We start from the raw sequence: 1,153,433 nt of genomic DNA, 5'->3' as shown, positions 1-1,153,433 counted from the left end.
TTGCTAGTATTTTGTTAAGAATGTTCACATTTATGTTCATCAGAGATATTGACCTGTAATTTTATTGTTTGTAGTATCCTTGTCTGGCCTTAGTATCAGGGTAATCCTGGCCTTGTAAAAAAGCTTGGAAATATTTCCTCTTCTTCAATATTTTGGAAGAGTTTGAGAAGGATTGGTATTAGGTTTTCTTCAAGTGATTGTCAGAGTTCAGTTAGGAATCCATCAGAGTATGGGCTTTTCATTGAGGGAACACTTTTTATTACTGATTCAGTCTTACTTGTTATTGATCTGTTCAGATTTTCTATTTCATGGTAGGTTGAATGTGTGTAAGAATTTATTCATTCCTTTTAGGCTATCTAATTTGTTGATATATAATTATACAGAGTAGTCTTTTATAATTTTTTGTATTTCTGTGATATCTGTTGTGATCTCTCCCTCTTACTTATTTTGAGTCCTCAGTTTTTCTTTTCTTAATCTAGCTAAAGATTTGTCAGTTTTGCTTCCCTTTTTAACCATTTGCTCAATTAGGAAAAAGTACCGCTTGCTGCCAGCACTCATTTAATTTTATGTAAGTACCCTCTTTGAGGCTGAAGTAAATCTGACTAATTTTCAGTGTGAAAATGAAATATAAAAACTTCTTGGAGTTATTTCCAAACAGAACTAACATCGGAATCTTCTGAATCATCAGAATCATCTATTTTAGAAAAATCTGATTCATCAAATAAAAAGTGAAAATGATACTAAAATCATGTGTAGGAATGCTATGTTTTCTAGAATTAGACATTTTCAGCAATTGAGCATTACCATATTTTGTAAATGGAAAATCACTGCTAAAATAGGATGATGCCTTTTGCTTCCAAAGTTGATACACTAGAGTGATGCAAAAATAATAATAAAAGCAAGATATTTCATGGCAGTTATCTCTGGATAAACTCTGCAGCTGCAAGCGCCACTGGCAAATTTTCTTGAGGCAGATGGGAAAGGATTTAAAAATTAGCTTTTATCTTCATTGATCTTTTCTGTTGTTTTTCTAGTCTCTATTTTATTTATTTCTGTTCTGATCATTATTTCCTTCCTTCAAGTAATTTTGGGGCTTAGTTTGTTCTCCTTTTTCTAGTTCCTTGAGGTGTAGGGTAGTTTTTTTGGAGATTTTTCTTCTTTTTTGATGTAGGCATTCATTGTGATAGACTTCCCTTTCAGAACTGCTTTTGCTGTATTTCAGAAGCTTATATATATTGTTCATTTATTTTCACTTGTCTCAAGATGTTTTTTAATTTATCTTTCAATTTCTTCTTTGACCCATTGGTTATTCAGGAGCATATTGATTAATTTTTGAATTTTCCAGAACTTCTGTTACTGATTTCTAGTTTTATACCATTGTGGTCAGAAAAGATGCTTGATACAATTTCAATTTTTAAATTTATTAAGACGTATTTTGTGGCCTACCATATGATCTATCTGATCTATCCTGGAGAATGTTCCATGCCAATTAAGAAGAATGTGTATTCTGCAGCTGTTGGATGCAGTGTTCTGCATATGTCTTTTAGGTCCATTTGGTCTATAGTGTCATTTACTTTCAATGTTTCTATATTAATTTCTTGTGGCTGGATAATCTATTCATTGCTGAAAGTGGGTTTTTGATGTCTGTTACTATTTTATAAAAATCTCTCTCTCCCTTCAGATCTATTAATATTTGCTTTATATATTTAGGTATTCTGATGTTGGGTGTATATATATTTATAATTGTTATACTGTCTTCCTGAATTGACCCCTTTATCATTATATAATAACCTCCTTTGTTTCTTTTTACAGCTTTTGACTCTCAGTTTTATCTGATATGTGCATAACTACTCCTGCTCTCTTTTGGTTTCTATTTGCATAGAATATCTTTTTCTATCCCTTTGCTTCAGTCTCTGTGTGCACTTAAGTTTGAAGTGAGTCTCTTGTAAGTAGCATGTAGTTGGGTCCTTTTTTTAATCTACTAAGTCACTCTGTGTCTTTTGATTGGATATGCCAGGTAATTATTGGCAGGTAAGGAAAACTATCTGATCTTTGACAAACCTGACAAAAACAAGAAATGGGGAAAGGATTCCCTATTTAATAAATGGTGTGGGGAAAACTGGCTAGCCATATGTAGAAAGCTGAAACTGGATCCCTTCCTTACACCTTATACAAAAATTAATTCAAGATGGATTAAAGACTTAAATGTTAGACCTAAAACCATAAAAACCCTAGAAGAAAAACTAGGCAATACCATTCAGGACATAGGCATGGGCAAGGACTTCATGTCCAAAACACCAAAAGCAATGGCAACAAAAGCCAAAATTGACAAATGGGATCTAATTAAACTAAAGAGCTTCTGCACAGCAAAAGAAACTACAATCAGAGTGAACAAGCAACCTACAAATTGCGAGAAAATTTTTGCAACCTACTCATCTGACAAAGGGCTAATATCCAGAATCTACAGTGAATTCAAACAAATTTACAAGAAAAAAACAACCCCATCAAAAAGTGGGCAAAGGACATGAACAGACACTTCTCAAAAGAAGACATTTGTGCAGCCAAAAAACACATGAAAAAATGCTCATCATCACTGGCCATCAGAGAAATGCAAATCAAAACCACAATGAGATACCATCTCACACCAGTTAGAATGGTGATCATTAAAAAGTCAGGAAACAACAGCTGCTGGAGAGGATGTGGAAAAACAGGAACACTTTTACACTGTTGGTGGGACTGTAAACTAGTTCAACCATTGTGGAAGTCAGTGTGGCGATTCCTCAGGGATCTAGAACTAGAAATACCATTTGACCCAGCCATCCCATTACTGGGTATATACCCAAAGGACTATAAATCATGCTGCTATAAAGACACATGCACACGTATGTTTATTGTGGCACTATTCACAATAGCAAAGACTTGGAACCAACCCAAATGTCCAACAATGATAGACTGTATTAAGAAAATGTGGCACATATACACCATGGAATACTATGCAGCCATAAAAAATGATGAGTTCATGTCCTTTGTAGGGACATGGATGAAACTGGAAATCATCATTCTCAGTAAACTATCACAAGGACAAAAAACCAAACACCACATGTTCTCACTCATAGGTGGGAATTGAACAATGAGAACACATGGACACAGGAAGGGGAACATCACACTCTGGGGACTGTTGTGGGGTGGGGGGAGCGGGGGACAGCATTAGCAGATATACCTAATGCTAAATGAGGAGTTAATGGGTGCAGCACACCAACATGGCACATGGATACATATGTAACAAACCTGCACATTGTGCATATGTACCCTAAAACTTAAAGTATAATAATAATAAAAAATAAAAAAAGAAAAAAAAATGTCAAATGTAAGTAGCATTACATTCATAGCTTTTCATCTGTACACTTGAGAGGGTTTTTCAATCTTGCCTTTCCTCCTAAAACCCATTCACCTGATGCTCAAATCAAATAATCAGATTGTTTAATTCTTGGTGCCTTTTTAAATGTCTTTAAGAACCGTTTTTAAGCTCTGTTTGCATTTTTGCCTATCTCTGAAATTTTAAGATATTTTTTAACCATTCTCATATATGTTCTCTTATAGGGCTATAATTAAACTTTTAAATAATATGTTAATATTCAAAGGACATTTCTAATTTCTATTAAGCATTTATCAATTGTGTAATCTTGTGTAAATCACGGGACTATTTTAGGTTCTTAAAGTTGGGTTTTTGCTGTTTTCCTTTTGAACCCTTTAAACACGTCTTAGCCAATTTGCCTGAAGATATTAGCTATATGTAATTATAATGAGTTATTTTAAATCCTATAACATTTGATCTTGTCACTAACGTAAACTTAGTTGTGACACTAATTTTGGACACTGGAAGGCACACTCTGGAAATGTGTTCAATTGCCTTTAATGCTGGACCCTGATGAGGACCAAGGAAGACAATCAAGGATCTCAGTGTGTATTAAATGTTCACTCTGTGTGGAGGAGTGCTGTGAGGATCTCTCTGTGTCAGAGACCAAAGGGCAAGCTTTCACTGGAGGTCCTTTATGTTATGCTAATAAATGAGTATAGGGAGTGTTTGTAAGAGAGGAGAGGGAACCTGTCACTGCCATAAATAAAACTGATAAACATCCAAAGCTCATGTACCACCCTAGTCCCACAAAAAAAAGTGTTTGGGTTAGTTTTTACTTCCATTTTAACCAAAAGAAAAACCATCAAACAGCTCTAGTGAAAACATTTAGGATTTTTTCCTACTGGATTCCATCACTTAAAAGAATCACAAAATTTTTTCCTTAAAATATTGTTAGGTATATTCTAGTTCAACATCTCCCTCCACTCCCAATCTTATTTCATACCTCATTTACCCATTTGTTGGCATAAATACCCCTATTTAAAATTTCTATACATATACAAATGCATACATGAATATCTAATGTGAAAGTTACACAGGATGTTTATTATAGATTATTGGATTTCCTTTGTACTTTGCCTCCTTAAACCTTTAATGTAATGACCTTTCCTAAATAAGCATTATTTCCTGAATAAGCATTAGGAAATACACACACGCACACACACACACACATATTAAATTCTTGTTCCTGAGATACCCAAATGCTAAAGGAGCATGGAGTAGTGAGATGGAGAAGAGGCAAAACCAAACTAGAGAAAGCATGTGTAAGAACCCAGGGGTAGACAGAAGAGTAGGGACAAAGGAAAGATTCAGATTCCTTTGGTCTAAGTAGGTCAGAGCAGCTAACCAAAAGAAGAGGAAGAGGTGTCAGCCTGCTGTGACAGAGCAACAGTTTAGAAAAAAATACCATGGTCAAGTTTCCATATCCACTTGTTCCCATTTGGAGTAAGAGAGTCTTAGCTTATTGGCCTCTGCCTGCCCCGCTGTAGTTGCTGAGTGGCTGAGAAAGTACCACAGCAGAGGCAGGCCTGGACATCAAGAGCAATGGCCTGCCTGGAGTGTGGGGCACTCAGCTGCAAATTTCAGTTATAATAATAGCTTGTGTTTCCTTGAGCATCGCCCAATCTTTCTTAGCTTCAGTCTCTTTTTCTAGTAAACTAAGGTGAGACTGGTGTCCTGTATGAGGCCCTTCCACCTCTAGCACCCTGAGACAACACGGGTTGAGCATCTCCTGATCAGAGCTTTGCCTTAACGTAGCCTGCCTTGCATGGAATTCAGTGAGACAAGACATGAATCCACTGGGACCCTGTCTGTGTGTGGCAGGACTACACTAGAGCCAAGCATCTCCACTAATCTCATCACCTAAGATAAAAATATGCTCAAGCTCAGTTTTAGAAGCTACATCTCCCATAAGGCTTTAGAATACCACTTTACAGTATGCCTATAAACAGAAAACCTGAGATATAGTCCACTCATTCAGAAATACAAATGCCAGTCTCTAGGATTAAAGAGGTGGGGGTAAGACAGTGAGAAGCGCTGGGCATAGTGGCTCACACCTATAATCCCAGCACACGGGGAGGCCCAGGCAGGAGGATCACTTGAGCCCAGGAGTTTGAATCCAGCCTGGGCAATATGGCAAAAGCCCATCTCTATAAAAAATACAAAAATTGGCCAAGCATGGTGGCATGTGCCTATAGTCCCAACTACTCAGGAGGTTGAGGTGGGAGGATTGCCTGAGACTGGGAGGCTGAGGCTACAGTAAGCGGTAATCATGCCACTATACTACAGCCTGGGTGGCAGAGTGAGAACTGTCTCAAAAAAAAAAAAAAAAAAAAAGTGAGAAGCATAGTCCTTACTCTCACAAAAGCAGAGGTAACTTTAACACTGTGGTTGGTAGAGAGGGGATGTACACAGGGCTGGGGAGACCAGAGAGAGAGAGGTTCCAAGGAAGGGTGCACAGCCTTTGAGCAAGATGCAGAAGGATGAGTGTCCACAAGGTGGCTTCGGGCAGACAGCATTTTCAGGTGAAGGGAACAGTTTGGATAAAGGCAGACCAAAGGGCCCTGCTGTTTAAAGAAGTGCTGAAAAATTTGCTGAAGCTGGAATTTAAAGCATAGGATTACAGTGGCCAGGAATAAAAGGAATGAGTCAGCTTGAGGCCAAATTGTAACTGGCCTTATATTCCTGCCAAAGGAATCTGGAATGAGTCTTGCGGGCAACATCTGGGAATTGAGAGGTTTTCAAGCAAGAGAGAGGGAGAAATTCCGATTTTGTTCCCAGGAGAAAAATGTTTTGGCAGTAGCACGGCGGATGGAAGAGCCTGAGAAAGGCTGGCAGTAGGGAAACCAGAGAAGAGCCTCCTGCAGAGCAGAAAACCATTTGGAGGTAGAGGTGGGAGGCTGAATTATATTTATACATCCGTTGTACTACTTCCTTCTAATTTGATTAGCAGTAGATACGGAAGTACAGAAAGACTTTCCAGGAGTCCCAGTGAGAATAATCTGACTCTCCAGGCCAACAGTGACAATCTTCAAACAGCCTGATTTATGACTGACATTCATCATATGCCACTGTTCCTGTTACAACCCACGTCCATAATGAAATCTCCCCGAATGGGGCTGGATGTCCATCTTGCCATCATCATCCTCTTCCCTCTCCTGCTGGTCTTGTCTGCATTCTGGACATCTGGGTGCTGATATCCTGTTTTGTTAGAGATGTGGCAGAAATCATTTCCAGTCTGTCTTTGTTTTTAATATGGAACAACTAAGCTAATTAATCTTAGAGAATCTCATATGTATACAAAAAGCTCAGGTCTGGGGCAACAATAAAAACTTAAGATTTCTAGTTTCTTCTGACTAGATTCCAGTTCTTATTCATAACAGTAATTCAATAGCCCACTGGTGAGAGACTGCTAGAACCCTGAGAGAATAGCTTTAAAATACCAAGAATAATGGCATTTAGATTTCTATAGCATCGGGCCCTCCCAGCACCCCTTGCGGCAGGATCTCACAATGTTCTACAGACGTATAACGCATTAAGGCTCTCCTTTTAAAGCAGGCAGCATTATTATTCTCACTCCTCACGCTGCCAAAACAAAGCGGAGACATGTGCCTCTGTTGCCTGCCCAAGGTTAATTCCAGTGGTAAAACTACAAATTCAACTCAGTTATTTGCCCTCAACTATGATCAAGCAGCTTTGTATTTTCAAGAAAAGCTGATGTAACTTACCCAAAACCAGAGTAAATTACATTTCAGAAGGAGAATGAGCATGTGGGCCACTGCCACATCTCACATTCCCGCATCTTCTCCACTGAGCCCCAGTTGACTTCTCCAGGAAGGACGTGACACAATTGCTACCTAAGCAGATTAACATAACACATTACACATCAGCACTACAAATGCTAACCAAAACAGTCAAACTCGTAAATAAAGCATACCTACCCCTGAGACAAACTTGTAAATAAAGCATACCTACAAGATAAGGAAGGAGAGGACTTCTAAAGAATGAACATCAGAGAGATAAAAAAAAAAAAAATTGAAAATGAAGTTAAAAATATTGCGTGTCTGTATATGTGTATGTGTGTATAAAAAACATATTTATATATAGTGTATATGTAAAACAATGAGATTCAAGATATAAACTACAATAGCTTAGGTATCAGTCAGCCCAGTGAAAATATAGCATGAAATTCAATAGTTCACCTCATGATACTAAATATAAAAAAGTTAATACCATAGAAGTGGACTTTCTATGAGGAGAAAAAAAGCGTGTCTATATATTTAAAGGTTATTTTAATTCTCTAATTATGATGAAATCTGTGCTTTAAATGTATGTCTAAAATAAAAGATGTTATGTTGAAAAATTATAGGGAGCTCAGATAATAAATTTTGGAGAGAAAACCTAATTTCTTCAAATTATGCAAACACCTTATACTTACAATTGGAAACTTAAGAAATGGTAAAATATATTTTAGAAACAACAGTCTGTACATAAAATTTACCTACTAAGAGAGGCACAATATGATTTTACTGAACCATATATGCTATAGTTAAAAAAGAAAGATGGTTTATAATTTAAAGAGCTAAGCTGAAATTTTGTTTTTTTTTTTAACCAGAGGATAAAATATTAAGATGAAAAAAGATACGTGACTTATACAGACCAATAGGAATTTGATGAAGTGTAACTAAAATTGTGATATCTAAATATATTTTTGGTCCTTACAAAATGGTTTTACAGACTAATAGAATTTTAGTAAAGAGAAAATTTAACTTCTTAAGTATGTATATTTATAACATCTGTAACAATAAAATTGTTTTCATTTACAATGTGTAGTATGGCCTTAGCAGTCAAAAGTTTGTCTAAACAATGTCTTGTAGAAAACATCCTAGAAAATAAATGGTTAAATTTGATTATTTTCTAGTCTATTGTATTTGAACTTAATTATTCTCATGAGTTTATTTTCTAAGGTGGTGTTAGTGAATGTAACTTGCATAATAATTAGCATCTTACGTGACATTTTGTCATGTTTAGTACATATTCATTGAATGGATGAATGAATGAATTCCACCCAAACAGAGTTGGAGCTCTTCATTTCTCATGTCCTAGCCTCACTCAGTTGACTGAGAACACAGACAGCCTGGGAGAACGCTGTTCAGTCACTCCTCCCAGGCAACAGGCAAGACTATCTGGAAGTTGCCCAGCCTGACAAGGTATTTGGTAAACCCGGGATTAATAACCATTTCTTCCCCTCCTTCCTCTGCCTCCCAATATCACTCAAAGAATCCAAGGACATAAAGCCTATGGTTCCCATTGCTTTTTGCAGGTCAGTAGGAAAATTTGCCCTGTAGCCTCCAAAATCATACCAGTGGCCAAACTTGAAAATCTGTTTGAATGTTGACTATTCCTAAACTCCAGTTTGTCATAGGTTTTTGTCAAGGTCTCTGTTAGGTTGGGTTCCCCAAAAGTGGATCCTAAGACTAAGGTTGGTTTTTTTGGTTTTTTGCTGCTGTTGTTGTTTCTGAGACAGAGTCTCACTCTGTCTCCCAGGCTGGGGTGCAGTGGTGTGATCTCAGCTCACTGCAACCTCTGCCTCCCAGGTTCAAGGGATTCTCCTGCCTCAGCTTCCCAAGTAGCTGGGATTATAGGTGCATGCCACCACACCCGGCTAATTTGTGTACTTTTAGTAGAGATGGGGTTTCACTATGTTGGCCAGGCTGGTCTCAAACTTCTGACCACAAGTGATCCACCCACTTCAGCCTCCCAAAGTGCTGGGATCACAAGCATGAGCCATGCACCCTGCCCTAAGACTAAGATTTGAGAGCCATTTGTTTGGGGGGTGATCCCAAGAAACACCTAGTGAGAGAGGGATGGAGTGAAACAGGAAAGGGAAAGAAGCCATGTTGTGTGTTGGTAAGCTAATTACTGCTGGAGGTGACTGGAACTCAATCCTGCCAGGAGGCTCTGGGAGATGATCGAGAACCAGCTACAGCGTGGTCCTACTCAAAAAGAGAGAAAGTTTGGATAACTGTCTACCAACTTATGTTTGTCATTTGTGAGGATGCCTCCTGGGGTGTTCATTCACATGGCACTTTCAACCTGCTGTGCAAATGCCCAGGCTTCCTCCTGAGGCCAGAAAAAACCCTTAGGAGAGTCCCAAGTACTTGCAGCAAGAGTGTCCACCACAAGGTCTTATGTGGCATGGCAAACTGGATCTGTCTGGAAACTTGGGAAACCCAAGGTCCCTCCTTCCTTTGCTCTGCTGGATATCTTGCCCTCACCTGTCCAGCTCCATTCTCCACCCCAGTGACTCTTCCAGTCCTAGGAGCACTCAGTTGATATGAGTTCCAGGGTACAGAAGCATGCTTTGTGGTTTCCCTCCACTCTTCCTACAGTTTTATAAACATTCCTTTTATTAAATTCTCACATTAACCTTGAGGGAAAATTTCTTTATCCCTACTATGGCAGGCACCAAATCTCTCTAAAGAAACCCCTCCTTTAAGCTTCAACCCCTTGGCCAATTTAGGCACCTCCCTTTTCCTCCCTGTGAAAGAACAGCTAAAGGTCAGGAAACTTATTTCTGCCCCTCTAACATTAGTCATCTTTTTGTAACTTCCTTATAAGCTTCTCATAAGAAGTAAGAGAGATGGTGATGAAGCTTAGTGACTCAGAGCCAGCATATCTTGATGTACTTCTAGTCTGTGTGACTTGGGGAGAGTTACTCCTCAACATTAAAAGTATGTAACAACACAGGCCAATTTGTTTGTTCTGAGGGTTCAATGAGAAAATGCATCTAAGAAATTTAACACAGAGCCTACAGAGGAACATAGTTAAGTGCCCATTCATTCATTTAGGAAATATGTATTAAGAATCTCCTAGGTACTGGCTGGGCATTCACACCTGTAATCCCAGCACTTTGGGAGGCCAAAGTGGGTGGATCACAAGGGTCAGGAGTTCAAGACCAGCCTGGCCAAGATGGTGAAACCCTGTCTCTACTAAAAATACGAAAATTAGCCATGCCTGGTGGCAGGCGCCTGTAATCACAGCTACTTGGGGGACTGAGGCAGAGAATTGCTTGGACCTGGGAGGCAGAGTTTGCAGTGAGCTGAGATCACGCCACTGCACTCCAGCCTGGGCGACAGGGCAAAACTCCATCTCAAAAAAAAAAAACAACAACAAAAAAAGAATCTCCTAGATTAAGCACTATACCAGGTACTGGGTTTACAGTAGTGAACAAAGCAAAGTCTCTGTTCTGAGACCCTAAAAATTAAATGATGGTGATAGCTGCTAGAATAAAGGATAAGGATATTCTAGGCAGGGATGCTGACTTACAGGGTGTTCAACAAAGGCTTTTATGATGGAGTGAATTTGAGCAAAGACTTTAAGTAAGTGAGGGAGAAAGCTGTGTGGATTACCTGGGGGAAAGCCAGTTCCAGACAAAGGGAAGAACAAGTGCAAAGGAGGTGCCTATCATGTTCCAAGAATAATAAAGAGGCATATGTAACTAAATCAGAATAAGCAAGGGAGATAATAAGGAAATGAAGCCAGAGAGGTCATAGGTACCTAGACCCTGTAGATCACCGTAGAAACTTCCAATTTTATCCTGAGCAAGTCAGGATGCCATCAGAGGGTTTTCAGCAGAGGAGTGGACATGATCAGACTTAAGTTTTGACAGGATCACTCTGGCTGCTCTGTTTGGAACAGATTGTAATGGACAGGAGCGGGGAAACCAGCGGGGAGGCTTCTGCAATCATCCAGGTGGAGACAATAGTGGCTTGAGCTAGGGGCATGGCTGTGGAGACAGTTTGAAGTAAGAAGGTTCTGAATCTAGAAGGTGATAAGACTGTGTATTAGGGTTCCCTAGAGGGACAGAACTAATAGGAGATATCTATATATATATCTTGGATCAATACTTTGCATCAGTACTTTGCATCCTTCAATCCAATCAAGGTGACACTCAGTATTAGCTATCACAAGTCCACCCCTTGTCAACTTGAACCCATAGACATCTCTTGAGATCCTACATATATATATATATATATATATATGAATGAGTTTATTAAGTTAATAAATCACAAGGTCCCACAATAGGCCATCTGCAAGCTTGAGGAGCAAGGAGAGCCAGTCCTAGTCCCAAAACTGAAGCACTTGGAGTCCAATGTTTGAGGGCAGGAAGCATCCAGCACGGGAGAAAGATGTAGGCTGGGGGGGCTAGGCCAGTCTCACCTTTTCACATTTTTCTGCCTGCTTTATATTCATTGGCATCTGATTAGATTGTGCCCACCAGATTAAGGGTGGATCTGCCTTCTCCAACCCACTGACTCAAATGTTAATCTCCTTTTGCAACATCCTCACAGACACACCTAGGATCAATACTTTGCATCCTCCAATCCAATCAAGTTGACACTCAGTATTAACCATCACAAGTCCACCCCTTGTCAACTTGAACCCATACACATCTCCTGAGATCATACATAATCTCAAAGAAAGACAATAATGAGGTCATAACTACACTAACATAATACAACTATCCTTCATACAACTGGAAATGCACCAACACCCAACCCAAATACTATTACATAAAGTTAACAATACTTAAATGATGATAGGAAGTCAATAAATCTTATGTCACATGATAAAGGAAAAGGAAATGAAGATATTTTCTTAGTACAAGTATATACATGAACAAATATGTCATTAACTAAAGGAGAAAATCCTCATGACAGTTACAGTCCTTGTTTCTGCAGCTGGTCCTGTGATTGTAGCTGGTATTGATGACTACCTTCTTCTACTACCCATTCTGCATTCCCTTTGCCTTTAGAAAGCACCTGCTAGTGGATCACTAGGGGTGATGGTGAGTGGTGCCACTTCTACTTTCACCCCGTGATTCCTGGACCCATAAATCCTGGCTATGGGAGAAAGAGTATCATATATTGGACTCTGATTCAGAGCATATACAGCCTTCTGGAGAACTTTGTCCCAGCCCTGCAAAGTATTGTCACCTAGTTGGCATTGTAATTGTGACTTCAAAAGGCCATTCCACCATTCTATTAATCCAGCTGCTTCAGAGTGATAGGGAACATGGTAGGACCAGTGAATTCCATGAGCATGAGCTCACTGCTTCACTTATTTAGCCATAAAGTGAGTGCCTTGGTCAGAGGCAATGCTGTGTGGAATACCATGATGGTAGATAAGGCATTCTGTGAATCCACGGATGGTAGTCTTGCCAGAAGCACTGCAGGCAGGATAGGCAAACCCATATCCAGAGTAAGTGTCTATTCCAATGAGGACAAACCTCTGCCCTTTCCATGATGGAAGAGTTCTAATATAATCAATCTGCCACCAGGTCACTGGCTGATCACCTGGAGGAATGGTGTCATATCGAGGGCTCAGTGCTGCTCTCTGCTGCTGGCAAATTGGGCACTCAGCAGTGGCCATAGCCAGGTCATCCTTGGTGAGTGGAAGTCCATGTTGCCGAGCCTGTACACAACCTCCATCCCTGCCACCATTGCCACTTCTTTCATGGGCCTGTTCGGCAATGACAGTGGTGGCTTGGGAAAGAGGCTGAGTGGTGTCCATAGAACAGGTCATCCTATCCACTTGATTATTAATATCCTCCTCTGCCGAGGTCACCTGTTGGTGAGCACTCACATGGGATACAAATATCTTCACAGTTTTTTTTTTAATTTTTTTAATTTTTTTAATTTTTTATTTTCTTTTTTTATTTTATTATACTTTAAGTTTTAGGGTACATGTGCACAATGTGCAGGTTTGTTACATATGTATACAGGTGCCATATTGGCGTGCTGCACCCATTAACTCATCATTTAGCATTAGGTATATCTCCTAATGCTATCCCTCCCCCCTCCCCCCACCACACAACAGTCCCCAGAGTGTGATGTTGCCCTTCCTGTGTCCATGTGTTCTCATTGTTCAACTCCCACCTATGAGTGAGAACGTGGTGTTTGTTTTTTTGTCCTTGCCATAGTTTACTGAGAATGATGATTTCCAGTTTCATCCATGTCCTTACAAAGGACATGAACTCATCATTTTTTATGGCTGCATAGTATTCCATGGTGTATATGTGCCACATTTACTTAATCCAGTCTATCGTTGTTGGACATTTGGGTTGGTTCCAAGTCTTTGCTATTGTGAATAGTGCTGCAATAAACATACGTGTGCATGTGTCTTTATAGCAGCATGATTTATAGTCCTGTGGGTATATACCCAGTAATGTGATGGCTGGGTCAAATGGTATTTCTAGTTCCAGATCCCTGAGGAATCACCACACTGACTTCCACAATGGTTGAATCTTCACAGTTTTTGGCTACTCAGAGAGGTCTATCCACATACCTCTTCCCCAAATTTCTTTGTCACCAATTTTCCAATCATGCTTCTTCCAAGTCCATGACCATCCAGCCAAACCATTGGCTACAGCCCATGAATCAATATATAATCGCACATCTGGCCATTTCTCCTTCCATGCAAAGTGTAAAACCAGGCACACTGCTTGAAGTTCTGCCCACTGGGAAGATTTCTCTTCACTGCTGTCCTTCAGGGATGTCCTAGAAAGGGGCTGTCATGCTGCAGCTGTCCACTTTTGGGTGGTACCTGCATGTTGTGCAGAACAATCAGTGAACCAGGCCCTAGTCTTCTCTTGCTCTGTCAACCGATCAAAGGGAATTACCCATATGTGTGTGTATACATGTATATATATGTATATATACACATGGCTACATGAATATATGTATGTATATACACACATGTATACATGTATATATGTATATACACACACGTATACATGTATATATGTGTGTATATATACATACGTATTCATGTATGCATATATACACACGTATACATGTATATATGCATACATGTATACATGTGTGCACACGCATTCATACATGTGTACACGCATACATATATACATGTGTGCACATATGTATACATGTTTATACACATGCATACTTATACACATACATGTACACCATGCATGTATATATGTATATGCATGTGTATATGCGTATTCATATGTGTATACATGTATATATACATATGTATGCACACATACATGTGTGTATACATGTATATCTACATAGGTATACACGTATACGTGTGTATACATGTATATATACATATGCATACAAGTGTACATGTGTGTATACATGTATATATACATATGTATACACGTATACGTGTGTATACCTGTGTACATATATATGTATGCGTGTATATATGTATGTGTATATACATGTATGTGTGTATTCACATGTATGTGTATACACGTAGGTATGTGTATACACATATACACACACGTATATTTGTGTATACACGTATACACACACGTATATATGTATATATAATATATGTGTATACATACATACATTTGTATACATACATGTATATACATACATGTGTATACATACATGTATATACATACATGTATATATACACGTGTATACATACATGTGTATACATACACGTGTATACATACATGTGTATACATACACGTGTATACATACATGTGTATGCATACACGTGTATACATACATGTGTATGCATACACGTGTATACATGCATGTGTATACATGTATACACGTGTATACATGCGTGTGTATACATGTATACACGTGTATACATGCGTGTGTATACATGTATACACGTGTATACATGCGTGTGTATACATGTATACATGTGTATACATGCGTGTGTATATATACATGTGTGTGCATACATGCATGTGTATATATATGTGTATACATATGTGTGTATATATATACATGTATATGTGTATGTGTGCATATATGACTGTGTATATATATGTATATATGAGTTCATAAATCACAAGGTCACACAATAGGCTGTCTGCAAGCTTGAGGAGCAAGGAGAGCTAGTCCAAGTCTCAAAACTGAAGAACTTAGAGTCTGGTGTTTCAAGGCAGGAGGCATCCAGCACAGGGAAAGATATAGGCTGGGAGGCTAGGCCAGTCTCACCTTTTCACATTTTTCTGCCTGCTTTGTTTTTGCTGGCAGCTGATTAGATTGTGCCTACCAGATTAAGGGTGGATCTGCCTTCCCCAGCCCACTGACTCAAATGTTAATCTCCTTTGGCAACACCCTCACAGACACACCTAGGATCAATACATCCTTCAATCCAATCAAATTGACACTCAGTTTTAACCATCAGGGACTGTCTGTTAGACTTCTCTCTCACACATTGTGTATCCAAACTAAAGATGAACTCAAGTTGTTTAGCCTAGGTGACGAGAAGGATGGAGCTGCTGTAACTAGATGGAGATGGCTGAAGTAAGCAGGTCGGGGCAGGGGAAGGGGTTAGATTGAGAGTTTAATTTTGGACAGACAGAAGATGCAGGGAAATGTCAAGCAAGCAGAAGGAATGCTTTAAGTTCAAATCTATAAGAATATATACTTGACATATGGTATTCAAAGCCTTGAGAATATAGGTAGTGCATTAATTCAAGCATCTCATGCCGTGTAATAAACGCATGCCTTACAGGAAGTTTTCAGAATGGAATAATGTTCTTCCAAAAATTGGTCCATTTCAGTGAAATAATGAATCAAATCTGACAAGGAAACACAACAGAAAATGGAGTCACATAGAGCATTTGTGGCAGTTTGGCCAGAGTACTAATTTTAAATGGTGGTGGACTGAGGACTTTAATTACTTTGATGGACAGAACATTAATTTTTAGATGACTGGAACTGAGCTATATACTTCCTGGAAACACTAAGGTTGTGTTAGGGAGGCAGCTTTGTTTAGGTTTGACTTTTGACAAAATTTCTTTACATAAATATTCTGGAAGTTTAAGAATAATGTATATAGATACTTCCTAGCTACACTTAAGGAAAATAAACATAGTATGATCTATTCTAATGGTTCTACAAGAACACGAGCTATATCCTAAGTTCAGGAACTGGCAAGTTTTTTTCTTTAAAGGTCAAATAGTAAATATAATAAGCTTTGATGGTCATACATCTCTGTTTGGACTCCTCAACCCTGTCATTGTAGTACAAACAGCCATAGGCAACACATAAATAAATAGGTATGGTTGTGTTCCAATACAATTTTATTTACAAAGATAGGAAACAGGTGAGATTTGGCCCACTGACTATAGTATTCCTCTGTCCCACCTCCATACCCAATAGCTTTCCCTGTTCTTTGCAGAGGCTTAGAAAAACAGCTGTTTCAGTTTGGTGTACCTTACTATTCATGAATACATTTTAAAATGCTAGATTTTGCTGAGCCATCATTAGGTGTTCAAGCAATTTAGAAATGGATTATATCAGTTAAAGGTTACTACAATAATTTGGGCAAGAAGTGATAACACTTTTAAATAGGATACAACAGTGAGGTGGTGGGATATGGTCATGTTGTGGGTATGTTTGATTTTAGAAGCAACGAGGTTTGCAGGAGAGGAAGAATGGTGTTGAAGATGGTGCCAAGGATGCTGGTTCTCCCAACAAATGGTAGCTATAAGTATGATGTTTAATTATATTTATACATCTTACTTTCTTAAACTGGCTTCTGTAAGTGTGCAATAAAAATATTTTGCCCATCATCAGATCCTCATACCACTGCTCCATGCATAAGATACTCTTCATCTTACTGAGTAGTGCATCCCGAGGAAATTGTATTTTAGGCATTTTGTCATTTATTTTTGAGGGTGTACTTCATACGTGATATCACAAGAGCAGCATAATTATTTTCCCAATGTCAGCCCCCAGTTCTGGTTTTATTTTTCCTTTCGAGCCTTATCGGCTAGTAAGAGCTCTTAGAGTAATAACACTAATGAGAATCTTTGTCACAGTGTGAGTTCCCTAGTGCACGACCTCTTCCTTTGAGCTCATCAATAGTCCACAGCACTAGTAAACCCACTCAACAAAGTGACTCGTCATGATTTGCATTTTGCTTTGACAGATTGGTCATTAATATAAAGACACTCCTGCATGACTTTCTGAAGGACATATGAAGATGTTCATGGGCTGTTAAGCTGTGAATTTCTCAGAGAATTTAAATTATTCTAAGTTAAACTTCTAGGTCTTGCAGTGTGATCTTTGATTGTCTTTAGTACATTTTCTCTCTATAACAGAGTACCACAGACTGAGTAACTTATACAGAAAAGTTCTGGAGGCTGGAAAGTCCAAGGCTGAGGGGTTGCATCTGGTGAGGGTCTTCTTTCTGCATCATAACATGGCAGAAGGCATCACATAATGAGAAGCACTTGCACAAGAGAGAAATTGAGCAGAACTGCTTTTTATCAGGAACTCACTTCCTATGATAACTAATCCATGCCTGCAATAATAGCATCAATCACAGGGGTGATAATGGATTAGCTTTAATCCCCTCTTGAAGGTTCTACCTTTTAATACTATCACATGGCAATTAAATTTCAACATGAGTTTTGGAAGGGACATTCAACCATAGCATTGGTTAACTGCAAAAACAATTGGGAAAACAAGCCCTATAAAACAACTCCATTTCAATCTACTTGAGAGAGGACCCACATAGGTAAGGAATTATTAACTGTGGTGCAACTTGCATTTAGGCAGCCTTAAGGTTTTGACAAACTTTGGAAAATGCGAATCAGCAGAAGACATTTATTTATTTATTCAGTAAGTATTTATTGAGCCCCTATTAAGTTCTAGGACTGTTCTAGATGCTGTGTATATGGAAATAAACTAGATAAACAAGGTACTTGCTCTTACAGAGTTTATTTCCCAGAATATATACTTAGATGAGGGTAAGACAGGTAATAAAAATGTAATCTAACAAGTGAGTAATTTGAGATAGTTATGAGTTATAAAGAACATATAATGGAGCATTGGGATAGAAAGTACCCTGAAAATGGGGCTGCTTTACATAAGTTGTTCTTAAGAGATGATGCTTGAGTTGAGCCATGAATAATGACAGTTGCAAGAAAATTTAGTAGAAGACCATGTCAGACAAAGGAAAAGCAAGTTTAAAGGCCAAACAATGGAAATGAGCTTGGTTTATATGGGGACATGGCATCCTTTTAACCCGTTAGATATTTGCTGATTCACAATGACCAGTCAAAAAACTGAAAAGCTAATTGGAGTTTTTAGCCTTCTGAAATAAAGATTGAGATTTAAAAAATTGGAGTTCAAAGCTAGGATGACTGTCCAGTTTTCATGGGACTGAGGGGTCTCTCAGGATTTGGGGCTTTTAGTACTACAATTGGGAAAGTCTTAGATAAACTGGAAGAATTTTGTCAATCTTTCAAGGCCTAACAAGATGAGTCCTCCTTAATACCCTGAGCTTTCATTTTGGACCCCTCAAAAGCTATATATAGTCTTTGTCATCATGAAGGCTGAAACCTAGTCTTAAATAACATCCATCCCTATTCAGGTTGTGGCAGTCCGCTTCTAGCCTAAACTGCAGCCTGGAAGGCTGAAAAGTGGGCACACCTTTCAGCAGATTCATGGAGTTGGGGAAGATAAAAATTGGAGTCCTGGGCTTTCCAAGGAATACTAGCCTTGATAAAAACCCAAGGCTTCCAGCTGGGACTCCTGAAAAACTACAATCAGGAATGTGCAAAGTGAAAAATAGACCAGATCTCATAAAGACTAAAACCATGCCTCAAGTCACCCCAACTCCTCATTGGATTGAAGTGATACGCTACTGCCTAACTGCCTAACAGAAACAAGTAAATTATTTCTGAAAGAAGATAACATCATTCACATCCTCAAATTATTTCTATAATTTTTCATACACTATTCCAACATTCAATCAAAAATTACAAGGCAAATGTAGAGATAAGCCCATCAAAAAAAATCAAACAATATAAATACATTCACAGGCAATCCAGATACTAGAGTTAACAAACTGGGACTTAAAAATACATGTGAAAGTTATGTTTTATAAAAAATTGAGAATTAGATTCAGAATCCTAACAGAGAACTAGAAGCTACACAAAAGAATCAAACGGATATTCCAGAACTAAAAACATACAGTAAGAGAAATTAAAATCTCAATATATTTAACAGTGGATTAGACACAACAATAAAGAGAGCATTAGTGAACTAAAATATAGCTCAGTAGAAAATTGTCATGAACTCTGAGGATTCTGAGATTTTAGCCTACTTGCAAGCTAAGTTAGGCTGTCACAATTTCACAGATGCTGAAAGAAAGCATGAGACTGCTGTGTCAGAGACAAAGATACTACTCAAGGCTTTAGTTCCCCTGTAACCCACTCCCCATCCCCAGTCCTATGGGAGTGATACAGAGGTGAGTCTAAGTAGATAGTCTGTGGACATAATAGATCTGTGTCACTGCTGAGGAATCTCAGGCTAAGGAAATCCCCAATGTTATGCGGGACTTCTAGCAAACCTGACCAATCTTTGTCTCAGAGGAGGATATTATCTTTATGATTCTGATGAAACAAAGCTACCCTCCACCCTAGAAGGAAACACTACTTCTATCTTGGTTTGCTATACGAACATCTTTGAAAAGATCTACAAAATATATAGAAATGTCATGGAGAATTGTCCCTCAATAAAAATACATGAACTAAAAAACAAAAAGTAAATGATAGTCTCTAGAAATGAAAGAGAAGAAGCAATGTTTGAAGATACAATGGCAGGAAGACTTCTAAAACTGAAGAAATCAAATTTCAGATTTCAGAAGTATCACACATCACCTACAGAACTAGAAAAAAATACACTATGTATATAATAAACTATTGAAAACGAAAGACAAAGAGAACAACATAAAAGCAGTGTGAAACAAAAGATGTATTACCTACGAAGGAGCAATTATAGGACTGACAGCTAACTTCTCAACAGAAACAATGGAAACCAAAAGCCAAAAAAAAAAAAAAATGTTTAAAGTGGTACAGAAAACAACTGCAGACCTAGACTTTAAAAAAAAGTTGTGAGAAGATATACATAACATAAAATTTACCATTTTAACCATTTTAAGAGTAAAGTTAGGCAGTATTAAATATATTTACATTATTGTGCAACCAATCTCTAGAACTTGTTTGTGTGGCAAAACAGAAACTCTACCCTCATTTGTTTTAATTCAGACTGCAATAGCAAGATACCATAGACTGGGTGGCTTAAACAACAAACATGTATTTCTCACAGTTCTGGAGGTTAAGAAGACCAAGATTAGAGTGCCAGCAGATTTGGTGTCTGGTGTGAGTCCTCTTGGTTTGCAAATAGCTGCCTTCTTGGTGCATCCTCACTTGGCGGTGAGAGAGAGATCACCTTTCTTATGTCTCCTCTTATAAAGGGCACACTTGTACTATTCATGAGAGCTCTACCTTTGTGACCTAAGTACCTCCCAAAAGTCCCACTTCAAACTACTGGCACAATGGGAATTAGGGTGTTAACATGGATTTAGGGTGAACACAACATTCAGTACATATAATTAACTCCTTTTCTTCTTTCTCCTCCCCCCAGTGACCTGGCAATCACCATTCTACTTTCTGTTTCTATGTATTTGACTGCCTTAGATATCTCATATAAGTGTCATTATGTACTATTTGTCTTTTTGTGACAAATTTCACTTAGCATAATGTCCTCAAAATTCATCTATGTTGCAACATGTGTCAATTTTCTTCTATTTAAAGGATGAACAATATTCCATTGTATATACATAAATAACATTTTAAAACTATTTATCTATTAATGTATACTTGCATTCACACCTAGAATTTTATAGATTGTAAAAATATCCTTCAAAAGGGAATGTTAAATAAAGAAATTACCAAACAAGGACTAAGAGAATTTGTCATCAGCTTACCCACACTAAAGAAAATACTAAAAGGAGTTATTCGGTTGAAGGAAAATAATTCCAGATGAAAATTCAGGAAAGAATAAAGAGTAATGAAAAGGGTAAATAAATATGTAGATAGAGCTAAATAAACAATAACTGTATAAAACAATAATAATGTATTGCTTAAAATACAGAGAGAATTAAGGGTTTAAAATATATAATTAAATGTTAACATATAAGGCAGGAGAAAGATAAATGGAAATAAAGGTGCTTGCATTATCTTGAAATAGTAAACATAAGTACTAATTTATATTAGATTTTAGTAAGTTAAGGATTCCTGTTATATATTCTAGGTTAAACAGTAAAAGAATAGTAAAATAATATATAATTAACAAGTAAATGTAAGAGCAAAACAAAATTTTTTAAAGAAATCCAGAAAGGAGAGAAAAAGAACACCATAGAACAGATGAAACAAATAGAAAAGAAAACATAAGTGGTAGATTTAAAACTAAATATATCAGTGATTACATTAGATGTAAATGGAACCAATGTGCAAATAAAGACACAGATTACCAGATTGCATACAAAAGCAAAACCTAAACTATATGCTGCTTAGAGGAGATGACTTTAAGTATGATATAGAAAGTTTAAAAATCAAGTTATAGAAAAATATGTCACACAGAAACAACCAAAAGGAATACAAAACAAATATGTAGCTGTATAAATATCTGACAAAGTAGACTTTAAGAACACAAGAAAGGGGTAAGAGCCAAGATGGCTGACTAGACATAGCCAAGAAAAATTCTCCCAACAAGAGAGCCCATTTTGGTCTCCCACCAAGACCATCAAGTAAACTGGCACACTCTTTGGAAAGAGGGCATTGAGAGTGAACAGAAAGAGGACACAGACCGCAGAGTGAAAGGGGAGGGAGGATTACCTGGGCATGGTGGGGCATGCCTGTAATCCATCTATTCAGGAGGTTGAGGCAGGAGAATTGCTTGAACCCAGGAGATGGATGTTGCAATGAGCCAAGATCATACCATTGCACTCCAGCCTGGGCAACAAGAGTGAAATTCCGTCTCAAAAAAAAATTAAAAAAAAAACTTTAAAAAGAAAGAGGAGGAAGTTGGGAACCCTGCATGGGGTTGCTGAGCCTCACGACTTTTTCCTGGCCCTGAGCAGCCCCTAGGGAAGGAGTGAGTGAAGTAGACATGGAATGGCCCACTCTCACCATCAACCTCCAGAATCCTAAGCTGCAGGAGACCCCACACCCCCATGGACATCTAAGCTGGCAGAGAGAACTACCCAGGGAGTTGAAACAGACAGCACTCCAGCCTGTGCAGAGCCCAGATTTGGCATGGGAACAGCTGCAATGGAGCACAGCCATAGGTGTCAATCCACCAAGGATGGCCATACTCCTGAAGGTGACTTTAGCCTTTGTTAACTCAGACCTGGACAGAGCGGGATACCTGTGGTGCTAAAAGTTAGAATAGGTGATTACCTTTGAAGAGAAAGGGGCTAGTAACTAGAAGCTGGTGTGAGGGGGGCCTTCGGGAGTGCTGGTGAGATTCAGTTTCTTAATCTGCGTTGTGTTATAGGGTGAGTTCAATTTGTAAAAGTTTGTACATTAATGTTTCCTGCACTTTTCTGTATATATTTTATCTTCAATTAAAAAGTATATGAAAAAAGGAAGCACATCAAAGCATGACACTTAAATAGTAGGACAGACGTAAATTGGGGTAAAATTATCAGAAAAACAATTTAAATGGTATAAAAGCTATAATAGTTAAAATACAATACATTATTAGTAAAACAAACAAAGGAATCAACAAAAAGACCATTAGGAGGTAGAGATGTTCTTAACAAAGTTCTGAGAGTTAGAAGTGCCACCTCAGTGTTGACCCCCTGTAATATTATTGAAGGGTGTAGAACCAGAGCAATAGAGTAGAACCTTTATCCTTCTACATTCCCACTACCATCCTGTCCTCCTCGTATGCCTAGGAGTCTGTTTTCCCCAAGGTATCTGAAACCACAGTGGGGAGAAATTTACAAAGCGAATAGCCACAGAGCTTCAAGGCAGCAAAAGCAGCAGTTTGGTCATAGCAAATTTTCTAAGCCATCATTATCTCCATATGTTCATGAACCTGAATTATGCTTGATTTGAGCTTCGAATTGAAAAATGCCTTGAGATTGTTTAATCAGAATTCTAGGAATATGGAAAATTTAAAAATCATTAGATCATAATGGGAAAATTTTTATCTATGAAAAATTTTACCAAATGTAAAAGAAAGGAAGTGACAGACAATATGACTGAATAAAGAGGCAAATTCTAAAAATAAGTCTAAGTGGCTAGCAATTAAAAAAATTTATCTTGTTTTGTAGTTTAAAAATTAAAAAATGACATTTACACATACTTAACTGAAGTAACATATAACATTACAAAGAACTTCAAGACTTTGTTTCCTAATATGGGTGCAAGAAGCATCACAAGAGAAGCTGGAATATAAAAATATTCTTTAGCTGAATAAGAATTTTCTGTCATTTTTGCATTTAAAGCAAAAGAAGGAAGGGAGAAGTAAAATGAATACCTATATAATTTAATATCAAGGTTCAAATAAGAAAGATGCTGATTGATTTTTGATGCTTACAATTTTGCAATTTTAAGTTTTCATTTTACTATCGAAAACCAACAGCTTCTGAGAAGCTTTTGAAATTATTATATTACCTTTTGAGATTGCAAGAAGAATTTTTTTTTCAGTCTTCGAAAACAAGTCCTCAGTTTAGAGAAGGAAATTGAGGGTAGTCCATTCCCTGCTGTGTTTTCTTTTGAGACGCACCCTGCATTATATTTAGCCTCTCTAAAAAGCTTTGAATGTGAACAACTACAGGGTGAGGACTTGTCCTGGAAACTCTTTTTTTTTTCTTTTTAAAAATATTTATTATACTTTAAGTTCTAGGGTACATGTGCAAAACGTGTAAGTTTGATACATTGGTACACGTGTGTCATGGTGGTTTGCTGCACCCATCAACTCATCATTTACATTAGGTATTTCTCCTAATGTTATCCCTCCCCCAGCCCCCCACCCCAAACAGGCCCCAGTGTCTGATGTTCCCCTCCCTGTGTCCAAGTGTTCTCATCGATCAATTTCCACCTACGAGTGAGAACATGCGGTGTTCCCTTTTCTGTCCTTGTAATATTTTGCTGAGAATGATGGTTTCCAGCTTCATCCATGTCCCTGCAAAGGACATGAACTCATCCTTTTTTATGGCTGCATAGTATTCCAAGGTGTATATGTGCCACATTTTCTTAATCCAGTCTATCATTGATGGACATTTTTTGGGTTGGTTCAAAGTCTTTGCTATTCTGAATAGTGCCACAATAAACATACACATGCATGTGTCTTTATAGTAGCATGATTTATAATCCTTTGGGTATATAACCAGTAATGGGATTGCTGGGTCAAATGGTATTTCTAGTTCTAGATCCTTGAGGAATCGCCACACTGACTTCCACAACAGTTGAACTAATTTACACTCCCACCAACAGTGTAAAAGTGTTCCTATTTCTCCACATCCTCTCCAGCATCTGTTGTTTCCTGACTTTTTAATGATGGCCATTCTAACTGGCATGAGATGATATCTCATTGTGGTGGTTTTGATTTGCATTTCTCTGATGACCAGTAATGATGAGCATTTTTTCATGTGTCTGTTGGCTGCATAAATGTCTTCTAAGAAGTGTCTGTTCATATCCTTTGCCCACTTTTTGATGAGGTTTTTTTTTTTTTTTCCTTGTAAATTTGTTTGAGTTCTTTGTAGATTCTGGATATTATCCCTTTGTCAGATGAGTAGATTGCAAAATTTTTCTCCCATTCGGTAGGTTGCCTGTTCATTCTGATGGTAGTTTCTTTTGCTGTGCAGAAGCTCTTTGGTTTAATTAGATCCCATTTGTCGATTTTGGCTTTTGTTGCTATTGCTTTTGGTGGTTTAGTCATGAAGTCCTTGCCCATGCCTATGTCCTGAATGGTATTGCCTAGGTTTTCTTCTAGGGTTTTGATGTTTTTAGGTCTAACATTTAAGTATTTAATTCATTTTGAATTAATTTCTGTATAAGGTGTAAGGAAGGGATCCAGTTTCGGCTTTCTACATGTGGCTAGTCAGTTTTCCCAGCACCATGTATTAAATAGGGAATCCTTTCCCCAATGCTTGTTTTTGTCAGGTTTGTCAAAGATCAGATGATGATAGATGTGTGGTGGTATTTCTGAGGCCCCTGTTCTGTTCTATTGGTCTACATATCTGTCTTGGTACCAGTGCCATGCTGATTTGGTTACAGTAGCCTTGTAGTATAGTTTGAAGTCAGGTAGCGTGATGCCTCCAACTTTGTTCTTTTGGCTTAGGATTGCTTTGGCAATGTGGGCTCTTTTTTGGTTCCATATGAAATTTAAAGTAGTTTTTTCCAATTCTGTGAAGAAAGTCATTGGTAGCTTGATGGGGATGGCATTGAACCTATAAATTACCTTGGGCTGTATGGCAATTTTCATGATATTGATTCTTCCTATCCATGATCATGGAATATTCTTACATTTGTTTGTGCCCTCTTTTATTTTATTGAGCAGCGGCTTGTAGTTCTACTGGAAAAGGTCCTTCACATCACTTGTAAGTTGTACTCCTAGGTATTTCATTCTCTTTGTAGCAATTGTGAGTGGAAGTTGACTCATGATTTGGCTCTCTGTTTTTCTGTTACTGGTGTATAGGAATGCTTGTGATTTTTGCACATGAATTTTGTATCCTGAGACTTTGCTGAAGTTGCTAATCAGCTTAAGGAGATTGGGGGCTGAGATAATGGGATTTTCTAAATATTCAGTCATGTCATTTGCAAACAGGGACAACTTGACTTCCTCTTTTCCTAATTGAATATGCTTTATTTCTTTCTCTTGCCTGATTGCCCTGGCCAGAACTTCCAATACTATGTTGAATAGGACTGGAGAGAGAGGGCATCTTTGTCTTGTGCTGGTTTTCAAAGGGAATGCTTCCAGTTTTTGCCCATTCAGTATGATATTGACTGTGGGATTGTCATAAATAACTCTTATTATTTTAAGATATGTTCCATCAATACCTAGTTTTTTGAGAGTTTTTAGCATGAAGGGGTGTTGAATTTTGTCGAAGGCCTTTTCTGCATCTATTGAAATAATCATGTGGTTTTTGTCTTTGGTTTTGTTTATGCGATGGATTACGTTTATTGATTTCTGTACATTGAACCATCCTTGCATCCCAGGGATGAAGCTGACTTGATCGTGGTGGATAAGCTTTTTGATGTGCTGCTGGATTCGGTTTGCCAGTATTTTATTGAGGATTTTCACATCGATGTTCATCAGGGATATTGGTCTAAAATTCGCTTTTATTGTTGTGTCTCTGCCAGGCTTTGGTATCAAGATGATGCTGGCCTCATTAAATGAGTTAGGGAGGATTCCCTCTTTTTACATTGATTGGAATAGTTTCAGAAGGAATGGTATCAGTTCTTCTTTGTACCTCTGGTAGAATTTGGCTGTGAATTCGTCTAGTCCTGGATTTTTTTTTTTTTTGGGTGGTAGGCTATTAATTATTGCCTCAATTTCAGAGCCTGTTATTGATCTACTCAGAGATTCAAATTCTTCCTGGTTTAGTCTCAAGAGGGTGTAGGTGTCCAGGAATTTATCCATTTCTTCTAGATTTTCTAGTTTATTTGCATAGAGGTGTTTATACTATTATCTGATGGTAGTTTGTATTTCTGTGGGATCAGTGGTTATACCCCTTTATCATTTTTTATTGCATCTATTTGATTCTTCTCTGTTTTCTTCTTTATTAGTCTTGCTAGCAGTCTATCAATTTTGTTGATCTTTTCAAAAAAACAGTTCCTGGATTCATTGATTTTTTTGATGGGTTTTTTGTGTCTCTATCTCTTTCATTTCTGCTCTGATCTTAGTTATTTCTTGCCATCTGCTAGCTTTTGAGTTTGTTTGCTCTTGCTTCTCTAGTTCTTTTAATTGTGATGTTAGGGTGTCAATTTTGGATCTTTCCTGCTTTTTCTTGTGGGCATTCTCTCTACACACTGTTTAAATGTGTCTCAGAGATTCTGGTACATTGTGTCTTTGTTTTCATTGGTTTCAAAGAATATCTTTATTTCAGCCTTCATTTCGTTATTTACCCAGTAGTTGTTCAGGATCAGGTTGTTCAGTTTCCACGTAGTTGTGTGGTTTTGAGTGAGTTTCTTTTTTTTTTTTTTTTTTTTCAGATGGAAGTGGTGTTTATTTATTTTTATTTTTTTTTTATTTTTTTTTTATTATACTTTAGGGTTTTAGGGTACATGTGCACAATGTGCAGGTTTGTTACATATGTATCCATATGCCATGTTGATTTCCTGCACCCATTAATTCATCATTTAGCATTAGGTGTATCTCCTAATGCTGTCCCTCCCCCCTCCCCCCACCCCACAACAGTCCCTGGAGCGTGAGTGAGTTTCTTAATCCTGAGTTCTAATTTGATTGCACTGTGATCTGAGAGACAGTTTGTTGTCATTTCTATTATTTTACATTTGCTGAGGAGTGCTTTACTTCCAATTATGTGGTCAATTTTAGAATAAGTGTGATGTGCTGCTGAGAAGAATGTATATTCTGTTGATTTGGGGTGGAGAGTTCTGTAGATGTCTATTAAGTCTGCCTGGTGCAGAGCTGAGTTCAAGTCCTGGATATCCTTGTCAACCTTCTCTCTTGTTGATCTGTCTAATATTGACAGTAGGGTGTTAAAGTCTCCCATGATTATTGTGTGGGAGTCCAGGTCTCTTTTTAGGTCTCTCAGGACTTGCTTTATGAATCTGGGTGCTCCTGTATTAGGTGCATATATATTTAGGGTCATTAGCTTTTCTTGTTGAATTGATCCCTTTACCATTATGTAATGGCCTTCTTTGTCTCTTTTGATCTCTGTTGGTTTACAGTCTGTTTTATCAGAGCCTAGGATTAAAACCCCTGTTTTTTTTTTTTTTTTTTTTTTTTTGGCTTTCCATTTGCTTGGAAATCTTCCTCCATCCCTTTATTTTGAGCCTATGTGTGTCTTGCATGTGAGGTGTGTCTCCTAAATACAGCACACTGATGGGTCTTGACTCTTCATCCATTTTGCCAGTCTATGTCTTTTAATTGGGGCATTTAGCCCATTTACATTTAAGGTTAATATTGTTATGTGTGAATTTAATCCTGTCATTATGATGTTAGCTGGTTATTTTGCCCATTAATTGATACAGTTTCTTCATATTATCGATGGTCTTTACAATTTGGCCTGTTTTTGAATTGGTTGGCACCGGTAGTTTCTTTCTATGTTTAGTGTTTCCTACAGGAGCTCTTGTAAGGCAGGCCTAGTTTTGACAAAATCTCTCAGCATTTGCTTGTCTGTAAAGGATTTTATTTCTCCTTTCCTTATGAAGCTTAGTTTGTCTGGATATGAAATTCTGGGTTGAAAATTCTTTTCTTTAAGAATGTTGAATATTGGCCCCCACTCACTTCTGGCTTTTAGGGTTTCTGCTGAGAGATCCACTGTTAATTTGATGGGCTTCCCTTTGTGGGTAACCCAACCTTTCTCTCTGGCTGCACTTAACATTTTTTCCTTCATTTCAACCTTGGTGAATCTGACAATTATATGTCCTGGGGTTGCTCTTCTCTAGGAGTATCTTTATGGTGTTCTCTGTATTTCCTGAATTTGAATGTTGGCCTGCCTTTCTAGGTTGGGGAAGTTCTCCTGGATAATATCCTGAAGAGTGTTTTCCAACTTGGTTCCATTCCTCCCATCACTTTCAAGTACACCAATCAAACGTAGATTTGGTCTTTTCACATAGTCCCATATTTCTTGGAGGCTTTGTTCATTTCTTTTTACCCTTTTTTTTCCAAACTTGTCTTCTTGCTTTATTTCATTAATTTGATCCTCAATCACTGACACCCTTTCTTCCACTTGATCGAATCAGCTATTGAAGTTTGTGCATGCATCACGAAGTTCTCGTGCCATGATTTTCAGCTCCATCATTTAAGGTCTTCTCTACACTGTTTATTCTAGTTAGCCATTCATCTAACTTTTTTTTAATGTTTTTAGCTTCCTTGCGATGGGTTCAAACATTCTCCTTTACCTCACGGAAGTTTGTTATTACTGACCTTCTAAATCCTACTTCTGTCAACTTGTCATTCTCCATCCAGCTTTCTTCCATTGCTGGCGAGGAGCTGTGATCCTTTGGAGGAGAAGAGGAGCTCTGGTTTTTAGAATTTTCAGCTTTTCTGCTCTGGTTCCCCCCATCTTTGTGGTTTTATCTACTTTTGATGTTGGTGACCTACAGATGGGGTTTGGTGTAGATGTCCTTTTTGTTGATGTTGACGGTATTCCTTTCTGTTTGTTAGTTTTCCTTCTACCAGTCAAGTCCCTCCACTGCAGATCTGTTGGAGTTTGCTGGAGGTCCACTCCAGACCCTGTTTGCCTGGGTATCACCAGTGGAGGCTGCAGAACGGCAAATATTGCAAAACAGCAAATATTGCTGCCTGATCCTTCCTCTGGAAGCTTCATCCCAGAGGGTCACCTGCCTATATGACATGTCTGTCAGCCCCTACTGGGAGGTATCTCCCAGTTAGGCTACAAGGAGATCAGGAACCCACTTGAGGAGGCAGTCTGTCCATTCTCAGAGCTCAGACGCCAGCCTGGGAGAACCACTGCTGTCTTCAGAGCTGTCAGACAGGGACATTTAAGTCTGCAGAAGTTGTCTGCTGCCTTTTGTTCAGCTATGCCCTGCCCACAGAGATGGAGTCTATAGAGCAGTAGGCCTTGCTGAGCTGCAGTGGGCTCAGCCCAGTTGGAGCTTCCTGACTGCTTTGTTTACCTACTCAAGCCTCAGCAATGGCAGACGTCCCTCCCCCAGCCAGGCTGCCACCTCGCAGTTCAATCTCAGCCTGCTGCGCTAGCAGTGAGCAAGCCTCCATGGGCCTGGGACCCGCCAAGCCAAGCATAGGAGAGAATCTCCTTGTCTGCCAGTTGCTAAGACCTTGGGAAAAGCACAGTATTTGGGCATAAGTGTCCCATTTTTCCAGTACAGTCTGTCATGGCTTGCCTTGGGAAAGGGAAATGCCCTGACCCCTTGCGCTTCCCAGGTGAGGTGATGCCCCACCCTGCTTCGGCTCACTTTCTGTGGGCGGCACCCACTGTCCAACCAGTCCCAGTGAAATGAACTGGGTACCTGAGTTGGAAATGCGGAAATCACCTGTCTTCTGTTTCGATCACGCTGGGAGCTGCAGACCACAGCTGTTCCTATTTGGCCATCTTGGAACAGGCCTCTGGAACTCTTACCTGTTTCTTACAAACTCACTTTAGAAAGAGATGGTAGAGGGCCAGGCACGGTGGCTCATGCCTGTAATCCCAGCAGTTTGGGAGGCCGAGGTGGGTGGATCACCTGAGGTCAGGAGTTCGAGACCAGCCTGGCCAACATAGTGAAACCCCATCTCTATTAAAAATTTAAAAATTAAGCTGGGCATGGTGGCAGGCACCTGTAATTCCAGCTACTAGGGAGGCTGAGGCAGGAGAATCATTTGAACCTAGGAGGCGGAGGTTGCAGTGAGCTGAGATCAGGCCATTGCACTCTAGCCTGGGCAACAAGAGTGAAACTCCGTATCAAAAAAGAAAAAAGAAAGAGATGGTAGAGACAGTAGAAGAGACATATGAGAAAAACTAGTTGATTGCCTTCAAAACTTAAAGAATAGAAATGCCCCTTCCTGAAATAAACAAAAAAGATTAGATTTGTTACAAAATGTTTGTTCTTATGTTTTGTTAGTTTAAAATAATTCTTACATAAAACAAATTTGAAGAGAGTATGAGTCTGTATGTGCACATATACATATAAACACTTGTAAATTATATAGTTTTAAAGTAATCCAACACCCAAGGTTAAAGAACTGTTCCCTTCTTTCCTGCATTGATTAACACTGTTCCCTTTCTCAGGAATCATTTGACCATATATGTGTGAGTCCATATGAGACTTTCTATATTTTTTGTTACATGTCTATCCTTATATGAATACCATACTGTCTTGATTACCGTCACTTTATAGTAAGTCTTGAAATTATAATGTAGGACTTCCAACCTTGTTTTCCTTGTTCAAAATTGTTTTGGCTCTCCTGGGTCCTTTGGTTTTTATATACGTTTAGTATCAGCTTGTTAATTTACATGGAAAAAAAACATCCAGGGATTTTGGTTGGTATTACTTTGAATCTGTAGATCACTTTGAAGAGAGTTGAGATGTAAACGATATTGAGACTTCTAATCTACGAACATGGTACATGTCTCCATTTATTTAGGTCTTCTTTAACGTATTTTAGATATGTGTTTTTGTATTTAGTGAAGAGATCTTACATATATTTATTTATAAATATCTCGTTTTTAATGTTATAAATGGTATTTTTAGAAATCTCAATTTTGAATTGTTGCTATTTTATAGAAATATAAGTAATTTTTGCATATTAGCCTTGTCTCCTGTGACCTTAATAAATTTAGTTATTCATTTATCAAGATTCCATAGGATTTTCTAAATATTTAATTATGTCACAAATGAAGAAAGATAGCTTGCTTTCTTTCTTTTCTTTTTTTTCTTTTTTCTTTCTTTTTTTTTTTTTTTTTGCTTTGTTACACTAGCTAGAATTCTCAGCATAGTGTTGAAGAGAAGTGGTGAAAATGAATATACTCATTTTGTTCCAGATCTTAAAAGGAAAGCATTCAGCCTTTCACTATTAAGTATGATCTTACCTCACAGTTAGGAGAAATCCTATTTTTCATAGATGCCCTTTATCAGATTAAGGAAGTTGCATTCTATTGCTTGTTCACTGAGAGTTTTTATGATGAACGGATGTTGAATTTTGTTAAGTGCTTTTTCTTTATCAAAATGATCATTTTTTTGCTTTTATTTTGTTAATATGGTAAATTACATTGATTTATTGTATGTTTAACTGACCTTACAATTCTGGGGTAAACCTCACTTGGTCATGATGTATTGCCCTTTTTATATATTGCTTGATTTTAATTACTAATATTTTGCTAGGGATTCTTGCCTTTATGCTCAAGAGAGATATTGGTCTGTAATTTTCTTTTCTTATAATGTGATTGTCTAGTTATAGTTTCGGGGTGGTGCTGGCCTCAGAGTATGAGTTGGAAAGTGTTCTGTCCTCGTTTAGTTTCTAAAACAGTTTGTGTAGGATTGGCATTATTTTTTTCAATATTTGATAGGATTTACCCACCTGGATCTGGAATTTTTGTGGGAAGATTTTAAGTTACAAATTCTAGTTTTATTTGATATAGGATATTTAGGTATTTTACTTCTTTTCTGTGTCAGTTTTGGTCATTTGTATCCTTCAAAGATTTTCCCCCATTCATCTAAGTCAGGACTGGCAAACTCTTGCCTAGGTCAAATCTGGCCCCTTTCAGGCCAAATCTAGTCACACTCATTTGTTTATGTATTGCCTGTATTGCTTTTGTGTTATAATAACACAGTTGAGTAGCTGCAACAGAAACCATAGGGCCCACAAGCAGAAAATCTTTACTAGGTAATAGTTACCCCTTATCCATAGTTTTGTTTTCTGCAGCTTCATTTACCCAAGGTCAACTATGATCTGAAATATTAAATGGAAAACTCCAGAAATAAACAATTGATAAGTTTTATATTGCACACTGTTCTGAGTAGCACAATGAAATCTTGTGCCATCCCTTTGTGTGAATCATTCCTTTGACCAGCATATTCATACTTTATATGCTAACTGCCCTTTAGTGACTTAGTAACCATCTTTGATATCAGAGAAAAAATATGTAATATAGAGAGAGTTTGGCACTGTCTGTAATTTCAAGCATCCACTGGGTGTCTTGGAACGTATCCCCTGTGGATAAGTGGGGACTACTGTACTGGTTTAGAGACTGAATTAGGACACCTCTAAAGTGCCTGCTGTTAGGCTTAAAAGGAGGAACTACACAATGGATTTGGGGTAGGCTGTATTCTTCCAGTTTAAGTGGCAGGAATCTGCAAAGAGTCTCTCTCGTGGAGTTTGTCTTCCTAAACAATGGACAACACCTTCGCAAACAGGCTGTTTTTCCTCAATAAGGGTAAAGTCACCCAGAGGTATTCTGTATTCCCTCTGTCTCGGTGCACTTTATAGCCTGCAATTTGAGTATGGATAGAAGTTGTATGTATTACCAGTGCTTATCTTATTTTGATGTACAGTTCCACTTACTAAGGAAGATGTGTTTGGATTTAAGTGTTGCGTGTAGTTTAAGAATTTGCACCAAAGCTTCTAGCTGCTTAACAGAGCTACTGAGAGGGGACATCCACCACAATAGCACCAGGGGCTGGGTGGGACACCAGAAATTAAATATCTAAACCCAGATCACTTCTTATAGGAGATAAGTTGTTGTAGTTCAGGAAGGGGTATTAAATTGAGATGATAGGGAAGTTTCCATGGTGTAGACAAGGGAATAGAAGTGTACTCCTCTAACCAAGTCAGGAGATGATGCTAATTATTCTTGAAAAACTGGTAGGCAAGGCAAATAAAATTTCCCATGACTTTGTATGACAGTTATGGCTCTACCTTTTTTTAATTTTAATTTTTATTATTATACTTTAAGTTCTAGGGTACATGTACACAACGTGCAGGTTTGTTACATAGGTGTACATGTGTCATGTTGGTTTGCTGTACCCATCAACTCATCATTTACATTAGCTATTTCTCCTAATGTTATTCCTCCCCCAGACCCCCACCCCACAACAGGCCCTGGTGTGCAATGTTCCCCTCCTTCTGTCCACGTGTTCTCATTGTTCAACTCCCACTTATGAGTGAGAACATACAGTGTTTTTTTTCTGTCCTTGTAATATTTTGCTGAGAATGACGGTTTCCAGCTTCATCCATGTCCCTGCAAAGGACATGAACTCATCCTTTTTTATGGCTGCATAGTATTCCAAGGTGTATATGTGCCACATTTTCTTAATCCAGTCTATCATTGATGGGCACTTGGGTTGGTTCCAAGTCTTTGCTTTTGTGAATAGTGCCACAATAAACATATGTGTGCATGTGTCTTTAGAGTAGCATGATTTATAATCCTTTGGGTATATAACCAGTAATGGGATTGCTGGGTCAAATGGTATTTCTAGTTCTAGATCCTTGAGGAATCCTGGCTCTACTTTGCATAGATTATTCCATGATGCCAAGCAAAACCCAATTAGGAGAAATCCTGGTAGTAGAAATCCTTTATAATTCTGAGAGTCCATAGTTTATTTTTTTATCTGAAGGACTAAGTGTTTTAGAATTTGTATTCCATAGAATTAAATGAAAACATAATTCTTACCCTTTGTTGTACAAAAGTTTATTATAGTTTCCAAAGTTTATTTGGATAACCCTACTTCAAACAAAATTTAGTAGAACTCTTGTATAATACTAGCTAACAATTATTTAGAGCTTACCATGTGTCGGACTTCATAAAGCATTTGACACTGGCTATCTCATCTCATCTCATACAAATTCTGTGATGTAGGTAATGCTATTATCCCAATTTTACAGATCGAGAAACTGAAGCAAGAGGATTAATTAACTTGCCACATAATAGAAATGAGTTGGTTTAGTTGCGGCCTGCAGTTTGGGCTGCTCAGTCATGGGAGCTGGTCCTAAGGCCCTTGGTGAGAAAACCATGATGAAGGAAGTGCACAGGCCAAGAAGTCACCGTGCCTGATTTGATCACAGAACCTGTGAGCCAGCTCAGGGAATTTAATCTATTTCCCCCCCCCTAGAGACAGGGTCTCACTCTGTCACCTAGCCTGGAGCACAGTGGCTAGATATAGCTCACTGCAGCCTCGAACTCCTAGGTTCAAGTGATCCTCCTGCCTCAGCCTCCTGAGTAGATGGGTCTATAGGTGAGTGCCACCATATACCCGGCTAGTTTATTTTTTGTAGAGACAGTCTTACTGTGATGCCCAGGCTAGTCTCAAGCTCTTGGCCTCACGTGATCTTCCCACCTTGACCTCCTGAAGTGATGGTGACAGGTGTGAGCCACCATGCCAGGCCTCTCAGAGTCATTTTTAGAGAAAACGCAGATGATTACTATTCTTATCCACTTCCAGAAGTGCCATGGTGGCACCTGAGTTGATCTACCTAAAAGTACTTTTTTAAAGTGCTTGGAGACTAGGTACCCCACAGGTATCACTTTCCCTGGGAGAAATATGTAAACCCACTGACATTTCTATATTCCAAAGCTCAAGTTGCCTCAGTTCTTCCTTTTTAAGAACAAGCAGTACTCTGTGACACCCTGTGAGCAACTTTTCATACCACAATATATCCCATATATAGGAAATCCTCCGGTTTCATAGTTGGCAATTCTCCATCTACCCTGCTTGGCTACAAAGGTGTCAAAGGTGTGGCAGTCATAGATCCACTGACATGAGTGCTTTTTGCTAAAACCTTGTTTGATGGGTTCCCCTAGCTCCCACAGTCTACCACATTATAGTGGATATGAGGATTACTCCAGGTGAGGGATATTCAGAATGAATGCCCCTGAAATAGAGAGAATCTATGTAGTATAACATTTGTTGGAAGGGTTGATTATCAAATAACACAAGTGTTTCCATGTGACAGAATTCTGACTGTTGTAGTTGTAATAGCAGGTAATAAAATCATCTTGAAGTAGGTGTAATCATTATCCCCTTGTCATATGAAGCAAATGAAGCATGGAAAATTAAAGAGCTTGCCCAAGTTTTGACTGTAAGTGATGCCTCCATCTGGGGCCCAGAATCCATTCCACCCCTTGTTTGTAGGTCTTAAAAACACTGAATTTGAGATTCCTAATAAGCAAGTAACAATTCATGCACTCTACCCATGTTTACCGAGTGCCCAAGAATGTAATACACGATGCTAAGAACTAGAGACAATGCTAATTTTTAGGGATTCAAACATGAAAGTGATATAGTTTCTGTCTTCAAGGACTTTATAGTGTAATGAAGGGAAACATAAGTAAATGGATGATACTATAAAACGTAAGTGAAACATAAGTAAATGGATGATTGTAAGTATAAGTACTGTCATATAGCTATTAAGTATAACGTCCATGGCATATGTTAGATGAACTGAAAGGGACAATGAATCTATACTGGGGTCAACAGAGAAGGCTGAAGGAATGTACCTAACCTGAGCCTTAGAGGAGAAACAGTAGTTAGCATGGTGGGGAATGGAAGGGCATTCCAGGCAGGGAGGGTAATATGAGGAAAGAGGGAGTGTGTAGTTGAATATGCAGGGAAAGTTTGTGCAGAATGGCTAAATCACTGGATTGGCTTATAGAGTAGGGAGCTGAATGGCAATAGATAGGAGAGGTGAACAGGACCAGGTCATGGAGGGCCTCATGCACAAAATAATAGGTGGTTGGACTTCCTCATATAGGTAATGGAGAGCCATGTTCAAGACACACACCCAGGGGAAATGTATTTGGATTAGATTTTGAAGAAGGATATGGGATGGGGTTCAGGGTGGGCAAATGGAGACTAGGCTAGTAAGTTGAGACCACTTCGCTTAGAATGATGAGAGGGCAATCTAATGTAGTACAAGGACGGAAGGGAGGAGAGGAAACTGTTAAGAACAGGGTTTCTGCACATTTCGGGCCACATATTTCTTTGTGGTGAAGGGCTGTCCTGGGCACTGTAGGGGAACTGTAGGATGTTTAGTGGCATCCTCAGCCTCCATTCACTAGATGCCAAGAGCAGGCCCTCCTCCAGTTGTGATCACCAAAACTGTCTCCTGCATGGCAAAATTACCCCCGTTTGAGATCTACTGGTTTAGACACACTGGCATTAAAACAGAATCAATAGGATTTGGATGTATGGAGAAGGTGGAAAATCATAGTCAAGGTTAACTTTAGGGTTTCTATATTGACAAAATAGGTGAGAAATAGATGTGAGAAGAGAGAACAGGTTTGATCTTTGAACAAATTAAATTTGAGATACTTGTGGGCTATCCTAAAAAGAGATCCAAGAGATGGCTGGATGGATGGATCTGTGCTCAGAGAATTCTCAGATGGAGATACAGATTTGGGGATTATTTGCATATGGATGGAAAAAAATACCATAGGGGTGAATGAGTTCACTCAGGGAGACTCATGAAGTAAGAAGAGAACCAGGCAGGAACTCTATGGACAACCAAGAGTTAAGGGTGGTAGCACACTGTTTAAATCACAGTTTAATTCTTGCCAATGAACGGGAAAAGAGAAGTATGTATCACTATGTCATTTTTGATCAGTAATGAAGATCTTGGTATCCCATGACTCAAATAGAAGGTAAGATCTCTAAAAAAATGATGTGTGGGAGTAATCGGGGAAATGTGCACAAGATGGTCAGTCTGAAATTAAATGCAGTATTTGTTGAATTTATTTTTCCCTGTGCTTTCAGTGCAAAACTAAAGAAAACCTTAAAAAGCCTCATAGTTTTAGTGTGGTGAATGAATACCTAGAAATGCAAGGTTAAATTGAAAAATCCATTATATATTTATTAGCAGTGTTGTTTCACTACCTTGTCATCAATGTTCAAAAACAGTACTGCAATGGAAAGCTCAAGGGAAATGCAGGAGCTTTATATGAAGACATATTCTTTAGCCTTTGATAAGGCTCTACAGTGATAATTCTGGAAAAAGTAAAATGTCATGAAGCAATGAACAAAAAGAGCTTACAGGATAGAAAGCAAACCAATAACAAGAACTAGTATCATTTTTGGCAGGCAGGTCAGTGAAGTAGGAAGATAATTTCCTGCTGGTGACGTGATTTCCACAAAGCTAATTGCCTACAATGCCAATTATGGTGAGAAGCCTTAGACTAGGGCAATCGCGACCTGTGAAAAAGGAATTCAATACTGAAAAGACCAGATGCTTCGGGTAAATAAGTGATTACCTGAACATAAGTTAGATACCCTTGTGAGAAACATTAACTCTTCAGGCCAACAACGTACCACCAGAGGTCCACTCCTAAATAATGCTCTGTGTCTTCCAAAGGGCCTTACAACCAAACCAGCACACCTATCCAAAACGCAGCTACCACACACCATGGCTCTGTGTGTTGAAAGGAAGACAAACCGAATATAGTTCATAAAATAAATTCCCCATCTCATTTGTCAGAGGGAATATCTGCCAGTATTCTCTGCAATACAGGACCCTGTGCTTACCCAATTTCTACAGGGAGCTCTGGACTGCCTTCCTGATTCCAGCCTCTGTCAACCTTTTCTCTCCCTCCCTTTGCCAACATTAGAAAAGAAGTTAACAAATGGATCTAATTACGACAGTGGTTTGAGGCTTCTTGACGTTTTTTTTTCCCTTCCAGCTGTAAAGATGTCCTCAGACTGAGCTTCGCATTCAGAACTGCTGTCAAACTCTCACTTTAATGGGCACTTAAATTTAATGTCAAGCTGATGCCTGTGGAAGACCTTGATTAAATTTGCAAAGAGTAGACTCTAACCGAAACAGAACTTTAGAGTTGTCTCATTTCGCCTTTCAAGCTTAAATCCCAGAAGTTTTCTTTTCTTCTTTGTAAAGAATTACAGAAGTTTGCTTGCAAAGACCCTGAGTATCAATAAGACAGCAAAGTGTAACAAGCAAAACACCCTGTATGCTTTTAGAGAGAGAAGAAATCCCTTAGCTTATTAAAATTCTATGTGGATTAAAGACCTTTCCCATTGCTTTATTCCATTCCCAGCTCATTCGAAATCTATAACTATTCACTTTTATGGCTCTATATTATAAGCAGTCCTAAAAAGTTTACTTAAAACCTTCCTAGTGTTCTTTTATGCACATGGCAATTAAATTTTGTACTGTATGGACAGAGTGAAAAACATGATGGAGAAACAACTTGAAAGAAATATGACAGAATCTCTCCTAACAATTCATTGCTTCAACCAGCTACAAATTTCCAACCTAGTTTCTTTCTTTTGCTGTTTCTTCTTTTGTCTTTGATACAATCATACAGCCTCTCTTCCTTGAAGAGATAATAGAAGACTAAAGTTAAAAGATCTGGAAGACTCATATTCTTTTTCACTGGCTACTGTTTTGAAAAGAGGCTGTTGGCTTTTGATTTTTTCTTTTGGGTTCTTTACATCACCCAATTCAAACAGGTCTGCTCTCAAAGAAAACAAATCAAAATTGTCAAGACCTGTGAAGCATGAAAAATAAATTGCTTTTTCCAACTCCAAAAAGCATGAGAAAAGCATTAATTTTGATCTTCTTTTATAAACCTCTATCCCCTATCCTCTAATCTATAGATTTCACAGAATGTTTATATATTCTTCTGTATAATACATGACAGGAGATCAAACCTTATTATGAATAAATTGAATTGAGCCTGTAATACAACTAATATTTAAACTAGTGTTATTTTGGAGTTGGACTAGACACATATAAAACATTCAAGTAAGATGACACAAATTCCTGGGGCTGCCAGTATAAAATAAATAGTCCAGTAAGCTACATCTACCATGCCGTTAATGCCTGTCCTTTTAGCTGGTGGGTGCACAGGCTTCATAAAAGGAGGAGAACATGAAGCAGTAGAAAAAGAGAGCCTTGCAAAATGCTGCCAGATACAAAACATTCTATCATAAAATTTCTCATTGAACTACAGTGGGGAGAGTGCTTCTAATATCTCCCTTTTAACACAACGAAGACCTACATTTCTATGCTCGGCTTTCTACAGCTAACTTAATTCTGTGGTTAAAACAGCTCCAGGTAGCACTTGTTCTTATTATTTTTTTTTTTAAAGAACTTGTGGTTTTGCAGTCCATGGATAAAGTGGTAGGCAATCATCAGATTCCTGTTGAGAACTACAAATGATGAAGGGAGTAGCAGATGGTTTCAGAAGGCAGAGATTTATAGGGGTAATTTGTAGTGGAATAACACTATTTTCTGAACTAGGTAATAATAATTCACCAGGACAAGTAAAAGTTTAGATAGTATCTCATTTAATTATATGTTGCTAAATATTCCAAGAAATCTTTGACTCAGAAGCCTAAAATGAAAATTCAATTAGTTGACATTTTTAGTTTCTGATGATCTGATCCTGTTTAATCCTTTTCATCGTGATGCAGTTTATCACATGATTAAAAATACGGTGCTGCTAACCGTCTAGTTTTCTGAATACAATGTCCTCTTTTCAATTTAGTTAGTATCTGATTCAGAAGGATAAAAGTATCCCTATTTACCAGGAAAAGAAGACAGAAATAGACTAATACTTTGCACATATTCCAAGGTAATAGATGAGGAAGAACTGTTTCAAACCGGGTTTCCTGAGCACCCCAAATCTCAGTCCTATTGGTGAGTGAGTAGAGCCCTGGGAGGAAATCACTATTTAGATGAGGGTGTCCACAATGGCACTGCTCCACAAGGCATACGTGCCAGGGATCATCAACTTCACCTTACTCCCTCAACAAAAGCAGGCAGAGAGAACAGGGCATTGATCTCGTATGTCTGTAATCATTCACAACGTTTATTAAATTCTATTGCTGGCACTGAAAGGAGGGGGTTACTATAAGTATCACTATTCATTTCTGAAGTTAATTAATTTACCAAATCTATTTGGTAATTCACAGCAACTACAGAAGTAATAAGGTATGGAAGTTGGAGGGTAAAATAAACACTTTATTTTATATGTACAACCTTCTTGCTTGGTAATTGTCTATTCTTCATGAACCTGTCCCCAGAGTAATGGCAGCAGATAAGATGTGCCATTATTTTAAGTAATAAAATATCCCTATTATTCCTTAATAAATATAACTGGCTATACTTTATTTTAATTCCCAAGTCACAGTTCACTCAGGAGAGTTTGGTGCCACTCAAAGGTGCCTGATGTAGAATAACCACAAATAGGTCAACTCTTAAAAAAAGGTAAAGAAAAGTTTAACATCTTCATTAGTGATCAGCAGTGTGTTGGATACTCCAAATTACCACTTTAGAACTGAAGTAATGTCCAATCTGTTATGACATAAGACTCTCCCAATTATACACAGACACTGTCATGTACACTTTGATATTTATTAACAAAAATGGTCCAGAAAAGGATTGAGTCAAAATTACAAACTGATTAAGAGTTAAAACAAAAGTTGTTCTTTATTATAGTTTCTGGGGGACTTTAACCAGTCCCCAAAGCTATTTTTATCTCCTAAAACAGGACTTAAATGACATCACTCAAGTGACAAATTTTAATAGAAACTCTTCCTCTTTCCTTCTGTCAAAGCAAGATATAGTGAAAGTCTCTGTTGTTACCTCAAACTTGCTTTCCTAATAAGTGTGCATGCCTGTAGATGGATTGGGATGCAGTGAAGAGAGAAGCTAAACAAAAAGGTTAAAAAAAGAAAGGCCAGGCACAGTGGCTCACAACTGTAATCTCAGCACTCTGGGAGGGTGAGGTGTGAGGATCGTTTGAGCCCAGGAGTGTGAGATCTGCCTGGACAATATAGGGACACCCCCATCTCTACAAAAAAAATAAAAAAAAAAAATTAGCTGGATATGGGGTGTGCACCTGTGGTCCCAGCTACTTGGGAGGCTGAGGTAGGAGCTAGGAAGGTCGAGGCTGCAATCAGCTGTAATTGTGTCACTGCACTAAGCCTTGGTGACAGAGTGAAACCCTTTTTCAACAACAAAGGCAAAATCCTAAAAACAGGAAACAGGCTATTGAGGAAAAAGGGTTAAAAAACTGCCTAAGAATCTTCACTAATCTTCTAGTCCTTCCATATCCATTTCCAGAGAGGAATTTAAAGAGGCCAGAGCAGATGATGCATCCTTGGTTTTCTGGACACTTGGTTTGGGTTGAGGAGTTTCAGGTTGGATAGGTTTCTTTTTTATGTCTTTACCACCATTTAGAATACGTTGGCTCTCACAGAAGAACTGATTAGGATGATTCAAAGAAAAGCCACAATCATCCACCTGTAAAGGAAGGAAATTTGTATTGCATTAATACATGGCAAAGCTATAAATATGTGAGTTTCAAAAACTATTCTAGTACCTGTTTAAAACTTAATACCTGAAACATGGATTCTAGCTGTTTGCATTCTAACACTTTATCAACTACTTACACCATTTCATTCAAAGAGAGCTTCAACCACTACCCAAACCTAAATGGCTCCCACATTTATATTTCTAGTCTGAGCCTCTGTGTTTGGCTGCAGTTCCCTATTTAGTTTCAGTCCCACATCCAACACCTACTCAACATCTAAGATGGCTCAAAGGCAGCTCAAACCCAACAGGAAATGTATCCTTTCCCCTCTCTCCATCCTTTGCTCTCAGTGACTGGTTTCACCATTCATCCTTGGGGCATACTAGACACGTTTCTCTCACCTCCCCAGCCCCCAACTCCCACCTGCCATCTCCCATCTGCCACCTCCCATCTACACCATGCCCTCAATTCTGGCAATACCCAAAACATTACCAATTCTGGTTGACAATTACGTGAAAACAAAAAATTAGAAAACTATAAAAATATGTTTGGAATACAAACCTGTGTGTGTGTGTGTGTGTGTGTGTGTAAGCGTGTGACTGACATTGTATGTTAGTGAGGCACAGGTTAGGGACCTGTGTGATTCATCATTGTATCCCCAGTTCCAAGCAAAAGGCCTACCACATTGTAGGCCGACAGATATTTGTGGGTTTTTAAGTGATCGTAAAATCACTTTGGATCATTTTGATACTGGTCCCTGATACCACTTGTGTTTTAGAGCTGACCTGTAAGTCTGGCATATGCACTCATTTAGTATGATATAAACTGAAAAAGCAACCTTCATTCTAATCTTGGCCTTTCCTTGGTCTTTTTACAGAAAATCTCTTCTTGTAAATTTCACTGGACTGAATACAAACATGCCTGGTTCATAACTTATGTTATTTTTTCTCAAATACTATGATTAAGCTTTAATTTTGAATATCATTTCAAATTATGCACTCTAGTAATCTCTCCTTATATGCAGTTTCACTTTCCACAGTTTCAAATCCCTGCCTTCTCACCTTCTGCAGCTGGAGTTGACAACAAAAATATCATTTTGCTTGAGTGAGTGACTGTTTGTTTCTTTGGTGGTATTTTCATTTATCAAGTTTTTGGAAACTGAGAAGTGATTCCATTTCTTTTGTTCATCTGTCTTGCATTAACTGATCCTTTTATGTCTCACCCTTCATACTGAAGTGACTGGCACAGTGTAGGTGTCTAATAAATATTTGCTGAGGTGAACCCAGAAATAGTGTATATCAGTGATAATTCTGCATATTTAATTAAAGCCTTACTATGTAAAAGACTGTGTTATAAACTATTCGCTATTCAGCATATAGGAATACATTTGACTAACTCAAATTTCCAGCCCAGTAAGTCATACACTTAAAAACCTCTACCAAGAATGGAGAAGTGATAAGGGTCACAGAGAAAGGCCTATTACACTCCACAGCAGAGAGAAATTTCGGCTGAGGAGGTCAAGGGAGGCTTTGTAAGAGAAGAGCTATTTGAGCTGCGTCTGGAAAGATGGAGAGAGTGAAAAGCTGGGATGATGAGGGGAAAGGCAATATCTGCAGCAGGACCACATGAGCAAGGTAAAGAGGGAATGTCCTGGAAAGCAAATATTAAATAGTTCACATAGCCTACTATGAAAGGCACATACAAGGAAACGATAAGGAATGAGTTTGGAAAGACAGGCAGGGGCCAGCCTGAGAGAGCCTTGAAAATCAGGGTAAGTGGTCAACACCTAATTCTCTAGGCAACACAGAGTCACCAAAAACCCTTAAAAAGAGACGTGGTGTGATTAAAGCTATGTATAATCTTATAGTAGATTAAAATGAATTGGCCAGGGAAAAACGGGCTGCTGCTATGGTCTAGAATGAACCCTACTGGTGGATGGACCAACAGACAGAAACATAAGTCTTTTCTGGTAATACTTATTTAAGCAACCTAGGAATCTCTGATTCTCTTTTGCTAGTTGTTAATACATGTTAGGCTAATTTTATAGTAATTCCAGTGTGTAACAGATGGATAGTATATAGACTGATTTTAAGAGTTATAGATAATTAAGACAAAAATTTTATGTTTGCTTTATTTTTTTAACTTAGCTGCTCGATTTCAAAATGTTTCCGAAATGTTTTATATCTATAATTTTTATTAACAATGGAATCATTTATGAACTTTTTTATTACATTCAATTTTCACCCAATTCATTAAAAACTGGGAAATCCAATATAAATTTTGCATTTTGCAATGTGTTTCACAAAAGTATGTTTACTGTCTAATACATTTTAATCGGAAGGCTTTATGGTTTGTAAAATAGTTTGTAAACAGAAAATCAGAGATTAGAAAGACCTTGGGGAATCCATTAAATTCAATCTCCTCCATGTACAGAGGCCTAAGGAGAATAGACAGTTTATTCAAAGTCATAGAATTAGTAACTGGTTTTGTCTGAATTAAAATTCAGGCCTTCTGACTAGATCAGTAGTTGCTCTGAAATCTGTTTTAAGAGATTGTATGCAAAATCATACTGATAATGATATCTCCATTATTAATTTTATTTCTAGAGATAAACTTGGCTACAAAGCTTATAAAAACATAGTTGTATTATTTTATGCAAAAATAATCTAACATGCAGGCCGGGTGCGGTGGCTCACGCTTGTAATCCCAGCACTTTGGCAGGCTGAGGAGGGCGGATCATGAGGTCAGGAGATCGAGACCACGGTGAAACCCCGTCTCTACTAAAAATACAAAAAATTAGCTGGGCGTGGTGGCGGGCGCCTGTAGTCCCAGCTACTCGGAGAGGCTGAGGTAGGAGAATGGTGTGAACCTGGGAGGCGGAGCTTACAGTGAGCTGAGATCGCGCCACTGCACTCCAGCCTGGGCGACAGAGCGAGACTCCGTCTCAAAAAAAAAATAAAAAAAATCTAATATGCTATAATAATATCTTGGCATTTTCTATACCTCGCTTCAAGTTGTCAGTTATCCATACATTTATTAGACTTCAATGTGCACAAAATAGGGTAATCTTTTTAAAGTCTGAGTTTCTTCATCTATGAAATGGAGATAATAGTGTTAGGTCATAGGGTTGCTATGGGAAAAGTAAATAAAAATGAATGTAAAAAAAGAGTTGTCCTATGAAATCTAAACAATATGTTTTTAAAGAGTCAAGAAAAGCAAGTCACTTAAAAAAAAAAAGGGTGGAATCACAGAAGGAGAGGGAGAAAGATCCTATTGCTTTGCATATATCAAGTTCCTTTTCTACTTTAAGGAATCCAAGCTGGAAATTGCTGATGCTATATTATGGGTATAGTTTATAAAAGAAAGATAAAATCAAATTCCAAACACTAAACGATACTCAAAAGACCTTGCCCTAATAAATGGCATTTAAATGTCTTAAGATATAATATTTAAGGTATGTGCATATCGTTAATGAATCCTCATTTTAATTAATTTTTTAAAATTATACTTAAAGTTCTGGAGTACATGTGCAGAACATGCAGGTTTGTTACATAGGTATACACATGCCATGGTGGTTTGCTGCGCCCATCAACCTGTTATCTACATTAGGTACTTCTACTAATGCTATCCCTCCCCTAGCACCACCCCCCAAAACAGACCCTGGTGTGTGATATTTCCCTCCCTGTGTCCATGTGTTCTCATTGTTCAACTCCCACTTGTGAGTGAGAACATGCAGTGTTTGGTTTCTGTTCTTGTGTTAGTTTGCTGAGAATGATGGTTTCCAGCTTCATCCATGTCCCTGCAAAGGACATGAACTCATCCTTTTTTATGGCTGCATAGTATTCCATGGTGTATATGTGCCACATTTTCTTTACCCAGTCTATCATTGATGGGCATTTGGGTTGGTTCCAAGTCTTTGCTATTGTGAACAATGCCGCAATAAACATACATGTGCATGTGTCTTTATAGTAGCAGATTTATAATCCTTTGGGTACAACCCAGTAATGGGATTGCTGGGTCAAATGATATTTCTGGTTCTAGATCCTTGAGGAATCACCACACAATGGTTGAACTAATTTACACTCCCACCAACAGTGTAAAAGCATATCTATTTCTACACATCCTCTCTAGCATCTGTTGTTTCCTGACTTTTTAATGACCACCATTCTAACTGGCATGAGATGGTATCTCATTGTGGTTTTGATTTGCATTTCTCTGATGGCCAGTGATGATGAGCATTTTTCCATATGTTTGTTGGCCACATAAATGTCTTCTTTTGCGAAGCGTCTGTTCATATCCTTCACCCACTTTTTGATGGGGTTGTTTTTTTCTTGTAAATTTGTTTAAGTTCTTTGTAGATTCTGGATATTAGCCCTTTGTCAGATGGATAGATTGCAAAAATTTTCTCCCATTCTGTAGGTTGCCTGTTCACTCTGATGACAGTTTCTTTTGCTGTGCAAAAGCTCTTTAATTAGATCTCATTTATCAATTTTGGCTTTTGTTGCTGTTGCTTTTGGTGTTTTAGTCATGAAGTTTTTGCCTATGCCTATGTCCTGATTGGTTTTGCCTAGGTTTTCTTCTAGGGTTTTTAAGGTTTTAGGTCTTATGTTAAAGTCTTTAATCCAACTTGAGTTAATTTTTGCATAAGGTGTAAGGAAGGGGTCCAGTTTCAGTTTTCTGCATATGGCTAGCCAGTTTTTTCAAAACTATTTATTAAATAGAGAATCTTTTCCCCATTTATTGTTTTTGTCAGGTTTGTCAACAATCAGATGGTTGTAGATGTGTGGCATGATTTCTGAGGCCTCTGTTCTGTTCCATTGGTCTATATATCTGTTTTGGTACCAGTACCATGTTATTGTGGTTACTGTAGCCTTGTAGTATAGTTTGAAGTCAGGTAGTGTGATGCCTCTAGCTTTTTTTTTTTTTTTCTTCTTCTTTTTTGCTTAGGATTATCTTGGCTATGTGGGCTCTTTTTTGGTTCCATATGAAATTTAAAGTAGTTTTTTCTAATTCTGTGTAGAAAGTCAGTGGTAGCTTGATGGGGATAGCATTGAATCTGTAAATTACTTTGGGCATGATGGCCATTTTCACAATATTGATTCTTCCTATCCATGAGCATGGAATGTTTTCCCATTTGTTTGTTTCCTCTCTTATTTCCTTGAGCAGTGGTTTGTAGTTCTTCTTCAAGAGGTCCTTCACATCTCTTGGAAGTTGTATTGCTAGGTATTTTATTCTCCTTGTAGCAGTTGTGAATGGAAGTTCACTCATGATTTGGGTCTCTATTAGTGGTGTACAGAAGTGCTTGTGATTTTGCACATAGATTTTGTATCCTGACACTGCTGAAGTTGCTGATAAGCTTATGAAGTTTTTGGGCTGAGATAACGGGGTTTTATAAATATAAAATCACGTTATCTGCAAACAGAGACAATTTGACTCCCTCTCTTCCTATTTCGATATGCTTTATTTCTTTCTCTTGCCTGATTGCCCTGGCCAGAACTTCCAATGTTGTGTTGAATAGGAGTGGTGAGAGAGGGTGTTCTTGTCTTGTGCCGGTTTTCAGAGGGAATGCTTCCAGTTTTTGCCCATTCAGTATGATATTGGCTGTGGGTTTGTCAAAAAATAGCTCTTACTATTTTATGTTCCATCAATACCTAGTTTATTGAGAGTTTTTAGCATGAAGGGATGCTGAATTTTGTTGAAGGCCTTTTCTGCATCTATTGAGATAATCATGTGGTTTTTGTCACTGGTTCTGTTTATGCACTTGATTATGTTTATTGATTTGCATATGTTGAACCAGCCTTGCATCCCAGGGATGAAGCTGACTTGATCATGGTAGATAAGCTTTTTGATGTGCTGCTGGATTCAGTTTGCCAGTATTTTATTGAGGATTTTTCGCATCAATCTTCACCAGGGATACTGGCCAGCAATGTTTTTTGCTGTGTCTCTGCCAGGTTTTGGAATCAGGATGATGCTGGCCTCATAAAATGAGTTAGAGAGGATTCCCTGTTTTACTATTGTTTAGAATAGTTTCAGAAAGAATGGTACCAGCTCTGCTTTGTACCTCTGGTGGAATTTGTCTGTGAATCTGTCTGGTTCTGGGCTTTTTTTTTGGTTAATAGGCTATTACTGCCTCAATTTCAGAACTTGTTATTGGTCTATTCAGGGATTTGACTTCTTCCTGGTTTAGTCTTGGGAGGGTGTATGTGTCCAGAAATGTATCCATTTCTTCTAAACTTTCTAGTTTATTTGCGTAGAGGTGTTTATAGTATTCGCTGATGGTAGTTTGTATTTCTGTGGGGTCAGTGGTGATATCCCCTTTATCATTTTTTATTGCATCTATTTGATTCTTCTCTCTTTTCTTGTTAGTCTGGCTAGCAGTCTGTTTTTTTTGATCTTTTCAAAAAACCAGCTCCTGGATTCATTGATTTTTTGAAGGATTTTTTGTGTCTCTATCTCCTTCAGTTCGGCTCAGATCTTAGTTATTTCTTGCTTTCTGCTAGCTTTTGAATGTGTTTGCTCTTGCTTCTCTAGTTCTTTTACTTGTGATGCTAGGGTGTCAATTATAGATCTTTCCTGCTTTCTCTTGTGGGCATTTAGGACTATAAATTTCCCTCTAAATACTGCTTTAGCTATGTCCCAGAGATTCTGGTACGTTGTGTCTTTGTTCTCAATGGTTTCAAGAACTTATTTATTTCTGCCTTAATTTTATTATTTACCCTGCAGTCATTCAGGGGCAGATTGTTCAGTTTCCATGTAGTTGTGCAGTTTTGAGTGAGTTTCTTAATCTTGAGTTCTAATTTGATTGCACTGTGGTCTGAGAGACTGTTAAGATTTCCATTCTTTTGCATATGCTGAGGAGTGTTTTACTTCTAATTATGTGGTCAATTTTAGAATAAGTGCAATGTGTTGCTGAGAAGAAAGTATATTCTGTTGATTTGGGGTGGAGAGTTCTGTAGATGTCTGTCTATTAGGTCTGCTTGGTCCACAGCTGAGTTGAAGTCCAGAATATCCTTGTTAATTTTCTGTCTCGTTGATCTAATATTGACTGAGGTGTTAAAGTCTCCCATTATTATTGTGCGGGAGTCTACGTTTCTTTGTACATCTCTAAGAGCTTGCTTTATGAATCTGGGCACTCCTGTATTGGGTGTATATATATAGAGGATAGTTAGCTCTTTATTTTGCATTGATCCCTTTACCATTATGTAATGCCCTTGTCTCTTTTGATCTTCGTTGGTTTTAAGTCTGTTTTATCAGAGACTAGGATTGTAATCCCTGCCTTTTTAATTTTTTTTCATTTTTTATTTTTTGCTTTCTGTTTGCTTGGTAAATATTCCTCCATCCCTTAATTTTGAGCCTATGTGTGTCTTTGCCCGTGAGATGGTCTCCTGAATACAGTACACCGATGGGTCTTGACTCTTCGTCCAATTTGCTAGTCTTTGTCTTTTAATTGGGGCATTTAGCCCCTTTATATTTCAAGTTAATATTGTTATGTGTGAATCTGACCCTGTCCTTATGACGCTAGCTGGTTATTTTGCCCGTTAGTTGATGCAATTTCTTCATAGTGTCGATAGTCTTTAGAATTTGATATGTTTTTGCAGTTGCTGGTACTGGTTGTTCCTTTCTATGTTTAGTGCTTCCTTTAGGAGCTCTTGTAAGGGAGGCCTGGTGGTGACAAAATCTCTCAGCATTTGCTTGTCTGTAAAGGATTTTATTTCTCCTTCATTTATGAAGGTTAGTTTGGCTGGATATGAAATTCTGGGTTGAAAATTCTTCTCTTTAAAAATGTTGTATATTGGCTCCCACTCTATTCTGACTTGTAGGGTTTCTGCAGAGAGATCCGCTGTTAGTCTGATGGGTTCCCTTTGTGGGTAACCTGACCTTTCTCTCTGGCTGCCCTTAACATTTTTTCCTTCATTTCAACATTGGTGAATCTGATAATTATGTGTCTTGGGGTTGTTCTTCTCAAGGAGTATCTTTGTGGTGTTCTCTGCATTTCCTGAATTTGAATGTTAGCCTGTCTTGCTAGGTTGGGGAAGTTCTCCTGGATAATATCCTGAAGTGTTTTCTAACTTGGTTCCATTCTCCTGGTCACTTTCAGGTACACCAATCAAACATAGGTTTGGTCTTTTCACATAGTCCCATATTTCTTGGAGGCTTTGTTCATTGCTTTTCATTCTTTTTTCTCTAATCTTGTCTTCTTGCTTTATTTTATTAAGTTAATCTTCAATCTCTGATACCTGTTCTTCTGCTTGATCAATTCGGCTGTGGATACTTGTGTATGCTTCATGAAGTTCTCTTGCTGTGTTATTCAGTTCCATCAGGTCATTTATGTGCTTCTCTAAACTGGTTATTCTAGTTAGCATTTCCTCTAACTTTTTTTCAAGGTTCTTAGCTTCCTTGCATTGGGTTAGAACATACTCCTTTAGCTCGGAGGAGGTTGTTATTATCCACCTTCTGAAGCCTACTTCTGGCAATTTGTCAAACTCATTCTCCATCCAGTTTTGTTCCCTTGCTGGTGAGGAGTTGTGATCCTTTGGAGGAGAAGAGATATTCTGGTTTTTGGAATTTTCAGCCTTTTTGCACTGGTTTCTCCCCATCTTCGTGGATTTATCTACCTTTGGTCTTTGATGTTGGTGAACTTTGCACGGGTTTCTGAGTGGATGTCCTTTTTATTGATGTTGAGGGTATTCCTTTCTGTTTGTTAATTTTCCTTCTGACAGTCAGATCCCTCTGCTGCAGGTCTGCTGGAGTTTGTTGGAGGTCCACTCCAGACCCTGTTTGCCTGTGTATCACCAGTGGAGGCTGCAGAATGGTAAAGATTGCTCCCTGTTCCTTCCTCTGGAAGCTTCATCCCAGAGGGCCACCCACCAGATGCCAGCCAGAGCTCTCCTGTGTGAGGTGTCTGTCAGCCCCTGCTGGGAGGTGTCTCCCAGTCAGGAAACATGGCGGTCATGCCATTTGAGGAGGCAGTCCCTTAACAGAGCTCAAATGCTATTCTGGGAGATCTGCTGCTCTCTTAAGAGCTGGCAGGCAGGAACGTTTAAGTCTGCTGAAGCTGCACCCACAGCTGCCCCTTCCCCCATGTGCTCCATCCCAGGGAGATGGGGATTTTATCTGTAAGCCCCTGACTGGGGCTGCTGCCTTTTTTTCAGAGACAATTAATCTTTTTTTATTAACCACTAAAACAGTGCCAAGGGCCTTGAAGTGAGGATTTGTGCCATGGCTCTGTGATGCTGTTTCTTCTTTTTCTTGATCTGCAATTGTCCTTAACTCATTTTGTGACACTCTTTGTGATCTACTAAGTTGCTTGATAGCAAAATGAAATTATGAAGTTTCCTTTTTATCAAATTCTGTTTTCTTCTAGGATGGGTTCTTTGTGTTCTGAGTGTTTCTTTCACTTTCATTTTTAAAGGAAGTGCATATGGCTGTTTTCTTTGGTCTTGTTTAGGAAAATAAACTTAGAGTTTTTTTTGTATCTGGGGGGAAGGGGAAGAGCATAAACTAAACAGAATGGAAATCTTACTTTAAAATTAAATTAGGAAAAGGAATAGAGAAATAGAGGTATCCACATTTAAATCCTCCATTTATTTCTTCTCAAGTCAGCAGCTATTTCCTTTACTCTGTTTGGAAATATTAAGTGAGCATTTTCATGACTTTGTCTACTGTGATTCTTTTGTTTCTTTCCTTGCCTGCTTTCTTTTTTGGTTACTATTGGTGATGTTTTACTTTGTGGTTGATGATTTTAAAAATTATGTTTTGTGCATTATTTTACGTATTGAGATGGGAAAATTCTGTGAAGCATTTGCATTCTACCACACTAGCTTGGTCCTAGTGTTTCAGATCCAAAGTCCTGTAAAGGATCTGAAACAAATTCAGGAGTCTAGAGGAAGGTGGGTGAAGTGGAGGCCTTTAGAGGATACATTATAAATTTTAGATTTCATCTTAAGAGAAATAGGAAGTCATTGAAGGTTTTAAAAAGCAGGTTCCTGAAATGATCAGATTCCTCTATTTTAATGGTCACTCCAGCAGCTGTGTGGAGGAGAAAGAATTGGAATGGGGCATGTGTAGATGCTGGGAAATGAGTAAGGAAGCTATTGCAGTGACCCAAGTGAGATAATGGTGGCTTCTAGTCCAGCATTCTAATGGATATCCATAATGATGACCCTGAGTTATTATAAAAGGGCTTAATTGTATCACATATATCCTGTTTAAGATTGCAGGAAAATGTGTGATAGGTTTTAATCAGATTTCTCTAGAGATTTATATGGTGGGGAAAAATTATGCTCAGCCATTTGGAAAATAAGTACACACAGTTACTCAGTGTCCAAAGAGGTCTACCTCTGAAAATGTTATTTTCTATTAAAATTCTGTGGTGGCCGGGCACGGTGGCTCACGCCTGTAATCCCACCACTTTTGAAGGCCGAGGTGGGTGGATCACGAGGTCAGGAGATCGAGACCATCCTGGCTAACACGGTGAAACCCCGTCTCTACTAAAAATACAAAAAGTTAGCCAGGCGAGGTGGCAGGTGCCTGTAGTCCTAGCTACTCAGGAGGCTGAGGCAGGAGAGTGGCGTGAACCTGGGAGGCAGAGCCTGTAGTAGGCTGAGGTAGCATCACTGCACTCCAGCCTGGGCGAAAGAGCGAGACTCTGTCTCAACAACAACAAAAAAACAAATTCTGTGATTAATCTACACAGGACCTAGTGTTTTCATTTATACATGCAACATGCAGAAAGTAACGAATATACTATTAATATAAAATTATTTTAAACATTGACCCTAAAAATACAGAGGAAAACAGGTTTCAAGCAGGCCAGCTTCAACATCTACTAAATGAATCTCTCTCAAACATTTGCTTGGAATCAGCAAATTCTGCAGACAATGACCTTCACACAAACATGGGTCTCATATTCTGCCACTGCAAATGTAGATTTTGAAGGAATGAAAGCAATATTATTTTACCTATGGGATATTTGGGTTTTATTCAAGAGGTTTTGCAATGACAGCTTATAATGAGGCAGCTGGTATTACCAAAAAAGCCATATGGAACTATCATAGTGCTGCTGCAAATGGTATCAATTCACTGGTTTATTTTCAAAACTTCCATTTAAGTGAGTTTGATCACAGAGGCCTTGGGAAAATAAACATAGGATTTCATTTGGGGGAGGGGTAGGATGGCAGAAACCTGACAATAAAAATAGATTCTATTTTCAAATTAAATTAGAAAAAATAATAAATGAAGGAGGATATTCACATCTAAAAGTCCACCGTGAGAGATCTAGTGAATACAGCCTTTTTATTTTGTTGATTTAAATGTGGTTTAAGTTAGACTATTTTTATATGTGAGGGCATTTAGACATACGTCTTTCCAAAATCTTCATTAATCTAAAGCAAGTTTTAGAACTTGCTTTAAACTAAACTAAAACATGTTTAGTTTAGAACTTGCTTAAACTAAAACATGTTTAGTGCACCACAATTCTACCATACTCTGTGGTACTAATCTCAGGCAGCTTCACTGTTTTGGGCTGTATGCCCAATCTCTGTAGGCCTCTGAGTCTGTGACATTGGCTTTACACACTTCACACACTTTACACACTAGTGGCAATACTCGGAATAATCAATAGGAGAGATACTACAAAAGCAGATTTGAGAACTAAAAAACCACTCCTTACTTTTTGGTGATTATGCCACAAACTCAATGTTTAAATCTAATTTTCATATCTTATTTTTATAAAAAGTAAAGAGGTTGGATAATAGACCTCACTTGTGAAAATTCTGCGGCCTCTTAATTAAAAGCATACACAAATGATTAAAGAACAATAGGAAGTTAAAACTCTCAAGCGGAGCAACCAAATTAAAGAATGCAGTCTTCGAGAGAGTGAGTCATAGAAACCTGGTATTGCCAAACATGGCTTATCTGGTGAGATTCCTATTGTGATAAAACTAATGAGATTTTGTTGTTGCTTACTATTTTCCTGATGTTTTACTCCCTGAAGTTTTGTTTAAAAAAAAGCTTTTAAATAAGAATAATACTTTCAAAAGTTAGGTATAGAAGAATGAGGACAGGACCCACAACAGACTGGGGCTCTAGCTCCAGATCTTCCATTAACCAATTACAGCATGTAAGGCAAGTTAGAGTCCCTACATGTTTACCATGCTGTGAAGATAAACAGGAAAATGCCAATTACCTCTGCTGTCATTATCACAAATTTAGTACCACATATCATAGAATAGTACAGTCATGGTTAGGCTCACAAGCTTGAGATGAGTTAGACAGCTTGAATTTAAATCTAAGTTCTATCCCCTATAAGTAGTGTGACCTGACACAGATTGTTTAACTTCTCTAAGTTTTATTCATAGACAGGGAAATATACATATAGTATCTTGCTGTAATGTCAATCAAAAGAGCTAATGCATTCAAACATTTTAGTGCTGTGCCTGGTATACATTAAGGCAGGGGTTCCCAACCCAGTCCGCAGCCTGTTAGGAAATGGGCCTCAGAGCAGGAGGTGAGCAGTGGGTGAGTGAGTGGAGCTTCATCTGTATTTACAGCCACTCCCTATCACTTGCATCACTGCCTGAGTTCCACCTCTTGTCAGATCAGCAGTGGCCTTAGATTCTCACGGGGGTGTGAACCCTATTATGAACCCCGCATGCAAGGGATCTAGGTTGCGTGCTTCTCGTGATTATCTAATGTGCCCTCCCACCAGCCCCTGTTTAACCATGGAAAAATCGCCTTCCATGAAACTGGTCCCTGGTGCCAAAAAGGTTGGGGACCACTGCATTAAGGGTTCCATAGATATTAGCTGGTATCTATTATTATTTTAATTATTATTGGTAATATAAAATATCTTTATCCTATGAGATATTTTATCGAGTAAGAAATTCTGCAATTATATAACCATAATAGAAAAACTACTTTGTAACAACCAAATAAAAAACATAAAAATAATTGTAAAACTTTAGCATGGTAGCTGATGATGATTTCAACAAATGCAGCTTCTTTTTTGGGAGGGTCATGGATCTTTAATAAATAGCATGGACTGTGGAAAAATACACATATGTACTTAGAGACAAAATGTTTCAAGAAGTACAAGGATCTCCAAAGTCCGTTCTTGGATGTCTTTCCCAGGTTAGAAATCCAGGCTCAGGATCAGTGGATGCAAACTAGGGGCTAGAGGGCTGAACTGGACTTGGAGATGTGTTTTGTTGGCCTGCAGAGGGCCTCACAATTTGTCAATGTGAATGCCTCGAATAGGGCAAACATGTTTAGTGCACCACAATTCTACCATACTCTGTGGTACTAATCTCAGGCAGCTTCACTGTTTTGGGCTATATGCCCAATCTCTGTAGGCCTCTGAGTCTGTGACATTGGCTTTACACACTTCAAAATCTATCCGGTGCCAGACTGGGTCATTCCACTCTCACTCTAATAATCAAGCAGGCTTTTTTGTAACCAAGGAAGCTGGCAAGATAAAAACCAAACACATTTCCCTGACTCATGTATAGTTAGGGGTCCACACGCAATCTAGGTTTTGCCATGCAGATAAATATGAGACTTGGGAAGTGGATTAGAGTAACATCAGGTGGCAGCCACAAGTACAAGGATCAGATTTTCTGCATGGAAGATGGCAAAAGCCTTGGTTCTTCTAGGCAGCTGTGGTGAAAGTTCCAGATCTAGTCTAGAGGTTGGCAAATCAAGGCCCGTGGGTCAAACTGGATCTACTACCTAATTTTATAAATAAAGTTCTATTGGATCAACAGTCATGCCTGTTCATTTGCATAGTTTCTACGGCTGCTTTTGCACTGCAACAGTAGAGTTGAGCAGCTGTGACACAGACCATATGGACCATGAAGCCTAAAAGTTTTACACTCTGGCTCTTTACAGAAAAACTTTACTGACCCTTGGTCTCATCCCTAGATATGGAGTGGTGGGTGACAGCTGTAGTAGAGATTTTCTCATGATGTAGCTTCTCCTAGTTACAAAATATTCCTGGTTCTGCAGCATCCAAGCTTAGTTGTCTGGTTGTTCAATAAATGCTATAAGTTACTTAATACCCTGCAATCCCCTTTTCTGCTGAAAATAGCTAGAGTGGTTTCCATTGCTGCACAATGGAATGTGACACAGTAACAAAAGACAAATAATTAGGATATAAATTTAAAAAATTACTTACATTGTGTATCATCTCAAAATATTTTTGACAGGCTACCTGGTAATGTATCCCCTTTACTAAATCCAAAATCTAAAATGAATGAGGAAAAAGAGAAATAAAAATTAGAAATTAAGTTTTCTTCTAAACCACTGTAGCTCACAGTTGTTGGCCTTTTCGTAATCTTCATTCCAGACAGGAAATGCAATAAATCATGTAGCATGTTGTACTTCTGCAGCCTGGACACTGTGATAATTCTGACATTATACAGTAGTGGTTTAGGTCAGCATTAAACCACGGATGACAAGAGATAATGATCTTTCTGACCTACCAACTGTGCATTTTAATAACTTTACCTCAACAACAAGATGAAAATGGATCCTGGTATGATGACTTTGACAGTTATTGTCAGAACATCACATTGCAACATCTCTCCCAAAACTGTAGATAGAAATCTAGTAATCTCATGGTTGGTGCATGAAGCAATCAAGTATACTATTTAGATATTTATTTTCCACATTAATGGTTTATACAGATACAGCATAAAATACTACTGTGTGCCCATCAGGAAAATTTAATGTAAACCCTTTTGGACAAGTATCTGTGAAGTGGGAATGCTTAAACTTCAGTCAGATTTGTCCTTTTTGAAATGAAGTTATTTCTAGCAAAGCTCTGCAGAACATGAGAGTGAATAGTCTATTCTGAACACCTATTAGGAACATCATCCTATCTTTTGTAAATACAATTTGCTTTCCAATTCTACTTCATGTAATCTCTTCAGGGCAGTGCAAACTCCCATCCTTATCAGCAGACAGCAATGTCAGTTGAAATTTGTAAAGTTTCATTGCCTCCCCCAAACCCCCAAATAAATAAAACACATATTTGGCCTATTTATCAAACGCAGTAAAATGCTGGAATTAAGAGATAACCTCAAATGAATGGAAACATAATTCTGGAGAAATATTAATTTCTATTCCTTTTTTATTTTTTAAAAGGCTGACCTTCCTGTCCCAAAAACAAATGAACATGGGGTCTCAAATTCTTGCTATCCTCATTATTGAATATAGCTTAACGTCATTTGACAGATACACAAAAAAATTACAGTTACAGAACAGGCATTATACAATACTGACAAGAATGTGCTTCAAAAATTATTTTTCTCTGATTGTCTTATAGATTACATTTCTGAATTTTGTGTCACCTTTTATTAAATCATATATGAAAGACCTGTGTAAATGCCAGCCAACCACAGAGGCCAGGTTTCTGCCGGCCTGCCTATCTGGCCTGTCTACTTTTCTTGAATTATTAGAGCAAAAAATGAAAAATCAATTTAAAATGAGACTTGCTTCATTTTCAAGTTTATTCTGCAAGTTTTCCAAGTAACGCTAACACTGAGTTCATGTTGTCTGATGCTCTTACACACAGATTTTCAAATTGTGATGAGATAAACTTGCAAATAATTACTGACAAACATCTATAATAATATATTAATATCTGAATTAGAATTTTGGAGAAGTAAAGACTTCAAACATAAATTTAAGCTTTAGATGATCTCATAAATTACCAAGAGGAAATGGATTCACAGAAATAAAAAAGCTCAACCATATAAAAAGTAAATATGTAACATGATAAACATACATACAATCTAGTATGTATATGTTTGGGAAACATGCTATGAAGAAATAATATTAATAAAAAATGTAGTTGTGTAATCCACACGTGTAAAAAACTTACTAAAGAAAACTGACATAAAAGCCACAGAATGTGAAAAAAACAGATGTATTGCAAATCTTAGCTTCAATTTTTAGGGTCCATAAAAAAATTAATCACACTGCAATATTCCCCTGACCTAACCCCTTTTGTTAAGAGCTCTTCCTTAACAAAAATAATTCACTTTTATTTTTGTTTTATCTTATTAGGATGAATATTTAAAATCTGCTTGCAAATCTATAAAGAAGCCATTCAATCATGATCAGGATAGCTTAAGAACTTTAATCATGTCCCAGCATATTTGAGACAAATGAAGGTTTCTGTAAATAAGTAAAGGTGTGATGAGGAAAAAAAGGCAATAGAGGTTTTTGAGGTAAACAAGTATTATTGGTAGATACTTTTATCTTCGTTTCAGAAATGAGGAAATATATTAAAATTTGAGTATCTGTCTCCTGAGCACCAGTGAGGGCCATTAACCACAGAAAGAATTTTAAAAATCACATGCAAATTAATAATCTTTCTTTTAAAGAAGATAACTTACATGTTTTAAAATTAAGGTAGAAAACATAAAACATTACTCCAAAAAATCCAACTAATGAACATATAGTTTCATTTCAGATTATGATCTATATTACAGAGATATAGGAAAAGAAAAGATGGGCCAAGGAATGAAGTGTGACTTTTTCTCTGAGTAAAATGGGGAGCTAATACAATATTCTATGTGCAGGACTAAAGTGAACTGACACTTCCAGAGGGTTCATTTTTGCCTGCTGTGCTGGGAACAGATTGGAAAGGACAGAGGTAGAAACAGGGAGCTCATTACAGGAATTCAGGGAATAGATGGTAGATCCATGGACCAGGGTGGCAATATCAGTGGCGATGGTAAGTGGTCAGATTTGGAGACAGGAGCATTTCCCACTTAATGGCTATACAATATTTCTAAACTCAGATGTTCTGCATGAAAATACTCAAGAGGAACCTGCCCTCCAATGTCTTAAAATAATGCATGAGATACCACTCAACCCCTTCCCCTGCCAACTGATTTCCTAAATAACTAGTTCTGAAACTCGGGAAAATGCCAATATGAAAAACAAACCTATCATATAAAATAAATGTAAAATACCCAAAATATCACATAGTAGCCACTAAACAATATGATTAACAAACAGATATTTTTTGTGAAGAAACAGGAGTATGATACCTCATGTCTCTTAGAGTTAGGACATCTTAGATGCACACTTTGCTGACTTCAAAATCTTCCCAAGTGATTCTGATGTTCTAGCATTTGTATATGGAGTGCAACCTGAGACTTTTTCTGCACTTTGTTTTGTTAAATTTTTCCAATATGAACATCACCACTAAGCACTGTATTAATATATTCTGCAGGTAACTCTACTGTGACGTTGATACTTATTAGTATCAAGCGGGAGGTTCACTTGAGTCGGGGAGGTCGAGGCTGCAGTGAGTCCTGACCATGCCACTGCACTCCAGCCTTAGTGACAGAATGAGACCCTGTCTTAAAAAAAAAAAAAAAAAACTTCACATCTTGCTGAGGGGGTTGGATGACTCCAAGGCAGGAAATACAAACTAAAAATCAGGTGAAGGAAACGAAGAATTAAGGTATGACCAAGACACTAAAATTCAGCTTATGATATAGGATCAAAATTACAAACCTGGCAAACACCAAAATCCAAGAACAGATGCCTAAGGTACACTGTGTGAAACAGAATTTAGGGTCAAATTTCCACAAGATACTTATACACCATGGAGTACTATGCAGCCACAGAAAAGAACAAAATCGTGTCCTTTATGGCAACACAGATGCAGCTGAAGGCCATTATCCTAAGCAAATTAATGCAGAAAAAAAAAAATCAAATACCACATGTTCTCACTTAAAGTGGGAGCTAAACATTGGTTATACACGGACACAAAAAAGGCAACAACAAACATTGGGGATTCTAAAATTGGGGGGAGGGAGAAAAGGGTTGAAAAAGTACCTATCAGGTTCACTACTTGGGCAATGGGATCATTAGAAGCCCAAGCCTCAGAATCATGCAATATACCCATATAATAAACCTGCATATGTGTCCCCCTAAACCTAAAATAAAAATTAAAAAAGACATATTAAGAAAAAACTAAAATAGTCCACAAAGTAATGAAGATGCTGTTAGGCAAGAGTACTTTTTGCCTGCATTTGTTTCTGCAGCATAGCTTCTGAAAGCCCAGACCTCCATTCTCGCAAGCTGGTCTTGGCTCCTAAAAAGATAGCTTCCCAAGATGGCTGACCAGGACTGCCCCAGAGTGAGGGTCAGAAATAGAATAGGTCAGGAAAACACATACTACATAGAGGTGGAAACCCATCAAGAAGAAGAAATACAGTGAAGAGACAAAAAACAAGAATAGGAAGAAAAATGTGGAAAGCCAGAGAAATGGGATAAGTAAATGGAGTCCATGGCTTGCTATTTATGTGGCTTGTAAGCATCAAAGTCTAACCCACAGCTCACAAAAGATGTTTCAATGAGCATTGACACTAACTCTCCAGTTTTCATGTTCCATTCTGAAAGAACCAGAGCACCTTATGAGGTCCTCTTGCATATTGCAATAATACCAAAGAACAGTTTTCCAAAGGTCAGAGGAAACCAAATCAAGGGTCCGTTCTGATGCTGGGGCCAGAAGTTTCCTAATTCTGTTTTAGAAAAATATCAAACATTTTGAACAATCATATCAAAGACATTTAAAAACACAATTTTTATTTGAAGAAAAACTCCTATAAAGATCTAAGAATATTATACAAATAGCAGTATGACTTAGTTTTTAATGCTAGTATTTTCAGATAAAGTACAAAATGTCAAGTGTAACAATCCACTTACTGTTCTAATCTAGTTCATCAGTAATCAAAAGGCTAAGACAAAGTGAGTAGTGGACGGGCACGGTGGCTCATGCCTGTAATCCCAGCACTTTGGGAGTCGAAGGCAGGCGGATCATGAGGTCAGGAGTTCAAGACCAGCCTGGCCAACATGGTGAAACCCCATGTCTACTAAAAATGCAAAAATTAGCTGGGCATGGTGGTGCGTGTCTGTAATCCCAATTACTCAGGAGGCTGAGGCAGGAGAATAGCTTGGACCCAGGATGTGGAGGTTACAGTGAGCCGAGATTGCGACACTGCACTCCAGCCTGGGTGACAGAGCAAGACTCCGTCTCAAAAAAAAAAAAAAAAAAAAAAAGAAAAAGTGAGTAGTAGTGATATCAAACTACAATATTTTGGTAATTTGTATTTTTAAACTCTATATATTTTTAAACTTATTTTTATTTTTATTTTTTTTTGAGACAGAGTCTCACTCTGTCACCCAGGCTGGAGGGCAATGGCACAATCTCGGCTCATTACAACCTCCACCTCCCGGGTTCAAGTGATTCTCCTGCCTCAGCTCTCAAGTAGCCAGGATTACAGATGTGCAACATGACACCCAGCTAATTTCTGAATTTTTAATAGAGATGGGGTTTTGCCATGTTGGCCAGACTGTTCTCAAACTCCTGGCCTCAAGCAACCCACCAGCCTTTGTCTCCAAAAGTGCTAGGATTAGAGGTGTGAGCCACCATGCCTGGTCTCTCTTTATTTTTAACTATTCTCTATCAGTTGAATAAAGTCCACCAGTAAGAATATTACAGTTTTTTAAAATAGGCTGGGTGTGTGGCTCACACCTGTAACTCCAGCACTTTGGGAGGCCAGGGCAGGTGGATTGCTTAAGTCCAGGAGTTCAAGACTTAGGCAACACAGCCTAGGCAACAAAGAGAAACCCTGCCTCTAATAAAAATACAAAAAATTAGCCAGGCATAGTGACACATGCCTGTAGTCCCAGCTACTTGGGGGGCTGAGGCGGGAGGTTCACTTGAGTCAGGGAGGTCGAGGCTGCAGTGAGTCCTGACCATGCCACTGCACTCCAGCCTGGGTGACAGAATGAGACCCTGTCTTAAAAAAAAAAAAAGCAATGCAGTTTTCATTTTCACAAAAAGTTCATATTTGTATTTGCTAAGTTTGCTAAAAGCATTATACTTCATCTACTATTTCATCCTCAAGATGAATTACTGATTTTTTTTTTTTGTCTGTAAGAGAATTCTAGTAAAGCACCTCACCAAAGACATCCTTGCAGTTGAGGAGCAAAAAGCAACTAAGGTGATATTTTTCTGATTTAATCAGTGATAGATCATAGCCAGTTGATGGAACATAGATGATACAGAACACTGGTGGGAAATGCTATAGGTATGTCTATTTATAACACATACATATACAAAAATAGAACTCTCTTCTTTTTATACACACACAACATTTTATAACTTTGAGCCACACTTCCTTCCCTCTTGCTAATACTCTAATATTTCCAGCCAGCTGCAAATTCCTCTCTCTCTTTTGCTTCAATGCCTGCCAACGAGGTTCAGATGATTACCTGGCAGCAGAATGCAGTCACCTGCCCATCTTTGGTTTTGGTGAGCAGAGCGCTGTACAGCTAGGTATGATGCACTCACCAATTAGATATGTGGCTAATCTAATTCAAGGTCATGTTTTGTCTTATTTAAAAGTGATAACAAGCTTGCTTCTTCCGAAAAAGCTCAACCTTTCAATACAAGACTAGGCTGATATTTTTCCACTCCATTTCTAACTTTCCCATATTTCAAAGGTGAAAGAAAAATGTGGTGGAGATGCCAAGTCTTGCACATTTTTGAACATACGACTTTGCTCCCATTTCTCACACACTCAGCACAGCTTAGCCTGCTGCTGCCTTGCTGTGACCTTCACTTACTGGCAGATCAGGGCCAAGTTTCCCTCTCTTGAAGACGTACTTTCGTTTGTTTAAAACATTATATGTCAAGAATTTTTCTGACTATTATCTATAAACAAAGTTATCTGAGTCAATTCTACCTCCAAATGTCATTAAAATCTACCTTTTTCTCTCCATTTTTGAAGCCTTCATCATTCTCTTTTTTATAGGAAAGCTTCTTGATTTATACTTTCTTCACTCAAGATAGCTGCCACATTGCCACCAGAGTACCTTTTCTAAAAGCCAAATCTAATCCTGGCATGGCTGGGGCACAAACTTTTCATCATGATTCAAAGGCTCCTACCCTGTCCTACCTGGCCACTGGATCCTCATACTCTGGTCCAGCTTCTCCTACAATGTGCTCTTTGGAACTTTAGCTCACAAAATCCTGGTGATGATCAAGGGTTTTCCTGTCTAATAACTTGTTTAACTGGCTTTAATCCACAATTACCTAAATTTCTTTATGGCAGAACTTAATAGGGTAATGTTTCTCAAACTAATTTGTCCCCAGAATCCATTTTTCATAGATCTCTCAGGACTAGGGTTCCTCAAAACACACCAAACAACCTTATTTAAATTAATAGAGTCACCTCCACAAGTCTCATTCTTCTCTCTTATCCTGCCATAGTTTTATTTCACTACACTTACTTGTTTATCTGTGATATATGGTTTGGCTCTATCCTCACCCAAATCTCATCTTGAACTGTAGCTCCCATAATTCCCACATGTCATGAGAGGGACCTGGTGGGAGATAACTGAATCATGTGGGCGGTTTCCCCCATACTGTTCTCATGGTAGTGAATAAGTCTCACGAGATCTGATGATGGTTTTGTAGGGGAAACCCCTTTCACTTGTATCTCATTCTCTCTCTTGTCTGCTGCTATGTAAGACGTGGCTCTCACCTTCCACCATGATTGTGAGGCCTCCTACGCCACATGGAACTGTGAGTCCGTTAAACCTTTTTTTCTTTATAAAGTACCAAGTCTTGGGTATGTCTTTATCAGCAGCATGAAAACAGACTAATACAGTCTGTCTCCCCCACTGGAATATCAGCTCCATGAAGATAGAAGTCTCACTAGTTTTAGTCACCATCATATTCCCAATGTCTTGAACAGTAAATGGAATACAATCATCACGCAATTATTATTTGTTGATGTTGAATGAATGTTGCTCCTTTTGCCTAATCTGCCTTACATCAGGCACAGGGGAAACTCCTACTCAAGTTTCAAAAGCAATTAAAATGTCACTTCCTATATGAAGCATTCTCTTCTGTTCCCTCTTCAACAGAAGATATTTCCCCTCTGGCACTTTGAATATATTTTTATAAAAGCATTTAGCATACTTTATAATAGTTAATTATTAAAGCACTTATCATAATCTATTGTAGTTAGGTACCAATAAAAGGATTATTGAGACGAAATTTAAACTGCTACCCCAAATACTGATTTTCTTAGTGCACATTAATACCAACATTTTGGATTAAAGCATTTACGCTCTTAGGGAACATTAACAACTAGGTAAACTTAGAAAGCAAGGAGGGAAGGAAGAAGAGAGGAAAGATAATGAGGGGGAAGGGAGGACAAACGAGAAGACACATGTAAAGCCTGCTTAGAGATACGGAGAAATGTATTGTCAAACCTCAGTTCCATGGTTCAGTTACTAATTATTACTGTGCTTTGAGTATTCTAGTTTTGGCCTAATATAAAAGCAAGCCACTTCGGAATCACTATGTTCTATGATCTTTATGAAAGTAATGAAAGATATTTATAGTGATTATATAATTACTTTAGAAGATTATGCTTATTAAAAGATGTATCATGTACTGATTTAATAATTACTTTAGATTATGTTTATTAAAATATGTATCATATCTCCTAGATATGCTATTGAAAACAGAAGCTAATGTTAAAATCTGTCACTTAAGAATTAAGAAGTAAAAATAATCATAAAAATTCAGAGATAGAAACTTTAACAAGAAATACATTGCAAATTGATGGTGAACACCACCAAGAAGAATGAAATGACTTAAAGCTACCCAGTCTAAAAATCTAAACTACTTGCTTTATGAAATAAATTTACTTAACTTTCTGGGTACCTTAAGCTTGCTTCTTCAAAAGAAGCCGGGATGCCTCTGGGAGTATACTCTATAAAACTGATCAAGAAATAGAACTAAGTTAGAATAGTTTTATGACTATAGGTAGTTAGGTTTGATTTTACAAAAATATCCTAAGTGACAGTATCATATGTGACTGAATAAAATTCTTCCATAGGTATCAGTAATTTTTCATGTAATGAATACATAATAAATATAGAAAGATGTGTAACTATATAAACAGAGTATTAAATTTTAAGAAAGGATGTTTTCCATTTGAATGCAATTTTATTGAATATAAGTTTTAATTAATAGGCTTAGCTAACAATGACATATGTTACTTGACTTTCAAAGTCATTTTTCTTTGAACCACCTTGAACATTAAATCTTCAAGCAACCATTTATCTTCAGCCTATAAGAAAGAAAAGATATACACAGAAATCAAGTATTAAAGCCAAAAGTACAACCATGGCCTGGTGACACCAATTCTAATGCTCAACTTCCCATCTTTTCCTTAATGCAGTTCTGAGTTTTACCAAGAACGTTACACATTTTCAACTACAACACTAAGAAAAGCAAAGCTAAGTGCAGCAATCAAACTACTGTTCTCAAAAATCAGAAGAGATACTCCTGAAGATGAAATAGATACAAAAGCTGCCCTTAAAAGCAGTTACTTTCCATGAAGTAATAGACAGACTGAATACTATCATCCACTGGTAAGTCCCCCTTACCTAAGAAAATCATAGGAGTTTTTAGGTAGCTCAGATTTATAGGAACATTAAGTAAAGAGTCATTGAAATTTATCTTTGTCATAAAATCTTCTTGACAAAGAGTTACTTTTAAGTCTTTTAAACTATCCCTTTTGAAAGATTTCTCATTAAAAGGCATTTGCCAGTTTTAGATTTAATATGGTCACTAACTTCTTGAGAAGTTTTGACTGTGAAAAACAGAGGTTAACCAACCTCTCAAGAAGCAATAAGAGCATACATTTTTTCATATTTCATGGTTTTAATTCACTCTTAAGTTTCTTAGAAGCACCAATTAGATTTGTTTTAAAAATCATTAATAGTTGAATGAAAATTCTAAAACACATTTCCTTCCACTATTAAAAAATCTAAAATGAAAAATAAAAAGAGAGTTTTAAAAACATTAGTGCAGAAATACATTTGTAAATAATATATCATTTCAATCAAAATCTTGAAAAATGAATAGCCTTATGTACACTTACTTATGGGCCAACATGTAAAAGTAAGTATTGGTTGTAATAGGCCTAACACAATTGTACAGCAGAAGCAAACATTAAAATACATTGTAGAAACAGAACCTAATCACTCGAATACTCAACATTCTCAAGTGCTTGATACTTAATGCAGTGCTCTCAACAGAAATATGACATATCTGTAATTTTAGATTTTCTATAACCACAATTAAAACAGTAAAAATAAGCAATTACTTTCAGTAATATATTTTATTCAAAGCAATATATCTAAAATATTGTCATTTCAAAATGTAATCAATACAAAAATATTACTGAGATACTTTGTAATGCTTTTTTTCGATACTATAACTCTGTGAAACTTGGTGTACATTTTACTACAGCCAGTGGTATACTGGAGCTAATGCAAACTGGCTGTAATCCCAGCTACTTGGGAGGCTTAGGCAGGAGAATTGCTTGAACCCAGGAGGCAGAGGTTTCAGTGAGCCGAGATCGTGCCACTACACTCCAGCCTGGGTGACAGAGTGAGACTCCATCTCAAAAAAGAAAAAAAAAAAAAACTGTCAACCAAAATTCATGAGGAAAAAGTAAAACATTCCCAGATAAACAAATGCTGAGGTAGTCTGTTGTTAGTAGACCTGCCCAACAAGAAATGCTAGAGGAAATCCTTCAGGCAGAAAGAAAAGATCACTACAAAGTAACTCAAAGGCCATTCAAAAAGAATGAACACGAGCTAAGGTAACTATATAGGTATTAAAAATCCAGTATTATTGTGTTTTTGATTTGTAACTCTTTTTTCTCAAATGATTTAAAAGACAGATGCATAAAACAGTAACTGTAAGTTAATGGGCACACAATGTGTGAAGATGTAATTTGTGACAACAATATAAGGGGGAGGGACAGAGCTATACAGAAGTGGAGTTTTGTATATAATAGATGCTAAGTTGATATTAAAAATTGTTATACATATAAAAGGTTATAGTCCCCAGGATAACCACTAAGAAAATAATGCAAAAAAATACATCAAAAAAAATGATGGGAATAAAAACAGTACTATGGTACTACGGTCTGAATGTGTCCCCTCCAAAGTTCAGGTGCTGCAAATCTGCTAGTATTAAGAGGTGGAACCTTTAAGACATGATGAGGCCATGAGGGCTTATTCCTCATTGATAGAACTAAGGCCCTTATAAAGAAAAAAAGCAGCAGCAGCTTCAGGTGGCATTTGGCTAGCCTGTTCTCTTGTCCTTCTGCAATGCAAAGACTGAACAAGAAAGTCTTCATCAGATCAGAAATAGGCTCCACAACCTTGGACTTCTCAGCCTCTATAACTGTGAGAAATAAATTTCTTTCATTTATAAATTAGTTGGTCTGTGGTATCCTGTTATAGCAGCACAAAACAGACTAAGTACACTACCAAAAAAGATGTAATGCAAAAGAATGTACTAATGGAGAAACTGAGGGACAAAAAAGACATGACCTCATTGAAAGCAATGAGCAAAATGCCTGGCATGGCAGCTCCTGCCTGGAATGCTGTTGTTTTAAAGTTTGTTTCATCTGATACAAGAACAGCTACCCCTGCTTGCTTTCGGTGTCCATTTGCATGAAATGCCTTTTTCCACACCTTTAAGTTTATGTGAGTACTTATGTGTTAGGTGAGTCTCCTGAAGGCAGCAGATTGTTGGTTGGTGAGTTCTTATGCATCCTGCAGTCCTGTACCTTTTAAGTGGAGCATTTAGGCCATTTACATTCAATGTTAGTATTGAAATGTGAGGTACCTTTGCATTCATTATGCTCTTGGTTGCCTGCATACTTTGGTTTTTTGTTTTTGTTTTTTAACTTGTATTTTTATTTTACAGGTCCTGTGAGATTTATGCTTTAAAGATATTCTGTTTTGATGTGTTTCCTGGATTTGTTTCAAGATTTAGAGCTCCTTTTAGCAGTTCTTTTAGGGGTGGCTTAGTAATGGCGAATTCTCTCAGCATTTGTTTGTCTGAAAACGACTGTATCTTTCCTTCATATGTAGTGCTTAGTTTCACTGGATACAAAATTCTTGGCTGATGTTTGTTTTGTTTGAGGATGCTGTAGATAGGGCCCTAATCCCTTCTAGCTTGTAGGGTTTCTGCTGAGAAATCTGTTGTTAATCTGTTAGGTTTTCCTTTATAGGCTACCTGGTGCTTCTGTCTCACAGCTCTTAAGATTCATTCCTTCATCTTAAGATATCAGGATATCTAGCCTCCCAGGTTCAAGTGATTCTCCTGCCTCAGCCTCCCAAGTAGCTGGGACTACAGGCGTGTGCCACCAGGCCCAGCTAATTTTTTGCATTTTTAGTAGATACAGCGTTTCACTGTGTTAGCCAGGATATTCTTGATCTCCTGACCTCTAAGTTTCCTGAATGTTGTATTGTTTTTTCTTTTAGCTATCTATTTCATTGAATATTTCTCTCTTCACTCTCTGTATCATTTTTTGAATTTCCCTCATTACTACATAATAAGAAAGAAAAACTATTAAGGAGTAATAACATTCAGAGATTACAATAAAAGATGTTAACTTCATTGTGGCATATATTACAATGAACTACCACTTTTAGATTAGTCTGTAGGCAGCAATTATTGTTTATTAAGCTCTGTGAGAATTAAAGATATGCCATAAGTGATTCAGTATAACAAAAAGACAATTTTCCTATAAACTTTATGTATTTATTGTTTGTTAATTTTTGGAGAGACGGAGTCTTGCTCTGTCTTCCAGGATGGAGTACAGTGGCACATAAGAATATCCATAAGTCACATAAGAATTACCATTCACTTCACAGTGATGGCTTTCCATGAAAGAAGAAACAAGTCATAAACTTAAGATATCTTTGAATAACCTGATGACAATGTGCCTAGGCGAAGATCTTTTTGTAATGAATTTCTTGGGTGTTCTTTGTCCTTTTTTTTGAGATGGAGTCTCACTCTGTCACCCAAGTTGGAGTGCAGTGGCATGATCTCGGCTCACTGCAACCTCAGCCTCCCAGGTTCAAGCGATTCTCCTGCCTCAGCCTCCCAAGTAGCTGGGACTACAGGAGTGTGCCACCACGCCCAGCTAATTTTTTGCATTTTTAGTAGACACGGGGTTTCACTGTGTTAGCCAGGATAATCTTGATCTCCTGACCTCGTGATCCACCTTCCTCAGCCTCCCAAAGTGCTGGGATTACAGGCATGAGCCACCGTGCCTGGCCCTGTGCTTCTTATATTTGCATGTCTAGGTCTCTAGCAAGGCTGGGGAGGTTTTCCTCAATTATTCCCCCAAATATGTTTTCCAAGCTTTTAGAATTGTCTTTTTCCTCAGGAATACTGATTATTCTTAGGTTTGGTAGTTTAACATAATCCCAAACTTCTTGGAGGCTTTGTTCATATTTTCTTATTCTTTTTGCTTTGTCTTTGTTGGATTGGGTTAATTCAAACACCTTGTCTTCAAGCTCTGAATTTCTTTCTTCTACTTGTTCAATTCTATTGCTGAGACTTTCCAGAGCATTTTGCATTTCTAAAAGTGTATCCAAAGTTTCCTGAATTTTGTATTGTTTTTTCTTTTAGCTATCTATTTCATTGAATATTTCTCTCTTCACTCTCTGTATCATTTTTTGAATTTCCCTGCATTGGGCTTTGCCTTTCCCTGCTTCTCCCTGATTAGCTTAATAACTAACCTACTGAATTCCTTTTCAGTTATATCAGGGATTTCTTTTTGGTTTGGATCTATTGCTGGTGAACTAGTATGATTTTGGGGGGGTGTTGATGAGCCTTGTTTTGTCATATTACCAGGGCTGGTTTTCTGGTTCCATCCCATTTGGGTAGGCTCTGTCAAAGGGAAGGTCTAGGGCTGAATGCTGTTGTTCAGATTTCTAGTGCACAGGGTGTTCCCTTGATGTAGTACTCTCCCCTTTTCCTGTGGTTGTGGCTTTCTGTGAGCCAAACTGCAATGATTGTTGTCTCTCTTCTGGGTTTAACCATCCAGTAAGTCTACCTGGCACCATGCTAGTACTGGGGGTTTCTGCACAGTCCTGTGAATGTGAACCATCTATCAGTCTCTCAACCATGGATACCAGCGCCTGTTCCATTGGAGGTGGCGGAAGGTGCAATGAACTCCATGAGGGTTCTTAGTTTTGGTGATTAAATGCTCTATTTTTGTGCTGGTTGGCCTCCTGCCAAGAGGTGGTGCTTTCCAGAGAGCAACAGCAGTAGTAGTGCAGAGGGATGGGCAGTGGGTGGGGCCCTAGAATTCCCAAGATTATATGTCCTTTGTCCTCTGTTACCTGGGTGGGTAGGGAAGGACTGTCAGGTGGGGGCGGGGCTAGGCGTGTCTGAGCTCAGACTCTCCTTGGGTGGGTCTTGCTGCGGCTGCTGTGGGGGATGGGGTGAGATTCCCAGGTCACTGGAGTTGTTGTGCACCTAGGAGGATTATGGCTGCCTCTGCTGAGTCATGCAGGTTGTCAAGGAAGTTGGGGAAAGCCAGCAGTCACAGGCCTCAGCTCCCATGCAAACTAGGGCGGGCTTGAAAACTTGCCCGAGGCTTTCACCTCCCAGAGTATTTGGGGTGTCTCCTGGGTCCTGCAGGAGCAGTCCGCTTCCTTCAGAGAGTCTGAGGGTCCTCTCAGGTTTGCTGGTTTGTTCTTGCAGTCGATCTGGAGCTAAAATTCACAGCGCAAGCCTCCACATGCTGCTCTGTCTGGAGCTGCAATCTAGTCCTGCCTCCCATCTGCCATGATCCCTCTTTATACACAATCTACAGATTCAATGCAATCCCTATCAAAGTTCTAATGGCTGCTTTTGCAGAAATAAAAAGTTGATCCTCAAATTCATATGGAATTTCAAGGAGCTCCAGACAGCCAAAATAATATTGAAAAAGAACAAAATTGGAAGATTCCATGCTTCCTGATTTCAAAACTCAATATAAGGTACAGAAATAAAACAGTGTGGTATTGGCTGGCATAAGGACAGACATATAGACCAATACAGTAGAAATTGAGATTCCAGAAATTATCCCATACACCTATATCCAATTGAGTTTTGACAAGGGTGCAAGACCATCAATGGGGAAATTGTCTCTTCAAGAAATAGTGTTAGAAAACTGGATATTCACAAGCAAAAGAATGAAGATAAACCCCTACATCATACCATCTACAAAAATTAACTCAAAAGGGATCAATGACCTAAATATAAAAGCTAGAGCTATAAAACTTTCATACAAAGCTATAGATGTCAATATTCACAATCTTGAATTTGACTATAGATAATTATGACACTAAAAGCACAAGTAACAAAACAAACTTCATCAAAATTAAAATCTTTTGTCCACCAATAGATATTAAGAAGTTGTTGACAAGAAAACCTACAGAATAGGAGAACATATTTGCAAATCATATATCTATCTGATAAGAGTCTTGTATCCAAAATATATTAAGAACTCTTAAACTCAACAAAAGGACAACTCAATTCAAAAATAGACAAAGGAATTGGATAGACATTTCCTGAAAGAAGATGTACAAATGGCCAAAAAGCATATAAAAAGATGCTCAACATCATTAGTCATTAGAAAAATGCAAATCAAAATCACAATGAGATATCACTTCATACTTAAAAGGATGGTGTTATGAAATGAATTGCATCCCTCAAATAAAGATATGTTGAAGTCCTAACTCCCACTACCTAAAAATGTGATCTTATTTGGAAATAGGGTATTTACAGAGGTAATCAAAATGAGGTCATTAAGGTAAGCCCTAATCCAATATTACTGGTGTCCTCCTAAAAAGAGGAAACTAGACAAAGAAGGCACAGAGGAAAGATGGTGAGAAGACGTACAGGGAGGAAGCCATGTGAAAATAAAGATAGAGATTGGAGTGATAGATCTACAAGTCAAAGATTGCCAACAAACCACCAGAAGCTGGGAAAAACGCGGGAACAGATTCTCCCTCACAGCTCTCAGAAGAACTAACCTGCCAACACCTTGACTGCTGGCATCCAAAACTGTGAGATAATTTTTTAAAGTTGCCCAGTTGGTGGAAACAACCCAGTGTCCATCAAAGGACGAATGGATAAACAAAATGTGGTACAGACATAACAATGGAGTATTATTCAGCCATTAAAAAGAACAAAACACAAATGAACCTTGTAAACATGCTATATGGAGTAAGCCAGCCAGTGGATGATGCTATTTTATGAAATATTCAGAATACGTAAATCCATAGAGATAGAAAGCAGATTATTGGTTTCTAGGGGCGGCAGGAGGTGATTGTTTAATAGATATGAGGTTTTCTTTGGGGGTGATGAAAACGTTTGGAACTTGATAGAAATAGTAGTTGTAAAATATTGTGAATGTACTAAATGCACTGAATTGTACACTTTAAAATATTTATTTGTATGTTATGTGACTTTCACCTCAATAAAAAAAGCAATCAGATCTTTTGAAAATCTGTTCCCATATATAATTTACATTTTCTGAATTATTCTCATCCTTATTTCACATTTGTCAGTGTTTCAAAAATGCATTATACATTTTCTTAAGTTTAGGTACATAAGAATTACCATTCACTTCACAGTGATGGCTTTCCATGAAAGAAGAAACCAAAAAGAATTTCAACTGGATTTAAAATAGAAAAATACTACAGAGAATCAGAACAATGTATCGTTAAGAAACTTCACCTTCGCTGTCAGGCATAGGTGTGAATTCTGGCCATATCATATATTAATTCTATGGTTCTGAGCAGTTTCTTGCCTTCTCCAAACCTCAGCTTTCTCATCTATAAAATAGGGATAATGTAGTGGTGGGAATCAAATGAGATACAGTTTATTTGTGTAAGCCTCCATCACAATGCTTTGCACAAGTAGGCCAAAAATAAAACAAACTACCGTGGCTTCAAATTGTTCTATTTCCAGAGACAGATCAAGCACACCCCTCATTACTACATAGTAAGAAAGAAAAACTATTAAGGAGTAATAGCATTCAGAGATTACACTAAAGGTGTTAACTTCATTGTGGCATATATTACAATGAACTACCACTTTTCGATTAGTCTGTAGGCAGCAATTATTGTTTATTAAGCTCTGTGAGAATTAAAGATATGTCATAAGTGATTCAGTTTAACAAAAAGACAATTTTCCTATAAACTTTATGTATTTATTGTTTGTTAATTTTTGGAGAGACGGAGTCTTGCTCTGTCTTCCAGGATGGAGTACAGTGGCACAATTATAGCTCACTGTAACAATTACTAGGCTCAAGTGAGCTTCCTGCTTCAGCCTTCCAAACAGCTAGAACTACAGGCAGGTACCACCACAACTATTATTTTTATTATTTTTTTAAAGGCAGGGTCTCCCTATGTTGCCCAAGGTGGTCTCCAACTCCTGGCTTCAAGCAATCCTCTCACCTCGGCCTTCCAAAGTGCTGGGATTACAGGTGTGAGCCACTGTGGCTAGCCCCAATTTTTCTATTAAAATAGGACATAGCACACTGTTATAAGCCCATGAAACAAAGTACGATTTGAAAATTTCATGTTCATCTTTCCACAACAGAAAAAACTTCTTCAGAGAAACAAACCATTTAAGACCAATGAGAGATTTTACTGTCAATATTTTGAACACATATTCTTAATTTTTTTTTTTTTTTTTTTTTGGAGACAGGGTCTCACGCTGTAGCCCAGGCTGGAGTGCAGTGGCACGATCATGGCTCACTCAATCCCCATGGGCTCAAGCAATCCAGTGATCCTCCCACCTCAGCCTCCTGCATAGCTGACACTACAGGCACATGCCTCCACGCCTGGCTAATTTTTGTACTTTTTGGTAAAGACTGGGTTTTGCCATGTTACCCAGGCTGGTCTCGAACTCCTGGGCTCAAGCAACCCATAGGCCTTGGCTTCCCAAAGTGCTGGGATTCAGGCATGAGCCAATGTGCCCAGCTCTAAAATTTCTGTATCTCAAAATGTAAATATTTCTATCATAAAATTGCAGGTTTTTAAAGGAAAAGCTGAAGTGGAAAATAAAAGCTAAAAAACAAAAGTGTTTTTAGAATAATTAGAAACTAGACATCTAACCTAGGCAGAAACTATTGATAGATAGATACGATACCCAAACAAACAAAACATTGAAAGGATTTTTTAACTCTGCCAATTTTGAAAAGAAATTAATGAAAATATTGAGATTAAAATGTACATATATGTCTATATATGTACATATATATTTGAGACAAATATATATAAAATATCTATATAATATATAATATATAAATATATCATATAATATATAATATATAAATATATAAATATATATAATATATAATATATAATATATATTATAATACTATATATAATATATATTATAATATATATTATATGTATTATAATATATAAATATATATATTATAATCTATATTATATATAGATTATAATATATATATTTATATATTATAATACTATATTATATATATTATATATTACATATAGTATTATAATATATTATATATAATAATTTATAATATATATTATAATACTATATATTATATATTATAATATATAATATTATAATATATATTATATACGTATATAATATTATAATATATATTATATACGTATATAATATATATAATATATATATTATATAGTATATAATATATATTATATATTATATAATATAATATATAATATATATAATATATAGTATATAATATATAATATAATATATAATATATATAATATATAGTATATAATATATATTATATATTATATAATATAATATATAATATATATAATATATATTATATAATATATAATATAATATATAATATATATAATATATATTATATACGTATATATTATATTATATACGTATATAATATATATTATATACGTATATATTATATACGTATATAATATATATTATATACTATATAATATAATATATAATATATATTACATATTATATATTATATATTATAATACATATTACATATTATAATATATAATATATATTATATACATTATAATATATATTATATATAATATATATAATATATATATTTGAGACAGAGTCTCACTCTATTGCCCAGGCTGGAGTACAGTGGCGCGATCTCTGCTCACTGCAAGCTCTGCCTCCCAGGTTCACACTATTCTCCTGCCTCAGCCCAGCTAATTTTTTGTATTATTAGTAGAGACAGGGTTTCATCATTTTAGCCAGGATGGTCTGGATCTCCTGACCTTGTGATCCACCCGCCTTGGCCTCTCAAAGTGCTGGGATTATAGGTGTGACCCACTGCGCCCAGCCAAAGTACACCAATATTTTAAGGAGAAAAAGCTGAGATGCCAATAAGAAATGACCAACATAGATTGTATATCTATATATTATTCACTGGTCATCAGCTATGTATTCCTGAGAAATAATTTTCCAGTAGTCTTAAATTTCTGAACATTTTGCAAACAGAGGCAACAATGGCTTTTACTCCAGACGATTTTTTCAAAGATATTCACGTAACACAATGGTCTCCAACCTTTTTGGAACCAGGGACCAGTTTCGTGGAAGACAATTTTTCCACGGGCCAGGGTGGAGAGGTGGTTTCAGGATGAAACTGTTCCACCTCAGATCATCAGACATTATTAGCTCGATTCTCATAAGGAGTGCACAACCTAGATCCCTCGCATGCACAGTTCACAATAGGGTTCGAGCTCCTGTGAGAATCTAACATGGCCACTGATTTGACAGGAGGTGGGGCTCAAGCAGTAATGCTTGCTTGCCCTGGGTCACCTCCTGCTGTTCCTAACAGGCCATGGACCAGTACCGATCCGTGGTCCAGGGGTTGGGGACCTTTGATATAATGAACAGCCCTGGAAGACAATGGTGCCTTCCACAGGATTAAAGAGCAGACATAAGGCAGGAGAATTGCTTGAACCCAGGAGGCAGAGGTTTCAATAAGCAGAGATTGCACCATTGCACTCCAGCCTGAGTGACAAGAGTGAAACTCTGTCTCAAAAAATTAATTAATTAAAAATAAATAAAAAATAGAGTAGACACACTTACTGTCCATAATAAAAGGTTCAGATTCCCTAAACTCAGGGTTTCCCTCCTCCAACACAAGCCACTGCATGTGCAGGTAGTACCTGGCCTTCATGTTGCTCTGTGTGAAGTAGGGCTCAAGGAATGAATGCAAGAAAAGCCTGACATACTGCTATTCCTGGAATTGTCATGTTTTCTGCCAGAATCCATAAAAGTGTGGCAGCTAAGTTCTTAGCTTGCAAGTAGGGTAAAATCTCAGATCCTTCACAGTTCCTAACATGGATCAGATACTATGCTAGGTAGTGGGAGCTCAGAGGGATAAGCGTTAGAATTTCATACCCAAAGACCTTGCAGTCATCTGGTACTACTGCTATTACTATCTATCCATTAGGCACATGACCATTTAACTTAAACTTCGTTAATAACATTATACTTTCTTTCTAACTTTTAATCAAAGTAATGCATGTAAGGAAAAAAACCTGAAGTACATTATGGCTTATTATTAAAATCAACAGTTCTCATATCACTTTTCTTCCCACTGCTTGGTTAGTTCCCAAAAGGCAATTACTTTAACCATTGCCATTTTTTATTACATAGGATGTTGTCTGTCACTCTAAATTATATGTTTATATTTTAAGTTCCTGATATAAACTTAATCTACTGCATTTTTACTATGAAAAGTAAATATTTTGGCTCATTATGCTGCTTACCATCTACCCTTTCTTTCTCCCCCATTGAAAAAAAGAAATTAAGTGGTTCATGTCTATAATCCCAGCACTTTGGGAGGCCAAGGTGACAAGACTGCTTGAGCCATGAGTTCAACACCAGCCTAGGCAACACAGCAAGACCTCAATCTCTACAAAAAAGTAAAAAATTAGCTGGGCATGGTGATGTGCACCTGTGACCCCAGCTACTTAGGAGACTGAGGCAAGAGGATCACTTAGGCCCGGGAGTTCGAGGTTGCAATGAGATGTGATCACACTACTGCACTCCAGCCTGCATGACAGAGCAAGACCCTGTCTATTAAAAAAAAAAAAAAAAAAAGAAATAAAAGAAAAAAAAGAAAAAAATTAAGGTATAATTTCCACATAGTAAAATATATCCCCTTTTTACTCAGGAACTAAGTTTTTTCTAAAAAAGTAAAAAAAGTTTTTAAATAAAATATATTTCCTTTTATCATAGTTCTGCAACATTTGACAAATTCAGTTTTGATATTACCCTGCAATCAAGACAGATTATTCCCATTACCCAAAAATATTTCTCTTGTCCTTTATAACACCTCTCCTGCTCCCAGCAATCACTCTGTACCTATAGGTTTGTCATACAAATAGAGTTATACACTACAGTGCTTTTGAGTCTGACTTCTTTCACTTGGTATAAAGCATTTGAGAACCTTACGTGTTAATGGGTGTATCAGTCATTTTTTCCTTTCTATTGCCAGGTAATATTCCATTGTATGATTATACCACAATTTGTTTATCCAACCACACACTGAAGAACATCTGGGTTGTTTCTAGTTTTTGGCAATTATGAATAATGCCTATACTATAAACACTTAGGAACAGGTTTTTATGTGGACTTACGCTTTTTTTTTTTTTTTATTATTATACTTTAGGTTTTAGGATATATGTGCACAATGTGCAGGTTTGTTACATATGTATCCATGTGCCATGTTGATTTCCTGCGGACTTACGCTTTTATTTCAATTCTATAAATACTAGTTACAGGTATCACTGTGTCACATAGCATGTGTAAGCTTCACTTTGTAAGAAAGTGCCACACTCCTTTTCAAAGTGACTCTACAACTTGCATTTCCTCCACTATTGTATGAGACTTTCAGTCGCTCTGCATCCTCACTAGCACTTAGCATCGCTAGTTTTTAAATTAGACCAATTCTATTTGGCATATCATGATATTCATTGTAGTTTTAAATTTCATTTCACTAATGAGCTATATTCTTTCACGTGCTTATATTTACCATTCACACTTTTTCTTTGGTGAACTGTCTACTCAAATGTTTTGCCCATTTAAAAAACTGTTTTCTAATTATTGAGTTTTGAGAGTTCTTTATATCTCTTGGATTCACATCTTTTATGAAATTTATGATTTGCAAATATTTTCTTCCAGCCTGTGGCTTATCTTGTTCTCTTATAGCTGTCTTTTGCAGAGCAAAAGTTTTAATTTTGGTAAAGTCTAATTTATCACTGTTTTCTTTCAGGGAACACACCAAACCCAAGGTCGTGCAGATACTCTGTTTTCTTCTGTAAGTTTCACATTTTACAGTTACTTAGTTCTATAATCCATTTTTAAATAATTTTTATATAAGCTTGGAGGTGTATATGTCTAGGGTTTTTGCATTTGGATATCCAATTGTTCTAGATCTACCTGTTATAGAACTCTAGAGTTGTCTGGAACTCTACACTACCATTTCCTTATTAAATTGCCCTGGCATCTTTGTTTAAAAATCAGTTGCTCATATATATGTGGCTCTATTTCTGAACTCTATTCTGTCCAATTAATCTGTCTTCATCATTTCTCTAATACCACACCATCTTAATTACAATAGTTTTCAGTAAATTTTGAAATCAGGAAACATGTGTCTCTACTTTGTTTTTCATCAGTCTTTCACATAAAGATCTTATGTATATTTTGGATTTCTGGTACTACTGTATATGGTATTAGGTTGCTACAAAAGTATTTGCGGTAAAAGCCACAATTATGTTTGCAGCAAACTAATACTTTTTGAAATGTTTAATTTCCAATTGTTCACTGTAAGAAATAGAATTGATTTTTGTATATTGAGTTAGTATCCTTTCACCTACTAGTTACAGTAGCATCTTGCTAGGTTCTTTGAGTTTTTTTACATTGATAATCACTTTGAGAATAGAAAAAGGTTTTCTTTCTTCTTTTCTAATCTTTTGTTTTTCTTGCTTTATTGCTCTGCTTTAAATCCTACCTTATAGGATTTCAAATTATTTACATTTGTAATGGATTTTAAAGACCTAGACTATGATCTACCCGGGTTACTATTTCATGTCTCCTGTTGCTGGGTAGCATGTTCTACAGATGTTAATTTGGTAAAGTTGGTTGACAGTATTGTTCAAGGCTTCTATATCCTTCCTGACTTTCTGCCTGCTTGTTCTGTTAATTATTAAGAGGAGTGCTAAAGTCTCCAAATATAACTGTGGATTTGTCTAGTTCTCTTTTCAGTTCTCTGTTATTAATTCATGTATTTTGAAGCTATATTGTTGGGGCATAAATATTTATAATTTTTATATCATGTTGGTGAATTGACTGCTGTGTATTTCTCTTTTCAGGGAGGAAAGGAGAATAAATGCAGGGGTACCCATTTTCTTTGGCCATATTCTGTTGTTTAATTGCTGTTTCTTAAGCTGGATACGAAGCTCATTAATTTTCAGTGATTTTGTAACACTATTAAGGTTAATTAAAAAGGAAAATGAAATGTGATCCTATAAGTATCCTTTATAAAAAAAATCAGCAACGCCAGCTGAGTCACAATGATCTCTTTTCTGATCACCAACATTTTGATTACTTAAAACATCTATTTCTTGGCCAGGCATGGTGGCTCACACTTATAATCCCAGCACTGTGGGAGGCTGAGGCAGGCGGATCACCCAAGGTCAGGAGTTTAAGACTAGCCTGGCCAACATGGTGAAACCCCATCTCTACAAAAATACAAAAATTAGCTGGGCATGACAGAGGGTGCCTGTAATCCCAGCTACTCGGGATGCTGAGGCGGGAGAATCACTTGAACCCGGGAGGTAGAGGTTGCAGTGAGCCGAGATTGCACCATTGCACTCCAGCCTGGAAGACAGAGCAAGACTCTGTCTCCAAAAATAAAAAAAAAAATCTATTTCCTATAGTTGAAGGTATCTTTTTCAAGTAGTTTTCTCTGAGATAAAAATAACCACATGGAGTTCTACCTTCTGTACATTTTAATGATGTTTTTCTTAACTCTCATTCAATATTTTAATACACGCTTGGAGTTGGAGTTTTCAAGATCTAATCTGCACTTAGGCCAACCTGCAAAATTCAACCTTATCAAAATGTTTTACATGGAATTTTCATTCATTAACTCTCTGCCCTTTAGAATACAGTCCACCAGCTGCTTCACTCTAGTGAGATCCACTCAATAAAGACATCAAATAAAAGCAAGATGTTATTTACAGCTTGCCAGCATGCACTATACATCTGTGTTCCTCTCAGATAAAAGGTTACAATGCAGGTCTAAAGGGTAATGTGAAAATTACTAACCAGCTTCAGCTAAGTAAGGGGGTATACTTATGGATCAAGGGCAAATGGAAAAATACAGTGGAGTCAAAAGCAACGAGTATACAAACATGGTCATTACTATTAACTATAAACATTAATTTTCTTGAGATAATGTTAGTATATTAAGATTATTTTTTTAAAGGTGATTCTTTATGACTGCTAAAAAACGCCTCTAATTTCTTCTAGATTCCCTATCACATTTGTTGGTGGTAGTTTCTAACCTTTTCTATAACCAGAATATCATTCATAACCCCTTTACTCTCCAGCTGATGACCTTACTTTATTTATAAGGAAGAATAAGACCAGTTGATACACTCCATCAACTTCCCTTTGCTGTGTCTTAACTATTTCCTCTATGTTCCCACATTGCTGAGGGGTATGCCTTTCTCTGTCACCATCCTTTGGTTCAAGTACATATCATCCTTCCTCCAATAAGTTACTTTTTCACTTGAGTCTTTGAGTTCCTATTTGCCTCTCTTTGTATACCACCATGCACACTCTAAGATCCACCTCATACCTAAATATGCCCATTCACTCTTCCAACATTTTTAAAGCACCTAACAAGTGTAACTCATTGGATTACTATGAGACAGAAAGTTAAGTAAAAATCCAGTCCTGCTTTCAGGAAACTCACAAACTATTGGGAAAGATGAACAGGTAAACAAAGAATTACAATCAAGTGTAACAAATTTTAAGAACAAAGGCACGTACAATCCAGTCATGGTATAAAAGAAAGAGAACTTAATTCTGCTTGGTTAGAGAGATATTTTCTTTCTTTTTTATCTTCATCAAGCCCACCCTCTCTGACAGTTCTTTCTTCTCCTCTTCCTACTGATAGGCTCAGGTCTTAAACCCAGAAATGAACAATCCCATGATGCTTAAGCTAATACCACTCTAGCATCCCCTTTACTGGCACTTTTTTTTTTTTCTTAAGGCAGAGTCTCACTCCATTGCCAATGCTGGAGTGCAGTGGCATGATCACGGCTCCCTGGAGTCTCAACTTCTTGTGCTCAGGTGATTCTTCCACCTCTGCCTCCTGAGTAGCTAAGGCTGCAGTTGCATGCCACCACACCTGCTAATTTTTAGTAGAGACAGGTTTTTGCCATGTTTCCCAGGCTGGTCTTGAATGCCTGGGTTCAGCAATCTGCCTGCCTCAGCCTCTCTACTAAGTGCTAGCATTATAGGTACAAGCCACTGCACCTAGCCTGACACATTTTTCGAAAAGGTTATTTACTGTCTTTCATTAATTTTTTAAGCAAGTATGATCTTGCTTTTGGTTTCCACCATCTTACTGACACCTCACCAAAGTCAAAGTCAAATAATCCTCTCAGCATATCCAACCACCTTTTCTCAGTTCTCTTCATGAAAAAAATCTCTGCTACAAGGGACTTGGTGGAACCTATTCTCTTCTCAAAATTTTCTCCTTGACTTTTGTGATACTTCACTACCCTAATGTATTTTCTCCCTCTCTCCCCATTTCTGTTCAGTCTTCATTGATCCCACCTCCTTTTAATGCTTGACAAAGAGAAGGATTAGCCAAGATTGCATTTTCAAACACAGCTTTTGACTCCCTACCTCTTCTCTGCCTCCAGCAAACTCATGATAATAAGCTCTAAAGTAGAGTGGAGTTCAGGAAAAAAAAAAAAAAATCTTAAGAGTCAGAAAGCCTGGCTTCAATTTTTGGTTCTACCACTGACTTCCTACCTATGCACCATGGCATGTCACATCCTAGGACTCCAAAAAAGAGAATGGCTTTCTACCTATGTGACAATTCTAACTGAAAAGACCATCAGATTTCTGGTCCTAAATTATCTAATGCCCCAAGTCCACATTAATACCATTTAAATGCAGACATAATATGTTAACATAGATACGTTAAGAACTTGTATTGTTTTCAAAAAGGTGATCCTTTATGATTGCTAAAAGAAAGCCACTAATTCTTTATTTCTAGATTCCTTATCAAATATGTTAGCAGCAGTTTTTAACCACTAAAATTAAGTCACTCAAACCGAAACCAACTATACTTCCTTTAAGTTACCTATTAGTATTTATGTATTGGTGCCACCATTATCCTAAGCTTGAAGTCTTAATACTCCTATAGTCTTTCATTTGTGCATTCTCTCTCCCCAATTCCCAACCTTCGTGCAAGGCTTAATTCAAAGGGCATCTCTTCCACAAAGTGTTCCTTGACCTCTTCAGCCGGTTATAGTCTTTCCCTCATCAGAAGACCCAAGACAGTCTATGTGTACCTCTCATGACACTTGGTTTATGTTTTTTTTTTTTTTCAGACACCGGTTTTGTGGGAGCAGGATTTATATCTGATTCTTCCTTGCATACTCTATGGCACCTTGAACACTGCTTTGCTCAAAGTACTAAAAAATTATGTAAGATCTGTTATCTGAACTTTGGACACAGAAGCAGCCATAAAGTTGTCTAGAGTAACAATTTTCTTTAAATAAAAATAACAATTTAAAGGTGTATGATGATTTAGATGTTCTAACTCTAAAATATATAATGTTCTTCTTAAGCTAAGGAAGCAGAAGCTCTCCCCCTATTCCTTCAAAATTCCAGTCAACTTGAAAGCACAGTATAGAAAATAGTCTTTGCTATGTCACAATATTAATTTTTTAAAGGTAGACTTACTAAAAAATGTACTCTTTAACATTTGGTTTTACAATCTGAGCATTTCCACTGTTCATAAGACAAAGTATTTTGACAAACTATTTGATCTACCATCAGAAGTGTAGATTAAACACAGCAATAACTGATGCCTATCAGAACATTCAGTCAGTATGTACTACATTATCATCTGCTCAGAAAAAATTTACCAAAATGAAATATGCTGTCATTAATTTTCAGCTTCATTAATAAGCTTCCATGCATTGCTCAACAATTTTATTTTTAAAGATGTAGTCCTTAATTGAGATAGTAAAACAAACTGAGGTGGGGGGGAAAGGTTTCCAGCTTCCTTTACGACTAGGAAAAATAAAAATGCAGCTTAGCAGACAGAAGAACTAGAATTTTTCAAGAGTCTAAACCAGATAAGTCAAGGTTTTAACTTAATCCATCTTGAAGATAAGATGTCTGGTGTGAGGCCTGACAAGTAGCACACAGCATCACTGCAAGAACATTAAATAAAACCGAGAGATCTGTCTGAGGCCTCGTTACTGCAGATGCAGAGAGAAGAATATGACCTACCTGGCTTATCCCTCCAGGAGAGATCTTGTATGACTGCAACTTCTGCTTTAGCAGCTCTGGATCACTGTGACGGAATGGGCAACCTGACAACAAAAAATAAGCCAACACACAAACAAGGTTATTTACCCACAACTTAGTACAATATCACACTCGAGAGACCATCTAAGCTCCCCTTAATTGTCTAACAGCTTATTAATAAAAAGGATAATTGCCCATGGGTGCAACTGCTTTCCTCTTTTTATCTAAATGATTACTTAGCTGTATGGTTATCAGGGCACTCCAGGCTCAAGAGTTACATAAAACTTTGCAGCATTCTCAGGCTAAGATGTCCCTTCAACAGGAAGAGGGAAAACAGCTTTAATTACGCTCCTTGCTAACAAGCACAAATAATCACAAAATAGGTGCATAATAGTTTATTTTAAAACTTTATACAATCTTCTTATATTCTAGTCTAAAAATTATATAAAAGGCATATAAGAGAAGGAAGATAGATAAACAAAATGAAAAACATGCAAACTCTGAGAAAAAAATTCAACATCATTTTCAAATGTAAATTATATGCCTATTTCCTAAAGCACAGAATCTATGAAAATGTAAAAGAATCATGGATGGAAATGAGATGAAAAAATAAACTACTTCATAGAAAAACAACTTACAGTGGATATGTGTCATCTCTATACTATCTCATGAAAAAAATGAAAGATAGACCACTGGAAATATTCACATAAATAAGCATACAGAAGAATTTGAAATATAAAAGCTGTTTTAGGACAAAATCTAGAAAATTTTAGATATTTTAATAAACTGCAACGGTAAGTCAAAATACTTATTAAAAATTTAATACAGAAAAGTCTTATTTTTTTCAGTCATACAGATGATAGATTTGTAAGTTAATAAGGAATAATTGTGCATTTTTCACAAATTAGAAAATCTAGAGGAAATGACTAAGTTCCAGGAAACACACAACCTTCCGAGACTGAAGCAGAAAGAAAGTGAAAATCTGAACAGACCAATAATGAGGTCTGAAATTGAATCTGGAAAAGACACCTATCAACCAGAAAAAGCCCTGGACCAGGTAGATTCACAGCCAAATTCTACCAGATGTACAAACAAGAATTGGTACCAATCCTACCAAAACTATTCCAAAAAACTGAGGAGGGGGGACTCCCCCCATTAACTCAATTTATGAAGCCAGCATCACCCTGATACCAAAATCTGGCTGAGACACAATGAAAAAAAAGAAAACTTCTAGCCAATATCTCTGATGACCATAGAATCAAAAATCCTCAACAAAATACCAGCAAACTGAATCCAGCAGCACATCAAAAAGCTAATTCATCATAATCAAATAGGCTTTATTTGTGGGATGCAAGTCTGACTCAACATATGCAAATCAATAAAAGTGATTCACCACATAAACAGAATTAAAAACAAAAACCATATTATCTCAATAGAAAAAGCTTTCAATAAAATCCAATATCCTGGCCAAGCACGGTGGCTCAAGCCTGTAATCCCAGCACTTTGGAAGGCTGAGGGGGGCAGATCACAAGGTCAGGAGATCAAGACCATCCTGGCTAACACAGTGAAACCCCCCGTCTCTACTAAAAATACAAAAAATTAGCTGGGCATGGTGGCAGGCACCTGTAGTCCCAGCTACTCAGGAGGCTGAGGCAGGAGAATGGCATGAACCCAGGAGGCAGAGCTTACAGTGAGCCAAGATCGTGCCACTGCATTCCAGGCTGGGCAACAGAGTGAGACTCCATCTCAAAAAAAAAAAAAAAAAAAAATCCAATATTCCTTCATGATAAAAACCCTCAAAAAACTAGACACCAAAGGAATATACCTCAAAATAATAAGAACTATCTAAGAGAAACCCACAGCCAACATCATACTGAATGGGCCAAAGCTCAAACCATTCCCCTTGAGAATGGGAACAAGACAAGGATGCCCACTCTCACCACTCTTACTCAAAATACTACTGGGAGTCCTACCCAGAGCAATCAGGCAAAAGAAAGAAATAAAAGCCATCCAAATAGGAAAAGAACTCAAACTATCTTTCTTTGCTGATGATATGATTCTATACCTATAAAACCCTAAAGAATGCACCAAAAGGCTCCTGGAATTAATCAATGACTTCAGCAAAGTTTCAGGATACAAAATTAATATACAAAAATCAGTAGCATTTTTTTTTTTTTTTTTTTTTTGAGACAGTCTCACTCTGTCACCTAGTGCAGTGGTGCCATCTCAGCTAACTGCAACCTCCGCCTCCTGAGTAGCTGGAATTACAGGTGCACGCCGCCACACCTGGCTAAGTTTTGTTTTGCTTTTTAATTTTAGTAGAAATGAGGTTTCACCATGTTGGCTAGGCTGGTCTTGAAGTCCTGACCTCAAGTGATCTACCCGTGTTGGCCTCCCAAAGTGCTGGGATTACAGGCATGATCCACAATGCCTGGCCTTAAAAATCAGTAGCATTTCTATATACCAACAATGTTCAAGCTGAGAGCCAAATCAAAAACACAATTCTGTTTACAGTAGCCACCAAAAAATAAATAAGTAAAATATTTAGGAATACATCTAAGCAAGGAAGTGAAAGATCTCTACAAGGAGAACTACAAAACGCTGCTGAAAGAAATCAGGGACAACACAAACAGAAAAACATTCCATGCTCATGGATTGGAAGAATCAATATCATTAAAATGGCCATACCACCCTAAGTAATGTACAGATTCAATGCTATTTCTATCAAACTATCAATGTCATTTTTCACAGAATAAGAAAACAACTATTCTAAAATTCATATGGAACTAAAAAAAGAGCCTAAATGACCAAAGCAATCCTAAGCAAAAGGAACAAAGCCAGAGGCATCACTCTGCCTAACTCCAAACTATACTATAAGGCTATTGTAACCAAAACAGTATAGTACTGGTACAAAAACAGACACAGACTAATGAAACAGAATAGAGAATCAGAAATAAGACAGCATACCTACAACTATCCGACCTTCAACAAAGTCAACAAAGTCAACAAAGATAGGCAATGGAGAAAGGACTCCCTATTCAATAAATGTGTTGGAATAACCAGCTAGCAGAGACACGAAAATTCTAAGAAGAAAAAAGAAATGCTAGTGATGGAAAACACTGTAACAGAAATGAAGAATGTCTTCAATGGGTTCATCAGTAGACTGGACGTGACTGGGGAAAATCCTTGGATCTTGTGGATATGACAAATAGAAACTTCTGCAACTAAAAGGCAAAGAGAAAAAAGACAAAAACAAAACACAATATCTAAGAACTGTGGGACAACTATAAAAGGTAAAACGTGTGTGTAAATGAAATCCCAAAAGGTGAAAAAAGAGAGAAAAGAACAGAAGCACAGATGGGGAGAAAACATTTGCAAAAGACAAATCTGATAAAGTATTGTTATGCAAAATACACAATGAACTCTTGTAAACTATGGGCTTTGGATCATAAGGATTTGTCAATGTAGGTTCATCAATTGTAACACACGTACCAGTGTGGTGTGGGATACTGACAGCAAGGGAGGTTGTGTGTGTGTTGGGGCGTTGGAGGTATATGAGAACTCTGAACTTCCCACACGATTTTGCTGTGAACCTAAAAGAGCTCTAAAAAATTAAGTTTATTACTTTTTAAAAAAAGGAATAAGTAAATGTTTCCAACAAATAATGAGTTCATTGAGTGCTAAGTATAATATTTCTTGACTGACGGAGTTGAACTTAGAAACAAAATAATAACATAAAGCACTGGGATAAGAAGATACAACTTAACAGAAATAAAGTTTTGCATTTAAGCTAATGAAAACCAACAATTAAGAGACAAATGCTAGAACCTGGAAATTTGCAGACGAATCCCTGGGAGTTTTACTTGGCCACAAGCTTAATCATAAGTTGACTGCCTGGTATGGCTGCTAGGCTAAAAAAAGCTTCAGGCTTCCTCAACAGAAGTACCTGGACCCATGGTTTTCAAACTTTAGAAGACATAAAACTCACCTAGTGTACTTGCAAACAAAGTCTGATTTTATATGACTGAGGGTGCACCCTGAGAATCTGCATTTCTAAAAAAGCACCTCAAGGGACTCTGACATAAGTAATAAAAACCACTCAATATATATTACCAGGCCGGGTGTGGTGGCTTAGGCCTGTAATCCCAGCACTTTGGGAGGCCACAGTCAGCAGATCACCTGAGGCCCACCAGCCTGGCCAACTAGGCGAAACCCTGTCTCTACTAAAAATACAAAAAATTAGCCAGGCAGGGTGGCAGGTGCCTGTAATCCTAGCTACTCAGGAGGCTGAGGCAGGAGAATTGCTTGAACCCGGGAGCGGAGACTGCAGTGAGCTGAGATCGCGCCATTGCACTCCAGCCTGGGCAACAAGAGCGAAACACTGTCTCAAAAAAAAAAAAAAAAAAAAAAAAAAAACTCTATGTCTATATATAGATCTATCTTATCTGTCTATCTATATAACTAGTGCTGGCCACTTCTTCATCTATTAACTAATGAATGTATAGGCATTTTTTAATGATTTGGACACACAGAATGTCTTTCTAAAAATATTGTTTATGATTATTTGATCTTTAGCAGCCCAAAAGTGTGCAGTCTTTTAAAAAGTGTTTAAGATTCTAAAACAAAAAGAAATTTTGATACATACTGTAGTAAGCTTTGATAATCCAGAAAATTTACTGATATGAACTATTAAATCATTCTTGGACATAACAGACAAATGAGATGTTTTTCTTTTTAAATAAGTCAGGCAAACTGATAGTTATGGCAGATATCACCACATATTAAATTGCCCACTTAATCTTTGTTGGTTAATCAGATGATGGTGATAAGAAAAAAAACCCATACTTTTCCTTAGTAGTTAGCCTTTGGAAAATTAATGAATCTACTATTCCAAACTTAGAATATTCTAATTTTAGAAAGCTTTGTAAAACTTACATCAGCCCTCTAAGACACTCGCAGAACACTGCAGAAGATGAGGGAGACAGAGAACAGCAGGAAGGAGGAAAGTAAGAACTGAAAAGCCTAATCCAGCACAAACTGAAGTGCAGCTGAATGAATTTCTCTTGCCTGACCTAGTTCAGTAATAAGACAAATTGTTCTAAGAGTAACAGAGCTCTAGCTTGACAGTGACGACTGACATAAGCTACAAACTAGGTCCTGACAGGAATGCAAAAAGCCACAACATTGTTTCAGTGTTTCCAACAGAGCTCTTGGATTTCTGTACTTGGCCAACATATCCAGTGGAGGCACTTACCATGATAATCCCCTTGGCCTGGCAGATTGGATAGAATAATCTTTAGGCAACTGAAAGGTGTATAGTCCGTCCTCTTGCCTTCCTTTCCAAAGCTATGACGGATGTTGTAAGAGTAGCCTTTATCAAACTGATTGGGAGGAAATGGAAAAAGAGACAAAGTCAGCCAATAATTATACTAGTGAGGTCAGCAACACAAGCTAGAATCAAAGAGTGCAAAGCGATATTTTCTAGAATAAATTCAGCATTCACGGGCAGATGTACATTCATGCCATATATATTATTTAGGTCCTTTATGATACAAATAATTTCTTTTTTAAAAAAAGGTACAAAACTTATAGAAAACAAATTTATCAGGTAGAAGACAGCTAATGTTACCTATACGTTTAAAGATAATCTTTTCCTGAGAAGAAGAATCGATTTGCCCTTCTTAGTTTGATTCCAAAGATTATAGTAGAAGAAAATCAGTTTAGCCTCTTTTCTATCCACTTTCCCCTAATTCTCCCTGAATTCCCATATCTACCCATTCTACTTCCTAAATGCCTATTAAAATAGTTAATCCTAGGCCAGGTGCAGTGGCTCATGCCTGTAATCCCAGCACTTTAGGAGGCTAAGACAAGAGGATCGCTTGAGTCCAGGAGTTCAAGACCAGCCTGGGCAACATAGTGAGACCCATCTCTACAAAAAAATTAAATATTAGCTGGGTGTGGTGGCATGCACCTGTGGTCTCAGCTACTCAGGAGCCTGAGGCAGAATTATCACTTGGGCTGGGGAGTTGAGGCTGCAGTGAGCCATGATTGTGCCACTGTACTTCAGCCTGGGCGACATAGTGAGACCCGGTCTCAAAATATAATAACAATAATAATAATAATAATAATCCCTTCCTCTAGATTTCCACTATACAAAGTAGTCAGCAAATGTTTAATGAAGTACTACAACTGCCTCCTACCCAGAATCCTTGCCTCCATGTTCATAAAACAAGCTAATGGGACAGAAGGGACTTTGAATTGGGTCAGACAGGAGAACAAAAGGAACCAGCATATAATGAAAAGTGACCAGGTGCCAGGCATTTTGCTAGGAGCTTTTAAAGGTGTAATCCAGGCCGGGCATGGTGGCTCACGCCTGTAGTCCCAGCACTTTGGGAGGCCGAGGCGGGTGGATCACGAGGTCAGGAGATTGAGACCATGGTGAAACCCTGTCTCTACTAAAAATTCAAAAAATTAGCCAGGCATGGTGGCGGGCACCTGTAGTCCCAGCTGCTCGGGAGGCTGAGGCAGGAGAATGGTGTGAACCCGGGAGGCGGAGCTTGCAGTGAGCCGAGATCACTCCACTGCACTCCAGCCTGGGCAACAGAGCGAGACTCCATCTCAAAAAAAAAAAGTGTAATCCCATTTAATCATTTAGATAATCACAACTCCTCTATGATGCTACAGCTGAGAAAACTGAATTTCAAAGAATGAAGCAATGTGATGTACGACAGTTATTAAATGGTAGACATGTACAGAAAGTCTGATTCCAAAGCCTGCATTCTTTCCGTAATACCACGCTTCCTTAGTCATAAGAAATAAAAAGATATTTAAAAATAATAGCTTCCAGTTAAATCTTTTTAGGACATAGCTTCTCTCTTTCAGACTCTATTTTAAATGGCACTTCATTTTTGTGGTCCAAAATCAGAAGTAATCTCTTCTTCCTACATATTTCAATAGCATTTTACCTATACTTATACCTATACCTCTCTAGAAGATTTATCTTCATAACATATTTGATTTTTATAGCACTTTACTTCTTTTATGACACATTTTCATGCTATTTTCTATTAATCACACATTCACATAGGTGATTAGTTCCTCCAGGATCATAAACTCCTTGAGGTAAGATCTGTCTATTGGATCTTTGCACCCACCTCAGTACCGGCATGCATGAAGAAAAAAATGTGAAGTACTCCTTGGTCTACTATAGCATTAGGAAGGCTATCATCCCATTATTCTGCTTCCATTAAATGTTTTCCAATGCCTGATGGTTAGTGATTTTTTAAATTTAATTTTTAATTTTTTTTAGAGACAGAATATTGCTCTGTTGCCCTGACTGGAGTGCAATGCCACAATCATAGCTCACTGTAACCTCAAACTCCTGGGCTCAAGTGATCTTCCCACCTCAGCCTCCTGGGTGACTAGGACTACAGTGTGCGTCACCAGACAGGGCCTTGCTATGTTGCCCAGGCTGGTCTCAAACTCCTGGGCTCAAGCAATCCTCCCACCTTGGCCTCCTAAAGCCCTGCGATTGCAGATGTGAGCCACGATGCCGGGCCCTTGGTTGATGATTTTCTAATTCCACTACTAGGTGACACTCATCTGGCATAACAACCCATACCCCATTGGTCAACCAAAAGCAGACAATGTACCTTTGACAAGATATCTGGCAAGAGCAAATATTCAATACTGGTGGAATCTTGGACAAAGATCTAACTTTCCTGGGAAAGAGGGAGGGGTTAGGGTGGGTGTCCCATGTTAAGTGGTCATTTGGGCAAAAACTACAAACCTAAAACCAAGTTTCTAAAATGAATTTTAGAGTATGGCAAATGACTGACTTAGTCAAAAATTTATCTTCTACTCTGAAAAAAATACAAGTTTGTTTAAAAGACAAACTTTGCCACTTTTATACTGGAGCACAATCTTAAACTACCACTCAGGGATCTCTCAAGGCTGTCACAAGCAGAATTATCAGAAGCTGTGAGTGGCTGTGGAGCACATCAAATGTTCCTACATGATACTTAAGCAACACTTGTTAAATAGTGAAAAGCCAGATTGCCCAAATAACAAGTCATTTTCAAAGGGCAACATCTTCAAGGTTCTCAGTCTAATAATTAGAGTGAAATGGCTACAAAGAGCTTATAGTTCTTACTGCTATGATTCTTTAACTTATAAGATGGATACTGTAGAAAGCTTAGAGAATGATTACTTGGTGATTTTTCATACATGAAATTAAAGTATCATGTAGCTAGAAATAAAACAGATTACTGTGAGTTTATAAATAATTATACATATTGGCAATGAACTGAAACTTAAATACAAAAGCTGGGCAGGCCATATTTTGGAAAACAGGTAAATCCCCCCTCTTTTAAGTGACCACAAGACACTTCAGAGTTGCCCTTGGCTTGCTTTCTCTGGGCTCATACTAAGAGCAACACACAGAGTAGGCTTTTTAAAGATCCCAGGCTTTGGAGGCAGAGAAACCTGGGAAAGAATCCCCAGCTTGTCCACTTATAAAGGGCATTACTTCAATCCTCAACTTTCCTAATCTATAGGGACAGTAATATTAATGCATTAAATTGCTATGAAGATTAGATTAAATTAAAACATTAAGCAGAGTACCTGTCACATCCTTTGTTCTCAATAAATATTAGCTGCTATTGGTGAGGGAAAAAACGGAAAATATTTTGGTGTCCTAGTTTAAACACTGACTATGCTACTGCAAAAGACTTCTATTTCAGTAGATATTAACAGAACCTTTACCTAAAGGTATAGGGAGGATAAAAGACTCACTGAACTATTCAATTAAATTTCTAGTCATCTTCTTAAAATGTCCCCCTTCTTCTAACTCCTATCCACAACTCTTAACTACTCATACAAATTGGCTCAAATGTCACTTCCTCCGTGGAATCTTCCCAAGCACACAAGGCAGAAGACATTGCTTCCTCAAAAGAACGCACAGCAGCAGTTTGTACAGTGCTGTACCTTTCTTGTTGCGATGGAATTTATTTTTGTATTTATCACTTCTAAACCAGGAATGCTGTTAAGGGCAGGGACTTGGTTGTGTACTCATCGTAGCATGCCCACTCAGTATCTGATAAAACATCAGAATCATAGGAGGTGCTCAATAACCTTCACTTGAATGAAAGAGCAAATAAGCGGTAGCTGGCTGGAAAGATGAATGTATAAATATGCTTCAAGGGATTTTAACTTATCAGGATTAAATAACTTCAAAAACTTGCCAAATCATTGCAAGTTTACACTGCTGTGCTATTTTGTTCTTCTGGATAGCTTTTCTTCTTCACTGTAACAACAACAACAAAGACTGAAAAAGAGTTTAAATGATGCCCTCTATAGAGTAGAGTGGATACATTAAAAGATAATAAAATAAATTGTATTTTCTTTCAAAAATTGCCTCAGTATAGTGGGACTGGGCTGTCCAATACTTTAAGAGAATAAGAAAGAGAGTCAGAATAAGAGATAGGAAAATACCTTGCTATTTTTTGTGTGAGATTTCTAAATTTGAGGTTATAATTTATAGTGAAATACACATATCTTCAGTCTATAGTTTGACTGGTTTCGGTAAGTGACTATACCTATATAACCCACACCCCTACCAGAAGATAGAACATTTCTATCAACCTGTAGAATTCCCACATGCTTCTTCTCAGTCAACGTTGCCCTCCCTCCACAACCAGAAGCAACTACTGATCTGATATTTGTTACCACAGATTAGTTTTAACTAATCTATAACTTTATATCAATGGAATCATATAGTATAAAGTATTTTGTGTCTGGCTTCCTTCATGTCCTTTAATGCTTCTGAGATTTATCCTTGCCATTACATGTATCAGCAATTTGTTCTTTTCTATTGCCGAGCAGTGTTCTACGTATGGATATACCAGATTGCTTCTCTAGGCTCTTGCTGATGGACACCTGGATGTGATACTGTGATACAATAAGAAATGTGTATTTGATCCCTGTCCCTGGTTCCTCACAGAGAGTTCCCAAAACTCTTGTAATTTCCTGAGCAAGAGGGATGCTAGGTGCATCTTTTGTTCTAATATTTGGTCTGTGGCCCCAGTTTCTAACAGAGTTGCTAATCCCTTGGAACTTCCTGGGTATTGATAAGAGTGCCTTTTGTTCTAATGAGGTGACTCTTGGTGGGCTCCTGGATGGGGGCTGGTCACCAGAAAGACCAAGCCATGATTAGAAGCCTGGAACTTTCAGCCACACTATCCCATCCTCCAGGAAAAGGAGGGGGCTGAAGAATGAGTTAATAAATGCTCAGCCTATGTGATGAAGCCTCCATAAAAATCCCTAAACTACAGGGTTTGGAAAGCATCTGGGATGCTGAAGACACGGAGATGATAGGAGGGTCCCAGAGAGGGTATGGAAGGTCCATGCCGCTTCCCACATATCTTACCCAGAGTACTTCTTTGGCTGTTCACCTGTATCCCTTAAAACATCCTTTATAATAAACTGATAATATAAGTGTTTCCCTGAGTTCTATGAGCTGCTCTAGCACATTACTGAACCTGAGAAGGGGGTTGTGGTAACCTCCCACTTGTGGCCAAACTGGTCAGAAGTTGTGGCGACCTGGGAATCTACTGCTTGCAATTGGTATATGACGTAGGGCACAGTCTTGTGAGACTGAGCTCTTAATCCATGAGAGATCTGCACGAGCTCTAGTTAGTGTCAGAAGTGAATTGAATATAGGCTATCTGGCTAGCGTCAGAGAACTGGTCAGTGTGGGAAAAATCCACACATCTGGTCACTATACTCTCTGCGTTGAGAGTATAGTAGGAGAAAATTGGTTTTTTCCTACCATACACACTGGGCTTTTACAGTTTTTGGCTATTCTCAATCAAGTGGCCATGAACATTCTTACATATGACTTTTGTAGGTATATATTTTCATTTCTCTGGGATAAATACATAGAAGTGGAATTGCTGCCAAACATTTTCCAGAGTAGTTGTACTATTTTATACCCCCATCAGCAATCACTGACAGTTTCACATTCTCCCCAACATTTGGTGTGATCAATCTTGTTAATTTTAGCCATTCTAGTGGGTAGGCAGTGGTATCTCACTTTGCATTTCCCTGATGACTAATGATCATGAGCACTTTTTCATGTGCTTTTTGACCAGTGATATTCCTTATTTTATGAAATGTCTGTCCAAATCTTTTGCCCATTTAAAAATGTTGATTGCCTTCTTTTAATTATTCCATAATTGAATAATTCTTTATATATTCTGGACACAAGCCCTTTGTCAAATATAGTTGTAACAAAGGCTTGTCTACTTGATGTTATCTTCTGATGAGCAGGTGTTTTTATTTTTGATGAAGTCCAATTTATCAGCTTTTTAATGGTAGTGCTCTCTGTGTCCTAAGATAAATTGCAAAGATATTTTTATGTTGTCCTTTAGAAATTGTAATGTTTTAGCTTTTAAGTCTAGGTCCTGATTCATCTCAAGTTAATTTCTGTCAGTGGTGTAAGGTAGGAATCAAAGTTCTTTTTTATTCTGCATGTGGAAAAACACCTTTCCCAACACCATAATGTTGAAGACACTTTCTTTTTCCCATTAAATCACTTCGGCATCCTCATCAAATTTGACCACATATGTGTAGTTCTATTTTTGGAACTGGATCTGACTGGATCAGATCCAATTGGATCCCATTGATCTATATGTCTGTCCTTTTGCCAATAACACATTGTCTTGATTACAACAGCTTTAGAGTAACTTCCAAAGATAAGTAAGTCCTACTTTGTTCATTTTCAAGATTATTTTGGCTATTCTACGTCCTTGCATTTCCATATAAATTTTAGAATCGGCTTGCCAATTTCTTTTAAAAAGAGAATGCTGAAATTTTTAACAATCAGTAGTTTATGTCTTTGCAACTGCTATCTTTCCACAAGTAACCAATAACCAGGAAAACAAATAGCATTTCAGCGAAAAGGAAACTTTCAAGAAAGATGAAAAACTTTCATCATTAATTTCACTGGTGAAAACAAGGACATTAAAATTTCCAGCAAACATTGTATAAACAACTGCTGTTTGTTTCTTTAGTCACAAACATGAACTATAATCTTTTTTGTGAAAACTTTTAGGTAGGAATTGAATTTAATTAGATACAAGATTTTAGTATGTTCATCACAAAATAGGGAAAGAACATTTTGGTAAGCTATTCTGTAAAAATAATGGAAAGCTAATCTCTCTAAAAGAGAAAAGCTAAAAGTATTAACTTCCCTCTTCTTTCCAATTCATTTACTGCCTTTGTATACATATGTCTAAAATTTAGACCCTTCCAACCCTACTGGAAACAAGAAAAAAATAAACGAAACTTGGATCTTACTAAGCTTTCAAACTATCCATGTATTTATCAAACAAATTGTCATCTCTGTTTTTCAAATTTACAAATTCAAGAAATACTGTACAGAGACTGTATTTCCTTGGAGATATTTTTTATCAAATACTTTCTAGGTCTTCATATCCATGACTCAAAGGAAAACCTCTAAGCATTCGATATGAAAAGAGGCAGGAAGGCTGGGCACGGTGGCTCATGCCTATAATCCCAGTACTTTGGGAGGCTGAGGCAGGTGGATCACCTGAGGTCAGGAGTTTGAGACTAGCCTGGCCAACATGGTGAAACCCCATCTCTACTAATAATACAAAAATTAGCTGGGTGTGGTGGTGCATGCCTGTAATCCCAGCTACTCAGGAGGCTGAGGCAAGAGAATCACTTGAACCCGGGAGGCAGAGGTTGCAGTGAGCCAAGATTGCGCCATTGCACTCCAGCCTGGGTGACAAGAGCGAAACTCCGTCTCAAAAAATAAAACAAACAAAAAAAAAGGAGGTAGGAAGAAGTAAATAGAAAACATACTTGTTTCTGTCTAGGCTCTTCCCTCCCACTCCATTCATTTAGTGTGGGGAAAGGCCAGAAAGTCAAGACAGGTCTGAAAGTGGGTAAGTGGCAGTTTGCAACCTTCCAAATTGGTCCAGACATCCCAGCTGTGGCACTGGCAATACACCAATATGCATTTCTACCAAAGACAGCAGTAATTTACTTTCAGAGGCATTACGTTAAATGATTGAACTCAAGAAAAACTGTAAAGCAGTTGCAACCCTGTTCTCAGAGCCTCTTTCACAACTTTGTCTTCTATCCCAGGCCCACCCAGGGTTTAGTGACCTTATTATATCTTTTAAAGTATTTATGCCCAAATCTATTCAGACACTATGGTGTAAAGGTCTCTTTGCTGAGATGAACAGTGCATGGTCTTCCTTAGAATAAAGTCTTTCCTACAAGGAAAAAAAACACAAGACTAAACATTACTCCTATTTTCTTTTCTTTTGTTCTTTTTTTTTTTTTTTTTTGAGACAGAGGTCTCACTTTGTTACCCAAGCTGGAGTGCAGTGGTGTGATCTTGGTTCACTGCAACCTCTGCCTCCCAGGTTCAAGCCATTCTCCTGCCTCAGCCTCCAGAGTAGCTGGTATTACAAGTGCCCTGCACCACGCCCAGCTAAATTTTGTATTTTTAGTAGAGACCATGTTGCATGTTGGCCAGTCCGGTCTTGAACTCTTAACCTCAGGTGATCCACCCACCTCAGCTTCCCAAAGTGCTGAGGTTACAGGCGTGAGCCACCACGCCTGGCCTACTACTCCTGTTTTCAAAGCAACAAAAACTTCATTATGCAAGGTCGACTTGAACAATAAAGTGAGAATGGTTAAAAAGTATCCTTTAGAGAGAGATCTGTATTCAAAAAGGAACATCTTCTTGACTTAAATGAGGCAAAAGAGCCATGTATATGTGCATAAAAATCAGCATAAGGATATGTCATTTAAAATTTTTCAATTTTTTTTTTTTTTCACAAATAACACTTTTTATTTGCCACTATTTGAAGTCTGAACTTTAAACAGATTCTTGGACTGGTGGTTCATATCCATCAGCTCATTCAACTTTAGCACCTGTCTCGTCCCCAGTGGCTTTTCCAGAACTACTGCCTTCACCATGAAGCTCCATAAGCTTTCCCAATTCAAACTTGGACTTCTTCAGTAGTTTTACTTTTCTAACGAAGACATCATGGAGAGGATAAATATGTTGGCAAGCCTTTTCTATGTCTTTTCCAATGCTGTCTGGAATCAATATATTGGCCACTTTTTTCAAGTCATTTGTCTGCACCTCCCGGGTCATGATTTCCATCACCTTCTTCTGGATTTGATGGACCTGTTGGTGCTGAGCATAAGAGGTCTTCCGTATCTGATTGTTACGTTTTTTAGTAAAACCAACACAGAACAGACGAAGCAAGTAACCATCAATAGTCTTGACATCAACACGAGCTGCAATCATTGTCTGCCATTTTTTGACCATGGAACACATTTTGTCACGGGTAAGATCTCTGCCATGGAAGTTAGGCAGTTTTTACCCTGAACATCTTCAGTAATCAGCTTGAATTTTCTAAATGCAACTTCATCATTCTGCAAATCAGCAAGACTCACTTCAAACACACGACCCTTGAGACCATCAGATGCAATTTTGGTTCCTTGGGTCCTGGTGATGAGCGTCTTTGCAATATTTCTTATATTGAACATAGCAGGTGCTTTCACATCATACCAATCTTTCTTAGAAAATGGATCAACCACTTTCTTCTTGGCTCCCTTTTTGCCGCCTTTCATAAGGCGCTTGTTCTTGCCAACCGCTATGATGCTAGTCAGACAGCCAAAAGGCAAAATTTTTTAATTTTTAAATTTATTACACATGCAGGTTTGTTACACAGTTATATTGTGTGAAGCTGTTAGGGCTTTTAATGATCCCATCACCCAAGTAGTGAACAAAGTACCCAATAGGTAGTTTTTCAACCCTTCTTCTTTTCCCTCTCTCCTGGCTCTAGGTCCTGTCTATTATTTCCATCTTTATGTCTATGCGTACCCAATGTTTAGCTCCTACTTATAAGTGAGAACATGCAGTATTTGATTTTCTGTTCCTGTGTTAATTCACTTAGGTTAATGACCTCTAGCTGCATCCATGCTGCTGCAAAGGACATGATTTTGTTCTTCTTATGGCTGTGTAGTATTCCTTGGTGTATATGTACCACATTTTCTTTAATTCACCTTTGATGGGTACCTGGGTTGATTTCATGTCTTTGCTATTGTGAATAGTGCTGTGATAAACATAGCCCTCAGAAATAATGCCGCATATCTACAACTATCTGATCTTTGACAAACCTGACAAAAATAAGCAATAGGAAAAGGATTCCCTATTTAATAAATGGTGCTGGGAAAACTGGCTAGCCATATGTAGAAAGCTGCAACTGGATCCCTTCCTTACACCTTATACAAAAATTAATTCAAGATGGATTAAAGACTTACATGTTAGACCTAAAACCATAAAAACCCTAGAAGAAAACCTAGGCAATACCATTCAGGACATAGGCATGGGCAAGGACTTCATATCTAAAACACCAAAAGCAATGGCAACAGAAGCCAAAATTGACAAATGGGATCTAATTAAACTAAAGAGCTTCTGCACAGCAAAAGAAACTACCATCAGAGTGAACAGGCAACCTACAAAATGGGAGAAAATTTTTGCAACCTACTCAACTGACAAAGGGTTAATATCCAGAATCTACAATAAACTCAAACAAATTTACAAGAAAAAAACAACCCCATCATAAAGTGGATGAAGGACATGAACAGACACTTCTCAAAAGAAGACATTTATGCAGCCAAAAAACACATGAAAAAATGCTCATCATCACTGGCCATCAGAGAAATGCAAATCAAAACCACAATGAGATACCATCTCACACCAGTTAGAATGGCCATCATTAAAACGTCAGGAAACAACAGGTGCTGGAGAGGATGTGGAGAAATAGGAACACTTTTACACTATTGGTGGGACTGTAAACTAGTTCAACCATTGTGGAAGTCAGTGTGGCGATTCCTCAGGGATCTAGAACTAGAAATACCATTTGACCCAGCCATCCCATTACTGGTTATATACCCAAAGGACTATAAATCATGCTGCTATAAAGACACATGCACAAGTATGTTTATTGTGGCACTATTCACAATAGCAAAGACTTGGAACCAACCCAAATATCCAACAACGATAGACTGGATTAAGAAAATGTGGCACATATACACCATGGAATACTATGCAGCCATAAAAAATGATGAGTTCATGTCCTTTGTAGGGACATGGATGAAACTGGAAACCATCATTCTCAGTAAACTATCACAAGGACAAAAAACCAAACACTGCATGTTCTCACTCATAGGTGGAAATTGAACAATGAGAACACATGGACACAGGAAGGGGAACATCACACTCTGGGGACTGTTGTGGGATGGGGAGAGCGGGGAGGGACAGCATTAGGAGATATACCTAATGCTAAATGAGGAGTTAATGGGTGCAGCACACCAACATGGCACATGGATACGTATGTAACAAACCTGCACATTGTGCACATGTACCCTAAAACTTAAAGTATAATAATAATAAAAAGAAAAAAGAAAAAAAAAAAAGAAAAAACTTGGGCCGGGCATGGTGGCTCACGCCCGTAATCCCAGCACTTTGGGAGGCCAAGGCATGCAGATCACCTGAGGTCGGGACTTCGAGACCACCCTGATCAACATAGAGAAACCCCGTCTCTACTAAAAATACAAAAAATTATCCAGGTGTGGTGGTGTGCGCCTGTAATCCCAGTTACTTGGGAGGCTGAGGTAAGAGAACCGCTTGAACCCGGGAGGCAGAGGCTGCGTGAGCTGAGATTGCACCACTGTACTCCAGCCTGGGCAACAAGAGGGAAACTCAGTTTCAAAAAAAAAAGAAGAAGAAAAAGAAAGAAAAAGAAAAAGCATGAAAGAGTTTAAGTGATTGTGTGAAGAGTCTTTCAACATGTGCTTAATGGGTGTAAGTTTACGTTTCCAAAAGGCAATACTTAATCAACTGTCTTTAAGCATCTGAAGATACTACTAAGCCTAAACAACAACAGAAAAGTTTTTATTTTTAAAAACTTTGAACCCATGGAGGAGGTAAATAGGGACAAGCTCCTATGAAAAAGAAAATAACCTATAAAAAAGACAAATTAGTTTCAAACAGGAAAACTAAATATATCACAGGAATGATTAAATTTAGTAATTATGACAAGCCTAAAGAAAGTATACAGGAATACCAAGCATTAGTTGTTCCTCTTCATCTTTCTGAATTATCTGAAATTTTGCTTTGTTATTTCAGAAAATACTGCTTTTTCATTTCCATCAGTTGCTCATATCATGCAGTATAATTTACTTCATTTTCATAACATAAATTTCTTATATGCATTTTCAGTTTTCTCTGAGTTTCTAATTGTATTTCTTTGTTGTTGCTGCTGGTGATACTTTTCAATTATAGAGATTTGTTGTTGTTTTAACCTTCCTCTCACCAATGGTATACCTTGTAGTTGCAGGTTCTTAACAATTCATAATACATCTATCTTCCTTCTCTTTGAAGACAATTTTCATGACTTTTCTTGTTTTATGTTATAATCTGAACTGTTTAATTTTAGGCCTTCTAATCAATTGTTACAGTAGAATTTCTTTTTATCTCTTTCAGAGATTAGTTCCAATAGTTATTAACTCTCATAATGAGGGAAAGAATAAGTCAGAAAAAACTGACTTAGAACTAACATAGATATTAAATAGTCAGGTAAGGACATTGACATCATTATTGTTACTGTATTCTTTATATTTAAAAAGTTATGTAGAGGCCTGCAAAAGAAAAAAAACACATCGAATTTTTAGACATGAAAATCATGATATATGCTATGGTTTGAATGTGTCCCCCAAAGTCTATGTGTTGGGAATTTAATCCCCAGTGCAACAGTGTTGAGAGGCGGGACTTTAAGGGCTGATTAGGTCATAAGGGCTCTGTCCTCATGAATGGATTAATGTTTCTATCACCAAAGTGGTTTAGCTATTTTGAAAGTGGCTTCATTATAAAAGCAAGTTCAACCTCCTCTTGGTCTCACCCTCTCTTGCCCTTCCACCTTCTGCCATGAGATGACACAGCACAAAGGTCTTTGCCAGATGTTTGTGCCACACTCTTGGACTTCCCAGACTCCAGAACTGTGAGCCAAATAAATTTATGTTCATTATAAATTAAAAAAAAATAAAAGTGCAGGTGTCTTTTTGGTAGAACAATTTATTTTCCTTTGGGTATATACCTAGTAACGGGATTCCTGGGTGGAATGGTAATTCTATTTTAGTTTGAAAAATCTCCAAACTGAGGATTTCCTCAGGGGCTGAACTGATTTGCATTCTCGCCAGTAGTGTGTAAGGATTCCCTTTTCTCCACAATCTCACCATCATCCATTAATTTTTGGCTTTTTAATAACAGCCAGATACAACATTTCTTCAGGAGGACATTTTAACCTTCTTTTTAGTGGCAGGTGTTTCTTACCTGCAAGAACTTGGAACTCTAATTTACATATTAAAAGAAACAAAGTGAGAGTCTGCTAAACTACAAAGTGACCTCATTATTACTCACCAGTGTCCAGAATTTAGGATACCAAAATCATTAGAAGCAGGTCCTATGAAGATTAGTTATCATAAGTACTAACAGAAACTCAAGCTCGGCATCAGGGTCACACATATAAGTGAACCTGCCAGGAGGAAAAGGGCATGAAACCATCCTATGGCATTTTCTTAGCACACATTCTTGCGATAATTTTTTGACTTACTGATTATGTTGTCTTGAGTCACTACCTTAAAGTCTAATGTATAATTTTAATAACCAGAGTGATGTTATAGGCATTTAATATATGGTGCCCCCTTTTAAATTCTTATGTAACTAAATTACTCAATTACTATCTATTAAACTAAATTTGTAATCAGTCACCTATAAATACTTCCCTTTAACCCTTTAACCCTTAACTTCAAATACAGTTTAACTCTTAGAGATCATTGGAACATCACACATATTCTAACCAAACCACACACCAAAGGAGATGTGGAGGCCCCAAGGAGTCCAGGAGGTGTAAATACTAATGGTTGAAGTCAGATACTCAAGTTTAAATATTGTCTCTACTACATGCTAGCTGTGTGACCTTGGACAGTTTACTTAACTTCTTTGCAACAATTCTCTTTAATGTAAAAAAGGAGTTATATCTATCACATAGGGTTGGCTTGGGGATTAAATTAGTTCATTTTCATAAAGTACTTGGTATAGTGTCCTGCACACAGTGATAAAATGCTCTCCTTGACCAAACTTTGGTCAGGCTCTTCTGAATCCTCATCTCAACTAGGCCTTGAGCTTTGGATTTCTGTGTTCCTCTTTACATCTCTTTACATACCCAGTTGTAATAGGAATCTTACAAAGTCAGTTGAGAAAGAACTCCCCAGATATTTAGATCACCCTCAATATCTGATCAAATTCCTCACTGCCACCCTTGATATCTTATCACCCTGGCCAACCTGTAGCAAGGATCCTGTTAGTTCTGTTTAACCGGAATCCCCTTACCCGTGACTTTTCTTTCCTCTTAGTAATTTTTCATCCACTGAGCCCCCACCCTGCTCTCTTGTCCATGCTATTTGGAATTAGGAATCCCCACTCATGCATGCTCTCTATATGGAATTAAGCCCAGTTCTATACTGGAATCCCTTCTTCTATTGAAGCTTTTCCTGAATAAAATCTGTTTTTACCATTTTAACTGCTGTCTCTGATTTTTCTTTAACAGTTTTTGGTCCATGATTCAGATCTGGATCAGAACCACCTTGGACCCTTGGACACAATAAGCAATCTCTCAGCACACACCAAGGCTTTGTCTTCAGTCTGCTTGCTTTTTGGGTATCTGGTGGTGAGTGACTCCAATATCCAGTGCTCCAGATAAATGTCCATCGAATCACAGTGAGGACAGATTTTGATTAACATTCTGATTACATTGTCTGAAGCTGGATTAGAGGCCCAGACTTCTTTGTTTGAAAGACATCTACTCAGCTAGAAGTCTTTCTTTCTGGGGCTCACTGTGTCAAGTAGACATTCACTCCCTGACTCATGAGCCTGGCTCTTGGCTGGAAAATTCTTCCTGGATCTTTGTCTCCTGGGATGGAGACTTTTCCTGGCTCTTTGTTTCCAGTGGCAATCCACTCCCCAGTGCCTGGGCTGGAATTTTTTCCCTACTCTTTATGAGGCCTCTCTCTTCTGTCTGTTTCATCCTGCTTCTCCCATGGGAACTTCTCAATTGAAACCTCACCTTATCAAACTCCTGCTTTGCCACTGTAGTTCTAATACTGTCTGCTTGCTTTGTCACTGGCAAAGCCTTACCAAAAACTCTCTTCAGCTATGGTGGGGGCTCCTGGTATATCCCTAAATTAGTCCATCTAAAAAGAGCCCTAGAGCAAAAAGGAACAAAGCTTTTGGATGCACAGTGGTCTGCTTATTTCACTTGGTATTAAGAAGCCAAAAACAGCTAAATAATTCAAATCTCAGTCAAACTATTGAGGCTCTTCCACACTGTCTTTAGAAAAATTTTTCTTAGTAAAGTTCCTAGAGCTCTCAACAGCACCTCCATATTCCCTTCCCAGCTTTCCTTTATAGCCTCCTCTCCCAAAATCTCTTCCACCATCTGCCCCCTCCTCCAGTCCCTCACCTCCCTGTAACCAAAAGGTTCACTGGCCTCCATCTCCTTCAGATGAAGCCCAGGATCCACCAGTACCTGTTCCCAAGTGAGGCTAATAGAAGAGAGAACATTTAAGCCTTGGTCTAGGTCTGAATTGCATCCTATCACCAAATACTTTCCTGACCACAGAAAGGAAAGGGAAAGGTTTGTTGAACAATTTAGAATCATTCTAGGTGCATACTCTCTGGGATTCCCTGATTTAAATCAACGTATCTGCCTGTTGGTTGGGCCTGGAAATGCCTCCCTTTGCTTTGAAAAAGCTAAATGGACCACTGTTTCTGATGAACCTCAGTTCCTTCCTTGGGCTCACTCAAGGGTCTCAGGCTACCCCTGATACCCTGAGGGATGTAAGAAATTACTAGGAGCCATCCATCAAATCTCTCCCATTAAAATTGATTGGTCACATATCTAACATTGTAAATAACAAACTGATGAAACTGTGGCTATCACCATCAATTAAACACAACATGGAAAGACAATTCAGGGGTGGAACTGACTTTCCAAACAGCCTCTGCTCAGGCCATGAAACCTTTGTAAGTAGTTTCAGGCCAGACCTCCGTGACACATTACAGAAAAATAATATTAATTAACAAAATGTATACATGTCTAGGCTCCAGACATTAGCCCAATAATATGAAAATAGTGTTTCAAAAACATTGGAATATACACAATGCAAGCTTGTGGCACTGCAGTTAAAACAACTGGAAAAACCTGAAATTTTTAACTCACAGCAAGCTCCACAACGGAAGGCTCTCATTGATCTCAACAATGTGCTGATATCGTGAGGAAAAAAAGACACTGCGCCTGGAATTGCCCAGTGCTCAAGAGAAGGGAAAAACCCAAGTCCCCCTCCTCGCCAGAGAACTGTCTATTTTCCTCCAGAGAAGCAAATGTCCCAGTGCCCTCAACTACTACTAAACTTGCAAGAAGAAATAATGCTACAAGTTAAAGAGCCTCCATGTCTCTCATCAATAACAGGACAACACATTCTACCCTCAACACAACCTCATTTCCTGCCCCCTTCTCCAGGGTCACCAAAGTTTACCATTGGTGGGTTTTGATGCTTTGCCCCCAGCTCATCCTCATCTCTAGGGGACCTCTTAAAGGTCAACATAATTTTCTACTCAGCTCCACTACCCCAGTAAACTTGTGTGGAAAGTATCTTCTCATGAATGGAGGTACAAAAATTCCTGCTGGACTGCTTCTACCTGCCCCTGAGTCTCCCTCTTCATGTCTCTGTCCCCTAATGGTTTTGTCTGACTTCCCCCAAGCAGGGAGTTCCTTTGCACACTTCAACCTATCCACTTAAATAAAGATTTAAGCAAACTATTAAAATTATCTAAGGTATATGCCATACAGAACCCATATAAGGTAGAAACAGATCCTTCCAAGCCTTTCCCCAGGAGTCCCCCAATATTATTTAAAACCACAAGGACTAGTGGTTGCTCTCCCTGATAATGAGAGTCTTATTAGACATAAGTCCCCACTTCTTATCCATGCATTACTCCCATTTGGCTATTAAAAAATCAAGTGGGAAAGGATATCAGTTCCTTCCTGGGATCTATCAGTTACACTGTCAAATCAAGATTTCCCTTTGCCTAATCCTAACACGATTCTGTCTGTTATCTCTTCCAACATGCAATATTTCATGGTGATTCATTTGCGTTCTGCCTTTTTTTTTTTTTTTTTTTTTGAGACAGAGTCTCACTCTGTCACCCAGGCTGGAGTGCAGTGGCTTGATCTCGGCTCACTGCAAGCTCTGCCTCCCGGGTTCACGCCGTTCTCCTACCTCAGCCTCCCAAGTAGCTGGGACTACAGGCATCCACCACCACGCCCGGCTAATTTTTTGAATTTTTAGTAGAGATGGGGTTTTACCATGTTAGCCAAGATGGTCTCGATCTCCTGACCTTGTGATCAGCCTGCCTCGGCCTCCCAAAGTGCTGAGATTACAGGCATGAGCCACCGCTCTCGGCTGTGTTCTGCCTTTTATAATATTCTCCTTCATAAAGAATCTCACTACTACTTTGCCTTCACCTGGGAAAATAAACAATACACCTGGACTGTTATGCTCCAACAATTTACTAAGGCCCTACATATTTCTCATGAACCTATTTGATGGACTTAAAATTCCCAGAAGACTCCACTGTAATCCAATATGTAAATAACCTCTTTCTATGCACTTTCAGTTATGACAACTCCCTTTAGGACACTGAATACTTTAAGGCAATGGCAAGAAAAGACCAGAAAGTTTCTAGAGGAAAAGTTTAATTATTCTGTGTGTTCAATATCTGGGTCATGGTATTTCAGCTGCAGGTAAAATTATCTTCACAGGCAGAGATTCTACTATTCATCATTTTCCTCTTCCTGAAACAAAATAACTGAGAGGTTTTTGGATCCTGTGGGCTATTGCAGGATGTGAATACCTAACTTCTCATAGACGGATGATTGCCTTTAAGGTTCACAGCCTTCACTATGACTCTTCTTCATCTGACATTAGTCTTCTCTTACATTTTTCTGTCCCTAAATTTAGGAGCTCCTTGTTCTCTCCCAGCTCTGCCTTTTCCTTCTCTCTTAGCAAGACTATTCATCTACAGAGCTTTGGCAAGCCTGGGCTGCACTAGTCACCACTTCCCATAATGCCACAGACTGAGGGTACTGTACTTCCTTTCCTGTGGGCACATCTGACATTTCCAAGATTCCTGTGAGAAATCAAAATTCCTATTTTGCGGGGGGTGGAGCAAAGATGGCTGAATAGGAACAGCTCCGGTCTCCAGCTCCCAGCCCCAGCGACACAGAAGATGGGTGATTTCAGCATTTCTGCTTGAGGTACCGGTTTCATCTCACTAGGCAGTGCCAAACAGTGGGTGCAGGACAGTCGGTGAAGCGCACTGTGCACAAGCCGAAGCAGGGTGAGGCATTGCCTCACTCGGGAAGTGCAAGGGGTCAGGGAGTTCCCTTTCCTAGTCAAAGAAAGAGGTAACAGACGGCACCTGGAATATAGGGTCAGTCCCATCCTAATACTGCGCTTTTCCAACAGGCCTGGAAAATGGCACACTAGGAGATTGTGTCCCGCACCTGGCTCCGAGGGTCCTATGCCCACGGAGTCTCACTGATTGCTAGCACAGCAGTCTGAGATCAAGCGGCAAGGCAGCAGCGAGGCTGGGGGAGGGGCACCTGCCATTGCTCAGGCTTGCTTAGGTAAACAAAGCAGCCAGGAAGCTCGAACTGGGTGGACCCCACCACAGCTCAAGGAGGCCTGCCTGCCTCTGTAGGCTCCACCTCTTGGGGCAGGGCACAGACAAACAAAAACTCAGCAGGAACCTCCACAGACTTAAATGTCCCTGTCTGACTGACAGCTTTGAAGAGAGTAGTGGTTCTCCCAGCATGCAGCTGGAGATCTGAGAATGGACAGACTGCCTCCTAAAGTGGGTCCCTCACCCCTGAGCAGCCTAACTGGGAGGCACCCCCCCAGTAGGGACAGACTGACACCTCATTCAGCTGGGTACTCCTGTGAGACAAAACTTCCAGAGGAACTATCAGACAGCTGAATTTGTGGTCTAACGAAAATCCGCTGTTCTGCAGCCACCGCTGCTGACACCCAGCCAAACAGGGTCTGGAGTGGACCTCTAGTAAACTCCAACAGACCTGCAGCTGAGGGCCCTGTCTGGTAGAAGGAAAACTAACAAACAGAAAGGACATCCACACCAAAAACCCATCTGTACATCACCATCATCAAAGACCAAAAGTACATAAAACCACAAAGATGGGGAAAAAACAGAGCAGAAAAACTGGAAACTCTAAAAAGTAGAGCACCTCTCCTCCTCCAAAGGAACGCAGTTCCTCACCAGCAACGGAACAAAGCTGGATGGAGGATGACTTTGACGAGTTGAGAGAAGAAGGCTTCAGACGATCAAACTACTCTGAGCTACGAGAGGAAATTCAAAACAATAGCAAAGAAGTTAAAAACTTTGAAAAAAAATTAGAAGAATGGATAACTAGAATAACCAATGGAGAGAAGGACTTAAAGGAGCTGATGGAGCTGAAAGCCAAGTTTCGAGAACTACGCGAAGATTGCAGAAGCCTCAGTAGCAGATGCGATCAACTGGAAGAAAGGGTATCGCTGATGGAAGATGAAATGAATGAAATGAAGGGGGAAGGGAAGTTAAGAGAAAAAAGAATAAAAAGAAATGAAAAAAGCCTCCAAGAAATTTGGGACTATGTGAAAAGACCAAACCTACATCTGATTGGTGTACCTGAAAATGACAGGGAGAATGGAATCAAGTTGGAAAACACTCTGCAAGATATTATCCAGGAGAACTTCCCCAATCTAGCAAGGCAGGCCAACATTCAGATTCAGGAAATACAGAGAACGCCACAAAGATACTCTTCGAGAAGAGCAACTCCAAGACACCTAATTGTCAGATTCACCAAAGTTGAAATGAAGGAAAAAATGTTAAGGGCAGCCAGAGAGAAAGGTCGGGTTACCCACAAAGGGAAGCCCATCAGACTAACAGCTGATCTCTCGGCAGAAACTCTACAAGCCAGAAGAGAGTGGGGGCCGATATTCAACATTCTTAAAGAAAAGAATTTTCAACGCAGAATTTCCTATCCAGCCAAACTAAGCTTCATAAGTGAAGGAGAAATAAAATACTTTACAGACAAGCAAATGCTGAGTGATTTTGTCACCACCAGGCCTGCCCTAAAAGAGCTCCTGAAGGAAGCACTAAACATGGAAAGGAAAAACCGGTACCAGCCACTGCAAAAACATGCCAAATTGTAAAGACCATCGAGGCTAGGAAGAAACTGCAGCAACTAACGAGCAAAATAACCAACTAACATCAAAATGACAGGATAAGATTCACACATAGCAATATTAACATTAAATGTAAATGGGCTAAATGCTCCAATTAAAAGACACAGACTGGCAAACTGGATAAGGAGTCAGGACCCATCAGTGTGCTGTATTCAGGAAACTCATCTCACATGCAGAGACACACATAGACTCAAAATAAAGGGATGGAGGGAGATCTATCAAGCAACTGGAAAACAAAAAAAGGAAAGGGTTGCAATCCTAGTCTCTGATAAAATAGACTTTAAACCAACAAAGATCAAAAGAGACAAAGAAGGCCATTACATAATGGTAAAGGGATCAATTCAACAAGAAGAGCTAACTATCCTAAATATATATGCACCCAACACAGGAGCACCCAGATTCATAAAGCAAGTCCTGAGTGACCTACAAAGGGACTTAAACTCCCACACAATAATAATGGGAGATTTTAACACCCCACTGTCAACATTAGACAGATCAATGAGACAGAAAGTTAACAAAGATATCCAGGAATTGAACTCAGCTCTACATAAAGTGGACCTAATAGACATCTACAGAACTCTCCACCCCAAATCAACAGAATATACATTTTTTTCAGCACCACACCACACCTATTCCAAAATTGACCACATAGTTGGAAGTAAAGCTCTCCTCAGCAAATGTAAAAGAACAGAAATTATAACAAACTGTCTCTCAGACCACAGGGCAATCAAACTAGGACTCAGGATTAAGAAACTCACTCAAAACCGCTCAACTACATGGAAACTGAACAACCTGCTCCTGAATGACTATTGGGTACATAATGAAATGAAGGCAGAAATAAAGATGTTCTTTGAAACCAACGAGAACAAAGACACAACATACCAGAATCTCTGGGACACATTCAAAGCAGTGTGTAGAGGGAAATTTATAGCACTAAATGCCCACAAGAGAAAGCAGGAAAGATCCAAAATTGACACCCTAACATCACAATTAAAAGAACTAGAAAAGCAAGAGCAAACACATTCAAAAGCTAGCAGAAGGCTAGAAATAACTAAAATCAGAGCAGAACTGAAGGAAATAGAGACACAAAAAACCCTTCAAAAAATTAATGAATCCAGGAGCTGGTTTTTTGAAAAGATCAACAAAATTGATAGACTGCTAGCAAGATTAATAAAGAAGAAAAGAGAGAAGAATCAAATAGATGCAATAAAAAATGAAAAAGGGGATATCACCACCGATCCCACAGAAATACAATCTACCATCAGAGAATACTACAAACACCTCTATGCAAATAAACTAGAAAATCTAGAAGAAATGGATAAATCCCTCGACAAATGCACCCTCCCAAGACTAAATCAGGAAGAAGTTGAATCTCTGAATAGACCAATAACAGGCTGTGAAATTGTGGCAATAATCAATAGCCTACCAACCAAAAAGAGTCCAGGACCTGATGGATTCACAGCTGAATTCTACCAGAGGTACAAGGAGGAACTGGTACCATTCCTTCTGAAACTTCCAATCGACAGAAAAAGAGGGAATCCTCCCTAACACATTTTATGAAGCCAGCATCATCCTGATACCAAAGCCTGGCAGAGACATAACCAAAAAAGAGAATTTCAGACCAATATCCTTGATGAACATTGATGCAAAAATCCTCAATAAAATACTGGCAAACTGAATCCAGCAGCACCTCAAAAAGCTTATCCACCATAATCAAGTGGGCTTCATCCCTGAGATGCAAGGCTGGTTCAACATACGCAAATCAATAAATGTAATCCAGCATATAAACAGAACCAAAGACAAAAACCACATGATTATCTCAATAGATGCAGAAAAGGCCTTTGACAAAATTCAACAACTCTTCATGCTAAAAACTCTCAATAAATTAGGTATTGATGGGACGTATCTCAAAATAATAAGAGCTATCTACGACAAACCCACAGTCAATATCATACTGAATGGGCAAAAACTGGAAGCATTCCCTCTGAAAACTGGCACAGGACAGGGATGCCCTCTCTCACCGCTCCTATTCAACATAGTGCTGGAAGTTCTGGCCAGAGCAATCAGGCAGGAGAAGGAAATAAAGGGTATTCAATTAGGAAAAGGGGAAGTCAAATTGTCCCTGTTTGCAGATGACATGATTGTATATCTAGAAAACCCCATAGTCTCAGCCCAAAATCTCCTTAAGCTGCTTAGCAACTTCAGCAAAGTCTCAGGATACAAAATCAATGTACAAAAATCACAAGCATTCTTGTACACCAATAACAGACAAACAGAGAGCCAAATCATGAGTGAACTCCCATTCACAATTGCTTCAAAGAGAATAAAACACCTAGGAATCCAACTTACAAGGGATATGAAGGACCTCTTCAAGGAGAACTACAAACCACTGCTCAATGAAATAAAAGAGGATACAAACAAATGGAAGAACATTCCATGCTCATGGGTTGGAAGAATCAATATCGTGAAAATGGCCATACTGTCCAAGGTAATTTATAGATTCAATGCCATCCCCATGAAGCTACCGATGACTTTCTTCAAAGAATTGGAAAAAACTACTTTAAAGTTCATATGGAACCAAAAAAGAGCCCGCATCGCCAAGTCAATCCTAAGCTAAAAGAACAAAACTGGAGGCATCACGATACCTGACTTTAAACTATACTACAAGGCTACAGTAACCAAAACAGCATGGTACTGGTACCACAACAGAGACATAGATCAATGGAACAGAACAGAGCCCTCAGAAATGATGCCGCATATCTACAACTATCTGATCTTTGACAAACCTGACAAAAACAAGAAATGGGGAAAGGATTCCCTATTTAATTAATGGTGCTGGGAAAACTGGCTAGCCATATGTAGAAAGCTGCAACTGGATCCCTTCCTTACACCTTATACAAAAATTAATTCAAGATGGATTAAAGACTTAAATGTTAGACCTAAAACCATTAAAATCCTACAAGAAAACCTAGGCAATACCATTCAGGACATAGGCATGGGCAAGGACTTCATGTCTAAAACACCAAAAGCAATGGCAACAAAAGCCAAAATTGACAAATGGGATCTAATTAAACTAAAGAGCTTCTGCACAGCAAAAGAAACTACCATCAGAGTGAACAGGCAACCTACAGAATGGGAGAAAATTTTTGCAACCTACTCATCTGACAAAGGGCTAATATCCAGAATCTACAATCAACTCAAACAAATTTACAGGAAAAAAACAAACAACCCCATCAAAAAGTGGGCAAAGGACGTGAACAGGCACTTCTCAAAAGAAGACATTTATGCAGCCAAAAAACACATGAAGAAATGCTCATCATCACTGGCCATCAGAGAAATGCAAATCAAAACCACAGTGAGATACCATCTCACACCAGTTAGAATGGCCATCATTAAGAAAGCAGGAAACAACAGGTGCTGGAGAGGATGTGGAGAAATAGGAACACTTTTCACTGTTGGTGGGACTGTAAACTAGTTCAACCATTGTGGAAGTCAGTGTGGCGATTCCTCAGGGATCTAGAACTAGAAATACCATTTGACCCAGCCATCCCATTACTGGGTATATACCCAAAGGACTATAAATCATGCTGCTATAAAGACCCATGCACACGTATGTTTATTGCGGCACTATTCACAATAGCAAAGACTTGGAACCAACCCAAATGTCCAACAACGATAGACTGGATTAAGAAAATGTGGCACATATACACTATGGAATACTATGCAGCCATAAAAAATGATGAGTTCGTGTCCTTTGTAGGGACATGGATGAAACTGGAAAACATCATTCTCAGTAAACTATCGCAAGGACAAAAAAACAAACACCGCATGTTCTCACTCATAGGTGGGAATTGAACAATGAGAACTCATGGACACAGGAAGGGGAACATCACACTCCGGGGACTGTTGTGGTGTGGGGGGAGAGGGGAGGGACAGCATTAGGAGATATACCTAATGCTAAATGATGAGTTAATGGGTGCAGGAAATCAACATGGCACATGGATACATATGTAACAAACCTGCACATTGTGCACATGTACCCTAAAACCTAAAGTATAATAAGAAAAAAAAGAGAGAAAAAAAAAAGAAAAAAAAAACAACAAAATTCCTATTTTGCTATACCTTCCCTCTCTTCTTCCACCATTTTAAGCCAGATAAATACCCATTATGAGAAAAACCTCTGAATATACTCCAGTCTATCCTTGCAAGGGTCATGTCCACTCCCATCATAATTTTACCATCAATTCTTTTCTGGGAACAAGCATTTGTCATTACACTTCTCCAGCTGCCATTAAATGCAACATAATGCCCCCAAGCCACTACACGTTCCTGGACATCTCTCATATGAATGGAAACGTCCCCACTTCCCCTCTCAGCCTAATTTCTCTCACCCAACCCAACCACACACAGACCACCTCCAAAAAATCCTTTCTCAGTCATCGAAATGTTTATTCTTTGGTCACCTTCGACCATCAGATAATTATCTTATGACTCTGGGCTAGTGCCCAGTGATTCTTATTCTGTCTGTGGAACTCAAACCTATTAGCTGTTACCAGCCAACTGGAATGGATCTTGCTACCTCTCTAATCTTACTAATCCCTTCATCTACTTGATTCCCTACAATTTCTTTCCTTTTTTAAAGTTATCTCTAAAACAATCACCCACTCCCTCCAGTTGACCTCACTCTCACTATGAGAGCAAAAGAGGTATCCAGAACATCATAGGTTCTGTTGTAGGTCGTCTTGGTTACTCAGGTGGTGACTTAGATAGAAAGAACAGCTACACGAACTGGGCATAAGTTCTACCCATGATCTCAAGACATTAAGAAGTCTCAGCAGATGGTTCAGCTGGTCTTTACTGAAAAGGAACTGTACACAAGATGGACTTAGATTGCTGAGAGAAAAGAATAATGCTTTATTTCCTTGAACAAAAGGAGCAAATGACAAGATGCCCTCCTTGGCCAAACTTTAGTCAGTCTCCTCGGAATCCTCTTCTCAACTAGCCTTGACCTTTGGTTTCAATTTTGCATAGCACAGTTGTAGTAAGAATCTTGCAGTCAGTTTAGAGAGAACCCCCTACCCTCAGTATCTGTTCACCTTCAATATTTGATCACCCTCGGTATCTAATCAAATTCCACATCCCTGCACTCTCCAATACTCCCCTTGGTATCTCATCACCCAGCCTGTCTTGAGCAAGAATCATTTTACGTTGGCTTAACCAGAATCTCCCCACTCCTTAAGTTTCTTTCCTCTCCGTAATTTTTCATCCATTAATGCCATCTTGCTCTTTGGCTATAAATCCCCAGTGGTCTATGCTGTATTCAGAATTGAACCCCGTTCTATACTAAGGTCTCTCTTCCCCTGTTACAGTAGTTCCTGAATAAAATCTGTTTTTACCACTGTAACTACTGTAATGTACAGTTCTACTTTTCTTTAAAAAATAGTAAGCACTCAATACTTTACAGTTACTAACATTACCAAGGTTGTCAGTTTTACTATTAACTAGGAAAAGCTACCTTGAGTAGGTCAGACCCGGTGTGTTGTTTAATATTACTTAAATTACTTATGTTTTGCCTCCAGCTTCTTCAGTAGAAAAACCTGCATCTAGTTACTCTCTCTAACTCCTCATAGGAGCTTAAAAAAATCAGTTAAGCAATTTGAAGTCTAACACAGCTGGAAAACATTGCTTCTGTTACTCTAATTCAGCAAATTACCTCCTATGGTGTATTAAATATTCCTTTTTCTGCTCTGTAAGAGTTAATTCATTTCTCATCAGTGAGAACTTTTCACAGGCTTGTGAAGCAGCAAGGTGTTACAGAGATAACACAGATTTTGATTCTAACTCTGCCACCTACTAGCTGAATGATGTTAGGCAATTATAAGTTACTCAGTCTCTTTGTAGACTAAACTGTAAGTATGTATTATATGCTATAATTATTTGTATAAAATTTGTAGAAACTAGTTTTGCCATTTTTGAAAGGTGAAATTTATAAAATAGTTCATTTTATAATCAAATATATCTCTGAAGACTCCTGGGAGTTCCCCTGAAAAGGTGTTAAAAATTGTAAAAATTTCACCTATTATGAAGGTTCCATCCAAAAAAGCAGGATATATGTTCTTCATCTTCATTTCTTAATCTCTTCCCCTGAAGCCATGGAGAACATTTTCAGTTCTGGACTCCAGAGTATACAGAATTTCTTTCTCAAATTTCCCGTGGGGCGAGGTCAAGACACAGTTTTAAAATTTTCATTGACCACATTGTTTTCAGAAAATGGAAAGGAAATAGTGAAATGCCAAAAATCCACAGAATATTAAATAGAATAACTTTATGTAAACTGATGTGGCCACTCATTAAGCAGACCACTTTCAGTGATGTCAATAGATCAAAAGAAAGGTCAGCTGTGTATCAAAGGCTCTGCCTTAATCATCAGAGGAAAATGGAGAGCTGTCTGCTCTGGAATACTGGAGGTAGGCTGGCTAGTGGGTTTGTTTCACCTTTTTCACTATACCCAAATAGACTCAGAAAACAAAGTTTGAGGGCTATTTGTCACCTGGGGCTCTGTGATTTGCATCATTCTTACTATACCTATTATATTCAGTCAGATATTTATTAAATATAATTTCTAAATTCCTAATGGGGAATTTAGTACAAACGCACTCCTGTTATTAGGAAAAAGGAAAACACAAAAACAAAAAAAACCAGGGTAACACATAGTGATGTTTCAACAACAGTAGCTTACATTGCTACAGATCTTTAGTGTTTAACAAGATGATTCTTCCTGGACTTTTCACTAACTGTAAGGTATGCAAATTAGATATTTGTATTTTATAAATGAGGAAACTAAGGTTTCCAGAAGTCAAGTGGATAGTTATTTCAGTTACTTAATGGGAAAGCTGAAATTAAAATCCTAGTCTTCTACATTCTAGAAAATATTATAAAATTATAAATGGAGAAAAGAAATAAACACATATAACCAACTATCAGTTATCCATTCAACTACAGGCTGCTTCCCCACTGTCACTCAGTTGCTTCAAGGGTCATCTGAAAGTCGCACTGAACCACAGTTAAACAAAATGTTTCCGACTCCAGCGAAAACCAGAGAAAAGTTATCTACTGTCTAAAGAAATAGTAACTCTAACAAGTCACTCATATTATTTATCCAGTTTCTAATTTGACAGAACTTTAGAATAATAAAATATGGCAAACTTGAAGTTAAAAGTCTGAACTAAAAAATACTAAATAGTGTTTCAGTATGCTTTCAGATGGCCAGTTTTCTTCACATTCCAACTTCCTATAATTATCAAGTTGAGGACACGACAAGGAACTGAAGTACAAAATCAGAGAAAAGGAAGTATACAAATGGAGAGGGAAGGATATAGAACATGCCATTGCTTATTAAACTAGCAACTTGATCTGGAGCCTTAGGAAATTTAGTTTTCTTACCAGTTAGAATTAGGATTTGAAAGCTGGAACAGGCTTCAGACCTTACCTAGTGCAGCCATTATTTGATACTAAAACAAGGAACAGAGGGTCTAACCCTAAGTTGCAGGGTGAGTTAGAAAAAAAACCTTTCTAACAGGCATGGTGGCTCCCAACTGTAATCCCAGCACTTTGGGAGGCTGAGGCAGGAGAACTGCTTGAGTCCAGGAGTTTGAGACCAGCCTGGGCAACATAGTGAGACAAAAAATTTTAAAAATTAGCTAGGCATGTTGCCCCATGCCTGTAGTCCCAGCTACATGGGAGGCTGGTCTGGAAGGCCTTAGACCCCACGTTGCCTAGTTCATGTGCCTCTTGTTCACTTCTTTAAACCCTGTGTGTAGCACAAAACCTAGCAAATTGCAGCTGCTCAGTGAATGTTTACTTGGCTGAACTGTTAGGAATCTTTTTTGGACTGTATGTTCATAGGGTCATCCCTACCAGAGAACTGAAAGCTAAGCTTATGACATATTTCTCTGTTAACCTTCAGTGCCAAAAAAAGATTTAGCAAGTAAGTTCCTGCCCCTAAATACTAAAACTTAACATACTATTTAAATAGAGGCCTTCAACAGGAGGAAATGGTCAGGGGGAGTTCTACGGGAGATAATTTTCATCAGCTATCTGTTCAGACAGGTATGCCTACTATTAACGATATATTCACGATAAAATTTTCACCCTTATTTTAGAAAAATCCGCTTCATTGATATGAATGCCACTGATGTAACAGCAATGAAAATTTATTAAACTTCCAAATATAATTTGCCAAAATTTGAGATAGAAACCACAGACAACCCTTCACTTAGGAAGTAAAACATTTACTAATCACATACTTCTAGCCTAAAAGACTAGATTTAGTAATCCTCAAAAGGTGGTCAATTTAGTCTCTATCTCAGTAGTAGAAAAGGGGCCAACATAAAACAAGTATCACCAGAAAACCACAGGAGTATGCCGAGTGATGCAGAATTTGCTAGTCCAAGATAGTTGGCTCAGCTTTAATAAATGGTCTTTTCACTCCACGGAAACAAGAAAACTGAAAACATCATCCAAGTCTGCAATCAGAGACTGCACAAGTTAGCTGATCAGAGCTAATCTAGAGAGAAGCTGCCTTTTCTGCACAGAAACAAGAATTATGATTTTTAAAAATGTTTTGAGGAATTAAATGCAAATTTATTTCACTTTTACTAGATTAGTTTCACCCTATTTACTTATTTTCTGTCCCCACCTCCCTTTTTCTTTCTTTTTTTTTTTTTTTTCATAGTTGTTTTTCTAGAACTCATTATCTGGCCACTTTACTCAACAGTGAATATTTTCAAGTATTGACTATTTTGATAGAATTTTTAAAATCTAACTTGATCATCAAAAAGATGTCTAAAGATACTACAGATGGGGTTGGCATTTCAGGAAATAGCGAAAGCAGAAAAATCACTCTCATTATCCCCTCGACCCTTCTCCCCTAAAGCAGGTTATAAAACCTAGAAAGAATTCTTTGACATCTCTTCTCAGTAAGAACTTCATTCCAGAGATGCCCTGGAGGAAAGAAATGTCCTTATCGCTGAAGACACAGGGATACAGAGAAGAATGTGAACAAACAGGCCTTGCAAGCTTCTCCCCAGTTTATTAGATTATATCCCTTTTATCTTATCATACTTCCCTATGACCACTTGTCATCAAACTAAGCATAAAAATAGTTTTTCCTGTTTGAGTTTTCATATCCTTATGAAGGTTCCCATGTCATATAAAACTCATATGAAATAAATCTGTATGCATTTCTCTTATTAATCTGTCTTTTGTTACAGGACCTCAGCCATGAACCTAAAGATGGGTGAGGAAAAAATCTTTTCTCCCCTACACTACTCATAACCTAGTAAAAATATGATGTGCAATGAATCTAAGGTTTTTAAACTTTCAATTAATCAACTAATTTTATTTTTGTAAACAGGAGATCTTGCTATGATGCCCAGGCAGGTCTCAAATTCCTGGCCTCAAGCAACCCCTCTGTCCTGGGCCTCTCACAGTACTGAGATTACAGGCATGAGCCACTGCACCTGGCAAAGTCTAGGGTTTTGAAGAGCTACCAAGAAGACTGCAAAATGTAACTCCTTAATCCTACAAATGTTAAGAAAAACAATATTTTTATATAAACATTGAAATATTTTTATATATTGATATATTTCAATATGTTTCTGGGTGCATAAAGGTTTAGAATTGTCTTATATTAGTAGACTATACCTTTTATCACATATAAAAATATAACTTTGTCCATTTTAATACTTTTCTCCTTGTACTGCATTTTGTATAACGTTGTCACTCCAAGTTTCTTTTAAATTCCCCTTGCTTTTACCTGCACCCTCCCTCCCCATGCCCACCTTTATTTTCAATCTTTCTGTATCAGGACAACTTAAATAAGAAGCAAATGGGTAATTGGTTACCCAGGGCTACCCTCTAGTGGTTACTCATAGCATATTAAAATATACCTTTTTCTGTCAATGTCAAAACTAATCAAACTTTACAAAAAAACAAGATCTTCAGCACACTTCTACTTACACTGTTAATTATCAAATTAGCTCCAGAATAACTCTTAAACTAAACTGCTGAAGGATTAAATCATTTTCACAAAGTCACAACAATATCCTGAGATGTTTCACTTGTTAGATTACATGTTATCTTCTAGTCATCTAAGCATTACTACATAACAGACAACCAAAAGAACAAAATTACATAAAATTTTTAAAGCTAGCAATAAATAATAGAAGACTATACCGTGCCTTGAAATGACAAATGTGATGAGATGAAGTTTTAATTTACAGTGACAAGCCAGACTGTTCCTGTACAATTTCAAGGACAAAGAAAACATGGATCTATAAGCCTCCTGTTGTAGGCAAGGGTTTGTTTATTTTCTAAAGGTCAAGAGCCAATAGTTCACACTTGGTGAGACTAAATTCCCTAAGGGCTGCCTCTGAAGGAGATCAAGAGACAAATGTATCCAAAAAAAAGCTGTATCAAGAATTAGAAAAAACGTATGTTAGCTGACAGATGGCTAATGTATTTTTTTGAGAGAATTTACAAGGCTTTTTGGAGACATGGTTGATTCAGGACTGAGGCAGGGAAAATACACGATGAGTCTGAAGCATCTGTCGTGCTAGAGAGGACATGATCAAAAGAAGGAAAGACGTGTGTGAAAAAAGCACAGGAACCAACCTGAAAGAGCGCCCAGTGGCCAAAGCTGAACATTTTGGACCACAAAATCAGCAACAAAGACTGGATTATAACCCATAGAATGAAATACATATCCATGAATGTGCACCAACATAAATAACTGAATACATAAATAAACGGGGAGAAAGGACAGTTTTTCCTTATAGAAACATTCCAATAATAAATGTAGATGGAATAGGGGAAACAGAAAATAACCTTTAGAGCACCTTAGTGATAATACTTGCAGGCAAGATCTATGGAGGGATGACAAAAATCAGTGGGGAAACAGGATATTTGCATAGTCTAAAAGTATGTCCCCCAAGATGTTCTGAGGAGAATATAGTAACCCCACAGTGGAGAAACACAGCAGATACCACTTTAACCAAGTGATCAAGGTTAATATCACCAGCGATAAGTTATAATTATTAATAATAAGTAACAAGCATTGATATCACGTGCCCTTAGGGGGATACGATGAGAAGCGAACATCACGCCTGTCCTGCCAAAAATGCATAACCTCAATCTAATTACGAGAAAACTTCAGACAAACCCAAAGTAACCAGTATCCTTCCAAAGTATCAAGGTCATGAAAAGACAAGGAAAGACTGAGAAATTGTCACAGACTAGAAGAGATTAAGGAGACATGACAACTAAATGCAATGTGGAGTCTTGAATTGGATCTTGGAACAGCAGAAGGACATTAGTGAGAAAACTGGTAAAACGTGAATAAAGTCTCTAGTTACAGTATTGTACCAATGTTAATTTGTTGATTCTGATAAGTGAATAATATTTGTGCAAGATGCTAATATTAGGAGAAGCTCGGTGAAGAGTATATGGACCTCTTTGTACTGTTTTTGTAACTTTTCCACTAGTCTAAAGTTTTCTCACAAATAAAAAGTTTATGGCCGGGCTCAGTGGCTCATGCCTGTAAATCCCAGCACTTTGGGAGGCTGAGGCGGGTGGATCACCTGAGGTCAGGAGTTTGAGACCAGCCTGGCCAATATGGTGAAACCCCATCTCTACTAAAAACACAAAAATTAGCTGGGCGTGGTGGTGGGCGCCTCTAATCCCAGCCACTCGGGAGGCTGAGGCAGGAGAATAGCTTGAACCCAGAGGTGGAGGTTGCAGTGAGCCAAGACCGTGCCACCGCACTCCAGCCTGGGTGACAGAGTGACACTCCGTCTCGAAAAAAAAAAAAAAAAAAAAAAATTATATACCAGGCAATGGAAAAGTAAAACATAGATTACCTCATTTGATTCTCCTAATAACTAGGGAAAGGTGGTGTGAATATCTCTATTTTACAGCCTAGGAAATTGAGACTTTGAAATATTAAGTGAAATGTTCAAATGAACACAGTAAGATGTGTCAGGACTGAAACCTTGTTATGACTTGTTCAAAGTCTCTGTTCCTTCTACCATGTTATGGGGATCTGCACAGGCCTGTATCCACCCAAGAAATACAAGTAATCTCTTCTAAAACTAGAGTAAAATTTTAAAGTGGCAGCAATGCTAAAAAAAAAAAAAAAACAAAAAAAAAACAGCAGAGACTATATTCAGAATCTAGTGGCAAGTTTTAATTTGCTTAAAATATGCAGTTTTGGGGAAACATGGTTTTCTGTCAAAAAGGCAAATTACTATATATTTAAATAAAGTCATTTGTATTTACTATGACATCCAGCAAGTCTTATAAAACTATACAAATTACAATATACTGCTATGCTACCCAATATGAAGTATTAACAAGATGATTTTGTAACAAAGGTCATTTAACTTCAATAGGCACAGATGTTTTATTACATAGTTCAGAGATACCTAAAACAGGTAAGAGGGGTATTTTCAGATGTCCTACTGTTTTTTTCCTTGCAATTTGCAACATTAAACCATTTACCTACATAAACACCACATAAATGTTATTTAATACAAAGAAGCAGCATATCAAACCCTATAGAAATATCTGAGAAAATGTCCGTGATGGAAGAGAAATGCTTCCCCCTTTTCCCTTTTAGTGATACGTTACAGGCATCACAGTAATGATAGGTTACTTCATTTTGTAAATGACGATAAAGGATCAGAATTAAAGCCCTAAACAAAGAATTAAAGCCCTAAACAAAGTGGTTCCTTTCTTATAACCAAATGTAACTGAATTAAATTATTGATGGGTTGTGTTCTCTGCAGTGCAGAAAGATGGCTCTGCCAAGGGAGGGCTATGTAAACGTCACTGGCTTCAGGTTATCTGTTTACTTCTGTACTTCACTGTGATTTATCATTAAGAAACTGAATTTGTTTTGCCACACTATCACCCCTTTGAATGAACTGTACACTGGAAACATGCTAATAGAAAAAGAAGACAAATTGTATTTTTTCCCAATTCTACATCCTAATAATTTTTAAAAGCACATATTTTTAAAGGTTAGAAGATGCTTTAAATATTGTAACAAATTTCTCTTATTTATTTATAGGAATTTAACTTAAAAATTAAAATATCAATGGTATATTATCATGAACATGCCTAAAACAACAGTTGGGAAGAACAAGATGAGCACAGACTAAATCAGACAATTTAGGCTGGGCATGGTGGCTCACATCTGTAATCCCAGCACTTTGGGAGGCCGAGGCGAGTGGATCACCTGAGGTCAGGAGTTTGAGACCAGCCTAGCCAACATGGTGAAACCTCCATCTCTACTAAAAATACAAAATTATCCAGGGGTGGTGGCGTTCACTTGTAATCCCAGCTATCTGGGAGGCTGAGGCAGGAGAATAGCTTGAACCCAGGAGGTGCAGGTTGCAATGAGTCTAGATCGCACAACTGCACTGCAGCCTGGGCAACAAAAGCAAAACTCCATCTCAAAACAAACAAACAAAAACAGACAATACACTTTAAAGCGTATCAAAGTTTTGAAGTCTGTAGTACCTTAATCAAGAAAAAACAGATTAATTGAAATGAATATTAAAACTACCTATATTTCATATATCAATTATCACCCCTCAAGAGTAAATTTTCCAACCACTTGGTAATTATCTCATTTATTTTCACAATATCATTTAAGTATGTAGGAATAGTTAACTTATTTATATTTGCTGATGGCTAGCTGAGTAACAGAGTCCCTCAACAGCAAATCTAAAACTCCAATCTAGGTCTGCTGATTCCCTATCCAGAGCTCATTCACTGAATCATAACACCTCTCAGCTATTTACAACGTGTAGTGAAGGATACAGAATAGCTTGTCGCAATGTATTAGAAAAAGCAAATACATCATAGTTGTGTTCAGCAGTCTACTAGCCTCCCTTTTCACGTCTGGATACATTTTACAATTCAACAGATAAAAATCACCATTTAGTGTGATAGAAATTACTATCTTATTTATTGGCTCTATTAACTCGACAGTGAGAGAGAAAAAGATGGATCTTGGGCTAGGTCGTTCGTGGTCCTTCTAGCCCTGATTTCTATCTATAAGGCAGGAAGAAAATCTAAGTGTATTGTTAATCCACCAGGAGATTGGTCTGGGCCATGTTATGTTTGAGGAGCCTATTTGGCATCCAAGGGGAGACACAGAGCAGGTAGTTGGGTATACCTGACTCTAGGATAAGAAGAACAGTCTGGCTGGAGGATCTATGAGAATGCAAACTCCAGGAAAACAGGGATTTTGTCTGTTTTGTTAAGTTCTATACCTTTAAGCACACACAACAATGCCCAGGACATACCAAGAGCTCTATAAATATTAGATGGGACTACATGAAACTGCCATGATATTGTACTATTTTTGATCTATATTAACAGCAACTTCATATGATTCCATCTAATACTTACTGAACAAACGATACCCTGTAATATTTCATTTCACAGTCTCTCCTCTGGATCTGAGCTAAAAAAATTCCTGCCTTACTGGAAAAAGAGTACAGCAGAGTGGGTAGAATATCCTGAAGTTGGTCCTTGCTCCTTTTCAGACCCCAAGGGTCTCAGTCTCCCTCTTTCCTGGCTAGTGCATTACAGGCACACTAAATATTGTTGGTGGTGATGATGACAGAAATTACCTTTTCCTAATATTTCCTATAGGTAATTATTAGAAAATTAAAAGTAGCCACTTGCAAATGATATGACTAGTTGATTTTAAATAAATTTACAGTATTTTTCTCAGTACTGTTACGGGGTAGAAGGTTCTGATCGTGAGTTGTCCAGGTCCTTGGCACACTGAACACAGAACTGAACAGCACGCACAAACAATCAAGGAAAGTGTAGACTTATTGAAGTGGGAGGCGATAGTAGTGAAAGTACACTCCACAGAATGGCAGCAGCCCAAGCAAGTGGCTCAAAAGCCTTGGTTGCAAAGTCTTCTGGGGTTTAAGTACCCTCTAGAGGTCTCCCATTGGTTACACCCTATGTAAATGAAGGGTTGGCTCGTGCCAATTAGAGGCCAAAGTGAACTAGCCCATGGCCAATCAAGGACGAGCTGGATTGGCACCTTATTTACACAAATGAAAGTCCTAAAATGGACCAATCATAGGCCACAGTAGAGGTTTGCCTCACAGCCAATCGGAGGCTGGTGTGAATAGGCATCTTATGCAAATGAAGGTCCTAGAATTTAATTCCAGGAAGTTTGCATGAATTGGCCTTAGATTCCCTGCCTTCAGAGCATATTCTTTTGCCTCACTAATACAGTTATCATTTTATAACTAAAGTTTCTCAGTAATAGATTATTTCTCCAAAGCCATAGCAGAAGAGTAGATAGGTAAACTCAAAAGTCCTGAAGTTCAATTTTGGGCTTAATTCATTACAACTTGTCTCTACCACCAACTACGCAGAAACTCTATATATGTGTGTAAGGATGTTACTATGCTATTTAATTACATTAAGGGATTTTTCTGCCCGTATTTGTTTTCCTATGCTATATCACATTTAGAAACTTCCAAAGACAAATCCAATTGCCTATAATTTTACCTGGATACTTTACCTGAATAGATTATCACATGAAACAACTTTTCTCCTGAAACACACATATACGTATATATAATCTTTAAAAGCTTATATGAGTGATCTTTAAATTACCATACTGCTATATGAAATTTCCATAGTTCTCTTTTTGGTTTATCATGTCATAAACTGAGCATAAAATAAGAATTATTTTCTATTCTGTTTTATAAAGAAATGCTGTTCCTGAAGAACTTCAATATATATATTAATTCAAATTTAATCATTTAAATAGACTGTAATAAAAAAACAAAGCTGAGGATGGCTATGCAAATCTGAGCATGGTGCTCTGATAGGACAACTTCTAGGATCACAACTCCACTAGCCACTTCACATGTAGTTGAACTTTCTTTAAAACTCAAAAGCTGCCTCTGATGTCCTATATAGCATACAAATGAACAGAACAATAATGAGAAACACAACACATGTAAAATTACGGGAATAATACTATTTTGATGTGCAGCTTAAAGAGTAATTTGTTGAATAATAATCCCCAAGTCAAGTTGACACATTAACTTGCTTCTAACTAAATGAAAGTATAGGCCAGGTGTGGTGGCTCAAGCATGTAATCCCAGCAATTTGAGAAGCCAAGGCAGAAGGATTGCTTGAGCCCATGAGTTTGAGGTTAACCTCACATACAGTGAGGTTACTCTATGACTGTGCCACTGCATTCTATCCTGGGGGACAGAGCAAAAACCTATCTCTAACAAAAGTAAATAAATAACTAAATAAAGAAAAGCACAACATTACTTTTCAAACTTAAGTAGTAGCAGATGAGAGCCCTTTGCCAAGCAGCTACATACAGCATTAGGTGATTTGTAAAAAGGCTAGAATTTGTTTTACCTTGTAATACCAAACAATTCACCTTTCACAAAATGTGCTGCTCTGGCTTGTTTAAACAATGGATGTACCCCCATAACGTGATTTGTTCTCTCTTTCTTAGCTATATTCATCCAATCTGGACAGTGAACTGTGATGGCAGGGACATCTCTCTATTCCCTTAAATCTCTCTGCCTTATGCCCACTGTGCTTGATAGTGAGGATCTTGAAAAACTATAAATTAAATTCCACAGGTATGCAAACAAAATTGCATATAAATGTATAATGTACTGTTAAATCTCAATTCCTTAAAGTTTCAGAGGATTATTATCTACTCTTCCCTTCCGTTATGAAAACATCATATCCCACAAACCTGCAAAATTAAGTTACCCAACCAACAAGCACAAGCTGTTTAGCTCTTAAATTGAGGTGACACAATGTGCAAAGGAAAGTCACCTTAATTCCACTATGGGAAAAAAAATGCACTAAAACCCATCTCCCTGAGCTGAGCCTTCATTCAATATTGAAACAAGTAATCTCAAATTCCATGGTTTTGGCTGCTGCTCAACACTATTCCATTCAACTGGGGATTGAACAAAGCAATAAAAAGGAGCTTTAATCTGCCTTTTCTTCTCCTTTTTGCTATACTACATTGACAGCATGTTGTTCATTAATTAAACTTTTTCTTCCCTTAAAGAAATAGACTGTAGGGTGCTATATTGGACACTGAGGAAGCAGGCAGGAAATAAGAGGCATAAGTTAGAAAAAATCTAGGATTTAAAAATTGTAGTTGGAGATACAAAATATTCATGAACGATAAAACAAATATAGAGGAACATTTCAACAAATACAAAGTAAGATGGTAAGTATTTAACACATACAGGGGTTGACATGGAGGCAGAACTAGGAGTGACTAGTGGTTCCTCTCACGGATTTTACATGAATCAAGACAGCTCCACCTTGATGACTGAAACAGTTCAGGTGCCTTGCACATTTTCTGTCATCCACTAGAAATGCAGTTATGAATTTAAGTCTTTGGAGGCTATGAACCCAGTTAATAATGACTAATTTGCCAAATTTGCCAGAACCCTCAGAAATAAATTTTGGTTTTGCGAGCCTGACTTGTGTTTCTTACATAAGAAGAGAATGCATTCACTGTTGTTGTGTTTTTTTGGGTTTTTTTGTTTGTTTGTTTGTTTTTGAGACAGAGTCTTGCTCTGTTGCCCAGGCTGGAGTGCAGTGGCTCTGTCTTGGCTCACTGCAACCTATGCCTCCCACGTGGAAGCAATTCTCCCACCTCAGCCTCCCAAGTAGCTGGGATTACAGGCTACGCCACCATGCCCAGCTAATTTTTTGTATTTTTAGTAGAGACTGGGTCTCACCATGTTGGCCGGGCTGGTCTTGAACTCCTGACCTCAAGTGATCTGCCTGCCTTGGCCTCCCAAAATGCTGGGATTACAGGCGTGAGCCACCACACCCAGCCTTCACTGCTGTTTTTGTTCTGTATAATAATAGGCACAATAGGGAGATCATGAGGAAAAAACATAATTCTTATTCATTACCTTACTGATATGTAGGAACTTTTGCTTTGATAATAATTTAAAGAAGATATGCCATTTCTAATTTGCCATCTTAAAGCTCAAAATAATAATGCAATAAAATTCTAAGTTTATGCAAAATCTTTTGACAGAAATGACAGGTGTTCTAAAGGGAAATGATTAAAAGGTAAAAAAGATGAGAAAATGCTTTTCATATATTTTTTATTTGGGTTTTAGATACCTCAATACGAGGGAACTAGAGGAACACAGCATTCTTTACTGTTTTATCATTATGTAAATCAAATAGATTTTCTTTTCCAATAAAATTCTATGTGTAAATTGCCCCTGTGCATATCTTGCTGGCAAAAAAGTTATAGGAATGACACCAATTTCATGGTAACTTTAATTAAAAAAATGCTCCAACCTGAAGATAAAGTTTACACACTTTCTTGAAGTCTCTCACTAAAAACTGATGACCAGTAGAAATTTATCTTCTCATCAGCCATAAAATAGTGACTGCAAAATTCAATAATCTTGAATGCATAGTTCAAAATTTGTGATTTACTGTTTGGCAAATAAAAGTTATTTTCTAACCATAATAATATTATTGAGGAGTTACTCTGTTCTAGGCACTGTTTTACCTATATTATTGCTGCTTTACATCCTGGAAAGCCACTTGATACTTTTTTATTAGAATCCCCAGAAAAGAATCCATCCTTTCAATGTTCATTTCCTGAGTATTTGACAACACAACTAGAAAAATTATCTTAATGTTAGAAAAACAGTGCTGTTCATAGATATGAAGAGAAAGCCAGCAGCATATAGAGAAATGGGAGAGCCAAGATTATTATTGACAGTGAATAGGAAAATATAATCAAGTTCATGAATTCTAAAAGGAAATTAAAGACATTTGCTAATCAGGTGATCACAAAAGAAATGATAAAGCTCATTTCCTGCTCTATGATACTGGCAAGGCATCAAACCAAAAAGACGAAACAAAGGCATTTGGCTTTCATTATAAACCTATATAAAACAGCACAATAAAGAGACGTATACACAGCTCTTTCACATCAGTTAACTTAGATTCCTACCATTTTCTTAGACAAGTGTTTCTATTACCTTTCTTAAATATGTCACCATGGCTCAGCAGCTGCCATGAGTTAACGAACTAAAAATATGGTTTCTGATGCACATACAATTCATTTTTGCATCCACAAGAAAATAATGGGCAAGAATAACTAATAAAGTTAAACAAAGCGGCTGGGCATGGTGGCTCACACCTGTAATCCCAGCATTTTGGGAGGCCAAGGCAGGCGGATCATGAGGTCAAGAGATCAAGACCATCCTGGCTAACATAGTGAAACCCTGTCTCTATTAAAAATACAAAAATTAGTTGGGTGTGGTGGCACGTGCCTGTAGTCCCAGCTGCTCAGGAGGCTAAGGCAGAATAGCCTGAACCTGGGAAGCAGAGGTTGCAGCGAGCCAAGATCACACCACTGCACTCCAGCCTGTCAACAGAGCAAGACTCCATCTCAAAAAGAAAAGAAAAGGAGAAAAGAGAAAAGAAAAGGGTAAGAACCGAAATAAAGACTGAAGGTTGATGAATTCACCTTAGAATTCACAGGCAGATTATAAACCTCAATATATGTTTTTCTCATTTAATTATACTTTACAAGTTTATGTTGAAATTCTATTTTCAAAGAAGTCTGAGTAATGAACATAGATGATGGCATTCAGGGAGAAAAGAAAGACCATAAGCAAATCTAGACTTAGAACTTCCTTACTTTTTGTAGTTATCAGTGTTTTGGTTTCAAGAAAAATCAATATTGTTTACTTAATTTGGCAACAATTAATTTTTAACTAATCCAATTACTTAAAAAATTATTAGAAAATTATACTCTTCACAAATGCCACTTACTGTTAATATCTGCAACTTTTCCTACTATCAAAAGGGCTCATTTACTTCCTTTCACATTAACATGCATAAAATAGTATTTGTTAAGTGTCAATAATTTTTTAAAGTAAATTAACAACAGCTACAACGTACAGAGTGCCTATATGTTCTCAGCAGCGTGTCAGGCACTTGACAGACATTATCCCTGCTCCTCACGAGAACCCACAAAAAATAGAGACTATTATTCCCATATAAAAATAAGATATAAGACAGACCTTAGGAAAGGTAAGTATCTTGACCAGAATGATAAAATGAACCACGTTAAATCTTAACAGACCCAAATAATCATCACTGTACTCCCTCATAACCAATATAGCTCATCCTACCTTTGGTGCAATAGCAATCTGAAGTTCAGAAACAACTTATGCTTATAGAAAACTTACTTAAGTCTTGATCATCACCAAAAAGTAGGTATTCTTTCTTTCCTTTAGTTGGGGAGAAAACAGAGGCCCAGAAAGGGTAAAAAGCTTTTCAGAGCTCCCAAAGAGGTTGCCAGGGCCTGGCCTGTGGCCTTCAGCCTTTAGATCCAATTTTCTTTCTAATGCTCAGGCCTTAACTAGCATAGGTGAAAACACATGTATTTGTAGCAAAGTACCTGGACAGGCACACCCCCTTCAAGTCTTAGATCGCTCTCCAATCTTCACATATAACCACATGGTTGCTCACCATTTTTATTATTCCCTTAATATCTTTGTAAGAATAGAATTTTCTATACATTTTCCTTTGACAATCAAACCTGTTAAATAGAAAAGCCATGATTACTGCTTCCAATTTTATTCTATTCTATCATAATGTTCTACAATGGTGTTTCATTCTCAGATACAGAAATGCTGGGGCATGTAGTGAACAAGTAATACTGAAAAGCTGATTCAAGGAATAAATAATAAATAGTGGGGGTTTTCCCCATAAAATATTGACACAGAAGCCTGCAAACCTGTAGTTCTTCAGACGTCAGCTCTTCCTACCTCAGATTAGGGTGATGTAATCTCACATAAACAATGAGGGGGAAAGACCAATAAAAGAAGGTTTAGGATCTTTACAGTAAAACAAAACCAAGTTACTCATTGCATTTGGGTGACATAGTAAATGACATTATTGGTCACGGAAAAACATATCTGCCTACCTATCCACCTAGAAAATTGGACTGGACATACCCACTCTGATTTATGTGGTCAAATACAAAGCATTTTCAAATACTGGGCAAATTTTTAAATAATATAGACTATATATTTATTGAACACAATTGTCCTTTTGAAGTATTTTTTTTCAGTCATACTCAAAAAGTCAGATACTTTTTGACAGCTCAGGAAATATATAGCAAAAGGCTTTTCATAATACTGTATAACAAATCAGAGACGAAATGACTATGAACAAACAGTCTAAAATCAAACCAAATGCATATACATACCTTCGTTCACATTTGAAGATGTCAACTATGAAAACATAATGCAGAATTATAGTTACAGGCAGATTTCACTGCAGTACTTCTGGAAAAATATGATTTCCCTTGCTCTTTAAATGATGAAAAATAGCCTGCTAAAAGGATCTTTTAAAATATGTCTATAAAAAATCTCCCCCAACATGACTAAGATGTGATTATAAACACAATTTCAATCAAGTGATACTATCTATAACTCTAGCAAGTAGGTAATGAAAAACGGGGGGAAAAGGCAAAGGACATTTTGCTTTCTCACATACTATACAATAACGTATTTTATGTCCTAGTGAATATAAGGCAATACTTACGACAGCTTTTCCTACTGCACTTGGGGAAGAGCTTTAAGACTCCAAAGAAAAGTGGAGACCTTCCCTGACTTATGGTGGGATTATGTCCTGATGAACACATCATAAGTTGAAAATATCATGTCAAAAAATGAATTTTAATAAACCCAGCCTACCAAAAATCACAGCTTGCTTTAAACATGCTCAGAACACTTACATTTGCCTACAGTTGGGCAAACTGATCCAACACAAAGCTTATCCTACAAGAGCATTAAATATCTCATGTAATGTATTGAACACTGTAGTAAAAGTGAAAAACAGAATGGTTTTACATCATAAAATCAAAAAATTTTAAGTCAAGCTATCAAATTCAAACACAAAAAATCTAAAACACAAACATTCAGATTTTATACATCTTCTCAACCACTATCTACAAGTTTATGATTATTACAATATTTTTCTTTTTTTTCTAATACCCATGTTGATCAAAATTACAATATTTCTTTTTTTTTTTTTTTTTTTTTTTGAGACGGAGTCTCGCTCTGTCGCCCGGGCTGGAGTGCAGTGGCGCAATCTCGGCTCACTGCAAGCTCCGCCTCCCGGGTTCACGCCATTCTCCTGCCTCAGCCTCCGAGTAGCTGGGACTACAGGCGCCCGCAACTGCGCCCGGCTAATTTTTTGTGGTGGCTCACGCTTGTAATCCCAGCACTTTGGGAGGCCGAGGCGGGCGGATCACGAGGTCAGGAGATCGAGACCACGGTGAAACGCCGTCTCTACTAAAAAATACAAAATTACAATATTTCTAATGTTTGGTTTGGATGGCTGGTAGAAGTAAAGGTATAGCCATGGGACAGTTTTATTTCTGAAAAGCAAAATGATATTGAGTACTTACTATGTACAAGGCATGGTTCTAAGCACTTTCTTTGTATTAGCTTTATTTAGTCCTCACAACAACCCTTTAAGACAGATACTGTTAGGATCCTCTTTTCACAGATGAAGAAACTGGAGCACAGAAAGGTTAAGGAAACTGCGAAAAGTCAGGTTACAGCTGCTAAGTTGCAGAGCAAAAATTTGAATCCAAGCAATTGTATTTCCAAGCACTTAATTGCTCTGAAAACTATATCTGTAGTTTGTCAGATGAAATTATCTATTCTTTCCTGAATTCATGCAGAAAATAAAACAGGAAAGGGGCTTATCCTAAATCATCCTATTTCTCATCCCTTAGCTTCTAAAGCTATACATACAACAACAAAGAAGAACCTGTTATGATGTCAACTGACTGACTCCCATTGGCAGTGCATCTGAAATAATTAGAATTGGTATCAAAAACTTAGGTTTGATTCTGAGCTATATAGGATACAAAGTTTACATGTTTGGACATTCATTTAACCTTTTTGAGACTCAATACTAAGGTACAGAATGGAATAAAAATATGATCTCCCTTATTTATTTCTGAGGAAGCCAAACACTTAAGATGATTTGGAAATGTTCTTACAGAAGAATTCCAGCTAATAACTTTAGAAATAAAAATAATATAAGTGATTTTGGAAAGACTATTCAATAAACCATTAGATGAAGACTTGTTGAAGAACTTTACAAAACGGAGGGTTCAAACTACTACTACCCAATATGCTTCCTATGTGACACAATACGAAAAACAAAGTACCACTTATGAAGGATTCTTGCCAAAAAGGTTGCACCTGAATCTATGTAAATCTTTACAGCTAATTCCATTTACAGAAAAAAAAAAAAAAAAAAAGGGTTATACAGTAACAAATTAAACGACACCACAACAAAAGCAAACAAATAAACCCAAAATGTGAGACAAATAGAACTGGCTCATTTCTTCAAGTTAATGGGCTGAAAAAAACAAAAACAAAAAAGGAGAGAGAAAAGGAGAGGTAAGGATTACTAAAAGATTTATGAAACAACAGCCAAATCTAACATGTGACCTGATGTAAATCCTAGTTCAAACAAACCAGATGTAAAAACAAAAACAAAACATTTTTTAAGCAATTGGAGAAATCCGAACATGACCTGGATATCTGATGTCACCAAAAATTATTGCTAATTTGGCCAAGTCATCAGACAATAACACTACAATTATGTAAGAAAGTCTCTAATTTTTTTTAGAGGTGCATACTGCTGTGTATAGCTATCTACGATGGTTAATTTCACATGCCAGCTTGACTAAATCACAGCGTGCCCAGATATTTAGCTAAACATTATTTTGGAGTGTATCTTGGTGTCTCCAGATGAGACTGGTATTTGAATTAGTAGGCTCTGTAAAGAAGACTGCTCTCCCCCACGTGGGAGGGCAGCACCCAATTTGTTGAGAGCCTGAATAGAACAACAGGTGAAGGGAGAATTCTCCTGTCTGCCTGACCTCATGAGCTGAGACACTGGTCTTCTCCCATCCTTGGACTGGGACTTACTGGCTCCCCCAGTTCTCAGGCCTTTGGACTCAGATTGAACTACACCACTGGCTTTCCCAAGTCTCTAGCTTGCTGACAGCAGATCATAGAACCTCTCAGGCTTCCTAATCACATGAGCCAGTTCCTCATAAAAAATCTCTTTATATAGAGAGAGCGGCATATGACTTAGTCTGAAACTTGCTCCAAAAATAGCTAAAACACAAAGAGTAAAAAGGGATAAATAAATAAAATACGGAAAAGACTGATAACTGTTTAGTATGATGACAGATATGTGAGAATTTGTATTTGTATACATTTGGAATTTTTGATAATGTTAAATTTTTTAAAAGTATTTTCTCCACTTGTTTCATAAACTATTATGATGATCATTGAGAAAACGTATATAAAAGTAGCTAAAACACATATCGGGTATTAATGTCAGTTTGAAAAAGGAATAAAGAAAAAAATTTGAGGAATCCACATTCTAAATTAGGAGATGGCCAACTATGGCCAGTCCACAGGCCAAATCCAGACAGCTGCCTGTTTTTGTGATAATAACACAGCTACATCCATTTGTTTAAATATTGTTGATGGTTGCTTTCATGCTGCAGCAGCAGCGTTAAGTGCAACAGAAACCACATGGTTCATAAAGCAAAATTTATTTACTATCTGGCCCTTTAAAGAAAGTTTACTGACTCCTATTATAAATTCTACATTTTTACTATTATTTAAGAGAAAATTTAGCCTCAAAACATTTTCAGAGTCTTTCTTTTTAAAATTTACCAATGATTTTCCCTATCTAGCTTCTCACAAATAAAAACAAAACCACCCACAAAATAGGGGCTGGTAGCCTCATAAGTTTTGCCCTGAAGTGAATAAATCATTTCATAGCTTCAAGGTAGCTACTTTTCTATTAAATCTAGAAGCCTATAATAAAAGTAAACAAACCAAAAAAGTAAAAAGGTAAAAGAAGAAAGAAAACTTATAATTTCATATTACTATTATTATTTTACTTCAAGTTCCCTGAGTTTAATAAAAATAGCTAAAGGGAGACAATATATTACATGTTTCAATGCATTCCAACTAAAGGATGTTTTTTATCTGGGGAGGGAAAGAGAAAGGAACACATACACATACAAGGCTGGAATTTCCTCCATCTCAATCCAGCGAAGAACACTGTAAAGCCATGGGCCATTTTTTTCTAACTATAAACTGTATGTTTTGGATGAATAGTTTAAACACATTCTTTGGCAGCCTTCAACTTAACTTACATAACCTTCAGGTACACCCATGAGCTGATTACTAATTTAGGGCTTGAGAAAAGCAATGTTTCAGAGGGAGAAGGAGACATGAATGAGCTTAATATGTAAGTACACTAGCTAAAGGGCATAATTAAAATGATATCACTCCTTTAAATCTACATAATTATGTCCCAAAGACATTCTCATTAGTATCTTTTATTTTGCCACTAAACCAGAAAGGACTTCATGTCTACATAGTTGGGAAATTCATATAAAATTTAAAAAGCTAAGGCCGGCTGTACGCATCAGCTCATGCCTGTAATCCCAGCACTTTGGGAGGCTGAGGAGAGTGGATCACCTGAGCAGGAGTTTGAGAACAGCTTGACCAATATGGCAAAACCCTGTCTCTACTAGAAATACAAAAATTAGCCAGGCATGGTGGCGTGTGCCTGTAATCCCAGATACTCGGGAGGCTGACACAGGAGAATTGCTTGGAGACACCAGAATTGCTTGAACCCAGGAGGCGGAGGTTGCAGTGAGCCAAGATCGCACCACTGCACTCCAGCCTGGGTGACAAAGCAAGAGTCTGTCTCCAAATAAATAAATAAAAAAGCTAAGGCATATACAAGTCAGATAAAGTGTTTGCAAAATTCAATGACTGAACTTCCCTTTTTAAAGTAAAATCTGCCATTAAGTAATATATAAATCCAGTCAACCATCACTGCTACCACAATATCAGTAGGTAACCTTATGCCCCAAATTTCAGAGGGGAAAATAACTAGAAAGAATTAAACTATTTTTAACTTTAGAAGACAGAATGCTGCTTTTTCTGACACTAACTCAACTGGAAATCTCTACTAACCAATGCTTCCTCTACTATGCAATGATAATCGATGTTCCTAATGATCAGCCTGAAGCATGTTCCAAATCCTGAAGTTCATTCTAAATGATTAAAAAGAAGATTATGTTCAGTAGACTTTCAGTAGTGAGTACACTTCATTATATTCTCATTAAGATTAGTAACATATTTAGGATATATAGGGCAACTGTCCATCAAAAGGCTTTTCCCCAAATCAGATATTCACAGAGGCTGTACTGGAAAGCTCTTAATATTATGATCAATTTACTATACATAGGGGAGAAAATCACCTCTCTCAAGACGTGGGACATGAAATTCTATAGGGTATTAAGAGATTCTGTCCTAGGACTTGCAGAAATTTTAAATCCTCTTTTTGAAAAAAGTTGGCCCAAACAATGGCCCTTGTACTCTCTGCTTATAATGACACGGATCAAATCTTCTGAGACAGAAGCTGGAAGAGGAATTAGGAAGCTATTGCAATAATTAGATAAGAGATGGTGATGGTGTGGACCACTATTGTGGCAGTACAACCTGGATAATGATATACTTTCGAGGTTGAGCCAGAAGAATTTGCTGAGAGCATATGTATGAGAGAAAGGAGTAAAAGACTATATACACCAAGGTTTTTAACCTGGGCAACTAAAACAATGAGATTGCCATTATCTGAGATTGGAAAGACGATAGGAGGAGTTGGTTTGGGGCAGAACGGTATACCAACAGCTTAGTTTTAAGCACTTTAAGTCTGAGATACTTCCTAAGTATTATGATGTTTGTATAATCTAGAACATAGATCATCTATAGATCATAAGTAGGCACTTGGATATCTGGGCCTAGAGCTCAGGGAGGTGGCTAGGCTGAAAATATGCACTTAGGAATCATAGGCGTATAGATCTATGTGAAGCCATAAAAAAGGATGAGATCACCTAAGGAGTGTAAATATAAAGAACTAAGGTGTTTCCTGGAGTGCTAAACTATCTAAGAAGAATATAATACCCACATTCGTCATCTTATTGTGCCCCATTTCATTGTGCTTCATAGATAGTGCATTTTTTACATATTGAAGGTTTGTGGAACCCTGCATTGAGCATGTCTATCCATGCCATTTTTCCAACAGCATATGCTCACTTCGTGTCTGTGTATCACATTTTGGTAAGTCTTAATTTTTCAAACTTTTTCATTATTATATCTCATTCTATATATTTTATTATTATGTCTGTTTTGGTGATCTGTGATTAGTGATCTTTGATGTTACTAATGGAATTGTTTTGGGGTATCACAAACATACCCCCATAAGACAGCAAACTTAGTTGATAAATGTTGTGTGTGTTCTGACTGCCCCACCAACTGGCCATAACCCTGTCTCTCCATCTCCTCAGGCCTTTCTATTCCCAGAAACACAAAAATATTGAAATCAGGCCAATTAATAAGGACTCTGACCAAGTGAAAAAAAGACTCGCACATCTCTCACTTTAAGTAAAAAGTTAGAAATGATTAGGCTAGTGAGGAAGCCATGTGCAAAGCGAAGATGGGCTGACAGCCAGCCTCTTTGAGAAAGTTAGCTAAGTGAGATAGGCCGAAAGCTAAGCTTCTCATGTCAAACAGCTAAGCTGTGAATGCAAAGAAAAAGTTTTTCAAGGAAATCAAAAGTGATACTCCAGTGAACACGTAAGAGCAATACAGGCTTAGTGCTGATGTGAAGAAAGATTGAGTAGTCTAGATGGAAGATTAAACCAGCCACAACATTCCCCTAAGTGAAAGCCTAATCCAGAGGAAGGCTCTAACTCTCTTCAATTCTGTGAAGGCTGAGAGAGGTGAGGGAACTATAGAAGAAAAGTTTGAAGCAATTGGCTGGGCAGAGTGGCTCATGCCTGTAATCCTGGCACTTTGGGAGGCCGAGGAGGGCGGATTGCCTGAGCTCAGGAGTTCGAGACCAGCCTGGGCAACAACGGTGAAACCCCATCTCTACTAAAATACAAAAAATCAGCCAGGCGTGGCAGCGTGTGCCTGCAGTCCCAGCTACTCGGGAGGCTGAGGCAGGAGAATCACTTGCACCCAGGAGGCAGAGGTTCCAGTGAGCCCAGATCATGCCACTGCACTCCAGCCTGGGCAACAGAGCAGGACTCCATCTCCACGAAAAAAAAAATGTTTGAAGCTAGCATGGGTGGGTTTATGAGGTTTAAGGAAAGAAGCTATCTCCATGATATAAAAGTACAAGGTGAAGCGGCAAGTGCTGATGGAGAAGCTGCAGCAAGTTATCCAGAAAAACTAGCTAAGATGACAAAGGTGGCTATACTAAACAACAGATTTTCAATGTGGATAAAACAGCCTTATATTGGAAGATGTCATCTAGGACTTTCATAGCTAGAAAGGAGAAGTCAATGCCTGGCTTCACATTAGCCCCTAACTTTCTTGTTAGGGGCTACAGCAACTGGTGGCTTGAAGTAAAAGACAATTTAGAATTCTGAAAATCCTAGGGTCCTTAAGAATTATGCTAAATCTACTCTGCCTGTGACCTCTAAATGGAACAACAAAATGTGGGTAACAGCATATCTGTTTATAGCAGAGTTTACTGAATAGTTAAGTCCACTATTGAGACTTAGTGCTCAGATAAAAGGATTCCTTACAAAATATTACTGCTTCATGACAATGCACCTAGTCACCCAAGTGCTTTGATTTAGAGATGTATGATGAAAGTAATGTTTTCATGCTTGTTAACATCCATTCTGCTGCCCATGGATCAAGGAATAATATTGACTTTCAAGTCTTATTATTTTAAAAATATATTTAATTAGGATATCATTGCCATAGATTGTGATTCCTCTGATGGATCTAGGCAAAGTAAATGGAAAACCTGGAAAGAATTCACCATTCTAAAGGTCATTAAGAATATCTGTGATTCTTGGGAAGAGAACAAAATATCAACATTAACAGGAGTTTGGAATAAGTTGATTTCCAACCTTCACTGGTGACTTTGAGGGGTTCAAGACTTCAGGAAAGGAAGTCACTGCAGATGCAGTGGAAATATCAAGAGAACTAGAATTAGAAGTGGAGCCTAAAGATGAGCTGACCGCGCAACATCATGATAAAACTTTTTAGTGGGTAAAGAGTTGCTTCTCATGGATGAGCAAAGAAGGTGGTTTCTATTCCTGATGGAAACTCTTCCTGGTGAAGATGCTGTGAACACTTTTGAAATGACAACAAAAGATTTAGATTATTACATAAACTTAACTTATAAACAGCATCAGTGTTGAGAGGATAGACTGCAATTCTGAAAGAAGTTCTGTTACAGGTAAAATGCTATCAAACAGCACTGCATGCCACAAAGAAATCTTCTATGGAAAGAAAAGTCAATCAATGCAGCAAACTTCATGGCTGTCTTATTTTAAGAAATTGTAAGAGCCACTCCAATCTTCAGCAACTACAACCCTGATCGGTCAGCAGCCATCAACATCAGGGCAAGACCCTCCAACAAGCAGAAAGATTACAACTCACCAAAGGCTCAAATTATCATTACCATTTTTAGTCACAAAAAATGTATTTTTAAATAAAGATGTCTACATTGTTTTTCTAGATATAATGCTATTGCACACTTAATAGACTGCAGTGTAGTATATATATGAGTTTTATATGCACTGGGAAAGCAAATTGTGTGATTTCCTTTATTTAAATTTTATTGTGGTGGTCTGGAACAAAACCTGCAATATCTTCTAGGTATGCCAGTACCGCCATAGTGATGTTAAATACCTACATCTATGTTGTCTAGGATTTATCCCGTCAAGTATCCCACGTACTATTCTAAACCAATTCTTCAATTATTTTAAATCAGCAAGTAAATTTATCTTTGCTGAAAATGAGGAAAGATGGTTATTGTGAAATCAATCAGATGGAAACTTGACCTGAGTAGGCCTTTAGATACAATTTTGAGAAAGGCATAACTAGCTGCAGATAAGAAGTATAAGGTAAAGCCAAAAAAAGACTGCAAAAATTCACTAGAATAGGTAAACATTGAAGTCAGGGCAGTCAACAGTTCTGCTTGGATAATGACACAGTGCTGAAGGGTGACCCAAGTGATTTCTGCAATAATAACTTCCATGGATTCAACTTAGACACTTTAAGCATGCTACCAAAAATTCAAATATTCAAAAAATGTATCACAAATATAAAAAGTTTGAGAGGCACTGATCTTATATCTTTGTATCACCTCAAAGCCCAAAACTTTTTTTTTTTTTTTCTTTAAGACACAGGGAGTCACTCTATCTCCCAGGCTAGAGTCAAGTGGCATGCTCATGGCTCACTGTAACCTTGAACTCCTGGGCTCAATCCCATCTCAGCCTCCCAAATAGCTGAGACTACAGGTGTGTGTCACCACACCCAGCTGATTTTTTTATCTTTTTGGAGAGAGGGAGTCTTGCTGTGTTGCCTAGGCTGGTCTTGAGCTCCTGGGCTCAAGTGGTCTTCCCACCTTGGCCTCTCATAGCTCTGAGATTATAGGTGTGAGCCACCATGCCCAGCCCCAAAATGTATTTCTTTAATGACTACCTAAAAGTTTGCATCTTGGCATTGATTAGAAAATTGAACCCTGAAAAGAGCTTAGCACTCTCAACCAACTTGCTTTGGACATCTGACATTTTAAAAGAAATACAAACACGTGTACCAAGGAACCGCCATATATATTTTCTAACTTCTCTATATATATTAAGAAAGATAAAGATCAGAAGACAGCAATAAAACCAACCTGTAATTTCTCAGCATACCGCAGGAATACTTTAACTGAAACTTAATAACATGCTCTCAGCTTTTACAAAGGTTCAATGTAAAACTCTCCACTTGAGTAATGGTTCTATGTCTTTAGCCAAACCATGGTTTAAAAGGTCCTTTATTATGTTACCAACAACCTTTATATGAATACTTCATGGATCATAAAATATTCATGCATCCCAATTCTGTATGTCCAAATCTTATCATCCTTCAGGGTTCAATTCAAATATCAATTTGTCCATGAAGCCCTCTCTGAGTCTCCTAGGTAGATATAATATCTTACTCTTGAGCTTGTCCTCCTACTATACTTACTACTTTCTACGTCATATTAAATAAGAACTTAGGGGAGGGCATTTTGTTGATCATTGGCTATGTATCAGACACTGTGCTAATAAGCAAAATACTAAGGGTTATTATCATACGTAATCTTCATATCAATCCCGTCATTATCCTTATTTGAAGGATCAGAAAACTAAGTCCAGAGAGGCTGACTTAACCAAAGTCACATGGCAAATAATTGGCAAATAGATCTGGGCTCTAGTTTGATTCCAAAGTCTACATTCTCCCCGCCACACCACAGTGCCTTCCAAAACAAGAGAACCGCCCTCTCAGGAGACTAATGTCTATTTATTTATTAAGTTTTGTGAAATATTTCTAAATATCCAATACTTACTTGAATTTAAACCTAACAAAATGTGGTATCTGTCTCCAAAGAGGTTATTATTAATTACAAGGCAATTCAATAGTTATATTAAAATACAAGTTATAACAGTCTAGTATAGACTATGTTCCCTGAGGTCAAGAGTCATATCTTTTTCTTTTTTTTTTTTTTTTAACTTTTAAGTTTGGGGGATATTGCAGGTTTGTTATATAGGTAAACTCGCATCATAGCATTTTGGTGTATAGATATTTCATCACCCACGTACTAAGGTTAGTACCCAATAGTTATTTTTTTCTGCTCCACTCCTTCCTCCCACCCTCCACCCTCAAGGAAGCTTCAGTGTCTGTTGTTCCCTTTTCTATGCTCAAGAGTTCTCATCATTTAACTCCCACTTATAAATGAGAACATGCAGCATTTGATTTTCTGTTCCTGCATTAGTTTGCTAAGGATAATGGCCTCCAGCTTCCTCCATGTTCCTGCAAAAGACATGATCTTGTTCTTTTTTATGGCTGAATAGTATTCCATGGTATATGTGTACCACATTGTCTTTACCCAATCTGTCACTGATAAGCACTTAGGGTGATTCCATGTCTTTGCTATTGTGAATAGTGCTGCAATGAACATTCGTGTGCATATGTCTTTGTGGTAGAATGATTTATATTCCTCTTATACTCGGTAATAGCATTGCTGGGTCAAATGGTAGTCCTGTATTTAGCTCTTTGAGGAATTGCCATACTGCTTTCCACAGTGGTTGAACTAATTTACACTCCCACCAACAGCGTATGTGTTCCCTTTTCTCCACAACCTCACCAGCATCTATTATTTTTTGACTTTTTAATAATAGCCATTCTGACTGGTATAAGATGGTATCTCATTGTGGTTTTGATTTGCATTTCTCTAATTATCAATGGTACTAAGCTTTTTCTCCTATGCTTGTTGGCCACATGTATGTCTTCTTTGGAAAAGTATCTGTTCATGTCCTTAGCCTACTTTTTAATGGACTTTTTTTTTGTTTTTTCTTCTTTTAAATTTAAGTTCCTTATAGATGCTGGATATTAGACCTTTGTCGGATGCACAGTTGGCAAATATTTTCTCCCATTTGGTAGGTTGTCTGTTTACTCTGTTGATAGTTTCTTTTGCTGTGCAGAAGCTCTTAAGTTTAATTAGATCCCATTTGCCAATATTAGCTTTTGTTGCAATTGCTTCTGGTATCTTTGTCATGAAATCTTTGTCCATTTCTAATGTCCAGGATGGTACTGTCTAGGTTGTCTTCCAGGGTTTGTAGCGTTTTGGGTTTAACATTTAAGTCTTTAATCCATCTTGAGTTGATTTGTTTATATGGTGTAAGGAAAGGGTCCAGTTTCAATCTCTACATATGGCTAGTCAGTTATCCCAGCACTATTTGTTGAATAGGCAGTCCTTTCCCCATTGCTTTTGTCAGCTTTCTTGAAGATCAGATGGTCGTAGGTGTGGGGCCTTATTTCTGGGCTTTCTATTCTGTTCCATTGGTCTATGTCTGTTTTTGTACCAGTACCATCTTGTTTTGGTTACTCTAGCCCTGTAGTATAGTTTGAAGTCAGATGACATGATGCCTCCAGCTTTGTTCTTTTTGCTTAGGATTGCCTTGGCTACTCAGGCCTTTTTGGTTCCATATGAATTTTAAAATAGTTTTTCTAGTTCTGTGAAGAATGTCATTGGTAGTTGGATAGGAATAGCATTGAATCTATAAATTACTTTGGGCAGAATGGCCATTTTAATGATATTGATTTTTCCTATCTGTGAGTATGGGATGTTTTTCCATTTGTTTGTGTCATCTCTGATTTCTTTGAGCAGTATCTTCTAATTCTCATTGTAGAGCTCATTCCCCTCTCTTGTTAGCTGTATTCCTAAGTATGTTATTTTTATTATGGCAATTGTGAATGGTGGCATTGTGTTCCTGATTACTGACAGTCCTTAAAACATTAGTATACAGAGTTTAATAAATATGAAAATAAGAGCTCTTCTTGTCCAAGAAAATTATATTTCTTTCCAAAAATGAGAATCATGGAATTTTTCTATCCCCCTTAGCTAAAGTTAGGGCTCAAGTAGAATAATTAATTTAGCCAGGTGTTCAGCAATGTCTAGTTCTCTGTTCCTTTCAATATTTTGTTTTTATTTTTCATTTTTCTGAAGGAAGAAGACAATGTCATAAAGCTTATCTAGTGTTTGTGATATGGCCCATCCAATGAACAGAAAAATCATGTGAATCCCGGAGCTGCTACCTAGCAGTAAACTCACTGATCTTTAGGGTGTTTCTCTGCAAAATCCAGGTAATTATACCTATTTTTATATGGTGAATTTCTAAAGCTTAAATAAGAATATTTATACAAAGTAGGCCAGGCATGGTGGCTCACGCCTATAATCCCAGCACTTTGGGAGGCCGAGGAGGGTGGATCACTTGAGGTCAAGAGTTCCAGACAAGCCTGGCCAACATAGTAAAACTCTGTCTCTACTAAAAATACAAAAATTAGCCAGACGTGGTGGTGCACAACTATAGTCCCAGGTACTTGGGAGACTGAGGCAGGAGAATCGCTCGTACCTGGGAGGTGGAGCTTGCAGTGAGCCAAGATCATGTCACTGCACTCCAGCCTGGGTGACAGAGAGAGACTCTGTCTCAAATAAATAGATAGATAGATAGATAGATAGATAGATAGATAGATAGACAGACAGACAGACAGACAGATAGATAGAATATTTACACAAAGTGCCAGACATACTGCAGGACTTAATGAAGGTTAGCATTCCCCACTCTAACAAATTATTTTAAATGGCTCAACCATGCCAAAGGATAGCAAGTTTACTTTAAATCAACCATCTTCTCTAAAAGCCACTTAAAATATTAAATGTTTCTAAGAAAAATAACTTTTTTTTAGTCCATTTGTCTCTATTAATGAAATATTATATCCCCTTTTGATACACATTCTTACCCTACAAATAAAGCAGACAATGTGCTCTTTTAGAACTTTAGTTTATCTTTGTAAAGAGAAAATAATACAAGGCATTCACTGGGGAACTCATAGTCTGCTTTCTCTAAGGACAAGCCTATCTATACTCAACAGTCAGAAAAGCAAATGATCTGGCTAGAAGGGTTCCCTGAAAGAACAAAAACACATTCCTTAGCAATTATACTTTTTAAATGAAAAGCCTGTCTTTACAACAACAGCAAGATTTAAATATGAAGGAAAAAACCATGAAGTAGCATATCCTTCAATTTTTCAAAGAGAAAACTAATGGCTTAACACACTTAGGTCCATTTTCGGCCAACGAATACATATTAAGCAAAGACTAGGTGCAGAGCATTCTTTCCTACGCAAGAGATGGGTGGGGAGAATATAAAAACTTTAAGATAGAATCCCTGCTATTTAGACACTTAAAACTTAGTGGAGATTGAAAGAGGTGTTGGGGGGAAGTCACTGCTGGCTAAGGTGCTCAGGAAAGGATTAACACAGGGCTGGGCCTTCTGTGATAAACAGAAAGGATTCTATAGCTCTTATCAACAGAGGCTTAAACTAAATCTAGTTCATCCCCAGTGTACTAAAATTAATTCCAACTAGTTGCCCCTCGATTATTCAGAATTCTCTCCCCTATCAGACAGTATAATTTCTTCCTTTTCTCTAGGTAAAGGGAAATTTATACATACTACAGGTAGATTAAAATTATCTTTTAAAAAATCACATAAAGCTTTAGGAATGATCTTGAATGTGAAAATCTAAGTATAACAAAATATAGCTTTTAAAACAACATTTACATGTAAATAATATGTGCCATGTTATCCATAAAGTCATCATGTTTGGAATGAAACATACTATAGTTGTAAACAGAGATTAAATGCCTTTACCAAGGCATTATTCAAATTGCATCCTTTATGTAAGAGGCCTCAAGGCACAATCAATAAGTTAATGATTAAAATACATAAAACTGTAGCAGATAATCATCATCATAAAATTATGTTAAAATAATGTTTAAGGGTTGATTTGTCAGAAAGGACCTATTAATAAAGACAGATTTTTATGGTACTATTCCTAGAAGGCCCATATATGGGATAGGGATGACTTTGGGAAATCATCTTGTCTCTAGTTCCTTAGAGTAAGACTTTAGAAACTGTGGAAACATACTACTTGAACCCACATGTGGCCAAGGCAAAGCTTTGCAAGGAAAAAGGAAGCAAAAAAGGAGGACAAAAAGTAGCCTTAAGCGCTATGACACCCTTGAAACTCTAAAGACCACACTGCAGTGTTTCTGCAGTCGCAATATCACTAAAGAATAGGATACCAAACCTCAAAGCAAGTAATGGAGCCTCAAGGTTTACACAGTGAGTTACAGCAAGCATATAAGGAAGCAAGAAGGGCAACGAAAGTGCATGCAATGTTGGCAAAAAAAGAGTCCACCTTTAAAAATAAGTCCACCTTTAAAGACAGAAAAAATTGGAAATTTCCTAGAAAAACAAAGACTTCATGATCTCTTCTTGAATTACCTTGAGATCATTCTCATTAGTGAATATTATATTCAAATATACTAATTAAAACGACTATGTCCTGGATTCATGTTTTTTTAAATATAGATTTTCAAGAGGCAATTTTAAGTATTTTTAAAACTAAAGGTAGAAATAAAAGCATGATTGTGATAAAACTCATATCCAAGAGAATTAATCTATATATGTATATTTTTTCCTTTGTTGGTAAAGAGACATCAAACTATAATATAACCTAAAAACATGAACATAGAAAGGACACCTTATCTTCAAATTGGTTTAACAGTATTATTCTATCCAAATTACAAAGCGACTGTATTTAAACAAATAAAAATCCCTTTAATCCACGCATTTCCTGTGAAATGTCAAGCTTTTACCATTCTGACTTTATCCTTACATATGGATTTACTGAACAATATCACTTAACCACTGTTTAAGCTAGTGACAATGGTATTGTTTCATATTTACTCATTCTGACAAACGTTTTGTTTTTGAGTACACTGTCTAAATCTAATAGAATAAAATACAATTTATTTGTAATTTTTAAATATTAGTGGAGAAAATCTGAGATGAATGTTCATCACAGTGTTTGTTTTGAAAGACTGGAAAACAAGGGGTTTCTTCATACAAAAAAAAGTCTAAAAACTGCCGAAGGAAGGGGCAGAAAAGATAGGTGGAGAGAAACTATGTAGAAATATTTGGTTTTTTTGAGACTTACATGAAAATTCAGAGGGTAAGGATGGCACACAGGAATGCAATTGGAGAGCTAAAAAAAGTCTCAACCAATGCAAAGGAAAAGGAAATGAGGGGTTGAAATAAAAGGCCTTGAGGTCCAAAGATGTGGAGACAAACTAAAGCATATAGTAGGTAAAAAGATTAATTGTGCTCAAGACTCACACACCTTATTGTAGACATCATTCATTTCCCTCTGGAGTATCTTTCCAGTGGGGGATAAAAATATAGGAATTCTTTTGAGATTTTAGTAGAAAATCCTTTTCCCCTCTCTAAGAACTTGACTCAATCACAAGATCCTTGAGCCTAGGCATGATTAAGACAGTGTTGCTTTACTCAATCCTAGTAGGGAGGCTACAGGCATCAAAGACTTGAGAGCAAGGACATCTGCTGTATCAGTCCTAGAGTCACACACAGGGCCTGGGACCTTGTTTTAAATGACAGCCCCTCCAAAATGAAGGGTCTGAAACCACCTTCCTCACTGAGAGCAGAGACACAGTGAGCTTAGTGTAGGCCTCATGTAAGCCCAGGCCACCAAGCCAGGGCTTCTCACCTGACTTGAGCTACATTTGCCCAAGCCTCACCAATGGGAGTTGGCCTTAGCTTGTGCTGGTGCTCCACTGCCTCCTGCTGGCCTTCCCTGAACCCACTGACTTTTTAGCTAAATCTGCCTGCATTACCCCTCAAACCTCCACAGACCAAAATCATATCGAAAGGTTCTAAGATCCAGTGTCTGTTAATTCTGAGTACACTTGGACAGTTCTCTTTGCCTCAAGTTTCTTCATTATAAAATGGTGAACACTCAGACCTGCTATTCATATCCCACTAAGATATGATGAGAAAAATGCCAAGCCCAGAGTTCTTATGTAAAACTCAAGTTGTGGCAAAAAACAAAATCATGTTTTTGTTTAAGCCTTCCATGACCACCCTATTTAAAACCACATCCAGGCACAAAACAGCATTCCCTATCTTCTTCATGGAAAAATTTCTTCATAGCAGTAATCACCAACTAATATATCAATAATTCACTTACTTTTTGACTGCCTCTCCTCCACCAGAATGTAAGCTCCAGAGTTTTAATTTTTTTTCTATATTGTTCACTGCTGCTATACCTCTAGTAGCTAGAAGACTGCCTGGGACAGAGTAGACACTCAATGTTTGCTGAATGGATGAACAAAATACACTCTTTAAACAGTCCCCTAGGAAAAGGCAGGTTATGTCTGAAATAGTACAAAAGAAAATGACAAGCTTATTCTGGGATCAAAGTCGAAAAGCAATCTACTTCTTAGGGTACCTAATCAATATCATCCTTACCATTCAAATTTTTTAAATCTGAGTTTTTGTGTCTCCTTCTCTGAACTTATTCTCAATTAAAAGGCTGACTTCACTTAACAGGTGACATTCTTATGAATACAGAACAGTAACCATCTAGATTTCCCCTTGAATAAACATCCCTCTAGCCCTTTCCTGATTAGGATTCCTGCTTTTCTGATTGAGCTGCATACAACAACAACAATCGCACTATTAAAGCACAACCATTCTCTGGGTCCCCACAACAGTTTAAACTTATATATTCTCTTACTATAAAGAATAATGTGCACAGGCAGGTGCAAAATAACTGTTTGGTTATTTTTTAAATAAAATAAAATCCTACTTTATATAGAAGTAAACAAACTGGAAAGATGGTTCAAAGTAATTTTTTTTAAGTAAAAACAAAATAATAAATTCAACAAAGATTTACAGGCAAAAGATGGGTGACAAGCACACAACAGGTTGTTAAAGAAAGCTAAGAGGGGGTGGAGCCAAGATGGCCAAATAGGAACAGCTCCGGTCTCCAGCTCCCAGCCTGAGCGACACAGAAGACGGGTGATTTCAGCATTTCTGCTTGAGGTACCGGTTTCATCTCACTAGGGAGTACCAAACACTGGGTGCAGGACAGTCGGTGAAGCGCACTGTGCGTCAGCCGAAGCAGGGCGAAGCATTGCCTCACTCGGGAAGCTCAAGGGGTCAGGGAGTTCCCTTTCCTAGTCAAAGAAAGGGGTAACAGACGGCACCTGGAATATCGGGTCAGTCCCACTCTAATACTGCGCTTTTCCAACGGGCCTGGAAAATGGCACGCTAGGAGATTGTGTCTCTTACCTGGCTCAGAGGGTCCTATGCCCACGGAGTCTCACTGATTGCTAGCACAGCAGTCTGAGATCAAGCTGCAAGGCGGCAGCCAGGCTGGGGGAGGGGCGCCTGCCATTGCCCAGGCTTGCTTAGGTAAACAAAGCAGCTAGGAAGCTCGAACTGGGTGGAGCCCACCACAGCTCAAGGAGGCCTGCCTGCCTGTGTAGGCTCCACCTCTGGGGGCAGGGCACAGACAAACAAAAAGTAAGCAGGAACCTCCAGAGACTTAAATGTCGCTGTCTGACTGACAGCTTTGAAGAGAGTAGTGGTTCTCCCAGCACGCAGCTGGAGATCTGAGAACCAACAGACTGCCTCCTAAAGTGGGTCCCTCACCCCTGAGCAGCATAACGGGGAGGCACCCCCCCAGTAGGGACAGACTGACACCTCACTTTGCCGGGTACTCCTCTGAGACAAAACTTCCAGAGGAACTATCAGACAGCTGAATTTGTGGTCTCATGAAAATCCGCTGTACTTCAGCCACTGCTGCTAACACCCAGCCAAACAGAGTCTGGAGTGGACCTCTAGTAAACTCCAACAGACTTGCAGCTGAGGGTCCTGTCTGGTAGAAGGAAAACTAACAAACAGAAAGGACATCCACACCAAAAACCCATCTGTACATCACCATCATCAAAGACCAAAAGTAGATAAAACCACAAAGATGGGGAAAAAACAGAGCAGAAAAACTGGAAACTCTAAAAAACAGAGCACCTCTCCTCCTCCAAAGGAATGCAGTTCCTCACCAGCAACGGAGCAAAGCTGGATGGAGGATGACTTCGACAAGTTGAGAGAAGAAGGCTTCAGACGATCAAACTACTCTGAGCTATGGGAGGAAATTCAAAACAATAGCAAAGAAGTTAAAAACTTCGAAAAAAAATTAGAAGAATGGATAACTAGAATAACCAATGGAGAGAAGGGCTTAAAGGAGCTGATAGAGCTGAAAGCCAAGTTTTGAGAACTACGTGAAGATTGCCGACACCTCAGTAGCAGATGCGATCAACTGGAAGAAAGGGTATCACTGATGGAAGATGAAATGAATGAAATGAAGTGAGAAGAGAAGTTTAGAAAAAAAAGAATAAAAAGAAATGAACAAAGCCTCCAAAAAATTTGGGACTATGTGAAAAGACCAAACCTACGTCTGATTGGTGTACTTGAAAATGACGGGGAGAATGGAACCAAGTTGGAAAACACTCTGCAAGATATTATCCAGGGAGAACTTCCCCAATCTAGCAAGGCAGGCCAACATTCAGATTCAGGAAATACAGAGAACGCCACAAAGATACTCCTCAAGAAGAGCAACTCCAAGACACCTAATTGTCAGATTCACCAAAGTTGAAATGAAGGAAAAAATGTTAAGGGCAGCCAGAGAGAAAGGTCGGGTTACCCACAAAGGGAAGCCCATCAGACTAACAGCTGAACTCTCAGCAGAAACTCTACAAGCCAGAAGAGAGTGGGGGCCGATATTCAACATTCTTAAAGAAAAGAATTTTCAACCCAGAATTTCATATCTAGCCAAACTAAGCTTCATAAGTGAAGGAGAAATAAAATACTTTACAGACAAGCAAATGCTGAGTGATTTTGACACCACCAGGCCTGCCTTAAAGAGCTCCTGAAGGAAGCACTAAACATGGAAAGGAACAACGGGTACCAGCCACTGCAAAAACATGCCAAATTGTAAAGACCATCGAGGCTAGGAAGAAACTGCATCAACTAATGAGCAAAATAACCAACTAACATCAAAATGACAGGATAAGATTCACACATAGCAATATTAACATTAAATGTAAATGGGCTAAATGCTCCAATTAAAAGACACAGACTGGCAAACTGGATAAGGAGTCAGGACCCATCAGTGTGCTGTATTCAGGAAACCCATCTCACGTGCAGAGACACACATAGACTCAGAATAAAGGGATGGAGGAAGATCTATCAAGCAAATGGAAAACAAAAAAAGGCAGGGGTTGCAATCCTAGTCTCTGATAAAATAGACTTTAAACCAACAAAGGTCAAAAGAGACAAAGAAGGCCATTACATAATGGTAAAGGGATCAATTCAACAAGAAGAGCTAACTATCCTAAATATATATGCACCCAACACAGGAGCACCCAGATTCATAAAGCAAGTCCTGAGTGACCTACAAAGGGACTTAAACTCCCACACAATAATAATGGGAGATTTTAACACCCCACTGTCAACATTAGACAGATCAATGAGACAGAAAGTTAACAAGGATATCCAGGAATTGACCTCAGCTCTACACAAAGTGGACCTAATAGACATCTACAGAACTCTGCACCCCAAATCAACAGAATATACATTTTTTTCAGCACCACACCACACCTATTCCAAAATTGACCACATAGTTGGAAGTAAAGCTCTCCTCAGCAAATGTAAAAGAACAGAAATTATAACAAACTGTCTCTCAGACCACAGTGCAATCAAACTAGAACTCAGGATTAAGAAACTCACTCAAAACTGCTCAACTACATGGAAACTGAACAACCTGCTCCTGAATGACTATCGGGTACATAATGAAATGAAGGCAGAAATAAAAATGTTCTTTGAAACCAACGAGAACAAAGATACAACATACCAGAATCTCTGGGACACGTTCAAAGCAGTTTGAGGAGGGAAATTTATAGCACTAAATGCCCACAAGAGAAAGCAGGAAAGATCCAAAATTGACACCCTAACACCACAATTAAAAGAACTAGAAAAGCAAGAGCAAACACATTCAAAAGCTAGCAGAAGGCTAGAAATAACTAAAATCAGAGCAGAACTGAAGGAAATAGAGACACAAAAAACCCTTCAAAAAATTAATGAATCCAGGAGCTGGTTTTTTGAAAAGATCAACAAAATTGATAGACTGCTAGCAAGACTAATAAAGAAGAAAAGAGAGAAGAATCAAATAGATGCAATAAAAAATGAAAAAGGGGATATCACCACCGATCCCACAGAAATACAATCTACCATCAGAGAATACTACAAACAACTCTATGCAAATAAACTCGAAAATCTAGAAGAAATGGATAAATTCCTTGACAAATACACCTTCCCAAGACTAAATCAGGAAGAAGTTGAATCTCTGAATAGACCAATAACAGGTTCTGAAATTGTGGCAATAATCAATAGCTTACCAACCAAAAAGAGTCCAGGACCTGATGGATTCACAGCCGAATTCTAACAGAGGTACAAGGACGAATTGGTACCATTCCTTCTGAAACTATTGCAATCAATAGAAAAAGAGGGAATCCTCCCTAACACATTTTATGAAGCCATCATCGTCCTGATACCAAAGCCTGGCAGGGACAAAACCAAAAAAGAGAATTTCAGACCAATATCCTTGATGAACATTGATGCAAAAATCCTCAATAAAATACTGGCAAATCAAATCCAGCAGCACATCAAAAAGCTTATCCACCATAATCAAGTAGGCTTCATCCCTGGGATGCAAGGCTGGTTCAACATATGCAAATCAATAAATGTAATCCAGCATATAAACAGAACCAAAGACAAAAACCACATGATTATCTCAATAGATGCAGAAAAGGCCTTTGACAAAATTCAACAACTCTTCATGCTAAAACTCTCAATAAATTAGGTATTGATGGGACGTATCTCAAAATAATAAGAGCTATCTACAACAAACCCACAGCCAATATCATACTGAATGGGCAAAAACTGGAAGCATTCCCTCTGAAAACTGGCACAGGACAGGGATGCCCTCTCTCACCGCTCCTATTCAACATAGTGCTGGAAGTTCTGGCCAGAGCAATCAGGCAGGAGAAGGAAATAAAGGGTATTCAATTAGGAAAAGAGGAAGTCAAATTGTCCCTATTTGCAGATGACATGATTGTATATCTAGAAAACCCCATTGTCTCAGCCCAAAATCTCCTTAAGCTGATTAGCAACTTCAGCAATGTCTCAGGATACAAAATCAATGTACAAAAATCACAAGCATTCTTGTACACCAATCACAGACAAACAGAGAGCCAAATCATGAGTGAACTCCCATTCACAATTGCTTCAAAGGTAATAAAATACCTAGGAATCCAACTTACAAGGGATGTGAAAGACCTCTTCAAGGAGAACTACAAACCACTGCTCAATGAAATAAAAGAGGATACAAAGAAATGGAAGAACATTCCATGCTCATGGGTTGGAAGAATCAATATCGTGAAAATGGCCATACTGCCCAAGGTAATTTATAGATTCAATGCCATCCCCATCAAGCTACCAATGACTTTCTTCACAGAATTGGAAAAAACTACTTTAAAGTTCATATGGAACCAAAAAACAGCCCACATCACCAAGTCAATCCTAAGCCAAAAGAACAAAACTGGAGGCATCACGCTACCTGACTTCAAATTATGCTACAAGGCTACAGTAACCAAAACAGCATGGTACTGGTAGAAAACAGAGACACAGATCAATGGAACAGAACAGAGCCCTCAGAAATGATGCCACATATTTACAACTATCTGATCTTTGACAAACCTGACAAAAATAAGAAAAGGGGAACGGATTCCCTATTTAGTAAATGCTGCTGGGAAAACTGGCTAGCCATATGTAGAAAGCTGAAACTGGATCCCGTCCTTACACCTTATACAAAAATTAATTCAAGATGGATTAAAGACTTAAATGTTAGACCTAAAATCATTAAAATCCTACAAGAAAACCTAGGCAATACCATTCAGGACATAGGCATGGGCAAGGACTTCATGTCTAAAACACCAAAAGCAATCTCAACAAAAGCCAAAATTGACAAATGGGATCTAATTAAACTAAAGAGCTTCAGCACAGCAAAAGAAACTACCATCAGAGTGAACAGACAACCTACAGAATGGGAGAAAATTTTTGCAACCTACTCATGTGACAAAGGGCTAATATCCAGAATCTACAATGAACTCAAATTTACAAGAAAAAAACAAACAACCCCATCAAAAAGTGGGCAAAGGACATGAACAGACACTTCTCAAAAGAAGACATTTATGCAGCCAAAAAACACATGAAGAAATGCTCATCATCACTGGCCATCAGAGAAATGCAAATCAAAGCCACAATGAAATACCATCTCACGCCAGTTAGAATGGCCATCATTAAAAAATCAGGAAACAACAGGTGCTGGAGAGGATGTGGAGAAATAGGAACACTTTTACACTGTTGGTGGGACTGTAAACTAGTTCAACCATTGTGGAAGTCAGTGTGGCAATTCCTCAGGGATCTAGAACTAGAAATACCATTTGACCCAGCCATCCCATTACTGGGTATATACCCAAAGGACTATAAATCATGCTGCTATAAAGACACATGCACACATATGTTTATTGTGGCACTATTCACAATAGCCAAGAGTTGGAACCAACCCAAATGTCCAACAACGATAGACTGGATTAAGAAAATGTGGCACATATACACCATGAAATACTATGCAGCCATAAAAAATGATGAGTTCATGTCCTTTGTTGGGACATGGATGAAACTGGAAAACATCATTCTCAGTAAACTATCGCAAGGACAAAAAACCAAACACCGCATGTTCTCACTCATAGGTGGGAATTGAACAACGAGAACTCATGGACACAGGAAGGGGAACATCACACTCTGGGGACTGTTGTGGGGTTGGGGGAGGGGGGAGAGACAGCATTAGGAGATATACCTAATGCTAAATGACGAGTTAATGGGTGCAGGAAATCAACATGGCACATGGATACATATGTAACAAACCTGCACATTGTGCACATGTACCCTAAAACCTAAAGTATAATAAAAAGAAAAAAAAAAAGAAAGCTAAGAATATACTTTCCCCTTACTTCAAGCCCTTGAGATTCCTAATATTAATAAATCTCCCAAAGAAAAATCCTTCAGTATCAGAAGTCTGACCCATTTTGGAACGTATACATACCCAATTTGTCCATAGACATGGCCAATTAAAACATACTCTTGATATCTTAAACTGGCATCTTTTTAAGAAGGATACATATTTTATTTCCACTTTCCCCTAAAAGTATGACATGTATTAGCAACAAAAATTTGACCCACGTTTTAAAATGTTGAATAAAATGTCATTTTATTTTTTAATCTCATTTTAATATATCAGCATAATCCATAAGGTATCACTGGCAAAATGACATTTATAAATGAATGACAGAGTTGAAGTCTTCTATTTTTTATCTCATTTCCATAATTTAAGAATTAAAAAGTATTTGGAGTACACCATCAAGAGCAATTAAATTTACTAAAGCTAATTTTTGCCAGAATAGTGTTAGGAGAAGGATAATAACACCTGTTTTATTCTAATGATAGACTTAACCCAATACATAATTTAATTTAAATTTTGACTAGCTAGCCTCTTGACAATTCATGAAAGCAAGCCCAACCTGTTCAAGTCAATGTTTAAATATTCATTCTTACACTGTATAATCTAGAATTGGTATTCTACATGCTATGGAAAGCATCAAGAGAAGAATTAAACCCTTAACATACACATATCTTTATTATATAGCAAAATATTTATAAGAGAGATTATAACAAATTTCACTGCAATAAAGCTTCGAAAAAATGTTTTAGATGACTTGGTAGCTGTTAAGGGTAACTTTAAAATTGCTGCCCAAAAATAATAATGACAAAGATTAGACTATTTTTGCAAGATACTTTTTTTTGAGGGCGGTTTGGGGGGTACATGGACTTTCACTCTTGTTCCCCAGGCTGCAGTGCAATGGTGAGATCTCAGCTCACCACAACCTCTGCCTCCCGGGTTCAAGCCATTCTCCTGCCTCAGCCTCCCGAGTAGCTGGGATCACAGGTATGTGCCACCATACCTAGCTAATTTTGTCTTTTTAGTAGAGACAGGGTTTCTCCATGTTGGTCAGGCTGGTCTCGAATTCCCGACCTCAGGTCATCTGCCCGCCTCGGCCTCTCAAAGTGCTTGGATTACAGGTGTGAGCCACCGCACCTGGCCACAAGAAACTATTTTTTTCATTACATTCAAATTACTTTCCTAGGATCTCACTAACATGACTATTCAAACAAAACAAACTTTTCTTTGAAAGAAAAACCATAACATAGGCAATTAGAAAACTAATATTTGTGTCTAGAAGTTAACAGGTTTACAAATATATTGAGAAAACATGTGAAAGATATAGAATAACCCCTTTATCAACATTTTAAAATTATTCAATATTTATTTAGTACATTATAGATTACATAGTATTTCACATATATACTTAATTCTTTGCAGTATTTTAACAGACATTACTATTGTCCTCAAGAACTGAAAAATCTCTATTGTTAATTGTGTTCTCTTAAATTTACATATTTATCATTATCAGTGTCAACCTAAACACTGTCTCATCTTCCTTCTGAGAGTACTGGGGGAAGTTCAGGGTTTGGAATAAAATAGACCTGGGTCTAACCCAGGTTTGATCATGTACCACCTTTGCTGCCTGAGGAAAACGCATTAAACTGTCCATCGAAGGAAGATAATATTTACCTCATGGTGGTGGTGTGAGATTAAATTAAACAGAAAACATAGGAAGAATTTAAAGCAGCATGCCTGCTTTGCTAACTCCTAAACCTGATTAAGTTTACCTTATGCCATCTCTGCTTTTGCTCTAAGGCCATAAGACACTGCTAGAGAAAGCAATATAATAGTGCTGACTTAGCCAGTTACAAATTTATAGCCTAGTACTGTTTTCTCATTAGTAAACTCGACATAAATAACACTTATCTCCTAAGATTGTTTTAAGGATTCCATAAAATTGTGTATGTAGAATATTAGTTATAGTGCCCAGCATATGCTAGGAACTCAAATTGTAGCCATTCTGTAGCTTAGCCATCTTTTTTTTTTTATTAGTTAATGCCTTAGCACACTTATAGAAGGTGTTATTCTAGACTCTTCAACTTTCTTTAAGCCCTAAATACACAAAATCCTTCTGGTAAGCGATTCCCCTGCCTACTTTATTGGAAAGATGAGCCGTGGATGTGAGCTCCCACAGCTCTTCTTTCTACTTTTAAACACTCCTTTACCAATTCATAATTTTTCATATATCCGTCATGTGTGAGATAAACTAAACTCCTAATGCAATTCTTTCAGTCATTCAACAAATTTTACTGAGCATATACAATCTGTCAGTACCATTTCAAGTGCTGGGTATATCATGGTAAGAAAGAAACAAATTCCACACTCAGGGAACATCATATAGGAAACAGAGTTTCCTATTATAATAATCACACAATAAACAAATGTTTTAAATTCTCTTTCCATCTCCTCAGGCCTGTTTCCTCAGGTATTCTCAGCACATCCTCTATGTCCACGAGTTTTACTGCTCCTGCCCACCCCAACTTGAAAACCTTGCTTGGCACAGTCACCCTCTATACCTAGCATGCTCTATTTCTTTCCTTCCTGACTTCTTAAACTTTAGAAACACACACTATTCCCATCGCCTCCATTTTCTTGTATGCTAAGACCAGGAAATCTGGTTCCTGCTCTGACTTCTTAAAAACAATATCCATGCCTTTTTCAGTTCGGAAAGTACCAACTACCTCTTACTTTCTAAATTCTCCTCTTTCTTAGTGCCTAGAACCAAACTGTTGTTTTCTCTCTTCTACTCCAATTTTTCTGATAATTCTATTTTCACTCTAGGTTCCCCCATCTCTGTTCCAAACTGTGGGTATTCCTCCAAGTTGCAAACAAAGAGGACCCAAATACATAATCCATTTCACCTCCACTCCGATCCCAGACAATTTAGCTCCCTGCCTATTACCTGTGTTAATGGAGGTTCCAAACTTTCTAAATAACTTAGGCTGACCACCTGAGTTAAATTTAATTCTTTCTTCATGCTGTCCTATAAACGATCCTCAAAATATTTCTTGAATCCACACTTACCCCTTTGTTCTTATCACTATCACAAGACCTAACTTGGTTAACTATTTATCTCATTCCTAGTCTCTCTCCATTTCAATTCTTCACATTTTTCCATATTAATCTGCTGAAGATATAATTCTCTCCTGGTTTAAAATTCACTAATGGGTTCCTCCTGACTATAAGACAAAGTTCATTTACAGCAATCATATTCTGGCACTTATATCTTTCTCCTCTCTACTCATCTAGTACTACCTTCCTAAAATCCCCACTACAAATAAACCAGAATAGTATTTTTAAACATTTTTAAATAGCTAAATCCTCCTTTTAAGTGAAATCTTACACAGAACCCACACATAAAAGCAGATAAAGATACAATTACAATTGTTCAAAGGAGGCCAGAAACCAGACAACTTAATCTCTCCTGTCAATTTCTCTCCCTTTACTGTGAAACCCAAGAGCTCCCAAGAGCAACCTCAAATCCATTCCATTACACCACATCCCTTGAACATTTCTTAAGACAAACTATCTTTGCTGAAATTCAGTCCCTATTTCCCTTCTTTGCCTTTAATCTTCTCCTCCATTCTAGGTTATATGACACCCTTAATAAGCCAGCACAAATTGTATTCTACTTGTGGAAACTTTACTGATTATATCATACCAATCTAACCACTCTTTCCTATGAAAACCTAGAGTAAGAATAGCGGGCACTTACTACCCATCAGAATCTGTATTAAGCCCTTACTGAATCTTCCCTACATCAATGAAGTATAGATAGACAACAGTTAGCTAAAGACATATATACATATGTATATAATTATTGTCCACATTCTATAGATGAGGACACATGTCAGGTAACTTGCCTAAGGTCACACAACTTGTATATAATGGAACCAAATCTGAACTCACTCATCTGCAAGCCTGTACTATCAGTTCTTTCCAACCTTTTTAATGTTACTGAACACATAAAATGACATATGTAAAGCATTCTAGGGCAAAATGAAACAAGCTGCTCACAGTTGAAGGCAGTTAGTTTTAATACCCCAGACCCAACCTAGCTTCCCCAAGGATTCATGGGATCAATATTGGAGTATATTAGATTCATTAGCAGAACACCAGCTGAAAAAATCTGCTATACATACTCATTTCATATTTACTGGTACCTGGTATGTAGCAAGGGTTCAAATATGTGTGTGGGTTATTGACAATTATGCTCAGATCGCAAACAGAAGCAGACAGAAGAACAAACAAGAGCTGAAGAACTTACTAATAAATGCCTATACTTTGAACAAGGCAATAACTAGTTTAGATTTCCATAAGGTTGCTATGGTCTGAATATTTGTCTCCTCCAAAACTCACATTAAAACGTAATCCCCAATGTGGCAGTAGTGAGAGGTCAGGCCTTTAAGAGGTGACTGGATCAGGAGAGATATGCCTGATCCCATGTGGACTGATCCATTCATGGATGAATTGATTAAAGGGTGAATAGATTGATGGGTATCATAGGAGGGAAACCGGTGGCTTTATAAGAAGAGGAAGAGAGACCTGAGATAGCACAGTAGCATGCTCAGCCCTTTTGCCATGTGATGCCCTGTGCCACTTTGGCACTCCTCAGAGAGTCCCCACAAGTAAAGGGGCTCTCAACAGATGCAGCCCCATGACCTGGGACTTCTCAGTCATAACTAGAATAAATAAATTTCTCTTCTTTATAAATTACCCAGTTTCAGATATTCTGTGATAAGCACTAGAAAATGGACCATGACAGGGTAGTAGTTAAAACAGTGGTTCCGAATCTTTAGTGTGCATCAACTTCATCTGGATGATTTGTTAAACCACAAATTGTGGGCCCTGACCCCAGAACTTGATTCTGAGACTCCACATTTCTAACAAATTCCCAAATGATGCTGATGCTGAGATCTACTGGTCCCTGAAATAAAAAATCCTAACAATAAATGTTTCATATACTCACACCCCACCAGCCAAATATTTAATCTTTCAGTAGTCAATTATTAACAACACAAGTTTGTTCTAAGGCATGATGCAAGCTAGATTCTGAAAGAAAAGATAAGCTTTTTAAACAGTGCTAAATGTTTCTTGACCCAATTATAACAACATATAATAGACCTTAACCATGCTGTCATCAAGGACAGAAACCACACCTATAGAAAATGTGCATTATCAATGTTGTACTTAATATCCAGTAAAACCAGCTTAAAGCAATTCAGAATAACAACAATATAAGCAATCTGACTGACAGGACACATGCTTTGAATTTATTAGAAGAATTATCCAGTTCAATGTAATACTTAACAAAGCTAGTCACCGAAGTGATTTAATATCCAAGTGCCAAGTAAAAGAATATTTTCATGGTATTCATACTTTAAATAGAGGTTTGTGCATGCTCTCACGTATAAGTGGGAACTAAACATTGAGCACCCACAGACATAGAGATAGGACCAATAGACAGGGAGGACTACTAGAGGTGGGAGGGAGGATGGACTGAAAAACTACCTATTGGGTACTATGCTCACTACCTGGGAGATGACGTCACAGCACAACATATACTCAGGTAACAAACCTGCACATATACCCCCTATATCTAAAATAAAAGTTGAAATTTTAAAAATAAAAAATAAATTAAATAAAGGTTCGATTTTATATCTCTTGCACCCAGAGTGATGCTTTTTTCAGGTAGACAGACTTGTAAAGTATAATTACAACTAAGAAAAACATGAAAAACTTTACTCTAATTAGATTTTATTTGTATAAAGCATAGGTGCATTGATTTCAGAAATATGGGAAATTATTTAAGGAATAAGACATTCAAAACTTTAAATACTTCTTGTGAATGATTCACAAATCCAAAAAAATCTGATTCAGCAACCTAAGTGCAGTTTTCAAATGTCTCCATCCTTCACTGACAAGGGTTAACTCAAAGAGCTTTATTTTAACATTTTAAACATATCAATATTCATATTCAACAATTTAAGAATCAAAACCCTACATTATGAAACCAGTGTTTTTGGAGTAAGGTATACTGTGAAAAGCAATTGGTTTGCTATAAGATCATACAACCATGGAATGTTCTCTTGGAAATGGTTGATGTTTTAATACTAAAATCTCTATCCTCAAGTATAATATGCATCTAAATAAAACAGTATTCAAATATACTGAGAAGGTAAATTACAAAAAGTCTGGAAATGGAGAATTTTAAATCACAACAGTCAGAACCACAACAATCCCCAAAACAGGTAATAGAAAGCCTAACTGAACGAGTAATAAATGGAAGAATTATTACTGTAAAATTATTTTATTAAAATAATTCTAAAAATAAAGAAAATAATGGAAGAGCTAACAATGTTTTGCCTACTTTCCCGTCATTCCTTATTCATTGTGTATTCTTGCTCTTAGTTCTTTCTCAACTAATCCATGTCATTCACTTTCTCCAAATCTTAATTCAAAGTTGGTCTCTAACATGATCCACTCTAATAACTTTCTTACTCCACATCACCCCAATAATACTTTCCTTTTTACCATCATGTTTTGGAACTGTTTTCCAATTCCTTCTATCTTTCTCAATTAAACTATAACCAAGTAGATTAAAATTTTTAAATTTGCTTTAAAGCAAAATAGTTTCTTAAAAATCAATGTTGGCCTGTATAATCAGAAATCCAAAGTTAGGCGAAATTAATTTGAACCAAGTGGAAACTTTACTCATACTATTTTCCGCTTTTCAGTAAACCTTCATAGCATCCAACATTCATTATATTATTTTAGTAAATATTCAAAGTTGTGAAACTACACATATTTGACTAAATTCCAGTTACCAATTGACCCTATCCTAGCTGACAGGATGCTGGTTGGCAGTTATCTACCCAACAAGACCAGTTCCTACTGGCCTACTAATTCAATCTATCTTTAGTAATTAGGCTAAAAAATCTATGTCTCCAGACTCCCCTCTTGACATAATTATACTGGTACAGCTCAGGTTCCTACCACCTACAGGATGGGCTACACTTTAAGGTCCTTTAAAATCCCTTTAACATGAAATTCCCTTCTTTCTCTGTCTGTACATTTGTATTTATCTGGTTTTTCCAAATAAATTTCTTGGAAGATTCTCATAAATAAGGTCTTGGAGGGGCCAGGCGTGGTGGCTCACGCATGTAATCCCAGCGTTTTGGGAGGCCGAGGTGGGCAGATCACCTGAGGTCAGGAGTTCGAGACCAGCCTGATCAACATGAAGAAACCCCACCTCTACGAAAAATACAAAAAAAATTAGCCGGGCATGGTGGCACATGTCTGTAATCCCAGCTACTTGGGAGGCTGAGGCAGGAGAATAGCTTGAACCCAGGAGGTGGAGGTTGTGGTGAGCCGAGATCACGCCACTGCACTCCAGCTTGGGCAACAAGAGCGAAACTCCCTCTCAAAAATAATTATAATAAATAAAATAAGGTCTTGGAAAGTCTTCATAAATAAGGGCTGTTTCTTTTATTTCAGTATCTTCAGAATGGTACATGTTCATGATAAACACACAATTAAAGTCACTGAATGATCTATGCCAAGTAGATGGAATATGTACATATGTATGTATCTGTGTATATACATATACACACAAATATATTTCTCTGTACTTTTTATAAGAATTGTAATATGATACTATATTAAATATTTATATATTTGTATATTCTACCAATCCATATTTTGATTTAGAAAAATACATGGATGAAAACAAATTTGATTCTGGGAATCTATATTTCTAACAAATTCCCAAATGATGCTGATGCTGAGATCTATTGCTCTTAGAAATAAAAAAGCAACTAAAATGGCTTAAATTCTATAACTTGTTAGAAACAGCTCTATCTAAAAAGAACCAAAACAGATAAAGATTATTTTTTCTCATATTGAAAGCCAAACTTTAAAGATTTGGTAGAATTTACCATGTATTCAGCAAAATATAAATAAATAATATCTATGAACATGTATGAAAATTTATTTCTATGTAAATAATATGGAAATTTCCATGTATTAGTTTATTCAGTAAACATTTATTGAGTGCCTGCTATGAGTCAGGCACTGTTCTAGGTGCCTGAACATGCAGCAGTCAACAAGAAAGACAAGATACCTGCTTTTATATAGTTTACATTCTAATTGTAGGATACAGATAATAAATGAATAAATAAGCAATAAATATAAGGTAGTCATAAGCACCCAAAATTACAAGAACATAATCTGGTAGCAAATAAGCAATATCATTTATTGGAATATATATGCTAGTCGGAAAATAGTTTTAAAAGGAAAGAAAAATAATCCAAACTAGTAACACTGAATAAGTATTTTATAGACAGATGGCTAATTTTTACATATATAGGACTGACTTAATACATCTGACAGAGCAGGAACATTGCCTTCTTGGACAAGCACCATCATTTTAAAATTTACGTTGATCAAAAACTGCCTAAATCCAAAGGGCATCAGCTTAATGGCTAAAGTCAGCATGACCATAAACCACAAATAACATCTGTGACCAGAAACACTCCAAACCCCTCCCTGACCAGAGACATGCCAGCCCCGAGATAACCTCCCCTCCAGCTGGAGAGATGTCAGCCCCAACATAATCTCCTCTCTGACCAGAGACATTCCAACCCCACCATAAACTTCTCCCCAACACAAAAACATTCCAAGCTCTCTCACCAATAAATACTCTCAGTCTGTGAGAGACAGCATTACTGACCAAAATCGGCTAGAAGCCCCACTCAGGTTTATTCTCCAAAATAAACCTGACTTTGACTGTTGAGCTGCTTTTCGTGTTTCTTTCCTCCTTCTTTAACTCTTACAACATCAAATTCCTAATAAAAAAATAACAGTGAGCATCAGAACCTTAAGCTGCTTCCACAATCCATTATTACTACTCAAAAATGTTTATAACAGAAATTATGTGCATTATAAGACAAAAACTGCTTAACCTTAATAAAAGGTATCCAGAGACACAATACTCTAATATTTATATTTTGGATGACAGTTACAAACACTAATACAGGTGTAAATTATTTTAGAATACAGACAACACATTCCCCTCCAACATTAAGTATAACATTAGTTTTAAAAGCAAAGTGTTAAAAGAATGCCTGCAACAAGCACAAGTAAGTGAAGATGGGAGGAAGAGACAGATACCGATCAGGCAGTCAATTCAAGAGCAGAGCTGCATTAGAAGTTAGGGTAAAGAAATATTTGGTTCCAGGAGGTATATCTAGGAAAGGTAGTTGTAGCAGCAGAGTTAGAGCTCAAAATTGCTGGAGATATTATACCAGTCTCTGCTGACTCAAAAGTACTGGCTAAGTAACCAAAATATTTGCTCGGACTCACGTAGCAATGTATCTCAAATAAGTCACAATGAGGACATAAATATTAAGAGAAAGAAATCAGATATTATGATCATTTGGGAAACAATAGTACAGAAAAATTCCAGTTGAAATCGACTGTTACCACTTCATTTTTCTGACACTGCTAGGACATACGCTGTCCAAACAGAAGTTATTATTTCAAATCATTCGAGCTGGGTTCAACACCCAAGTCCTTTAATTAGCACTATAAAAAATGTTTAACATTCTCTATAATCATCCTAAAAAATATCCTATAAGTAGTATTTTAAGCCAACAATTTTTATATCCCTTAAGAATATTTTTAATTGTATGTATCACTTAACAAATAGATATAATGATTCAATTAGAGAATATTGTAATTTAGTATGCCTCAGTTTATTACATGTCATTGAAAAAATATGTAAAAGACATAGTTGAGAAAAACATGAACATTTACAATACAGACTATGTAACAACAGAACACTAAGTAGTCATAGAAAGTCAGAAATGTGTCTTACAATCCTTTAGTCAAAATAACATTTGCTGTAATCAATAAGCTAATATAAATATATAGACTACTATATATTATCTAGAAAACTAAAAAAATAATTTTCTTTTATAAGAATTTTTGAAAAAAGTTTGCATTGCAAAATAAAAATTCCATAATACAAAAAATTTAAACATACAAGTTAAAAAAAGACTACTAATGATATCGCTACACAGGCTATTCCACATGCACATAAAAGAAGGCAGGTCAATGAACAAGTGTCCAAGCCAAAGACTTAGTGTCAGGCCTCTGAGCCCAAGCCAAGCCATCGCATCCCCTGTGACTTGCACGTATATGCCCAGATGGCCTGAAGTAACTGAAGAATCACAAAAGAAGTGAATATGCCCTGCCCCACCTTAACTGATGACATCCCACCACAAAAGAAGTGTAAATGGCCGGTCCTTGCCTTAAGTGATGACATTACCTTGTGAAAGTCCTTTTCCTGGCTCATCCTGGCTCAAAAAACTCCCCCACTGAGCACCTTGTGAGCCCCACTCCTGCCTGCCAGAGAACAAACCCCCTTTGACTGTAATTTTCCTTTACCTGCCCAAATCTTATAAAATGGCCCCACCCCTATCTCCCTTCTCTGACTCTCTTTTCGGACTTAGCCCGCCTGCACCCAGGTGAAATAAACAGCCACGTTGCTCACACAAAGCCTGTTTGGTGGTCTCTTCATACAGACGCACATGAAATTTGGTGCCGTGACTCAGATTGGGGGACCTCCCTCAGGAGATCAATCCCCTGTTCTCCTGTTCTTTGCTCCATGAGAAAGATCCACCTATGACCTCAGGTCCTCAGACCGACCAGCCCAAGGAACATCTCACCAATTTTAAATCGGGTAGGCGGCCTCTTCTTACTCTCTTCGCCAACCTCGCTCACTATCCCTCAACCACTTTCTCCTTTCCACTCTTCAATCTCTCCCTTCTCTTAATTTCAATTCCTTTCCTTTTCTGGTAGAGACAAAGGAGACATGTTTTATCTGTGGACCCAAAACTCCGGCGCCAGTCACGGACTGGGAAGGCAGCATTCCCTTGGTGTTTAATCATTGCAGGGACACCTCTCTGATTATTCACCCATGTTTCAGAGGTGTCAGACCACGCAGGGACACCTGCCTTGGTCCTTCACCCTTAGCGGCAAGTCCCGCTTTTCTGGGGAAGGGGCAAGTACCTCAACCCCTTCTCTCCTTGTCTCTACTCCTTCTCTGCTTTCCTGGGGCAGGGGCAAGTACCTCTCAACCCATTCTCCTTCATCCTTAGCTGCAAGTCCCACTTTCCTGGGGCAGGGGCAAGTACCCCTCAACCCCTCCTCCTTCAAACTTAGTGGCAAGTCCCACTTTTCTGGGGCAGGGGCAAGTACCCCTGAATCCCTTCTCCTTCACCCTTGGTGGCAAATCCCGCTTTTCTAGGGGGCAAGGACCCCCAATCACTTATTTCCACACCCCAACCTCTTATCTCTGCACCCCAATCCCTTATTTCTGCACCCCAACCTCATATCTCTGTGCCCCAATCCCTTATTTCCGTGCCCCAACCCCTTTCCCACTTTTCAGGAGGGTAAGAACCTCCGAACCCCTTCCCTCCATGTCTCTACACTCTCTTCTCTCTAGGTTTACCTCCTTCACTATGGGCAACCTTCCACCCTCCATTCCTCCTTCTTCTCCCTTAGCCTGTGTTCTCAAGAACTTAAAACCTCTTCAACTCATGCCTGACCTAAAACCTAAATGCCTTATTTTCTTCTGCAACACCGCTTGGCCCCAATACAAACTTGACAATGGCTCTAAATGGCCAGAAAACAGCACTTTCGATTTCTCCATCCTACAAGACCTAAATAATTTTTGTTGAAAAATGGGCAAATGGTCTGAGGTGCCTTACATCCAGGCATTTTTCACACTTCATTCCCTTCCTAGTCTCTGTTCCCAGTGCGATTCCTCCCAGATCCTCCTTCTTTCCCTCCCACCTGCCCCCTCAGTCCCAACCCCAAGCGTCACTGAGTCTTTTCAGTCCTCGTTTTATACATACCCATCTGACCTTTCCCCTCCTCCCCAGGCTGCTCGTTGCCAGGCCAAGCTAAGTCCCAATTCTTCCTCAGCCTCCATTCCTCCACCCTATAATCCTTCTATCACCTCCCCTCCTCACACCTGGTCCAGCTTACAGTTTAGTTCCACGACCAACTCTTCCCCACCTGCCCAGCAATTTACTCTTAAAAAGGTGGCTAGAGCTAAAGGCATAGACAAGGTTAATGCTCCCTTTTCTTTATCCCAAATCAGATAGCGTTTAGGCTCTTTTTCATCAAATATAAAAATCCAGCACAGTTCATGACTTGTTTGGCAGCAACCCTGAGATGCTTTACAGCCGTAGACCCAGTAAGGTCAAAAGGCCGTCTTATTCTCAGTATACATTTTATTACCCAATCCGCTCCCAACTTTAAATAAAACTCCAAAAATTAAATTCCAGCCCTCAAACTCCACAACAGGACTTAATTAACCTCACCTTCAAGGTGTACAGTAATAGAAAAAAGTTGCAATTCCTTGCCTCCACTGTGAGATAAACCCCAGCCATATCTCTAGCACACAAGAACTTCCAAACGCCTGAACTGCAGTGGCCAGGCATTCCTCCAGGCCTGCCTCCCCCAGGAGCTTGCTACAAGTGCCAGAAATCTGGCCACCAGGCCAAGGAATGCCCGCAGCCCGGGATTCCTCCTACCCGTGTCCCATCTGTGTAGGACCCCACTGGAAATCGGACTGTTCAACTCACCTGGCAGCCACTCCCAGAGCCCCTGGGACTCCGGCCCTAGGATCTCTGACTGACTCCTTCCCAGATCTTCTCAGCTTAGCAGCTGAAGACTGACACCGCCCAATCGCCTCGGAAGCCTACAGGACCATCACAGACACTCTGGGTAACTCTCACAGTGGAGGGTAAGTCCGTCCACTTAATCAACACGGAGGCTACCCACTCCACATTACCTTCTTTTCAAGGGCCTGTTTCCTTTGGCTCCATAACTGTTGTGGGCATTGATGGTCAGGCTTCTAAACCTCTTAAAACTCCCCAACTCTGGTGCCAACTTAGACAATACTCTTTTATGCACTCTTTTTTAGTTATCCCCACCTGCCCAGTTCGCTTATTAGGCCGAGACACTTTAAATTATCTGCTTCCATGACTATTCCTGGGCTACAGCCACACCTCATTGCCACCTTTTCCCCCAGTTCAAAGCCTCCTTCACATCATCCTCTTGTATCCCCCCACCTTAACCCACAAGTATAGGATACCTCTACTCCCTCCTTGGTGACCGATCATGCACGCCTTACCATCTCATTAAAACCTAATCATCTTTACCCCACTCAATGCCAATATCCCATACTGCAGCATGCTTTAAAAAGATTAAGGTCTGTTATCACTCGCTGCTACAGCATGGCCTTTTAAAGCCTATAAACTCTCCTTACAATTCCCCCATTTTACCTGTCCTAAAACCAGACAAGCCTTACAAGTTAGTTCAGGATCTATGCCTTATCAACCAAATTGTTTTGCCTATCCACCCCATGGTGCCAAACCCATATACTCTCCTATCCTCAATACCTCCCTCTACTACCTGCTATTCTGTTCTGGATCTCAAACATGCTTTTTTTTTTTTTACTATTCCTTTGCACCCTTCATCTCAGTCTCTCTTTGCTTTCACTTATACTGACCCTGATATCCATTAGGCTCAGCAAATTACCTGGGCTGTACTGCTGCAAGGCTTCACAGACAGCCCTTATCACTTCAGTCAAGCCCAAATTTCATCCTCATCTGTTACCTATCTCGGCATAATTCTCATAAAACACACATGCTCTCCCTGCTGATCGTATCCGATTAATCTCCCAAACCCCAATCCCTTACAAAACAACAACTCATTTCCTTCCTAGGCATGGTTAGTGCAGTCAGAATTCTTACACAAGAGCCAGGACCGCACCCTGTAGCCTTTCTGTCCAAACAACTTGAACTTACTGTTTTAGCCTAGCCCTCATGTCTGCGTGCAGTGGCTACCACTGCTTTAATACTTTTAGAGGCCCTAAAAATCACAAACTTTGCTCAACTCACTCTCTACATTTCTCATAACTTCCAAAATCTATTTTCTTACTCACACCTGATACATATACTTTCTGCTCCCCTGGATCCTTCAGCTGTACTCACTCTTTGTTAAGTCCCACAATTACCATTGTTCCTGGCCCAGACTTCAATCCGGCCTCCCACATTATTCCTGATACCACACCTGACCCCCATGACTGTATCTCTCTGATCCACCTGACATTCACCCCATTTCCCCATATTTCCTTCTTTCCTATTCCTCACCCTGATCACGCTTGACTTATTGATGGCAGTTCCACCAGGCCTAATCACCACACACCAGCAAAGTCAGGCTATGCTATAGTACAAGCCACTAGCCGGCCTCTTAGAACCTCTCATTTCCTTTCCATCGTGGAAATCTATCCTCAAGGAAATCAGTTCTCAGTGTTCCATCTGCTATTCTACTACTCCTCAGGGATTATTCAGGCCCCCTCCCTTCCCTACACATCAAGCTTGAAGATTTGCCCCCACCCAGGACTGGCAAATTAGCTTTACTCAACATGCCCCGAGTCAGATAACTAAAATACCTCTTAGTCTAAGTAGACACTTTCACTAGATAAGTAGAGGCCTTTCCTACAGGGTCTGAGAAGGCCACCGCAGTCATTTCTTCCCTTCTGTCAGACATAATTCCTCAGTTTAGCCTTCCCACCTCTATACAGTCTGATAACGGAACAACCTTTATTAGTCAAATCAGCCAAGCATTTTTTCAGGCTCTTAGTATTCAGTGACAGACTAATGGTCTATTAAAAGCACACCTCACCAAGCTCAGCCACCAACTTAAAAAGGACTGGACAATACTTTTACCACTTTCACTTCTCAGAATCCAGGCCTGTCCTCGGAATGCTACAAGATACAGCCCATTTAAACTCCTGTATAGATGCTCCTTTTTATTAGGCCCCAGTCTCATTCCAGACACCAGACCAACTTAGGCTGTGCCCCAAAAAACTTGTCATCCCTACTATATTCTATCTAGTCATAGTCCTATTCATCGTTCTCAACTACTCATACATGCCCTGCTCTTGTTTACACTGCCAGTTTACACTGTTTCTCCAAGTCATCACAGCTGATATCTCCTGGTGCTATCCCCAAACTGCCACTCTTTGCTGGCAGGACTATGCTGAATCTCCTTAGGCACTCTCTAATCAGATGTCCTAGGTCCTCCCAATTCTTAGACCTTTTATACCTGTTTTCCTGCTTCTCTTATTCCATTTAGTTTTTCAATTCATACAAAACCATATCCAGGCCTTCACCAATAATTCTACATGACAAATGTTTCTTCTAACAACCCCACAATATCACCCCTTACCACAAAATCTTCCTTCAGCTTAATCTCTCCCACTCTAGGTTCCCACGCCACCCCTATTCCCACTCAAAGCAGCCCTGAGAAACATCGCCCATTCTCTCTCTCCATACCACCCCCAAAAATTTTCACTGCCCCAACACTTCAACACTATTTTATTTTTCTTATTAATATAAGAAGGCAGGAATGTCAGGCCTCTGAGCCCAAGCCAAGCCATCACATCCCCTGTGACTTGCATGTATATGCCCAGATGGCCTGAAGTAACTGAAGAATCACAAAAGAAGTGAATATGCCCTGTCCCACCTTAACTGATGACATTCCACCACAAAAGAAGTGTAAATGGCCGGTCCTTGCTTTAACTGATGACATTACCTTGTGAAAGTCTTTTTCCTGGCTCATCCTGGCTCAAAAAGCTCCCCCACTGAGCACCTTGTGACCCCTACTCCTGCCCGCCAGAGAACAAACCCCCTTTGTAATTTTCCTTTACCTACCCAAATCCTATAAAACGGCCCCACCCCTATCTCCCTTCACTGAGTCTATTTTCGGACTCAGCCTGCCTGCACCCAGGTGAAATAAACAGCCATATTGCTCACACAAAGCCTGTTTGGTGGTCTCTTCACACGGACGCGCATGAAACTTAGAACTCAGGGTAAGTGTCCATATAGGCTGGTGCAGCTGGTTTTCCCTCTCTACTTTCCTTTTTCTTCTCTCAGTTTACAGCACAAACCAAGCTAAAATGCTAGCTCAACTTCTCTTTCCACTTCAAAACAACCCAGCTCGCCAGCCAGGCATGGTGGCAGTAGCTCACGCTTGTAATCTCAGCACTTTGGGAGGCCAAGGCGGGTGGATCACCTGAGGTCAGGAGTTCGAGACTAGCCTGAGCAACATGGCGAAAGCCCGTCTCTACTAGAAATACAAAATTAGCTGTGCATGGTGGTACATGCTTGTAATCCCAGCTACTTGGGAGGCTGAGGCAGGAGAATCATTTGAACCCTGGGAGGCAGAGGTTGCAGTGAGCTGAGACTGCGCCGCTGCACTCCAGCCTGGGTGACAGAGCCAGACTCTGTCTCAAACAAACAAATAAACAAAAAACAACCCAGCTCTTGACTGGGCCATGAGATGCCCAGACATTTGGTCAAACATTACAGTGAGCGTGTCTGAGGGGGTGTTTCTGGATATGATTAACATTTGAATTGGTAGTTAGAGTAACGCAGATTGCCCTACCTAATGTGAATAATTCTCATCCAATCAGTTGAAAGCCTAAACAGAACAAAAAGCCTGACCTCCTGTGATTAAGAGGGAATTTCCTTCTGTCTGACTTCCTTAAACTGGGACCTCATTTTTTAAACTGAAACACTGACTCTTTCTGGGTCTTGAAGCTGTTGGCATTTGAGCTGGAACCAAAGCTGACCCTTGAACAATGCAGAGATTATAGGCAACAACCTCCACCCCTCACCCCATACAGTTCCAAATCCATGTATAACTTTTTATTCCTCAAACACTTAACAACTAAAACCCCACCATTGACCATAAGCCTTACCGATAACATAAACAGCTGATTAACACATATTTTGAATGTTATATATATTCACTGTATTATACTGTAACCTCACAATAAAGTAAATTGGAGAAAAAAAAATTAAGAAAGTCATAATAGGCCAGGCACAGTGGCTCACACCTGTAATCCCAGCACTTTGGAAGGCTGAGGCAGGCAGATCACCTGAGGTCAGTAGTTCAAGACCAGCCTGACCAAAATGGTGAAACCCCGTCTCAATTAAAAATACAAAAAGAGAAAGAAAGTCATAAGAAAATACATTTACAGTTCTGTACTACATTGATCGATACCATAAGTTTACATTATCTATTTACAAGATGAACCGTCTGTCTGAAATGGCAGTCAACCTTAGCTGGAGACCTCAATCTATATTACATATCAAGCAATTCAACTTTTTCTTGTAATATGATTACTTTTCTCTGGTTTGGGGAAGCATTTCCAGCATTACTAGTGACACTTCCTATGAGCCCCATGGTGTTATTCAAGGTTTATGATATTGCACTAAACACGGTGAAAAATACCCGATAACTGTGAGAGATCACTTTACTGTAATATACAATTTACTGTGCAAACTGCTCACACTGAGATGATTAGCATCACAGAGCATTTTAAGTGGATACTTGCAACTCTTATAGGCTCACCACAATAGCAACAGGGTGGGGCTATTAAATTACTGTAGTAGTACAGAATGTGCTACAGTTAATTTTATGTAGGTTATAATACTGCATCTTTACATTTGTTTACATTTCTCTCTACTGGGAATAGCACCATGTATGGTCTGTACATTTGTGTGCGTGTGTTTTGATAAATTTTAACCTTATGCAATAGATTTCTGTATATCTCATGTTAGTAAATAAGACCAGTATATATTTTATACATTCATATATACTTAATTTTTTCTTTTTTTGAGATTTTTTTTTTTTTTGGCTATGTGGTTCATCTGCAAGTTTTTTCAAATTGTTGCATATCTCCAAAAAATTTTCCAATATACTTATTGAAAAAAATCCACATATAAGTGGACCCATGCAGTTCACACCTGTGTATTTCAAGGATCAACTTGTACACTATCATTCTTCTGGTTTTCAGGCTTTTGGACTCAGACTAGAACTACAACATTGGCTCTCCTGGGTCTTCAACTTGCCAACTGTGGATCTTGAGACTTGTCAACTTCCATAACCCCCATCTCTCTCTCTCTCTCACTCTGTGTGTGTGTGAGAGTGTGTGTGCATATGTGTGTAAGTGACAGAGAGACAGACACACACACAGTTCCGTTTCTCTGGACAACCCTAATACATCTACCTAAGACATCAAATTCCTAATAAAAAGATCAAAAACTGTTTTAAATTAATAATACATAATGATGTCAATGGCAGAGCAAAATTCTCACATCGCTTGAAGAGGGTCTAATTTAAAACCTTTCTGAACAGTCACTTCACAGCATGCATTAAAACTTTAAAATAGTGTGTAGTTTCCTTTTGTTTTTTTCTTGAGATGGAGTCTTGCTCTGTCACTCAGGCTGGAGTGCAGTGGTGCGATCTCAGCTCACTGCAACCTCCACCTCCCAGGTTCAAGTGATTCTCCTGACTCAGCCACCCGAGTAGCTGGGATTACAGGCACCTGCCACCATGCCCAGTTAAATTTTGTAGTTTTAGTAGAGACGGTATTTCACCATGTTGGCCAGGCTGGTCTTGAACTCCTGACCTCAGGCGACCCACCTGCCTCGGTCTCCCAAAGTGCTAGGATTATAGGTGTGAGCCAACCTGCCCAGCTGTGTGTAGTTTCTTATAATTTTATTTCCTGGTGAATGTATGTGTGTATATATATATATACACACACACACACAAAGAATATAATCAAAACTATAATCAATTATCTATGTCCACAGGATATTAGCTATTTGACTCTCTTATTTATATTAGTAACATATATAACAGAGTCAAATTAGACACAACCAAATGTCTAACAATAGAATGATTAAACAAATTACATCACTTTCAAAGGATATATTATGTAACTCATTAAGATGTTTTCAAAGATTGGTCAAAAATACGGAAAAATAATCATAATATAATGACAATTTTTATAATGGTGAAAATCAGTGGTGTTTAGTTCTGTAGACTAGAGTAAAAGGCTACAATTTTGACAGTAATTATTTCAAATTGGAGGATAACAGGTGAATTTTTCTGTATTTTTCATATTTTCTATAATTAGAATAAATTACCTTTAATTTAATTTTCTTTAAAAGAAATATAAAAAACATTATCCAAAACTGCTCAAAGAAAATCCTATTAAATGACTTCATTAAGATTCTATGGATAATTGTCGATGAAGACAGTTTTTAAAACAAATCTGAAAAAACTGTAAGAGCTCTTTGTAATGTTATTTTTTAAAATCTGAGCTTTTTAATAAAATATATAGCTAGAGACATGAGCTGAATTGTGATCTCCTAAAAGTCATTTGTTGAACCCCTAACTCCAAATCCAACTGTAATTGGAGATAGGCCCTCTAAAGGGATAATTAAGGTTAAATGAGATCAGATGAGTGGGGCCCTAATCCCATAAGTCTAGTGTATTTATAAGAAAAGGAAGAAACACCAGGGATGCACATGCACAGAGAAAGGGCCATGTGAGCACAAAGCAAGAAGAAGGTCACCTGTAAGCCAAGGAGACAGGCCTCAGGAGAAACCAAATCTGCCAATGCTTGGATCTCGGACTTCCAGCCTCCAGAAGTGTGAGGAAATAGACTTCTGCTTTTTAAGCCAACCAGTCTGTGGTATTTTATTTTGGCAATGCTTGCAAACTAACATAAAACATAATAAAGTACTATAAAATGTACCTGGTTAATATTCTTTCTTCTATAATTTACTTTTAGGAGGCAGCAAATCAAGAAATAAACAGTAAAAAATGTTCTTCGTACCACAGTGTCATGGCATAGAAGGGGCAAGAAATCATATTTCCAAGTAAAATGTTATTAGCTGGCACTATTAAAGAGAAATAAGGCATAGGATTGGGAATATAAGCACTGCGGATAGGGTTTTTAAAAAGTTGTTCAGGTTTATAGTAATTATTGTCTATCTAAAAATGTTCTGTAGGCTGGGTATGATGACTCAGGCTTACAGCTGTAATCACAACCCTTCAGCATGCCAAGGCAGGAGAATGGCTTGAGCCCAAGAGTTTGAGAGCAACCTGGGCAACATAGTGAGACTCCATCTCTACAAAAAATTTAAAAAAGAAAAAAAAATAGCCAGGCATAATGATGTGCACCTGTGGCCCTAGCTACTGGGAAGGATGAAGTGGGAGGATCACTTGAGCCCAAAGGTCGAGGCTGCAGTGAGCCACGATTGCACCATTGCACTCCAGCCCAGCCTGGGCAACAGAGGAAGAACCTGTCTCAAAAAAAAAAAAAAAGTTTATAAAAGATTCTGCATAACATAATAGAAAATATTTTAAATTGTTTCATTTTATTTGTTCATGATATCTTCCAGTGCTCAAAAAATTACGTGCATATGTATAGACACACATACATTCCTACAGATATATAAATCTGAAAGCAATTTCAGTCTTAGAATTACTACTGACAGTATACCTACAAAGGAAAACATTCCTTTCCCAATCTTTTGTATTAGATTAATATGCAAGTTTCTTTTTATCTAAACTGAATTGTCAACACATTTATCCTTTTAGAATTTTCAACTACATTGCAGGGAGCATATTTAAAAAAAAAATAGACCGTTTCATTTTCAGACCAAATTAAAATATCAGGTACCACTCTGATATTTTTTTTCAAAATGACCTGTCTGGATCCATCTTTCCTTTGATAAATTCTTGCTTCCAGAACTGCAATGCCTGTTCCAAAGTTAAACCAATGCCCTTCAGAAATAGGCCATACTGCATTCGGCCTCCATGACGAAGATGGTGATTTTCCCGCAAGGCTTTATGTAACTGACGCATACAAGGTAGGAAGGATTTGGTAGAAAGCTACAAGAAAAAACAGTTGAGTTTTAAGTTATGTGGAAGACTTATCAGGTCCCCTGTAATATTTGTTATGGTTGCTAATTCAATTTAATTGGAATAAAAAAAAAACACCATAAGAAAGTGCTACTTTATTACTGTGGTTACAGATGACTCTTAATTGTATAAGATGTTTCTTATTAACATTTTTTATTGGTTACAAGTTAATATAATATTTTAGATACTTTGGATTAAATAACATACTATTAAAATTTATTTTACCTGTGTTTTTAATTAAACTTTTTCTTTGAAGTTAACTATAGACTCCCGTACAGTTACAAGAAATAATACAAAGAGATAGCACATATCCAAATTCTCCCAAAGATAAAATCATGTACAACTACAGTAGATTATCACAAACAGGATACTGACATTGATAAAATCCACTAGTCTTATTCAGGTTTCCTCAGTTGTACTCATGCACTTACTTCCGTATTAAATTTTATACAATTTTGTCACATGTAGGTTCATACATCCACCACCACAGTTAAGATGAAGAACAGTTCTGTCACCACAAGGATCTCTCATGATTTTATAACCACCCCCATCTATCTTTTGCACCCTGCTCCTCTCCCTCAGCTCCCTAATCTTTGGCAACCACTGATCTGGTTCTCCATCTCTGTAATTTTGTCATTTAAAGAGTACAATATAATAGAATCATATAATATGTATTGTTTTGAGATTGTCATTTTTTACTCAGCAGAATTCCCTCAAGATTCATCTAAGTTGTATATAAGCTCATTTTTTTATTACTAACTAGTTTTCCATGGTATGAATGTATCATAATTTATTTATTCACTCATTGAAGAACACTCGGGTTGTTTCCAGTTTGGGCTATTTCAAATGAAGCTATTATGAGAATTCTTGAAGAGGTTTTTATGTGAACATAAGATTTCATTTCCCTGAGATAAAAGTACAATCGCTGAATAGCAGATGAACTTTTAAGATAACTCAAATACAAAGCAGAACACAAAAATAAGAGAAACTGTTCTCATAAGGAAAATTCAAATAAATATGTTAAAAAATCAAGTTAAAAGGAACAAAGTGTAGGTCTTTCCCTTAGTGCCAAAAGTGAAATATGATTGCCTATTTTAAATTTTCACTTACGGTTTCAATTGCATTCTCTATGACTTCCTTAAATATCCTCCCAAGACTTAAATTCTCACTCCCTCACACATGCCTTAGCAAGTTCACTTCATCTATAAGAAAGAGCAGGTCTCACTTTGCTTGACTTTGCTGCTCCCTCTAGTGACCATCCAGTTTCTCTTCATTCTTTTACAGTAACAACTTCTGAATTTTTCCATCGCCAGTCTAGTTCATTCAGACCTATATCCTCCCTTGGTAGAACTAACTAGAAAGCCTTTCAGCTCATTTTCATGAGACCATTTTTGTTCCTTCATATTAATATCTGATTTTTTTTCTAAACATTGTTCTAATCCATACAATCAATATTCAACATCCTTAGTATGAACATGCAAGGTTTCTTCAATATCTGGTAACTACTTTTCTTTTTTTTCTCTTCTTTTTTTATTTTTTTGAGATGGAATCTCACTCTGTTGCCCAGGCTGGAGTGCAGCAGTGCCATCTCGGCTCACTATAACCTCTGCCTCCCAGGTTCATGCAATTCTCCTGCTTCAGCCTCCTGAGTAGCAGGGATTACAGGTGCCTGCTAACATGCCCAGCTGATTTTGGTATTTGTAGTAAAGACAGGGTTTCACCATGTTGGCCAGGCTGCTCTCGAACTCCTGACCTCAGGTGATCCTCCCACCTTGGCCTCTCAAAGTGCTAGGATTACAGATGCCATGACCCACTGCACCTGGCCAATAACTACTTTTCAATTATATGTAACAGAACAATTATTTATTAAGTGTTCTGGAAAATAAGCTAGGACCTAATTGTCCCCTTTAATTCAGTTAAGGAAAAAGACACAACAATTATTATATTCACTACTATGTAAGTTAAACACAAGAAATAAATGATAAAATAAGGGCTCCAACAAGGGCAAAACTTGAGCACCACAGAAGCACTGTGACAAGGAGCCCGGGAGAGCCCAGTATATCATTACTACACCAAAATGAGTCCTCGGCTCCAGTCCACTTGATTATTCACTATCCTACGACCATGCAGTCATGCTCTGTAGCTTCTCATTTTTCTCACTCTGCTAGCCCTACCTGGTGCACCCTTCTCATGCACATGCCATGTAGCCAAAGCCAAGCCATCATTCAAGACCCAAACCAATTTCTATTTCTTTTGGCACATTCCTTGATTACTTTTTATTCATTCAATCAACAAATATTTATTTAACACTTACTATGTGTACAGCCCTGGGGAACCAGTAGTGAACAAAGAAGTCAAAAACCCTGTCCTCAAAGAGCTTATATTTTAATAGGAGGAGACGGACAATGAATACAGACATTAAAAAGATAACATCTGATGCCAAAGCACTGGAAATGAAATAGAGGAATGAAATCAAGTGTGATTAGGGGAGAGGTACTTCAATTTGGGTGGCCAGGGAAGCCTTTTTGAGGAGATGGCATTTCAAGTAAGACAAAGTAAGAAGTTGGATTCTAGTGAAATGAAGATCCTGAGAAGGAATAAACGTGGTGTGCTAAAAGACAGCATAAGATCCATGTGATCAGAGCAAGTGAGTGAGCCAGAATGGAGCAGAAGATAAAACAGAAATGATGAGCACATACGGCTTCAGAGGCCATAACATGAGTTTGGATTTAAGTCTACATAGGATTAAAACCCACTAGAGGGTTCTGACCAGAAGACTGATGTGATTCAATAAACAAAGAGAACTCTGGCTGTTATGTAGTGAAAAGACTATATGAGAGTAAGAATGGAAGCAGGAGGGATACTTAAGAGGTGTGGGCAGTAGTCCAAATAATAAAAAGTTGAAAAGATAGTGTCTGGCTATATACAGATAGAAAAATGATTATGGAAAACAAGCAAACAAAAGAATCATAAGTCCAGGATAGGGGATAAATTATCAACTTGGATCTTGCAGAGGCAAGAACAATAACAAGAATAGCGCCAGTACACAAGACCATTAGCTAGGTGTTCAAATCATCAACAAATACAGGTGTGGGGGGAGGGGGTAGAATAGCAACAAAGGAGGTCTCAGATGATATAGTAAGATCACAAGGGCTTTAAAGGAGCTGGAGCTGTAACAATGGAAGGTAGAGAAATGTAGACCAAGAAAGACACTCACTGCACACCTATATACGAACTCGGGGGGAAAGTTGTCTCTACTTGAAGAGGGCCACAGGGGAAACAGCGTTGAGAAAGCCAGATTTGTTAGAAGAAAAAACTAAAGAAAACATCTGGAGAAGAGTTGCAAATACCGAGGGATATGCAAATGACATGCTGTTGTGAAGATCAAACAATATAGATACAGAGTTAGGAGGCAGTCCAAAAAAAGATACATCTGTATTACTCACCACAGGGTCTCAGGCACAGACCCGTGACAGGATCACCATCATAGCACTTAACATTATATTGCTCATTTATTATTTATCATGTTGTCCCTCTCCCTCATGTAAGGTCCATGAAGGCAGGGACATTTTCTGTTTTCCTCACTTCTGTATCCACAGCACAATGGCTGCTACATAACTGATGGGCTCCATATATATCCATTAAAAGAATTAATATTTCTTTGAACTCCAACAGTATCCAACCAAATTCACATTTGCTTGTGAATGGGGAAACATCTAACTAGAACTAGGAACAGAATTAACCTCCAACCACTCACATTATATAAGCACAAATCACATGAGTGGAAGTGAGAAGAGGGACTGTTAGAGATAAGTGTTTAATAAAAAATTAAAAGATGGGACATCTTTGAGAACAAACTTCAAATCAACAAATCAACTGTGTAAAGTAGGCAACCCTGTTGTTATTTCTAGACATATTAACTGCAAGTACTTTTTTATAATTTTTCAAATGGAAGATGACCTATTCATTCTGATCCAACCTCACGGTCTTTCTCTACTAGTCTTATTACAGTTCTTGTTTCCAAGCATTAAAATCCCTGTGTATTTTTCATTTATTGTGAATAATTTGGTAGTCATCTAACCCAAGATTATTTATGGCTGGCTTATTTTCCCTTTGTGTATGGAGTGCAAATGCTGTTGTGTATTAAAGAGAAATTCTACAAGTATGGCAAAGTATGCTACCCTATGGAATCACAAAGTCAAATGATGCTAAAATAAGCTATCTATTAATCTTGTAGCCTACACTAGATGATGAATTGTCCTCTCCCCCTGAAATTCATATATCAAGTCCTGACCTCTAGTAGCTCCAAATGTGACTATATTTAGAGATGGGGCCTTTAAAGAAATCATTAAGATTAAAGGAGGGCATGGGGGTGGGGCCTTGGTCTCACGTACTCAGTGTCCTTACAAAAAGAAGAGACAGCAGGGATGTATGCAAGCAGTGGGAAGACCACAGGAGAACGCAAGGAGAAGGCAGCCATCTGTGAGACAACAAAGGCCCTGGAAGACGTCAAACCTCCTATCACTTTGATCTTGGATTTCGAGCCTCTGGACTGTGAGAAAATAAATTTCTGTCGTCATGACGGCCCTAACAAACTAATACACTCAGTGTTTTCCATTTCCCCTTTATTAAATGTATACAATATTTAAATGTAAACACAAACTCCATTTAGCCATTTAAAAGAATTCCTGTTTGGAATAGTTGATTAAATTCTATTTTCATAAAAGTACAGATAATTTTCTGATTAAATGATTTTCCTATGATTTTTTTTTAAATCATATAAGTAGGACATGGGATTTTCTTTTCTTTTTTTTTTTTTTTGAGACAGAGTCTTGCCCTGTTGCCCAGGCTGGATTGCAGTGGCGCGATCTCTGCTCACTGCAAGCTCCACCCGCTGGGTTTACGCCATTCTCCTGCCTCAGCCTCCCGAGTAGCTGGGACTATAGGCGCCCGCCACTACGCCCGGCTAATTTTTTGTATAGTTAGTAGAGACGGGGTTTCACCATGTTAGCCAAGAGGGTCTCGATCTCCTGACCTCGTGATCCACCCACCTCGGCCTCCCAAAGTGCTGGGATTACAGGCATGAGCCACCATGCCCGGCTGGGATTTTCTTTAAAATTAATCAGCAAGCAGTGAAATAATACTCTATCTCCTCACCCAAAAGTCTTTAAGGAAATTTATGTTCCCTCCATTGATAAAGTTCTAAGTTTAAAAGAATGTGCTACTTACCGAATCAATCTGATCTAAAGAAATCTTCCCAACATTTCCCTGGGTACTGTAATCTTGGCCAACGTAGGAATGACTTTAAAAAAAGAAAAAAATATATTAAAACAGATTCATAAAATACTTTTGATCCCTTCGAAGGAAATTTTTTAAATTTTGAAAATGATTAAAATAAGAAAGCATTTTACATATAAACCTTAGCAGAAACATAGCCAAGTGTTTTAAATGTATTTAATGAAATTAAGTAACTTATCCCAAAATAATACAAAAATATAGTAACAGTCTGAACCTCCTGACTCCTAGTCTAGAGCACCACTTCCATTTTTTTAGACGCATAATCCAAGTTGTTGTTAAAGTTCAAACCTCTACCATTTATCCTTTATTAACAGCATGACAACATAGCAAAAAAGCAGCTAGAACTTATATTGGGAATCATCACTTAAAAGTAGCACGTGAGCAAGTTACTTAGTTACCACTCTCTGTATGCCAGGTTCCTTATTGACTAATGGTGATAATAATGCCTGCTTTGCAGTGTTGATAGGAGGTCTGAATTGTAACAATTTTTGTTAAAGAGCCTGACATAAAGCAATCACTGTTTATTAAAATAAATAATATCTGAATAGCATTTTACAGTGTACAAAGAGTCTTCAATAGCCTCTAATTAGATCCTTGCAACACCCTGAGAGAGCGTTTCTATATATCATTTCATGAATGGAGGCTTGGAGGAGTTAGAAACTTGTTAGGATCAGAAAGCAAGTCAGCAGTGCAGTGGGAACTCAAACCTTTTGATTCCTAATTCCCCATTTTTTCACTGCACCATATCATCCTCTTCCCTATAATAAATTTTCCTGCATGATTATCTTCAAATTAGGAAGCATAACTTGGTATATACTACCTAAAGCCACCCATCTCAGTAATGTTTCACCTCCTTGACACAACACACTACTCATGCCCAACTCCATGAACACAGACTCAGGTGCATGCAGGTGTGACATAGCAAAAAACAGCTGCTAGATTACATAGAAATTCACAGTCAAACCAAGGACTATACCAATACCACAACTAAAGGGAAGTCCTGGAGTGAAGTCATTATGACCATGAAAAATTCCACCTGGGCAATAGAGTAAGACTGTGTCTCTAAAAATAATACAAATTAAAAAAAAAAAAACCTGGGCATGGTGGCATGCCTGTAGTCCTAGCCACTCTGGAGGCTGAGGTAAGAGGACTGCTTGAGCCAGAAAGATCAAGGCTGTAGTGGGCCATGATCATGCCCGAACATTTGAGCCTAGCCTATACAGCGAGACTCTGTCTCAAAAAACAAACAAACAAAAATCCGGATATTACTTTCTATCTGCTCAGTTAAAGATTCTTCCTGCTGAACCACATATACGCTCAAGATGCTCTGTAGACAGGCTGTTGTTTCCATAATCAATCAATTTTACTGATTAAACAATGGGTATGGATTATGAAGCAAAAGTACAATATAGCTGGCTCACACCTGTCATCCCAGCACTTTGGGAGGCTGAGGCAGGCAGATAGCTTGAGCCCAGGAGTTCAAGACTAGCCTAAGCAACATGACAAACCTGGTCTCTACAAAAAATACAAAAATTGGCCAAGCATGGTGGTGTGTGCCTGTAGTCCCCGCTACTCAGGAGACTGAAGCAGTAGGATGGCTTGAGCCCAGGAGGTGTAGGATGTAGTGAGCTGAGATTGTGCTCCACCCTGGGTGACAGAGTGAGACCCTATATCAAAAAAAAGAAAAAAAAAAAAAAGGTACAGATTTCCCCTCCCTGCAGGTCCTCCTTCTACAGGCTAAGAAGGACCTGAGAATTACTCCGAGAGTAGAATGAGTAGACTAATACTGAGGGAAACCAGAAGATGCCACCCCCAAAATATGAAGGATTATTGAGTGAAGGCAATTTGAGAAGAAGCAGATTCAGGAAAGCTCTCTGCCCTCCCTCTATCTGCCTAAAAGCAAAACACAGATTTACAAAGACAAAGGTCATCCTGCCCACCTTTTACCAGTGAGAACAAAGGTTGATCAGTGAAGATAACTTCAGATTCTTATTATGTGGAGATGATACCAGAGGAAACTATATGAACAAGCTTTACCAACTGGTCTTTATCTGCCATTTATTTGCCTTCTCACAAGTTGCTGCCACCAGAGACTCAAAGTCCTTGTCCTTTGCCATGTCACTTCTCCAGAAATTTATTGCTCTTAGTTGAATTTGCTATGTAAACTTGAATTGAAAACACCTTTTTTGAGAACTACTTACTTTCTGGATGTTTTCCATACATATGCCTTCCATAGCACATACATGTGCTATGGTTTGAATATCTGTCCCTTCCAAAACTGATATTTAAAATTAATCCCTAATGTGGCAGTATTGAGAGGTGGGATTAATGGATAGAGGATTAATAGATTAATGAGTTGCCATGGGAGGGAAACTTGTGGCTTTATAAAATGAGGAAGAGAGACTTGAGCTGGCATGTTAACACACTCAGCCCCCTCGCCATGTGATACCCTATACCACCTCAAGACTCTTCAGAGAGTCCCTACCAGCAAGAAAGCTCTCACCAGGTGCACCCTCTGGACCTTGGACTTCCCATCCTCCATAACTGTAAGAAATAAATTTGTTTCCTTTATAAATTACCCAATTTCAGATATTCTGTTATAAGCACAGAAAACTGATACAAAATGTTAATAAACTTGTTTGTTTTTCTCCTATTAATCTGTCTTTTATTACATGGGTCCTTTCCAACCTATAGGGCTTGAAGAAAAAATTCTTCTTCCCCTATGAGACCATATCCTAAAACACATCTCCTCTTGTATTATTTTCCCTTGCCTTGTATTATCTTTCCCTTGAGTAACACCTTTCTGACAATGTGTTATTGAATTCTATGCATTCCATTAATTGCAGTAGCACAATGGCATATAAAACTCATGCAAAGTTAAATTGATAGCTGCCATTTAACTTTAATGTTTTAGACTTTAGTACACAGCATAACCAGATAATTGTTTCAGTGAAATCTCAGGAATAAAAATGTTATTTCTTTTTCCAACACGTCTTACAGTAGAGCAAAGAGGTAGCATGGGGCATTGGGAATGGCAGTAGGCTAGGAGTATGAAGACACGTTCTTGGTTTTGTTTTTGTTTTTGAGACAGAGTCTCACTCTGTCACCCAGGCTGGAGTGCAGTGGGGCGATCTCGGCTCACTGCAAGCTCGGCCTCCCAAGTTCACGCCATTCTCCTGCCTCAGCCTCCTGAGTAGCTGGGAATACAAGCGCCCACCACCACACCTGGCTAATTTTTGTATTTTTTAGTAGTGACAGGGTTTCACCATGTTAGCCAGGATGGTGTTGACCTCCTGACCTCTTGATCCACCCGCCTCAGCCTCCCAAAGTGCTGGGACTACAGGTGTGAGCCACTGTGCCCGGCTGGTCTTTGTTCTTTAAATACCAGTTCTGCAAACTGGGACAAGTCACTTATCCATTCTGATTTGCACCATCCTTATTTGTAAAATGGCACTAGTAATGCCAGCCCTGCCTAATTAACAGAAATACTGGGGAAATCAAATGAAATAATGTATCCAAAGTGCTAAATAAAATCAGTGAAGCATACTCCAGCACAAAGAGCAATTGCAGTCTTGACCAGTAAGTACAGAAATCACAGGATTGTAAGAGAGACCACAGCATGTTCCTGTGGAGGAGCCATCACCCAGCTGGGAAGTACTAGGCCATGCCATTGACCCTTCTAAGTCTCAGCTTCTTAGTCTATCAGCTGAAGGTGGTGATTACAATGATGTAACAGGATTGTTCAGATCAAATAAACAAATATGAAAGGCCTCTGTAAATGATAAAATGATGTACAACCAGAATTATAGTTATTGAGTAAATGAAGCCAAATTACTATGCCACAAGGAAGTTGTTCTCAGCCCAGATTAATGCATACTGTACTAAGTACAAAGAGAAGACATATAAAGAGGACATATACATTTGCCTAAATGATAGTATAAAATGCTTGTTCTTCCACACCTCACTAGAATGTACAAAAGGGCTAAATTTCAAGGAAAAAAAGAAAAAAAGCAAGAGAATGCTAGCACTGATGAATGCAAAGACTTTATTGGTATGAATGCCTACAGAGAGAATATAAGTAAACTTAAACTGTGCAGACATCAAACTTCTAAAAATATTTTTGGCCAGTCCCAGTGGCTCATGCCTCTATTCCCAGCACTTGGGGAAGCCAAGGCAGAAGGACCGCTTGAGCCCAGGAGTTAGAGATCAGCCTGGGCAACATATAGCAAGACATCATCGCTACAAAAAAAAAAAAAAATTAGCTGGGTGTGGTGACACGCACCTGTAGTCTCAGCTACTCAGGAGGCTGAGGTGGGAGGATTGCTTGAGCCTAGGAGTTTGAGGTTGCAGTGATTTATGATTACATCACTGCAGTCCAGCCTGGATGAGGGAATGAGACCCTGTCTCAAAAATAAAAAATAAAAACTCTATAAAAAAGACATATAGAAAGACGGCCACCAGCCTAGTGTGGGCAATTATGGAACCCATGGGGGTGGGGATGAATATGACAGAAATGAAGATGTTAAGTATCAGAATTAGGAATGGCATTTCTCCTCTACTCATCTATAATCAGAAAGCCTTACTTATGTCTGCATTAGAGGAGGTGATAATAAACATCACAGCTACTTAACACCTATTTGAACTAGTTAAGGATAGCTGGGGGGCAGGGGGATTGTTAGATACAACACAAGAAAGGCAGATGATGAGAAGCCTGTATCCCATGCTCTGCAGGCAGTGAAAAATCATGAAAAGATGTGAGGCAAGAACTGACATAATCCAGTTTACACCTGAAAAACAAAGCCATGTGGGGAAATAATTAGAAAGGGGAGGGACTGGCAACTAACTGAAAGAATACTGTAGGCAATGTTACATCCAGGTGAGGAAAGGTGAGAGCCTGAGTAAAGTAAGGGTAACAGATGGAGGAAGGAAGGCAATAGATGGATTCAGGGAATTTTCTGGAAAAGAATGGATATGATTTGATGAAGGAGGTAGAAAAGTCAAGAATAACAGATCAGTTTCTAGCCTGAGTGACTGAGTGCTTCCAAGCCACGATTTCACTTTCCACAAGATAAAAACTATTTAGCCTAAACAATAAAACTGTAACTCAGGAATAAACTTACAGAGAAATTATGAAAATACAAGTTTTGATAATAAATTTTCTTCACTCATCCTTACAATGTTTCCAGGTGAATGGTTATTTCCTCATAATAATGAAACATTGACAGAAGCTCAAAAATCAAGGTAGAAGAAAAACAAATAATCCTGCCATAAAATAAAAAAATTCTTAAAAACAATTCACATTGGCCCATGAAACTGGCTTTTACTTGGAAGTGCCAAGAGATGGTTCTAAAGGAGCATCCTAGCAGGTAGCCAGGGAAAGAGACGCACCCTTCTCCATTCAGAGCTCAGCGCTAGCCTTCTATCACACTGCTGCCAAATAAATGAAGCTGCTATACTAATGAATTGTCAAAATATATTCTTATTTTCATGATTTGAAAATGATCGATTTTATGAGGGAACATGTCTTAGTGATTATTATATTGGGAAAACATAGAAAGTCATTTTTAAAAGCAAAATCATTTCTAATTGCTTCAACATCTATATACACATGCAAACCCAGCAGAAAATAGTTTTCTGTCCATTTAAAATACAGCTTTATTTTGAGAGACATTCACTGTCACCAACATAGTTTTTTTAATGAGGGATTCAGTAAGCATAAAAGCTTTCCTACTCCTAATGTTTCATAAAAGAATAAAGTGAGATGTAACACAAGTACCATTTTTTTAATATAGAAGACCGAAGAACATTTTAATGGGTCACAAAATTCAAATTATGTCATTAACGACTATTTTGCCAATTATAAAGGGCAATGTTTGATTAATCAGAGAATCTCGAAAAATCTGAATTTGATTTCCTTAATTCTCAGTTTAGCCACAATTTTCCACAAGTTTAAAAGGAAAAAGACAATGCAAGTTATGCATCAATTTTTTTCATCCATAAATATGTGTGGTAACAGATAAGGAATTGCAGTGATTTACTTACACTCCCTATGCATAATTTATTTGCTAAAGTATCAGGTGAAAGGTATTAAGGGTGAAGTATCAGTTTTCTCAAGTTATAGAAAAGTAATGAAAACAATAAAGATGTGGTTCAGTGAATATTCAATTACATTAGAAATCTATCTGAAGACACTGGGTTGTAAAAGGATATAGTGTATTTTTGCTAAAATGTAACAATTACTGCACTGTAACAGCAAAATAAAAACCTTCACTACCGAAACAGAACCATATAAATGCATAAAACCCAGGACAAACTACTTTTCTAATATCACTAGATTGTCAGATTCTCTCTCTATAAGACACTTTTTTCCACATCCCAGTTGTTGCACTTATCTGGATGTAAAAGATTCTAATTATTAAAACAAACAAGCAAAGAAAACACCACACACACACCTTCAGGAATCCCTCCCTGTACAACCCCCCTGTCTCTCAGCATACACTTATTAAGCACCTTTGTGACCAAGGAAGGGTCCAAGCAGTGAAGGATCCAGACATAGTCCAGGGAGGATAATGTGATGAGTGCCACAACAATGCTCAAAACAATTGTTCCTCAGGCCTGCAGAGAGGAGGGCTCTTCTAAATGAAGGGTGAGAGGAGAAGGTAGGCAATGTGGAGCATTAAAGATTTTTGAGCAATACAATGACACTGAATAGAGAGAGTTATGCTTTAGAAACACAGATTACAGGATTCTAGAATGTTATTAGAATGTTGTTGAAATGACTGACAATAGGTCTAGGTTGAATAGAGAAGCCTGCTGAGCCACATGGGGAGGGGATCTTGGGGAACTGAAATAGAAGGCTGGGATGAAGGGAAGATGACAATCAGTAGGAATGAGCAACTGGGGGGTAAAGTGGAAGAATTAGAGATTGTAGTCAGAAAACAATTTAAGCTTGGAGGTTTAGAAGTAGGATGTGATAATCACAAAAAAACTCAAAGGCCTGGTTGTTTTAATATTTTTATCATTTGTAGTTTAACAATGTTGAATATATTAAAACATTCTCACATTTTGACCAGGTTCACAAAAGTTGCGATTAAAGTTTATTAAGGTTGTTGAAGGGGTTTTAAAGTAAGAATGTGATAAGGGCATGGCATTTTGGAATAATAGTCTTTTTCTTGGGATCTGAAGGGTTATCACATAACAGATGGAGGGGCGGAAAAGAGAAGCAAAGCCAAGAAAATTTCTAAAAAATAGTTTATAGATGAAGAGGTTAGGTTAGAGAAAAAACACAAGCAAAGGCAGGTGGGCAGGGGGTGGGGGAGAAATTCGGTAGGAAATTAGGTAGGTCCTGAGATAGGTCTTTAATCAAAGATCATTAAAATATAATTTAAAAAATCTCTTTAAGTCCTATTTCCTTTGTAATAATATAGTGCTAAGTTTCTGTTTTCATGAAAATTTGAGGTTTTCTCCAGGTTTCTAAACACCTAAGTGTACATTTAATAGTGTCTTCTAAGTAAACAGAATTTTGCAATTGTGTATAACAAACTCTGCCTACATAAAAGTAATGTGGTGTTTTTGTTTTGTTTTGAGGTGATGGTCTTTTTTTTTTTTTTTTGAGACGGAGTCTTGCTGTGTCGCCCAGGCTGGAGTGCAGTGACGCAATCTCGGCTCACTGCAAGCTCCGCCTCCTGGTTTCACGCCATTCTCCTGCCTCAGCCTCTCTGAGTAGCTGGGACTACAGGTGCCCACCACCACGCCCGGCTAATTTTTTTTTAGTAGAGAGGGGGGTTTTACCGTTGTCTTTATCTCCTGACCTCGTGATCCGCCCACCTCAGCCTCCCACAGTGCTGGGATTACAAGCGTGAGCCACCGCACCAGGCCGAGGTGATGGTCTTAAATTATATATTCTGCTATAAGAGAATTCATGATACACAAAATATATAAAAGCATCCTGTTTTTGTTTTTTTTTTTTGTTTTTTTTTAATTTGAGACGGAGTTTCGCTCTTGTTGCCCAGGCTAGAGTGCAATGGTACGATCTCGGCTCATTGCAACCTCTGCCTCCCTGGTTCAAGTGATTCTCCTGCCTCAGCCTCCAGAGTAGCTGGGATTACATGCATGTGCCACCATGCCTGGCTAATTTTGCATTTTTAGTAGAGACAGGATTTCTCCATGTTGGTCAAGTTGGTCTTGAACTCCTGATCTCAGGTGATCTGCCCGCCTCGGCCTCCCAAAGTGCTGGGATTACAGGCATGAGCCACTGTACCCAGCCAAAAGCATCTTTTAATGGTTGCATTTGTTCAATAAACTTAAATAAAACTTAATTAAAACACAGTCACACCTGAGGAACTTTTCCCTCTCATATTATCTTGCTCATTAAACGTAAGAGGGCAGCATGGCTAGTTTTCCAATATAGCTTAAAATCACAGTAAACAGAAAATTATAAAGCTAACAGAATTTCAATAATTTATAGGCTGAAAAGAGAAAGATTAAGACTTTCAAAACATACAAAACACATATTTGTGCAACCAAATTTAAATGATCCCACTTTAAATCCAATTAAATCAATCTAATTTTGGAAAATGCAGGGGTTGGAGAATGACCAAGACAGCAAGGCATAATTAATCACATCCACACTAAACTAGAGTTTCCCCCAAATACTATCTTGTAAACGTCTAATGTACAGAGCAAAAACACCATGGATATATAAAAGGATAAATCTGAAACAGATACATCTGCACACATCTGATCTATGAATTGTCGTGAAAGGCAGACTTACTCCTGGACTTCGTAGAAATAACACAAATTTAAGTCCTGTTCAATGTACCACGAATATCAATATGAGCACTTAGGTACTCAATAGGGAATTGTTTTTGAGTGTTGAAACTCAGAGTTGAAAACAAAAAGCAGAAATTACATGAAAGTGGATTTATGGGTCTCATGGCAAGATTAGCTGGTTAAGAAAAATAACAATACTCTTTTCATGCTGTGGCACTGATTGTTGGCAGAAGATGGATCATCACACCTCAGCTCCAAGAGTGGTGTTCACCAGCTCCACTACTGTGACATAAATGCCACAGGGCATTACTGACAAAATGGGAGGGCAAAAGTCACCTTTTCATGGGTGATTACAACTCCAGTCATTTTCTCCTTTCCAGACTACTGATGAAAATTTGACAGAGTAAGCAGGAAGTAGTGGAATAGTTGCAACACTTCAGGAATTGGCTGCAATGCCTCTTCATTTGTATAATTTCTCCCAGTCCAGTGTGCCCAAGGCAATCATGGAGGCATAAAAGAACCAGGCAATAAATAGAGAAGAGTGATTAAGAGGGTAAGTTTCAGAATTCAAGAGTCATGCGAAGATGGCCAAATAGGAACAGCTCCGGTCTACAGCTCCTAGTGTGAGCAGCACAGAAGACGGGTGATTTCTGCATTTCCATCTGAGGTATTGGGTTCATCTCACTAGGGAGTGCCAAACAGTGGGTGCAGGACAGTTGGTGCAGTGCACGGTGCGCAAGCCAAAGCAGGGCGAGGCATTGCCTCACTCGGGAAGCGCAAGGGGTCAGGGAGTTCCCTTTCCTAGTCAAAGAAAGGGGTAACAGATGGCACCTGGAAAATTGGGTCAGTCCCACCCCAATACTGTGCTTTTCCAATGGGCTTGGAAAATGGCACACCAGGAGATTGTGTCCCACACCTGGCTCAGAGGGTCCTATGCCCACGGAATCTCGCTGATTGCCAGCACAGCAGTCTGAGATCAAACTGCAAGGCGAGGGACAGGCGCTCGCCATTGCCCAGGCTTGCTTAGGTAAACAAAGCAGCCAGGAAGCTTGAACTGGGTGGAGACTACCACAGCTCAAGGAGGCCTGCCTGCCTCTGTAGGCTCCACCTCTGGGGGCAGGGCACAGACAAACGAAAATTCAGCAGGAACCTCTGCAGACTTAAATGTCCCTGTCTGACAGCTTTGAAGAGAGTAGTGGTTCTCCCAGCACACAGCTGGAGATCTGAGAATGCACAGACTGCCTCAAGTGGGTCCCTGACCCCAAGCAGCCTAACTGGGAGGCACCCCCCCAGTAGGGACAGACTGACACCTCACTCGGCCAGGTATGCCTCTGAGACAAAAGTTCCAGAGGAACTATCAGACAGCTGAATTTGTGGTCTCATGAAAATCAGCTGTCCTGCAGCCACTGCTGCTGACACTCAGCCAAACAGGGTCTGGAGTGGACCTCTAGTAAACTCCAACAGACCTGCAGCTGAGGGTCCTGTCTGGTAGAAGGAAAACTAACAAACAGAAAGGACATCCACACCAAAAACCCATCTGTACATCACCATCATCAAAGACCAAAAGTAGATAAAACCACAAAGATGGGGAAAAAACAGAGCAGAAAAACTGGAAACTCTAAAAAACAGAGCACCTCTCCTCCTCCAAAGGAATGCAGTTCCTCACCAGCAACGGAATAAAGCTGGATGGAGAATGACTTTGACGAGTTAAGAGAAGAAGGCTTCAGATGATCAAACTACTCCGAGCTATGGGAGGAAATTCAAAACAATAGCAAAGAAGTTAAAAACTTTGAAAAAAATTAAATGAATGGATAACTAGAATAACCAATGGAGAGAAGGGCTTAAAGGAGCTGATGGAGGTGAAAGCCAAGTTTCCAGAACTACGCGAAGATTGCAGAAGCCTCGGGAGCCAATGCGATCAACTGGAAGAAAGGGTATCAGTGATGGAAGATGAAATGAATGAAATGAAGTGAGAAGGGAATTTTAGAGAAAAAAGAATAAAAAGAAATGAACAAAGCCTCCAAGAACTTTGGGACTACGTGGAAAGACCAAACCTCTGTCTGATTGGTGTACCTGAAAATGACAGGGAGAATGGAACCAAGTTGGAAAACACTCTGCAAGATATTATCCAGGAGAACTTCCCCAATCTAGCAAGGCAGGCCAACATTCAGATTCAGGAAATACAGAGAATGCCACAAAGATACTCCTCGAGAAGAGCAACTCTAAGACACATAATTGTCAGATTCACCAAAGTTGAAATGAAAGAAAAAATGTTAAGGGTGGCCAGAGAGAAAGGTTGGGTTACCCACAAAGGGAAGCCCATCAGACTAACAGCTGATCTCTCAGCAGAAACTCTACAAGCCAGAAGAGAGTGGGGGCTGATATTCAACATTCTTAAAGAAAAGAATTTTGAACTCAGAATTTCATATCCAGCCAAACTAAGCTTCATAAGTGAAGGAGAAATAAAATACTTTACAGACAAGCAAATGCTGAGTGATTTTGTCACCACCAGGGCTGCCCTAAAAGAGCTCCTGAAGGAAGCACTAAACATGGAAAGGAACAACCGGTACCAGCCCCTGCAAAAACATGCCAAATTGTAAAGACCATCGAGGCTAGGAAGAAACTATAGCAACTAACGAGCAAAATAACCAACTAACATCATAATGACAGGATCAGATTCACACATAACAATATTCACGTTAAATGTAAATGGGCTAAATGCTCCAATCAAAAGACACAGACTGGGAAACTGGATAAGGAGTCAGGACCCATCAGTGTGCTGTATTCAGGAAACCCATCTCACGTGCAGAGACACACATAGACTCAAAATAAAGGGATGGAGGAAGATCTATCAAGCAAATGGAAAACAAAAAAAGGCAGGGGTTACAATCCTAGTCTGTGATAAAACAGACTTTAAACCAACAAAGATCAAAAGAGACAAAGGAGGCCATTACATAATGGTAAAGGGATCAATTCAACAAGAAGAGTTAACTATCCTAAATATATATGCACCCAACACAGGAGCACCCAGATTCATAAAGCAAGTCCTGAGTGACATACAAAGGGACTTAAACTCCCACACAATAATAATGGGAGATTTTAACACCCCACTGTCAACATTGGACAGATCAATGAGACAGAAAGTTAACAAGGATATCCAGGAATTGAACTCAGCTCTGCACAAAGTAGACCTAATAGACATCTACAGAACGCTCCACCCCAAATCAACAGAATATACATTTTTTTCAGCACCACATCACACCTATTCCAAAATTGACCACATAGTTGGAAGTAAAGTTCTCCTCAGCAAATGTAAAAGAACAGAAATTATAACAAACTGTCTCTCAGACCACAGTGCAATCAAACTAGAACTCAGGATTAAGAAACTCACTCAAAACTGCTCAACTACATGGAAACTGAACAACCTGCTCCTGAATGACTACTGGGTACACAATGAAATGAAGGCAGAAATAAAGATGTTCTTTGAAACCAACGAGAACAAAGACACAACATACCAGAATCTCTGGGACACATTCAAAGCAGTGTGTAGAGGGAAATTTATAGCACTAAATGCCCACAAGAGAAAGCAGGAAAGATCCAAAATTGACACCCTAACATCACAATTAAAAGAACTAGAAAAGCAAGAGCAAACACATTCAAACGCTAGCAGAAGGCTAGAAATAACTAAAATCAGAGCAGAACTGAAGGAAATAGAGACACAAAAAACCCTTCAAAAAATTAATGAATCCCGGAGCTGGTTTTTTGAAAAGATCAACAAAATTGATAGCCCGCTAGCAAGACTAATAAAGAAGAAAAGAGAAAAGAATCAAATAGATACAATAAAAAATGAAAAAGGGCTTATCACCACCGATCCCACAGAAATACAATCTACCATCAGAGAATACTACAAACACCTCTATGCAAATAAACTAGAAAATCTAGAAGAAATGGATAAATTCCTCAACAAATACACCCTCCCAAGACTAAACCAGGAAGAAGTTGAATCTCTGAATAGATCAACAACAGGCTCTGAAATTGTGGCAATAATCAATAGCTTACCAACCAAAAAGAGTCCAGGACCTGATGGATTCACAGCCGAATTCTACCAGAGGTACAGGGAGGAGCTGGTACCATTCCTTCTGAAACTATTCCAATCCATAGAAAAAGAGGGAAACCTCCCTAACACATTTTATGAGGCCAGCATTGTCCTGATACCAAAGCCTGGCAGAGATATAACCAAAAAAGAGAATTTCAGACCAACATCCTTGATGAACATTGATGCAAAAATCCTCAATAAAACACTGGCAAACCGAATCCAGCAGCACATCAAAAAGCTTATCCACCATGATCAAGTGGGCTTCATCCCTGGGATGCAAGGCTGGTTCAACATATGCAAATCAATAAACGTAATCCAGCATATAAACAGAACCAAAGACAAAAACTACATGATTATCTCAATAGATGCAGAAAAGGCCTTTGACAAAATTCAACAACTCTTCATGCTAAAAACTCTCAATAAATTAGGTATCGATGGGATGTATCTCGAAATAATAAGAGCTATCTATGAGAAACCCACAGCCAATATCATACCAAATGGGCAAAAACTGGACACATTCCCTTTGAAAACTGGCACAAGACAGGGATGCCCTCTCTCTCCACTCCTATTCAACATAGTGCTGGAACTTCTGGCCAGGGCAGTCAGGCAGGAGAAGGAAATAAAGGGTATTCAGTTAGGAAAAGGGGAAGTCAAATTTTCCCTTTTTGCAGATGACATGATTGTATATCTAGAAAACCCCATTGTCTCAGCCCAAAATCTCCTTAAGCTGATTAGCAACTTCGGCAAAGTCTCAGGATACAAAATCAATGTACAAAAATCGCAAGCATTTTTGTACACCAATAACAGACAGCCAAATCATGAGTGAACTCCCATTCACAATTGCTTCAAAGAGAATAAAATACCTAGGAATCCAACTTACAAGGGATCTGAAGGACCTTTTCAAGGAGAACCACAAACCACTGATCAATGATACAAACAAATGGAAAAAAATTCCATGCTCATGGGTTGGGAGAATCAATATCGTGAAAATGGCCATACTGCCCAAGGTAATCTATATTTTCAATGCCATCCCCATTAAGCTACCAATGACTTTCTTCACAGAATTGGAAAAAACTACTTTAAAGTTCATATGGAACCAAAAAAGAGCCCGCATCACCAAGTCAATCCTAAGCCAAAAGAACAAAGCTGGAGGCATCACGCTACCTGACTTCAAACTATATTACAAGCCTATAATAACCAAAACAGCATGGTACTGGTACCACAACAGAGACATAGATCAATGGAACAGAACAGAGTCCTCAGAAATAACACCGCATATCTACAACTATCTGATATTTGACAAACCTGACAAAAAAAAGCAATGGCAAAAGGATTCCCTATTTAATAAATGGTGCTGGGAAAACTGGCTAGCCATAAGTAGAAAGCTGAAACTGGATCCCTTCCTTACACCTTATACAAAAATTAATTCAAGATGGATTAAAGACTTAAATGTTAGACCTAAAACCATAAAAACTCTAGAAGAAAGCCTAGGCAATACCATTCAGGACATAGGCATGGGCAAGGACTTCATGTCTAAAACACCAAAAGCAATGGCAACAAAAGCCAAAATTGACAAATGGGATCTAATTAAACTAAAGAGCTTCGGCACAGCAAAAGAAGCTACCATCAGAGTGAACAGGCAACCTACAGAATGGGAGAAAATTTTTGCAACCTACTTATCTGACAAAGGGCTAATATCCAGAATCCACAATGAACTCAAACAAATTTACAAGAAAAAAACAAACAACCCCATCAATAAGTGGGCGAAGGACATGAGCAGACACTTCTCAAAAGAAGACATTTATGCAGCCAAAAAACACATGAAGAAATGCTCATCATCACTGGCCATCAGAGAAATGCAAATCAAAACCACAATGAGATACCATCTCACATCAGTTAGAATGGCCATCATTAAAAAGTCAGGAAACAACAGGTGCTGGAGAGGATGTGGAGAAATAGGAACACTTTTACACTGTTGGTGGGAGTGTAAACTAGTTCAACCATTGTGGAAGTCAGTGTGGCAATTCCTCAGGGATCTAGAACTAGAAATACCATTTGACCCAGCCATCCCATTACTGGGTATGTACCCAAAGGACTATAAATCATGCTGCTATAAAGACACATGCGCACGTATGTTTGTTGCAGCACTATTCACAACAGCAAAGACTTGGAACCAACCCAAATGTTCAACAATGATAGACTGGTTTAAGAAAATGTGGCACATATACACCATGGAATACTATGCAGCCATAAAAAATGATGAGTTCATATCCTTTGTAGGGACATGGATGAAACTAGAAACTATCATTCTTAGTAAACTATCGCAAGGACAAAAAACCAAACACCGCATGTTCTCACTCATAGGTGGGAATTGAACAATGAGAACTCATGGACACAGGAAGGGGAACATCACACTCTGGGGACTGTTGTGTGTTGGGGGAAGGGGGGAGAGACAGCATTAGGAGATATACCTAATGCTAAATGATGAGTTAATGTGTGCAGCAAACCAACACGGCACATTGATACATATGTAACAAACCTGCACATTGTGCACATGTACCCTAAAACCTAAAGTATAATAATAAAATAAATTAAAATAAAAAGAGTCATGCAAAAGTTTGCATACAGTCACTACCTGTGTGATTTTGCAAAGATCTCTTAATTGCTTTCATCCTAAGCAGTGGTAAAACAGGGATTATAAAACAGTCACAAAAGTGCTGCTCTCAAAATTTGTTGTGAGGACAAACGAAATGTCTGTAGTGTTTATCACAGTATTTTTCACTTAAATTGTAATAAACATCATCATCATCTCGGCCTAAATTTATTATTCTTAAACATTTTGGATTTTTTTTCTCTGTTCTTAACATTCACCAACTTCTTCCTATGAATACTAGAAAAAATAATTTCTTTCCAACCTTCTTCATACTATCACATAAAATGTTTAACCTCAAAGTATTAATAGGAGAATTTAGATGTCCTTGAAAAACCTGATATCTGGAAGATTTTGTGAGTCTATCATTATAGTCTATATTTACATTTTTAGGAAGTGTCCAAAGTACAAATATTCAACTTAAACAGAAGAGATTTAAATGAAATCCATTTTTATAAAGCTTTATTGTTCAATATAGTATCCATTAGCCAAATGTGACCATTGAGCACTTGAAATGTAGCTTAGACTAAATTGAGATGTTCAATAAGTACAAAGTACACACTGGATTTCAAAGACTTTGTACATAAAATGTAAAATATTTCATTCATAATTTTTCATAGTGATTACATATTAAAATATTTTGAGCTGGCTGTGGTGGCACATATTTGTAGTCCTGGCTATTCAGGAAGCTAAGGAAGAAAGATTAGTTGAGCCTAGGAGTTCAAGTAGCTGAGCCTGGGCAAAAGAGCAAGACCCCATCTCTTAAAAAAATAAATAAATAAAAGATATTTTGAATAAGAGTTAAATAAGGTATGTTATCAAAATTAATTTCACTGAGTAATTTAAAATTATGTATAATTATATATGTGGCTTACATTTGTTGCTCTCATTATGATTCTACCGGATAGCATTATTGTATAATGAGGACACAATGACATAAAACAATCAAATAGTTCTCTCTGGAGGACTAGGTATACCTATAGAATAGCCAGATGACTTGCCCTGACTTCTATTTGCTACACTAAGATCAATCTCTGCCAGTCATAAGCAAAATACAAGCTGCAATTAGGCCTACGAAAGGAAGTGCTTCAAGTTTACTGCAAATGTGCTTGTTTTTACAACATTTTACTTGGGAATCAAGTTTTTTTATTTAAGCCATAGTTTGCCATTTATACTATTAGGGAAGCAATCTTGAATTCTGATTAGCTTGGTGGTAGCCTGAATTGTTTCTCTGGGGACAAAGAAAGCTGTGACATGTTTATCTGCGAGGCTTTGGGGCTGCTTGTCGAGCCTCAACCTCCATACCTAATTGCAACTGTCCATTCTTCTCTCATTTGTAAGAAGCCATAATAGACAGGATGCAAATGTGGCTTACAGCAAAATCCTAAGCCAGAGTGGAAAGAATTCCTCCCTCATCCTCAGGGGGCATTTCTCTGCCCTTCCTCCCCACCAGCAGACAGAGTTTCTGAGGTTCATAAAACAATAACATATAAAACGTATTTCCATTCTTTGTCAAGCATTTCCCAGTATTCTCAAGCCTAAAGAGGTTAACAACATTTACTCCTTTCTATCTGGCAGGTTATAGTTTATCATATTTTTTAAACTAGCATAAAATAAAAAAGCAGTGAAGAAAGCATCATGAATAATCAAAACTGATCTCTGCATCAAAGAAACATATTTATTTGGACCATTAAAAAGTAAGCTAATACATCTTTCAAAATGAAAGTAATCTCCTACATCATTCCATAAAAGTATACCAAGTTCCAATACAATCTTTTCACATAAAGCCAGGTGTAATAATAGCACAAATGGAAAAACAATTTCAGGAAGAGGAAATAAATGTTTCTGTACATTACCCATATATCTATTTTTTGCAATCACAATTTTACCCACTTTGGGTGTTAAAAAAAACAAAAAACCCTGTCCACATAAACTAGGCCACTCAGACACTTAGAAAGCACAGTCCCTGCACTTTGGATTTGTTGGGTGGGTAGGAAATCAAAGGAACCAAAGCTACAATATATCATTTCCTGCAGTGAAGGATATCACAGGAGAATTCAGTCGACAGTTGTCACCACTGAAATTGAAATGAGTTTGGGTTTTTTTCTCCAGCTAAATCCCTAGTAAATGATATCTAACTTGTATTAGCCCAGGTGATTTTCCCTGCAGTTACTCCAAATGAGAACACAATCAATAAAATTCTGTTTTAAATTGGTTGAATGTAGATTATTTTTCCACAAGCATAAATTTTATTCAACTTTATTTTTTAAAAAGTCTCTGCAGAAAACTACCGTCAGACAACATGCAGTATAATGATCTATTTTTCTTTATAACTGGGAGAAATTGTACAATTCCAAGAGGCTAAAATATCCAATAAAAATAAGGACCATATGGGTTTCCATATCAGGTAGGAACTATAAATGGTACAACTGCCACTTTACTTTATGTTTCCCTCATCTTCCCCATGTGGCCCTTATTTTTCTATTTATTCCAAGTTATAACCAAAATCCAGTGAACTCCAAGGTAAGTGAAAGTTGCATCTCATTTTTCTATAAAAATATCTGTACATTTGTCAAAAGATATTGAACTATACCCTTTAAATGGGTGGATTTTTTGTGTATAAACTGTACCTCAATAAAATTGATTTTAAAAGTAAAATATACACATACACCCCCGTAATATATATTCAAACTACAGCTTTTCATTGGCATTTTCACCACATAACTTTAAGACCCCCAACAAATATATCTATTTTCATGAGTAAAAATTTTATGTTCCTTTACTCTCTATATTCTTAGCATCTATTCTGGTAATATAATTAACCCTAATACAGATGGTTTTGGTTTGGGGTTGGGTCCAGGATAGTCAAATTACTACAATAAAAAAGGATTCATGATAGGGTAGTCATGAAAAAGTGAGAGGTCGAGGGAATAAAGTTCCAACATCCAGCAAAATTAATATGTTAAAATGATAGACGACGTCTTCCCATTCCCCCATAAATAATTTATACAATGTGGAATGCTATGGAGATGAGCTATTACACATTTATGGCATTCTAGGATTATCCCTTCACATTTGTTCCCCAATAACTGCCACAATGTTTTGGGAGCTTTGGTGGGGGGTGCTGGAACAGTTAATGAAGATTATTATCAAAAGTCACAGTCCAACAGTCGCACTACATCCTTTCCTTACATGCCACTTCAGTCTCACATAGCAATTTACAATACCTCATAATGTTTAAGGGTTTCACTTCATAGATCAAAAGAGCAAGGTATGTAACAGTTTTGTTTCTGGTTTTGTTTTTGAATACAAGTGGTCAACATTTGAATAAGTTGTTGCAGGAAGTCAGGGACCCCAAACAGAGGGACCGGCTGAAGCCATGGCAGAAGAACGTGGATTGTGAAGATTTCATGGACATTTATTAGTTCCCCAAATTAATACTTTTATAATTTCTTATGCCTGTCTTTACTGCAATCTCTAAGCATAAATTGTTAAGATTTCATGGACACTTAACACTTCCCCAGTCAATACCCTTGTGATTTCCTATGCCTGTCTTTACTTTAATCTCTTAATCCTGTTAGCTGAGGAGGATGTATGTCACCTCAGGACCCTGTAATAATTGCATTAACTGCACAAATTGTACAGCACGTGTGTTTGAGCAATATGAAATCTGGGCACCTTGAAAAAAGAACAAGATAACAGCAATTGTTCAGGGAATAAGAGAGATAACCTTAAACTCTGATCTCCTGTGAGCCGGGTGGAACAGAGCTGTATTTCTCTTCTTTCAAAAGCAAATGGGAGAAATATCGCTGAATTCTTTTTCTCAGCATGGAACATCCCTGAGAAAGACAATGTGCCCCTGGGGGTAGGCCTATGAATGGCCCCCCTGGGCGTAGCCATCTCTTATGGTTGAGACTGCAGGGGTGAAATAGACCCCAGTCTCTCATAGCACTCCCAGGCTTATTAGAAAGAGGAAATTCCCGCCTAATAAATTTTGGTCAGACCAGTTGATCTCAAAAACCCTGTCTCCTGATAAGATGTTATCAATGACAATGGTGCCCGAAACTTCATTAGCAATTTTAATTTCGCCTCGGTCCTGTGGTCCTGTGATCTCGCCCTGCCTCTACTTGCCTTGTGATATTCTATTACCTTGTAAAGTACTTGATATCTGTGACCCACACCTATTCGCACACTCCCTCCCCTTTTGAGAATCCCTAAAAAAACTTGCTGGTTTTTGCAGCTTGTGGGGCATCACGGAACCTACTGACATGTGATGTCTCCCCTGGACGCCCAGCTTTAAAATTTCTCTCTTTTATACTCTGTCCCTTTATTTCTCAAGCTGGCCAATGCTTAAGGAAAATAGAAAAGAACCTACGTGAATATCGGGGCAGGTTCCCTGATAATAAGCCATTGGTAAGAAAAAGAGGGAGCACTTCTGAGATCACACAGAGGAATAGAAAGTACTCTCTGTCCTCCATGATTAGTTCCTGATTGCATAAAGAAAAAGTCCCATGTCCCAAAACAAAAGATAAAAACAGCAGTACATTTCTACAAAGATAAAAAGCATGTCTTTATCATAGTTATCCTTTGGAAATAACAGAGAAACCATCAGCTTTTTGTCCAAATTACCATCTCATTCAGTCTCAATATTTAGCAGCTTGGAAAACAGAATTAAAGGTAAAATTTTTTAACCTGAAAGTTTCTATAATTCACTCATCCATTCATTCATTTATTCATTCATTCAAGTGTTTACTGAGGTCCTATTATGCCATTCTTATATGTAATGGGGAGATAGTGGTAAACGATGGCCAAATTCCTTCATCTCATGGAGATCATACCCTAGGCAAAAAAAAATACCGAACAAGCAAACAAATTAAAACAATCATTCCAACTAGTGATGTTGCTGTGAAGAAAACATAACATAGTCAGAAAATATTATAAAGCACTTGTGAGGGTGACTTTACATTGGATGATTAAGGACATGCCTCAATAAGACCTGAGAAGCTGCACCGCTATACACATTTTTGTTTCCACCAATGTACACATTTGATGACTGTTCCTGGTAGATTGTATGTATGCAGTAAGTCAAGAACCACGATATCGCAACTAAAAGTGGGCATTTAAAATTCATCTTGTATTATCCTTTCTAGCACTACTTTCCAAATAGTAATTAGAAACAATTGAGAGTGCATTAAACTTTTGGTGAGTCTTGGTAGTCTGCCTTTCCTCAGCTCAATTTATTGAATTTTGTTTTGTGTTTACTCAGTAAATAAAGGTTAATTGGTTCTGGAATGCCATGGGGTGCTCTTAGGTTAACTAAACATTTAGACTCACAAGACTATGCCATAGGCCCCTTGTGGCATCAGTTTACTTGGGAAGATCCAGGACAGGAATCACAGCTTGCTAGCTGGGCAGCTTCAAGTATTCCTCTTCCATGGAATCCTTACCACAGTCCTGCACAGGTGGACAGCTCATTCAGGTACAGAGGCAAAATCCCCACCAGTAGAGATGTGAGTGCTGCCCTGCCTTAGGAGCCTCGTGACTCTCAGTGGCCACAATTGCTTATAACAGCTCCATACATATAGCTTTTCCAGGGCTACCTCAGATTTGAAACTCTAAGCCCCACTACTATGATTTTTTTAAAAATATGTAATTATTTAAATATATTTCAAATACAATATGGAACTACACTATCAAATGCAGTAACCATTAACTAAAATTGGTTACTGAAATTAAAATTTTAATTAATTAAAATTAAATAAAATTTAAAATTCAGTTCTTTGGTAGCACTAGCCATGTTTCAAATGCTCAATAGCTGTAAGTGGCTATTGGCTACTGGATTCAACAGTAGAGGTATAGAACACTTCCATCATCACAGAAAGTTCTATTACATAGCATTCACCAAGTTACTTTTCGTTGCTAATATATCACAAATACTGCCACAGTGTTTTCTCAGGCCTTTTAAGAATATTATTTCCCATAACATTATTATTATTTTGTAGTTTGTTAATGTTTTATGACTAACACAGTGTAAAATCACTAATTTTCTTTGTAACTTAACCAGAGAGCGATCAATGTTTTAAAGAAACCCAATGAGTGAAGAATAGGAAATTTAACAACTGCAGATATTAAAACTACTAAAAAAGCATAAGAAATCATAAATTTTACTTTCCAGCAGTATCTTGGTTCTTGACTTACTGCATACATACAAGGCTCCCAGTATCCTGTATCCACAATCCAGAAATTCCTGAGAAACTTTGGAGTCAGAGGACTGAGGGAAATCTACAATGTCTGGCTGGAGTTAAACTACAAGACCACTGTGACAAGCAAAGTTTCATTATTTCCAGGATGCTACGTGCTCTCATATAATCACATACCTCCACTATGCCAAGAGTCATCATGATTTATTATAATTACTTTAGTTAAAATTCTCTTTTTACTGATAACTATTCAGTCCTACAAAGGCAGATATAAATGTATCCCTAGAACCTAACACCATGTGAGGCAACCAGTAAGAGTTCCTTTAATATGTGTTCAATAAACAGTAAATAAAACAAACTCTTAGAATGCTAAAAGGTGTGTGAGCAGGTATTACGGAACAGCTCACACATAAAGTACCTCAGTACATCTCAGCCACTATATGTAACCTCATTTCAAAGTCTACTATTTACAGCAGTGTTTATTTGCCTTGCTCTAGGTAGCTGGTTGATAAGACAGGAAAGATTTTTCTATCTTCCTTCAATATCATTAAAAAGAAAATCAGTAACTTTTTATATTTCTGTTAAGAACTCATTTCTTATACCTTTTCTCAACTTTAAGATATATTAAACTAGCAAAGTGAATTAACTGTAAAACTCCAGGAAATGTTAGTATTCTATATAAATTAAGAATGGTGACTTACATGTAAAATTGATGAAAAGTGATACAAAAAGCTGTTTTCACTCCATACTCCCACCTCAAAAGAAAACCTTCACTACAAAAGGCTGAATCAGTGACCCTCTAAATATGCTCTAATTCCTGGATCCTCTGAATGTGTTAGGTTACATGGTAAAAGGGGCTCTGCAGATGTAATTAAGGTTAAGGATATTAGATGAAAAGATTATCCTGGATATCCCTGTAGTCTGATCTAATCGCATGGGCCTTTAAAAGCAGAAAACTTTCTCAGGCTGGAGGCAGTGTGACACAGCAGCATAAGTTAGAGAGATGTGAAGCATGGGAAGGCTCTGAGATAGGACCCACAGGCAAGGACTTCAGAGGCCTCTAGGAAATCACGGAAAGTATGAAAAGGAATGTGGGCAGCCTCTAGGAGGAAAGACCAGGCTTCAACTGACAGCCAGCATAAAAACAGGATCTCCAACAACTTACATAACCTTGGAAGTAAATTCTTCCCCAGAGCCTCCAGTAAGGAAAATAAGCCTTGCTGACACCTTGATTTCTGATTTCTAACCTACAGACTGTGAGATAATAAATGGGCATTGTTTTAATCCACTAAATGTGTGGCATTTGTTAAGGCTGGAATAGAAAACTAATACACTGGTCACCTTTTATTTTCTTTATATAAAAATGCTAGTGTCATTGCTAAATATCAGGGAATATATATACAATGTACTTACGCACACAGACATATGACACGAGTGATTTTTCAATATTCTAAAGGAGTGTTTGGAAAAATGGCTATAAAGCCTCTAATCTACACACGCTAATAAGCTTTAACATTTGGCTTCCTCAATTCCACCTTTTTCCAGTCACTCGTTCACTTGTTAGGAAATCTGCCACTTTCTCACTTGGGCAAGATGGCATTTTTAGACTAATGAACTTCCCTGTATTTTCAAAGCTATACACCACCTAGACTGCAGCTGTTCTTTGTTCTTATCTCCATCTGATCTGCTGGAAAACATCTATGCTGCAATTCCTTCTACGTAAAGTTACTACAGTATTTCTTCTCCATTACTTTGCCTGAACACACGAAACTGTTCACATTCTATAATTTTTCGCCGCAGGTTTATTCAACCCCGAAAGCTATACACAGCTGATAAAATGGCAATGGCTAAGTAAAAGTAGATATATCTATTCTTGATTGACTATTATGCACATACTTAAAATTAGATTCATGAAAATCAATTTTCTACTTTATTACCTAGTTATAACATATTAAGTAAAAAAAAAAAGTTAACCACTTTATAATTACATTAAAGTATGCATCAAGTTCACAAAAGAAGCTTAGTAGTGGTTGCATTAGGGAGGGAGGTGATTTTATATATTGTGACTATACATTTTACCAAAAACATTAAACGACATTAAATTTGTAACATAATCAACATGCAGATACTGCTTCTTATAAGACTTCCCATCACTCTCTTTACTATCTACTTAACTTGCAGCAACTATTCTGGTGCAGCCTTGGGTATGTGTGTGGGGGGGGAGGGGGGGGCTGTTTATAAATTTTGGTCCTCTTTCCCCTTAAAAGTATAAACATCTTGAGTTAAGGGACCACATCTATTAGTTCTTTTGTACATAATCAGTACCAATTATAGTGCCTTTAACACAACGGGCTGATTCTAACAAAATGCTGACTATTTACAAGTATACCTCTAAGAAGGCATTAACATTTTCCACACAGATGTGAAAAAATTGTAATTCAAAGGTGACAATGGAAAACAATATATTCTAATTTATTAATATCTTACACAGCACCTGGAAAACCTTCACTATAATCACTGAACTAAAAGCTTGTGCTGCTGCATGTAGAAAAGGAAATAAATGTTCAAGGTACTGCCAGAGACTGGAAACAGGTGATAAGAAAGAGCTAACGAACAACTGAAGCATGTGGACCAGGCTAATGAGGCTTTCATTTCAGCCCTCAACTGATGAAGCCCCTATCTACTAAACCATTTTCTGGCATTTATTTTCATATTTACCACAATAGACACACGAATCCCCACACAATTTTCTGATTTCAAAATGAGAACTAATTCAAAAAGAAAACAATAATAGCTGTACCACTTTGGATAGTAAGAAAAGCTTTCTTACAGAGATTACATGTCTGATAAAAAATTTGTGAAAGCATATTCTTTAGAAAAATAAGTAGAAATGTGTGCATATTAACCAAATGTACTGCCTTCGGAAAAGGAATTTTACAAAAGTAGTAATAATACCAACTGAAGGAAGATGCTTTTATTACTTTAAATGATTTTAAAATAAAGGTTTGTATAAACATCTGCTTGCAAAATCAGTATGCACTAAAAGTTAATCCATATGATGCAGTCCAAGTACTTACTGTAAGTAATACTTGTCTTTCTTAGCTTGTTTTATCTTTGTTTGATTTCTAATTCATCCTTGGGCTGAAATATGCTCACAAAATTGTGGTGTGACAAATACACATTTTAAAAATGAGTTATTCTTTAATGACAAAACATTAAATAATAGCAATTTTTTTTTTTTTTTTTTGAGATAGAATCTTGCTCTGTTGCCCAGCCTGGAATGCAGTGGTGCGATCCTGGCTCACTACAACCTCTGCCTCCTAGGTTCAAGTGATTCTCCTGCCTCAGCCTCCTGAGCAGCTGGGATTACAGGTGCGTGCCACCACAGTGGGCTCATTTTTGTATTTTTAGTAGGGACAGGCTGGTCTCAAACTCCTGGCCTCAAGCGATCGGCCTGCCTCAGCCTCCCAAAGTGCTGGGATTACAGGCGTGAGCCACTGCGTCCAGCCAATAATAGCAACTATTACAGTGACTTATAATATGCTGTCCCCCAATGCACTTCATATCTTGAAGTGAAGGGATAAAGGAGGGAGATACATACACTGTAGGCATTATTTTTAAGGGGGAAAAATTCTCAATCACACAACTAAAAGTTATCACATGTATAATATGGGCTGCAAGTTTTCCTCTCTAGTTGCACCTATTTATACTTCATATTTATAAGTGAGATAATAAATTAAAATAAACATCTTTATCATACACACTTGCTAGCCTAATACCATTTTTATAAATATTATCCCATGGTACCATCATTAGGATAGCAAAGATACTTATTTACAATAAACATCTACATTCATGGGAGTGTATTCCAAGACCTTTATGTATCTCCAAACTACCAAATCAGTGAACAATATAATTCACCCTAGAAAACGCAGTGATGTATAACCATGAGAATGACAGTAAAGCCACAATGAGATGGAGGCTCCTTAGATTACATATCTAATCATATGCAATTTGGTGAAAGCAGAAATAATGATTTATACAAATTCTCTCTAAACTTTATATTATCGTAAGCCTACAAGGAACACATTAAAAAAATAAATAAATAAGTAAGTTTATTTCTTCCAATAGAAAAGTTCCTGGTATCAATTTTGAAAAATGGTATAGTCTTATGAAATAATTAATTCATCTCTTTTGAAGAGAGGGAAAGGCAGTATTTTTCATTAGAAAAATTAGGTTTTCTTGGCTGGTGCACGGTGAGCACGGTGGCTCACACCTGTAATCCCAACACTTTGGGAGGCTGAGGCAGGCAGAACACCTGGGGTCTGGAGTTAGAGACCCGTCTGGCCAACATGATGAAACCCCATCCCTACTAAAAATAAAAAATTAGCTGGGTGTGGTGGCACATGCCTGTAGTCCCAGCTACTCAGGAAGCTGAGGCAGAAGAATCTCTTGAACCCAGGAGGAGGAGGTTGCAGTGAGCCAAGATCATGCCATTGCACTCCAGCCTGGATGACAGAGTGAGACTTTGTCTCAAAAAAAAAAAGAAAGAAAAAGAAAAATTAGGTTTTCTTAATGAGAACATCATGAGGCTCCATCATCAACCTGTAAAATAGGGATTATGATAAATAACCATCTGCCATCCACACTGGATTTTTCTGAGTATGCACCAAAAAGGTAGGTTGGAAAGTACTTTTTAAACTCCAGTCAATTTGACTTCCTGGCCCATCCCCTTCTACCCCTTCTAAAACATTGCGCCTTCAATTATTCCCTCTTACTCCCATACTACTCATTTCTGCCTTAACCTGTAAATATGCTCATCTTATCAATCTTAAGGAAAAAAGAAAACACTTTCTTCAACCATGAAGCTCACAGATGCAGTCCTTTTTCCTTACGTGTCCTCAGAATTAAGCTCTACCAAGAGTAGCCTACTCCCTGTATCTCCACAGCCTCCTTTCTTACTTATTCCTCAAATCCTCATAAGACTTGGACTTGTATCCATACCATTAGCACCCATCATACCACTATCCTTTTTTGTTCAAGCCTCCTCCCTGGTATTTTTACTGGTTTCTCATATCCCAACTCCCGCACTGCCCATCACAAGTCATTTAAACGCTGATATTCTGTGGGTTCGATTCAGAACCCTTCACCCTTTTCTTGTCTCTCTATACTCTCTTCCTGAGTGATCTCAACCATTCCCTTTATGTTAACCAAGACCTGCACAGTGATGATTAGCAAATGTCTCCCTGATGTAAACCTCACTCTTCAACTGTGGGTCTGTATTCAACTACTTACTAAAACATCCCTCACATATGTCCCCACAGGTATCTCAAGCTTAAAATGTCTGAAACTACTGAAATTACCATCTAAGCAATCATATTCATTCCCTAATTGCCTTGTCTTCCTTTCTTTATTCTCCTTCTTAGTTAATGACAATATTATCTCTCAAGTGAGATTACAGTTCAGTCCATTCAGCCTGAGAAAGCTGACTAAGAATAAAACAACAACAAAAAAAGAATAAATTTCAGTCCAATCTGAGCCCCCACTGTGAGCCACTGTGCTAGAATGCACGGAAACCAAAACAATTAAGTTACGGCCGGATTACTTAAGGAGATAATTCCATGAGGGAGACAGTTCAATTAACAAAATTATGTACATTGTATTTAATTCTGATAGAAAATGTTACAAATTTTATAACCTGTTCAAGTGCCTATCTCTCAAATGAAATCAAACCCAACTCCCTGGAAACAGAGATTGTGTGTTTTCTTTTCATTCTAAGCACGTGACGGGCACTAAGTAATTAATGAGTGAATGGACAATACTAATGAATTAAAAACACAGTTGTACTGCCATAAGATATTGAAGCACGATGTTTTCTGAGAATTGGATTCAACTAAAACAGTTTGGACACATCACTTCTGCAGTCTCAAAATAATATATATTGTTAAGCAATATTGTAGATTATTTGATTGGCAGTGTTACCCTAATTCTCTTTGAGTCTCTAAATCCTGTAAAATGATTTGAGAATTTCTCTGTATTGCTACTTCAATTTCTACAGGTATTTGTATTATCTCCCAAATTAGTTTTATTGACAAATTTAATTGAAATGCTACTCATCATTCCTCTTTCCTCATTAGAGGCAATAAACAAAATTAGACCTAATAATGATCTCGGTATCAATCTCCTAATGTCCATCTGCCTCTAGGTAACATTTAAATTGCACAGTTATGCAAATCAATTTTTTTCTAACAAAATTATTATTAGAATCTCTCAAACCAAATAATATTATTTCCTATTTAGAACTAAGCAAAAGGAAGATAAAATAAAAACATTACATTTAGACAAGCAAAAGCAACAATTCAATATTCTTGAAAGGCGTATCACCAGGTTACTTTGTAGAACAGGAAGTGTCAAACTATGTACATCAGCTGCCACCTGACATATAGATGTCTCTGACATGGTAATAAAATGAGAAACCATTTTGTTTAATAATAATAAAAAAGCAACAGCAGTGGGTGCACATTACGTGCAGCATCTAGTCCTGGTTGCCTAGCAACAAGTCATGAGTAAAATCCACAGAGAATAAAAGCCCTTAAATGAATGTACAGTTTGTGCAACTTTCAAGGACTTGAAGAGATGTGCCAGTAGTTAATCTAAATTCTAGCTTGCAATTACCATACTCAGATGGAGGAAGGAGAATCCATCATTATCTCTCAGAATCAACTGTGAGATTAACTAGAAGCTAGATTCTACTCTTTAGGTTTTTACCTTTTGAACCAGTGGTTTTCTAGGAAAAAATTTTGACAGTATGATTTATAAGTTATAAAAACTTTATGCAGAAAAAAACAACAAAATTTCACTATATAACTTGCATTCATTCATTCAACAAAACATATAATACCTATGATACACCAGATACTGTCTCCGCTATTGAAAATACAAATATGAACATCACTTTACAAACTTTCAAGCATATTATAATGGAGAAATCAAACAGTAAACAAACAATAACAATATCACAAATTCTGTAATACAGTGGAAGGCATGGGATATTATGAAAATATCTATAAAAGACTTCCAATTCAGACTACGGAGGTGAACTAATTAATGGTCAGGGAAAACTTATCGGAAGAGGTAACGTTTGAGATGAGTTTTAAAAGACAAGCAAAAGTTGTTATAAAAGTGGGGCATAAGGAGAATATAAATAGATTTGTGTATTTACATACATCTACAATATGCTTTAAATATGTATTTCTAAAATATATATTTATATCTATTTAAAATATTTTAAAATTATATTAAATACATTTAAAATATCTTAAAATTATATTAAATACATTTAAAATGTTTTAAAATGATATATATTATATATCTATAAATTTACATAAATAGAAGTGGCAGAAGGAAAGATATTTGTAAGGCTGTAGAGGTGAGTGAGCAAAAAGCATGTTGTGTTAAAGGAACTTCATGGCATTTGGTGAAATTAGGATCTCAGTGTTAAAACAGGAGTCCAAAGAGACAGACAGCCCAGGCCTCTTCCAGAAGAACCTCTTATGCCAGGCTAAGAAGTTCGGACTTCCTCCAGAATGAAATTGGAGAGGCAGAGATGGGTCTTCAGTCAATGAATAATATAAACACATATGGCAATGATGTGAAATATATTAGAAAGGGCAAAGCAAACAGACAAGAGGCTATGATAGCAAGAGATATACTCAAGAGATAAAATTGCCAACAGAGTTGAATGTGGCAGGTGGGCATTAAGCAAGAGACTCAAAAATAATTTCTGAGATTCTTAACTCACTAACACAGAGCTCTAGTAAATTTAACAATCATGTATAAATGTTGTTATACATAAAAATGTATGCTATTCAGTCCCTGCTGAAATACTAGACTTGAGCAATCCTCCCTTCTTCCTAACCCAACAAAACAATTATACAAAGGTTAAAAAGCTGTCTGGGAAGGAATCGTTATTAGAGAGCAGGAAGAAAAGGCAAGGAAAGCGGAGAGGGGAGGAAGAAAGAAAGGAAAAATAAAGAAATACTAAGAAAGAAAAAGAAAACTAAAACTAAAACTTTCTGGTGAAAGTAAAAATCTATCCACACTTCTGAAAGAGAAGTTTAAAAAGAATTTTTCAAAACTATAAAAGAAAACACTATTGGTGCTTGACTACATAAAACCTGAAAGTGTAGGTATGTTGACTACTACAATTTTAGAATTTTAGAAAAAAAGTATATAACAAATACAACAAAGATTGACTATCCTTTAAATTATGTAAAAGCAAATAAGATCAGGAGATGCTATTAATAAGTGAGCAAAGAATACAGGTAGTTAATCCCACCTCAAAAATAAGGAAAATGAATTATTATTACCAACAAAATGCACAGGATCACAATAGTATCTCTATGTCTAACCTATTAGCAACTGTTTTGACTGCCCTATCTTGTTCAGAGTATAGTTACATGGCAGTCTTATACAAATATGAGTGTATAGGTAGAATAAGATTTTGAAAAAGAAATATACATATACACCTAAATCTTTAAAATGGTTCACATTTTAGGTGATAGATTTAGGTGATAACTAAAAGCAGGGAAGAAAATTAGTAAAAACAGCAAAGGCCGATCACCGAACATATTTGAATACTAAATGTAAAACGAGCTGAAGGGCAGATAGGGAGGTAATACTTAAAAATATAAGGTTCTATTTCTCTTTTTTCAAATCAAGAAATTATATAAAAACCTGACACATTACGTGATCACAGCTAGCTACATGGTTCTAAGGACATAGGGTATGTCACTAAGTTTAAAAGTAAAGAAAAAGGTGAGCAAAACAGAGAGTAAAAGGGAGTGTCCTGAGTTCGCGAAAAAGCATTCACTTATGAGACTATTATCTTTGTAAATAAAAATGGAAAAACTTCTAAATGTAAAATTGTATAACAACCAGTGTTGTAGCACTGAGTCCTAAGATGATGAATAAATTGGAAAGATAAATTCTGATTTATAGCTAAGCCACTGTGAAACTGGTTACATACAGAAGTGTATGTACTTCATTCTGTCAGCCATATGACTATAAGGAACCAAGGATATCTTTTAAGTATACAGAAGCAACTCAAGTATTTAATATTGAAATATGACCTCAAATTGAGCTAGGAAATAAGAAGTCAGAGCCAATACTGTGTACCAACTTGACAGCATAACATCAAAATGTGAATTTCTGATCTATTTTATTACAACAATATTAATTATATATCTATTATCTCTATTTTCTTCTCTGTTCTTAAGAGAATGCCTTTTTATAAGAATTTGACACAAAGAAATTAAAGACATTCATTCAAAGTAATCAGATAGCTTGAGGTAAACTTAATAAAACATCAAAACAAAAATAAAAGATAAATCTCTTCAGGATTCAATTATGATCAAAATGGTTCTCATATTTTACTAATCAATCATTTAACAATTCACAAAAAAGAACCTTAAGACAAGCAACAAACTGAAAGATATCCTTTGGGTTTATATGGTGTATCCTCTCTTTTTAATTTTTTTCATACATTAATTATAATTTCCTAAAAATGGAAAACAGACATTTAATTCATCAAATCTAATTTTTATATTATGCAAATAAAACTATCATCTAAAAATCTTTTATATTTTTTAAAAGAAGTTGACCAAAGTGCCATATTCTGATAATAATGGAGAAGCTTTCCCAATTTTGTACAAGAGTCAACACGTCGACAGTTACTAATTTAAAATACAATAAAGTGAGACAATTAATCTGCTGCAATTTTAGCACAACCAACAGACTTTCAGTATCCCTGAAAAATACTAAGTGTCAAAATACTAAGTATTAAGTATTAAGTATTAAAAAATACTAAGTAACATATAAGTAACATATAAGATGTTATCAAGGTTATCAAATTCTACAAACAAAACACTTTAATACTTTAATACATCTTTTATCTGTTAATGTCAAATCCTGTTACAAAATGCCATTTTCATTGTTCAAGAGATTTCATGTCTCAGAACCACAGCTGTGTTCTAGGACAATTTAAATGATTTATCTAGACATTTCAAAAGCCAATTCTCTGAAAACACAGCAGACAGAGTGGGCTTTTTCAGTCACTTCTGTCAATCTATGTAGTATGCTTTCTAATAGAGGCAAACAAAAAACACCTCAGTAACAGCAAAATATTTCTAGACATCTGTTAAGTCCATATAGGAAAGATTTTCAAATCTACCCCTTCATCTTAATTTCAGTCTTCATTTCCTTTTCCCTAAACTATTAATACATCCCCACTGTTGTTTCTGCTGCCATTCTTGCCCCTTCCCTACTTTATACCAAGGTCAGAGTGAAATTTTCAAAATGAAAGTTAACCACACCCCTAATTAAAATCATCCAGTAATTCCCTCTGGCTCCCAGGGTAAAGTTATTACATCAGTCTTTCATCAGACATTTTCTTAAAATTTTCCTTTTAGGCGGCATTACTGAAACAATAGGCACAAAATGATTGACTGACTATACAGCTTCTGCCAATTCCACAAAACACAATGACAGCACATCAGGTAGAAATTTTCCATAGCTCCAGTTTTCTAGAACACATGTGCTCGATGATTTGAGTTCTCCCATCCTCCCCTTCCCACCTCCAACTTACTTTCAAGATTGAATCTCTGGCAAGAATGATTCCTAAACCACGGAGAGGCCAATGCTCTGAGTAAAATTATTTCAAGGAAGATTTTTGAGTTTTCTAAAGGTTTTCTTTTCAACTTTTAAAACAATTAGCATTTACAAAAAGAGCATGCATCTCTTCATGTTAAGGATATGAAGTAATAAAGCTATTCCAAAGCTCTTTAAAGTGGCAAACCCATCTGCTAACCTTTTGCTGACAGAATGCAAACTTCATTTTAGGAACTGTTGGCTCCATTTCTTCTGAAATTTTTCTCTGAGCTAACGTAGTTACTACTTACATCCACTGGACTGTGAGTGATAACTGCATCCCTAGCACTTGCAACAAAACAGATGTTTAGCAAGTATATAATTTCATTAATTGATAAAAATGAAAGTATATGTCTATGTTTCATAAAGCTTTTCAAATTCCTGCTTTGAGCAAAACTAAATATAAATCAAAACTAAACTAAGTAACAATTATCAAGCCTTCCAAGAAAGCAATACACTGTCATAATGAGATTTTTAGCGTTTCATCTACAACTAGAAAGCTATATCTATCCAGGTTAAATCGACTTTGGCTTCTAACTATATTTTAATTTTTTTTCTTTTTATAAAAAACACAACAATGTACCAGACACATAAGTCACCAAGAATGAAAGAGAAGGAAGATCTATTACAGTTTGCATCTGCAAAGCCTGAACGAGTTGTCTAAGTTAGGGCTATTTCATGGGAACCATCATAGAATTTGGCATAACTTATAGCTTATTTCTCATTATTGTTGAAAGGTTAGGGGTGAGTTAAGATGTCCTTTCACTATTAAAACTATATTACCATACTGAATTAATCAATACAGTTTCCACTGTTTTTAGACAAGTATAACAGATCACTAACTCTTATATAAATCTCATTTTAAAAAATAGTATTACTGGGTAAATTTTGCCCTTTGACATCTATTTGGTTACAAAAATAATGCATTTTACCAACTAATAATCCTCCATTAAATGCCAATAAATCAGGTGGTTACTCTAGACTTCACCACTACACAATATATCCATGTAACAAAACTACACTTGTACCCTTGTAAATTATAAAAATAAAGAAAAATGCCAATAAATGTCACATACATTCAACGTACAAGCGACAAAAGAGAGTCTGGAGGTGCTGGTCCAACTTTGTCATTTTATGCATGAGGAAAGCAGGTTCCTCAGGCCATAAGCAACTAGTTGCTGGCATGGCCAGAAGCCTTCACCTAACCTCAGAGCACTTCTGTCTCCTTTGAGTGCCTCATCCCTCAAAACAGGACAGCACTCTTCAAGATTCATTTTACCTCACATATTTTTAGTCTTCAAGATTCCCAAATTTTTTCATGGAAAATTTCTTCACATAATTTGGGATTTGGTTCAAATATCACCTCCTCACAGAGGCCTTCCCTAACCTTTGGTAAAGGGTAACTGATGCTTTACCAAGGGTTTAGAATTTTATTTCTCAGGATACACTATAACAAGCACCACCAAAAGACTGACCACAACATAGTTCCTTCTTTTTTTTTTTTAAGACAGAGCCTTGCTTTGTCACCCAGGCTGAAGTGCAGTGGTGTGATCTTGGCCCACTGCAACTTCCAACCTCCGCCTCCCGCATTCAAGCAATTCTCCTGCCTCAGCCTCCTGAGTAGCTGGGATTACAGGTGTGTGCCACCACGCCCAGCTAATTTTTTGTACTTTCAATAGAGATGGGGTTTCGCCATGTTGTCCAGGCTGGTCTCGAACTCCTGACCTCAAGTGATCCACCCGCATCGGCCTCCCAAAGTGCTGGGATTGTACACGTGAGCCACTGCACCCAGCCATAGTTCCTTCCTTCTAATCTATGTCTCTCTGATTTTTGATGGAGGGGGCTGGGTCACTAAATGATTGTTAGAAATAAAGCAGAAATAGGCCGGGTGCGGTGGCTCACGCTTGTAATCCCAGCACTTTTGGAGGCCGAGGCAGGTGGATCACGAGGTCAGGAGATCGAGACCACGGTGAAACCCCGTCTCTACTAAAAAATACAAAAATTTAGCTGGGCGTGGTGGCGGGCGCCTGTAGTCCCAGCTACTCGGAGAGGCTGAGGCAGGAGAATGGTGTGAATCCGGGAGGTGGAGATTGCAGTGAGCCGAGATTGCGCCACTGCACTCTAGCCTGGGTGACAGAGCGAGACTCCGTCTCAAAAATAAATAAATAAATAAAAAATAAAAGAAATAAAGCGGAAATATTGACTAAATCTATACTTTCCCAACAAAGGTTTGGTAAACCAGTAGGTATTCCCTAACCCTTGGTAAAGCAGCAGGGTATTCTAGCTATTACTCAGGCACCTCACAACATTTATCACTACCTGAAATTATCTGATTAATTTTCTTACTGTGTCTTTCTCTCATCACAAGAATATAAGCTCTGTCAGGGCAGGAACCTCTTCTATCTTGTCATCACCTTCCCCCGACTGCTTAGAACAGCACATGGTATGGCATGCAGTATGTACTCACTAAGTTTTGTAAAGTGAATGTAAGGTTTACCCCTCTGAAATATTTCCAACAGAAGCATAAGTTTAGAAAAGTCTGCCCGAGACACTGATCCTTTTGGTCTTGTATTTCTAATTGTTTTCATTAGCAAATATGTCCTATCAAGTAGAGAAGTCATATGCGTTTCTCTTTTCATTTCCAGCTAAATGGAATATCCAAGTCCTTCTGTTAAAATGAGGGCAAGTGCACTACCTTGCAATGTAGTTGAAACTGTGACCTCCTGGTTCAAAAGAAACAAGTAGCCCAAACTAGTAGTCCAAAACTCAAATTATGGATTGTCAACTGAAAAATGGTGAGGTTCATAAATCTGGAAAGAGAAGCTTTATTTCTCATAAAGGGTTGCAGCCTGCTGGATGGCCATTCTGATAGACTAGGAAGTGTAGCCTCTGCCCAGAAGCCAGAAACAGACACTTCCAGGGAGGAGCAAAGGAAACAGGAATTTATGCTGAACAGGGTAGCCAAATATACACATATTTAATAAGCTATAGGAGGAGTCACGAATATTTATGAGAGGAGAAGCATGCACACACGCAATTAAGGTTCACATCCCTTCATGAATCACATGTAAAAAAATGGCGGCATTAGCATGATCCAAAGGTGGAGCTTTCCAGCATCGGATGGTGAAGCAGAGAATATGAAAACCCTCACGCGCATCCTCCATAGACTGGCCTGAATCACTCTGTAGTTAGTAGTCTCTTGTCAGGAGGGAATGTTGGTAATCTGTTGTGTGGAAACTGCAAAGGGGAGGGTGAGCCTCAGGTAGTTGGTTGATATCAGGGATGGAATGAGTCTTTCCTGAGGGCTTATTTCTGTTTAGCCTAATGGCAGTTAGCAAAGGATGGGGCATAATGCGGCATGTCCAACCTCCCATTCCATCATGGCTGGGAACTCAACTTCCAAGGTTTCTCTAGGGTTCCCTTGGCTGGGGGGCTTAAAATTTTACTTTTATTTCTTAAAATATACTATAACAGTCACTACCAAAAGAGTGACCATGACATAGTTCCTTCCTTCTAATCTTTGTCTCTCTGGTTTTTGGTGGAGGGGGTTGGGTCACCAATTGATTGTTAGAAATAAAGCAGAAATATTGGCTGAATATATATTTTCCCAACATTATTAAAAATTTCAAACACAAAGTTCAAAGTCATTTACAGTAAACAGCCATTTAAAAGAACAAAAAAACCTAAACAGCCAAGACTGAGACTGCTTCAAAAATTTATATAAAGTAACTAAGGAACAGACAGTGTAAATATGACTCTATTCAAATAAGACTCAGACCAATGTAAAGAAATAGCCTTTGTTATTTAAATCACAATGCTAAAATAAAAGTGTGTGTTTAAACACCTTTTAAGATATTATTGCTAAATAAATAACTTGCAGCTCCTGGTAAGTTAGTTATTTTGAAAGAGAGTCCAAAATATTTGTCTCAAAATACCCTACCTAAAAAGGACATAAAGTTTTAAAAACACTGAAATCCGGCCAGGCACGGTGGCTCATGCCTGTATTCCCAGAACTTTGGGAAGCCGAGGCGAGTGGATCACCTGCAGTAAGGAGTTCGAGACCAGCCTGACAACATGGTGAAACCCCGTCTCTACTAAAAATACAAAAACTAGCTCGGCGTGGTGGCGGGCGCCTGTAATCCCAGCTACTCAGGAGGCTCAGGCAGGATAATCGCTTGAACCTGGGAGGCAGAGGTTGCAGTGAGCAGAGATCACGCCACTGCACTCCAGCCTGGGTGACAAGAGCAAAACTCTGTCTCCAAAAAAACAAACAAACAAACAAACAAACTGAAATCCAATAGTAATTAAAAGGTAAATCTACTCACATATAGAAAAATCTGGATATAAAGCACACTTGATTGTCATATCTTTTCAAGAGTAAAGCAAACAGAAAATATTTTTTCTTTTTAGACTTCCCTCTTAAATTAGATCTGTTTAATATAGCTAAAAATAAACTTGATCAGGATGGAAAAGGTAATTGTTAGAATTACATTCTCTATTCAATAACACTTTTTAACAAGTGGGGTAGGAAGCAATTTTGGTTGCACCTAGGAAAAGCAAGAGGAAAGGAGACTAGGAACAGTGAAAGCTTTGGTTTTATCAGAGATACTTTCATCCTTTCCTTGGATTCAATCCAAGAAAGTTCTGAAGCAAATACAACCCTCTAAATTTATGCCAAGGAAGAAGTAAAGCTCTGGAGACTGAATCACTTAACATGTTTGCAATTCTGTTTCTTAGATTTTAGCTTATCTCTCTTTTCATTGTATTGGTTCTGTAAATAACTAGGAGAGACCAAACCTCCCTGCTTCCAATCACTGACCTTTGTTACATATTATTTGGCCTTCTTTATTGTCCTTACCTAACTCAGACCAGATGGCACCCAAGGCTCCATGACAGTTACATCTTCAATGTGGAATGTTAAATATCTTTCCAGAAAGAAAAAGACCGCCTTAACTAATCAAATCATTGTAAGTATGCATTAAGCCTAACATAGATGTTGAAATTGTGTTAAACTTCCCTACGTTTTGTCTATATAAGCGATCCCAAGCTTTTACACTTTGGAACACTGCCTTCCATTCTTTGGAGTCTGTTTCCCATGTGGCTAGTCCAAACTTTTTGCTTGAGTAAACCCTCTTTCAACTAGACTCTGACTCTTTCGATTATTTTAGGTTGACGATATGTTAGCACTGGTTCATTCCTGGAGGTAAATATACGAATATTCTACTATTTTGCATACATTTGTGTTTGCAATAGTTCAAGAGAGGAAGAGAGTGAAAACTGACTTATTTTCTAGCAGGGTGAGGAATGGCTTGGAGGAGGGCAAACTAAAGTAGAGGAAAAGAGGTCAAAAGGGTGGCACATGCAGTGATCTAGGGATCCAAATTATGGCAGAGACAGTAGCGATAGAAAGGAAGACATGTACATAAGAAATATGTAAAAGTATGCTCCACAGAACTGACTACCAGAGAAGGGGAAGATGGAGAGGACATGCAGGTAGGTAGATAGTTCTATCAGCTGCAAGATAGTGGCTACAGAAGAGGAAGGTGGAAAATGAAGGAAAATTGTAAGTTTCATTAATTAGGCATGCTGAATTTGAGGTGCTTTCAACTAAGTAAGAAGTAACTAAATATATATGGATGTAGAGACCAGGAGAGATTTAGATTTAAATTTAAGTGTTATCAGCAAATAAGCAGCAGATAAAGCCATGATCTGGCTAAACCTTCCCATATTATATGCATAAAACAGGGATGTCCAACTGTCATTAACTAGTAGCTCATTAGAGCACTATATTGAGGGTTCATTCTGTAGAGAAGAAAAAGTATTATCTTTTTTCCCATCACTAGGTTCATGACTGAGAGTCCTATAACAAAAGACAGATTAACAAGAGTAAAGCATACAAATTTAAGTTTTATGTGATATAGGAGCCTTCAGAAATGAAGACCCAAAGAAACAGGGAAACATGTGTTTTTTATGGACAGTTGTGCAGAAGTATGACTGAAGGACCAAAGGGTAATGGTAATTACCAAAGGTCTAATGGTAATTAACTGGGGGGAACTTAGCAAGTCCTGTTTGTTCAGAATCTTCTTTTTGTCCCTGTGTCTTCAGAGATAAGACAGGTTTAGGAAGGGCACATCTCTAATGAAGGCTTTATAACCTACCTCAGGAGGAAGTCGGCTAGGGTTTATGGCCTGCTTCAGAAGAGAAGGAGCCAGGAGAAGGTGAGAATGACCTCCTTGTTTCTGTTGTTCCCTCAAATGCCAAGAAGCATGTCCTAAATGCCATCAGTTACAAGCCACATCCAGGAAACAGTACAGATTGAAATGTCTGCTCTGGATAAGGAATGGGAGATTAGAGATATTTGTCAGGCATGTGCCATTCTTAGGTGGAACAAGAAATTTTGTCGATAGACTTGAAGTTGTGTAACATTGATTTTAAGCAATTATAGATTAGTTAGAAAGCATAACCAGTAGCTCCTATAACTCTTGTTGTACACCTAGAATAAATGAATTTCACTTTGTGAAAAAATGTTCCTCTGCCTCCAGCTATGAAGCTGGCTGAAGCTCTTAAAACCCTCTAAAGGATATTCTGCTGTTAGCCAATTGCTATTTTGAAGTAGAATTGTTTAAAAGGATTGAAAAGGGCCTGTAGGAAGAACATATTTTTCATGATTTTCTTTTTCAAATGATGAGCACGAAGGGAGGGAAAAAGAATACACAAGGAGGTAAATATGTAAGCAAATATGGTAAATGGTTCTTAAAGAGTCAACAGACATTTTAAAAGCAAAGGTGGCCCAATCCGTTGACAATGAAGAACAAGAGGGTGGCTTCATTTTAAAATAATAAATCCCTTCTCTGAACTGTTCACCCAACACTGGCAAAATTAAAACACATAAAAATGACAGGAAAACAATGTTCACTTGAAAAATATTGCCCAATTTTGTTCTCTGGTGTTTTTACCCTCTACCACTCACTTCAGCTTCCTTACAAAAACTCAAGAGGAATGACAATATCAAGAAATTCAAGATAGGTAATCAGTACAATTTAGGTCTCTTCTTTTCATTTAATATTGCCTATTCAAAGAACCAGAATAGTACTCTCTTACAGTGGTATTAGGGCAGTGGCATTTATTATTTACAAATGACAAAGAGATAAATATTATTTATTATGTAAAATGAGAAAGAACCAAATTTAGGTTTATTTTAATGGAAAATAAATAGGGAATATTTTTCAAAATGTCTTTGCATTCTCCTCATTTCATACAAGATTTGAGATGGCTCCTACTGCATTTTATAACTCCCAAGAGTGCCAACTCAAAATCTAGAATGCCAACACTTTTCTAGTAAATTAAAGATGCATAGGTTACGCTTATATATGTATTCTAAGAGATAAACAATTTACAGATCAGGAAAATTTTTTTTAAAAAATCAAAAGGCAACAATTTATTTAAACAGACCTCACAGCAACAAAAAGATATAGCTTTAAAGAGAACAGGTTGTTCAACAGAACTATCACTTTTATTACTGGGACCAAGACAGATGTCAAACAAAATTAACTTTTACAAGCAGCTGCTCTTTTAACTTCATTGATTTTAACAACAGAAAATCCTGTGTCTTTTGAACTACATTTTCTTATAATAGCAACGGATCCCAATTACAAACCCCAAACTGTGAGATTCCACATTACATTTTCCCTTGCTACTGGAACAAAATTTGTTCTCCAGTTTCATGTTCACCCTTGGCAGGCTGAGATGCTGTTCAGCACTAATCATAACAGTCAAGTGTTCAAATGCCCACAGCAGCACTTTTTGGTTTCCACAGGGCTCTCACCCACATTATTTCAGTTGATCTTCACGACAGAGGTCGTTTCATCACAACAATGCTTTGATACACGGAAATTTCTCTATCAGCTGGCTGCAAACAGGATTTTCAATATGTAAACTCTAAAAAGCAACCAACGACGTTTTCAAGCAAAACGCATAGATTTCATTTGAGCTCTAAACATGCCCAAGTAGTTTAATTTCCAAAGAATGTTAAACAGTGCAGAGTTAACAAGATATTTCCAGTTCAGGGGTCTAGATGATATGAAGAACCGAGGAAGCAAACCTGGGAATAGTGCAAGCAGACATCCCAGTGCTGATTTTTGATCATGAAACCTATGGTGTGAAAAGAAGCTTGTTATTCAAAGGCTAACCTAAGCACCTCACTGATGCTCTACATCATTTAGAAATGTAAAACAATCGCTTGGGCAAGGGAAAAAAAGGTATTAAGAGATACGCAGTGATAATGTACATGGATCACTGACTTTCTCCCTTACAGTAAAACACCCATAAGATCATTTTAGTTCCAGAATACCCTGATAATTTGGGTTGAAAATTCTTAAGCTATTACAGCAAGCAGTTTCACAATTAACATTTCTCATAAGCAAAAGAAATATCTGGCAAGTAGAATTCAATGTATTTTATTTTTTGCATTGGTACAGGACAGCTTGAACTGTCAACCTTTTGTTTAGCCTCTTTAGGAATTGCTCTTATGGAATAAGAATGCAGCATGCATTTGGCATTCCTCATGTTTTACTATGTGGAGGAATTCTACATAAACTCCAATCCTTGCAATGTCCAAATGTCCACTTGCAGATTCTACAGAGTGTTTCCAAACTGCTCAATTGAAAGAAAGGTTCAAATCTGAGATGAATGCACACACCACAAAGAAGTTTCCCAGAATGCTTCTGTCTAGTTTTAATGTGAAGATATTTCCTTTTCCACAATAGACCTCAAAGCGCTCCAAATGTCCCCTTGCAGATTCTACAAAAAGAGTGTTTCAAAACTGCTCAATGGAAAGAAAGGTTCAACTCTGTGAGATGAATGCACACAACACAAAAAAAGTTTCTCATAATGCTTCTCTCTAGTTTTTATGTAAAGATATTTCCATTTCCACAGTAGGACTCAAAGCGCTTCAATTGTCCCCTTGCAGATTCTCCAAAAAGAGTGTCTCAAAACTGCTCAATGGAAAGAAAGGGTCAACTCTGTGAGATGAATGCACACACCACAAAGAAGTTTCTCAGAATGTTTCTCTCTCATTTTTATGTGAAGATATTTCCTTTTCCACAATAGGCCTCAAAGCGCTCCAAAGATCCACTTGCAGATTCTCCAAAAAGAGTGTTTCAAAACTGCTCAAAGGAAAGAAAGTTTCAACTCTGTAAGATTAATGCACACACCACAAAGAAGTTTCTCAGAATGCTTCTGTCTACTTTTTATGTGATGATATTTCCATTTCCACAGTAGGCCTCAAAGCGCTCCAAATGTCCACTTGCAGATTCAACAAAAAGAATGTTTCAAAACTGCTCAAAGGAAAGAAAGGTTCAACTCTGGGAGACTAAAGCACACACCACAAAGAAGTTTCTCAGAATGCTTCTGTCTAGTTTTTATGTGAAGATATTTCCTTTCCCACAGTCGGCCTCAAAGCCCTCCAAATGTCAACTTGCTAATTCTACAAAAAGAGTGTTTCAAAACTGCTCAATCGAAAGAAATGTTCAACTCTGTGAGATGAATGCACACAACACACAGAAGTTTCTCAGAATGGTTCTGTCTAGTTTTTATGTGAAGATATTTCCTTTTCCACAATAGGCCTGAAAGTGATCTCAATGTCCTCTTGCAGATCCTACAAGAAGAGTCTTTCAAAAATTCTCAATGGAAAGAAAGGTTCAACTTTGTGAGTTGAATGCACACACGAAAAGGAAGTATCTCAGAATGCTTCAGTCTAGTTTTTATGTGAAGATATTTCCCTTTCCACAATTGGCCTCAAAGCGCTCCAAATATCCACTTGTGGATACTACAAAAAGAGTGTATCAAAGCTGCTCAATCAAAAGAAAGTCTCAGCTCTGTGAGATGAATGCACACTCCACAAAGAAAATTCTCAGAATGCTTCTGTCTGTGTTTTATGTGAAGATATTTCCTTTTCCACAATAGGCCTCAAGGCGCTCCAAATGTCCACTTGCAGATTCAACAAAAAGAGTGTTTCAAAACTGCTCCATCGAAAGAAAGGTTCAATGCTGTGAGATGAATGCACACACCACATAGAAGTTTCACAGAATGTTTCTGTCTAGTTTTTCTGTAAGGATATTTCCTTCTCCACAGTAGGCCCCACAGTGCTCCAAATGTCCACTTGCAGATTCTACAAAAAGAGTGTTTCAAAACTACTCAATTGAAAGAAAGGTTCAACTCTGTGAGATGAATGCACACACCACAAAGAAGTTTTTCAGAATGCTTCTGTCTAGTTTTTATGTGAATATATTTCCTTTTCCACAATAGGCCTCAAAGTCCTCAAAATCTCCACTTGCAGATTCTACAAAAAGAGTGTTACAAAACTGGTCAATGGAAAGAAAGGTTCAAATCTGTCAGATGAATGCACCCATGACAAAGAAGTTTCTCAGAATGCTTCTATCTAACTTTTATGTGAAGATATTCTCTTTTGCACTATAGGCCTCAAAGCGCTCCAAATGTCCACTTGCAGATTTTACAAAAAGAGTGTTTCAAAACTGCTCAATTGAAAGAAAGGTTCTACTCTGTGAGATGAATGCACACACCACAAGGAAGTTTCTCAGAATTCTTCTGTCTTGTTTTATGTGAAGATATTTCCTTTTCCACAATAGGCCCCAAAGCGCTCGAAATGTCCACCTGCAGATTCTACAAAAAGAGTGTTTCAAAACTGCTCAATGGAAAAAAAGGTTCAACTCTGTGAGATGAATGCACACACCACAAAGAATTTTCTCAAAATGCTTCTGTCTAGTTTTTATGTGAAGATATTTCCTTTCAAAAATAGGCCTCAAAGCTCTCCAAATGTCCACTTACAGATACTATGAAAAGGGTGTTTCAAAACTGCTCAATGGAAAGAAAGGTTCAACTTTGTGAGGTGAATGCACACACCATAAAGAAGTTTCTCAGAATGCTTCTGTCTAGTTTTTATGTGAAGACATTTCCTTTTCCACAAAAGTCCTCAAAGCACCCCAAATGTCCACTGGCAGATACTACAAAAAGTGTGTTTCAAAACTGCTCAATGGAAAGAAAGGTTCATCTGTGAGATGAATGCACAAACCACAAGGAAGTTTCTCAGAATCCTTCTGTCTAGTTTTTATGTGAACATATTTCATTTCCCACAATAGGCCTCAAAGCACTCCAAATGTCCACTTTCAGATTTTACAAAAAGAGTGTTTCAAAACAGCTCAATTGAAGAAATATTCAACTCTGTGAGATGAATGCACACACTACAAAGAAGTTTCTCAGAATGCTTCTGTCTAGTTTTTATGTGAAGATATTTCCTCTTCCACATTAGGCCTCAAAGCGTGCCAAATTTCCACTAGCACATTCTACAAAAAGAGTGTTTCAAAATTGCTCAATGGAAAAAAATGTTCAACTCTGTGAGATGAATACATACAACACAAAGAAGTTTCTCAGAATGCTTCTGTGTAGGTTTTATGAAAAGATATTTCCTTTTCCACAGTAGGCTTCAAAGCCCTCAAAATGTCCACTTGCAGATTCTACAAAAAGAGTGTTTCACAACTGCTCAATGGAAAGAAAGGTTCAACTCAGTAAGATGAATGCACACACGAAAAGAAAGTTTCTCAGAATGCTTCTGTCTACCTTTTATGTGAAGATATTTCCTTTTACACAATTGGACTCAAAGTGCTCCAAATATCCACTTGCAGATTCTACAAAAAGAGTGTATCAAAACTACTCAATCAAAAGAAAGTTTCAACTCTGTCAGATGAATGCACACTCCACAAAGAAGTTTCTCAGAATGCTTCCGTCTACCTTTTATGTGAAGATATTTCCTTTTCCACGATAGGCCTCAAAGCACTCCAAATGTCCACATGCAGATTCTATAAAAAGAGTGTTTCAAAATTGCTGAATGGAAAGAAAGTTTCAACACTGTGAGACGAATGCACACACCACAAAGAAGTTTGTCAGCATGCTTCTGTCTAGTTTTTATGTGAAGATATTTCTTTTTCCACATTAGGCATCAAAGCGCTCCAAATTTCCACTTGCAGATTCTACAAAAAGAGTGTTTCAAAACTGCTCCATCGAAATAAAGTTTCAACTCTGTGAGATGAATACACACAGCACATAGAAGTTTCGCAGAATGCTTCTGTCTAGTTTTTTTGTGAGGATATTTCCTTTCCCACAATAGGCCTCAAAGTGCTCCAAATGTCCACTTGTAGCTTCTACAAAAAATGTGTTTCAAAACTGCTCAGTCGAAAGAAAGGTTCTACTCTGTGAGATGAATGCACACACCACAAAGAAGTTTTTCAGAATGCTTCTGTCTAGTTTTTATGTGAAGATATTTCCTTTTCCACAGTAGGCCTCAGTGTCCTCAAAATGTCCACTAGCAGATTCTACAAAATGAGTGTTACAAAACTGCTCAATGGAAAGAGAGATTCAAATCTGTGAGATGAATGCACACACGACAAAGAAGTTTCTCAGAATGCTTCTGTCTAACTTTTATGTGAAGATATTCTCTTTTCCACTATAGGCCTCAAAGAGCTCCAAATGTACACTTGCTGATTCTACAAAAAGATTTTTTCAAAACTGCTCAATTGAAAGAAATGTTCAACTCTGTGACATGAATGCACACACGACAAAGAAGTTTCTCAGAATGCTTCTGTCTAGTTTTTATGTGCAGATATTTTCTTTTCCACAATTGACCTCAGAGCGCTCTAAATGTCCACTTACAGATTCTACAAAAAGAGGGTTTCAAAACTGCTCAATGGAAAGAAAGGTTCAACTCTGTGACATGAATGAACACACCACAAAGAAGTTTCTCAGAAGGCTTCTGTCTAGTTTTTATGTGAAGATAGTTCCTTTTCCACAACAGGTCTCAAAGCACTCCAAATGTCCACTAGCAAATTCTACAAAAAGAGGGTTTCAAAACAGCTCATTTGAAAGGTTCAACTCTGTGAGATGAATGCACACACCACAAAGAAGTTTCCAGGAATGCTTCTGTCTAGTTTTTATATGAAGATATTTCCTTTTCCAAAATAGGCCTCAAAGCGCTCTAAATGTCCACTTGCAGATTCTACAAAAAGAGTGTTTCAAAATTGCTCAGTTGAAAGAAAGTTTCAACTCTGTGAGATGTATTCACACAACACAAAGATGTTTCTCAAAATTCTTCTGTCTAGTTTTTATGTGAAGATATTTCCTTTTCTACAATAGTCCTGAAAGTGCTCAAAATGTCCACTTGCAGATTCTACAAAAAGAGTGTTTCAAAACTGCTCAATCGAAAGCATGGTTGAATTCTGTGAGATGACTGCACACACCACAAAGAAGTTTCTCAGAATGCTTCTGTCTAGTTTTTATGTGAAGATATTTCACTTTCCACAATAGGATTCAAAGCACTCCAAATGTCCACTGGTAGATTCTACAAAAAGAGTGTTTCAAAACTGCTCAATCGGAAGAAAGGTTCAACTCTGTGAGATGAATGCACACAGCACAAATAAGTTTCTCAGAATGCTTCTGTTTAGTTTTCAAGTGAAGATATTTCCTTTTCCACAATAAGCCTCACAATGTTCCATATGTCCACTGGAAGATTCTACAAAATGACTGTTTCACAACTGCTTAATGGAAAGAAACTGCTTAATGGAAAGAAAGGTTCAACTCTGTGAGATGAATGTGGACACCACAAAGAAGTTTCACAGAACACTTCTGTCTAGCTTTTATGTGAAGATATTTCCTTTTCCACAATAAGCCTCACACTGTTCCATATGTCCACTGGAGGATTCTACAAAATGACTGTTTCACAACTGCTTAATGGAAAGAAAGGTTCAACTCTGTGAGATGAATGCAGACACCACAAAGAAGTTTCACAGAATGCTTCTGTCTAGCTTTTATGTGAAAATATTTCCTGTTCCACAATTGGACTCAAAGCGCTCCAAATGACCACTTGCAGATTCTGCAAATGAGTGTTTCAAAATTGCTCAATGGAAAGAAAGGTTCAACTCTGTGAGATTAATGCACACACCACAGAGTAGTTTCTCAGAGTGCTTCTGTCTAGTTTTTATTTGAAGATATTTCTTTTTCCACAATAGCCCTCAAAGCATTCCAATGTCCAATTGCAGATATTACAAAAAGGGTGTTTCAAAACTGCTCAAGGGAAGGAAAGTTTCAACTCTCTGAGGTGAATGCACACAACACAAAGAAGTTTCTCAGAATGCTTCTGTTTAGCTTTTATGTGAAGATATTTCCTTCTCCACAATTGGACTCAAAGAGCTCCAAATGTCCACTTGCAAATTCTACAAAAACGGTGTTTCAAAACTGCTCAATGGAAGGAAAGGTTCAACTCTGTGAGATGAAGGCACACATCACTAAGAAGTTGCTCAGAATTCTTCTGTCTAGTTTTTATATGAAGATATTTCCGTTTCCTGCATTGGACGAAAAGACCTCAAATATCCACTTGCTGATTCTATAAAAAGAGTGTTTAGAAACTGCTCCATGGAAAGAAATGTTCAACTCTGTGAGATGAATGCACACAGCAAAAAGAAGTTTCTCAGAATGCTTCTGTCTAGTTTTTTTGTGAAAATACTTCCTTTTCCACAATAGGACTCAAAGCGCTCCAAATGTCCACAGGAGGATTCTACAAAAAGAGGGTTTCAAAACTGCTCAATGGAAAGAGAAGTTCAACTATGTTAGATGAATGCACATACCAAAAAGAAGTTTCTCAGAATGCTTCTGTCTTGTTTTTATGTGAAGATATTTCCTTTCCCACAATAGGCCTCAAAGCGCCCCAAATGTCCACTTGTAGATTCTACAAAGAGTGTTTCAAAACTGCTCAATCGAAAGAAAGGTTCAACTCTGTGAGATGAATGCACAGCACAAATGAATTTCTCAGAATGCTTCTGTTTAGTTTTTATGTGAAGATATTCCCTTTTCCACAATAAGCCTCACAATGCTCCAAATGTCCACCGGTGGATTCTACAAAATGACTGTTTCACAACTGCTTAATGGAAAGAAAGGTTCAACTCTGTGAGATGAATGCAGACAACACAAAGAAGTTTCACAGAATGCTTCTGTCTAGCTTTTATGTGAAAATATTTCCTGTTCCACAATTGGACTCAAAGCACTCCAAATGTCCACTTGCAGATTCTTCAAAAAGAGTGTTTCAAAACTGCTCAATGGAAAGAAAGGCTCAACTCTGTGAGATGAATGCACACACCACAAAGAAGTTTCTAAGAATGCTTCTGTCTAGTTTTCATGAGAAGATATTTCCTTTTCCACAATAGGCCTCTGAGCACTCCAAATGTCCACTTGCAGATTCTACAAAAAGGGTGTTTCAAAACTGCTCAATGGAGAGAAAGTTTCAACTCTGTGAGATGAATGCACACACCACAAACCAATTTCTCAGAGTGCTTCTGTCTAGTTTTTATGTGAAGATATTTCGTTTTCCACAAAGCCCTCAAAGCACTCCAATGTCCATTTGCAGATTCTGCAAAAAGAGTGTTTCAAAGCTGCTCAATGGAAAGAAAGGTTCTACTCTGTGAGATGAATGCACACACCACAAAGAAGTTTTTCAGAATGCTTCTGTCTAGTTTTTATGTGAAGATATTTCCTTTTCCACAGTAGGCCTCAGTGTCCTCAAAATGTCCACTAGCAGATTCTACAAAATGAGTGTTACAAAACTGCTCAATGGAAAGAGAGATTCAAATCTGTGAGATGAATGCACACACGACAAAGAAGTTTCTCAGAATGCTTCTGTCTAACTTTTATGTGAAGATATTCTCTTTTCCACTATAGGCCTCAAAGAGCTCCAAATGTACACTTGCTGATTCTACAAAAAGATTTTTTCAAAACTGCTCAATTGAAAGAAATGTTCAACTCTGTGACATGAATGCACACACGACAAAGAAGTTTCTCAGAATGCTTCTGTCTAGTTTTTATGTGCAGATATTTTCTTTTCCACAATTGACCTCAGAGCGCTCTAAATGTCCACTTACAGATTCTACAAAAAGAGGGTTTCAAAACTGCTCAATGGAAAGAAAGGTTCAACTCTGTGACATGAATGAACACACCACAAAGAAGTTTCTCAGAAGGCTTCTGTCTAGTTTTTATGTGAAGATAGTTCCTTTTCCACAACAGGTCTCAAAGCACTCCAAATGTCCACTAGCAAATTCTACAAAAAGAGGGTTTCAAAACAGCTCATTTGAAAGGTTCAACTCTGTGAGATGAATGCACACACCACAAAGAAGTTTCCAGGAATGCTTCTGTCTAGTTTTTATATGAAGATATTTCCTTTTCCAAAATAGGCCTCAAAGCGCTCTAAATGTCCACTTGCAGATTCTACAAAAAGAGTGTTTCAAAATTGCTCAGTTGAAAGAAAGTTTCAACTCTGTGAGATGTATTCACACAACACAAAGATGTTTCTCAAAATTCTTCTGTCTAGTTTTTATGTGAAGATATTTCCTTTTCTACAATAGTCCTGAAAGTGCTCAAAATGTCCACTTGCAGATTCTACAAAAAGAGTGTTTCAAAACTGCTCAATCGAAAGCATGGTTGAATTCTGTGAGATGACTGCACACACCACAAAGAAGTTTCTCAGAATGCTTCTGTCTAGTTTTTATGTGAAGATATTTCACTTTCCACAATAGGATTCAAAGCACTCCAAATGTCCACTGGTAGATTCTACAAAAAGAGTGTTTCAAAACTGCTCAATCGGAAGAAAGGTTCAACTCTGTGAGATGAATGCACACAGCACAAATAAGTTTCTCAGAATGCTTCTGTTTAGTTTTCAAGTGAAGATATTTCCTTTTCCACAATAAGCCTCACAATGTTCCATATGTCCACTGGAAGATTCTACAAAATGACTGTTTCACAACTGCTTAATGGAAAGAAACTGCTTAATGGAAAGAAAGGTTCAACTCTGTGAGATGAATGTGGACACCACAAAGAAGTTTCACAGAACACTTCTGTCTAGCTTTTATGTGAAGATATTTCCTTTTCCACAATAAGCCTCACACTGTTCCATATGTCCACTGGAGGATTCTACAAAATGACTGTTTCACAACTGCTTAATGGAAAGAAAGGTTCAACTCTGTGAGATGAATGCAGACACCACAAAGAAGTTTCACAGAATGCTTCTGTCTAGCTTTTATGTGAAAATATTTCCTGTTCCACAATTGGACTCAAAGCGCTCCAAATGACCACTTGCAGATTCTGCAAATGAGTGTTTCAAAATTGCTCAATGGAAAGAAAGGTTCAACTCTGTGAGATTAATGCACACACCACAGAGTAGTTTCTCAGAGTGCTTCTGTCTAGTTTTTATTTGAAGATATTTCTTTTTCCACAATAGCCCTCAAAGCATTCCAATGTCCAATTGCAGATATTACAAAAAGGGTGTTTCAAAACTGCTCAAGGGAAGGAAAGTTTCAACTCTCTGAGGTGAATGCACACAACACAAAGAAGTTTCTCAGAATGCTTCTGTTTAGCTTTTATGTGAAGATATTTCCTTCTCCACAATTGGACTCAAAGAGCTCCAAATGTCCACTTGCAAATTCTACAAAAACGGTGTTTCAAAACTGCTCAATGGAAGGAAAGGTTCAACTCTGTGAGATGAAGGCACACATCACTAAGAAGTTGCTCAGAATTCTTCTGTCTAGTTTTTATATGAAGATATTTCCGTTTCCTGCATTGGACGAAAAGACCTCAAATATCCACTTGCTGATTCTATAAAAAGAGTGTTTAGAAACTGCTCCATGGAAAGAAATGTTCAACTCTGTGAGATGAATGCACACAGCAAAAAGAAGTTTCTCAGAATGCTTCTGTCTAGTTTTTTTGTGAAAATACTTCCTTTTCCACAATAGGACTCAAAGCGCTCCAAATGTCCACAGGAGGATTCTACAAAAAGAGGGTTTCAAAACTGCTCAATGGAAAGAGAAGTTCAACTATGTTAGATGAATGCACATACCAAAAAGAAGTTTCTCAGAATGCTTCTGTCTTGTTTTTATGTGAAGATATTTCCTTTCCCACAATAGGCCTCAAAGCGCCCCAAATGTCCACTTGTAGATTCTACAAAGAGTGTTTCAAAACTGCTCAATCGAAAGAAAGGTTCAACTCTGTGAGATGAATGCACAGCACAAATGAATTTCTCAGAATGCTTCTGTTTAGTTTTTATGTGAAGATATTCCCTTTTCCACAATAAGCCTCACAATGCTCCAAATGTCCACCGGTGGATTCTACAAAATGACTGTTTCACAACTGCTTAATGGAAAGAAAGGTTCAACTCTGTGAGATGAATGCAGACAACACAAAGAAGTTTCACAGAATGCTTCTGTCTAGCTTTTATGTGAAAATATTTCCTGTTCCACAATTGGACTCAAAGCACTCCAAATGTCCACTTGCAGATTCTTCAAAAAGAGTGTTTCAAAACTGCTCAATGGAAAGAAAGGCTCAACTCTGTGAGATGAATGCACACACCACAAAGAAGTTTCTAAGAATGCTTCTGTCTAGTTTTCATGAGAAGATATTTCCTTTTCCACAATAGGCCTCTGAGCACTCCAAATGTCCACTTGCAGATTCTACAAAAAGGGTGTTTCAAAACTGCTCAATGGAGAGAAAGTTTCAACTCTGTGAGATGAATGCACACACCACAAACCAATTTCTCAGAGTGCTTCTGTCTAGTTTTTATGTGAAGATATTTCGTTTTCCACAAAGCCCTCAAAGCACTCCAATGTCCATTTGCAGATTCTGCAAAAAGAGTGTTTCAAAGCTGCTCAATGGAAAGAAAGGTTCTACTCTGTGAGATGAATGCACACACCACAAAGAAGTTTTTCAGAATGCTTCTGTCTAGTTTTTATGTGAAGATATTTCCTTTTCCACAGTAGGCCTCAGTGTCCTCAAAATGTCCACTAGCAGATTCTACAAAATGAGTGTTACAAAACTGCTCAATGGAAAGAGAGATTCAAATCTGTGAGATGAATGCACACACGACAAAGAAGTTTCTCAGAATGCTTCTGTCTAACTTTTATGTGAAGATATTCTCTTTTCCACTATAGGCCTCAAAGAGCTCCAAATGTACACTTGCTGATTCTACAAAAAGATTTTTTCAAAACTGCTCAATTGAAAGAAATGTTCAACTCTGTGACATGAATGCACACACGACAAAGAAGTTTCTCAGAATGCTTCTGTCTAGTTTTTATGTGCAGATATTTTCTTTTCCACAATTGACCTCAGAGCGCTCTAAATGTCCACTTACAGATTCTACAAAAAGAGGGTTTCAAAACTGCTCAATGGAAAGAAAGGTTCAACTCTGTGACATGAATGAACACACCACAAAGAAGTTTCTCAGAAGGCTTCTGTCTAGTTTTTATGTGAAGATAGTTCCTTTTCCACAACAGGTCTCAAAGCACTCCAAATGTCCACTAGCAAATTCTACAAAAAGAGGGTTTCAAAACAGCTCATTTGAAAGGTTCAACTCTGTGAGATGAATGCACACACCACAAAGAAGTTTCCAGGAATGCTTCTGTCTAGTTTTTATATGAAGATATTTCCTTTTCCAAAATAGGCCTCAAAGCGCTCTAAATGTCCACTTGCAGATTCTACAAAAAGAGTGTTTCAAAATTGCTCAGTTGAAAGAAAGTTTCAACTCTGTGAGATGTATTCACACAACACAAAGATGTTTCTCAAAATTCTTCTGTCTAGTTTTTATGTGAAGATATTTCCTTTTCTACAATAGTCCTGAAAGTGCTCAAAATGTCCACTTGCAGATTCTACAAAAAGAGTGTTTCAAAACTGCTCAATCGAAAGCATGGTTGAATTCTGTGAGATGACTGCACACACCACAAAGAAGTTTCTCAGAATGCTTCTGTCTAGTTTTTATGTGAAGATATTTCACTTTCCACAATAGGATTCAAAGCACTCCAAATGTCCACTGGTAGATTCTACAAAAAGAGTGTTTCAAAACTGCTCAATCGGAAGAAAGGTTCAACTCTGTGAGATGAATGCACACAGCACAAATAAGTTTCTCAGAATGCTTCTGTTTAGTTTTCAAGTGAAGATATTTCCTTTTCCACAATAAGCCTCACAATGTTCCATATGTCCACTGGAAGATTCTACAAAATGACTGTTTCACAACTGCTTAATGGAAAGAAACTGCTTAATGGAAAGAAAGGTTCAACTCTGTGAGATGAATGTGGACACCACAAAGAAGTTTCACAGAACACTTCTGTCTAGCTTTTATGTGAAGATATTTCCTTTTCCACAATAAGCCTCACACTGTTCCATATGTCCACTGGAGGATTCTACAAAATGACTGTTTCACAACTGCTTAATGGAAAGAAAGGTTCAACTCTGTGAGATGAATGCAGACACCACAAAGAAGTTTCACAGAATGCTTCTGTCTAGCTTTTATGTGAAAATATTTCCTGTTCCACAATTGGACTCAAAGCGCTCCAAATGACCACTTGCAGATTCTGCAAATGAGTGTTTCAAAATTGCTCAATGGAAAGAAAGGTTCAACTCTGTGAGATTAATGCACACACCACAGAGTAGTTTCTCAGAGTGCTTCTGTCTAGTTTTTATTTGAAGATATTTCTTTTTCCACAATAGCCCTCAAAGCATTCCAATGTCCAATTGCAGATATTACAAAAAGGGTGTTTCAAAACTGCTCAAGGGAAGGAAAGTTTCAACTCTCTGAGGTGAATGCACACAACACAAAGAAGTTTCTCAGAATGCTTCTGTTTAGCTTTTATGTGAAGATATTTCCTTCTCCACAATTGGACTCAAAGAGCTCCAAATGTCCACTTGCAAATTCTACAAAAACGGTGTTTCAAAACTGCTCAATGGAAGGAAAGGTTCAACTCTGTGAGATGAAGGCACACATCACTAAGAAGTTGCTCAGAATTCTTCTGTCTAGTTTTTATATGAAGATATTTCCGTTTCCTGCATTGGACGAAAAGACCTCAAATATCCACTTGCTGATTCTATAAAAAGAGTGTTTAGAAACTGCTCCATGGAAAGAAATGTTCAACTCTGTGAGATGAATGCACACAGCAAAAAGAAGTTTCTCAGAATGCTTCTGTCTAGTTTTTTTGTGAAAATACTTCCTTTTCCACAATAGGACTCAAAGCGCTCCAAATGTCCACAGGAGGATTCTACAAAAAGAGGGTTTCAAAACTGCTCAATGGAAAGAGAAGTTCAACTATGTTAGATGAATGCACATACCAAAAAGAAGTTTCTCAGAATGCTTCTGTCTTGTTTTTATGTGAAGATATTTCCTTTCCCACAATAGGCCTCAAAGCGCCCCAAATGTCCACTTGTAGATTCTACAAAGAGTGTTTCAAAACTGCTCAATCGAAAGAAAGGTTCAACTCTGTGAGATGAATGCACAGCACAAATGAATTTCTCAGAATGCTTCTGTTTAGTTTTTATGTGAAGATATTCCCTTTTCCACAATAAGCCTCACAATGCTCCAAATGTCCACCGGTGGATTCTACAAAATGACTGTTTCACAACTGCTTAATGGAAAGAAAGGTTCAACTCTGTGAGATGAATGCAGACAACACAAAGAAGTTTCACAGAATGCTTCTGTCTAGCTTTTATGTGAAAATATTTCCTGTTCCACAATTGGACTCAAAGCACTCCAAATGTCCACTTGCAGATTCTTCAAAAAGAGTGTTTCAAAACTGCTCAATGGAAAGAAAGGCTCAACTCTGTGAGATGAATGCACACACCACAAAGAAGTTTCTAAGAATGCTTCTGTCTAGTTTTCATGAGAAGATATTTCCTTTTCCACAATAGGCCTCTGAGCACTCCAAATGTCCACTTGCAGATTCTACAAAAAGGGTGTTTCAAAACTGCTCAATGGAGAGAAAGTTTCAACTCTGTGAGATGAATGCACACACCACAAACCAATTTCTCAGAGTGCTTCTGTCTAGTTTTTATGTGAAGATATTTCGTTTTCCACAAAGCCCTCAAAGCACTCCAATGTCCATTTGCAGATTCTGCAAAAAGAGTGTTTCAAAGCTGCTCAATGGAAAGAAAGGTTCTACTCTGTGAGATGAATGCACACACCACAAAGAAGTTTTTCAGAATGCTTCTGTCTAGTTTTTATGTGAAGATATTTCCTTTTCCACAGTAGGCCTCAGTGTCCTCAAAATGTCCACTAGCAGATTCTACAAAATGAGTGTTACAAAACTGCTCAATGGAAAGAGAGATTCAAATCTGTGAGATGAATGCACACACGACAAAGAAGTTTCTCAGAATGCTTCTGTCTAACTTTTATGTGAAGATATTCTCTTTTCCACTATAGGCCTCAAAGAGCTCCAAATGTACACTTGCTGATTCTACAAAAAGATTTTTTCAAAACTGCTCAATTGAAAGAAATGTTCAACTCTGTGACATGAATGCACACACGACAAAGAAGTTTCTCAGAATGCTTCTGTCTAGTTTTTATGTGCAGATATTTTCTTTTCCACAATTGACCTCAGAGCGCTCTAAATGTCCACTTACAGATTCTACAAAAAGAGGGTTTCAAAACTGCTCAATGGAAAGAAAGGTTCAACTCTGTGACATGAATGAACACACCACAAAGAAGTTTCTCAGAAGGCTTCTGTCTAGTTTTTATGTGAAGATAGTTCCTTTTCCACAACAGGTCTCAAAGCACTCCAAATGTCCACTAGCAAATTCTACAAAAAGAGGGTTTCAAAACAGCTCATTTGAAAGGTTCAACTCTGTGAGATGAATGCACACACCACAAAGAAGTTTCCAGGAATGCTTCTGTCTAGTTTTTATATGAAGATATTTCCTTTTCCAAAATAGGCCTCAAAGCGCTCTAAATGTCCACTTGCAGATTCTACAAAAAGAGTGTTTCAAAATTGCTCAGTTGAAAGAAAGTTTCAACTCTGTGAGATGTATTCACACAACACAAAGATGTTTCTCAAAATTCTTCTGTCTAGTTTTTATGTGAAGATATTTCCTTTTCTACAATAGTCCTGAAAGTGCTCAAAATGTCCACTTGCAGATTCTACAAAAAGAGTGTTTCAAAACTGCTCAATCGAAAGCATGGTTGAATTCTGTGAGATGACTGCACACACCACAAAGAAGTTTCTCAGAATGCTTCTGTCTAGTTTTTATGTGAAGATATTTCACTTTCCACAATAGGATTCAAAGCACTCCAAATGTCCACTGGTAGATTCTACAAAAAGAGTGTTTCAAAACTGCTCAATCGGAAGAAAGGTTCAACTCTGTGAGATGAATGCACACAGCACAAATAAGTTTCTCAGAATGCTTCTGTTTAGTTTTCAAGTGAAGATATTTCCTTTTCCACAATAAGCCTCACAATGTTCCATATGTCCACTGGAAGATTCTACAAAATGACTGTTTCACAACTGCTTAATGGAAAGAAACTGCTTAATGGAAAGAAAGGTTCAACTCTGTGAGATGAATGTGGACACCACAAAGAAGTTTCACAGAACACTTCTGTCTAGCTTTTATGTGAAGATATTTCCTTTTCCACAATAAGCCTCACACTGTTCCATATGTCCACTGGAGGATTCTACAAAATGACTGTTTCACAACTGCTTAATGGAAAGAAAGGTTCAACTCTGTGAGATGAATGCAGACACCACAAAGAAGTTTCACAGAATGCTTCTGTCTAGCTTTTATGTGAAAATATTTCCTGTTCCACAATTGGACTCAAAGCGCTCCAAATGACCACTTGCAGATTCTGCAAATGAGTGTTTCAAAATTGCTCAATGGAAAGAAAGGTTCAACTCTGTGAGATTAATGCACACACCACAGAGTAGTTTCTCAGAGTGCTTCTGTCTAGTTTTTATTTGAAGATATTTCTTTTTCCACAATAGCCCTCAAAGCATTCCAATGTCCAATTGCAGATATTACAAAAAGGGTGTTTCAAAACTGCTCAAGGGAAGGAAAGTTTCAACTCTCTGAGGTGAATGCACACAACACAAAGAAGTTTCTCAGAATGCTTCTGTTTAGCTTTTATGTGAAGATATTTCCTTCTCCACAATTGGACTCAAAGAGCTCCAAATGTCCACTTGCAAATTCTACAAAAACGGTGTTTCAAAACTGCTCAATGGAAGGAAAGGTTCAACTCTGTGAGATGAAGGCACACATCACTAAGAAGTTGCTCAGAATTCTTCTGTCTAGTTTTTATATGAAGATATTTCCGTTTCCTGCATTGGACGAAAAGACCTCAAATATCCACTTGCTGATTCTATAAAAAGAGTGTTTAGAAACTGCTCCATGGAAAGAAATGTTCAACTCTGTGAGATGAATGCACACAGCAAAAAGAAGTTTCTCAGAATGCTTCTGTCTAGTTTTTTTGTGAAAATACTTCCTTTTCCACAATAGGACTCAAAGCGCTCCAAATGTCCACAGGAGGATTCTACAAAAAGAGGGTTTCAAAACTGCTCAATGGAAAGAGAAGTTCAACTATGTTAGATGAATGCACATACCAAAAAGAAGTTTCTCAGAATGCTTCTGTCTTGTTTTTATGTGAAGATATTTCCTTTCCCACAATAGGCCTCAAAGCGCCCCAAATGTCCACTTGTAGATTCTACAAAGAGTGTTTCAAAACTGCTCAATCGAAAGAAAGGTTCAACTCTGTGAGATGAATGCACAGCACAAATGAATTTCTCAGAATGCTTCTGTTTAGTTTTTATGTGAAGATATTCCCTTTTCCACAATAAGCCTCACAATGCTCCAAATGTCCACCGGTGGATTCTACAAAATGACTGTTTCACAACTGCTTAATGGAAAGAAAGGTTCAACTCTGTGAGATGAATGCAGACAACACAAAGAAGTTTCACAGAATGCTTCTGTCTAGCTTTTATGTGAAAATATTTCCTGTTCCACAATTGGACTCAAAGCACTCCAAATGTCCACTTGCAGATTCTTCAAAAAGAGTGTTTCAAAACTGCTCAATGGAAAGAAAGGCTCAACTCTGTGAGATGAATGCACACACCACAAAGAAGTTTCTAAGAATGCTTCTGTCTAGTTTTCATGAGAAGATATTTCCTTTTCCACAATAGGCCTCTGAGCACTCCAAATGTCCACTTGCAGATTCTACAAAAAGGGTGTTTCAAAACTGCTCAATGGAGAGAAAGTTTCAACTCTGTGAGATGAATGCACACACCACAAACCAATTTCTCAGAGTGCTTCTGTCTAGTTTTTATGTGAAGATATTTCGTTTTCCACAAAGCCCTCAAAGCACTCCAATGTCCATTTGCAGATTCTGCAAAAAGAGTGTTTCAAAGCTGCTCAATGGAAAGAAAGGTTCTACTCTGTGAGATGAATGCACACACCACAAAGAAGTTTCTCAGCATGCTTCTGTCTAGTTTTTGTGTGAAGATATTTCCTTTTCTACAACAGGCCACAAAGTGCTCAAAATGTCCAATTGCAGATTCAACAAACAGAGTGTTTCAAAACTGCTCAATCAAAAGAATGGTTCAACACTATGCGATGAATGCAAACACCACAAAGAAGTTTCTCAGAACACTTCTGTCTAGTTTTTATGTGAAGATATTTCCCATTACACAATAGGCCTCAAAGCATTCCAAAGTCCACTTGCACATTCTACAAAAAGAGTGTTTCATAACTGCTCAATGGATAGCAAGTTTCTGCTCTAGGAGATAAATGCACACACCACAAAATTTCCCAGAATGCTTCTATCTAGTTTTTATGTGACGATATTTCCTTTTCCAATATAGGCCTGAAAGGGCTCCAAATGTCAACTTGCAGATTCAACAAAAAGTGTGTTTCAAAACTGCTCAATTGAAAGAAAGATTCAAATCTGTGAGATGAATGCACACACCACAAACAAGTTTCTCTGTATGCTTCTCGCTAGTTTTTATATGAAGATATTTCCTTTTCCATAGTAGACCTCAAACCTCTCCAATGTCCACTGTAGGATTCTACAAAAAGAGTTTTTCAAAACTGCTCAATGGAAAGAAAGGTTCAACCCTGTGAGATGAATGCAGACACCACAAAGGAGTTTGTCAGAATGCTTCTGTCTACTTTTTATGTGAAAATATTTCCTTTTTGGCTATAGGACTCAAAGCGCTCCAAATGTCCACTTGCAGATTCTGCAAAAAGAGTGTTTCAAAACTGCTCGATGGAAAGAAAGGTTCTACTCTGTGAGATGAATGCACACACAACAAAGAAGTTTCTCAGAATGTTTCTATCTAGTTTTTATGTGAAGATATTTCCTTTTCCTCAATAAGCCTCAAAGCGCTCCAAATATCTACTTCCAGATTCTTAAAAAAGAGTGCCTCAAAACTACTCAATGGAATGAGAGTTTCAACTCTGTGAGATGAATGCACACACTACAAAGAAGTTTCTCAGAATGCTTCTGTCTAGTTTTTATGTGAAGATATTTCCTTTTCTACAACAGGCCCCAAAGCGCTCCAAATGTCCACTGGAGGACTCTACAAAAAGAATGTTTCAAACTGGTCAATTGAAAGAAGGGTTGAACTCTGTGAGGTCAATGCACACAACACAAGAAGTTTCTCTGAATGCTTCTGTCTAGTTTTTATGTGAAGATATTTTCTTTTCCACAATAGGCCTCAAAGCTCTCCAAATATCCCCTTGCAAATTCTACAAAAAAAGTGTTTCAAAACTGCTCAATAGAAAGAAAAGTTCATCTCTGTGAGATGAATGCACACACCACAAAGAAGTTTCTCAGAATGCTTCTGTCTAGTTTTTATGTGAAGATATTTCCTTTTCCACAATAAGCCTCCAAGCCCTCCAAATGTCCACTTGCAGATTCTACAAAAAGAGTGTTTCAAAACTGCTCAATGGAAGGAAAGGTTCAATTCTGTGAGATGAATGCACACATCACAAAGTAGTTTCTCAGAATGCTTCTGTCTAGTTTTTATCTGAAGATATTTCCTTTTCCACAATACGACACAGAGCGCTCCAAATTTCCACTTACAGGTTCTTAAAAATGTGTGTTTCAATACTGCTCAATGGAAAGAAAGTTTCAACTCTGTGAGATGAATGCTCACACCACAAAGACGTTTCTCAGAATGCTTCTGTCTAGTTTTCATGTGAAGATATGTCCTTTTCCACAGTAGGCCTCAAAGTGTTCCAAATATCCACTTGCAGATTCCACAAAAAGAATGTTTCCAAACTGCTCAATCAAAAGAAAGTTTCAACTCTGTGAGATGAATGCACATACCACAAAGAAGTTTCTCAGAAGGCTTTTGTCTAGTTTTTATGTGAAGATATTTGCTTTTCCACTATAGGCCTCAAAGCACTCCAAATATGCATTTGTGATGTGTGCATTCATCTAACAGAGTTGATTCAGCAGTTTTGAAACACTCTTTTTGTACCATCTGGTAGTGGATATTTGGTGCTCTGTGAGGCCTAGTGTGGAAAAGGAAATATCTTCACATAAAAATTAGACCCAGGTATCCTGAGAAACTTCTTTGTGATGTGTGCCTTCGTTTCACAAGGTTGAACCATTCTTTTGATTGAGAAGTTTTGAAACACTTTTTTTTGTAGTATCTGCAATTGGATATATGGAGCGCTTTGAGGCCTGTTTTGGAAAATGAGATATCTTCACATAAAAACTAGACAGAAGCACTCTGAGAAACTTGTTTGTGATGTGTGCATTTATCTCACAGGGTTGAAACTTTCTTTTGATTGATCAGTTTTCAAACACCCTTTTTTCAGAATTTGCAAGTGGATGTTTGGAGCGCTTTGTTGCCTATAGTGGAAAAGGAAATATCTTCACATAAATACTAGACAGAAGCATTCTGAGAAATTTCTTTGTGAAGTATGTGTTCATCTCACAGAATTGTAACTTTCTTTTGATGTATCAGTTTTTTCTTTGTGATGTGTGCATTCAACTCAAACAATTGAAACTTTCTTTTGATTGAGCTGTTTTGAAACACTCTTTTTGAGAATCTTCAGTTCTATATTTGGAGCACTTTACAACCTATAGCGGAAAAGGAAATATCTTCACTTAAAAACTAGACAGAAGCATTCTGAGAAATTTCTTTGTAATGTGTGCATTCGTCTCACATGGTTGAACTTTTCTTTTGATAGAGCAGTTTTGAAACCCTCTTTTTGTGTAATCTGCAAGTGGATATATGGTGCTCTTTGAGGCCTATTGTGGAAAATGAAATATCTTCACGTAAAAACTAGACAGAAACATTCTGAGAAACTTCTTTGGGATGGGCAGATTCATCTTACAGAGTTGAATTTAGCATTTGATTGAGTCGTTTTGAAACACTCTTTTTGTAGTATCTGCAAGTGGATATTTGGAGCGTTTTGAGGCCTATTGTGGAAAAGACAATATCTTAACATCAAAACTAGACAGAATAATTCTCAGAAACTTCTCTGTAATGTGTGCATTCATCTCACACATCTCCCATAAAAACTACACAGAAGCATTCTGTGAAACTTCTTTCTATTCTGTTCATTCATCTCACAGAGTAGAACCTTTCTTTTGATTCAGCAGTTTGGAAACACTCTTTTTGTAGAATCCACAAGTGGATATTTGGAGCACTTTAGTGTCTAATGTGGAAAAGGAAATTTCTTCACATACAAACTAGACAGAAGCATTCTGAGAAACTTCTTGGTGATCTGTGCATTCTATTATGGAGTTGAAATTTTCTTTTGATTGAACAGTTTTGAAACACTCTTTTTGTAGAATCTGTAATTGGATATTTGGGGCACTTTATTGATTTTAGCAGAAAAGGAAATATCTTCACATAAAAACTAGACATAAGCATTTTCAGAAATTTCTTCATTCAATATGCATTCTTCTCACAGTGTTGAACATTTCTTTTGATAGAGCAGTTTTCAAACACTCTTTTTGTATAATCTGCAAGTGGATATTTGGAGAGCTTTGAGGACTGTTGTGGAAAATGAAATATCTTCACATAAAAACTAGACTGAAACTTTCTGAGAAACTTCTTTGTGATATGTGCATTTATCTCACAGAGTTGAACCTTTCCTTTGATCGAGCAGTTTTGAAACACCCTCTTTGTAGGATCTACAATTGGATATTTGGAGAGAATTACTGCCTATAGTAGAAAAGAAAATATCTTCACATAAAAACTATACAGAAGCATTCTGAGAAACTTCTTTGTGATGTTTCCATTCATCTCACAGCATTGAAGCTTTCTTTTGATTGAGTAGTTTTGAAACACTCTTTCTGTAGAATCTGCAAGTGGATATTTGGAGCACTTAGAGGCCTATTGAGGAAAATGAAATATCTTCGCATAAAAAACGGACAGAAGCATTCTGAGAAACTTCCTTTAAATGTGTGCATTCAATGCACAGATTTGAACATTTCTTTTGATAGAGAAGTTTTGAAACACTCTTTTTGTAGAATCTGAAAATGGATATGTGGTGCGCTTTGAGTCCTATTGTGGATAACGAAATATCTTCAGATAAAACCTAGACAGAAGCATTCTGAGAAACCACTTTTTAATGTGTGCATTCATCTCACAGAGTTGAACCTTTCTTTTGATCAAGCAGTTTTGAAACACTCTTTTTGCAGAATGTGCATTTGCATATTTGGAGCACTTTGAGTCCTATTGAGGGAAAGGAAATATCTTCACATAAAAACTAGACAGAAGCATTCTGAGAAATTCCTATGTGATGTATGCATTCATCTCACAGAGTTGAACCTTTCTCTTGTTTGAGCAGTTTTGAAAAACTCTTTTTGTAGAATCTACAATTGGATATTTGCAGTGCTTTACTGCCTAGAGTAGAAAGAGAAATATCTTCACATAAATACTAGACAGAAGCATTATGAGAAACTTCTTTGTGATGTGTGCATTCATCTCACAGAGTTGAACGTTTCTTTTGATTGAGGAATTTTGAAACACTCTTTTTGTATAATCTGCAAGTGGATATTTGGAGTGCTTTGAGGACTATTGTGGAAAAGGAAATATCTTCACATAAAAACTAGACAGAAGCATTCTGAGAAACTTATTTGGGATGTGTGCATTTGACTCAAAAAGTGCAACCTTTCTTTTGATTGAGCAGTTTTAAACACTCTTTTGTGCAATATGCAAGTGTACATATGGAGCGCTTTGTGTCCTATTGTGGAAATGGAAATATCTTCACATAAAACTTGACAGAAACATTCTGAGAAACTTCTTTGTGATGTGTGGATTCATCTCACAGAGTTGAGCCTGTCTTTTGATTGAGCAGTTTTGAAACACTCTATTTGTAGAATCTGCAAGTGGACGTAGGTGTGCTTTGAGGCAATTGTTCAAAAGGAAATATCTTCACATAAAAACTTGACTGAAGCATACAGAGATCCTTCTGTGTGGTGTGTGCATTCATCTCACAGAGTTGAACCTTTCTTTTGATTGAGCCGTTTTGATATGCTCTTTTTGTAGAATCTGTAGCAGACATTTGGAGCACTTTGAGGCCTATTGTGGAAAAGGAAATATCTTCACATAAAAACTAGACAGAAGAATTCTGAGAAACTGCTTTGTGGTGTGTGCACTCTTGTCCCAAAGTTGAAATTTTCTTTTGATTGAGCAGTTTTGAAACACTTTTTCTGTAGTATCTGCAATTGGATATTTGGAGCTCTTTGAGGCCTATTGTGGAAAAGGAAGTATGTTCACATAAAAACTAGACAGGAGAATTCTGAGAAACTTCTTTGTGATGTTTCCATTCATCTCACAGAGTTGAAACTTTGTTTTGATTCAGCAGTTTTGAAACACTCTTTTTGTAGAATCCACAAGTGGATATTTGGAGTGCTTCAATGCCTACTGTGGAAAAGGAAATATCTTCACATAAAAACAAGACAGAAACATTCAGAGAGACTTCTTTGTGATATGTGCATTCATCTCACAGAGTTGAGCCTTTCTTTTGATTGAGTAGTTTTGACAAACTCTTTTTGTAGAATCTGCAAGTGCATATTTGGAGCTCTTTGAGGCCTATTGTTGAAAAGGATATATCTTCACATAAAAATGAGACAGAAGCATTTTGAGAAGCTTCCTTGTGATGTGTGCATTCATCTGTCAGAGTTGAACCTTTCTTTTGATAGAGCAGATTTCAAACACACTTTTTGTAGTATCTGCAGTTAGATATTTGGTGCGCTTTACTGCCTAAAGTGGAAGACGGAATATTTTCACATAAAAACTAGACAGAAGCATGCTGAAAAACTTCTTTGTGATGTGTGCTTTCAACGCACAGAGTTGAAAGTTTCTTTTCATTGAGCAGTTTTGAAACACACTTTTTGTAGAATCTGCAATTAGATATTTGGAGCACTTTACTGCCTATAGTGGAAATGAAATATCTTCACAGAAAAACTTGACAGAAGCATTCTGAGAAACTCCTTTGTGATGTGTGCATCTATCTCACAGAGTTTAATGTTTCTTTTGATTGAGCAGTTTTGAAACACTCTTTCTGTAGAATCTGTAAATGGATATTTTGGTGCTTTCAGGTCTATTGTGGAAAGGGAATTATCTTCACATAAAAACTAGACAGAAGCATTCTGAGAAACCTTTTTGTGCTGTGTGCATTCATCTCACAGAGTTGAAACTTTCTTTTGATTGAAGAGTTTGGAAACACACTTTTAGAATCTGCAACTTGATACTTGGAGGCTGTAGAGGCCTATTGTGGAAAATGAAATATCTTCACATAAAAACCAGACAGAAACATTTTGAGAAACTTCTTTGTGGTGTGTGCATTCATCTCACATAGTTGAAACTTTCTTTTGACTGAGCAGTTTTGAAACACTCTTTTTGTAGATTCTGCAAGTGGATATTTGGAGTGCTTTACTACCTGTAGTGGAAAGGGAATTATCTTCACATAAAAACTAGGCAGAATAATTCTGAGAAATTCTTTGTGATGTGTGAATTCACCTCATAGTGTTGAAATTTTCTTTTTATTAAGCAGTTTTCAAACACTGTTTCTGTAGAGTCTGCAGTTAGATAGTCAGAGTGTTTTACTGCCTATAGTGGAAAAGGAAATATCTTCACATAAAAACTAGACAGAAGAATTCTGAGAAACTTTTGTGGTGTGTGCATTCATTTCACAAAGTTGAACCTTTTTTTTGATTGAGCCTTTTGGAAACACTCTTTTTGTAGAATCTGCAAGAGGACATTTGGAGCGCTTTACTTCCTATAATGGAAAAGGAAATATCTTCACATAAAAACTTGACAGAAGCATTCTGAGAAAATTCTTTGTGATGTGTGCATGCATCTCACAGTGTTGAACATTTCTTTTGACTGAGCAGTTTTGAAACAACCTTTTTGCAGTATCTGCAAGTGGATATTTGGAGCACTTTACTGCCAGTAGTGGAAAAGGAAATATGTTCACATAAAAACCTGACAGAAGCATTCTGAGAAATACTTTGTGATGTGTGCATTCTTCTCACCGAATTGAAACTTTCTTTGGATTGAGCAGTTTTGAAACACTCTTTTTTAGAATCTGCTGGTGGATATTGGTAGTGCTTTGAGGCCTATTGTGGGAAAGGAAATATCCTCACATAAAAATTAGAAAGAATCATTCTGAGAAACTTCTTTGTGATGTGTGCATTCATCTCACAGAGTTGAAACTTTCTTTTGATTGAGCAGTATTGAAACACTCTCTTTGTAGAATCTGCAAGTGGATATTGGGAGTGCTTTGAGGCCAATTGTGGAAAAGGAAATATCTTCTCATAAAAACTAGACAGAAGAGGTTTGAGAAACATGTCTGTGATGTTTGCATTCATCTCACAGACTTGAAGCTTTCTTTTGATTGAGCAGTTTTGAAACACTCTTTTTGTGGAATATGCAAGAGGATATTTGGAGCACTTTACCGCCTATAGTGGAATATGAAATATTTCCACACAAAATCTAGACAGAAGCATTCTGAGAAACTTATTTGAGATGTCTGCATTCATCTCACAGTGTTGAAACTTTCTTTTCATTGAGCAGTTTTGAAACACTATTTTTGCAGAATCTGCAAGTGGATATTTGGAGCACTTGGAGGACTGTTGTGGAAAACAAAATATCTTCACATAAAAACTAGAGAGAAGCATTCTGAAAAATATCTTTGTGATGTGTGCATTCATCTCACAGAGCTGAACCCTCCTTTGATTGAGCAGTTTGAAACACATTTTTTGTAGAATCCGCAATTGGATATATGGAGTGCTTTACTGCCCATAGTGGAAAATAAAATATCTTCACATAAAAACTAGACAGTAACATTCTGAGAAACTTGTTTTTGATGTGTGCATTTATCTCACAGAGTTGAACCTTTCTTTTGATTGATCAGTTTTGAGACACTCTTTTTGTACAATGTGCAAGTGGATATTTTGAGCACTTTTTGGCCTATTGTGGACAAGGAAATATCTTCACATAAAAACTAGACAGAAGCATTCTGAGAAGCTTCTTTGGGATTTGTTCATTCAACTCACACAGTTAAACCTTTCTTTTGATTGAGCAGTTTTGAAACACTCTTTTTGCAGTACCTGCAATTGGATATTTGGAGTGCTTTACTGCCAATAGTGTTACAGGAAATACCTTCACATAAAAACTAGACAGAAGCTTTCTGAGAAACTTCTTAGTGATGTGTGCATTCATCTCAGAGGGAGAGGGTTGAACCTTTCTTTTGTTTGAGCAGTTTTGAAACCCTCTTTTTGTGGAATCTGCATGTGGATATTTGGAGCACTTTGAGGTCTATTGTGGAAAAGGAAGTATGTTCACATAAACACTGGACAGAATCATTCTGGGAAATGATGTGTGCATTCAACTTGCAGTGGTACACTTTTCTGATGTTGTTTCTGATGTGTGCATACAAGTCACATGGTTGATTTTTTTTTTTTATTGAGAAGTTTTGAGACACTCTTTTTGTAGAATCTGCTAGTGGATATTTGGAGTGCTTTGAGGGCTATTGTGGAAAAGGAAATATCCTCAAATAAAAACTAGACAGAAGCATTCTGAGAAACTTCTTTGTGGTGTGTGCATTCATCTCACACTGTTGAAACTTTCTTTTTATAGAGCAGTTTTGAAACACTCTTTTTGTGGAATCTGCATGTGGATATTTGGAGCACTTTGTGGCCTATTGTGGAAAAGGAAATATCTTTACATAAAAACTGGATAGAAATATTCTGAGAAACTTCCTTGTCTTTTGTGTATTCATCTCACAGAGTTGAACTCTTCTTTTGATTGACCAGTTTTGAAACACTCTTTTTCTAGAATCTGCAAGTGGCTATTTGGAGCGTTTTAAGGCCTATTGTGTAAAAGCAAACACCTTCACATCAAAATTAGACAGAAACATTCTGAGAAACTTCTTTGAGATGTGTGAATTCAACTCAGACAGTTGAACTTTTCTTTTGATTGAGCAGTTTTGAAACATTCTTTTTGTAGAATCTGGAATTGGACATTTGGAGCACTATGAGGCCTACTGTGGAAAAGGAAATATCTTCACATAAAAACTAGACAGAAGCATTCTGAGAAACTTCTTTCTGGTGTGTGCATTCACTTCACAGAGTGGAACTTTTCTTTTAATTGAGGAGTTTTGAAACATTCTTTTTGTAGAATCTGGAATTGGACATTTGGAGCACTATGAGGCCTACTGTGGAAAAGGAAATATCTTCACATAAAAACTAGACAGAAGCATTCTGAGAAACTTCTTTCTGGTGTGTGCATTCACTTCACAGAGTGGAACTTTTCTTTTAATTGAGGAGTTTTGAAACACTCTTTTTGTAGAATTTGCAAGTGCATATTTGGAGTGATTTGAGGCCTATTGTGGAAAAGGAAATATCTTCACATAAAAACTAGACAGAAGCATTTTGAGAAACTGCTTTGTGATGTGTGCCTTCATGTCACAGGGATGAACTTTTCTTTTGATTGAGCAGTTTTGAAACACTCTTTTTGTGGAATCTGCAATTGGATATTTGGAGGGCTTTACTGCCTATAGTGGAAAAGGAAATTTTTTCAAATAAAACTAGACAGAAGAATTATGAGAAACTTCTTTGTGATCTCTGCTTTCATCTCACAGAGTTGAACTTTTCTTTTGGTTGAGCAGTTTTGAAACACTCTTTTTGTAGTATCTACAAGTGGATATTTGGAGCTCTTTGAGGCCTATTGTGGAAAAGGAAATATCTCCACATAAAAACTAGACAGAAGCACTCAGAGAAGCTTTGTTGTGATTTGTGCATTCATTTCACAGATTTGAAGCTTTCTTTTGATTGAGCAGTTTTGAAAAACTCTTTTTGTGGAATATGCAAGTGTATATTTGGGACGCTTTCTGGCCTACTGTGGAAAGGAAATATATTCACATAAAAACTAGACTGAAGCATTCTGAGAAACTCCTTTGTGGTTCATGCATTCATCTCACAGTGTTGAAACTTTCTTTTGAGTGAGCAGTTTTGCAACACTCTTTTTGTGGAATCTACAAGTGGGTATTTGGGTGCTTTCAGAACTATTGTGGAAAAGGAAATATCTTCACATAAAAACTAGACAGAAACATTCTGAGAAACTACTTTGTGATGTGTGCAGTCACCTCACAGAGTTGAACCTTTCTTTTGGTTGTGAAGTTTTGAAGCACTCTTTTTGTAGAATCTGCAAGTGGATATTTCAAACGTTTTTGGGCCTGTTGTGGAAAAGGAAATGTCTTCACATAAAAAGTAGAGAGAAGCAATCTGAGAAACTTCTTTGTGATGTGTGCATTCATCTCACAGAGTTGAACCTTCCTTTGATTGAGCAGTTTGAAACACACTTTTTGTAGAATCCGCAATTGGATATATGGAGTGCTTTACTGCCCATAGTGGAAAATAAAATATCTTCACATAAAAACTAGACAGTAACATTCTGAGAAACTTGTTTTTGATGTGTGCATTCATCTCACAGAGTTGAACCTTTCTTTTGATTGATCAGTTTTGAGACACTCTTTTTGTACAATGTGCAAGTGGATATTTTGAGCACTTTTTGGCCTATTGTGGATGAGGAAATATCTTCACATAAAAACTAGACAGAAGCATTCTGAGAAACTTCTTTGGGATTTGTTCATTCAACTCACACAGTTAAACCTTTCTTTTGATTGAGCAGTTTTGAAACACTCTTTTTGCAGTATCTGCAATTGGATATTTGGAGTGCTTTACTGCCAATAGTGTTACAGGAAATACCTTCACATAAAAACTAGACAGAAGCATTCTGAGAAACTTCTTAGTGATGTGTGCATTCATCTCAGAGGGAGAGGGTTGAACCTTTCTTTTGTTTGAGCAGTTTTCAAACCCTCTTTTTGTGGAATCTGCATGTGGATATTTGGAGCACTTTGAGGTCTATTGTGGAAAAGGAAGTATGTTCACATAAACACTGGACAGAATCATTCTGGGAAATGATGTGTGTATTCATCTTGCAGTGGTAAACCTTTCATTTCATTCAGTAGTTCAGAAACACTGTTTTTGTAGAATCTGTGAAGGGATATTTGGGAGAGCATTGCGGCCTATGTTGAAAAGGAAAATATCTTTAGATTAAAACTAGAAAGAAGCTTTCTGAGAAATTCGTTTGTGATGTGTGCATTCAGCTCACAGAGTTAAACCTTTTGTTTGATTCAGCAGTTTGGAAACACTGTTTTTGTAGTATCTGCGAAGGTATAGTGGGAGCGCATTGAGTCCTATGGTGAAAAAGAAAATATCTTCAGATAAAAACCAGAAAGAAGCTTTCTGAGAAAGTGCTTTGTGATGTGTGGATTTATAGAGAAGAGTTAAACCTTTGTTTTGATTCAGCAGTTTGGAAACACTGTTTTTGTCCATTCTACAAATGGACATCTGGGAGCTCATTGAGGCCTATGGCGAATACAGGAATACCCAAGGATAAAAATGAGAAGGAAGCTATCTGAGAAATGGCTTTGTGAAGTGCTCATTGATCTTGCAGAGTTAAACCTTCCTTTTCATTCAATAGCTTGGAAACACTGTTTGTGTAGAATCTGCTATGGGATATTCGGGAGTGCATTGAGGCCTATGGTGAAAAGGAAAATATCTTCAGATAAAAACTAGAAAGAATCTTCATGAGAAACTGCTTTGTGATGTGTGCATTGATCTCACAGAGTTTAACATTTCTTTTGATTCAGTAGTTTGGAAACCTGTTATTGTCCATTCTGCGAATAAACATTTGGGAGCTCATTGAGGCCAACGGTGAGAAAGTGAATAGCCTAGGATGAAAACTAGAAGGAATCTATCTGAGAAACTGTTTTGTGTTGTGCGCATTCATCTCAATGGGTTAAACCTTTCTTTTCATTCAGCAGTTGGAAACACTGTTTTTGTCCATTCTGTGAATGGACATTTGGGAGCTTATTGAGGCCAGTGGTGAAAAAGTAAATATCCCAGGATGAAAACAAGAAGGAATCTATCTGAGAAACAGCTTTGTGCTGTGTATATTCATCTCACAGAGTTAAACCTTTCTTTTCATTCAGCAGTTTGGTAACAGTGTTTTTGTAGAGTCTGTGAAGTTGGGAGTGCATTGAGGCCTATGGTGAAAAAGAAAATATCTTCATATAAAAAATTTAAAGGAGCTTTCTGAGAAACTGCTTTTTGATGTGGGGATTCATCTCACAGTGTTAAAACTTTCTTTTGTTTCAGCCCTTTGGAAACACTGTTTTTGTCCTTTATGCAAATGGATATTTGGGAGCTTATTGAGGCCAATTCTGGGCCACAAGTCACCCAGGTGCCAAGGCAAGAGACCAAGGGCATTGGCTGTTTGAGTATAATTAACTATATAAAATATAAATAGTTATACTAGATGTAGATCATAGATGTGATTATATATGAATATCATTAATCATTAGTTTGTAGCAACTACTTTTTATTCCAATATTATAATAATCCTCACTCTACAATCATAACCTAAGAAAAACCAGACCATACAGAGATAGGAGCTGAAGGGACAGAGGGAGAGGTGACCAGAAGACAAGAGTGTGAGCCTTCTGATGTGCTCAGACATGGCCAGCAGTGGGCTCCTTCATCAAGCAGTAAAACCAGAGTCTGGGAAGATACCTGTTGCCAAGTGGACCATGGTCTAGTGGTAGAGTCAGTGCCCAGTAAAAGCACCCACTACTTAGCAGACTGGAAAAGGGAGTCTGCATTTCCCCTGGGTAGTTTAGAGAAGACTCTACACCTCCACCTTTTATGGAGGGCCTGACGTCAGTCAGGCATGCCTGCAGTTGTCCAGAGGCCTAACTGTCTCCCTGTGATGCTATGCTTCAGTGGTCACGCTCCTAGTCTGCTTTCATCTTCCATCCTGTACACCTGGCTCTGCCTTTTAGATAGCAGTAGCAAAATTAGTGAAAATACAATAAGTCTCTGATATGAAGGAATAATGGTGTAAGCTGTCTCCTCTCTCTCTCTCACTCCACCTCGGCTGCCAAAAAGGGAAGGGCCCCCTGTGTGGACACATGGGCCACCTGACCTTACCTATCATTGGAGATGGCTCACACTCCTTAGCCTGCCCTTTACTTTTGTATCCAATAAATACCAGCACAGCCTGGCATTTGGGGCCACTACCGGTCTCTGTCACTTGGTGGTAGTGATCCCCCAGGCCAGGCTGTCCTTTCTTTTATCTCTTTGTCTTGTGTCTTTATTTCTACAATTTCTTGTCTCCACACAGGGGGAGAAAAACACACCGACCCTGTGGGGCTGGACCCTACAGGCAATGGTGAAAAAGCCAATATCCCAGGATAAAAACTAGAAGGAAGCTATCTGAGAAACTGCTCTGTGATGTGTGCATTCATGTGGCAGAGTTAAACCTTTCTATTCATTCAGCAGTTTGCAAACACTGTTTTTGTGGAATCTGCGAAGGGATATTTGGGATTGCATTGAGGCCTATGGTGGAAAAGAAAATATCTTCAGGTAAAAACTAGAAAGAAGCTTGCTGAGAAACTGCTTTGTGATGTGTGCATTCATCCTACAGAGTTAAACCTTTCTTTAGATCTAGCAGTTTGGAAACACTGTTTTTGTATGTTCTGCGAATGGACATTTGGGAGCTCATTGAGGCCAATGGCAAGAAAGCGAATATCCCAGGATAAAAACTAGAAGGAAGCTATCTGAGAAACCGCCTTGTGATGTGTGCATTCACCTCACAGAGGTAAACTTTTCTTTTCATTCAACAGTTTGGAAACACTGTTTTTGTAGAATCTGCAAAGGGATATTTGGGATTGCATTAAGGCTTATGGTGAAAAAGAAAATAACTTCAGATAAAAAATTGAAAGAAGCTTTCTGAGAAACTGCTTTTTGATGTGTGGATTCATCTCACAGAGTTAAATCTTTCTGCTGATTCAGCACTTTGGAAACACTGTTTTTGTCCTTTATGCGAATGGAAATTTGGGAGCTCATTGAGGCCAATTGTGGGTGGCAAGGCAGCCAAGTGCGAGGCAAGAGACCGAGGGCACGAGCTGTTCCAGTATAATTAAATACATAAAATAAGAATAGTTATAGTAGATATAGATCATATATATGATTATATGTGAATATCATTAATCATTACTTTTTAGCAATTACTCCATATTCCAATATTATAATAATCATCACTCTACAATCATAACCTAAGAAAAACCAGCCATACAAATATAGGAGCTGAAGGGACATAGTGAGAAGTGACCAGAAGACAAGAGTGCAGGCCTTCTGTTATGCCTGGACAAGGCCACCAGAGGGCTCTTTGGTGTAGCTGTAATGCCAGCATCTGGGAAGACACCTGTTGCCACGTGGGCCATGGTGCAGCAGTAACATCAGTGCCAAGAAAAATCACCCACTACTTAGCAGACCGAGAAAAGGAGTGTCCCTTTCCCTGGGGGAGTTTAGAGAAGACTATTCTCCTCCACCTCTTGCAGAGGGCCTGACATCAGTCAGACATGCCCACAGTTATCCCTGTGATGCTGTGCTTCAGTGGTCATGCTCCAAGTCTGGTTTCATGTTCTATCTTGTACACCTGTAGACCTGGCTCTGCCTTTTCACTAGCAAAATTAGTGAAAGTACTAAAAGTCTCTGATATGAAGAAATAATGGCATAAGCAGTCTCTTCTCTCTCTCTTTCTTTCTCTCTCCACCTCAGCTGCCAAACAGGAAAGGGCCCCCATCCAGTGGACATGTGACTGATGTGACCTTACCTATCATTGGAGATGGCCCACACTCCTTGCCCTGCCCCTGTGTTTTGTAGCCAATAAATACCAGTGCAGCCTGGCATTCAGGGCCACTACCAGTCTTGGCCTCTTGGTGGTAGTGGTCCCCTGGGCCAGGTTGTCTTTTCTTTTATCTCTTTGTCTTCTGTTTTTATTTCTACAAACTCTCATCTCCACACATGGGGAGAAAAAACCCACCGACCTGGTGGGGCTGGACCCAACAGCCAATAGCGAAAAAGCAAATATCACAGGATAAAAATTAGAAGGAAGCTATCTGAGAAACCACTTTGTGAGGTGTGCATTCATCTTGCAGATTCAAACCTTTCTTTTGATTCAGCAGTTTGGAAACAGTGCTCTTGTTCTTTCTGCAAATGGACATTTTGGAGCTCATTGAGGTCAATGGCAAAAAATTAAATATCCCAGGATAAACACTAGAAGGAAGCTGTCTGAGAAACCGCTTTGTGATGTATGCATTCTTCTCTCAGAGTTAATCTTTTCTTCTCATTCGGCAGTTTGGAAGCCCTGTTTTTGTAGAATCTGTTAAGGTATATTTCTGAGTGCATTGAGGCCTCTGTTGAAAAAGAAAATATCTTCAGATAAAAACTGGAAAGAAGCTCTCTGACAAAAGGCTTTGTGATGTGGGCACTCATCTCACAGAGTCAAACCTTTCTTTTTATTCAACTGTTTGGAAACACTGTTTTTGTCCATTCTGCGAATGGACATTTGGGAGCTCATTGATGCCAATGGAGAAAAAGCAAATATCTAAGGATAAAAACTACAATGAAGCTATCCGAGAAACCGCTTTGTGATGGGCGCATTCATCTCACAGATTTAAATCTTTTTTTTTTCATTCAGCAGTTTGGAAACACTGTTTTTGTAGAATCTGCAAAGGGATATTTGGGATTGCATTGAGTCCTATGGTGAAAAAGAAAATATGTTAACATAAAAAGTGTAAAGAAGCTTTCTGAGAAACTCCTCTGTGATGGGAGCATTCACCTCACACAGTTAAACTTTTCTATTGATCCAGGAGTTTGGAGACACTGTTTTGTAGAATCTGTGAAGGAATATTTTGGGGCACATTGAGGCCTATGGTGAAAACGAAAATATCTTCAAATAAAAACTAGACAGAAGCTTTCTGAGAAACTGCTTTGTAATGTGTGCTTTCATCTCACAGAGATAAAGCTGTCTTTTGATTCAGCATTTTGGAAACACTGTTTTTATCAATTCTGAGATTGGACATTTGGGAGCTCATTAAGGCCAAAAGAGAAAAAGGGAATATCCCAGGATAAAAACTACAAGGAAGGTACATGAGAAACCACTTTGTGCTGTGGGCATTCATCTCATAGAGTTTAACTTACGTTTTCTTTCAGAAGTTTGGAAACACTATTTTTGTAGAATCTGCAAAGGGATATTTGGGAGCTCATTGAGGCCTCTGGTGGAAATGTAAATATCTTCACATAAATCTAAAAAGAAGCTTTCTGAGAAACTGCTTTGTGATGTGTGCATTCATCTCACAGAGTAAAAATTTCTTTTGTTTCAGCAGTTTGGAAACACTGTTTTTCTTCCTTCTGCCCATGGACATTTTGGAGCTCATTGAGGCCAATGGATAAAAAGCGAATATCCCAGGATAAAAACTTTAAGGAATCTATCTGAGAAACTGCTTTTGGATGTGTGCATTCATCTCACAGAGGTAAACCTTCCTTTACATTCAGCAGTTTGGAAACACTGTTTTTGTAGAATCAGTGAAGAAATATTTGGGAGTGCATCGAGATCTATGGTGAAAAAGAAAATATCTTAAGATAAAAAGTAGAAAGAAGTTTTCTGAGAAAGTGCTCTGTGATGGTTGCATTCACCTCACATAATTAAACATTTCTTTTGATCCAGCACTTTGGAAACTGTTTTTGTAGAATCTGCAAAGCATATTTCAGAGTGCATTGAGTCCTCTGGTGGAAAACAATGTATCTTCAAATAAAAACTAGAGAGAAGTTTTCTGAGAAAGTTCTTTGTGATGTGTGCATTCATCTCACAGAGTTAAACCTGTCTTTTGATTCAATACAATGGAAACACTGTTTCTGTCCATTCTGAAAATGGATATTTGGGAGCTCACTGAGGCCAATGGATAAAAAGTGATTATCCCAGGATAAAAACTTCATGGAAGCCATCTGAGAAACCACATTTTGAAGTGTGCATTCATCTCACAGAATTGAACCTTTCTTTACTTTCGGCAGTTTGAAGACACTGTTTTTGTGGAATCTGCATAGGGATATTTGGGAGCACATTGAGACCTATATTTAAAAAGAAAATATCTTAAGATAATAGGTAGAAAGAAGCTTTCTGAGAAACTGCTTTGTGATGTGTGCATTCATCTCACAGTGTTAAAACTTTCTTCTGACTCAGCAGTTTCGAAACACTGTTTTTGTCCATTCTGCAAATGGACATTTCAGAACTTATTGAGGCCAATGGAGAAAAAGCAAATATCCCAGGATAAAAACTATAATGAAGGCATCTGAGAAACTGCTTTGTGATGGGTGCATTCATCTGGCAGAGTTAAACCTTTCTCTTCATTCAGCAGTTTCAGAACACTGTTTTTGTAGAATCTGTGAAGGGATATGTGGGAGTGCATTGAGACTTATGGTGAAAAAGAAAATATCTTAAGATAACAAGTAGAAAGAAGCTTTCTGAGAAAGTGCTCTGTAATGAGTGCATTCACCTCACAGAATACAACCTTTCTTTTGATTCAGCAGTTTGGAAACAGTGTTTTTGTCCATTCTGCGAATGGAGATTTGGTAGCTGATTGAGACCAAAGGCAAAAAAGTGAATATCCCAGGGTAAAAATTAGAAGGAACATATCTGAGAAACTGCTTTGTGATGTGTGCATTTGTCACACAGAGTTAAACCTTTCTTTTCATTCAGCAGTTTGGAAACACTGTTTTTGTAGAATCTGTGAAGGGATATTTCAGAGCACATTAAGGCCTATGGAGAAAAAGAAAATATCTTCATATAAAAACTAGAAAGAAGCATTCTGAGAAACTGCTTTGTGATGGGTGCATTCATCTCAGAGAGTTAAAACTTTCTTTTGATTCAGCTGTTAGGAAACACTGTTTTCATCCATTCTGTAAATGGAAATTTGGGGGCTCATTGAGGCCAATGGTGAAAAATCGAATATCCCAGGATAAACACTAGAAAGAAGCTATCTGAGAAACCACGTTATGATGTTTGCATTCATCTTGCAGAGTTAATACTTTATTCCCATTCAGTAGTTTGAAAATGCTGTTTTTGTAGAATCCATTAAGGGATATTTCAGAGTGCATTTAGGCCTATGGTGAAAAGGAAAATATCTTCAGATAAAAACTAGAAAGAAGCTTTCAGACAAACTGCTCATTGATGTTTGAAATCATCTCACAGAGTTAAACCTTTCTTTTGATTCAACAGCTTGGAAACACTGTTTTTTTCCGTTCTGTTAATGGACATTTGGGAACTCATTGAGGCCAACAGAGAAAAAGTGAATATCCCAGGATAAAAACTTCAAGGAAGCTATCTCAGAAACCGCTTCATGATGTGTGCATTCATTTCACAGAGTTAATCCTTTCTTTTGATTCAGCAGTTTGGAAACACTGCTTTTGTAGAATCTGCTAAGGGATATTTTGGAGCCCATTGAGTCCTGTGGTGAAAAAGTAACTATCTTCATATAAAAAGCAGAAAGAAGCATTCTGAGAAACTACTTTGTGATGTGTGCATTTATCTCACAGAGTTAATTCTTTCTTTTGATTCAACAGTTTTGAAACACTCTTTTTATCCATTCTGTGAAGGGATATTTAGGAGCATATTGAGACCTATGGTGTAAAAGAAAAGATCTTCAGATAAAAACTAGAATGAAGTTTTCTGAGGAACTCCTTGTAATGTGTCCATTCATCTCACAGAATTAATCCTTTCTTTTAATTCAACAGTTTTGAAACACTGTTTTTCTTCATGCTGTGAATGGATATTTGGGAGCTCAATGAGGCCAATGGAGAAAAAGGGAGTATCCCAGGATAAAAACCCCAAGGAAGCTATCTGAGAAACAACCGCTTTGTGATGTGTGCATTCACCTAGCAGAAGTAAACCTTTCTTTTCATTTCAGCAGTTTGGAAAAACAGTTTTTATAGTATCTGTGAAGGGGTATTTGGGAGTGCATTGAGATCTATGGTGAAAAAGAAAATACCTTAAGAAAAAAAGTAGAAGGAAGCTTTCTGAGAAACTGCTCTGTGATGTTTGCATTCATCTTACAGAGGTAAATATTTCTTTTCATTCAGCAGTTTGGATACACTCTTTTTGTCCATTCTGTGAATGCAGATTTTGTAGCTGATTGAGGCAATGGCAAAAAAGGCATATCCCTGTATAAACACTGCAAGGATGCTATCTGAGAAGCCACTTTGTGTTGTGTGTCTTCATCTCTCAGAGTTAATCCTTTCTTCTCATTCAACAATTTGGAAACACTGTTTTTGTAGAATCTGTTAAGGGATATTTCAGAGCACATTGAGGCCTATGGTGAAAAAGAAAATGTCTTCAGACAAAAACTAGAAAGAAGCTTTCTGACAAACTGCTTAGTGATGTGTGAACTCATCTCACAGTGTCAAACCATTCTTTTGATTCAACAGTTTGGAAACACTGTTTTTGTTCATGATGTGAATGGATATTTAGGAGCTCATTGAGGCCAATGGAGAAAAACGGAATATCCCAGGATAAAAACTCCAAGGAAGCTATCTGAGAAATGGCTTTGTGATGTTTGCATTCATCTCACAGAGATAAAACTTTCTTTTCATTCAGCATTTTGGAAACACTGTTTTTGTAGAATCTGCATAGGGATATTTGGGAGCACATTGAGACCTATGGTGAAAAAGAAAATAAGATAAAAAGTAGAAAGAAGCTTTCTGAGAAACTCTTTTCTACTGGGTTCTTTCACCACACAGAATTAAACCTTTTTTTCATCTAGCAGTTTGGCAACACTGTTTTTGTAGAATCTGTGAAGGGATATTTTGTAGAGCCTTGAGGCTTATGGTGAAAAAGAAAATATCTTCAAATAAAAACTAGACATAAGCTTTCTCAGAAACTGTTTGTGATCTGTGCTTTTACCTCACAGAGTTAAACCTTTCTTTTGATTCAACAGTTTGGAAACATTGTTTTTGTCCATTCTGCAAATGAACATTTTGGAGCTCATGAGGTCACTGGAGAAAAAGTGAATATCCCAGGATAAAAACTACAAGGAAGCTATCTGAGAAACCGCTTTGCAATGTGTGCATTCATCTCACAGAGTTAAACTTTTCTTTTCATTCAGCAGCTTGGAAACACAGTTTTTGTAGAATCTGTGAAGTGATATTTGGGAACAAATTGAGACCTATGGTGAAAAAGAAAATATCTTAAGATAAAAACTAGAAAGAAGCTTTCTGAGAGACTGCTTTGTGATATGAGAATTCATTGCACAGAGTTAAAACTTCCTTTTGATTCAGCAGTTTGTAAACACTGTTTTTGTCCATTCCCAGAATGGACATTTGGGAGCTCATTGAGACCAAAGGAGAAAAAGCAAATATCCCAGGATAAAAACTGCAAGGAAGCTATCTGAGAAACCACTTTGTGATGTGTGCATTCATCCTGCAGTTAAATCTTTCTTTACTTTCATCACTTTGGAAACACTGTTTTTGAAGAATCTATGAAGGGATATTTGGGAGCACAATGAGATCTATGGTGAAAAAGAAAATATCTTAAGATAAAAAGTAGAAGGCAGCTTTCTGAGAAACTGCTCCATGATGGGTGCATTCACCTCACAGAGTTAAACATTTCTTTGTTTCAACAGATTGGAAACACTGTTTTTATCCATTCTGCAGATGGATATTTTGTAGGTGATTGAGGCCAATGGGAAAAAAGGGAATATCCCAGGGTGAATACAAGATGGAGGCTATCTGAAAAACTGCTTTGTGATGTGTGCATTCATCTTGCAGAGTTAAACCTTTCTTTTCATTCAGCAGTTTGGAAACACTGTTTTTGTAGCATGTGTTAAGGGATATTTCGGAGCACTTTGAGGCCTATGGTGAAAAAGAAAATATCTTTAGATAAAAACGAGAAAGAAGCTTTCTGAGAATGTGCTGTGATGGGTGAATTCATCTCACAGAGTCAAACCTTTCTTTTGATTCAGCAGTTTGGAAACACTGTTTTTGACCATTCTGTGAATGGACATTTGGGAGCTCATTGAGACCAATGGCAAAAAATCAAATATCCTACAATAAACACTAGAAGGAAGCCATCTGAGAAATTGCTTTGGATGGGTGCATTCATCTCAGAGAGTTAATCCTTTCTTCTCATTCAGCAATTTGTAAACACTGTTTTTGTAATATCTGTTTAGGGATATTTCAGAGTTCATTGAGGCCTATGGTGAAAAAGAAAATATCTTCAGACAAAAACTAGAAAGATGCTTTCTGACAAACTGCTTGGTGATGTGTGAACTCATCTCACAGTGTTAAACCATTCATTTGATTCAACAGTTTGGAAACACTGTTTTTGTTCATGATGTGAATGGATATTTGGGAGCTCATTGAAGCCAATGGAGAAAAATGGAATATCCCAGGATAAAAACTCCAAGGAAGCTATCTGAGAAACAGCTTTGTGATGTCTGCTTTCATCTTGCAGAGATAAAACTTTCTTTTCATTCAGCAGTTTGGAAACACCGTTTTTGTAGAATCTGTGAAAGGATATATGGGAGCTCATTGAGGCCTATGGTGAAAAGGAAAATATCTTCACCTTAAAACTAGAAGGAAGGTTTCTGAGAACCTGCTTTGTGATGTGTGCATTCATCACACAGAGTTAAACATTTCTTTTGATTCAGCAGTTTGTACACACTGTTTTTGTCTGTTCTGTGAATGGATATTTGGGAGCTCATTGAGGCCACTGGTGAAAAGGCGAATATCCAAGGATACAAACTAGAAGGAAGCTACCTGAGAAACTGCTTTGTGATGTGTGCATTCATCTCTCTGAGTTAAACCTTTCCTTTTATTTGGTATTTTGGAAACACTGTTTTTGTAGAATCTGTGAATGGATATGTGGGAGTGCATTGAGGCCTATGGTGAAAAAGAAAACATCTTCAGATAAAAAGTAGAAAGAAGGTTTCTGAGAAACTGCTTTGTAATGTGTGCATTCATCTCACAGAGTTAAAACTGTCTTTTAATTCAGCAGTTTGGAAACACTGTTTTTGATAATTCTGTGAATGGACATTTGGGAGCTCCTTGAGGCCAATGGTGAAAAAAAGAATATACCAGGATAAAAACTAGAAGAATGCTACCTGATAATCCACATTATGATTTTTGCATTCAATTCACAGAGTTAAAACTTTTTTTTGATCTAGCAGTTTGGAAACACTGTTGTCGTCCATTCTCTGAATCTACATTTGGGAGCTCATTGATGCCAATGACAAAAAAAGAATATCCGAGGATAAAACCTAGAAGGAATTTATCTGAGAAACAACTTTGTGACAAGTGCATTCATCTTGCAGAGTTAAAATTTTCTTTTCTTTCATCAGTTTGGAAACACTGCTTTTTAAGAATCTGTGAAGGGATATTTGGGAGCACATTGAGGTGAAAAAGAAATTAACTTCAGATAAAAAAGAGAAAGAATCTTTCTCAGAAATGGCTTTGTGATGTGTGCATTTATCTCACAGAGTTAAAACTTTCTTTTAATTCAGCAGTGTGTAAACACTGTTTTTGACCATTCTGCCAATGGACATTTAGGAGCTCATTGAGGCCAATGGCAAAAAAGTGAATACAACAGGATTAAAACCAGAAGGAGGCTCTCTGAGAAACTGCTTTGTGACGTGTGCATTCATCTTGCAGAGTTAAAACTTTATTTTCATTCAGCAATTTGGAAACACTGTTTTGAAGAATCTGTGAAGGGATATTTGGGAGCACATTGAAACCTATGGTGAAAAAAATAGTATCTTCAGATAAAAACTAAAAAGAAGCATCCTGAGAAACTCCTTTGTGATATATGCATTCATCTCACACAGTAAAACCTTACTTTGCCAGCAGCAGTTTGGAAACACTTTTTGTAGAATCTGCAAAGGGATATTTGGGAATGAATTTAGGCCTCTGGTGAAAAAGAGCAAAGCCTCCAAGAAATATGGGACTATGTGAAAAGACCAAATCTATGTCTGATTGTTGTACCTGAAAAAGATGGGGAGAATGGAACCAAGTTGGAAAACACTCTGCAGAATATTATTCAGGGGAACTTCCCCAATCTAGCAAGGCAGGCCAACATTCAAATTCAGGAAATACAGAGAACACCCACAGAGCAACTTCAAGACACATAATTGTCAGAGTCACCAAAGATGAAATGAAGGAAAAGATGTTAAGGGAAGCCAGAGAGAAAGGTCAGGTTACCCACAAAGGGGAGCCCATCAGACTAACAGATGATCTCTCAGCAGAAACTCTACAAGACAGAAGAGAGTGGGGGCAAATATTCAACTTTTTTTTTTTTTTTTGAGACGGAGTCTTGCTCTGTCACCCAGGCTGGAGTGCAGTGGTGCAATCTCGGCTCACTGCAAGCTCTGCCTCCTGGGTTCACGCCATTCTCCTGCCTCAGCCTCTCTGAGTAGCTGGGACTACAGGCACCCGCCACCGCATCCGCCTAATTTTTTTGTATTTTTAGTAGAGACGGGGTTTCACCGTGGTCTCAATCTCCTGACCTCGTGATCTGCCCGCCTCAGCCTCCCAAAGTGCTGGGATTACAAGCGTGAGCCACCGTGCCCGGCCAACATTTTTAAAGAAAAGAATTTTCAACCCAGAATTGCATATCCAGCCAAACTAAGCTTCATAAATGAAGAAGAAATAAAACGATTTACAGAAAAGCAAATGCTGAGAGATGTTTGTCACCACCAGGCCTGCCCTACAAGAGCTCCTGAAGGAAGCACTAAACATGGAAGGGAAAAACCGGTACCAGCCACTGCAAAAACATGCCAAATTGTACAGACCATCAAGGCTAGGAAGAAACTGCATCAACTAATGAGCAAAATAACCAGCTAACATCATAATGACAAGATCAAATTCACACATAACAATATTAACTTTAAATGTAAATGGGCTAAATGCTCCAATTAAAAGACACAGACTGGCAAACTGGATAAAGAGTCAAGACCCATCAGTGTGCTGTGTTCAGGAAACCCATCTCACGTGCAGAGACATATATAGGCTCAAAATAAAGGGATGGAGGAAGATCTACCAAGCAAATGGAAAACAAAAAAAGGCAGGGTTGCAATCCTAGTCTGTGATAAAACAGACTTTAAACCAACAAAGATCAAAAGAGACAAAGAAGGCCATTACATAATGGTAAAGGGCTCAATTAAACAAGAAGAGCTAACTATCATAAATATATATGCACCCAATACAGGAGCACCCAGATTCATAAAGCAAGCCCTTAGTGACCCACAAAGAGACTTAGACTCCCACACAGTAATAATGGGAGACTTTACCACCCCACTGTCAACATTAGACAGATCAATGAGACAGAAAATTTACAAGGATATCCAGGAATTGAACTCAGCACTGCACCAAGCGGAACTAATAGACATCTACAAAACTCTCCACCCCAAATCACAGAATATACATTCTTTTCAGCACCACACCACACCTATTCCAAAGTTGACCACATAGTTGGAAGTAAAGCCCTCCTCAGCAAATGTAAAAGAACAGAAATTATAACAAACTGTCTCTCAAACCACAGTGTAATCAAACTAGGATTAAGAAACTCACTCAAAACTACTCAACTACATGGAAACTGAACAACCTGCTCCTGAGTGACTACTGGGTACAAAACGAAATGAAGGCAGAAATAAAGATGTTCCTTGAAACCAATGAGAACAAAGACACAACATACCAGAATCTCTGGGACACATTCAAAGGGGTGTGTAGAGGGAAATATATAGCACTAAATGCCCACAAGAGAAAGCAGGAAAGATCTAAAATTGACACCCTAACATCACAATTAAAAGAACTAGAGAAGCAAGAGAAAACACATTCAAAAGCTAGCAGAAGGCAAGAAATAACTAAAATCAGAGCAGAACTGAAGGAAATAGAGACACAAAAAGCCCTTAAAAAAATCAATGAATCCAGGAGCTGGTTTTTTGAAAAGATAAACAAAATTGATGGACTGCTAGCAAGACTAATAAAGAAGAAAAGAGAGAAGAATCAAATAGATGCAATAAAAAATGATAAAGGAGATATCACCACTGATCCCACAGAAATTAGCATCAAAGAATACTATAAACACCCCTATGCAAAAAAACTAGAAAACCTAGAAGAAATGGATAAATTCCTGGACACATACACCCTCCCAAGACTAAATCAGGAAGAAGTTGAATCTCTGAATAGACCAATAACAGGCTCTGAAACTGTGGCAACAATCAATAGCTTACCAACCAAAAAGAGTCCAGGACCAGATGGATTCACAGCCGAATTCTACCAGAGGTACAAGGAGGAGCTGGTACCATTCCTTCTGAAGTTATTCCAATCAATAGAAAAAGACGGAATCCTCCCTAACTCATTTTATGAGGCCAGCATCGTCCTGATACCAAAGCCTGGCAGAGACACAACAAAAAAACAGTATTTTAGACCAATATCCCTCATGAACATCGATGCAAAAATCCTCAATAAATTACTGGCAAACCAAATCCAGCAGCACATCAAAAAGCTTATCCATCATGAACAAGTGGGCTTCATCCCTGGGATGCAAGGCTGGTTCAATATATGCAAATCAATAAACGTAATCCAGTATATAAACAGAACCAAAGACAAAAACCACATGATTATCTCAATAGATGCAGAAAAAGCCTTTGACAAAATTAAACAACCCTTCATGCTAAAAACTCTTAATAAATTAGGTATTGATGGGACGTATCTCAAAATAATAAGAGCTATCTATGACAAACCCACAGCCAATATCATACTGAATGGACAAAAAGTGGAAGCATTCCCTTTGAAAATGGGCACAAAACAGGGATTCCCTCTCTCACCACTCCTATTCAATGTAGTGTTGGAAGTTTCTGGCCAGGGCAATGAGGCAGGAGAAGGAAATAAAAGGTATTCAATTAGGAAAAAAGGAAGTCAAATTGTCTCTGTTTGCAGATGACATGATTATATATCTAGAAAACCCCATCTTCACAGCCCAAAATCTCCTTAAGCTGATAGGCAACTTCAGCAAAGTCTCAGGATACAAAATCGATGTTCAAAAATCACAAGCATTCTCATACACCAATAACAGACAAACAGAGAGCCAAATAATGAGTGAACTCCCATTCACAATTGCTTCAAAGATAATAAAATACATAGCAATCAAACTTACAAGGGATATGAAGGACCTCTTCACGGAGAACTACAAATCACTGCTGAACGAAATCAAAGAGGATACAAACAAATGGAAGAATATTCCATGCTCATTGGTAGGAAGAATCAATATCATGAAAATGGCCATACTGCCCAAGGTAATTTATAGACTCAATGCCATCCCCATCAAGCTACCAATGACTTTCTTCACAGAATTGGAAAATCTATTTTAAAGTTCATATGGTACCAAAAAAGAGCCTGCATTGCCAAGTCAATCCTGAGCCAAAATAACAAAGCTGGAGGCTTCATGCTACCTGACTTCAAACTATACTACAAGGATACAGTAACCAAAACAGCATGGTACTGGTATCAAAACAGAGATATAGACAAATGGAAAAGAACAGAGCCCTCAGAAATTATGCCACCTATTTACAACTATCTGATTGTTGACAAACATGACAAAAACAAGAAACGGGGAAAGGATTCCCTATTTAAAAAATGGTGCTGAGAAAACTGGCTAGCCATATGTAGAAAGCTGAAACTGGATCCCTTCCTTACACCTTATACAAAAATTAATTCAAGATGGATTACAGACTTAAATGTTAGACCTAAAACCATAAAAACCCTAGAAGAAAACCTAGGCAATACCATTCAGGACATAGGCATGGGCAAGGACTTCATGTCTAAAACATCAAAAGCAATGACAACAAAAGCCAAAATTGACAAATCAGATCTCATTAACCTAAAGAGCTTCTGCACAGCAAAAGAAACTATCATCAGAGTGAACAGGCAACCGACAGAATGGGAGAAAATTTTTGCAACCTACACATCTGAAAAAGGGCTAATATCCAGAATCTACAATGAACTCAAATTTACAAGAAAAAAACAAACAACCCCATCAAAAAGTGGGCAAAGGATATGAACAGACACTTCTCAAAAGAGGACATTTATGCAGCCAAAAGACACATGGAAAAATGCCCATCATCACTGGCCATCAGAGAAATGCAAATCAAAACCAAACTGAGATACCATCTCACACCAGTTAGAATGGCCATCATTAAAAAGTCAGGAAACAACAGGTGCTGGAGAGGATGTGGAGAAACTGGAACATTTTTACACTGTTGGTAGGACTGTAAACTAGTTCGACCACTGTGGAAGTCAGTGTGGTGATTCCTCATGGATCTAGAACTAGAAATACCATTTGACCCAGCCATCCCATTACTGGGTATATACCCAAAGGATTATAAATCATGCTGCTATAAAGACCCATGCACACGTATGTTTATTGCGGCACTATTCACAATAGCAAAGACTTGGAACCAACCCAAATATCCACCAATGATCGACTGGATTAAGAAAATGTGGCACATATACACCATGGAATACTATGCAGCCATAAAAAATGATGAGTTCATGTCCTTGTAGGGACATGGATGAAGCTGGAAACCGTCATTCTCAGCAAACTATCACAAGGACAAAAAACCAATCACTGCATGTTCTCATTCATAGGTGGGAATTGAACAATGAGAACACATGGACACAGGAAGGGGAACATCACACACTGGGGCCTGTTGTGGGGTGGGGGGAGGGGGGAGGGATAGCATTAGGCGATATACCTAATGTTATTTGAAGAGTTAATGGGTGCAGCACACCGACATAGCACATCTATGCATATGTAATAAACTTGCACGTTGTTCACATGTACCCTAAAACTTAAAGTATAAAAAAAAAAAAGAAAATACCACACATTGGTTGCTTAAAGAAAGGGAATTTATAATATCAAAGTTCTGGAGGCTCAAAGTCCAAGACTTATTGTCAGATTTGGTTTCTCCTAAAGTCTCTCTTTGGCTTGCAGACAGCTGCCATAGGGTTGTGTTCATTCCCACGTGGCATTTCCTCTGTGTGCATATCCCTGGTGTTTTTCTGTCTGTCCAGGTTTCCTCTTCTTATAAGAACCCATAAGAGACCATTCTAATGGCTTCATATGGGCCCATCCTAAGGGCCTCTTAACCTAACCATATCTTTACAGGACCCAGCTTCAAACACAGCCATATTCTTGTGTACTGGGATTTAGGGCTTCAACATACAAATTTTGAGGAGACACAATTCAGCCCATAACACTCATGATTTGTCACTGCAGACTGGGACCAACCATAATTTATCCACAGGTAGCAGTCATGCCCAATCTGCAGATTTACAAATCATGTTTCTATTTTCACCCTGAACACCAAAAAACTCAGAGATCTATTTAGTGGTTCTTGCACTTATGTCCTGGTACAATAATTTCTCTCTACTTCTTATGTCTACTTTGTTACCTAGATTTCTTATTTTAATGTACTTGTTGCACTGAATGTCTGTAATTAGAAGATAACACATGCTAGAGGGTAAAAGCAGCTAGAGTCAGTCTGTATTTATAGCCTTAGCTTCACCTATTGCTAAGAATGAGATCCTTGAAGGTCTCTTGCTTCAATTCTCTTGTCTTTAAAATGGGTATAATAACAGTATATATGTCAAAGATTTGTCATTTCCATTAAATGAGTTAATGTACATAAAGATCTTTGCACCAAACACATTGTAGTATCTATATAAGTGACTGTTACATATGAACTAATTTTATACAATGCATTTGTGTAATATGATTTTTTAAATGTATGAATGAATAAAACGTAAGCAAATACCTAACTGGTGACATATTTTTAGAATACCACCTGAAATAGATTATAAATACATACATGTATTCACAATTCTTTTAACCTGATAGTTCATCAACTCTTCATTCTATAGCTATATTTTCTTTGAATTTCCTTATTTTATCACTTCATTTGGATAAAATCTCAGTTATCACTATAAGCCCCCTACCTGCACTGCTTTACCTCCCACCCGCTTCTCCAAGGCCACTACAGAACTTGACACCTAACTCAACGAATACTATTATATCTATGTTTCATATATGGAAACGCAAGCTTGGGAATCGCACTGCTATTACTATCCCATGGTCAGCAGGTTCCACTTCTCCTGCCTAATGCTCTGTGGATGCTTTACTCTCAGTATCTAAGATGATTTATATACTTTGGGATCTATTTCTCATTTCACTTTGGGCTACTCAGATCTGTGTCTATAGAAATGATCTTCAGGCTGTTGTAGGATTTTCTTATTTCAGCATTGCTGACTTCGGTCTTTTTCCTCTGTTCCAGGTGGTATGCTTCCTCTGTAAAGCAAGCAGCCTCAGACTTCATACTGTGATTTCCAGAATAAGAATGCAATAGACTCAGTACAACTCACTACTATAGTCTTCATTATATCCCCTTGCCCTACTTCTCAGCTGACAACTTTGCTTCCTATTTTATTGACAACAGAAAATCAGATAATACCTTCTTGTTTTTCCCCAGCACCCAAACGAATAGCCTATCTGGACCTGTGCCCAGGTCTTCTGCTCCTTCTTCTATCACTATAAGTTATCACAACTCCTGCCCTCCCACTGGTTCCAGACAGCCCTTCCTTCCACTGGTTCCCAGACAGTGCCACCTTCTTGAGGACTTGGATCCTATAATGATCCCTCTTCTTACATCATCATCTTCTTCCTCTCTATTGGATCATGTTTACTAACAAACAAAACATAAAACCAAAAATATTTCCTTGACCCCAGATCGTTGTCTGGTTATTGCATTACTTGCCTCCTTTTCTTGATAGCTGAAAGACAGCAGAATATGCCAACACAAAATATGCCACTTTGGCTTAAGAATTATTTTGAGCTGAAGGCAATTAAGAAGCAGATACAAGAAAAGGTCTCTGCCTTTTCTCTGCTGGGACTCACAAAACAATATCCCAAAACAAAGGCCTCAGAAGCAATAGTTTTTCTCTGAACTTCTCCAAGCCTCCTGTATCTCAGTCCCATTCTCTGCCAAGACTAGCCATAGAAACTAGAATCCCTCTTCCTCAAGTAGGGTTATAGAAACCAAGAACCCTTTTTTCCTAAAATCAGTCATAATACCTAAAAATATTACTGTAACTTTCCCTTTGCCTTATCTTTGTAAAAGCTGGTCATAAAGAAATTATCTGACCTGCACTGTTTCACTGTGTCCTTCCTTGACCACCCATATTTCTACATGGCTTTCCATACTTTGTTGAACCTCAGCATAAAAATGAGAAATTTCCCCTGTATCTTTGGGTCTTCATTCTGAAGGCTACTGTGTACACGTGTAAAACACATTTATATGCCTTTTCTTGTATTAATCTGCCTTGTGCAAGCAGATTTTTCAGAGAACCTTCCAAAAGGGAAGTTCCCCATTGGCCCCCACATTCTATTAACCTAAAAGCAGGACCTACATTTAAAAAGTGTCCCTCCATCCCTCTCTATCAGGAAAGACAGGCTGATCACTAGAGATTACTTCAGACCGTTATAAACCTGGATATGGCACCAGAGCAATCTATATAACAAACTTCACTAACTACCCTTTATCTACTATAAATTTCCCATACCTTCCCTCCCCAACACCCTTCTTTCTTTGAGTTGAAGATTCTGTATCACAGCCAGAGTTCTAGGCTGCCTTGTTGAGATATACTCCTTTCCCCTATCTCCCATGTGTACCTGAGATATACATGATAAATCTGTTTCTGTTTGTTTTTCCATTACTAATCTGTCTTTTTCCTAGCTAAGAACTATGAAGGATAGAGAGAAAATTATTTTCCTCCTCTCCTACACAGTCAAATTCTCTAAAGATTTGTCTACCATCAATATCTCCACTTTCTCACATTTCATTCTCTCTGGAATCCACTGTAATCAAGAATTCAGCCTCAACAAAACTTTGAAGCTGTTCCTTTCAATGCCAGTAGTAATCTTCTGGTCACAGCCAAAGGTCAGTTCTCAGTTCCCTTATTCAACTTCTTAGTAGCACTGAACATGGTTGAACACTCTGTGTTCTTGGACCTTGCTTTACTTGGCCTGAACAACATGAACATACTAAAAATACCACACATTTTAGAGTCAGGCAGATGTAAACATAAATTCTGGATTTTCTACATTGTAGTTGCTTGATGTCTCTGAAATTATTGAACCTCACCTCAGTTTTTTACATTTCTATAAGATAAGGATAACGGTACTCTTCCTGTAGGAGTATTAAAGACAGTATATATAAAACCTCAGCTTAATCTATGGCACATCATAAGTACTCAATAAATGATAACAATAATTATTATTGCTGTTTTGTTTACTTCTTGCTTCCATACTTCTGTTTATATTTTTACATCTGTGTGGTAGGTAGTGTTTTATCCCCCAAGCTTATTTCACCTGTGGAAATCCCACCCCAACCTTAAAATCCATCTCCAATTTATTTTTTCCATGAAGTCATCCTTGCTTGTTTCTGAAAGAAAATGACTCTTCCTAGGAATCATTCATTGCTTATTTTATCTGTAATTCCTATAGCATCTGCATTATATTACTTTAATTCATGAATGTGTTTTATTGCCCTTACTAGTTCTAAGTTTTCAGTGGGCAAAACCAGCTATGTAGAAGAAATCAGCTAAAATTTTCCTGGTAGGTTTTATAATTTGATGTTTCAGGTTTGGAAAGTTTTTTAAACATTTGCTCAATATAGTAACATTACATAATCAAGAACCCATGAAAAAATATTGAAATTAAAAGAAAAATTTATCCAACGTCATTGAAAGCCAGTGTCTCCAAAAAAATGGAAAACCATTCCATGTTCATGCATAAGAGAATCAATATTGTTACGATGGCTATACTTCCCAAAGCAATTTACAAGATTCAAAGCTATTCTTATCAAACTACCAATGAAATTCTTCACAAAACTATAAAAAAACTATTTAAAATTCATATGGAACCAAAAAAGAGCCTGAACAGCCAAAGCAATTCTAAGCAAAAAGAACAAAGCAAGAGGCATTACACTACTCAACTTTAAACTGTACTACAGGGCTATGGTAACCGAAACAGCATGGCAGTGGTACCAAAACCGACACATGGACCTATGGAACAGAATAAACAGCCCAGAAATAAGGCTGCATACCTACAACAATCTAATCTTTGACAAAGCTGACAAAAACAAGCAATGAGGAAAGGACTTCCTATTAAATAAATAGTGCTGGGATAACAGGCTACCCATCTGCAGAGAATTGAAACTGGACCCCTTCCATACTTCATGTATTAGTCAGGGTTCTCTAGCAAGACAGAACTAATATAAAGGGGAATTTATTAAGGAGTACTGCCTCACACAATCATGAGGTGAAGTCCCACAATACACCGTCTACAAGCTAAAGAGCAAGGAAGCCAGTCCAAGTCTGAAAACCTCAAAATTAGGGAAGCCGACAGCGCAGTCTTCAGTCTGTCACGGAAGGCCTGAGAGCCCCTGGTAAACAACTGGTGTAAGTCCAAGAGTCCAAAAGCTGAAGAACTTGGAGTCTGATGTTTGAGGGAAGGAAGCATCCAGTATGCAACAAAGATGAAGGCTGGAAGAATCAGCAAGTCTGTTCTTTCTATCTTCTTCTGCCTGCTTTATTCTAGCTGCACTGGCAGCTAATTAGATGATGCCCACCCAGATTGAAAGTGGGTCAGTCTCTCTCAGCCCACTGACTCAAATGTTAATGTTTTTTGGCAACAACCTCGCAGATACACCTAGGAACAATACTTTGCATCCTTTAACCCAATCAAGTTGACACTCAGTATTAAACATCACACACCATATACAAAAATCAACTCAAGATGAATTAAAGACCTAAATGTAAAACCCAGAATGATAAAAATGTTGAGAAGACAACTGAGGCAAAACCATTCTGGACATAGGAATGGGTAAAGATTTCATGACAAAGACCCCAAAAGCAATTGCAACAAAAACAAAAATTGACAAATGGGACCCAATTAAGTTAAAGAGCTTCTGCACAGCAAAAGAAACTATCAACAGAGTAAACAGACAACATACAGAATGGGAGAAAGTGTTTGCAAACTGTGCATCTGACAAAGTTCTAATTTCCAGCATCTACAAATAACTTAAATAAATTTATAAGAAAAAACCCAAACAACCTCATTAAAAGGTGGGCAAGGGACAGGAACAGACACTTTTCAAAAGAAGACATACACGTGGCTAACAAGCATATGAAAAAAAGCTCAACATCACTGAGCATTAGAAAAATGAAAATCAAAACCATGAAGAGATACCATCTCACACCAGTCAGAATGGCTATTAAAAAGTCAAAAATTAACAGACGCTGGCAATGTTGTGGAGAAAACAGGAAAGCTTATTCACTGTTTTGTGGGAGTGAAAATTAGTTCAACCATAGTAAAAAACAGTGTGCTGATTCCTCAAAGATGTGAAAACAGAACTACCATTCAACCCTTCAATATCATTGCTGTGTATATACTCAAAGAAATATAAGTCATTGTGTCATAAAGATACATGCATGCATATGTTCATTGCAGCACTATTTAGAATAGCAAAGACATGGACTCAGCCTAAATACCCATCAACGGTAGACTCGATAAAGAAAATGTGGTATATATACACCATATGTATATGTATAATACAAAAGAATTAAATCATGTTCTTTGCAGGAGCATGGATGGAGCTGGAGGCCATTATCCTTAACAAACTAACACACGAACAGAAAACCAAATACCACATGTTCTCACTTATAACTGAAAGCTAAATGATAACACATGGACACATAGTGGGAAACAGCAGACCCTGGGGCATACCAGAGGGTGCACGGTGGGAGGAGAGAGAGGGTCAGGCAAAATAACTTAGGGATACTAGGCTTAATACTTGGGTGATGAAATAATCTCTACAACAAATCCCTGTGACATGAGTTTACCTATATAACAAACCTGCACATGTACCCCTGAACTTAAAAAAAGGAGAGAGAAAGGGATGACTGGCAAGATGGCTGAATAGGAACATCTCTGGTTGGCAGCTCCCAGTGAGATCAATGCAGAAGGTGGGTGATCTTTGCATTTCCAACTGAGGCACCCAGCTCATCTCATTGGGACTGGTTAGAGAGTGATTGCAGCCCACGGAGGGCAAGCTGAAGCAGGGTGGGGCATTGCCTCACCCTGGAAGTGCAAGGGGTTGGGAACTCCCTCCCCTAGCCAAGGGAAACTGTGAGGGTTTGTGCCTTGAGGAATGGTGCATTCTGGCCCATATACTATGCCTTTCCCATGGTCTTCACAACCCACAGACCAGGAGAGTCCCTCAGGTGCCTACACCACCAGGGCCCTGGGTTTCAAGCACAAAGCTGGGTGGCCATTTGGGAAGACACCAAGCTAGCTGCAGGAGTTTATTTTCATACCCCAGTAGTGTCTGGAACTTCAGAAAAACAAAACCACTCACTCCCCTGGAAAGGGGATGCTGAAGCCAAGGAGCCAAGTGGTCTAGCTCAAGGAATCTCACCCTCATGGAGCCCAGCAAGCTAAGATCCACTGACTTGAAATTCTCACTGCCAACACAGCAGTCTGAAGTCCACCTGGGATGCTCTAGCTTTGTGGGGGAGGGGTATCTGCCATTACTGAGGGTTGAGTATGTGGTTTTCCCCTCACGGTATAAATAAAGCCACCCAGAAGATCAAACTCGGTGGAGCCCATTGCAGCTAAGCAAAGCAACTGTAGCCAGACTGCCCCTCTACATTCCTCCTCTCTGGTCAGGGCATGTCTGAAAGAAAGGCAGCAGCCGCAGTCAGTGGCTTATAGGTAAAACTCCCATCTCTCTGGGACAGAGCACCTTGGGGAAGGGGCAGCTGTGAGCACAACTTCAGCAGACTTAAATGTTCCTGCCTGCTGTCTCTGAAAAGAGCAGCTGATCTCCCAGCACAGCACTTGAGCTCTGCTGTGGGACAGTCTGCCTTCTCAAGTGGGTCCCTGACCCCCGTGCCTCCTGATGGGGAGACACTTCCCAGCAGGGGTTGACAGGCACTGCATACAGGAGAGCTCTGGCCGGCATCTGGCAGGTGCCCCCTGGGATGAAGCTTCCAGAGGAAGGAACAGACAGCAATTGTTGCTGTTCTGCAGCCTCCGCTGGTGATGCCCAGGCAAACAAGGTCTGGAGTGGACATCCAGCAAACTCCAGCAGACTTGCAGGAGAGAGGCCTGACTGTTAGAAGGAAAACTAACAAACATAGAGAAATAGCATCAACATCAATAAGAGGACATCCACAGAAAAATCCCATCCGAAGGTCACCAACATCAAAGACCATAGGTAGAAAAATCCATGAAGATGAGGAAAAACCAGTGCAAAAAGGCTGAATACTCTAAACACTAGAATGCCTCTTCTCTTCCAAAGGATCACAAGTCCTCGCCAGCAAGAGAGCAAAACTGGATGGAGAATGAGTTTGGCAAATTGCCAGAAGTAGGCTTCAGAAGGTGGGTAATAACAAATTCTTCTGAGCTAAAGAAGCATGTTCTAACCCAATGCAAGGAAGCTAAGAACCTTGAAAAAAGGTTAGAGGAATTGCTAACTAGAATAACCAGTTTAGAGAAGAACATAAATGACCTGATGGAGCTGAAAAACACTACACAAGAACTTTGTGAAGCATACACAAGCATCAACAGATGAATTGATCAAGCAGAAGAAACGATATCAGAGATTGAAGATTAACTTAATGAAATAAAGCATGAAGACAAGATTAGAGAAGAAAGAATGAAAAGGAACAAAGCCTCCAAAAAATATGGGACTATGTAAGAAGACCAAACCTACATTTTATTAGTGTACCTCAAAGTGATGGGAGGATGGAACCAAGTTGTGAAACACTCTTCAAGGTATTATCCAGGAAAATTTCCACAACCTAGCAAAACAGGTCAACATTCAAATTCAGGAAATACAGAGAACACTACAAAGATAGTCCTCAAGAAGAGCAGCTTCAAGACATATAATCGTCAGATTCACCAATGAAGAAGTGAAGGAATAAACGTTAAGGCAGCCAGAGAGAAAGGTCAGGTTACCCACAAAGGGAAGCCCATTAGACTAACAGCAGATATCTCTGCAGAAAACCTGTGAGCCAGAAGAAAGTGGGGGCCGATATTCAACATTCTTAAGGAAAAGAATTTTCAACCCAGGATTTCATATCCAGCCAAACTAAGCTTCACAAGCAAAGGAGAAATAAAATCCTTTAGAGATAAGCAAATGCTGAGAGATTTTGTCACCACCAGGCCTGCCTTACAAGAGTTCCTGAAGGACACACTAAATATAGAAAGGAAAAACTGATTAGAGTTGCTGCAAACACATATCAAATTGTAAAGAACATTGACACTATGAAGAAACTGCATCAACTAAGGGGCAAAACAACTAGCTAGCATGATAATGACAGGATCAGATTCACACATAATAATATTAACACTAAACCTTAAATGTAAGTGGACTAAACGCCCCAGTTAAAAGACACAGACCGGCAAATTGGATAAAGAGCCAAGACTCATTGGTGTGCTGTATTCAGGAGACCCATCTTACATGCAAAGACACACATAGGCTCAAAATAAAGGGATGGAGGCAGATTTACCAAGCAAATGGAAAGAAAAATAAAGGAGTGGTTGCAATCCTAGTCTCTGATAAAACAGATGTTAAACCAACAAAAATCAAAAAACACAAAGAAAAGTATTATGTAATGGTAAAGGGATCAATGCAACAAGAAGAGCTAACTATCCTAAATATATAGGTACCTAATACAGGAGCACCTAGATTCATGAAGCAAGTTCTTAGAGACCTACACAGAGACTTAGAGTCCCACACAATAATAATGGGAGACTTTAACACCGCAATGTCAATATTAGACAGATCAACAAGACAGAAAATTAACAAGGATACTCAAGACTTGAACTCAGCTCTGGACCAAGGAGACCTAATAGAAAACTACAGAACTCTTTATCTCAAATCAACAGAATATACATTCTTCTCAGCACAAGATCACACTTATTCTAAAATTGACCATATAATTGGAAGTAAAAAAATCCTCAGCAAATGCAGAAGAATGGAAACATAACAGTCTCTCAGACCACAGTGCAATCAAACTAGAACTCAAGATTAAAAAATTCACTCAGAATTGCACGACTACATGGAAACTGAACAACCTGCTCCAGAATGACTACTGGGTGAATAAGGAAATTAAGGCAGAAATAAATAAGTTCTTTGAAACCAATAGGAACATAGACACAATGTACCAGAATCTCTGGGACACAGCATAAGCAGTGTTTAGAGGGAAACTTATAGTACTAAATGCCCACAGGAGAAAGCAGGAAAGATCTAAAATCGACACCCTAACATCACAATTAAAAGAACCAGAGAAGCAAGGGCAAATAAATTCCAAAGCTAGCAGAAGACAAGAAGTAACTAAGATCAGAGTAGAACTGAAGGAGATAGAGACATGAAAAACCCTTCAAAAAATCAATGAATCCAGAAGCTGATTTTTTGAAAAGACTAACAAAATAGACCACTAGCCAGACTAATAAAGAAGAAAGGAGAGAAGATTCAAATAGATACAATAAAAATGATAAGGAGATATCACCATTGATCCCACAGAAATACAAACTACCATCAAAGAATACTATAAACACCTCTACACAAATAAACTAGAAAATCTAGCAGAAATGGATAAACTCCTGGTCACATACACTCTCCCAAGACTAAACAAGGAAGACGTCAAATCCCTGAATACACCAATAACAAGTTCTGAAATTGAGGCCATAATTAATAGCCTACCAACCAAGAAAAGCCCAAGACCAGATGGATTCAAAGCCGAATTCTACAAGAGGTACAATGAGGAGCTGACACCATTCCTTCTGAAACTATTCCAATCAATAGAAAAAGAGAGACTCCTCCCTAACTCATTTTATGAGACCAGCATCATCCTGATACCAAAACCTGGCAGAGACACAACAAAAAAGGAAATTTTAGGCCAATATCCCTGATGTACATTGATGCAAAAATCACCAGTAAAATAGAGGCAAAATAAATCCAGCAGCACATCAAAAAGCTTATCCACCACGATCAAGTTGGCTTCATTCCTGGGATGCAAAGCTGACACAACATAAGCAAGTTAAACGTAATCCGTCACATAAACAGAACCAATGACAAAATCACATGATTATCTCAATAGATGCAGAAAAGGCCTTTGATAAAATTCAACACCTCTTCATGCCAAAAACTCTCAATAACTTAGGTATCAATGGAACGTATCTCAAAATAATAACAGCCAATATCATACTGAATGGGCAAAAACTGGAACCATTCCCTTTGAAAACTAGCACAAGAGAAGGATGCCCTCCCTCACCACTCCTATTCAACATCGTATTGGAAGTTCTGGCCAGGGCCATCAGGCAGGAGGAAAGAAATAAAATGTATTCAGATAGAAAGAGAGGAACTCAAATTGTCTCTGTTTGCAGATGACATGATTGCATATTTAGAAAACCCCCAAATCCCTTCAGTTGATAAGCAACTTCAGCAAAGTCTCTGGTTGAAAAACAGTATGCGAAAATCACAAGCTATACACCAATAATAACAAACAAACAGAGAGCCAAATCATGAGTGAACTCCCATTCATAAGTGCTACAAAGAGAATAAAATACCTAGGAATACAACTTGCAAGGGATGTGAAGGAATGCTTGAAGGACAGCTACAAACCAAGGAAATAAGAGAGGACACAAATGGAGAAACAGTCCATGCTCATGGATAGGAAGAATCAATAACATGAAAATGGCAAAATTGTCCAGAGTTATTTATAGATTTAATGGTCTTCCCATCAAGCTACCACTGACTTTCTTCACAGAATTAGAAAAAAACTACTTTAAATTTAATATGGAACCAAAAAGGAGCCCATATAGCCAAGACAATCCTGTGCAAAAAGAACAAAGCTGGAGGCAACATACTCCCTGACTTCAAACTATACTACAAGGCTACAGTAACCAAAACAGCATGGTACTTGTGCTGAGACAGATATAAAGACCAACAGAACAGAACAGAGGCCTCAGAAATACCGCCACACATCTGCAACCATCTGATCTTTGAAAAACCTGACAAAAACAAGCAATGGGGAGAGGATTCCCTGTTTAATAAACAGTGTTGGGAAAACTGGCTAGCCATATGCAGAAAACTGAAACTGTACCCCTTTGTTACACCTTATACAAAAATTAACTCAAGGTGGATTAATGACTTAAACATAAGACCTAAAACCATAAAAACCCTAGAAGAAAATCTAGGCAATAACATTAAGAACATAGGCATGGGCAAAGACTTCATGACTAAAACACCAAAAGCACTAGCAACAATAGCCAAAATAGACAAATAGGATCTAATTAAACTAAAGGGCTTCTACACGGCAAAAGAAACCATCATAAGAGTGAACAGGCAACCTACAGAATGGGAGAACATTTTGGCAATCTATCCACCTGACAAAGGGCTAATATCCAGAATATACAAGGAACGTAAACAAATTTACAAGAAAAAACAACCCCATCAAAATGTGGGCAAAGCATATGAACAGACACTTCTCAAAAGAAGACATTTATGTGGCCAAAAAGCATATGAAAAAAAGCTCATTACTGGTCGTTAGAGAAATGCAAGTCAAAATCACAATGTGTTACCATCTCACACCAGTTGGAATGGCAATCATTAAAAAGTTAGGAAACAACAGATGCTGGAGAGGATGTGGAGAAATAGAAATGCTTTTACACTGTTGGTGGGAGTGTAAATTAGTTCAACCATTGTGGAAGATAGTGTGGTGATTCCTCAAGGATCTACAACCAGAAATACAATTTGACCTAGCAATCCCATTACTTGGTATATTCCCAAAGGATTATAAATCATGCTACTATAAAGACACATGCATATGTATGTTTATTGCAGCACTATTCACAATAACAAAGATTTGGAACCAACCCAAATGCCCATCAATGAGAGACTGGATGAAGAAAATGTGACACATATACACCATAGAATACTATGCAGCTATACAAAAGAATGAGTTCATGTCCTTTGCAGGGACATGGATGAAGCTGGAAAAGATAATTCTCAGCAAGCTAACACAGGAACAGAAAACCAAACACCGCATGTTCTCACTCATATGTGGGAGCTGAACAATGAGAACGCATGGACACAGGGAGAAGAACATCACACAGCAGGTCTTGTCAGGGGGTAGTAGGGTAGGGGAGGAATAGCATTAGGAGAAGTACCTAACGTAGATGATGGGTTGATGGTTGCAACAAACCATCATGGCACGTGTATACCTATGTAACAAACCTGCACGTTCTGCACATGTATCCCAGAACTTAAAGTATATATATATATACAAAACTCATGGCTCATAGAGATGTCTCAAAACTTACCTTGTTTGACTGAGCAACAATATCCATGTTTTGAAAGAGAATAGACCCCTGAGGTCCTCTTTTTAATCTATAAATGTTTATGTTATTGATTTTTGAGTATTCTGCTTATTTGACATAGACAATTTACTTTTAATTATCTAGACATGTTTTGGATTAAGCCATAGAGTAAAACAAACAAATGTACTCTAAACAATAAATTGCAGTCCTGCAACCTGAACTCACATGTAAAACAAAGAATGGATGAAATCCTACTTCAAACTCTAAATGCCTTTGTGTAAGTGTTTTCCTACTTTATACTCATAAGTAAATGTAAACTTTAAGATCAATTCCATTGCAGCCCTTTCTGAAAAGATTTCTTTGTATTGTTGACTTCAGGGGTAATTTGTTCTTCAAGCAGAGATAAAGTTATATAAGTTACTTAGGAAAATATCTGCATGTTAGATTGTAACCTACTGCTATTCTTTTCATGGAAGCCATGCAAAGCCATATGTGGTAGGGTAGATTGAGAGAAGCCCAGACAGTGTCAACCTGTTTCATGAAGAACTAATGATATACCTGCATCTTTACTGAGGATGCTTTTGTTACCGAGAAAGAACACAATTGAGGGATGTAGGCACTCAATGTCTGCCTGACAGCAGATGTGAATCTTTTCTAACAGGTACATAGCAACAAAGTTTTAAATAGAATCCAGCAGCTGTTAAATCAAGAACAAGAATATTTACTTCACTTTTTCTATAGTCCCATTATTCTATAAATCAAACGTCAACTCACCCTATCTTATTTTTAAGCTGTAGCTGATAAGAAGCAAAATGCCCCTACTATCCAAAGGGCTCTGAAGGGTTCTAACCTCATTTCACAGATTAAGCTCAGGCAGTTTACACAAATTCCTTCTTAGGACTAGAAATTGTTTTTCCCCTTTACAGCGAACAGTTTTAAACACGTGTATTTCAGGGGTAAACAGACATCGTCTCTGAACAGAACTAGGTTAGAAGTAAGCTTAGAGATTTGTCTAGATTAAATTCAGATTTCCTTTCAGATTCAAAATGACCTCATACATTCCATTTCAGGATTACTATCTTTTTCTGCTGTGAGGTGGATTGGAGGCTGCCTCCCTAAGATTTTCTTTTCCTGTTTTGAGTATGCAAGTGACATTTTCCTGTTCATCCAAAGAATGAAGTAAACCCGATTAGATTTGTTCTCCATCTGGGAGCAGGAAATTAACTTTGAAAATGATTTAAATCTCTTGCCTGGGGAGGGACTTTTACTGCCCTGAGTTCAATAGTTTAATTTGACAGAAGCCTTTGCCAGATTTCTAATACATAGTTGTGTTTTAAAAAAGGATGAAAATGAGGCTGCTTTAAATTTCATTAACTGAATTCTTATATCAGGCTGAATTTGGAGGCCTGTCAGGCAGAATAACTTGGCCCAGTAAACATTTTAAGTAGACAGATATTATTATACTAGTTTCAAAGGAGAAAAAAAATACATGCTTTTATATATTAAGAGAAAATCTTTAGGACTGAAATTATGCCTTACAATTTTTATTCTTATTTTATGACCATAAGAACAGGCAGCATAAGCATGAAACCATGAAAACTGGTTGAATATGTTTAGAGTTGATTTTGGTAATCAAAACAACAAAGCTATTCCGATATACTTCTAATGATATACATAATAGTTGTGCTGAAAGATGACAAAATGTCCACATAAACAACTTTATTTTGAATATTTATTTGCAGACAGATGTCACTGTAGGATTTTTTTCTCACTTTGTTTATTTGCACACATCCATAATTAACATTGATGATGACAATATTCTCAATGACTATGAACATCATGAAAACAGACATTTATCACATTCTCTCACACACACTTATGTTTATATATACCATGGTCCCTCTAACTGGGGTTTCTTTGCTTGGGATATTTTATCCAAAGACAATATTGGCAATATTTGCATATTAAGAAAATATTTGTATATTTTTTCCATGAAAACATAGTAAACACTAATTGAACATCTTCTGTGTGCTAATTGTGTTAGTATTGGTGTCATGAAATAACTATAAGGACTTGAATTAGACATTTAAAAAGCCCAGGGTTAATACCTTGACAACTAATCTAAAAGAAACATGTTGATTGCTCCCATAAGAGAGGTGTATATAATGGGGTATATCTGAAAAGGCTTTCCCAAGAAAGTGATACATAAACTAGGTCATGAATAATAGAATTGTGAAATGTTAGAAAGACCTGTGTAAGAAAAATTATATTCCCAATATCATTCTTTTCTTTCATGCATTCCCATCCATACTGTTTTCCCCTCCAACCAAGGAGTTCTTGTTCAGTATCTACCCAGCAGAAAGTAGTTACTTTGGCCCAAGTTAGGCTGTTGCAGCAAATGAGTCTCAAATTTCTCTCTCTCTCTCTTTCTCTCCCTCAGCTTTGTTTCTTGCATCTAACATATGTCCATTGGGGACTGAGTACAGTTCTACTCTATGTCATTTTCATTCTAAGACTCAGAATTATGGATCATATTCTATCTGGGATATCATCAGATTTATGGCACAGAAAAAAAGAGCAAAGATGGAACCACAAGATGACTTCTAAATCTTCTGCTTGGAAGTAGTACACATCACTTCCCTCTTTTTAATTGGCCAGATCAAGTCATGTTCCCAAACCAAATCTCAATGGACAGGGAATATAATTCTCCCACAAGGAGTGGCTTGACATGCAGGAATCCCAGATATTTCACATAAATGAGACTATACCCACAATTAAGACACATTTTATATGGCCCAGTATCCCAGTATATATGTGTGTGTGTGTGTGTGTGTGTGTGTGTGTGTGTATATATATACATATATGTATATACATGTAAACCAGTGCAGAGAAGATAGTAGGTGCACAATAAGTATTTTTTAAATGGATATATGAATTATTATATTAACCAATAAAATATTATATGATGTACTCTGATATTTCTAAGACATTGTATCTTTTATATTATATTCTATTTTATTTTTGTAAAGTGCTAATCATGGCCCACTAAATTGATTTCATGAACTACAATTTAAAAGCATTGATTAACAAATGTAAGAACACGAAAGAAATATTATTTTCAATCCTTGATTCTGTTTTTGTTTTCCTATGAAAATATAGGAAACATGAATTGAACATCTTCTGCGTGCTAGTTTTGTTAGTATTGGTGTCATGAAATAATTATAAGGACTTGAATTAGATGTTTAAGAAGTCCAGGGTTAACATCTTCACAAATAATTTAAAAGAAACATATGGTAATAGCTCCCATTAGAGAGATGTATAAACTGGGGTAGATCTGAAAAGGTTTTCCCAAGAAAGTAATGCTTAAATGAGGGCATGATAATGAATAATAGGATTCTGAAACACAAGAAAGACCTATATAAGAAAATTATAAGTAGCATGCAAGCTTTTGGTGAGTTTGAAGAAGCATAAATGGGGCAAGCGAAGGGAGATCAGACATATTGTTGGGAAAGTTAGGGTCTTACACATCACCAGCTAACTATTCTTCAACTACTAGATATGTCAGGAATTCCTGGTCTGTAATTCTACCTTTAAAATAGCAAGTGAAAACAGAGCAGGAAAGTGGTGGAAATCAAATTTTGTTTTATAAACAGAACAGATTTAAGTTAACAAATTCCTTATCTCACATAGTTATGAGATGAGTTTCTTTTGTCTTCTAAGTATATTGGGCTGATTTTTTTCTTTTCTTAATTTCTCAGTTGGGATTTGCACTGTACCAATTATTTGGCCATAAAACAAATCAGCCTCCATTTTCTGATCTATACACATAAATTCATAACATTATACTTCCATGCCATTTTGGAAATGTGTTTGGCAACATGTAACAACAACAACAAAAAAGGTTTAGGTATTTAGTCATTTAGTCACATAAGATCTACGGGAACAGGCCAGAACAGATAGCGTGGTACAAAAAAGAACATTTAGGCTGAGATCACTGTGATCCTGTGGCATTTCCCTCATGCTCAAAGATAATCGCTGGGCCTTCAGTTATAACATCAATTTATCAAGAACAAGAGGAGGAGGAGAAAGAAACTAGGAAAATGGAGCAAGCCTATATTTAGAAATCCCCAGCCAACTTCCACTTGCAAGTAATTGGCAACAAGACCATATTCATATCACATGGCCTCTTCAAACTTCAAAGGAGGCTGGGAAATAAAATTTTTAAACATATTCCTGCTGTGAATAAAATTAGAGTTCCCGGTATTATGGGAGGAGAAAACCATAACTGCTACATCTTCTTACCTCACAGGGTTGTTGAGGGAATCAGATGAGAGTACAGGTGTAAAATGACTTGAAAAATTTCAAATAATCATGAGCAAGTAAAATATAGAAGTGTACAAAACTTAAGCTTAGCTAATTAGCCATTTCTGCCATAAAATGTTTGAAAATTCCAACAGCAATACAAAAATACACACATATGCACTCAATCATTCATACACATAAGTGCTGTGTATTAATGTGTATAGTAAAAACATTTAGTCATCTATGTGTATAGGCCTACATATTATCTACAGAAAATTAATATTAGTTTATAATTAACTTTCACACACACACACACACACACACGTATATAATAAAGTAATGGTGAAAATCAAAGACACTATCTTTCCTCTTAATTTTATACTACTGAAGACACAAAATTTTCCATAATACTGTGTTTATTTCAAGACCTCAAATCAGAGTGTTTATTATTTACAAGGCAACTTTATTGTCTCCAAAGAAAACCCTGATACCAATTAATATTGGGGGAGAGAGGAGGCAGATATATACATTCACCACAAAATTCACAGGCAATCTGCAAAGCTCACAGAGTCAGAAAATTTGAGTGGAGTTTAGGAGAGTTGGCCCTGCTGGAAAGAGAAAAACAAGATAAAAAGAAGATATGATAACTCTCAGGTATGTAAAAGTATGTTATAGAGCAGTTAAATAACAATTATTCTATAAGCTGATTAGGACAGAACATGGTATAAAGGCACAGCCAGGAGTGTTTTATTAAATAACAGAAAGGAAAGGCAATGAAAGCTTCCAGAAGTGTCCTACCATTCACAAAGGAGATATTGAGGGAAAATATTATTGCTGTTTTGGAGCCTTCTGTCTGACACGGCAGAAGAGACACTCTCTATATGTATTCTATCTGTACTTCTGGACACTTTATTTCACTTTCTTCATTATTGTTTTTGTTTACTAGAAAAATTGGATGGGAACTTTATGCTATTATACTGTGATTAATGCAAGATAATATCTGTGAAGAGCATTACTAAACTACAAAATACTATAACAAAAAGTATAAACATATATAATGCAATATTGTTATTCTCCTACTCTAAAACAAAATCCTGTGCTGGTGCACTAATGTGAAGCAGTGGACTTCTAACTGCAGGTGCAGATCTCTGGGGTCCCAAAACTATTTCAGGTGGTACATGAGGGCAAAAGTATTTTTCCAATAACATGACAATATTGTTTGCCTTTTTTATTGTGTTGGAACTTGCACTGATGGTGCAAAACTATAAGGAATAAAACTGTTAACACCTCAGCATAAATAAAGCTGTTGGCAACAAACTTTATTGGTAGTCATTGTATTTTTCACCACTATGCACTCTCAGTAAAGAAAGAAAAACACCTCAATTTCACTTATGGATGTCGTTGATAAATCAGTAACTATTATTAATTTTATTAAATATTGACCCTTTAGTACATGCCTTTTGAATATTCTATATGAGAAAATGGAGGTGAGGAAGGCTTAAAGCACTTGTACCAGACACCAAAGTTCCCAGAACATCTTGAAGAAAAACACTGTGCTGTAAGCTGAATTAGGTTCTTTTTTGGTTAAACTCCATATTTTCCTGAAAGAAAAACTGACAAACTATGGTTTTTGAGACTTGGGTTTTGGTAGGCATTTTCTCAAGAAGAGTGAAGTGAGCCTATCACTTCAAATAACACAACTTAGAATGTCTTTGCCAATGAATGTATTTGAATTTTGGACTAAAAATTAGAATTGGGAAAACTTGTATTTGTCACCATAAGCTTGACTTCTTTCCCATTCTTACTGATTTTTTGATGAGATCCAGAGTGATTAAAAAAATGTGATTTTTCTAGCATGGACATTGGCACCCCCACCGCCTCCCCTGCACTGCCATTGCCACCAGTATGAATGCACGCATGGCCACCAGTAGCTCTGCCCCCTGCCCCATGCTGCTATCATTGCTGGTGTTAATGCACACACAAAGGTGGCCAGCACCATGCCCCTGCACTGCCACCACTGCAGGAGTGAATGCACATGGACCCCAGTAGCTCTGTCTCCCTCCTCTGCCCTGCACCTTGGTTGCTGCCACTGCCAATGCTCACATGGATGCAGGCAGCCCTAGGCCCACCAGTGGCCCCAGGTGACAAGAGCTCACCCTGTCATGCTGCCACTGCTGCTGGCATGTGCAAATGAGCATGAACCCCACTGCCACTGCCCAATGAATTGCTTTGGCTAGCACTATCCTTTAGAGTTGTGGTGAGTGATCCAGGAAAACCTTGCCTCTCTAGCACAGCAGGTTCCCAACCTCAGTGGGCCATAGAAGAAAGCTAGGGACCAGATAACAGGCCCCCAGGTTAAAGCATACAGCCCAGGAGTGTTGATCTGAGCCTTGCCCTCCAAAAAAAAAATCTACCAGAAATGAAGGCAGTCAACTGAACCCACCTTATACAACAATCAAACCCCTAAGGGCATCAAAGAAGATACAAGCAAGCAAAACAAACAAACAAATGTCCAAAGGACAGCAACTTCAAGAGTTGAAGGAACACCAGCCCATACAGATGTAAAATAATCAGTGCAAGAACTCTGGCAACTCAAAAGGCAAGAGTGTCTCCTTACCTCTAAATGACCACACTAGTTCCCCAACAATTTTTCTTAATCAGGCTGAAATAGCTAAAATGACAGAAATAGAATTCAGAAGATAGAAAGGAATGAAGATCATCAACAATTAAGAGAAAGTTGAAATCCAATCCATGGATTCTAAAGAATACAATAAATGATACAGAAGATGAAAGATGAAATGGTCATTTTAAGAAAAAAAACAAACTGAACTGACAAAGATGAAAAACTTACTTCAAGAATTTCAGAACACAATTGCAAGTATTAACAGCAGAATTGACCAAGCTGAGGAAAGCATCTCAGAGCTCCAAACCTGTTTTCTGAAATAACACAGTGAAGATCAAATAAAGAAAAAAATAATATAGTTGAATGAACAAAACTTCTGAATATATAGGATTATTTAAAAAGACCCAATTTATAACTCATTGGCATTCCTGAAAGACAGGAAGAGAAAGAAAACAACTTGGAAAACATATTTCAGGATATTATTCATGAAAATTTCCCCAACCTTACTAAAGAGGCCAACATTCAAATTCAGGAAATGCAAAAAAACCCTGTGAAACAAGAAGACCACCTCCAGGAAATATAGTCATCAGATTCTCCAGGGTGAAAATGAAATAAAAAATGTTAAAAGCAGCTAGAGATTAGGGGCAGGTCACCTACAAAGGGAATCCCATCAGACTAACAGTGGACCTTACAGCAGAAATCCTATAAGCCAGAAGAGGTTAGGAGCCTATATTCAGCATTCTTAAAGAGAAGAATTTCTGACCAAGAATTTTGTATCCAGCCAAAGTGAGCTTCATAAGTGAAGAAGAAATAAGATGTTCTTCAGGCAAGTAAATGCTAACAGATTTTGCTGCCACCAGATTTGCCTTATAAGAGGTCCTGAAGGGAGGGCTAAACATGGAAAGGAAAGATAGTTACAAGCCACTACAAAAACACACAAGTACATAGAACAATGACAATATAAAGTAACCACACAAAAATATCTGCATAATAACCCACTAACAAAATGATAACAGGAAGAAATTCGCACTTGTCAATACTAATCTTGAAGGTAAATGGGCTAAATATCCCTTAAAATTAAAAGGTGTAGATTGGCAAGTTAGATAAAGGAGTAAGACTAAATGGTTTGTTGTCCTCAAGAGACCCATCTCACATGCGGTGACACCAAAAGACTCAAAATAAAGGAATGGGGAAAAATTTACCAAGCGAATGAGAAACAGAAAAAAACAGGGGTTGCTATTCTAATTTCAGATAAAATGGACTTTAAACCAACAAAGATTTTCAAAAAATGAAACAAAGAAGTGCATTACTTAATGGTTAAGGGCTCAATTCAACAAGAAGACCTAACTATCCTAAATTATATGTACCAAACACTGGAGCACCCAGATTCATAAAGCAAATTCTAGTGACCTATGAAGAGATTTAGATAACTGTGCAATAATATTTGAAGACTTTAACACCCCACTAGCAATATAAGACAGATCATTGAGGCAGAAAGCTAACATAAATATCCAAGACATGAACTCAATGCTTAATAAAATAGACCTAATAGACATCTACAAAACATTCCACCCACAGACAACAGAATATACATTCTTTGCATCAGCACATGGCACACACTCTAAAAGTGACCAGACAATTGGATATAAAACAATCTCCAAACAAACGCTTAAAAACTTAAAATCATACTAACCATACTCTTGGATCATAGTGCAATAAAAATAGGAATCAGTACTAAGAAAGTCGCTCAAAACCTATAATTACACAGAAATTAAACAACTTGACCCAGAATAACTTTTTGGTAAATAATGAAATCAAGGCAGAAATCAAGAAATTCTTTGAAACTAATGAGAACAAAGATATAACATACCAGAATCTGAGACACAGCTAAGGTGATGATAAGAGGGAAATTTATAGCACTAAACATCAACATCAAAAAGTTGGAAAAATTTCAAATCAGCAACCTAACATCACAAACAGAAGAACTAGAGAAACAAGAGCAAACCAACCCCAAAGCTAGCTGAAGACAAGAAATAACCAAAACCAAAACAGAACTGAAGGAAAAATGAGACATAAAACTCAGGCAAATGATGAATGAATCCAGGAGTTGGTTTTCTGAAGAAATTAATAGGATACATAGACTACTTGCTAGGCTAATAATGAAAAAGGAGGGCAGATACAAATAAAGTCAATCAGAAATGACAAAGGAGATGTTACCACTTACCCCATAACAACACAAAAAACTCTCAGAGGCTACTACAAATACCTCTATACACACGAATGAAAAAATGTAGGATAAATGGATAGATTCCTGGACACATACAACCTCCCAAGAGTAAACCAGGAATAAATCGAATCCCTGAACAAATCATAAGTTTAAAATTTGAATCAGTAATAAAAAGCCTACTAGCCAAAAAAGCCCAGAACCAGATGAATTCACAGTTGAATACAACCACACGTATAAAAAATAGCAAGTATTATTCCTGTGAAAGCTATTCCAAAAATTGAGGAGAGGGACTCCTCCCTAAGTCATTCTATGAGGCCGGCATCATCCTGATACCAAAACCCTGGCAGAGACACAATAACAACAACAACAACAATAACAGGTCAGGCCAGTACCCTTGATGAACATAGATGGAAAAATCTTCAGTAAACTATTAGCAAACCAAATTGAGCAGCACATCAAAAAGCTAATCCACCATGACCAAGTAGGCTTTATCTCTGGGATGCAAGTTTGTTTCAATACATGCAAATCAACAAATGTGATTCATTACATAAACAGAATTGAAAACAAAAACCACACGATTATTTTGATACATGCAGAAAAGTCTTTTGATAAAATTCAACATCACTTTATGTTCAAAAATCCTCAAAAAACTAGGCATTGGAGGAATCTACCTCAAAATAATAAGACATATATAAAACAAATGCACAGCCAACATCATATTGAATGGGGAATGGTTGAAAGCATTCTCCTTGCAAACCAGAAAAAGACAAGATGCCCATTTTCACCACTCCTAGTCAACATAGTACTGGAAAACCTGGCAAGAGAAAGAAATAAAACACATCCAAGTAGGAACAGAGGAAGTCAAACTATCCCTATTTTCAGACAACATGATTCTATACCTAGAAAATCCCATAATCTCCACCCAAAAGCCCCTTGGGCTGATAAATAACTTCAGCAAAGTTTTAGTTACAAAATCAATGTACAAAAATCAGTAGCATTCCCATGCACCAACAGCATCCAAGTTGGGAGCCAAATCAAAAATGCAATCCCATTCACAATAATCATAAAAAGAATAACACCAAGGAATACAGCTACCCAGGGAGGTGAAAGATCTCTACAATTAGAATTACAAAACACTACTCAAAGAAATCAGGGATAACACAAACAAGTAGAAAAATATGCCATGCTCATGGACAGGAGGAATCAATATTGTTAAAATGGCCATTTACCAAAGGCAATTTATAAATTCAATGCTATTTCTATATAATATAGAAATGCCCAAAGCTCCTTGAGCTGATAAACAACTGCAGTAAAGTTTTGGGATACAAAATCAATGTACACAAATTAGCAGCATTCCCATGCAACAACAACATCCAAGTTGGGAGCCAAATCAAAAATGCAATCCCATTCACATGGGACATATAATGACATTCTTTATAGAATTAGAAAAAAACTAATTTAAAATTCATATGGAACCAAAATAGGCCTGAGTAACCAAGGCAATCATAAGCAAAGGAGCAGAGCAGAAGGCATCATGTTACCCAATTTCAAACTATATTACAAGGCTATAGTAACCCAAGCAGCATGGTATGCCACAAAAGCAAACACATAGACCAGTGGGACAGAATAGAGGCCAGAAATAATGCTGCACACCTACAACCGTCTGGTCTTCAACAAAGCTGACAAAAGCAAGCAATGGGGAAAGGACTCCCTATTCCATAAATGGTGCTGGGTTAACTGGCTAGCCATATGCAGAAGATTGAAACTGGACCCACCCTTAAACCATATAAAAAAATCAACTCAAGATGGATTACAGATTTAAATGTAAAATCATAAACTAAAAAACCATGGAAGATAACCTAGGAAATACCATTCTGGAAATAAGAATGGAAAAAGATTTCATGACAATGATGCCAAAAGCAATTGCAACAAAAGCAAAAATTGACAAATGGGACCTAATTAAACTAAAGAGCTTCTGTACAGCAGAAGAAATTATCAACAGAGTAACAGACAACCTACAGAATGGAAAAAAATATTTGCAGACTATACATCTGACAAAGGTCTAATAACCAAAACCTATAAGAAACTTGAACAAATTCACAAGCAAAAAACAACCCCATTGAAAAAAGGTCAGAGGACAACAGACACTTTTCAAAAGAAGACATACATGTGGCCAAAAAGCACATGAAAAAAATGCTTATCACTAACCATTAAAGAAATCCAAATCAAAACCACAATGAGATACCATCTTGGCTGGGCACAGTGACTCATGCCTGTAATCCCAGCAACCTGGGGGGCCATGGCAGGCATATCACTTGAGGCCAGAAGTTCCAGACCAGCCTGGACAACATGGTAAAACCCCATCTCCACCAAAAAATACAAAAATTAGCCAGGCATGGTGGCATATGCTTTGTAGTCCCAGCTACTTGGGAAGATGAGGAGGAGAATCACTTGAACCTGGATTCAAGTGGAGGCTGCAGTGAGCGCAGATCATGCACTACACTCCAGCCTGGGTGACAGAGCAGGACTCCATCTCAAAAACAATAAAAACAGAAAAAAAAAAAAAGATATCATCTCAACCAGTCAGAAAGGCTGTTATTAAAAAGCAAAAAAACCAACATGTGCTGGAGGGGTTGCATAGAAAAGGGAATTCTTATATGCTGCTGGTGGGAATGTAAATTAGTTGAGCCATTATGGAAACCAGTGTGGCAATTTCTGAAAGAACATAAAACAGAATTACCATTTGACCCAGCAATCCCATTTAGAGTATGTAAGCCACCACCCCCCAACCTCGGCAAAATAAATCATTCTACCATAAAGACACATGCACTCATATTGTTCCTTGCAGCACTATCACAATAACAAAGACATGGAATCAACCTAAATGCCCAAAAATTAGAGACTGGATAAAGCAAATGTAGTACATATGCACCATGGAATACTATGCAGTGTAAAAAAGAATGAGATCATGCCCTTTGCAGCAACATAGATAGAACTGGAGGATAGTATCCTAAGTGAACACAGGAACAGAAAACCAAATACCACATGTTCTCACTACTAAGCGGGAACTGAACATTGAGTACACATGGAATCAAAGAAGGGAAAATCAGACACTGGGACCTGATGGCGGAGGGTAGGAGGAGGGTGAGGATTGAAAAACTGCCTATGGAGTACTATGCTTATTACCTGGGTGACAAAATAATCTCTACATCAAACCCCAATGACATGCAATTTACCCATATAAAAAACCTACCTATGTACCGCTGACCCTAAAATAAAAATTCAAAAGGAATTTAAACTTAGACACTGTGCATGGAGGGATTAAATAAATATTCATGCCTTTTTAAATTAAAAAAGAATGGTTTTTGCATAGTGCATCATAAAACATGTCAATCTTTGGAAGCTGTGCATAACTCAGGAAAACAATTTTTCCAAATGACCAAAAAGAATCATTTAACCTAGAATATAACCTAATAGATTTTAATGTAACTACAAAAAGTTCATTGATATGGTTTATTAAAGATTAGTTGCTAGGTTGAATCTAAAACTATCCCAATTTTTGTGTAGAATCAAAAAATATATTCATAATCATCTGAAAAGGTTACTTATCAAGTTTTGGTGTGAAATCAAGAAAAATATTCACAATCATCTGAAAAAGTTAATACTTTTCCCTCTTCCAACTAGTACTTATCTCTGTAGGGCCTGATTTTCTTCATATACTTCCACCAAAACATATAGCAATAGAAGGCAGGCAGAACCAAATAGGAGGATCCTACTCTTATTAGAGCTAACTCTTCTCCTTACATTTTATTTGTCTTGGAAAATATAATTATTCCCCAGAAATCATGTATTAACATGTAATGGGCTTATTACTGTTATTGGTAAGCAGCTTAATACACAAACAAGTTTAAAATTTGTCTCTTTTAATCTCAAATATGATAAACAATTGAAATAATCATATAAATAAAAGTTCTTTGAGTTATTAAAAATTTTTAAGACTGTGAAGGAGTCCTGAGACCAAATGTCATTGAATCAGTACCACAAAGAAACAACTAAAACACATTGTTTAACATTATGCCACTGTTTCATGCAATTTAGATTGATCCATTTGTTATTTTTGTGTTTTTTTCTTATGTTTCATACTTTATGGTTTTTCCAATATCTCTTTTCATTGTTCAGACAAGAAGACAGCCTCCTTAAGCTCCCTATTGTCTTCTAATCTCGACAATCCCAAGGTCATTGAATTATTCACCGTATTTCACATTATGTTTACATTTCTTTTCTTTCAGAATCATGTGTTAGGCCAGAAGCTACATGCCATGCTATATTGGCAAACCCACTCTGGGGGACTTTTTTTAAGACCCCATTCCAAGTGTTTGCTGACACCTTTAAGCTACCAACCTGATGTAACTATTCATGGTGTTGGAGTTGGGAAGAGATGCACACAGCCTACTCTCCTGAGTGGTAGTGGCCAACTCCAACATACCCTGGTCTAAGTCGATATTAATGGCCAAGGATTTGTGTTTTTTGAGAAAAGATAATTCCACTTTTTCCTATTTTCAACCAGAACTTATCTGTGGTGATGCTATTGATATCACTAATCAAAAATTAGAGACAGTGTTTTCTGTTTTTCAATCTCTATCTAGTAGCCACCCATTTGGACCCTCAGTGTGTTATAGAGACAAAGCTGTAAAATGAATCAAATATTATTTGCTTTTGAAGTGCAGGTTCATATTATGCCCTTTACAATTTAAATTTGACTATCTTCTGGATAATGTTATCTGCAAGGACTTTAAAGATTAATAGTTTGCCTTGCTAGCGCTCAAATTGTAGTTCTTGGACAGCAACTTCCATGTCCCCTGAGAGCTTGGTAGAAATGCAGACTCTCAGGCCTCATCCTAGACTTAATCAAATCTGCATTTTAACAAGATCCCCAGGTGATTCTTATGGAAACCATGTTTCTGAGCACTGGTTTAGTGTAATTTGAGCTCTAATGATTTCAGCTTGCTGCCTTATAATTGGAAAATTGTTGCTATATAAATATAGCCCTCATAAAATGTGTTATGGTTAGAGAAAATATCTCATGTTTTGGCTTGTTCCTTAGTTTGTCTTCAATGTTATTTTTCCATAGTTAGTTGAAGTCTCTTTCCAAATACTGAAATGTTTCTTTGTATTTTCAGAATCCATTTTCTTTAAAACAGATTTTCTATTCTCTTTTGAAGTATTAGATTCATCATTTCAGTTCCTATTAGATTTTTGTCTCCTTGAAAATATTGATGTGTAAATTCTTTGCTCTGTGGAATTATCAGTCAGAGTTGGTGCATATTTTTTCTTCCCTGTTGATTTGGAGATTCACTTTTATGTGTTACTAAATTAGTAAAGTGTTAAAATGCTGTACCTTTGATTTCTGTGAATTATTCCCAGCCCTTGGCTATAAAGGTCAACATAATTTACTATCACATAGTTCAAGAGCTTGACAGAGAAATTGGACTTTTTGGGGAAGAAGAATGCATATAAAATGTATTAAGAAATTTATAGGAGTTTAAACAAGTCCCTCTAAGGCAGCCGATCTCACCTTGGCTGCACTTTAGAATTATTTGAGAAGATTTTAAGAAGCCCTAGTACTGGCACCCTCTCCTACAGACACTGGCTTAATTGGTCGAGCAATGTTTTCATGTGTTTGTATTTTTTTAAACTCTCAAAGTGATGCAAACCAGGGATTAAGAGACACTGTTCTACCAAAGCACAAAACTAAAAATAAACATGACTTGGTCAGCCACACTGTAACAGGAGTCTCTTTCATTAAGGAGTCTACTTATCCTGGGTACTAGTATATAAAGTGATTAAATTTGTTAGCTGGGTCCATCAAATTTAGTTACATATCTTTAAGAAGTATGGAAATGTTTGTTTTCAACCTGCCTTTATGAAAACAGCAAAAATATTGAAGGAAGATAATGAGGTTACACTATGGACTAAATTATAGAAAGCTTAATAAATAGCAAATTCTAAGTTAAATCTGCATGCACACTTAAAAGAATGTAAGGGTGAATGTATATGGCAATTTTCTCAAACCTCTCCTCCAAGAAGAGGCAAAAATACAAATACAGCAGGTCCTCAACGTTGTTTGATTCAACATTGCTTTCTCATTATAATATTGAGAGTTGTCGGGGCCACTGTCTGTGTGGAGTTTGCACATTCTCTCTATATCAGTGTAGATTTTCTCTGGGTACTCTGGGTTCCTCCCACATCCCAAAGATATGAACGTTAGGTTCATTGGCCTATCTAAATTGCCCTAATCTGAGTGAGTGTTGGTGTGGGTGTATGTCCTGCAATGGAATCGCATCCTGTCCAGAGGTGGTCTCAACCTTGCGCCCTGAGTTGCCTGAATAGGGTCCAGTCATGCTTGACTCTGAACTGGAATAATCTGGTTAGAAAATGAATGAATGAATGAATACAAATTATTGTAAAACAGAAATTTGTAAAGTATATAATAATCATACAAATGCATGACAATAAACGATGTGGTACCAAAGCAGTCAGTGACCCTACCCTATTTGTGAGTGCTGGTATTTGAACTGTGTGGTGGTAGGAGGTGCTCCTCATAATTTTTGCTTTGAGAATATTTATTCTTTGATTTACCCCATCACCGCTGTGACCACTGATGCTCACTGATTCACCAAACATGGGGTAAATAATTATCTTACTTGTTTTTTATTAACCTTTCTTAAATGTGTGTAGAGCTCAAATTTATTTCAATGTTTAATATTAGAAGTGCTTGGTGTCTTTAGAAATTGAAGATGCTATTTTTGTGGCTAGAAATATGCCATGGAAACTTAACTCTTGTTTAAATTAGCCTACAGTAAAATTGGTTTCATTATGTTATTTTGCTTGAAGTCACAGTTTCCAAGAACCTATCAATGACATTATGTGAGGATTTACTGGACATAATCTCAGGTGAGCCTAATGCATAAACACAAATTGGCCTAGCACAATAACCTGCGGTTATGTAAAGTTTTGTTTTTCTTAAAATTTTCTGTTATTTTTTACGTTCTATTTCATAAATATTTTCTAATATACTTAATATTTGATCAAATATGTACATCCTACTTATTAATATATAATTTGAAATATAATAGATATCTTAATATTGATATACTTAAAATTTTGTCAAAACTTGTCATTGGCGACTTCCTCAGATTAAAAGAGAGAAATACTAGATAAAGATTTTTGGTTTAATGTCATATATCTTTACATGTTTGTCAAAAGAATAAACATTTAGAGAGACTGTATTAGTCAGCTTGGGCTGCTACTACAAAATATGAGGAGCTGTATGGCTTAAACAACAGAAATTTACTTTTGCACAGTTCTGGGGGCTCGAAGTCCAAAATCAGGGAACAGCGTGGCACCTTTCTGGTGAGGCCTCTCCCCTTGGGTTGAAGACGGCTGCCTTCTCTGTGTGCTTACCTGGCTTTTCCTTGGTGCAGGCACTCACAAGAGAGCTCTCTGGTGTCACTGCTTAAAACACCACTAATCCCATCAGACCTACTACCCTTATGATCTCATTTAACCTTAATTACTTCCTTAGAGGCTCCAAATACACTCACTCTGGAAATACAGCTTCAACATAGTAAATTTCAGGGTGGGGGAGACACAGACGCAAACATTCAGTCTATAACAGAGAGGATCTCAGTTTATCACATACCTTGCTTTTCTCACTCAACATATTCAGTGTGCTACATATACTGTTTTTGAGCATGAATTGATGTATGTGTGTGAAAATTAGAAATGTATACAAGCAGAGAAAGACATACACACACACACACACACACACAGAGATTAGCTAAAAATGATACATATTTTACCTATGAGCTAACATATTCCCCCCCACCCTCCTTCACAATGACCTAAAATTTCATGTCAAAAGCACATGTTGAAGCAGAGGATCCACATAACAAGAACAAGGCTTAAATTAAGAAGAGTAAATCTATCTTGGGAAAGGAAGAAGCAACTCGGGATGATGGCCTCATGCCTAACTATCACTTCTTTTTTTATTTTTATTTTTATAAAGATGGGGTCTCACTTTGTTGCCCAGGCTGGTTTCCAACTCCTGGCCTCAAGTGGTCCTCCCACCTCGGCCACCCAAAGTACTGGGATTACAGGCATGAGCCACCATGCCCAGCCCCAATTATCACTTCTTAAGCCAGACTTATGTCTCCACAGAAGACCTAAAAACATTGAGCTAGTCGTGGAGCGGCTTCCAACTCAAATTTTTTCTTTAAATTTTTTTTATTATACTTTAAGTTTTAGGGTATATGTGCACAATGTGCAGGTTTGTTACATATGTATACATGTGCCATGTTGGTGTGCTGCACCCATTAACTCGTCATTTACATTAGGTATATCTCCTAATGCTATCCCTCCCCCTTCCCTCCACCCCGCAACAGGCTCCAGTGTGTGATGTTCCCCTTCTTGTGACCATGTGTTCTCATTGTTCAATTCCCACCTATGAGTGAGAACATGCAGTGTTTGGTTTTTTGTCCTTACGATAGTTTGCTGAGAATGATGGTTTCCAGCTTCATCCATGTCCCTACAAGGACATGAACTCATCATTTTTAATGGCTGCATAGTATTCCATGGTGTATGTATGCCACATTTTCTTAATCCAGTCTATCATTCCAACTCAAATTCTTGTAAAGGACTCCTTACTGAGCCTCTTATCTAATGTAGTGCCCAGGAAATCTTTCATTCAACCACACCTGAGAGTCAGGAAGTAAATGAATGATTTCAAGATTTTCTCTTCCCTACCACTTTCCCCAATTAAACCTACTTGGGAAAGGAATAAGCATTTTAAACAAAAGATTGCTTTGCCCTTTATTATTTATTTGCTATTTGCTATTTTAGCTTGGAGGCTAAGTGCCTTTTATTTTTAAACTCTTGAAAATTTTTATAAACGATTTTAAAATACAAAAACCCCTCAACTTTTACTTCTGAGATTAACGGTTCCATAAGTCTCTCAGTTAAGGTGCTGATTATGAAATCTGCTGAAGTTACTAGTTAATTTGGTAAGAATAATGCTCTTTTAAAAATTATTATACTTTTTATTTATTTATTTTAATTTTTAGGTGTATATGTTTATGGAGAACATGAGATATTTTGATACAGGCATACAATGCATAATAATCATATCAGGAAAATGGCATATCCATCACTTCAAGCATTTATACTTTGCAGTACAAAGAATACAATTATATTCTTTAAGTTATTTTTAAATGTACACTTGAATTGTTATTGACTGTAGTCACATCATTGTGCTATCAAATACTAGATCTAATTCATTGTTTCCAACTACTATTTTTTGTATCCTCAAACAATCCACACTTACTCCTACAGCCCCACTACTCTTCCCAGCCTCTGGTAATGATCGTTCTCCTCACTGTCTCCATGAGTTCAATTGTTTCAATTTTTAGCTCCCACAAATAAGAGAACATGCAAAGTTTGTGTTTCTGTGCCTGGCATATTTCACTTAACAAAATGACCTCCAGCTCCATCCATGGTATTGCAAATGACAAGATCTCATGCTTTCTTATAGCTGAATAGTACTCCATTGTGTATATGTACCATATGTTTTCTATCCATTCATCTGCTGATGGACAATTAGGTTGCTTTCAAATCTTGGCTGTTTGAATAGTGCTCAAGAAATAGGGGAATGTAGATATCTCTTCTATATACTGATTTCCTTTCTTTGGGGTATATATCTAGCAGTGGGATTGGTGGATACGATCATATGGTAGCTATGTTTTTAGTGTTTTTAAGGAGCCTTCAAACTGTACTCCATAGTGGTTGTACTAATTGACATTTAGTCAATTATTGTATGAGGGTTCGCTTTTCTCCACATGCTTGTCAGCATTTGTTATTGCCTGTCTTTTGGATAAAAGCTGTTTTAACTAGAATGAGATGATATTTCATTGCATTTTTCTAATGATCATTGATGAGCACCTCTACATATATCTGTTTTCCACTTGTATGCCTTCTTCTGATAAATGTATATTGAGATCTTTTGCTCATTTAAAAAATCAGATTATGAGATTTTTTCCTATAGAGTTTTTTTGAGATCATTATATACTTTATTAATCGCTTGTCAGATGGATAGTTTGTAAATATTTTCTCCCATTCTTTGGGTTGTCTGTCCATTTTGTAGGCTGTTTCCTTTGCTGTGCAGAAGGTTTTTAACATGATGTGATCCCATTTGTCCATTTTTGCTTTAGTTGCCTGTGCTTGGGGAGTATTATTCAAGAAATCTTTGCCATGGCCAATGTTCTAGAGAGTTTCCCTGATGTTTCTTTTAGGAGTTTCATAGCCTTGAGGTCTTAGATTTATGTCTATAATCCATTTTTATTTGATTTTTGTATATGGCAGGAGATCGTAGTCTAGTTCCATCCCTTTGTATATGGATATCCAGTTTCTCCAGCACCATTTGTACAAGAAACTGTCCTTTCCCCAGTGTATGTTCTTGGTGACTTTGTTGAAAATGAGTGCCCTGTAGATGTACAGATTTGTTTCTGGGTACTCTATTATATTTCATTGGTCTATGTGTCTATTTTTATTATAGTACCATGCTGTTTGGGTTACTATAGCTCTGTAGTATAATTTAAACTCAGGTAATGTAATTTTTTTTGTTTTGTTCTTTTTGCGGAGGACAGCTTTGGCAGTTCTGGGTCTGGAGGTTCCATATTTATTTGAGGATTGTTCTTTCTATTTCTGTGAAGGTCATTGGTATTTTGATAGGGATTGCACTGAATTCTGTAGTTTGTTATGGGTAGTATAAACTTTTTAACAATATTGATTCTTCTAATCCATGAATGTGGAAATATCTTTCCATTTCCTTGTGTTTCTTCAGTTTCTTGCATCAATGTTTTATAGTTTTCATTGTAGAGATCTTTCACTTCCTTGGTTAAGTTAATTTCTAGAGATTTAATTTTGTTTATAGCTATTTTAAATAGGATTACTTTTAAATTTTCTTTTTCAGTTGTTCACTGCAGGCATATAGAAATAATATTGGTTTCTGTATGCTGATTAAATGTCCTGAAGCTTTACTGAATTTGTTTATCAGTTCTAATAGTTTCTTGGTGGGATTTTAGTTTTTTCCAAATATAAGATCATATCATCTGCAAACAGGATAATTTTATTTCTTCCTTTACAATTTGGATGCCCTTTATTTTTCTCTTTTCTGATTGCTCTAGCAAGGACTTCCAGTATTATGTTAGATAAAGGTGGTGAAAGTTGGCATTCTTGTGTTCCTGATTTTAGAGGAAAGGCTTTCAGTTTTTCCTCATTCAGTACAACACTAGCTGTGGGTCTGTGGTGTATGGCTTTTATTGTGTTGAGGTATGTTTCTAAAAATTCAGTTTTTTTGAGGGTTTTTATCATGGAGTGATGTTGAATTTTATCAAACGCTTTTTCAGCATCAATTGAAATGATCACATGGTTTTTGTTCTTCATTCTGTTGACATGAGGTATCACATTGTTTGATTTACATATGTTGAAACATCCTTGCATCCCTGGGATAAATCCCACTTGGTCATGATGAATGATCTTTTTAATGTGTTGTTGAATTTGGTTTGCTAGTACTTTGTTGAAAATTTTTGCATCAATGTTCATCAAGATTATTGGCCTGTAGTTTTCTTTTTTTGAGGTGTCTTTGTCTGGTTTTGATATCAGGATAATACTGGCCTCATACAGCGAGTTTGGAAGTATTCTCTTCTCTATTTTTCTTAATAGTTTGAGCAGGATTGACATTAGTTGTCCTTTAAATGTTTGGTAAAATTCAGCAGTGAAGCTATTGGGTCCTGGGCTTTCCTTTGCTGAGAGACTTTCTATTACAACTTTGATCTCTTTACTTGTTATTGGTCTGTTCAGGTTTTGCATATCCTCATGGTTCAAACTTGGTAGGTTGAATGTGTCAGAATTTTTCCATTTCTTCTAGATCTTCCAGTTTATTGTCATATAGTTGCTCCAAGTAATCTCTAATGATCCTTTGATGCCGTATCAGTTGTAATGTCTCCTTTCTAATTTCTGATCTTATATGTTTGGGTCTTTTCTCTTTCTTAGTCTGGATAAAGGGTTATCAAATTTTTAATCTTTTTTTAAAGCAACTTTTTGTTTCATTGACCTTTTGTGTTGTTTCCTTTATTTCAATTTTATTTGTTTATGCACTGATCTTTATTATTTATTTTCTCCTATTGTTTTTGGGTGTGATTTGTTCTTGCTTTTCTAGGTCTTTAAGATGAATCATTATGTTGTTTATTTGAGGTTTCCTTACTTTTTTGATGTAGGTACTTATAGCCATAAACTTCCTTGGCTGGGTGCAGTGGCTCACACCTGTTACTCCAACACTTTGGGAAGCTGAGACAGGTGTATTGCTTAAGCCCAGGAACTTGATACTAGCCTGAGCAACATCGCAAAACCCTGTCTCTAAAAACTACAAAAAATTTAGCTGGGCATGGTGGTGCATGCCTATCATTCCAGCCACTTGGGAGATTGAGATAGGAGGATAACTTGAGCCCAGGATGTTGAGGCTGCAGTGAGCCATGATTTTACCATTGCAGTCCAGCCTAGGTGACAGCAAGAACCTGTCTCAACAAATAAACAAAAACCTGTTTTTGCTCTATGTCATAGGTTTTAGCATGTTGTGTTTCTATTATTTATTTCAAGAAATTTTTCAAGGTTCTCCTTAATTTCTTCCTTGACCAACTGGTTATTCAGGAGTATATTTTTAATTTCCATGTGTTTGCACAATTTCCAAAATTCCTGTTATTGCTGATTTCTAGTATTATTCTATTTTGGTCAGAGAAGTTACTTGACAGAATTTCATTATTTTTGAATTTTTTAAGGCTTGGTTTTGGGGCCTAACATATGGTTTATCATTGACAATGAGCCATATGCTGAGGAAAGGAATATGTGTTCTGCAGCCATTGGTTGAAACGTTTTGTAAATATGTATTAGGTCCATTTGGTCTTAGTGTAGATTAAGTGTGATGTTTTTGTTGACTTTCTGTCTGGTGGATCTGTCCAGTGCTGAAAGTGGGGTGCTGAAGTCTCTAGCTCTTATTTTGATGGGGTCTCTCTCTCTCTCGCTAGCTCTAATAATATTTGTTTTATATATCTAGGTGCTGCAGTGTTGGATGCATATATATTTACAAGCATTATATCCATTTGCTGAATTGATGTTTTATCATTATTAGTAAACTATTTTGTCTTTTCCTAAAGTTTTTATCTTGAAATCTATTTTGCCTGATATAAATATAGCAACTCTTGCTCTTTCTGGATTTCCATGTCATGGAATGTTTTTTTCCATCCTTTTCTTACCAGTGTATGCATCGTTTTATACGTGAAGTGTGTTTCTTGTAGGCAACAGATTACTGGGTTTGAGTTTTTATTTATTTATTTTTTTTAACTATTCAGCCAGTCTATGTCTTTTAATCAGACAGTTTAGTCTATTTACATTCAATGTTATTATTAATAATGTAGGACCTAAACCTACAATTTTGTCATTTGTTTTCTGGTTATTTTGTGGTCTTCTTTCTTGTCTTCATTTTGATGAAGGTAATTTTCTCTTATGGTATGTTTTAATTTCTTGTTTGTTACTTCTTGTGTATTCATTGGATGTTTTTTCATTTGAAGTAACCATGAAGCTTGCAAATAATATTTTATAACCCATTATTTTAAACTCATGACAACATAACACTGATTGCATAAACAAAGAAACAATCAAAGAGACAACTTATTAAAACTCTACACTTTAACTCCAACTTTTTAAACTTTTTGTTGTTTCTATTCATATCTGATTGTATTATGTCTTGAAAAGTTGTTGTAGTTATTATTTTTGATTGGTTCATCTTTTAGTCTTTCTGCATAACATATAAGCAGTTTACATACCACAATTTCAATGTTATAACATTCTTTGTTTTCTGTGTTTAGAGTTAACAGTGAATTTTGTATTTTCAGATGATTTCTTATTGCTCATTAATATACTTTTTTTTTCAGATTGAATAACTCCATTTAGCATTTCTTGTAGGACATATGTGGTATTAATAAAATCTCTCAGCTTTTGTTTGTCTGGGCAAATCTTTATTTCTCCTTCATGTTCGAAGTAGGTTTTGATTAAATAGGCTATTTTAGGGTCAGGTTTTTCCTTCAGCATTTTAAATATGTCATGCCACTCTTTCATAGCCTGAAAAGTTCCCACTGAAAAGTTTTCTGTTAGACATATTGGAGCACCATTGTATGTTATTTGTTTTTTTACTCTTGTTAAAAAATCAACGATCCTTTCTTTAACCTTGACCTTTGGAAGATTAATAATTAAATGCCTTGAAATAGTCTTCTTTGAGTGTAGTCTGATTGGTGTCCAGTCAACTTCCTTGTACTGGAATATTGATATCTTCTTCTAGGTTTGAGAAGTTCTGCTGTTATCCTTTTGAATAAACATTCTACCCCTATCTCTCTACCTCCTCCTTAAGTCCAACAACTCTTAGGTTTAATCCTTTGAGGCTATTTTCTCTATCTTGTAGGCATGCTTCATTCTTTTTCATTTTTAAACTTTCATTTCCTCTGACTGTGTTATTTTCAAATATCCTGTTCTTAAGCTCACTAATTCTTTCTTCTTTCTGATTCATTCTGCTGTTAAAGGACTCTGATGCATTCTTCAGTATTCCAACTGCATTTTTCAGCTCCAGAATTTCTGCTTGATTCTTTTTAGTGTTTTCAATCTCTTTGTTACATTTCTCTGATAGAATTCGGAATTCCTTCTCTATGGTATCTCGAATTTCATTAAGTTTTCTTAACATAGCTATTTTGAATTCTCTTTCTGAAAGGTCACTTATCTCTGTCTGTCTTGGATTGTTTCTCATGCTTTATTAAGTTCATTTGGTGAGATCATGTTTTCCTGGATGGTGTTGATGCTAGTACATGTTCTTCAGTGTCTGGGTATTAAAGAGTTAGGTATTTATTTTAGTCTTTGCAGTCACTTCTTTTGCCAAAACAATACTTCCAGTTATTTCTTGGCTGCTTCACATATATCTTCACAGATATAATCACTATAAACCAAAAAAAATGGCCAAAGGACCATGTTTAACCAACTCTAGGGAAATTTTCAGACTGTTTACCTCATAATGATATAAAATTCTGACAACATAATTTGATGTCATATATTCAGTTAATTTTTCTTGCATATATGTAGGGCAAAAATATTGTAAAAATTCAAAACTTTTCTCAAGTCATCTAGTAAAATCGACAGTCTGTGAAGATGTGATGAGTTTATCCTAACTTCATGCAAGATCAGAGACTACTGTAGCCTGAGAGGCAAAATCAGGGAGGGAACTAAATTTTGTCTAATTTGGACTTTGGTAAGTTATACAGCCAAGAGTTTCCAAGGGAATATCTCTGTTATGATCCTTTAGGGATCTTCTCACAGGGTGGTTCTCAACTGTTGGCTGGTTTCATGGATATGCTTCCAGTATAAAGACTAATACATATTAAAAATAAGAGGGTGAATTCTCCCTGTTGAAAAGAAGGGAAGAGGTTTTCCTTTCCCCCTTTTTCTTGGAGTTTTTACTTTTTAAAACTTTGTGAGTACTTTGTTCTCTCTTTGAAATGTATATAAATCCTTTAGGAAACCAGATAGGCCTTTTGTCAGTACTATGGCCTAGAAATGTCTTTCTTAGGGACCTCAGTGTCAATTATTAGAAATGTAAACATCAAGGATGATAGAACCCCCATCTCCCAATCACTGTGGGAGAGCAGAAACCTAACTTTGAGGGTAACTTGGTTCAAAACACAAAACTATCTCCTGTAATGAAAGTATGTGAAGTTTGTTTTTTCCCTGGATAAAGCCAAATAGCTAACACAGATGGTTACTCCAATTATGTGTTAAAGTTTTTATAAATCATTTTTGACAAATGCTGTCAAGTCCTCTTACATGAGGATGAGTTGTTATCTATTTTAAAAACATGTATATAATGCGTTATATCTGTTTGGCTATTTCAAAGGGAAAGAGTTCCTTCTATCTTTGCATTTTAGTGGATTACCTGTGCAGCACATACTGGCTTAATGCTTATTCAATAATAAGGTGCTTCCTATCACCACCTTTGTCAAGAAGATTTCTAAGTTAGGAGAAGATATTGTTTTTAATTATATTTCCCTAACACTGGTTCCCCAGTTATCTTTCTCCTCTACCAGTTTCTTCAAGACTTTCTGGTATCAACACTAATAAGTATTTAGTGTTTTCAGGTTTGGTCCGAAATTGCTCAAAATCAAGTCTTAAAAATATCACGTTCTCAACTGCATTTTGTTCTTTTGCCATGTCAATTTCCCTGCTACTAGTATGCAAATATGAGGTCCTTGGGAAGTTCTGCTTTCAGTAAGAATGTATTTGGAAATGCCATCTATGAAATCACATCTTATCTATACTCCTGCGTTAGAAGGTATTTTTCAACCTCCTTAATTTTAGGTATAAAAAGAATAACTTCTAAAAGTTCTCTAATTATTGCCTCACAGAGATTTCTGTTTTAAGAGGTAAACATTAATTCCTAATCTTGGGTTGAATTTTAACTGATTGCTGACCTTACTCTACTAATGATAATATTGATAGGAACAATTTAACTTATTAGTGAATAGAAACAAGGCACAGGTATTACAAATAAGAGTCACAGTCGATAGAATATGGATTTACAGGAATCAAGGGCAATTTTAGTCACAGCCCTTTTTACCTCCTGAAAGGCATACTTTTAATCAGTCTTGTAGTTATACTTTTCATACAAAATATGTAGTCATTAAGATATATTCTAAAGATATTATTGTTGAAATCTAGTCATAGAAAATACATTATACAGCGACTGTTAGAGCCTAAGAGAGGATAAGATAGTGAAACAAAAAAGCTCACTGCAGTGTGTGAAAAAGTGTTTTGAAGGTCATTTGCACTTATATAAAGTTTGCTTCTCCACTATACAAGTTAAAGTTTTAAAACATGCAGCAATAGAGGAATGCGAGTCCGCTTATGACCTTGGACAGTTTATTAGTGCCAGTAGTCCATCTTAGTTTTCATGTAATACTCATCATATTCTGGTCAAGAAGGGTTTTCTGTATGTCTGTGATTACTGCCACAAGTTCGTCAGTTTGGAGAAAACAAGTAGTTGTCTCTGTTAAATACCTCAGACACACGCAAAACAAATTTTTCTCAAAATCTTAAAAAGCATTAATCAGCTACTTCTTCTCCCTAGCTTTAATAAGCATGGCAATTCATTTAAGTTCAATTTAATGGGTATTTTATTAAGCATCTACCACATGCTTTCATGAAGTGTTCTGAATACTATAAAGGTAGTAGAAGGTAATGTTTCTATCCTTCAAAAACCTTAATATTCAAACAGAATTAGAACAAACTGGGCAGAAATCCAGAAATAATTTTTCAACTTTTCTTGGTTTTTAAAATAATGATTTATGTTAGTTCCTCCAGGTGGGGCCAGCTTTACATGGCCCATATTTACCTAATAGCTTTCCGTTTGCTTCTTTTGTTGTTGTAAGTCATTGTTTGTCTATAGCATTTTATGGTTCTCTGGTGAGTACCTCCCTCCTTTATATAAAATGAAGGTGATCTGGTATCTTCCAAAGCATAAACGTAAAGTTGAGGATAGTATCAATATCCAAGAGAGTGGAAAAACAGAACTACAAGACATAAGCAAGAAACACCCACTCCTGCCTCTGTTGCTCTGTTTATTAAGAAAAGGGGAGGCTGTGGAGCTGCAGATAGGGCATTATAGTATAAAATGTTTCAGTATTGAATAGTGGCTCTCAATTGGCCCTGACATTTTCCCTTTCTAGGTCAGGCTTGTCTCTCATAAATATTATGTAGACAAAAAAGGTCGCATTCTTAATGGCCAAAGCAATCCTCAGCAAAAAGAACAAAGATGGAAATATCATATTATCTGACTTCAAATTACACTACAGAGCTTAGTAACCAAAATAGCATGGTGCTGGCATTAAAACAGACATACAGACCAATGTAACAGAATAAAGAAATAAATTTACATATTTACAATCAAACCCAGAAATAAATTCACAGATATACAGTAAATTCATTATCAACAAAGGTGCCAAGAACACACATTAAGGGAAAGGACAGTCTTTTCAACAAATGGTGCTAGGAAAACTGGATATCCAAATTCAGAAGAATGAAACTAGACCGCTATGTCTCACCGTATACAAACAGAAAATAAAATAGATTAAAGACTTAAATGTAAAACCTGAAACTGTGAAACTATGAGAAGAAAACATTGGGGAAGTGCTTAGGACATTGATGTGGAAAACGATTTCTTGAGCAAGACAGCAAAAGCACAGGCAATCAAAGCAAAAATGGACAAATGGGATTACATCAAGCTATAAAGCTTCTGCACAATGAAGGAAACAATCAACAAACTGGAAAGACAACCTAAAAAATGAAAGAAAATATTTGGAAAGTATTCAACTGACAAGGGATAAAAACCAGGATATAAAAGGAACCCAAACAACTTAATAGCAAAAAAACAAACAATTTAATTTGTAAATGGGCAAAAGGTCTAAATAGATGCTTTTCAAAAGAGCACATACAAATAGCCAACAGGAATATGCAAAAATGCTCAACATCACTAATAATCAGAGAAATGCAAATCAATCCACAATGAGATATTATTTCACCCCAGTTAAGATGCCCTTTATCAAAAAATAATGAATGTTGGTGAGGATGTAAAGAAAGGAGAGTGCTCGTACACTGGTGGTTGGAATATAAATGTGGGAGACTATTGTATAAAACGTTTATACACATTTTTATAACACAGGGAAAACAGTATGAAGATTCAAAGAAAACAGTATGAAGTTTCCTCAGAAAACTAAAAATAGAACTATTTTATGATTCAGAAATCTCAGTGCTGGGTATATATCCAAAAGCAAGGAAATCAGTATATTGAAGAGATATCTACACTCTCATGTTTATTGCAGCACTATTCACAACAGCTAAAATATTTGAAATAAATCTGTGTCCATCAACAGATGTATGGGTAAAGAAAATGTGGTGTGTGTGTGTGCATGTGTGTGTATGCAATGGAATATTATGCAGCCATATAAAAAAAGAAAATCCAGTCATTCTCAATGCCATGGATGGAACTGAAGGATGTTTCATTGTAAAATAAGCCAGATATAGAAAGACAAATATCTCATGTTCTCACTAACATGTGGGAGCTAGAAAACTTGACCTCATGGAGGTGAGAATAGAATGATGGTTACCAGAGGCTGAGAAGTGCAGTGGGGAGGCGAGGATAAAGACAGGTTGGCTAATGTGTAAAAAAATTACAGTTAGATAGTAGGAGTGAGAACTAGTGTTCTGTAGCACAATAGGAATGATTATAGTTAACAATAATGCATAATGTATTTTAAAATAACTGACAGAATGCATTTGGAATGTTCCCAACACAAATTATTAATGTTTAAAGTGCTGGATATCCCAATTACCCTGATTTGATCATTACACATTCTTTCTTGTATCAAAATATCACATGTACCCCATAAACATTTATAATTATTATGGAATCATAATGTAATCACCACACATAATGAATACCTTCCCAAGGTTAGTTTGACCTATGCCCAGGAATGAAAAAGGAAAGCTTAAAGTTTAGAAGAAAGATGGAATATGTTAGGTCTGATCTCTTTCACTGTCATAATTTCCTCAGTTATAAATTTTGCAAAGGTGGTTTCAATGACTTTTTAAAAAACGTTCTCTTTTTTTTGAGCCAAACTATGTTTCCAGTAATTTATTCAGGGATCTGAGAGCCACAGCTCCAAGGGAAGTAAATGGGTGCTGACACTCACTTCTTAGAGTATGCATCAAAGATGTCCTAAACTAAGAGTAATGGCAATGTTAAAGAAAAATTACGTCAAACCAGCTCAAACCAAAACAGTCAAGAAAGACTTTCTTTAAGACTAATGCAATAGGGAAGAAAGACTGAACCCAACTCTACTGAAACAAAAGTCAGCAAGATTTTTAAATGCTGGAATGAGCTAATGGGGCATTACTAGAAGACTTCAGGGAGAAGGCTGGTGAATGTGATTTAGCCATCTGTGTTTGCTAGTTATCTCTTATTGAAATTAGCTTCTACTCTGCCATACAGACTGAGAGACAAGGATGCTATCTCTTTCAATGATTACATTTCAAAAGGATGGATCTCATGTTCTTGAGAAAGATATTTCTGGGTAGTGGAAGATTTATATCTCAAAGGGGGAAAAAAAAAGAATTTACAGCTGCAAGTTTTCTAAAGTAAATGTCCTAAGAAAAGGGAGGCCAAGGGCCTATAGTCAAGAAGGTCCTAGATCTAAAGTTTAGTCAAGGTGAGGGGGAACATTAAGGCTGTCTTGGTCACAAAGATAAATGTAAAATACATCTTAGACTGTTTAGGTGGTTGAAGCAGTATTGCTTCAGCCTATTCGTTTGAGACCAGCCACAGCAACAAGGCGAGACCCTGTCTCTACAAAAAAAAATAAAAATAAAAAATTAGCCAGGCATGGTGGTGTGCACCTGTGGTCTCAGCTACTCTGGAGGCTGAGGCAGAAAGATCACTTGAGCCTGGGAGTTTGAGCCTGCAGTGAGAGGTGTTCGTGCCACTGCACTCTAGCTTGGGCAACAAAGAGAGACCTTGTCTTAAAACAAAACAAACAAACAAAAAAAAAGGATTTTTTTCTTTCTCTCCCTCTTTTCCCCTTTCTTCTTCTTCCTCTCTCCCTCCTTCTCTTCCCTGCTCCTCCCTAACACAATACTCTCTCTTTCCGTTTCTATTTTTCTATCTCTTTCTTTCTTCATCTTTTCTTCTTTAATCTATGAAGCCAAGCCTTAGTACATCTAATACATTAATATAGTAGCCTGTTTGGATGTGAGGGTGATCTGGCTGTGACCGCCAGGGTTGATTTGGCTAATCTGGCTGGCTAGGCAGGTGTCCTCTTGCTCCCTCACTGCTCCATATACATTGTACCCAAAGCTGCTAAGCGGGGAGACCACGTCTCATATTGTCTTCTGCTTATTCTGCCTCAAAGGAAAGAGAAAGTAGGAGTTGAAGAAAAGGCAGAAGTGAAATTCAATAGTCAGACAGCCTGGTGCCACACCCCAGGCCTGGTAGTTAAAGATTGACCCCTGACCTAATCGCTTGTGTTATCTATAGATTCCAGACATTGTGTGAGGAAGCATTGTGTAACTCCCTGTTTGGTTCTGTTCTGTTCTGATCACCGGTGCATGCAGCCCCAGTCATGTAGCCCCCACTTGCACAATGTATCACAACCCTTTCACTTGGACCCCTTAGAGTTGTAAGCCCTTAAAAGGGAGAGGAATCTTAACTTCAAGGAGCTAGGATCTTGAGACGCGAGTCTACCGATGCTCCCAGCTGATTAAAGCCTATTTCTTCCTAAAACCAGTGTCTGAGAGGTCTTGTCTAAGACTGGCCCTGCTACACTGCATGCTCAAAGAGGACAACCATCTGGTCTTCGGTCTTTGGTCTTTGGTCAAGGGTCAAGGGTATAGGAGTAGCTGCACTCCCCTGCTAGAACCTCCAAACAAGGTTTCATAATATATTAACCTTTTTCTTTTAACCTGTGTGATCTGATAATGGATATTTGCACCAGGAGCAAATTACCATATTAATAATAGACTTGGCAATAACCAATTAGAATGTGATGAATTGTATCACAACCTTAAATGTAATTGAACTTACCATTGGTGAACTATTTGAGATGTTTTTGTGGGATGCAAGTAAAATCACCATTACATGCATTAAAAAAAATTGGTTGTATTATAATATTGATGGTTTAGAATATAATGTGCAAGATAATTTTCAATTTTGGTAACATAATTTGTAAACAATATTATGGAAATAGGTCTATTTTCCTAAATGATATATAAAATATTTGACATTTTATTACTGTTAATATGAAAGACTAAAAAATATTTTTTGAAAGTATAAAAATATGATTGAGATTCATAACAGTAATTAATGTCAAAGCAATGTTTCAATAAAGTGTATCCCAAAATACCCATCATAAGCTTTTATCCAATTTATTTTATTTATTTTATTTTTTTTTGAGAGGGAGTCTCGCTCTGTTGCCCAGGCTGGAGTGCAGTGGTGCAATCTTGGCTCACTGCAAGCTCCGCCTCCCGGGTTCATGCCATTCTCCTGCCTCAGTCTCTCTGAGTAGCTGGGACAACAGGTGCCCGCCACTATGCCTGGCTAATTTTTTTGTATTTTTAGTAGAGATGGGGTTTCACCGTGGTCTCGATCTCCTGACCTCGTGATCCGCCCGCCTCAGCCTCCCAAAGTGCTGGGATTACAAGCGTGAGCCACCGCACCTGGCCTATCCAATTTATTTTATTGCTTGATTTGCTCACTCAAATCCAGGTGCACATTTGGAAAGAATATGACTTTTTCATTTAGAAAAATTTCCTGCTTCTACTGATCTTCATAACTGGAAGATGTAATAATCCATAATTAGCCAGGACCTGGATGGTTATTAATTCACTATAGTTTCTGGGGCTGGCAGACACAAGCTGATTAGAAATGATTATATGTTGGTTCTTACAGAGCCAGTACTGGGTTATTTATTGACTATCAGTAAAGTTTTAACTAGGAGGAGTTCAAACAGAAAAGTGCTATGGTCAAAAGCTAGGTAAGCAATTTTACTTAAAAATGGTGAAAAGAATAAATGAACAGTTGCAGATTAAAAAAAGAGAACCCAAAAGCAAACACAACAAAAACAAAGATAAATAGATGGGTCTTAGTTAACCTAAAAAGCTTCTGCACAACAAAAGAAATAATCAGGAGAGTAAACAGACAACCCACAGAGTGGGAGAAAATATTTACAATCTCTACATCCAACAAAGGACTAATAGTCAGAATGTACAAAGAACTCAAACAAATCAGCAAAGAAAAATAAAAAAAACTCTTAAAAAAATGGGCTAAAGATATGATTAGACAATTCTCAAAAGAGGATACATAAGTAGCCAACAAACATATGAAAAAAATGATCAACATCACTAATTATCAAGGGAATGCAAATCAAAACCACAATGCAATACCACCTTACTCCCACAAAATGGCCATAATTAAAAAATAAAAAAATAATAGATGGCATGGGTGTGGTAAAAAGGGAACGCTTTTACACTGTTGGTGGGAATGTAAACTAGTATAACCACTATGGAAAACAGTGTGGAAATTCCTTAAAGAACTAAAAGTAGATCTACCATTTGATCAGCAATCCCAATCCTGGGTATCTACCCAGAAGAAAAGAAGTCATTATATGAAAAAGATACTTGCACATGCATGTTTATAGCAGCACAATCACAGTTGCAAAAACATGAAACCAGCCTAAATGCCCAAGAATCAATGAGTGGATAAAGAAAATGTGGTACATATATAGCATGGAATACTATTCAGCCATAAAAAGGAATGAAATAATGGCATTTGCAGCAACCTGGATAGAATTGGAGACCATTATTCTAAGTGAAGTAAATCAGGAACAGAAAACCAAACATTGCATGTTCTCACTCATAAGTGGGAAATAAGCTATGAGGATGCAAATGCATAAGAACGATACAATGGACTTTGGGGACTTGGGAGAAAGGGTAGGAGGAGGGGTGAGGTATAAAGGACCACGCATTGAGTACTGTGTACACTGCTTGGGTGATGAGCTCACCCAAATCCCGGAAATCACCACTAAAGAACTTATTAATGTAACCAAACACTACCTGCTACCCCAAAACTTACTGAAATAATAAAATAAAATGGCAGAATTAAAAAATGATAATAACATTAGGCAATAGAGTAAGTATAGCTGCTGGTATAACAATCCTTAAACTTAGTTGGCCAATATTCACTTCCGTAACCTATTATTTGACAGCACAAGGGATGTCAACTGTCCTCTAGGTCTCACCCACAGTTCTTAAAATGGCCAGTGCCTTGGGTCAATGCTAAGAGTGATGTAATATGGCTCATTTTTGAAAAAAATGACATCAGGGAAGACACTTATACTTTTACTCCCCAATTTTGTCTTTCATTTCAATATTTGAGAGATGATATAATATGATATATGTGAAGCACACAGGCTTTGGATACAGAGTGCCCTACTACTTACTACTTGACAACTTCCACTCAGTAACTGTACATAACCAGAGTTAAAATCTGTACTGCATCCTGCAGCTGAACGCCTTTGGGTATTTTACAAATTATGCCTGTGCAAGTTACTTAACTTTAGTTTCTTTATCTCTAAATGAACATAAAAGCACTCACAGGACAGAGTTTGTATGAAAAGCAAATAAAGTAATAACCATGTAGAAGGATGTCAAATTGGAAATTTCAACTGAGACACCAAAAGAAAATAAATGCCAAAGTGGTTTTGTAAGATAGCCCATTCTGTAGAAATTTCAAAGTAGGTTACATGATGACACATTGCTGGTATAAAAGAGTCAAATTTCTTGGAGTTTAGATTTGTAAATAGAATCTCTTGAAGAGAATAGCTGCTATTCTTTATTTTTCTTTTACCACCATGCCAAAGCATAAGAGTGAGGATGTCTTCATATTTCCCCCAGGGTCAGGGGAGAGGGCTTCTGTCACATCAGTTAGAGGGCTTGCTATGTGTACTCTAGCTTGAGGGATGCAGGAGGCTGCTATCTAATTCCTACCCAAGTGGAAATATGGTAAATTTCTGTGGCAGAGTGAAGTCAAATAGAGCTCCTTCGCTTTGCCTTACACTCCTGCACTTATTAAGCTTGTTCTAGAAACAAATACATGGGTGTTAACTATGGACCAGATGTAGACTAGATGTGTGCTCATAGATGCATCCAAAGGGATGGCTTGGAGGACCATGAGTCCTTAATATGGGAGAAGCTGAATATGGAACATAGGATTTCCAGGAGCTGAGTAGAGAAAGTGACCCTATAGAGTTCATTATCCTGGAAACCAGGAAGCTTTGAGGGAGTGACCAAGAGCACCCCTATGGGAGAAAGGTAAGTTAGGGGACCCTGCCAGGCACAGAGAGGAGGACATTATTTTATGAGATGTGAGAATCTTTCTGCCCTCCTTACCTTTCTGCACCATTTTCTTCCTCAATCAAGTTGAGGAATTTGATTATTGAATGGAAGCAGGGGACTTTTAATTTACTAAACTGAGAATGTGTTTATAATGTAAAGAGGTAGCATGACTTTCCATTACCAGTGATGAAGAACTCATAGGGCCTATAGACAGGAGTTTTCATCCAGACAGAAGGAAAGAATACCGCATTGAGTAAATTTCACAGAGAAAGGGAATAACAGATAAAGTTACCTTCTTATTATATCCCAAGATTCAATAGACAAATTATAAATTTAAAGCAGTTAGAACTATGACTGGCATATAATAGGCATTCAATAAATGCCAGGGCTTCCTTTTGTTGGCTTATTTTGTTTGATTTTTTTGTAATCATTCTACTTATAGACTTCTACTTGACTCTCTAAGGTTAACCATGTCTGGAAATTTGTTTCGACTTTTGCGTGAAGGACAAAACAGTTCCTTTGACAATTTCAAGAGTTGCATCCTTTATAAAGTTTTTCATATTTGGTTTCCTGCCTACTTTGCCTTATCTCTTTGGGTCTTGTAAATATGCTGGCCATTGATTATCTATCTGAAGTTTTGAAATCTCACTTTGCTTAATTATTTTGTATCACCATGGTTTCTCTCTGCCAGACTGGTTTCTGATTCATGGCTGACTTTAATATTGAGTGTTGATGTACTTCTGGCCTCTGGGACTAGGTCACACTGTAGTGGCTTTCTTGTGTTCCCACACTGTGTCCCAGCTGCTCATGGCCGCAGCCTTTCTGAGTAACCACTTTAATTATATAGTTGTGACAGTTGTGTGGAATTCTTCCCTCCAGAAATTTTTAGTTACTTAATAAAATGGCATCTTTTAAGACCCTTTTTCTATTACAAGAACCCAATTCTGGCACATGTGAATATAAGGAGTATTTCTTTATACTTTTGTACATGTGGACATCTGTATTGTTCTACACTGTAGCTGTCTCAGTCCATTTAGTGTTTCTATAACAGACTATTGGAAATTGGATAATTTATCAGAAAGAGGTATGTCTGGTGAATAGAAAGTCCAAGAGCATAGCTCCATCATCTGCTTGGCTTCTGGTGAGGGCCATGTACTGCCTGCTAACATGGTGAAGTGGAAAGTGAGCAGGCTTGGTCAAAGAGATATGTAGGAGAGACTTGGCTTGCTTTCCAACAATTCAGGAACTAATGTATTCCCGAGAGGATGAGACGTTACCCACTCTCTTGAAATGGCAGCAATCTATTCATTAGGATGGTGTCCCCAAGATCCAAATACCTTCTACTTTGTCCCACCTCCCAGCACTGCTAAATTGGGGGTCAAATTTCAGCATGAGTTTTGGAGGGAACACATTCAAGCTGTAGTAGAGGCCACGCTTATCTTTTCACATATATACTCTGCAAACCTGGCAGTAGAAACAATTTCTTCCATTACCTGTAGAAAGTCAGCTATAACTTACTTTTTTCCATCTTGGAGAATTTAATGGGCCAATAGGGAGGGAGAAAGGCATAAGAATTGGAAGCATAAAGCATATAAATTGTAGTGTTGACTTTCTATGGAAACATGGAGCATAATAAAACTTCTTCTTCCATCAGAAAGAAGATGAACTTTTTTTCTTCTTGTGTGAATTGCTATAAGTGATTGCACTGAAAAGAGGGTTTAGAGCACACACACACTAATAATCAAAGTGTACATGTCTTTTGCTCCAAAGGAGCTACTTTAATAAAAAGTAATGATGAAGACATGGATATGATAGAGGATGATATAATTATTACTGACTTCAGTTGTACATATTTATATTGTGACTGGTAGTACTCACTTTGGGTCAGTTGTTTTCTGAATCTATTTTATTCATGCTGACAGGAGTGCTGCTGACAAAATTTATGTGGATCATCAAATATTTGCTTATTATTGAATTGATATAGCACCTCTCCTCTTAAGAGCTCACTGTGTTCCACATGAAACTTTTAAAGTGTACAACTAACTTTTAGATAGGTACTTACATATGGAAACCGTAAAGCACAATACAGAGCCTGGAGAAAAGAGATGGGTAATGAAAAGACAGGGCTAGTATTTGATTATCTGAGCTTCGCCCAGCTGTGTTTTATAAGAAATAATAAAAGTGATGTTCAGGCCAAATTCACACTCTAATTCCATGAACAGGACCACAGCCCAGAAGTCTATTTAAATTACTCAGCGAATGAGGCAGGGAGGTTAGAAGGAAATCCATTTTCTTACCACCAAGCTTTACCTCACAAAGCAAGATTTGACAAATCACTTCCTAATGTTTTCTTCATTGATCCCTTCTAAACAGCCCAGATTAAAAGAAAGTGCCCAAATTTCCAGCTCAAAATGTACATTCTTAAGTCTCATCATAAAAATAGCATCTGGAATACTGGGAAAGCAGAGGGGAGGGGTAGATAGATAAAGTTCTTTTTCTTTTTTTTCCCTCCAAATTTACTGGTTTATTATAAAGGTGTAAACCAAAAGTATCTGAGACAAATCTCAATCAATTTAGAAAGTTTATTTTATAAAGGTTAAGGATACATCCATGATACAGTCTCAGGAGGTCCTAATGACATGTGCCCAAGGTGGTTGGTATACAGCTTGGTATTATACCTCTTAGGGAGACATGAGTCATCAATCAGTACATGTAAGACATATATTGGTTCGGTCCAGAAAGGTGGGAAAACTCAAAGTGGGGGCTTCTAGGTAAGAGGTAGATTTAAACATTTTCAGATTGGCAATTAGTTAAAAGAGTGATTATCATTAGAAAGAAAGAAATGTCTGGGATATGATAAGGGGTCGTGCAGCCCAAGGTTTTATCATGCAGATGAAGCCTCCAGGTAGCAGACTTCAGAGAGAATAGGTTATAAATGTTTCTTTTTTTTTTTTTTGCAAGTTTTTGAGGCTTTAATGAGAAATATTTTAGTGAATGGGGAATAATAGATTCTAAAGATCATTCAGAGTGTTGATGAGCTACATGGATTATGATTTTGAATTTCAAATGGCTTTTTTAAATTTCTTTTTTTATTTTTATTAATTTTTTTGCACACAAAACAGTAAACATTTTCTAAAAATACATACAAACAAAAAGATGCGTATCAAACATATTAGGAAGGTTGCATATGGGAAGACGGGGAATAGAAATGGGGAGTGGGAATTAAAGAAAATAAATGAGAGAGGGACTTTATATGGATCAGTGATAATAACTCAATCCTCTATTTGACAAAGAAGAAGGAGAAGGAAGAGGAAGAAAAAGAAAGTGGGATAAAGGATCAGAAAGGGAGGAAAATAGAAAAAATTAGAGCATGACTCCAGGGTAGACCTGTTTTGTTGTCACTGGGTTGGTTGGTTGGTTTTTCTGTTGTGCTTTTCACATGCTTCGCCATGTTGGCCAGACTGGTCTCGAACTCCTAGCCTGAAGTGATCAACCCGCCTCGGCCCCCCAGAGTGCTGGGACCACAGGCGTGAGCCACCACGTCCAGCCCCCACATTGCTTTTGGCCTCCGTGGTAGACCTCCCAGACGGGGCGGTCGGGCAGAGGCGCTCCTCACTTCCCAGACAGGGTGGCCGGGCAGAGACGCTCCTCACTTCTTCCCAGACAGGGCGGCCGGGCAGAGACACTCCTCACTTCTTCCCAGACGGGGCGGCCGAGCAGAGGCGCTCCTCACTTCCCAGACAGGGCGGCCGGGCATAGGCGCTCCTCACTTCCCAGATGGGGCGGCCGGGCAGAGGTGCTCCTCACTTCCCAGACGATGGGTGGCCGGGCAGAGGGGCTCCTCACTTCCCAGACGGGGCGGCCGGGCAGAGGCGCTCCTCACTTCTTCCCGGGCGGGGTGGCCGGGCAGAGGCGCTCCTCACTTCTTCCCGGGTGGGGCGGCCAGGCAGAGGCGCTCCTCACTTCTTCCCGGACAGGGCGGCCGGGCAGAGGCACTCCTCACTTCTTCCCCGACGGGGCGGCCGGGCAGAGGCCCTCCTCACTTCTTCCCCGACGGGGCGGCCGGGCAGAGGCGCTCCTCACTTCTTCCCGGACGGGGCGGCCGGGCAGAGGCGCTCCTCACTTTCCCCAGACGATGGGTGGCCGGGCAGAGGCGCTCCTCACTTCCCAGATGATGGGTGGCCGGGCAGAGGCACTCCTCACTTCCCAGATGATGGGTGGCCGGGCAGAGGCGCTCCTCACTTCCCAGACGGGGTGGCTGAGCAGAGGCGCTCCTCACTTCCCAGATGGGGTGGCCGGGCAGAGGCACTCCTCACTTCCCAGACGATGGGTGGCCGGGCAGAGGGGCTCCTCACTTCCCAGACGATGGGTGGCCGGGCAGAGGCGCTCCTCACTTCCCAGACGGGGCGGCCGGGCAGAGGGCCTCCTCACTTCCCAGATGATGGGTGGCCAGGCAGAGGCGCTCCTCACTTCCCAGATGATGGGTGGCTGGGCAGAGGGGCTCCTCACTTCCCAGATGGGGTGGCCGGGCAGAGGGGCTCCTCACTTCCCAGACAATGGGTAGCCGGGCAGAGGCGCCCCTCACTTCCCAGACAATGGGTGGCCGGGCAGAGGCGCTCCTCACTTCTTCCCGGACGGGGCGGCTGGGCAGAGGCGCTCCTCACTTCTTCCCAGATGGGGCGGCTGGGCAGAGGCGCTCCTCACCTCCCAGATGGGGTGGCTGGGCAGAGGCGCTCCTCACCTCCCAGACGGGGTGTCCGGGCAGAATCGCTCCTCACTTCTTCCCAGTCGGGGCGGCTGGGCAGAGGCGCTCCTCACTTCCTCCCAGACGGGGCGGCCAGGCAGAGGTGCTCCTCATTTCCCAGACGGGGTGGCCGGGCAGAGGCGCTCCTCACTTCCCAGACGATGGGTGGTTGGGCAGAGGCGCTCCTCACTTCCCAGACGGGGCGGCCGGGCAGAGGCGCTCCTCACTTCTTCCCAGACAGGGCAGCCGGGCAGAGGCGCTCCTCACTTCTTCCCAGACGGGGCGGCCGGGCAGAGGCGCTCCTCATTTCCCAGACGGGGCGGCCAGGCAGAGGGGCGGCAGAGCAGAGACGCTCCCCACCTCCCAGACGGGGCGGCGGCCGGGCAGGGGCTGCAATCCCAGCACCCTGGGAGGCCAAGGCAAGCGGCTGGGAGGCGGAGGCTGCAGCGAGCCAAGACCAAGCCACCGCACTCCAGCCCGGGCAACACCGAGCACCGAGTGAGCGAGAGTCCGTCTGCAGACCCAGCATCTCGGGAGGCCGAGGTGGGCAGAGCAGTGGGGGTCAGGAGCTGGAGAGCAGCGTGGCCAACATGGTGAAACCGCGCCTCCAGCCAAAGGAGAAAAAGCAGACAGCGGTGGTGGCACGCTTCGGCAATCCCAGGCAGCCCACCGCATGGGGCAGCAGCGAGCCAAGTCTATAAATGTTTCTTATCTGACTTAAAGAGCCTGCTTTATTAGTAATTCCAAAAGGGAAGAGGGTATAATGAGGCACATTATTATCTGGCTTCCCTTTCTCATCATGACCTAAACTGTTTTTCAGATTAACCTTGGAATGCCCTTGGCAGAGAGAAAAGGTCCTTTCAGTTGGCTGGGAGAGCTTAGAACTTTATTTTTGGTTTACAAAGGATACAGATAAAGAGATATTTATGGGAACGTATAACCGAAGGGGCACTGGGTTTCCACTGCCTCCCCAGGCAGGCCACCCTCCAGAACTTTCCACTTGCTCGGCTCTTCAGAAACCTCTCAGAACTCTGCACTTTGGGATTTTATTGAGGCTTCATTACATAGGCATAGTTGGTTAAACCATTGGTCATTGATAATCAACTGAACCTGCAACCCCTCTTACCTCCCTGGAGGCTGTGAGGTGGAGCTTAAAGCCCTAAGTTTCTAATCACCTTTAGGTGACCAGCCCCAATCTTGGAGCTATTTAGGGGCTGCCAGTTAACTCATTAGCATAGAAAAAGACTAATTCTAAGAATTTTAGGAGTCCTATGCAAGGAAATGAGATAAAAAATCAAACACATATTTTGCATTATTACTGTTTGCCACTGATCTCTGAACATAGATCTCTTACATGGAAAGAATATACAACTCAAAAGATACTCCACATTACTAGAATTCCATTCAGTCATATTAATAATTAGTCCAGTTCATTATCATATTGTATGAATGTGTCTCTCAGGATGAGGTTACTCAATATGCAGGCTCCATTGATACTTTCAGGTTCCAAAAGCAAAAGTTGTTTCAACAAACCTGTATCTTCACTCTATCAGGCATCTGGTATAATTGAGCTAAGAGCCAATACAATCTCTTGCTCTTAGCCTCTCTTGAGGTATTAACACAATATTGGATTTTCATCCAATGAAAACCCATGAATTAAATGACTCCCTTATTTATTTGTTTCCCCTCAGCTCCTATTCCTCCTTCTCCTCATTAAGAGCCAAACTGTTTTATCTCTGGAAGGGACATTGGCATCTAGATCAACCACTGTGTTGGCCTAGATTGCAGGCAGCAATACTAGCCTAGCAAATACCCTTCCCTGCTTAGTCTACTCCAATTCAGATAGGGTAAGGTTACATAGGTGCAGAACTAGTGAGCTATTTTTACCACCAGCAACTCAGCTGCATTCACTGTTAACCTCAATGTTGCCAGATGAGGTAAAGGCAAAATCCATCCCCAACAGGCCCTTAACAATTCTGACATAAAGTTTAAAAACATAGTTGAACTTGCTTGGTTAGGAATCATTCTTGTTTCCAGCACTTGTTAAGTTGCAGCCCTGCCTGGTCCTGTGACCACTGCATCAGGTACAGAAAAACAATTGAGGTGACCTGAGAAAGAAAAAAGGTATAATCATTATATCAGTATACTCCTCACATAGCAAGAATTGTATAGTTATACCGGCATCTTACCCCACCCCCGCTTCCTCAGATCAATCAGGAAAAGAGAGGAAAATTTAGTTGGGACACTCCTCTAGCCCCACTTGTATTGACTGTGAGGACCTACTCATGAAAATGTGTAAGCCAGCCCTTCAGAATACCTTTATTCTTACACCTCTGCCACTTTCACATAACCAATGTTTTAGTTGCCCGCTCTACTTGTCTATCAAAGTGTTACTCTGAGAAGGATATCTCTTTGTCCACTTCTGGACATTATGGGTTATATGGTGTGTTTCTTGGTCTGAAGAAATTATGGCTGTCCAAATGCTTCCACCCTGTGATATGTTCACGTGGGGAAATAGGCATAAGGAATATGTTATTTACTTGTCTCCCCAGAAAGTGGGTGTTGTTCACTCACTTCCAATTGTGAAAAATGGTGCTCTCCAAGTCTTTTTAGGGAATGACATTCCATTCTCTAAATGGGAGCCTAGAGGGTTCAGCAGCTGCCAGGCTAATGGAGTAGGTCAGCTTCAAATATAATGATGACAGTGACACAAGTGACAGTATAAAAGAATCATCTCAACATAGGGATTGTGCTAAAATCTTCCCAGTTCCTAACATGGTGCCTGGCATATAGTAGACACTTAATAAATATTTGTTGAACTAATTAATTAATACAGAATGTGTTTATACGTGCACAAATACTAAATTAATATTTTTATTATGTCTCTTCCATATAAGACTCATTTCAATAGATGTGTTATTTTAAGTTTTTATTTTATGTAATAATCTGGACATTATGAAAAAGAAAATTCAGGACCTCATATGGCTCTGATGTCTGCCCCCCTATTGTTTACCAGTTTGTTTTTTTTTTTTGCTAATCATATTAACCTTGTGGGTTCTACATACTTTCCTTAGCACATTCTCTCTTTAATTGCATTTTGTCAAATTAGCCATTGCAACAAAATAAAGGTGGTTTATCCTTGGTCTGCAGATGTTAAGTGGGCTATGCCTATACAAAATTGGTTTTAAAAGGATTTAGGAAAAGGTTAGATATTTGATATAAGTATCTCCACATACTATACTTGTTTAAATTTAGATTTCATCACATTTTGTCCCCATTGCCTGTAAGACAATGTCTATATTCTTAAACCTTGCACTTTGCTTCCCTTCTCTCAATTCCTAGAAAACATATTATGATTGTTTTAAAAAGCCCATTCTACTGTGAGTGTTGCCAGCTACACTTTACTGATGAACACATAAATTTTGTAGCAAGAAAAATAATTTTATTTGTCATATTGGATTAAACATTATAGTTAATATTTATAACTATTAAAACCTCACACCTTTAATAGACACCACATTTTTGGGAGAAAGGCTGAAAAAAATTAAAAATACATGGTAGATATTATCACCCTTTGCAATGATCTCCTAGCTTTAAATTGCCAGCTTACTCAATGCCTCCTTCAGGGTAAGGTAAAAAGTCAGTGCTCAAAGGTAATCCTTGAAGGTAGACAAGATTTTAATAGGTGTATGAAAGTGGAGAGCGCATTTTAGGAGACATATATAATAGCACATAAACCAGAATAAACCCAACTTCGAGGGACAGAATAATAGGAGGAAATTTGCTGGAAAGATTTTGTTTAAATTTTTTAAAAGTCTTCAGAAGTTAATAATGATTGAATGTACTTAGGGGAAAAAAATCCTGGTTCTATAAATTACACGAATATTTTTTTCACATATTTGTACTAAATTGACCTTATACCAAAAATCCCTCACCATATTTCTGCCACTTTAGCTAGTAGATAAACCACCAAGATAAAAAGAAAAAATTATGTGCATGCTGCAGTTTTCATTAAAAATATACCTTGTAGAGGGAAATTTATAGCACTAAATCCCCACAAGAGAAAGCAGGAAAGATCCAAAATTGACACTCTAACATCACAATTAAAAGAACTAGAAAAGCAAAAGCAAACGCATTCAAAAGCTAGCAGAACGCAAGAAATAACTAAAATCAGAGAAGAACTGAAGGAAATAGAGACACAAAAAAACACTTCAAAAAATTAATGAATCCGGGAGCTGGGTTTTTGAAAAGATCAACAAAATCGATAGACCGCTGGCAAGACTAATAAAGAAGAAAAGAGAGAAGAATCAAATAGATGCAATAAAAAATGATAAAGGGGATATCACCACCAATCCCACCAAAATACAAACTACCATCAGAGAATACTACAAACACCTCTATGAAAATAAACTAGAAAATCTAGAAGAAATGGATAAATTCCTTGACAAATACACCCTCCCAAGACTAAACCAGGAAGAAGTCGAATCTCTGAATAGACCAATAACAGGCTCTGAAATTGTGGCAATAATCAATAGCTTACCAACCAAAAAGAGTCCAGGACCACATGGATTCATAGCCGAATTCTACCAGAGGTACAAGGAGGAGGTGGTACCATTCCTTCTGAAACTATTCCAATCAATAGAAAAAGAGGGAATCCTCCCTAACTCATTTATGAGGCCAGCATCATCCTGATACCAAAGCCAGGCAGAGACACAACCAAAAAAGAGAATCTTAGACCAATATCCATGATGAATATTGATGCAAAATTCCTCAATAAAATACTGGCAAACCGAATCCAGCAGCATGTCAAAAAACTTATCCACCATGATCAAGTGGGCTTCATTCCTGGGATGCAAGGCTGGTTCAACATATGCAAATCAATAAATGTAATCCAGCATATAAACAGAACCAAAGACAAAAATCACATGATTATCACAATAGATGCAGAAAAGGCCTTTGACAAAATTCAACAACCCTTCATGCTAAAAACTCTCAATAAATTAGGTATTGATGGGACATATCTCAAAATAATAAGAGCTATTTATGGCAAACCCACAGCCAATATCATACTGAATGGGCAAAAACTGGAAGCATTCCCTTTGAAAACTAGCACAAGACAGGGATGCCCTCTCTCACTACTCCTATTCAACTTAGTGTTGGAAGTTCTGGCCAGGGCAATCAGGCAGGAGAAGGAAATAAAGGGTATTCAATTAGGAAAAGAGAAAGTCAAATTGTCCCTGTTTGCAGATGACATGATTGTATATCTAGAAAACCCTATTGTCTCAGCCCCAAATCTCCTTAAGATGATAAGCAACTTCAGTGAAGTCTCAGGATACAAAATCAATGTGCAAAAATCACAAGCATTCTTATACACCAATAACAGACAAACAGAGAGCCAAATCATGAGTGAACTCCCATTCACAATTGCTTCAAAGAGGATAAAATACCTAGGAATCCAACTTACAAGGGACATGAAGGACCCCTTCAAGGAGAACTACAAACCACTGCTCAATGAAATAAAAGAGGATACAAACAAATGGAAGAACATTCCATGCTCATGGATTGGAAGAATCAATATCGTGAAAATGACCACACTGCCCAAGGTAATTTATAGATTCAATGCCATCCCCATCAAGCTACCAATGACTTTCTTCACAGAATTGGAAAACCTACTTTAAAGTTCATATGGAACAAAAAAGAGCCCGCATTGCCAAGTCAATCCTAAGCCAAAAGAACAAAGCCAGAGGCATCACACTACCTGACTTCAAAATATACTACAAGGCTACAGTAACCAAAAAAACATGGTACTGGTACCAAAACAGACATATAAATCAATGGAACAGAACAGAGCCCTCAGAAATAATGCCACATATATACAACTATCTGATCTTTGACAAACCTGACAAAAACAAGCAATGGGGAAAGGATTCCCTATTTAATAAATGGTGCTGGGAAAACTGGCTAGCCATATGTAGAAAGCTCAAACTGGATCCCTTCCTTACACCTTATACAAAAATTAATTCAAGATGGATTAAAGACTTACATGTTAGACCTAAAACCATAAAAATCCTAGAAGAAAACCTAGGCATTACCATTCAGGACATAGGCATGGGCAAGGACTTCATGTCTAAAAAGCAATGGCAACAAAAGCCAAAATTGACAAATGGGATCTATTAAACTAAAGAGCTTCTGCACAGCAAAAGAAACTACCATCAGAGTGAATAGGCAACCTACAAAATGGGAGAAAATTTTCGCAACCTACTCATCTGACAAAGGGCTAATATCCAGAATCTATAATGAACTCAAATGAATTTACAAGGAAAAAACAAACAACCCCATCAAAATGTGGGCAAAGGACATGAACAGACACTTCTCAAAAGAAGACATTTATGCAGCCAAAAAACACATGAAAAAATGCTCTTCATCACTGGCCATCAGAGAAATGCAAATCAAAACCACAATGAGATACCATCTCACACCAGTTAGAATGGTGATCATTAAAAAGTCAGGAAACAACAGGTACTGGAGAGGATGTGGAGAAAGAGGAAAACTTTTACACTGTTGGTGGGACTGTAAACTAGTTCAACCATTGTGGAAGTCAGTGTGGCGATTCCTCAGGGATCTAGAACTAGAAATACCATTTGACCCAGCCATCCCATTACTGGGTATATACCCAAAGGACTATAAATCATGCTGCTATCAAGACACATGCACACATATGTTTATTGTGGCACTATTGACAATAGCAAAGACTTGGAACCAACCCAAATGTCCAACAACAATAGACTGGATTAAGAAAATATGGCACATATACACCATGGAATACTATGCAACTCTAAAAAATGATGAGTTCATGTCCTTTGTAGGGACATGGATGAAACTGGAAATCATCATTCTCAGTAAACTATCGCAAGGACAAAAAACCAAACACTGCATGTTCTCACTCATAGGTGGGAGTTGAACAATGAGAACACATGGACACAGGAAGGGGAACATCAGACTCCAGGGACAGTTGTGGGGTGGGGGAGGGGGGAGGGATAGCATTAGGAGATATACCTAATGCTAAATGATGAGTTAATGGGTGCAGCACACCAACATGGCACATGGATACATATGTAACAAACCTGCACACTGTGCACATGTACCCTAAAACTTAAAGTATAATAATAATAAAATAAAATAAAATAAAATAAATATATATATATATATATATACACCCTGGAAAGACTTTCATGTTAATATTATACATTAAATTCCCAGAATTTGAATTCTGAAATAAATTTGGAAATTTTTTAAATTGGAAAATTTCTCTTCAAAAAGTTCATCAATGACACTCCCACAATAAAATAACATATGATGAACTGTATTTCCTTATATCCGCAATAATGCATTTTACTATCAAATTTTCCAATTGGTGTTGCTTTGTACTATTAACTTGTATTTTTGTATTTTTTGTATTGCGAATGAGGATGAGCATATTTTTATTAACTTAATAACCATATTTATTTCTTATTCTTTAAACCATCTGCTCATATACTTTGTTCATTCTCAATTGTTTGACTTTTTCTTACTGATGTATAGTCGTTCTTTATATATTATAGAAATTATACCATGATTGTAATATGAATTGCAATCACTGTTTTGAACCTTGAAATTTTTCTAACTTTATATACAGTAGCTTTTTCTAGGGTCATTTAAAAAAATCTTTAAAAATACAGATTTAAGGGTTACAAATACATTGTTTTTACATGGACATTTTGTGTAATGGTGAAATCTGAGATTTTAGTGTAACCATCACCCAAATAGTATACACTATACACATTAGGTAATTTCTCATTTTTCATTTCTTTCCCACCCTCTTACCTTTCTGTGTCTCCATTTTCTATTATTCCACTCACTATGCCCATGTGTTTGCATTATTTCACCCCCACTTGTAAGTGAGAACATGCAGTATTTGACTTTCTGTTTTTGAGTCATTTCACCTAAGATAATGGACTCCGGTTCCTTCCATGTTGCTACAAAAGACATGATTTCATTTTTTTATTGCTGAGTAGTATTCTATTGAATATATATATATATGTATAACATATGTATATATAAAAAACATTTTCTTCATACAATCATCTGTTGATGAACATTTAGGTTGATTCCATATCTTTGTTATTGTACATAGTGCTATGAGAGAAACATATGAGTGCATGTATGTTTTTAATATGTTTCTTTTCTTCTGGGTAGATATCCAGTAGTGGGATAGCTGGACTAAATGGTATTTCTATTTTTAGTTCTTTGAGAAATTCCCATACTGTTCTCTATAGGGGTTGTACTAATTTACATTCCTACCAACTGTGTGTATGCATTCCCTTTTCTCTGCATCCTCACAAACATTTGTTATTTTTTGACTTTTTATTAATAACCATTGTGACTAGTATAAGGTAGTATCTCACTGTGGTTTCAATTTGCATTTCTCTGAGGATTAGCGATGTTCAGCATTATTTTTCATCTGTTTGTTTGTCTCCTTTATGTCTTTTTTTGAAAAATGCATGTTTCGGTCCTTTGCCCACATTTTAGTGGGGGATTTTGTTGTTGTTGAGTTGTTCAATTTTCTTACAGATTCTGGATATTAGTCCTTTGTTGGATGCATAGTTTGCAAATATTTACTCTCATTCTGTAGGCTGTCTGTTCACTCTGTTGGTTACATTTTTTGCTGTGCAGGAGCTTTTTAGTTTAATTAAGTCCCACTTGTCTATTTTTGTTTTTGTTGCATTTGCTTTTAAGGTTCTTAGTGATAAATTCTTTTCTAAGGCCTACAAACAGAAGCTTTTTTTCCATGTTTTCTTCCATCATTTTGTAGTTTCATGTCTTAAATATAAGTCTTTAATTCATCTTGACTTAATTTTTATATATAGAGAGAGATACAGGTCCAATGTCATTCTTCTGCATGTGACTATCCAATTTTCCAGGCACTATTTATTGAATAAAGTGTCCTCTCTCCAGTGAGTATTTTTGTTGACTTTATCAAATATCATTTGGCTGTATATTTTTGGCTTTATTTCTTTGTTCTCTAATCTGTTCCATTGATTTATGTGTCTGTTTTTATACCAGTACTTTGTTGTTTTGGCTACTATAGCCTTGGGTGATAATTTGAAGACAAGTAATGTGATGCCTTCCACTTTGTTCTTTTTGCTTAAGATTTCTTTGGCTGCTCAGTCTCTCTTTAAGTTCCATATGAATTTTAAGATTTTTTTTCTAACTATGAATAATGACATTGGTGAGAGGGTATGTTAAGATGGCAGATAAGAGACAGGGCTAATATGCAGCTCTGACTTGGATGAACAGAACAGCATGTGGAGACTCACAGTATGAACTTTTGCTCCAAGAACCACAGTAGGAACATACCAGGAAAAAAAAAAAAAATCACAGATCCTTTGAATGCAAATTCTACAAGGCAGGTGAAAAACTCTGACTTCTCAAAATGTGAGAGTGGGACACCTGACTTTGAACATACACCTCAACTGGAGAATCTGAAAATCTACGTCACAGGAGAAGGATTTTTACATTACCTAGATCTGAAATGGATTTAGGGAGCTGTGTGAAATATAAAAGTAGAAGCAGCAGTGGGAACTGCCTTACAGGCACTCCCAGTCTCCAGCTCAAGCCCAGGGAAGCCATCCCTGACTGTCTCTCACAGGGGCCCTCGTGGAGGGCAGCAAGGGTAACTAGAGAGGGGGTCAGAGGGCAAAATAATCTTCCAACTGAAATTAGTAACAATTTTGACTGAGCATGAATTTTCTTGAGCAGAATCTGGGGAGAAAATGGGAACTACTGCAGATATAAGCATAGGAGTTGCTGCTGACAGAGTGGGCATATGGGGAAGTATGAGGTCCAAAAGCCATGCTTGCTTTCTTAGAAGGGAAGCTCATGGCATGGGGCAGGGTTTGAGTGGGGCACTGTGAGAGTGAGACCAGCCTCAACAACTGCATGGGAGCTGGGTGAGGCCTCTCACTACTGGCTATCCCTCACTTCCCTGGCACAGCAAACGCAGCCAAAATCCCCTCTGGAACATAACTCCATTGGTCTGAGAACCATCCTCCCATCCCCGACAGTTGCAACAATAAGCCCTGCCCAAGGATAGTCTGAGCCCAGACCCTCCTAATCTTGACCCCACCTGATGGTATTTTTCTACCCGCCCTTGTAGCCAAACACAAAAGATAGAAACTCTTAGGGGCTTTATGGCCCTGCCCATCACCTGAGAAGCTAAAATACTTACACTGTAAAACTTAGAGCAAGCTTAGATCCCCCTACTTATGCTGCCGCTGGTGCTCTCTTTAAAATGCCACCTCCTGGCTGGAGGCCAGTCAACTCAGGCCATTACAGCAACTCATGACACCTAACCCTGATCCCAGAAAAGAGAAATCAACAGCTAATTCCACTGCCTGCAGCATCCTGGCTAACCAGAGGTCCATGCAACAACTTCACAGCTAGCATAACCAGCATTCAAGGAAGCCAGCACACTCAACATATCTACAACCAAAGACTTCCACAGAGTCCATAGCACTCCCCTACCACCTCCACCAGAGCAGGTGCTGGTATCTACAGCTAGGAGACCTGAAGACAGATCTCATCACAGAACTCTTCACAGACATTCTCCAGAATCAGCCCAGAGTCTGGTAGCCTGGCTGGGTGGCTAGACTCAGAAGAACAATAACAATCATTGCAGTCTGGCTCCTGGGAAGCCCCATCACTAGGGGAAAGAGAAGAACACCATGCCAAGGAATTACCCCGTGAGACAAAAGAATATGAACAGCAGGCCTTGAGTTCTAGACCTTTCCACTGAAATAGTCTACCCAAATGATAAGGAACTAGAAAAGTAATTCTGGTAATATGAAAAAACAGGGTTTTATAACACACCCAAAATATCCCACTAGATCTTCAGCAATGGTTCCAAACCAAGAAGAAATCTCTGTAGTTCTAGACAAAGAATTCAGAAAGTTGATTAATAAGGTACTCAAGGAGATACCAGAGAAAGGTGAAATCCAACTTAATGAAATTTAAAAATCAATACAGGATATGGATGAAGATTCTCCAGAGAAATAGAAAAGAAAAACAATCACAACTTCTGGAAATGAAATACACATTCAGTGAAATACAAATTACAGTGTAAAGTTTTAGCAATAGACTAGAACAAGTGGAAGAAAGGAATTCAGAGCTCAAAGACAAGGTTTTTAAATTAAGCCAGTCAGACAAAAACAAAGAAGAAAGAATTTAAAAAAAAAAAGCCTCCAAGAAATTTGGGATTATGTTAAACGGCCAAGCCTAAGCATAACTGTTGTTTCTGGAAAAGAAGAGAAATCTTAAAGTTTGAAAAACTTATTTGAGGGAATGATTGAGGAAAACTTCTTTGACCTTGTAAGAAATCTAGACATCTAAGTACAAGAAGCTTGAAGAACACCTGGCAAATTCATTGGAAAAAGATCATCACCTAGGCACATAGTCATCAAGTTATCTAAAGTCGAGATGAAGGAAATAATTTAAGGGCTGTGAGACAAAAGTATCAGATAACCTATAAAGGAAAACCTATCAGATAAACACCAGGTTTGTCTGCAGAAACCTTACAACTCAGAAGAGATTGGGGTCCCACCTTTAGCTTCCTGAAACAAGATAATTTTCAGCCAAGAATATTGTATCCAGAAAAACTAAAGTTCATAAACAAAGGAGAGATAAAGTCTTTTTCAGACAAACAAATGCTGAAGGTTCACCACTACCAAGAGCATACAAGAACTGGTAACAGGAGTTCTATATCTTGATACAAAACCTTAAAATACACCAAAATAGAACCTTCTTAAAGCATACATCTCACAGGGCCTATAAAATAATAACACAATGAAAAAAAACAAGGTATTAAGGCAACAACTAGAATGATGAACACAACAGTACCTCACATCTCAATACAAACATTGAATATAAATGGCCTAAATGAGCCACTTAAAAGATACAGAATGGCAGAATAGATAAAAATCCATCAACCAATTACCTGCTGTCTCCAAGAGACTCACCTAACATATAATGACTCACATAAACTTATGGTGAAGGGATGGAAAAAGATATTCCATGCAAATGGAAACATAAAGCACACGAAGTAGCTATTCTTATATCAGACAAAACAGACTTTAAAGCAACAAATGTAAAAAAGACAAAAAGGGACATTATATAATGATAAAAGGATTGGTTCAACAGGAAAATATCACAATCTAAATATATATGCACCTAATATTGGAGGTCTCAGATTAATAAAACAATTACTACTAGACCTAATAAATGAAATAAATGGCAATGCAATATTAATAGGGGACTTTGATATTCCACTGACAGCAATAGCTCATCTAGACAGAAAGTCAATAAAGAAACAATGGACTGAAACTATACCCTAGAAAAAATGGACTTAACAGATATTTACAGAACACTTGACCCAACAACTGCAAAATATACATTCTTTTCTTCAGTACAGAGAACATTCTCCAAGATACACCATATAATAGGTCACAAGACAAATCTCAATAAATACAAGAAAACTGAAATTATATCAAGTATCATCTCAGACCACATTGGAATAAAACTGGAAATTAACCCTAAAAGGAACTCTCAAAATATAAAATTACATGCAAAACCTCTGGGAGACAGCATACATTGTACAAAAGCAGTACTAAGAAGAAAGTTAATAATATTACATTCGGCCGGGTGCGGTGGCTCACGCCTGTAATCCCAGCACTTTGGGAGGCCGAGGCGGGCGGATCACGAGGTCAGGAGATCGAGACCATCCTGGCTAACACGGTGAAAACCCGTCTCTACTAAAAATACAAAAAATTAGCCGGGCGAGGTGGCAGGCGCCTGTAGTCCCAGCTACAAGGGAGGCTGAGGCAGGAGAATGGCGTGAACCCCTGGGGGCGGAGCCTGCAGTGAGCCGAGATCGCGCCACTGCACTCCAGCCTGGGTGAAAGAGCGAGACTCCGTCTCAAAAAAAAAAAAATAAAATAATATTACATTCTTACATCAAAAAGCTGAAAGAGTGTAAATAGATAGTGTAAGGTCACATCTCAAGGAATTAGAGAAACAAGAAGAAACCAAACCCAAACCAGCAGAAGAAAAAATTTAACAAAGATAAATTCAGAACTAAATGACATTGAAACAACAATAAATACAAAAGATAAATGAAACAAAAATCTGGTTCTTTGAAAAAATATGTAAAATTGATAGATGGTCAGAAATATTAACCAAGAAAAGAAGATAGAAGATCCAAATAAGCTCAATTAGAAATGAAATGGGAGATATTAAAACTGATATCACAGAAATACAAACGGATTGTCCAAGGCTGCTACAAACACCTTTATGAGCACAATCTAGAAAATCTAGAAGATGCAGATAAATTCTTGGAAATATCCAACTCTCCTAGATTAAATAAGGAAGAAATAAAAAAATCTGAACAAACCTATAACAAGTAGTGAGATTGAATCAGTAATAAAAACAATTGCCAACAAAAAAATGTTCAGGACCAGATGGACGCACAGCTAAATTCAATGAGACATTCAAAGAAGAATCGGTATCAATCTTACTGAAATTATTTCAAAAGATAAAGAGGGAATCTCCCCTGAATAATTCTATAATGCCAGTATCACCCTAATACAAAACCAGGAAAAGACATAACAAACAAACAAATAAAAAACTACATATCAATATCCCTGATGAATACAGATGCAAAAATCCTCACAAAAATACCAGCTAACCAAATCCAAAAGCATGTCAGAAAGATAATACACCATGATCAAGTGAGTTTCATAACAGGGATGCAGCGATGGTTTAACATACGCAAGTCAATAAATGTGATAGACCACATAAACAGAATTAAAAGTAACAGTCATGATCATTTCAATAGATACAGAAAAAGCATTTGACAAAATCCAGTATAACTTTATGATTAAAGCCCTCAGTAAAATTGGCACAGAAGGGACATACCTCAAGGTAATAGAAGCCATCTATGAAGAACCCACAGCCAACATTACCCTAAACAGGGAAATGTTGAAAGCATTCCCCTTGAAAACTGGAACAAGACAAGGATGCCCACTTTCACCACTTCTATTCAACATAGTACTGGAAGTCCTAGCCAGAGTAATCAGACAAAACGAAGAAATAAAGGGCATTCAAATTGGTAAAGACGAAGTCAAACTGTCGCTGTTTGCCGTTTATATGATTGTATACCTAGAAAACCCTAAAGACTCATCCAAAAAGCTCCTAGATCTGATAAATAAATCCAGTAAAGTTTCAGGATACAAAATCAACATACAAAGTCAGTAGCACTGCTATACACCAACAATGATGAAGCTGAGAAACAAATCAAGAACTCAATCCCTTTTACAACAGCTGCAAAAAAATAAAATACTTAGGAATACACTTAACTAAGGAGGTAAAAGATCTCTACAAGGAAAACTACAAAACACTGCTGAAAGAAAGCATAAATGACACAAACAAATGGAAACACATTCCATGCTCATGGATGGGTAGAATCAATATTGTGAAAATGACCATACTGCCAAAAGCAATACACAGATTCACTGCAATACCATCAAAGTATGCCCATCATCATTCTTCACGGAACTAGAAAAAAAAAAAAAAAAAAAAAAAAAAAAAAAACTTAAAATTGACATGGAACCATAAAAGAGCCAGGCTGGGCATGGTGGCTCACACCTCTAATCCCAACACTTTTGGAGGCCAAGGCGGGTGGATCACCTGAGTTCAGGAGTTTGAGATCAGCTTGACCAACATGGAGAAACCCTGTCTCTACTAAAAATACAAAATTAACCTGATGTGGTGATGCATGCCTGTAATCCCAGCTACTTGGGAAACTGAGGCAGGAGAATTACTTGAACTCAGGAGGTGGAGGTTGCACTGAGCTGAGATTGTGCCATTGCACTCCAGCCTGGGCAACAAGAGCGAAACTCTGTCTCAAAAAAAAAAAAAAAGAAAGAAAAGAAAATTAAAAGAGCCTGCATAGCCAAACAAGACTAAGCAAAAAGAACAAACCTGGAAGTATCACATTACTCAACTTCTAACTATACTACAAGGCTATAGTTTACAAAACAGAACAGTGCTGGTATTAAAAAAGACACATAGACCAATGGAACACAATAGAGAACCCAGAAATGATGCCAAATACTTATAGCCAACTGATCTTTGACAAAGTAAACAAAAACATAAAGTGGGTAAAGGACACCCTATTCAACAAATGGTGCTGGGATAATTAGCAAGCCATATGTGAAAAAATGAAACTGCCAGGCATGGTGGCTCATGCCTGTAATCCCAGTGGTTTGAGAGGCTGAGGCAGGTGGATTACCTGAGATCAGGAGTTTGGGACCAGCCTGGCCAACATGGTGGGTGTTGGCCCATCTCTACTAAAAATACAAAAATTAGCTGGATGTGGTGGTGGGTGCCTGTAATCCCAGCAGCTTTGGAGGCTGAGGCGAGATAATTGCTTGAACCCAGAAATGGAGGTTGCAGTGAGCAGAGATCGTGCCACTGCACTCCAGCCTGGGCAACAAGGGTGAAATACCATCTCAGAAAAAGAGAAAAGAATGAAACTGGATCCTCATCTCTCACCCTATACAAATATCAACTCAAGATGGATGAAAAACTTTAAGATCTGAAACTATAAAAATTCTAAAAGATAACATTGGAAAAACTCCTCTAGACATTGGCTTATGCAAAGAATTCCTGACCAAGAACCCAAAAGCAAATACAACAAAAACAAAAATAAATAGATGGGACCTAATTAAACTAAAAAGCTTCTGCACAGAAAAAGAAATAATCAGCAGAGTAAACAGCCCACAGAGTGGGAGAAAACATTTGCAAACTATGCATCTGACAAAAGACTAACATCCAGACTCTACAAGGAACTCAAACAAATCAGCAAGAAAAACACAAATAATCCCATCAAAAAGTGGGCAAAGGACATGAATAGACAATTCTCAAAAGAAGATATACAAATAGCCAAGAAACATATGAAAAAATGCTAAACGTCTCTAATTATCAGGGAAATGCAAATCGATGAGATACCACCTTACTCCTGCAAGAATGGCCATAATTTAAAAATCAAAAACTAATAGATGTTGGCATGGAAGTGGTAAAAAGCGAACACTTTTACACTGCTGGTGAGAATGTAAACTAGTACAACCACTATGGAAAACAGTGTAGAAATTCCTTAAAGAACTAAAAGTAGGATCCCCCTCTGTTAAAATTTGTCTGATGTGTTTTCTCATGATTAGAGTGAGATTATATATTTTTTGGAGAACAATCATATTATAGCAAGGTTACATCAACACGATTTATGACTATTGATGCTGACCTTGATCACCTGGCTGATGTAATATAGGTGATGTAATATTTGTCAGATTTTCTACTGTAAAAATACTCCTCCCCATGCCCCATACTGTACTCTTTGGAAGGAGGTCACTATGTGCACCCTGCATCTGTGGGGAGCAGAATGTCCACATAAATTGTTTGGAATTCTGCAAGGGAAATTTGTGTCACTCTAATCATGAGAAAACACATCAGACAAATTTTAACAGAGGGGGATCCCACAATATACCTGATCAGTACTTTTCAAACTGTCAAGGACAACAAAAACAACAACAAAAAAAAGTGTTAGAAACTGTCACAACCAAGAGGGTCCAAGGAGACATGACAACTGAATGTAATTAGTATCTTGGGTGAAAACCCAGAATACAAAAGGACATTGGGTAAAAACTGAGGAAATCTTGATAAAGTATGGGCTTCTGTTAATAATAATGTATAAATATTGTTTCATTAATTATACCATATTAATGTAAGATAAGTGTTTATATTAGTACATTACTAATACAATGTAATAATATGGGAAACTGTGTGAAGGGGTATATATGAGAATTCTCTGTGCTTTTTGTCAATTTTTCCATTAATCTAAAACTGCTCTGAAAAATAAAGCCTGTTTAAAAGTATATATAAAAAGAAAAAAAAAAGAACTAAAAGTAGAACTACCATTTCATCCAGAAGTCTCACTACTGGGTATCTACCCAGAAGAAAAGAAGTCATTATATGAAAAGGGCCTTGCACACATGTTTATAGCAGTACAATTCACAATTGCAAAAATATGGAACCAGCCTAAATGCCCAGCAACCAATGAGTGGATAAATAAAATGTGGTATATATACACCATAGGATACTACTTAGATATAAAAAGAACAAAATAATGGCATCTGCAGCAACCCAGATGGAGTTGAAGACCGTTATTCTAAATGAAGTAACTCAGGTAAAAAAGACCAAATATCATATGTTCTCACTTATAATTGGGAGCTAAGCTATGAGGACACAAAGGCATAAGACTGACATAATGAACTTTGGTGACTTAGAGGGAAGGGTGGGAGAGGGGTGAGGGATAAAAGACCACACGTTAGGTACCGTGTACACTGCTCAGGTGATGGATGCACCAAAATATTGGAAATTACCACTAAAGACCTTATCCACGTAACCAGAAACCACTTGTTCCCCCAAAACAAAACAAAACAAGAATAAATAAATGACACTGGTATTTTGATAGGGATTGCATTGAATCTGGAAATTGCCTTGGGCAGTATAATCATTTTAATAATACTGATTCTTCCAATCTATGAGTGTGAGATGTTGGTTCATTTGTTTGTGTTATCTAAAATTTATTTTATCAGTGTTTTGTAGTGTTCTTTGTATAGATCCTTCACCCTCTTGATTAAGTGTATGCCTAGGTATATATATTTTTTGTAGCTATTGTAAATGGGATTGACTTCCTGATTTGTTTCTCAGCTTGATTGTTATTGGTGCATAGAAATGCTACAGATTTTGTAGGCTGAAACTTTACTGAATTCATTTACCAAATCTAGGAGCCTTGTGGAGGAGTCTTTAGGATTTTCTAAGTATAAGATCATGTCATCAGCAGAGAATTAACTTCTTTTTCAACTTGGATGCCTTTTATTTCTTTCTTTTGCCTGATGTAATTAAAATATGTTTTGTTCACAAATTTATTTAGGCATAATTAACACATTTATTCAAAATTTTGAGCTTTTGAGAAATAGCTTTATTGAGATGTAGCTGACACAAAATAAACTGTACATAAACTGTATGCTTCGATAAATTTTAAGTCAAGACTATCCCTGTTATACCATTATTTACATCATGATAGGGAACAAAGTCTAAAAATTTCATCATCCTCCTTTGTAATCCCATGACATACTTATTTAGCAACCTCCCACAAATTCTAATATGTTTTATTTTTATTTTCATGCAGTTAAAATACTGTCTAATTTCACCTTTGGAGAAACTTAGCTTGACTACTTTGTTCCCTATTTCTCAGGATCACTGTACATTGTTGCCTGATTCTAGTGTTCAGGAAAGTGTTGATTTATAGATCATGTCTAGTTTTTCCGATGGGAGGATAAGTCCAGTCTCTTTTATTGTATTGTGGGTAGAATCTTATGTATTTAAATTTAACATTCTTTCCTCTTATGATACCTGGTAGTTGTGTTTTATTTAGCAAGGTCTCTAACACTCAGTTTTCATTTTTTTGTTTTCTTGTTTTTTTTTTTTTTTAACCATCAAGTTTTCTTTTAGTACTTTTTGGTTTGTCTTTCTGAAATTTATTTGAAGTAAAATATGAAGTGTAGAGCCAGGATCACAACTCTTCACTTTACAAATGCTGCAGGTTGGTGTACCCAGCCCCAGCTACCCCGTCAAACCACCTTCTTCCACACCTGTGTAAGGTTGCACAAAGTACTTGAGATCTCAGCCTGAACTGGAGGAGGAAACACAGATTCATAGCAGCAAACTTGTGAACATGAGGGAAAGGCCTACAGAATGTCAGAGACATTCACAATGCTATTTTAGGGTCACTGATCCAATACCAGCAAATTGCACCCTCTCCAATCTCAGACTTTTGATATGGAAAAAAGAAAATATTAATACGTTGCTTAGAGGACTTTGAATGTTTATATAGGATGATATGAATATTTTTGGTAAATCATATATTTTAAGGCTTCTTTTCCAAATTATGACTTTTCAGCAGAAATATACCATGTGGATTAACAATACTAAAATAAGAAATAGACTAATAACTGAAATGCTCTTTATACAATATATGTTTTTCATAGAATTAGGAACACAGTATAGAAATAGTATTCTTACAGTAAAATATTTATTATTAACATTTTATTGTAACTGTTCTGAGGCAGCTAAAATACTACAGTCATTTTGTTTTTATTATCCTAACATGTCGAACATGAGAGCTGTAAACATTTTAGTTAAGGAATGAGAGTATTTTCCTCCCAATTTTTAATTCAATGATGAGTTCACAAAAGTTAAACTTGACAGCAAAATTAATATCATCAAACATTATAAGCAAATACTTGAGAACTATTTATTTTTAAAAGTCTCTCTTCATTAATAAAACTTAACTCATTATTTTTCTGATACATAAAGAAATCCCATGTCTTGAAGGTAGAAGACACTGGACTGACTCCCAGAAAAAAGGCTGAATGTTAAATGTCCTCAGCTTGGTTAAAGCACTCAGAGCAGGAGAAGGTGGCAGGGCTGAAGGGTTGTGGGATGAATAGTGGGGAGATCAGGTCACTTTAAACAGCAAATACCGCAATTACTTTTGCACCAACCTAATAGCTCATTACTGGCACATTGCATCAACATTTTGTCAGGTGTTTGTGGTATTAGGTGCTTATTTTCACTTAAGAATTCAGAATGATCTTTCCGCAAAACAGTACAGTAGTCAAAAGAGTGTGTGAGAGAGATTTTAGCAACAATTTCATGTCATGATTGCATTTGGAATTGAAAAGACAGTGTAGCTGTAAAATCCTGGACTTTTATGGAATGAATTTTGCAAGTCTCTAGTTTATTAGGTCAGCTGCTTGTATCTCCACAGCAGTAAAGCTTTCAGTCGGGTAAAATGTTCCAGATATCATTGCCCTCGTATTTTACAGTTCATCTTAAAGTGCTTTTATCTGCCAGTAAAAATTTGCCTTATAAAAACCAATTGGATTCATCAAATAAGAAGTGTGGCTGCCCCATTGCGTTCGTGTCATAGTCATAGTGATAAGATATTTTTAATGCGATAAAATTATCTTTTTACAGATTTGTCGGTAGTAAAGCAATTATAGTCAGATGCTTGGACAGTGAAACTATCTGCACCAATTAAATAAAGCAGATTCCAATTTACTGAGGACAATGAGAAGAGGATTTTCTTTTTCTTTCCTCATTGTCTTCTTTAACATTTGGCTAGCACTTTCCTTTCTCCTCTAATATCTTATACTTTCCATGGGATTTACTTGTTAGTGGTAATTTCCTCTCTCAGCCCAGGAGGAAGGTTGGTAATAGATTTATCCCTATTCAAACAAGGACAAAGTGTGACAGCTTGTCACAAAATATGAGTTGTTTTTAGCCCCTGCAGCAGAAAGAGAGGGAGGTGGGCTCCAGTGCTAAATTTAAATGCACAATAAACACATGCGTAGGCTCAGGATTACCAGTAGTATAGAGAACACATTAGCTATTGATAGAAACCTCCCTCCTTTGCTTTACTGTCCTCAGAACTTCTTTCAGGCTCTTAATTCTGTGCCCAGCTCAGTTCTGCGCACAGAACTCTGACCTCGGCTAAACTTCTCTTTGGTAATGAAGAATAAACTATTTGGACTCCGTGTCTGGAAATGCTAGTATCTTCTTTCCATACAAATTATTAATACCATATTACAACTATCAGTAAATATGTGTGGTTGAAATAGAGATACTGGGGAACCAAAGCAAACTCCTTAGAAAGGTTGCCACAGCCTGAAGCTGAAAGACTGACCTCACAATTGCCATTTTGTTTTGTTTTGAGTCTCTATTTACTTTGTTTTCCACATGCTTTAGGTTGATCACTGTTTACTCAGCAATGCAGAAGAGATAGAGTGATAGGAAGAAATTACCATGACAAATCATGATGGACTGAGGGCAGCTAGTGACCCAATGTTATCTGAAACTACCTGCAAAGTTGGCAGGGTAAAAATTTATATAAGAAAATGCAAAATTTGTGTAATTAATCCCTGAGTTATGAGAATTTGGCTTAACCCTGAGAATTTCTTTTGAATAGGGACATTGAGTGATCTTCTATTAATCCCCTAAGCATGACTCCAAAGATTGAAAATTGAAAGGCAGTCCGGGTGTGGTGGCTCATGCTTGTAATCCCAGTATTTTGGGAGGCCGAGGTGGGTGGATCACCTGAGGTTGGGAGTTTGAGACCAGCCTGACCAACATGGAGAAACCCTGTCTCTACTAAAATTAGAAAATTAGCCAAGTGTGGTGGCACATGCCCATAATCCCAACTACTTGGGAGGCTGAGGCAGGAGAATCACTTGAATCGGGAGGTGGAGGTTGTGGTGAGCCCAGATCATGCCATTGCACTCCAGCCTGGGCAACAAGAGAGAAACTCCATCTCAAAGAAAATGAGAAAGACTTCTTCTTGATGAATGAAAACACAGATCTTACAGCCACAAAAGAGAAGATCAATAGCTCAAACTTTTCTTAGCTATGATTGAAGTAAAATTTGACAACTAATCACTTTTTATTTTATTTAAGAATTCCCAGCCACCAGTAAAAAAACGAGGTGAAGCCAGCTAGGCTTCTGGGGCAGGTTGGGACTTGGAGAACTTTTGTGTCTACCTAAAGGATTGTAAATGCACAATCAGCACTCTGTAAAATGGGCCAATCAGCACTCTGTAAAATAGACCAATCAGCAGGATGAGGGCAGGGCCAAATAAGGGAATACAGGCTGCCAGCAGCAGTAACCCACTGGGGTCTCCTTCCATGCTGTGGAAGCTTTGTTCTTTCACTCTTCACAATAAATCTTGCTGCTGCTTACTCTTTGGGTCTGCTGCTCACTCTTTGGGTCTGCACTACCTTTATGAGCTGTAACACTCAGGACGAGAGTCTGTGGCTTCATTCCTGAAGTCAGCGAGACCACGAACCCACCGGGAGGAACAAACAACTCTGGACACGCCACCTTTAAGAGCTGTAACACTCGCTGTGAAGGTCTGCGGCTGACTTCGGCGAGACTAGGGACCCACCGGTCCAGACACATCTGAACATCTGAGGGAACAAACTCCAGAGGAACCATGGTTAAGAGCTGTAACACTCACCGCGAGAGTCCATGGCTTCCTTCTTGAAGTCAGCGAGACCAAGAAACCACCAGCAGGAATTAATTCCGGATGCAAAAGTACAAACCTGACTTATAAGGCATATAATAAAAAATATAATACTATGAACTAATTTAGTACAAATAACGAAACATAATATAGAAGGTAGGCACTTTAGATCTATGTTATCAGGTTGGGTCTTAAAACGAGGGAGAAGAGACATCAAGCATTTAGAAATCAATAGGAATTCCCCTTTTCTACTCATCCCCAATACAAACTCTCTGATTCACTCAGGCTGTAGAACATGTTCTTCTCAAACCATAGGTAGATTTTGCCACCTGGCACTGTGCATTGCGTCCTCAAAATGGGATGCTTGTGTTCTTTTTTTCTGTGATTTGGTGGTTTAATTCTTCTGAGAAACCTCAATATCTTCTAACAAACTATTCCTTTTGAGTTATTTTATTTAATCTGTGTTTCTGACCACAGAAATTAAAAATGTTAAGCAATATATGGCTAAATATACAAAAAACAGCAAAAATGCCAAAATCAATGTCAAATTTGAATTAAAAGCGTAAAGCATCCAGGACAAGTAGTGAAGACATAAAACTTGTGAAATAATGTATGAAATAAATATAATTAAAAATGTAAGACAACTATAGTATTATAAGGAAAAGTAGAAAGAAATAAATTGACTTCAGAAATCTGAAAACATCACTCTGTTTTCGAGACAGCCCAAGGAAACTGAAATGGATATACAGTATTAAAATGGAGAATCTGAATAACGCTAAAGAGGCTTGTTAAAGAGATATGCGGATAGCTTTATGCCCAAGATCGAAAAGAGTATAGAAATGCTCATGAATCTTCAAAAATATACCCTTTAAAAACTTACAAGAAAAGTTAGAAACTATAGCAACCATATTCTCCAGCTTTAAGTCTAGACATAAGTAACAAAGGTGTAAAGGGAAAATGTTTCTAAACTTAGAGATTTTTTAAAAAGAAATAAAAAGGAATCTTAGTTTTCAAAAAAGATAATATTACAACTTCTAATTAAGTAATAAAAAACAAGTGAACCTCTTTTGGAATAGTAGTAAATTTATGATCTAAAAAGTTTTTATATTAAAAGTAAAAGTGAAAATAGGGTGGTAATATGTGAGCTAAGCATTTAACTTAAAGAATTAGACAAAAGTAATAAACCAAACAAAAGAACAATAAATAGAAGAAAACAAGAAGCAGAAAATAGTTATTTAGAAGGAACAATGAAAAATAATTTTGCTTTAGAAAATGATACAAGCAAAAAAGCCTAGCAGGCCCATAGAAGAGAAGAAATTTAAAACAATAATATGCAAATAGATACAGATGTTAAAAATAAAAGTATATACTTCCAGAAAACTATAAAAATTCCTAAATTTAATCAGAATAAAGTATAATGCCAGAATAGACCATTAAGCAGATGACTAAAATAGTGTTCAAAATATCACTAATAAAGTGATTCAGAGAAGAGATGGTTTTAATAGATAAATTTCTTCAAAGTATAAAGAACAAAATTTCTATATCATACAAAATGTTCCAGAACTTAAAAAAGATGGGAAAACAGCTTCTTTTTACAATTTTATAAAGCTAGCATAACAGTCATGATCCAACAAAGATAAATCTTCATATTCCTTATGGTAATTATTATGTAACTTTTTTTTTTTACTACTTTTTGTTTTAGAAGCACAGAGATAAATTTAAAGATAAAAGATATATATGGTTGCAGATTTGTAATAAACTTCTTGGTCCTGTTTTTCTCCAGACCCCATTTTACATTTTACTGTATAATTTATTTTATGCATTCTTGTATAATTATAATTTTGTGTGTATTCTTGCTGTAAGTCTTTTCAAATCTTTTCAGAATGAAAATTGGACAAAATTAATTACTTTCTTCAAAAAACCACTTTCTGTAAAACAAATTTTATGCCCACAGAAAAACCCCGGAATAGTAATGTAAACTTCCTATGTTTTTTATCTATATTCACTGATTGTTAACATGTAGCCATATTTTTAGTCTCTTTCACTCTCACAGGAAAATAGGATGCATATCAAGAATAAGAACTTTTCTACCATTCTACAAAATTCTGTCATGCCCTTTTTCAATAAATTGATATCTCAGAGAAGTATGATCTGATTTGTATCACCACTGGTTAATTTTACTTATTCTGGAATTTTACTGAGCCAAACACTATCCAGTTTTTTGTTTCTAGCTTATTTCATTCGGCAAAATATTTTTGAGATTCATCTATATTGTTGCATATATAAGTTGTTTGTTTCTCTTTGTTGCTGAGTAGAACACTATTTTTTAAAATAACAGAGCTTATTTATTCTTTGATGGACTTCTGGGATGTTTACAGTTTGGGGCCAATATGAATAAAGCTATTATGAATTCAACAAGATTCTTTTTATATGGATATCATTTATTTAAGAGATCTTTATTTACCTCAATGAATTACTTTGACATCATTGTTAAAGTTATTTGACCATATATGTGTAAGTCTAATTTTCACTCTATTTTGTTCCATTGGCCTAGTTGTTCATCCTTTGCCACACTTACTTGACTATTGTAGGTTTATAGCAAATCTGGAGTCAGGTAGAATAAGTTTTTCAATTTTGTTCTTCTTGTTCTAGATTATTTAGGCTATTCTACTTCCTTTTTTTAAATAAATTTTTAAATTAGCTTTTAAATTTCTAGAAAGAATCTTGCTAATATTTTTATTAAACCTGTACTGAATATATGGATCAATTTGTGGAAAATGAATACCTTAACACTATTGAGTCTTCCAACCCATAAACTTGGTGTATCTCTCATTTAGTCGTTTTTAATTGAACTATAAAATGTTTCATAGTTTTTAATGTGGCTGTCTTATATAAATATCTTTTATTATATTTTTGCAAAACTTTAATGTTTTGAATGCTATTGTAGATAGCATTTTTAAATTTCACGTTCAAATTTTTCATTGCTAGTATGCGTAAATACAATTGATATTTATATTATTTGTATCCTGTGTCATTGCTGTATTTAGTTATTAGCTTTAGTACTTTTCTCATAGATGTCCTTAGAACTTTCTAAATAACATTATCATGTTATCTGCGTGTCAAAGATAAAGACAGTCTTAGTACTTCTTTTCCAATCTGCATGTCTGTTCCTATCTTTTCTTGTCCCATTGCACCAGCACTAGCTCTAGCACAATATTGAATAGAAGTGATGAAAGTATACAACCTTGTTTTCTTCCTGATCTTAAAAAGAAAGCATTTAATATTTCACTGTTAAGCATTACATTAGCTCTAAGTTTTTCATGGATGATCAAATAGCTTGAGGAAGTTTTCTTTTATTTCTTGTTTGTGGAGTTTTTAATATAAATGGGTAGTTATCAAAAACATCTATATGTATTATTATATGACCTTTCTTCCTCAATCTGCTAAAGTGATTAATTATATTGGCTGATTTGCATATGGTAAACTAACCTTGCATTTGTAGAATAAGCCCCATTTAGTAAAACGTTTATCATTTTTTGTATATTGGTGAATTTAATTTATTATTTTTAAGGATTTAGGCATTTATAATTTTAGGGATATTAAGAGGATGACTTAAACTAACAAGAGATTTAAGATCATTAGAATAAAAATATGGTAGCAATGTGAGTGCATACTTCTTGTTTAGTCATCTTACATAATACCTCCTCTAGGCTTATTTGTTGACCCTTAGTGGACAGAATCTGAAGTAGAGATTGGGAATATTCAGTGGTATCAGAAATCACAATATAGGCTGGGCGCGGTGGCTCAAGCCTGTAATCCTAGCACTTTGGGAGGCCAAGGTGGGTGGATCACGAGGTCAGGAGTTCAAGACCATCCTGGCTAACATAGTGAAACCCTGTCTCTACTAAAAGTACAAAAAAATTAGCAGGGCGTGGTGGCGGGTGCCTGTAGTCCCAGCTTCTTGGGAGGCTGAGGCAGGAGAATGGCATGAACCCAGGAGGTGGAGCTTGCAGTGAGCCGAGATGGTGCCACCACACTCCAGCCTGGGGGACAGAGCCAGACTCGGTCTCAAAAAAAAAAAGGAAATCACAATATAAGAACTTTAGAGTTTTGCATGTTTTTTTATGAAAACAAGCAAAAAAATTTTAAAGCATAATTTTTGAAAGCACAAAATTTGCTTTATAGCAGATTTTATAATCCTGTTGCAAATTTTCTTTTTCATATTGACGCTTTAGATTTTTTCTATGTAGCTGTGTAAATTTATACCAAAATTGTAAATTTTCTTTGAAACTATTCTTGTATACCTTTCATGGAAAAATAGGTAATATGATGTAGAAATTATGTGATTTTGTGGAGCATAGAAAAGAGCTGCAGCAAAACAACTTGAATGCAATGTTATTTTACACATAACTAATCATTTTTACTTAAAACCCATTGTGGCTTTGTGCCTAGGACCATCTTTCATTCAGTGCATGAAAGAGTGATAAAAAAAATATTCGGTAAAACTAAAGAAACCATCAGACAGAGCTGTGGTTTTTAAAAAGTCCTCAAAACAATATAAAATAGAGAAAAATGGTACTTCATCATTTATAAGCCTTCATCCAGTGATGAAAGCATTTTACAGTGTTCCAAAACTCATGCAATAATAATTCAGTCATACTGACTACCGTCACAATCATGACAAGGAAATACAAGGAAAGTTTGACTAAAATTATAATTATAGTACACGCTAACTATAGCTTTTGAGAAGCCATTTCACCTTTCTGAACCTCTTTCCTATTCTCTAAGCAGCTTAGAAAAAATATGATTTGCAAGATCTTTTCTGGACATCAGATGTACCACAACACTTTATAATAACTAATAATCATTGTGGTGACTCTGAAGCATTATAAAGTCCTGAAATGTGCTTGAGTCATCAAAGAAGTTATGGTAAAAAATTTTATTTTGAACATTTACTGTTTTTGCCCACTCAGCATCTATTCTATCTCTGGGGAACAGCACTTAAATATTTCTTTGATATTCATTCTTACCTCACATAGTTCATTGCTTCAAGGTTGATACCAAGGGCTCAAGCTTATAATAATTGGTATAATTCAATTTCTCTGATTTCAGTGGTTCACTGGGTATCTAATTGATATCCAGTTGATTCAATTAGACTCAACCCCAGATCTCTTATTTAGAAATTAGAGAAGAATTAACTTCTGTGCTTATCATGAATTAGAAAGCATGATAATCTGAGAGCTATTGGTAGCCGTCTCCAGACTATGAAGGGGAAATTTGTTGATGGTGGAGCCAACACTGAGATAACACAGAAAAACAAAGAACCAGAATTTAGGTCACAGTCACTTTGTTTGAACTTCTAAATCAAGCCTTGCCATAAGACACCAGAACCTTTGGATTTTTTAGTTACTTAAATCCTTTATTTGCTAAGCCAGTTTGCTTTGGGTATTTGTTACTTACAATAAAAAAGATCCTGCTGATATTAATTGGGAAAATGCTTTGATTTAAGGTACAGCTACACAAGCTTCAAGGAGCATGTGTCTCCAGATATGTGTATTTGTCCCAATATCAGAACATTGCCCCTTTAGTGGTGAGTTCTCTTTCTTTACAGTGCATTTTCCCACTCTGCTTCTTTATGAAACGGTTTCATTTTTGGGAAGAATATCTTCCATGTTTTCCACCTCACTTCTTCTGGGACCAGTTTTCACTTTCTCTAAGGGAATTCCCTAGCTCTAAGTGGCTCTAATAATGCCTGTCACGACAATGTCCAAGACTTTTGTGTTAACTCAGGCCAATCGAAGAATCCAACATTCTTGGCAAGGTGACTAGTACAAGACTGGACATTGGACTCTACAGAGAAATTAGAATTTTTCTTGATATCCGTCTATGACATTTGGAAAGAGAAGGGTTTTTTTCTACTTGAGGTTCTAGTCTGGGAGGATTTCAGTTTAGGGATCCAGTGGCCATGTTCCCAGTCACTTGAAAGAAAATATATATGCAAAAGGAAAGAATAAAGCCAGCCTAGAAAAAAAAGAAAGCAGGAATGAGGGAGATGGAGGGCCCTGAAGATAGCATTCAAGACCAATATACTCTACATGCCTGAAGCTAGCTTCATCCTTGAACTTCTCTGTTCTTCAGTTTGTTACATTCCCTTTTGAGGTTAATCTAATATAAATAGGGTTTTTGCATTTCTCAAGTCCTGACTAATAATACATGAGAAAACTTGTTCAAATTTCTTTGTGCATAAAGATACCTTCTGACTAATTTAGCTGCACACCTGTTCATTTCACTCTCTCTTTGCCATTTTTATGCTCTGTTTTCAGCATTTGATGCTGTCATGAGTTGGGAAAACTGATAGCACTGCCTACTCCCCCACCAACGCTCTGTGCTGCTTATCACTCTCCTGATAGCAAGCTTCCTAATGAGGAAGCAGCCACAGCTGGCTTTTTGAATCACAGCTTGGGCCTTATATCAACTAGACTTAGCAGATACTTCTTTTGGAGCTGCCAATTCAAATATACTAGCATGCGTATGAATTGTGTTGTAACTGAAATCTCACCATCATTTTCCTAACCATGTGTCCAGGGACAGTCAGCTGGTGCTAGGGAGACTATGAAGAGACAGGTTTTTTTTTTTTCTCTCTCTCTCTCTCTACAAACAGGTTTCTGGGGGCAGAACCTACTGTGGGAGCACATTCCCAGACCAACAGGAACATCTGCACTCACCTTGTGTAATACTAGCTTAATATTGCATTTTACCCTTATTTTTGTGTTATTTCAATAGAAAACCTAATTTTTCACTTTCAGACATTCAGAAATAGTGCTAACGTTGGCATGGATGTCCCAGTCTTCCTCCATGTGGAGTCAGTCTAATACAATACTAGTACTGTATTAGTACTAGTTTTGGCACCAGAGTTGAGGCCAAAAAAAAATGATATTTTTGATTTGACAGATTGTGGTTCTTTATGCTGTAAGAACAATGGATTGTTTAACTTTCAGAATGTCATTGGTTACAGAACATATCTTTACACTAAACTGTCTCTGTCTTTCCCCAATTTCCTCTTTCTCTCAATGCCCTTACACTGTCCCATGCATACACATCATTTCAAATGACCAGTCTCTCCCTTCCAGAGATTGATGTTACTATCTAATTATAGATGCCTAGAAAACTAATGGTAGACATCTTTCCCATGTTTGCATTAAAATCTGTGCTTAAGAAACTGCATTTGCAGGCAATGGACTGCTTCATCTTTTGTCATCAATTTCTAGTTCATTTAATTTACAGATATTTATGACTTGCATATTCTAAGCCAGACACCGTGGCAAGCAAGAAAAGGCCACACCCTACCATCATCAAACTAGTTGATAAAAGATCAGTTGGGAGCCCTTAGTTCCATTTCCATTTAGTTAAATATCCATTTATTAGGGTTTTTAATGGATTATCCTAATTATGATTCATATAACTACAGCTTGTTCACTTTGTAAATTTATAAAGCTGCATGCAAATATGAGTGATTAATTGTGTCAATAACTCTAAAAGCAACAGTAAGATAAAGAGGACATTCATTGCAGCTGCTGCTGTCTGTTTTGTATTCATTTCTCTCTCCCTTCCTCTACCTTCTCTTCTTTTGAGGTTGCACAAATTTAAGAAAAATTAAAGTTTCTTTAACCTCCATTATGGTGACTATGATTATTGTTGCATTGCCTGAGAATGTGAGAGTGATACTTTGTGGATCACATTATTTAAATTGGTAAAATTCACAATTATACTCAGATATAGTATTTTATTAAAAAGTGGAATCCTAGCACTTTGCAAGGCTGAGGTGGGAGGGTTGTTTGAAACTGGGAGTTTGAGATCAACCCGGGCAACATAGTGAGACCCTTGTCTCTACAAAAGAACAAAACCAAAATTAGCTGGACATGGTGTCACATGCCTGCACTCCCAGTGGCTTGGGAGACTGAGGTGGTAAGATCACTTCAGTTCAGGAGGTCATGGTTGCAGTGAGCCATGACTGTGCCACTGTACTCCAGCATGGCTGACAGAGCAAGACCCTGTCTCCAAAAAAAAGACTTGGAACCAAGCCAAATGCCCATCAATGATAGACTCGATAAAGAAAATGTGGCACATATACACGATGGAATAAAATGCAGCCATAAAAAGAATGAGTTCACGTCCTTCACAGGAACATGGATGAAGCTGGAAACCATCATCCTCAGCAAACTAACAAAGGAGCAGAAAACCAAATACTGCATGTTCTCACTCATAAGTGGAAGTCAAACAATGAGAACACATGGACACAGGGAGGGTAACATCACATACTAGGGCCTGTCAGGGAGTGGGGGGGGTGGGCGAAGGGAAGGAGAGCATTAGCACAAATACCTAATACATGCAGGGCATAAAATATAGATGATAGGTTGATAGGTGCAGCAAACCACCATGGCATATGTATACCTATGTAACAAACCTGCACGTTCAGCACGTGTGTCTCAGAACTTAAAGCAAAATAAAATAAAATAGGTATCAAGATTTTATAGATAGCTATGTAACAAACCTGCACGTTCAGCACATGTATCTCAGAACTTAAAGCAAAAATAAAATAAAATAGGTATCAAGATTTTGTAGATATCAAGTTAATTTCATGATTGAAGTTAGATGGTTCAGATAATTCTAGCTTTGACCTTTTAGATTCTCAGAAAGAATGAAAGTCACTAGGGACACCTCTTGGGAGACAGCTTGCCTATTCAGGACAACACCTAAATGTCTTCCTATAGTTAAGAATAAGTATGTATTTCAGCAACTAAGTTTAAATAACTTTTTTATTATTTGAGTAACTTTTTCTAAGTTCAAGTAACATTTTCTTTACTTATTGTACAAGTTTCTCAGGATAATTTGACCTGAAAACATTATGAACTAGCTACATTGCTCAAACATATTCAGAATACCCCTTTTTACTATTTGGATATAATTTGAGCAAACTGTGGGCTGGGTAGGAACAAGTTAAGGGTGCAAGGACTCCCAATCCCAGCAGTGGATGATTTTCTGTTTCTATGTCTTCCTTGCCCCAAGTATTTGGTCATAGAAGAAGAGAAATTCATTTGCCAAAAAAAGATGCTTGTGGATGTTGGAAAATAATCTTTTCAGTGATATTTCACTTGGAGTTTTATTTCCCTTACAGAGGACTATAAATAATCTCTCCCACATTCCCTATGAGGGTTATAGTCAGTCCCGTTCACCAGCAGAGGAAGGAGGCAACCTTATGATATCTTTTCAAATTCCCAAATGTTCAACTGCTCAAAAACAGTCCCCCCATGGTAACAGAAAAACCTACCACTGAATGGGACTCTTGGATGTGGTTAAGTGTTATATATCCAAGAAGCATCTGCTGATAAACAAAATAGCAGCCAAATAGAAACGAATATTAGATGAGGAAGCTCAATAGTTTAGCCTATTTAATATGTGTTATTACCCATTTTTTTGCATTCCTGGATTAGTCATTGTGCTCAACAGGCCTGGGGGACTGGGATCTTGAAAAATAAGTTGTAATAATGAAAAAAGATGGGGACTATTAAAAGTATGGAGCACTTTTATGATGCAGAATTTCTTGGTATTGAGTTTGCACTCCAGAAAGCTACAAATACTAAAAATTCATTCTCTACCAGACACATGGAGATGTCTTGGGTATTGTCTCTTGGATACATAACAGCTCTGCAGTCTCCCAAGAGACCATCAGGGTGACATTGATCTTGGTGCATCCAAAGTCTTATCTGAGAAAACAAATTCTGCAAGTTACTCTGAGATAAAATATTTTTGGAGTCAAATAAGTTTATCTATATATCATATACCATTATTAAAGACTCAAACATGTTATATATAACATGTTATGGGATCTAAGAAGATATAAATTAAATAATCCTGTTTAACATTTGTTTCTCACAGTAGGACTTCTCTTTGAAACATTTAATATCCTGTGGGTTTACTTTGGGAAATAGGACTTAAGTGAATTTTCTTTCTGGTCTCTTGTCAATATTTATAAAGTACAGTCTATAAGGCAAACTACTTTTTTATGAAGAGGGGACTGAGCTAACAATATGACACAGTTATTAAATGAAAAATCTGGAATTCATACTCTGGGTGTTTGGTGCCAAAGTCCAGACTTTTGATGATTACATATCCAAGGTCTAATTTTCAACATTAAATTTTAAGAAACTTAATTCTGTTCATAGTCATGGGATGCTTCATCTTTAGGCTTGGAGGAACATGAGACAAAAATCCAAAGATTAATGTTTCAAACCAGAATAATTTACAATAAGAAATTGCCACCGCACAGAGTAGAACACTCAAAGAGCATCATTTACATTCTTTCTATAGGTAGAGATATATGGGAAGCCAGAACACATTTAAAATGTTGCAGGATGAGAATGAAATCATAATAGTTAGATCACTGTTTCTCATACTGTGCTTCAGGGACTTGCACTTGTGGGGAAATAATGTGCCTTGGAATTCCTTCATCATTGGCAGAGTGTCAAGTTTTCCCATAAAATTATCATCAGTAGCAGGGAGATTGCACCACAATGAAAAACTAAGAATACATGTCTACTCACTTTCCCTTCTAAAAGCTAATGAAAATATATAACAATTAATTTATTCAATGAATAAATCCATAAGTATGGAGAAGCTATATAGAATGTCATTAGAAAACCAAAACCATTATGAAATTCCAAAATATAAAAAGCAAACATAAATGGATAAATGAAAAGTAAAACGATAGGAAAACAAAATATAAAACATGATCTGAATACTTCTGGGTAGTGATATTTGCTGTTGGAGAGAACATGGGGCATTGGTCAGGATGATTTCACTGGTGAGCTGTATCTCGTGCACCTAGAGTAACTAAACTAGTAACTCCCTCTTTTCCCTTACTTGATCAAGCAGTGGTTTGTGTGTTCCTTGGTCACAAGATGAAGCAGGAAGCCAGATCAGGGTCCACAGAACAGAATTGTAGAATCAAGACAAGATGCCAGGGAGTTAATGATCTCCAAGAAAGACAAAGTTGCCTCTACCCGTAAAACAATTTAAGTCACATCCCAAATTTACCACAGCCCTGCTCTTTCTTTTTCAGTAAACATCAGGGGCTAGCAGTAATCATCAAAGCAGGGAAGGGGTCAAGGTAAAACTTTCCCTTTGCCTTCTGAAAGTCTGCTGAAAATCAACTGACAAAGAGCAGATTAAAAGGAGAAAAGGGGCCAGGTGTGGTGGCTGACATCTATAATCCCAGTGCTTTGGGAAGCCAAGGCAAGAGAGGGTCATGTGAGTCAAGAAATTCAAGAACAGCCTGGGTAACATAGAGAGACCCCCATCTTTACAAACAACAGAAAAAACTAGCCCAATGTAGTGGCTCAGGTCTGTAGTCCCAGTGACTCTGGAGGCTGAGGTGGGAGGATGGCTTGAGCCCAAGAGATCGAGGCTGCAGCGAGGCATGATTGTGTCACTGCACTCCAGCCTGGGTGACAGAGCAAGACCCTGCCAAAAAAAAAAAAAAAAGAAAAGGAGGAAAGAGAAGAAAAGAGCTACAGATTTTTAAAGTGCACGTGTGTGCATGGAAGTCATACAAAATATGAAAATTCAAAGAAAAGGCCAGATGGTTTATCCTTTTATATCATCTTGAGGTTACAGTAAAAATAAGGGCCTGAACCATGGCAAAACAGGTTATGGGAGAGAAGGAGAAACAAAGGTAAGGCCAGCAAAGATAGTCTTGTTATGCAGATGAAGCCTCACAGATAGCAGACCTCAGAAAGAATAGATGGAAGCCTATGGTGGAGTTCATCTTTCCTAGATCTCGATAAAGGGGCGGGCCTGAGAGAAACCTGGCAGTTTATTTCACTGAAGTAGATTTTTCTCAACAAATGCAAATATTCTCCAGGAAAGGCAGCTTTTCAAGGCTATTCCTATCTGCAGGCTCTCTGAATAGCTAACTCAAAATATTTCAAAGAAGTATATTTTGGGGTGAAATATTTTTGTTTTTTTTTAGTCCCCAAGCTGAAAGTTTATTTTCAGAAAGTTTCGTATATTGAGTTGGGATTGGTGGCCACAGAGAGAATTGGCTTAGAGATTGTGAGATAAGAGATTGGTGAAGAAAAACAAAAGCGTGGATTAGGGCCAGCAGCCATATCTTCTTGAATCAAACTCAGTCTTGAGAATATGAGAACCTGTCAGGTCAGTTAAATAGTTGAGTCTCATTCCAAGAGTTAAACAGTTGAGTCCCATTCCAGGAGGTGGCGTTGCAGATGAAAATGCAAAGCTAGGCATCTATATATGATTTATGCAAAGAGATCTTTAAGGGGAATTTCTATAGAAATAGAAGAAGAAGAAGAAAAAAAGGTTAATGTCTAGAGTATTCTATAAAGTAGTTTTTCTAGAGTCTCTGAAGCATCTTTAGTTGGACTGGGCAGGCAGTGGCAAACTGACAGATGTTCTTAAGTTGTAATTTCAGTCAAGTGTTCTAGTAAACTTTCTGCGTAGTTCATAAGTCAATAGGCATGAAGGCTGTTTATAAGTTGCTGTAGAAATTTCTCCCAACATTTATGTCAAGTTGTCTAGTTTCAGTTTGTAGGGCTTTAAGAAAAGCAGTTTTAATCTCTAGTGTTTTTAAGTCAGAAGGGTAGGAGAAAAATGGGAAATGTTAATCTGGAGAGTCACAACCAGATACTGGAGGAAACTAAAAATTTAGGATTTAGTCTAGATTTCAGGTAAATAATAAAATCTCATTTAAAAAAGCCACAATGAGCTAGAATCTCATTACAAATGTACTATAGGTTGTTTTTTTTTTTTTTGACACAGAGTTTTTCTCTCTTTAGTCTCTCACTTCTACTTCTACCAAAGATAAATTATAGTGACTAATTTATTTGCAAAATAAATTTTAGTCTTATTATACTTGTCCTGATTATTTGTATAAAGTGCAGCAAGAATAGTACTTGGCATATAGATTATTTTAAAATTAGCTTTAGAGGAACTTTTTCATAAGGACTTTTGAATTAGACTTTGGAAAACTTCTAAAGGCTTAGGAGCCAAACCAAAGACAGTGTCTGTAATATCTGTATGAATTGGGTGAATTCTTCTTAAGGTCCTCAAAATATCTTGAGTTTCCTGGGCTTGTCACATTCTTTACTTACTGCAAGGTCAGAAACTATGTAAAGGAACTATATAGACAAAGTACCAGGTTAATCCTTCTCCAAGTCTGTTGGCTTTATAGTCAAGCTGAACACCTCAAAGCAGGCTGGTCACATTTGACAACATGACATTCCAGTCAAAGCTTTGGTAAAATAACAGTATCTCCAATTGTGACTTGTAATAAAAGAAAACAGATCTTTATTGAGCTCATACAAATATGTGTACTGCCATAAAATAAGAATAATCCCAAACAATTTGCAAATTCCGGAGGGATTAGGTAGTGAAAAAGGTAAACATTTCCATTTTACTCACAAAAGTATGATTCATCCAATTCCTGTAAGCTACAAATTGCATAAAATAAAAGTTTTCTTAACTCTAGAAAACATTAAAAAATGAGCAACAGTTTAAACAAAAAAATATAAAAATCATTTCAATTCTTCATCAGTTCAGTCCCACATATTTAATTCTTATTGTGCTTGATGCTAGGTTGGTAATTTTATGAGTCCAGTTTTCTAATTGGAGTTTTCAAAATTCTTACCTAGTCCAATTGTATGATCTTAAAGTTGTTGGAAACCTGTATTTCAGAGTACTTTTTGTAGTCTTTTCCATAAACTTCCTTGAAGACACAATACTTTAGCATTTGCAAAAAGTTTTTAGGAAAAAAAGCATCAGAAGAAAGCAATTTACTGCAGACAAAAGGCTTAAAATGGCCATGGTTAGAGATGCAATTGACAAATTCCTTTAGTTATTTTCTGTGACCTATAATTTAATAAATCAGATTTTTAAGAATCTCATACAATTTTGAAACACATTTATGCAAATATAATGCAAAGAAGATTCAACATTATTTCTTTTTGGACAGTGCTTCCCATATAACTTAACATATCAAATAAATATGTTTACTATCTCTTCTTCAGATGCCTCAGGGGCTGTCTGTAACATCCCAAAGTAAGTTTGAGGTCAAAAAGACTTAATTTTGATTTGTGAAATTTCATTTTGAGAAGCCTGTCAAATATGTCAAAGGCTTAAAATACTTGACCAAAATAGGATCGGAAATCACTGTAAAATAACAGTCATTCATTTAGCCACAGTGATAATTAAAAAGTTTCAGAAAGCAAAAATCTTCACCAAGAGAAGAGACTTAGTTCCCAAATAATCAAAAGACATAACAAAATCAGCATCAGACATACAGTCTCTGTTTCCTTTTCTCTCTCCCCACAGATTTTTGAGTTTATTCAAAGGATGAACCAAAATCATTCACTATTTCTTTTTTTGTTTGTTTGTTTTGTTTTTCATTAAATTTTTTATTGAGGCATAACATTCAAAGAGTAAAGTGCACAGATCTTAAGTATATAGATCAAATCCCTTATTTTTAAAAAAGTTATATGTAGATAATTAGTTATATACAGGTAATTTTTCTAATTAGCAAATGAATCAAGACAATACCATGACCGCTGCTGTTAAATATCAAATTCTAGTTTTTCATTAGTGTATTTTTGCTATTAAGCCTCAACCTAAAAACTCTTACAATAAAGCAATCCCATTGCTGGATATATATCAAAAGAAAGGAAATTAGTGTCTCAAAGAAATATCTGCAGGCCCGTTTATTGCAATACTACTCACAACAACCAAGATTTAGAAACAACCTAAGTGTCCATTAAGTGATGAACGAAGATTTAATGTTAATGAATATTTAGTCACACAAAATTTAGAAATTCCCTTTCCCTAACTTTCTATATCCATTTCCCCAACTTTTCAAAGTAGAAATCTATGTCATTTTTTTCTTCACTGAGAAATAAAACTATTTTTTTAACAAACACACACCTTCATGCCTTTATAAATTTCCTCAACAAAAGCATATCTTGCTTCTCTCATATGCTTTGCATATAAAATTATTTGTCTTATTTTAATACTCTTAATTACATATAATAATTTAAATTTTGACTTTTGGTAGCTCTAATTTCTAGTGAAAACCTAGAAAGCAATTTTGAACTGTTTTATATTTTCAGATGAAATGCATTTCATAATTTTTTATAAAAATGTTTTCTCAATTTTTCATTAACAGATCTAAGTTTAGCTTTATGATATAAAAAGATGTCAAAGTATATAAACAAACATGTTTAATGATTAATGTTTTAGTATTTAAGTTACAAATGACTCATTTTATGATTATTACTTAACATAACATGACTTTAATATTTTAAATTACTGAAAATAATGTTGAAACTATGACAGAAGTACCCTCCCAGATATTTTTTCTAGTCATCTTGGGTTTCAAGTACCCACAAGACATCCAGGATGGCTGTGAAAGGCAGGGCCCACCTGGGTTCTGAATTCACACACCAGGTGTGGAGCTCAGAACAGAAGACAGAGCTGTGAAGATGGCAGCTGGTGGCCCCGGTGCTGTAGAACCACCTCACCATGGCCACCTGTCCAGATCTCAGAATCCAGAGGCTCAAAAACAAAGACATAAGCTCACAGCAAGATGTGTGCAAGGCTTCAGGGGAGCCCAGCAGCCAGCCCTTACAGCTTCAGCTTATGGAAAAACCAAACAAATATAAAAAATGTTACAGAAGCAACAGTTTCATGATCTTAAGACTGCTAACAGAGGAAGCCAAAGTCTGATCAATAGTCTCACGCAAAAAAAGTTTAAATTATTTTTAGTACTGAAAATTCTGAAGACATTTTATTTTACCGACAATTTTTAAATTAGCTGTATTTACCAAACATTATCTTAAATTACATAGAAATATCACGTATACTTAACACACACAGACATGTAGTCATATAGCTACTCAGACAGAAGCAGATCTTCTAGGTTTGGATAAGATTCTTTACTTGCCAGCTTCCAAAGAGTGTTTCTTTCCCTCGTTTAGACCATAACTATTCTGATGACCTGTTTTATTGCTCTAAGTAGTTGTTAACTAGGCAACCCTACATTTGTACTTCTTTTTTTAAATTTAATTTAGTTAATTTATTTATTTTTCAGACAGAGTCTTGCACTGTCGCCAGGCTGGAGTACAGTGGCACGATCTCAGCTCACTGCAACTTCTGCCTCCAAGGTTCGAGTGATTCTCCTGCCACAGCTTCCTGAGTATCTGGGACTACAGGTGCGCGCCACCACTCCTGGCTAATTTTTGTATTTTTAGTAGAGATGGAGTTTCCCCATGTTGGCCAGGACGGTCTCAATCTCTTGACCTTGTGATCCACCTGCCTCAACCTCCCATAGTGCTGAAATTACAGGCGTGAGCCACCGTGCCCAGCCACATTTATACTTCTAAAGGGATGACTCTTAGGTGAAACAAAGTAGAAATTTATATCTCAAAGATACAGAACTTAGATCTAAATATCATTTTTTTGCCAAGACAAAGAACGGCATAGGTAAAGGCCTAGTTAAGGCATGATAGGCAGGAAAAGTATCTTAAACAAAAGTAAGATAGTTTTTTATGTAAACGTTTAAGTCAATATCTTTCTCATGTAAAAATTTCTGGTGGTTTAGGTACAGGGGAGGAAGATGCCATTTCAAATAAAGATTTTCTTTTTAGATGTAAATTTCTTTTACAAAGAGTTTAAAATAGCCAAATGCCAGAAAGTTGTACTTTGGGGACCAATTTAGTTGGGAGGTGACTTTAATTTAGATTCTGTGTCTTAACTGGATATGCAATTTAAGGTGGAGCCCATTAATGAATAAAGCTAAACCAACTTCTGACCCTTAAGGCTCTGTGAAGTGAACAAGGGACCCAAGAGATGGCCAGTGGCACCTTGATTGTGTTCCTCAAGAGGTCTCACAGTCACTGGAAGTCTCTTTTAGATCCCTTTATGTGATAACTAGAACTCTCAAATTTGTTCTTACTAATTCTTATCCATTAACCATTAAATGGAGAAAGTAGGGGTTTGCAGGGTAACTTATCAATGATTAAAGGAAACTGGATGGGAGATTGAAGGTGGCAGAATGGGGTGCAGAACTAAATGAAAGAATGAGTCCTAGAGGAGCCGGTCTGGGGAGATCTTAAGCTTTCCAAAAGGACTAATAGAATTTTGCACCTTTTATACCAAAATTATTGCCACCGAGAAAAGAAGTGGACTAAAGGGACTAAACAATTAAGAAGGGGTTTCAGTTGGCAAAAAGACACAAACAAAGAAACATGGGGAAATAAGATATAAAGGAAAACATAGAGGCTTTTTTGTGTGTGTGTTTTTTTTAATAGCCTAATACCAGCTTTTAATTAAGCTGACTTTTGACTCCTTTAAAACAAAATTAAATATCTAAGGAGCAAATATTTTGTGCTCTGAGCAGCCAGCCTTTCACTGGAGGAGAGGGAATGGGGGTGCTGGCTGTGAGAGCCGTGCCTCCTCCACCTCCACCCACCCCACTCCCTGCCACAAGGCCCTGCTGACTGTGAGGGGTCTGCCTTGCCAGCTCACTAGTTTAGTTCCCAGTGGCAGTGGTAGCCATATCTGTCAGGTTCAATATAGGAAACAAGATAAATTGGGGAAAAGGTTACTATCATACTCTAGATATAAACCAAAGTTTTAAACCAGAGGTATATCTAAACAAATGACTCAAAGCCAAAACAAGCACATGTGAGACTGATAACATGAGGCCCTTTATGGCTTTAACCAATGCCTTTCCCAAGATTCAGACCATTCCCAATGACAGCTCAAAGAAAGGAAGGTTTTATTAGCCAAATGAGGTACATCCTACATTTCTGTCCAGTCGTATTCTCTAGGGTCTCAGATTCTCACATGACTGCCTACACACACATACTCCATTACTAGTGTGCCCCATAGACAGAAGATTAAAAGAGAAAGTCAGTAAGACAGGAGATCAAAAACTTTTTCCTGGGGGTAGAAAGAATTGCAAATTGGTACCCCAAATAATTAAGAGTTATACAAATATACATCCAAAGCAAGTTATTCAAACTAACTTTTATAAATATTTCTCTCCTGACCCAAAGGAATCTACTTAAGAATTTATTGTAGAAGTTTACATTTCAAAGTGGTTAACTTTACATCTCTCCCTGGTTCCTTGACCTAAAATCAAAGCTAGGCTGCAGCAGTGAGAACCAAATTCTAACCTCTAGAATAAAAGATAGAGTGTCTCTTTTTCTTTTTTCTTTTCTTTTTTTTATTTGCACATCAGGGTATTCAAAACAGGCAGTTGAGCACTGAGTGTACAAAGAATTTAAATTGTTTTTTTTTGTTTGTTTTTTGTTTTTGTTTTTGTTTTTCTTTTGAGACAGAGTCTCAAACTGTCACTCAGGCTGAAGTGCAATGGCATGATCTCGGCTCACTGCAACCTCCAACTCCCAGGTTTAAGCAATTCTCCTGTCTCAGCCTCCCGAGTAACTGGAATTACAGGTGCCTGTTACCACATCTGGCTAATTTTTTGTATTTTTTAGTAGAGACGAGGTTTCACCATGTTGGCCAGCCTGGTCCCGAACTCCTGACATCGTGATTCACCTGCCTTGGCCTCCCAAAGTGCTGGGATAAACTTTGTTGTAAATCTGATTTATACATTCTTTTTGATATTGCCAAGGGAGTTTCTGAGGCTGTATTCCAATAAAACAGCTGTTTAAGATGAGAGCTCTCTGAAAAGTATTCTTTCATATATAGTCAGCTTATTTGTTCCATAAGTGATTCAAGCCAATGAGCCTGTTTTCATACAAAGTCCCAGAGATAACTTTTAGGATTTTGAATACCATGGACATGAGTTGACTTTTAAAAATGAGTGCAGAAAATGCAGCGCCCCCCCAAAAAAATTTTCTCAAAAATTCACTCCAAGAAATAAGCTAAGATAGTGAAACACTCTTGTTGCCACAGATGGTTAAGGATAGTGTTTGCATATATGGTGTCTTCAGTAATCCACGAACTTATGGAGGGTTGGCAGTCAGAACCATTAAATCTGACACCCAGTAGGTCCTCCTAGGATTGAACTTTCCCAGGATTAGCCAGGCAACAAGAGTTGAGACAACAAAAGCCTTTCATGGATGGGATTTCTTTTTTTTTATTTTATTATTATACTCTAGGTTTTAGGGTACATGTGCACAATGTGCAGGTTTGTTACATATGTATCCATGTGCCATGTTGGTTTGCTGCACCCATTAACTCATCATTTAGCATTAGGTATATCTCCTAATGCTGTCCCTCCTCCCTGTCCCCATCCCACAACAGTCCCTGGAGTGTGATGTTCTCCTTCCTGTGCCCATGAGTTCTCATTGTTCAGTTCCCACCTATGAGTGAGAACATGCGGTGTTTGGTTTTTTGTCCTTGCAATAGTATACTGAGAATGATGGTTTCCAGTTTCATCCATGTCCCTACAAAGGACATGAACTCATCATTTTTTATAGCTGCATAGTATTCCATGGTGTATATGTGCCACATTTTCTTAATCCAGTCTATCATTGTTGGACATTTGGGTTGGTTCCAAGTCTTTGCTATTGTGAATAGTGCCACAATAAACATATGTGTGCATGTGTCTTGATAGCAGCATGATTTATAGTCCTTTGGGTATATACCCAGTAATGGGATGGCTGGGTCAAATGGTATTTCTAGTTCTAGATCCCTGAGGAATCGCCACATTGACTTCCACAATGGTTGAACTAATTTGCTCAATGAAATAAAAGAGGATACAAACAAATGGAAGAACATTCCATGCTCATGGATTGGAAGAATCAATATCGTGAAAATGGCCATACTGCTCAAGGTAATTTATAGATTCAAGGCCATCCCCATCAAGCTACCAATGACTTTCTTCACAGAATTGGAAAAAACTGCTTTAAAGTTCATATGGAACCAAAAAAGAGCCCACATCACCAAGTCAATCCTAAGCCAAAAGAACAAAGCTAAAGGGATCACGCTACCTGACTTCAAACTATACTACAAGGCTACAGTAACCAAAACAGCATGGTACTGGTACCACAACAGAGACATAGATCAATGGAACAGAATAGAGCCCTCAGAAATAATGCCACATATCTACAACTATCTGATCTTTGACAAACCTGACAAAAACAAGAAATGGGGAAAGGATTCCCTATTTAATCAGTGGTGCTGGGAAAACTGGCTAGCCATATGTAGAAAGCTGAAACTGGATCCCTTCCTTACACCTTATACAAAAATTAATTCAAGATGGATTAAAGACTTACATGTTAGACCTAAAACCATTAAAACCCTACAGGAAAACCTAGGCAATACCATTCAGGACATAGGTGTGGGCGATGACTTCATGTCTAAAACACCAAAAGCAATGGCAACAAAAGCCAAAATTGACAAATGGGAGCTCATTAAACTAAAGAGCTTCTGCACAGCAAAAGAAACTACCATCAGAGTGAACAGGCAACCTACAGAATCGGAGAAAATTTTTGCAATCTACTCATCTGACAAAGGGCTAATATCCAGAATCTACAATGAACTCAAACAAATTTACAAGAAAAAAACAAACAACCCCATCAAAAAGTGGGTGAAGGACATGAACAGATACTTCTCAAAAGAAGACATTTATGCAGCCAAAAAACACATGAAAAAAGGCCATCAGAGAAATGCAAATCAAAACCACAATGAGATACCATCTCACACCAGTTAGAATGGCGATCATTAAAAAGTCAGGAAACAACAGATGCTGGAGAGGATGTGGAGAAATAGGAACATTTTTGCACTGTTGATGGATGGGATTTCTTATAAAGACAAACTCCTGTGAGAACTAAGCTCATTCGGAAGACAGAAGGTGCTGCTTAGTATCTGATGACTCTGTTCCCAGTCCTTTCACACTGGCCACTGGAAAGAACCTGAAAATCAGGTCCCCCAAATGGCAGAGACAAGTAAAGAGTGCTGACACTTGGTCACAAGTCAAACTGTCAGGAATGTAGAACAAGATGAGAATGTATCTATGACAAATGACACAGAAAGAGACAAAGGAAAAAACAAAGACTATTTCTGGAAGGAAAAGATTCAGGCAGTATGAAGATCCATATCAAAAAACTACACGACAGTTGCTACACTTAAGGCTAGTCTGCATAAATGCCTTTCACTTGTTAATCTTAAATTTGGAAAAAGAAAAAGAGACAAATAGTTATTTATTTATTTATTTATTTATTACCATTCCTTGATGGGATTCCACAGGCTAACACCTGTGAATATGAGTGGTGTCAGGCCTCTGAACCCAAGCTAAGCCATCATATCCCCTGTGACCTACATGTATACATCCAGATAGCCTGAAGTAACTGAAAAATCACAAAAGAAGTGAAAATGGCCTGTTCCTGCCTTAACTGATGACATTCCACCACAAAAGAAGTGAAAATGGCCAGTCCCTGCCTTAAGTGATGGCATTACCTTATGAAATTCCTTCTTCTGGCTCATCCTGGCTCAAAAGCTCCCCAACTGAGCACCTTGTGAACCCCGCCCCTGCCAGCCAGAGAACAACCCCCTTTAACTGTAATTTTCCAGTACCCACCCAAATCTTATAAAACAGCCCCACCCCTATCTCCCTTCGTTGAGTCTCTTTTCAGACTCAGCCCGCCTGCACCCAGGTTATTAAAAAGCTTTATTGCTCACGCAAAGCCTGTTTGGTGGTCTCTTCACACGGACGCAAGTGAAATTTGGTGTCGAAGATCCAGGTCAGAGGGACTCCTTTGGGAGATCAGTCCCCTGTCCTCACCCTCACTCCATGAAGAGATCCACCTATGACCTCTGGTCCTTAGACTAACCAGCCCAAGGAACATCTCACCAATTTTAAACAAGGTAAGCGGCCTCTCTTTACTATCTTCTCCAACTTCTCTCAATATCCCTCAACCTATTTCTCCTTTCAATCTTGGCAACATCTTTCAATCTCTTCCTTCTCTTAATATCAGTTCCTTTCCTTGTAGAGACAAAGGAGACGCGTTTTATCTGTGGATCCAAAACTCCAGCGCCAGTCACGAACTCAGGAAGACAGTCTTCCTTTGGTGTTTAATCACTGCGGGGACATCTGCCTGATTATTCACCCACATTTCATTGGTGTCTGATCACTGCAGGGATGCCTGCCTTGGTCATTCACCCACATTCCTTTGGTGGCAAGTCAATTGCAAGGATGCCTCCTTTGGCTGCCCACTCACATTGCAGCCCAGGGCTGCTCACCCAACCTCTTCTCTCCATTTCTCTACCCTCTCTTCTCTCCACTTTCCTTGGGGGCAAGCACCCCCAAACCCTTCTCCACTTTCCTGAGGGGCAGGCACCCCCCACCCCTTCTCTCCGTGTCTCTACCCTCTCTTTTCTCTGGACTTGCCTCCTTCACTATAGGCAAATTTCCACCCTCCATCCCTCCTTCTTCTCCCTTAGCCGGTGCTCTCAAGAGCTTAAAACCTCTTCAACTCACATCTGACTTAAAATCTAAGCATCTTATTTTCTTCTGCAACATCACTTGACCCCAATACAAATGCAACAGTGGTTCCAAATAGCCAGATAATGGCACTTTCGATTTTTCCATACTACAAGTTCTAGATAATTCTTGTCATAAAATAGGCAAACGGTCTGAGAAGCCTGACATCCAGGCATTATTTTACACATCGGTACCTCCCTAGTCTCTGTTCCCAATGCAACTCATCCCAAATCCTCCTTCTTTCCCTCCTACCTGTCCCCTCAGTCCCAACCCCAAGTGTTGCTGAGTCTTTCTAATCTTCCTTTTCTACAGACGCATCTCACCTCTCCCCTCCTCCCCAGGCTGCTCCTAGCCAGGCTGAGCCAGGTCCCAATTCTTCCTCAGCTTCTGCTCCCCCACCCTATAATCCTTTTATTACCTCCCCTCCTCACACCTGGTCCAGCTTACAGTTTGGTTCCATGACTAGCCCTCCCCCACCTGCCCAGCAATTCCCTCTTAAAAAGGTGGCTGGAGCTAAAGGCATAGTCAAGATTAATGCTCCTTTTTCTTTATCCGACCTCTCCCAAATCAGTTAGCATTTAGGCTCTTTTCCATCAAATATAAAAACCCAGCCCAGTTCATGGCTAATTTGGCAGCAACCCTGAGATGCTTTACAGCCCTAGACCCTAAAAGGTCAAAAGGCCATCTTATTCTCAATATGCATTTTATTACCCAATCTGCTCCCAACATTAAACAAAGCTCCAAAAATTAAATTCTGGCCCTCAAACCCCACAACAGGACTTAATTAACCTCACCTTCAAGGTGTACAATAATAGAGTAGAGGCAGCCAAGTAGCAATGTATTTCTCAGTTGCAGTTCCTTGCCTCCACTGTGAGACAAACCCCAGCCAAATCTCCAGCACACAAGAACTTCCCAACACCTGAACCGCAATGGCCAGGCATTCCTCCAGGACTGCCTACCCCAGGATCTTGCTACAAGTGCCAGAAATCTGGCCACTGGGCCAAGGAATGCCTGCAGCCCGGGATTCCTCCTAAGCCGTGTCTCATCTGTGCAGGACCCCACTGAAATCGGACTGTTCAACTCACCTGGCAGCCACTCCCAGAGCCCCTGGCACTCTGGCCCAAGGCTCTCTGACTGACTCCTTCCCAGATCATCTCGGCTTAGTGGCTGAAGATTGACACGGCCTGATTGCCTCAGAAGCCCCCTACACCATCACAGATGCCAAGCTTCAGGTAACTCTCACAGTGGAGGGTAAGTCCATACCCTTCTTAATCAATACGGAGGCTACCCACTCCACATTACCTTCCTTTCAAGGGCCTGTTTCCTTTGCCTCCATAACTGTTGTGAGTATTGATGGCCAGGCTTCTAAACCTCTTAAAACTCCCCAACTCTGGTGTCAACTTAGACAATACTCTTTTAAGCACTCCTTTTTAGTTATCCCCACGTGCCCAGCTCCCTTTTTAGGTCAAGACACTTTAACTAAATTATCTGCTTCCCTAACTATTCCTAGGTTACAGCCACACGTCATTGTCACCTTTCCCCCCAGTTCAAAGCCTCCTTCACATCCTTTCCTTGTATTTCCCCACCTTAATCCATGAGTATAGGACACCTCTACTTCCTCCTTGGCAACAGATGATGCACCCCTTACCATCCCATTAAAACCTAATCACCCTTACCCTGCTCAATGCCAATATCCCATCCCACAGCATGCCTTAAAAGGATTAAAGCCTGTTATCACTTGCCTGTTACAGCATGGCCTTTTAAAGCCTATAAACTCTCCTTGCAATTCCCCCATTTTACCTGTCCTAAAACCAGATAGGCCTTACATGTTAGTTCAGGATCTGCGCCTTATCAACCAAATTGTTTTGCCTATCCACCCCATGGTGTGAAACCCATATACTCTCCTATCCTCAAAACCTCCCTCCACAACCCATTATTCTGTTCTGGATCTCAAACATGCTTTCTTTACTATTTCTTTGCACCCTTCATCCCAGCCTCTCTTTGCTTTCACTTTGACTGACCCTGACACCCATCAGGCTCCACAAATTACTTGGGCTGTACTGCTGCAAGGCTTCACAGACACCCCCCTTACTTCAGTCAAGCCAGAGTTCTCACACAAGAGCCAGGACCACGCCCTGTAGCCTTTTTATCCAAACAACTTGACTTTACTGTTTTATCCTAGCTTTATGTCTGTGTGCAGCGACTGCCACTCCCCTAATACTTTTAGAGGCCCTCAAAATCATAAACTATGCTCAACTCACGCTCTACAGTTCTCATAACTTCCAAAATCTATTTCCTTCCTCCCATCTGATGCATATACTTTCTGCTCCCCGGCTCCTTCAGCTATACTCACTTGTTGAGTCTCCCACAATTACCATTGTTCCTGGCTGGACTTCAATCCAGCCTCCCACATTATTCCGGATACCACACCTGACCACCATGACTGTATCTCTCTGATCCACCTGACATACACCCCATTTCCCCATATTTCCTTCTTTCCTGTTTCTCACCCTGATCACATTTGGTTTATTGATGGCAGTTCCACCAGGCCTAATCGCCACTCACCAGCAAAGGCAGGTTATGCTATAGTATCTTCCACACCTATCACTGAGGCTACCGCTCTGCCCCCCTCTACTACCTCTCAACCAGCCAAACTCGTTTCCTTAACTCAAGCCCTTGCTCTTGCAAAAGGACTATGCGTCAATATTTATACTGACTCTAAATATGCCTTCCATATCCTGCACCACCATGCTGTTATAGGGGCTGAAATAAATTTCCTCACTATATGAGTGTGGTCTATCATTAATGCCTCTTTAACAAAAACTCTTCTCAAGGCCGCTTTACTTCCAAAGAAAGCTGGAGTCATTCACTGCAAGGGCCATCAAAAGGCATCAGATCCCACTGCTCAGAACAATGCTTATGCTGATAAGGTAGCTAAAAAAGCAACTAGTATTCCAACTTCTATCCCTCATGGCAGTTTTTCTCCTTCTCATCTGGCCACTCCCACCTATTCCCCCACTGAAACTTCCACCTATCAATCTCTTCCCACACAAGGCAAATGGTTCTTGGACCAAATAAAATATCTCCGTCCAGCCTCACAGGCCAATTCTATTCTGTTGTCTTTTCATAACCTCTTCCATGTAGGTTACAAGCTGTTAGCCTGTCTCTTAGTACCTCTCATTTCCTTTCCATTGTGGAAATCTGTCCTCAAGGAAATCACTTCTCAGTGTTCCATCTGCTATTCTACTACTCTTCAGGGATATTCAGGCCCCCTCCCTTCCCTACACATCAAGCTCAGGGATTTGCCCCTGCTCAGGACTGGCAAATTGACTTTACTCACATGCCCCAAGTCAGGAAACTAAAATAACTCTTGGTCTGGGTAGACACTTTCACTGGATGGGCAGAGGCCTATCCCACAGGGTCTGAAAAGGCCACCATGGTCATTTCTTCCCTTCTGTCAGACATAATTCCTTGGTTTGGCCTTCCCATCTCTATACAGTCCAATAACGGACTGACCTTTATTAGTCAAATCACCCAAGCAGTTTCTCAGGCTCTTGGTATTCAGTGGAACCTTCATACCGCTTACCATCCTCAATCTTCAGAAAAGATAATGGACTAATGGTCTTTTAAAAACACACCTCACCAAGCTCAGCCACCAACTTAAAAAGGACTGAACAGTATTTTTACCACTTGCCCTTCTGCGAATTCGAGCCTGTCCTCGGGGTGCTACAGGGTACAGCCCATTTAAGTTCCTGTATGGACGCTCCTTTTTATTAGGCCCCAGTCTCATTCCAGATACCAGGCCAACTTGGACTGCACCCCAAAATACTTGTCATCCTTACTGTCTTCTGTCTAGTCATACTCCTATTCACCATTCTCAACTATTCATAAATGCCCTGCTCTTGTTTACACTGCCGGTTTACACTGTTTCTCCAAGCCATAGCTTGGTACTATACCATAGCTGATATCTCCTGGTTCTATCCCCAAACCGCCACTCTTAACTCTTAAAGTAAATAAATAATCTTTGCTGGCAGGGCTACGCTGAACCTCCTTGGGCACTCTCTAATTGGATGTCCTGGGTCCTCCCAATTCTTAGTCCTTTAATACGTATTTTTCTCCTTGTCTTATTCCATTTAGTTTTTTAATTCGTGCAAAACCATATCCAGGCCATCACCAATAATTCTAAATGACAAATGTTTCTTCTAACAACCCTGCAATATCACCCCTTACCACAAAATCTTCCTTCAGCTTAATCTCTCCCACTCTAGGTTCCCACGCCGCCCCAATCCCACTCAAAGCAGCCCTGAGAAACATCACCTATTATCTCTCCATACCATCCGCAAAAATTTTCACTGCCCGAACACTTTACCACTATTTCATTTTATTTTTCTTATTAATACAAGAAGACAAGAATGTCAGACCTCTGAGCCCAAGCTAAGCCATCATATCCCTGTGACTTGAAGTGAAAATGCCCTGTTCCTGCCTTAACTGATGACATTGCACCACAAAAGAAGTGAAAATGGCCGGTCCCTGCCTTAAGTGATGACATTACCTTGTGAAATTCCTTCTTCTGGCTCATCCTGGCTCAAAAGCTCCCCAACTGAGCACCTTGTGAACCCCGCCCCTGCCAGCCAGAGAACAACCCCCTTTGACTGTGATTTTCCACTACCCACCCAAATCCTATAAAACGGCCCCACCCCTAACTCCCTTCGCTGAGTCTCTTTTCGAACTCAGCCCGCCTGCACCCAGGTTATTAAAAAGCTTTATTGCTCACACAAAGCCTGTTTGGTGGTCTCTTCACAGGGACACGAGTGAAAGTAAGAAATTCTTACCCTTCTGCTGACTTGTCGGGTCCAGTGTTCCCTTGACTTCGGCTTCCAGAAGAGCAGAGTGGGTTTGGTTATCCTGCTCACAGTGCCAAAAATGTATGGGCCAAGAGAAATCTTCCCCTTTGCCCTTCCCCTTCAAAGTTTTGCTGAAAATTAAAACTGAGAAAAGGCAGGAGAAACAGGAGAAAAGGCATAAAAAAATTTTAAATGTGCACAAGTGTGCATGGAAGCCATACAAAATATGAAAATTCAAAGAAAGGGCCAGATAATAGATCCTTTTATATCATCTTGAGGTTATGGTAAGAATGGGGGCTTAGAGCATGGCAAGACAGGTCATAGGAAAGAGAAAGAAAGAAAGGTATGCCTAGCAAAGTAGGTCTTGTTATGCAGATGTAACCTCACAGGTAGCAGCCCTCAGAAAGAACAGTTGGAAGACTGGCTGAGTGATCTTTCCTAGATCTGGATATTGAGGAGGGTTTCAGAGAAGGCCTGGCAGTTTATTTTTCTCTAAAGGTGCAAATATCTTCCACAAAAAGCAGCTTTTCAGGTTTATTTCTATCTGCAGGCCCTCTAAATAGCTATCTCAAACATGTCAATAAAGTATATTATGGGGTTTAATATTTTTGGTTTCCTTTAGCGGTCAAGGGTTATCTGATTTAAATGTGATCAAATAGTCAAGAATCACTGAATGCATGGAGGAAATTAAAACCATGAAATAGAGTTATCAAATAAAACATAAGTCGAATAACACCTGACAAAACAGAGTAATATAGAAAATAGGAGAAAACTTCAGGATACACACGATTAATTGTTTTTTGGAAAAAGTTACAACAGACTATTATCATAAAAAAGAACAAAGTAGAGATTTTGGACATTAAAAGTTTGTTGAAATAAAGAAAAACAGAGGGAAGAGATGTAAAATAACCACAACTAAAGACCATATCTGTGAGCTGAGAGAATAGCTAACATTTTCCCTAAAATTTCCATTAAAAATTAAAAATAATATAATACATAATATGCTAATACTGCACAATTTAATAAACACACAGAAGAGGGGAGCAAAAATTAGTTCAGATATAGAATAATTAAATATAAACATCAAGAGAAAAAATTAGTTGATTTTAAAACACAATAAAATAGATAAGCCTCTGAAATAATTTTTTAAAAGAGGAATATAAAAATAAATTACATTAGACTTGAGGTAGAAGCATACATATGAGTTCCAAGCAAAAAAAAATGTGTGAGAAATTCTGTACAACTGTTTGCCAAAGACTAAAATAGTCTAGACAAAATGGATGACTTTTTAAAAAATTAACACTTACTGAAATTAACTCAAGAAGATGTAGAAATTATGAATAGCCCAAAAATCATTAAAGAAATTTCTTTTTTTTTTTTTTTTTGAGACAGAGTCTTGCTCTGTTGCCCAGGCTGGAGTGCAGTGGTGCGATCTTGGCTCACTGCAACCTCCACCTCCTGGGCTCAAGCAATTCTCCTGCCTCAGCCTCCCTGGTAGCTTGGATTACAGCTGTGCACCACCACACCTGGCTAATTTTTGTATTTTTAGTAGAGATGGGGTTTCACCATGTTGGCCAGGCTGGTCTCAAATTCCTGACCTCAAGTGATCCGCCCACCTTGGCCTCCCAAACTGCTGGGATTACAGGTGTGAGACACCATGCCCAGCCTAGAAATTTCTTTAATGTAGCTAATGATTTACTTCAAAATTGATCTTTAAACTCAATGTAATTCCTACCTAAATCCCAATAAAGTGTTTCAATGCGACTTGACAAACTGATTTAAAGTCCACATTGGAAGACAAGAATTCTAAGAATAGCCCAGACACTTTTTATGAAGGACAATGAAGAGAATACTGAATTATGAATTATCAAAGCATATTATAGCTATATCAACCTAATATTTCTGCTTGTTTTATATATATATACATATATATACACATATATATACACATACACACATACTCAACTCTCTCCCTTTATATGTGTGTATATATATGTGTATATATATATTTACATATGTGTGTGTACACGTATAAAGGGAGAGAGTTGAGAAGAAGCAATTCTATGGATATGTATGAAAATTTTGTTTAAGATGGTATTTAATTTTTTTCTTTTTTATCTTTTTAAATTAGGTATAATTAAGTTCTAGGATAAATGTGCAGAACGTGCAGGTTTGTTACATAGGTATACACGTACCATGGTGGTTTGCTGCACTCATCAACCCATCATCTACATTAGGTATTTCTCCTAATGTTATCCCTCTCCTTATCCCCTACCCCCCAACAGGTTCCAGTGTGTGATGTTCCCCTCCCTGTGTCCACGTGTTCTTATTGTTCAACTCCCACTTATGAGTGAGAACATGCAGTGTCTGGTTTTCTGTTCCTGTGTTGGTTTGCTGAGGATGATGGTTTCCAGCTTCATCCATGTCCCCGAAATGGACATGAACTCACCCTTATTTATGGCTGCATAGTATTCCATGGTGTATATGTGCCATATTTTCTTTATCCAGTCTATTATTGATCAGCATTTGGGTTGGTTCCAAGTCTTTGCTATTGTGAATAATGCTGCAATAAACAGATACGTGCATGTGTCTTTATAGTAGAATGATTTATAATCCTTTGGGTATACACCCAGTAATGGGACTGCTGGGTCAAATGGTATATCTGGTTCTAGATCCTGGAGGAATCACCACTGTCTTCCACAATGGCTGAACTAATTTACACTCCCATCAACAGTGTAAAAGTGTTCCTGTTTCTCCACATCCTCTCCAGTATCTGTAATCCCAGCACTTTGGGAGGCCAAGGCAGGTGGATCACTTGAGGTCAGGAGTTCGAGACCAGCCTAGCCAACATGGTGAAACCCCATTTCTACCAAAAATACAAAAAATAAGCTGGGCATGGTGGTGCACACCTGTAATCTCAGCTACCCAGGAGGCTGAGGCAGAGAATCGCTTGAACCCAGGAGGTGGATGCTGCAGTGAGCTGAGATTGCGCCACTGCACTTCAACTTGGGCAACAAGAGTGAAACTCTGTCTCAAAAACAGCAACGACAACAACAAAAACATTAAAGTTATTTCAAAAAGAGTAACTATAATGATTTATAATCTATTTACCATTTTTATGTAACTATTTATAATGTTGGTGAATCCCTTTCCAAGATTGCTTCTAGTGGATATAATTTTCACATTGTCACAATTATATTTCATTTCAAGGATTCAACATTTTTACATTATGTAGACTACAGGCTTCATAGCTATCATTTGTAAAATTTGTATGCTATTCTACCATTTTCTAAAATCAGCTAGTCACTGTTTTTTAGGTAAGTTTTAGATCCTGGTCAATGGAACTAGAAAAGGGTGAATGAATTAGCTTCCTTTGAGTTAGCTTTAGCTATTCTAAGTAGAAGTCATAGAAATAATCCTTAAAAGCTAGGAGAAAGCTGGTAAATTTCCAAGCAGTCAATTCTAGCAGTGAGAGGAGAGTGATTGTTTTAAAATAGTTTTTCTCAGAATATATCCTGAGGAATACTAATCTTCCAGGATATTCCAGTTTAAAAATTTTGAAAACAGGCTGGGCGCAGTGGCTCACGCCTGTAATCCCATCACTTTGGGAGGCCAAGGCGGGAGGATCACGAGGTCAGGAGATAGATACCATCCTGGCTATCATGGTGAAACCCTGTCTCTACTAAAAATACAAAAAAAATTTAACTGGGCGTGGTGGTGGGCGCCTGTAGTCCCAGCTACTCGGGAGGCTGAGGCAGGAGAATGGTGTGAACCTAGAAGGTGGAGCTTGCAGTGAGCCAAGGTCACGCCACTGCACTCCAGCCTGGGTGGCAGAATGAGACTCTGTCTCAATATATATATTAAAAAAAAAAAACTGTGAAAATAAAACTTTTGAAAAAACTCTGGCTACTATATTTTCCTACTAGGAAATCATATTCACAAATTATATTTCAATCTAGGAGAAAAATCATACCTATTTAGCATGGTTTTAAAAGAAATTTGCTTCATATATTTAAAACTTGCATTTGTTTTATATTGCTGTATAACAAATTATCTGAAAATTTAGCAACTTAAAATCATAAAAAAATTATAATCTCACTTTTTTGGGGGATAAGGAATTTGGGAGCCTTTTATCTGGGTGTTTGTGGGTCAGAATCTCTTATGACTTTGCAACTAAGACAATGGCTGAGGCTGTAGTCACCTAAAAGCTTAACTGGTCCTATAGGGTCTGCTACCAGGATGGCGCACACACTTGTTGGCTGCAGGTCTTAGTTCCTCACCATGTGGACCTCTGCTTAGTGTTACTCAAATAATGCATAAGTGGGTTACTTATGACACTTTTTCAAAGACAGTGTAAATACAACTCAAAACAATCAATGACATGTAAACCCTGTATAAAATCAAGCAACTGGGACAGGACATTTGTTAGATATCTTGGACTTGTCTAATATTCAGTAATTCTTTCATATATCCATTTACCAATCTGTTCTTGAGAGCTTTACATTTATCTGGGCTATTGCATATACTGGTATACAAAGCCTCGTGAAAAAAGTACCCAATCACCTTGTGAAAAACATCATAGTCTTATAGAAAGAGACACATATGGAGCCGTTTGCAAAGAAAAGGCTAAAGTAAATACTCTTACGGAGGTAAGACTAAGAGTTTGTGAGCAAAAGGATAGGATAAGTAAGTATACCTGGAGAATATCTAGAATGAAACCTTAAATTTAAGTTTTATCTCCTTTGCTACCTCTGTTATAACTTGTAAATCTTAGCATTTTAAGCCTTCATTAGAAGTAGCAATCTAATGTGTGAGTCGTTTATGTACATGGTGGAATTCATCTAGCTAGTGAGTCCTATATACACTCATTTGATTCTTTGTTCAAAATTTCAACTTTTATTTTAGATACAGGGAGTACTTTCTTAGTGAGTCCTATATACACTCATTTGATTCTTTGTTCAAAATTTCAACTTTTATTTTAGATACAGGGAGTACTTTCATTACATGGGTATATTCCACCCAGGTACTGAGCATAGTACCCAATAGGTAGCTTTTCAACCCAGCTTCCTCTCTATTCCTCCCTCTCTAGTAGTCTGCCATATCCAGTGTTTCCATGTTTATGTCCATGTGAGCTCAGTGTTAACTCCCACTTACAAGTGAGAATATGCAGTATTCTGGAAAGCATTATTCAGGGACAATTTACCACATCAACCATATAGGAGAGAGCCAATAGAATCAAGTCATATCAAGTATGTGCTTGTATACATGTGCATATATAAATTATATACTTGAACATATATAACTTCTGTCTTGTCATGGCCATATGCAAAAAGTAAAGTGCTAGAAAAAATCTTTAAAATATCCTGAAAATTTCCTATGTAATTTTTTATCAAAGTTTGATACAGTGAAAGCATATATGTTCGGTATCTCTACAGACTCTGTCATTTGTTCTCCTTTATGAGGCTAATGAGGACACTTCTTCTGGATCCTCAGAATTGCAAATTATTTGTCACTTTTTAGCACTGAACATGGAAAGCTCAGATAACAGGTCTTTTTATAAAACCGTGGTTGAAAGAAGATCATAAAGTCTAAGATTTATGGCAATCTTTTTGGAAGGGAAAGTGGTTTGTTAGAATAAATATAGACTTTATGGTCATTTCCCTACTAGCTCAATATTGCTGTCTGTGTGGCACTGTTATTTAAACTCCTTATGTCTCAGTTTTCTTAACTTTAAAATGGTTATAGTCAGGTCTACACTCAGTGTTGTTGCAGAAGGGCAAATAAGACAATGCTTCTAAATGCTTACCATAGTGCCAGGCACAAAAGAGTTAATAAATGATAGTGGCATTAGCTATTATTTATTGAGCAACTATTTTGTCCCAGACACTGTGCCAAGCACTTTACGTATATCATTTCAAAAATTCTATTAATTTATGGACAAGAAAATTGAGAAAAGTTTAGAACCTTGCCCAAGTCATCAACCAATAGTAAAGCATTTTTATGGACCTAAATATTACAGTTGCTCACCACCACACCTCTTCTCCATAGGCAAAGTAGCCTAAAGCTGTTCCAAATGTAGCTATTTTTTTTTTTTTTTTTTTTGAGACGGAGTCTCGCTCTGTCGCCCAGGCTGGAGTGCAGTGGAGTGATCTCGGCTCACTGCAAGCTCCGCCTCCCAGGTTCACGCCATTCTCCTGCCTCAGCCTCCTGAGTAGCTGGGACTACAGGCGCCCACCACCATGCCCGGCTAATTTTTTTTTGTATTTTTAGTAGAGATGGGGTTTCACCATATTGGCCAGGATGGCCTCCATCTCTTGACCTCATGATCCTCCTGCCTTGGCCTCCCAAAGTGCTGGGATTACAGGCATGAGCCACTGCACCCGGCCAAAATGTAGCTTTTTACATATTTGTTTATTGTTTCACTTTTACTGTTTCCTCCTATAGAATACAAGGGTCAGGAAACCAAGAACTTTGTGTGGCATATTTCCTGCGATAACTTCTGTTCCTAAAATGGTACCTGGCACTTACTAGTTGCTCAGTAAATATTTCCTGGATGCTTAGGTGAATGAATGTCTACGTGTAATATTTAATTTAACAATAATTTCTTGTCAAATCTTGATAAAATCAATAGAATGCTTGAGGCCTTAGTAATCAACCTAGTCTGTTACCCTCATTTTACACATGTCACCAGCAGCCCAGACAGATGACATTTGTTGTGTAAAATCACATCCTAACTATTATAGGATGAGAAATTAGGTCTCATATCTGTCCGGCTAAGGCATTTCTGCATCCACATTTCTCTTTTTCTTACACCCACTCCCTACTATTATCTTTCTGCAGTCATTACAGTCTCGCTTTATTTGGCTATAAGAAGCTCTCAGTGACTTTTTTAGTGTATGTAACTTTAAATAAAGATATTTCTTGATTCAGGGTATTAATTCTACTGAATAATGCAAATTTGTGTCTCAAAGAATTAGAGGAAAGCTGTTACTGTTCATACTATCCAATTGTAAATAGAAGATATTTGGCTTTCTACAGCAATGTGTAGTATAAACTCTTCCTTTGAACCTACAAATAAATAAACAAACAACAGCAACATTGGGACATTTTTACTCAAGTAGTTTACCAGATGATATTTTCTGACCATCTCTCTGTTTCCTAGATTAACTGGCCTACTGCATGACTAAATCATCCTCCGTACCAAAAATAGTAAAGACAATTTATAGTTCAATTTATTTTGATTCAAGTCAAAAGTATTTTAACCCAGAAATGGTGCTTGACACTTTAAAGCACATTATTTTATTCACTTTTTTAACAGCACCAGTAGCTTCATTTTGAACTTGAGAGAATGAGGTTCCCAAATAGTGAGAACCTCACTACTTACAGTCATATATCAAGTAATAAAGTCAGGATTTGAAGCTAGTTTGCTGAGGTTGTCTATTAAACATGTTGTGGCCTTACTCTCCTTCCTGCAATCTCCCAAGGTTATGGGTACGATGGGTGGGAATCAGAGCGGTATCACATGCATTCTGGTAGTAATATAAATAGTCATGCTGACTCAGCTATCAGTTCACCTGCCATGATGATTATCAGAATGGGTCTACAATCTGCTAATATTTAAAAAAAAATCCTTTGCTAGGGATAACAATACTTCCAAAGATTTCCTAGTGTGACAACCTCAATTCACTACAAAATAATATAATTTTATCTTTATTTCCTCTGATTAAATTTAATGGTTTTGTCTGTATACCAGTAGTTTCATCTGTTCAGTGATTTTCTGTTCAATCTTTTAGGGTGGGACTTAAATTATCTTGACCATTAATGACATTCTGGTCTACATCCAGATAAAAGGAATGGTGAAATGGAGTTCAGTTAGTCCACTGACATTTTTATTCTAGATAGAGGCGTCATCATGAACAGCAGATTCTTTTACTTTTTTCACAGAGTGTGGGGAAGTTTTTGCTGTATTTTATTTAAAAATTGTGAACTGGGGATTTTTCATGCATATTAAGAGTGCAGGCTCTGAATGCAGCATGACCTTGGTTTGGCTCTTGACCCTGCAACACAAGAGCTCTATGACTTAAGCAAGTGAGCCTCAAGGAACTGCAGTTTTTTGATCTTCAAATAGGAATAAAAATCATCATAATATATTTCACATGCTCAATATCAAGATTAAATGAGTTACTGCAGGCTGGGCATGGTGGCTCATGCCTGTAATCCCAGCACGCTGGGAGGCTGAGGTGGGTAGATCACCTAAGGTCAGGAGTTTGAGGCTAGCCTGGCCAACATATTGAAACCCCTTTCTACTAAAAATACAGAAAATAGCCAGGTGTGGTGGTGCATAGCTGTAATCCCAGCTACTCGGGAGGCTGAGGCAGGAGAATCACTTGAATCCAGGAAGCAGATGTTGCAGTGAGCTGAGATCACACCACCGCACTCCAGCCTGGGTGACAGAGCAAGACTCTATCTCCAAAAAAAAAAAAAAAAAGAAAGAAAGAAAGAAAAAAAAAGAAAGAAAGAAAAAAAAAGAAAAAAGAAGAAGAAGAAATGAGTTACTACAGATAATGCTGTTAAAATAGTGCCTGGCTGTTTGTAAGCATTAAATAAATATAATTATTTGGTACAACTCTACTTAGCGAAGTGCTGAACCTTTTCTGTTCTTTGCTCGCTTTGAGATGTTGTGAGTGGATATAGTTCAAAATTTAACAATACAAAACATCAGAACTAAAAATAAATGAAGAAACAAGTAGTAGTGTTATTTCTTTTTTATACTCTGTCCACTCTCATCCCTAAAATCAGCTAACCTCTTCTTTTTCCTTGGAAACACCTGAATTCCTTGATGTTATTGATGAATGGTACAGGTTACATATCCCTAATTTGAAAATGTAAAATCCAAAGTGCTCCAAATTTGAAACATTTTGAGTGCCAACATGACGTTCAAAAGACATGCTCATTGAAACATTTTGGATTTTGAATTTTCAGATTAGGGATGCTCAAGTGGTGAGTATATATATTGCAAATATTCAAAAGTCTGAAAAATAAATTGACATCCAAAACACTTCTGGGCCAAGCATTTTGGATAAGCAATACTCAGCATACATCCTACATGCATTATCTGTGGGAAGAAAAATTAGAGATATGGCCCAAGTCTAGCTTAGGCATTTGTAGTATCAGTTGGATAAATTCAAAGTTGATCAATCCATAAAAGTCTATGAAAAGGACATCAGGGCTGTTCCAAGTATATTATAAATGTTACCAGTCATTTTTTTCTTCAAAATGTCACTATTTCTGTTAAAAGACAGAATCCTGAGTTAGATAGATTATAGTTCTGTATCAAAATGGCATTTCCTTTCTGAAAGGAACTAACTATAGACAAACGTTTATGTTCCTGTGTCTCCTGAACTAGCAGCATCACTGAATGGGCTGAGTGAGAATGAGAGTTTAGGTGTAAAATGTTGGTGACTCAAAAGTGTAACCAAACTTCCTATTTCTTTTAAAATACACTATTAGCCTCCCCTATCTGAAGGCTTTCTGGAAGACTAGGGCATATAATTACACTATAATGTTAGTGCAATAGTTATTCTTGTCCTCAATGACTATATGTGTGGAGTTGAGGGAAAAATAATTGGGCAGTGGTTAGCTGGAAAAATGAAATGGGATGACCCTATGCTAAGATGCTAAGAATGTTATAACAAAATTTTAGTTTTACAATGACAGAATATACATACATATATATATATAATGCTATTGCTTTCTAAACCATTAATAGCATAAATTTTTTTAATAATATTTGTAATTGATCAAGTGATTTAATTAATTTGATTGATTGATTAGGATAGATTCTTGGCATCTGCAAAAGTCAAATATGAATGATAAACTTACATATATTGCACATGTAGTGTTGCCTGTTACTTTATTTCTTTTTGCTTAACCCCAACAACTCTTTTGAGAGGTGTATTAATGAGAAGACTAAGACTCAAAGGGGTCAAGTGGCTTGCAAAGTCCATTTAGCTGGTTAATACAAAGCATGTAATAGACCCAGCTCCCCGATTCTCCAGTTCAGCATTCCTCCCTGACTTCCCAGTTCAAGTGGAGAAAATTTGAAAATATTCAAGAAAATCCTCATTTGGAAGATTATATTTGAACTTGCTAAAACTATCAGTTAAGGTGACTACTTTAATTCTCAGGGATAACTTATTTTATTGAGTATTTTTTTTTTCTGTATTCTTTTTTCTGTATGTGGAACATTGGAATGAGATCACAAATAAAACTAAGTTCCAGTTGAGGCCACTTTCAGAACAAGAGAAATGAGGATGTAGACGCAGATGCAAAGCAATTAAGTATTTTCACCAGACATAATTGGACTATTGGGATTTAAAAATATAACTGATCTACTTTGATATATGTAATTGTTGGTTTTTACCTTAAATTTAGAAGCATTAAACTAGTTCCACATCACATTTTAAACTGTTCTGTCGCTGTAGGTGTCTACACCTAGAATTTAAAGACTGATTCATAAAAAATCCTCTCATTTTAGACTTCTAAATGATCAGAGTGACTATCTGCATGCATTCTGTTTATCAATTTTGAAGGATAACTATGCTTTGATCTAGATTATCAGTCTCATTGTCCTAGTTATCATCTTATTTTGATTATCTTCTTTCTAAAGTACTATTATTAAAATAATGACTTGTGATTATTTTGTTGCAGCAGTGCTTTATAACATTCTAATATCTTGTAAACCAGATTTATTTTGACATGTTAGGTAGTGAGGGTATGTGATTGGAATTAAATATTAAAATACAAATTAAGAAGAATATTAATTTATTTTGTTCTGAAAGCTTATTAACTGAACAAGACTGTTTTTTTAATCTATTTTGAGTATCTAATGTCAGCAATAGCAGGTTCATAGCATACCTCATTAAGTAAAGTAATTTAACAAAGAATTGTGTGCAAATGAATGCTAATAGCTTATAGTAGCACAAATAAAATTGAATTTATGTGAAGTATTTGCCTATGTCGAGACACTAGGTAATTAATTTCTACACATTCCCTAGAAATAGAGAATTTCATCAAGTTTTACTTAACCTTTGGATTTTCAAGAATACTATATAACATTAAAATTTTTTTAGAGCAATAAATCCTTTTTTCCCCAAATTGCTATTTTTCCAAGAAAATTTGCACTATTTTAGAATAATTTGCCATTTATTTATTTAGTCTATCTTTGCATTGTTTTCCACATTGATACAAATTTTTAAAATATAGAAGGAATTTGAACCTAAACAGAACATCAAAATAATAAGCAATGTTTTTGTTGTTGTTGCTGTTGTTTTCTAGCAATGATAACACTTTTGAAGGCAAATCAGTCTGGATGCCTGAATCAATTAATCAACAAATAGAGACTCTACCATTTGTGGGGCACTATTTTGAGTCCAATTCTGTACCAAGGACTGTGTCTTTGGGAAATGGCTGTCTTTTCATGATGATCTAGTTACCTAGAAGTTTCAGAATTCAGTCTACCATTATACATGGAACATTCTTTAGGCCCCAGGCATGACATGACCAATTTTTAGATTGATTTTAAAGGATGGTTTTTAAAGACATTTTTAACATATTTTAATTTTCACATTACATTTTCCTGTTAGACAATTACTAGCCTTTACTTATTTATGTATTTGTCAATTTATTTTAACTTTTATTTTAAGCTCAGGGGTACAAGTGTAGGTTTGTTATATAAGTATAATTGTGTCATGGGGGTTCGTTGTACGGATTATTTCATTCATCTCCCAGGTATTACACCTCGTACCCATTAGTTGTTTTTCTTGTTCCTCTCCCTCTTCCCACCCTTCACCCACTGATAGGCCCCGTTGTGCATTGTTCCTTTCTGTGTGTACATGTGTTCTCATCATTTAGCTCCCACTTCTAAGTGAGAGCATACAGTATCTGGTTTTCTATTCCTGTGATAGTTTGCTAAGAATAATGGCCTCCAGCTCCATCCATGTGCCTGCAAAGGAAGCTAATTAGCCTTTCAGTTGGAGCTCTTTTAGAGGGCATCTGCTGATATCTATAGATCCGATCTTAATTGTTTTCCCACGTATAGCTCTTTCTCAAATGCCTTATTTATTTATATTTATCGTTTCTTTGGTTATTTTCTTATTAGAATGTAAGCTCTATGAGGGCAGAGTTTTTTGTCTATTTTGAGTTATGGTATATTCCTCAGCAGCACATTGAACAAAACATTTTCCCTGTCTTTATGGAACTAGGCCATATTAAAAAATAATATAGAAGAGTAGGTGAGCTAAGTTTAGTGAAATTGAATATAAAAAAACTTTAATTAAAAAATTTTTTTTCAATAGCTTTTGAGATACAAGTGGTTTTTGTTATATGGATGAATTATATAGTGGCAAATTCTGAGATTTTAGTACACCCATCACCCGAGTAGTGTACATCGTACCTAATGTGTAGTTTTTTTATCCCTAGCTCCCTCCCTACCCTCCCCCTTCTGAGTCTCTAAAGTCCATTGTATCACTCTGTATGCCTCCGTGTACTCATAGCTTAGCTCCCACTTATATGTGAGAACATACAGTTCTTGGTTTTCCATTCCTACGTTATTTCACTTAGAATAATGGCCTCCAGCTCCATCCGAGTTACTGGAAAAGACATTATTTTAGTTTGTTTGTTTGTTTGTTTGTTTTTTGAGATGAAGTTTCACTCTTGTTGCCCAGGCCGGAGTGCAATGACAAAATCTCAATTCACTGCAACCTCTGCCTCCTGCATTCTAGTGATTCTCCTGCCTTAACCTCCCAAGTAGCTGGGATTACAGGCATGTGCCACCATGCCTGGCTAATTTTGTATTTTCAGTAGAGACAGGGTTTCTCCATGTTTGTCAGACTGGTCTCGAACTCTTGACCTCAGGAGATCCATCTGCCTCGGCCTCCCAAAGTGCTGGGATTACAGGCATGAGTCACCGTGCCCAGCCTACTTTTTTTTTAATAGCTGAGTAGTATTCCATGATGTGTATATACCACACTTTCTTTATCCACTCAGTCGATCGGTACTTAGATTGTTCTCACATCTTTGCAATTGTGAATTGTGCTTCTATAAACATATATATGCAAGTGTCTTTTTCATATAATGAGAAAATGTCTAAATTTTAATCAAAGTCTGTTATTATGCATTAAGACCTCCAGTCTCTAATCTTTCATTTCGATTACTTGTGTAAGGGTTGTTATGAGGATAAAAATATAGTTATGGATCACTTAGAAAAATGCTTACCACATAATAATTTTTCCATTGCTGTTGGCTATTTCCCCTCAAAACTTCATGTGTAGTTTTTGTCTAAATCATTTTTAATTAAAAATTATTTTTTAAAAATATGCAATATAAAATGAATCAAAAAATAAAACTATAAGCATTCAGAAGCTTAATTCCACTTTCTTAATTCCTTTTCACTGACTTTGGTAATCATTAAAAAAAAAAATTCTTAATCTACCAATGACCTTTTAAGCAAATAGACTCAAGGAGCCTATTTCATTAGTATTATTATTGATTCTTTTAATTGAGATTTTACATATTTATATATTATGTACTTAAAACAGTATCTATTCTTTCCAAAGTTCCTTTGCTGAGCCAGAGGGTATACAGTTAGTAATCAGTGTGTTATTGAAGAGTCAGCATGGCTTCTGGATCCAGACTAACTTGAATTCAAGTTCTGTCTCTGCAGCTTACAAGATGTATTGTTCTGTGAAGTTACTCAGTGTTGCTAAGTTAAATTTCACCATTGCAAAAGGGAAACAATAACATTTACAGAGATTAAGTGAAATTTGGTAGCCATGGAGTTGTGACCCTTAGATCTTCCTTCAGGAGAAACTGCTGCAAAGAGAGCAGTTGGGAAGAGTCTCCATCTGCTGCTTCTTCCCACTCAGCATTCGCCTAGAGGCTACTATTACTCTAGGCTACTCCCAGCTGATAGCTGAAATCAGAAGGGACTTAGAGCTGGGCTACTCCTGCCCAATGCAGGAGTTTGCTGATTGGCAATGTTTGCTTTGGGATCTCCACAGTGAAAGCTAAAATTATTATTTAAAGCTCCTGCTACCCATTCTTCCTTCCTTGCCTCACTCCATTCATATATGTTAGATCTGCATTGCAATCTGAAGTCTCCTTCCCTATTCCTACCCCTCTCTTTTATCCCTAATATGTATCTCCAATAATTCTCTTGCACTTCTGCCTCTCCCTTGGAATCTGCTTCTCATAGGACTCAAAGTGACCCAGTTAATATAGAATCAGTTCAAGAAAGGATGCAGTATGATGGGGCTGGGGACTACATTGCTTACTGCCCAGCTGGCATGAAGGACACCGGCCTGAGTAGAATGTAGGGCATAGAAAATCCATGGCAGAAGATGGTGGCCTAATTGCTGAAAAAGCATCCACTGATAACCTAGAAAACCATCCCGGTGGACGGGAATCCTCTTGCCAGTACAATAATCCAGTCATTTGAAATATATAAGGAAGAACAATGCCTACACAGATGGTGGAGTCATACATTTATTACTAACTTGTATTGACTCCTGTAAAGGGAAAATTAGAAGTGAAAACTAATTGTGGGTAGCAAGTAGTTAATAGATAGATGTGAAACCAGAGAACTTTTTGGTAGCTTAGAAAGACCCCCTTATCTCATTCAGTGAAAGAGCCAACACAGCTGAGTAGCAGGCTAAAGGTCCCACAGTTAATAGCTCTCAATTAAGAGCTCCGGAGACATTTAAGTACACAGCCAAATGAGGTCTGTTCCAATAAGGGAAAATCTGGCCCACTGAAAGATTGGATGGGACATCTGGGTGGATGGTCTGAAATATTTTTATACTTGTGGTGAACACACTCTAAAGCAACCCCCAATGATCCATGTTCTTGTATAATTCCTTCTCTTTTAGTGTGGGTAGGACCTCTGACTTGCTTCTAATCATAATAGAACATGGCAAAAGTGGTAAGATGTTACTCCTGTGTGTATGTTTCATTTATATAAGACTCACATTTTAACAGATTGGAAAGAAGGTTTCTCTTGCTAGCCTTGAAGAAGCAAATAGCCATCAATTAACTGACTGCAGAGGGGATCCCATAAGAAGGTATTAAGGAATTCTTTACCACCTGAGAAAATCTTCACCATAGAGCTAGTAAGAAGCTTCGACCTCAGTTATACAGCCAGAAGTATCTAATTCATCACAGCCTGAATGAGCTTGGAAGTAGATGTTTTTCCCATGCAACATTTTAATTGTAGCCTTGTGAGAACTAGGGCAGAGGATCTAGCTAAGCTCTACACTTTTGACCTACAGGAACTTTAAGATAATAAATGTGCATTAAGTCGCTAAGCTTGTTGTAATTTATTACACAGAAATAAAAAACTAATGTAGCTTGGTAAATTTCTTTAAACCTTAACTGCCTGCAAAGTTGTTCACATCTCTCTATTAAGGGCTTCCCCTATCTGTGAGGACACTGTGAAGTTCTCTGCTCTGTAAGGCAACAGACACCCCTTCAGGAGTTGCCTCATCTCCCCTTTTTGGCTGTTGGGTCAATAACCAGCATTAAATCTCAGCATAACCTGGCTAGAAACATGCTGAACCTGACAATGGAGGAAAGAGATTATATCCAAAGGAACTGCAAAAATTCATTAACATGTACCAGATGGATTCAAGAGAGTGCCGATAAGATGGATTTTGAGATTGCTTGATCAAGTAAGCCAGAATGTAAGTCTGAATATGCAAAGATGTCTTCATTGACTGGGGTGTCTTTTATTGGGAAAAAAGATTTAACACTACAGCAAAGACCATAGGTGATAATGCAAACTCAGCGTTAGAGGGGCAATTAGAGGCCTGGGGAAAGCAATGGCCCATTCTAACCAAAGTGGAAATGCCTGAGTTTCCCCGGCAGGAAGTGAGCATGCTTGAATGGCTGCAAGACCTGAAAACCAAACAGAGGATTATATTGCATGGAAGAGCCCAGAATACACACCATTCATTAAGGTCAAGAATGAGAATGTGATAGGGGCATCTGCATCACCAAGAACGTCAGTGGTAGCTCTCTTCTGCAAGTGAGGGCTGATGGTCAGATAAGTGTTCACAGAACTGGCTTTGTTAATAGCAAAGGGTATAATGGGACCTAAAGAAATAGAGCTAATTTGGAGTTGTTTGATTGCCTGAAGGTAGGGGATCACAGTTACTATAATGACTGGCAGGATTGGAAGGGCGGCCATGAGGACTTGACTTGCAAGAAATTATGGGGATGCTTATGGCATCTCTAGGATAAAATTAGATGGACAGTCAATGAGGGAGCTGTTTTACATTTACAAACAGAAGAAGGCAAACATGAAAGAACGTGATCTAAAGGCAGTTGCCCTTATTAAAAGTCATGATCCCTTGCTCAATCCCTGAATCCGAACAAATTTTCTGGTATAACACCCATTGAATAAGAGATATGGGTTCCAGGAGGAAGGATGCTGTAACAATGCAGCAAGAATAGACTGTAAAGGTTCCTCTAGTTCTGTGGCAAATCTTACAGTGTTGGAAATGTCAGTGGTAGGTAAGTATACAGTATGGTATTTATAAGCCTTAGTGGGAACATTATAACACAGGTCTCTGGAGTTCTGGAGCCATCTGCGGCAGAAGAATATATGCCTTCTGAGAAACAGCTCCTGCTGTGTTGCTGAGCCCTGAAAGAGACATACTGTTGTCCATGGAGTAACAGGCGGCCTTCCACTCAGTATTACTCATTATAAACTGAATTCTGTTGGACCCAGAAATCATAAAGTTGAATGGGTCCATTAGCATTCCATTTATTTTAAGATGGAAATAATACATCATGGATTAAGCCTGAGCAGAATCAGAAGGCAGGAGTATGATACATAAGCAGGTAGCCCTTTTAGGGTTTATGTTACCCACCACAGTTGCTTCAGTGCCTGTGCTCCAGCTTGCACATATGGCCTGATAGAGGTTGTCCCCTATGACCAACTGAAGGAGGGAAAATAGCCTGTCTAGCTTATGAATAGGTCAGTTTGATATGTGGGTGTGAACTGAAAATTGGTAGTGGTTGCACTGCAGTCACATTCAGGGATGGCTTTAAAACACAGTGGAGAGAGAAGCTTTTACTAATGGGTGGAGCTGCAAGTTAGGTACCTGGTTATCTACTTTGTGGGAAAGGAAGAGTGTCATGAGGTGAAAACATATACACATTCTTGGCCAGAAGCCAATGGCCTAACACTGGAAAAGAAAACGTTTAGAACACTAAAGACAAGGAGGTCCGGGGTAGGAGTATGCAGAAAGACATATGGGAGATGATACAAAGTTTGAAGAAGTTTGTATCATATGTCAATGCCAAGAAATTGCCTACTACAGCAGAAGTCCTGAATAACCAAGCAGACAAAATGATTTGGCCAATGACTTCAGAAAGCCTTTTTCATTGACCCTCCAGAGATGGCATGATGGGCAGATGAACAGCCTAGCCACAGTGGCCTAGATGGGGCTATACACTGGCTTTGTGGCCACTTAACCAAGGCTTATCCAGCTCTTGGCACCTCTGAATGGTCAACCTTCCAACAACAAAGACCAAGTGGACACTTATTGACAATTCAATTACATTGGGGTTGTTCCTTTCTAGAAGAACCAGGAGATCACCCTCACAGGGATAGAAATACTTTTATTATGAGTATGGGTAATACTTATGGCTTTGAGTTTTCTTCCCACAGACTTAAGTCAGCACCATTTACCTACTAAAAGGTTGATCCACAGACATGGTATCTGTAACATAACATCCAACAAGAGGAACTACTTCATTACAAGTATGGTACAAAATTGGGCTACTGATTGAATCACATACCACAACACCCAGAGGCAGCTGGTGTCCCATGATGCTGGAAGGCACTTCTATGGCACAGCTGGAGTGCCACCTTGATGGCAGTGCTGGGCAAGGGTGGGTTGGTATACTTTAGGACACAATATATTCACTAAGTCAGAGGTCTAAATAGGAAGGCTATATGGGCCCAAGAACCAAGGGCTGGAGAAAAAATGGCACCCTAACCATCTGCCATTAGTGCTAATGACCCACTTGGCGGTCCTAGTCTGCAAAAGGGGCAAACTCTTGCCAAGGGAAACAGCAGAGATTCTGTTAAACTGCAAGGTAGAGCTGCTCCTGGACGTGTTAAACTTTGTATCAAGAAGACAGCAGGAGAGAAGAGAAGTCATCATCCTGGCAGGAGAAATTGAACCTGATCTCCCGAATGAGGTAAGTTTGCTTTTACCGTAAGGGGAGAGAGGTGTGCGTGTGGAATCCAGGTGATCTACTTTGATGCCTTGTGGGATTCTCTTGTTCAATTTTAATGGTTAATTGACATGTGCAGCAATCCTAGTTTGAGAAAAGTATGATTACCTCGGGCTGACCTATCAGGAATGAGTATCCGGGTCATGTCACCAGGTAAACTAGCAGGACCTCTGGGACTAACTACAGAGATGAGGTTGTTATTTGTCCTCCTAACTTTCCTCTTTTAGAATTTCTCTCGAGAGAGTGGCCCACAGGAATGAGGGAATACTTCCTGAAAATGTGTGCAGAGACTCTGAGGCATTCGAGATGGACTGTGGTGGCCATGGAAGTGTACCTGCAAGAGAATCTGATGTAAGAATAGTTGGCAAATAGCTTCTAGTTGCTACATTTTTGGATGCATCACAGTGTTCATGTAAAGTTCATGCTCTTCCTGGGCTGTCCCTAGCCCAGGAATAGCCTGAGGACAGCAGAGTGACTAGGGCCAGGCAATTCCTGCCTGACACAGCACTAAGCTGAGAGCCCGTCTTTGCTTTCAGATTGTACTGTTCACCCTACCCAAGCTCTCCTTTTTTCTTCTCACCTTTCACAGATGTCAGACTTGCATCAGAAACTGGACGCTTTTCCTGCTCCTGCTCCTCTTTTTTATTCTCTGCAGTTATTTCTCCCAGTAAATCACTTACACATCTAATTCTGTCTTGGAATCTGCTTTTCACAGGATTCAAACTGACACATCAGATAAGCCTATGAAAGTTCTCATTGTGATTAAAACTAAGCACTCTAATATGTGATAGAAATGGTTTATTTCTTTTTTTTTTTTTTTTTTTTTTGAGACAGAGTCTTGCTCTGTCGCCCAGGCCGGAGTGCAGTGGCGCAATCTCGGCTCACTGCAAGCTCCGCCTCCCGGGTTCACGCCATTCTCCTGCCTCAGCCTCTCCGAGTAGCTGGGATTACAGGCGCCCACCACCACGCCCGGCTAATTTTTTTTTTTTTGTATTTTTAGTAGAGACGGGATTTCACCGTGGTCTCGATCTCCTGACCTCATGATCCGCCAGCCTCGGCCCCCCAAAGTGCTGGGATTACAAGCGTGAGCCACCGCGCCCGGCCAGAAATGGTTTATTTCTTAAACAACTTTCTAATAACTCCTAACCATGGAATTGTGAATAATTTACATGCATATACATTTTGATTATGTGAGCAAATGGATATAATATTGCATTTATTAATTTGAAATAACAGAAATGTTCATCTATATTTGCCACATGTCCATTATTAATTAAGTATAAAGAAGCAAAATTCCAATATATTGTATTATAATTTGTCATACAATATATTCCTCTTCTACTTATAGATATACTTTAAAGGAAGTCATATTCCTTCTGGAATCCACCTCTGATCATTCAAAGGTTGAACAATAAATAGCCTAAATAGAAATATATATTTATATAGCTTTTAATTGTGCCACTGTTGCAGAAAAAGATAAAAAACCATATTTTTAATTTGGATAAAATCCTCTTCAGAGGTAGATACATGTGAGTATTGTTGCACGTACAGAGGGTAGGCTGGTTGGTCTTCTATTGTTTTTTAGCTGAAAACTGCAGTATTCTGTGACATTGAATTAAAATGAGAACATGTCAAATAGGGTAATTACAGCTAAGTTTCCACTGGTATGCAATGCAGAAAATACAGGAGCATTAATAATTTTGACCTCATTACTTTTGCATTTGTCTAAAAAGAATGAAGTATTTAAGTCACTGCTATGTTAACTTTGGACTTACATATTTTTTAAAATCACTCTTTTTTTAGAGATTGCTTTAGCTGCTCATAAAAGATATATATTCTAGACATTTGGTTAAGAAAGGAGATGCAAAAAGAGTTATTTCTATTCAAGATGAAGTTTGTATCAGGCTAAAAGTTGATTTATTTAGAAAAACATGCTGTCCATGTTCGGGTGGCTTTTCCTATGCATACTGTCTTGTCAAGGACTCTGCCCTTAACTGCAGCCCTTGCCAAGTAGCTATGAAAAATGAATTATATATCATGTGACCTTTTACTTTGTGTCTGAAGCCACATCTCTAGTCTTCATTTCTCTCTCTCTTCAGTTTGTTTTTGGAGTTTCATCTGCCTGCTGGAGTTTCCACCTGAAAGAGCTAATAGTTACCTCAAATTCATTCTGTTGCATAATAAAGAATTTGGCTGATTTTTTTCTCAGGTCCTTGGGTGGAAGCCTCCAAACCCTTGGATTTCCCACGTGACAGGAGTGTTTGTTATTTATGGTTTATTAGCATAAACACCTGAGTTTATGCTAATGCAATGACTCATGGAGAACCTCTAGATAGTTTATGCTGATTAGATGAGTAAAGATTGGGGCTGGCCATGCCAGAAAGTCCTATCATGTGATTACAGGGTTGGGGCTTTGAGCCATGTGATCTTGGCCTGACTTCTGGCTTAGAAGAAGAAGGAGGCTGAATTTTGAGTTCAACTTTATGGCCAATGAATCAATCAGTCATGCCTATATAATGAAGCCCCAATAAAAACTCAATACAATGAAGCTCAGTTCAGTTTTCTGGTTGGTGATACACATTGATGTGCCAAGTGGGTGATGCATTCTGGGGACATGGGTGATTCATGTTTGGAAGCCTCTCAGATCTTGCCCTATACATTTCTTTATTTGGTTGGTCCTGATTTTCATCCCTTCTAACAAAACTGTAATTCTGAATTTTCTGAAGTATTAATATAATTTCTTGAACTCTGTAAGTTGTTCTAGTGAATTTTCAAACCTGAGGGGTTAGTGAGAACCTCAAAAAACATAGCCGGTTGGTCCCAAGTATGGGTGGCCTGGGAACTCTAGACCTTGTGACTGGAGTCTCAAGTGAGGGCAGTCTTGTGGGGTCTGTGCCCTTAACCTGTGTAATTTGACCTAACTTGGTTTGTTAGTATCTGAACTGCACTGCATATTCTTTAGATCCTGAAGCATAATCCTTTCCCAAGCTTACCTGCTGAACTTTGTTTCTCTTCCCACATTATCAGCCATTCAGTCTAATTTCTTCCCATAAACCTCTTACGTGCTTTGGCTTCAGTTCATGTCCACTGGTACATGTGTAACCTTTTTTTTTTTTTACCTGGGCTGTTTCAATACTACTTAAACTGGCTTATCTTCACTGTAATCTATTCTGTATTTCCCAGTGAAGTTCATCTTCCTCACACTCTCTTCAAACTCAAATATCTTTTTCAGAGATGTCTAGGTAGTAGCCACTGCAACATCTCTCAAGTAGCAGGCACATATGTATATGTTGAATAAATGTCTCCCTGTTGTCCAAACTCCGCAGCTGCAGGGGACCCTGCAATTGTCTCCTACGTACCTCTTCAACCTCATCTTCTCTTACTTCTGTAAATGAATCCTGTGTTCCAAACCAATTACTTTACTCATTACTTTGCTTACTCTCAAACTCTATGGATCCATCCCCTCTCCACTGACCAAACAGTGCCTGTCAAAAAGGCTCTGTCTCCATTTGTACTAAGTTCCATCTCTGCTGTGTGTCTTTTTAGAGTTCTCCATTCCTTAGGGATAGCTCTCACTTCTGAATTTTTGTAGCACTTATTGTATGCATACTTCCATACTGTATGTGTTGTGCTGTATGTGGTTATCAATTGGCTACTAGTCTAAACCACACAGGATTTGGATTATTTTCTATTATTGCAGGTTATTTTGTAAAACTATACCATGGCCTTATGAAAACAGGCAAATATAACTTTTTATGATCTCAAGGACATATGTAATAGATGCGTAAGTTTTTCAGTTTTGCTGTAAGAGTTTCTCTTATTTTGTCTAATTAGTACAATCAGTCAAGTCTGATCTGTAAAAACAATGAAGGTGAGAAAAATATTTTAGCTACTAATTCTTAATATATTCTAATCAACCCGATAATTTAAATGTCCTTGAAATTGTAGAGATAGCATTGTCCATATTGTCCTGCTGATAGCCACAATTACAGAGAAATTCATTTGCTGATACTCATTTGCTGTTCTTCACTAGGGCATGTGTGATTTTTCGCTTACTTGCTCTAATCTAAACTTTTCTCACTTGAATGCCCAGATAACAAAGGCTCACTTCTCCCACCATAGAACCAAGCAAAACTGCACCTTTAAGTATAATAAGGTGACCCCCTCTGTTTCTCAACAGAGAAAGAATCATGTCCCAAACATCATTTAAGCAATATAACATTTTCAGGCAGCTTTGCATCTATAATTTGGCATATATTCTTACACTACCATATGCCCATATATAACTGAAGACTAAGTATTAGCATTCAATTTTTTTTATTTTGTGGTAAAGAGAAGAAAAATAAGACTTCATTCTCGCTAGTCAAAAAAGATACACAATTCAGCATTCACTTAATAGAAAGAGACATACCTTGTGCAGAAATGGCCCCGGTTTGAGAAAACACAAGTTTTTAAAGAAAGATAAAGTCCTAGAAGTGACTGCAGGGAATTCATTAAGCTTTTTGGGCAAATGGGCTCTGCAGCATTAGGTCTGTATTTGTTTTGAAGAGGTTTATACATTCTGAACCTAACTGATCAATAATAATACTATTGAAAAACTATAATGTTATAAAGCTGAATTTTAAAGTGTAGAACACCTAATCTGTGAATAGAGATGAATATGTTTGAAAATAAAGATGAAGTGAATAGTGAAAATTTACTTCTCTGCAAAGCTTTCTCTGATAAATTTCAAATTTCTTTGTAAGAGTCCACATTATTTTTACTTACTGTCAATGAAAATACATTTTTACAGATCTTGCTTTGTCAAATATAATATTGTGGTTGTTCTATATTCCTACACCTGAGTTAATGATTTCTCTCAAATAGTACTTTCAACTACTTACAGGTTTGTGGGTCAATACACATTTTAAAGTGTCCAGTAGGAAATCTTTAAATTAATTTCTATCAATTCAAAGGGATAGCAAAACTATGTGCTGATATAATAGTCCATAAAATGACATGGTGAGTGAAAAGTTCAATTATTTTTACTATCTTATTCTTGCCTCTTGAGTTAGTTAAGCTTTATATTGAGCTAATGAAAAATGAGACTAATAGAAAGAAATACAAAAAAGTACATATTTTAAACACTTGTTTATTATCCAGTTTTACAGATGTGTGATAAGGTTTGGTAACTGAAGACTATCGTTGGATCAAAGTTGACTTCGGGAGTGAGCCAATGAACATTTTTTGTAGGTAGAGCAAAAGCAAAGGTGAATGGCTGCATTTTGGTGAAGGCCCCCAGCAGCAATCACTGAAGGTTTTAATGTCTTCCATGGTGAACAGGATTGTATTTGGAGGAAAGTATCTGTAACCAAACCAGACATACATGGATTCAGAAAGGCTTCCTAGGAAATGTCTCACATGCAATCAAGCATTGTTTTGGCAGCAGTGAGTTGTATGCTTACAGAACAGAAATTCCCAAATGGTGCCTGAAACAAGGAGGTGTAGAATAGCTACCAAAAAAGTGAGGTTTCCTAGGAGTCCTCAGACATTGAGCCAGAGAAGAGAGTGGCCTGGAAACAGTGGCAAGAGTATTGAGCAGGGGACAGATTTCATCACATTGCCAAGGGAGGGGAGCTTGGGCTCTAAACATGGGGGACATAAACTGTCCCAAAGATGACATTTTGGAGTTTGGTGTATATTTTTAGTGCTGAGTTGAATAGTGAACTCTTATATCAGGATTCTGCATATGCTGTCCATTTGTCTCTTCGTATTCTGTGGTTTTTTAGACTCTTCAGTGAGAGGCAGGATTGCTTTGGAAACAAATTGCTTTGTCTCAGCTTGGGTTCTCAAGTAACACTTCTGTCTTTCTTTGAAGAATATCTGATTTTTTCCAAGGAAGTTAAATTTGATACAAATTTTGGAAGTAGGAAGAAACATAAAGAAAGATAAAAGGGAAAGGCAGCCATTTACTTAGAAGAGACACATCACTAAGTTTTTGGCATCAGGATCAGCAACACGATACTTATTCAGGACATGCCATCATTTTAAACAAACAGTTTATGAGCACCGCTTACATGCTAACATAATGTTAGATACTGGAGCTATAAAGACAAATAGTTTCCTTCTGCCCTAAGGAAACTTATATCTTTATAGGGGACACAGATGAATAAGCCAAAAAAAAAAAAAAAAAAGACAATACAGTGTGTTACATTTTCTGGTAAGTTTGCTGGAGGTAATTTGGGAGGGGAATACCTAACCCACTTCAGGAGCAAGGGGGAAGGGTTAGAAAATATTTTCAAAGAAGTAGTGGCTGAACTAAGTCTAAATATCAAATACGTCTTTGTGAGTGTTTGTGTAAAGGGCTATCTGTTGAACTGTGACAAGTAATTATAGCAGTGGTATTCAGAGATGAGTTAGTATTGTGTCTTGAATGTCAACCAGAGAATTCCAACTTGATAGAAACAGGAGGTCATTTGAATTTTTAAGCTGGGAGCAAGAATAAGGCAGAAATTCTCCTAAAGCTTTCTGTCTGTAGATCAATCAGATGGAAAGGGGATTGGAGGTGGAGACATAAGTTAGTTATTTTGTTAAACAACCTGAGTGTAGGGCAATGGGAACCTGAATCTAGGAGGGTGGTTATGGGGAAAACACAAATCATCTGAATGTGAATCTGGATTCTGAGTTTGTCTCCAGTGGCTTTTCCTTAGGAATGGTCATTTCATCAACACTAGAGGAGAGAGGAAAACTATAAATCAATCCGCAAGAGCATCCAACTGATAACTGGTTCAAAGACTATCTGTGAAACTCTCTTGAGATGTAAATATAGATTTTGAAAGAGACATGAGAATAAACATAAACAGAGAAGAAGGTAAAAGTTGGTTCCTAGATGAAAGTACTAGTGTCCTTTATCCTTTCGTTTAACATTGCTTCTGCTACTGTTTTCTCATCATTATGAAAATTTCTTGAAAGAAGATAGGACTATGTGAAAGGATTGGCACCAAGTATTATGAGTTTGGCCAATAGAAACTTGTGGTCAAAATAAATTTTGATATACCTAAATGTTATTTGGATACCAAATGATCTTTAGAAGAAAGTGATATGTGATACTTTAAAGTCCTAGTATGAGAATTTAGCAAACTCAAATAATTTATCATGATAAATACCAGTGCAGTAAAGGAGGAAGAAAACACTTAAGGAGCGTTTATACTTCATGCGTTGTACTAGGCGTTTTACTAGAATAAAAATACTTCAGGACTTAGAATGTGCCAGATCATATTTTATTATCTTGGTTGAGAAATTTAGTAGAATACATTAGTTCATCCTAACAAATAAGATTACAGCATAAACAACTGTGAAAAATAATTTAGAAATCAAAAAGTAAAACGTCATATGAAATTTAAAACTTTTAGGCAATTGATTGTGAATGGCATATTCATGATTACATATATTTTCTACTTTTGTTTATATGTAATTCTGTTGTTGCCTATGCTTTAGGTCAATCCCTATGAAGATGGTTAATTTTCATCGCTCTGTTGGTTGAAGCTACTTCTTCTGGCAGGGTCACTGAACATTTTCTCAGGGGTGGTTCACCTCAAATTCATCGCTGCCACAGGAAAATTAACAAAGCAGATATCCTACAGATCTCAGGTCACAATAATAGTTTTCCCATACATGAAGAGCAGTGTGCAATTACACAAATATAAATGAAAATTAATATTCTCTTTGCTTAAAAATTCTAATTTATCTCTCAGTTACCTTTTTTGAAGTATTCATGTTTTGAGGTTAAAAAAAGAACTGAGTAAAAGTCTACTTATAACAAAATAAATTACCCTTTGATATCCAGTGCAGCAACCTAGTATTTGAGAATAACAGAACTCCACAAAGGCTTAATATATTCAGAATTCGACAAAGTGTGACCCATTTACAGAAGCGAAAATTCACCACAGGTATTTTAGTGTTTCTTATTTTTCTTCCAAAAGCAGATAAATTGCATTTACCAGCCAAAGAAAAGAACCATTTCCAAACTTACTTGTTTAGAGAAAAACACAGAAACGGGGGGGGGAATACAATAATTTTGACTCAGAAAGATACTCTCCAAATATGAAATGTGGAGGGCTTCAAAAGATCTCATAAGAATGTCAAAATATGGGAAGTATTTGATGAACTTATTTTAAAAATAATTGTTGCTATAGATCCCTACAGGCCCTTTACACACTGTGAGGATATTGAACAATTTACAGATGCCACATGTTCACACTGCCATTTTTATAGGTAATTTCTAAGATTGTTGTCAGAATTTTAAATTTACTGGAAAAAGAAAAAACAACATTAAAATACAAAATCTGCAATCTGGCTTAGGTATTCTCCTAAGTGCTCCTATCTACAGTAGCACTTTTTCTATTTTTCTGCATGTGCCATTTTAATTTTTTCTCCTTTATGAGAACACCAACTCCTTAAAAATGGGGAACTCTGTCTTGCACATCCTCATGTGCCCAGTCCCTTGTACTGCACTTAACACATAATAGATGTATCCACACATGTTTGCCAAATATAAGAATGAGTAAACAAACACTGGAGCCCAAGGGCAATTCGTTATTAAAAGAGTATATATTAATATATAGATTGAGATACCTTTACATTACTCAAGTGTTGAAAATAGATCCATATGTTCACTGATTATGTTTAAATCTTCCAGAAGTCCTCTCAAAAAGGACTTACATAATACTCATTTATATCATTTAAGTTTTATAAAGTGCCAAAATAGCATGCCATTGTAATTAATCCTGTAATTAATATTACTTTAAAAATTCTGAGTGGTGAACATTATGTTGATAAACTGGGACAATGACAGAGATGTCATTTATTAACCACATTTTTAGATTTCACACTGAGCTATGCTTTAAGTCTAAGTCAGAGTTGGGACTAAAATTGTTTTTGTTTTTTATTTAGTTCAATATAAACTTAAAATTATATAGAAGGATTTAAAAAGGCTTTCACATGCAGTTCCTTTGTTCATCGACGATCACTCCCAGTGGCTTTTTCAGACAGATCAGATGTGGCTAGAATGACTTGTGTCCACAATGCTGCAGATCAAATTAAAAAAAAAAAAAAAAGTTGGAAATGGCTTTTGGGACCCTTGGAAACCACTTCCAGTCTAAAGCCACAAGGGCAGAAATAATCAATAATGGTAGCCATTTGGTTTCATTCATTTCTTTTAATGAACATGCACATAACTGACTAAAAGCATTCTTACCGGACTGGGATGGATTTCAATTCTCTGGTGACTGACAAAAGTAGAGCCTTTGACAAAACCTGTGGTGTTGCATTGCGCTCCACTGTCTTTCCCTGTCCTAAGAGACACTGGTGTTGTTTAACTCCAAAAATCGCCATCTTGGTAGAGACTGACAAACAGTTGATCTGTAACTATTAGCTAATTTCTCCCCATGATTTTTGATTCAATTTATTTTAGGAAAGTGTCTATAAACTGCAGAGCAGTTTCAAATATGTAAAATCTGTAAATGTAGGCATAAAGGTCTCACGAAAAAAATGGGCTCAGAGCTGATTTAATCAGTGTATTAATATTCAATAGGATAATTTCCATTTCTGTAGTCACTGCCCTAGTTCAAGTAAGCATTAATTTGTATCTAATAAAGTGTCATTAATACTGTGGATACTTAAAAATTGCTTTTGATAAATGAACAACATCTGGCTTATTGCAGCAGCCTCTTAACTTCTCTCACTTTATTTAAGTTCCTTCCAATTATTATCTATTTTGTAGCTAACTGCCAAAAACAGAAGCTTTCTTGTAATTTTCCACCATGGGTAATTTCTTGCTTATGAAACTAGTTTTCTTTTTTTAACAAAATCAAAATTCCTGTGCTTGAGATGAAATTTTCTCCATCAATTTTCCTAGGTTTTCACTTCTTACTATCCAATTAAACTCATTACTTCATTGCATCAGCATTTTTCAAAAAGTACATTTTAAGTTTTTGATGACTACTAAATATAGTCATCATTTTAAAATTGCAGTTTAAGAATTTCTAAAATAAGTATACCAGCCCATTGGTAAACAAAGAATAGAAGGTCTCTATGATTTCAGAAAATGCCCTTTTCTCATATCCAGGTCAGAATGACTTGGGCAAGAATGGGAGAAGACGTGAAGATAAAAGGGATGACTGGTCTGTTTCTGTCAGTTGCTTCTTTTTCTCCCTAATTTTAAAACCATAATGTCTGCACATGAGAGGATTTAGTGTTCAAAGGGATAATACATCTTTTCAGTGGGAATGAGCAGTATAGTTACTGACTGAGTGTAAATTCACTTAAGTGCACATTTAGGGGCTTCTCAGGGGTTCTAGTATTATGGTTGCATATCACCTGAAATTGAATTTTGTCCTGCCCTAATGTTTCATGTTGCAAAGGGGGAAATGAAGATAAACTGAAATGAATGAATAAATCTAGGCTTTTTAATAATTGTTTTTCTTCAACAAGATAATTCAACTTAAATCTCAAGGCCTGGAACAAAAAAAGGTGTTCTTTACATACCTACTATCCATGTTGAGGTTCCCACCACACAAACAAACTTTCAAAACTTGTCGAATAAAAATCATTATTAAAAAGCCTATATTCATAGTTTCTAGGTCACTGGAGATTTATTACTGAGAATGATATCATCTTTTCCTTTACTATTCTAATTCATCAGTTACAACTTTTCACTTTATGGAGTCCCAGAGAATCTGAGTACATCTCTCAAACAGGTCTAGCATCAGGTATCAACTGTATTACAAGAAATCAATCTCAACAACAATTTCCAAGATCAAACACAGAAGCAAATTATAGAGTTAACTTTTTCACTTGTCTTCCTTTCATATCCTATGCTGGGAAATACATAGTCCACAATATTCCCCAGTTTCTTTCAAATTATGTTTCTAATGGAATCCCACACCACCTAAAATGAACTTTTTTGTATGGTCAAATCATTCTTCCCACAACGGCCATTATAACATTTTGAAAACGATGCTTTATTCATTTCATTTACATGTTCAGATGACATCTCTGCAAAATGAGAAACATCCTCTTTACTTTCAAGAACCTCCAGAATTTGATTTCTATTTACTGTACCAGGTTTTATTTACTAATCACCTCTAAAATATTGAATTCTGTGACTCCTGAACATAATTTAAACTTCTTAATTTGTCTCCCCATCTGGAGTTTGGCCACCTTCTCTGTTCTTGAAATGCTCTCCTCTTCTCAAACTATTCATATTAGTCCTCATACCTTTATGGACTTTCCTTGATTCCTCAAATGGAACTTGTTTTCATTAACAAAATGTATGTAGGACTTGCCATCTAACCTGGTGGCTCAATACTGCATGTGATTTTGCACTCAGCTCCCAGGGGACATTTGGCAATGTCTGGAGACGTTTTTGGTTGTCACAACTGGGCAGATGCTATTGGCATCTAATGGATAGAGGTCAGAGATGCTGCTAAATATTCCACAATATATATGATGGCTCTCCACCACTAAGAAGTATCTGATTCAAAATGTCAGTAGTGTTGCTGTTGAAAAATCCTAACCTAATTCAATCTTACACCTCTATTTCAAACCTGCCTATAATTTTACTTCTATATTCATGTGTCAATCATCTGTACTAGGATACAAGCCTTTGAAATACTAGGACCACATCTCATGCACAATTTTATTTCTTCAAAAGGCCTAGCACAAAGGCTGGTATACGCATGGACACTCAAAAATATTTAAAAACCTATGTGACATAGAATATCTAGGTCACTGTTTGTTGAATAAACATCCAAGAAGAAAACACTAACCAATAAAGCTACATTAAGTTCAACATATACTTTCTTTGATGACTTTGATAATTCAGCTGTCATTTGAGGGTCTTTTAATAGTAAAAATCAATTAGCATTATTCTGGTAAAGAGAGAATTTATAGTTCAACATATATAATTATAGCTGATAAGCAGAAAAACATTATATTATAAACTTCACCGTATTTTTATAATAGATGAAAAGTTTAGAGTTTGAGGTTTGCAGAGCTAATGTATCTATCTTTAATAGAGTTATCTTCTGTCTCTCCTATGTTAAATGTGTTGAGTTGTTGTTGTTTTCTTAATGTGCTACGAACAACTAATCCTTGCTTTATGAAGGTCTCTCAGCTGCTATACAGTAGGTGCTGGTTAAATCAGCTCCAATTTGTTTGCATTCCTCTAAGTGGAGCATCTAGCTGTTGGGCAAAATAAAACATTAAATTATCTTGCGAATTTGCTGTAAATATTTGAAAATAATTGCCTATTGGAATACATAAACAGTTTTTTAAGTTCCCTTATGAAATGAGCTGATGCATTTTGCTTACTAATTAAATATCTATGTTTACATAATGTCCTACGTCTCCCATATATGGAAAAATGAATATAGCTTAGTGGCTGCCTGCTCTAAAGGACAATGTTCAAGCTTTTTAGCTTGCCATTCAATATCGTCCCAAAGCTGTCCCCTACTTATCTTTTAGGCGTATCTCTTTCATAAATATTCTGCTTCTGCTGAATTATTTTACTTATAATTTCTTGAATATATTTCTTACTTTCCACACCTCTAATATTTCTTTTTCCCTCTTAAAATCTATAGAATGAACATTTTTCTATCACAGATCGAGCTTTCTCTTTTTACCCTTCTCCCAATCCAACTTCCTCTTGAATTGCTGGTCACTGTAACTCATCCATCTCACATGCTAACTCTTCCAAAATGGCCACCCCTCATCTTCCAAACCATACTTCTGCTTTTGAAATGATAGTCCCTATACTACTTAAGTTCTGCTGTCATGTTGTTGTCATTTTATTTGTGCATTTTTATTTTTCCTTTTCCTCAGATGGTAAAGTCTTGGGGGTAGGGACCATGATTTACAGACATCTTTGAATCACACTCAGCACCTAGTAGTACACTATCCTGTACATAGTAATTGTTCATTATACAGTAGTTAAATGTTGAATGAGTTATGATAGTTATGATATTGCTTTAGAAGTAGAAAATGGTGTGACAACCTGGTTATAAAACACAAAGTGTTTTTCTGATAAATAAATTTCCAGAAGAAAGAAGAGGGGACTGTTATAGATGTAATAACAAAATAATCAAACCATAATATGTACAGACATAGTAACCAAAGGTGATGTGTGGACCTTGTTTGGATTTTGATTTGAACAAACTAACTGTAAATGGGCATTTTTGGCACAATTGGTGAAATACATAATAGATGATAGTAAGAATCTGTGGTATGAGAAAGGTCAAAATAGTTATCAGTTAGAGATGCATACTGAATAATTTTCAAATAACAAGTTTGATATTTGCTTTAAAATATTAGATAAAAAGTATGAGAAATAATAAAAAAACTTGGCAGCATTTGTCATAATATTGATAATTATTGAAGCAGAGTAAAGGGTACATGGTATACATTACACTATACCTCTGTAGTTTAGTGTAGGTCTAAGTATTTCCATAAAAAGTTTAAATATACATAAAGTAAAATGCCGTAGAATAATCTTTCAGTCATTCATATAGTAGAAAAGTAATTATTCAGTTATTTAAGACACTGACTATAAGAGATTCTATGACTTGAATAAATTTTCATTTTACAGTGTGTAACCCAACACCTAAGACCAATTCAAATACAAAAACATTCCACTGGTCACTTAATGTCCTACTCTCTTGTATACCACACAAGGCTATTAAATGCTTAGTGAGTCTGGATTTTCACTGTTCTCTAAGTACCCATCATTGTTACTCATAACTGTCTGGCTTAAGAAGGTTGGAGTCAATACAATAGATAGTTGCTGACCCAAAAGGATTTACTCTCTTATCCTGAGAATGACCAACAGCCCTGTAAAAGGCAGAGCACTTCTTTTTCTTTGCTAGCTGAACTGGATCCATTCATCCTCAATGTCACAGAAGAGAAACGATGTGATGAAAACCTTTCTTGAATAGACATACCAGAGATCAGGTAAGAAATTTTGGACGTGGCCAAGTAGCAAACAGTAAAGTAAGATGGCATTCAAAGGCAGAAAACAGATGAATTGGCGATTTGAACTTCAGACTTACAAAGTCTTTCAGTTTTGTTGCCACTGTCTTAGACAAACTCCTCTTTATTCCTCCTTCAATTGATCTGAAACCTCTACTTGGTTATCTGTTAGCATGCTCAAAACCACCCCCACAAAAGCATAAAATCTAAGTTATATTCTTGTGCATGCTATGGGAACACAACCTCCGAAGAAGTGCTCTGCCTTCCCAGTTTTCAATCACCATTAAGCTCTTCCCTCCATTGTCAGAGATGCACCTCCATTTTCCTATGGATTACTTCAATAACTTCTGTACTGGTCTGTTGCTTCCAATATTTTCTCTCTGCAACACACACTATGGGGTGCTTTTAGGTTAGGCTTCCCAAAATACAGGAGTTAGCATGCCACTCTCATATTCAAAAGCTTTCACTGGCTCACCATTGCCTATTAAATAAAGCATATTTCTGTTCACTCAGTATTTCAGACCTCACAAATCTGTCTGAAGTCTACACTCTAATCTTGACTTTCTTTAAGCAACTTGAAACCGTAAACCAACTGAACTAATTGCAGGTCCCTGAAAATACTCTGTACTTTTGGGTCTCCATTCTTTCTTCCTGTTAAAACATCTCTTTTTAAACATTTCCACTCGAGGTACTCTCCAATTCTTCATTTCATCATCCCTTAGCATATAACCTTGTCAGAATTAGCCTCTTACTCTGTAAGAATCTGTAGCTTTTCATGTGTATCTTTCTTAGCTATTTCTCTCACTGGTATCATAACATGTTATGAGCTTCATTTCTCTGGTGAATCATAAGCTCTTTGAAAACACAACTAATCTGTTTCATCTTTGTATCCCTAGTCTCTGGCATAGCGGTCTGTACTTACAATATGTTCAGTAGACATTGGTTAAAGGGCTGATAGAAAGAATATTAAAAGTTCTATGCGAAGATAGAGACAGAGGCCAAGCCGTGCTTTCACAAATTGAAACATCATGATATTTAAATTCTAGTTATGAAATAAATTATTATCATTCAATTAGGGCAGTGCTGGAAATCGGATTAAGTACATTCTTTGTTTTGTCACATTTAGTCCTCTCAATTCTACAATTTTAGAGATGTGGGAACTGAGATTTGGGGAGATGAGGTAGCTTGTTTGTATGCGGCCTGAGATTCCCTTTCTAATTATACTATTAACATGTCTATGGAGCTCTAGAGTTTTGATGACATACCATGAGGGACACCTCAAACTAAAATAGAAAATAATCCCACTTCCTATTCCCTATTTCTGTAACAGAAAAATTTCTGTTTTCTTTGTTTTGTATAGTGAAATTTTTTATTTTTTATTTTTACCTTAAATACCTGGAAGATAAGGCACTCACTTTTTTATTTGCCATTATATCCCCTATTACCTTTGTCTTATACCTGATAATTTGACATATTTAAATTATTTACTTGAATACACTGAAATACATAACTCTTCACTTAATGTACTAAGAATAATTTTTAGGACAGGCGCTGTGGCTCACACCTATAATCCCAGCACTTTCAGAGTCCAAGGCAGGCGGATTGCTTGAGCCCAGGAGTTCAAGACAAGCCTGGGCAACAAGCTGAAACTCTGTCTCTATGTTAAACAAACGAAAAAAAAGGTTAGCTGGGCATGGTGGAGTGCGCTTGTGGTCCCAGCTACTGGGGAGGCTGAGGTGGGAGGATGGCTTGAGCCTGGGAGGCAGAGGTTGCAGTGAGCTGAGATCACACCAGTGTACTCCAGCCTGGGTGATAGAGTGAGACTCCACCTCAAAAAAAAAAAAAAAAAAAAAAAAAGAAGAAGAAATTTTAAATAAAAATTATAAGTTGCATTTAATTCCACAAAGCAGGTATGTCATGAGCCTATGTGCCTATATAAATAATGCCATCATGTTCCAACAAATATGTTCTAATCCACTTTTGGAACTGTTCTAAGAATCAATATATGTCTCATAAGAAAATACATTTTATTACTTTATAGTCTAAATTCCTACTTGTCCCAAATAGTTTTGGTCCTTTAAAGAAATGTTTTCCACCCTGAAAGGATAAAACCATTGTGAAAATACTTAAAATGTGGTTTTTAAATCCAATGCCAAAAATGACATTTAAAAATTATTTGGGAGATGCATGGCTCACAAAGCTGGCCACTTAAAAGAGAGCTTGAGTGTGTAAATACTGATATGTGTGCATGTATACATATATATTCTGATATATATGTTCATATCAGAATATGTATATACATATACACACACTGTATATTTTTATTTCCCTAGTTATAGCTTATATCAGAAATATCAAGCAAATTCTGTATATACAAAATTTCAAAAAGATTTGAAATGAAAAATTTCTTCTGGGAATGAGAAAGGAAATTTTTTATGATAAAATTTAGCAACCTTTCATGTTAAAAACTCTCAATAAACTAGGTATTTAATGAACATACCTCAGAATAACAAGAGCCATCTATGACAAACCCACAGCCGACATCATACAGAATGGGCAAAAGCTGGAAGCATTCCCTTTGAAAACAGGCATAAGACAAGGATACACACTCTCTCACCACTCCTATTCAACACAGTATTGGAAACCCTGGCGAGAGCAATCAGGCAAGAGAAAGAAATAAAGAGCATCCAAATAGGAGGAGAGGAAGTCAAACTATCCCTGTTTGCAGACAACATAATTCTACCTCTAGAAAACCCCATAGCTTCAGCCCCAAATCTCCTTGATCTGAAAAACAACTTCAGCAAAGTTTTAGGATATGAAATCAATGTACAAAAATCAATTCCTATACACCCTAACAGCAGCCATGCCAAAGCCAAATCAAGAACACAATCCCATTCATAACAGCCACAAAAAGAATAAAATACCTAGGAATACAGCTCACTAGGGAGGTGAAAGATCTCTACAAAACGCTACTCAAAGAAATCAGAAATGACACAAACAAATGAAAAAACATTCCATGCTCATGGATAGGAAGATTCAATATCATTAAAATGGTCATATTGCCAAAAGCAATTTACAGATTCAATGCTATTCCTATCAAACTACCAATGACATTCTTCACACGACTAGTAACATTATTTTAAAATTTATATGGAACCAAAAAAGAGCCCAAACAGCCAAGGCAATCATAAGCAAAAAGAACAAAGCTGGAGGCATCGTGTTACCTGACTTCAAACTATACTACAGGGCTATAGTAACCAAAACAGCATGGTTCTGGTATGAAAGCAGACACACAGACCAATGGCACAGAATAGAGAGACCAGAAATAAGGCCACACACCTACAACCATCTATTCTTCGACAAAGCCAACAAAAACAAGCAATGGGGAAAGGAATCCTGATTCAAAAATGGTGCTGGGATAACTGGCTAGACATATGCAGATGGTTGAAACTGGACCCCTTTCTTACACCATGTTAAAAAAAATCAACTAACAATGGATTAAACACTTAAATGTAAAACCCTGAATTATAAAAACCCTGGAAGACAACTTAGGCAATATCATTGTGAACATAGAAATTGGCAAATATTTCATGAAAAAGACCCTAAAAGCAATAGTAATAAAAGCAAAAATTGACAAATGGAATCTAATTAAACTTAAGAGCTTCTGTACAGCAAAAGAAACTATCAACAGAGTAAACACAACCTACAGAATGGGAGAAAGTATTTACAAGTTATGCATCTGACAAAGGTCTGATATCCGGAAATTACAAGGAACTTTAAGCAAATTTACAAGAAACAAAAGCAACCCCATTAAAAAGTAGGCAGAAGACATGAACAGACACTTTTCTAAAGAAGACATACACGTGGCCAACAAGCATATGAAGGAAAGCTCAGTATCACTAATCATTAGAGAAGTGCAAATCAAAATAATAAAGAGATACCATCTTATACTAGTCAGGATGGCTATTATTAAAAAGTCAAAAAATAGCAGGAACTGGCAAGGTTGTGGAGAAAAGGGAATACTTATATACTACTTGTGGGAGTGTAAATTAGCTCAACCACTGTGGAAAGCAGTGAAGCGGTGTGGCAATTCCTCGAAGAGCTAAAAACAGAATTACTGTTCAACCCAGCAATCTCATTACTGGGTATATGCTCAAAAGAATAAAAATTATTCTACCATAAAGACACACGCGTGCCAACATTCTTTGCAGCACTATTCACAATAGCAAAGACATAGAATCAACCTAAATGCCCATCAATGAAAAATTGAATAAAGAAAATATGGAACATATATATACCATAGAATACTATGCAGCCATAAAAAAAATGAGATCCTGTCCTATGAAGGAACATGGATGGAGCTGGAAGCCACCATACTTAGCAAACTAATGCAGAAACAGAAAATGAAATATCACATGTTCTCACTTATAAGTGGTAGCTAAATAATGAGAACGCATGGACACATAGAATGGGAAAAACACACATTGGGGCCTATCAGAGGGTGGGGGATGGGAGAAGGAAGAGGATCAAAAAACTAACTATTGGGTACTAGGCTTAGCACCCAAGTGATTTAAAAAAAATCTGTACAACAAACTCTTGTGAGATGCATGTACCTACATAAGAAACCCGGACAGGTACACTTGAACCTAAAAAACAAATTTAAAAAATAAAAACATAAAACAACAACAAAAAAATACTTTGGCAGCCAAAAAAAAAAGAAAATGGTATTTGAGTAATTCTTGGAGCTTTGAAATAGCAGATGGATAACCTAAGGATATTTCAGGTTAGTATTTTCAAAGTCTTTCCTTGAATGCTATCCCCAAAATATGTAACTGTGTGTGGAAGTTGGTGGAGAAGAAATTGGTAGTTAAATGTGTTGGTCAGATACATCTCTGAAAGACCTACGGAGCATAATAACACATTAAAGGCTTAGAGACATTTGTCAAGAAAGAAATCTTTAACATCATGTTTCCAATACATTTGATAATGAATCACTTTTTAAAAATATAACCTTTAATAACATCCTCAATATCTACCTTAAGTAGAACCATAACAGTTAGGCCGATGATTGTGATGGTGGTATGGATGGTGGTATGGCAGCATCACTCATATTCCTTTTAGTAAACACATATATTTTTGTTCCTTGAACAGTTTCCTGTGCTTGTATCCATCTTATCATTTACCAGTTGTATAACTGTGGCAAGTTATTTAATCTCTGAGTCTCAGTCCTTTTATTTGTAAAATCGAGATAACCTAATACCTATTCATAAGGTTTTGAAAGGATTAAATGAGTCAGTCCGTATAAAGTACTTAGAACTGTGTTCAGTCACTCTATGGTGTGATCTTGGACAATTCCTGTGGCTCAGCTAGAAAACATTAATACTTCCACATAATGGCAATCTTTTCTTCTGGCAGTTTTTAGTTATAGGAATGTTATGTAAATGAGCACACGCTGCTATAAACAGAGGTATTGTTTTCTACAATGAACACTAAGCTCCCAGAGTAACAAGTCTCTTAACACAATTTGTGTCCAGATCCCTTGGCTCCCAGATCCAGAGGAGCAGGCAGATGCTTTCAGGGCCATATTTCACAGTATATGTCTTTTCCTCCTAGGACAACTGCTTTCTTTTCTTCTGTGTTGCTTTCTGTCAGTTAAAAAAATAAGAAACATCATTATTTGGGGCATGCAAAAAAAATAGCATTTGGTAATTATGGAGACATATGTCAATACATGTTAGTCACTTGTCCATTATTAAGAAAATGATTATCCTGGTTTCTTGAACTTATAAAGTTGTGAAGAACATAGCCTTTGTAATTTGGCTTTCACATGTGTTCAGAAAAGTCCTTGGGGTTCCTCAGTTCCCATATCTCTTTACCTCCCAGAAAAACATATTTCACTCACCTATGTATGCAACCAGAAAAGTTTATTATATATTTGAGCTCTTTTGTATCTAACTTTTTATTAGGAAAGAACAAGCAGAAAATGAATACATATGCTACAATTTTATTTATTTATTTATTTTTTGAGACTGAGTCTCGCTCAGTTGCCCAGGCTGGAGTGCAGTGGCGTGATCTTGGCTCACTGCAACCTTCTCCTCCGGGGTTCAAGTAATTCTCCCTTCTCAGCTTCCCAAGTAGTTGGGATTACAGGCACCCACCATCATGCCCGGCTAATTTTTGTATGTTTGTAGAGATGGGGTTTCACCATGTTGGCCAGACTGGTCTTGAACTCCTGACCTCAGGTGATCCACCCGCCTCGGCCTCCCAAACTGCTGGGATTAGAGGTTTGAGCCACTGTGCCTGGCTAATACGCTACAAATTTAAATATGCAATTGATCTTTATCGTCTTTACAACCTTTACTCTTATGATTCTGAGGATAAAATAAGATCAATGAAAAATGATGGCAAAAGTATTTTATATATGGTAAATCATTCTGAAAATATGTTTATTGAGAGCAATAATAACAAATTAGTGTGTGAGGGTTTTCATACTTAGGTTTATAATATTACTTGTTTTATATTTCAAAGGAGGGACCAACCCTAGTCAGTATTTTCAAAAACAGGTATCAACAAGTCAATAAAACATGGTGTTTATGTAAGCTAATGTGTAATTATCTATAATTATCTATAATTATATAGATAATTACATAACATGATACAGAACTCCAATGTTTGTTAACCATTCCTCCCTGCCATACATATGAATCCTGTTCAGTTATTACTTGTGATGCACAGGATTAAAAAATAGATTATAAGATGCACTTAGCTTCTAAATTCTGAAATCAGGTGCTTCTCATAATCAATATTCAAAAAATTGCTGATTATATTTTATACAAAAAGTTTTCATTTAACGTATGACATGTATTGCAACCAACTTTGTTTCATAGCTAAAGAAGTAGAGGATACCATCATTTTTCCAGAGATCTTTTGTGGGTGTGTTTATATCACTCAATTAGCCTCCATGATCTTTTATGCATTCCAGCTATTTATTTTTGCTATGAAGTACTTATTAACTCTTATTCTACCTTAATCAGTAAATGCCATGATGTAGAGGTCACGGACTTCACAATATTAGTTAGTTTTGGTTTTCAATGGCCAGATTATGAACTATGAACAAGTATCTTGGTAAAAAATAGGTGGAAGCAATGACCTAGGTCATAACATGCTTGGACCAGCCTTGCTCCCTTAAATAAAAGTAAAAAAATAACAGCACTGATATCACAAAGGGGGGTTCTAATTAGGAATAGAAAATCATCTCAGATTCAGATCTTTGTAAGTTGACCTAAAATCCTATTTTTTCTTTTATTTTAAATTTAAGAAAGCAAAACCAAATTAATATAATAATATTATAAGATAAAATTTAAACTAGCCCTCAGTTATGCCATCTTGAGTTTTTATGGAACTAGGTGCCTTGCTAATTGCTTGAGATATTTTTATATTATTTCATTTTCTCCCTATATTATTCCTGTGGTACAATACATGTAAGTTCAATATCCTAATGTTTTTGTTTAGATAAGCCTAGAATCTAACTTCACATTGAGAAGAAAGAATGGATAGTAATACCATCATCATGAAAATGAAAAGTATCCTAACCTTCCCCAGTCATTTGAAGTCCTCTATCACTGCATTATCATCATGAGCCTTTTCCACAGCCATTCTAATATGTTCAGATTGCCCATTCATTCAGAAAATATTTATTTTGCCCTGTGTGTCAGGTGCTGTGCTAGATTCCTGGAATTTAGAGATGAACATACATTCTGCCTCCAAGGACAGCACCATATGAAGACAGACAATCAGAGACTTTCAATAATATGTGGCAAAGCAATTACACAGAAAAGTCATAGAAACAGAAAACAAGGCTGTCATTCTAACCATCCTGATTGGGGAGGGAAGGAGACAGTTTTATCTCAAAGAAGCCAACGTGTGGCCTGAGTAAAATATGAATAGAAATTGACCAATTGGTAATATTTGTATTTTTTCGTCTTTACTGGATCTCAAATTTTGTAACACATCAGATTTAGTGGGGCCCTCTTAACTTATTTTTAGGCACTCTTCCTGAAGTAGTATCATTGATTCTTTTGGCCTTAATTTCATCTCTATGCTAAATATTTCCATCCCTATGCTAATTATTTCCATCCAGATAGATATCTCAAGGGTATATCTTTCTGAGCTTTTGTAGGGGATTTTGTGGTTGATCAAGGGGAAAAAAATATGACCACAAGGTGGCAGTAGCTTTACTGGGGGCTGCTTTGACAGTTTCTCACGTGGGAGAAGTCCTTCACAGCAGGAGTCTGTCTAGTAGCTAAGGGTCAGGGTCACCACTCAGAAGGGAAGGAATGCAAGGGAACTCCTAGGAGAGAGGGGGCTTATGTGTTAAGGCAATGTTGCTCAGTGGCATGGTGGGGAGTCTGTGTCAAAGAGCTCCAAAAGGCAGTAGTGGCTTGGGTCTTTATGACCCATGGGATTTATCTACTGCTAGCAGATGTGGGGTGAAGTTTTGTGGGATATGCAAAACAGACAGATTTTAAATGGCTAAAAATCTGCTTATGTAGCCTATTTTAAAAATAAATGCATGTGTAAACATTTGATTTAATCCCCTGGTGGGCTTTTGGGCTAGTGGGTGTCAGCCTATATTGAGGAAGTAACAACCTGGGGCCAATACGCAGAGGCCATCTTTGGCTCATTTATATAACAGCTTCACATCAGTATAAATCAGTATAATCAAATGCCTATTGATCATCTCCACTGGGGTGTCACATAAATATCATGAAATTAACCTAATGAAGATGGAACTGGTACTTCAACAATTTTTCTTTCTTAGTAAATAGAACTATCATGTAAGACTTGAGGCAGAAACTTAAGGATCGTACATAATTCCTCCATTTCCAATCCAAACCATCACAAAATTCTGTCATTTCTACCTCCTAATTGTCTCTCATCTCCAGTTATTGATAGCCACATAGCCAACACTCAAGGCTAAGCTACATATATCTCTTGTTTGGATTACTCTAATGTTCTGCTAGGTTGTCTTCTTATTTTACTCATATCTCCTTTCCATAGGTTCTTCATACAGCAACAAGGGTTATCTTTTGAAACATGTAGAGATCATGCTAGCTCTTTGCTTAAGTACCTTGTAAGAGTACCCTGTTCCACCCTGAGAATACCCAAATTAGAAAAACCCTGCATCTTCAGACCTGTAATTCTCCCTCCAAGCCCCAGTTGCTCACCAGTGTCCAGCTACAGGCTCAATGACTCATGCATGTTCTTTTCCATAGCAGGGCCTCTGCACTGCTATTCTTTCTGCCTGCATTATGCAGCTCTTCCAGCAATTTGAGTGACTGGTTCCTTTTCTTCCTTCAGGTGTTGCTTAAATGTCACTTCGTCAGAGATGCCTTATGTAACTGGCCTAACATTTCCCTCAACCTCCCCACCTCTCGTCCCCATTATTTTCTCTCCTGCTTTCCATTTATTTCTGGCATAACAATGATTTCAGTTTGTAACTTAAATATTACGTGTTTTGTTTATTGCTCCAAACTCTGTCTATACTCTAGGCTTCATGCAAGCAAATTCTTTGTCTGTCATGCCTTGTTCACTGCGTTTTTTTAAAATATGTTTTTTTTTTTTCTTTTAATCTGATGTCTAGTGCAGTGCTGGCACACAGTAGAATCTAACTAAATATTTGTTAACTGAAATACAAACATAAATTCATAAAAAATAAGTGAATAGGCACAGTCAGATGGGAAAGGTCTCTCTTTTTAAGGATTAACAATGTTATTATCTTATGCCATACAGTGAGATACATGAAAAACTTAATGCCTTTTTTTTTTTTTTAAATTAGGCCAAGGATCTAAACAACTATGGGGACTATGAATAGCCCTTGAATGAACACATTTGAAAATCATAGAGTTAAACCAATTAAAATTCCTTAGCAAGGCTGGGGATACTAAAAAGTACATTGTAATCAGTGGTTTTCTGAATTTTTTAGACCAAAGAAGATAAAACAAGAGTAATTATCATCATTAGGTGTCTAGAAGATGTATGAGGAAAAGTTTTTTATTGGGGGTAAGAGTTAAAAAGAAAAACTTTATTAACAGGACATAACCATATCTGAGAATCCTGACTTTCTACCGTGCTGTTTTACAGCTTTACAGTTTTAAGGCATCTCTGGCTATGTTCCCTTTTCCTTCTTACTATTTCCAATGTGTACATTCTCTCTGTTTTCCTTGCTTAGTCTTAATAGAAATTCAACCATTCTGTATTAGAAGTAAAGCTGTCTTAATGTGGAGATGGTGACAGAAATAATAATACAAATAATAAGAATATGATTGATAAACATTTATTGAGTGTTTCCTATGTGCTAGACATTATTCTAAGGGCTTCAGGTGCTCTAACTGGTTTAATGCTAAAACAAAGCCTATGACTTAGGGACAGGGTGAGCATTCCTTATTGGAAATGCATGGGAGCAGAGGTGTTTTGGATTTCAATTTCTTTTTAGATTTTGGAATATTTGCCATAATAGATACTTGCTACATAATGAGATATCTTGGGGATGGAACCCAAGTCTAAACGTGAAATTTATTTACGTTTTATGTACATCTTATATACATAGCCTGAAAGTAATTTTATTTTCCTCTTGGGGATGCTGAATAAACTATGTGTTTTGCACCTACATTTTGACTGCAACTCGTCACTCGAGGCCAGGTGTGAAACTTTCCTCTTGTGTCATTATATGGTGCTCAAAAAGTTTCAGATTTTGTAGAATTTTGGACTTTGGATTAGGTCTTCTCGGCCTGAACTATTATGATGTTCATTTTACAAATGAAAAAACAGAAGCAAAGTAAGATTACATATCTTGTCCATAATCTCACAGCTAGAAAATTGTGGAACCAGGACTTGAAACCAAGCCTTCTGGCTCACAATCCCTGTCATTAATCACCACAGTCAGTACTTACTCCTGTAATTATGTTCCACTCTTGTTGTTTAGTCATCAGAAATTTTTATTTAGGAGGAATAAGTGCATATGCTATAAGTATGTTCTAAAGATATCCAGATTGTACTGGTAAAGAAGTGGGAGGTTGTAGGCCGGGCGCGGTGGCTCACGCTTATAATCCCAGCACTTTGGGAGGCCGAGGCGGGTGGATCACGAGGTCAGGAGATCGAGACCACTGTGAAACCCCGTCTCTACTAAAAATACAAAAAAAATTAGCCGGGCGTGGTGGCGGGCGCCTGTAGTCCCAGCTACTGGGAGAGGCTGAGGCAGGAGAATGGCGTGAACCCGGGAGGCGGAGCTTGCAGTGAGCCGAGGTTGTGCCACTGCACTCCGGCCTGGGCGACAGAGCAAGACTCCATCTCAAGAAAAAAAAAAAAAAAAAAAAAGAAGTGGGAGGTTGTAACAGTAGATATAGGAATGCCCAATTCGTTTTTTTGCTATACTACTTGGAAATCATTAGCTTTTTAATTGTAATATTCATAGATTTTATTTGTGGGTAGCACCAACAGTGGACAGCAGAGATTTTCTTGACTTCCCGTTTCCCTTCTCCAGGTAGAAACAAACTGAGAAATCTGGGAGCCCCTTTCTAGGATAAGACAGATTATAAACCTATGAAATTTTGGAGTGGAGAGAAGAAAATTGGCCCTTTTGTTTTTCCCTGTTTCTAGTTCTCTCCTCTCTACGCTTTTTGTTCAGTAAAACTTAAGATCTGATATAATTAATAATTGGAAAGAAATCTTCACTGTCGTAGATACATTCATTCACCTTTTATTTATTTAACAAACATTTATGATACCTACTTCTGTTAGGCTCTGTGTCAGGCTTGGATCTGCAGTGGTGAGGCGAGTTGAGATGAAGAAAATCTGTGGAGAAAAAAAGAAGATGAAAACATGAAACACATATGTACGCTCATATGTATGATGTCATTTTTGTATGTGTTACTTATACATATACATGCATCTACTTTATATTTACTATATAATTTACATATTTATATATAATTTAAACTTATTCACTTTATGTGCTTATTCTATACATATTTTACATGTGTATATAGTTACAAATTATCACAAGTGCTATGAAGGAAATGAACAGGTTATTTGACAGATAACAAATTATTAATGATGGGAACTACTAGAAGGGCAATAGTGAGTCCCTGGAAAGAGCCAGGTTAGGGATATTACTTGATTCAAAGAAAAGTGGCCAAGGGGACTTGAACTCCCTGTGCTCCATAGCCTAGCTCCCAGAATCCCTGGTCTGGAATAAAGGAACCACCCAGAGCTGTGTCCTGTGTGGGTGACCAAAATGCCCATGGATGTAGCCACGGGCACAGAGTGAGCACATCAGTGTGTTCATTTTCAAGGAACTAAACATACCAGCACAGATTGGTGAAATCTAGAAGACATTTAGTTTACAAGCCTCTGTTGTGAACATGCTGTGAGGAGATATAAAAGAAAAAGTACCTTTGACTGCAAAGCTCTGAGTCTAATTGGGTAGAATAAACAGATGCATGAGAAATGACACCGGAGGCAAGGGACCAAAATGTGCAAAGATAGCTACTATAAATGGAACAAACAGAGCATGGCTGAGCTCATCCTTTTTAAAGGAAATGAGTTAGAGACATGGCATTTACTTAATTGATGGTGGAGTCAGTGAGAATATATTTAGATGGACACTGAAAATAAGGGCTTAAATTTAGGAAGACAAACACAGAGAGAGGATGCAATTTCTAGTGAAAAATAAGGTAAACAAGATAAGGAGCTGAAAAGCCTTGTCCTAAACTTGTTAAAGTGCCTCTGCTCCTCTCAAGTGCCTGTTTACCTTATGTATCAATGTCGTTCAACAAAGATATAACTACTCCTGTGGACAGGGTATAAACACTAGGCATCTTCTGAAATAACAAGTCTGTTATATGTTTGTTAGTAAATATTCCTAGTTTTAAACTATTTAAAAATAAAAACCTTCTATTTGAAGATCCTAATACTAAAATTTGTCCCACATGAGAGGAACTTTCAGTGTTGTTCAGAATGAGCTTAACAAACACTATTTGAATGATTTCTAGGTGCCAAGGAAGTTAGTGGACCCTAGGAATGCAAAGATAAAACAGTCCTTCCTTTATGGAACTTCAAGGCTAATGTGAAACTGAGAGAGAGAGAGAGGTAAATGTACCATTTCATAAAACGCTCCATGGAGGCACAAATTGAGGCTACAAAGCAATGCTTCCCAGACAGTGACTGGGAGAGTTCAGAGAATACTCCTGCAAGGATAGTTACTTGGCTTAGAATTTATAACACAGCAAAAGAAAGTAAAATAAAAAAGATCATTTGGGAAAGAAGGAGCAGTGTAATAGGATGGGTATACAGAAAAATGGTGAACACATTTATAAAATATTATTTTTAGAAACTCAGCAAGATCTCATGTGAGTCCAAAATAAGTTTAACAAATTCATGGAACACACAACCCTAGTTTGGCAGCTTTGGATTAAGAATATATTTACAGGATTAATTTAAGCTTTTAAGATACAAAGTTGCTTTGTGGCCCAAATTTCCTTCCTCAAAAAAAAAGCATAAGGAATAGAAGTTTAGAATGATAATAACTAACAGGTCCATACTTCAGTCCTGCTATTCTCATATGTGGAAATAGATCTGGAGACCCTGTCATTCTTTGTGTCCTACTAGAAAGGGCGCTAACATTTGATAGACCAACCACCTATAAATCAGTTCCTTGCAGTGAATTCGAGGGATGTGGCCTGAAGAAAGTTAATCGAGTATAATTTTTGAGTGTCTTGTGACACTAATGTTAGCAGAAACATAGAAAAATACTTTCTGCCAACATCTCAGGAATATGGTGCAGACTCAAGGTAGAATCATCATTTAACTAGAGGAGGAGAGCTGTAAAGGGAACCATGATTGCTAGTGTTCATGAACCAGAAATCTCTGGAATCTTCAGGATAGATACGGGAGAGAGAACAGCACTTCTGTTGTTTGCTCAAGAATCCAGTATGGGCAAGTGGCCTGTGTCAGACCTTGGGTCAATCAGGGTTCAATTAGGAAAATAGGGTTCCGTTGGAGTAGTTAAAGGACTATAATGCAGGGGCTTAGTTACAGCAAGAAATGGGTAATGAAAGAGACAAGAAACCAGTAGAGAAAAGGCTCACTTCTTGTCTCTTTCATTACCCATTTCTTCTCTGAGTTGCTCAACTCAGAAATTAGTAACAGGAGCAAGTCGTAACTAACCCTAGGCTGGAGGGACACAGGACAGGGCAAGAAGATGCTTCTATAACTAACACAGGAGCCTTGGATTACCTGCTGGGAACTGGAACTGGCAAACTTGAGTTGTGAGAGGCAGAGTGGGGAAAAGATGCAGCTGTTGCTGGGGAAGGCGCAGGAGGCAAAGTGAATGTTGGGAAAATAACCTGACTTCTACCTTTTTCTCAATCTCATAGGCTCCTGCCAGGGTACTTACCCCCAATCCCCATTGGCAGAAGCCAGTTGCAAGCTAGCTGAGACGACTCTCTGGGAAATGAAACCTCAGGGGTCAAACCTCCTGCTAACCGAGCCAGAGAAAGGGCAAAAAGTGGATTCAAAGGCAAACATGCCCAGAAACAACACAAAACCCAATAAGGAGAGTTTAGGTTATAGAAATCCCAGGACTATCCTGTGGAATAGGAAGGTCTGTATTCCAAAGACTAGGTTCTTAGAACGTTTAAATACATACACACACACACACACACACACAAACACACACACACACACACATTTATTTGTTTATTTCCTGAGGTGGAGTTTTGCACTGTCGCCCAGGCTGGAGTGCAGTGGTGCAATCTCGGCTCCCTGCAACCTCCACCTCCTAGTTTAAGTGATACTCCTGCCTCAGCCTCCCAAGTAGCTGGGATTACAGGCATGCGCCACCACATCCAGCTAATTTTTTGTATTTTTAGTAGAGACAGGGTTTCACCATGTTCGTCAGGCTGGTCTTAAACTCCTGACCTCAAGTGATCCACCTGCCTTGGTCTTCCAAAGCATTGGGATAACAGGCATGAGCCAATGTGCCTTGCCTAAATACGTATTTTTAAGACATATATTTTTTCTGCTTTATGTGACCAGAAGGTCAATGGGAAAAGGGAACGTGTCCATGCACAACCAAAAAATTACTTTTAATTTGGCTAGAAATGCTCATCACAGAAGACAAACTGATTTATTTTTCTCTAAAAGAAATTGCTATGTTAATATCCTATTTTATACAACTTAGCCTACGTGTAAAATTTTTTATTTGTTGAAGTAGTCCATTTCACACATCAGAAAATCCCTGAATTATCAAAGAAAGGCTTATTTGCCTAAATAACCATGTTGGCCTGACACTGAGATGTGGAGTTTGTTTGAAGTTTTTGTACGTTTAGTGACCGGAGGTATTTTGATAAACGCCATTGCCTCAAAGTATTCAGTAGAAAGTTTGGGCACCATCTGTGTTTGTTTCTGTAGGAGCAGTAAATGCCTAGAGAGAAATCTGATGCTCATTTCAGAGATGCAGTATAAACAAAATTCAAGATGATGCCTTTAACATAGTTTTTCCACCTTTCATTTACATAGTGCTTTATGCATTTCAAAGAGATTTGATGTGCTTTCATTTAACGGATCTCTACAAAACTTGTGGAAATTGAGTATGGGCTTCTGAGATATAAAAGCTCAACAAGGAAAATAACACTGAGTTTAGGCAGTCTTTTAAGAGAAGATTGTAAAAACCATATGGCCTCATCTCTTGTTGCTACTAATAGAATATACTTATTGAGAACCTTCTCTGGCAGACACTTTTTTGAGTGCATCATATATATTAACTCATTCATCATCAGAAAAATCCTATGAAGTTCTCATTTTAAAGATAAGAAGACAAAAGGACAGAGAGTTTAAGTGACAACTAATAAAAGATTTGAGCCTAGGCAGTCTAACAAAATACTGTGTCTCTTAAGCGGTGTCTTCTTTAAATATTTACTCAGCAAGTAACATCCCTAATTACAGAGACATATATTTATATTGGGTCTCTTTTTACTTCTAAAATGTGGATGTAACTCAGTGATGTGCTGGTAAACTGGCTCTCTGCAAAATAATTAAAAAGTCCAGATTTGTAACATTCCCCAATTTCTATGGTATAAGTAGACACACCAGGGTCTACTTCAAGCCACCAAAATGAAGTCATTGAAGTTTAGTTGAGAAGAGATGCACGTGTTTGGATCCTATGAGCTTGTATGCGCCGGTGCCAGCACATCGCTGATTAAAATTACGGTTGTATTCAAGATGACGTATATACCATGCACGTGATGGCCTACTTTTGAAACATTCCTAAAACAGAAATTCATTAGATTTTCAGCTGTTTTATGCCACCCAATATGAATTAAACTGTTTTAGATATGTTCTTATTCAATCACTGCTTATAAAGAATTTTGTAATCATGTTTATTTTGGATTTGTTTTCTACTGAGGAAAAACAGGCTTATCTAGGGTGAAGCAATCACAAGGCACCTGGAGAAAGGAGTGGGGAAGCTGAAAAAGTGCAACTACTCAAAAGATGGCCCATAGAGACAGTAGATTACAGGAATACCGTCCTTTAACAACAGCTTCTGCCCAAGCTCCATCCTCTGGATCTTACCTGCCCCTTTCCTAATACCAAAGTAAGTGGCTGTCATCATTATCAAAGTAGTCTCACACTGAAAATGTTTTTACACATGGATGTCCACAGCTAAGCGTTGTAAGATGCCCTCGACTTTTACCCTTATTTTCAGAAGTAGAACAATGAAAATCAGAGCTTTCTATAATCAACTCACCGTACTTTTTTCCCATCTGTGTTTTGTTTTCATTCTTTCTTCTTATTATTTTCACCCTATGAAACTGTTTCCAAAAGTATTGTAAAATTCCACTGGGAAAATATGAACATCTGACATCGTTTCCACAACAACAACCAAAAAGCAAAAGAACCCTGGCTTGACTGGTGCTGGAAAGACATACGCAACATAAGAAAAATCGTTTTTGTGATCTTTTTATTGTGCCTTTAAAGCTCCATTAACACCCCAAACCAAAACAGTGACAAAACAAACGTGTCCTACAGTAGGTAGACTTGGGAAAGCTTTGCAAGCCTTTCTCCTGATCATAGGCAGGTTTGGTGACTTCAATGCTCCCTGCGGAAGGACTGATCTGAGAAGAGTGGTTTACCGGCTGCTGTGGGCATAAACTTAGAAGGAGAACGCTCCTGTGTTAAAAAGGAACTCTCCTGCAACTCTCACTTGCCTTTTCCACCTGTCTTTCCTTCCCTTCAGCCTTTTTCTTGGAAAGAAAAAACCTGAAAGCTTTCTCCTATAAGCTAATGATTGTGAGTCTTTGTCATAACATCGCTTCTGGGTGAAGAAACAAATAGATGAACAAACCAAAACCTTCATAGCAAAAGTTCTTAAGCCTTCAAATGGACACCAGTGAAATTTGCCCCACAAGGTGGGATAAGTAAAGCAAATAAGTCCAAATGTCCAATTCATTCAACAAACAAATATATATTATGCATAGGCTAGTACACTATGCTAAATATCTAAGAATTCTAATTGGAATAAAACATAAATCCTGCCCTTTGGTAGTTTGCAGCCGAAATTGCATTTATTAGCTGTGATTAGATTTCCTTATTATTGATATTAATATAAATACTATAACATACAAGTTTTTAGGCAAGCTTTCAAACCTGATTTTCATATAGCCATATCACAGATATATTAGAAAATAATAGAACATTTCCAGGTATTTATTCTTTTATTTTCTATTCCAGCCCAATCCAATTAGGAATCTGAACTGCAGGTAAAAACCTTAAAGAGAAAATTTTATTTTTGGCTAAATAGGAAAAAGAAATAAATGTTTCTTTTACTTTCTGTCCACATCTGACCTTCCATTCAAATCCTATCTCTTCTATAAAGTCATCTCTTTATATCCCAGACAAAATTAATTTTTAAAATCTGCATAATTAACATATTAATATGTTACACATATATTTTAATCCACAGGTTGTTATCCATAGTACACCTCAAAATCACCCGTGGAATTTTAAAAACACACGCTTCCAGGTTCTAACCTCAAAACTTACTTAGTCAATGCAGTAGGGTCCTGACATCTGTAGTTTTAAAACACACCATGCATGATGCTGATACGCATACGCAGTTAAGAACCACTGTTCAAATTACACTATAAAATTCGACATTTTAAAATAGTACACAATCCACATTTGTGGATTTATATTCTTGTATTCCCAAGTGAATTGTAATCATCTTTTGCATATAGGCACAGATTTACATTAACCTTGTTCTTTGCAGTATACAGAACTTACTCTGTGCTAGTAAAAATTTCCACACTTTTTATTTGAAAATATGACAAGGAATTTCAACAATCTCTATACAACACTATTATATCTGTTTTTATACTGTTATTCTTTATACAGTCGTGGAACAAATTTGATTATCAGCAAATGTTATTTATTCATGTTTAATACTGCTTTTCAGAAAAGTTCCTAAATTATGGTAATCTATAGAGAGTTTCAGAGATAGATGATCTCTCTAGCATAGTGGAGTTAAACTTACATTGGTTCAAATCCAAATTATCTTCTTTTTTGGCCTATGATAAGGAGAAAAATAGAAGAAAATATGTTTACAAAGATATGTAAAGTGCATGCCCTTATTAAGCACTCAATGCACACTAGTTAATATAAACATGAGGTGCTGAGTAAGTCCCTTTGTCCCCAAGAATTTTTCCTTGCATCCAGATTCCATGTCTTATATCCTGATAATCAAGTACTCCTAGAGACAGCTAGGGATAAGAATGTCAGAGCTGGAGAGGCCTGCCGAAACGATTTAATGCCCCAAGCTTCATGTGTAACCTATGAACCAATTTAGGGCTAATAGCTGAAGCAATCATATACATTCATGGGGTTCAAATGTTCTGCCTTGCACTGCTGTTTTTAGCGCCAGTGATATAACAAAGGGAAAGTCCCAATCTTGCATAAACTAGTCACTCAACAAATGACAGTTATTTTTATTAATATAGTAAAATTAATGTCCTGAACTAAAACCCAAATGAATTTTAGTTCACTTCGTGTTCTTTTCTTGCATCTTAAAATCCACAGTCCTTATAAAAATATAGTTATAACATCTAGGAAGAATACTAAGTGAGAAGTATTGATAATCTTTGAGTGTATTAAAAAAAAAAACCAAAGCTAATTCTACCAGCCAGCAAAGAAGAAGGTAGCATAACCATCTTCTGGTACATGATGTTATAAAGTCGGACCTTCGTCTGGATTAAGGTTGGGCAAATTATGTGAGCAGGCCATGCTGTTTAACCTCTTTAACTCTTTGTTTCTTCTATTGTAAAATGGGGGAAATAAAATATTTGCCTCATTGGGTTATTATGAAGAATTCATTATATATGAAAGCACTCAAAGTCTGTGACAAATAGCAAGCTTTCAATAAAGTTATTGGTTATTATTGTTGACATGTTATTACTATTTATAGATAAGACTACCACAATTTGTCATCCCTACTGGGACACATCTGAGAGTAAAAGGTAGTGCTAATGATAATGATCCTAAAACAACAGGCATAAACCGGGACGTATGGTCACTTTATACACAGTGTAGTTCGTAACTGACAGTGAATTCCAAAGAGAGTGTTATATTGTACGGGAGAATTTACGTGGAACTCTGAAAAGAGTTTGGAAAGATGTTAAGTATGGATCAGATTAAAGATGGTCATAAAGATAAGATTCTGTTTTCTTCCAAACTCCTCTGAGACAAAATAGAAGGAGGCACAATGTTTCCATAGTATCCATAACTGTCCTCAACTCTTCCCTAAGGTCTTTCTGAATATCAAGTCCTGGGAAATGTACTTTCATTAAAAAAATTACTTAAGTTCTTTTAAGAAAAAATTCCTGAAATATATCTTACACAATTTCCTATCTCATTAAGCAAACGGAAGTGTAATTCATACTCCCCAGATAGTTATTTTAAAATATAAGAATATACAAGGAAGGAAACAGAAATTTATCTTCCAAATCATCTGTATCTCTGATCAGCCATACATTTATTTCTCCTTTTGTTTCAGAACAAATTAGAATTCAAGGAAGGAACAAATAATTGTAGTCCTATTCTACTGGGTTCTGTTCTACCCTACTCCATTCCATCCCATTTCATTCTACCAAGATTTATTGGAAGTCCCTGTATCTTGGCCTTCTCCGGTGAAATTGAACTTCTCCTCTAACAAAAAAAGGTGATACTTGGCAGGATGACTACAGTAATACTTTAGACAAGGGCTCGATAAACAGCCATCATGTATGGTGGATGACATTTCTTCTCCACAGAAACTTTTTGTCTGCCATCCTCCTTATTGTGAAAAACAGTGTGAACATTCATCACATTCTCTGAACAAAATATATTTCCTTATTAGTTGATTACTGCTTTTGTTTTTCTTTGTAATACAGGAATTTATAACCTCATCTTCTGGTGAATAAGACACACAGAAATTGTATGCATATGAAAATCACCACATTACCACTATGCTGCTACAATGTAGAATAAAACTAAAAGAGTTTCTCACTTGTTTGACATTAATTTAATGTCTCCACTTAGCTTCCATCTGATGCAAACAGCTACTTTATCCATTTAAACATATATGTTTGGGTCCATAATGAAGTGTTCTGTACCTGTCCTGTAAGTAGAGTTCATAAATGAAATCACAAATGGATGAAGGGACTCACCTCCATTGTTAAAAACATTAAACCTCCAGACAGCCAGTCTTGGGTTTATTCCAGCTTTTCGTTTTTCTATCATACATCTTCACCTACAGTCCCAGATGAGCAGAACAACTTTAAAGCATTGTGCAATTACACATACAGGTATCTATAAGACATTCTTATATTGGATGTCAATCAGTCTCATGGCAAATTTAGTAACAGTAGCAGTTGTCAAGCACACCCAAAATAAACTAAATTATCCATCCAACCTTTTGTATTTAAGTGCTTTTTATATTATGTGTTTTAGAAAAACACTTTCACTTTCAGCAGCGTCATATCTATGATCAGTCTTTCCTGAGGGTTTTTTTAAAATAACATTGAATGATTCACAATTGCTTCAAAGAGAAGAAAATACCTAGGAATCCAACTTACAAGGGATGTGAAGGACCTCTTCAAGGAGAACTACAAACCACTGCTCAGTGCAATCAAAGATGATACAAACAAATGGAAGAACATTCCATGCTCATGGGTAGGAAGAATCAATATCGTGAAAATGGCCATACTGCCCAAGGTAATTTATAGATTCAATGCCATCCCCATCAAGCTACCAATGACTTTCTTCACAGAATTGGAAAAAACTACTTTAAAGTTGATATGGAACCAAAAAAGAGCCCACATTGCCAAGTCAATCCTAAGGCAAAAGAACAAAGCTGGAGGCATCATGCTACCTGACTTCAAACTATACTACAAGGCTACAGTAACCAAAACAGCATGGTACTGGAACCAAAACAGAGATATAGACCAATGGAACAGAACAGAGCCCTCAGAAATAATGCCTCATATCTATCTTTGACAATATCTGATCTTTGACAAACCTGACAAAAACAAGCAATGGGGAAAGGATTCCCTATTTAATAAATGGTGCTGGGAAAACTAGCTAGCTATATGTAGAAAGCTGAAACTGGATCCCTTCCTTACACCTTATACAAAAATTAATTCAAGATGGATTAAAGACTTACATGTTAGACCTAAAACTATAAAAACTCTAGAGGAAAACCTAGGCAATACCATTCAGGACATAGGCATGGGGAAGGACTTCATGTCTAAAACACCAAAAGCAGTGGCAACAAAAGCCAAAATTGACAAGTGGGATCTAATTAAACTAAAGAGCTTGTGCACAGCAAAAGAAACTACCATCAGAGTGAACAGGCAACTTACAAAATGGGAGAAAATTTTCACAACCTACTCATCTGACAAAGGGCTAATATCCAGAATCTACAATGAACTCAAACAAATTTACTAGAAAAAAACAAACAACCCCATCAAAAAGTGGGCGAAGGATATAAACAGACACTTCTCAAAAGAAGACATTTGTGCAGCCAAAAAACACATGAAAAAATGCTCATCATCACTGGCCATCAGAGAAATGCAAATCAAAACCACAATGAGATACCATCTCACCAGTTAGAATGGCCATCATTAAAAAGTCAGGAAACAACAGGTGCTGGAGAGGATGTGGAGAAATAGGAACACTTTTACACTGTTGGTGGGACTGTAAACTAGTTCAACCATTGTGGAAGTCAGTGTGGTGATTCCTCAGGGATCTAGAACTAGAAATACCATTTGACCCAGCCATCCCATTACTGGGTATATACCCAAAGGACTATAAATCATGCTGCTATAAAGACACATGCACACGTATGTTTATAGCGGCACTATTCACAATAGCAAAGACTTGGAACCAACCTAAATGTCCAACTGTAGACTGGATCAATAAAATGTGGCCCATATACACCATGGAATACTATGCAGCCATAAAAAATGATGAGTTCATGACCTTTGTAGGGACATGGATGAAACTGGAAACCATCATTCTCAGCAAAATATCACAAGGACGAAAAACCAAACACCGCATGTTCTCACTCATAGGTGGGAATTGAACAATGAGAATACATGGACACAGAAAGGGGAACATCACACACCAGGGCCTGTTGTGAGGTGGGGGGGAGGGGGGAGGGATAGCTTTAGGAGATATACCTAATGCTAAATGAGGAGTTAATGGATTCAGCACACCAACATGGCACATGTATACATATGTAACAAACCTGCACGTTGTGCACATGTACCCTAAAACTTAAAGTATAATAATAATAAAATTAAATTAAAAAATAATAAAAATAAGATTGCAAGAAGATAATGACAGTCATTACCATTAGCATAAGGCATGAGACACAGTATATATATATATATATATACACATATATATATATACACACTATATATATATATACACACACTATATATATATATATATATATATATACATATATATATATATATATATATATGCAGCTGGGACATGGCAGCAAAAATATGACTACCTATGACTTGGGCAATCTTCTGACTACAGCTGACAATTATTTTGTAAATTGATACTGGTTAAGTCTGGTAGCAGTATCCTTAATGGCACGTGTATCGTAAGACCTAATTGTTTTCCACCACACGGTATGGAGCTCAATGTCCTCTATTTACTGAAAACAAACAGTTATACTGCTTAATGAGTGTTCAATTAATGTTTATGTGTTACTTTTACACCCTGAATTATTTGATGAATAAACTTTAAGATGTCACTTGAGAACTAAGTTTAATGAAACCTCAACTATTATTAAAAATTCCTGGTATTCTTATAGTATCTCACATTATCAGTTAGGGAGTAAAGACCATACATCGATATTCAAAAATCTACACTCGTGTAAAAATGAAAGAAAAATCAAAAGTTTGGAAAGAATTGATGTATGTGGCTTGACTCTTGCTGCCTTGAAATTGAAGATCAAAACAGGGTTAAAATAGAAATAACCGGGTCAAAGCAGTCCAAGGTGAAACGTGGTTGATTATACCAGAAAGGCTTAACCTTTGTATTTCAATTGTTTTCTGAACTTGTACCACCACACTTACTGATCTTTCTACTTTTCTTATATAAAAACTAGCATTTTAAAAGTACAAGCAAATTAGATGTTTTAATTCAACACCCTTCCTTGGGTAGAAGTATTATAAAATTACTGAAAATATAGTATCAATGGAAGGTTGACATTTTTGAATTGATGAGAAAAAATGACTTCTGAATTTTGTAGCATTTTGGATATAGCAGTAATATATTTATCCATTGTTATTCATTCTAATATAGCCAAATACTGGGAAAATTAGTTAACAATAACCCTCATTGTCCCAAATTTAGTTGGGAATCATTTGACATAGGAAAAAAACAACAACAAGAACTGAGGAAAAGACAGTGCCCATTTCCTTTTGGAAAACAGGCATCCTTTAACACCATGCATGGTGTTTGCAAATCCTGCTGTATACATATTTTAACAGAACTGTAGCCATCTTCTCCTTCCTGTACTGTGGTTTTACAGATCAACATTAGGTTCATAAACACGGACAAATTAGATGCAAGTTTAAGCGATGTCAAACCTTCTTGACAACTTCCTGCTAAGAACACAACTGGGAAATGACAAATGTATCATATACCTGATGGGTAGAAGTTTAAAGTTGACTGCTTTTGATTACAAGGCAATGAGTTTTTCATTCTTTAGCATATTTTGCATTTCGTAAACACTGTTTCACTGAAATATATTTGGTTAAATTGATTTGAATTTGATTAGTTTAGCACTATAGTTTTAGTATCTGTAATAAATAAAGGTGTGTCTATGGTGTTACAGCACATTAAAAATATTTTGGCTGAGCAATTAACTTCTAATTTTTAAATATATACCTATTTGATATTAACACAATTTATTTGTAATTTAACAGATATACTTTTTCTAATTCTACATATTGTTAGCTAATATAATTCGTATTCTAATTCATGTCTAGTCTATTTTTGATGTTACATAAAAACTTGTGTTTGGTATGCATTTCATAAAGGAGTTAAATTATAAATTCTAATTTTACTTCCAATTAAAAATAAACATAGTATGTTTCTCCAGTTATTTTATAGCTAATTTTCATATGTCAAAAATTAAAACAGAAGAAAATATTTTAGGAAATAGAGTATTGGAAATAAGGTTTAAGTATTATCATGTTAATATAGGAAATAAATCACTGGTTTTAAATGTTGCCAGAACTATTAGGAAATATTTAAGTGTTTTGTAAGTTTTTTTCTACTCACTACAATATAAGGGTATATTTTTAAGTGTAAGAGGAGTTGCATCACTTATAAGTAATGCTTGCATTCTCACAAAAACCAGGAAGAAGAAAGAGTTAACAGGTTGTTGGCAAATTCTGGCAAATGTCCTATTTGAATAGATGATCACTTCAATAGATAATACTTATTTCTAAACTTTACTGTCTTAATGTTGAAAAAAATAAGCTTTCAAAACTGTGTAATCAATAAAATTAGAAGGTGGGTAAGTATATGATATGGAAAATAGAAAAATTACATTAATAATGTTCCATTAAAATCTGAAATACAATCTTATTCATTTATGTAAGTAAGTTCTGGTAAAATCTGAATATCTTTTGAAGGAAAAAATATATCCAGAATTAAATGTAGTATAAAACTGATGGTCTGTGTAATATAAAGGATACCTTATTTTAACTTTTAATTATAAAGATTATTCACAGTTTTTATCTAATAATTTAATTTTGAAATTTAATTCCATCATAATGAATAGTTATCAACAAATTAATAGATGGTGCTTAGTTCTGAAATTTCTATTCTCAAGTTATATTTTCATATTTTATACATTGAAAATAATTTTAAAAACTCTTATACTTAGGAACCAATAGTCAGACAAGTTGAATAGTTATATTTTGATGTTGCCTATGATCATATTAAGATCAAAACTATTAGTCATATATACAAGTCACTTGAGAAGTGAGATATGTGTTTTTTCTGTTACTTGATAAGTCTATGAATTGACTCAATGCAGCTGTAAAACATTAATGCTATCATAGAATTATTTTGAGAAATAAGGTATACTTCTATTGCAATAAAATAAATCCTACTTGGAAAATAAATACAATAGAGCACTTATGTCTTCACATTTCTAAAAACATATCCAGAGAATAAAATAATGCCTAAATATTTACCAAATATCATTATCAAATAATTTAGCTTTATAAATAAATACACATTCTAGAAACATTCTGTAGCATGTAAAATATTATTATATTTTTTTGCTGTGAACATTGTAGACATATTTGAAGTTTTTTTCGTTTACACTGTTTCTAGACCCTTCCTTCTACGTTGCAGGTTGAGAATAGGTGGTGGGGAAAATTTTATTACCAAATATGTATATTTGTTTCACAATTTGCAACTTACGGGCCACTTCCTAATACAAAAGTGCATTTCTTGATTCTTGCAGTTAACCAGAAATCTGTCTGCTTCTGAGTACACCAAACCCTGAAGTGTACAGCACAGTGGAACTATCTGACCACAGGAATGAAAATTCAGAAACTTGTGTCGGATTTGAAAATAGAGTAAGCCTAAGACTTTGAAATATGTTGCTTTTATATTGAAAAAGCTTTTTTTTCTTCTTAAACAATATAATACAGCAAATTAATTGTAAAACACTAAACTCTCTAATGATTTGCCATGTATTGCTTCAACAATGGGTTTGTGACAAATAGGTATTTCTGGGTCCTTGCAAGGCACTTTAGCAATAAAGGTGGACACAGATAAATTAGATCAAATAGTAGAATCCTCCAGATGGCTACACTTTCATGGAAGAAGCCCAAGTCTCTGAACTGCTAAATGAAATTGTTTAGTAAATTAAATTAAGATCAACTGCTGACCTGTTTAATTTAGACACAAACCTTCTGGGATTTTTTTTTTTTTCTCAAAAGCAGGATTCTTGGTTGAAAATTAGAAAACTTCTGTGAATGTTCTGGCTTTTGCAAACCAAACCAAAATTAGACTTTTAAACTCATTTAAAAACGTCAATTATCCAATAGCTGCAAAGTACTTTTTTTTTTTAAGATGGAAGGACAAATGTAAGTATATAAAAATAATGACAAAACTTATGTTAACTTTTATCTAGTGGTAGAATAACAACCTAATTCTTTTTAATGAAGTTCTTGTAATAGTAGATGCTAAGGAAATGAAATCACAATTCTGATATTTTAAATATAAATTAGAATATTTCCATTTATTTCTTACTGTTTCACATTTTTAATTAATTTCAATTCTACTCTTCCCCAGCTAAAGTCAGAAAACATTATTACTTAATTTAGATATTACAAATACAATGCATACTTTGTAATCATTAGGTTATCAATTTTGAGTAATTTCATATGCATTTGTCCCCAGTATGCTATTTTAAAAAGTATTCAGTATTATGACATGCCTGTAGTGAGCATATGACTAAGGCTATGAGTAAATATTTATATATAGAAAAAAATCCCAATATTTGTAGTTAAGTTGGAATGGGTTATAAAAAGATGTTGATAATTACTGTACATAAACTGCTTTCTCTCTCATACAATCTTGATTGTTTTATCTTCTATCACTGAACACTCTCATTTACAAAATGAGAAGCTTAATTATTCTGCAGAGGATAATGTTTCAGCCCAACTCTCACTCATGTAATTTTTGGATAAATCTTTTAATCCTGTGGAATTTTATTTTCTTATCCTTAAAATAAGCACAAGATAATTTGCCCTGTTTGCTTCATGGAACTGTTGTGATAATTAAATACCATATAATAATAATAATAAATAATAATCTTAAAAGTTTTTAAAGTATCAATGTGTACATTAATGTATATGTATGTATGTATACGTAATAGCATATAAAATATTAGCATTGTGCATACAAATCAATAGGATAATTTGCATAAATCATAAACAGTATATAAGAAGTATTATAAGACCAGAAAAGATGGAAGCATATTGATATTTATTCATTTAATTAAATTTGAAAAGTGTCTCTCTTCAACTTGGACCAATATACTAGTTAAGAGAAAAACTATTAAGCCTTTTCCTAAGAGGGCTCCAATTTTTGCATCCGAAAGGTAAAGCCTGGCTGCTTTTCCGCAAAATATTTCTTCGTCATCTTTAAACCAAGATACTGCAGTTGATGTCATTTTTCCTTATGTGACAGCTAGCAATATATTTAGCACAGCAGACTATTTGGCATTCACTGAATATTTTTTAACTAAATTGTCATGAGGCTACTTTCTTCTGAACCTACTTCATTTAGTCACAGGCTATCATTACTAGCATTATTTGCAGGGTGAAGTGTTTTCTTGGGTGATACAATGAAATGGTAGAATTAGTGATGGAAAATTATGTGGATTCAGTAAATCATTTGAATATTACTTAAAATATTCAAATACCTTGGAATTAAATCCTGAGAAAATTAGTGGTTATCTCCTACTTCTGAGGAATCAAATAAACTCATCACTAAGTTTTACCTATCAGTAATTAACTTTTTAAAATACTCTATGCTAGATATTTCCTATTAATCTAAATACAACAAATAACGAATACATTTTTATTGAGAACCTTTATATTGTTAAGGCTTGCAAGAGGGCCTATTTTTTACCCCACAATATATAGTATTATATACCAAACTACAGAACTCTTAAAATATAGGTTCAAAAACACTGTCTCTCAAACATCAATATATTTATAAAATTGTGTGGTAAAATGACTTTGGTATACCTTTAGCATGCACAGATTTAGTACTCCTATTTTTTAATATCTCTGGACAAATCTTAAGGTGCATGATATGCAGTATTTATAATTTTCTAAACATACAAATTTTATTTAACAGACAAGTGAGAGGCTGGTATAAAGTTTTATTCTTTACCTAACACTGGACACAGAAATTTTCCAAAATGATAAAAGAAAAATCTGCTGATGGAAGTAAAAGGAAAGTGTGATGGTCTAAGAAAGTAATTATTCTGAGACAGACAAAAGAAGCTCCAGATGTATTCAGTAGTTGAATGTCCTTTTTTCTCTGTAAAGGGACTGCATATTTTAAATATCTAACGTTATTGCTTTATGTGATAAACAGTACAAGATGGCAATTTACGAGAATTATTAGACCTCAGGGCATTACATTCCCTAAAGGATATAAGGAGAGGTGTATCTTTTGTTTTTCACATTACTATCTGTTTAATCTCAGCACTTCTAATGAATATTTATCAGCTTTTAAGCTACATTCTTTTTCTTTCAAATCTTTTTCCTTGTTTTTATATTCACCTTCACTTTGGTATCCTATTACTAAGTATAATAAGGTATAAAATATATTTTAGTAGTGGCCATCATCAGATTGGAAAAGAGATAAATGTAAAACTCCATTTTATTTTTGCAGTCACACAGACTGGGACAAATCAATACAATACAGCATGTTGTTAGTAAACAAATAAGTAACCATGATTATTTTTCTAGAGGGACAATTTCCCATTTATTTTCATTTTTCATTGAGATTTTATGTTATTATATTGTTTAGGATATCTCAACCTCCACGAAGGCTAAATTCTATACTTAGATACACATAGCTTCCATTTAATCAATGGTAAGTAGGCAAATATAAATATAGACAGGCATAATATACATGATGATTAGGGTAACTGTACAGGACTCAATATCTTGAGCCAATGTCAACTTTATACTTAGGGTTGTTGAGAAAATAAATGAAATAATTCTCAAAAACACAACGGTCTTGACAGGTAGTATGTACTCAATTATTTAAAATGTCTTTTTCTTCAGAATATTATTATTATTATTGAAACAATTATTAGTCTCACTTCCATTTTTACCCCTGACTCTTTCATCGTAAACAATATATATGCAACATTATTGTAAGGATTCTTATGTATAAATATACCTTATAATACCTATTATAAATACATCCAATATATATTTGCTTATAAATATAATGATGATTTCTTAACAACTGTTCTAAAGGCTACATTAGCTAAATATTTTATAGAGAACATTATAAAAATGTTTAAGGTGTTTAAATGTTAAATATATTTAAACTTATTAATATGTTTATAGACCAAATTTTTATTTACACGTTTGATATATACCATGGATATTTTAAAGTAAAAATGTTAGCCCAAGAAAAAATAACTAACTTGGGGAAGATATTTACTAAACTTGGGAGAATATACACAAACCTGCATGATTTTACTTAACATAGCTCATAATTCTACGAGTATGTACTATTATTATCACCATTTTACCTATAAGAAACTTAAGCTTGAAAAGATAAAGAAATTTTGCTCACACTCCAGAGTGTGTACTATGGATTAGTTCCATAATATGTGATACAACTTTAATCATCCCCACACACACAAATCAACCTATTGGAAATGGGTATTAGCTTATTTTTCACTAAGAAACAAAATTCAGCTCACTTCTGAACATTGAAATTGCATATATTTACACACCAAAATCCCACTTCAAATAAATAAATAACTGAGCAGCTAAATAATGGAGGAGGAAATGAAGGAAAGGAAGACAAAGAAATAGAAAAGAACTATGAACCAATCTATTAACAGCTGTCTCTGAGGAGTAGGATTATACATTTCTTATTTTTAAATTACATATTTACTTTACATACTATTGTTGTTTACCTTGAGAATGGATTACTTTCTAATCATAGATGACAATGTAAAAAAAAAAGAAACCCTCCAAAAATACTAATTTCCCATTAATTCTGTCAAATCCTAAGACAATCATTATTTGTACCTGAATTACTCACTAGAAACAAAAAAATCTTTAAAAAGTTATGCCAATTTGTGCTTCATTATAGGTTATCAGGTGATAAAAGGATTCCAGAGAAGTTTCTCTGATGAAATGTGATATTACTTATTTTACAAATTATTGCCTTACAAGAAAGCATAAAACAGCATATCTAAATAAATTCTAAATAATTATTTACTGGTCAATAAATTAATTTATACTCACAAACCCCGAACGGGAAAGTTAAAAGACACAGTTTTAAAATTCAACATTAATTTCATTTTAAAGAATATCTTTAAGCAACATGTAATTATAATTTTCCTTGTTTAAAGACATTTAAAACTGCCTTCATTCCAGTCACAGACTTTATTTAATGATCTTTGTAAATTCCATAAATAAGTGTTCATTTCTAATTTTAAAGTTTATACTTTGAAAAAATTATAGAAGTTGGACAAATTAGAGATGTTTGCTCATCTAGTTCATCCTCTTATACTTTATAGATAAGAAATCAAAATTTTATGAACAGAGATTACATATTAATGTTAACAGTTTTTATTTTTCCATTTTCATTAAATATATTTCTCTTTCCTTTTATAATTTCTGGTTTATAATGGACACGTATTGGTTTCATAATTAACTCAATAAACATTTCTCATTGTAGGAGCTCTGTTGAATAGATTGGACATTGCACTCTCCCACATAGCTGTCAATTGCCTTTCTCTTTGTCTTCTCATTTCCCCAGATGGTATTGGGAAAACGACACAAGACACTGAGAAGATAGGAGCATGATGACATTAGAGTAGTTGAAAAATGTCATCATGTCTAAAAAAGTAGACTGTGAATTTAGAGGATACGAAATTTGGTGTACCATTGTGAGACAGAGGACAATGAGACAGAGGAGAGGGAACGTTTTTCTACTGATGTAAATCATCCTGAGAGGCGTCAAGATGATAGAAAACCTGTGGAATCAAGCATCTCCAATTTTCTCCTGGAAATAGATCCTTCACTATATCCCATGGTGAAGTATGAGGCATCGTGGAACAGGAACTTAAGATTAGTGTTCAGTAACTAGTTGCCAATTTTTAAGTTTGTTCATTCTATATTTCTTTTGTGTTTGGGTATAAAGAAAGATAAGCCAGCTGTTGTTAGGGCAACAGGTAGTATATGAATCAGATGACTATTTCTCCTGTTTTCTCAATTCCTCTCATAATAAAGTATAAGAGACTGAGAAAACAACATATCGAGTAGAGTAACTTTCTCCAATGCACACTGTAAATATTCTTTTGAATAACAATTAATATATTCTACATAAAGAGACTAAGAAACTAATTTTAATGATGGATTTGGAAAACTGGGGCCTGTTACCAAAAACAGCTATCTTATTGTTACCCCAGATACTTAATTGGAAACTAGAATTTGACTAGAATTTTGCCAAATGTTACACATTATGTCGACAACAGGAAATGCCTTTTAAAAATATTTAACACTGAATGGTGTCTTCACTTGGGTTCTTAACACATGACTGCATGGCTTATACAAGTATATTTCTAGTTTGAAATTGACCCTTATTCTTTAAAGCAGTTTTGATCTGTAGATTGACGAATAAAAGCTTGAAATTGCTTTCATGCTTATTTAATCATGTGAGTGGTTTTCTTAAATGTCAAAATGGAATTTGGATTACAAATGAATTCATTTGTTCTACCAATGACTGTAGTCATGCTTTGTAGCAAGTGTGGAATACTTTCATCTATGTTTTTCTATGATGAAATCAGAATGATAAATGGGGAAAGATCAAAGTAAAATGACTGACTTCAAGTTAAGATGTTTTGTCATATCATTTTTTACATCAATATTCATCATATTGCTACAGAACAGAAATTACGTCAAGGCTACCTGGAATTCTGTCTCCTCTTTTCGATCAAGTTTATTCAGAGTTAGGAAACTCCATAGTATTTTGGAAATTGTGTGGGTTATCAAACTTTGTTTTAAATATTGGCTTTGCTATACACATTAGCAGTGTGACACTACTTCCTCTTCTGTAAAATGAGTTTAATTATACTTCATTTGCATTCTTGTTCAAAGAATTACAGATGCTTCAAGTAAGTTTTTATGTGAAATTTCTAGTAACTTGCCCAGCATATATGCTCAAAAACCAGAGGATTCCACTATCATTATTGTTATTAATGCTATATACCCTTGTATCAATCATAAATCATGTAATCAACTTTAACAACTACTATAAAATTCAATATTTTCAATCATTTACTTACTACGTGATTTTTTTGCAGTAAAAGTTTAACAATTTTTTAGCAACAGGCCTTTTGATACTGAAACTTAATATTTGATACTCAGCCAGCTCAGATTACTGATCATTGTTCTCTCTTCCCTTTAGAAACAAGACAAAACAACCCTACAAACTTCTGTATTACATGAACGAAAATATAGAGAGAATGATATAAGGAGTAACATTTTAAAATTTTATTTATTGTTATGTAATAGAGTACATATTTTTGGGGTACAAGTGATAATCTAATATGTTCGTATAATTTGTAAAGATCAAATCAGTGTAATTGGGATGTCCACCACCTTAAATATTTGTCTCTATTTATGCAAGAAACGTTTGAATTAATCTCTTCCAGCTATTTTGAAATGTATGATAGATTATTATGAACCATAGTCACCCTACTGATCTATCAAACACTAGGTCTTATTTCTTCTAACTATTTTTACTCATTAGTCAACCTTAAAAAGTTACATTTTAAAAAGGCATTGTAGCTTTTAAAATACTAGTCTATACATTTTCATATAAAGACTTAAAAGAAGAAGAGTAATCTTTTAATAACATAGTTTTAAAAATAATTTCCTTTCAAAGAATTCTTGATAACCTTTCATATGTCATTTGGTGACAACTTTATTTAAAAACTGTTAGTGCTTCAACTGTTATTAAGCTAGATGGTCACAGTTCCATTAATACTGTATACTAAAAGTGAAAATTATCTAAATATTACACTAAATATTATCTAAATATCATTTTGTGACAACTTTATTTAAAAACTGTTAGTGCTTCAACTGTTATTAAGCTAGATGGTCACAGTTCCATTAATACTGTATACTAAAAGTGAAAATTATCTAAATATACACTAAATATTATCTAAATATTACCTAATGACCTCAGGACACTATTCAGTTTCCTAAATAGCATCAAATTGATTCTGATTTAATCATATTTGAGTTCAGTAATTCTTTTTGTTGCCCAGATATTAGTAGGCGCAAATAATTTATTCTTAATTTTATTATTACTAAAATACTTCATTTAGTTAGTCTGATTGTCTAGTTTTTAGCTAATCTGATTTGTCTATTTAATTTGATTTTTCAGTGAGGTTTCCAGTTGTTATGGGATCATCTAACCAAGAGTTAGAGCATTATCTGAAAATATACATAGACCACGCATACAGATAACTTTAAAATATGCTTAGGCTGCACTATTATCTAAAAACCTTAAAATGCCATGCAAGTTTGTATCACTTGCATGAGGTGGATGTCAGACATGATGTTTGCCAACTTTGGGAGCCAGCACATTGAAGATCATGAGGGCAGACATGATGCCATGAACCCATGTGGGACCAGCACCGTTTTCTGATACTGACAAGAGAAGGCATCCTCTGTTCGTGCGTATGTTAGAACCACTTGCTGAACGGTTTTCGTTCAAATAAAAGTTGCCACTAAAAGGACAACTAACTTAAAGAAATTATCATTCTCTCTCGCTGGAGAAACCTAGCATATTCATTTATGATTATTTTAAGAGTCAGACAAGTTATGATTTGCCTATAAATGTCTCTACTATAAATAATTATATTTTTCTAAACCTCAACTTGATTTCAAACTTAAGTCTCCATTATGCTCAGTGGAGAAAAATCATCCCAGCCAATTCAGATTAATTTTGATCAGAAGTTCCTCTGTCAGGGATTTATTTTTCCCCTTCTCTTTTTCCTGGCTTGGATTTAAGTTCTGGAGGCACTGGTGGCAGGGAGCAAGCAGCTGATCTTCTCACCTTTCCATGTTATTGTGTCCACTGACAATATCTGCATCCTGGCCAGCACTGGTCTACGTTGAAGCTACTGCACCCTCCCTGCCTTCTTGTGAAAGCAATTCTGTGTGCAGTTTTCTCTGCCCTACTTGCTTCACGCTTGCCAGTGCGGTGAATCATCCTATAGATACTTCTACAGGATTACGCCTGACACACACTGATGTGGACAGCTCTGTGAGGCTTGCTGCCTCCCAGACTCCCCTTTAGTCAGAGGTCCTCTCTGTGTTCCAAACCCATCTGAGGCTTTTATTAGATAAGTGACACAGTGTATAGAACCTATATTAAAGGCCATACTAATATTTTAGATATTGCTGCCTCTTGAGCTCTCTTCTGAGCCTGGACAAACTTTATCTTGCAGACATACGTAGGTAGGTAGTAGAAGTCTTTTATATCTACTGTTTAATGCATAAACTTTATGTTCAAAGTAAATCAGGCTTATGTTATTCAAAATGAAGTTATCTGAAATTCAAAATTCCCTTTCTTGCAAATCATTGTTTTTGTACTTAAAAACAATGTTCTCTTTTCTTGTTCAACACTAATTTTTCTGCTGTGATAACTCTGCCCTGAGTTAATGCATATAAAGATCTACTCCGAATGGTGAGAGAGTCATAGGTTTATAAGACCACAACAACGATCAAATAATTAAAGTGAATAAAAAGTCACATTGATTAATACATCAAAAGAATAACAGCCTATGGCTGGTTGTTCTTCCATTGCTTTATCAGATCAAGTCCACTGTTTGAAATGGATAAAAGAGAATAATGAGCAGGATGTCTGGGTGAGAGATTCTTTTTCCTCTTGCATTACAAAAATAGTGACAATTTTTATACTCAAATATCTATGAAATGTTACTGATAAATAAAATTTCAGAATTTAACTCTGTAATTTTTGATGTTCAATCTTGCAGAGAAAAGAACTTTAGTTACAGCAATACAGTATTAAATAATTGTTTTAAGAGTTTGAATTTTAGAAAAGCTATCTCAGGTGAAGAGGCAGTTAGTAATGATAAAATTGACTAAATGTGAGGTTTATCATGTCTTATGGGGGTAGTTTTCTTAGGAACAGCACTCATTCTTTACTTCAAACCTGTAATATCTTCTTCTTCCTTTTCCTTATAAAATTTGAACAATTCAACACAGCACTTAGTGACAACTGGGACCTGACTTGAACCCGTAGTATTTTCAGGCTTTGCCTTTTCTCTGTGTGCTTTCATACGTCTTCCCCTCAGGGCCACTGAGCTTCTGCTTTCCTCTCAAACACATTGAATTTTTCCAAACTGAGACAGCCTATTCCCCTCACCAGGAGGTGTTGCCTTCCTCACAGCGAATGAGCTACTCCTTTCCTTCCACTCCACTTCATATCTCCATCAGTGTCTGTCACTGCCCCCTTTTCCCCCATCATAAGGAATCTCCAGGCTCTCTCATAGCTCTCCTACAGCCGATCATTAAAGTGAACATATATTATGGATATTTATGTAGTAAAAACAGGACTAGACACAGAAGGTCAAAACTTGGGGTTTAAAACCCTGCTTTAAACATCAGACCAAGTCGATCATTAAAGTGAATATATATTATGGATATTTATGTAGTAAAAACAGGACTAGACACAGCAGATTAAAACTTGGGGTTTAAAACCCTGCGTTAAACATCACACTAAGTCATTTCAGTTCTTTGAGCATCAGCTCAGCCTGTGGATTTCATAACTGTCCCTGAACTCTTTTCAGCTGAAGTTTATTGGCTAAAGTTTTCAACTTCTCGTGTACAGAAACCAAGTCTCAATTTCAAACAGCGATTTTACTCAGTAACTATCTGCTAAATAAAATAGAATGCTGGATGAGAAGCAAAAAGCTTACTGATCAGTCTAATGGGATAACTGGGGAAAATGATGGTAATGTTTAGGTATTTTATTTTACTCTTATTGACAAGGGATAGGTAAGGAATTGGTCAGGGACTACCCTGTCCCTTCCCTTTATTTTAGCCAATGATTAGGAGTTCCTTCTCCTATCACCAAGTTTTAAGCCTCTTTCTTTGTAAAACTAAGGAGAGGTAGAATATAGTAGCTCATAGCAAAGAAAAAGGCTGAAGATTAACTACTAATTCACAATTCACTTGACAAGCTTCTGATCAAACTCATAAAGTCTTGCCAGGTAAATACTAAATCATACCACTTTATTTCAAAGAGGATAAAAAATACTTCAATTTCTTGACAACAACCTAAGCCTTTTCAGTAGTTCAACAAGTGGCATTAGGTGTTTTAGCTCATCACTATAGCTTCACGTTTTATCATGTGTTCATACTGATGAGATTATCCATTTCAAAGAAGACAAAAAATAAGCTTACCTCCATCCTTCTTAGCAAATCACATCGGTTATTCAATTATGTGTTCTTTGCTTGTGGGTACCTGAAATAATGAGAAGGAATAGAAAAAGAAAATTAAATATAACTCAACAGCATTTTGTGGAAGGCAAATATTTACAATTTTAATTGATGACAGACATACACTTCATAATACTATTAGCATGCAACTCCAGCTGCAAAAACTTAACAGCAATATGCCTAAGCTGGTTAGCAGCAAAAAAGTAAACCAATCACATCGACAAAAAGCCACCATAAACAAAAAAACTGTATTTAAAAGATTAACAGTTTTGGCATTCATCCCTACCATCAAGTCTTTCGCTTTCTTTTTTTCCATCAAAATTTAGCTTACGTTTGAAGTTAGCAAGAGTTGCATTACTATTATTGTTAATTTTAGTTCTGTTTATTGCCTTGAGGGTTATATAATGTCAAATAATTTTGGTGCCTCTAGTTAATGTTAATTAGTTGTTTTAATAGCCTATAGACCTATTTGTTATATTTTTGTAGGTTTACTTTTTTAACTATCAGGAACTTAATAACTGAGAATATTTAACATTACTGTTGCATAGGCAAAATTACAGAGTTACTATTAGTGTTACCTGTTTAACGTTTAGTCATCCTTTGAGTCCTGCGACATATTTCCTTAATAATCATCAGCCATCAAGTCTGATAGTCTCAAAAGAAATATCAGCCCTCTAAACTGCCTTCAAGGGCGGTGATATTTAGCACTGAAAATTACAAATAAAGTTTTTGAGGTTGAATAGCAACAACTGGCCAATGACACTGATGATTTGTTTGTCAAAACAAATTGTTATAAACTACGCAAATGAAGTCCACGCACTCCTTTGAGTGAAAACAATAAAGTGAATCTACGCAATGCTTACATGTTGGATGGGATATTTAATGTGCGGGGAAACTCAAAGGTTGAAGAACTAGGCATTTAGACAGTGGTAAGTGGTAATCTTACCTCTTTATACTCCATTACTCTTTCTCACGAGAGACATGCTAATGCAAACAAGTCAATCAGAATTTGTGTTTAGCAAGATAAAGCTTAGAGGATAGTTTAAAATCCATTTATTGTTCTAAATCCATTTTTTTCCATTAACATGTTATACATTAGTGTTTACTAACCATGATTCATGTAACAGTTTAGTTTGTTAACTTTTAAATTATTTAACAACCATAAGTTATTAATACATTTTTAAGTATTACACAAATATCTTAAAACAGACTTGGGTTCATTTTTGTAATTTTTAAATAGAAAACATTTTAGGCATCTCTTGAAGAAGAAATAAAGCAGGCATTTAAAGCTAGAAAACAAGTAATTCCAAATTTAGTTTTTACAAAAGTTTTCAGCTTTATTGACAAATTATGGCAAACATATTTGACAAATTGTGGTTTCCTATTTAGAGAAGCTTACACATGGAACTTTATGTGTGTTTTTTTTCTTTTTTAACAAATACAGGTTAAAACACTGAACAAATTCAGTTAGCTACATACATACAGTAGCTGCTTGTTTTCAACCCCATTAAAACAGCATTTAAAATTAAATTTACAAACTTAATATCGAACATCTTTGTCTAACTAACAGATATTAAAAGACAGGTTAAAACATCTTATCTACAACTTTATTATCAGCTAGTTCAAAAATCATATTACAGTCTTTTAGCAACCCTAAACAAAGTTTCTGCTAGTTGGTTGAGACTCAAAATCTGTTAACAGATTCATGCTTTTTCTCAAAAAAAAAAAAAAAAGAAAAGAAAAAAAGATTACACACAACAATGAAAAACAACCAAGAGAATATCATCCTACTGAAAGGTTTATAGACTATGCTTGCTAATGTCTTTTTCAGTCTGTTTTGTAAAATAATACTAGTGTCAATGTCACGCCAACAGTATAGAGGGAAATACAAGAAATATATGGGAGTAATCATGAGCAGTTATCCCTAGAACAGAAACAAACAAACAAAAAAAAAGGACTATTACTTGTGTTGTTGCTGTTTATGTGGAGACCACAGGCTATGAATTGTCTTTGAGGTGAGGTCACAGGTGGGAAGGACCTTCAATATCTACCATAGGGGTGTTCCCTGTATCCCCCTCTGGCTGACCTCGGCGGTGGTGCCTTCAAGCTAGAGCGGGTTGTGGCCCATTCTTCTGGTGCTATGAAAAAGAGAAAGACAGTAACACACACATGACTTCACAGTTACCAAAAATAGTCATTTAAGACACAATAGTTGACCGAGAAAAAGAAAACAAAAGATCTCAACACCGAACGCTAAAGCCTATTTTTTTCCACATCGTGAGACCATCAAAAAAGTGTGTGTATATAAATGTGTACTGTGTATTTATTATGTGTTAGATTTAAATGCCAAGAAATAGAAAGAGGAGTATCAATGTAAACCCTGCCCATAAAATTTTTTACGCAGAATTCTTAAAAATAAATAAATAAATAAATAAATCGGATATAGGAAACCAGTAGTCCTTAGCCCTTGAATAACTTGAGAATCTCCTGGAAATATTAAACAATCAAAATAAAAGATAACTAACACCTGTTCTCTGTCCCCCAAATCTACTGATTAGAAAACTCTATGGGCTGGGACCTACGGTTTGGTATTTTTCAAATACTCCCCAGATGATAGTTATATGGTCCAGGGTTGAGATCCATTGTGCTAAATTGTATAGAGAAAGTGAGAGACAAGCAGAATATAGAGTAGAAAAAACCTTAAGCAGCAAAATCAGTAAACAAAACAAAACACAAAGATATCAGTTTTTCCAAGTAAACAACTCAGTAAATAAAGAAGTATTAGTACACCAGGAAAACTCCATTTACCTGCTAATTTTGGCTAGGTTCCAAAACATTGAGGGTAGTAGAAATCTATTATTCCAAAAAAGCAAGAAACAAGTAACCAAGCTTTTGAGTACTGTGGAAAATAGCTATTGTAAAATCTGTGTCCCCAGAAAAGAAATGCAGTTCTTCTTTAAAATAACTCAGTGTTGGCTTTATGGTGACATTTTATGTGATTCCAGCAACTAGGTTATTTTGGTCTCTCAATCAGAATTTGGTTCCTTATCAAGAGCAGATTTCATGCATGGGTGTGTAAAAGGAGGCACACACAAAGGAAAGAAGGTTACTAGAGACGCATAGATATTCACAACTGATATATAAAATAATGGAAATATTAACTGAGAAATAATTGCAGATTGAGGGCAACTAATGTAGGGCATTTGCCCCTAGATAGTTCATCTGATCATAAGAATTAGTTGAGAAAGATTACTAGAAAAGCATAAAAAATTTCAATTGTACTCATTATAATATAGAGCAAATGAAAACAATCTACTATGCAGAAAAATGATCAAAAGTTTATCATTGCTGGGAAAAATGGCACTTAAGTGGACAAATATTCGTTTTTTGAGAATATTCTCACCAGGGCATTATTATTACAACTGATACCTGATAATAAATAAAAAATTATATCTCTTTCACTATTTAGTATTTTATAGGATATAAAATAGGAGTAAGAAAAAATGAATATAACAAATGTTGCCATTGCTCAAAATACAGGTTTACTTGGATGAGAGGTTGGCATACTCTGGCCTGTGGACCATATTTGGCCAGCTGATTGTTTTATAAATAGTTTTACTGGAACACAAGCATGCTATTTACATATTATGTATTGCTGCTTTCACGATACAAAGGAAAAGTTGAGTAACTGTGATAGAGATTATACTGCTTGAAAAGCCTAAAATATTTATACTCTGGGCTTTTACAGAAAAGGTTTACAGATCCGTGCTCTAGACCATGTTGTTTTTGGTGGGAAAATGCAGATGTTGGTCTTTCTGATGTAATCTTTTGAGGGCAGGAATTTATCCCCAAACCATTTGACTTTATCAACATAAAAATGAAAAGAATTCCATGTATTTGCTTGATTGGAACTAAATAAAACTGTTTTTGGTGTACTCAAAGGGAAAACACATTCAGTGTGTGCAAGCTTGAAAGTACCTTCTTAGCCTTATGTAAAATGAATATTTACACCATGTTTATGAGATAATCCAGGCTATATCATTGTTTTTGTCCTCTGATGGTAAAATGTATACCAATTTATTATGGTGTTTAACAAAAAGAATGTGCTACTTTTTGCTCCAATTATTCCAGAATGTTAGAAATCCCTGGGTTTCACTCTACAGGATTTAAGAGCTGAGATAATAGAGGCTTCAAGTTTTCCCAGGAAATAGAAGTCCCAGGTCCTTTTTTAGATTCTGAATGTTCCTGAAAAACAGCCAAACAATCATGAGTGGAGTGACAGAATACTTGTCACATACACTCCCAGATTTTTTCAGAATTTTAAATTGACATAAACCTAGGGACTTGCTACAGAGGACATAAGTGTTTAATAACTACTCATCAACTTGGCTTCAGTTGACTTTTTCTAAGTCTCTGGGGCAGTTAATTGATGAGCTAAAACTCTTCATTTCCTAAATGTTAGCCAACATTAGACTGGGGACTGTCGCTGTTCACTGTTGTTTCCCCAGTGCCTGGGAGAAATTCAATGCCTAGTTAGGGCTGAATGCAGTGAACAGTTACATGAAAGAAAGGATGGATGAATGAACAAGGGAACTATACAGAAAGTTCCAGTGATAATTCAAAAAACAGAAACAGTTCAGCTAAAGAAATTTAACATTTATTTTAAAAACTCTTTAATTAGAAATCTTATATATTTGTTATAGAGTTAAAAATCAGACTTCTTACTCAAAAGGGTTAGTTATCTAAGTATCAAAAATATTTCACTGTTGAATTCAATGAAATAATCATAGTAGGATCTCATTATTAAAAAGTACAAAAATATCATATTTCATGGCACAAAAATGTGCTCTTTTATAACGCTCTGCTTCTACGTGAATTAATACTATGCTCTTTCCTCCTTGCTCAAGTCTAAGAAAACGGAAATTATTGTTAGTTCATGATACTTGTACCTGGAAAAGTAAATCGCCAGCCAAAGTGATTTCCTATCCAAGCAAAAGTAAGTTTCTAATTTTCCAAGATTCCATACCATTAGCAGAGGAAATTAAGGACTTATTTCACTTAATTCAGACCTTGCTTCCATTGTTTACATGTTCTTGGTAATAATAGCAAACAGAGATCAGGAAAAGTATTATTTTTATTTGTGTCCATCTTTATCTTTCCTAATATCAGAATGTTTATGTATAGTTACACATTTACAATTGCCACATGATAATTGCACGCCAGTTTTTCTTAGTGAAAATATGTTCTTTGGATTGCGATTGGAGAGTACTGAACCAATGAATGTTTTTCCAGTGCCACCATATAGTGTGTCATTGAACTTTATATGGTTGGCCAAGCCCCTCATTGCTCACCAGCGATATTTAGGCCTCTAGATTTCTTTACTGCAAGTACCACATATAGAAGGGATTCTAACCTGAGTCCCATGGAACCTTGAACATGGAAGAGACCCAAACATAAGGAGAGACAAATCGTGACTGGGCTCCTCATGATGGAGTTTCTCTGAAATTTGAAGTGATAAAGACCCACGAATGAACTTAGAATTTATCTGTCCTCTTGGGTCTCTTAGTAGACAAGTAGATTCTAAATATTTTAAGCCTTCCTGCGAATTTTAGAGTCCTGTTTTTTTCTAGTCCCATGGTGTGGTCTAAGATGTCATTTAAAAAACTCATTGCATCCAGTAAAATTTAGAAATTTCTTTATCATTCAGGGAAATGATAAAAGAAGTATCTCTCAATATCAGGATCACTGTCACATGAGAAGCACTGTCTAGGCTATGAATTAATCTAATAACAAATTCCTCCTCCAAAAAGATACCAAATAACTATATACCAAATTGAAATTATGGAATGGGTTACATAATTGTGAATCTGAAAATAGCAAATCAGGATATGAGAAACAGAAGTTAAGTGACTTGATCCAATTGCCACCCTTTTTTGGCTTCCAATTCAGGCTTTAAAGTATCATATATTATAAGAAATATGAGATAAATTTATATTTATTATATGAATAATAAAGCATCACTAAATACATTTTTTATTTATTGAAGATCTCCTATATGCCAGTTACTATACTATGTACTGCATATAAGGACAGTTTAAGGGGCCCGTAAAAGACAGAGGAAAAAACTAACCTGAAATTTCATAGATTATAACACAATTTTAATTGATGTTTTCAGAAAATGCTGGGGAAAGCACAGGGAAGGGAGGTCTAACTGTCATCATTCGGTTGAACTTGCATTGAACTCTAACATTTAATCATCTCAAAGAAGAGATTTTCTGAGCAAATATACTTAGGAAGAACACAGGTGCTGTTTAACTTATCTAAGAGAATTCACTTTCTTTAAAGACTTTCCTGTGTTAATTATTTTGTATTATCTGGCCTTGTTTCTAAACTGGACTCTAAGATCTATGAAAGGAGAAATCGTCTACAGTGGTAGACACTGAATAAGAACAAATAAGAATATTTGTAAGCTGCATAAAAATAAATGGTGCTACTAAATAAAAAAGGCGTTTCAAACCAATTATGCAAAATAAGTAAAATAGAAATTTTCAGAAAGGCATTGTTAGCAATTAGGTTGTCATGTTGCATGTATACAGTATATGTCAATATTTCTTTCAAAAGTTCTGTTTTTTTATTAACTTAGGCTGCTATTTTACCCAGCGAGTCAGGTTTTACAGACTGCCTAGAGTGCATCTCTATTTCATGGTAGTCAGCGTCACTGAGGAACATTTGACTTTGATAAAAGAATGTAAATTACCTAGGTAACTCTTGTGCATTAAATATTATTCTGACTTCAAAAGTTTCTGTATCTCAAATACTGTGCGAAATGAAGCCTATTAAGTGCCATGCATTTGTCAATGTGTTCTTATTTCTGCAGTGGGACCAGGTACCTTGGGGAGCATTCACAGTGGGAAAGAAAAATCTGGATGATTTTTAAAGTTGCAAAACTGTGTTCTTTGATAGTTCCAAAGATACTGAGGTAGTTGGGAAAAACATGAAGCATAGGAACGAGGGGTCAATTCAGGAAAAGTTGACACTATTTAAGTATCTGGAAAGCAAACTTTTAATGTTTATCTTTCAGGAAGTAGTTTTAAAATGCCACCTGAGAGGAAATTAATTTTAGAGATCAGTTCAGAAAGGATAAAGGAGATCATGGAGCTTACTGAGTGCAGTCATGATACTCTTATTTTGCTATCTTAGATAGCTATTTGTCTGTATATCTGAAATATGGAAAAGAATCTAAAAAAAGCTTGTTAAATTCACAGTAAAACGAAGGAAGCTCATGCTATTTATTTTTGGTACACTGTAAATCAATATGCAAAAATCACAACTAAAGTAGGAAACCCAAGTTTGTCCCTACCATTACAAACCACTAGTGTTTTTGCTTTGCAAATCATATAATGGCATTACGACACGGTTGATTAAAATTCATCTGGCTTTCAGCCACTCAGTTTGTTCATCTCAGCTAAGTTTCTGATGCTTCTAAGGAGTATTATTCTATTTGAAGGCACCTTTCAAATATATATTTATGGGTTGCTTTGAGGCTATTTAGTCCCAAAGAATATGTTAGGTTAGATGTTTTGCTATTGTTGCAACTCACTATTATGATAGCATCCATTTTATTTACTTAATGTTTAAACACCTATCATATTTAAAAAAAACTCTATCACAACTTTGAAGGGCCTATCACAGTGTAGGTGTTTTGTGTATATTATTAGCAAATATCACAATTTTCCTACAAGGTGGCTGTTGACACTACCTTCTTTTTAAAGATGAGGAAACTGTGACTCAGAAAGTTTAGTTGTTGGGAAGATACAGAATTTTTGTCTCTAAACCTCTCACCATCTATCCACCTACACTTTCTCTTTTTCCTCTTTTTTCCCCCCTATAAAACAAGACAATTTATTTTACTTCCCTTGAATTATATAATTAGTATTAATTATATAATAATTAGTGCTGATTCCAACAAAAATTAATTAGCCAAAAAAATGAGATTTGCTGTAGTTTTAATTTTGTTAGCAAGAATGTGGGCCGCTTCAACTGAATTTGTGAAGGTGCAAATCCAAAGTGGAATACAGAGTTCTCTGCACTGCTCTGAGCATTTTAAAATATTAATGGAAATTTGCAACTCAATGGCTCAACCATTTCAACTGTACAACATGTATTCCCACTATTTGTAATTATATAGTTTATTATTTTAAGATACAGAGGGTAACAGAAGAGGGAGAAATATGGGTGCCCAGCATCTCTTTCCACAGATGAACACGGTGCATTATGTTCCAAGAAAAAGGGTTGCTAACTTTGAGTTCACCATCATTTATCCTCTCAGAAATTTCAATCAGCTTCTGGGAAGCATTTACAACTTTTATCACTCTTTCAAATTTTTAATTAGATGTCCTCTGTTAGAAAAAATGTATCGGCTGGGCGCGGTGGCTCACGCCTGTAATCCCAGCACTTTGGGAGGCCGAGGCTGGTGGATCACGAGGTCAGGAGATCGAGACCATCCTGGCTAAAACGGTGAAACCCCGTCTCTACTAAAAATACAAAAAATTAGCCGGGCGTGGTGGTGGGCGCCTGTAGTCCCAGCTACTCAGGAGGCTGAGGCAGGAGAATGGCATGAATCCAGGAGGTGGAGCTTGCAGTGAGCCGAGATTGTGCCACTGCACTCCAGGCTGGGTGACAGAGTGAGACTCCGTTTCAAAAAAAAAAAAAGAAGAAGAAGAAGAAAAAATGTATCACTTGGGATAATCCATTTAGAGAGTAACAAAGGACTTAGCCTTTCTATGAACTCCATTCTCAAGCCTAAAATCTTACCATGCACATGGCAGGCACTCAGTAATCATTTACTGAATAAATTAATTATATTTAAATATTTTGCATCTTCCTTTCAGACCCATAGGCTTCCCTCAGATGGATTCCTTCACTTTTGAACGGTAGTTCCCAGAGTCTTACAGATGATCTGCCTTTGCATTACTGTTCCGCCTTTTTCTTGTTGAAAGACTCCTTTCTGCAATCTTAAAACCATTTTTTTTCTGTATTTTTATATTATTGTGCTTAATATCTCCAGTTTACTTTATGTATATACCTAATTTCCATATTATAACCTGGTTTCATAATTTTATCTTCTGTGCCTAAGCTTAGTTGGTTTGAACCACTGCTATATTCTAATCGTGAACTCAAGGAAGGTTAAAAAAAATTCCTGACAAACTTCAGGCTGTGCCAAGAACAATATTCCGGTAGTTTTGCATGTAATGCGTAATTTTCACCAGCTTCTGTTTTCCCAGGTGAGGCCACTGTGATTTGCAATATTAGAAAGAATCCCCATAATTCAAACTCCTTGGTGGTAGTGGTGGTGTTTTCAAATTGCCTGTTCAGTTCTAGTCCCTGTCCTATACATTATAGTATTTAATAAGTTGACTCAGTCTGTACCATTTTATTTCTAATTATCATCCATTAATAATTGAAAATCATATATGTCATTAAAATTTAAACATATTTTATTCTCGACTCTGCTGTATAGTATCCTGCAGCTGTAGAATGATACAGGCCAGTGGTTCTTAATATTTTTAAATAAGTGTGTGTCTATCTTATTGCTATGGAGTTAATAACTCATTTAAATAAAAAGAAGACGAAGAAGCTAGCTAGAGAAGGGATTTTCAAAATGGAAGGTACAGAAAAAATGGTGAATGATAATTTGGCACAATGTAGAGGATTATCTGACTAAAGTCTAAAACATACTCTCATTATTGTCAAATAAAATGCTGAATCATTCAAAAGACTGCAGAATTCAGCTAGAGGCTTTTTGAAATGCACATAAGGAGTTTATAATATGAGGAATAACAGAATGGAGAATAAAAATGGTGATATAAAGTAATATGGTATAATTCTCTTCTCAAAGAATTCCAATACTCCCTTTAACTCAGTGAAGAAGGTAGGCTTGGTGACAGAGCTTCATAGACAGAGATTAAATTTGTAGTTACCTGATTGTCTTACTCCCCCTACATTCTTCATTTTTCTACCTAAGAACAGAAATGAGCCAAAGTTATAGCAATTAGAGAAAATCAGGTTTTCAGCTCTACAAATGTTAATCTTTCTGTATGACCTACTCTAAGTGCCTGTGTTTATACCACAGTGTGCCTTTCCCTGCTTTTCCAGGTTGATAAATGGTTCCCACCACTTGTGAAAGATCTTAGATAATCTTTGTCCCAAGTTACTGGGAGGTAAGCTCTAAATCCTGAAATTTCCCAAGTGATTGGAGTGTCTTTGTTATTCATGGTGAGCCCTTTCAACCACACCTTATAGTTTATACTAAGGAGATGATTCAAGATGGCAATGGTCATGCCGGGAAGACTAACCATAATATTAGAGAGTTTGGGCTTTGGCCTATGTGATATCAGCCCAACCTGAGGAGTGGAGAAGGCTGGATATTGATATGATTTAATCTATCATGTCTATACAAGGAAACCATAATAAAATGTCTGGACACTGAGACTCCTGTGAGCTTCCCTGGTTAGCAATACTTTTATCTATTATTACATAGTGACATGCCAGGAGGATAATGTGACCCAGCAGCTGTCAGAACCTTCATATTTGGGATCCTCTCAGATTTGCTCTTGCCATATGTGTCTCTCTCTTTGACTGGTTTTGATTTGTACCCTTTTGCTATGCTAAAACTATAATTGTAAGTATAGCACTTTCCTTGGTCCTTTGAGTTGTTCTGAAAAATTATTAAACTTGATAAGACAGTGGGAACCCCTGAATTTGTAGCCAGCTGGTCAGAAGTGAGAATAGCCTGGAGTCCCCCAAACTTGTGAATGATGTATGAAGTAGAATTTTGTGGAAATTTTGTGGAAAACTGTGCCCTTAGTTTGTGAAGTTTGGCCTATCTATGGGCATCCCCTATGTCTCTTTGCTTGATCTCTCCAATCTTCTCAGAAGTGTAAATCTTAGCTCTTGGCCCATGATTGAACCTATCTGTGCCAGACGTTCTGGATACCAAAAGCCTCTTGAGTTTTTTGCCTATTACCTGCTGCTGCACTCTCCTGAGCATGAGGGAGCTTCTCCTGGGATCTTCCTGGACAGTCGCAAACTTCAGAGAGACTGATCTAACTATTTTAGCTGTTGTCTTTGTTCGTTTATTTTCTGGCATCTCTTGTTACCCATCGAACTAAAGGTTTGATAAGGTACCAGTACGGTTAAGTCATTTGTTCAAACAAGAAGACATGGATTGTGAGTCATATATACATGTATATATACAGATACACATAGATACATATATATTTGCAATGTTGGGAAGAATCCCTGTAATTCAAACTCCTTGGTGGTGGTGATAGTTGTTTAAAATGCCTCTTCTGTTTTAGTCCAGAGCATTTATCAATATTCTAGCGCAAAATACTTAGCAAATATGCCATCATTCAATAAATTATGGTGCTTGATAAATCAAGTGTAGCCCATTTATTTTAGACCAACGTATTTTGTCTTTTTTTCTTTTATCCATGCTGTCTTTTAATAAGCACAAAAATCTCCCAAATTCTGGAAATTCTGTAAAGATTTCCTAAGGTGACATATCCCTGGATGTACATTTTTTCTTAGCTGGCATACTTCCATGTGGGCAAAATTTTTTCCCCATGTTCATATTTTGTATTCTGTACTTTGTGCTTTATAAACAATTCATTTTTTCCTACATTCTAAATATAAGTCTATATCCTGTTGAATATACTTTCTTGTACATGATCTGTTCATCCCAAGAGTTCGACAATAAGTCACTCAACTCTCCCCTCCCTCTTAGCCAAAATGATTGTGCCATTAACTCAGCAGAAAAGAAAGTGATTAAAAAAATAAAAAACACCTTTCCTATGGCTTGTTTTATTGTTCCAACAAGAGAGTTGTTAAACGCATGTGGACTATAATTTTTTGTTGACTCTATCTGTTGGGTAAACTTTTTTAAAAAGTCAAGGTTGAGATTTAACTGTTCAACACACAATTGTTCAAAAAGGTAGTTACTTATGTTTATTACTACTTAAACTTACAGTTTTTATAAAGTGGACTTAAAATATCAGGTTCTCTAACACAATGTTTGATTACAAAATACCCAGTGTTATAAAAGGAGCCTGCATATAAGTTATGTATCACCTTCAAAAAATGCAAATGACTGGCACAGTTTGGCCATTCGTCTTTTCAGTAGTCATGAGAAGCAGATACTGATAGGAAAAAATAAAAAGGCTTCAAGTACAATTTGGTCTTATTACTGTAAGAGAAATTATAAAGATAATTATCAAAAAATGGATATCACCAATTAAGATCATAGGATCCTTCGAATGTGCCCCCATGCATGTGGCTATCTAAAACTTATTCTCAACCTTAGCTTACAATAGAACCACCCATGAAGCTTTTAAATAATTCTGATGGCTATTTCTCATCTTCAAAAGTTGTGATGGATCCAGTCTGGGGTGGAAACTGAAAGTTCGTATTTTTTTCAAAGCTCAACAGGTGATCCTAAAATGTGTAATCACGGTTAATAATCTCTGAAACACTCAAAAGCAGATTTCATTCTCACCTAAAACTGTTGGATTAAGGAGTGCATTATTCAAAACAAAATCGAAACTGTAAATACTTTGAACCTAAAATAAGCAATACAAGCATTGATGTAGTGGTGCACTGCTCTTTTCATGGTTTCCTGCCTAGGCAACATGCTCTGCATTTATTACCAAGGCTAATTGGATTAGATAACAATCTAATGGCAACCCCTGAAATAGCAAAAAGAGAAAGCTAATTTTAAAATTAATTTCACAAATGAATTTTAAAATACTTTAGAAGCATTAGTTTACTAGGCCTTCTTCCTTTTAATTACAAATAAAGTTTAAAAATCTATATGAAAAGTAAAGCACAGTCATATTTTCCCCATAACCTATTATGTAACAACTTTAATACAATAAATCTCAGAAAATATAATTTGCATATATTATTTTTAAATGACTGATAAATTATTGCCAATATTAAGAAATCTCATTTACATTTGTAAGTCAATTTTCCCAAATTTATATTCTATTTACTATTAAAAATAGACAGTCTTTGTTCTTGAATTAAATGGCTGCCACAACTGCCAGTTAACTTCATTTTCCTTTGCTGTTCTCACAGATTAATCAATGCAGGCCTTACTTTCACACAGGGAAAATAATCATTCCAGCTCCTCAACACAAAATGAATACGCTTGTGTTCCACAATTGACTTGAAGTGAGGCACTCAAATGCCCTAGAATATGGCACAAAATTTCTTTCTGCTTTCATTCATTTCAAGATAGTGTATTAATATTATCCTCCTTGCTTCTACACAGCTGTCATCTAAAATGCCACTAAAGAGTGCATGCATAATTAGCTCTTTAGTTCATACATTAAATATATTTTAATAAATAGCTCTTTTCTCAGAGAAGAGAATATTGCTGTCCATTCTTAGCTATCAGTCTCAGAGAGAACTCAGTATTTCTTATGTGAAGCATTGATTAGCCAAGCTAATGTAGGCACTGTATTTAAAAGGCAGCCTTAGTGAATTATAAGCCATTCTGACTCATCTGAAACAATTATAGTGATTCTGATAAATTAATAAATATTTTTAAAATGCAGAAACTGATTTGGAATTCCTGTAAGTCAAATATTCATGCTCCAAAAACAAATTCAAGTGATCAGAAATGTAATATTTAAATGTTAATAGCAGCCAATTGAAAATTAATTAATATTTAATATATACCAATGCATTAAACATTAATATTTATAATAAACAAGATAATTATCTCTTAATAAAATTCATTTATAATTTTAATATTTAAATGTTATATTTACATTATAATGAGCAAGATAGTTTAATATTTAATATTAAATTATCTGCAAAGATCCTGAATAATTTCACTGTGATAAAACCTAAAATAATACATTATTTTCTCAAAGTTAACATATTTATTATTTCAGTGATAAAATATAGGCCCCAAGGAGACAAATACAATTTCAGTTTTCATACACAAAACATAATGTATGAAGATTTAGAATGAAGTGTCCCACTGAAAGACTGAATTTTTATTTCTGCTGGCTTATTTCAAATCATTTCTAGAGGAAGTCTAAATGAGAAGCTCCATCTCTGAGTCTTAGGAATGCAGAACCCTGTCATTTGGGAGAGCATTCCTTCTTCCTCTCTCAGTGCCTTCACCTGCCCCCACAGTTCTTCCTGCCAATGTGAGCTGCAGAGGAAGGTGCCTGGGACAGCTGACTCTGAGACTCCTCACATAACTCTCCAAGTCTAGGGGGTTGCCAGGAAACTAAAAATTGAGGCTATTAGTTTTGTAAAAATAGATATTCCATTGGAATTTAGTATCAGTGCCCACGATACAACCACAATGTAACACAGAGGAGTTACTGATTCAGAATGAAAGTGAATGAATAACTGGAGATATGAGATTTATATTTTGGAATAACTATTATTGATTTAAAAGATTGTGTACCATTGATTAAAGAAAAGTTATAAATAGATAATAGTTAATATGTAAAGTATGGACAATTAATAAAAATAATCAATTGATATTTGACTTGTGTGGGTCCTCAAATCACTGCTCATCATCTGTGTTTACACTTTATCATCTGCCTATTTGGATATTTTATTATAAGCAACTTATCACCAACTACCTAATACCTAATATCCTACTACATAGTATCTAATACCACAATCTGAGTGCACAGAATGCATATTAATTTAATTGGGCTGCAAGGTTATGGTGCTGAGCTCTTACTATTCCTTGTCTTCCAGCACTTTGTCCTTGCTCTATTGCCTGTACAGGATATGAGAGCAAGAAGATTCTCAAAATTCAAATCTCATGACCATATGAATCTATAGCAAGCACTTTAGTTTTTGGTTGTGCAAAAAGAGGACTGAAATTTAGTTAGTAAAATAGGTAAATACAAGTTATTAGGTAAAAATCGCTGCCTAATTAATATCTTCCTTATTCTTTTCAGACAGTCAAATCCCTTTCTACATTTTCATTACTTTATTATGAAGAATTTATTGACTACTTTCTATGTGCAGAAAATTTCTTGTTGGTAAGTGGTAATTTGGCCCAGAATGAAATTTAGTGCTTATGGGCAGTCAGTTCTCCTAAAGTAAAATGCATCACTTCTCTCTAGACTTTGCTACAGCAGGAGAAGCAGACTACAAAGAAAGTACAATATAAGACTCGGGATTATAGAGGTGAGCCCTGGCCCTCCAGACCGTAGCCCTTGCATCTCCATCAAAAGGCTTGAGAAGCAAGAGTTTGTATTTACACACTTTTTCCAATAGCATTACGTGGTATTGACATTTCAAAATGTAAATAATTCTGAAATAGAAATCTCATCTCTTATCATCAACGATCCTGCCAGATATCATCAAATTTATCCTTTCCATTGATCTCAGTGCATGTAATTCTGTGAAGCTCATGGGCATGATTTTCCTCAAATTGATGTATCAAGTGTAAAAAATGATTGTATTTTGCAAGTAAAAGTTCGATTTTTCAAAAAATGACTACTTACAAATAATAATATGCCTTCTCATCAGACCATAAGCTTCAAGAGATTGTTCACTACATCTCCAAGACTGAGATCAATGGCTTCCATGTGTTAGCCATTAAGTAAATACTTGTTAAATGAGTAATGTTCTCTGAACTTGTATAAAATTATACTTAAAATGGTTTAAAATCTGGTGCAATCTTTTATATGTAGTAAGTTTCTCAACACTAAATAGCAGAAACCAAGAAGGGACAATGTCCACCCTGTACATCATCATATTCTCAGAGACCAGCAATACCTATATGCAAATTCTCAATGAATTAAAGGCCCAGTTTGTGTCTTATTCATTGATCATCCTGTGTAACCAATTGTACAAGGCATGTGGCCTCATTCCTATATGATTAAGAATGTGCTTGGAACAATAGAAATATATTTATTGTTGTGTTGAACTCAAAGAGTGCTGCAAGGCCAGGTGTGGATGCTCTAAAATGCTAGGCAATCTTACACCTCAGCCTGGCTGGCCCCCTGGTGTGGCTTTGGAGACAGCCTGGGGTTTGGATGCTAGTGTTTTTATTACATACCATCTAATGCCTTTGACCCCTTCCTTCCAATGAGTGGAAATTATATAAGGAACAAAATTATAGCTGTACTTCCTATGGCAGCTTACCAACTGAGCCAGAACTGTGCAGACTTGTTCGTCACTTATATTTCTGTGAAATAATTTCTGAAATTATGTTAATTTGTTTTGGAAAATAGTTCTAACTCCTATAACAGCAAAATATTAGGTTAATTTGATTAGTGCTAGAGAAACTTAGATTTGGGAGAGAGTAAGCCTGGTGCTCATTTTGGATTAATTATTTACATTTTTTTTTCCTGAAAAACAGTATAAAAGATCTCCTTCCCCTTAAAATAGTGAAATAGCAAGTGATAGCATTTTGAGAAATCCAAATTTAGGAAGGATGATTTAGGATTTAGGAAGGAAGCTGAACGCCTTTCCTTTAAACAAACTCAGGTTTAAAGTACCACATCCTGTTCTTTTTACCAAGTCGACTGAACCCTGCTCCCACCTCCTGACAAAACAAACAAACCAACCAACCCCCAAATAATCAGACACACTTGAATTCACATTCTTGTTCTGTCACTGGCAAATTGTTGAACTGAGGCAAGGTACTTAATGCTCTGAGTCTTAGTTTCTCACCTGAAAAATGCAGATGACAATACAAGTGTGCATCCCAAAGTCTTATCTGTTTCCCATCCTTCTCTAGAGGATTCTAATGGAGGTTAGAGTATACAAATAGATAGATGTATAATTTCTATAAGGATGACTTCTGCAATTGCTAATCCTCATTATAAAATGCTTAGTACAGAGCCATAATAGGTACTCCATGTGTGGTAGCAGCAATTAATAGTATTCCAACCACCGATGAGAATATAAGAACAGAAGCTAAGCTTCATAGTCATACTCTCACATTGACTTCACCTTTGTTGCTCGGTTTCCTCATAAAAATGGAGATAAAAATACTTAATATTTCAATTTACTTTAAAGAAATAAATACAAAATATCTGTAACTAATCAGCCCATGGTTAGCAATAATTGTGGTGGTGGCTTATTTTTCTCCTCCTATTTCTCTTAAGGAAGATACTCTTCTTCCTTTCCTCTCGACATCAGGACGTGCCCTTCGCCATCCTGATGCAGCATCATATGAAGCCTCAAACACAGCAACAACCATTGTTTCCTTTTCTCTTCTCCACAGAGAGGAATAAAGTGAACATGGTATTATTTAATTTATTTATTTTTGTTAGAGACTGGGTCTCACCATGTTGCCTAGGCTGGAGTGCGGTGGCTATTTGCAGGCATGATCACTGCACAATTATGGCTTCAAACTTTTGGGCTGAGGCAATCCTCCTGTCTCAGCCTCTGGAGTAGCTAGGACTACAGTCATGCACCAATGCCAAGCAGCCTTGGTATTATTTTAATAAAAATTCAAGACTATAAATATTTAAATTAGTATCATTTTTCAAGGTGGTCAGCTAGTGATGCCGTATATGTATTTTATTTTATTTTATTATTTATTTATTTATTTATTTTTTGAGACTGAGTCTTGCTCTGTTGCCAGGCTGGAGTGCGGTGGCACAATCTTGGCTCACTGCAACCTCCAACTCCCTGGTTCAAGCTATTCTCTTGCCTCAGCCTCCCGAGTAGCTGAGATTACAGGCATGTGCCACAATGCCCAGCTAATTTGTTTTGTATTTTTGGTAGAGATGGGGTTTCACCATGTTGGTCACGATGGTCTCACTCTCCTGATCTCGTGATCTGCCCACCTCAGCCTCTCAAAGTGCCAGGATTACAGGGGTGAGCCACCATGCCGGGCCACATATGTATTTTAAAGAATCGCAAACTGTCTCAAAAATGATGTATTGTATTGATGTATCATAGAAATTCAATAGATCTTAACGGAGTATAATTATGATTAATCTTAAGTGGTATTTTAATTAAGGAATATATTTTTTAAATAAATTAATTTTATAGACTGATATCCTTATTGACTATCAATTTTTATGAGCCAAGCATCATTTGGCTATGAATTCTAGAAAAATAACTTGAGAGTTATTTTATAATAACAATTTCTGCCCTGAAAGTTTGTAAATATTTTAAATGTATGTTACTCTGATGATATTTGGACAGCAGAAAAGACACAATATTGTTGCCAAATCAATGAGTCAGACAATGAACACAGTGAAACATACAAGACGCTATTCAGAATGATCACTGTTGCTGTTGAAAATGATTTATGATTGTGATTAATTGCTTTTAAAATTTTGATCAAAATTGATCTGTCTAATTTTCTGGTACTAGCTGTGTAAGTCAAATCTCACCCTGGAATTACATGAATCAATTTAGTCTAGACTTCTGGAAAAACTAGGGGGAGAAAGATGGAAATAATTTTCGAGTTGTCAGTGACTGATGGATGCTCCGATTTCACAGTTTTAGTAAAGAAAAGGTCTTACCGTAGCTGTCATAGGCATCCTCACTTACTCCATGACCGTAGTCATAGTATTCAGGCACACTGCAACAAATTTAGACAGCAATCAATGTTACTATAACCAGGAAATTCAACCCAGAAACTCATATGGAATTTGAAGGCAAAATGTGTGCTGAGGTAATATTCCAGGAACTTCAAGGCATAAAACACAATCCTAAATAAATCTTCAGTAAGAAAAACACAGGTTATTGACAAGGAGTGCTATGATTTTTTTTTAATGCCACCTCAGTATTTCTTTCTCTCTATCCACCAATTTGATAAATCAAATTTTCCCTAAAACACAAGTATAACACTTCAAAATCTGTCAAGAAGAGAGTTATAAAAGGCCTATTTCCTTTTTTTTCTTTTTTTTTTTTTTTTTTTTGAGACGGAATCTCTCTCTGTCGCCCAGGCTGGAGTGCAGTGGCATGATCTCAGCTCACTGCAAGCGCCGCCTCCCGGGTTCACGCCATTCTCCTGCCTCAGCCTCTCCGAGTAGCTGGGACTACAGGCGCCCGCCACCACGCCCGGCTAATTTTTTGTATTTTTAGTAGAGACGGGGTTTCACCGTGGTCTCGATCTCCTGACCTCGTGATCCGCCCGCCTCGGCCTCCCAAAGTGCTGGGATTACAAGCATGAGCCACCGCGCCCGGCCAAGGCCTATTTCCAAGAAAAAGTGCTCTCTAAGATGACAATCTGGTCAATCATGTATAGCTTTTAATGCTGTTATCTTAAGAAATATGCATCATGTTTTCACTTTGAAACGCTAAACTATATTTACAATCCCGTTTATCCCTTTCGCATCATGTCTGTGCACTCCCCAAATATATAAGCTATTTTGTTTCACTCGATATTTTGCTAGATGCTTCCCTATTTCAATAACTGGTCAAAGGTGTTCTTCCTCCATTTCTTACTCAGAGGAAACTCTCTCTCTGACTCACTCTGCTATGCCTTTACAATTGTCCTCACTGTTTCCTGCTGCCTCCACTTCCCCCTTTAAGGCATAATGCCTACTAGCATGCCAAAGTCTTACGTGTTTCTTATCCGTAAAAAGCTCTCCTTCATCCATATAACTCCTTCTAGCAGCTATCCCATTTCTTGAAAAGAAGTGACTCTACTCACTCTTTTCACTGACTCTTCTCCATAGGCATTTGAAAACACTCAATCAGGCTGTCGTTCCACTGCTCCACTGAAACAGCTCTTGACAAGATCTTAACATTTTCACATTCAATAGTCAAGACTTAGTGTTCATTTTACTTTAGCACCATTTAATACAGTTGATTATTTCATGATTCTGCAAATATTTCACTTGCTTCAGAGATCTCCTCTTTCATAGGTCTTCAAGTATACTTCATTTCTTCATTTTTCCCTATGGTTACCTTCTCATTTTTCCAATCACTTATTCCTGGAGACCACCAGGGCTCAGTTGAATGTTTGCTTTTCTATTCATACTTACTCCCTAGGCAGTCTCATCTGGTCATAATGTTCTATCTAATAGCAAATTCACTTCAAATTGTAAAATATATCCAGAATCTGAACATGTCTAAATATATCCACAGCTATCACTGAGTTAAAGTTATTACCATCTCTCATTTAAATGAGTATGCTGTCCTCACTAAGTGGTTTCTAGGCCCTGATTGCTCTGTTTCTATTATCTATGTAGCAGTCAAAGTCATTCTTGTAGAAGTAAGTTAGATCATATTAGCTCTGTACTCAAAATTCATAAATAGCTTCCCATATTCTTTAGGAGAAAAATAAAAAATTCTTATTTTGCCTACACCATTTGTCCCCCCTTGTATTTCTCAGACCTCATGCTCTAACACTTTCTCCTTGCTCACTCGCCCTACTCAGGGGTCATGAGCTCCTAGATGTTCTCTGAACATTACAAACACATTACTGCCTCAGGGCTTTTTCACTTGCTGTTTCTCCTACCGGAAACAGGCTTTCTCTAAATGTCTAATTGTCCCTTTTCTCATTCTTTCAGAGCTCACTCAAATGTCACTTATGAGAGATTTCCCTGATCAATCTATTTAGACCAGGGCCCACCTACCTGGCTTTGCTCACCTTAGCATTCATTGATCATCACCATACATATTATATAAACAAACACACAAACACCCATTTGCTTATTTATTTATTGGCTGTTCCCCTCTTCTAGAATATAAACTTCTTGGTATAGAAAATTGGTCCGTCATTTATTTCATTTATTCATTTGCTCTCGTTGTTCCAAGCAGATTTTCTAGAACAATGTTTGGCACATAAGAGCTGCTCAATGAATATTTATAGGACAATAGAATAAATTTCTCATCGGAAACTCAGGCACCATTTAATTGAGTAGCCTAATAAAACCACGTCACAATTTAAAAAAAAACATGCAAAAGAGAAAATTAATTTAATTTAATTATTATTGGGCTAATTCATATATTTTTAATCTTACTGAGGGATCTATAAATATTGATGATACATTATATTTTCCTTCAAATACACTTCTTGGTTTAAAGTTAGTTAGATGTCAATCATTTCCCCCCCATATAAATCTTAATTTATAAGTTATCTCAAGGTCAGTAATTCATTTTAAGTATATAAAAGTGTATCAAGACAATGGCTGAATATCAAAAACCAAATCGTGTAAGGGCTGAGGGTTGGGGATAGATGCCAAAGGGTTAGGATGGAAGGAATGACAAAGGGGCCTAAAATTAGATGTTCTCTGAATGTGGTTATTATTATTCCACAAAGCAATTCCATAGGTCTCATTATTTTAAGTACTTTTGATTTTATTGATAGTAAAGAAAAAGAAGCAGAAAAGAAAAGTCTATATATCAGAGATAAAAAGAGGGGCAGAGAGAACTTTGGTCATCCTTATCTTCCTTGGAGGCAATTTATAATGCATAAACTTCAACATAAGTGTAAAGAAGCCGAAAAAATGATTGCCTAGCTCAGCCCTCACTGCCCAACAGGTTTACATTCAAACTGTCTAAAAAATTTTGGTAATGCATTCCCTCCATCCTTTGAATGACTTCACATTGTAGAAGGCTAATGGCATTGGCTGGAATCTGGATGCGTATCTCTTCTTTCACATACTTGACATGATAAAAATGATGTAACCCAAGTCAGAGTCCTCATATAGGTGTAGCAAATTCCTGAGAGTTGTTAAATTGATTCCTTAAACGATTAAGAGGTGGACTTCATGAGAAAATAATTTAACAAGCAGCAGTCCCACTTGTAGCAGCGTAAAGGAAAATGCTGGCATTGAGGGAAGCTTCTCCTTCCCTTGTCATCATCAATACATTTTCTGTGAGTAAGCCCCTGATCATGTTCCCCAAAGTGTGCTATGTAGCACTATAACAGCATCGAGTGGCATTAGTATGTTTCTCACTTTTTATTTTAATTGATTAAGATAAGAGAGAGAAAAAGAACAGCAGTGGGAGAGAATATGATAAAGAAGCACAGTTATTGTCTATCATAAGTGATACGTACACAGCAAGAGGGAATTTTAACTTTCAGAACTCTAAACAAGGGAGAACAGAACATACTAGATATTTGTAAAATAATGGAAGATAATGGAAAATGACGTATAATAATCAAAATGGACTCTGCCACAGTCTATACCTTAGATTATTAAAATATAACTTCTAATTTCTTCCATAGATAAATGTTTACTTGGACAAATGGCTGCACTAATAGTGAATATACCCTTTGAGCTAGATGTGCCACCCTTTCAGCTAGATGTGCCCTCGTGACTAAGTTAGGACACATGAGATATGTGCAGAGATGGGAGTGGAAATCAAGATCCTTTCCCATTTAAGAATAATGTTCTCATCCTGGGCTTGTGCACATTGACCTCAGTTGGTAGAAGGCATTCAAAGTGATGATCTAGTATCTACAATGCAAATAAAAACAGTGCCTTAAGAAGTCACGAGTTGCAACACGGGAGGTACCTCTACCTCTAAAAGACCACATGGAGCAGACTTACTTTACACTACTGCTTGCCTCGGGGATTGTTAAGAGAAAAATACATTTTAAAAATATTATTTGAGTCACTGAATTTTGAGCCTCTGTTACAACAGAGTAGATGAATACAGAAATAACTATGTAGAAATGTGGAATTACCATTTATATCCCAAACTGTAGGGCATTATCTTAGTGGGAGGGTGGAGGGTGCAAAGAAAAAAAATACTTTAGGGTGGAAAACTGATGGCCCTTGTTATGCCATTGCCGATGACAACTTGGAAAGTAGGCTATAGGCCTGGATATACTTTGCTGGAGAAAAATGTTGAACAAAGCCCAACTATTGGTGATCCTTGCTACTTTTTAGAAAGGTTTACAAATTATAAGAGCTCAAATAAGAATGGTCATTTTACAAGATGAAACAAAAGTAAATAGAACTTTACTAAGAGTGGCTTTTTCTGATTTCTGTGTTAGTTCTATAATTTAAATTGATAGAAGGTTCAAAAATTTGAGGCTTAACAGGATACAGTGAAGTTAGTTGCTTCTCTATTTCAATAGCAAGAGATAATATATGGTGCTCAAAGATGTCCTCACATCTTTCCATTGGACTTTGCTACCATATACGACTCCTAGAACAATCCTTAGGCTTCTAAACATACACCAGAAGAAAGCATGGTGCAAAAATTGTAAAGTTCCCAAGGAGGGCATACTCTACTTTACTGGATTAAGATACGGCCATGGATAAGTTCATTCATCCACTGGGATAAAGAAGACCCTTCCAGGGTATCTGGCTTAATTCCCAGAAAAGAGAACTGAGGTTGCCAGATGCGCTTATCAAAAAAACAAAACAAAACAAAACAAAACATTTCACTGCTGCTTCTAGGTGCCTTTACCTCTTGGCAGGATTTTGTAACTGTTATTGCCCATTGAGTCTTATGTGTTTTCTTCTGTTTTTCTAATGATAGTTTCTATTGCAGTTATTCTGTTCCCCTTTGATCATTTTACATTGTGTGTTTTGTATGGGTAGAAGGTTGAGAATAAGAAAGATAATCTAACATTTTTCAGGTTGCCAAATTGTAAAGAACTACAACAATACTTAATGTGGAGATGTGCATATTTTCCAGAGGTCCTGGATTTTGGACTGGTTGCAGTAATTGGAATGAAATTTAGATTTTCTTTGTTGGGAAGAAAGTAGGTATTTTATTTTTAAGAGAAAGAAAGATAATCACTCACATGTGGATGACTAGAGCATTGGGCTATAGAAGACTTCTCATTGTTCCCCTCTACAATCAATCTGTCCTTTATTCCATAAGAGATACTGATCAGCTCAAGACTACATTTTCTAGTCTCCTTTACCTTTGAGTGTCTATGTGCAGAGTGATGTTACTAATTTTTTATGACTTGTTTATCCTCTATTTCCTTTCAGTTTTCATGTAACTGGCTGGAAATGGCAATGGCTAGAGTCACTTTGGTCTCATGTTAATGATGGCTTCTCACTAGCCTGGATCCGTGAATGATGCCATGGAGCAGAGCCCACCTACCTGCCCTAGCCTATTATGTAGGAGAGATAAACTTTTCTCTTGTTTGAGCCACTGAATTGTGAGACATCCTTATTATGGAAGCTTAGTCCATATCCCAAATAATATAGTTGGCAATTAATACAATCCCCTGAAGACTAACAGACATTCAGTAACATTTGTCAAATGAACGAATGTTTTAATTTTAAAGACTGAAATTAGAGATCATTGTATTTGAACATGAATAAACTTAGAACATTTTAAAGGAAATTTCTTTATAGAACTTTGTGTATGCTTTAGAAGGGATGTCCACTTTTATTGACAGCAATTGGAACAGTAAAACAAAAACAACTCGTTTCTTTTCTGATAAACATAAAATTCAAATTAAAAGTAATATATTTATTGCTATTGGCTCCTGCCTCCTTTACTCCACTTATTTACATATTAATCTATTTCATTATTTTTAGTGTCTAAGGTCTAGAAGTCAAAAAGCCAAAATGGTGTGTAGAATTTTACTAGTAATTAGATATATTTTGAGTCAATGCAGCTAACACGGTATATCTTGATTTTAAGTATGTGCCAGTTCCTAGAAAAATTGTACCTGCTATAACCACCAAAGTAATTAAGTTCCAAATCACTGATAATTGCCATAATTTTAATTAACACCTCTATAATTGTAACAATGTGTTTAGAAACCTTAATCACTATATTGCTAGAATATAAAATAGAATAATAGTGAATTAAAAATTAAATAACCAGGTTGTATTTATATAAAATTCATTTGTCTACATTTATTCCTATTTCAACATGATTAAAGAAAATGATAAATGAAATAAATGTAATAAAAATAGCAGCTTTCTGAAATAATGAAAAGTATAGAGCCAACTTTTGCTAGTCAATGTCACATATTTTGAAAATTCATTTTATTATTTTATTGCATATATTTATGGTTTAAACACGAGCTTTTGGTATACATGGTGAAATGGTTACTATAATCAAGCCAATTAACCTATGTTAAAAATATTATGAAATAACAATATGAAAATCACGTGAAGGATATATATCTAACTACTTTTAGCATTTAAGGGGGTATTCTTAAATTTTGTTCTCATCAGCATTTACACTGAAACCTTATTATACTGTGCATTTATATTGTATTGATAGAGATACTAGTCAAGCAAAGATAACTTTTCAGCCAGGTCCCCATCCTCAAATTGCAAATTGATAGTGCCTTTATTTTTATATCCACTTATGTGTCTGTCAAATTCTTCCATTAAGCTTCCTACAGCTCGAAGAAAGTGCTATTTAAAAAACATTAAAACTACTGTGTAGATGAATGAGTATAACACACATGTAGATACATCAACTCTCACCACCAACCACAACTTCCTCTTAATGTCACTCATGGTATTCACTAAACACTGATAGATTGAAGGAATGGGAAACCTTTCACCAAATAGCTCAAGACTCCACAACTTCCATCCACATCTCTTGTTTTATGATTGTTACATTATTACTTTGTATAGTTAGGGATAATGAAAATGAAAGAATGTGTTGGGATAGGTGAAGGTGGGAGAGACACATGCAGCTGGTTTCTATGGGAAGGTAGGACTTTGTCTAGAAGGAATAGACAAATGAAAATCATCTTTAAAACCTACCTGCAAATAGGCTTTCCAACATAAGCATTCCATAGGTATAGGTTTCCTACCATAGGCATAAGGTTGAACTGTTGGTTAACTTCACCTTCAGTACATCTGCTAATTCTCATGGTTATCCTGAATCTTCCCTTGGAGGAGAACATCTATTATTCCCAGTAGTGAAGGTGAAGTTAACCAACCGTTCAACCTTATGCCTATGGTGGGAAACCTATACCTATGGAATGCTTATGTTGGAAAGCCTATTTGCAGGTAGGTTTTAAAGATGATTTTCATTTGTCTATTCCTTCTAGACAAAGTCCTACCTTCCCATAGAAACTAGCTGCATGTGTCTCTCCCACCTTCACCTATCCCAACACATTCTTTCATTTTCATTATCCCTAACTATACAAAGTAATAACGTGACAACCATAAAACAAAAACAAATGCCTAGTAGCTACATACACATACATTCAGTCTGTTTTGTAAAACACTAAATATCAAATAAATGGGGCTGAAAAAGGCTTCATGGAAATTACAGTCTAATAGAAAAGCCATTAAACAAGTGTTAAGGAGTGATTCATTCATTCTTTTTGTTGTTGTTTTTCATCGTACATGGAAACTCTAAAAATAAGTAGAAATTTCCTGGGTAAGATGGAATGAAGAAGCCTTATGGTAGGGTGTCAGCACCAACCAAGTCCCAGAGGCAAGAAAAAGTGTGCCATTAGCAGCTACTTCGCTGGAGTGACCGCGTATCAGTATTAGGGAGAGAAGGGCTCAATATTCAATCTCGAGACATATACAGGGACCAAATCTTGAAGGACCTTGTCTTAACATGGTAAGCAGTTTGGATTTTATATTAGGAGCCATTGAAGACAATGAAGGATTTAAGAGGGAAGCATGATTATATTTTGGCTTAAACAGGTCACTCTGCAGGCAGTGTCTTTCTTTTTTGATGCTGTATCATCAACACCTGGCACATTATTCAACACATAGTAGGTGCTCTACAAATATTTATTGTGTAAATAAATGTATAAGCAAATCATTGTAGTATGAATAATTTTCACAATTGATCTCTGCTTTGTGTTTTTACACCTATATTTCCTTTATATCCATGAACTTGGGCTTTTTTGTTAAATTAAAACGTGAGAAAATTGACATATTAAGATAAATGATTTGTGAACACAATTTATAATATCTCAGGTCATTAGATGCTACATTTAGGATCCATAATTAAAACTGCTAAATGTATTTTTTTACAACTTTGCGGGATAATTCTGGACTAACCACTCATCAACTCAAAAGCATTTTGAAAGGTTTATAAAATCTGATATTTTGGAGGCCCAAACTCAAATGCATAGATTATTAAGAAGCAGGATTTGCTTAATTCTCTTTTTTGTCAAAATTTTAATAACATCCGCAGTGAAAGACAGAACCTATTTCCATTATATGCTAATTCCTAATTGATTTAAATCTTTCCTACTCCCTACCCCTCTACCAACTGATTTCTGAATTTTAAAATAAGGGGGGGGCCTTAAACAACAAATTAAGTAATCTGTATCTTTAGCATTCTTCTACTTCTTCTCCCTTCCAAGAAACAACCATAACCATAAAAATATATATACTTAATGCTTCTCTGGCACTTGGTACACACCAAACACTGCTAAGAGCTTTACATAACCTTTCTTATTTAATTGCCACAATTTTTGAGTGATAGTATTAGCCCAAGACCAGAAAAGAAAATTTATTTTTAGCTAATTAAGTTACTTGTCCTAAACTAATCCAGCTTTGCAATTCATCCAGTCCATAATATGCATCCAAAATAGTCACTCTCATCTGTATTTGCATAATACCAGACAAAAAATGGGTAACTATTTACAGTATGATCTTGAGGTGATTGAGATTCGGAATATTAGATGAGCTGTGAGCTCCCCTCTACATTTATCTGTCCTGCTCTTCCTTCTCAGAAAAATCTCAGCTACCATCAAGAACAAGGGCCTGCCCCAAGCACACATGCTTCTCAACACCCTCTCAATCCCTTTCAATTTTTTCCTCCTCCAGGAAGCTTTCTCAGATACCCAATAGCCCTACAATGCCTACAATGCTATACACCTCCTATAAATAACATAGTATTGTTGAAAATCCATCTTTATATGTGCTATTATTTGCTTATCTGTCTTCCCTACTAAAACGTGATTTTCATGAGTTCAGGTCTATTTGCATCAGCATTGTATTCCCAGGGGGCAACCCAGTGCCTGACACATAGTAAATGGAATATTGGCCAAATGAATACACTGAAGTATTGGAACTTCTGTGCTTTATATTCATTCCAACTCTAAACAGCTACCTTCTAACCTGCAATCATCATCCAACAACTCATTGCATCACCACTGATCACCACCCAGCCCTCCCTGTGTACTCTCCCTTTCACTGCACTTTCTATTTCGGTACCCTCATGCGATCTTAGGCCACTGATCAATCACCTTAGCATTCAGTTCTATTTGGAACAAGCTACAGAATTTCCTTTACCACTTTCCTTGACTCTTCCACGACTTCAATAAGAGTCAACTGTCTGACTATATTTAAGAAATGAGTGGGAGAACCTAAAGGTTTTGAGAAGTTTGTATCTAGAAAAGTAGATTTGGCTATTAGACAGCTCCTAAGTGATAAGGAAAAGATGCTACCCAGAGAGGATAAGACATGGGCTGAGAGATTTAGATAAGAAGCCTGGAAACTATGCCAGGTAATGAGGCTTGGGTTTAAGGTATGGAAATTTGAGATCTTTCTCTTTTACTACTTCTCATGGGATTTAGGACCAAAGCCTTTGCCTTCTATTTACCTAGACAATTGTGATCACATAAAAATCATTGTATAATTCAACGAGTATTTAGAGTACCAGTACCATTCTGGGAATACGAAGTGGAAAAGATAATATTAACATACCACTTAGATATGTTGGAATAAAATATATAAATGTTGCAAGGTATGCATGAACAGAATAATATTGTGAATGTTTTCAACCTACTTTATCTCAGTTTATGTGACAAAATTTATTTATAACCTATTATGTGCCAGACATTATTCAAAGTGTTAGGAAATACAGCAATGAACAAAATAGGCAAAGATTATTTGCCCTCATGGAGTTCACAAGTAAAATACTATACAAGTAAAAAAAGAAAAAAAAAAAAACAGTTATAAGTGCTAGAGAGAAAAGACTAAATCTGGAAGAGGGAACATTAAGTTTTGGGATAAGGGTAAAATTATAGTTAAAGTGGTTGGGAAAGTCTTTACCGATGACATTACACTGAAAAAAGACCTGAAGGAGTTAAAGGAGTAATCTTTGGAAATTCAGAGGAAAAGCATTCTAGGAAAAAAGAATAGAAAACATAAAGGCATTGAGGTAGGGGTGTACTTAGGATATTCAAGGAATGGCAAGAGCCAGAGTGTCAGGGCAGAGGAAGCAAGAGAGAGTCGCAGGAGATGAGGTGGAGGATCAAGGATTCTACTCCATGTCCACCCCTAAGTGCAGTCTTTCCCAAAGTTGTATCGTGAACTCATTTGGCTCTCTATCTTCTTCATCTTTGCCATCAGGTCCATTCCTAAGCCTTCACTGACCACAAACTCTGTAAGTTCTATAAAGACATTTCCAATATAAAAATAGCAGTTGTAACATTAACATCAAAGTGGCATGACTGTTTAAAAATATTGGGTTTAATTCTGTTAAGGTTAAAAATATACATTTTCCATTCAAATGCTAAAAGCCAATTATTTTAGTTAAATGCAAAATTACAGTGATTTGGGAAAACATTAGTTTATTTGAAAACAACCACATTCAAGCAAGCTTGAATTTTGATAACTAAATTAAATAAATGAGTGGCAGTCACTGAATCCAGTCATGATTAACACTATCAATACTATAAGTATTAATACTAATACTATAAGTAGATAGAAGTGAAGTTATATACTATTTATCAGGCTGCTGTTAATTTCAAGGGTTGAGAAATGAAATGCTCTGAGTCATCAAAATAGATAGGTATAACAAACAAGTATGATACATCCAGTCATAATGGAAAACCATGGGAAAGATAATATATTCTATATGTAACTGCTATTATGAGTTAATCCCTATAGAGTTAAAAATTCTTAATCAATCTCTTTTTATAACAAAATCACAGGTGCCAATATCATTGGAATGGACAAGATATTTAAATATAAAAAATATATAGCTTATTTAGCCAGCATTCGGTGTACATATTTTAGACAGTTAATTTTTCATTCAAGATTTTTTCCACTTAGAAATTGGCCTTTAATCTGAGGACTGCAAGAGAACTAAAACATACAAGTTAATCTCTCTGATATTAGAAATTAGTGCTCACATGTGTGATCATTTGCTTTGCTGAGAATTCAGTTTCCATACATTCACATTGGTATGAAAATAAACCACATCAACCCTTTAAACTCCCTAAATTACTCTTATTTTACACATTGTAAGTATAGGAATATTAAAATATATTCAAAGGAGAAATATCTCAACAATTTTTACTCAAAAATTGAAAAATTGATCATTTTGTTTACTAAAAAATACTAAATAAAATATATTGTCTTTTTGCATGTATATGTTTCAATCCAAATGCAAATACGTCTCTCTGTGCTCAAATATCACTGGCTCTCACAGACTAACAAAACAAACATCATGGGTTTTATTACTATATTTCTAAAGTATCTTTGAAATTCCATTAAGATTGAATAATTTTTAAATATTTTTGAAATTTTATTACTGTATTATTGACTTATTCAATGCATTCAATGAATAATGTTACATGGAAAGCCTTGTGCTACAGGGCAGCCATGTTTGCATATAAATGTAACATAACTTTCTGTCTTCCAAAATTAACGAGTACACTAAATACATTAAACATAAATAGATATATAGGTATATTGATAGATAGATAGTAAACGGTATAACTTCCTGTAGTTATTTTTCTGACTGGTTGGTTTTGAGAAAGTCAAAGATTTAAATCTCCCACTCACAGCCAACTTATTGTGAGACAAGCAAAGACCGTAGTCTCATGATGGAGAATAGCGAAGTCTCCATTCTGGGATCCACTTGGAATACAATCAGTACTTTTTCTAAAAATTATATACAGAATGCAAAAACAGTATTTGAAATTAAAATTGAGAATTGCTGTGTGTCATTTTGGACAAATCATTTAATCTCACCAACTCCCAGTTTCCTGATCTTTAATATGGGCAATAGTGATGTCTACTTGAAGTATCAATGAGATAACCTGTGATAGGGCTGTTTTAAGTGCCTAGTACATATCAGGTGCTCAATAACTATTAAATTGGTATCTGTCAACTCAGTAAACATATAGAAGCAAAGATTCTCTTTTTAGTATTCATAAAGGTTGCAGCACTGGAGAGATGTCATCTTCTTGAAATATTCTGAAACATGAAATAACCATATATGCCCTCTTTTTAGTTGATGGTATTTAATGTTCACAGGATGAAATATAGGCTGATTATTATTCATGAGGACAGTGACATATGTGACATATGTGTTCTACTCATAGATTAAGAATCAAGACAGATGATCTATATAAGGCATCTAGTGTAGAATTATGATCAGCTTTGCAATGATTCCTTTTATAAAAAATGGGTATTTTGCCTCATCTGAGGCAACTTCATACCTCAAATGAGGAGGAAATACATTTATATATGCTTTTGTTTTTTGAATATAACAATGTGCATACAATTCTGCAAATTTTCTCCCTCTATAAACACTCTTCAATATTTTCTTTTCAATTTAGCTTTTATTTTTTGCTTACTTTGACCCTTTATTACATGAATGAGGGGTGAGCAATTTTATAACAAAACACTAATCTTTTGTTTTATTGTGTAGAATTATTATTAGAACATAGCAATAATTTTCTATAAATAATGCTTTCCACGACTAGGCTCAGTGGTACATGACATTATTAAATGAACTGTTACATGCTTTTGGTACAAGTATAGAGAAGCTATTGAACCCTAGTTTGAAATGGACATAATTTTAACTATATCACATATTTCCTTCGCTGTCACAATTCATGAGTGTCAGTAGGATTTCAGTGCTGTAAACATCAGTATAATTTCTAGTTATTTCAATACTTTAATCTAGTTGACTTTGCTACTGAATTCATTGGTGCAAGCTGCACTACAGCTATGTGTTAACAGTGATTTATATTTTTCCTCATTCAAGTCTCAAATGGAATCTCACCTGTGTTTGCATGATGTTCCAAAATCACTTGTTACTTATTAAGTAAAAGGTTATTTTCATGCATCAGACTTTAGAAATTTAAATGACCAGAGTCTGGGGAAAGAATATGTGAGTTGACAACAATGATTTCATTTTGACAGTTTTTCTTTGTGTAAGAAAAAAAAAGTCACATTCACCCAGAAACTCCTGGCATGTACCCAAAGTCAGGTGAAGTTTTTACTGTTTTGTGATTAGAAGCATTATAAAGCCTGCTTACTACAAAACATTAGTAATAATGCCAAATGACTGCAAAGAGAAAGGAAATCAGAATTCTGTTTGTCTTTGTTTACCATCACTGCGGCATACTTTGAACTCAATTTTAATTATGTATTTTCATGTCTTCCTTTTTTCTCACACTGTGAGTGATTAGTCCTTAGCATCAAGCACAAGTCCATTTTCTATGTTTTAATTCTACCCAGCCTCTTCCCTGTCACTTCCCTCTTAATATACTCTGTATCAAGACACAGTGGAGTGTCTCTTAAAGACCCCAGTTTTTTTATGACTCTATGTCCCTAACTATAGTAATCTTTTTCTACATGGAACTCCTTCTACTTGTTCATCCAGGAAGGTATTCATCATCCTCCTGAGATCCAGCTCAATGGTTAGCTTTGTGTTATGTATTTACCCACCCTCCTAGGCAAGATTCACCCTTTCTCACTTGTCTTGTGTAAGACTCTGCTCACATGTTCAGGCAGATCAGCTCTTGTTGTACCTGAGCTCTTTTTATTTTTTTAAATCTTGGTCTCATTCTTTATCACAATGGTTTTTAACATCTAGTATGCATAATCATTATAAGGATTCTGTGCAAAAAATGCAGACCTCTGAGCCCCATTCTTCAGATTTTGATGCAACTGGACTCAGCAGGGGCTCAGAAATCTGGAGTTTCATTTACAGTGTTCCTGATGCAGAAGCCTGAGATCATACTTTTTAAAAACCTATAGTAACTGTGAATTAATCAAAGCCTGAGCAATACCTTATTTGTTTCTGCATACATAAGTCGAGAATAGTGATATTCAATAAATATTTGTTGAATAAATGAATGACTAATTTAAAAATAGTAAATAATTTCTATGTGAATAATTTGTAAGCTGACTGACAGTACAGACACATAGATTTGTGGCTATGTTTACAACTGTTCTTACAGAACTTTAACTAGTGGTCAATGTCAAGTTAAGGGTTGCTACCAAACTTAATTCTTGGTACTCTTTTTTCCTAAAATTTTTCTTGAATAGTACTTAAATAAAAATAATAAATATAAGATGTGCTAGGAAGTATAACTAGTATTCTGCTTTAAGAATTTATATTCAAAAGATAGTTCAAAACCAGCAATAAGAAGCTTAAACAACAAGGTGAAATGTCACAAAGATAAATGTGCATTTCTAGGTTTAGGTTAAAAAATCAACTGTGAAAACTCAAGATAATGTTAGAACTGGTTTGACAACAGTTAATTTAGAAATAGCCTAAGTTTTCAGTTGATAACAAGTTTAATAAAACACAATAATATGACATAGCCACTTAAGAAAACCACAACTTCAGATTACGTTGAAGGACTTTTGAAGAAAGAAACACAGGATGTAACAGTGCCATTTCTTTGTGCCAGTCAACTCTCATCTGATATATCTCAAGATCACTGAGCCCAACTTTAAGATGAACACTAGGACCACTGGAATGGTTTCAGAAGAAAACATCTAAGATATTTGGTGAAATGGGATTATGATATACCAAGAATAGTTGAAGGAAATCATGTCTATGGGCAATTATTCTTGATACCAGTTTGTTACTGGTACAGTAATGCCGCATAACAAACAACTACAAAATATCTACATCGTACAACAGTAAGAAATTACTTAGTTCATGTGCTTTTGGTTTCGCTGGAAGTTGGCTGATCTAGGCTGGGCTGCCTGTACTGTTCTAGCTATGCACAGAGCTGGGCTTGGCACTCCCTGAGGTCTGAGCTCCTCATGTGTTCATTCTGAAGCCAAGACTAAGAGAAAATCAGGCACGTGGGGGAGCTCTTTTCATGGCAATGGCAAGAAGACAAGTGGAAACACACAAACCTCCTAAGACCTAGGTTACCTAGAGGTGACTTTACTGTATCAGTTGAGGCAATATACATTATAGCAAAAAGTCAGAAAAACATACTCTGCCACTTTATTGAGAGGTACTGAAAAATCACACAGCAAAGGTCATGAAAGTAGGGAGGGGTGAAGAACTGTAGCCAAGAATACTCTACCACATTCTGGGTTGGATATTGACAGAGGGATATCTTCTTCTTTAAACAAGGCTGACATGTGGATGCAAAAACAACCTAGATTTATTTATTTGTAGGTTTACATGACACATTAGAGACCAATGTATGCAAATGGAGATTATAAGGAGGTAGATGTTGTTTCAGTTTTAGAGTTTCCCAATAAGCTGAGGTGTTTAAAAAATAGAATGAAGTATTTGGGAAGCAATATGATATTAGGACAGAGAGTCCATCTTTGGAATTGGACAGAAACCAGTTTAAAGTTTGGACCTTTTACTTATTAAGCTATAAAGTCCTGAACATGGCAAACATTTTGAAGCCTAGTTTCTTTATCTGTAGCATGAGGATAAAATTATCTACTTCATTAGATAATGTTTACACAGTCCCTAATACAGGCATCTGGCACATAGCAAATGCTTAGTATTGTAGCTATTGTTATTAGTAGTAGTAACGTTCTACCTTTAGAAATGGTTGTACCCCCTGCCTAGCCTTTTACACTTCTCTTTTGCTTCTTTCATATGTCTTCTGTAATTTAATAGTACTGAATATTATGTAACTCAAGTCCACAATTATTTATCCTCAAATTCCAAATCCAAAAGCTATAAAACCAAAAGTTTCTTCTTAAATAGGGTGTCTGAAAGAATTAAGCAACAAAATTCTGACCTAAAGTGATAAAAAGCTATTTATAATGATTTATATCTTGCTTAGTATAGTTATTCATATATTCAATACAATAATATTAATATATATTTTTGGTACAGATGTCACAAGTAGTGATATGCAATATACAAAATATGCATTGTATTGTCTTTCTAAAATACAAAAAATTCTGAATATGAAACATCTGGTGTACAGCATTGCAACTGGAGGATTGTGAACCCATACTTTAATGTACCGTATTTGTTAACCATTCTGTTTCTAGCACCTAGCAAAATAGCAAACCCTTAATAAACATGAACTTAAGAATACATCAAAAGATGTTGAAGAAATTTGAAATTCTAATTATAAAAAATAAATAATATCTGTATCTTCTTTTGACTCTATCCTATATTTTTCGCAGGTAAATTTGATTTTCTTTTCTGAGGTTCCCCAAAGATATAAAGTGTGTTGTTATTAGTTTTCCACTTCTATGATTTAAGACCACAAAGATCTGTCTTTTTCCATGTGGACTGCAGTGTTAGAAGAGAAATATCTTCCTAATCTATATCCTTGTAGTACAATTTGAAGTCAGGTGATCTGATACCTTTAGCTTTTTTTGTTTTTTTCTTTAGGATTGCTTTGGCTTTTCAGGCTCTTTTTTTGATTCCATATGAATCTCAAGCATATAGCAAGCAAACAGCGTGGTACTTGTATACAATATACACATAGATCAATGAAACAGAATGTAGAACCCAGAAATAAAACCACATATTTACAGCCATCTGTTCACTGACAAAACTGACAACAATATAGACTGGGGAAAGAACACACCTTCTTCAATAAAGGATGCTAGAAAAAATGGATGGCCATACACAGAAGAGTGAAACTAGATCCCTATCTTTTACCATGTACAAAAGTCAATTCAAGATGTATTAAAGTCTTAAATGTAAGACCTGAAACTATAAAAGCACTAGAAGAAAACTTAGGAAAAACTCTTCTACACTTTGGTCTAAGCAAATAATTAATGACTAAGACCACAAAAGCACAGGTAACAAAAACAAAAATAGACAAACGGGACTACATTAAATTAGAAAGCTTCTGCACAGCAAAATAGATAATTAATAGAGTGAGCAGACAACCTGAAGAATGGGAGAAAATATTTTAAAACTATTCATTTAACAAAGGACTAATATCCATAATCTACAAGGAATCTAAAAAACTCAACATAACAACAACAAAAAACCCTCAAATAATCCCATTAAAAAGTAAGCTAACACATAAATAGACATTTTTTCAAAAGAAGACATAAAAGTGACCAACATCAACATTACCAATCATTACAGAAATGCAAATTAAAACCACAATAAGATGCCATCTCACATCAGTCCAAATGGCTGTTATTAACAAGTCAAAAATAGCAGATGTTGGCAAGGATATGGAGAAAAGGAAATGTTTATAAATTGCTGGTGGAAATGTAAATAAGTACAACCTCTATGGAAACCAGTATGTAGATTTCTCAAAGAATTAAAAATAGAACTACCATTTGATACAGTGGTCCCACTACTGAGTAACTACCCAAAGGAAAATAAATCATTTTATATATATGTATAAAAAATGCCTGCACTCATATGTTTATCACAGCACTATTCACAATAGCAAAGATACGTAATCAACCTAAGTGTCAATCAATGATGACTGCATAAAGAAAACAGTATATGTACACAATGGAATACTACTCATCCATAAAAAAGAATGAAATCACATATTTTGCAACAACATGGATGGAACTGGAGGCTACTATTTTAAGTGAAATAACTTAAACACAGAAAGACAAATACTGCATTTCTCCCTTTAAGTGGAGCTAAATAATATGTACACATGGATGTAGAGTGTGGAATGGCAGACAATGGACACTCGGAAGAGTGGGGGAATCAGATGGTAAGTGGGTGATGAGAAATTACTTAATAGGTCCAATGTACAATATGTGGGTGATGGTTACCCTAAAAGCCCTGACTTCACTATTATGCAATCTATGCGTAGAACAAATTACAACTGTACCCCATAAATTTATACAAAAAATATAAAAACATCTCTCTTCTCTCATTACCAATGTGCAAGTGCAAAATAACAAGACCTGGAGGCTGTTTTTTTAACATGCAAATTGACTAAGAAACCAAAGAAAACAATGAAAGCATAGAAAGGTTGCTCAAAAAAAGGATGGAATGGCAACCAATGGAGAATTTATTGAGCTCAGATAACTACATTGGCCTGGTGCAGAAAAAAGATGATTTTTTTCCAAACATGAATTTGGTCTTGCTAAATTCTAGGTTGGATGATAACCTAAAACTCTATCCCAATACCACTTTTTTTCTTTTTTCTTAGTGGTGTATTCAGGCTTTCTTGTTTCCTTCCTGTCGCCTCAGCTATATGCCCCAACACTTTCAAATATCTGATCTGCCTGAAGGAAATGTAATTCTCTAGTAATGAATCATATTCTCATTTCTTTGTACGTGATGAGTTCCTTGCCTAAGTTTTACTCAACATTACAATCTCAGCCTGGCATCGGCTCTTCCGGGAAGCCTTGTGATACTTTCTCTTCACCCTCTATCTATGTGACCTCCCATGCACTCTCATATCCTCTTAACACATCCTCCCAGCACAGTACTTATCACATGCTATGTATTTATTTGAGTGTCTATCTTTTTCTCTAATTGTTTACGAATAGTCCTCTGTATTTTAGTGTGTCCTTCTACTGTGCCTTTGGAAGAATTTCCTGTATACTGAGTTTTTTTTTTTTTTTCTCTATCTTGATTATTTTGTGTTGAACAGAATTTAGAAAATCAGGACCATAGCTATCTATAGATATGTTTGAATCCTTAAACGGTTTAATTTCTTTAAATTAGTTGCCAGTATCTAAAAATCAGAGTATTGCACAGAAAAACTGATGTAGCAGGTTATATATTTTTTTAAATGACAAGAACATTTTTTTTTTCCATTCTTGAACCGTGCTGTCACTCACTGACAGGTAAAGACTATTATCCCTTCTCTTGAATCTGGCTGGATTTGTGAGGTGCTTGCAACTGCCAGAATGAGGCTAAGTCATAAAAAGTAATGCAACTTCTCTTTACTTTTTGGGATACTCATATCTGGTAGCCTGAGCTGCCATGCTATGAGGAAGCCTAAGTGACATGGAGAGGACTGTATGGGTGTTCCATGCAGCAGTGCTAATTAAGGGACAAGCTGACAGCCAACATCAACTGCTATGTATAATATGAGAAGAATCCCCAGGTGATTTCACATCCCAGCCATTGGGCTTCTGAGCCCTTGCAGCTGAGGCCTTGGCTTCTGAGCCTTTGCAGCTAAGGCCCCAGACATAGTGGAGCAGAAACAAGCCACCCTCGTTGTACCTTGTTAAGACTCCAGATGTACAAAAAAATTCCTGAGCATAGTAAAAACGGTTGTTCTATACTACTAGGTTTTGGGGTGGTTTCTTAATGCAGGAATAGTAACTAGAAAACCTAGACTTCCAGCTCTTCTTGGGGAGGAAAAGATAACAAGCATTACTGACCTCCATTTTTTTTTTTTAAAACCTAGGCTACATGGCCACAATATCCTAATGTTGGAAAAACGACAGTCGCTTTAGATGGGGAACATACAGTCCAGTCTGCCACAGTCTCTACCACTCCTTATTGCATACTTTGACAGTCACATACATTCATAAACATTCCTGATTCCTTAAATATGTTATTCATATGTTAAACTTTTGTGTGTATGTGTGAAGCTAGGCTTCTCTTCACCTACCAGTGAAACCAGAATTTCACCTTAGGTTCTTTCTGTCCTTAATGCTGGGCTTTTTGCAACACATCAGGTTCTTTCAGAATTTAAGATGATCTAATCCTTCCTATTTTTGAAGCACTGATTGTGCATGGTTTACCCAATACCTTCTTGTTTCCTCCTGAGGGGTGTTTCCAATTCTAAATTAACCTGGTGAGGAGAAATGACAGACATGTTGACATGCCTTGATCTCAATAAAAGACCAAGCAGGTTTCAGCTACTATCTAAAACACTTCCTTAGGTTTTCTTGAGAGACTTGTCATTCATGTGAGTAGAGAAAATGGTTTTTCTAACTCTTCTTATTAGAGTTTCATAAAAGGTATTTTAATGGTATATTTTTAAATACAGATGGACTATTTAAACTACTTAGGCAAGTAGTTTAGTTATTATCAAAATTAACCTTAATTAAAAAATCAACAAATACAACGTATACATACTGATAATTTGAGGAAACACATTGTTTCTTTCCTAAAACTAACAGTGGTTCTCTGAAGTGCCTAAAATAAATATGTCAAATAAGAACTAAAAAAGAGAGAAAAAAAACGAAACAGTGTTTATTGAGAGCTGAATTCTCATCCTGTTACGGTAAATTCAAACAATATCAAACCTACTGTTTATGCATGCAGAGGTCTGTAGATGGCAGGAAAATACAACTAAATTGTAGAATAACTGTGGGCAAGTAATTAAATCCAATAACCTTCTGTAAATTCAATCTCATCACAGACTATAGCATTGAGACATTAGAGAATTAAATTACAAAATGAGAGTGAGTGACTTTATAGTGAACAGTGCCACTTAAATGAATAGGACAAGCTTAATATTATAACTTTTATTAAGTTACTGGATGACTGCAGTGTTTCACACTTTAGTTTTCATTAGAGGGATTTCTGTAGACTCAGTATCAAATATAAGGGCTTACATTAAACGTATAGCCTAAAAACAGTAAATAATTTCTTCTTTTTTTCTTGCTCAGGAGTATCTTTTGGTCAGCACTTTTTGCAAAGCATGCAGATAGCTCCCTATTTTCTTATATTAAATGCATATTCTCTCTGGCCTTTTGAGGTACATAACAGACGTCTGAATTGATTTAGGTTTTCAGGTAGTAGTATCTGTTGGTCTTTATGTCTAACACTGTGGAGTTGGCAGATATGGGTTCAAATCCAACATTTACTATTTAAATATATTATACTTGGAAAAATCACTTAACATTTCTAAAATTTAAATTTTCTCTATATAAAATGAAGAAAAAAAGATACCTGCTTCATGTGTTGTTGCAGGGATCAAACGAGATAAAATACCTCCAAACACAGCGTAGCAGCTAGCACAAAATGATGGTTAGCTATTATAAACTGATAGCGCCAAGTAGCCTTTGAGCAAAAAAAGCAGTGGATCCCAACCTATAGGCTCTGACCCTTGAGGAGCTAAGAAGTTTGTGCGAGGGGTCTGAGAACCTATTTTTCCACCAAATGTAGCTATGTATATTCACTGTATATTCTTTCTTTTGCTTTCTCATAAATAAAATATACATTGTATTCAAAAGCATTACTGTTTCCATAACAATTTCATATCATTATTTATATGTTCAAGCAACTGGCACTAATATGTACAATTACTACTTATTGAAGTGTGATAAAAATTTTAGATGTTGTGCTGGATCTTTTCAATTTGCTGTCCCACTTTCATTCTTGCCTCCATCCTGTTCTCTCCCTAGAGGATGACTAATGGCAACACTGTCTATTGGATCGGTTTTCCTCTGCTTCCTAATGTGTCCATCCAGTGGGAGCAATGGCAGGAGACTGGCAGGAGGAAGGAGAGTGAGATCAGGGTACAAACTCCCTGTACTTCCTCCTGTAGGATGGCCGTGGTTGCCATTCTGAAGCAGAGGTCTCAGTTCCTGTCAGGTGTCCTCTCCCATAGCTTTCTCTGTTTCCCTTTCATTTCTATTTTTGGTAGTACAGCACCTCACCTTACGGATACTATCTTCAGGGGACTAAATTGTCCCTTGTGGTGCTCGTCCACTGAAAATAGTTCCCTGGTTAAACTCTCCACAAATTATCCTAATTTAGGAGTCTAATTCCCCGCCCCCACACTGTTTCAGCCCTGACAACTACAAATATTCAAAAAAGGGTCTTCATTCTAGAACACTTTGTAATAATGCCTTATATTTCAGAGGGAGGTATCTATCTATATCTATAACTATGTCTAATCTATATCTATATCTATACATCTTTGCTCTCCTAGTACATTCTCCACAGAAGGGAGGCTTCTTTTCCTAGGTTGTGTGAGTTTCTCATCTGATTCATTATTTAAGAAAAGCAAAGACTTCCATTTTAATATTTTGCCTATTATACCAATCTACAGTTAAAATTTTACAGTGGAAGATTATAAATTTTTAACATTTCACATCCAAATTAAATTACTGTTAGAATCAAAGATCTGAATTGGTCTTTGGCTTTTATTTGCAATATTACCACTTGTATCTAAGTAAATGAAAACTACTTTTTTCTACATGTATAATTTGGTTTGGTAGAGTTTTTTTTTTTTTTTTAATTTGGACATTGGGAAATGTTGACAAAATCTTGTGAATTTCCATGATTTCAGAAGGTTGATCTTTGAAAATGTTAATGTCTTTGAGGAGTATGTAAAAAAAAAAAAGTATCAGAACATAAACAGAATTTAAATGTTTGGTCCAATTAAAGGTGTTAATCCCAGGATGTAACTTGTCTTAAGTCAAAACTTCAAGTATGTGAGTTCCCCTGGAAACTGTAATACTAGCCCTGCAGTTTGAAGCTTGCATAATCAACTCAATTTATTTCTTTACTTTTTCTCCTCATAAACACAGGGTAAGAGAAAAAGATGATGGTCAGAGACCCCTTATATCATTGTCATCTTTACCAGTCATTCATGTCATTCAGTTAAGCTGCCTCTTGAGGATTCTTTGGTGAAACACATTTTCTGATTCATTTGAAATTTTCCTGAACTAACAATACCTTGCAAAATAACTGGGGATTAATTAAAATTGTTATAGCTGCTGAACTTCAGGTGAACCTTTGTAGGGTTGTTACCTTGTGAACCTCCTCTAGAATCTCTATTGAGGATGACATAATTATTCCGTTTAGGCATCTCCCAGATTCTATTTTATACTCTCACAAATTCTGTGTTCACTTATGCTAACTAATCAATTAAAGACCATTTTCTCTAAAGATTTTTATCTTTTATCTTAGTTCTACTAAGTCACACATATTCTACTATTTTATTTTCACAATTCAAAATCAGCATTTCTTCTAATTTAGACTGCAAGAATGCTAAAATGATATTAATATTGTTTGTAAATGCTGGAGGATGATTCTAATTATATATTTCTCTTTTTTTTTTTTGAGATGGAGTCTTGCTCTGTTGCCCAGGCTGGAGTACAGTGGCGTGATCTCGGTTCACTGCAAGCTCCGCCTCCTGGGTTCACGCCATTCTCCTGCCTCAGTCTCCCAAGTAGCTGGGACTACAGGCGCCCACCACCATGCCTGGCTAATTTTTTGTATTTTTAGTAGAGATGGAGTTTCACCATGTTAGCCAGGACGGTCTCGATCTCCTCACCTCATGATCCGCTGGCCTCGGCCTCCCAAAGTGCTGGGATTACAGGCATGAGCCACGGCGAGGAAGAAGTAGGCTGCCATCTTTGATGTTTTGCAGTTTTCACTGGTGATACCTTCAGGTATGGGAAACACTGAGGCAACTAGGGTCTGGAGCAGACCCCAAGCAAACTGCAGCAGGACTATAAACGAGTGGCCTGACCATAAAAAACAAACAAACAAACAAACAAGCAAACAAACAAAAAACAACAATAACATCAAGAAAAAGAACCCACAAAAACCCCATTCAAAGGTTTGCAACCTCAAAGATCAAAGGTACATAAGGCCACAAAGATGAGAAAGAATCAATGCAAAAATGCTGAAAACTCAAAAAGCCAGAGAGCCTCTTCTCCAAATGACCACAACAGCTCCCCAAGGAGGTCAAAGAACTGTGCTGAGGCTGAAATGGCTGAATTGACAGAAGTAGACTTCAGAAGGTACATAATAACCAACTTTGCTAAGCTAAAGGAGCAAGCTGTAAACCAATTGCAAAGAAGCTAAGAATTATAATAAAACAATATAGAACATGCACTGCACTCCAGCCTGGCAACAGAGAAAGACTCCATCTCAAAAACAAACAAACAAACAAACAACAATACAGAAGCTGATAGGCAGAATAGCCAGTTTAGAGAGGAACATAACTGACCTGATGGAGCTGAAAAACTCAATACGAGAACGTCACAATGCAATCACAAGTATCAATAGCAGAATAGACTGAGTGGATGAAAGACAGAGCTTGAAGACTGTCTTTTGAAATAAGACAGGCATACAAGAATAGAGAAAAAAGAATGAAAAAGAATGAACAATACCTCTGACTAATATGGGATTATTTAAAGAGAGCAAACGTATGACTGACTGGGGTACCTGAAAGAGAGGGAGAATGGAATGAAGTTGGAAAATTTGAATATCATCCAGAAGGACTTCCCCAACCTAGCAACACAGGCCAATATTCAAATTCAGGAAATGTAGAGAACCCCAGTAAGATAGAATTTCATATCTGACCAAACTAAGCTTCATAAGTGATGGAGAAATAAGATCATTTTCAGACAAGCAAATGTGGAGGGAATTTGTCACAAGAGCTATATCACAACAGCTCCTTAAAAATAGACTAAATATGGAAAGAAAAAACCGTTACCAGCCACTGCAAAAACACACTGAAGTACAGACCAGTGATACTATGAAGCAACCATGTGAACAGTCTGCAAAATAATCAGCTAGCATCATGATGAAAGGATCAAATTTACATATAACAATACTAACTTTAAAGGTAAATGGACTCATTGCCCCAATTAAAAGACACAGAATGGCAAGCTGGATAAACAGCCTAGACCCATAGGTATGTTGTCTTCAAGATACCCATCTCATGTGCAAAGACACACATAGGCTTAAAATGAAGGGATGGAGGAGAATTTACCAAGCAAATGGAAAACAAAAAAGCAGGGGTTGTAATCCTAGTTTCTGACAAAATAGACTTCAAACCAACAAAGATCAAAATGGACAAAGAAAGGTAATACATAATGGTAAAGGGTTAAACTCAACAAGAAGAGCTAACTATCATAAATATATACGCACCCAATACAGGAGCATCCAGATTCGTAAAACAAGTTCTTAGAGACCTACAAGGAGACTTAGAACTCCCATACAATAGTAGTGGGAGACTTTAACATTCCACTGACAATATTAGACAGATCATCTAAACAGAAAATTAACAAAGATATTCAGGACCTGAACTCAGCTCTGCATCAAGTGGACCTGATAGATATATACAGAAATCTCCACCCCAAAACAGGAGCATATACATGCTTCTCATCGCGACATGGCACTTATTCTAAAATTGAGCACATAATCAAGTAAAACATTCCTCAGCAAATGCAAAAGAACTGAAATCATAACAGTGTCTCAGACCACAGTGCAATCAAATTCCATCTCAAGATTAAGAAATTCACTAAAAATCACACAACTACAGGGAAATTGAACAACTGCTCCTGAATGACTTTTGGGTAAATAAGGCAGAAATTGGGAAGTTTTTTGAAACTAATGAGAACAAAGAGACAATGTACCAGAATCTCTGGGACACAGCTAAAGCAGGGTTAAGAGGGAACTTTAGAGTAATAAATGCCCATATTTAAAAGCTAGAAATATCTGAAGTTAACAACCTAACATCTCAACTAAAAGAACTAGAGAACCAAGAGCAAACAAACCCCAAAGCTAGTAGGAGAAAAGAATAACCCAGATCAAAGTGGAACTAATGGAGACAGAGACATGAAAAGCCCTTCAGAAAACAGTGAATCCAGGACCTCATTTTTTGAAACCATTAAAAATATAGATAAACTGCTATCTGGACTAATAAAGAAGAAAAGAGAAAATAATCAAATAAACATAATCAGAAATGATAAGGGGGATATCACCACTGACCCCACAGAAATACAAATGACCATCAGGGAATGCTATAAACGCCTCTATGCACATAAACTAGACAATCTAGAAGAAATGCATAAATTCCTGGACACATATACCTTCATAAGACTAAGGCAGGAAGAAATTTTATGCCTGAATAGACCAATAACGAGTTCTGAAATTGAGGCAGTAATAAATAGCCCATCAACCAAAAAAATCTCAGGACCAGAATCTCAGATAGATTCACAGTTGAATTCTACCAGAGGTACAGAGATGAGCTAGTAGTGTACTGAAAGTATTGCAAAAAATTGAAAAGGAAGGACTCCTCCTAAACTCATTCTATGAGGCTGGCATCATCCTGATGCCAAAACCTGGCAGAGATATAAGAAACAGAAAAACTTCAGGACAATATCCCTGCTGAACATCAATGCAACAATCCTCAATAAAATACTGGAAAACTGAATCCAGCAGCACATCAAAAAACTTATTTAACATGATCCAGTTGGCTTCATCCCCAGGATGCAAGGTTGGTTCAACATACAGATATCAATAAATTTGGTTCATCACATAAACAGAACTAATAGATGCAGAAAAGGCCTTCAATAAAATTCAACATCCCTTCATTTTAAAAACTCTCAATAAATGAGGTATTAAAGGAACATACCTCAAAATAATAGGAGTCAAATATAACAAACTCACAGCTAATATCATACTAAATGGGCAAATGCTGGAAGAATTCCCCTTAAAAATTGGCACAAGACAAGGATGCCCTCTCTCACCACTCTTACTCAACTTAGTACTGGAAGTTCTGGCCAGGGCAATGAGGCAAGAGAAAGAAACAAAGCATATTCAAATAGGGAGAGAAGAAGTTGAACTCTCTTTATTTGCAGATGACATAATCCTATATCCAGAAAACCCATCATCTCAGCCAAAAAGCTTCTTAATCTAATAAGCAATTTCAGCAATGCCTTAGGATACAAAATCAGTGTGCAAAAATCGCTAGCAATCCTATACACCAACAATAGACAAGCAGGGAGCCAAATCATGAATAAACTCCCATTGATGACTGCCACAAAAAGAATAAAATATCTAGAAATACAGCTACCAAGGGAAGTGACAGATCTCTTCAAGGAGAACTACAAACCACTGCTCAAGGAAGTCAGAGAGGAAGCAATAAATGGAAAAACATTCCATGCTTATGAATAGGAAGAATCAATATCATGAAAATGACCATACTGCCCAAAGCAATTTATAGATTCAATGCTATTCCCATTAAACTACCATTGACATTCTTCACAGAATTAGAAAAAATATTTTAAAATTCATGTGGAACCAAAAAAGGACCTGAATAGCCAAGACAAACCTAAGCAAAGAGAACAAAGCTGGAGACATCATGCTACCTGAATTCAAGCTATACTACAAGTCTACAGTAACCAAAACAGCACAATACTGGTACAAAAACAAACATACAGAACAATGGAACAGAATAAAGAACTCAGAAATAAGACCACACACCTACAACCATCTGATCTTCAAAAAACCTGACAAAAACAAGTAACGGGGAAAGGGTTACCTACTTAATAAATGGTTCTGGTAGAACTGTCTAGCCATATGGAGAAAATTGAAACTGGACCCCTTCCTTACACCATATACAAAAATTAACTCAAGATAAATTAAATGCTTAAATGTAAAATCCAAACTATAAAAACTCTAGAAGAAAACCTAGGCAATACTATACAGGACATAGACACAGGCAAAGATTTCATGCTGAAAATGCCAAAAGCAATTGCAACAATGGCAAAAATTGACAAATGGAATCTGACTAAAGAGCTTCTTCTGCACAGCAAAAGAAACTATCATCAGAATGAACAGATAATCTACAGAATGGAAGAAAACTTTTGCAACCTATCCATCTGTCAAAGGTCTAATATCTGGAGTCTACAAGGACCTTAAACAAATTTACAGGAAACAAACGACCCCATTAAAAACTGGGCAAAGGACCTGAACATATACTTCTCAAAAGAATACATATATGTGACTAACAAACATGAAAAAAGCTTAACATCACTGATCATTAGAGAAAAATCAAAACCAAAATGAGATAACATCTCACACCAGTCAAAATTGCTATTATTAAAAAGTCAAAAAAACATGCTCGTGAAGTTGCAGGCAAAAAGAAACCCTTTTACACTGTTGGTGGGAGCATAAATTAGTTCAACTATTGTGGAAGACAGTGGATTGATTTCTCAAATACCGAGAAGCAGAAATGCCCTTTGACTCAGCAATCCCATTACTGGGTATACACCCAAAGTAATATAAATCATTTTATTATAAAGATACATGCACACGTATGTTCACTGAAGCGCTATTCACAATAGCAAAGACATGGAATCAACCTAAACCTAAATGACCAACAATGATAGACTGGATATAGAAAATGTGGTACATATACACCATGGAATACTATGCAGCCATAAAAAGGAGTGAGATTCTGTTCTTTGCAGGGACATGGATGAAATTGGAAGCCATTATCCTCAGCAAACTAATGCAGGAACAGAAAACCAAAAACCACATGTTCTCATTTATTAAGGGGGAGCTAAATGATGAGAACACATGGACACACGGCAGGAGCAAGACACACTGGGGCCTCTTGGAGGGGGGTTGTGGAGGGAGGGAGGGCATCAGGAAGAATAGCTAATGGATGCTGGGCTTAATACCTAGGTGATGGGATAATCTGTGCAGCAAACCAGCATGGCACTTGTTTACCGATGTAATATACCTGAACATCCTGCACATGGACCCCTGAATTTAAAATAAAAGTTGAAGAAAAAAAAAGATTTAGTTACAAAGATATTAATCACATATTTGTTTAGAGTTATGAAAATTTGAAAATAACTTAAACATTTAACTGTACTAGAATGATTAAATTGTGATCAAATCATACAATGAAACAATGTACAGCCATTAAAGATTATGTTGTAGACATTCATTTATTAACATAGATGTTCTTATGTGCTGGAGAGTTAAATTTCAAAACAATTTTCAGTATATGATTTCAAATGTAGGTAGATGTGTTAACACACACGAAAGATAGATAAAAAGATGATACATTGATAAATAGATACTCCAAAAATGTTCACAACAGCTGTTTCTGGGTGACTGTATTTATCTTCTTTTTTACTATATTTTCTTTTTAAAAAAACTTTTAAGTTCAGGGATACAAGTGAAGGTTTGTTATTAAATTAGTTCAGCATTGTGGAAGACAATGTAATGATTCTTCAAAGACCTAAAGCCACAAATACCATCCTACCCAACGATCCCATTATTGGGCATATACCAAAAGGAATATAAATCATTCTGTTATAAAGACACATGCACTTGTATGTTTATTGCAGCACTATTCACAATAGCAAAGACGTGGAATCAACCTAAATGCCCATCACTGATAGACAGGATAAAGAAAATGTGGTAGATATACACCATGGAATACTAGGCAGCCATAAAAAAGAATGAGATCATGTCCTTTGTAGGCACATGGATGGAGCTGGGGGCCATTATCCTTAGCAAACTAACACAGGAACAGAAAACAAAATACCACATATTCCCGCTTATAAGTGGGAGCTAAATGATGAGAACACATGGGCACATAGAGGGGAACAACACACACTGGGGCCTTTTGGCCTTCAGGAGGAGGGAGACGATCAGGAAAAAGAACTGATGGTACGAGGCTTAATACCTGGGTGATGAAATAATCTGTACAACAAACCGCCATGACAGATGAATGTTTTCATTTCACTTGGGTAAATACCGAAGGGAAGAATTGCTGGGTCATATGGTAAATGTAGGTCAACTTTATAAGCGACTGCCTAATTGTTTTCCAAAGTGGTTTACAGTTTTACATCCCTATCAGCAATATATGAGCATTGCAGTTGCTCCACATCCTCACTAACATTTATTTGATAATTCAATCTGTTTAATATTGGCCATTTGATGATCGGTGTACTAGTATCTAATTGTGGTTTTAATTTCAATTTTCCTAATGAATAATGATGTTGAACATATTTTTAGACTCTTATTTGCAATTTGTATATCTTCTTTGGTGAAATGTCTGTTCAAATTTTTTTGCCCATTTTTAAAAGTCAGGTTATTTATCTGATTCTAAAGTTTTAGCAGTTTTTGCATACTTTGGATACAGTCAAATATATTCTTTAGAAATACATGTTTTGCTAATATTGCTTCACAGTTTGTAGCTTGCCATTTTATTTAATAACAGTGTCTTTTAGAGAACAAAATTTAATTTTGATAAAATACAATTGATTAAAAAATAATCTAAAGGTAGGCATTAAACACTTTATCTAATAAGAACTCTAGTGTGTATCTATTTCTATTAGAAATTGGCATGATATTTAAAAATTATTTTTTACAGTTTTCTGAAAAAAATAGTTTACTAATTAGTGCATTTACTCATTTTCATTTATTTAGTCAACAAATATTTACTGAGAACCTCTAGTGTTTCAGAAACTATACTAGTATTGAGGATAAAATTTTGACCAAAATAGGCATTTTATCATTATTGTAATATAGACATTGGTATCACTGCAGCTAATTTCATCACCTACTTTCTTTGTCCCTCTGGCTTAACAGTAAAGTATCAGAGAAGCACATAAATATTCTATCAGTAAATATGATATATGTAATTCTGAATTTGGTATTCTCTTTGAGGAATGAGGCTCTTATTTTGTATTCCCATCGTGTAGAACATATTAGGCTCGACATTCACATACTCAACAATTATCGCTTCAGTGCATACCCCACGAAAGACCTCGTACCTAGTATTGTGAAAGAGATGAGGCAGTATTAGAAAAGGATTTGGAACAAATAAAGAAAATGATAGGGGACATGTACACAAATAGTCCCAATGTAAGGCAGAGAAATAAATGATATAGAAAAGTAAATACATGGTGCCATTGGAATTCAGGGCAGAAACAGATTATTCCCCAAAACACAATTAAGAAAAGACATTTTAGAAGAGTTGGCTTTTGAGCTGGGGCTGGCAGGATGGGAAGAATTTAGCCATCAAAATTGAGTGGATAGGAAAGGAGACAGGGAAGGCAGCAGAAGTGTGTAGAAAATGTCCCTTTACATATAAATTATACTTTATTAAAGCAAGTTTTATTCTAAAATTATTATATACAGCCATTATATATATGTATGTATGTGTGTGTGTGTTCAACAATTCTAACATTCATTTTTCAGATATTCAAAGCTAAATTATCTTAATCTCATATTTTTCTTCTTGTTTCTTAGGGTCAGTTAAGCCCACTTAAATCTCACCAGAAGAGAGAAAGTCCCTCATTTTCAGAAAATTATTCCAAAATTTCTTCTATTTAATTGTAGCTCTACAGAGCTGCATCAAGGAATTATTTTAGTCTATTCTAATTGTGTTTGTCGAGTGTGGTAACTACACTTTCCATCAAGGGTTTCTGAAACTAGTTATGGAACTTTGTTATCACTATTTTTATGTGCTAATGTATAATGATAAACCAACAATTTGATTGAAAATATTAGCAGACAGTCTAAATATGTAGCCAATTTGCATATAATACTCTGTTCAGCACCTGTAATGTGATGCAAAACTTACCCTAAGCCTAAATAACTGTGTTGTTTTCCAATATGTAATTGGGACAATTAAGATATTACAGCAAAAGCTCTTGGCTCATGATGGCTTCTCTATTTAGCTTACTACAAATTAACCAATTATTCAGTGTCAGCGATGGTCATTTCTACAGTGATAACTTAAATCATACTTAGTTTTAAAGATATCAGTTCACACTCATCTTATTTCTAATTTGCCCACAGTATTCCCTCTAAATAAAATTTCTCTTCAATACTTTTACTGTGCTGTCATTCAGGCCACAGAAAATCCAAACTTCCACAATACATTAGATTTATTCTAATCTATAATGACCTTAAAGTTGTTTTCTTCTTTGCCACTTCTCCTCACTCAAATATTACTTAAGTCCTAAAGGAGGTTTATTAATTAAGTCTCCTTGGGTGCCAATAAAGTTGGTCAAGAAATGATCAATGTGATAATGATTTTGCAACAGTAAGTTCCATTGGCTTCTGTCAATCACATAAATGGGAAACTCACTTAACTCATAGACCCCCTGTATTTTCCTGTGAAATTTGTAACATTTTTAAGAAAAAAATGTGGGTGACTGAATTTTCTAAATATGCATTTGTTTTACACCTATTTTCTTCATAGTTAACAAAAATAAAAACCACACTCAAAATGTTACATTATTGTATTGCTTCTTCTTACAAGGTGTTCTAGAGAAGGTAAAACTGTGGTAACGAAAAACAGATAGTTGGTTTCCAGGGCCTGAGGATGAGGGAGAAGTTGACTACAAAGGGCCATGAAGAAGCATTTTTGGATGGTGAAAATGCTCTATATCTTAATTTCGGTGGTCATTACACATTAGTTTGCATCTGCCAAACGTATACAGCTGTATTCTAAATGGGTAAATTTCATCATATATAAATAACATCTCAAATAAATCTGACTTTGAAGAAGTAAAAAATCATTTATATCACAAATTTTGGGTCAATCTAACGAAATATATTCAACAATCAATATGAGATCTATCAAGAAAGCAAAGGAATTCTTGATTCCCTAAGATGTTTCAGGAATTTCACTCTTTCCAGAGTACCAATGACATTTTATTATCTTTTACGAATAAATGTGATATTTTCGGAAAAAAAAGGTACATTGGACAAGTGCCTAACTTTTATTATTGTCTTTTTAAAAAATCTAAAAATAACATTTAGTTAAATACAAGCTTATTTAACGAGTTGATTGGTTGCCATAATCATCTAGTCTTAGAATGACACACTACTATTTCTTTGTTTGCAGTTGCAAGGTTATTATATTTTAACTCTCACAGTCTGGTAAGCAACTTAATAATTCAGAGAGATAATAGAGAAAAAACACTACTAGAAATTCTCACATGATATAATTGACATTCAGATTCAAGAAACAAAATTGGTTAGAGATAATCCTGAGAAAGCTGCTTTAGATAGCAAATGCCTTACCTTTGCGTTTGTGTCGCATAGCTGTTATCATAAGCCTCATAGGTCTGGTCATCATATTCACCCCCGTAGCCATCATCATAACCCTGAGACAAAAAATGGCAGAAACACCTGTTAGCAGTCAATTTGATTAACTTTGATCTGTTTTCAGTTGGCACAATTTTATACAATGTGATCTTGGTTTAGATTTCATGTTGGGTAAGTAACCATGTATCATATTTTACTAGATTAATGATTCTCAAATAAACTTAAATAATATTTCATGGATCAGGTATCAATGTTTATTAAACTCAGCATATCAATGAAGCAGCAATACCTACTCTAAGACTTATTTAGAATTTTCATCAATAATAATGACTAAGAAATTCAAAATAAGTTTTTCTATTTGGGTATACAAGAACAACTGTGATAACCTTATGGTGGTGTTAACATGTTTGTTACTATCCCACTGGGAATTTTTTCTTCTCCTTTTAATAATCATAATTAAGATAGAAACTATAAACTACAGGATCCTTAAATTGTAGTCAACTTTCAGTAAAAATTATGGAGTCATTACTGATTAAATAAATAAATAAAAGAAAAAAAGAAAGAAGAAAAAAGCAAAGAAGGGGTGAAATAAAGACTTTGTGGCCAGGCCTGGCGGCTCATGCCTGTAATCCCAGCACTTTGCATGGCCAAGGTGGGCAGATCAGCTGAGGTCAGGAGTTGGAGACCAGCCTGGCCAACATGAAACAGAAACCCCATCTCTACTAAAAAATACAAAAAAATTTAGCCAGGCGTGGTGGTGTGCACCTGTAATCCCAGCTACCCAGGAGGCTGAGGCAGGGGAATCACTTGAACCTGGAAGGCAGAGGTTGCAGTGAGCTGAGATTGTGCCATTGCACTCCAGCCTGGGCAACAAGTGTGAAACTCCGTCTCAAAAAAGAAAAAAAAAAAGACTTTGTGTACATTACATGATTTTTAAATCTCATAAGTAAAATAATGTTGTGTGATGAGATTTATTACTTGAGTAAGTTACACTAACAAAGCTAAGGCAGATTTGTCATAGCAGCATGTTCAAACAAGCTAGTAATTATACACTCCAGTTATCAATCACTCTGAATGATTTAGCTTTGTTTCTCTTTGTGGTCATTAATTTTAAACACTAGCCATCCATCTTGATTATTCCCTACTTCTGGAAAAACCTTCAGCTTTTCTGTGCCTGGTGCTGGCGCATCTCTTTCCCTGGAACACACTTCCACCCTACCCTACCACTTCATAAATTCTTTTCAGTCTGGAGGCTTACAAATCTCTCTTTATCTTGTTCAGGAATTTCAGTAGAAAATACCTATATGTGAAATCTTTGACATTGATCTTGACTAACACTTTTAAGCTCATTTAATGAAAAGACTAATATATTTATCAACTTAAGAAACTTCTAAAAATTTTATTTCCTTGTTTCTTCATTTTCATGTGGTCTTACCATCATATAATGCTATTATTTACATATGAAGCTTTCTGAATCTAACTTCCATCTCTTGTCATTTTTCATTATATTTTTGCTGTGCAGTATGAAATAGTTTCTCTATTTGTTCCTTGAATACCCTAATTAGTTCCTATTGAGTTAAATTTTGTTTAATGTTCTAAAGTTCATTTTAGTATTTATAAAATAATTACATGCAGATTATTTAGAAATAATACAAACAAGCTTATGTCTCCAAAATAGTAGTTTCTTGTCTTGTTCTCCTTTAATCTTCAGCTCTCTTTCAGTATTTTCATCTATTATTTTAGTATTTATTTTTGTGTTATTAAGTAATATAGCTAAGTTATTGTTGTTGGATTTATAAATTTTGTCATTTTCTATTTTCTGTCCATTCAGCTTGTTAAATTTAGTTCTATTATTTCCCTTACTTATCTTCCCAATATAGTTTCATCATAATTTTTTATTAGTCAGTATTAATATTATTGAGTGAGAATACATAATTGTATCCTCTTATGACATAAATTATTTAAAATAATTCTGTTTTTATTCTCATACACCTTTTCCTTTCTTCCAAAGTTAATAATTGTTCATTCATCTTATTATTTTCTTGGTTTTCCAAGTATTTAGAAATGTCTTCATCAATTGTCCCAATGGTCATATTAAACTAGCAGTAATATTTCTAAGATTCAAAGACATCAGCTCATCCATAATGTTTTTATGTGTAACATGGAGACTATCACCTGAAGAACCGTGTCATTGTGCTCTGGTCCACATTGATGAATTTCTAGGCCTGAAGGCCAAGGTGTTTTCCTAAGGCCTCTTTCACCATTGTTGGTAGTGAATTTCCTTTGGCCAGATTCCATCTTTTCCTTGCTTTAATTTCTTGCTGAAACATCTCTTTCAATAACCTCTATTCAGAGATATTTTGGAGAAAAATATTTGATTCTTTCTTGCTTAGCTTTACACTGCCTCCCCTACTCACTGTAGCTTTTGTTTTTATTTTTTTGGTGATAAATTTCAATTATACAAAAGTTGGAACAAGATGTTAATGGAAACTCATCTACCCTTCACCTAGATTCAACAATTATTGATATTTTGTCTCATTTGTGTTATCTTATATATACATTTTCTAAGAAATCATTTGCAAATTAGTTCCAGATACATGATATTTTATCCCTAAATACTTCAGCTTCTATCTCCTGAGTGTAGGGACACTCTTCTACATAAATGTATTATTATTACTCCTTAAAAATCACAATATATTCACATTACTGTGCAGTCCCCAGTTAAATTTCTACAATTGTCCCAAGCATTTATGAATTTTGTAGCTATTTTAATCTTGCATAGCTATTTTTTAAAAATCAGAACCCAATAAAGAATTTTGAATTGCATTTGATGATTATATCTGTTTAGTGTTTTTAGAGCTAGCATAGTTCTCCAACCTTTTGTTGCTTCCCAAAATATTATCTTTTTTGAGTGGTCCAAACCAACTGTTTTGTACACCATCCCACATTCTGCATTTGTCTGATTATTCTCATAATTACATTCAGATTTAATATTTTTGAAAGAATGTTACATATGTGATATTGTATTGTACATTTATGTTACTGGAAATTTTTAAATTGTTGTCTCATACTTAATTGGTTGGGTAGAGAAGTCTAGGCTGAAAAAAATGCTTTTAATCAGAATTTTGAGAGCTTTGGTACAATATTTTTTACTATTCCATGTTAAAGTTGAGAATTCCTATTACTTGCATGTGACCTAGATTTGTTTTGTCTCTTTTTTATTTCTTCTGGATGCTTTTACAATTTTTATCTCTGCTGTTCTGAAATTACAGAAGGCAATGCCTTTGTGTGTGTGTTTCTTTTCATTCATTATGTTGGGTGCTCAATGAGCTCTTTCAATCTAGAGGCTTATATTCTTCAGTTGTGGAAAATGTCTCTCCATTTTTTTTCTTTCTTTCTTTCTTTTTTTTTTTTTATAACCCTTACTAGTGAGATTGAGTCTTCTCGTTTGGTACAGTAAATTTACTTTTTTGTCCTATATGATATCTCTTATTCTTTTTACGTTACTTCACACACACACAGACACACACACACACACACACTAACAACTGTTAGGATGTGGAGTGGATGTTTTGTGTTCCCCTGGTATAGTTTAAGCATCCCATTCTTAGCCCAAGGTCTCTCATCTCCTTTGTGGTGGGACAAGGGTTAATACCATAATTGGAGCTTTCTGGAGCTGCAAGATTCAGGGCAGTCCAGCACTCTATCTTGAGGATCTGCCTGGTCAGTTATGAGGACATTCACAGGTGCTCCAAGGGGTGCAAACTTCTTTTTAGGAATCGGGCTTTTGGTCCTTCACCAAGATTATAAAAATATGGCTTCACTCACCTTTATTTCTTATGCAGGACTCAAGATCTCTAGCTTCCAACAGGAGGCAAGGCAGTTTTAATTTGTTTGTTTTGTTCCACTTTATTTTTGTGTTTCTGGTTTTGAGCAGGGAGGTACAAGAACCAGGGATGGGAGTAGGTACTCGTCTTCAGGGCTCCAGGGCTCCTGAAATCCCTATGTTTCCCCCATTTCCATCTGTTGAAATGCTACTAATTCCTCAAGGTCATTTTACATAATATCTTTAGAAATCTTTTCCTCCTTCTAACAACCGTATATTAACCCTTAGTTCCCTGAATTCCAATAGCCTGTTTTCTCTCATTGTTCTTAAAATACCTAAACATATACTGTATTTATTTTTCTACAATTTTCTCTCTTTTAAGAATTCAAGTTTCTGAAAAGCAAGGACTATACAATAGTTTATAACCTTTATGATGTATTGTAGTACCTGGCATAGTTTATTCCATAGAATAGTCATTTAACAAATATATATTGAATTGTTTAATTAGCCAAAGGAGACTATTCTTATCCACTGTAGATATGGATTAACACAAATTAATCACCACTAAAAGATAAGTGTTTCAAATGATAAATATATAAAGCTATTATCTCTATTTATGACGAATATCTTTACTATTTGGCCCAGGAAGATTATTTCATTTTACTCCCTCACTCTTTTACTTCTTTAAATGTTACAAAGAAAATCCCCAGAGTAGATGGAAATCTTTCCTGTTAACCTAAACTTTCATAAAGCATATAGTGCAATGTTCCCCAAATAGCTGTACTTACTAGAAAAGGGACAGTAAATGGGCATATTTTCCTAATACTTGATATATTTTTAAAACCATCCTTTTATTAAGAAATATGTATACACATAAATATTTGTAAATATATATGTATGTATGTAAACGTATAGTACTACAAAACAGTAAACTATCATTAGACAACTGTCACAAAATGAAAAGCATCACAACGTTTAAGATGTCAACACTGAATCCTAAATATTAAAAACAGACTGTGAGTTATTCATTGGTATATCCTTATTGCATAAATCAGATCGTTTTCCTAATGCCAGCACTAAGGAAGTAGCAGGTGGATTTCTGAACAAGTGAGAAAAAAGCAAGAGTGTTCTAGCAGCTAGGGTAGGAGAGACGACCACAGAGCCATAAAAGGCATGGACCCCAGCTTTATTCTGTCTGCATTCAAATCCTGAATCCTAATAAGATTCCCAGATGTGGAAACTCATAAGATGTAGGGAAGAGTAAAGGTAGAACATGGAATGTTTTACATAATACAGTTTTTTTAAGACCAATAAAGTTGTAAAAAAAAGAAAGCCATAGTTCTAGGAAACCATATTTATGTGGTTTTCTTAAGTAAAAACATGCATTGTGCTGATGATGGTCTAAGATAAATCACTAAAATAGACATGCTCCCTGAAAAGCCAGTCAGTATCTGCCTGAGATTTAAGGTGAATATGAATATTCAATTAAGAAATCAAAACATAAAAGATCAAAAATTCTGAAATGATACTTTTTCCATTTTTGCTTCATTGTTTTTGCTGTTTGAAGACATTACTATCTTATTATGTCCTGGCTTATTAGTATACTTCTACTAAAAAATACTACTTTATGGTACATAAGTCATCAGAGTCCCAATGTAGAATTTCCTCAAGTACAAAGAGCACATCCGATGTGTCCAGTAAAAGAAAACTTTCTAAATAAATTAACAATTTTAACTTTACTTTCTTCTAGCTGTAGACAGATGATTTGATATCTCCCACAAGAAAGAAAACACTCAAGAAGATACGATTAATTCCTCTCTGGAACATGGTCATGGAAAATATCTCTTCTAAGATTTCTTTCTATCTGTGAAGTTATAAATTCTTTAGTTTTCTATTCTTTGAGCCAAACAAGACAAGTCCTTATAGGATCCTTGTGAAACACAATCTTGGCTTCTTTCTGAGTCTTTGCTAAGTTCTCTACAATATACTTAAGGCACAATGTGAAGTGTGGGTCTAAAATGAAGGCCTGAGCTATAATGAAAGAAGGCAATTTCTTTGTAGCTTGCTATGAATTATAGACCACTTTACACATTTGGGTACTGGGCAAAGCAACATACAGGACAAATATGTGTAACCATAAACACATATCTTTACAAAACGAGCCCTTTTCAAATCTACCCTGGAAAATGCATTTTTTTGTCTTTAATATGCCTACTAATTTCTCAAATTAATGAGGTCATTGACTTAAACGCTTATTATTGAACTATGATTTCTATTCCAATTTTGGGTTGTCAAATCTAACTAATACCGGCTCTGCATATGAGCTTAAAATAATAGTAATTCATCAGATGTTATATTAACCACTTAATTACCTATTATCCAGGCATTAAACATAAGAGAAGATTCAGACATAAGTCCTATCTTTAAGAAGTTCTTATCCAGTGTAGTTCTGGTAAATGTTTAATAATTGCCTCTCCAAAAAATTGTATGCACGTGTGTGTATGCACATACACATGCAAATTCATTAAACCTTTTACTGACATAAAGCATATGATTTATAAATAAAATACAGAATTTATTATACATTCTATAAACATATAACTTCAGTGTGATTTGCAAAATTTTTTGCAAAATCCACTATAAGTTTTATAATTGCATTGTCACAATAGAATCCCAATAAATCACAGCACAGATAAATGCTTGCTTATTATCTGATTCAGCAACGATGTCAATGTTATTGATAAATGTATGGTTCTGACATGACTGTTATTTGACATTTTTATTTATGTTGACCAGTAAAGTGAAAGTGAAATCTCAAATACATATGTCAGAATTTTACTTGTTTCTTAATGACAGGAGCAACTTTGCTCTGAATTAGACAATGGTTTTGACATACTGGAAGAATATTTCCTCAATTTCGTGTTCCATTTACAATGTAAAGGTTATAGGAATAATATACTTTTAAATAAATAAAATGCTCTGAATTAGACAATGGTTTTGACATGCTGGAAGAATATTTCCTCAATTTTGTGTTCCATTTACAATGTTAAGGCTATAGGAATAATACACTTTTAAATAAATAAAATGCTTTGAATTAGACAATGGTTTTGACATGCTGGAAGAATATTTCCTCAATTTTGTGTTCCATTTACAATGTTAAGGCTATAGGTATAACTAATTTTTAAATAAAATCTACATTATTAACATTTTCTCCATAGCTTTCTTACATTTAGATAATGAATAAAACAAAACATCAAGTCCTGGCTTTTAGCATTTGCCAGTATCTGTAGTGTAAAAACTCTTATTACAGCTGATTTTAAGCTATCACCACATTGCCACTGAAAACAGACTTGGGAAAAGGTGAACATTAACACACCATTATATGTTATTTCCACCAAACAGATACACTAGACATAAATAACTGAAAGAGCACAGATTCTAACCTAATACATACTGATGAGTCTGTAAATGTTTATCTTCAATATAATCTATTTCATTTAAAGTTATGTAATTTAATTTTTAATAATGACTGTTTAACAATCAATTTACAAAATTCCTAAAAATTTTACAAGAAATCTTGTGAGCCAGTATGAGTCACCTCTGCTCTTGGTTACTAGAAGATATCAACAAATGTATATGCAATTCAGATACCAAAGAAAGCACTCCAAGAGTATGTAACAAGTGCTATGGAAGCACACTGGAGGAATGGCTAAATAGGTCTGAGGATTTCAAGGAGAATGTCTCTGAAAAGTTGTTGTTTGAGATTGGTATTTCAGGATAAATAAATGTTTTTCAGGTGGACAAGCAGGTAAAATGAGAGCATTTCATTTCCAGGTGCACCACGTGTGAATGCATGGCATTATGAAAATAAATTGTGTTTTGTGAGCTGCTAGTAGCTGGATCTAACTAAACCACAAAATGTCTAAGAAACAGTAGGGAGTTGGACCAAAGAGCAGAAAGGGTCACGTCTGAATTGTTTTCTATAACATGGCAAAGGGTTTATCTATATCTAGTAGGGAAAGAAGCCATTGAAGGGTTCCAGGTGGTAGAATGACAAATTTGGATCAACATTTTATATATTTTGACTCAAAAATAAATATTACCAAGGCTTTGTAGAGTAGGCTCCATTTTCCCACTATTTTCTTGAACATATTATCATAGTTACTGTAAAGTCCCTGAATGGTAACTAACATCTCAATTACCCATGACTATTTTTTTCCTCTTAATTTTTATTGTCATTGTTTTTAACATGTCACGGGTTTTCACTGAACTGTTGATATGGTGTAAGGAAATTTGTGAAAGCGTTGGCTGATGGTATTTTCTTCCAAAAAGCATTAAGTGTTTTCTTGTCAGGCCATTAGGATAGCAACAGGTAACCACGATACCATCAAGAGTTGGTTTCAGGCACCTGGATATACGAGTTTGAAGCTTAGACAGTTTGAGCTAGAGATATGGCTCTAGTAGTCATCAACGTATACATGGCAACCATAATAACCACCATTGTGCACAGTGTCCACTGAGAAGAGAAACTTAATTTACAGAAAGTTCTACGTGAACACAATGTTCCAAGCACTACTTCCCCTCTAGGAAATGAGGGCACAAGGTCAGCTGTAATAAATATATTTTGTACAGAAAGACCCCATTTAAAAAAATCAGCCTTGAATTTACCCAAAAGATATTATTTCTTGAAAGGCCTTATTAAATCCCCATGCCAATGTTTTTTGTTTTTTTGTTTTTGTTTTTGTTTAACAGAGACCTGTGAAAATCTCCGCCTCTACTCTTGCGTGCATTACTACCCCATAGACACAGAATCAAAAAGTTCCAAAAAGAAACAAAAAATGGAATTGTAAACAGAATATGTTAAATTACCTCTAGATAGAGCTTTTCTAATCAGTACTAGTTTATGGAGCCTAAGATATTTGAAGATTGCTTGCAACTCAGAAAAGGGAATCATCACACAAAAATAGTTTAGAAGCATCTCACCACATATTTTGGAAAATAAACATGTTTTGAAACTATTATATTACATCACTGACAGTTCAGATAATTTTAAAAAATAATTTCAACTTTTACTGCAGATGAAGGGGGTAATGTTGACGTTTGTTGCATGAGTATACTGCATTTTGCTGCGGTTTGGGGTATAAATAGTCCTGTCACCCAGGTAGTGAGTAGAGGACCCAACAGGTGGTTTTTCTTTACCTATTTAAAAAGTCAAGTAGGACCACAGGAAATTGCCATTTTTGTAAGTCAAAAATTGTCAAATGTTGGCGATTTCCTAAGGTTCAACCTAACACTAATATTAGAAACTGTGAAATTGACATGTTTTTGTCAACTAAAGAGAACAAAAGTGTCTTGTGATACCAGTAAGTTATTGTGGCTTCTAGAAGAAAATCATTTAGAAATTTAAATGATATGAAATGTCATTCTGACTCTGTTATATACCCACATTTTCTGTGAAGACTTTAAAAATTAACAGGTCTTTGTGACAGATTTAGCATCTGTTCATTATTTTCATTTGGATTTTATTTTCTATAAAAGGTCAGCAGGTATTACAACAAAATACATAAATTAAGGGAAATAATGTGGAATATTGTTATGCAATTGAGAGAAAAATAAAGTGAAGAGAGAAATAATAATCAAGAACCATAAAATATTCTATAATTAAGTAATTTAATTATGAGGGTCAAGATAATAAATTGTCATCAAAAACTAAAATGCTAGGCACAAAAGCGATTTGCAAATGCTGGCGTTTAATATTATTGAATGTAATTAACAGGTCAGATAGGAACTTAACATTTAACTTACTTTATGAAGTGTGGTTAATTCTTAAAAACACATCCCTGTCTTAGCTTATTTAAACCATAAGATGCATAGAACTACAAAAGCACTTCATGGTAATAATCAAAAATTTAAAACATAAAATATTACTAAAACAAAAACTAACTGTACAATGCCAATATTTTGATAGTTACCATTTCTTTAGGATATAAATTATTAATGCTTGTGTATTCTCTTGACCATAGGTTACTTATACTTTTCATGTATTTTTTCTTTAAAATGTTACATTCTATCTGTGATATTGGTACATTCTCTCTCTGATATTGAATAGATGAATTTCTGATAAAATAAGAAATATTTTAACAGTCTCTTCCATCTCTTTTTTCCCACTGAAAGCATGACTAGATTGCTGGCTTGGGATACTATGGCAGTGGTTACTCCCCAGTATGCAGCTTTTGTTACTGATGCAACATGGGAAGTCATTATGTGTTCAAAACCATATGAGCGCATAAAGGTGCACATCCTCAGTGAGGTCATTAAACCTAACAGTTTAGCTCTGCAGTTAGGCAATATACTTAAATCTTTGGCGTTTTGTATAGAAATCAGTAAATCAGTCTCTAAATAAAAGCAAGCTATTCTCTACCTTCCTTTCCAATGTAGATTGTAGCTGCTAAATAATTTTCCCTTATATATGTACACTCAATATGAAGGCTAGAAATTGCATATTTCTGAAATCTAGATTCTCCGGAAATTAGAAGCTTCCAAGGAACTACAAGACATTCTCTGCCAGCCATGCATATGCAACCCAGTATTCTACATTAACAAATTAATCTCTGGGGAGGCTAATGCTAACTTTCCAATCTGCCCACTAAAATCAAATAACAAACCTCAAGAGACACATGTGGAAGTTGTATATATTTAAAAATAAAATTAATAATATACCATTCAAGTGAACACCATTCATAATCATATATAACAAGTATGCATTGGGAGATCAGTAAGAGCCAGTATGTGAAGCACTTACATACACAGTTATTTTGTTAAAAACCAAAATCAAGCCTATATGGCATGTTCTGTATCTTTACACCTACTTAACAGATTAGGAAAATGAGAAATAATTTCATGAGACCACAGCCCACGAGGAAGTGTCTTGGCTACAATGTAAACTCAGTTCTCTGGCACTGTCTAGTATTTACTCTCTAGTTGCTTTACTGAAGGCCTAATATCATTAATGTCAAAATATAATTCTCATGACTTTTTAAATCATTTTGGTAAGTTTACAATAGTAACACAAACACAATTTGGGATTTTACCTGTTAAAACATGCACTGAAGAAAAATGAAAAAAAAATTGGGGTTAATAATTTTGTATTATATTTTTAAAAATCAGTGTTTTATCCTTATTTTTTTTAATTTTATTATTATTATACTTTAAGTTTTAGGGTACATGTGCATAATGTGCAGGTTTGTTACATATGTATACATGTGCCATGTTGGTGTGCTGCACCCATTAACTCATCATTTAACATTAGGTATATCTCCTAATGCTGTCCCTCCCCCCCCCCCCCCACAACAGTGCCTGGTGTGTGATGTTCCCCTTCCTGTGTCCATGTGTTCTCATTGTTCAATTCCCACCTATGAGTGAGAACATGCAGTGTTTGGTTTTTTGTCCTTGCGATAGTTTGCTGAGAATGATGGTTTCCAGTTTCATCCACGTCCCTACAAATGACATGAACGCATCATTTTTTATGGCTGCATAGTATTCCATGGTGTATATGTGCCACATTTTCTTCATCCAGTCTATCGTTGTTGGACATTTAGGGTGGTTCCAAGTCTTTCCTATTGTGAATAGTGTTGCTATAAGCAGTTTTATGAGAATATAAAATGTAAAGAACTATGCATATCTGAGATTTTAATATACTTTAAGTTAATAAGCTAGTCTATTATTGTGTCATGGATGCTGGCAGAAGACATAACTTTCTCTTGGGTCAAAAACAAGGACTTTATTACACACCATAAATTAAAAGCCAGACCTTCATATTGGCTTGCCCTACATCCCACAGGGCAATGCAAGCAGGTCCAGGTTAGATGCCTGCACACTCAGTGGGTTGTATTGCAGGGTGGGAACAGTGAGCTCATGGAATATGAAGTAAGTGGAAGCAAACCTGCTCTGACTTTGGGGATAGATGCTACTCCATTCTTATGTTACTAGCTGCAAGCACAGTCCTGATAAATCATCCAAGTAAAGAGTAATTAGGCCTTGTATTCTTGGCATAACCAGCCAGAAAGCACAAGGATGCTCAGGGTCCATAGCCAATTGTGTCTCCTACCAAGAGATGAGTAAAACACACGAAAACTGGGAGTCCTTCAAAAGTGACTTGCTGTATTGAGGAGGGAAGGGCAGATGGTTATACTGTTTCCTTGTTTATTTGATATCTCCAGCAAATGACAATATGTGCCTTTACTTTTGTCCCTTCAGCAAAATTTACCAGCTTTATCCTTTTTATTCTGGATTCCTTTGTCTTCTAGAGTTCTATATAACATTGTACCCAAGCAGAGTACAAGCCAGTAATCTTTTCTTATTAGGAGAAACAAACCTTGTCAATTGTCAAACATTGTGAGATACTATTTCCTAACAAACATGGCTATTTTAGTAAGACTACCCAGTTCCTACAGAATATTAACATTTACTACCGAAACTTTCAAATCTGTTTTCCTTTTTTTGGGAAGAATGACTGAAAATTAATTTCGCTAGTTTTGCAAGTTTCAAAGCTCATATAACTATATTTGGTAATGAACACTATTTAATGTGATTTAGGTTTCCAAGTAGGTGACTCTTAATCATGAACAGCTGCATTAATTTCCTGTTTAAAAAGGAAGCAATATAGTAAACCAAAGTACATCATAAACTCTAGATTAAAAAATAATAAAACTTGGCGCTTGGTGGGGACAAAAGAAAATTTGGCTATTTAGAGATTGCTTCTAGGCTATAATTAAAATGAGATATCCTGAAACATTTTAGTAATTTTTCTCTAGTATGACATGAAAGGACGTTAACTTTGTATTTTTTGAAAATATTCAGTTGTCAGTAGGTTTCCTTCTACTCCCATTTTTCTAAATGCTTTCTAACACCTTAAAAATCAGGTAGCAATCTGTTCAACCCAGTTAATGAACAGAACTATGACTAATGAAACTGGAGTTTAGAGTAATGAAGTGCTAGTTTGCTAATGGATCTATTTTAAATGTGTTAATGCTTTATGTACTTCATATTGTAGGCCTCCTTGCTGCTTCAGGACAGAACTCAAAGCAAATGCTGTAAAGTCAGTGGCATAAGTCTCTAACGCCTTCTAATACACTCACCAGAAAGAGATAGATAAAATTGTTAATGCTGTCATGACTAAGAACAAGATCAAGTTTTAGAAGCCAACTCGTGTTTTTCACTTCTAAGTACCAAAAGGTTAAAGATGAATAAGAGGGCACAGACATATCTTACTATGTTTCTAATCATAGAAATCCAGTGAACTGGTCACACGAGAGGGGAGCTGTTGTCTCTAAAAGGGTCTTTTTCGTGGCCAATTATCTATATAGTGCCTTGAGGTTGCTGCTGTGTGTAAAATAAAATATTTTATTTTATTTTATTTTATTTGCTCACACCTTTAAGTGGGGTTAAAAATACTTGATAATTGTGTTCTCCTTAACTATATTGTCCTTAAGAATAAAGAGTGCGTGTCTTATATTTCTTTAGAACTTGCCCCATTTCTGTTGTCCCACTAGTCACTTACACTTAGTACTTAATGTTTTTTTCCCAAAAATATTTTATTTATTTTATTTTATTTTACTTTTTCATTTTATTTTATTTATTATTTTATTTTTATTTCACTTTAAGTTCCAGGATACGTGTGCAGAATGTGAAGGTTTGTTACATTGGTACACATGTGCCATGGTGGTTTCCTGTTCCAATCAACCAGAAAGAGACAGATAAAATTGTTAATGCTGTCATGACTAAGAACAGGATCAAGTTTCAGAAAAGAAGTTTAGAAGACATCATCGAGGGTTTAAGCCTTGCATGCATTAAGTATTTGTCCTAATGCTTTCCCTCCCCTTGCCCCCCATCCCTGACAGGCCACCGTGTGTGATGTTCCCCTCCCTGTGTCCACGTGTTCTCATTGTTCAACTCCCACTTATGAGTGAGAACATGTGGTGTTTGGTTTTCTGTTCCCGTGTTAGTTTGCTGAGGATGATGGTTTCCAGCTTCATCCATGTCCCTGCAAAGGACATGAACTCATTCTTTTTTATGGCTGCATAGTATTCTGTGGTGTATATGTGCCACAATGTCTTTATCCAGTCTTTCATTGATGGGCATTTGAGTTGTTCCATGATTTTGCTATTGTAAATAGTGCTGCAATAAACATACATGGGCATGTGTCTCTATAGAAGAATTTATATTCCTTTGGGTATATACCCGTAATGGGATTGCTGGGTCAAACAGTATTTCTCAATGGTATTTCTCAAATGGTATTACTCAAGATGGATTAAATACTTAAATGTAAAACCCAAAACCATAAAAACCCTAGAAGAACACCTAGGCAATGCCATTCAGGACATAGGCATGGGTAAAGACTTCATGACTAAAACACGAAAAGCAATGGCAACAAAATCCAAAATAGACAAACGGGATCCAGTTAAACTAAAGAGCTTCTGCACAGCAAAAGAAACTACCATCAGAGTGAACAGGCAACCTACAGAATGGGAGAAAATTTTTGCAATCTACCCATCTGACAAAGGTTTAACATCCAGAATCTACAAGGAACTTAAACAAATGTAAAAGAAAAAAAAGAAAACAAACAACCCCATCAAAAAGTGGATGAAGGATATGAACAGACATTTTTAAGAAGAAGACATTTATGTGGCCAACAAACATGAAAAAAAAGCTCATCATTTCTTTGTGTTTTATATTGCTATTTTAGGACATGAGAAACCAAAGCTTAAAATGCTGTTGGCATCATCATAGCTGATCTGATTCAAATTATCTAATTCAACTTGTGTTAGACAGAGAATGAATCAGGAAAACCAAAACAAAAACAGCATAAGAAATCAGCATTCCATAATGATTCCTGCCACACCTGTTGGTGTTATGTTGGTTGTTCAAAAGGAATTTTCTAGCTTTTAAACAAGAGCATGATGATATGATGCACCTATTTAATATTTTTAAGTTTTTGCCCCCAAAATACTTCAGTTCTGATCTTTAGTAATATTTTTTCAATTAGAAAGAATTTAAGAACCAATCACTTACGTTGATAAATGTAAAGAAATTTTTACACATTATTTCACACAACTATCACTGTCTAGTAAATTATGCATGACAAATGCATATCAAAATGAAGTAATTAATTTTCTATAAGCCAGTTAAGTAATCTTCATTTCCATGGTGGCTATTTTTCTATCATATGGTACCGAATGTAACAAAAATTCCTTTGTTATCCTGAAAGGAAGGCATTTTTAATTGTTTTGGGACTTTTATGATTAGAAATGTATTAACAATGCCCTTGTAGTCATCTTTAACCTCTGGTACATAAGAGTAAAAAGCATGAGTTACGTTCTAAAATTTAATCCTGTTCTTAGTCATGACAGAATTACCAATTTTATTTTCCCAGAATGTTGTTTTCTTTTTAGCAGTGCTGGTTAACAGATAAAATGTAAATGTTCAGGTTAATTAAGTTATTAATTAAAAAGTATTTTGATATTTTTTGAATAGGGAGGGGCCTCACTGCTAACTTAGGTTTAGTTCTGATCTTTAATATTCTTTTTTGAGACAGAGTCTCACACTGTTGCCTGAGCTGCAGTGCAGTGGCGTGATCTCAGCTCACTGCAACCTCTGCCTCTCGGGTTCAAGCGATTCTCCTGCTCAGTCTCCCAAGTAGCTGCGATTACAGGCATCTGCCACCATGCCCAGCTAATGTTTTATATTTTTAGTAGAGACGGGGTTTCACTATGTTGGAAAGGCTGGCCTCAAACTCCTGACCTCATGATCCGCCCGCCTTGGCCTCACAGAGTGCTAGGATTATAGGCGTGAGCCACCACACCCAGACTTCATATTCCAGTTTTTAAATTACTCTCTCCTACTCTGGTAAGGCTATTTATTTACTTATTCATTTATTTATTTATTTTTGATACCTCAGACTTTGCTTAGGGCAGATGACTTAGGGCTGCCCTGGAAACCAGCAGTCCTGGACAGCCACCATGTGAGCAGGAGGAGGCCCTCCATCAATATTGCAAACTCACCAGCTCTATATTAAGTTTCACATGAGATGTCTTTGAATAATTATATCTGAAAAGGTTTCAAATATGTTGGTGTACAACATTCTGCTGTATTAATAAACATTTTTACGTATTCTATTGTAACTACCAAATGTAAGTTATATGGGCTAAACATATCAGTTTGCCATATAGAGACCAAAATTTTCATCAAAGGACAATTCAAATTGCTGTATTAGTCTATTAACTATTTTCTGGGTAGTGATTCATTTCTCTCCAAATTTCACATTGTGTTTGTTTATAATGTTAAAATTCCTGTTATATATCACACTTGGAGACTTCATATATGCTAGTATAGTGCTGTCCAATAGCTCTTTCTATGCTAATGGAAATTCTCTATGCCCTGTGCTTGCTATCCAATATGATATTCACTAGTCAGTGTGGTTAATGGGCACTTAAATGTAGCTAGTATAACCAAGGAACTGAATTTTAAATTTTATTTAATTTTAATTTATTTAATTTTCAGTATTTCTTTTTCTTTTTTTTTCTTTTTTTTTTTTTTTGAGACGGAGTCTCCCTCTGTCGCCCAGGCTGGAGTGCAGTGGCATAATCTCGGCTCACTACAATCTCGGCCTCCCAGGTTCACGCCATTGTCCTGCCTCAGCCTCCTGAGTAGCTGGGACTACAGGCACCCACCACCACGCCTGGCTAATGTTTTTGTATTTTTAGTAGAGACGGGGTTCCACCGTGTTAGTCAGGATGATCTCGATCTCCTGACCTCGTGATCCACCCGCCTCGGTCTCCTAAAGTGCTGGGATTACAGGCGTGAGCCACCGCGCCCCGCCTTTCAATTTAAGTAGCTACATGTGGCTACTGGTAACTGTATTGGACACAGAATAACTAGTAAATAGACGTCTATGAAAATAGCTGATCAGAAATCTTTAAAATATCTGTTTTCTTCTTTAGTTCAAACTTTACTGTAGAAGCATAAAAAGCCAAAGGACTTAGATTTATAAATGATGTCAGTTTGAGAGCAAAATTATACTTTTTGAATCTGCTCTTCATTTCTCATTCATCTTTTCCTGTCCTGTTGTTTAAATTATCCTTGATTTTCTCTTTCGTGATTTTAAATGATTCAGCTTTTCAATAAATGAGATGATCTAGTAGCTTGGATGACATTTTCTATATGATTTACTTCTTTGGTAACACTGAAAAATAAAACGAAGAAAACATTAATGACATTATAATCTCTGAGAGTTCTGGGGAACGTTTCAATATGCAGACACCGAACAATATCTAAGAGCAATCAGCCTGGGGACATGAAAAATACTTCTTGACTCTGCACATATCCTTCTTATAAACATTTTAAAGAATTAACAAAAGGGAAAAAATTAGATCCATATGTCCAAGTCTTTGATGATTAAAAGACTTATTTTAAAGAAGAATCTTATGTTGTCAGTCTATATTTGTTATTGTTTTCTTATAAACTAGTAGAATGATCTCTAAATTTTCTGCTTAAGGAGGGTTTCAGCACTCATAAAAATAATAATGAGGAGTTATTTTTAAGAATATAAAGGACCACTGTGTGAAAAAGAGTAGAAGATATCAGATATATCTTAAATGTTATCTAATTTTTAAAAGCCACGGCACCAAAAAGATAACTTTCTTAACATGTGGAATATCTTAAATATAGAAAGAAGAAAACAGAGATTGACAAAAGCATCCAAAGAGACAAAAGGTCATTCTTTTAAAAGTCTCTGGTATAGTTAAATCTGAGGGAGGCTCATGAATACAGGCTTCCTTTAATGTCAGTGACAAACGGAAATTGACATGAAATGAGCAGAATAATTGTGATGGTGCTTATACAAAGACTGGTAGAGTAGGAAAGAAGAGGAATAAGCCAGGCCAGCCTATGGGGTTCAGGCTGTTTCTAACTGGATTTCTATTCAATCTTGATTAAGACTTTTTGCTATGCAGCTTGTAGTGGGTTTTGTCTTTCTGAAATTCTGCTGTTCTTATATTTACTGTATTATGTCTGTATTCTTACATACCAGCCCCGTCAGTTTCACCTGTTCAATCTGCTAACCCACCAATGGTGCTTGGCTCACTACTTCTACCACACCTCTTGGGAAAGTAACCAAGTGTCTTTAGACAAAACCGTCTTCTGATTCCATGTCTCTATATCTTGTTTACAACTTTCTTTATTTCCCTTTTTCACATTTTGCTTATTTACCGGGGAGTAACTGCCTTTCTTCTTCTCATTTATGACCAGAGAAAAAAGTAAAAAAAAAATCTAGGAGGCAATAAATCATCATGGGAATAGTCAAATTTGACAAATGTTACAGTTCCTTCCAACATGGAATTTCTGTCTCTAATTTTATTTTGAGTAGCCTGCATAGAAAGTGTTAATATATCTCTATTAAGAATAAGGTAAATGATGACAAAAATTATCACCATTGCTATTATTATCATATACCACTAAAAATACAAATGTATAATTTTGTATTACATTATGTCATAATATAGTAAAAGAACTTTGATTGATATATTTTAAGACCTATACTAAATACTTGCATAAATTATTCCATTTATTGTTAAGAAGCTGTTACTTATACCCATTTTATAACTGAGGATAACCTTGCATGATTTCTAAAGCAAAATTGTGACAATCTAAAGGAACAGTGGCTCAATTTCTGATGTTCTTGACTATACCCTACATTTTCCATCATACTTTTTCAAAACTTACACTCAGTTTTCTAACTGCTGCAATTACTAATGGCTTCTAAATGTTGATTCCTACATAAGGGATAATATCTTCACATTTGTAATCATCTGAGTTCCAGGGGCTACTGATCATCTGCTAATCTGGCAAACGGGTCCATCCATGGCAGAAACAGTAAGAATTGTATATGAGATAAACTTCCTCAGGGGCACACACAGAACAATGTGTCCTATTGCAGGAGTGCACTTTACAATGTAAAACATAAGAAGAGTGTGCAGAGAAAAGGGGACAAGGCCATCTGCTATGTGACACAAGTCTGAACTGTCTATGCTGCAATTCATCCTTAGAGTCCTTCACATTTTCACTTAAAAAAATAACACCTAAATGTTGTATAGTGCTGTATTTTGTCTGGAAAAGTAGGAAGGAGCTACTATTTTAATTTTAGGGATTAACCAAATTGGCACAGCCTGATTGAAGGAATGGCCTGTTAGTAGAAAGAAGCTAGATAAAGTATTAATTTCCTAGAGCTGCCATGAGAAAATACCACAAACTGGGGTTTTAAACAACATTCATTCATTTTCTTACAGATCTAGAGGTTACAAGTACAAGATGAAGGTGTCAAAGGTGTCACACAGCTTGTTTGATTTCTTCTGAGACCTCTCTCCTCAGCTTGCAAATGGCTGCCTTCTCATTGTGCCTTCACTTGCTCTTTCCTCTGTGTACACACTTCTCTGTGTGTGTGTGTGTGTGTATGTGTGTGTGTCCTAATCTCCTCTTCTTAGAAGGACACAAATCATATTCAATTAGGGTCCTGCCTAATGACCCCATTTTATATTAATCATCTCTTTCAAGGCCCTATCTCGAAAACAGTAACATTCTGAGGTACCAGGTATTAAAGCCTCAACATATGAATTTGTGGGAGGAAGACGCAATTCCTCCCATAAGGAAGTGAGGCATCGTAAATCACAGGAAGGGGTGGAAAGGCACTGATATATCATAGGCCTGGAGATGGGCTTTGGGCCAAGTCTAGTCAGATTTCCATGAGTAAGTCCTATGCAACATTTAGATGACATCTGGACTGTTCTGCAAGATAAGGATGACTTCTTCTATTTCAAAGATGAGAAGAATAAGGCTCACAGAGTTTAGCAACATGCTCAAGATGTCACAGATTCATAAATAGCAGACACAGGATGTGACCTAGCTTTATCTGACTCTAAATGCTAGTCTCTTTCCATTAAATCATTTTGCTAAATCTGCTTTTCTCTAAGCTCAAACATACAAAATAATTATAGCTAAAATACAAATAGGTATTCTATTCAATCGTATTATTCTTAAATTTGCATTCCATTAGCTCCTTCTAGTATTTTGATTTTTATTATAGACTTTAACAAGCTAAAAACCTAATTATTTCACTTGACATGTATGTTTTGAGTCCCTGAAATGTGCCAGGCACTATTCTAGTGATTGTGGTATACAAAAAAAAAAAAAAAAAAAAAAAAAAAAAAAAAAAAAAAGAACAAAAATCTCCATGCTCATTGAGGTCATATTCTAGTTGGTGGTTTAAGATGAAGACAGAAAATAAACAAAAAGATTAAACTGAATATACATTATACTATATGGAAATAAATCCTATAGAAAAAATGAAGCGAATTATTTGAGGTGAGGGGTCGGTATGTAAGTTGTAATTAATGTAGTCAGAGCAGGCCTTCCTGAGAGGCTGAATATATTGTTTGAATGAGAGAATATATTCTGGATTAATAGAATAATAACAATAATTTTAAAAGCAGACTTGCAGAATTCTATGGGAACCCAAGCTCTTAGTTACCTTTCACTGGGTATTTTATTCATAAGCATTTTATTCCTCACTCTGTTTGTATCACACAACCAGCTAGAATTACATTGGACATAATAATTCACATAATGGAAGGGAAGGCAGTGCTAGGAACACAATAAACTCATCGTTCATGCTGCTCTTTCTTTCTCTCTCCCTCTCATTTTCCTCTCTCTCTCCTCATTCTCCATGTGTCATCCCTCTTTGTCTTTCAGCCACCTCCACTCAGCAGAAAACACAGCCATCTCTGTAGCTGCTTTGCAGTCACATTATTCAGTGGCCAACCAATGAAAGAAGAAAGCTTATTCCTCGATCTCAGTTTTCAAACTGACAAAGGAGGACCCTAATTAGCTTAGGTCACAGGACTTGACCGGTGCTGGTACCCCAACCCCCCAAACCATATGAGCATTTCTCAGATAAAAGAGGGTGATATTCTGGACAGATAAAAGTAACTGTTTAGTAGAATGATCATAAACATCTTTCTTTAAGCAGAGAGAGAATTGCAATTCATAGTCAGCTCTGCTGAGTTAATCAATAGGATCTTTTGTGGATCTTTTGCTCATATGTGTGTAGTGTTAGAATTTTTATTTTCTTCCTTGGGGCTATATGGAAAAGGAAGAAAGCATGAGGATAGGAGGAAAAGTGGGAATATGGCAGCCAATCCTATAACCCTTCAACTCTGCTACCCACATCTACAATTAATGTGTGTTGTAAAGTCATGTGGTAGACTAATAATGGCATGAATGGTTATGTCCACATCCCCATCCCAGGAATCCCTAAATGTTACCTTATTTGTAAAAGGGTTTTTGCAGGTATAATTGAGAATCTTGAGATGAGGAGATTAACCTGAACTATCCAGGTAGGCTTTAACTACTATCATAAGTGTCTTATAAGAGGGAAGCAGAGGGAGATAAGACATGTGGAAAAAAGATGGAGATAGAAATTGGAGTGTGATGCAGCCACAGCCAAGAAATGCTGACAGCCACCAGAAGCTGGAAGAAACAAGGAAGGATTCTCCCCCAGATCCCCCAGAGGGAACAAGTTCTCATGACACCTTTATTTTGGACTTCTGGCCTCCGGAACTGTGAAAGAATAGATTTTTGTGGTTTTAAGCCATCAAATGTGTAGTAGTTTGTTACAGCAGCATTAGGTAACTAATACAGATTTGGATGAGTAAAAAGGCAATATAGCTGGAGTTCTCGGCAAGCTGAGAGGTTAAAAGCTGTCTATGTTAAAACAAAACAATTAAGCCAAGGGGTCTAGTGAGGGACCACAAAAACTGGAGCAATGACCTGACCCATTATTCATGAGTGCGGCAAGAGAACATTACAGGATTGAGAGCTCACCAATCTTCAGTCGTGTATGTGCTGCAGACTTAACGCTCAATAAGTGAGCAAGTGAGCCTGATATTACATCCCCAAAGTTCTGATTATCTTTAAACTGAGGCACAAGTTTGAGAATTAGGGGTTACAAACCTGGACAACAAATCTGTCACACAAAGACAGGATTTCATGAGTTTATAAAAGTGACTGTCTTTAAGGATATGAACTATGTTTTATGCTTTTTTTTTTGTTTCAGTCTTCCCCTTGATTCTCCACCTTACATAGGACTTTGCTCATGGTTTTATACAAATCTTTATAATTGATTATTGGAAAAAGATTCAGTATAGTGTGTGGAGGCTACTTACTTCCTGTAGACTGGATGTAAACCAAGAGATGGATGCAACAGAAAAAATGAAAAAAAGATAGGGGTGCACAGAGAAATCAATAACCAAGATGCATACATTTAAGGATATCTTTCTTAAATTATAACTTTGAAAGTTAGTGTAACATGTTGCTCTGCTAAAATGAAAATAATAGCAATGATTTTCAGCCCTCAGAGTTAGTGGATAGAACACTTTCAACATCAGGTATTTCCTCCAGCAATTTTCATTGCAATTTTGATGTAAATACCAAATTTATAATAGAATCTAGTATAACATAATATTTATTTGAGCTAAAATTATATACTTATCTATTTTACATCTAATAAATCAATATTTCAAGGGATTTTGCAAAGGTTACTTTCAGGCAATTTCTTCTCTGGACAGTTTGACATGTATGGGTTTATGTTATCCCCCATGCAGGATATTATTTTTTGAGTTCAAGAATGTGTGAAAATAGAGCATCTTTAGGGATTACCTATAAAGTATTTTTAAAAGAATTGTTTAATAGAATATCTTGATATTTTATCTGGGTCCCATCCCAACATTATGATTGAATTGATCTGTTTTAGGTATTCAGCATTGGTAAGTTCTTAAAGTTCTTCAAGTTATAGAGATAAATAACTAGTTTGGGGAATCATTGCCTTAGAGCCTTATCAGTCCTGGACTATGAAGGAAACCTCCTAATGAGATAAAAGTTCATCAAAACCAGTCTGCAGAAAAACAAAGCTTATCAGAAAATTGAACTGCCATGTTCAGAACCTAAGCAGTTCCTGAGGGCATCAACTTGAATATGTGTATAAAATTCAGAAGATTGGCCAGGCACAGTGGCTCAGGCCTATAATCCCAGCACTTTAGGAGGCTGAGATGGGCGGATCACGGGGTCAGGAGTTCAAGATCGGCCGGCCTGGCCAACATGGTGAAACCCCATCTCTACTAAAGATACAAAAAATTAGCTGGGTGTGGTGGTGTGTGCCTGTAATCCCAGCTACTTGGGAGGAAGTAGCTTGAACCTGGGAGGCGGAGGTTGCAGTGAGCCGAGATAAGGTCATTACACTCCAGCCTGGGCAACAGGGCAAGACTCGTTCTCAAAAAAAAAAAAAAAAAAAATTCATTAGATTATTTTGAAAAATGTACTATAATAATTAATTGAATGGGGTGAGGGTCCAATAAAGACTTACTGGGCCAGTAGGTGGAGTTAGAGACCACCAATGCTGTGATTTGAAAGCTACTTGTTCCGAGGTCTTTCACTTTTCAGTCATTAAGCAACATCTTCCAGTTCATGTATTGCTTTTAGGGAAAGTAGTGGGTATTGGTAAGAGTGACGTATAATATTATTGTGCTCATATATCAACATTATTATTGACTAGCATATTACAGTGGCTTCTGGCAGGGAAAGTTTATGCAGTGATACATTTTCTAAACCAGACATATTGTTTGACAAGTCTAATAGACTTATGGATATAATAATTGAATTAGAAACTAATTTTTTATTCATACATATTTATGGATGCTTATTATATGTAAAGTTCATTATTAATTTTATTTAATTAATTTTTTTTTGAGATGGAATCTCACTCTGTTGCCCAGGCTTGAGTACAGTGGCACGATCTTGGATCACTGCAACCACCAGCTCCCAGGTTCAATCAATCGATTCTTCTCCTGCCTCAGCCTCCCGAGTAGCTGGGTTTCAGGCTCCTGCCACTACACTTGGGTAAGTTTTGTGTGTTTAGTAGAGAGGGGGTTTCACCATGTTGACCAGGCTGGTCTCGAACTCTTGACCTCAAGTGATCCGCCAGCCTCGGCCTCCCAAAGTGCTGGGATTACAGGCATGAGCCACCATGCTCAGCCTCATTATGAATTTTAGTGTTTCAGAGTTTACGTAAGAGTAATCTTGGACACCATTCATTCTCAACTTGGGGAAATTTTTAGGAAATAAACAGCAGTGCATTTTGCTAAATGGTTAGACTTGAAAACAAAATAGTTTAACTTAACAGTAATTTCACAAACATTTTTCAAGTGTACAATTTGACATAGGTGCAAACTAGTGTGTAGACACAGGTATGCACCAGTGAAACTATCACCACAATCAAGATGATGAACATATTAAGCATCCCCAAATGTTTTCTCTTGCTATTTTGTAATTCCTCTCTCCCTTCCCTCTGCACTCTAGCCTCTTTCCTCAGGCAACAAGTGATCTGCTTTGCTACTACAGATTAGTTTGATTTTTCTAGAATTTTATGTAAATGCAATAATATAGAATGCACATTTTTTACAGTTACCTGCTTTAACTCAACGTAATTATTTGGAGCTTCCTCTGCCTTTTGATTTTCATCCAAGTTTATTTTATATTAGTCAGTAGCAGTTTATGGTATGAGTTTGTTTACCCTTTAATCTGCCCCATGTCAACTTGAAAAAATATGTATATTCTGCTGCTGCTGGGTGAAGGGTTCTATAATTGTCCATGAGGGCAGAGTTGGTAGTATTTTTCAAGTTTTCTGTATCTTTGCTGATTTTCTTTATACCTGCTCTCTCAGTTATTAAGAGAGGTTTTGAAACTCTTACTATATTTTTTGATCTATCAGTTTCTCACTGCAATTCTATTAGTTTTGCTTAAAGTATTTAAAGATTTTACCTTCTCCCCAGCAATATGTGGGGGTTCCAGTTTTGTCACATACTCCGTGTCAACTTACTTTTTGATTGGTATTAGAACAGTAGGTATACTTTTTTGCATCCTTTATAATTAACTTATTATATCTTTAAGTTTAAAATGTGTTTTTTGTAGGCTGCATACAGTTTGGCCTTTTAAAATTATTCAATGTGACAATCTATGGGTTTTAATTGGAGTACTTAAAATCATTTACATTTTGTGTGATTGTTGACAATGGTTTAAAACTATCATCTCGCTATTTGTTCTCAATTTGTCCCATTTGTTTGTTCTTCCCTTTTTCCTCTTTTCCTGACTTCTTTTGGAGTAACTCCATATTTTTATGATTCAATTTTATCTTCTTTATTGTCTATTTTTCCTTTTCAGTTTTGCCTCTAATAATTATTAGGTGGAACCAAAGCAGTTCTCAGTTTAGGGCTCATTGTTTCTTACTACTTAGTAAGATCTTTTTATATACTCTACACAATGTCCCATTAATAACAAAAGGTGTTTTCCAGTATGACAATTGAGACATTATTCCCAGTCCTGTGCGAATGCTGGACACAATTACCTCTGATATTTTAGGCAGTAATTTTCCCCCAAACTCACTTATTTATTCACATACAGGTACTGATCAATATTCTGCAGATCTCTGGAATTCTCTCTTTGTGCATCTCTCTCCTCTCTAGTACTCTTACAATCTTTAGCTGCCTTGGTTTCCTTGAACTCTCACTTCTCTGTTCTCAATTCAGGAAGTTTCCCAAGCTTTACCTGGGTTCCTCCTCACTATGTCATAGACTGGAAACTTTCTGAAGAGCATAAACTGGGGAAATTGCAGGGCTCATCTTATTTGTTTCCTGTCTCTCAGAGATCACTGTTCTTCCCTATCAGATGTCCAATATCATGAAACACTTGTTTCATATATTTTGTATGTTTTTTGTGTTTTAAGTCAAAACGTAAGTCTAGTTCATGTTAACTACATATGGCCAAAAGCACGTGCCATCTAACCTTTATTCTGCTTGTAAGTATAGCTTTGTATCCCTAACTTCCACTAGATCATGAATGTTTGACAAATAGGTTCTTTGTCAATTTCCATGTTTATTTCTGTCCCCATGGCTTAGACAGTATTTTATATGCATTAAGTACTTAGTAAATGTTTGTGGAATTTGAATAAACAAAAATTCAAGTTGGGATTTGTTCAGTGTTGTACTTGGTAGTTTACATAACTTAAAAACATGAAAAGTTAGACTCTGTCCCCCAACCTCATTTTATAATTGTGCCAAATATGGCCCACAAGAGTTCATAACTTTTCCAAAATTAGAGTCCAACATAAAATATACTCATGCTGTATGATTTTAAGCAAAGTCTTAATCAACCTATGGTTTGGTTTTCATATCTATAAAATGAAAATAATAATACCAGCTCTAACTAAATGATTGCTGTAATAGCAATTGTTATGTAAATGTATATTTAAGGTATAGGAGACATGTACATTATTGAATCAACATATTCTTAAAGATGCTTGAAGCCATTCAGTTGGTTCACAAATAATGTGCCATATTTACCACACTGCAAATAAAATTCCTCATTTTTATGGTAAATGGTGGAAATACATGGACAATACTATAATGTGCTACGATACCATAAAATTACAGAGAATTTATGTGGCATGGTGTTCTCTTAGCAGCCATCTAAAATATTAATGGAAACAATGATTTTACATGTAGAATGTTTGATGTTCAAAGGACTTCAAGCCTTTCAAAGCATTTAATGGAAAAAAGCATAAATGAATAGTCACTATTTCTTTGTTCAAAAGAGAAAATAAAACATTCCTAACTAGACATCTGCTTGTGTATACAGGTTAGCAATATTGGTAACTATGATAGATACTGATCCATGACTCATCTAACAATGTACACCAAAGGTATTTATATTTCCATATAGTTGTATTTATGGTTTTGCATTTTTTGTCTACTTTTTGTGATCCTTTTTGTGCTTCTTAAAAACTTGAAAGTTAAAATGCAATGCCCATTCCCTTTGTACAATACATTTCTAAATGCATTTAAGAAAGCAGTTTTAATAGTAATTTAAACTTTATTACATCTCATAATTTAAAACATTATGAAGATACTATTCAAATAGACATACTAGTTTTAATTATTTTTGAAGGGTTTTTTTTAGATATAGGAATTTTGTTTAATCTGTTAGGTTTCAGGGGTACCCCCAAAGTTAACCAGCTCTCTTTGAAGATGCGGTCAAACTCACTAAGCCATATGCTTCCAATAGGTAACTTATTCCTTGACTAAACACCAAACTATTTGGGAAAATGTTTGATCTCTTTCATTTCCCTTGTTAGCACGATTCAGCCTCAAGTCATGCTAAACAGGCAGGCCCTCTGATACAATGATGGGCATCATAATAGTAGTAGGATTTGGCTAATCAACAAAAATTAAATGAACACTAGCAGCCTAAAGGAGCCAGAATGTGTGAAAAGGATTGTCTCTTTCAGCTTTAATTAACTTTTGTCTTTGCCCAGAACATGCTGCATTTTAAGCCTGGCCAAACTTTCTTAAAGGTCTGAGCCTTTGGGCAGGCACTAAATGGAAAACTTGACTTACTGTAAACAAATTCAGCTTTCTTGTATTTGTTTGCTTACTCACAAAATAATATTGAAAAAAATAACATGCACTTACATTAAATACTTTTTCCTTAATGTTGAACCTCATCTAAAAAAACGAGTTATTTTAAGAAAACGAGTTATTTAAAATGAATGCTGTATTATTTTTAAGGGGTAATTCAATTATACATTGTGCTAAACATCCTAAAGACATTTTAGGGAAGATAAACTCAATAAATTTGTGATTGTTTTTCTAAAAGCAGTTGTATTGTTCTCATAGAGAAGGTTTGCAAACAAGTGTAGAAACAAAAGAACAAGGCCCCAAATTGTTATTGATATGAGTAAACCAATTAGAGCTTTAGAGAGGATGATTTTTTTTTTTTTTTTGGTGGCTCCGAGATTTTTATTTAAAGCAATATGGAGAAGAAAAAATAAAAAAGAAAACCCACACAACCCGTGACTATGCTATATTGGATTTAAGCTGAGAATCTTTTTAATATCAGAGAGTCTCCGAATCACCCTAGTATACTCTTCCCTGGGCCCTATGGGGGTGCTGAGGGAGTGTAGTGAAAAGAGGGGGAAGAGAGGTCATGGCAGGATTTTGATTTCTTAGAAACATCATGAAAAGACGAGTGTTTCTAAACAAGAAATCTGTGTCATCTGGTGGGTGTTTAATTGTATCACCCACTGACAAGCAATAGCACTTCGGACTAAGTAACTTGGTGTCCCTACACCCATTAAATAAAGAGAACAGTAATACTTGTCCAGGAAGCCATTGGGGAAAATGAAATCATACAGATGGAAGCATTTTGAGATAGTTGAAAGAAACATGTTACATATATCCATGACTTTCCTTCTTTCCTTCTTTTACTTTCTTTCTTTCATCTGTCTTTTTTTTTTTTTTTTAATTGATGATTTCTAAAAGAAAAGCCATTACTGGGCTGGATGTAGTGGCTCATGCCCGCAATCCCAGCACTTTGGGAGGCCAAGGCAGGTGGATCGCTTGAGCACAGGAGTTCAACATCAGCCTGGGCAACATGACAAAATTTCATCTCTACAAAAAATACAAAAACTAGCTGGGCGTGGTGGCATGTGCCTGTAGTCCCAGCTACTTGGGAGGCTAGTGGGAGGATCACCCCAACCTAGGGAGGTGGAGGCTGCAGTGAGCCTGGATCATGACAATGCACTCCAGCCTGGGCAACAGAGTGAGAAGCTGTCTCAAGCAGAAAAAAAGAAAAAAAAAAAGAAAAGCCATTAGCAATGGAATCGAAAATTATACATCGTAGAAATATTTTATGACATTGCTGGTTTTAGCTTATTTGAAATGAAAACACCGAATCACAGAAATCGATAGAAAACCGGTAATTTGGCAAAGCACCTTCACATTAAGCATACAATTTAAATATGTTAGCAGGCATAACACAAATAGGTTTCTTCAATGACACATTTGGAAATGCCATGAAGAAATGCTTGAACAGTTTTGAAACATTCTTCTATAATTGAGAGGCAAAGATTACTTCTTTTTGTATTACATGTTGTTTATTATTAGTATAAAGCTATTTTTAGTGGCAAGATTCAGGCAAATAGGGTTGAAAGGTATTGAAAATGAAATTTGCAGCAGCTTTGCCTTCCGAATATCTTCCCCAGCTACATTTCCGTGGATAAGCTTCATATGCTATAGGGAATAGCTATTTCTGTTGTCTTTTAGGTAAGGTTTTCCAGAGAAATTGTCTTTAAGCTTAAAATGTGTGGTCAGTGAAGAGACGTAATGCCTGTCTGATGCAAATCAGGATGCAGATCAAAGAAAGGTGTTGTCAGTCATAGAGGCTGGCCTCTTTTGGAATTAATCAGGGTGTCTGGGTTTGAATTTAACTGACACTTTTGACTAACATGTAAATGTTTTAGAAAACAAGTACATGTCTGCCAAGGTATTCCTATAAACACCTATTGATTCTGTGCCAGCGACACACAGTATTTGTTTATATTTTCTATTATAATAATATGCTGGTGATATCAGCTTATAAAATTCTAATGGTTCATTTTAATTTAGGAGATTTAGACACACCAACTAATATGTTCCTGAATATTTACAAAATGGAATTGCAGATCATTGCATTAAGGTATCTGGTACTATTTTTTCTGAGGACTAACACCATAAATGTCAAATAAATATCACCTAGCACAGGTTCTTTAAACCTATGGATGGAAATGATTTTAAATATATACATATGTACTAAATGGAACCGCCATTATAATATAATGCAGTAGAGAACTACAGAATTTGAGATCAGATTAACCCTTATTTGAATTTTGGCTTTAACACTATTCCATTTTGTAAAATGGTGATACTAATACAAACATTGTGTTTGGGGTGGTGGAGAAGAATTTGAGTTAATTTGCACAACTAAATAAGGATGCCCTGACACCATAAAATTGCACAGGATCTAATGTGTCCTTCTCAGCTTTAAAAAATCATTTTCTGTAATATCTGTCATTATTAACAAAAATATCAGTTCAGCTATAATAAATAATGAAAATATAAATCAAAATATTATGTATTTCCCTTGGTCTAAAGGGTAATAAGAATGAAAACTCTTGGTGTTTTTCATTGCAAATGAGCAATATTTAAATATACAAAATGATTTAAACTAGCAAAAGGTATAATTCTTATTTGGTTATATTTCATACACTTCAATGACCAGCTTAGCATAAGTCAAGGACACAGTATTCTATGAGAATAAAATAAATTGAGAATTTGGGGAAATCCCCTAGAAAGATAAAATCCTGCACAACTTTTCCATAATTGATTCTCAGATATGAGTCTGGATAAACTGGATACTTTTTCCTCCCCAGTTTTTTGACCGGGAAGAGTCTACTGGGGACTTGCATATCCCGAACAGAACAGGGCTGGATCGTAGCCAGTAATGTAGTTTGGATATTTGAGCCTTCGAAACACATGTTAAAATTTTATCCACAATGTTGGAGATAGGGCCTGATGTGAGGTGTTTGAGTCATGGGGGCAGATTCCTCATGAATGGCTTGGTGCTGTCCTTGTGGTAATGAGTGAGTTCTTGCTCTGTAAGTTCCCACTAGAGCTAGTTGTTTGAATCTTGCACCTCCCTCTCCTCTCTCTTGTCTCTCTGTATTTCCAAGTGATCTCTGCACATACTGGCTACTCTTCACCTTGTACTGTGATTGGAAGCAGCCTGAGGCTTTCACCAGATGCCCAGTTTTCTAGCCAGCAGAATTGTCAACCAAATAACCTTTCCTTTATAAATAACCTTAGCAACACAAATGAGCTAAGACAGCCGGTAACAGCATGGTTTCACACATATAGAAGCTCACATTCAATGTCAATATCCCAGAAAAACAATCAGCATTGAAAGTCTCTCAAACAGGTTGCAACAAAGCCTATATCACAAACCAGAAGGTTCTACTGAAATTTTATTTACCCATGTCTTTCTCAAAGCCGTTGCTTTTTTTTTGCCTTCCCCCCACTCCATCAAGCCAGCAGCAGGAATGAGGGGTAGAGAGAAGGCAGTTCTTCTGCCTGTTTCTTGGCTTTTACTATCACTTCCTCGCTCCCTGTTCTGCCTTTGGGATCTATTCTGTCTATTCTTCAATGAGCTTCATGATCTTGCTAACCTATGTTAATATAACCTCTTTCCAATTGCCCAATTCTCATCATATGTGATCTCAGTTAGAACAAGGGAAAGCCCAGGAGCTGAGCAGAGAAACCAAAGAAATCTGCTAGACGTGGGGAGTGGGAAAGAGTCTTGGAGACTCCGACAGTAAGGGTGTTTGTTTGATCACTAGAGTGTTCTTCCACCTTGGGGATTTGAAATGGGCTTTATAAATATCATGGAATAAATAAATAATTGCATAAACAAACAAATGTTTATACATTAAGATTCTGATTCCTAACGCTGTTATAACTCTAACTTGTATACTGTGGAAGCAGTATATGTATGCTTCTCAGATTTTATTGTGAAGAATTTGGAACATCGTCTGAAAATAGATGGAAGGGGCAGGGCTAAAATGAGAGGCCAAATGTTCCTGAGAGTTTGTGCTGAGCAGCAGTAAATGGGAATTTCCGATCAAGTTCTAAAACGAATGGAGAGAATTAGAAATCAAATATGAGATCATTAGGAGCCCTTTTAGAGTTGAAAATGGGCAAGTGTCCAGAATAAAACCTTTACAGGTATCATATTTTATACAATGAAAGTACATGAGGCATACCAATAATAATAGAGAACTGCAAGTTTTTAAAATTAGAGGTGACACCTTGCCACTTAGACTTATGTGGACTCCTTAAGTCGTTTTATGATTGTCCTTCCACAATGACCAATTGTGAATTTCTCTGCACAACTGGGCTGATAAAAACTATATTTTAAAAAAATTTATTTTATTTTATTTTAAGTTCCAGGATCCATGTGCAGGACATGCAGGTTTGTTATATAGGCAAATGTGTGCCATGGTGGTTTGCTGCACCTATCAACCGATCACTTAGTTATTAAGCCCCGCATGCATTAGCTGTTTATCCTGGTGCTTTCCAACCCCCTACCCTCCCCTTGACAGTTTTCAGTGTGTGTTCTTCCCCTCCCTGTGTCCATGTGTTCTCATTGTTCAGTTCCCTCTTATAAGTGAGAACATGCGGTGTTTGGTGGTTTTCTGTTCCTGTGTTAATTTGCTGAAGACAATGGCTTCCAGCTCCATCCATGTCCCTGCAAAAAAATGAGCTCATTCCTTTTTATGAGCACATAGTATTCTATGGTGTATATGTACCATATTTTCTTTATACAGTCTATCATTGATGGGCATTTGGGTTGATTCCATATCCTTGCTATTGTGAATAGTGTTGCAGTGAACATATGTATACATGCATCTTTATAATAGAACAAATCCAGGAGCTGGTGTTTTGAAAAGATCAACAAAGTTGATAGACCACTAGCAGACTAATAAAGAAGAAAAGAGAGAAGAATCAAATAGACACAATAAAAAATGATAAAGGGGATATCACCACCGATCCCACAGAAATACAAACTACCATCAGAGAATATTATAAACACCTCTACACAAATAAACTAGAAAATCTAGAAGAAATGGATAAATTCCTCAACACATACATCCTCACAAGACTAAACCAGGAAGAAGTTGAATCTCTGAATAGACCAATAACAGGCTCTGAAATTGAGGCAAGAATCAATAGCTTGCCAACCAAAACAAGTCCAGGAACAGATGGATTCATAGCCAAATACTACCAGAGGTACAAAGAGGAGCTGGTACCATTCCTTCTGAAACTATTCGAATCAATAGAAAAAGAGGGAATCCTCCCTAACTCATTTTATGAGGCCAGCATCATCTTGATACCAAAGCCTAGCAGAGACACAACAAAAAAAGAGAATTTTAGACCAATATCCTTGATGAACATCGATGCAAAAATCATCAATAAAATACAGGCAAACCGAATCCAGCAGCACATCAAAAAGTTTATCCACCATGATCCAGTGGGCTTCATCCCTGGGATTCAAGGCTGGTTCAACATACACAAATCAATAAATGTAATCCAACATATAAACAGAACCAAAGACAAAAACCACATGATTATCTCAATAGATGCAGAAAAGGCCTTTGACAAAATTCAACAACCGTTCATGCTAAAAACTCTCAATAAATTAGGTATTGATGAGATCTATCTCAAAATAATAAGAGCTATCTACGACAAACCCACAGCCAATATCATACTGAATGGGCAAAAACTATAAGCATTCCCTTTGAAAACGGGCACAAGACAGGGATGCCCTCTCTCACCACTCCTATTCAACATAGTGTTGGAAGTTCTGGCCAGGGCAATGAGGCAGGAGAAAGAAATAAAGGGTATTCAATTAGGAAAAGAGGAAGTCAAATTGTTCCTGTTTGCAGATGACATGATTGTATATCTAGAAAACCCCATCGTCTCAGCGCAAAATGTCCTTAAGCTGATAAGCAAATTCAGCAAAGTCTCAGGATACAAAATCAATGTGCAAAAATCACAAGCATTCTTATACACCAATAACAGACAAACAGAGAGCCAAATCATGAGTGAACTCCCATTCACAATTGCTTCAAAGAAAATAAAATACCTAGGAATCCAACTTACAAGGGATGTGAAGGACCTCTTCAAGGAGAACTACAAACCATTGCTCAATGCAATCAAAGAGGATACAAACAAATGGAAGAACATTCCATGCTCATGGGTAGGAAGAATCAATATCGTGAAAATGGCCATACTGCCCAAGGTAATTTACAGATTCAATGCCATCCCCATCAAGCTACCAATGACTTTCTTCGCAGAATTGGAAAAAACTACTTTAAAGTTCACATGGAACCAAAAAAGAGCCCGCATCGCCAAGTCAATCCTAAGCCAAAAGAATAAAGCTGGAGGCATCACGCTACCTGACTTCTAACTATACCACAAGGCTACAGTAACCAAAACAGCATGGTACTGGTACCAAAACAGAGATAGACCAATGGAACAGAACAGAGCCCTCAGAAATAATGCCACATATCTACAACTATCTGATCTTTGACAAACCTGACAAAAACAAGTAATGGGGATTCCCTATTTAATAAATGGTGCTGGGAAAACTGGCTAGCCATATGTAGAAAGCTCAAACTGGATCCCTTCCTTACACCTTATACAAAAATTAATTCAAGATGGATTAAAGACTGAAACTTTAGACCTAAAACCATAAAAACCCTAAAAGAAAACCTAGGCAGTACCATTCAGGACATAGGCATGGGCAAGATCTTCACGTCTAAAACACCAAAAGCAACGGCAACAAAAGCCAAAATTAACAAATGGGATCTCATTAAACTAAAGAGCTTTTGCACAGCAAAAGAAATTACCATCAGAGTGAACAGGCAACCTACAGAATGGGAGAAAATTTTTGCAACCTACTCATCTGACAAAGGGCTAATATCCAAAATCTACAATGAACTGAAACAAATTTACAAGAAAAAAGCAAATAACTCCATCAAAAAGTGGGCGTAGGATATGAACAGACACTTCTCAAAAGAAGACATTTATGTAGCCAAAAAACACATGAAAAAATGCTCTTCATCAATGGCCATCAGAGAAATGCAAATCAAAACCACAATGAGATTCCATCTCACCAGTTAGAATGGTGATCTTTAAAAACTCAGGAAACAACAGGTGCTGGAGAGGATGTGGAGAAACAGGAACACTTTTACACTGTTGGTGGGACCGTAAACTAGTTCAACCATTGTGGAAGTCAGTGTGGCAATTCCTCAGGGATCTAGAACTAGAAATACCATTTGAACCAGCCATCCTATTACTGGATATATACCCAAACGATTATAAATCATGCTGCTATAAGGACACATGCACACGTATGTTTATAGAGGCACTATTCACAATAGCAAAGACTTGGAACCAACCTAAATGTCCAACAACAATAGACTGCATGAAGAAAATGTGGCACATATACACCATGGAATACTATGCAGCCATAAAAAAGGATGAGTTCATGTCCTTTGTAGAGACATGGATGAAACTGGGAACCATCATTCTCAGCAAACACAAAAACCAAATACTGCATGTTCTCACTCATAAGTGGGAATTGAATAATGAGAACACATGGACACAAGAAGGGGAACATCACACTCCAGGGACTGTTGTGGGTTGGGGGAGGGGGGAGGGGTAGCATTAGGAGATATACCTAATGCTGAATGACGAGTTAATGGGTGCAGCACACCAACATGGCACATGTATACATATGTGACAAACCTGCACCTTGTGCACATGTACCCTAAAACTGAAAGTATAATAATGATAAAATTAAAAAAAAAATTCCACTGGGTCTAACCAAATACAAATTTCCAGTTTTTGTTTTTAGAAGAGGGCCTGAATTAAGGAGGAAAACAGTGCAGTTTGCCATGCTGTGCTGTCAACTCACTGATGAAGATTCAGAAATGCTAGAGGAGGTTATCAACACAGATAAAGAGTAATGAACTTATTTTGCTTCTCCTTTGCAAATAATCATGAAGACAGAGAATGCCAAAACCTCTGGAAAGAAATTTAAAACTCATTCCATTCCTCATTTGGGAAAGTACAGAGTAGAATTTTCAATTGACACAACAATGGAAGCCTCCAGAGAGATCCATGGTTAGAGAGGAAAAATAATTACATAGGACATCAGGACATTGATGTTCTTTGGTGATGGAAATCTTAAAGGAAATACCCTCCTTAGTTTGGGAAAGAGCATAAAAACACATTGTTGATATCTTTCCAAAATTCCAGCACTCTTATCTTAAGGGTATGAAATAAAAATATCACATAGCTGTAAAAACGAAGATTAAGATTGTATTTATTTATTTGCTTTCTTTTTTAACTTTAATTTTAGGTTCGAGGTACATGTGACACTTTGTTGTATAGGTAAACTTGTGTCACAGGAGTTTGTCGTATGAATTATTTCACTACCTAGGTATTAATCCTAGTATCCAATAGTAATTTTTTCTGCCCCTCTCCCTCCTCCCACCCTCTACCTTCAAGTAGTGTCTGTTGTTCCGTTCATTGTGTTCATGACCACTCCTATTCAACACAGTACTGGAAGTCCTAGCCAGAGCAATCAGGCAAGAAAAATATTTTAACCTTATATCAGCCTTTGTACTGTTTAGTAAAAATAATTTATCAAAGTTATATTTGAAACAATGAGAAAATACTAAAATAGATTAGAAAAATCTCCAAGAGTCATGAGGATTTGTTTAACTCCGTGGATGAACAGAGCCTCGGTCACTAAGGCATTTGGGTCAAGGTGGCACTGCCTTTTATGCCTGGGACTGTGCAAGACACATTCTCTTTATTGATCTCAGTTATAAATCTTTACCATAACTCATTGAAACAACTATTTTTCATGCAAACTACAGCTGCAGACACTTATAGAGGTGATAATTTACCCCCAAACCATAAAACTGGCTTATCTCACAAGAAATTCAGGTACCACGTAACCTTCCAAACAGAAAGGCATAGTAAACATGACTTACAGAGGAGAATATTAGAAAATAAAATGGGCAGTTAAGAGAAAAAGATAAAAAGACAAATTCTAAGGATATAGGTGCCATGTGATGCCATAATGGACAGTTTTCTAAAGTTACACAAAGCACAGATGATTCCTCTTTACTGGGACATAGTGCCACCATGCCGCAAGTTGCTTTTTTGCATCTTCTTTTGCTCTTCCATCAGTCCTAAATGACATATGCCAAACCCTTAATGCCAAGAGGCAGTAGATTATATTCTTAATCTCTTTGCTCAGCCAGTTTAAAGGATAAAATGCCAGAAAGAATGGACTACTATTGACTGGAAGCCTAACCATTCGGTCTTGATTTCAGACGCTTAGCAATTTGATTCTTCTTACTTCTGTAGCCTTATCTTCCACTGCTTTGCTCACTGACAATTTACTACTCATTGCCTGCCTAACTGAGAAATGGGCATCAGACCCATTTCCACACTGACATTTCCTTTCTCTCTATTTTGCTCATTGCCAAAATGTACTCAAGTTTCTAAATGCTTTAAGGAAAGAACTGGGGGCATTTAGTTTACTTGGTGATTTGGGATATTGGTAGACATTTAAACCAAATATCCTCCCATCACGCCATACATTAACAATAGTAAGATACAACTTCCTCTATTCAGAAATATTACATTAAATATATAAATGTATTATACCAATTTTTTTGAATTTTAATGTCACAAAAAATATTTATATAGTCTTTTTTGGATCCACTTCCTAACATCTGAAGTCCCTTAACTCAGAAACATCCTCCCATTGGGGCCATAAAAAATAACCCATGGAGTTTCTATGGTATGAGAGAATATAATAGTGAAAGATAGATATTTGTTTTAATAAATGTAGTAATAATATAAGGATGAAAATGGTATGGGAACCACTGGATTAAGAAAGCTGATTTTTAGATGAGTGTGTGGTTCAAAAAAACTTTTAATGAACATCACAAGAAGAAAAAAGTATGGTAACCTGTAGAATATAGTGGCAAATAATATACTTTCCTTAAATGGAATACATTGGAAAAGAAGTTAAAGAATGACTGAGAACAATATTTGATCAGAAAATATACAAAATGCTTTATTTTTTGAACCACCCAACCAAAAAAAAAACTCAATTAGAAAATATGGCACTGCAAAAATGATGTCTGTTATAATTAAATTTTATATTAATACTACTACTAACTAATATTCAATGAGTGTGATGTTTCAGGCATTGTGCTATATTTTTTACCTCAACAATTGCCATTTGTTCTGCTTACAACCCCAAGAGGTAGGGACTATTCATCCCCATTTTAAAAATGATAAAACTGAGGCATAAATTCCAATACCACATAGATAGAATGCATCCAAGCTGGCAATCAAATTCAAGTCTGTCTGACTGTGAAGCTTAGCATTCATGGATGGAACCCAATTTCAAAATACTGAAAAAAAAACTTACTACATTGCAGCAATTTATTTCCTCTCCTGAGCTAAATTTCAGTACTCTACTGTTTTGTGCATCTTATAAAAACAGACATGTGAGAAGTATTTTGAAGTACAAGGTGTACCCTAAGTACATTTTTCTCCATGAAATTGAGAATTTCTTTTAACCAATAACTTAATAATAGTGGTCTGAATAATTACATTCAGTTATACTTAAAATATTCTTTTTAATTTAAAAATTTAAAAAATATACCTTCAGAATCAAACTATAAAACACTTGTTGAAGGCCAGATGCAGTGGCTCATGCCTGTAATCCCAGCACTTTGGGAAACCAAAGCAGGTGGTTCACTTGAGCTCAGGAATTCAGACCAGCCTGGGCAACATGGTGAAACCCCATCTCTACTAAAAATACAAAAAATAGCCAGGTGTGGTGGCGTGTGCCTCTAGTCCCAGCTACTTGGGAGGCTGAGGTGGGAGGACGGCTTGAGCCTGGGAGGCAGAGGTTGCAAATCACACCAGTACACTTCAGCCTGGGCGACAGAGCCAGACTCTTTCTGGAAGAGTCAAAAAAATAAAATAAAATAAGCAAAACAAACAGCAAAAAACACTTGTTGGTTGATTTGGGAGAATACTTAACACTGTATTCTACCACGTGACTAATATTTTACTTACTGAAATCACTGAAGCTATCCATGATCATTTTTACCCCCAAAACAAATCTAGCTGTGGCTTTCTAATGATTTCTTTATAACAAACATTCATTTAAATCTAATTATGGATCTTCTTTCTGCAACCTAGATTTTAGCTGTTTGACAAAATAGTAAACCATTTATAATAAATATATACCTCTTGCTACCCACTGTTGCCTATGTGAAAAGCAAACTGCCTGTCATCAGGATGTCTGCCCTTGTGAGTGTTTCGTGGGCAGGCCTATCTGAAACCAGTTTGTGTTTTCTCAGTAGCATCTTTATGCATATGAGGCATCCCATTTAGCAGGTGTACAGGTCTTTCCTTATATATCAGTTTAATTTGTTACAAAAGAAAATGGCCTTATGCTTTGAGGTGTCTGATAAAGTTCTTAAAGTGACAATTATGTAAGCCACGAGCCAATATTTTAAAACAGAACATCCCAAACATATTTTCTAAATTTGAGGAAAATATGTCTAATCATTTTTACATAATGCAATAACGCAAAGGCAGAAATTTCATTTGATTTACATTCTAGTATCCCTTCCATTTTATCTCCAAATGCCACAATTATATTAATCATTTTAAGACAGGTGTGATTATAATTTATCATCCCAGTAACTCTCAACTCCATATTTATATGTAATGGTTTTCCAAAATAACTGATAAAGTTAAAACTGGTAAAATGTGAATAATATTCATAAAATAAATGAAATTTCCCCTTAACAAATCAACTTTAAGAAATCTAACCTTAAAAACCCAGGCTAACCCTTTTCTAGAAATTTGTTTTTGAAAATCACATTGTGTAGACAACTCCATGCCATAAATAAGATCTACCATTCAAGAGAAGCAAAAAAACCCAAAATAAATAAATGAGTAAAACTAGCATTTCCCCATTAGAAATCTGCAAACTTTTGCTTTTCCCAAACCTTCATTTTTTATAACCCTTTCTCCCTGTTTATTTCATTTTTGTATTTCATCTCTACAAATTTATGGGATACACATGCAATTTTCTTGCATGCATAGTTTGTGTAGTGGTCAAGTCAGGGCTTTTAGGATATCCATCACCCAAATAGAATAATGTACATTATAACCATTAACTAATTTTTCATCATCCACTCTTTACCTCCCCAAAACTTTGGAACTGGAGGGTAGACGTTATCGATACATCTCCAGGGAGATAGAGAATAAACCTTTTATGATTTGACTTTGTCCCCCTCACTCTGAAAACTTTTGCATGACAGAAAGAGAAATGAATTGTGTCTAGGGAAGGGAAACATGATACTGAGCACCTCTAATGATGCTTGTATGCCAAATTAAGAATTTTGGACAAATGTTGGGAAGGGAACACCTTTGAGGAACTCCAGGTAGGGAGATTTGGACATGTTTTTTGGTTTGTTTCTTGGCTTTTGGGGGGTGGGTTTAGAGATGAAGATCCAATCTCTGTCATATATTAGCAAATCAAAGTCTGGCAACTAATTGTGCTGATTGGCTGGGGATATTTGGGCTGTTTCGTTAGGTACTGTGTGGGCAATGATCTGAATTTCCTTTATTTTTTTTTCTTTTTTTTCCAAGAAGAGGTTTTAATGAATAAATGAGGCAGCAGTTATTTAAATTCTTGTTTTATCAGGATTCAGATTTGAACCTCTGTCATCAGGTGGGATGCCAAGGCCAAGTTATGTCACCTCAAGGGTTTAAGATCAACCAACTCATTCGAGTTGCTAGTTTTATGCTTCTGATAAAGACTATGAAATACTATTTCTGAAGGGCTCAAATATAGCCTTTTGCACCAGGAACTCTTAGTTTATTTTTGCAGTTCGAGGGGAATTACGTGAAAGTTTAATATGATTTATATAAATATAGACAAATCTAAATCTCAAGAAACTATCACAGATGAATTAAAATATTTTCTTCTATTCAGAAGATTTCTATAGATTTCCAGTATACTATACACACACACATATACAGATATATATACATCTGTATATGTATATATGGTCGGTCTGATCTAGGTTGGGCATGGCTGGACTTACTTCAAGCTGATGGTTGGGTCCACATGTCTCTCATTATTCTTGAAATAGATGACTACTCAGGCCATATTCTTCTTATGGCAATGGCAGAAACAGAGTGGGACAAAAGAACATTCCATGCCTTTTCTTAATTTATACTGCATTACATTGGCCAAAGTGATTTACATGGCCCGGTCCATAGTCAAGGGGTGAAGATGTATACTGCGCACCATGAGGCCATGCCAAGTTATGGATGTGTAATGTTATTACAGGGGAATGAATAATTGAGTACAGTACTTGAAACTACCACACTTTCAAGAGAAAATAACTTTTTAATGAAATGCAAATCACTTTCTTAGAAACAATAAAGATATTCAGCTTTCATCTATATATAATTTATTTGTAATCAGTTACTTCCTATTATTCATTTCCTATACATTCTCACAGACTGCTCCTTCTCCTAGAATGTCTTGCTCTTTCTTCTTAGCCTGATACATCTTTACTCATCCTTTAAGCTCAGCATACGTATCACTTTCTATAAGAGGTACAAGTCCTCTAGCCCAGCGCTTTCCCTGTTGCATTGTCATGATCTGTCAGTCTCCCCAGAAAGCTGAGAGCTCCTTTGAATATTTTGTTCCTAGCACTGCATCTAGCATGTAGCTAGAACTTGTTATATATTTATTGAAGAAAGAAAAGACATAAAAACAAAAGAAGTAAGATAAAATAGACATAGCCCCTGCCTTCAAAGTTCATGCTCTGTGCTCTAAAAATACATTGTCATGATGGTTTTATACAGTGAATTTGAATTATAAAATCAAATTGATTTTCTTGCTGAAATAAACACACAGTTAAGTAGATTATCCATGAAAAAAATTTGAACCCCACCATCTCTTTAAAAAAAGGTGAAATGTATTTATTTTCTAAAACTAAATTTTTATTTTATATAAAATTACAATATGTATAGGAGATTAATAATAGTAGTCATTACCTATATGAGCTTGGGCTTTGTTGTTAATCATATGTAAAATACTGACTGTTATATTAGGAGGAAAATACAGCATTTAATTATGTGAATGGTTGTTAAAGATTACTTGATAATATCAGGCATCATTCTTTTAAATTATAAAGTGTGAATCACTGAAGCAATTGGATTACAGCATTCATTTCTCATTAAAGAAGCATGAAAACAAACCTTAGAATGACTCCGTCAAGTAAGTTTTCTTTAATTCAGTTAAAAAATAAACCCTAAAATTAAATCTAACAATAAATATAGGCTTCCCAGCTAGAAATATTTTTTAAAACAGTTTTCCAAGCCTGAATTACTTTAATATTTGGATTCAGAGATTTATTAAAATACGTTATTTAATTTGAAAACACATGTATATTCCTAAAAATTTTTAGTATTTTAGGAATCTTAGACTCATGTTCTGAGGTATAGCTTCTCATTAAGCATATGAAAAGTATTTATTACTCTAATTATTATAGTAATTGGATAAGTTTAAAAAATTATCTACTTCGGCCAGGCGCGGTGGCTCACGCTTGTAATCCCAGCACTTTGGGAGGCCGAGGCGGGCGGATCACGAGGTCAGGAGATCGAGACCACGGTGAAACCCCGTCTCTACTAAAAAATACAAAAAATTAGGAGGCTGAGGCAGGAGAATGGCGTGAACCCGGGAGGCGGAGCTTGCAGTGAGCCGAGATTGCGCCACTGCACTCCAGCCCGGGCGACAGAGCGAGACTCTGTCTCAAAAAAAAAAAAAAAAAAAAAAAGAAAACCTTAGTCAGCTACTTTCATGATCTAAAATACTACTGTGTTTTAGACTTTGGCCTATTTCCGTGACTAATGAAAGAAATACTGGGGAAGAAAAATTATTGAAAACTTTTACTACTTATAGCTTTTAAATAAGGTTTCAGTGGTGATTATTTCTACACTTAGTGTCATTTCAAACAAATCGTTTGCTTAACAACATTGTATTCTAATAAGAGAGAGAGAATAGGTTTTCTTCCAGCTGGGGTTCTAATGTTGCTTTATTTTATCATGCAAAATAGGTATGAGAACAATTTGTTGTTATATATTTGACATGTAATTGTGAGATATTTATGTAGTATCTCACTCATATTCCTATTTGGTTTTTGAAAAAGTTTTGCATATTTTATGTGAATGTAATATTCCTCTTATTCTTAAAGATAGATACCACATATCTAATTAAGTAAAACTCTATTACAGAGTAAATTCAGATAGGCTAATTTTATTTAAACAGAAAGCTCCCAAGTTTTCTGATTTTCTTTTTTAAACTAGAATGCTGATTACAGGAGAATAATTTTCAATTACAAGTTTTACTGAAACCAAATTGAAGTTTATAAAGAATATGCCATTCTTAGGAAGTAAAATGTTCATAGATTATATTTATAAATATTATATGTCATGATGCCTGAAAAAAATCTATACAAAATTTTCCATTAAATTTTTAAAATATATTTAACCCAAGATACACGTAAAAATAGTGAAGATAAATTAGAGATACAATAGGCTGAAAGTGTTAATAGTAAGATTTCCAAACTGAAAATTCTAGTGTTTTAATCATTGATTTATCACTTAGTTACTTGGCAAGTTCTTTATCTCTCTATGCCTCAGTTTTCTCATCTGCAAAATTGTTGTAAAAAAATGAGTAGCTATCTTGTAATTTATATAAAATAGAATAGTGGTTGGCATCTAATAGTCTTCAAAATATTAATACGACATTAGTACTACCTTACTTTGAAAAGTTACATATCCACTCATTAGTTAATATTTGTAGAAAACCCAATATTAGCAGAGCAGCATTTAATAGACATTAGCAATTTGAAAAGACAAATTGAAAAAGCAAAACTTGAGTATTTAAAATAGAAAGTAAAGTAGTAGGAGAAAAGTATTGGCATAGCAAGAAACTAAATGAAGTTATTAGAACAACCGGTAGTAAAAGCAAAAATCAATATTATGCAACAGATTTAATAAATATGAAAGAATAAAGAAAAAAATTTAAAATGTGAAATTGCTAAGCACACAAGCATGGAAAGAAAAAAACGTATAGTATTAGTGTTTCAAAAAGAATTATTTGTATAGGCAGGTAAAATGTTTGGAAGACCTATGTATAGAGATTAGCCTCAAGAAAACTCCACCAAATGAATTGGAGACCTTATAAGGTATGCGTTTCAACATATTGTTTTTGACACACAAAAAACAGACTTTGGGGTGGCTCTTACAGGAAAGGCCCTGGTTTGTCATAATTTATTTACTCCTAAATGACTTGTGAATAGGAGAATAATTTTCAGGTTATTTCTTTGGGTCTAGAGTTTCAGACTTTGGGTAGTAAATAAAATAACTTTAATGGATGCACGGCCACATCTATACTGGTAACCAGTGAAAAGCTGCTGAAGTACATTTATCTCACCTAATCCTCATAAAGATCCAGTGAAGGTACCACCATGCCTACTTTATTGTCAGAGAAATAAAGTAAGGCTCAATTATTAAGTAGGAATTGCAAAATTCCATGAGATTATTATTATAATGCTAACTGAAATTCCTGTGAAATAATGTTTTATAAAGATGCGGTATAAATGATTATCTACTATTTATGTTGGTTTGGGTGCTAGTGAATTGACTCAGGCATATAATCCCCTGTAAAATCAGATATTTTATATCCAGAGCAAGATTATAGATTGCACTGACCAAAATGAAAAACGTGTTTTCCATTTAGGGGTGCTTTTCAAAAGATGTCTTTATAAGAAATAAAATACAAATCTGTGTAAAAGTAAAATACTAGAAGGATTTCCTCATTGGGTGCTCACCAGAGCGCTCTCTAATTTTTTCTCTACTTGTTCGGAAGAATTTGTCCTTTTATTTCAACAAGACTTTTAATCCGTTAGATTTGAAAGATGCTTAAGTGAATGCAATTTAAAGCAGAAATTGCTAAAGAAGTTAATCAAAGCTTTCACAGTACACTTTACTTGGGATTAAAAAAAAAAAAAACACAGCAGAGGAAGACAACAGCAGCTCTTTACCTGGATGGTTTCACATAGTCCTCAAAATAACTCTAAGTTAAAGAAAAATCACTTACTTTTTAAATCTGTCCTTCAGATGAGGTTATTTATGGATTTTAAAACTAAATTATCTTGTGTTCTTGGGAAAAATCTAACTTTTACATGATATATTTTCTTTTTAAAATTATTGTTATTCATTGTTTAGGAATGTTTGCATCTGTGCTTATGCACAGTAGCATTCAGTAATTTACCTTTCATGCACTGCTCCTCGGGTATGGACATCCAATTTGTGTAGCTTCAATAAAATGAACCGTTGAATGGTTTACCCCTTTTCTATATTCTGGAATAGTTTGTGTAAACCTTGTATTTACTCTCTGAATGTATAACATAACACATCAGTGAAGTCATTATTGTCTAGAATTTTCTCAGTAGAAAAGATAGGTTATGATTTGCAACGTCTCTTTAATAGCTACAGGGTCACTTGAATTTTTAGTTCTTCTTTAGCCAATTTTGTCATGTTATATTATTCTGGAAATTTGTCCATTTAATCTAAATTTTCATATTTATTGGAATGAAGTTCCTTATAATATATTCATTATTTTAATGTCCATAGTTTGATCTCCTTAGCGAATTTTATTAATCTGTGAGTTTTCCCTTTTTTATTATTTAAATCAGAGGTTTGCTAAATTTATTGCCATTATTTAAATAATCAACTTCCAGCTCTTTTTTTTTCCCTGCCTCACTCTGGAATGTTTCTATTTCATCGTTTTCATTTTCTTTTTTTCTTCTACTGTTTTCTTTGGGACTTATTTTCTTTTCTTCATCTTTCTTTTAAAAAAATACTTGCTTGGCTCCTTAAATTTTAGCCTATCTTCTTTACTAATTTGTGCTAAGTTTATGTCCAAGTATTGCTTTAACTACATTCTCAAGTTTTAATGTGTAAGATTTTTATTATCATTGAATTATAAATATTTTTCCATAGCCATTTGAATTTCTCCCTGAAAGCATTAGTTATATACAAGCTGTTTCTTATTTCTTTAGAGATTAAATAAATTGAGATCAAAAATTATATTTTAAAGTTTTTTGAAATAAGATGTATTTGTTTTAGAGTCTTTTTATGATAAATTATCCCAAATGAACTCATGTGCTTGAAAAGAATGTGATTCTGCAGTTGCTGGATGCAGATCAAAAATAAAAATGAAAATCATTACAACTTATAGGTGTATTGAAACTTTTATCATTACGAAGTTACCCTCTGTCTCCAGCAGGGCTTTTTTTGGCCTTACTCTCATACTGCTCATATATTAACATAACTAGCTGTGATTTCTTTTAACAAATATCCCGATATTTGATATAAATATTTGATATAAATATTTCCTATTACTTTATAATATTTGCCTTTTAATTTAGTCCATTTATAACTATTATAACTGTTGATATATTTGAATTTAATTCCTACCATCTTATCTTGTTTTTTTGATTTGTCCTTCATGGTCTGTGTGTTTCTTTCCTCTTTCTTAAATCTGCCAAATATTTTTTCTTCTCTTTTAATGTTTTGCTTCCTGCTAGTTTAGAAATTATACTCTGTTTCTATTCCTTGTCTCTCTAGTTTACTGAAATCTTAATTTGGCAATTAAATTTTAATTAGCACACTTAATTCATCGAAGTCTGAAATCTAAAGTTGAAATCTGTACCTACTTCGTAAAAAATAAGACATTACAACATTAGAATATTGTAATTCCATCCACTGCTCCTCACCTTTGATGCATATGCTACTGGTTTATATATTAACTTATATTCATATTTATTTCTATATTTTTAAATCACATATTAGTTTTTCCTACATAATGAAATTTATTTATCTTTTTAAAGCATATTTCAAACCTCTTATTTATTCTTGAAATTCATAATTTCCACCTGAAATCACTTTTCTTTTACATCATTTCAAAATTTTTTTATGAGCGTCTGTTGGTAGATATATCAATTAGTTTTTCTTTAATAATTTGGCTCTTATTTTGAAAACACTGAGTTTGAAATTGTATGTGGTATACATAGAGTATATCGTTGTAGAGTGATAGTTTTTTTTTACTTTTGGCACTTTGAAAATATCATTCCTATCACCTTACTTTCATTGTTGCTGCTGAAAAGTCACGATGACAACTACGAATTAGAAAACACACCAAAAATCTTTCAAGTCCCTCTTCTTCAAATCTGTAAGTTAGCTAGGAGTTGTAAAAATATACATTAATTTAATATAATATATTTTGAATGAAGAAATATAGCGTGTTCCTGATTAGAAAGACTCAGTATCAAAGAGATGTCAGCCTTTCCCAAATTAATTTGTGAATACAATGCAACTTTAATTAAAATTCTAAAAGGTTTGTGGTTTGTGTGTACCTGTGTGTATCCATCCAAGAGGGGCCAAGAAAACAGTTAAGAAGATTAAGACCAGTAATGCAGGGTTTCCTCCACTCAATATCAAGATATTACAAAGCTTTGATGATTAATATCTTTAATTTTACTTAGAGATAAACACAAAAGAAGAGAATGCTCAGAAACAGATTTATGACTACATGGGAACTTGCTGTACAACAGTGTGTAGATATTAGAAACCAGTGGTGAAGCAATGTGCTATTTAGTAAATATGTTGGGACAGTAAACTTATTGCTGAAAAAAAGTAAAATCTGAAACCTACTTCACAGTATTTATAGATTTCAGATAAAAATCTAAATCCAAAAAGTAAAATGTACAAAACGAACAAGTAAATTTAGGAATATATATGTCATTGTGTAGGGTCAGTTTTTAATCTGTTGATACACAATATGTGTACATGTTTATAGGGTATATGTGATATAAATAAGACACAAATGTCTCCATTATTAAGAAATACTATGTTTATGGATGCCTGTAGATGCAGTAAAAGAATAAAAATATAAACAGGAACTTATCAACTTAGGTAAACTAATTACTTCTAAGAGGGAAATCAGGATAAGGAGATGTGAAGAGGAAGTTTCAACAAAACTGTAATGTTTCATTTTTTCAAAATAAATCAACTAAATACTGAAAATTTTTAATATTAAGTAAGTGTATTTGGGGAGTCTATGGGGGCATATTACTCTGCATATCTTTCAATATGTTAATAATATTTCATAATTTAAAAAAGTTAATTCAGAAATATAAACATGCTTTGCAAATTGCACCAGATGCCACAAACCAAATCAAACACTAATTTTTTTAATGGTTAAGTGCAGACAGTATTTTTGTTCCTAGTGCACACACACTGATTTTTCCAGATGTTACCTCATAAAAAAAGATGATAATCATCAACAAATGTAGTGTTATCTTTGAATTATAGGGGTGTTAATGCCATATATTATGATAAGAACAGTTCAGATGGCAATGGGCTATGGCAATTTACCTACATGATGACAATTTCAGTACTGTGTTGTGATCCAAATTCAGCATGCTACCAAGATAGGAACAAACATTTAGTATTTCTTTGCTCAAAAAGGTGTTAAATATATAGAATGCTAAAACAAGATTATAAAACAATAATAAGGTCTAGAGAGTTTTGGTATTACTAGGACAAACTGAAATCTTTATAGTACAACATTAATAAAAGCTCAATTTACTGAGCCCTCATTATGATAGACAGTCAAGAATTCTATATACATGATCTCATTTGATTTTCACAACAATCCTGGGAAGTACAATATTACCCATTCCACTGATAGGGAAGCCAAGATTAAGTGTTCTAATACGTGTAAGACATCACAATAGGTGGCAGAATCCAGCAAATGCAGCCCAGCCAAGCTCCAAATCATTGGCCATTAGGAACAACTTTATTATTATCAAATAGCTAGTTTTTGTTTTCTATGGCATGTTAGCCAGCTGTGTTTTAAGCTACTGAAGCATTTGTACATTTTAGTGGTGGACAATTTTTACCTAGTGCAAAATTTTAAAAGTAATAGGTTTTTGCCTGACTGGATGAGAATTAACTAACAGATCAAACATTTTCTTAGTTAATATTTTTTCTCTAAAAATATTTGAAATTTCATCAAATGCCGTAAAAAACAACATGGAATCAGAATAGTGGAAGCTCTGCAAATTAGGAGACCACTGACAATTTGAAATACGGGCAAGATTACATCATACAGTACCAACCAAAGTGGTTCTTAGCAAATTTTAGAAAGTTATAGGCACAAATACATGTTGTTGTGTTTTTTTAACATAGTATATACCTCAAGAATGCTTAGTCAGTGAATTTTGGTAAATCTGACAAATTCTGCTAGAAATTGAGAAAAATATATTCAGGCTGGGCGTGGTGGCTAACTCCTGTAATCTCAGCACTTTGGAAGGCCAAGGCAGGAGGATCACTTGAGGTCAGGGGTTCAAGACCAACCTGGCTAACATGGTGAAACCCTGTCTCTACTAAAAATACAAAAATTAGCTGGGCATGGTGGTGGATACCTGTAATCCTAGCTACTTGGGAGGCTGAGGCAAGAGAATCACTTGAACCCGGGAGGTGGAGGTTGCAGTGAGCCGAGATCGTGCCACTGCACTCCAGCCTGGCGACTGGCAACAGAGTGAGACTCCATCTCAAAAAAAAAAAAAGAAAAACATGTTTTAGTTTTTCTTTGCATCTTTTCTACACTACTTTCTAATTATGCCATAGGTCTCAACTATATAACAGCAATGTTGAATTCAAAGTACTGAAAGTCACACTATTAAGAAATGTTGACTTAAAGAGAATGAATTATTGTGTATGGCTTACAATTCAGCAAAAACCCAACACAAAAAGCACTAAAAGGGAGGTATGTCAACTTATACACCTGATTAAATCTCCTGCTCTAAAACGTTTCTCAGCCAATAACTTGATGGGGACTCTATACACTAAGAGCTGTATTTGTCATACACAAGTGCTTGCACATCTTAAAAAAAAAAAAAAAACTGCTTTAGTTGAGGCAGGCATATTGAAGCCACTGATATAAATTATATTTTAAAAAATCAATGCTCACTAATGTAAGAAGAAAAGGATGGTTTTGATGCCACCTTTGTTCTAGTTTTATTTCTCTTCCCTTAATTTCATGGCAGGTTTTACTTGCCACAATTTTCTTATGTGTGTATGCCTGCTCCAGATCAATGCAACTTATAATTTGTTCTTCCCCTGAAAATCATTTTTACATTTTGCCTCTTTCTTCTTGTTGCAGAGTATATATTCGAGCAACAGATAATATGCTATATTCCTTGGCTTGTTTACTTTGTCTGCTCCAGTTCAATAATCTTATTTTTCAGTATACCTGAGTACTTTTTTTGCTGAAATAATGAGTTATATTTTTACTATCTTAGGATTCTCCAAAGTTAGGGTGTTTTAAAAAAAATTGAAGAAAAAAAGAACAAAGAACAAGTGATAAAGTCCAGTAGTTAAGATCATGAGGATGGAATAAAACAGAATGGGTGTGAGTCTCAGTTTTGTCACTTTTAACTGAGTAATCTGACCCCAATCAATGGTGTTTCCTCATTTGTAAAATGGAAATATGAATAGCATTCTCTAAGATTAAATAGGATTTAAAATTCCTTTTCCTAGATGATAGAAAATAACTAGTCTTTTGTAGTTTCACTTACTGATTGAGATCATCATGATTTGGCTTCATTATTATTTCTATGTAAATGTAAGAAAAATAAATAAGCTTGAAACATGTTATTTAACTCTTTTCTTTCAATGTAAATAATTGGGAGTTGGCTTTCTTGGCAGAGCCTGAAGATTATATAATAATGAAAGATTATGTAATTAGCATATAATTATAAAAATATGTAATAATTTTAATAAGTGCCATATAGCATTCAACACATATCTTTCAGTGATGTACTTGCTTAAAAATATTAACAGAATATTCATTATCTGCCAAGCATGATTCACATTATGCGAATTTGGTATTAATTTCAGCAGGCATATTCTTACATTTATAAACCTCGCTTTTGAGTCTATTTTTCTTAAAGGGTACATTAAAAACTATTAGTAAATGATTTTATACAGATAAATAAAATATTATGTAATTGGAAACGTAATATAGTGCATAATGACAAAAGAATCTACACAAATGCTTAACAAATTTGAAAAAAGTATTTAATATCTAGCATGGGTATAATTTTGGTTATGTACAAAACACCCTTTACACTTAAAATGTGTGACTATTTCTGAAAGGGGCTACATACTTGATTTTGACAGACTTTTAAAAGATGCAATTTTATCCCACATGTTGTATGCCACAGCAATGGTTGCATTTGAAAATATATCATGTGGTATGAAGACTGCCCAGTAATTAATGAGAGTTATTTATAACTCTGTAAAATCCTGATAGTGCACTTGAATTTCAAAGTTATCTGTATTTTATGTTTCCATTTAAAATATACAGAACAAATATCACTTCAATTTTCTAAATAATATAAGTGATAATACAGAATAAAACGAAGGCGTCTGGTCTTTATAGAAATAAGCTTCTGGTTTAATACAGCATTTTCAGGTGTATTCTTAAATAATTTCCTTGCAAATAAAGAAAAAAAAATACTAAATATCCCTGAGGAACCTAGCTGAACATATATTTTTGACCACAAAAAGGAGGAAAGCAGAGGTTCTGTTTCACATAGCAGTTAGAGGCAGTAAAAAAGAAATTGAGTGAAGGAGAAATGCTTGTTGAAGATGATGCCAAAAACAATGCTACATGATTTCCCACCTTTGCATAATGGCATTCTAATGGCATATTTGAGATGTATCTTATTTCAATTAATTTTCATCACAAGCCATTAAGGTAGGTATTTATATCTCCACCTTTACACCAAAGATCAGACAGCCTTTAACTGGCAAGAGGTGAGAGAAGCATAAGTATGTGTGGCTACAAGAAAAAATGATAGCTGATCATCAAGATTCAATCATTTTCATCCTAAAAACATTTTTTAAAGCACTTAGCAAGTACCAGGCCTCTGCAAAATATATAAGCGCTCTTCCCCTTCTACTGCTGGCCTCTGAACTGTCAGAGCCTCCCTGGGAAATGTCAAATGCCAAGTTCCACTTTCACTGGTTATACCCCACATGTATTAATTAACCCAACACACCTCATTATAACATAATGCTCCTAAGAAAGAACAAAACAAAATAACCTGATGATAACTGATACTATGTCAGTATGGCGTTTTGTGTGTGTGTGTGTGTGTGTGTGTGTGTATGTTTATAGATCGTATATAATTTATATATTATATTGAATATATTTTTTCAGATAAAAATACATGGATTTGTAGAGGGGACTTCAGTCATTTTATTTTCCTTTTTTCAACTTTTAGGTTCAGGAGGTACATGTGTAGTTTTGTTAGATGGATAAGTTGAGTCATTGGGGTTTAGTATACAAATGATTTTGTCACCCAGGTAATGAGCATAGTACCCAATAGGTAGTTTTTCAACCCTCACCCTCCTCCCACCTTCTCCTCTCAAGTCAGCCTGGGTACCTATTGTTACCATCTTTGTGTCCATGTATTCTTGTTGTTTAGCACTCAATTATAACTGAGAACATGTGCTATTTGGTTTTCTGTTCTGCGTTAATTTGCAGTCTTTTGATTCACAGGAGAAATATCTCATGCCACAATTAGTGAAAATATCTCCATGAAGAGTGGTCATTTTGATGCACCCATATCATACTATTAGCCTATGTTTGTAGTTTATTCTGCATGTGAGTAGAAACATTAAAATGCAGAATCAAAGAACCTTCTGCAAGGTGAATTATTTCACTTCCATCCTCAAAAGCCTGAAGGTCCCTTAATCTGTGTTCATACTGACAAAGCAGCAAAAAGAATATGAGACCACATTCTTTACCAATAAAAATTGTTCAAAGCTATGTACACCATTAGAGAAGAGTAATTAGTCATGGTCAGTTTCGTTAAAGAATACTATGGTTAGTTGGTAAGTATGAAACATAAATGTTTTGCAGTACAAAGGCATTTTATGCTGTCTACTACACTAATCTATAAAAGACAATTTTAATGACATCAAAATTATTTCTAAATGTACATGTTATTCTACTTGCCCACCACGATCATCATACATGCAAATAATTATATTTTTCTTATTACACTCATATTTTTGGTAAGGAGGCATTTTAGCTTATTTATTATTTAAAAGCTATACTATACTACAAGGCTACAGTAACCAAAACAGCATGGTACTGGTACCACAACAGAGACATAGATCAATGGAACAGAACAGAGCCCTCAGAAATGATGCCACATATCTACAACTATCTGATCTTTGACAAACCTGACAAAAACAAGAAATGGGGAAAGGATTCCCTATTTAATAAATGGTGCTGGGAAAACTGGCTAGCCATATGTAGAAAGCTCAAACTGGATCCCTTCCTTACACCTTATACAAAAATTAATTCAAGATGGATTAAAGACTTAAATGTTAGACCTAAAACCATTAAAGTCCTACAAGAAAACCTAGGCAATACCATTCAGGACATAGGCGTGGGCAAGGACTTCATGTCTAAAACACCAAAAGCAATGGCAACAAAAGCCAAAATTGACAAATGGGATCTAATTAAACTAAAGAGCTTCTGCACAGCAAAAGAAACTACCATCAGAGTGAACAGGCAACCTACACAATGGGAGAAAATTTTTGCAATCTACTCATCTGACAAAGAGCTAATATCCAGAATCTATAATGAACTCAAACAAATTTACAAGAAAAGAAACAAACAACCCCATCAAAAAGTGGGCGAAGGACATGAACAGACACTTCTCAAAAGAAAACATTTATGCAGCCAAAAAACACATGAAACAATGCTCATCATCACTGGCCATCAGAGAAATGCAAATCAAAACCACAGTGAGATACCATCTCACACCAGTTAGAATGGCCATCATTAAAAAAATCAGGAAACAACAGGTGCTGGAGAGGATGTGGAGAAATATGAACAGTTTTACACTGTTGGTGGGACTGTAAACTAGTTCAACCATTGTGGAAGTCAGTGTGGCAATTCCTCAGGAATCTAGAACTAGAAATACCATTTGACCCAGCCATCCCATTACTGGGTATATACCCAAAGAATTATAAATCATGCTGCTATAAAGACACATGCACACTATGTTTATTGCGGCACTATTCACAATAGCAAAGACTTGTCCAACAACGATAGGCTGGATTAAGAAAAATGTGGCACATATACACCGTGGAATACTATGCAGCCATAAAAAAATGATGAGTTCATGTCCTTTGTAGGGACATGGATGAAACTGGAAACCATCATTCTCAGTAAACTATCGCAAGGACAAAAAACCAAACACCGCATGTTCTCACTCATAGGTGGGAATTGAACAATGAGAACTCATGGACACAGGAAGGGGAACATCACACTCCGGGGACTGTTGTGGGGTGGGGGTAAGGGGGAGGGACAACATTAGGAGATATACCTAATGCTAAATGACGAGTTAATGGGTGCAGCCAAACAACATGGCACATGGATACATATGTAACAAACCTGCACATTGTGCACCTGTACCCTAAAACCTAAAGTATAATAAAAAAAAAATAAAATTGGAAACCACATTTTTTATGTTTTCCAGTGCTATTACTCTCAAAAGTAGTCTTCCTTTTTAAAAAATGCGACATATTTTTATAGTCATACATACCTTTAATATATATAAGGCAAAAAAAGCTGTTCAATATATTTAATACGTTAAGTAAATAGTTATATATTTATAATGGTAAGTTGTTAAAATTCACTAGACATGAAAGGAAAATTAAAAGAACTGATGATGATGACAATGATGAAGATAGTCTTGAATTTTGTGGATATTTGATAGCCATCAAAAAAGGAGCCAAAGAAACAGGTGAAAAACTAGTCTGGACTTGAAGCATCTTCCATAGGTTTGCTATTCTTTCACTGGCCTGCGGGGCATCGGTCGTGAATTACAGTACAGTAAGTTTTAATGCTGCAGTTCTTTGTCTCCAGGTATCTGTTACAAAACATTATGCTTTTTTAAAAAACAAAAAAAGCATTAAATAGGAAGTCAGAGATGTAAGTAGGCAGAGATATAAGCTACATAAGTGCCTTTTTGTTTCTTTTCATAATTTTGAATAACTCCAGGGCTTTTCATTGCAGATTCCTACTGTTCCGACCTATAAAAATGTATTCTTATTACTAAGTCTTTTTCTTTTTTACATAGTTCATGATTTTGTTAATAATGTATATCTGAAATAAAATAATCAGGAAATGTTACCATCATTATGACATCTTAATGAAACAAAGTAATGTCTTAGAGTTTCTAATAGAAATCAAAATATTTTAAAACACATAATCACAGATCTTCCCCTTTTGGAAAATTACTTTTCAGTTGGTTTCCTTCCAACTAGAGTTCCGCAAATAAATCCTTCCCACATAAAACCAAAACCTGCCATCGAAACTACCCTGACCCTTATTCCCTCCATAGTGTTATATATATATAATGTTATATTCATTCAGTGTTAGAATGTATTACGATAATGCTTAGAAGACAAAAAACAGTTGGATAGACAGTAAAGAGGAGATTGAAGGATAATCCTTAATTTATTCATCCTTCTATATCCACATTCTTCCACTGTCAAGACTATAATAATTCCACTGTGGTTCAAGAAACCTATGCAAATATTAGTTTTAAGTATTATGTATAAAAGTGATGAAGTAGTAAGTTATGCGTATTCATCAAAACACATGATATCTAAGTTATAAATATGCTAGTATTCATATATACACATTATAGATATGTGTGTATAAGTGTATATACACACATTTTTAAGTAACAAGATTTATTCTATATATGCCTATAAGAATTATTGCTACAGCATTTTGTATACATGGTAAAACTTAATTCTGAATTGTAATAAGACCACTTGGACCTGTTCTAGTGTCTAGGAGTTTCCCTAACCTTTAAGCTAAGAATCATAGTTCTTGGTCCCTAATTAATCTGGGTGTAAAACTTTTTCAAAGGGAATGATTAAGAACTAAATTTTATATCTTTATTATTCAAATCCTATATGGATAAAACTTCACATTGCTACATAGTGTATTGTTAGAATAGAAAGTCAGGTGGTCCAGTCTAAAAATATATTTGGCAGTTCCTGTCATCATTAATATGAGGAGCTTTAGTGAGGTGATCATAAATGCTCCTGTCTGCATTTGTGTCTTGGCTCTCGCAGTTCTTCCACACAAACTGCAAAGCAAAAATATTTCTTGTGTCTCAGAGTTATCATGTCCAAAATTAACCTGGATCTACACTGGGGCAGAGTTGTGTAGTATAACAGTTTGTTTACTTTCTTTTATATATACTAATGGGGGGAAATCTTAACTCTGATGTCTTGTTTTTAGGATCTTCCTGACTCTGGACTTTTTTCAACTTAACAGCTGAATCTACTTCCTTCTCCAGATATGGGGTCTATTCTACTTGCAGGTTGAGGACATAGCCTTCATATGTCCACCCTTATTTCTGACCTAAGAATTGCATTCCCATATTCTGCTATGGAAGTTTATTTTTAACTTGTTCTACCTTTGCTGGAATCTATTTGTTAGTTTCCTCTCTTTTTTAGGCTTGGGACAACATCTTGTTCTTGTCAGTTTCTTGCACCTGGACAGCTTCCAAACACCTATGACTAAGGCCCTACTTCCTAATGTAGACTGCTTTCATGGGTATCTAAATATTATCAGTTCCTAGATGCTGTGTTGCCATAGCCCACTTGCCTGCCTGGCAGGACATCCTGGGTGCATATACTGGATTTCTTTTAGGCCAAATACATGCCTGCATTTGCACCTAAGGATGATAACAGGAGCAATAACAACAGTTATTATAATTTCTACCCAAATTCTAATTCATCAACATATTTTGTACGCTACACTACATCAATAGTTTTCATTCTTTCCTTTAGTTTTAGGTAACATAATACATGAAAACATATGCTTTCTCACATTTCCACTGATTTTTTTTTTATTGAACAAATAATTCCAGAGCACCTTTGTTTTGCCAGGACATTTCCTAGGAATTATAGACATTGATTTCTATCCTTAAGGAGTCTAAATACTACTTGGAGAACAGAATATAGTGAAATAAAATGGTGCTAAAAGCATACAAGAATTCCCTAATTAAGGAAAAAAGAAAAGTAGTATGAGTTAGAGCTTTCTAGAGAAGGTGCTTGCACTTAAGCTGAGCATTAATGATTAAGTAAAATTTAAGAAAATGTGCAATGGATTTGTATCTGCTTCCATATATCTCTACTTGAACTAATAATTTATAGGAATTATATTTGATAAAGAAAGAACACCAATGAATAGCTCATTTGTCTTATTCCATTTTGTTGCATTTCAGCCAAAGCAGACTGAAGGTGCCACTGCTCCCTATCTTCTATTGATGATGGTAATTATGACATTGGTGATGATGATGACAGCAAACAAAAACTTCCTGAGTGTTTATATATTCCAGGAGATTTGTTACAATGGCTTTATAGCCTTATGGTCTTTGTCCCATTTCTTTCTCATAATAGGGATAATATTAAGACAGCCCTCAATATTTCTGGCCATTTCTGTACATAAAACTTCTCTTAGTTATTCAATCAAATACTAATCTTGCTACCGCTGTGAAAGGATTTTACAGATGTAATTAAGACCTCAATTCAGTTGACCTTAAGATAGAGGATTATCTAGGTAGGTCTGAACTAATCATATGAATGCTTCAAATCTGGGTCAGAGACACTGGAGTCAGACAGATCCAGAGCATGGGAAGGATCAGTGCATTATTGGTGGTTTTAAAGATGGAGAGGGTCACATGAGAAGAAAATAGGTAGACCGCAGGATTTGAGAGTGACCCCTGGCTGACAACCAGCAAGGAAATGGAAAGTCAGGGGGCCTTAGAATCAATTGAACTGAGAAAATGAATTCATGACCACATGAGCTTGAAAGGGGACGCTGAGCTCCTGCCCACAGCCTGGCTGACACTTTGGTTTTAGTCTTGTGAAACCCTAAACAGAAAAATCCGTTAAGTCTGACTGGACTTCTGACTTACAGAAATGTGTGATAATAAGTCAACATTATTTTGAGCTACTGACTGTGGTAATTTGTCATGCAACAATAGAAAACTGATATAATGCTCTCAATCATATAGATTGGTAACATTATTTTAAATAAGGAAAGTGATAGGCCGGCATGGTGGCTCACGCCTGTAATCCCAGCACTTTGGGAGGCCGAGGTGGGCGGGTCACGAGGTCAGGAGATCGAGACCACAGTGAAACCCTGTCTCTACTAAAAATACAAAAAATTAGCTGGGCACAGTGGCGGGTGCCTGTAGTCCTAGCTACACGGAGAAGCTGAGGCAGGAGAATGGCGTGAACCCGGGAGGCGGAGCTTGCAGTGAGCCGAGATTGCGCCACTGCACTCCAGCCTGGGTGACAGAGCGAGACTCCGTCTCAAAAAAAAAAAAAAAAAAAAAAAAAAAAAGAAAGTGAATCTTAAGGGCTTTTGCTCATATTTACCATACATCAGTAGGGCTGACAATACAATGCAAAACACAGCACTATTGTGAAGATAATGTTTTCATATTATGGCAGTCTTACTTTTGATGTTAGAACTAAGGACTCTTGCCTCCTAATCTGTACACAATAAATTATATATCATTTTCTCCTAAATTCTAGTTTCAAACAAAGACACATAAGCTTGAAATAGCTCTTATGTCTCTAAGTACCTAAGGCAATATTTAGAAAATGCTCCTAATTTCATTAGGGTTAAGGTAGGGAGTTACAAATTTCTTTTCTTCAGTATTTTCCTTATAATTTTACACATTTTTCTGGGTACAGTTTGTGGCATCAGGCCTCACAAATGCTTTGTTTTCATCTACTTGTCGGCAAATCTCTCATCTTAGCTAAGGCCTGAAAGGGTCACAGAAGAGAAACTTAAGGAGCACTACATTCATGTCTCCATCCTTCCCATCCCAGAATGAAACAGGCATGAGTAAAAGAGGTGGCACAGTTAATGGCTCTCCAAGCAGATAGAAAGATTTAAGGCAATTATCTTGAAAATTTATGGGGATAAAAGGAAAATAAGAAAGGTTTATTGGGTTGAGCATTTTGAGAACCACATGGATTTAGTTTAAATCTTGACTTTGTTTTCACAGATTCAAAATGTATTTTCTGAGTCACAGACTAAATCATGATGCCTTGCTTCCTCCTACTCCTCATAATCAATTCTTTAGTTGTTGTTTGAGTAAGTGTGAATTGGGAACAAAACAATTTGTCAATTGGTTTCAGACTCAAAGACACAATTATTTTGCAGGCAGCACTGTTGCCTTTGGAAACAATGATTATTAAGAAGTGTAAGAATCAAGGTGGTTCCCAGCACACTTTTCAGAGAGGGACTGAATGGTTATGGGCATCCTTTGAAGAAAAGGTATTAAAAGCCTGCTGACCCTGCAGCTGTGTGTTGATAAAATTATGTATTACTGAGGAGCACATGGACTCTTATATATTTGTATACTTTCAAGCTTCATAATAATACCAGCCAACACTAAATTGTACTTACTATATGTCAGGAATTGTTCATGGCATTTTTACACATATTATCTCATTTAATCTTCAAAATAATACTATTGGACAGTGTATTAGTCCATTCTCATGCCCTGGAGACATTTTCTCCATTGCCTTGGTGATTAACATTTGGATCCTCATTACTTATGCCATGAAGAAATACTCAAGACTGGGTAATTTATGAAGAAAAAGGTTTAACTCACAGTTTTGCATGACTGTGGAGGCCTCAGGAAACTTAAAATCATGGCAAATGGCACTTCTTCACAGGGTGGCAGGAGAGAGAAGTGCAGAGTGAAGTGGCAAAAATCCCCTTATAAAACCATCAGATCTTGTGTGAACTCACTCACCATCACAAGAACAGCGTAGGTGTATCACGTCCATGATCTAATCACCTCCCATGAGGTCCCTACCCCAACATATGGAGATTACAATTCAAGATGAGATTTGAGTGGGTACACAGAGCCAGACCATATCATTGTGCCCCTTGCCCCTCCCAAATCTCATCTTCCTCACATTTCAAAATACAATTATGCCTTCCCAATAGCCCCCCAAAGTCATAATTCATTTCAAGATTAACCCAAAAGTCCAAGTCCATAGTCTCATCTCAGACAAGGCAGGCCACTGCCACCTAAGAGTCTGCAAAATCAAAAGCAAGTTAGTTACTTCCTAGGGAATGGGGGAAATTGGCCAAAACGAAGGGACTATAGGCCCCTTGCAAGTCCGAAATCCAACAAGGCAGTAATTAAATCTTAAAAATAATCTCTTTTGACTCCATGTCTCACATCCAGATCATGATGATGCAAGAGGTGGGCTCCCATGGCCTTGGACAGCCCCACCCCTGTGGCTTTGCAGGGTACAACCCCCCTCCCAGCTGTGTTCATGGGCTGGCATTGAATGTCTGTGGATTTTCCAGGCACATGATGCAAGCTATTGGTGGATCTACCATTCTGGGGTCTTGAGGACAGTGGCCTTCTTCTCACAGCTCCACTAGGCAGTGTCCCAGTGGGGGCTCCAACCCCACCTCTCCCTTCTGCACTGCCTTAGCAGAGGTTCTACATGAGGGCTGTGCCCTGGCAGCAAACTTCTGCCTGGATATCCAAGCATTTCCATACATCCTCTGAAATGTAGGTGGAGGTTCCCAAACCTTAATTCTTGACTTCTGTGGACCTGCAGTCCCCACACACGTAAGCTTCCAAAGCTTAAGGCTTGCACCCTCTGAAGCAACAGTCTGAGCTGTACATTGGCCCCTTTTAGCCATGGCTGGGATGCAGGGTACCAAGTCCTAAGACTGCACAAAGAAGCAAGACCCTGGGCCTGGCCCACTAAACCATTTTTTTCCTCTTAGGCCTCTGGGCCTGTGATGGGAAGAACTGCCATGAAGGCCTCTGACATGCCCTGGAGACATTTTCCCTATTGTCTTGGTGATTAACATTTGGCTCCTCATTCTGTATACAAATTTCTGAAGCTGCCTTAAATTTCTCCTCAGAAAATGGATTTTCTTTTCTATTGCATCATCAGGCTGCAAATTTTCCAAACATTTGTGCTTTGCTTCCCTTTTAAACATAAGTTCCAATTCCAAACCATCTCTTTGTGAATACATAAAACTGAATGCTTTTTACAGCACCCAGGTCACATCTTGAATGCTTTGCTGCTTAGAAATTTTTTCCACCAGATACCCTAAATCTTCTCTCTAAAGCTCAAAGCTCCATAGATCATTAGGGCAGGGACAAAATGCCACCAGTCCCTGCTAAAGCATAGCTAGAATCACGTTTATTCCAGTCCCCAAGTTCTTCATCTCCATCTGAGACCACCTCAGCCTAAATTTCATTGTTCATATCACTATCAGCATTTTGGTCAAAGCCACTCAATAAGTCACCAGAAAGTTCCAAACTTTCCCACATCTTCCTGTCTTTTTCTGAGACCTACCAACGGTTCCAACCTCTGCCTGTTATTCAGTTCCAAAGTCGCTTCCACATTTCCAGATATCTTTATAGCAGCACCCTACTCTATGTGGTATCAATTTACTGTATTAGTCTGTCCTCATGTTGACATGAAGGAACACTTAAGACTGGGTAATTTATGTAGAAAGAGGCTTAATTGACTCACAGTTCTGCATGATTGGGGAAGCCTCAGGAAATGTATAATCATGGCAGTAGGCACCTTTTCACAGGGGAGCAGGAGGGAGAAGTGCACAGTGAAGGGGGCTAAAGTCCCTTATAAAACCATCAGATCTCATGAGAACTCACACACTATTGTGAGAACAACATGTAGGAACAGCCTCTATGATGTAATCACCTTCCATGAGGTCCCTCGCCCAACATGTGGGGATTACAATTCGGATTACAATTAGAGATGAGATTTGGGTATGGACATAGAGCCATAACATATCAGGTAGTAAACACTATATTGCTGTTTCAGAGAGAAGAACATAGAGGCAGTATGGATAAATAATTTGTACACAGTCACACAAGTAATTAGTGGTAGAGGTGGGATATGAACCCAGGAAAATAGGCTTCAAAGTCTATGGTCTATTCACTGATGCCGTGGCAAATTGTATTTTCCAAAGATATTTACAACAATATTTCATATCCAACTCATTTTTCTTACAATGTGATCGTGACACATTTCCTCAAGAAGTGAGGAAATTATTTTTCTTAAATATGATAAGGTCTGGGACGAAGCTGGAAATGACACTGAAACTTTCAAGGCTAGATCATAAAAGATGATACAGCCTTCACCTGATTCTCTGTTGGGGTACTCATACTTGCAGCCTGAGATGCCATAAAAGCTGCCTGATATCCTTGGGACCACCATGGCGTGAAAAAGCCCAAAGCAGCCCACAGGAAAGGGCTACGTAGTGAGGTCCTGAGAATACATAAAAATGGAGAGATGCCCAGGAAGCTACCAGGTACTACAGAATCCCCACTATTTCAGCACCAGTCACAATCTGACTTCAACCACGTGAAGGATTTGAATCAAAATTGCTCTGCCAAGCCATTATCAAATGCAAATGGATGATTTGAACACTCATTATATAGGAGATACGTGGACTTCGTTTAAAATGAAGCAATATAATTACTTTTTTAAAATGTGCTTTAATTATGTTATTATATTGGTATATGGGTCTGATTTCCCAAATAGAAATATTCTTATTATGATATTATTGCATTTGAATTTTGTTGATGTAATCTAGTTACTAGTTTTGTTTTGTCTTCTATTATTTCAAAAAAAAAAAAGCCTAATTTCTATAGATACTGGCTAAATTTTACAAGTTGTAACTTATTTTTCAATTTTTAATTTTTATTTTGTAATTAAATAAAAATTGTACATATTAATGATGTACAACATAAAGTTTTGATACATGTATATATACATTGTGTGGTAGCTAAATTAAGCTTATATTTTACTCACTGTCTTTAATTATGTCAAACCATTTTTTTTCAGGATGAAAAGTCCGCATTACTGCAAAATATCCCCTTCTTGTGATGAAACATATTCTACTTTGTGAATAAGAACCCACAGAAGATATACAGATGGCCAACAAGCATAAGAAATAATGCTCAAGATCGCTGATCATTAGCAAAATGCAAATCCAAACCACAGTGAGATACCATCTCACATCAGTCAGAATGGCTATTACTAAAAAGTCAAAAAGGAATAGAGGCAGGTGAGGGTGTGGAGAAAGGGAATGCTTATACACTGCTGGTGAGAGTACAAATTAGTTAAGCCATGTGGAAAGCAGTGTGACAATTCCTCAAAGAACTTAAAGAATTACCATTTGGCCCAGCAATCCCATTATTGGGTATATACCCAAAGGAATATAAATTATTATGCCATAAAGACATATGCACATGTATGTTCATTGTAGCACTACTCACAATAGCAAAGACATGGACTCAACCTAAATGTCCATTAATGGTGGACTGGATAAGAAAATGTGGTACATATACATCATGGAATACTATGCATCCATAAAAAGAATGAGATCATGTCCTTTGCAGCAACATAGATGGAGCTGGGTGCCATTATCCTAAGCAGAACTAATTCAGAAACAGAAATCCAAATACCACATGTGTCTCACAAGTGGGAGACAAACAACAAAAACACGTGGACACTAGGAGGGGAACAATAGTCACTAGGGCCTCCTTGAAGGTGGAGGATGGGAGGAGGGAGAGGATCAGAAAAAAATATACCTATTGGATATTATACTTATTAACAGGGTGACTAAATTATCTGTACACTAAACCCTCATGGCACACAGTTTATCTATGTAACAAAGCTGCACATGTACCCCTGAACCTAAAAGTTAAAATAAAACAATAATAATAAAGAAACCATATGGCAGTATGTAACCTGACTCCGTTACATACTCAGTGTGTTACATACGGAGATTGTAACAATCCAGCCATAAGACTCACACTGGATAACAATATTAAATCAAGTGTCATGTTACGGAGAGATCTGAAGAACGAAGTAGGTACTTTTTCAGTCACTTAAACAAAGCAACTGCTTGGATGTTCACCCAGTAAGCTCCATCTTATTGCTCAATGGGCATCTTATTTGAGAAGTAATGTTTCCACTGGCAAGCCTATTTACTTATTTAAGCTTTATTTAAAATGATTTTAAATATATAAAGTCAAGTAATATGTGGAGGTGTAAGCTCAACCACTACTAGTAGTTTAAATCTATGAAACTGACTAATCTTAAATATTTGAAAGTAGAATTCATTTTCAAGGGACAATCACATTCAGTACCCAGTTCCTATGTATGTCTGCTAGAGAGATGTAGAAATTGATACTAATCCATTAATACGAAGTTGGAGTATTCAAATGTGCCCTAAAAGAAAACATAAAACTTATATTTTATATGTTAGGTTATAAACATGAAACTATATCCAGAATTCGAGTTCTAGTTCCATTAAATACATTTATTACTAGAAGTCAGTGTAATTACAATGAAACTGAGTTTTAGCATTAGGTTTCTGAAGAAGTATTGACCAAGGGTAAATGTGATTTCTCAGTGAGATGATCAATTTTCTCCTAAATAAAAGTCTGTAAAATGGCTATTGCCAGAGTCATATCTTTGGAGTGTATGCTCATTAAGGATAAAACATCAAAAAATAGATAAATGAGAAATGCATGTTTTAGGTTAGATTTGGATTACAGTCTTCATTTCTGTATTTCAATGACTACGATCATAACTAAAAGAAAAATTGAACATTTTAGGATTTGAAATGAGATAATAGATTACAGGAATGTGAAAAATATATCTGTATTGATATTTCATGTATCTTTACTGTTTTTTTAAATTAAATTCAAATTTTCCTTTTTTCTTTCTTTTTACATGAATTAAAACAAAATACAAATAATTCCATAAAAGGAATAAAGAGAAGAAAAAAGTAGAACGTTAAATGAAATTCAATTAAATTTGGCATGAAATGTGTTTAGAAAATTTGTTAAATGCAACATCTATTTCTTTATTTCCATGGTTGAAATAAAAATTGCCTATAATAATGATTTTCTGAATATGTATTCCTTATCTATGTTTTAGCCAGTGAACTCCACTGGGAAAAAAAAAAAGAAGGTAAACTGTCATGTAATGGTATTACATCTAAGCACTAGCCTCTTTTTCCTATATTTGCAGAAGTCAAATTTACTAATACCACTCTAATGTTTTGTAGTCCCTTCATGTAGATGGCAGCAGAGCAGGCATAATAAATCAATAGAACAAACTGTCAGACCAGTAATGTGGCTTCTGTTGTTCTGCTTCTCATTAAAGGCAATGGCAATAGAAGAAAAGCTATTACTGACACCAGAATTCTTAATGAGTTTTGCTACCAATTAGTTTACAGCCCAAGTACATGCTTTGACATTTGGTTAGCTAGAAACTTGGGCAACTTTTCATGCAAAAGGATATTACTGCACACAAGCCTGAAATGCTTAGCTATCGTAATATCTGAGGTGTTATTAGAACAGGTCTCTACAAAATACCTTAAGAAAAAAATTGACCTTCATACTCCTGCCTTCTTCTGAGCTGATGTCGAATCAATAAAAAAATCCTAAAGCCAATGTTTTATTGATACTTGAACTAATGTGGTTTGCAAAATCTTTTTATTAAGCTTTGCAAACCAATGTCAGGTTAAACTACCGTGCCCAGAAAATGTCAACCTCAAAAACTTATCTGACAAATGTGATGGAGCTTCTTAGACACATTCTGATCAGGACCCTACCTGACAACCTCTTCTTTTCAATCACTTCAAGGCTATGAATAAATATTGCAGTTTTTATACTGTAGCAAGGATTTAACTGTATAAATCATGCGGGAAATTCTGGAGCACCAGTCACTGAATATTTTTAGTTTTATCATTGTGAAGATTCATAATGTAAAGACAATTTTTGTAAAGTATAAGAGAAAAATATATCACTTTTAGCAGTATCTCAAGAAAATTGATGTTGAAAAGAATACTATAGGAGCAAGGATTGAGAAACTGGAGGTCCCACAGGGTCTTAAATAAGGTAGACTATGATAGATAAGATCCAGAATCACTGAATTGGACACTTGTAGGAGGCAAATGGCTTTGAGGTACAGCATTCTCCATCTATACCTCGGTTTCTCAGTGTGACTGGGATATCAGCCGGTGGGTCACCAGTGAGTTTCCTGCAATAACCTCTGTATGGTAATATTGATCACTCCAGAATACTGAGAGCAAGGTCAGGTTACTAACTAGCCCAGCAGCCTTTAGACTATGCCCTGAAGGGACATGATCAAAGTGACATTGCTGAGGTCAGGCCCAAGGTTGATGTGTGGTGTTGAGAGATGACCAATTCAATAGCAGGCCAGAAGGGAGTGGCAGAGCAATCATACTTACAGGGTCTTGTTGTATGTATATAAGCCTTGGGCTTCCTACACCTCTTCTCACCTGCCTAGACAGTGATAATTTCTCCAGAGCAGCATTTTCCAGCCATCAGGTCACAACATACTTGTATATTCTAATAAATAATAAATGCTTTGTTATTATAATGAAGCATACAAATTAGTAAATAATGTAAAAATTTAATAAAAATATATATTAGAATGAAAAAATACTAATACTACCATACATAAGAGACTTTGGATAGATTATCAAATATATACTGCTTATTACACATTTAAAAAGAAAATAAAGACAGTGAAAATACTGACTTCAGGTACAAAACTCTTCTAGAATATTTAGAGAGGGACTGAGAATTGGATAAAATAAGCTACATCTTTAATAAATAAGAACAGAGTAAAATAATGCACTGTGATCTAAAGATCAATGAATGAGTGAGCTCTTTTGGGGGTACAAAGGAAAGGGAGATTTAGGACTAATGTGTTTTTTAAATGCATTTTTGTTCTTACTCCCTAGTCCTATTCCTCCCCATGGAAAACTATTTTATTTTGTTATTATTTTTTAAGTTTGAATTTCCATTTTTATTTTAGATTCAGGGAGGTACATACTCATGTTTGTTACAGGGGTATATTGTATGATACTGAGGCTTGGGCTTCTATTTATCCTGTCACTCAAGATAGTGAACATAGTACCCAGTAATAAGTGTTTCAGCCCTTTCCCCCTCCTTCCCTTTTTTGGAGTCTCCAATGTCTATTGTTTCCCTCTTTATGTCCTTATATATTCAAGATTTAGCTTTCACTTATAAGTGAGGACATGTGATATTTGGTTTTCTGTTTTTGCATTAATTCCCTTAGGATAATGACCTCCAGATGCATCTATGTTGCTGCAAAATCATGATCCTTTTTATGACCACATAGCATTCCATGATGTATATGTGGCACATTTACTGTATCCATTCCACCACTGATGGGCACCTAGGTTTATTCCATGTCTTTGCTATTGTGAATAGTGCTGTGATGGACATCCAAGTCCATGTGTCTTTCGGGGAGAACGATTTATTTTCCTTTGGGTATATATCCAGTAATAGAATTGCTGGGACCAATGGTACTTCTATTTTTAGTTCTTTGAGAAAATTCCAAACTGCTTTCCACAGTGGCTGAACTAATTCTCATTCTTACCAACAGTATGTAAGTGTTCCTTTGGCTCTGCAGCCTTGCCAACATCTGTTATTTTTGACTTTCTAATAGCCAGTCTGACTGTGTGAGTGAACCAACATGTTTCCTGATATCTCAGCTTCAGTATCATTTGCTCAGTCTAGTTCCTCTCTTCTTGAATTTTTTCTTATTCCCAAGATTAAACACATTTAACATTTTTCTCGTTGGTTTTTATATATTACCAAATCGGATACCTAAATGTCACAAAATTCCTTCTTTTACTCCTTTGAGACTTATAGTCAGCCCACAATAAAATCTGATGTTTCTTCATGTACAATTCGGTTTACATTTATTCCAGTTCCAGTGTGATCTAATCAAAAGTTTTCTAGTTTCTAGATGAAAATGCCTATAGCACAGGCTTTATATCTTTTCCATTAAAATTATCTTCTTTAATTATTATTGTAAAAAGTTAATAAAGTTCATATCTTTATCTTATAGCATATGGAAAAGATCTTTGTATCTTTCAGGATTCTGTATACATTTTCTTTTTATTCTACGTTGATACTATTGAGTGTCCTGCTAATTTTAAAATTTACCTTCCTTTATAACCACAGTGACTAATTTCACTTACCTTCACCATCCTTCTCTTATCTACTTCCAACCATTGAGACAAGACAGCCTTTCAGCACTCTTTAAAATAACCCATATAATTTTGCATTCTGCAGGTAATTAAACCTTGAACTGTTCATTAATAAAAAGTGTACTATACCTCTTTAACTTCCCAGTGCTGTGAAGAGTGCTTGTCAGATGGTAGGTGCTCAATAAATGCGTGATAAATAATAACTCCAAAGACAATGCTTATTAAATGCCAGACCTTTCATGAGGAGCTTTACGTGAATCATCTGATTTAAACTTTCCAACAACCCAGGAGGAAACTAAAACTTATAAATATTAAATAAGTGAACCAAAGTCAAAGGTAAGTAAAATAATTAGTATAAACGCATCATATATTATAATGAAAAATAAGAACCATTAATCAGCTAGTTTATAACTTTTAATGGCTGATACCTTTGAATTTCATATTAAGGAAAATGTAACATCAGAAAGATTCATAATACATTTCACATAGTCAACTTTGGCGATAAAAGGATAAAATATAAAACAGACCACTACTCTGTAAAACAGAATAAATACATATTTAATGTGGTAACATTCCTTACAAGGAAAAAAAAATAAAAAAATTGATAATAGACCATAGTTTGAGAGTTGAGATATAATCATTTATATATTTTTCTAATACCTTTGACCTCAGTACATTTTCACATTTGTACCTTGGCCTCAGCATATTTTCACATTTATACATATATAGTTGTCTTTTCACACGTATGTTAAGATCACGATAATTTAAGTTACTTGAAGACGCTTATTACTTTATTTTGGAAGCCTCTCAAAATCTAACATAGCTTGCAACAAATAAAAAGATTTTGCTTCTACCGTTATATGTAATGTGCAAAGTAAATGTGTATATGTAAATTATATGTATTATCAAAATGTGATGGAAAAGAAAATGAAAGTAACAATTTTACGAAAATCAAATATAAGAACATATACAGGAATCAGAATGGAAACATATTCAGGTATTATGAAAATGACATACAGGAGGAAAAGAAAGATGATTCAAGATGAGAAAGTTAGAGTTGGTTTGGTTAATGAGGCATAGACCACTCTGATGGAAGACCATCTTTTTTGCTGTAATGTGACAATACTGTGTTCAGAATTATTCTTGATATTATACTACTAAAGGCCATTGGAACTCAACTATATAGTTTGTTAAACTAGGTTTAATATCATGCTACTGCAAGGAGACCACATCACCAGGGAGACCATTGAATTGGTAGGGATCAGGCAGGATTTGCAAACCTAGGAATTGCTGGAACCACATTAATCTGTGAGGAGTTACTATTGTCTGTGGTTTTGAGATGGTGTATATAGATTTAAGTAAGCTAATATTAGAAGAATATGCATTTAGATAGTTTTTGCATGTCATTTGCAGGATAGATAGTCACGCATGTCATTACTTGGTATAGTTCATCTGTTTTATAAATTATAGTACAGTCTTGCATAGTGTAGTTTCCATTTGAATTCTCAGCTCCCTGCTCAGTTCTACTAGCAGAACTGCTTTTACTTTATCAATATTAATATAGTGAAATCCCATAAGAGTTAAATGAAATTAACTCATGTCTGGAATGAACTAGATAGTGGTTAATTATAACAAAGAAAAAGTATTTTCTCCTTGGTGACCTTCCAGTGCATAGAAGTAGTAGTATGACACACACTAGGCACTTCGCCTCCATTATTGCTTCCTGCTTTTACTTACCTTTTATTATTGTTCAGAATCCTGATGAACAACTCAGTCCCACTCCCACCTCCATGCCAGTAAAAAAAGTTTCTTCCTGGGTTAAGTCTGGTTGAACTCCAACAAGATTAATGAAAAAAGCAACAAATTTATTAATTTATTTATGAAGCTGTGGCTGAAAATTTATACTAGCTGACTTTTAAGTCCACTCAAATGAGTGATTCTATGATTCTTTGAATCCTGTAGCAAACAGATATCAAGTGAATTCTTCAGGATGGGGTGGTGTTTACTTATTGAATAAGCATCAGAACTTTGAGCTGCTGCTCTCTTCTATTTTAGTATTATGTTATAATTCATTATGACTGAAATGAAAATAAATGAATGTGGTGAGGGGCGGGCATAAATAACACAGTGAAAATACAGTAGTCTCCTCTTATGATCCAAGGGGTCATAGTAGTCTCCCCTTATGATCCAAGAACCCCAGCAGATGTCTGAAACTGTGGATAGTACTGAACGCTGTTTATACAGTTGTTCCTCAGCATCTTTTGGGGATTGGTTTAAGGACTCTGCAGGTAACTAAACTTGAGCACAGAAGCTCAAGTTCCTTATATAAAATGGTATGGTATTTGTATATAACCTACGCACATCCCCCTGTAAACTTGAAAACATCTCTGGATTACTTGTAATACCTAATATAATGCAAATGCTATGTAAATAGTTGTTATACTGCATTGTTTAGGAAATAACGACAATAGTCTGTACATGTTTAGTACAGGCGCAACCACTCATTTTTGTTTTCCAAATATTTTCCACCCAAGGTTGTTTGAATCCATGGATGCAGAACCCATGGGTACAGAGGGAAAACTGTACTATGTTTTTTCCTTTACAGTAGCAAGCACGCAGCATATACAGCATGTATACACTAGACAAAGGGATGATTCATGTCCCAGGAGGAACAGAGTGGGAAGGAATCACACTACTTGGAATGACATACAATTTAAAACTTAAAAAAATTTTTATTTCTGAAATTTTCCATTTAATATTCTCAGACCACGGTTAACAGCAGGAAACTGAAACTGCAGTAAGCAAAACCACAAATAAGAAGGAACTACGATAATATTTTATCTTTCCAAATGCCATTTTTTTACCCACAAGTATAAGGTATGTACTTCATGGTTTTAGCAAAAGTAACGAGTTCTTGCCAATCTATTCATATATTTAAAATGACCTGGTGACTTTGCATTTACAAGACATTGGTTGGGATTATCTCTAGGATCGATGGCAATGAACAAGAGGGAAAGTATGTTCCACAGAGCATATAATTCCATGACCTTTGATATATGGCCTCTGTGAACACTTCTATCCCTGAAGTAATTATTGAGGAAGAAAATATTTTTCTCCTTGCTTTTAATGAAATATGTAGAATTAATATACTCAACCAAGCAAATGAGTCCTGGACACTGCTTTCACTTTGAGTGGCTTCTTTATTCTTGACCAGGTTTCATATAACTTGTCTCCGGTACTTACCATAATACCATATGTTGATAATAACCTTTGCATTGAAAAGTCCTTATAAATGTATTTTTAAAATATGTGCTGCTATAATGTGTATTTATGTTAAAGCTGAATCAATAAACACAATATTTTATTATAGGAAGGATTTTCAACCATGCTGCTTAGCTTAACAGAGCACTCATAAATACCAAAAGTTCCTTAGTAAGCCCAAACTCAGTCTACCAAATCTAAAAGCACACTGTTTTGAGATGGAATAGTATCCCTTAGACTTCTAACTATTTGTTAAAACAAAAAATAAATTTGACTTAAATAATTACACATAGTGTTTACGATGTATAAAATACTTCCACAAAAGAGTTGTTATTGGTTAAATTGTGTCCCCAAAAAGATATGTTTTAAATACTAACCCCGGAAAACTGTGAACATGACCTCATTTGAAAATAGGGTCTTTTTAGATAGAATCAAATTTGGAGGCGGTCCTTAGCATGGATCCTAATCCCATATGGCTGGTGTCCTAATATGAAGAAGGAAGATGCCTGTGTGAAGACGGAGACATACAGAAAGAATACATGTGTAGACAGAGGAAGAAACTGGAGTAATGCAGCTGCAAGCCAAGGAATGCCAAAAACTGATGGTCAACAGCAGAAGTCAGGGAGAGGCAAGGAAAGATTCTACCTGAGTCTTAAAAGGAGCATGACCCTGCTGACATATGGGACTTCTAGCCCCCAGAACTATGAGAAAAATAAACGTCTTTTGTTTTAACTCATCCAGTTTGTGGTACTTCGTTATCACAATGCTATGAAACAAATACAAGTGTTGTCTGTTTTGAAAATCCAGTTTTGCAAAGACAGACTCATTTATTCTTAAAGAATAAATCTACTAAAATGTAGAATGCCATATTACGTAATGAAACAAAATTAACTCACTATATTCATTCAAGGTGACATTTAGAACTCTCCTACATACATTTTAGATTAATATTTTTGTGTGAAAAATATTCCTCTTAAATCTGTGAGTGTTGTCCTAATTTAAACCATGCACTTTTACAATTTATGCAGTAGCTAGAAGTTAGTCATTTCCACTTTTAGCATTTCTACTGGAGACAACTTACCTGGTGAGATTTTGCCACTGTATCAAAAAACAAGGAAAGTGGTAATGATGGCTGAAACATTAAGGAGAGGTACAGAGGTATGAGTTCTATACTTGTGGATAATATTCAGGTTTTCCAAAAAACTTTCCACAAAGCAATCAGATTTCTCTAGTTTTTCTACAAAGAATGTAAATGCTGCCCCCTGAATGATGACTCAATTCCAAAATGATGATTGCATTTCTTGAGAATTACATTTGACAGTGCATTACTGATGATGGTGTTCAAGTTTTTTAAAAAAGCACTTATTGTGGAAAATGGTAAGATGAAAATCACCACTTTATGATTTTCTTGTGTCCGTGTAGGAGCCCAGAACTATCCCAATACACATTAGCTTTCTTTATTTAGTCCCCCATTTGTCACTTATGGTGTCAAAATATCACATTAAATGCATTGCTGCACCATAGAAGAATGGCAATTATAGAAACACTAAACACTATATAAAAATACTCACAGTGTGCTACATATCCAATGGTACATTAGACTTTTTTTTTCTTTGCTGTAAGAAAAATCTAAATATCTCTTTCTAAAGAAAGTAAAATGCATTAGATTTGAAAAATGCAATGCTATGTTTTACACAGTCTGTTTAAATACTTTCGGTTTTGGGGAGAATTTTTAGTTCATAAACTTTTCTGTTCTTATGAACCATTATGGCTTTGGATATTTATTAGTTATTAGCCATATTAGTGCCAACTTAAAACTGTGGTTTTGTATACAATGCCCTGAAATTTCACCCTGCTAACCTTCACATAGACTTACAAGTCATTGGTGCATAATAAGTATAGTTTCCACTTAATGAAGCTAGATCTTTATATTTTTAACACTAATTTGGAAAACCAATTAACTATGGCTCTATTGAACAAATTGAACAGGAAATAAATCAAGTGTTAAAACATTGGTGACAGGCCAGACTTTCTGTAATTAGGGTGCTGATATGCCTAAGGCTATGTGGAGTTCTATATTTTGATCGACAACTCCCATAGATTAAAGTCATTAAATATTTTTAGCACATTGTCCACATCTCCCATCTTAAAACCCAGAGGCTTGAATCACAGGGAAAAATTCCTAAAAGTGCCACACAATTTACATAGGAATTTCACTTATTATTTCATATTCAACTTGCCAAGATAATATCTACTATGATAAGCAAGATGCAACTCTACTGTTCTTCACAACAGTTCCATTCAGAAAGGATATTTTGCTGCCTTCCTTTTTAAAAAAGACCTTTCAATTGTTAAAATCAGAATACTGGGCAGAGAAAACCTCTCTAAGTAAAAAAAAAAAAAAAAAAAAAAAAAAAAAAAAGGATAGTAGGCAATGCAGAGACAGGGGAAGAGAAAATGATAGAAAAAAGATGTTAGGGACTTTTAAGAAGTTATTGAAATTTAATATAATATACTAAGATGAAAAGAAGAAATAATGATTAAAAAGAGAAGTGGAAGCGCCAATGCTAAAAAATTGGGAGTGTTAATTCTGCACTATCTCTGAGAGACTTAAGGAAGTAGTATCCAGGAAATGAAGGATCCTGGTCTCTGCATACTGGGTTTGGGCTAGAGTGAATTCATATGATTTTACCAGTACCTAGAAGAAATGCACTTCAAGATCATGTTGTCGTTCCATGTTCGCCACACATTTTTGACACTGGACAATGGAAATGACAAAAAGGTCATTGAAAATGTGTGCCTCTTTTTGTAAATGGTGAAATTAATATTTTATTATACTCATCCATTTCCTGTAGGTTTGGTTACTGTAAGCCATTTTTCCAGAATCTGCTAAGTCCTGAAGGATAGTAAAACTGGATTTCCAGATCCCCAAAGTGAATAAAATAAGTATAAAAATTATACCACCCAGTTTTATCTCACCCTAACAATGTTTTTCCTTGTTACTTTGAGCGATATTTTTTCCTCAGAATAATGTCCTCAAAATCTGATTATTAGGTCAAAGAAAATATACATTCTTATGTATGTTACTAGGAATTGCTTTTTTGGAGCCCAAAAGATTTGGGAAAATCTTTAATATCCTCAGTAGTTAGTTTAGTGCATAATTGAATTAACTACTTCCTCTAATTTCTCTTTTTTCTCTTAATTTTTTCCAGTATATTTTTCTTCTAAAGATGCTTATTTTAGCTATAATATCTTCATGCATTTTAACCATTGAGAAATCTTTAGCCCTTTTGAAAGGCAGGAGGTATGTAATGTGTAAAATATAAAATGATTTCATTCATACAAATCGATCTTGAGGAAATGAATATTCAGATGAGGCCAAATGAAGGGTTAAGAGAATAAGGGATTCAGGAAATAATTTTTCCACCAAGTTTTAATTGATTATTTAAATAAAAACATTTTAATATTAATTTCTCAAAATATTTTCAAATATAATGTAACTTAAGGAAATAAAAAAATGTTGGAGCTTACTTCGTCCCTACTGTGACTTTCTTCCCCTCTTCCTCTCTTTCCTGAGAGACATACAAAATTGTCAAGTTGATACATATCTTATCTGTCCAGTTTTAATGCTGTATATAGATATATCTATAAACAATATCAATATTGTGTTTTTGGCATTTTGTTGCTTGTTTTATTGATTAGTAACTGAGGGCACTGTTCTTTCTGAGATAAAATGAGGTCCACAAACAATTTTGTTCTTCCCAAATAGGGCCTTACATTAAATTTGATTCATGTTTATAAATATTGTTTTTAATATTAGAGAAAGCAAAGTTTCCATTTCCTAGCACTTATGTGAAGACATACAGAAAAATAAACAAATGAACATGATAATTGATGATGTTAAGAGTTTTGAAAGAAAGAAGCAGGCAGATGAGGGAAGATAAGTCTGAACAGCTGACTTCCAACTGAAACCAACTGATAAGAATAAAATGGCCAAGCCAAGAGCTGGGAACAAGCAGTCTGATTAAAGGAACTAGCAGGTGCCAAAGTCCCAAATAATGAACAAATGTGAAGTTCTTAACAATAAAAAGCATTGTCAAACACCCTGTGAAATGCGTAGCATTTTATCCTTTATTTTCAGGTAAGGCACAGGAAGGTTCATTAACTCGTGCAAACTAGAAAGTGGTAAAGCCAAGATGCAAGCCTGGGAAGTCTGTTTCAAGAACCTTGCTGTCAATATGCACACAGCCACTTGTCTGAGCCAGAAAGAAAGTTAATGGAGATGCTAGCAAGTAGCTTTGGTTGGTTGTGAAAAGAGTTGTGGTTAACTTTTTCAAATTACCATGGGATGACATTGAAGATCCATTAGATGACATTAGAAGACTTTCATGAGATTCTAGTTGAGGGATGATGATGGCTCAGATCAGACCACACCATGGATGGGGACATTCAGGATGTGTTTTGTAAGTGTAACCAAAATCACTTCCTGATGGATTTGATTTGGGCGGTGAGAAAATGGAGAAACATGGGATGAAATATAAGATTTTGGGCTTGAACAGTGGGTGAATAGAGATACTATAGAGAAGATGAAGAATATTCAAGAAAAGATGGGTTTTTCAGGGCCTAAGGTTATAGAACAGAAATTATATTTTGGCTATTTTAAGCAGTTAGTCAGATTAACAAATTCAGATCTTAGGGGGAGTTTACTTCTGGAAAATCAATTTAGAATTGATGAAAGATAAACTAATTAGAGGGTCAAACCAATCCCTGCTTCCTGTCAGGAATAATTTTTGCTCATAGGTGCTTTCTGGAAGTCACATTTGTATTCCTGTTTTAATGTAAATTTGCAGACTACAGACATACACAATCCATTTATGCAGAAGGGATCTCATTTGCTGGCAGATTTCTTATGGTTTTCTCTGTGCATGTGGGACACATTTAGTCAAACTATTTATTAGGTCTGTGGTTTTTAATAACAGGTTATTTTGGAGATAAATTGAATGGTAGTAAACAACAGATAATTGAGAGAATCCATGTGCTACCTGGATAGCCATATATGTGTGGCACCCTTTCCTTTTATGTTTCTAACATCTACTCTAATGGGGCTGACTAAATTCCTACTGACTGTGTGAGGAGAATTTCACTCAGAATTGGGAAATCTGTATCGAACGACTATGTAAGCTGAATGAGTCTAGATTTAAACCTGTTTGTCTATTATTTTTTTCCCTTGGTTCCATAAGATTAAGCATTATTGGAGATATCTATGTTTCCTCATCAATTAAACAAGTGCGCCCCTCAGTAACCTGAATACTTGACTTTCAACCCTCTCTTACTTTAGAGGTTTTCAAAATGTGGCTTGTGGACTACCTCTGTTAGAATCTACTGGGTTGCTATTTAAACGATATAAAAACCTGGGTCCTACTAGCAAGACATCTTAAATCAGGAAGTGTAGATTAGGGTTTATAACATTGCATTTTAGTAACCTTTCAAGATAATTTTTATATTTGCTAAAATTTGAGGATTGCTTTAATGTCCTCTGTAGAACTTGTGTAATTGTATTTCATCATTAGAGGACACAGGATATGAGTGAGGACTCAGCTGGATCTCTGTGGAAACATTTTAATGCTAATGCACAGGTATCAATGACTTAAAATGCTGAGAGCGTATAAAAGGTAAGATGACACTTCTAAGATCAACTATCTGAATTGAAGGTGAAAGTTTTGTTGGCAAGCAGACTCTCTTTCCTTGGCTATGTTCCCACTATGTATCTGCAGGTTGCTAGAGTGATGAGTGTTGGAAACTCATTTTACTGCTGCAATAAAGTTTTTTTCCGCTTATAAGCCTTGGAAACTATGAATTTATTTTAGCTGGGTTTTAGATGTCCTATGGATTGCTTCCATTTTTAGTGAGTGTCACATTGCTAAGATTTTTCTTCCATTAGAGACCAACGACTGGTATTTCTGTTAGAGTAAGAATTCAACATAGTACAGATTATATAGGTGTCTGAAGTTGTCTAAGGCTTGAACCTGCTAGTAGGCACATTCCAGATAAAAACGTCTTCATTTATGTAGTCAGAAGACATAGTTGACCCATTGTGTCAAATTTTCTAAAGAATTTTCATGAATTCCCTTGAATGTCTTTATCTGAGATTCTTCCATTTTCTCTTTTCTTAAAATACTCTCAGAAACAAAATTACCTGATTCATTTCAATGACTTCCATAGCCATCTCTAGGGATAAACACCAGGTATATGGTTCCAAACGATCTTTTTCTGATAAACTTTAGACCAGTATTGCCCATTGCCAATTAGTTATCATTTCTAGGCTAACCTATAGGTACCTCCAAATCAGTCTATCCAAAACTAAGTTCATCTTCTTTTCCCAAATTGTTTCTTCATCCTACTATAGCCTATCCCAGCAAATGATGTCGACATTTACCCAGTTTCCCAAGTCAGGAAGACTGAACCCTCTAACCTCCTCCCTTTCTATATCCAGTTAATCACTGAGTCCTGTTAACTTTATTCTCTAAATATTTCGTGAATCTCTTGACTTTTCCTCAACCCCAGTACCTTCGGCCTTGTATTAGATCACTGTTTTCTATCATCTTCATCAGTGCTTCAATGTTCTAATGTGGTTTCCCTTTCTATCTTCTACTCCTCTCACTAATTCTCCACAAAACTCAGGTCTCTTTCTAGCATACTTAAAAATCTTCTTATGGTTTTCCATGATTCTTAGGATAAAGTCTAACTTCTTAAATCACCCTAAAATTTTTCTTATTTATTTATGTGGCCCTAGATTAACTCTCCAGCTAACCTATTTCTATTCCCTACTCTATGCTTTTGTGTTCAGTTCTCTGCACTACATCAGCAATGCAGTCTTACAAACAAGCTTTCTCCTTCTCAGACTCTGTCTTCACTCTCTAAGCTGTGACATGGGCTATAACCTCAACTAAATACTCTCTCACGTCCCCTCAGAAGAGATCAGTGTCTCTTTTCTCTGTATCCATGATATGTCATATTATTTCTATTACAACCCTTGAAACAGTCTATCATAATTAGCTCTCTGATTTGTAACTCTGTATTCCATCAGTTGGTCATCTCCATAAGGACAGGCACCATTCCTATGTGGGTAGTTGTTTTTTTACTATTAAATCTCCAGTGTCTGGCACAATGCCTAGGTTAACATATATATGCTAAATGATGCATGATGGAGTCATTCTAGCTGATAGGTGTTGGTTGCTGGGTTTTACTGAGTTAAAGTAAATTCTATGTCTCTGACTAGACTCAGTAGCAAAGGGGCCATGAGAATGCTTTAATATTCCACCACAACCAAGGAAGGAAGGTTGGGGAGATGTACATAACACATTGCTGACATCTCTTAGTTCTCACTAAAGGTTTTCCCCAGATCATCAGTGAGGAAAAATTCAGTTTATATTGGAACCCTATAAAAAGTTCTATATAATTTTTGATATTAAGCTAAAATTAAATACATTTTCTGATAAAGCATGTGCATTCAGTCTTTTGCAGAATATCATTGCTATTCTTTATACAAATTTTATGTAAAGAAATCCTCTCTTTATATAAAGAGATTGCAGAGATTGGGAAGAATTTATCTGATGGTTAAAGACACTGTCTAATGTGCCAAGTGAGCAAACTCAGAAATAGAATATTTCTTCCAGGATATTGTCTTAATATGCGATATTTCTCTCAGAACATGATACTTATTATAACAAATCCATTAATTTTATGATTATCCTCATCAGTGAGGTAATTGCTTCAAAATGGTTTTCCATTATCTATCGCTTTTCCTGAATGTTGGGATGTATTGATGAATTGTTGCTTCCTTGTAACATACGTTTTATCTCCTGAGTATGTCGATTTAAGATGACCTTGTACCTGAAGTATAGGTTGTTCAAATTTACAGTTTTCAAAAATGTGTGGCTACTCAAAATTTGGAGATTATAAAATTAAAACTGATAAATCAAAGACCAGTAAAACATGTATATGAGTCTCTTAATGAAGAAATAATGTCTGAAATAACATGCTCCAAAATGTGAGATCCAAGTTAAATCATGTAGAAATATTAACAATCAATTCTTTTATAATTTGGTGACACAAAAAACAAACAGAGGATATTTACTTTTATCTTCAGAGTTTTCCCAAAATAAAATTTTTTGATTTTAATAATACAAGATATGCATGACTTTAAAAGTTCAAAGAGTATTTTCAGAGCACTAAGCAGTTGTGTTTACAATAAACAAAGCTCTGAATCTGGTAAACTTATGCTCCCATTTTTATTCATCTTGTCTAGTCAAATGATATGGTTTGGCTCTGTCCCCACCCAAATCTCATGTCAAACTGTGATCCTGAGTGTTGGAGGGCCTGGTGGGAGGTGAATGGATCATGAAGGTGTTTTTCTAATGGTTTTGAACCATCCCCCTTGTGCTGTCTCATGATAGAGTTCTCACAAAATCGGGTTGTTTGAAAGTGTGTAGCACTCCCCCTTCATGCTCTCTCTCTCTCCTGCTGCCATGTGAAGATGTGCTTGCTTCCCCTCAGCCTTCTGCCATGATTGTAAGTTTCCTGAGGTTTCCCAGCCATGCTTCTTGTTAAGCCTGTGGAACTGTGAGTCAATTAGCCCTCTTTTCTTCATAAACTACCCAGTCTCAGGTAGTTCTTTATAGCAGTGTAATGGACTAAGACATCAACATCTGTTGAAAGTGCAGGATTCTACTTTGCACTAAAATTGGAACACTGAAAAACATGCATTTTAGAATTTCCACTTTCAAATGCCTCAGGAAATTTAAGATACTCTGAAAATTTCATATAACATACATAACCAGGGAGGCTTTAAGTTTTATTAATATGACATGAAATCATTTCTGTTTGTTATAGATAACAGTATAATGTCATCAAATTCAGTTGTTAGATTGTCTGCAAATACTCACTTATGTACAATATTTAAATATTTACCAGAAATCTAAGCTTCCTAAAAATCAAATTTACTACACATTTTAAAAATAAGAGTAGTACATTAATCATAGTCATGTCATTCAAATGGCTAATTGTCCACATTGCCAAATATTCACCTGTATTAAAACTGGGAAAATTCCTATGCTATAGGTTATTAAAATCTATCATTTCACAATTCTTATCTGGAAAATTTTCAGAGATACAAACCTTTTTATCACAAAGTTAATCTTCACTTTAATATTTATGTTATTTTAGTTGAAATCAAGGAGGAAATTATTTCATTAGACAAAAGCATGTAGAAAAAGAATATATAGCCTGAAAATGAAACTAATTTATGCTAAAACATTATTTCTATAAAATGTCATTACAGCCTTTAAAAATTATGTTTTTCAAAGAATTGTCATCTGACAAAGTGCACATTTTCTTTCTTGTGAAATGAAATGAATTATCAGTTTAAAATAGTGTTTCCATAGGGAAAACATATTCTGAGTCTTTGGGATTGACAGTGTAAATGCTGGATTTGCTCATATAAATAGCTGCCATAATTCTTCATCTAATCACGCTTAATCCTCTAATATACCTCTAAATTTCTAGCTGTGACAAATAGCACGCCACCCTATGTGTACTTACACCAAAATTATCCTGAATATTTTTTGTAGTTAGGTTGATTTTGAGTAGAAAATGCATTTCTTCTTTAAAGGTCTTATAAGTAAATGAACGCAGTTAAGAGGGTTGTAAAAATTCATCTAAGAAAAATCATTCCCTTTGATCTGTTGACATAATGACCGTTTAAAATTTGTATGTGCTTGTGGTCATGCAACAAGTCCCCCATAACGGTGTGGCACATTATAATGGCTAGGAACACAGACACTGCAGCCCAAGGATCTGGGTTCACATGGTAGCTGCACCACCTGTTGTCTGTGTAGACTAGGGAAAGCAACTTCACCTCTTTGAGTCTTGGTGTCCTCGTGTACTCAATGGGGATGATGAGAATAGAACCTAGTTCACATCACTGTATGAGGATTAAATTAAATAAGTCAACATTTAAAAAATTTTTAGAGCAGTACCTGCCACATACTAAGCACTGTAAAACTGATGGTTAAATAACTTTGTAAGAAGCAGTGCTAGATTTGGATGCCACCACTTGGATGATGTCTCTCTCTTGGAGAGACAGGGCATTCTTAACCTGACAGCATAGATGTAAAAATACTTCTTGGTTGCAAATAATCAAAGAAGGAGTTTTCCAAATATTTTTTTTTTCCCCTAAATTATTTTTAGTCCTTGGACCGGGTCTTCGTGTAAAGAACTGTGGCATTTTTTAGGGGTTTTATGGGCATATTTTAGGTTTTGCTTCCCATAGTTAAAATTTGTCTCATCCACTCTTCTCTGTATACCAGGAGACCTCTCTAGACTGCTCTGTTCAGAGACCCAAGCTCTCTTAACACCTGGTTTTCTCCTATGTTAAGCCAGGAGCAGGCACTGGAAAGAAATCAGAGAAAAGGAAGGGAAAAAGATGAGGATGTATATCTCCCACTGCCACATCTGCTCTCTTCTGATGGGCCAAGGTTTGACAGTGGCTCCTGTCTGAAAGCCACTCTCCCATGGTGGCTGCTTTTACAGATTTCTTAATGTTGTCTCCTGCTTGCCCTTTCAGAGTAGGGGTTTTAAATCTTCCTGCTGTCACTGGCTTCTGGCTGCTTCACCACCCCTAGTTGAAATGGACCCTTTGGGGAGCTCTTTTCACTTACCCCAGTAAGCGTGTCATCTGGTCGATGCTAGCAACCTGCTCCATACAGGTAGTATTCGTTAATCAGTTATAAATTTGACCTTTTTGGCCTCTAAAGAGACTCACGTTGAGTGTTTAATAGGATGACTCGCTATTTCCTGTCTGCCCTTGAAATACTTATTTGTACAAAATGCAGTGGCTCTTTGGGAGACATTTCTACTCACAAACCCTTACCACAAAATTTGGCAAGTTTGGCCGGGTGCGGTGGCTCCCGCCTGTAATCCCAGCACTTTGGGAGGCCCAGGCGGGCGGATCACGAGGTCAGGAGATAAAGACCATCCTGGCTAACACGGTGAAACCCCGTCTCTACTAAAAATACAAAAAATTAGCCGGGCGTGGTGGCGGGCGCCTGTAGTCCCAGCTACTCGGGAGGCTGAGGCAGGAGAATGGCGTGAACCCGGGAGGCGGAGCTTGCAGTGAGCTGAGATCGCGCAACTGCACTCCAGCCTGGGCAACAGAGCGAGACTCCATCTCAAAAAAAAAAAAAAAAAAAAAAAAAGAAAAAGAAAAAAATGGCAAGTTTCTTGAAAGCAGAGTACTTTCATAATTTTTTTAGTGTGAGTTACAGAACCCAAAACAATATTAAAGGTGAACCCATCCTAACATGACATAGCTAGCTAGAAGATGTCAAGGCCTGTGTTCTTTTCCTCAATTATTCGATACCTACCAGAACATAATTTTAGCAAGGAAATAATTGAGACTATATAAAATTATATCAACTGTTTACTTCATTAGAAAATATAGGACAGCCATGTCAATGATTATTTCAATCACCTTATGCTGGAAGTATATACTTTTTGGGGTTTCAGGGAAGCATATTTATAACAAACAAATGTAACTTATAGTTTCACCCATTAGGTAATAAACATCATTAGGTCATTCTTTCAATAACTCTGCACTAGACGACTTGCAAAGCCCAGGATTCACCGTGGTGCTCAAAATGCACAAAGTCCCTCTCTTCCTCTAGGTTACAGTTGGGAGGAGGATGTTAACGCAGGCTGCCTGTGATCCCCCGACTAACTTTGTAGAAGTAGAGATGTGAGTGTTGCTCTTTGGGGAAGGAGAAGAAACCAGAACTTCATTTATTTTCTTATCCACTGGACCTCCAGGTAAGCTGACACATGATGCCTGTTAGGAGGAAATGGTTTTCTATATTGAAAATGCTAGGCGGGATGTTCCTGCTAAAAGATTCATTATAGTCAATAAATCTAGTATCTATGTATTTTTAAGACATAGTTCCTTGGACGATGAAAGTAACTTGGACAGCTCTCTGGGGTATATATTTGTCCACTCAGATTGCCTTAAAAAAACACCATAGACTGGGTGGATTAAACAACAGAAATTAATTTTCTCACAGTTCTGGAGGCTGGTAGTCCGAGATCAGAGTACCAGTGTGGTCCGACTCTGGTGAGGACTCTCTTTCTGGCCTGCAGATCACACCCTCTTGCCATGTTCTCACATGGCTAACAGAAAGAGACAGCAGGCTCTCTAGTGTCTCTTCTTATAAAGGCACTAATCCCATCATGAAGACCTCACCCTCACAACCTCATTTAAACCCAGTTATCTTCCAAAGGCCTTATTCTCAAATATCATCACATTGGAGGATAGGAGTTCAGCATATGAATTTGTGGATTGTGGGAAGGGCACGATTAGGTCCATAGCAGGTATAAAATGGAGATACTGCACAATTTAAATCCTCCCTGTTCTGTGAGGTAACCCTGTGGACCTCACCTACAGACATCACTGATCATTCTGGCACTGACATGCACGTCTGATGTGAGAAAGAAGGAGCCGGGAGACATCTATGATGTTCAGACCTCTCTGTCCTTTGCCCCAGCCTTCTGGATTTCCTGAATCCTTTATATTCTTAACAGATACTCATGCTGGGTAGAATCTCTGATCAGTGAATTCAATGTGACAGTCTGATCCTGCATATTAGCTCAACCATCTCATGAGGCTTCAATGCACAAATAAGCACAGAGATCACATCTGTTTACCAATTTTGATATAGTCTATAAAGAAAAGGTGCTGGTATCTTAAGAGGGTATAAAGAAGGATTTCTGAGAAGGTAACTTCAGGAGTAAGGCCTGAAAGGTTCCAATTAGCAAAGAGAGCTACAGGTTATAGGTGCAGGTGAAGGGTTATAAGCACCCTTTCATTATTCTTTGTATGGTTAATTTTTATCAATTATCTTTCATTTCATTATTAACCTAGCACTTGATAAAACATCAAGAGTTTATCAGAACCAGTGAGTAAGTCATTAAAAGATACTATTCTTTAAGTCTTAGCTCAAAGGTCCTTTCCTCTATATACCTTTTGGGTATCCCTCAGGCTGCTGAGAGGTAACTATTTCTGCATTTCAGCAAGTCCCCTCATTCTTCTCTGCCCCTTGCCCTGTTCTTTGATGTTCTTCTTAAAGTATTTGTCACACTAAACATTTATCACAAGATTTTACACTGACTATCATAACACCTTTGATGGCAGATACAATATTTTATTTATCTTTGTATATTTTGGCTATCTTTCACTTGTCTTTTATTTATCTTTGTATACATGACACATAGGTGATGCTTCACATTAGTTTGTCAAATTTACAAATGAACCTTAAGTTGTGTTGAAAGCATTTCTCTTCATTAGTATACAGTGGGTTAGGATTATTAATTTACTCTGGAAACCATTAAGTACAAGCAAAATGATTCTTTAAAAATTTATGCAGTCTTTAACTCCAGAGAGTTATATAGAGGTATTTTCTATTCAAACTAATTTTCTAATATCTATTAATATAACAAAGATGTACATTTTAGTGTGTATATAGCTGACATTGTGTGCATGTGTGTGTAGCTGGGATTGAGAATTTTGTTGTAGTTGCCGTTGTTGTTGAGACGCAGCCTCGCTCTGTCGCCCAGGTTGGAGTGCAGTGGTGCAATCTCGGCTCACTGCAACCTCAACCTCCCAGGTTAAAGCAATTCTCCTGCCTCAGCCTCCCGAGTAGCTGGGACTACAGGCACTTGCTGCCACGCTTGGCTAATTTTTTTGTGTGTTTTAGTAGAGACGGAGTTTCACCGTGTTGCCCAGGCTTGTGACCAACTCCTGAGCTCAGGCAATCCGCCTGCCTTGGCCTCCCAAAGTGCTGGGATTACAGGCATGAGCCACTGTGCCCTATTGGATTGAGAATTTTAAGGAGATTGCTTTGTTATTGGCTTGGAAAAATAAACTGAATTGAGTAAAAGATAAGCCCTAGAAGCTTAGATGGTCACAAAAAAACCTAGTAAAAGATAATACAGTAATCTTATTGAAACTATTTATCAGCAGGTCAATTAAGCACTGTGGGAAACACAGATATTTATATAGTCACATTACAGGTAAGGCAAGAAGTAAAACAGAAAATGGTGCCCATAAACTCGTGTGTCAAATCATTTTCATGCAAGCTAATAGTGATATATCAATGTTAAACCAGAGTTGTACATAGTATAAATCTTCGGTGCAGTAACAGTAGTCAGGACAAAGACTGGACCCATAGTCTGGGACCCAGAGAGAACGCATCAGGGTGAGAGAACAAAAGGTGTCATGGCCAGATTACTCCAACTGCAAAGCAACAAGCAGATAGGAGACACATTTAAAAACCCACTTTTTCCATCTTCCCCCATATGCCTGCTCACAGATGCTTCAGAAAAATTTCAAGGGAATTAACTATTTACTACCCTATTCAAGTTGTCTACTACTCTGACTCTATTTTAAGTTAAAAAAATAGATAATTGCGTGCTGAATATAGATGATGGTCTGAGAAGCCTGAAGGAAAAGAAATACAAAATATAATAAGAAACCACAATATCCATGTACTTTCTAATTAAATTCTCCAAGCAGACAATACTGGAAAGTGGAGGATATATTGATATGGGTAGAGCATATTCTCAGGGTAAAGGAAAGTGAACTCACACTCAGCCTAGCCAAGTTTTGAGTGGTTTGTTTTTGTTGTCTTTTCCTGTTTGGGGTAAGTCTGGAGTGGATTTCAAGAATGATAAATTGACAGCTCTACATTCAGGAGTTATTGTTAGAGGTCTTCTCTGACACCTATCCAAGTCTTCTCTAAATGTGTCCTTATACAACTCACTGTCTAAGAAAGAAAATTGGAAAATATAATTGGCAAACCATAGAACATTTTGGAAACCTGTCTTCAACTTTCCCTAACGTGATCAAGAGAGATGAATGTTGAATACTCCACTGATTATTGAATTCTGCAATTCTGACATTCATCATACAGAATTTAGTTTTGAAGCTTTTATTTCCCATTTCTTTCTCTTCTAGTTGACAAAGATACTGGCAATCCCACCTTTTCTCATTAGCCTGTCTGCTTTAACTTGACACTTGTGTCTTTGGTTTCCCATTTGCAGGTCTAATGTCATGGCCTGGGTCCAGGTTAAGGCTAGCTTGCCATTTTACCTTTGAGCCAAATGGTAAAGCGGAAGTTGGAATACATGCTTGAGTTTATTGGTAATAATATACTCTAAAGCTTGCTATTAGTCATGATAATAAAGTAAAAATGATATTAGTGATATAGATAATTTAGACATCTGTAACATTTTATTCTGCAAAATGTAAAATGATGATAAGATAGGCTATTATTTTATATATCATTGGGGGAAAATGTTCCTAAATAAATTTTTGTTCTAAAAGTGTACTTCTTTTTCAGATATATTAAGATGTAAAAAAATACATGTCTGAAAATTTGAGAAAAACTGTAATTAGATCAGATGTACTTCTCTTAACATACTTAAAAATGCACTGAACATAATAACAGGTCAGAGGCTCAGTGCTTTTATTCTTTTTGAAGTTGGTAAATCTTTGTGATTAGCATTGAGGCTCCTTAAGCCTTTTTTAAGACATGTTCAGTAATTTCTATACCAAAGGAACTCAGAGCTTTAAAGGACATTTCAAATGACTGGCTTATTGTTAATGTCTTACTACATTATGGACTAAAAAACCACAAATGATAGAAAGGTTACGTATCTATTTACACCTAAAGTATTATCAGTTGTCCAACTCCTGAAGATAAGAAAAATGTGTGTGTGGTGTGTGTGTGTGTGTGGCATTTTAGCATTAGGTTTATAATGTACCCTTACTTTTAATTAATAAAATGTTTCTATCAATATTATTATTATTTCTGTGATTCCTTCATCTATATCATGACTTAGAGGGTCATTTGAAAGGTATTCTGATAGAGTCAATATTTATAACATTATTTTCCTGAGAAAAATTGAATTCTGAGCAAATGACTAATACATGAACCTTCATAGTATAACCCAATTAAAAACTGAGAGATCGCTGTATCTTTATGAATGTAATTAATATGCTCAGTGCACGTAAAATGTATATAATATGATCAATATATTTATCTAAAATTTCTCAAATATCTTCTTAAATATAGTGAAAATACAATTATATTAAGAAAACAATTCCTTTTTGGCAAAGAAAATGAAATTATCTATTCAAAATATGCCAGTATAGAATAACTTAAGGAACAATTTAATTATAGAATAATTTTCACAAAAATGTCCAAAAGCAATTTTAACTGTAGTAAACCGTGAGCATATTCTGAGCATAATTAGGGATAAGTCATTATATGAGGTGAAGATATTTGTACACTAATAAAAAAGGAAAGTATTTTTCCTCGTGTGATGTATCATGCCTGTAATCCCAGAATTTTGGGAGACCAAGGTGGGAGGACTGATTGAGTACAGGAGTTTGAGACGAGCTTGGGCAACAAAGTGAGACTCCCATCTCTACAATAAATTTGCCAAGTGTGCTGGCACACATCTGTGGTCCCAGCTACACAGGAGGCTGAGGCAGGAGGATCACTTGAGCCCAGCAGGTTGAGGTTGCAGTGAGGCACGTTTGGCCTACTGCATTCCAGCCTGGGCAATAGAGCAAGACACTCCCTCAAAAGAAACAACAAAAAAAGGAAAGTATTGAATGGTCTAAATTATTTTTAAATATCACAATAAATGCATGTTTAAGGATTGACTTTAGAAACAAGGCCACCTAATCATGGTTTGGAGTATGGCCTATATACCCTCTTATCTATAGGTCTCTTCTCTTTTGTCTTGTGTGTGTCTGAAAAGCTTCAAGTAACTTCAAAAGTGTTAATAATTTGATAAGGTAAATAAAAGCTGCAACCTGACATCAGGAAATTTGAATTCAGCTGCCATTTCTGCCTTGGGGAAGTGCTGCCTTTATTTTCCTCAAAGGAAATGATGTAAATACTTAACTAAAATGATTGCTGGGAGGGACATGAGAAAAAAAATTACTATTTGTAAGATTCTACTTTAAACTGAGAAGTGTCATGTTAGGCAACTAGCACTCTGTTTATTAGGTCTTAAAGACAACTGGCTGATTACCAGACTCCTTAAGAACAGTCCAAATGGAGAAAGCTACAATGATTGAAGCCCAGTCATGATCTGGCTGCTGATGTCCTGTGGTGTATCCGGAACCTAAGATACCTGTGAGATGGCAGTCTCAAGTCTTTTTGTGCCCAAATGGCTTGTGTGATTGAACCATGACTTTTTTGGTTTTAAGTGTATAGCAAAAAAATATAATTTATAAATGTTTTTGAAGAGTATATTTAGGGTTCATATTTTTATCTTCATAAACTTAATACCTTGATTAAACTTAATTTTTTATCAAAACCTTAATAGAATACAAATACCTTCTGGACTTGGCATATGTGATTTGTGCGGGTCCTTACTTATATGCACAAGTCATAATTTAGCAATTTAGTTTTGTTACAACTTTCCTATAAAACACCATGACTTTTTTCATATTCCAATGGATTTACCAGAATAGGTGCTTAAAAGACAAAATGGTCAGGCTCTTTACCTTGGCTATCTCAGTGTATCTATGAAATTATAGTTTGTGGAGCTATTATTGACATTGGTATGAATGATGTCTATAGCACAGACACATGACAATTTGTTAGTAATGCTTTATGGCCTGAGTGACATTTTTCACATTACCTACATTCTTTGTCCTGGAGTCTTTTCAAAGCTCTTGCTGTTGATTAAATTCTAGGCCAGGCAATTGCTAACATCTCCAAAATGTAATATTTTTGAAACAGCTTTGAAACTGCTATTTCATTCACACATTCTGGAAGAGTTTCTTTTCCTATATAATACCATATGTTCAGCTTCTATCACATATTCCCAGATATGTTCAGCTTCTATCATATATTCCCAGTTCAAAAAACCTCTGTCTTATGATGTGTCACATCAATCAACAAGGTGTTTATTTGGAAGACATTTGGTCGTGAGCTATAACATTCCTTCCAGATGCAAATTAAATGAAACCCTAGCATATAGTTCTCCATCATTCATCATTCGAGGTAGTTAGACAAGACAGGCTTTAATGACTTGAAAAGCTCTTCCAAGGGCAAATGCGTTTCCAGATATAATGGTGTGAAAAATACTATGGTTACACTGAACTTGTGCCCAGATTCTCTTTGGTAAAATGTATTTCTGGAATTCTTTAAGAAAACTTATTGAAAGAACATAATATCCCTGAGCAATTCTTACAATTTCTTCAAAATTTATTTACAATTTAAAATTTTCTCTCTGTTTGCCTCTCTTCTTCCTCTGCCTTTCATTTGAATCTTTTTCAAAGGACTGTGCCACAAGTGTTTCTATGCAACAGCCAGAATTAGACTGAAGGCTACATATGGATATAAAAGAGAAATGGACAAACATTTGATAAATACTGATGACTTGATTTATGTCTGTTGGTAGATTTTTCTAAATGGAAAATCATTTTACTTTCACTTTCTGTGCAAACATAGCCTTCACCTATACTTCTACTAATCTCAGGAGGATTTGTTTTACTCTTTAAACCATACGTATTATTTCTGTATATATTACTAAACATTAATAGCTCCAAAAAATTTCTCTCAGGGTAGAATTATTCAAATAAAGAGAGCTATTTGGAGGTGCCAAATTAATTCTCATAATTTTTGGAACCCAAAGACACAAAAGGCATTTTCCTTACTTTCTTCAATATTGTTATTTAAAAACAAAAATATGTATTTAATCAGCATATGAAATATAAAATACAATGAAACTACATAATGAAGTCAACATGTAAATGTAATCACTTAGCATTGTAAAACTAATTAACAGCAGAGAAGATGAGTTCTTTAACCTTTGATAGCTCTGATTCTGGTTTAATTTTCTTTATCATAATTGAAGTAAAGAACACTCTCAAAAGCTAATTCCTTTTGGTTTAAGGGCATCTATTGTGTTTGCATTTTTTACGTTTGTTCCTCTGGAAGCAAATGCAAAGATGTCACTATGCCCAAGTCCTTAGCTGATGGGAGTCACAAAATAGAGGCTTGGTTACCTTCTCTGGGTTATTTGTATGGTTCATCATGTAATTCTTCTCATTACAAAGAGTGCACTAAAAATAAGTCTCCTTTTCTAAGATAGTAACACAAAATCAATAAAATCTTAATGCATAGGAGTCTTTTGTAAAATGGATAATTTAATAGAGAAAGTACAAGTCTATGTGTACTTACAATTTTCGGTCAAGCTTACTTAATACAGATTTATTTTAAAATTTAGTGCTGTAAATTTCTTGAATACAAATATATGATTTATGGTTTGTTGATAGAAATGTTATGTTACTTAATTCATGTTTATCCTTTCTTTCAAACATTAAATTCCCACAATGAGAAAAGCAAAGGGATGAAAAGTACATTTGTCAGGGTCTCTAACTGGATATTTTTCTGCCAGAATGATACCTTTACTTATCACAGATTTTACTTTCATCAGGTTTTTAAGTTTGCCAATTTCATTAGGAAAGTGAGAAAAGCTGGGGGTTTATTATTTGAATTTTGGAGCTTTTAACCTTGGAGAGATGCAGCCAAAATCCACTGCTGACATTTTAACTAATGCAGATGGAGATGACAACTTCAGACTAGTATCAGTTGCAGAAAGTTTCTGAAAATCACCCTTCTCATGCCTATGTGGCAATTCTAAATGAAATGTTTCTTATTAATGTATCTTAACTGCAATGGCAATGAGGCATGGAAAGAGTATATGAGTGTCAGAGGGTCTTTTGCTAATCAGTTGTGTTGTGTGATCCCTGGATACAGCTCATTAATCATAGCGTTTCATTTCTTTCTTCCATAGTACAGGGATATTGCCATCAGCTACAGCCATTTCACAGTGCCACTGCCAAGATCTACTGAGATAATGGATATGAAATAGCTTTGAACAGTGCAGGGTACTATAGAAAGACGAGGACTTATTATTTTAACACAAATTGTACATGATGCTTTCCCAAACCCTTGAGGGATTTGGCTTATGGCCTTACAATATAATATTTCATTGACATCATTTCCAGATTCAAAAATATAAATATACTGCATCGGTGCAGCTAATGTTTATGTGTGTGTGTGTGTGTGTGTGTGTGTGTGTGTGTGTATGAGAGAGAGAGAGAAACTTCTAAGACAAATTTCAACAGAAGCAGTTAAGGTACTAAGAAAATTAATAATATGCTGTAATCTTATTAGTGAATTACCTAACCAGTGTTGAAAATCTGATGATCATCATTTATTTCCTCAACCCTCATGCACATATAGGACACTTGCTGTTTATTCTACTATTTTTAAACTAGAGGCTAATTCCCAGGATAACAAACATTGTGAACAACTTAATACACCGTCTATGTCAACCTGCTCTCCTTAAATTTTGAAGCGACAAAATGAGGTTCAAGAGAGATTAAGTACTATACTCAAAGTCATCTGACTTAGGAGGAGTAGAGCTGAAATGGCAATACCCTCTAATTTTAATCTAGTTTTCTTTTCACTGTCTACCACATGGAATCAGAACTGTCTTGGAGATTTACGCATCTGAACAATAATATTTAGAACATCATCTCATCTTGCCAACCACTTTGTTCAACACAAAATGGCTATTCAAACTACTCTGGGACCCTGTCTTGTCAACCAATGCAGGAATCTTAGTTAATGTATTCCATAAACACACCCAGGTTTCCCTTAAGCACAGACTCCATGTAAGACAAGTTTCATACTTTTTCATTGTGAAAGATGCAGGTACTCTTGGATGGATCTGAGAAGTTGGCAAAATGACAGGAAGATCAGGCAGGCTGCCTGTTTTTAACTTTAGGAAATTTTTCATGTTTTATTATCTATCTACTCAGATAAAATTAGGTGGGACACATTTTTAATGCTTCCAATAAATAAGAAAAATGTGACTGCAGCATGAAAAATCCTTTGACTGCCTTGTGTTATTTGCAACAGATGAATCTAATTTGTATTCAGACATCAGTGCTATAACTAACTAGAGAAATAAAATGGATGTCTATGATCTGTCTTCAATTATTTAGTAAGGATGAAGTGTCAATTGGCTAAAAGTAATAACACATGGCTGTATTTAGTGTTACACCTATTAGGTAGAAATTCAAGATGGGATATACACACATACACGCATATATACAATAGATTAATAACACAGAAGGTTAAGCAATCCAAAGTCATCATATTACTTTTGGAGGCCAAAGTATTTATACTTCAATTAGTTGGTGTTGACAAGAGGCTTACAATTCTATCATATTATGCAGATAGAATGCTATTTTTTAAAACAGTTAAATATTGGAAAATAAATTGGTGGAAATATGAAAATTTATCTATCGTGCAGTACTGGCAGAATTCATTTATCTGTGACAGAGTCCTTCTAAACCAGGGATCTAGGGGGTCACAAAAAGATCTTAAATGTATGATAAGGAAACTATGGAAACTTTAGATGTGGAGCACCATTTTGGGTTTAACCCTAAATACTGTTAGGCTGATACTCTTGTAACTTCTAAAAAGCAGAAAGAAAATATAATTCACAAATCAGGATGTATCTCATTCTATCTATCTAATACTTAAAACAAAGCATTACTATTTGAGTGTCACATAAGTATTCAAAGTGTTCATTATTGTTTCATGTTTTTGTAGATACTGAAATAATCCTGAATATGAATGATTTTGCATGCTTTTCTCCATCTGTTATCACAAAACTTGGTCTCTGAAGACCATATCTTCCTTAGGCACCAACAGCTAGACATGAGTCAGCTATTGTTTTACTGGAGGAGAGTGTCACAATAAAACTTCAAATTGAAGGTAAGAAGAGATTTATACTATGAAGCAAAAAAGCAGCAAGCTTTATTGTAAGACAATGTTCAAACATTTCCTTCCAGAGTCAATAATAATGCCCTACTTTCCCTTTCCTCTAATGTCATAATTATGGGTCATAATGGGTGGAAATAGATGATGAATGACCACACTGGCAAAAGTAGCACCTGACTCAAACACTACAAGCATCAAAAAATGTAGGGCCAGTTACCACTTTTGTTGTTGTCTGGTAGGAATAAACAACAGCATACAGCAGACTACTGCCTTATGTACAGCAATATTCATTCCAACCAACTTCTGTGAAACAACCCTCATTTAACAACTCAGGAGACCTATATAACACCTGCATACCATCCAAACCAGAAATATGGTCAAAGAACCTGGACCCCTATAAGAGCAGTATGGTAGATGCTCTATCAGCTGATCAAAGAAGAAAAATATATAACTGAGAATTACCTTGAATCTTAGTAGTTGACAAAAAGATCCTCTTCTAGTGCCGGTGTGAGAGTCAGAAAGAATCTAAACACAGAAAACTTTTCTTCAAGACTAATAAAATAGAAAGGAAGACACTTTGGAAAAAGGAAGGGCACTAATTTAATCAAATTCTTTCTACTTTGCTGTGAATTTTTCCATAAGGATTAATCAAAGATTATCTTGGTGCAGTGTTTATATGGAATACTTCTCACACATACAGGTTACAAGTATCGTGAAGTTAAAAGTTGGGAATGCAAGTCCATTTTATTTAAAAAGCTTGTGTTGTTAAACATATTTTGTAAATATCAATCTTTGAGATGTTCAAATTAAAACATCATTAACTTAAGTTACATTTATATTTGAGTAATGCCTAAGGCCAAACATACAAGAAAATTAAAGAAAGCATACTATCATATCACTGAGCCATATCAAAATGAAGAACATGCTAATGTTTATATTATACTTATTTCTTGAATCCTGGGAATATTTCTTCTATGTACAATTTATCTCAAAATATTAATATACACTATTGTAATAATACAATAATAAAAACACCTTATTGTCTCTTCTAAGAAATCAAAGCTCCTTAACTTATTTTGCCTTCTTCAACCTATATATAGTCTTGAATTCAGGAATGATATAAAAGAGACACTAGAGCTCAGAAGGAATCTGTGATTTATCCAGGCTTCAGTGAAGGATAAGAAATATAAACATACCTGAATCCATCTATTTTGCCCCAGTCCCAATATCAGCACAGCAAGCCAGCCTGCTATCATCCTTCACGTGGACTAAATACAATGGATTTCTAACTGGACTCTATTTCTGTACTTGCTTATCTTCAGTTCACTTTCAATGCCACAATCAGGGTGATCTTCTACAATCCAAATGCATTAATACATTCGCTTGTCCTACAAGTTTAAAGTTTTTCCCTTGCGTGAGATTGAGAAGTTACTCAGTATGAGCTAAAAGTTGCTGAATAATCCATCCCTGTCCACCTCTCCAGGGTCATTCCTCACCACTCTCCTCCAGTATCACAACGCTCCAGAAACTCTTTGCTCACCTCAGGGATTTTGCAGATACCTTTCCTTTGGCTGGAATGCACTTCCCTCTGCTACAACTGCATAGTTTTTCACATCTTCTAGATCTCATCTTATAGAGATGGGGTGGGGGAAACCACGGAAACTTCTTAATCCAAAAGAAGTGTCTGTGTCTCCAGTGTTAAATAATTGTTCATCTTATATTATCTCATTGCAATATCTACTTTTCTTACATAGAAAGTTGATTATAATTTGTAATTATGTATTTATTTCTGATTATTTGTATCATTTCTCTATCTCCCCACCCCTCTCCATGACTGTTTCTATTACTTTCCATTAAATACTCTGCGCCTTGCAAGGATATGACCAGTAGCTAACCAGCAAGTAATAGATATTTCTAACAGGGTGAAAAAATGACTGAGGAAATGGATTGGTAGATAAATGGATAGAGTTGAGGCTAATATCCAAATAGGCAAATGTGTTTAATAGTTAACTGTAAAGCATTCATTGTTGGTTAGGTTCCAACATAACTTGGCTATTTATTTTCTGGGTGACTTTGGATAAGTTAATAAACTTTCTTACTCTTCTAATTTACTTTATGTTTTTGGCTTTACCATAATAGTAAAATTTCAGTGATTTGGGGGATAATATTATCAGCAAAAAAAGATACAAAGTGAAGAGAATGTAAGGAAAACTGTGATGTTAACAAGTTATTGAAAGTGGGTGAAAAATCAAGAACACAGGTGTTTTGATATCCTTAGAAAAATGAAGCAGAAACGCTGCCTGAACAGAGAAAGAATATTGTATGGATATTGAAAGAAAGAAGCAGGAATAGGTAAGAAAGAAATATGAAGGAGAAAATAGGAAGTATTTCCTCTTCTTTTCAGTTCATGACTGATGGCTTCTAGTTTTGTGATTCCCTTTCCCATTAGAATGAATATTTATCTTAGAATGAAAATAGTGCATATTATTTATGCACTAATGATTAAGCAGTATTTTCAGTAAAATAATTTATCCAGTTTTTTGTTACCTTTTATAATAATATTTGTCTTCAATTATTACTAGAACAAAAAATGTTTTGCATGAGTAAAAGGAAAGATCACATTCAAAGCAGTTCTACACCATTTTCAATTCAAATGGGTAGAGACTTGAATAAAAATGTACCAGGATTCACACTGTAAACTGATATTAAAATTGCATGCATTAAATTATATAAGTTTGCCAATGTCAAACTAGTAGCAAGGGATCTTTTTTGACATCATTATAAATAATAACTTTTGGATCACAAACAGGTAATATAAAAATGACTGTGGTTGCTTGCAATATCTCAGTTTATATATTCCAAGATTCAGCATATAACTTAGCACTTTTAGAAAACAGTGATTGTTCTGTTGATAATCGATATAATATAAATAATGACTAAAGCTACTTTAAGTTCTCTGGATAAGTGCTTCCTAAAAACAACACCTCCTTAAATAATCAAATACAAGTAAGTGGGGGAAATCTGAAGCTTAAAATCCTCCACAACCAAGATGCCACCAGATAAGAAGAGTAGCTGATTCTAACTAGCCTATCTAAGCTGGCTTTCTAAAGACAAGGGCAACTATTGGTATCTACTGAGAGAGAGTGACAGTGACATTTCTCATTCAAGTGGCATGTGTGATGGCACATGCTAATGCTGGCATAATTGGTGACTTCTGCTCCAGCTGAATTCCATGGTGAATCCTCAACGTTGCATCCCAACTGAGCTCATTAAGTTCAGAAATTTGAGCCAAGAAGAAACAAAATTCTTATCCTGTTTTTACATGAGAGTAGAAAAAAAGAGCTCACCAATTCTGTCTAAGCTCTCATGTTTCATTCCCTAAACATGCAGAAATTAATCTACATAAATGGAAATGGAGACATGCAGCCCAAGTAACAGGCCTCAGTGACCACTGGAAGCCAACTGTTTCATGTGTTTTTATTACATTCTGGAATTAAATTTGAGAATTACAGTTTTTATCAAAATTAACCCTAATTTGTAGTCTATAGTGGCCCTTACAACATTTAAGTTTGTATAATCAAGGCATTTTAGCTCTGCTAGTACTAATAAAAAGAAAACAAAGCTTTCTTATTTTTAAGGTAAACTAAGTATCTAACAAGCTGTAACTGGAATCAATCAGTCTCAGTTTAAATATTCATTTTCAACTTACTCTTCTTTACTGCTACTTAAATACTTTGAAAACAGGTAATAAATGCACTAAGCATTGTTTTGCATGGTCCTAAACTCTTTGAGGGCAGGCTCCATGTCTTTAAATTTACCTCCTTTCCTAGAATTGTGCTTTCTATATGGGAAATGTTGGGTACATACTTCCTGAATACATTTATAACATAAAATAATTCAACTTAAAAAAATTATGTTTAAAATAAAGTGATGAAGTAGAGATAGAAAGTAAACAAGATCCAGAAGATTAATTTGGCTTTACAAAGATTAAAGTTACTCTCTGATTTTAATAATGACCTCATTAATAAGTATTTATTAGATCCTTACTAATGACATGGTCTTAGTCTCGGTACTGTGCATTAGACTCATGTTATTTCCATATACTTTGTTAAAACAGGATTGACTACATCTTCCTAAATGAGTCCCACAATTGCATCTTCCTGGGCATGGTATGAATCATTTACAACACTTAGCATTGAAAAGCACGGTGGATGTGGTGGCATTTATTATAAAACATACCCATTTGAAGCAGTAATTGTTCTGCTACCAGGGCACAACCCTTTATAACATCCCTGAAAGAGTTTTTTTTACGAAGATGGAACTTTAATTTTTTCAGCAGCTACCAAGTGCAATGCTTGAGTACCTTTCCTCATTTTTTTTTTTTATCATGAATCACTACCCAGAGGCAATCATTAGCTAATTTGCTGATTTATGGTTGCAGTTTATGAGCTTTAAACAATGCTAAACCACTTTTGTTCCTTCCTCAGTGAACTGACAGATGAAGAATGTCTGTCCTTTATATTATTTGCTGTGTAAAGTAAATGCACCTCACTCTATGTGTTCTTGGCTTCTATGACATCTGAAATGGCTGCCTTATTACCTTCCTGCTCGATCTTAACTGAAAGCAATGTTTACTTAGCTACCCAATCTGAAAGCTGCTAAGGTTCTTTGTGCTGCCACCTATGACAAAACAAGGTCAGAACATCAGTTTAGTATGGGAATCTAATAGCTATTACTTATGCAGTATTCTAGTGACATACATACTGAAGAGCAAAATTGGTTGCTGCTGTGTAGGCTGACAGGGCCTGGCATCCTGGCTGTGTGAGACATGTTTTCATTACTCAGTGAGACACAAACATACATTCAAAATTTGTTTTGAATAATGACAGTCTTTATTACCTTTGCATGTGTGATCCAAATTTTATACTAAAGAGAGGAAAATTTTTGAATGCTTCCTGGGGCTGACCTGCTAGTTGTGTCATAATTATCTAAAAAGCTGAAAAGGCCACAGTGTGAAATAGCATTAGTATGCGTCTAAATTTTCTGGCCAAATACACACATCAGATAGACAATAACAAGTGCTGGCAAGGATATGGAGTAATTGGAACCCTCATACGTTGCTATTGAGAATATGAAATGGTGCAGCTGCTTTATGAAAAACAATCAGGCAGTTTCTCAAATACTTAAGCAATTCCACTCCTAGGCATATACCTAGAGAATTAACAACACATGTCCACACAAAAACTTGTACACCAATGTTCATAACAGCATTATTCATAGCAACCAAAAAGTGAAAATAACCCAAATGCCCATTAACTGATGAATGCATAAACAAAATGTGGTATATCTGTAATCTATACAGATAATCTATAACCTATCTCTATAGATACATACAATCTGTAAAGATAATCTATCTGCATAGATTACCGATAGATAATCTATCTGCATAGATTACCGATAGATAATCTATCTGCATAGATTACAGATAGATTACAGATAGATAATCTATCTGTATGTATTACAGATATACCACATTTTATATTGTTCAGCCATAAAAAACAACAAAGTTCTGATACACGTTAAAAAATTCATGAGCCTTAAAAAAAAAATTCATGAGCCTTGAAAAAATTATTCTGAGTGAAAGAAGCCAGACACAGAGCCACAAATTATACAATTCCATTTATATGAAATGTCCAGAATAGGTAGATTCACAAAGACAGAAAGTAGATAGCTAGGGATTGGCGGGATGGAGGAGGAATGGGACGTGACTGCTAATGGGTACAGGGTATCTTTTCGAAGTGAAAAATGCTCTGGAATTAGATTTTGGTGATGGTTACACAACTTTGTGAATACATTAAAATTTACCAAGTTTTTTAAAAGGACAAATGGCATGGTATGTGAATTACATCTATATTATTATTATTATTATTATATTTTGAGACAATCTCACTCCTTCACTCAGTAGAGTGCAGTGGGGCAATCTCAGCTCACCAACCTCTGCTCCAGGGTTCAAGCCATTCTCCTTGAACTACTCTCAGCCTCCCGAGTAGCTGGGATTACAGCCATGCACCCCCACACCTGGCTAATTTTTGTATTTTTTTAGTAGAGACAAGGTTGCCATGTTGGCCAGGCTGGTCTCAAACTCCTGACCTCAAGTGATCCACCCACCTCAGCCTCCCAAAGTGCTGGGATTACAGGCATGAGCCACTGCACCCAGCCTATTATACTATTATTGATATCTTCATGTGCTATGTATCTTTGTATTAGTAATTGTTAGGCCTTTATTTTTTTCTTTTCACATCCATATAGAAAGCTTATTTGGATTAATTTCTTTTAAGAAGCACTTAAATTATATTAACCACTATTGTGCATTTTTATCAAACAGCCCAAGATTTAGTTTTTAATATATGTTTCTAATTATCATTTGATCTATTATATTTGATATTTCTCACCTCTTTCTATTGAATGAACCCTTAATTCTCTTTGATTTCCTTTAATATGCTTAAGTGTCAATCTTTTCTGTTTCAGATAATGAGAATTACTCCATCACTCATATTCACATAGGTTTAAGATCTGAGCTGTTTTAAAATTTATCCTATTGACTTTAGGGTACAGGGATGAAGGAGAAGGATGCTGTTTCTACTTTCTAATTCTGTTTCTAGAAGATTACTGGAAATAAAGTTCTAGCTTCCAGGCAAAAATAAATATACTTTAAAGGCCTCAAATTACCATATTTCTCAAAATCTATCATTACCTTTCCCTGGGACTATAAAAATAAGCTATTAACTGTCATCATCCAACCTCTGGCCCCACCTCTCTAATTTATCCTACACTTTAAATCTTCACTAAAGTACATTCCATTATAATACTTCTCTCCTCAAAAACTTTCAGCAAATACTGCTTTCCTATTAAAATTAGTATAACTTTCAGCATATTTCAGCTTTTCTGAACCTCCCATCCCATATTTTACTAATTCCTGCATCTATCTTATAAATCAGATGAACAGGTTCTTTATTTTTCCCATTCCCACACATTCTTATAACGATCCTTGTGATATCCTACTGCCTGGAATGACTTCACTTCTAGTACCCTTGTTGATATTTTATGTTTCTTATGGCTCATGTAAAAATCACAGGTAATACAAAATCTCATAAAAGCAAGAACTTTGTCTTATTCCCTGGTTAACTCCAATGACCAGAACAGTGCCTGGCACAAAGTAGAAATTCAATCAATCAGTCAATATTAATTTATAGTTAAATGAAAGAGCTAATAGCATTCATATATTCTTGATACTCCTGTTCACTGTCCTTCTTCTGAAATCATGTAAAGCTACCTTTTTATTGTACTCATATTCTGCTGTACCTTTTAGTTATTTGACTATCTTTATTTATTTTCTTTGTAATTGTTCATTTCTTATTTCCTGAATTTTATAATACAGCACCTTACACTTGATCTCTGTTCAGTTAATATTGGCTGAATTAAATTAATCAACAGAGGCCAATATGCTCACTTTGGAAATTGTATCTGCTTTGCATTGTTTTTGCTGCAGGCTGATTTACATAAATATTACATGCTTAGAAGGAAAAAAACTACTTGACAAGATAAACTCTAGGTATTTTAATTATTCAGTTTTTACTTACAATGGTAGATTTCATGACATATTTTGTTTGGGAATTATTGAATCATATAGAATGTGCCTTTTAAAAATAAAAACGATTGACATATGAGTTCATACTTGTAAAAATAATTTAAAAACGTGTAGCTTTTGAAGCCAAACATATATAAGTATTTACCCATTTTGCCAATAGTCAGTGATAGCAGAGGTCCTTACTACCCAGTTCTGATTCAAAATGAGGGATACAGTTCCTTTTTTTTTTTTTTTTTTTGAGATGGAGTCTTGCTCTGTCACCCAGGCTGGAGTGCAGTGGCATGATCTCAGCTCACTGCAACCTCCGCCTCTCGGGTTCAAGCGATTCTCCTGCCTCAGCCTCCCGAGTAGCTGGGACTACAGGCACCCGCCACCACGCCCAGCTAATTTTTGTATTCTTAGTAGAGACGGGGTTTCACTCATGTTGGCCAGGATGGTCTCGATCTCTTGACCTCGTGATCAGCCCGCCTTGGCCTCCCAAAATGCTGGCATTACAGGCGTAAGCCTCTGCGTCCGGCCCAATGAGGGATACAGTTCTTCATGTCACCTTTGCGATCAGAGTTGGTGCCAATGGAATTTTAAAACTCTTCTCACTAAACTACTACTGGTTGGTTAGGTCGTTGGTGGTGAACATGGAGAGAATAAAAGTGCAAAACATCTTAAAAATTACATTTACAATAATTTTTCCCTCAATAACTTTTAGAAAAAAAGATGCTACTTTGTTCTAGTAATATGATAGCTATCAAATTTGTGTTGGTGTTGTGGAGAAAGAGTGAAAGTAAATTACACCTGTCATAGTTTTTCTTGAGAAATGTACCTTGATTTCAAACATTTATTAAGAAAAATTTTATTTTATTTAAAGTATATTTGGACATTTTATACAAACCTAGATGAGGAAGTGGTTCTAATTTTATCTTCTATTTTGTAAGTTTTCACCATGTTTTTCCTAACGTTTATTTTTTATAGGGTAAGGACAAATACAATGAAAAATAAGAGACTAAATTCTCACTGTTGAAAATAAGGGAAGAGATTTCTTTCTTCTCCATTTTCTCAGAGCCTTTACTTTAGAAAACTTATATTTGTAAATACGTTATCCACTCTTTGAAATGTCCAAAAATCCTTTTGAAGACTAAGTAGGCCTGTTGTCAGCTTTATGACCTAGGACTGTCTTTCTCAGGGACTTGGGAGCTAACTTTGGTGGGCATTTCACTCTAAGTTGCAGAACTACCTTCTGTCATAAAGATATGAGAAGTTTGTTTTCATCTGGTTTAGTCAATTAGCTACCACACATAGTCAACCCAATTACCATGTAAAGTTAGGATGAGCTATGTATGTGTGACAAACAGTGCTATTAAGTTCTCTTACTTGAGGACCAGCTATTGTTTATGTTCGAAAACGTACGTAACAGGATGTAACTGCTTAGCTATATAAAAGAGGGAGTTTAATTTTTGTCTTTGTAATCTCCTAGTGGATTGCCTGTGATCTGCATCATATTTTGGTTTAGTGATCATTCAATAATAAAAGTGTTTTCTTTCTCTACTTCTTTCATGGAGAGGGTTTCCGGATTGGGAGAATATTTTATTTTTAACTATATTTCTTCAACAATTTGTAAGTTACTAACCTATATAGGTATGTTACTTCAGAGCAATGAATGTAAATGAATCAATTATATTTTAGAGGTTAGAATATATTTAATAAAGACTTTAAAATGATTGTTTCTGCTTAATGTTATGAGCTAATTCTATTGTTACTAAACTGAAAAGTCACTGTACTTCCATAATTGATATTTGTTAGATACTTTTGCATTTCTCTTCTACTTGGGTTACTGAGTGGCAGCACACTCTTAATAATCACTACCGCTGGCCAATCTTCTGTTACCATACTAGCTCCTGCAGTTCAGTTTAGTAAATAATTGCTTGAGTATCATAATTGCCATGCTATATTCAGGTACTTGGGGTACAAGTCAAGGCAAGATAGTACTTTGGGGAAGTAGTTTCGGGAAACTGTCTTTTTAACAAGTCTTTTAATTCTGATGCAGGTAGCCTGTAGCCCACATTTTATGAAACACCATTTATGAAATTGACTACCTTGCCTCTATTTCATTCCACATTTAAAGTCCTAGAATTTGATATATCTGTAGAAAAGTGCTTATGTAAGTGAACAAGCAGGTCACAATGTTGCTAAGGTGTATAACACTAAGATGTATAACACTCCCCATCTAGAAATGCAGATAGAAGGAAATGCTCCAAAGGTTATATTGTGAGAGAAATGGGGGTATATATATATTTTTACTCAATTCCAGGCTTTTTTCATATGTCCTATCTGCTCTTCAATGCGCTATATCTCAACTGATCTCTCTGAAGTACTTTCCTGGTCACTGAAACCTTAAATCACTGGCCTACCTCAAAATACTGCAATCACATATTTATATCTCTTTTATGACATTTACCATAATAATTTGTATACTTTTTAATTTCCTTTTTAAACTGTAAGATATTTAAAGACAGGGTAAATTTTTTATTTATATTTCGACCTATGATAAGTTGAAAAGCAGAAAATTTTGAATAGTTAAATAAATGTATCTTTACATAAACTTGAATTTAAGCATTTTGTGGCCAGAAAAATTATCCAAATCTTTGAAAGAAAGCAAAAGGATGGGCAACACAATCATTACATATCACACAGGGCAACAGCTACCCAAAGTTTTTCTAGAGATGTATGTGGTTCATTTCACTGTTTTCTCCTGAGTTTGCTTGTTAACAAGCAGATTTTCTTCAGTAGAGACACAAATATTTCCTGCCTAGTGGAACAGATAACCACAAAGATTGATAGCCTGTTAGAAATTAACCAGTTTGTATCTTATCCTATTATTTCTTGTTAAATTGACTATAAATAGCCTAGCTTCTTAAATGTTGCTTGAACTGATCATAATATCACTGGTTCTCTAATTAATTAATTAGTTAAATAGAATTCTTGACACAGGTTCCTGTGATATTTGAGAGTAATGATTTCACCTCTTCGGAAATTATTCCTTCACACGAATATTTTCCTTATTAAAAGAACAATTTATATTTCCAAATAGCACTTAGAAGTTGCTTACATATACTAAAAGTCATGATATTTTGAAACATCTACATTATTAAATAGAAACAATAAGGTACATAACTTAAGTCCTGTTCCAATCGAAAATCTCTTTAATGAGTTCTAACATAGGAAATTTAACATTTTTCTTTGGATTATCAATATGAACCTGTTTTAACTATTAACTTGCTAAGTATGAGAGAATGTATCTGTTCTTAGTATTGACTTTGGATTTCAATGGCCTGACGAGTAATGTCCTTCAGAGAAACAAAGTTTTTTTTTTTTTTTTTTCCTAAACTAAATCTTTCCCAAAGACCCAGAAGGAGCTTTCAATGAGATTCATAAAAAGCTATTAATATGAATCATAGACCATGATTAAGCCTCTTTCGAATTTTATAGCAGCTAAAGATCTCTTAAGATCTCCCTTGTGGTTCAAGGTTTATTAGAACTAATCTTAACCTTATGGTAGAAACAGAAAATAGCACGTTGCCCAGCTGTCCTGTGGATGAATCCTATGGCTTACTGAATAGGATGGAAGTGCTAGTATCCAAAACTATTTTAACTTAAATTAAATTACTAGCATCTCAATTAACTTAATCTGTCTGAACTTTGATAAACAAAAATATTTTTAGATAATAAGACTGGCACCCACAAATGCTTTCTAAAATCCAAGCTCCTCAGAGTAGTAAATTAGTCCTTGTCACTCAAAGATGTGGGTTAACTCTAAGCCTTTACACTTGTTAACTCTCCCTTTTTGGATTACCTTTCAGAGCTTCAATCTCCTACAGGGTAGAATGGAGATTTCAAATCTTTATTTTAATGTTGGGAGGACAGACTGAGAAAACTAATATTATTTACGTTCGTTTTTTGGACTAGGCATTTGCTTAGTCCAAGACCTGGTAACACAATTCAGACTTTTAATATATCTCAGCTATCATTTAACAAACTCCTTTGGCATCTGTTTTTTGACTAGCCCTAAGCCAATCCTAACTAATTGTAGATATCTAGTGTTTGGGAAAAAAATATAGTCATTTTTATTGTACCATAGGGAAATACATTTGCATTTATTATAAGCAAATAATTAGCAAGGAGAAAATTACTCTTGGAAAATTAGTGAATCCCAGCCTTAAGGCTACTGCTGATATTTCCAACTTCATCTAATCATGTGATGTTGCTATAGTATCTGAAGAGGCTATTTAAAATAACTCACTTATAATTGTATCAATCACACTTCAGAAAAGGTCAATCATCAGGGTCATTTGACACAAAATTTATGTAAAACACACAGAGAATTTTCTCCAATACAATTTAGTTATTGTAATTTCAGTCACTAGTTTGATTTCAAACTGTCAACTACCTAGGATCGAGCTCATGCCAATCCAGCTGAGATAACTGTTGAGGGGAGGCTGAGGGAATACCTTTGAAGGGGACAGTCATGAGATCTAGGCGTGGGGTGGGCCTAAGAGAACCAACAGGGCAACACGGGGCCTTTAGAACCTCAATCATCCTCCCAAATCATTGCTGTCACAAGTCACCACAACCAAAGGGATTTTGTTATATCCTCCAGGCTTGTTCTAGTTGGGAGAAAGCTGCAGATTACTTGTCTAAGAAATAGAAAACGCCCCCTGAATGACTACCTCACCCAGTACCCTTGCCTCAGTATGGTTGAGGACCTCAGGGTCTTCCTTCTGAACTGTAGCAGCAGCCTCACAGGAGGTCACTCATCTCCATTTTTCATTATAGACTCTGCCCTCTACAATGTTGTTAGGATAAGCTATCCTCAAATAAATATAATTATTTCACTTCCTTACCTAAAAGTCTCTGTTGAAAAAAATGAGAAAAAGAAAATATATATACACACACACACACATATCAGCATATATGTATATATGTGTGTGTATATATAGGTGTATATATGTGTGTATATATGTGTGCATGTGTGTGTATATATATATATCTCCTACTTGCTTTAATACAACATAAATTCAGGCTTTTGGCATCTGTACGTTGTTTGGGACTGAACTGTGTACCAAAAAGTTCATATGTTGAATTCCTAACCCCCAGTACCTTACAATGTGACTGTATGTGGAGATGCGGCTTTTAAAGAGGTAATTAAGGTAACATGAGGTCATATGGATGGGCCCTACCCCATTACGACTGGTATCATCGTAAGAAAAGGAAATTGGGACACAGACAATACACAGACTGAGAGGCAACTAAGCTAAGGACACAGCAGGAAGATGGCCAGCTACAAGTCAAAGAAAGAGGCCTTAGAAGAAACCAAATCTGGTGACAACTTAGTCTTGGACTTCTAGCTTCCACAACTGTAAGAAAATAAATGTCTGTTGTTTATAGCACCCATTCTATAGCATTTTGTTATGGCAACCTAGTGAACTATAATACAGATGTGTTAAAAAAGATATTCAACATGTTTTATTATTTATATGCTACTACATCAGTGAATTAGAATAGTGAGAGATAGGTGAAGGATATCAATATGCAATTTATAGAATAAGTGAAATTACGATATAAGTTTAATAAAATGTGCATATTCTGAATTAAACAAATGTAAACCAGGCTGGGCGCAGTGGCTCACGGCTGTAATCCCAGCACTTTGGGAGGCTGAGGCAGGCGGATCACCTGAGTTCAGGAGTTCAAGACCAGCCTGGCCAACATGGTGAAACCGCATCTCTACTAAAACTACAAACATTAGCTGAGCATAGTAGCGGATGCCTGTAATCCCAGCTACTCGGGAGGCTGAGGCAGGAGAATCACTTCAATCTGGGAGGCAAAGTTCACAGTGAGCTGAGATCACGCCACTGTACTCCAGCCTGGGCAACAGGGCAAAACGCTGTCCAAAAATAAATAAATAAATAAAATAAAATGAAGTAAACCAGAATAACATTGACTTTATCACTTATCAAATAAAGATTTTTTCACTCCTGTAATCCCAGCACATTGGGAAGCCGAGGCAGGCAGATCACAAGGTCAAGAGATCGAGACGATCCTGGCCAACATGGTGAAACCCCATCCTACTAAAAATACAAAAATTAGCTGGGCATGGTGGCTTATGCCTGTAGTCCCAGCTACTTGGGAGGCTGAGGCAGGAGAATCATTTGAACCCGGGAGGCAGAGGCTGCAGTGAGACGAGATCGTGCCACTGCACTCCAGCCTGGTGACAGAGCGAGACTCCATCTCAAAAAATAAAAAAATAAAATAAATAAATAAATATTTTTGCCCCCTTTAATTATTCTGCTGATAGCCAGTGTGATTAAAGGAGGTCAAATCCATTACTGTTGACAGTCTTATTTGTTACAGCCTTTATGGAAAGGATTTATAAGGCTATCTTTTGTTTTAAGAGAATTTTGTAAACAGATTTAACAAAAACATAAACTATACAATGGCTTAGCAATTCCAATTTTCTTAAATAATTTATTGAATTAATCTTAAAAATTGAGTGTGTGTTTATGTGTATGTAGCAAGTTCTGTTTACTTTTCTTTATTGAAATATTATTTACAATGAAAAATTAAAAACCACCTACATATATCACAACCGTATATCAAAGATCTTAACTCTACCCACCATACCTAACCATTTAAGCTAGAACAATCTTCTAAAAGGCTATGGCCCTGTTTCCTCCATCTTCACACACCCACACACATATTTTTGGGATACTGATCTGTTGCCTTTGGATCTTGCCCCTGAGCTCTGAGCTTCTGGCTATGGAAACAGATTCTTTTGTCTTTGGCCTTTACATATTTGGCATCTGGTACCAATATTTTCCTTGACCTTGGATTCAGCCCTATTCTACGGATTCAGCTTTCCTGTTCTCTGCTTCTTGGGCATTATGTGTTTCAGTGAGTTTTTGCTTAAGCTACAACTCTCTAGAGTCTATCTCCGAATCTACTCACTGAGCTGGTTATTAAGGCAATTTTTAGTTCCCTATTTCACACTATATAGCTATTAAATGTATTTACCACATAATTTAACAATTTATAGCCATTGAAATTTTTATTAAGCCTGTATCATACTGTAGAAAAATGATTATAATAAAAAGTTGCATAAACATAATTACAGTTATATGATCAAAAACCTAGGCATAAAAAAAAAGACTAGAAAGAAATGTACTAAAATCTTAATGAGGACTTTTGTCTCCTCTCTTCTCGCATCCTGCTGACATTGTGGAATCTCCTGAATGTAAAAATGGATTGAAAAGGAAAGATCGCGTAAGCCAACATTTGCCATTTGATACGTCATCTGAAGCAAGAATAACAACATTTTATAATTGCTAGGTATTGTCTCTGTATCCACTAGGATTAGGTTCAGGGGCAGAAAACATAAATCCCCAAATAAAGGTAAGTTGAACAAGATGAAATCATATTGCTCTTTCACATAAAAAATCAAAGTGGATGGTTTTTGGGCTGATGCAGTTTTTCATACATCAGCTCCTTCTATTTGTTGCTCTATCCTGCATAACTTTGATATTAAGGTCTGTGAAAGTAGCATCTGTTTTTCATGCAGCTGGCTGAAGGAAAAGAGAACCAGAGATAATCTTTCATACTGTCTTAAGAATGTTTTTTAGAAACTGCCACAGAATATTTTACATTGGCCAGACCTTGGTCACATATCTCTATTTACCTAGCTGCAAGGGAGTCTGGGACATCTAGTCTCTATTTGGGTTTGCCTTGGTCACAGTTATATATCTGTTTGTATGAAAAATAAAGAACAAAGTTAATAAAGAGAAAACTCACCATTTCTGGAACTCTCTAAAGAATTCTGAAAATTTTGAAAAATAGTTGTAGAATTCAAGTCCTGGAATTTTGTTTGCTCCATGGCAATTTCATTATAACACTTGAAATTTTTTTTCTGCCTCTTTGTTTTAACATCTTTGACTTGTATAATCTTGATTTTTAAGTTTCCTATTTCATATTTTTGCTTTGTGCTATCTTTAATGTATGCCTTTTATAACTTAACTATTGCATTTGCTCATAATAGAGCAAAATTTTTTATATATTCAGTTTTTAAAAGAACTAAGTATATATATATATATATATATATATACACTCAGTTTAAAATTTCATGTAGATACTTTTTCTTACAATATTCTAATGATTACCTTGCCAATATTTTTGAACCATTAACTGGCATGATACCTTAATACTCTGAAATCATTACAAAGTGTTTTAAAAAGGCACAGTTTGAGCAAACTTGAGCTTTATGAAACAAAATTATAATTTCCTTCTTCTAACTCATCCATATCTCACTCACTGTTTTACGCCTACAAATTGTTTTAATCAAAACTTGATCTTTATCATTTTAAGAACTTCAGGCCTAAGATGATTACATAGTGAAATACCAAAGTTATTTACAGAATTGATTGCTTTTGAAGATGAACCAGAATAAAATGAGGTATGAGAATATTTACAGAGGAAACAAAATTTGTCTTGATAATGAAAAAGGTAAAATATATTCACCAAGTCTTTGAAGACCATAATTATCTTAGAGAAAGTTGAATTAATTGATGCATATGGTGGCTTTTGGATTTAATAGTGCAAGAGACCTTCTTGAAAGACCATATATTTTCTGTGCTGCATATGCCATGCATGGCTCCCCATATAAACTAACCTGTATTCACATGTAGGACTGTCAAAATCCCCAAAGCAATGACAATGAACTTCACCTCCCCTAATATTCAAAGTATGTAAGAATAAAAAAGGTTTTCTATTTATTAACCAGTCTGAACAAACTGAAACCTCAATTTTTCCATACAACTGTCTCAATTTTTGGGGGAAGGAGTGTTGTCCTTTTATTGACACCACAGGTAGGCATTACTAGGAGACATACCATATCCTTTGTAAATAAAGATTAATTCTATAAGTAGCTCTATAATCTAAATTTTAAACATCATAATGCTGTTAGGATATGAAGATCATTTGATTTTTGTAAATTTTTAGGAACAATTATTATGTTAAAAATACATAGACTTTTGAAACTGTGTTTTAGTTCAAATCCCAGCTCTGATCATTACTAGTTGTTTTACTTCTGGTAATTTACTTATGTGCCTTAGCTTTTCCATCTGTAAAATGGTAATGAAAATAATAGGTGCCTTCTAGGGTTTCTTTGAGAATGGACTAATTTTAGTTGTGTGTGTATATGTATATATATGCATACTAGACCCTCATGATATATTAGAACTACATCTCTTTTGTACATCTTATTTCAACCCAGCTGAAATTGATGATTCTAGGCACACTGCGAGGTTCAACATCAAGTATGTGCCTGGTGTTTTGTTTTGTTTTGTTTTGTTTTCCACTGAAGTCTAAGATACTCAAGTCCACACAGACATAACCCAGAGGTTCCAGGGTACTCAATGTCCTGGGGAACAGCAGTCTATAGATAAATGTCCCAGTGTCTCTTTCCTTTGGCGGGGCAGTTCTGAAGTGCTTTATTTATTTATTTATTTATTTTTTATTATTATACTTTAGGTTTTAGGGTACATGTGCACAATGTGCAGGTTTGTTACATATGTATCCATGTGACATGTTGTTTTGCTGCACCCATTAACTCATCATTTAGCATTAGGTATATCTCCTAATGCTGTCCCTCTCCCCTCCCCCTACCCCACAACAGTCCCCGGAGTGTGATGTTCCCCTTCCTGTGTCCATGAGTTCTCATTGTTCAATTCCCACCTATCAGTGAGAACATGTGGTGTTTGGTTTTTTGTCCTGGTGATAGTTTACTGAGAATGATGTTTTCCAGTTTCATCCATGTCCCTACAAAGGACATGAACTCATCATTGTTTATGGCTGCATAGTATTCCATGGTGTATATGTGCCACATTTTCTTAATCTAGTCTATCGTTATTGGACATTTGGGTTGGTTCCAACTCTTTGCTATTGTGAATAGTGCCTCAATAAACATACGTGTGCATGTGTCTTTATAGCAGCATGATTTATAGTCCTTTGGGTATATACCCAGTAATGGGATGGCTAGGTCAAATGGTATTTCTAGTTCTAGATCCCTAAGGAATCACCACACTGACTTCCACAATGATTGAACTAGTTTACAGTCCCACCAACAGTGTAAAAGTGTTCCTATTTTTCCACATCCTCTCCAGCACCTGTTGTTTCCTTACTTTTTAATGATGGCCATTCTAACTGGTGTGAGATGGTATCTCACCGTGGTTTTGATTTGCATTTCTCTGATGGCCAGTGATGATGAGCATTTTTTCATGTGTTTTTTGGCTGCATAAATGTCTTCTTTTGAGAAGTGTCTGTTCATGTCCTTCACCCACTTTTTGATGGGGTTGTTTGTTTTTTTCTTGTAAATTTGTTTGAGTTCATTGTAGATTCCGGATATTAGCCCTTTGTCAGATGAGTAGGTTGCAAAAATTTTCTCCCATTCTGTAGGTTGCCTGTTCACTCTGATGGTAGTTTCTTTTGCTATGCAGAAGCTCTTTAGTTTAATGAGCTCCCATTTGTCAATTTTGGCTTTTGTTGCCATTGCTTTTGGTGTTTTAGACATGAAGTCCTTGCCCACGCCTATGTCCTGAATGGTATTGCCTAGGTTTTCTTGTAGGATTTTAATGGTTTTAGGTCTAACATTTAAGTCTTTAATCCATCTTGAATTAATTTTTGTAGAAGGTGTAAGGAAGGCATCCAGTTTCAGCTTTCTACATATGGCTAGCCAGTTTTCCCAGCACCATTTATTAAATAGGGAATCTTTTCCCCATTTCTTGTTTTTGTCAGGTTTGTCAAAGATCAGATAGTTGTAGATATGTGGCATCATTTCTGAGGGCTCTGTTCTGTTCCATTGATCTATGTCTCTGTTGTGGTACCAGTACCATGCTGTTTTGGTTACTGTAGCCTTGTAGTATAGTTTGAAGTCAGGTAGCGTGATGCCTCCAGCTTTGTTCTTTTGGCTTAGGATTGACTTGGCGATGCGGGCTCTTTTTTGGTTCCATATGAACTTTAAAGTAGTTTTTTCCAATTCTGTGAAGAAAGTCTATCCTTGATGAACATTGATGCAAAAATCCTCAATAAAATACTGGCAAACCAAATCCAGCAGCACATCAAAAAGCTTATACACCTTGATCAAGTGGGCTTCATCCCTGGGATGCAAGGCTGGTTCAACATATGCAAATCAATAAATGTAATCCAGCATATAAACAGAACCAAAGACAAAAACCACATGATTATCTCAATAGATGCAGAAAAGGCCTGTGACAAAATTCAACAACCTTTCATGCTAAAAACTCTCAATGTATTAGGTATTGATGGGACGTATCTCAAAATAATAAGAGCTATCTATGACAAACCCACAGCCAATATCATACTGAATGGGCAAAAACTGGAAGCATTTCCCTTTGAAAACTGGCACAAGACAGGGATGCCCTCTCTCACCACTCCTATTCAACATAGTGCTGGAAGTTCTGGCCAGAGCAATCAGGCAGGAGAAGGAAATAAAGGGTATTCAATTAGGAAAAGAGGAAGTCAAATTGTCCCTGTTTGCAGATGACATGATTGTATATCTAGAAAACCCCATTGTCTCAGCCCAAAATCTCCTTAAGCTGATTAGCAACTTCAGCAAAGTCTCAGGATACAAAATCAATGTACAAAAATCACAAGCATTCTTGTACACCAATCACAGACAAACAGAGAGCCAAATCATGAGTGAACTCCCATTCACAATTGCTTCAAAGAGAATAAAATACCTAGGAATCCAACTTACAAGGGATGTGAAGGACCTCTTCAAGGAGAACTACAAACCACTGCTCAATGAAATAAAAGAGGATACAAACAAATGGAAGAACATTCCATGCTCATGGGTAGGAAGAATCAATATCGTGAAAATGGCCATACTGCCCATGGTAATTTATAGATTCAATGCCATCCCCATCAAGCTGAAGTGCTTTCAACATGGTTCCTTAGGGAGTGAAAAAGAGCTCCTCTTTCCCAAATAGTAGCTGGCTCATTAGCACTCCCTTCAGTGCGTTTTTCCCTTTCTCTCACCCGGCCCACTCCTTCCATTTTGGTTATTGGGATCTCCTCTTAATAAACTACTTGCACTCAAATATTTGCTTCAGGTTCTGCGTTTGTCATAATAAAAATGGACAGATATTACCATTATTATGTCCTATTTGAGTCACATCTGTGATTTTCATCCAACACTTCCTAGTCTCACTGCCTTTTCCTTTTTTGTTGTTATGTATAGTTTTCATACAGTGTTTTCCCATCTCTCAGATATTTGATGTTAAAATTTCACTATGTGCTTTCATACTCCATTTAATATTTTAATTTGTCTATTCCTCCTCTTTCCTGCCCCTTGTATTACACTGTGTCGCCATTGGAATCCCTGTCTTGTGGCTTCATACTTTAGTGTCTAAGCTTCACTGTTACTGTAATGGAGAACAACTAACATTGATTTGCCTGACACCTGCTGGCTATTGTATTACCCTGAAAACAACAGAAACAAAGCCTCCTTTATTTTTACTTCTTTGCAATAGTCACTTACTTATTTTTACTCAGAGCAGATGGTGGAGTCTGAGGAAATTTCCCCAAATCTTCATGAACTGTTTAAATGTCTCCTGCTTTTACTTTACTTGAAAATAGGAGAAAACTATTGGATATGATAAAAATAAAAATGCTTGTATTATGATTGCTTTTTTTTTTAAAAAAAGAGAATTGTGAAGTATTTCTTATTTTCAAGATAAGTTTTATTTTGCAGAGTTTCTTTTGCCTTTAGGTTTTGGAATATTTAGAAAGTAAATGTAGAAGGTCTCTTTCCAGGTTACGGAGTTGGTATGTTGTTTTGTAAAACCGTCATAGCCTGTCCTCTTCTTTCCCCTAGGTGTACAGGTGCATTTTCATGCTAAACTCCAACTGCAGTGGCTTTTAAGACTGGCAGGCACTTACAGAGGTCAAGGCATATCCCTGGGATTGCTGGAGGTAGAGTGGGGCCAGATATATGCAGTAGTTTTGTTAATCCTTTCCTTTTACTTATAGTACTGGTAGAACATATTGGGAAAAAAACAGTTTCTCTGTCCAGAAAATGAGAACAGTTATAAGATTGAAGACTCTGGCCTTCCTCACATATTGTGCTGAAGTGCATGGCACCAATGTGAAGAATGGAGTTTAAAAAAAGGATTCTTGTTTTAGGGCACACTTCATCTGGTTATCATACATTAATAGTAATTCCAGTAATGATAACAGTGCCAAAAAGACTTTTATTAAGTAACTAGCCTTCCTGGAGGTCCTTGTCTTTTCTTTTTAAGATTCACGGATTTCAGTAATTTTATGAACTACATATTTCATCAGTAAATGGGAAAATTTTCTGTTTAATAAATCCTGGAAATAATTGCATATAACTAAAATATTTCAAAATATAACTTTCACTACAGAAGTTGACAGGATGATTAAACATCTCTCTTAAATTTCCATGACTTTATAATGATGTTCCTTTTTATATCAATCATCCACTTAACTATAACCATGGCTTAAAAATAGTCTCATATGATCAACCACATTCATGATAAGAAATGGGCATGTATGGTGGAGGAAATTTTTTTTTTTCAAATCAAGGCTGGCATACAGACATTTTCTTCTCTTGACTCTTCAAAATAATATTCTCTGGGTTCTGATATAACTTATAATCAATGTTTCCATGGATAATGGAAAATGTGATTATTTACTTCATATTTAAAAAACAAAATTTTCATAACACTTTTAAGAAAAAGCCATGTTAGCAACATACTGATTTTGTTGCCAGAGTGAACCCCAGCAACTTATATACACAGAGCTTCCCCTTGTAGCTTTTGGAATTTATTGAACAGTATGATCTCATAAACCTCAAGCAGGGCAATGCCAATGGGACTGTAAATCATTCATGGCAACTCCTGCTCTCTGCAATACCTTGAAATTACCGGTATCCAATAACCTCCTTTATTAAAACATAGAGTACAACATGATGGGGATTTTTCAGATATTAAATGATATGTGTGACTTTTATATGTAGGACAAATCTATTCAACTTGCCATATGGTTTAAAATTTATATAATAATGTCTATTATGGCACACTGTGTCATAATATATATCATATCATATGTTATATTTGTATAACATCTAAGAAATGTTATAGGTCAAGTAACATGGACCCACTGTGAAGAATAAAATGCATTCGAGACTGACATCATGGTATAGATTTATATTAGCCAAAGTGTCAAGCAGCTTGACTTATTTGGTTGATTTTTCTACCTTTGATATAACCAAATGAGCACCTCAGAAGCACTTATTCCTGTTTCTCATTTTACATTCTCTTTAATGTCTATTTGTATCTAAGAGACTTAATATTTTAATTTTAAGAATCTCTCATGCAATTTAAGAAAATAAAAAATTATATAATGTAATTCAACATTTTTCTGTATTATGCAAAAAGGGTAAATTTACTCTTGAAGAGATATAATACTAGATATGCAATCTTATTACTCCATTTTCTGTTTTTACCAAGTAAGCAAATTAAAATCTGGCATAAGTTTTTTTATTTCTCAATATTAGTTTTTTTCTGTATAGTGCCATTAACACTTCCCCCATAATTTTAAATTTTAACTGAAAATGTTTTTGACCCTTGTAAAGATGTAACACGAAATTTTGTGAAAAGACATGTACTTACACTAATTTATTGCAATATAAGTTCATCTCTTACTTTACAAACAATAGCTTCCTATTTTACTGTATCAATTTTCCAGCATAGCCAGGGTCATACAAATCCTCCTAAAGGTTGAAATTTTGCTTAACTTTTACTGAAGTCTATAAGGAAATCAAATTTTCCACTATTTATTGCCTGTAACTAAGGAAATCAGTAGGTTTAAAAAATTGAATTAAATTTTTATATTCAAAGATGTATCTTCTCCAAGATACTAACTTTACAATGTAATATATAATAGCTAGTTTGTACATAACAGTTGTATATTGGCCAGATTATCGGGAAACCTATTCAAGTAATATAAATTATTTGATTTAATATTCAACTTATTGTATAGTTGTATATATATTGCAATTCGTAAATTTAAAATTATTTCTACACATGGATAAAGACTGGAAAATATGGAACAAACAGAAGTTATCCTCAACAATACCATTAATGAGAAATTTGGTGACAGCTCTTTTACATTGTGTTGGACTTCAAAATGAGAAACAAAATACTATATTAAAATACATACATTTAAAACTATATAAGTACTATATTAAAATATATGTATATTTAAAATTATATAGGTGGGCATATATAAAGGAATTCCTCAAGAGCCTCAAATGATTACAAGATGTGATTCTGGAAAGTATGTTAATGACTCCAAGTTTTTCCTCAGAGTTTCTACTTATCCATGCTGCCAACTGTTTAATTTTTAGCAGGCTGCATATACGCTCGGGGCAGGAGATGTACACATTAGCACAAGAAAGGTAAAAATCATGTAAAAAATCCCACAAAATGTTAAAATCACTTTTAGAGTGACACATTAGTGGGTAAATAGGAAATATATTGTTTAAGAGATAAACACGATGAAAATAATTTCCTGTAAGTGTCTTATCTCTGAGTCAAACCAAAAAAAGTCTCCCATTTATATGGGGTTTGGGCATATATTCATAATACTAATTGATCCAAATCCGTGCAAATAAAACAGTTGCTTACAGCCTCTTTGGCAATGCTCCCAGAAACCTGGGAGATATAAGTGTGTATACCTTTGCACTTTAAACCCAGGCCTCAATGGAGTTCCAAGGGTTCTCAGCTGACACTTCATTAATCACACAAGACAATAAGTCATCATGAATATGAATCAACATAAATATGCAAGTGCGCATATCAGAATGACAGAAGTGATATATGTATATTTAACATATGTATATAAATAGAAAAGGGCAATTGAGAAGAGAAAACATGAGGCAATAAAATTTGACCGAACTGGAATATAGAACTTTTAGAAGTTGAAGATATAATAATTATAACAAGGAATTCAAATATCATATTGAAAGAAGTAAATTGCAAGAAAGATTTGAGAGATTATACAGAAGGCTGAGAATGAGAGGAATATGGGACATTATTTGAGACATAGAGAAGAGTGTATGAAAGTTCAATGTATCATAATCAATGTTTGAGAATAAAATTAGATGGATTGAGAAAAGGGAATTTTTGAAATTACAAGAGCTCCTAGAATGGATAAAAAATGCTAACCCACAGATCTAGTCAATCTTAAAATCCAAAGTAGAATAAGTAAAAATAAATCCATACTTAGACACCTCATGGTAAAGATGAAAAAGTTTAAAACTTCATCGAAGATGAAGATGTTTAAAAGCAACCAGAGACACACAAATTCCCCACAAGAAGAGATAGACTCATGGTTAATGTCTTTTTGTGTGTGTGTCATGGGGGTTGGTTGTACAGATTATTTCATCACCCAGGTATTAAGCCTAGTATTCATTAATTATTTTTCCTGATCCTATTCCTCCTCCCACCCTCTGCCCCCCGATAGGCTCCAGTGTGTGTTGTTTCCCTCGATGTGTCCATGTGCTCTCATGATTTAGCTCCCACTTATGAGAACGTGTGGTATTTGTTTTTCTGTTCCTGCATTAGTTTGCCAAGGATAATAGCCTCCAGCTGCATCCATGTCCCTGCAAAGGGCATGATCTTGTTCTTTTTTATGACTGCATAATATTCCACAGTGTATATGTACCACATTTTCTTATCCACTCTATCATTGATGGGCATTTAGGTTGATTACATATCTTTGCTATTGTGAATAATGCTGCAGTGGACATAGGCATGCATGTGTCTTTAAAATAGAATGATTTCTCTTCCTTTGGGTATATACCCAGTAATGAAATTGCTGGGTCGAACGGTATTTTGTCCCTAAGTCTTAGAGTAATTGCCACACTGTCTTTCACAATGGCTGAACTAATTTACTCTCCCACCAACAGTGTAAAAGCATTCTTTTTTTCTCCACAATCTCGACAGCATCTGCTCCTTTTTGACCTTTTAATAATAGACATTCTGGCTGGTGTGAGATGGTATCTCATTGTGGTTTTGATTTGCATTTCTCTAATTATCAGTGATATTGAGCTCTTTTTCATATGTTTGTTGTCTGCATGTATGTCTTCTTTTGAGAAGTGCATATATTCAGGTCCTTTGTCCACTTGTTAATGAGGTTGTTTTTTTCTTTTAAATTAATTTGAGTTCCTTATAGATGCTGGATATTAGACCTTTGTTGGATGCATAGATTGCAAAATTTTTCTCCCATTCTGTAGATTGTCTACTTACCCTGTTCATAGTTTCTTTTGCTGTGCAGAAGCTCTTTAGTTTAATTAGATCCCACTGGTCAATTATTTGCTTTTTTTTTTTTTTTTTTTTTTTTTTTTTTTTTTTTTTTTTTGAGACGGAGTCTCGCTCTGTCGCCCAGGCTGGAGTGCAGTGGCGCAATCTCGGCTCACTGCAAGCTCCGCCTCCCGGGTTCACGCCATTCTCCTGCCTCAGCCTCTCCGAGTAGCTGGGACTACAGGCGCCCGCCACCACGCCCGGCTAATTTTTTGTATTTTTAGTAGAGACGGGGTTTCACTGTGGTCTCGATCTCCTGACCTCGTGATCCGCCCGCCTCGGCCTCCCAAAGTGCTGGGATTACAAGCGTGAGCCACCGCGCCCGGCCAATTATTTGCTTTTTTTGCAGTTGCTTTTGGTGTCTTTGTTATGAAATCTTTGCCTGTGCCTATGTCCTGAATGGTAATGCCTGGGTTTTCTTCTAGGGTTTTTATAGTTTGGGTTTTACATTGAAGTCCTTAATCCATCTTGAGACAATTTTTGTATATGGTGTAAGAAAGGGTTCCAGTTTCAATTTTCAGCATATGCCTAGCCAGTTTTCCCAATACCATTTATTAAATAGGGAGTCCTTTCCCCATTGCTCCTTCTGGTCAGGTTTGTCAAAGATATAATGGTTGTAGATGTACAGTCTTATTTCTGGGTTCTCTATTCTGTTCCATTGGTCTATGTGTCTTTTTTTGTACCAGTACCATGCTGTTTCAATTACTTGTAGCCGTGTAGTATAAATCCAGGTAGCATGATGCCTCCAGTTTTTTTTTTTTTTTCCTTAGGATTGCCTTGGCTATTCAGGCTCTTTTGGAGTTCCATATGAATTTTAAAATAGACTTTTCTAATTCTGTAAAGGATGTCAATGCTGGTTTAATGGGAATAGCATTGAATCCACAAATTGCTTTGGGAAGTATAATCATTTTTACCATAGTGATTCTTCCTATCCATGAGCTTGGAATCTTTTTCCATTTGTTTGTGTCATCTCTAATTTCTTTGAGCAGTGGTTTGTAGTTGTCCTTGAAGAAGTCCTTCACTTCCCTTGTTTGCTGTATTCCTAGGTATTTTATTCTTTTTGTGGCAATTGTGAATGGGAGTTCATTAATGATTTGGTTCTCTGCTTGTCTATTGTTGGTGTATAGGAATGCTTGTGATTCATGCACATTGATTTTATATACTGAGATTTTGCTGAATTTGCTTATCAACTTAAGAAGTTGTAGGACTGAGACAGCTGGAATGGGATTTTGTAGATACAGGAAACCTCTGCAACCAAAGGCAGTTTGTAAGCAAAGATAGTTTGACTTCCTCTTTTCCTATTGTCATCTGCAAGCAAAGATAGATTGACTTCCTCTAATCTTATTGTCATCTTCAAGGAAAGATAGTTTGACTTCTTCTGTTCCTATTTGTATACGCTTTATTTCTTTCTCTTGCCTCACTTCCCTGGCCAGAAATTCCAATACTATGTAAAATAGGAGTGGTGACAGAGGGCATGCTTGTCTTGTGCAGGTTTTCAAGAGGAATGCTTCCAGCTTTTGCCCATTCTATATGATATCAGTTGTGGGTTTGTCATATATGGCTCTTCTTACTTTGAGGTATATTACTTCAATACCTGGTTGAGAACACTTAACATAATGTGATGTTTAATTTTATTGAAGGCCTTTTCTATATCTATTGAGACAGTCCTGGGGTTTTTGTCTTTAGTTCTGTTTATGTGATGAGTCATGTTTATTTATTTGCATATGCTTAACCAACCTTGTGTCCTGAAGATGAAGCTTACTTGATCATGGTAAATAAGCTTTTTTGATATACCACTGAATTCAGTTTGCCAGCATTTTATTGAGCATTTTGGCATTGATGTTCATCAATGATATTGGCTTCAAGTTTTCCTTTTGGTGATATCTCTGCCAAGTTTTGGTATCAGGATGATGCTGGCCTCATAGAATGGGTTAGGGAGGAATCTCTCCTCTTCAATTTTTTTGGAATAGTTTTAGTAGGACTGGTACCAGCTCTTCCTTGTCCCTCTGGTAATATTCATCTGGTAAGCTATTTATCACTGCCTCAATTTCAAAACTCATTATTGGCCTATTCAGAGATTCAATTTCTTCCTGATTCAGTCTTGGGAGGGTGTATGTCTCCTATTTATCCATTTTTTCCTAGATTTTGTTATTTATATGTATAGAGGTGTTATAATATTCTCTGATGGTTGTTTGCATATCTATGGGGTCAGTGATAATATCCCCCTTATCATTTCTGGTTCTTTTTATTTGAATCTTCTCTCTTTTCTTCTTTATTAGTCCAGCTAGTGGTCTTTTTCCTTATTTTTTCAAAAAACCAATTCCCACATTTGTTGATCTTTTGAAGGGTTTTTTTTTTTTTTTTTTTTTGGTCTCTCAATCTCCTTCAGTTCAGCTCTGATCTTGGTTATTTCTTTCTTCTGTCAGCATTAGGGTGTCTTTGCCCTTGGTTCTCTAGTTTTTTTAGTTGTGATGTTAGATTATTAACTTGAGATCTTTCTAGCTTTTTGATGTGAGCATGTAGTACTGTAAATTTCCCTCTTAACATTGCTTTTGCTGTGTCCCAGAGAATCTGGTACGTTGTATCTTTGTTCTCATTAGTTTCAAAGAACTTCTTGATTTCTGCCTTAATTTCATTATTTACCCAAAAGTCATTCAGGAGCAGGTTGTTCATGTAGTTACATGGTTTTGAGTGAATATCTTAATCTTGAGATATAATTTGATTATACTCTGATCCAAGAGACTGTTTCTAACTATTTTAGTTCTTCTGCATTTGCTGGGGAGTGTTTTACTTCAGATTATGTGGTCAATTTTAGGGTAAGTGCCAACTGGCAATGAGAAGAATATATATTCTGTTGTTTCTGGGTGGAGAGTTCCGTAGATATCTATCAGGTCCACTTGCTCCAGAGCTGAGTTCAGGTCCTGAATATCTTTGCTAATGTTCAGACTCAGTGATCTGTCTAACATTGTTAGTGGGATGTTAAAGTCTCCAACTATTATTGTGTGGTAGTCTAAGTCCCTTTGTAGGTCTCTAAGAACTTGCTTTATGAATGTAGGTGCTACTGTGTTGGGTGAGTGCCTATATATTTAAGATAGTTAGGTCTTTTTGTTGAATTGAACTCCTTACTGTTATGTAATTCCCTTCTTTGTCTGCTTTGATCTTTGTTGATTTAAACTTTGTTTTATCAGAAACTAGGATTTTGATCTCTCTTTTTTCCTGTTTTCCACTTTTCCTCCTTCCCTTTATTTTGAGACTATGTGTTTCTTTTAATGTGAGATGGGTCTCTTCAAGATAGCATACTGATGGGTCTTGGTTCTTTATCCAGCTTGCCACTCTGTGTCTTTTAATTGAGGCACTTAGCCCATTTACATTTAAGGTTAGTATTGTTATGTGTGGACATGTTATGTGTCAACATGATGCAAGGTGGTTATTTTTCAGACTTGTTCATGTGGTGGCTTCATAGTGTCACTGGTCTGTATACTTCAGCATGTTTTTGTAGTGGCTGGTAATTATTTTTCCATTCCATATTTAGTCCTTCCTTCAGGATCTCTTGTAAGGAAGGTCTTGTGGCAATGGACTCCCTCAACATTTGCTTATCTGAAAAGGATCTTATTTCTCCTTTACTTATGAGGCTTAATTCGGCTGGATATAAAATTCTGAGTTGAAATTTCTTTCCTTTAAGAATTTTGAATATTAGCCTCAATCTCTTCTGTCTTTTAGGATTTCCTTGAGAGGTCTGCTGTTAGTCTGATAAGCTTCCCTTTGCAGGTGACCTGGCCTTTCTCTCTGGCTGCCCTTAACATTTTTTCTGTCATTTCAACTTTGGAGAATCTGATGATGATGTGTCTTGGGGATGATCTTCTCATGGAGCATCCTACTGGGGTCTCTGCATTTCCTGAATTTGAATGTTGTCCTGTCTAGCCAGGTTGGGAAAGTTCTTCTGGATGATATTCTGAAGTATGTTTTCCATTCTCCAATTGCTTCCATTCTTGATTGGTGTCTCTTTCAGGTACACCAATCAGTTGTAGATTTGGTCTCTTTATATAATCCCTTATTTCTAAGAGGTTTTGTTCATTCCTTTTCATTCTTTTTAACTGTTCTTATCTGCCTGTCTTATTTCAGACAGTCTTCAAGCTCTGAGATTCTTTCCTCTGCTGGGTCTCTTCTGTTATTAATACCTGTGACTGCATTGTGAAGTTCTTGTAGTGTGTTTTTCAGCTCTGTCAGGTCAGTTATGTTCCTCTTTATACTCACTGTTTTGGCTGTCAGTACCTGCATTGTTTTATCATGATTCTTAGCATCCTTGCATTGTGCTCCTTTGGTGCTCCTTTGGCTCAGCAAAATTCATTTTTATTCACATTCTGAAGCCTACTATATTAGTCTCTTTTCATGCTTCTGAAAAAGATATATTAGAGACTGGAAGGAAAAAGAAGTTTTAATGGACTCACAGTTCCACGTGGCTGGGGAGGCCTCACAATCATGGTGGAAGGCAAGGAGGAGTAAGTCATGTCTTACATGGATGGCAGCAGGCAAAAAGAGAAAGCTTGTGCAGGGGAGCTCCTCATTATAAAAACCATCAGATCTCATGAAACTTACTCACTGTCACAAAAACAGCATGGGAAAGACCTCCCACCATGATTCATTTACTTCCCACTGGGTCCCTCCCACAACATATGGGAATTCAAGATGGGATTTGGGTGAGGACACAGCCAAACCATATCATTCTGCCCCTGGTCCCACCCAAATCTCATGTCCTCACATTTCAAAACCAATCATGCCTTCCCAACAGTCCCCCAAAGTCTTACTTCATTTCAGCATTCAACTAAAAAATCCACAGTCCAAAGTCTCATCTGAAACAAGGTAAGTCTATGAGCCTGTAAAATCAAAAGCAAGTTAGTTACTTCCTAGATACAATGGGGTACAGCATTGGGTAAATACAGCCATTTCAAATGGGAGAAATTGGCCAAAACAAAGGGGCTACAGGCCCCATGCAAGTCCAAAATCCGGTGGGGTAGTCTAATCTTAAAGCTCCAAAATGATCTCCTTTGATCTATGTCTCATATCCAGGTCACGCTGATGCAAGAGGTGGGCTCCCACAGCCTTGAGCAGCTCCAACCCTGTGGCTTCGCAAGGTAAAGCCTTCCTCCCAGCTGCTTTCACTAACTGGTGTTGTAGGTCTCCAGCTTCCAGGTGCACATTACAAGCTATTGGTGGATCTACCATTCTGGGCTCTGGAGGATGGTGGCCATCTTCTTACAGCTCCACTAAGCAGCGTCCCAGTAGGGACTCTGTGTGGGGCTCCAACCCCACATTTCCCTTCCACACTGCCCTAGCAGAGGTTCTCCATGAGGGCTCTGCCCCTAAGGCAAACATCTACCTGGACATCCAGGAGTTTCCATACATCCTGTGAAATCTAGGTGGAGGCTCCCAAGCCCCAATTCTTGACAAATGTGCACCAGCAATCTCAACACCACGTGGAAGCTGCCAAGGTTTGAGGCTTGCACACTCTGAGGCCACAGTCTGAGCTCTATGTTGGCCCCTTTCAGCCATGGTTGGAGCAGTTCGGATGCAGGCCACCAAGTCCCTAGGCAGCACACAGCATGGGGACCCTGGGCCTCTGGGCCTGTGATGGACAGGGCTGCTGTGAAGACCTCTGACATGCTCTGGAGATATTTTTCCACATTGTCTTGGTGATTAATATTTGGCTCCTCATTACTTATGTAAATTTCTGCAGCCAGCTCAAATTTCTCTTCAGAAAATGGGATTTTCTTTTCTATCACGTTATCAGGTTGCAACTTTTCTGAATTTCTGTGCTCTGCTTCTCTTATAAATCTGAATGCCTTTAACAGCACCAAAGTCACATCTTGAATGCTTTGCTGCTTAGAAATTTCCTCTGCCAAATGCCTTAAACCATCTCTTTCAAGTTCAAAGTTCCACAAATATTTAGGGCAGGGGCAAAATGCTGCCAGTCTCTTTGCTAAAACATAACAAGAGTCACCTTTGCTCCAGTTCCCAACAAGTTCCTCATTTCCATCTGAGATAATCTCAGCCTGGACTTTATTGTTGATATCGCTATCAGCATTTTGGACAAAGCTATTCAACAAGTCTCTAGAAAGTTCCAGACTTTACCACATTTTCCTATCTTCTTCTGAGCCCTCCAAACTGTTCCAGCCACTGCCTGTTACCCAGTTCTAAAGTCACTTCCACATTTTCGGGTATCTTTCTAGCAGTGCCCCACTCTACTGGTACCAATTTACTGTATTAGTCCATTTTCAATTGCTGATAAAGAGGTACCTAAGACTGGGATGAAAAATAGGTTTAATGGATTCACACTTCCACGTGCCTGGGGAGGCCTCACAATCATGGCCAAAGGCAAGAAGGAACAAGTCACATCTTACATGTATGGCAGCAGGCAAAAAGAGAGAGCTTGTGCAGGTGAACTAAAGCCATGAGATCTCGTGAAACTTACTATCATGAGAACATCATGAAAAAGCCATGCCCTCATGATTCAATTACCTCCCACCATGTACCTCCCATAACATGTGGGAATTCAAGATGGGATTTGGGTGGGGACACAGCCAAACCGTATCACCTACTTCTGTCATTTCAGCTGTCTCAGCCTCAGCCCAGTTCTGAACTCTTGCTAGGGAGGTGTTGTGGTCATTTGGAGGGAAGGTGGCACTATGACTTTTTGAGTTTTCAGTGGTTTTGCACTAATCCTTTCTCATCTTTTTGGGCTTATCTGCCTTCGATCTTTGATGTTGCTGATCTTTGGATGGGGTTTTTTGTTTGCTTGTTTGCTTGTTTTTGTGTTGTTTGTTTGGCTTTTAACAGTTTGTCCACTCTTCCATAGGGCTGCTGCCATTTGCTGGTGATCTGCTCTAGATCTTAGTCACCTCAGCTTTTCCAGTACTTGGAGGTATCACTGGTGAAGGCTGTCAAACAGGCAACATGGCAGCCTGCCCAACCTCTGGGAGCTCCATCCCAGGGCGTTACTGACTGTTTGCCAGCCCAAACGTACCTGTAGGATGTGGCTGGGGACCCCAGTTGGGGTTGGGAGTTCTCCCCAGTCAGGAGAAATGAGATCAGGGACCAGCTTAAAGAAGCAGCCTGGCTGAGTTCTAGTAGAGCAGCTGTGCTATGTTGGGGGATCCCTTCAGCCCTGATCAGCTTGGACTCTCCAAGGCCTGCAGGCTGGACCAGCTGAGATGCCCAAACAGCAAATGTGGCAGCCCACCCTGACCCCCAAGCACTCTAGGGAGAAATTAGACCTCTGTAGGAGGTGGAACTCAAGAGGGGGTGGCTGGGAGGACCCACCCAGGAAGGAAGAATGGAATAGGGTCCCATTTAAAGCAGTCTGGCCACACCTCAATAAAGCAGCCAAGCCATGATGGGGAACTGCCTCCACCCGCATCATCTTGGACTCTAAAGCCCACAGGCTGGAATGACCAATTCACCCAAACAGCAAAGGTGGCAGACCTCCCCTCCCTGCCAAGCACTCCATCCCAGGGAGAAATAAGAACTCTGTCAGCCTAGAGTACCAGCGAGGGTGGCTGTAGGCTCCAGTTGGGAGATCCCGGCCAGTGAGGAGGAAGGAATCAGGGTCCTGCTTAACGTCCCAGGGAGAAATAAGAACTCTGTCCATAGAATACGGGCACGGGTGGCTGGAGGCCCCAGCTGGGAGGTCCTGCCCAGTGAAGAGGAATGGATCAGGGTCCCACTTAAAGAAGCAGTCTAGCCACATTTTGGTAAAGCAGCTGCACTTTGCTGGGGGCAGGGATCGGGGGAAGGTCCCTTCCTCATCCAGGCCATTTGGACTCTCCAAAGCCTGCAGCCTGTTTGGCTGAATCCTTCAAATAGCAAAGGTGGCAGCCCACCCCTCCCTCACCAAGGAGTTGGGTCCAGTCTCAGGTAAGCCACAGGCTGAGGCTGCTCAGACCCCTGGATTCAGCCCCCTTCCAAGGGGTATTATGGACCTCCCGGCTTGCCTGAGTTGCAGTCACCTTTGCCAGGGATCCTCGGACTGGAGCATGCAAAGGTCCTGGGTCTCTGTGCTTGCTGAGATGCTGCTCTGCTGAGACTCCACATAGCTCTATATGTTGGACCCAAGGCCCTGGTGGAGTGGGTTCAGGAGGGGATCTCCTGATCTGAGGGTTGCAAATATCCATGGGAGAAGCTTGGTTTCCTGGGGGGAGTCGCACATTCACTCACTGCTTCCTTTGGCTAGGGATGGGGGTTCCCTTGCCTCCACATTGCTCCCAGGAAGGCCATCATCCTGCTCAGCTTTTCTCCATACTCCATGGGTCAAGCTGTTTTCCTGATCAATCTCAATGTGAGTACCTGGGCATTTCAGTTGAAGGGGCTGTATTTACTCAGCCCTTTCACTCCTCTCTGTGTAAGCCATGCACTGTAGCTGCTTCTTCACACAATTTTCTATTGTTTTTGCTAATTTCTTAATAGTAATGTTAGAAGCAAGTGGAATATCATCAATATAGTGAAAGAAAATATTTGATGACATTGCATTATATAACCAGTGATAGTATATTTAGTAACAAGGCAAAATAAAAATATTTTAGGCAAATAAAAACTGAGAGACTTACTATTAACAGACTGACAAAATGAACTTCTAAATAATGTACGTTAGGCAGAAGAAAATTTATCCACAGGTTTGCAAGCAAGAAGACATGATGAAATAAGAAAATAGAAAACAGATTGCTGGCAAGATGGTAAAATAGGAACAGCTCCCAGCGAGATCGACGCAGAAGATGGCGATTTCTGCATTTCCAACTGAGGTACCTGGTTCATCTCATTGGGCTAGACAGTGGGTGCAGCTCACGGAGGGCGAGCCAAAGCAGGGTGGGGCGTCACCTTACCCGGGAAGCACAAGGGATTGGGGTATTCTCTCCCCTACCCACTGGAAGCCATGAGGGACTGAGCCTGAGGAACCATGGACTCTGGCCCAGATGCAGTGCTTTTCCCACGGTCTTCACAACCTGCAGACCAGGAGATTCCCTCCAGGGCCTATGCCACCAGGGCCTTGGGTTTCAGGCAAAAAACTGGACAGCCATTCAGGCAGACACCGAACTAGCTGCAGGAGTGGTTTTTTTTTTGTTTTTTGTTTTTTTTCCCATACCACAGTGGTGCCTGGAATGCCAGTGAGACAGAAGCGTTCCCTCCCCAGGAAAGGGGTGGGGCTGAAGCCAGGGAGCCTAGTGGTCTGGCTCGGCGGGTCCCACCTCCATGGAGCCCAGCAAGCTAAGATTCACTGGCTTGAAATTCTCGCTGCCAGCACAGAAGCAGTCTGAGATGGACATGGGATGCTGGAGCTTGATGCTATTGCTGAGGCTTGAGTAGGTGGTTTTGTGTCCGGAATCGGTGGATTCTTGGTCTCACTGACTTCAAGAATGAAGCCGCAGACCCTTGCAGTGAGTGTTACAGCTCTTAAGGAGGCGCATCTGGAGTTGTTCGTTCCTCCCGGTGGGCTTGTGGTCTCGCTGGCTTCAGGAGTGAAGCTGTAGACCTTCGCGGTGAGTATTACAGCTCATAAAAGCAGGGTGGACCCAAAGAGTGAGCAGTAGCAAGATTTATTGCAAAGAGCAAAAGAACAAAGCTTCCACAGCGTGGAAGGGGACCTGAGTTGCCACTGCTGGCTCAGGCAGCCTGCTTTTATTCTCTTATCTGGCCCCACCCACATCCTGCTGATTGGTAGAGCCGAATGGTCTGTTTTGACAGGGCGCTGATTGGTGCATTTACAATCCCTGAGCTAGACATAAAGGTTCTCCATGTCCCCATCAGATCAGTTAGATACAGAGTATCGACACAAAGGTTCTCCAAGGCCCCACCAGAGCAGCCAGACACAGACTGTGGATTGGTGCACTCACAAACCCTGAGCTAGACACAGGGTGCTGATTGGTGTGTTTGCAAACCTTGAGCTAGATACAGAGTGCTGATTGGTGCATTTACAATCCCTGAGCTAGACATAAAGATTCCCCAAGGCCCCACCAGAGCAGCTAGACACAGAGTGTCAATTGGTGCACTCACAAACCCCGAGCTAGACACAGGGTGCTGATTGGTGTGTTTGCAAACCTTGAGCTAGATACAGAGTGGCGATTGGTCTATTTACAATCCTTGAGCTAGACATAAAGGTTCTCCAAGGCCCCACCAGGGCAGCTAGATACAGACTGTCGATTGGTGCATTCACAGACCCTGAGCTAGACACAGGGTGCTGATTGTTGTATTTACAACCCCTGAGCTAGACATAAAGGTTCTCCCCATCTCTACCAGACTCAGGAGCCCAGCTGGCTTCACCCAGTGGATCCTGCACCAGGGCTGCAGGTGGAGTTGCCTGCCATTCCCGTGCCGTGCTCGCACTCCTCAGTCCTTGGGTGGTCGATAGGACTGGGCACCGTGGAGCAGGGGGCGGCACTCGTCGGGGAGGCCCGGGCTGCACAGGAGCCCATAGAGGGGGTGGGAGGCTCAGGCATGGCAGGCTGCAGGTCCTAAGCCCTGCCCCGTGGGAAGGCAGATAAGGTCCGGTGAGAAATCGAGCGCAGTGCCGCTGGGTCGGCACTGCTGGGGGACCCAGTACACCCTCCACAGCCGCTGGCCTGGGTGCCAAGCCCCTCACTGCCCAGCTGCTCCGAGTGGGGGGCCCTGCCAAGCCCACGCCCACCCGGAATTCCAGCCAGCCCGCAAGCGCCATGCGCAGCCCCGGTTCCCGCTTGTGCCTCTCCCTCCACACTTCCCTGCAAGCTGAGGGAGCTGGCTCCCTCCTTGGCCAGCCCAGAAAGGGGCTCCCACAGTGCAGTGGTGGGCTGAAGGGCTCCTCAAGTGCCGCCAAAGTGGGAGCCCAGTTAGAGGAGGCGCTGAGAGCAAGCAAGGGCTGTGAGGACTGCCAGCACACTCTCACCTCTCACCTCTCAGTTTTACTCTCACAGTGTAAACAGCCACTGGGAAGTTCGAATGGGACGGAGCCCACTGCAGCTCAGTAAGGCTGCTGTGGCCAGACTGCCTTTCTAGATTTCTCCTCTATGGTCATGGCATCTCTGAAAAACAGGCAGCAGCCTCATTCAGGGACTTATAGATAAAACACCCATCTGCCTGACACAGAACACCTGGGGGAAGGAGTGGCTGTGGGTGCAGCTTCAACAGACTTAAACCTCCCTGCCTGACAGCTCTGAAGAGAGCAGCGGACCTCCCAGCACAGTGTCAGACTGCCTCCTCAAGTGGGTCTCTGACCCCCATGTATCCTGACTAGGAGACACCTCCCAGGAGGGGCTGACAGACACCTCATACAGGAGATCTCTGGCAGGCATCTGGCAGGTGCCCCTCTGGGACGAAGCTCCCAGAGGAAAGAACAGGCAGCAATCTTTGCTGTTCTGCAGCCTCTGCTGGTGATACCCAGGGAAACAAGGTCTGGAGTGGACCTCCAGCAAACTCTAGCAGACATGCAGCAGAGAGGCCTATTAGAAGAAAAACTAACAAACAGAAAGAAATAGCACATACAGTCAGAGACCCCAACCAAAAGTCACCAACATCAAAGACCAAAGGTAGATAAATTCACAAAGATGTAGAGAAACCAGCGCAAAAAGGTGGAAAATTCCAAAAACCGGAATGCCTCTTCTCCTTCAAAGGATCACAACTCCTCTCCAGCAAGGGAACAAAACTGGACGGAGAATGAGTTTGATGCACTCACAGAAGTAGGCTTCAGAAGGTGGGTAATAACAAATTCCTCTGAGTTGAAGAAGCATGTTCTAACCCATTGCAAAGAAGCTAAGAACCTTGAAAAAAGGCTAGATGAATTGCTAACTAGAATAACCAGTTTAGAGAAGAACATAAATGACCTGATGGAGCTGAAAAACACAGCACGAGAACTTTGTGAAGCATACACAAGTATCCATAGCTGGATTGATCAAGTGGAAGAAAGGATATCAGAGATTGAAGATCAACTTAATAAAATAAAGCGTGAAGAAAAGATTAGAGAAAAAACAATGAAAAGGAATAAACAAAGCCTCCAAGAAATATGGGATTATGTGAAAAGACTAAATTTATGTTTGACTGGTGTACCTGAAAGTGATAGGGAGAATGGAATCAAGTTAGACAACACCTTTCAGGATATTATCCAGGAGAACTTCCCCAACCTAGCAAGACAGAGTAACATTCAAATTCAGGAAATACAGAGAACACCACAAAGATACTCCTCAAGAAGAGCAGCCACAAGACACATCATCAGATTCACCAAGGTTGAAATGAAGGAAAAACTGTTAAGGGCAGCCAGAAAGAAAGTTGAAGCTACCTTCAAAGGGAAACCCATCAGACTAACAGCAGATCTCTCGGCAGAATCTCTACAAGCCAGCAGAGAGTGGGGGCCAATATTCAACATTTTTAAAGAAAAGAATTTTCAACCCAGAATTTCATATCCAGCCAAACTAAGCTTCATAAGAGAAGGAGAAATAAAATCCTTTACAGAAAAGCAAATGCTGAGACAGTTTGTCACCACCAGGCCTGCCCTACAAGAGCTCCTGAAAGAAGCACCGCATGTTCTCACTCATAAGTGGGAACTGAACCGTGAGTACACATGGACACAGGGATGGGAACATCACACACTAGGGCCTGCCAGGGGGTGGGGGGGTAGAGGAGGGATAGCATTAGGAGAAATACCTAATGTAGGTGATGGGTTGATGGGTGCAGCAAACCACCATGGTGCATGCATGCCTGTGTAACAAAACTGCACGTTCTGCACATATACCCCAGAACTTAAAGTATAATTAAAAAAAAGAAAGAAAATAGAAAACAAATGGGTAAATCTAAAGCCAAAATGTCATATAAAACAATAAATTCAATATCTATATTTAGGAATAAATTGAAAAACTCCTAAATAACAGCATATAATTTGAGAGAGACATTAGAATTAAAGCAATCTTAGTTCCCTGTGTTATTCAGGAAGCAGTTAAAAAAAACTGGTAAATTGTATATTTTGTTAAGTATAATGCATGTGAATCCAAATTTGTAAGCCCAAAGAATCTTCGGATCATTAGAAAATAGAATAAATTTTAGAAATATTTCTGGATATAATATAAATACATAAGAAATATAAGAAATATTTCTGGATATGACATGAATATCCAAAATTTAAGTTGCTATACAATAAATATAAACAGAATAATGACATTGATAATTTTTAAAAAGTTATAAGGTATTAAAGTAACATAAATATAGGACACCTAGGCCTAAAAGATGTGAAAGGTATGTAGAAATATATTAAATTTTATTGACAGTAATTAAAGAAGAGCTAAGTAAATAGAGATATAAGCCATGTACAATACAAATAACTTGATATCATAAAGATGTTAATTCTTTCCCAAATAATATATCACTTCTATTTTTATGTGGGAAAACAAGACCAAGGTAAGCTAAGATGGTACTAAGGGGAAAAATGAACCAAGATATGTTGTGTGACCAGTGCCAAGATTCAATTAAAAAGCTATGAAAATTAAGTTAGTGTTATATTGGCTTATAGAAAGAAAAACAGAGACCAGAAAACTTGGAATCTGATCTGCACATCTATAAACCTGTATATATGAGATGGTTTTGCACATTTATAGGTGAAAGAATAGACTAAATACATTGCACTGATAAAACTGGTTATCTATGAAGGGGGAAAAATGAAACCTAAATATCTTCACATACCATGTGTAAAATCTGTTCCTGCCGAATTAACCTGGAGGAAAAACAGTATCATTTAAAAAAAGATAACATAGGAGACTTTTATGACCTTGGAATAGAAAATAATTTCTTACATACGACATAAAAATCATGGTCTATTAAAAGAAAACTTAAATATTCTACCACATTTAAATAATAACCTCTATTCACCAAACATCACAAAAGAGAGTGAAAAGATAGAATCACAAATCAGTGGATGATTTTTTAAAAATATATAAATGGCAAATAGTATCCAGAATAAAGAACTCTTACAAATAAATGCAAAAACAAGCAATACAGTAGAAAAACAGGCAATAGTTATGCAAGCATTTCCAAAAAGTGGAAGTAGCAACACCCAATAAATTTATGAAAATATAACAAATTTCATTAGTAATAATAAAAATGCTAATTAAAACAATAATAAAATTTTGTTTCATACTTGATTAGTTGGCAAAATATGGAGAAGTAAGGACAATAATAATATACTAGGTAATTTAGTATATCTGCTTGGAAGAACAATTTATCTCAAACAGTTGAACATTTTCATTCTTTATGACCTAGCACCAGGAAGCAAGCACAAGAATGCTCATGTTGTTCATAAAAGCAAAAAAAAAAAAAAAAAAAAGAAATTATCCAAATGTTTACATACCACAAAGTGGGTTTTTAAAATTCTGGTATTTTCATTAGTGAAAATGAATAAGCTATGCTACGTGTATCAATATGAATAAACCTTAAAACTTAAAATATGCATAGTATGAGTCTCTTTAAAGTTTAGAAAGAAATAAACTAAACATAATAATCATTAAGAGATACATATATGCAATAAGAGAAAAGCAAGGTGATAATTAAAATTCAGTTCAGGTCAATATATCTGAGGAGAATAATGGGGGATATGATTGGACAAAGATGCATGGGGGCATTCAGACTTGTTTTGTTTTCTAATCTGTGTACTTTATGTGTGTTTATTTTATGAATATTATTTTTAAACTACACATTAATGGTATGACTATATATATCATTCTTCACATTAATAAAAATAGTGAAAGCTACTGTTTAGCTAATGGGATTAATATATTTTTATTTTTTGATAATTGCCTTTGATTATATAATTTTTATATGAAATGCTAGAGGAATTTATTCATTTGAAGACTTTTTTCAAATAAGAAATAGTAACTAACGTTTATGACACATATACGCAAAAAAGCTTTAATAGTATATGTCTTCACCAAAAATAAATGCTGAGAATTAATTTTTTAATGAAATCTAATATTTGACACCTTTTTCAAAAAGTACCTCACTTAGAACATTTGTCAACATAGTATAAGAATTCATGCTGATTAAACAGAATAGCTAGCAGAACAAGCACAAAACTAGTCTCTAATGTGTATCAGGAATTAATGTTTTAGCCCCCTCTTTTCTAAATGTGTCTACTTTTTCCCCCCTTCTTCACCACCAGTAATCACTACTACACATATACTTTATTTTCCCTGTCAGTAACTAGTCAGTATTTGCTTGGATGCTTCTTTTTGTATATCCACAGCAATGTTGACCCTGGTAGAGAAAGCTGTGTCTTACAAGAATGCAGAGCTCAACATAGGTAGTGAGAAAAGCACCTGTCTAAATGTGTCTGAAAGAGCTTCATAATGAGAGTCAAACAAATCTGAACCGCCAAGTCTGAACCATCAAGGAAATTGAGTAGAGGTTAGCTTAGAAGCACGTGGCACAATCCCCTCCTCTATACACCCATCCCGGTGCCAGTACAGGAGTCTAGTCAGAACTGATGCCATGATATAAAATCTTCCTGGTATTTCTTAAAACTGTCCAACTCCTGGCAGGGATTCCACATCTCTTTAGAACCGGCTATCTAGCTGATAAAAGTCAGTCATTTAATTGATTTTTTTAATTGAGCACTTATTTGCAAAACAATATAGAAAACAAATGAGAATAAACCCTAGCATGTCCTCAGTAAGGCCTACCATCTGGCAGAAGAGACAGGCAAGTATGTAACTACTACCTTAAAGGCTGACTGGACTAAGCATTGCTTTTTAAGGTGTTAGCTAAGGAATGGTAATGTGAATTTTGATTTGGGGACCTGATAGGTTGAATAGATCCCATCACAGGTAAATGTGTGAGTGTGTGTGTGTGTGTGTGTGTGTGTGTGTGTGGGAGTGGTGGGGGCAGGGAGAGAGAGAGAGAGAGAAAGAGAGAGAGAGTGGTGTTGAAAAGCAGAAAGAATTCCACGTAGAGTAAAATCAGGGAGGTACGGAAACCCATATAATGTTCTGTGTACAGTAAACAGAACAGGCCGAAGCCAGGCTTATAGAGTCAGGATGTGGCGGAAGATGGAGCAAGAAGCCAAGCTTGTCCATAAAAGTCCAGTTCCAGGGTAAACAAAAAGGCCCTATAAGTATGTTACACATGCCAATAAGTGAAATCCTTTCAATCTGCTTTACTCAGACATTACTCTTGTCTAAAGATGACGCTTTTTAGAAATTATACAACCTACACTGTCAGGACTGATTCAGGCTTAACTTTGAGAAATAGGTTCCATTACATCTATGTAACCGTTTGTCCTTCACAGACCAAAGGAAGCCTTGAACAAGGAACTTTCCACTTTTCCACAAAGTATTGTATCTATCCTTCTATTGAATTGTGTCATGACGACAACACATGTCATTAAAATCAATCTTCTAACAGGCACCAAATACAAATAAGACTTTTCACCTTCTGCTGCTAATGTGATAATTATTTTATTCTCCATGTCCATAATAGTTAATTTTATAGTTCTTTATTTCTGAAGTCAAACTAGCAGATTTGGTTATAACTGTCCAACTTTAAATGTTATAATTACCCTCTTACATTTATTAAATTTTTATCTTATATTCTTTTTTGTCATTTTCTGTATGACTTGGGTTTTTGTTTTCCTGCTGACCTGTGAAGCTGGAGTAATCTTAAAAGATTCAGGTATATTCCTCTCATACTTAAAACAGTGTCATAGAAAAATACATTATTGATTTATTTATTTGTAAATGTGGAGTATCCTGGAGCAGGAATAGTTGACAAATAAATGACCGACTTAAAAGATTAGGTTTTGCAGCATCTTGCAATTTTTCACTTTATGCCTTCCAAACCATTACCTTGAAATTCAGTTGTTCCCTCTATGCCTTACTGATTGCTGAAGTCTCTAAGTGGCCTTAATGTCAAATCTAAGGAGCTAAATTTTATAACAAGATCAATTATTTCCACAACATTTTTACTGCCAAATACATTTTTTAAAGGATGCATTAAATTTGAGTCTGTCAAAAGCATGATGGCTAACAGGTTCTTTCAGAAGAAAACAAGTAGTGCACTTGTGTGAATATTTATCTGACAGTAGCTTACAATACTAGATTATTACAAATGGCAGGGACCTAGCTCTACCAGTGAGGTGACACAGAAGAATTTATCATCAGAAGTAGGTAGCTTTGTAGAATATTGGTATTAATGTACCTACATTCTTCTGAAAAAATATGAGGATCCAAGCTCATTTATCATTTAGCAAGACACTCATCTGCCTGGTGCCTTCATCACCTAGACTTCTGAAACTCTGCTGAAAATGAGATTGTTTTTTCCTTTAATGGCATTCAGTTGTTGCAGTGAGCAATTCGGCAATGTGCTGCATCACTTATGTATCTTTAAATTAAAAGGATGGGAGGTGCTTGAAATCAAAAATAAGTATATGCAAACTGCCATCTCTGAGAATTGATAGAGTAAATTTGCATGGTTTTATGTAATGTTTCGTCCCACCTCTGTGTCATGCAGCCCTTATGAGAAAAGGAAGTAAGTGGCCTTGGGTAATTTAATCAACTTAAAATTCCAGGGACTTCTTTTTGCCACCACTGCAGAAATATGTTCCTTGTAAATTTGATTCTGATATCTGTCATGAGACCCAAATACAATAGGTGGTATACATTAGACTGGGAGTTGGCAAACTATGACCCATGGGCTAAATCCAGCCTTGCCACCTGTTTTCATAAATGAAGTTTTACTGGAATATAATCACTCTATTCATTTGCATATAGTGTATGGCCACTTTTGTGCCACAATGTCAGAGTTGAGTAGTCATGATAGAGACTGCATTACCCACAGAGCTTAAAACCTTTGCTATCTGGCCTTTTATTTAGCAGCAAAGATTGTTGATCCCTGCACTGCACCTCCAGTCTCACATACTCTCTAAATTTTCTTGTTTGGATCTGGCTAAAAGACCCAAAGGAACAGAAAGAAAATTAGGAAGCCAGAGGACATAGAAATGCCTAGAAAATACATTAGAAAAAAAGATAATTACACACCTCCTGTAGAGTGTCTTTTAAATGCTTTACTGGGAGCGGAAATAGAAAATTCAGTGGAGGATTTATGGAAAAGGAAGACGACATTTCTTAGTAATCAGAAAGTTCTATTTTTTTGTTTTGTTTTGTTTTTTGTTTTGTTTTTCCCTCTCCCTTTCCCACATTGCTTCCGTCCTTTAACTCTGAGTTTATATTCTCAGGGGGTTACAGCACACACAAACCTACATGCTCCCCTGAGGAGCTGCAGAGGCTCTGCAAACAAAGAAATAATTTCCAACAAATAATAAAGATACAAACTACTTTTAAAAAAACTATTATGCAACTGGAGCAAGGGCTAAAATTGCCTTTGACAGATGGGCACCTCTAAAAAAATGGTGTAAAAAACCACTATGTTTCAGTGATATTATATTTAAAACATCTCTTTAGAAAATGGTTCAAGCATTTGGCTAAAAAATCTGTACTCATCACATGATTACCTTACATTATTTTACTTATAGTGAAAATACAGATATTATTTTTCTTTTCTAAATCTTTTTAAAAAGTCTTATGAAGATTGTTTTTTCATAAAAATTATCTAAAATGTTTAACAGTTGAAGATTTTATCATTATGTAGATGAATTAAAAATGATTTATAGTAAAAAGAAATATGATAAAATTAATATTGAATAGCATTCCATTTTTAGATTATCTAATGTCCTATGTAATGAGAAAAATTTTGGAATTATTTCCAGAGCTTGGTCCAATTAATTTACTACATGGTCCATAGAGTTTCCCATAGTTCCCTCTTTTCTATTCCATTCTTATTTAGGTCATTACGTAACTTCCAACGATGCTTCCTGTCTCTGCTTGTCTACCTGCTCCAGTCCCTGCTGCCCTGCACAGCCACATTAATCTTCATGAAGTACAGCTTTTCTCAGATGTCTCAGAAACATTGAACAACCCTCCACTAATAACCAACTTAATTATTAAGTTTTCTTCTAGGCAATTCTTTTTCACAATTCATTGTACTACGTTTCCCCTAACTTATTTTTCAAGCTTTTTCTCCAGACAAGATTTTGTTTTTATATGTTCACTTATAGTCCAGGTAGACTGACCAAGTGGTTCCTTGAAGTATTTTACTTATTTCTTTTCCTTTGGTATTATCTGTAGCTGACTGTCTAAATGATTCTTTTGTTGGTTCTGCAGGGATAGCAGAGCAGCATGAACTAGAGCTAGACTGCTAGTTTTGAACTTGCTGTTCTGCTGCTGATTGCCCAGATGATATTGGTTGAATTATTCAATTTCTCTGGACGTAAGCTTTCATATCTAGGACAGGAATAATACTTATACAGATGCCAAGAAAATAACTTGAGTCTATATGTATACAGCACTTAGACAAGCACCTGCCATGTGTTAAAACACTACATTGTTATAGCTTAGAGGCTATGAGTACCACTTTTGAATCAAACCTATGACCACTGGCTCTGCTACTTACTAGCTAGGCAACTTTGAGCATATTACTTAACCTCTTCAAATCTGTTTGTAAAATGGGCATAATACCAATAAAAATATGGTTGCTGTAAAATTAAGTGCTATAGGCAAAGAATTTTGCCAAGTCTGTAGATCATAATAACTCCTCAATTATATTAGTTGCTTCTATTATAATTTTCATTATTCCCATTGTTTTGTGTTGCTACTATTAATATTCTAGACTTCTAAAGAACGTGACTATACATGTAATTGCCCTAGTCTTTTCTATCCTGACTACTATAAAGTTGAAGATTATTGGTTGCTGCCCCTCTGCCAAATTCCTATGTACTTACTATATCAAATAGAAAGCAGTATATACCTACTTAGTTCTTCAGGCTTTCTGAGTAGAAGCAAGGCTAATAAAAACCCTTACAGATATATTTAGTTTAAGGGGATTTCCTGCTGATAGTACTTCACACCCACTTTATGAGGTAAGTCAGGAAAATATTAGCATATATCTAACAATGAAGTCTGGAGTTCACCCTCACAAATTATATTCTGCCCTGTATCTGCAAGCTTTGTTTTTGTCCAGCTATCTCACCTGTTTCCTTTTTAAAGCCAGGGACTCTGCCTTTTACATCTTTACATGCTGTTAGCTTTGAAGACCGACCTGTCTGGCTCTGTTTTCAGGCCTATGTCTGATATATTTATCTAATTATTAGACCCTAAAACTCCTTAATTAAAAAAACAAGAATTATGCCTGTTAACTTGTATTATTGTGATATTAAATACATAAAGCCCTAACATATGATAGACATCTAATAAAGGTGACCACCTTTTTTATCCTTCATTGCCTCTGCCTGTGGAAATTAGCACAATATAGACTGGGGAGTCCATAAACATTAAAGTAAATTTAGTCAAATAGCTCAGTATCCTTTAACATACTAACATCTTAAAGTTGCTGCTAACTGTATGTACTATATAAATTTAGGACTTTTGTCTCTTGTTCGTCTATTTTAAATTATTTTTTGTCAAAATCTTATTTGAAAATGAAAAACATTAGTTAATAGTAAGTTCATCTTTATCTTCTCATAATATTTATCTCATAACATTATATATCTTTATCTTCTCATAGTATTATATATTTACATATGTAAAAATTTGAAATGTTAACCTTTAGGTAACAGGAAGAGATTGATGTTTTTAAACAAATAAGTGATAAGATAAATTTAGCATTGTAGAAAAATAAATTTGATTTAATATTTGAGACAAAGCAAAGAAAGAATCAAAATACAATTTTTAGATTTTTTGAGGCTCAACTAAATTGAAGTAGGCAAATCAGGAGGAATTCTAAATTGGGATTGTTTGATGAAATCAAGTTCAGATGCATAGTATAAGAAGAGAGGTACTCTGAATGGAAAAGTACACACAAAATTGAAGACTCTCAAACAGATATGACAATAGAGACGGTCAAGATTTAAGATAGTTTTGGAGATGAAAGCTGAAATTGTGGTATTATAATAGCCCTGTGAAAACTTATAACAGAAAAAAATACAAAATATAGCTGGAGGAAAATTGTTAATTTGGGAGCAAATTTTAATGGAGGAGACTGCATTCTGGAAGGGAGAGGATTTCATAGATTTATTTTAGGGGTAATATCTGCTGCCCAAGTGACATATGAAACAATCATATTCTGTTGTCTAGATCTTAAGTGTATATTTTATGTAAAAGAAAATCTCAAACGAAATCTAGATAGGAAATGAAATATATTTTTGCTTCATTATATTTACAGATCTATGTGTGTAATTCTGTTCTGTACAAGATATATTGCTTAAAACATTTTAATTTATTTGGAATATAAAACAGACACATTTTCTAAAGATCTGGTTTCAAACATATAAGGGATCAGTTCCTGCTTAATGAGTAAGGAGCTACTTTTTAACTGACTAAATCCCCAGAAATATCTCCTAAAATCTTTTCCTGCCTCCCAGTGTGTTTTCTGTCTTTCAGTAAACTATACTCCTGTCTTCACAACTATAACTTCTTACTTTTGGGTGAAGTCTTAGAAAGAAGTGACAGAATATGTGGAGGAAAGAATATTCTTAGATGATTTCTATCAATCCTGTTTCCAAGAAGAAACTATTCTGATAAATAAAGGAAAACCAGGGTCCTTCATTTTGTTTATGCTGCTGACAAACATTTGCTTCCTTAGGAGTGTCATTAACTAAAAAATAAAAGGCAGAGGATGTGGCAGGGATTGTGTGCAGCTTCTAGAAGTCCATTAAGTTTCAGAGGAGGAAAGATAAGAGGAGAAATTTGGGCCACAGAAACCTCGTGGGTATATGTACTTGACATAAGAGCTAAAATATTCTCATATATCATGCTCTCAGCTTACTCCCTGTAATTTTAGAAAATCATGAACCTCAGATCCACACGGGTGCCAGATGACTGACCTGGAAGGCCCATGTTTAAGTGCATTTGTGCCTTTTCTTCTCTCCTTGTAATATCCATTGGAAAAAGAGTTGTAGGGAAAGTCAGCAAATCCATGATTGGCATTGCCAGTGGCATGACTTTAGTCAGTTACTCTCCTAACCTTAATTTCTCCAACATTAAATTAAAATAGTGAAATTGAAAAGACCTTTTTTTAATATTCAAAAGGCATGATAGTCTTTTGCATTCAGGAGATTCTATATAAATGCTAGAGAGAGGTAGTGAGGTCCATTAGATTATGTTCAACTCTCTTTACAGATGTGGGACACACTGAAAGACCAAGGAAGAGACAGTGAGAAAGTTAAACATCTTGACAGGCAGAGTACAGAGATTTCTGAAGTCACAAATGGCATCAGCACTAACTGTGACCACAAGAGGTTCTGGTGCAGTGCAACCATCTGGCTTATACATCTGCTTCAAGGGCTTCAGTAAGGAATCCTCCTAATCTCTAATTTAGTTGACTTAATTTGTCTAGTTGGGAACACCTGTAATGCTGAATTTCTACAATTCACCATTATGGAAGTGTTACAATATTAATAGTCAGTATGGCTCAGGCACCAACAAATTGAATTGGAGGTATGACAACAACGAGTGCTCTGTACCTGTGCAGAACAGCAAAATATATTGGCTGTGGGCACCAGTTACTATTTTGGTTGGTTATTTATTACTCTGCAAAGGCATATATTGTAGCAATATTATTTAATCCAAAAATATTGCAATATAAATGACCTCCAGAAATTACAACATGGGCTAAATTACAACAAAGGGCATCAGCTTTTATTTTCAAGTAGTTTACAACATCCAGTACTGCTGCACAAGAGGAAGAAAGTGAGAACATTAGAAGCAAAATATCTCTTGTTCTCTTTGATACACAATCTCTGTGATTCTTAACATGTGAGGTGTTCTCCCCCTATACCAAGAATAGAAAAAAGTAGGAAAGGTTTCAGGCTTATTTGTAGATGTTGAGAAGAAGAAAGAAAAGATCACTTGAAATAACAAATTACTCATCCTCCAGCAACCTGAACCTTCTATCTGGCACTCACACCAGTTGTATCTGCACCTCTCCAACTCTGTTAGTATCCGTGACAGTGTAAAATAAAAACTCACTTTATATGGATGTTTATAAGTCAGAGGTACTGTTGAAGAATGAATGTCAACATTTGAAGAAAGATGAAAAAATAAAAAGCCCATCAGTATATTCTCTATTTGGTTTCTAAGCAATGCAGCCTATTCTTTATTTGGTTTCTAAGAAATACGAGGCAGAAGGAATAAACGAGGGTCCTTTCTGTGTCCTTACTCTACCAAATTGATCAACAACATGGTTTCATATAAAGGAAAAGTGTGATTTTCCATCTTCAACAATGAAGAGAAATAGTCTTAACTCAAATCTTGAGATTATTACAAGTTATTGCAAAGAACATCTGCAGCTTCCCTAGTAAAAGCCTTTGGGTCATAGGATATTATAGAAAATAATCACAAAGATCTGTTTCTGCTAGAAGGATTTAGCAGCCTCTATTTTCCACTAAATGGGGAATCCATAACAGAAAAGGCCCCAAATGTGGAAAAGATCTCAATCCTAATTAACTATTCCTATAAGGCTTTCTGCAAAGCCAGTGACAATCTTACTAAGTAGGCAATTTGTATTTACATTTTCCTTGCCAGAAAATTATAAGGGTGGTGGTGTCAAAACACAGTAATTAATGTTTTTCAACCAACAAAATCCAAAGCGAATTTTAGGATTCTTAGATATGATTTGTAACCCAATATAGGGTGTTAATTTTTCAGTGGGAGTATAATTGTCAAAACTATAATGAACTCATAAGGAAAAACATGATTTAAAATTATTAATTTGTACCCAGCATAGCTTTTTAGGAATATACCTATAGAAATAAATCAAGGCTTAAATCACTTTCATTTTTAATCCTTAGGCCATGTGTATGATCAAGAGATAGAAAATAATATAGCCTAAAATATACAAATCATGTTGCAAAAAAAATGATAGAACTCCCTGAGGCTGAGATGGCAGTTTGTCATTTTTTGCCACTGCTGTCCTCCCCGTGTCTACAGCACAAATTGCATAAAAATCATGGCATTTTTTACTCCAACAGAGCCTAGAGGAAACTTTAAAATACTTTATGATATAATACTTTACAGCAGCTAGAAGCCATCTCAAAATGGCACAGAGAGAAACCTATTTTCATCCTTGTAAGTGTTACAAAAGACATTAGTCATGATGTTAATTATAAAGTACAGGTTTGGATATAATTCTGAGTATTGTAGCCAATAGAAGAATCTGCATCTGTTCTAAAATGACTTAAAATTTAAACATAATGCTAGAAGAAGGATGGCTTATTCAAACTTCAACTGCAGAAGAAGAATATACACAATTTTAAAAGGTGACATCTTACATAACTATGGGAAATAAATGTAATATTTTAGCAGTATTTACATACCACTACCTTTTTCCTTTCTATGAATAGTTGAACCATAATAGTGTTATGTCCATCCTATAGTTTCACAACACATTTCATTAACCTTGCATGTTTCGGTTATTTTAAATATTAGTCACATTTCAAGAAACAAAACTCTGCAATGCATCCTGGTAAATTAGTCTGTAAAAAATGGGGACTAGAGCATGAAACTCAAACAAGTATGTTTAATGGAATACAAATATCCAGTCTAAAAACTCTAATAAAAATCTGCCTTCTTTGGGTAAAGGCTCTTGGCTATTACACAAAAAACCACACGTGGCTCCCCTCAAAATGCATTATAGATCAGGCTCATAATCTTTCCTTGCACAAAAATGGCACAAGAATTGATTTCAATTATCATTTAATACCTATTTCCCTCTCCTGTCAAAAAACGTTCCATACACATGAAACTGAGGGTTGGCAGCCTGAACTCGTTTATGGAAGTTTTAAGGACTATTGATTTACCAGTGAATTTTCTAGTTCTCTCATTGTTACTGGAAGGATGCCTCAGAGTCTGAATTAGATGATAGGATAGTCTGGAATGCCGGTAGGCTTACTTAAGGCTGATGAAAAGAGAAACTTCTCAAAAATTTGTCAAAATGCATTTTAAAAATTAGGTTAGCATGATTGATTATAGAGTCAAAATTTCTCATGTCGTGCTGAGCTGAATTTTACTTACATCTCTTCTTGCTTTGTTGGTCCCGATACACCTCCTTGATGTCTGGGTGTTAACCCTTAGAGAAAATATGAAGTAATTTAAAAATAAATTAAACGTATGTCTTTAGAAGCTAGAAACTGTTTTGTCTACCTGAAGTGTCTTTGTTTTTGTTTTTTATCTGCTTTTTTAAAAAGCTACACCAACATATGAGTTACAACAGAGTGCTTACAGAAGCAGATTTTTATGTTGTCAGTGTGTTTCCATAGGGTGAAATGTTCTGACAGACACTTCCAGAAGCTGTGTGCCTTTACCTGCACATAACAGTAACCTTTGTTACTGTTACACTATGTAACCTTTGTTAAAAGGACAGCATTTCCACAAGGAAATTAACAGCACTAACTTGGTTCTAGCTAAGCACTGAACAGACTTTTAGTACCAGCAAGAAACTAAGGTTACACATTCAGTTTTTTCTTTAAACAATCTCTCTCTGCTCTGTCCCCCCATAGAAATGGGTATTTTCCTATAAATGTTGCCATTATTTTCCTCTTCAGGGTGGAATGCAAAGTTTGTGGGGCCTCAAAATTATATAATTTTGCATTCCATCTTTAAGAAAAAGATTTTAAAAATTATGTATACATAGTTGGCAAGAAAGTGAATATTCATTTTGAATGAGAAAAGCAATAACAAACAACTGTAAATTTTCTAAACCTGAAAACACTATTAACATCATAAAATCTAGAAAACAATATAGAATTTCTGTTTTGTTAGTCAACAAATCCGTATGCTTTTTGGAGGTCTACGTTTTGATCATCTTCTAATACGACAATGATTTTGATAATGTTTTCTATAGAGAGGAAACAAAATTAAAGATTTTTCTCTAGCTGGTTGATAGAAAAAAAAAGAGTTGTTATGGATAGTTTTAAAAAGTGCATTTCTGTTTCACAACTCATTGCTGGTTATGTTATAGCCATTAGCATTGTTCTGATATTTGGGGAGACTTCTGTCAAGTCTCTTTCATAGCTGAGCTGAATGATATGAAAGAGTTTTCCACAGAGCATATTCTGGCCCAATACAATTCAAACCTTATTTCTCCTCCACTAACCACATCCTTCCCGTATCAGTGTTGTAGTTCACAATTGAATAGCAGTAAAACCTCTATCTGTGAATACTTGTGTCACAACACTATGTGAGATGGTAGGCATATTCCTGGAAATATTTCTACAACAGAACAGTAGCAATATCTAAATAATGCAAACAAAATATTCCTCTAAACCCAAGCTAAATGAATTTCTAACTAACTATTCTTCACAGATAGTCATGCCCACTCTACCACCATTTGACCCAAAGGGCAGTGTGACAGGCGAGGATGTCACCTGAAGATTGCAGCTAAAATACCTTACTTCTGCAACAAAGAGAGATGACCATGTAAACACATTTATAATCCCCTCCCACAGCCATGGAGGGAGCTTATTTAGCGTCAAAGTCACTCCTTCACTGTCCACCTCTCCCCACTATGGCCTTCCTTCCTGTGCCTCTTCCTTTACCCATTCCCACGTAAAAACATAACTTTGAGTGAGGCCTGCTTGCTTTTTCTTTCTCCTCCCAAATGCATTTGCCATCAAACTCTATTGTTTTTACCTTCAGCTTTACCTTTGGCCTGAATACCTCCAATCCCATCCCTGTTGCCATAGCTAGGGCCACATCTCAGTCAGTCTCACTATTGTCAATTCCCTAAATCTTCTCCTTCCTTCATCCTCTTCTTTAATCCACCCTAGACAACTGAGAATTATAAAATTCCCCAAAACCTCAGGTTGCTTTCTGCTATGAAATCTTCAGGTGGCATTTTATTATAAGTGAAGTTACAACCTCAGCCTTGAGGGTATATGTAACTCTTCTCTACTTTTCTCTCCATTATTTCCCTGCTATCTTAAACTCTGTTTCACCAAATTGTTCTTCCAGATTCTTTAGACTTGCTTTGAAGGTTTCCTTTTCTTGTCTTTGCTTTTACCATCCCTTCTGCATGGAGTTTTCTCCCTCTTCTCTCTGCTTCTAAATGTTATAACTATTATCCTAGTCTCCTTGCAGTTGTTTTTCTTACCCTCTTAGAGGCTTTCTAAAACAGCCATATAGCCATCGGTGATAATTCCCTTTCCTGGAGCATGCATGGTTTCTATTTGGTACTTATTATACGCTGTGTTCTACTGTCATTATATATATATGTTTATATATGTGTTCGTGTACATATGTATAAGCTTTTCCCCCAAATATCGTAAGTAGGTTCAATTTAAAGCACTTTACTTAGAACTGAAAAGATAAAGCAAATTTAAGAAACACTGCCTTTAGGATGTATAAAATCTTGTAAGTGAGATAATAGCAAATGACTTCTAATAGAGGGCAGAGTAAGAGCCCTATATAGCAAATACATACATGTTAATTGTTGGACTAATGCTGTCTCTCCCACTAGATGGCATACTTTTTAGAGTAGAGACAGTTTCTCTTTAACTACAGTTTTTATATTTCCAGCACTTAGTTTCTGGGGGTATTGAGTTCTCTGTAGTTGGAGGTCTTCATGCAGGTATAAGTACTGGGAGATGTCCTAAGTATTGCTGAGGGGACTGAAACACTGGCTAGTGGTCTAGATGGGAGTATGAAGTACAAATGATCTGTGTGAAACTGTGAGTTCTTTGTGAGATAAGTACTCTACAGGACACTTTATGGTTCTTTACCGAGAGGAAACACAATGTATCAGATAGAGAATTTGTAGAGACAGAAAAGTGGATGCAATTCTCAGTTCCAAGCTTCAGTTTCTTTACCTACTAAAATAGTAAAATCTAAAACTAGCTGATAGTATTATCCTGAGATTAAGTGAGTCAATGCACAGTGACTGGAACCTAGGAGGTATTCAAAAGTTTTAGTTTTAATTTATTCTCTTTTAACATATTATCCACTGGTAGAGCTGATAATGCTTAATATTTTGTCCTATGGGAGTTTTCGTTGAAATATTACTTTTGATTCTCCAAATCTACTTCAATCATGAAGATGGACCTATAAAATGTAAATTTACTTGTCTTAGCAGAAGGTCAATGAAAAAAAGCTTTAAAATATTTAAAGTCTGAGTTACGATGTGTAACAAACTAAAATTCAAAATTTTTTTAAGACTCATATAACACTAATGATGGTTTTAAGCAGCATTCTCAATTACAGTAAGCTGTTTCTTGTCAGGCCAGCTGCAAGGAGTGGATTTGATTACCCAAATACATTCTATGTGGTCAGAAATTTAATGCTGAGGCTCAGCAGGGGAGAAAGAAGTCTGAAGAGTGAATTGACTCATAGAGTGATTTATAATAAAAGGAAGCTTTTCTAAGAATTTTTATCTGAAAGTTAAGAACTCCTTTGAGATTTTCACCATCAACTCAACATGGTGCTATTATTTTGTTATTGAAACACTTAAACTTTTGTTTTTCTTACCCCTTGCAGAGGAATCAATAGTCTAAAATTAGAGCAGAGAGTAGCAGCTCTTGAGTGCTAATCTGGGTTGGGCACTAAGGATTTCAAAGATTGCAGCCAGCAGCCTATCAGCCACGTATTAAACCTTACTCATTAAATTGTTTTTAGAAACAAAAATAATGAAAATATAATACAGGACAGGTTTTCATAAAATACGCTATAAACAGTTTTTCAAAAATTATCTATATACTTTTTACTATTATCAATAGTATGTTCTCCTAGATACATTTTGGGATGTCTGCCAAGCTCATAATACATTTTCCTCTCTAAAAATTAGTGTTTCTCCATATTGTCCTTGGGGCTGGGTCCCCAGTAACTATGTTTATATTGTGCAAACTTCTCCCCTCCCCTCCGCTGGCCATTGGTGACTGATGAGTGGTAGATCCCAGACCTAATTTCAGTTGACTTCTTCCCAATGGTTAGAGGTGACTGATTAGTGCTAAACACCTGACAACCCTGGCTGAATGCCATTTTCCCACCTGGGGATATGGCACAGAACTGAGAGGCTAGTATCTGTTGGTGACTAGAGCTGAACATAAAAACATGGCAGCCCTGGGTGGAGGTATTTTACTATATGTAAGTCACATTGTCAGAGAAGCCAAAAAAAATCCAGTATGTAGATAAAATGGAAAGGAAACACATATGCAGAGAAAACAGAGATGAGATAAGAAGAGAGATTCCTTATAGTTTTCTAATTCCTTTCTTTCTTTCTTTCTTTCTTTCTTTCTTTCTTTCTTTCTTTCTTTCTTTCTTTTTCTTTTCTTTCTTTCTTCTTTCCTCTTTCTTTCTTTCTTTCTTTCTTTCTTTCTTTCTTTCTTTCTTTCTTTCTTTCTTTCTTTCTTACTTTTTTTGAGACGAGTCTCTCTCTGTCACCCAGGCTGGAGTGCAGTGGCGCTATCTCGGCTCCCTGCAAGCTCCGCCTCCCAGGTTCAAGTGATTCTCCTGCCTCAGCCTCCCGAGTAGCTGGGATTACAGGTGCCCGCCACCATGCCCGGCTAACTTTTTGTATTTTTAGTAGAGATGGGGATTCACCGTGTTAACCAGGATGGTCTCGATCTCCTGACTTCGTGATCCACCCACCCCGGCCTCCCAAAGTGCTGGGATTGCAGACGTGAGCCACCGTGCCCGGCTGGTACAGACCTTTCTTAAGCCCAGATAGCATTCCTAGCATTCCTATGGCAGGATTTTATGAACCTATATTCATATGACACTTCCCCCAAAGCCAGCTTTTTAAAAATTTTACTAAATGAAGTTCAAAGTGCTTCTGCTTTTTGCAATCAATAATGCCTAAGTAATTCACAAAAAATAGATTATTAATATCTGTGACTTCAAAGGGTCCATAATTTATCGCAAGCAAAAATTAAGGAATAGTATATTGATAAAATTTTATGTAATAGTTACCTTTTATTAACAACAATATTCTAGGTATTTATGCATGCTTGTAAGTGCTTATGAATATTTATTTTTAATCTTCAATAGAGTCTTGAGAGGCTGAAACGATTATTCTCATTATATAGAAGAGATCCAAACCTCAAAGTGTTTATAAAATTACACAGGTAGTGTCACAGCTAGAATTCAGACCTTGAGGTGCCGCTGCCTGTTTCGAAATGCCACATCCTGTCCACCCAGTGACACTCAGGAATCTCAAACTGAACCTTCAACTTCCCTCATGATATATTCATTTCAACAAACAGTGTCTCAATTTAACCCAGTCGTTCAGTCTAATCACCTTCACTTCATAAACACATTCCTTTACTCCTCTCTCTTTCACACATCCACATATTTTCCATCATCAAATCTTAACAGATGATTTTTGCAGTACACTTAGAATTGAACCTCCTCTCATCTCCTCCATCATCCTGTCATGGGGTGGGAGGGGGGTCACTGCAACCAGTTAACAGTCTCCTTGTTTCCACTTGTGTGCCTACCTCCACCATCATGTTCTACTATCCATGATGTAGGCAGAATAAACCTTTTAAAATATAAATCTAATCATGCCACTTTCCTCCTCTGCACCCTTCAACAGCACCATGAATTGGCCTGTCCACTGCCCTCACACATTCTGCTCCAGCTTTAATGTCCTCCTTGCTGATCCCCAAATATTTCAAACAGGTTCCACTTCAGGGCATTTATGCTTGCAGTTTCCTCTACCAGGGATATTGTTTACAGAAGCAGCCAATTGGCCAAGACCCTCAATTCATTTAAGCATTTGCTCAAACGTCTCCACTTCAAGAGACCTTCCCTTACTGCCCATTTCCTGGAAGTGGACTCTCCTCATCTCTCTCCAGAGCACTTATCTCTACCTCACTAATTTTTATTCATTTGTTTACATATGTTTGTTTTCTGTCTCTTCCCACTAAAATATAAGCTTTATGAAAGCAGACATTTGGTTTGATTTGTTCACAGATATGTCTCCAGGACCTTCAGAACACACCTAAAATAAGATGGAGGCTCAGTGAGTCACTGATTGAATAAATAAAAGCAAGTGGGTACTTTAAAATCTAAGTAATAATTTCAGATTGCCTAATATTTAATATTTTACTATTTTCTGTTATCTTTTCTAAGGAACATACTCACCTCTTAAATTTTCCCATTTAGAATATAACCCTTTCACCCACATTTCCATAAACTCTTTATGCTTTTGTTGATTACTCTTGACTCATATTCTACTGATGTATTCACTATAAATTGGAACGCACATGAGAGGCTACAAATGTTTTGCCAGTCTTCTCTTTCACAGTCCCAAATATGCTGTGTAAATTCTTCTATTAATAACAATGTTAACTACTATTACCTGAAAAGTTTTTCTCTCTTCTTAATTTTTAAAAACTGATCTGTTTAAGCCTCTATTTGGAGGACAAAAACACCATAGTGACAACATACATAAAGATTGTTGAGCTAAACAGTTCCTCAAAGATAAAAAGTGATCCTACCACCCTTGTTGTGGATTTTTAATTCATTTAAACAAGTCCTTATTTTTCACATAGTATATCTCTGGCAAGAAATGGCAGAACCAGGGCTAGTCCCTGAGTTTTTTTGACTTGTGGGTTTGTTTGCAGAGTAGAATATGATTTCTGTTTCTGGTTTTGCAATTTTAAGATTGTCTGAGGTTTTAAATATTGATACTTGATGTAGTAAAGATACTTAGATGAACACATTTCATCTGTTCCAGTAGAAGTGGATTTTTACACTTACTTCACTCTTATAGATATTAATCAATATTTCATATTTAAGCAGTAACATTATTCCTAAAATGAATACATGCTAAAAACTAATATACTCAATAATAGCTATAAACTATGTGCACTTTATTTTATACTTAAATTTTGATTATTAACCAGTCCATATGTTTTGAGTGCCCAGTATGTGACAGTAACTGTATTTGAAGAGTTTATGTTTAATGAGCAATAATTTACCTAAGACATTGAAGAGGACAGCATGTTTATGGACAGTTGAATGAAACAAATACCTAGATCAGGAGATGGACATGTTGGAGAGGTTAAAGGCAAAATAAATCTTTTTCATAGTACAATGATCTGGCTTGCATCAGTTAAATTTAACATTTGCAGAAGACCATGGTGGATAAGCTTTTTGATGTGCTGCTGGATTCGGTTTGCCAGTATTTTATTGAGGAGTTTTGCATTGATGTTCATCAGGGATATTGGTCTAAAATTCTCTTTTTTTGTTGTGTCTTTGCCAGGCTTTGGTATCAGGATGATGCTGGCCTCATAAAATGAGTTAGGGAGGATTCCCTCTTTTTCTATTGATTGGAATAGTTTTAGAAGGAATGGTACCAGCTCCTCCTTGTACCTCTGGTAGAATTCGGCTGTGAATCCATCTGGTCCTGGATTTTTTTGGGGATGCAAGGCTGGTTCAATACACACAAATCAATAAACATAATCCGTCATAAAAACAGAACCAACAACAAAAACCACATGATTATCTCAATAGATGCAGAAAAGGCCGTTGACAAAATTCAACGACGTTTTACGCTAAAAACTCTCAATACATTAGGTATTGATGGGATGTATCTCAAAATAATAAGAGCTATCTATGACAAAACCACAGCCAATATCATACTGATTGGGCAAAAACTGAAAGCATTCCTTTGAAAACTGGCACAAGACAGGGATGCCCTCTCTCACCACTCCTTTTCAACATAGTGTTGGAAGTTCTGGCCAGGGCAATCAGGAAGGAGAAGGAAATAAAGGGTATTCAGTTAGGAAAAAAGGAAGTCAAATTGTCCCTGTTTGCAGATGACATGATTGTATATCTAGAAAACCCCATCGTCTCAGCCCAAAATCTCCTTAAGCTGATTAGCAACTTCAGCAAAGTCTCAGGATACAAAATCAATGTGCAAAAATCACAAGCATTCTTGTACACCAATAACAGACAAACAGAGAGCCAAATCATGAGTGAACTCCCATTCACAATTGCTTCCAAGAGAGTAAAATATCTAGGAATCCAACTTACAGGGGACATGAAGGACCTCTTCAAGGAGAACTACAAACCACTGCTCAATGAAATAAAAGAGGATACAAACAAATGGAAGAACATTCCATGCTCATGGGTAGGAAGACTCAATATCATGAAAATGGCCATACTGCGCCAGGTAATTTATAGATGCAATGCCATCCCCATCAAGCTACCAATGACTTTCTTCACAGAATTGGAAAAAACTACTTTAAAGTTGATATGGAACCAAAAAAGAGCCCACATTGCCAAGTCAATCCTAAGCCAAAAGAACAAAGCTGGAGGCATCACGCTACCTGACTTCAAACTATACTACAAGGCTACAGTAACCAAAACAGCATGGTACTGGTACCAAAACAGAGATATTGACCAATGGAACAGAACAGAGCCCTCAGAAATAATGACACATATCTACAACTATCTGATCTTTGACAAACCTGACAAAAACAAGAAATGGGGAAAGGATTCTCCATTTAATAAATTGTGCTGGGAAAGCTGGCTAGCCATATGTAGAAAGCTCAAACTGGATCCCTTCCTTACACCTTATACAAAAATTAATTCAAGATGGATTAAAGACTTACATGTTAGACCTAATACCAGAAAAACCCTAGAGGAAAACCTAGGCAATACCATTCAGGACATAGGCGTGGGCAAGGACTTCATGTCTAAAACACCAAAAGCAATGGCAACAAAAGCCAAAGTTGACAAATGGGATCTAATGAAACTAAAGAGCTTCTGCACAGCAAAAGAAACTACCATCAGAGTGAAAAGGCAACCTACAGAATGGGAGAAAATTTTTGCAACTTACTCATCTGACAAAGGGCTAATATCCAGAATCTACAAAGAACTCAAACAAATTTAGAAGGAAAAAACAAACAACCCTATCAACAAGTGGGCAAAGCATATGAACAGACACTTCTCAAAAGAAGACATTTATGCAGCCAAAAGACACATGAAAAAATGCTCATCATCACTAGCCATCAAAGAAATGCAAATCAAAACCACAATGAGATACCATCTCACACCAGTTAGAATGGCCATCATTAAAAAGTCAGGAAACAACAGGTGCTGGAGAGGATGTGGAGAAATAGGAACACTTTTACACTGTTGGTGGGACTGTAAACTAGTTCACCCATTGTGGAAGTCGGTGTGGCGATTCCTCAGGGATCTAGAACTAGAAATACCATTTGACCCAGCCATCCCATTACCAGGTATATACCCAAAGGATTATAAATCATGCTGCTATAAAGACACATGCACACGTATGTTTATTGCAGCACTATTCACAACAGCAAAGACTTGGAACCAACCCAAATGTCCAACAATGATAGACTGGATTAAGAAAACGTGGCACATATACACCATGGAATACTATGCAGCCATAAAAAATGATGAGTTCATGTCCTTTGTAGGGACATGGATGAAGCTGGAAACCATCATTCTCAGCAAACTTTCTTAAGGACAAAAAACCAAACACTGCATGTTCTCACTCATAGGTGGGAACTGAACAATGGGAACACAGGAAGGGGAACATCACACACCAGGGCCTGTTGTGGGGTGAGGGGTGGGGGGAGGGATAGCATTAGGAGATATGCCTAATGTAAATGACGAGTTAATGGGTGCAGCACACCAATATGGCACATGTATACATATGTAACAAGCCTGCACATTGTGAACATGTACCCTAAAACTTAAAGTATAATAAAAAAATAACATTTACAGAAGACTTCCTATTGTTACACTATTAGTAAATTTCCCTTTTTACAAGTTTCACAATCTAGTCAGAGAAATGGACCCAAGGACTACAATGTGATTAGTGGAATACTGACAATCAGAACTAAAGGTTAAAAGATGTTTAGATACATAAGATGACCAAAAGATACAGTAGATAGGAAGGGAGGGGGATGCTTGGAAACACTGCGTTTTGTCTGTTCATTGTATATTTTTTTGAATTTTTTATGCCAATCCACATCTTTAATATGGTGAAAGAAAGAGTCAGGATATATAAATGAAAGACCAGCCACACGATCTTACAATATTCCCAAAGTTTATAATATAATCATATTATATTTGTCAAATATTTCTGAGTTTTATGCTAATCTTTATCAAGTTCCAGAAATCTCTGAATACATGGCAATTCACCTTTTGTTTATAATTATTTCTCATTTGAAGTCTCCTCAAACTTCCTAAGGATAAGTTTGGTTTTTAAAATACAAGCTCCTTAACTAGCACTAACAGTGATGACACCTGCAAAATGAAACCTTTTCTCAAAATGCTCTCATTTAAACGCACTGCTTAAATTCTGTTGTAAATGACATTCGTTTCTGCAACAAACATTACCTGCTATATTCACGGTATATGAACAGTTTGAAATGTAGCTTGTTAACTAATCAATTTAACTCATCCTTACAACTTATTTCTTAGGAGTACTTACATATTCTTCATAAGCTTCATGGGCTGGAGGAGGAGGTGCCCTGTATCCTGGCACTGTTGGGGCCCCCCGGGCTCGAGGAGTAGGGACACCTCTTGCTACAGGTGGCACTGGAAGGGCTCCTCGGGTTACAGTGCTTCCCCGAGGGGTGAGAACACCTCGTCCAGGTGGTGGGGGAGGAGGTATAGCACCCCCACGGCCCCTAAGAGAAACAAGTCATGTATAGATGAGAAACAGTTGATGAGAGAAAAGGGACTATCACAGAAAAAGCTTTCATCTCACAGCCTCCATACAATGAAATAAATACAAATTTCTCTTTCTCTCTCTCTGTGTGTGTGTATGCGTTTAATAGAAATCATATAAGATATAAAGTGTGTTGATATCTATAGAAGACAATAATTGTAAACACTGACTATGAGTAGTTCTTATAAAAACCATGTAAAATACTTTGTAATTGTCTTTTATATAACTAAAACCCAAAGCCAAAAAAAAGAAAACCCAAACAAAAACCCACTCTGAATATAACCCCATTAAATTCCAAATTCTCCAAGAAGACACAAATCAGAGCATTGTCTGATATATGACTCACTGGACCATCTCTGAAACTGAGCGGTTTCAGATGTCTCTATCTCCTCTATGCTGGGGATTACAGATAGTGATGGACAATGCTGTCATTTACCAAAAAAAAAGTTGTCTGCACTTAAATAAAATGTGGAAGTCTAACCATAGTGATATCATTCTGTTTATTATAGCAGCTGAAGTTTGAGATCACTTGAAATCACAACTCTTCCCCGTCCGGGAAGAAGTGAGGAGCGCCTCTGCCCGGCTGCCCCGTCTGGGAAGAAGTGAGGAGCGCCTCTGCCCGGCCGCCCCATCTGGGAAGTGAGGAGCGCCTCTGCCCGGCCACCCATCGTCTGGGAAGTGAGGAGCGCCTCTGCCCGGCCACCCATCGTCTGGGATGTGAGGAGCGCCTCTGCCTGGCCACCTATCGTCTGGGAAGAAGGAGCGTCTCTGCCTGGCCGCCCCGTCTGGGAAGTGAGGAGCGCCTCTGCCCGTCCGCCCCGTGTCTGGGAAGAAGTGAGGAGCGCCTCTGCCCGGCCGCTCCGTCTGGGAGGTCTACCACGGAGGCCAGAAGCAATGTGGGGGCTGGACGTGGTGGCTCACGCCTGTGGTCCCGGCACTCTGGGGGGCGAGGCGGGTTGATCACTTCGGGCTAGGAGTTCGAGACCAGTCTGGCCAACTTGGCGAAACATGAAAAATACAACAGACAAACCAACCAACCAACTCAGTGACAACAAAACAGGTCTACCCTGGAGTCATACTCTAATTTTTTCTATTTTCCTCCCTTTCTGATCCTTTATCCCACTTTCTTTTTCTTCCTCTTCCTTCTCTCTCTTCTTTGTCAAATAGAGGATTGAGTTATTATCACTGATCCATATAAAGTCCCTCTCTCATTTATTTTAACTCCCACCCCCCCATTTCTATTCCCCAACTTCCCATGTGCAACCTTCCTAATATGTTTGATACGCATCTTTTTGTTTGTATGTATTTTTAGAAAATGTTTATTGTTTTTGTGTGCAAAAAAAATTAATAATAAAAAAAAAGAAATCACAACTCTTTGTCACTGATTTATCATTGTGCATGTAACCCCCTGAGCTGGTGCAGTCCTGACAGAATATATTTTCTTATGGTAACTATGGTGTTAGAGGAATACTTTAGTATCCGTAATAAAAATAATAGACCGAATACTCTGTATTGGAGTTCTTGATGCAAAATTAACTTGCACTAAAAGTATAAGATCAAATGGTTGTGGCCAATTTTTATGGTATTTTGAAGCCTTTAGAACGGTTGAGGGTTTGTCTGAAGTCTGGGCAAAAACACAGTTATTTCACTTTTTATTATGTCTGAAAGGTTAGCCTCTAGATAGCACTGCTTTCAGTGGGAACACTAAAGCTTTGGAAAAAAAAAATGATGATCATTGAGATGTCAACAATCAGAGTATTTGGCTGTAGCCACATATGGGGACATAGGTTATGCTGTCTGCTATGAATAGCAGTCAGATGGCTCTTTCCTGCTTAACATAAAAGTGAGCATTTATGAGTGAAGAGTACGAATGCTGGTAAAGCCTTTAACATGTTTAAATAGATTATAGAGCGGATGAATAGAGAAATGATCAGAGAACTTATTGTGAGTCTAATGTATAAAGAATACTCTCCTAGATTGGGAGAAGGTGAAACACAAGGACCCAGAGGCCCAGCGCTGGCTTCAAATACATCATGGCTGAGAATACAATATTCTGTATTATCATGATAATATATAAAGGGATGTAAAAACCAATTTTGCCTTCACTCCTCCTCCAAGCACATTTCTGTTTCCTCATAAGCAAGATGAGCATATGTCCAGGTTTTATCACTGTTGTCCTAGCTTCCTGTTCTGTTTAGCATTTTAACACTCTCAAAAATATCCATGTGTGGGCAGTAAATTATATGGTCACCCTACTCTATTCACGAGCCTTCGCTATACCATTGAATAGTCATGGGTAAGTATTATAACTAACTACCTAGGCTTAAGATAGATATTTTTTCTAATGAGTAAAATGCAGATTTCTAAATTCACAGTACTTTCTTCTGCTCTAATATTATATGATGCTCATATCAAATCTAATTTTCCATTTTCTTCCTTCATCAACTGACTACCAGACCCAGGCCTAGCAAACCTGTCTCCTGAACCTGACTCATTGCCTCTTATCCACTCTGTTCTTTCCCTGGAATGTTAACCTCATTGTTTTCTCCTCCAATTTAATTCAAATCACGTTTTTTTAGGATACTGCCCTTGGCTAAAACCACACCACAGTATCCTTTCGTTTATTTGTCTGACTTGCTGAAAGAACATTTTCTGTTTAATTCTTTACTTCCTCTACATTCCTGAACTGAATGTTATCCGTCTAGTTCTTGCTTTCACCCCTCTGTTGCAAATGCTCTTGGCTGAGATCACCAGTAGCCTACTGATTTCCAAATCCACTAGATTTCTTTACAGTCTCCATGCCACAGCACCTTTCTACTAGTTTTAAGATTGTGGACTATTATCTGGAAAATGTTTCTTTGGACTTTTATGACTCTGCTTTTCTCTACTTTTCCTCATTCCTCCTTCTTACTCGTTATCCTCCTTCACTGGCTTCTATTCCTGGACCCACTTTGGAATCTGGATGTCCTCAGTTTCTATCCTCAATCTCATGGTTGCATCCTGCAATCCCTACCTCTGATGATAGCTATAATCTGTTTTCTTCCTAACATGATGCCATATCTTGGCTTGTGTTCCTTATATCAGAAGTTTCTTAACTTGCCTGCATGTTAAAGTTACTTGAGGATCTTTTGAAAATTCCAAATTCCAGGCCATACCCTAGGCCAGTTAAACCACTGGAGACATTAAATCTCTGGAGACAGGGAGCTCCCAGCGATTCCAAAATGCAGGCCGATTTGGGAACCACTGCCTTAAACGAATACTCTAATTTAAGCATCTTGACAAGCTTGTCATGTGGGCAGTTCTCAGCTACTTTAAAAATAAGTTGAGATATTAAGGCATGGAGAGAACAAGTCACCTGCCCAAGGTCACACCAGCAATCCACAGAGCTCAGATTATTTACAGGATTAATTATATTCTTCATTTAATTTGATCTTTCACCTACTCTTAGTTAATGATATCATCAATTTCTCACCAGGCTAGACACCAAAAATTTATCTTTCTCTTGGGGAACCCTTCTTCTCCAACATTTAATTGGCATTAATTCATATAAATGTTAATCTCTAATTTGGTCCTATCCCTGTCTACTCCAAATGCTGCTCATTTTTATCTGCCTTAGATGATGGACTCATTTTCTCATTGGCTCCCCTGCCATAAGACGGTTTCTCTCTCTCTCTCTCTCTCTCTCTCTCTCAATCACTGTAACTCTTCTGCATCATCCACAGTGATAACTGAGTAGTCTTTCGCATAAATAAATATGACTACTCTCCTCTTTAACAATCTCTATTAGTTCTATGTATTAGTTCTCAACGTGGTAAACAAAAGCCTTCAGAATTTACCCCTGATGTTTCATTTTTCAGTGACTGCACTCACTGCAACATATAGTGGTGATGTGTGTTAGAGATGTCATATATTTTCATTCATCAATTATGCAAAATAAATCATTATTACAATATATAGGCATAATGCTTTGTTCTCTGGTATACATTATTATTGGAAAATTAGAGTTATCATAGATAGGATTATTGAAATATAAATCGTTTTAATTAAATACATTTTCAACAAATTATAGAATTTAAAAATATTCTAGACATCATCTTTTTGAATATAAGTGTAATTAAATAACTTCATAAAGTAATAATTTCATAACTTAATTCAAATTAGCAACTGTTAACTCATGTTGTGCAAAGTTCTCTTATTAATAAGATTTTCTATTTTGTAAAGCTATTTTCTTATTCATTTTAAATTGTAGATACAGCTCATCATATTGTTTGGAACAGAAGACAACAAAATTCTGTTTCATTTCCTTTCATTAATGCTAGCACCACTAATGATATCAGTACAGCATTGGAAGTGAAATTAATTTTTAATGCTAATTTTCTTTTCTTTTTATGTATATAGTATCAGATCTGTATGTTATATGGGATTAAATAGTGAAATCTTTCAATCAAATTTTTCTTCTAAGAAGATATATTAAAATCCAGACCATAATGCGCTATCCTATATTCAATTATTTAAATGGATTAAAACCGTAGAATAAGGTTTCTCTGAAATTAAAATCTTATATGGTCCACTCAAAAATGCCAGATGCAAAATTCTACTAAGGGATATCCCTAACAAAGCAAAATCTATTACTATGATGATTTCATACTATCAAATGCAGATAAATTCATTGTTTTAATGCCCCCCCCCATTTTAAGGCATACAAAATAGAAAAGTGCGTGCCCTCTCTAGGCATCCTAAATATATACTTACATTCAACCACATAAAGCTGTAAAACTGGCATTTGTTGAACTACAAAAGTTGCAATTTCATATGATTTAACTTATGATTAAATCCATTAAAGATGACTAGCGATGATGTCTTTTTTACCTCATCAAGATGAGATTAGAAATGTACATGGTTTTAAAAAACACTCATCCCATAAAAAAGTACAGTATTGTATTGTGTCACATTAATTCTTAGCATAAACAAATGATCTTGAACAGCATTAGAGAGCTTATTTTTGATTTTTTAAAGATAAAATATAAATAAGCTGTAGAACACATTCAGAAGTTTTGCTTTTAGTGAAATAGAATTTCCAGAATTACCACATTTTACCTCTAGTAAATAGTATTCCTTGATATTTTATTTGGGAATTTATCATTCTTAACTTTATTTCTGACCAGTGAGAAACATTTTGAGATATTTTTTATTTAAATGTTACAAACAGTGGCTATGTTGATAGTGGTGGTTGAAAGTATTTGAGGTATAATTTAAGTAAACAAACTGAATCTGAAAAGTATCTTAGCATATCTTAAGATAATTTTTATCTTAGTATAATATATATGAAGTATAATAGTATAATATATATGAATAATAAATATATGAAGATATATATAAATATATCTTCATATATTTATTTTATCTAAATATATGAAATAATATTTAGATCTCTGTCCTTTAGAGATTTAAAAGCCAATTATAACAAGATGAAGAGAATGATTAAATCACATAGTTGTTCTGTGAAGGCTATGAGTATTTTTTACATTAACTCTTTTCAAACCAATGCCTTCTATTAAAAGCTGGAACAATTCAGAATCCTGCAAAACAAATTCTAATACAAAAAGATACCAATTTCTTTGCAAAATCAAATAAAATCCTCTCTGATCCCCAAGAGGAGTTATACATACCCTCTGAACTTTAAATATCCTTACCATCAGCCATGCAAGAAGTGTTCTGGCTTTCTGGGCTGATGGCATATATGTTATCTGTATCTATCTCTGTATCTCTATCTAACTACTTCCTTCTCTGGGAAGACTATATCAATTCAAGAACCATTTAAAGCACAGAAAAAGTTTATAGTTTTCTCTTCATACAAGGGTATCTTGGTTTGAAGGGGTGAATAGTTGTATCATGTGTGTGTTCTAATCCTGAGGATAGAACAGGAAAGTAGAAAATCTACGGTTTGCTGCCTTATTTTCTAGGGGTAGTTGTTAAGAGTATAAAATGTGAATTCTGGAGTCAGACTGTCGACATGACCCCAGGTAAATTTCGTACACCTTTCTCTAATTCCATTTCTCACCTGCAGATGCTATTTATCTCCTAGTATGGAGGATTTGGTGACTTAACACCTGTAAAGCTCTTCTGTGCCTGATAAGCTTTCATCGTTATTGTTTTTGCTGTGGTGGTAGTGATTGTGGCTGATGTTGTTGTTTACTGCTAGTGATAATCATGACACAAAGCAGGACAAAAAAGGCCTGCCGTCATCCTTAATTTATTTAAAGTAAGAATGAATGTACCTGGAAGGAGCTGTGGGAGCTATTCTGATCCCTCTGCCTCTAATACTTCTGCCACGACCAGAGTCCTCTGAGCCATTTAAGTAAGATAATTCACGCAGTTGTTCCTGACGAATTTCATCATTGTAGTCCTGGAAAAAAAACATGATGTGATGAGTTAAAAATGGGACATGCCGTTCTTAGAGTTGGAAAAAAAAAAAAAAAAGAAACAAAACAAGACATAATAGGAAATAATTTTTTTCATTTGTTTCCTGGAACCTTATATGCAAAAATATAAAATGATATTAAAAAGTGTATATACTTTAAATTCCTATTTTTATATAGAGAAATTGAAATTGCTTCTTTTATCAAGAAAGTACTCAGCAGGCCATCACATTAGATTTGCTGAGATATCACTTGATGTGTTAGCTGGAAAAGGGAAGATAGCAACATAAAACGAGAACTTGGAATATGCTAAAGTTATGATTGTTAATATGATGATTACTACAAAATAACTTCATTTGAATGAATGTGTGTAGAATATGAATGACTGCATGATATTCAAATAGCTTCTGATGCATAAACAAAAAAGAGCAATCCCAAGGGTTCAGAATAGATCCTGAGCATGTATTACAACCATAAAGAAAGTATGATAGTACGTCCCTGCTTCAGACAACCAGCAGCTGCAGAATCCAACTAAACAGCTTGATGTGAAATATTTATTTATTTATTTATTTTCATTATTTATTTATTTACTTTTTTGAGACACAGTCTCTGTCGCCCACACTGGAGTACAGTGGCATGATCTTGGCTCACTGCCGCCTCCGCCTCCCGGGTTAAAGCAATTCTCCTGTCTCAGCCTCCGGAGTAGCTGGAATTACAGGCACACCACCATGCCCGGCTAATTTTTGTATTTTTGGTAGAGACAGGGTTTTGCCATCTTGGCTGGTCTCGAACTCCTGGTCTCAAGTGATCCACCCACTTGGGCCTCCCAAAGTGCTGGGATTACAGGCATGAGCCATCGTGTCTGGCTGCACTGTGAAATATTTAAACACAACAAATTTTCTACGAGTTCCAGTATTAGGCTAAGGGAAAGTAAGAGCCAGAGAAAAAGGTAAATTTCACAATAACAACCAGAGACTCAGTCAAAGTCAAAGGGACTTTTTCTTTATCAGGGTGGAAATATACCAGCCAATTCAAGAGGACCCAAGAGTGGAGCTGAATCATTAAAGGTAAATGCTACCTTCAAAACACAAGTGCCAGTATCACCTGTTTCTCTTTTTACTAATCAACACACACACACACACACACACACACACACTCACACACCCCTGGTTGAATAGTACAAAACTGAGTAACTAGTTATTTGTGCTGAATGGCCAATCTGATCAATTATTATTCTGGAAACATAGTTTAAGTGAAATCAATCTAGTGGCTCTTCTAGTGGTGAGGAGAGGGGTCCAGGAGTTAACACTATATTTGAAGAGGTTTGGCTAACAGATATGATGTTTGAGGCCTAGCAGTGAGACTAAAAATTAAGATTATCATCTGCACCAAACGATGTCAATGTAGCTCTGCATATGTGTGGTATTGATGAAGACTGTGTAGGGTCACCCACACACCTCTGTCCAGAAAATGGCAGGGAAGCATTCAGCCTACAAGGATTTCTTTGGCACAGCTTTACCTCATGCTCTAGAAACTGCCTAGATTACAAGCAAAAAGCCCTAAAGCATTTCACTTAATTTTTAGCATGTTGCTTTCATGTTTATATTCTTCAGCACCTGATTATACTGATAATAGCCTCAACACAGTTAGCTGACAAAAGAGTCATAGAGTAGAAAATTATAGTTTCTAACAAGCCATATATTATTCAATTTCTACCTCCTAATTTTCTCATTCAAACAACTAAACTTAAGAATAAACATGTCTATTATTTTATTAGAATCAGGAAATATAATGAATTGCCACTACTGAGTGAACTGACCAGGTACTATCAAAATGAAACATTAATCCCATAATTTTGCAACGTAATGTTTACCCATTTCAAAGGGGATCTTTGTAGCTTCTTCTCTGAGGAAAACACATGGATACTTGGGGTGCTTATGAGTTGTAGAAAGAGATGGTTAGTCATTGTTGGCAAGACTAGGGTTGGAATAAACATTTTAACAAATTGCAATTGAATTCAACATATATAGAAGTGTACCTTAGAGCATAAATATTTTTTACACCAGAATCAGAAAATATAAGAATGTAGATGTGATCTTATTCATTTTATACTAACAAAGAAGATGAAGAAGAAGAATGAGGAATAGGAGGAAAAGGATGAAGTCAAGGATGCTGGGGAAGAGAGAGAGGAAGAGCAACATATTAATCTGATGGTGTCACAGACTAAGCCAATTTGTTCAGGATTCCCTGCATCCATATCCTTAGATAGTTTCCACCTGGGATTTGCCAGGTGATTTGCCTTAGCTAAAACATCATGACAAAAGCAGAGATTGGAAAAGTGCTTGTGTGTTGGAGCTCTCCTTTTCTTCTTACTGGAAACCCTTATGCCACCTGGTGAAGAAGGCTAGGCTAGCTTTCTGGAGGATGAGAGGTAACGTGGAGAAAGGCTCCAGTCATCCCTGCTCTCCCTGCCATCATGTCCCAGCACCCAAACATGACAGTGAGGATTGAATCTCCAGATATCCTAAGCCATCCTGTCCCAGTCAAGCTGGTGCAGTCAGAAAAATCACCTGGCCAACCCCAGAATCTGGAGAAATAGATAATAAATCACTGCTTTATGCTAGTAAGTATTGCGGTGGTTTGTTTCGTGCAAAAGCTAACAAATACAGAGGGGACCGGTCAGCATGGTGCATGAGAGATGTACTTCAGGAGCGTACTTCAGCAGCCTCTCTCCAGCCCTGCCCAGAGAGGGAGTTCTTGGGTCCATGTGTCATCTGAATGTTTCTTGGAGAAGGTGTAGCCTTAGTTGGAGGTGAGTATATCCGAATGTCATATCCTGGTGTCACTACAGTTTGGATTGCCCATTTAAATCTTTGCTCAGAGTCCATGCTCACCAATTCAACTGCATTGGAGTTCAGCTCCTAGAAAGAAATCTACTAACATGGAGGGGATTTATTATTCTTATTAATATGAATATTTGACACTACAGGTTAATTCTTAGTGTAAGCAAAGCAACTAATATAATGTAACCGAATTTCTTATGAGCTTAGCTAGAGGGCTATGCTTTGAGAAATAAATCACCTGTCAGAGTTGTGGTGGCCAAGAGAATACAGACCAGCAACTGCAGATGTAATTGACCAAAGACTCCAGTTGCTGTGCTCTAAAATCCTATTGCTTCCAAGGCTATGCTACCCAAAAGCTTCTCCTAGCTGATAACCAAATGTAGTTAAATGCTAACACAGATCCATTCTTGGCCACACAGGATTCCTCTAACTATGCTGAACTTACCTTATAACTTCATTGCACCAGGGCAATCCGTAAGGATCCCACCTCTCTTTCCTCGAGGTCAGACATTGTAGGGTGAGGGCTCTCCAGCCTTCCTTGGCTCCTTCTTTTTTTGTCACAAGAAGATTTTCCTAATATAATTCTTACGTGTTTAATCCCATTATTACATCTGCTTCTTGGAGGACCCAAACTAATATAAGGACTGCTGATAAAATCAAGTTCCTAAGATCATGAGGCTGAGAGCTTTGGTAAATCCATTTATGATAATGATAGTTGAGCCTATCCCATTCAACATACTTTATACTATGTACGATTAAATTGGACTGCTTGTTACTCTTTTATTTTAAAGTGGTTAGAGAATGGTTAAACATGAAACTGATTACTGATGACCAAAAAGGGTAGTAATGAGTATTTTTAAGAAAATAAATTGTATGTTGCCCAATTTTTTCAATACTTTACTTAATAAGAAAATAACAAAGACTTATGAAGATGGGCAAACACAAACCATATTTTGAGCCAGAGATTGGAACAAATTGGCTGACACAGAGAAATTGTGGCAATAATGAAAAGACTAGTGTGGTCATGTGTGTAGTAGGGTATAAGAGAGAGAATATGGGCAATCACAGGCCATGTAAGAGTGCTCTAGTAGAAAATATATGTTATGAATGGGAAAGGTAGAAACTAATGAAGTTTCTAGGTGCAGAAATAGCTAGACGTATAATGACTCATTAGCCAGAGAAAAAGAGGAATGAAAAAAAAATTCGAAGGTGGAGAATTTATATTTGGTTCGAATAACCTTAAGTTTAAAATGTCAGGGAGACCTTCAGGCTTATCTTAGAAATTCAGATCTGGGTTAAAGGAGTACATCTGAGTGTCACCTACACATACTTGTGATAACTGAAGGATGAAGACTGTGTAAGAAAACAGTAACTTTATGTATGGAGACAGAACTTTTCTAACCATAATTTTACTCCAACTTTATATCATAGAAAATAGTTGATTTATCAATTGCAATATTTATATCATTAAATGTTAAATTACCCAGATTTTTAATAAATTCTGGTTTTCCTGATTAGACAATCAAAACGTATGTGCCACATTATTTATAGCAATGAGGCACCTAAATGCTTAAAAAAAATATGGAACAAAACTTCTTTTTTTCTTTTTTTTTTTTTTTTAAATGGAGTCTCACTCTATCTCCCAGGCTGGAGTGCAGTGGCATGATCTCGGCTCACTGCAACCTCGGCTGCCCGGGTTCAAGCGATTATCCTGCTTCAGCCTCCTGAGTATCTGGGATTACGGGTGCCCGCCACCACGCCCGGCTAATTTTTGTATTTTTAGTAGAGACGGGGTTCCACCATCTTGGCCAGGCTGGTCTTGAACTCCTGACCTCGTGATCCACCTGCCTCAGCCCCCCACAAAGTGCTGGGAATACAGGCGTGAGCAACCACGCCTGGTGGAAAACATTTTTTAAAACGTCCAAATCTAGGGATAGTTGAACTCTTAAATATTGTCTAGACTGAACATATTCTGTGCATTATAATTTTTCCTATTAAAATTTTTATTTTTAATTATTATGGGTATATAATATGTATATATATTTATAGAGTAAATGTGATGTTTTGATATAGGTATATGATTTGTAATAATCACATCAGGATAATTGGGGTATCTATCACCTCAAGCATTTGTCATTTCTTTGTGTTAGGAACATTCCAATTCCACTCTTTCAGTGATTTTAAATTATACAGTAAATTATTGTTGACTATATTCACTTCATTGTGCTACCAAATACTAGATCTTACTCATTCTATCTAACTATACTTTTGCACCCATTAACCATCTCAACTTTCCCCCCTCCTTCCCACTATTCTTCCTGGTCTCTGGTAACCATCATTCTACTCTATCTCCGTGAGTTGAATTGTTTTAATTTTTAGCTCTCACATACGAATGAGGACATGTAAAATTTGTATTCCTGTGCCAGGCTTATTTTACTTAACCTGATGACGGGTTCCATCTACATTGTTGCAAATGACAGGATTTTATTCTTTTTATGGCAGAATAATATTCCATCCTGTATACCAACCACATTTTCTTTTTTCATTCATCCATTGATGGATGCTTAGGCTGATTCCAAACATTGGCTATTGAGAAGGTGCTGCGATAAACACGGGCGTGCAGACATCTCTTTGATATACCGGTTTGCTTTTTTGTTTTCTTTTGGATATACATACCTAAAAGCGGAACTGCTAGATCATATGGTAGTTCTATTTTTAGCGTTTCGAGGAACCTCCATACTGTTCTCCATAGTGCTGGTACAAATTTACATTGCTACCCAACAGTGTATGAGGGTTTCCCTTTCTCCAATTCCTTGCCAGCATTGCTTGTCTTTTGGAGAAAAGCCATTTTGACTGGGGTGAGTTGATATCTCATTGTAGTTTTGATTTGCATTTCTCTGATGATTAATAATGTTGAGCATTTTTTTCACATACCTGTTGGCAATTTGTATGTCTTCTTTTGAAAAATGTTTATTCAGATCTTTTGACCATTTTAAACTCAGATTATCTGCTTTTTTCCTGTTGAGTTGTTTGAGCTCCTTATATATTCTGGTTATTAGTCCCTTGTCAGATAGGTAATTTACAAATATTTTCTTCCATTCTGTGTATTGTCTCTTCACTTTGTTGATTGTTTCATTTGCTGTGCAGAAGCCTTTTAGCTTACTGTGATCTCATTTATCCATTTTTGTTTTAGTTGCCTGTGCTTTTTGAAGTATTACTCAAGAAATCTTTCCCCAAACGAATGTCATAGACAGTTTCCTCAATGTTTTCTTTTAGTAGTTTCATAGTTTGAGGTCTTATATTTAAGTCTTCTATTTTGATTTTATTTTTGTGTATGGTTAGAGATAGGAGTCCAGATTCATTCTTCCTTATATGGTTATCCAGTTTTCCCAGCAACATTTATTAAAGAGACTGTCTTTTCCCTAATGTATGTTCTTGGTACCTTTGTCCAAAATGAGTTCTTGTGCATTGTTTTTATAACATATATAATTTTATAAACCCTCAAAGTTTTATATTATAGTGCTTTTTTCCAGTCCTTTCTTAAGCATTAAGTCTAACTTTGAATTAATCTTCATTCATTAGTACATGAGTCTAGCTGAAACTAGAACATCCTGTTGATGTTTATTTCTTGCATGTGTTGCTGATGCTTCAGTTACATAAAACTTTAAAGATTTGAGTAAACAAATTATTCCACGTTTAGCTTGGAAACATTATCATCAGAAATGTACTACATATTAGTTCACTTGAGTAGTATTGAGTTCTAAGATTTGGGAGTCATACAACACATATGAATGAGTGGTTACAGTTTTGTAGCATTTATAAATTTTATGCTCAACTTGCTAACATAGATATTCATTAAAAAATAAAAACATGAGTTCATAAATGGTAATGAGATAATTTATACTTACATAATATTATTTTAGTATTGCTTTATTACTTTAGTATTAAAACACTCTGGAGAGATAAACAGAGATAGACAAATATTTACCTAAGTATGTGAATAAGGACAAAACAGGCAAAGGAAGGTAAAGTTATGGCAATTTAGAATGAATGGAAAAATTAATTTTTAGTGGAAAATTTAATTTCCAGTCATTAAAAATCAACACATAGGCCAGGCGTGGTGGCTCACACCTGTAATCCCAGCACTTTGGGAGGCCGAGGTGGGAGATCGAGACCAGCCTAGCTAACACGGTGAAACTCCGTCTCTACTAAATATACAAAAAATTAGCCAGGCATGGTGGTGAGTGCCTGTAGTTCCAGCTACTTGGGAGGCTGAGGCAAGAGAATGGCGTGAACCTGGCAGGCAGAGCTTGCAGTGAGCCGAGATAGCACCACTGCAGTCCGGCCTGGGCAAAAGAGCGAGACTCCATCTAAAAAAAAAAAAAAAAAAAAAAATCAATATATAATAAAAGAAAAATTGACATATGTATTTCATTTTTCCGGAAAACTAGAATAGTACAAAATTTAAATAATCCCTAGGCATAGCCATATTATGAAGATAATGCTCCACTTGTCAAAAAAATGTAAGTTATATCTAGGGATAAACCTTAATGGTATGTTAGATAGAATTACAAATTACAGGTATTCCACACTTCAAATAGTAAAGAATGCTTTACTGTTTTGGCATATACCTGCAGTAAATAAACTATCCACACTCAAAGAAAATTCCTCCTGCAAGATGAATTATAAAATAGCTTTAAAAATGATGATTAGTTTAATCTATGGCTTTGATTTCAGACAGAAAGACTAAAATTAGAGTGAACCTTTAAAGAATCTACTGGGGCTTAAATAGCACATGCATATCATACATAGAATTTTTTTTTTTTTTTTTGAGATGGGGTCCCTCTGTTGCCCAGGCTGGAGTGCAGGAGCGTGATCTCAGCTCACTACAAACTCCACCTCCTAGGCTCAAGAGATTCTCCCACCCTGGTCTCCTGAGTAGCTGGGACCACAGGTGCAGGCCACCATGTCCAGCTAATTTTTTGCATTTTTGGTACAGACAGGGTTTTGCCATGTTGCCCAGGCTGGTCTGGCACTCCTGAGCTCAAGTGATCCGCCCTCCTCAGCCTCCCAAAATGCTGGGATTACAGTTATGAGCCACTGTGCCTGGCCTTAGTTGATCTGAATTTTAAATTTATTTTCCTATAATGTCCAAATAATTTGCTTTTTTGCTACCAAAATAAATTTTAAAACCTTGTTATTTGAAGTAATAGCAAAGATATTCACAATAATTTTACATGTTCCTTTCGTCCAAGGTAAGGCCTATTCCCCCTATGAAATAATTTCCATGAAATTCGTGAGTGCTCCTTTTTGCCTCTCTGACAAGGCCCTCCCACCGTGACACCATATGGTGTAAACAGTATACACAAAAGCTCAGAGCAGACAGATGTTTGGATGTTCCCAGAAAGGACTTATGCTCATAGTCAGCATATTTAATGTATATGCATAATTTCCCAGGTACATACACTCATGTCCATCTGTTATGATGGCATTTTGCCCGAATACAAATTGGGAAGATTATTTCACTTGCATATGGATGCCAGGTAACGACAGGTGTAGACAGGCTAGCTGGTGGTGCAGTGAGGGACCATTTTCCTGCCAAATTCCTTCTTCTGAGGATACAATGGACGCTGGTGCTGCACATTTAAAACTGTGTTTATAGCCACTGGTAACATGTGAATATATACTCAGCTCTGGCAATGCCAAGACTTTCAGAACTCATCAGAAATGATATGTAGGGAAATTATATGTAGTCTTTAGCCTTTCTGGGCCATGACAAAGAGAACTGGACTTTTCTCAGCTCCTACAAACAGATTAGGGCACTAATCTGTAGTAAAGAAGGTGTGGGAAGTGTTGGGTCCTGCCCAATATTAGACTTTCAACTAAGTTGGAATGGGTAGGAAGCTATTTCAGAAAACAACTAGCGCTATGGTGGATGTTATTTAGCAAAACAGAACATGCTATTAGATAACATCTCTTAGCCAACACAGGATGAGTTTTAATCAGCCCAGGCTCAGAACCAGAAAAAACACATTATCAAAATGTAGTCAAAGAGCAGTCAATTAAGATTTATTAAGCACCTGCTTGGTGCATAGCTCTGCATAGGTTTTGTATAAAGGCTTTATAAAACTTACTCATCAAGGAAGATTGGATATCACAAAGTCAAAATGTTGTGGACTTTGTATCTTAAACGGTGAGTAATTGTAAATGTCTGTACCTAAACAATGTTTTATCTTATATTCCCATTACTAAGGTCATATTGCCCATTACTCATCATCACAGCGTAAGATAATATCAATACAGATAGTATGTAGACATTTTGCAGGAAGACTGGAAAGGCTTATTTTCTATCTTGTTTTGCTTGACTTTATTTAACTTTGGCCACACAAGGTTTTAAGGCCTCAGACCTCGTGAATGAGCAACAAAAAACTTCTGTATTTGGTGTTATGCTTTTATCCATCCTACCCTAGAAAATCAATCACTCTTCAGGTTAAACTCAGGATAGTAGATAAATGTTTAGATAATATTAAATGACAGATTTGACTTGTGATTCTAAAAGTAACAAGTTCCATTTGTCTAGGTAAAGTCAAAACAACTACTTTTTTCAATAAATTTTCTTGGCAAATTATTGCACACATGATATACGAGCTTTATTTCATTTAAAGTCAAAGTAGGCGTTGATTTAATACTTCAGCAAGTTATTCACCTTTATTTAAAAGTATATAAAATGAACTCTTGGTTAACACAGAATTGATAGTTCTCAGTATGATCTCTTGGGCCCAAATTCTTAACCAAGAAACTATAATGATAAACACTGAGAGAAAAGTGTACACATTCTATGCATGAAAGAGGTTGACAGGATATAGGTCCTGTGGGTGATATTTTACCAATAACCCTGGAATTCTAGGCCTTCCTCTGGACATGGAAAATTTATGTATTCAAGACAGCGGTGCATTTAACCTGTTAGATGTTTTTAAGTTCCTGAAGGAGTTTTGCTAAATAAATCATCCTTTTATGTAGTCAGTACATTTCTGAGGAGCAAATAAGTAGCAGCCACTAATGTAGGTTCTGGGGAGACAGTGGAGGAAAGTTCTGATCCAAGGGAGTTAAAATGCATGTATACAGATGACTAGATCCCTACACTTGTTCATGTAATGCAATGGTAAACAACAATTAAAGAAACATTTCGATAAAGTAATAGGCAAGGATCGAAGCCTTCTTTAATACTCTCTGAATCATTGTATGCTCAATTCAACTTTGATCCTTTTTGTTGGTTTAAAATATTTAATTTATTTACAATATTATACCAATTATTTAGTGGCTGCCGCTTTTTGTTTTATTTTTAAAACGTTAAATTCTACATTTTTGTTTTAGAAAGAAGGACATTTGCTGTATTTCCTCATGAGAAAATCCCTCATAGAAGTTCTCCTATATTTTCCCCCAAATGAAAATGCTGTGATTATTCCTTCTAGCTGTATTTTTGACAGGCTACTCTGTCATAGTAACTTTCTTGAAGCTCTTTGTAAAGAGTATACAATATTGCCATGCATGCCTCATCACAAAAAGTTATCCTTTTATTTGGCTTGCAGTTTCTAGCTCCCCCCAAATTCAATCTTGAAAAAAAAACCACCCTGCATACTATTCATACTATTATTTCTGAATATTTAATCATATTAGAATAGGATAGTCCTTAAAAACAATTATTGTGCCACTTTTTCTAACCAGCATAAAGCAACAACAATTGTCAGATGGGGAAAGCGAATCTAACACAGAAAGTGAGCAAAGCCAAGCAAGAGGGAGAGAGAGCAGGCTCAAGGGTTAAGAATATTAAGTGAAGCATTCTAGCTGATAAATACTTCTAAAATAAAGGAGAAAATGATGAAAAACTTTATTTCCATTGTCAGTAAGTGAAGAAATGAACTTGTAAAATGTAATACAGTACAATACAGTGAAAAAGTATTTGGAAAAAAATACGTCAAAAAGATGTGTCAAAATATGATGTCAAAGTTCCACCCAAAAAAGATAAATTAGAATTACAAAATGAAAAGAACACAGATTTATATTTAGAAGACCTAGGTATATGTCATTTATTATTTTCCTTGCTTCCATTGGTTCTGCCTCAGTAGGAAACATCTGTTGAATTGTTCAGCTGGGCCTTCTTGTCCTCAGTTACCCGAGTCCTTTCAATGGCTGCAAATTGTATTTGCCTGTCTTTGAGGTGAATTCACTCAGCTTCCAAATGTGCCTTGTGTTCAAGCCTTTCTAGCAGGGGAAAATCTAAATAAGGAAGACCTGAGTTCTTTGCTCTAGTGGGCCCATGACAGAGCAACTGGTACAACTAGGTTCTCCTCTGAAGGGTGACGTGACATCTCTCTGCTCTCAGGCTTTCCCCAAGATCTGCTAACTCCACAGCCCTTCTATATAGCTCTCTGCAAGAGCACTACCATCAGCTGAATCAGGCAGCCCATTTTCTGTCCTCTGCAAAATAGACATACACAGCAAGTGGTCAGAATCAATCCTATGCTGTATGTTACAGAAAGGATTTACTGCAAAGAAGTCACGAGATATTCTTAGCAATCATGGGAATGATAGTTGCTTTCTAAGGCTCCTTTCGGTTCTTGGATCTCTTCTGTCTCCAACGCCATATCTCAAAGAGCAACCACAACGCCTGCTCTCTTGGAATCACTCTCAATATGAGGTACTTTAAGACCATTAAGCCACACTGCTAAGCTGCTTGTGTCTATCAAGTGCCTTCATCATAGACATGGGAGAAGACCAAGGTATCAAGAGTCAGAATGCAAGCCATAATTTTTCCCCAACCCCTTTCCTTATTCATTTTTAAAATTCATTCTTCCAACTCTGATTAGAAGAAGGTAACCATTTAATTGTATAAGGCCATTTATATGCTCTATGATTAATGTACACTTTGATTCTTTCTCATCCAATAAGAGAAATGATAGGATGTCAAGAAGTGGAGATCAGCTAAAGGAAATTCAGTCTCAAGCAGTATCTGGATACTACCCACAATGCTCCTGTCCTTTGCCTGAGGTGGGATTTTTATATTGTTCTAAGATGTGGAGTACTGGAATAAGCTCATACTGCTCAGCACTGGGGGCAGAAAACTGGGTTTCTGTTGAACTTGTGCAAACATAACCAGGCATGCATTCCAAAGGGCAGGAAGGGAGCATTTGGGATTCCTTTATTGCCTTCCTCAGTGAAGAAATATATTATTATTAAATATATGAATATTATATATAGTAAATAAAACAAATATGCTTGCTTATTTACATATATGTTCTAGGTGATAAAAATACAGTAAAAAAGCCCTCACTGAGCTTACATTCTAATGTGGGGAAAGACTGAAAAAAAAGGAATAAGTAATCTTAGTTCAGAGAGTAATACTGTGAAAAAGAAACACAGCAACACGATTGAGAGACTGGGGAAGCTGGTTTAGATGGGAAGTTAGCAGTCCCCTACTCAAAGAGGTAATATATGAACTGAGACCCAAATGCAAAGGAGTCTGTCATGTATGGATCTGGTTCACTAGTCTTCCAGGTAAATGGAATGCAAAGGCCAGGAAGGAGCTGAGCATCTTTAAAGAACAGGGAGAATGCCAGTGCATATGTATCAAAGATTTAGTGAGCAAGGGTGTAAATGATATTAGGTCAGACAAGTAGGTAGGCTCTGTATCATGGTGGTGTTGCTTGACTTTATTGTAAGTATAACAGAAGGCCTAAGGAATATTTAAGATGGACAGTGAAATAACCAGTTTTTATCTCCAAGAGAGTACTCTACTTGCCATGAGGCAAATGGACTAAAGTAGGACTAGACTGGAAACAAGGAGAGAGGGGCTAAGACACCATCATAAGCAGTACATGCATTAGGCACTGCAGTCATCTTTACCAGTACCGTTATAAGTGGTGGAGAGAAACAGCCATTAGATCATCGCTGATGGATTAGATATGGCAAATAATGAAAAAAAATGAACTTAAAGCTGTCTTCCAAATTTTTGGTTTGTGCAACTGATTGAACTGTAGTGCCATCACTGAGATGGAAAAGTTACTGAATGTGGGCTTCCCTCTTCTCTATCTCTAATTTTAAATAGGGAAGCAAATCATTCTTAGCAAACTATCGCAAGGACAAAAAACCAAACACCACACGTTCTAACTCATAGGTGGGAAATGAACAATGAGAACACATGGACACAGGAAGGGGAACATCACACTTCAGGGACTGTTGTGGGGTCAGGGGAGGGGGGAGGGACAGCATTAGGAGATATACCTAATGTAAATGAAGAGTTAATGGGTGTAGCACACCAACATGGCACATGTATAAATATGTAACAAACCTGCACGTTGTGCACATGTACCCTAAAACTTAAAGTATAATAATAATAATTTAAAAAAGCATTTCTAAACAAAGAGACTTTTTAAATTGAGAATATTTCAGTGTGATGTGATTTCTGTCTTCTGTAGATTGCCTGTCTTCTGAGTAGACTGGAAAATCATGAATAATCTTGCTTAGGAAAAAATTAAAAAGCAAAATGCATAGTCTGTTAATCATAAAAAGGAAATAAATATTTTTACATGAAGACATCCAATGATCAAAAATAGAGTTGAGAACTTGTCAGTTAAGAGATGAAAAAGAGCGATCCAGGTAGATGTCCATGTGTGAAGACAAGAAGCCATGACAGAAAAGTAATGGAGTTAGAAGATAGTTGTGACAATAGTCACAATAATAATAATCCAATCCAAAATAATAACCCAGTTTTCCTAAGCATTATGTCAGGAGTGGACAGTAGAAGGGTGTGTAGATGGAAGCCAGGCTGGAAGATTGGAGCCTTGTGTTCTTAAGGTAATGAGTCCTCACAAGAAGGCACATCACCACAATGGCCTTTGGAAGGATCACTCTTAGGAACATGGATGAGGAACTGGAGTTGGAGGGATGTCAAACAGTTCTACAGAAACCCAATTACTACAGAAGACTCTTATAACAATCCAGACAAAAGGCAATGGAAGTTGGAATGAGGGCAGAATTCAAGTTTTGCTATTAACTAGTTTTGTCCCTGTGAACAAGTCATATCTGCCCTCATTTCTGTATGTTGAAAATAGGAAGGTGGTCATAATGACTCAACTAAGTATTTCTCAAGGTGTCTCCATAAGATCTTCTCATGAAGGAGCTTTTTGTGATAGTAAGAGGAAGGCAGGCTACTGAATTTTTATTGTCCTACAGTAGAATCAAAATACAAATGATTAGGGTGCTGTGTACACCTGGAAATGTGGACGAATGCCTATTTATATAATAATTTATTCATAAAACTCCTACTCAAATCACAATTTGCTTTCCATGCCATCTCATTTTATGCATTTCTTTGCTACAAAGTCAATGAGGGAAACAGAAAAGAATATTTTTAAAAACCAGATTTAAAAATACTATCAACAAACCCTCTCGAGGAGAAAGAGAATGTTATAAAAAGAGTTTTATGCTTTGGTTTGTTGTATCAGCTTTAATGTTGATATAGACTATGAATCGAGATTGAAGTCTTAAGACTTTAGTGGTAGCAAAGGGCTTTTGTGGTATTAAACACCTCAATTTTACTCAGGCATTTAGCAAACCACAAAAGCCGTTAATTGGCTGTCTTCTGCACTGTCGTGGATATTGCTTCCAAAGCATCAGTAAGTACAGAGCAGATCTGTAATCTCTTGCCTTTCTCACCATACAGATAATTTATAAATTAAATATACATACCCCGATTCTTATTTTGTAATGGTCAAAAACATTTTCCAAGAGATTTCATTTCCATAGGTTTCCGAAACACTTAATTCTAAACTTAATTCTCCAGATGCCTGCAAATCAGCCATCTGAGGCTTAGAATTCAGCTTGAGAGATTTTCATATGGCCTTGCTCTGAAAAGCTAAAAGATATCTGTAAAATGTTGTTGGTCTACAGACCTGTATTGTTTTAAGTTATTGAATTTTATACAGGCAAAGTTGTACATGTAAAGACAGAGAATTCTATTCTCAAAAAATTACTCTTGCTATTCCTTTAAATTATTTGCAACACAACTGGAGTTTTGGGACTCCACCCACACTTTCCAGATATCTCAACCTTTGTTTTATCCATATTTAGAATGTAACTGTGGCATATTTATATATATATGTCAATATTTGCAAAATTGTCAAGTTCTGCCTCAGTATTACAAAGGAACTTTTATGTTTATCATTGCTATCAATGCAAACACTGACTTAGTTTAAAAAAGTGAAAAATGATAAAGGATAAATTTTTAAATGTATCTGGATTTCAAGAGAATGAGAAGACAAGCCATAGACTTGGAAAATATATTTGCAATAGACATATCTGATCAAGGACTGTCATCCCAAATATACAAAAAACTCATTACAAATCAACAAGAAGAAAACAAACAACTTAAAAATGAGCAGGTCTAAACATACACTTCATCAAAAATGTTCAGATGTACAGAATTTAGTGAGCAAGGGTGAAAGTGGTATTAGGTCAGACAAGTAGGTCAGACAAGTAAGTGTATGAAGAGATGCTCAAAATCATATGTCATTAGGGAATTTCAAATTAAAACAATGAGATACCACTATGTACTTATTAGAATTTGGAAAATCCAGAACACTGACACCACCACATGCTGGTGAGGATGTGGAGCAACAGGAACTCTTTTTTTTGTTGTTGTTGGCGGGGATTCAAAATGATATTGAAACTTAGAACCACAGTTTGACAGTTTCTTAGAGAACTAAACATACTCTTACCATATGATCCAGCAATTGTGCTCCTTGTTATCTATCCAAATGAGTTGAAAACTTACATGTGCACAGTAACCTGCACACAAATGTTTATAGGCAGCTTGATTCATAATTGTCAAAACTTGGAAGCAACCAAGATGTCCTTCAGTAGGTGAATGGTTAAGTAAACTGTGGTGCATCTAGAAAATGAAACGTAATTCAGCAATAAAAATAAATGAGTTTGCATGAAGCCATGGAAAGAAATGGAAAAAGCTTAAATGTATATTATCAAGTGAAAGAATTCCATCTGAAAGGTTACATACTATATGATTCAAAACATATGACATTCTAGAAAAAGCAAAATTATGGAGACAATAATGCATCAGTGATTGACAGGGGTTAGAGGAAGGATGGAATGAATAGGTGGAGCACAGAAAATTTCAGGTAATGAAACTATTCTATATGATACTATAATTGCAGATAGATGTCACGCCTTTGCCCAAACCCAAAGAATGTATGACATTCACAGTAAGCCCTAATGTAAACTATGAACTTTGAGTGACAATGATGTGTCAATGTATTTCACTGATTGTAACAACTATACCACTGTGGTGCAGGTTGTTGATGGTAGGGAAGACTGAGGGAAAAGGGGTATGTAAGAAATCTCTTTACCTTTCTGTCAATTTTGCTGTGAGTGTGAAACTACTCTAAAAATAAAAGATCAATTAATTTGTTTTGATTGATAAGAATATGATTTCAATAGCATGTTGTTATGAAATATAGACCATTTCATCAAGTTGAAACAGCCTATTCAAGATTTAAAAAGTCATATTGCTAAATAAGTACTTTTTTCCTCTTCTTTAGGGATAGGAGGATACTGAAGCCTCCTCTATATTCATTTCTGATCTCCAAGGAGCCCTAAGTGCATCTAAACAGACCAAATTCATCTTTATGGTGCCCTGGCGAATGATGAAGTATTGGAGGAGTATTACCCCATTTATGGACTCAGAGGATAAATGATAAATGTGAGTCAAATCACAAGCAGGGATTATGTGGTAGAAAACACTCTCAATGCCTTGCATTTCTCATCTTTATACCATTTAAGTTATTCCTTTTTTTATTTTCTTCTTGTTCTGACATTTTGCCAGCTGAGACCTATTCAAAATGAAGAATGCCAAAATCAATAGCTCATAGATGCTTAAATCAGAGTTCTAAGTCCGTTACTCTGCATACATTATAAGGGACTATGCTATTGGCTGAATTATGTCCCCCTCCCAAATTCAAATGTTAAAGCCCTAACCACTCATATGATATTATTTGCAGGTGGTGCCTTTGGGAGGAAACTAGGTTTGGATGTTGTTAGGAAGGGGACCCTCATGATGGGATTATTGCCCTTATAAGGACATACACCAAAACATACTCTCTCTTTCCCTCTCTCTCTCCACCATGTAAACTCACAGTGAAAAGGTGGCCATCTGCAAGCTAGGAAGAGATCCCTCACCAGAACCCAACTATCTTGGACCTCCAACCTTCAGAACTGTGTGTTGTTTAAGCCACCCAGTCTATAGTGTTCTGTTAGGGCAGCTTAAGCTAAGACAGGCTGTATGGGTGCTATTCTGAATCAATGTGCTCTTTCTGAGAAAAGAAGAGGTAATCAAAGAATATAACATTGCCTTTGCTGTGAAACTGGTATTATTGCTGCTACTGTTGGTGCTGGTGGTGGTGTATGTGTGTGTTTGACGTGCATGTAAAATGTGTGCATTTTAGCTGTCTAATGAATTGAGACTAAGTAAGCAAATTACATAGGTAAATTAGATAGGCTACTTTTTAGGCCTGAACACAGGAATTCTGTGCTCTAGTTTAGGGTCCATGTGGCATTACGGAAATCAGCTTTCTTTTCTCTATAATCTGTTTTTTAAATTTCTAAATAGAATTAAATAAAACTTGACCCCACTTCTGGAGATTTGAAGACAATTCAACCATATGGCGAGCGTCTAGGTAACCACATACCATCTTCACACCTGTTCATTTACATTTATGTGTGTCTATTTGGAACACATTTATGGGAACAAGACTGTATGAAATTAGAAAGGAAATAAAAACTGAGGGCAAGGATTAGATGAATAGATATGTCAAATACACAGCAGAATGGGTTTATATAAAATATGGGATTGAGTAAAATTTTTTAAAGAAATACAAAAGGAAGACATCTGAAGAATCCAAAAAAGGGTTAGTAAAGCAGTAGAAATGTGGCTAGGGGCATGAGAAAAATGGGATTGAGTAGCTCACATTATAGCAAAATGGGCAATAAATGACAGCATAGTCATTTGTAGGCACATTGGAAATCAACTGTGCAGAGCTTGATGAGGACTAAATTCTACAGTGTGATTAGATAAAACTGTAATGTCACAATCATTTTTGTAAACCAGGTAGCGCAGAAGACCATTTTTTTTCTCAATTCTGATGTATTGACTACTTTTTTGTATAACTTCTATTTGTAGAAACATGACTACAACATGATCTTTCATTTAGTGTCTTCCTTCTAACAGGTATTATTTTGTATAATTTCTTCATTTTAAATTATTTCTGGCCATGTTCACTGTGATGTAAAATCTTAAAAAACCTGAAGAACAACAACAACAAAAAAACCCACCCAACCATCACACCTTTCAAATTTTGAAAACCGTTGGTTGGCATACATAAGCAATAGTAAAAGAAGATCTGCTGTGTCTTTTTGGGAAGATGTAATATCTACTATTCTACACATGGTACTCTTAACACTAAATGTTTCACAGGCACATGGGGTAAAATATCACTTTATTACTCTTTTTTCCTCTTTTATGATTCTACGAATGGTTTGAGAAAATCTATTTTTATGGATTTTGAGTTGGAACCAAAATCAATTTTTATTAAAAAAGATACATGACCCCAAGAGCTTAAAGTAGAAAAAACACATGATTATAGCATTACTATACAGTGGTAAAATTTATGTTGCTTAATTTCATGATAAAATTTATTTGTGTCATGCCAATTTTCAGAAATTAAATTTTAAAACTGTGAGCTAAAATTATGTATATTAGATTCTGGAGAGGTTGTTTCATGCAGCAATTATGAATATCACTGTGTGGCCCCATTGCCTGGGTGAGAGACATTGACATTTTGTGGCTTAGTGTGAAATGCTAGTCATTCTGGGGCCTAAATTTACATATCATAAAATAGATCAATAATAGTAATAAGCAATATAATATGGATGTTAGAAGGATTAAACATGTAAATTGCTCAAAATGGTATCTAGCACATACTGAGCACCTGATAAATGTTAGCTCTTATGCTCCCCAGGGAGATTATAGAATTGCCTACTCTCCTATACCACCTATTTGAAACAATAAGGTAAGTCTGTTACATCTACCTTATCTTATTTCTTTAAAGAATTTTAGTTAAAAAATAAATCAGGAAGTGCTAAGTATGTGTGAATGCATTTTTTAAGTTGTAGAGAATCTTTGGACTACAACAAATTATGAAATGTAAAAACTGAGTTTTGGCTATTTTTCCTTGGAAGATTAAGGCCTAGGGTGAGAACATTTTTACAGGCAAATAGTTGAGTCAGAAGCTATTCTTGACTGAGTAGTTGGAAAGGATTCAGTCCTAAAAAAGTGCAGTCAGAGTACATTTAGACATAGTGATTTTAGTATCACTGGTATGAAATGAAGGCCTAAGGAAGACCAATAAAACAAAATACTGACTCAAGTGAAGATTTTGTAGAAATATAGATGGAAAGAAAGCAAAGTAAAACACTTATAATAAATTAGGAGACTCAAGCAAGTCCCTCCATAAAGGCAAAAATTAATAAAATGGCAACGTAAGTGAAAATAGCTATTCAGGGAAAGGAGGCAGGTGGATTATATATTTCAAAATCAGTTTAAATGAAAAAGAAAACTAAAAGGTAAAGAAAAGTTTGAAAGAACAGAAATGCTCAAGACAAAACTTTTAAATTCAATTCACTTAGGAGGGATGTATAAACAAAGATAATGTAAATTATGAATTCATTAGTGAAAACTAGTAATCTCATCTTAAATTGCATGGTAATATCCTTGGGCAATGAGCCATACAAGTCAAAGATACAAGACATGTCAAAACATTTTAAATGCTCCTGTCATTTCCACTGCCTTGTTTTCAGAATAAATGCTAAATTGTACCAATCAGCAAGTGTTCTTATATTATTCATCTATTGGGTAATTTCTCTTGCTATTCTAGATGAACAGGATATTATATTAACTCCCAAGTTTCATTATGCACACATTAAAGCAGCCCTCTTTATTGATATTTTTTCAATATGTGGGTGAATATTTTAGCAAATTATATTGGACTCTGGTTGGCAACTTTCCTGGAATTTTTAAATTGTTATTACATTTTAAAAAAAAAATTGTGAAAGCAATACCTGCTCAGTATAGGAAGTAATGTGAGTCAAATATAAATTCTTTTAGAAGTTAATATTATCTTTTTATGACACATCTCCAACACCCTCTTTTACTGAACAATACCTCATGAGCATTGCTCCAAGCCAATGAGACAGAACTCATGCTTTTTAGTAGCTAATTAGTTTTCCACAGCATACCCGTAGTTCACTAATACATTCGATTATTTATTTATGGATGTTTTAGAGTTTTCCACCGTTTTGCCACTATAATTCTATGATTATCATTCTATTACATGGTTCCTTTATATCCTGAGATTGGATTCTCTAAAAAGGAATTATTGTGTTGAATGATGTGTTACTACTTTTAAATGTTAATGCACATTGCCAGACTTTCCATAATGATCATATTATACGACTATCAACAGAATATTAAGGTGCTTCTCTCTTCAAACATTAAGATGCTTTCTTTAGAATGGCAAGCCATCATTTTTTTCTTTGACATCCATATAGTTAAAAAATTATATCTCATAGTAAATATCATTTTATACATATTAGCCATTTGGATTTTCTCCTTTTTGAATTGCTTATCTATATTGAAATATTTGTAATTTCTAAAAATCTATTTGTAGAGACTTATGCTTCCAGTCAAGATGGAGTACTTGGACCACATTTATCTTCCCCTCTGAGTCAAGCAAAAAAGTGGGCAAAATATATTTTAAAAATATTTCAAAGCAGTGGACATCAGGCAACTAAGGCTAGTGATCCCTGAAGTATGGGGAACAACTGTGGTAAGCCCTATGTCTTACTGCCTTGAAAAAGTCTCCAAATTATGTCACAGAGAGGAATAATCTAGGCAGAGTCCAGCAGACTCCCTAAGTGGTAGAGACACTGTTGACAGTCAAGGGAGACCAGGGTGATTAGACTTCCAGAAGGAACAACAAAGAGCTGCAAAAACAGACAACACTGGAGATCTGAAGAGGATCTTTTCTGAAGTATTCAACAATTCAGTGCCTGTGTAGGAGGAAACTATCTAGGGCCAGGAAGAGAACCACCAGAAAAGACTAGAAGGAACAGTTCACTGCACTCACAGGGAACCAGGAGTGGAGGAGGACCCACTAGACTAGAAATGCCATAATTCACATGGATATCAGGTAGGCTGCTCAGAAAGATCTTGCATCAGTGATAGGGAATAATTATCTCTATGAGGGTGAATAATTATCTCTATATTAAACAGCTCTTCAGTCTTGCCTTTAAAAAGTTATGAAAGCAAGACCCAATAGAGTTTAACAATTTACAAGTAACTTAATGGCATTCCAGAATAAAGTTTGAGACTATTTATAGAAATAAATATGTTTAGCACTTAATATGGCAAGATGCACAAGGTGGTAATCAATTTAGAATCACCAGGCATGCAAAGAAGCAGTAAAATATGATACATAATGAGGATAAAAATCAGCACATGGAAATTGACCCGGAATTGATACAAATGTTAAAATTAGCTGTCAAAGACATTAAAACAGTTATGATAAAATGTATTTCACATAATGAAACCGTTAAGTAGACATTGATGAAAAACAGTCTAAATTGAATTTCTGAAGATAAAAGCCATAAGGTTGAGATAAAAAATAAAATAGGTGAGATTATGACAGTTTAGACACTGCAGAAAAGATTAATAAATGTAAAGACATAGCAACAGAAACTATCCAAAATGAACACTAGAGATAAATAAGAATTACTAAATAAAAAAAAAAAGAGAGAAGACACAAACTACTAGCATAAGAAATGTGAGAGGTAATATCATCACAGATTATGCAGATATTAAAAGTATAGTAATGCACTATTATAACCATGCCAATAAATTCAACAATTTAAAGGAATTAGAAAAATTTTTGGAAGGCAAAAACTTCCAAAGTGCACTTAAGAAGATATATGTAGTGGATACTTCAAATAATACTTTGTCTATTAAAGATATGTAAGGACATATGGGCTTTATCCCAGGAATGCAAGATTGGTTTAATATTTAAAAATCATCAGTGAAATTTATCATAATGACAAATTAAAAATTAAAAACCATATAATAATCTCAATAGATGTGGGAAAAACATTTAACAAAATCCAATATTATCATTCCTGACCACAAAAACTCAGCTAAACAGAAGTACAAGAGATCTTGCTCAATTCAATAACAATCATGAAAAACCAACAAATATCATAGCAGTGTGGAAGACTGAATCATTCCTCTGAGATTAGGGAAATGGCAAGTCTGCTCTCACCACTTCTAGTCAACATTGCACTGGAGGTTCTGGCTAATTGAACAAGACAAGAAAAGGATAAAAGGCATTCAAATTAGAAGGAAGTTAAACTGCATTGGGATATGACATTGGTTTATGTAAATCATATAATGGAATCTTTTAAAAAGTAAATAGAAGCCATTACTAAATAAATTCATCAATGAAAAATAATACAAAATACAGAAAAAATTGTATTTTATTTACTAGCAATGAACAATTAGGAATTGAAATTACAAAATCATACCCTTTATAATAAAAAATTACATAAATTAGCTATAATCTGGCAACAACATTAAAGACTTCTACACTGAAAATTAGAAAATCTTGCTGAGAAAACCTTGCTGAGAAAAATTCAAGAAGACTAAATAAAGAGACGTACACTATGTTCATGGGATGAAGGAAAGATTCAATACTGATAAGTTATCAATTCTCCTGAAATTGATTTACCCATTTAATTCAATCTAATCTATGGTGCCTTCCTGCAATAGTAAGTGGGCCATGGTGATAGCTAGGAGGAAGATATTTTTTTTACCAAGGGCCATAGAAAATTTTAGGGGGGATGGAGAGATTCATTATTTTGACAGTAGTGACTGTTTCACAGATGCATACATCAAAACATTAAATTATCTCTTTTAAAAGCTAAAATTTCTAATCAGGTTACAATAAGTCAAATTAAAAAATTAATTTTAGGTACCTCTTTTTATTATGAATATTAATCTTTAAACCGTGATGAACACTATAATTTTTAAAAGTCTAACAATAGTCTTTTGATTTTATTCATTGTATCTTTCACTGTTTATTTTTATCATTGTATAGATAATATATCTCATCAGATACATTTATCTAGTAATTTACTTATAGAATCTGCAATTCCTAGATTACATTACAATACTGGCAAAAACTAAGGTCATATAAATATTTTCTTATATTCTATTTAATATTTAGTATTTTATTTTAAACTTCATTCAATTTAGAATTTATTCATTTATTAATTTATTATTTCCAAATAAATATGTTTTAATTTTATACATGGATTATTATTGCTAGTAGTTATACAAAAATACATGATAAGCTAACACTTGGAACTTCATAGTTAGTTAAGAGAGCCCACTCTCTTTGGCTCTACATTTGTAATTGGGTAGAGTGGTCGGACATTCATAGGTTGAATTAATTAAAACCAAAGGCATAATATGGGCTTGCATTTAAAACTGTTAATACTAATGTTAAGCCATTTAATTATTTCACATTAATGACCATCTTTTTTATACTGTGGTGCCTCAAATAGCATGTAATCTTGTAATTGAATTGGTTGATATTAATACTTGCAAAATTAGCTTGCTAGAAGAGTGATCACTAAGATTTCCAACAAAAGGTAGAAGAGTTAAATGGATGCTCTATTTCACAGATATGTACTGTGTGCTGCAGTGGGCAAAATGTGTTCAATCCCTACTCAGTAGTGATTATATTATCCAATTAACATTGCTATATGTACGATCCTCACTTTTTGAAATAAAAAAGTAAGATTCAGATTTACCGACATAGAGATGTAGAGATGTTAAGGAATAAATAACTAATTCACTGGATCTCTCACAGTTCCAAAGGTAAATAAGATGTTATATTTTCATCAAGAAATTTATAGTTTGGTCAGGCACAGTGGCTCACATCTCTAATTCCAGCACTTTGGGAGGCCAAGGTGGGAGAATTCTTGAGCCCAGGAGTTCAAGGCCAGCCTTGGCAACGTAGTGAGACCTTGTCTCTAACAAAATTTTTAAAAAGCCAGGCATAGTGGTGTGCACCTGTACACCTGTAGTCTCAGCTTCTAGCGAGGCTGAGGTGGGAGGATCAATTGAGCCTGGGAGGTTGAGGCAACAGTGAGCCTTGATTGGACCACTGCACTCTAGCCTGGGCAAGAGAGTAAGGCCCTCTCTCTCAAAAAAAAAAAAAAAAAGAAAAGAAAAGAAATTTGTAGTTTTGTGGGGCAATGAAAAAATTTCTAATAAAGATTAACATGTAAGTATTACATAGAACTTTTATTGAAGGTAGTTCCCAGTGTTGTGCTATGATAGTAAAAGATGGTTAGCACACTGCATTATGGAACATTTATTGAGTACTTACTAGGTACTAGGCATTTTGTTTTGCATGTTTTAAATCTCCAATGTCCCTATGTCTATAATGTAGGTAATAATATTATTGACATTTTAATAATGAGGAAGCTGACATTGAGATAAAATGCATGTCTATACAAGTAGTATAATTATGAAAACTTAAGTATTTATACAGAAATAATTATAGTGTTTTAATGTCATATAAAAGTACTGTGGGTTTATAGAAGAAAGTCCGAGGGCATGGAGGAGCCATAGTAGAGAAAACGTAGGTAAAATCTGGGTGACAGAAAAGAAGCAAATCATGATAGGAGAAACCATATGTGTAAAGGGACAATGTATTTTTTAAATAACTGTGCAGGAAGTATGACTCTTAGATGGGTGGTGTATAGGACTGGGTGAGCTTAGAAGGGAAAGGGAATTAGCTTGGAAAGGTAGTTTGGAAGCTGGCTGTGAAAGTAAGATTCTTTGAATGAAATGTAAGATTCTTAGTTTGAAATGAAACATATGCAGGCAAGTGGATTACAAATGCTTTTTATCTAGAGTGCTTTCGAAAGACCAGAATTGAAAAGGAGTAGAATTGTCTCCTAAACTATGAACTTTATATAACATGCTAGAAGATGGAAAACAAAAATGGACCAATTCAGAGTGCAATTTTGGAGATATTAAACAAGGAAAGAATGGCACTCCTAGGCAGGTGTTCAAGTCCAAATCATAGCACTCAAGGGGCTACAGCAAACTGGAATAGAGTTGGGCCAGTAATCATCTTTAACGGTGTTGGTGAGCAGCAAGGATTTAGGATTATTGGTAACATATATTCTTGGTATCAAGTAGCACTGGGTTAGGTATGGAGTCTGTAGGTTTGAAACTCAGGAGATAATTTGAAACAAGAGTTTTTGGTGTCATTCGCACCATTGTCATTCGCAATTTGGTGAGAGTGACAGCCAGTAGAGCATAGGATATCATCCAGAAACGAAAACTTCAAAGAGAAAGAGACAAATGAGCCACAGACTAAACACCATTTTCCTGGATTTCTTAGTTAGGTTTTTTTTTCAAGGTGTTCTCTTATGTGTGTGCAACATGAAAAACTTTGGGGAAGATTTCAGATAAATCTCTAGCATCCTGATGTCATTCACCACTTCCATTATCCTTAGTAATCGTTTAGTGCTTATCCAGGAGCAGGGTCTGATTGACCCTATGTCACTCAGAAGAAACTGCCTAAGATTAGGATTATGCACAGTTTTAGGTTACTAACTTTGTCAATGAATAGCTGAGTAAATAGGAAAATTTCCTTAACTTTTCAGAGGCAACAGTAACAGCAACAACAATAATAATATCATATTTTTCAGCTTTTAGGGTCCTTAGGGGAATAAATCATAATAAATGGCAAGTACAACTTTGGCACATAATAGATTTATAGATTTATTTTCAAAAAACATATGGTATAAATATTATAAGCTAAATATTGATAATGTTATTATGAACAAGTAACTATTTTTACTCTCAAGCAGCATAAAATCTAAATGACAAATTATCCTATAAGACATATAGTCATGTCAATGTTAGTCATCAAAATTTCAGAAGTACTCTCAACTAGGTACTGACAGCTTCAAAAAAGTGGTGCTTGGTACCCAAAGTGTTGTTATAGAAATCTTTTACATAGTCTCCAAGTCAACTATATTGAGGCTATTGCTCATTTAAATATATATAAAATAACATTTTGCAATCTTGAAAATACAATTTCCTTGTCTAAAGTAAAGAACTGATTGCCCAAACTCCCCAATCTATTGCTTGAACACCCTAACAATTTGGTAGCCCAAGGAAGTCTTGTAATCACATTCATAATCAATCACTTTGAAAATACAGGTTGACTCAATTCACAATAAATGGATGAAAGTATGCTGTAATACATAATACCATATAATGCCCATCTGTTGCATAGAAAATGGGAAAACACAAAGATGACAAATTTATTTTAATTCTTACAGCTGAGATTTTTAATCAGCTACAAAATTGTGGCATGTGATAGCTATATATCTACCAATTAAGTAGGCTATGAAAGCAGATAATTATTGGAATCTGTTATGCACATACAGAGATTGATACGTTGACCTCACTGAGCTCTGCCCAATCTTGGATACTGTTTACACAGTATCTTTGAAAAATATGAAGTATCTTTGAAAGATATGAAGTGTCTTTCTGGTGGTCAGAGGAAATATCTGTTGGGTTCTACTTACTGCTTGCATTGACAAGTCACACAAATCATGTTCTTGTGTTTACCTTATTATGTAAAATGCTGAGAATTTTCACAGGAGAAATGAAGTTTCCTACAGAAAACAATGTGATTGTTATCAACTCACATTTTGATTGCCTATTCAAATGCAGCATACAATGCAACCATTCTTGTTGGCTTCTATATTCAAATTTATGCTTGCTTAGTAATTGTAGTCCCTGGAACTTATTTGGTGTAAACTGCTAAGCAAAGCTGAATGAACTCAAGAGGAAATAATTCCTTATTCCTTCTTATTTACAACTCTCCAATACTCAGAGGAGAAAAACACTATTTTCATGATAAATTATAAAATCACTGTGTGGAAATAGGTTAGTAAAGAGGAATTATGAGTCTATTCTTTGTATAATTCTCATTCTGTTGATGCCTGAGTATTTTAAGTACTAAATTATTCACATTGTTATTCACAATGATCAAATATCATACAATTACTTCATTTTATTTACTCTGACTCTACTCACAATATATTTTTCTGAATATTTTAAGATGATATAATCATAACAAATATTCATTTTAGTAGAGTGGCGCTGTATGCAATGGATTTAAGAGAGGATTACATGCAAGCCATTACATTTTAGCAATATAGATAGAACAATTATTCATATAGGACATATATGTTTCCTTAGGTTTTATCATGCTTGCGTTTTCTACCTATGTGTTTAAAGCAAAGATAATTTATGATATATCCCATATTTATGGCTGAAAATTAGATTTGACGATGCTTTAAAAACATATTATAAAACTAGGATTGTTTGTTTTACTATAAAATTTATTTTCTTTCTGATTCCCTTTTCCATTGTTATCATAATTTTTTAAGACTACTGGCAGCTCTTTGGTAGTGAAATTTGAAAGCGAAGAGTAATGCTTATTACACAATATCATATTTTAACAGTTACATAAAAATTACAGGTCTGCTACAAGCAAATTTCCCTCCTCTAAAGATGGCTGCCAAGAAACATCCAAATTGGGAAAGGAAGTACAATATCAATCTATGGGAAATTTGACTGTAATGTAGGTTTGCTCCTGTGTGGTTATAAAAGTCACCAGAAAACAATGGGAAGAAGTGCTGAGGTGGGAAGCCATAAAGCAAATATGGGGTTGTGTAATCTTTTAATTTCAAGTAATTACCAGAAAAAATAACTTTGGAAGAATATTCTAATTTTACTGATAGTTGTACTGTAGTAGTAAAGTCTTCATACTGATTTTTCATAGCTGTCTTTAACAGGTGTGATAGAGGCCAAAATTAAAAGTGAACATCAGTTTTTTAACCTGCATGAATTTGGCTTAAGGAACATTTTATTACAGTAACTAATTTTCATCACTTAGTCATCGTAACAGCAATGTAATGTGAGTCTGCCCAAAGGTCATTCCACCACCTGTATACCTGTTATTTAGTAAGACCCCCCCCCCTCAGTCATTCACATTAAACTTGCTGAGAAATAGGAGGAAAATCCAGAGGTATTAAGAAGATTCTGGCAGTTTGAAACATATCACAAAGAGAGATAAAATTGCTTACTCAAAATGCACTAGTTTACTATGACTCTCTGATGTTATTAAGTTCCTGAATAGTATCCTGAAATATAACAAAAAACACACTGCAAATCTGGATTCCATTATAAGCAGAAAACGAAAAAGCTAAAAAGAGACATTATTTTCCTTCAACAAATGTTAATCTACATTTCCTACAGATAGATATTATGTTCAAAATTGTTAGATGAAGTTGTTTGATTTAACATAACATGTCATCTCTGGGTTGCCTCAGTCTCCTCATCCATTAAATACATAATCACAACTATTTTATTTCTTAACCTCCCTCTTTCCTATGGTCTGAATGTGCCTGCCAAAATTCATATGTTAAAACTCCATTGCCAATGTGATAGTATTAAGATGGAAGGCCTTAAAGAGGTGATTAAGTCACGAGGGCAGAGCCTTCATGGATAAAATTAGGGCCCTCATAAAAGGGCATGAGGGAGGGGGTTCATTGCCTTCCACCCCTTCTGCCACTTAAGGACACAGTATTCAGACCCTGCAGAGGATGCTGGAACAAGATGCCATATTGGAAGCAGAGAGCTGACTCCACCAGACAACACACCTGCAGGCACCTTGATATTAAACTCCCCAGACTCCAGGACTAGGAGAAATACATTTTTCTTCTTTATAAATTACCCAGTCTGTGGTATTTTGTTATAGCAGCACAAATGGAGTAAATTAACACCTTCCTCAAATCAAACATCTTATGACTTACGATTTCTATTTGTAAAGACAATGAAACAGAAGTGTTAAGAAAGAACTAGCTCTCATAATTGACAATTCTTACATGAAATGCTCAAGGAGAATAACTTCTAGTTATCACTGTGTGCCAGGTGTGGACCTTCTGAATGTATTGGGAAGTGATAATGGACTCTATACAGCCCCTAAAAAAAAAAAAAAAAAAAGACTAGTCCAGTTACTCAGGAGGCTGAGGCAGGAGAATTGCTTGAACCCAGGAGGTGGAGGTTGCAGTGAGCTGAGATGGCACCACTGCACTCCAGCCTGGGCGACAGAGTGAGACCCCATCTCAAAAAAACAGAAAAAGAAGGAAAGACGGCTAAACAATATAAGTCAACATAAGTCAAATGAAAATTAATAGAAAAAGAGACTCATAATAAATACAAATAAAGGATGAGTTTACCTAAGCAACTTAGTTCACGAGTTGCCTGGAGGAAGCTAAGTATCAGGCTTTAGTAGAGTTCTGTTTCATTTAAATGTTACACCTAATAACACATTCTTTACTCAAAGGAAGATTATTCAGATTTAACACACTGCAATTTTTCTACTCAGGTGGATAGAAATATTCTGCTGACAATTTTTGTTTCAAATAAGCAACTCTTCTGCATATGTAATAAAATACCATCCAATTTTACATAATAATGTGAATCAACAAAAAATTCAATCATATTACACATATACAATAAAATATTTTTATATTCATCCTTATAATGAAAAAACATATTTTATTAAAAATATTAGAAGTTTCATCCAAAATACTACTTATGCATCTTCACTGAAAATCACTGTAAGAAAATAGGGCTTATTCCTTATATATTACATGAAAGGAGCTAAATAAAATTGATTTAGAGTATATGTTCATAAATCCTTAACCCTCTGAAGTTCATTTACTGAAACTTTCAGGTAAGTAAACTTCTTATAAAAGTTGGAAGTTTTATAAAAGATGAAAGTATAATATTACCCAAAAGAAACTAAAGAAACCTGAAATGTGGACTTAAAACCGATATAAAATATTAAAGATGTTAAGAATATATACATACACACATATATATGTGCTAAAGATATATGTATATACACATAATCCTTAACACTTGATAACATATTATCACATATATAAAAATATACAATATTCAAAGAAGAATTTAAGTGGTTTTATATGCTCATTTATTAGTAATAAAGCTTTAAATATAATTTTTATGCTTTTGAGAGAGTATTGCAAACTAGCCAATTTTTAAAAATTGACAGATTAAAATTGCATGCTTTTACTGTGTACAACATGATGTTTTGAAGTACAATTACCCTTGAACAACACAGGTTTGAACTGCTCAGGTCTACTTATATGCAGATTTTTTTTAAAGAAAAGTTGCAGTGAGTGTGTCTGCCAATCCCGCCTCCTCTTCCAACTCCTCCACCTCTTCTGCCTCTGCCATCCCTGAAACAGCAAGACCAACCCATCCTTTCCTCCTCCTCCTCCTGTTAATTGACATTTTTGTGTTTATGTTATTGATAAGGCTTCCAGCTAACAGTAGGCTATTTGTAGTTGTCTTTGGAGAGTCAAAGTTATACATTGATTTTTGACTGTGCAGGAGGTCAGCACCCCTCAGCCCCCATGTTGTTTAAGGGTCAACTATACATATGCATTGTGGAATGGTTAAATCTAGCAAATTAACAAATGTGTTATTTTACATAGTTATAGTTTTTGTAATGAAAGAATATAACATTCGCGTTCTATGTTTCTCAAGAATACATCATCATTGTAGTCACCTGGCGGTACAACACATCTCTTAAAATTTATTCCTCCTCTCGAACTGTAATTATGCATTTTTTGACCAACATCTCTCTCTCCACTAACCACTCCAGCCTCTCGTAACCGTCATTCTACTCTCTACTTCTGTGAGATCAACATTTTTAGATTCCACATAAGTGTACCCACAGGCCGGGCGCAGTGGCTCACGCCTGTAATCCCAGCACTTTGGGAGGCCGAGGAGGGAAGATCACGAGGTCAGGAGATCGAGACCATCTTGGCTAACACGGTGAAACCCCGTCTCTACTAAAAATACAAAAAATTAGCTGGGCATGGTGGCGGGTGCCTGTAGTCCCAGCTACTCGGGAGGCTGAGGCAGGAGAATGGCGTGAATCTGGCAGACGGAGCTTGCAGTGAGCAGAGATCGCGCCACTGCACTCCAGCCTGGACGACAGAGTGAGACTCTGTCTCAAGAAAAAAAAAAAAAAAGAGTGAAGCCATACCGTATTTGTCTTTCTGTACTTGGCTTCTTTCCATTAAAATACTGTCCTACAGGTTCATCCATGTTGTTGCAAATGGTAGGATTTCATTCTTTTTATGGATGAATTGTATTTCATTGTGTATATAGATCACATTTTTTAACCCATTCATCTATTGACAGACACTGTGTTAATCTGTTCTTGCAGTGCTATAAAGAAATACGGGAAACTGGGCAATTTATAAAGAAAGGAGGTTTAATTGGCTCACATTTTCACAGGCTGTACAGAAAGCACCGGTGGGGAGGCCTCAGGAAATTTCAGTCATGGTAGAAGGCAAAGGGGAAGCAGGCACATCCTACATGGCTGGAGGAGGAGGAAGAGACAGAAGGAAGGTGGTGCTACACACTTTTAAACAACTAGAACTCGTGAGAACTCACTGTTATGAGAACGGCCAGGGGGAAATCTGCCCCTTGGTTCCAATCACCTCCCATGAAACCCCTCCTCCAACACTGAGGATTACAATTCGACATGAGATTTCAGTTAGAAAACAAATCCAGGTCATATGAGACACATAGGTTGATTCTATAGCTTGGCAATTGTGACTAGTGCTGCAAAAAACAGGAGTGCAGATATCTCTTTGACATACTGATTTCAATTCCCTTGGATATACAGTTATATACTGCTTCACCATGGGGATACATTCTGAGAACTATGCCATTAGGTGGTTTCATCACTATCCAAAAATTATGGAAGGGATTTACACAAACCTAGATGGTATAGCCTACCACACACCTAGGCTTATATGGTATAGCCTATTGCTCATAGGCTCTAAACCTGCTCAGCATGTCACCGTACTGAAAACGGTAGGCAACTGCAACACAATGGTAAGTATTTGTGAATCTAATCAGAAAGGCATAGTAAAAATACAGTATTATAATTTTATGGGACCACCGTGTATATGCAATCTATAATTGAGTGAAATATGGTTATGTAGTATATTGCTGTATAACCAATAATATGGATTGCTGGATCATTTGGTAGTTCTATTTTTAAGTTTTTAAGGACTTTCCATATTATTTGCCATAAGGACTGTACTAATTTACATTTCTACCAACAGTGTATAAGGGTTCCATTTTCTCCGTATCCTCATCAAAACTGGCTTTCTTTCATAATTTTTTGATAATGGACACATGGACATTCTAACTGTGGTGATGTGATTTGTGGTTTTGATTTGCAATGGTGATTTTGAACCTTTCTTTCACGTACTTGTTTGCCATTTGTATATCTTCTTTTGAGAAATGTCTATTCAGATCTTTTGCCCATTTTTTAATTTGAGTTATTTGTCGGGTTTTTTCTTTTTTTGCAGTTGAATTGTTTGAGTTTCTTATATATTTTGGATATTAACCCCTTGTCAGATATATACTTTGCAAATGTTTTCTTTTTCTTCTGTAGCTTGTCTCTTTACTCTGTTGTTTCCCTTGCTGTGCAGAAACTTTTTGGTTAGATGTAATTCCATTTGTCTATTTTTGCTTTTATTGCTTGTGCTTTTGAGGTCTTATCCAAAAAATCCTTGCCCAGACCAATGTCATGAAGCATTTCCCCTAGGAGACTAGCTAATTTTTAAATCTAACAGAAAAATGACATATCACACTGATACAAGCTGTAATAGAGTATATGCATTGTCAGTCTAGGATACTTATAAACATACCCAATAAATAACATCTATTCAAAGAAGTAGATTATCTTTTCACTATGAATTGTACAATCCAGTGTAACATAAACTTGTATTTATTTAATTTAGTTTTGATATTAATAGGTCAATTTTCTTGACTAACAAAAATAGTTAAGAATGTCAGAATTTACTACATTAGAAACTAAAAGAAATAAACTTCGTGTTGTGATTGTATTATTATTACTTTAGTGGAAGGAAGAATGCACTCAGAATCCCAAATTGGGGTAACAGGAACTTGGAGTTTAAGAATTCTTGCAGAGTTACTGGAAAAACAATTCAGGAGATTGAGGATTTATAGGGATGTAAAAACAGACACCTAGACAATTAGGAAAAGCATAGAAGACTGAGTAAACCCATGGGATTTCTTTAGAGAAACTGCAGTGATCTCAAGAGCTTCATCATTGCTACTAAGTATGGCTTCTAACAACTTTGTCTGTCTCTCACAATCAGTTTCTTCCATTCCCTCTCACAATCGCCTTGCCATTTGAGGTGCTCTGAATTTTAGAGTTCTAGCAAGAAAGGAAGAAGAATTAGGGGTGGAGGGTAGTCAAACTTGTATGAACCCCTTTTCTATTTCTAAAACCCCTAATTTTTCACTAAGGAAATTTAGGTAGATTCTTGAGGGTTGGGATTTCTATACCGACATTTAAAAGAGGGAGTAGAGGGCATGAGGTAGTAAATGTTCCCTATGAGATAGCATCCCGGAATGTAGGAAAGTATCAGTGAATTTTGAATGAAAGATGTTTAAAGCTCATTTATCCTTCTTTTTCCCCTGACCATTGCCAGTATCACCTCTGTCAAGTCTGTCCTGGACTAACAACAGGACAAGAGAAAGAGAAATAATGGCTAAAAGATATCCAGCTAGCAAAGGGATGAATCAGTGGAACTCAGCATGACCGGTGGTGAAAGAAAGCCCACATTATTCTTCAGGGATCATCCACGAACAATACTTTGCATTGCAGAGGTCAGAACATGCATGAATGCTTAACATTTTATTACCTAAACAATTACAGTCACAGTTAATTATCTGAGGTTTTACAATACTATCATAGATATTATGCACATTATTCTTCAAATGGGAAACAAATTCCCCTGAGTGACATTGCTTTGCTCAGTGCTGCTAAATCTTCAGTACTATTTATATTCTGCACAGTGTATTAGGATTGAATGAGTGTTGTGAGACAATTCAGTGCAATCTACTCATTTTAAAGTTAGTGAAATACGAGAAACAGTATGGTAAAACCCATTTATTTAAGGTCAAAGATGGAGCTAAATTGCATGGTTCTGCCCCACATCTTTATTTTGGGAAACAAAATTTAACTTCAGAGACCATCAGAGAATGACAATCTCATCCTATTGATTTCATAGTAGTTCATACAATAATAATGTTAAAATGGAAGTTTCTAGTTCTTCAATGCCATTTTATGTCCTCCTTTTCCAGATGTAAATTGAATGTACATCTTTCTAATTCATGATTTTAAATTTTAAATCTATCTCTATCCTGTCATCTGTCTATGCACCCAGAAACAAGAAACCATGTATACTCTGAAATCTTTTCGCAATGTGCCTTTTCAGTTTTTAGTCAAAGCTGTTCTTAAAGCTCTATCCATATTGAGCTTTAACATAACATAACATCCATATTGAGCTATGTACATACATTTTACCTTTTATTCTTTGCTTCTTCCCCAGTTCTATTTTTTACCTTCCACTAGATTGATCACATTTTCTTTCTTTTTTTATTCCATGTAATAATTTGGGAAGTATATGTTTTATTTTATACTTTAAACAGGCAAACTGGCTTCAAAATATTCCAACAAAATATAACATTAGTATTTTTATTCTGCCCCATAGGGACTGCTCCACATTCTCTCTCCTCCTGAATAGGCTTGTACTTTACTTAGAAGTGTCATCCATTTTTATTTTTCATTTAGTGTTATCCTGTATCTCCCTCTACATTGTTTAAACCATACTCGTATATATTCTCATTATTCTTTTTAAGTTAGATTTTTTTTTATATTTGAATATTGTGTTTTCTCAGTTTGGGACTCATCTTTATTTTACATTTCATTATTTTATCTTATGTTTGGTTTCCTCTGGGCTTCAGCTTATCTTGTGTAGTTCTTTCAGTGAAGTTTTGTAGTTGATAAACTCTTGTTTATAAGTTTGAAAAATATAATTATTGTTCTCTAACTTGAATGACAATTTAGTTTGATATTGAACTGAAAGTCAACAACTATTTCCTGTCAGGGCTTTGGAAATAGTATTCCTCTATCTTCTTCACTAAGTTTTTCTGATGAGAAATTCATTGGTGAGAAATTTGTCAGTAATTTATATTTATTTGTGAATCTTTTTTCTCTAAAAGGTTAAAAAACTTCATTTTTTTGTTGTTCTACAGTGTAACATACATGTATCTAATTTATCCATTTGAAGACTTTAAATTATTTTTAGGACTTACCGTGTTTATAGTTTTGAAAATATTTTATAAAATATCTTTTCAAACAATACATTTGCCCCATTTTCTTGATGCTGTCCCTGACTTCCTACTGGACGTGTATAGTACCATCTTATTCCTTCCTTCGTGATTTTCTCATCTCATGGTGTTGCATTCTGGTCATCTTCTCAGATCCATCTTTTGGCATATGAATATTATTCTAAATTGTGTCTGGTTCACCTTTACCCATACCACTGAGTTTTTTATTTCAATTGGTTTTTTATTTTCTAAAATTTACATCTGGGTTTTCTGCAAAGCATCCTTTTTCTTTTTTTCTTATACTGTCCTGTCTTGTCCTTCAAATCTTATTTCTTCTTTCATTTATTCAACCATATCAGATATTCTTATTTTAAAATTTCTTTAAATTCTTCTTGTACATAGAAGATACTTCTACTACTCTTCTAGTTGTTATTTCTAACTACTACACAACGTCATTAGGCTTCCTATTTCCTCATGTGTTTTGTAATTTTTATTGTTGACTTATCTTTGGGCCTGATGTGTCTTATGTTTATTGAACTTCTTGGGGGATTTTATTAATTTCTTCTTTGAGAGTTTCTACTATATGAGTATGGGGCAGGAATTTAGGTCACACACCTATTTGTGTTATAAGGCTGGAAATCACAGTTATTTCATTTGATTCTGTACTTACAGCCTTGCGCCAGCAGGCTGAAGTTTTTCATTAGGACCTCCTTTATCCTATAATTAGATTTATAAAGGAAGATCAGGATTAGTAACTCTTAGGTACAAGAAGCCTATGATCTTTATTCTGACCTCTAAACAGAATTAAACTCCATCCTTTAAGGCTTATATAGGGACAGCTTTATACCCATGAGTTACATGGGTCCACTCCTAGGCACTGCTGTAAATTTCCTCTTAATTTCTGGCACGTGAAGATTTCGTTGTCTTACTTTCCATTTCTATTACCTCAAATTTTTCAGTCTAGTATTTGTATGTGAATTGGGTAATAGTGATTGCTTCTTAGATCCATGTCAGCTAATTTTACCATCTTAACCAGAAGCTCCAGGACACTTTCTACAGCCCCAAGCAATCAATACAAACCACAAATCATTTATTGTCTACCTTTTGGGTTTACAGCACTGGAGTCTATGCATAAATGTAAATATAAACATAAGTCTCAATATCGCTCTTCAAGGGGTTTACAATCTGTTGGTGGCCTAAATGAGATAAAACACATTTTTCAAAAATATAAAATGTGCTAACATAAGATCAGTGTGTATTCAGGAGAGTTGCAAATGACAACAACAACATAAAAAGGTTTCATGGAATAGTTAGAAATCTTAACTTGCTAGAAAAACGTATAGATTTAGGAAAGCTATAGAGTTAGGAAGTGTTTCCAGTTAAAAGAGACAGGATATGCTACAAAGATGAGGATGAGCAAAGTATTTTGAGACAATCATGATTGTATCACTGGCCTTCAGCAGGTCAACCACATTGGAGAGTAAATTCTAAAGTACTTTATTTTTCAGATTTTTGGACTTTGTTTATTGAGAATATTTTATGTAAGCATGTTATAGGGTGAAATAATTGCTCTGAGAAGGTTACTCTGGTAGTGTTCTACATCATGGCATGAGAGAACTGTGAAAGGAAGGCATGGCAATAACTCAGTTCTAAAAGGATGAAGGCTCAGACTAGTAGATTGCTAAGGGGAGTGGAAAACAAAGGAAAACCAACAGAGGCAGTTTAATGTATTCACATCTCCTTTTGTCCACAAAAGTTTCGGTGTCTCTTTGAGAAAATACAGAAGGAAAAATGGAAATAGTAAGAGGGGATTCTATAAAGAGAAAAAAGCAAAATTGTTGATCTCATGGTTCTATGGTTTCTGGCTGGCAGTGCAAATATAAAGATGTTGCACCCAGTGTCCTCCTCAAGGGCAGTATATTTTTTTTCTAGAAACAAATTCTGAAAAGAGCTCTCCTATTCATGTTCATCAGTGGTTCTTCAGTGGAGGCTATTTGCCTCTTCAGAGATATTTATCATCATTCAGAGACATTTTTGATTGTCACACTGGGTAGGAGGAGGGTGTGCTACTGGTACCTAATGGCTAGAGGTAAAAGATGCTGCTAACATAGCCTACAGTGCACTGGGTGGCCCCCACAACAAAGAATTATCTGGCCTGAAATGTTAATTATGCTGAAGTTGTGAAATCTAATATATATCGATGTAATGGACTTTGCTCTCACAGCTGTTTCTTAAGGAAATAAAATACATGCTTAATGTGGTTATTACGTATAGACACATTCATGTATTCAGTCGATTTGAGACATTAAACAATCCACTGTAAACTGCTCTATTTTTACCATTGTACTTATCAACATCACAATTTCTCACTCTTATTTCAAATTCGAAATTAATTATTTTTACGCATATTTTTAATTTTCTGCTTAACCCCTGTAATTCCTCAAATGTAGGCTCCATCGGCCCAAGGATCTTTGAAAGTTTTTTCCATAGATATTTTGCATACTAGTGCTTGTTGGCAGTAGAATCTTAGTGAATACTTTGTGTATAAATGAACAATGGTAAAAAAAAAAAAAAAGATTTATTGTTACCTAACGTCATAGAAATTTGGAAATTAAGGAACTTGGAGGAAGAAGAAGTAGGTATGACTGTAAATTATCCTCCTTACACATTATTTCCTGCTTTTACATTTATAAATGAAGCTGAATTTTACACTCCAAGAACAGCCTTTCTTTGAAGAATCAGCATGATAGAATTATTCAATGTGGATTATAAAACTCTGGAAAGAAACCAAAGGACATACTGGTTCATTAGACATTGAAAGGAAGACAATAGCGGTTGAAGACTATGGAGATGTAAAATTATAGGTTTCCTATCAATCAATTCAGAAGTATTCTAATACTTTTCCTAGTGTACACATTACAGCAGAATGTTTTGTTCTTCTGATATTCAATTCATAAAATAAATCTACTCTTTTGTTCTTGTTACTTTTTTTAAACCCATTTTATTAGCCATAAATGATGCTGCTCATGATGATATTAAGTAAAAAGAGAAACACAAGAATTCATTATTGGGAAAACTCCATTCACATATTTAAATGTATAAGCTTTTAAGATAAATAATGTTAATTTTATTATTTATCAAAGATAAAGATAACTACCAATTAAAATATATTTAATGGAACAACAAAATGTTTGATAACAGAAATATATAAATTGCAGTTGAAAGGTCTTTGAAAATAGTGTAGTGATAAATAAAATTTCAAAAAAAATGAATATATTGCCCACATTAAAAACCTATATGGAACAAGGAGATCAGCTGGAAGCCAAGAGACACTTCCCAATATGGGGAAAGTGTAAGTCAGTGGTCCATATTCCCACCACGGACTCCTGCAATCCTAGCCATGGAAGAGCACTGCGATCCTCAATCCTCACCAGCCCTACAACTGACATAGGGAACTTCCAGGAGATTGTGCAATGGAACTGCTCCAGGGAGTGGAGGGTGGTTGTGCTGAGTCCCACATGCTCCATGAGACTTGGCCTCAAGCTATCTTCCCAACTTGGCCTCTCAAAGTGCTTAAATTACAGGTGTGAGTCACCATTCCTGGTCAGAATTCAAATTATTGATTCTAAAGAAGCTCAATCAGCTATAGCAAGGTACCATGTTAGAGCCCCGCACCCAGTGGACTGCACACTGTCCTGGAGCCCAGTGATGCCAGGTCTGAGATGCAAGATAAGAGTGGCTTCTACTTCCAAGGTAGAAACCTGAGGCTTAGGTGCAAGTGATCATGGGCTAACATACCAGGGGCTGAGAGGTGATCCAAGCATGGACTACTGCTGTTGAGGCTTAGGCACGAGCAAACTGCCAGTTGCCGCAGCAGGGCCTGAGGCTTGAGCACCGCCAGGGCTGAGTCGTGAGTATGGGGCATCTCCTCACCTGCTGGCCTAGGATGTTCAATACCAAAAACAGCACTGCCTTTCCCATTTGCAGGGAAGCAGTTTGGCTATTGCCACCCTCTCCCAAACATTTCACCAGTGGCCTGGGGGTTGTCCTCCTGCCTACCATGGCTGGCATCTTCATTTACAATTGGGGGCCTAAGAACAAGCCCCCCAGCTTGGCTTTGCCATAGCCCTGTGCCAGGGCATGCAGCCTGGGGACAAGGGGATTGCCGAGCCCAGTCAATAATCATTGGCATCTGAACCTCCTCCAGGGGGACCTGAGGTTGGGCATACACACCTGGCCACTACCACCATAGCTGGCACCTACCTTCATGTGCTACCTGTTGGCATGGAGACTGGCCTGCACATCACATTACAGTCACCACCAACACCAGCACACAGCACTCAGAATTCAGAGAGCTATCCTGCCACTGACAACGATATTGCTAATTCCATGTCAGTTGGCTGGGGCCCCAAGAACCTGCCCACCCACCTGCCACATTACTGCCATTATTAGCATCTGAGTAAGCCACCCAGAGACCTAAGAATAGGCCCAACTGGACCCATTAACACCAGTGCCAGCATATACTACCCTGCAGCCCAAAGACAGACGTGCTTAACCCACCACCTCCACCACTAGGGCCTGAAGACTGATCTAACCTGATGCTGCAGTCGGCAGGAAAACTTTACCACAGCCTCCACCAATAACTGCTCCCTAAGCCACCAAGAAAATCAGAGACCATGGGTGTTGTCCACAGCTGAAGGAATGATACAGACACTACATTACTGTATGGACACAGAATCAAAGCCAAAGTGTCCTACATAACCAACACCGTAGATACATCTTTAGGAAAAAGTGTTCTGCTATTAAAGCAAATTAAAAAACTGGAAGAAGCAACTGTTACACCAGATGTGCAGATATCAACATAGTATAAAGAAAACATTAAAAAGCAAGGGAATATGGCACCTCCAAGGAACATAATAATACTCCAGCAAAAGGTCCTAATGAAAAAGAAATTCAAAAAATTCCAGAAAAAGAATTCAAATTATTATTATTATTGTATTATTATTATTGGGACTTGTTCTGTGACCCAGGCTGGAGTGCAGTTGGTATGTAATCGCATGCTGTTGCCTTGAACTCCTGGGCTCGATCAATCCTTCCTCCTCAGCCTCCTGAGTAGCTAGGACTATAAGCACACACCACTACACCTACCTAATTTAAAAAAAAAAATGTAGAGACAGAGTCTTGGTATGTTGCCCAGGCATGTCTTGAATTCTTGGCCTCAAGCGATCCTCTCCTGCCTCAGACTCCCAAAGTGCTGATAATATAGGTGTGAGCCATCACACTTGGCCAGAATTTAAATTACAGATTCTAGATATGCTCAATTATATATAAGAGAATCTTGAGAATTAATACAAAGAAATCAGAAAAATAATTTTAGATATGAATGAGAAATTTACCAAAAAGATAAATATCATAAAAAGAACAAAACAAAAATTCTGCAACTGAAGAATGAAATGAATGAAATAAAATACTTTCAAAAACTTCAATAATACACAAGATCAAGCAGAAAATGAATGTCAAAACTTGAAGACAGGTCTTTTGAAATAACCCAACGAGGCAAAAATAAAGAATAAAAAAGAAAAAGCAAAGGCTTAATAACATATAGGACACCAGGAAGCAACCCAATATTTGAATTATCAAAGTCCCAGAATGCAAGGAAAGAACAAAAGGGAAAGAAAACCTATTTAACAAAATAATACATGAAGCATTTCCAAGTCTAGCTAGAAGTTTAGAAATCCATATACAGGAGGCTCTGAGATCCCCAGAAATGTATAAAGAGGTCCTCTCTACAGCACCTTGAAGTCAAACTGCTTAAAGTCAAAAACAAAGAGAATTATAAAAACAGAAGGATAAAAGCATTTAGTTACCTATAAGGAAACCCCAATCAGACTAACTGGATTTCTCAGCAGAAACCTTACAGGCCATGAGAGAATGGGAAGATATGTTTGAAAGAAGGAAAGAAAAAGAAAGAAAGAAAGAAGAGAGAGGGAGGGAGGGGAGGGAGGAAAGAAAGAAAGAAGGAAAGAAAGAAGGAAAGAAAGAAAGAAAGAAAGAAAGAAAGAAAGAAAGAAAGAAAGAAAGAAAGAAAGAAAAAGAAAGAAAGAAAGAAAGAAAGAAAGAAAGAAAGAAAGAAAGAAAGAAAGAAAGGGAGGGAGGGAGGGAGGGAAATGAAGGAAGGAAGGAAAGAAAAGAAAAAAGGAAAGAAAGAAAGGAAGAAGGAAAGAAAAGAAAAAAGAAAGAAAGAAAGAAAAGAAAGAAAACCTGATAGCCAAGGATAATATATCCTGCAAAATTATCCTTCATAAATTAATGAGAAATAATCTTTCCCAGGGAATTCTTAATCATAAAGCAGACCTAGAAAAAATGCTTAAGGGAGTCCTACACCTGGAAGAAAACAAGCAGTGTTTACCATCATGGAAGCATATGAAAGTATGGTTAAGCAAACAGACAAATGCCAAAGAGAATGGATTCAAATGACACCACTAAAAAAACCACCAAACCAAAGTGATAGACAATGAAAAGAAAAAAAGGAACAAAGACTATATGAAACAACCAGAAAACAATGAGCAATATGATAGAAACAAAACCTCACATATCAATAATCTTGAATGTAAATGAATTAAATTCTCCACTTAAAAGATACAGACTGGCTGAATGAATTAAAAAAAAAATCATGATCCAACCATAGTCTGCCAATAAGAAATGCACTTTACCTGTAAAGACACATAGAGACTGAATTTAAAGGGATAGAAAAAATATTCTGCATAAATGAAAACCAAAAGTGGGCAGGAGTAGCTATACTTACATCAGATAAAGCAGACTTTAAGTAAAAAATAGCAAAAGAAAAAGACAAGGAAGGTCATTATATAATAATAAAGCAATCAATTCAAAAAGAGGAAATAATAATTCTAAATATATGTGCACCCAACACTAGAACACCTAGCTTCATAAAGCAAGTATTATTAGATCTAAAGAGAGATAGACTCCAATGCAACAATAAAAAGGGACTTCAACACCGCATTCTCAGCATTGGACAGATCATTTAGACAGAAGATCAGCAAAGAAATATTTGATTTATACTGGACTTTAGACCAAATGAACCTACAGAAACTTGTAGAATATTTTATTCAATAACTGAAGACTACACATTCTTCTCATCAGCAAATGGAACATTCTCCAGGATAGACCATATTTTAGGCCACAAAATACGTCTCAACAAATTTTTAAAAATCAAAATCATACCAAGTGTTTTCTCAGATTACAAGGGAATAAAACTAAAAATCAACACAAAGAGAAACTTTAGAAAGTACACAGAAAAACATGAAAATTAAACAAGTTCCTAAACAACCATTGGGTCAATGAAAAAGTTAAAATGAAAATCAGAAATAACTTGAAACAAGAGAAAATGGAAATACAATATTCCAAAATCTGTGGGACAGAACAAAAGCAATACTAAGAGGAAAGTTTATAGCAATAAATGCCTACTTCAAAAAAGTACAAAGATTTCAAATAAACACTCTAATAATGCACCTTAGGGAATGACAAAAGCAAGAACAAACCAAACCCAAAATTAGAAGAAAATAAATAATAAAGATCAGAGCAGAACTAAATGAAATGGAGACTAAATGAACAATACAAAGGATCAATGAAATGAAAAGATAATTTAAAAAAAAAATTGATAAAGTGCTAGCTAGACTAACCAAGAAAAGAAGTGAGAAGACCCATATAAAAATATCATATATGTAAAAGGAGATATTACAACTGATACAACAGAAATACAAAAGATCATCAGATACTATTATGAATAACTCTGGTAACAAACTGGAAAACCTACATTAAATGGATAAATTCCAGGAAATATAAAACCTACCAAGATCGAATCAGGGAGAAATAGAAAACCTGAACAGACCAGTAACAAGTAGCAAGATTAAATCAGTAATTAAAAAGTCTCCCAACAAAGAAAACTCTCAGAACTGGATGGATTCACTGTCGAGTTCTACCAATGTACAAAGAAGAGCTAATCCTCCTCAAACTATTCCAAATAAGATGAAAAGGAGAGAATCCTCTTTCATTCTATAAAGGCAGCATTACCTTGACACCAAAACCGGTAAGGACATAACAAAAATAGAAAAGTACAGGCCAATATCTCTGAAGAAGATATATGTAAAAATCCTCAACAAAAAAACTAGCAGACCAAATTCAACAGAACATCAAAAACATAATACACCAGATCAAGTGGAATTTATACCAGTGATACAAGGATGGTTTGACATACATAAATCAGAAAATGTGATACATCACATCAACATATTAAAGGACAAAAACCATATAATTGTCTCCACAGATGCAGAAGAAGCATTTGATAAAATGTAATATCCCTTCATGATACAAAAAAAGTCTGTCAGCAAACTAAGTATAAAAAGAACATACCTTGGCCAGGCACGGTGGCTCATGCCTGTAATTCCAGCACTTTGGGAGGCCAAGACAGGCAGATCACGAGGTCAGGGGATCGAGACCATCCTGGCTAACACCATGAAACCCTGTCTCTACTAAAAATACAAAAAATTAGCCAGGCGTTGTGGTGGGCGCCTGTAGTCCCAGCTTCTCGGGAGGCTGAGGCAGGAGAATGGCTTGAACCTTGGAGGCGGAGCTTGTAGTGAGCCGAGATCACACCACTGCACTCCAGCCTAGGCAACAGAGTGAGACTCTGCCTCAAAAAAAAAAAAAAAAAAAAAACCTTAAAATAACAAAGGCCATATATAACAAACCTCATCTTACATCATACTGAATTGGAAAATCAAAAGACTATCCCCTAAGAACTAGAATAAAGATACCCATTTTACTACTCCTATTCAATATAGTACTGGAAGTAATAACCAGAGCTATCAAGCAAGAGGAAGAAAATAAAAGGGATCCAAATTAGAAAAGAGGAAGTCAAATTGTTCCTCTTTGAGGATGACATGATTATACGTTTAGAAAAACCAAAATACTCCACAAAAAGCTCTAAGAGCTGTTCAGCAAATTCAGCAAGGTCTCACATCTAAAAATCAGTAGCCTATTAATCGCAATGAAATAGTCAAAATAAATCAAGAAGGCAATACCATTTATAGTAGCCACCCCAAATTAAAATACGTAGGAATAGATTGAATGAAAGAGGTAAAATATCTCGACATGGAAAACTACAAAATAAACTGAAGAGGCTACAAAGAAATGGAAAGACATTCCATGCTCTTAGGTTAGAAGTAATACCGTCAAAATGACCACACTGCCCAAACAGATACTCAATTCACTCCCTATAAAAACACCATCATTTATCATCAAAATACAATTTAAAAAATTTAATTTGTATGGAACCACAAAAGAGAAAGCACAGCCAAAGCAATCCTGAGCAAAAGAACACAGCAACCTGTCTTCAAATTATATTATGTTACAAGGTTATAGTAACCAAACCAGCACGGTATTGGTATAAAAACAGACATATAGACCCATGGAGTAGAAAAGAGAACTTAGATATAAATCCATATATTTGTAGCCAAGTAATTTTAGCACAAAGGCACAAAGGTTCCAAGAGCATATATCATTTATGAAGAGGGAAAGATACCCTCTTCATAAATGGTGCTGGAAAAATTAAATTGCCTCATGCCAAAAAAATGAAACTAGATGTCTATCTCCCACCATATACAAAAATGAACTGAAAATGAAGTAACACTTAAACACAAGACCCAAAGTTATAAAACTACTGAAGAAAACACAGGGAAAACAACTCAGAACATGGATCTAAGTAAAGATTTTATGGCTAAGAGCTCAATAGCACAGATAACTGAAACAAAAATAGTCAAATAGAACTATGTTATACAAAACATCTTCTGCACAGCAAAGGAAACAATAATGAATAATAAATAGTGAAGAGAAAACTTATTGAATGGTAGAAAATATTTGCAAACTATGCATCCAATAAGGGACTAATATCTAGACTATGCAAGGAATGCAAACAACTCAACTATTAAAAAGAACCATACAAATAATCTTATAAAAAATGAGCCAAGGACAGGCATAGATATTTCTCAAAAGAAGATATGGAGATGGCAAAGAGGTATATAAAAAAATGCTCAGTATCAGTAATCATCAGGGAAATGCAAATCAAAACAACAATGAGGTATCAACTCATCCCTGTTAGAATGGCTGTTATGAAAAAGACAAAAAACAAATAAACCCACCAATGCTGGTGAGATTGTGGAGAAAAGGGAACACTTATACACTACTGGTAGGAATGTAAATCAGTACAACCACTATGGAAAACACTGTGGAGATTTCTCAAAACAAAAATTAGAACTACCATACAATCAAGCAATCCCACTATTGGGTATCCAAAGGAAAAGGAATCATTATATCAAAGGGATATCTGAACTTGCACGTTTATCGTAGCACTATTCACAATAGCAAAGATGGAATCAACGTAAGTGTCCATCAATGAACAGAGGGACAAAGAAAATGTACACACACAATGGAATACTATTATTCAGTATAAAAGAATGAAATCATTAAATTTGTAGCAACATATATTGAACTGGAGGTTATTATGTTAAGTGAAGTAATCAGGGCACAGAAGGACAAATACTACATTTGCATGCATATGTGCAAGGTAAAAAAAAAAAAAAAAGATCTCTCAGAGACAATAGAATGATAGATACCACAGGTGGGGAAGGGTGTGAAGGTCAGAGGGGGAAGTGAAGAGACGGTAGTGAATAGGTACAAACTTACAGTTAGAAGAAATGCGTTCTAATATTTGATAGCAGATCAGGATGAGTAGCAGCAGTAAGCAACAATATATTAACATATTACAAAATAGCTAGAAGAGAGGACTTGAAATGTTGCCAACACATAGAAATGATAAATAGCTAATATGATGGATACCCCAATTACCCTGACTTGATCATTACACAGTCTTGTATGTAAAAAATACTCACATGGACCCAATAAATATATAAAATATTATGTATCAGTAAAAAACCTATGAGGCCAGGCGCGGTGGCTCACGCCTGTAATCCCAGCACTTTGGGAGGCAGAGGCAGGCAGATCACCTGAGATCAGGAGTTCAAGACCAGCCTGGTCAACATGAGGAAAGCCCATCTCTACTAAAAATACAAAAATAAGCCGGGCGTGGTGACACTTGCCTGTAATCCCAGCTACTCGGGAGGCTGAGGCAGGGGAATGGCTCCAACCTGGGAGGCAGAGGTTGCAGTAAGCCAAGATCGTGCCACTGCACTCCAGTATGGGAAACAGAGTGAGACTCTGTCTCAAAAAAATAATAATAATAAATAAATAAATAAATATAATATATATATAAGATATACATATAAAAATATATATAATATATATTATAATATATAATATATATAATAAAATATATAATTATATAATATATAATAATATATATAATATACATAATATATATACATATGTATATATACAGACTTGTCTTCATAAAGTTCATTTTTAATAGTAAGATTTTATTAATGATTAAAAATTTAAAAACTCTCATTTAACATCTCAATAATTTAAAACCATATTTTTAAGATGAGTAAGTTTCACAAAAATAAAACAGGATTACCTTATTTAGATCATTTGTGAAAATTTTCATAAACAGTATTTTTAAAAAGTATAGTTAAGCCCTAATATTTATTATACCAAAAATTTTGCTAAGCATAGAGGCAGAATTTATTACCACTTCTCCATCTGTATCAGTTTCTCCATTACTACAAGCTTTATTTACATTTCATAGCAAGATACAAAAGGCACAACTTAAACCACATCTGTATTTTTTACTGAATTTAATACTCAAACACCTATAGGAATATTTTAATATAACATTTTATTTATTTAGAAACTTTTTTGCAATGTTTTCTACTCCATTCCCTGAAAATCAGAATTTTATGGATTTAATTTTACACATCTTTCTTTGATTTCAATTTTTTCTACTATTTCTATATAAAACTAAGCCAAAAACACCTTTCAAAGTAAATAGAAATATCTTAGATATAAATAAATATAATTGAGACCATCAAGCAAAAACCCATGAAAAAAAAATGACAGGATTCCTAAAATAGTAACATCAATACATAAAGTCCATTTATGTCCATTAACAGCAAATACTTATTCATACAAGAATGATTTTCCACTTAGAAAAAAACACTAAAATTGCACACAAAATGCCTCAGTCCAGGTAAATAAAGAACTAGTAAGTCTTGCATTATAAATCACATAAGTATTTTATCATTGTGTTTGCTTATGCGTGTGTGCACACTCAAACTCAGAGAAAGAGATTGAAAGAGAGAAATGACAGATGATGCAGGCATCATCTCTTTTACACAAGTACATCATCCTCCTACACAAGAACTGGGAAATAAACTGCATAGGCATAAGATGCAATTCAGAAATCTTAAAGACCAGAGAATCAATGCCCTCCTCTACATCTGAAACAACTGGACATTATAAACATATTTGTATACTACTCTTTCCTCTTATTACTTCTTAGGTCCACAATGAATTAATCACTCAGGTTAGATTCTTTTAGCAATATCATAATGAAAGCATAGCATGTATGTAACAATGCACCAAAACCACCTCTTAAAAGTTACATTTTGCCCTCTTTCAAGTTTAAAGATAGAATGGCATAAAGCCTTAGGTCATCCATGCTGCTGTCTTGCTTGGCACTAGACCTGTGTACAGGAGAGTGCTCTTTTACAATTGTTTCAAATAGTGCAGAATATTGTCCTAAAGTCAAGCCTCACCTAAAATGTTTCAAACCTACTTTGTAAGTTAAAAAATGTCCTGTATCAGTCAAATCCGGGCAAGAATAAAAACTTACCTCAGATGACTCATATGAACATATTTTAATGGAGGGGCTATTTGAAGAAGTGTGGGCTAGAGAGGATAAGCCATCCTGAATCTAGCAAAATGGCAAGCTATGGCCATTGCTGGTACTAAGCAGATGAGAGTAGGAAATAGCTGTTAGAGCGCTAGCATTATGGAGGAGGAGCTGCCAATGGAAGTTAGTCCTAAGGAGATGTAGCTACTGCCAAGGATGTTGATCTGAAGCAGAGAACAAACACATGAAATATCCAGATCTCTCTCTTTCTTCTGACTATCTGCTATTGCCTTTCACTGGCCCAATTCAGATACTCCACCTAAATCAGCAGGCTAGGAAATAAGGGCGTACAAGATTCAGGGGTCATCCTTCCTTGTTTTATAGAAATAAAGAAAGAAAAGGATCTTGGGTGGGCAAATGGATAAAAATCCAACAGAAATATCATCTTTTAAAATTGTATTCTTTTTTCACTCTAGAATCATATATTCAACCAATTAAAGAGATCAAGAATTAAGAAGATCTTAAGCATCTATTTAAAACTACATGTCGATTTTGTCTTTCACAACATATCCATTGACATTAGACAGCTGACAATCATCCATTTCCTACCTGTAACCACTATTATAAGACATCTGCAAAATGGAGGTTAGTGCTCATCAGTCAGTTAATGAGAATTGGCAATGGAGAAGCTCAACAGAACACAACAGTCTCTAAATAATAATTTGGAAAAGACTGCACAAGATGATCCAATTTCACTATTAAAGATACTGCCCGGAGAATGGCGTGAACCCGGGAGGCGGAGCTTGCAGTGAGCCGAGATTGGGCCACTGCACTCCAGCCTGGGCGACAGAGTGAGACTCCGCCTCAAAAAAAAAAAAAAAAAAAAAAAAAAAAAAAAAAAAAGATACTGCCCAATTCATTATTCAACTCCAGGGCACAGAAAATGACAAGCATTTTCATAGATCCAGTTCCTGACACAGTATCAACAAATATTAAAAGCCCACTAAATATTTGTAGGATTAAGTTCTGTAGTATGAAGCAGAGATATTGTTAATGAAGAAGTGAGTTGTTTAGTGAAGAGGAGAAAAACAGAAGTGGAAAGGCTAAGGGAAAATGCAGTATCAGATTTTGCAGCCAAGAATCCTTGACAGAGGAATTGAAAATTTTATTCTAGGACAGTGTGGGTCCTAGTGGATCACAAAATAAACTTAGTGGGTTTTCAAAAGGGTTTTAAATAAAGACATTCAAGAAAAAAAGTAGTGTGGATTTTCAGCACACAATGCAAGTAGTAGGAATATGCATAGTGAAACGTTTGCTTCATATTTCTATGCATGAATATACTGAGTCATAATATGAAATGCGTGTCTTATTGTGCTCTCATTTCAAAATCTTTGAAAACCACTGGCACATGGAAGTTAGGCACCTCCTTGATTTCAGTTAGGTACAAAAACCAGAGGCATGACAAAACATACACACAAAATAATAATAATAATACTAATAAAACAGAAGAATGACAAATCATGAGAACATGAAGTTCAGGAGAGCTGCAGAAAGAGAACATAAATATCCTAAGAGTACATAAAGGGAAGGCAATTTGCTAATAATTCACCTAAGAACAATATATGAGAAAGCAAAGCCTATGAAGCCTAGCATTTTAAATTTTATACTGCAAAGCAGATACTTGGAAAGAAACCATTCCGAGAAAGCAAATGACAATAAGAAATACAAATTATAGAAAATTCAAGCAATTACGAAGCAAAATCAGAACATTTGTGCAGATAAATCATGAATGTAGCTAAGTAAGTGGCTTTTTAGTCTAACTTTTCATTTGCTTTAATATTTGTTCATTATTTTATCTCTGTGATTTATGTAATTGCATTTATAAGCTATAATAATTGCATTGAAAATGTGATTTAAAATCCACAGTTTTCTTTTTTAGCTGAAGAAAAACTTAGTCAACATTTTAAAATGCATACTTTTGCCATTGGGTAGTCATTTCTTTAAATTACAGCAATGATACCCTCGTAATTTAAGAATGGAAAGAATGAGTTTGGCATATCCAATCATCTATGTACCTCTGAGCAAGTTACCTAAATGCTCTGTCACCCAATTTCCTTTCTTATAAAATGAGATTGTAATTCTTGCTATAAAGCATCATTATGAGGGTTAAGTTAAAAATAATGTGTTGATAAGCAGTATATTCCTCACATTATTATTATTATTATTATTATTATTATTATTATTTTAGAGATGAGGTCTTGCTATGTTGCCCAGGCTGGTCTTGAACTCCTGGCCTCAAGTGATCCTCCACCTCAGCCTCCCATGTAGCTGGAACTATACGCACATGCCTCTTCACCTAGCTTATACCTCATATATTCCAAACCCTTACAAATCAGTGGCTTTGGTGATAGTGTTGATGGTGAGAATAACAATGTGATAAAGACCTTATGCCCCACTTTTCAGACTTCCACGTATGAGTATTTACGCGAGCGGAATAGTTCAGTTCTCTCCATCCACCCATGGGAACCACCTGCAACTTAGCCGATATACAAGAAGACACTTGACTATTTAGGTCAATCTCTTCTTCCTTCCCTCTTTCGGGAGCTAACCTTCCTCCAAAAGATCATTCTCATCTTCCCCATGCTATAAACATCCAGGATCAGGCCCCTTGGAAGAGGCTGTGATTGTCATCCTGCCCCACTGAATAGTGGTAATTCTGTTTAAGTAGGAGTGAGAACAATTAACCTCTTTTGACTGAATCTTTAAAGCTATTCAATTTATCTTAAATGAACCTGGTATTATTTTGACTTGTGACTTGATTCTCAATCTGCTTTGAACTCAGAAGGAAAAGACAGGGAGGTTTATTAGCCTCCTGCATCTAAAGTCATGGTCACTAATACTTCTGTACTTGTTTCATTACATGTTGCATGCTTTTTATGGTGAACAAACAGAATGACCTTCCCTTATTAGAGACATTGTCTCAAGAGAGTTAAAATCAGTCTTATCTTCAGCTATAGGGTATATTTCACAATTATATGGTTTTACATATAGACTATAACTTAAAGGGTATCCATCTCTGTTTACAGGAACAATATACTATTTTTTAAAAAAGTTTTGCCCCCAAATTCCTGTTACCTCTTACACTGGAAAATACGTTGGTAATGTCTTTTCATACATGACATACCAGAAATTTTATGTAAATCCATTAAATTTACTATCCATTGTAATTTTATTTATAGATTTATGTTTATATGTAGTATTGTTTTTGTGTATTTGTATAACAGTATCTGGACAAAATTTTAAAAGAATAATGCATATCAACAGCAATTTATTTATATTATCAGGAATAAATATTTTATAGATCTAAATATATCTTCCTAAATACAAAAACACCCATAAATTATTTTATCTTCCATTCTTTTACCTCATGTTTTAAATTGGAAATAGAAATTGGCAATATTAGCTATCACTAGTTCAACTGTTTGAAAATGAAATATTTTTCTCGAGTCAGTAAAAAGTTTATTAGCACAATATTCAAAATCAAAATGTGGTGTTTCATTACAGCTGATAGTTCTGAAAGCTAGTTGTTGTTATTTCTTTCAAAAAAGCCTAAGAATCAACAGGAAGGTGGGTGATTGCATGACTAAAAATTCCTGTAAGTTTGGGAATAGCACTCTTTGGCAAGTTTATTGGGTGACAGCTGATATACTGTAGGAAAAGACTCTCTGTGTGAAAATGCTATTTTGTTGCATCTTAATTTTCTTTCCTTGGATATAGTACAGCTCCAAGACTTGAATGGCTTGCTATTTAACAGTAAGTGCTGATGTTGAAAATTCAATATATTACTTTGGTGTAAATGTTCGTATAGTAATCACTACTGATATCACCAACTTCCTTCTGAAACAGATGCTAGGAAATGAATTTCCTCAATTAAGATAGTAGAATGTTGAAATGCTCACTAAAAGTTAACATTCCAGATGTTCCAAGACTTTTAATTCCAGATTTTTTTTCATACAGATAGAGCTTCCTTCTGTTTCCCTGATCAATCAATGATGTTGATATGATTCTGGATTCTGTGTTAATATACTTCATTTTGAGGGCTATGAAAATGTATATTGCCTATGTAATTCTCTTATCTTGATGTATTTACTTCAACTATGCTAGTTTTGAAGTTATTGTCTTCTCTGGAGTTGGATTATTTGTCTTTACAAGACTTACAATGTGTAAAAGGAGATATCTCCTGGGGACTTTAAGTGATACTTTCTTGAAGCTGATTTTCCTTAAGGTGAGGCTGAATGCCAAGTCAGAGACGGAGAAGAATCTGAGTTCCACTGCCATATCTTTTGTGTGGTTGTATTTATGTATACATATTAATAAACTTAAATATGCAATGTACTAAATTCTGTGATGTTTACAGTAAATGAGAATCTCATTACTAGTATTTTCATAATTAGGAAATGTATGTACAAATTTGGGATGATGGAAGTAACAAATATCTCAAGCATACATAAATGCTAAGAGCTAAGCTGTATGACTTTTATATTTTTCCTTCCAGAGAAGCATGAGGCATGAGGTGGAATGGAGATTGGCTGCAAATTTCATGTTATATCTGTTCTGTTCTATGCAGAAATAGATAGAACATTCTATGGTTCTATAAATACTTTCAATATTTCAAAAATGGGTAAGAATGAGTAAGAAAGAAACTTTGTGTGATGTCAATGAACCTGTATAAGGGGCAGATTTGTCACACCAAGACAATTACTAGAGAAAAGGTGTCTTTGCTGCTCTAAAAAGGTAGACTTGAGATTGACAAATGGCTCCATGTGCAAACAGGAAGTAAATTCTCTTTGGAGAAGAAGTTCTTCACGTGACTGTAAAGTGGTGCTAAAATATATTGGGCATGGGAAAGTAGCTGGACAATTTATACTTATCAATCTACCAATCGTTTTAAATTGACATTCAACAAGTACATTTTAATTTTTAAGAACTTTATCTACTAGTATTGTACTATAAATTCTAGTATCATTGCTACCTTCATTATCATAAACATTTCTTAAGATGCTTAAGATTATGCCTTCTAACATATGGTCAATAATTTAAGGCATTTGTATAACACCTTGGCATGCTAACATGTGTGATTGCTCACTCATCCAGTTCCTTTAAATCTATTAGCCACAGAGTAAAGGTACTTTAATGAATTCAAAGACAGAATTAGAAAAATCAGTGTACAGTGTAAATTACTGAACACTCATAGGAGCCACTGATCTTGGGTTAATGGCCATAAAGTGACCTTGACAGAGCCATTTATGGCCATGGTTAAGGTGCATAATTTAACCTCAAGTTAATAAAAGGTGTTTATCACATCAGTGTCTCCAAAAGCAATCCCTCATCCTCTTGTTGAGATTTTTTTTAGTTGGCATGCTGTCAGACAAGTTCAAAGGACACATTAGAGAGGTTCTGTAGTTACAATTTTTTCAGTTTAAGTTCAGTTAAACATTATCTGTACAATCAAAGAAGGCCACTCCTTAGACCAAGAGCTAAACTATTGATCAGAATTCTGTAATTATACTCAAAAGTTTGCACTGGAGAACGCATCAGTGACACTGCATTTATTTGATGATAACGACTAAGGCAAAATTTGTAAGATTGCATAAATATTTTCCAATTCATTTTTATTTACAACTAAGCATAAGCATACATAGCAGAACACTTCGTTCCATTTTTTACTTTCGAGCAATTATATAAAACTAATTGTTTTTAAAGGGTGGGTTAGGAGAACTTTTCAGTTAAAAACTACATTGAAAAGGCAGACTTGGAGCTACACAGGTCAGAAGCATCACAATAAGGACAATTTAGCTGGGGAATGGCTTTAGTGTCAGTACACTACTGACACATTGAACACTGGAATCACAAAACATTTTTGGATCTTCCACCTAATCTTTTTTCTATAATCTTGTCATGATAATTTTTTAGTTTCCCAGTTTGGACATTTAGAACTTTTCACTGAGTGCACTGAACATAAATTCAAAACTATTAAGTACCATATAGATGTGTTCTTATTTGGTTAGTGCAAAAGTAATTGTTGTTTTTTTGCAATCATTTTCAATGGCAAAAACTGCAATTACATTTGCCCAAACCTAATATAAGCTCATGGATTATCCCATGACTCACATCTATCTTCCCTTATTCCACTCACTATAGCTTCAAGCCAAGTACAGTTTTCCACCTGGATATCATTACATACTTGAAATAGAACTATGAAGATTGTATGATTATCATAGCTTAATGTGTCAAGTGCATTACACATGATCTCAAAATGTTGCCATGACTTGCAACTGCCATTAATAAGGTTAAACAAAATAAATGTGTAAAACGGTTTAGTATTCCTACTAATCATTTTACCACACTTCAACTCACAGCACACATTACCTGTGTGTATATTCTATTGTCTTCTCCATTCACATTCTGTCTTGGGGAGCTGTGTTGCTGTAATATGTTTTCTTTGTATATTCTGAAACATATGCTTTAGAACTTACTCTTTTTGTTATATTTGTAAACATTTTAAATATATTAATTACACTTATTCAAAGTTAAAATAACTCAGAGTTAAAAAATACCTGTTCATATTTGACCCAACTTAGAAAATTCCCCAAAATGTTATGTACTTTATTTATAATGAAATCTTATATTTATCTAGTATTTTCAAATCACTTTCTTATGTATTAGGTAACCGGAGATTTATAATGACCCAGTGAAAAGTAGAGAAGCAATTATGATTTCCGTTTTAAATATGAAGAAATTCTGTCTTAAATGATGCCATCCAAGACTTTATACATTCTAACCCCAAACAATCTTGTGTGAGTTTTCAAAAACTTACAAGAGTTGTAAAAATTATAGCTAGTCCTTGATAAGCACTAGAAAAATAAAGATTGGAATGGCCAGTATTTTTGCAATTTCCCTTATCTCTGCTTGTTACATGCAGTTGATATACATGCTGACTCAGAACCATCTAAACTGAAAAAGGTAAATTGAAATTTAGGAACATCACTACATTTTTTTAAATTATGTAAGAAAAACTCTTATTATGCCATCTCCACTTTGACAGAAAGTGCAGAATTTTACTTTATATTGCTAGCATTTTGACATAGCTGCTCCCTTCAGCCACAAACTGAAAAAGCAGGCTACTAGAACAATTAAGTATAGCTCTCTGAAACAAAGTTGTAAAAATATAAAAAATGAAGATCTCTTTTCATGTTCATGAAATTCATTTTTCTGCAGGAAAATAAGAAGCCCATGACCCACCCATGCTCTAGAAATCAAAACCATTTGCTGACACTGTTGGAGATAGTGCCACGACCTCTCTGCCTACTTAGAAGATACAAGTGCAGCTTGAGAGAGAACAAATTTAGAGGCTGATTCAGAAAGAGTGAGGGGAAGGGCATGGGCCCCAGGCAAATAAACCTAAGCAAGATATCACAGTTAACTTTGCAGCTAGCAGAGAGAAGAGAAAGCTGTAAGTAACTTAAAGAAGACCTATGACAAGTTTCTAGACTGAAAAAAAGAGACCAGGAAAGGAAACAGATGGTGATAGAAACACGACAAGTGAATAAACAAGACATCAGGACAATGTTGCCACAAAATCAAGGTCTGTCAAATAGTAACAGAGAAATATTCTGGCAGAGGGAGGCTCCACAGGCATCTCAGAGTGCCACCAGGCATAACACTGAGAAATATGCTTCAGTAGTATGTCATTGTTTCCAGAAGCACCTGCCAAGGTCTGGAACTGTCTTGGTTTTTTTCTACAGTCTGATAACTCAGTCCACAGGGATGTGTGTGAATGTGCGTGTCTCTGTGTGTATGCCTGCATAGAAGTGTGTGTGTGTGTGTGTGTGTGTATACACAGGGAGAGAGGCAGACAGACAGAGAGAGAGAATATAACCGCTAGCATTTACTAAGTATTTCTAAGTGCCAATCATGTATTTCAATGTTCAGAAAGATCCTATGAAGTCAGCACTATAGTTATCTCATTATCTTCTTATTCAATTATAGATTATGAAGCTGAGACACAAAACAGTTAACTTTGCCCATAGCTACAGCTAGTAAGCAAAGGAGCAAGAATTTGAATGCAAGAAGTCTAGCTATAGATTTCACACGTATCGAGATCATCCTGGCCAACATGGTGAAACCCCATCTCTACTAAAAATACAAAAATTAGCTGGGTGTGGTGGTGTGTGTCTATAATCCCAGCTACTCGGGGAGGCAGGAGAATCACTTGAACCTGGGAGGCAGAGGTTGCAGTGAGCCGAGATTGCACCACTGCACTCCAGCCTGGCAACAGAGCAAGACTCCTTGTCAAAGAAAGAACAAAAACAAAAAAACAGACACTCTTAATTTATGTCCAAAGCATAGCACACCAGTATATGTAATTTTTTTCCAGAATATGTAATTCTGATTCTTATGAACCAATGTTATTGACTTGGTTTTACTGTGCACCATCAACTAGTACACTTAAAAGACATCGTAAGGGGTAAACTGATAAACATCTCATGATTCACTGACAAAATTGAAGACAAAAAATTTTTTTCTCTTTGATTTCATGAGACACAGTTGTACTGCTTCATTTGGGCGTCTCAAACACCTTCAGCCAGTACATCTTTTTTTACTTTTCCAGAATACTAACCATTACAGCCAGTGTCAGAGCCACAGTGAGCACTCAGGAAACAAATCACAGAACACCACCAATCTCCCTTCCCTCCCTCTTCACCTATACACAGAGAAAAGCCCACAAGGGGTTAATCAGTCTAGCATTTAAAAAATGAGACCAGGTAAATTCTCCATTCTCTACACACCCCTATATTCTTGGCCACTGAACAAAGTTAAACTCCACCAATCTTTCTGGCTTCTCCACATGTCAAGCTGTGTGACCCAGACCCAAAACACAAAAAGTATCTGTGCCTTAAACACACTTTAAAATGCAAACAAATAATATCTCATTTGATTTTTTTCAGGTCTTAGTTAAGTTGCTTAAAATAGCACCTTATGCATAGCAAACATTCCATAGTTATTGGTTTTCATCATCATCATCATCATCATCTGTTGCAGGAAGTCAGGGACCCCGAACGGAGGGACCAGCTGAAGCCATGGCAGAAGAACATAAATTGTGAAGATTTCATGAACATTTGTTAGTTTTCCAGATTAATACTTTTATAATTTCTTACGCCTGTCTTTACTGCAATCTCTGAACATAAATTGTGAAGATTTCATGGACATCTATCACTTCATCAATCAATACCCTTGTGATGTCCTATGCCTGTCTTGACTTTAATCTCTTAATCCTGTCATCTTCGTAAGCTGAGAAGGATGTATGTCAACTCAGGACCCTGTGATGATTGCGTTAACTGCACAAATTGTAGAGCACATGTGTTTGAACAATATGAAATCTGGGCACCTTGATAAAAGAACAGGATAACAGCAATGTTCAGGGAACAAGGGAGATAACCTTAAACTCTTGACTGCCGGTGAGCCGAGTGGAACAGAGCCATATTTGTCTTCTTTCAAAAGCAAATGGGAGAAATATTACTGAATTCTTTTTCTCAGCAAGGAACACCCCTGAGAAACAGAATGCGTCCCTGAGAGGAGGACTCTAAAATGGCTGCTTTGCGGGGAGCTGTCTTTTACGGTCATAGCTGTGGGATGAAATAAGCCCCGGTCTCCCACAGTGCTCCCAGGCTTATTAGGACAAGGAAATTCCCGCCTAATAATTTTTGACCATACCAGTTGTCTCCTCTCAAACCCTGTCTCCTGATAAGATGTTATCAATGACAATGCATGCCCGAAACTTCTTTAGCAATTTTAATTTTGCCCCAGTCCTGTGGTCCTGTGATCTCACCCTGCCTCCATTTACCTTGTGATATCTTATTACCTTGTGAGACATGTGATCTCTGTGACCCACACCCTATTCATACACTCCCTCCCCTTTTGAAAATCACTAATAAAAACTTGCTGATTTTACGGCTCAGGTGGCATCACGGACCATGCCGACATGTCATGTCTCCCCCGGACACCCAGCTTTAAAATTTCTCTCTTTTGTACTCTGTCCCTTTATTTCTCAGACTGGCCAACACTTACGGAAAATAGAAAAGAACCTACGTGAAATATCGGGGGGTGAATTTCACCCAATAATCATCATTATTATAATTCACTTTTATCCTCTATTCTCAATCATAAAGTTTTGATTGACCTAGTCTCCAATCCAGCAACTGATTTCTCTATTGACATCAAAACCATTTCCCTCTGTTCTCTGTACTCCCATTCTATGGTTTAACAGAAGACACACAGAACAATATCCCTTCTATTCTTAATTTCTTGGTGGACACGATTTCCATTTTCTTAACTGAAACCTGGCTTCTTTGCAGTCCAGTTAGTACATGCTGTTTCTGCATATTCTGTATCTGTCAGGGTCAAGAAGAGGAGTAGGTTCCCTTCTCCTCATCAATGTTGCTTCCATATAATTACTTTCCTGTTTTGGGGATAAAAATGCCCACACCCTTGAAGAGAAAGCCATTTGGTCACCCTTCATGCTGTTGTCTGTAAGCTGCCTGGATGTAATTTCATTCATTTGTGATTTTAAAATTTGGTTTAATCTAACAAACTATTCATTGATATAATAATTTTCCTCTCACCAACAGTGATATTTCTCTGTATTCCACTTCAGTGATCCATTGTAATCATCACACTCTTGAATTTGCATCACTCAGAATTGTTTCACTTCTTAAATATTTACTTTTGAACACCATGAGCCTTGTTTATAGAATTGTGCCGACTCTGTCTTAAGTTTTCTTAATTTACAGAACCTGATCTTACATAAAATACTCTATTTCACCTGATGTCTTATGTTTTGCTGTAGCCCTCCTGTCTTCTGTCTTTATTCTCTGCTCTGTTGAGCTTTGACCCTCTGATCTATAACTCAATCTATGCCCTTGACAATGCCTTCAATTCTCTGGGCTCCTCATTCCTACATCAAACCAGCCTGACACAAACCCACTCTGAGTCAATCCAAATCTCTGTTGCTTAGTATCTATACTTAGATTGCTGTGGTCAGTAAGAGGGACAGACAATGCTGCAGAATAATGCACTTCAGTATCAATGGTGCCACTACAACCTCAACTGGTGTCACTTCAACAACGTCTGTTCTTCAAACGTTGTCATGTTTGCCTAGTTTCTTCTATTGTCCACAGTGTTTAAATGTTTTACACATCTTTCCTGGTTTCCAGCCCAGTTTCTCCGCCTTCACAATCAGCAGATAACATTGCCTTCTACTTCACAGGGAGTTATTGGATGAGGTTGTTAAGAATAGAAAATATTGATTTAGGTTAAAAATATAAGGGCATCCTCTTAGTTACCACATCACTTGCCACCTGTATTTACAGACTGCCTATTGAGAAGAATATTTAAAGCTATCAGTAGTTTCCTTGAAGTTTGAATCTTAGATGTCATGAAATTTCATTTAAGGCAAATGGGAAACATTGACTTGTGAAACTTCTTGAATTTAAATTTTATGGATATATCAGACACAAGTAAATCAAGTCTGGTAGCTCTTAATAAAGTCAGAGAATAAATTAAATGGAACAACACACACGTTTCAGCCAGATTTCTTTTGGCATTAACAGGCAGTAAAATGATCCACCACACACTGCCAAGCTGCAGAATTTTGTAGACCAGTTCTGAAATGTAGTATGTAGTTTGTGGCAACCATTTGCTGAAATCTCTTTACTTCCTATCATTCGGCTCACATGAAATTAAAATATCGATAGAAACAATTTCCACAGGGAAATTGGAAAAGTTAATAGGTAAGTCAATTAAGGGTTTCATGAGATTATATAGTCTTGTTTCTTGATACTTCTACTATTCTTAATTATATAAGAATACTAAGAATAGAATATAAAATGCAATAGAAAGTAGACTCTGCCAAATACAAGCAAAATATGAAGATAGTTATGGGTTAGGTATGCAATACGATATTGGATTCACAACAAAGTTAAGTCTGCATTCAATGGCAGCCATATTCATAGAAAATTTCTAATAACAAAGTAAATCTTAGCTCTACAATAAGATATTAAATATGCTTAAACGCTTCTGTTAGAAATTCTTGGCTCCCTGCCTCCGTGCTCCTAAATTCTAGCTAGGTATATGTTTTTCCTTTTCAATGGACTCAAGGCTTGGTTCTGATTTCATTTAGAAAAATAAATAATTAAGAGTCTTCTGTTTCAGAAAACATTGCATCACTATCAAGACTAGTCGATGAAATGTAAAGTTTAGAATTTGTGCTTAATATCTTGTCCCTTCTCACCAAATATTTCCCTATACTTTTCAGGCACCTTGCTTGGCTTCACGGCTCTCTGTGATGATCCCCAGGGCTCAGAAAGTACCCACCTTAAAACATCCTATTAATATATTTTCTGTTTGAGCTAATCTGCACCATACAACCTGCTTCTCCACCTGGGCTTATAGTACCTATTCTCTTGTCCTTAATCTAGTAATCTGTCTCTTTCTATTGATATTGAGACAAGTAGCAAAAACTGCCCAATTCTAAGAAAGATTTATTTAAAAAAAAATCATGAGCCCTGAACCTTTTGGAGCAGTTACAAATAAGAGTGTTAAATATTTTTCGAATGTATATTTTTAAAGCAACATAAGAAAAAATTGCATCTAATTGCTGCAGGGGGAATTTTACACTCAACTAACCAATTATTAACTATCACAATTATGTATGACCACAATGCTGTGGTGAAATAAAGTGAAATATTTCAGAAGCAATAAACATATTGATCCTTAGATCAATAAAAACATGGCTCGCTTATAGGGATGGGTTTATAGCATAAGCACAAAAGGCCATATTTGTAACATTTCAAAAAAAAGCAGAATGCCTCCATTAACAAAACTCGAAATTCAGTAACAGATAAATTATTCTAAGCATTTTAACAAATTTCCTGCATGAAAATGACCAATTTTTCTTCCTACACATAAATTTATTTTTGATAGACATTATGTACATTTGAGAGCAAATTTTGAGATTAAAGGCTTAATCTTCATGAGGTAAAGAGCAGAAGAATTCCAATAAGGTATCTCATTCAGGGTAAGATGAAATAAGCACACTCTGGAATGTTTTACCCACTGAGTGCATGAAGCAGTTATTTGAAGATACTAAAAAGTAAAGAGCATCATGCAGACTGGGGAGTAGAAACCAGAATTTATAATACAATTGAAGTGGTGTTCAGTTCATCACTTTTTTCCCTTCCTTTTTTCCCTGGCCCAGACTGAAGTCAGTCCACAGCTTAGAAGTGAGACTTGTATGGATAAAGAGAAGCTTGAGAGAAATTTTCCTTATGAGATCTCAAGAAAGTGAGCATTATATATACTATGTTGCAACAATAGCCTTACAATGAACTTTCATTCATTGAATAAGCCAACAATTATTCACTGAGTGCTTACTATGGCCAGGGATTTTTCTTATCTCTAATGATAGTCAATGAATAAAACATCCAATAAAAAAATGGATTGTACATTCTAGTAGGGGAGACAGATAATAAACAGTAATAATTAAGCTTATTGTAAGGTGGTTTAGAAGGTGTTGAGTGTGAAAGAAGGAAAGAAGGGAAGAAAGAAAAAGAAAGAAAAGAGAAAGAAGAAAGAAAGAAAGAAATAGAAAGAAAGATATAGAAAGAAAGAAAGAAAAAAGAAAGAAAGAAAGAGAAAGAAGAAAGAAAGAAAGAAAGAGAAAGAAGAAAGAGAAAGAAAGAAAGAAAGAAAGAAGAAAGAAAGAAAGAAAAAGAGAAAGAGAAAGAAGAAAGAAAGAAAGAAAGAAAGAAAGAAAGAAAGAAAGAAAGAAAGAAAGAAAGAAAGAAAGAGAAAGAAAGAAAGGGAGGAAGGAAGGAAGGAAGGAAGGAAGGAAGGAAGGAAGGAAGGAAGGAAGGAAGGAAGGAAAGAGACGATACTACAGGGCAAGGGGAATCAGGAGTGCTGGCAGGGGGAGCAAGATGTTTTAAGTAGGGTTCTTGGAAAGGCCTTATTGGAAAGAATGACATTTGAACAAAGATTTGAAAAGGCTGAAGTGCTGAAATGGAGACGTGGGGAGGCTTTCATACTGAGGGTTCGCTCAAAGACCCTAAGGAGAGAGCAAGCCTGACTTGCGCATGGGTGCAATGAAAAGGTTAGAGTGACCAGAGGAAAAAAAGGGAAGACCATGGCACATGAGGTCAAAGAGAAGTTGCTGGGTGGGCAAAATCATACAGGGTCTTGAAGGCCATTATAAATTCTATAGCTTTCACTCAGCATGAAGCAGAGAGCCAGTGTGGGGCTTTAAGAACAGGGCTGTCATGATCTGGATTATAGTTTAAATGGGATCATTCTGGCAGCTGTGTTTAAAATAGACTATGTAGGTACCATATAATAAATACAATAGCATACTTTATATGAATATATACATATATAAAATAGAGAACCAACCAGAACCTGTGTTCCATGAAAAATACTCTAGGAAAGGTAATGCATGAATGAATTCATGCTGTAAAGGCAAGTATATCTTACAGGCAATCTTCAATAAACACCATTTCTCACAAGTAAGCTTTGATAGAAACTGGGCTGCTGAGTGGGTTTATAATCTCTGGCAGAAGCTGAATGGCAGTTCTATTGTGTTGCTAATCAAAAGTATAACAATATGTTTTGAAAGTTCATGGTTAGGTTCTAAAAAGCTGGTCTCCCTAGGCTCCTGCTTCAGTAGAAAGAAACATGACTTCTCCTCTTGATCAGCTTGTGATGAAGCAATAACTGTGGGCACAATCAATAATATTCTCAAAAACTTGCTGCTCTAACACACGAACAAAATAGTATGTGTGGCCTGTAGATCTGTGCCCCATTTCAGTAGTTCTCAATCTATGCACTGCACACTCTAAGTGATTGTATTTTTTGTGTGTGGGAGGGGTCAAGGTTTTGCAAAGGTATTTTTTTTAATACTATATTTGAATGTGATCTTTCAACTAATACAAAGTACGACTACTACACTGTAGAAGATCCACTAACTTTTTCAACATTAAGCTTGTAACATTTGGGGAGTTCTTTTTATAGTTAGAAGATGCTTATAATCAATAAATTAGGATAAATAAATCTGGAGGATATCTGTCAAAAATGATCATTTTCATTATCAATTTTCATCTTTACTTCCTGACAAAAATTAGATAGTCACGACTATAGTCTAGGCCAGGCCACTCCTAGGGGTGACAATAAAATATCATGTGAATTTAATACAAATCAGATTTAGAGCCTTTGTTCCACCAACTATCATTATGGGATTTTGGCTCTGGAAGCTCAGATTTTCAGTTAATAAAAAGGGAAATACATTTACATTTTATGTGATAGCAAATGTGTGAATAGGTCTTCGTTGGTGAGCATGTATGATTAAAAGGAAATGAGTCTCAATGCTAAATATTTGTGCTGGCCATTCTGTTTTTATTTCTCACACTGACAGCAGCAGGCTTATTCACTACCAAACACCACATAGGCTGGTTGCTATTTAATAGTGAAATAAAACATGGCAGTAAACATGATTGCAGGGAGTAAGGGTACCGTCACAAACATATGCAAAGCAAATAATATTCCAAATCAGTTTGGTTACCTTAGGCTATGTTCTAAGCATAAGATAAACTCCTGGTTTATTGTAATCATAAATTATGGTATTTAGTGATATGGAATATGATATGAAAACATGAACAATTACCTTTTAGCAGTCTAAGAAAATACCTGAGGATCCAGAAATTTCAGTATGAGGGAAATGCTACTGTTTTAAGAACTAACTCACTTTACAAAAGCTGAAATATTGCTCTAATACAACAATCTCTAACGTATGTTGAGACGAAATTAGATAACTTCCTGAACAAGGACTACTCGGCCAAATAAATATGCAAACACTGGATTGAAAAAGTTTAGCTTCTTCACTGCAGGACTCCTCAGAGTCTTTAAATGGTAATTAGGGCTGTGACTCTGTGAAACGGGAACACTGAAGAAAGAACTTTATAAACTTAATTGAGTACAGGGGCCCTCTCACTATTTCTTTTTCAATAGACCACTCTGTGAAATAAGTGTTCCACATAATATTTTGGGAAATGATGTCTTAACCCAATCTAAATTAAGGAAAGTTCCCTAATACAATCTAACTGGGACACACAGCCCGCAGGATTTTAAAAGGGTTTCTCCCCATCCCTCACATTTTGATGTGCAATCCTGTATGTGGGACCAATAAATCCAAGTGAAAGGTTTCTTCTCAATAACTAAAGGAGGTAACCTCTGTGATCTATAAATTAGAATAATTTCTTACCAAATATTAAAAAGTAAGCTGACGAAAATAGTTTCTTCCTTTACACCTAAGGTTTAAAGGAGCTTTTCCATAGCAAAAAGACAACTTTTAAGATTCTCATCTTGTGCCCAAAGGAATTACCAGTTTTTTTTTTTTTTACATCCCCTTTTTTTTTTTATTTTTTTTATTATTATACTTTAGGTTTTAGGGTACATGTGCACAATGTGCAGGTTTGTTACATATGTATCCATGTGCCGTGTTGGTTTGCTGCACCCATTAACTCGTCATTTAGCATTAGGTATATCTCCTAATGCTGTCCCTCCCCCCTCCCCCCACCCCACAACAGTCCCCGGAGTGTGATGTTCCCCTTCCTGTGTCCATGAGTTCTCATTGTTCAATTCCCACCTATGAGTGAGAACATGCGGTGTTTGTTTTTTTGTCCTTGCGATAGTTTACTGAGAATGATGTTTTCCAGTTTCATCCATGTCCCTACAAAGGACATGAACTCGTCATTTTTTAGGAATTACCAGTTTTAATTCTGTTTTCCAGTTGACTTTATGAAGTGTAATGTCATTTAGAGACATGTACTTCTTTCCCTCTGAATATACCGCAATACAAAATATCGAACCTCCTTGCACTGCAGCTCGTTACCACAAGTTCACTTACAGAAAGAAATCGAGCATGAAGCCAAGATTTATCACTTATAGTTTGTTGTATCAATTGGTGCTATAGAGGAATAATGCTGCTCTTTAGGGGCCCACACATATATATGTTGTAGAAGAATTTCTGGCTAATGAAAAAATTCAGTTAAACATTTTTAGCCCGTTCACACTGTAAGAGGCTATGTTCAACAATCAATATTTATTGAGAATGATAGCACATGCAATCGCATCAGGCAGCATGGGGCTTATAAAGTATAATCCAGCTTTGATTTCTGACTTCAGGAAGCTGCATTTCATGAGGGAGAGAAGAGAGACACATTTGCAAACAGCATATTTGCTGTCAACTTATATGTCTCCCCAGCATATTAGATGTCCGCTAGTGTATTTACAAATAGAATTTTTAATTTATGAAAGCAAATTGACTGTTTCTAAAAAATAAGCTTTTTTCTCCTTGAAATTAAAAGCCTGTTATTACTTGTGAGTTGATTTTTGAATTATTTTAAAGTGACACTTGATGAATTTAATTAGCTAATGTGATTTACAGATACTGAGTTATCTAAAAAAATAAATTGAGGAATCATTGTCTTGGTCTAGCTTTCAAATGATTCTGACATTTGAGTTGTAACATAAATAACAGATGAATGAGCCAAACAGCAGTGGCAGAAATGTGCTTCAAAGGAAAAGCACTTAAACAGATTTCCACACAGGTGTTTAGGCAAAAATAGAGTCTGCCAACAGGATAAAAAATACTTTAGTCAAATATCTGTACATTTTGTTCTACACGTGGGTAAACATCTGTATACCCAGCAATATTTAGATATTTTAATGTTTCACTTTATATTTCAGTATACTTGTATATTCGTGAATATTGATGTATGTTGCCCAGAATTTGTTAATCTTTGCAGTTGGATGAATGTAAACGAAGTTCTGTTGTTTTTTGGAAAAGGGGAGTTTGATCTTGGCTTTCTAGGGTTGAGATGTAAAAAATTAAAGGGGAAATACTAAATTCCAGTGATAAGAGTCCAGAGAGTTTCCACTCCACTCTGCTCTGGGAGGGCTTATGGTTTGCCACGTGCCAGGGGCCAATTTCAGGGCATTTGAAACATCTGCTCCCCCTACTTACAAATCAATCATAGCCTTTATGGGCCTGGAAGCTTCAAAGTCTTGGAAAGAGGCAAGAGGACCCAGTCTAGACTGCTGTAGGTATGGCCAACCGCTAGGACTGGGAAGGAGACAGGCAGATATTAGGCATCCTGCTCTTTCCTGATCTCTAAGTATTTACCAGATGAAAAAAGTCAAGTGGGGTTTGGAGAGACATGTAGTTTTCGGGTTAACATTATTCCCTGCAGTTTCTTCTTTTTATCTCTGAAAACTGCATGATCAGTGGAGGCAAATGGGGATTAAAAAGCAAGAGAGGGTAAATATTTTCCAGATTGGTTGAGGGTCAGGTAGTGAAAAATCTGATATTCTAAGAAGAGTCACTCTGGTTACCAATATATGTTAGTATTTCTTTTGTTATAATATTGTACAGTTATTTTTTATTTCCAAAGAATCAGAAATAAATAATATGTATGACTTATAAATATGGAGATTCTGGACTATGGTAAAGTTGTCCTACTTTAGAGGATAAGTTAAGGCATTTTCTTGCAGAGGAGAGTAGAGAGCAATGGGAGTACTGATATTTTGATGAATAATGTTTAGAAAGTCACTTAAATTGGAAGGAGATGTTTGAGTGACTGCAATAAGTTAATTTAAAATATAATAGACATTCCACAGTCAAGTTTCCTCACCTTTGTGTATATTCTTTATAATGAGCTACATTTCCTGATTTTATTACTTACGTAAGAAGTTTAGGGTCAGTCAGAAATAGACAGAAAAGCCTCCTATTATTCATAGTATACCTACTCTCATTCTTGCTCCTGCAGACCAAGTGTTATGATTGATATCAGGGGAAAATAAATCTCTGGATGCAACACATTCTAACTGTACTATAATTGACATAGAATTTGTTTCACGCTTAAAATGAAAACTGAAAACGAGAATTACACTGAAAGGTAATGAATTACAGTTTGGTAGTAAAATTATCTCATTGTAAGATAAAATATTCATTCATTTAAGAAGATAACTGTAAGAAAATGTACCTTTCTATTACAACTATCTTTGGGTGGTTTGAGGCAAAATGACCTGTACTTTTCAATATAGATCATTTAATTTTCTAATATGAAATAAATTTAGCATTTTAATGCAATTTTAATTATGCATTTTAATATTTCTTTCTCCCATACTATGACTGTGATGCTTCTAGTGTAGGTCTCCTTCATCTTTGATCCATGAATGTGAATTCCCTGGACCTCTGTTGTCCAGGGGACATGATAATTTGCATGTGCATTTTTCTGGGCCGAGAATCCAGAGGTTTCTTCTCATTTTGAAAGTGATCTCTAAGTGATCAGTGATCTACTTGACCACGGAAAATACAAATTACACAATATGTATTTTAGAAGCCAAAATCCAGCAGCCCAATTCTTCATGCTGTCACCAGTCACATGGCATTCCACAGCACCCCAAAACTATTCTAACTTCTAACTGTAACTTTATTGTTGTTACTATTATTTTTTGGAATATGGGTTTTGAGAGTCTTAAGCTTCCATAAAACCACTAGAATCAGGTTAGTTTCCTGGCTCAGACATTTCTTTTTATTTTCCTTCTTTTTTTCTGCCTCTCCCTATCATGCACTTAAAGAAAACCTTTCCTTAAACAGTACAATAGTCAGAAATGCTCATTCATTCATATATTTATAATTCTAAAAATGAAGCTAATTTAAACTAAAAACATTTAGTCGATTTATTTTAAAATTCCTAATTATGTTTAATAAATGAATGGGATAGTTTTATACACTGAGATCTACAAAAATTATGTATATTTTTAACAGATAAATTTTAAAGAAAAATAGAATTGTGGTAGTTTCCTTTATAATTTTAAAATTATCTTGTTCATCATTGATGCAAAAATCCTCAATAAAATACTGGCAAACCGAATCCAGCAGCACATCAAAAAGCTTATCCACCATGATCAAGTGGGCTTCATCCCTGGGATGCAAGGCTGGTTCAACATACGCAAATCAATAAATGTAATCCAGCATATAAACAGAACCAAAGACAAAAACCACATGATTATCTCAATAGATGCAGAAAAGGCCTTTGACAAAATTCAACAACCCTTCATGCTAAAAACTCTCAATAAATTAGGTATTGATGGGACGTATCTCAAAATAATAAGAGCTATCTACGACAAACCCACAGCCAATATCATACTGAATGGGCAAAAACTGGAAGCATTCCCTCTGAAAACTGGCACAAGACAGGGATGCCCTCTCTCACCACTCCTATTCAACATAGTGCTGGAAGTTCTGGCCAGAGCAATCAGGCAGGAGAAGGAAATAAAGAGTATTCAATTAGGAAAAGAGGAAGTCAAATTGTCCCTGTTTGCAGATGACATGATTGTATATCTAGAAAACCCCATTGTCTCAGCCCAAAATCTCCTTAAGCTGATTAGCAACTTCAGCAAAGTCTCAGGATACAAAATTAATGTACAAAAATCACAAGCATTCTTGTACACCAATAACAGACAAACAGAGAGCCAAATCATGAGTGAACTCCCATTCACAATTGCTTCAAAGAGAATAAAATACCTAGGAATCCAACTTACAAGGGATGTGAAGGACCTCTTCAAGGAGAACTACAAACCACTGCTCAATGAAATAAAAGAGGATACAAACAAATGGAAGAACATTCCATGCTCATGGGTTGGAAGAATCAATATCGTGAAAATGGCCATACTGCCCAAGGTAATTTATAGATTCAATGCCATCCCCATGAAGCTACCAATGACTTTCTTCACAGAATTGGAAAAAACTACTTTAAAGTTCATATGGAACCAAAAAAGAGCCCGCATCGCCAAGTCAATCCTAAGCCAAAAGAACAAAGCTGGAGGCATCACGCTACCTGACTTTAAACTATACTACAAGGCTACAGTAACCAAAACAGCATGGTACTGGTACCACAGCAGAGACATAGATCAATGGAACAGAACAGAGCCCTCAGAAATGATGCCGCATAGCTACAACTATCTGATCTTTGACAAACCTGACAAAAACAAGAAATGGGGAAAGGATTCCCTATTTAATAAATGGTGCTGGGAAAACTGGCTAGCCATATGTAGAAAGCTGCAACTGGATCCCTTCCTTACACCTTATACAAAAATTAATTCAAGATGGATTAAAGACTTATATGTTAGACCTAAAACCATTAAAATCCTACAAGAAAACCTAGGCAATACCATTCAGGACATAGGCGTGGGCAAGGACTTCATGTCTAAAACACCAAAAGCAATGGCAACAAAAGCCAAAATCGACAAATGGGATCTCATTAAACTAAAGAGCTTCTGCACAGCAAAAGAAACTATCATCAGAGTGAACAGGCAACCTACACAATGGGAGAAAATTTTTTCAACCTACTCATCTGACAAAGGGCTAATATCCAGAATCTACAATGAACTCAAACAAATTTACAAGAAAAAAACAAACAACCCCATCAAAAAGTGGGCAGAGGACATGAACAGACACTTCTCAAAAGAAGACATTTATGCAGCCAAAAAACACATGAAGAAATGCTCCTCATCACTGGCCATCAGAGAAATGCAAATCAAAACCACAGTGAGATACCATCTCACACCAGTTAGAATGGCCATCATTAAAAAGTCAGGAAACAACAGGTGCTGGAGAGGATGTGGAGAAATAGGAACACTTTTACACTGTTGGTGGGACTGTAAACTAGTTCAACCATTGTGGAAGTCAGTGTGGCGATTCCTCAGGGATCTCGAACTAGAAATACCATTTGACCCAGCCATCCCATTACTGGGTATATACCCAAAGGACTATAAATCATGCTGCTATAAAGACACATGCACACGTATGTTTATTGCGGCACTATTCACAATAGCAAAGAGTTGGAACCAACCCAAATGTCCAACAACGATAGACTGGATTAAGAAAATGTGGCACATATACACCATGGAATACTATGCAGCCATAAAAAATGATGAGTTCGTGTCCTTTGTAGGGACATGGATGAAACTGGAAAACATCATTCTCAGTAAACTATCGCAAGGACAAAAAACCAAACACCGCATGTTCTCACTCATAGGTGGGAATTGAACAATGAGAACTCATGGACACAGGAAGGGGAACATCACACTCCGGGGACTGTTGTAGGGCGGGGGGAGGGGGGAGGGACAGCATTAGGAGATACACCTAATGCTAAATGACGAGTTAATGGGTGCAGGAAATCAACATGGCACATGGATACATATGTAACAAACCTGCACATTGTGCACATGTACCCTAAAACCCTAAAGTATAATAAAAAAAAAAGAAAAAAAAAAAAAAAGAATTTCAAACTTAAAAAAAAAATAAAATAAAAAAATAAAAAAAAAAATAAAATTATCTTGTTCATTTAAAGTCATACAAATATAACAAGACACATGAAATTACAATTGTGTGCCATGTTTAAATGATTAGATTGGAGTAGGATTTCTTTCCACTATGTTCACAAAAAAAAAAGGATAAATGAGCCCACTGAAATTTCAGACTTAAAGGAAATAAAACAAAGTAACAAAAAAATGAAATACTTTATAACAATAAATCATAGTATATCTGTGAAATTTGAGAGAAAAAACTGTAATTTATTTGAAAGTGCTTTGAAATGTAAGCCATTTTCCAAGCTGTATGCTGCGAAGATAGGTAGATATATAGATGATAGATAGATAGATAGACAGATAGATGATAGATAGATAGACAGATAGATGATAGATAGATAGATAGATCATAGATGATAGATAGATAGATAGATAGATAGATAGATAGATAGATAGATAGATATAGATATAGATAGATATGAATGAAAACAAGAAGCAGCAGGGTGGCTGTAGCTGAAAGGAGAGTTATAAAGGGTCAGTGGGGAAAGGAGAGGGCAAGAGCTATTATAGCAACCCCAGATTCAGAGGAGTCCCAAACCAGGAGTGAGTAGAAGCTCTGAAGTCAAGAAAGGAGAGTGGAGGTAAGCAAGTCGGTTGGGAAGAGGCTGAAAGTGAATAAGCACACAGAGAGAGGTGGATTATTTTAATGTTGAAGTTATTTATTAGATTTCCTACACTGTCTAGGACTCACAGTTCTCTGTGAGGCTCTATATTATTATTTTGCCTGCTCTTAAAATTTCCATGAGAATCTCCCTTCTCTCTATGTCTCTCTCTGGCCCTTTCTCTCTCTCTCAATACATACATACACACACACATACACACAAACATACACACACATATACATACACACACACACACACACACACATATATATATACACACATGCACACACACACATACTGAAAATACACCCCCTCTCCCTGCACTCCTCACAGTGCATGGCATACTAGTTAAATCTATAACTTTATTACTCAGAGAAGAGGATATTTAAGCTTTAGAATGTTACTATAATTTAAATAGTATTTTCTTTTATTCCTGAGAATAACCAATGATATATACACATTACCATGCCAGTCCCTCTTTTGCTGCTGAAGTCTAGTTTCTAAATATATTTCAGTACATTGCACTATTAACCATTCTTACTGACTGTGAGAATGACCACATTATAATGTAAAAAGGCATCATCTTGCTTCTAGATATGAGCGAATATTCCTGAAAATGTTTGGCAATGCATAATTCCAACATATGATACGTTCATGCCCCTACACCTACCACAGTTCTGTCACATACTCCTTGCCTATGTTTAAAACAACCACAAAGTGATTTCACGAATGTGTGTAATATGTTTCTGCCATGAAAATAAGCAAGTGAAAACAAGAGGTCCCCAAACAGAACAGCCTTATGAATATATTATTGAATTAATGAGTATCTAAGAATGTGCAGGAAAAATTGCACCTGGGTTACCACTAAAAACAATATTGGCAAGTGTTTGCTGAATAGTAATAAGTCCAGAGTTGTCTATATAACCAGAAATAGGCTTTATACGATTCTCTGAATACAGAGAAGCCTAATACTAATTACACAAACCATTGCCACCTGCAAGTTACTTATTTAGTGCCCTTCAATACAGCATGAGAAAACTTACAGCATCTGGGCCTGCATAGTTTGATAATATCCTTGATGAGGAGGCATCTGATCAGGCCCTTTTTAGTTGCCTGACCTCGGGCAGTTTAAGTAACCATGCTGACCTTCAGTATCCTCACTGGTAAAATGAGGGTTAGATTCCACCTGTGGTTTTCAAATAACCCTCTTTGGAGCTCTATGGCTTCTGAGAATTCTTTAGAGGATTGACAAAAATAAAAGAAAGAAAAAAAGAATGAATTTCAAGTACTTTCTTCCGAACATTAATATTTATATTGCCTTAGAAACCTGTTAATTGTTTTGAGCTTAAGTATCCCTTCCAGTTCTATAATTATAGAAATGAATCCACATAGGTATTGAGATAAAAGTTTTTACATAGAAGATCTTTTCTGTAATAAAGTGAACTGGGCTTAATGCAAGGGTAGCAAGTTTATCTAAATAAAGAATTTTTGGAAAACAGATTATTGTTGCTCATCGAACTTAAGGTTGATAATGTAATTCTTACAAGGAGTGACTTGTGTTTTGCCACATTTTGGTGAGGACATCATCTAGGTTCTAGAGAAAAGGTTACTTTCCTTGTATTACTAACACGCACAGTTACTAGCAAATTGTGAATCATAACAATTCAGTACACTCTCTAAACAAACAATATTATAAAATATGTTTTATGCTGTGGGTTTATTTTGCTGTAAAAATGTGTCTGGTCTAAAAAGATGTCTGTGCTTTGCATGAGGACTAGTTTTAACCGAAATCTTATCCTAACTATAACTTGTCCATGTATGGGTTTAAGGAGAGTAGTCATATACCCCTTATTTGTAAAACGTCTCTTTTTTCACTTATAAAATAATTTTCCTCTGATTCTGAAATCTATCCTGGCTTATAAAGTGTCTTTCTAAAGCTTCAAATTCCTCAAATAAGAAGTAGAATAGGAATAAGAAGAAAAGAACAGAAGAGGGTTAAAATGTAATTTATGTTGGAAAAATGCAATAATTTCATCAGATGGCATTTTCAACCCCTTCAGTATGCTATGGGTAACAGAAAAGACCAGTGAAATTGAGTGAGATTATTATATGAATTTGTGTATTCAAATTTTATTTTGACTTAAATAAAGATAAATACTAGTTGGAGGATGTAGAATTCTAAATGAGAGGTGTGTTTCAAAAAAAAACATATAAAATCTCTTAAAATTTTAATATGTTATTATTCTTGGTATAAGAGAGCAACTAAAGTTTCCATATTATAAAAGCCAAGCCCTAAAATTCTAAAGTTAAGAACAGGGAAAATGAAGAAAGGGAATGAAAGACATCTGAGAAATAGTAGCAATATAAAAGAAAACAGGTTTTGGAAATTTACAATTGAGTCATTTATGTAGATAGAAATAACATAAGTGATTGTCTTCTCTCTCTATATGTGTGTATCTATATATATATAATATCATGCAATCTTGGTGATTGATTAATTAAAAATGGTGCTCTTACCACCATCATCATATATCAATAATTCATTATTGAACTCCCATGTTACTTGATTAGGTCATTTAAAGAAAAGTTTCTTGCTTGCATGAATAAAGAGCTGATTAGTTTAAAAAAACTGCATATTTTCAGACTCTTTCAAATGCATTTAAAAAAAACTCATCATTTTATTTCAAGTATGGGCAGATGAGAAAAGAGCAACACCCGAGCATATCTTGGTAAAATGCTTGAACTCTAAGTATAAGGTGAAATACAGCTCTCATTCAAAAAGACCAAGTTAAGTACATAGAAGAAAGCTCACATGCAACACTCGATGCAGGAAGATGGTAACCTAGCATTTAGAGATTACTGAGGAGAACACTTCACTGTGAGAACTCTGAACACATCGAAGAGTCCACTGAGCTAAAAGGAAGAAAGTCATTTGAGGATTTGCAACAATTCTACTGGTCTATCATTCACATATCCCATCAGGGGAAAATATTTGAAATTAAGACTCAAACCAGCGAGGCCAACCAGATTATTACAGGACCAATTGTTATGCCTCTCTTGCTCTACGTTCACATCACCTACAGTGTCATTCTCCGTGACCTTTTCACAAAGCTCTAGGAGCACTAAAAGCTGGAGACTGTACAAGGAGATGAATGAGTATACCATGCCCTCTTCCCACTGCTACTCCCCAAGCTGTAAATTTGTTCTAAACCTGTGGGAGGAGAAGAGTTTCGTATTAGATTTGAAATGGCAATTATAAATTGGAAATAAGTGGGCTTCTTAAAATCTCAAATGCCTAAATTGAGACTCTTCTTATAGAAGAAGGAGTAGAAAACTATGTTATTTACTCAAGCTGCAATTAAGAATAAGAACGGGAGAATGACAGTTGTTAAGAAAAATAAAGCCAAGTCCTATTTGTATCACACTGAGTACAGAACATCCAGTAAGCAATTTGTACTTGTATTTTAAGACACTGTTATATATGCATCCTTACATATACTATGTAGAGAGACTGGCGTGGAATGAATGGGAAGGGAACAACAACAACAACAAAAATACTGAAGATGAGATAGAAGTTATATTTTTGGTACAATAGGGATTCTCCAAAGTTTCCTCGCTATCTAGTTTAAGTACCATCTGGAGGAATCAATACATTTTTCGTTGTAGCTTGCTGAGTTTCAAAGTAGTAAAATGAGATCAGTTAATCAAGGAAGGGCAATTCAATAAAAAAGGTTTTATGTTATTTAGCTCTTTAAAAAGTAAGAATTAGTTGCTAGAAGTTAAAGATACATTTCAGAAATACATAATTTTGTTAAAAAATCAGTTTTAAAATATGCTATACTCTGGAGGTGTTCCTTGGTGTATTTTAAAATGTTCACTGTGAAATAGAATCTTTGGCTGTGGGTCATCAATATTTTCAAGAGGCCAATCGAACTCTCTTTCTCTCTCTCTTCCTCTCCCCCTTCCACTTTCTCTCTCTCTTCCTCTCTCCCCCTTCCACTTTCTCTCTTTTTCTCTGTCTCAGTAGATGAATTACCCTTGTTTGTATGGTGGTGGTCTTTGCCAGCAATTGATTTTCGTTGACCCTAGCAATATCACTTTCTGTTTGATCAGTGTTTCCTGCTCTATTGTTGCCACCATCCTTCCATAAACACATTACTATTCAGTCTGGTTTCCCATTTCCAGTGGCTCTCAGATAAGTCTTTATAATCTTTATCTTCTACATTTTGGAAATAGTTTTCTGGTTCTTAAATTCTACTAGGTCAGTGGCTCATGTAACATACATTGCTAGAATTGCGCCTGGCATATATTTGGTGTCCAGAAATATTTGTTGTGTTAATTAGTATGATCTATTCACCTATTTCCAATTCTTTTCTCAGATAAAAATTATAAACCTTATTTAACAGATTCTGATTACTGAGCACCTTTTCTGCTCAATCTCCAGTAATCATGAGGCTTTTTGAGTCGCATTCATCTAAAAGCTATTTGCAGGTCAGTGTTGACATATGATTATTATGCCAACTGCTTCTTTTATGTCTTCCAAGTTATGTCAATCAATTAGCAATGATACAGTAGTCCTGGATTTCAATAATAATAATCATGATTCTTACTATTATTCTGTTCTAAGAACTAATAAGAATTTTAGTTTTATTCTAAGTTGAAAGCCTGTATTATCTATTACAACTTATCAGATAAGAAGAAATACTCCATAGATGATTAAAGAGGTCTTCCAAGACAATCAGACTATTATCATAGTGCTATAGCACTATAGCAATACAGGAAATATTTCTGAGCAAGTAATAATTACATAAATACATGTGGCTTTGTGCTTACTGCCATTAGCTACCACACTATTAGAATATGGTTAGTTACAAGAAAGAAAAGGGAATTAATTGGTTTTGAGATAGCAATATGAGGGAACTCTTGACAACGTTTTAACAACCACAACAATGAAGGAATGAAATCTGGGTTATGGATTCTGCTTCCCTCTCTGCATTGAACTTTGTTTTTAAATCTGTAACCAATCATTCTCTTGCTTGTAGGATATTATTGCTATAAATGTTGAACTCCTGCCGTCAGCCAGTCAAAATGTATCTGCCATCTCTCACCTTTTAGGTCTTGCCATTTATCAGTTACTTTTGCTGGCTGGTGGGGTTTAGTTGAATACATTATTTTCCCTATATATTCACCTGCATAAAAGACGGATCAGCCAGGTGCGGCAGCTGATGCCTGTCATCCCAGCATTTTGGGAGGCTGAGGCAGGTGGGTCATCTGAGGTCAGGAGTTCAAGACCAGACTAGCCAACATGGCAAAAGCCCATCTCTACTAAAAATACAGAAATTAGCTGTGCATGGTGGCATGCACCTGTAATCCCAGCTAAGGCAGGAGAATCACTTGAACCTGGGAGGAGGAGGTTGCAGTGAGCTGAGATCGCACCACTGCATTCCAGCCTGGGTGAGAGAGTGAGACTCTGTCTCAAAAAGAAAAATAAAAAATAGACAGATCAAATTTTCACTTTTTCTCAAATTATAGCATCAATTTCAGGGACACATTTTTATATTTATCATCTTCTAAACTTTATAACTTTTTTTTAGTGTATGAAAGTTTTGATCTATCTACTAGACTGAAAATCCTGCTTCCCTTTTCTATTTTTCCTTACATTTACTTACTTCCCAGTATGATTGCTGTTAGTAATCAGTGGCATTTTCCAATTTCAGAACTAGGATTACAGTGTTTGAAGAAGGGAGGCAAGAATATCCTCCATTTGCTTTTGCCATAAAGAAGAAAAAGGTTTTACTTTTCCTCCATAGTCAGGCTCTTGGTAGGTTTCCTAGATGTGTTACCAGTATCTCAAACTTGAAATGAGATAATACACCCTAATTCTCCCATTTCAAGAATCACAGCTGTCACTAAGACACACGTCCAACTAATGCAGGAAAGAAAGAACCTGGAATGATCTATATTTTTTCTGTCTTAAATTGACTTAAAATCTTATATATGAGTCTAGTAACAGATACACACATACACACACATTTACATAAGTATAAAAGTTATATATATCTTTTCTTTAAATTACACAGACCTCTAGTGATAATCATTGAAGACTTAAGCCTGGCATGGCAAAATTTTTCAAGTTCTGTCAACTCTGCTAATATTGTAATGCTGTGCAGCATGCTGTGTTGGGAAGATTCTGGGCCATGATGGGCCAAGGTAGAAAAGAGAATCACAATCTCTTTAACTATGTCAATAGGATAGTTATTGGAAGAGGTAAAAAAAGCAATCTATTTGTTATCCATGACCTAATCAAATTATCTGTGCAAAAACTCCTCCTTTCATCTTTTTAATGAAAGAATATCTAAACACACAATGAGCAGAATTTCATTGAACACTTCATAATTTCTAATTATGAGGCAATGTACTATGTTTCAGTCATGAGTTAATCATTAAGCATTAGTAAAACTTATTAATTCAATTGAATTGAAGGTGAGAATAAGCCAATTTAGGAAAATAAAAACAGTGTTATCATTTTGAAGTAACCTACTGAGAAGGATTAGAAATAGGGAAGTTGTATTCATGGTCCTAGGTAGTACTATTCACAAACTATGGTGTAAATGTCACCCCCTAGAGTTGCACAAGACACAACTCTCACAACCATATGTGGCAATCCTGGTGTCTGAACTATGAAAGAAAGAAATAGTATAAAATACAATAGTGGCAATACTTGCTTACCTCTTTATAGAATATAAAGAAGAGAGGAGTGCATCAACATTATTGAAGCATATATTAGTTTAGGATTTTACATCCTGTTTCTCGTTACTCATCAAATAATTTATTTTACAATTCTAACCTGTATTTTTAAGATAAATAATCAAATATGATGAAAACTTTAATACTTCACCTCCCAAAAGTACTAGAGATTTAAAATTAGCAATGTTCAAATTAGAGGTGTTTTATTGAACCTTGACACTCTACTTGTTTTGAAAAGACTATAGTGTATCTGGGAGTGGTGGCTCACGTCTGTAATCCCAGCACTTTGGGAGGCTGAGGTGGGTGGATCATGAGGTCAGGAGTTCAAGACCAGCCTGACCAATGTGGTGAAACCCCATCTCTACTAAAAATACAAAAATTAGCTGGGCATGGTGGCATGTGCCTGTAATCTCAGCTACTTGGGAGGCTGAGGCAGGAGAATTGCTTGAACCCAGGAGGTGGAGGTTGCAGTGAGCCGAGATCATTCCATTGCACTCCAGCCTGGGTGACAGAGCGAGACTCCATCTTAAAATAAATAAATAAATAAATAAATAAATAAAAGACTACAGTGTGTGAATGGAGACCAACAGGCTGGAAATTTTCCCCAGGACAATAATAATTCTTTTGTCTTCAGCAATCCACTTAAAATGCTGAAAGTGGGTTGTTTACCAACATCCTAAAGCATTCAGGCAGCTCACAAGGAGTTCTATGTTCTAAAGTTGGTTATCTTAGACAATTACAACTCTTGGACATACAGCAGGTTGAGTAAATTCTGGATAACATACAAGAGGTAGAAGAAGGTAAAAAGTCCTACCATTGAAAATTACTCCCTTTCGTAGAAGAACAAGATGTCAGTGGAATTCCAGAGTCTTGCCCTATATTAGCCTTCTTTGTTGTTCCAGCATGCCTCTTACTGCCTAGAATTCTTCATCTACAATGTTTGCAAATGTTAATGTATAGAAACATTAGCATTTCTGTGGGCTTTAGTATCAAATATCAAAAGAAACTTAGATCACCAAGTCATTTCATAGAATAAAAAAAATTGGCAGTTGATTTTTGCCCCTTGTGGTCCTTCCATTCTTTGCTTTCTGCTGATGCAAGCAAGGCAAATGGGATAAATTTATGACTTCCATTGATGGGAAAATTTACTAATAAAACATTGAGAGACATATCAGAATAGCCCTCATGACATTTATATTCTAGCAGAGAAATCAACGATAAGCAAGATGCACACACACACACACACACACACAGATATAAAATATCTGAAGGTGATAGGAGCTATGAGGAAAATAAATAAGTGAAAAGGGCTAGGGTATAAATGGAACAATGAATTATAATGTTAAATAGAGCAGTTAGTGATACTATGTTCAAAATATAGTAAGATTGCATGATAGAAGGTAAAGGGGGCAGCTACTTTAGATTGTGTGGTTGGGGAAGAGTTTTCTACAAAGCTAACATTTAAGCTGAGAGCTGGATGCAAAGGAAACAGCCATGTAAACACTTTGGAGAATAATCTTCAAAGGTGCTTAATGAGCAGTGAGCCTGGACTGTTGAATGAACAAAAACTGGCATGTCTGAAGTGCAATGAATAAGAAGTTAGACATACAAGATGAAATCATAGAGGTAGCACGGCCAGGTCACACCAGCCATGGTAATATTTTCATTCTTCATCTGTGTCTGTATATGTGGTGGATCTTGACTGTGGGGTGTTAGCCCCCAAATTTTACCTGGATAGCTGTTTTATCCCCTGCATCACTCCTCATGCCTATAGTCAGCCATTTCATCATTCCATCAGTCAAACTATCAAGTAAATATTTATTGTGCTAGGCATGATGCTGAGATGGGGATACAGTGTTGGCCAAAAGAGATACTGCCAGCCAGACCTATGCTCACACAGTATATATTTCAGTGGAGAGAATATAAGTGAAATAATTACAAGAATCATTATGTCTAGGAAGTGAGCAAGCGAGATGTATTACTGACATTTCTAATAAAGGAGTGTTAACTTAGCCTACAGAGTAGGATATATATATGTATATATACATATGTGTGTATATATACATATCAATTAATGACTATGCAGAAAGTCATCCCTAGATATTTCTATTATATTTTCTACAATATATTTAAACCATCCATTAATATTCTGCTTTATAATTTTCTAAGTCCTTTCATATGCATTACCCCATTTAATATTCATCATAACTGTGATAGAGGCTGGTCAATGATAATTATCTTCATTTTAAAGATGAATAAACTGAAGCTTTGAGAATTTAAATGACTTGAAGTCATGTAGTATGTTAGTAATGTACAGTCCTAGTCTCATTTCTATACTATGTATGCTACCAGAGGTCTGGTCTGAAGTAAATACAGTAAAATTCCTTGCTCAATACAGCACTAGGCATTTAGTTTGGAGGCAAAAGGAAAATAAAACATAGCATCCTCATTCTTAATAAATATGAGATCTAGTTAGGGAGATGTTCAGATGAGCATCAGATAATAAATAGTGCAGAAATTCAGTGTGCATATGAAGTTAAGGAATAATCAGAACGGTCTGCAATCATTCTATAACCTTGCCTTGATAGAAATTAATTTTTAAACTGGACATAGAAATAGATTATGTGACTAGATCTTGATGCTTTTAAATTCTTGAAATTCTCTGGTTTTATTTTTCTTTTCCCATTCTTAAAATCACTGCCAGTCAATGAACCTTACCTACCATTTCCTCTTAGTTTATTGCTTATTTAGAAATCTGCAGTTTCTTCATTGTGCAGATCTATCTTAGCTGTGTGCTTTCTCTGTTGAAGACTCTGCCAGACACTCCAGAAAACTTTACTCAGCATTCTCTTCTAATTATCTTATTCCCAGCTCTAAGCCTGATGCCAAGATTTCTATTTGAATGACTTCTTCCTAGAATGCTAAATTGTCAGTCTTTAGAAAAGCTTCATTGATTTAACCTTCCTCTATTTCTTAGAAAATCAGTAGAGAATCCTACTCAGTATGCAACCCTAAATTTGTTGTCCTACTAAATAAACATTCTCTGTTGCCCTCACATGGTAGAGTGAGTTTATTTTTCCAATTTTTGTTTAAAGTTAACAGATGTCTGGCTTTAGTAATATTGATTATTTTATGTTATGTTTTATTATGAACCAACACCTGGTATACCACCACATGAAAATACATTGGATATGTTTAAATGATATCATTGTCTTATTTCAAATTATTACATATCTGATCTCTTTCCCTTTCCACTATACCAGGAAATAATTTCCCTATTAATTTTAAATTGCAAACGATAACCTTTCAAGTGATTAAGATGCAATAAATCAAGTATAACCTTTCAAGTGATTTTTTTTTTTTTTTTTTTTTGAGACGGAGTCTTGCTCTGTCACCCAGGCTGGAGTGCAGTGGCGCAATCTCGGCTCACTGCAAGCTCCGCCTCCCGGGTTCACGCCATTCTCCTGCCTCAGCCTCTCCGAGTAGCTGGGACTACAGGCGCCCGCCACCACGCCCGGCTAATTTTTTGTCTTTTTAGTAGAGACGGGGTTTCACCATGGTCTCGATCTCCTGACCTCGTGATCCGCCCGCCTCGGCCTCCCAAAGTGCTGGGATTACAAGCGTGAGCCACCGCACCCAGCCACCTTTCAAGTGATTAAGATGCAATAAAAAAGTATACAACTTCAATTATATATTTCTGTTTATAAATATGTCTTTTTCTCCATGACTATGAACTGATGCATGGCATGACACCAGCATGACAAACATTGCTGTGAAACCATCACTATATGGCAACATGCCAGGTCCTGTGTTAAGTGGTTTTGGTATGGTATTTTATTTTAGCTTTGTATAGACCTATAGATAGATCATTGGTTTGCAATATGAGTTTCCTTTTAAAAAGTCGGTGAAGATCAAAGGCGCATTTTAAAATAGAAGCTGATCAGAAACATCTTTGTAAAAAATGAAAGACACTTACAGGAACCAGGAATTTTTTAATCTCTTCCAATGCATGACTCATACGTGAATAAGCTTCCCCAGGTGGAGCAAACACTTCAATTAATACATGAAGCTCATCACTCAAGTGGGCATATTTGGCTTCCCCACTCTTCCTTAGTTCTTCTTCCTGTGAGAAAGGTTATTTTTAGAAACACAAATCCACTCATTTTACATTGATTTAACACTTACTGAGAATATGACAAAGGGGCATAATTTAAGCAACTTTTCCATAAGTAGAAAGAAACCCTTTGAGAAATAAAAATCTGCTACAAGCCATTTAAAGATTTTAAAATCATTTTTGAGTGTTTGAATGATTTTAAAAACTGGCATAATTATCATCTACAACAGATTTTAATCAGCTAAATGAAAATGCTAAACCCCTGAAAATAAGTCACAGAATTGCCATTAACACTGTAGTCTACGTGACTACATTCTGGAAGGAAAGAATTGTTTTGTGCTTGATGTTTAGCATTTTGCAGATAGTAAGTGAAAGATTATCACTGTGTTCTTTAAGAAAACTAGAACTTTCTAGCCACTTTTTGAGAAGTTAGGAAGGTTACTTGTTCGTGATAAAAAGTAGGGTAACTATACAAGTCAAGGCTTATTTCCAAGTCTATGTTCTCACCAGCCCAGATTATCAGCAAGCCTCATACCCACAGCTTTTCTATCACTTGCTGCCTTTATTTATTTATTTTGTCAACAGGGGAATATTAAACGGTGGTTGTTTAACATTTTGCTGGCATTGATTCTGCATGGGCTACATGACTTCTGGTTAACCAATAATACTAGGTTGGTGCAAAAGCAATTGCCATTAATTGCTTTTAATGGTATTATTTTTAATGGCAAAAACCGCAATTGCTTTTGCACCAACCTAATACATTTCTATTGGAAGAGACTTTTCCTAGTATTGTGCCCAAGCCATTATCGAAACCGGGTTAATTCAGTACAGGTGTACAGCAAATCAATATGTGATCCATATATTTTGTTAATGTATACTAAATATTTAATACATATCATCTCTAATCAAAATCATTTTGTACATATTCCCATGTTTCAGATTATGAAACTGTGGTTAGAAGACTTAAATAGCTTCAGCCAATTTGGATCCAGACTCAGTTCATTTTGCAAGCAGATTTGCATTTTTTAGAATTTCAAGATGTAAAACGTGGTGGAAAAGTTAACATAAATAACATTAATTATGTTTTATCTTTCTTGTCCCTCACAGAAACAACCAGCAGTTACTTCATTAAATTTCAAAAAATTAAACTAAACATGTAATTCTTGGTTTTATGTAGAGATTAGAGACTTGACATGAATAGACCTTATCTGGATTTAAAAAAGAACAAATTTGCTGTTGATGTCATGTAAGTTAACTGTATAACCCATGTTAATGTGAGTGTTTACTTGATTAGAAATGCTCATTGTTTTAAAAGATGAAGGATCCATGAAAGAGATGGGAAGGCATCCCTGCATTCCTGTATATATACCCTTCACCTACTCAAATCCTTCTGATAATAGCATCTTGCAGCCTGGAAATCCACTCTTCACTTCTCTAAGGATACTTTCAAACTCTGCCTAGGACTTTTCAACTTGAGAGCTTTTCTTAGTGCCCAATTATCAGTTTGGGGAGGAAAGGCAACGTTAGATTTCTTTTCTGTTTGGGTCCTGCTAAAGTGCAAGCTGCTTGTTCATTCTGGGGCCAGCTGGTTCGGGCATACATGCTGAAATAATTAAATCAGAGATTTCTTGACACTGTCCCTTTCTATTACTTCCTATGTTGATTCCCATTCAGTTATTTTTGTGTTACCCTCTCCTTACACCTAGAATTTCCTAGGGAACTCAAATAATTTTCAACTCTATTAAGCAAAATAATATGATCGTTGAGTGACATTTCCTAGAGTGACATGACTAGCTCATTATGGAGCTCAGTAAAATAAAGAAAACAGCAGTTAATTGACCCTACTATCCTTGGAAGATACAGTGGTGATCATCATTTGCTACTTGGGATGACCCTTCGGAATCACATCTTCCATAAGCAGTGTGTCCAATAATTTTATAAACCCATAGTGCTCTTTGCAGGAAGATTATTGTACAGGAAAATTTTTTTAAGTTGTCAAGAATAGTAGCTACCTGGTCAAGAATAGTAGCTACCTGGTTTTTGTATTTTTATGAAGAATATATCATAAATTGTTCATAATCTAATGTGGAACACATATTCCTCCTTTGTTCTACTGCAGGTGCTGGTATTTTGCCCTTCTAGATCCTCCTGTGAGGCACCACACCATCACCACCACCACCAGAAATAACTCCTGAAAGTTTAGAATGTTAGTGGGAAATAACTCTTTTATTGCATTGATATGAAAAATTGTAGAAGTTTTATAGAAAATAAGTCTTATGTTGCCTGGTCAAAGCTGGCTACATTTGAATGGGTTTCTTTATAAACATTTGTTTTAATAGACTTGTGATCTGAGGGATCAAAATTGATGCCCATTTATCAACTAAGATGGGCCTAAGGCTAAGGACACAAAAGTTACTTAGGAGTCCAGTGTTCAGGACCCAGATGGCATGGCAGATTTCCAAATTCCTACCACTATAAGGAAAACTACACCTTAGCTAAACTTCCTAACAGTAGAGCTTTCAGGTAGATTTACAACCCAAACCACCACAACTCTGCAGGACGGAGGACTGCCCTTACAAATATTCCTTTCTGATTAGCTATTGCAGAACTGAAGCCAGTTTCAGCCAGCTTATAGAAGCTGCACACAAACTGTCTTTGTGTGCTACAGTTCACCTTTTGACATAAAGAGCTGAATTCCATGTCATTTCAATGCTAAAACCTCACCTCAGAGTGAACATGGGATGTATGTTATACACATGTTTACCCACTGGGCATGCCCTCTGTTCTTCTCATAAATACGTATAGCTTTTCCCCCAAAACATGCTGAATATGTATAATACAGGCCCTGTGAGGCATAAGACCTAACCTGTCCTTCCCTTCTTTAAATAAAGAGCACCTTCGATAAATCATGCTGCTATAAAGACACATGCACACGTATGTTTATTGCGGCACTATTCACAATAGCAAAGACTTGGAACCAACCCAAATGTCCAACAACGATAGACTGGATTAAGAAAATGTGGCACATATACACCATGGAATACTATGCAGCCATAAAAATGATGAGTTCATGTCCTTTGTAGGGACATGGATGAAACTGGAAAACATCATTCTCAGTAAACTATCGCAAGGACAAAAAACCAAACACCGCATGTTCTCACTCATAGGTGGGAATTGAACAATGAGAACTCATGGACACAGGAAGGGGAATATCACACTCCGGGGACTGTTGTGGGGTGGGGGGAGGGGGGAGGGACAGCATTAGGGATATACCTAATGCTAAATGACGAGTTAATGGGTGCAGCAAACCAACATGGCCCATGGATACATATGTAACAAACGTGCACATTGTGCGCATGTACCCTAAAACCTAAAGTATAATAATAATAAAAAAAAAAGAGCACCTTCGATCCACACTGGAGAGTTTCTCTTCTCAATTTGCAAGTTAATGCCAATGAAGCTTTCCTTTCTACTATTTAGCCATCCTGGTGGTCTTTCAAATGACAAAATATATATCAAAAGATTACTGATTCAAAACTAGAGGTTGGTTTTTCTCTGTTAAAACAACAAAGTTTTCTTGGATTACTGGTCTGCCCTTAATAAGAAATTATAAAACCTTTTCTTTACCTGTTAAGTAGTCTGCCTAAAAAACATTTTGTGTCTTACCAGAATAATTTCCTATGCTTTATGTTAACATTTATCACATCTTTAATTATTTATGAGAACCAAGTCCTCTCACTTAAAGAAAAAAAAACTGAGTTTTTTTAATTTGTTTGTTTGTTGTTGCTGTTTTTCTCCCTGCAAATATGTTACCTCCTATACTTACTTTTGAAATCTTGTATTGTCACTTAAGTAAGTGGATAACTAAAGTATTGTTTCACAGTGACCTGTGATCCTATTTAATGCAGTGTTCAATCTTTTGATATTTTTGACAATTTGCAAAAATCAAATTCTAAATGAAGTCTGCTTGACCCCAAACCAACTTAGATTTTTCAGAGAGCCCCTGGAAAATCTCTAAGGATTCATGTTCTCTCACTTTGTAAAAAGAGAGATGTTAAACTAATTAGGTTTATTTGATATGTTAAAATGTATGGGAAGCATTGTCAAATAAGAAGAGATACTTAAATCTCCTTATATTTGTATGGGTAGATTTTATTGTTTCAGAAATTTTATGAAGTTCCTAGGAATTGGTCAATAACCTTGATCTCCCTGATATGTCCTGGTATAATGTAGTCAGTCATAATTCTATGATTTGAATTCCATAAATTAAATATTGTATTCCACAGAAACCACCAAAATCCTTTGTCAACTGTGTTGTAATGAATTCACATCATATATTTAACATGGCCATTTTAAGCTTTTTGTCATTCATAGGTAGTTACTATTAATACCAAACTAAGAAGCAAATGCTCCACTCAGATGTGGCTGATGACAACAGTGTCAAATTCTTGTGAATTATGTAATTTACCCTAGGTAATGTGATGAAGAAATAAAGTACTGCAAATATATATATATATATATATATATATATATATATATATATATATATATCTTACTCTGATGCTTTCCTGAAAGCTCTTGGAAGCAGCTACTGGATAGCATGCTTTGTCTTTACAAAAAGGGATTCCCTCTGAGACCCATGGAAAGGACTATAACAGGTACTCTGGGATGCAACCTTCTGATGTCATTATTTAAATACTTTTAAGAAAACGGGCCGGGTGTGGTGGCTCACGCCTGTAATCCCAGTGCTTTGGGAGGCCGAGGCGGGCGGATCACGAGGTCAGGAGATCGAGACCATCCTGGCTAACACAGTGAAACCCCGTCTCTACTAAAAATACAAAAATTTAGCTGGGCGTGGTGGCGCATGCCTGTAATCCCAGCTACTCGGGAGGCTGAGGCAGGAGAATGGCGTGAACCCTGAAGGCGGAGCTTGCAGTGAGCCGAGATGGTGCCATTTCACTCCAGCCTGGGCGACAGAGCCGGACTCTGTCTCAAAAAAAAAAAAAAAAAAAAAGAAACATACCACAAGACTGATTAAGGACTTTCAGAACTATAGGAGAGACACTGAGGAGTTCATAAGACCCCTCATAAAATTAACCAGAACAAGCAGTAATTATATGGGCGTCAGTAGACTAAGAAAGGGTGATTGTAATTTATTATGGCCTTTGTTTGAAACAGTAGTGGTTCTTTAATGTCCTGTTTTCTGAATTTAAGGAACTCTTTTCTCTTTTCTCAAGCTATTTATAATTCATACCATTTGAATTGATGATACTTTTATAAACAGAAATGAAATATTTATCTTTTTCTCTTTGTCTAATTCCTTCAGAATTGGGAAACTCTTATTGAACATTCTTATTTTCATGGCAATACAGTTGCATAAGTCCAAAGGAATGGGAATCTGTTCTCAAAAAAGTAATCGGAAACTGATTGTATAACCATAGTTTGGACTGGAATGTCATATTTGAGAATTATGTGCATCAAATCAGATGTGATCAGGCAGTTTTGAGTAAATAACGTTTTTTCTTTTTTTTCTTTCTTTTTTTTTTTTTTTGTTTTTTATAGTGACTAAGTCTCACTATGTTGCCCAGTCTGGTCTCTAACTCCTGGGCTCAAGTGATCCCCTAACTCTGGCCTCCCAGAGTGCTGGGGTTACAAGTGAGCTACCACACATGGCCATAACTAAGACTGACTTTATGGAGCCGCTGCTTACAAAGGCCTCTTGGGAAAACTGGCCTGATACCTAGATTACATTGTTTCTAGCCTTTAATATAAGTAACAAAGGTCACTTCTGGGTGGGCTTAGGATACTTGGGATAGTCTGGGGACCTCGAGAAGAGAGGAATTCACCAAAATTTATAGGTACTTCAGGTGAAGTAGGGTGGTTGGTTCTTGGCTTGGTTTCATAGCATTGAGAAGGCTTTTAAAAGTCCAATCTGAGATTCCTTATGTTAATAAAAAACTCTAGCAGAGGAAACTTAAAAAGATCCATGTGGTCAGTTATTATTGCTTCACTTAGGTATAATCAAGCCAAATCAAATGTAATCAGGACTTGTTTTGCAAACAAGAATAATTTGCCTTTGATTATCATTGATTAAAAATGAGGTGTACTGTAAAGACAAGGTTTATGTTTAAATGGAAAACTATAAACCACTCTTACGGGTTATAGATTCTAATCTTTATTGTTTTTTAGCTACTTGCATCTCTTTGTAAACTGGGTCCTACCATCTTCTTAATGTTGTCATCAATTAACAGTTCCACTTTTTCTACCACCCTCCTTACTTGGAATCACTGAGAACTAAAACTGCCACTTTCCCAAAGTCCTGTAACAAAAGCTTTCTGACTTCACATAAACACCAAAAGATTTATTGCTGAAACAGTTTGGGCCACTCAAAAATTTCACCAGAACACTTGCACCTTCCATGCTGTGCGCCAGAAAATAACCATGACTACAGCCATAGCACTTCCATTCTCACTTAAGACACTTAGAGCCCAGCATCAAGAACTCTTCTCAGTGGGCTATACTATGAAGTTAAAAACTCTATTTATCCTGTGCTTCAATCATTAATCTTTTCTGTTTCCCTTTTACAGATATCGTATTTTATAATTTTTAACCTGAAATTTCTCCCCAGAGCAATCAACCTAGTTTTTTTGTGAAATTTCTAGGGAAGTTTCAGATGGGAAAAATGTGGAGACCCATTTGGAGCCCCAGGGTTCATACAAATGTTATTTTAAAGTGAAAACAGTTGAGCTAAAGAAGCAGAAAAAAAATACGTTCTGAACATCCTTAATCTTACTAAAACAGAGATTTACCAAAGTCAGCTACCACAACCCCTGACTCCAGAGTGGTCTCCAGTCAGGGAGGCTCTGGCCTTAGGCACTAGGACATTCCAAAATATTGTGTAAACAAGGCTTATCAGAACCGCCCATTCATTAAAACCTGAAAACTTCCCTTCCCTAAAGTTTGGTATATAAACTTTATCTCTGGCTATTCAGTGAACTACTCAGTACTGAGCAATTGCCACACGCCTGTGTAAGTAAATTTTGTCTTTTCCTCTGTTAATCTATTGTCTGTTAACTTGCGAGCCTCCAGCTGGACCCAAGTTAGAATAGGAAGTGTTTCTGCCAACATTAAATAAGCATATTCAGTTATAATTCATTTTAAGATAAAAAAACTACGCAATTAAAGTATGCACCACATTACATATTTTTTCTGCGATTTTAAGCACAAACACAGGCTGTGCAAATAAACAAACAATAGAAAGTTGTAATCCAAAAGACTACTGTGGTGCTCATAAACAAATCAGGATAAGTAACCTTTTTGACAATAGCCTCTCCCACCTAGACCCTCCTATGGCTTGTTACCTTACTGGATAATGGTATGGACAGTTGCATAGGTTCTAATTAGGATATTTCAACTTTAGGAGAATCGACAGCTGTATAAATATAATGCTTACTCCTTTTTACCCTGAAATCAACCTTATGAATCTTTACAGTTCAAAGAGAAAGGTCCCAAAGACTGGAAACTTTTTAGTAATATGGGTTAGCCTCAACTGCCATGATTTTAAAGACTGATATATATATATTTACTTCTCTCTGTGTATTAAAACAAATACTTCAAAACTCAAATTTCAATATTTCAAATATCAACTTTTTCTGTAGAGATTCATATATAGCCCAGGGTCCAGCAAAAGCCTTGACCAGAAATTAAAAGCTGCCTTAGAACTACTAACTGCGGGAAACTGCAGCAAGTAGTTTGCTCTTGTGGCTCCCAGTTACTTCGTGTGCAAAAGAAGAGGAGGTAACCCAAGGGGAAATTTTCAAATGTTGTTATAGGGAGTCACGGGGGTTCCAGAAGGCACTTCAGGACCACCTTGGATCAAAATGATGATCCTTTCCTATGCATTCAATGACATCAGCTCAAGTTGGACCTCGTTATATGTAAAAATTTCAGGTGAGACGATAATGTTCTGCAAGCCCAATAAACCAAAAACAATAGGCAACATTAGACATGATGATTTCTCAGGTTTCTCACAGCTTCAGTAGTTTATGACTTAGCACGTGACTTCCCTTCACGGGCATCCTGATACTTAGAACTTCAGTATTAGAAAATACTACGATCCAAATACAGTGTCTTCTGTGATACATGACCAGCAAAATTAAAAATAAATGACCGCTTTTATGTTATTATTTAAGCATCTACAATAAAGACTTTCCTGCGTATTTTATGTACATATGTAATTTAATGTTTATAGAACCATAGAAACATTGGGTGGATTTTGGACGCACTAGAGTATAGTGGTTTAAAAAAAAAATGAATTTTGGAGTCAGACAAATCTAGATTTGAATTAATAGCTCTGATATTTATTATCTGTGATGTTTGAAGAAAGTTGTTTAATTTTTAAGCTTTAGCTTCTTAATCTGTAAAACGGAGACTGCGGACCTCTCATGAAAAGATGAAATGAGGTAACATACATAATTGCAAGTACAGTGCCTGGCATACTATAAACACTCAAATAAGGTTGAAGTTTTTCTCTCAGAGAAGCTAAGTAACTTGGTTGTAGTTATTCAGTTAGTAAGGGGTTTGAAAATGGTCTGCCCTATGCCAAAGCCACACTTTTATGTTAATGAATGTTTATTCTGTACATTAAATTCACTTGAAATAATATAATTACAAAAGTTTCCAAATTAAATTTAAATAAAATTAAATGTTGCTTTGGTATAAGGAAGAGTGTATCCATTTGATATTGGTTTAGTTATTAAGTTAATTTAAATGTATAACTTTAAGGAAATATATACTTGAAAATTATTCTAAACCAAAAAGCTCAAGTGTTTTAGAAAGATAAGAAAAAATAAACATCACTGTATTTCTTAGTCTGGTCAGGTTGCTATTGCAAAATACCATAAACTGAGTGGCTTAATCAACAGACATTTATTTTTCATAGTTCTGAAGGCTGGGAAATCAAAATCAACATGCCGGCAGATTCCGTTCCTGGTGAGGGCTCTTTTCCTGGCTTGCAGAACGGTCACCTTATTTTTGTATCCTCCCACACATGGCAGAAGAGAGAGGGCTCTGGCACCTCTTCTTAAAAGGGTACTAATCCCACCATGGGGGACTCTACCCTTATGATCTCATCTAAACTTATTTACCCCCAAAGGCCCCACTTCCAAATACCATCACATCAGGGATCAAAGATTCAACATAGGAATTTTGAAGGACACAAACATTTAGTTCACAGAATCATGTGTACTTTCTTGAATGTGTACCTTTCAAATAAACTGTAAGGTTATTATCTACAATATGCTACATGGATCACATAACATGGACCACATATCATGGCGATTAACAGTACAGTTTCTAGTTCATGATGGCCAGAATTAAAAATTCCAGCTTTTACACTTAATACTGTGTAAACTTGGGCAAGTGACTCCACTATTTCGGCCTTCAATTCCTCACCTATAAAATGTGCGTAATTATAACAGTAGTAACACAAGACCAAATCCAATATTACTCTTACTAAACAGTATTATAGGAAATATCTTAGTTTTAATACAATATGCTAAATTATATATGAACCAAAAGAGTTAAACTTCTAAAATCCCAATTAATTTCACAGGAGTAGCTCTTCCAATGACAGGAATAAACCAAATAATAAAAAAGTTGAAAACACATGATATACTGTATATGCAAGTTTTATACTTTTATTTTTGCGTTAGCAATTATTATTGTCATATTTTACCTCAGAGTTATAATTTACTAAAGTGCTTTTTGCAGGCTTTTTCTTCTTGATGCCCCAGGGAACGTTCTTTTAACATAAATCTTCTTCAGAAATAAATAAGTCTATTGTCTGCACAGCTTTTACCATCAAGAAATTCAAATAAACACATTATTTATACCTTAGCCTGAATGGGATTGTTCTGAATCCCCAATTTAAAGACATTTTTAAATGGGCATATGTGGAAATTCTTTCATGCCAGAACAAATTAGTTGCCCCAAATTTACACACACAAAGGGTTTTTGTACAAATGGATGCATATAAGTGCATGATAGAGAAGCAATAGCTAGATTCTGAAGAGCACCTCAAACTCTTGTCACTTCACTTCCAAATGCCTGCTCTCTTTGAATTAACTGTGGCAAGAATTCTTCCAGGATCAGGCCATCCATACTCCAAATGGTCATCTGTGAGAAGGGAAATCTTTTCACAATTGCACATCCATACAATACTCACTAGATTCATGAAGGGCACAGAAAGTACTAGAAGCATCAATAGAACCAAGGGTGATATTTTAAAAAGTAGCCCACGATTCTGAACACAGAGAAGTGCTTAGTGCCAAACACAAGTGATTAGTGCCAAACACAAGTTTACTTATCTTGAGTTTGTAGTCAGTGGGTTTACTAGAGAATAGGAACCTTAAATCATACACTCTAGGCTATATCAAGGATGGTTAATTCCTCAAATAATAAAAGGGTGTTGTCCAAACAGTGAAAGAGTGTCTTGATACAGTAAGAACAGCTGTTTAATCAAGGAAAAGAAGGCAATTAATCTTGACCAAATGGAATCTACAGAAAAGTTTGTAAGTCTTCACACTGAATTAACATATGAGAGACTTGTTTTCTTACATTTCAGTTGCCTATTAATTAGTGTACTCACAAATACTTGTTTCATGGAACAGGGCAATATGGGAGTACACTTATCTCAATGAGCTTCTCTTATCTTTTCTTTCTCAATTCCAATTGGATACCAACGGGCTTTTAGGGTTCAGTAGAAGAAACTGGTCTAAGACTACAGAGGTACTTGGAAAACAGCGTTGGAATCTAATGACAAGACATAGAAAGTGGGGAGTAGGTGCTGGGAAGAAACTGGCACTCAGAGATCTCTGGACTCGCAGAGGAAGTGCATATAAGTGTACTAGTTCTCCCTGACCTCAAAAGCTGAGAAGAAACCAAGAAACGGGTTGAGTACACTTTGCCTTTGAGACTGGGAAGAATCAGGAAAACCGAAGAGCAAAGGTATCAGGGCATCACAGGCCCACAAGGGTGAGAATCACTTTGGTTTCCATTATTTGAAAGATTCCAACAATAATGTATTTCAGCAACTATATCTACACTAACAAATAAAAACAGCAACCAATACTGACAGTCATAAAGAGGAAAATCAGAAAGAACATTTGAACACATGCCATTTGAACACACGTCAATTGAACTGCTGAAAGAAAAAGATGAACGCTTGAATAAAAGCATTTTTAAAAGAAGTTGAGGAGACGAAATTCAGACACAAAATTTATGGTGTTAAAAGACATGATTTACCATGTACGGACAAATACAAATTAAAAATCAGAGGCTAGATTCTGTCTGTTGAAAATAGATTTCCCCACTCTCCTTTTTCTCAGAGCATTTATGTTAGAAAACTTGTAATTATAAGTGCTTTCTCCTCCCTTTGAAATATATATAAATCCTTTTGGAGACTAGATAGGCCTTTTGTCAGGTTTATGACCTAGTAATGTCTTTCCCAAGGGCTCAGGAAACCATCTCTTTAAAATGTAAATGTAAACATCATTGGAGATAGCATCCCTGTCTCCCAGTTTTTGTCAAAGGATAGGAGCCTAACTTTGTGGATGTCTTGTTCCAAGTCGCAAAACTACTTCCTGTCATAAAGATACAAGAAGTTTGTTTGTTTTTCCTTTGGATAAAGCCAATTAGCTAATTCAGATGCTCACCCCAATTGCCAGGTAAGGTTAGGGTGAATTATGTTTGACAAATGGTGCTGTCACATTCTCTTACTTGGGCCTACTTATTGTTTTCCTTGAAAACACGTATGTAATGGGTTGTATCTGCTTGGCTATATAAAAGTGTGAGATTTCTTTCTGTCTTTGCAATCTCTTAGTAGACTGCCTGTGATGTGCATCACATTCAGGTTTAATGCTCATTCACTAATAAAAGCGTTCACTTTCTCTAGAAAGAGGAAAGTTTTTCTGGGCTGGGAGAAGATTTTTGTTTTTAATTGTATTTCCTCATCACCCATTGAAACGAATGGTAACACATGCTGTTGATACTCTGCTCATATCCCCCTGCCTTACTATCTCCATGCAATCAGCATTGATTTATGTTTTTGCCTGAGGGCTTGCTCTGGCCTCTGGATAGCTCCACCCTAGCATAGAACAGGGAAGAAATCTGCTTTCCAAGTCTCAACTAGTGACTGGGGAGGGGTTGGGGAGGAATTGGTGTATAAATAGGCAAGGTTGTTCAACCCTTGCATGTGCTAACTTGTATGTTCTTTCTCAGAGTTCTGTAGTGGAATAAGCACCAGTTGCCCACAGTTTTAACTTGCTTGAGAATGCACCCTCTCTGGGTTTCATTCATTTTCTTATTTTACTTCCTCATGCCTCCACCTGGACCACCAGAGACCTTCCAAACAAACCTCACATAAGTAAATTTTGCTACAGTCCCTCTGCTGGGGGAATTCAATCCAAGGTAATTCAGTAGATTAAATGAAGATAGCTGAAATCAGAATTTTTGTCCAGAAAGTTTAAATACAAAATAAAGCCATGAATTAATAAAGATGATGAAGGAAACATTAGGGAAGTGGAGGGTAGACCCAGGAAAGTTAATATGGCAATAATAATTTTTTAAAAATCTACTTATAGAAATTCTACAAAGAGAAAACATAAGAAAGAACAAAAATGAATAATGAATGTGCTGATTACAATGGCTTATTTAATTCCACACTTAATTGGAAAGACTCACAGGGTATATCACATTAAAATCTCTGAACGTGAAGTAAAACAAAAACAAACAAGAGCTCATACAAGCTTCTAGAAGTAGAACTACAAAGAAAAAATTCAACTGGCATTGAACTTCTCATCTATGAAAATTTGAATTTAGAAATAAGAAGAATAACATCTTCTGAACATCAAGCTCTCTGCTGAGTACTTCACACACATAATTTTATTTTGTACTTCAGAAACAGTACCTAGCATTTGATAACTTTTTTTTTTTTTTTTTTTTTGAGACTTGCTCTGTCACCCTGTCACCAAGCTGGAGTGCAGTGGTGCGATCTCGGCTCACTGCAATCTCTGCCTCCTGGGTTCAAGTGATTCTCCTGCCTCAACCTCCTAGGTAGCTGGGACTACAGGCATGCACCACCATGCCCAGTTAATTTTTTGTATTTTAGTAGAGACAGGGTTTCACCATGTTGGCCAGGATGGTCTCAATCTCCTGACCTCGTGATCCATCCACCTTGGCCTCCCAAAATGCTGGGATTACAGGCATGAGCCACTGCTCCCAGCCTGATAACCCTTTTTTAGCATTGAGAACTACATGACTCCTGATTTCCCAGGGCCATGGGTGATTATAGTATAATAAGGCGATATGTCATCATTTTGATTTTTCCACTATAAAATATGATATTCTTCCAGGAAATACAATGTTTAGGCCACCTGGAATTATGTCCATTAAAAAATTTTCAATAATGCAAACAGAAAAAGCCTATTTCTAAGAAGTCTCAATAGCCTAAAATTAGTGAGAAATTAAAACGCTCTGAGTATATGCTAAATAAAGTAATAAGCAAATCAAAAGCTGTTTGTCAAGAACATCTTTGTAGATAGTATTTTGAAATCACTTTATGTAGCATGCTGAGTCTTAGGGTAGTTGGGTCCTGTTTTCTATTTCAGGAAGAGGCATCCTCATGAAGAAAAGGCTTAATGAAGTCTGAGACAGGCATGCTTTGAGTTTGGAATAGGGCCCAGGAAGAAAGGTGGGTTGAAAAGAAACCTACTAAACCAAGTAAGAAATGAAGACAGCTAGTGAGCTGGGCAAGAGGATCTCAATAAAGTAATCTTCCCCCAGTAGATATTGCCAGAATCAAATCACTTCTGAGCCTTATGATGTTGAAAGGGTGAGTCGTCACTGCCAAGCAATAATGGAAAAGCAAACACAAGTGAGTCCCAGCTGGCAGGGAGCAATAAGCCAAATGCCTCTTTTTGAAATAAATTTTCGAGGTGGAATATCAGTTTCCGGGAGGACATCTTGTTTGTGGAGGAGCCAGCAGCAGGATGCCAAGACAGCTCTGACCCAGGGCTCTGAATGGAGTGACTAAGCCAGAGAGAGGGTTAAACAGGAACAACATAATGAAAGACAACAGAGGCTGCTGAAGAAGGTCTTGCAGAATTGTACAGATGCTGCCCACTGGGAAGGCAATGGTTGCAGACTGATCAATATGGCCCTAGAAAATGTCATATGGAATGTTTTACTTTGGACAGATGCGTTATGCTGTTTATCAGGCAAACGGACTGAGAAGTAAGCACCATTAGGAACTATAAAGTGGCTAACTACTTACTAGAATATAGCTGGTATCAGTGCGAAAGGGCATCCAAATTTACAGCATGTACTCAAAGTTAATAAATGCCAGGGGCAGAAAATATATACTGCTGCTACTTTTAGCTTTTGAAAATCAAACTTGAACATATTAGTTCCTGCTTACAAGTCTTGGCTAACATCTTGTTTATCTAAATTTCAACAATTTTATCCTGGCATTTCAGACTTCTTAAATTTGTCACTGGTTTAGCTTACCTGTTGCATCTTCTGCCATCCCCTTTGTGAACACCATTTTTCAATCATAAGAAAATACCTTTCTTTGAAATTACCATCCTCTTTTAAACCTCTATGCACATTTCTTCTTCTTGCAAGGTTCAGATGGAATATATTTAGCTAGACTCCACAGACTCAGCAATGCAGAAGTGACTGCTCCATAGTATCTTCCGTGTCGTATCTTCTAAATGATATTCTTAAATATTTGGTATTATGTTACTAATATCAATTGTATCCTGCCTCAGAATATTTGGTTCCATGGGCCCTTTTAAACATGGAGTATGTTTTTCTGTAGGGGTCTGACGTGTGTGTGTGTGTGTGTGCATGTGTGCTTATATGTGTAACCAGAGTGGGAACAGTACAGTTAACTGAGGCTTTTAAAATCATATACATGTTAATAACATGTATAATCTCTATACACATTTGTATTCATCATTTTAATCAAAGAAAGAGCTTTTTGTTACCTGGGAAACAAGTATTTTCCAGGGGGAATGAAGGACACAGAAATTTGACCTCTTAAATATTGCAATGTCTTATGAAATGACCTTTTTCCCTTTCTATCCTTTATTTTTGTAAACTTAATGAATGCTCTACCAATACTGGAAAGTACAATCCTAGCACCAGAGATGCCTGCGAACCTGTAAGAGATAGAGTATAGACTCGCTCTTTCTTTACTCCAGGGCAGCAAGCATATTGCGATGCTACATAAAGAAAAATAATAGCTTAAAATAAGAAGTATTTGTCCTATAGAACTGATAATTATAGAAGAGATACAAAAATATTAATAGAGTCTGCAAAATTTTAATCCAATCTCTTCTCAGCCTATCCCCCTCCCCACCACTGCTAGCCTCAAAAGCCAGCATGCCTACAGCTATGGCACTCAGCAGTAATGAACATATCTGGAGAACTAAGATCACAGACAGGAGGGCTACAACTGCCCTCTACTCCTTCAGCCCCACAAAATCATATATATGTTTTTTTTTGATGTGAGCTTATATATTTAGCTGCTTGCTCCTGGTGCTAACATTGCTATAGCTCTGAAAAGAAAAATGAACGTATATTGGCTATCCACAATGTCCTACAACACCACTAGGGATTTTCTCACCTACGAAGTTATTTAAACCTTGTAATAGGTTAATGCTATCTGCATTTTGACTCTTAAGGAAACAAAAGATTTTTTTGACTATACCAGACTAAGCTTTAGGAAATGGATTGACTCAAATGTTCAGCTCAATGATAACTGACAAATTCACACGTGATAATCATATTTTACCTCATATAACAAAATAGAAAGTAAAGTCAAGCCTGAGGCTGGATCCTGATCTACAGGGTATTTTGCTGTTTACCTTGCTGCCTGCTGCTCAAGGAACTGACTGGCAGGAATGCAGCTGTTATTGGTACACAAGAAACTCCCCTTAGTGAGCTAAACGTAAGGTGCCAAGTAAATTACAATTTTCCTAATCTCAATGGTCTCAGGAATTCTAATAAAACCTTAATTCTCAGGGAGGATTTCTGCAAGGAGGAGTAATCCAAGGATATGGTTACTTCAGTCTTACAGATTCAAAGACTCCCTTTGACCAGAATAGGCATTGGGATGGAACTCACCTCTAAAAGAATGTCTTTCAAGACCAGCATGAATTGACAGCAGATTACTTTTATTCCAGAGTCAGACTGGTAAGAAGAAACTAATCATTTTCTTAAGAATCCTCTACCATTCCCCTTTTGAGACCGCCTACATCTGCCTGAAAAATAAGGATCTGGAAAGATGGCCTTGATGGTTTTGCTCTAAACAGTCACTAACATAATGTTAATGTATTAATGTAATAAATATTTAAAATGCACCTTCTTGTGAAGACTCTGTGTTATGAGTTTTTGGGGGTGGTCTCTGACCTGAGAGAGCTCATTGTTTACACAGAGAGATAAGGCAACTACATACAATAAATTCTGCTATGAGATAAAGGTCAGAAGAAAAGTTATGGGAAGTTTATTCATGGGCTTATGTACTCATTCAGCAAAGTTTACTGAGTAAGGATGCAAAATATTTATTGTAACTGCAATAAAATAAACAAAAGGAGTGGGAAGATCGTGGTAAAATGGTGTATTATTTGGACAGGGTGCGTGTGGGGTCTTCGTGGTGAGTAATGAGAAGGTGCTCACCTTCAAAGACCCCAGGAGTGAGTGTGTGAAGCGGTATTGCAGGCACAGAGGAGAAGGGAAAATATTCTAAGGGAGGCAGGAAAAAAATGGGCATGTCTGAGGAATAGAAAGAAAGCCCGTGTGGCCTGAGCATAGAGAATAAAATAGAAAATGGAAGCAAATAAGGTTTGAAGTAGAAGATGTAGACAACTAATATCGGGCTTTGTAAGGCCACAATAAAGAGTTCATTTTTCCTGCTTTTGAATCCTTTATCATGGTCTACAAAGCACTATATTATGTATAATATATAGGGTATCTATATGTTGCTTATTAGGGGAGATGGGGACCTTGATCCTGAATTTTGCACATGTAGCTAAGTGTATCACAAAAGGTACAATTAATTGAGAAGAGTTGAATGGTAAGAAGTGTTCAATTGTCAAGTGACAAAATTGCTAATATATCAAAATATTAGAAAAACAAGACTTTTTCCTGGAAGTGACTATTTTTGCTTTACTTTTTAACATATTTAATGTCTACTTTTCTAACATACAAAGTATGATAGAAGAGGTATTGGCTCAGCTAGGCTTTGAAGAATGTCTGGGATTTAAAAATGAGCAGGGAGCAAGGAGCAAGTCAAGAAGAAAGAACATCAAGAATGTAATCTCACCTGCCTGTTTGCTTTGGGAAGTCCAGGGTTATAACACTGTTTTTGTCCAATAATTAATGGTACTTCCTTTCACTCTCAGAAGCCACTCAAAAGGCAGGCATGCAAGGGGTCCACGTGATCTCACGTGCCAAAGTCAGGGCGAGTCTGAATGTGGGGACTCTAGTTATAACTGAGGGATTGGACTTTAGTTATTTTAACTGACAGTGGGGAAGGATATTGAAGATATATGAGGAGGGTAATTAGCACTACGTTTCAGAGAAAAAAAATCAGCTAGTAGTTTATAAAATGTATCTGTCCACTTTTAAGTTGATTCACCACTCTTCTCCCCACCAATTATCTATTTGTAAATAGATGCCTTAAATTTATGTCTTTTAAGTATTATCTTACAAGGATCTTTATCAGTTACTTAATTTTAAATGAAAAATTACTGTTTGTGAAAAATACCTTTGTCTAGACTTCCATCAATGCATGCTAACTTGAGAAACTTATAGATCATCTAATAACACTGGTGAAAAAGGAAAAGAGACAAAGAAATTGAACACAAGTATAACTATTTCTGGATCTATGACCTCATGACTGGCTATGTGAACTGTCTTTCAAAGATAACTTTTAAAAGCAGTATCATCATATTTAATCTGTTTACAGGGCAAGTGTTAAAAATGTTTTAATACTTTATAAAAGGGTATCTGTGACTTGGAATGAAATCTCCAATTAGAGCATCACACAGAGTTTCAAAAAGTATTTACATGAAAATAATTTACATGAAAATGAAAATGTGCTAAGGAAAGCTTTTAAATGAGTCAGAGATTAGCCAAATGAGATACTGATGTCAAGAGTTTGAAGACATTAAATACATGAGACAAATAGAAAAATAAAACATTATTTAAATCTCTATCCAATTTAGTTAATATCGTTAAGTGGATATTTGCTATTATATCTATATTCCTACGTCTTGATAATCAAGTTTGCTAAATGGTTTTTCTGGGCCTTTTTATTGGCAAATTGGGTATTCACTTTGCATTTTGGATTATGTTATATCAAGGAATGGTTAGTAGAGGGCAAAATGGAAATGTTCGTCCTCTGAAAAGGCAACTTCTTCCAGTTCAGGCACTCCGATTTATCATCACTTTCTCTAAATTGAATTAAGCCCAATTGAACTTTTTACTTTAACCTATTGCTCTTTTTGAGTCACATATAATTTTAATATCTTTTCATTGTGACAGCCTTTTAAATATTAAATAAACATACACACTCTCTTCTCCCCCTCCTCCCACCCCTCACCCCCCACCCCCCGAGATAGAGTCTTGCTCTGTCACCCAGGCTGGAGTGCAGTGGCGCAATCTCGGCTCACTGCAACCTCTGCGCCCGAGTTTAAGCAATTCTCCTGCCTCAGCCTCCGGAGTAGCTGTGATTACAGGCGCTCACCACTACACCTGGCTAATTTTTGTATTTTTAGGAGAGACGGGGTTTCACCATGTTGGCCAGGCTGGTCTCGAACTCCTGACCTCGTGAACCGCCCGCCTTGGCCTCCCAAAGTGCTGGAATTACAGGCATGAGCAGCCGTGCCCAGCCCATCCACACATATTTTTAAACTAAAACATTTTCCATTATTTGTTTTCTGTGTTAAAGCATGTTTTGAACCTTTCACCATCCCAGACTCTCTAATTCCGACAAATTCTAGATTGTTAATATTCTTCTTAAAGTGTAGCTTTTAGCTGTCTACAAGTTTAAATGTATTATTTTGTCACAGGAAAGAGAAAATAATTATCTCCCTATTGATTCTGAGTGCAAAAGTACATAAATACTTGATAAGATAGGATTGCCCCACACTTGACTCCTCTTTGACTTATAGTCAATGGAGACCTCTAGGATTATGTCACATGTATTGCTGGATGCTCGTAAGTAATATCACTGATATTCTGAAATCAGCTGTTAAAATTTTTAATTGAAATAACTAAATGCAACCCATTATTAAAGTTTATCTATACCAGTTTTTCCCAAACATCCCTCTGCAGGTCCCTTCTCTTGCAAATTTGGTAAGGATGTGATTGTCATTGCCATCTAAGCCCGCTGATAAAATGACATTATCTAAATTTAGGACCTTCTTCTAATTTAACACCAATCCATGTAAACGAGCACTTTTAGGGTTTAACCAGCTATGAATCCTCCTAATCCTCAATAAAGCCCTTGAGGGTATAGTGAGCAGCATCATATACACTGACTGTGGAGAATGTTCTCTCACGGCCTTGTTCCCTGCTAACTCCCAGCCCAGGTTACATGTTATTTTCCTAAGCTCCAATGACATTCTGTTGCCATTCTCCAAAGATCAATGACACGATTCTATAAGAAATGTACATTACTACAGAGGAGAGAAATAACTACTGCACGTTCAGAAAGAGTTAGATATTCCAAAATATGACTAAGAAAAATGCTTAGAACAAAGAAATTGGAGCCTAAAATCAACTGGAATTAATAGGCCTGGTTTACTAATGTTCTCTAAAGTTTGGAGATACAGCAATTGTAATTAATTTTAAACCTGAATTATAGGTATAAATTAACATTACATAATTTACTTATTGTGCACACAGTGGCACTGGAAATGAAATACATTTACTTTTAAATACATTTAAATTAAGAACCTGAATGAAGAAGACTTATTGAAAACTTCAAAGTAGTCTTAAAAGCCATGAGTAAAATAAAAAATCTTTAATGCAGTTTAATTAAGGCAATTTTAAAGAGTGAGAAGCAATTGAATTAATTCACTGAACAACTATTTCAATCAACCATCTTGTAATCATACCTCATTGACAACATTTTACTCATACTATAATAAGTTGCTATTTCTTAACACTCCTGAAAAATTCAGTCAAAGGTGTCTGGAAGACATTTGATTCCCTCTAGCAAAATGCCATTTTCACTTTGTCATAATATCTACGTTTTGGCTTTAAGTAATACTCAATCTCCAGCTTATGAACAAAACGCAATGGGCCAAACATGCTAAATTTGATGGGATTTATTTCCCAGAATGGAAAACACATTTTCTTCTTTATGTTTATTTTTGGAGGTCACTTTAAACCAAAATACGTAGATACGAGTTCCAGAAAACATTGTTTTATTCTTTCGTTCTGGCATAACTTTTCAGTATATTTTTTGTGTCTGTTTTCTCCTTTGTCCTTCTGCTTTCCAAATTCATGCCAATAATTAAAAAGGTCACCTTGGCTAGGAATAAAAGGAAATAAAAACTTTGATCCATTTGAAGTAATCTGCAAAACTACAGGAAAAAATGACTTTCTGCTTCTCTTGACCTTTCCTGCTTCAAACATTGACCTTGAAGTCATACAAAATACTGCCTGTTCATCTAAGTATAACTTTATCTTGTATATAAACATATACATATCACACATATACACAAATATATGTACATATATATTTCAAACTATATCTAATAAGCTTTAGGCTTAGCTATATTTCTAAAATTTATGTTTTCTTTGCCTACATTTTCTCATTTATTTTGTTTTGAGACTTGTTATCTTTATGTACTTACAAGCTGACTAAAATTCTTTTTTGCATTAAGGCAAATATTCAGTAATTGGGAGGAAAGAAACAAAACCACACTTATAAATTGACCTAACAAATGACCTGACTTATTTACATTAGGGTAAAAATCTGTTCACCAATTTCCGACCTCCAACCCAAATAAAAGCATCCTCGAGTGATTTTATTTAAATGCCGAGAGAAATGCTAACTTTTCTTTCTGTATTAGCAAACAAGCATTCCTGTAAATAAAAATTCTAATCAAGGTTTGCATAGTTACTGAAATGGATATTTATTATGTTATGTACGTATGGAGAACAATTTCTTTTTTTTTTTTTTTTTTTTTTTGTTGTTGTTTTGAGCCACACAGCTTGTGGTCATTTATTTTATTTTATTTTATTATTTTTTTTTTAGGTGATCCAAAATATTTTTTTTTTATTATTATACTTTAGGTTTTAGGGTACATGTGCACAACGTGCAGGTTTGTTACATATGTATCCATGTGCCATGTTGTTTTGCTGCACCCATTAACTCGTCATTTAGCATTAGGTATATCTCCTAATGCTGTCCCTCCCCCCTCCCCCCACCCCACAACAGTCACCAGAGTGTGATGTTCCGCTTCCTGTGTCCATGAGTTCTCATTGTTCAATTCCCACCTATGAGTGAGAACATGTGGTGTTTGGTTTTTTGCCCTTGCGATAGTTTACTGAGAATGATGTTTTCCAGTTTCATCCATGTCCCTACAAAGGACATGAACTCATCATTTTTTATGGCTGCATAGTATTCCATGGTGTGTATGTGCCACATTTTCTTAATCCAGTCTATCGTTGTTGGACATTTGGGTTGGTTCCAACTCTTTGCTTTTGTGAATAGTGCCGCAATAAACATACGTGTGCATGTGTCTTTATAGCAGCATGATTTATAGTCCTTTGGGTATATACCCAGTAATGGGATGGCTGGGTCAAATGGTATTTCTAGTTCTAGATCCCTGAGGAATCGCCACACTGACTTCCACAATGGTTGAACTAGTTTACAGTCCCACCAACAGTGTAAAAGTGTTCCTATTTCATGGAGAACAATTTCTATAAATTTGTACCTGGTCAAGCATCATTAGATATAACTTAAAGTTGTTTTCAGTATACTTCTTTCCTTTACATTCTGTGGCACATGTTTTTGGGTATACCAAAAACACATCCTTTGGATGTGTTATGGCACATACCTTTGGATTTTGTGGATCCAAAGCTATAATCCTTCTTAAATTTCAAAAATAGTTTCTACAGTGCTTAAAAGTATAAATATTTTTAATATCCAACGATTTGCATAAATTTCACTCTACCAACTTAAATCAGATAAAAAATTATTAGACCAGGTGAGTTTTGGTAATACTAGCACAAAATGAATTTTAAAGCCAGTGAAAAGCTGTTAAATTATGAAAAGGCATCTTTGTCTTTTATAGTTTTTTCTTCCATCAATCTCACTGTAATGAGTTTGAGTTTTTATTTGATAAAAAACATTGTACTAATAACATAAAATATATTAGAGCAGCATTATTAAAATCAGAAACAAAATCAAAGTTAGAATATTAGATATCTTATGGTGAAAATGAGTATACATTAAAGTTATTTTCCCACTACTATAATAACAAAACAAAAACTATTCTATTACAGTGTATTCTCATCTTAAGATCCTTAACTTAATTACATCTGCAAGTCTCTGTTACCATATCAAATAATGTCTTTACAGTTTCCAGGATTAGGATGATATGGACATCTTTAGGGGGCCCTTACACAGACTACCACAATTGTGTGAGAGTGTGTGTGTGTGTGTGTGTATATGCACATGCACACATGTGTTTGCTGGATCATGATATAAAACATGCTTCCTATAGTGAGTTCTGGTTTAAAAAGATCTGAAATACTCATTTAGATCCAGTGATAGGCAGATATGCAGAAGAACTTATACCATTTCCCAAGTTATACTGCCTGGTAAATGTCACTAATTGATCTCAATTTTTTTTTTTCCTGCTAAACTCATACGCAACCTCAGAATCCTTCTCAACACAGATTCTAACAAAATATTAATTGATTGGATTTGAAATGTAAGTTTTTCACTTTTTACTGTCTCTCCTAATTGCATTATTATTGAAAGAATAAGCAACGAGCTTTACAACTAAATTGAAAATTTGATATATGTCAAACAAGTGATAGGAAAGTGAGAAAAAAATATCAAATTAAGCACCATAAAGATCTGTGAGAGTTAAATCAGTATTCTTGTAAGTGGTCAATGTAGGCTTTACAGATGTCCAGTAAAAGGGTGTAAGGAATCAGAGAAAAAGATGCCGGAGGTTTCAGCTCTGGGAAGGCTCACTGCAGAAAGTGGCACTTGGCAAGATTTATACAGGTGGGCAGGAAGGTAGAGCACTTCAGCACAGAGGCGGTCTCATGAGGTTCTTCCAGAGTAGCTGTGCTGCATGACCTCAGTCAGCGTCACATGTTCAAAATATTTTGAATTTTCAAACAACTCAAAGTTGGAAAAGTATGATCCTTCAATAGCAAAAATAAAAACAAAGTTGGCTATTATGAAAAGCTAGTACTATTAAATCAGTCAAAAATTCAGCAGAAATATGTTTAGTTGACATACAAATAGTTCAAAAGAAAAATTAAGAACAGGAATGTGCTGTTAAAGTAACACAAAGTGACTTTGACAAGAGTCACCATTTCTGCTTGAGCAATAATGTGTGGTGTTTGAGAAATAGCCCTTCCCGGCCTCATTCAGACATTATTAGAATAGCTTCTTGGGTTCTGGTCACCTTACTTGAGGACAATTTAAATAATTAGTGAAATGTAAAACAGATAAGCAATTGAAGAGCAAAGTCCTTAAAGAATATGCAAATTAGGTTTTAGCCTAATTAGCGGAGTTAATGGGTCAGTAGTCTCAGGGTTAAAGTTTAAAAACCATCAACTATACAGTTTCATCAAACAAAGAAGGTAACACACTATTATCTATGAATAGAATATTATTAAGTAAGTTTATTTTGTGGGTGTATGATGTAAAATTGAAATCCTTAAAATCATTCATTTTCTTTTTACATATTGGTGCTCTTCTTAATGTGACACTACATTAAAACATGGAATATATTGGAAAAATGAAAAATATTTTTCAAAATAACAGATACTTTTAAGAAGAATAGGATAAAATTGCTAACTTGAAACTGCCCAGGGTGGAAAAATATTACAGAAAACCAAGACAACAAAGTGATACTTACCATGTCCATATTCTTAATAACATTATTATTTTAACAGCTGGTAAATATATTCACTTTTCAATGTTAATGCAAGTTATTCATAGACTCTGCTGGTATTACTTCTAGAATTTGCTGAATATGAACAGATAATTTGGTCTTTCCATGAAATATCACACAGAGAGTCTGTGCAAACATTAATGATACATACAGAAGTTGAACTAAAATGACACTCAGGTGAACAAATCTCAGAGGTGAAAAGTTATTGAATTTTTGTTTCAATTTTCTTTGTGCTTACTACTGACACATCTCTTTCATCTTTAGGTTGAAAAGGAGAGGATTATCTTGCATGGCTTTTACTGAAAGAAGGTTATTTGAGAAATTATTTTCAAGAAGCAAGTGAACTTGCAAAGTAGATCAAAGGGAAAATTAAATTTTAGCACGTTATGACACTGTACTCACTTTAGCTGAAGCATAGAAAGTGTAATGTTTCCTGATATCTGTAAAGCTTTTACTGAATAGTTACAGCACCTTTTCTGATTATCTTGAGTAATCAGAAAGTGCACACATTTGAAACCATTCAATTTTGACATTTTAAGCTTCCTTTATGGGCATTAAGAAGCATAATCACCACAGTGATTAAAAAAAAAAATTCCACCAAAGATGTTTGATATTCATGGGTTTCTAAAATTTCCTATTACGAAGAATAAATCATGAATGAAGTAAGATGATAATATTGGATAAGTGCTTTTCTCAGTATATTGCTATTGCTTGAAATAATTAATAAAATAAAAATGAAGGTTTATTTATTTATTATATATCTGTGCATCAGCTAGTATTGGGATACTTTTCTGATAAAAATGTATTTTCAAATATGTTCATTAAACATCATAAATAACTGTCTTTTCTATCATTTTTGCTATCTGTAACAATTTCTATATTAATAATAGTTATAAAATTATTTAATTTTCTCTTTTATACACACATCTCTCTAAATAACAGCATTTAACCTTTTAAATACTATATTATTCTTTTTAAAAACAAATTGTTTATCTGAAAATTTCAATTGTAATGTAGAATAGAGCAATGTAAAAATCATTATAATTATTTTAAAATGTCAATGATTCAATAAAAATTACATAGAAGGTAATATAAATGGCATTATCATAAAAGTCTCTTCTATTGCATGTTCTTTTTCTATAATTACATTTTAGTCACAAATGTCATAACACAAAGATAAAATATACTATAGGTTAAATTTCTTATAATTTAATTTTCTTACTTCCATTATTGTTATATCCTATATGTTAAGTTAAAATATGAGATTCTATAACACAATTTTAAAATAATAACATGCAATTTAGAAAATTGAGACAATTAAAATTTCATAATTGTTCCATTTTATCAAACCATTCTGAGGATTTGGTAATACTATTAATTCATATGTAAAAATTTCATAGTTAAACCTGATGTATATAAAATCTAATCCCTTTTCTTTTTGGCAAAATTATACGTTTTTTTCCAACTGATTATCTAACTCATTTTTCTTTGCATGTAAACATACTTTCAATTCGACAATATTCCTTATCTTTCTTAATAACACTGTCTCCACGTCATGGGTTTCTATATACGTAAAATATAGAATCGCTTGAGCTCAGGAATTCAAGACCAGCTTGGGTAATACAGTGAGCTCTTATTTCTATAAAAAATTAAAAAATCAGCCAGGCATGGTGGCACTCGCCTACAGTCCCAGCTGAGGTGGGAGGATGACTTGAGCCTGGGAGGTCAAGGCTGCAGTGAGCTACTATTGCACCACTGTACTTCAGCCTGGGTGACCAAGTGAAACCCTGTCTTTCAAAAAAGTAAAGTAAAATAAAATAAAATAACATTTGTACCCACATAGATAGATACTATATTTTAGGACAAAATCATTTATTCAACTAAAATGTAATCCTTGTAAGCTAAACTCTCAAGTTATTTCTTGAGAGGAGAACATCTTTCAACTTCATGATTGAGCAACAAGAAGAGCTAACTATCCTAAATATGTATGCACCCAATATAGGAGCACCCAGATTCACAAAGCAAGTCCTTAGAGACCCACAAAGAGACTTAGACTCCACACAATAATAATGGGAGACTTTAAAACTCCACTGTCAATATTAGATAGATCAAAGAGACAGAAGATTAAAAAGGATATCCAGGACTTGAGCTCAGCTCTGCACCAAGCAGACCTAATAGACATCTACAGAACTCTCCACCCAAAATCAACAGAATATACATTCTTCTCAGCACCACATCACTTTTATTCCAAAATGGATCACATAGCTGGAAGTAAAGCACTCCTCAGCAAATATAAAAGATCAGAAATCACAACAAACTCTCTCTCAGTCCACAGTGCAATCAAATTAGAACTCAGGATTAAAACCACACAACTACATGGAAACCGAACAACTTGCTCCTGAATGACTACTGGGTAAAAAATGAAATGAAGGCAGGAATAAAGATGTTCTTTGAAACCAGTGAGAACAAAGACACAATGTACCAGAATCTCTGGGACACATTTAAAGCAGTATGTAGAGGGAAATTTATAGCACTAAATGCCCACAAGAGAAAGCAGGAAAGATCTAAAATTGACACCCTAACATCAGAATTAAAGTAACTAGAGAAGCAAGAGCAAATAAATTCAAAAGCTAGCAGAAGGCAAGAAATAATTAAGATTAGAGCAGAATTGAAGGAAATAGAGACACAAAAACCCTTCAAAAAATCAATGAATCCAGGAGCTGTTTTTTTTTTTTTTTTTTTTTTTTTTGAGACAGAGTCTCGCTCTGTCGCCCAGGCTGGAGTGCAGTGGCGCAATCTCGGCTCACTGCAAGCTCCGCCTCCTGGGTTCATGCCATTCTCCTGCCTCAGCCTCTCCGAGTAGCTGGGACTACAGGCGCCCGCCACCACGCCCGGCTAATTTTTTGTATTTTTAGTAGAGACGGGGTTTCACCGTGGTCTCGATCTCCTGACCTCGTGATCCACCCGCCTCAGCCTCCCAAAGTGCTGGGATTACAAGCGTGAGCCACAGCGCCCGGCCTCCTGTTTTTTTTTTAAAGATCAAAATAGACTGCTACAAGACTAGTAAAGAACAGAGAGGAATCAAATAGACGCAATAAAAAATGATAAAGGGGATATCACCACCCATCCCACAGAAATACAAACTACCATCAGATAATACTATAAAAACCTCTTTGCAAATAAGCTAGAAAATCTAGAAGAAATGGATAAATTCCTCGACACATACGCCCTCCTAATACACCTTCCTAAACCAGGAAGACATTGAATCCCTGAATAGACCAATAACAGGCTTTGAAATTGAGGCAATAATTAATAGTCTTCCAACCAAAAAAACTCCAGGCCCAGATGGATTCACAGCTGAATCCTACCAGAGGTACAAGGAGGAGCTGGTACCATTCCTTCTGAAACTGTTCCAATCAATAGAAAAAGAGGGAATCCTCCCTAACTCATTTTATGAGGCCAGCATCATCCTAATACCAAAGACTGGCAGAGACACAACAACAAAAAAAGATAATTTTAGACCAATATCCCTGATGAACATTGATGCAAAAATCCTCATTAAAATACTGGCAAACCGAATCTGGCAACATATCAAAAAGGTCATCCACCAAGATCAAGTTGGCTTCATCCCTGGGATGAAAGAGTGGTTCAACATACGCAAATCAATAAACGTAATCCATCACATAAACAGAATCAAAGACAAAAACCACATGATTTTCTCAACAGATGCAGAAAAGGCCTTTGACAAAATTCAACAGCCGTTCATGCTAAAAAGTCTCAGTAAAGTAGGTATTGATGGAACTTTATGATTGAGAATCCTAGTTGTCTTTTCCTTTAACTTAAACAAAGGCTAAACACTTCATAATTAAAGTTCATTTAAGAGATTTGAAGTTCTGATTACAATCTCTTGATGTTCTTGGTGTATATATCATATTAATGGTCATTAATCAGTAGGGTTATGTCTGCCACAATAGTAAGTGATTGTTCAATCCACTCCTCTTCCTCATCAGCAAAGTAACACTTGCAAACTACCTACTTCAAAGGAAAAATTCAGATATATAACTGATTTTTATTTATAACTAAAATATAACTGACATGAAAGGATGTCGTTATTATTAACCTTGTTATTTTTTGTTGTTTGCTATTTCTATTCCTGTCATCATTATTTTGAAGCCACTGCAATACTCTCCAATTAAAAAAATTTATTTGTACTATAAGAAAAAATCAAATTATTTAAATATGCTTTAATAATAGAAAAGATTAGATATTTCAGAAAGCCATCTCCTAGAATATGAATTTCCCTTGTAGAAATTACAACAAGCATACCTTTCAGTACATTTATAGACTTACAAGAGAGAAAGGAAAGTCTTTAGGGACCAAAAATCAAATTCATTTAAATAATAGTGACACTAAAAAAATAAGCTTTTGCAAGTGAGTATGAAAAAAATCAAACAAACAACCCCATCAAAAAGTGGGCAAAGGACATGAACAGACACTTCTCAAAAGAAGACATTTATGCAGCCAAAAAACACATGAAGAAATGCTCATCATCACTGGCCATCAGAGAAATGCAAATCAAAACCACAGTGAGATACCATCTCGCACCAGTTAGAATGGCCATCATTAAAAAATCAGGAAACAACAGGTGCTGGAGAGGATGTGGAGAAATAGGAACACTGTTACACTGTTGGTGGGACTGTAAACTAGTTCAACCATTGTGGAAGTCAGTGTGGCGATTCCTCAGGGACCTCGAACTAGAAATACCATTTGACCCAGCCATCCATTACTGGGTATATACCCAAAGGACTATAAATCATGCTGCTATAAAGACACATGCACACATATGTTTATTGCGGCACTATTCACAATAGCAAAGAGTTGGAACCAACCCAAATGTCCAACAATGATAGACTGGATTAAGAAAATGTGGCACATATACACCATGGAATACTATGCAGCCATAAAAAACGATGAGTTCGTGTCCTTTGTAGGGACATGGATAAAACTGGAAAACATTATTCTCAGTAAACTGTCGCAAGGACAAAAAACCAAATACCGCATGTTCTCAGTCATAGGTGGGAATTGAACAATGAGAACTCATGGACACAGGAAGCGGAACATCACACTCCGGGGACTGTTGTGGGGTGGGGGGAGGGGGGAGGGACAGCATTAGGAGATACACCTAATGCTAAATGACGAGTTAATGGGTGCAGGAAATCAACATGGCACATGGATACATATGTAACAAACCTGCACATTGTGCACATGTACCCTAAAACCCTGAAGTATAATAATAAAAAAAAAAAGAAAAAAATCAAATAGTATAAAAACTGAAGTCTTTAGAACTTGAAATTGTCAATAAAGAATATAAAATAACAATATATTTATAAAGTTCTAACTGTAAATCATGCAAATAAAAAAACTATAGTTATGAAATAAAAAATAAACAATGATAAAGCAGATATTAAAACCACTAAATAGAGCTTGCTGAAATGAAAATAGCAAAACCAATAAAATATATAAATTTCAATAGATTTACCAATCTTGAGATAATACACAGTTTAAGCAATTACTAACATTGAAGAAATTATACCAAATGCAACACAGAGATACAAGGAGATGAAAAATTTGAAAGCAATATTAAGAAATGGAATATGCAATAAGACTGTTTAACATATTTTTCATAGCAGCCTCCACTGTAGAAAACAGAATTGAGAAAACAAAATATTGTATGGGCTGAGAATCTCTAAAAAATGAGTCAAGAATCAGAAGAAATCTCGTGCAGGATAAATGTTTAATATTTCACTCTAGACAATACAGTAATGCAACTGTAAAACAGCAAAAAAAACCTCTAAGAAGGATAGATTATGCATGAACTACAGAGACTGACACAGACTTCGTAAAGGCAACAATGGAAGACAAAAAGGAATGTAGTAATAAATTTGAAATTCTGAGAGTAAAACACTACTAATCTAAAATTATATAAGCAAAAATGAATCTTGTAAGACAGAGAGCAAGACAAACATTTTCTGGTAAATAAAACTAAATGTCATTTTCTCCAAAGAAATTGCTAAAAAAGTATTTCAAGAAGGAATAAATCAAATAAAAATGAAGGTCAGAGCTGAAGGTAGAATGAGCAAAGAAATTCATACGCAGTGATACATCTAATCAAAGACTACATAAAAATAACAATAACAACTAAACATGGCTTAGAACACACACACAGCTAAAATACTGAAAATCATAACATTTAGATTCAGCTAACAATAATAAAATATCTTCAATTCTTCTGTTGCTCATGGGTGAAATAAAAATACTGATCCGCTTTATCCTATACAAGGCCATAGTAAACGTTTTAAAGGTAACTAATAAAGTATAATGTAGAATGTATAACTTTCAAAAATATATACAGAAAAATTAAATAGTAAATTTCCATTAATTTAAAAGAAGACAAAACAAGAAAAAATAATAAAGCAAATTAAAGATATCAAAGAATGATGGTGGAATCATCAAAATATATCAATAAACATAAATAAAATAAAGCCCCAAAGTATAAGGCAGGAGTTATTAGATAAATTTTTTAAAATCCAGCTTACTGTTCTGAAATTCAAATGTACTGAAAGTTAAAAAAATTTCAGGTCATGACAGGCAATATTAACCAAAATAAAACTTGTACGTATGTGTGTGTGTACATACATCTACGTGTAAGACAAACTGGACATTGCTTCCGTGATCAGACAGGCTACCTTTCGTGTTTCTGCTCCCATTATAACCACAAGGGTTGGGAAGCTCATCAAACAAAAAGCTAAAGAAAAACAAATATTTCCCAATCCAGTTGTACTTTTTCAAAAATTAAGCCTCTTCCATTTCTCCAGTCTTCCGTTAAGCAGAAGTTCCATCTCCTGCTTAACCTTTATTACTTTTCAACACCTTTAAATAAGTTTTCGTTTAAACAGTTTGTCGTCCAGACTTTGATATCTGTGAGACAGTTCTGAGGACCTTTACTCTGCCATGATTATTCAAAGTGGCTGTGAGAGATTACTTTGTTGGTTACAGCTCTTTCACATTTTGATGTTTTTTTTTGTCATACGTGGGCTTTAACTGTTTTTTATAAAATGCATGAATTTACTTCTCTACCTAATTGAGTATATAAAAACTGATGACACAGACCACATTTTTATTTATGCTTAATTATCATGTGAACTTTAATCTGTTGAATTAATTATTGTTTATTAATAAAGTAAGAGAAACTAAATGTATAATTAATATTCTGAAGAAAACCATTAAAACGCACAGCTTTGTCAGTAAGGAATAAACATATACCACACATATGCCTCTTTAGGGAATATCAACTAAAATTCACAAGAGGAAATTTAGTGGCTGAAAAATAGATGTATAGTCAACGAGGAGGCTTTTCACAAAGTCAATTCTTCAGTACCATAAGTTTAAAAAACCCAAACCTGCTGCTTTATGTCTTCATATCTATGATATATTTATAAAGGCATATTTGATGCTGTAGAAACAATAAACTAGAACACATATGTTGCACATCTCTACTGTAAAATGGCAAAATATGGTAGAGAGAACCTGCAAAAGTATAGAAAATACCAAGTATAAATTGATTTCTGAGTACACAAGATGAATATACAAAATGATATACAAAATGAATTTCATATGCTAAAAAATGCCAAGCATTGACTGTATGTAGAAATGGAGCTTCACAAATTAAAAAGCAGAAAAGGTAACATATTGCTGATTAAAACACCACACAATTTTACTGTTGGCTGAATCACAAAAGTTCCCATTAAGGAAGAAATAATGCTTGCATTCAGGGTCAGTTAAGCAAATAAAATGCAGATTTGCTGCTGGATATAACCTGCCTCAGTACAGTATTTTTAAAAAGTACCAAGTGCTTAGGGGTTTTGTCACATGAGAGGAATTTTTTTAAACCTAAACAAAAGACTCTCTTTTCCTAGTCATGTGACAATCAGTAATTTATCTTATATGTTTTATTCTAATGTCCTTATGAAAATGAGGACAGTAATAGTAAATGTTTCATTGAAATTTTGTGAGGAATAAAATATATATGTACATAGCTTTTAGAATAATGCTCAATAGTTGACTGTGATGGCTATGATTATCCTTATTACAAGTCTACAGATTTTAAGTATAATCAATACAGAGAAGGATTCCACTCCTAAGTAGTATATACAAGCTGAATTTGGGGATGGAATTATCAAACAGTGATCCCCTTGATATGATTTGGCTCTGTGTCCCCATGCACATCTCATCTTTTAGCTCCCATAATTCCCACGTGTTGTGGGAGGAACCCCATGGGCGATGATTGAACTATGGGGGCGGGTCTTTCCCGTGCTGTTCTCATGATATTTGAATGGGCCTCACAAGATCTGGTGGTTTTAAAAACAGAAGTTGCTCTGCACAATTTCTCTCTTTGCCTGCTGCCATCCGTGTAAGATGTGGCTTGCTCCTCCTTGCCTTCCAACATGATTGTGAGGCCTTCCCAGCCATGGGGAACTGTAATTCCAATAAACTTCTTTTTTTTTGTAAATTGCCCAGTCTCAGGTATGTCTTTATCAGTAGTGTGAAAATGGGCTAACAGAGTACATTGGTGCCAGTAGAGTGGGGTACAGCTGAAAAGATACCTGAAAATGTGGAAGTGACTTTGGAAATGGGTAATAGGCAAAGGCTGGAACAGTTTGAAGGGTTCAGAAGAAGACAGGAAAATGTGGGAGAATTTGGAATTCCCTAGAGACTTGTTGAATGGCTTTGACCAAAATGCCAATAAAAATATGGACAACGAAATCCAGGCTGAGGTCGTCTCAGATGGAGATGAGGAACTTGTTGGGAACTGGAGTAAAGGTGACTCTTGTTATGTTTTAGCAAAGAGACTGGTGGCATTTTACCCCTGCCCTAGAGATTTGTGGAACTTTAAACTTGAGAGAAATGATTTAGGGTATCAGTTGGAAGAAATTTCTAATCAGCAAAGCATCCAAGAGGTGAGTTAGGTACTGTTAAAGGCATTCAATTTCAAAAGAGAAACAGAGCATAAAAGTTTGGAATAGTTGGAGTTTGACAATGTGATAGAAAAGAAAATCCCATTTTCTGAGGAGAAATCCAAGCCCACTGCAGAAATTGCAAAAGTAATGAGGAGCCGAATGTTTATCACCAAGACAATGAGGAAAATGTCTCCAGGGCATGTCTGAGGTGTTCATGGCAGCCCCTCCTATCACAGGCCCAGAGGCCTAGGAGGAAAAGTGGTTTTGTGGGCCAGGCCCAGGGTCCCCATGCTGTGTGCAGTCGAGGGACTTGGTGCCCTGTGTCCCTGCCACTTCAGCTGTGGCTGAAAGGGGTCAACATAGAGCTCAGGTCATGGCTTCAAAAGGTGCAAGCCTCAAGCCTTGGCAGCTTCCATGTGGTGTTGGGCCTGCAAGTGCGTGCAAGTCAAGGAATGAGGTTTGGGAACCTCCACTGACATTTCAGGAGATGTATGAAAATGCAGGATATCCAGGCAGGAGTTTGCTGTAGGGGCAGGGTCCTCATGTAGAAGCTCTGCTAGGGCACTGCAGAAGGGAAGCATGGTGTTGGAGTCCCCACACAGAGTCCTCACTGGGGTACCGCCTAGTGGAGCTATGAGAAGAAGGCCACCGTCCTCCAGATCCCAGAATGGTAGGTCCATTGACAGCTTGTACCATGAGCCTGGAAAAGTGGTAGACATGCAATGCCAGCCCATGAAGGCAGCCTGGAGGGAGACTGTACCCTGCAAAGCCACAGAGACAGAGCTGAGCAAGTCTACAGGATCCTATCTCTTGCAACGGCGTGACCTGGATGTGAGACGTGGAGTGAGTCAAAGGAAATCATTTTGGAGCTTAAAGATTTGACTACCCTGCTGGATTTTAGACTTGCATGCAGCCTGTAGCGCCTTTGTTTTGGCCAATTTCTCCCATTTGGAATGCCTGCTCCCCCACTGTATCTATTAAGTAACTAACTTGCTTTTGATTTTACAGGCTCATAGGTGGAAGGGACCTGCCTTGTCTTGGATGAGACTTTGGACTGTGGACTTTAGAGTTAATGATGAAATGAGCTGAGACTTTGGGGGACTGTTGGGAAGGCAGGATTGGTTTTGAAATGTGAGGACATGAGATTTGGGAGGGACCAGGGGTGGAATAATATGGTCTGGCTCTGTGTCCCCACCCAAATCTCATCCTATAGCTCCCATAATTCCTATGTGTTATGGGAGGGACCCAGCGGGAGATGACTGAATTATGGGAGCGGGTCTTTCCCATGCTGTTCTTGTGATAATGAATGGGTCTGATGGTTTTAAAAATGGGAGTTGCCCTGCACAATCTCTCTTTGCCTGCTGCCATCCACATAAGATGTGACTTGCTCCTCCTTGCCTTCCACCATGATTGTAATAGTTTAAAAAAACCTCATCTGTTAAATACTTTAACGAAAACTGTTTTTTTAAACTGTTAGTTACTCAATGTCTATCCAAAATGTTTACTTTTTAAAAATTCACCTTTCTAAAAATAATGAAGAAAAACCTATCAGCAAATAAAATTAGGGCCTAAACATTCTACCTCCTGTATTAAAAAAATAAACATTTGTCCCTTTTATTTCAGAGATCTTTACCTTAAAGTGTTTTTTTTTTAATTCCTGCACAGATCTTCACTTTGTGGTTTCTAACCAAAAGGTTATTATTAAATAATAGTGAGGCTTATAATGTCAGGAACATTTTGATGGCTTATATATATCTCTAAAAATGTACCATCAGGTTGGTGTGAAATAAATTATTAGAATTCATCTTAAGGTTTTGCCTTCCATTCAGAATTACACAAGCTAAAACTCAAGGAGCACCTAGAATTTGGAATGAATGAGGTAGAAATGAGTTCTATCATTTCTTTGATAGTGTTGACAAAACCTGTCATGAAAAAGTCAAGTAAAAGTATTTACAAACGTAAATTCTGCTGTGAATCAACATTAGAAAGCAACAACACATTGCACATGAAAATAACAACCGAAAGTAAACAATGATGTAGAAATGTGAAAAATACTCACATTACAATGAATGAAATATGGCAATACGGGTAAATTCTATAACTCAATACTGCCTAAATAACATGATTTGTGGAAAATCCTTTCATTAATAGTACTAGGACAATATTCGTCTCCTTTGAAAAACTAGTATGTTTTCTCCATATTAACCTCAAGATTTATGTCAAATGCATTACACCGAACCTGCTTTCACACTGGGATCAATGACAGTGATACCATTAATACTCTTGGCTAGCCCATTTGCTCCTTCCTTATTTCTAAGGTCTTGATTTCTTATTTTTATTGGTAGTTTTTTTATGATTTTTGTGATTAATTTTGATAACAGATCTCTGAAAGCATTTGTAGGAGTTCTTGACACATACTAAGTGCTCAATGTAAGCTATGTATCATTATTACTATTTTAGTTTTTTATGCACATTCACTTTATTATAAATTTTCTCAAATGTACTATAGGAAAACAAGTTCAACAAACAGGTTAAAGGTGTTAAAACTGTTTTTAAGAGTAGCACAGATTTTAAGTGACTTAAGAACAGATTTAGGGGCATATTTACATAAACAAAAAAGTGGTAGGGCTATTTACACAAAGTAAGCAAATAAAAAATGACATCTTACAAATGTTTCTTGATTTGAACCCAGGTACTGACTTTTCCCCAGATCTTTACTCATATAACAATCCTCTTCTTGACGAGTCTGTGTGGATGTCAGCAAGACAGCTAAAACTAAACTTTACCAGTACAAACCTACCTGACAGCAATTGTTCATGTTTCCTCCAGAGTCCAAGAGTAATCTTGATTATTCACTCTTCCTCATTAACTATACCACAGCTATCAGTAAGTCCTGCAGATTCTGATCTCAAAACACATTCCAAAATCATGCACTTCTCTCTCTTTTAGAGTTCTAGGCTTCTAGTCCAAGTCACTAGCATATCTTGCTTGTCCACTGTAGCAATTTCCTAACAAGTTACCCTGTATCCACTCTTACTCATCCACAATCCTTTTCCACTGAACAGGAGAAAGCTGTGTTTTTAAAATATAAATTGAATTCACTTCAAGTCCTTTCTGTTTCACTTGGAGTAAAATCCAAACGCTTCTTTCTGGCTTAAATGCCCTATTTTATCTAGATAACACTGACCTCCTTTTGTGACACTTTTCTACTTATCCTTTATATTCAAGGAAACTTAGTTAAAGTCCTCCAAACACACCAAGCAAGTGCCTTCCTTTTGGTCTTTGCATTCACTGTTCCTACCACCTAGAGTGCACTTCTGACCCTCACATGGCTGGCTTTTTGTGATTCAGCTTAGTACCTCAGCTTCATTGCCACTATCTGAGAGAGGTCTTTCTTGACTACTCTAACTAGATCGGCCAACCAGGCATTCCTATCACAAGGAAGCATTTTAGTTACATACATAGCACTACTCACAACCTGAGGCATTTTCCTGTTTGCTTTCATCTATTTTCTTTCACTTCCACTGTACTCCCAAATAGAGTTTAAGTTTAGTGAAAGCAGAGATGTTTGTCTTGTTCAGGCAATATCTCCAGCAACTAGGAAATGAACACATGGTGTTGTGGAAGAAGGATTGGGGACTGCAATGACACTGAGAGGAGGATCATGTCATGCATTGTGCTCCTAGCAGTTGAATAGCTTCTTCACTGTAAAAATACAGTCTGGTTGCAAAATTAAAAGGACGACTTTGATTTCTTTGGAATTCAAATGAGAGCCTATGGAGCCCATATTAATTGACAAGATTGCTAAGAAACTTTAATCAGTTGGAAAGTTATGAGCATTTTATTCATACTTCTAGATAGCAGTATGGAAAGCTATAAGGCACAAACCAAAGTTAGAAAATATGATGTGTACCTAGTTATAAACATGAATAGAATTTATTGAAAAATTATTCCTAAATTTGAGTCCATTTGAAAAATAATAATTGATAAGGTACTTAAATTATTTCAAATAGACCCTAAATGTATCCATTAAAATTTACTGATATAAGTTGATCAAACTGAAATGGAAACAAAATTTTATTTTACATGTTCAACATTTTGGCTTCTTTCATTTAAAATAATATAATTTTATTATTTGATAATAATTTTAGCAAAATTTTAATAATTATTATCAAAAAATGTGTTTAGTACAATGTAAAATCATAGCAAAATCAATTTTATTTAAATTACTATTATTACATTATTAGTATAAAAATGAGGCAAGTTGAGGATTATTATGAACTAACACACAGTCAGACACTGTTCTATGTGCTTTTGGAAACACTATGTTAGCCATGCCTTTACAGGCATCAGTCCTTACAGTAACTCAGTGAGGTTACTGCTATCCTTTGGCAGTGCGTTGCCTCACACCAGACACCATTCCCACAGTATCACCATAATGTTAATACCTCTGTGTTTCTGGAAACTGATGACATAAACTCTTCAGTAAAGATCACTGATGTGGCAAATGGCAGAACGGTTTAAATAGCAGAATTAAGTCAAAGAGGTGCTAGCAACCACAGGAAGGAAAGAGATGCTCCCTACTCCACAGTTCTGTACCATGTTCGTTTCCTAGGTTACAAAGCAGTTATGTGTGACGAGAGTCTCACTACAGAGTTTTGATTGACAGGTCTGAAAACTAAGTGGATTGTTGCAGAGAGTATGAATGACACTGATTAATATTTCTAAGAAAATATTGTTAAAACATGAGATTAAATGTGTGGTGTATGTACTAATCGCAAACATATTTTAATAAAATAAGTATTAGTTATTCTCCATCTAATTCTTAGGTGGTATATCTACTCTCAATGAGTTCTTCTAAATTTTTTCAGTCTACAATATATTAGTTTCAAATGTCTTTGATAAGAATCAATTACATTTAAATTTTCTTTCTTATAGTTTCTCATAAATAAAGGATAAATGTTCTGGAAGATCTTGCTTTATGTCCTCTTAGGGATAAAAAAGTGTTTTCTTTCTGGTTTTTAAAACCCAATCTTTTGATTGAGGATTTAGTTTATCAAAGGACTTCTACAGTTTGTCAAAATGCTAGTTCAAAATTGTTTATGAATAAGTAAGTAACAGGTAAGTTTCCTGAAAGTATAAACATAACAAATTGCTGTCTCTGATTTCTTTTGAACACTGTATGACCCTACTGGCTAGCTACAGTATAAGTGTCAGAATAAATGAGAAAAAATAATTCAATTCAAATGGTAATGAAAGACCTAAAATTATTATTTAAGCAACATGAAATCCAAATAATTTTACTAACAAAACAAAGATTAACTGAATAATTTCTCTTAAATAATACTCAACACTTAATTTAGATTCTAGAGTTATTTATTTCCTAAATGGAACATCCTGAATCTTACTTCTGTCTAGTCATACAGCACATGAAATATTTTCATGGGAATGTTACTATTTTTGACAACTTGTCATATATTTGATAAATTACATTACATAAGAAAATAATTACAAGATATAAGAAAATAATAAGAATGTCATTTCATTTAGGAAGATTCTTAATACACAAAGATATATCTGCAAATATGTTAGCCTTTAGTTTCCTAGCTTTGCTTTTCTTATGTGGATTTTTTTACCTTGGCAAACCATACATAGAAGGTATTCAAGGAAAGGCTAGAAACATTTATGAGGACAAATCATAATCAGTAAATGAGATTAGGGTTGGTTGTCTGAATGTTAATGCAACAAGGGACACATTCAAAAGTGATTGTTATCTCTTTTTTTACCTTTCAAACTTACATAATTGAATCATCATTATATCACTGGTTCAATGATATTTTAAGGTAGTATACTCATAGATTAATACACACATAAAGTACATATGACATTACAGAGTTAGAGGAATTTTCTATTTATACAATTTGATTTTTAAAGACAAAGACACTGAAGTCTAATAATGTTAAAAGTTTTATTAAAGGTCATATTGTTTGAAACAGCTAGAGCCCAGCCCAGAACCCATGTCCTGCTGCACTTGGCTTTATAAGATGTAAGGGAAAAGTGGTGGAGATGCAGGTGCATGCTTTCTGTCTGCTGCAGTATTTTCACACCCTGCCACTCTTTACCTTAGGCAGTACTATGTAGTCTATATTCCTCTAGTAAAAACATCTTCACCAAAAATGGTCTAGTTCATGATCAGCCCTCCATCTAAAAGTCCCATGATCCTTCTTTTAGCACACTGATAATTTCCAGAGCTCCAGACAAAAACCGAAAAGCTTTGTTTCTACTCACTAACTCCACCTCTAGTTTCACGGTTAGGTACTCAGAGATACACAAAGCAGTCTGCAGAGATGGCAAAAACAACAGTTCCATATAGATATAAAATGTTTGAAAAGATAAAGCCTTTACATTTTCCAGTCCTACTGATGAAAGCCAGCATTATTATCCACAGATCAGAAAACTAGATGGATTTCATGACATTTCTACATTTTTCTTAGGAAAGTACAATTAGCATTCCCTCTTGAATCACAAAGGTTAAATTGTTTGAAGATTTTCCTTCCTGCTCTGATAATTTCAATAATTTTATTCCAGTCAGCAAAGAGAGATGGTGCCATTTATACTTATAGTCATTAGCCTTCCTTCTGAACCCTCAAGCTGGTTCATCCAGGTTTAGACTTTCAAGTATGTTTCTAAATCAATCATTAATTAGATCCAGAAAGAAAGAACACAAATTATGAAAACTAAAAAGTCCTTCTCGAAAGGCTCTTTCCTTTTTCTTTCACATTTTTTCCCATGGATATTTTAGTTTCTAGTGGTTCTATGAGCTTATACTTGGGAATTTCACCTTCAGACCCCAGGATGTATTTAATAGTAGAATGAGGTAGGATCCAAATAAACTAATCTCAAAAGTTTCATCACATGTAATAATTTTTAGAAATAATTTGTGAGACTGAATTGCTTGTATCCTCATCTAGTGTAGAAAATTTACTTCTAATCATATTAGTAGAAATACAAGAACATTCAGTATATAACTGACTATACAATAAGTGTTCAGAAAATACTTGATAACTGATGACTTTGATAAAAGTTTAGGAAAATATTTGGGTGAGAAGGAAATAAGGAAACATACACATATATGTGTATATATATATATATATATATAGTGTGGGTATACACATATATACTATAAATACCTATGTATACATTTAGATGTATGAGTATATTTATATAAATATAAGAATATTTGTATATAAATACATTTATATAATATGTACTGCACATAGGCATAGTATATATACTTGGATATTAATATTATATATAATCTTATTTTATATATAGTCTGATCAAGAGTGACATTTAAAGTATTTAAGATCTGGTACAGATGGGTAATGATCAATTAGCAATGTGTACAGACCTAACATCCCTGGACACTGAGCAATCCAAAGAGATGCTGGTCATAAACAGTGGCCATAACTGAGCTCCCATTAAATGCCAGCCATACTATAACGTTACTTCTTCAAAGGCAGGGTGTCCCATCTCAATATTATATAAAGTCAGTAAACCCTTTGTTTCTCTTATTTAAATTTTACCATTTAAAAGAATGGAATACACACTAAAAAAATTCAACAAATCAAAACAAAATAATCAAGTGAAAAGAAATGCCCTATATTGGTAGAATCAATCTGTTTTTCTTTTTTTATTAAATAATTTTTTTCTCTCATCTCTTCTCACTTCCTCATCGCTGGTTTGTTTTATAAGGTATATCAAATGAACCAAACAAACACAAAAACACAAAACTCAGTAATATATACTATGTTCTTTCTTCCTAATCTTCAGATTGATGGACCACACCTATAAGAGGCTATGCCTAGGGTCACATGACATGGTGTTTTCAGTAGCACTCTGGTATCATTGAAGGAAGGTAAAAATTGCTTTAGACAGTAATTGATTAAATGACATGATGGAATAATTAGACTTGCCACTAGAACATGATAAAATCCTATAAGAGGAGTAATAGTACTCTAAAACTTAAAATATAATAATAATAAAATAAAATAAAAAGAAACGTATCATAAAATAGTAATGACAAATACAAAACTTCATCAGTGAAATATGATCTGAAATAATTATTATCTTTTTAAAAATCAAATTGCGAACTAATAGGGTTGTTATATGAGAAAAAAATTAATGCTACCCATTTATTGTCTTTGAACTGACTCTTCAAAACCCTGAAAAAGAAACTTATCTTATGAAAAACCCTTAAAAAATGTTGCATTCTGATGAGATGATACCTACTACTATCTTCATGAGTGGCACAAATTCAAGAACAAAATGAGATGATCTTTTCTCCCCATTTTACCAAAAGAAAAACCCATAGAAATTAGTATTGAAATTTGCAGTACTGTAGTGTTCAGAGATCTAGAGCTAAACTGCTCTAAACTTAATTTAGAACTGTAATTTTGGATAACAATTTAGATTGTAATATTTTTCATTCTAAAGTATAAATAAGTGGCAAAATAGCAAACAAATCCCAAGTGTAAGGATGTTCAATTATCACTTTGATTTGAATTACATAATTGTGGAGAACAAAGAGCAATTTTTAATACATCAATTTGCTTCTGATAAATGTGATATAAAAAATTTATTCTCCACTGGAAGTTACTGAAGACACATGATTCCATTAATCTTGTGCCATTAGAACTTTTTAGGATTTACATTTTTAGAATTAATATTAGTAGTATAAATAAGTACATCTAAAATTAGTACTTATAATGGTAATAAAAGAACAATAATAGCTAACACTTACATACACATTACCATTACTATTTCTGCTATAAATATTACTACTTTTTTTTGAGACAGAGTCTTGCTCCGTCTCAAAATATACAAATATAAAAATATACAAATATTCCTATATTTACATAAATATACTTATACATATAAATGTATAAATAGGTATTTATACTATATATGTGTATATCCACACTGTGTATGTGTGTGTATATATATATATATATATATATATATATATATATATATATGTATGTATGTATATGTTTCCTTATTTCCTTCTCACCCAAATATTTTACTAAACTTTTATCAAAGTCATCAGTTATCAAAACCAGGCTGGAGTGTAGTGGTGCGAATTCACTGCAAGCTCCGCCTCCCAGTTTCACGCCATTCTCCTGTCTCAGCCTCTGGAGTAGCTGGGACTACAGGCGCCTGCCACCATGCCCGGCTAATATTTGTATTTTTAGTAGAGACGGGGTTTCACCGTATTAGCCAGGATGATCTCGATCTCCTGACCTCGTGATCTGCCCGCCTTGGCCTCCCAAAGTGCTGGGATTACAGGCTGGAGCCACCATGCCTGGCCCAATATTACTAAAAAGGAGCAAGCCAAACTATCCCAGGATGCCAACAGAAGACTCATGGACATAAGACTGAGTAGACCAGAGAAGAATCAGTTATTAATCTGAGATTACTTTAAAATTTTCTCATTACGAAAATATTTTTATATCATTTACTGATTTTCCCATTAAATAGTACAGATTTTAAAAAGATTGAAATTCACTTACTTTGCTATTATCTAATAATTGTTTTGATAATATACTTTGTTAGGCTGCTGAGTTATATTCTGACCATGTGCACATAATTTTTCTAATGTTATTAGTTATACATACATTCTTTTTTAAAATTAAAAAGAATTTTATCTCTGACACTAGTGAACTTTAAAATGAAGACATAATAAGCTAATTTATGTTAAATAGATAGTAACAAATAATCCATTGTAAGATGAATCACATTTTTGTCGTTGAAGGTGCTGATCTGAAATAGCATCTATTTTCATTGGAATAACTCTGATGTTTCTGGAACTCAGCACTAGAATATTAGTTAGGTTTATTTTTAGAATAAGTACTAATAAAATTAGTATTAGTAGTATTAGTAAGTACTAATAAAATTAAGTATAATGCTAACTGTAGGTTTTGCATAAATGCTCTTACAAGTTTGCAGAAGCTTACATCTATTCCAATTTTATTGAGAATATTTTTATTAAAAATATCAATTGATTACTTTACCAATCAATTGAGATTATCATATAGCTTTTGTTTTTCTTTTTCTATGTGTCTTATAATGCCCTTTTCTGATTTTGGTATCAGGGCAATGCTGACATCATAGAATGAACGGAGAAATAATTCCTTCCTCTTTAATATTCTGGTATATCTTGTGTAGAATTGGTATGATATCTTCCTTAATTGGCTGGTAGAATTCACCACTGAAGACATTTGGCATGGAGTTTTTTTGCGGAAGCCTTCTCAGTACAAAATATAATTCTTTGGTAAAGGGACGTCAGACTATTTCTTCTTGAATAAAATTTGATAGTTCAAATATTTTTTTAAAACATTTTCTATTTCATGTAATCTGTAGAAGATACTGACATAAAGCTGCTCATAATTTTACTTGTTTTTCTTTTTATATCTGTTAAATCCATGGTAATGTCATCTTTCTCATTCTTGATATTGAGAATTTATTTTTCTCTTTTTTTCTTGATTAATCTAGCTGCGGGTTTCTCAATTTTGTTGATTTTCTCCAAGAACAAGAATTTTTATTCACCATTATTTTTGTTTTGTATTTTATTTATGTTCAATCTGATCTTTATTATTTATTTTCTTTATTTTATATTTAATTTGATCTTCTTTTCCTAATTTAAGGTGGAAGTGGAGGTCATCGATTTTACATTTCTTCTTATATAAAGCATACGTTTAATGCTATGAAGTTCCACCTAAATTTGATTTAGTGGCATTTCTTGTATTCTGATATGTTATATGTTCATATTCATTCAGTTAAAAATAATGCCTATAGTCCTTTTCTTCTTAAACTTATGGATTATTTAGAAGTGTACTATTTAATTGCCAAATATTTGGGAATTTTTCCAGAGTTTACATATTTATTTGCTTATTGATTCCTAATTTAATTATATGTGGTCAAACAACATCCTTTTAACACATCCATCCTTATTAATTTATTGATAGCTGTTTTATCACCCAGAATATGGTATATTAAATGTTCTATGTGCACTTGAGAAAAGAATGTATATTCTGCTATTGTTTGGAGTGTGGGGTATTGTCTATAAATGTCAATTAACTCAGTTTGGTTGAAAATATTGTTCAACTCTTCTCTATCCTTAATGATTGTCTACATGATCTATAATTTATTGGGTATTTCTCAGCTATAACTGTGGATATGTCTATTTCTTAATGCATTTTTGACAGTTTTTGCTTTATGTACTTTGTGGCTGTCAATATGTGCATAAACTTTACAATTTTTATATTTTCTTTATCAACTGATCCCTTAACATTTAAAAGACCACCTTTAACCTTGATACTATTCTTTTATCTGAAATCTAAGTTATCTGATATTAATATGGTCACCCCAGCTTCCTGTTGATTGGTGTTATCAAATCTTTTCCCATGTTTTCACTTTTAACTATTTGTTAAATTTCAAGTGTGTGGCTCAGAGGCTTAAAACAGAACTCGACCCAGCTATCCCATTACTGGATATACACCCAAAATAATAGAAACCGTTGTATCATAAAGACAAATGCATGCATATGTGCATTGCAGCACTATTCACAATAGCAAAGACATGGAATCAACCTAAATATTCATCAATGGTAGAATGTATAAAGAAACTATGGTACATATAAACATGAAATATTATGCACCCATGGAAAAGAATGAGATCATGTCCTTTTCAGGAAAATGGATGGAGCTGGAGGCCATTATCCTTAGCAAACCGACAAGAACAGAAATCCAAATACCGCATATTCCCACTTATTATTAAATCCAAATACCACATATTCCCACTTATTATTAAATTCAAATACCGCATATTCCCACTTATTATTAAATCCAAATACTGCATATTCCCACTTACTATTAAATCCAAATACCGCATATTCCCATTTATTATTAAATCCAAATACCGCATATTCCCACTTATTATTAAATCCAAATACTGCATATTCCCACTTAGTGGGAGCTAAATGATGAGAACACATGGGCACATAGAGGAGAACAAAAGACACTGGGGTCTAAAAGAGGATGGAGTGTGGGAGGAGGGAGAGATTCAGGAAAAATAATGAATGGGTAATAGGCTTAATACCTGGGTGACAAAATAATATGTACAACAAATTCCCATGACACAGGTTTACCTATATAACAAACCTGCACATGTACCCTTGGACTTAAAAGTTAAAAAAATAAAAATAAAAATGTGTGTTTCTTGCAGTATCATATAGTTGGGTCTTGTGTGTGTTTTTATCCAATCTGACAGTCCTCTTTTTACACTTGTAAGTTCTTCAGATCATTTTACATATATAAGTTCTTTTGGCCATACTGTCAGAGTCTATGTCCTGGTGACATAGTAGAATCTCATTTCTGGAAGGTAATGAAACCCATGGACCAGTGTTTATGTTATCTAGCTATTCTTAATTATATTCTTAAGATAAAATGTGTCACTCTATTTTGCCCAGGAAAATCAAAGATCTTTTAATACCATTTTGAAATTTGGATTTCTGAATAAAATGATATAAACATTAAAGGATAATCTTTCACTTTTGCAAACTAATTATTTAAAAGGACAAATTGCCTCAAACATTTTTCTACTGACTTTAGAGATTAATTAATTTGTAAGAAAATTCATTGTCTTTTTTCAAAATTTAAAGAGACTCAGCGGGTAAATATGCTTTGTGAAAAAAAGGGTTTTTTGTATATATATATATATACACTATATATACACAAAATATATATATACACTATATATATTATATATACACACTATATATATATACACACACACAAACACTATATGTGTGTATGTATATATATATATGCTATAGGGGAGAACAAAGTTTTCCATATGCTAGATCAAGTATTCGGAAAGCTCTTGACAATTGTTAGGATTTAACCTTGAAAGCAGATTATCCCTCGGGGTTGGAAAACAAATTTTTCCTTATGAAGTAAAAATGTTTAATTAAAAGTAAAAAATGTTTCCTTATGAATTAAAAATGTTTAAATAAAGTAAAAATGTTTAATGTTACGAAGTAAAAGTGTAATTTATGAAGTAAAAATGTTTAGCCAATTGCATTGGGAATTTATCATATCATGAAGCATCCTGAGGTTTCCCAAAGGCTGTAGGCCTGTATGAGTTAACCAACCTGTCTGTGAATCAAAATGGTAAAACTGGAGAGTGTGTTTTCTGTGTTTCAATTTCTCAGTAACCACAGGTTAACATATTGTATTGTCCATCTTACTAGGTGAAGAAATTCTGGGCAAATTATTTGTGTACTACATCCTAAAAAGATAACTAAGTTTATAATGACAATTGAGATAATTGTTTATATGTTGCTTAATTTTTATTTCCAACTTTTCATTAGAATTCTTTTCTATTGTTCATTTCATCCTGATGAAATTCATGAGCTCCCTCTTTGGGCTATTATCTCAGTTTTTAGTTTCAAACTTACCATAAAAAACATTCAAAGTTCAATAGAATTTCAACTTCAAGAAATTTCTGAATTCTCATTTCATCAATGTAATCATCCCATATCATGTGCATAGTATATATTTTTCTCTTATGAGTTAATATTTTGTTTACTGCAGTAGTCAAATTCTTTAATTTTTGTTGTTTTCCTGTTAATTTGCTATGTCACAAAGCAGTAAAAACATGTTAAGAGCTCTCAGGAAACTGGCAGCAGCTTTCAAATTGAAGTAGCAAGAAGCTATCATTTTCAAAATTAAGATAAAAGAAAGACATTAAACTTTTAAAAGTTTGAACAAAAGGGCAGGTTTGTATGACCTTGGAAATACTGAAGGATGTTTAGCTTAGAACGTGGAAAAGAAAAAACGCAATACCTTAAAAAACAAGTGTTTTAATCTCATCAAAACCTAGGAGGTCAAAGTAAGATTAAGATAATTTACTTTTAAAATTATATACTAATCCATATGTAACAATGATCCATAAAAACAGCTTATTAAAATATGTGTCAGATTTTTAAACAATATTAATTTACCAAGCAACGTCTGTCTACATCAAGAAACAACCTGAGTATGTGCTTATATATCTTTGTGATTCATTACAAAATAATTAGGCCAGATGCTGGGCACTTACAGTAGGTTCCATGGTCAAATGGACTTCATTAATGTTGGTTTTCAGCATAGATATTCTCTAAAGCATTGTAATTCATCATACAGACAATTTTGCTTTCTAGCCCTCATTTTTCATACTAAATTAACATTTTCTCTTGTTTAGCTAAGAGAAAATAACCCTAAACAATAATTTATGTGGAAAGAAATATTTTTATTAAAAATAATTTTGTGACTATTGTTTTTTAAATGCCTAAATAAGTAATATCCAATGTTCTTAGAGATTAAAGATAAATTATATTTAATGTAATACATTAATTTCTAATACAAAAAACAAAAACATAAAAGAAAACAAATTTATGGTTTTCATAACACTTTGCATCATCATGTGAACTAAATTTTCAGTCAGCAAATTATATGTAATGTGAAGGAATTTAGAGTAAGACTGTAACCATAAATTTGAGAATATTTACAGAATCATTATTCCTAAAATTACTTAGATATGCAAATAATTTACTATGTAAAATATAAATATTGCCAAAAAACAAAGCAAGAGGCTTTTTTCACCTAATAATACATATTATTTAAAACTATACCATTTTTTAAACATCTATGTAGTTATTTGCATCGTCATGGCATTATATCATTGTTTTCTAAGTTTTTTGACCAAGAGCCTCTACCAAAATAATTTGTTAAACGTTCAATCTCAATATAAAAAAAATTTAAATATGTATACAATAGAAGTTAATATATTATTATAAGAAATATTAGTATCTTTCTCATAAAAATTACCAATAGAATTTATAATATTTTTTCTTCTCCACTCATTCATCATCTTGAATAAATTTAAGGCCTGTATACCTAACTGAATATTACTGTAATAACTAAGTAATGATTTGTGACTGTAATATTCAAAATAAATCAAAATTTAGAGATAAAAAGAGAATGAGAATGACAAAATGAATATGATTTAATCATTTACTCACACTATTTTTAAACATTCACTTGGAAAACATGCATTTCAAAATTTTTTTGTAACATTATTAGTTTTTTTTTTTTTTTTTTTGGAGAAAAGGTCTCATTCTGTTGTCGAGGCTGGATTGCAGTGGCACAATAATGGCACACATTACCCTCAACCTCCCAGGCTCAAGTAGTCCTCCTACCTCAGCCTCCCAAGTAAATGGGACCACAGGCATGCACCACCGTGCTTGGCTAACTTTTTTTTTTCAGAGATCAGATCTCATTATTATTATGTTGCCCCAGCTGGTCTTGAAATCCACCTGCCTCAGCCTTTTAAATTATTGAGATTACAGGTGTGAACCCCCATGCCCAGTGTTTTTCTACATAAAAGTTAGTATGATTGAATAAAAAGTTACTGGTTCACATTATCTTTTCTTAAGCATATTTTAAAAGTTATTTGCATAATTCTGGCAAAAGCCATTGGTGAGGTAGCCCGATTTGGCCTGCATGCATACATCCTCTTTTTCGGTCTAATTTTTTTTTTTTTTATTAGCGTGTCTAATACTTTTTGGCCAGTATAGCTAGATACATGGTAAATACTTTGGATGTAGTTTCAAGTTTTGATTTTTGTCCAGGAAAATTTTATTCCAATTATGGCTTTTAATTCTTATTTCCTTTTTTTTTTTCATTTTGAGAACTCTATTGTACATGTGGAGAATGTCTTTGCCTTATTTTAGATTCATCTCTGCTACTTAAGAAATAACTATTTGCTTTAGAAATAAGCAGCCCACTAACTACCTTTGTTTCGACTGTAGCTTGAAGGAAGTGAGGGAATAAAGCTGGATTGTAGTGGTCTTTGTGGGGAGAGTTTGTTGAGAAACATTATCATTATAAAGTTCATAAAACAATAGCAAAAAATGTAACCTTTATTTTCTTAGTGCCAATTGCATTTAATATTTAAAAATTAAGTAATCAGGAAAATATAAAGACAAATATGTAGGACTGTGATATAGTAAAAAACATATATTTGATCTTCCCTGTCCCTGGTTTCTAGCATGGAGCTCTTAGAAACCTCAGAATTTTTTAAGTGGTAAACGCAATAAAGGTGAAAGGAATATCTTTTGTTATTCATAACACATCCCATCTCTTTTCTTCACACCTGAGTTTATGTTAATGAGGTGACTTTTGGAAAGCCCCTAAGGATGAGGGGCTGGTTGCCAGGGTAATTTATCATGTGATTAGAGGGTTGGCTCTTCCAGCCTTACTCCCCTAACCTCCTAGGAGTGGGAGGGGCAAGGGTTTAAAGAATGACTTAATCATACATTGTCATTGATTTAATAAATCACGCTTATGAAATGCAGCTGCCATAATAACCCAAAAGGACAAAGTTTGGAGAGCATTCATGTTGTTGAACACTAGAGGTGTTGGGAGGGTACCGTGCCTAGAGAGGGCATGGAAGCTCTGTGCCTTTTCCCCATAACTTGCCCTATGCATTTCTTCCATCTTGCTGTTCCTGAGATACACCCTTTTATAACAAACCAATAATCTAGTTAAGGAAATTGTTTTCCTGAGTTCTGTGAGCCAGTCTAGCAAATTAACAAACCGGAGGATGTCGCTTTAGGAATCTCCAGTTTGTAGCTAAGTCAGTCACAAATTGTAGGTAACACGGGGACTTACCACTTCTGACTAGCCTCTGAAGTGAGGGGGGCACTTCTGTGGGATTGAGCCCTTAACCTGTGAGATCTGTACTAACTTCAGGTAGTTAGTACCAGAACTGAGTTGAATTGTAAGACATCCTTCCAGTGTCAGAGAATCAGTTGGTACTGGGAAAAAACTCCACACATCTGCAGTCAGAAACGAAGTCTTGAGAATAGTAGCAGAGTATAGAAAAAATGGGAGTTTTTTTCTTTTAAAATGCAATGTATATTTTATTTTTAAAAACACTATAGAAAACTATAGATTTCATAAAATATTGAACTTAGCAGGATAAAATCTGGATAAGACTTAAGATTCCTATTAATTCTTTTTGTTCAGTGTGTTTTGATGAACATATTTGAGAACTCGATATCTTAAAACGTCATCTGTATGTATTTTGGCATATTTAATCCTGTGTTGATCATCTGGTTAACCTGAAAATGAGCTACTTGTTTCATATGGATTTTTGTGCTTATACGTGGTAAATGTAATATTCTTATGACCAGTATATAATTAGATATGAAACGTGAAATCTATATTTACTCTAAAGACACTAGTTTCCATATATACTTATATTCTCCATATATCTTTAGAAAAAGTTTACAGTCTTGTGTTTTTTAAATCATATTTGCTTTTTATACAAGAACATGTTTGTGTGAGTGTGGATATGTGTGTGAACTATCACGACTAGTAAAACTCATTGGCAATTTGTTTTCTTAAAGACATTAGCAAATAACCTGATTAAATAAAGTTATGCTCAACTTTCAACTAGTCACTTTCACAGAAAGTGAAAATTTACTTGTCAACACATGTGAGAATTCACAGGACCTCTTTGTCTTAGTGTATGAAAAACATGTCTTCAAAATAACTAAAATTAAGAAGTGATCATTTTTTTTCTTCTGCCTTGAAGTAACTTTCTCCAACCTACAACTAGAATTCAGTTCAATTATTCAGGGAAACAATAACAATAGTAATATGTTTATAAGCACATGTATCTGGCAAATTACATTCTTCAAACCGAGTTAGAAAAGACTTGGAAAAGTTAACCATAGCTATGAATTACATTATAATTTACCTAAGTATGGGTAATGGTCTTTATATTTTAAATGTTTATATAATAATTATCTAAACATAATTTTTGATAGCATATACTTTAACAATGTTAAATTATCAAAAATTCATGGCAAAATGTTAGTAACAGTTGCAAGAAAATATTAGGAATACAGTAACAAAATTTATTTTTCAACATTAATAGGACATGTACTGCTTGACATTTGGATGGGGACTTTTTTTTAACATGAATTATGTGTAGTTGAACAAAACCTTCAAACAGCAAGATATGCTCAGTTTATTTCACATTCTTCTTATGAAACTGTTTCATAAAATGTATCAAATATTTTCTAACAGAATAAGCTAAATCTAGCATCTATTATAATGTGCAAGATATTTATGAATAAGTAACATTATCAGGAAACATAGCTAGGTTTACAAATTCATTTTTAATTCCTATGCAATAGGCCATGGAGACAAACATTCTCCAGATTAATAATCCAAGCATATCTATTCTCCATTACACAAAATAGCTGAGTGATTCATCTGCATTCAGTACCAGAAATACAGCACAAAGGAGAAACAGATCAGAAATATCAGCTTCAAAGATAAAACAGAAAGGAGTGTGGCATGTTAGACCTGTGGATTTTCATAATAAATCCATCTCCAAGATTTCTGCAAGTGAAGCACTTATATAAGACATTCAACGGATGGATTTTAATGCCATAGATAAAATTCTATTAATATTATACATAGATACTGCATTTTTGTTTACATTAAGTGAATGCGCACATGTACATATAAGCTCCTTTACTAAGAAATAAAATTTTAAGTGAGAAAAAACAGATACTGTCATCTGAAATTAGCCCTTGATTTTCTATTAGAGGAAAAGACCATTTAGAGTTACAATGAAATACATACATTGAACTTAATGACTAGAATTTAATTTTACAGTACAGTAGAAAATGTAAGAGAAAGCACAACTTTTCTGGAACAGCCACAAGAGATTCACCAATAAAATGTCAGAGATGAGAAATAGGAAATCTGCTTTAACATCAGATGTGAGGGAGGAGATGAAGATTTCTAATATCACCACTCTGGTGTACTAGTAATAAGACAAGGATCTTGCAGCATCTGTTCAAAGTCTGATATAATTCTTTGGTGAGTACTCCCTTAGAACAATATAATTTTCTAAAGTATCAGCCCTAGAGTGTGCAATTCTTCAGAGAAGGTTAAATTTTGCTCTTGGTTATAGAGTTTGAAAATGCCACAGCTAATTACATGAAAATATTAGACATTTCATGAATCAATTTTGTAAAACTGTCTAAACTGATGCAGATGGCTTCATTTTTCTAACAAATCTAGTCTCTCTTACTAGGGAATGAGAATCTCAAGTTAATTTCTGAATATTGGTACCTTCATTTAGGGCACTCCTGAAAAAAATATTTTCCAAACCTTAATTTAGAAATGATTATTTGCAGAATGAAAAATGAATAATTAAGAAGAGTCTTTCCTAGAACTAATAGATGTTACTAACGTCAAGCCAACTAAACCAAAAATCACAGTACATATTTAGCCGATACATTAGTACTTTCTAACTTTCTAAAAAATTCACAGTCTTGTGATAAATACATTAAAATAATAAAAAAGATTATATAAATGTCCTTGTGCTCTAACTTTTGATGAATAATTCCCAAATACTCTACTGTGAAAACATATGTCCACACAAAGACATATATAAATCGTCAGAGTAGCCTTATTTATAATAGCCCAAATTGGAAACAACCTAAATTACCATCAATAGGAGAATGAGTAAATAAATGGTGATATAGGCACATGAAGGAGAAATTCTCAGTGACATAAAACAATGAACTACTGACAGACACAACAACAGGAATGACCCTCAAAAGCATTATGTTAAGTGAAAAAAGCATAGACAAGTCAATATATGTCTACTTATGCAATACTAGAAAAAGGATAGAAGATAGCAACAGAAAGCAGATTAGAGCTCACCAGGGACCAGGGGTGAAGGGAGGCTCAAATAATTTTTTTTGGCCAGACAGGGACGTGCTGCCTTAAAGGGAAGGTGCCAGTCTTGGCATGATTAATCACTCGCTAACTAAAGAGCCCTTGAGCCCGGAATAACCAGCAATGATACTCAGACACAATGTCGAGAAAATTGGGTAGGATTCTGAGAATTGCTGGTTTCAGGAGAGACTCAGTACATTCCCAGTTGTGGCAGCTACGGGGCAATTCTTCTACTTAAAAAAAGTGCAGTGAAAAGTAAGGTAGAATTTGTCCTGTACCTTAGGTGGGCCACAGTGGAATACAGCACCAAGTGAATTCCTGAGATCCCCAATTCCAGGACTTGAATCTTAACATGGCATTTCTCAACCTTCCCTGGGCCAGAAAAAAAAAGCCTAAGTGTGAGTTCCAGGCCAGGAAGCATTCATCACAAGCTGAATGAATGCCTTGGGCCTTAAGGAAATATATCAATGGTAGTCTGACAGTACACACCATGAGCCAGTGGTGGCAGTGGCCATGGGTAAGGCTCCTCTGCCTTTGGAAAGAGGGGAGAAGAGTAAGAAGAAATGTGTCTTGTGGGTTGAGTGTCAGCTCAGCCATAGTACAAGAGAACACCAGGTAGACTTACAAGGTTTTTGACTCTAGTGCCAGGCTACCAGTTGATACTTCTGCACCCACTTGGGGCCTGGGGGTCATCACCACCAAGAAGGGAAGGACACAGACCTGGTAAGCTTTGCCACCTGCTGATTGTAGAACCCCAGAGCCTTGAACAAACATAGGCAGTAGCCAAAAAGTGGTTATAGACGGCCATAGGCAAGATCTAGCACCTTGCTGGCTTCAGGTTTGACCCAAAATAGTCATAGTGGTGGTAGCCACAGGGGTGCTTGTGTTACTCCAACCCCAGCTTTAGGTGGCTTAAAAGAGAGAGAGCAATTCTGCATGTTTGGGAGAAAGTAAAGGAAGAGAACAAGAGTCTCTGCCAGGTAATCCAGAGAATTCTCCTGGATCTAGTCCAAGACCGTTGTGATGGTTAATACTGAGTGTCAACTTGATTGGATTGAAGGATAAAAAGTATTAATCCTAGGTGTGACTGTTAGGGTGCTGCCAAAGGAGATTAACATTAGAGTCAGTGCGGGGAAAGGCAGACATTCCGTTAATCTGGGTAGGCACAATCTAATCAGCTGCCAGCGGCACTAGACTATAAGCAGGCAGAAAATGTGAAAAGAGAGATTGGCCTAGTCTCCTAGACTATATCTTTCTCCCATGCTGGATGCTTCCTGCCCTCATACATTGGACTTGAAGTTCTTCAGTTTCAGAACTCAGAGTGGCTCTCCTTGCTCCTCAGCCTGCTGATGGCCTATTGTGGGACCTTGTGATCGTATGAGTTAATACTTAATAAACTCCCATATATATTCATATGTATATATGAATGTGTATATATATTTGATTAATTCTGTTCGTTTAGAGAACCCTGACTAATAAAACCATCAAGATGGTACCTCTACGAGTCTGCAAGAACCACAGTATTATAGGGCTTGGGGTACCCACAAAAGCAGAAACAAGTTATATCACAATATCCAAGTCTTTTCAAATATCTGGAAAGCATTCTCAAGAAGGACAGGTACAAACCAACCCATATCGTTAAGACTGTAATATATACCTAACTCTTCAATGCCCAGACACCAAAGAATATCTACTGTCATTAACACCATCTAGGAAATGTGACCTTACCAAATGAACTAAATAAGGAACCAAAGATCAATCCTGGAGAAACAGAGATATGTGACCTTTCAGACAGAGAATTCAAAATAGCAGTGTTGAGGAAACTCAATGAAATTCAAGATAACACAGAAAAGGAATTCAGAATTCTATTAGACTAATTTAACAAGAGATTGAAATAATGAAAATGAATCAAGCAGAATTCTGGAGTTGAAAAATGCAACTGGCATACTAAAGAATACGTCAGTCTTCTAATAGCAAAATAGATCAAGCAGAAGAAATAATTAGTGGGCTTGAGCACAGGTTATTTGAAAATACCCAAACAGAGGAGACAAAAGAAAAGAGAATAAAAACAAACAACCACAACCATAGGTTCTAGAAAATATCTTCAAAAAGGCAAAACATTATTGGTCTTAAGAGGAGGTAGAGAAAGCGATAAGGGTATAGTTTATTCAAAGGCATTATAACAGAGAATTTTCCAAACCTAGAAAAAGATATCAATACTCAAGTACAAGAAGGTTATATAACACCAAACAGACTTAACCAAAAGAGACTACCTGAAGGCATTTAATAATTAAACTCCCAAAGATCAAGAATAAAGTAAAGCTACTAAAGCGGCAAGATAAAAGAAACAAATAACGTACAATGGAGCTCAAATACATCTGGCAGCAGACTTTTCAGTGGGAATCATACAGGCCAGAAGAGACTAGCTTAACATATTTGAAGTGCTGAAGAGAAAACACTTTTACCCTATAGCAGTATATCTGGCTATATATATATATATATATATATATATATATATACATATGCAAACATGAAGGAGAAATAACGACTTTCCAAGACAAAAAAAGGAAGGCTGAGGCAGGAGAATTGCTTGAACTCATCATCAAGAGAGCAGAAATAATTGAAATTGAAATGAAGATAATTATATGAAATATCCATGAAATAAGAAGTTGGTTTTTTGAAAAGTTAAAAAAAATTGACAAACCTTTAGCCAGAATAATTAAGCAAATATATATATGTATATATTTAGAAAGAGAGAGAGAGAGAGAAGGTCCAAATAAATAAAATCAGAGGTGAAAAAGGAGACATTACAACTGATACCACAGAAATTCAAAGGATCATTTGTGGCTATTAAGAGCAACTATATGCCAATATATTGGAAAATCTAGAAGAAATGAACAAATTCCTAGACACAAATAACCTACCAACATTGAACCAGGAAGAAATCCCAAACCTAAAAAGACCAACAACAAGTAATGGGATCAAAGCCATAATAAAAAGTCTCTCCATAAAAATTAAACAAATAAAAAAGAGCAGAACCCGATGGCTTTTACTGCTGAATTCTGCCAAACACTTAAAGAACTAGTAGCAATCCTATTGAAAGTATTCCAACAAATAGAGGAGAAAGGAATACTAACAGACTCATTCTATAAGCCCAGTACCCTGATACCAAAACCAAAGACACACCAAAAGAAGAAAACCATAGGATAATATCTCTGATGAATATTGATACAAAAATCCTCAACAAAATACTAGCAAACTGAATTCAACAACACATTAAAAAGATCATTCATCATGCAAGGATGGTTCAACACATGCAAATCAATCAACATGATACATCACTTGAACAGAATGAAGGACAAAAACCATATAATCATTTCATTTGATGCTTAAAATGCATTTGATAATATTCAACATTCCTTCATGATAAAAACACTCAATTGGAGAGGCTGAGGCAGGAGAATGGCGTGAACCCGGGAGGCAGAGCTTGCAGTGAGCCGAGATTGCGCCACTGCACTCCAGCCTGGGCGACAGAGCAAGACTCCGTCTCAAAAAAAAAAAAAAAACACTCAAAAATTGTGTATAGAAGAAACATATCTCAACATAATATAAGCCATGACAGACCCATGGCTAGCATCATTCTGAACAGAAAAACAAACAAACAAAAAAAAACCTTTCTGCTCAAATCAGGAAGACAACAAGAATGCCCACTTTCACCATTGTTACTGAACATAGTACTGCAGGAAAAAAAATCTAATAATCTGATTAAAAATGTCCAAAAGATCAGAATATGTATTTCTCAAAAGAACATATGTAAATAGCAAACAAATATATGAAAAGGTGTCCACATCATTGATCATCAGAGTAATGCAAATTAAAACTACAATGAGATATCATCTGACCCCAGTTAAAATGGCTTATATTCAGTAGTCAGGCAATAATTAATAAATAATAGCAAGGAAGTGGAGAAAAGGGAAGCTTTGTACACCTTTAGTAGAAATGTAAATTAGTACAACCATTATGGATAACAGTTTGGAGGTTCTTCAAACAAGTAAAAATAGAGCTACTACATGATTCAGCAATCCCACTGCTGGGTACATACCCTAACAAAAAGGAATCAGTATATCAAAGAGATATCTGCACTTCTATGTTAGATACAGCATGGCTCACAATAGCCAAGAATTCGAAGCAACCTAAGTGTCCACCACTAGATGAATGGATAAAGAGAATGTGGTACTTATACACAATGGAGTACTATTTAGCCACAAAAAAATGAATGAGATTCTGTCACTAGTAACAACATGGATGGAAATTGAGGTGATTATGCCAAGTGAAATAAGCCAGTATAGAAAGACAAATATTGTATGCTGTCACTTATTTGTGGGGTCTAAAAATGAAAACAACTGAACTCATGGAGACAGAAAGTAGAATGATGGTCATCAGAAGTTGGGAAGGGGTTAGTGGCTGTGGGGAGAGGTAGGCATGGTTAATGGGTACAAAGCAAATAGAAAGAATGAATAAGACCTAGTATTTGATAGCACAACAGGGTGAATATAGTCAATAATAAACTAATCGTACATTTAAACATAACTAAAAGAGTATTATTGGATTGTTTGTAACACAAAGGATAAATGTGTTAGGGGATAGATACCCCATTTTTCATGATGTGATTATTACACACTGCATCCCTGTATCAAAACATCTTATGTACTCCATAAATATATACACCTATGTGCCCACAACAATTAAAGTAAAAACATTTCTAAAAATGTAACAGTGTGGCTCTGGTCATTTTAATAAAACTAATGGTCAAAGAAGGAACATCTGCACTAAGGTGGCACTTTTGGTTTATGACCTAATAATTTATAGCAATGTGACAAAAATTCTTCATTAGATGTGTAGTTAAATATATTTTGATCAATTTTCTAACCAGAAAACTATATAGGGAAACTCTCTCCTCCTAAAAACAGTATTCCAGGCTCTAGACATGAAGATTTCCCAGAAGAGCCCATGTTGCTCCAAGTCTTCTCCTAAGGGTGGGGCTAGAGTTGCAGAGAAGTGGTGATCTAGTTTCTCTACTTGTACCTCACTATTTGCAGAGAGCTGTCAAATCAAAGTATGTAAACTGTTGACTTAGGCACCCTGAGTACAGGGTGCACATCATCTGTGGCAAACAGAAGAGAGGATGGATAGCAACATTTTGTATATAAGTCATATCTAAACCACTCGACTTTATAGAGGCCATATTATAATAAACCAGTCAACTCAATCTTCTATGTCCTATAAGTAATTTTACAATATTTAAAGTTATTTAGAAAGGGAACAATAGATACAGGGCCTATATGAGGGTGGAGGGTTGGAGGATGGTGAAGATCAAAAAACTACTTATCGGGCACTATGTTCATTACCTGTCTAACAAAATAATCTGTACGCCAGACTCCCATAACACGCACAATTTACCCATGTAGCAAATCTGCACTTTTATTCTCTAAGCCTAAAATTATAAGAAAAAAAGTAATTTGGATCTGTTTTCTACTTATTTAACTTAGGCTGCAATAGTTAAAGAAACATCAAGAGAAGGCTTGGAAAAGCGTATTTCTTCCAATGTTTTGGTTCCTTGATATTAATCTACTAGTGAAAGCAAGCTGATTTCATAAAATGACCTTCATGTTTATGTTTTGGGGTTTTTCACACCCAATAATTAAATATGTCCTAGTAATTGCCCAGTAATCTCAGGCAAATTACTGTTTCATGGGCAACAATCTATTACAGCTATACAAATGAAAAAATTAAACTAGTATCTTTAGGTTTTCTGCCAGCTTTAAGATTGCATAAACTAATTTACTATGAGTATTATGACATAAAAGTATATAGGTTATTCCTCAGACCAGATGAAGGAAACTAACACAACCCCACAGTAATCCTCATAATATTCTGAAACTAAATGTTGCCCAAGTTTAATTCTTATGCCCCAGATTATTATGTTAAAGCTATACAGTTGCCAACAAAGCATACTCTTGCCTTACTCATATTATAAAATCTTTCTTAAATTATAATAATAATAGTCATAATACAAGTTTCTACATAGTTTCTTTAGATTATTAGTATTAAATAAAATGTGCAAAAAACTTTGAAACCTAAAATTTATAGAACTGGAATCCTGAAAATATTAACTCAGCACAGGTAGGATATGTCTGTTTTTTAATGGCTTACCATTTTATACTGCATCATTTATATTCCTGTATAGGTAGGAGTGACTGTTGTCCTAAAGGACTTGATTTGAGTGAATCTGATATTGGTGGTGTTGCTGAGAAAACAAAAATCTCTCACACATTCAAGAAAATAAAAATGAGAGTAATTTGGTGTTTCAAATTCTGAAAAAAAATTATTCTGATAATTATTTAGCTTAAAATTTTTAGGTGAAAAAAAGAAAATAAAGACTGGGAAAAAATATTCCATAAGAGTTTAATGATAGAAATAAAATACTGCAAAACACCCCAAAACGAAGAGAAAACAGTAAGCCCACTATTGAGGAATAGGAAGCAGCAAATAGAGGGCATTACAAGCTTAGAAATGTAAACATCACAGCTTCTGGAAATGTTCCAAATTCTTTAAGTTAAGGCTCACATTTTGTTTGCCTTCTTTTTAAAACCCTATAGTGATGCTAAAATTGTAGATGCTAGCAATTACATACCTATAGCTAAAGGATTCCTTATCCGGAAAAAAACATATGCAAGAATACTGGCATAACAGATTACTGTCCATCTCAAAATCCTGACCTCAAAAAGCAAAGAAATTTAATGTTAGTATTTTCAAAATTAAAACAAGATGCTAAGTTTGCACAAAAATATGCAAAGAGTAAACTACTTTGCATATAATTTTAAAAGGAAATCTATTCATAATGGGTGTTAGTGATTTCTAATATTTAGATATTAAGCAAAAATACATAAATGTGTTTCCTTTATTGGCATTTGGTATGCTTGTTTCTATGACTGGCCTAACTGCCACAATGGAACAACTCAGAGGCACCATTCACATGAAATGCCTCGTGATCAGCATCCCTGGAAGTGCATAAAACACTGTCCTGCTGCAAAGAAAATCAAGTGGTGCAATCAATTGTGTTTACAGCAAAATATGTAAATTTTTATTTGTATCCCTGGCATTTCATTTTCCTCAGTGTTTCTGACTTCACTCTTGGTGAACCCATACATCCAGAAAACGATTAAAAGTAAACTCTGCAGTGTTGTTATTCATTAGATTGAGAAGCTGCTGATTTTTTTTTTCTTCTTTGATCTTTCTTTGAGCTCCGTTTAGTGTCATTAACTAAAGCGAGAAAACAGTTTCCTACTGTTTAACAATGATTGTGAAGAGCCCAAATAAATTTTCAAGCACTCATGACAACTCTATTCAACTAAGGAATGATTCAGATATTTATGACTGATAAAAATAGATTACTACTCAACTTTTGAATGACTTGTGAAATTAAAAAACTGGTAAGAAAATAGAACACTGTCAAATAAACATCACTGCAACTAATGAAATTCAGCATCTAAATTAGTGCTGATGATGCACTTGAGTTAAGTGCAGAATTTTTCTCGTTAACATTCCCACTCTGGGCCCATTATCCTCTTAACTGTACCTCCAAATTCCCCAAGCTGTGCTAGAACAAGTTGTCCAAGTTTCTCTTTCAAAAACATGGCTTATATTGGGGTCATTTCAACTATTAAAATAAACACTTAACGGGATCTTTCTAAAACCATACAAATAATAACAACAACAACCTTTGCATCAAAGATTTTTCTAAGAGATTAAATATCATTATTATTTTGCTTTTTCAATAACCATTCCCACAGGGTTTGACATTAAAATTACCCATTAATTAATAATGTATTATATGTTACAACAAGCAAAATAAAGCTATTTAAGTAAATTTTCTTTCTAATATTCAATTATATTAGAACAGTAACTTATAATATGGGTCTTTGCTTTGGTTACTGAATTTGTAGGCAAAGCAAAGAGAGAATCCAGTATAAAAAATTTAAGCAAATCTTAATATTTTAATAAGTAAAATATGCAACACAAAACTTGAGAAATTATACATGCTCTAGATTTGTTTGCTATACAACTATGAGTGTTTCATGTGTTGATCAGTGTTTTCTATTAAATAAAATAACATGTACATATCTATATAGATACACAGGCAAACATACACACACACACATACACACACACAAACACACACAGCCCTCTAGAAATTATCAGTCTGCACTGATCGCCATTAGAGGACAGCAGAAATATATACATATAGAATTTCATACAATTTTGAATTTCATTCTAAATTCATATATATGTACGTACGGAGAGAGAGATTATCCGCTAAATAATATGTATGTGGTACTAAATATATATTAATAGTATACAAATATATATTTCTAAACTTAATTGCCTTTGGATTCTCTCATTTTTCTCTAATATAACAATCTGGTTAAAATAAATCGTGTAATGGGCACATATATTCCCAGTAATCTTGGTCTAGGTATTGCACAAACTGATCTCATATCTAAATTCTTCCTTTAATAAAATGTGAGAAATGACTAATGATGTAACAAACTCAGTTAATAGTCTCCCCACAAAAATACCATATTGAACATTTTGTTGATCAAGATAAATCTTCAACAATCTAAAATGTTCAAAAGGAGGGACTAAGAAATAAAAACTCTCCCAGTCTTGGTCTGAGGCAGTACTTTCTGTGTAGTGCCATTTACTTTCCCTTTTGGGATCCATCTAGCATCCCTGAGAAAATGCTAGAACACTTGCTTTGTCAAGTTGTCGTAAAATTAAGAAGACTTACAGAGAAACTGGAATCACCTGCCCAATTAACCTTGAGTCTTGTGACATTAAATCAGATATCCAAAAGCAGAAAGACTTTAAACCAGCTTTATGACTAACCTAATGCTTTTTAAACTAGAGCTTTCTATTTTTGATGTCTAGTATCTCATAAAATGTCTCTACCAAGAAGAAATGTTTGAATTGCCTCTCTTGGCAGCCTTTTTTTTGACAAGTTTTAAATAAAATGTTGACATGTGCTTCAATTATTTGACGGTGGGAGAGGCAAATTCAAAATAAGTTGTAAATACAATACAATAGAAAACGGAACAAAACTAAACTAAAAACAAACACCCAACACACACACACACGCACGCACACGCACACACACACCCCTCTAGAAATGATCAATCTGTGCTTATCGCCATTAGAAGGCAGCAGAAATGCAAAAAGAGAATATAATTTTACATATAAAGTAGTAGTAATGTGTTCCAGTTATTTACTGTTGCATAACTAACCATGATACATTTAGTGGTCTAAAATAATGATTTTAATATTATTATCATATACATGGTTTCTGTGGGTCAGAAATTTAGGTAGTGTACCATGAATACAGCTTGCATCTCTGCTCCAGGATTTTTTGGGCCATAGATAGGAAGACTTGAGCAGCTGATCACTCAAATGGCTAAGGACTGGAATAATTTGGTGAATTCTTTACTCGCGTGGGTAAAGCCTGCACTAAGGTGACTCAAAGGCTGGACTCAAGTAGGACTGCCCACTGGCACCTATACGTGGCCTTTCGATGTAATTTTGGCTTTCTTCACAGTAAGCAGCATCAGGATTTTCAGAATCCTTTCAAGGCAGCTTTAAACTCCAAGACATAGTGTTTCTGCAAATGAGAAAGAAGGTACACAGCTTCTTCCAATGTAGTCCCCCAAATCATGAACCAACATTACTCTGCATTCTATTGATTACAAGCAAGTCACTGAAACTATCCAGATTCAAGGGGAAGAGAATTGGACCCTATTCATCTCTCTCTAAAATAAATGTCAAATAATTTGGAGCCAATTCAAAAGTTCCACAGAATGTGAAATTTAAAATATTGTCCAGATATATAACCTGGCCCCTTTCTATATCGGTTATACTGCATTTGTACTTTTACTATAATATTTTTAGGCCAGGCACGGTGGCTCACACTTGTAATCCCAGCACTTTCCGAGGCTGAGGCGGGCAGATCACTCGAGGTCAGGAGTTCAAAACCAGCCTGGCCAACATGGTGAAACCCTGTCTCTACTAAATATACAAAAATTAGCAGGGCATGGTGGCGGGCACCTGTAATCTCAGCTACTTGGAAGTCTGAGGCAGGAGAATCACTTGAACCCAGGAGGTGCAGGTTGCAGTGAGCCAAGATTGCACCACTGCACTCTAGCCTGGGCAGCAAGAATGAGACTCCGTGTCAATAAAAAAAGAAAACAAAATTTCAGATCAGCAGTAAAGCTTATGACCTAAAATAATAGACCATCCTCAGTGGTAGAAAAGAACTACATCATTATAATTCTGGTTTATAAATTGTAAAATGTCTAAAAATTTCTATTTTCATACATTCTTTTTTAATAGCTTAATAAATAAAAATGTCTTAAAATATGGTGGGAGAGACCCTGATTCTGTGACTCTCTCATTTCACTCTTCTAGGGAAATAAGGGTACAGTACAAATAATGATTGACAAGTGACAATGAGGACAAGTTACTATACAAGTAGCACTAATAAAATGTTTTCTGTATATAAAACTTGGTTTACGGCTGTGTCATTAGGTCCCTGAAAGTTTCCAAGGAGCAGGTCTTAAGTACAAAAATTAAAAGGAATTTGTCTAGATGCAAATAAAATCAGATGAGAGGAAATCAATGATTTAAGATAATATATAACTCTGATTCATAATTCATAAAACATTACTACCTCATATCCTGTCATTGAAGCTTATGAAGAAATTGAGCCCAGATAGCTTTATCGCTTTTTTTTCTTTCTAAGGTCACAGGCACACTATATTGAATGACAAATTATTCATACATCAAAAGATGAAGATGCTAATTTGAGAAATTGTCTCACAAATATGATGACATATTTCACTCTTCAAATCAAACCTAATTAATCATTTGGTCATGTATAGTCCAAATATAACACATACTGAAATAATCTATTGGTTAAACATTGCAACGTAGGTTTCATTGTATTCCCACAAATATATATATTTTAACACAATGTTTCTTATCACAAGAGCTATGGTTCAGGTGGGACCTTTCAGTCTGTTACTCCTACTCTAAAATTCAAATCAGAGAAACAGAAAAGTTGAATGAATCAAACATAAATAAAATTCCACGTATCTATATTTTATGATACTCTGCTTATGTTTCACAAACACAAATGATATTTAAGCAAGTTATTATGCTGATTCCTTGAACTCTGCTGGAAGTCAAAATGAGTTAGGCATTCTTTTCTTCAGAAGGCCAGTTGAGAAAGAAATGCTGATCTACTGTGCAGTTCATTAGAGGCACAGCTAAAATGAAAGTCGGGGTGCCTGGGCTCTTGATTTTGTAGGATTATAAACTGCTTTGGTGTTCAAGATATTAAAGAGTTGAAACAGGAGTCATTGTAACCAGTCACAGCCTGATTGACAAGCAATGAGCATGACTTCACCCCTCCAGGATTTGAGAGACTATCATGCTGTTTGATGTTAGGCAGAGCCCAGAAGCCAGATGAGAGACGGCTGGTGCTAGGTTCACACCCGTATTGCCCACTAGGCAGCCACATCTCTTTGAAGATTTTTTGTTGATTTTACTGTTGATGAAAATCAATTTGCCATGAAATCAGAAAGAATTTACTAAAGTAGTCATCACCAAATGCAGAAGAAATATTCTAGAATAGAAACTGCACATTATTACTGCATCAAAGACAGAAAACCTTGCCTTGAGAAGTATTACACATTTTTCAAATAAAAATCCACCAAACAGCACTGTACTTTTAACATATAATCATGAGACTGCTTTAATACCCCATTTCGTAATTTCAGCCAAGCTTATTAACAGAAATGCCAAAATGCCTTTCATTACAACATAACTTGTTCGCAACATGTCCATTTGTGATTTCCATTTAAGGACAATAGGTGAGTGTAAGAAATTTGCTTTCAAGCTTTCCTATTTTCCTCACTCTTGTCTGGATGTGTTCAGCTATTGTCTGATTTTCTCTAACCCCTCTAACCTTTTTTCTTAGAGAGAATATGTTTATTTGTCACAGTTTTCAAAAATAAGCTTGTAGAACCACTGCTTCCTCTGTTCTCCCTCACCAGTCTTTGCCATCAACACCCCCAAAAACAGCAACACTCTCTCTGAAGCTACAGTAAGTTACCCTGAAGATTGCTCAGAAGCCATTGCCAGTGAAACCAGCAGCTGTGTGGTTGTTTAGAACCAGCTGGCCATATGGTATGTGAAGAACTTAGACTTTAAAGAACTTTCTAAACTGCTAGTTAATTTCCTGAGGTATTTTGAAATATTGCCTACATACTATATATTTTCCTTTCTAGATTTCTCTAAGAATACTTTTTCTTCTCACAATTTAAAATGTAGCTTCTGTGCAAGCATTCCTGGCTGGTCTTAAGTAGGATGTGAGTTCATATATTGTGGGATTTGACCAATACGAGAAAGCAATCATGACTAATGGTAGGATTTTGCTACTGGTATTACCTTGAATATTATGATATTTTACTTTGTTTTCGTTTTCTTTTTCTGCTTACAGAGTTATTGGCTAGTTATAACTAAACAAAAAGTAATGTTTCCCCAACACAGGATAACACAAAGAAAAACATTAAACTTGAATCTTCTTATTAGATACCACTAGAATTATTTTATATATGATGCAGTTAACTTTATAATGATCTGGAAGCAAATCTTAATACTTCATATTTTCTTATGTAAGGATTAAGAAGTATTATTAGATCCACAAAAACAAAACGAAATGAGTTTGTCATTCTATCTACCTACTAATCCGAATGACTGTTATTTTCTTAACTTTTTTTAAAAAAATGTTACACTGGTCAATATGTTTAATTAAATATCAAGCTTTGTGACTCATGTCTAATACTTTTTATATAGCACAATATTGAATCTATTCTTGAAGTAATAGTAGATATGGAATAAATATTTTTGATTTTTTTTCCCTGACTTACACAACCAAATATCTTCTTTTATCATGAAGTAAAGATCAAGTTTAAGACATGCTTTGTATGTCTTATGTCCAGCCTCCAGTCCACCCCTTAAGTGCTCACAGTGGCTCACATCTATAATCCCAGCACTTTGGCAGGCTGAGGCAGGAGGATCCCTGATCACTTGAATCCAGGAGTTCAGGACCAGTCTGGACAACAAAATGAGACTCCATCTCTACAAAAAATTTAAAAATTAACCAGGTGTGGTGGTGTTCACCTGTAGTCCCAGATACTTGGGGGGCTGAGGTGGAACTATCGCTCGAGCCCTGAGCCCAGCGGTGGGTCAAAGCTGCAGTGAGCTGTGATCGCACCACAATAGTACCACTGCAGTCCAGCCTGGGCAACAGAATGAGACACTGTCAGAAAAAAAAGAAAAAGAAAGAAAAGGAAAAAAGACATACATTGTGTAGTACCTTAGCAGCATACCCAACATAGAAAAGCAATCTGCATTATCATGTCTTATAAAGGTGAAGCAAACATGTTTATTAAACAATATATCCTGCAAAGTCACCTATCTATGAAACCACAGAGTAGAGTGCTGGCCCAGGCTTTGTAAAGTACACAAGGAGCCCCTCATGTGGCTTCAGTTATTTAGTTTTTCTGTTGCATAAAAGATTGGCAGCTGCATGTTGAACTTCTTAATACTTGCTGATCTAAATTTTAAACATGGCTAATCTTTGTAAAGTCAGGCAAAGTTGAGAAAAGGATTCTGAGAGGCCTGACTAAAGTTTGGTCAAGGAGAGTCTTTGTCAACATACATACCCATACATATTTATGTGTATGTATGTATGTATGTGTGTGTCCTTGGACATATTACATTTCAATGCCCTGTTACATCCAGATTGACATGTTGAGTAGGTAAATATATAAATTCAGCATCTAGCACTTAAGGGGGAGACTGGAGGCTGGATATAAATTTGAGATTCAGAGCACATTGGTGCTATAAGAACATGAAGGAAAAAAAGAACTCTGAAGACTAAGTCTGGGCTTGGAGGTCTGGAAAAAGAAGATCCAGTCACAGAGACTGAGGAGGGGAACAATAAAGAATGAAGGTGAGCCAGTGACTGCAAATTACTTTCCAGGAGTTTTACTATAAAGAAATCAGATGGTAGCCAAAGGGGAATAAGTATATTCATTAAATGAATATATGGCTATAGTTGTCATAATAGTTTTAGATACAGCTATGGTTATACAAAAAGTACAGATTCTCCCTCAGGGCCTTCGCACTTGGCATTCTCTCTCCTTTCTGATATTTCTATGTTTGGCTCCTTCTCATCTTCCAGTGTTCTTTCTACTTGATCACTGTATCAAAATTTGCTCCCAACACCATTAACCTCTTTTCCCTGCTTCTGTTCCATTTAAATCCATAAAAATTATCAATTCCTAAAAGTATAAAATGTATTCATGTATTTATTATCTGTCTTTCCCATTGGGATGTAAACTCTAAGAGAGGAAGACCTTGTATTCATGACTATAAATTAGAACTGTGAATTACATAAAATGTGTTCAATAAATAATTAATGCATGAACATATGCTGGTTTGTATGTATGCACACATATACACTTTTATTGCACAATCCCATGTGATTTATTTAATAATTAGAAAAAACAAAATTATGTAAAATCTTCTTTCCTGTTCATGTCATGATGCCGAGAGGCAAAATAACAGCATCATAATCAATAATTTACCAAGGATTTATTTTTTATTTTAACCAAGTGTTTACTAAGGTAAATTTTTCATATCCATGCCTGTGATTTTATTTCATCTAGGTGTCCAATACTTGAGAAAGTTAAGACCTTATCATTCAAAAGCAAGCAAGTGGAACAAAAAAAAAAAAAAGAAAAAAAGAAAAAAAGGCCTTATCTTAATTCTAAAAAATATTTTGCAGTGCAATCTATTGTTATTATTTAATATGTTATTTTATTTAAGTTGGTAAGAAGTGAAAATACTCAAATCATAGTCAAACATGATGGATCACACAAAGAGTAATAAGAAACTGAATTGTAAGTAACAGGTAATATTAGTAAATTAAACCTAATGGAAACTTAATAGAAGCAAATTTGTTTCCTATTGGATTTTCCAGTACTTTTGCTGGTACCTAACATGCTCACAGGGAAAAAGAAATTTAGTTTAAAACTTTATGAACAGGAAAAAATGTCCAAATATATGAGAATTAAAAATTTGCATCCATCTGTTTTAAAAGATATAGAAATACTATATGAAGATTATGCATGTGCAAAGCTAACTAGAACAGTTCTCCATCCTGGAGATAAACAGAGACAGTAAAATATGTTAAGTGATAAAAGAGGACTTAGCCTATTATAGGAGTTCAGAGAAGCCATGCTGGGGAGATGATGACAAACTGAAATCTTAAAGAATGTGTGAGACCATAAAAACACACAATATGAAGTTTATAACAGTATGAAGTATTTGGGAAATTCATAACAAAAACAATATTAAAGAATACATGAAAGTACAGGCATAGGTTATTATGTGTCATTTTCTCTTCTTATATAAAGAAAATCTAAACTTGTGGCAGGGACAAAAGCTTATCTCATGTCTAGATGCTGGTGTGCTCACCTCTTAAATATTTGTAAGATTTATTTTAAATGTAATCAGAGAATCTGGAGGCAGGAGGATTGGCAAGGATATAGTCATTGCTGAAATTGTACACAGTACAGAGTAATCAAAAGTTATCCAAAGAAAGGGCTAGTAAAAATCATTCCATCTGTGACTTTCTACAGTTGATTATTGAACCATTCTAAGAAAGCACCCAAATAGAGGGTTTTGCTAAATCTCCTAATGTAGACTTATTACAGTAAAGATACTTTATGTATGATATATTCACCAGTTCAGTGACATTTCACACTATAAATTTCCTCATTTAATATGTCTCATTAACAGAGATACAGGACTCCTGAGCAATTTTCTAAGGATTCTTATAGTCAGAAATAAATATTTGAACATTTCACTCTCCATACTAACATTACCAAGTCATACAAGTGTGGCCTTCTCAAATGATACTACCAAACACATCCAGCCTTTCGCAGTGAATCCTCAAACATCCTTTTGGAATAAATCTCTACAAATTGTCATTTCCCCCAAACACTGAATTCTAACACCGAGAAAATTGCTAACACTTTATAAAATAAGAAATAATGTAGTACAGATGTGAAATAAATCATTTCAAACATCAAACTTGATATATCTCTTAACTTATTGTTCTTTTGAGGGTCAGGTGAGTTGTTTAATATCATTGAAACATTTCAAGAAATAAGCAGGATTCTCTTAGATTTACAGATAAGTATTTGAAATTGCTTCAAGTAAGAGGATCAAGGTGAAATAGAGCAGAGAGATAAAATGAGAGACTGATACAATGGATGTTATTAGGTGATATGATTGAAGAAAGAAAAAGGAACCAGCGAGGGAATTAAAGAAAATGAACACAGACATATAGAAACATTCTACAGAGGACACAGAAAAAGTGAAAAGATTTGACAGCAACCTACACAAAGGACTAAAGAAAATGAAAATATAGAATATACATTCTGAAAAGAAAAAGAAGGGAGGCCAATAATTGATTTTTAGGAAGACAGAGGAGATAGCAGAAAGTGACACAGGGCGATCCCAGGAAATGGAAATCATAGGAAATGGTGAAAGAGCCATTCAGGCGTGCTTGTAAATTTGGCCATCAGTGTTACAGGTAACCTCCTGAATGTGTTAAATATTAGATTCAAAGTTCAGTACCTTAGCTTTATCTCTCATTGATCCTTTTCCCAGGATAGACATTTTAGCACCTGTTTCTTCCTGTAGCCTCTTCAAGGAGTTTCCTCTTGGTCCAAGCAATTTCCCCACAAAATTGAACTAGGAAACAAAATCAGTAGAATGTCTGTTTTAAGGTACAATAAAGTGATTATTTTCACCAAGAGTAATTGATGGGTTTTAGGTTTTTCAAACTTTACCACCGAGAAGAAAGTCATGCCATAAATACACACACACACACACACACACCAAACCATTTCAGATATCTAATCAACACTCATTTTAAAAGCTATATCTCTTCTTAAAAGAATGCCAAAGTGAAAAGTATGTTGAAAATATCATTTACATATATAATCAAATGAATCATTTATTAAGGAAAGAAATTAAGGAGAATCATGCTGGTTTACAGAAAATCTAAAGGCTTTTTCTCTCAAACTATATTATTGAAATAAGAGATGATTTTAACATAAGTCTATAAACGTTCAAAATTGTAAAAGTTTGCAATCAATATTTTAAAATCGATGTTTTAAATCAATATCTAAAATAAAATTTGATATTCAAGTTTGTTAAGCATTGTCTGGTGACCATAACTTTCTATTACAACTTTCATAATCAGGAATAAAGGGACTCAATATTTCTTCAATCTTACATTGTCTATATTAAAGAGTTGTTTTCGTAAATAAAAGATATGAGCATATAAAGGTTAAAAAACAGTACTTATAAAGCATAAATACAAAACACTTTGTCTAAATAAAAAATTCTGGGGTTCCACATAATTTGCTTAATCATCTTGAAACATAAATAAGAACAAGTGAACTAAGAGCAGTTATGAAAGCATTTATGTTAGCTACTAAAAGGAACATTACAAAACTGAATGACTGAGGTAATAATTTGTGCCATAATTCGTTGATTAAACTAAAAATACAAAGAACATAGAATGCACCAAAAACTATCTTGGGAACATAAAAAACAATGATAAGTAAGACTAAGTAAAATTGCTTTCTATATCAGAGATTTTCTTTCCTTCTTTCTCTTCTCTCCTCTTCTCTTCTCTTCTCTTCTCTTCTCTTCTCTTCTCTTCTCTTCTCTTCTGCCATAATCCCTCAGTAAGAAATACACCATAGTTAATGGTATAAAATTCAGTTTTTTTTTCCCCAAGTCCAGGATAAAAAGAAAGATGTCTGCTCTTACCCCTTTTATTCAATTTTTTACTGGAGTATGGATTGTTGTATGTATAGGTAAATAGATACGGTATGGTATAATGCCTATACATAGGTGGTCGATTTATTGTCAGCAAAAGTGCCAAAGCAACCAAATTTAAAAAGTAAAGTGTTTTCAACAAATGGTAATGAAAAAATTGAATATCAGTATGAAAAAGAACAAAATAAAACAAAAAACAAAAAAAAATCTTTCATGACCTCTTTGACATGTAGGCAAACCTTATTTTGAGATCGATCATAGAACTATATGTGACAACTAAAATTATAAAGATTCTAAGAAGAAAGCATTAGAAAAACCTTTGTGAACCTAGGCTATGAAGAGATTACTTAATTAGAAAGCAAAGAGCACTAAAAAAATCCCTAATGATCAGTGATAAGCTTTTTTTCATATGTTTGTTGGCCACATAAATGTCATCTTTTGGGAAGTGTCTGCTCATATACTTCACCCACTTTGTGATGATATTTCTTTTTTCTTGTAAATTTGTCTTTTCTGTTCCTTGTGGATTCTAGATATTAGACCTTTGTCAGACAGGTAGATTGCAAAAATGTTCTCCCGTTCTGTAGGTTGCCTGTTCATTCTGGTGATAGTACCATCTTATGCCAGTTAGAATGGCAATTATTAAAGTCAGGAAACAACAGATGTTGGTGAGGCTGTGAAGAAATAAGAATGCTTTTATACTGTTGGTAGGAGTGTAAATTAGATCAACCATTGTGGAAGACAGTGTGGTGATTCTTCAAGGATCTAGAACCAGATATACCACTTGACCCAGCAATCCCACTACTGGGTATATACCCAAAGGACTACAAAGCATTCTACTATAAAGACACATGCACACATATGTTTATTGCCGCACTATTTACAATAGCAAAGACTTGGAACCAACCCAAATCCCCATAAATAACAGACTAGATAAAGAAAATGTGGTAGCATTTCTTTTAATGCTATGCAGCCATAAAAAAGGATGAGTTCATGTCCTTTTCAGGGACATGGTTGAAGCTGGAAACCATCATTCTCAGCAAACTATCACAATGACAAAATACCAAACACTGCATGTTCTCATTCATAAGTGGGAGTTGAACAATGAGAACACATGGACACAGGGAGGGGAACATCACACACCAGGGCCTGTGGGGGTAAGGGGAGGGATATCATTAGGAGAAATACCTAATGTAGATGACGGGTTGATGGGTGCAGCAAACCAACATGGCATGTGTATACCTATGTAACAAACTTGCACATTCTGCACATGTATCCCAGAACTTAAAGTAAAAAAAAAAAAAAAAAGGGGGGGATGAGAAAAAAAAAGCCCTACTGATGCAAACACTCATTAAAAAATTGAATAGGTAAGCCACAGGATGAGAGAAAACACTCCTTGCTTCTGAAAAATGACTAATACCGATAATCTATAAAGAACTTCATCGAATCAATGGTAAATCTCACACATACACATATATACATACCCCAGAATGGCTAAAACTAAAAGAAAACTCATGGTAAATGCTGATGAAGATGTGTAATTACTAGTGCAATTGCTGTTGGCAGTTTAAAATGATACAGTAGTATCATTTTAAGATTGGCAGTTATTTATAAAGTTAAACTTACAGTTCCACTATGATCCAGTAATTCAACTGCTAAGTATTTATCCCAGGGAAGTAAAAACATATGTTCATAAAACAACTTGCACGTGAATGCTCATGACACTTTATTCACAATCACCATTAAGCCAGATGTAAACAAGTGCTCATCCTAGAAGTACGGACAAACAAGTTTATATGTAAACAGAAAGGAACTAGCCACTGATTGACACAACAACCTGGTTGTATCTAACAGACATTTGAGAAGCCAGATATAAAAGAATACATTATGTTAGGTTCCACTATTACAAAATTCTAGCAGCAAAAATAATATATGGTGTTAGAGTTCATAAGAGTGGTTGTCTGTTGAGAACAGAGCCTGGAGTTGAACTGGCTGGAAAGTGGCATGAAGGAAACATCCGGGGTGACAGAATTGCTCTATATTTGTTGGAGGTATAGGTATACTTTTATCAAAATTTATCAAGCTGCACTCTTAGGAACTATTATTTCATTGTATGCAAATAGCATTTTAATTGAGAATGTGAAAAACAAAATGAAATAATAAAAACTCAGGTAAAAATATTTTTGAAATAACATCATAATTTCTGTTCTTACATTTAGGTCTCATCCATTTTGGGTTATTTTTTGCATATGATATATGATAAAGGTCCAATTTCATTCTTTTGCATACAGAAATCCAGTGTTTTTTTTAGCACAATTTATTGCAAAGATTATCCTTTCCTCATTGTGTTCTATTGGTGCCCTTGGAAAAAAAAATCAGTTGACTGTATATGTTTAGACTTATTTCTGAGAAAACATAAGTTCGAAACCTCTGAAGGTTGGCCTTGGTAAAGAATTTTTGGATGTCGTACCAAAAGCTCAAGCCACAAAAGCAAAAACAAATAAACGGGACTACATTAAACTAAAAAACTCCCTCACAGAAAAGGAAATAATCGCCAAACTGAAACAACAGCCTCTGGATTGGGAAAAAAGAATATTTGCAAAGCACACATCTACTAAGGGTTATTATTCAAAATTTATAATGAATTAAGACAATTCAATGGCAGAAAAACCGATTTAAAAATGGGCAAAAGATCTAGACACTTATTAAAAGAAATCATAAAAATAAACAACAGGTATATGAAAAGATGCTCAACATCATTAATCATCAAGAAAATGCAAATCAAAACCACTATGAGATACCACCTCACCCTCACACTTATCAGGATAGCTATTTCCAAAAAGTCAAAAGATATCAAATTTTGACATGAGTGAGCAGAAAAGGGTACTTTTTGTAGACTGCCCATGGGAATGTAGATTGGTATATCCATTACAGAAAATCCTATGAAGATTTCTAAATAAATTAAAAATAGAACTACTATATGACCCAACAATCCCTCTCCTGGGCATATACCCAAAAGAAATAAAAATCACCTTGTAAAGATACCTGCACTTTGATGTTTATTGTAGCATTATTCATGATACTAAAGATATGGAAACAATCTAAGTGTCCATTGACAGACAAATGGATAAAGAAACAATATAGTGGAATATTATTCAGCCTGAAAAACAATGAGATCTTGCCATTTTTGACACAATGTGGATGAGCTTGGAGGACAATATGTTAAGTGAAATAAGCCAGACACACAAAGAAAAATATGGATGATCTCATTTATATATGGAATCTGAAAAAATAAATACCGAGAAAATGAAACTGTTTACCAGGGTTGGGGTGGAAATAAGGAAACGTTTAAGTCAGAGGATAAAATGTAGGAGATATGTAGGATGAACAAGTCTAGAGACAGAGCGTACACTGGCAGTCCTCAACCTTTTTGGCACCAGGGACCAGTTGCGTGGAAAACAATTTTTCCACTGGTGGGGGTGGGGGTGGGGGTGGAGGAGGGTGGAGGTGGGGGTGGAGGAGGGTGAGGGTGTTTTGAAATAAAACTGTCCACCTGAGATTATGTGGCATTAAGATTCTCATAAGGAATGCAAAACCCAGATCCCTTGCATGCGCAGTTAACAATAGGGTTCCACTCCTGTGAGAATCTAATGCCAGGGTCGATCTGACAGGAGGTGGAGCTCAGGCAGTAATGCTGGCTTGCTAGCTGCTGACCTCCTGCTATGCGGCCCGGTTCCTAAGAGGTCACAGACCAGTACAGGTCTGCAGCCCAGGGATTGGGGACCCCGGTGTACACCATGTAGACTATAGGTAATAAAATTGTTCTGTATTTGGATTTCATCCTAAGTAGATTTTGGCTGCACTTGCAACAAAACCCCAAAAAAATGGGTAACTGTGAGATGATGGATATGTCAGTTTGCTTCACTACAGTAAACATTTTGCTCTCTATATTATTCCATTACATCATGTTGTATATCTTAAGTATATACAATAAAATGTATTAAAAAATAAAATCTGCATAAAATCATAATGAAATGTACTATTAAAAAATACCAGTCCCATTAGTTGCACAAAGGGATCTCTCTAGATCTCTAGACTTATAGGAAATGTATCATTCCAATCTATGCACCAGAGAAAAAAAATGGAGAAATATCCAAGAACTCAGGAGGAGAATATAACCTTCATACCAAAACCAAATCAGAAAAGGAAATGTATAGACCAAAGCCACTCATAAAAGAAAAAAAAATGACATGAAAAAACGCACTTGGCAAAATAGTATCATAGCCAAGGCCTGTTGTATGTACAAAATACTTCATGACTTTTATTTATCATAGGTATACAAGTATTTTAAGATTTATAACCTCTAATTGTAATTTACCCATTAACAAATTAATGGAGAAAAAGGCTAGCATTTTATTTGTTTGGAAAAATGATTCGATAGAATTTAAACTTAATCATTATAAAAACTCACATCATCTGAAAAACAAAGGAAACATCATCAGTCAATAGAAGGCTTCTATTCAAAATTCATAGGAATAGTAGATTTATTGATTTAAAAAATCATAAAGATGCACATTCTTGACACTTTATTCAGCACCAATGACTCAAACAATCTACTAAGACAAGATAAATATTATAAATAACAGAAAGTAAAAAAAAATGCCATTTATATAAATATATACATAGAAAACAAAATGTTTTCATAAAAATATTAGAATTAGTAAGAGAACTTAGCAAGGTGTTGTTATACAAAAAAGGTTAATTGTATTTTTGTATGCCAGCAGCATATAATTAGAGAATTTTTTCTAAGGGAGATACCATTTATATAGGAATTTTAAAAACTAGATTTTCTAGAAATAAATTTAGCCACAGATGTTCAAACCTTCACAGAACATGTATAAAATACATTTTGTTGAGAGATATATTGTGTTCATAAATAGGAATTCTCAATGGCATATAGATTTCTAGTCTTCTAAATTTCATCTGCAGATCCAATGTAATTCTAATTACAATCACTATAGAGTTTGGATCAACTTATTAGTTGGTTCTAAAATTTGTTTAAAAAAGTGAAAGCCCAAGAACAGCCAAAACCATTCAGAAGCAAAAGAACAAGTCAAGAATTATTCCTTTCACATATCAAGATTCATCATAAAGCTGTGTTAATTATGACAGTATGAAGCATCCAGTCTTGTGGCACAGATAGAAAAATAGAGCAATGGAATCCAGAATCCATTGACAGACTCCTGTGTATGTTAAAATAACATTTGACAGAGGTAGTGTTACAGATCACTGACTGAATAATGGTCCCCTAAAGATGTCCATGTTCTAATACCAAGAATCTGTAAATATGTTATTCTACATAAAAAACTATATGGGTGTGATTAAATTAGAGATCTTGAGATGAGGGATTATCCTGGATTACCCAGCTGTGCCAAATGTCTTTTTAAAAGGAAGAAGGAGGCAGCAGGGTCAGAGAAGGAGATGTGATGGCAATATCATGGGCTCAAGTGATGCAATTGCTGGCTTTGAAGATGGAAGGAGGCCATGAGCCAAAGAATGAAGGCAGCTTCTATGAGGTGGAAAAGTCAGGGAGCAGATTCTCCCCTAGAGCCTCTTGAAGGAATGCAACCCTGGAGACACCTGGATTTCAGCTTCAAAGAAATCATTTCAGACTTCTGAACTCCACAACTGTAAAATAATGAATTTGATTTGTTTTAAGCCATGAAGTTTAAGTTTGTGGTGATTGTTACAGAGGCAATAGGAAACTAAAATACTAAGGAAAGAAGGAACTACCTAATATATAGCATAATGGGCTATCCATAGTAAGAGAAATAAAATTAATTCCTACATCATAACAGAAAAACTAAATTCTAGATGGTTTATAGACTTAGATGTGAAATATAAAACTTTAGAACTTTTAGAAGAAAATTTTCTAATATTTTTAAAATGATGAAAATACAATAACTGTAAAATAAAAGTTTGATTAAAATTAAGAATATCTGCTCGTGAAAATACACCACAAAGTAAGTGAAAACATAAATCACAAATCTGAAGATGGTTGACATTATATGTTACCATTAAAGCAGTAGTTTACAAAAACAAATATAGAACTAAGGAAAAGAAAAATGACTTAATAGATAAAGGATAAAATCATAAATGTGTCATTGAAGGAGGAATGGGAATGGAATAATCTTATGAGAAATTCAATCGCATTATAATTTAAACAAATCAAATTTAAGACCATGATGACATAATTTTACACACACTATATAAGAGGTCTATGACTATGAAGAGGTCAGACATCAAGCATTGGCCAGAGTGTGGAGAAACATATCCGCGCCTGTGGGAGTGTAAATGGATACAACCATAGTGGCAGTGTCTTGTCAATCTGTACATCCGTTTACCTTATGCCTCAGCAATGTCATTCCTAGATATATCATCCAGAGAAATCTTGGCACACGTACCAGAGTATTCAGTCTCAGTCTTTACAAGAGCAAAAATAGTGGGGAAAAACGATGATAAATTCAAGAATAGTGTGTTGTCAACTCCACATCATAGCCAGCATTTTTATGTCTCAAAACAACTTTTCAGATCCCTTTCCATGTAGGTTCACTTTTGTGGTGGGTTTTGTCAATATCAAGAAGTTGCATCAAATTTGGAAGGTGGACATGAATTGGAGTCCATTAGGCTTCTCAAGTCATAGAGATGAGACGTGGTGCTCTGCTGACTTCTATGTGAGTGATCACTACATGGATGCAGCAGCCCCGTAGACCTGTCCACAAATTCCCAGTTGTTGGTCTTGGCAAGTTTTGCAAATCTTTCCCCAAACTTCCACTCTGTGATCATGACAGGCTTCACAGAATATCCTGGATCTCTGGTTTCTCCCCTGTGCTCTGAGGCTTTAGGCTCCAATCTTTATGTCCTGTTGGTGGAACTTTCCCGAAGACCCCTCCCTCATTTCTTCCCACAGTTATATTAGCCTTGAATTGTGGGTTATAACTATTAAATATAGAGTGGCTTTTGTTTGCCCGTCAGAATCATGACTGGTACAAATGAATAAATAAATTGTGACATATTACTGTGAAATATTACAGATCAGTAAATATGAATTACTCATAACTATATAAAATTTCATTAATCCTAGAAATAAATTTTTGATTGAAAATTCATCTACACATATGCTTTATATAAAACTCATAAGCAAGTGAAATTAAATAATATTCTATTATGAACACATGCCTATGTAGCAAATATATTTCTTAAATAACAGGGATAATAATAAACACAAAATCCATGATCTTGGTAATTTTCTGGGAATGGGGAATAGGGGACATGATCAAAGAAACACGTAAGGTATTGTAAAGCAAAGGGTGATATTTTAGACTTCGGTTTAACTTATGGGTTCGAGAGTGTTCATTTTATTTTGTTTTATACTCCAGATGAAAGTTAAACATATTCATTTGGATGTATTAAACATTATGTAACTTTTTAAAAATTAAGAACAATTCAAGTTGAGTTAAATGTCACTGAACTTCTCTTTCATATTCTGTTACAAAACCTTCTTTCCCCTTTATTGATGACAGTAAAGCATCAAACTCAGAAATACCAAATCATCCAGAAGTGATGTCTCCACCAGGAATGCTTAAGACTATGAAAAGAGAAAATTTCACACAATCCTGGCTGAGGACAGATTATTGACAGAATAAATATGTGGTACCTACTTTCAGAATTTTGTATTCTCTGCCTTGATTCTTGTGACACATTTCCCAACACTTCTATTTCAATAGTTATTTTATTTTTAACCAATAATCAAATTGAAACCAAACTGTGAAGCTGCAAAAGAATCATGCCCTTAAATTCTTTTACACACTGTTAAAATAGAACACTAAGAGCCAGTAGAATGAAGATGTTGTATAATCAGAGACTGAGTTTCACAAAGTGACAGAAAGTTGGCTTTTATGAGCAACATTAACTATATAAAAGTATTTTAAGTAGGCAACTTTTCTTTTAATGTGCATGTTTTAAAGTTTATAAAAGTACAATCTACCATTTGCTCTTGCTCAAAAGTATTTACTTGTCACATTTTAAGTCTATTTATGTGATTCTATCCCTTCCACAATTTCTGGAGTTTTTGGAGACAACACTCTGGAAAGGCTCAGAAGGCTTTTTCCGTGAACTATCAGATACCATTTCTATTTGAGATTTAAAGCATTAGAAGTAATCACTAAGCTGGTTACATATTTCTGATACTGTTCTTAGTTCTTGGAAATTTATTTTAAGATAAACTGAAACTAGTCAACACAAAAGTTGTTCTAATAAGATTTTTTCCACCTACTTTCAACCTACACTCAGTTCCCCTTCAAACAAAGCCAATTGACATAATCATGACAGGTGAATTATCAGTTCACAGTCAGCAATTTGTTCTAACCTTTTCTTTAAACCTCTTTTGAAGACAGAAAATAAATCAAACACTACACACCAGTGTCTTTAATATTTAACCATAATTTAGTAACTTAGGAATGTCTAAGATCCTTAAGGCATAACAGAGTGAACACAGCTGTGTTTTCAGTGGATTAAATATCTTCAAATAATTTCAAGGTATTTTATTCACACGTGTTTAAAGACAATTAAATTTGTATAAGTCAAATTCATTTATGCTTGTCATTAAACAGTTGTTTTGTAATAAAATGTCTATTAAAAAAGTCTTTTGGGCAATTTTAATCATTTTTGACTTTTTTTCTAAAAGCAAATATTCAAATTGTGTTACAAGTAAAATAAACCAAAATAATACATTTCAATGGATTTGAAAAGCAACAAAACATAATTGGTGGCAAAACGAGTGCTTATCATAAGTGTCAGGCCATTTTAAGAAAAATATTTTAGGGACACTTTTAACACAGTTTACCCAAGAACAGTTTAAAATTCAGTCACATCAATAATATTGGGCATATATATTTTTAAATTCTTCATGATTAATATTATTTCATTAATACATTAAAAAGTCTTTTCTTTTTTTACACGTGGCATTTTTCTGGTCACATGTTTATAAACTAATTCCATCAAGTCTGTCCTTTCTCAAATAAGATAGGCAATACAACTACTCTTATTCCACTTTTTATGGGCACTGAAACTGTATCTACTATGGATGCAAGGCCGGTGTTGCTCACTGCATCACCTGTGAAGAATTCCTGAACTGCCAGTCTCTCCTGCAGAGAGAATTCTTTGTTTTTCATTTGATACAGCTGGTCTTGAATTCCTTCATTCCTTGATACTCAAATTCCTTTTGTCCTAATACTTGAAAATATTGGAATGCTACTTTCACGTCCATCATATTCCTGATTTGGGAATGAATCTCCTTTCTCAACAGTAGGAATTCACACAACGACTGTTCTGTGCTTTGGCAACTCAACATTAAATCATACTTTAGTGCTCTATCCTTGTGTTTGTTGCCATTAAAACAAATTAAAGCAATCTGGGGCAGATTGCACTAAGTGGGACCATAGACACAGATCAAAATATTCTTGTATAAATAGAGAGGAAATTACAACACTTCAGGTATTCATAGTACTAATCATCAGAAAACATTGGTGAGCAAGAGAATAGTTTTATTAGAATAGAGTAGAACATTATTTTATTCTATCGCAAAAATATCAAGCTATGCCTGTAAAATTAATTTCATTTGGAATTTAGAGGTTTCTACCAAAGAAAACCAATCTCAATGTAGCAAAATAGACAATGATGAGTACTGAAGAAAACAGAGAAGAAAAGCAGAATGATTTAGAATTAACCATTAAAGCGAATATCAATATATTACCACAAATATAATTTTATTCAATGGACATATTTATATAAAATAAAATATGTAAAATTAATATAAAATAAAATCAATTGAGTCACTCACAAGTAACCACATTTGCTTAGCACTTGAAACTTAGGAAATGTATGAAAGAACCAAACATAAATACCTCTTTCAGAAAACTTAGAACTCCACTGAGGGGAAAGGGGCTGTACATAAACAATTACATTGTAATTTAAACAAAAAACTAATGGTGCTATAGAAGAAGTACAGATTAAGTGCTATAGAATTCAAAGGAAGAAAAAATTATTTCTACATAGAAAAGTTAGGAAGTTTTTTTTTTTTTTTTTTATACTTTAGGGTTTTAGGGTACATGTGCACAATGTGCAGGTTTGTTACATATGTATCCATGTGCCATGTTGATTTCCTGCACCCATTAACTCGTCATTTAGCATTAGATGTATCTCCTAATGCTGTCCCTCCCCCCTCCCCCCACCCCACAACAGTCCCCAGAGCGTGATGTTCCCCTTCCTGTGTCCATGAGTTCTCATTGTTCAATTCCCACCTATGAGTGAGAACACGCGGTGTTTGGTTTTTTGTCCTTGTGATAGTTTACTGAGAATGATGTTTTCCAGTTTCATCCATGTCCCTACAAAGGACACGAACTCATCATTTTTTATGGCTGCATAGTATTCCATGGTGTATATGTGCCACATTTTCTTAATCCAGTCTATCGTTGTTGGACATTTGGGTTGGTTCCAAGTCTTTGCTATTGTGAATAGTGCCGCAATAAACATACGTGTGCATGTGTCTTTATAGCAGCATGATTTATAGTCCTTTGGGTATATACCCAGTAATGGGATGGCTGGGTCAAATGGTATTTCTAGTTCTAGATCCCTGAGGAATCGCCACACTGACTTCCACAATGGTTGAACTAGTTTACAGTCCCACCAACAGTGTAAAAGTGTTCCTATTTCTCCACATCCTCTCCAGCACCTGTTGTTTCCTGATTTTTTAATGATGGCCATTCTAACTGGTGTGAGATGGTATCTTACTGTGGTTTTGATTTGCATTTCTCTGATGGCCAGTGATGAGGAGCATTTCTTCATGTGTTTTTTGGCTGCATAAATGTCTTCTTTTGAGAAGTGTCTGTTCATGTCCTCTGCCCACTTTGTGATGGGGTTGTTTGTTTTTTTCTTGTAAATTTGTTTCAGTTCATTGTAGATTCTGGATATTAGCCCTTTGTCAGATGAGTAGGTTGCAAAAATTTTCTCCCATTGTGTAGGTTGCCTGTTCACTCTGATGATAGTTTCTTTTGCTGTGCAGAAGCTCTTTAGTTTAATGAGATCCCATTTGGCGATTTTGGCTTTTGTTGCCATTGCTTTTGGTGTTTTAGACATGAAGTCCTTGCCCACGCCTATGTCCTGAATGGTATTGCCTAGGTTTTCTTGTAGGATTTTAATGGTTTTAGGTCTAACATATAAGTCTTTAATCCATCTTGAATTAATTTTTGTATAAGGTGTAAGGAAGGGATCCAGTTGCAGCTTTCTACATATGGCCAGCCAGTTTTCCCAGCACCATTTATTAAATAGGGAATCCTTTCCCCATTTCTTGTTTTTGTCAGGTTTGTCAAAGATCAGATAGTTGTAGCTATGCGGCATCATTTCTGAGGGCTCTGTTCTGTTCCATTGATCTATGTCTCTGTTGTGGTACCAGTACCATGCTGTTTTGGTTACTGTAGCCTTGTAGTATAGTTTAAAGTCAGGTAGCGTGATGCCTCCAGCTTTGTTCTTTTGGCTTAGGATTGACTTGGCGATGCGGGCTCTTTTTTGGTTCCATATGAACTTTAAAGTAGTTTTTTCCAATTCTGTGAAGAAAGTCATTGGTAGCTTGATGGGGATGGCATTGAATCTATAAATTACCTTGGGCAGTATGGCCATTTTCACGATATTGATTCTTCCAACCCATGAGCATGGAATGTTCTTCCATTTGTTTGTATGCTCTTTTATTTCATTGAGCAGTGGTTTGTAGTTCTCCTTGAAGAGGTCCTTCACATCCCTTGTAAGTTGGATTCCTAGGTATTTTATTCTCTTTGAAGCAATTGTGAATGGGAGTTCACTCATGATTTGGCTCTCTGTTTGTCTGTTATTGGTGTACAAGAATGCTTGTGATTTTTGTACATTAATTTTGTATCCTGAGACTTTGCTGAAGTTGCTAATCAGCTTAAGGAGATTTTGGGTGGAGACAATGGGGTTTTCTAGATATACAATCATGTCATCTGCAAACAGGGACAATTTGACTTCCTCTTTTCCTAATTGAATACCCTTTATTTCCTTCTCCTGCCTGATTGCTCTGGCCAGAACTTCCAGCACTATGTTGAATAGGAGTGGTGAGAGAGGGCATCCCTGTCTTGTGCCAGTTTTCAGAGGGAATGCTTCCAGTTTTTGCCCATTCAGTATGATATTGGCTGTGGGTTTGTTGTAGATAGCTCTTATTATTTTGAGATACATCCCATCAATACCTAATTTATTGAGAGTTTTTAGCATGAAGGGTTGTTGAATTTTGTCAAAGGCCTTTTCTGCATCTATTGAGATAATCATGTGGTTTTTGTCTTTGGTTCTGTTTATATGCTGGATTACATTTATTGATTTGCGTATGTTGAACCAGCCTTGCATCCCAGGGATGAAGCCCACTTGATCATGGTGGATAAGCTTTTTGATGTGCTGCTGGATTCGGTTTGCCAGTATTTTATTGAGGATTTTTGCATCAATGTTCATCAAGGATATTGGTCTGAAATTCTCTTTTTTGGTTATGTCTCTGCCAGGTTTTGGTATCAGGACGATGCTGGCTTCGTAAAATGTGTTAGGGAGGATTCCCTCTTTTTCTATTGATTGGAATAGTTTCAGAAGGAATGGTACCAGTTCCTCCTTGTACCTCTGGTAGAATTCAGCTGTGAATCCATCAGGTCCTGGACTCTTTTTGGTTGGTAAGCTATTGATTATTGCCACAATTTCAGAACCTGTTATTGGTCTATTCAGAGATTCAACTTCTTCCTGGTTTAGTCTTGGGAGGGTGTATTTGTCGAGGAATTTATCCATTTCTTCTAGATTTTCTAGTTTATTTGCATAGAGGTGTTTGTAGTATTCTCTGATGGTAGATTGTATTTCTGTGGGATCGGTGGTGATATCCCCTTTTTCGTTTTTTATTGCATCTATTTGATTCTTCTCTCTTTTCTTCTTTATTAGTCTTGCTAGCAGTCTATCAATTTTGTTGGTCGTTTCAAAAAACCAGCTCCTGGATTCATTAATTGTTTGAAGGGTTTTTTGTGTCTCTATTTCCTTCAGTTCTGCTCTGATTTTAGTTATTTCTAGCCTTCTGCTAGCTTTTGAATGTGTTTGCTCTTGCTTTTCTAGTTCTTTTAATTGTGATGTTAGGGTGTTAATTTTGGATCCTTCCTGCTTTCTCTTGTGGGCATTTAGTGCTATAAATTTCCCTCTACACACTGCTTTGAATGTGTCCCAGAGATTCTGGTATGTTGTGTCTTTGTTCTCATTGGTTTCAAAGAACATCTTTATTTCTGCCTTCATTTCATTATGTACCCAATAGTCATTCAGGAGCAGGTTGTTCAGTTTCCATGTAGTTGAGTGGTTTTGATTGAGTTTCTTAATCCTGAGTTCTAGTTTGATTGCACTGTGGTCTGAGAGACAGTTTGTTATAATTTCTGTTCTTTTACATTTGCTGAGGAGAGCTTTACTTCCAACTATGTGGTCAATTTTGGAATAGGTGTGGTGTGGTGCTGAAAAAAATGTATATTCTGTTGACTTGGGGTGGAGAGTTCTGTAGATGTCTATTAGGTCCACTTTATGTAGAGCTGAGTTCAATTCCTGGATATCCTTGTTAACTTTCTGTCTCGTTGATCTGTCTAATGCTGACAGTGGGGTGTTAAAATCTCCCGTTATTATTGTGTGGGAGTTTAAGTCCCTTTGTAGGTCACTGAGGACTTGCTTTATGAATCTGGGTGCTCCTGTGTTGGGTGCATATATATTTAGGATAGTTAGCTCTTCTTGTTGAATTGATCCCTTTACCATTATGTAATGGCCTTCTTTGTGTCTTTTGATCTTTGTTGGTTTAAAGTCTATTTTATCAGAGACTAGGATTGCAACCCCTGCCTTTTTTTGTTTTCCAGTTGCTTGATAGATCTTCCTCCATCCCTTTATTTTGAGTCTATGTGTGTCTCTGCACGTGAGATGGGTTTCCTGAATACAGCACACTGATGGGTCCTGACTCCTTATCCAGTTTGCCAGTCTGTGTCTTTTGATTGGAGCATTTAGCCCATTTACATTTAACATTAATATTGTTATGTGTGAATCTGATCCTGTCATTATGATGTTAGTTGGTTATTTTGCTCGTTAGTTGCTATAGTTTCTTCCTAGCCTCGATGGTCTTTACAATTTGGCATGTTTTTGCAGGGGCTGGTACCGGTTGTTCCTTTCCATGTTTAGTGCTTCCTTCAGGAGCTCTTTTAGGGCAGGCCTGGTGGTGACAAAATCACTCAGCGTTTGCTTGTCTGTAAAGTATTTTATTTCTCCTTCACTTATGAAGCTTAGTTTGGCGGGATAGGAAATTCTGGGTTGAAAATTCTTTTCTTTAAGAATGTTGAATATCTGCCCCCACTCTCTTCTGGCTTGTAGAGTTTCTGCTGAGAGATCAGCTGTTAGTCTGATGGGCTTCCCTTTGTGGGTAACCCGACCTTTCTCTCTGGCTGCCCTTAACATTTTTTCCTTCATTTCAACTTTGGTGAATCTGACAATTATGTGTCTTGGAGTTGCCCTTCTTGAGGAGTATCTTTGTGGCATTCTCTGTATTTCCTGAATCTGAATGCTGGCCTGCCTTGCTAGATTGGGGAAGTTCTCCTGGATAATATCTTGCAGAGTGTTTTCCAACTTGGTTCCATTCTCCCCATCATTTTCAGGTACACCAATCAGACATAGGTTTGGTCTTTTCACATAGTCCCAAATTTCTTGGAGGCTTTGTTCATTTCTTTTTATTCTTTTTTCTCTAAACTTCCCTTCTCTCTTCATTTCATTCATTTCATCTTCCATCAGCGATACCCTTTCTTCCAGTTGATCGCATCTGCTACTGAGGCTTCTGCAATCTTCGCGTAGTTCTCGAAACTTGGCTTTCAGCTTCATCAGCTCCTTTAAGCCCTTCTCTCCATTGGTTATTCTAGATATCCATCCTTCTAATTTTTTTTTCAAAGTTTTTAACTTCTTTGCTATTGTTTTGAATTTCCTCTCGTAGCTCAGAGTCGTTTGATCATCTGAAGCCTTCTTCTCTCAACTCATCAAAGTCATCCTCCATCCAGCTTTGTTCCGTTGCTGGTGAGGAACTGCGTTCCTTTCGAGGAGGAGGTGCTCTGTTTTTTAGAGTTTCCAGTTTTTTTGCTCTGTTTTTTCCCTATCTTTGTGGTTTTATCTACTTTTTGTCTTTGATGATGGTGATGTACAGATGGGTTTTTGGTGTGGATGTCCTTTCTGTTTGTTAGTTTTCCTTCTACCAGACAGGACCCTCAGCTGCAGGTCTGTTGGAGTTTACTAGAGGTCCACTCTAGACCCTGTTTGGCTGGGTGTCAGCAGCGGTGGCTGCAGAACAGCGGATTTTCGTGAGACCACAAATTCAGCTGTGTGATAGATCCTCTGAAAGTTTTGTCTCAGAGGAGTACCCGGTTGAATGAGGTGTCTGTCTGTCCCTACTTGGGGGGTACCTCCCAGTTAGGCTGCTCAGGGGTGAGGGACCCACTTTAGGAGGCAGTCTGTCCGTTCTCAGATCTCCAGCTGCGTGCTGGGGAACCACTACTCTCTTCAAAGCTGTCAGTCAGACAGGGACATTTAAGTCTGTGGAGGTTCTTGCTGAGGTTTTGTTTGTCTGTGCCCTGCCCCCAGAGGTGGAGCCTACAGAGGCAGGCAGGCCTCCTTGAGCTGTGGTGGGCTCCACCCAGTTGGAGCTTCCTGGCTGCTTTGTTTACCTAAGCAAGCCTGGGCAATGGCGGGCGCCCCTCCCCCAGCCTCCCTGCTGCCTTGCAGCTTGATCTCAGACTGCTGTGCTAGCAATCAGCAAGACTCTGTGCGCATAGGACCCTCTGAGCCAGGTGCGGGACACAATCTCCTAGTGTGCCGTTTTCCAGGCCCCTTGGAAAAGCGCAGTATTAGGATGGGACTGACCGGATATTCCAGGTGCCGTCTGTTTCCCCTTTCTTTGACTAGGAAAGGGAACTCCCTGACCCCTTGCGCTTCCCGAGTGAGGCAATGCCTCGCCCTGCTTCGGCTCGCGCACAGTGCGCCTCACCGACTGTCCTGCACGCACTGTTAGGCACTCCCTATTGAGATGAAACAGGTACCTCAAGCAGAAATGCAGAAATCACCCGTCTTCTGTGTTGCTGGGGCTGGGAGCTGGAGACCGGAGCTGTTCCTATTCGGCCATCTTGGCTCCACCCCCCCGAGATCCTTGTCTATTTATTTAACAGTGGACACTTGTGTCCACATTGTGGCTATTATAATAATGTGGTTAGAAAATTTTGTGTACAGCTTTTTGTGTGAGTTGAATACTTTTATCTCTTATGTTTAGAATTGAAATTGCTGGATTATATGGGAATTCTAAGTTTAACATTTTGAAGAAGCATCCAATTGTTTTCCAAAGTGGCTGCAACATTTAACAATCCCACCTGTAATGCATGTGGAATCGTTTTTCCACTTCTTGGTCAACACTTGTAATTGTTTGTTTTTGGATTGTAATCATCCTAGTGGGTGCGAAGTTGTTATGATTTGAAGTCGACTGATGGAAAATGATATTGAACATCTTTGCATATGTTTATTGACCTTTATATACCTTCCTTGGATAAATGTCTATGCAGATTATATATCCAGTTTTAATTTTTTTTCTTATTGAGATATCAGTTATTTACATGTTCTGGCTATAAGACTCTTATCAGATACATGTTTTGCTAATATTTTCTTCCATTCTTTGGGCTGTGTTTTCATTTACTTGATGGCTGTCATTTATAGCACAAACTTTTAAAAAAATTTTAATGGTTTAACTTTTTTTTTATTTTGTTGCTTGTGATTTTGATGTCATATCTAAAACACCACTGCCGGCCGGGTGCAGTGGCGCTCACGCTTGTAATCCCAGCACTTTGGGAGGCCGAGGTGGGCTGATCACGAGGTCAGGAGATCGAGACCACGGTGAAACCCCGTCTCTACTAAAAAATACAAAAAAATTAGCCGGGCGTAGTGGCGGGCGCCTGTAGTCCCAGCTACTCAGAGAGGCTGAGGCAGGAGAACGGCATGAACCCGGGAGGCGAAGCTTGCAGTGAGCCGAGATTGCGCCATTGCACTCCAGCCTGGGCGACAGCGAAGACTCCGTCTCAAAAAAAAAAAAAAAAAACTACCACTGCCTAACCTAGATTTACTCCTATGATTTCCTACAATAATCATATAGTTTTAACTCATATATTAAGATCTATGATCCATTTTGAGTTAGTTTTGGTGCATGGTGTGAGGTAGTGCTCCAACTTCATTGCCTTGAATGTGACTAACCAGTTTTCCCAGTACCATTTGTTGAAAACACTATTCTTTTCCTATTGAGTGATCTTGGCATTATTATAAAAAATCAATTGACCACAGATTTGTGGATTTATTTCTGGAACCTCAATTCTATTCCATTAGTCTTTGTTTTTATCTTTATGCTAATACTAAGCCATCTTGAATATTGTAGCTTTGTACTATATTTTGAAATTAACAGTTTGAGTTCTTTAAATTACTTTTTCATTTTCACGATTGTTTTGGCTATTTATATTTCCATCTTAAAATTTTATGATTGGCTTGTAAATTTCTGGAAAAAAGACACTAGAGATTTTGATACAGATTGGATTGAAATTGTCATCTTAGCAATAGAGTTGACCCTTGCACAACATGGGGGTTAGGGGAATTGACCTCTTGTGTAGTTAAAAATCTGCATATAACTTTGGAGTCCTCAGTGACTTAACCACTAAGCCTACTGTTGACTGGAAGCCTTACCAATAACTAGACAGTTGATTAACTCATACTTTGTATGTTATATGTGTTATATTCTGTATTCTTATAAAAATAAGCTGAAGAAAGGAAAATGTTACTATGAAAATCACAAGGAACAGAAAATATATTTGTAGTATTTACTGTATTTATCCATCCGTAAGTTTATGTCATCTGTTTAGAAGATGCACAGCCTGTGTGAAATGGCAGGCAACTGCAGCTACAGGCCTCAATCTACAGTACATATCAAGTTATTATTTTTTTTATTGTAATATCATGACCTTTTTTTGCTTTCTGAGAGGACTTCCAGGATCACTAGTGGCACTTCATATAGGTCTCGTGGTGTTATTCAAGGTTTATGATACTGCATTTAACACAACGAAAAATACACCAGAACCATGAGAGATCACTTTTCACTGGAATACACAATTTAGTTGAGAGACAAATTGCTCATGCAGAGATGACTAACATACAATATGTAAAATGGATGCCTTCAACCCTTGAGTTCACTGCAATAGCAACAAGGAGATGGCTATTGTATAAAACTATTACAATAGGATAGTTTGTACTGCCATTAATTTTATGCACTTAGGATTTTATGTTTGTTTACATTTCTCTCAATTGAGAATGGTATCATTATCTGTGTTTATGTGAGTAAATTTTAACTTTTTATAATAAATTTGAGTATATTTTATGGTAGTAAATGATGAAGTAGACTAGTATCTACATACATTTTATGCATTGATGACATGCATAATTTTTTGATTTTCTAAGCTATATGGTTTAATCTGGAGTTTTCTCAAACTGTTGCAAATCTCCAAATATTTTTCTAATATATTTGTTGATAAAATCCACATATAAGTAAACCCACACAGTTCAAACCTAAGTTATTCAAAGGTCAAGTGTATTAATATTCTAATATATAAATGTTATGTCTTTCCTTATTTATAGCATTCTAAATTTTTTCAGTGATATTCTTTAGTTTTCAATGCACATGCCTTATACTTCTCTTGCTGAATTTATTCCTAGGAATGTTATTCTTATTATTGATATTATTATAGATATAATAGCTTCATAATTTAATTTTTGGAATATGCATTGCTATTATATAGAAACACAATCTTTTTTGTATACTAATCTAGTGTGTCACAAATTTGCTAGACTTCTTATTTGTTCTAGGTTGGTGCAAAAGTAATTGCAGTTTGCCATTAAGAGTAATGGCATAATAGCATTTTTAGTGTTTTTGTCTGGATTTTCTATATATAAGATCATATCATCTGCAAATAAAAATTGTTTCACTTCTTCCTTTCTAATTTGAATGGCTTTCATTTATATTTCTTGCCTAAATGTGTCAGATAGAACATACACAACACAATGTCAAATAGAAATAATAAAACTTACCTTCCTTGTCATACTCCTGGTCTCAGGATGAAAGCAGTCAGTCTCTTACCATTGAGTATAATGCTAATTGGGAATAGTCCATGGATACCCTTCCTCTGGATAAGGTCATTCCTTTCTATTCCTAGGGTTTTTAGTTTGTTTTGTTTTTGTGTCTTATCCTGAAAAGGTGTTAACTTTTGTCACTTTTTCTGCGTCTATTAAGATTTATATGGTTTTTGCTCCTTATTTAAGTACTATGGTATATTACATTAATTGATCTACAGATGTTAAACCAATTTGCATCCCTGGGAGATCCCTCTTTGCAACAGTGCACAATCCATTTTATAGGTGCTGGATTTGGTTTGTGGTATTTTGATGAAGACTTACACAAATATTCATAAGGGATATTGATATATAGTTTTCTTTTTCTGTCTTTGTCTGGTTTTGGCATTAGAAAAATACTGGCCTTGTAAATTAAGTTGGAAAGTGTTCACTTTTTTTTTCTTTTATTATACTTTAAGTTTTAGGGTACACGTGCACAACATGCAGATTTGTTACATATATATACATGTGCCATGTTGGTGTGCTGCACCCATTAACTCGTCATTTAACATCAGGTGTATCTCCTAATGCTATCCCTCCCCCCTCAACCCCACAACAGGCCCTGGTGTGTGATATTCCCCATCCTGTGTCCATGTGTTCTCATTGTTCAATTCCCACCTATGAGTGAGAACATGCGGCGTTTGGTTTTTTGTCCTTGTGATAGTTTGCTGAGAATGATGGTTTCCAGCTTCATCCATGTCCCTACAAAGGACATGAACTCATCATTTTTTATGGCTGCATAGTATTCCATGGTGTATATGTGCCACATTTTCTTAATCCAGTCTATCATTGTGGGACATCTGGGTTGGTTCCAAGTCTATACTGTTGTGAATAGTGCCGCAATAAACATACGTGTGCATGTGTCTTTATAGCAGCATGATTTACAATCCTTTGGGTATATACCCGGTAATGGGATGGCTAGGTCAAATGGTATTTCTAGTTCTAGATCACTGAGGAATCGCCACACTGACTTCCACAATGGTTGAACTAGTTTACAGTCCCACCAACAGTGTAAAAGTGTTCCTGTTTCTCCACATCCTCTCCAGCACCTGTTGTTTCCTGACTTTTTAATGATGGCCATTCTAACTGGTGTGAGATGGTATCTCATTGTGGTTTTGATTTGCATTTCTTTGATGGCTAGTGATGATGAGCATTTTTTCATGTGTCTTTTGGCTGCATAAATGTCTTCTTTTGAGAAGTGTCTGTTCATATCCTTCGCCCACTTGTTGATAGGGTTGTTTGTTTTTTTCTCATAAATTTGTTTGAGTTCATTGTAGATTCTGGATATTAGCCCTTTGTCAGATGAGTAGGCTGCAAAAATTTTCTCCCATTCTGTAGGTTGCCTGTTCACTCTGATGGTAGTTTCTTTTGCTGTGCAGAAGCTCTTTAGTTTAATGAGATCCCATTTGTCAATTTTGGCTTTTGTTGCCATTGCTTTTGGTGTTTTAGACATGAAGTCCTTGCCCATGCCCATGTCCTGAATGGTATTGCCTAGGTTTTCTTCTAGGGTTTTTATGGTTTTGGGTCTAACATTTAAGTCTTTAATCCATCTTGAATTAATTTTTGTATAACTTGTAAGGAAGAGATTCAATTTCACCTTTCTACACATGGCTAGCCTGTTTTCCCAGCACCATTTATTAAATAGGGAATCCTTTCCCCATTTCTTGTTTTTGTCAGGTTTGTCAAAGATCAGATAGTTGTAGATATGTGGCATTATTTCTGAGGGGTCTGTTCTGTTCCATTGGTCTATATCTCTGTTTTGGTACCAGTACTGTGCTGTTTTGGTTACTGTAGCCTTGTAGTATAGTTTGAAGTCAGGTAGTGTGATGCCTCCAGCTTTGTTCTTTTGGCTTAGGATTGACTTGGTGATGCAGGCTCCTTTATGGTTCCATATGAACTTTAAAGTAGTTTTTTCCAATTCTGTGAAGAAAGTCATTGGTAGCTTGATGGGGATGGCATTGAATATATAAATTACCTTGGGCAGTATGGCCATTTTCACCATATTGATTCTTCTTACCCATGAGCATGGAATGTTCTTCCATTTGTTTGTATCCTCTTTTATTTCATTGAGCAGTGGTTTGTAGTTCTCCTTGAAGAGGTCCTTCATGTCTCTTGTAAGTTAGATTCCTAGATATTTTATTCTCTTTGAAGCAATTGTGAATGGGAGTTCACTTACGATTTGGCTGTTTGTCTGTTATTGGTGTATAAGAATGCTTGTGATTTTTGTACATTGATTTTGTATCCTGAGACTTTGCTGAAGTTGCTTATCAGCTTAAGGAGACTTTGGGCTGAGATGATGGGGTTTTCTAGATATACAATCATGTCATCTGCAAACAGGGACAATTTGACTTCCTCTTTTCCTAATTGAATATCCTTTATTTATTTCTCTTAATTGCCCTGGCCAGAACTTCCAATACTATGTTGAATAGGAGTGGTGAGAGAGGGCATCCCTGTCTTGTGCCAGTTTTCAAAGGGAATGCTTCCAGTTTTTGCCCATTCAGTATGATATTGGCTGTGGGTCTGTCATAAATAGCTCTTATTATTTTGAGATACATCCCATTAATACCTAATTTATTGAGAGTTTTTAACATGGAGGGCTGTTGAATTTTGTAAAAGGTCTTTTCTGCATCTATTGAGATAATCATGTGGTTTTTGTGTTTGGTTCTGTTTATATGCTGGATTACATTTATTGATTTGCATATGTTGAACCAGCCTTGCATCCCAGGGATGAAGCCCACTTGATCATGGTGGAAAAGCTTTTTGATGTGCTGCTGGATTTGGTTTGCCAGTATTTTATTGAGGATTTTTGCATCGATGTTCATCAGGGATATTGGTCTAAATTTCTCTTTTTTGTGTGTGTCTCTGCCAGGCTTTGGTATCAGGATGATGCTGGCCTCACAAAATGAGTTAGGGAAGATTCCCTCTTTTTCTATTGATTGGAATAGTTTGAGAAGGAATGGTACCAGCTCTCCCTTGTACCTCTGGTAGAATTTGGCTGTGAATCCTTCTGGTCCTGGACTTTTTTTGGTTGAAAAGCTATTAATTATTGCCTCAATTTCAGAGCCTGTTATTGGTCTATTCAGAGATTCAACTTCTTCCTGGTTTAGTCTTGAGCGAGTGTATGTTTCGAGGAACTTATCCGGAAAGTGTTCACTTCTAATCTTTGAAAAGATTATGAACATTTTATTTCTTTCTTTGAATGGTAAAACTCATTAGTGAAGATATATGAACCTAGAATTTTCATTGTGGGAGTTTTAAAATTATTAATTTTATCTGTACATGTCAGTTTTATACAGATTTTCTATTTCTTCTTCAGTCAGTTTTGATAATTTGTATATTTTTAACAACTTTTCATCACATCTACGTTATTTAATATGTTGGCATGCTGCTGTTTGTAATATTCTTTCATAAACCTTTTTGCTTCTCAATGGTCACTACTAATGTCCTAGTTTCATTTTTTATTTTAGTAGTTTTTATTTGTCTCTTTTTCCCTTCAGTATATTTGTTTGCCAATTTTGCTCATCTTTACAAATAACCCAATTATGGTTTGGTGATTTTTTCTTTTTTCTTTTTTTTTTTTGTTTTGTTTTATTCTCTATTTCCCTTCTATTCTAATGTTACTTCCTTCTGTTTGCTTGCTTTGGTTCTAGTTTGTTTTTTCGATTTTATTGAAGTGGAAGTTTAGTTCATTGATGTGGGACCTTTCTTCTTTTTAATATAAGCATTTATTGTGATCCCAGAAGGGCATTTCTTGGCTACTATTTCCTGTTTCTCTTTATGAAATTTCTGATTGCTATCCCATGTTGTTTTTATCATGCAGCTCTCAGCCTCCTCCTAATAGCTCTTCACGAAGGTGGACATTAGTTGTCAACAATCTAAATCACGTATTTCTCCACTCTGTATTCCAAATATTATCTATCCTCAAAAGAAGAACTGCAGATCACTTTGGATTTATGCCTTCCTTTCCCCTAAGTGGTACTCCTGCCCTACTGCACCAGAACTGGGTGGGGATCCACTTTTTCTACAGTAACATATCTGCTCTGTAATATGGATCACAACCAAGTCAGAGAGTTGATAAGGCTGTGAAAATGTGCTAAGCTGCGCCCATTTAGGAGCCATCAGAGCAGAAAATGTGGCAGACTTGAGAATATTCCCCAAACCACACATAAAACTATCAGCATGAAGCTGAAACTTCACTGACACAAGGAGCTTAAACACAATCTCTAATCAAACACAAATTAAATAAGCTAGGATCCAGTTAAGCCATGCCTGGACTTCTGAACCACAGAAATTGTGAGATAATAAATATGTGCTCTGTTAAGCCACTACATTTGTGGCAATTTATTATTAAAAAACAACTAGTATATCCCATGTATACACACTTATTTTATCCCAAGTCACATACCCAATAATCTTAGAATAACAATTTTATTACTGTGTCATCAGTATGATTACTGCGAACAGTTTTTCTTAAAAATCATTTGCTCTCTCCCTTATCCTCACATTTTGTGATCTTAGGGTTACCGTCCTGTAATGCGACCCACTGCATGTGCAGGCAAACATGATCCCTTTGCTGTCACCTCTTGAAATTTAAGAACAAGGGCAACTGATAAAAATAGGCCAATGCTTATGCTATATGCTGTGCCATGAGTAATAAAGTCCTTTGTCTCTGACTCAAGAGTCATGTATTTTCTGTCAGCCTCCACAAAATTGGCAGGCTAACACATTAAATAAATGCAGTACAGGGCAGACCCTTCACAGCTCTTGAAACAATTCTATTTATACTTATGTATCATTTTCATTCATAACATTTCATATTGGTGACTAGTATTTATTGAACTGTATTACTAGAGGTATTTTTATTATTTTTCTCCAAAAAAATCCATTTGTTACTATTGATGCTCTCTATTGCTTCTTTCATTTTATTACGTTCATTTTGTAACTGGGGTTCTCAGTTTTTAAAATATGCATTAATCATTCACTTTTCCTACCTTTTCTCCCCTTTCACTCCTTCATTCCTTCTCACTGTAGACACTTTTCTCTGCCAATGCATGCTTATTTAATTAAGTTCTTGTTTCAAAAATTCTAGAGGTGCATCTTGAAATAAACCAGGCTTGGAGCGCTTGTGTAATCCTTTCACTTAAGGGAATCCAAGAACAATTATTTCACCACTATCAGGCCAAAGTCAAGAAAATGCCAACCAGACCTCCAGATGGGTGATTAGCCAAGATAGCCATTGGAACACAGAGATCCTGCACCCAGCACCATTCCTGCATATCTCCCATACCAAGTTTCCCTTTAAGAACTCTATGTAGATGTTAAAATGTAAGATGGTCTTAGTGACTATAGTCCACCACCTTCTTGGTTTTGATGGCTTTCCAAATAAACATAATTTTTCTCCCACCAACCCTCACCTCTCATATCTGGCTTTTGAGTAGCAAGCAGCCAAACGCAGGATCAGTTACAATTTCTGGTCACAAATTTTGTACCTTCTACTTATTTATACTAACTTTTATTTTCTATCTTCTTGAGATGAACGTTTAACTAGATCAATGCTTCAAGAACTTCAGAGTTTTTAAAAAACATATATGTTGTCATGGCTAAACATGTCCAGCTAGAGCTTTATCACACATTCCTAGTCATGTATTCAAACATGCTCTTTTACCTCCTTTTATAACTGCTATTAGACACGAGCTAAGTGTTCTCATTATATCCTCTAGGACCTTAACTATGTTGTTACACTTTCAACATTTTCCTTCTCTGAACTACATCCTAGAAAATTTTCTCAGATTACTCAGTAAATGTATTATGCAAACTATGACAATTTTCCTGTTTAATGTCGATCCAATTTTTTAATTTCATCTTTAGAATCACTTTTCTGATACTTTTAAAATTATGATTTTGATTAGTTATTCTCTCTTTAGTTAAAATGAACTTGTATGTGTGTACATGTGAAAGACAGAGATACTGAGACAAAGTGAGGGTAACACTTAGATTTTGTAAATACAGAGTAGTTTAATGTTTGCTTATGTTTTAACTCTTTTGCTATGGTCTGAATGCTTGTGTCCTCCCAAAATTCGTATGTTGAAACCTAACCTCCAAGGTGTTGGTATTAAGAAGTGAGGCCTTTGGGAGGTGATCAGGTCACGAGGGCCCACTGTCATAAATGGGATTCCCTTATAAAAGAGGCCTAAGGAAGCTTGTTCACCACCTCCACCATGTGAGGACACAGAAAGAAAATGCCATTTATGAAGCAGAGAGCAAGCTAGACAAGGAATTTGCCGGTGCTTTGATTTTGGACCCCACAACCAACAGAACTGTGAGCAATAAATTTTGTTGTTTATAAATAACCCAATCCTAGGTATTTTGTTAAAGCAGGCTGAAAAGACAAAACATCCTGGTATACCAATGGTCCTGGTTCAATTTTATACGAATTTTAATGGCTTTAGTTTAAAAAACCACGTGGGAAGATGCACACAGAATACAATTTGCCTTTGGCACAGGATTGGGGTTTCAATTTATAAGTTACTTATTTTCCCATTCCTGCTCCTATCAGCATTAAATGTTTTCCTCCTGCTTTCTTTGTGTAGCTGGCATAAGTTTTTTGATCCCATTTTCATAGATGAGTAACTCTATCATCCCAGGCTTTATGCCATTAGCACAATTTCACTTTGACATTGTGGGCATATTATGAAAATCTTAATTAAGGTAACACTCTGCCTCTGTAGGTAATAGAGCCTCTGTTTTCAGTCTCCAGACTCCAAAGCCTCTCTGTGGTCTAATCTCTGTGTATACCCTGCCGGTGGCCTGGCAATTCCTCTCTCTTTCTCTCTTCTATTTTTAACGGCACCAAGGAATTTTTTTGGTCAATTTGTATGTAGATTTTTTTGCTGTTATACTTTTACTCTAATTTCTATGTGCATGTGGTATGCATGCGTTTGAATATGGGGCAGGGGAGTGGGTCTCATCCATATATCTCAATATTGCTTATTAATCAAATTAACTCAAATATCTATGCTTATTTCTCCCCAACCCCATATATTTCTGTCAGCCCTAGCGTAGTGCAAACTGATTTTTTGATTAAAGAGTTTTTTCACAGATGATAAAAATGGATTAAAACACTATATTGCATTAAATTACACAAAGTCATATTGAGTTCTTACTCAGGTTGTGCCAGCAAATGTGCTATTGCGGATTACATAAAAGGAGAACTCATCTCATCTTAACAGCTATGATTTCATATGGTGACATGGTTAAATTATAATTAATACAAAGCACATGATAATAAATGCCAAAAGAATAGTGTGAAGATGAAGAGATGGTGATGTTGGGAATTAGGTAGATGTTCATAAAAGATTCAAAGAAGTCAAGGTTCATTAAGTGGCTCTGTAAACTGTGTAAATCAGTAGATAATGTTGGTTGTAGTGAAATGTGGGGAAAGGATTCACTTCCAGGAATTCACTGTGAAGCCTTTTTGACTAGAAAGTTAGTTGGGGTCATATAATTAAATGATTCAAATGCCAGACTAAAAGGTCTTGATGTCATTTAGCAAATAATAGGGGCTTTAAAAGTGTTTGCCTAGGAGGCAAGTCTATTTGTTCATCCTCATGTCTCCAGGTCCTGACACTGACGAGAATAGAAGGGATGCTCAATAGAATTTGCTGAAAGACCAAATAAATAATAAAAAAAATAGCTCACACCTGTAATCCCAACACTTTGGGAGGACACTGAGTTGGTAGAATTGCTTGAAATTAGGAGTTTGAGACCAGCTTGTGCAACATAGTGAGACCTCATCTCTACAAAAAATTTAAAAATTAGCCAGGTGTGGTGGTGGTACACCTGTAGTCCTAGCTACTCAGGAGGCTGAGGTGGGAGAATCACATGAGCCCAAGAGTTGAAGACTGCAACGAACTATGATTCCATCACTCTGCTCCACCCTGGGCAACACAGCAAGATCCTACGTCTAAAAAAATATAAAAAATAAATAATAAATTTACTCCAAGAGCTTGCAGAAGCTGTAGAAATATTTGCTGAATTTATCATTGCAGAATACATTTTTTATTTTGAAGAAAAATGCTGCATTTGACAAAACTTAATTTACTGAAGAGCAAGGACCATATTAAGTTCATTCTTTTATTCTTACTAGTGCACATCACATTTTAAGAAGGCTGACTCCAGGCCAAGATCCTATGTATGATCTTTCAGACCTACCAGAAGCAATTATGAAATTGCCTGCCAGGACTTATGGGGATGGGAGGGAAGCTGCCCTTCCCACATCAGCCTTATTGTACAGCTAATGCACTGCAGTTTTCTGAAAAGTGTTGTAGTCAAGGACTCAGGCCTTCAGGCTAGCCATACTCACATGCACGTCTGCATTCCTAGTTCCAGCGACCTCTACGATGACTTCTCTATCTGGGATCTTGAATGAGGCAATTTTCCAAGGTCTGATTCAACACTCAGTCCAGTAAGACAGGAGCCTTTTGTTGGGGGCTTCGTGTCAGTGAGACAGTTTGCCTCATCTGTGCTGCATCCATCTGATACTCACCTGGTGCCACCCCTTGGAGAAAAATGGCCCACACCACCTTTTTGCCTTTTGATTGCACTACCGCAGCAACTGAATGAGGGCTTGATTATACCTTCCGTTATGCTCACTGTCCTAATAGACAACCTTGACACCTGTCAGCTGGACACATAGTAGTTACTCTGTTAATTAAACTGAAGGAAAGAATTAATTGATAAATGAATAAGAAAAATATATCACAAGGCAATATGAGACTGAGGAGCAAATAAATACATCAGAAATGTACAGTGCCAGTGGCCATAGTGTCTCCTCTGATTTAAAAAAACTCATTAAGAAATACAATGTTTATCTTTCTAAGTACGTTTACAACATAAGGGAAAAGGCATCATACCATACATTTGAAAATGCACGCGTAGCATCATTATTTGTTGTTTTCAGCAAAGTGATTTAATAAATGTTGCTGGCTAAGAGTATCTGCATAACACCTTGCTTGTAAAATCACCTAGTCTCCACAGTTTTGCAATTCACTCTAATCATGTAACACCTTGACATAATTTATCAATATAAAACTGTCCAAATGTAAATTCCAAGTGACTGAGAAATTCAGAAATGTCTGGCTATGCTTTAGGATCTTATGATCAATATCATAAAATAATATACAAGTAATAGATGATGCTATAAAATAATTGTGGGTTTTTTGGTGTGTATGTGTCTCATCTCTTATTTTATCAAAGTTCTCACAAATTTATCAGTTACATGGCTTTATCAGAGAGGATAACGTGTATTAATAAATGTGTAAAGTATTTTAGATTATTTAAATTATCAAATTTTATAATACAAACATGTTATGATTTTACCACTAGGAAGGGAATAATTTTTATGACTACTTTCCCCAAAACAAAGATAAATATTGATTGACTTCTAAGAGAAAAATATTTTAATTTATAATTTCATCTGTATTAGAGGAAATGAGAAAAGGACTACTCTTTGTAATTATTATACCATTGAAGTCATGACAGAAATTGAAAGGAAAATTTAGTAAATTCATGAAAGTGTGCATGAAATGTAATAATTATTCTATACCTAAGATCTAATATTCTGAAGAAAATTATACCACAGCAAGTACATTTAATGTACTTTAGTTTCTACTTACATGATGTTGAAAGGTTTTAAAGTGCTTTGATGCAAAATAGCAAATGACATACTTCAGAGACACTCAATATGTTTTGCATTTGCTACTAAAAGGGAACATTTTTTGTGTGTCACTGCTGGAAGACTTGCTTTTAGAGAAGTCGGCTATATTTTTAAGCTATTTCTTCACAATATTTTTATCATAATCCCTAACTTCTCCAAAGGCAAACTGCATTCCTAACTGACTTGCAAAGGGATGATAATCAAGGTGGCAAAGCCCACTAGAAAAATTCAGCGAAGTATATCTAAAAAAATTGCTTTAAATCATGAACTAAGCACAAACAATAATTCACTATGATCCATAACTGTCTGCCCACTGTGAATAAAGTCATCTTGGGTTTCTCTGTGTAAGGAAATGCTTTTCATTATATTTTTATTTAGCATGCTGTTTTGTCTCTTATTTTAAATGGAAAGTGTCTTTTCTATTAATCTGATACACAATTGTTTACAGATTTACATGTTAATCATTCTTGTGAAATATAACAAAGAAAGATGGCTCTATTTAACATAATCGTCACCAGAACACAAGTTAGAAATCTATAGGCAGCTACTATGTATGCAGCATTATTGGACAGCCTGGAATCAGGTTTCAGTATTTAGCAATAATTAAAAAAATTAAAATCTATTTTACATTTGTCACTGCAGAAAATTCTAAGACAAATTCAATGCTGCATAGGTAGTTTTAGAAAAACACTATATAACATTTGAGCATCTTCATAATGGCACTGGATTCAGTTGCTGAATTTCGAACAACAAAAAGGAATTTCACTGACAAAGCAAAATTGAAGATTTAATCCAACCTGTTTCAAATATTTGTTTCGAATTACTTAATCCCATGAAACTTTGAAAATACAGAATTATTCTCACAAAGTGAGTGATATCTAATATAATTAGAGAAATATTAATTGTATTCGTAATGCCTCTGCTAAGAGGGAGGATGAAAGGACAGACATATCCTAAGTTTCCACATAATTAAATCCAAGTCTCAGGAAGATGCATTTATTTATGTTTATGGTTCTCTCACTTTCACAATAGGAACTCTTCCAAATGAAATCATACAATATAATAGCTTAAAAATTAATGCCTACAGACATTCAAGCATGGAGGTACTGCAAGGCAGCACATTTGACCATGAGTTTTCTGTGGCTAAAACAAAATAAAAGATGATGAGTTATAAAATGTACAATGTTTCTGATGAATAATATATATATTTATAAATAAAATGCAAATTTAAAGTGTAATTATAAAATACATAAAACGTGAGATAAATGTTTTATGACTCTATAAATAGATTCTCAATTCCATAAAGTAATTTATTCAGAGACATGTTACATAAGGCAGTTTCTTGTTGCATTCCTAAAGTAAGCTAAAAACATAACAATACTTATTAAATGTTTGTGATGTGCCAAAGCACCATACTAAGTGGTATATATACATTATTTTACTTAGTTCTTAAGACAGCCTATGATGCACAAACCTTTATAGACAAATCTATTTTACAGAGTACCAACATGGAGGTATTGACTTATGTACCCAAGTTTTCAAGGATAAAATCAAAAACAGTTCAAAGTCATTTTTTTTTCCATTAGAAATGATAATTTAGAAAAAATATAGCCCTTTTAATTATGGGGATTGATTTAGAGATAACATATGGACTTTATAAATGCATAAATGATCCCAAAGTCCTATAATATAGAATCCATTATATTCTTCCTTCTCAATGAAGCATGTGATAAAATCTGAGCAGTGATGTGAATGTTTGTGGTTATATTTTGTGGCAACATACTGGATTGAAGACTTTATATGTTAATTATTGTTCTAGATAGTCTCAATTTGTCCATTTAGACCCACTGACCACCCTTCGGTATCTTGCTCTGTGTCCTGAGCTTCTCTGCGAAGTCTGTGAAACCTGACTTGTCCATGCTCCTTCCCTTTGGGTTATTGATGAGCTTGGCCAACTGGAGACAATTCAAGCACCCAGAGAGTAGGACAGAGTAACTGGAGTGCTTATAACCCTGGCTCCCACCTTGCTGCATCTTGGTTTGGCAATATTAGGTTCCTCTATTAGAGTATACAGCTCCCGTATGGCAGCCTTCTTCTATAGCTTATGGTCTCTCTTCCCTTGTTCCTCTAGGCCTAGGAACAGTAAGGCTCCCCACTGTTACTAACCTGGAAGCACATCATCATTTCTTATTAGCTTCCTTTAATACTGACCATACTTTATAGATATCTCTTCATTAAACTCTTGTAAATCACCACCTTTGAATGTGTCCTATTTTCTTTTGGCATTCTGAATACATCTAGGAAGAACAAAGGCAATGTTGATGCATTTTTAACAATTAAGATACCTTAAAAAGGCTTATATATGTAATAGATGAAAATGTCACATTTATACAGAAATGTGCTAAAAGATACAGTAAAATAACTGGAAAATGAATACAAAAATAAAGATTCCTGGGGTTAAATGAGTTCTTAAGTGAGATCAAATGTAGCTGGAGGGTCTTGGAAAGACTTCTAAAGAAAGTAAAGTGTTATACTTGAAGGAGAGAGAGGATTTAAGTGTTTCCCTAATATTTTTCAACGGGAAAATTAAATTTCTTGCGTATTAAAGTTGTCTCTAAACAGAGAGTGGGTTTGAAAATTGTGAATAACATATGCCGTCAAAGACATAAATTTGGGGCAACAATAATTTACTGAAGTTGCTTAAATGGAATCATGCAAAATTAGAACTCAGTAAGATGAAAGAATAAAATCAAGTTCTCTGTTAAAGCAGATCAAGGAAAGGAAAGATCTTCCAAAATCAACAAAATGTACTGAATGGTACCACATTTCAAAGAGTTATTCAAACCCGAACATATTTTTATGTAAATATATTCACTACTAGAGTATAAAACTATGCAATTAAATTGTTCCTTTGTATTTTTTTCATTTATCATCTCATATTTGCAGTTATCAGCATGGTTTGTTATTGCTAAAATTTTTTAGATGTTCATACATTTTCAGACACTTTTTGTGAGAAAAAAGAGAAATACATATATATATACACAAAGTTACCTACTCTTCTTCCTGTAACCTCTGAAAAGTCAGATTTAAGTATTTAGTATATGCATAATATTGTTGCCAGTGTTGGATGGAAATAACTAAATGAATTAATTGCAATATTGAAATACATCAAAAACACAAGAGGGTATTGATCTGTGAATTTAGAATAAAGAAAATAGTTGTATGCCCAATGGGAATTGATAATTTACCATTAAAACAGCTACTTTAGGAGGTGACGAAGCCAAAATTTAAGACTCATCTCTTAAAAGGGAGCTAATGGAAGTGTAGCACTGGGGCTGGATTACTGCCCAGTTAATCTGACTTCCAGACTAAGAAAAATTATGAAACAAAATGATTAAAGATTATTAAAACCCATCTTCTGTCAAGAAAAAGGACCAAAATGAAATTCCTAGTTTAAAGAGACAGCAAATACACACTGGTGTGTGTGTGTGTGTGTGAACAATCCAACTTTATTACATATCACAGAAGAATTCCTAGGAATGTTTTGCATATTTATGATAAAGTGTGTGGTTTTTTTTTTTTTTTTTGGGTCCTGATTTGAGTTGAAGACGAGAGAAAGTATTGGATAAATCTTAAGGCTGTCCAGTGGATACTCTTCTCCCTCCATATTATGTGCTAGACTTCTCCTTTCATGGAAACGATTTCATACTTTTATTACTACATCTGTCTTCCAACATTTGAATGGTACAAAGATAGATATGTGACCTGATCAGCAAGGACCTTTTCTTGGGATGTTTAAAAATTGGAATTGGGACAGAGAACCTCTCTTCTGATTTGAGATTTAAATATGAAATTCAGAGCTAAGTGTAGCCACGTTTCCTGTCCTGTGTAGGAAACAGGTATAAAATAGAGGACAATAAAGCTGAAATCTAGATTAAAACAGAGATTGGCAATGAAGAAAAGCTTTCATGTTTTTGGAATCCTGCTTACTAGTTGCTCCTGAAGCTCAGCTGAAGTCCTCCATGTTCCAGAATTTAAATACTCAATCCTTCCTTCAAGTATGCGAGATACCCCCAGAATCCACTTATTAATTCTTCCTATGATAAAGGTACTCTAAGTTAAATTCCTGTCATTTACAATCAAAATGATATGGACAGGAAGCAGAGAAATACTAGGTAGAAAAGGGCAGGGTCCCTGGTGAGGATTCCACCCTCAAGCCCGGAACTGTGGCCTAAAGTAAGAACATGCAGTCCTGTTTTCCCACCCACATGTTGCCTTTTCCAAAATGACCCTGGCCTGCCCTGCCCCCCATTCTGTACCCATAAAAACCCCTGGCTTCACTGGGAGAGGGCAGAGCATCACAGCAGAGAAGGAGAGAAGAGAAGAATCAGCTTAACATCGGTGAGAAGCAGCTTGACTCCAGATGTATGGCTTCATGGTGGGAACTCAGAGAAGAGTTCAGCCAGGGACAGCCATACTCCAGCGGAAAACCACTGTCCTACCCCATCCCCTTTCCCCATCCTACTGAGGGCCACTTTCACTGGCAATAAAATCCTCTGCATTTACCATCTTCAATTCATTTGTGCAACCTGATTCCTCCCGGATGCCAGACAAGGACCCAGGTATGGGTGCAGGAGGCTGTCACACTGACCCTCCAATGAGCTGTTTACCACTTAAGCCATCCACGGATGGCAAAACTAAAGGAGCACATTGTAACACATGCCTTCTGGGGTCCAGGGGTTTTAGGCAACCCCTAGACACTGTTGCAGGCCCATATGGAGTTCTGCTCCTGCCAGTTGCTCAGAAGTGCTCATCCCTGCCTCTGCACCCACTCACCTGCATGCTCCACCTCCCGTGAGGGGTTGAGAGCTGTGGGCTGAGTAAATGAGCTAACTCCTTTGCAAGTCCTGCAAAGGGGTCAAGGGAACTATCCCGTTTCAAAAAGTATCCTGAAAAATGCAGCTTCAGTAGCAAACTATTATACATACTTTTGTATTTCATAGGCTTGCGACAAGCTGTTTATCACCACAGTGCTTCATTACACTAATTTATTATTGTCCTATTAGAAACAATTAGGAAGATCATAATGGATATCATCAAGAAGGATGTAGAAATGCTAAATGTAATTATGAACCAAATACCTTGATAAATAAAATGCATTCCTAATTTTCATATGTTAAAGAATGATATAACCAGATATTTTGTTATTCCTTTCTTGTACTCCTCCAATTAGTACAAATTTTTGTGTGGCCATATAGGCCTGTGAGGTATAATCCCTAACGAGATATTGAATAATGGAGATTGCAGATGCTTCCTGTCTACCTTTGGTATCTTTGTATAATATTGGACTGAAGGAGGGGGGATGAATTTTGTAAAAGAGGAGAAAAATGAAGGAGATGGTTTAATGTCTTCCCTCTTCATCTTCATGGACTGGCTTTTAGCTTCTGAAAAATAAGAGACTACATACAAAAGCCAAATAAATTTTTAAAGATTTAACATTATCCAATGATGTTGGGGAGCTCTGGTGATAAAACTCCACCAAAGTTGGTAACAGATATTTTCCCCATTTCTGAGTGGAATAAAGAAGAGCTCCCATGAAAAAAATCAGTAAAGAAAAAAGTTATGACACTCTGCTGTGTGTACCCTGGAGAGATACTCTTCTGGAGATTAGCATTTTCCCAGAGGACCAATAGAAAGCCAGGGAAATCAGAGTTTGAGTCTGGAAATATGAAAAATGTTTATGGGGCTCTCTGAAGGCATGAATAAAACGACAAGGTTTTCTCTGAAATCAACACAATTATTCTGAACTAATTAACAAAGATTTTTTTAGAGTATGAAATTATTAATGTTGTATCATTAAAAACGGCAAATGTGTTTTCTGTAAATAGACTTAATGAAGTATTATGTGGATTTATAATCATGGCTTCTCACATGTCTCAAAATATGCTTCAGCTGAGAAAAGTACCCCCATTAAATAGTTCATTAAATGTATTTTACCCATTACAGAAATACGATTTTCATGACAAATTAACTTATGACAATTTTCCTTTGCTTTCAAGAAAGATAAGTGATTTAGTGAATCCTGAATTCTTATGGCACATGTAAATGAATACTAGTGTCCACAAAAATAATTCTAACAAAACACTTAAATGTATGCAGGCAAAACTCAAGCATCTAACAATAAAATGGCACCATAAAATTATCTGCATAATAGTAAATTTCCAAGAAATTACATTTTAAATATTACTCTATTAGAATTCTAAAGGAGTGCTATTTAGCACCTGCTTATTCTGATATTAAGAACTCATTATATTTGAGATATTAAGAATATTAGGATGCTTAAGAAATATTTACATTATTTATTTGAGACACAAAACGTAGTGAAGCTAGCTAGATGAAACTGTTGGCAAGGTTAGGTGAAATTCTGAATTAAGGCAACGGAGAATGTGGATTGAAAAGAAGGCATAAATGCAATGGCTAAACCATGAAAAATATGTGGAGTGAGATATAAAAAGCATAGGAAATAAGGCTGAGAATCATTAAAATATGGAGGTGGTCAAAGCAGTGGAAAATTATCATCAAAGGTAACTGAGAAGAATATGAAAGATTAGTGTTAAAGAAGCAAAGCGAGTTTCAGAAAAAAAAGGAAAAGGCAACAGGAAAACACATTACAGAAAATCCAAGGTCTTTAATATGCCACAAAAATGACTGCATCTATAGAAGTCAAGAGTTTAATGTATAAATGATGTAAATGTTATATTAAGCACAAACAAAATGCTGTTGAGAAACCAAGTCCATGAATCTTAGTTCTTAGGAAATTAGTGGAAGTACTGAGGAATGTATTTTTACCGGAATAATGAAAGGCAAAGGTCTTTAGCAATGTATTGACAAATAAATATAAAATAAGCATTAAGGTTAGAGTTAGGGTTAGGGTTAATTAGAAGACCGCAGAATCATAGAATGTTGTTACGTGTTGAAAATTCATGAAAAAGGGGCACTGAAAGACAGGGATGGGAGGGAAAAATAATTTACTTGAATAAAGTTAGGGTTAAGATTGAGAAAAACAGTATCTGATGAAGTGGATTTCCTCTGGGAATAAGCAAAAAATGTGATCTGCTAATAGTTAAGAGGAGTGGCTGAATGGCTTCTGAAGACTGGTGATGATTGAGAATTTGCTATGGAGAATCTGAAAGGTGCTAAGTGGAAACAAGCAAAAGAATTACCAACGTACATCAACAATTCAACTGGATGTTTGAAAGACTTTGGAAATTATGTCTAACTGTGTCTGGCAATTCCATTTGCCAATTTTCAGTGATGCTTGATAGATATATATATAAAGGTAAAGAAGCATGAAAGTTAGCTTAAAATATAATGGGACTTTGACAGGAATTGTTTTGAAAAAGGAAAAGAAGACTAGGGAAGTGACAGCATTACTGAGTACTTCAAAGTGATTGACTAAACCCAGGGTTCTGTCTGAATAGGAAATGACTCAAAGGCTGAAAAAATAGGAAGGGGTAGAAAGACTTAAAGCTTTGATATAGCTATAAAAATATTTAATTAAGCAAGACAGTAGGAGATCTAAAATTATAGAGAATATAGTATAGTAGCAATTTAGAAATTTGGGTTTTAGATATAAGAAATCAGAGAATATTGTGAAAGTGGAGGCAGTGGTGGTGGCATAGTGTTGAAATCTCCTGGAATGCTCTCATAAATACAAATTGAGCAACTGGATAGCAAATCCATAACAAAACGAGGTGACAAGGATTCCCCTTGAACCACACAACATAAATGATGGTAATGTCTTTTATTAGCATCTGTTCAGGATAAAGGAGAGAGAAGCAATTTGTCTGACAAACCTGAGAATAGAAGAATCCCAAAATCATTAAATTGTATTCACTAGAAAATGTAGTGGGTCAATTTGAGATCAGCAGTTGAACATGAGAGGAGTTTTTCCGAACACAGTAGCAGGTGGGTACGAGACATCCACTGTAAGTTCTAAAGAGCAGTGCAGCCCCTATAGCCTCTCCAAATTGACAGGCAGGGATCCATTTCAGGGTAAAACATCACACTGAGCAAAAATTACCAAGAGTAAAGTCAAAATTGGAGCAGAACAGTGCAATAACTAAAAAAAAAAAAAAAAATGGAAAAGATATAGGCGAGAAAAGGGATGAGAACAAGGAAATGACAAAAGCAATCCACTATATTGTTTAACTCAATATAAAAACAACAAAAGAAGGAACTATGTAAATTTATAAGACATGTATGAACCTTGTCTCCTTCTAGAAGATTCAGAAAAATATAAGTTCACATGAAAATGAGCAAAAGAAAAGGATCAAATCCAGTCTCATGCAGTTAGTATAACATAAAAAGAGAATATTGATCCATGTAACATTCCAGAAACAATGAAAGCATACCAGAAGGATATGGTCATAAAATACATGAAAATTGTTTTTCGCAATTCTAAACAACCTGAAAGACATTAAGAAAATTATATTGGAGTTAAAGATAAATCAGAATTAGGAAGAATAATGTTTTAGGATCTAAAAAATTAGATTTTAAAACTAAGGCAAAGATTAGAAATAAAAAGACTATTTCATAAATTTAGACTAATTTAGAAGACACAAAAATAAAAATTATGAAAAATAAAAGATAGAAATGAAAATTTAAAGGCCAAAAAGAAATTAAAAAAGATATTAAATAAAATTTAACAGAAAGTGAAATACTGAAGGTGAGTAAAATAGTTCCAAATAGGATGAGATGGTTCCCTGAGAAGAAAACAAACCTGACCTTTCTCTCTAGTTGCCCTTAACATTTTTTTCTTTATTTCAACCTTGGTGAATCTGATCATTCTGTGTCTTGAGGTTGCACTTTTTGAGAGGTATCTTTGTGGTGTTCTCTGTATTTCCTGAATTTTAATGTTGGCCTGTCTTGCTAAGTGGGGGAAGTTCTCCTGGATAATATCCGGAAGAGTGTTTTCCAACTTTGTTCCATTCTCCCTGTCACCTTCAGGTACATCAATCAAATGTAGGTTTAGTTTTTTCACGTAGTCCCGTATTTCTTGGAGGTTTTGTTCATTCCTTTTCATTCTTTTTTCTCTAATCTTGTCTTCACGCACTATTTCATTAAGTTGATCTTCAATCTCTGATATCCTTTCTTCTGCTTTATCGATTTGGCTATTAATACTTGTGTGTGCTTCACAAAGTTCTCGTGCTGTGTTTTTCAGCTCCATCAGGTTATTTATGTTCTTCTCTAAACTGGTTATTCTAGTTAGCAATTCCTCTAATCTCTTATCAAAGTTCTTAGCTTCCTTGCATTAGGTTAGAATATGCTCCTTTTGCTCGGAGGAGCAATTTGTTATTAGCCACCTTCTGAAGTCTACTACTGTCAATTCATCAAACTCATTCTCCATCATCCAGTTTTGTTCCCTTGCTGGTGAGGAGTTGTGATCCTTTGGAGGAGAAGAGGCATTCTGGCTTTTGGAATTTTCAGCTTTTTTGGGCTGATTTTTCCTCCTCTTCATGGATTTATCCACCTTTTGTCTTCGCTGTTGGTGATCCTCTGATGGAGTTTTTGCATGCTCATTCTTTTCATTGATGGTGATGCTATTGCTCTCTGTCTGTTAGTTTTCCTTCTGTCAGGCCCCTCTTCTGCAGGTCTGCTGGAGTTTGCTGGGGGTCCACTCCAGACCCTGTTTGCCTGGGTATCACCAGTGGAGGCTGCAGAACAGCAAAGATTGCTGCCTGTTCCTTCCTCTGGAAGCTTTGTCCCAGAGGGACACCTGCCAGATGCCAGCTGGAGCTCACCTGTATGAGGTGTCTGTAGACTGCTGCTGGGAGGTGTCTTCCAGTTAGGAGGCATGGGGGACAAGGACCCACTTGAGAAGGCAGTCTGCCCCTTAGCAGAGCTCGAGTGCCGTGCTTGGAGATCCACTGCTCTCTTCAGAGCCGGCAGGCAGAAATTTTAAGTCTGCTGAAGCTGCGCCAGTAGCCACCCCTTCCCCCAGGTGCTCTGTACCAGGGATATGGGAGTTTTATCTATAAGCCCCTGACTGGGGCTGCTACCTTTCTTTCAGAGATGCTCTGACTAGAGAGGAGGAATCTAGAGAGGCAGTCTGGTTACAGTGGCTTTGCCAAGCGGTGGTGGGTTCCACCAAGTGCAAACTTCCAGGCAGCTTTGTTTACACTGTGAGGGGAAAACCATCTACTCAAGCCTCAGTAATGGTGGACTCTCCTCCCCTCACCAAGCTGGAGCATCCCAGGTCGACTTCAGACTGCTGTGCTGGCAGCAATAATTTCAAACCAGTGTATCTTAGCTTGCTAGGCTCTCTGGTGGTGGAATCACCTGAGCTAAATCGCTTGGCTCCCTGGCTTCAGTCCCCTTTCCAGGGGAGTGAACAGTTCTGTCTAGCTGGCATTTCAGGTGCCACTGGGTTATGAAAAAAAAAAAAAAAAAAAAACTCCTGCAGCTAGCTCTGTGTCTGCCCAAATGGCCACCCAGTTTTGTGCTTGAAACCCAGGGCCCTTGTGGTGTAGGCACCTGAGGGAATCTCCCGGTCTGTGGGTTGCGAAGACTCTGGGAAAAGTGTAGTATCTGGGCAGGATAGCACCATCCCCCATGGCATGATCCAGCTTCCCTTGGCTAGGAGAAGGAGTTCCCTGACCCCTTGCACTTCTCAGGGGAGGTGATGTCCTACCCTCCTTCTGCTCGCCCTCCTTGGGCTGCACCCACTGCTTAACCAGACCCAGTGAGATGAACCGTGTACCTCAGTTGGAAATGCAGAAATCACCCGCCTTCTGCATTGGTCTCGCTGGGAACTGCAGACTGGAGCTGCTCCTATTCTGCTATCTTGCCCAGGAATCCTGGAAAGTTCTATCTTTAAACTGATAGTAAGTATAAATTTTCTGTCTTATAATTATTCATTAAGACACATATTTGTTTTGTGTTGTTTTCTGTGTCTATATTTTAATTCACTCTGAAGTAATTAAGTTTTTTGAAGACTATTGTTTGTGTAATGTTTGTGTAAAGGCTGAATAAAGATGTAGAGCGATTCTAGGTCTAAGAAAAACTTAGAATAAAGCCACAGATAAGGGTCTGAAGTAGAGTAAATAGTGAAGGCCAAGGAACCGCAACGTCTGCATGTTGACTGGGGCGTCCACATAGGCGAAAATGATTCTTACATGACAGTGGTGGAATAAAACTGCTCAAGGTAGAAAAAGCATTAGTAAATGTGTGGAAGTTGCCCAGGCTTGGTATATGATGGTGAGAGAGGTGAAGAAATGACAGTAGAACAAAGATAATAACAAAAACAAAAGAAACAAAAAAATTATTTCAAAAATAATCTGAGGCTTGAGTGGATATTAACAAGAACTATTTAAGGAAATGGCTCCTCACCATACTAAAGGAATTGGTCCTTGAAAAGTTAGAAATTTTTAATGGGATTATAAATTTTCATTCACAGTTGCTAGTTTTAAGGGCCCAAGAATAGTTGCCTCTAAAGACAGACAATGTTTATCTCAAGAAAGCAGAATAAATTAATACTCATTATCAACTAGTATGTATTAATCAATATGTGCTTGGCATTGTAAGTGCATTACATTGTCAGATAATTCAGTGTCAAAGCAAATTCCCATTTGGTGCACAAATCATATAAGAGCAGGGCTATATCTGGTAATACCAATGCAATGCTCTACCTCCCAATAACACCTAGTGGTTACAGGAAAGCTGTTTTTCAATTTTACTTATTTAATTTTTTTTAACATTTACTGAGCACCAGTCATGCATGATGCTTTAAAGAGAACTGAAAGTGTTTATGTGCCAGAGAGAACAGGGGTACTGTTTTTATTATCCAAGAGTCTGATTTAAAAAGAAACAGAAGTTGCTAAAATGAAGTATACATGACAAATGTTACCCTTCATTTAAGTGTAATTTTTTTCCAATGAACTCAATGTTCTGTTACTGATTTAAATTTTGTTTCAAAGTCTCCTAAATGGAGGAGGAAACATTATTATATTACTGAAGTATATTTAGGTACCCGATTTTTGCAAGTGTCACCGGGAATATTGACCAACAAGCAGTTTAAGTACCACTCAGCAGGGTTAGAATGGCAGAGCCTTTTATGAAAAAGGCATACAGGCATAATCTCATTTCCACAACCTATGGGTGACACTGTAATTGGGAATGTCAGGGACTGTCATACTGTTCATTGCAACCTAGCTGTTGCTCTGTCATCTGGAACAGAGCATGAATGCTATCTGGGTGCCTGATTGGATGACTGTGGAGCACAACACCTCTGTAAAAGGACAAGAACTGCCACGTTCCGGATCCCACTGGACAGTACTCTTAAATTATCCCATCAGGGTCAAATCTTAGCACTCGAACGAAGCCCAAAGGTCACTGAGTCCATACATGTAGCTGCTAATATAATTGTACCACAGTATTTTTTATTTTTTCGTTAGATTATGTAACATACATACAGATTTCTAATTTTCTAATAATTTTTAGTATAAAATATCAACCTGTCTTTAATTACTCTGTTGTTATTCATAAGGAAATCTGAGGTAATAGTAATGTGTTTGAAGCTACAAATCCCTTGGCATTTAATAGAAAGCTACCAAATTAAGTTATTTAAATGGGGCACTCATTCCACAGTGATTGTAGTTGTTGACAAGTTTCATTTCCTTTAATAAACTGTATTTTTCTACAGTTTCTTAAAAGGCCATATGAATGCAACTTGTTGTTGCAAGTTGGCTGTCAGAATTACCAACAAATAATAGATATCAAATTTTCACAAAATTTGAAAAGATACCACTTTTTCAAATTTTCACTTTGAAAAAGTATCAAAATTTACAGATCATCAAAAAGTAGAGTACAGGAGAAAAAATTACACATGCTGGAGCCAGATGACCTGGTCCATCCTCGATCTGCTCCATGAGTCCTTGGACAAATTACTTAATGGAATACTGTTGTTTCTTGAACTATAAAGCACGGTTGATAGTAACACTATGGTTTGTTATGTAAAGCATTCAGAACAGTGACTAACAATTCTCATTACATATTAATTACTAATTATTAACTATAATTATTATCCAGGTTTTGGATTAAAGAGACTTCAGTAAATCAAGGAGCCTCTAAGTGGATGCACCAAGTTGGGTTTTTGTAGTAAGCATGCTGCAAACATAATAAAAAATTACCCTTACTTGGTAAGTAGGACTATTGTTACTATTCTCTATTCATATCCAATTACACATTTCCTAAAGTTTTGCTGGATGTCTCCAGTTTTTTTTTTTTTAATCTTCTGCTCAGCTTCCACTAGCTCTCCAGCAACCATTTCCAGCAACCTGAGACTCTTGTTCATTCCCCTTCATGTCAGACAGTGAATCTGAGGTTTGACACCTGCAACCCCACTGCATAACTCACCCAAATGGCATTTACCAGGCTACAGGGCCGCAAAGAGACCTATCAAATCATATTCTTGAGAGTAGAAATACCTGAAAATATGCAATGTCTTTATTGAAATATCTTCATAGAAGTAATCAGATTCAAATGCTTTCTCTTAGCTCTCATTCACATCAGAAAGTATGGGCACAACTGAATCAAAATGTTACAAAGAACCATTTTGCCAGATTCTTTAAAAGCTTCCTATAAAGTTGGAATGGTAAGAAGTAATGTGTAAGTTATTTTATTTCCCCTCTGGTTTCTGTCTGTGGGCAAAATGGATATTTCATATTAATCATAATTGCCTACCTGACTTAAGTAAAAATAATATTTCATTGTAACTCTGCCTCTTCTATTACATGGTTTCCTAAAATATTTCTCCCTGGAATAGGTATGAATTTATAAATGACCTTTATTTTCATCACACTTTTGTGACTTTAATTTACAGGCAAAGTGTAAAAAGCATTTAACAATGAAAGGGCAAGGTAATCACTTAATTTTCATTACAGAAAAATAAATTCTACATTTAGGTTAAATTAGCAATTAATATGTAAGCCACATGAATCCTGGATAAGGAAGAAATAAAGAACATCCACCCAGTAGCCCCTCCTCTAGCTTTCATTGAGATATTTAGATAAAACCATCAAGAATCATCAAACAGGTAATTTTTAAAGGGCTGATAGCAAGATTAAATGAGTTTTATATTATGGTTTTATTTAATACTGGGAAATCAATGGAAAGATAAGCATTTTATGTTACTTATTTTGTGTATATTTATTAATACATATTTGTATGTCTTATTCAACTATAATCTTTTGGCAAATAAAATCCTCTACTTTTAATTAGTTAGGCATAAACTCATTAAAAATCCTAAAGAAACTTTCAACAATATGTACAATAAAAGAGGATAAAAATAAGGAAATGGAGAAATTGTCCTGACCTTAGACAAAGTAAAAAAAAAAGAAATTAAAAGAAGGAATATGCAAAACACAAGTCTCAGATGGCTTTACTAAATCCAAGAATAAAATTTATAGTTTCAACTTAATGGATAAGCTTCAGGCAATTTTCCCAACTCAGCTTTATTTTATAATGGACACATAATAATTATACATATTTTTGGAGTAGAATGTGATATATCCATACATGTATAAGTTATGTAATGATCAAATCAGGGTAATTAGCATGTCCATCACCTTAAACATTTATCATTTCTTTGTAATGAGAACATTAAAAAACCTCTCTTCTTGGTAGTTTGAAATATACACTGTATTTAACAATACATTATTGTTAACTCTAGTCATCCTACTATGCAATGAAACACCAGGATTTATTCTTATCTAAATATAGCTTGGCGCTTGTTGACCAATCTCTCATCACTTCCCTCCTTTACACCCTCCAAATCCTATGATAACCACTATTCCACTCTCTACTTCTAGAAAAACAATGTTTTAGATTCCCTTTTAATAAATTCATGTGGCATTTGTCTTTCTGTGCTTGCCTTATTTAATTTAACATAATGCCATTCAGATTCCTCCATATTGCTGCAAATGACAAGATTTCATTCTTTGTTATGGTGGATAGTATTCCATTGTTTTTTTTGTGTGTGTATATATATATATCACATTTTCTTCATCAGTTCATCCACTAATAGACATTTATGTTTGTTCATTCCATATCTTGGTTATTGTCAATAGTGCTGCAATAAACATGAGAGTGCAGATATATTTTTGACATACCGATTTCATTTCTTTTGGATATAATACCCAGTAGTGGGATTGCTAGATCTTATAATAATATTATTTTTAATATTTTGAGAAACCTTTATACCATACTGTTTTCCATAATCACCGTATTAATTTACAACTCCAATTCCACCAGTAGTGTGTAGGGTTCCCTTGTCTTCACCTTCTCCCCAACATTTGTTATATTTGGATTTTGTAATAGTACCCATTCTGACAGAAGTAAGGGGTATCTCATTTTACTTTTGATTTGAATTTTTCTGGTGATTAATAATGTTGAGCATTTTTTAATATGTCTCTTGTTCATTTGCATGTCATTTGAGAAATCTCTATTCAGCTCTTTTGATCATTTCTTAATAAGGTTATTTTTGTTGTTCTTGAATTATTTAAATTCCTTATATATTTTGGATATTAATCCCTTATCAAACATATAGTTTGCATATATATTCTCTCATTTTGTAGGTTATCTTTGCTCTGTTGATTATTTCCTTTTCTGTGAAGAGGCTTTTTAGTTTGATGTAATCCCATTTGTTTGTCTTTGCTGCCTATGCTTTTGCGTATATTTTGTTGCTTTTCAGGATACTTTTGAGTTTTTATCCAAAAAATCCTTGCCTAGGCCAATGATATGGAGCTTTCCCCCTACTTTCTCCTAGTAGTTTTGTAGTTTTAGTTCTTATATTTAAGTCTTTAATCCATTCGGAGTTGATTTTTGTATATGGTGAGAGTTAAGAATCTAGTTTGATTCTTCTGCATGTCGATATCCAGTTTCCCCAGCACCATTTATCGAGGGGTCTCTCCTTTCTCCATTATGCATACTTGGCATCTTTTGCCCAAAATTAGTGGACTGTAGATGTGTGGGTTTATTTATAAACTTTCTATTCTGTTCCATTGGTCTATGTTTCTGTTTTTATGCCAGTACCATGCTGTTTTGGTTACTATAGCATTGTAGTATGTTTCACAATAAGGTAGTGTGCTACCACCAGCTTTGTTGTTTTTGCTCAGAATTGCTTTGGCTATTTGGGGTCTTTTTTGGTCGATACGAATTATATGATTTTTTTTTCTCTGTTTCTATGAAGAATGCCATTGGTATTTTGATGGAGATTGCACTGAATCTGAAAATATTCTATATGTTTTCTACATCTGAAAAAGAAATAAAGAAAGCAATCCCTTTCATAATAGCTATGAAATAAAATGCCTAGGAAGAAATTTAACCAAGAAAGTAAAAGGAGCTCTACAATGAGCAATATAAAACACCAATGAAAGACATATAATGAAATTCTTATCAGTGAAAGACTGCACATACAAAGGTGGTCCCATAAGCTTATAATGGAGCTGTCCCATGCAGGTATATAATTTTTAATCTTTTATACCATATTTTTCCTGTACCTTTTCTATGTTTAGATACACAAATACTATTGTGTTACAACTGTCTGCAGTATTAAGTACAGTAACATGTTATATGGTTGTGTAGCCTATTAACAAATATAGTCTACATATTTAGAAGACTATATCAACTAAGTTTATGTAAGTACTCTTTATGATGTTTTCACAATGAAGAAATCACCTAACAATGCACTTCTTAACTTATCCCCATCATTAAGGGACATATAACTGTATATGATCATGTTGTCTTCAAACAGGGACAATCTAACTTTCTCATTTCTAATTTGTATATCTTTTATTTCTTTTTCTTGCCTGATTGCTCTGGCTAGGACTTCCAGTACTATGCTGAATAAAAGTAATACAAGTGGACATCCTTGTCTTGCTCCTGATCTTAGAGAGAAAGTTTTCAGCTTTTCCCGGTTGGCTATGATGTTAGCTGTGGGTCTATTTTATACAGAATTTATTACATTGAGGTGCATTCCTTCTATTACTAACTTGTTGAAAGTATCTATCATAAAGGGATGTGGAATTTTATCAAATGTTTTTTATTCATCTATTCAGATTGTCATATAATTTATGTTCTTCATTCTCATCATATGATGTATCACATTTATTGATTTGCATATATTGAACCATATGTATCCCTGGGATGAATCCTATTTGATCATGGTGAATAATCTTTTTGATGTGCTTTTGGATTTGGTTTGCTAATATTTTGGTGGGGATTTCTTGCATCTATGTTCATCATGAATACTGGTCTGCAGTTCTGTTTTGTATCCTTGTCTCATTTTGAAGCCAGGGCAAAGCTGGTCTAATAGAATCAATTTAGAAGAATTCCCTTTGTTTCAGTTTTTTTTTGTTGTTGTTAAAACAATTTGAGAATAACTGATATCAGTTCTCCTTTAAAAGTTTGGTAGCATTCAGCAGTGAAGGCTTCTGGTCCTAGATTTTTCTTTGATGGGAGACTTTTTATTTCTTATTCAATTTCATTCACTTTTGGTCTTATAAGATTATCTATTTCTTCATGATTCAATCTTGGTAAGCTGTATGTGTTCAGGAACTTATGTATTTCTTCTAGGTTTTCCAATTTGTGGGGGTGTAATTGTTCACAATAGTCTCTAGTGATTCTTTGTATTTCTAAGGTGTCAGTTTTAATGATTTATTTTTTATCTCTGATTTTATTTGTCTGAGTCTTCTCATTTTCTTAGGCTTGCTAAAGGTTAGTCAATTTTGTTTATCTTTTCAAAAAACCAGGTTTTCATTTAATTGATTTTTTTGTACAGATTTAAAAATCTCTATTTCACTTATCTCTGCTCTTATCTTTATTATTTCTTTCTGTTTATTTGGGTTTGGTACATTCTTGTTTTTCTAGTTCCTTGAGCTGCAACATTTGGTTGTTTATTTTATTTTATTTTTTTCTGATGTAGGCATTACAACAAAAGTAGTTTCAAGAGGGAAGTTTATAACACCTAAGTGAATGCTATAATTTTGGAAATACTATAGGTTTGGGAAGGATGTGTTTCCATTTTCATTTATCTCAGTAAATATTTTAATTTCTTCTTTAATTTCTTCATTTACTTATTGGTTGATCAGAAGCATGTTTTTAAATTTCCATGTATTGGTACAGTTTCCTAAGTTCTTATTGATTTCTAGTTTTATTGCATTATGGTTAGAAAATATACCTGATATAATTTTTTTTAATTGTTGAGACTTACTTTATGGTTTGCCATATGACCTAACCTGGAGACTATTTCATGTGCTGTTGAGAAGAATGCGTATTCTGAAGCTGTTGAGTAGAATGTTCTGTATAGGTCTGTTAGGTTCACTTGGTCTAGGGTACAATTTAACTCCACTGTGTCTTTGTTGATTTCCTATTTGGATGATCTGTCCATTGCTGAAAGTGGGGTATTAAAGTCCCCTACTATTATTGCACTTGAGTATTTCTCTCTTTAAGTCTAATAATATTTGCTTTATATATTTAGGTGCTTTTATGTTGGGTACATATATATTTACAACTGTTACATCCTTTTAGTAAATTGACCCCTTTATCTTTGTAGAATGACCTTCTTTGTCTCTTTTTACAGCTTCATATTTAGAGTATATTTTGTCTAATATAAGCATAGCTAATCCAGCTCTTTTTCAGTTTCCATTTCCATGGGTATCTTCTTCTATCATTTCACTTTTAGTTTATGTGTGTCCTTACAGGTGAAGTGAGTTTCTTGTATATATTTGGATCTTGATTTTTCAATCCATTCACTAACTACATCTTTTAATTGGGAAATTTAATACATTTATATTTAAGGTAATTACTGCTAAGTAAGGCCTTACTACTGCTATTTTGTTATTTGTTTTCTTGTGTGTTTGTGTATGTGCACACATGTTTATGTGCAGTTCTTTCTTCCTTTCTGTCCTCCTTTGTGGTTAGGTGATTTTCTCCAGCGATGTGTTTGCTTTTTATTTTTAGTGTATCTGTTATAGGTTTTTGCTTTGTGGTTATCATAAGTCTTACCAAAACATCTTGGATTTATAACAAGTTATTTTACACTGATAACAACTTTGATCATAAAGATAGGAAATGAAACAAACAAAAAAACTCTACACTATAATTCTATTCCCCCCACATTTGGAATTTTTAATGTTCAACTTTACATCTTTTCAAATTGCCTTTCACCTGTTAATATAGTCATTTTTAACAATTTTGTCTCTTATATTCATTCTAAAGATATGTCTAGTTTACATACAATGTCTACAGTATAGGAGTATTATGAATTTCTTTATATAGTTACTCTTAACCAGTGAGTTTTATAGCTTCAAACTTTTTTGTTACAAGTTAGAACCTCTTTCTTTCAGTATACAGAACTCTTTTTAGAATTTCTTATAAGACAGATCTGGTGGTGACATACTCTCTCAGCTTTTGTCTGGGAAAGTATTTCTCTTGCTTCTGAAGGATAACTTTGCTGGCTTCAGCATTTTCTGTTGACAGTTTGTTTTGTTTTGTTTTTCCTTGAGCACTTTGACTATATCATCACACTCCCTCCTGGCCTGTAAGATCTCTGCTGATAAGTCAGCTGCCAGGCAAATTGGAACTTCCATATTAAATATTTGCTTCTTTTCTCTTGTGGCTTTCAGAATCCTGTCTTTGTCTTCGACCTTTGAGAGATCAATTATGATATGTTTTGGGGTACACTCATTTGAGTTTAATCTAAGCGGCTTTTGGCCTTCCTGTATCTGGATTTTGTATCTTTCTCTGGGTTTGAGATGTTGTCTGTTACAATTTTTTGAATATTCTTTCTACCCCTTTGACATTCTCAAATCCCACTTAAACCCAGAAAACATGAAAAGTTGCTATTTTAAGGCTGCCCATTAGTTCCTGTAGGCTTTCTTCATTCCTTTACATTCTTTTTTCCCCTCCATGTATTTGAAATAGTCTGTCTTTGGGCTCACTATTTTTTTCTTCTAATTGATCTAGTCTGCTGTTGATGCTATTATATTTTTTATTTAGTTCATTGTGTTTTTCACCTACAGGATTTCTGTTGGATTTTTTAAAAAATTATTTTAATCTCTTTGTTAAGTTTTTTCTGACAAATTATTCAATTGTTTCTCTACATATTCTTAAAGTTCATTGAGTTTCCTTGAACACCTATTTTAAATTATCCATGTCTAAGAAATTACATCTTCATTGCTTTAGGGTCAGTATCCAGTACCTTATTAGGTCTGTGGGGTGAGGGCATGGTTCCCTAAATGTTCTTAATGCTTATGAGCATATAATGATGTCCGCACATTCAAGGATTTGGTATTTATTTCAGTCTTCAGAACACAGCTTTGTTTATGCCAGTCCTTCTAGAGATTCTAAACAGACTAATTACTATGTTCTCAGAGCCTGTGATCACTACCACAGTTTCACCTCTAAATAGTGTCCCAAATCCAGGTTTGCCAAGAGTCTGCAATTAGTATGTTGTCACTTTTTCGCAGTAGGAGGTGTCCTAAGCCGAGGTTTATCCCATATCCTCTGTTGGTGTGTTTTTCCCTAGGGGAGGGCCAAAGATGGCAATATATTCTGCTGGGTCTGTGAGTTTCTACCTGTTGGTAGGAAACGTCCAGATGCGCTGTCCATGATAACCCACTTGGGTCAGGCACCATTGGAGGGCCAGCACTGCGCTCCAAGGTAACATCTTGTGTCCACTGCTCTCTCCTTCACTCAAGCAAATGATGTCTCTCTCTTTATGCTTGCTTCACAGTCACAGAGACAAGCCCAGCAGTGCGGTACATCCAAGGACCACATGCAGTAGACCTACCTGCTGCTGAGGTAGGTCTCAGGACCACCACTCATTGACAACACACCTAATCACCCAAGAACCCTGATGGAGATGTGCAGGAATATTAATATTGTTGTCATGCCTGCTAACATAATATACATTCTGCAGTTCATGGATGAAGGAATAATTTCAATTTTCAAGTCCTATTAATTAAGAGATACATTTTATTAGGATATAGCTGCCACAGATAGTGATTTCGCTGATGAATCTGAGCAAAGTAAATTGAAAACCTTCTGGAAAGGATTAGCCATTCTAGATGCCATCAAGAACATTTATGATTTGTGGGAAAGGTCAAAATATCAACATCAACAGGAGTTTCGAAGAGTTGATTCCAACCATCATGGATGGCCTTGAGGGTTTCGTGACTTCAGTGGAGGATGTAACCGTAGATGTAATGGAAATAGCAAGAGAATTAGAATTAGAAGTGAAGCTTGAAGATGTGACTGAATTGTCACAATTTTATGATAAAACTTAAATGGATGAGGAATTGCTTTTTATAAATTAGCAAAGAAATTCATTTCTTGAGTTGAAATCTACTCCTGATGAAGATGCTGTGAACACTGTTGAAATGACAACAAAGGATTCATAATATTACATAAATTTAGTTGATAAAGACATAGTAGGTTGGAGGGAACTTCCTCCAATTTCAAAAGAAGTTTTACTGTGGGTAAAATGCTATCAAACAGCATCACATTCTACAGAGAAACATTTCATAAGAGGAAGAGGCAATCAATGCGGCAAACATTATTGTGTTGTCTTTTACGAAATTACCACAGCCACTCTAACCTTCAGCAACCACTACTGTGATCAGTCAGCAGCCATCAAGATCAAGTCAAGACCCTAACCAGCAAAAAGACTGACTCACTGAAGGTTCAGGAAATCATTGGCATTTTTATCAATAATTTATTTTATAATTAACATATGTACATTTTTTAGAAATAATATTTTATACTTAATAGATTATAGTGTAGCGTAAACCTAACTTTTATACGCACTGGGAAACCAAATAATTTGTGTGACTTTAGTACAATATTCGTTTTACTGTGGTGGTCTGTAACGAAGCCCATAACATCTCTTAGGTATGCCTATACTTGTAGACTAAAGAAAGAGATGAAAGCTATTGTATTACAGCTATAGATTTTTACAAAAAAACAGCAAATTGATGAGAATAAACATTCAACACTCGGAGCAGTCCTCCAATAGTTTTACAGGCAGAAAATCTATCTGTAGTATTTGCAAGAGCATGAATTTTAAACTCTTTTTTACAGCAAGACAGGCACTATAGCTCACTCATAATGTGGCCTTGAGTTTAAAATGTTCAGGCAGTTGTTTTTTATTTATAATATGAAGAGAATAAAACATGCAAGGTATGAAAATCTAGGCTTGCACAATCAAAATCTCCAAGTTTATACCTATGATAAACTTGTCCTAAAATGTTTTTTTTTCCTACCTAGATGCTATGGTCAATCTCAAGTTATACTACAAGATATTAACATCCACAGTTTTGCAGCAGTGGCCTCAAAGGAGGTGAGTGAGCTTCAAACAGATTATGTAGGGCTTTCTAAGTGACTGCAAGGTCTTGGATTTCATGGGGTAAAATGGAGACCTCCATAGGATTTACGTAGCAGTAGGAAAAACTCCAGTTTAACAGATCACTTTGACTGCTGTGCTGTGAATATATGTCAAAGTACAAGGAGGAAAGCAAAGAGATGGGTTAGGTCACTGCAATAATCTTGGCAAGAGATGACAGAGGCTCAGACAAGAGTGTCAGCCAGGGAAGAATAGTAGGATTCTGGATATGTACTGAAGGTAGAGCTAGCTGGATGTCCTGAGTGATGGATATGGAGCATGAGGGAAACAGGTATCAAAGATGTTTTGGTCTAAACAAATGAAAGAAACATAAGTAAAGGAAATTAGAGAATGGATAGATGATCAGTAATTCAGTTTTGGAGATAGATGTAGGAATGTTAATTTTTGTATATGAATATTTATTCTTAAGGACCTAAAATTCAATGCAAATACCACGACTTTCTTCCTTATTTCTGCACCATTCTTTTATTGTACACATCTTCAAAAATTCAAAGAAACAATTATATTAACATAACATGGTCTTCCCATAGTCTTGAAAATGCACAAACAAGTATTACAACGCTACCATGAAGTTTACTCATATTTGTGGATCTTTTTCCTTAAGTCTATAAGACTTTAAATGTAAGCAAATGCACTAGTTATGTCATTGTTTCAGGTAATAAGCAACATTCTTTGATTAGAGTAACTAAATCATTTTTTCTATGTTTATTTTTCCATTTATAAAATAATAATAATGAACTATATTCTAATGGTAATTATTTAATAGGTCTTGAAAATGCAGGATCCTTTAACTTTATGAATTTATAAACCCACAAATTTTAAATATAATTAGAGGGTTTCATATGATAGTTGAGTTGTTAATGCATTACATATTGTATTAGTCTGTTCTCACATTACTATGAAGAAATACCGAAGACTGGGTAATTTATAAAGGAAACAGAGTCAACTGACTTACAGTTCCAGCTATGGCTGGACCGGGTGTACCACAAGTGGCTTCCGCTGCAGGCACCAGGCAATTCAATGGCACCCAAAACCTCAGAGACACCAGGGATCGCAGAGCCCCAAAGAGGGTGTTACAGCATGTCACAGTCCAGGCATGGGGAGCCCCGAGGTCTGGGCCCCCAGAGGGCTGAAGCTCTTCTCTCCTTGCTGCCACAGAATGATAGGTGGGGTGGCAGGGAATGTGTGTTTTGGCCCGTTTCTGTTACACTCTTTCAGTCCTGTCTGGCCCATGACTCCTGGGCTGGCCTGGCCCTGACAACACTGTTTCCTGTCACATGGGGTGGCTGCCAGGCACCAGCAGAGGGTGGGAGGACTATAGTGTTACAGCAACTCTGGCTTGGGAAACCCCAAGATACGGGCCCCCAGAAGGGTCATCATTCTTCACTCCTGCAATCTGGGAGTGTGTCACTGCTTGCAGCTCAGCCACCCAGTAAGGAATGTGTTATAGCTCCTTGTGCTCCCAATGTTTGGTGTGTTCCAAATTTTTTGTGCCACATCCAGGAAGAATGAGGTTACATGGACAACTAGAGGGTGAGCATGGCAGAGAGGAACTTTATTGAGTGACACAGTTCTCAAGAGATCTGAAGTGTGTACCTCCCTTCCACAGGCAGTTGTCCCAATAAGTACCTGATTCTGACTGAGTCTGGGGTTTTTATGTGCTCAAAATGGAGAAAATGCATGCTGATTGGTCCATGGACAGCCATGGGCAGGCCTGGAAAAAGTACCATCCAACCAGCCAAAAGGCATCAATGAAGTTCTCACTCCTGGTTGCAGACTTCACCCAGAACTTGCAGCCCAGCTTCCAGGCTTCTGGCCATCCCTGGCTTGAAGATGGGGTTTCACCAGGGATCTGTCCCCTCCCGCCTAGAAACCTGTCTGCCTCTTGCTGAGATTAACATGTAGTCTGCTGGCCCAGTTGTCCATGCCAAGGGGAACAGCCTTCAGCCCCCTTGCCTGCCTCTCATGCTCATCAGGGCCCAAAGTCCAGACAGCAGTGATGGGCTGGTGTGTCAGAGCTGTCCCCAGCACACACACCAACTGGGTTGCCACAGTGCCTGGGCTTGGTCACAATGCTGTTCTGCACTGGATTGGGCACTGGGAGCAGAGAGAGGACAGGGAGTGGGAACAGGCACTTCTTAGCCTGCGAAAGCAGGGAGCTTCCCGCCCCCCACCCCCACCCCCACCCCCACCCCCACTCTGAGAGCACCAGGATGTCTGGTCTGGGTCCACAACCAGGCAGATGCAGCTGCACTCAGGAGCGCAGGCTTCCATCCCAACAATGGGGCTCCCTTTGGAATCACCTGTTCCTGGCTCCCTGTGGCTCTGCAGAGAGTACAAGCCCCAGCCGTGTCTCTCCCACTGCAGCTGGCAACCTTGCAGTGGCCCCTACAGACAGGCCACTGCCGCCATCAACAGCAGTTTTCTCATCAGAAACAATGAAACAAGACTGATACCAGTATTGAAAGAAATAAAATTGTCAGCCTATAATTCTATTAAAAGTGAAATAGCACTAAAAATATATGTGAAATAAAGTCATTTTAGACACAAAAGCAGAAAATATTCATCAACAACAGATCTTTACTATAAGAAACATAAAGGATGACCATAGAAAAGAAAAATGATACCAGAGGGAAATACAGATCTACATAAGGGGCTGAAGAACATGGAAATAATGATAACCTTATAGAAAAATATATAGGATTTTTATTGCTTAAATTACTTTAAATGATTGCTGTTTAAACAAAAGTACTAACAATTTAGAATATCAGTAAGGTATAAAAGACTTAAACAAAACTTTCAATTATGTTGACCATATTGACACCTTTAGAACACTCTATTTAACAACAGCATATACACATTCTCCTCAGTGTACCTAGAACATTTACACAAACTAGACCATCTTTTTACCATTAAATAAGTCTTATTAAATTTGAAATCATTCAAATCATGCATGGTTATGTTCTATTACCATAAAGGAATAAAATTGGGTATCAGTAATTAAAAAAATCTTGATTATTCCCAAACATTTGAAAAGTATATAATACATTTCTAAATAACATATGAGTAAAAACATAATCAAAAGAGAAATAAAGATGTATTCTAAACTGAAGGAAAATCAAAACTCAAGAAATCAGAATTTGTGGCATATCACCAAAACAATCCATAAGGATAAGGGATGGCACTACATGCCTATAATAAAACAGAAAGTTCTCAAATCAATGACCTCAGCTTACAAATTAAGAAGTTGAAAAAAAAGAACAAATTAAATATTATCACTTTAAAAATTCACAGTTACAATAAATGAAATAAATAATAAGTTACAATAAATGAATAGATAAAATAATAATAGAGTAAAATTAACAAAACAAAACAGTAGTTCTTAGAGAAGATCAATAAAATTGATAAGCCTTCTGTGAGACTTGTAATAAAAGAAAAGAAAAGATAAAAACTAGCAGTAACAGAAGTGAAAGAAATGATATCATTATAGATTCTAGAGACATTTAAAGGAAAATAAGAGAATATCATAAACAATGCTGTGTCTGTAAGTTGAAAACAGAAAACATGGACAAATTCATTGAAAAACAAACTACCATTCTCAACAGGAAGAAAATGATCATTTGTACAGTCCTATATCATTAAAAAATTGATCTTTTAGTTAAACATTTTCTCACAAATAAAACAAGTCAAGATGGCTTCAATAGTGAATTCTATCAAACATTTTAAATAGAAATAATGCTAATTCTACACCAATTCTTCCAAAAAGTTGAAGTACAGCAAGAAATACCCATCTCATTCAAACAGGCTGGCATTACTCTGGTATCATAAACAGAAAAAGAAAATTCAGACAAATATCCCTTATGAACATAAATTCAACATTTCTAAACAAAATTTTAGTTAATAGAAACCAACAGTTGTATAAAAAGGTTGAACGAGGGCTGGTTGTCCTAGAAATGCAAAGGTGTTTACAATTTGAAAAATAGGCAATGTAACTCACTATATTAACAATCTAAGCAAGAGAAACCATATGAACCTTCTGATCATCTCCTCAAGATGCTGATGAAACATTTGACAATATCCAATATCCATTCCTAATTTTTTAAAAAAGTACTTACCAAACTAGAAAAAAAGAAAATTCCTTATTTTTTTCAAGAGCATCTTCAAAAATTCTATAGCTAATATCATACTTAGTAGGATAAGAGATTATATAAAGATTTTTGGTTTTAACACTTCTAATCAACATTGCCAGAGAAATCAGGCAAGAAAAAGAAAAAAGCCACTCAGGTTAGAAAATAAGTCTTTATTCACAGATGATTCTCAACTGTGTAGAAAAAAATAGTCTTTATTCACAGATGACTCTCAACTGTGTAGAAAATCCAATGGACTCTACATAAAAGCTACCAATAGATAAGTTTGGAAAGGGTACAAGATAAAAGGTCAATATATAAAAGATCACAATTGAAAAATACAATTAAAATACCATTTAAAATAGCATCTAAAAATGTTAAGAATACTCTTTTTAAAAGGTTTTAGAAATATTTCATATCTATGCAAAAGAGGGAGAAGAAGAAGGAAAAAGAATTAAAGGAAGATAACAAGGAAGAAAGAAAGGAAGGGAGAGAGAAAAAGAGGGAGAGAAGGAAAGGAAAAAGAAAAATAATTTCAATCTAAATCACATCACATATAAAAATTAACTAAAAATAGATTCCATACTTTAATTTAAAACCTAAAACTATAAAACTTCTAAAAGAAGACGTAGGAGGAAACTTTCATGATGTTGGGTTAGGAAAATATTTCTTAGATATGAAACGAAAAGCAAGGTCATAAAAGGAAACTCTAATACAGTGATAAATTGATCTTCATCAAAATTAAAATTTCTGCTCTTCTCAAGTGGATAAAAAGACAAGCCCCAGGAAGGAAGAAAATATTTCCAAAGCATATATCTCATAAAATGATACTGCTACCTACCTAATAGAATTGTTTACATTAAAAAGAATGACTATATCAAATACTGGCGCTAATGTGAAAGAACTTCAATACATTGTTGATGGAAATATAAAATGATACAACTACTTTGGAAAACAATCTCACAATTTCTTAAGAATACAACATATATCTGTCATATGAGTCAGGCATTCAAATCATAGTTAATTACCCAAGAGAAAGAAATATCTGTATCCATACAAAGACTTCCACACTAACATTTGCAGCAGTTTTATTTTTAAGAGCCAAACTTGGAAAGAAACCAAACCTGGGAACAACCCAAATTTGTTTATCACATCAATGAACAAAGAACCTGTAATATAGCCATACAATGGAATACTATTGTGCAATAAAAAGAAGTGACCTATTTACACATATAGAACATGGATATTCAAATAATTATGTTGAGTGAGAGAAGCCAGACTCCTCCAGAGTCCTCTCTCCCAAAAAACCCAATACATACTGCATGATTCTATTTATATACATTTTGAGGACACACAAATTTATGTATAGTACTGAAAAGCGAAAGTGTCCTGGGGACTAGGTCAGGTAGAGGAGGCAAGGAGTGAGGGATTACAAAGCAATCTTTTCAACAAGAAAAACTGGGGGTTGAAGGATTTAATCATTATTTTGATTGCAGTAAAGATTTCACTGATGTGCAAATATGTAAAATCTTACCAAGTTGTGCACATTTTATATGTGTAATTTCAGCTCAATAAAGCTGTTAAATTAAAAAAAAGTAAAGTGGTAATTTAATGGCCCAGTGAACTAGCACTCATGTGTTAAAATTTATAATTTGCTTTTAAGTATAACAGACCTTTATAATAACTCCATTAAATATATAAAGTAAGTATTTTTATTTTTCTGGATTATCTAAGGATCTAGGGAAACTGCTTACAACTTGTAACAACCAAGTTCAGAACTAGATCAATTACTGCAATTTAATTGTATTTTTCACACTCTATGCTTTGTAGATATTTTATATGTCTTTTAGAAGCTAAGGTATCCACATACCTTGAATTCACAGATAGATTTAAATTTATGAACATTTTAAAATAAATTTGCAATGTATTAACACTTCCCTTAGACACAGATAACAATATTCAAATATGCTGCATTTTGGATCATTTTTAGAATACTGAAATTATACTACCACTATAAAGCCTAGATGAACTAAATGAACTGCACAGAATTCATTCATTCACTCAACAAGTATTTTTGAATACCTATTCTGTGTGTTGCCTCTGTCATGGTATAGTATCATATTAAATTATTTGATGGTGATGTCTAACAAGTATTCTGTGGAATTGAACAGTACACTTAGGCAATTTAATCATGTCAAGTCTCATACCCAATTTTTCTTTGGTAAGTTAGATGATTTATTAAAGTGATTCTCAAACTCTAGCAGCATCAAAGTTAACTAGACAGTTTAAAAAACAGACTGCAGGATAGATGCAGCAGTTCACACATGTAATCCTAGCTCCTTGGAGGATCACTTGAGGCCAGGAGTTAGAGACCAACCAGGGAAATATAGTAAGACCCTATCTCTACAAAAAATTAGAAAATTAGCCGAGTATGGTGGCACACTTCTGTAGTCCTAGCTACATGTGAGGCTGAGGTGAAAAGATCACTGGAGCCCAGGAATTTGAGGCTGCGATGAGCTGTGATCATACCACTGAACTCCCGCCTGGGTGACAGATTGAGACCCTGCCTCTATAAAAGACAAGCAAACAAACAAAAATCAGATTGCTGGGCCCCAATAACGGAGTTTCTGATTAGGATGTCTGAGTTGGGTCCAAGAAATTTGCATTTCTAAGTTTGCTGGTGAAGCTGACGCTGCTAGTCCATAAACCATACTTTGAGAACTAATCATTTACTGGAAATTATTTTTAACTGATACATGAAAAATTAAGACCATAGTTCATACTTCTAAGTATAAAGGCAAGGTGCCTCAATGGAAAATAAATATTACCTAGAAAGCATCTATAATTCATCTTAAATCTCACCTCTCATAATGTATCTAAATCACAAATATGAAACTCTATAGTTAAACTAAGCCACTGCTACTAAAGTTGGCATTTATACTTGCAAAATTTCTTTTACGAGATTGGAATAAAATTTCTATAATCCTCAAATATTATTTCCCCAGTTAATGGAAGAGCCATATTAAAGCAGCTTTGATGGGGGAAATGATTACTGTATGTTTGAGCATCCTTGTGGCTTGAGCCATCTATATCACTACTCTAAGAATATTAAAATATCACAGTAGAGCAAAAGGACTAGATGAAACCCTTTTGGCATAAAACACTCAGGCAACACTCAATAAATAGGGCATCTCCACCAGGATTTACATACCAGCAAATATGTTCACTGAGTTCCCATGAGGAGAATAAAAGAGATGACTGGAACTTAGAGAAAGGTAATAAAGTCAACTACATAGTATGAGAATCCTTTTCATAAATAAAAACAGTTATATAATGAAAGGGTGGTAGCAAAATCTAATAAAGATGGTGAATTATTTGGTAACCTTCCTCTAATTTTTATCTCACTGAAATAAACCACTTTGTGGTGACAAACAGGAATACTGTCCAACAAAGTGTTCAGTGGATTCTGTACCTTTAGCAAAATGGTGCGATACAATATTGTTAGAATAACAGAGCAGTTGGTGCATCAAAATTATCTTTAGCTAGTGATCTTCCCTGGAATTATCATGTAGGTGAAAAGATTTCACTGAAAAACTAAAATACATGCTAAAGTTGTGTTGGCTCTCTCTTCATCAATCTGTTCACCTATCCATCTTCTCACCCACATACCTATAAAGCTACCTATCACTTTTTTAAAAGTACCATTTATGTATAATACATGACATCCAAAATGATTTGAGGTTATTTGGTTAAAGCCAATGAAGCTGCCCAGTGGATGGATTGCCTCAAATATCTCATTTGAAATTTAAGCCAAGGGAACTGTGTCACTATAAGAGCCATATATTAAATACTGAAGCCTAGAAGAACCCTCCCATTAAGCATGGACATTCTTTAAGCACATATTATGTCCCATATTCAGGCTCTGGCTGAACATATGATTCACTGAATGTACTGACTTCTACCTAAACTCGGGCAACCAAGATCTAAAAATAGGAGAGGAGGAAAAACAGTGTCACAGTATATTTGAATTGCTACTGACAGTTGAGAACATAATTTTAATGTGGTTAAAATATATCATAAATTCCTGAAAACCCAGAATTACCAAGTGTTAATTTGGAGAAATCATTTTAGAGCCAGGTATTTAGGCTCACTATATAAAATACAGAAAAATAAAAAATATTGCTTTGTTTTGATCTAAACTCCCTCAGAGAAACATGGCACGTGATGTGTACGTGGAAATAACAAATCTTATCATCTTTTCATATTATCCCAAATGTTATTTTTAACACAATCACATGGCCTCTATGTTCTTAACTGAGTAATATTGTGAACATCTGTCTCTCTCTAGAGCCTTTTTTAAATGTGTAAAATATCCTGAATATTTGCTATTTATCAGATGAGGAAAATTACCTGACAAATCAGCAGGAAGGGTGAGACACTTGACAAAATATATTTACTAACAGGGAATTTACAAATCTCAAACTCTAACATTACAACAATTGACACACTTGGGAATGAATCTCAGGAGCTGACAAGATGGCAACATTACTGTGTTATTCCCTTCTCACACTGCTATGAAGAAATACCCGAGACTGGTTAATTTATAATGGAAGTAATGGAAGGAGGTTTAATTGACTCACAGTTCCACATGGCTGGAAGACCTCAAGTAACTTAAAATCATGGCAGAAGGGGAAGCAAACACGTCCTTCTTCACAAGGCAGCAGGAGAGATAAGTGCCAAGCAAAGGGGGAAAAGCCCCTTATAAAACCATCAGATCTCGTGAGACCTCACTCACTATCATGAGAACAGCATGAGAGTCACTGCCCCCATGATTCACTTACCTCCTACTAGGTCCCTCTCATGACACTTGAGAATTACGGGAACTACAATTCAAGATGGGATTTGGGTGGCACACAGCCAAACCTTATCAATTCCTATCCTGTGGAATTAAACAAGGTGCAAAAGATGCTTCAGTAACAAAATCCAGTATCTCTTGCCTAAAACATTTATTTGCATAAAGGAAAATAAATAGGAGTTAATAGGGCTGTTGAGTTGTGAGCTGAGTAAAAGAAGAAACAGCATGTTTTAAGGAACTGCTTCTAAAATGTAATAATTTTGTGACATTGATCAGTTCACTAAACTTTTCTGAGCCTATATTTTTCTTATTTGAGAAACGGAATAGAATGATATCAATTATAAGGAGTATTAAATAGAATAAAATAGGTAAAATTATTTTAAAAGATTCTTCTGTACAAATAATATTCATCATCCAATTATGATCTAAGTGATGGAAGGCAGAAATCTTGGTATTATAAACAATGACAAAATTATCTTACATTCAATATGCATTATCTTTCACTAAGTATTGTTCCAAGTACTTTACATATACTAAATACATTAACATAGTAACGGTTATATTATGCCCATTTTACACACAAGGAATCAAAGGCATTAGTAATGTTGGCTCCAGAGTCTGAACTCTCAACCACCCCAATTTTATTATCCTGATTTAATAAACAAACAAAGCCATACAATAAGTGCATGTTGATTACAATATGTAATAATAACTTTTTAGAAATTCATGTTAAAAATGGAAAAAACTCTATTGAGAAAACATGGTATTTAATCTTTAGTAAGTAGTTTTCAAATCTATGAATATTTTTGTTGGCATAAATATTTAACACAAGAAATTCTTATCTGACTTTTGAAACTATTTATCAGTTGTCAAGCTATTTGCGATAATTCGTTTAAAGAGTGACTAAGTTGGAGTATTAAAATGATTCTGAATTTTCTTCAAAAATATCCACAAAGAAATGTAAATTCTCATTTCAAAATTAATGTTTTCATAGCTGTCTGATTTCTTTCAAAAGTCAGTTTTACCCCAAAAGAGAATTGGTTTGAGTATGAAGCACAATTAAGTTTTATAGTAAGAGTATTCACATGAGGCCATAAATAAGAGTCAAAAAATAACATGCATATATTCTGCTCAGCACCTTATATACCAATGGACCAGCTCACGCCAAGCTGACTACTTTGACATCAGCATAGGCTGCTGGATGTGTGTGCTATCATTATCCAATTTTACAGAAAAAAATATTTATTGACTTCAGAGAGATAAAGTTAACTTTTCCAAGGTCACAAAACCAAATAGCAAAGCTAGGATGAAATCCAAATGCCAAGCTCTTAATCACCTTGATGAACTTAGTTAATCCTACAGTTATGAGATGATCTTTCATAAAAATATAATAATGACAAAGTAAATCATAGGGGGAAATATCTATTTATGTATGTATTGGCTTGCTTTCTGCAAATGATTGCTAAAGGCAGAACAACTTTGGAAAATCCAGAGACTATTCTTTCTAATTAACAGAGATCAAATTTTGTGAGGCTAATTAACAGAGATCAAATTTTGTGAGGCTATTTCTACACATATAGTGAATCTCTCTGTACTCTCTTTTTTGATAGATACAAATTGAGTTTTTTAACGTTAATTATATATTGAGTTAAAAGAGATATGAGAAATCATATGAAACAAAAGTTACTAATCTGAGATAGAAAAAGAAAGGTCCAATATTAAGAAGCTAATAAATATTCTCTTAAATAAAACATGGAGACAGAAAATAAATACAAAATATATTAACAACATTTTGAAAGTAATTGATATGAAAACAGTATCGCCAAGATGGACTACTGCTAAATCAGAAATTATGTTTATAGGGGTGGAGCCAAGATGGCCGAATAGGAACAGCTCTGGTCTACAGCTCCCAGCCTGAGCGACACAGAAGACAGGTGATTTCTGCATTTCTGTTTGAGGTACCAGGTTCATCTCACTAGGGAGTGCCAAACAGTGGGTGCAGGACAGTTGGTGCAGTGCACTGTGCGTGAGCCAAAGCAGGGCGAGGCATGGCCTCACTCGGGAAGCGCAAGGGGTCAGGGAGTTCCCTTTCCTAGTCTAAGAAAGGGGTAACAGATGGCACCTGGAAAATCGGGTCACTCCCACCCTAATACTGCGCTTTTCCAAGGGGCCTGGAAAACAGCACACCAGAAGATTGTGTCCCGCACCTGGCTCAGAGGGTCCTATGCCCATGGAGTCTCACTGATTGCTAGCACAGCAGTCTGAGATCAAACTGCAAGGCGGCAGCGAGGCTGGGGGAGGGGTGCCCGCCATTGTCCAGGTTTGCTTAGGTAAACAAAGCAGCCAGGAAGCTCGAACTGGGTGGCACCCACCACAGCTCAAGGAGGACTGCCTGCCTCTGTAGCCTCCACCTCTGGGGGCAGGGCACAGACAAACAAAAAGTCAGCAGGAACCTCTGCAGACTTAAATGTCCCTGTCTGACTGACAGCTTTGAAGAGAGTAGTGGTTCTCCCAGCATGCAGCTGGAGATCTGAGAATGGACAGACTGCCTCCTAAGGTGGGTCCCTGAACCCCGAGCAGCCTAACTGGGTGGCACCCCCCAGTAGGGACAGACTGACACCTCACTTGGCCGGGTACTCCTCTGAGACAAAACTTCTAGAGGAACTATCAGACAGCTGAATTTGTGGTCTCACGAAAATCTGCTGTTCTGCAGCCACCGCTGCTGACACTCAGCCAAACAGGGTCTGGAGTGGACCTCTAGCAAACTCCAACAGACCTGCAGCTGAGGGTCCTGTCTGGTAGAAGGAAAACTAACAAACAGAAGGGACATCCACACCAAAAACCCATCTGTACATCACCATCATCAAAGACCAAAAGTAGATAAAACCACAAAGATGGGGAAAAAACAGAGCAGAAAAACTGGAAACTCTAAAAAGCAGAGCACCTCTCCTCCTCCAAAGAAACGCAGTTCCTCACCAGCAACGGAACAAAGCTGGATGGAGAATGACTTTGACGAGTTGAGAGAAGGCTTCAGACGATCAAACTACTCCGAGCTACAGGAGGAAATTCAAAACAATAGCAAAGAAGTTAAAAACTTTGAAAAAAAATCAGACGAATGGATAACTAGAATAACCAATGGAGAGAAGGGCTTAAAGGAGCTGATGGAGCTGAAAGCCAAGTATCGAGAACTACGCGAAGATTGCAGAAGCCTCAGTAGCCGATGCAATCAACTGGAAGAAAGGGTATCGCTGATGGAAGATGAAATGAATGAAATGAAGCGAGAAGGGAAGTTTAGAGAAAAAAGAATAAAAAGAAATGAACAAAGCCTCCAAGAAATTTGGGACTATGTGAAAAGACCAAACCTATGTCTGGTAAATTCATGACCAGATATTTCATCATCAAAATAAGAAAAGAAAAAATAAGCACTGTGATTATAACTAATTGTAAATTGACAAATTATATTGTATGCATACAAACTGGAAGGATTAAATCAAGCTAACTAATAGATCCATTACCTCAAATATGTATTACTTTTTGTGGTAAGAACATTTGAAATCTATCCTCTTAGCAATTTTGAAATATAAAATACATTATGATTAACTATAGTCACCGTGCTGTGGAATAGATTTCCAAAAACATATTTCTCCTGTCTAACTGCAACTTGGTCCTCTTTGACCAACATCTCATTTCCAACATCCCCCAGCCCTCCTACTCTTTGTTTCTGAGTTTGTTTTAAATTCTGCATATAAATGAGTTTATATGGTATTTGTCTTTTTGTGCCTGGCATATTTTTAAATGTTTTGTCAATTTGTAACTGATACACAACAATTGTACATATTTATGGGGTACATGTGATATTTTGATGGATGTATATCATGTGTAATGATCAATTCAAGGTAATTAGAATATCCATCACATCAAATATTTATTTCTTTGTGTTGGGAACATTCTAAATCTTATGTTTCAGTTATTTTGAAGTATACAATAAATTATTTTTAACTATCATCTCCCTACTGTGCTATCAAACACTAGAACTTGTTTCTTCTACCTAACCATATATATGTATAAATGCCAGTCTCTCTTCATTTTCTTTCCTGCGCACCGCCCCCCCACCCCTCTCAGCCTCTGGTAACTATCACTCTACTCCCTACCTCTGTGAGATCAATATTTTTTGGCTCATGCATATGAGGAAGAACATACCGTATTAGTCTTTCCATGCCTGGCTTTTTTCACTTAACATAATGACCTCCAGTGATGGGATTTCACTCTTTTTTTTATGGCTGAATAACAATTTATTGTGCATATATACCATGTTTCTTTATCCATTCATCTTTTAATAGACAGTTATGAAATCAACCAATTACATATCTTGGCTATTGTGAACAGTGCTGCAATAAATATGGGAGTGCAGATATCCTTCAATATACCGATCTCCTTTCTTTTAGGTATATACTCAGTGGTGAGATTTCTAGATCATATAGTAAATCTAGTTTTATTTTTTTTGAGGATCCTCCACTCTGTTTTCCATAGTGGCTGTACTAATTTACATTCCAACCCACAGTGTACTACTTGTCTTTTCATTTTTCTACATCCTTGCCAGCATATGTTGTTTTTTGTCTTTTTGATAGTAGCTATCTTAACTGGGGTGAGATGATATTTCATGGTGGTTTTGATTTGCATTTCCCTTATGATTAATGATGTTGAGTAATTGTCACATACCTGTTGAACATTTGGATATCTTTTTTTTGAGAGATGTCTATTCAATCATTTCAGATTTTTAAAATCAAATTACTTGTGACTTTTGCTATGGAGTTGTTTGAGTTCCTTAAGTATTTTGGCTGTTATTTGCTTGCTGGATGAATAATCTGCAAATATTTTCTCCTATTCTGTGTGTTGTCTCTTCACTCTGTTCATTGTTTCCTTTGTTCTGCAGAAGTTCTTTAGCTTGATGTAATCCCATTTCTATATTTTTGCTCCTGTTACCCATGCTTTTGAGGTTTTAACCCAAAATATGTTTTCCCAGACCAATGTCCTGAGGTGTTTTTCCAATATTTTCTTCTAGTATTTTCATAGTTTCATGTCTTAGATTTAAATATTTAAGCCATTTTGACTCAAATATTTTATTTTATTTATCTTTTTTTTTTTGAGATGGAGTCTCACTCTGTCACCCAGGCTGGAGTGCAGTGGCATGATCTCAGCTCACTGAAACCTCTGCCTCCTGGGTTTAAGTGATTCTCCTGCTTCAGCCTCCCGAGTAGCTTGGATTACAGGTGCCCACCACCATGCCTGGCTAATTTTTCTACTTTTAGTAGAGATGGGGTTTCCCAATGTTGGCCAGGCTGGTCTTGAACTCCTTACCTCAAGTGATCTGCCCTCCTTGGCCTCCCAAAGTGTTGGGATTACAGGCATGAGCCACCACATCTGGCCTTGACTCAATTTTTGTATGTGGTGAGAGATAGGTGTCTAGTTTCTTTCTTCTGCATACAATTATCCAGTTTTCCAAGTACCAATTATTGAAGAGAAAGTCCTTTACCCAAAGTATGTAATAGTGTCTTTGTCAAAATGACTTGACAATCAATTTGTGGACTTATTTCTAGGTTTTCTATTCTGTTCCATTTGTCTATGTGTCTGATTTTATGCTAATGCCATGCTGTTTTAGTTACTATAAGTTTGCAGTATATTTTGAAGCCAAGTAGTGTGATGCCTATATGTTTGTTCTATTGGCTACTTGGGGTCTTTGTGGCTTCATACAAATTTGGGGACTTTTTTCTTTTTTTTATTGCTAAGGAGAATGTCATTGATGTTTTGTTAGGAATTTCACCGAATCTGTAGATTAGGTAACATTTTCCTTACTCTTTATCTTCAACGTTTCTTAAAATACCAGTGTGATGGTTAATGGTGTGAAGGATACAAAATATTGTTTCTGGGGGTGTCGCCAAAGGAGATTAACATTTGAGTCAGTGGACTAGAAGAGGAAGGCCTACCCTCAATCTGGGTGGGCACCATTTAATCAGCTGCCAGCATGGCTAGGATACAAGCAGGCAGAAGAATGTAGAAAGCAGACTGGCAGAGTCTTCCGGCCTTCATCTTTCTTCTGTGCTGGATGCTTCCTGTCACTAAAGGTCAGACTCTAAGTTCTTCAGCTTTTGGACTCTTTGGCTTATCCCAGTAATTTTCCAGGGAGTATGAGGCCTTCAGCCACAGACTGAAGGCTGAACTGTCAGTTTCCCTACTTTTGAGGTTTTGAGACTAAGACTGGCTTCCGGCTTGCAGACAGATGACCTACTAGGGAATTTCACCTTGTGGTCATATAAGTGAATACTCAATAAACTTCCCTTCATAGATGCATCTATCCTATTGGTTTTGTACCTCTAGAGAATCCTAATACAGAATTTGGTACCAGGAGTGGTTCTAGAGGAATTTACAGATAGATTTCTTTGGTTGGTTTTGGGGTTACTGGAGTTGGGTGCTAAATATGACTAGATCCCAAAATGCTAAGGACTCTACTTGTAATATTATGGAGAACACTGATAGAACTTGGCATAAACTTTTTAGAGAGTTATGCAAAATTAATGCACTTGATATTCCTGATTCACTGCTCTTGAGAGTCAAGAAGTTTAGTGACTCTATACATAATACCTTCAACCATATGTGAGTAACCAAGGAATATAATGAAGTTGGCTGGTTGCTCCTAAGTTCGCTGGACAAAGTGATGAAAGAAAATGATAAGCTCAGGGATTCTAACTCACGGTTCCAGAAGCACAAACTAAGCCTCGTATCTAAGATTTTCCTGAGTAAGAGTTTTATCTCCTGTAGACAAAGGGCTGAAAATGTGGGAAATCAGACACAAGCTCTTATCATGCGAGTGGCTGACCTGCAACAAAAGGTGTATGCTCAGCCTCACCACCTGTCTACTGATAAAGTAAGGGCAATGATTGGAAAAGAATGGGACCCTGCAACTTGGAATGGGGAAATGTAGGAGGACACTGATGAAGCTGGGGACACTAAGCTTGTAAACTCTGATAAGGCCTTTCTTACCAGAGGAAACAGCCTCCCCACCCCAAGTGGTGGCAACATTCCCTCCTCCACCCACACTGCCATCAGTCTTGCCACCTTTGACTGAGGTGATTAACCATACACTGCCTGAGGCAACAGTGATGGCCTCTCTTGAGGCAGTTGCCAGGCAAGATAATGCTGATTCTCCTCAGGAACTACCGCAACACCCCTGTTTGCTTCTAGACCTGTAACCAAAGTCCTGGCAGGCCTCAAGAGGTGAGGTTCAGAGTGTCACCCACAAGGCAGTGCACTACTCCCCAAAAGAACTGCTTGAGTTTTCTAATTTATATAAGCAGAAATCCAGAAACAGGCATGGGAATGGATATTAAGGGTGTGGAATAATGGTGGAAGAAATGAAAAGTTGTATCAGGCTGAATTAATTGATTTGGGCCCAGTATGCAGGGATTCTGCATTTAATGTTGCAACTCATGGAGTTAAAAAAGGTTCTAATAGTTTATTTGCTTGGCTAGCTGAAATAGGAATAAAAAGGTGGCCCACTGTGAATGAGCTGAAAATGCCTGATCTCCCTTGGTTTAATGTAGAGGAAGAGATCCAAAGGCTTAGGAAGATAGGGATGCTAGAGTGAATTAGTCACTTTAGATCTACTCATCCCAGCTGGAAGGGTCTAGATCACATACCTTTCACCAATACTTTGTGAAATAGATTTGTGAAGGGAGCATCTGCATCCTTGAAGAGCTCTGTGATTGCTCTTCTCTGTATGCCAGATCTTACAGTGGAACCACAGCCACTCAATTAGAAAATTTAAAAGCAACGGGGATAATTGGATCCCGAGGTGGCAGGGGCCAAGTGGCAGCACTCAACTGTCAAAGGCAAGGTGGGCATAGCTACCGTAATGGACAGAAGAGGCAAAGCAGCAATCAGAATAGTCTGACTCATGTAGAGCTCTGGCATTGGCTAATTAATCACAGTATTCCTAGAAGTGAAAATGATAGGAAGCCTACTGCATTCTTACTTAATTTGTAGTAGAAAAAACTTCCAGGTTGAGTGAACAAGTGAATAATTTAAATTATAAAAATAGAGAATCATGGCCTTCAATCAATTTAGGACTTGAACCAGTTTACAGACCCAGAATCCCTTGAATAAAGGGGAGGCCAGGTCCACTTAAGGAAGGACCCCACTACATTACCAACAAATTATGATGTTAATCTTTCTCCCATCCTTCCCCAACAAGAACTCCAACCTTTTACCAGAGTAACTGTGCAATGGGGAAAGAGGAATGTTCAGACTTTTTGGGGATTACTGTACACTGGATCTAAGTTGATGTTCATTCCAGGGGACCAAAATGTCATTGTGGTCCTCCAGTTAAAGCCGGGGGCTTACAGAGGTCAGGTAATTAATGGAGTTTTAGCTCAGGTCCTACTTAGTGGGTCCAGTCGGTCCCTGGGCTCATCCTGTGGTCATTTCCCCAGTGCCAGAATGTGTAATTGGCATAGACATACTTAGCAGCTGGTAGAATCCCCACACTAGCTCCCTGACTGGTAGAGTGAGAGCCATTATGGTGGGAAAGGCAAAATGGAAGCTTTAGACCTACATCTACTTAGAAAAAATAGTAAATCAAAAACAATATTGCATCCCTGGAGCAATTGCAAAGATTAGTGCCACCATCAAGGACTTGAGAGACTCAGGGGTGGTGATTCCCACCACATACCTGTTCGACTCTCCTATTTGGCCTGTTCATAAGACAGATGGATCTTGGATAATGACAGTACATTATAACAAGCTTAACCAAGTGGTGACTCCAAGTGAAGCTGCTGTACCATTGATTTGGCAAATGCTTTTTTCTCCATTCCTGTCGATAAGGCCAACAAGAAGTAATCCGCCTTCAGCTGGCAAGGCCAGCAATATACCTTCACTGTCCTGCCTCAGGGGTATATCATCTCTCCAGCTTTGTGCCAGAATGTTGTTTGCAGAGATCTTGATCACTTTCCCTTCTAAAAGATACCACATGGGTCCATTACATTGATTACATTATGCTGCTTGGATCTAGTGAGCAAGAAGTAGCAAACACACTGGAGTTACTAATGAGACATTTGTGTGCCAGGGGATGGGAAATAAATCTGACTAAAATTCAGGGGCCTTCTACCTCAGTAAAATTTCTAGGGGTCCAGTGATGAGGGGCCCGTCAAGATATTCCTTCTAAGGCAAAGGATAAGTTGCTGCATTTGGCCCCTACTACAACCAAGAAAGAGGCACAACACCTAGTGGGCCTATTTGGATTTTGGAGGCAACATATTCTTCATTTGGGTGTGTTACTCCAGCCCATTTATCTAGTGACCCGAAAGGTTGCCAGTTTTGAGTGGGGTCCAGAACAGGAGAAGGCTCTGCAACAGGTCTAGGCTGCTGTGCAAGCTGCTCTGCCACTTGGGCCATATGACCCAGCAGATCCAATGGTGCTTGAAGTGTCAGTGGCAGATAGGGATGCTATTTGGAGCCTTTGGCAGGCCCCCATGGATGAATTACAGCAAAGGTCTCTAGGATTTTGGAGCAGGGCCCTGCCATCTTCTGCAGATAACCAGACACCTTCTGGTTATCTGCAGAAGACAGACACCTCTTGGCTTGTTATTGGGCTTTGACAGAAACTGAATGTTTGACTATGGGTCATCAAGTCACCATGTGACCTGAACTGCCTATCATGAACTGGGTGCTTTCTGACCTATGTAACCATAAAGTTGGGCTTGCACAGCAGCATTCCATTCCGTCATCAAATGGAAGTGGTAAATATGTGATCAGGCTCCAGTAGGTCCTGAGGAAACAAGTGGGTTTCATGAGGAAGTGGTTCAAATGCCCATGGTCCCCACTCCTGCTGCCCTGCCTTTTCCCCTCCAGCCTGCACTGATGGCCTCATGAGGAGTTCCCTGTGATCAGGTGACAAAGAGAAGACTAGGGCCTGGATTATGAGTGGTGTCTGCATACGTGGCTCTGCATGATATGCAGACACCACCTGAAAGTGGACAGTTGCCGCACTACAGCCCCCTTTTAGCCAGTGTCCACTCAGGTGAGTGGAGGCCAGTTTTAAACAAGGCCAGTTTCATAAACATCATCAGAGTACTTGGAATAAACTGTAATTTTCTTTTAAAAAGGTTTTATTTTTTCAATTTATTTTATTTTATTATTTACTTTTTGACCTTTTTTTAAAAAACTATACTTTAAGTTCTAGGGTACATGTGCACAACGTGCAGTTTTGTTACATAGGTATACATGTGCCATGTTGGTTTGCTGCACCCATCAACGTCATTTACATTAGGTATTTCTCCTAACGCTATTCCTCCCCTAGCCCCCCAACCCCCGACTGGCCCCACTGTGTGATGTTCCCTGCCGTGTGTCCATGTTCTCATTGTTCAACTCCCACCTATGAGTGAGAACATGCGGTGTTTGGTTTTCTGTCCTTGTGATAGTTTGCTAAGAATAATGGTTTCCAGCTTCATCCACATCCCTGTAAAGGACATGAACTCATCCTTTTTTATGGCTGCATAGTATTCCATGGTGTATATGTGCCACATTTTCTTAATCCAGTCTATCATTGATGGACATTTGGGTTGGTTCCAAGTCTTTGCTATTGTGAATAGTGCCGTAATAAACATATGTGTGCATGTATGTTTATCATAGAATGATTTATAATCTTTTGGGCATATGCCCAGTAATGGGATGGCTGGGTCAAATGGTATTTCTAGTTCTAGATCCTTGAGGAATCGCCACACTGTCTTCCACAATGGTTGAACTGAAAAGGTTTTATAAAACATGCCACAAAATGTATCCTGCACCCTTTAATCCTGCCTCCTGTTTTGTAAATGGTATAGCCAGCCTCTTAATATCTTAGATATATTGAGATGAATAATTTTTTAAATAATTTACACCACTCAGCAAACTACATTTGTCAAAGTTGTGTTTAATTTTTCAGAGAGCATTAGGCCATAAATATGAGAACAGTTGAACCTTATCACTGATAGTGCCACTAGATGAGATGCATTTTATATGATTGTGTTCAGGTATGGAAATCCTACAGTGCTATTTGACATCAGGCAGTCTGGGACCTGTGGACATTTATGAATATTGCTCCTTTTGTTGTTATGTACTGTTTTGTTGACATATTTGCATTTATCAATTAAAATATAAACAAATGAGATATATTCATTGTAAAACAACTGCTCTTTTGAAACTTGGTAACATGCAGAATGAATCCTATCACACTGATTCATTGATTTTTTCCCCCCTTGTACTTGCCCTTTTCATTGTATATGTTTAAACTGCTTTGGCAAAGGTTACAAGTAACTTCAAAATTGCTAAATTTGATGGACACTTTTCTGCTCTCATCTTACTTGACTGCTTTGTAAAGACATGTGGAATCTAAATATCAGTACCCCCAGGGATCTGAGCATAGCCTCCTACTCTTACCTGAGAGTGACCTTGTTCATCTCCTTGGCTTCAAGTGTCATACAGTAAATGTGTACTTAGAACTTCAATCCTGAGTACCAATTTCAAGCAATTTATAACTTCCTACAAGAGAGGAGTTGCTCATAGTTCTGTAATGCCTGCAAGATAAAGTCCAAGGTTTTTTGAGATGGATATATGGTCCTTGTGTGATCCTATTTCCAAAAACCACTCTCTGGAGAGCTCCCATCAACAGACACCACTTTAAACCAGGTGCTGTGGGCTCACAAAAACATGTAGAGATTCTTATCATGCAAACCTGTTTTGTGTCTTATTAACGTATTTCACTTTTCCTGGAATGTCCTCTACTTAATTCAATAGGAACTTGCTCAATTTAAGAATCAGCTCTATCATGCAACCTTTTCTGAACTATACTACACACACACACACACACACACCACCTTTTTCTAATAATCTGTTGATGGACACTTAGGTTGATTCCATTTCTTTGCTATTGTAAATAATATTATGATAAATACACAAATGCAGGTATCTATTTTATATGATTTCTTCTCCTTTAGGTAGATACTTAGTACTGGGATTACTGAATTGAATGGTAGTTCAATTTTTAATTTTTTTTATAAATCTCCATACTGTCTTCCATAGAGGTTGCACAAATTTACATTCATACCAGCCACGTGTAACTGTCCCTTTTTCCTTGAATCCTTGCCAACATTTGTTACTATTTTGAGTTGATAATAATAGCTATTCTGACTGGTGTAAGGTTGTACCATATTGTGGTTTTAATTTCATTTCTCTGGTAATTAGAGATATTGAACATTTTTTTTCATATGTTTCTTGGCCACTTGTTTGTCTTTTGAAAAATGTTCATGTCCTTTATCCACTTATTAGTAAGGTTTTAACTTCATATCACTGAAAGAGGAACTGAAGAGGGTAAGAAAGACAGTCTTGAATTGCCCATGCCACGCCTCCCAAAACCCTGGCAGCAGCAGTAGCTGTGTGGCAGGGAAAGAAAATCCGTGTGCTTGCGAGAGGAAGAGGGCAGTGATTATGAGACTCTGCATTGTCACAGTAGATAGCAACGTTGAGAACTTAGCTGGCTTCCATAGTGGGAGGATTTAGACCTACCCGAGGGGAAATGCCCATTCCAGTTGTCAAAACCTGAGTTTCAGTAAGCCTTGCCATCCTCGGCTAAAGTCCTCTAGGGTCCTCAGTGAACTTGAAGAGCAGTGTATGCCACCAGCACTGAAATTTCTGGGCAAGTCTCGATGCTATGTTGGGCTCAGAGCCAGTGGACTTGGGGGGCAAACAACCCAGTGAGATGCTAGCCAGGGCAGCCAAGGTAGTGCTTGCACCACCCATCCCCAGCCCCAGGCAGCACAGCTTCAAAAGAAACTCCTTCTTTCACTTGAAGAGAGGAGAGGGAAGAGTAAAGCGGACTTTGTCTTATGACTTGGTTACCAGCTCACCCACAGTAGGATACAGTGCTGGACACAGTCCTGAGGTCCTCATTCCAGGCACCAGCTCTTGGATGACATTTCTAGACATATCCTGGGCCAGGAGGGAACCTGCTACCTTGAGAGGAAGGACTCGGTCCTGGAAGAATTCTTCACCTGCTGACTAAAGAGCCTTTGATCCTAAATAAGCAGCACGGGTAGCCAGGAATTATTCACCTTGGGCCTTGGGTGAGACTCAAAGATGTGCTGGCTTCAGATATGATCCAGAATATTCCAAGCTGTGGTGGCTACAGAGAGGGATTCCTGCTTGAGTAAAGGAGAGGGAAGAGTAAAGGGGACTTTGTCTTGAAGCTTAGATACCAGCTCAGCCACAGTGGGGTAGAGCATCAAGCAGTCTCTTGGGGTCCCCAATTCCAGGCCTTGGCTATTGGATGGCATTTCTGAAGCTGCCCTGGGCCAGCAGGGCATCTACTGCCCTGAAAGGAGAGTCCTAGGCCTGGCGGCATTTACCACAAGCTGACTGAAGAGGCCGTGGGCCTTGAGTGAACATTAGCAGTAGCTTGGCAGTATTTGCCGTGGGCCTAGGGCAGTGGTGGCCGTGGGGAAAGATTCCATTTCTTATATGAAAAAAAGAGGGAAATGTGGGCAAAACTTTATCTTGTGTCTTGGGTACCAATACAGTTGCAGTAGAATAGAGCACTAGGTAGATTTCTAAGGTTTCCAGTTCTAGGCCCTGGCTCCCGGACAGCATCTCCGGACCTGCCTAGGGCTAGGGAAACGACTTTGCTGAAGGATGGATGGGTTCACCACCTGCTGACTGTAGAACCCTAGGGTCTTAAGCAAAGATAGGCAGTAGCCAGACAGTGCTTACCAAGAGCCTCAGATGAAACCCAGTGCTAGGCTCGCTTCAGAGACAACCTACAACAGTCCCAGTGGTGATGGCCACAAAAGTACTTGGGCCAACCCTCCCTCAGCTCTAGGCAGCTCACCACAGAGAGACTTCATCTGATTGGGGGAAAGTAAGGGAAGGGCTGGTATATTTTGCCTCCTTCCTAAGAAGAATATATTTTCTATGAAAGGCTTGTTCCTCATTTCAAAGTTTTCCAATCTTCATAAAGCTAGACAGATCTTTTCTTATTTTATTTGTGATCCCTGAGACTACTGATGTAATAGTTCTTTACTCAGAAAGAAACTTCCCAACTTCAGTTTAGCTTTAGAACCATGATTTATTAACTTTATATATAGGTTTCCCTGGCTGATCAACAATGAAACATGTACACCTTTTAGTAGCTTGAGTTATTTAGTTCTGTCTTTTCCACGTATCAAATCAAGCTTCCTATGCATGGCTGAATAAGTCATTAAATAATGCTGCACCATCTTTCACAATAAGGTAAGTAAATAGAAGGTAATTAGGGAGCTATTGTCTTACTCTCACCAACTCCTAAATAGAAGAATTTAATTTGGCGTGGTTTAAAGTAGGAGGACATGGTGGCAAGTGAGTCTCCTTACTTTAAATACAACTTCAGATTCAAAACCTACAGTATTGAAATACAATCATATACATAATTGTCATACATATATTGAAAGTGTTTTGAAGATAGAGACATTCATAATTCTATGTGTTACCAATGTTGCTTCAATTTAAGTATTGAGCCCTATTAGGAGGATGGGCTTTCAAAAGAAATTAAAAAAACAAACTTTGGCCACTATTAAACTCCCTCTTAAACATAAGAGTGAAAAATATATATATTGCCAAGCACTTGAGAGGCAAATGAAGCTTAAAACATAAAACTGGTCAGTTTTATCTCTGAGTTGGTCAAATAAAATAATCCTTACTTTAAAATCTCAATAATATATTAATAGGTTAATAATGATAGTCTAAAATACATCTAATTTGAATAATGGTTTTTACTACACTAAGTTTTTTTTTTTACATTTTATAAATTAAAATTCAAATTAAACAACTCTTATCTAATACTTTCTTATTTTCTGTTAGAATCTGCTGGGTTGTAATTTCTACTAATTTGTCCTAATTTTTGTCTCTGGAGCCACACAGAACAAATCTACTGTCTTCAATTATTTGAAGGATTTTTACTTCTAAGAAGGCTATATTTGTCTTTCAAGTCTAATATTTATAGTTTCCATATAACACTTCAAGATTCCTTCAACATTCTGGTTATGATTTTCTGTAAAGTCTCTCATTCACTGACTGACCAATTCATTGATCATCTAATTGGTTCATTTATTCAATCATGCAATTATCGATTAGTTAACATCTGCCAGGGAACATGGGTTGTGCTGAGAAGCTACTGACAGTAGTCAATCACTAAGGCTAAAACAACAGTACCTGTCTTACATTTTTCCCATCTTTTATAGAATTAGCAACTTTTATTCTTTTATGTCCCTTTACATGATTCTAATGCAGAAACAGTTACTTCCTTGCATCTAAATGTTTACAAATCTTTCTCATCTTATTAGTGTCTCGCATGGCAGAGACTATTAGGTGATAATATAATTATAATTAACAGCATGAAATAATGAGCAGGAGCAGGACTAGGTTCAAATCTTGACTCTTCCCCTTACTCCCTATAGAATTATGGGCATATGACTCTGGGCTCATTTTCCCACTGTAAAATGGGGATATAATCAGTAGCTACCTTATAAAGTTGTTGTGAGAGTTCCTGTGATTGGATATTTCAGTCTACTTTTATTGGCCATGCAGACGGTGAAAAGATCTTTGTGTTCCTGTAAATAGGTAGACTGACAGTCCAAGTATTCATCATGTAAGCTTTTTCTCTTTAAGAATGTGTTTTAACAGGTATTATACTGGAAATATAGGAGAGGTAACTTTTAGGAATGAGACACCATTTAAGTCAAAAATTTAATGATCTCCAAATTTCTTTTAATGATCTCTCTCTCTCTCTCACTCTTCCTTGAATATTCTCTTTTTATGGATAATGTAGAAGTAACACTGTCTCTTAAAATAAAAATCTCCTTTCATATCTGTTGGATAAGTCAACTGCTTTAATTTTGTTTTTTTGTTCAGCTTGATATATTGAAGTCATCTATTTCTAAATATATTTTTAATGTAGATATTTATAAGCAGCACAGAAATAATCTTTCCTTCTTCCATATGTAAACAATTACAAGAACATAATAAAAAATCAACAAATTAAAATCATATCCCGGCCAACATATAGATTAATATAAAATTAAAGGCAAATTTGAAGTAGTTACATTCTGCTTATATGCTTAACATGATTATAATTACTTTGTTTTAGATAATTCCTATGCAATAACATAACAAAGTTTCAGAAAATAACTTATTCCTGTATAGACATGATAAATATAATGTGTGTGACTATCACTGCATGATAAATAGGACCTTTTATATTCATGAAGTTGGATGTCAGACTCAACTGACAAATGTGTATCATATTCAATGTATTTATTCCAAGGCTTGTTAAAGTTACTCCATCTTGCTGCAGATGGATAAAATAACAACTACTTTTCTATGTTTTATGGATTAAAACAGTGTGAAATGATGGCTTTAAATTTCCTATGTTTACAAGTTTATTAACACCCCACAACAAGTTATATACTTGATTAAAGATTTACAGAAGACACACTGGATTGCATTCTTACAGGTAAATGTCATTCATGAGGGAACTGTCTAAACATTGTAAGTACTCTGACAACATCCATCACAACTACAGAGAGGTAAGTTCCAAGTTGAAAAAAATGCAGTCATGAAAAATATAACACAGGAGGAAAAGGAATAAGTCATTAGATTCAAAATACATAAATGCAACTATATTTTTGGTAGGGTGGGTTAAATTAAAATAGCAATAAAATGGAACTTAAGAAGAGCAAAATCTTTTTAACGGCTTAAATATCTTAACAACTTCCAAGTTTAAAAAGAACACAGTTTTAAAATATTCTTAAAATATGTCAAATAAAGAAGTAGTGACAAAAGAATGCTCTTTAAGGTGCTTTACTGAACTATGCTGTCCAATAAGATGGCCATCAGTCACGAGGCTATTTACATTTAAATTAATTGAATTAAAATAGCATTAAAATTTTTTTTTCACTTTTACTAGCCATATTTGACATGCTCTATAGCCATATGTGGCCAGTGACTACTGTATTAGGTAGTGCAGACAGATTGTTTTCAGCAGCACGGTTTTATTGGAGAATGATATTCTAGAATTTTAAGAAAATACCATATAATAAAATTGCAATTATCACCTGTAGGCAATGTTCTAGATGTTTAATGTGATATTTAAAAACTAAGGAAAATTAGCTGAGATTATTTGTATATAATTAGTTGAAAGAACACTTGTGCATCTTCTACTGGACACATATTTGTGCAGAACTACTAAATCCAGATAATTTTTTAAAAACTAGCTTAATTGCTTATGGTTATCATTTTTAACTCCAAAATGCTCAGAAGGGATACAGCTATGTCTATGAAAACTAATTTGTAAAGAAATAAAAACAGGTGAAATCATTCATTTCACAGCCCTTCACATGAGAAGATAAATTTAAAATTAGGGCCATAATCGTGGTAGAATCATCCCCTTTAATGAGTAAGTGGAGAGGTAAGGTGAGAAAACTGAGGCAGTAAATTGGGGACCAAGTGATAGTTTGCTGCACCTCACCAAGAATCATCCAGAGGTCCGCTGCATAGTGCAGGATTCAAGAGCATGGGCTCTGTAATCAGATACCTATGCCGCTGAACTAAAGTATATAATCTTAGTTAAGTTACTTAAATTCTTGATGCATTAGTTTCTTCATCTGTAAAAGGAGAATAAAAATACTACGTTTTTCATTACAATTGTTATGAAGATAACTAGTAGGGAAGATAACAATTGTTAATGAGCAATGGTATTTATAAAGAAACTTTTATTAACATAATTGTATTTTGCTATAATATATTAATATATTGATGATTTATGTGTTAATATATAATTAATAATATACAGATGCTCCTCAGCTTACAGCGAGGTTGTGTCCCAATAAACCCACTGTAAGTTGAAAATATTAAGTAGAAAGTGTTTAAAACACCTAACACGCAGAACATCATAGCTTAGTCTAACCTATATTAAACATACTCAGAACACTTATATTAGACTACAGTTGGTCAAAAATGATCTAAAAAAGCCTATTTTATAATAAAGTGTCAAATATCTTATGCAATGTATTGAATACTGTACTGAAAGTATAAAACACAATGATTGTATGGGTACTGGAGGTACAGTTTCTACAGAATGTATATCATTTTCATACCATGGTAAAGTTGAAAAATTGTAAGTCAAACCATTGCAAGTTAAGGAAGACCTGTACTAGTATGATTACATAATTATTATAATAATGTTATAAGAATTAATATTATTAACATTATTATTTTAAGAAAAACGGGCTATTTTTAAAATACAGATTTTTTTTTATTATTATACTTTAGGTTTTAGGGTACATGTGCACAATGTGCAGGTTTGTTACATATGTATCCATGTGCCGTGTTGGTTTGTTGCACCCATTAACTCGTCATTTAGCATTAGGTATATCTCCTAATGCTGTCCCTCCCCCCTCCCCTCAACCCACAACAGTCCCCGGAGTGTGATGTTCTCCTTCCTGTGTCCATGAGTTCTCATTGTTCAATTCCCACCTATGAGTCAGAACATGCGGTGTTTGGTTTTTTGTCCTTGCGATAGTTTACTGAGAATGATGTTTTCCAGTTTCATCCATGTCCCTACAAAGGACATGAACTCATCATTTTTTATGGCTGCATAGTATTCCATGGTGTATATGTGCCACATTTTAGGAACAGCTCCAGTCTACAGCTCCCAGCGTGAGTAGCACAGAAGACGAGTGATTTCTGCATTTCCGTTTGAGGTACCGGGTTCATCTCACTAGGGAGTGCCAAACAGTGGGTGCAGGACAGTTGGTGCAGTGCACTGTGTGAGAGCCGAAGCAGGGCGAGGCATGGCCTCACTCAGGAAGCACAAGGGGTCAGGGAGTTCCCTTTCCTAGTCAAAGAAAGGGGTAACAGACGGCACCTGGAAAATCGGGTCACTTCCACCCTAATACTGAGCTTTTCCAATGGGCTTGGAAAACAGCACACCAGGAGATTGTGTCCCGCACCTGGCTCGGAGGGTCCTATGCCCACGGAATCTCGCTGATTGCTAGCACAGCAGTCTGAGATCAAACTGCAAGGTGGCAGCGAGGCTGGGGAGGGGCGCCCGCCATTGCCCAGGCTTGCTGAGGTAAACAAAGCAGCCAGGAAGCTCAAACTAGGTGGAGCCCACCACAGCTCAAGGAGGCCTGCCTGCCTCTGTAGGCTCCACCTCTAGGGGCAGGGCACAGACAAACAAAAATTCAGCAGGAACCTCTGCAGACTTAAATGTCCCTGTCTGACAGCTTTGAAGAGAGTAGTGGTTCTCCCAGCACACAGCTGGAGATCTGAGAACGGACAGACTGCCTCTTAAAGTGGGTCCCTGACCCCCGAGCAGCCTAACTGGGAGGCACCCCCCAGTAGGGGCAGACTGACACCTCACTCAGCCAGGTACTCCTCTGAGACAAAACTTCCACAGGAACTATCAGACAGCTGAATTTGTGGTCTCACGAAAATCCGCTGTTCTGCAGCCACCGCTGCTGACACTCAGCCAAACAGGGTCTGGAGTGGACCTCTAGCAAACTCCAACAGACCTGCAGCTGAGGGTCCTGTCTGGTAGAAGGAAAACTAACAAACAGAAAGGACATCCACACCAAAAACCCATCTGTACATCACCATCATCAAAGACCAAAAGTAGATAAAACCACAAAGATGGGGAAAAAACAGAGCAGAAAAACTGGAAACTCTAAAAAGCAGAGCACCTCTCCTCCAAAGGAACGCAGTTCCTCACCAGCAATGGAACAAAGCTGGATGGAGAATGACTTTGACGAGTTGAGAGAAGGAGGCTTCAGACGATCAAACTACTCCGAGCTACGAGAGGAAATTCAAAACAATAGCAAAGAAGTTAAAAACTTTGAAAAAAATTAGACGAATGGATAACTAGAATAACCAATGGAGAGAAGGGCTTAAAGGAGCTGATGGAGCTGAAAGCCAAGTATCGAGAACTACGCGAAGATTGCAGAAGCCTCGGTAGCCGATGAGATCAACTGGAAGAAAGGGTATCAGTGATGGAAGATGAAATGAATGAAATGAAGCGAGAAGGGAAGTTTAGAGAAAAAAGAATAAAAAGGAACGAACAAAGCCTCCAAGAAATTTGGGACTATGTGAAAAGACCAAATCTACGTCTGATTGGTGTACCTGAAAATGACGGGGAGAACGGAACCAAGTTGGAAAACACTCTGCAAGATATTATCCAGGAGAACTTCCCCAATCTAGCAAGGCAGGCCAACATTCAGATTCAGGAAATACAGAGAATGCCACAAAGATACTCCTCCAGAAGAGCAACTCCAAGACACATAATTGTCAGATTCACCAAAGTTGAAATGAAGGAAGAAATATTAAGGGCGGCCAGAGAGAAAGGTCAGGTTACCCACAAAGGGAAGCCCATCAACTAACAGCTGATCTCTTGGCAGAAACTCTACAAGCCAGAAGAGAGTGGGGGCCGATATTCAACATTCTTAAAGAAAAGAATTTTCAACCCAGAATTTCATATCCAGCCAAACTAAGCTTCATAAATGAAGGTGAAATAAAATACTTTACAGACAAGCAAATGCTGAGTGATTTTGTCACCACCAGGCCTGCCCTAAAAGAGCTCCTGAAGGAAGCACTAAAATACGGATTTTTAAAACTTGTAATGTATCTTGTAATCAGAATTTATGAGGATGAAGCTTACTAATCACCATGTTTAACAAAGTCCCCAAGTAATCTTATATTTGCCCACACTTGAGAACCTTTGATAGTAGAAAAACTGTACTTTTGAGAATTAAGACTGACTGAATCTAGACACTGCCACATCTCTTGGAGTCTTAGTTTTCTCATTTGTTAAGTGAAGAAATGTTTCCTTAATTAAATCATTAGAAGGATGCTTTCATTAGCAAGGATCTCAACAAATTCCACTGAATTTGCAATAATTTAAAGAGAGCTTATTTACAAAAGGGCTACTTATGAAGATTAGAGTAGTGCATAGGGGCAGTACAAGTGAATCCCCATGTGAAGCTAGCAGCATCAAGCTGTACCTTCACCAAATCTGAAGGAAGGAGGGAGCCAAGGTTAGTGGAAGGGGTGGGAGTTGTGTAGAGCAGGCTACTATGAGAGGAACAGTGACACTGATGAAACACAGACATTCTAAGGGAATTTCACAGGGAAGTACCAGGGAAATAGATATCCTCCCCTTACTTTCCATCCTCTTCTCATCCTCTGGTTTCCTATTGGGGTCCTAATTGGCTGAACCCAACAGTAGGCCAGAGGTCATAGAAGCCTGTTGATGCAACACATGTATATCAGCCTCCCATAGCAGAAGACAGGGAGAAGACAAGTAAAGAGCAGATATGGAGAGAAGTAAATGAGAAATATATGTTATACATTTAAGGTGTCTAGTACATTGTCTCATTTTCAATGAATGGTTAATAATTTTTTTGTTGGGATGTGTTCTGAATATGTGAAAGGTTCTAATAATATAAATAACATCTGTTCATTCAAAATGTATTGAGGATAAGATGAAGTAGACATTCTGGATAGAAATCAGTGAAATCACCCAGTATATTTTGATGAACTACATCTCTATAAACTTGCTAATCTTAACATTTCTGTAAATATCTTACACTTTAATAGTAATTTTTTCACATTACTAAGTAATCAAAAATACTTCTAAATAACCTTGTAAGGAAGGCAAAAATTCATCTCCATCCTCTATTTAATTATGATAATTCTGAGATTTTCATTGATTTGATGAATACATGGAAGAGTACATTTAAACCTTACTTATTTTGCTTAAATGATTAATCTGTCATCTAAGTCATTCTTATAACAAAATGTACACATGAAGATGTCATGTAGGACACCACTTGTTTTTTCATTGCTGAGTAAATACCTTAAGGTTGTGGTCCTCAAAGTGTGGTTCCTTGACCAAGCACCCAAATCATTACCTCCTGGGAACTTATTAGAAATGCATATTCTTGCCTCTCCCAGCCCCACTGAATCAGAAATTCTAAGGATGGAGACCAGTAGCCTGTCTCGTTACAAGCCCTCTGGTGACTCTGATGCAGCTGAAGTTTAAAAATGATTCCTTTAATGGATTACATTTAATCACCTGCAGGCAGCTACCATGGTTGAAGCCTGAGTATCTGGAATGAAACAAAATATACTGATGAGGGTTTTTCCATGGTTTTAGGCTGATTTAAAAATAAATCTGTCTCCATAGAAACCTATCAACCATTATGTTGCTGTTTCCTGAAAGATGCTTAGTAGAAACATAAAACATGGCATTATTATTTCCATTACATCATTGAGTGTAATATGTTTAAAAACTATCAGGTTTCTTATTCTCTTCCCTTCTAATGGATTTTATGAAAATCCCATAAATTCCAGCATCAAGCCCAGAAATCATATATCATAACACAGATCCAAATAGTTTTAAATCAGATCAACATGGCTTGCTTTGATCTAATTTGCTCATAAAAATCAGTTGAGGATCTAAGGTATGAGTCAACAGTGTTTTTCCATAAAGGGCCACATAGTAAAATATTTTGGTCTCTTCAGACCACATGGTCTCTTGAAACTATTCAACTCTGTCATAACACAAAACAGCCATAGACAATACATATACAAATGGGTTTTTTTTAAAAAATAAGGATGACTGGTATTAAAATGACAAGAGATAACAAATGTTAGTGAGGGTGTGGAGAACGGAAGCCTTTCTAGATTTTTAGTGGGAATGTAGATTGGTGATATGGTTTGGTTGTGTCCCCACCCAAATCTCATCTTGAATTGTAGCTCCTATAATTCCCATGTGATGTGGGAGAGACCCGGTGAGAGATAACAGAATCATGGGGGTGGCTTTCCCCATACTGTTCTCGTGGCAGTAAGTCTTATGAGATCTGATGGTTTTGTAAGGGGAAACCCCTTTCACTTGGCTCTCGCTGGCTCTCATTCTCTCTTTGCTGTCATGTAAAATGTGTCTTTTGCCTTCCACCATGATTGTGAGGCCTCTCCAGCAAGTGGAACTGTGAGTCCATTAAACCTCTTTTCCTTTATAAAGGAAAAGAGGTTTAATGGACTCACAGTTCCACTTGCTGGAGAGGCCTCACAATCATGGTGGAAGGCAAAAGACACATTTTTGCCTTAAAGATATTTGAAAATGTGGAAGCGACTTTGGAACTGGGTAATAGAGGTTGGAATATTTTGGAGGGTTCAGAAGAAGATAAGACAATGTGGGAAAGTTTGGAGCTTCCTAGAGACTTGTTAAATGGCTTTGACCAAAATGTTGATAGTGATATGGATAATGAAATGCAGACTGAGGTAGTCTCAGAAGGAGATGAGAAACTTGTTTGGAACTGGAGTAAAGGTGACTCTTGCTATGTTTTAACAAAGAGACTGGCAGCATTTTGCCTCTGGCCTAGAGATTTGAACTTGAGGGAGATGATTTAGGGTATCCGGTGGAAGAAATTTCTAAGCAGCAAAGCATTCAAGAGGTTACTTGTGTGCTGTTAAAAGCATTCAGTTTTTTTTTAATTTTATTATTATTATACTTTAAGTTTTAGGGTACATGTGCACAATGTGCAGGTTTGTTACATATGTATACAATTTTAAAAGGGAAACAGAATATAAACGTTTTGAAAATCTGCAGCCTGATGATGCAAGAGAAAAGAAAAATCCCATTTTCTGAGAAGAAATTCAAGCTGGCTGCATAAATTTGTGTAAGTAATGAGGAGCCAAATGTTAATCGCTAAGACAATGAAGAAAATGTGTCCAGGGCTTGTCAGAGACCTTTCCAGTAGAGCAGCCCCTCTTATTACAGACCCAGAGGCCTAGGAGGAAAAAATGGTTTTGTGAGCTGGGCCCAGGGACTTCTTGCTGTGTGCAGCCTAGGGACTTGGTGCCCTGGGTCTCCGCTGCCCTAGCCATAGCTAAAAGAGGCCAAGGTACAGCTTGGATCGTGGCTTCAGAGGGTGCAAGCCCCAAGTCTTGGCAGCTTCCATGTGGTGTTGAGCCTGTAGGTGCATAGAAGTCAAGAACTGAGGTTTGGGAACCTCTGCCTAGATTTCAGAGGATGTATGGAAATGCCTAGGTATCCAGGCAGAAGCTTTCTGCAGGGCCAGGGCCCTCATGGAGAACTTCTGCTTAGGGCATTGTGGAAGAGAAATGTGGTGTTGAGGTCCCCACACAGAGTCCCTGCTGGGGTACTTCCTAGTGGAGCTGTGAGAAGAGGGCCACCGTCCAACAGACCCTAGAATGGTAGATCCACCAACAGCTTATACTGTGTACCTGGAAAAGCCACAGACACTCAATGCCAGCCTGTGAAAGCAGCCAGGAGGAAGACTATACCCTGCAAAGCTACAGGGGCAGAGCTTCCCACGACCATAGGAACTCATCTCTTGCATCAGCACGACCTGGATGTGAGCCATGTAGTCAAAGGAGATAATTGCTTTAAGATTTGACTCCCCCACTGTATACCAGACTTGCATGGGGCCTTTAGCCCCTTCATTTTGGCCAATTTCTCCCATTTGAAATGGGTGTATTAATACAATGCCTGTACTCCCATTGTATCTAGGAAGTAACTAACTTGCTTTTGAATTTACAGGCTCAGGAAGAAGGAACTTGCCTTGTCTCAGATGAGACTTTGGACTGTGGGCTTTTGAGTTAATACTGAAATGAGTTGAGACTTTGAGGACTGTTGGGAAGGCATGATTGGTTTTGGAAAATGAGGACATGAGATTTGGGGGGGACCAGGTGCAGAATGATATGGTTTGGCTGTGTCCCAACCCAAATCTCATCTTGAATTGTAGCTCCCATAATTCCCACCTGTTGTGGGAGGGACCCGTTGGGAGATAATTGAATCATGGGGGCGATTTTCCCCATACTGTTCTCGTGGTAGTAAGTCTCATGAGATCTGCTAGTTTTATAAGGGGAATCCCCTTCTGCTTGGCTCTCATTCTCTCTTTGCCTGCTGTCATGTAAGACATGCCTTTTGCCTTCCACCATGATTGTGAGACCTCCCCAGCCATGTGGAACTGTGAGTCCATTAAACCTCTTTTCCTTTACAAATTACCCAGTCTCAGGTATGTCTTTATCAGCAGCGTGAAAATAGACTAATGCAGCTAGTGCAGCCATTGCAGAAAACAGTATGGAGATTCCTAAAAAGTGTTAAAAATAGAGCTACTGTATGACCCATGTATACCTCTTCTGTGTACAGACCCAAAGGAAATAAAATCATCACTTTCAAAACATATCTGCACTCCTGTTTATTACAATATTACTCACTATGGCTAAGATATGGAAACAAGTTCAGTGTCCATGGATAAATGAATGGGTAAAGGAATAGTGATATATATAAATATATATATGTACATATGTGCAAATATACACATACACATACAATGGAACATTATACAGCCTTAAAAAGGAAAGAGATCCTGCCATTTACCACAGAGTGGATGACCTAGAGGATATTATGCTAAGTAAAGTAAGCCCGACAAAGGAAAATACAGTATAGTCTCTTTCACATATGGAAAGTAAAAAAAACGAAAAAACAAAAAACAAAAAAAAGGACTGTAAGAAACAGAGTAGAAAGGCGGGGTGGGGGAGAATGGGAAATATAGATCAAAGGGCACAAAGATGTAGTTATCTCAGATGAATAAGTTTAGAGATCTAAGGTATAGCAAGAGGACTATAGTTAATATTGTATTATGCAATGGAAATGTGCTAAGAAGCTAGATTTTAGGTATTCTCATCACAAAAAAAAAAGAAAAAGGTAACTACGTGAGATGATAGATAAATTAATTTACTTGACTGTAGTAACCACTTCATTGTGCATATGTATATCAAAACATCATGTTGGATAACTTAAATACATAAAATTTTTTAAATGTGTACATTAAAAAAACTTTATTTATTAAAACAACTCATGGAATTTGGTCCACAGGCCAGTTTGTCCACTCTTGGTCTAAGGAATCTTGTGTTCTAATGATAACACTTTACATAAGAAAAGTGGAACTAAGGCAGGTGAAGAATTTTGTTCAAATCATATAGCTGAACACGAGGCAGTTTCACTAATTGATTCTCAATCAGGTGATATGCTCCTTTAAATATGAAAAATGCATTATAGCTAAAGTTTCAGCATCATTCGTTACCATTAATACATTTTATTCTTTATATTTTATTCTAGATTATCTTAATTGTGTATGATTGTCACAAAAGAAATGGTGTTTACTTTTGCTTTAGATGATAGGTTTCGTTTTTGAAATTATGTTTTATAATGTTATGGTTTGCATTTTTCTCTTCCATGAAAATAACACTAGAAAATCAATTACAGTGTAAGAATATCACTAATGCTAAAATGTCAGTGAGAAGTTGGCCCCCTACCACAATGAACAGCCACTATCACATGAGATTCTTGGCTTCTGCCTGGCAAACACTTATCAACCATTTTAAAAGCACAGCCATTTAGACACACAGCCATCCATCCTTTTCCCTGAAGCAAAGAGCCTTGCTCTTTGTTGACATAAGTAAGAACTTGCTTAAGGTGATAACATTCGCAAAGTTGGCTTTGTTTCTCTATTTGAAATGTATTCCTCCTCTTTCCCTGCTATTTGGTCTGACCATTGGATGCTAAACCTCCTGTGACTGACTTTCAGCTATTTTTCTTTCCTTTTTTTTTTTTTTTTTTTGAGACGGAGTTTCCCTCTTTTGCCCAGGCTGCAGTGCAGTGGTGCGATCTGAGCTCACTGCAAGCTCCACCTCCTGGGTTCATGCCATTCTCCTGCCTCAGCCTCCCAAGTAGCTGGGACTACAGGCACCCGCCACCACGCCCGGCTAATTTTTTTTTGTATTTTTAGTAGAGACGGGGTTTCACCGTGTTAGCCAGGATAGTCTTGATCTCCTGACCTCGTGATCTGCCCCCCTTGGCCTCCCAAAGTGCTGGGTTACAGGCGTGAGCCATTGCACCCAGCTCAGCTTTTTTTCTTAAATCAATATAATTGTCAGATCTTGTGCCTAATTGTTCTTTTAGATTTCTGGCATGTAAGTAGACATGCCAGACATCTGAGATAACTCATTTTAGACATTTAATTTCAAATCAGTTTTATTTAGAGCAGAATTATAAACACAAGGTCTTCTAGAGCCAATGCAATGAACAATAATTATACATGCTACTTATAAATCAAAAGGCATTGCAAGATTTACATTAAGTGACAACTGATAGTTGGCATTAGTATTAGTGAACAATAGGGAGTGGTGGATACTTGGGCAAACTGGAGAAGGCATGTTCTGTATAAAGGAAAGAGCCACTGTTTTCTACCTACCTGAGACTATAAAATCCCAGGGTATTCTCTTTTCCAGTTTTTTTCATACTCAAGTCTTAAATGTTGTCTACTAATTTCCCCCAAGGCAATATATAAAGTTTTTTTTAATGTAAAACACTGTGAGGACTGACTGCTCATAGAGTACCTCTTTACAAACTTTGATTTGAGTTTTTATACATTATTTAAAATATCCCAGTTCATATTCTGGTGTCCCAAAGTTACATGAACAAAGTTTCTTTTAAGTGGTTTAATTATCATGGAGTGAGATTTAGCTGTGATCTTGATACCACATCAAAAAGTTCACAATGTGCTGTCTTTCCATGTTTACTGTCCTGCGTGGTTATTTTGCTGTGAAGTTCACTTAAGGTATTTCCTATTCTCTCATTGCCTAGGTCCCCAGCTGAAGGATTTCAACTGACTTGTGGGCTGACTCTGCCACAGGAGCACAACCACAATTGATCACTATATTCTGAATAAGACTTGGAGTTCAAGCAATCAGATGAAAAGGCACTCAATAACCTTCTGTCTTCCTTGATTCCAAATACTGTATACATAAAGGTTATCATATACTCCTCTTCAGCTATCTAGGTTATCGTGACATGCTTCAATTATTTTGTAATTGCCACTGTTTTTCAACAGTTGTGCCCTTGAAATGCATTTGCTCTTTTGACTAATCAGATAATTTGAAGATGCAGTGCCACTTCTGCAATAAAGCCAATATTGTTAAGAGCCATTGGTATTTTAAAGGATCCATATTTCAGGAGAAAATTATACCATCAACTGTAATTTATGTGAAATTGTGTTATATGTAAAGCAAGTGTGTCTCTAAATTTCTACTTGTGAAAAATTTAACTAAAAATGTTGTCTTTTATTTCTGTGACCAACTCAAAGTCTGATTTTAAAAAGTGATTCTACAGTGAGTTGCTCATATTGCATTTTCACTTAATCCTAAAATAGCAGTCTGTTGCCAAACAATAGAAATAACAGAATAACTGAAGCTTTTCAAGACCATCTAGGAGGTTGATTAAACCTAGAGATGGTTCCCTGTGAAACTGACTGTGAACTACAATTCATGAACCCATTATACTTTGCAGATATGACTTATATAGATTAATCCTCAAGAAAAATTTAAGGAAAATAAAGATACGTTACCAAAAACTATATGTGTTGCTATTATAACAAAATATAAGGTTAAATATAAACAAACCTGCATCTTTAGTGTTTTATCTTATTAAAGTGCCTGCATGTTTTTACAGGAAGAGTGTAAAATTGGTTATTTTAAATTACTCCCCCAAGGCAGTGTATAAAACTGGCCACGGGCAAGTCATAAGTAATTGTTTGCAATCCACTTTTCCTTTAGCAAATACAATTCTGTTCTTTTTATCATGAAATGGGTAGTGCTGAAAACAAATTGCTTGATTTTTGTTTTTAGATGGAAAACAATTTGAGAACATAGGATTTTTGAAACCTTTAGTTTCAGATTTTATTACTTTTCAAGAAGCCATTGACAAAAATTTTCAGAAAAAAATTCTTCCCTAGATGCCAATGGAAAGACAAGAGAATAAATATATATATTACTTTGCAAAAAGAACTATTAATTTGAGTTAAAAATTTAAAAAAATATTCATATGGGCCAGGCACGGTGGCTCATACCTGTAATCCCAGCACTATGGGATGCTGAGGTGGGCGGAGGTCAGGAGATCGAGACCATCCTGGCTAACACGATGGAACCCTGTCTCTACTAAAAATACGAAAAAATTAGCCGGGCGTGGTGGCGGGCACCTGTAGTCCCAGCTACTCGGGAGGCTGAGGCAGGAGAATGGCATGAACCCGGGAGGTGGAGCTTGCAGTGAGCCGAGATCACGCCACTGCACTCTAGCCTGGGCGACAGAGTGAGACTACGCCTCAAAAAAAAAAAAAAAAAAAGAAATTTATATGTAATGACAAATTTGGAGGAAATACAAATATATCTTTTGACTGCTGTTTATTGCCCCATCTCCTAAATATTGATTCAATATACGTATTTCACATTATATAACACCCTCTCCAGGACAATATACACTTAATCTGAGCTATGCAATACTGATGAAAAGAATGAGAAGTTCATTTACTTTTAACCGTTATGCTAACTTGAGGTAATGAATGAAAACCATTCATTAAATGACAATCACATAAGGGCTGCTTTAGTTGTGGGTAATTAACCCAGATTCTCTACAAATGAAGTATGCTTTGCTACTGCCCCCCCAATGCCAGTTCCACCTTTCACTTTTGTCCTGAGACCTTACAATCACTATTCCTTTACTCAGCGCATTTTATTTACTTTCAAATATTCAATTAAAATATCGTAAATGTCTGGGTATAAATAAAAAAAAAACCTAAACCCTATGGTTTATTAATCTTATTCCATGATTCCCAGGAAATCTTTTCCTTCACTATTACTCTCCTTCCATATTTTGCTTAAGCTCCTACATTACTGTAGTTTCCACTAAAAATTCCAAATTTCTTTGCAATATCTTTTAAAAGATTTGATATTTTTGAAACAAGCAAGGTAAAATCATTAATACAATGTTTGATTCATTGCAAGCACCCCATGAAAAGTATTTCTATGTAGGAGATAACAAGAGATGAGGCAGAAGAGCTAGGTAGAGATGGATGATGGGAAGCAGTTAATGTGGATCTTAGGTTTTGCAATCAGATTTCCATATTAGATAAATAATTCTGACAGCTAAATAAAGGATGCATTTGTCGGGGCAAGACTAGAGGCAGGGACAGTCGGGAGACTTTTGTAGTGAACATGGAGATACATTATATAAATTTGAGGGTTGTCAAAATGAACCCAGTTAAAGAGAATAGATGATTAGGGGTTCTTAATCAAAAATCCATTAATGAGTCTCAAATAATTCATAAGCTTTCTGAAATGTACATATAATTGTCTATGCTTGTATGATACACATATTACCATCCACACTTTGTTTTGGGACAGATTCTAAAAGAGATGTTCAAAAAAGCCCAGAAGTATTAAGAACCTCTGTTGTAGAGTGTTACATGTCATGGATTAAGAATGTAACTCTGAGTAACACTGATATTTAAGTGGCAGATCAATGAAAAAGGGCAAAGAGAAAAATCACAGAAGTATAAAGGGAAATTGGTGAATGCACTGCTTTAGAATCAAAGGAAATATAAGCTTTTAAAAAGGAGAATGAGTCTAATTGTGTGCAGTGCAGCATAGACGTCTTGCATGCAAAGAAACTTCTATTGGTGTTCACAATTAGAGTGTCACTAAGGACCTTAAAAGGAACAGTTTTGAAAGAACAACAATTTATAATCAGGATAATTCCATCTCATTAAGGGGTGTTTGGAAATATATGATGTGTTTTCATACTGTTATAACTACTGAAATTTAATTCACAGGATTAAGAGATGCTAAATATTTTCAAAATATATGCAACTATCTTGAACAATGAAGACATAAGCATGAAAGTCAGAATAAACTTGACAACTAATGGCAGTGTAAAGTGAAGATGTTGAGAGTAGAATGCATATTGTAAAGCTAAAATGAGAAAGAGAAAAGATATTAGCAGCTAGATGTATGCTTTCTTTGTACAATGGGGAGGATTTAAACATATATATTGACTAAAGAGTAAACAATATGTGGAGAAAGTGATATAGAAAAATAATATAATACACCAAGGCTCTGGAGAAGTTCACTGCGTGATACAAGAATTGGCAAAATATAAACCATTTGACCTTAGATAGGACAGAAAAAACTTCATCCTATGTGACAGAGGAAGGAGATGCCCTTGGGTATTATGAATTTTCTCCATAAAATACATTTGAGTGTTAGTGAAGCAGATAATTTCTAATTTTTCATCTGTTTACTGCAGTACATTGATGAAAATCTTTTCCCTGTGCCTAATGAATAAGATGCTCCATTTTTAGTTGTTTGAAAAAATGTATCATAGGCTCATGATTATATTTTTACAGTCAGTCTTGATATACACATGCAATCCCTCTATATAGTAAACATTTCTTCTTTTTCTGAGGATTTACTCTATCCTAAATATTACTCAGGCCCTTACTAATGTGAAGGGTAAGTGGATTTCCTTCGATAATTTTCGTGTACATGAGTGCTAATACAATTTTACCCTCAGATCTTAGGTTAGAAGTTGATCTGCAGAGCTTTCAGTCAAATGTATTATATCTAAAACATATTATCTTGTGTGATTTTCCTGGGCTTAAAAATATGCCTTTCCTAAGCTTTATCAAACACTATATGGAGGCAAAAATATCGCTGAGTAATTTTAAGTAGTCCTTACAAAAACTCACCAGAAGTAGAGGAACAAAATTTAACTACTGGTCCTAGAGCTCTTTGCATACTATGACCTCTTCTCCAGTAGCACCTCTACACTTTTCACTTTTCTTCTGAATATACTGAATTTGTGGGAAATAGAGAGAGAAGAGTACAGATGAGGGCAAGCAATTGGGGTTGATCTGCCAAGATACTCTAAAATAACAGTGGGTAAACTGTAGCGAGGTTCCTGGTTGCCAAAGGCCCAGGTCTAGGTGAAGAGGATATAAAATTGAAGCAGGATGAAAAACTTCTGCCTTCGTCCTTTTTAATTGTCTTGTTTTAGGTCTCTGTGTTTTGAAGGGTAGAAATGCGTCTTGTAGCCTGAAAGTTTGCTGATTAATATTCCTAGAGTGTGCAACTGTACAACCTTCCATCTCTCGGATAAATTTACATATAGATTTCAATGAGAACCTTTGGGTGTCATCTATAACATGATTAGCTCTTGTAAGTAGCAAACCACTGTGTTCGTTTTACATGCAAGTGTGGGTTTACTTTCCATCTAAAACTGTTATCAATGTAATTATTCTTAAGTAAACATCAGTAGCACTGTTCCTAGCTATAGAACACCACAATGAAATAATCAGCATGAATGTTTGAAAAAATTTCATGATAAAGAGAATATAGGACTACTTTAAGTCCCCATGAATATGTCTATAAATTGGGAAGTTCTGGATAACTGCTGAAGCATCTATCAGCTATATGTGTATACTTTTTATAAAAAATATATTTTGAAGTCCTAAAAATTATCTTCATATTTCAAACAAGCAGGTGGCAAAATATATCCAGACAAACATTATTATTATCTATAATATTGAGAGAAAAAATATATATGGTTTATAAAAATATTATATATCATCACATTATTGAATGATTGAATTGCCTTGATTTTGTTTCAATGATTCGTAACAAAGAATTTATTTTAATTAATCAACATCCCCATAACAAAGATATCATACATACTGAAAAACATAGGTTTTAAGTTTGTATAAAATATTGAATTTTAAAATCACTTTCATTTCTGCATCTGTGAAATCTTAATCTCAATAATAGAGTTACCTTAAAGCTAATTATAACATAATTGACTTATTCTGATTTAAAAACGATGGGAAAATACATCAAAAACTACAGTAACGTTTCTGCATATACTTGATGTTTCAGTCTTCTGACAATAAAATTTATGCAATACCAGTATGACATAAATTTATTGTGACAAAGCTGATGGGTATAATTCCTAACTCATCTATACACCTCCCACAAAAGCTTTCTTTTCATTAATGATTTATTTTGTATTGTACTGAACTCAGAAATGAATATAGGCTTTGCCTTTTATATTATAGTAGATAGACTATTTCAACATGGATAAAATTAATTTTAATGTATATATTTAATAGACAAAGACAGCAATCTATTTCATTCATATAACTTTGCATTGGGCTGCAATATCTCTGTTATTTACCACCAATTAATATTAGGGACTTAACAGTCTACATCTAGTCTACGGCCAGGTAACACTCCTAAGTGTTTGAGAACTGCCTCATTTTTTCTCCTCTGGAGTCTTCTCTTTTCTGTGGTAAATTTCCAGTTCCATGCACTTTTTTCTATAGGAGATGATTTTGCAACACTCCAATCATAATGGCTATTCTCTCCTGGCTAAGTCTCAGATTATTATTTTTTTCTCTATTTCAGAATGTTAGGCTTAGAACAGATTGTAGTATTTAAGAGTCTGAGTAGTGCAGAGTAGGATTACTGACTCACTTATTCTGAATGGTATGCTGCTCTGGAAGTTGTCCTATATTATGGATTCATGTTGACAGTACTTCTGACTAAGTGTTGGGAAAAAATTACATGGTCTTATATTTATCCTTTTGAAATTTACGCTTTTTTAAGATACAAAACTTATCACTTAATTCAGATATTCAACATAACAACCATCCTTTGCCAATTGAAAAACCAAAATATGATAAGCCCACTCTCTATCTCATCTAAGCCAGCGATAAACTAGTAAACATAGATCTGTAGCACACCAAAAACATCTTTCAAAATCGACTATTAAAATCAAGCACACTATTTCAACCAGTTACCATCTTCTTAATTTTACCTGTGTTTCATATCTCTCTATTTACTATATATTAAATAAATTAGTGAAAACCTCTTAATAAAGACAAGAAATGCTGTCTATTCTATTTTCTTACCTAAAAAGCTAGTTTGACAGGGTTTGCATTTAGAAACCCCAACTACTTCTTATAATCACACATTTTTCCTGTTTTAGATGTTAACAAAATATTTATTTTAAAAATTGCATTCAGCATTAATAGCAAGTCATCCAGTTAATAATTTGTAAACTTGACTAATATAGTTTTTAAATTAATAGGCAGTTTCCCACATATATTCCTTCATAACTCTTCCTAACCTCATGTTGTTTTTCCTCAAAAAACATTGATAGTAGCTCAATAATCTTGTCTGCAATCTCCTTTAATACTGGTATATGTAAATTATAAGTTCTAGAAATTTGGAGTTCATGTGAAACAGCTACATGCTCTTTACAAATATATTCAATGATTTGGATCTCATTTTCATCTTACCAATCGATATTTACTCTAGTATTTTAAATAATATGCACCATCTAATTTAGTTTTTTAAGAAAGTCTCCTTAGCAAAAATAACATCTAACCTAACAGCTCAAAGAAAAGCAGTTTTTAGTTAACAATAAGTACAGTGGAAAGAATATCCCAGCATGAAGGTGCAAGGTACGTGAAAGATCTGAGATAAGATTATGCATGATAGGTGGTGCCATGGATGAAGAATAATAATGAGTAATGAAGACAGCGGCATGCCTACAAATTTAGGAAAGAAGGTCATGTAATAGACCTTGTTAAACATTAAAGGTAAGTCCTTAGTGCATTAGGGAGCTACCAAATTGTTTTGAACAGGATTCATAATTGAATTTATATCTTTAAAAGATTCCCCACTGCTGGTTCCCTTTCAATTCTGCCATGAGCAGAAGTATGAAGGTCTCACCAGAAGCATATTCTAGCACTCTGATTTTTGTACAGCTTGCAGAGCTATAAGCCAAATAAAACTCTTTTCTTTATAAATTATCCAGGTTCAGGTATTCCTTTACAGTAATACAAAAAGACTAAGACAGTTGTATAAATTTCTTTATAATTTTTATGTTTTCAGTTCTCAGAATAATGGTTACATCCAATATATCATTCCTAATGCTTTCTCTTTTTTGTTTTTTTTGGTAGGCTTGATATTTTCACAGTATCAGTTCATGAATTAATAAATTTATTTCATAGTTTTCTTTCTAACTTAGCATTTTACTTCATTATATTCAATTTAAGCTTACATCGTTTTTTCACTTTTTAATGCATTTCTAATAATTTCCATTCTTAATAAAAGTAATTTATGATAATGACTTTTATATGAGAAAAATTTTGCCAGTATCACATCTTTTTCTAGGTACCGTGTTTTCTAGCCAATAATTTCAGTTTTACTTTGCTCTTGGACCAATGTGATATTAAAGTAACTCTTTTTCTTTCTTTTATTTTTAGGTTTACTTCCAAGTGTTTAGGAGTTGGAGTTCACCTTAGCTATTAATTCTAGTTTAATCATATTTTAACACATCAATGTTAACTGTATCATGTCTACTGTAGAGGCTTAACCAAACTTTTCATTGTAATCTAACACAGATGGAGCATCTGTGAATCTGAAAATCTGAAATCTGAAATGCTCTAAAATCTGAAACTTTTTGAGTGCTGACATGACACCACAAATGGAAAATTCTACACATAAGCACTTAACACAAATTTTGTTTCATGCATAAAATTATTTAAAATATTGTATAAAATTACCTTCAAGCTATACGTGTAAGGCATATATGAAACATAAATGAATTTTGTGATTAGACTTGAGTCCCACCCCCAAGATATTTCATTATGTATATGCAAATATTTCAAAATATATCTTCCCTTCAGTTTCCCTACTCATAGGTCAGCTAAGAATCCTAGAAGATTTGGCAATTATGTTAATAAAATAGTGAGAGCACTGTCTGTTTTGGTTAAGTCTCTTCCATATCTCTGTCTTCAGAGATTTCATTTACATACATCTCCCATTGAGAATTATATTTCTTCTCTATTCTACTGAAAAGGCAAAACTGGCTACTACCCTCACAGTATCATTGATTATTATAAATTAATACCTCCCAGAAACAAAACAAAACAACAATCTGCTATAGGTTTTAAACTTTCCTCACTACATGTTTCGATAATCTCTCTCCAACGTGGCATACGATCAAGGTTGTATCTTGGATGACCAGTTTCCCAAATCACCTAAACAAAGAAAAATATTTTAAAATCCACTAGTTGTTGTCTCTTCTCTCTACTATTCCTTACCTCATTAAATCTTATTTTTAAGTAGCTACTTTATACATGGGTTTTAAAAGAAAAACAAAAATAAATGGTTTAAAAATTCCCTTACATACTTGTCAATTTGGAAGGATAGCTTTTACATAAGCTTCTACAGATTTGATTTCTGTAAACTATGTTCCTGTAAAATATGTTCTCTACTACAATGCTTTTTATCTTACTGCCAAGGTCTCTTATCCACAGAGTAATACATTTACTTTTTAAAATAAAAATAAAGGAAGCCATATGCACATAAACTCCATTTATGTGCCAAAATGTGTGTAAAGAGACCAAAAGAAAGCTGTCCCTTAAATAGCAGGGCAAGATTTTTCTCTTCCACTCCAACCCCAATTCAAGGGTTAAGAAAAAATGGTAAGTCTATACATCTATGGCAATGCTAACTTTTGATATGTCACCAGACACACTCAAAAAAATATTTTTGCATAATGATGTGAGCACAGGCTTCTCCATGGGTAAAGGAGCCCGGTCTGTGATCCAGTGAATATGGATATGAGCAGCTCCCACTGTAAAAGGCTATATTTTTATGCCCAAATCCACGCCCCCAAGCAGTTATATTTACACTCAGTTGTTTAGATTCCTTAGTATTAAAAATGCTTATAAGATATACAAAAGGATAGTCACATGACTATATGCACATTTATTCAGCCCTACAATTGGTTTCTGTTCAGAAATTGTACTTTGAGTTTTTATTAGTCATTCTGACGTATACACTATCCTAGTCCCAGTTTAGAAGTTTGCACTGTGTTGCCTCTATTTTCTAGGATGATCAATCTTAGGGCTTCAGACTTTGGAGATGGCCCAAACTGAAGTCAGCAAAAGTCTTTTTTTCTATCCCTTCCCAGAAAATGCTCTACTAAGCAGAAGAGCTTCCTTAAATCTGCCAAATAATAGCAATATGTTTAGTAAGCTAGTGTTCTCCAATTTTATAAATTACATTATTAATATCTTTTAAAGAGACAGAGAAAGAGAAAACATACCACTTCCCACAAGTCACTGGGCATTGCTTAGTTTCCCTTTGTTCAGTTTCCTCAGTATTTTTGTTTTTTTCTGTGCAGAGAGGTTGCAGCTGTAACTTCTTGGATACCACATCAGAAGCTGCTACTCAAAGGTCCTTTAGAGTAATTATGTGTTACAAGAGGAATGTGATGTAACAAAGAATTAAAGTAATTGTTAAAATCCTAGAAATTGCCAACATTTTTAAAAATGTGCCCTTGAATAATCTGGAAAGTCCAGTGGCTGGAGGAGATAATGAATGTAATCATTAAACCACTTACAGTGCCTTGTTAAGAAGGGCTGTGTATGTATGTGATAATAGTGACAGCAGTATCTTTTTCTCTTTACACGGAAGTTTCTTTGCTCTTCGCTATACCTGGCACTGTTGCCTGAGAAGGTCAGATAGCCTATGATTAAGTAATTCATTTCAGCACTAAAATGTTTGCATATGCAAGGATAACACAAAGCTCTTACAAGTTTTATCCATTCTGGAACTAGGAATAAATAAACATATATACATTCCACAGGATGTAGAAAAAATGTTAAATATTCTGAAGCAAGCAAGCTGAAAAAAATAAATATTATTCATGGCAAATGTGTTAAGAAATATTTTTACGTTAACATTTACAGAACAGACTGACTTCGTGAATTGACTTTGGAAATTAATACAAAGTTGGTGTAACTGGATTATCTTTGGTGATATTTTTAAATTGATTAGAGCAAAAGGACAAAACAAAAATCTTGGTGTCCTCTTTTTAAACAAAGTCTATTCTCTGATCATAGACCAAACCTCGAGTTCTTAGTACTTATAAATAAAAATAACAAGGCCCATAATATGGGCATAAATTAGCTAATCTATCTAAACACTCGTTAACTTCACTTTATGAGCTGGACACTACTCAACAGTAAGAATACTGTGATTAAAGATAGTCCTTAACCTTAAGAAGCTCTTGAGTCTTAGAGACAAGGATAATTGAATGAACAGATAATAGAGTACAATATGGTAAGCAGTATATAGCTAAACACAGAGTCCATCACAACCACTGTGAGAGGAAAATAAATCTCACGATCCCAGAATCACTTAGCCAAAGGAAAAAGTCAAGCTGAGAACTGGGTCACACAAACCCGCCTCCAATTTTGTTCCTAAATAAGATAGCTATAAATATTAAAAACAACAACAACAACAAAAAATGAAAAACAAGCCTCAGACCTCTCTCACCATTTGCTCACGAAAAAAATCCGAGGGCCTCAAGAACTTTACCCTAAAAAAGCTGTATTAAGTTTCACCCTGACAATGTAAATTGATAGCCTGTCTTCACAGGTACTGGACAAAGGACAGAACTCAAAGTCAATCTTCTGCTCACCTGAGACAAATAAATCTGATTGTTTCCTCTGCCCTACGTTTATTTTATCTTATGTAAAAATTCAGATTCACTGAGCTAGGTGAATGCATAAGTAACTATTCCTCTACCCCGCTCACATGTGAATGGCTAATCAAAGACTCAAAAGAATGCAACCACTTGCCTCTTACCTGCCCATATCATTTTAAAAATGTATCCCTCTTTCCCCAATACCTGCCCTATTTCCTTTAAATATTGAGGTCCTTAGATTTCCTTTGAAAAAAGAAAGGACCACATTTTTTCCTGTGGATCTGTGTTCTTTCCCAGACACAGCCTTAACCTTGACAAATAAATATAAAACAATTGAGACTCACCGTAGTCATTTTTTAAAAATTTACACCATTAAAAGAAGACCTCCTCCCTTAAAAAATACCCACAATTCTTTCAATTGCACTCAAAGTTGCTTATAACATCACAGCCACAACATACGGGCTTTTACGTATTCACTTTTAACACACTGAATAATCCTATCCCTTCACCCTTTCTCTTTTCCTTTCTTTCCTCCTTTATGCGTTAATTCCTAAACATCTCAAATGCCTTTGAGATCCTATGAGGAGCCTTTCTTTTTTCTGAAGCCTAGAGCAACAGCTATCTTACATGCTACCAAATCACCCTGCAGTTCACCTCTCAGGGTCCATCCATACTGTACTGTAGTGGTCTGCTTCTTTGTCCATTCCCCAAACTAAAAGGTCTTCCAAGAAAAAGTGAACATTTAAAAAACAAGTATTAACCCACTGGTGTTTGTTGTTCCACTGCCTAACATAATTTTCTTAACAAATATTCATTAAATAAATTAACTTCTGAATAAATACGAGAATTAACTGATATAAGAAAAGCACTTTGAAAGAATTTGACAGTCATTTTATAAATAAGTAAAATAGGGTGCAGTGATTTAAGAACTTAAGTCACAGACAAAGAAGGAAAGATTGTTTGAAAATCAGCTTTAGTTAAATGTAGACCAGAAGCATGGTGATGCACTCTATCTTTCACCAGTATTTCATCAGCACAGGCCTAAATTAGACAAAGTTGTGTTCCAACCTTTTACATTTAAAATGTATTAGCAGTGGATCGTAAGAAGCTATCTAAGTCAGCTGAACTCTTTTTTTTTTCATGTGTGAAGTTTTAATGTCTAGATCATAAACTATTAAAACAACAAAATGAGATAAATGTAAAACATATAGCTCTGTGGCTGGTACAGAGTACATCCTGAATTCAGGCTAATCTACCTTTCTTCGTTTTAATTCATGGTAAAAGCCAATCAGTATAAGGGAGTCTTAGAAAGTCATCCAGCCAACTGGAATTACTAGATTCAACACAGCTGTGTTGGGCTGGTTCATCCATTGCCACATCCAGTTTCATCATGTAAGGGAATAATGTCTCTTCTCAGTAATGGCCCTGACAGTATTTTTGCTGCCACCATGTGGCTGGTGACAGTTGATGCAGGGATCATGCTTAAGAGATTGTGAAAAAAAAAAAAAAAAGTCTAGAAATTGTAGCATACATGGTCTTGCTTCCCATGTTCAAAAAGATGTAAGTGTTTGACATATACTATCTAATTTAATTAAAAAATGCTAAGTTGGTGCTACTTATGTCTTCATTTTGTAGGCGGCCACTGATCACTGAGGTTAGGAGGAGACAGTACCTTCCCTGTCTATGCAACTAGTAAGTGATAGAGTTGTACAATATTTGAATTCAGAGAAGTCCCATTTCAGGGCATAAATACCAAACCGTAATGTTTTCTTTTCTTTCTAAATGGTGTTCCACTAAAGATTGGAATCTGAATTATTTAGAAAAATACTTGAACCAACTGTACAACTTTCGAAGCACCCAAATAAAAAATGCCGATTCCTTTCCCTTCACTTATTTGGGTGTGTTCTCTCAGTGTATATGTTGTTTTTCTAAAAGTAGTTTGTCCTTTGTTATCTCAGCTTTGTGTCACAGAAGTCTTTACATTCCCACAATCCAGTGAATATTTATAAAGGAGACATCAAATCAATGTGTTAACAATTTTAATTTATACTTCTGTAAGCAACCGACAGCTCTGTCTTGTTCTTACAACCATTTAAAAGCCAAAGGTAATCCTTATTTATAATTCATGTTTGATCTTAATCTCAATTCTCCTAGGACAATCTTTAAGCTTTACTTTGTAAGTTTTCCCCCCTTCTCACCCCATCACCTCACCCCTCCCCACCCCATACTTCTATCTGCACCTTTTGCTACAAGGTAGCAGGGTCAGGGGTGGAAGCATATATGGACTCTGGACTCAGAACCGTCAAATTCTGGCTTAGCCACGTACTATCGATCACATACTATTGATGAATTGCCAAGATATTTAATAAATTTCTCTTAGCTTCAGTTTCCTCATCTCTAAATTGAACATAAGAACACAAGGCTAAAACTTGCCCCTGATTAAGTGGCCAATAGATAGTTGCTGATAGTTGCTCTCCCTTCCTCTAGCACAAAAACCCAAGTTGGATTCACATAGGGTCACACACAATCCATCAGTTTCTACACTTCACAATCACAGTCCCAGAATTAATCTCTTTCTGTCTGGGAATATTCCTGATAACCCACTTTTTGAAAATACATTAAACAATAGTGCTGATTCTATATTTAAGTAAAAGAAGAAACATTTCAAAAGTTACCCAAAAAGCCCCACCACAATTTAATCTTCTCCAGGCCTATATAATCTGAAACAGACAATGGCACACATCTTGGAGATACAGATTAACTCAACAACCTCTGAAGGAAGCGGCAGTGGCATACTCAACCTGTTAGGTGGTGAACTGAAGTCCTTATTAGCACAATAAGAAGAATATGGTATGTACACACACACACACACACACACACACAACTTCAAGTAATGCAACATAACTGAAAAATGTCAGTAGATTGTCCTAGCAAAGAAGTAGCACTGGTGAATAATTCCAAATAAAGATAGAGTGTAATGCAGCAAATATCAATCACATGGATAAAAAATGATAAGAGGTAACATCTGCCCATCTACTTTACAGACCAGCTAATATAAGTATGTGGTCTGGAGTCAGATTGCCTGGGTTTAAGAACCACATCCGTATCTTAATAGCTATGTGATGGGCAATATTTTATTTCTCCATGCCTTAGTGTTTTCACCTGCTATATGGAAATAATAGTGCTTACTGGCTGGGCACAGTGGCTCACACCTGTAACCCCAGCACTTTGGGAGTCCGAGGAGGGAGGATCACCTGAGGTTGGGAGTTCAAGAGCAGTCTGACCAACATGGAGAAACTCCAACTCTACTAAAAATACAAAATTAGCCGGGTGTGGTGGTACATGCCTGCAATCCCAGCTTCTCGGGAGGCTGAGGCAGGAGAATGGCTTGAACCCGGGAGGCAGAGGTTGAGGTGAGCCGAGATTGTGCCACTGCACTCCAGCCTGGGCAACAAGAGTGAAACTCTGTCTCAAACAAAAACAAAAACAAAAACAAAAAACAAAAAAAAACAATACCTACCACATGGGGTTTGTGTAAGGCTTAATTGAGATAATACAAATAAGTCAGCTAGCACACTGACACTTAATAAGAATTCACTAAATGTTAGTTCTTATGCACGTTAAGACAAATGGGATTGATAATCTCGTTTTAGAGAAGGCATTGTTTTATTTACTTCATAATCACTGACTCTCAAGAAAGAATATAAATGACAAAAAATTCTTCTTAGTGTGATATACACTACTCATTTAATCTATCAGATTATTTTAAAAGTTGAAGAGGTAGAATTTACATAGGAGACTGACTAAAATATTATTAAACATGATGATGAGAAATACATACTCAAATCTTGACCTGACTAAATCCTCTTTGAGGTTCATTTATCCCTTTGCCACCTGCTTGCTCCACAGAGATGGCTGGTATAAATTGGTGCAGGCTGCTCTGTGGCTGTCATTCACATACACACACTATCCTCAGGAATGACTGAGAGGTAACTTGTGCATGACAAGCAACCTCAGGGACTATAACTCAGATCTGAAATAAACAAATTAATATCTTCAGCCTGTTACAGGCTCTTTAAATTGCATATTTAGATTCTATGAACACAGCAGGGTAAAGATACAGCATCCCGGATCCACCTGATAGCATTGGGACTGGCCCACATGTGGCCCACTGGTGATTATGTATGTGAATGAACAGCTTGGAGGGGAAACCCTGGATTTTGAAACATTATTTCACAGTTTATAGCTTGCTCAATGGGAAAAACATTAAATTGCACATTTTAAGGTCATATCTGAAGGATTAGTTTCACTCTCTTCCAAGACTTAAATTCATTACCATAAACTATGAATGAATTGAACATTAGGGAATAACTTGCTTAGTATTTTAAACAGAACATGCTGCAGAGTCAAATTCCAAATCCAGATTTGCTTGTAAAACTCTAATGCTGAGCAAATGATGAAATTCCTTAATGTCTGTTTATTGTAAAATAAAATCCAGTTAGTAATAAAGAAAAAAAATATGAGTAGAGAATCAAATTCTTGCAGTCCAAGCATATTTCATCTCAACTAGCAAATGGACACCTTCTTTTTGCATTGTACTGTGATTGATATTATGACAAAATAGTCAATACTTGGTTCTTAAAAAACGTTTCAGCCTTTATATTGTTTTTTTAAGCATGAAAAAGTAACTAAGCACAATGCTTTCCCCCTTTAAAAGAGTATGCATTTAAAAATAAATTAGATAAATATGAATTCTGATATTTATTTTTGTTGATTTTAAAGCATGGGGAGAAAAATGGCCGAATATGATCATTGCTATCTACTAGGGCCATACTTACTTACATCATGGTGAGTTGCTCAGGGTGGTAGGGACCTAGGAGCAGCTACTGTCAGATTCACTCAATCTTACTGCCTTTAAAAAATGCCTGGCATGAAGTATACTTAGTTCTCTTGAACCATGTGTATAGTCTAAGGCAGATTCTTTTGCTACCCTCAGAAACTCTCCATCCAGGCTTTGCCTAAAGCATTCACAGTATGATTTTAAGGGGAACGGTCTCAGGCATTTCTCACACAGCATCCACTATGTCATCCACCACCTGCCTGCCTATCCTGTAGTCACAAAATAGGCCTCTCTGAAGGAGTTTGAGGTACTAGAGTCCTGGGTGTTTGGTTTCTTTGCTTCACTAGTAGAAGCGTTTCTTTCTTTTATTATTGAGTTAATCACCTTGGTAGTAAATGATCACAGCCCTTCCCAGACAAGACAAAATGGGGTAAGCCAAGGAGAGTACCAAGTGAGAGGCTGTATGAGAAGGTATCAGAGAAGACTTCGTAGAAGACATTGGAAAAAGCAAGTGTCAGTTTAGGAAAGGTGGGCATAGAGGTGAAATAACACGCCCAGGCTGTGCAGAGACACACCACCACTCAGGTGTCACGGAGATTCCATCTGCGTCCTTTCTTGATAGCTCCCTTTCCCATCCCTATTTTCTTCTGCCTTAGTTTACCTGCTGTATTGCTTCCTAGTCTGGATTTGAGTAGAAGAAAAAGGAAACAAAATTCTCTAAAATTACTTCACCAAAGTGATTGTATAGGACTTCTAGTCAGATTACTTCTAGAATATATCAAATTTTAATTTATAAAAATAGTAAGTAATATAAGACCTGGTTTTTATCTATTGAAAAAAAGTAGGGTTCTGATTTATAAGCCGTCTCAATCTCTGCTCATTTTCTCTGTATGAAAGAAGATTACTTCTTAGAATTTCCTTAGTTTCTCCTATTCATCTTAGAGTTAAGACATAAAGGAAAAAATAAAAAAGCGAATGAATGATTCATGGATAAAGAGTTAAAAAATCATAGGAGCAAAAATGATAAAACAATGAGGATGTCACAAATGATACTGAGGAGAATGCCAGCTGAAGGAACACCATATTAAAAATACTACCACGTAGCTTTATTTTATTTAGTTTCTGTTTACACAATGATACCAAAAGCTTTTAGTTTTGAGAATTACTCATGCCACAATTAAACCAAAACAGGTAAGTGACTAATGGCACAATTCAAGGGAGGGAGGGACCATGCAAGTCATACAAAAATTGTCATGAAGACTGAATTCAGGCAGTGGAGAAATACTGAAGGGTCTTCCACCAGAAAATGACATTATTTTAAAATCCTCACTAAGATTTTTGTGAAAAATAAATCAGAAAGAGAAGGACTGAATTCTGCAAAACCAGTCAGAAGGCTGTAGCAGAAATGTATACAATACTTATGATGGGAGTCTAGGAGATGGTAGTCTGGAAAACAGGGGTGGCAGTGGGGCTGAAGAAATATAACTGGATTTGAGCTGGGTTTAGAGAAAAAAATGGAAGGATTTAGTAATTGCAGAGTCAAAGCAAGAGTTAAAGATGACACCCGATTCTGAGTATATAACAAAGAGAATAAATTCATTGGAATAGGGATAAAAAAAGTACCAGCAGAAATTCTAAGGAAAATAAAATTAATTGGGTTTGAATGTGTTGAGTTTGAGCCATCTTAGAAACATTCAGGTGGAGATATCAACTAAGTTACTGAATATATAAATGTGGAGGTCAAGAAAAGGTATTTGCTTTTGGGAAAAGATACAGGTTTAGTAGTCATTAGCAAATACATGGATCAGAAGAACATGGGAGAAGACGAGATTGCCTGGGATTGGTATAGACTAACATAAGGGACCCAAGTCAAGATCTATGCATATGCCTTCTGCCTTGCGTGCTGTCTTTAAGACCACTAAGGTTTGGCTCTGGCCCCAACACTGTCCAAGACATAGTAAAGTATGCATGCATCATTTTATTCAACTTCATTGCTAAGCTATTGTTTCTGTAACTCATGAATACTATTTATATAATCAAAAACAATTCCCCCATGTAGTTGTTTTTAAAATGAACAGTAGAAGCTATTCCCATATCTGTTTTCCACAGTTTACAAAAATACAAGAGTTCACATAAGTCATTTACAAGAAGGGTGAAAATGGGGTAAAAATTTAAAAAGTGAGTGTTTCTGCATAATTTTTCCATTTTTGTGAAGACTGGAGTGCTCTGTCCTGCTGGTGTATTTTAGGGGAAAAAGCCCATCATAATTTCAGAGTGCATAATGGGCTCATTCTTTTGCTCACACATGTGAAATAGGTTTGCAGCAATTTCTCTGTCTAGTTATACAATATATTGTTTGGCAGCCAAATTTTGTATGTTAATTTAAGGCATTTCCCCATACATTTTCCAGGGTGTAGTCAGAAAAAAATTCTTTATATATTAAAAAATAAAAGGATCTTAGCAATGCCATCAATCCAATTACACTTGATAGCTCAGGTACTGAATCACTGTGTGTAAAAACTTTTAATGATTTCAAAGGATCTGTGACAAATATAAAAATAATAATCATGTGAAAAATGTTTCCCAAGTTCAACTAAAGTATGTACTTTTTAATGTATTTTGTACTACCTATTTTTTATTAACCAAAAACTTTTATGTTAATAGTCAATTTCAGAGAGAATTTTTGAAGACTACATTAAATCTTACAATAAAGAATTTATTTGGCCAGTTCGGTAGACTTAGATTGGACTAAAAGCAAGATGAAGTAATGGCATACATGATCGTATGTTGGTAATTAAGTCAACCACAATATTAGTATAAAACTATAAAATAAAACCTATTTTAAGACTGAAATAAAAACTGTACAATGGGGAATATTTTTCACATTTTGTTAGATTTCATTTGCTGATAAAATCATAAAAATACGTTACTAGTTTTTTTTTTTTTTTTTTTTTTTTTTTTTTTTTTTTTTTTTTTTTTTTTTTACCATTTAGAGTTACTCTTCTAAAAAGTTAAACTTGTAGCTTTTTTTTTTTTTTTTTGAGACGTAGTCTCGCTCTGTTGCGCAGGCTGGAGTGCAGTGGCGCGATCTTGGCTCACTGCAAGCTCCGCCCCCGGGGTTCACGCGGTTCTCTTGCCTCAGCCTCCCGAGTAGCTGGGACTACAGGCGCCCGCCACCGCGCCCGGCTAATTTTTTTTTTGTATTTTTAGTACAGATGGGGTTTCACCACGTTAGCCAGGATGGTCTCGATCTCCTGGCCTCCTGATCCGCCCGCCTCGGCCTCCCAAAGTGCTGGGATTACAGGAGTGAGCCACTGCGCCCGGCCAATTTTATAGCTTTTTATGACGACATGAAATTAATACTTTTTCCATTAGGTTAAATATAATAACTTACTCTTAAAAGAAGAAAATAAGAATGAGGGCCGGGTGCGGTGGCTCGTGCCTGTAATCCTGACACTTTGGGAGGCCAAGGTGGGTGGATCACGAAGTCAAGTGACCGAGACCATCCTGGCCATCATGGTGAAACCCCATCTCTACTAAAAATAAGTAGTCCCAGCTACTTGGGAGTCGTGGCTGGAGAATCCCTTGAACCCAGGAGATGGAGGTTGCAGTCAGTGAGCCAAGATAGCGCCACAGCACTGCAGCCTGAGGACAGAGCGAGACTCCTTTAAAAAAAAAAAAGAGATGTTAAGCCCAATGTGGGTATAATTTAATGCATGTTTGTGAAGTTTCAATATTTGTTTCATAGTTCTGGAACTACTCAACATATATCCAGCTAACTGAAATGTAAAAAATCATTTTGCTCTCCTTTAGTTAGCATGTGGAATTAAAATTAAACCAGTTTTTGGGGTAATAAGCAACAGCATCAATTTTATCTCTGAGATGTGTCTTCAGATGGGAACACAGGAAATGTAGTACCGAAGTACGTACTCATTTAATTCCAAGTGGCATATAACTATGAGTCAGAGGTCTAATACATGAAATACAATAATAATAGCATGTTTATATATTTTTTATTTCATTATTTAATATTATATGTAGATTATTCATTTTCCAATTTATGACATTTCACAAATATCAATCACCACTTCCAAACATTTGAACAAAGGAGCGGCATAAAGAGAAATAATGTTTTAAAATTGTATTTAAATGAATATGGCTAAAAATTCAGTTTGTAAATAAGCAATGCAGATATCAAAGTAAGATTTATGCATAGCTTCCCCCTTTTCTTCAATCTTGATACATTTTCAAATGTCTCTGTGAGCTTCAACAATTGAATTATATGTGCCTCAGTCTTGTCTTCTGTACAGTATTTATTCCACAGATATTAAATGGATTTAATCAGGTAATAATATAAATCACAAAGTGCTTGATACATAGTAAGCAGTCAGCAAATCACAACTTTTATTACCTGTAATGTAATCATTATCTCCTTTCATACATTTCATCCCTATTCTTATTAGTGTCTTAATCATTCTCTCATTCAGGAATGGTATTACAGAACTCTTAGATAAATAATTCCAACTATCTGTTTTATTACACACACACAGAATCTGGCACAGAGTAGGTGATCCCTCCAAAAAGACCGTCATTAAATGAAAAAACAGAAGAAGCTAATATTTACTTAATGATTATACTTGTGTCAGCTTACACCATGTGCTGACACTATGTCAAGTATGTAACATAAACGTTCATGTATTCCTGATGAAACCTCATGGCATGTCATTATATTCATGTTGAAGCTGAAAAACAGTTAAGATGAAGGTGTTTATGAAACTTCCCACTGGTCATAGTTAAACGATAGCACAGCTGTGGTTGAAACTCAGGTCTATCTAGTTCAAAATGTTATTTTCCCATTATATTACATTATCTTTCCACAGATCTCATTAGCATCTCAAAAACTCTATATCTTAATATATTCTTACAGATTTCTTTCCAGAGAGAAACTTTACAGGCAAGGAAAGAGGCCAGACATAAAAATTACCATGCTACGAAAACATCCATCTAAATTAAGGTTTCTCTTATTGAGAGAACTTGAGAGTAGGAAGATAAATATTACCCTGACCTTACTTCTCTGTTCCTCTCAACACTACATTCTAAACAATACCTTCTCTCTCTTTGCTCCATGTTTTAAAAATAATGATCTATTTTTTCATATTCTTGCTTTCTTTTAAACCTTAGCCTCTAAATAATCAGAAACAATCTGACTTCAAGCTTCTATGCAAACTAATACAATCTCAAAGTTTCTCAATCCAGCCTACTGTGAGATAAAATTAGGAAAACTGTTCAAATGTACTATAGCACTTATTTAGACCAGTGATAGCATCTTTTTCATTTTCACATTTATTAGTTAAATGCCATGTGACCGTCATATGGATCCAAAAAATATATCTTGAATTATTTAATGAATTCTTTGGAATTAATATTTAAAATGATGATGTTGAGGATGTGTAGGCTCGTTTATAAAAGGTTAAATAATGTTCAATATGCTGCACTTAGTAAAAATGGATAATTCAATAATGAAACCATAATATTCAGTAATGACTTGAAAGTGATTCCTGAGTTAACCTTTTAACTTCATTTTAACAAGAAAATTTGGTTAAGCAAAGTAACCAATTAGCTAGGCATTAGACTTGAGTAAAATTTGCACTGTAATTGCTTTATTCTTTAACTCTCTCTGCCAAGATTAGAGTAGGATTGAGGCAACTGACATCAATGAAGACAGCAATATTGAGCCTCTTTCAGAGTACTCATGATGTCACTGCTCCAACTGTGATAGGTCCCTGGAAATTCTGTAAGATGAGGAAAAGGGTAATCAGGTGATCCTTGTTCTGAATCCATTATACAGTAACTGTGCTTCCATAAGTGGGAGTATCTTAGAGAAGAGACAATATAATTAAAGTTGATCCCTAAGTGACAAGTGAGTTGGGACATCTACTCCTCACAAAGTTGAAAATCCACATATAACTTTTGACTCCCCTAAAACTTAACTACTAATAGCCTACTGTTGACCACAAGACTTACTGATAACATAAAGTCAATTAACACATATTTTGTACGTTATATGTATTACATACTGTATTACTACAATAAAGCAAGCTAGATAAACAAAATAAAATGCTATTAAGAAAATCATAAGAGAAAATATATTTACTACTCCTTAAGTGGAAGTGAATCATCATAAAAGTCTTCATCCTCATTGTCTTCATATCAAGTAGGCTGAGGAAAAGGTTGAAGAGGTGGAGTTGATCTTGCAGTCTTAGGGGTGGCAGAGGTGAAAAAAAATCCATGCAAAAGTGGGCCCAGTAGTTCCAACTTCTATTGTTCAACTGTCATTTGTATTCTATATCCTTTCGTAAAGTATTTATTGACCACCTACTATGTGCCAGACATTGTTCTAAGTGAGTGGGATACACGAGTAATCAAGAAAGAAGAACTTGCCATTTTGCAACTTTACATTCTGACATGAAGAGACCATAATATAGCAAACAAACAAGCCATTTTGCAACTTTACATTCTGACATAAAGAGACCATAATATAACAAACAAGCAAATTACAAACTATATTAAAAGATATGCTATGGGAAAAAAGAAAAACTAGAAAAAGGTAAGGGGATTGTGAGTACTTGGGTGGTGATGGATGAAGGCTGCTATATTAAATAGGTTGTCTAAGTTAGACCTCATTAAGAAAGTGTTATCCAAAGAGTGGCTTTACATGAGGTAGGTCGTTTTGTGAATATATGAGGGCCAAGTGTTAGGAATGCTAGCCAGCCAGGGTTGCTGCACAAAATGAATAAACAAGGCAACTTAGGAGATGGTAATGGGCAGTCAGCTCTTGTAGGCAACTGCAAGCCCCTGTCTTTTACTTTGAGTAAAATGGAGGAACACTGGAACTTTTTGAGGAGTCACATGATCTGTATGACCTATGTGTTTAAAGATGACCATGGCTACTCTGTTAAGGATAGATTGTAAAGATACTTGTATAGGAGCAGAGAGCTGGGTTGAAAGAAGATGATGACCTAGGCCAGGTAATAGCCCAGTTGAGAGAAAATGATGACTTAGGCCATTATAAGAGCCCAGTTGAGAGAAGGTGATGATTTAGGCCAGGGTCACAAGAGTTCTTTGTTCTAATTTTTTAAAAATTTTGGGGAAATACACATAAAATATTACTGTATTTACCATTTTTAAGTATACACTGTAGTGGTGGTGTTAAACACATTCATAATGTTGTACAATCATCACTATCATCCACCTCCATAACTCTTTTTATCCTCAAAACTGAAATTCTGTATCCACTGAACAGTAACTCTCCATTCATCCTGCTGCCAAAACTCTGGTGATTACCGTTCTACATTCTGCCTTTATGATTTTGACTACTTAAGTACCTCATATATAAGTGTAATCACACAGTATTTCTCCTTTTATGAATGGCATAATGTCCTCTTGGTTCATCCATGTTGCAGCATGTGCCAGGATTTCCTTTTTTTCACCTCCGATCTACTTGTGTCTTTGGATATAATGTGAGTCTCTTATAGATAGCATATATTTGAATCCTTTTTAAAAATCTATTCTGTCAATCACTTTTGATTGGAGAGTTTAAACTGTTTACATTTAAAGTAATTACAGTTGGCCCTGCATATTCACAATTCCACATCTATTGATTCAGTAAACCATAAATTTAAAAGAATTGAAAAAATAAAATATAATAATATGATAAAATAACACAAATAATATCCAATACAGTACAACAATAATTTACATAGTATTAGATATTATAAATTATATACATGGTATAAGTTATTATGAGTAACCTAGAGATCATTTAAAGTATATGTGAGAATTGCATAGGTTGTATGCAAATACTAGGCCATTTTAAATAAGGAAACTTGAGCATCTAAGAATTTTGGTATTTGCAGGGGGGTCCCAGAACAAATCCTCTGAAGATTTCAATGAAAAACTTTACTGATAAGGAGAAATTTACTTCTGTCATCTTGCTACTTGTTTTCTACATGTTTTATAGCATTTTTGTCCATCATTTCTGGCATTATTGTCTTCTTTTATATTTAGTTCAGTTTTTTGTAGTGAAGTATTTAAATTCCTTTCACATTTCCTTTTGTATATAGTCTATAGCTATTTTCTTTGTGACTACCATGGGCATTACATTTAATATCTCAAAATTATAACACTCTAATTTGAATTTATATGAACTTAATTTCAGTGACACACAAAACTCTGCACCTTTACGGCTGTATACCTGTTTCCATTGTTGATGTCACAAAATTACATCTTTATATATTATATGCCCCAAAACATAAACTAATAATTATTTAAGTACATTAATCTCTTTAATTATATTGTAAAAAGTGAAGTTACAATTTTACCAGCTTTTAAACCATTTAAAAATGTATTAGTCTCTTAAATATGTAGAAAATAAAAAAAATGGAGCTACAAACCATTGTTAAGATAATACTAGCTTTTATAATTGCTCTTTACCTTTATTAAGATCTTTATGTCTTCATCTGGCTTCAAGTTACTGTCTAGTGTCTTTTAATTTCACCCTGAAGGACTCCCTGAAGCATTTCTTTCAGGGAAGGTCTAGTGGCAATGAACTCTCTCTGAGCTTTTGTGTGTGGGAATGTGTCAATGTACTACTTTTAAAGAACAGTTTTGCTAGATATAAGATTCTTGATTGACAGTATTTTTGTTTTAGCACTTGAGATATATTTTCCCACTGCCTTCTGGTCTCTATAGTTTCTGATGAGAAATCTGCTGATAGTCTTATTAAGTATACCTGTGTGTAACAAGGTGCTTCTCTCTTGCTGCTTTCAAGATTCTCTTTGCCAAGGGATAATGGTTGGGAGATGGATAGTTACCACTGTGCTAACAGTTGAAATTGATCAAAATTAATGGCAATTTACTACTCATGGCTTCCCCTGGAATTTGCAATACTGCAATAGGCTTCAGTAGTTACAGAATTGTTACATCAGACAGATTCTGCAACTGCAATTGTTGTCTAGGTAAGAAGATAGATTTCTGGTGCCTCCTACTTCATCATCTTCCCACAGTCCCTTCTCATATTCATGATATATTTTGAACATAAGACTACTAAGTTTGCCCGGCACGTTGGAAAGAATGTGCAGGAGAAAGAGAGGAGTGAAGGGGGTGTCCATGGTTTTTGACATGACCAAGTAAAAGGATCAGGTGCTGTCACCAGCTGAGACAGTGTAGATGATAGGTACAGTAGAAATGGGGTAAGAAGAATACTGGTTGAATCTGAGATGTCTAGATATCCACATGTTGATGTCAAGTGGGCAGCTTCAAGTAAGTAAGTCTTGGAGAGAGGTCTTGGCTGGATCAGAAACTTATGCAAGGGCATGGTACATGTGACGTCACAAATGGAGTGTGAGTGTAGATAGAGAAGAGCACCATAGATAATCCCTAGGGAACTTCAATACTATTAAGTTGTGTGGAAGAGTAGAAGCCAGCAAACTAGGCTGACAAATGCAGGCAGTTTTGCAACAGGAGATAAAAACAGTCTTGTCCTGGAAGCCAATGAAGACAATGATCAATAATAGTTAAAGACAGACTTTAATTCCTGTGATTTCTTTATTGCTACAGAGGCAAAAACAGCACCAGTGGAAACTTACAGGAATAAGGATCATATTTCAATGAGGAAATGGAAAAACTGAACAGCGATGTCTACTCAATATACTCAATATTAGATCCAACTGGTTTATGAGGCATTGAACTTTCTTTTCAATCCTAGAATTATTCATATACAGACTGATGAGTAACACAAATACTGTAGAAATGATTCCTAAATTGGGTAGAAGATTCAGCCGTATGACCTATGAGACACACTCCCAACTAATGAGTAGTTTATTTCTGCCTCACTTAACACCAGAGGAGAAATACGTCTGCTTTTCCATCTGTGGGCCTTTGAAATCTTAGCAGTCTGTGTCCACAATTATCTCAATGCCTCCTCAGATAAAAGAAAGTGAATTATACAATGGCTTAATGCAAAGAGGATCTTTGGTGCAGACAGACCCAGGTTCAAATGTTAACATGATCATTAATATATTGGGGGGCTTTAGGAAAGCCATTTACATATTTTTAAACCTTACTCTCTTCTTTAGAACACTCACAATGTACTTCAGAAAAGAAAATAGCAGTTCACTCTGCTTTTCTCAGTATCTGACATATACAGGGTAGTCATAAAAACTAATTCTCTTAAGTGTGAGGTCCCAGGTTTAAGGACTATTTTACAATGTTTTAAAGTGAGTCATTCCTCTAAGCTTGAGTTTTAGACTATGCTCTTAATTTAAGCACCATATCTATTCATAAACCAGAAATAAAACATGCATTGTTTTTTCATAAAGACAAAATTTGAATATGGTTTTTATATTAATAATAGATTTTGATGGGTTTTGGAGTCATGTTTGGGGTTAAATTTTCTGCTGCACGTTTTAAGTTATGATATGCTTAAATTATAATAATGAACTATATGATGTAATGAGATAAAGGCAACAGGCTATAAACTTACTAATGTTATTATTTTAGCAAGTTAGTTCCTATGAGAGTTTATATAAAATGGGAAGGATAGTATTATTAGAATTTTTGTGACAATCAAATGAGTCATATGTAAACACTGTAAGGTATCTGGCATATAGACAACACATAATAATTCTTAGTTTTAATTATTTGTTCCTCCATTCTAGGAAAAAAAGCTTCTACATAGAACGAGTTTTTCTACATTAATTGCTTTACATTAGCCCTAACTATTTTTAAAATGTCTTTATTATTAGGAAAACAACATTAATAGTAAATAATTCAAACAGCACAAAAATGCCTGCCATAAAAAGGGAACCCCCTTTTACTTCAAATTATCTGTCTTACATTTATTTATATGTAAATGTATGCACGTGTATACACGTGCATGTAAACCTTTTATACTCAAGGGGAACAAACTCATTTGTTTCATGTAACAATATGTATTTTTACAAATATATAATTCTAACATAAATTGCTAGATATGCAACTGCTTTCAAAAGTCTGTGCCTTTGTGATATTAATTAATTTTGCAAAATTGCCCTCTAAAATACTTGAGTCTATACTCTCTGACAAAGAGATTATGAAGTGAAATTTTCTGCATGCCCTAAAATCATTATTGATTATAATCCAAACTTGTCAGTCTGATAAAGAACAGAAGCATCTCAAATTAATCATAACTTGTATTTTTCTAAGAAGTAAGGTTCACATTTTTTTGAAATTTCCCTTACACTATACATGTGTGATAGGAACATTAGCTTCTTGTTCAATTAGAAATATGAATTTCTCTGTATAGAAAGGCATGGATTTTCTGTCATGTGTTTCAAATATTCATATAAATTTAGAATTTTCTTTTCGATTTTAGTAATTAATTATCAACATGACTTTCCTTGTACAGAAGTTTTAAATTTATGTTTTAAAATAATTTATTCATTTACTTATGGCTTCAGTAATTTCAATCATTTTTTTGGAAACGCTCTCCCCCAATTAAACTTTATGAAATAAAATTGCCCATAACTCATTCTAGTACATTTGTTTATTTAGTTATATATTCATTGGCACTTAATTTTAATTGGACACAGAATTTATTTTGGTGTACCAGATAAGATAGGGATCTGGTCTTCCTATTATTTTTTTTCTCCAATTGTCTTACTGGTTATCTCTCTAACACTTATTCAATAAATTATTTATTCACATTGTTGTTAATATATACTAATTATATGCATCCATGTTTATTTAATAAGGAATAGAAACTTGGTTTTATTAAATGCATTTTCTGATCTAAAAATTAGTGAATTTGTTTAAATTTTTTTTTCTTTTGTTTTCTTTTTTATTATTATCGTTATACTTTAAGTTTTAGGGTACATGTGCACAATGTGCAGGTTTGTTACATATGTATCCATGTGCCATGTTGGTGTGCTGCACCCATTAACTAGTCATTTAGCATTAGGTATATCTCCTAATGCTATCCCTCCCCCCTACCCCCACCCCACAACAGTCCCCGGAGTGTGATGTTCCCCACCCTGTGTCTACATGTTCTCATTGTTCAATTCCCACCTATGAGTGAGAACATGTGGTGTTTGGTTTTCTGTCCTTGTGATAGTTTACTGAGAATGATGGTTTCCAGTTTCATCCAAGTCCCTACAAAGGACATGAACTAATCATTTTTTTTTTTTTTTTGAGACAGAGTCTCGCTCTGTCGCCCGGGCTGGAGTGCAGTGGTGCAATCTCGGCTCACTGCAAGCTCCGCCTCCCGGATGAACTAATCATTTTTATGGCTGCATAGTATTCCATGGTGTATATATGCCACATTTTCTTAATCCAGTCTATCGTTGTTGGACATTTGGGTTGGTTCCAAGTCTTTGCTATTGTGAATAGTGCCACAATAAACATACGTGTGCATGTGTCTTTATAGCAGCATGATTTATAGTCCTTTGGGTATATACCCAGTAATGGGATGGCTGGGTCAAATGGTATTTCTAGTTCTAGATCCCTGAGGAATCGCCACACTGACTTCCACAATGGTTGAACTAGTTTACAGTCCCACCAACAGTGTAAAAGTGTTCCTATTTCTCCACATCCTCTCCAGCACCTGTTGTTTCCTGACTTTTTAATGATGGCCATTCTAACTGGTGTGAGATGGTATCTCATTGTGGTTTTGATTTGCATTTCTCTGATGGCCAGTGATGATGAGCATTTTTGCATGTGTTTTTTGGCTGCATAAATGTCTTCTTTTGAGAAGTGTCTGTTCATATCCTTCGCCCACTTTTTGATGGGGTTGTTTGTTGTTTTCTTATAAATTTGTTTGAGTTCATTCTAGATTCTGGATATTAGCCCTTTGTCAGATAAGTAGGTTGCAAAAATGTTCTCCCATTTTGTAGGTTGCCTGTTCACTCTGATGGTAGTTTCTTTTGCTGTGCACAAGCTCTTTAGTGTATTTAATTAGATCCCATTTGTCAATTTTGGATTTTGTTGCCATTGCTTTTGATGTTTTAGACATGAAGTCCTTGCCCACGCCTATGTCCTAAATGGTATTGCCTAGGTTTTCTTCTAGGGTTTTCATGGTTTTAGGTCTAACATGTAAGTCTTTAATCCATCTTGAATTAATTTTTGTATAAGGTGTAAGGAACGGATCCAGTTTCAGCTTTCTACATATGGGTAGCCAGTTTTCCCAGCACCATTTATTAAATAGGGAATCCTTTCCCCATTGCTTGTTTTTGTCAGGGTTGTCAAAGATCAGATAGTTGTAGATATGTGGCATTATTTCTGAGGGCTCTGTTCTGTTCCATTGATCTATGTCTCTGTCTTGGTACCAGTACCATGCTGTTTTGGTTACTGTAGCCTGGTAGTATAGTTTGAAGTCAGGTAGCATGATGCCTCCAGCTTTATTCTTTTGGCTTAGGATTGACTTGGCGATGAGGACTCTTTTTTGGTTCCATATGAACTTTAAAGTAGTTTTTTCCAATTCTGTGAAGAAAGTTATTGGTTGCTGTATGGGAATGGCATTGAATCTATAAATTACCTTGGGCAGTATGGCCATTTTCACGATATTGATTCTTCCAACCCATGAGCATGGAGTGTTCTTCCATTTGTTTGTATCCTCTTTTATTTCATTGAGCAGTGGTTTGTAGTTCCCCTTAAAGAGGTCCTTCCTGTCTCTTGTAAGTTGGATTCCTAGGTATTTTATTCTCTTTGAAGCAATTGTGAATGGGAGTTCACTCATGATTTGGCTTTCTGTTTGTCTGTTATTGGTGTACAAGAATGCTTGTGATTTTTGTACATTGATTTTGTATCCTGAGACTTTGCAATATTTTTAAAAACTAAATCTTGCATTCCTGAAATGAACTACATTTGAGTGTAATTTACTATGCTGATAGATGTGTGCTACTGAAATACCTTGGTAATATTTTTGTAATGTTTCTTATTATTGTAAAATAGACAGCATAAAATTTACCATTTTAACTATATTAAAAATATATCATTGTCATTATTATTTTTAGAGACTGGGTGTATATTACCTAGGTTGGACTTGAACTTCTGTGTTTAAGTGATCCTCCAGCCTTAGCTTACTAAGTAGCTGGGAAGTAGCTGCATGCCACTATACCTACCCCATTTTAACTAACTTTAAGTGCACGAATACATGGCATTAAGTACATTCACAATGTTATGCAACTATCCATTTCTAGAAGTTTTCATCTTTCCAAACAAAAACTCTGTACCCATTAATGAATAATTTATCATTCCTTCCTCCCCACAATCCCCTGTAACCTCTATTCCACTTTCTGTCTCTATAAATTCGCCTGTTCTAGGAACTTCATGAAAGTAGAATCATATATTTGTTCTTTTTGACTGGTTTATTTTATTTAGTGTAATGTGTTCAATGTTCATCTATGTTGTAGAATGTAATAGAATTTCATTACTCTTTAAGGCTGAATAATATTTCATTATATGTGTATACCACATCTTATTTATCTACTAATTTGTTGAAAATATTTGGGCTGTTTTTATCTTTTGGCTGTTGTGAATAATACTTCTATGAACACTAGTGCTCAACACTTGGTAATATTTTACAGTTTTCAATTGGTATTCACAAGTGAGGTTGTTCTACAGTTTTATTTTTTGTGACATCCTTGTGAAACCCATATATTTTTAAGAAGGTTCTTTATAAAATGGCATAAATCTAAAATTGTGTATTACATAAATTTATCTTCACAATGGTTTACCTTAAAAATGAAAATAAAAGTTACTCCTAATTTCTCTACATGGATCTAAATGTCTTTCAACAAGTTGGTTGCAGTCAGGTCCTAACTTAATATAAGTATTAATAATCTCTTATCTACATGTTTCTGGGTAAAAAGCATTAATTTTTACTTCCTTATTGCTCATAGAAAGTTTTATTTTTCTCCAAATCCCCCAAAATACAGTATTTAAGTTGATATCAAATTCACTTGCTTCCACTTTTCAAAATCAATAATAAAATGGAAATCCATTCCATTGATAATGCAATGTCTCTTGATTATAATGGTGATATTTCTTTTCTGATCTATTAAACATCTGTCTACATAAAAAGCCACTCCTACTGCAACAACAAAAGAAACAGCAGAAGATCCATCTGTGCGCTAATGAGTGTAGAGAAGCTTACTGAAGGCTGAGTTAAACAAACAAACAAATGAACAAACAAGCAAATGAAGAATGGCAGGACTGTAGAGAGGGACATGAGATGAAAGATTTTTTGGCTGTCACAGGGCCCTAAAGAGAGAATACGGGTTTGGACATTTTTCAAAAAGCACCTGCATGTTAATGGTCATTTTGAAGCAGTCATCAGTTTTCCAGTTGAGGGTAAATGTGAAAATAAGAAGCAACCCTCCCAGATAAGGTAGAAAATATTGGCCTGAGGTATGAGAAGGGAAGGGCTAGGGGTTTTGTTGCAGAATGAAAACAACTAGTTAAAACAGGCTGAATATTCACTAGACCTAGAAAAGAAGGAGAGACTGGTATGATTTCAGGAAAATCAAGGACATATTCGTAAGGGGTCATAAAAAATGATATGAGTAGAAGCACAACTAATTCAGAATTAGAAATGCATGACGCAATGTGGGATGAAAACATAAAAATTTAAAAAAATACAAAATGAAGAAATAATATTTGAAGTACATGGGACAGGCATTAATTAAAAGGATGGGTAATCAGAAAAGACAAATTCTAGACATAATACCACTGAAAATTTCTAAATTTTTCTAGGAAACAGGATTATTTCACATGCCATTCTATTGGAGAGAATATGGTCTACAGCAATTTGAAATTTTTTTCCTCATAAAAATGTGAATCAGTGTCATATCATTTTCTCAATTAAAATTTAAATTCACAAATGAGGAGTTGGGAAACTGATATGAATGAAACTGAAATCACAAAGCCCATCAAATCCTCTCTTCCATTTACTTTAGAAAAATAAAAAGCAATGCTGTGCAGTGGTCTGTGGTAAAGATAAAACAGGTTTAAGCTGTAAGCTACAGAGTGGCTTCTGAAAAACCATGTTGCTTATAAAACTAGATACGTTTCCAAGATTATGAGTGGTCATATTTGGCTTTGAGTCGTAGTTTCCATAGGAGTTGTAGTTTCCACATTTAGGAACTATTCTTAAATGATCTGATAACTACTTTAAAAGTCAGAAAAATCACACTCATCAAGTACTTGGACTTGGGTATTTCATCCTTTGTTGTATAAAGAAGGAAACTCACACTCTGTGGGAAGACATGGCAAGTTGCAACCATGGATGAGACTTCTTCCAACCAGGCACAGAAGGCTTCCCCTTTTTCTGGGACTGAACAGAATACGAAGAAGTATAGAGCAAGTGAGATGGTTTTAAACACATTTTGGAACTTCAATTTTCTGCATTAATCTACATAAGAAATTGATTTGAAAACCAGCACAGGGGAATGTGGCTGCGTTTGATCTTAAAAAAGGCCAAATTTGGGGCAGATTTACACTCCTGGCATTATATTGCTTTAAAAAGTTGGCAGTAACTCAAGTCAAGAAATATAAAGTGGGCCTTGGGGCAAATTTAATTGAAGAAAAGGTCTGATGTATTTCACAGAATTCTAAAAGTACATCAAAGAGATACTTTTAAAGGCATTGAGAGGCTGAAGTGCCTAGGTGAACAAACAGGTACACCAGCAAGCAAAAAGTAGATACTTATAAGAGGAAGCCTCTTATAAGAGGAAGCCGCACATTCCAGTCCTCTAATGGTCTCTCAGTTTACCCAGACACGTGCCAAGCATTCCTTTTGCATGTTTAGCAGTAACAAAATATAGCACAGCTTGTGCCATTTAGGTATATCTTGGTTTATTAGATCCTACAATGCACTTTCACTGCATGCCTGAAAGAGATTGTATTATGATGCTGACTGTAAGATGCACTATAGGTGGAGATGTTAAAATTTGAAAGAAATGGTATATTCAACAACGAAACATAGTATGTGTGGAGGAGAAATAGCTAATGTTAAGAATAGTGTTTGTTCTCCAGTCATATATATATATATGTATGTATACATGAATATAAATATATACATTTATATTTATCTATACATATATATTTGTGTGTATATATACACATATATACATATATGTGTATATATGTATATGTGTACATATGTATATATACATATATGCGTATATGTGTACATATGTATATATACATATATGCGTATATGTGTACATACATATGCGTATATATGTATATACGCATATATATGTATATCTGTATATATGTATACATATATCTGTATACGTATACGTATATCTGTATACGTATACACATACATCTGTATACGTATACATGTATATGTATATCTGTATAATATACGTATATATGCATATATACACATACACATATATATACGTGTACATATATTTCTTTTTAACTGCTCCTTGCAAAGCAGGGCTAACTAATAGGCAGTGCACCTAGAATCAGCCTCCAGAGTCTTTTATATGAATGTCTTAGGAATATGGAGGAACATATTGACACATGTTGCCTTTGTAGAGGCTTAACTATCAAGAAATAATTGGGAATTGGGTCAAAATGGTGGACTAGAAGCAAGAAGCTCATGTGTACTGCTCTCATGGACAGGAAAGAAAAGGGCTAGTGAACACTCACCCAACAAGCTGATCACTTAAGAAATCGCTTTGGGATCCATTGAGGCAGGAAGAGGACACAGCAGGGAAGAACAAAGCTGGGCAGTAGCCCGTGTGGAATCAATGTGTAGACAGGAGAAGCTCCCCATATGGGAAAGGGTAAGTAAATAGGAGTCCCATGGGAGATTCACACTCTCTTGACAGGGACCTGTGCAAGACTGGGGATGGGAAAACGCCCTGGCCCCACTACATTACACCACACACTTCTAAAATGAGGCAGAGAGCTACCAGTAGTTTTGGTAAGGTTAGTCTCAGGTCCACAGAGGCCTCTGAAGCCTTGGACCCTGGAACAGACTAGCACCAGTGCCATAGCCCTGATGGAAGCCACAGTTGCAATGTGTGGGAGCAGTAAGATTGATCCATCCACCCTCACCAGACAAAGCTTGGGGCCAGCTTCTGGCCCAGTGATCCCTCTTCTGCTTGAACTCAGCTGGCAGGTACAGCCTTCTTACAGTCTTAGAAAATACCCAGATAGCAGGGCAGGTGACTTCACCTACCCTGAACACTGGTAGCAATGTGCGCCACGCCTGCTAGATCTTTTAGCCCACTGTCTTACTTCTGTCCAAAATGTGTGGGAAGGCACAATCATGTGTTCCCTGGGGAAGCACCCAGACAGTCGTCTGACCCCACCCACTCCCGCAGCACCTAGCTGAGTGGGACCTGCTGGCTTGGTTGGTGACTAAGCAGGGAGGAGCCTTCACTGAAAGAAGTGAGACACCTGTGTTCACAGGCTGGTGGAGGATCAGGGCATGTCTCCCTCCACAGGGCCAACTACAGCCTGTCTGTGGACCACTGCCACTACCTGAGAAAGCCCCATGGACCAAAACATCCAGCAAAAGAAACGCAGGGATGGAGCTTGATTGAAGGGGGCTCCTCCAAGGCCTGGGAGCAGACTACGTGAGTGGGCCAACCCTCTCCAGAGCATCACAGAGAACTACGGCCAACTGCCAAAAAACAGAAGAGCCACGCAGCAGAGTAAGAGCCTATCTGCTGGCTAGCACCCTTAAGTGCCACCTACTGGACTGTGGCCAAAAAATACAGGACTGAAATATTTTGCCAGGATATCCCAGCCAACACATGTGCTCCCTGCAATACCACTATGGCTGCTGGCACATGAGAACAACCATGGATCCCACTGCCACCACCCTGACGAAGCACTTCGGCTGGCACTCCCTATCAAACAGTTGTGGCCACAAACCAGGATCACGTTAGCCTCCCCAGCACAGCAGGTTCCTAACCTCAAGGGGCCAGAAAACAAAAATGGGGACCCGGTACCAGCCCACTCAGGGTAAGAGCATGTAGCCCAGGAGGGCAGAACTGAGCCATGGCCCCCTGAAATATTCCAGAATCAAAGCCAGTTGACTGAATCCGCCTTATACCAAAGTCAAAATGCCAAGGGCATCAAAGAAGATAAATGCAAAAAAAGAAAACAAACCCCAACCAAAGGACAGTGACTTCAAATATTAAAGGACCATTGACCCACGCAGAGAGAAAGAACCAGTGTAAGAATGCTGGCAACTCAAAAAACCAGAATGTCTTCCTACCTCCGAGTAACTTAATTAGTTCCCCAACAATGGTTCTTAACTAGGCTGAACTGGGTGAAATGGCAGATATAGAATTCAGGGTATGGATTGGAATGAAGATCATAGAGATTCAGGAGAAAGTCAAAATCCAATCCAAGGAATCTAAGGAATACAATAAACCAATACAGAGAATAAAAGATGAAGTGGCCATTTAAAGAAAGAACCAAGTAATCTGATAGAGCTGAAAAATGGACTATAAGAATTTAATAATACAATCACAAGTATTAACAACAGAATAGACCAAGCTGAGGAAAGAATCTTAGAGCTCAACACTGTTTGTCCAAATCCACTCAGTCAGACAAAAACAAAGAAAAAAGAATAAACGAATATTAACAAAACCTCTTATAATACGGGATTATGTAAAGAGATCAAAACTACAACTCACTGGCATCCCTGAAAGACAGCGAGAGAGAAAGCAAGCAACTTGGAAAATGTATTTGAGGATAATGTCCACAACAATGTCCCCAGCCTGGCGAGAGGCTAATATCCAAATTCAGGAAATGCAGAGAACCACTGTAAGATACTATAGAAGATGACCATCCCCAAGACACATAGTCATCAGATTTTCAGTCAAAATAAAATAAAAGATATTAAAGGCAGCTAGAGCGTAGGGGCAGGCCACCTACAAAGGAAACCCAATCTGGCTAACAACAGTCCTATCAGCAGTAACCTTGTAAGCCAGAAGAGATTGAGGGCCTATATTCATCATTCCTAAAGAAAATAAACTACAACCAATAATTTCATATCCTAGCAAAATGAGCTTCATAAGCAAAGGAGAAATAAGATTCTTTTGAGATAAGCAAATGCTAAGGAAATTCATTAATACCAGACCTGCCTTACAAGAGGACCTTAATAGAATACTAAATATGGAAACAAATGACCATTATGCACCACCACAAAAACACACTTAAGTACATAGACCATTTACACTATCAAGCAACTACACAATCAAGTCTGCATAATAGCTACCTAATAACATGATAATAGGATCAAATCACACATATCCAAACTAACCTTGAATATAAATGGTGAAATGCCCCAACTAAAAGGCACAGAATGGCAGATTGGATAAAAAAGCAAGACCCAACTGTATGTTCCTTCCATCTCACATGCAACGACATCCATAGGCTCAAAGTAATACAGTGGAGAAAAATCTACCAAGCAAATGGAAAGCAAACAAACAAACCAAAACAAACCAAAAATCAGGGGTTGCTACTCTAATTTCAGACAAACAAACTTTAAGCAAACAAAAATTAAAAGAGAAAAAGAAGTACATTATATAATAGAAGGGCTCAATTCAACAAGAAGACTTAATTATCCTAAGCACATATGCATGCAACATAGGAGTACCCAGATTAATAAAGCAAATTCTTAGAGGCCTACAAAGAAACCTAGATAACCACACAACAATAGTGGGAGACTTCAACACACCACTGACAGTACTAGACAGATCATCGTGGCAGAAAACTAACAAAGATATTCAGAACCTGAACTCAACCCTTGGCTAAATGAACCTAATGACATCTAAAGAACTCTCTACCCCAACATTTCAGAATATATATCTCTCTCTGCACATGGCACTTTAAAATCGGCCACACAATTGGCCACAAAACAGTCCACAGCAAACTGAAAAACAAACTGGAATCATACCAAGCATGCTGTCAGCCCACAGCACAGTAAAAATACACATCAATGCTAAGAAGATGGCCCAAACCACAGAATTACATGGAAATCAACCTGCTCCTGAATGACTTCAGAGTGAACAATGAAATTGAGGCAGAAATCAAGAATTTCTTTGAAACTACTGAGAACAAAGATATAACATACAAGAATCACTGGGACACAACTAAAGCCTTATTAATAAGAAAGTTTATAGTGCAAAATGCCCATATCACATAACTAGGAAGATCTCAAATTAGCAATGTAGCATGACACCTAGAGGAAGTAGAGAAACAAGAGCAAACCAACATCAAAGCTAGCAGAAGACAAGAAATAAACAAAACCAGGCCTGAACTGAAGGAAGTTGTAACATGCAAAAGAGACAAATGTTCGCGTCCAGGAGTTGGCTCGCTGAAAGAGTAAATAAGATAAACCACTAGCTAGACTAACAAAGAAAAAAAAAAAGAGATGATCCAAGTAAACATAAAGAAATAACAAAGGGGACGTTACCACTTTAGGGATCCCACAGAAATACAAAAGCCTTCAGAGACTATTAAAAACACCTCTATACACACATGCTAGAAAACTTGGAAGAAACTGGTAAATTCCTGGACACATACAACCTCCCAAGATAGAACAAGGGAGAGACTGAATCCCTGAACAGACCAATAATGAGTTCCAAAATTGAATCAGTAATAAACAGACTACCAACCAGAAAAAGCCCAGGACCAGTTGGATTCACAGCCAGATTTTACCAGATGTATAAAGAAGAGCTGGTCCCATTCCTACTGAAACTATTCCAAACTCTAACTCATTCTGTGAGTCCAGCATCATCCTGATACCAACACCTGGAAGAGACACAAAGAAAAATATTAAAACTTCAGGCCAATATCCTTGATGAACATAGATGCAACAGTCCTCAACAAAATACTAGCAAACCAAATCCAGCAGCAGATTAAAAAGCTAATATTCCACAATCAAGTAGGCTTTATCCCTGAGATGCAAGGTTGGCTTAACATATGCAAACCAATAAATGTGATTATTCACACAAATTAAACTAAAATCAAAAACCATATGATCTTTTAAATAGACAACACAAAATTATTTCAATAAAATTCAACATCCCTTCATGTTAAAAACCCTGAACAAACTAAGCATTGAGGGAACACACTTCAAAATACTAAGAGCCATCTATGAAAAACCCATAGCCAACATACTGAATGGGCAAAAGCTGGAAGCACTCACCTTCAAAACCAGAACAGACAATGATGCCCTCTCTCACTACTCATATTCAACATAATATTGGAAACCCTGGCCAGATAAATCAGGCAGGAAGAAGAAATAAAAGACATGCAAATAGAAAGGGAGAAAGCCAAACTATCCTTATTTTCAGATGATATGATATTGTACCTACAAAGCCCCATAGTCTCTTCTCAAAAGCTCCTAGATCTGATAAGGAACTTCAACTAAGTTTCAGGATACAAAATCAATGTACAAAAATCAGTAGTAGCATTTCTATATACCAACATCAAAGCGGAGAATCATATCAATAACACAATCCCATTCACAATGACCACAAAAAAACTAGAAATACAGTTAAACAAAAAGGTGAAAGATCTCTATAATGAGAATTACAAAACACTGCCTGAAAGAAATCAGACAAGACACAAACAAATGAAAAAACATTCCATGTTCATAGATGGTGAAAGAATCAATATTTTTAAATGGCCATACTGTTCAAAACAATTTACGGATTCAATCCCATCCCTATAAAACTACCAATGATATTCTTTACAGAATTAAGAAAAACTATTCTAAAATTCATATAGAACAAAAAAAAAAGAGTCCAAATAGCCAAAGCAACCCTAAGCAAAAAACAAAGCTAGAGGCATCACATTACCTGACTTCAAACTATACAACACTACAATAACCAAAACAGCATGTTATTGGTACAAAAACAACCACCTAGACCAGTGGAACAGAATAGAGAACCCAGAAATAAAGTCACACATGTACAATCACCTAATCTACAAAGTCAAAAAAACAAAAACAAAAACAAAACAAATAAACAAAAAAAAACAGGCAATGAGGATAACTAGCTAGCCATATGCTGAATATTGAAGCTTACACTTTCTTCATACTAGTTACAAAAATCAACTCAAGATGGATTAAAGACCTAGATGTAAAATCCAAAACTATAAAAACTTTGGATGATAAACCTAGGAAATACCATTCTGAAAATAGCCCCTGGCAAAGATTTCATGACAAATATACTAAATTCAATTGTAACAAAAACAAAAGTTGACAAATGGGGCCTAGTTAAACTAAAGAGCTTCTGCACAGCAAAAGAAACTATTGATAAACATACAATCTACAGAATGGGAGAAAATATTTGCAAACTATGCATCTGACAATGTTCTAACACGCAGCACCTATAAAGAATATAAAAAATTAACAAGGAAAAAACATTCCCATTAAAAAGCAGGCAAAGTACATGAACAGTCACTTTTCAAAAAACATACATGTGGTTAAGAAGCATATGAAAAAATGCTTAACATCACTAATAATTATACAAAATGCAAATCAAAAGCACAATGAGATACCACCTCACACCAGTCAGAATGGCTATTATTAAAAAGTCCAAAAATAGCACATGCTGGTGAGGTTGCCAAGAAAAGGAAATGCTTATACACTGCTGTTGAGAATGTAAATTTTATCAGCCACTGTGGGAAGCAGTTTTGCAAATTCTCAAAGAACTTAAAACAGAACTATTATCTGACCCAGCAATCCCATTATAGGATATATACTCAAAGTAATATAAATCATGCTACCATAAAGACACATGCACACATATGTTCATGACAGCACTATTCATAACAGCAAAGACACAGAATCAACCTAGATGCCCATCAATGGTAGACTGGATTTTTTAAAAATGTGATACGTATACACCATGGAATACTACGCAACCATAAAAGAAGTTATCATGTCCTTTGCAGCAATACAGATGGAGGTGAAGGACATTATCTTAAGTGAGCTAATGCAGGAACAGAAAACCAAATACTGCATGTTCTCACTTGCAAGTGGTAGCTAAACATTCAGTACACATGGACACAAAGAAGGGAACAATAGATACTGGGGTCTACTTGAGGGTTGAGGGTGGGAGTAGGGTGAGAATGGAAAAACTACCTATCAGGTACTATGCTTATTACCTGGGTGAGGAAATAATCTGTACACCAAATCCCCATGACATACAATTTACCTATATAATAAACCTGTGCATGTACCCATGAAACTAAAATGAAAATTAAAAATAAGTAATTGCTGTGATTCTGAAACATTTGCAAATGCAACATCTATTTCTCTATTAATCTCTTTTGCAAATAAATTTTATTGTGTATTTTAGAGGTACACAAAATTATATTATGGGATACATATACAAAGTAAAAAAGTTACTTAAGTGAAGCAAATTAACATACTCATCATCTGAATAGTTGCCCATTTGTTTTATTTGCTTTTGTAGGCAAAAGCAGCTAAATTCTACTCATTTAGCATGAATCACAAATATGTCTATTAATTTTATTATAAAAATATAAAGTCAAATAAGAAACACTGCTCAAAATAATTTAATATTATAAGATGACATATTTCCCCAAGTTAAATTATTAAATGTAAAGCATCAGGACTACATAAATCATTCTTAAAGAGCATTTTTATAATTTTTATAAATTAAATTTTAAACTTCATTCAATTTCTTGTAGTATTCAACTAAGTCAGCAAATTAACTTGAAATTGGAGAGTAACTGAAACACAATCTATCCAAAAAAAGTCATGTAGTAAAGTCTTGAGAGGGCCATTTCCCCAAGAATTCCCATAGTCATTTATTGCTCTTTGAGAGGACTGTGTCATCATCACATTAATTATTGGTACAAACAGACAGCAGTTGTCAAGGGGAGAAATGGTTCTCAGAGAAAGTTGTATAAAGCAAATCTTTCACCAGTGTGGCCCCCTGAAGGATAAATCACTTTTTTATTATAAAACATTAAACTTTAAATCCATAAATACTGTTGTGTTCTGCTTAACAGCTCATATTACACCACATCACACATTTTATGGCTCATAAATGTACATCAAATACAGCTCAAGTTTAGTGATCATAATCTTAACTCTATCTCACTGATATTTTTCTAAGAAGTGGACAATGAACAGCAGGAAAAAAATCACAACTTTTGTAATAAAATATGGTTTGTTTTCAAAAGATTACTAAATATAATAAGATATAGTTTGTTTACAAAATATTATGATTTATTGTTGTACTATAGAAACAAGAACAAGGTAGGTCAACTTTGATAAGTGAGTATAATCTGCTTCTCAGAATTTCACTCTTTTTCTATAAAAAAGCTCTGAAGTTCTCCTATGTGTGATAATTAGGTGAAATGAATATTCCTTTAAAAATAAAGGAGTTTGGCAGGCTATTCATAATTTAAAGAAATGGTAAATTTTCTCAAGCATGAATTGTTATTTGAGACTATTCCATAAAACTATTATATTAACGATCGGGTGTTATCATTTTTCACATTCTTCCACATTTAACATGAAAAAGTAATGCAAATACGTGGGCATGATCAGTCAAGTTAAAAATGTAATGGTTCACCAAAAATGAAGAATCTAAAATTATAGTAACTGCACTAAAGATTTCCATCTATAACAGAAGCATGACCTTGAGAAATTCATACTTTTTCAGTTACCTCATCTATAAAATAAAAGTTTTATATATTCTGCGATTTCCAAGATTAGTCCCAGCCTAAGCATTCCATGATTTTAAAAATTATGAGAGACAATAGTTTGCTGGTGATCCATGGTCCACGGCAGTTAAGAATAAGCAGTTTTATCGTTAGAGCATTTTCTTATACATTACAAAATAAAACTTCACACAAAAATTTGAAATCATAGAATATTCTTATTTCGGTATTCATCATTCTAAATCAAACATAGATCCAGTAATAATCAGCATAAAACCACTCATATGGGAACTTGAAGAGCCATCAAGAGTTTAAATGCCTTACATACCTTGCCAGCTTAATTTGATCAGAGACTACAGAACTACATTTTTATTTAGAAGCAGGTATTAAGTCTGTCATTGACTTTCCCATACCCAGAAATAAAAATATGTTATTCCAAGAAACATCATCAAGTTATACCATATTTAACTGTATGATTTATGAAAAGAAACTATTCAAGACTATAACTGGTTAATTGATCAAGTGAAAAGGGACACATTATTCTTTATACTCCAACATATTTCTACCTTACTTCACTACTATGCAAATTTTTCATATATATTTCTAAGACTGCCCAGTTTAATATTCAAGAGAACATGATTATAAAGCAAATCTAATAAAGTTTATTTTAAAAACATATGCCTATGTAACACAGCTTTCTTGCAATAGAGTTTAGCTCAAAAAAAAATTGCATGCCCAAAACACTTCATCTCAAAGATAAATTTTATGGTTTTCTGGGCTTTAACAATTTTATCCCTGTTTGAAATAATTATAGACAAAGCATCTAGTTAATTATATTTACTAAAGTTTATCATATTAGAAGACAATTGGTAAACCAGAGCATTTATTTCTGTAATCGTTACTATTAGGATAATTACATGGTCCTTGCTTCACATTCACTCTTCAGAAAGTAAATTATCAGTTTGAATCTTTGAGTTTACATTTTAGTTTCCTCCATTCATTTGACCAAAAAAATCCCTCTGTTTACCCATTGAAATGTATGAATATAATTGATAAAACCATGCCACTGAATGCTATCTTTTATAATCAATGATCTACTGGTGAAAAAATAGCTTAAAGAAAGACGTAACATTCAGAACGATATCATAATTATTTTATGAATAAACTTTCATTATAGAAGACTATAGGTTATAATCTAAGAGTCTAATAACCACCATGTGATCTTCTTAGATATATTAGTAATAATTCCCTGCTGATTTTCTAATGTTACATATTTAGTATCATTAACTCTACTCCATTTTATAATAATGATATACATTTTAACATGAACCAAACATAATCAAGTGGGTGTAAATATTTGGAAAAACTGATATATCATTTATATTTTGAATAAATGATTAAAATATCTGATTATGCCTCCTACATTCACAGAACAAAAATGCTGTAGCCTTCAGTTGAAAATTACCCTCATCATTGCACTTTCAAGTTTTCCTTCCCCTATGTCAATATCACGTGCTTGCATATACTTAACATTATGAAGTTTCAAATATTTATTTTATAAAAGTCAATAAGTAAAATATCATCTTATTTTATCATTTTTAAATCAATTCTATGAGAACAATGTATATATGGTAGTACCTTTGGATATTGCTTGACAGGAATCAGTACTCTTTCCGAGAGCTTTATGTTTTTGTTGCTGATGACATCAAGATACTTCTTTTCTTCATCTTCCTTTTTTCCATCAGAACCTTGAAACTTTTCAATTTCTGGAAGAAAATCACAAGAAGAAAACAAGTGAAATGAGGAACAATGTTACCATAAATATGCTGAAAATGTTATCATAAATAATATTCATATTACTCCTCTTCTCAAATAAGATTTTGATGTATATCGATAAAAGGCCTGAAACAGCATCTCGCTAACAGTTATGTGAATGCTGCTACTGTATGTAAGAGAACCTCTGTCAACTCAAACTAAAAAGCGATAATTGAAGATGTGACTGTGGCTTCTGTGAAAAAATTGATGAATTTAATTAATTTTTAATATCTTCAAACACAGTAAAAAGGTAATATATGTCCTTTGACTATTTAAATTATTTTAGCAAACTTAATTTTTTCCAGGAGCATTAAATAGAACAAAATACATTTTAAGGATATATGCTTTATTTTTACTCAGAATTATTTCTAAGAAAATAAAAATAATTAAAATGGTAATTATTCAGTTAGCTAAAATAGGTAGTAAAGAGAAATTGCATGATATTTCACAAAGAATTATAGAAAAGTCATATAAATGATTAAATCTATAAATGATAACATTCATATTCATCAGTAAGATATTATCTATATAGGTGTTTAAGAAAAACATTAGAATATTACAAAATTTGATATTTTGGAGCATACTTATCCACTCCTTCATTTTTGAATTAATTTATTCCATAAAAAATGTTAAATCTCTACTAGATACCAGAAATACAACAGAAAACAATAAAATGTCTCTGTTTTTATAGACTATATTCTAACGTGGAAAATGAACAGTGAGAAAATGAATATATGGGCACACATACAGTTATGGCTGGGGGCAAATAATAAACACAATATGCTGTTAAGAATACAAAGGAGACTCAAGCAGTGGCTATTACTTCAGATTTGAAGGGTGATATTTGATCAAAGCCCTGAATGGCAGAGAAGAACAAGCCATGAGAAGACTGAGAAGAGCTTAACAGTCTGATGAAAAACAAGCTTTAGTTGCTCTTGGAATAGCAAGAAGCGAGAAAGCCTGTGTGGCTGAAGAATAGTGAATGTGGAAAAAAGTCTTGATAAGTGATTATAGGACAGATCATCTAAGAACTTGAAGAATACACGATGTTTTCTGCTTTATATTGTGACTGCAATGGTAAGCCTCTGGACTACTTTGAAGAATAAAGGAAGGTAGCCACATTGTATTTTTATTTTTAAGGATACATAGTATGTAATATGCAAAATCAATCACAGCAGAAGGCAAGCAAACAAGAAAACCAACTTACATTTGTCTAGTTGAGAAACGACGCTGACAAAGTAGGAATGAGATGTTAAAAGACTGTGTAGTTACAACTAGAGTCATCTCATGCAGTGCACTATGTAAAATAAGTGTTTTGGAGAATTATTAAAAATTCATTTAAAAATTACCTTTATGTTTTTTATATAGTTATCATTATGACCATAACATAATCAGTAAATATTTCTTTTTGTTCTTTGCTCTTGGTCAATGTACTAAAATACTAACTAAATTAAGATAAGAACGTGACAGTGTTTTACTTTTGCTATGGATAGAACAAAACATTCTATTTTTGTTATTTTGGAGTAGAGAAAAGGTGATGATAGTTATTAAGTATGAACACGTTTCATATAAATTTATTTATATTGCATTTTACAACAATTATCTTTTAAAGGTCTGACTACTTCTAAAGGTAAGGGGAATATATATTTTATCTAATAGTTTTGTTCTTTGTTATTCTATCTTTAACTAACATTTTTTCCCAAAATGTTTTCAAATGGCTTAAAGAAAAATTCCTAAGACATTTCAATTAGTAATCTTTTCGCATACTATTTGGGCTGTGTGGAATTTAAAACAATTATTTTGGAGTAATATTACATTACTTACCCAGGTAGTACCTGAGTGAAATCTACACTGCATAATTTTTATGAAGTCATTTATAATCATCTTATCAGTTACATGGTACAATTTCTCTAAAGACAAGTATCTTGAAATAAACTGAATTGTTTGAAAATAAGTTATATGTCTATAATTTCTACTTAGTGTGATAACATCAGATTCCTATATTCTACATGGAAGTATTAACAAGTCATTTTAACCAACTGACTCTTTAAACTGAAAATCACTTTATTCCAACCTTTCAATCCCTTATATAATGATTACAACCAGAGTTATGATAACTGCAAAGAAAATCCATTCATCATGTCCTCTGATACCAAGAATAAACTTTTGATCACTGCCCTATGGGTGTATGCACCTACATAATGTCATACTTTGTAGCTTGCTGAGGTAATTGTAATGTGGAACACAGTGAAGAGGCTGACTCAATTCCTGATCTATAATACATATGGCTTCTCCCTTGTTACTTTTTCATAAAAATAAATTGAATTTGTCTGAAATTATTTGCTATCCACAAAACTACTAACTTAGGCTTTTTTAGACATTTGCAATTTGATCAGGCCAGTATTAATTCTAACAACCTTTCCATCAAGAAATGGAGTTAAATGAAATAGCATTTCCACTGCTATTTCTGTTCAATTCTACCATTTTCTTCTGAAGTTTTTTGGTATTATTTTGCCCTCCTAATACTTTCAGGGAGTTATCTTGTCTTCTTTGGCATATCTCCATGACTAATAGATCAATACTTGTATTTGTCAAATGCATAGTAACAAAATGGTATATGCCAAACTTGCCTGAGTTTAAAACCAAAGAAAGCTTCATCCATGTCTCTGCAAAGGACATGAACTCATCATTTTTTATGACTGCATAGTAAACCATCATTCTCAGCAAACTAACGCAAGAACAGAAAACCAAACACCGCATGTTCCAGAGATCCAGAAAAATGTGGGGATGTCCCGTCTTACAACTTCTATTCAACGTACTACTGGAAGACCTAGCCAGAGCAATTATGCAAGGGGAAAAAAAGGCATCCAAATAAGAAAAGTAAAAATAAAGACATCTGTTTGCAGTTGACATGATCTGATATGCAGGAAACCCCTAAAGACTTCACGTAAAAACTATTAGAACTAATAAGTGAATTCAGTAAAGTTGCAAAATATAAAATCAACATCCAAAAATCAGTTCCATTTCTATATACTAGCAAAAAACTATCCAAAAAAGAAATTAAGAAAACAATCTTATTTATAATAGCAGCAGAAAGAATAAAACACTTAGGAGTAAACTTAGTTAAGCTGGTTAAAGACTTGTACGCTGAAAACCAAAAGCATTGATGAAATAAATCAAATAAGACAAAAATAAATGAAAAGACACTTTATATATATAAATATTGTTAAAATGTCCATAATACCCGAATAACCTAAAGATTCAGTTCAATCTCTGTCAAAATCCCAACGACATTTTTTACAAAAATAGAAAAAATAATCCCCAAATTTATATAAAATGATAAAAGAACTTCAAATGGCCAAAGTAGTTTTGAGAAAACACACAACTGGAGACATCACACTTCCCAATTTCAAAATATATTGTAAAGTCATAGTAATCAAAACAGTATTATACTGGCATAAAAACAGAAATATAGACTAGTGGAACATAGCAGGGAGCCCAGACATAAATCTATACATGTATGTTCAATTGTTCTTTGACACAGGTGCCAGGAATGCATAAGGGAGAAAAAAATTCTCTTCAATAAATAGTGTTGAGAAAACTGGATGTCCACATGCACAACAATAAAACTGGACCTTTCTCTTACACTGCACAAAAAAAATCAACTCAAATTGAATTAAAGACTGAAACATAAGACCAGAAATTGTAAAACTCCTAGAAGAAAAAGGGGTAAATGCTTCTTGACATTGGTGTGGGGAATAATTTCTTAGCTATGACCACAAAGCATAAGCAACAAAAGCAAAAATAGACAAGTGAGATTATATCAAACAAACAGTTTCTACACAGGAAAAGAAACAGTCAACAAAATGAAAATGTGACCTACAGAATGGAACAAAATATTTGAAAACCATATATCTGATAATAGACTGATATCCAAAATACATAAGGAACTCCTACAACTTAATAGCAAGAAACCAAATAATGAATTCAAAATTGTCAAAAAACCTGAATAGGCATTTCTCCAAAGATGATACGCAAATGGACAATAGCAATATGAAGAGATGCTGGACATCACCAATCATCAGAGAAATGCAAATCAAAGCAACAATGAATTATTACTTCACACCTGTTAGGATGGCTATTATTGAAAAAAAAAAGTTGGCAAGGATGTGGATAAAAGGGAATCCTTGTACATTATTGATGAAAATGTAAACTGGTGAATCCACTAACTATGAAAAACAGTATAGAGATTCCTTAAAAAAAAATTAACCTACCACATGACCTAGTTGTTATCGTTGGAAAGTTTGTGCCCCCACAAAATTCGTATGTTCAAATCCTGACTCCAAGATGACAGTATTAAAAGGTTAGGCCTTTGGGAGGTGATTATTTCATGAAGGGAACCTTCATGAATGAGATTCATGCTCTTAAAAAAAGAGGCCTGAGGGAGAGCCACACAACTTCCACCATGGGAACACAGCTAGAAGGTAAGGAGACAGCTACATGGCAGCATCCACAAAACAGAAAGTGGGCCCCTACCCAGATACTGAATCTGCCAGCACCAAGATCTTGGACTTCCTAAACTTCAGAGCTATGATAAATAAATGAGTAAGTTAAGGGAGCTCACTCACCCCTTCAACCATGTGAAGACACAAGAAGAAAGCATCATCTATGAAGCAAGAAATAAGCCCCCACCAGAAACCAAACCCACTGGATCTTGGAATTTTCCAAGATTTTGGATTTTCTAGCCTCTAGAATTGTGAGAAATAAATGTTTATTGTTTATAAGGCACTCCATTTATGGTATTTTATTATAGCAGTCCTAATAGACTAAGAGACCATAAATTTATATATGATGAATCTAAAATAGTCAAACTCATAGAAGCAAGAAGTGTGGTGATGACAGGGGACTGAGAGAAGGAAGAAACAGGGAAGTGTTGGTTAAGAGAGAACGTTTCAGCTGTAAACAATGAACAAGTCCGAGAGATCCACTGTACAACATAGCGTCTATAGTTAACACTACTGTATCGCTGGCTTACACATTTGCTAAGAGGGTAGATCTTGTATTACGTGTTTTTACCACAAGAATAAATAAATGCAGTGGGAGGAAACTTTTTGAGGTGATAGATATGACTGTGGTATTGGTTGTGTTAATGGTTTCATAGGGGTATACTTCTCTCCAAACTCATCAAGCTGTATACATTACATATGTACAGCTTTTTGTATGTCAGCCATATCTCATTAAGTGGATGAATTTTTTGAAGGTTTTGTTGTTTGCTATTTTGTTTTGTTTTGTTTTACAATAAAGGATTAGAGAAAAATAGGAGATGCAATTGCCTGGACTGGCAAGTCATACTATATAATTCTTTTATATTAAGAATGTTTCTTCATTTTGCTGAAGCTTTTTCAAAAATATTTTTAATACCTCCCCTATAGGTATAGTTTAGTATAGTCTATAACTTCAAAACTCAGTGTCAATGTGAAGATCATTTTATACTCATTCTGAAAATATGAGTAATATTTCAGTGAAAGGAACTATTTGAATATGTGAATCTTTACCTTGTCAAGTTACTTTCTTAACCGATGTGATTTTTTTCCTGCAACAAAATTCATACTTCCTGAACTAGCTATACTAAATGTTTAACACCAGCTTCCTACACACTTCTAGTATTTATCTGACCTCAAAATAGAATTCGCTTAAGATTTTAGAACCCTTAATAGCTATAAAATTAACATGTTAAGATTGTGTCTGTATTCTGATGCTTAACACAAGTTATTTTGTTGTGATTATATTTCTTTTTACAATTGGCACATTGTTGAGGCTCATATTTTTAAATATATATGACATAATTACATATGCACAAACACAGAAATCACAATTATCTGTTTATATTTTAAGTTGGTTATTCAAGATGGATTTTAAAATTATATATTTTCCTCGAAAGTCAAAATTTATGTAAATTTAAATAAATGAATTGTTTCCCAGTCATTTCAAACACAACATAGAGCTATATAGAACTAAATATTAAACAATACCAAATATGTACATCAAGGACCAATTATGTAGAACTATTTATGCCTAATTTCTTTATAGAGGGTGAATTACATGGTCTTCCAGATATTTATATTCCTAAAATTAAAAATAAATAGAAGAGACAAATTTACAATATGTGCAAACTAGAAGTTTCTAGTTCTATGGAAATTTTCAGAATCCAGATACATTTAATTATCGAGAAGACTTCAAAAATAATCTTTTCGATACTATATAAAAGAACATTTACATGCAAGATATAATTTTAGAATGTATTTAATGAAGAACATGGAATTCGTCCATGAAGAAAATGTTTTTTGTTAATGAAATGAAAATGACCTTGAAATATAACAATAGGGTAGAATGCCAGTATTCAATGTTTTTGAATTTTTGCTCATCTATAATCAAAATTCAATGAAAGGTTGTAAAACACCTAACTTTTCTTTACGAATATTTTTGGAAGGAACTTTAACTATTTTACAAATGATACTTAACTACCTGGTAATTAAAACTCATTATAAATGGAACATGGACAACTTATATTTAAATAATATCACCAAGTAAAGTTTATACTACTTTTTTCCACTCTGAAATTATACTTTTTTAGTTTCCAAATAAAAATGAATTTTGCTTTTTGTATTTGAATACAGAACCAAACCTTTAATAATTAGTGTTAATAGAATAGAATAAAGCAACACAGAAGAATAATTTTCATCTTCCTTTTAGAAATTTTCACATGAAAATTTAGAGATTATGTATATAATAACCTTCCATCACTTCAAAATCTAAGTCCAGAATAAAAGGGCAAATAGACTACAATTGTCATGAAATAAAAACCTAACATTAATCACAGAATATAAGGAAACAGCTTTGCACAAATGTTACCTCTTTGATACTCAAGAGAACGATAGAAAATTTCAAATTTCAGTATCAAAAAATGGGTGAAGAAACATCAATGGTACTTTGCCATGAATATCTGCATTATAACCCTGTAGAGTCTGTAACAATTATCCCACTTTCCAAATAAAGAAACAGGAGTTCAAAGAGCATATATAATACATATTATAAATACATAAAAGAGAGAAAAATAATGTAAAAATTGAGGAGTCCTTAATGTAGCTTTACATTTAATAATGTAAACAAAAGTGATAAAACAGAAGCCAATCTTTGCTTAAAAATACCATTTAGAAATTTGTCTTCATATAAAACATTTTCCAGGGAGTGGGCAATTAAGGTTCATGTTTTGCCTTAACTACTTCTAGGAAGCTCAAGGCTAAGTCTGTCTTCAAATAGCTCTAACTTTCCTCAGATAAGGATTTCTTGCATAATTCTTTTTCTTTTCATCATATTTACAACTTTTTATTTGTTTTATTCTGCAGGAATATTTTATTTTTATCTTGTACTTGCTTTTATATAAGGTGCTTCAAAATCACCTCAGAAACAGGTAAGTGATTAAATGCCACTTCAAAATCATTATGCTGAATTAATAATATTAATCCAACAGTCCTCATTAATGCAAAATTTCTTTGAGCTCCCTTTGCGGGTTTTGAAGTTTAATCTGGGTGCTAAAATATCTTGTCACCTGCTAGCTACATGATCTTAAGCAAGTTAGTTATCCTCTGTTTACTTATCTTTAACCATCATTCTCAGTAAACTATCGCAAGGACAAAAAACCAAACACCGCATGTTCTCACTCATAGGTGGGAATTGAACAATGAGAACACATGGACACAGGAAGGGGAACATCACACTCCGGGGACTGTTGTGGGGTGGGGGTAGGGGGGAGGAACAGCATTAGGAGATATACCTAATGTTAAATGACGAGTTAATGGGTGCAGCACAACAACATGGCACATGGATACATATGTAACAAACCTGCACATTGTGCACATGTACCCTAAAACTTACAGTATAATAATAATAAAAAAATAAATAAATGAAAGTAAATCTTTCAAATGATGTTATTATAACGATTAGCATTTTGTGCATTGCTGTCTGGCAATAATTATTGCATTGTTTTGATATTATTACACCTCATATTTGTCTCCCTGTATTTTGTAACCTCTTAGTAGGAAGTTCATTTTACCCATCATTATAGCCTCGGTTATTAGGCCAATGCAGAATAGGAAATTAAACCCTAAACCTGTGTTTTACATTATAGAAAAATAAAATGGGTAATTTCTCACAGAACAAATCTTAAATGATAACATGCTAACCTTAAATCTGAACTGTGTTGCTAGCAAAACAGATGTCCTAAGTCATGGATCTCCTAGGCTAAAGGTCAGCAGGTCACAGTTTAGTGAATACTGGTCTAATTCCACAACAATTTAAGGGACGGAAAGTTGTTCTTGAATATAGAATCATATTTTCCTTTTTATTGAAGGCATAAGAGACTGTCAGATCCATTTTCCCCATCAAGCTACCAATGACTTTCTTCACAGAATTGGAAAAAACTACTGTAAAGTTCATATGGAACCAAAAAAGAGCCCGCATCGCCAAGTCAATCCTAACCCAAAAGAACAAAGTTGGAGGCATCACGCTACCTGACTTCAAACTACACTACAAGGCTACAGTAACCAAAACAACATGGTACTGGTACCAAAACAGAGATATACATCAATGGAACAGAATAGAGCCCTCAGAAATAATGTTGCATATCTACAACTATCTGATCTTTGAGAAATCAGACAAAAACAAGCAATGGGGAAAGGATTCCCTATTTAATAAATGGTGCTGGGAAAACTGGCTAGCCATATGTAGAAAGCTGAAACTGGATCCCTTCCTTACACCTTATACAAAAATTAATTCAAGATGGATTAAAGACTTAGATGTTAGACCTAAAACCATAAAAACCCTAGAAGAAAACCTAGGCATTACCATTCAGGACATAGGCTTGGGCAAGGACTTCATGTCTAAAACACCAAAAGCAATGGCAACAAAAGCCAACATTGACAAATGGGATCTAATTAAACTAAAGAGCTTGTGCACAGCAAAAGAAATTACCATCAGAGTGCACAGGCAACCTACAAAATGGGAGAAAATTTTCGCAACCTATTCATCTGACAAAGGGCTAATATCCAGAATCTACAATGAACTCAAACAAATTTACAAGAAAAAAACAAACAACCCCATCAAAAATTAGGTGAAGGACATGAAGAGATACGTCTCAAAAGAAGACATTTATGCAGCCAAAAAACACATGAAAAAATGCTCATCATCACTGGCCATCAGAGAAATGCAAATGAAAACCACAATGAGATACCATCTCACACCAGTTAGAATGGCCGTCATTAAAAAGTCAGGAAACAACAGCTGCTGGAGAGGATGTGGAGAAATAGGAACACTTTTACACTGTTGGTGGGACTGTAAACTAGTTCAACCATTGTGGAAGTCAGTTGGCAATTCCTCAGGGATCTAGAGCTAGAAATACCATTTGACCTAGCCATCCCATTACTGGGTATATACCCAAAGGACTATAAATCATGCTGCTATAAAGACACATGCACACGTATGTTTATTGCGGCACTATTCACAATAGCAAAGACTTGGAACCAACCCAAATGTCCAACAATGGTAGACTGGATTAAGAAAATGTGGCACATATACACCATGGAATACTATGCAGCCATAAAAAATGATGAGTTCATGTCCTTTGTAGGGACATGGATGAAACTGGAAATCATCATTCTCAGGAAACTATCGCAAGGACAAAATACCAAACACCGCATGTTCTCACTCATAGGTGGGAACTGAACAATGAGAACACATGGACACAGGAAGGGGAACACCACACTCAGGGGACTGTTGTGGGGTGGGGGGAGGGAGGAGGGAGAGCATTAGGAGATACACCTAATGCTAAATGACTAGTTAATGGGTGCAGCACACCAACACGGCACATGGATACATATGTAACAAACCTGCACATTGTGCACATATACCCTAAAACTTAAAGCACAATAATAAAAAAAATCAGTGCTAAATAATATTAAATATCTTCACAAGTAATTATTTTTGATTATTGAACTAGAAATAGAGACATTAACTGCTAGACAATTTAAATATGATCCAGGCATTTATTTTCAATGATAATTAATCATGAGATAGTTAACTGTTTTAATCACTACTCATTTATTTTAATGCCTTAAACCTACTAAAATTCTGAAACTATCTGATACTCCAATCCCCATTTCCTGTCTGCTTATCCAAATTATAACCACTTCAAGGCTTGGCTTACAGTTCCTCTCCCTCATGGAGTTTTACAGAGTAACTCAGAAATTTCACTCTATAAACTCCTGTCACCTAATTCTTATGTTAAATATTCAGGTTGTACTATTTTATGCTTATAAGATAAGACCACAACCTAACACAGTGGCCTTGAACAAGTCACTTAAGCTTTCTGGACTTCTGTTGTTCCTTCCCACCCATTCACCCTAATGTGGGAATCAAATCTTATGAAGGGCATCCTAGTATCTTCTTAAGAATGCAGGCTTCTGGATACAGTATTGTATCTGCCACTTGTTAACTGTGTGACACTTTCCAACAAGTGATGATGACAGTTACTGCTTTCTAAGCCTTTTCTACATGTTAGGCAGTGATCAATTTCTGCACATATTCTAGTTCATTTACTTGGTTTACTTAAGTTTTCTGCATCACATTGCTTAGTTTAAAATGGGAATAATATCCTCCTAAAACTGCTGTAAGGATTAAGTGAGTCAAATTTTCAAAAGTACTTAGAATAGCATTTGGTACACAATAAGAGCATAACGAATACTAGCTATTATCATTTTATTTACTTGCATTTGGGGGCTGGACATGAGACTTCACTGAAGTTTTGTATCATTAAAACCAAACATCATGACAGTCAATGTCATGTATTTCACAAGCTTACACCTTGTCTTTAAGTAGATTGTTAATTATTGATGGTATACCCATGACTTACATTTGAATGTGTCCTTTATCAGACTAATATCATTATATAAATGCTAGGAATATCATACATATTCATTTAAATATGAAATAGGACAAAATGAAGGAGAAAAATGCAGCCATGATGATGATAAGAATAGGGTATGGTATAAATTTGCTGAAACCATCATCAAAAATATGTTGGAATCTTTTGGATAGTATTGTCATCTAACACTAAGCAGTGGTACCTCACAAAAGGCAAGAGTTAAAGATTTATTTATTTTTAACTGTGTTGAGACTCACACAAATTCCTAAATTTTAATGTTAAGAACTTTAATGGATTTCTTAAAAGAATAAAATATCATGGCACATGGATACATATGTAACAAACCTGCACATTGTGCACATGTACCCTAAAACTTAAAGTATAATAATAATAAAATAAGAAAGAATAAAATATTTTATTGATACTCATTCCATATATATCTACATGTAGTCATCCCATTTGGGTCCCTTTCTTTGAATGTATTCAGTGTTTTGAATTAGTTCTTGCTAAGTTAAATACACATAGATTTCAACACAACAACAAAAAATTTCAGGACACATATTTCTCCTTGCTGAGCAACCATAATCATATTACATAAGAAAAGTAGCAGATCTTACATTGACATTCCACTTTATGTGTCAGAGTTCCACAGTCCATCATGCTGGCAAAGACAACATCAAGTTTCCTTAAACTTGCACCTGAGCAACTTGTACTTCCTTAAACTTGCACTTGAGCAAAGAATTGCTCAAGTGATTTGTATGCATTATATCATTCCATCTTCATATTAACCCACGAAGATATAAATCCTACATTATACAAAAAGAAAACCTGAATATTAATTTCCCCAATTGTACAGCAAGGAAAGTAAGAGATGTGAATGATAAAGCCCAGGTTCTGAACCATTATATCAATCATTCATATTCTTACTCATGCACTCTTTCATTTAATAATTATTTATTGAAGGCCTACTATCATCCCAGGCACCATCCCAGAAACTGAAAATTGTGGTGAAGCAAAATCTGTGCCTTCTTCAATCTTATAGTCTAGTGAGGTAGAATGTAAATGAATAGGTAAATTATAATGTAATTCAGAAAGAGATTTTTTTAAGTTTTACTAATGTAAGTTTATATACAAAATATTGAACATATTTTTATTATTATATTTTGATGACTTTTAACATATGCATACAGCCATGACACCATCACTGCAATTAGTACACTAAATATATTCATCATTTCCAAAAATTTCCCTATGTTCTTTTGTGTGTGTGCTATGGTTTGGTTGAATTTTTTTTGGGGGGAGGGGGCATTGTTTGCTCTTTGTGTTAGGAATACTTAAGGTGAAATCTATCCTCTTCACTTATTTTAAAGTACACAATACTGTATTGTTAACTATAAGTACTATGTTGCACAGCAGTATATTTGTCCATTTGCATTGCTATAAAAGAATATCTGAGGCTGGGTAATTTATAAAGAAAAGAGGTTTACTTGGCTCATGATTGTCAACAGTAGGAACATGGTGCCAGCATCTGCTTGGCTTTTGGTGAGACCCAGAAAGCTTTTGGTCACGGCAGAAAGGAAGGGGAGCCAGCATGTCACATGGTGAGACAAGGAGCAAGAGAGAGAGGTGGAGGGACCAGGCTGCTTTAAACAACCAGCCCTCAGGTGAACTACCAGAGCAAGAACTCACTCATTACCATGCGGACAGCACCAATCCATTCATGAGGGATCTGCCCTCATGACCCAAACACCTCCCACTAGGCTCCACCTTCAACACTGGGGATTCTATTTCGTCAAGGGATTTGGAGTGGACAAATATTCAAACTATATCAAGCAGGTCTCTAGAACTTTTCATCTTGTATAATAAATATTATATCCATTAAGCAACAATTCCTACTTCTCCCTTGCTCCAGCCCCTGGTAATCACAATTCTATTCTTTGCTTCCATGCCTTTGACTATTTTAGATATCAGATGTAAGTGGAATCATGTAGTGACTGTCCTTCTGTGACATGTAGCATAATGTCCTCCAGGTCCATCCATGTTGTCACAAATGGAAATAAATGTGAAAAACGTAAAAGAGGGTAATGGCATATAAAATGGTGAGAAGTGAGTGATGTTTAGATAAGCATGATTAAAAATGGCCTCTGAGAAAGTCATCCTTGGTCAGAGACATGAATTAAGTATGGGAAATAAATGCATGAAGATCTGGCGTAGAGTTTTCAAGGCAAATGAAACAAAGTGCAAGACATCTCAGGCTGGAAAGAATCTGACACATTTAAGAAATTGCTAGAAGGGTGATGTGTTTAGTGTGGCATGAATGTGGGAGAAAGGGATAGAAAGTCTACCATTTCTAAAAATGGGTCATTAGAAACACTGTGGTTCCCTTTTCACTCTTTCTTTTAGAAAACGTGTCAGTAGGCTGGGTGCGGTGGCTCACACCTGTAATCCTAGCACTTCGAGAGGCTGAGGCAGGTGGATCACTTGAGGTCAGGAGTTCAAAACCAGCCTGACCAACATGGTGAAACCTCATCTCTACTAAAAATTCAAAAGATTAGCCACGTGTGGTGGCATGTGCCTGTAATCCCATCTACTCAGGGGGCTGAGGCAGGAGAATTGCTTGAAAACGGGAGGCGGAGGTTGCAGTGAGCCAAGATTGTGCCACTGACCACTCCAGCCTGAGCGACAGAGCAAGAGTCTGTCTCCAAAAAACAAAAAACAAAAAAAAAAAAAGAAAAAGAAAAAGAAGAAAGAAAAAGAACATGTGTCAGAGGGAGGTCAGGTACCATGTCCTGAGAACATTCAACCAACCCTATGTAGAGGTCCATGTTGTGAGGAACTGAAGCCTTTTGCTAACAGCAGTGTGAGAGAGCCACCTTAGAAATAAGTGCTCTCTCAACATTAAGGCTTTCAAATGACCGCCACTTCTTTTTTTTTAATGTTTTTTTTTAATTTTATTGTTATTATACTTTCACTTCTTAAGAGACCCTGGGCCAGAACTGTGCATCCAGGCTTTCCCAAAATTCCTTAAGCATGGAAACAGCCAGATAGTAAGTGTTTGCCATTTTAAGCTCTTAGGTTTTGAGGTAATTTATTATGCAACAATAAGTAACACCATGAGACAGAACTTTTATTTTCTTCTAAGGGCAATGCTAAAATTTTGAAGAATTTTAGCACAGTTTTAATCTGATTTGAGCGGAGGCAGGAAGACCAGTTGTGAGGCAGTTGCACTAGACCAGGTGAGATATGATGAAGGATAAAGTGTTAGAGGTAAAGATCTACAAATTGGTTGGATTATTTGGAAGGTAGAGGTTTGCTGTAGATAGAATGGAAGTCTAAGAAAAAGGGGGGAAATCAACAGTGACTCTCAGGTTTTTGGCTTGAGTAAGTAGGTGAGGAGTAGCAACATGACTGGCAGAAGAACAGGCTCGTCTGGGAAAAATATAAGTTTTACTTTGGCTACATTTAGGTGAGACATAATCAGAGATGTAGAATCAGGAGTTGGATAAGGAATTCTGGAGCCTAAGGAAAAGGTTGGGGGTTGACATGTAAATGTTTGTGTCATTAGCATAAGATTGATGCTCGAATTTATAGGAGTGGGATAGAGGAAGGAAGACCGCCAAGGACTGAGCCCAGTGATACTCTAATACGTAAAGCTCAGGAAGAGAATGAGAATCCAGCAAATGAAGTAAGAACGGTCAATGAGTGCAAGAGGAAGAAAATCAGGAAAATGTAGATCACAAGATTCAAGTGCAGAAGGTATCTTAAGAAAAAGAAAGAAATGAACTGACCCATCCTACTGAGAAGTATAGTTAAATGGAAGCTGAGTTTTGACTACTGGCATTGGCAAGGTGAAAGATGCTGTGTATCTTTATAAGAATAATTTTAGATACTCTTTAAAGTGGATTTATGAGAGAACGGGTGAAGAGGATGTGGCCACAGTACGAAGCGTCCCCCTACACCTCAGTAGGGTTACCATGGTTCATTGCCTTCCTGAACCTTTTTCTAAATTCTTGAGACCATCAGTACTGCAGTTGCTTCAACCAAATAACATTTTCCCCTTTCCTTTTATATTTGGTACTAAATCCTTTTGTTGAGGTCATCTGCGCTAAGCACAATTCCAGTTGATTTCACCCATTTTGATAATACACATCTACCATCCTTCACCTTTTTAGACACCAAGCCCAAACTACCTTCCTGGGTTTTATACTTTTTTCAATATTTTACTCTATATTTATACTCTACAATTTTTAATACAAATAAAACTCAATGCATCTCAAACTGTATTTTAAAACTTATTAGCTCTAAAACCTATTCTTTCACTATCTTCTCTTTTACCACAATCTTTGTAAGTCACCCAAGAACAACAAAACCAGAAATCTCAGCCATGTGAACAAGAGTTACTCCCTGATACTCCCCATTCTATATGCAGTAGTCAAGGAATCCTGTTGATTCCATCTCTGGAGCTTCTCTCTTATGGAGCTTCTCCACTCAGATACTCTCTCACTGCCTCAATTCACTTTCCCATCATTCTCACCTGAATGGGCAGGACCCCTTCGACCAGTTTCCCAGAAAATCCATATAAAATTTGTCTTCCACATCCAAGATGTCTTTCTAAAACACAGATCTGAGTATTCCACTTTTCTCTCTTCTGTTGGAATATGGTATCTGAACTGTGTTTATTCCCTGGCTGTACTAAGCATTCAAATCTTTGTTGAATGAATGAGTGTCACTACCCTGACATGTACCTGCTTCTCACTGTTGAAGGTTAAATTCTAATTTTTATCCAGTCACTAAAAATTGATCAACCATTCTAGTCTTATCTCTCACCACTTTCTAGGCTTCTTTCTTGCCATCCTGAAACAGGCACGTTGTACTATATCCTCATACATACTCTGAGCAAACGATACTCTCAAAGTCCTTAGGCTTTTGCTGATGATCTTCCCTCCTTCCTCTGACCAGTGGAGGATTACTCCATCTTTAAGGCAGGCCCAGTTTTAATACCCATTTCGCATGACGGCCCCATCCCAGGTCTCCCTTAGCACTTTGTACTCTAAATGCAACACTTTTGTCACTTTTTAATGTCCTATTTGCAAGTGTTTTCCTCATTAGACTATGACTTCCTTGAAGCCAAGGACCATATCACTTTATTATTTTTCACTCCCAGCACTTATTACAACAGATAACTGAAAATTTAAACTCAGTCAGGCCCACCCATCAGCCTGTCCCTCTGAATAAATCTTTCTAGAAGAATATCACTTGGTTTTTAATTTGAAAATTTCATAAAACATATGCGGCTCTCAATACAATGATTTTTACACTACTGTTTACACAAGAAAACTTACATTTATTTCCACAAAACCTGGTACTAAACTTTAAAATTCATATTTATTTCCACAAAATGCAATACATTTTTAAAATCTGGATTGATTTTAATATCATGTACACATCTTGGAAACCACAACAAAAGAGTGACATCTAAGAGAGGTGCCACAAATTTAAAAAAGCTTTTTTTAACAACCTTATTGATCAGTGATTAGAAAGTGTTATTTTATGCATTTTAAAACCTAGCGTAATCTCTTGTTACTTACATGTTAATGGTTAAGTATAATTTGGGTTATATTTTAGAAAGCTGTTTGAAAGTTTTGGAATGACATGCAATGCATTATAATTTTTTCATGTAAAATATTAGAAAGTAAGCTCTCAGAGAGCTTATTTTATTCAATATATCTGATCAGTCAGTAGATCTGATATTGATATAAAAAAGCAATAAATCTGATTTTTTAAATGAATTATTAATTGCGAACAACCTGTACTCATTACTAAGTTATTTCTGATTTTCTCACATTCAAATTCAATTGCATTTATTTCCAGAGCATGAGTAGAACATATGTCCTATGTGTGTGAAAAAAAAATAAGAGGTTTTACTGTTGCCAAAGATATCTTGAGATCTACTATCTTAATGAAAAGAAAACAACATTTAAAATCAGCAACTCAAGTTGCATTGGTTTGGTTCAAACGAAAAGACTTTTTTCCTGATCCTCCTTCTACTGTGATGATTATATAAAATGGCATTCACCATTTAGACTCAATTTACAGAAATGCTACAAGCAGATGTGCTTGAATTTGTATTAATTTATTTTCAAGATGTTCAGAAATCTAATTACATTAGGCATTCCTTGTGTTTAAAACTCAATTTTCCTGAATATAGAGAGGTGGGCCATTATTCATTAGAGTTAAAAATTCCAACTCTGTCAATAGCACTAGGTATTTAAATATAACTGAATGTGATGACCTGCTTCACATGCATCTTGCCCCAGGGCACAGTTTCTTCATCAAATAATTTCTTTCACTCAGCACATGTTATAGAGAACATCATACTGTGTATAAATTATTGGGAAGTAGAAGGTGATGCGACACTGTTTTAAACTGCTGGTTATCCAGTGACCATTCACTGCAAGTGTCAAAATGAAACAGTCATTATGTTTGTTGCTCATACTACTCCTAATTTCTTACCTGTATATTTCAAGAAGCCAAACTTACATAAGGCAAATTGAGAAGTTTATTAAATACATTTCTAGTATTTACGAATGGCTTAAATATAAATTGGAAGGCCATCTCCCTTAGCATCAATATTTTGGATGAATATAATAAATACTAATACTATTACAATTGAAGAAATTAAGAGATTCCCTTAAAATATATTTAAAATGAATATATATGTATATAGGTATGTGTATATCTACATATGTATAGATTTACACAGTATACACATTTATATTTACATATGTTTTCCAGGGGATAAACACTTCACCAAAGATTGTTCCTTTGTTAAATTTAAGGTATACCTGAAATCTTATATGGTCCCTTTGTTTTAGGTATATAGGCCACCATTTTGTAAACTGATTCTGTGCTTGGAGACAGTAAATGTAGGATAAAACAGCCACAATTTTTGAAGTCAGACTAATCAAATATGTGTTCTAATTTTTATGGGCCTCAGAAATGTAAATAGATCTCATATAAAATGATGAAACCACTTCCTAACTTGTTGGGTGGTTTTTGAAAATTAGGCCTAATATATATAATTTAAGGGCTTGATATTTGTGGTGATTTTTAATCTCTAGGAAAAGATTATACATCCTTTCCCTTTAAACATGTCCCCTTCACCCAACTCTAAAGGAGAAAGCTCCTCTAATGCATTATCTTGGGTAGATTTCTGGAGGTGGAATAAGTCATACGGTAGCTATATGCTTAACATTTTGAAAAATTGCTAAAATGTTTTCCAAAGTTACTGTACCATTTTACAATCACATCAGCAATGTATGAGGATTCCAGGGTCTCTGCATCTTCACTGACACTTGCTATTGTCTGTCTTTATTTTAGCCATCCTAGCATGTATGCAATGGTATTTCATTGAGGATTTGATTTGTATTTCTTTAATAACCAATGAAGTTGAGCATATATTAACATGATCATTGTAAATTTGCTACCTTCTATAAATAAATATCTACTCAAGTCAGCTGTCAATTTTTAAGTGAATTATTTGTCATTTTATTATTGAGTCATAAAAGTTCTTTACATTCTTGGATACAAGCCCCTTACCAGAAAAATAACTTGCAAATATTTGTTCCTATTCTGCATGTTTTCTTTTCACTTCCTTGATATCATTTGCACCCACAAAAGTTGTAATTTTGATGTAGTTCAATTGATTAAGTTTTTTTCTTTGCCATTTAACTTTTGTGTCATATCTAAGAAACCACTGCCTAACCCATAGTGGCAAACATACTTCTATGTTTTTTTCCAGGAGTTTTATAACTTCAGCTCTTACATTTAATTATTTTATCCATATTGAGCTAAATTTTTATAAACAGGATAAGAGTCCAACTTCATTTTTTTTTGCATTTGGATAAACAGCTGTCCTACCACCACTTGGTGAAATGACTATTTTTTTCCACATTGTATGCTCTTGAAACCCTTGTAAAAAAAATCAATTCACCATGAACGTGTGAGGGTCTATTTCTGGACTTTCTAAGCAATTCTATTGATCCACATGTCTGTCTTTATGTCCACACTACACTTTCTTTTCTTTTCTTTTTTTTTTTTTTTTGAGACAGAGTCTCTCTCTGTTGCCCAGGCTGGAGTAGACAGGCACAATCTCAGCTCACTGCAACCTCCGCCTCCCATTTCAAGCGATTCTCCTGCCTCAGGCTCCCAAGAAACTGGGATCACAGGTGCGCCCGCCACCACACCACACCCAGCTAACTTTTGTATTTTTAGTAGAGATGGGTTTCACCATGTTGCCCAGGATGCTCTCAAACTCCTGATCCCAAGTGATTCACTCATGGGGGTCTCCCAAAGTGCTCAAATTATAGGCGTGAGTCACTGCGCCCGGCCTACAATTTCTTTATTATTGTATTTTTGTAGTAAATTTTTAAATCACAAAGTATGAGTACTCAAAATGTGCTCATCCTTTTCACAATTGTTTTTGTGATTTTAGGTCTCTTGGATTTCCATATGAATTTTTAGATTATTTTGTCAGTTATATAAGAAACTACCTGAAATGTTGATAGGAATTTCACTGAATCTGCAGATCAGTAAGGGATATTATCATCTTAACAATATTTAGTCTTTCAAATGATGAACATGGGATACATTTACATTTAATTAGGCCTCCATTAATGTCTTTCAACAAAGTTTTATAATTTTCAGCATACAAGCCATGCCCTTATTTGTTAAATTCATTTCTAAGTATTTTCTCCTTTGATGCTATTGTAAATGGAATTTAAAAAATTCATTTTCAAACCCTTTTGTTGATGTACAGAAAAACAATTTATTTTTGTATGCGCTTGTGTCCTGCAACCTTGCTAAACTCACTTATTAGTTCTAATATTTTTGTGTGAACACTAAAGGATTTTCCACATCAATTATATTTTGATATTTATATCCTCTTAGCATTCTATATTCGTTGTTTCCCACAACATATTTTTGAAAGAAGTGTCATTTCATTTTTCTCCCATATCAGAAAAAATTTTTAATAAAATAAACTCAAGGAAGAAGCAATGGCTGAATGAGAAATTTCTTAGTCATCGAACAAAAGTTCTCCCTTAGAGAAATAAACACATTTGTTATAAACACATTTTTTTATTCCAGTAAAATTAAAATTAATACTGTGAAATAATGACAGCACTCAGACTCTTTTCTGAGCTAAGGAATGAATAAAAATCCCTTGGCCATTGGGTACTTGATAAATCTTCAGTGAATGAATGTAAAAGTGAATGACATATATAAAAATACATAAAGTGTGCACAGTCCCACTAAAAAATCAGTGAATTCTCATCCCCAAATAAAGGCGTCAGTGTGGAAAAACAGCCTGCCACTAATTTTTGGCTTAGGCTGGCCAGTGAGAGCACTGAGCCCTGTTTCACATGAATAAATGAAGAAAAAAAGAACACAACTAAACATTAGAAATAATGTTTTAAAATGTAAATTAATTAAACAATTAGAAACATTGCTTTTAATGTTGTTGAGCTGTCTGTTTCTAAAAATATTAAAACAGAGGCAGAATAAGCATCTGTTATGGATTCTAGAAAGTGATTTCCCATTCTGGGTGAGTGGAGCCAGTGACCTCAAGGTTTCCTTTAGGATCAATAACTTTATAAAAAGAGTCAAGTTTTCTAATAAATAGTTAATATTGATTTTAGAAAACAGAATTTGAAATCCCTATATAGACTAACTTCTAACATTTGTAGAGCCTAGGGTAGCAGCGCAAATGGAATATCCTATAGAATAAGTTGAAATATTTGGAGTTATAAGCCAAGTTAACAAACTGTCAAATAAAATAAATTCTATACTTCTACCATGACAAATAGACCTTCTTATTCATACTGGCTTTACATTCATTACCTCCCAATAAGTATACTTCCAATTAGGCAAAGAGCCTTATGGAATTTAGATTTCTAGAACTCCACCTGTGCCAGAAAAGATCGGTATGGGAAGACCTAGACTCACTCTCAGTTCTGTACAGTACTACAAAAGGTTATGCTCACATTTGTGTGGGCATCCATTCCCAAACCACCAAGCTCCCTGTACAGACTCATGTCTTGGAATGCTTTAGGTCTCAGGTATGTACATCTGTGGTATGGTCTATCTTTGGGAAGATGGACACTCAACCCACATTGCCAGCTTCAGTCACACATCCCCTGCATATATCCACTTCTTGGAAACTCTTCAGACTTAGATGTTCATTCACTAGCAATGAGGTCTGCTCTCAGGTAGATGAGCTTGAGGAACAAACTTAAATAGGCCCTGGAGGTGGTTTGGGGGCCAAACAGGCAAGGACTTGGGGGATTTCAGGTGTTCAGAATATGTACTAGAAAATGACGAGGCGAATGCTGGCTGCACATGCTCACACCTGGGCCCTATGAAACTCCTTGCCTTATGGTGTGGGTACAGCCAGAAAAGAACCATAGGAAGCTCCCATAAAGCATAGGCGTCCCCTCTAGCCCAGGTCTAATAGGGTCAGTAGTATGTCGTTCATTCTATAATCTACTTTGCCCTCTAGCACTGCAGTATAAAAATCACAGTGTAGTATAAAAATGAGTATATCATGCAGTATAAAAATCACACTGACAAAAGAAGTTGCTCAGTAAGTAGAGCAACTATTTAATCTTTAAATCCTCTGGAAAAATTTCACAACAAGGATGTAGAACATGAAGATTTCCCTTCAAAAATGGGTATTACAGTAAATGAATTTGTCACATATAGTAAATTTAACAGTCTTATGTAGTCCCTAAAATTCCATCACAAGCTGATGCAAATGGGATAAAGATAGGTACTGTGATATCAAGTTAAAATTTGCAAACCCAATTTTGAACACAGATCAAACAATATTTGGGAAAACCTGTATTTTACTGAGGAAAAACCTATGGTTACAATCAAATCAGCATGAATTTTAACTGGTATTATATACAATACATCACCAATCATCTACAGAAACTGTTCTTTAAGATTACTCTAAGAACACTGCTTCTAGGGATAATGGGTCTTGAAGGAGTTTACCCTTCCTATAAGACATGCTATTTGCCAATTCAAGTATTTATCACACTAAGCATTAAAAATGAGCTTTCCTGAACCCAGTTTTTCAGACTAATAAACATGAAATCCCTCTAGTGTGTCTAGTGGAGACAAAGTCCATGAATTTATACATATACACCCCACTGTCAACATTAGACAGATCAATGAGACAGAAAGTTAACAAGGATATCCAGGAATTGAACTCAGCTCTGCACCAAGTGGACCTAATAGACATCTACAGAACTCTCCATCCCAAATCAACAGAATATACATTCTTTTCAGCATCACACCACACCTATTCCAAAACTGACCACATAGTTGGAAGTAAAGCATTCGTCAGCAAATGTAAAAGAACAGAAATTATAAAAAACTGTCTCTCAGACCACAGTGCAATCAAACTAGAACTCAGGATTAAGAAACTCATTCAAAACCGCTCAACTCCATGGAAACTGAACAAGCTACTCCTGAATGACTACTGGGTACATAACAAAATGAAGGCAGAAATAAAGATGTTCTTTGAAACCAACGAGAACAAAGACATAACATACCAGAATCTCTGGGACACAGTCAGAGCAGTGTGTAGAGGGAAATTTACAGCACTAAATGCCCACAAGAGAAAGCAGGAAAGATCTAAAATTGACACCCTAACATCACAATTAAAAGAACTAGAGAAGCAAGAGCAAACACATTCAAAAGCTAGCAGAAGGCAAGAAATAACTAAGATCAGAGCAGAACTGAAGGAAATTGAGACACAAAAAACCCTTCAAAAAATCAATGAATCCAGGAGCTGGTTTTTTGAAACGATCAACAAAATTGATAGACTGCTAGCAAGACGAATAAAGAAGAAAAGAGAGAAGAATCAAATAGACGCAATAAAAAATGATAAAGAGGATATCACCACCGATCCCACAGAAATACAAACTACCATCTAAGAATACTATAAACACCTCTACACAAATAAACTAGAAAATCTAGAAGAAATGGATAAATTCCTCGACACATACACCCTCCCAAGACTAAACCAGGAAGAAGTTGAATCTCTGAATAGACCAATAACAGGCTCTGAAATTGAGGCAATAATCAATAGCTTACCAACCAAAAAAAGTCCAGGAACAGATGGATTCACAGCCGAATTCTACCAGAGGTACAAGGAGGAGCTGGTACCATTCCTTCTGAAACTATTCCAATCAATAGAAAAAGAGGGAATCTTCCCTAACTCATTTTATGACGCCAGCATCATCCTGATACCAAAGCCTGGCAGAGACACAACAAAAAAAGATAATTTTAGACCAATATCCCTGATGAACATCGATGCAAAAATCCTCAATAAAACACTGGCAAACCGAATCCAGCAACACATCAAAAAGCTTATCCACCATGATCAAGTGGGCTTCATCCCTGGGATGCAAGGCTGGTTCAACACACACAAATCAATAAACGTAATCCAGCATATAAACAGAACCAAAGACAAAAACTACATGATTATCTCAATAGATGCAGAAAAGGCCTTTGACATAATTCAACAGCCCTTCATGCTAAAAACTCTCAATGAATTAGGTATTAATGGGACATATCTCAAAATAATAACCGCTGTCTATGACAGACCCACAGCCAGTATCATACTGAATGAGCAAAAACTAGAAGCATTCCCTTTGAAAACTGGCACAAGACAGGGATGCCCTCTCTCACCACTCCTATTCAACATAGTGTTGGAAGTTCTGGCCAGGGCAATCAGGCAGGAGAAGGAAATAAAGGGTATTCAATTAGGAAAAGAGGAAGTCAAATTGTCCCTGTTTGCAGATGACATGATTGTGTATCTAGAAAACCCCATCGTCTCAGCCCAAAATGTCCTTAAGCTGATAGGCAACTTTAGCAAAGTCTCAGGATACAAAATCAGTGTACAAAAATCACAGGCATTCTTATACACCAATAACAGACAAACAGAGAGCCAAATCATGAGTGAACTCCCATTCACAATTGCTTCAAAGAGAATAAAATACCTAGGAATCCAACTTACAAGGGATGTGAAGGACCTCTTCAAGGAGAACTACAAACCACTGCTCAATGAAATAAAAGAGGATACAAACAAATGGAAGAACATTCGATGCTCATGGGTAGGAAGAATCAATATCGTGAAAATGGCCATACCGTCCAAGGTAATTTATAGATTCAATGCCATCCCCATCGAGCTACCAATGACTTTCTTCACATAATTGGAAAAAACTACTTTAAAGTTCATATGGAACTAAAAAAGAACCTGCATTGCCAAGTCAATCCTAAGCCAAAAGAACAAAGCTGGAAGCATCACACTACCTGACTTCGAACTATACTACGAGGCTACAGTAACCAAAAAAGCATGGTACTGGTACCAAAACAGACATATAGACCAATGGAACAGAACAGATCCCTCAGAAATAATGCCACGTATCTACAACTATCTGATCTTTGACAAATGTGACAAAAACAAGAAATGGACAAAGATTTCTCTATTTAATAAATAGTGCTGGGAAAACTGGCTAGCCATATGTAGAAAGCTGAAACTGGATTCCTTCCTTACACCTTATACAAAAATTAATTCAACATGGATTAAAGACTTACATGTCAGACCTAAAACCATAAAAACCTAGAAGAAAACCTAGGCAATACCATTTAGGACATAGGCATGGGCAAGGACTTCATGTCTAAAACACCAAAAGCAATGGCAACAAAAGCCAACATTGACAAATGGGATCTAATCAAACTAAAGAGCTTGTGCACAGCAAAAGAAACTACCATCAGAGTGCACAGGCAACCTACAGAATGGGAGAAAATTTTTGCAACCTACTCATCTGACAAAGGGCTAATATCCAGAATCTACAATGAACTCAAACAAATTTACAAGAAAAAAACAAACAACCCCAACAACAAGTGAGTGAAGGATATGAACAGACACTTCTCAAAAGAAGACATTTATTCAGCCAGAAGACACATGAAAAAATGCTCATCATCACTGGCCATCAGAGAAATGCAAATCAAAACCACAATGAGATACCATCTCACACCAGTTAGAAGGCAATCATTAAAAAGTCAGGAAACAACAGGTGCTGGAGACGATGTGGAGAAATAGGAACACTTTTACACTGTTGGTGGGACTGTAAATTAGTTCAACCATTGTGGAAGTCAGTGTGGCGATTCCTCAGGGATCTAGAACTAGAAATACCATTTGACCCAGCCATCCCATTACTGGGTATATACCCAAAGGATTATAAATCATGCTGCTATGAAGACACACACACGTGTATGTTTATTGTGGCACTATTCAGAACAGCAAAGACTTGGAACCAAGCCAAATGTCCAACAATGATAGACTGGATTAAGAAAATGTGGCACATATACACCATGGAATACTATGCAGCCATAAAAAATGATGAGTTCATGTCCTTTGTAGGGACATGGATGAAGCTGGAAACCATCATTCTCAGCAGACTATTGCAAGGGCAAAAAACCAAACAGCGCATGTTCTAACTCATAGGTGGGACTTGAACAATGAGAACAAATGGACACAGGAAGGGGAACATCACACACCAGGGTCTGTTGTGGGGTGGGGGGGAGGGGGGAGGGATAGCATTAGTAGATATACCTAATATTAAATGACGAGTTAATGGGTGCAGCACACCAACATGGCACATGTATACATATATAACAAACCTGTACGTTGTGCACATGTACCCTAAAACTTAAAGTATTATTAAAAAAACTTTTAGAGTAGGGACAAGAATTCTAATGCTGATATAAACAGAAGAAAGAAAGCGTATACTAAAATAGAACAGAAAAGGTATAATTAAAATGTAACATGTGGCAGACATTTGAAAGGCATTTTGAAAGTTGTAAGTAGGGGCTGTGAATCATTTAACATGCTTAGAATATTAGTGTGTAGTTTTTATTAAAATATCCAAAGTATTTTATGACTGAGCATAAATGAAATTTACCTAGCGTATGAATAGGAGACACTGAGGTACACATAGAAAATACATGCTTCTAACAAATTTCACAAATGAAATCTACCCAGTATATAAATAATAGAAGACAGTGAGCTACAGGTAGAAAAATACATGCTTCTTACAAAACTAATTTGCAAATTCAAAGTTTCATTTTCCCTTTGGAAAAAAATTGGTTAGAAGGATAAAATAATTTGTTCCATGACTTTAAAAGACCAGAAACTATTATAAAGTCATTTGTGTCTAATACCTTAAGCTAGTGGGGCAAATAAGTCATTTTTATTAAAAATAGATAATATTCATTTTTATTTAAAATAGATCATCATCGATAGACTATTGACATGACAATAGACATGTCAACGTTTACACAATTCAAAGTTACACACATTCATAAGATTAAAGACATAAATATTTAGAGCATATGAAATATATCTCCTTGGCCAGGTGCCGTGGCTCACTCCTGTAATCCCAGCACTTTGGGAGGCCGAGGCAGGCGGATCACGAGGTCAGGAGATCGAGACCATCCTGGCTAACACGGTGAAACCCCGCCTCTACTGAAAATACAAAAAAACCCGGTTGGGCATGGTGGTGGGCGCCTGTAATCCCAGCTACTCAGGAGGCTGAGGCAGGAGAATGGCGTGAACCCGGGAGGCAGAGCTTGCAGTGAGCCGAGATCGGGTCAGTGCACTCCAGCCTGGGTGACAGAGTGAGACTCTGTCTCAAAAAAAAAAAAAAAAAAAGGAAATATATCTCCCGGATTTCAGAAATGGATATGTAAAAATTAAATAACCTTTAGGGTTAAAAACTCTATGTAATTACTTAAATGAAGAAACAATAAATATTCATTTTTTAAAAAGTAGTTTTCAAGCATATAATATGTGAAAATAATTTTACAGAGAAATTGGAATTGGGTACAGGACTTGTATTTATTCTGACTACGCACTTCAAACAACTATACAAATTCTATTTTAATTGAAAATAGTAGTTTAAAACACGTTATACCATTCTCAGATATGTGTAATCAGTAAATAAGAATTTTGAAATGAATTCTTCAGAGACTGTGTTCTTAAAGACTCCCACACCAACGGTGACTAATAATTGACCTTCCAATCCAACTCATCATCTGTTGGTAACCTAAAAACATAGAAACTACGTAACATCCTTAGTCTCAAAAGTTTTATCTTTATATATCTAAGACATTGCTCAATTTTCCCAGTATCCTTTTAAAATATTTTCAGTATACTCACACAATACATCATATGCAATCATAAGACAAAAGTATTATGCTATATAATACAGAAAGAGAGAAATGGAGAGGGAGATGTTTTTTTTTTTCTCCCTACTGACTAGCTGATTGGGACACATCAGTGAATAAAATAGAACAAAGTCTCTAGCCTTGGGTAGTCTACTGTTACGTGGTATTCATCCTAGACCCAAGATATGTTATGGAAAAGGAAAACCAAAGTAGTTCCTTATGGTCTACTTGGTAAGACAAATATAAATCTATTAATACATAACTCAATACAAAGTCATGATTGTGATAAGTGCCACTAAAGAAAAGTACATGGTTCTGTGAGAGTTTACAGTGAATGGGTTCAGTCTATGATTTCAGAGGAGGCTATGTCAAGCAAGGGGTCCCTGTTCTGAGAAATGAGGGATGAGATAACTGTGTGAAAAGGGTATGAAAATTCATTCCAGGAAGTAAAAACAGCATGTGTGATCAGCTTATGGCAGAAAAGGTCATAGCAACTATAATTGATTGTATTTTATTATTTCCTGTCTGTCTTTCCTCAAAAGAATGCAATCTCTGAGGACATGAAGGTTTGCTGTCTTTGTTTACTGCTACAACCCCAGCTCTTGGAATACAATTATTGTTCAGCAATATTTGTTGAAGGACCAGTGAAGTGAATCTGCAGTAGAAGGAGCCAGGGGAAGCAAGTGTGGGATGAGAGTGGAGAGGTATCCAGGAAAAACATCTTGCAGGTATTTTTAGGATGTGGTAAGGAGTTTTGTCTTCATCCTCATGGCAATGGGATGTTAGGGAATATTTTAAAGAAGTTAACATGAGCATATTTACCTAGAAAAACTGAAATACATGTGGGGGCAGTGGGAGGGCAGGACTGCAGATAGGATGCCAGTGCAATGTTTCAGGAAAGAGAGGAGCTACTGATGGTTTGGACTAGGGTGGTAATGGAGAGAAGTGAAATAACTTGATATTTATTTAGAAGATAAATTTCATAATACTAATGGGCAGAAAAGAGGAATAGATAATAAAAGACTTCTGTGTTTTTGTTTTGCACCACTGGTAGTTGCATAAAATTCACTCAGAACAGGAGCACTGTGAAAGAATGAGTGTGCATCTTGTGGGTGGGGGAAACGAGGGAGGAGAACCACGAGATTTGTGTAAGATGTTATGAGCTTGAGATGTTTGAAGCATCCATATGAGGCTATCCAATGCAGGTCAGGAGTGCACAAGAGGTAGCCATAGCTGAATCATAAAAGACTTTATATAAAAGTTAAGTTTAAGACAGAATACTGGAGGGAACTGGCAAGATCAGATTATTAACTGAGAAACAGCTATAACTAGCATTTATTTGGCACTTCCTACATACCAAGTGCTATACTTTTGATGTTTGTCCCCCCAAACATTATGTTGAAATTCAGTGCCAAATTTTGGAAGGCCTAATGGCCGATGTTTGGATTATGGGGGCAGAGGTCCCAAGAATGGCTTGGTGCCTTCCTTGTGGTAACAAATAAGTTCTCACTCTATTAATTCACATGAGAGCTGGTTGTTAAAAAGTGCCTGCCTTCCCCTCTGCTCCGCTTGCTTCTCTCATGTGATCTGCACATCCCAGCTCCCCATCCCCTTCCACCATGAGTGGAAGCAGCTTAAGGCCCTCACTAGAAGCAGTTGCTGGTGTCATGTTCCTTGCACAGCCTGCGGAACTGTGAGCCAAATAATCCTCTTTTGTTTACAAATTATCATGCCTCAGGCATTCCTTTGTAGCAACACAAATGGATTATGACATGAGGCAATATAAAATTATTGGAAACTTACTAAAAGAGGATGAAGTGATATCAAAGGTCTGTTGGAATGCACCGTAATATGTCAGTGCTAAAACTAAGACTGCAACAATGAGTTTGCTTAGCAAAGAACTGATTCATGAAATCCTTGGAAAGTGGCTTTACGCAATGAGGTAAACTGGATATTACAAGTTGAGTATCCCTTGTCCAAAACTGGTTGGGACCAGAAGAGTTTTGAATTTGGGACTTTTTTGGTTTAGAAATATTGGCATTGTACTTAAAGATGAGCATCCAAAATCTAAAAATCTGCAAAATGTTTCAGTGAGCGTTTTCTTTAAGCACCATGTCAGCACTCAAAAAGTAACCTATCTTGGAGCATTTCAGATTTTGGATTTTCAGATTTGGGATGCCCAACCTGTATTTGAATGCTAGATATCCTCTCATGTCTCTGTACTTTTTAGGAGAAAAGGTATTGACTGCTTTTATTCCAGACTAATTTTTTGAAGATGTTTACTGTGGTCTTTTGGTACAAATTACGGGTTGGTACCGGAACTCCAATGTATACTCAACCCATGACTGTGAGGAATCAGCATACACAAAAAGTTGGTCCTCACTATATGCAGGTTTCACATCCTGTGAGTACTGTATTTTCCATGTGTATTTTGTTAAAAAAATGTATAAATGGGCCTATGTAGTTCAAGCCCATGTTATTCAACGGTCAACAGTATGTAGGAAACAGCCTCAGAGGACAGAAATAGTGTCTCCCTCTGGAGCAAAGGGAATGTTTGTTAATTAATATAACGAAGATCATATCTTCTTTTGGGGCAAAGTCAATCAGCTTACTGCCAATTTTAAAACATTCAGATTGCCTAAACTTAAGGTTCGTCTTTTGTAACATAACCCACTGCATGGTCAGGAATCATGTGGTCCATTTCAAAATACCTGTGGGACCTGGAATTTAGGGAATTGGCACAAATGCTAATACTCTGGCTACTGCTACTACTATGAGTAATAAAGTCTTTCATTAATGACCCAGGAGCTTTATGTATTCTGACAATGTCCATAAAAATGTGGCAGGCTAACTTGTTAGTACACAAGTAGGGCAAAATGAAAGATTTTATAGACAGTACTATGGTTAAGGGACCCAGAAATATTTGAATCTCGCCTTACTCAGCCACCATATTTTTCCTATTAGATCCCCAAATTTATAAGTGTCAATGACAACACAAAGTAAAGTCTTCTTTATTATTGGCTGTGTTTGTGCCCCAAATAACAATAAAGCATTCTGTCGAACTAGGCAGAAGTCACAGGTTAAAACCTACTACAGGTCTCCTTCCCTTCCCTTTGGGTAAGCCCGGATTTAATTTCAAGACCAGCTGACTGCAAGATGGTCAGGAAACAGGAAAGATAGAATCTGTGCATTAGAGAGAAAAGAAAGGAGTAGAGATGCAGGGTGAGGCAAAAATTAATGAAAAATAAAGAAGACAGGATGAAGGCAGGTTTCCTTTCTCAGCAAGTTTCCTCCTCCCATGCCTCAAAAAAAAATCTGCACATCTTAGAATATAGGGAATGGTAGACAAGATTGTGTGTAGGATCATATCAAACTGTCTATCATGGATTACTGAATACTTTGTGATTATATTAACTGTGACAGGAAATGAAAGCGAAAAAGCAGGTTTGGTGGGATGGAGAATTTGGCTTTGGGACCTTGAGCATCCAAGAAGTATGGCAAAAGCAAAAAAGGATCAATAGCAAAAAATTGGGAAATGATGAATTTTAGTTGAAGAGAAGAGAAGCCAGCTTGCTGAAGGAGCTTAAGAGGAAATGGTCAAATGCTTAACGGTGAATGATAGTATGGTTTACATATTGGAAATAAACATCCATTCATGCTATTTAAAATACTTGTTGGAGACTGAAGAGTCCATATATGACAGAGACCCTAACTAAAAGTACCTTCAATAGAATATCCACTTAATTTTCAAAACTCTGCATAAATTTAGAAAATCATTAACATAATAAGTAGAGTTCATTGAGCAAGTCTACTTAGGTTTCATTTTTCAACCTAAATATTTATGCACAAACAGGTCATAATAAATCTAGCAAATGCTCACAACGGACATCTCTGTGTAGCTTTTCTCACAACGTTCTTTGGTAAAAAGAAACTGAAACATATATTGATTGAATCCACTGATTGTAAATAAATGGCATTCTCAGATGCCTTGTTATTAATAAGGCCACTTGTGTTTAGAAAATTCTAAACACTAATATTATGTTGAGTTCTATTTTTGCTGAATATTATAATATATTTCACTATTCTTTCATTTGTTTAAATGTTCAAGTATCTTCAATAAAATCGAAAGAGTGATGCTTTCGAATATTCCTTATAAATATAGAAATAAAACTATAATAAGATTTTTAAGTCAGGAATAATTTTGATAATACTTACATAATTAATTACTCTTCCCAGTAAGTTTCAATTCTTTATGATTCTATATCTGTTTTTCTGTCCCAAATTTCTGCTTTAGTTTGTTCCTTTATAAGTCACGTATATGTGTGGCAATAATGACTCTTACGTGGACAGTATATGAAGCCAAGAACTAGGGACAGAAGCTAAGGAATATTTTGTTTTTCAGTGCTTGTGATGAAGAATAAAGTTTGACTTCAATAAAAATTCCTTAATTTGTTTTAACTTGGAATTTCAATCCTATGATTCATTCCCAAGAATAAAAAAAGTCCGTATCTTCTCTCTTCAAATTTACACGTACAGGTACATATACATGCCTGCAGATGTGTGTGTGCATAAAAACATCACAATATAATGTATGAAAGAAGCAATGGACTTTAATCCTGTAAGACTTTAATTTTATAGGGTTAACTAGCTATCCTTGCTGTGATACTTCCTATCTGTGAATTGCATTTTTCTTTTAAACTTGTTCAACATCTAATTTTCTAAATTATAAAACAGAATCACGTCTATGTTAGGAAAATCACAGGAAAAAAGTGTAAAGATTCTGTAAATAATAAGGCATTATATAAAAATTAGAAAATCACATATGTACATATAAATACACTAATAATATCAAAATTAATGGTTTTAAAGGGTCTACTGTACTTCAGTATGTATTATCAATGTCTGCTTTATCCACAAATGCAAAGGCTGATGTGGTTTATACGATAAACAAGACTCCTGGACCTACCAGTTTAAGCTTATAAACTGTAAAAGAAACCAGAGCCATTACATTACAAAACCTGATAACTACTTAGCCCCGAAGGTGAGTATATAAAACCTGTACCAATTTATCTTACAAACTGCCTAAAGCCAAAGTAAAAATCCATGTGAATTTTAAATTCAAAAAACTTGCAACTAATAAAAGATAAACATAATAAAACAAGAACATTTAATAGGAATCCACAAAGCTCTTTACTGTTAGCTAAGTGATATTACAACAGGATAAGCTGCCTTTGACATCTGTCAACCCCATTGATTGTCATATGGCTAAACCTAATGTCATCTCTATATTTTGAGGAGCATTCCATACAAAGATTAAAACGATACTGGATTTTTAAAAAAATAATTATATTATCTATATTTGATGTTTACAATATGATGTTATGGAATACATATAGATACTAAGATGGTTCCTATAGTGAGGCAAAGTAACATACACATCATCTCACATAGTTACTTATTTTTTTGACAAGAGCAACTAAAATATTATTTGACAAAAATCTCTAATACAATTTTATTAGTCCTTTGTTGTACATTAGACCTCTAAATGTGTTCATCCTACACATCTGCTATTTTATAGACTTTGACCCATATCTCCTCATTTTCTCTGCCCCCTCTCACCCATGGTAAATGCTGCTTCATTCTCTATATCTGTACAGTTGAATTATATTCTATATAGAAGTGAGATCAGGTAACATTTTTATTTCTGTCTCTGGCTTATTTCACTTAGCATGATGTCCTCCATGTTCATCCATGTTGTAACAAATGGCAAGATCTACAAATTTTTTTTGTTTTTTATAGACAAGGTCTCCCTTTGTTGCACAGGCTTGAGTGCAATGCTATTCACAAGCACAATCATAGTGCACTAGAGTCCTGAACTCCTGGTCTCAAATGGTCCTCATGCTTCAGCCTCCCAAGTAGCTGGGACTACAGGGCACACCATCTTGTCAGATAGGATCTCCTTTTTAAAGGTGAAAAACAACAGTAAAATATTATTTTATATGTACAAATATTACCACATTTTCTTTATCTATTAGTGCACTGATGGACACTTAGGTAGTTTCAGTATCTAGCCTGGTGTGAATAATGCTGCAATGAACATGGAAATGCAGATACCTTTATGAGGTGGTAATTTCACCTCCTTTGGGTATATATTTAGAAGGGGGCTTGCTGGTTAGTATAATGGCTCTATTTTTAATTTATTTAAAAACTTCCATACTGTTTTCCATAATGGCTGTGCCAGTTTACATTCCTACCAACAGTATACTAGGGTTCACTTTTATCCACACCCTTGCCAACATTTGTTATCTCTTGTCATTTTTATAATAGCCATCCTAATGAGTGTTAGGTGGTATCTGATAGTGGTTTCAATTTGCGTTTCTCTGATAATTAGTGATGTTGAGAACCGTTTCATAGATACTGTCCATCTGCATGTCTTATTTGGAGAAATGTCTGTTCAGGTCTTTGTCCATAGGGGAAAAGGCCCTTGACATGGACCTTGGCAATGATTTTTTGTATATCACACCACAAGCTCAGGCTACAAAAGCAAAAATAAATAAATGGGACTACATCAAACTAAAAAGCTTCTGCACAACAAAGGAAACAATCAATAAAATAAAAAGACTGCTTACAGACTGGGAAACATACTTCTTAGCCACATATCTGATAAAGGTTAATATTCAAAATTTATAAAGAGCTCCAACAACTCAGTCACAGAAAGCCAAATAACCTGATTAAAGGGAACTGTAGTTTTGACAGCATAAAGTAGTAAATAATTCCTTAGAAAAGGAAAAATAGAAGCATACTTTTCAATATCTCTTTCCCCTACCACTCCTCTTTTGGTGGTGGAAATAACGAAGTCAAAAGAGAAAAAGATTTGAAGAGAACAATTAAAGACAGAAAAAACAGAGGCAGAATATATTTTGTTAAAGGAAATGAGCTTCATTTTTGTGATTTACAGCCCATTTCTCAATGAATTGTGTAAGCTCTTCATGTTCCATATGTATATAGATGTATTTGCATGCATACACACACACACACACACACACACACCCGTCACTACCATATTATAAATTGAGAATGCTACACAGATTGCCATTTAGAACTAACATGCCCTGTCTGATGGTTAATATTGCCAACTTGATTATATTGAAGGCTGCAAAGTATTGTTCCTGGGTGTGTTTATGAAGGTGTTGCCAAGGGAGATTACATTTGAGTCAGTGGACTGGGAGAGGCAGACCCACCCTCAGTCTGGACTGGCACCCTCTAATCAGCTGCCAGCATGGTTACAACAAAGTAGGCAGAAGAAGTTGGAAGAACTAGACTTGCTGAGTCTTCCAGCCTTCATCTTTCTCCTGTGCATGATGCTTCCTGCCCTCAAACATCATACTCCAAGTTCTTTAGCTTTTGGACTCTTGAATTCACACCAGTGATTTGCCAGGAGCTCTCAAGCCTTTGACCACACACTGAAGGCTGCACTATTGGCTTCCCTACTTTTGTAGTTTTGGGACTCGGACTAGCTTCCTTGATCCTCAGCTTGTGGACGGCCTATTGAGGTACTTCATCTTGTGATTCTGTGAGTCAATACTTCTTAATAAACTCCCCTTCATATATACATCTATCCTACTTGTTCTGTCCCTCTAGAAAACCCTAATACATCCTAAGTAAGGAAAATTGAAAATATTTGTGCTTTTGTTAATCTGCTAAAAAAGTATATTATCAAAGAATCTCACAACCACCTATTTTATTAGGTAGAAGAATATAAAATAAAGAAGATGTTCCTCAGAACTCTCAGATTTAGTTCTGATAAGCAGAACTAATATATTTCCGACACCTAACACATACTAGCCACTAAAGGAAAATAAAAGGCACATTATTCTAGCATTCTTTTTTTTTTTTTTCAAGATGAAGTCTCGCTCTTGTCACCTAGTTTGGAGTTTGATGGCACAATCTTGGCTCATTGCAAACTCCGCCTCCCAGGTTCAAGCAATTATCCTGCCTCGGCCCCCAGAGTCGCTGGGATTACAGGTGCACACCACCACACCCGGCTAATTTTTGTATTTTTAGTAGAAACGGGGTTTCACCATGTTGGCCAGGCTGGTCTAGAACTCCTGACCTCAGGTGATCCGCCCTCCTCAGCCTCCCAAAGTGCTGGGATTACAGGCTATTCTAGCATTCTTAAAATCACCAGTAAATAGATTATCCCTTTTCTATAACTATCTTATTTATTCACATTTTTCCAATTAAGAATTATTCACAGAACACATTATTTTAACAGAGAAACCTGAACATGAATAGTTAACACTCTGATTCAATAAATAATAACATAATCATTAATTTAATCCACTGATATTAAAGATGAGGTTAGGCAACTCTCAGAGAGTTACTCTCTAAAACAAAGATAAGAAAGTGAGGCTGAGTACAGACCAGAAAGCCAGTGAAGTTTTCTTAATAATAGTTTAATGGACTATGAGGTTCCATTTATAATAAATACTAAAAATACTAATAAAGCTATCCAAATGTCAAACCCAGCCTAAATTCTTTTTCTTTTTTTCGTCCTGAATATACATATGTTCAAACACCCATACACAGTTCCAAATGATCCCTTTTAGTTTATGCCTTATAGTGGGATACAATACACCAGAAAAAACAAGGCTACACCATAAATAAAGCACTTAAATTCCTGTAATTATAAGTTAGTCTCTACCAAAACAGATAATGTGTACTCCTTAACTTATAACATCATCTGGGATCATTAAATTATTTTACAAGCAGGATATTATATAAATAAAATGATCAAATCTAAGGTTTAGAAGTTTGCCTAAATTTAGTTTCCAGAGTTATGCAGAAATAGTTGAAGTGGAAATATTATTGTTATATAGACTAATAATGCATTAGTTAATATACATATAATTCACAATTTTTTGGAAAATAAACATTGTGACATCATGTGGAACCACATTTTATTTGATAACATGATTTCTGGTTGATAAAAGATGAAATGTTTTCCTTTATAAAAATAAAAATTATTTGTGTATCTATATTGTCAGTTGGGTCACACTAACATTATACGAGGATTAATGGCTGACAGAGATACTAAATTCTAGACTAATTACTTGTGATGATGATATTTTTGAATACTGGTTCAAATGACTTTTTAAAAAAACATTTATTTTAAGTTCAGGGGTACATGTGCAGGTTTGTTTCACGGCACTTGCAAGATTGTGGTGGAAAAGGAACTCTTTATATACTGTTGCTGGGAATGTAAATTAGTTCAACCACTGTGGAAGACAGTGGGGCGATACCTCAAAGACCTCAAGAGAGAAATATCATTTAACCCAGCAATTCTATTTCTGGGTATATACCCAAAGGAATATAAATCATTCTATTATAAAGATACATGCACATGTATGTTCATCACAACACTACTCACAATAGTAAAGACATGGAATCAACCTAAATGTCCATCAATGGTAGACTGGATAAAGAAAATGTAGTACATATACACAATGGAATACTATGCAGCCATAAAAAGGAATGAAATGATCTCCTTTGCAGGTACATAGATGGAGCTGGAGGCCATTATCCTTAGCAAACTAATGCAGGAACAGAAAAGCAAATAAAACATGTTCTTATTCATAGGGAACTAAATGGTGAGAACAAATAACTCTAAACTCTGTGCTCTGTGTGCTGATTTGCTCTAGAGAAAGGCTAAGTCAAATTCAGTGTAGAACTTTCATTTCCTATATATGCTACATATATAGGTAGGTAAATGCTATACATAATATATGTAAAACACAAACTAAAAAGTGTTCAATCACACACATATGAAATACATAAAATATTATACCATGTATGTATATACATACAGAGGGAGAGAGAGAGAGAGAGAGATAAATGATATAATAGAGAGATATAAGATTTAAGTATATGAGAGACAAGGAGAAAAGGGGAGAGAGGGAGATGTTATGGGTTGAATTGTGTTCCCCCTGAAATATATTAATACATTAAAGTTCTAACCCTCTAAGTACTTCAGAATATGACCTTTTTGGAAATAGTATTATTGCAGATGAAGTTAGTAAAGTTAAAAGGATAAGGCCATATTGGAATAGGGTGGACCTTTAATCCAACATGACTAGTGTCCTTATAAAAAGAGGACAGACAAGCAAAGAGAGAATGCCATGTGAAGACAGAGGATTAGAATGATACAACTACATGTCAAAGAATACCTGAGACTACCAAAAGCTAGGAGAGAGGCACAGAGCAACAGATTCTTCCCTAGTGCCTTCAGAGAGAGCATAGCCCTGCCAGCACCTTAGTTTCAGACTTCTGGCCTCCAGAACTGTAATACAATAAATCTTTGTCATTTTAAACTATACAGTTTTTGGTAGTTAGTTAAGGCAGCCCTAGCAAGCTAATACAGGAAGACTGCATGGAGGAGAGAGGGAAGGGGGTGCATAATATGTACCAAGATCTTTACTAGAAAATCACCTGCTAGAAGATTTAGATATATGAATAAAGTGATTAAATATTTCAGTAGAATATGGAAGACTTAAAGACAGGCGAGAGTATAAAAAAATGCTATTCAGAGATTAGTTCAGAAAAAAGAAATATTGCTACCTGGCTCATCCAAGGCAGCAGAAGTAGCAAGTGTAGGATTCCAGAGATAAGCAGAAGGGGAAATTTTAATCCATTCATAATAGCTATCAATATAATGCTGGGCATTGATAATGTGATTATAAGATAAGTACCTTCTCAGTTTCAATATTTTTTTTGCCTTTCATTGAGACGTTTATTTGAGAGAGAAAACTCAAGAGCAGAAGCAAGTTTGGGGGAGAAGATGCCAAAGTGTTTTTTATGTCCCAAGATTGAGGTTGCAGTTGCATAGAGCAGAATATGAAAAAAAAATTATCTTAGAATAGGGGTCTGTGGATCCCCACCTCTTCTAGGGAGCCAGCAGAGGAGGAGGGATCATGAAGGTTAATGAAAAGATAAAAGTCTTAGAAATCAAAGGAAAATCAGAAAAGTGAAAGTAAGAAAGGCTTTCAGCAGGGATAGAATATTGGAAGAGCTGAACTTCATAGAAAATACTTAGCAGAATCACGGGGAAAGAAGAAACCAAGCTATAGTCATATTTCAGAGATGAATCAAGTCTGGGGCATGGTATCCTTATTAAAATAAAGAATGGGAGGCTGAGATGGACGGATCACAAGGTCAGGAGATTGAGACCATCCTGGCTAACACGGTGCAACCCCATCTCTACTACGAAATGCAAAAAATTAGCCAAGCATGGTGACAGGCACCTGTAGTCCCAGCTACTCTGGAGGCTGAGGCAGGAGGATGGCGTGAACCCGAGAGGCGGAGCTTGCAATGAGCCGAGATCACGCCGCTGCACTCCAGCCTGGGTGACAGAGCGAGACTCCATCTCAAAAAAAAAAAAAAAAAAAAAAAAGAATGAAGTATCTTAGCCAACTTCTAATACATGTGTGTTTGTTTTCTCAAACAGATTTTCTAGCAAGAGAAATACATGATGATAAAATATTTAGCCATTTCAGTATAAAATGTATTTAGAAAATAGCTAACAAACTAATATTTTGTCCATGGCAAATTGAACAGCTTTATCTTCTATCTCTTGCAGGTCTCTCTGTATGTTCAAATCTTTTTGATGCTTCACTTGTTCACTCTTGAGATTTGATTTATATTTCTGAAAACGCATCCACAGCAAAATTTCTTTGTGCAAAGCATATTGATGTTGTGACTGCTGATATACCCTTTATTTTTTCAACCACAGTGTAGACATTTTATATCATTCTTCCATATGCAGGAAAGGATTATATATCAAATTAGAATAGCCATTAATGATTATAACAATGCAGGTAAGTATGAAATTCATGTATTATTAAAGTACTAAGAATCACAACCCTAGAAAACTGTAATAACAGGAAATTTCAGAGGATAAAATTTCCTAGAAATAGTAACTTACAAAAATTATACACCCATTTAAAAGTTGACTGTTTTTAATGGCTAAGACCTCGCCAGACCAATCCTCCCACAGATAACAAAAGTAAGCCCAAGACATAATCAAGAAAAACAGCCACTTGAGGGCACTGAAAAAGAAACAGAAGCAGGACTGGAAGTGGTCAAACAATATTTTTACCCACATCTTTCTGACCAGAACTCATTCACATGACTGCAATTTATCTGAAAGTGAGACCTAGAAACATAGATTTTTCTCAGTGCTCAAAAGAGGAAATTGGCTGAGCATCATCCAACAAGTCTCTGTCACATACAGATTTTACCCAGAGCAGCAAAACTAGCTGGATGCTAAGTACGTCTCACATATACTTTTCTTCTTCTGTAACATATCACAATAATCAGTTTCCCCTTATTTCTTCCAAAGCTGAAGAGCTGAAAGCTTTTGTCTCTTCTATCAACAGTTCCAACCGTACGTTCTTCTTCAATTGATATTCACATTTTTATTCATTCAGTTACTTAAGGACAGAAGTATACATACAAATCAAGACATAAGATAAAAAAATTTAAAAATCCATCCAAAATCTCAACAGTTTTGTTGAATTTTCCATTGTTTCCTTAGAAAGCTAACAGAGGTGTGTCTAACAGGTAGCATACCTTTTCCCTATGGGAAGTCAGAACCAGTTGAAAAATAGCAGTGAAGCAGCAGAAAGACAAAAATATCACATTATTACTGTAAAAGAAACTAAAAAATATAACTTATATACACAAGAGAGTTTTCCAATTCTGAGCTCTAGAATTCGACATATGTTCCCCCTCACCTACCCACATGCAGTGCAATATATTCTAACTTGCATGGAGAGTGTTGCCCATTACAATCCAGAGCATAAAGGTGCAGAGCAAAATACACCTTTCCTATGGGAGAGTAGCTTACTGTAGACGGAAGGAGATAGAGACTGGTTATGATTACTCAGCTCCTTCCTCCAACTCAACCGTATAAGCCACTCCTCCCTGCAGATAGAAGGAACTGAGAAACTGGAGAGCACTCTGGAGCTTTAAGTCATTGGAGGATCTTTCACATGAAAAGAAATAGAAGACATTGTGAAGAGGCCAGCCCCAACCACAATAAAAAAATACCCCTTTTAAAAATAATACATATAATATTTAAATTAGAAAATAATTACTTCCTTAGGTTATTTAAATTATTCTGTTCATATATCTTCTCATAATCTTCTCAACCCACTGGAATAAACAATGTTTTCATAATTTTGGTTTCATAACTCCAGAATATCAGTGATCAGCCTGATTATGAAATACAATCTTTAATAAATCATAGATTTTCAGAATCACAGGTTTTATAACCATGAGGACTTATGTTGAAGAAGCCAAAGTTGCAAACAGGTATTACCTTCATTAAATTGGGATATTACTTAAACGAGAGATAATCAATGTAAATATTAATACAGGACAGGAAAAGATAAATATGATACTCTATGATTGTTTATATGCCATAAACTATATTTCCATGAAGTTGGTATCACATTCAGAAATAACACCTAACAAAAAGAAATATTTCTCATAATATACAGTTTTTAATTTTAAAGATTTTGTACCTTATAAAGATGTTCATGCATGTTGGATTGATCATAACCCAACTAGATTCAACATTTTAATCTTTACTTAGCCAAAAGGTACATGAGTTGTGCCTGACTTGTAAAAAGTTTGATTTGATCCCTTTTAGATTTTACATTTAAATTCCCAATAAACCCGATAAAACTCGCTTTCAAGGATTAAAATCACTGTATGAAAAAATTTACATTGCCACAGAAGATACTCAATGACAATTTAGAATCATTCAACAAAAGTTTGAATAATATGATTAAGAATAGGTTGATTGACATTTTACATAAAACTAATAGTACAATGATTTCTTTTGTGGACCTCTAAAAGCTCTCAGCAGAGCATATCTAGAATGTTTATTTTAAACACGGAATCTAAAAGTTCTTATGCAACACACAGAAATGTTTTCTATGCCATAATACCAATAGCCACCTAAAGGTTAGGGAACTAAAAGGGCAAAATGAGACATCATCAGTATTTAACATATATTCATTCTAAATTCTCTGTGAAAGTGAAGTTCCATAGGAGTCTTTATAATGATGCACTGAGATGTTGGTGGTCTTGGGAAGTAAAGAAAAGAAAGCCACATGACTAAGGTTTGATCCACCTGCTTCAAAGAATCTAAACATATTTCTTTCTCCTCTTTTTTTGTTTTATTAAGCACTTAAAGTTTTTCTCCCAATGGGAGAAGAACAAGTTTCAAGTAGACCAGGGTAGACTTTAGATGACTAAAAGCCTAGATCACTTTGGTGAGATATAAGAAAACTGAAGTTTGCACCTCGTAAAATTAGTCCATATCTACCCATTTTTAGGCCTCTGGGGAGCCAAATACTATTATTAAAATCAGGGACTCAAAACCTTTAGCAGTGGTTATAGGGTTTGGTATCAGAAAGATGTGAACTAACAGACTATAGAAATTTCCTGGCCTGAGAGTCTTTATATCTTCCCAGAAAGAGATGATCTGATTTAAAAAAAAAAAAAAAAAAAAGCTGCCAAAGAACAAACCTTGACACTATGTTATTTTCATCTACAACATCTGTGTTACATTATTATTTATTCTAAACACTAAATCAATTCAGAGAATAATGCATGTGCTTAATGCAGAAGTAGCAATGTCTCTTAGCCGTTTTCAGTAAGAGCTGAGTCTTTCTCATGAACCTAAAATCATACTGTCATTAATCCAGATCTTTAAAAATCAGTCAATCCTATATTCAAATGACCAGAAAAAAAAGCTAAATTCATATATAGAAGCCTTTCACAACTGGGTTGTGACTTTTTTATTTAAGGAGTATATATTCAATGTCATGTAATTGATTGTTCTCAGTCAAAATTTCTGACTTAGAAGTAAACATATATGATTTATTTAGCAATTACTGTGGACTTACTAAATTCCAAATGCTGTCTTAGACTCAATCTTTATAATTGAAGAGTTGCTTTTCAAACACATAGTTGGTAATACAATATGGTAAATGTGATTTATAAATTAGCAAAATACTAAGGAGGCAGCAGAGATTGAAAAATAATTAGGTAGAGTACTTGGAGATAGGCTTACAAAAATGACATTTAGGCTACATCTTCTTGAAAAATGACCAACTGATGTCTTGATTCGAACAGTCTGAGTCTAATAAAAGTGTCAAATTGTCTTACATATGTAACAATAAAACATAAGTTGTTTTTTATAATCATGAGGACTTATGTTGAAGAAGCCAAAGATAAAACTACAGTATCATAGAATCCATAAAGCATCAAAATATAGAATCCTGAAAGTTTTTATAAATGAAGTTTTTAAATTAATTATTGATTGACACTAGGGCAAAGATTCTGTTTTCAAAACTGTCCAACTGGATAATTTGAACCAATCCTTCAAACTGATTTAATACTTAAAAATCTTATTAAAAGCAACAAAAGACTAATGAAGAGGAGGAATCACTGGGCCAAGGTCCCAGAGAAGAGTGACTCTGGAGAGATAAGTCTGGCATTTGGGTTTGCTTTCACCCTTGGGGCATCTTGCCAACATAGAAGAGACAACAAAGGGACCGCACAGCATGTTCATTACCTCTCATGCTACAGGGATGAAATGTGGAGTCAAGAGTAGTCAAATGGAAAAAGAGTAAGGATATACCAAAAGAAAGCAGCCCTCAATGGATGGTAGCCAGGCTGCTAAAGACCAATTCAGTCAAACCAAAGAATTTGCCACCAACAAACTTGTACAATTTAAATAGTAACATATTTCTTCTTCAGTAATAAATGATCTCAGATGAGAGTGCATAGATGAAAGGACACAGCAGAGCAATGAAATAGTAGCTACGTGAGGAAACCTAAATAACAATTTTCTTTAGTAAAATAGTAACAATATTTTGGTGGAAATTACACATTATATACACATATACACAAATATACATAAGTGTATGTATATATGCAAGTATGTATAGCAAATGCACACACAAGTACACAGTTAAAATATACAGTAAAAGTGGCATATAATCTTAAGACAGTAAATAAGAGTAAATGGAAATAGAGTGTTCTAAGGTTGATCAGGAGGAAGGTAGAATTAGCAATTAACTAATTAATATTGATCAGGAGGAAGGTAGAATTAGCAATTAACATTAGACTATTATCATTCAACATTAGAAATTACATATTGTAATTTCTAGGGCAATGAATGAAAGAATAACATAAGAACATAGAGATTTATAACACATAAAAATAAAATAATGAAATAATCAACAGAAGGGAATCCAAGAAAAAATATGGTAACATCAAACAAGTAAGACAAATAAAAACACTTAGAATATGATAGATTTAAAAGCAAGTATGTCAGTGACTATTTAAATGGAAATGAAATTAAAGCTCCAATTTAAAGAAAAAAATTGTTAGATTACAAATAAATGCTTAATTATTTACTGTTTATACAAGACATAAATTAATCATATGACCCAGAAATCTCTATTCTAAGTATATACCCAAAAGAAATTAAATCACTACTTTGTAAAGATAGCTGCATTTCTATGTTCATTGCACATTATTCACAATTCCCAAGATATGAAAACAATATGTGTCCACTGACAGATAAAGGATCTACGATACATATATACAATGAAACATTATCCAGCCACACACACACACACACACAAAAAGATTTTGCCATTTGCCACAACATGAATGAAACTGGAGGACATTATGCTATGTGACATAAGCCAGACATAAAAATAAAAGTATTGCATTACATCACTTATATAAGGAATCTAAAAATTAAAAGGTTGAATACACAGCGATAGAGAATGAAAACAGTGGTTACTGGGATTAAGGTGGGGGTATGGGGAGATACATGTCAAGGGATATAAAGCAGCAGATAGGTAGGCTAAACAAACCTAGAAATATAATGTACCACATTAGAACTATAGTTACTAATATTGTATTCAAACTTTTTGCTAACTGAATATATATTAGCTGCTCTTGCCACAAAGGAGAAAAAAATGGGTAACTATGTGAGATGCTGGATATGTTCATTTGCTTCATTCTATTAACAATTTTGTTATCTACATGTATCTGATAACACGAACTTATATGCAAAAAATTTTTCAAAAGAATATAAAACTGTAAAAATAAATTAAACAATTACATTGGCTCACTATACAAGAAGTAAAAACTGATGGTGCTATATGCAAGAGAAAATAGAAAAAAATCCACCATCCCTGTTGGAGTCAAATTTCATCCTCTCAACAACTGATAAGTCAATCAGAAAAAAAAGGACTCAATACTTTGAGAAAACTATTACAAACTTGACTTCATGGACATATCAACCATTGATTTTTAATGATATCACTGTCAACACTCTATATAAGCACACTCTGAGAATTCACAAATTTAAAAAAACTGACCCTAAACTAAAAACTAATTTTTACAAATTTTAGTAACTAAAAATCATACCAATAATCCACAGCATGCAATCTGTTACTATAATACAATTAAGTCCTAAAAAAGTAGCAAAAATAAATCAAATCACTGGAAACCTCTGCATATTGAGAAGTTAAGACATGTAATTCTCCATACACCATTGACCAAAGATATGATATTGAAAATTAGAAAATATTTTAAGCTGAATAATAAAAAAGTTAACACTTCTAATTGTGTGATATACAGTAGAAAGGGATTAGGTGTGCCTCTCATGCCTTAGTATTTTGCATGAATACTGCATGAGATGGAAAAAGAGAGTGAGGGAGGGAGAGAGAGAGAGAATGAGAGAGAGAGAAAGTGGGGGTCTTGGGGAGAATGTATTACTCCACTTTCATGCTGCTGATAAGGACATACCCAAGACTGGGGAGAAAAAGAGGTTTAATTGGACTTGCAGTTCCACATGGCTAGAGAGGCCTCAAAATCATGGCGGGAGGTGAAAAGCACTTCTTACATGGCAGTGGCAAGAGAAAATGAGAGAGACGCAAAAGCAGAAACCCCTGATAAAACCATCAAATCTCATGAGACTCATTCACTGCCATGAGAACAGTATGAGGGGAACTTCCCTCATGATTCAAATTATCTCCCACCAGGTCCCTCCAACAACATGTGGGAATTATGGGAGTACAATTCAATATGAGATTTGAATGGGGACACAGACAAACCACATCATGCCTCCCCTGGCCCCTCCCAAGTCTCATGTCCTTACATTTCAAAATCAATTGGCCTTGGGTAAATATAGCTGTTCTAAATGAGAGAAATTAGCCAAAACAAAGGGGTTACAGGCCCCATGAAAGTCTGAAATACAGCGGGGCAGTCAAATCTTAAAACTCCAAAATAATCTCCTTTGACCCCATGTCTCACATCTAGGTCACGTTGAAGCAAGAGGTGAGTTCCTAAGGTCTTAGGCAGCTCCACCCCTGTGGCTTGGCAGGGTACAGCCTCCCTCCCGGCTGCTTTCATGGTCTGGCGTTGAGTGTCTGTGGCTTTTCCAGGCACACAGTGCAAGCTGTCAGTGGATCTACCATTCTGGGGTCTGGAGGACAGTGACCCTCTTCTCACAGCTCCACTAGGTGGTGCCCCAGTAGGGACTCTTTGAGTGGGAGTTCCAACTCCACATTTCCCTTCTGTACAGTCCTAGCAATGGTTCTCCATGAGAACCCCACCCGTGCAGCGAACTTCTGCCTGGACATCCAGGCTCTATACATCCTCTGAAATTTAGGTAGAGTTTCCCAAACCTCAATTCTAGACTTCTGCGCACTCGCAGGCTCAACACCACGTGGAGGCTGCCAGCGCTTGGGGCTTGCGCCTTCTGAAGCTATGGTGTGAGCTCTACGTTAGCCCCTTTCAGCCACAGCTGGAGCAGCTGGGAAGCAGGGCACTAAGTACCTAGGCTGCACACAAGTTGGGGACCCTGGGCCAGGCCAATGAAATCATTTTCTCCTAGGCCTCTGGGCCTGTGATGGGAGGGGCTGCCGTGAAGACCTAGACTTGCCCTAACAACATTTTCCTCATTGTCTTGGGGATTAACATTTGGCTCCTTGTTACATATGCAAACTTCTGCAGCCAGCATGAATTTTTCCTCAGAAAATGGGTTTTACTTTTCTATCACATTGTCAGGATGCAAATTTTCTGAACTTTTATGCTCTGCTTCCCTTATAAAAATGAATGCTTTTAACAGCACCCAAGTCACATCTTGAATGCTTTGCTGCTTAGAAGTTTCTTCTACCAGATACCCTAAATCATCTCTCTCAAGTTCAAAGTTCCACAAATCTCTAGGGCAAGGGAAAATGCCACCAGTCTCTTTGCTAAAACCTAAGAAGAGTCACCTTTGTTCTAGTTCCCAACAAATTCCTCATCTCCATCTGAGACCACCTCAGCCTGGACCTTATTGTCCATATTACTATCAGGCTTTTGGTCAAAGCTATTCAACAAGTCTCTAGGAAGTTCCAAACTCTCCCACATTTTCCTGTCTTCTGAACCCTCCAAACTGTTCAAAACCTCTTCCCGTTACCCAGTTCCAAAGCTGCTTCCACATTTTTGGGTATATTTTCAGCAACTCCTCATTCACAGTACCAATTTACTGTATTAGTCTATTTTCAAGCTGCTGATAAAGACATACTGGAGACTGGGAAGAAAAAGAGGTTTAATTTGACTTCAGTTCCATATGGCCGGGGAGGCCTCAGAATCATGGCAGGAGATGAAAGGCACTTCTTACCTGACAGCAGCAAGAGAAAATGAGATAGATGCAATCCCTCATAAACTGATAAAGCAGAAACCCCTGATAAAGCCATCAGATCTTGTGAGACATATTCACTACTACAAGAACAGTATGGAGGAAACTGCCCCCATGATTCAAATTATCTCCCACCGGATCCCTCCCAAAACATGTGGGAGTTATGAGAGTACAATTCAAGATGAGATTTGGGTGGGGACACAGCCAAACCATATCAATCGGTGTGTGTGTGTAAAGTGTAGGTTTCTATGGGAATACGACTCCCTAAACACAACTCTTTCATCTGGTATTAAGATGAATAAATGGCTAAACTTTCCTGGTATTGTTGGAAACACTGGTTATGTAGGACTTAACTGAGAAATTTAATATCATTTTTCACATTGGCACCATCCTACAGATTTCAAGAATTATTTTGGCATACAAATTTTTCTCCCTATATACTTTAGAATTTATCCTATGTAATATTTAAAAAGGTATCAGTCCAATCTATCTCAGAAATTTTGTATGAAGTGTTAAAGAGCACAGTGTTTAAGAGTGGAAACATGGCTTAAGTTTCCACCATTACCGACTAAAAATTAGCTAAAAGCAAAAGCCTTTTATATGCTACTTGGTGAATATCTGAGTCATACTACCATAGAATAAAATGATAACTCACTATCCAAATATTAGTAGAAAGAAAAGTTTCATGCTCAAAGATAACCCTATCTGACATATCATATAAAAACATACTTCCTGGGGCTTATCCATGATCCACAAGTTGGGCTAGTCTTGGTTTTGACATTCCCTGTAATACTGGTTAACCCAGTGACTCTTGATTGAAGGAGATTTTACCCCTAGGGAGCACTTGACACTGTCTGAATAAATTTTTATTTTTCATAACTGAGGAAGATACTACCAGGATCTAGTGGGTAGAAGCCAGGCATGCTTCTAAACATCCTACAGTGCACAGAACAGCTCCCCATATAAATAAATGATCTAGCCCAACATGTCAATAGTACTGCACTGAGAAACTCTGGTCTAATCTGATCAATCCAGGAGGGTTTTCTGATCCCACTGATCTTTGTGTGACAGTAATGTTGCATCACTTTCTGTCAGGTTTTCTAGATTAGATGAAGAGTATCTTTAAAATTAAAAATTAAAGATAGTCAAAACCTTAAGGTATAAAATTAGGATATACTTATTCTCATCAATTGTGGACTTAATCTATTAATCAACTATTCAGATTTCCTGAAAAGACTTTTTAAATTATAAATCTGACAAATGGAAGAAACATGATTATGATATCAATTTGGGATGTTTGTTTAAATAGGAATCTAAACTTAAAATTAATTTATATATTTTATTTTACTTTAACTCCCAGGAGGAGACAAGTGCAGAACATGCAGGTTTGTTACACAGGTATACGTGTGCCATGGTGGCTTGCTGCACCTATCAACTCGTCATGTAGGTTTTAAGCCCTGCATGCATTATCTATTTGTTGTAATGCTTTCCTTACCCTCGGCCCCCACCCAAAACTGGCCCCCGTGTGTGTTGTTCCTCTCCCTTTGTCCATGTGTTCTCGTTCAACTGCCACTTATGAGTGAGAACATGCAATGTTTGGTTTTCTGTTCCTGTGTTAGTTTACTTAGGATGATGGCTTCCTGCTTCATACATGTCCCTGCAAAAACCATGATCTCATTCCTTTTTATGGCTGCATAATATTCCATCGTGTATATGTACAACACTTTCTTTATACAGTCTATCATTGAAGGGCATTTGGTTTGGTTCCATGTCTTTGCTATTGTAAATAGTGTTGCAATAAATATACATGTGCATGTGTCTTTATAGTAGAATGACTTATAATCCTTTGGGTACATACCCAGTAATGGGATGGCTGGGTCAAATGGTACTTCTGGTTCTAGATCCTTGAGGAATTGCCACAATGTCTTCCACAATGGTTGAACTAATTTACATTCCCACCAATAGTGTAACAGCATTCTTATTTCTCCACAACCTCGCCAGCATGTATAGTTTCTTGACTTTTTAATAATCGCCATTCGACCGGCATGAGATGGTATCTCATTGTAATTTTGATTTGCATTTCTCTAATTATCAGTGATGTTGAGCTTTTTATCATATGTTTGTTGGCCACATGAATGTCTTCTTTTGAGAAGTGTCTGCTCATATCCTTTGCCTACTTTTTGATGGGGTTGTTTGTTTTTTTCTTGTAAATTTGTTTAAGGTCCTTGTAGATTCTGGACATTTGACCTTTGTCAGATGGGTAGATGGCAAAATTTTTCTCCCATTCTGTAGGTTGCCTGTTCACTCTGATGATAGTTTCTTTTGTTGTGCAGAAGCTCTTTAGTTTAATTAGATCCCATTTATCAATTTTGGCTTTTGTTACCATTACTTTTGGTGTTTTCCTCATGAAGGCTTTGCCCATGACTATGTCTCGATGATATTGCTTAAGTTTTCTTCTAGGTTTTTGATTTTACTTTTAAGTCTTTAATCCATCTTCAGTTAATTTTTAGATATGGTGTAAGGAAGGCATCCAGTTTCAGTTTTCTGAATATGTCTAGCCAGTTTTCCCAGCGCCATCTATTGAATAGGAGATCCCTTCCCCATTGCTTGTTTTTTTTTCCAGTTTGTCAAAGATCAGATGGTTGTAGATATGTGGTGTTACTTCTGAGGTATCTGTTCTGTTCAATTGGTCTGTATGTCAGTTTTGGTTCCAGTACCATGCTGTTTTGGTTACTGTACCATTGTAGTATAGTTTGAAATCAGATAGCATGATGACTCCAGCTTTGTTCTTTTTGCTTAGGATTGTCTTGGCTTTATGGGCTCTTTTTGGTTTCATATGAAATTTAAAGTACTCTTTTCTAATTCTGTGAAAAATGCCAATGTTAGTTTGATGGGAATAGCACTGAATTTATAAATTCCTTTGTGCAGTATAGCCATTTTCACGTTATTGATTCTTCCTACCCATAAGGATGGAATGTTTTTCCATTTGTGTGTGTTCTCTCTTATTTCCTTGAGAAGCGGTTTGTAGTTCTCTTTGAACAGGTCCTTCACATCCCTGGTTAGCTGTATACCTAGGTATTCTATTCTCTTTGTAGCAATTGTGAATGGGAGTTGATTCATGATTTGGCTCTCTGCTTATCTTTTGTTGGTATATAGGAATGCTTGTGATTTTTGTACATTGATTTTTTTATCCTGAGACTTTGCTGAAGTTGCTTAGCAGCTTCAGGAGTTTTTGGGCTGAGACGATGGGGTTTTCTAAATATGTAATCATGTCATCAGCAAACAGAGATGATTTAACTTCTTCTCTTCCTATTTGAATACCAATTATTTCTTTCTCTTGCCTAACTGCCCTGGCCAGAACTTCCAATACTATGTTGAATAGGAGCGGTAAGAGACAGCATCCTTGTCTTGTGCCAGTTTTCAAGGGGAATGCTTCCAGCTTTTGCCCATTGAGTATGATATTGGCTGTGTGTTTGTCATAAATAGTTGTTTTTATTTTGAGATATGTTCTATCAATACCTAGTTTATTGAGAGTTTTTAACAAGAAGGGATGCTGAATTGTGTATCGAAGGCCTTTTCTGCATCTGTTGAGATGATCATGTGGTTTTTGTCATTGGTTCTGTTTATGTGATGGATTACATTTATTGATTTTCATATGCTGAACCAGCATTGACCCTAGGGATGAAGCCAATTTGATCAGGGTGGATAAGCTTTTTGATGTGCTGCTGGATTTGGTTTCCCAGTATTTTGCTGAGGATATTTGCATTGATGTTCATCATGGATATTGGCCTTAAATTTTTTGTTATTGTTGTTTCTCTGCCACGTTTTGGTATCAGAATAATGCTGGCCTCACGAAATGAGTCAGGGAGGAGTCCCTCCTTTTCTATTGTTTGTAATAATTTCAGAAAAAAAATGGTACCAGCTCCTCTTTGTACCCCTAGTAGAATTCGGCTGTGAATCCCTCTGGTCCTGGGCTTTATTTGGTTGGTAGGCTATGAATTACTGCCTCAATCTCAGAACTTTTTATTGGTCTATTCGGGGATTCAACTTATTCCTAATTTAGTCTTGGGAGGGTATATGTGTCCAGGAATTTATCTATTTCTTCTTGACTTTCTAATTGATTTGCCAGAGGTGTTTATAGTACTCTCTGCTGGTAGTTTGTATTTCTGTGGGGTCGGTGGTGATATCCCCTTTATCATTTTTTATTGTGTCTATTTGATCCTTTTCTCTTTTCTTCTTTATTAGTCTAGCTAGGATTCTATCTGTTTTGTTATTTTTTCAAAAAACCAGCCCCTGGATTCATTGGTTTTTTGGAGGGTTTTTCGTGTCTCTATCTCCTTCAGTTCTGCTCTGCTCTGATCTTAGTTATTTCTCATCTTCTGCTAGCTTTTGGATTTGTTTGCTCTTGCTTCTTTAGTTCTTTTAATTGTGATATTACAGTGTCGATTTGAGGTCTTTCTAGCTTTCTTATGTGGGCATTTACTGCTATAAATTTCCCTCCTAACACTGTGTTAACTGTGTCTCAAAGACTCTGGTATGTTGTCTCTTTGTTCTCATTGGTTTCAAAGAACTTCTTGATTTCTGCCTTAATTCCATTATTTACCTAGGAGTCATTCAGGAGCTGATTTGCTCCCGTGCCTGGAGATGTCACTCAAGGAAGCTGGAGAACAGCAAAGAGGTGTGCCTGCTCCTTCCTCTGGGATCTTTGACCTCAAGAGGGCACCGAACTGATTGCCAGTAGGAATGTTCCTGTATAGGGTATCTGACAACCCCGTTGGAGGATCTCACCCATTTGGGTGACACGAGGAGCAGGATCTGTTTAACAAAGCACTTTGTCTGTCCCTTGGTGGAGGGGTGTGCTTCGTTTCGGGAGAGAACCCAATCATCTGGGCTGCCCGCATTCCTCAGAACTAGCAGGACGAAAGTCAAAGTCTGCTGGTTTGCGAAGACTATGGTCACCCCCTTCCCTAGGGGCTTATGCCCAGGGAGATCAGAGTTGGGTCCCTAAGGCCCTGGATGGAGTTTTCAGAGTTCCTTCAAGGAGGCCCTGCCCAGTGAGGAGGGACGGGCTAAGGTCAGGCCTAAAGGGGCACTCTGTCCACAGTCTGCCACAGCTCCTGCGTTGAGCTGTGGGGGATAGATACCTCTTGGGACCAAGCCATCTAGCCTCCCAGGCTTCAGAAGGGGAAAAGTGTGGCCTGGAGCTATAGAGATGGCTGCCGCCCTTCCCCCGCCCTGGGAGATTAGTGTGTTAGGCAGCTATCAGTCCCAGTGTTGGACATTGCCCCTCCCCCAAGTAGCTCAGATGGTTTAGACAGCAGATCTCTGCAGCTGTGGTGCTTGTTGTCCCTCCCCACTGAAGCTCGGCAGGCTTATGCAGATTCTAGCTTAGTGGCTATTGAGAATCTGTGCAGCTCCATGGTTGGGACCCTAGGCCCCGGTGGCATGGGCTCACAAGTAGGATCTTCCAATTCATGGGTTTCACAATTCTGTGGAAAAAGCATGTTTCCCCAAGCTGGGTAGCACGCTCACTCACCATCTCACTTGGCTAGGGGATAGGGGCTCCCCTGCCCCTTGTGGCTCTCAGTGGGCCGCCACAACACACTGCTCTTCCTTCCTCTTCCTGGGTCAAACCAGCCATCCAGTCAGACCTGATGACAGAATCTGGATACCTCCGTTGCTGGTGCAGGATTTGCACACTGTGATGGTTCTTTTTGATGGGAGCCTCCAATCTCTGCTGCTTCTAATGGGCCATCTTGGCCCCAGCTCCCAGTTTATTTATATTTTATACATTGGCATTAGAAACACAATGGTCCTCCTGAAACCTGGACATTCTCTTTATGTGTCTAGAGATCACGATTCTGAAATTGCTGTAGCGGTGGTGGGCAAGCACCTTCCCTGCTGAAAATCTGAATGTAGTATGTCCTTTAATATGTAGTACACACACCTGAAAAAGCCTTCCTGTATATAATGTATTTCAACTCCTTTTCTTCTTTATTACTTTAGGTTTATAAAACACTAAAGCAAGAAATGTTTCATAAAATGTTACAAAATAGTTTCAAGTTAATTTTGAGTTATATTTAGCAGGAAATTAAATGACAAATATGACAGAAGTAGCTAAAAAATGAAACTTCTGCAGTGTTCTTCCACCATTAAGTGACTCATAGGCTCTCTAAATTGATAGAAAATTGGTAGAATTTAAATGTAAGTAAATTGTTAAAAAATTAAAACTCCAAGATTCATCTTGGACATCCATTTTATAATAGGGCAATGATCTTCCACCTTTTTAAACATTGTTTTGAACAGACTATAGCAATATAAATAATGGTGGCTATCACAGAATTTAGAGCCCCATTCCCATTGATCAATTTCTGGCTTTGCTTCCTTAGAGGAAGTTGCGGAAAGTGATTACAACAGCTCCTAGCACTTAGAAGCAAATTACTAATTATTATTATATATTTTACATAATGTTTAATTATTACTATCTCCAATTCACTGCCCTCTAAAACCTTTTGAAAGTTAGGGAGAATGATCAATTAAGATTCAGGGGGCAATTAAAAATCCCAACTAAGATATTTCAGCTTTATTAAATCAGACTATGCTGCTATCAGGAATTTAATAATCATAAATGTTAGAAGCTTTATTACTTTATTTTTTACTTAATAACCTATGATGATCCCATGATCAGAGTTGACTAAGAGTTGTATCAAAACAAATTCAAAATGCCATCCTAGATAATTTAAAAAAATATTATAACACTATATAAGGGCTATATTTATTTGGTTAAGTACTAAGTTTGAACTTCAAGTACACATTTGAGTTATTAAACACATGAGTTATTATACCTTCAAACTTGCTTTAAGCTCATTTAGGGAAGATTAACAAAAAGGCAGATTTTCATTTAATATAATATTAGAAATGCCTTGTTTTTATTTGTAATTGTGTCATAGCCAATCACTTTTTAAGAGATCCAAATGTACACACAAACATAAATTGTCCCAGTGTATTAGTCCGTTTTCACACTTCTATAAAGAAAGACCCAAGGCTGGGTAATTTATAGAAAGAAGAGGCTTAATTGACTAACAGTTCTGCATGGTTGGGGAGACTTACAATCACGGCAGAAGGCAAAGGAGAAGCAAAGACCTTCTTCACATGGCAGCAGGAGAGAGAAGTTCGAGCAGGGAAATGCCAGACACTTATAAAATCATCAGATCTCATGAGAACTTACTCACTATCAGGAGAACAGTATGAGGAAACCACCCCCATAACCCAATCATCTCCCTCCCTCTACTCTTGGGGATTAGAGGACCTTTCCTTGACACACAGGGATTACAATTTGAGATGAGATTTAGGTGAGGACACACAAGAGCCAAAGCATATTACCCTGCAATATAAAACATGCCAAGATTATTCAACAGTGAGAACAATAAAATCATCAAGAGTACTTTACATCAAGCCTAACAAATTATGCATATCAGGTGCAGCTGAGAATTGGTAAAATTTATAAAATATTGTTTGCACTACAGTTTAATTTCCAAAGAAGATCTTTAATACCTTTCATTTTTTTCCATTTCTTTATTCTTCGTGAAGAATTTTCTTTCTCTGGAAGCATTTACTCTCAGTACTTATTTAAGATAAAGTAGAATAAATACTGTAACTATGACGTGCTACTCAAGATACCAATCTGTCTTGATTGCCTCCTGATGAATTCTTACGAAGCACTGTTAAAATATTTCTTATAAACATTAATTTGCAATATTTCATTGAAATTAATCTAAACAAGGGTTCCTGGTTTAATATGTTTTGAAATAATTTGCCTATCTAATGTTACTCATTTGCTGTACTCTTTGAGGGCAGTATTAAACCTGAATTACACTGTCATTTTTAGTCATGAAAAAATAAGTTATTGGGAAAAATAATATTCTTAAAAAGGAGAGACCTTTTTGCTTTTTATTTACACCAACTTTCAAACTTACATGAACAGTACAGATAAAATAACACTGTAATATGATATTATGTTAGGTGTCTAGACTTATAAGCCCCGCGAAGGAAAGAACTCTATTTTGCTGAGATCTGTATTCTCATTGCTTAAAATACTGCCTGGTAAATAATAGTCACTTAATAAATAATTATTGAATAAATGTCAGAAAATAAGTCTAATCGTCCTCTCCTTACATAATTGAGAATGATTTTTTATCCTACCTAATCCCATTGTGCATAGAATGGAGATTATATTTTTGACCAGACCATTGCTCAATTATGGAACAATTCTAAGGAAGTAAGTTCAAAACAGGAAAAGACACCAGTCACTTCCCCAATGGAAAAACAACAACAACAACAAAACATACACCTGAAATACACACCTACACACCTGAAATACACACACATGCTTATTTAAAATATGCAAATGTACCTGAAATACACACACCTGAAACTCTGTGACTGTGTTGTGCCTAATACTTTATTAAACATATCCCTATGTATAGCCAGATAAACAGATTATTATCTTCTTTTGCCCAGTTTTTCTATTGTGAAACTCTCCCAAAATGTCTTCAAAGGGGTCAGTTAAGTTGGTTTTAACTGCAAGTAACAAAAGACAGGCTCAAAATGGCTTCAAAAATGGTAATTATTTGACATTTTAAGAAGCCTAGAATTAAGGTAAGCCGCCACAGAACTAGAAGTCACCAATAAAGTACAACAAGGTCAAAGAGACCTTGATTCTCCTTGCTCTGATACCCAACCAAAGAGTAGCACTTACAGTCATAGCTCTTTGTCACATCTTACACAAAGAGAAAGAAATCCATCTTTGAACCATAGCCATAAGTCCTTTCATTTAGCCTCACTGGACGATATCAAGTTTCCCACAGTTGCTTGGAAAATGTCATATAAAGATTAACTTAGGCTAATTGGGACTAATTCCCTTGAAGCTAGGAAGAGGGTAGCTTCCTCAGAACTATAGAGCTGTGTGAAGGAGGCTCAGATGCCAGAGGAAAATCTGGCTTCCATTGAAAAGAATGAAGGCATAATGAGTAAGTGGGTAAAATACACATCCAACAATAATCTCCTTCTCCACCCCACACCATGATTGTCTCAATGTTTCTAACTCTGGAAGGTGTAAAATAGAAATGTAATGGTTCTAATTAAAAGCTGTCACTATTACATTCATTTCAAAGAAACTGAAGATTTAGCTTCTTCTGTCTAACCAATACAGTTAAATGTTGAGCTTTTAACATTTAAAGGAGATTTAATCTAAGTTGTCTTTAGGAATAGCATAGTTAACAAAAACTGGTCTTTTCAAAATTTAACTTTTGAATTCAGGATACACGTGCAGGTTGGCTATATTGATAAAGTTGTGTCATAGAAGTTTGTTGTACAGATTATTTCATCACCCAGATATTCAGCCTGGTACACATTAGTTGTTTTTCCTGATCCTCTCCCTTCTCCCACCCTCCACCCTCTGATAGACCCGGTGTATGTTGTTCCCCTCTACGTGTTCTTGTGTTCTCATCATTTAGCACCCACTTCTAAGTGAGAACATGTGGTATTTGGTTTTCTGTTCCTGGGTTAGTTTTCTAAGCATAATGGCCTCTAGCTCCATCAATGTTCCTGCAAAGAACATGATCTCGTTTTTTATGGCTGCATAGTATTCCACAGTGTATATGTACCACATTTTCTTCATCCAGTCTACCATTGATGGGGATTTAGGTTGATTCCATGTCTCTGCTATTGTGAATAGTGCTACAAGGAACATATGTGTGCATGTGTCTTGGTGATACAATGATTTACATTTTTTTGAGTGTATACCCAGTAATGGGGTTGCTGTGTGAAATGGTATTTCTGTTTAAAAAAAACAAAACTGGTCAATAAAAGCAATATGTTCAGAAAACTAAATTCCAGATTGATAACTGCCTATAATAATCATGAAATAAAATCCTTTTGGGATCTCTCCAGGATCCTCAAAACATAGCACCCTTCTATGCTTTGGAATGATCAAGGTAAAAATATCTCCCAAACTAGTACCTATGGTTGGAAGAAAATAGATTCGATTTCTAGTTTACTACATACTAGTTATGTGACCTTGGAAAAGTAATCTGATCTTTCTCCCCCTTTGTGCAATATAGGTTTATTACTAATTACAGCACAATTTTGTTATAAAGATTAAGCAATCTGCATATGAAAGGTCAATTCGAATGAAAGTAATTTATTCAATCAGTCAGAAATACTTAGAGAACTTTTTATATGCCAGGTATTGCATACACAGTGATGAAAATGACAAATACCATTGTATTATATACAATATTCTTCATCATACCTCAACCTGGAGCTTAAAAAATAAACAATGGGTTTAAAAATACTGTTTTAAAAATATAAAAATGTTGTAATAAAGTGAAGAATGCCAGTTTGAAAAGCTTCTAACTCAATAGCCTCAGAGTAGTCTGAGCAAGTTTGATAGAGAGAATAGGCCTTAATTTCATCACATATCTAATGTCCATTTAGCACTGACTACCTCATTACTTGACTTGGGAAGTGAATGGTGACCACAGGGGTACTTGAAAAGAAATCATCCAGAAGAACTTCTGACACCACCACACGATCATTATCTATAATATTACAGTGCTATCTGTAATGGCTAAAGTAGATTTGACAAAGATTAAAACTGAGCTTCTAGGTCGGAGTAAGTCCCATGAGGTTCCTATTCTGCACCAAAACTCAAATAAAACAAAATTTTGAACTATAAAAATTATAATATTTAAAATGCTAGTATATCTAAGTGGTTTTATTCATAATGATAAAAAATGAATAAAAATTCCCAAAATTTATTCTATGAAATGATAGAACACATTATTTTACAAACGGAGATGTTTCAATTTACTTTAGGCTTTTTTTTTTTTTTTTGAGCCAGCTTAAAATAAGGAAACACTGGACTAATGCTTACGTGATCCATTTCTATTTTAGGTTGTCAGTTTAAAGTTGACCAAACACTTGACACATGGGATGGTAAATTGTTCAAGAAATGCTGTTTTATTTATACTTTGAACTCTGTTTTATATTTACCTCTCCATTGCCTCTAGAGATTCTTACACTGTTAGATCTTAATCTTCAATTGACTGGTACCACAACCTTCCAAATGCTCCTAGATAGACACTTTCTTCTGCCACGTGTTAGTTTTGTAACCCACCTATTTACCAGTCTGCATTCTGTATCTATTTTAGCAAACTTGAAACTGAAAGTCACATTATTTTCTCATACCTTTCTGAGTTTAATTATTACAGAGAATTTTGTTTCCTTTTAATTTTATCTTCTGGACCCAGAATTTTATTTATTTCCTCTGGGATCAGATATTATGTACATTTATCTTGTGCTTTCTCACTGAATATTTTTAAAGTCTGTCCCAGGAAGGTAGTGGAAAATCAAAATTTCCCTGACAACTTGATGTAATAATACAATATTTTCAGTGACACCTATTAAAAGATGAAAATAGAAAAACATTCTGAGTCCATTTAAAATTTAATAAAATAAATGGTGATATCAGCAAAGTGTTTCCCTTCCTCATCACCATTTACTTCTCCAAAATAAACAATATATCACAACTCTTCCATGGTACAATTTCGAGATTTCTAAAACATAAACACCATGTTAATTACATTGAAAATAATTTCTGAACCCACAGAATTGACAGATTAAACATTTTTATTTAACATTAACTAGCAATATAATATCAGGTAAATCACATTATATGTCTCAAATACCATTTTTTATTCTGGAGGAGGAAAATTAGATCAACTTTAATGTCTTTCAATAGTCTATTTCGGTTTATAGAATTTGCTTGACGAAGGTAAAAATCAAAATTTTTCACGGTCTTGGCACAGGCCACTAATTCATTTTCAAAATAATTTTCTTGATTGCTAATTATTTTTGACACACCATAAATATACCACATAATATAATGTATTAGAGTTCTTTATAAACTGCTTATTATTTAGCACTCTCTATACCTTAACAATAAAAGAGGGATTTCTTTTCTTTTGAAAGCTTCATTGATATCATATTCTATGCACATAGCTTTAGTGGAGAAAAACTCTTCAGATTAATCAATAAATATTAATAGTTTAATCCCAAAGTGTTATCTAGCAGTATAATAAACAAGAGAAATTAAAAGTATTAATGAAAAAGTTCTCTATTTCTGATTTTCAGGATTTACAACATAATTCTACCAGAGAATTAGAGGGTTTTAGGTATGTATACATATAATATTAAAATATTAAAAATAATCTATTAGCAGAATAATTGTATATATTTTTGAGAATGGGGAGCATCAAGACCTCCATGTAACTTCACCAACAAGTATTTAAAAGAATAAGGCAATTTCATACAAAAAATACTGTAAATATGGGTTCTAACACTAGCTTTATCACATTAGCTTTTGTTCTCTGTGCCTCAGTTTCTTCATCAATAATATGGGGAGGGTAATAGTACATTTTTTCAAATGCTTATTCTAATAATTAAAAAAAGCAAATACATGTAAAATACTTAAAAGTTGCCACAGAAAGAGTATCCAATAAATTGTTAGGTATATTACTATATTGATAACATGGCATGATGCTAAACATGTGCTTGGCGTAACTTACAGTATCAAAATATTTATAGAAATGTAAATTAACAAATAACTTATTGGTAAATCCTCAATAAATTCATCATTTGGAATTATCTTCATTTTTTTCATACAAAAGAACAATTTTAGAAGTTTCACACTATCAAAAGAGATTATTTGATGACTCAGGATCTATTTTTGAGCTTCAATAACTATCTTGTCCTGAATTACAGCATTATACTTGGAGCCTATGACTTGCATATGATGGCTTACTTCCTCACTAAATGACGCAAGGTGGCTTACTTTGTTTGTTTTCCAGATTGCCATTGCGTCACACGTGCTGTTTTATATAGAAGAGACTCTAAAATCACATAATTCTTTTTAAAGAACGTGTTAAGAAGATAGAGGCTCTAAAAGTTGTATTTCTTTGAATTTCACAATCTGTACCTAATAAAAAAATTCACAATGGCTGTGCAGTGGACTTACTACATAACAATTATAGGTTGTGTTATATAAATATAAGTGTGCTGTAAGTGGTCTATTATTTTGCATAAAGTCAGGGAAAAAATAAGTCCAACAACTACTCTCTAATCTCAAAAACAATTAATTTTAATGAATCACCTTCTCAAGGTCTGAATCCTTATCAGGATCCAAATGCATAATTGGATATAGAGGTGTCTAAAAGAGTTCTGGTTTGGATTTATTGTTTGCATAATGGTATCAAAAAGCAGAAACATGATGGGTGAAAGAGAATAAATGTCTGACCACTTTAGAAGTTAGGTGTTTTGCCTAAGAATAAAAGTATTAGCATGAGAAGATTATAAAAGTATTTTATAATATGCACAGGGCAATGAAAAGGAGTGAGAAAATATACCAGTCATTCCCACTAGAGGGAAAATGTACAACACATCTGGAAATCAAGCTTGTTCCATCATTGCACTGTCTCACATCAGAAAAATATTGAGGCCCGGTGCAGTGGCTCACGCCGGTAATCCCAGCACTTTGGGAGGCCGAGGTGGGCAGATCACGAGGTCAGGAGTTTCAGGCCAGCTTGGCCAATATGGTGAAAGCCCATCTCTACTAAAGATACAAAAAATTAGCTGGGCATGGTGGTGCGTGCCTGTAATCCCAGTTACTTGGGAGGCTAAGGCAGGAGAATCACTTGAACCTGGGAGGCAGAGGTTGCAGTGAGCAGTGATCGCACCATTGCACTCCAGCCTAGGCAACAGGGCAAAACTCTGTCTCAAAAAAAAAAAAAAATTGATATAGTTTCTTGGCAAAAGCAAAGATAGTGCTTAAAAACTGTCAAGTTAATTAGATGTAAGTTTCACTTGGTATATTTTAATTTATACACCCACATGGTCTAGCATACATTATTTTGCACAGTAGTTTATTAATACTATGTATGAAAAAATATGCATCTTTGTGTACAGGGTTGTCATTTAGTGCTTGCCATTATTATTCTCCCACAAGAAGCCTGGGAAGGAGACAGAGTGGGATTCGAGTTGATGACTGTGTCTTATATGAGTATATTTTTAACTTTATAAGAAACTCCCAAACTGTTTCCAGAGAAGTTTTTTGTAATTCAAACACCTTATTCCCTTTTTCCTTTCTTAGGGGATGACCTAAACATTCTATATTCAAAAGGATACCTATTTATAAAATAAAACTATATTTTCTGAGAAAATACGTAACATCTAAAATTAGTTCTGGAGAGAAGGAAAAACTCTTGTTTACAGAAGAATTCAAGTTTCTAAATGTGAAAACATGTAATTACTAAATTACCATATTCAACCCTTAAAATAGTAAATAATTCAGGCAATCACCATTGATGGATGCTAAGATGACTGGGTGAAAGGCTTTTAAGCTATATATATATATATATATATACACACACACACACACACACACACACATATTTGAGTACAGACTCAAACTAACAGTCCACAGATTATTTATTACAGTGGAAAAATTTTTATTTTTTTTAAATTGATATATCTGTACCATCTTAATCAAGTAAACAAACTTAGCAGGAGCAATAATGTGCCTTCTCATGTGATATCATGGGAGATTTATGGCTTATTTATAATACTTTACCCAAAAATGTTTAACCTGGATCTAATAATGAGAAAACAATCTAAGCAACGTAATGATGCTATGATATAACTAGATGGAACTGTTGAAAAGAATTCAATGTTATGAACCACAAAGAAGTTAGGGATTAAAGAGACATGACAACCCAATGTAATATGTGAATCTTGTTTCAAACCTGATTTTTAAAAATGGACTATGTAAATTAAGTATTATTGAATCAATGTTGAATTTCTTGGTTATCATAGTGGTTCTGTTGTATATGAGAATGTCCTTGTTCCCAGGAATACATACTGAAATGCTTAGGGTAGGAGTGAAATTGTCTTCATGTCTGTAACTTACTTTCAAGTGGTTTGCAAAAACATGTACACACATTGAAAGCACAAGTATGGCTGAGCACGGTGGCTGACACCTATAATCCTAGCAATCTGGGAGGCTGAGGAAGTTGCATCATTTGAGGTCAGGAGTCCAAGACCAGACTTGCCAACATGGTGAAACCCTGTCTCTGCTAAAAATACAAAAATTAACTGGGAGTGGTGGCACACACCTGTAATCCCAGCTACTCGGGAGGCTGAGGCGGGAGAATCGCCTGAACCCTGGAGGCGGACATTGCCGTGAGCCAAGATCACGCTGCTGCACTCCAGCCTGCATGAAGGAGTTAGACCCCATCTCAATTAAATAAATAAACGAATAAATAAATAAAGTACAAGTGTGCTTTTGGGGAAAAAAGGGGGCATACTGTCAATTTAGATGACAGGTGTATATTTCTTAAACTATTTATTTATTTATTTTTGAGATGGAGTCTTGCTCTGTCACCTAGGCTGGAGTGCAGTGGCGGGATCTCAGATGACTGCAACCTCTACCTCCCGGGTTCAAGTAATTCTCTTGCCTCAGCCTCCTGAGTAGCTGGGATTACAGGTGCCCACCACCATGCCCGACCAATTTTTGTATATTTATTAGAGGCAGGTTTCACCATGTTGGCCAGGCTGGTCTCAAACTCCTGATCTCAGGTGGTCCATCCACCTTGGCCTCCCAAAGTGCTGGGATTACAGGCATGAGCCACAGTGCCAGGCCTTAAACTTTTTTTTAATACAAAATTTTATTTCAGAATACATAGTACAAAGTACAGAAAAGCTGTGAAGATGGTACAGAGAGTTCTCATATATCACACACCAGTTGCTTCTACTAACATATAACATTAGTATGGTACATTTGTCACAATTAATGAACCATCATTGATACATCATATTTTGGGTTATAATCCAACATGGTTTATTTATCTATTTACTCAAGTTGCTCCAGATTTGCCACTGGGAGTTCTCTCAGTAGGCTCCTCTGTGCTTCTAACATATCCGCATCACTGTGGGTGTTTTGTTTTGAGAAATTCTTTACTTTCTAGTACTAAAAAATGTTTAGGCTCATCTTGTATACATTCTACCCAGTCCTACCATCAGCCATTTCTCCAAATATCCTGGTTTCCTATACTAGAGAAGTTTAGCAAAAATTAAGTTGTGGGTACTGGGTATGTTTGTTGCTCTTGAGGTGTCATTGCTTGCAGGCTAGTTGAGCTGAAAGAACAAGGAAATACATAGGTGTACACTAATTTCATACAATTAGATATATAATATTTATAAGTATCTGTCACTATATACACATATACATATATACATAATACGTATACATACATATATCCACATATACACATATGTACACACATAGCGTGTGTGTGCGTATATATATATAGCTAAACGTGAGTTCACACTAATGTCTTTAACTCAAAACCTTTACCATGGAAATTATTCTAGTCTTCTCCCCTTTCTTGTCTGTAACTTCTCTTTCCAACTCTGTCATCCATCATAGATTTAATTCATTTTACAACTTCAGTATACATATAGAGTGGTCTCACAACTGTTGACCTATATCTCCATAGGACACAACTTTAACAATAGAGCACAATATTTATGTGCACTTCCTTTTGCGTTTAATCTTACAGACTGCACTCATTTCCAAAGATAATTAGATCAGCACCTCTTCCCTTAAGCCCCATGGGTGTTTTGTTATTACCTCTTTGTCAGTTTGAAGTGTTTCAAAATTGTTTAAGTGTGGAAAGAATAAAGTAAAACATATTTTGAAAAATTTATAAAATTATAAAACTGTGCAAACACATTGCTAGGGGCTCTCCTAGTGTCTCTGAAGAAAGCATGCAAAAGAGACTCTGAACCTTAAGCTTTATTAGCTCTTTAGTATATTTGTGGTAACTTAATAAGGAAAAACTATAATGACAGTGAAACTACGTATCATATAAGGATGCAGAATAAGGTGCTCTGCAAGAATTAACTTTAAAAACACCAATAACTGTCTTTTTACCTTTTTTTAATATGATAAAAGATACAAGGTCATTAACTTGAAGAATCCCAAGATAAACTTGAAGAAAGTGCTGAAAGCATTATATAGTTCATTTAAATAGAAGGAAATAATAAAATAAATTGATTACTAAGAAAACCAGCTGAGGTTAAAAAATACATTTACAACCGCACTATTCCACATAGTTTTATGTGACTTTTTTTTCCCAGCACTGCTCAGTTATCCTGGATAAGTGTGTTGATGGCATAGCACACCATCGTGGATAAGAGTTCAGGTCTAGAGCCAGATGGTTTGGCTCTTGGTTTCACCATTTACTAAAAGAGTAACTTTAAATAAATTACTGAAATACTTTATGTCAAAGTTTTTATTTGAACACAGGGATATTAAAGCAGTTGGCATGATGCCTGGGACATAGTTATTGCTCAAAAAATGTTAGCAATAATTATCATAATTATCCAGGATTCAAGATTTGTGAGCCAAGTACAGTAGAAGGGCAAATAGGTATTATACATATGCATATAGTCTGGCTCTGAAAATAATGTTTTGCTGTATTGGTCCTCTGGTCTCCAGGAGTGGTGCTCCTTTTTTGGAAGTCGGTCAAAAAGATCTCCCAAATGTCAACTTGTAGCATTTCAACATCAGGAAGTTTAGACTGTCCTAACTTACAGATTTTTGATATGACAATTGAAAACTTCTACTTTGTAGTCTGTATCAAATGACTTTACACACTTTTCATTTTACTTCGAAAAAGAAAAACAAGTATTTAGCATCATATTATTAAAAATTTACACTGGAGCTGGCAATCCAAGAGAAAGACCACTACAGGTACAGAGGATAAAACCATGTTTACAGACTTAAGAACCCAGTTCACACATGTCAGCCATTCGGCAGGAGTTTTAACTTACAGAACATTCTATCTATATCAGCCTAAAGCAGCCCAGACTATCAAAATCTTAAAGTCAGGTTATTCATTTTACTTGACGACAGCTTTTCTTCCACTTACTGAAAATAAAAGATACATTTTTGAGCAAGGTTTCTCAACTACTGACATTTCAGGACAGGTAATTTTTGTTGTGGTGGTTATTCTGCACATTACAGGATATTTAGCAGCATCCCTGGCATCCACTCACTGGCATCAGAATCCTTCACCTGTTGTGACAAGCAAAATAGTTTTTAGGCATGGCCAAATGCCCTCTGGGGGTAATATTATCCAGGATGAAAACCAATACTTTAGATGAATGGTATTTATTGAATTTAAAAAGGAGAGCCATTGGTAATACAGCAAACAAGAAAATCTTATTTTTTTTAAAAAGATTTTTTCCCCTAGGAGTTAACTAAATTTTATTCCGAAATACAGTCTTCAGTAGCACTGAAGAAAAAAGAAAAATATATTTGCCTTAAAAATTACATCTTTACAAGTGGAGAACTGAACAAGGTAATCTCTTTCAGAATGGATGCTTTTCTTGTTTCTTTAAAGACATCTGCCCTTATGGCAGTGACACAATTTAAAATCCAATCCAAATCTGGCCCACATGTTTTGCCTGCAGGACATACCTTTTTGCTATTATATACTTTATCAGGTGCCACAACCATAACACTCACAGAATGACAAAAGGTATGAAGGTAACAGTGTGTGTACTCAAATCATTTTTTGCAGAAACACTTTTACATTTGGTAAGCTTTGCATCAGTTTACCTCTGTCTGAAGCTAAAAGGAAGTCACACAGTGGCCTAACTACAGGACTCAGTGTTACCCGTTTGGGCACAATGCAAGTTGTTCTAGAAATACAATATATGCAATATGTGCTCTAGAAATACAATATTATATATATATATATATATATACACACACATACACACACATTATAAATATATGTAATCTTTGATATATATATATATGAATATTTGTTGTGAATATGTTAATGTTTTCCAGACAGTAAGCACTGAGTTTCTATATGCTTCTATAATGGTCAGTGAACTTCTTGATAGGGACTGACATGGTGCAGTTATATGTGCTTATGGTTCAATTTCAAATTTATAATGCAAATATTATTCCTATACAGCAGATATCCTAAGATTCAGTAACCTCAACATAGAAATCTAAAATGAAAATGATCACACTGCTAGTCAGGCTTGTAAGCCAATTACAGACACACGATGTGTTAAGATGCCTACCCTCAAAGATGATTATTTTATATGTCACTTTTACTCTGAAGTGTAAAGAAAAAGTGCAGCATTCCGTAGACTCAAACATAATACATCATACCTATACAAAAAAAAAAAATAACTCATTATACTAAGAACAAAGGTAAATAACCGCTAGAAAACAGAATTGCTGTAATAAGGAACTACTAGGAAAAGCATGAGTTTCAGTCACATCCTGAGGGTTCAAAAACCAGTTCTCAGTTTACAATCATTTGGGGCTTCATCTACGAAGTGAAGATGTCATCACCAACACTGCAGAGCTGCTGAGAAGACGGGTTAGGTGGTATGCCAAATGCCAAGCTGAGAGCCTGCCACAGTAGATACTCTCTAAATGATGGCTGTGAATCTTTAACAGATTAAGGAAGTACCCTATACACAGTGTACTAAAAATCCATTAGATTTTAATGTCTTCTTTCGAATTTTCTGGAGTATATCAAGTATTATTTTCCCCTTTAATCAGTGTGATAAATTCTATGAATCGTATTTCTAATATTGAGTCATTCTGTCAGTCTTAGAACAAAACAAAAACAAAACAAAACATTGCCTGCTCCTGTCATCTGCTACTTTAAAAAAGATTGCTGAGTTTGCCAATGGTTTATGTAGGGTTTTTGTGTCTAAATACACACATGAAACTATTGTACTTTTGCTTTGTTTGCTTTATCAGTTTGTGTTAGGTTTTGCTATCATAAATAAAAGCTGAGATATTTCTGTATTTTTCTATACTTAGAAAAAGTATTTATATATCATAAATATCATAAGTTCCATGAAAATTGGATGGAACTTGCCTATTTTTAAATGACTCTTCCCACTGTCAAATGATTATCCTTTTTAAAAAAGATTTAAATAAAGTTTAAATTCATCTGCCTATGGTACTAGTTCTGCTTTAAAAAACAAAGAGAATAGAGAGAAGTGAGAGAAGAGTAACAAGTGTCAACATTATAACATAATAAAGAAAGCACATGGCTATTGTCAAGTATTAATTAAAATAATACCTTGAGAATAAATTAAGGACAATTGGCTAGATCTTTGGAGAAGCATGGCTCAGATACTTAGACAATATTTTTTTTCATTTTTCAATATCTTTTTTTTTCCCTTAGTATGGTTTATTTGTCACCATTAATGAGCCAATATTGATGCATTATTATCAACGAAAGTAGAGACTTTACCCAAAATTCCTCAGTTATCACTAATGTCCTTTTTCTTTTTTATTTATTTATTTATTTATTTATTTTTTTTTTTATTATTGTACTTTAAGTTTTAGGAAATATGTGCACAATGTGCAGTTTGTAACATATGTATCCATGTGCCACGTTGGTGTGCTGCACCCATTAACTCGTCATTTAGCATTAGGTATATCTCCTAATGCTGTCCCTCCCCCCTCCCCCCACCCTACAACAGTCCCAGGAGTGTGATGTTCCCCTTCCTATGTCCAGGTGTTCTCATTGTTCAATTCCCACCTATGAGTGAGAACATGCGGTGTTTGGTTTTTTGTCCTTGCAATAGTTTACTGAGGATGATGATTTCCAGTTTCATCCATGTCCCTACAAAGGACATGAACTCATCATTTTTTATGGCTGCATAGTATTCCATGGTGTATATGTGCCACATTTTCTTAATCCAGTCTATCGTTGTGGGACATTTGGCTTGGTTCCAAGTCTTTGCTATTGTGAATAGTGCCACAATAAACATACGTGTGCATGTGTCTTTACACCAGCATGATTTATAGTCCTTTGGGTATATACCCAGTAATGGGATGGCTGGGTCAAATGGTATTTCTAGTTCTAGATCCCTGAGGAATCGCCACACTGACTTCCACAATGGTTGAACTAGTTTACATTCCCACCAGCAGTGTAAAAGTGTTCCTATTTCTCCACCTCCTCTCCAGCACCTGTTGTTTCCTGACTTTTTAATGATGGCCATTCTAACTGGCGTGAGATGGTATCTCATTGTGGTTTTGATTTGCATTTCTCTGATGGCCAGTGATGATGAGCATTTTTGCATGTGTTTTTTGGCTGCATAAATGTCTTCTTCTGAGAAGTGTCTGTTCATGTCCTTCACCCACTTTTTGATGGGGTTGTTTGTTTTTTTCTTGTAAATTTGTTTGAGTTCATTGTAGATTCTGGATATTAGCCCTTTGTCAGATGAGTAGGTTGCGAAAATTTTCTCCCATTTTGTAGGTTGCCTGTGCACTCTGATGGTAGTTTCTTTTGCAGTGCACAAGCTCTTTAGTTTAATTAGATCCCATTTGTCAATTTTGGCTTTTGTTGCCATTGCTTTTGGTGTTTTAGACATGAAGTCCTTTCCCATACCTATGTCCTCAAAGGTATTGCCTAGGTTTTCTTCTAGGGTTTTTATGGTTTTAGGTCTAACATGTAAGTCTTTAATCCATCTTGAATTAACTTTTGGATAAGGTGTAAGGAAGAGATCCAGTTCCAGCTTTCTATATATGGCTAGCCAGTTTTCCCAGCACCATTTATTAAATAGGGAATCCTTTCCCCATTGCTTTTGTCAGGTTTGTCAAATATCAGATAGTTGTAGACATGCGGCGTTATTTCTGAGGGCTCTGTTCTGTTCCATTGATCTATATCTCTGTTTTGGTACGAGTGCCATGCTGTTTTGGTTACTGTAGCCTTGTAGTATAGTTTGAAGTCAGGTAGCGTGCTGCCTCCAGCTCTGTTCTTTTGGCTTAGGATTGACTTGGCAATGCGGGCTCTTTTTTGGTTCCGTATGAACTTTAAAGTAGTTTTTTCCAATTCTGTGAAGAAAGTCATTGGTAGCTTGATGGGGATGGCATTGAATTTATAAATTACCTTGGGCAGTATGGCCATTTTCACAATGTTGATTCTTCCAACCCATGAGAATGGAATGTTCTTCCATTTGTTTGTATCCTCTTTTATTTCATTGAGCAGTGGTTTGTAGTTCTCCTTGAAGAGGTCCTTCATGTCTCTTGTAAGTTGGATTCCTAGGTATCTTATTCTCTTTGAAGCAATTGTGAATGGGAGTTCACTCATGATTTGGCTCTCTGTTTGTCTGTTACTGGTGTGTAAGAATGCTTGTGATTTTTGCACATTGATTTTATATTCTGAGACTTTGCTGAAGTTGCTTATCAGCTTGAGGAGATTTTGGGCTGAGACGATGGGCTTTTCTAGATATACAATCATGTCATCTGCAAACAGGGACAATTTGACTTCCTCTTTTCCTAATTGAATACCCTTTATTTCCTTCTCCTGCCTCATTGCCCTGGCCAGAACTTCCAAAACTATGTTGAATAGGAGTGGTGAGAGAGGGCATCCCTGTCTTGTGCCAGTTTTCAAAGAGAATGATTCCAGTTTTTGCCCATTCAGTATGATATTGGCTGTGGGTTTGAAAGTGTCAGGGAGAATGGAACCAAGTTGGAAAACACGCTGCAGGATATTATCCAGAAGAACTTCCCCAATCTAGCAAGGCAGGCCAACATTCAGATTCAGGACATACAGAGAATGCCACAAAGATACTCCTTGAGAAGAGCAACTCCAAGACACATAATTGTCAGATTCACCAAAGTTGAAATGAAAGAAAAAATGTTAAGAGCAGCCAGAGAGAAAGGTTGGGTTACCCACAAAGGGAAGCCCATCAGACTAACAGTGGATCTCTTGGCAGAAACTCTACAAGCCAGAAGACAGTGGTGGCCAATATTCAACATTCTTAAAGAAAAGAATTTTCAACCCAGAATTTCATATCCAGCCAATCTAAGCTTCATAAGTGAAGGAGAAATAAAATACTTTACAGACAAGCAAATGCTGAGAGATTGTGTCACCACCAGGCCTGCCATAAAAGAGCTCCTGAAGGAAGCACTAAACATGGAAAGGAACAACTTGTAGCAACCACTGCAAAATCATGCCAAATTGTAAAGACCATCAAGGCTAAGAAGAAACTGCATCAACTAATGAGCAAAATAACCAGCTAACATCATAATGACAGGATCAAATTCACACATAACAATATTAACTTTAAATGTAAATGGACTAAATGCTCCAATTTAAAAGACACAGACTGGCAAATTGGATAAAGTGTCAAGACCCATCAGTGTGCTGCATTCAGGAAACCCATCTCACGTGCAGAGACACACATAGGCTCAAGATAAAAGGATGGAGGAAAATCTACCAAGCAAATGGAAAACAAAAAAAGGCAGGGGTTGCAATCCTAGTCTCTGATAAAACAGACTTTAAACCAACAAAGATCAAAAGAGACAAAGAAGGCCATTACATAATGGTAAAGGGATCAATTCAACAAGAAGAGCTAACTATCCTAAATATATATGTATCCAATACAGGAGGATCGAGATTCATAAAGCAAGTCCTGAGTGACCTACAAAGAGTCTTAGACTCCCACACAATAATAATGGGAGAGTTTAACACCCCACTGTCAACATTAGACAGATCATCGAGACAGAAAGTTAACAAGGATAGCCAGGAATTGAACTCAGCTCTTCACAAAGTGGACCTAATAGACATCTACAGAACTCTCCACCCCAAATCAACAGAATATACATTTTTTTCAGCACCACATCACACCTACTCCAAAACTGACCACATAGTTGGAAGTAAAGCTCTCCTCAGCAAATGTAAAAGAACAGAAATTATAACAAACTGTCTCTCAGACCACAGTGCAATCAAACTAGAACTCAGGATGAAGAATCTCACTCAAAACCGCTCAACTACATGGAAACTGAACAACCTGCTCCTGAATGACTACTGGGTACATAACGAAATGAAGGCAGAAATAAAGACGTTCTTTGAAACCAATGAGAACAAACACACAACATACCAGAATCTCTGGGACACATTCAAAGCAGTGTGTAGAGGGAAATTTATAGCTTTAAATGCCCACAAGAGAAAGCAGGAAAGACGCAAAATTGACACCCTAACATCACAATTAAAAGAACTAGAAAAGCAAGGGCAAACACATTCAAAAGCTAGCAGAAGGCAAGATATAACTAATATCAGAGCAGAACTGAAGGAAATAGAGACACAAAAAACCCTTCAAACAATTAATGAATCCAGGAGCTGGTTTTTTGAAACGACCAACAAAATTGATAGACTGCTAGCAAGACTAATAAAGAAGAAAAGAGAGAAGAATCAAATAGATGCAATAAAAAAATGATAAAAGGGATATCAACACTGATCCCACAGAAATACAATCTACCATCAGAGAATACTACAAACACCTCTATGCAAATAAACTAGAAAATCTAGAAGAAATGGATAAATTCCTCAACAAATACACCCTCCCAAGACTAAACCAAGAAGAAGTTGAATCTCTGAATAGACCAATAACAGGCTCTGAAATTGTGGCAATAATCAATAGCTTACCAACCAAAAAGAGTCCAGGACCAGATGGATTCACAGCCGAATTCTACCAGAGGCACAAGGAGGAACTGGTACCATTCCTTCTGAAACTATTCCAATCAATAGAAAAAGAGGGAATCCTCCCTAACTCATTTCATGAGGCCAGCATCATCCTGATACCAAAGCCCGGCAGAGACACAACCAAAAAAGAGAATTTTAGACCAATATCCGTGATGAACATTGATGCAAAAATCCTCAATAAAATGCTGGCAAACCGAATTCAGCAGCACATCAAAAAGCTTATTCACCACGATCAAGTGGGCTTCATTCCTGGGATGCAAGGCTGGTTCAACACACGCAAATCAATAAATGTAATCCAGCATATAAACAGAACCAAAGACCAAAACCACATGATTATCTCAATAGATGCAGAAAAGGCCTTTGACAAAATTCAACAACCCTTCATGCTAAAAACCCTCAATAAATTAGGTACTGATGGGACGTATCTCAAAATAATAAGAGCTGTCTATGACAAACCAACATCTTCTTTTTAGGCAGGTGAATTGAGTCACCATGGTACCAATCCAGGGTCCCACTGTAGGCTTATAAATAGAAATAGATTAAGCAATAGATTTAATCTTTTCAATAAATCTTTACCACAGATCTCCGAAGTCAGCATTTTTGTATCTACTCTCAGGTCTTTAGAATGTCGCCTCTAGGGAACAGAGCAGTTTACATTTGGCCTGCCATGTTTTCACATTGTATCTGCAGAGGTTTGTGATTTTGAATAAAATAATGGGCAGGACCAGCCAAATAAACATCTGGACTTCACAACCTCAGGGCTGTGGTACCCTGGGCCACGCAGCAGCAAGTGCAAACCTTGCTCACACCAAGAAGGTAAAGGTGACTTTCTGCTGAGGAGGAGAATATAATATTTTATGAGCTCTACAGCATATTCCCAAGATCCCTATATACTAGAAAACTGAAAACAGAGCCAATATTCTCATGCAGCTAGAAGGGTTTTTGGAGACTCATTACTGAATACCTGAACACAAGGTAGAAAATGCAAATAAAAAATGTTCTTCATCATGTTAATGCTTCCTAGAAGATTTGCTGCATTCTCTTTGTTTCTGCTATTCTCCCTGTTACTTTTCAACATATTTTTTGGTTGTCTTTCCAGTATTTTAATCTCATAAATGTCATCTCTGTTGCCCAGATATATTAAAAAGAAAATTTTAATTGAATGCTTTAACCCTATGTAGTCCATGCAAAGAAAATCCTGGCTCCACTGCTCAAAAAAACCTTTGTGGATTATGTGGCTAATTCAAAACAGTGGCTGAAATCCTTTGAAAACTTGACATCAAATAATTATGTTTGATTTTCTTTCTGTTTCTACTTCAAGCAATTTTAGTTGACCATAAAGTTCGGGCCTAAATAAATGCAATTATTGAAATAACTATTGGCCAGGATCATCCCAAACAATGTTTATTTATATCTTTAAAAGATTCAGTATCTATTTTTAATATAAAATAGGATAAATTACGTGCCAATGCCAGTCTGTTGAAGACAGTTCATAGGAATATGAGTGTCATACAATTTACAGAAACATCATATATGAACTTATGTGGCAAATAATAATATGTTATAATTGAAGATTAGATCAATAGAAATAGATTTAGAAATAGATTTAATCTGTTTCAATAAATCTTTATCACAGACCTCTGAAGTCAGCCTTTTTGGATCTACTCTCAGGTCTTTAGAACGTCACCTCTAGGGAACAGAGCAGTTTGCATTTGCTGGTCCATGTTTTCATATTGTATCTGCAGAGGTTTGTGACTTTGAATAAAAGAATGGGCAAGGCCAGCCAAATAAACATCTGGATCTCACAACCTCAGGGCTTTGGTACCCTGGGCCACACAGCAGCAACTGCAAACCTTGCTCACACGAACAAGATAAAGGTGACTTTCTGCTGAGGAGAATATAGTATTTTATGAGTTCTACAGCATACAAACATTAATTTAATCAATTTTATATATATATATATATAATCAATGTTAAAGCTACTCAGATAAGCTCATGCTAACCTTGTTTTATCTGTAAAAGAGTGCACAAAGAAGAGGAATGTATCTTAAAATAAGGAGTTCTTATCATAGTGAAGTATCTACAAAAGAGGATACAGGCAAGGTCTTTTAAAGTAGTCAGCAAATTATACAGGCTAGCTGGACTTCTTAACAAAATTTTGTATCTCACAAAACATATTTTCTCTGCCAACATATATCTGAGATACCTCTATAAGAAAAACATTCACTCCTCCTTTCTTTTCTACTGCTAACAGTTCATTTTGCAAGTGTGGTTTCTTAGATTTACTTATCATTTAGATAGGAAAGGTATATAACCCAATTCTGTTCTTGTTCTTTGCAATGTACAGCTCACAAACTTTAAATATCCTGCTTTGCAAAATAAAAGAAATAAGAACCTTTCAGTGCAAAGTACATAGGACATTTAATCAAAGTCAACTTTAGGAAGAAAGACAGATAGCCATTTTCAAATGCTGACAAAGTAGGAACAGAAAAATCAACACCCATGTATCTTTAATGAAGCTTTCAGAGAAATATATCTATACATATTTTAGTGATTTCTGATATTAAGATATTTTTTCCTAATTTGGTAAGTCAAAATATTACTCAGTCATGAGTAATGATTTAAATTTCAATGAAATAAGCCAAATATATATAAATATAATTTCTTAAATAAAAGAAACTAAAATTTAGCAAGTAAATCATAAAAAGTGGTAACATTGAATAATTACCTGACAGCAAATTACTTTAAGTTTTATTTATAAAACGTGTTGACTGCCAAATCCTGGGCCAAAAGATATGTTTGAAAGAATTTTATCAACAATTCATTATCAAGATCAAGGCTATTTGTTCAATTTCCAAACATATTCACACAAACCGTCTCCTGGGAGAAAAAGGAAGGAGATTTCCTCTTAAAGTATAGAGAAATAGTAACTCTTTGGTCTCACATCTGTGGTTACCAGCAGTATTACAGTTAACATTTCTGGGCATTTAAAAATCTACCTATTAGGGCCACAGCTCTAGTATAAAGTTTAAGTTCTATTTCCAAAGATATTATAATACAAGTTATTAGGATGGTGCAAAAGTAATTGTGTTTTTTGCCATTAAAAGTAAATAACATGAGATACAGTGTAAGTATATACTCTTTTTTGGTGTTAGGTTGGTGCAAAAGTAATTGTGGTTTTTGCCATTGAACCACATTACTTTTGCACCAACCTGACACCAAAGAGAGTATATACTTACTTATACTATATCTCATATTATTTAACACAAACAAGAAATTTCTAGCTTTTGAAGAGAAAGGGGGAGATTTTTCAGAATTGTACTAAAGTAACAATGGCATATCTTACATAGAGAAACCAACTACACTAAATATTTCACAAATCTCTTATACTTATCAAAGTTATTTAAAATGTAGGCTTCTGGGGTCTAGCAAACTTGGATTCCAGACCTTCCTGCTCCACTTACTCACTGTGTTGTCTTAGGTTCTCTAAGCATCACATCCTTCATTTGTAAAAGAGAGCAAATGATGGCTCCTACTTCCCAGAGCAATCATCGCTATGTAAAGAGATAAAACCTATAAGCATTTTGCACAATAACAATTAAATTTCAATTAATTCTACCAATAATTGTAAAAGATTAGAATACCAAGGAACTAATACTTTCACTCCTCATGTCAAAGAAAAGGCCATAGGTAGGTATTAATTTTCTATTCGAGGAACTCCCCAGAGAATATCTCCATTTTTTAAAATCTATAAAGTTTCAGTAGAGATTAAAAAGAGTTTTCCTAGAATGCTATGACTTTTTCTTTCTATTTCCTTAAATGGAATAGTAGTCTAAAACAAGTACAGCATTTCAAATCTCAGCCTCTAAATTATTTTTAGATAAGCTTGCTAAACAGGAAATGTTACCCGTAAATTAATAATTATCAGTTATTCGCCTACTTTAGAGTTGTTAGCTCCCCTTTATACCTAGTTGTAGTCACAAAATAAATTTAATTAAATTAGCATAAATTAAGGTTGTGAGTATTCTAGCTTTCATTACCTCTATAATTCCAAAAATAAAAATAAAAGGAAAGAAACAGACAGTTACTAACCAAGGGAATGAGTAATTAAATGAATTAGGACAACAAAGGACAGCTTGTGGTGTGTGGTTTTTTTTTTTTTTTTGAGACGGAGTCTCGCCCTGTCACCCAGGCTGGAGTGCAGTGGCGTAATCCCGGCTCACTGCAAGCTCCGCCTCCCGGGTTCACGCCGTTCTCCCGCCTCAGCCTCTCCAAGTAGCTGGGACTACAGGCGCCCGCCACCACGCCCGGCAAATTTTTTGTATTTTTTTTAGTAGAGATGGGGTTTCACCGTGGTCTCGATCTCCTGACCTCGTGATCCGCCCGCCTTGGCCTCCCAAAGTGCTGGGATTACAAGCTTGTGGTGTTTTTTTTTTTTAAAAAAAACTGGGACCCAGCAAAACATCTAATCCAGTTTCAGTATTATTTTACTTTTATGATTTTTTATTTTTTCATTTTTTTTAACAGAGTCTTGTTCTGTCACCCAGGCTGATGTACAGTGGTGCAATCTCAGCTCACTGCAACCTCCACCTCCTGGGTTCAAGCGATTCTCCCACCTCAGCCTCTTGAGCAACTGGGATTACAGGTATGCACCATCACGCCCAGCTAATTTTTAAATTTTTAGTAGAGATGGGGTTTCACCACGTTGGTCAGGCTGGTCTCCATCTCCTGGACTCAAGTAATCTGCTTGCCTCAGCCTCCCAAAATGCTGGGATTACAGGCGTGAGTCACCTGGAATTATTGAAGATATTAGTGTCTTCAATAATAATGAGGGCATTGTATCTTCATCTTCAAAAGACTCATGGGGAGCTCAGTTGAATTGTTTGATTTTACTTTGAGGAAAACCCTAAACGGCAAAAGGTATATCACAAAATAATTACAAAGTAAACGTGCTGTACCATTACCACTGCAAACACAGCAAGACAATTACAGGGTAAGTGAAGTCGACAAACATAGATAGTAAAAACTGCTCGAAAGACAATGAGGGCATTTAAATTTAAGAACCTGGGATAGAGAGAGAAGAGAAACAAAACTAGCATAAATGCTATCATATTAAATGTAATATTTTTGGATAAATAATTCTTTACATTTTGACCATGTATGTTCAGGAAAATGTCTGTGGAAAAGTAATGAGGCTAATCAATTTTTTTACAACTCAGTGCTGAAGAATCTGTTTCAAAAGATGCTTTAAAGATGTCCATTCAGCCATTTCTATATAAATTCTTTGAAGTAATTTATAGGTCAAATGTGTAAAAATTATCAGTAAAGCTGCTCCACTACTGCTTAAATGCCATAATTATGGATATAGGTACATGTCATTTTACCGTATTTATAGTCACACTGATCAAAAGTACAGAAAATCAGTAAGTCCTTAATGAATGTCTCACCCTATAAGCTTCCCTCAGTAGATTTTGTAAAGTATAAGGCACACTTTACAAAATAATAAGAGAATATTTTAACCTAAAAGTTATTTTCAAATATCAGTTTCCAAGGAAAATTATTGAACACTAAAGGATATTTGTCATAAATCACACATATTAATGTACCAAAATCTTAACTAGATAATTATTACTTTAATTTTTCAAAAGAAAATATACAATATTGGGCAAACATTAATTTGTATATTTTTGTCTTCCCTTAACTCATAAATATTAAGTAACTTAAGAAATATATAAAATACAACAAAAAAAATTTAACTTTCACATTTACCTCCTATAGTTTGTGGAATGCAGGTGTCCATTTAACTGCAATTGAAAACCGCCTGCTTGCTGTCCATATGAAAACTAATGTATGACATGTGTTCTATTTCTCTATAAAGGGACTCTTTTCTATGTGGAATTATTCAGAAAAGTAGCTTTCATATTTAGGAAATGAACATGCTCTTCCACTCTCAAATGATTAAAGTCATGATAAACACTGCCATAAAAAACCTTGCTTTAAATAACTAATATAAATTTATATAATTAAAGTTCACATTTTAAAAGGCAGCTTCCTAGGATGTTCTGAAGATCCACTAAGGCGCCAATTTTATCCCCATGTTGTCTCTTAATTATCTTCTTTATTAACTGTAGCACTCTGTTCTTGCATTGAGTACTAGAATTAAATTAGAGAAAAATACTTTCATATGGTTTAAGATGATAAATGGGAACAGTTCTAGGGGCAATAGTCTGCTATCCAGAAAACTTGCAAAAGTCAATCCTAAGGAATACAAAGTGCACGCTGACTCTCCTGACAAATGAAGAAAAGTTCACTTATAAAAGAGGACAAACAACATCCTCTAGATCAGCTATTGTTAATGAAATACTGTAATTATAAATTATTGTTTAGACATGCTTCTCCACATATATAACATTATCTCTTGATATTTCCTGTAAATAATACCATAAAATGACAAACTTTAGTACACAACTCGCTTTGACTGATCTAAGTTAAAGTATAATTAGACAAGTGTCTTGTAATTCTAATAAAACTGTTTCTATCCATTTGTTTTGTGTACTTAAATAGTTAACTTCTATGAGGAATTCTATAACGTAATTTAGGAAATATATTTCAGATACAGAAAATTAGAGCTGATATCAAAAGAAAGAAAGGCCGGAAGTAAAGAAGGAAGGAAGGAAGGGAGGGAGGGAGGGAGAGAGGGAGGGAAGGAGGGAGGCAGGAAGGCAGGAAGGCAGGAAGGCAGGAAAAGGGAGATCCCTTGCTTATAGCAAAATGTTGAAGGCTGGCTGGTATATGTGGAGGGAGTGCTGTAGTTGGAAAACCATCATTTTTTAATCTTCTTAGTAAAGACTAGATAAGACGTGAATTATCAATGGATGCTAAATCTAGGAGAAACTCGATATTTTCACGGTATTGAAGCATCTCATCACAGACTCACAAGTTGCAAGGGAGAAAAAAATATTAATTATAAAAGAAATAAGGAAGGTTCTTTCTATTTAAAAAGGGGGGATAAAATGTATTCTTCAAAAATATCAGTCATCAAATACAAAGACCAGCTATAGAAATGTTTTAGATAAAGGAGGCTAAAGAGACTCCTCAATAGATCATTTGGTCCCAAGCTGGATGCTGTACTGAAGGAAGAAATACTACAAAGAATATTACTGTGCTAATGATACAATCTTATTAAGATTGGTAGATTAAAGTATTGCATCAAAGTTAAATCATTGAGGTTGATAACTAAACTGTAGCTATGTAAGTGAATATCTCTGCTTTTAGATAACACAAACTGACCTACTTACGGGCAAAGAATCATGATGTATATAACTTATCTTCAAATGGTTAATTAAAAAACCACAAATATGTAAAAATATGTAAATTTGGGTAAAGGGTATATTGGTGTTTATGAACTATTTTTATTCTTGCAATTTCCATCTAAGTTTGCAATTATTTTAGAATAAAATATAAGAATGTGGAACAGAGAGGTTAACAACTGGATCCATATCACATAGATTATAAATGGCAGAGGTGAGATTAAACCTAAGCAGTCCGAATCCAAAGTCCCTACACTTACAACAATTCTGTTTTGTTAAATAATAGAATATTAGCTTGTTATACATAGAAAAGGAATCTGAGGAATTTCAATAAATAACATTGAAGTAGTACAATTATCCCCAAAGATAGGTTAGGGGATGCCTACTTAATAACAGTTGAACAGTTGCAGGTATTAAAACTCTTGCCTGCATATATGCCTAACACTACATTTGATGTAATCACACAATATGGAAATAATTTTGAAAATCAACCAAAAATAGGTTGTTTCCTGCAGATATGCAAAGCCTCACATTTTTACTTAAAATTCACTATTATTAAAAAATAGTAAATGTAGTATTAAAGATAAAACATAAATAATATTTAAAGCTGTGAGTATAATAAAAATCCTACTAAATGTTAAAATATTTAAAAATACAATTCCACAACCATTTATAATACCTCAAAGTGGGGCATTTGTGAACATGAATGAATAGCTTCCCTAGGAGGAGGAGAAGATTCTTGGCATAGCATTTCACATAATAATATTTATTGACTAAATTTATGAGGAGAGGTATAATAAATTTTTTAGAAATGTGTTCCTTCCCTCAGGTTTTGATATTTTTAATAGGCTTTGACAAAAAAATAAAGATAATATTCATTGCTTGATGATACCACTCAATATTATCAGTACTAGATTTACTCCAGAAGAACTTTTCACGGTAGACTTGTTTGCAGCAATACTTCATACTTCTGGGGTCTTTATGCTTTCATTCTTATCAACATGCCAGCCAGCATCATATCACTGCTGGTCTTCATTCATCCGTTAAGATCAATTTTATCTTACGTATTTGAATAACACTTTTACTGACTATTTCAGACTCAAATGCTTTCGTGTGTTTAGCAATAAGTATCATTTTCTATTATGTCTTCTAATTATTACCTTGAACAGCTACTCAAATCTTATTATAGATATTGGATTTTTTTTTACCAGTTCTATCATTTCTAACCAAACAGATTATGTACTCCTTGAGCTAAGGACTGTATCAGATTTATTTTCATTAATCATAATGCCTACTAACCTCTGGATGAGTCAGCTCAATACTTATGTACTGATTTTAGTTTTACCTCTCTCAAAGTTTCACAGAGAAAGTTAAAATAACTTTCAATCTTTTATGACAGCACTTCTGATTATTTAAAAGAATAGAAAACAAATGGCACGAATGCCCTTCTTTTTCTCTGCTCAAAATATTCTATTTCTAAAACTCCTATTCAAGTGAAGATATTTTCATAGAATTTTCCAGTTTCTCTTCTTCTTCAGGTCAGTCTATTGATAATTTGAATCTGAATCATAGATTTGTAAAATCTTAGGTAAAATATTAAGTAAAACCCACAAAATAGAAACTGCATGTAAATTATGATCATAACTATAAAAAACCCAAGTTATACTGTAAAGCACCTAAAGCAACTAGAATGGCATATATAAAGATATGATCAGTAATAGCCTCAGAGTGTAACATTGGGTGGCTTTTCTCTTGTTCCATGGATCACCTACCCCCGAGATTTCTATAAACAGCGTATACAACATTATATTCTTTGCAAAAAACAGAGCGGGCTTTATAATTATTGTTTGTTTAACATATCCCAAATGTCATTATGAGATTTTTGACGGCAGTGAGTATCTTTTATTTCTCCAACATCATTTCCAGGAATGTTTGGTATACAGTAATGCTATCAAGTATCAGGATTGTCTTACATTTTAATCAAGGGAGGTTTTTGGCTTTGTGTATGTTTATACATGAATTACACATAATTTATCCATATTCGCACAAAATTACAGACTGTCCTCTATGTGGTCCTCCTCTGAAAAGGGCTAGGTGAGCCAAAGATGGGTCAATGAGACCCATCCCTAGGGTTTTTGTATTTAGGATCAGAAAATTCATTAAGGCAATCTCTCTCTGTCTCTATTCCCCCTGCAACCCTGCCTCCCCCTCTTTGGCCTTTTCTTCCCTCCCTCTCTTTATCGTAGCTAAAATGCAAGTTGTACAGTTTGAAAGCTGTTTGTTTGAAATCCAGGTTTCCTTTCCTCTAAAAAAAAAACCTATGAGTGAATAAAACTGACAGAAGAAGAAGGGGGAAGAAGAGGAAGAACAAATTCCTATTATATTTGCAATACATTTGTAATGAATTTTACTGTAATAATTATTACAATAACAGCCTGTGTCCCTGGAGTCCATATTTCCATCTGACCCTGAGGCCCAAATGCATTCTCACCTTTCCTTAAATGATCTTAAATTACTTGAATGTTGAACTTACACTGCAATTAGCATTATTATTGCAAAGTCATAAAATTTTGCTCTTTCTGGTACAACAGTGGAGAATATTTTTTCTTCATTTGCATAGCCCTGAGGACTGGATGTCAGAGTTCTTCTTTTATTTGAGGAATTATCCCATTAGCAGCATGGGGAATAACACAAGCAAGAATCCTAACTTTTAACAAAGACTGAAATGACTGATCCACAACATCACTGTTGACAGAAACTCATTCACATGGCAAGTAAAGGTGCAACAGGCAGTAAAGCATGGAAGAGTGTCGAAAAAATAAATGTCAAAAAACAATTACATGATAACATTTGTTTTATAGTTTTGTTTCACTTGCTGTTCCTGCATTTTATATGTTTATCACCTCAGAGCACAGAAGCCTTTAGATTAAAGTGCTACAGAGTCCTGCCACTTTACTATGCTCAAGATAAAGGAGACATTTGTAACCTTGCTAAACTGTACCCACTATTTCATTCAACAAATATTTGAATCATTGATATATTCCAAGTACACTTCTAGGTACGGTGAACCACAAGGAGACAGGTGATAAGATATGCATAATTTAAGACATTTAAGTTAGTGACAAATGTTTTCAATAAAAGAAAATATGGTTATGAGACAGAGGGGAGTAAGGAGGTTACTTGATTTATACCATCCACAGAAAACCACTCTGTGTTGAGGCAAGAATGATAAGATGGAATCAGTCATGCAAAGATCTGGGACTGATCTTTGAAAAGTAAGCAGATCTTTATCAGAAAAGTAAGCAGCTACTACAATGGCCCTAAGACAGGAGAAAGCCAGTATCTAGTCAAGCGAGAAAGGAAACCCGCACTGCTGGCATAAAATGAGCAGCAGAATGAACGTGGTATGAAATCACTTCATAAAATAGACAGCAGCCAGATGCGGGAGTAGAATAGGATACTGGATTTCACTCTAATCGCAACAAGCAGTTCGAGTTTGGAGAAGACTGGCAATATGCTCTAACTTCTGAAACTTCTGAAAGCAACTGAAGGAATGGATTATGGAGGGATTATAAAAGGATAAGAATAATACATCATGAAACAATTGTTCAACTAAATTGATAATGCATGGAAAGTATTAATAGAGTACACAGCACATTGTATATCCAAAATAAGTGTTAGTGATAAAAATATATTGCTGTTGTTTCTCCCATGAGTTCTTAAATATGTGCTGTGAGTCAAGACCATACCTGAGAGTTACACTAAGATAAACTCTGCTCAAGGTCATGCAAATGTAATCACTGTAGACAGTGGCACTATTTAATATAAGAAAAACAAACAGGCAGCTTTCAATTTACAAATAGATCATCTTCCCAAAGTCTCCTTAACATCCATCCTTGGAAATCCAGAACACATTTTCTCATAGAAACAAAAAATGTAGCTATTTTTTAGGGTAGCCTGGAGAATTCTATCTAATCTACAATGTGTTACCAACACTAGTTTTGATTTTGGAGTCAGAAGTCCACATGATATATCAGAGGAAAATAACAACTTTTGTTATTTTGATTGGATGCTAAATAAGTGCCAACATTATTCTAAGCACTAATTAATTGAAGCTTGTTGTAATTTCATGAGGTAGATACTATTGCTATCTCCATCTTATGGATGAAACACTAAGAAACACAGAGGTGAACAATTAGCCCATGCACTAGCTGCAGAGCAGGGATTCGAACTCTCACAGTTCAAAGGAAGTAACCATTTCTGTAAATACTATTGACAACCATGCGATGCTGTATTTACCCTCATTCCTCATGCTTTAAAACACACACACACACACACACACACACACACACACACACACACACAATGTAGAAATAGTTGTTGTTTGCCTGTGAGTCCTTGCCAAACCCTTTTGGAATTTACTGCTATATCCTGGTACTCCATCTCAGAATACTAGGTATACTACTATAGTACCCCAGGTAAAACCATCCTATACACTTTTACATAAACTAGGTTGGTAAACTATATTGACACAAATTTTCTTACAAACTGAAAACAAGGCCAGGTGTGGTGGCTCACACCTGAAATCCCAGCACTTTGGGAGGCCGGGATGGGCAGATCACTTGAGGTCAGGAGTTCCACACCAGCTTGGCCAACATGATGAAACCCCGTCTTTACTAAAAAAAACTAAAAATTAGCCAGGGGAGGTGATGAGCACCTATAATCTCAGCTACTCGGGAGGCTGAGGCTGGAGAATTGCTTGAACCTGGGGGGCAGAGGTTGCAGTGAGCAAAGATCACACCACTGCACTCCAACCTAGGGGACAGAGTGAGACTCCATCTCCGAAAGAAAAAAAAAAAAAACCCTCAAAACAATAATCTTCATCTCAGCATTAGGGAAATATTTTAGATTTTGAGCCCCAGCTACAGGGTCCACCTCTGCCCTGACATTAGATTCCAAGCTGAATAAACCCAGGGAAACTTGTAAACTGTTAGCATTTTTCCCAGCTTCTTACTTTGATATAGTTTGGCTGTGTCCCCACCCAAATCTGATCTTGAATTGTAGCTCCCACAATTCCCACGTGTTGTTGTGGGAGGGACCCAGTAAGAGGTAATTAAATCATGGGGGGCGAGTCTTTCCCTTGCTATTCTCATGATAGCGAATAAGTCTCACTATCTGATGGTTTTATAAGGGGGAGCTTCCCTGCACAAACTGTCTTCTCTTGTCTGCCACCACATGAGACGTGCATTTCACCTTCCACCATGATTGTGAGACTTCCCCAGCCACGTGGAACTGAGTCCATTAAACCTCCCTTGTAAATTGCCCAGTCTTGGGTATGCCTTTATCAGCAACATGCAACATGAAAACGGACTAATACATACTTGTATCTACTTTTGAAGAATTAAAGTATTCCTCTCAAAAACTGCCAGAGGGGCAGCATTGTTACTCCAGTAGTCAGGGGAAGGAGACTGCAGTAGTTATTTCTGTAAATGCAGGTTACACTGAAGAGAAACTATATGGAATATGGGAACAGAAACTCTTGGAGCCATATAAACCATGTGACTCCGAGTTAGTTACCTATATTCCTTAATCCTGTCTCCCCATGCAGGGTTAAACCAGTGTGTGCACCATGAGTTAGTTGTGCAGATACTTAACAAGGTAGTGGTGGAGGAAAACCAGCCTCGGCTATCTCACTAAGCACATCCTATGTCATGTGCTTTATTAATGCTTCATATAGATCAATCCTCAAACTGCTATACATGTTAGGTCAAATGTAATTTCCATTTTACAAAAGAGGAAACTGAGGTTTGCAGAATGATAAGAACTTTTTCCAAGGTAAATTAAGGTGTAAGTATTAATACCGGGATTTGAACATTGGCAATGTAGATCTTCTGTCCCAATCTTAATCACTGAAGTGCAGCATTCTTCTAGACACATAGTTTGCAATAAAATGCACTGTTGTGCTTTTTGTTGTCATCCCTATTATCAAGTCTATTACTGGGTTGTTAAATGGATTTAAGGAAATGTAAAACACTGCAATATTGACTAGCACATAACCAATGCTATACACACTGATTCCTTCTTTTGTATAAGTTGCATAGTATCTGTTTGGCTCTATTAAAACTATCAAACTCAAAAATATTTGAAATAAATAACAGAGCAGATTATTCTTTATAGCTGCATGAAGCAATTAAGCCTCCTACAACAGGCATTCATTTATTGCTAATTTTTACTTTCCCTCGAATAACTCATATTTATTTTCAAAATTTACTGTGAATATTAAGTTAGTGCCTGAAAGTCTTCAAGCAGTTTGTTTTCCTCTGATATCTGGGCAGAGGTGGCCCCTGTAGCTGGGGGTTATTTCCCCTGCTCAATGAGAAAAGTACACATTTTGCTTGCTTATGAGTTGCACCACTACCTTCAGCACATATTTCCCTCTTTTCCTGACCTACTTTAAGAGTTTTAAACCTATCACTCAACCTGCTTCCCAATAAGATTTTCTTTGTGAAACACTAAAGCTATGGAGCAAGTACCCTGCTTTTTTTCCCCAGAAGCATAAACTCACATCCATCTTCTGGTCTTTACCCAGTTACAGAATTTTTTTTTTCTCCCTTTGCTCTCTACCACGACCCAGCTTGTGTTCAAGCCTGAAGCACGTTTAACTAGTTACCAATAGAGGTTGAGTATCCCTAATCCAAAAATCCAAAATCTGAAATGCTCCAAAATCTGAAGCTTTTTGAGTGCTGACATGATGCCACAGATCAGAATACCTATGTTAGCAGTTAAACAGCAGTGGCACAAACAACAGCAGGTTTTCAGTCTCCATCTATAGTGCTGTGTTTTGATTAAAGGGTTACTGTGCACTTATTTTACTGTTCTAGGTGAGAAGAAACATCAGACGCAGTTGGGGGACCAGGAAGTGGATCCGCGAAGGATAAAGACGCCCTCTGCTACATGGGTTTTTTAAATGTTTCCTCCAGTCTATAGTAACACAGTATCATAGACAGACTGAAAGCCTGGCACTGCTTGTTGTTGCCGTGATTTAATGGTTAATACCGATATTCTGGTGATGCTACTGTGCTGCATAGTCACCCTGAACAGATGAATGACCTTTTCATTGTATTAATGGTATGTCATACTTCTTACTGTTAAGTACTTACGTATGAACAGGTGTAAGAAAATGGCTGAGGATCACGAGCATGTAAATTTAGAGTCAGAAATGTCCACATGTGTGGCTAAGAGAGTGACACCTTTGCTTTCTGATGTTCAATGTACATAAACTTCGTCTCATTCATAAAATTATTAAGACGTATAAAATAACATTCAGGCTATCTGTATAAGGTACATATGAAATATAAATGAATTTCATGATTAGAGTTGAGTTTTAGCCCTAAGATATCACATTATGTATATATAAATATTCCAAAATCTGAAGAAAAAATCAGAAATCCAAAACTCTTCTATATTTTAGATATGGGACACTCAACCTGTACATGAAAATAAGTAATGTTCCTATTGGTGACCCTTGGCAGGGGGCTCAGGCTCTGCACATGTCCCCATCAGGGTGACCTCTCAGGCATGACAGCATTCTGGAGCATACCCAGTGATGGTACAGAAATAGACCTCAGATGCAATGACTTCACTTCAAAGAGAAGAAAATTAGGAAAAGGGAAATTGTTCTTCTCCCAAGTTTTCACTTACCACGGCACAGCCCAGGAGAGAAACAAGTCTTGCGCTCTAATAGATAAGGAAGGAAAAAAGGATGTATTTCAAAAGACAAAGAATAATTATGCCTATTAGAGGCAACAGGCCAGAATAGCAAGGGTTTTTTTTTAATAATATTTTTCTGATTCGAAACGAAATGTATGGCCATTGTAAGAAAACTGGAAATTACCAAAACTATAATGAAAATAATCATGGATAATTTCAGAATTCAGAACTTTAGGTATATACATTCCAATATTTATGTCAGGATCATATTGCATATATAATTTTTGGTCTACGATGTTTCTTATCATTTAGTCCTTAAATTTTCTTCAAATACTACATTTTATTTCTATACAGTATTTCATGCAAAGGCACATCACATGACCACTGACTGGGAATTTAGTTTTATAAATTTTTTTAATCACTCCATTGCCTCATTCCATCATTCAATTTACAATTTCATTATTCATTATCTCATTATATATTACTATCATGAATAAACACCCTTGTACATAAATAATAGTGGTTTCTCAATGTTTTATTTTGTTAATATAGTCAGGAAAATAGAGGAGAATGGTTTAGATTCACTAAAATAAAAATCGGATGACAGAAAACATTTCTCGATTGAAAATAATAAATCTTGCTCTGATCACCTGATTAAATAATCAGCTTCATATTTTATGATAATTTTCATGATAGTAAATCCTGGACCACAGAAAGGTAAAAGCCACTCCAAGGCAATTTTTTATCCACCATATTCATTGCCACTTAGCCCTAAAAATATTATTATTTGTATCAATAAAGCACAAATAAAAAGTTTAAATCAGAATTAGTTTTTACCTATACTCTGATATGGAAAAAATGTTCAAATACCTTGTACAGTTCTGTAAGTCTAATTTTCAAGGCAGTTTTATGTGGTCAACATTATACAGGGTAGGATCTATTACATGTAGGTGTGGCTATATGACGAGGATCTTCCACTACTGTCAGGAAGGCCATGTAGTGCTATACATAGAACCTAGGCTTTGCTGTCAGTCAGAGCTGGGGTCCAAGCTGAGCTGGGACACTCCCTAGTTGCATGGACCTTGGCTCTGTCATCAATGAGAAGGTAATACTAATAGTTATCTCAAAAAGCTTTGTTCGAGGCTCAATGAAGTAATAAGCACCAGTTACCTGCCTTTTATAAGATCTTATAGATTAATGTAGATTGTGCTTATCAATAAAAGGGCAGAACGAGTCTCAAATAAAGTAATAAGTGCCAGGTACCTTCCTTTTACAAAATCTTACAGATTAATGTAGATTGTGGTTCTTGATGAAAGGGTAGAATGACATTTTGTCAATATAATTCTTAGTTCTGTTACCAAAATCTGATTGTCAGAGAGGTCCAAGCTAAGCTGTGTGTTTAGACTAAATGGAACACAGTGGCAGCCACCCATGAATTTAACAATTCCACACTATTTCCAAGCAGTTACCAACAAGCCTTTGATCTCCACTTCTCTTTTGTCCAAGAAAAAGCCACCTTAGATACAGATCTGATCTCCACAATGAACTGGTATTCAGAATTTTTTTTTAAAAAAAGCAAACTTGATTAATCTTGCTTTTCTACCTGGAATTCCTGGTACTATATTTGTAGATAAATATATCTAACTCTGAGGCTACAGGAAAATCACTTTAGGAACAGTGTCAATCTCCTTGTAGCAAGTTTAACCAAAGCTGACTGTGGGGAATTTTAGGTCTGGGTATTTCCATTCCTGTTGTTTTTAAGTATAATGAGTATGCACAATACCTAAATAAAAATATAAGAACCAGGCAAAATTAAGACATACTTGTTAATAAGAAAATCATAATTTAATAACAATTCATAATAGTGTTAGTGTAGCTTTTGTTTTCCAGTATATTTTTTCAGGGATATCTGAGATATTTTCATTTCTTAGAGACAGAATTCTCTCCTCCTAAAATCTAGTCACTGGCAATATATCACTTTTAGACTACGAAACAGACATATTCACTTTTATTCCATAATGATAGCTTTAATGTGAAAAACTGAAGGGATCCCAAATGAATATGCTAACGTTGCTTAGTTAAGTAGCATTAAGCAAATATAGTAATTTTACTCCTCTACTTAAGATCTATAATTGCTCCTTATTACCAAAAAGATAAGTACTCAACTCATTAGGGCATAAATTTCTTCATGATTTTGTCCTTGTCAATTTCTCCAGTCTCCTCATTCCACATGTGCCTAAGCTTCAGCTCCATGGAACTACTTAACAGTTCTGCACTGGAAGATTACAATTATCAGTATCATTAGCAGTGTTTTTAATTTTGACAGAAGCCCACCTGTCTCAATGAGTTGTAACTAATTACACAGTCCCATTTTATAACATGAGCCATGCATTACTATCTGCTAAAATAATACCAAAAAGCATTATATAAAGTGTCCTATGACTAAAGAGATGTGTATATGCTCTTTCCAATACTATTTATGTAGTATAAAAGTAAATAAGCCTCTAAATAAGAGACAGATGAACCATTTCCCATTAGTGGCAGCATTAGCCAGCAAGTGCTACAGAAGCAAGAAGTAATGTCTTTTGTTACCATTTTAGGTAAATCAAATTAGAGCCTAGGCTAGAAATTGGCTTTCTAAATCATATATTGCCTATCTGCTTCAGAGGCATTTGGCTGATCATATAGGACATTTTTAGAATTCATTAATTTTAACACAATAAAGATTAACTATAAAGCTTATGATCACTGTCTTGTATTTAGTCTACTAAACAGCTCATAAATTGTATAATTATTCTGACAACACTTAGGTAACAATGAGATTTTTCTCACTCCAAAGTCCCCATAAATATCAGTTGTAGAAATACATGAGCATATACCTGGAAGTTTTCATTTGTGGCATTAGACATATTTATTTTAAGAACTGACAACTTTAGCCAAGGCTCTAGATTACTCTTAAAAGTGTAAGATAATAATTTCCACTGAGTTATTTTTTTTAGATTTAGGTTTATGTAGAATGTAAAGTGCATCGGAATTTCATTAAGGTCACCTATCCTGTGGTGTGAATTTAGTGCAACAAAATTTCACATTCTGTACCTTCTCTCAGTTCATTTTTTTCCACTTATCTTTGAACTTCTATAGATTTACTTTCTTTATTTTATCAAGATGTGGCAGGACACACACCACAGTATTTGGATTCAAATATCTGGATAACTCTGAAAATACAACATTCTCTTAGTACAAAACCAGCGAAATGAGGACTCAGGAATCGTGCACTTCCAGCACTTGACCTCACCGAATGCTTTATAAAAAGATCTCATTTTGTATATAACCAGGTGAAATTAACCCCACCTGAAATTACACTGAAACCCATCTGTCAGCCAAACCATTTGAGGTTATATCACAGAATTAATCATTTCTATCACTGTCAGCAAAATCAAATACTCATATTAATCCATATCATGAAATAATAAAAGTAGAAAATAAAGTTGAACACTAAAAGAGATTTCTCAAGAATTTGAAATACAGGTTTTAACAAACATTTATTGAAATTAATCAAATCTCAACTGGAATCTAATCTAATACTATCTGAAATTCTGATAAATTTTTTTGGGGGGTTAGTGGACTTATTTTTAGAAAGTATTGCTTTATTATCTTTGATTCCTAGCATCTAGCACAGTGCTTAAAACATGGTTGTACTCAATTAGTATTGGCTAAATAGAATTATTAGAATATGTTTAATACATGAAAGTATCCACAAGTACGTGTACATTATTGTCAAAAATAAAACAAATTTCATAGAAAAATAAATGACAAATACATAGAAAATATATAGTAAAATTTTTCTCTAGAGAGAAACCATTCTCTCTAAAAACAAATACATGTAAAACTGATACCTTGGTCAGCTTCACCTGTGTGAAGCTTACAGGCAAGCAAGCAAAAAGCAAGAAATCAAAGCTTGAGTATAAACGATAAAATTACATGAAACAAACCTGATTTTCATACACTGCCATATATTGTGTCTTCCAAGAAAACTCAAAGGAAAGACTCATTAGTAATTTAGAATTTTATATTTGCATTTTCTATGCCATTTGCAGTAAGTGTACTTTGTTCAACCTAATTTTAAAAAACACATTCAGTGCTATGAAATTTTCACAAAAAATACCACTTACTTTCTAATTTTATAAATTATTTCTTATAAATATATAATTCACCAAAGAATATGGAATATTTTAATGCTTTTTAAAAAACAGTGGTATTTTTAGCATGTTTGGGATCTAGCAGCTACTGTAACATCAATTCTTTTTTCCATTACTTCAGTTATCAACTATATTTTTTGAAAATATTTTTAAAAATAAGAGTTGCTACATATCATCTCAACCAAATATTACTGATACATGATTAATGTTTACTGTAATGGAAACAACAGACTATTTTTGTTTAGCAGAGTGATAATCTGTTAATTCCAACTAGAATAATTCATATCAATTGTTTTCATATTTTACCATCCAAACATATTACTGCAAATACAATATTTTTCTTAACTGTACAACAGGAAAATCTGAGAATCTCTTCACAAATGTACATAGTATAGTGAATGCTTTGTGTTTATTATAAAACGAAGTTACTTTAAATACTAATGTCTATTTACTAAATTCTCTTAATTACTACTTCATATTCAATAATTTATGAAAATGTGCATCAAACCTTGAGGTGAAATGGTCTTGACACACTGGTTTTACATCCTTGCCATAGAGTAACATTTATAATTAATTCTTGCACCTAAATGAATATGCACATTTTGTGCAAATCAGAAAATGCTTTAATTTCAAGGATATCATTTTAACCTCCAGGATGAAAGCCATAGGACATCATTGTCCTTGTTGTTACCAAATAAAAGCTCTAGGGGAAGCTTTGATTTTCAAAACGCAGCGTCAGGTACACAGTTTTGCACAAAATGCAATCTGAAAACATCAACCAGATATTATTTCTCATTTGACGTCAACCTGCCTTTATCTGACAAGTAAGTTGCGTATACAGCCAAATACACAGAAAAAAAAGATGTAAACAATATATATTCTTTATAAGCACCTAAAATTATGTCCCAAAGTCAAAGTCAGCAAATATAGGAAACGATTGAGTCACATCATTTTTTGAAAAAATACTAACTGATCACTTTACTATGCTTTATGTTCCTAACGCTAGTTTTAAAAATAATTATCATCGTTTCAGGGATCTGCCAAAGGGCTCTCTTTGTTGTGACATGTCAAATCAAAAATGCTTATTACCCATTCCTAAAAACTCTAAGACCTAAATGAATATATCCATAATCATTTTTTATTCTATATACTCTAATATAGCAGTTACATTCCAATTTAAACAGAAAGCCAGTTTGTTTCTTCCCATAGTGATTTTCAAATTCAACTTGGTGACTTTTTGAATCTATAAAAGAGCATGGGTTGATGGGTTGGCTATTTTCTTTTCCTTTACGATAGCCTTGATCCTTTCTTATCCCAACAGGCCTCTCTTTCTGCAAGAACTCACAGAAGACCGTTAACAGTTTCGAATGATCTCATTATTATTGTGACATGCAATAATTGACTGATTTTACACTTATTGAGACATATAGAGTAGGGATTTATTACCACATCATTCCGATTGTCTTTCTGTTTTTCTGAAATACATATTTTGAATCATATATATGATAAGTATATATTTATCATCCAATTTATTAGGCCTTTTTCCTATTGCTTATTATAGTCATTGACTCAAAAAGCTGACATGAAGCTCAAAAATTAGGTGGCATTAAAGGTCCTGCTGTCTTCCTAGGAGTCACACAAATACAACTTCACATGACTAACAATTGAATAGCTAGTATTCTGTTTCACATCCCTGCCCCTACCCACTGAAACTCATCAGATTAACAATTTCAACTATCTAATATGAAGATATGTTCTAAAACACAAATAGATCTAGAGGAGTAATCACAGGAAATTTGCATTTTTGTTAAAAGAGAATGATTAAGTAAGCTTGGGTTCACGAACTATCAGAGAACTATTAAGCTTAAAGTTTTACTTAAAACTTAACTAAAAGATGCAATGGGGACCCTCAAAGTACTGGTGTTGCAATATACACTAAAATATTATTTATCTAGAAAATGAGCTATTTGATCTTGTTCATACAGTAAGTGATTAAATGATAGAGGGAAAGGATAACATAGACCACTGAAAAGACTGTCTCCTGCATGCCACCCTTGAAAAGAGCAGCTATGTCCTTTAATTACAAACCAAATTTGCTAGTTAATTAGCCTCCACTTTGATAGGCAGAAATAACAGGATTACAGTAAGAGGAGTGTGCATATGTCTGTGTGTGTATATGTGTGTGTGTGTGTTTGTGTGTATTTGAGACATATCATTAGTGGTGAAATTAAATGAACTCCTCCAGATTTAATACATAAAGATGAATTTAAAAAGATGGAACATTTAAAAAAATTAAAGCTAATTGAGGAAGAATTAAGAAAATGAATCAGCTAAGTGTTATATTTTCAAATACATTTAGTTTAACCAACCCCAAAGCCTATAAATATTACAATAGTAAAATGAGAGACCTTGTGACTATTTCACAAAAATTCTTTTCTTATTTTCTTTCTCAATTAGGAGTATCTTATATTCACCTGTTCATTGCAGGCTTTTAGCTCCCAGCAGCAAATGGAAAGGCAGAACATGGCAATGGGCCTTTTGAAACCAAACAAAAGATTGTCACTCCCAAACTACCAGGTATTTCCCTTTTGAATACAAACATACTATTTGAAATAATTCATTTAGCTTTTTCTAAAAGCACCTTGTATAACCTTGCAAGTGGTGATTTGTAATGTGGCAGGCTGTTATCAGGCAGCTACAATATTTTACCTCAGCTCAATAAACAGCAGCATTATTCTAAAGTTCATTCATACAGAAACTTTTCAGGGGTGGTATTTTCCAAGCCTAGTTCCTGTTTATTCATTTTTTGATTTGGGGGTGGTGGGGGAGGAGGAGATTGGGCCGACAAGCCATCTTCCTCCTCACTTAGCTAGTGACTGACTTTCAACTCACGAAGGACTCTGGCAGGTTTTATCTGTATTACACAGCCAAAAGGGATTAAAATAATCTTACATTATAGCATCCTATGCATTGCAGTGTCTGCATTTGACTACCTTCCCTTGCCCTTTTGGCTTCAGTGCACATCTGTCCACCTTCTACAAGCCAGGGCCTATATATTTCTTGCTTGAGGGCTGGCTCTGGCTGGCAGAGCCTGCTTATTTGCCCCTACATGACAAGCATGACATATCAGCGAATTAATGCCTCCTAGGAGCTGCTCTCAATCTAAGGCTGATGAAATTCAGGTAAATATCTTAGCTCCCTTACTTCTCCACTTGTGTATGCTTACCTTCTAAAATTTCCTGGTGTGATTAAGCACCAGTTGCCAATAGCAGTAACTTGCTTGAAAACAAATCCTATGTGGGCTCCTTTTTTTGCAGGTCTAGTTTCCTCATTTCCTGAGATACCTCAAAAATAAATTACCTGTATTTCAAATGATTTGTCTCAAAGTCTACTATTTCTGGGGGAATTTGTAAGACACTGTGCACCTCTTACTAAATAAGCTTGGGCCTAACTTCAGCCAAAATGAATGAAGGGCAAATCTGAGATACATATTTACCCGAACACGCAAGCAAAAATAAAGATGTCAACTGAGAATAACTGTATTCTTTCTCCTTATTTTTATCTCCGAGGATTACTAGAGTTTGAAAAGTAAAAATTTTAAATAATAGTGTACAATATAGAGATGTTTTTAATTTATACATAACTACAATTAGACTCACACACATTCAAATAAAAAATATTTTTTCTTTAGAAATTGATAAGGTTCGTTTGGCATCTTAGCTAGTTTCAGTGCTGGGAATTAGTAGTAGTACAAGTAAGTTCCTACACTCAAGTCCTAATTTCAATGTCTGCTTCTGGGGAAACCCAAACTGAAACATTATAAGAGATTGCTATTATCTTATGACCAGTCCTGTTCTCCTTTGCAACCCTTTTGGTTTCAAATAACATAAACCAATTGAAGCCATCTTCAACAATCATCAGAAAAGGACATATCTTGGAAAAATTCCGGGGTTTCTCAAGAGACCAAGGTCAGCTGGGCCCCTTGAAAGACTTTGTTGGAAGGCCACAGGAAACCAAGGAAATTCTCCTTCATCTCTACCTCACTGTTTCGTTCTGTCTGAAGATTAGACCTACAGCTCCAAAGTTTACATGTCCTCTATATTAGGAATCAGCCCAAACTGGTTTGCTTCCTCTCAGTTTTAATGCCAAGTTCCCATCAGAAACAGTATTTTAGCTGCTCTGAGCCATTTGGCTGCAGCCAGGTGAACAAGGGTCCATAATAAAAGTGCTCAGAGAAGGAGACACGGGTTCTAAAATGGGTCAAAAAAAACTTGGACAATCTCCTTAAAGATCTCATAAAACATCAATTATATAATAATAACACTAGGGAATAGAAAGTGGAGCACATAAGCAAATTGTATTTGTTTTTTGTTTGTAACTGGGAGTAGTCAAAATGAGCTACAGACTAAGTCAAAATGACCTACAGACTAATGATGAATGTGGAAATGCACCAGAGATTTTATTCTCTCCTATTCCCCCCATGTGGATCTTAAACTGACTAGTACTGCAAAAATTTTGATAAAAGTATAAAAAGATGCTTTAAGGGATTCAAATCTATCAACTACTACTTAACATCAAATCATACATTCATACACAAAATATTTTGTGATTCAATATCAAAATTGTTTTGCTTTAATGATAAGAAATTATTGTTCAATACTATGAAATTGTAAAAACATAAGATGAAATAAATATTTATATGTTACCTAAGCAAAAGTTCCATTTTCAAGAAAGCATCAATACATAGCTTTTAAAGAAAACAAAGTATTTTTCTTTTCTCATAAATTTCTATAGAGGTATTAATCCTATGGGAACACATTTCAGTATTTTATAATTTTATATTGCTTGATAGCATCTAAATTCATTTCTCTTCCTGTCCTAAATGCAAACAAAAATTTTCCACTGTAACACTATCCTAAACCCCATTATACAGGTTCATTTGCTTTTAGGGGTAGTAGCTTTCATGCCCATAAAAACATACTTCTTTGAGAATTACCTCACCAAATGCCAGCACTGATATATTCTGTCTAGATCATTGTTAAATCTTCTTTTTGGTTATTAGTGTTGACATGATGAGTACATACATGCTTACTAAATGATAGTGGTTTAGTACTTGAGGGATAAGCATAAAGTCACCAGTCACTTATGCTGTTGGGCAATTTCAAGAAATTTATGTCACATTTCAGGGTGACAGCAATACTGGCAGCTAACATGCCCCTAAAGATGAAGATATAAAGATGAGCTATCATTGTGGATGCAGATGTAGGTCTCAGTTGTTAGTCTACAAGTACATCTACTCTACCAAGGGTGGGGATGCCAATTCTGTTTGCGTAAGATATAATGTTTTCTTGAAAAAGCATAAAAACCACATAACATACTGTCTAAGCTTACATGGTCCTTTTTAATGGAAATGTTTAATGTGTTAATAGAGGAAAAAATGTTTCCTTGATTTTGTTTCACACCAGAGCCTACTTTGCTACTCAGGACAGTGCAGTGCTTAGGATTTACTAGATATGATTACATAGCTATGTATAAATTTAAAGTACAGTATAAACAAATATCATACTTAATAATCTCAACAGAGTCACTGTCTCCTTCAGAATTAAAACAGTCATGCAGAGGGTCAATATTGAAAAACAATTCATATATTCATAAAACACTACAAAATTTATTTTGCCATATTTCATATATTTAAACACAAACCTTCATTGTATTTACACCATATTTTTGAACACTTTAAACACAGCATTGAGCAGAGACAATTTTTTTCAGCAAATGATTCTGGAAAAACTGGATATTCCAATTAAAAAATACTTTGACTACCTTGACAACACACACAAAAATTATTTCTAGATGGGACATAAACCTATACTTAAAAGCTAAAGCCATAAAGCTTCTAGAAGAAAACATTGAGAATAACTCTGTGACCTTCATATAGGCAAAGATTTCTTAGAGAGGACACACATAGGACTAAGTATGAAAAAATTATAAATTGACTTCAGCAAAATTAATAACTTCTGCTCTTTGAAAGATAAGAATATTAAAAGCTGAGCCACATATTAGGGGAAAATATCACAAAACATATTTGTAATAAACGATGCAAACCCAGAACACGAATAACTGCTACAAGAATAAAAGACCCACAATCCAATTAAAAATTTGCCTCAGCATTCTAGGCACTCATTTCAAATAAGAATACATATAAATGGGCCCCCCAAAAGCACATGAAAGCATGCTCATCCATATTAATATTCAAGGAAATGCAAATCAAAACCACAGTAAGTTACCACTGCAAACCACTGAAGTGGCTGTTGTTAAAAAGACTGAGAACTTCAAATGTTGGCAAGGAAATGCAACAGCCAGAATTTTCATACATCACTGGTAACAGAGTGAGATAGTAAAAGCATTCTAGAAAACTGTTTGGCAATTCCATATATTATAATAAAAGGTTAAGCATATATATGCTCTAAGACCCAGCAATTACACTCCATGCAAAGAAAACATGTCTATAAAAATCCTGCACATGAACTTTTATAACAACTTATCTATAATCAGCTAACACTGAAAGGAGCCCATATGTACATTCATGATATTGAATAAACAAAATGGGACATATTTGTACAATGGTGTACTTCTACTTCTCAGCCATAAAAGAAATAAACTATTAATAAATGCAATAACGTGGATGACTGTCAAAGATACACTGAACCTAAGAAAAAGGAAGAGTATATACTACATTATTCCACTCATATGAAGTTGAAGAACAAAGTTTTCTCTAATAACAGAAATCAGAATAAGTGGTTCCTAAAGGAAATGGAGGTGATATAGTTTGAATATTTGTCCCCTCCGAAATCTTAACGTTAAAAAGTGATCCACAATGTTGGAGTTGGAGTCTGCTGGGAGGTGTTTGGATCCATGGGAGTGGATCCCTCATTAATGGCTTGGTGCCTTTCCCACAGTAAAGAGTAAGTTCTCACTCTATTAGTTCACACAAGAGCTGGTTGTTTAAAAGGGTGTGGAATCCCATCTCTCTCTCTCTCTCTCTCCCCCCGCAACCCACCCACCTTTCGCTCTCTCTCACCATGTGACACATCAGCCCCTCTTCCATTTCTGCCACGACTGGAAGCTTCCTGAGGTCCTCACCAGAAGCAGATGATGGTATTATGCTTCCTGTGCAGCCTGCAGAACTGTATGCCAAATAAACCTATTTTCTTTATAAATTACTCAGCCTTGAGTATTCCTTTATAGCAATACAAAAAAGACTGAGACAGCAGGTTATGGAAAGGGGTCACAAAGGAAGTCTCTGGGCTGACAGAAATATTCTCTACTTTGCCACGGGTATTGTTCACACAAGACTATACAATTACCAAAACTCATTAAGTTTTATACCTAAAAACTGCATTTCACTGTTTATATATTTTACCTCAACTTTTTTAAAGTAAGAAAACCAAAGTGAAGTAGATAAGGAAAAAAATCTTTATTAATTTCTGCTATCAGATGAATACTGCATATACACTTGCATAGGATTCATGAGATGACTGGACGACCTATGAGATCGTTGGTAAGAACCTATGTCATAGATGAGGAAAGAAAGGCTCAAAGAGATTTAGAAATTGGCTCACTGTCACAAAGCTACCAGATTAGCAGAGCTGGCACTCAAACAGTAATATTTTGACTTTACCTACCATGTTTTTTCTACTATAACAGTAGCTTTCAGCATTTTTACCATATTCCACAGTAAGAAATGCATTTTATATAATGACCTGGTAAATCCACAAATTCCATATACACACACAAATTATAATAAATGTGTCAGAAAGTTATGTTTAACCTTAAGTATATATGTAGTATACACACATATACACACACGGGTATGTTTATGTATGAATAAATATGTATGCGTGTGTGTATATATAGTCACATGCCACATAATGTTGTTTCAATCAACAATAAACCACATATAACATCATGGTGGTCCCACAGGATTATAATGGAGCTGAAAAAGTCCTAAGGTGTAGCCATCCAAAAATCTATCACAATGCATTACTCATGTGTTTGTGGTGATGCCGGTGTTAGCAAACCTACTGTGCTGCCAGTCGTATAAAAGTATAGCACACACAATCACATATAGTTCATAATACTTGATAATAATAAATGTGTTACTATTTTATGTATGTATTATACAATACTTTTTACTGTTATTTTAGAATATGCTCCTCAACTTACATATTTTAAAAATTACTTGTTAAACAGGCACAGGCAGGTCCATCAGGAGATATTCCAGAAGGAGATATGATTATCATAGATGATGACAATTCCCTATGTGTTATTGCCCCTGAAGACCTCCCAGTAGGACAAAATGTAGGGTGGTGGATGACGGTGAAATTGATGATCCTGACCTTGTGTAGTCCTAGGCTAATGTGTGTAGCTGGGTCTTACTTAACAAAAAAGTTTAAAGAGTAAAAAAAAAATAATAAATTTAAAAATCAAAAAAGCTTACAGAATAAAGATATAAAGATATTTGTTTAGCTAATTGCAAAAAGTCAAAAAGTTTTTAAAAATTAAAAAGCTTATAAAGTAAAAAAGTTATAGTCAGCCATTAATTTATTATTGAATAAATAATTTTTTTAAAATAAATGTAGTGCAGCCTAACTTAGTGTTTATAAAGTCTACAGTAGTCTACAGTAATGTCCTCGACCTTCACCTTCACTTACCACTATTGACTCACTCAGCCAGAGCAACTTCCAGTCCTGCAAGCTCCATTCATGGTAAATGCCCTATATAGGTGTACCACTATTTATCTTTTATACTGTATATTTACCGTACTTTTTCTATGTTTAGGTATACAAATACCATTGTGTTATAACTGCCTGCAGTAATCAATACAGTAACATGCTGTACAGCTTTGTAGCCTAGGAACAATAGCTGTACCATACAGACTGGGTGTGTGGTACATTTAGATTTGTGTGAGTACACTTTCTGATGTTCACACAATGATGAAATCGCCTAATGACACATTTCCAAGAATAGATCTTTGGCACTGAGCAACAAATAACTGTATTTGAAATGATACACAAGCACATCCTTTTTCTTAGGTCCAACACAGTCATGATTTCCTCCAATACTGAAACAGACCTATGTAGCAGGCTGCGTTAAAAGATAATACATTTATCTTTTCATACTATATCCTCAGTAAGAGAAATGCTCACATTACAAGAAGCAATAAGGATCCAACAGCATGCCCACTGAGGCATTCCATCTCATGCTCACCATGGATCACAGCTTCACTGACCCCAATGGAGGCAGTAAATTTCTGTATTGAGTATTGGGGAAAAATACAAAGGAAAAAAGTATCAAGATGTTGGCAGTGAGTGGTCAGCAAAATCATATATGCCAAAATGTCGGTAAGAATTGTCAAAGGAAAAAGCAGATGCCTACAATGGATTTGAGAGAGGAAAAGATTCAGGATTCCCAGAACAGAATTAATTTTACAATTTTATAATATCATATGTAGTTTTGTAAAAGGATGTTCCACATTACACTGAGCAAGTTAGAAAGGTGGAAGTAGACGGGATGAAGAACGGAGATATAGAGAATAGGTGACTACAGGAGTTCTGTTGTAGTTTACAGTGAGCAAAAGAAACAATATGCAGCTGTCATTATCTTTTCAGTTTAGAACTAAGAGTGTACCCAGTTTGCACATGAGGAAACAAAGGGATATAGAAGTTAAAGTACCTCACTCAGAATAACATGGGTCTTTAATTCTAGGAAAAAATAATGGACTTAGGGAATCTAGCTTCAGCATCTGTTTTCAGCCACTACCCTCAAATGCCTCTCTTATTCTACTGTCCCCATTTATAAATTAAATCACATAAAATTGCTATTTTTTCAGGTCAAAATGATGAAATATTATCAATTTCATACAGTTCAACATATTACCTACTCCTAGCTCTCCTCCCCTATGAAGTCAAAGTTCTTGAGCGAGTTCTCCTACCTTCTCTCATAGCCTCACTTCCTATTCATTCTTCAACTTGCAGAAATAAGAGATTTTGTCCAACCCTTCTCTCAGTCTGTTCTTTGTTGCCAAATCCATTAGAGGCTCTTACTCCTTGTCTTACTTGATCTACCGCAACATTTGAAAATATTGAATAAATCCTCATTCTTCAAATACCCTATTTACCCGATACTGAAATTACTTGGTCTTTCCTACCTACGTTCTAGTAAAGTCCTTTTAGTCAACTTTGAAGATGAGTTTTCTCCGGTCTTTCCCTTAAATACTGATATTCCTCAGAGTTTTATCCGAAGTCTCCTTTCTACTGCACTTTATATGCTCTCTCAGGGTGCTCTTTTCTACTCCAAAGGTCAGTTATCACCTAGATGCTAGTAAAACGTAAACCATCACCTGCAGCACCATCTTTCTCCAGACCCAGCTCTCCACTTGCGTTTTTACTTGAACACTTCACAGTCCCTTCAGCGTGTATCCAACTGAACTCAGCATTAACTTTCTCTTAATAAATATCTCAGTAACTGACACTGTCATTAACTAATTACCAACGAGCAACCAAGATAGCCAACTTGATCACCCTTTATTTTTCAGCCCCTCTATCCAACCCAACACTTTTCATTTTACTTGCAATTCTTTTTTTTGTTTGTTTTTTGAGATGGAGTCTCTGTCACCCAGGCTGGAGTGCAGTGGCGTGATCTCAGCTCACTGTAACCTCCGCCTCCTGGGTTCAATCGATTCTCCTGCCTCAGTCTCCTGAGTGGCAGGAACTACAGGCATGCACCACCACGCCTGGCTAATTTTTGCATTTTTAGTAGACACGGGGTTTCACCATATTGGTCAGGCTGGTCTTGAACTCCTGATCTCGTGATCTGCCCGCCTCAGCCTCCCTAGATCTGTCTACTTTTCCCTATGATATCGTTTTTTGAATCCAAGCCACTGTAACTTCTCTCTCGAACTGTTGTTGTAGCTACCTGATGGCCTGCCCGTTTCTTGTACCTATCCAATCCAGTCTCCAGCAATGCAGCTACATTATACTTTAAATAAAACTCCACCACACTTGCCCCTTTTTAATACCTTTCAATGACTTTTACCATTGCTTGTAGCATAAAATCCAAAATTCTTAACATATTTTACAAGGTATGTGTGATAAGCCTCTACCACTCTCTTTAGACACATTCTTCTTGATTCTTTCTCCTTTACTATGTCTCCAATGATGCTTAACTTCTACCAATTTGAATAAATATTCTCTTTCTTGTCAGATTTTAGAGATGTTGTTTACCATATCCATGTATAATTCTCTCCAATTTACAGCTGCTTCATCACTGAATCCTGGTCATATTCTACTTATTTGTAGAATCTCAACTAATATGCCCCTTCCTATGGAAGCCTTTCAACTCCATAGGCTTGTGTAGGTGTCCTGCCCCAAACTCCTGCAGCATCATCTACTTCTCTTATCATTGTATTATGTAGATTTTTATGTATCTCCTTCCCCCTCCTCAAACTAAATGTAAGTCTCAGATAGTAATAAAAAACACAAACAATAAGAACCAACTGGGCCAAGCCTGTATCCCTTCTCTTTGATTCCCAATTAATGTATGCTTAACAAACACAATATATACATATATCGCTCATCAAATACACACACACACGCACATACATATATAGGTATATATGTAGATATGTGTGTGTGTGTATATATATATATTCCACTCATTTTACTCAAAGGGAAACCATTTGGTTTATTGAAACTCATTCCAAATACTTATCTGACTTAATTAAATTGCTTTTAATTATCATAATGTTTTATTCTAACAGATTTTCCCTATGTAGAGATGACATAATATCCAATCTTTCAGTAATTTCAGAAGACTAGCTTAATACATAACCATTTGTCATACTGAAGTCCATTCCAAAGCAATATCATAATAAAATGCCATCTGCCTAACATACCAAATGTTCTTTCATCTTCCCACAATTCCTTAAAGGCCCCCTTTTCCACAAGGTCTTGGATGGATAAAAAAGTGGCTTCTACTTTTCGCCAGAAAAAAAACCTAAACTGTCTAGAGACATGCATGATTCTTAATTCAATTTTACACTTACTAATGTCTTTCCATTTATCATTTACAGGTATAAACATCATGGTAAATGTACTCTATTATTTAGTCATTCATCTACTGTTTGCATTTTATAGTATTCTTTTATAAAATGAATGTACTGGTGGATGTAAATCAAATTCCAGAAAAAAATTCCTTAAATTTCCTGGAGAAAATGGTTTTAAAGGAAACAACAATTTCTGCAGTAACCTAGTTAGTTCACTCTTCTAAAAGTTTATTAAAGCAAGATTTTGCTATTCCCTTAAACAAGTTATGTTCTTTAATACTGTTTAATGTTTCAATGTATAGTGGCTGCTTTTTGATACTCTTTCACACTTTTATTGGACATTTGCCTAACCTCTGATTTATTGCTTTTTAAAAAATCCAAATTGATTGTACTACCTTGTAATCTTCCTTTTTATCTTTTCCTATAAAACTGGGATAATATTAGCTGCCTCTCAGAATATAAAGACCTAAGCCACTGTGTATGTTCAGTAAAAGCAGCCATTACTTGAGTCACCCCTTTCTTCTTCTCAAAATTAAACAAAATTCTTCTCATTCCACCTCTTTATTGTGTTTCTATCACAGAAGCTCCCTTTCCTGAGTTGCAGTCAGGGCTCATGATTATCTAGCATACAACGCTATGAACCTGCTAAAAATATCTACACTCTAGAGAAAACACACTTATTCTGGTTTTCTGTAAGAAGAGTAAAATCTAATCTCTAATGTTTTAAAGGAAACAAACATCGATCGTGGCATTTCTGATAACAGTACAATAACACCAGCCAATCTGTTTCAAAGTTATTAAATTTTAATACCTCAGAACATACAGACAACATTTAAATCAAGCTATATTGTCTTGTTTCTGATCAAATGTAAAATTTGCTCACTTCTAAATGTTAAACAAAACTCTGACCGCCTCAAGACACAAGAGAGGGCCTATATTTGTTCTTTGTTTCTAGAAGAATTCAGGAAATGTAAGCAGTTCTCTAAAAAATGTACGGAAAAAATGCCTCAGCAAACCACACAAAATTATCCAACCACTTTTTGGGTCAAAAGAGGTCTGAAATGTTTCCTCTGCTGTGCCACCACATCACTAAGCTCTCTAAAAAGCAGTCAATATAAGTCATTCAGAAAATGTAGGCTGTCTTGATGATCTTTAATTCAATTCTGTACTAAGGTAAATTCCCCCATTTATAAACTTATTTGACTTTTATAAGCTATACTTATATTTTATGATATCATATAATAATTCATCCAATATTGGCATTCAGAAACATATTTTAGAAGTTAATGGCAACAACAACATTGATCTTCTAGATAAAATGTGCATACTAATATCTGGCATTCTTTCAAAGCCTAACATTGGGTCTCTATCACAGGAGACAATGTGGTGTAATGATTACACGTGGCATCTGGGTGAAAAGGCCTGGGTTTCAACTTTACAATTTATTTGCTGTGAGACCTGATATAAATTAATTTATCTAAGCCTTAATTTGTTTAATTTGCAAAACGAATGCTAATAACCACACAATAAGATTGGTGGGTAGATTACTTGTGGTAATGCATCATATAGTACAGTGTCTGGCAAAGAGTAAACTCACAATAAATGTTGAGATGATGATAACGGTAATAATGATAAATATCTCATTACCATAAACAACAGAAGTTATAACTTTCTCTGAATTCCTATATCAGTGGTCTCTAAAATTTCTGTAAAATCTATCAGATCTTCCATATACTTATTTATATCATATATGTATATATATAAATATCTGTCTCTATATATGTAGTTGAATCCCCTATAGATTATAAACCCCATAAATTAAACATTTGATATTTCATTTATTAATAGCACATATCATATGAAGTTTTTTGGTTTTTTGTTTTTTTGTTTTGTTTTTGAGACAGAGTCTCACTCTGTCACCCAGACTGGAGTGCAGTGGCGTGATCTCGGCTCACTGCAACCTCTGCCTCCCGGGTTCACGCCATTCTCCTGCCTCAGCCTCCCGAGTAGCTGGGACTACAGGCGCCCGCCACCACACCTGGCTAATTTTTTTGTATTTTTAGCACAGATGGGGTTTCACCGTGTTAGATAGGATGGCCTCGATCTCCTGACCTCGTGACCCACCCGCCTCGGCCTCCCAAAGTGCTGGGATTACAAGCATGAGCCACCGTGCCCAGCGCATATGCAGTTTTTACCAACGCACATTCAAGGGTATATGTGATTGTGTAGTCAAATACAGTAGAGTACTAGTCTGATGGAATTAATCCTCCAAAGTATAACTAAAATATAAGGTAAATAGCCTAATGCTTTTATGATTATTATCTCTCTAAACTGCAAAATCTTTTTGGAAGTACTGTTTGTGAGTCAAATGGAGGATGTGCTAAAAAATGACTTCTTTTCCCCAAAAAAGTTAATAACAGTGGAGCAAGAGGATGCTTGGCCGTGACCTCGCAAGTATTTGGCAAATAAAAGATGCAATCATTACAGAACTCCGCACTCGAGAAGTTGAGGAAGCCATATAATATGGATATTTGCTAACATTAATGTAGAATATCAACTATTAGTAGTTATTCCACGTCTAAAAAAATTCCAAATTCAGTTTATTTTATTGGAATTCAGCAGTTTGTGGGGAATAGTAACAAATTTTGATCTATGAAATATATTAAATATTACACGGTTTATAGCTTTAGAAAATCAAACTGGTGTCAGAATATAATTCCAATGAAGATACATTTCTTATAATATAGCCAAACCAAAAAGAAAGATCAAATTCAGTGTTCAAATAAGTGCAAAAGGAAAGCTCATGATACTACACAGTTATTTCCAAGGGTTTCTAAAAATTACCTCCAAACCTCACTTCCTCCCCTTCTACAGCTGCTGTGGGAACAAACAGCTTCACTATAGACTGTGTACATAAAGAGAAACTGAGAAAAACTGTTCCCATTCTCAGGTACCAGGCCATTAAAAAACCTTAAAATGAGATAAATATAGAGAATATTACTGTGTCCATTATCTAGATGAATTGATCATGGTCATGCTCATTCCTATATAACTAGTTAATGAAATATTAATATTAATGTACAAGGCCTAATATTCATTCAAAAGAAAATTTCATAAAAATATAAATTAAAACACATAAATGAATGGGGATGGGACATTACAGATAAACATAAGAAGACTTTCTTTTCTAGAAAGTGGAAAAAAGGAGGCCAATTGTCTCAGTATCACAAGACTCGGGAATGACATTCCAATTGTTTTCTTAGATTTTCTTTGTGCCGCATATGTGCCAGACTGAGTGCTAGAAAAGCTGGCAACTCAGAAGTATTAAAAGCAGACACGGCCAGGCGTGGTGGCTCACGCCTGTAATCCCAGCACTTTGGGAGGCCATGGTGGGCGGATCGCAAGGTCAGGAGATGGAGACCAACCTGGTTAATACGGTGAAACCCTGTCTCTACTAAAAATACAAAAAATTAGCCGGGCGTGGTGGTGGGCGCCTGTAGTCCCAGCTACTCAGGAGGCTGAGGCAGGAGAATGGCCTGAACCCGGGAGGCGGAGCTTGCAGTGAGCCGAGATCGCGCCACTGCACTCCGGCCTGGGCGACAGAGCGAGACTCTGTCTCAAAAAAAATAAATAAATAAATATAAATAAATAAAAAGCAGACACACAGACACACACACACACACACACACACACACAAAGCCTCAATCCAAACAACAAAGAAACAAATGGGCAGATTCTCAGATACCTCACAGAGTAAAGAAGGACTTCCCTGTACTATCTTTCTAACTTCCTGCAAATGAATAATTTTTCAAAATTGACTTAAAAACAAACGGAAACTTTCAAAGTGGCCTCCTGAGGTTTTGAATTATGCAAAGATAAAATATGACTGAATTGGTATTATCATTGTAAATGACAGAATTACTGAAAATACTGAAAAATTGTTTCTGGAGATAATCTTCTAAACACATGGTAGGAGAAAAAGGAAGATATGAGGTCAGCATGATTCAGTTAAGAAACATTTATTGAGGCCTTCTACATATAAGACTGAAGGCAAGCATTAAAAATTCAAAGACAGAAGTCATAGTATGGCCCTCAAGCTTAGAGGGGGAGACAATCAAGATCAAAAAGAATTGCATGTTGCAATGTAGTAGTGGTGGATAGGTTGAAAATAAAACCAGAAGTGCACTTAATTTATAATGAATTAGATGAGAAGCCATTACGTAAGGCTTCCTAGAAGAAGGGATAGCAGTACCCAGTTTTATTGGATGAAGATAAATTATAATCATGGAGAGAAGCTAGAAAGGGCATTCTAAAGCGAGGTCCTAGCATGTGCAACACCTTAGAAAGAGGAGAGGACAGAGAGAAGAGCAAGTGTTATCACATGCGGAAGAGGTAGCAGAGGGGTCAACAGGAGGCAGGTTCTGAAATCTGATGGAGAAAAGCCTGTCTGGCCTCTACCTGGCACCATCACATACCAGGCACTGTGAAAAGTGCTGCTAATATAATGATGAAAAAGACTTAGTTCTGCTCCTCAAGAAGAGACAGAGAGGAGCTGTTTCTCTGGTGAGAGAGACAGGCACAACCTGATCATTCTAAAATAACAGTTTGGACAGTGATCTAGAGGCGTTCATTATGAAAATGAGGGGAAAATATCTAGCTTTCTGTGAATAGGTATGGGAATGTCAAGGGAGTGTAGAGAGTGAACTATAAGCAGTTTGGTATACCTGAGAGAAATTAAGCAGAAAGGCTGAAGAGATGCTTCTAGAGAGGTAAGCGTGTTATAAGAACGTCAAGGGGTATAGACTACGCCTTGCAGGCAATGGAAATTATTAAGAAGTGTGACATGGTGAGACTTTAAATGAATTACTGTGACAGCATTGTGTGTGTTGGTGTGGGAAGGAGGGAAATGAAGGATGATGAGCGCAAGAAACGGTCAAAGAAGGAAGTAAAGCCAGTAGAATATAGTGCCCAGAAGACAAGGAAGATGGAAAGAAATCAGAAGAAGGTCAATAGTGGAAAGTGCAGCCAAGAGACTTGATGAGGGGTCAGAAAAAATTTATTTGATTTGGCAATTATGAGATTATTCTGTCACTAGGGTCATCACTTTCAGGACAGTGATGAAGACAGAAGCCAAACCAAATAATTTTAAAAAGGTAAATTCAGAAAGTGAGGCAGCTAGTTTATAGTTAGTAGTATTATCAGAAGTTTGAAGGAAACAAGGAAGGACAAATGTCAAGAGAGATTATTTTTTAATATTTCTGGCAAGTGAAAGAAGTATTCTATTTCTTCAAATTATTCACATTGAATCATGTTAACAGCTGCTATAAAGAAAGTGTCGATTGGGAGAAAGAGTAGGAGATACAAATAAAGGATTTAACTACAGAATGAGTCCAAAGATGAAGAGCATTTGGGTCAAGGATATGGATGGCAAGTCAACCTTGAAGAAAAGAAACATTCGGTCTTCTGGGAATGAAAGACAATGACGATGGCTATGGAAGTTTTTAGGTGGTAGGAGGTTGAGGAATAGCAGAAGAGAGATATCCATTTCCTCCAATAAAACAGATGATGAAATCACCTGCTGAGAGTGAAGAACATGTGGGTTTAAGAGGAAGCCTGAACAGGTCTGAAATTACTCTTGAAATAAATAGGACCAGGGCTAATCAAGCTCATGGTTAAAGACTGACAAGTGATCATTTACTAAACATGATATTTTTAAAACCCTCAATGTAATCCTTTTTCATAAGGTAATTTATTTCATAATTTGCTTTATGAGTTCAAATGTAACTCAGCAGTAATCTAAAGTAAGGCAGTGTTTATTTTACTTATTTTCTCAAATTGAGGTGCATCATCATGTTATAGTTGTTTAATTTCTGCTTATATTTTTGTTATACACATAAAAATTATTGGCCGGGCACAGTGGCTCACGCCTGTATTCCTAGCACTTTGGGAGGATGAGGCAGGTCAATCCCAAGGTCAGGAGTCTGAGACCAGCCTGGCCAACATAGTGAAATCCCGTCTCTACTAAAAATACAAAAATTAGCCGATTGTGGTGACACGCACCTGTAATCCCAGCTACTTGTGAGGCTGAAGCAGGAGAACTGCTTGAACCCAGGAGGCAGAGGTTGCAGTGAGCCAAAATTGCACCACTGCACTCCAACCTGGGTGACAGTGCAAGGCTCTGTCTCGAAAATAAAATAAAATAAAATAAAATAAATTGTTAAAATACGGCTTATGTTATCACAAGCATCACAAGCAGAAGTTGTTTTTTGTTTGTTTTTGTTTTTGCTTTTGTTTTTTTCCATCTTAAAAGAACCCTGCCTGGTAGGTATTACTTTTCCTGTTATATAGATGAAGAAATTGAGTATCAGAGAGGTGGAAAAAAATGACACAGCCTATATTTCCCAGTAGGTAGAAGTGTCAGTAATCACTCCCAAGTGTTTTTCTTGTCAACGTAGACATTTTCCACTATATCATAAATTCTCTTAATTGAAGATCAAAGATAACTTGAATTTAATTTTTTGCCCATGTTTGTTTTGTATTTAAGAAACATAAGTAGGCCGGGCGCGGTGGCTCACGCCTGTAATCCTAGCACTTTGGGAGGCAGAGGCAGGCGGATCACGAGGTCAGGAGATCGAGACCATCCTGGCTAACACAGTGAAACCCTGTCTCTACTAAAAACACAAAAAATTAGCTGGGCGTGGGGGCGGGTGCCTGTAGTCCCAGCTACTCCAGAGGCTGAGGCAGGAGAATGGCGTGAACCCGGGAGGCGGAGCTTGCAGTGAGCCGAGATCGCGCCACTACACTCCAGCCTGGGCAACAGAGCAAGACTCCGTCTCAAAAAAAAAAAAAAAAAAAAAAAAGAAACATAAGTAAGATTATCCCAAGTCTATTGGGAGAAAAAGTTGATTACATTAATCAAAAGAAAAGTCATTTTAAAGAGTCACAGGAAAACTATTTTTTAACCAGAAGCTGTTTTAGACATTACACTACTAACTTTCCTTAATTTAAAAACTTATCAAGCTTTATGAAAAATATTTCAGAAACATGATCTAACTAATAAATGGTTCTTATTGATAATCTAAATGTAGTTAACTCACAAGTTTGCATTTGTGGTATTAATCCCTCTTTTCTTAATATTTTTAAGATCTCATTTATATCTGCAGAAATAAAGGCCAAGTCTAGATGGCAGGTCAAACTTTTCACTAAAGTTTGAAAATAGCACCTACAGTTTTTTGAAAACCATTCGAACTGCTGGAGTATTTGGCAATATTTGACATCCTCATATAATGAGTCAACCAAAACGGTTATGATTCTTTCAGTGCTTGCAAGGATTTCAGGCTAGGAAATCTTCCCCAAACCTCTCTCAATTGGACAAAAATTTATGATGCTCCTAAGAGTATGGAATCACCATAATTGAATACATAAATCTGAACAGATCTATGTCTGTCAGCAGACATAGAATATTTCCAGATAATATTTTCATGTATATACATTTTTGGCCTCAAACATTAATAGTAGTTCAATAGACTTAAGAACATAAATCTGTCCCCAGTACCCAAAATAAAGTATATGCCTCAAATTACATTTTAGTGCCATAAATATATTATTAATCATTAAACTAGGAAAGAATGAAAAAAGTTTCAAAAATGTGCAGCCATTGAATTTTTGTTCCGAATATACAAACATCACTTCGTTGTATCATCAGTAGTCTGAGACTTAATTAGAATTGCAAAAAAAACACATACATCACTTAGTCCAACTCCTTAATTTGAGAGACAAGGAAACTGGGCCCAGGGAAAGAAAGCTTACCTAGATTCAGATGAGGTTAAAGTGGAATTCAAATCTAGGTATCTAGATTCACAGTTTAATGCACTTCCCAGAAGCAGAAAAGATATAAATAAACTCATGTAATTTCATCTGGCAACCAAATTCAGACACTGAGTAGAACTGTAAGGATAGTCCTGAGTTTGCTGTTTTATCATATTCAAAAGCACCTACCATAACAAGTGGATAACTAAGCAACATTATAATTGCAGGATGAACATTATTTTGACTATTTAAGCATATTATAAACAAACTTCAAACTACATTATTCAAGATCTCTTCTGAGTAACAATCAACTGAAATCATTCTCATTGAAAACACACAGCAGAAACAAGTGAAATAAAACAAAGTACAATGGACCCCCCAAAAAAACCCAAATAAACATCCAACTAGTACTTTCAACCCCACAGCCTTCAATTCTACATGAAGTACTGTCAATTGAGCACTGATTTGCATCTATCACCAATCAAAATGCAAAATAAATCATTGTGAAAGCTCATTGGTTTATATTACTGCCTTTATATATATTAGCTTCCGGAAAATCATTCTGAAGAACTGAATCATCTGTATCATTTTTATTACTCACTCAGGCTTGACACTGTCTGCACAGTACTGACTGAAATGTACTTTGCACCTTCTTTCCAAATGAATATCTATGTCAGGTTTATTTATAGCCACTCCCTTCAATCAGTGCATTCTCAGGAATGAGAAATAAAATCATCTCAACGATACTCTTCTATAGAGATCTGAAACTAAGCGTGGACATCTTGGCAACTGGCCTTTGGAAAGATAACGAAAGATCTATACCATAAAATATACATTAAGATTATTGAGATTCCAAAAACAATCATCTTACACTCTTTAATTAGCACATGTAAAGAGCCCCTGGTACAGAGAGCTAATCTAAAACCTATGCATCCTTTTGCATAACTCTGTATGTACTCCAAGATTATTATAACCTCCTCCATTCTCTGTTCCTCATTCTGATTTCTCTGAAATTTGGGTACCCTCTTTGTTTCTTATTTAGATGCTTTTCTCTATTTAGGAGCTTTTCCTTCTAATTCTTTACAAAACCAGGGCATGCTTCCCCCTGCTGGGAAAAAATCAAATTACAAGGTACATCAGAACATGTTCCTAAGTATTATATCAAGAAATCAAGTTCCTAGGAAAGATAAAATGTTAAGGAACCAAGTGCATTCTCTGACTGTTTTACCAGCCACAGAAATACTTATGCACTCTGTTAAGAGTTTCTTGTATGCATTTTTTTAGCTTGGCCGTCTTCAAGTACAACTCATATTAATGACTGATGAATTAATCTTTGAGCCACTTGTCTCAAATAGAACTCCAATTAGCGGGCAGAGAGAATGATCAATTTGTAACCTTTTTTTTCACTTTAAAGACATATTATCAGCTACATAAAGAAACTTCTGTAAAATATATTGAAGACTATTCAAAATATATTAAAGATCCTGAAGACTGGTAAGACTTGCTTTTTAAATCATTTCAAACAACCTTAAACATCTATTAACTCATCATTTTGCTATTATTTTTATGTAGTTGTCTTTTTTGGGAAAGTAAAAAAAAGTTCGTTTTTCTTGACTTTACTTTTCCACTTTAATTTCTATTTTTTTCATTCAGTAACCAAGAAAGTAGTAGGCATAATTGTATTTCACCTTCCCACTTATCTATAAAACAAGCTTTTTCCCTGAAAACAGTTTAGTTATTTCAATGTTCCATGTTTTGAATATAAATCTTTTCCTAATTGTTTAGTATTTAAATATAGAAAAATACCTTACACTTTATTGTTAATATAAATAACAATTCATAAATTAAAAAATATAGCTAATGCCTATTTAAATCATATATTGAGCAGAATTTATTCTTCCTTCGTACAACTAAGTCTCAAAAAAATCTTTTAATACTGAAGAGCTTGGGTAGAGGAAGTTATCCCTTTTAGTTTTTTGCTGTATGTAAGTCCGTAACAACCTTAGCTACAAAACTGCATTATAACCAATTTGATGATGAAGCAATTCATTATTAATGAAGTATTCATCTAAAAAAATCTGCAGATGTTTTAAAAAGGCATGTGTAAGTAACTACAGATATCATAGGTGTCTTTAGTATTCAGATGGCATTATTATAACATAAATGGAGTAATTCGGTTAATAAAGTTCGTGTGTCTTTTTTCAAAAACAACGTTTCAAAGCAATGCAAAAAACAAGACATGTATGTTCCTCTAGGAAGGAAATCTCCTTTAACATTACAGGTACACAAAAGAAAATGCACACTTGGTAAAACAGTTATCAATTATAGAGTGTTCCCAGGGACCAATATCTCACAGAGTACCCAATCATCACACTTAAAATAAATGTATAAGCACTTTAGCCTCTACTTACCACATTAACATACATATAAGAACATGCATAGTTTAATGCATAGGTTAATTCTAACACTTTCCATAGGATAGACTTTGATTAAAGGGTATCAAAAATCACTTCCTAAATGCAGCAAAAAATAAAAATAAAAATAAAAATACCAATCTGTAGCTACGAAGCTCTTAGAACACTACATTGATCACCATTTACTTCCAAACTGCTTTCCCCTCCCTCTGCGAAGTGAAAATGTCCCTGTAGACCGCGTTACACTTTATGGTTTCTCTATCAGTGATCCTAACAGGTCACACCGCCACTGCCATTAGATCTCCGTAGCTTTGGTCTTCTCCAAATTAAGACGTGGAGAAAGAGCACCGCTGTCCGCCCCAAGAACGGGGTCTGTCCGCCCGAGCTCTGAGGCGAGCATCTTCAGGGGGACAGTTTCTGCGAAGGCGGCGAGAGGAGTCCCTCCCCAACTTCACTCCCCTAACCAAGCCGCGGGTGACACAGGCAGCCGGTGGTTTGTGCCCATCTGTGGGGGCAAGTCCTACCTTCTGCCAAAAGGCGCGATGCATGCACAAAAGATGGATCCAGGCTATCTTTCTCTGCCATCAGCTCAGGCAAATATTTCTCCTCTTCCATAGCGCGCACTTCGGACTGTCCCCGGGCGAAGCGCGAGGTTCCGCTCGCTCGGACGCAGGGTCTTGGGGCAGCGCCTGGCTCCCGCGCGGCTCCTCCTCCGCGCGGCGAGGGATCTCTGTGCGTCCTCACTGGCCCATGCACCCCGCACCTGCGACTCCCGCCGTCGGGCTGCGTGGCCCCGCGCCCACACCTTCCCGTCCCTTCCGTCGTCCCTCGCTCTCGCCGAGCCCCGGCTCACACCAGCGGCCTTAGCTGGAGAGGCGGGAACAGGGCGCGGCCCACCTCCGCCAGCCACTCATTGGTGATCGTGCCAGGAGAGGCGGGGCGCAGGCGAAGGCCGCGGGCCCTCATTGGGCCGTAGAGCACGTCGGGTCGCCTGACTGGCAGGAGGCAGCTGCAGAGGGGAGGGGAGCTTGGAAGGTGCAAACGCTTTCTTCTTGCAGCCCAAGCCTTCCCTGGCTATTAGGCATGCCCAGTTTTGTGGAGCTCCCTGGGTCTTCAGCTAAGGCGCGGAGGAGAGAGAGGGCGGGAAAAGCGCGGGTTAAACAGAGAGGTCTGAGTCCATCTCCCCTTGGGGAGATGGAGATGAGAAGTGAGCCACTGAGAGGGTGGAAAAGCGCCAGGGAAAGTCTCAGGAAGGTAGATGGGACTTCACCTGCGTCCCTAAGGCACAGGTGTCTCCTTTCCCTCACACAGCTCAGGCGCACTCCAGTTGTGCAGGAATCAGCAGCGCACTGGGTCTGGAAATATAATGAAGACTGCATGTGATCGGCAGCTGATATTTCCAATGACCTACATCTCAGGGACGCAGTAAGATGTTCATTGATAAACAAATAAAGCGGCTCTAAGAAATATTGTGCAGAGACATGCTTCAGGTGTACAATCATTGGGATATTGAATTAGTTCTGGTAACCTATCCGTGACTCCTTTCCTCAGACCCTATCTGTGGAAGGGTGGTTGGGAGGGCTGAATTTAAAAACCAAAAAACAATATAATTCATTAGTCACAGTTTGTGAAGGAATTGGGAAGACATGTAGAAGAGAGACTAGAAAATAGGTAACCACGTTTGCTCTAATTTTCCCCTTTCTCTTCGTTTTAGATGTGCCAGTCTCTTTCACCAGGTACTGTTGCTGAGCTACTTTGTATTATCCCACCTCTATTTAAAGGAAAGTTAAACCCTCATGATATCACCAAGCGTGGAGGCAAAGCCCATCCTTCTTTTAGCAATGTGGCTATAAAATATAACTTGCATGCCTCAATCGCTAGGAAACAATCTTTCCCCAAGTCTTGGGTTCTTGTTTCATAAGCAGTCATTTCCTGATTCTTCTCTCCCCCATTATTTTTGGTGTGGAAGAATGAGGGCCAACTTTGCTACAAATAAAATGTGCTGAAATTTTTCCAATTTGCCTTACTGTATTTATTTTCCTTTTTATTTAATTTTTAGATAAATTCGGGAGATTATCTTTTATTTGTATGATGTTTAAATAATGTAACGTGCCTCACATCGATTATTTCAATATGTCCTCACAGAAGCACTCTGAAAGATGCCAGCCAAGTATTACTTACTCTGTTTGTATAAATATGGAAACTGAGGCAAAACAGAGAAATCGTCTCATGTCTAGTTAATGCTGAAGTTGAGATTAAAATTCAATTCTATATTAGCACCATTTAGATCCAGATTATACTGCTTCAACCTACCTTTCTGTGTGTTAAATATTTATTTGTGCATGTGTGCATTCAACAAATGTTTATTGGATACTGAAAAGAGTCTAGGAACAGTACTTAAAATTGGAGAAACATTGGTGAACAAGATATACACACATTCATTCCTTGTCATCACAAAGATGTTTTCTAATGGGAGAAGATAAATAAAACCAAGTACACAAGAGAAATGGTCATTGTTGGCTGCAATAAATGTCAAGAATGAACCAAAGAGTTAAGAAAGAGAATACAAGGGAAGACATTAGTTTCTTTATTTTTGACTAGGGTAAACATACAATCTCGATAAGCACCTGATATTTACGGTGAAAACTCATGGAAAAGAATGAACCAAGTGTGTACAATGTGCAAAGAAAGACATTCTAAGCAGGGGAACTTGCCCCTGAAAAAGCCCTGTGGTGGAAAGAACTGTGCTGACTTGGAATTGACTGGGGTCAGTGTGACTACTGTAATATGGGAAAGAATGGAATCAATAAGTGGGGGGGATTGATGTGTACAAACACCCAGGATTTGATGAATGAAAATTATTTGGATTTTATTCTAAGTGTAATAGGGGACCATAAAGTATTGGTATCTTTCTGGGTGTGCTTCTTAATCTCTTTCTGATTCTTATACTACTTTCAAAGGAGCTATTATTTAGAATTGAGTATATATACAGAAAGTTCTTGCTGTTTTATCTGTGTGCAGAATGTTTAGTAGTTGAAGGGTCATGCATCCTGCACCTGGTCTGAAACAGGGATATAAAGGGAAAATATGTTTCAAACTTCAAAGAGGTGGCTACGATTTGCTATAGTAGTAAATGGTGAATACGATGCCAACCACAGGCAAAAAACTGTAAATGTTTTCGAATAAATGTAAATTAGAACAAAATATTTTACCATTACAATAACATTTTGCTTTGCAGCATATCAAGACATTAAAAGCCTATGGTGAGGATGGGGACGTGCAGAAACCCAGTTTCATGAATGAAGAGGGTGTAGTAACTCTTAAAATGTCCAGCAACAACAATTACTTTATTATTCACAGCCATCTTTTCTATGATTACAGGATTAATAAGAAGATACCACAGAGAGCTGTCCAAGTGCTGACTTTATTATATAATGTCTTCAAGTCATTATAAATATAGTCAAGTTAATTTTTTCTAGTTATTATCAAAACTAAAGATTTATTATTTGTAGTTCTTCAGGTAATCCCTCATCAAATGCCTAAAATGTATTTTAACAAAGCAATATGTTTATGTAACTTAAAAAATCAAAAGAAAATAAACTCTAACCTAAACTTTAGAAAAGTTTGTGTACTTACTACATGATGGACATTGTAAAATAAAGATATATAAGTATATTGACCCTTAAAAATCAATATGCTTCAGAATTATCTCACAAAATGTTGCCTATTTTTAAACAGAATATGACTAAATAAAGGCAAACACCAATGGCCCTACATACACACTCACCCAACATCAGATCCACGTTTTCAATAGATGGCTCTGTGTTACTGCATGTTCTCCATTTATTTCACATGCAAATATTTTACAGGTACAACATTATCCTTTAATATTCTCAGAGAAATCTTGAAAATGCAAACATTTTATAAACATAAATGTAAACAGAAAAAATTTAAAAATGATGGTTGAATATAGAATATTTTGTGTCTACTCTTGAATAAATTATAGCTGCTGGTTAACCCACCTCTTCTAATGATGTAAATAACCTAAATCACCACTGAATTGATTTGCCTAACTTAAGATTTATCTTATTTTAAACATGACTTCTAGCCCCAAAACATTTTTAATGGAGTTCTAGTAACTTTAACATTATTTTAAAAATGGGATATTATAGAAAATTTTGCCCCAACTAAATTTGGTTTTGAAGGATGAATAAGCCATGCACCATAGAATATGTTCTGTGGTTAAAGCACAAACTGTATATTCAATATTTTCACACACCCTTGTAAGAAAGGTCAGGCTAAAGGGCATTTAATCAGACTAATCCTTGCAAACTAATAAAATATACCCAACCTGCATTATCAAATAGAGCACAGTTTCTGTTGCTTCCAGAGTTCTTATTAACTTTATGGATACCACAATAGCTACTCTTGACTAGTTACTCCAAGAATTAACTAACTCTTAACTAGTTACTCAAAGGATTCAGTAAAACCAACTCACAATAAGAACCTTATGTTTCCAAAATTGTCCTGGCCCAATAATTTACATGATGATAATGGAGAATGATGGTGTTAATATTTTTTAGCAATCTAATGCCTTGGTGCCTAGAACAGAGTATAATAAAGTATAATAAAGGACTGGCCCACTTTCATTTACTGTAGAGCCTGATAGAACTTATACAAAAGATGCTATTTTAATATCTTAATTTCTTTGAATTTCACTAACTACACAAGTGAAATCAGTTCCAGTTTCTTTTAGAACTTCTATGTTATACTTTAGGATTGTAAGAAAAGACAGGGAAATGAGGACTTGGCTCTGCTGATGACCAACAGTGGTAATTGCATGTGTAGTAAGAAATTTCTAATATGTAATATGCTCAAAGACAAAATTTATGCTATATGATAATATATCATAGTACCACATAAATATTCACTTAAAGCTGGTGTGTGTGTGTGTGTGTGTGTGTGTGTGTGTGTGTGTTTGTGTTTTCTAATTGGAAAGCATTCTAGTTATTTAATAGCATATTATATTTAAACTGATACAAATGTATAATTAAAGAACAACAGAATAGAGACAGAAAGAAAATAATTGACATTTGTTGAGGGTCCGCTACTGTGTTAGAACACTGCTGTTCTGAATCCTCACAAATGGGAGGAAGGAAGGCAGGCCAAGGAAGAAACTGTTCTTAATTCTAATGTGGCTTAGCCCAGAGAAACTATTTCTGAGGTTTAAATTATCTGTGTTTGGAAAACTGACAGGGTTGATGTCGTTGTATCTCCATGGACAATTGTTGCACTGCCACGTTTCGCGTGGCACTCATAGCAGCTGAGGAGCAGTACTTCATTATAGGAAATGGGAATGGAGCTGTTGTTCCAAGGTGAAAGTTATTTACTATATTCTTAAAATTAAATCCTTGAATTGTAGCTCAAGTATGGATTATTTCTGGAGATCAATATATTAAGGTAAAAATCACATCAGTAAAATATATTTTTCTTACACATCAAATGAAGATCTAATCTCTGTTGTATTCAGTATGAAATAAAAATATGAAGGCTAGGAGACGATTTAATAAAAATGATGATAAAGTATGTTAAAACTTTTGCCAGAGAGGCAGATGTATAAGCAATTGTTTCATATCATGAATAATACAAAAAAGGAAGCATGGATTAAATTTCAATTTAATTTGGAAGTTAATAAAAAAATTGAAAAGGTTATTAATATTGAAATAGTATTTTAAGAGAATACCATCCCATTCAAGTTTTTATATTACAACAGACACTTGTTTGGTATAAGTTTTTGTCATTCTGGTCTCTCACATTTAAAGACATTACCACGCATATAACAATCATTATGAAATCTACTGTATAAAATAGTTCATACAAAGCAAGTGCCAGGCATTTTAAGAGAATGATAATAAAATTAGAATATACAGTTCCAAATTTAAGAATTTATCAGTTTCAAGAGAAGAAAACAAAATAATAAAATCAAAGACATAGACATTGTATGTGATGCTTGGTCATAGACTGTTGTGACCATCCAACCAACATAGAGCTAATAAATATCGTAAAAATTATCCCAATACATTAAAAACAAATACAAGTGTAATACTGGATTAGACCCTAAATCAGATTTTGTTTTTATTTTTATTTTTCATGAGAAAGAAAATTAGTGAGATAATTTGTTAAATGTAAAAAAGGTCTATTGTTTAAATTTACTGATTTTGCTAATGTATTGTGATTATATAAATGAATTTATGAGTTTTTAGAAGTACACAATAAAGCATTCAATGGGTAAATGGGCATCAGATCAGCCACTTACTTTCAAATAATTAAGAAAAAAATAAATGTTTATGAATACACATAAAGGAGGTGGTGGGAGGGAGAGAGGCATAAAAAGACAGAAAAATGGCAACTTACAGTGAGTATGGTAAAATATTAACACTTGAGGAAGTTTGATAAGGGGTATATTTAAACTTCCTGTATTATTTTTTGCAACATTTTTGTAAATCTGAAGTTATTGCAGAATATAAACATAATTTTAAAATTAGATAGTTATTAACAAAAATAACTTCAAAGTATTTTATCCACACTTCAGTGTAAGTATCATATTTTACTAGCCAGCCATGGAGTTCATAAGTCCATATTTATATTATATAACCTTTGTTATAGTGTGAATTGAGTTCAAAAATTTGGCCACAAAATGACAAATTTGGTTTAAAAAACATAACTTTACATATCTAATTGAAAATACCAACCACACGTATGTAAATTACCCATTTATCTTTTTTTCCAAATAAAGGATAATACAAATAATTGTGTTGGCTCAATTATTTCTTTTAAAAATCCCAATTGGCATTGATTTGTCAAACAATAAACCAGTTATTTTGAAGAGATACAAGAAGTAACTACAGTTCTGGCCGGGCGCGGTGGCTTATGCCTCTAATCCCAGCACTTTGGGAGGCCGAGGCAGGTGGATCACCTGAGGTCAGCAGTTCAAGACCAGCCTAGCCAACATGGTGAAACCCTCTCTCTACTAAAAATACAAAAATTAGCTGGGCGTGATGGCAGGTGCCTGTAATCCCAGCTACACAGGAGGCTGAGGCAGGAGAACCCGGGAGGTGTGGGTTGCAGTGAGCCAAGATCACATCACTGCACTCTAGCCTGAGCGACAAGAGCAAACCACCATCTCAAAAAAAAAAAAAAAAATTAGAAATAACTACTGTTATATTTTAATGATAGAGGTAAACATGGGACAAAAGCTATAGTTTACATGCTTCTTGTATATGATCTTGGGCTTTGAGTGTTATGATATCCCTGCATTTCTGATTTTACCCTGTATCTTCTAAATGCTTTCATTCAGTTTGTTAGCTGCCATAGACAAAGTGTATGTTTTTTTTTCTTCTATCATAATGTGCCCTACATGTCCTTAAATGCATTCAGTTGGCTGGTTCAGAACCTAAGTGGAGGAATGGAAGTAATGGAGCAAAGTAACAAAAGTTATTGCTGTCTTATTGTGACAAAAGTTTATCATTGTGGCAAATGCTTAGAAGCAGTAAACACTGCTGTATTATTGTGACCAAAGTTTGGGAGCAGTCACCCCATATATATATATACACACACATAAAACTGGGAATAGATAGCAACTTTCTCAATATGGTAAAGGGCATTTATGGAAAACCCAGTATTATTGTACTCAGCAGAGCAAGATAGTTTTCCCGCTAAAATCAGAAATAAGACCAGCCTGCCTACTTTCACCACCTTCATGCAACATAATGTTGGAAGTACTAGGCAGAACACTTAGAAAACAAGAAATTAACGGAATCCAGATTTTAAAGGAAGAAGAAAAACTCTTATCTATTCAGAGACATAATCCTGTAAGTATAAAATCCCAAAGAATCCACAAAAAGCTACCAGAGGTAATAAACAAATACAACAAATTTGCAAACACAAAGTTAACACACATAGAACAGTTATGTTATTATACACCTGCAATGAACAATCTGGAGAGGAAATTAAGAAAAAAAATTCTATTTACAATAGCATCTAAAAATATAAAATACCTAGGAATAAATTTAACCAAGAAGATGAAAGACATACACTGAAAACTACGAAACATTATGAAAGAAATTAAAGACCTAAATACATGGAAAGACATCCCATGTTTATTGATTGAAAGACTTAATATTGTTAAGATGGCAATACTCTCTAAAGCAATCTATAGAATCCATGTAATTCCTATCAATACTCCAATAACACATTTTGTAGAAATGTAAAAGCTGATTCTCAAATTTCTGTGGAGTTGTGAGGTGCACCAAATAGCCAAAACATTATTGAAAATGAAGAGCAAAGTTGGAGGACTCACACTTCTTAAGTACTTACTATAAAGCTACAGTAATCAAAACACTGTGGTAGTGGCATAAGAAATAGAAATTAGAGTCTGGAAGCAAACCCATATATCATGGTCAATTAATTTTCAACAGTGATGCCAATGTCATTCAACTGGGAAAGAATAGCCTCTGACAAATGGTGCTAGGGCAACTAGATATCTATATGCAAAAGAATGAAGTTAGGCCCCTGCTTCATATCATACACAAAAATTACTTCAAAAATGGATCCACAACCTAAGTGTAAGATCTAAAACCATAAAACTATAAAACTCTTAAAAGAAACGTAGGAGTAAATCCTCACGACCTTGGATTGGCAATGAATACTTGGATGTATCACAAGCACATGGATTGAAATAAAAAATAGATACATTGGGCTTAACCTAAAAACGTTTTGTTCATCATTATCAGTAAAATTAAAAGACCTACACAAAGGAAGAAATATTTATAGATTAAATATATGAGAAAGCTCTTGTATCCAGAATAGATGCTCAATATCATTAATCATTAAGGAAAGGCAAATTAAAACAATAGTGAGACACCAGTTCATATCCACGGGAATGGCTATAATTTTTATAAAAACAAGGAAAGTAACAATTTTTGACAAGGATATTGAGAAACTGGAATCCTCAATACTTTGCCAATGGGAGTGTACAATGCAGAGTCTAATAGTGCAGAAGCTATGGAACACAGTCTGGTAGCTCTCCAAAAAGCACAAAATTACCATATGATCCAGCAATTCCTATCCTATGTATACACATAAAGGAAAAGGGAACTGGTACTCGAATTAATACATGTACTCACATATTCATAGCAACACAGTGCAGTATAGCTAAAATGAGGGAATAGCCCGAATGTTCATCATCCATTGGATCAAAAAACAAAATGTGGGATATCCATACAATGAGATATTATTCAGTCATAAAAACGAGTAAGATATCAGTATGTGCTACGTCGATGAACCTCAGAAACACTATGCTAAGCAAAAAAAGGCAGATACAAAAAATCACATATCGTATGACTCAATTTATATGAAATATTTAGAATAGGTAAATGTATAGAGACAAAATGTGGATTGATGGTTACCAGGGATTAGGAGAAAAAGAAAATGGGGAGTGACTGCTTAATGGATACAGGATTCCCTTTTGGAGTGATAAAATGTTTGGGAACTAGATAGAAGTAATGGCTGTGAATGAACTAAATGTGACTGACTTTTTTTCTTTAAAATTATTAATTTTGTGTTACATGAATTCACATTTCAATAAAATTTATAAAGTGAGATGAATTTTGTTAAGTGTTTAGGCCCAGAAAATGCTGCAGTAGGATCTCAAGCTGGGGAATATACATAATGCATCGTTGTTTATTCTATTTATTCAAGGGGATTCTAGGGCTAAGGAGTCTCTCACTCTATTTGTTTTGTTTTCCAGTTAAGCTGCTGTCCCTTTCTTTTATTCAGATTATTTTCTCAAAGTCGCTAACTAATAATATAGCAGAATTGGCTTAGTTAGTTGAGAGATATTTATGCTTTTGTGCATGCAAGCAACCCACACGCAGACACACACACACTGGGAATAAAGACTTTAGCTCTGTCCATACATGATATCAAACCATGCTTGCTAATTGCATGAAAGATCTTGGAAAAATCAGGTATTTCTTGAATTATGTAATATAAAGACAGCAGGATGGCAGCATAAACTTGTTAAACTAACCAGGGATTTTTGAAATTTAAAGGAATAAAATCAATCTAATATTTATCCTGGATTCAATAATTTAAGACTCTTAGAAGTTACATTATTTAAATAAAAATAAACATAAATAAAATAAGGAGGCAATCACTACTTTCAAATTTAATCCTAATTTGCTCTAAGTTGAAAGCAGACAAATAATATACACCCATAACATTCATTAAACATTACGTCCTTAGAAACCAAACCCGTCAAAAGTTATTTATTTGGCAAATCAACAACCAAGAATTTTTTATGTAGGCTTCACCACAATTAGACACTATAAGTTTTGTTTGTACATAAACTTGTTTCCTGTTTTGTTAATAGGTTCTCAAAATATTTTGCCCTGAAGGCCAGTTAAATAATACAATTCATTACAAAATGTTGAATCCTTAATGCATTCACTTACCACACACACACACATGCTTATCCTTCTCACTTATTAATATGAGTTCTCACATTCAACTCTGTTGTGCTCATCTGTCCACTTTCTCTCAAAGTAAACTTAAATGATCATAATCTAACGCTGAAGGCAGAGGTCATAACTAGGACTGTGATCCTAAGCCTGCTAAGAAACAGACATGAGCAGAGCACCAGAGAAATACCAGAGACACAAACAAGCCTGTGTGAGCAGGAAGGCTTACTCTACAGAGTGACTAGTTTGGACTACTCATCTTTTCCCGTTGGAATGGGAACTCCTAAGTTCCCATGGATGGGAAAATGTTTTATATATATATATATATATATATATATAAACTATATAAAACTATATATATATAAAACTATATATATAAAACTATATATATGTAACTATATATATAAAACTATATATATGTAACTATATATATAAAACTGTATATATAACTATATATATATATTCACTTATCCTCAAAATAAGATAATAGCAATACTTGTCACTTATATAATGCTGACAATTTGCCAAGCTTATTTTAATTACTGTATCAGTTATCTATTATTCGACAAATAACCACAGCATTTAGCAGCTTTTAATGATAAACATTTAATATATAAGTCAATTTCTGATAGTCAGAAATCTGAATCAACTTAATTGGGTGGTTCTGGTTTAGGGTTTCTCACGAGGCTGCAGTCAAGGTTTCGGCTAGTGTTATAGTCATCTGAAGCATTGACTGATATATCGAACTTCTCCAGCATAGTTGTTAGCCAGAACCTTCAGTTTGTCATGACATGGGTCTCTCCGCAGAGAGTTTGAGGATGGCATCCACGAATATAGAACGGCTACACTGAATTCCTCCTTTTGAAGTACGTACTATTACCATCCTCTTCATTTTACAATGAAACAATTGAGGCATGAGAAAGTTAAGTTGGCCAAAGTATCTAAGCTAACAAGTAACAGAATTAATACTCAAAAACAGGTGGTTAGGCCCAAGGGTCTGTGCACCTAAGAACCACATGATGTTAAAAAATAACATAACTAAATGAGGCTAGTGCTGATAGCACAGAGAGAATTTCCCCAGGACTTCTGGGAAATGCAAACAGTTCTTATATTACCTGTAGTCCATGTTGCTTTAAAGGCCATCTCTCTGTGGGTATCTATCTTCAAAATAAAACATGTTATCCTCTTCCTAGGACTTTGCTGTTAAGTACTAGTATTAGTCACATACCACAAAAGCTATACAAGAATTATTTTCAAAATGTACAATATAAAATCGAAATATATATTTTTGTGGCTTATAGGTTATTGTTTTAATTAAATTTAACCCTTTCTGGGTAAAATTGAATTATAGAAGAAGAAATTTTCTCTGCTTGCCAGGGATTTGGAGATATTAATTCAAAGATTATGAATTTCTCATTAAATGTATCTGAAAACATATAAAATGTATTACATCTCACAGTAGTTACCGTGATTTCCTTGAATGTTAACAAAAGCAAGACAGTGATTACACACAAATCAGTCAATAATTTTTTTCAGATGCCAAAGCAACCCAAATGGTCTCAAGAATAGTGAAGAGAAGCCACAAACATATTTTTACTATGCCCCATGTAGGCACACATTTCCCATGATCTGGATTATTTCATCAGATGTATTATGTATTTAAGACTTTTTTTAAGTGAATGAAACTTTTTTAAGTGAAAGAAAAATGTTATGAGATAATTCACTAACCAGTTTGCTGTTTTTTTTTTTAAATGGGTACCCATATTAGTTTTCTGTTGCTGCTGTGACAGATTACCACAAATTTAGCAGCTTAAAACAATAAAACATTGTTATTTTTCAGTTCTGTAGGTCAGAAGTTTTACATGGAAATCCTTGAGTTAAAGTCAAGGTGTTGTCAGAGCTGTATTTTGTTCCTGTAATGTGAGACCTGCCTTTTCAGCTTTTGGAGGCTGTCTGCATTCCTTGGCTCATGGTCCCCTTTCTTCACCTTCAAAGCCAGACACGGTGGGTTATGCCTTTTCCACATTGCATCACACTGACTTCCTCTTCTGCCATCTTTCATTTCAGAGACGTTTGTGATTTAATTGGGGTCATCTGTATAATCCAGAATAATCTCTTTATTTTAAGGTCAGAGGATTAACAATCTAAACTCTATCTTCGACTCCAATAACTTGAATTAATGCCCCAGTGTCCACATTCTAATCCACAGAATCTGTGAATAAGTTACCTTAAATGGTAAAAGGGATTTTGCAGATACGATTAAGTAAAGGACCTTAGAAACAAAAGATCTTTCAAGATTATAGAGGTGAGGGTCTAATGTCATCGTAAGGCTCATATAAAACAGAAGCAGGAGGATCAAGGAGAGAAAGAAAGAGAGTGGTGGTAGTGGGGGAGAGAGATTGATTTGAAGGTGTTATTCTGATGGTTTTGAAGAAGGAGAAAGGGACCACCAGTCGAAAAAAATGTATGTGACCCCAAGAAATTAAAAATGGAAAGAAAAACAAACTTTCCCCTAGATAATTCAGAAGGGACACAGCTCTGCCAACCCATTTTACCTTTTGACCTCAAGAACTATAAAATAATATAATGGTAATGTTTTGAGCTACTAAGTGTGTGGTAATCTCTTGCAGTAGCCAGAAGAAACTCACAAATACAACGTCTCCATGTTTACAGGTTCCTAGCATTAGGATGTGGATATCTTTGAGCAGGCCATTATTCTGCCTACCACAACATCCATATTTTTAGGTAAATGAGTTCCAAAGTATGCATGCTTGTTATTGTATTTGTCAATGAAGAATCATCTTCTACTTAGGTGAAAATAATTTTCATATATAATGATGACCACTGCATCATTTGCCAGTGGCAGGGTAATCGCTTTCAAATGCTCTTTTCCTTTTTAAAAATTCTCTGATAAGTTTTACATAAAAAGAAAAATTATTTCTACACAGCAGCCAAATGGAAATGTGACTGAGCTCGAAATATATAATATTCTCCCATGAATACTAATACATGCTTTTATTAAAAATAAAATACAGCTCAGCTAAAAGTATTGGCAGTACATTGTTTCACAAATGTTTATGAAGCTTTCTTTGGCATAAGTTTTAAAAAAGGTACTAAAGTTTCTAAGATGGCCTGTGGAAAGTAAAATGAAGGGAAATTTATATTTCCTACCAAGCCAACCAAAAGAAGAAGTGAAACCAAATCGATGAAAAAAAAAAAAAAAAAAAACAGACAGAAAGAAAAATCCAGATGACATATGAACACAGTATAACAGAAGAAAATATTTAAATAAAACTAATCAAAGTACAGATTGCAAGGCTAAGAGCATTGAGAATAGTCAAGATAAATATTGGTTCAATTTTTTTTATATTCATTACTGAAAGTAAAACTGCCATTTGGAGAAAGGCAAAACAAGATACTATTATTGACAGTTGAACACAAACCAAGTTTCAGAGAGATGTTTAAGATGGAAAAATTTTCATAAGGTAGTCAGGAATATTTAATCCAATTGTATTGATTTTTAGAGGAAATAAATGATCGTGTATGTAATGGAACACTTTCATACTCATTACCACACAGGCAAAAGGCCTTTTAAAGTACTTTTACTTTCTTACATACAATTATAGCAAGCAGACTATGTACTTTATAAAGCACTCACAAATTTAATTCCTATATTTTTGTGCTTGTACTTGCAGAGAGGCCTGTTAGCCTTTATTCACACACCTTATTCCAAAATGTATTCAAGCCATTTTCTTAGGAGGCATTGTCTAAATATGATTTAAAACTCTTCATTCACCCGTTCCATTTTCACTTGGAGAGTTGAATCCACTGGGTATTGGTTTTATAATATTATTTTGAAACAGTAAAACAGAACTGAAAAATCAGTGCTGATTGTTTTTCCATTTAAGATCAAATTATTCACTCAATGAATGTTTGTTGAATTAGATGTATCTTTTTCTGAACTATAACTGTGAGGCAAGGAACACAGAAAGCGTCCAAAAGGCATGTGAAAGCCAAACAATCAGTCTATAAAAGGTAACAACATACCTGGGTTTTCAAATAAATTTCTATTTTCTATTTTCCTTTATCTCCCTTTTTTTCTACCTCCCTTACTTCCTTTCTTTTCTTTTTTTCTTTCTAATACCAGGCTTTGCACACTGAGAAAAAATAAACACAGTCCTCTCACAGACCTCTTTTTTTAGACCAGAGAATGAGATAGACTGAAATCAAACAAGAAAACAGACAAACAAACAATGATTTTTATGAAGAATAAAAATGGGCCCCCTGAGAAAAAGAAACAGATAGTTGATGAGAGGTAGCAATTTTGATTGGGTTATCTGGGTCAATCTATCTAAAGAAGTTGCATTAGAGCAAAACCTGAAAGATAAGTAGTTATCCAGTGGGGAGGGAGGTGGGAGATGGAGTTGGAAATTCCCAGGCAGAAAACACAGTGTGTGATAAGATCATAAAGAGGGAGAAACCTTAGTGTACACTTAGATGACTGAAGTGTAATAGGGGCATATTGCATCATAATTTAGAGAGGTAGACAAGAAGCAGATAAAAACAGAAGCCCAGTTCTTAGTGAGTCACACTGACCTAGAAGCATTTTCCAGGCTCCCTTGCAGCTCATTGAAACATGGCTAATTTCTGGCCAATATACTGAAAATTGAAGTGTCATATGTCCTTATAGGTGGTCTCTTTAGTGGGAGGATCAGAGTCTTCTGCTCTACTTCCTCCATACTGCTGCTTGTGATAGCTGGAGCTCTGTCAGTCTTCACAGACTATGACACAGGCTTGGGAATCACACCTACCTAGTAAGCTCTAGCTTAATTCTTTCTCACAGCTTCATAGAACTACCATACCAGCTCTGGATTACTTAACTTTTCATTTATTTTATGTTAGAGAGAAAACAACTAACTTTTAAAGGAATAGTTATTTTGGATGTTTCTATGAGTGCAGGTAATACTTAATTCAGGAGACTGATGTAGTAGCTCAAATGAAAGGTGGCAGTGGCTTGTACTATAATAATAGTGGGTAAAAGGAGAAGAGGACAAGTTAAAGAGGTAGTGCACAAAGGACTTAAACAAAAGATTGGGTATGGAAGAGTGAGGGAAATAAAAATATCAAAAATTAATCCAAGATATGTGGCTTGAGCAATCATTTTGTAGATGGTGTTATCATGAGTAAATAGGGAAAAATTGAAAAGGCACCAATTTTATACTTTTAAGTTTTAGGGTACATGTGTACAATGTGCAGGTTTGTTACATATGTATCCATGTGCCATGTTGGTGTGCTGCACCCATTAACTCGTCATTTAGCATTAGGTATATCTCCTAATGCTGTCCCTCCCTCTTACCCCCACCCCACAACAGTCCCCGGAGTGTGATGTTCCCCTTCCTGTGTCCATGAGTTCTCATTGTTCAGTTCCCACCTATGAGTGAGAACATGCGGTGTTTGGTTTTTTATCCTTGTGATAGTTTACTGAGAATGATGGTTTCCAGTTTCATCCATGCCCCTACAAAGGACATGAACTCACCATTTTTTATGGCTGCATAGTATTCCATGGTGTATATGTGCCACATTTTCTTAATCTAGCCTATCGTTTTGGTCATTTGGGTTGGTTCCAACTCTTTGCTATTGTGAATAGTGCCGCAATAAACATACGTGTGCATGTGTCTTTATAGCGGCGTGATTTATAGTCCTTTGGGTATATACCCAGTAATGGGATGGCTGGGTCAAATGGTATTTCTAGTTCTAGATCCCTGAGGAATCGCCACACTGACTTCCACAATGGTTGAACTAGTTTACACTCCCACCAACAGTATAAAAGTGTTCCTATTTCTCCACATCCTCTCCAGCACCTGTTGTTTCCTGACTTTTGAATGATGGCCATTCTAACTGGTGTGAGATGGTATCTCACTGTGGTTTTGATTTGCATTTCTCTGATGGCCAGTGATGATGAGCATTTCTTCATATGTTTTTTGGCTGCATAAATGTCTTCTTTTGAGAAGTGTCTGTTCATGTCCTTCGCCCACTTTTTGATGGGGTTGTTTTTTTCTTGTAAATTTGTTTGAGTTCATTATAGATTCTGGATATTAGCCCTTTGTCAGATGATTAAAAAAAAAAGAGTATATCTATAATGGAAATACAGTACATTTCAGGCTTATTTATAATCATGCCAAGCCTGATTAGGTGACTACTTGAAATAAACATATTTAAAATGAAAAAAAAAAAAAAAAGAAAAGGCACCAATTTGAGGCAAAATAAAGACTTCATTTGTGATATATTTTTAAAATACTAAATTCTTCATATTTGTTTTAAATACGTGCTAAGTCCATCAGGTGAAACTGAATACATTTGCAAAGTTTCTTATAACATTCATAGTTAATTATAATTTTACCAGAAGACCTATAGCCAGCTTAGGAAGTCTCACTGAACTTAGTTTATTTTTCCTTTATGTTACTCATAAGTAGATTTGGTTGCTGTTTGCTTTATGTTACTCATAAGCAGATTAAGTTGCTGTGCAAACATGCAATTTTCTCTTTTTTGGTTGTTATGTATTCCAGAGCAAAAAACAAAAACAACAAAAACAAAACAAAACAAAAAAAACAACTGCCACCACCTAGATTTAGGCCAGTAGATTCTCTAAGTTTTCTTAAGGGGAATACCAATGTTTTTGAAGGCTTTCTACCATGTTGGTGATTTACAATGTTATTTAATTTGGACCTTAGCAATAGGGCTTGTCATCATCATTTTCCAGACTCAGAGAAATTAAGTAACATAGCTAGAAAAATGCAGAACAAGAATTCAAAGCTAGGTCTGCCAGATCCCAAGGCCTGTTTTGCTACTACTAAAAATTGCTTCTTTCTTGTATGTTCATCCTGTAAGTAAAGCCATAAAAATTCTAAGATATCTTAATTTGTTATCATTATGAAAATTACTTTTGAAAATATATTTACATATTTATCCACACATATTCATGTATATACACTCTAAATATTTTCCAATAAGAATAATATATAAAGAGTTGAACTAGAGTAGAACTTCTTGTGAGCAAACCTGTATCTCTGGGTAGCCTCTGGCATTGATTAAATTGAAGTTTAAAAAATTATAATTCAGTTCCATCTTCAGACAGTCCATTATCAAAGAATAATGCCTTTTAAATGAGTTGAAAGAAAAAGCCCACAGGCAGTAAAAAGTAGTAAAATCAAGAATTATCATCTAGTGCATGACATTTAAACGAGAAGTGAAAGGAGTAAATTAAAGGACACTGCCAATTCTAGCCAGGGAAATTACAGTGCATCCAGTAGGGAAAAGGCTGGAATACATTTTCATAGAAAATAATAATTTAGCTATATAGAGAGTTCTTTTCCCTGGATTCCTTTTTTAATGTCCTACTTTTCTTTAGTATATCATTGTATAATATCCGAAAATTCTACTATTTGACTATCTATACAGAGTAAACCATCATGCAAATTGCTTGTTCTTAGTATTAGATTCAAATGTAAAGACGTTATATTCAAAAACCAAACCATATCATGCTTACAGTCATTAGGTACTCATTATATAAAAGGATTTGTACTAGGTGATGAGTGGATACAAAAGAGAAATGAATAGCTGAATAGCTTCCTGTCTGAAGGAGTTCACATCCCACTGAAATAACATATATGTATACGCAAATAACTGTGTTCAAGTGAAGCCTGTCATTATGTTTATGCTATACTTCTAAATCAACAAAAACAAGCTTAACTGCTCATGAACTTATTTAGTATATCATTCATTGTTAATGGTTATGTCAAAGAAGTAAACAATAATTTGATCCATACATAAATTGTGCCTTTAGAAGTAACCTTACATTTACAATTAGTTCGCATATTTAAACATTTTATATTGCCAACCCAGTGATTTTTAACTCCAAATTAAGACTTTTAAGCTGACTGTTGAACAATTAGGACGACAGCAATTATTTACACACCACCCACTCAGCTCATTTCCTTCCCATTGATGTTTCCTAATGTATTGGGAGTTTTCATAAGGCTATCCACCTCCTACTTCATCTTCTCTTTTGAATCAGGAAGCTACACCCTCTCAGTGATGTACAGATATCTTTTCACCTACAGCTTTCTTTGCTGTGCCCATACAACATAAAAGGTGCTTACCTGGCTGGACTTCCCTCCTGTGGCGTTGAGGAAATATAAGTAGCTGGCCAATGGCTCATACCCTGAGGTTGCTACATTTCCTTCTTGAACATAAGTTAGCATCCTTGCCCTCTCCCAAATTTTATTCTTGCCTTGTGCAATCTTAACACCCAAACTTCCAGGTAAATATTATATATATATATATATATTTTTTTTTTTTGTATATTTGACGTTACTTACATTTCTTCTTTTTTTTTTTTGAGACAGAGTCTCGCTGTCGCCCAGGCTGGAGTGCAGTGGCGCGATCTCGGCTCACTGCAAGATCCGCCCCCCGGGTTCACGCCATTCTCCTGCCTCAGCCTCCCGAGTAGCTGGGACTACAGGTGCCCGCCACCATGCCCGGCTAATTTTTTGTATTTTTAGTAGAGATGGGGTTTCACTGTGTTAGCCAGGATGGTCTCGATCTCCTGACCTCGTGATCCACCCGCCTCGGCCTCCCAAAGTGCTGGGATTACAGGCGTGAGCCACCGCGCCCAGCCTACATTTCTATTTGATGATATTCTCACATGAAAAAATGTGTGGTCCTTGTGGTTTTTCCCCCCCTCCCCGCCTTGGGACAAAACTTTTCTCCATGTTTCCTTTGTTTTTTGTTTTTTTTTTTTTAAATTTACTTTGATACTTTTTTTAAAAAGAAGTACATCTTACTGGAACTTATTATTTTCACCAAATCAGAAATTATATTTATCAGGTAGAATAAGGTTCACCGGTATCTTCTAGCATATTTTATTACATTGAGAAATGAAACAATCTTTAGATTATTTTGAATGTTCTTCATACATATGGTATTACTGCAATAGGACAATTATCTTACTTATTCTTAAGTCCTTTTGGTTTTTTTTTAAGTGGGGGAGATGGTTTTTCTCTATCACCTAGGCTGAAGTGCAATGGTGCAATCTTAGCTCATTGTAATCTCTGTAACCTCAAATTCCTTAACCGAAGATATCAAAGGGTAGGATCAGCCTCCAGGGTAGCTGGGACTACAGGCATATACCACCACACTCAACTAATTTTTTAAAATTTTGTGTAGAGATGGGTGTCCAGCTTTGTTGCCTCCACTGATCTTGAACTCCTGGCCTTAATCCTCCTGCCCTGGCCTCCCGAAGTATTGGGATAACAGGAGTGAGCCACTTAACTTGACCTTTAAAATTATCTTTCTTGTTTTCTTTTTTTGTCCCCCACTGGTTAGTTTTTCTAGTACATTATTGAATAGAAGTGGTGCTGCACTATCTTATTTTTCTCTTCTCAGGAGGAAATGTCTCAAATTTTCATGATTATTTATATTTGTTAGAGTGATTCTGTTGAATGTTTTTCGATCAAAGATACTTCATTCTATCTTTGTTTGCTACAAGTTTTTACCATGAATTGGTGTTTATTACTATCGAATGCTTTTTCTACAGTTTATTTAAAGGTCAACTATATATTTTCATTTTAATATTGGTATAGTGAATTAAATTAAATAATTGTCAAATAGTAAAACCTTTTACATTTCTGAAATAAAACCTATTTGGTTGTGACTGGGATTTATTGACCAACAATACTGTGCTTGTCATTTTAAATAGCTATTTTGAAGGACCATCATTTGGCTTTGTTGATTTTCTCTTTCATCTATGTTTTGTATTTAATTAATTTCTATTTTTATTATTACCATCTATATTTTAATGTTTATTTTGCAGTTATTTTTTCTAGCATTTGAGATTACAAGTTAGATCAATGATTTTCACTTTTTTTTTTTGAGACTGAGTCTTGCTCTGTCGCCCAGGCTGGAGTGCAGTGGCGCGATCTGTTGCCCAGGCTGGAGTGCAGTGGCACGATCTCGGCTCACTATATCCTCTGCCTCCTGCGTTCAAGCAATTCTCCCTGCCTCAGCCTCCTGAGTAGCTGGGATTACAGGCGCCCGCCAGCACTCCAGGCTAATTCCTGTTTTTTTTGTTTTTGTTTTGTTTTTTTGTAGAGATAAGGTTTTGCCATGTTGACTAGGCTGGTCTTGAACTCCAGACCTCAGAGGATTTGTCCGCTTCAGCCTCCCAAAGTGCTGGGATTACAGGTGTAAGCCACTGCGCCTGGCCCAGATGTTCCTTTATTGTACCTGCATTTAAGATTACAACTCCCCTCTGATCACGTATTATCTGCATCCTACGAGTTATGTTTTTGTTATCATTCAGTAAAAAATATTTTCTAATTTACCTTTTATTTGTATTTGAATCATATATGATGCATATGCGTATTACTTAATTTCCAGCCTGTTTGGGATGTCCTAGTTATTGACCTTTAATTCCACTGAAGTCAGAAGGCACACTCTGAATCAATTTCATCATTGGAAATTTGCTTAGGCTTTCTTTATCCCATTACTCATAGTTTTGGTAAAATTCCTTATGCTGTTAGAAAGTTTGTGAATTGTCACTGTTAGCTTCAGTATACAACAGGTATTAATATGTCAAAGTTGTTTAAGTCATTTGTATACTTACTAGTTTTTAAGTAGTTTGTTCTATCAGCTCTTGAGAGAGTTATGTTAAAAATTTTCACTGTGATTGTAGACAATTATGTTTATCTTTTTAGTTATGTCCATTTTTGCTCTATATGTTTGAATTTATTTTATTATCTAAATACAAATTTAGGATTATATCCTCCTGCTCAATTGACTCCTTTATCAAATCCCACATTTTCTTTTGATATTTCTGTCTGAAACAATTTTTCTTAGTTGAAAATTCTGTCGGTATTTATTTTAATGCAGGTCTTCGATATGTGTTTGACAGACTATTTATTGCCTTTATTCTTGAAAGGCATTTTCAGTAAACGTGGTACTCTACAGTGACAGAATTTTTTCACAGCACTTCAAATATGTCATTTCAATGTGTTTGTTTTTGTTTTAAGTCAACTTTGTTAAGGTGTAACTTACATATAATAAATTTACCCATTTTGAATGTACAGTTTAATGAATTTTGAGAAACTTACATACACCCATGTAACCACTACTCCAGTCAAGATGTGTAGTATATCCAACACCACAGAAGTTCCCCTTATGGTCCTTCACAGTCACTCACTCCCAAGTCCTTGGCTTCAGATACCACAGAACACATTTCTGTAATCATAAATTGGTTTTTGTTTTCTCTAAAATTTTGTATAATTAAAATCACACATTATACAATCCATTGTATTTGGCTTCTCTTGGTTAACATATAATTTCTGAGTTTCTTCTATAATACATGGTAGGATGTATCAGCAATTTTTAAATTTATTACTCTTATTATATTATATCACAAATTGATCATCCATGTATTTGTGTGGACACTCGGATTACCTAGTTTTCTTTTTATTATTTGTAAAGCTAGTATGAGATTCATGTACAAGTCTTTGTGTAGATATATATTTTCATTTCTATAGAGAAAATTCTTAGAAATATAATTTCTTTGTGTAATCATAAGTAAATATTTAATATTAGAAGAAGTGGTAAACTTTCTAAAGGGTTTTGTTTTTTGTTTTTTGTTTGTTTTACAAACAAACAAAGCTAAATATGAGAGTTCTGGTTACTCCTAACCTCATCAATATTTGATACTATCATTCTTTTTTCATTTAATTCCAATGATTTGTAATTTACTTTAAAAGTCTTCTACCTGTGCATTATATGAAGAATATTGTTTACATTATAAATACTTGAAGATTATTTGGATATTTTTCTGTTAATAATTTCTTATTTAATTTTGTTTTGGTAGAGAACATACTCTGATGTGAAAAACCATAAATTTATTGAGACACATTTTAATTTTCACTACAAGGCCCATCTCTGTTAATCTTCCATGGATTGTTGTTGGGTAGAATGTGATTATCTATCTATCTATCTATCTATCTATCATCTATCATTTATCTATCTATCTATCATTTATCTATGCAACTATCAATTAATCAGAGAAATCTCCAACATACTTAACTGATTTTCTATTTCTTCTATCAATTTTTGATAGAAGTTATTGAATTGAAATTATGATTTTTTTTCTATTTATTTTTTCAGTTCTATAAATTTTTCTTCAGGCATGTTGAAACTCAGTTAAATGCATGTACCTTTAGGATTTTTATGACCCTCAGATAAGTTGAGTCCTTTGTCATTATGAATGACTGAGGTTACCTCTAATATTCTGGGATATTACGCAATTATTGCCACTGTATATTTCTTATGGGTAAGGGGTTCATACTTTATAATTTTCCAGTCTTTCAATTTTACCCTTTACTTTTATGCATATAAAGTTACTGTACTTTTTTTTTTTTTTTTTGAGAGGGAATCTCGCTCTGTCGCCCAGGCTGGAGTGCAGTGGCGCGATCTCGGGTCACTGCAAGCTTTGCCTCCCAGGTTCACGCCATTCTCCTCCTATAGGCGCCCGCCACCACCCCAGCCAATATTTTTGTATTTTTAGTAGAGACGATGTTTCACCGTGTTAGCCAGGATGGTATCGATCTGCTGACCTCGTGATCTGCCGACCTCGTGATCTGCCCACCTTGGCCTCCCAAAGTGCTGGGATTACAGGCGTGAGCCACTGTGCCCTGCCCTAAAGTTAGTGTACTTATAAACAGCATAAAATTGGGTCATATGTTTTTAGTCTCCCTGATATATTTTAATTGGAATGAATACACCATTTACATATTTTCAAAACGTATTGATATGTAAGAGTTGTACATATTTTGCCACTACATGTGATATTTCGCTACATGTATAAAATGTGTTATAGTCAAATCAGGGTAATTGGGATCACCAGATATATTTGGATTTAAATCTACCTTCTTGATAGTGCTTTTCTATTTGTCCATGTTCTTTTTTTCCCTATTTCCTGCTATTTAATAAAATAATTCGTTAGGTAAGTCTGAAGCATTTTTAGGTCTAGGACTGCTTTTTAGCCACTATTTGAGTAAGCCTTCCTGAATATTCTACCTAATATTTTGTAAATTGTGGGTTTTTCTCAGGCTGGTTGGTTAGAACAGGTACTATTCCTGGCTTTCTTGAGTGTTGGGCACTGCTTCCTTTAATCCTTCCAGATGGTTCTTTCTCCCAGCTCTGGATATTTTCCTCACACTCATTAGCCGATCAGCTTTTTCTTAAATAATTGATGGGGACCTTCTGTAGATGTCTGGAATTCTCTCTATGTGCAGCTCTCTTTGTGAACAGTAACTTTCTTGGTATCTCTGCACTCTCACCTCTTTCTCTGTATGGCTGCCCCTTCTTGTATCTTGGCTTAAAATTTTTCTCATGGCATTTAGAGACATATAGTAATTATAGAGCTTATCTTTTTTGTTTTCTATTTGTCCAGATTCATTGTCCATTATTAACTTATATCCACTATTTTTTATTGTTTCAGGCAAGAGAGGACATTCAGTACCTGTTTCTTCATCTAGATGGAAAGCTGAAGTCTACAAATACATTTTAGAATAAAAACTGAACATACTTATTTTAGTCAGAGTCCCAACAGGAAGTAGATGGCAAAATCAAATCTGAAAAATGTGAAGACTGTTTATATCCAGGGTGGGGGGTGTATTTACAGAGGTTTAGTGGTTTATAGGGGAAACCAAAAGCAACAGTATAAAAATCCCAGGTGGTTTTTTTTTTTTTTTTTTTTTTTTTTGTAGGAGAGCTGTTATTAACCCTAGTCTTTTGGGGTCTAGGACCAAAAGTCCTTAATAAAACTCTAAAAAAGAGGGTCAAGGGAGCTCCCTCTAAAGGATCCACAAGCTGAGGTGACTCTGAGGAGGGGGCCAAGGAACAACATTCACCTTACTTGTTTCCTTCTCTATTTTCTTTTACCTATAAGCTAAATCCAAACCAGAAGCCAAAGGACAAGAAGACACCTGCAATAGTTGATAGAGGCCACCTATCCATTTTCTGCCTTCTACCATTGTTACAATCTTAAACAAGAGGCAGTCATAAAATATCACATACACAGCTGGCTGTTTTCATTAAATATCTCTTGATACCTTCTGATTCCCTAGTGTTCAAATGTCATCAATCTTCATATTGTTAATTCTAGGTTAACTTTTCTATACATCGTTGTACTAGCTTACTACATCAACCTAGTAATGCCTCTTTAATGCTCATTAAACTAAGAATTACTTCTGTTAATCTTTATATGATTTCTCTTAAGAGAATCGCTTGAACCCGGGAGCTGGAGGTTGCAGTGAGGTGAGATCACGCCACTGCACTCCAGCCTGGGCAACAAGAATGAAACTGGGGCTAAGGACATGCATAGACAATTCTCAAAAGAAGATATACAAATGGCCAACAAATGTATAAAAAATGCTCAACATCACTAATGATCAGGGAAATGCAAATCAATACCACAATGCAATACTACTTTACTCCTGTAAGAATGGCCATAATAAAAAAATAAATAAATAAAATTAAAAAACAGTAGATGTTGGCGTGGATGTGGCAATCAGAGAACACTTCTACACTGCTGCTGGGAATGTAAACTACTACAGCCACTATGGAAAACAGTGTGGAGATTCCTTAAAGAACTAAAAGTAGAACTACCATTTGATCCAGCAATCCCACTACTGGGTATCTACCCAGAGGAAAAGAGGTCATTATTCGAAAAAGATTGTTCCATAACCATGTTTATAGTAGCACAATTCACAACCGCAAAATCACGGAACCAACCCACATGCCCATCAATCAATGAGTGGATAAAGAAACTGTGATATATATATATATATGATGGAATATATATACATATGATGGAATATATATACATATGATGGAATATATATACATATGATGGAATATATATACATATGATGGAATATATATATGATGGAATATATATATATGATGGAATATATATATATATATATATATGATAGAATATATATTATATGATGGAATACTACTTAGCCAAAAAAAGAATGAATCAATAGCATTTGCAATGACCTGGATGAGATTGGAGACTATTATTCTAAGTGAAGTAACTCAGGAATGGAAAACCAAATGTCGTATGTTCTCACTGATATGTGGGAGCTAAGCTATGAGGATGCAAACGGATAAGAATGATACAATGGATTTGAGGGACTTGGGGGGAAGAGTGGGAGGGGTGAAGGATAAAAGACAACAAATATGGTGCAGTGTATACTGCTCAGGTGATGGGTGCTCCAGGATCTCACAAATCACCACTAAAGAAATTACTCATGTAACCAAATACCACCTGTACCTCAATAACTTATAGAAAAAAAGAACAGAGTAGAAAACAGGTGATGTTTTGCTTATTTACTTGTTTGCTCTCTCTCTCTTTTTCCATTCCAAATAAATTCCATGATGACAAGTTCTTATGACAATGTTTTTAAATTCTATCCCTATGCCTGGAGTAGAAAAACAATAATTATAAAACTTGGCATTTACTCAGAAAGCCCATATTCTTGTCACCCTTTTCCATTCTATTTCCCTTTTAACTGACATCTAACCCCTCACAACACTACTCTCATCTTTTCATTACATTTTTTCAAAAGTGTAATCATTTCTAGAATGTCTGGGTATTCACATAATTCCACCACTTATTAGCTTGTGACCTGTGGCAAATTCCTCCATGGACCTCAGTTTCCTGATCGGTAAAATGGGAATAACTACTACTTAAGGGTATTGTTATGAGGAATAAATGAGTAAGTACATTAAATATTTAGATCAGTGTTTGGACAATTGGAAGCAATCCAAAAGAGTTACTTGTTATAATGAAATCAAATCTGAGCTTTTATTCTGTCCCTTCTCCTTTCTAAGGCCAGTCAGTCCATCTGATTAGCATTATAGCTCCCCACTAACTTTTACCTCTTCTGGTACCATGGTCTCAATTATTTTACTTTTCTGGATCTTCTACTTCTCTCTTGGCACTGGCTCTCTTCCATCAGCATTTAAACATCTGAATATTTCTTCAGCTGGAAACATACTTCCCCTTGATCTCAATATGACTTATGCCCTCACTTCATTTAAGTCTTTGCTTGAAAGTCACTTCATCAGAGAAGCTGTCTCTGATCACTTCATTGAAAATCGCACCATCCCTCCCTACGTCCTTTTCTACTTTCTTACTTTATTTTTCTCCATGGCATTTGTGACCACCTCACATTTTGTCTACTTGTTTATTCTGTCTCGTCTTCCACTCTGATTAATTCCATGATGGCAAGTCCATACACCATTCTGTTACATTCACCACAGTATTCCAGTGTCTGATATGTAGTAGAAACTCAATGAATAGTGATTAAATTAAGGAATATCAGAAAAAATTAACAAATTTATCCATAGAAGGCCCAAATGCTCCAGCTACTAACATCATTTGCTTCACAGAGCAGCATCTACAAAGAATTCTCTGTTCTGAACTCTTTTTATTTCCCATTCATTTCTCATTCCTCAGGAAGTTGACCTCCATTCCCTCTATTGCACTTCAGTGGCTCTTGGAAATTAAGTTTATATGTTGCATCTTACTAATGTAATAGAAACATCTATGAATTTTTTTTCTGTTAACTTCAACTTTAAACAAGGCAAGCTCATCCTTTTTAAGAAATTAAGTTCTAAAGTATCAAAAAGTTTTCTACATAAAGCAGATATCATATAAAATAATTAATACTGTATTACAGACATTAACAGCAAATAGAATTTGATGCTTAGATACCTTGATGCTTAGATCCTACCTTGGGTAGGATGGGGAATGACAGTGTGAGAGGAACAAAACAGTAGAAAACGTCAATGTACAGGTAAGACATAGGTTTATTGGAGAAAAAAAATTCCAGATAATATTCAGCATCAAAGGATCTGGCAATAGGCAATAGACATAGATCCAGGTAGTTTGCATAAGAACAGGCTGCCTATTATGGACTGAATGGTGTCCTCCCAAATTCATAGGTTGAATCTCTATCCACCAGTACCTCAGAATGTGACTCTATTTGGAGATAGGGCCTTTAAAGTAGTGATTAAGTTAAAATGAGACTGTCCAGGGCAGGTCTTAATCCAATATGACTGACATCCTTATAAGAAGATTGGTGAAGCCAAGATGGCCTAACAGGAACAGCTCCAGTCTACAGCTCCCAGTGTGAGCAACACAGAAGATGGGTGATTTCTCCATTTCCAACTGAGGTACCGGGTTCATCTCACTGGGGAGTGTGGGACAGTGGGTGCAGGACAGTGGGTGTAGTGCACTGTGCATGAGCTGAAGCAGGGCGAGGCATCGCCTCACTCGGGAAGCACAAGGGGTCAGGGAATTCCCTTTCCTAGTCAAAGAAAGGGGTGACAGATGGCACCTGGAAAATCGGGTCACTCCCACCCTAATACTGCGCTTTTCCAATGGGCTTAACAAACGGCACACCAGGAGATTATATCCCGCACCTGGCTCAGAGGGCCCTACGCCCACAGAGCCTCACTCATTGCTAGCACAGCAGTCTGAGATCAAACTGCAAGGCGGCAGCGAGGCTGGGGGAGGGGCACCTGCCATTGCCCAGGCTTGCTTATGTAAACAAAGCCACCAGGAAGCTCCAACTGGGTGGAGCCCACCACAGCTCAAGGAGGCCTGCCTGCCTCTGTAGGCTCCACCTCTGGGGGCAGGGCACAGATAAACAAAAGGCAGCAGTAACCTCTGAAGACTTAAATGTCCCTGTCTGATAGCTTTGAAGAGAGTAGTGGTTCTCCCAGCACGCAGCTGGAGATCTGAGAATGGGCAGACTGCCTCCTCAAGTGGGTCCCTGACCCCCAAGAAGACTAACTGGGAGGTATCCCCCAGTAGGGGTGGTCTGACACCTCACATGGCCAGGTATTCCTCTGAGACAAAGCTTCCAGAGGAATGATCAGGCAGCAGCATTTGCAGTTCACTAGTATCTGCTGTTCTGCAGCCACTGCTGCTGATACCCAGACAAACAGGGTCTGGAGTGGACCTCCAGCAAACTCCAACAGACCTGCAGCTGAGGGTCCTGACTGTTAGAAGGAAAACTAACAACAGAAAGGACATCCATACCAAAAACCCATCTGTACATCACCATCATCAAAGACCAAAGGTAGACAAAACCACAAAGATGGGGAAAAAACACAGCAGAAAAACTAGAAACTCTAAAAATCAGGGCGCCTCTCCTCCTCCAAAGGAATGCAGCTCCTCACCAGCAATGGAACAAAGCTGGACAGAAAATGACTTTGATGCGTTGAGAGAAGAAGGCATCAGAAGATCAAACTACTCCGAGCTAAAGGAGAAACTTCAAACCAATGGCAGAGAAGTTAAAAACCTTGAGAAAAAATCAGACGAATGGCTAACTAGAATAACCAATGAAGAGAAGTCCTTAAAGGACCTGATGGAGCTGAAAACCATGGCACGAGAACCACGTGACAAATGCACAAGCCTCAGTAGCCAATGCGATCAACTGTAAGAAAGGGTATCAATGATGGAAGATGAAATGAATGAAATGAAGTGAGAAGAGAAGTTTAGAGAAAAAAGAATGAAAAGAAACGAGCAAAGCCCCCAAGAAATATGGGACTATGTGAAAAGACCAAATCTACGTCTGATTGGTGTACCTGACAGTGACGGGGAGAATGGAACCAAGTTGGAAAACACTCTGCAGGATAACACTCTGCTCAACTCCATGGAAACTGAACAACCTGCTCCTGAATGACTACTGGATACACAATGAAATGAAGGCAGAAATAAAGATGTTTTTTGAAACCAATGAAAACAAAGACACAACATACCAGAATCTCTGGGACACAGTCAAAGCAGTGTGTAGCGGGAAATTTACAGCACTAAATGCCCACAAGAAAAAGCAGGAAAGATCTAAAATTGACACCCTAACATCACAATTAAAAGAACTAGGGAAGAAAAGCAAACACATTCAAAAGCTAGCAGAGGGCAATAAATAACTAAGATCAGAGCAGAACTGAAGGAAATTGAGACACAAAAAACCCTTCAAAAAATCAATGAATCCAGGAGCTGGTTTTTCGAAATGATCAACAAAATTGATAGACCACTAGCAAGACTAATAAAGAAGTAAAGAGAGAAGAATCAAATAGACACAATAAAAAACGATAAAGAGGATATCGCCACCGATCCCACAGAAATATAAACTACCATCAGAGAATACTATAAACACCTCTACACAAATAAACTAGAAAATCTAGAAGAAATGGATAAATTCCTCCACACATACACCATCCCAAGACTAAACCAGGAAGAAGTTGACTCTCTGAATAGATCTGTAACAGGCTCTGAAATTGAGGCAATAATTAATAGCTTACCAACTAAAAAAAGGCCAGGAACAGATGGATTCACAGCCGAATTCTACCAGAGGTACAAGGAGGAGCTGATACCATTCCTTCTGAAACTATTCCAATCAATAGAAAAAGACAGAATCCTCCCTAACTCACTGTATGAGGCCAGCATCATCCCGATACCAAAGCCTGGCAGAGACACAACAAAAAAAGAGAATTTTAGACCAATATCCTTCATGATCATTGATGCAAAAATCCTCAATAAAATACTGGCAAACCGAATCCAGCAGCACATCAAAAAGCTTATCCACCATGATCAAGTGGGCTTCATCCCTGGGATGTAAGGCTGGTTCAACATACAAAAATCAATAAACGTAATCCAGCATATAAACAGAACCAAAGACAAAAACCACATGATTATCTCAATAGATGCAGAAAAGGCCTTTGACAAAATTCAACAACTCTTCATGCTAAAAACTCTCAATAAATTAGGTATTGATGGGACATATCTCAAAATAATAAGAGCTATTTATGACAAACCCACAGCCAATATCATACTGATTGGGCAAAAACTGGAAGCTCTTTGAAAACTGGCACAAGACAGGGATGCCCTCTCTCACCACTCCTATTCAACATAGTGTTGGAAGTTCTGGCCAAGGCAATCAGGCAGGAGAAGGAGATAAAGGGCATTCAATTAGGAAATGAGGAAGTCAAATTGTTCCTGTTTGCAGATGACATGATTGTATATCTGGAAAACCCCATTGTCTCAGCCCAAAATCCCCTTAAGCTGATAAGCAACTTCAGCAAAGTCTCAGGATACAAAATCAATGTGCAAAACTCACAAGCATTCTTATACACCAATAACAGACAGAGAGCCAAATCATGAGTGAACTCCCATTCACAATGGCTTCAAAGAGAATAAAATACCTAGGAATCCAACTTACAAGGGATGTGAAGGACCTCTTGAAGGAGAACTACAAACCACTGCTCAATGAAATCAAAGAGGATGCAAACAAATGCAAGAACATTCCATGCTCATGGGTAGGAAGAATCAATATCATGAAAACGGCCATACTGCCCAAGGTAATTTATAGATTCAATGCCATCCCCATAGAGCTACCAATGACTTTCTTCACAGAATTGGAAAAAACTACGTTAAAGTTCATATGGAACCAAAAAAGAGCCCACATCACTAAGTCAATCCTAAGCCAAAAGAACAAAGCTGGAGGCATCACACTACCTGACTTCAAACTATACTACAAGGCTACAGTAACCAAAACAGTATGGTACTGGTACCAAAACAGAGACACAGACCAATGGAACAGAGTAGAGCCCTCAGAAATAATGCTGCATATCTACAAATATCTGATCTTTGACAAACCTGACAAAAACAAGAAATGGGGAAAGGATTCCCTATTTAATAAATGGTGCTGGGAAAACTGGCTAGCCATATGTAGAAAGCTCAAACTGGATCCCTTCCTTACACCTTATACAAAAATTAATTCAAGATGGATTAAAGACTTATATGTTAGACCTAAAACCATAAAAACTCTAGAAGAAAACCTAGGCAATACCATTCAGGACATAGGCGTGGGCAAGGACTTCATGTCTAAAACACCAAAAGCAATGGCAATAAAAGCCAAAATTGACAAATGGGATCTAATTAAACTAAAGAGCTTCTGCACAGCAAAAGAAACTACCATCAGAGTGAACAGGCAACCTACAGAATGGGAGAAAATTTTTGCAATCTACTCATCTGACAAAGGGCTAATATCCAGAATCTGCAATGAACTCAAACAAATTTACAAGAAGAAAAGAAACAACCCATCAACAAGTGGGCGAAGGATATGAACAGACACTTCTCAAAAGAAGACATTTATGCAGCCAAAAATCACATGAAAAAATGCTCATCATCACTGGCCATCAGAGAAATGCAAATCAAAACCACAATGAGATACCATCTTACACCAGTTAGAGTGGTGATCATTCAAAAGTCAGGAAACAACAGGTGCTGGAGAGGATGTGGAGAAATAGGAACACTTTTACACTGTTGGTGGGACTGTAAACTAGTTCAACCATTGTGGAAGTCAGTGTGGTGATTCCTCAGGGATCTAGAACTAGAAATACCATTTGACCCAGCCATCCCGTTACTGGGTATATACCCAAAGGATTATAAATCATGCTGCTATAAAGACACATGCACACATATGTTTATTTCGGCACTATTCACAACAGCAAAGACTTGGAACCAACCCAGATGTCCAAAAACGACAGACAGGATTAAGAAAATGTGGCACATATACACCATGGAATACTATGCAGCCATAAAAAATGATGAGTTCACGTCCTTTGTAGGGGCATGGATGAAGCTAGAAACCATCAACCTCAGCAAACTATCACAAAGACAGAAAACCAAACACCGCATGTTCTCACCCATAGGTGGGAATTGAACAATGAGAACACCTGGACACAGGAAGGGGAGCATCATACTCCGGGGACTGTTGTGGGGTGGGGGGAGGGGGGAGGGATAGCATTAGGAGATGTACCTATTGTTCTTATATTGTTCTTATATTCAATGGGTGCAGCACACCAACATGTCACATGTATACATATGCAACAAACCTGCACATTGTGCACATGTACCCTAAAACCTAAAGTATAATCATAAAATTAAAAAATAAACACTAAAAAAAATTTTAAAAAAGAAGATTAATTTTAAACACATGAAGGAACACCAGGGGCTTGTATGCGCAGAGCAATGGCCATGTGAGGGCACAGCAGGAAGATGGCTCTCTGCAAGCCAAGGAGAGAAATCTCAGAAGAAACCAAATCTGCCAACACTTTCCCCTTGGACTTCCAGACTTCAGAACTATGAGAACATAAATTTCTGTTGCTTAAGCCACTCAGTCTCTGGTATTTTCTTAGGGGAGCCCTAGAAAACTAATGCACTGCCTTGATACTTAGTATGGAACATAGGGTTAGGAATCCTTGTGGGTTCTAAAATAAATGATCTTGACACAAGCCCTGAAAAAAACAGAGAAACACTTCTATTTATTGCCATAACAGGTCTGCTGGTATTGGAACTCTTCTATGCTAAATAGTTATTCAAGCTACATATTTTATATAGTATAACAACTGTTTACAATAGTTATACAATGACAAATACATGGTTATAAGCCTTGACAGAAAGCAGGAAACCAAGTTGAGCAGGTTTCTCTGTGAGAACTTTTTCAAATGCAACTAACATTCGAACGTATCATCAATATTTCTCCCTTAAGTCATCTCAAATATGATTCTTCTTGTATCTACTCTCAGCCTTATACAGTTTATTTTCCACACAATAAATATAATAGGGTTAAAATACAAAATCAAACACCTTTAGTGACATCCCATCACCTTTAAAAAAATTTAAATTCTTTGCATGGCTATAAGACCATATAGGAATTTGCTTTCATAAATATCTGTGACCTCTTTCCCTTGTCCCAGCTACATAGGCCTACGTTCTCTTCCTTAAATAAAGCAAATTTGTTATCTCCTTGGGCATTTGCTTAGTGTCTTCTGCATGAAAGACCCTGTTCCATAACTTGTTCCTTTGCCATTATATCCCAGTCAAATATATTACACAGTTAGGCATTTTTATTCCACCTGATCTAAGTTAGCCCCCCTTCCCAGAAATAACCTAAAACTATCTGAAACTTTTAATTTTAAAAAATTTTATTTTTGTCTTTTACTACATTTGAAAAAAAAAAAGTTTGTCTTACAATCGTACACCTACAGGCTAGATTGCAAAAGCTGAGCACTCAAAAGTGTAAAATTTCAAGTTAAAGAAAAGGACAAGAAGAAAGAAGAGGCAGATGGGGCAACACAGAAGCAAGGAGATGGCATGAAAATGATATAACCAAAAAGGAAAAGGTTGGACAGATTTTGCTTGAAATTGCACCCTTGCCTGCCTCATCTTTTTTTATTCTGCTTCCACCATTCACTTAGTGTTTAATAACTTGCACATGAATTCTTGTTAATATACTGCTCCTTAATAGCTTAACTTAAGAGAAATCCTAATATTTAATCCAGTTTTATCATTTAAAAGAAAAAGTAAAAATAAAAAACAATTGCTAAGTTAATTATTTAATAATGTCTATGTGTTCTTGCATAAATACTGTCAGAGTAAAATCTGGGAACCTCATAATTTTCTGAGCAAATCAGACTTGGAGAGATGAGTCTCAAATATGCCAGGATTGGAGAGGTACTGGGATTCTAAGCCAGTGTTATATAGAGAGGCCAGGCTATGAAATGATTTGGTGGTCAAAAAAAAAAAAATGGTTGTCTTGCAATTGTATCCCTACAAGCTAGATTGCAAAATCTGAACGCTCAAAAATGTAAAGTTAAAGAGAAGGACAAGGAATAATAAGAGGCAGATTGGGAGATATAGAAGTAAGAGGATGGAACAGAAATGATTTAACCCAAAAGGAAAAGGCTCCGCAGGATTTTGCTTAAAACTGCACCCTTGCCTGCCTCACCTTTTTTATTGTGCTTCCACCATTTACTTAGTATTTAATAACTTCCACATTAATTCTTGTTAAGGTGCTGCTTCTGAGTAGCTTAGCTTAAGACAAATCCTAATATTTAATCCAGTTATATCCAATTACAGCCATGATAAAGAAGAGAACAAGAGCTTAGAGCCTGAGAGACCATTTCAAATATAGATGACCATTTACAGATGTATATTTTCTGATGATAAGACTTTAATAGCAACCTCTGAATGGTATTTGTTATATGCGTGGGTGAGCATTATTTAGGAAAACAGATAACCAGGTAATACAGAAAAATAGTTTTTTAAAAAGTAAGGTAAAACAAATATTTATAGTGTTATGAAAATAAAATAAAGAAAGCAAACAAGGGGAACCATATTAAGGTGGAAATTTTCATCATTAACTTAGCTGATATTCTGGAAAAATTGTAACATTTTAGTCAATTTGAAGTTATCTCCTTAGTCAAATATATTTAGTTTTATTAAAATTAGCTGCAGTTGAATATTAACATATGACTTTTTAAAGAAAAAGTATCACTTTATTCATTACTTTCTCCTCTCATCTGTGTTTTGTATTTAATTAATATATGTAGAGTATAGGCATATATTATGTTCAATTAAACATAAAAATTATATATTTAATTAATATACATCTATAATACACATGCCTGAACTCTATAAAATATTGTTCTTTTTTAGAATTAAGAACTATATAGTGCCAAAATTGACTGTGTATATACATATATATCCACATGCACACAAGATTATGTGTTAAAATTTTATATTCAAACATCACATGTCATTAGAAAAATGCAAATTAAAACAGCAATAAGATATCACTACACGAGTATTAGAATGGGGAAAATCTAAGATACTGACAACATCAAATGCTAGCAAGGATGTAGAGTACTGGGAACTCCCATTCATTGTTGGTAGAATGCAAAATAACACAGCTGCTTTAGAAGACAGTTTCTTAAAGCCTAAACATTGTCCTACCACATGATCCAGCAATTATTCTCTTTGGTATTTACCTAAATGATTTGAATGACTTATATCCACACAAAAACCGGCATATGGAGTTTTAGAGTAGCTTTACTCATAATTGCCGAAACTTGAAAGCAGCCAAGATGTCCCTCGGTAAAATAGGTAAATAAATTGTGGTATATTCATAAAATGAAGTATTACTAAGCACTATAAATAAATGAGCTAGCAAGCCATGAAAAGGCATGGAAGAACCTTCGCAGCACATTAATGGATGAAATAAACCAATCTGAAAAGGCTACATATTATATGATTCAAACCATTATATGACATTCTGAAAAAGGCAAAACTGCGGAGGTAGTAAATAGGTCACTGGTTGCCTGGGGATTTGGAGGAAGGTGGAAGGGATGACTAAGTGGAGTACAGATGATTTTTAGGGCAGTGAAACTATTCTGTATGGTACTATAATGGTGCATACATTTCATTACACATTTGTCAAAACCCATAGAATGTAAACACCAAGAATGCACCTAATGTAAACTACGGTCTTTAGTGATAATAATGTGTCCATACGTAGGTTCATTGGTTGTAACAAATGTACCACTCAGATACAGGATATTGACCGTGGATGAAGCCATGCGTAGGTATATGGGAACTTTGTGTATTTGCCACTGTTTTGCAGTAAACCTAAAACTGCTGGAAAAGTCTCTTCTAACAAAAAATAATGACAAAATCTGTATTTAATTGTAATTTTTTTCTATGTAATGTTTTTGATAGTGCTATATGAGAACGTACTGTTTCTTAATTACCTAGACATCTGTCTAAGCTTTGTAGATAAAAGTAAGAAAGTCATGCTCACTACGCTCATTACGATTCATACTACCTCCCTCTCACTGGAGTCTTCATGATGAAGAGAAATACTTTTATTTATTTGTGTTGGATTCTTTTCTTCTTCCCCATAGGAGACATTGTTCTTCACGTATTAGCTTGCTATTTCTTCTTTAGTTCCAGGTGATGGCTTTGTTGCTAATTTATGAAATTTGGCTATCCAGTGTGAGTCTCACGTACATGGTTGTTTTTCCCCTCTTTAAAATATCTCTGTCCTAACACTTTCTGTACTTCCACAAAACAGCCTAGAAATGCTACTTATTTCCAGTTTTCTTGCAGACTACATTCGACATTGCCCATAACCCTTCCAGGATGGGACTGAGTCTGTGGTCTCCTCATGCCTGAATTTGGAGTTCATATGTCACTTAGGACTCCTCATTCCTTTAAACTTTGCCACTTCCTTTAGCCCTCCTGCTCTTCCCTCTGCTTAGTTATTTTCCACATTGAACACTTTTCCTTAACCCTTCTGTCTCTACTTCAGTCCAATTCAATACAGTTAATTAGCCAATTAATTAATCATTGTGAATAAAATAAGTAGTATTAGTGGGACTAAGTTCCAATGTTAGGGTAATTTAGTCTCTGATAAATTTAATTGTACTCATATGTAATTAGCGATCATGAGAGTAAGAGAAGGGCTTTTAGTGATTTACAGACCAAGTACAATGGGAGACCAAGAGACCTAATGTCCCACTACAAAGATTTCCTCAGAAATATATTAATCGTGATGACACTATTTCAAATAATTTTTAAAGACAAAGTAGTAAATCAGTAGGATGGCAATCAAGGTGGAAAGAACTGCAGAAGATAAACTATGGTATCAGACAAACAACAGACATTGCTCAGGAATTATTAAATAGAAAAGAATAGAAGGAAATAGGGTGATAGGAAATAGGTAGACAGTGTCTAAAAAATGAAAGGTCTGAAATCAAAAAGGGAGGCAGTTTTACTTAATTGTGAAGGCAATGAACAGCTATTAAAAGTTGACTGTGAAGCTGATATAATTGAGGTTTCACATTTTCACAAATATTTCTTACAGCAATGTTTAGAATAAATTAGTGTTGTCAGTGACTGTCAGTTGGAGGGCAGGATTCAGGCAGGAGTCTAATAAATTGTTCTTCTGTGAAGTAACAAATATATCTGTGGAAGTTAGATGAGTGCATGTGTAAGACTTTGGACTCTGGGGCTACACTGTTGTTGGTTAGCTCCTGGCTTGATTGTTTATTGTCTTAGTTACTTCAAGCAAATAATTAATTCTTTTTTAGTACTATTTCCCAATATTTTGGAAAACAGTGACTAAAATTTTACCTCTTTTTTATATTTGTTATGAGGATTACCTAAGGATAGTCATGAAAGGCTCTTCATGCTTTAGTAAACACCTAGTAAGCACTCACCAAACACGAACAGCTATTGTCATTATCAATAGTGCTAACTAAAAAATGGTTGTAGATGAAAACTGGAAAGCAGAATATGGCAGGTAAAGGTAATTGAGGATTTTTCAACTTATAGGATAAATGTGAAAAGTCAAAGAGGTCTCAAAGGTTTAATTCTGGATAAGTCAGAGACTGCAAGTGCCATTAATCCAAACATGCAAGTCAACAAGAGTTACTGATTTTGGAGCCAAAGCAATAAATTTGGGTTTGCTCAAGGTCCATGTACATCATCCAAGTAGAGTAGTTATTATGCAATTGAAAATGCGTTTTACAAATCAGGGATAGAACTATAAATCCTAGAGTTGCATGGACAGATTGCACTGCTGAAGGGGGAATGACACCTCTTACAAAATAAATTACAGTTCCAGAAATGAAGGAATCCCCACACCTCAACTGCCCCTGAGTCTTTCTTTTGAATGGTACTTCTCACATAAGTTTTATAAGTGAATCCTCTTGGTTTTCCTGTAGTGGTGTCACCATTTTCTGCCACATCTACTTTAGTTTATTCGCTCATAGCTCATTTTTCTCTTTAGGCCAAGAAACCAGCCACCTGCCCGTGTGTGACTGTGTTTGCACAAAGCAATCGAAGGAATTGCAGACACCATTCTTTTTCGCACCCCTTCATGTTGTGTCAATGAAATGGCTCTTTTATGGTGCGCTTACTCTCACTCTGACACACAGACCAAATCCAAAAGAGATAGGAAAATAATCCATGATGCTGTCACTATGCTATATTTAGAAACTTTTGTTGAATGACAGATTTTCTCCCAGGGCATTTTTTAGTCCATGTTCGAATTCTTAATCTATCATTTCAAACAGCCCTCCAGGGACAAAGTGAACCTTTCCAGTATGTTCTGTTTCCTATCACTTTATCTTCATTCTAAGAATGAGCAGCTAGACCACTTCCACAGATGCATTTCTATATTTTAGCTGCTCATGCCTTTTCTTTTCGTATCCTCAAAGATGTATCCTCAGAACTTCAGGCTGTCCAGCACTACCTCAATTCTCCTCTCACTATCCTAGAAGTGGCCACTGGAACAAATGTTTTTTTCTTAAATTTGATGTTGAAGAAAATTATTCTGTGAGCTTGGTAATTGAGAAACTAGCAACATGGAGACCAGCTGAGAAACTATCTTAATAACTTGACTGAGAGGCTAAAACAGCATTATAAGACTGAAAATCCTAAACAGCAACAAAAATAACTTAGAAATATTTTGAGATTTTGTCAAAGAGATTTATTTAGCTATTTTAAGTCAAAATTACCAAAAATCTAGAGATTTTACAATTCTTGATGTCTGTCTCAGATAACTGCATAAGAATTATGGTTAAGAATTTTTCTTATATTTAGTAAATTTGTTACTTTTCTTCTGTAAAATTCTAGAGAGCATTGTGTGAATAGGGATGTTAGTATATTGACCATCATTGATTTATTTTCCTATCTCTAAACACCAATTTAATTTATTTTCTTCCTAGCTTTCAAATGAGACATTTAATCAGTGTATAAAATAGGGTCAACTCTCACATTGGACATTGTTGATATACCTGAGGCAGGGGTCATGACCAACATAAGGAGGAGACCCTAATGAACTTCTCTTCCTTGGGTTTACAAAGAGCCTGAAGCTCCAATCAAACTACAAAAAGGAAGATATGACTCACCCATTGCCAGTATTTTGCTCACTTTCCTTTCAAAAGTGAAACTCTGTGCCTCAATATACGTTTTTTTCTTGTGCATTGTTTGCTTGTCTTGCGATTTGAGGGGAAGCAAAAAGGAATAAGAAGAACAAGGAAGCAGTATTTTCAGATTCTGACTAAAGAACGCTCCAGGAATAACTGAGTGAATCTCAGCATGTAACTGGATATAAACACAAATACAGCTCTAGAAGCTGAAAATAATTTATTTGAGACATTTTTTTTCTCTAGCCAGTTCTGTGGAAAGTGGATTAATAAAAAATCTATTTACACTATGTTTAGCACATGCCAAAACATCTGGTCAAATAAATCTTTTAAGTAATTTCATATACTTTATTTTAGCTGCATTTTAAAATATTTTTGTCTCCAACTATATGATTTAATTTTCTATACAGAATAATGGTTCAATAAATAAGTTACTGATTACCTTTGGTATTTACTATTTATAGTAAATAGTACCAAGTAAGGTACTGATTTACCTTTGGCATTTACTATTTATGAGATTATATAAACTGCAAAATGTTCTGTATTTATATTTTTATAATTTTGATAGTAAACAAATAATAATAAGTGTCTATTATGTGCAGGATATATACAAGACCTTGGGTAGACAATAGTGACAAGTCAATTGTCAGCACCTGTCTTCTTGGAATTGTAGTCCAGTGTGCAATTCATATGTGCATTTAGTCTATAGAGTAATCTGTGGAGGGAAGTCGGTTTTGCTGTGGGAGTATAGTGCAGGGAAGGCCAATCTGAACCCACAGATAAATCACAGTTCCCTGTATTAAGAAACTCAATGTCCACTGGAAAACAATACATAATGAAAATCAAATGCAACCTAGATTTTCAATAGGATTTTATCATGTAGAGGATTTTCAATGTGAGACTTTAAAGGAAAAGATGTTCACAAATATATAGCCATATATTGCTACCCCTTAATGATTATGTATTCTCTGGTATTGTTTTTGAATTTATTTTTATCTGGAATATTATAATGCTTATAATCTAAAATCATGCCTTTAACTTCTTGAATTTTGTAATTTATGGTCTTCTATTCAATTGACTAAATGTTTATTCAATGCTTACTAAGTGCCAGGCATTGTATTCTGTAGGGAGACTAAAAATATACCAAAGACAAGGATTCCACTTGTAAAAAACTATCGTCTAATACACACATGGTCTTGTAAATGTCTCCAAGTATTCTTGGTTTCAAAAATAAATATTTGACCAATCCTAAAATATAATGCTAAATAAAAAGATGTAATATCTAATGACTCAGTGAAAATAGTAAATTCATATTATATTTGTTACAATTAAATTTGTGAGCAAGGTAAAAGGACCCATGTTGGTAAATTATAAAAAAATTAATTTAATTTAAATATTTCAATAACAGATTTATAAAACTATTCTAGCAGAACAGCTGTGGTATGGTGGATGGAGCACTGGACTTGTACTCAGCAAGTTCTTGTTGATTTACTTTGTAAACTTTGATCTGTAAATTAGATGGACTTGAAAAAAGTTGAAATAGTATAATATTTATTTTACCTAGATTAAAGGGCTATTGTGAAGATTAAATGCGATCATCTGTGATAATTTATCAAGTGTAATACACATGCAAGACATAGTTATTATTTCATTTCTCATGGAAACCTCATCATAGCCTTGTAGCTAATGCTGACTCAATATTTTATTATCTATATTCTCAGTACATGCTCCACAGAAATAAATGCAGCTCTTTTACAAAACAAAATAACATTACACTTATTTTCACTCCTAATACAATGCACCGTATACATTGAGTATAGGGACCTGGCAATACAGTAAAATCTTCCAACCTGTATGCTGAGTCATGCTTTGCATCTAAGATGTATGCTGAGACAGATGTACTTTTAAAATGCCCTGACCACATTTCCATCTCCACACGCTCTACAGGGCCAGCCATTGCAAAAGACTGGTGATGATTTGCCTTTGAATCCCTTCCATTCTCTTGGTATGACCAATTATCAATCCAAAAGTATATGGCAGAAGAAAATTCACTCCAGGTATGCCTGTGTATCATCCCTCTTTTGGAATTAGAAGATGAGGAGTTAGGATTGCAAAATAACTTTGAGTCTAGTTACTTTATATAATACTACTTAAGTTACTCAAATTTCAGTTTCAGCAAGCCCTTTAGGACCCATTTTACCTCTCTACTCTTAGCTTGAGAAACAAAGGGCTATCTCATATTCCTTTTACTTTTGTCCACCAGGCAGTGGCTACTCAATAACGTATGCTCTCCCTGCCATCCCAAATTTAGCCAGGGAGTCAGTGTGCATTATGCCTCTCTGTCTCTCTCTCCCTCCATCCCTCCCTCCCTCTCTGCTTTCCTTTCTTTTTTGATAGTCTACTTCTCTCTCTGAAGAAAAGTTGGCAGAACATTCTCATCTTTACATCTTTATTTTCCATATCAACAAACAACACCAAAGGAGTCTATCAGATTTTTCTTAAGGGGTAGAGTCACTACAGATAATTTCTTTGTGTAAGGAGATAGAGAAATTTCAATCACTGCTCTAAATATGACTTTCCCAGAGCACGAGAGAAAAGCACCCCAAAGTTAAACTCCATTTAGATATCCCATTATCTGTTCTTGCTACCCTGTTCTCAATATACAACTCCCTGGTACCTCCTTTTTCTCATCAGCTTGGGAGGAAAGCTTATTACTGTAGAAGTTCCCTCACTGTGAAATCCAGCCTTCTTTCTTTCTAATATGTGTATTAATCAGTTCAGGCTGTCATAACAAAATACCATAGACTAAGTAACTTAAACAGAAATCTATTTTCTTACAGTGTTGGGAGCTGGAATTCTGATTAGAATTCCAGCAGGGTTTGGTTTCTGGTGTTGGCTCTCCTCTTGGCTTGCAGATGGTCTCCTTGCTGTGTCCTGACATGGCCTGTCCTTAGGGCATGCACATGAATAGAGAGAGATCGCCATCTCTCTGTCTCTGTTAATGAGGCCACCAATCCTGTCGAATTAGGACCTCACCCTTATGACCTCACTTAACCTTAATTACTTCCTAAAACCCTCTCCAAATATAGTTACATAGGAGCATAAGGTTTCAACATAAGAATAGGGGGGAAATACAATTCAATCTTTAGCAGTTTGTTTCTACTAATGTGTTTGATCCAGTGGGTCCCAAACTCCTTGAGGTGTCAGGGAGATGATAGACATCCAATGCCAAGGCCACTGAGAGGCCACCATATCAGTGTATGCTGCAGCTAATGGCTGCATACATTTATCTGATGTTTTCTGCTCAGTACCTGCCTTTTGTTGTTGCTTCCCTGTCCTGTCATTCTTTTCTCTCTCTCTCTCTGCCTCTCTTTTCACTTTCTCTCTCACACCACACACACACACACACACACACACACACACCTCCCAAGGATAAGTATTAATTTTCAGAGACAACATGTTCTAAGCTCCAGGACACAAACTAGAATGCTGCCAGAGCCAGCAAGGTAATGTAAATATAAAACAGGATGAATTCAGCCTCTTCATCCTGTCTATATTCCTTTGTAACCCTTGATCTAAGTACATTAGAAGGAAGAGAAATATCTTCCTAACTAACCCATGATTGGTAAAACTACCTTATTCCCAGTGGATTTTGTATCTACCATAACAATGAAGAACTAACAGGGTTATTTCTCTTCCTTTACCTGTCACCCTGCACTCCTTTTAACTGCACCCACTCTGGTCTGTGGAAAGAATAAGTGAGAATTCTTGTTTCACTGGGTGCACCCTGAAACTCTCAAAGTGGAAGTGAGTGTTTTTAAGTGTTTGGTTATATTCTCAACCAACTACCATTCTCTCTACTCTGTTTCAGTCAGGGGTGGGGTTCGGTTGCTTTTCTTATTCCCACGGAATCTCTACTGCTTCCAAAAAAAAAAAAAAAGCACAATGGAAGTTGATCAACGTCTTGTTCTGCTGAGAATTGTTTCAACAGTAAAGGACTGAGATGACATTGGGGAGTTTCTCCTTCTGGTCAGCAATAAACACCCTCTCAACTGCTCCCCTGGCTCTCAGCCAGATGTAGCTTCATAAGGGCTCTCATCTTTAGATTGCCATGCAAATCTGTTCTTTCTTCTTCTCTAGAGAGTAACCTAGGAAAAGCATCCCTCATGGAGTCAAATAGTTTCTTTCAGACTCTGTGCCCAGTAAGTATTAAGTCTTCATGTATCATGTTATTTTGCCTTCATGTATCAAGTTCTGTAAATTATTTGGTCTTCATGTATCATATTCAGTAAACACAATGTCAGTTTCTTAATCTACCCTGCACTGTGCCTACCCCATGTCTACATTGCAACCCCTGCATGCTCACATACATTGATGTGAGCCTATCTCCAACATTGAAGAGCCTGAGGCAAAAGGACAAAGGGAGGCCACATACCATAGGTTTAACTTTACTTATAAATTAAACTAATAATATTCAACAAATATGTCCCATTCTCCTACTCTCAGAACATTCTAGAAGCTCGTGTTTGAATTTAGAATTCTTGGACTTTTCAGAATTCATTGTGGTAGTGTGGGGAGCATCACCCTCTCCACACTGCACTGCAACCTACCTTCTTGTCACCTCCTAACTCTGTCTCAAATGTCAGAGCCCCACCCCCCACCCACCAACACGCACAGGTGTTTGTCCATTTTGGAGGAGAATGATAAATTTGAACCTCAGTTTATTTCGGTATAATATTAAACCCATGATATGTATAAGATAGAGCTGTCCAGAGACTTAAATTATATAAAGTGGTTTGAGCATTGGGTTTTGTACATAGCAGGCTCTCAATAAATGGTTGTTTTCCTCATTTCTTGTAATTTTCCCTTCTCATGTACTATTATTCTATGTCACAGTTGAAGAAATGGAAACATGGACAAAGAATGGGTTTCAATCCACATATGATATCCTGCCCCTTTTGTGTTAGGCATGCTACAATGAAAATGCTACATGTCCAAGTACAGAAAACCTTTTAACATTAATTAAAAACTTCAAGTGCAGACACACATGGAAACCCATAGCTTTCTCCCCTAATCTCCCAGACACTAATCTACTTTTTCTGAAAAGTAGACAAGAGAGGGAATACAAAAAGGAACAGGAATAATAACCAAGTCTCAGGGTGTGTATGTGGATAACTTTTTAATTAGGAGAAGCAAACAGTTAAATTCAGCCTGAGATGTGGGACTCCTATTTTTATCACTCACTATTCTAGGAAAGCTGAGATTTGGTTTTGCCAGTAAAGAAAAGTCACATGTTATGAAGATGGCTGTGAAGGTAAATTTCAACAGCTATTCAGTACCTGCTGGTAATCCCAGATGTCAGGCAGAAGATACTGAGGTGAGAGTTAGTGGAAAAGGAGGGGAAGCCCACAGGTTAGCTTCCAGAGGATATCCTGGGCGTTCCTTCTTTCTTTTTTTTTTCTGTTTGCTCTTTCATTATTATTATTATTATTATTATTATTATTATTATTATTATTATACTTTAAGTTTAAGGGTACATGTGCAGGTTTGTTACATATGTATACATGTGCCATGTTGGTGTGCTGCACCCATTAACTCATCATTTAGCATTAGGTATATCTCCTAATGCTGTCCTTCCCCCCTCCCCCCACCCCACAACAGGCCCCGGTGCGTGATGTTCCCCTTCCTGTGTCCAGGTGTTCTCATTGTTCAATTCCCACCTATGAGTGAGAACATGCTGTGTTTGGTTTTTTGTCTTTGTGATAGTTTGCTGAGAATGATGGTTTCCAGCTTCATCCATGTCCCTACAAAGGACATGAACTCATCATTTTTTTATGGCTGCATAGTATTCCATGGTGTATATGTGCCACATTTTCTTAATCCAGTCTATTATTGTTGGACATTTGGGTTGGTTCCAAGACTTTGCTATTGTGAATAGTGCCGCAATAAACATACGTGTGCATGTGTCTTTATAGCAGCATGATTTATAATCCTTTGGGTATATACCCAGTAATGGGATGGCTGGGTCAAATGGTATTTCTAGTTCTAGATCCCTGAGGAGTCGCCACACTGATTTCCACAATGGTTGAACTAGTTTACAGTCCCACCAACAGTGTAAAAGTGTTCCTATTTCTCCACATCCTCTCTAGCACCTGTTGTTTCCTGACTTTTTAATGATGGCCATTCTAACTGGTGTGAGATGGTATCTCATTGTGGTTTTGATTTGCATTTCTCTGATGGTCAGAGATGATGAGCATTTTTTCATGTGTTTTTTGGCTGCATAAATGTCTTCTTTTGAGAAGTGTCTATTCATATCCTTCGTCCACTTTTTGATGGGGTTGTTTGTTTTTTTCTTGTAAATTTGTTTGAGTTCATTGTAGATTCTGGATATTAGCTGTTTGTCAGATGAGAAGGTTGCAAAAATTTTCTCCCATTCTGTAGGTTGCCTATTCACTCTGATGATGGTTTCTTTTGCTGTGCAGAAGCTCTTTAGTTTAATTAGATCCCATTCGTCAATTTTGGCTTTTATTGCCATTGCTTTTGGTGTTTTAGACATGAAGTCCTTGCCCATGCCTATGTCCTGAATGGTACTGCCTAGGTTTTCTTCTAGGGTTTTTATGGTTTTAGGTCTAACATGTAAGTCTTTAATCCATCTTGAATTAATTTTGCCTTGTCGTGTCTCCAACCTCAATTTATATCATTCTAATTCAGCCATGCAGGCTTGTGTTCTAATGGGGCTTTTTATAAAACAAACAAAAAAACCCCGACTTTATTGAGATACAATTCACAAACCATATAATTCATTCATTTAATATGTATAATTTCATGATTTGTAGTATATTCTCAGATATGCATAGCCATACCACAGTCTATTTTAGAATATTTTTATCACCTCAAAAAAGGGCATACCCATTAGCTACTATCAGTTCCCTATCCTGCTATCCCCCACCTCCATCCCTAAGCAACCACTAATCTACTTTATGTTTCTTTATTTTCGTATTCTAGATTTTCACATGAATGAAATAAAGTAGTAAGTTTTCTTTTGTGACTGTCTTCTTTCACCATAATGTTTTCAAGTTTTATTTATATTATAGCATGTATCAGTCAGTACTTCCTTTCTTTTTATGGTCAAATAATATTCCATTGTATTGATATACCATACATTGTTTATAAATCTATTAATGTACATTTGGGTTGTTTCTACCTTTTGGCTATCATGAATAATGCTGTTATAAACATTCACGTCCAACATTCTAGTAGTAGAATTGCTGGGTCATATGGTATCTATATGTTTAATTGTTTTAGAAACTATCTGTTTTCCAAAGAAGTTGTACCATTTTACATTCCTACCCACAGTGTATGACAATTCTAATCTCTCCATATCCTCACCAACACTTGTTGTTATCTGACTTTTTAATTATAGCATATGCAATGAACTGAATGTTTATGTTCCCCCAAAATTTATATGTCTAAATCTTAGATCCCAAGGTGATAGCACTAGGAAGTGAGGCCTTTGGGATCCAATTAGATTGTGAGAACAGAGCCATCATGAATGTGGTTGGAATCCTTATAAAAGAGATCCCAGAGAGCTAGCTCACCCTTTCCACCATATGAGGATGCAGAGAGGAGGTGCTGTCTATGAGGAAGCATGGCCTCACCATACTCCAAATATGTTCATGCCTTGATCTTGGACTTCTCAGCCTCCAGAACTGAGGTACATAAATTTATATTGTTTGCAAGCCATTCATCTTAAGGCACTTTCGTTGGAGCATCTTAAATGGACTAAAATATCCTACTGGATGTGAAATGTTATCTCATTGATGTTTTCATTTACATTTCCTTGATTACTCAAGACAAAAAGCATAATTTTATGTACTTATTGGCCATTTTTATATTGTTTTTGGAGAAGTGCCTGTTCAAATTCGTTCTCCATTTTTAATTGGGTTGCCTTTTCAATATTGATTTCTTAGAATTGTTTATATGTTCTAGACAAATTATGATTTGCAAGTATTTGCCCTCATTCTATATATTGTCTTTTCACTTGTTTGACGGTGTCCTTTAAGCGCAGTAGCTTTTAATTCGAAGAAGACCAATTTATCTATTTCTATCTTTTGTTGATCTTGATTGTGCTTCTGAAATTGTCTAGGACTTTTTTTGCTAAATACAAGTTCATAAAAATTTATCTCACTGTTTTCCTCTAAGAGTTTACAATCTTAGCCTTTAACTGTTATTTTCTCTGCCTCAGATACTTTTCATCTGGCACTTACCATGGTTAGTGTTTTCACTTTTCAGATCTTTTCTCAAAAGTCATGTCTTCAGAAAGGTCTTTGTTGACCATTCTATCTAATTTTGACTTTTCTTTCCATATATTTCTTGATCACAATACCATAATTATTTCCTTTAAAGTAGTTTCCACAATCAGAAATATACCATCTATTTGTTTACTTACTTATTGTCAGTTTCTACCTACTAAAATATAATCTCCCAGAGTGCTAGGTTATGGTTGGCTTCCTAGCACTAGCACTTCTTAAGTGCCCAATAAATAATACATTAATGAATGGAGAGTGACAGAAAGAAAACTCATGCAGGGTCAGAGACGGGGAAATTCCTGATGAGCCTAATAGTAGGTGAATCTATGGCTTGTGTTAATATATTCATCTATTAAGCAGATACTTAAAAGATGTGTTCTGTCTATATTCGAAGATCAAGGTAAGACATTGGGATCAGCATCCAAACAGAAGTTTGGAAAAAAATAAAAGAGATAATTAAGCAGCAGAAATCTGGATACAGAAAATGAGGCTGATATTTAAAGATCACCTTAAATTATTGATCTAGTCACAAAAGGTCAATTCTGTGAATACAGAAGTAATTTTCACAAAGTAAATGCATTACAACCTGAAATAATTTCCACATGATAATGCATATTCCACTAAAAAATTAATTAAAAATAAATGATTATGAAACTCTGTTCTTTGAATATAAAATTATTTTTTTCTGAGAACTTGTAAAATTTTCTAGCTTTCAACAACATGAATAAAAATGCCTTTCTTAGATCTTCTCACACAAAATTATGCTATACCATAGGAGCTATCAATCTCTAGATCCATTATACTTAAAATTTTGATATTATCTTGTATTACCTTCTGACTGTACACCATTCCATTTACTACCAGTTTAGACATTATTGTTTCCTGATGTTTCTGCCACAATATTTTTCAGGGTCATCTACAATTACCAGCCTAGGTCATGACATCAGTAGGATTACTACATCTTTCAACCAATATTTCTGCTTCTAGATATTTTCCACTGCAGTCTCTTTTTCTCATTCTCACCTGAAATATCTTTCAGAAACACTAGTTCATTTCTTTACTTCCTCATCAAGGAAGCTCTTCAGGTATTTTAATTGAAATCTATCTCTAGGCTAGAATTTCAAGCTCTTGGTGAACTACGCCAAATTTCTGTCTCTCTGCTAGTTATGGTTAATTCTTCGCTATCTGTTGGACTTGCCAGGATTATTCTTCCTTTGCCCATTCTTTCTTATCAATCTAGAACACCTCTCTGCTTCCCTCTATTTATCTAAATTTTATTTTGTTTCATGGCATTTGACAATTTAGGTCTTATTTCCCCTGTCCCTGCTCTTACCCACTCTGCACAGCTAGAACCACAGATATCTTAATGTAAAGGTTTAGTCTCTTTCCAACCAACAATCCAGTCTTAACAAGAGTCAAAAAATTTTCAAAGGAATATTATCAGTTTTTAAATGGCTTAAAAAAAAGAAGACATTTAAGCATGTTTTTTCATAGAAGAGGGGGAACTAGAGGCAAGAGGGCAAATGAACTTACAGTCAAGATAGAGAAGGATTCCATGCAAAATGTATAGAGAAGACAGAAGCAACAAAGAAATGGCAGAGTAATAGTGACGGTATATTTAATAGTGATAGAGAGGAAAAAATACACTTTTCCACTGTGGTAAAAAGAAGAAAGACTGCGTTTAAATTAAGAGAGAAATTGAGGTTGTGAGGAAGAAAATTAGAGAAACTCTTGTTAAAGCTGTACCGCTTAGAGGATCTTCTATGAGAGCTGCACAAAGGATTAAAGTGGAGTCAATGATGTATATCAAGCAGAAATTAAGAATATTTTAGTGTAGTGCCAGCTTCTGCAGGGTCTCTAAAATTAGGTTTGTCGCAATGATTATGGAGACAAACTGACCTACATTTTACTCTTATAATTGACTCTGCAGTCCTTGACAAACAAGGTCACTGAAAACGCTTCAGTGTCCTCATCTGTTGATTGGGTCTTTGTGAGAACTGAATGAAGTAATGTATGTGAAGTACTTAGCACAATGTTTGGCACATGGTAGGAACACAATGGATTTTGCTGTCATTATTCATCAATCAGTTATCTGAAATGCTGACAATTTTCTGAAACATTGCAGTTTTTTTTTTATGAGACCCAGAGGAATCCTGTACCCATAATTAAAAACATATCAGGGAGAAGACTTCCCATACGACAAGAGATGAACAAATAAGAAAGGTACATGCTTCAGTTTACATTTTTGCAGTAATGGCTAAAAATGACTAAATGATGTTTGTCCTAATTAACATTACATTCTAATTATGTGTATAGGAAACTGTCATTCACAGTATTCTTTGTCAGAGAAAATATTTGTTAGTGAAATTCTAAACTTCGTGAATTAAAAAGAAAAAATATATGCAAGCTATATTTGTGACCAATGGCTCATGTGCAGAGCAACAAGCGAAGAAGAGTTAATTTTTAGAGGAAAAAGTTTTAAAATTGGATCATATTGAGGAACTGTAATTCAATAGACCATGGGATTTACCAACAAAAATATCAAGAAAATAAAATAATAGTTTCTGTCTCAGAGAGAGGAATACTACAAGTTGATGAATAAGTTCTGGGAATTATTCAAATGCTGAAAGCAGCTTTTAAAGTTCAAAATTAGTTCTAATGCTATCAAAAACACTGCAGTAAGATGCCTCAATTTGTTCAAAAAGAATAGAATAAAAAGATTTGTCTGACAGAAGAATGCAGGAGATATTGGATGGGAGAGTCCCTGGAAGGCCCTTGAGCCTCAATCAAGAGCCATATTCCATGTTGAAATAACGAATCCTTAAATGTCTAAGAGAAAATTACTTCATTTTTCTAACATTTGAAAAATGCATCTCTTCAGCCATTCAGTGTCTATTCTAGCCCTTTGGGTGTACCAAGGTAATAAAGAAATGGTTGTGTTTGCTTGTGAGAAGTTAAAGAGAATATTTTTAATGACACAGATATTCTAGTGACAGTGAAACAGACAGACATGGAGGATGGTTTTATTGAACATCATTGTACATACTAGGAGCATGTCTGGGCACTTCTCTTATGCATCTCTTCTATCCTAATAATCCCACCTCTTACCCTGGCCCACCTTTTACCCCAGCCATCCCTCCAGATACTAGTTTCCCAAGGCATGACTAGCTTCTCACAGGTGCAATCTAATAGACCCTCCCTTGCACCTGCACACTTTCCGCCCCAGTGTCTTAGAAATCTATTTGGCACTCATGCAGAAGTGTGGGGTTTTGGCCAGGGTGGGTACATTAGACCAATAGGAAATGGAAGCCAATTCTGAAGTGCATTTTATAAGATTCCTCAGAAGTGAAGTACTCATACTCTCTACTCACAGAATTGGCCCCCATGATAGACACATTTTGTTCCTATTTTTTCTCTGTGTACTCAAGTGTCCCTCACTCTTGCATTGAACTCATCATTTTTTCATGTCATTTGCATTTTAAAATAAACGCACAGAATAACCAATTAAATAAAGTATGTAGAGCTATATGGTTACCGGAGCAAAAACTAACTTTGATTATTTTCTGAAAAGGAATAAAAAGGAAAAACTATTATGTAAAAGGCAGAAGTAACTGCTCTGTCTTTGCCTGGGTTCCCTTGAAGTAGAGGCTGAGATGGAGCCTTGGGTTTAATTTACTTGAGAATGTAACTAGGAATGATGAATTCATGTCCTTTGTAGGGATATGGATGAAACTGGAAAACATCATTCTCAGTAAATTATCGCAAGGACAAAAAACCAAACACCGCATGTTCTCACTCATAGGTGGGAATTGAACAATGAGAGCTCATGGACACAGGAAGGGGAACATCACACTCCGGGGACTGTTGTGGGGTGGGGGGAGTGGGGAGGGACAGCATTAGGAGATACACCTAATGCTAAATGACGAGTTAATGGGTGCAGCACACCAACGTGGCACATGGATACATATGTAACAAACCTGCACATTGTGCACATGTACCCTAAAACCTAAAGTATAATAAAAAAAATGCAAATGACAGACAATAAAGTTGAATTTACATTACATAGAAGAAAAGCTCTCAAAACTAGCACCATTGTCTTTCTTTGTGTCAAGACAGATTTAATCCATAGCCTGTGTGTAAATGTCAGTTTTATGTGTCCACTTGGCTAGGCTATAATACCCAGTAATACAACCGAACACCAACCTAGGTGTTGCTGTGAATGTTACTTTGTAGATATGGTTAACATCTATAATCCACTTTCTTCACGTAAAAGAGATTACCCTGGATAATGTGGGTGGGGGTCATCTAATCAGTTGAAAGACTTTAAAAGCAGAAACTAGATGACTGGCTAGAAGCACTAGTGTGCGAGGCTCTCACAGAGAGGAGACGGAGTGGTGAGTAAACACTAGCTTTTTAAGTGCATCATCCAGGGGGCCACATTGGGATTCATTAAGGAAGCAATGTCAATCCATGGATAGCAGAGAGGAGTGAGGCAGGACAGCTGCCTCTCTGGGATTGATGTGGAGCAAGGGGAGGCGCCCTATGGAAGGGAAGTGTGAGTGAGTGAAAACCCTCAGAAGCCATATTTCTGCCACTGATCTTTGCAATCCCAGGCACGGGAGATCCCCCTGAACCACTCAAGACCTCCAGACCAACATGGAGAGCAGCTCAGGGCAAAGCCACTGCTCAGGCCCACATGGAGCCCCATGAAACTTGGGTCCATGAGCAACTTGGAGCCAGCTGCTAGACCTGCCAACAAGAGAGGCTACACTCTTGCATACCCACAGCATAGGGGCCACATCCACGGTGCTGAGGAGCAGCCTACAGACTTCATCTCTGCTGCACCTCGCCAGGTGTATTAGTCTATTTTCACACTGCTGATAAAGACATATCCAAGACTGGGCAATTTACAAAAGAAAGAGGTTTAATTGGACTAGCGGTTCCACATGCTGTGGAAGCCTAACAATCATGGCAGAACACAAGGAGGAGGAAGTCATGTCTTACATGGATGGCAGCAGGCAAAGAGAGAGAACTTGTGCAGGGCAACTCCTCTTTTCAAAACTGTCAGATCTTGTGAGACTTGTTTACTACCATGAGAACAGCATGGGAAAGACTTGCCCCTATGATTCAATCACCTCTCACCAGGTCCCTCCCACAACACATGGGAATTCAAGATGAGATTTGGGTGGGGACACAGCCAAACCATATCACCAGGCAAACCCCCCTGGGCAACCACCCCAAACCTGTCTGAGTACTCCATCTAGTTCTCCATTTCCCTGGGATGGAGTAACCAGAAGTAACCAACAGGCCCACTAGGATAACTTGCTGCCACCGCTTGACCCTTACTGCTGTCAGGCTGGGGAGGGAGCAAAGAGCCTGAGAACTGTCCCAGGCCTCTGTACAGAAAAGCCTCAGGGCTGTTTTCCACTTGGGTCCTTGTCCCTGCTACTCCTCACTCGACAAGAGGGATGGCCTGCTCCTGCCTGCCCTACCCCTGCCTGATGACTTCAGTGGTGGTGGCCTTGCATTTCTTTGGGGTGGAACTCCCACAGCCAACCAACAGGCTCTCTGGCATTGCTGCCACAGCAGTACCCGCCCTTGCTGTCATCAGGCTAGTGAGGAAACAAAGACCCTGATTCCCTGATTGCTTTGCTGGCACCCCCAGTAGCCACAGCCACCCTATGGGGAGAAGGCCAGCCTGTCCTCCCCACAAACTGCTGCTGCCCTGCTCCTCACCAAGCAAGCCTTGCCAACCTCCACCATGGGCCCACAACCTAGCTGTTCCACCCTCAGCTGAATATTCCTATTGGCAATGGCTTTGTGCATCTCTTGGGTGGTGTTTTCAGAGGCAATTAATCAATTATTGAAGACCAATAATTCAAATCAACTCAAAAAAAAAGAAAAATTATTTTAAAAAATGATCAAAAAACTCTGAGAAATATGGGATTATGTAAAGAGACCAAATCTACAACTCAATACATTCCTGAGAGAGCAGAGAGAATAAATAACATGGAAAATATATTTGAAGATATTGTCCACGAAAATTTCTCTAATGTCACTAGAGATGTTGACATATAAATTCAAGAAATACCAAAAACCCTGGTGAGATACTATAAAAGACAACTATCCTCAAGGCACATAGTCATTAGATTAATTGAGGTCAACACAAAAGAAAAACATCTTAAAGGCAGCTAGAGTTAAGGGTCAAATCATGTACAGCGGGAACAATATCAGGTTAGCAGCACACCTCTCAGCAGAGACACTGCAAGCCAGAAGAAACTGGGGGCTGATTTTCAGCACCATTAAAGAAAAGAAATTCCAACCAATAATTCATATCCTGCCAAACTAAACTTCATAAATGAAGGAGAAACAAAATTCCTCTCAGACAAGAAAATATTGAGGGAATATGTTTCAACTATGCCAGCTTTAAAAGAGATCTTTAAGGAAGTGCTAAACATGAAACTAAAACAATGACACTTGCTACCATAATGACACATTTAAGCACATAGCCCACAGGCACTATAAAGCAATCACAAAATCAAGTCTATATAACAACCAGCTAACAACATAACAGGGTCAAAATCTCACATATAAATGTGAATCCTAAATGTAATGGGTTAACATCCCATTTAAAAGACAAAGTGGCAATTTGGATAAAAATCCATGATCCAACCCTCTGATGTCTTCAAGAGACCCATCTCACTATAAGGAGACCTTCAGGCTTAAAGTAAAGGGATGGAGTAAGATCTACCACGTAAATGGAAAACTTAAAAAGAGGAGTTGCTACTCTCATACAAGATAAAATGGACTTTAAATCAATATGAAGAAGGATATTACATAATGATAAACGATACAATCAAAAAAGAAGACTTAATTATTTTAAATATATATGCACTAAACATTGGAGTGCTCAGATTCATAAAACAAGTTCTTCTTGGCATAAAAAATAACTTTGATAACCACAAAATAATAGTGGGAGACCTCAGCACCTCACTACGGTGTTAGATCAATCATTGAGGCAGAAAACTGATAAATAAATTCTGAATTTAAACTCGACACTTAATCAATCGAACCTAATAGGCATATATGGAAAATCCCACCCAACAACTAGAGAATATTCATTATTGTAAACTATGCATAGAACATATGCTAAAATTGACCAGATTCTCAGTCATAAAGAAAGTCTCAATGAATCCAAAAAAATCAACATGGCACATGGATACATATGTAACAAACCTGCACATTGTGCACATGTACCCTAAAACCTAAAGTATAATAAAAAAAAATTTTTTTTGAAATCATGCCAAGCTTACTCTTGGACCACAGTGCAATAAAAATAGAAATTACTATCAAGAGGATCTCTCAAACTGCACAAATTCATGGAAATTAAACAACTTGCTCCTGAATAACTCGTGGTTGAACATCTAAATTAAGGCAGAAATTAAAAATATATATTTGAAATTAATGAAAATAGGGATACAAGCAACCAAAATCTCTGGGATACAGATAAAGCAGTGTTAAGAGGAAAGTTTATAATGCTAAATGCCTTCATCAAAAAGTTAGAAAGATCTCAAGTTAATAATCTAACTTTGCACCTACAGGAACCAGAAAAACAATCCAAAGCTAGCAGAAGAAAAGAAATAACTAAAAGTAGAAAAGAGCTTAATGAAATTGACATGTGAACAGTCATACTAAGGATTAATGAAACCAAGAGTTTCTTTTTTGAAAAAATAAATAAGATCAAAGACTGTTAGCTATATTAACAAAGAAAAAAACAGGAGATCCAGGTAATTACAACCAAAAATGACAAATATGACATTACAACCAGTCTCACAGAAATACAAAAGATCTTCAGAGAATACTATGAACAACTGGATGCACACAAATTAGAAAATCTAGAAAAAAATGATAAATTTTTGGAAACACACAATCTCACAATGAATCAGGAAGGGATTGAAACCCTGAACAGACCAATATCAAGTTCTGAAATTAAATCAGTAATAAAAACCTACCAACCAAAAAATTCCCTAGACCAGATGGATTATCAGCTGAATTCTACCAGACACGCAAAGAAAAACTAGTATCAATCCTACTGAAACTATTCCAAAAAATTGAGGAGGTGGGGCTCCTGCCCAGCTCATTCTATAAAGCCATTATCAGCCTAATGCCAAGATCTGGCAGAGACACAACAGTGAAAAAGAAAAAGAAAAAGAAAACTTCAGGCCAATAGCCCTGATAAACATAGACACAAAAATTTTTAAGAAAATACTATCAAACTGAATTCAGTACCACATCAAAAAGTTAATACACCATGATCAAGTGGGCTTTATTTCTGGGTGGGTATGTAAGGCTGGTTCAACATACACAAATCAATAATGTGATTAACCACATAGGCAGAATTAAGAACAACAACTATATAATCATCTCAGTAGATGCAAAGAAAGGTTTCAATACAATCCAACATTCCTTATGATAAAAACCTCAGATGAGGCATTGAAGGAACACATCTCAAAATAATGAGTCATCTATGAAAAACCCATAGCCAACATAATACTGAATTGAATGGGCAACAATTGGAAACTTTCCCCCGAGAACCAGCACAAAACAAGGATGCTGACTCTCACCACTCTTTTCAACGTATTACAGGAAGTCTTAGCCAGAGAAATTAGGCAAGAGAAATAAATAAAAGGCATTCAAATAGGAACATAAGAAGTCAAACTATCTCTCTTCACTGATAATATGGTCCTATACCTAAAAAGTCCTAAAGACTCTATAAACGGCTACTAGAAGTATAACATCCAGGCTTATAATAAAATCAAGAACACAATATCACTTTAAATAGCCACAAATAAATGAAATATCTAGGAATACAGCTAATCAGGGAGGTGATAGATCTCTATATGGAGTACTACAAAACACTGCTGAAAGAAATCAGAGATGACACAAATAAATGGAAAAACATCCCATGCTCATGGATTGGAAGAATCAATATCATTAAAACAGCCATACTGCCCAAAGTTATTTACACATTCAATGCAATTTCTACAAAACTACCAATGTCATTTTTCACAGAATTAGAAAAAGCTATTATAAAATTCATATGGAACCAAAAGAGAACCCAAATAGCCAAAGCAATCCTAAGCAAAAAGAACAAAGCCGGGGCATCACACTACCCAACTTCAAACTATACTGTTAAGGCCACAGTAACCAAAACAGTTTGTACAAAAACAAACTCACAGATCAATGGGACAAAATAGAAAACTCAGAAATAAAGCCTCACAATTATAATCATCTGAAATTCAACAAGGCTGACAGAAACAGGCAATGAGGACAGATTCCCTATTCAATGAGTGGTGCTAGGATAACTGACTAGCCATGTGCAGGTGAATGAAACTAGATCAGTACCATTTACCATATGAAAAAATTAACCAAATGGATTAAATATTTTATTTATTTATTTATTTTGAGATTAAGTCTTGCTCTGCCATCCAGGCTGGAGTGCAGTGGTGCAATCTTGGCTCACTGAAACTTCCACCTCCCAGGTTCAAGTGATTCTCCTCTCAGCCTCCTGAATAGCTGGGATTACAGGCATCTACCACCAAACCCAGTTAAATTTTGATATTTTTTTAGTAGAGACAGGGTTTCATCATGTTGGCCAGGCTGGTCTCGAACTCCTGACCTCAGTTGATCCACCCTGCTTGGCCTCCAAAATTGTTGGGATTACAGGAGTGAGGCAACATGCCCGGCCACAAGTGGAATAAATATTTAAATGTAAGACCTAAAATTACAAAAATCCTTGAAGACAATCTTGAAATATACTTTTGGTCATTGACCTTGGCAAAGATTTTTTGGCTAAGTCCCCAAAAGCAATTGCAACAAAAATAAAAATTGGACCTAATCTAATTAAAGAGCTTTTGCACAGCAAAATAAAATATCAATAGAATAAACAAACAACCTATAGAATGGGAGAAAATTTTCACGAACTATGTATCTGACAAAGGTTTAATATCCAGAATCTATAAGGAACTTAAGCAAATCAACAAGCCAAAAACAAATAAGCCTATTACGAAATGGGTAAAAGACATGAACAGACGCTTCTCAAAAGAAAACACACAAGAGGCCAATAAATATAAAAAATGCTCAGCATCAATAATCATCAGAGAAATGAAAATCAAAACCACAGTGAGATACCATCTCACACTAGTCAAATGGCTGTCATTAAAAAAAATATAAAAACAACACATACTGGTGAGGCTGAGGAGAAAAGGGAATACTTATGCATTCTTGGTGGGAATGTAAATTAATTCAACCACTCTGGAAATCAGTTTGGAGATTTCTCAAACAACTTAAAACAGAGCTACTATAACATTCAACCCAGCAATCTCATTATTGGGTAGACTTTCAAAGGAAAATATATCATTACGGGAAAAAAGATACATGCGGTGAAGTGGGGTTGTGGTGGGGTTGGGGGAGACAGGGGTGACCATGAAAGCCAACTAGAAGCAACTAGTATGTGCAACTCTCACAGAGAGGGTGTGAGTAAATATAGCACTTTCAACTAAAGTGGAACAGAAGTGTGAGTAAATATAGCACTTTCAACTAAAGTGGAACAGAACTGTGAGTAAATATAGCACTTTCAACTAAAACATCTAGGTACATGCATAGGGACTAATCAAGGAAACAACTCAACCCGTGGAGAATGGAGAAAAGCAAGGCAAGACAATGGTCCACCTGGGAGTGACATGAAGCCAGGGGAACCTCCTCCATCCAAGTAAGTGGCGAGTGAATCTGCGACCTGAGAACCCATACTTCTTCCACAGATCTTTGCAATCCTCAGGTCAGGAGATCTGCTCGTGAACCCTCTCCACGAGGACCTTCAGTCTGACACACAGAGCTACGTGGAGTTTTGGCAGAGCAGCCACTCAGGCACATGAGGAGATGGGAGAGCCTTTGATACACAGGCTCTCCAGGCTTCCTGGCAAAAGCAGCTGCAACTCTGGCAAAACAGGAGTTCAGACCCTTGTACATACCCCTAAGAAAGGGGGTCAATCCAGAGGGCTGAGCAGCAATAGTCTGCATGCCCCACTTTGATGGCACCTCACAGGATAAGACCCAGTAGCTTAGAATTCCAGCCAGCCACCTGTACCTGGCATTGTACCTCCCTGAGATGGAGCTTCCAGGGGAAGAAGTGAGCCATCATCGTTGCTGTTTGGGTGACTTAGCTGTTACAGGCTTAGGACTTTGGAGAGTCCAAGCCAACTAGGGGCAGAAGCAGGTCCCCAGTACAGCTGCTCTACAAACGTGGCCAGATTTCTTTTCTAAGCAGGCCCCCAATACAATTCCTCCTCACTGGCCAGACCCAACCAGGGTCTCTGGCCACCTCCACTGGTGTTGTTCGGCTGATAGAGATTTGAAACCTCCCTGGGACAGAGCTCCCAGAGGGAGGGGAGGACCGCCACCTCTGCTGTTTGGGCAACTTAGCCATTTCAGCCTTTGTGCTTTGGAGAGTCCAAGCTGAGCAGGGGTGAAAGTGGTCTCCAGCACAGCACAGCTGCTCTATGATAACATGACCAGCCTGCTTTTTTTTTTTTTTTTTTTTTTTTTTTTTTTTTGAGACGGAGTCTTGCTCTGTCACCCAGGCTGGAGTGCAGTGGCACAATCTCGGCTTACTGCAAACTCTGCCTCCCGGGTTCATGCCATTCTCCTGCCTCAGCCTCTCCGAGTAGCTGGGACTACAGGCGCCTGCCACCACGCCCGGCTAATTTTTTGTATTTTTAGTAGAGACGGGGTTTCACCGTGGTCTCGATCTCCTGACCTCGTGATCCGCCCGCCTCGGCCTCCCAAAGTGCTGGGATTACAAGCGTGAGCCACCGCGCCCGGCCAGCCTGCTTTTTAAAGTGGGTCCCTAATGCCATTCTTCCTTACCTGGTGGGACCTCCCAACTGGGGTCTTTACCCATCTCCTACAGGTGTGTTTGGGCTAGCAACAGATTTGTATCCCCAGACAGAGCTCCCAGAGGGAAAGGCAGGCCACCATGTTTGTAACTTTGCAGGCTTCATTGTTGATACCTGCAGGAACTGGAAAATCTGAGGTGAGTAGAGACTAGAGCAGGCTCCCAGCATACCACAGCAGCCCTATGGAATAGTGACCAGACAGTTACATGGGTGCCTGTTCCCATATCTCTTCACTAGGCAGTTCCTCCAGGCTTGGACCTTCAGCTATCTCCTGCCAGAGCTATAGAGCCAAGAACAGCTTGTTAACTTCCTGGACAGGGCCCCCAGGTACAACTGAAAGCCTCTCTGCCACTGCCTCTGCAGTGAAATTTCTGCCTCTGCATTTGCTACAACCAGTACTCAAGGGGGAGAAACCCACCCTTTCAGATAATTGAGAGGAAATATGACTGCAACTTTTAAGAAACACAGGGGAGTCACACAACCAAGCAAGGGTCTACCAACTGGCCAATACACCTAAGTATCACCTATTGGCTCATTCCCCAAAGGTTCAACATCAAAAACACCTTGCTAATATGCCCCTCTGAAACCAAAGACAAGAAGTCAGCTTCAAATAAAGACCTGCACAAAGCCACAGCCCTGTGAAAACAACCAGAAAATAAATTTATTGACTGTACTCAATCTATGCTGCAGTTAAAGAAACACCCATATGCAGAGATGAGAAAGAATGACTGCAGGAACACCAGTAACTCAAGTGGCCAGTGTCCTATGTCCTTCAAATGATGACAGCAGTTCTTTTTTTTTTTTTTTTTTTTTTTTTTTTTTTTTTTTTGAGATGGAGTCTCACTCTGTCGCCCAGGCTGGAGTGCAGTGGCGCAATCTCGGCTCACTGCAAGCTCCGCCTCCCGGGTTCACGCCATTCTCCCGTCTCAGCCTCTCCGAGTAGCTGGGACTACAGGCGCCCGCCACCACGCCCGGCTAATTTTTTGTAATTTTAGTAGAGACGGGGTTTCACCGTGGTCTCGATCTCCTGACCTCGTGATCCGCCCGCCTCGGCCTCCCAGTTCTTAACAAGAGTTCTTAATCAGGCTGAGGTTGCTGAAATGACAGAAATATAATTCAGAATGTGCATAGGAACGATCATCAAGATACACCAGGATGGCAAAACCCAAGCCAAGGAAACTAAGAGTCACAATAAAACAATACAGGAGTTGAATGATGAAATAGCTGGTATAAGAAACAACCTACTCATACCAGTTAGAATGGCGATCATTAAAAAAATCAGGAAACAAAAGGTGCTGGAGAGGATGCGGAGAAATAGGAACACTTTTACACTGTTGGTGGGTGATCATCAATATTCATATGATAGACTCTAGACACCAAGGCTCTGCTGAGCTTCCCTGGCTAGGCATAATCTGTGCATATTGTTACACTTTGTTGGTAGGAATTAACATTGTCCACAACTCCAAGGGAGATGACAACTGTAAGTTGGAAGCTAGACCCTCTGTGGTTGGAACTTACGCTTTCTCTTATATGCCTCGACTTTATTTAATCCTTTAACTATAGTATTACCATAACCATAAGTAAAACAGCTTTAGTGAGATCTGAGAGTTCTAGCAAATTATCAAACCTAAGAGCGGTCTTGGGCAATCCTGAGATTTGCAGTTGGTGTCAGAAGTAAGAGTGTTTTTGTGGATTATTCCTCTAATTTGGCAGGGACCCAGTTTCTATTTTTTGTTCTTCCCAAGGAATGGCTTCTATCCTGTAGTTTACTTTATGATCCAGGGTGGATGCTAGAATCCCAGGCATTGTATCATCATTTAAGCCTGAAAGAAGCAGAAAAGGTATCGTGGCAAGGAACAAATATTGTTCTTTTTTCTATACTTACTTTCTATATAACAAAAAATATTACCACCTGTATAACAAAACTATTTATATGAACTTTTTCATTGTTGTATTCATGGACAGTTGACATCAAGTTACATATTACCTTTGCTTTAAAATAAAACAAAGCCATTCATCTTGTTACTTGTTCCCAAAACATGACATACAAAATCATTCTTTAAAAAAATTGTTTTTGTAGTTGTCATTTGCATACATCTGAGAGAGACTCAACCTTGTTTTGGTCATTTCAAATAACTCTTTCTAGCATTTCTTTGATATGAAGATCTATTTTTAACTTTATTCACCCCTAACAGAGAGGGGAAGTACATATCTTCACTGACGCAAAGCTTGGTAAACTTGCTCTATGCAGCCCTCCTAGAAATTCTAAACATCATATTTAGTTACAACTCTGGCTGAGACTCAGTCACATGGCCACACTTAGCTGCAAAGGAACTTGGGAAGTATTTTCATTCAGGTGACAACATATCAAGTAAAAGTCAAAATTATGTTCCTTAAAGAGAAAGGGAACATAAAGCTTGGGTTAGTGATCTCTGGCACATGGTCTACAAATAGTCTCTTTAATCTAACATAAGAAATATATGTAAATAAACTGTTTGAGAAATAAAAAGTATTTTTATAATACCATTTTGATTATGGAAATAAAATATTTCAATATTGGACACATGGTTTTAAGAATCAATTATATAAAGTTACCCAATAAAAATATAAACAAAAAGACTCATACACAAATCTGCAGTATTATTCATAATAGACAAAAACTGGAAACCATCCAAATGTCTGTCAGCTAGTGAGATGTTTTAAAAATATGGTAAATTCAACAATGGAATACTATTCATCAATGAAAGAGAATGAACAACTGATTTTAAAATAACATGGATTTATCTTAAATCACTATGCTAAGTGAAAAAGCCATACAAAATACCGTTGTGCATGATTTCATTTGCATGGAATCTCTAGAAAAGGCAAATATGTAATGACAGAAAGCAAAACAAAGGCAGCAAAAAGGCGTAAGTAAAATTTTTGGAATAATGGGCATATTCCTAAAATTTGATTGTGATAATGATTACATGATCCGATAAATGTTCTAAAAGTCTTGAGTTATGTTCTTACAAGTGAATTTTACAGTATATAAATTTTGCTTCAATAAAATTATTTTAAAAAAATTAATTATGTGAGCTTTCAAGGAATATGTATCTAGGAACTTCCCAACCAAAAGGACAACCCTGTAAAAGTGAGTGTTCTATAGCAGTCATATGCAGTGACTCTTAAGTCTACCTGAGGACCCCTCTATATTATAATTCTATAATGAAGTTTACTACAGATAAAAATTCTTGTATCTTATCCTGCCATCCTATGTTGGAGCCAGATAATCTTCATTTTAATGAGCTATTGAAGCAATTATTTTTCACACTAACATTTGAGAACAGCTGGTCAAAAGAGATAGGTAATGTGGGTTAATAATATAGTACACTGAGGATTTGGGTTAGGAATAGATGGAAAGTTGAATATTTTTGAGCTCAACTAGGACTTCATTTTTATAGCATGATGCTATTATTAGTGTCAAATACAAAGAAAATAATCAATCTCTTCATATAAATAGAAATGAATTACTTTCAAGTTTCAGAACCAAAATATCTTATAAAATAATATAAATCTATAAAATAAGGTAAAGGCTTAGAACAAAATAAATACTTTGATTCAATGAAGGAAATATCAAGAAAAGGAAGAAAGGAATTTTGGGTGGGACTGAATGGGATTTAATTATAATATGCCAAATGGAATTTGTTTAAGTTGTTGACATAGTTCCTTTTTTAAATGTCAGAAATGTAATAAAAATATTCTAAATGCAGAAAAACAAGTTAATGACAATACAAAGAAATACTAAGTTTTGTCTGAGCTCTAGGGAGAAATATGATACAGGGTGGTTTCAAAATAGGAAATTAGTTTAATCAAGATTAAGAGGTCACAGTAGTGACGTTTTTGTAATACTAGATACATCATCTGCTTCAAAAGGCAGAGACAGTACATCTGTTTTTGCAGAGAAACTTGTCAGTTCAAAGAAGGTAAAGAGAACAGATATTAAAATATAATAACCATTATTTAATCCTGAATGACTGAATAAATGATGGTAATTTAGAAAGTGATTAAAAATGAGGTATGGAGTTAAAGAGCTTTGGGGAGCAAAAATAATTATTTCTCAAATAAAATCAGTGACAAATAGGGTTGCTATTTTTCATAGAAAATTCTACATTATTCTGGAGAACAGAGAAAATAACAAGCAGTTTCTTAGCACCAAAAAACATCACTTAGAAAGTTCTTTGCTTGAAATAGCAATTAGTAAGACTAATTATTACCTCAAAATGATATAAAGAAACCTAAAGTGCTCAGAGAAGGCATCTCAAATTATTTGGATTCTTATACTTGGAAAAAATTAGAACTTAAATGGATAAGTTTACTTGCTTATTTCCTCATTCTGTAAAATGTAGCTGGGGATATAACCTTCTTCAAACTATTTTGTGAGAATAAAGTTATATGACATGCAAAGTACTTAGCACAACTAACTACCCTTAAACAAAGCAGAGTCATTATTATTCTTCTTATGATGACTATTCTAAGGTAACCTAAGGACATCTAAATAAAAAGAAAAGACAACTCAATACAGTTTTATTCACCAAATTCGAAGACATTACAAATAGCGGTCATTCCCTTAATGTCGTTTTGAAAGGTTTATCTCCCAGCAACTTTGAGCTGTCTTTAGTTTCCGGCACCACTGATTCATGCTTCTCTCTGGTTTTAATCACATTTTTTTCCTCTGCTTGGAATTTCCATTTCTTCCTTTATCTTTCCCTACTTCTAACTGCCTAGCTTCACCTCGAGTTTTCTGACAAGCTTGAAAATTTGTAGCCCCACTAGTACTAGTTAAGTGTTCCTCCTAAAGGGATCCTATAATACTTTTTGTGTAATATTACCAGTTTTATCACTCTTTCATAACAATGTTTATGTTAGCCAACTGTCTTAAAAACAGAAGATGCTGTTTTGTCTTTGTATCTCTTTGTCAGAATAGAGGCTGGGTTTATCATAAGCACTTGGTAAATATTATTTGGATTTAATTGGCTTAAATCAGTATGTTAAAGCTGTGATGGACGTTAAAACTATTAATAGGTTCAAGAAGCATTTGAAAAATACACAGATGGAGGACTTATAAGAAGTGGATAAAGCAATACAGATATACTTAAAGATTATTATCATGGAGAACATTGCCCTCTAGGCAAATGCCCCATCATCAGTGGGTTGGTAATATTTAATTAAATAAACCATGGGCCACTTTCATTCTGGTGATTCTTAAGTTCTGGTTTATACTTATTCTTCTTTCTTTACTCTCTACTAATTTCTCATTCATTTGCCGAAGGCAGTAATATTTAAATAAATGTACTTAGAATTAAATAATCCCTTGATTTGTAAAATAAACATTTTCATTGACAATCTTTAATTGTATAAGAAATTATTCTTGTTCTTACAACTTTCAATCCTTAATTTTAAATGTAAATTGTGTCCAACAAAATGTGAAACTTACAAAGTGACTTACTACTCAAATAATTTGCATTTTTAGTACTAACTTGAATAGCAAACTGCAGATTTCCTTCTTTCTTTACAAAAATTCTTTTGAAAATATTTTCCATTTATTTGGTGTTGAAAGCAATTCAATTTATACTACCTTTCAATTCAACTGGTATGTATCTATTGATTAAGGAAAATGTAATTACAATATAATCTCTGAATTTATGTAATGTTCAACCTAGAGGGGAAGACCTTCATTCATTCACATGTTATTTTTGTCCCTGAAAAACAAATTTGCAGGGGTCTTCAATGGAAGACATTTATACTGAAAAAAAAAAAAAAAAACTGAAATAGATTCAAAACAAGAATTCAGGTGGCTTTAAAGGGAAAAGAGCTGGATGAAGAAAAACCAGTTAGATAATTATTGTAAATTATTGTAACAAAGTAAGAAAATATAGAATTCAGAAATAGGTCAGTGGCTATATTCTTTAAGAATAGGAACTTCATTTTTTAATATTACATAGCACCTAATAAACTGCCTTGCATAAAATCAGTGCTTAAAAAGTATTTGTTGATAGAATATAATTTTAAGGAATTTACTTGTATCCTAGTTTTATATTCTCTTTTCAGTATATGATAGGACTTAAAATGCTATGAATTCGATTTTAATCTCTTCATATTTTTTAGGTATTAAGAATAGATTCCTTGAAAGTATGAGTATATTAACTCATGTACATTATTGAAAGAATGTGGATTCTCAGTATAAATTTAAATACAAAGCTTAGATTGCAAACTCAAAAAGCTTGAAGTATCATGGAGAAATAATTTGCTACAGCTGCTATATATTTAGAACTCAAAACTATCCATGAGAATAGCAACAATGATATTTAAAATATTTTAGAAAATGAAGAATATTTTCCTCACTTTTGCTGTTGTAAGAAATATAGACATCGCACTACTCAATAATTGATTGCAAAAATTCTTTTCTGTGTGTATATACTACTGTCTTTTCTCTATCTTTTCTGTTTTTTTTCCTATTTTATTAATTATTTTAAAACAATCTTCGTAGGATGGAAAACTATAAGTCTTTATTTTAGGCTCCATGTTAGAGGCTGAGTTAATTTTTCTCTTTGATGTTTGAGTTGAAAGACTATTCCCTGGAATTCCAAAAAAAAAAAAACAAAAAAACAACCAGTTGGAGCAGCTATGCAGACCTCACCTCATGGTGGTTTGAATGATTTCCTTTATCTGTCTCCTTACTGCCAATATCTCATACTTGTCCATTGTAGATAAGAGCAAGTGGGATTTCAGTTTGGATATTGTTGAATAGAAGCTGTCAGAAAGAATTTGAACAGTTCAGCACTCCTGAAATGTATTACCCTCTTTCTAGTCCTCACTATCTACACTTCCCACATCTATGCATTGGCATCTGTGGCCCAATTCTAAAGTAGGCTGTTTCTGCTTCCTGTGAAGTTTATAGCAGCAGAAATACCATCTACAATTCTGTTACTACTCCCAGCATAATTTTTTTTCAATCAAGAACTCCTGAGAGCTTATTATCTAAGGAAAGCATATCATTCTACCTTTTATTTATTTTCACCCTTTTAACTTGTCTTTTAATTTTGTTTTCCTCTTGATTTTTGTCAAGGTTGTGACACTAAATCATTAAGCTTAAGCTACAAGGAGATCTTTAAGATAAAGATCAAAGGCAAATATGAAAAATCCCAACAGTGAAGTGTCTCTTCAGTAGGGAACACAAAATGTTGTATTATTAACACCATACACATGGTAATAATTAATTACATTTAAAATGAAAAGTGGGAAATCCCTTGCCAATGGAAACCTGAACTTGCATATTAATTTCCCAGAGAATCCATGGAGGTTTTTAAGCAAAGCAATGTATCTTCAGCATTTCTTAGAAAAAAAAAAATGGAATGGATCTTCCCTAAGCTGAAATATTGCTCTAATAAATAAGGCTCAATTGCTTTGGCATCGTTAACTGAAAACCATCATTACAATCTAAGTTTGTCTTGCATAAAAGAAAAATGTTACATTATTTTGAGAAATAAATTTTCTCAATCAAAAGGTTCTTGGGAACTCTAAAAGTTAAGTCTGACTCTTGTTGGTCTGTAATTGTATCTGCTCTGTCCTCATGAAATCTGTAGTCTCAAGACTGATAGAGAGGATGTATATCCTATTACATTTTAAAACTCCAACATCATGAAAGTTATAAAAGATTTAAAATAGTTATTTTATATTCAAGGACTTGATATAAAGACATATTCAGTAATACATACAGTACATTTTATTTTCAAACAAAATTATAAAAAGATGAAATGTTTGTATAATGAATATATTAATGCACTTTGATTATTATTATTATTATTATTGGAGACAGGGTCTTGTTCTGCTGCCCAGGCTAGAGTGCAGTGATGTGACCATGTCTCACTGCAACCTCAACTGCCTGGGCTTAAGTGATCCTCCTGCCTCAGCCTCCCCAGAAGCTGGGGCTACAGGTGCACACCACAATGCCTGGATAACTTAATTTTTTTTGTAGAGACAAGGTCTTGCTATATTGACCAGGCTGGTCTCGAACTCCTGGGATCAAGCAGCTCTCCCGCCTTGGCCTCTCAAAGTGCCGGGATTACATACATGAGTCACCACACCTGGCCTTTTATGGTATTTTAAAAGGAGATTTATTAAACTATAACCAGAGTCAAATGGTCTTCAAAGATAGAGAATTTTCTAAATTTAAAAAAAAAATTTAAATTTTTTAAAAATTGGTGAAAGTAGCAAATATTTATGGTGTACAATATAAATATACACGGTATATTTTATGTTGATTTATAGAAAATGGAAAACTATATTAGTTTTCTTTCAGAAAACTGCTTAAATTTATGATAAGCATTATCATATGTAGAGAATAATGCTTTCAAGTTCTTCATAGTTGTGTTTTCTTATCTAATTAAATGGCAGTAGGATTTTAGAAAAAATAATTATTAAAACATGTGGCCCTTTATCTTGTTACATTTACCTTTTACATTGAATTTTTCCTCTTTTTTAAGCATGAATGAAATTATTTAAGTTATTACAAATCAAGGAATTACTGCTAAAATATGTTTGTTCAGTTGGATTCTGAAAATTACTATGAAATATTCAGAAAATAGAACATTAAAATCAGCTTTCAATTCAAAGCCTCACTAAAATAAAGTTTACCTAACACAAAATATAGGGAAATTTAAATTATTTATCAAAAGGTTGAAAAGAAAGAAAGAAACCTTTACTTAGAATTGTTTTGCCATGATTAGCTGAAAGCCACCATTAATATTTAGGTGTTGTTTGGAAAAGATGAATGCTGATACATTTTCCATAAGAACTTTTTGGGACATATTCATGACGGAATTTTATTTCTCTCTCTCTCTCTTACTCTGTCTTTCTCTCTCTCTCTCTCTCTGTGTCTCTCTCTCTGTCTCTTTCACACAAACACACACACACACACACACACACACTAGGAAGAAATAAAGGCTAGTAGTGTCACAAAGAACACAGAAATGTCCTGAACAGACACTTCTCAAAAGAAGACATACAAGTGGCCAAAAAAAACATGAAAAAATTTTCAGTATCACTAATCATCAGAGAGAAGCAAGTCAACACTACAACGGAATACCATCTCACACCAGTCAGAATGGCTATTGTTAAAAAGTCAAAAGACAGCAGTTGCTGGTGAAACTGTGGAGAAAAAGAATGCTTATCCACTGTTAGTGGGAATATGGTTTCAGCCACTGTGGAAGCAGTTTGGAGATTTCTCGAATAACTTAAAACAGGGTTACTGTTTGACCCAGTAATCCCATTAGTGGGTATATACCCAAAGAAGAATAGATCATTGGACAAAAAAGATACATGCACTCCAATGTTCGTCACTGCACTATTCACAACAGCAAAGATATGTAATCAACCTAGGAGCCCATCAATGGTGGATTAAAGAAAATGTAGTACATATACACCATGGAATACTATGCAGCCATAAAAAAGCAGGAAATCATGTCCTCTGTAGCAACAGGGATGGAGCTGGAGGTCATAATCCTAAGTGAATTAATGCAGGAACAGAAAATCAAATACCACATGCTCTAACTTATAAGTGGGAGCTCAACATTGAGGACGCATGGACACAAACATGAGAACAAGAGACAATGTGGACCACTACAGGAGGGAGAGAGGAGGGTGTGCATTGAAAAACTACCTATTGGGTACTATGCTTACTACTTATGCTCACTACCTGAGTGCAATATACCCAGGTAACAAACCTGCACGGGTACCTCTGCATCTAAAATAAAAGTTGAATTTTTTTTTTTAAAGAAATGTTCTGACAGGTGTATGTACCTGAATATATTTACTGATAAAACATTTTTTATAAAAATCTATGATCAATCAGCCTGTACATATATGGCCGATACTGAACAGGTAAACTCAGTGCCTTTAATGTTTTTCATTTTATATTTTAAAAATCTGAGCTTTGAATAAGAATTTTATATACATGGGTTTAGGTTAATCAAAACTTTCTTCCATGTAACTACAACATCCATATGTTTAAATTTTGCCCTTAATTTTGCCTATATCCCTATTTACAATATTACAAATTTTTTTCTTAACTTCTGCATTATTTTTTCCTGAAATTTATAGATAATTGCTAAGTATTATTGACATATTTTGGATTATAATAGAACATTTATTTAAATTTGTACTAGAACCAGATTAAATATCATTCAGCTAATTATCACATTAGTTGTTGAAGACTCCAAATGCCTAGTTTTTCCCCTGTGGAATAGGAGAAATCGTTTTCAGTTTGGCATTCTGGCCTTCGCTTACCCCTATTTTCCTCAAATTCCTAGTAATACCACATTTCTGGTTCCTCAGACTTCTCAAGGACTATACTGTTGCTCTCTTCTGGCTCTCAGATGTTCTCATTCTCTCACTGCCTTCTTTTCTCTCTTCTTCTGGCTCCTGTTTGACTACAAAATTGTATAAATCTCGATCTTGGCTAAAAACATCTTTCCTTGACTTGAAGGTGCTTTTCACTGTTTTGCCTCTTCTTTTCAACTCGAATTTTTAGAAGGCATATAAACTCAGACATCATTACTCACACAATTCCCTCCTTGATCTTCTGTAATGTTGATTTTGTGCATGTAACTGAATCCAAATTGTTTTTCTTGTCTGTTTCCACTTTCTCAAGTTCTCTGATTTATGCCACAGTATACTCTCACTCAGAGAATTTGCTATGCTTACTTCCTATACCTTAATTATAATTAGCTATTTTGACAAAAAAGAGCCCAATATATAAAAGGAATATATTATATTTATGTGTATATTTTGCACATATAATGACACATCTTATGTTCCTTAATACATAAAAAAATTCCAGTAACATTTCTTATACTATTATAATTTGGGCATAAGTTTGGCTTAAGACTGTTTATCTATTGATGTGTGTCTGGTTAGCTTATCTTTGGCTTCTCTTGCCTTTATTCCTTCTATTTTTCTTCCACATTCATGGCCTCAATTCTCATGCTTATTAATCTATTTTCTGGCCCATACATTTCCTTGTACACTTCTTTCTAGGAATTATTTCAGCACTTCAAATTCAATTAGAGAACATTAGTGCATTTCCTTCCCTCCCAAACCTGTCAATGCTCCCTTGTTTCGTATTTTGTTAAGAGCACCACCAAATTAGGGGGACACTCAGACACAAAGACAAATACTCGGAGTAAATCCTGCTTGCCCCTGTTTCTCAAGTATAATCACCTATGAACTCTGTTGGATTTAGTCCTAATTTTCAGATAAATCTCTACTTCTCCATTGTCACCTCTTTGGTTTAGGGCTTAATTCTCAATTAAAATATTTTTTCAGAGCCTTAACTGATATTTTTACTTCCATTCTCTTTTCCTCATTAGTCTCTCATATGTAAAAGTATCTTGATAAAAATATAGTGTTATATATTCTGATACAAATCTTGAAATATGTAAACCAGTATATTCTCTTTGTACTTTTGCAGCACTTGAAATCCTCTCTGTGGGAGGAAATACATATTCTGAAATATCAGAAAATTTGAAATCTGTCTGCATTTTTATGTGGACAGCAACAGAATAACTGATATGGGGACTGTCTTTAAATATCTGAAAAAAAAAATAATGTCTGACAGCTAGCCAGTTCTTACTCAGTGTCCCACATCTATTCAGAGTAAGGGCTAGATGGGTTCTATTGTTATCCCCGTTTATGTGAGTAAACTTCAGCTTGAAGAAGTTAATGACTTTCCCACAGCCCTCATCCTATTAGGCTGTGAAATAAGGATTATAAATAAATGACTAATTTTAGAGCCCTCACTTAGGTTTGATATTTTATAGCCATGTCACTCAGTAAGTTCTGTTGAAGGAATTCAAATGCTACATGGAAGGAGATTGTAGGAGCATCAGACTTAATAGGAAAGATAAGAAGATGTTCAGATTTAGATTCATTAAGCTTATGAATGAATGTGCTGCAGATAGTCTTTTGGAAAGAAACCCTATCAGTAAAAATAGATATTTTAATATTATTCCATTAATATTACCATCTTAACTTATCATAGAATAAAACCTCTAAACATCAGAAAAGCTGAAATAATCAAATATGAACTATAGCAAACTCTGAAATAATACAGTGCTCACTATAAGCAATGAAGAAATGAGGAAGTAATAAGAGGACATAGAACCTATGAATGAAAAAAGAATTAAACACAGAACTAAAGTCAACATGTATGCCAGGTGGACCTCTCTAGAAGTATCAAAACTGTGGAAGAAAAAAAAGGAGCTTAAATATCTAGTAGGTCCTCATTAAAAGATGCTCAACATTACTAATCACTAAGGAAATGCAAATAAGGAGAGTGAGATACCGCTTCATATCCATTAGGATGACCAGTATCAAGTCAGAAAATAACAAATATTGGCAAGGAGTGTCAATATATTGGAACTCTTGTGCACAACTGATGATAATATAAAATGGTGCAGCCACTGTGGAAAACAGTATTTCAGTTTCATAAAACATTGAAAACAGAATTACTATATTATTCAGAAATTCCACTTCCGGATATATACTCAAAAGAATTGAAAACAGAGTCTTGAAGAGACATCTGCATTTCAGCATTTATACCAGCATTGTTCACAATAGCTAAAAGGCAGAAGATACCCAAATATTCATCAATGGATAAATAGATGAGAAGAATGTACTATGTACATACTGTGCAATGGAATATTATTCAACCTTAAGAGAGATGGAAATTTTGACACATGCTACAACATGGATGGACCTTGAGGACACAATGCTAAGTGAAATAAGCCAGTCACAAAAAAAACCCCACAAATACTGTATGATTCCATTTACATGAGGTATCTAGAGTAGTCAAATTCATAGAGACAGAAAGTAAAACAAGGACTACCTGGGGCTGAGGGAAGGAAGGAATTGGGGAGTCATGTAATGGGTATACGGTTTTAGTGTCATAAGATGAAAGGAGTTCTTGAGATGAAAGGTGGTGATGTTTTCGCAACAATACTAATGTACTTAATGCCATTGAATTGTAACTTAAAAAGGGTTAAAATGTAAATTTTATATTTATTTTATCACAATAAACAAAATTGAAAAAAAATAGTGGGCCTTAAGCAAAGGAAACAGAAATTGTCAGCCACAAAACACTTCCTGCTATATCAAATTATTCCTTACGAGTCTATTTTTTGGTTACTAATCTGACAAAACAACCAGAGCAATTAGTATATACAGACTCAGGCCTAACTTGTCAATAAAAATTAGATTATACTTTATTTTCCTATAAAATGAAAAATCGATACATTAAAGGTGATTTTTATCTTGATAGATTTTTCCCTTTTTTAAAGGAAACAAGCAAAATGGTAATATTAATGCTAAACAGACGTTACTTAAAGTTGTAAACAACTTTCTGTAACTCCTTTTATGACCAATTATAGTTACATTTATAGAAATTTTTTAATGAGTGCCATAGCTAATAATCATAGTCCCCCTCATCTGATCTGGTATTTTTTTTTCCTTGAGCTCCACTGAAATGTAGTTGTGAGAGAGTATTAAGACACATATGCATGCATTTCTGGAAAAAAAAAAGTGGCTATTATATGCAAAGACAGAAAACTGGAGCTACTCCTATTCCTTTCCAGGAACATTATATGTTATCTGATGGCTCATCACTTCTGAAAAACCCAGGGGTAAAAGCACCAGACAGTTTAAAAGATCTCTAGTATACTCTCCAGACACCAAAATGATTTATTACATGCAAATTTCCATTAGTGCTAATGGGAGTTATTATAAGTGATTCATACTTTAAATATATAAACTAAAAGGTCTTTTCTATTTTGCTCACATTGAATGAATCTTTTGTTTTACAAAATTATAGAAAATGTGAGGAATAAGCATCAATATTTTAAATATTTAAAAAGTAACTATGGGTGAAATAGTGCTCTTTATAGTCAAATAATTTCAAACGTTAATTTTTAAATTCTCGATAGTATGGCCTTAGCATTGCTTTCTCACTCCTCCTAGTGTGTAGTTAGGTAGTGTAGACCAATATTAATATTAGATTGATATACTGCTGTTATTAGTCATATAATACATGACAAAGCCAAATAAAAAGAAGGTTGTCTTGGTACCTTAACTTTGAGTATAATTGAAAGCAAATTATCCTATCTTGCAATCACACCATTATGTACTGGGAAACTTCAAGGTACTGAACTATATTATCTAGGATAAAAGCGTTGATGTCTTATTGGAGAAGCATATGATTTGGTAGAAAAATACGTTAGCTGAAATATGAATGCAAGTTTCCTTTGCTTCTATCCCCAATATTGTCATAATCCTAGGGCCTTGCTTCTTTGAATCAGATAAGGCGTTATACGTGATCAGCTCCAGGAAGAAATGATGCAAGAGAATACAGAATAGAAAAAGTTATTTCTTCTATTTCTGAATTTCAAAAGCCTAGAACTCCAAGGAATCATATAAAGGGCTCATAAGCAGGGTGGTATGGAAAAAAGATGATGTATCAAAACAAGACTTTCCACTCCTGAGACTAGATAACAGGCTCCGGGGGCAGGAAAAATGAAGGCAAGTGAGGAGAGTTAAATCATCACCTGTCACTGAGCATAGGATTATTACTCTGTCAGGTCTCTGTCAAGGATTGAGTGAAGATAAGGAGAATCCTCACTTAGGTTTAGAAATTAGACAATGGATGGAATCTGTACCTATTTTCCCTATAGAGTCTGGGTAGCCTGGCAGGTCTCCAGAACAGAAATATTGGCAGGTGTACCTAGAGAAGTGAGAATTAGCTCATGGGATCTCCTTGGCTCAATATGATGCAATTTTAGAATGTTCTCTGAGTTTCTAAAAGGAGGTCCAAAAGTATTCAAGAGATAATACATTAAAGGAAAGCTGAAATAGCAATGGATTGAACTGACTTAAAGCCAAAGATTAAGTAAAAAACAAAATTCATCAAAGGGTGTCCAGAAAAGTAGAAGTGACAGAATTTGACAGGAAGAGGTGGATTACTCCACTTCGAAGTCCTGAGGCCCCCAAAAGCCCTGTAGTGTTTATGTTGCAACTAAAAGGTAAGGAGAGGACAATTAAAACTTAGCCCAAATTAAGTTTCCTCCTAAAGCTGAGTGAGAGACCCCTAAACTGATAGTGAGTTGCGTTATAGAAAAGTGAAGCTATACATCTCTGCTGTCTGAGAAGTCTATATCTACTTCCTATTCATACTACAAAGCAAAACATGATCCCTCCATAGTAGGAGTAAAAAATAAGCCTTATGGGAATTTGGAACCATTATACAAGAAGCGTGTAGAGAAATATAAATATTTCCACTTTAACTATTTATGGCATTATTATAACAAAGCAAAGCAACACAAAACAAAAATTTACAAATGTTTTCGATGTGCCAGAAACTGTGCTAAACATTGTAGTTGAAATACATATAAAGTTTTTGTTCCAAAAGAGCTCAAAATCTACCAACAGAGATAAATATATTATTAGCTCTGGTGCCTTTAAATATATCTTTTAAAATATGTTGTTGTGGATAGAATACAATTCTCATTATTGGCTATCTACAGAATCTGAATAATTACTAGCTGGAGATTTTGGAGGATATTCTTACATGCTGCAGAAGTTTGGACTAGTGACCACTAAGATTCCTCTTTATGATGATATTCTGTGGTTTTATGGTAACAGAATCCTGAAAAATGAGGTTGAAATGCTAATTTATTGCATGTAGATTCATGTTTAAAGCCAGTTAAACCACAAATTACTTGGATTATGCTTACTGATTTTGAAGACTCATTCCCAGCCTGTTTTTTTTTTAATATTTCTCATATACATTGGGCTATATTATTCTATTTTTAGTAGTGTTAGCTCATAGAATGAAACTCATTCCCATTTACATTATGTCAGTAAATATTTCAATCCCAGAAATAAACAAATCCTAGAAATTTTGCTCGTATAATGGCCTAATGCCAAGCTTACAGTTTTGTTGAAGAGCTTACACATGGCCTTTGTCTAGGTGCAAATAAGCAAAAAAGCTTTTCAGAAAACCAATCATTTTCATAGACTGCAACTTCCAAAATTAATAAAAAATTTTAAGTAATGGTTCAAAATGTATACAGATCTTGATGACATACGCAGAGATGAGTAAAATCAATTTGGCATTAAAGGTACAGGCTGCAGTTTCAGATTACTAGCTGGCGTAGCAGGCAGTCACGGTTTTCTGCAAATTTGCTTTTCTGAGATGAGCATTTGTGATTCAACTATATGGCTTTGAAAGATTTTCATAAAAATTCAAGAAGGAAACTTTAGAGAACAAATAATACATGTTCAATCAAAAAAGCAATACATGGTTTTAAGTTAGATTAAAATATCTGGTAAGGATTGAAATATACTCTTGTTTTTGGCTTGAATATACAAGATATACCTATATGTTTCATAAATATTGATATTTGCATTATGATGGTGTCTGAGACAAAGTTCTTATAGAAATAATCTGATGCAATTCAATAAATATTTCAGAGAACTTTGTATTTTTATATATTCTGCTATGCATGTAAAAGTAAATGACAGAGGGCTTGTCATTAAAGAGTGAATGGTTGAACATGAAGTAGAATATGGACATAATCATAGAACACACATACACACTCACATTGTGTGAGTGTGTGTGTGTGTATAAGACAAAGCACAGAAATTATGAGTAATAAAGTGAAGTGAAAACCTTAAAAATAAATAAAAGGAAGGTGGGGGGTCCAGTGAGATAGCCTGAATGAAGCTCTTTTATTGGATATACATGACAATTCTATCCTTCTTGTAACTTTCTTTTGTCATTTTTTTTTTAGTAGCAGTGTATCTCGTCAGCTATTCCTTTTAGATTCCTTTCTTCGATGTGTTATTAATATCTCTACACACAATCTAAATGTTGGAGAACCTTAGGAATGAATACTGGTGCTTCTTTCTTTGCCTCCTATCCTTGGTTTGAAGTTCCATCCATATTCTGACCACTACTTGATTTTTACCTCCACACTATTCCTCCCCCGTTAGGCTGGTATATTCTACTGTCTATAATATTTGGCATCTTCACATGTTTTTTTTAGCATCTCAAGTATATTCAAATATTAATTAGAAACTGATTCTTCCCTGATCAGCAAACCTGTTTTCACCACGTTTCCCCATGTCAGTGGATGATGCCAGTGTTCACCATGACTTCAAACCCAAAACTGCAGGAGTAATCATTGAACTCTTTTTACCTCCCATCCTTCAAAACCAAAGCAACATCAAACCATATTGTCTTGCCAAAATATCATATCAACTCAGTTCACTCTATTTCCATTTCTGTTATTAGAGTGCAAGCCCAAAGCAGGCCAATATATTGATTTCGATTCACAAAAATCAATCTACTTATAGCCAACATGTTAAAATTCAATTGAAGTATTTCTTTAAGAAAATCAAATAACTATTACCAAAATAAATTTGTTAAGTAATCAGTTCACTCACTGGCCAGTTTACTAAATTTCCAAATGATTAATTTTCCAAAACTTGGTTTTTCTAAATAAACAAATTTGCTTAAAATAAATTATTTAAGAGCCAAATAATCAGAATTCAATTACCAAAAATTACCAAAACTGCAAATTCACTCAAACATTTTTTTTTTTTTTTTTTTTTTTTTTTTGAGATGGAGTCTCACTCTGTCGCCCAGGCTGGAGTGCAGTGGTGCGATCTCAGCTCACCGCAACCTCCGCCTCCTGGGTTCCAGCAGTTCCCTGCCTCAGTCTCCCGAGTAGCTGGGTTTACAGGCGCCTGTCATCACGCCCAGCTAATTTTTGTATTTTTAGTAGAGACGGGGTTTCGCCATATTATCCAGGCTGGTCTGGAACTCCAGACCTCGTGATCCATCCGCCTTGGCCTCCCAAAGTGCTGGGATTACAGGCTCAAACATTTTTATATTAAATATTTATATAGTTTCTAGCATATTATTTTACATACATTGTTTCTAGAGGATTTTTGAATTATAAGATGAGTTGATTCACAATAGTTTTGAGACTGCTGAATTTTACTTACTCCAGTTGTTTGTACCGAATTCGTTGTACTAGTTTACTCAAATGTCTACTTTAAGAGGGGTTCACATTTCAGACTTCAAGCAATCCTCAAATATTAAGCGAATCGAGCTCACAAATGATTATATGACTGAAAATTTATTGAAAAATAGAAACTTATTCTTTCACTTTAAATTCCCAATATTGAATATATGCCCCATAACTGTTATTAAAAATGCAGAGGATATTCTTATTCTGAAATCAGTGAATAGTAGAACAACCAGGCATACACTAAATTTTGGCTTGCTAGAGTAAAATAGATCATAATAAATAAAAATAAACTGGATATAAAAATAGACAAAAACAAATTGACTAAAACATCTCAGAAATTTTTAAAATTAAAATCATTCATTTCAATCAAAATATCTCTAAACTTCATGAATAAATAACATTTTCTAGTAAACTGATAAATTTGACAAATTAATCATTCAGTATATTTATGAGTTATTTTTTAAGGATTTAGTCATTTTATAACTGATGTATGTTTTCCCTTGGGCAAATTGAACTTAAATGATTCATTCACTGTATCTTCTTTGGAGTATTACAATTCTTCCTAACTAGTTTCCATTCTTCTTTTGTTCTTGGGCATTCTAACAATCCTATCTCTACCAAGCTGTCAGAAATATCATTTTTAAATTCTATGATGATCATGTTGCTACTCATTTAGAGTCTATTCATGGAGCCCCAATTTATGAAATAAAATCTAAACTTCTTACCAGAAGCCTTCAGGTATTTTGGTGATTTCAACCCAACTATATCATCAACTTCATCTCATGCCACTCTCCTCTTTTTTACCTCATGGAGTCACCTGGCTTTTAGTCCCACTCCAGAAAAAGATTAAATATTTTTGTCTAAGGTCGTGGAATTGTTCTCTGCACCTGAAATATTCTTTTTCTGGTTCTTCCCTTAGTTGGCCCCTTTTAGTCTAAAATATCACTCCCTTAGATAATCATTGCCATTTATCTATTTAAACTGCCTCTATTATTCTTTACCATAGCAATCTGTTCTTTTCCTTGCAAATTATACTTCCTTCTAGGTTTCTTTTATGTATGTATTAGGTGATACATTAATTTTGTATGTAACTCCTTGTTATATAAATTTTATGAGAAAAGTGAACTTGTCTGTATAGTTTAATATCACACTATTGTTGGGTTTAGCACATGGTAGGTGGTCTATATGTATTTATTATTTTATAGAATAAAAGCAATATTATGATATTTGGGACAACAAAAATAATCAGATGGAAATAAGGGAAATTGACTTTTAATATAAAAAAATGGATTCTAGAATCTATCATATCAAACCAACATGTTTGATATCAACATAAAAATTCCACAATGGATTATTACATAAATTTGCTAAGATACACAAAAGTAATATCAGTAATGATCATCCTGGCTAGAACATATGTAAAATTAAGTTGACTTGCTAAATCCTGATTAGATCTTTAGACCTAGAAAGTGACTGCTGCATAAACAGCATATTTTTATTTTAGTCTACACACAGCATAATATAAATAATTTTACATATGAGGTGTAAAAAAATAAACACTAATTTATATTATAGGCATTTAGATTCATGGCTACTTGTGCAATCTTCTCAAAAAAAAAGAGTATTGATTAATGAAATGTCGTTGTAGAGAAACTGCTCTAGTGAAGTATGTCATAGGATTATATTTTGGCTGCTTTTTAATTTTAAAATATCAACAATATTTCTGAAAATGTATAAAGCAAGCAGATCAATGTTATAAAGCAGTAAGAATTGTTAAATATTGTATGACAGAATTAGGGTAAAAATATGTGAAAACAGGAGAGAATAATGAGCGAAAAAAAGCAGATAAATTTTGTTAAGAATAAATATAAAATTTTATATTAATGTGTGCAATTAATATAGATATTTGATGAGGGAATATTGTTTAGCAGCTCTTTGAGGAGTGGCAGACAGAATGTTTCAGTGGAACTCAAGCTTAATCGGAAGCCACATTATTATGTTTGCAATGGGGAAAGGGGAAGTTAGAAAGGTTCTATTAATAGAATATTATTCAGACAAAGAGAGAGCTTGGTCTCATTTCAGTATTCAGGAGTCCGACCACTTTAAACATAGTATACCTAATTCGGACTTTTACATTTTAAATATGAGATTAAGACACAAAAGCTTATCCAAAAGGTAAAAATGCTTGGGAATTGTTATTTAAGCTCCAGGTGTATAAATTGTAAGCCAGAAAACAAAACAGCCATATGATATGAGAAGAAGGTTTAGACAGATAATTTAAAAATTTTTAAGGGGTTAAATGTTTTGATTTTATTACAGTTAAAAAGTAATTTTTTAATGTTAAACAAAGAAATAAGAATATGAACAATAGTTCCCTGGGAAATGGTAGTATTATAATGACTAAGGCTGCCATTTATTAAGCATTTAGGTGGCATGTTTTATAGAATGTAGTTTACGTGCATTATTTCATGTCACTCATACAGAATATCTTGGAAAAATCGATATTATTTCCCATGTTATGTAATTAGAAGCACAAAATAATTTCATAATGTTTTCCAAAGTTCCGAGTAAGAACGTAGCAGCATTGAAATTTAAGCCTAGACATGAAGTCCTTGCCCATGCCTATGTCCTGAATGATATTGCCTAGGTTTTCTTCTAGGGTTTTTATGGTTTTAGGTCTAACATGTAAGTCTTTAATCCATCTTGAATTAATTTTTGTATAAGGTGTAAGGAAGGGATCCAGTTTCAGCTTTCTACATATGGCTAGCCAAGCAATGGCAACAAAAGCCAAAATTGACAAATGGGATCTAATTAAACTAAAGAGCTTCTGCACAGCAAAAGAAACTACCATCAGAGTGAACAGGCAACCTACAAAATGGGAGAAAATTTTCACAACATACTCATCTGACAAAGGGCTAATATCCAGAATCTACAATGAACTCAAACAAATTTACAAGAAAAAAAAAAAAAACCCCATCAACAAGTGGGCAAAGGACATGAACAGACACTTCTCAAAAGAAGACATTTATGCAGCCAAAAAACACATGAAAAAATGCTCATCATCACTGGCCATCAGAGAAATGCAAATCAAAACCACAATGAGATACCATCTCACACCAATTAGAATGGCCATCATTAAAAAGTCAGGAAACAACAGGTACTGGAGAGGATGTGGAGAAATAGGAACACTTTTACACGTTGGTGGGACTGTAAACTAGTTCAACCATTGTGGAAGTCAGTGTGGCGATTCCTCAGGGATCTAGAACAAGAAATACCATTTGACCTAGCCATCCCATTACTGGGTATATACCCAAAGGACTATAAATCATGCTGCTATAAAGACACATGCACACGTATGTTTAGTGCGGAACTATTCACAATAGCAAAGACTTGGAACCAACCCAAATGTCCAACAACGATAGTCTGGATTAAGAAAATGTGGCACATATACACCATGGAATACTATGCAGCCATAAAAAATGATGAGTTCATGTCCTTTGTAGGGACATGGATGAAACTGGAAACCATCATTCTCAGTAAACTATTGCAAGGACAAAAAACCAAACACCACATGTTCTCACTCACAGGTGGGAATTGAACAATGAGAACACATGGACACAGGAAGGGGAACATCACACTCCGGGGACTGTTGTGGGGTGGGGGGAGGGACAGCATTAGGAAATATACCTAATGCTAAATGACGAGTTAATGGGTGCAGCACAGCAACATGGCACATGGATACATATGTAACAAACCTGCACATTGTGCACATGTACCCTAGAACTTAAAGTATAATAATAATAATAATAAAAAGAAATTTAAGCCTAAATGTGCTGGATTATCTAGTTTGTTCTTAATATGATAGGTTATTTTTTCCAGCTTCTTTACATTTATTTATATTTTATGTCTTTGCAATGAATATGGATTATTTTGATGAAATGTGTTTAAGCTAAAATAATAAAAATTCAAAAAGTATGGAGTTGGCAACCTGAAAGTAAAAGCAGAAAATGATTTGCAAATGGAGAGAGAAACATTTCTGAAGATGAAAAGTGTATTTTTCTCTTAAAATGTTTATATTCATTAATCTTGATTTCAGGCATTTTTTGAAGTGACTAAGAGAATATTTTTAATATCCAGCATAAAATAAATATTGTCTTATGTTCTCATAGAAAACAGTTTCAACCTTTGATTATTTAACATATGTCATCCTCGGAAACCTGTCAGTTGAGGCTCAACCTTTAAATTAACAATTAACATTTGTGTTAATACTTTGAAGTTTATTTATTTTTGTTGGCTAAGCATAGTGGCATGTGTCTGTAGTCCCAGCTACTTGGGAGGCTGAAGCAAGAAGATTGCTTGAGCACAGGAGTTTGAGGCTGCAGTGAGCTATGATACTGCCATTGTATTTCAGCCTGGGTTAAAAAAAAAAAAAAAAAGTCAAAACTTTTTCTCATTTGATTCTCATGCGTCCTCATTTTACAGAAAAGAAAATAGAAAATCAGAAAATTTAGAGGCCACAGAGGACACAAGCGGTATAATAAGACTACAATTCAGTACTTCTGACTCCAAATTTTGTTTTATTCACCATGTAGACTCAAAATAGCAAAGGCAGGAAAATGCACATAGAATAATACAAAAAGCTGTATGTCATAAAAAGTAGCATTATTGGTAAGTTTTCAACGTTAACATCTTCAATGCTCAGACTTTGAGACTAACTCTTAGAGAGTGCCCTTGTCCAGTTGAACATTCTTAAATGTCATGTGATGACAAATTGAATAACTGTATCATATTCAAATCCATCTTTATTTTACTTATCTTTTTATTTAACTAGTAATTATATTCTAGGAGGGGAAATAGAACACTAGCCATAACCACTTGAAATAAATTCTGTATTGTCCTTTTATACAGATTGGTTTTGTTAAGAGTTAAATTGAGCCAATGTGTTACCAAGTTTGTGGTGTAAAATTAACTCCATATAGAAAGATGGTTTCAACTTTGAGTTAACATGGTTTTGAGAGGTGAAGTCAGCTGGGCTTCTGGGTCGGGTGGGGACTTGGAGAACTTTTCTGTCTAGCTAAAGGATTGTAAACACACCAATCAGCACTCTGTGTCTAGCCAAAGGTTTGTAAACGCACCAATCAGCATTCTGTAAAAACGCAGGAATCAGCGCTCTGTGTCTAGCTAAAGGTTTGTAAACACACCAATCAGCACTCTGTAAAAATGCACCAATCAGCACTCTGTGTCTAGCTAAAGGTTTGTAAATGCACCAATCAGCACTCTGTAAAAACAGACCAATCAGCACTCTGTAAAATGGACCAATCAGCAGGACATGGGCAGGTCCAAATAAGGCAATAAAAGCTGGCCATGGAGCCAGCAGCAACCCACTTGGGTCCCCTTCCATGCTGTGGAAGCTTTATTCTTTGGCTCTTCACAATAAATCTTGCTGCTGCTCACTCTTTGGGTTCACACTACCTTTATGAGCTGTAACACTCACCATGAAGCTCTGCAGCTTCACTCCTGAAACCAGCGAGATCACGAACCCACTGGGAGGAACAAACAACTCCAGAGGCACCACCTTTAAGAGCTGTAACACTCACTGCGAAGGTCTGCAGCCTCAGTCCTGAAATCAGCTAGACCACGAACCCACCAGAAGGAAGACATTCCAGACACATCTAAACATCTGAAGGAACAAACTTTGGACACACCATCTTTAAGAACTGTAACACTCACTGCAAGTGTCCGCGGCTTCATTCTTGAAGTCAGAGAGACCAAGAACCCACCGGAAGGAACCAATTCTGGACACATTTTGGCGACCCAGATGGGACACAGTTTTACATAACAAATATCATAATAAATTTTTCTTATAACTAATATTCTCTAGCTATTACAATATAGAGGGTATGAGTCAATAATCCTTGACAATATTAATAACCTTTTTCAATATTTTAGGAAGGCTCTTTGCTCTAACAAAAAGATCTAGATAGAACTTCAGATTTATGTTGCCAAAATACATAATATATTTAGATTTAATTTACATTTTAAGGTAATGGTGAAAAAATTTGCTAACTTATTTCTTAACTGTTTTTCAACAGGATGAACTATCTAGCACATGGGTTGTACTCTCAAATTACCCATGTTAAATGTCTACCATTCTTCTAAGATTTTTTAAATTAACCAGTAATGAAGTTACACTTTTTAGTCATGGCTAAATTAAAGAAAATAGAGATTGTAATTTTGTTTCTCCTGATCTAAACTTAGTCTTGTAAATTTAAATGTAGGATACTCTAGGGAATGGCTGAATATAAATTAGAAGTATCTGAGAGAAAGAGAAAATTCTTAGCAGATCATATTTTTGTCATTAACATGAATACATGAAAGTACATGTGTAAAGTATGTGAGTCTATAACATCATATAATATTTAATTATCTCATACAGATTAATCTTGCCATGTTTTGTCCTGAATTAATTTGATCTATGTTCTCATTTTGTTTTTCCCTTTATTGTCTTCTATTGACAAGAGTATTATGTAAAAATTAACTTTGGGTAGAAAACAAATAACTAATCAAAAACAAATTAAATTGATTCAAAAATCAAAATAAGATTCACCTCTTTTTGATTCAGTACTTCTGTTTCAAAGTATATTAGTTTAATAAATGTTTAGAAATTATTATGCAATGGTGTTTATAATGATAATGAGTCTAAAGTCCACTAAGGTGAGAGACAGCATCATAGCATAAAACATAAGATCTTTATTGGAGATGGAAAAAGAAAACTTGATTATTGAATTTTACTCTTTTGGCTAAATATCATTAAACAGCATGCATTCCAGGAAATAGAGAACAAAATAAAGAAAGGCAGCATGTTACCAGGAGGACTAGCTAACAAAATATGACACTAACAGAGCAAAATGCTCTTAGCCAAGCTAATAGCTCACAGAATGGTGTTAGTATGCAATTTATAATTTGACTTTGAGGCCTAGATTTTCACAGATGCCACTCTAAATGTCAGTACTTACCCCATGTCACAATGAACAAAAGGTAAGCCATTAGATGAAACCAACAGCTGTGTCACTATTGAAACTCATCTTAAGTAAATAATACATTGCAGATTTATGATGACGTTGAAACAGATTCAGGGATGATGCCATTTGTTCAACGTAATTGCTCAGTAGAGATATTACACGTTTCAGGTCCACCATGAACAAGACAACCCCCCATAAATCCTGTGCCAACCAAATCATTGGGACACATTCAGTTACACTGAAGTTAAATAAACTCAATCTAAAATTGAATTACAAAGGGTTGTTGAATAACTGCTTTATGCAAAACTGAGAACAACCAAAATCACGGTAGAAACAAGAAATTCTATGAGGACATGCCTAAGCATAATTTTGAGCAACAGGGCATAGCCAATGACTGAGAAACCATAGCAACAGGAAGAACAAGTTGGCATGTTAGTAATCTGAGATAGGATGATTCTTATAAAGGAAGCTGAGCTGTAAGCAGGATCGAGCATGTAAACATAAAACAAGCATGCTTCCTCACCTACAGAGAGGAATGCAGCTAATAGATGTCAGTAAAAAGAGCACCATCATTAAATCCTGGAGCCCTTACCTTTAGAATACATGTATCAGGACTATTTTATAGGGAAATAACTTTGACAATTCAGTAATTTAGCCCCCTTGGATGCCATTTGAGAAAACATTACACTTACGTCAAAAATAATAAAGGATACTATAAAAAGGATTTAACATATACTAAGTTAAATGCCAAAGCATGTTATTTGACAATCCAAATTTGGAAATTGATGATGTACAAAAATCCTATAAGTGACAGCTTTGTCATACACTGGAACAAGAAAATTCAACATATTTGAACAAGTCTTGTTTGTCAAAAATGGAAAATTTAATTTCCTCAATGTAAATTGTGAGACGATGAGGAACATGTAAGTATGTAGAAATTGAAACAATAGGATTATTTTTACATTTCTACAAAGGAAAATACTTTCTTCTTTTTCATGTCTACTATAAGTTGTTCAATCTATAGTATAATGTAAAAAGAACCAGTGAGGTATTCTCTGTATTTCTTCCCTTTTTTACTGTCTTGAATATTTATAAAGCTGGACTACACATTTTCCTGCATGAATTAGCTGTAAATCTCAAGTCATATTTTAGCCAAGTAAATACATCTTCAAGGAAAGACCTTTAAGGAAAGGAAAAATGGGATTTTAAAGCCAAATTTTAAGTACAAATTCCTAGATAGTATTTTATTTGAGATACTCTGCTGTGTTATCAGTAAAGATAGAAAATCACACTGAGGTTGAGCCTTTTTTTATGAACTGAGATTGAAAGCAATTAGGTTTATAATTGTTTCCCAGCTGATAAATAAATGTGTTGCATTTATAATCAGATTAGTCTAAGAAAATGAGAACTGTAAAAATCATTCTTAATAAATAGTACTAATAAATAGTTATAAATGGATTTAATTCTGACAATGTGAGATTGTTTAAATTTTCTTTACTTTTGTTAAATCTTATAAAATACAACAAAATGAACACAAAATAGAAGAGCCCCTTCTTTAATGCAGGAGTTTCCTGCTTCTTTAATGAAGCAGAAAAAAAATAAAAGATTATAACCACAATTCATACATTATACTGAAAAGCTGTCAAGCACTCTAAAATTTGAACCAAAATGTAGACAGACAACAGTTCACCTGTATGTCCTTAGACATGGGGAGGTGGGAAAATGTTAAGTCACCCCTAAAAGTATGAATTAGTTCCTGAATGGTATGTTTAATGATTGTCAAAAATATTGACACGGGTGGTCATAGAAAAAATATGGGTTTTGCCTCAGTTTGGCACATTATAAATGTAGGAAAAATTAGAACGGAAAGATTATAATAATTATCAGTTTTTGCAATTTAAGGCAGTCATTTAGCTAAGAAGAAATCCCAAATAAATTGCAAGAAAGGAAGGAAGAAAAACAGTTTTTATAACTTAAAGTCTTCATGAATTAAGGGGCTTTATTATAAATCCTATCGACCAGCTTGTATTAGTCCGTTTTCATACTGCTATAAAGAACTTCCTGAGACTGGGTTATTTATAAAGGAATGAGTTTTAATTGACTCACAGTTCAGTTTGTGTGGGGAGGCCTCAGGAAGTTTATAATCACGTCAGAAGGTGAAGGGGAAGCGAGGCACCTTCTTCTCAAGGTGGCAGGAAGGAGAAATGCGCAGTGAGGGGAAAATGGCCTGTTATAAAACCATCAGACCTCGTGAGAACTGACTATCACGGGAACAGCACAGGGGAATCACCCCCATGATTCAATTACTTCCACCTGGTCTCTCCCTTCACACATGGGGATTATCGTGATTACAATTCAAGATGAGATTTTGGGTGGTTACGCAGCCAAACCATATCACATCTGAATGTAAACAACTAAAGGAGGTCATGTCCTGGAGCGTAATAGATTTAAGAAATTTAGGATTCCAGACAACAGTCATAATTTAAAGCTGTTGTTGTCCCCAGATGTCGTTCACACAATCCTTACACTATTATTCAGCAAGTGATTGGCTTGAGTCAAAAATAATAAAGGAAGAGAATGATAAGTAAGGAACTACCCTGGCATTAATGTATGGATATGACCAAAACTCAAGGGATAGAGAAAAAGAAACCTACAAAATTAAGGTGAAAAATATGGTAAATATGATCAGAAAGAGGAATAAATTATATAACAGCTCTCCTTAGTGTTTTTCTTTGTTTTTTGAGACGGAGTCTCGCTCTGTCACCCAGGCTGGAGTGCAGTGGCGCAATCTCGGCTCACTGCAAGCTCCGCCTCCCGGGTTCACGCCATTCTCCTGCCTCAGCCTCTCCGAGTAGCTGGGACTACAGGCGCCCGCCACCAGGCCCGGCTAATTTTTTGTATTTGTTAGTAGAGACGGGGTTTCACCGTGTTAGCCAGGATGGTCTCGATCTCCTGATCTGCCCACCTCGGCCTCCCAAAGTGCTGGGATCACAGGCGTGAGCCACCGCGCCAGCCTCTCCATGGTGTTTAACAACACACGCTTTTCACAAAGAATGGATCCAATACAGCAACACACACACACACACACAAATTTGTATCAAAATACACAAAAAAGAAAATCGATTATAGCTACTTGAGATAAAAGATAAGGAATTGTAATTTAGGAAAGGCAAGGGCTGATAGTGGATAATAGATCAATGGTGGTTAGCATAAGAAGTACTTAGATTTGAGATACATACTGGGGAAGAACGGGGTAGAATTTTAATGGATCCAAAATGGAGGTAAAATGAGTAAAGTGAATCCTTTTGATAACTCATAGCACTCACTTCACCAGACCTCGTGAAATTATAATGCTGCTTTGATTTATATATTTATCTCTTTCACAACCAGCCCATCTGATTCCTTCAAAGCTTGTTCTTATTTTCACTTTTAGGACCGATACTAATTAGTCTTAATCAATCAGGATAATCTCATCCTCCTCACCAGATACAGAATTCCAATCACTATTTGCGATTTTTTTTTTTTTTTTGGTTCATTGTGTTGGTCCAGAAGCAGACATATGCCAACATTTTGTCGAATCATACTGAAAAATAAGACCTTTTTCAGATGAATTAAAAAGTTTATTTTTCACAGGATGTGAATGTCTTGGATATGTTGATTAGACAATTAAATGGATAAACCTATTTTAATATCCTGGGCAAATATGTTAAATTGAGAATCAATTGATTATATGTAACCATTATGTTGAATAAGAACTCATGGAAATCATTTATAAAAGAAACTTTATTTTACTTCTCAGTATTCTTTACTTGCATACTATGACTTTTCTAATCAATGTAAGGCAATAGAAAAACCTATGGTTGTGTAAGAGTTAATGCAGTCTCAAAGCAGTTATTGAAAATGTGCCATCTCAATGATAATAAAAACCGAATTGGATTTAGCAAAAAATATGCTCATCTTCTCTTACTCCCTGGATAAATGGCTGCTTGATGTGGGAAATAGGAGTGTAATCCTACTTCTTTTTTTCTCTCTAAGCCTGCTAAGTGTGGTTTCAAAGCAGGTCTAATCAAAAAGAGGGAGTTAAGTGGGGAGGGAAGTTTTTACACAGATTAATAACTTGTGAAGATGGATTTGTGTCTCTGGGTTTAGTGTATAGTTTTAAATATGTCTTTTTATCTCTCTTGGACACTTTCAAAGGTTCTTCAGGGACTCCCCACTGGTGATATCTGACTGTACTTAATGAAACATGGAACAGGTGTTTTCCTTGAATCCTCCCTTGTAACAATTCGACTCCACTCCTTCTTAGTTTCCCATTCCCCCTCAGACAATCTTCTGAGAAGATTTAAACTGGCTTCAGGTTATATTTCTCTAATGAATCACTCCCCTCTGACCCATGGAAAACTTTCAGGTATTTTTTACCTGTCAGTTTCCAAAAGTCAGGCCAATCTATTGTAACAATAAAGCTCCTTATTACTTTACTCAAATTGTTAACCAAATAGTCTTATTCTTGAAAAGCAGTCCCTGGATGGGAATCAGGCACCAGTCTGTTCAGCCTCTACAATTTTATCAAGCATACATTAAACTCCTAAACAATTAATTAAAAGTACTAGTTCTCAGATTCAGAAAACCCAGCAAATGTCAATCAATAGAAATAAATGACATAGCTAGACACTGTATGTTGAAATTGTTGATTTTCTCTTTCACGTGTCTTTCCCTTTGTCTCAAATATCCTACGTTCTGTATAATTTCTTCATATACAACTTCCAAACAGCTATCTTTCAATGATGCTTAAAGAAAGCAGAATAGCACAGGAGTGACGGGTATTTTCTGGATCCAGAATGCATGAGTTAAATCCTAAAACTGATTTATAAACAATGAATATGGGGCAAAACACTTAAATTTTCTGGTTTTACCCTTTCCTTTTATGACTTCATAAATATTTTCTTTGTTTTTCTACCAGTACATCTTTGCAGAGAGACAGAAACAATAATTTGGAGATTAATATGTGAGTTTAGATAGTAGGAAAAACCTAAAGATACATAAGTAAATGAATAATATCATTAGAGTCATAGGGAAGAAACATGAACCCACAGCCAGTGTGCTTTCTGTATTGGTAGGCTAAATATTGCATCTGGTGAACTCAATTAGAATGTAGCCTATATCCCATGTTCGAATATACAGCCTATGTTTAGGAATATCTCAAAATTCAGACAAGAAGTATTAAGAACTTGTTCTAGATTAGAAAGGATAAGATTGTATGAGATGAGTGATCCAAAGAATATTGTAGAAGCTATTGCATGTAAGCAGTGAGGTGCAAAACACTAAGAAATTGGAAAAAGGAACCTAAGAAAGAAAACGTGCTCAGTTTATGCACATTGTATCTGAAGTCTCAAGGGTACACTCGGGTTGGTGTATCCAGCATACCAATATTTATGTAGATCTATAGTTCAGAATCAGATGAAATACACAAAAATAATAGCTAACACTGCTAAGAAAGAGAATGTGGGGAGAGAAGAGTAAGGGACTAAGGGTACCAACACACACTAAGAAATTAATGAAGCCTAAACTTCTTGTCCTTTCACTTGCATGGATTCCTTCTGAAGCCATGGGAGGGTCCCTAGGAAGGTGTTCACATGGTGATATATTTTTGTAAAATTTGCAACATTAGATTTTTTAAATTCTTGTTACTTTTTTGTAAAAGCCTCACATATATATATAATATATATATACACACATATGCTTATGTATAATTATCTATACAATTGACTGTTGAACAACATAAGGGTTGAGATGCCACCCACCAGCACATTAAAAAAATCCATGTATAATTTTGACCCCCATAAAACTTAACTAATAAAATATTGCTAACCAGAAGCCTTACCAATAACATAAACTCTTGATTAACACATACTTTGTATGATGTATGTCTTACATATGATATTCTTACAATAAAGTAAGCTAGAAAAAAGAAAATGTTATTTAAAAAATTAGAAGAAAGATAAATATTCAGTATTCATTAAGTCGGAGCAGATCATCATAAAAATCTGCATCCTTGTCATTTTCGTGTTGAGTAGGCTGAGAAGGAGGAAAATTTGGTCTCGTCTCACGGGCGACAGAGGCCAAAGAGGTGGAGGAAGTAGAAGGAGAGGCAGGAGAGACAGATGAATTCAGAGTAACTTTATGGAAATACAATCGTACTTTCTGTCTAAATTTTTGCTTTTTCATTTTTCTGAAAATGCTTCTACATAGTACCAATCCCTCTTCCACCATTTGCTTTAGTTTCAGTGCCCATATCATAGAAAAGATCACGTCATAAAACAAGTCAGAAACAGTCTTGTATAATCAAAACGTTTCTGCCAGATCGTCTAATGTCAATTTGTTTTCTGGCAATGCTTCTTCTATGTCTTTATCTTATCATCTGGCACTGGATCAGAAGCACTCATCTTTATCAAATAATCTTCTGTTAATTTTTCTGGTGTGGTGTCTATTAGCTTTTGAATTCCTCTAAGATCCATATCTTGAAACCCTTCATCTTCCACCTTTCTTTTTTTTTGCCATATCCACAATCTCTTATATTTTCTTGATTGGCTGTGTCATAAATCCTGTGAAGTTATACACAACATCTGGACAGCATTTTCCCCAGCAGGCATTTATTGTTTTGGGCTTGATGGCTTCCATGGCTTTTTCTACAATAACGATGGCATCTTCGATTGTAAAATCCACCCAGATGTTTACAATGTTCCATCAGGATTCTCTTCCATAACTTTGACAATCCTTTTCATAGAGTACCATATGTATGAGTTTTAAAGTTTATTATGACCTTCTGATCTAGAAGCTGAATTGAAGACATGTTTGGGGGCAAGCAGACCATTTTGATGCCTTTGATGTTGAACTCATAGGGTTCTGGTTGCCCAGCGGCATTGTCCAGTATCAAAAACAAAAAACAACAAAAACTTTAAGACAGTCCCTTACTGATAAGGTACTTCCTGACTTCGGGGACAAAGGCAAAGTGTCAATTAAATCATCCAAAAAAAAGTGTTCTCATTGCTTAGGCCATCTTGTTGTACAATCACAAGACTGACAGCTGGTGTTTATCTTTTTTCTTCAATGCTTGGCAGTTAGCAGTTTCAAAGGTAAGGTCAGTCCTGACTATAAACCTGACTGCATTTTACAAAACAGAATAGTTGGCCTATTCTTCCCTGCCTTAAAACCTTATTCTTGCCTCTCTCTGTTACTAATAAATGTCGATTGTGTCATTTTTGTTCAGAATAGAACATTTTTTCTCTGCATTACAAACCTGTTAAGACAGATATCCTTTTTCCTGAATGATTTTCTTACCGGCATTTAGAAACTCATTTGCTGCCTCTTGGCTGGCAGAAGTTGCTTTTCTTTTTATGTTCACTTTTTTTTTTAAGGCAAATCTCTTTCTAAAATTATCAAACCATCCTTTGCTGGCTTTAAATTATCCAGCTTCAGATCCTTCACTTTTCTTGTGCTGTAAGTTATCATATAATGATTTCACTTTTTCTCAAATCATAATATAGTCTATAGGCATGCCTTTTCTTATAGCAATCCTGCACCCACATAAAAGCTGCATTTTCAATATGAGATAAAAAGATCTTTCAACAAAAGAGCAAAGTTTTCATGCCTGCTGGTGTAGATGCAATAATGATGTCATGAATTTCCTTTTCTTTCTTTACAATGATCCTTACACTGGATTCATTTATCTTGAAATGGAAAAACTGAGAACATGGGACACATTTACAAGAGACATCTGCTTCAATCCTGTGGGTCTCAATGTAAACTTTAAAAGAATACCCATAATTAGAGTAAAAAAGAAGGAGAATAGTAAGAAAATGAGAAAAGCTTAAGTAGTATAAATACCTGAAGAGAAATAAATGAAAGCAGTATTAGCAAAACAAAGAAAAAAAGACTGTCACAATGAGCCTGGTCAAATCTTCAATCTTAGAAGGTGCTCGAAAATGAGATGTTCTAAGAATGCTATCAAATTGGGTTTGTGAGAGATGATAGTTGACTATATAAATATAAATTTAATTGTATAAGTGGATCAGAAAGTCACCCTAAAAGCCATAAATACTTGCTCCTCCTGCATTTTTTTTTTTTTTTTTGAGACAAGTTTCACTCTGTCACCTAGGCTGGAGTGCAGTGGCGCCACCTCGGCTCACTGCAAGCTCAGCCTCCCGGGTTCAAGCCATTCTCCTGCCTCAGCCTCCCGAGTAGCTGGGACTACAGGCGCCCACCACCACGCCCGGCTAATTTTTTGTATTTGACGAGGTTTTGCCGTGTTAACCAAGATGGTCTTGATCTCCTGACCTTGTGATCCGCCCACCTCGGCCTCCCAAAGTGCTGGGATTACAGGCGCGAGTCACCGTGCCCAGCCACTCCTCCTGCATTTCTAAGCTAATCATTTTCTGAAAATCTTCCTGCCCAAACACCTGTATGTTTCTGTGATATTAAATGAGTTAATAAAATTCTTAGAAAATCTGGTACATTGTAGGCACTTTTGAACAATTATCTACTATTATAATAATTATCAAGAAGATTCTGAAGACATTGTGAACAAAGCAATAGGAAGAAAAATAGATATCAGTTTAAGATTGCTAAGAAAATAGCAAGTCTTCTCAAATCAGAGAAGACTACGTTGCAGTGATCTCTAGAGTATCGGGAGCTCAAGATACAAGGGGGAAAGAGGGATGGTGGGGGGAATCCAGGTTCTAGGAACAGGAGAAACTGGGAAGATCAAGAAGAATATCAGCGATGAGAACAAGAAGAAGAGTATGGGCTGCTTATAGCTGGTCAAAAAACCAGATAGGCAAAAAGTTAAGAATTGAAGATATGGAGACTGTTATTAGAGAAGAATTTTAGAATTGGAAATATTGGAAGCAGAGCAATTCTAATCTCCATAGGCATAGGTGACAGTAGACCTGAGATATTCAAAGTAGAGTGAACATTTCATAATCAATATAATGATAACACAAAATTATACTGTACAGCTCACAGAGCTTCACACTTCTCAAAGTAATGCATACATACAAATTCACACACACACACGATGCATGCACTTATACACATACAAAACACTATACGCATGAGGGTATCTATTATCCTAAATTAGCAGGAAGCTGCAAGTTTGGAAAGATAATAAGATAGTTTTAGCTTATTCTACCAGCAATTATAGTAATGATTGTTCCTTCAATCCTTTATTCTAATTAACAGAACATGACTAGTTTACAGATATCGTTTTCTTATTAAGAGCATTTTACAGAAATATTTTTCATAGTCTCTTGTAAAATACGAAACTACAATGTATCTCAATGTCCATGACTAATAGGCTCTAGCAGTTACTCTTAAAAAATTAACTTGTTAATTTTCTTCTCCTTCATTCGTGTGTATTGATGACTTTTTTATAGTTTTAAATTCTTCAAAGAGACCTCAGGTTTCTCTTTCATATACCTATATTGCTTTGTACTTCCAAATAAAGAATTCTTGGCTGGGCGCGGTGGCTCATGCCTGTAATACCAGTACTTTAGGAGGTCGAGGGGAGTGGATCGCCTGAGGTCAGGAGTTCCAGACCAGCCTGGCCAACATGGCTAAACCCTGTTTCTACTAAAAATGCAAATATTAGCTGAGTGAGGTGGCACGTACCTGTAATCCCAGCAACTCCGGAGGCTGAAGCAGGGAGGCTGAACCAGGGAGGTGGAGGTTTCAGTGAGCTGAGATTGTGCCACTGCACTCCAGCCTGGGTGACAGAGTGAGACTCCGTCTCCAATAAATAAATAAATAAATAATTCTCATTTGTTACAACCTAAACCCTTTTGATTTTTATAGCAGTTTTATGCACTCTCAGTGTCTGCTTAAAAATTACATGTTACCTTTTTTGACCAGTAAGCAAATACTAGAATGTTGAAGATGCCTCTAATTTTAGTACACAGAATATTTTTCAGATTATAAGCATTGGCTACTTTTTTCATTAACACAGAACATTATACTCAAAGACACATTCACCTCAATGCCTTCCAGTTTTCTCAAAGGTTTATTTCAAAGTGTAATTGTTTTATACAAAAGAGTGAACACTCATATGTTACCATGGTATTGACTGTTACAAATCGATATAAATATGCTGTAACTACCCAAGCAGGAATATTGAGAAAGGCACATTATGCTCTCACATAGGTAACAATTCCAGGATGAATCTTCACTGTGGAAGACTAATTTCATGTCATGAGCAGCCTTCGATGAATTAGTATGTGAATCAACTAGTTACTATCTCTACTAATGCAGAATATTTTGTGGAAACATCTTTTACGTGAACTTTGAACACAAATTACCGAAATGGAAATTGGAAAAACATCCATATCACATCACTAGAAAAAGAACAAAATGAATTTTTCTAGTCATTTAGGGAATTTTTAACTAAATGTTTTAAAGCTTTTTTTGGGGAATTTATTAAATTTACTCTATTTGTCTCATCAAATAAGTAGCAAGATAAGAAACTACTGATAAAATATACCTTTCAACTTACACATGCAATGAGATGATCGTTGTTTAATGGCCTTGTAACAAAGGAATTCAGCATTCACATTCTAATAGGGTTGTAATTTGAATTCAGTGAAATTTCCATTAGTAAAAGATCCTCATCTAATTAAACACAAACGAATACATCTTAATTCATATCCTCAACAGAAGTAATCCCTTTATATCACAGCCAACTTCAATGTTTTCAAAGATTTAAATAACTGAGAAAAGTGCTTAATAAAAACAGGTAGTTATTTCAATTAACTTTCTGTTTAACATGAATGACGCATCATTTCCAATGTCCTGTGCTATAAATGGTGACACATTATTGGTTAATTTGCTGATCAGCCAATAAATATTGAATAACCACTACATATGTTCCAGGTGACAGCCAGGTTCCTAGAATTTCCTTTATCAGGACAACATTGGCCCTTAAATTGAATTTTTTTACAAATTGGCATTTTTTTTTCTTAAGATCATGCATAGAACTGCTCAAAACTTTGGGAGTTAAAAACCAGAACCTTCCAGGAATCAAAGAATAGAAACTCAAATAGAAAATAAAAGGCATGCACATAATTAACTATAATAAAAAATACAAGTGTTAAATTGATAACTTTTCAAAATTTAAAATATCTTAATTTCATATTGTTGTTCTCTCTATAATCATTACAATACACTTTAACATACCTTTAATTTTGAAATTTTATTTGACCTGTTGTATGATAATATCTTACCAACAATGATGATGGTGGTGGTGATGATGGTGATGATGATGGCGGGGATACTAGCAGTTGTTGGACATTATGTGCCAGTCACTGCTCTAAGTAGTTGATATGTATTGACTTGGTAAATGCTAACATCTATATGAAGTAGATGCTATTATATTTAGAATTTAAAAGCAGGAGACCTGAAAGACACAGAGGCTAAATAATCTGCCCACAAGTTCCCACAGCTAGTATGGGCAGAGCCAGGAAGAAATCTAGGCTATCTGGTTTTAAAAGTTACATTGCCAACCACCACACAATATTGTCTCTTAAATCATCATTGCAAATGTCATAAAATATCATTAAATATGTTCTGTATCAAAGAACTCATACAAGGAAATATTTCTCTATAGTAGGATTCAACAAACTTCCTAGTAATGGTCTAGATAATAAATATCTTAGGCTTCGTAAACCACATAATCTCTGTTTTAAATATTTTTAAAATATATATAAATAAATGGTGTGGCTGTCCTTCAAGAAAACTTTATTTATAGAACAGATAATAGGTTGAATTTGTTCCATAAGCTAGTTTGCTCACGGCATACAAGTATTAGAATATGTTAATGTTTTGATTAATTAAATACCTTTATTTATTTCAAAGTTGAATTGCTGTTGAAATGTTTTCTTAAATGAAGGTGATTAATAAGACTAAAAACAGCAATACTTTAATTGAGCTGGATATCCCAAGATAAATATTAGAAAATTATTTTTAAAAGTGTTCTAGTCTTTCGCACCTTCAATTTGCTCCTTAAAATTCTTCCCAGTGATTTCTATAGTTAATCGGATTAATTATTTCTGCCCACCTGCTATGGGACCTTAAAACAATTAAGGTTTATAGAAATTTATAACTTTCACAGTCTGTAAAATGAATCTAATAATATAATTGTTCTATTTCATCTGAGATTTCCAGGAAACTTCCAGGTTTCTAGAATTTCCTTTATCAGGAAAATATTATCCCTTAAATTGAATTTTTTCACAAATTGGCATTCTTTTCTTAAAATCAATTTTATAAAGTATAATTTCATTATAATGCAACGTACTTATACGAAGTATATATTTTGATGCGTTTTGACAATTTATACATCAATGTAAGTAGTATCACAGTCAAGATATAGAACATTTCCATCACCATACAAAGATATTTTGTGCTCCCAAAAGGTAGCTACACCAACCCCCGGCACTAGACAGCTACTGGTCTGCTTAATTTCACTCTAGATTATATTTTTCTTTCCTGTAACCAGTACTTCTTTCATGTTTGTTGGTAGAAATTCGGTTGCTTCCAGTTTGGGACTTTTATGAATAAAACTGTTACAAATATTCATACATACATCTTTAAATAAGCATATATTTCTCTATATTTTTAAAATTTGGGATCACATGAAATGTGTGATTTTAACTTTAAAAGAAATGTCCTAACTGTATTTAAAGTGAAAAACATTCCCATCATCCATATGTGAGAGTTCCACCACACACTTCCTCACCAAAACTTCATATTGTGTCTTTTTATTTTTAGGCATTTTAATGATTGTGTAGTGACATTTCATTGTGGCTTTCACTATTTTGAATTACCTTAGTGGCTAACTAATCTTGAGCATCTTTTCATTGTACTTATTTGCTCTCCACGCATCTATCTGAATGCCTGTTCAAATATTTGTGTAGTTTTAAAATTAGGCTTTTATTTTATTGAGTTGTTAGAGGTTTCTGTATCTATTCTGGACCATCTCCATAGATGTTCATTTTTGTAGATTCAAATTTCTCTCTCATGTCATATTTATTCTGCCTGCAGAACTTCCTTTAACATTTCTTATAATGCAAGTGTGCTGGCAATAAAGTCCTTCAATTTCTTATATTTTGAAATATCTTGTCTCCTTTATTTTTTAAAGACACTGTCCCTGAGTATATTATTCTAGGTTGATATTTGTTTCTCTTTCTCCATTTTAAAATATGCCAGTTTACTGTCTTTCTGCCTGTGTAGTTTCTGATAGAATGTTTGCTGTATTTTTTTTATCTAAATTTCCCTGCAGGTAATATATCTCCTGCCTCCCTGCCCTGTCCCGCCCCACAGTGCCTTCAAAAGTTTGTGGTTACCTTTTATTTTAGCTGTTTGAATATAATGTATCTAGGTGTGTGTGTGTGTGTGCGCACGTGTGTGTGTGTTTGTACTCACCCCATTTGAAACTATCTGAGCTTATATCTGTACTTGGTGTCTTACAATTTTTGTATAATTCTTGGCCATTATCACTTCAACTATTGACCGTTATCACTTCAAATGTTTGTTTCCTGCTCTCTTTCAGCTAGCCATTCTAAATAAACATAAAATAGGCCACTTGATATAATCTTACATATTTGGTTTACATTTTCTTTCTCTCTTCTCTTTGTGCTTCAGGTTGAATAATTTCTACGGACCTTCTTTCAAGTTCACCTGCTCTATCCAAGTTTGTGTCACATCTACTGATGAACCTATTCAAGATATTCTTCATTTGTGTTAGCATTATTTTTCCAGCAATTCAAATGGAGTCTTTCTTTTAGCTCTCGTCTCTTCCCCTGGCATTATCCATCTGCTCTTCCATGTTCTATACCTGGTCTACCAGAGTCTTTACCACATTCATCTAAGTGATTTAAAAATTTTTGTCTAATGGTTCCAACATATAGATGATCTCTGAATCTTATTTTATTCATTGCTTTGTATTTTTACAATGGCTTCTTTATGTTTGCATTTTGTATGTCTTCAGTTTTTCATTATATTTCACATATTGTGTGTATGACAATACTAACGGTGGTAAATTATTTTTGACCTGGAAACAAGCATATATCTCTTTTTCTACTTGTGAAATGTGGAAGTAAATGTGAGGAGGAGAGTCAATCTAGTCAAATGTTGAGATGGGTTTGAATTTTTATTATAGGTACCCTCAGTGCACTTCCAGCTTCAAATTTGCCTACTTTTACCTTGTAAAGCGAGAACTTGCTTGCCAGATAATTTTGCTCCATCTTTCTATTCCACCCTAAGTACCTCATTACCTCTCTCAAGTCTTTTGCTCTTCCCTGGCAGTAGACAGATGTTGCTGGTTTCTTGGTGTTTGCCAGCCTGGTTGTGGAAAGTAGGTTGGGTGCTCTACTGTATCTAGCTTTAGTCTTAAATTGGCCCTCCATCTCCGTGTCTTGGTGGTGGAGGCTTTTGAAATAATTCTGTTAATACTCCATCTGTAAAATAAAAAAAAAAGTTCTAATGGCCTAGGTTTAGGACTATGTCTTGTCTCTCTCCCAAGGATAAAGGTAGTTTTACTATTTATTTTTTCTAAAAAGGGAAAAGGAAAATAGATGAAATAATATGCTACCATAATCCAGGAAGTCACCTAGTGGTTTGCAACTTTGTGAAGTATCAAAAAGTAATTATGTCAGGTATATATACAACTAGTACTGTATAATTGCATTTATATAAAGTTCAAGAATAGGAAAACTAAACTGTAATAAGAACTGTTAGTGTCTGATAGGGAAAAGTGGGTGGAGATTGTCTAAAATAGTTGAAAGTGAACTTCATTGTATAATGATAATTTCCTTTATTTTCATAATGGTTAAATGGTGTACATTTTCAAAACTCATGATACTGTAGTCTTAAAATCTGTTTGATTGATTACATGTAAATTATACTTCAATTAATGTCAGCTATAACCAGACAAAAAAGAGGTAGAATTAAATTCAGAGACTAATTACCTTAGAAATACTGAGGTCAATAGAAAGTTTTACTTCTACAATTTTAAGTAATACTTATCATTTTAAAATATTTTAATGTGCATTATTTTATTTAATCTTTACTATACTGGTTATGTGTATTATTATCTGCACTTTATAATGAGGTGTTCTGACTGAATATGGTTCTGTTGAAACAGTTGGCTACATCATGAATCAGAAATATTATAAAATGTAAAGTAAATACAATAATATCTTACTGTAATCTACAAAGTCACCTGGGAGGTTTGCAACTTCACCTGGTAGAAAAAAGAGACTGTATCCTCTTTTTTCCTATATTGCACAGATGAAAATGAGGCTCCCTATTTTATCACAAGAACCTCCACAGTCTAAATAGATAGGAAAATGTTATTCTTTAGTAAATGTCTGCAATGAAATACATTATTATCATTTCTCTCTTCAAGTTAATTGACAGGAGCATTTTTGGACAATGCAATTAATTCAGTGTTTCTAGAACACCTATCAAACAATGGGCCCATCCTGTTATTAAGCTAGTTAAAAACATTTATTTGATAGTAGCTTTGCTCATTTGCCTACCAGTGTGTTTGGGATACTTTAATAGGACTATTCTCTCACAAATTATAATAAGAAGGACTAAACCAATAATTATCTAACTAAAACATTGCATCAGTAAAATATATCCCATTATCAGATAAATGACACTAGTCAGGCAGTCCTTCACATACCAAAAGGATTTATTCAGTGTATGTTATAATCACAGTTTATAATATGGTTCTTAATTCCATTATTAATAAGATAGGGTGTTATTGCTTATTTATGTTCACTTTGATTTAATGTTCATAAGAAGCACTGGCTTTTAAAAATGACCTGAAGTTCAAGTATGGTAATGGCTGTCCATTTGCAATTTCGAAGGTACAGAGACCATATCCAAATAGCCACTAACTTATTGAAACATGCATTTAATAATCCAAAAGCCATCACCATCATTAAGTATGTCATAAGTCTTATACTCTTCCCTATGTTTACTCAGAGCCACACCTGCACACAGAGGTGGAGCCCAATGATGGAAATAACTGACTTATATGATTACTTACAGGTTGGACTCAGAAAGTGACTCATAATATGCCTCATGGATGGCCAGATAATTTAACTCAAATTGAGCTTTCTCATCTCTAGTTGCTACACATACTAGTCCTGGCTTCCTACTGTTGTTATTTCCTAGTTGTTATTTCCTCAAAACATACTTCCTTCTGGCATTTGCTCTTGTTTTTTCCTGCTGGGCTTCTGGTTGGCTCCAGTGAAGCAAAGAAGTGAGCATTTGTTTAGTGTCAGTATATTGACCACCTCCCAGGACATCATTATCATAGGATTTTTTTTTCTTTTTTTTTCATTTTTTTTTATTGGGTACTGATTATAGTACCCAAAGCCCCTGGCAAATTATTTTCAAAAGAACCATATCGTTTTATTGTGAAAGTAAGGTTTTATACCATAGTTGGAAGATACTCTTAAAAAATGCAACACTAAAAGGAAATGGCTAAATAGCTGACAATTTCCTCTCGGACACTATTGCTTATGTTTTATTAACTTAAAAAAAAACTTTCTTCTAATCTGGTTCCACATTATAAATGAGACAAAATTAAGAAGTGTTTGTGACTCTCAAGGTCACAAAGTTTGTATTTCCTCCTTGGTCACATGGCAGATAGCTAATGGCCATTCAAACACCAAAGCCACTCTCTTGTTTCTTCTGATACGAGGTTAACAGCATGCTAAAACAGAATTAGCTTCCTCTGTCTTAGTTTCTTGATTCCTATTTTTGTCACCTCACTAATCAATAGAGTGATGAGAGAGCCACTGAGATAGTAAATCAAATGCTAATGTCCCTTTTTGATTTGCCAGGTTAGATTGTTTATCACTTCTAAGTGGTTGGTTTTTGGCATTCTATATAAACTTTGAATTACTTACTGAAAAAAAAAAAAAACTGTAAGATGCTGCAAGCAGCACATATTTCCTCTTACTTTTTTTCTGAGACTTAACAACTGCATACTCTAGACTGTAAGTACCAATGATAGAACAGAAACAGAGTTGTCCTAAGAGAGACAACCATACACCTGAAATCCGACTTTAGAACATATTTCAGTCTCAGTTCCTGCTCTTTGCAATGAATAATTAAAGCGCATCAAGCATCAAATTGTATGTCTTTGTTTTTGATGGTAAGTAGTTCAGATGAGTTCTTCCATAATGAAGTCAACACATGATTTTCAATGTTCTCAAAAACATTTATTCCCAAACCAATATATTATATGTTTCCCAAAATCCAAGCCCCATATCTGAGTTTGCTTGAAACCTTTAGAGGTAGGTCCTCCCACCATCTCACCAATTGCACTTTCACGTGGTGGACACAACCATGATATATATTAGGAAAGGCATTGATCTTGAAGTGGTCTCAGCTTCAAGTTCCATTACTAAAATTTACTACCTATGTGGTTTGAAAAAAATGTGAGTATTATTTTCAAGTCTCAATTCCTTCTTTGTAGAATAGTAAAATCATTTACCTTACAAGGTTATTTGGGAGATGTAATGATGTGAGACAGGGTGCTCTGTAATTAGTTTTATATTTGAGAAAGTAAGTTCTGTTAGAATAGAATTCAATGTACAAATAATCTCATTACAATGGAGTTTTAGCTACAAATGTAGGGATGCAAGTGATAATTAGCTTATATTATTTGATGATTATAGTTTTCTAAGAAAAACAAACCTTCTTTAGTACTAAAATGTCTCTGTTTGCTTTTGCATTTTTTTGTATATAGTGATAATCAAAGCATTGCTGAAAACTAACAACTCCCAATACTGACAAAGATCCCATGCAGTCATCAGGAGAGAATTTCATCTCCAGCTTTGCCTCTCTCAGCAGTAAGCCATTAGCTCTGGGAATAGAGCCGACAGTAATTTAAGATGGTGTCATATCACTGGGGCCACTTTTTGGAAAATTGTAGGATGTTGTGTTCCATTTGTGTCAAATTTGGTGTGAAGGGATGGCAGAAATGTGACTGTTGTTACCAGAAAACCGCTTTTCTGCTCTTGACAATGAGAAAACCAGCCATGTTTCTTAGAGACATACGTATGGTGATGACAATCTGTCAATCTGAGGAGCTCAGAAAGTACTACAAAACCAAAAATAGTATATTTTTCTTCACTTTGATTTACACTTCTGAAGACTTTTCCTTTGCTTAACCACTGGTGTGATTTATTCAAGAGTTACAATAAATGTAATAAACTTTTCAATTTACTATGCCTAAGTCTTTCTAATTAGACAGTTACAACTACTAAAATATTCACCTGGAGAGTAATCATTTAAAGAGCTTTCACAGGAAGCAATTGTAAGATGCCTATATTTTGTGTAATTATATAGCTCATTCTTTGTATTTCGCAAGAGAATTTTGTATAGGATAATAAGTTCAGAATATGATATTAATATAACTGATGCCTGAGTTATTACCAATCTTAATTTGCACCTTTCATGCTACTTTGAATATTTTATTTATGCTGAAATGTCAACTGTGCATCTGAAAATGGCCCAAAAGGAACCTTAGCTATCCATCTCTTCAGATAGAATGTCCCCATATCATCCCCAATAATATTAAATCCTCTAAGATACAGTTTTGTATACCTTTGTGCTTATAGAAGATTGAAGAAGATCAAACGTCTCATGGATAATTTATTCCTATTTTTGTAAATCTCCAACACAAACTCTTATAAAAGTAATTGTGAGATACTGATTGAGGGCTAACTCAAATAATGCAGTGATTTAAGTGGAGATACAAAGAAGTTGCTAAATGCTCTAGAATTAGAACAATACCTGTTTCTTCATATAAGATTCTTATGCTCTCTGGTATAAAAAGGAAGGTTAAACTTTTTTTGGTAAACTTTACTATCAACATACACACACACACACACACACACGCAGACACACACACACATGCTACACCAGAAATGAAAAAGTGTGGTCTTTAAAAAAAAATGTGGTTTTTATAGCAGTAACCATCTCATCTCTTTTCCTTTCATTTTCTCCTATAGAAAGTGCCTGAAACATGCATTTGCTAAGCTTTTATAAATGATGTCCTCTTATTAGGAAATTGCTGAAACACTAAAACAGCTCAGTCTTTTCCACTGTGAGGGCATAAAAGAGGCAAAGAAGAGGAGGTAGAGTGGAAATTAAAGCCTAGATTCTCTCTAATTAACAGAGCAATGGTAAGTCCTTCCTCATGGGTCTCATAGACACTTTGGATGGTTCCAGGGGCTTAAGCATTCTTGCCAATTCCTCCAAATGGGCCACCTACTGGGAGAATATCCCTACCGCTCAAGGCTGTAAGGCAGATAGCTAGAGGCAAGGTTTGGCATGAGGAAGAAAAGAAGAAGTTGCACTTCAAATGGTTCATCTATGCCAGGAGATCATACAGGGAGAGAAGCCAGTTAGTTAACAAACCAGAAAATGCATCACCAAGAGTGAGATGGCATTAGGACACACGAAATACAGAAGAAGAAACAAAGACCCAAACAGTGCAAGGCAAAGAAATAATGAAAACTAGCAACACTAGAGCATCCTCACAATCATTTATATGTAGGGCATGGGGCTACTCACATTGTCCTAGCCCACAAGGCTAAGTGCATAAAGAAATGTCATTGCCCACTTTACCTGCTGCACCAAGATGAGAGTAAGAGTGTTGGAAAGAGCCTCCTGCGAAAGGAGAGACCACCGCCCTCTCCAACCCCCACAGCTGAAGCTCTTAGCCTAACATCTCTGGGATAGAGAAAATGAATGTTTTGAATGAAATGTAAAATTTAAGAATTTAAATAAACAAGACCAAGTTTTAATTACTGAAATAAGACGTTTTGAGTAACCAAAACAACCAACACTTTATGGGCTCAGGCAAAGTTATTGTTAAAGGACATGTCAAACACAGAAGGGGCACTTACAGAAAACTCAGCAATAGCAGTTCCTAGAAAAAATAAAACATAATTTTTTCATCAGTAAGTTAAGATTCCTAAATTAATCTGGTTTAGAATTTTAATATTGCAGTTATAAATTTTGGAAGATTTTACAAACACAAAATTATCAATGTATCTTTGTGTATAAACCTAAAACTTAAAAAATAAATTCCTTTGTTTATTCATTTTTTTTTTTACATTTCTGCCCGGAAGTCTTTTTTAATTTTTAATTTTTTGGGGGTACATATTAAGTGTATATATTTATGGGGTACATGAGATCTATTGAAACAGGCATAAATGCATAAAAGTCACAATAGAGTCAATTAGGTATCCATCACCTCAAGCGTTTATCCTTTCTTTGAGTTACAAACAATCTAATTATATTCTTTCAGTTATTTTTAAAGGTACAATAAATTATTGTTGACTGCAGTCACACCGTTGTGCTATCAAATACTAGATCTGAATTATTCTAGTTATATTTTTGCACCAACTAAACCTCGCCCCCTAGCCACACCCTGCTACCCTTCCCAGCCTCTGGTAACCATTCTGCTACTATCTTCATAAGTTAATTTTTTTTTTTTTATTTTTAGCACCCACAAATAGATGAGAACATATGAAATTTGTCTTTCTGTGCCTGGCTTATTTCACTTAACATGATGACCCCTAGTTCCATCTATGTTTTTGCAAATGACAGGCTCTCACTCTTTTTTATGGCTGAATAGTACTCCATTGTGTATACCTACTATATTTTCTTTATACATCTTTTGATGGACACTTGGTTTACTTCCAAATCTTGTCTATTGTGAATAGGGCTGCAATAAACACCAGAGTGTAGATATCTCTTTCATATACTGATTTCCTTTCTTCTGAGTATATAGCTAGCAGTGGGATTGCTGGATCATATGGCAGCTCAATGTTTCGTTTTTGAGAAACCTCCAAACTGTTCTCTTCTCCAGTGTAGCTGTATTAATTTGCATTCCTACCAATGGTGTACGAGTGTCTCGCTTTCTCCATATTTTTACCAGCATTCATTATTTCCTGTCTATTGAAGAAAAGCCATTTAAACTGGAGTGACATGATATTTCGTTGTAGTTTTGATCTGTAGTTCTCTCATAATGATGTTCAGCATGTTTTCATATACCTATTTGCCATTCGTATGTCTTCTTTCAAGAAATGTCTATTCAGATATTTTGCTCATTTTTAATTGGATTGTGAGATTTTTGTCCTATATAGCTGCTTGATCTTCTTATATATTTTGATTATTAATCTCTTGTCAGTTGGGTAGTTTGCAGTTTTTCCCCATTCTGTGGATTGTCTCTTCACTTTGTTGATTGTATCCTTTGCTGTACAGAAGTTTTTAACTTGATGTGATCCCATTTGTTCATTTTTGCTTTGGTTGCTTGTGTTTGTGGGGTATTGCTCAAGAAATTCTTGCCCAGTCCAATGTCCTGGAGAATTTTCCGAATGTTTTCTTTCAGTACTTTCATAGTTTTGAGTCTTAGATTTAAGTCTTTAATCCATTTTGATTTGATTTTTGTACATGGCAAGAGATAAGAGTCTAGTTTCATTCTTCTGCATATAGATCTCCATTTTTTTCCCAGCACCATTTATTGAAGAGATTGTTTTTTCTCTGTTATATGTTCTTGGCACTTTTGTCAAAAATGATTTCATTGTAGATGTATGAATTTGATTCTAGGCTCATCATTCTGCTTTGTTGGTCTATGTGTCGGTTTTTATGCTGGTACTATTGTGTTTTGGTTGCTATAGCTCTGTGGTATAATTTGAAATCAAGTAATGTGATTCCTCTAGTTTTGTTCCTTTTGCTCAGGATAGCTTTGACTATTCTGAGTCTTCTGTGGTTCCATATAAATTCTAGGATTTTTTTACTATCTCTGTCAATAATGTTATTAGTATTTTGATAGGGATTGCATAGAATCTGCAGATTGCTTTAGGTAGTATGAGCATTTTAACAATATTCATTATTTCAATTCATGAACATGGAATAGCTTTTCAGTTTTTTTTTGTGGCCTCTTCACTTTCTTACACCAATGTCTTATAGTTTTCATCGTAGAGATGTTTTGGTTCTTGGGTTAAATTAATTCCTAGGTATTTTACTTTATTTGTAGCTATTTTAAATGGGATTATTTTATGATTTTCAAATTGTTTGCTTTTGGCATGTAGAAATGCTACTATTTTTGTGCATTGATTTTGTATCCTCCAACTTTACTGAATTTGTTTAATAATTCTAATAATTTTTGCTGGAGTCTTTAGGTTTTTCCAAATATAAGCTCAAATCCTATGCAAACAAAGATGATTTGACTTATTCCTTTCCAATTTGGAAGCCCTTTA

At 36.2% G+C, this 1,153,433-nt stretch overlaps 1 protein-coding gene and 1 pseudogene across 10 annotated transcripts; both read right to left on the bottom strand.

Moving 5' to 3' along the window:
- Positions 1-97,500: 97,500 nt before the first annotated feature.
- Positions 97,501-98,342, bottom strand: LOC129470135 (small ribosomal subunit protein eS1-like; annotated as a pseudogene).
- A 291,952-nt stretch (positions 98,343-390,294) lies between these two features.
- Positions 390,295-1,047,147, bottom strand: KHDRBS2 (KH RNA binding domain containing, signal transduction associated 2). Of its 10 annotated transcripts, none has more exons than XM_055257497.2 (16): positions 1,046,786-1,047,101; positions 932,818-932,945; positions 800,367-800,483; positions 730,293-730,439; positions 648,032-648,159; positions 641,514-641,712; positions 560,060-560,110; positions 487,860-487,942; positions 454,613-454,671; positions 438,044-438,217; positions 436,044-436,104; positions 419,943-420,025; positions 417,776-417,809; positions 415,991-416,157; positions 410,974-411,036; positions 390,295-394,244 (listed from the first exon to the last, which is right to left on the bottom strand). In XM_055257497.2, exons 1-10 carry the CDS (start codon positions 1,046,874-1,046,876, stop codon positions 438,120-438,122), a joined length of 1,101 nt encoding a protein of 366 aa, XP_055113472.1. In that variant the 5' UTR covers positions 1,046,877-1,047,101; the 3' UTR covers positions 390,295-394,244; positions 410,974-411,036; positions 415,991-416,157; positions 417,776-417,809; positions 419,943-420,025; positions 436,044-436,104; positions 438,044-438,119. The 10 variants fall into 10 exon arrangements, with proteins under 10 accessions (XP_055113472.1, XP_063474864.1, XP_063474868.1 ...); XM_063618794.1 differs by lacking the exon at positions 560,060-560,110 and adding an exon at positions 446,060-446,098 and having other exon boundaries at positions 415,991-416,054; XM_063618798.1 differs by lacking the exon at positions 560,060-560,110 and having other exon boundaries at positions 415,991-416,054.
- Between the last annotated feature and the right edge of the window lie 106,286 nt (positions 1,047,148-1,153,433).

The sequence above is a fragment of the Symphalangus syndactylus genome, chromosome 2 (genome assembly GCF_028878055.3).
Source record: "Symphalangus syndactylus isolate Jambi chromosome 2, NHGRI_mSymSyn1-v2.1_pri, whole genome shotgun sequence".
NCBI classification, from domain to species: Eukaryota; Metazoa; Chordata; class Mammalia; order Primates; family Hylobatidae; genus Symphalangus; species Symphalangus syndactylus.
The sequence above is the reverse complement of the archived record's forward strand: the minus strand, read 5'-3'. Positions and strand labels throughout refer to the sequence as shown.

Excerpts from the sequence above, each read along its gene's own strand:
- KHDRBS2 (XM_055257497.2), bottom strand. The coding sequence starts at position 1,046,876 with ATGGAAGAGGAGAAATATTTGCCTGAGCTGATGGCAGAGAAAGATAGC. Across the intron at positions 648,160-730,292 it reads TTAAAAAATTCCTGGTTCCT|GACTACAATGATGAAATTCG; the intron begins GTAAGTGTCTTT and ends TTTTTTTTCCAG. Across the intron at positions 641,713-648,031 it reads GCTCCCACAGCTCCTTCCAG|GGGCCGTGGGGGTGCTATAC; the intron begins GTACATTCATTC and ends TGTTTCTCTTAG.